Raw genomic sequence first — 1,153,433 nt, 5'->3', positions numbered from 1 at the left:
TTGAGATTTGCGATAACTTAAGAGTTCGTCAATGAAAAACTATGAATTTCTAGCCTAGCAAATTTGAGGTTACTTTCAAGCTGCTGTGAAAATTTCAGGTCAATCGGACAACTAGAAACCGAGATATATGACTCCAAACTTGATCATTTTGTATGGAATAACGGTCAATGCGTACTTTATTCTGTCCGGTACTGTAGATCAGGTTAATCTCACGTCCTGTATGACATCAATCGAAATTGTCAAGCTGCATCGACGCCCTGGAGCAATTTTGCCTTGTCTTAAATAGATTTGCTGTGTCTTAACGCCCTGTAAGACATCATTTCGTAATTTCAAGCTGTATGAACGTCCTGGAGTGATATGTTCTTATCCATTGTCAAACTGACACCCTGCAGGCCATTAATTATAAATTGCAAGCTGTATCAACGGTCTGTTGGTGGGATTTACTATGGCCATAGCTGGTACATCTGCCCTAATTTGAATTTATTCTTCTTAGATCTTTGCGAAATCTGGAGAATCCTAACGCCCTGTAGAAAATCAATCGAAATTTCCGAACTATATCAACGCCCTGGAGTAATTTTACCTTTCCTCACGTAGATAAGGTGCATCTCAATGCCTTGTAGGACATTCATTGAAAATTCCAAGCTGTATATCTTTGCGAGGTGTAAATGTGTGTAATTTGACTTCATTCTTTGTAGATCATGTGCATCTTAACGCCCTGTATGAAAGCAATCGAAATTTTTGAACAACATTAACGCCTTGGAGTAATTTGGTCTTGTGTCATGTAGATCAGCTGGATCTCAACGCCCTGTTTGATATCAATTGCAAATTGTATGCGGAATGTATGCCCTGGAGTAATTCGATCTTACCTTATGTAGACCTGATGCATATTAACGCCCTGAATCAATGAAAAACTCCAAGCTGTATCGACACTCTCTAGTACTTTGTCCTTATTTTACGTAGGTTAGGTGCCTCTTAACGTCCTGAAGGATATCAATTGAAAATTTCAAGGCTTATTAACGCATTAAAGTAATATGACCTTATCTTCTATAGATCATCTGCATTCTAAAGCCCTTTAAAAATTGAGCACTCCATGTTATATTCAAACCGAGGAGTGATTTGACCTTATCCTTCGTAGATCAGCTGTATCTTATCGCCTTGTATGATATAAATCAATTTGTACAATTTAGCAACGCCCGTAGTAATTTGACCTGAGTCCTTATAAATCAACTCCATCTTACCGCTCTGTAGGACATCATTCGAAATTGTTAAGCTGCATACATTATGTCTTAAAAATTCTAAAAAATATATTTTTGCTTTTCCGTTGCTTATTAGCCTACTTTTCATCAATTAAATGAGCAACATAATGGCCTACTTTTCCTAACAAAAGAAACAGAACTGAAAAGTGCTACTTTTCAGCATTGTTTTGGATGCTGAAAAGTAACACTTTTCAGCACTCTTTTGAGAATCACCAACTGAATATCTGAATGGCTTATACAGCCATCCTTCGTATGGTTTTGTATTTACCTATGACAAACAACTTGTCCTACATCCATTGGACGATCCGAATCCCACTCGTGTGTGCAATTCTGTTTCGGCATCGGGTCGTCTAGCAAGATGAAGATGAGGTAGTAGAGTTATCTAGTTCATAGCTTCCCAAACTTGAATTTCGCGACCCCTTACCGTCTCACCAGTTTTTATTGATAAAACGAGCGAGGTGACGAGAGGTCACGAAAGCCAAGTATGAGAAACGATGATCTAGTTAATTCCCAAAAAATCCGATGCAGACAACTTAGCACATGAATAATGAGTGTACGATTTAGTATAAAATTGCAATCAGCATCTTACCTGGGTTGCCCCCGAATATCTTGACCACCTCCACGCTTCTACCTATAAAGCGTGAAAATGTGTGACAGTCATGTAGTACATATATGTATCATAGCCTAAATACCTGATTGAAAAAATATTGAGCCTGTACGACACATGGATGGCTACGTGGGTTATTCTGAAATATGATTGTAATCCTAGATACAACTCGATTAAACAGTTTTTTAGTAATAGCAAAAAATGTTGTATGCAACTCGTTGCAAAACTCGATTTTTCCAGCACTCGTCGTATTTATCCAACTCGGCGAGCCTCGTTGGATAAATGTACGACTCGTCCTGAAAAAATCATCATTTTGCAACTTGTTGCATAAATAACTATTATTTGTTTTACTTCATAACTTGTCTTTTCGCCCTCTCTTGTTAAGAAAAATGTTTCGTCCGTTATTGTTGAGTTCTTTTCGCTGAAACCAGGCCACTATCGCCACATTAGAATTTTTGTCGTAGTTCGCTAGAATAGGCCAAAACTAAAGAAAATGCTTTTTAGTACACTCATATTAGTGAAACCCTTGTACGCTAGGTAGCTTTCTTTATGTATTACGCATTGCAAGAAAAATTTTGATTCCTGGAAAATCCAAAGCCAAGGATGGAAATCTAGTGATCATGACAAAACACATGATGCATCGCGGTTGTTCTTTATCCTGAGATCAAAGCAACAACGATTAACCTTTTGTCGAAAGGTTATCATAACAAACTTTGCTCGGCGAATAATGCATCGTGTTGCGTGTATGTTAGCGATTATTTGTTCGCGAATCAAAGTGCTATTATTTTGAGGATTTGACCACTTTTACTCAGTGATTTACCTCTGGACATGTTGTTTGTGATTCTGAAACCGTTCGAACATTGGTTGAGCGAAAAATAGTAGCGCAAATGTGGCATGATTCAAGTTGATCGCTACTTGTAGCAACATCCGATAAACTCTTTGTCCCACGACAAACTGTGCATCGGATGCATCATGTATCCTTTCCACGCGCGAATAGTGAGCTGTTGAAATCATGCTGCTGCAAGAGCGACGGCCCTGTTAGACCGTTCAAATACTGTGTTGTTTATCGCTAGAGACGATTTTTTTCCATCCTTGTCCAAAGAAATCGATCGCGAAATTTTCCATCAAATTCATCCTAGTCACCCGTGACATTGTTGCAGTTTCTGTCTGTCACTATGCAGGTTTTAAGCGAAGTATGCACCTCGACAGAAAAGTAATCGCCTATCTCGATGCGTGGAAAATTTCTTGCAAGAAATGCTCTAGAAAAGCATTTTTCTTCGATCGCAGTACGCAGTTGAAAAGAAATGTCAATTCAAACGGAGCTCATTGTAGAAAATTTAATGACCATTTCTTGAGCAGAATATTTTAATAAATTAAGCTTTTGAACAAGCATAGACATGCGTATGTAGACTAGAAAATTGATCAAATTTGTTACATACCCTAAAAACCAACTGTGTTGTCAGAAATGTATGAAATTGGAATGGTTCATGAGAAGTTAGGAGGGTTGATTGCGTCATAATAGAGGGTTGGGACAAATGAGCAATTTATTCTTCTACGAATCATAAGGAGAATGCTGAATGGGTGATATGCTTCTCGTTAGAAAAGAACCGTTTGGGGAGTATTCCGTTTAGAGATTTCGATATCATTCAAGGATTCAGAATCAGATCACCCATCTTTGATTCCGATGACTTTTTGAATCCATAGACGCCCGATTGGCAATCAGCAAATGAGCAGAATCAGGCGTCCGTAGATGTTATTTCCAAACTTTGTCACGAAAATGATAGCTTAAATGAGGGGAAACAGGCAGAAGAACGCTATGCCGCCTTTGCTTACTGTCATTGAATGAGGCTCTGCACAAAAATCTTCCTTTCTTTTCACTCTGTCATAAAATTTGTAAACAACAAGGCCGGTAAACGTCAAAAACCCATACAAAATCACAACGGTGCAGAGCCCCCTTGAACCTTCTTTTCTGAAGCCTGCAATGCTTGCTGTGGTTCATTTCCTCTATGCGGAGATAACTCGCTGCGCGTTATTTCCGCGAAGCAATCCAAATTTTTAAATTTCCCCGCAATATTTTCCTTCCCATATATACCACAAATTCTTCGGTTCTTTCAAATTTCCATGCACCGTATTCTCTATAAGTCGCTATTTCACTACACGCAAACAAATTTTGTTGTATAATCTACCGAATCCATGGTAGAATTAAGAACTGCACCAACGATTTTCAACCGACTACAAAAATCTGTTAAGTTTACTATAATCTGGTGAAAATCACTGAGCAGTGCAGTAAATTTGACTATGTCCATAGTAGCATCCACTACAAGCATTGTATTTCAGTCCGTGACACCCACCGTACAACACTGTGTGGTCAAAAGTATGATGCTAAACTTCTCAAATCTAGAATGTTTCTAGTCAAAAATACTACGACTCTGGTTAAATCAACAGAAGAAATTTTCTTGTGTAGTGATGTTGACTATGTTTTGGTAGAGTTAACAGATTAATGTAGTCGGTTGAAAATCGTTGGTGCAATTCTTAATTTTACCATGGATTCAGTAGTTTCTACAATAAAATTCATTTCAGTGTAGTCGATGTGACATGAGAAATAAACTTATGTCCATAACTCGATATCTGAGGGTTTGGACAAGTTCTTGTTTGGAAATGAATAAATACTTGCAAGTTGTAATGAAAGTTGAAAATGGTAAGAAGTAAAAATATTAACAACATTAAAAATATGAAATTAAAATATATAACATGATTTTTCGAGTATTTTGAAAAATGTTTTCAAATAATAGTTTTTAAAAAACTATCAATTAAATAATAATGCAATCCTACAGAAGTGATCATAAAAGTATTGGAAATAGGTGGCCATTTCAAGTTTGGCTACTATCTTGAATTTTATCAGAAAAAATGTGTTTTCACTATTAGCACACCATTTGCTTTAGAAACGGAGGTCACCATCAAAAATGTAGCTGATAAAAAACTTAACACAGCGCAACAAAAATGACATTTTTGCGTGTCTCAAGGATCAAATTATGTGTCTCTAGTAGATTTGTGGTTGCTGAATCTGATGCCGTTCTCAGAAATTTCCCAGCACGTCACAATTTTTAACTACAGGTCGCCAAAGTTGTATCAAACATTGGTTTTATTGATGTTTACCTAAAATTTGAAGTATATTGTATCAAACTTTTTTGTGATCTTATCCACCAAGCATGCAAAAAAGGACTTAAACTTTCGTTTTAGATATATTTTGGTTGAAATTTTACAATTAAATTTAGATTAAACCTATTTTTTTCAACATGCTTGCAGTCTCCATACAAAATTCTTCGTTTCTCTTATATGGCAAAATACAATACTTTTCTGAACCATCAAAAAATAACTTTTCCACATCAAAAATATTATAAACTTTGATGATAAGTATTGTTATACACATAAAGTTTGAATTCTATGGCAAATTAAGTAAATAAATTGGCGTACAAGCTGGCAAACTTGCATGCAAGTTGGCTGAAATAGTCAATTTTTGCATTTTCAACAACCAATATCTCAAAAACTAGACGTGCTATGATATGTCTGTAAAAGTTAATGGATTCAGCAACCATTTATTAAGTAAATGGAGGTATTTTGATGCTGGAGACAAAAACGTGTTCCGCAGTGTAATTGCTGCAAAATAAGCGGTATAACAAAGAATTAAGAATTCAAATGCTAATTATTTCCTCGAGTCAACTGTAAATTGGGTAAAAAAATCTTGTTACCATCTTGAATGTTGACGCCATTTTACTTTTAAGCAGTAGTATCAGTATTTTTACCTTGATGGCACTCATCATGTTGAATGGAAACAGGCTTGGTGCCGACACCAATACTTTCGATAGAAACGACATGTACTATTTTGGTGGATAGATGGCCTCCAATTTAGCTTTTTTCCTGATCAAAAAGTCATGTAAATAAATAATTTTTTGCAAAAAAAAAAACAGTCCTAGAGATGATATTTATGCTATATTCGAAAGATTGTAGTTTCCGCGAAAACCTAAGCGAGAAACCATTTTTTTTAATTCCTTGCATCAAGTACCGAATGGCTTCTACTGGAGCACTAGTCCAACTACTGAAACACTTGTACCAAGAGTGACACTAGCGATTTCATGTACACAAAAAATGTTACTTTTATTATAATTTTCCCTGGTTGAAATCATTCGATTGACGCCAATTCGATAATTTATACTATATTTAATTCATTGATAAACTAGAATACTTCTTTTAATTTCGAGGACTTTTATATAAAACTGTCATGTAAAAAAGTCGTACATCTGTTAGTACAAGTTGTGAGAAATTTACAGACCAATTTTTTAACTGAACAATACTTGGTATCTTCGTACCACATTTTATTTGAAATCAAACACCAAATTAAACAAGTGCAAATGCATGCGTTTGGACTATATAGTAAAGTGTTTGTGATAATTTTCTTATGAGACACCCTCATTAACGCCTGTGAGTAGAGGCGCCCTCAGGGTTATAACAACGCCTCCCTTAAAAGGAGACGACTAAGGAGCTCAAATTTCACGACGACAGGGCTGCTTATCTCAAAATAAAATTGGCTTACACAAAAACTGTCAAGCTGGTTTATCTCGTCCAAATCTTAAACTTTGCTGAAAATACCATGAAGCTATTTCAACTATTTGTTCAATTATGTCAATTATAAAAATTCGCCAAAAAATTCACTTCAGTCAAATAGTTACTGCTTTTGAAGTCGTTATTGAAAAAAATCACTTAAAAATATATGTTGAAACTCAAGTTATTTTTGAAGAACTGTGAAAATTTTATTAAAATCGGCTCATAAATTACTCAGATATAGAGTGTCTATTTCCCGATCATTTTGATCGTCCCGGGATTCGGGACAAAAAGTTTTTACAATTAAATAAAAAAGGATTCTCTTTTCCTTATAAACAGTTGAAATAAAAATTGTTGCCAGCAGTTTTTCGATCATATTATGCCACATTAGTTATATGCTTGGCTATGAAAATGCCTAATGTTGTGGAAAAAACGCATTAAAAAGCCTTTGCAACTAGACTGATGAAATATGTTTTATGAAAATAATTGCCCACTAGTTCCCTTTCCTTTATGTGCTTTTCTTTTTAATCGAATAAAGTTTATATGTGAGATAAATATCATTATTTTGCATTAAAATTTACTGCTCATCATCAAATTTTACATTCATTTCGGGTGTCCCGGAATTTGAGGGACGGCATAATTTAAATCTCGGGAAACGTAAATTCCCGAAATTCCTCAAATACCGGGATTTTTGTCCCGGGATGGACACTCTACTCAGATATAATCCTCTAAAGATGCAAATTTTGTATGGAAAATCGAATAAGTTGCAAATGTTCCGGCCAACGCTGTAATGACGCTTTAGGAATTCTATTATATAACAAATCACATGTAAAATCTTTTGCTTCTATTCCTTCATTTTTCATTTACTTAGTTAACATCTAAACATATAACACTGAATCAACAATTTCACGCCACAATACTCGATTTGTGGTCGCATCTCTCCACCCTCGGTTCTGTCCCACGCTCGCCATATCGACGCGTACTTGATCCGCCCACCTAGCTCGCTGTGCTCCACGCCTTCTTATGCCAACCAGATCCGAAACGAACACCATCTTTGCACGGTTGTTGTCCAGCATTCTTGCAAAATGCCCTGACCATTGTATCCTTCCAGCTTTGGCCACCTTCTGGATACTGGGTTCGCCGTAGGGCCTAGCAAGCTCGTGGTGCATCCTTCGCCGCCACACACCGTTTTCCTGCACACCGCCAAAGAGCGTCCTAAGCACCCGACGTTTGAAGACTCCAAGTGCTTGCATGTCCTCCTCGAGCATCGTCCACGTTTCATGCCCGTAGAGGACTACCAGCCTTATGAGCGTTTTTTGCATGCTACATTTGGTGCGGGTATGAATCGTTTTTGACCGCAGCTTCTTGTGGAGGCCATAGTAGGTCCGACTTCCACTGATGAAACGCCTCCGTATTTCACGGCTATCGTTATTGACTGCCGTCAGCAAGGATCAAGGTAGACGAACTCGTCGACCATCTCGAAAGTATCCCCGTCTATCGTAACACTGCTACCTAGGCGAGCCCTGACGCGCTCGGCCCCACCAGCTAACATGTACTTTGTCTTGGCCGCATTCACCACCAGTTCAACTTTCGTTGCTTCGCGTTTTAGGCGGTTGTACAGGTCTGCCACCTTTTCAAATGTTTGGCCGACAATGTCAATATCATCCGCGAAGAAACAAATTGTCTTGACCTCGTAAAAATCGTATCCCGGCTGTTAACCTGGCTCTCTGCATAATATTTTTTAGCGCAATATTGAATAACAGGCACGTAAATCCATCACCTTGTCGTAGTCCACTGCAAGTTCCAAACGAACTGGAGTGTTTGCCTGTAACTTTCCCGCAATTTTGCACACCTTCCATCGTCGCTCTTTTCAGTTTCATGAGCTTCCCGGAAAAGCTGTTCTAGTCCTTGATTTTCCTTAGCTCTACGCGGTCAATACTATCGTATGCCGCCTTGAAATCGATGAAAAATTATGAGTTGGGATTTGGGACAACATTTTCATTTTTGGAGGATTTGCCGTACAGTAAAGATCTGGTCCGTTGTCGACCGGCCGTCTACGAAGCGGGCTTGATAAGTTCCCACGAACTCTTTTACTACAGGTGACAGACGACAGAAGATGATGTGGGATAATACTTTGTAGACCGCATTTAGAATGGTGATCATTCGAAAGTTCTCACAGTCTAACTTGTCGCCTTTCTTGTAGATGCGGCATATCACTCCTTCCTTCCACTCCTCCGGTAGCTGTTTTGTTTCCCAGATTGTGCCCATCAGCCGGTGCAAACAAATGGCCAGCCTCTCCGGACCCACCTTTATGAGTTCAGCTCCGACACCATCCTTACCAGCAGTTTTATTGTTCTTGAGCTGGTGAATGGCATCCTCAACCTCCCTCAAAGTAGGGGAGGTTTGTTTCCATCGCCCGCAGTACTGACGAAGACATTTCCTCCGTTGTCCAGACCTTCATTGCCTGTGCTCTCAGCGCTATTCAGGTGTTCGTCGAAGTGCTGCTTCCACCTTTCGATAACCTTACGCTCGTCCGTCAAAATGCTACCCTACTATTCCTGCACATCTCGGCTCGAAGCACGAAGCCGTTGTGGGATACGTTGAACTTCTGATAGAACTTACGTGTTTCTTGAGACCGGCACAGCTGTTCCATCTCCTCGCACTCCGTTTGCTCCAGGCGGCACTTGCACCAGTATTCGCCACGATTTTAATTTCGGTTCCTGATTTCACCACTTACGTTGATTTCTTATGGAGGGTGGTGAATCAGGAACAGGTAGCGAAAAATAGGTGAAAAGGAGCAAAAATTTTAAGGAAAATGATTTTTTCTATTATTTTCTGAGAAAATTTTGCGGTTTCCAAGAATGTTTCCGTATCATCTTAAAGCAATTTAGCGAACACTAAACAATTGGCAACTATATATGTCATAAAACGGTATATAATCTGGGGTGGCCAATAACTGGTACAAGACGAATACCGGTACACCTTCCCTAGTTCAAATTTGTCGAATTTGCTTATGATTTTTTATTTAATTTTCAGGCTATAAAACTATTATTAGAGTCTCTCACCAGACACAAAAAGCCACTTCTTATTGGTCGTTTTGGCTTTGGCTACTTCCACATCGTTAAGTTGGATCGCAACAGGGCACTTTGTTACTAGTCGTGGCGTGTTGCTCATTCATAAATTAGAGTTTTTATCAAAAGTTTGATAATGTTTCATGAAAGGTTCAATTTTATCTATTTATATTCGATGTCAAGTTTACCGCAAATGCTCATACAATGCCAAAATAAATAAAAATACCTTATTTAAAGCAATACAGTGGAAATTGTGCCAATTTTCTCTACAAATAACGCCAGTTCTGATTATAAAGGTGATTTTTAGAAAAGCTAGCATTCTCTATTGCACTTATTTAATCAAAAGTGCAAGAAACAACCGAATTATGAGCTTTGATATTTGAATTTGTTCACAAGATAAGCTAAAAAGTATACTAGTAGCACTGACTTTTGCATCGTCAAGGTTATCGACTGAAAAACAACGGGCAGTCTTAGTTGCGGTGTCACAATGTGACAATGTGACAATGTCATCCTGTCTTAGGTTCTCAACGCAACTCTAGTTATCTTCAATAACAGAAACCTTCGCTACAAAAATCATTGTTTTGGGTTTCGACATTTTGTCTTTCGACATTTTATCCCAAAACCAAAACTTAGCTGAATTATAGAAGAAATTTTTGGGTCAATACTTGATCAATTTTCAGAGAAATCCTTGAACAATAAATAATAAAAATATCGATCGGGATCGAAGCTCACCAGGACGATTTTATTATTTTTCACAATTTTACATCCCAATTTGTCTATATTGACTTTTGTGTCTACGACCTCCAGGTATTTTCAAAACATCGTCGGCTGGTTTAAGTCATAATAGACAAGACAACCCTAGTTGAGAACTTTTAAAATTTAAACCTTCAATAAAATGGAAGTAAAATAAGTTACGTTATATCGAGTTACGTTACGTTAACGTAGGTTAACGTTAGGTTATATCGAGGTATGACTGTAATATTTTATACTCCTATGTAAAGTCATTCTTTACCATATCCAAAAACGGTAGTTTTCACCATAACCAAAAATCATCGAAAATTTCCAAATCCTTTACCCAATAGTACAACATGCGAGATTTCACTTTGAATATTGTTTTTCCCTTTTCTTCTTAATGTGTAGCATCATATAATTAACTCCCAGAACGGCCTGAACGAATTTGAAGACAAAGTTTTGTTAAGGTGGAGATGTAACGAAACCATACCTAAAATATTCAAAAGCACAAATCTAGAGAACCAGACAGCCTTTCAAGCTGAAAACATGTGGTGTTCAATTGATAAATTTTTCAGCTCAGTTGATTATCTGGTTCTCCAGATTTGCGTTCTTGAAGATTTTAAGTGTGGCTTCGATTCATTTTCAGAAAGGTTTCTTGACTGACACGAACAAACAAAAACAAAGTCAACTTAACGTACTAGTAAACTAATTATACGATGCCCCTAATTACACAGTCATATTGCTTTTTCCTAGAAGGAGAACTACAGCAGCGAACATGCCCCGGATCGGCAGTGGTCTCGCGTAATTAAGCTTTAACCTGTACTCTATGCTAAGATTCTCGACATTAAACTCTTCTCTTTATCGCGACACAAAAGAGCCATTTGAAAATCGGGTCTTGCCTCTTAAACCAGCATTAAACTATGACCCGCCATTAAAATTCATTTAGTCATTAGCCGACAATGGTGCACCCGGTCGTCCCGGAAGAATAGGCAAAAATCTAAAATATGCTAGAACAAAAGCACTGGGGACCAGGTCGTTGTTCTTTGCCGAGGAGGGACCAAAAGGTCCCATTAATTTCCAGTTGGCCCCCAATCTTGGCACGGTATCAAATTGAAGGTCTGCCCGCCTGCCTCAACTACGCAAGGAACACACGATTACTCTCACGATATGTCACATGTTTTCACCAGCCAAGTCGTCGTCGTCGTCGTCATCCGTCGCCGATATGGTGACCGAATTAAATCGCGATTAACTTTGCCTCAAAATACACATCCGCACAACATTCATTTCCCAGCTGTGAGACTAAGTACCGGCAGCGCACACAGTGGTTCCAGTTGTTCGACGAAGTGGCCATATATCATCATATTTATGATATCGAATAAAAGTTCGCAGTGATGAATTCAACCAATAGTAAATCATATTGGACAGCATCCAATGGCAGTTACTATCAGAAATTGAAAAATAAATTGTGTTTTGAATATCAAAAACACTCTTCATCAAAACTGATTCTGAAGATTTCTTCACATTATTCAAAGGCGGTGTCATATATGAGATTATATGCGACAAAATATTCTAATTCTATTTGAAACCTGGATCAAACCTCAAAAGAGATTCGAAATGATCACCTGGATAAAGCATGTCGTGGAGGCGTAGAAAACATCAACTTTTTTCTTCATTAGAAACCAAAGTGTTTGAAACTTTGGGTGCTTCTGTTGAAACACAGCTGTGATGTGATGTTTAAAATGAAAACTACTAATACAAAAAATTATAAAATTAGACAAAATACTCTTAGAATTTTGGCCCATGGGCAGTACCACAGTGCAACGCTACTACCAAAGAGGTCACGGAAGACTGCAGTTGGCAAGTAAATCACTGCCAGTTGCTGCACCTTCCCCTTCCCCACCCCCTTTTCATGCACAGGTTCTTTTTAATCTGACCATATCTGCACCCCGAAAACGACATCCAGTCAGAGTATCCAGGAGCACAATGGCAAAGTTTCATGCAGAAAATGTGTATATTTAAAAGTTTTCTTCCCGCTGGTGCTTTGAGCTTTCTTTTGCTTGGCCCAAGAAGGACAAACCATGCACCAAGCCGTGGCTAACATACGGGTTCGGGCAGCTACTATTTGCCATAACTCATGCAACGGCCCGAAACCACCGCCATTTACAACTCAAACCCCATTACCATGCACGAAATTCAGTTGAGTTTCCTTTATGTTTCTCGCCATAAGGCGAAGGACTCTATGTGAACAAGATATCAGGGAAAAAAAACCCTCCGAATGTTCGTTTGCTTTGCTCGACCCATTGCTCCTCCAGTGTATTGTACCAGTTAGCAGTGACTTATGGTAAGGTTCATGTATATTATATGTATTAATCGTATGAATCAACTATGCAGGAATGTGATGAATACACTTCGGGGAAGTATGTTGCAGGATGATGTATGTTGTTTACCTTAAGCTATGTCTGCATGTGGTTTTCCCTCCGCAACTGGAAGATATTAATTGGCGATATTAATTATCTTTGCAAGCATGTTGACAATCGAATAGTTGTGAGAAAAGTACTTCGTGACAAACATCAGTTTAGGTAACAGTCGTAACAGTTGAAGGTTGACATTAGTTCAGTCGAACAGCATTTAAAAAGTGCTGCATTTGTCAGTATTGCCTGATAAATAATCCTAAAAATTATTTATTTAACGACAGCTTACTACAGCTATAATTGCGAGTTTCAATATTGCTTCAATCATTTGATGTTCAAAATTACAAAATTCCTACATGGAGTTACTTGCAACACTCAATTTTCAAGCAACTTAAAATTCTATAAAAGTAGAATACTTTTGTGGTACCGTAAAACAGGGTATCTTTGATAGTGCGGGACCCACCACATACCAAACGAATTAAGATAGTATCTGTTAATCAGTTAAGCAAAACGAATGCAAAAGTAAAGAATATCAGTATGACACTTCATGTCAAAGCTATTTTCATTTGAATCTAGAACATTTGAGACTCAATATACCTACCTTGATACTTTGATGGCTACAGCGTAGCGTCACGCCATTGCCAGGCGTATTGTAGAGCTCCATCTTCGTCGGTCATTCTTTCCCGATCTGAGCATTTGCGTCGCCGATAACTATCTTTACGTTTTGTTTTGGGCACTCTCCCTAGGCCTTATCCAGGCTCTCATAGAATTCATCCTTCATGTCATCGGGCTTATCGTTCGTTGGCGCATATATGCTGATCAGGCTGTAGTTGAAGAACTTGCCCTTCATTCTCAACACACACATTCGGTCGCTTACCGGTTTCCACCGAATAATTCGCTTCATCTGCTTCCCAATCACTATGAAGCCAATTCCACGTTCTGCTCTGTCGCCACCGATATAGTAGATGTGGTACTTGAATGAAGTGTTGGCTATGGGGTCTACCGCTCGGAATTCACGTTCTCCGGTTCTCGGCCAGCGTATTTCCTGAATAGCTGCCACGTTCACGCCGACATTCCACAGTTCACGAGCCAGAAGCCCAACACGCGCGGGTTCAATCAATGTTTTCACGTTCCAAGATCCAGCCTTCAAATCGTTGCCCTTTATTCGTTGCAGATTCTGTTGCCGTAAAATCATTCCGTTTGCTCTACTTTTGCCTTTCTTGGATGGTGAAGAGTCTTCGATAGGCCACCTAACCAGGGTTGCGCTACCTACATCGTGCTAGAGGGGCTGCTTCCCCGGTGCTGACACGATACAACATTATCCGTTTGTTCTTTACATTCTTTACATGATGACCAAGGTCATAGCCATCACAACTAGTGATCCTATATAGAGAGATAAGCGGAAGTAAAATGGAAAGATTTGGCAACAGACCAGCAGTGCTGATTTTGCTCGGCGTCGAGAACAATATTGTAACACGGACATGACTGCCTCATCGCTAAAAATATTATTTTGTTTTGTTATAGATCTTTGAGCTACACATTCAAACTAATAAACAGCCCAAAAAATCAACAACTAAAAATCGCATTGAAAAAAATTTAAAAAGAAAAATATTTCATTTATTTTGCTTCATGCAAAATTACTTTTACCGAAATAATTTCTAGTGGATAACATCACTCCTCAAGAAAAGTTCAAAACAAACATAACGCATGTTTGTTTGGCTCACACTTTGACAGCTCTCGCTGCTCGATTGGCTCACACTTTGACAGAAATGTCAGCTTTCGCGAATCTCTCTTATAAAGGATTTCTAATCACAACCATCCACCTTTATCAGGGTTTTGGACCTGTAGCTCTGGTTCTCAATAGTTTCACATTCTTTATGACATTATTCTATGATGATACCTTTTGAAATGGAAATAGTGATGAAAAGGAATGGAACATGGGCATAGCCAGGATTTCTATCAGGGGAGGGCGAGCGACCTTTTCGTCAATTTTACAAATCACGACACTTTTAACCAACTTATGGATTTTTTTTGTGAGCTGTCAACTGGTTACATTTTAATTTTGAATGCGACGTAAACCATTGACTTTACAGTGGGTAAAGTGGAGCTCACCATACAACCTAATTAAACTTCTCGACAAGGTTATGGATTCGTGAAGATTGAAAAAAAAATATGAAAATATGATTGGTGGCGAAGAGGTTTCATATAGACATAATGAAGCTTTAATAGTAATAGTAATAGTTTTAGAAGCTCTGCAGATATCCTGCAAAAATTAAAGGATTTCTCCCAAATTCTTTGGAGACTATTCTAGATACGAAAATCTCTCAGTATCCTATCAGATTTATTAATTGGATAACTTCATGACTTTTACAGGAATTTGTGCAAGGTTCCTCAGTAAACTATTTCAAGGATTTGTTTTGGAATTTTCCAACGATTACACAAAGTATTTGTCAAAAAATTGTACTTTTGAATTTCTTAATGAATCATATTCAGAATTCATCCAAGAATCATATAAGCGATACAGCTTGTTTATTTTTCAGGAATCAATGTTAGATTTTTGTTAGAGTAGCTTTCTAAATTCATAACCGATGCTTTAAGATAGCCTCAGGATATTTTACTCCATGGATGTCTTATGAGATTATTTTTCATTAGGAATTGCTCAGGATATTCTTCCGAAATGTTTTCTAGAATATATTCAAACGTTAATCTGAAGATACCTACGAGAACATCTTTGAAAATTCATTTTTAGTTTTCTTACCAGTTTAGTACCAATGATACATCTTCCGGATCTCTTTAATTCATCCAAAAATACTTTCATAGCTATCTTCAATAATAGCTTACAGTAGTCTTCCAAAATACTAATGGAAACTTGCATACTTCTAGAAAGTCAATCATCAGAATTCTTGAAGGGATCGACAAAAATGTATAACATGAATTCCCAGGAAAATTGTTGCATTTATTCTTGAATATATTACTGCATCAAATAATGGTAAAATTTAAATATAAATTCTGAAGAAAAATAAGAAAAAAAATCTTTGAATAATACCATAAAAGAAATTTCTGACCAACCCACTGGAACAGTTTTCAAAAAATCTCTCAATCAAAACAGTATTGGGAAATTACCTATTACCTAGAGAAAGTATCATTGGTGAAATTCTTCATAAATTCCTATGAAATACTCGACACATTTTTGGATTGCTGATAGAAATCCTAAAACTATTTCCGGAATATCGTTAAAATTTATTGCAATATATTAAATTGATAAGTTATTCTTAGATGAAGCTTTTTAAGATTATCATTAGTTTTCCTAAATTCGAGTTGTCTGTCCATAGCTTAAAGAATTATTTCCCAGAATCTTTGTGAAAATGTTTAGTGAAATTGGGTTGAAAATATTGTGGTTGTTAAACTAATTTCCGGTTACATTTCCAGGGTCGAAAAGAAATACTTTAAAAAAGAAATGAATAGAATTATTCATTATTATTAGTGGAATTGCAAGATGAACATTGAGAAGAGTTGTTAAACAATCGTAAATCATTTCGATGGAATTTTTGCATACATTATTGAATTGTTTCACGAAAAAACTTTTTAGAATTGTTGAAGAAAATAAATCTAAGAATTTTTAGTTATGTCATTAAATAAGTTCCTTGTGGAAATTCACCCACCGGAGTTTCACCAGTTTTCATCCTTGGCAATCTTCCGTTCCGCTGACTGGACATCATCGTCGTCATCCTCACGATCGTAAAGGTAAAACAAATCCAATTGCTTAGACACATCGACGCCCGTGTGAGTGAACAGCCATCATTGTGTTTGACAAAAACAGTGTGGCCAGTTTAACCGTGAGGTTATAGTGCAACGCTCGAGTGACTGCTACGGTTTTCGAATTGACGGTTGAATGATGGAAATTTGCAACAGCTGCGCAGTTACCATGACCTCGCCCGAGGTGGTTTGCAGTTGCTTCTGTAAAGCAACCTTTCATTACAAATGCGTCCACTAATCAGAGTCGCTCTACAAAGACATTTGTGGAAACTCTTCCGTTTTCTGGTTTTGCAAAGGATGTTGCGAACTTATGAAGAGTGCTCGTTTCAAAAATGCCATTACGTCAACAAATGCGGCTGCTTTAGAGCTTCGAGATACGTATCAGAAGGTGGTTGAAGATCTAAAAGCAGTGATCAAAAACAGCTTGTTAGCTGAGTTAAAGCAAGAAATTTAATGAGCTTTCAACAAGTTGTCGTCTGCTGTTCTCTCTCCTATTCCACGCCGTTTTCAATTCAGGGAGCGGAAAGGCTCCCCCAAATCTACGCGACTTTTTACGGCGACAGCGACAAATAATCGTCGCGATTTCGTTGTTGTTGTTCGCAGATTTTTTCGAAAGAGCACAAGTTCCCCATCATTTACCCCTGCCAATCTCAGATACTGTCCAGTATATGACGTAAACCTCCCGCTAATAGATATTACTTCGGACGACGTGTCATCGGCGCTAAAAGGACTCGATGTTTGCAAGGGTCCAGGGACTGATAATTTACTACCTGTGTTCCTGAAAGAATGTTCGGAATCTTTGCAAACGCCGCTGTGTGCAATTTTCAACAGCTCGCTTCGCAGCAGTACTTATCCAAAGCTATGGAAAACTGCATCAATCAGACCGATTTTCAAATCTGGCTCCAATCAAACAGTCGAAAACTACCGTGGCGTTTCCATTTTATGTTGCGTAGCGAAAGTGTTTGAAGGATTAGTTTATAAGGCTATGTATGCTGCTGCCAAACCGATAATTTCCTAGTTTCAACATGGTTTTGTTAAACACCGATCAACTACTTCGAATTTGTTTTCCTTCACGAATGACGTCTCAACTGCGTTGGAGAGCAAACAACAAGTGGATGCTATTTATTTCGATTTTTCCAAAGCGTTCGACAGAGTTCCGCACGACCTTGCTGTCGCGAAGTTGCACCATTTTGTATTTCCTCGATGGATTACAGATTGGTTGCATTCCTATTTGACGGACGGCAGAGCATTTGTCAATTTCAACGGCACACGATCTCGTGATTTCCCCATGACATCCGGCGTCCCATAAGGCAGCGGGACCGCTAGTATTTGTTCTGTTCGTGAACGGTCTTTGCTTTCGCTTGAAATCAGGCAAAGTGCTCTTCGCCGACGATCTGAAGATATATCGAACAATCTCGTCTCTTCCCGAATGCTGCGCGCTCCAAGCCGATATATATGAACCTTGACACTTTTGATCATGTTTGATGTTCGCTTAGTCGACAAAAACACCACAGGGCTTTCAGTTTTAACACTGGGGTTGTTCCTACACGGAGAAATCAGATTACCAAAAAAAATAAGTTCTTTACACTCAAAATTGGGTAAACTGCATTAAGTTTTTACCCACGGTTGGGTTGTTTTGCCTCTCTCGCAACAGCAATGTTGTCAAAAACAGAGAGAGATGCACCGACCCATCGTTGAAGTTCAATGGAATAAGCAAAATTTGGGTTCTTTCGAGTTAACCTAACGTTAAGCTGTTTTACCCACTACGGAGACTTCGAAAGCTAACGATGGGTAGATTTTTTTTGCATTGAGTTGTTTGTTTTGCAACATTGTCAAACGGAAACTGCCCGTAAGGGAATTATTACATTGCAGTCATTTTACATAAAGTTTCAGAGGGTTGTTCAAAGACAAAAGTAAGTAACCGAGAGACTTTGTAATTTAATTCTAAAACGGTAAGTTGTGGGTTGTTGGTCTGTTCCACAAAGTTGTTAAATTTCAGAAGTCACACAAATTTTCAGAACACACCAACTTTTCACGACTTACCATTTTCGAATTAAATTAAAAAGTCTCTCGGTTACTTACTTTTGTCTTTGAACAACCCTCTGAAACTTTATGTAAAATGACTGCAATGTATAATTCCCTTACAGGCAAAATTTCAAGTTATTTGTAGTTTGTCATGCAAATTTCAGCCAATTCGGACTACCAGAAGCTGAGATACAGCACTCCAAACTTGGGCATTTTGTATGGAAAAACAGCATTTGGTTACTAACTTATGTCACTGACTGTATGTTTGCAGATTACTTGCAAGATCAGTTGTGGATTCTTCACGAATTTATTTTTATGATTTCATGTACAATCTTCGAGGAAAGCCAATGTCAATGAATCACATAATTATATCATAACGCAATTTTATATTTGAATGCTGCAATCTTAGAAAATTAAAAAAATATCCTGCATGAAAAAGTTTTAAATTTTTACTCTTTTATCGACCAGCCAGGAGGGGGGGCAACGGCTCCACTCTGCGTGTCTACGCCCATTAAATGGAACATACTTATGAAAACGAGACTTCAAAGTGGGAACCCTTGATCAGCAAATATTGAAACATTTCGTTTGAAATAGAAAGTAGAGTGTTCGGAATTTGAAAATGTCCGGAATTTTAATCAAAACAGTATGTGCTAAACCAATGGCGCGTAGCCTCGAATGTACACAAATGGAAATTAACGTACCGCCGTGCGGGGTGAAAATGGGCCTACTGGATGACTTTGACCGCCTCTTTTGCTGCATCTCATGGCTAGTAGAAACATCATAAAATGAATCAATGACCATCTATTGGCTATTAATAACGTATTCTTGAGGCTTTACACATTGTTTTCGTTTTTCGGACATTAGCTTGCTGCAAAAATATTGACCCAAAGTCACCCTTATGGACCAATGTCACCCCGCACGACGGTATATAGAAGATAAGTAAGAGAAGAATTCAGTGTAACATGTGACATGGGGGGCCTTCCTTAGCCGAGTGATTAGAGTCCACGACTACAAAGCAAAGCAATGCTGAAGGTGTCTGGGTTCGATTCCCGGTCGATCAATGATTTTTTCGTAATGGAAATTTTCCTGATTTCCCTGGGCAAAGAGTATCATCGTACCTGTCACACGATATACGAATGCGAAAATGGCAACATTGGCAAAGAAAGCTCTCAGTTAATAACTGTGGAAGTGCTAATTGAACACTAAGCTGAGAAGCAGGCTCTGTCCCAGTGAGGACGTTATGCCAAGAAGAAGAAGATGTGACATGCAACATCATTGAATTAAACAATTAGGTACAACTATAAATCTAAAAATCAAAACCAAAATAATGTTTCCAATTGAAACCTACAAAATAACTCGGGGTTTAAACTTTCTATCACGTTACAACAAATTACTTTCAGCGTTTATTTGTTATTTGAACTACCTACATGAGCGAGAAAAACTTTCTTTGCAGTTTGCTTCAACCCGATAGCAACATGGACTCAAAACAAACATCCGCCAACCCATTGGTGACACCGTGCTCGACAAAACGTCACACTCCAGCTCATTGCATTGTGGTTTTGCGGCTTACCATCAACTAAACTACCAGGCGTTCTCCATCAACAGTGACTTTCCTCAGGAAACATCATTACCTCCCAGACATTTCAATCTTATCCTAATGGTTCTGGTGCGAACGGACGATAGTCTTCAGCGGCCGTGCATTTGATAGAAGTGGTCGGTGGGACTTTCGTCCGTTTGTAACCGCCGTTTGCGACGAGGGATTCAAACTACCTATATTGTAACGAAATGCGGGTTGCGGATAGACGACAGTGGAAAAAAAATATTTCTTGCTCTATTGAACCCCATGAGCCGTGGTGCATTTCGTCGACCAGCGGAAAGTGATTTAGTGCCGGTAGGTGTCAAAGCATCAGCCCATGTTTGTGTACATCAATGCAGTGAAATGTGGTGATAAATTTAACGAGCTGATTATGTAAATCAATTCCCCGGCCTGAAAGTGGGGGACTCCTCCCCCGGGGGACCGATTTGTGCGGAACGCCGGAGAAAATACATATTCTATGTTGTCAATTTTGTGGTCAACGAGAGATAATTAATCTAACGATTTATTGGGGTTTTTATGAGCCGTGGCCAAACAAATTAGTTGGACAGGACTAGGGAAGAAGTCATGTTCAGTGGAGCGACAAAGGGGAGGGAGGACAGTGTAAACATCGTAGTGTACAAACTAGTTGCGGTGGGAGGCGAAGCATTGTGATCCATAAACAGGTAAATGTAGTGTGAAAATTTATTAGGTGAAAATTTGTTTGTTGCGGCTTAGAATGGAAAACAAGCATTAAAAATGTAAATTATATTAAAGCAGATTTGCCGCAAATTTAATATGCAGTTTGTGATGAGATGAAAAACATACATATGCGACAATCGACATCAAAACGTTATACCCACTTTGATTTTTGTATGCTGTTACAAGAACATCGAAAATTCAAATGTGTCAATGATCATCAAATTTATTTTCTTACTCTTCAGCTAACATTTAAATTATTTGTTTACTTGCATATTTAGTTTTTATCTTTGTTGTTCTCGTTTTCACGGATTTGTTGTAACCCTAGGACAGTTGGTATCACCTTATCGACAGCATGAACTACGTTTTTGCCAGCCTTTTCCTGCAATGGATTAAGTTATGCACTGGAATACATATTTTGATGTAACGAACAAACTTACAATCTTTTTGCCCAGCTTCTTCAACTTTCCGGCTTCGGTTTGGTCAGTCAAAACCAGCACGGCAAAAATGACGAAAACGAATAGCCTTTTGAAATTCATTTTGGAGAATGGGTAAATTTACGATCCCGCAATTACTTGTATCACTGATTAACTAAATCTGTTTGATACTTGTTGCAGCAGAGCACGGTGCATTTTATATGGCTAAGAAATAACACAAATCTTTGTGTTTTACAATTGCTTGTTATCGCCACAGTATCTTCTACAAAGGGTTAAGTAGAGAAAGCCCTGGTGAATACAGCTTATCACTTCCGGATGTTTCATTGTCAGATGAATCAGAATAAGCAACATTCGGTATAATAAATAAGCCTTATCAAAAGAATCGAATCGTTCGATTGCCTTTCAATTGTGATAACCTGATATGTTGAGGTACTACTTCAGTGTCAAATGAGTTCCACGTGGCTAGGGATGACTAAGAACCAGTGGAAATAGTCACAAATCTCTGTGTTTGGGTAACAGACGACAAGGATTTAACATTGATCGGTGTAATTCTCCTCATAACCTATAAATATAAAATTCGTTGACACATTTTCTATGCAAAAGTTCAATTCAATGAACGCAGTAGCTCAATTCACCATATATAATGAAAAACATGAACAGTGCTTCTCAACTTTATTACGTTAAGCTTAATTTAAAGGTTATTGAAAAGTTGAGTTTTGTTCTTGTGTAAATTCCTCAGCTCGTTCAAACGATTATTTTCATGATTCTTTGTAATCTTACTAAACATTCATACTTAACAAACTTTCACTTAAGCATAACAAACTACAGTCAACTCTCCCTCACTCGATATTGAAGGGACCATCGTGTTAGGGAAGTAGCGAAATACAGAACACACGTTTTTCAAATATTAAACTTTTCATTATTTTGACAAAATACATTCAAAATAGTATTTTTAAAGTGAAAAATAATATATTTTTTCCACATTTACCTATGTGACACTGTTTTGACAGTCCGCAAAAATTAAAAATGCTATCACCCATAAATGGGCAATAAATTTTAATTTTACTATCAATTCAATCATAATATTCAAATTCATGAGATTTAATAATATTTGGGGGACATTTGAATCTTTTTGTGAAAATATCGAGTAAGATAGGTAAACTCACATGGGAAACTGAAACAGATAGCATCGAGTTAGGGAAGATCGAGTTAGAGAGGTATCGACTCACAGATGTATCAAAGCATGCCAGATTGAAGGGACCGCATATCCCATCGAGTTAGAGGAAATATCGAGTAAGGGTGAGTTGACTGTATTACATGAAATTACTACTAGAATTATGAAAACTAATATTTGAAACTTTTTTTTCCAAAACGTTTGAAAAAAATATTGTATGTTAACTGACAAACAATATTTTGATTTGAATGGTTTTCAACTTTAATTATTAACTTCCAAACAAGAATAGGTCCAAGTTTCCCCGATTATTATGGGTTTGTAAATAGATATCGAAGAAAATCTACCTTTGAATATTATGCAATTAATCCTAACCAAAGGAATGAGAGCGATTTTCTTATTCTATTAGCTTCGGTGGATGCATTGGCAGACTTATATAGACTCAAAAAAAAGTTGTAAAAAAGTGTTGTGTACAAAATCAATTATGCCCGTTTGTAATAGAGTAGCCTATAGGTATGACTTTCATTGCATTTTCTAGACGGGATACAAAGGTCTGCCCAAAGCTCAAAAAAAGAACATTATGGAAAAGTACCGACCAATTTCATAGAACACCCAAATACTTGAAAATGTGGGGAAATCAAAAGGGTACTACTTAAGGTTGTGCAATATTTGCTAGGAAACCTTGCGCCAGAATACTTCGTTTACCAGAAATCATTTGCCAGAATGTACGTACCATTTTCCAGAACTGTTTTTCTCCTTGATTTTACTCATTTAATTGATGATGATACATCTAGCAATAGGGTTTTCCTTAGCCGAGTGGTTAGAGTCCGCGGCTACAAAGCAAAGCCATGCTGAAGGTGTCTGAGTTCGATTCCCGGTCGGTCCAGGATCTTTTCGTAGTATAAGTTTCCTTGCCCAGGGATAGAGTATAATCGTAGCTGCCATACGATATACGAATGCAAAAATGGCAACGTGGGCAAAGAAAGCTTTCAGTTAATAATTGTGGAAGTGCTCATAAGAACACTAAGCTAAGAAGCAGGCTCTGTCCCAGTGAGGACGTTAATGCCAAGAAGAAGATGAACATCTAGAAATTCGAAAACGGTCCTCACAATAGCCGAATGGAATCCCAACTAATATTTGCAAAAACCTTAAATTGTAAAAATAACTTGTGTAGGATTTGGATAACCTTCAAGCCTTCTGTTAGTGCACCAAGCTGAAACTGGAAATTGCGCTGTTATTCGATGCTTCCCAAGCAGGATTTGAGCCTTTGAAGTCTTGCTGCAATATTCAAAGCCTAATTCTAATCGATTCCTTAGACTTAAACGTGCATTTAGGTAATATATCTCAGCGGGAGCGATTTAACTTAAGTATTTAAAAATACTGCCATTTAATTATTTTACTTACCTACAATAATAATTGATAATTTCTGGGGTTATCTACATGATACTTCATACTGGGCCAATCGCTTCCAGTCGCCCTGAACGTTAAGCGACCTTAAATCCTCCTCAACTGCAAAAATCCATCTGGTACTCGGTCTGCCACGGAGGCAACGGTCTCTCCCTGGTTCTCTGCTGAATGTTGAGCTACATGCCAAGCCCACCGCAGCCTGCCGTGTTTTATACGCTTAACAATATCCGTTTCTTTCTACTGTTTATTTATTTATTAGTACCACCAACAGGCTTCAAAGCCCCAATGATGTCATCTTAAAACTAAACATATTAAAAATTGTCATTCTTACGATCTATCAAAAAACAAACTGAATCTTCGTCGAAGTAGTTGGCGAGACAAGTTGAAATCAAAGAGAGCCGCAACTCTATTAAAAAGCCTTTGCAGACCGTAAATAGCGCCAAACATGCTATAATTAGTTCGTTGAACAGGTAATCTCAGCGTCACGTCACGTCCGAAGGGCTCGGGGCTGCACATTTATGTTGACTTGCTCCAACAGGGCAGGGCAATCTATGTGTCCTTGCAGAATATCGGCAATAAACAAAGCTCTAGCTGTATCTCTGCGGACGGACAGGGGTTGCAGACGAATAAGTTGGCAACGGCTTTCATAGGTCGGCAGCCGATAGGGATCAGACCACGGAAGTCTTCGTAGTGCAAATCTCAAAAATCTCCTTTGAACGGATTCAACTCTCTCAACTCCATTGTTGTAGTGAGGCGTCCAAACTACCGAGCAGTACTCTAAGACGGAACGAGACAGGGAGCAATAGAGCGATTTAAGACAGTAGATATCCGAGAAATGTTTAGAAATTCTAAAGATAAGTCCTAGAATTTTGGAAGCTTTGTCAACGACGAACGAGATGTGCTGCTTAAAGGAGAGTTGGATATCCAAGATAACTTCCAGGTCCTTAATTTGGTTAACGCGCTCTATGTCTTGACCAAATAAGGCATACTTATGGACAATTGTCTCTTTTTTGCGTGAGAACGATATCACCGAGCATTTTAAAGGGTTAACATCCATCTGGTTTAAATGGCACCAGTCAGCAAAAGCGTTCAGCTGAAGTTGAAGAAATCTGCAGTCATCAGTTGAGCGGATTCGAAGAAAGAGCTTCAAGTCATCTGCGTAAGAAATCCGTGGTCCTTTGATCACCAGGTTGACATCGTTGAAGTAAATCAGGAATAACAGAGGCCCCAGGTGACTTCCCTGAGGGATTCCAGATGAGACAGCAAAAGTAGGTGACTGGCAGTCTCCCAAATCGACGAACAGATGACGACCGGTCAGGTACGATTGAAGCCATTGTAAGAGGCTGCCGTTGATTCCCAGCCTATCTAGCTTTGCAATGGCTATGCGGTGATTTAATTTGTCGAAAGCAGCTGTCAAATCCGTATAAATAACGTCTGTTTGCGCACGTTCAGACATGCTGTTCGTGATATACGATGTTAGGCATAAGAGGTTAGTAGCCGTGGATCGGCCAGTCAAGAAACCATGCTGATCGAAAACAGGGGCTCCATGATAATCAGCTCGAACAGTTTGGCGATAGCACTTAATGAGGTAATCCCGCGATAATTGTTGCAGTCCCGCTTATTCCCTTTTTTGTGAACAGGAAACATATACGCTAGCTTCCAACATGACGGGAATATACCGACGGTCACTGACCGCTGAAAAACAAGGAGCAATGGAGTCAGCAAACTGTCTAAATGCTCTTTAAGGAACGCAGAAGGAATACCATCGGGCCCAGGATTGAAGGATTTTTTAGCTTTGAGCATGCTCTAGCAATCGCGTTTCTGTCAATATCGATAGCGTCCATATTTTCACTGAGAAGAGGAACACTATTGCCGGCGAGCTGAATATCGTCCTCTGTCAATCTATCTTCGGTAAAGACGCTAGCAAATTGTCGTGCAAAATGTTGACAAATGTCATTCGGGGTAGAAGCTACGTTGCCATTGAGCATCACGGAGGACCCCAAGTAACACAACATGTCTCATATAAATCACAATGACTTGAATATGACTAATGAGAATGTTCTGTTTCATAGCGAAAAAACTGGAATTCATACTTATATATGACTGGAAAAGCGCAGAAGGTGGAGCTTGTGCAACATATTTTTGTTGTCAAAATTATGTATCATATGGGTTTAGGTATACATAATTATATATTATACTTTGTCCAACAAACCATTAACGCAACAAAATACTGAGAACATTTGGTAGTGGAAATGCATTGGATGGTCGACAATGAAAAATGTAAAAGTGCAAACATTGACAAGCCTTCATTTTTGATTGCATAACTGTTATTGATTGATAACTGTTATTTAACACTAAATTAATATGCGAATCAAAAATTATGGTGAAATATGCACTTTTGCTTCGAAAAAATCAATTCGCCCTTATAAATCGTTCAATATACATTTTTCGACATCAAGCCAAGTAAATATTTCCAAAAAGGAATCATCACATTTTGCAAATTAGTTCATTATTTTGTTTTCTACTAATACACTGAACTTTTACTGAACTATTATTAATTTTTTCAAAGCTTCAGAACAAAAATATTGGTAAATATTCAAAATTAAATTCAAAAATTAAAGATGGTCCCCTTAGACACACTGCATGACGAGTGTTTTGGGAAAAGACAAAAATTTCATTGCCAATCATTTGCCATTGTTTCATTCAAGGCAGTGAAAAGTTTTCAGGGACAACTAGTGTGATCATAAATTTACAGGAATCTATGACAAAAGGTCAAAAGACAAAAGGTCGAAAGGACAGAAGGTCGAAAGACAAAAGGTCGAAAGGACAAAAGGTCGAAGAACAGAAAAGAAGGGACAAAAGGTCGAAAATATTTTTTCAAGGAAGGAAAAATTTCCCACCATGCAAATCATATTCGACCTTTTGTCCTTTCGACCTTTTGTCTTTCGACCTTTTGTCCTTTCGACGTTTTGTCTTTCGACCTTTTGTCCATAATCCAATTTACAGTGTGATATAAGTTTTATAAATCACTTGACTATGACAGCATAAATGGAATTTGCTTCTCAAATCTTACGAACCGTTGTTGATTTGTACCCGAAATGAAATAGTCTAATCAGGTTTTCACCAAAACTATTTTGTGCAAACTTTATGTTACAATTTTGTTGACGGAAAACTCCCAAACAAATGACTATGAAGTGTTTCTAAGTCTTTATTATTTTATTCCTACAATTTTTTCACAAAAACACGTAAGCCCTGTATGAACACAACTGTAACGAGTTAGGTTAATTCCATTGAACCTTTTCGTCACTAACAGCGACAAACAACCCCACACTCTATTCATTCATATAAATTGATAAATCGGTATTTAGAGCATACCTTAACATATAATTACTCAAAACATTTGCTTAATAAGTATTCAGTGAACACCACATGGCGAATTTCTTAGACCGGCCGTGTATTATCCATGCTACAAAGTAGGGGGAGATTCCCCCAGTACCGGACAGCACCCAATACCGGACAAAGTCCAAAAAAATTGAGAAAATGCATGGTCCCAATCAAGATAGTGGTATTAGAAGTGAAAGGAGAGCTATTATGGAGACTAATGTTTGCGTAAGAATAACACATCCTTGAAATATGCATGCCTTTTTAAAAAAGTAGAAAAGTTTGAAAATCTTAAAAAAATTGACGTATCGCCTTAATATTGAGCCTTTTTAGTAATTATTTTGAATATGAAAAATACTTTGGATCACGCAAGCATGTTCGAAAATAATCCTAATTTGATAGTATAAATGTATTTTGTACCATAATTGAACCAAATACGGACAAATTATAATTTTGGGTTAAGCACCTCCTGTCCCCCAGTTTCGGACAGCTTGATTTGTTATATGTTATCTTTGTAATTATTGCACCAGTGTCTCAAAATACATTCATTTTTCATGGATTCCATCGATCATGGTATCAAACATGCGATAAAATTAAGAAGAATGAACATTCAGAACAACATCGTAAAATGTGCTATTTTTCATCATATATGAAAGAGGATTTTGATGGACATCTTGTAAACTAAGAAAAACTCAAAATGTTCTTGTAAATGTTGCAAATGCATTGAATTGGCAATTGTATACTATTCCTATAGTAAACACATTCAATGATGTTCAAATTTACAGAATTCGACGCATTTTCAGATCGTGTCCGGTATTGGGTGCCACGTTTCAAGATCGATCAATTTGGTACTAAAATACATCATCAAAATGCAATGTCAAAATTCATATTTATATTTTCAAATTTATTTTTATACACTATAAAAATGATAATATTTATCATAAATGGGTAACACGAGCTCATAAAACCAATATTTTTCGAATTATGAATTTAGTGGCTTAAGTGTCCGGTACTGGGGGATCTCCCCCTATTAAATGTCACTTTTGTTGCATTTGTTTTATAGACAACTAGAAAAACTTATATTTGACTGAAAATAAACATAATTTGTTTATTCAGAACATGTTTGAAAAGAGTGTATATTATGACATACATGTAACATGAATATGACATATTGAGTCTGTTTATTTGTCGTACATGTCTAAAACAACCGAAATAAGACATATAACCAAACACATGTGTTGATAAACATAATAAGACAAATATAAAACATAATATGGTTAAAACATAGTAAACATAATTAGAACATTTTCAGCAAAATGGGAGATTTGTATTGCAAAACAAATTATATGCCTTAGTAGAACATCTCCATTCAAGTTCAATATTGCAAGGTTTAACAAAACAAAATAGCGACTTACGTGAGACATGACATGTTTCAAAAACTTTATAGCTACTATTGTAGGACAAACTGTGTATTTTTAAATTTGGATTTATGTTTTCGGTGTTACTTGGGACGTCAGGCCAGCTTCACGACGTTGTTCGTTCACGAATTTCCAAAATTGCTTAGGACATGCTTTAAGTTTTCTCTGTATTCCTTGCTGATACTGCAGAAAACATCGCTTCGCCACTCGTTTATATTCGTGATTGATTTGGACATAGCTACGACGAAGAGATGTTGTTCGATGCTTCGTGTACTTCCTAAGGGCTGCTCTTTTTCTCGATTTCAGACGACGCAGTTCATTCGTTTGCCAAGGGGAACGAGATGGAGAATGATGAGACTTTTTAGGGACGTGTCGGTCAATGACGTAATTCAAAATGTTAGAAAAAGTCTGTGCAGCTGTATCGATATCAGAATTGCCGAGAATGTCGTCCCAATTGAAACTGGAGAGCAAGTTGGCGATGTTACGGTGGTCAGCTTTGCGAAAATCGTATGACACTGCAGCGGGCGATATATTAAAGTCATGTAACAGCGTAGTTTTGATGGAAAGCTGCAGAGGAGGATGATGAAGAGCTGTTTTTACTAGAGGAGAAGGAGCTTCACATAAAAACGGGGCTGTATCCTGAGCACTCACAAAGCAGAGGTCTAAACTGCGTTGATTTTGATTGGTGACGTGGTTGAATTGAGAGAGAGTAGCTGAACTGTAATTATCCAGGAGAAACGAGGCGTTGGCATGTATAACCGAGTGATTCACATCCGGAAAAAGAAAGCCGCTATGAGACGTTTTCCATGATATGCCAGGTAGGTTGAAGTCACCGATCACGATGAGTTCATCGGTTGCATTAGCCATTTCAATAACAGAAAGAACTGACTGACAATGAGTTTCGACAAGGGCTCGATCGCGTACACGATCAGGCGGAATGTACAAGGCGCACAGAAATAACGTACGATCACCTAGCTTTATCGACGTCCACACCTGCTCTAAGCTCCTTCAAGCTTCATTCTCGAGCTCTCTAGCTTGGAATGTAGATCTTACCGCAACTAACACGCCTCCACCTTTTGCTTTGCGGCTGTTATTGGTATTGCGATCGCAGCGAAATACCTCATAATCATTACCAAATACCTGACGAGATAGAGTGCGGGAGTCCAACCACGTCTCCGTGATTACAATGATGTCGTAAACGTTATCCGAAACAGCTACGCAAAACTCGTCCACATCGCTGTTAATACCACCGGCGTTCTGATAGTATACGATAATGTCTTGTTGGCTGCTCACCCGGGATGTAAGAGGCGAAGTGTTGGTGGATCCGGCCATGCTGCTGAAATTTGAAGCGGAATCAGGCGAGGTATGGGCCAAATCGTGAATGTACTTGCCTGCCAAAGCAGGTTGGAAGACCCCCGGACTACAATTGCCATCAGGACCGAGGCGACTGTGATGAGCGAGGGCTGGAGTAGGCACGACTGAGGCAGAAGAGCCGGGGGCTTCCAAAATGCTTTCCACGATGCGCCACGGTTGTGATGTAGAATTTCGGGCATAATTTTCGTCACTGGAGTAGCCTGAGGTTATAGACTGGTATATCCCCTCCATATCCCCAAACACAGGGCCGGGATGACTCTGCGTTTCGATATTATTCGAATGCGAGGGATCGTTGCTGAGAGCAGAAATGGTTTCAGTTTGTGATGTGAAGCTAACACTACAATACTTGCCAAAAGGAGCGCGGTGGAAGCCCCTTTCCTCAGTCTCAACAACAGGACCAGGACGGCTGAGTTGATGCTGGCGGCGGGGCTCGACTGAGTTGGACGGGTTAGGGACTTCCATTGAGCGTCGGTTCGTGCGTCCTGGTGAAGCGCATTCCAGAGGATATGCAGCGATGTAGTTTGGATCGGCTGTGTAATGGCCGCAAACGAACGGCCGGACGTCGATACTAGAAGCGGATGTTGAATCAGAGCATGCAGTGTTCACAACATTCGAGTACTTGCCTACAGACTTGGTATAACTCGTGATTCATGCGACGCCGCCAGATGCCATTTCCAATTTACCGCCGAGTATTGGTCCCAGCACTTTACGTTCAAATCTCACGCCTAGGACCTGGGATCGAATCCCATTCCCAAGATAGTCACTAAAAATTTAGTGACGTTTGTTGCCAGGCGAAACCGTCACAGAAGTTCTTTCAGCAGATAATGTGGACAGTATTTATGTGTATCAGCTAAAGCTAAAATATAATTTATTTTTTTAGAATTTAAGACTACTTCATTGTACATAGTCCTTACAATTCTTCAGTATAAATATCTTCGGCCTGGTAACAATCGTAAGGTGGCTTCGGTTTAAACCGGATCAAATATAAATTTCAAAATTTAGACTTCACTTGACTATTACATATCTAGGTAACATAGATATAGTATAGCATAGTTTACTCTGTCATAACTATTCTGTTTTGACGTTCGATCAATGGAGTTTACATCTACATGCAGCCAATAACGACTCTATAGCTGTTCAGGGTATCGCCACTATTTTTCGTCATAACATTCTCCCCCCCCCCCGTAATACGACACATTTATAAGGAGTGTAACAAAAATCTTAAAGAAAAATTGTGTTACATTTCATACGTAAATACCCCAGCCTAGCTTGCATTAGTTCAATCTTCGTTCCCTATTTCTTGGACACCATTGAGTTCAAATTGTCGCTTCAATCTACCTAGTATCATTGCTTTTTCAACTATCGAATTTAGACTCTCAATTTAAAGTTGTTGCTATTACAGTTGATCTTTAGATGATTAACGTCACTTCGCCAGTTTTTCCAGCCATACATATTAATGCAAACGTTTAGACGTTCCACTTGTTTCACGTAAATCTGTTGGCACCGAGTGGAGTAGAGGATGGTGTTTGAGCTTGCATCCCTGAACACCACATTGTTTGACTGTGTTGCATGGCCACGGTAAATGACGATTCCAACAACAAGAACACAAACGACGATTTATTACAAAGTTCCAACGCTGTCCGATTTGAGCTGTTCTGAATATTTTACAATATTCTAAACGATGAGTCACGTCTTTACAAACAGGACACCTTTTTCGCTGTCGTCGACTGGTTCCTTCACTGAAGCTTTCCTTTTCACTGAAATCCGTTTCACTTTCGTCTTCCTCACAAGCTTCTCGTGAAGTATTGTTACGATAATCAGAGCTCTCGAATCCAATTATTTGTGTTGTGACTTGGCTTGCAGCTATTACTACGTCCGACATGAATTCGTTGAACGTTGTTAGTGTAACGGTATTATATTTACGTTTATGTGCAACCCATTGCAGCTTCCAATGAGGTGGTAATTTACCAACCATCTCTTGTAGAAGGCAAGGGTTCATAAGATGGTTTTGTTGCTCGGAAGCCACCAAATGATCGGTTAGATTTTGTACAGCTATTCCGAAGCAGATAAGTGAATTCAAGTCATCTCCGTTTGGAGGATCAATTTCTCTAATTCGGGATAGTAACGATGCTATTAATATTTCTGACCTACCGTACAATAGTTTCAAAGCGGCGATGACTTGAGGTACACATTCAGGTAGTAACAGTTTACTACTTACCGCCAGTCTTGCAGGGCCAGTAAGACAACGCTGCAATCTTATGAGGTTTTCAACATTATTAAACCCACATTCTTTCGTTGAATAGTTGTAACTACTTATAAAAATTGGCCAATCTTCAGGGTGGCCTGCGAATTTTGGTAGATCAGATGGAATTATTTGTCTCGCCATTAACTTTTGAAGTGATGTCTCGCTTGTGACTTGAGAACCACTGGCATGTTGTTCACTTTTTTGAGAGTTGGCTGACTGACCCGTTCTATTCGCTGAATCTTCTGAGCATCTGACATCTCTCTGAAGTAATTTTGTATGTTCACGGAGTAGATTGTATTTCTTCCGTAGGTAATTTCTTTCTAGAGTTATTTCATCTTCTAGTTGTTGGAGATCTAACTCTAGCTCCTTTGCTCGAGTTTTATCTGCACAACCTCTACATTTACAATTTGGGTTAGGTGTCGAAACCGTCGCGCTCGAACCTGCTTGACACAAAACTGTTTGCGGCCACAACATTTTACGCAATCCGGGTTTTTCACTACGTTTCCGCAAACTGTGCATGCAGTTTCCATGTTTACTTCAGGTAATTCTTCCGTCGTAACCATTGAAGAATTCTTTAGTTTGTTGCCAGGCGAAACCGTCACTGAAGTTCTTTCAGCAGATAATGTGGACAGTATTTATGTGTATCAGATAAAGCTAAAATATAATTTTCATTCCTTGCTGTGCGCTTGAACAAGACAGTTCAGTCTTTGGCAGTCGGTAGTTCTTTTTTTTTTTGGTTTTTTCTCCCACCGCCCGAGTGGGTTTTTACCAGTGCAGTTTACTTCTGTAGTGCTATAGACCGCGCACCGTGAAGGAAGCGAACCAGATTGGCAAAGGTCAACTGGTATCGTGCCACCATTTGATTGATATTATCGCCATCATCCCCCGGTGATTGGTTCCCCGCATACATCAGTGTAGCAGACCAGCAGCGGTCATCGAACGGGAACGGATAAGTATCAATTTGTATACCTACTCCACATCTATTGAATTGCTTTCGCATCTCCGAGCAAACAGTGTTGAGTTCAAGGTTGTTTGTTGTTTCTCCTCTGTCTCTCTCCCGGTGCAATTTCGGCCGTATAGGGGAGTTGGGTACAAAATAGCCCACTGATTGGTTAAGTTTTTTTTTCTCGATTTTTATTTTTTTTGTTAATTTATTTTGCCTATTTAGGGGAGGTGTGTACAAAATAGTCCACTGATAGGTTAATTTTTTTTCTGCATTTTTTTGTTTTTTTTTATTATTATTATTATTATTTTTTATTATTTGGTTGCGGTTGAATTCTTTTCCGCATGGACGAATCGGATGGAGGCGATACGCCTCCTAAAGATCTCGTTGCTCGAACGCGGTTTTATCAACCGTCTTCGGCTGGGCCTTGGGTTGTCTATTTCCGGCGCAAAAATAAGATTTTGAATGTGCTCTCGATCTCTAGAGAGCTGACGCGTAAATATCCTGGGACCGTTATTCACCAAGTGAAGCAATCCAAGCTGCGTGTAACTGCACCTAGTTACAAAGCAGCGAATGAGATTGCTCAGCATGAGGCTTTTACTGTGGAGTACTTTATCTACATACCCGCCAGAGAGGTCGAGGTGGAAGGGAAAATTATCGACGCGAGTCTGACATGTGAAGACATTAAGACTGGCAAAGGCATTTTTGAGAACCGGTCCATTCCTGATGTGGCTATACTGGATTGTAAACAATTGCAATCAGTTTCCATGGAAGGAAATAAGAAAGTGTTTTCGCCGTCAGCCTCGTTTCGTGTAACTTTTCCTGGTTCCGTTCTCCCGAAATTTGTTTGCATCGATAGTGTTTTTTACCCAGTGCGCCTATACGTGCCGAAGGTATTTAATTGTACCAACTGCAAACAGCTTGGTCATAGTGCTAGCTTTTGCGACAACAAGCCCCGTTGTGGCAAATGCAACCAAGCTCACTTGGAAGATGCTTGCACACAGGAAGCTGTAAAATGCAGCTACTGTCGTGAGGATCTTCATGACTTGCAGAAGTGCCCGGCATACAAAAGGCGCATTCGAAATGAGAGTCGCTCCATTGTGAAGCGCTCCAAGAAGACATATGCGGAAATGGTAAAATCTTTAAAAAAATCCGCAGAAGAGTCTTCATCAGCCATCCCAGTTGGTAACTCTTTTCAAGAGTTGTCTTCCGATGAAGCGAACGACGACGAAACCGATGGGGGAGATTCTTCGGAGGTACACGCACCCGGTAAAAGAAAGTCTCCATCTTCTCCGGGACTGCGCCGTAAGGTATTGAAATCTTCCCTCAGAAGTTTGCCTAATCCCAAAGGAGGTGGGGCAAATTTAAAAATCCCGAAGAAACAGGTCTTTGATGCTTCCGTTCCGTGTTGCAGCAAAGATCTGACGCCCCCGCCTCCACCGATTAAATATACTTCGAAAAGAAGCTCTAGACAAGATAGCAAGAAAAAAGCTACTGAAGTCCCTTGCTCTTCCTCGAAAACCCCCCGGGCCAAGCGAGGACTGATAACTTTTACGGCCCTTGTGGATCGCATATGTGATGCCCTCGGAGTTTCAGACTCATTCAGAGGCATACTCGACCTTTTTCTCCCCGCAATAGAAGAGTATCTCAGGGAATTAACTATTTCGTGGCCCCTCCTTGCTTCGATCATATCTTTCGATGGCTAATTCATCAAGTGAGGTACAAGATATGATAACTGTGCTACAGTGGAACTGTCATAGTCTAAAACCTAAATTAGACACATTTAAGTTTTTGCTTCACAATTCCGATTGTGATATATTTGCACTCTGTGAAACATGGCTTTCTTCTGAAGATGATCTTAACTTCTACGACTTTAACATTATACGCCAGGATCGAGATGATAATTACGGGGGTGTGCTTTTAGGGATCAAAAAGTGCCATTCATTCTACAGAATCCCCATCCCGACTCATCCAGGCATAGAAATCGTTGCTTGCCAAATAAACGTAAAGGGTAAAGATCTTTGCGTAGCTTCTGTTTACATTCCTCCAAGAGTTTCAATAAACCGCCGTCTTCTTTGGAATGCAGTCTCCATGCTCTCATCTCCAGTTTTAATACTGGGTGATATGAACTCACATGGTACTGGATGGGGCGAATCTTATGACGATTATAGAGCGGCTATTTTCTATGACTTATGCGACGATTTCAACTTGAACATTTTGAACACAGGTGAAGCGACACGTATTTCATCCGACGGCAAAGAAAGCCGCATTGACCTATCTTTGGGTTCAAGTTCACTATCATTCGATTGCATGTGGAAGGTGATTGATGACCCCCATGGTAGTGATCACTTGCCCATAATAACCTCTATCAGAAATAATTCTGAAAGGTCAGAACAGTCAATTCAGGTTCCTTTTGACCTCACTAGGAATATCGATTGGCAAAAATTTGCATCAGCGGTAACTTTCGGTATCGAATCATTCAACACTCTCCCACCGTTGGATGAGTATCGATTCCTAACAGAATTGATTTATAAAAGTGCATTAGAATCCCAAAAACAACGAGTTCCAAGTGCATCCTTCAAAAGACGACCAGGCACGCCTGGTTGGGATGATGAATGCACTCAGTTGTATCGAGAAAAATCTAATGCCTTCAAAGCTTTTCGTAGATATGGTACCTCAGAACTTTATTTAGAGTACTCGAAGCTCGAAAAAAGACTGAAGAATCTTATTAAAGCGAAGAAGCGTAGCTATTGGCGACGTTTTATCGATGGCCTCTCACGAGAAACTTCAATGACGACGCTTTGGAGAGTGGCTCGCAACATGCGAAACCGCTCATCCTCAAATGAGAGTGACGAATACTCCAACCGATGGATATTCAACTTCGCAAAAAAGGTCTGTCCTGACTCAGTTCCAGCTCATCCGCCTTTTTGGGAAACTCCAAGAGACGATTCTTTGGACAGACCATTCACTATGCTGGAATTTTCTATGGCTCTTCTTTCATCAAACAACTCCTCTCCGGGACGCGATATGATTAAGTTCAATCTTCTTAAAAATCTCCCCGATATCGCTAAAAGACGGTTACTTGACCTGTTCAACTCATTCATGGAGCACAACATTGTTCCACCTGAATGGAGACAGGTCAAAGTAATAGCAATTCAAAAGCCTGGGAAACCAGCGTCTGATCATAATTCATACCGCCCGATCGCTATGTTATCATGCTTAAGGAAATTGTTCGAAAAAATGATCCTATCGCGACTCGACCACTGGGTCGAATCAAACAACATGCTTTCCAGTACACAATTTGGCTTTCGCAAGGGCAAAGGAACAAACGATTGTCTAGCGTTGCTTTCATCAGATATTCAACTAGCCTTTGCGGACAAAGAGCAACTGGCTTCGGTTTTCTTGGATATTAAGGGCGCTTTTGATTCAGTTTCCATAGAAATATTGTCAGAAAATTTGCACAATAGTGGACTACCTGGAATATTGAATAATTTCTTGTACAATCTGTTGTCAGAAAAACACATGAGCTTCACTCTCGGTCAACTGACAACTTCCAGAATTAGCTATATGGGCCTTCCCCAAGGCTCATGTCTGAGTCCCTTGCTTTATAATTTTTATGTTAAAGATATTGACAACTGTTTGGAAGAACCATGCACGCTAAGACAACTTGCAGATGATGCTGTGGTTTCTATGAAGGGCCCACGAGCGGAAATCTTGCAAAGACCATTGCAAAATTCCCTTGATAATCTATCCACTTGGGCTAGAAATTTAGGGATCGAGTTTGCTCCGCAAAAAACTCAACTGGTCGTATTTTCAAGGAAGCGGAACCCTGCCCAACTAAAGCTTAAGGTTTTGGGAACAGACATCGACCAGTCTTTGACTTCAAAATATCTTGGGGTCTGGTTTGATTCAAAAGGCACTTGGCGAACTCATATTAGGTATTTAACGGAAAAAATGTCAACAAAGGATCAATTTTCTACGAACAATTACCGGAACATGGTGGGGTGCTCACCCGGAAGACCTCATAAAACTCTATAAAACAACCATTCTCTCTGTTCTAGAGTATGGCTCTTTCTGTTTTCTCTCAGCAGCAAACTGCCACTTGATTAAATTGGAACGAATTCAATATCGTTGTTTGCGTATCGCCTTAGGGTGTATGCACTCAACACATAATGCGAGCCTAGAGGTTCTGGCAGGGGTTTTACCGCTACAGAACCGATTCTGGGAGCTCTCGCTAAGAATACTTATTAAGTGTGGAGTGAGCAACACACTCGTCATCGAAAACTTTGAAGAATTGCTCAAACTGAACACTCAGTCAAAATTCATGAGAGTTTATCTCTACTACATGTCATCTGACATTAGCCTTCCATGTTATAACCCTCCACGTGTACGCTTCACCAATGACAGTTCCTCTGTTGAATATGATGTGTCCATGAAACAAGCTATTCATGGAATTCCAGATCAACTTCGATGTATAACTATTCCACGTATTTTCAACGCAAAGTTCCAGAATGTTGATTCCTACAGGAGATATTTCACTGACGGGTCTCGTATAAATGGATCCACTGGTTTCGGTGTCTTCAATGAAAATTCTTCCGCCTTCCGAAAACTTCAGGAACCTTGCACGGTTTATGTTGCTGAGCTGGCAGCAATCAACTTCGCTTTGGGGATGATCTCAAACATGCCCGCAGACCACTTCTTCATCTTCTCGGATAGTCTCAGTTCTGTTGAGGCACTCCGATCGATGAAACCCGTAAAGCATGCATCTTACTTTCTTACAAAAATAAGAGAGCAGATGTGTGCACTGGTCGAAAGATCATACAAGATTACCTTTGTATGGGTCCCCTCACATTGCCTAATTTATGGCAATGAGAAGGCGGACTCTCTCGCAAAGGTGGGCGCTGAGGAAGGTGAGATTTATGATAGACGAATTTCACACGATGAATTTTTTCATTTAGTACGTCAAAGTTCTCTTCACGGTTGGCAAAGCGATTGGCTAAATGGCCAACTGGGACGGTGGTTACATTCCATAATTCCTAGAGTTTCCTTGCGAGCCTGGTGGAAAGGTTTGGACATAAGTCGAGATTTCATTCGCGTGATGTCAAGACTTATGTCCAACCATTACTCGCTAGATGCACATCTCCACAGGATTAACCTCGCGCTGAGCAATGTTTGTAATAGGTGTGGTTCCGGTTATGATGACATCGATCACGTAGTTTGGCAGTGCCCGGATATGGACGCCTCCAGAGCGCAACTTTTGGATACCCTTGCGGCCCGAGGTAGACAACCCTATGTTCCAGTTAGAGATGTGTTGGGCACCCGCGATCTTATTTATATGGTCGCAATTTACGATTTTCTTCGCTCGTCTTGTATAAAAGTTTAATTCTCTTGTGTTCTCTTCCCCAGTTTTTTTTTTTTTGTGTTTTGTCCACTTTGTGTTGGATTGAGGATCCTGGCCATCCGGCAGTCGAATACCGGCAAGAAATCGCTACCAACGCCATGAAACGAGAATCAAGATGCCACGTTATACCTCCCGGATGAGCTGCTGAGAACCCTGATTCCAATCCCTACCCAGTCCTTCCTTCAAAAATTGTGACCACTAACCTCGAGCTGCCACGAGTACCCTGGCTCCATCCCATATTAATGTTGAAAAAGCTAATTAATTGTATGTAATAAAAATACAAAAAATGAATTTCGGCTCCGTAAAGCGTTAAACGCATTTGAGCCTCAAATAAACGAACTAGATAAAAAAAAAATATATATATATATATAATTTATTTTATTAGAATTTAGACTACTTCATTGTACATAGGCCTTACATTTCTTCTTTATAAATATCTTCGGCCTGGTAACAATCGTAAGGTGGCTTCGGTTTAAACCGGTTAAAATATAAATCTCAATATTTAGACTTCACTTGACTATTACATATCTAGGTAACATAGATATAGTATAGTATAGTTTACTCTGTCATAACTATTCTGTTTTGACGTTCGATCAATGGAGTTTACATCTACATGCAGCCAATAACGACTCTATAGCTGTTCAGGGTATCGCCACTATTTTTCGTCATAACAACTTCCTTCGGAAGGGAAGTAAAGCCGTTGGGCCCGAGATAAACTAGCCCAGGGCTAAAAATCTCGCTAAAAAAAAAAAAACTTTACGTTCAAAGACTAGAGGGTAGGGGGGGTTCATGAGGGTTGACCAAAATGCCGAAAATTTTGGAACAAATTTTGTATATGTTATTAACTGAAATTCTAAAAACAATTCAGATGCGCTGCCGTAAACAGCATATTTGATTTATTCAATATTGTAGATATCAATTGTATTTTATTTTTCAACGTCAACTACTTAGCTTTGTGTCTCCAGTTGAGTAAAAGACCCACCAGAGTAAACTCAACAAATTGCAGGATTGGTTCCAAATAACATGAATCAAGTTTTGTTGAACCAAAATGACATTTTTTTATTGGTTTACATGAGATTTTGGATTCTTAATTATATAAGAATTAAAGCGATTGATACTACAGGTTCCAAATGATTTTTTAATACAACTGGAGGGCTCATTGATTGAGATTTGAAATATATGAGTCTAGCAACACTGGGACATTAAAACTTGACCGCAATTTGGAAAGAACTGTAAATTTTAAAAAATACACCGACACGTTAATGCTTCCAGTGGACGATTAGCCTCTTGAAGGAAGCACACACTAGACAAGACTAGCATGCAACGCCCAGTGACACAGTCGAAATACGTTCCTGACGAAAACTTTTTTCGGACAGAAGCGGGAATTGTACCGACATTCCTTGGAGCGATGCGACTAAAATGCTTAGTAACCGCATGGCCCACAAATTTCATCTCAAACATTTATTATTTTAAAACTAATATTTTGATTAAACTGATGAACATAAATTTGCCACTAAATATTTAGCGTTGCAAGAAAAGTGTGGGATTTCTATAAAAAAAATAAATATTTCCTTCCTTCTTTCCTTCCTTCCTTCAAAATTGAAATATGCGTTCATATTTTGTCAATATTAATTTGCCTTAAATATCTGTAATTTTTATCAAACAATGTTTTGCACCAGGTATGTAAGCAACAAGTGAGATCTCGATTTTGTAGAAATTTTGGATGATAATATCTTCGGGTTAGATTTATTGAGCCCAAATCATGTCACAAATTCAAATTAATGAAATTCAGATGTTATTGCAGCTGAAAAAGTATCCGCATTCTTTCTGCATAGGGAGCACATATAGTAAAATTTTTCCGGATCATTGATAACTATACGGAATTGAGTTATATTACTTTGAAATTGCGAGCTGCTATCGCCAACATGGCTGCTAAAACGAATGACGGGCTACTTAGCCTTAAAGAATACTGACGTAATGTTAATGGAAAAACAACCATTGGTCACAAACTTCTCAAAAAGTATAAAAACAATATTTTATAAAGGTTTTTCAAACATATTTCTTAGACTCAGACACCTCTAAATGTCATGCAATTGACAAATGACCATTACAAAACGATGAATGTACCGTAATCCGGGGTAACATTGATCATTTTTTTGAATATTTCTTAAATATTCCGTTTAAAAATGCAAATGTTGCAAATTTATATTTTAAAAACAAGTACTGCCCACCCCATAGCTCATGACTAATATACTGTGTTTTGTTTTTGAAAAGATTAAGTATGTTTTAAAAATATGTTTTAAGCGATTTTTGAATTAGCTGATATGGGCGTAGCATTGATCACCTATGTAAACAACGTTCGGTAATTTTTGAAAATGTCGTCACTTACTTAATAATGGCCCCTGAGCGAATATGAAGGCCGAACGCTTACAAGTCTTTTTACTTTTTGATTTATCTGAAATTTAAAATTACCTCGAACCACGGAATACGCCTAAAGTAGGCAATTTCCTAAGGGGAATTCTTATATTCTTAACAGTAATTTGTAATGTTGTCTAATTGAGCATACTTATGAAAATTTTGATTTCGGAATCGTTTTTAGCGATGCGATTTTTAATAGGAACCGCATTTTCCTTGCTCATATCGTTTGCAGAACTTATGTAAAACTTGAATCTTTGGTAGGGTCATCCTTACCCATTGAAATCATTATTTCGAAAAGTTGACAAATTTACTCATAAGGTAACGCAATTCCGAAAAAATCTTCACTTTCTTTAGCTTATGGATATAAGAAAAAGAAGCACCATTCATTATTTGGAAATGTTCCATCAATAAATGATGATACGAACTTTTCACGAGATGAGTCATCCGATCATGTTATTACGCCGTTGCAAGAAAATTTTGATTCATGGAAAATCCAGAGCTACCTGATTGCCAAATTTTCCAACAAAAATTTATCATAGTCACCGATGACTTTAAAAAATTATATTATGGCTGTTTATTTTGGCATCAACTGTCACAATGAATTCGATGATTTCGACAAAATTTTGTTGAATCTCTCACCTTCTCGGTTGTCACACGAGAAGCTTGTGGAGAACCACTATGAAGAGGAGTTCCGCTAGTTCAGAACTCATGCATTAATTGCGCCATTACATCCTAAAGAGCTGATGGGAATGTTTTCGCTTGATAGTACATCTTTTTCAAAAATGATTAAATCGTGATACAGCTGCATGCATGTGAGTAATAGGTATACCGCATACATGGAAAGTACTTACTTGGAGGGGAAACATTGAGAATCATTTCTTAAAATGGATAGTGACACAATTCCGATGTAGGAAACACTTTATCCACGGTTTCCAGCTACGTTGGTCTTAAACGTAGTTATGTGTAGTTGAACCGTATACATGCAAAACCGTAGTCTACGAAAATCGAGCAACTACAAACCAGCATGAGTTTTTTAATTTACGAAATCTCTCCAACAACATGCCGAACTGCACCAATCGAGATGCTGTAAGTTTCAACGATTTGAATTGTATTTAGAACCTCAACGGTGCTGTGGTTCATTTGTTCTATGCGGGGATTGATAGCTGCGCGTTATTTCCGCGAAGCAATCAAATTTTTAAATTTCCCCGCAATACCCCCGCTGATCAATGATACCCCGGATTACGGTACTAGAGATTCTCTTTAATTTGGCGAACAATTTTTTTAACGTTTTTTTTATTTATTGACACAGATAACTAAACTAACAAGAGTTTTATTACGCGTTTGACATATTTTTGAGACTTTTTCTATATTAAACGGAACAAACCTGAAACGTATAGATGCATCGGTTTTAACTTTTTGCAATTTCTCATCGTAATAGGGCTGTTTTTCATCACGCCAATCTGTCATGAACGGCCTACTTTCCTGCACTGAGTATTGTAGTGCGGAATAGTCATTACGCAATTGAAACCAGTGCTGTAATGATTAATTACGCAAACGCTTTCTCATTACGCAACTGTTTGAGTTACGTAATGAATCATTACACAAACAATTTGTCAGAAATTGTAAAATGATAGGGAATGCATTCCCGATATAATTTCTTGATACCCTCAAGTGGTCTTCTACGAAATTGCAAAAAATGTTGTACGTAGCTCGTTGCAGAACTCGATTTTTACAGCACTTCGTCGCAATTGGGTCCTAAAATGTTTAATGAATTTCTCGTTTTTATTCAATAATACGAAAGAGCATGTTCTTGCAACTACTTTAGCCAAGTTTCCCGCTCAAATAACGGTTATATCATTTTTAACTTCAATTTTAAAAATGGTTCCAAATATCAACCTTGACACTTGTGATCTTGTTTGACATTCACTTTTTCGACAAAAATGCACAGGGCATATAGTTTAACACTGGGTTGTTCCTATTGACATTTCGGAAGGGACACGGAAAACAAATAAACACAAAAATTCGAGTTTGAAACCAAGGGGTGTGACAAAATCTCAAACAAATCATAAAAAAAATGTTTTTTGTACTAAACCAATGAAAATTATTTAAAAATTGAGTTAACATGTGTTTCTGCCCTAAATTTAAGCGTTTGGTAATAAAATGAGACAGAGCTTTAGGACCTCATTATCCTACTCGGCAAGCCTCGTAGGATAAATTTACGACTCGTGCTGTAAAAATCATCATTCTGCAACTTGTTCCGTAAACTACTATTCCACTGGTTCGAACATAACAAATTATGTTCGATCCAGTTTTTACCTACCGATACAATATTATATACGTAATTACAAAGCATTTTCCTTCTAATCAGAAAACAAATAACAAATGGTTGCGCTAGAACCCAATTTCATTTTGTTCGCAAATTTGATTTTCTTATATTTTTATCTAACATTTGATTCATTTATTTACTTATATATTTAGTTTTTATCTTTGTTGTTTTCATTTTCACGGATTTTTTGTAATCCCAGGACAGTTGGTATCACCTTATCGGACAGCGTGGACCACGTGTTTGCCAGCCTTTTCCTGCAATGTGGATGTGGATTAAGTTATGCACTGGAATACATATTTTGATGTAACGAACAAACTTTACAATCTTTTGCCAAGCTTCTTCAACTTTCCGGCTTCGGTTTGGGCAGTCAAAAACCAGCACGGCAAAAATGACGAAAACGAATAGCCTTTTGAAATTCATTTGGAGAATGGGTAAATTTACGATCCCGCAATTACTTGTATCACTGATTAACTAAATCCGTTTGATACGTGTTTACAGCAGAGTGCGGTGCATTTTATATGGCTAAGAAGAAGTAAACAAATCTTTGTGTTCTTAATTGCTTGTTATCGCCGCAGTATCTTTGACAAAGGGTTTACGTAGAGAAAGCCCTGGCGAATATTGCTTATCACCATTCATTGTCCGATGGACATCAGAAATAACAACAATTATTTGCATGCAATAAATAAATCTTATCGGAAAGAAACCGAAATTGCTTGATTGCATTTTCAAATGGTGCATTACTGATATGTTGATGTACTACTATCCAGCTGCTCGAACTTGAAGTTCTACAACGTAAGCTTGGGGCTGCTATTCGTCATCTTGAAGGAATCCGCTCAAATCTTGTCTAAGTGCCAAGTTAATGATAATGATCACAAGGTCTCTTATTTTTTTTTTTTTATAAAAGGACCGCAATGAGCTTCACATTGATCGAAAATGACTCTCCTCGTAAAGTATAAACACGTCGCTTAAATTTTTAGCATTATTTTAAGCATTACGGTTTAAAGATAAATACAAACGCTGTGGAATCAACTTACATAAAATAATATTCGAGTTTATTCTTCATTCTTGCAAATTGGACACGATGAAAGGTGTTCCAATAAATGGTCAGATGAAGTTGTGTATCTAGGACTCTTAATTTTCATTGCTAGATGAACATTAAACTTTCAAAAAATCCAAACCTAGAGGACTTTCGAGTCAATGTAACAAATATTGCGCCAAAGTTCCGATTTTCTATTAATAAGTGGATGTTTTTCACTTATTAAATAGAAAATCGGGACTTTGGCGCAAGAGCAAGCTTTTGATTTGATTATTTTTTATTCAGAAAAAATAAAAAAGACTTCAGAAATAGTTTTTTGGATTTATTGTTTTTATTCATGATTTATTTATAGTAATAAAAATAGTTATAACTAATATCATAATTCGTTCATGAGAGTTATTTTCTTGATTCAAATACCGATATTCAAATTGTTCCGCACAACAGCAATCGGTTCCATATCATATTCAACCGATAGAACTGTGGTAACAATTTGCAGTATAAAAACTGAACCGGAAGTAGTGAAACACAGCGACAACGAACTCATCAAACACTTCCCGTACACCACCGTTCGCCCCGCAATGACCATATTATTAGATTAGCTACATTATTTTCGGAACTAATTCCAACTTTAAATTAAATTGAATCTATTAAAATATTTTATTGACATCGTTTCCACAGTTTGCGGTGAGGACTTCGCCACATACACCACGCTCTTCCTTCGTGCGTTCAATGCGTTTGATTATAACCTGGTTGAAAATGATGATGACGATTATGATGACAGTGGTGCTTTAGGGGAACTTCGTCAGAATCACCACAGCTGTTCGAATATTGGCAAACGCTCTGTGACAAAGATTTTAAGTCAAGTGAAACATGAAAACAGGTAACATAATTACAAAACTATCTAAAACAAATTTTGTACAAAATAAGTCAACATAATTTCACTTAAACTTATTTGTTAGTCGTAATAGATAGAAAATAGTTAACTAGAACTGTAAACTATAAACAGTAATTGTAAGCATTAAATAATAAAAACGATTTATGAATAATCGCAGCGTCATTTTTTACCACAAAAAATCAGTTTTCGCTTGCACATTTCTTCACAATTGCACATAAAAAACTTCTATTTTTAGAATTCGTGTAGTTTGGATGATTATTCATTTGATGTTCGGTTGGTAAATGCTGGAAATGTCGTACCATTGGTACCTCGCGTACCTGAAGGAATAAAATAGACCCATTGGTGTGGTCCTTAGCTTCTTGCCCCAGCAACTCCCATTCCTAAACTCTTCACGGAAATCGCCGGGGTACGAACAACCTTAGGGAAGATCAACCCCGGTGAGAACTTTGGTCGTATGCTTACAGGGAAAAGGTATTACCTTCTGCAAACCTTAAACGTCTACTTCATGTTAGGAGCGGCTCCCAACATCGTCTGTTGCCCATGTCAGGGGCGGCTGGTCATCGTCTCCAACAGCCAGAGAAGGACTCTAAGCTAAACCGTGCACTATGGCCGTCCGAACATATAGAGGGAATGGTTCTTCAGACCTTCAGGACTGGGAAGAGTTTTTATTGTGATGGACGATATGCAGAGGTGCGTGATTCGGTGGTGGCCGTTCAACGAAAGAATGTGAGATGAGAAATAACTTTAACCTTCGGGCTGTCACGCTGTTGTACTTTGTACAACAGTTGTGATTTATATGCTATGATTTTATAACAAAATATCTATCGGCACCAAACCAAAATGTATTCCTCAAGAAATTTTTTAAGAACAATACTCGACAGCTTTTAGTTACAGTATGGCCCTCTATAATGCGGTAAAATCAACAAATGTACATAGAAGTCGCATAATAATGAGTAGACCGCAATTTTTCAATCGGTATATCTTAAAATCCAGATAATGTCGAAACATGGATCTTCAGTAAAGTTGTGCTGGAGGTGGAGCGCTATCTGATGGTTACATCATTAATTCGGAATTTTTCCGCTAGGTGACACTAGTGACATGGAGCTTTAAATTTTGTTCTGCAGATATTTCAAGATCCTGATTATTTAGAAGGATGGCATTGTTCGAGCTAGTTGATTCAAAATTTTTCCACCAGCCCCGTGCTAGTGAGCATGAAAGTTTTGTTTTGCGGATACTTCAGGATCCTGACCCTTTTAGAAAGATGACATCTTCGACAAAGTTGATGCGTAGCTCAAGAACCAACATTATTTTAGCTATCTCGAACTTCAAGGATTAAACAAGAAAGCATCTGGACTGCTGAATAACTTTGCTGGAGATGCCATTTTTTAAGTGGTCAAGATCCTAAGATCTGCAAAAAAAAATGCTTTACGCTCACTAGCGTCACCTGTTGGCAATTAGAATCAACTAACTCGATCAATGATAGCCCTTGAGCCACTGAACAACTTTGCCGAAGACGCCATCTTTCTAAGTAGTCAGGCTCCTAGGGTATTCGCAAAACCGAGCGTGTTGTACAAAGTACAACGCACGACTACTCGCGTTACAAAAATTCGCACGACCACCGAAAGATTAGTTCTTTAACTTTAGCATAATCTACGTGCATAGCCACTCACTCCGGAGGCATGGATGATACAATAAAGACGCATTTTACGCGCAGCTCGAACGCGAGTACGACCACTGCCCAATAACACGACATCAAGATCCTCATAGGATTGGCCAGGAGGAGAAGTTCAGACCGACGATTGGAAAGTTCAGCGGCCACCTGACAAATGGCGGCCTAAAACAGATAGATTTCGCCACCTCTAAGAATATAGTCATTCGTAACACCTACTTTCAGCACAGTCTCCCATATCGGTACACCTGTAGATCACCTCAGCAGACAGAATCGCAAATCGACCACTTTTTGATCGATGGAACGGCACTTTTCCGACATAACCGACGTTAGAACCTATCGTGGCGCTAACATTGGCTCCGACCACGGCGATGGGGAAAGTGAGCCCAAAACTATACGTCATCAACGATTTACGGTACCGACGACCGCCTCGATACAATCTAGCGTGACTGATACAACCATAGGTCGCCAATGCGTACGCGAAGCATCTTGAGGTAGCGTTGCCGGATGAGGGAGAGCTCGATGGGGCCCCTCTTGAGGACTGATGGAGAGCAGTCAAAGCAGCCATTAACGAAGCTGCCATTGTCGGATAGATGGAACGGAGTTCAAGAATTGGTTCGACGAGGAGGTTTTGAAAGAGGGAATGCAGCACAGACTGTAATGCTGCAGCTTGGTACGCAGCAAAGCTTGGAACGATACAGACTGAAGCGGAAACACTAATCCCGCCTTTTTCGGGATATAAAGTTTCCAGGAGATGAAGTTGTTGTACCGTTCTTAAAAAACGAGGAAGTTCTATCCCTCAACACATGGCTTCAAACGCAACGGACTGAAATGTGCCAGAATAAAGATGAGAGCATCTTGACGAACGGACGAGAGATAACCTATAGGTGGAAGTAACACAACGACGAACACCTGAATGGCGCATAGAACATCGGCAGGTCAGGTGTTGGCTACCGACAGTGGAAACCAACCACCTCATATGATGGGGAGAGTTAAGAGTGCCATTCAACAGCTCAAGAACAACTAGGCCGCCTGCAAGAATTGTATCGGAGCCGAGCTCATCAAGATGGGCCTGGAGAGGTTGGTCGCTTGTCTGCATGGGTCAGAATCTGGGTGACCTAAACGCCGGCTACAAAGTGCTATCGCCTATAGCAAACGAGTCCATTGGAAGTTATCAAGCAGGTTTCATCTACGGCTGCTCGACGACGGATCAAAAAATTTCGTGCTATATTCCACCAGAAATTTGTATTTGTAAATGCATTTAAAATAATCTATCTGACAAATTAGTCTTAATGAATTAAAACCATTGAACATTATATACACTCAACACATATTATCGAATCGGTTCATCGAACTCAAAAAACTCTTCGACAGCTGAGAATGCTCGGATGCACACTGAGATGGGTTCATTGTGTCCAAATACGGTGCGATGAAAACTTGATTGTAGCAGAACTCCGGAGAACTCGGTTAGGAACATGAAATTCTAACAAACTAAACAGATTTGGAGCAACGAATTCGCCACTTAGCAGCTTCGCAATTAGCAACAATTGCTGTACCTTCCTTTGTCGATCCAATGTTTCTAGTTCCAGCAGTTGGCATCTATCCGGATACGGTGGCATGTTATCAGGATCCCTCCATGGCATGTTCATTAGTGCTAAACAAGTTACCTCTTCTGAATCCTTTCAATTCTAAAACGTGAGTTGGTGCGGAATGCGGATGCTATACGACTGCAAGGAATTTATTTGCTGCATTTGAATTTAGGTCAATTACCAAAATTGAAACCTTCCTTTAGTTATAATTCAGAATGTTAATTCTTCTTTTTTTGGCAAAACGTCCTCACTGGGACAGAAACTGTTTCTCAGCTTAATGTTCAATGTGCACTTCTACTTGTGATTCGGGTAGAAGGCTACGTTTGGCCATTGAGCATTCACGGAGGACCTCCAAGTAACATCAACATGTCTCATATAAATTCACAATGACTTGAATATGACTAATGAGAATGTTCTGTTTCATTAGCGAAAAAACTGGATATTACTATTACATTATATATGACTGGAAAGCGCAGATTAGGTTGGAGCTTGTGGGCAACATATTTTTGTCTGTCCAAAATTCAATGTATCATAATGGGTTTATGGTATATCATAATTATATATTATTACTTTGTCCAACAAACCATTTTACGCAATCAGAAATACTGAGCAACATTTGGTAGTGGAAATGCATTGGATGGTCCGACATGAAAAATGTAAAAGCGTGAAACATTGATTCAAGCCTTCATTTTGATTGCATAAACTGTTATTGATTGATAACTGTTATTTAACATTCTAAATTAAATATGCGATCAAAATTATGGTGAAGATAATGCCACTTTTGCTTCGAAAAAATCAATTCTGCCTTATATAAATCGTTCATAATACATTTTTCACCTCAAGCCAAGTAAATATTTCTCATATAAAGGAATCATCCACTTTTGCAAATTAGTTCATTATTTTGTTTTCTACCTAATACATTCTGAACTTTTTACTGAAACTATTTAATAAATTTTTCCAAAGCTTTCAGACAAAAATATTGTACATATTCAAAATTTTAAATTCAACAATTTAAAGATGGTCTCGCTTGAGTTAGCACATCTTGCATGACCGAGTGTTTTGGGAAATTAGACAAAAATTTCATTTGCCCAATGCATTTGCCCTTGATTTCATTCAAGGCAGTGAAAAGTTTCAGGGTACAACTAGTGGTGATCAATAAATTTACAGGTTATGACAATAAGGTTCAAAAGACAAAAGTCGTAAAGGACAGACGGTCGAAATGACAAAGGTCGAAAGGACAAAAGGTCGAAGAAACAGAAAAGAAGGGACAAAGGTCGAATATTTTTTCAAGAAGGAAAATTTCCCACCTGCAAATCAATATTCGACCTTTTGTCCTTTCGACCTTTTGTCTTTCGACCTTTTTTTGTCTTTCGACGTTTTGTCTTTCGATCCTTTTGTCCATAATCTCAATTTTGCAGTGTGATATTTATAGTTTTTATAAATCAACTTGACTTATGATCAGCATATTAATGGAATTTGCTTCTCAAATCTTACGAACCGTTGTTGGATTTGGTACTCCGAAATGAAAATAAGTCTAATCAGGTTTTCAACCAAAACTATTTTGTGCAAAACTTTATGGTTACAATTTTGTTGACGGAAAACTCCTCATATTACAAATGACTAATGAAGTGTTTTCTAAGTCCTTTATATTTATTCCTACAATTTTTCACAATAAAAACAACGTAAGCTGTATGAATCACAACTGTAAGTTCCGAGTTTAGGTAATTCCATTGAACCTTTTTCGGTACTAAACAGCGACAAACAACCAGCCACACTCTATTCATTCATCCTAAATTTGATGTAAATCGGTATTTAGAGCATACCTTAAACATAATAATTTACTCAAAAGCATTTGCTTTAAAAGTATCATGTGAACACCCACAATGGCGAATTCTTAGACGGCAGTGTATTTATCATGTCTTATCAAAGTATTAATGTCACTTTTGTTGCATTTGTTTAATAGACAACTAGAAAAATTCTTATATTTGAACCTGAAAATAAACATAATTTGTTTTATTCAGAACATGTTTGATAAAGAGTTGTATATTATGCCATACTGTAACATGAATATTGACATATTGAGTGCTGTTTATTTGTCGTACATGTCTAAAACAAACCGAAATAGTACATATAACGCAAACACATGTGTTGATAAACATAATAAGACAAATATAAAACATAATATGGTTAAAACATTAGTAAACATAATTAGACACATTTTCAGTAAAAATGTGAGATTTGTATTGCAAAACAAATATAATGCCTTAAGTAGAAACATCTCCCTTCAAGTTCAATATTGCAAGGTTTAACAAAAAACAAAATAGCGACTTACGTGAGACATGACATGTTTCAAAAACTTTATAGCTACTATTGTAGGACAAACTGTGTTATTTTAATTTGGATTTATGTTTTCGGTGTTACTTGGGACTGTCAGGCCAGCTTCACGACGTGTTCGTTCACGAATTCCAAAATTGCTTAGGACATGCTTTAAGTTTTCTCTGTAGTTCTTGCTGATACTGGCAGAACATCGCTTCGCCCAACTCGTTTATTATTTCGTGATTTGATTTGGACTATAGCTACGACGAGAGATGTTTTGTTCCGATTGCTTCTTGTACTTCTAAGGGATTGCTCTTTTTCTCGATTTCAGACGACGCAGTTCATTCCTTTTGCCAAGGGCACGAGATGGAGAATGATGGACTTTTTAGGGACGTGGTCGTCATGATCGTAATCAAAATGTTAGAAAAAATGTCTGTGCAGCTGTATCGATTATCAGAATTGGCCGAGAATGTCCGTCCCAATTGAAACTGGAAGAGCAATTGCGATGTTACGGTGGTCAGCTTTTGCGAAAAATCGTATGACACTGCAGCGTGCGATATATTATAGTCTTATTGTAACCGCGTAGTTTTTTGATGGGAAAAGCTGCAGATGGAGGATGATGAAGAGCTGTTTTTACCTAGAGGAGAAGGAGCTTCATCATAAAACGGGCGCTTATCTTCTGGAGCCACTGCACAAAGCAGAGGTCTAAACTGCGTTGTATTTTGATTGGTGACGTGGTGAATTGAGAGAGAGTAGCTGAACTGTAATTATCGCCAGGAGAAACGAGGCGTTGGCATGTATAACCGAGTGATTCACATCGGAAAAAACGAAAGCCGCTATGAGACGTTTTCCAATGATATGCCAGGTAGGTTTGAAGTCACTCGATTCACGATGAGTCATCGGTTGCATTAGCCATTTCAATAACAGAAGAAAGTACTGACTGCAATGGAGTTTCGACAAGGTGCTCGATCTGCGTACACGATCAGGCGGGAATGTAACAAGGCGCACAGAAATAACTACGATCACCTAGCTTTAATCGACGTCCACAACTGCTCTAAGCTCTTCATTAGCTTCATTTCTCGAGCTCTCTAGTTGGAATGTAGATCTTTACCGCAACTATACAGTCCTCCACCTTTTGCTTGCTGGCTGTTATTTGGTATTGCGATCGCAGCGAAATAACCTCAATAATCATTCCAATCCCTGACCGAGATAGAGTGCGGGAGTCCTAACCACGTCTCCGTGATTTTACAATGATTTGTCGTAAACGTTATCCGATAACAGCTACGGCAAAAACTCGTCACATCGCTTGTTAATACCACGGCGTTCTGGATAGTATACGATAATGTCTTTGTTGCTGCTCACGACCGGGATGTTAAGAGGCGAAGTGTTGGTGATACCGGCCATGGCCTGCTGGCCATTTGAAGCGGAATCAGGCGAGGATGGGCCAAACGTATGACTTCCTCAATTAGCAGGTTGGAAGACCCCCTGACTACAATTGGCCATCAGGACCGAGGCGACTGTGGATGAGCGAGGGCTGGAGTAGGCACGACTGAAGGCAGAAGAGGCCGGGGGCTTTCCAAAATGCTTTCACTGATGCTGCCGGTTGTGATGTGAATTTCGAGGCATAATTTTTCGTCAACGGAGTAAGCCTGAAGGTTATAGACATGGTATATCGCCTCCAATACTCCCCCAAACACAGGGCCGGGATACTCTGCGTTTCGATATTATTCGAATGCGAGGGATCGTTGCTGAGATGCAGAAAATGTTTCAGTTTGTGATGTGAAGCTAACAACTACAATACTTGCCAAAAGGAGCGCGGGTGGAAGCCCCTTCCTCAGTTCTCAACCACAGGACCCGGACGGCTGAGTTGAGTGCCTGGCGCGGGCTCGACTGTAGTTGGACGGGTTAGGGACTTCCAATTTGAGCGTCCGGTTCGTGCGTCTGGTGAAGCGGCATTCAGAGGATATGTCAGTTCGATGTAGTTTGGATCGGCTGTGTAAATGGCCGCAAACTGAACGGCCGGACGTCGATACCTAGAAAGCGGATGTTGAATCTAGAGCATGCAGTGTTCACAACATTCGAGTACTTGCCTACAGACTTGGTAATAACTTCGTGATTCATGCGACGGGCCGCCCAGAAGCCATAATCGCAATTTACCGCCGAGTATTGTCCCGAGCACTTTTTACGTTCAAAATCTCACAGCCTAGGCCTGGGATCGAATCCATTTCCAAGATAGTCACCTAAAAATTTAGTGACGTTTGTTGCCAGGCGAATAACGTCACAGAAGTTCCTTCAGCAGATAATGTGGACAGTATTTATGTGGTATCAAGCTAAAGCTAAAAATATAATTTATTTTTTTAGAAATTTAAGAACTTACTTCATTGTACATAGTCTTACAATTCTTCAGTATAAATATTTCGGCCTGGTAACATATCGTAAGGTGGCTTTCGGTTTTAAAAGCCGTGACAATATAAATTTCAAAATTTAGATCTTCACTTGACTATTTACATATCTAGGTAACATATAGATATAGTTATTATTGCATAGTTTACTCTGTCATTAACTATTCTGTTTTGACGTTCGATCAAATGGAGTTTACATCTACATGCAGCCAATAACGACTTATACAGCTGTTTCAGGGTATCGCCACTTTTTTCGTCATAACATTCTCTCCTCCCCGCCCCGTAAATACGACAACATTTATAAGGAGTGTAACAAAAATCTTAAAACAACTTGTGTTACATTTCAGTACGTAAATACCCCAGCCTAGCTTGCATTAAGTTCAATTCTTCGTTCCCTAATTTCTTGGACACATTGAGTTCAAATTGTCGCTTCAATCTCCTAGTATGCAATTGCTTTTTCACTATCGAATTTAAGACTCTCATTTAAAAGTTGTTGCTATTACAGTTGATCCTTTAAGATGATTAACGTCTTACCTTCGCCAGTTTTTTCATGCATACATTATTAATTGCAAACGTTTAGACGTTCCACTTGTTTCACGTAAATCTGTTGGCCCGAGTGGAGTAAGAGGATGGTTGTTTGAGCTTGCATCTCCTGAACATCTCACATTGTTTCGTACTGTGTTTGCATGGCCTACGGTAAATGACGATTCCAACAACAAGACACAAACGAAGCGATTTATTACAAAGTTCCAAAGCTGTCCGATTTGGAGCTGTTCTGAATATTTTACAATATTCCTATAACGAATGAGTACGGTCTTTTACAACAGGACACCTTTTTCCGCTGTCGTCGACTGGGTTCCTTCCTGGAAGCTTTCGCTTTTCACTGAAATCCGTTTCACTTTCGGTCTTTCCTCACAAGCCTTCTCGTGAATATTGTTACGAAATAATTCAGAGCTCTCGAATCAATTAATTTGTGTTGTGACTTGGCTTGCAGCTATTACTACTACGTCCGACATGAATTCGTTGAACGTTGTTAGTGTAACGGTATTATATTTACGTTTATGTGCAACCCATTGCAGCTTCCAATGAGGTGGTAATTTACCGCAACCCATCTCTTGTAGAAGGCAAGGGTTCATAAGATGGTTTTGTGTGCTCGAAGCCACGCAATGATCGGTTAGATTTTTGGTACAGCTATTCCGAAAGCAGATAAGTGAAATTCAAAGTCATCTCGTTTGAGATCAATTTCTCTAATTCGGGATAGTAACGATTGCTATTAAATATTTCTGACCTACCGTACAATAGTTCACAGCGGCGATGAAACCTTGAGGTACACATTCAGGTAGTAACAGTTTTAGCTACTTACCGCAGTTTGCAGGGCCAGTAAGACAACGCTGCAATCTTATGTAGGTTTTCAACATTATTAAACCCACTATTCTTTTCGTTTGAATAGTTGTAACTACATCATAAAATTGGCTCATCTTCAGGGTGGCCTGCGAATTTTGGTAGATCGATGGAAAATTATTTGTCTGCGCCCATTAACGTTTTTTGAAGTGATGTCTCGCTTGTGACTTGAGATACCACTGCATGTTGTTCACTTTTTGAGGTTGCTGACTGACCCGTTCTATTCGCTGAATCTCTTCTGAGCATCTGACATCTATCTGGAAGTAATTTTGTATGTTCCGGAGTAGATTGTATTTCTTCCGTAGGTAATTTCTTCTAGAGTTAATTTCATCTTCTAGTTGTTTGGAGATCTAACTTCTAGCTCCTTGCTCGCCGTTTTATCTGCACAACCTCTACATTTACAAATTTGGGTTAGGTGTCTTGAATATCCGTCGCGCTCGAACCTGCTTTGAACACAAAACTGTTTGCGGCCACAAACATATTTACGCAATCCGGGTTTTTTTCACTACGTTTCCGCAACCTGTGCATGCAGTTTCCATGTTTCTTCAGCGTAATTCTTCCGTCGTAACCATTGAAGAATTCTTTTAGTTTGTTGCCAGGGCGAACCGTCAACTGGAGTTCTTCCAGCAGATATGTGGACAGTATTTATGTGTATCAGATAAGCTAAAATAATATATTTTCATTCCTTGCTGTGCGCTTGAACAAGACAGTTTCAGTCTTTGGCATCGGTAGTTTTTTTTTTTTTTGGGTTTTTTTTTCCCACCGCCGAGTGGGTTTTTACCAAGTGCAGTTTATCTTCTGTAGTGCTATAGACGCGCACCGTGAAGGTATAAGCGAACCAGATTGGCAAACGGTCACTGGTATGGCCACCAATTTGATTGATATTATCGCCATCATCCCCCGGTGATTGGTTCTCCGCATTACATCAGTGTAAGCAGACCAGAGCGGTCATCGAAACGGGAACGGATAAGTATCAATTTGTATACCTACTCCAATCTATTGAATTGCTTTCGCATCTTCTCCGAGGCAACAGTGTTGAGTTCAGTGTTGTTTGTTTTCTCCTCTGTCTCCTCCATTGTTTTTCCCGGTGCATTTTCGGCCGTATAGGGGAGTTGGGTACAAAAATAGCCCACGATTGGTTAAGTTTTTTTTCTCGATTTTTTTATTTTTTTTGTTAATTTTATTTTGCCTAATTTAGGGGAGGTGTGTACAAAATAGTTTCCACTGATAGGCTTAATTTTTTTTTCTGCAATTTTTTTGTTTTTTTTATTTATTATTAATTATTATTTTATTATTTTGGTTGCGGTTGAATTCTTTTCCGCATGGACGAATCGGATGGAGGCGATTACGGCCTCCTAAAAAGATCTCGTTGCTCGATACGCGGTTTTTAATCAACCGTCTTCGGCTGGGCTTGGGTTGTCTATTTCGGCGCAAAATACAGATTTGATGTGCTCTCGGATCTCTAGAGAGCTGACGCGTAAATATCTTCTTGGATCCGGTTATTTTCACCAAGTGGAACAATTCAAGCTGCGTGTAACTGCACCTAGTTTACAAAGCAGCGATGAGATTTGCTCAGCATGAGTGCCTTTTACTGTGGAGTACTTTATCTACATACCCGCCAGAGAGTCGTAGGTGGAAGGGAAAAATTATCGACGCGAGTCTGACTGTGAAGACATTAAGACCTGGACAGCATTTTTGAGCACCGGTCCATTCCTGATGTTGGCTCATACTGGATTGTAAACAATTGCTAATCAGTTTCCCATGGAAGGAAATAAGAATTAGTGTTTTCTTGCCGTCAGCTTCTCGTTTCGTGTAACTTTTCCTGTTCCGTTCTCCCGAAATTTGTTTGCATCGATAAGTGTTTTTTACCCCGGTGCGCCTATAAGTGCCGAAGGTATTTTAATTGTACCAACTGCAAACAGCTTGGTCATAGTGGCTTAGCTTTTGGCGACAACAAGCCCCGTTGTGGCAAATGCAAACCAAGCTCACTTGGAAGATGCTTTGCACACAGTGAAGCTGTAAAATGGCAGCTACTGTCGTGAGGATCTTATAGACTGGCAGAAGTGCGCGGCAATACAAAAGGCGCATTCGAAATTGAGAAGTCGCTCCATGTAAGCGCTCCAAAGAAGACATATGCCGGAAAATGGTAAAATCTTTAAAAAATCCGCAGAAGAGTCCTTCATCAGCCATCCCTTATTTGGTACTCTTTTCAAGAGTTTTGTCCTTCGCGATGATAGCGATTACGACGACGAAAACCGATTGGGGGAAGATTCTTCGGAGGTACATACTGCACCCGTAAAAGAAAAGTCTCCATCTTCTCATCGGGACTGGCCGTAAGTATTTGCGAAATCTTCCTCAGTAAGTATTGCCTATCCCAAAGGAGGTGGGGCAATTTAAAATCGATGAACAGGTCTTTGATGCTTCCGCGTTCCGTGTTGCAGCAAAGATGCTGACGCCCCCGCCTCCACCGATTAATATACTTCGAAAAGAAGCTCTAGACTAAGATTAGCAAGAAAAAAGCTACTGATAGTCCTTGCTCTTCCTCGAAAACCCTCGGGCCTAAGCGGGACTGAATAACTTTTAACGGGCCCTTGTGGATCGCATATGTGATGCCTTTCTGAGTTTCAGTACTCATTCAGAAGGCATCACTCGACCTTTTTCTCCCGCAATAGAAGAGTATCTCAGGGAATTACTATTTCGTGCCCTCCTTGCTTCGTGCATATCTTTCGATGGCTAATTTCATCGTGAGGTAGAAAAAAAAACAGATAATGATAACTGTGGGCTACAGTGGAAACTGTCATAGTCTTAAAACTAAATTAGACAGCATTTATAGTTTTGCTTCACAATTCCGATTGTGATTTATATTTGCACTCTGTGAAACCTGGCTTTCTTCTGAAGAGATGATCTTAACTTTCTACGACTTTAATCATTAATTATCGCCAGGATCGAGATTGATAATTCGGGGTGTGGCTTTTAGGAGATCAAAAAAGTGCATTCATTCTACCGATCCCCATCCCCGACTCATCAGTGCATAGAAATCGTTTGCTTGCCAATAAACGTACAGGGTAAAGACTTGCGTAGCTTCTTGTTTATCATTCCTCGCAATGAGTTTTCAATAAATCTCGCCGTCTTCTTTGGAATGGCAGTCTCATGCTTCTCATCTCCGTTTTAGATTACTGGGTGATATGAACTCACATGGTACTGGATGGGCGCGAATTCTTATGACGATTATAGAGCGTTCTATTTTTCTATGACTTATGCGACGAATTTCAACCTTGAAATTTTTGAAACAGGTGAAGCTTGACACGTATTTCATTCCGAGCGGCAAAGAAGCCGCATTGACCTATCTTTGGGTTCAGTTCAGCTATCCATTCGATTGCATGTGGAAAGGTGATTGATGACCCCCATGGTAGTGATCACTTGCCCATAATTACTCTATCAGAAATAATTCTGAAAGGTCAGAACAGTCAATCAGGTTCCTTTTGACTCACCTAGGAATATCGATTGGCAAACATTTGCATCAGCGGTACTTTCGGTATCGAATCATTCAACACTCTCCCACCGTTGGATGAGTATCGATTCTAATCAGACATTTGATTTTAATAAAAAGTTGCATTAAGAAATTCCCAAAACAACGAGTTCAAGTGCAATCCTTCAAAAGACGACCAGGCACGGCCTGTTGGGGATGATGAAATTGCACTCAGTTGTATCGAGAAAATCTAATGCCTTCAAAGCTTTCGTAGTTGGTACCCTCAGAACTTTATTTAAGATGTAACTCGAAGCTCGAAAAAAGACTGAAGAATCTTATTAAAGCGAAGAAGCGTAGCTATTGGCGACGTTTTATCGATGGCCTCTCACGAGAAACTTCAATGACGATTCGCTTTGGGAGAGTGGCTCGCAACATGCGAAACGCTCATCCTCAATGAGGTGACGAATACTCTCAACCGATGGATATATCAACTTCGCAAAAAAGGTCTGTCCTGACTTCGTTCCAGCTCATACGCCTTTTGGGAAACTCCAAGAGACGATTCTTTTGGACACGACCATTCACTAATGCTGGAATTTTCTATGGCTTTCTTCATCAAACAACTCCTCTCCGGATCGCGATATGATAAGTTCATCTTCTTAAAAAATCTCCCCGATATCGCTAAAAGACGGTTACTTGACCTGTTCAACGTGATTCATGGAGCACAACATTGTTTCCACTGAATGGAGACAGGTCAAAGTATAGCAATTCAAAAGCCTGGGAAACCAGCGTCTGGATCATAAATTCATACGCTCTCGATCGCTATGTTATCATGCTTTAAGGAAATTGGTTCGAAAAAATGATCACTTCGCGACTCGTACCACTGGGTCGCATCACAACATGCTTTCCAGTACACAAATTTGGCTTTCGGCAAGGCAAAGGAACAAACGATTGTCTAGCGTTGCTTTCATCAATCTCAACTATGCCTTTGCGGATCAAAGAGCAACCTGGCTTCGGTTTTCTTGGATATCTAAGGGCGCTTTCTGATTCAGTTTCCATAAAATATGCAGAAAATTTGCATCAATAGTGGTCTACCTGGAATATTGAATAATTTCTTGTACAATCTGTTGTCAGGAAAATACCACATCGAGCTTCAACTCTCGGTCAACTGACGACTTCCAGAATTAGCTATACTGGCCTTCCCAAGGCTCATGTCTGATCCCTTGCTTTATATTTTATGTTAACAGATATTGCAACTGTTTTGGAAGAACGCATGCACGCTAAGTACAACTTGCATGATGATGCTTTGTGGTTTCTATGAAGGGCCCACGGTAGCGGTAAATCTTGCAAAGAACCCATTGGCAAAATTCCCTTGATAATTCTATCCCACTTGGGCTAGAAATTTAGGGATCGAGTTTGCTCCGCAAAAAAACTCAACTGTCCGTATTTTTCAAGGAAGCGGAACCCTGGCAACTAAACTTAAGGTTTGGGAAACAGTCACATCGACCAGTCTTTGACTTCAAAATATCTTGGGTCCTGGTTTGATTCAAAAAGGCACTTGGGCGAATCTCATATTAGGTATTTAACGGAAAAATGTCAACAAAGGATCCATTTTTCTTAGAAACAATTAACCCTGGAAATGGGTTGGGGTGCTTTTCATCCCGGAGACCTCATTTATATAACTCTATAAAACAACCATTCTCTTGCTGTTCTTAGTGAAGTATCGGTCTTTTCTGTTTTCCTCAGAGCAAACTGCCACTTGATTAAATTGTGAACGAGATTCATATCGTTGTTTGCGCGTATCGCTCTAGGGTGTAATGCACTTCCACACATATTGCGAGCCTAGAGGTTCTGGATAGGGGTTTTTAACCGCTACAGAACCGAATTCTGGGAGCTCTCGCTCAGAATACTTATTAAGTGTGGAGTGAGCAACACATCTCGTCATCGAAAACTGAAGAATTGCTCAAACTGAACACTCAGTCAAAATTCATGAGAGTTTATTTCTCTACTACATGTCATCTGACAATTAAGCCTTCCATGTTATAACCCTTTCCACGTGTACGCTTCACAATGACTTAAGTTCCTCTTGTTGAATATGATGTGTCCATCGAAACAAGCTTATTCATGGAATTTCCAGATCAACTTTCGATGTATAACTATTCCACGTATTTTCAACGTCACAGTTCCAGATATGTTGATTCCTACAGGAGATATTTCACTGACGGGTCTTCGGTATAAATGGATCCACTGGTTTTCGGTGTCTTTCAATGAAATTCTTCCGCCTATCCGAAAACTTCAGGAACCTTGCAACGGTTTATGTTTGCTGAGCTGGCAGCATTATCAACCTTTCTCCTTTGGGGGATGATCTCACAAATGCCCGCAGACCAACTTTCTTCATCTTTCGGGGATTAGTCTCAGTTCTGTTTGAGTGTCAGCTCCGATCGATGAACACCGTAAAGCCTGCATCTTCTTTTACAAAAATAGAGAGCGTATTGTGTGCACTGGTCGAAAGATCAATACAGTTACCTTTGTATGGGTCCCCTCACATTGCCTTAATTTATGGCATGTTAGAAGGCGGAACTCTCTTCGCAAAGGTGGGCGCTGTAGGAAGTGAGAATTTTATGATAGCGAATCTCACACGATGATTTTTTCATTTAGTACGTCTAAGTTTCTCTTCACGGTTGGCAAAGCGATTGGCTAATTGGCATACTGGGACGGTTGGTTACATTCCATAATTCCTTTATTGAGTTTTCTTTGCGAGCCTGGTGGAAAGGTTTGACATAAGTCGAGATTTCATTCGCGTGATGTAAGACTTAATATCCAACGCATTACTCGCTAGATGCACATACTTCCACAGGATTAACTCGCGCTGAGCAATGTTTGTAATAAGGTGTGGTTCGGTTATGATGAAACATCGATCACGTAGTTTTGGCAGTGCCCCGGATATGGACGCCTCCAGAGCTGCAACTTTTGATACCCTTGCGGCCTCGAGGTAGACAACCCTATGTTCCGTTAGAGGATGTGTTGTTGGCAACCCGCGATCTATTTATATGGTCTGCATTTACGATGTTTCTTCGCCTCTCTTGTATAATTTAAGTTTAATTCCTTCTTGGTTCTCTTCCCCAGTTTTTTTTTTTTTTGTTGTTTTGTCCACTTTGTGTTTGGATTGAGGATCCTGGCCAATCCCGGCAGTCGAATACCGGCAAGAAATCGCTACAACGCCATGAAAACGAGTAATCCAAGATGCCACGTTATTATCTCCGGATGAGCTGCTGAGTACCCTGATTCCATATCCTACCCAGTCCTCTCCTTCAAAATTGTGACCACTAACTCAGCTGCCACGAGTACCTGTCCATCATATTAAATGTGAAAAAGCTAATTAATTGTATGTATAAATTACCAAAATGAAATTTCGGCTCCGTAAAGCGTTAAACCATTTGAGCCTCAATAACGAACTAGATAAAAAATAAATATATATATAATATATTAATTTATTTTATTAGAATTTAGACTACTTTCATTGTACATAGGCCTTAACTATTTCTTCTTTATTAATATCTTCGGCCTGGTAACAATCGTAGGTGGCTTCTGGGTTTAAAACCGGTTAAAATATAAATCTCCATATTTATGACTTTCACGTTGACTATTACATATCTAGGTAACATAGATTATAGTATAGTATAGTTTATTCTCTGTCCAAAACTATTCTGTTTTGACGTTCGATCAATGAGTTTACATCTACATGGCAGCCAATAACGACTCTATAGCTGTTCAGGTATTTCGCCACCTATTTTTCTTGTCATACAACTTCCTTTTCGGAAGGGAAGTAAAGCCGTTGGTCCCGAGATAAACTAGCCCAGGGCTAAAAATCTTGCTAAAAAAAAAAAAACTTTACGTTCAAAGACTAGAGGGTAGGGGGGGTTCATGAGGGGTTGACCAAAATGGCCGAAATTTTTGGAAAGCAAATTTTTGTATATGTATTAAACTGAAATCCTAAAACATATTCAGATGCGCTGCACGTAAACAGGCAATATTTGATATTCAATATTGTAGATATCAATTTGTATTTTATTTTTCAAACGTTCAACTACTTAGCTTTGTGTCTTCCAGTTGAGTAAAAGACCACCAAGAGTAACACTCAACAAATTGCTAGGATTGGTTCAAATAACATGAATCAAGTTTTTGTTGAATCCAAAAATGACATTTTTTATTTGGTTTTAGCATTGAGTTTTGTGATTCTTAATTAATATTATTAGATATTAAAGGCGAATTGTATACTACAGAGTTTTCAATAATGATTTTTTAATACAACTGGAGGGCTCATTGATTGAAGAATTTGAAATATACTGAGTCTAGCAACACTGGACATTATAAACTTGACCGCAAATTTGGAATAGAACTGTAAATTTTAAATACACCGACACGTTACCCTGCTTCAGTGGATGTGATTGCCTCTTGAAGGAAAGCACAACACTAGACAAGATAGCATGCAACGCCTTCAGTGACACAGTCGAAATACGTTCCTTGACGAAACTTTTTTTCGGACAGAAGCGGGAATTTGTACCAGACATTCGCTTGGAAGCGATCGCGAGCTAAATGCTTAGTAAACCGAATGGCCCTACAAATTTCCATCTCAAACATTTATTATTTTAAAACTAATATTTTGATTAACTGATGAACATCAAATTTGCAACTAAATATTTAGCTGTTGCAAGAAAAGTGTGGGATTCTATAAAATAAAAATTAAATATTTTCTCCTTCTTTCCTTCCTTCCTTCAAATTGAAAATTGCGTTCATTTATTTTTTGGTCAAATATTAAATTTGCCTTAAATATCTGTTAATTTTTTATCAAACAATGTGTGCAACCAAGGTATGTAAGCAACAAGTGAGATCTCGATTTTGTAGTAAATTTTGATGCTAATATCTTCGGGTTAGATTTATTGAGCCAAATCATTGTACAGAATTCAAAAACTTAATGCCAAATTCAGATGTTATTTGGCAGTGAAAAGTTAATCCGCATTCCTTTCTGCATGGGAGCATTCATATAGTAAAATTTTTCCGGATCATTGATAACTATACCGGATTGATTATATTACTTTGATAACTTGCGGCTGCTATGCCCAACATGGCTGCCTAAAAATCGAATGACGGGCTACTTAGCCTTAAAGAATACTGACGTAATAGTAATGGAAAAACAACCATTTGGTCACAAACTTTTCCAAAAGTTATAAAACAAATATTTTTTATAAAAGGTTTTCCAAACATTATTTCTTAGACTCAGACACCTCTAAATGTCATGCAATTGACAAATTGACCATCTGTCAAAACGATGAATGTACGTAAATACCGGGGTTAACATTGATCATTTTTTTGAATATTTTTAATATTTCCGTTTTAAAAATGCAAATGTTGCAATTTTATATTTTTAAAACAAGTACTGCCACCTCATTAGCCATGACTATTATACTGTGTTTTGTTTTTTGAAAATGATTTAAGGTATGTTTAAAAATTGTTTAAGCGATTTTTTTGAAATTTAGCTGATTGGGGTAGCATCTGATTCGCTTAGTAAACAACGTTCGGTAATTTTTGTAAAAATGTCGTCACTTACTTAAATAATGGCCCTGAAGCCGTAATATGAAGGCGTTAACGCTTTTACAAGTCTTTTACTTTTTGATTTTTTATCTTGAAATTTAAAATTACCCTCGAACGCACGGAATACGCCTAAAGGTAGGTCAATTCTAAGGGATATTCCTTATATTTTAACAGTAATTTGTTAACTGTTTGTCTAATTGAGGCATACTTATGTTAAAATTTTTGATTTCGGAATCGTTTTTAGGCGAATGCGAATTTTTATTTATAGGAACGCATTTTCCTGCTTCATATATCGTTTGCAGAACTTATGTAAAACTTGATCTTTGTCGGCGTTTCATCCTTACCTATTGAAATCATTATTTCGAAAGTTTGCAAATTTACTCATAAGGTTAAACGCAATTCCCGAAAAAATCTTCACTTTCTTTAGCTTATGGATATAAAGAAAAAGAAGCACATTCATTAATTTGGAAATGTTTTCCTCAATTAAATGATGATACGTAACTTTACAACGAGATGAGTCATTCGATGCAATTGTTATTACGCGTTGCATTAGAAAAATTTTGATTCATGGAAAATCCATTGAGCTAACTGATTGCCTAAAATTTTCCAACAAAATTATCATAGTCACCTGATGACTTTAAAAATTATACCTTATGGCTTGTTTTATTTTGCATCAACTGTCACAATGATTCGATGATTTCGTACAATTTTGTTGAATTCTCACCTTCTCGTTGTCCATTACGAAGATACTTCTTGTGGAGAACCTCACTATGAGAGGAGGTTCGCCGCTAGTTCAGAACTCATTGCAATTAATTGCGGCCATTACATCCTAAAGAGCTGATGGGAAATGTTTTCGCTTGATAGTACATTTCTTTTTCAAAATGTATTAAATCGTGAAATACAGATGCATGCATGTGAGTAATAGGTATTATCGCATACATGGAAAGTAACTTACTTGGAGGGGGAACCATTGAAGAATCAATTCTTTAAAAATGGAATAGTGAACACAATTCCCCCGATGTAGGAAACACTTTAATCCCCGCGTTTCCAGCTACGTTTTGGTCCTTAAACCGTAGTTATGTGTAGTTGAACCGTATACATGCAAACCTGTAGTCTATCGAAAATCGTCGAGCAACTACAACCAGCTATGAGTTTTTTTTAATTTACAAAATCTCTCCAACACATGCCGAACCTGCAGCCAAATCGAGATGCTGTAGAGTTTTCAAAGATTTGAATTGTATTTAGAACCTCCACGGTTGCTGTGGTTCATTTGTTCCTATGCGGGGATTTGATGCTCGCGGTTTATTATCCCGCCGAAGCATCCAAAATTTTTAAATTTCCCCGCAATACCCCCGCTGAATCAATGATACCCGGATTACGTACTGGATTTCTCTTTAATTTTGGAGCGAAACATTTTTTTTAACTTTTTTTTATTTCTTGACAGCAGATAAATTTAAACTAACAAGAGTTTATTTTTACGCGTTTGCATTATTTTTGAAGACTTTTTTCTTATTAAATCGGAACAACCTGAAACGTATATGATGTCATCGGTTTTAAACTTTTTGGCAATTTCTTCATGCGTAAATAGGGCCTGTTTTTTCATCATCCCACTCTGTCATGAAACGGCCTACTTTCCTGCACTGAAGTAATGCTAGTGCGTGGAATAGTATATACGCATTGAAACCAGTGCTGTAATGATTTAATACGCAACGCTTTCCTCATACGGCAAACTGTTTTGAGTTACGTAATTGAATCATTACAACAACAATTTGTCAGAAATTGTAATAATGATAGGGAATGCATTCCCGCTTATAATTTCTGATACCCTCAAGTGGTCTTCCGAACTTCAAAAAAAATGTTGTACGTAGCTCTGTTGCATAGAACTCTCGATTTTTACAGCACTTTGGCGTTTCCCCTTCCCGCCCCAATTGGGTCCTAAAATGTTTAATGAATTCCCCCTCCCCCCTCCCCCCTCCCCCCCCCCCCCTCGTTTTTATTCAATAATTACGAAAGAGCATGTTCTTTGCACTACTTTTAGCAAATTTCCCGCTCAAATAACGGTTTATCATTTTTTACCTTCAAAATTTTAAAAATGGTTTCCAAATATCAAACCTTGACACTTGTGATCTTGTTTGACCATTCACTTTTTCCGACAAAGAATGCGCACAGGGCATTAGTTTTTAACACTGGGGTTGTTCCTATCTGGACATTTCGGAAGGGACACGGAAAACAAATATAACACAAAATTCGAGTTTAAACCAAAGGGGTGTTGACAAAAATCTAAAAATCATAAAAAAAATGTTTTTTGTACCTTAAACAATGAAAATTATTAAAAATTGAGTAACATGTGTTTCTGGCGCTAAATTTAAGCGTTTTGGTAATAAAAATTCGAGACAGAGCTTTAGGATCTCATTATTCCTAACTCGGCAAGCCTCGTAGGATAAATTTACGACTCGTGCCTGTAAAAATCCATCATTCTGGCAACTTGTTCCGTAAACTACTATTCACTGTTCGAAGCATAACAAATTTATGTTCGATCCAGTTTTTACGCTACCGATACACATATTATATACGTTAATTACAAAGCATTCTTCCTTCTAATCAGAAACCAAATAACAAATGGTTGCGCAGACACCTTCATATTTCCATTTTGTTCGCAAATTTGATTTTTCCTTATATTTTATCTAACATTTGATTCATTTATTACTTATTATATTTAGTTTTTATCTTTGTTGTTTTCATTTTCAACGGATTTTTTGGTAATCCCAGGCCAGTTGGTATCACCTTATCGACAGCGTGGACCACGTGTTTTGCCAGCCTTTTCTGCAATGTGGATGTGGTCTTAGTTTATGCACTGGATACATTTTTGATGTAACGAACAATACTTTACATCTTTTGCCAAGCTTCTTCAAACTTTCCGGCTTCTGGTTTGGCGCAAGTCAATAAACCAGCATTCGCTGCAAAAATGATTCGAAAACGATAATAGCCTTTTGAAATTCATTTGGAGATGGGTAAATTTACGATCCCGCAAATTATTGTCATCACTGATTAATCTAAATCGTTTGATACGTGTTTATACAGCAGATTGTGCGGTGCATTTTATATGCTAAGAAGAACAACAACATTCTTGTTGTTCTTAATTGCTTGTTATGCGCCGTAGTTATCTTTGACAAAGGTTTACGTAGAGAAAGCCCTGGCGAATTATTGCTTGATCACCACCTCAATTGTCAGAATGAAATTCAGAATATAACAATATTTGATGCATAAATAATCTTATCGAAAGAAACGAATGCTTGATTGCATTTCAATATGTGATTAACTGATATGTTGATGTACTACTTCAGTGTGAACTGAGTTCAAACGTAGTTGGGGCTTGCTATTGTCCTTCTTAAGGATCGTCCAATCTTGTTCTAACGTGCCAGTAAGATAAAGTCAACTAAGTCTCTTATTTTTTTTTTTAAATAAATATGACCGCAAGGCAGTTCACCATTGATCGAATGACTCTCCTCGTAAAAGTATATACACGTTCGCTTAAATTTTTAGCATTATTTTAAGCATTTACGGTTTTAAGATAAATACAACGCTGTTGAATCAACTTTCATAAAATATAACTATTCGAGTTTATTTCTTCATTCTTGCAAATTGGAATCAACGATGAAAGGTGTTCAATAAATGGTCAGATGTAAGTTGTGTATTAGGACTCTTTAATGTTTTATTGCTAGATGAACATTTAAACTTTCAAAAAATCACCTAGAGGACTTTCGAGTCAATGTAACAATATTGGCGCCAAAGTTCGTATTTTCTATTAATAAGTGGATGTTTTTCTTTACTTATTATAAGAAAATCGGGACTTTGGCGCAAGAGAAGCTTTTAATTTTGATTATTTTTATTCAGAAAATAAATAATAAAAGATTCAGATAATAGTTTTTTGATTTTATTGTTTTTATTCAATGATTTATTTATAGTAATAAAAATAGTTATATATAAGACAATATCTAATAATTCGTTCATGAGAATTATTTTTCTTGATTTCAAAATATACGATATTCAAATTGTTTCCGCACACAGCATCGGTTCCATATCATATTCAACCGATAGAACTGTTGGTAACAAATTTTGCAGTAATAAAATACGAACCGGAAAGTAGTGATAACACAGCGACAACGAACTCGCCTCAACACTTCCCGTCACCACCGTTCGCCCCGCAATGACCAATTTATTAGATTAGCCTACCGTTATTTTCGGATAACTAATTCACAACTTTTAAATTAAATTGAATCTATAATAATATTTTATTTGACATCGTTTCCAAACAGTTTGCGGTGAGGACTTCGCCACATACACCCGCTCTTCCTTCGTGCGTCAATGCGTTTGATTATACCTGGTTGAAAATGATGATGACGCTTATGATGACAGTGGTGCTTTAGGGGAACTTCGTCAGAATCACCACAGGCTGTTCGAATATTGGCAAACTCTCTTGTGACAAAGATTTAAGTCAAGTGATTAACTGAAACGAGGTAACATATCCATTACAAAACTATCTAAAACAATATTTTTGTACAAAATAAGTCAACATAATTTCACTTAAACTTATTTGTTAGTCGTAATAGATAGAAATAGTTAACTATGATACTGTAAACTTATAACAGTAATTAGTAAGCAATTAAATAATAAACGATTTTATGATAATCGCGCGTCCATTTTTTTATACCACAATAAAATCTAGTTTTCGCGTGCACATCTTTCTTCCCCAATTGCACATAAAAAACTTCTATTTTTAGAATTCGTGTAGTTTGGGATGAACTTTATTCTTTGATGTTTCGGTTGGTAATGCTGGAAATGTCGTCCATTGGTAACCTCGCGTAACCTGAAGGCATAAAATAGCCCATTGGTGTGGTCCTTAGCTTCTTTGCCCAGCAACTCGCCATTCCTAAACTCTTCCGGAAATCGCCGGGGTACGAACAGTACCTTAGGGCAAGATCAACTCCCGGTGAGAACTTTGGTCGTATGCTTACAGGGAAAAGGTATTACCTTCTGCATAACCTTAACGTCTACTTCATGTAGGAGCGGCTCCCAACATCGTCTGTTGCCCATCGTCAGGTGGCGGCTGGTCATGCGTCTCCTAACAGCAGAGAAGGACTCTACAGCTCAACCGTGCACTATGGCCGTCCGAACATATAGAGGTGACTGGTTCTTCAGCCCTTCAGGACCTGGGAAGAGTTTTTTTAATTGTGATGGATCGATATGCAGAGGTGCTGTGTTCGTGTGGTGGCCGTTCAACGAAAGAATGTGAATGAGAAATAACTTTAACCTTCGGGCTGTCAGGCTGTTGTACTTGTACATAGTAGTTGTGATTTTATATGCTATGCATTTTATAACAAAGATATCTATCGGCACCAAACAAAATGTATTCCTTTCAGAAATTTTTAAAGAACAATACTGCGACAGCTTTTAGTTACAGTTGGCCCTCTATAATGCGGTAAAATCAACATAATGTACATAGAAGCTCGCATAATAATGAGTAGACCCATTTTTTCAATCGGTATTCTTTAAAATCCAGATAATCGTCGAAACATGGATCTTCAAGTAAGTTGTGCTGGAGGTTGGAGCGCTATCTGATGGTACTCATTTAGATTCCCGGTCGGTCCAGGATCTTTTCGTAGTATAAGTTTCCTTGCCCAGGGATAGAGTATAATCGTAGCTGCCATACGATATACGAATGCAAAAATGGCAACGTGGGCAAAGAAAGCTTTCAGTTAATAATTGTGGAAGTGCTCATAAGAACACTAAGCTAAGAAGCAGGCTCTGTCCCAGTGAGGACGTTAATGCCAAGAAGAAGATGAACATCTAGAAATTCGAAAACGGTCCTCACAATAGCCGAATGGAATCCCAACTAATATTTGCAAAAACCTTAAATTGTAAAAATAACTTGTGTAGGATTTGGATAACCTTCAAGCCTTCTGTTAGTGCACCAAGCTGAAACTGGAAATTGCGCTGTTATTCGATGCTTCCCAAGCAGGATTTGAGCCTTTGAAGTCTTGCTGCAATATTCAAAGCCTAATTCTAATCGATTCCTTAGACTTAAACGTGCATTTAGGTAATATATCTCAGCGGGAGCGATTTAACTTAAGTATTTAAAAATACTGCCATTTAATTATTTTACTTACCTACAATAATAATTGATAATTTCTGGGGTTATCTACATGATACTTCATACTGGGCCAATCGCTTCCAGTCGCCCTGAACGTTAAGCGACCTTAAATCCTCCTCAACTGCAAAAATCCATCTGGTACTCGGTCTGCCACGGAGGCAACGGTCTCTCCCTGGTTCTCTGCTGAATGTTGAGCTACATGCCAAGCCCACCGCAGCCTGCCGTGTTTTATACGCTTAACAATATCCGTTTCTTTCTACTGTTTATTTATTTATTAGTACCACCAACAGGCTTCAAAGCCCCAATGATGTCATCTTAAAACTAAACATATTAAAAATTGTCATTCTTACGATCTATCAAAAAACAAACTGAATCTTCGTCGAAGTAGTTGGCGAGACAAGTTGAAATCAAAGAGAGCCGCAACTCTATTAAAAAGCCTTTGCAGACCGTAAATAGCGCCAAACATGCTATAATTAGTTCGTTGAACAGGTAATCTCAGCGTCACGTCACGTCCGAAGGGCTCGGGGCTGCACATTTATGTTGACTTGCTCCAACAGGGCAGGGCAATCTATGTGTCCTTGCAGAATATCGGCAATAAACAAAGCTCTAGCTGTATCTCTGCGGACGGACAGGGGTTGCAGACGAATAAGTTGGCAACGGCTTTCATAGGTCGGCAGCCGATAGGGATCAGACCACGGAAGTCTTCGTAGTGCAAATCTCAAAAATCTCCTTTGAACGGATTCAACTCTCTCAACTCCATTGTTGTAGTGAGGCGTCCAAACTACCGAGCAGTACTCTAAGACGGAACGAGACAGGGAGCAATAGAGCGATTTAAGACAGTAGATATCCGAGAAATGTTTAGAAATTCTAAAGATAAGTCCTAGAATTTTGGAAGCTTTGTCAACGACGAACGAGATGTGCTGCTTAAAGGAGAGTTGGATATCCAAGATAACTTCCAGGTCCTTAATTTGGTTAACGCGCTCTATGTCTTGACCAAATAAGGCATACTTATGGACAATTGTCTCTTTTTTGCGTGAGAACGATATCACCGAGCATTTTAAAGGGTTAACATCCATCTGGTTTAAATGGCACCAGTCAGCAAAAGCGTTCAGCTGAAGTTGAAGAAATCTGCAGTCATCAGTTGAGCGGATTCGAAGAAAGAGCTTCAAGTCATCTGCGTAAGAAATCCGTGGTCCTTTGATCACCAGGTTGACATCGTTGAAGTAAATCAGGAATAACAGAGGCCCCAGGTGACTTCCCTGAGGGATTCCAGATGAGACAGCAAAAGTAGGTGACTGGCAGTCTCCCAAATCGACGAACAGATGACGACCGGTCAGGTACGATTGAAGCCATTGTAAGAGGCTGCGCGTTGATTCCCAGCACTATCTAGCTTTGCAATGGCTATGCGTGTGATTTTAATTTGTCGGAAAAGCAGCTGTCAAATCCCGTAATACATAACGTCTTGTTTTGCGCACGGTCAGACGATGCTGTTTCGCGATATACGATTTAGGTCATAAGAGGTTAAGTAGCCGTGGATCGGCCAGTTCAAGAAACCCATGGCTGATCGAAAACAGGGGCTTCCATGATAATCAGCTCGAACAGTTTGGCGATAGCACACTTAATGAGGTAATCCCGCGATAATTGTTGCAGTCCCGCTTATTCCTTTTTTGTGAACAGGAAACATATACGCTAGCTTCCAACATGACGGGAATATACCGACGGTCACTGACCGCTGAAAAACAAGGAGCAATGGAGTCAGCAAACTGTCTAAATGCTCTTAAGGAACGCAGAAGGAATACCATCGGGCCCAGGATTGAAGGATTTTTTAGCTTTGAGCATGCTCTAGCAATCGCGTTTCTGTCAATATCGATAGCGTCCATATTTTCACTGAGAAGAGGAACACTATTGCCGGCGAGCTGAATATCGTCCTCTGTCAATCTATCTTCGGTAAGACGCTAGCAAATTGTCGTGCAAAATGTTGACAAATGTCATTCGGGGTAGAAGCTACGGTTGCCATTGAGCATCACGGAGGACCCCAAGTAACACAACATGTCTCATATAAATCACAATGACTTGAAATGACTAATGAGAATGTCTGTTTCATAGCGAAAAAACTGGAATTCATACTTATATATGACTGGAAAAGCGCAGAAGGTGAGCTTGTGCAACATATTTTTGTTGTCAAAATTATGTATCATATGGGTTTAGGTATACATAATTATTATATTATACTTTGTCCAACAAACCATATAACGCAACAAAAATACTGAGAACATTTGTAGTGGAAATGCATTGGATGGTCGACAATGAAAAATGTAAAGTGCAAACATTGACAAGCCTTCATTTTTGATTGCATAACTGTTATTGATGATAACTGTTATTTACACTAAATTAATATGCGAATCAAAAATTATTGGTGAAATATGCACTTTGCTTCGAAAAAAATTCAATTCGCCCTTAGTAAATCGTTCAATATTACATTTTTCGACATCAAGCCAAGTAAATATTTCCAAAAGGAATCATCACATTTTTGCAAATTAGTTCATTATTTTGTTTTCTACTAATACACTGAAACTTTTACTGAACTATTATTAATTTTTTCAAAGCTTCAGAAACAAAAATATTGGTAATATTCAAAAATTAAATTCAAAAATTAAAGATGGTCCCCTTAGACACACTGCATGACGAGTGTTTTTGGGAAAAGACAAAAATTTCATTGCCAATCATTTGCCATTGTTTCATTCAAGGCAGTGAAAAGTTTTCAGGGACAACTAGTGTGATCATAAATTTACAGGAATCTATGACAAAAGGTCAAAAGACAAAAGGTCGAAAGGACAGAAGGTCGAAAGACAAAAGGTCGAAAGGACAAAAGGTCGAAGAACAGAAAAGAAGGGACAAAAGGTCGAAAATATTTTTTCAAGGAAGGAAAAAATTTCCCACCATGCAAATCATATTCGACCTTTTGTCCTTTCGACCTTTTGTCTTTCGACCTTTTGTCCTTTCGACGTTTTGTCTTTCGACCTTTTGTCCATAATCCAATTTACAGTGTGATATAAGTTTATAAATCACTTGACTATGACAGCATAAATGGAATTTGCTTCTCAAATCTTACGAACCGTTGTTGATTTGTACCCCGAAATGAAATAGTCTAATCAGGTTTTCACCAAAAACTATTTTGTGCAAACTTTATGTTACAATTTTGTTGACGGAAAACTCCCATAACAAATGACTATGAAGTGTTTTCTAAGTCTTTATATTTTATTCCTACAATTTTTCACAAAAACACGTAAGCCCTGTATGAACACAACTGTAAGCGAGTTAGGTAATTCCATTGAACCTTTTTCGTACTAAACAGCGACAAACAACCACCACACTCTATTCATTCATATAAATTGATAAATCGGTATTTAGAGCATACCTTAAACATAATAATTTACTCAAAACATTTGCTTAAAGTATTCAGTGAACACCACATGGCGAATTTCTTAGACGGCAGTGTATTATCCATGCTATCAAAAGTATTAAATGTCACTTTTGTTGCATTTGTTTTATAGGACAACTAGAAAAACTTATATTTGACTGAAAATAAACATAATTTGTTTATTCAGAACATGTTTGAAAAGAGTGTATATTATGACATACATGTAACATGAATATGACATATTGAGTCTGTTTATTTGTCGTACATGTCTAAAACAACCGAAATAAGACATATAACCAAACACATGTGTTGATAAACATAATAAGACAAATATAAAACATAATATGGTTAAAACATAGTAAACATAATTAGAACATTTTCAGCAAAATGGGAGATTTGTATTGCAAAAACAAATTATATGCCTTAGTAGAACATCTCCATTCAAGTTCAATATTGCAAAGGTTTAACAAAACAAAATAGCGACTTACGTGAGACATGACATGTTTCAAAAACTTTATAGCTACTATTGTAGGACAAACTGTGTATTTTTAAATTTGGATTTATGTTTCGGTGTTACTTGGGACGTCAGGCCAGCTTCACGACGTTGTTCGTTCACGAATTTCCAAAATTGCTTAGGACATGCTTTAAGTTTCTCTGTATTCCTTGCTGATACTGCAGAAAACATCGCTTCGCCACTCGTTTATATTCGTGATTTGATTTGGACATAGCTACGACGAAGAGATGTGTTCGATGCTTCGTGTACTTCCTAAGGGCTGCTCTTTTTCTCGATTTCAGACGACGCAGTTCATTCGTTTGCCAAGGGGAACGAGATGGAGAATGATGAGACTTTTTAGGGACGTGTCGGTCAATGACGTAATTCAAAATGTTAGAAAAAGTCTGTGCAGCTGTATCGATATCAGAATTGCCGAGAATGTCGTCCCAATTGAAACTGGAGAGCAAGTTGGCGATGTTACGGTGGTCAGCTTTGCGAAAATCGTATGACACTGCAGCGGGCGATATATTAAAGTCATGTAACAGCGTAGTTTTGATGGAAAGCTGCAGAGGAGGATGATGAAGAGCTGTTTTTTACTAGAGGAGAAGGAGCTTCACATAAAACGGGGCTGTATCCTGAGCACTCACAAAGCAGAGGTCTAAACTGCGTTGATTTTGATTGGTGACGTGGTTGAATTGAGAGAGAGTAGCTGAACTGTAATTATCCAGGAGAAACGAGGCGTTGGCATGTATAACCGAGTGATTCACATCCGGAAAAAGAAAGCCGCTATGAGACGTTTTCCATGATATGCCAGGTAGGTTGAAGTCACCGATCACGATGAGTTCATCGGTTGCATTAGCCATTTCAATAACAGAAAGAACTGACTGACAATGAGTTTCGACAAGGGCTCGATCGCGTACACGATCAGGCGGAATGTACAAGGCGCACAGAAATAACGTACGATCACCTAGCTTTATCGACGTCCACACCTGCTCTAAGCTCCTTCAAGCTTCATTCTCGAGCTCTCTAGCTTGGAATGTAGATCTTACCGCAACTAACACGCCTCCACCTTTTGCTTTGCGGCTGTTATTGGTATTGCGATCGCAGCGAAATACCTCATAATCATTACCAAATACCTGACGAGATAGAGTGCGGGAGTCCAACCACGTCTCCGTGATTACAATGATGTCGTAAACGTTATCCGAAACAGCTACGCAAAACTCGTCCACATCGCTGTTAATACCACCGGCGTTCTGATAGTATACGATAATGTCTTGTTGGCTGCTCACCCGGGATGTAAGAGGCGAAGTGTTGGTGGATCCGGCCATGCTGCTGAAATTTGAAGCGGAATCAGGCGAGGTATGGGCCAAATCGTGAATGTACTTGCCTGCCAAAGCAGGTTGGAAGACCCCGGACTACAATTGCCATCAGGAACCGAGGCGACTGTGATGAGCGAGGGCTGGAGTAGGCACGACTGAGGCAGAAGAGCCGGGGGCTTCCAAAATGCTTTCCACGATGCGCCACGGTTGTGATGTAGAATTTCGGGCATAATTTTCGTCACTGGAGTAGCCTGAGGTTATAGACTGGTATATCCCCTCCATATCCCCAAACACAGGGCCGGGATGACTCTGCGTTTCGATATTATTCGAATGCGAGGGATCGTTGCTGAGAGCAGAAATGGTTTCAGTTTGTGATGTGAAGCTAACACTACAATACTTGCCAAAAGGAGCGCGGTGGAAGCCCCTTTCCTCAGTCTCAACAACAGGACCAGGACGGCTGAGTTGATGCTGGCGGCGGGGCTCGACTGAGTTGGACGGGTTAGGGACTTCCATTGAGCGTCGGTTCGTGCGTCCTGGTGAAGCGCATTCCAGAGGATATGCAGCGATGTAGTTTGGATCGGCTGTGTAATGGCCGCAAACGAACGGCCGGACGTCGATACTAGAAGCGGATGTTGAATCAGAGCATGCAGTGTTCACAACATTCGAGTACTTGCCTACAGACTTGGTATAACTCGTGATTCATGCGACGCCGCCAGATGCCATTTCCAATTTACCGCCGAGTATTGGTCCCAGCACTTTACGTTCAAATCTCACGCCTAGGACCTGGGATCGAATCCCATTCCCAAGATAGTCACTAAAAATTTAGTGACGTTTGTTGCCAGGCGAAACCGTCACAGAAGTTCTTTCAGCAGATAATGTGGACAGTATTTATGTGTATCAGCTAAAGCTAAAATATAATTTATTTTTTTAGAATTTAAGACTACTTCATTGTACATAGTCCTTACAATTCTTCAGTATAAATATCTTCGGCCTGGTAACAATCGTAAGGTGGCTTCGGTTTAAACCGGATCAAATATAAATTTCAAAATTTAGACTTCACTTGACTATTACATATCTAGGTAACATAGATATAGTATAGCATAGTTTACTCTGTCATAACTATTCTGTTTTGACGTTCGATCAATGGAGTTTACATCTACATGCAGCCAATAACGACTCTATAGCTGTTCAGGGTATCGCCACTATTTTTCGTCATAACATTCTCCCCCCCCCCCGTAATACGACACATTTATAAGGAGTGTAACAAAAATCTTAAAGAAAAATTGTGTTACATTTCATACGTAAATACCCCAGCCTAGCTTGCATTAGTTCAATCTTCGTTCCCTATTTCTTGGACACCATTGAGTTCAAATTGTCCGCTTCAATCTACCTAGTATCATTGCTTTTTCAACTATCGAATTTAGACTCTCAATTTAAAGTTGTTGCTATTACAGTTGATCTTTAGATGATTAACGTCACTTCGCCAGTTTTTCCAGCCATACATATTAATGCAAACGTTTAGACGTTCCACTTGTTTCACGTAAATCTGTTGGCACCGAGTGGAGTAGAGGATGGTGTTTGAGCTTGCATCCCTGAACACCACATTGTTTGACTGTGTTGCATGGCCACGGTAAATGACGATTCCAACAACAAGAACACAAACGACGATTTATTACAAAGTTCCAACGCTGTCCGATTTGAGCTGTTCTGAATATTTTACAATATTCTAAACGATGAGTCACGTCTTTACAAACAGGACACCTTTTTCGCTGTCGTCGACTGGTTCCTTCACTGAAGCTTTCCTTTTCACTTGAAATCCGTTTCACTTTCGTCTTCCTCACAAGCTTCTCGTGAAGTATTGTTACGATAATCAGAGCTCTCGAATCCAATTATTTGTGTTGTGACTTGGCTTGCAGCTATTACTACGTCCGACATGAATTCGTTGAACGTTGTTAGTGTAACGGTATTATATTTACGTTTATGTGCAACCCATTGCAGCTTCCAATGAGGTGGTAATTTACCAACCATCTCTTGTAGAAGGCAAGGGTTCATAAGATGGTTTTGTTGCTCGGAAGCCACCAAATGATCGGTTAGATTTTGTACAGCTATTCCGAAGCAGATAAGTGAATTCAAGTCATCTCCGTTTGGAGGATCAATTTCTCTAATTCGGGATAGTAACGATGCTATTAATATTTCTGACCTACCGTACAATAGTTTCAAAGCGGCGATGACTTGAGGTACACATTCAGGTAGTAACAGTTTACTACTTACCGCCAGTCTTGCAGGGCCAGTAAGACAACGCTGCAATCTTATGAGGTTTTCAACATTATTAAACCCACATTCTTTCGTTGAATAGTTGTAACTACTTATAAAAATTGGCCAATCTTCAGGGTGGCCTGCGAATTTTGGTAGATCAGATGGAATTATTTGTCTCGCCATTAACTTTTGAAGTGATGTCTCGCTTGTGACTTGAGAACCACTGGCATGTTGTTCACTTTTTTGAGAGTTGGCTGACTGACCCGTTCTATTCGCTGAATCTTCTGAGCATCTGACATCTCTCTGAAGTAATTTTGTATGTTCACGGAGTAGATTGTATTTCTTCCGTAGGTAATTTCTTTCTAGAGTTATTTCATCTTCTAGTTGTTGGAGATCTAACTCTAGCTCCTTTGCTCGAGTTTTATCTGCACAACCTCTACATTTACAATTTGGGTTAGGTGTCGAAACCGTCGCGCTCGAACCTGCTTGACACAAAACTGTTTGCGGCCACAACATTTTACGCAATCCGGGTTTTTCACTACGTTTCCGCAAACTGTGCATGCAGTTTCCATGTTTACTTCAGGTAATTCTTCCGTCGTAACCATTGAAGAATTCTTTAGTTTGTTGCCAGGCGAAACCGTCACTGAAGTTCTTTCAGCAGATAATGTGGACAGTATTTATGTGTATCAGATAAAGCTAAAATATAATTTTCATTCCTTGCTGTGCGCTTGAACAAGACAGTTCAGTCTTTGGCAGTCGGTAGTTCTTTTTTTTTTTGGTTTTTCTCCCACCGCCCGAGTGGGTTTTTACCAGTGCAGTTTACTTCTGTAGTGCTATAGACCGCGCACCGTGAAGGAAGCGAACCAGATTGGCAAAGGTCAACTGGTATCGTGCCACCATTTGATTGATATTATCGCCATCATCCCCCGGTGATTGGTTCCCCGCATACATCAGTGTAGCAGACCAGCAGCGGTCATCGAACGGGAACGGATAAGTATCAATTTGTATACCTACTCCACATCTATTGAATTGCTTTCGCATCTCCGAGCAAACAGTGTTGAGTTCAAGGTTGTTTGTTGTTTCTCCTCTGTCTCTCTCCCGGTGCAATTTCGGCCGTATAGGGGAGTTGGGTACAAAATAGCCCACTGATTGGTTAAGTTTTTTTTTCTCGATTTTTATTTTTTTTGTTAATTTATTTTGCCTATTTAGGGGAGGTGTGTACAAAATAGTCCACTGATAGGTTAATTTTTTTTCTGCATTTTTTTGTTTTTTTTTATTATTATTATTATTATTTTTTATTATTTGGTTGCGGTTGAATTCTTTTCCGCATGGACGAATCGGATGGAGGCGATACGCCTCCTAAAGATCTCGTTGCTCGAACGCGGTTTTATCAACCGTCTTCGGCTGGGCCTTGGGTTGTCTATTTCCGGCGCAAAAATAAGATTTTGAATGTGCTCTCGATCTCTAGAGAGCTGACGCGTAAATATCCTGGGACCGTTATTCACCAAGTGAAGCAATCCAAGCTGCGTGTAACTGCACCTAGTTACAAAGCAGCGAATGAGATTGCTCAGCATGAGGCTTTTACTGTGGAGTACTTTATCTACATACCCGCCAGAGAGGTCGAGGTGGAAGGGAAAATTATCGACGCGAGTCTGACATGTGAAGACATTAAGACTGGCAAAGGCATTTTTGAGAACCGGTCCATTCCTGATGTGGCTATACTGGATTGTAAACAATTGCAATCAGTTTCCATGGAAGGAAATAAGAAAGTGTTTTCGCCGTCAGCCTCGTTTCGTGTAACTTTTTCCTGGTTCCGTTCTCCCGAAATTTGTTTGCATCGATAGTGTTTTTTACCCAGTGCGCCTATACGTGCCGAAGGTATTTAATTGTACCAACTGCAAACAGCTTGGTCATAGTGCTAGCTTTTGCGACAACAAGCCCCGTTGTGGCAAATGCAACCAAGCTCACTTGGAAGATGCTTGCACACAGGAAGCTGTAAAATGCAGCTACTGTCGTGAGGATCTTCATGACTTGCAGAAGTGCCCGGCATACAAAAGGCGCATTCGAAATGAGAGTCGCTCCATTGTGAAGCGCTCCAAGAAGACATATGCGGAAATGGTAAAATCTTTAAAAAAATCCGCAGAAGAGTCTTCATCAGCCATCCCAGTTGGTAACTCTTTTCAAGAGTTGTCTTCCGATGAAGCGAACGACGACGAAACCGATGGGGGAGATTCTTCGGAGGTACACGCACCCGGTAAAAGAAAGTCTCCATCTTCTCCGGGACTGCGCCGTAAGGTATTGAAATCTTCCCTCAGAAGTTTGCCTAATCCCAAAGGAGGTGGGGCAAATTTAAAAAATCCCGAAGAAACAGGTCTTTGATGCTTCCGTTCCGTGTTGCAGCAAAGATCTGACGCCCCCGCCTCCACCGATTAAATATACTTCGAAAAGAAGCTCTAGACAAGATAGCAAGAAAAAAGCTACTGAAGTCCCTTGCTCTTCCTCGAAAACCCCCCGGGCCAAGCGAGGACTGATAACTTTTACGGCCCTTGTGGATCGCATATGTGATGCCCTCGGAGTTTCAGACTCATTCAGAGGCATACTCGACCTTTTTCTCCCCGCAATAGAAGAGTATCTCAGGGAATTAACTATTTCGTGGCCCCTCCTTGCTTCGATCATATCTTTCGATGGCTAATTCATCAAGTGAGGTACAAGATATGATAACTGTGCTACAGTGGAACTGTCATAGTCTAAAACCTAAATTAGACACATTTAAGTTTTTGCTTCACAATTCCGATTGTGATATATTTGCACTCTGTGAAACATGGCTTTCTTCTGAAGATGATCTTAACTTCTACGACTTTAACATTATACGCCAGGATCGAGATGATAATTACGGGGGTGTGCTTTTAGGGATCAAAAAGTGCCATTCATTCTACAGAATCCCCATCCCGACTCATCCAGGCATAGAAATCGTTGCTTGCCAAATAAACGTAAAGGGTAAAGATCTTTGCGTAGCTTCTGTTTACATTCCTCCAAGAGTTTCAATAAACCGCCGTCTTCTTTGGAATGCAGTCTCCATGCTCTCATCTCCAGTTTTAATACTGGGTGATATGAACTCACATGGTACTGGATGGGGCGAATCTTATGACGATTATAGAGCGGCTATTTTCTATGACTTATGCGACGATTTCAACTTGAACATTTTGAACACAGGTGAAGCGACACGTATTTCATCCGACGGCAAAGAAAGCCGCATTGACCTATCTTTGGGTTCAAGTTCACTATCATTCGATTGCATGTGGAAGGTGATTGATGACCCCCATGGTAGTGATCACTTGCCCATAATAACCTCTATCAGAAATAATTCTGAAAGGTCAGAACAGTCAATTCAGGTTCCTTTTGACCTCACTAGGAATATCGATTGGCAAAAATTTGCATCAGCGGTAACTTTCGGTATCGAATCATTCAACACTCTCCCACCGTTGGATGAGTATCGATTCCTAACAGAATTGATTTATAAAAGTGCATTAGAATCCCAAAAACAACGAGTTCCAAGTGCATCCTTCAAAAGACGACCAGGCACGCCTGGTTGGGATGATGAATGCACTCAGTTGTATCGAGAAAAATCTAATGCCTTCAAAGCTTTTCGTAGATATGGTACCTCAGAACTTTATTTAGAGTACTCGAAGCTCGAAAAAAGACTGAAGAATCTTATTAAAGCGAAGAAGCGTAGCTATTGGCGACGTTTTATCGATGGCCTCTCACGAGAAACTTCAATGACGACGCTTTGGAGAGTGGCTCGCAACATGCGAAACCGCTCATCCTCAAATGAGAGTGACGAATACTCCAACCGATGGATATTCAACTTCGCAAAAAAGGTCTGTCCTGACTCAGTTCCAGCTCATCCGCCTTTTTGGGAAACTCCAAGAGACGATTCTTTGGACAGACCATTCACTATGCTGGAATTTTCTATGGCTCTTCTTTCATCAAACAACTCCTCTCCGGGACGCGATATGATTAAGTTCAATCTTCTTAAAAATCTCCCCGATATCGCTAAAAGACGGTTACTTGACCTGTTCAACTCATTCATGGAGCACAACATTGTTCCACCTGAATGGAGACAGGTCAAAGTAATAGCAATTCAAAAGCCTGGGAAACCAGCGTCTGATCATAATTCATACCGCCCGATCGCTATGTTATCATGCTTAAGGAAATTGTTCGAAAAAAATGATCCTATCGCGACTCGACCACTGGGTCGAATCAAACAACATGCTTTCCAGTACACCAATTTGGCTTTCGCAAGGGCAAAGGAACAAACGATTGTCTAGCGTTGCTTTCATCAGATATTCAACTAGCCTTTGCGGACAAAGAGCAACTGGCTTCGGTTTTCTTGGATATTAAGGGCGCTTTTGATTCAGTTTCCATAGAAATATTGTCAGAAAATTTGCACAATAGTGGACTACCTGGAATATTGAATAATTTCTTGTACAATCTGTTGTCAGAAAAACACATGAGCTTCACTCTCGGTCAACTGACAACTTCCAGAATTAGCTATATGGGCCTTCCCCAAGGCTCATGTCTGAGTCCCTTGCTTTATAATTTTTATGTTAAAGATATTGACAACTGTTTGGAAGAACCATGCACGCTAAGACAACTTGCAGATGATGCTGTGGTTTCTATGAAGGGCCCACGAGCGGAAATCTTGCAAAGACCATTGCAAAATTCCCTTGATAATCTATCCACTTGGGCTAGAAATTTAGGGATCGAGTTTGCTCCGCAAAAAACTCAACTGGTCGTATTTTCAAGGAAGCGGAACCCTGCCCAACTAAAGCTTAAGGTTTTGGGAACAGACATCGACCAGTCTTTGACTTCAAAATATCTTGGGGTCTGGTTTGATTCAAAAGGCACTTGGCGAACTCATATTAGGTATTTAACGGAAAAATGTCAACAAAGGATCAATTTTCTACGAACAATTACCGGAACATGGTGGGGTGCTCACCCGGAAGACCTCATAAAACTCTATAAAACAACCATTCTCTCTGTTCTAGAGTATGGCTCTTTCTGTTTTCTCTCAGCAGCAAACTGCCACTTGATTAAATTGGAACGAATTCAATATCGTTGTTTGCGTATCGCCTTAGGGTGTATGCACTCAACACATAATGCGAGCCTAGAGGTTCTGGCAGGGGTTTTACCGCTACAGAACCGATTCTGGGAGCTCTCGCTAAGAATACTTATTAAGTGTGGAGTGAGCAACACACTCGTCATCGAAAACTTTGAAGAATTGCTCAAACTGAACACTCAGTCAAAATTCATGAGAGTTTATCTCTACTACATGTCATCTGACATTAGCCTTCCATGTTATAACCCTCCACGTGTACGCTTCACCAATGACAGTTCCTCTGTTGAATATGATGTGTCCATGAAACAAGCTATTCATGGAATTCCAGATCAACTTCGATGTATAACTATTCCACGTATTTTCAACGCAAAGTTCCAGAATGTTGATTCCTACAGGAGATATTTCACTGACGGGTCTCGTATAAATGGATCCACTGGTTTCGGTGTCTTCAATGAAAATTCTTCCGCCTTCCGAAAACTTCAGGAACCTTGCACGGTTTATGTTGCTGAGCTGGCAGCAATCAACTTCGCTTTGGGGATGATCTCAAACATGCCCGCAGACCACTTCTTCATCTTCTCGGATAGTCTCAGTTCTGTTGAGGCACTCCGATCGATGAAACCCGTAAAGCATGCATCTTACTTTCTTACAAAAATAAGAGAGCAGATGTGTGCACTGGTCGAAAGATCATACAAGATTACCTTTGTATGGGTCCCCTCACATTGCCTAATTTATGGCAATGAGAAGGCGGACTCTCTCGCAAAGGTGGGCGCTGAGGAAGGTGAGATTTATGATAGACGAATTTCACACGATGAATTTTTTCATTTAGTACGTCAAAGTTCTCTTCACGGTTGGCAAAGCGATTGGCTAAATGGCCAACTGGGACGGTGGTTACATTCCATAATTCCTAGAGTTTCCTTGCGAGCCTGGTGGAAAGGTTTGGACATAAGTCGAGATTTCATTCGCGTGATGTCAAGACTTATGTCCAACCATTACTCGCTAGATGCACATCTCCACAGGATTAACCTCGCGCTGAGCAATGTTTGTAATAGGTGTGGTTCCGGTTATGATGACATCGATCACGTAGTTTGGCAGTGCCCGGATATGGACGCCTCCAGAGCGCAACTTTTGGATACCCTTGCGGCCCGAGGTAGACAACCCTATGTTCCAGTTAGAGATGTGTTGGGCACCCGCGATCTTATTTATATGGTCGCAATTTACGATTTTCTTCGCTCGTCTTGTATAAAAGTTTAATTCTCTTGTGTTCTCTTCCCCAGTTTTTTTTTTTTGTGTTTTGTCCACTTTGTGTTGGATTGAGGATCCTGGCCATCCGGCAGTCGAATACCGGCAAGAAATCGCTACCAACGCCATGAAACGAGAATCAAGATGCCACGTTATACCTCCCGGATGAGCTGCTGAGAACCCTGATTCCAATCCCTACCCAGTCCTTCCTTCAAAAATTGTGACCACTAACCTCGAGCTGCCACGAGTACCCTGGCTCCATCCCATATTAATGTTGAAAAAGCTAATTAATTGTATGTAATAAAAATACAAAAAATGAATTTCGGCTCCGTAAAGCGTTAAACGCATTTGAGCCTCAAATAAACGAACTAGATAAAAAAAAATATATATATATATATAATTTATTTTATTAGAATTTAGACTACTTCATTGTACATAGGCCTTACATTTCTTCTTTATAAATATCTTCGGCCTGGTAACAATCGTAAGGTGGCTTCGGTTTAAACCGGTTAAAATATAAATCTCAATATTTAGACTTCACTTGACTATTACATATCTAGGTAACATAGATATAGTATAGTATAGTTTACTCTGTCATAACTATTCTGTTTTGACGTTCGATCAATGGAGTTTACATCTACATGCAGCCAATAACGACTCTATAGCTGTTCAGGGTATCGCCACTATTTTTCGTCATAACAACTTCCTTCGGAAGGGAAGTAAAGCCGTTGGGCCCGAGATAAACTAGCCCAGGGCTAAAAATCTCGCTAAAAAAAAAAAACTTTACGTTCAAAGACTAGAGGGTAGGGGGGGTTCATGAGGGTTGACCAAAATGCCGAAAATTTTGGAACAAATTTTGTATATGTTATTAACTGAAATTCTAAAAACAATTCAGATGCGCTGCCGTAAACAGCATATTTGATTTATTCAATATTGTAGATATCAATTGTATTTTATTTTTCAACGTCAACTACTTAGCTTTGTGTCTCCAGTTGAGTAAAAGACCACCAGAGTAAACTCAACAAATTGCAGGATTGGTTCCAAATAACATGAATCAAGTTTTGTTGAACCAAAATGACATTTTTTTATTTGGTTTACATGAGATTTTGGATTCTTAATTATATAAGAATTAAAGCGATTGATACTACAGGTTCCAAATGATTTTTTAATACAACTGGAGGGCTCATTGATTGAGATTTGAAATATATGAGTCTAGCAACACTGGACATTAAAACTTGACCGCAATTTGGAAAGAACTGTAAATTTTAAAAATACACCGACACGTTAATGCTTCCAGTGGACGATTAGCCTCTTGAAGGAAGCACAACACTAGACAAGACTAGCATGCAACGCCCAGTGACACAGTCGAAATACGTTCCTGACGAAAACTTTTTTCGGACAGAAGCGGGAATTGTACCGACATTCCTTGGAGCGATGCGACTAAATGCTTAGTAACCGCATGGCCCACAAATTTCATCTCAAACATTTATTATTTTAAAACTAATATTTTGATTAAACTGATGAACATAAATTTGCACTAAATATTTAGCGTTGCAAGAAAAGTGTGGGATTTCTATAAAAAAAAATAAATATTTCCTTCCTTCTTTCCTTCCTTCCTTCAAAATTGAAATTGCGTTCATATTTTGTCAATATTAATTTGCCTTAAATATCTGTAATTTTTATCAAACAATGTTTGCACCAGGTATGTAAGCAACAAGTGAGATCTCGATTTTGTAGAAATTTTGGATGATAATATCTTCGGGTTAGATTTATTGAGCCAAATCATGTCACAAATTCAAATTAATGAAATTCAGATGTTATTGCAGCTGAAAAGTATCCGCATTCTTTCTGCATGGGAGCACATATAGTAAAATTTTTCCGGATCATTGATAACTATACGGATTGAGTTATATTACTTTGAAATTGCGAGCTGCTATGCCAACATGGCTGCTAAAACGAATGACGGGCTACTTAGCCTTAAAGAATACTGACGTAATGTTAATGGAAAAACAACCATTGGTCACAAACTTCTCAAAAAGTATAAAACAATATTTTATAAAGGTTTTTCAAACATATTTCTTAGACTCAGACACCTCTAAATGTCATGCAATTGACAAATGACCATTACAAAACGATGAATGTACCGTAATCCGGGGTAACATTGATCATTTTTTTGAATATTTCTTAAATATTCCGTTTAAAAATGCAAATGTTGCAAATTTTATATTTTTAAAACAAGTACTGCCACCCATAGCTCATGACTATATACTGTGTTTTGTTTTTGAAAAGATTTAAGTATGTTTAAAAATATGTTTTAAGCGATTTTTTGAATTAGCTGATATGGGGTAGCATTGATCACCTATGTAAACAACGTTCGGTAATTTTGAAAATGTCGTCACTTACTTAAATAATGGCCCCTGAAGCCGAATATGAAGGCCGAACGCTTACAAGTCTTTTACTTTTTGATTTATCTGAAATTTAAAATTACCTCGAACCACGGAATACGCCTAAAGGTAGGCAATTTCCTAAGGGAATTCTATATTCTTAACAGTAATTTGTTAATGTTGTCTAATTGAGCATACTTATGAAAATTTTGATTTCGGAATCGTTTTTAGCGATGCGATTTTTAATAGGAACCGCATTTTCCTTGCTCATATCGTTTGCAGAACTTATGTAAAACTTGAATCTTTGGTAGGGTCATCCTTACCCATTGAAATCATTATTTCGAAAAGTTGACAAATTTACTCATAAGGTAAACGCAATTTCCGAAAAATCTTCACTTTCTTTAGCTTATGGATATAAGAAAAAGAAGCACCATTCATTATTTGGAAATGTTCCATCAATAAATGATGATACGAACTTTTCACGAGATGAGTCATTCCGATCAATGTTATTACGCGTTGCAAGAAAAATTTTGATTCATGGAAAATCCAGAGCTACTGATTGCCAAATTTTCCAACAAAATTATCATAGTCACCGATGACTTTAAAAATTATATTATGGCTGTTTATTTTGCATCAACTGTCACAATGAATTCGATGATTTCGACAAATTTTTGTTGAATCTCTCACCTTCTCGGTTGTCACACGAGAACTTGTGGAGAACCACTATGAGAGGAGGTTCCGCTAGTTCAGAACTCATGCATTAATTGCGCCATTACATCCTAAAGAGCTGATGGGAATGTTTTCGCTTGATAGTACATCTTTTTCAAAAATGATTAAATCGTGAATACAGCTGCATGCATGTGAGTAATAGGTATACCGCATACATGGAAAGTACTTACTTGGAGGGGGAAACCATTGAGAATCATTCTTTAAAATGGATAGTGACACAATTCCCGATGTAGGAAACACTTTATCCACGGTTTCCAGCTACGTTGGTCTTAAACGTAGTTATGTGTAGTTGAACCGTATACATGCAAAACCGTAGTCTACGAAAATCGAGCAACTACAAACCAGCATGAGTTTTTTTAATTTACGAAATCTCTCCAACAACATGCCGAACTGCACCAATCGAGATGCTGTAAGTTTTCAACGATTTGAATTGTATTTAGAACCTCAACGGTTGCTGTGGTTCATTTGTTCTATGCGGGGATTGATAGCTGCGCGTTATTTCCGCGAAGCAATCCAAATTTTTAAATTTCCCCGCAATACCCCGCTGATCAATGATACCCCGGATTACGGTACTAGAGATTCTCTGTTAATTTGGCGAACATTTTTTAACTTTTTTTTATTTATTGACACAGATAAACTAAACTAACAAGAGTTTTATTTACGCGTTTTGACATATTTTTGAGACTTTTTCTTATTAAACGGAACAAACCTGAAACGTATAGATGCATCGGTTTTAAACTTTTTGCAATTTCTCATCGTAATAGGCTGTTTTTCATCACGCCAATCTGTCATGAAACGGCCTACTTTCCTGCACTGAAGTATGTAGTGCGGGAATAGTCATTACGGCAATTGAAACCAGTGCTGTAATGATTAATTACGCAACGCTTTCTCATTACGCAACTGTTTTGAGTTACGTAATGAATCATTACACAACAATTTGTCAGAAATTGTAAAATGATAGGGAATGCATTCCGATATAATTTCTGATACCCTCAAGTGGTCTTCTACGAAATTGCAAAAAATGTTGTACGTAGCTCGTTGCAGAACTCGATTTTTACAGCACTCGTCGCCAATTGGGTCCTAAAATGTTTAATGAATTCTCGTTTTTATTCAATAATACGAAAGAGCATGTTCTTGCAACTACTTTAGCAAGTTTTCCCCGCTCAAATAACGGTTATATCATTTTTTAACTTCAATTTTAAAAATGGTTCCAAATATCAACCTTGGACACTTGTGATCTTGTTTGACATTCACTTTTTCGACAAAATGCCACAGGGCATATAGTTTTAACACTGGGGTTGTTCCTATCTGACATTTCGGAAGGGACACGGAAAACAAAATAAACACAAAATTCGAGTTTGAACCAAGGGGTGTGACAAAATCTCAAAAATCATAAAAAAAATGTTTTTTGTACTTAAACCAATGAAAATTATTTAAAAATTGAGTTAACATGTGTTTCTGCCCTAAATTTAAGCGTTTGGTAATAAAATCGAGACAGAGCTTTAGGACCTCATTATCCTACTCGGCAAGCCTCGTAGGATAAATTTACGACTCGTGCTGTAAAAATCATCATTCTGCAACTTGTTCCGTAAACTACTATTCCACTGTTCGAACATAACAAATTATGTTCGATCCAGTTTTTTACCTACCGATACAATATTATATACGTAATTACAAAGCATTTTCCTTCTAATCAGAAACAAATAACAAATGGTTTGCGCTAGAACCCAATTTCATTTTGTTCGCAAATTTGATTTTCTTATATTTTATCTAACATTTGATTCATTTATTTACTTATATATTTAGTTTTATCTTTGTTGTTTCATTTTCACGGATTTTTTGTAATCCCAGGACAGTTGGTATCACCTTATCGACAGCGTGGACCACGTGTTTGCAGCCTTTTCCTGCAATGTGGATGTGGATTAAGTTATGCACTGGAATACATATTTTTGATGTAACGAACAAACTTACAATCTTTTTGCCAAGCTTCTTCAACTTTCCCGGCTTCGGTTTGGGCAGTCAAACCAGCACGGCAAAAATGACGAAAACGAATAGCCTTTGAAATTCATTTTGGAGAATGGGTAAATTTACGATCCCGCAATTACTTGTATCAACTGATTAACTAAATCCGTTTGATACGTGTTACAGCAGAGTGCGGTGCATTTTATATGGCTAAGAAGTAACACAAATCTTTGTGTTCTTAATTGCTTGTTATCGCCGCAGTATCTTTGACAAAGGGTTACGTAGAGAAAGCCCTGGCGAATATTGCTTATCACCATTCATTGTCAGATGAATCAGAATAAACAATATTTGATGCAATAATAATCTTATCGAAAGAAACGAATTGCTTTGATTGCATTTCAAATGTGATTAACTGATATGTTGATGTACTACTTCAGTGTGAACTGAGTTCAACGTAGTTGGGGCTGCTATTGTCTCTTGAAGGATCCGTCAATCTTGTCTAAGTGCCAGTAAGATAAGTCACAAGTCTCTTATTTTTTTTTTATAAAGACCGCAATGAGTTTCACATTGATCGAAATGACTCTCCTCGTAAAAGTATAAACACGTCGCTTAAATTTTTAGCATTATTTTAAGCATTACGGTTTTAAGATAAATACAACGCTGTTGAATCAACTTTACATAAATATAATATCCGAGTTTATTCTTCATTCTTGCAAATTGGACACGATGAAAGGTGTTCCAATAAAATGGTCAGATGAAGTTGTGTATCTAGGACTCTTAATGTTTCATTGCTAGATGAACATTAAACTTTCAAAAATCACCTAGAGGACTTTCGAGTCAAATGTAACAAATATTGCGCCAAAGTTCCGATTTCTATTAATAAGTGGATGTTTTTCACTTATTATAGAAAATCGGGACTTTGGCGCAAGAGCAAGCTTTTGATTTGATTATTTTTTATTCAGAAAAAAAATAAAAAAGACTTCAAGAATAGTTTTTTGGATTATGTTTTTATTCATGATTATTTATAGTAATAAATAGTTATAACTAATATCATAATTCGTTCATGAGAGTTATTTTCTATGATTCAAATACCGATATTCAAATTGTTCCGCACAACAGCAATCGGTTCCATATCATATTCAACCGATAGAACTGTGGTAACAATTGCAGTATAAAAACTGAACCGAAGTAGTGAACACAGCGACAACGAACTCCATCAAACACTTCCGTACAACCACCGTTCGCCCCGCAATGACCATATTATTAGATTAGCTACATTATTTTCGGAAAACTAATTCAAACTTTAATTAAATTGAATCTATTAAAATATTTATTGACATCGTTTCCACAGTTTGCGGTGAGGACTTCGCCACATACACCACGCTCTTCTTCGTGCGTTCAATGCGTTTGATTATAACTGGTTGAAAATGATGATGGACGATTATGATGACAGTGTGCTTTAGGGGAACTTCGTCAGAATCACCACAGCTGTTCGAATATTGGCAAACTCTCTGTGACAAAGATTTAAGTCAGTGAAACATGAAACGAGGTAACATATAATTACAACTATCTAAACAAAATTTTGTACAAAATAAGTCAACATAATTTCACTTAAACTTATTTGTTAGTCGTAATAGATAGAAATAGTTAACTAGAAACTGTAAACTATAAACAGTAATTGTAAGCATTAATAATAAAAACGATTTTATGAATAATCGGCAGCGTCATTTTTTACAACAAAAATCAAGTTTCGCTTGCACAATTTCTTCACAATTGCACATAAAAAACTCTAATTTTTAGAATTCGTGTAGTTTGGATGATTATTCATTGATGTTCGGTTGGTAAATGCTGGAAATGTCGTACCCATTGGGTACCTCTCGCGTACCTGAAGGAATAAAATAGACCCATTGGTGTGGTCCCTTAGCTTCTTGCCCAGCACTCCCATTCCTAACTCTTCACGAAATCGGGCCGGGGTACGGAACAACCTTAGGGGAAGATCACCCCGTGAGAACTTTGGTCGTATGCTTACAGGGAAAGGTATTACCTTCTGCAAACCCTTAAACGTCTACTTCATGTTAGGAGCGGCTTCCCAACATCGTCTCGTTGCCCATGTCAGGGGCGCTGTCATCGTCTCCAACAGCCAGAGAAGGACTCTAAGCTAAACCCGTCACTATGGCCGTCCGAACATATAGAGGGAATGGTTCTTCAGACCTTCAGGACTGGGAAGAGTTTTATTGTGATGGACGATATGCAGAGGTGCGTGATTCGGTGGTGGCCGTTCAACGAAAGAATGTGAGATGAGAAATAACTTTAACCTTCGGGCTGTCACGCTGTTGTACTTGTACAACAGTTGTGACTTTATATGCTATGATTTATAACACAAGATATCTATCGGCACCAAACCAAAATGTATTCCTCACAGAAATTTTTTTAAGAACAATACTCGACAGCTTTTAGTTACAGTATGGCCCTCTATAATGCGGTAAAATCAACAAATGTGACATAGAAGTCGCATAATACATGAGTAGACCGCAATTTTTCAATCGGTATATCTTAAAATCCAGATAATGTCGAAACATGGGATCTTCAGTAAAGTTGTGCTGGAGGTGGAGCGCTATCCTGATGGTACATCATTTAATTCGGAATTTTCCCGGCTAGGTGACACTAGTGGACATGGAGCTTTAAATTTTGTTCTGCAGATATTTCAAGATCCTGATTATTTAGAAGGATGGCATTGTTTCGAGCTAGTTGATTCAAAATTTTTCCACCAGCCGGTGCTAGTGAGCATGAAAGTTTTGTTTTGCGGATACTTCAGGATCCTGACCCTTTAGAAAGATGACATCTTCGACAAAGTGATGCGTAGCTCAAGAACCAACCATTATTTTAGCTAATCTCGAACCTTCAAGGATTAACAAGAAAGCATCTGGGACTGCTGAATAACTTTGCTGGAGATGCCATTTTTTAAGTGGTCAAGATCCTAAGATCTGCAAAAAAAATGCTTTACGCTCACTAGCGTCACCTGTTGGCAAAATTAAGAATCAACTAACTCGATCAATGATAGCCCTTGAGCCACTGAACAACTTTGCCGAAGACGCCATCTTTCTAAGTAGTCAGGCCCTAGGGTATTCGCAAACCGAGCGTGTTGTACAAAGTACAACGCACGACTACTCGCGTTACAAAAATTCGCACGACCACCGAAAGATTAGTTCTTTAACTTTAGCATAATCTACGTGCATAGCCACTCACTCCGGAGGCATGATGATAATAAAGACGCATTTTAACGCGCAGCTCGAACGCGAGTACGACCACTGCCAAAACACGACATCAAGATCCTCATAGGATTGGCCAGGAGGAGAAAGTTCAGACCGACGATTGAAAGTTCAGCGGCCACCCTTGTCAGCCGGTGGAACGGCCTAAACAGATAGATTTCGCCACCTCTAAGAATATAGTCATTCGTAACCCTACTTTCAGCACAGTCTCCCATATCGGTACACCTGTAATCCCTCAGCAGACAGAATCGCAAATCGACCACTTTTTGATCGATGGACGGCACTTTTCCGACATAACCGACGTTAGAACCTATCGTGGCGCTAACATTGGCTCCGACCACGGCGATGGGGAAAGTGAGCCCAAAACTATACGTCATCAACGATTTACGGTACCGACGACCGCCTCGATACAATCTAGCGTGACTGATACAACCATAGGTCGCCAATGCGTACGCGAAGCATCTTGAGGTAGCGTTGCCGGATGAGGGAGAGCTCGATGGGGCCCCTCTTGAGGACTGATGGAGAGCAGTCAAAGCAGCCATTAACGAAGCTGCCATTGTCGGATAGATGGACGGAGTTCAAGAATTGGTTCGACGAGGAGGTTTTGAAAGAGGGAATGCAGCACAGACTGTAATGCTGCAGCTTGGTACGCAGCAAAGCTTGGAACGATACAGACTGAAGCGGAAACACTAATCCCGCCTTTTTCGGGATATAAAGTTTCCAGGAGATGAAGTTGTTGTACCGTTCTTAAAAAAACGAGGAAGTTCTATCCCTCAACACATGGCTTCAAACGCAACGGACTGAATGTGCCAGAATAAAGATGAGAGCATCTTGACGAACGGACGAGAGATAACCTATAGGTGGAATAACACAACGACGAACACCTGAATGGCGCATAGAACATCGGCAGTCAGGTGTTGGCTACCGACAGTGGAAACCAACCACCTCATATGATGGGAGAGTTAAGAGTGCCATTCAACAGCTCAAGAAAAACTAGGCCGCCTGCAAGAATTGTATCGGAGCCGAGCTCATCAAGATGGGCCTGGAGAGGTTGGTCGCTTGTCTGCATGGGTCAGAATCTGGGTGACCTAAACGCCGGCTACAAAGTGCTATCGCCTATAGCAAACGAGTCCATTGGAAGTTATCAAGCAGGTTTCATCTACGGCTGCTCGACGACGGATCAAAAAATTTCGTGCTATATTCCACCAGAAATTTGTATTTGTAAATGCATTTAAAATAATCTATCTGACAAATTAGTCTTAATGAATTAAAACCATTGAACATTATATACACTCAACACATATTATCGAATCGGTTCATCGAACTCAAAAAACTCTTCGACAGCTGAGAATGCTCGGATGCACACTGAGATGGGTTCATTGTGTCCAAATACGGTGCGATGAAAACTTGATTGTAGCAGAACTCCGGAGAACTCGGTTAGGAACATGAAATTCTAACAAACTAAACAGATTTGGAGCAACGAATTCGCCACTTAGCACTTCGCAATTAGCAACAATTGCTGTACCTTCCTTTGTCGATCCAATGTTTCTAGTTCAGCAGTTGGCATCTATCCGGATACGGTGGCATGTTATCAGGATCCCTCTATGGCATGTTCATTAGTGCCAAACAAGTTAACCTCTTCTGAATCCTTTCAATTCTAAAACGTGAGTTGGTGCGGAATGCGGATGCTATACGACTGCAAGGAATTATTTGCCTGCATTTGAATTTAGGTCAATTACCAAAATTGAAACCTTCCTTTAGTTATAATTCAGAATGTTAATTCTTCTTTTTTTGGCAAAACGTCCTCACTGGGACAGAAACTGTTTCTCAGCTTAATGTTCAATGTGCACTTCTACTCACGTAAATCTGTTGCAAAACGAGTGGAGTAGAGGAATGGTTTTTAGTTCATCTGCATCCCAAACGACTTTAGACTGTGTGCATGGCCACGGTAAATGAGATTCACCAAGAACACAAACGACGTATTTATACAAAGTCAAGCTGTTCCGATTTGAGCTGTTTGAATATTTTACAATATTCACACGATGAGTCACGTCTTTACAACAGAGACAACTTTTTTCGCTGTCGTGCGACTGTTTGCTCACTGAAGCCTTCTCCTTTCTTCACTGAATCGTTTAGCTTTCAGTCTTCCCTCACAGCTCTCGTTGAAGTAATTGTTAGACAATAATCAGAGCTTTCGAATTTATTTGTGTTTACTTTGGCTTGCAGCTATTACTACGTCGACATGAATTCGTTGAACGATTGTTTAAGTGTAGACGGTATTATATTTACGTTTAATGTGGAACACATTGCAAAGTTTCCATGAGGTGGTAATTTACCACATCTCTTGTAGAAGGCAAGGGTTTCATTATAAGAGGTTTTGTTGCTCGGAAACCACCAAATGATCGGTTAGATCTGTACAAGCTAATTCGAAGCAATAAGTGAATTCAAGTCATCTTGCGTTTGGAGGATCAATCTCTAGTATTCGGGATAGTAAACGATGCTATTAATCTTTCTGACCTACCGTACAATAGTTTCAAAAGCGCATGACTTGAGGTAGACACATTCAGTGTAGACAAGTTTACTACTTACGCCGCTTTCGCAGGCTAGGCAGTAAGACAAAGCTTGCAATCTTTATGAGGTTTTCAACTATTATTAAAACCCACATTCTTTCGTTGAATATTGTAAACTACTTATAAAATGGCCAATCTTCAGGGTGGACGCGAATTTCGTAGATCAAGATTGGAATTATTTTGCCAGCATTAATTTATGAAGTGATGCTCGGTTGTACATGTGAAAACATGTGGCATGTTGTTGATCTTTTTTGAGATGGCGAGCTGAGCCGTTCTATTTCGTGAATTCTGAGCATCGCTGACATTCTCTGAAGTAAATTTTGTATGTTCAGGAGAGAATTGTATGTTCTTCGTAGGTATTTCTTTCTAGAGTTATTCATCTTCTAGTTTTGGAAGATCTAACTCTAGCTCTTTGCTCGAATTTTATCTGTACAACACTTAATTAAATGGTTGTGCAAACCGTCGCGCTCGAACTGCTTGACACAAAATTGTATTGCGGCCACAACATTTTTACGCAATCCGGTTTTTTCACTAGTTTTCCGGCACAACTGTGCATGTCAGTTTTCCATGTTACTTAGGTAATTCGTCCGTGAAACCATTGAAGAATATCTTTAGTTTGTTGCCAGGCGAAATACGTCACTGAATTCTTTCAGCAGATAATTGTGGACAGTAATTTATGTATCAAGATAAGTAAAATATAATTTCATTCTTGCTTGTGCGCTGAACAAGAACATTCGAAGTCTTTGGAGTCGGTAGTTCCTTTTTTTTTTTGGTTTTTCTCCCACCGCCGAGTGGGTTCTTAAACAGTGAGAGTTTACTTCTGTAGTGCTATAGACCTAGCTGCACGTGAAGGAAGCGAACAGATTGCAAAGGTCAACTGGTAATCGTGCAAGACTAATTTATAGTGATAATTATCTGCATCATTCCCCCGCGTGATTGGGTTCCCGCATTACATCTGTGTAGAACCACAGGCTCTCGAGAAGGGAACGGATAAGTATCAATTTGTTACTATCCATCCACTCTAATTGTATTGCTGTTCGCATCTCGAGCACAGTAGTTGATTCAAGGTTGTTTGTTGTTTCTCCTCTGTCCTCCTCTCGTGCAATTTCGGTCCGTATAGGGAAGTTGATGGTAACAAGATACCCCACTGATTGTAAGTTTTTTTTTCTCGATTTTATTTTTTTGTTAATTTATTTGCTATTTTAGGGGAGGTGTGTAACAAATAGTCCACTGATAGTTAATTTTTTTTTTCGCCATTTTTTGTTTTTTTTTTATTATTATTATATATTATTTTTTATTTGGGTTGCGGTTGAATTCTTTTCCGCATGGGACGAAATCGAATGGAGGCGATACGACGCTCTAAAGATCTCGTTGCTCGACGCGGTTTTATCAACCGTCTTCGCTGCGCTGGGTTGTCATATTTCCGGCGCAAAAATAAGATTTTGAATGTGCTCTCGATCTTCTAGAGCCAGCTGACGGCGTAAATATCCTGGACCGGCGTTATTCACCAAGGTGAAGCAATCACAAGCTGCGTGTAACTGCACTAGTTAGCAAAGCAGCGAATGAGATTGCTCAGCAATGAGGCTTTTACTGTGAAGTAACTTTTATCTACATACCGCCAGAGAGGTCGAGGTGAAGGGAAAATTATCGACATCGATTGACATGTGAAGAATTAATGATGGCAAAGCAATTTTGAGACCGGTCCAATTCTGATGGCTATACTGGATTTGTAAACAACTTGCAATCAGTTTCATGAAGGAATAAGAAGTGTTTTCGCCGTCAGCCTCGTTTCGTGTACTTTTCCTGGTTACGTTCTCCGAAATTTGTTTCAATCGTAGTAGTTTTACCCATGACGCCTATACGTGCCGAAGGATTAATTGTGTACACTGCAATACAGCTTGGTCTAGTCGTTAGTTCGACAACAGCCCGTGTGCAGAATGCAACCAAAGCTCACTTGGAAGATGCTGACACAGGAAGCTGTAAATGAGCCTACTGTGTGAGATTCTTCAATGACTGCAAAAGTGCCCGGCTATAAAAGCGCATTTCGAAATGAGAGTCGCTCCATTGTGGAAGCGCTCCAAGAAGACTAATCGGAAAGGTTAAAATTTATAAAAATAATCGAGAATGAGTTTCATCACATACACAGTTGGTAAATCTTTTCAAATTGTCTTCCATGAACGAAACGACGGACGAAAACCGATGGGGGAGACTTCTTGGAGTACAATCGCACCGGTAATAGAAAGTCTCCATCTCGTCGGGACTGCGCCGAAGGTATTGAAATCATTCCCTCAGAATTGGCCTAATTCCCAAGGAAGGTGGGAAATGTATAAAATCCGAAGAACAGGTTTGATGCCTTCCGATTCCGTGTTGCAAGCAAGATTGACGCCCCCGCTCCCCGAAATATATTCGAAAAGAAGCTCACGAACGATAGCAAGAAAAAGCTACTGAAAGTCCATTGCTTTCTCTGAAACCCCCGGGCAGCGAGGACTGATAACATTTTAACGGCCCTTGTGGATCGCATTATGTGATGCCCTCAGGAGTTTCAGACTCATTCAGAGCCATACTCGCTTTTTCTCCCCGAATACGAAGAGATCTCAGGGAATTAACTATTTCGTGCCCTCCTTGCTTCGATCATATCTTTCGATGGCATTCTAAAGTGAGTGTACAGATAGTGACCTACTGTCTACACGTGGACACTTGTCATATCAAACTAAATTAGACACTATTTAAGTTTTTAGCTTTCACATTATCGATTGTGATATATTTGCACTCTGTGAAACATGGCTTTCTTCTGGAAAGATGATCTTAACTTCTAGCCATTTCAAACATTATACGCCAAGGATCGAGTAATGATAATTACGGGTGTGCTTTGGGATCAAAAAGTGCTATTCATTCTACAGAATCCCATCCGACTCATTTCAGCATAGAAATCGTGCGCTTGCCAAATAAACTAAAGGGGTAAAGAATCATTTGCGTAGTCTTCTGTTTACCTATCCTCAAGAGCTTTCAATAAACCGCGATCTTCTTTTTGGAATGCGTCTCCATTCTTCATCTCCAGTTTGTGATACTGGTGTATGAGAACTCACGTAATAAGGATGGGCAATCTTATACGAATATAGAGCGAGCTTTTCTATGACTTATGCGAGATTTTCACTAACATTTTGAACAAGGTGAAGCGAACACGTATTTCATCGACGGCAAAGAAAGCCCGCATTGTACCTATCTTTGGGTTTCAAAGTTCACTATCATTCGATTGCATGTGGACGGTGATTGATGACCCCATGGTAGTGATACTTGCCCATGAAATAACTCTATAAAATAATTCTGAAAGTCCAGAAAGTCATTCAGTTCCTTTTGAAACTCACTAGGAATATCGATTGCAAAAATTTTGCATCGCGGTAACATTTTCGGTATCGAATCATTCACAGACCCTCCACTGTTGGTTGAGTATCGATCCTAAAGAATTGATTTCATAAAAGTGCAATTAGAACCGAAAAACAACGGTTCAATGACTCCTTCAAAAACGACGCGAGGCATCCCTGTTGAGAAATGAATGCAATCGAGTTGTATCGAAAAAATCTAATGCTTAATGAAGCTTTATCGTAGATAATGCGTACCTCAGAACTTTATTAGAGTAACTCGAAGCTCGCAAAAAGCGAAGAACTTATTAAAGCGAAGAAAGCGTACGCTTTGGACCGACGGTTTTATCGATGGCTCTCACGAGAAACTTCAATGACGAGCTTGGGGTGCTCGCAACATGCGAGAGAGCCTCATCTTCAATGAGGTGACGATACATCAACCGATGGCAATCAACTCGCAAAAAAGTCTGTCTGATCAGTTCACAGCTCATCCGCCTTTTTGGGGAAACTCTAAAGAACGATCTTTGGACAACATTCACCTATGCTGGAATTGTTCTATGGCTCTCTTCATAACCAACTCTCCGGACGCGAAATGATAAGTCATCATTTCAAAATCTCGCCGATCGCTAAAGACGGTTATACTCTGCCTGGTTCAACCATTATGAGCAAACATTGTTCCACCTGAAATGGAGACAGGTCAAAGTAACAATTCAAAGCCTGGGAAACCAAGCGTCTAATCATAATTCATAGCCGCCGTATCGCTATGTTATAATGCTTAAGGAAATTGTGTCGAAAAAATGATCCTATCGCGATCGACCACTGGGTCGATCAAACAACATGCTTTCCAGTACACGCAATTTGGCTTTATCGCAAGGGCTAAGGACAAACGATTGTCTAGCGTTGCTTTCATAGATATTCAACTAGCTTTTGCGGACTAAGTAGCAACTGGCCTTCGGTTTTATTGGGATATTAACGGGCGCTTTTTGATTTCAATTTTCCATAGAAATATGTGTCAGAAAATGTGCACAATAGTGGACTACCTGGAATATTGAATAGATTTCTTGTACAATCGATTGTCAGAAAAACACATGAAGCTTCCCGATCCCGGTCAACTCTGACAATTCCAGAATATCTATAGTGGGCTTCCTAAGGCTCATGTTGAGTCCTTGCTTTATATTTTTATGTTTAAAGATAATTGAACACTGTTGGGAAGAACAGCAACGCTAAGACAACTTCAGATATTGTGGTTTCTATGAAGGCACAGAGCGAAATCTTGCAAGACATTGCAAATTCCTTGATTAATCTATCACCGTTGGGCTAGAAGATTTGGATGAGTTTTGCTCCGCAAAAAACAACTGGTCGTGTTTCAAAGGAAGCGGAACCACTGGCCCAACTAAAGCTTAAGGTTTTGGGAACAACATCGACCAGTCTTTGACTTTCAAATATCTTGGGGGTCTGGTTGATTCAAAAGGCATTGGCAACTTCATATTCAGGTATTAAGGAAAAATGAACAAAGGATCAAATTTTCTACGAAACAATTACCGAGAAATGGTGGGTGCTCGACCCCGGAAGACTCATAAAACCTATAAAAAACCTTCCTTGTTCAGGAAGGGTCTTTCTGATTTCTCTCAGCAGCTAAACTGCCACTTGATTAAATTGGAACATTCAATATCGTTTTTGCGTAGCCTTAGGTGTATGCTCAACACATAAGGCGAGCCTAAGATTCTGGCAGGGGTTTTTACCTGTACAGAACCGATTTCTGGGAGTCTCGCTAAGAATACTTATTAAGTGTGAGTTGACAACACACGTGTCACGAAACTTTGAGAATTGCTCAAACTGGACACTGCAGTCAAAATTCATGATGAGTTTATTCTAACTAATGTCATCTGACATTACCTTCCATGTTATACAGCTCCACGTGTACGCTACACTCAATGAACAGTTTCCTCTGTTGATATGATGTGCCAATGATAACAAGGCTATTAGAATTCCAAACCTTAGATGTATATAAACTATTCCACAGTAATTTTCAACGACAAAGTTCCAGAATGTTGATATCTAAGAGATATTTCACTGAGGTCTGTATAAATGATCCACTGGTCTGTGTCTTCAATGAAAATTCTTCCCTCCGAAAACTTCAGGAACCTTGCAGGTTTAGTGCTGAGCTGGACAATCACTTCGCTTGGGGTAATGCTACAACATAGCCACGCAGACTCAACTTCTTCATTTCTTCGGATATGTCTGCAGTTTCTGTTGAGCACTCGATCGTGAAACCGAAGAGCATGCATCTTGATTTCTTACAAAAATAAGAGAGCGAATAGTGGTGCACTGGTCGAAGATCATACAAGATTACATTTTATGGGCCCTCACATGCTATATTTATGGCAATGAGAGGCGGACTCTCTCGCAAAGTGGGCCGCATGAGGAAGGTGGAGATTTTAATGATAGAACGAATTTCACACGAATAATTATTTTTTCATTTATAACGTCAAAGTTCTCTTCACGGTTTGGCAAGCGATTGTGAAAGTGCCAACTGGGACGGTGGTTCATTCCATAATTCCTAGAGTTTTCCTTGCGACTGGTGGAAAGGTTTGGACATAAGTCGATTTTCATTCGCGTGAATGTCAAGACTTATGTCCAACATTACTCGCTAGATGCAAACTCTCCACGATTAACTCGCGTGAGCAAGTTTTGTATAGGTGTGGTTCCGGTTATGATGACATCGATCAGTAGTTTGGCAGTGCCCGGATATGGATGCTCTCAGAGCGCACATTTTTGATACCTTGCGGCCGAGGTAGACAACCTATGTTTCCCAGTTAGAGATGTGTTGGGCACCTCGCGATCATTATTTATATGGTGCGAAGTTTACGATTTTCTTGCGTCGTCTGTATAAAAAGTTTAAATTCTCTGTGTTCTCTTCCCCAGTCTTTTTTTTTTTGTGTTTGTCATTTGTGTTGGATTGAGGATCTGGCATCCGGCAGTAGAACCGGCAAGAAACGCTACAACAGCCTGAGAAAACGAATCAAGAATGCACGTATACCTCCCGGATGAGCTGCTGTAGACCTGATTCATCCTAATCAGTCTGTCCTCAAAAATTGTGACCACTAACTCGAGCTGGCCACGAGTACCTCTGCTCATCCATTTATGTGATAAAAGCTAATTAATTGTATGTAATAAAAATACAAAAAATGAATTTCGTTCCGTAGCGTTGAAACGCATTTGAGCCTCAAATAACAGAACTAGATAAAAAAAATATATAAATATATATTTATTTTATATAGAATTTAGACTACTTCATTGGTACATAGGCCTTACATTCTTCTTTAATAAATTTCGGCCTGGTAACAATCGTAAGGTGGCTTCGGTTTAACCGGTTAAAATATAAACTCAATTTTAGACTTCACTTGACATTAATATCTAGGTAAATAGATATAGTAGTTATATTTACTCTGTATATAATTCTGTTTGACGTTCGATCAATGAGTACATTACATGCGCCATAACAGACTTAATAGCTGTTCAGTGGTAATCGGCCCATATTTTTCGTCATAACAATTCCTTCGAAGGGAAGTAAGCCGTTGGCTCCGAGAATGAATGCCAGGGTAAAAAATCTGGCTAAAAATAAAAAACAACTTTACGTTCAAAAGATTAAGGGTAGGGGGGTCATGAGGGTTGACACAAAATGCGAAAATTTTGGAACAATTTTGTATAGTATTAACTGAAATTCTAAAAACAATTAATGCGCTCGTAAACAGCATATTTGATTTATTCAAATTGTAGATATCAATTTGTATTTTATTTTTTCAAGTCAACTACTAGCTTGTGTCTCCAGTGAGTAAAAGACCACAGAGTAAACTCAACAATTGCAGATTGGTTCCAAATAACATGATAAGTTTGTTGAATCCAAAATTGACATTTTTTAATTTGGTTTAATGATTTGTGGATCTTATTATATTACTAAGAATAAAGCGGATTATATACAGGTTCCAAATATTTTTAATACAATGGAGGTTCATTTTTGAAGAATTTGAAATATATGTCTAGCCAAACACTGGGACATGTAAAAACTTGACCGAATGTGGAAGAATGTAAATTTTCAAAATACGCCGACAACGTTCAATGATTCATGAGCATTAGCCTCTTGAGAAGCACAACAACTAGACAAGACTAGCAATGCAACGCCCAGTGACAACAGGTCGAAATTACGTTCTGACGAAACTTTTTCGGACAGAAGCGGGAAATTGTATACCGAATTCTCTTGGAGCGATGCACTAAATGCTTAGTAACGCATGCCCAAACAATTTCATTCAAACATATTATTATTTTAAAGACTGAATATTTTGATTAAACTTGATAACATAAATTTGCACTAAATATATTAGCGTTGCAGAACAGTGTGGGATTTTCTATAAAAAAAAATAATATTATTCCTTCCTTGCTTTCCTTCTTCCTTCAAAATTGAAATTGCGTTCATATTTTGTCAAATTATATTGTTCCTTAATATGTAATTTTTATCAAACAATGTTATGCACAGGTATATAAGCAACAAGTGAGAATCTCGATTGTAGAAAATTTGGATGATAATATTTTCGGGTTAGATTTTGAGCCAAATCAATGCAGACAAATTCATAACATTAATAAGAAATTCAAGATGTTTGCAGCTGAAAAAGTATCCGCATTCTTTCTGCATGGGCACATATAGTAAAATTTTTTCGGGACAATTGGAAACTTAACGGATTGAGTTATATACTTTGAAATTGCGAGCTGCATATCGCAACACATGGCTGCTAAAACGAACATGAACGGGCTACTTAGCCTTAAAGAATACTGACTATGTTAATGGAAAAATCCATTGGTCAACAAACTTCTCAAAAAGTATAAAACAATATTTTATAAGGTTTTCAAACATAATTTCTTAGACTCAGTGACACTCTAAATGTCATGCAATGACAAATACCATATCAAAACGATGAATGTCGTAATCCGGGTAACATTGATCATTTTTTTGAAACTTTCTTAATATTCCTTTACAAATGCAGAATGTTGCAAATTTTTATTTTTATAACAAAGTATTATGCCACCATGAGCTCATGAGTATATCTGTGTTTGTTTTGAAAAGATTTAAGTAATGTTTAAAATATATTTTAAGGATTTTTTGAATTAGCTTTGAATAAGGGGGGTAATTTTTGCATTGATCACGCTGATGTAAACAACGTTGGTAATTTTGAAAATGCTCGACTTACTTAAATAAGGCCTGAAAGCCGGAATAGGGGAACGCTTAGCAAGTCTTTTCCTTTTGATTTATCTGAATTTAAAATTCTCGAACGCACGATACGCACTAAAGGTAGGTCAATTTTCCTAAAGGGAATTCTATAAGTTCTTGATACAGTAAATTTGTTAAGTTGTCTATTGAGGCATATTATGAACAATTTTGAATTTCGGAATCGTTTTAGGATGCGATTTTTAATAGGACCGGGATTTTCCTTGTCATAATCGTTGCAGAACTTATGTTAAAACTTGATCTTTGTGGGTCATCTTAACCATTTGAAATCATTATTTCGAAAAGTTGAAAATTTACTCATAAGGTAAACGCATTTCCGAAAAAATCTTCACTTTCTTTAGGCTTTATGGATATAAGAAAAAGAAGCACCATTCTATTATTTCTGGAAATGGTTCGATCATAAATGATGGAATACAACTATTTCAAACGAGATGAGGTCATTTCCGATCATGTTATTACGCGTTGCAAAAATTTTGATTCATGAGAAAATCAGAGCTACTGATTGCCAAATTTCAACAAAATTTATCATAGTCACGATGACTTTAAAAAATTATATTTATGGTGTGTTTATTTTGTGCATCCAACGTCACAATAATTTCGATATTCGACAAATTTTTGTTGGAATCTCTCACTTCGTTGTCAACGAGGAAACTGTGGAGAACTCCACTATGAAGATTTGAGGTTCGCGCTAGTTCAGCAACTCTTGACTTCATTAATTGCGGCCAATTTAACATTCCTGACAAGACGCTAGATGTGAATCGTTTCGCTTTGATAGTACATCTTTTCAAAAATGATTAAATGTGAAACAAGCTGCATGCACTGTGGTAAAGGATCCGCAAACATGAAAGTACTTACTTGGAGGGGGAAACCATTGAGAACATTCTTTAAATTGATAGTGACACCAATTCCCGATGGTAGGAAACACTTTATACCACGGTTCCAGCTACGTTGTCTTAAACAGTAGTTATGTGTAAGCGTTTGGAACCGTATTACATGCAAAACCGTAGCTACGAAAATCGCGCAAGCTGACAAACAGCATGAGTTTTTTTAAATTTACGCAATCTCTTCCCACAACATGCCGAACTGACACGCAATCGAGAATTGCTGTAGTTTTTCAATCGATTTGAATTGTTATTGACTCACGGTGCTGTGGTTTTCATTTGTTCTATGTCGGGATGATAGCTGCGCGTTTTTCGCGAAGCATCCAAATTTTTAAATTTCCCGCAATACACCGCTGATCAATGATACCGGATACGGTACAGAGCATTCTTTTAATTTTGCGAAACATTTTTTAACTTTTTTTTTATTTATTGAACAGATAAACTAAACTAACAAGAGTTTTTATTTAACGCGTTTGAATATTTTGAGACTTTTTCTTATAAACGGAACACCTGAAACGTATAATGCATGGTTAACTTTTTTGCAATTTCTATCGTAATAGGCTTTTTCATCACGCAATCGTCATGAAAACGGCCTACTTTCTGCATAAGTATGTAGTGGTGGGAATAAGTCAATTACGGCAATTGAAACCAGTGCGTATGATAATGTACGCAACGCTTTCCTCATTAGCAACTGTTTTGAGTTACGAATGAATCATTACACAACAATTTGTCAAGAATTGTAAATGATAGGGAATGCATTCGATAATACATTTCCTGATACCCCAAGTTGGTCTTCTATCGAAATTGCAAAAAATTTGCGTAGAGCTCTTGCAGAACTCGATTTTACAGCACTCGTCGCAATTTGGGCCTACTAAATATGTTATGAATTTCGTTTTATTAAATATACGAAAGAGCATGTTTTGCAACTACTTAGAATTTCCCGCTCAAAATAACGGTTATATCACTTTTTTAAGCTTCAATTTAAAAATGGTTTCCATAATATAACCTTTGACACTTGTGATCGTTGACTTCACTTGTTCGACAAACTGCCACAGGCATCTAGTTTTAACACTGGTTTGTTCTTATTGACATTTTGGAAGGGATACACGGAAAACAAAATAACCACAAAATCCGAGTTTGAACCAAAGGGTGGTACAAATTCAAAATCATAAAAAAAATTTTTTTTGTCTAACAAGATGAAATTATTTAAAAATTGAAGTTAACATGTGTTTCTGCCCTAATTTTAAGCGTTTGGTAATAAAATCGAGAAGTAGCTTTAGGACCTCTTATCCTACTCGGCAAGCTCGTAGATGAAATTACGACTCGTGCTGTAAAAATCATCAATTCTGCAATTGTTCGTAAACTACTATTCACTGGTTCAACATACACAATATAGTTCGATCCATATTTTCGTCTACCGAAACAATATTATATACGTATTAAAACATTTTCTTCTAATACAGAAACAAATAACAAATGGTTGCGCTAGAACCAATTTCATATTTTTTCGCAAATTATTTTCTATATTTTATCTAACTTTGATCATTTATTTACTTATATATTTTTTTTATTTTTTGTTTTCATTTACACGGATTTTTGTATCCCAGGACAGTTGTAATCACTTTGATCAGCGTGGACACACGTGTTTGCCAGCTTTTTCTGCAATTGTGGATGTGGATATTAGTTTTGCCATGGAATACATATTTTGATGTACCGAACAACTACAATCTTTTTGCAAGTTTCTTCAACTTTCGGCTTCGGTTTGGCAGTCCAAACCACAGTGCAAAATGACGAAAACGATAGCCTTTTGAAATTCATTTTGGAGAATGGGAATTACGATCCCAAGCATTTCTTGTATCATGATTACTAAATCCTTGATAACGTGTTACACAGGAGTGCGGTGACAATTTTATATAGGTAAAGAATAACACACAATTTTGTGTTCTTTAATTGTGTTATGCGCAGTATCTTTGACAAAGGGGTACGTAGGAGCCAGCTGGCGAATATTGCTATCACGCATTCATTGTCAAAATGAATCAGAAATAAACAATTTTGATGCAATAAATAAATCTTATCGAAAAGAACGATTGCTTGATCTGCATTTCAAATGGCTTAACTGATATGTGATGTACTACTTAGTGTGAACTGAGTCATCGGTATTGGGGCTGCTATTTGTCTCTTGAAGGATCCGTAACTTGGTCAAGTGCCAGTAAAGAAGTCACAGTCTCTTATTTTTTTTTTATAAAAGACCGCAATGAGTTCACATTGATCGAAATGACTCTCCTCGTAAAAGTCTAAAACACGTCGCTTAATTTTTGACATTTATTTTAAGCATTACGGTTTAAAGATAAATACAACGTGTTGAATAACTTTACAGTAAAATAATAATATCGAGTTTTATCTTCATTCTTGCAAATTGGACACGATGAAAGGTGTTCCAAAAAATGGTCAGATAAGGTTGTTTATCTAGGATCTTAATGTTTAATGCTAGATGAACTTAAATTTAAATCCTAGAGGATTTCGAGTCGAATATGAACAAATATTGCCAAAGTTCCGATTTTCTATTAATAAGTGGATTTTTTAACTTATTTAATAAAAATCGGACTTTGGGGCAAGAGCAGCTTTGATTTTGAATTATTTTTTTATTCAAAAAAAATAAAAAGACTTAGAAATAGTTTTTTGGATTTGTGTTTTATTCTGATTTATTTATGTAATAAATAAGTTAAACTAATATATAATCGTTCATGAGAGTTAATTTTCTGTGTCAAAATACCGATATTCAAATTGTTCCGCCCAACAAATCGGTTCCATATATATTCAATGATAGAATGTGGTACATATTTGCAGTATAAAATGAACCGGAAGTATGAAGAACAGCGACAACGAATCAATCAAAACTTTCCGACACACCACGTTGCCACCGCAATGACCATAATTATTAGATTGCTACATTATTTTCGGAAAACTAAATCAAATTTAATTAAATTGAATCTATTAAAATATTTATGACATGTTTCCAGTTTGCGGTGAGGAACTATCGCCACATACACCAGCTCTGTTTCGTGCGTTCAATGCGTTTTGATTATAACGGTTGAAAATGATGATGGACGGAATTATGATGATCAGTGTGCTTTAGGGGAATTCGTCAGAATCACAACGCTTTCGAAATTGGAAACTTCTCTGTGAAAGATTAAGTCGTGAAACATGAAACGAGGTAACATATATTACATAACATCTAAACAAAATTTTGTAAATAATATAGATAACAATAATTTTACTTAAACTTATTGTTTAGGTCGTAATAGATAGAATAATAGTTAAATAGAAACTGTAAACTATAAACAGTAATTGTAACATTAAATAATAAAAACGATTTATGAATATCGGCAGCCGTCATTTTTTACACTACAAAAATCAAGTTTCCGCTTCACATTTCTTCAAAATTGCACATAAAAACTTCTATTATTTAGAATTCGTGTAGTAATTGGATGATTATTATTTGTTCGGTTGGAATGCTGAAATGTCGTCCATGGAGGTCCAGACGGATACCTGAAGGAATAAAATAGACCTTGGTGTGGTCCTTAGCTTCCCAGCAACTCATTCTAAATCTTTCGACTGGAAATCGCGGTCGGGTACGAAACTTAGGGGAGACACCCCAGTGAGAACTTTGGTGTAAGCTTACAGGGAAAAGGTATACTCTGCAAACCTTAAACGTTCACTTCATGGTTAGAGCGGCCCACATCGTCCTGTTGCCCATGTCAGGGCGCTGTTCATCGTCTCAACGCCAGAGAAGGCTCTAAGTCTAAACCCGTCCTATGGCCGTCCGAACAATATAGAGAGGAGAATGGCTTCTTCAGACCTTCCAGGACTGGAAGAGTTTTTATGTGATTGGACGATATGACAGAGTGCGATGATTCGTGGTTGGCCGTTCCAATCGAAAGAAAATGTGAGATAGAAATAACTTTAACCTCGGTGTTCAACGCTGTTGTACTTGTACAACATTTGTGGATTTGATATGCTAATGATTTTATAAAACAAGACACTATCGGCAACAAAACAAAATGTATTTCTCAAGAAATTTTTTAAGAAACATACTCGATCAGCTTTTAGTTACAGTAGGCCTCTATAACTGCGGTAAATCAACAAATGTACAATAGAAGTCCTGCACTAATAATGAGTTAACCGCAATTTTTCAATCGGTATATCTTAAAATCACAGAATAGATGTCAGAAACATGGGATCTCTAGTAAAGTTGTGCTCGGAGGGGAGCGCTATCCTGATGGTTTAGGGACGTGTCGGTCAATGACGTAATTCAAAATGTTAGAAAAGTCTGTGCAGCTGTATCGATATCAGAATTGCCGAGAATGTCGTCCCAATTGAAACTGGAGAGCAAGTTGGCGATGTTACGGTGGTCAGCTTTGCGAAAATCGTATGACACTGCAGCGGGCGATATATTAAAGTCATGTAACAGCGTAGTTTTGATGGAAAGCTGCAGAGGAGGATGATGAAGAGCTGTTTTTACTAGAGGAGAAGGAGCTTCACATAAAAACGGGGCTGTATCCTGAGCACTCACAAAGCAGAGGTCTAAACTGCGTTGATTTTGATTGGTGACGTGGTTGAATTGAGAGAGAGTAGCTGAACTGTAATTATCCAGGAGAAACGAGGCGTTGGCATGTATAACCGAGTGATTCACATCCGGAAAAAGAAAGCCGCTATGAGACGTTTTCCATGATATGCCAGGTAGGTTGAAGTCACCGATCACGATGAGTTCATCGGTTGCATTAGCCATTTCAATAACAGAAAGAACTGACTGACAATGAGTTTCGACAAGGGCTCGATCGCGTACACGATCAGGCGGAATGTACAAGGCGCACAGAAATAACGTACGATCACCTAGCTTTATCGACGTCCACACCTGCTCTAAGCTCCTTCAAGCTTCATTCTCGAGCTCTCTAGCTTGGAATGTAGATCTTACCGCAACTAACACGCCTCCACCTTTTGCTTTGCGGCTGTTATTGGTATTGCGATCGCAGCGAAATACCTCATAATCATTACCAAATACCTGACGAGATAGAGTGCGGGAGTCCAACCACGTCTCCGTGATTACAATGATGTCGTAAACGTTATCCGAAACAGCTACGCAAAACTCGTCCACATCGCTGTTAATACCACCGGCGTTCTGATAGTATACGATAATGTCTTGTTGGCTGCTCACCCGGGATGTAAGAGGCGAAGTGTTGGTGGATCCGGCCATGCTGCTGAAATTTGAAGCGGAATCAGGCGAGGTATGGGCCAAATCGTGAATGTACTTGCCTGCCAAAGCAGGTTGGAAGACCCCCGGACTACAATTGCCATCAGGACCGAGGCGACTGTGATGAGCGAGGGCTGGAGTAGGCACGACTGAGCAGAAGAGCCGGGGGCTTCCAAAATGCTTTCCACGATGCGCCACGGTTGTGATGTAGAATTTCGGGCATAATTTTCGTCACTGGAGTAGCCTGAGGTTATAGACTGGTATATCCCTCCATATCCCCAAACACAGGGCCGGGATGACTCTGCGTTTCGATATTATTCGAATGCGAGGGATCGTTGCTGAGAGCAGAAATGGTTTCAGTTTGTGATGTGAAGCTAACACTACAATACTTGCCAAAAGGAGCGCGGTGGAAGCCCCTTTCCTCAGTCTCAACAACAGGACCAGGACGGCTGAGTTGATGCTGGCGGCGGGGCTCGACTGAGTTGGACGGGTTAGGGACTTCCATTGAGCGTCGGTTCGTGCGTCCTGGTGAAGCGCATTCCAGAGGATATGCAGCGATGTAGTTTGGATCGGCTGTGTAATGGCCGCAAACGAACGGCCGGACGTCGATACTAGAAGCGGATGTTGAATCAGAGCATGCAGTGTTCACAACATTCGAGTACTTGCCTACAGACTTGGTATAACTCGTGATTCATGCGACGCCGCCAGATGCCATTTCCAATTTACCGCCGAGTATTGGTCCCAGCACTTTACGTTCAAATCTCACGCCTAGGACCTGGGATCGAATCCCATTCCCAAGATAGTCACTAAAAATTTAGTGACGTTTGTTGCCAGGCGAAACCGTCACAGAAGTTCTTTCAGCAGATAATGTGGACAGTATTTATGTGTATCAGCTAAAGCTAAAATATAATTTATTTTTTTAGAATTTAAGACTACTTCATTGTACATAGTCCTTACAATTCTTCAGTATAAATATCTTCGGCCTGGTAACAATCGTAAGGTGGCTTCGGTTTAAACCGGATCAAATATAAATTTCAAAATTTAGACTTCACTTGACTATTACATATCTAGGTAACATAGATATAGTATAGCATAGTTTACTCTGTCATAACTATTCTGTTTTGACGTTCGATCAATGGAGTTTACATCTACATGCAGCCAATAACGACTCTATAGCTGTTCAGGGTATCGCCACTATTTTTCGTCATAACATTCTCCCCCCCCCGTAATACGACACATTTATAAGGAGTGTAACAAAAATCTTAAAGAAAAATTGTGTTACATTTCATACGTAAATACCCCAGCCTAGCTTGCATTAGTTCAATCTTCGTTCCCTATTTCTTGGACACCATTGAGTTCAAATTGTCGCTTCAATCTACCTAGTATCATTGCTTTTTCAACTATCGAATTTAGACTCTCAATTTAAAGTTGTTGCTATTACAGTTGATCTTTAGATGATTAACGTCACTTCGCCAGTTTTTCCAGCCATACATATTAATGCAAACGTTTAGACGTTCCACTTGTTTCACGTAAATCTGTTGGCACCGAGTGGAGTAGAGGATGGTGTTTGAGCTTGCATCCCTGAACACCACATTGTTTGACTGTGTTGCATGGCCACGGTAAATGACGATTCCAACAACAAGAACACAAACGACGATTTATTACAAAGTTCCAACGCTGTCCGATTTGAGCTGTTCTGAATATTTTACAATATTCTAAACGATGAGTCACGTCTTTACAAACAGGACACCTTTTTCGCTGTCGTCGACTGGTTCCTTCACTGAAGCTTTCCTTTTCACTGAAATCCGTTTCACTTTCGTCTTCCTCACAAGCTTCTCGTGAAGTATTGTTACGATAATCAGAGCTCTCGAATCCAATTATTTGTGTTGTGACTTGGCTTGCAGCTATTACTACGTCCGACATGAATTCGTTGAACGTTGTTAGTGTAACGGTATTATATTTACGTTTATGTGCAACCCATTGCAGCTTCCAATGAGGTGGTAATTTACCAACCATCTCTTGTAGAAGGCAAGGGTTCATAAGATGGTTTTGTTGCTCGGAAGCCACCAAATGATCGGTTAGATTTTGTACAGCTATTCCGAAGCAGATAAGTGAATTCAAGTCATCTCCGTTTGGAGGATCAATTTCTCTAATTCGGGATAGTAACGATGCTATTAATATTTCTGACCTACCGTACAATAGTTTCAAAGCGGCGATGACTTGAGGTACACATTCAGGTAGTAACAGTTTACTACTTACCGCCAGTCTTGCAGGGCCAGTAAGACAACGCTGCAATCTTATGAGGTTTTCAACATTATTAAACCCACATTCTTTCGTTGAATAGTTGTAACTACTTATAAAAATTGGCCAATCTTCAGGGTGGCCTGCGAATTTTGGTAGATCAGATGGAATTATTTGTCTCGCCATTAACTTTTGAAGTGATGTCTCGCTTGTGACTTGAGAACCACTGGCATGTTGTTCACTTTTTTGAGAGTTGGCTGACTGACCCGTTCTATTCGCTGAATCTTCTGAGCATCTGACATCTCTCTGAAGTAATTTTGTATGTTCACGGAGTAGATTGTATTTCTTCCGTAGGTAATTTCTTTCTAGAGTTATTTCATCTTCTAGTTGTTGGAGATCTAACTCTAGCTCCTTTGCTCGAGTTTTATCTGCACAACCTCTACATTTACAATTTGGGTTAGGTGTCGAAACCGTCGCGCTCGAACCTGCTTGACACAAAACTGTTTGCGGCCACAACATTTTACGCAATCCGGGTTTTTCACTACGTTTCCGCAAACTGTGCATGCAGTTTCCATGTTTACTTCAGGTAATTCTTCCGTCGTAACCATTGAAGAATTCTTTAGTTTGTTGCCAGGCGAAACCGTCACTGAAGTTCTTTCAGCAGATAATGTGGACAGTATTTATGTGTATCAGATAAAGCTAAAATATAATTTTCATTCCTTGCTGTGCGCTTGAACAAGACAGTTCAGTCTTTGGCAGTCGGTAGTTCTTTTTTTTTTTGGTTTTTTCTCCCACCGCCCGAGTGGGTTTTTACCAGTGCAGTTTACTTCTGTAGTGCTATAGACCGCGCACCGTGAAGGAAGCGAACCAGATTGGCAAAGGTCAACTGGTATCGTGCCACCATTTGATTGATATTATCGCCATCATCCCCCGGTGATTGGTTCCCCGCATACATCAGTGTAGCAGACCAGCAGCGGTCATCGAACGGGAACGGATAAGTATCAATTTGTATACCTACTCCACATCTATTGAATTGCTTTCGCATCTCCGAGCAAACAGTGTTGAGTTCAAGGTTGTTTGTTGTTTCTCCTCTGTCTCTCTCCCGGTGCAATTTCGGCCGTATAGGGGAGTTGGGTACAAAATAGCCCACTGATTGGTTAAGTTTTTTTTTCTCGATTTTTATTTTTTTTGTTAATTTATTTTGCCTATTTAGGGGAGGTGTGTACAAAATAGTCCACTGATAGGTTAATTTTTTTTCTGCATTTTTTTGTTTTTTTTTTATTATTATTATTATTTTTTATTATTTGGTTGCGGTTGAATTCTTTTCCGCATGGACGAATCGGATGGAGGCGATACGCCTCCTAAAGATCTCGTTGCTCGAACGCGGTTTTATCAACCGTCTTCGGCTGGGCCTTGGGTTGTCTATTTCCGGCGCAAAAATAAGATTTTGAATGTGCTCTCGATCTCTAGAGAGCTGACGCGTAAATATCCTGGGACCGTTATTCACCAAGTGAAGCAATCCAAGCTGCGTGTAACTGCACCTAGTTACAAAGCAGCGAATGAGATTGCTCAGCATGAGGCTTTTACTGTGGAGTACTTTATCTACATACCCGCCAGAGAGGTCGAGGTGGAAGGGAAAATTATCGACGCGAGTCTGACATGTGAAGACATTAAGACTGGCAAAGGCATTTTTGAGAACCGGTCCATTCCTGATGTGGCTATACTGGATTGTAAACAATTGCAATCAGTTTCCATGGAAGGAAATAAGAAAGTGTTTTCGCCGTCAGCCTCGTTTCGTGTAACTTTTCCTGGTTCCGTTCTCCCGAAATTTGTTTGCATCGATAGTGTTTTTTACCCAGTGCGCCTATACGTGCCGAAGGTATTTAATTGTACCAACTGCAAACAGCTTGGTCATAGTGCTAGCTTTTGCGACAACAAGCCCCGTTGTGGCAAATGCAACCAAGCTCACTTGGAAGATGCTTGCACACAGGAAGCTGTAAAATGCAGCTACTGTCGTGAGGATCTTCATGACTTGCAGAAGTGCCCGGCATACAAAAGGCGCATTCGAAATGAGAGTCGCTCCATTGTGAAGCGCTCCAAGAAGACATATGCGGAAATGGTAAAATCTTTAAAAAAATCCGCAGAAGAGTCTTCATCAGCCATCCCAGTTGGTAACTCTTTTCAAGAGTTGTCTTCCGATGAAGCGAACGACGACGAAACCGATGGGGGAGATTCTTCGGAGGTACACGCACCCGGTAAAAGAAAGTCTCCATCTTCTCCGGGACTGCGCCGTAAGGTATTGAAATCTTCCCTCAGAAGTTTGCCTAATCCAAAGGAGGTGGGGCAAATTTAAAAATCCCGAAGAAACAGGTCTTTGATGCTTCCGTTCCGTGTTGCAGCAAAGATCTGACGCCCCCGCCTCCACCGATTAAATATACTTCGAAAAGAAGCTCTAGACAAGATAGCAAGAAAAAAGCTACTGAAGTCCCTTGCTCTTCCTCGAAAACCCCCCGGGCCAAGCGAGGACTGATAACTTTTACGGCCCTTGTGGATCGCATATGTGATGCCCTCGGAGTTTCAGACTCATTCAGAGGCATACTCGACCTTTTTCTCCCCGCAATAGAAGAGTATCTCAGGGAATTAACTATTTCGTGGCCCCTCCTTGCTTCGATCATATCTTTCGATGGCTAATTCATCAAGTGAGGTACAAGATATGATAACTGTGCTACAGTGGAACTGTCATAGTCTAAAACCTAAATTAGACACATTTAAGTTTTTGCTTCACAATTCCGATTGTGATATATTTGCACTCTGTGAAACATGGCTTTCTTCTGAAGATGATCTTAACTTCTACGACTTTAACATTATACGCCAGGATCGAGATGATAATTACGGGGGTGTGCTTTTAGGGATCAAAAAGTGCCATTCATTCTACAGAATCCCCATCCCGACTCATCCAGGCATAGAAATCGTTGCTTGCCAAATAAACGTAAAGGGTAAAGATCTTTGCGTAGCTTCTGTTTACATTCCTCCAAGAGTTTCAATAAACCGCCGTCTTCTTTGGAATGCAGTCTCCATGCTCTCATCTCCAGTTTTAATACTGGGTGATATGAACTCACATGGTACTGGATGGGGCGAATCTTATGACGATTATAGAGCGGCTATTTTCTATGACTTATGCGACGATTTCAACTTGAACATTTTGAACACAGGTGAAGCGACACGTATTTCATCCGACGGCAAAGAAAGCCGCATTGACCTATCTTTGGGTTCAAGTTCACTATCATTCGATTGCATGTGGAAGGTGATTGATGACCCCCATGGTAGTGATCACTTGCCCATAATAACCTCTATCAGAAATAATTCTGAAAGGTCAGAACAGTCAATTCAGGTTCCTTTTGACCTCACTAGGAATATCGATTGGCAAAAATTTGCATCAGCGGTAACTTTCGGTATCGAATCATTCAACACTCTCCCACCGTTGGATGAGTATCGATTCCTAACAGAATTGATTTATAAAAGTGCATTAGAATCCCAAAAACAACGAGTTCCAAGTGCATCCTTCAAAAGACGACCAGGCACGCCTGGTTGGGATGATGAATGCACTCAGTTGTATCGAGAAAAATCTAATGCCTTCAAAGCTTTTCGTAGATATGGTACCTCAGAACTTTATTTAGAGTACTCGAAGCTCGAAAAAAGACTGAAGAATCTTATTAAAGCGAAGAAGCGTAGCTATTGGCGACGTTTTATCGATGGCCTCTCACGAGAAACTTCAATGACGACGCTTTGGAGAGTGGCTCGCAACAATGCGAAACCGCTCAATCCTCAAATGAGAGTGACGAATACTCCAACCGATGGATATTCAACTTCGCAAAAAAGGTCTGTCCTGACTCAGTTCCAGCTCATCCGCCTTTTTGGGAACTCCAAGAGACGATTCTTTGGACAGACCATTCACTATGCTGGAATTTTCCTATGGCTCTTCTTTCATCAAAACAACTCCTCTCCGGGACGCGATATGATTAAGTTCAATCTTCTTAAAAATCTCCCCGATATCGCTAAAAGACGGTTACTTGACCTGTTCAACTCATTCATGGAGCACAACATTGTTCACCTGAATGGAGACAGGTCAAAGTAATAGCATTCAAAAGCCTGGGAAACCAGCCGTCTGATCATAATTCATACCGCCCGATCGCTATGTTATCATGCTTAAGGAAATTGTTCGAAAAAATGATCCTATCGCGACTCGACCACTGGGTCGAATCAAACAACATGCTTTCCAGTACACAATTTGGCTTTCGCAAGGGCAAAGGAACAAACGATTGTCTAGCGTTGCTTTCATCAGATATTCAACTAGCCTTTGCGGACAAAGAGCAACTGGCTTCGGTTTTCTTGGATATTAAGGGCGCTTTTTGATTCAGTTTCCATAGAAATATTGTCAGAAAATTTGCACAATAGTGGACTACCTGGAATATTGATAATTTCTTGTACAATCTGTTGTCAGAAAAACACATGAGCTTCACTCTCGGTCAACTGACAACTTCCAGAATTAGCTATATGGGCCTTCCCCAAGGCTCATGTCTGAGTCCCTTGCTTTATAATTTTTATGTTAAAGATATTGACAACTGTTTGGAAGAACCATGCACGCTAAGACAACTTGCAGATGATGCTGTGGTTTCTATGAAGGGCCCACGAGCGGAAATCTTGCAAAGACCATTGCAAAATTCCCTTGATAATCTATCCACTTGGGCTAGAAATTTAGGGATCGAGTTTGCTCCGCAAAAAAACTCAACTGGTCGTATTTTCAAGGAAGCGGAACCCTGCCCAACTAAAGCTTAAGGTTTTGGGAACAGACATCGACCAGTCTTTGACTTCAAAATATCTTGGGGTCTGGTTTGATTCAAAAGGCACTTGGCGAACTCATATTAGGTATTTAACGGAAAAAATGTCAACAAAGGATCAATTTTCTACGAACAATTACCGGAACATGGTGGGGTGCTCACCCGGAAGACCTCATAAAACTCTATAAAACAACCATTCTCTCTGTTCTAGAGTATGGCTCTTTCTGTTTTCTCTCAGCAGCAAACTGCCACTTGATTAAATTGGAACGAATTCAATATCGTTGTTTGCGTATCGCCTTAGGGTGTATGCACTCAACACATAATGCGAGCCTAGAGGTTCTGGCAGGGGTTTTACCGCTACAGAACCGATTCTGGGAGCTCTCGCTAAGAATACTTATTAAGTGTGGAGTGAGCAACACACTCGTCATCGAAAACTTTGAAGAATTGCTCAAACTGAACACTCAGTCAAAATTCATGAGAGTTTATCTCTACTACATGTCATCTGACATTAGCCTTCCATGTTATAACCCTCCACGTGTACGCTTCACCAATGACAGTTCCTCTGTTGAATATGATGTGTCCATGAAACAAGCTATTCATGGAATTCCAGATCAACTTCGATGTATAACTATTCCACGTATTTTCAACGCAAAGTTCCAGAATGTTGATTCCTACAGGAGATATTTCACTGACGGGTCTCGTATAAATGGATCCACTGGTTTCGGTGTCTTCAATGAAAATTCTTCCGCCTTCCGAAAACTTCAGGAACCTTGCACGGTTTATGTTGCTGAGCTGGCAGCAATCAACTTCGCTTTGGGGATGATCTCAAACATGCCCGCAGACCACTTCTTCATCTTCTCGGATAGTCTCAGTTCTGTTGAGGCACTCCGATCGATGAAACCCGTAAAGCATGCATCTTACTTTCTTACAAAAATAAGAGAGCAGATGTGTGCACTGGTCGAAAGATCATACAAGATTACCTTTGTATGGGTCCCCTCACATTGCCTAATTTATGGCAATGAGAAGGCGGACTCTCTCGCAAAGGTGGGCGCTGAGGAAGGTGAGATTTATGATAGACGAATTTCACACGATGAATTTTTTCATTTAGTACGTCAAAGTTCTCTTCACGGTTGGCAAAGCGATTGGCTAAATGGCCAACTGGGACGGTGGTTACATTCCATAATTCCTAGAGTTTCCTTGCGAGCCTGGTGGAAAGGTTTGGACATAAGTCGAGATTTCATTCGCGTGATGTCAAGACTTATGTCCAACCATTACTCGCTAGATGCACATCTCCACAGGATTAACCTCGCGCTGAGCAATGTTTGTAATAGGTGTGGTTCCGGTTATGATGACATCGATCACGTAGTTTGGCAGTGCCCGGATATGGACGCCTCCAGAGCGCAACTTTTGGATACCCTTGCGGCCCGAGGTAGACAACCCTATGTTCCAGTTAGAGATGTGTTGGGCACCCGCGATCTTATTTATATGGTCGCAATTTACGATTTTCTTCGCTCGTCTTGTATAAAAGTTTAATTCTCTTGTGTTCTCTTCCCCAGTTTTTTTTTTTGTGTTTTGTCCACTTTGTGTTGGATTGAGGATCCTGGCCATCCGGCAGTCGAATACCGGCAAGAAATCGCTACCAACGCCATGAAACGAGAATCAAGATGCCACGTTATACCTCCCGGATGAGCTGCTGAGAACCCTGATTCCAATCCCTACCCAGTCCTTCCTTCAAAAATTGTGACCACTAACCTCGAGCTGCCACGAGTACCCTGGCTCCATCCCATATTAATGTTGAAAAAGCTAATTAATTGTATGTAATAAAAATACAAAAAATGAATTTCGGCTCCGTAAAGCGTTAAACGCATTTGAGCCTCAAATAAACGAACTAGATAAAAAAAAATATATATATATATATAATTTATTTTATTAGAATTTAGACTACTTCATTGTACATAGGCCTTACATTTCTTCTTTATAAATATCTTCGGCCTGGTAACAATCGTAAGGTGGCTTCGGTTTAAACCGGTTAAAATATAAATCTCAATATTTAGACTTCACTTGACTATTACATATCTAGGTAACATAGATATAGTATAGTATAGTTTACTCTGTCATAACTATTCTGTTTTGACGTTCGATCAATGGAGTTTACATCTACATGCAGCCAATAACGACTCTATAGCTGTTCAGGGTATCGCCACTATTTTTCGTCATAACAACTTCCTTCGGAAGGGAAGTAAAGCCGTTGGGCCCGAGATAACTAGCCCAGGGCTAAAAATCTCGCTAAAAAAAAAAAAACTTTACGTTCAAAGACTAGAGGGTAGGGGGGGTTCATGAGGGTTGACCAAAATGCCGAAAATTTTGGAACAAATTTTGTATATGTTATTAACTGAAATTCTAAAAACAATTCAGATGCGCTGCCGTAAACAGCATATTTGATTTATTCAATATTGTAGATATCAATTGTATTTTATTTTTCAACGTCAACTACTTAGCTTTGTGTCTCCAGTTGAGTAAAAGACCACCAGAGTAAACTCAACAAATTGCAGGATTGGTTCCAAATAACATGAATCAAGTTTTGTTGAACCAAAATGACATTTTTTTATTTGGTTTACATGAGATTTTGGATTCTTAATTATATAAGAATTAAAGCGATTGATACTACAGGTTCCAAATGATTTTTTAATACAACTGGAGGGCTCATTGATTGAGATTTGAAATATATGAGTCTAGCAACACTGGACATTAAAACTTGACCGCAATTTGGAAAGAACTGTAAATTTTAAAAATACACCGACACGTTAATGCTTCCAGTGGACGATTAGCCTCTTGAAGGAAGCACAACACTAGACAAGACTAGCATGCAACGCCCAGTGACACAGTCGAAATACGTTCCTGACGAAAACTTTTTTCGGACAGAAGCGGGGAATTGTACCGACATTCCTTGGAGCGATGCGACTAAATGCTTAGTAACCGCATGGCCCACAAATTTCATCTCAAACATTTATTATTTTAAAACTAATATTTTGATTAAACTGATGAACATAAATTTGCACTAAATATTTAGCGTTGCAAGAAAAGTGTGGGATTTCTATAAAAAAAAATAAATATTTCCTTCCTTCTTTCCTTCCTTCCTTCAAAATTGAAATTGCGTTCATATTTTGTCAAATATTAATTTGCCTTAAATATCTGTAATTTTTATCAAACAATGTTTGCACCAGGTATGTAAGCAACAAGTGAGATCTCGATTTTGTAGAAATTTTGGATGATAATATCTTCGGGTTAGATTTATTGAGCCAAATCATGTCACAAATTCAAATTAATGAAATTCAGATGTTATTGCAGCTGAAAAAGTATCCGCATTCTTTCTGCATGGGAGCACATATAGTAAAATTTTTCCGGATCATTGATAACTATACGGATTGAGTTATATTACTTTGAAATTGCGAGCTGCTATGCCAACATGGCTGCTAAAACGAAATGACGGGCTACTTAGCCTTAAAGAATACTGACGTAATGTTAATGGAAAAACAACCATTGGTCACAAACTTCTCAAAAAGTATAAAACAATATTTTATAAAGGTTTTTCAAACATATTTCTTAGACTCAGACACCTCTAAATGTCATGCAATTGACAAATGACCATTACAAAACGATGAATGTACCGTAATCCGGGGTAACATTGATCATTTTTTTGAATATTTCTTAAATATTCCGTTTAAAAATGCAAATGTTGCAAATTTTATATTTTTAAAACAAGTACTGCCACCCATAGCTCATGACTATATACTGTGTTTTTGTTTTTGAAAAGATTTAAGTATGTTTAAAAATATGTTTTAAGCGATTTTTTGAATTAGCTGATATGGGGTAGCATTGATCACCTATGTAAACAACGTTCGGTAATTTTGAAAATGTCGTCACTTACTTAAATAATGGCCCCTGAAGCCGAATATGAAGGCCGAACGCTTACAAGTCTTTTACTTTTTGATTTATCTGAAATTTAAAATTACCTCGAACCACGGAATACGCCTAAAGGTAGGCAATTTCCTAAGGGAATTCTATATTCTTAACAGTAATTTGTTAATGTTGTCTAATTGAGCATACTTATGAAAATTTTGATTTCGGAATCGTTTTTAGCGATGCGATTTTTAATAGGAACCGCATTTTCCTTGCTCATATCGTTTGCAGAACTTATGTAAAACTTGAATCTTTGGTAGGTCATCCTTACCCATTGAAATCATTATTTCGAAAAGTTGACAAATTTACTCATAAGGTAAACGCAATTTCCGAAAAAATCTTCACTTTCTTTAGCTTATGGATATAAGAAAAAGAAGCACCATTCATTATTTGGAAATGTTCCATCAATAAATGATGATACGAACTTTTCACGAGATGAGTCATTCCGATCAATGTTATTACGCGTTGCAAGAAAAATTTTGATTCATGGAAAATCCAGAGCTACTGATTGCCAAATTTTCCAACAAAATTATCATAGTCACCGATGACTTTAAAAATTTATATTATGGCTGTTTATTTTGCATCAACTGTCACAATGAATTCGATGATTCGACAAATTTTGTTGAATCTCTCACCTTCTCGGTTGTCACACGAGAACTTGTGGAGAACCACTATGAAGAGGAGGTTCCGCTAGTTCAGAACTCATGCATTAATTGCGCCATTACATCCTAAAGAGCTGATGGGAATGTTTTCGCTTGATAGTACATCTTTTCAAAATGATTAAATCGTGAATACAGCTGCATGCATGTGAGTAATAGGTATACCGCATACATGGAAAGTACTTACTTGGAGGGGGAAACCATTGAGAATCATTCTTTAAAATGGATAGTGACACAATTCCCGATGTAGGAAACACTTTATCCACGGTTTCCAGCTACGTTGGTCTTAAACGTAGTTATGTGTAGTTGAACCGTATACATGCAAAACCGTAGTCTACGAAAATCGAGCAACTACAAACCAGCATGAGTTTTTTTAATTTACGAAATCTCTCCAACAACATGCCGAACTGCACCAATCGAGATGCTGTAAGTTTTCAACGATTTGAATTGTATTTAGAACCTCAACGGTTGCTGTGGTTCATTTGTTCTATGCGGGGATTGATAGCTGCGCGTTATTTCCGCGAAGCAATCCAAATTTTTAAATTTCCCCGCAATACCCCGCTGATCAATGATACCCCGGATTACGGTACTAGAGATTCTCTGTTAATTTGGCGAAACATTTTTTAAACTTTTTTTTATTTATTGACACAGATAAACTAAACTAACAAGAGTTTTATTTACGCGTTTGACATATTTTTGAGACTTTTTCTTATTAAACGGAACAAACCTGAAACGTATAGATGCATCGGTTTTTAAACTTTTTGCAATTTCTCATCGTAATAGGCTGTTTTTCATCACGCCAATCTGTCATGAAACGGCCTACTTTCCTGCACTGAAGTATGTAGTGCGGGAATAGTCATTACGCAATTGAAACCAGTGCTGTAATGATTAATTACGCAACGCTTTCTCATTACGCAACTGTTTTGAGTTACGTAATGAATCATTACACAACAATTGTCAGAAATTGTAAAATGATAGGGAATGCATTCCGATATAATTTCTGATACCCTCAAGTGGTCTTCTACGAAATTGCAAAAAATGTTGTACGTAGCTCGTTGCAGAACTCGATTTTTACAGCACTCGTCGCAATTGGGTCCTAAAATGTTTAATGAATTCTCGTTTTTATTCAATAATACGAAAGAGCATGTTCTTGCAACTACTTTAGCAAGTTTTCCCGCTCAAATAACGGTTATATCATTTTTTAACTTCAATTTTAAAAATGGTTCCAAATATCAACCTTGACACTTGTGATCTTGTTTGACATTCACTTTTTCGACAAAAATGCCACAGGGCATATAGTTTTAACACTGGGGTTGTTTCCTATCTGACATTTCGGAAGGGACACGGAAAACAAAATAAACACAAAATTCGAGTTTGAACCAAGGGGTGTGACAAAATCTCAAAAATCATAAAAAAAATGTTTTTTGTACTTAACCAATGAAAATTATTTAAAAATTGAGTTAACATGTGTTTCTGCCCTAAATTTAAGCGTTTGGTAATAAAATCGAGACAGAGCTTTAGGACCTCATTATCCTACTCGGCAAGCCTCGTAGGATAAATTTACGACTCGTGCTGTAAAAATCATCATTCTGCAACTTGTTCCGTAAACTACTATTCCACTGTTCGAACATAACAAATTATGTTCGATCCAGTTTTTACCTACCGATACAATATTATATACGTAATTACAAAGCATTTTCCTTCTAATCAGAAACAAATAACAAATGGTTGCGCTAGAACCCAATTTCATTTTGTTCGCAAATTTGATTTTCTTATATTTTATCTAACATTTGATTCATTTATTTACTTATATATTTAGTTTTTATCTTTGTTGTTTTCATTTTCACGGATTTTTTGTAATCCCAGGACAGTTGGTATCACCTTATCGACAGCGTGGACCACGTGTTTGCCAGCCTTTTCCTGCAATGTGGATGTGGATTAAGTTATGCACTGGAATACATATTTTGATGTAACGAACAAACTTACAATCTTTTTGCCAAGCTTCTTCAACTTTCCGGCTTCGGTTTGGGCAGTCAAAACCAGCACGGCAAAAATGACGAAAACGAATAGCCTTTTGAAATTCATTTTGGAGAATGGGTAAATTTACGATCCCGCAATTACTTGTATCACTGATTAACTAAATCCGTTTGATACGTGTTACAGCAGAGTGCGGTGCATTTTATATGGCTAAGAAGTAACACAAATCTTTGTGTTCTTAATTGCTTGTTATCGCCGCAGTATCTTTGACAAAGGGTTACGTAGAGAAAGCCCTGGCGAATATTGCTTATCACCATTCATTGTCAGATGAATCAGAATAAACAATATTTGATGCAATAAATAAATCTTATCGAAAGAAACGAATTGCTTGATTGCATTTCAAATGTGATTAACTGATATGTTGATGTACTACTTCAGTGTGAACTGAGTTCAACGTAGTTGGGGCTGCTATTGTCTCTTGAAGGATCCGTCAATCTTGTCTAAGTGCCAGTAAGATAAGTCACAAGTCTCTTATTTTTTTTTTATAAAAGACCGCAATGAGTTCACATTGATCGAAATGACTCTCCTCGTAAAAGTATAAACACGTCGCTTAAATTTTTAGCATTATTTTAAGCATTACGGTTTTAAGATAAATACAACGCTGTTGAATCAACTTTACATAAATATAATATCGAGTTTATTCTTCATTCTTGCAAATTGGACACGATGAAAGGTGTTCCAATAAAATGGTCAGATGAAGTTGTGTATCTAGGACTCTTAATGTTTCATTGCTAGATGAACATTAAACTTTCAAAAATCACCTAGAGGACTTTCGAGTCAAATGTAACAAATATTGCGCCAAAGTTCCGATTTTCTATTAATAAGTGGATGTTTTTCACTTATTAATAGAAAATCGGGACTTTGGCGCAAGAGCAAGCTTTTGATTTTGATTATTTTTTATTCAGAAAAAAATAAAAAAGACTTCAGAAATAGTTTTTTGGATTATTGTTTTTATTCATGATTTATTTATAGTAATAAAAATAGTTATAACTAATATCATAATTCGTTCATGAGAGTTATTTTCTTGATTCAAATACCGATATTCAAATTGTTCCGCACAACAGCAATCGGTTCCATATCATATTCAACCGATAGAACTGTGGTAACAATTTGCAGTATAAAAACTGAACCGGAAGTAGTGAAACACAGCGACAACGAACTCCATCAAACACTTCCCGTACACCACCGTTCGCCCCGCAATGACCATATTATTAGATTAGCTACATTATTTTCGGAAACTAATTCAACTTTAAATTAAATTGAATCTATTAAAATATTTTATTGACATCGTTTCCACAGTTTGCGGTGAGGACTTCGCCACATACACCACGCTCTTCTTCGTGCGTTCAATGCGTTTGATTATAACCTGGTTGAAAATGATGATGACGATTATGATGACAGTGTGCTTTAGGGGAACTTCGTCAGAATCACCACAGCTGTTCGAATATTGGCAAACTCTCTGTGACAAAGATTTAAGTCAGTGAAACATGAAACGAGGTAACATATAATTACAAACTATCTAAAACAAAATTTTGTACAAAATAAGTCAACATAATTTCACTTAAACTTATTTGTTAGTCGTAATAGATAGAAAATAGTTAACTAGAACTGTAAACTATAAACAGTAATTGTAAGCATTAAATAATAAAAACGATTTATGAATAATCGGCAGCGTCATTTTTTACCACAAAAAATCAGTTTCGCTTGCACAATTTCTTCACAATTGCACATAAAAAACTTCTATTTTTAGAATTCGTGTAGTTTGGATGATTATTCATTTGATGTTCGGTTGGTAAATGCTGGAAATGTCGTACCATTGGTACCTCGCGTACCTGAAGGAATAAAATAGACCCATTGGTGTGGTCCTTAGCTTCTTGCCCAGCAACTCCCATTCCTAACTCTTCACGGAAATCGCCGGGGTACGAACAACCTTAGGGAAGATCAACCCCGGTGAGAACTTTGGTCGTATGCTTACAGGGAAAAGGTATTACCTTCTGCAAACCTTAAACGTCTACTTCATGTTAGGAGCGGCTCCCAACATCGTCTGTTGCCCATGTCAGGGGCGGCTGGTCATCGTCTCCAACAGCCAGAGAAGGACTCTAAGCTAAACCGTGCACTATGGCCGTCCGAACATATAGAGGGAATGGTTCTTCAGACCTTCAGGACTGGGAAGAGTTTTTATTGTGATGGACGATATGCAGAGGTGCGTGATTCGGTGGTGGCCGTTCAACGAAAGAATGTGAGATGAGAAATAACTTTAACCTTCGGGCTGTCACGCTGTTGTACTTTGTACAACAGTTGTGATTTATATGCTATGATTTTATAACAAAGATATCTATCGGCACCAAACCAAAATGTATTCCTCAAGAAATTTTTTAAGAACAATACTCGACAGCTTTTAGTTACAGTATGGCCCTCTATAATGCGGTAAAATCAACAAATGTACATAGAAGTCGCATAATAATGAGTAGACCGCAATTTTTCAATCGGTATATCTTAAAATCCAGATAATGTCGAAACATGGGATCTTCAGTAAAGTTGTGCTGGAGGTGGAGCGCTATCTGATGGTACATCATTTAATTCGGAATTTTCCCGCTAGGTGACACTAGTGGACATGGAGCTTTAAATTTTGTTCTGCAGATATTTCAAGATCCTGATTATTTAGAAGGATGGCATTGTTCGAGCTAGTTGATTCAAAATTTTTCCACCAGCCGGTGCTAGTGAGCATGAAAGTTTTGTTTTGCGGATACTTCAGGATCCTGACCCTTTAGAAAGATGACATCTTCGACAAAGTTGATGCGTAGCTCAAGAACCAACATTATTTTAGCTAATCTCGAACTTCAAGGATTAAACAAAGAAAGCATCTGGACTGCTGAATAACTTTGCTGGAGATGCCATTTTTTAAGTGGTCAAGATCCTAAGATCTGCAAAAAAATGCTTTACGCTCACTAGCGTCACCTGTTGGCAAAATTAAGAATCAACTAACTCGATCAATGATAGCCCTTGAGCCACTGAACAACTTTGCCGAAGACGCCATCTTTCTAAGTAGTCAGGCTCCTAGGGTATTCGCAAAACCGAGCGTGTTGTACAAAGTACAACGCACGACTACTCGCGTTACAAAAATTCGCACGACCACCGAAAGATTAGTTCTTTAACTTTAGCATAATCTACGTGCATAGCCACTCACTCCGGAGGCATGGATGATAATAAAGACGCATTTTACGCGCAGCTCGAACGCGAGTACGACCACTGCCCAAAACACGACATCAAGATCCTCATAGGATTGGCCAGGAGGAGAAGTTCAGACCGACGATTGGAAAGTTCAGCGGCCACCTTGTCAACCGGTGAACGGCCTAAAACAGATAGATTTCGCCACCTCTAAGAATATAGTCATTCGTAACACCTACTTTCAGCACAGTCTCCCATATCGGTACACCTGTAGATCACCTCAGCAGACAGAATCGCAAATCGACCACTTTTTGATCGATGGACGGCACTTTTCCGACATAACCGACGTTAGAACCTATCGTGGCGCTAACATTGGCTCCGACCACGGCGATGGGGAAAGTGAGCCCAAAACTATACGTCATCAACGATTTACGGTACCGACGACCGCCTCGATACAATCTAGCGTGACTGATACAACCATAGGTCGCCAATGCGTACGCGAAGCATCTTGAGGTAGCGTTGCCGGATGAGGGAGAGCTCGATGGGGCCCCTCTTGAGGACTGATGGAGAGCAGTCAAAGCAGCCATTAACGAAGCTGCCATTGTCGGATAGATGGAACGGAGTTCAAGAATTGGTTCGACGAGGAGGTTTTGAAAGAGGGGAATGCAGCACAGACTGTAATGCTGCAGCTTGGTACGCAGCAAAGCTTGGAACGATACAGACTGAAGCGGAAACACTAATCCCGCCTTTTTCGGGATATAAAGTTTCCAGGAGATGAAGTTGTTGTACCGTTCTTAAAAAACGAGGAAGTTCTATCCCTCAACACATGGCTTCAAACGCAACGGACTGAAATGTGCCAGAATAAAGATGAGAGCATCTTGACGAACGGACGAGAGATAACCTATAGGTGGAAGTAACACAACGACGAACACCTGAATGGCGCATAGAACATCGGCAGGTCAGGTGTTGGCTACCGACAGTGGAAACCAACCACCTCATATGATGGGGAGAGTTAAGAGTGCCATTCAACAGCTCAAGAACAACTAGGCCGCCTGCAAGAATTGTATCGGAGCCGAGCTCATCAAGATGGGCCTGGAGAGGTTGGTCGCTTGTCTGCATGGGTCAGAATCTGGGTGACCTAAACGCCGGCTACAAAGTGCTATCGCCTATAGCAAACGAGTCCATTGGAAGTTATCAAGCAGGTTTCATCTACGGCTGCTCGACGACGGATCAAAAAATTTCGTGCTATATTCCACCAGAAATTTGTATTTGTAAATGCATTTAAAATAATCTATCTGACAAATTAGTCTTAATGAATTAAAACCATTGAACATTATATACACTCAACACATATTATCGAATCGGTTCATCGAACTCAAAAAACTCTTCGACAGCTGAGAATGCTCGGATGCACACTGAGATGGGTTCATTGTGTCCAAATACGGTGCGATGAAAACTTGATTGTAGCAGAACTCCGGAGAACTCGGTTAGGAACATGAAATTCTAACAAACTAAACAGATTTGGAGCAACGAATTCGCCACTTAGCAGCTTCGCAATTAGCAACAATTGCTGTACCTTCCTTTGTCGATCCAATGTTTCTAGTTCCAGCAGTTGGCATCTATCCGGACACGGTGGCATGTTATCAGGATCCCTCCATGGCATGTTCATTAGTGCTAAACAAGTGAACCTCTTCTGAATCCTTTCAATTCTAAAACGTGAGTTGGTGCGGAATGCGGATGCTATACGACTGCAAGGAATTTATTTGCTGCATTTGAATTTAGGTCAATTACCAAAATTGAAACCTTCCTTTAGTTATAATTCAGAATGTTAATTCTTCTTTTTTTGGCAAAAACGTCCTCACTGGGACAGAAACTGTTTCTCAGCTTAATGTTCAATGTGCACTTCTACAGTTATTACCCAGACAACCAAAATGTACGCATAACGAAATCACCTGGAGGCTTTGTATGTGCAAAATTTCACTTATAAGATATCGCGAAAAGGCTTTCTACGTACAAAAGTGGAGGCGATATACGTGCATATATTATGTGATGAATAATAACATATAATGCGAGTGTTTAAATATTCCACCGAACTAACCTGTGATCTTATGCGACTTAACTTATGATAACAAATGTTGATTTGACAGCTGCTACGAATTGATTCGACTTACTTTGTACGAGTGTACGAGGCGAAACAAAATGTGCAAATGAACTCAGAAAAAAGTGTTTTATGCGAGGAAACTCATCAATTTGACGAGTTTATCCACGGTGTTTTGCGAGTTTGATATAATTAGTATGAATAAACGAGTTATAACGTAAATTTTCATGCCAATTTCTGGTTGTCTGGGTAACAGAGAGCTTTCTTTGCCAAAGCCATTTTCGCATTGGTACATCGTTAGGCTGGTACGATGAGAATTTATGCCCAGGGAAGTCAAGGAAATTCCAATTACGAAAAAATCCTGGACCGACCGAGAATCGAACTCAGACACCTCAAGCACAGCTTTGCTTTGTAGCTGCGGACTCTAACCACTCGGCTAAGGAAGGCCCATATTGACAAATATCAATTATTCATAACAAAAGATATGATGCTACGAGAAGAATTAAGAGATTATAGCAAGGACATTAGAAAATATTACACAATTAAGTCTTTAGTACCGTAATCCGGGGTATCATTGATCAGCGGGGTAACATTGATCGGAATTGCTTCAAAAAATCGTATCATAATAAATGATGATGAAATATTTCCAAAGCATGAATTGCGTTTCTCCTTCTTATATTTACAAGCTAATTAAAGTTAAGATTTTTTCGAAAATTGCATTTACTTCATACCTAAATTTAACAACAACAAAAAATGTAGTTCTTACCAAAAATGGCATCGCCAAAAACGATTCCGTTGTAAAATTTTTCATAAGAATGTTCAATTTGGCAACATTAATGAATTACTGTTAAGAATGTAGAAATTCCTTAAGAAATTGCCTACCTTTAGGCGTATTCCGCAGTTCGAAGTGTTTTTAATTTTAAAATAACTCATAAAGTAAATAAATTGTAAGAGTTTGGTCATCATATTCGGCTTCCATGATTCAACTAACGACATATTCAATATTAACGAACGTTGTTTAAATAAGTGATTAATGTTACCCAATATTAGCTAAATCAAAAAATCGCCGGGGACGGACCTGGTGTAGTGTTTAGAACACACGCCTCTCACGCCGAGGACCTGGAATCGAATCCCATCCCCGAAATAGTCACAAATAATTTCAGTGACGACTTCCTTCAGAAGGGAAGTAAAGCCGTTGGTCCCGAGATGAACTAGCCCAGGGCTAAAAATCTCGTTAATAAAGATAGAAAAAAAAATCGCCTGAAACATTTTTTTTTTAAATATAAAACTTGCAACATTTGCATTTTAAAATGAAATATTTAAGAAATATCCTAAAAACAGATCAATGTTACCCCGGATTACGGTACACATTTGTTGGCCTGAAAAGGGCCGATTGAAACGGTGAGATTCGAGTAACATAGACACACATTTTGAAAGGGCGCACATGTTGGAATCCTCTACGTCCGATGAGGTTAACGGTGGAGATGACAATACACGCTTCTACGAGCGGCTTTGGCTAATTTTCTACAGTCATCTCGTGCAAATCTTGCGTTCGCGCACCGATTTCTGCAGGGCCAATTCTGGAAGCTCGAATCAATTTAGAAATCTTGAACGATTTCACAATCCGGACGCTGGATTTGCAGCAGCTTGATGTGGCACAGAGAGCGAGAAGCTGAGCAGGTTCGGCGGAGCTCTTATCAGCTCGAAAGCGAAAATGCAATAAAGCCGAATTCAACGAAGGAGGTATGCTTTATACCCTCAGATGATGCTCTTCCTTTTCGTATTCTTTCGCTTTCTGCTCTGGGAAACAGGCTATATGAAATTGATATCTTGGCAACGGATGTACAAGATGAGCATTATGCTGTTTTTGCATCCCGACAGCACTGCAGCAGCGTCCTCGTAAACATCCTCAAATTGCCGTATTGTCGACTGCTCGTAATAAATCAGATATTGTATGCTGCTACGATTTGAATTAAGAGATTATAGCAAGTATGTGGTAAACACATTAGGAAATATTACACAAATAACTCTTTAGTACACATTTTTTGGCCCTTCACTATCGATGTCTGTGCCTGAGAAGCACGCCCGGTCAGAGCAAGCCGATCTGTTGCCTGCTGAGATGCGATCAAAGCGAAGAGTGAAAAGCAAATGGCGTCAACTTTTCTCTAGCACCCCTATTTATAGTTTTGCTTGAAATCAATAAAACTATTTGGACAGGTATGTGGGATTTAGTAAGTAAACAACATGAACGTTTGATGCCTTGTCTTTCAGTTGAGGTGCTAATCAAGAAATTTCTTTAAGCAGGCAAAATGTTATAAACGTTTAAATTATTTCATGCCAACGTAACGCTCTTGGTATTGAAATTCTATATACCGCGAAAGAAAGATTTTCCCATTGAGATACTATAGTGAGGTGAGTATTTATGGCACGTGAGCTTTCGTACTATTTTGGAAATTTTAAAGGTTATTCTACCTTATGTGAGTAGAAATAATAATTCATATAAATCAATATCAGAAAATCTTTTTTTTACGATAATAAGAACGATTCTATCGTAGCAGAATCAGAGATATTGGTTCAAGAATAAATCATTTCTCATAAAACTAGTGTAACTTCAGCATCATTTGGTCTAAACCGTACGAACAAAAACAACGTGCCATAAAAGCTCAACTCATTATCATATTTTGCTAATGAAAAAATTCAGCCGGTGGGCACTGAACTTTCCAATCGTAGGTCTGAACTTCTCCTCCTGGCCAATCTGAGCGTTCAAATCACCTATAAGGATCTTGACGTCGTGGCTTGGGCAGCGTTCAAGCTGCGTGTAAAATGCGTCATTGTCATCATCAGTGCTTCCGGAGTGAGGGCTATGCACGTTTATGATGCTGAAGTTGAAGAACCGGCCTTTGACCCTCAACTTGCACATTCTTTCGTTGATCGGCCACCACCCGATCACGCGCCTTTGCATATCACCCATCACAATAAAAGCTGTGTGTTGCCGCAGCTCTGGTAGATGGTAGGATTACCTCTAAACGTTCGCACCAGCGTGCCTGTCCAGCACACCTCCTGCAGCGCTACGATGCAGAAACCGCGGATCTTCAGTACATCGGAGAGTATCGGTATCACAGTTATAACATTCGAAAATATATTTTTCACTGCCTTAGTCTTAGCATTAGCATTTTTTAATATTAGAATTCCACTTTACATTTTCATCGATTTCCTCCATATTCCTTCGATTAATATCAAATAGATCCACGTTTTGTCAGACATTCTCATTTTTTTCGACGTTTTGTCCCTCAAACGTTTTATTCTTTTGACTTTTTGGACTTTCGACGTTTTGTCACCCAACCTGTTTTCATTTAATTTTAATGACTAGTCAGTACAAAATAGTAAATGCAGAAATTACGGTATTTGATTGACTGACTTTCATCCAATTTTCCGGTAAAGCCTGAATATCACAGAAGTTCATTGATGACAACTACAGTAAGTCAGAAAAAAAACAAGATTTTTACTGAACATCAGTAGTTTCAACCGAAAAAGCCGAATTTCAAGGTACGGGGGTTATAAAAATCCAAAAAGATAGACCACGTGGCTTACGAACAAACACGCACGTAAAATTAACATTCGATAAACTTACCCCGTTTTACAGCGCCAATGTTCAATTGGCTACTATAGTTAGCAATAATGATAATGTTGTGATAATGGCGATCGGATAATTTCCTGTACATTAATTTCCCCGTGGTATTGCGAATGATAAGCGAAGAGTGGCTTCTGGTCGCGGATGAGATGTGGCCTACCACCGGTGCCAGCTTGGTCCAGCATTCGGGTTTTGGTCATACCTACGACATCATAGCTGCATGCGGCAACACTAGCAAAAAGCAATTAATTTCTCTGTGAGAATTTATATTAATCGTATCAATCATCACGAGCGTTGGGATGTATTGCAAGTATGATAGCATCGACCCGGTTTGGGATTTAAAGACTGAATCAGGGATTAAAGTTCGATGATTGTTTATTTTTATGGCAGTGAAACGTAGATTATTGTTTTGCTGTATGTTTTATTGCTTTGAAAATAAAAAAAAAACGGATACAAAGCATCAAGTACACAAACATTCAAAAGCTTCAGTTTAAACCATTCCTCCTCTTAGTTGAACATTGTGCAAGCATAAGCACAATTAAACTAAATGCTGTTAATGAGCACGAACCCGGGCATCACATTCGCTATCCAATCGTAATATAATGAAATTTGGACAAATGGCGTAACAAAACGGTCATCCCCGAGTGGACCTTGCCGAGTGCGCCACCAGCATCCCACTCGTTATAGCGCTTGCTTTCGTATGCAAATTACACCCGATATCATTATTCTGGATGGCGTTAATTTCGGTGTCAACAACAGATAAAAGTTTAAATTTTATTCTACCTGTACGACTCGTTGTGCCACCGCACAATGGTACCGCCCATAGTCCAAAAATCGTTGTCTTGTATCTTACTTTCTTGTCTTTTCACGGATCAATTATGATCTCAAGAATATGAAAACATAATTTGTTTACAAGTCTCTGTCGGATACTATAATCCGTGAAAGATGGAATATTTTTTTATAATTTTGAAAATATGTGAAAATAGTAGTTTACGTAACAGTTGCAGATTGATTTTTACACAACGAGTCGTAAATTTGTCCAACGAGGCTGGATAATACGACGAGTGCTGTAAAAATCGAGTTCTGCAACGAGTTACGTACAACTTTTTTTGCAATTTGGTAGAATACCACTTGAGTGTACCAGAAATTATATTGGGATGCATTCACCATTACCCAACTCAAAACAGTTGCGTAATGAAAAGGCATTGCGTAATATTTATTACGCAACTGATTTCAGTTCCGTAATGACTATTACCGCACTGCATAACTCTATCCAGGAAAGTATGCCGCTTCATGACAGACTGGCGTGATGAAAAACAGCCTATTACGATGAGAAATTGCAAAACAGTAATTTCAACATTCTGTAGATTGTCTTCGTAAATTATAATCAATTGAATATTTCAAAAATTCAGGAACAGAGACTTGAACATTATAGGTCTTAAACATTTATAAAGCCCATATATCCATATACAAAACTTAACTCTTATTGAACTTATTATATTTGGCATCAATATTTAATTGCGTAATGGCTATTACGTAACGCTTTTATATTACGCAACTGTTTTTATCCATCATTATCCAACAATTTTCAGAAACCCTCAAGTGGTCTTCCACGAAATTGCAAAAAATGTAGTATACAACCCGTTGTAGAACTCGATTTTTACAGCACTCGTCGTAATTATCTAACTCGTCATTACTCGTTGTTACTTGTTGCGTAAACTACTATTATAGAACACTACCTTTACTGAATGTGAAGCAATAGTCTTATAAGTGATATGAATGACAAAAACAAGAGTATTTTTGATAGCCCTAACATAATTGATTTGGCATTTTTTTATTACATTATTAGATGCAATCCAAGACGATTTTTGACCCCTTCGTATAACATCCGAAACCACTGTGGCACCGTCCACCTATGGCAAATGGTCATCGCTCACCCAACGGTCAAATCAGTAAATGCCCTACATCTGGTACAACCTACCCCCTGTTAATCTGTTGGAAGGGAAATGTGCGTCAATACCATTCGGTGCGTTGTTGTCTGCCATTTGCTGGCTATAGTTGCGCACCTTCGGCCAAATGTAGATTAATACGTTTCCAGTGATGGCTTACCGAGTTGGAATAAATTCGAATGAATAATTCACATTGATGAAATGCCTGAAGATTATCCATTGGCTATCGCTTCAGTCGACTTGGTGCACGGTTTTCGGCGTAATTAATTACGTGGCAGGAGTTTGATTACTTCAAGAATTGGGCGCAGTTTGCTGGTTTTGAGTGATTCTTTATCAATTTCTTGTTAAATATGTACTAGGTGAGCACCGGGCAGGAAAGTGCTGGCAAGAATTGGTTTTTACTTTCAAAAATTTGAATTAGAAAATAGACAAAGATGTTGTATTGAATCATCAACAAGCTTATAGCAGGACACAGTAGCCCAACCAGGATTTGGCTCTAGGGGGGGTTTTGTAAAACTAAAGGTATGTTTTTTGCAAAAGTAAACGGGAGAAAAAAAAAATCGATCAGAAAAATTTAAAATATTTCTACATAAACCTTAAGAAAAGACTCAACATTTGCAAACTTCAACTTTTCTCGTCTACCCTAGGCATACATTTTTTTTATATTAACTTACATCGCTAGTTAAAGGGAATCTCTTGTAGCTGGTGAAATTTTCCAAAAGTTTTCAAAATTATTCATGTGGGTGATAAAAGAAACTTCGAGTTCCTAAGAATATATCATTCGTTACAGAAATTGTACCTAAAATTATACGGAAATTTTATTTTTCAAGTAGTAATGGTTAAACGCGATTACAATATTCTGACATTGATGAAATCTACATTCTTCGAAGATTGTTCGAAAGTTTAGATGCAATTATCATTCAATCACTCTTCGCTCGTGCTTAAACACGTTTTAAAGTTTTTCAGCGAACAGAACGATCTCTCAGTGCAATAGGTTGCAATAAGAATCATTGAAATTATTATAAGCAGTTGACCGAAGGCAAATCAATATTGCAAATATTAAAGCATTTCCTAGACGAATATAGACAAGTATTTGTGGTTTCAGGAACGAAACCACTATCTCTCTAAATGTTTCCTAGCATTTTCATTTGTAATAATTAAAAACTAAATAATTGCTTCTCCGAGAATTCACGTGCTCTCTGAGGATCATAAAATACGGTTCAATACTGAGCAGACTAAAGTGTATTGAAGCATCGGATGTTGCCTCAATCAATCGTTTACCCAATATGCGTACAGATCTGCTTGTATGTTTGACAAACTTCTCGTCCGATACATATAGTATAATTATCAGAAAAAGCGAGAAAAATTATTTTTTATAATTCTTTAAAACGGGGTCTTAAAATTAGAAATCACAACTTAGAAGAACATAACTGTTAATACAACTTACTGCTCAAGTGTTTTTTGTGACGTTGAATTTCAAAAACACGTTTAGTGATTCTTAAACATATTTTTTTTTGCTCTGGGGGGGGGTTGACCCGAAAAACCCCCCTTGGTTGCGCCACTGGCAGGACATGATCTAACTGACGTGAGCATTATCGACATCTGGTTGTAATTGATCTAAAATCTTTACATGTCTTTCAATGATTCTTCAGTTGCACTAATGAGACAATATGATTTGTTCGGTGAAGATAACAGAGCATGAACATGGATGATCGTCTCTAAGTCACTACTCCGTGATTGACAAGAACAATCAAATTTTCATAGTATTTCAAACATTTGTCCTAATGTACCTTCAGTGGTGCATATAAGAGAAAAAAGCAAAAATATGCTGATTAAACAATGAACTGGGGATGGCCCTGGTGTAGGAGTTAGCCTCTCACGCCGAGGACCTGGGATCGAATCCCATCCCCGAGATAGTCACTTTTGACGTAAGAAAAAAAAAAGAAAACTCCCTTCGGAAGGGAAGTAGAGCCATTGGTCCCGAAATAAACTAGCCCAGGGCTAAAAATCTCGTGAATAAAGATTTAAAAATTACCTATGTGATTTTAATGTAATTAAGTAATCGATGGATGTCTATACCTTCATTTTCATCTATTTAGTTAACATCTAGGCCGATAACACTGAATCAACAATTTCACGCCACAATACTCGGTTCGTGGCCGCATCTCTCCATCCTCGGTTCTGCCTCACGCTCACCAAATCGATATGCACTTCATCCGCCCACCTAGCTCGCTTGTACCAACCAGATCCGACGCGAACACCATCTTTACAGAGTTTCGTGCAACATGCCCTGCCCATCGCATCCTTCCAGCTTTGGCCATCTTCTGGATACTGGGTTCGTCGTAGAGTTGGGCGAGCTCGTGGTTCATCCTTCGCCGCCACACACCGTTTTCCTGCACACCGCCGAAGGTCGTGTGCTTGCAGGTCCTCCTCGAGCATCGCCCACGTTTCATGCCCGTAGTGGACTACCGGCCTTATGAGCGTTTTGTACATGGTGCATTTGATGCGGGCGTGAATCGTTTTTGACCGCAACTTCTTGTGGAGGCCATAGTAGGCCCGACTTCCACTGATGATGCGCTTCCGTATTTCACGGCTAACGTTATTGTCAGCCGTCAGCAAGGATCCAAGGTAGACGAACTCGTCGACCACCTCGAACGTATCCCCGTTTATCGTAACACTGCTACCTAGGCGAGCCCTGTCGCGCTCGGCCCCTCCAGCTTGCATGTACTTTGTCTTGGCCGCATTCACCACCAGTCCAACTTTCGCTGCCTCGCGTTTCAGGCGGGTGTACAGGTCTGCCACCTTTTCAAATGTTCGGCCGACGATGTCCATATCATCCGCGAAGCAAACAAATTGACTGGATCTCGTAATAATCGTACCCCGGCTGCACAATATTGAACAACAGGCACGAAAGTCCATCACCTTGTCGTAGTCCCCGGTTGGATCCAAACGAACTGGAGTGTTCGCCCGAAACCTTCACGCTATTCTGCACACCGTCCATCGTCGCTCTTATCAGTTTCGTGAGCTTCCCGGGAAAGCTGTTTTCGTCCATGATTTTCCATAGCTCTAGGCAGTCGATGCTGTCGTATGCCGCCTTGAAATCGATGAAAAGGTGATACGTTAGGACCTGGTATTCATGACATTTTTGGAGGATTTGCCGTACAGTAAAGATCTGGTCCGTTGTCGATCGGCCGTCAACGAAGCCGGCTTGATAACTTCCCACGAACTCGTTTACTACAGGTGACAGACGACGGAAGATGATCTAGGATAATACTTTGTAGGCCGCATTTAGAATGGTGATCGCTCGAAAGTTCTCACAATCAAACTTGTCGCCTTTCTTGTAGATGGTGCATATTACCCCTTCCTTCCACTCCTCCGGTAGCTGTTCTGTTTCCCAGATTGTGCCTATCAGCCAGTGCAAACAAATAGCTAGCCTCTCCGGGCCCAACTTTATGAGTTCAGCTCCGATACCATCCTTACCAGCAGGCTTTATTGTTCTCGAGCTAGTGAATGGCATCCTTAACCTCCCTCAAAGTGGGAGCTGGTTGGATTCCATCCTCCGCAGTACTGACAAAGGCATTTCCTCCGTTGTTCCGTCCTTCATTGCCTGTGCTCTCAGCACCATTCAGGTGCTCGTCGAAGTGCTGCTTCCACATTTCGATCACCTCACGCTCGTCCGTCAAAATGCTCCCATCCTTATCCCTGCACATCTCAGTTCGCGGCACGAAGCCGTTGCGGGATGCGTTGAGCTTCTGATAGAAATTACGCGTTTCTTGAGACCGGCACAGCTGTTCCATCTCCTCGCACTCCGTCTCCTCCAGGCGGCGTTTTTTCTTCCAAAAGAGTCGGGTCTGCTGTTGCCGTTTTCGTCTATAGCGTTCCACGTTCTGCCGGGTCCCTTGCTGCAGCATGACCGTCCGCGCTGCATTCTTCTCCTCCAAAACCTCCTGGCACTCCTCGTCGAACCAATAGTTCCGTCGACTCCGTCCCACGTACCCCACGTTGCCCTCAGCTGCATCGTTGATGGCTGATTTGACTGTTCTCCAGCAGTCCTCAAGAGGGGCTTCATCCAGCTCACCCTCTTCCGGTAATGCAGCCTCGAGGTGCTGCGCGTATGCCGCTGTGACATCCGCTTGCTTAAGCCGCTCTAGGTCATAGCGGGGCGGCCGTCGGTACCGTTCGTTGTTAACGACGGAGAGTTTTGGGCGCAGTATGACCATCACCAGATAGTGATCAGAGTCGATGTTAGCGCCTCGATAGGTCCAGACGTCGATAATGCCAGAGAAGTGCCGTCCATTAATCAGGTCCGTCATGTCGATTTGTGATTCTGTCTGCTGTGGTGATCTCCAGGTGTATCGGTATGGAAGGCTGTGCTGGAAGTAGGTGCTACGAATGGCCATATTCTTGGAGGCGGCGAAATCAATTAGACGTAGGCCGTTTTCGTTCGTCAGCCGGTGGGCGCTGAACTTCCAATCGTTGTCCAACCTGAGCGTTTAGATCTCCTATGATGATTTTGACGTCGTTTCTTGGGCAACTACCGTACTCGCGTTCGAGCTGCGCGTTAAAAGTGTCTTTATCATCATCAGTGCTTCCGGAGTGAGGGCTGTGCACGTTTATGATGCTGAAGTTGAAGAACCGGCCTTTGAGCCTCAAATTGCACATTCTTTCATTGATCGGCCACCACCCGATCACGTGCCTCTGCATATCACCCATCACTATAAAAGCTTTACCCAGCTCATGTGTGTTGCCGCAGCTCTGGTAGATGGTATGGTTACCTCCAAACGTTCGCACCAACACACTTCCTACAACGCTACGATGCCGAATCCACGGTCCTTCAGCACGTCGACGACTATGCGTGTGCTCCCGGTACAGTTCCACGTACCGACCTTCCAATCGCTAGTCCCATTACGTCGCTATGGTCTTCGCCGATTATCCCGGTTCGTATTCTCTCGTTGATTATTCGTTGCTTGATTTTGTTACGGCTGGCTTGCAGGGCCTGACACCAACCCCCTAGATTTCCGGAGGACCATTCCCCCTAAATTTTCGGAGGACCATAGTGCGTAGTTTAGCTTAGGGACCTTCCATAAATGACGTAGCATTTTTGGGGGGAGGGTGGAGTCTACGATTTTGCTACGAACCATGTGTTAGGTATGGGAAAATAGGCTACTATGGGGGAGGGGGGTGTTAAAAATCGGCTAAAAAATGCTACGTCATTTATGGACGCTGCCTTAGAGTCCTTCTCTGGCACTCGGACGATGATTAGCCGCCCCTGACATGGGGAACAGACGCTGTTGTGAGCCGCTCCTAGCATGGAGTACAGACGCTCCAGGTTTGCAGAAGCAAAGCAAAGCCCGTTCCCTGTCAGCATACGACCAAAGTTCCCACCGGGGTTGGTTACCAGATCTTCCCTAAAGTTACACGTACCCCGGCCAGTACCGCGAGGAAGTAGGGATAGGAGTTACTGGGCAAGAGGCTAAGGATAGCACAAAGGGGTTTATTTTATTCCTGCAGGTACGCGAGGTACCAATGGTACGCCATGCCCAACCATTTACCGTGCCTCGCGTTGGTTGCCCTAGCAACCGCGAATTGCACGGGCCTGGATGTCCGTCAGGGGTTCGATCTCACACTCGCGGGGGTGTTTGCGTCTTGTGGCTCCGATGCTTATGCTTAGCCTTTCGCGTTGGTTGGCTGGCTCGTTCGTTTGGGTTTCGCGCCGGTTTCTGCGCGTGCTGGCTGGTGGCTAGTCGAAAATTGGCCTTATGGGCTCTGCTAGTTTTTATCTTGACCAGACGGTGAACTTCAGTTGTTCTAATTCTAAGAGGACTGTTGAGAATTATCCGAAGAAATTTATTCTGGGTCCTTTGGATCCTCAGATGGTGGGTTTTGGCGCAGCTCTCCCAGAATGGTACGCCATATTCAATGGCTGGAAGAATGACCAGTTTGTAAACAGCAAGCTTGTTCTTCAGAGACAAGGTTGACTTTCGGTTGATCAGTGGGTATAGTGCTTTAAGCAAGATGTTGTATTTGGTGACCGTTTTGTCAACCTGTTGTTTGAAGAGAAGCTTGCTGTCTAACGTTAAACCAAGGTAGTCGGCCACATCAGATCAATCCACTGTTAGTCCACCGAGGGTGATTTTTCAATCCTCATGAGGAACATGTCTGGTGGATTGGGCATAGGGAAAGAGAATGACCTGGGTCTTCGCCGCGTTGATTGGAGTAGAATGTTAACGCTCTCGAATATCTACCCATGTAGACGACTGAAGTGCCGTCAGCGAACAGCGATAGAGAATCGCCTCCAGGGAGCTAAGGCATGTCCGAGGTGAACAGGTTGTATAGTATGGGAACCTAAAATACTTCCCTGTGGAACACATGCGGGGATGTTAAGTGGGTCTGACTTGACTCCATCAAGGGAAACCATGAACGTCTTTTCAAACAGTAGAAGCATTAACCTAAGAATGCTAATGTCGCTGCTGTTCGTGTGACCAACATCTAGTTTGCTGCGATGTGACAGCGTGAGCACCGGGCCTCAAAGTGTCAAAAGACAAAACAAACCAACCTTTATTGCGTGAGATCGACCAATTAATGAATAATAACAATTAAAGATAATAATTAGTTAAATCAGTTTTGTGACAACAGCGCCACTAGCGTTCTACTACTAATAATTCTATTTTTCTAACAGATAATGTTTTATTTATTTTTATTTATTTCATGGTTAATTCAACGGACTACATATGGTCTAATTGAATGATCTTAAAACTAATGGAATTACTTCAAAACAAGAGCAAGCGACGACATAACAGAAACAAACAGATAATTTTCAACATAATCGGGTTATAACATCTTACTAATTCTTCCAACATGAATGAACACCTAGCTTCACAAAATATAGCCAAAAGTCTAAAAACAAAAACAACGTGATTATGGATGGAACACACTTCTACCAAATATATCATCTTATTCAGGTTCCCAGATATCATATTCGTTGTAGAATTCTCTGTAGCAAACTCCAACGGGCCAAGTAGAGCGACGCATAGCAATATTCCTGAATTCTGCTTCAATTCCAATTTTGAACGAAACATACGGCAATGTGGAAACGTCCTTCCAGTCAGCGACAAGTTTCTTCACTATAACATTTTTCGATCCGATAGCAGTTGACACCATCCTAAGCATTTGATTTTCGCTCACAGTATTCCTCAATCGAGTGAAGAATAGCCAAACTTTGTCCCGATGTACAGATGAAATTGAGGAACCATCATTAGAGCACTTCGAGCCATGCATCAATTTTCTGTTTGACTTCGGGGAAGATCGAGCCAAAGGAGGATTATCATTGATCGATGTTGTAGTAGCAGTGCGATCACTCTGGTCGGCAATAGTGCGTTGGATGATAGCGATTTCCTTTTTCAGCTCCAGTATATCGTTCGCAAGTACCATATTCATCGACTGATTGTCTTCGGGGGCGAAATTCGACCGCTTTGAGAGCAATGATTTGTCATTCCGTATTTGACTCATCAGGCTGGTACAGCTTACGCACAACCACCAAATACAACGATTTCGTTTGAAGCTCAATACATCGGCACCTGTTAATTTGACGCACTCTGCATGATAGGCATCAGTGCAAAAGCCTTGGCATATTGTATACGTTTGTCCATCAGCAACAGCAGTGTTACACTTCGAGCAGATCGTATCATTTTTTGTTTCCATCTCGTGCTTTATCGATGAATGTTGAGATGCAGCGCAAAACAATGGAGGCGAGCAGAGGCACAATTCCACGATATTTTTACCGGCTTGGAGATACTACAGATAACAATTTCTGCGACTATCGACGAACTTAACGGATGAAGACGAATACTTTGCGTAATAACATACACAAACCAGTAATAAAACAAACGAATTTCACGAAATTCAGGGAAAAACGGTAGCGATCGAGCAAAGCAGCAACAATTGCGCTTACGTACACACAACGATTTTTTTGATGATTTTCACCAAATAGGTGGACAGGTTCGATGGTGCGAACGTTTAGAGGTAATCATACCTTTTACCAGAGCTGCAGCAACACACGTGAGCTGGGAACAGCTTTTATAGTGATGGGTGATTTTCAAAGGCGCGCGATCGGATGGTGGCCGATCAACGAAAGAATGTGCAAGTTTAACATCAAAGGCCGATTCTTTAACTTCAGCATAATCAACGTGCATAGCCCACACTCCGGAAGCACTGATGATGACAAGCACCCATTTTACGCGCAGCTCGAACGCGAGTACGACCGCTTTCCAAGCCACGACGTCAAGATCATCATAGGAGATTTGAACGCTCAGGTTCAGACCGATTGGAAAGTTCAGCGCCCACCGGCTGACGAACGAGAACGGCCTACGACTGATAGATTTTGCCGCCTCCAAAAACATGGCCATTCGTAGCACCTATTTCCAGCACAGCCCGTATCGGCACACCTGGAGATCACCTCAGCAGACAGAATCACAAATCGACCAGGTTTTGATCGATGGACAGTAGGGTGCGGCTTATTTTTCAAAAATTCTCAAAACCAAAAATTCGTGTGCTCTACTGAATTCAAATCACATTAAAAGAGAAACCTCAAAATCTGAGCCAAAAATATTAACATTTAGGGGTGGCGCAAGCGTCTTGAAGGTGATTTTCCAAGTTATAAAAAATAACCTTCAGTAAAGTAAACATAACTTTGTTAGTTTTCAACCGATTTTAAAACTTTTAGTATCAATACCTTCATAATTAAATTTACAAAAACTTTGTAGAACATCAAATTTGTCTAAAATCAAAACAAGTTTAAGTTAAAAAGAATTTATTCCAAATTTTCCTCATTTTACTAAAAAATTCAAATTTGTTTGACCATAACTTTATGATTACTCAGCCGATTACAAATCTTGTAACATTTTTATGAAGCTATTTCAATTGTTTTCAAACCTTTCATACAACACATTTTACTAAAAAAATGTCTTGACCAAGTTATTCAGCAAAAACTGCACAAAAACATGATTTTTTAACGAAACATGCCAGTTTTTTTTTTTCAAATTTTTGCAAGTTATATATTATCTCTAAAGCTGAAACTGGTTTCTCTCATTTGTTAAACTTTTGAGAACGATTTTGCAACAATTTTTAAATAATTTTGAAACAAGAATATGTTTGCATATGTGGAAAAACATATGAACTATTCAACTCGAAGTAAAGACAAGATGCTTTATAAATTCAAGTTTTATAGAAAAAATGCAATTTCCGGCGAAAAGACTTAAATAATTAATAGAAATTTGATTTTTGCATTAAAAATTCATGTTTTTAAGTAGTTTTTGGTAAAAATAAAAACTTAGTCAAAACCATTTTTTTGAAAAATGTGTTGTACCTATGAACAGTTTGAAAACAACTAAATTTGCTTCAAAAACATTTTAAAAGATTCGGAATCGATTGAGTGTTCAAGAAGTTATGGTTCAACTAAGTTGAAATTTTTAGTAAAATGAGAAAAAATTGTACAAAAGTATTTTAAACTAAGACTAGTTTTTAATTTAGACAAATTTGATGTTGTACAAAATTTTCATAAATTTAATTTTGACCGATTATCTCGTCGCCAAAATATGACGTGTTCGGACTTAGCAAAGAAAAACCAGAACTTCCATTTCTAATCTTTATTTACAGTCCAGTGGATCGTCTAGGACTAAGAGACTATTCTAGGGTTCATACATCTTTTATATGCAATATGTACAGGAAGTCTACACAGTAGACAATAGATATTCCTTACAATAGGTTATTCTCTATGGTGCCATCTGTGTTCAGTTAGAGAAACAATTATAGTGTCTTTGCTACAATAGAGATTTCTGATACATTATAAATGGTATAGTACTAAATTCGTTTTTTTATCTACTTATACTGCCCATAAAAGCATAACTGTCCCATATGGAATTAGTAGGCATTGAGAAAAGAGCGCTTAAAGTTTGAAATTAATTTTCTTATTCAAATGATTATGATTTTGTAGTATATTTCTGCATACTATATTATTTTAGCATCACCACACAAATAATTCATTTTGCTTCTATTGATCAGCCAAAAATATAAACATGAACACAATTCACCTTTTGCAGTAGTTATTCGGGTTGAAAGTGCATATAGAGACTGTTTTGCCTTTATTTTTCAAAATGGGACTGCACCAGCTTCATGTTTTTCCACAACATTTTCAAACAAAGTGTGTAAATTTTTATATGCATAAAGTATATATTAAAACATGAATGTTGCGACGAAAGAAGGTGTTGGTTCGAAAATCCATATGGGACAGCTATGCTTTTATGGGCAGTATAGGTATTCCACTAAACAGCTCAAAGATTTATTATCACTATCATTCTAATTTGGTATAACAAAATTAACATCTTATTTGGTATGAAAAAATTAAGCTCTTATTAACATTTTATTAACAACATACAACAACATGCTACGTAAGCAGCTACGAATTTTAACAGGTGATTTGGGTTCACCAGCTTATAAGAGAAAAAAAAACGCTTTCAATTTACTTAACCCAACTTAACCTAAACATATAACGCATTAATCGTGGCAATAGAAGATTGCAACAATTTTTGTCTAAAATATTTAATTATTTTATTTGGCATTTGTTCAAATGTTTCAACATTGGATATTATATGCAACTCATTAGTACTATACCAGGGAGAAAGCTTCAAAATCATTTTAAAAATTTGATTTTGAATCCTCTGCATAGTTTTCTTCCTGGTATTACAACAGCTAGTTCATATTGGTACCGCATGGCTGGCCTAAAAATTTGTATGAAGATCAAAAGCTTGTTCTTAAGACTAAGTTTCGATTATCTGTTAATAAATGGATACAGACATTTTATATATTTGTTACATTTGGCTTGAATGTGATTTTTGAAAGTTAAATTCTTATCTAGCATGAGCCCTAGATACTTAACTTTATCTGACCAATTTATTGGAACCCCTCTCATCGTAACAACATGTCTACTTGAAGGTTTCAAATGAAGAGCTTTTGGTTTATGTGGGAATATTATTAGTTGAGTTTTGGAAGTATAAGGAGAAATCTACCATTTTTTGCAAGAAGAATAAATATCCAAACTTTTGACGTAGAACCACGTCTTTCTTCTCTATACAGGAGTGAAATTGGAGTTTCAAAACCAAGAGCGTTACGTTGGCATGAAATATTTTAAACGTTTATAACTTTTTGCTGGCTTAACGAAATTTCTTGATTAGCACCTCAATCGAAAGACAAGACATCAAAGGTTAATGTCGTTTACTCACTGAATCCCACATACCTCTCCAAATAGTTTAATAACTGTTTTAGAAGAGAACGTTGATTTCAAGCAAATCTATAAATAGGGGTACTAGAGAAAATTTGATGTCATTTGCTTTTCACTCTCCGATTGGCTCACGTCTCAGCAGGCAACAGATCGGCTGACCGTGTGTGCTTCTCAGGCACAGACATCGATAGCGAAGGACGCCCCCATTTGTCTTGCTTCGCTCAAATCAAACTATCGAGCGAGCGAGAGAAGATACCGTCCGAATCCAAATCCATCACCGCTGCCGCCGCCAAGAAGAAGAAGAAGAAGAAGAAGAAGAGGAGGAGGAAGCAGTCCACAGGTGAATTCGCGGTCGAACTGTGAACACGGTCGGGCGAGTCATTCACGCTTTGTGGTTCACCGCTTGTTTGCGTTCACCCAGCCATCGTCATCGCCGCCGCAAATTTCATCGGCCAAGGAGCTGTTGACCCGCGCTTCAAGATTTCGACTCGCCATCAAATTAGTGGAAAATAGTTAAAATAGAAATATTTCCGACTTTATTCATGACTTCTTATATTCCTAAATAAATTTCACAGCTTCATACAAAATTTCATTCGTCATGAATAATTTATGACTCAACAATTTGAGATTGTTCTCGCGGATGCTGCTGCAGTGCCGTCAGGGTGAGTGCTCAACATTTCACAACGATTGTAAAATAGAGTGGCATTTCCAACAGCGCCTTTTATGTTCCATATTTTTTGGGAACACTTTGATAAGGAAAATTATCACATGTAACAAAATTGCGATATATTTAGAATGCTTTTGAAAAGACATTCTCATTGAACAATTGTAATAATTTTGGCACTCATGGATCAGAAATTTACCTTCATAATAAAGAAAACTTTTGATTATCAATAGCTCGTATTGAATATTTAGGGAATGTCAATCATTCCAACAATTCATGTTCGACCAAATTCTCACGTATTAGCATTCTCCGCAATTTTCAAGTAATTCCAAGCCCAACACATTATTGGCACATACCCATTTCCCTAATTGGTCGATCAGAAAGCGAAGAGCACAAAAGGGAGGAGCATCATCTGCTATTCCAAGGTTATAAAACATGCTGCCTTCGTCGGATTCAGTTTCATTCCATTTCCGCTTTCGAGCTGGTAAGAGCTCCTCCGAACTTGCTTAGCGTAAAGTACCTAGCTGCTAGAATCCTGCTGAACTGTTAATCCAGAATCTGGTTTGTGAAATCGCTCAAGATTTCAAGATTGAGCTACGTTTCCAGATTTCAACTAAATCCCTGTGATCCACTACCCTGTTGCTGTTGTGCACCCATGAAATATTCAGCTGGTTTGTCGAATAAACAAAGAACTTATTCACATCTTCTTCTTCTTCTTCTTCTTGACATTAACGTCCTCACTGGGACAGAGCCTGCTTCTCAGCTTAGTGTTCTTATAAGCACTTCCACAATTATTAACTGAGAGCTTTCTTTGTCAAAGTCTCCATTTTCGCATTCGTATATCGTGTGGCAGGTACGATTATACTCTATGCTCAGGGAAGTCAAGAAAATTTTCATTACGAAAAGATCCTAGACCGACCGGGAATCGAACCCAGACACCTTCAGCACTCAATCACTCAAAAATATATGTTAAAATTGAAGTAATGTCTGATATTCTGTGAAAATTTCAATCAAATCGGTCCATAAATAACTGAGATATAGTTTATCAAAGTTGGTCATTTTGCATGGAAATCAAAAAAGTTGCACTTTTTTTTCTCAGCGACGAATCACACCATCAACGAAAATAGCGCGAAAGCAATAACCAATCGCGTGCGAGTAGCGAACGGAGCGAAGAAACAACCAAGCGAGAACTCCACCACTCGCCATCGGTGAATGGAACTGGAGCTTGAGCTTGAGCTTGATTGGCCGCCCGTGGATGCTACTCCAGTATAGCCAGATCAGCTGCACTTACACAAGGAACCAACCGAATGACTGTTTGGGACTAATTTTTGAAAGTTAAATTCTTATATAGCATGAGCCCTAGATACTTAACTTCATCTGACCAATTTATTGGAACCCCTCTCATCGTGACAACATGTCTACTTGAAGGTTTCAAATAAAGAGCTTTTAGTTTATGTGGGAATATTATTAGTTGAGTTTGGCTGCTTCGTCCTTTGGCGGAAAGGCCTGTGTCATCCGCAAACAAGGATTAGTCAGATGTGAAAATATTGTATAATATTGGTCCCAAAATGCTGCCTTGAGGAACAGCAGCTCTTACAGGAAGTCTTTCAGACCTGAAGTTCTGATAATTAACCTGAAGTGTACGATTTGACAGATAACTTTGAATTATTCTAACAATGTATGTTGGAAAATTAAAGTTTTTTAATTTTACGATCAAACCTTCATGCCAAACACTGTCGAATGCTTTTTCTATGTCTAGAAGAGCAAGACCAGTAGAAAAGCCTTCAGATTTGTTGGAACGGATCAAATTTGTTACACGTAAAAGTTGAAGAGTGGTCGAATGTCCATGGCGAAATCCGAACTGTTCATTGGCAAAGTTTAATTTTCATTGATGTGGACCATTGTGCTGTTCAAAATGACCTTTTCAAAAAGTTTACTGATGGAGGAAACCAAACTAATTGGACGATAGCTAGAAGCTTCTGCAGGATTTTTGTCTGGTTCAAAATTGATACAAACTTAGCATTTTTCCATATGTCAGGAAAATATGCCAACTGAAAACTTTTGTTAAATATATCAACTAAGATGCTTGTTTTTTTTTTTTTTCATGAGCTTTTGACGTTTCGCGACCGACTGACCGTTCTTTTGTAAAGGAAAATGTAAAGCTCTGACAATACTCATATATTTTGTTTACCGTTTCTTTTAGATTGCATGCACAATTTTAGCTGTCAAATCTATCGCGTAAAGTCATCATGGCTAGCCTTATTCGACCGAGAAAAACTTTTCAAGCCAAAGTAAATCATGGGAGTGCTAAAGTAGTACTCTTCCCTATTAGCATTTGTTTTTTCACTGTTTTATAACATTTTTCATTGTAATAGCCTGTTTTTCATCACGCCTATCTTTCATAAAACGACCTGCTTTCCTTAACTGAAGTATGCATTGTAGTAATAGCAACTGAAACCAGTGCTGTAATGATTCATTACGCAACGCTTTCTCATTACGCAACTGTTTTAAATTGCGTAATGAATCATTACACTTTTTTTGAGAAATTGTAAAACAATGGTGAATTCATTCCGATATGATTTCTAATACCATCAAGTGGTCTTCTACGAAATTGCAAAAAAATGTTGTACGCAACTCGTTGCAGAACTCGATTTTTAAAGCACTCGTCGTAATTATTCAACTCGGCAAGCCTCGTTGGATAAATGTTCCACTCATGCTGTAAAAATCATCATTCTGCTACTTGTTGCGTAAACTAGTATTACATATCTCATTTCTTTTGCAAAACTTCGGAGCTGTGTAGATAACATAATAAACCTTTCATCATCTGGTTTACTCAATTCATCGAATTAGAAAATACAAACTCATTTGCATTATCAAATACACTTTGTTTTGCAGTAATATTGTTATTGTAACCCAGCTCAATTTACATGAATAATCTCCAACACAGGTGTTGAAGTGAACAAAACCCCACAAATTTCAATCATCTCCATCATTTTCCTTGAGGTAAACTGATACGAGTGGGAGCACAACGCTACCAGCAAGGAAGTATAGAATATGAATACATCCGGAACGTATTTTCAATTCAATTGAATCGGAAACGTTATCGGAGACATGCGATCTCAAGCCTCTACATCTTCTTGGTCCATTCGTGCCATCTCTGATACTGAACTAAAGTCTTGAATAAAATTTACCTTATCTGCTTCCACTTTCCTCGCTAGAAAGCAGGTGGAATCACTCACGTACGGATTCGTTTGTAGGCACATGCCAGTCAAGGTGCAAAATCATGCCGAGTTAAATCGTAAGAAATCTCTTCACAAGCTGGTCTGTCCGTACGAACAACAGAAGGGATTTATCGAAACACTTGCTGTGTTTAATACCCGGCCTTCGGTGGTGAAGCAGAAACTGGCCATTTAAATCCTATAAGCATTAATTTCCGACACCGGGCATCGGAATGGCACACCGAAAGCCTAAATGCCGATAGCCACACGTTTATCTCCGAACAGGTCGGAGTCACTGCGGTGGATACAACCAGTGGTGTTCACTAAGGATACTTAGTGATTCGTTCAATCGATTGGTTCCTACGTATTATTACCTACATTTTGAATAAGATACATCCATCGGGAAGATTGCTCCAATGGTGGTTCACCTTTTGATCGATTAGTACCTGGGTCAGATGGGAAACACCTTGACTTAATTATTCAAAACCGGAAACTGACCATCCCTGTCATCAGCGCCACCGCAATACTGGCCAATTTCCAGTGGATGCTACTGACACTGACTGGAAGCTCCACATTGCTCGATGCATCTTAAGCAAACATAAACACGAAAGCACACCGAATAAATAACACTTTATCCCGATGTTTATCTCTCATCGAGCCTCGCTCCTGTGAGTGCGCTTTCCCGGTCCATGTACTCGAACTGGCCAGCGAGCAGTGCCTAGATATGCACTACAGTTGACCGTTCATTTCGGATTCGAAGTAGCACATGGTGTTCGACTCGACAGGGCTATCGAGTGATTCCTTTTGGCCACTTTCGTATACATCCCCATCAAGATAGATGGGGGGGAATCGCCACCGAAATGCAGGATAAGGGAACAGTAAATTTTATAAGGAGCGAGCATCTGCTCTTTGGCCAGCACACCACACCTAGCATTTTAGATGGCTACTGCTAGCTGCTGATGGCAATTCTGTGCACACACACAGAGCAATATGGACAGCAATGCAATGTACTTTACCTTATGTTCCCGAGAACACCCACAGAATTTCGACGAGCGGCAGATAACCAAGACAGCGGTAATAGAGCAGTACAAGAAAACATTCACTCATTTTGGCTGATTTTCGGACGGTTAACCTTTAAGGTACCGAGATTACCTGTTCGATCCGAAAATTGTGTGAGGTATCCAAAGATATAAAAACATATTTACAAGAGTAAACATGTACAATTAGACACTTGAGATAACTCAGAAATTATCACCAAACAACTAATACCAACTAACTTGGCTTGAGCTTCTGGCTTTAAGCAGGCTGCACGGAGAGTGCGGAATCTGTCGTTCCACGAGTAGTAGTACTCAGGACGCAGTTAGTTCCTAAACTTCAGCTTTCTCGGCCTAGTTTCAAAGTGCATACACGCTGTCACTAACGCATCAGTTAACTACTCTAGCAAATCTTGAGATAACAATAATCCCTCTACCGGCAGCTTCATTTTTACCGCTATAAAAATATTAAAATAGGGGGGTCTGTAGCCTTGAGGTTACGCTTTCGCTTCATAAGCGGAAGGTCATAGGTTCGATTCCCAGCCCCTCCACAAAAAAAAAACCGTCCAGCCACCAGAAGACGCCTCACGAAATACCGTGCTTTGGGGAGCACATCCATCCTTCGTCAGTATCAGATGGTGACTGAGACAAACTGACCCTCTTCGCAGGCAGCTAGCCTCACTAACAGTAGAGCTCTCTTCTACCTGTGAGAGTAAAAGAGTAGGAGAGAGTGAAAGTAGATGTAAATATAGAAAAGTTGAAAAAAGATCTGTATCGGTAAAGAAGAAGCTACAGATCAACTGATTCCGGCACAGTAGTGGCCACGAGCACAGAGTGCCTTAAAAAAAAAATAAAATCGCGATAACTTTTTCGTTTCTCGATATTTTTGCACCATTTCTTCACAAGGCCTCAAAGAACTCTTCTAGTTTAAGAATATGTATCGAATTTGATAATTGGTCAGCTGGATCCGGAGATATTCCAAAACTCCTTGGGGGACCGACTTGTAGCCATAACCCACTTTAATATCTCAGGCTACAGAATTTTTATCGTATTCGGATATTCACTCCACGGAATGAAACATTAATGAGAGTATGTTGTGAAAAAATTAAGCAATTAGGTGTAGCCGTCTTTGAGTAATGGGCATTTATGTTTCTGGTACCATGCTGGACAAATAAAGATCTTGAAAACTCTAAAAAACCTCATCTCGTAATTTTAAGATTTCTCCAAGAATACTGAACCGATTTGTATGATTTTTTCATGGTAGCTCCTTATTACCTGCCATTGTATAGTATACATTTAATTATTTTTAGGTAAATTGACCAAAAACAAAATGCCCGCCAAAGACGTTTTGTATGGAGAATGTCGGTCCCCCAAGGAACATCGGAATATTTTCAAAACTAGATCAGCAATGTTTAATATCGACATGGATTCTTAAACTATAAGAGTTTTTTTGAGATCTTGTGAAAAAATGGTGCTAAAATAGCAAGAAACAAAAAAGTTTTCGCGATTTGAATATTTTTTAACGGTAAAAAATGAATCTGCCAGTAGAGGGGTCAAAAACTTATTTTGGTGTTGTGATTTTGCGAAATTTGATAACTCAGTGTGTTGTCATTTTGGTCGTTTTACGGGTAAAATATAAAAACTGAGAGCAGAAAAATGTTCCCATGAAATCAAATTGAAAACTATTTATCCCGTTCTTGAAAGCAGATTGAAAACTTTTTCTGCTATCATTGAGAACTCAAAGAGATATTCAATTTTTTTTTACAAACGAGCCTGCGATAAAATAAATACATTATTTTTTATATTATCATTAAAAGATGAAATAATAACAACAATATTGTTATATAAAACTATTACACCAACCACAAATTAAAAAAAAAAAAAAGCCAAACAGAAACAAAATATGATATCAAAATGGCGCTAGTGAGCATGAAACTTTTGTTTTGCTGATACTTCAGGATCCTGACTAGATAGAAGATGATATCTTCGACAAAGTTGATGCGTAGCTCAAGGACCATCGATATTTTAGCTAATCTCGAACTTCAAGGATTAAACTAAGAAAGGATTTGAGCTACTGAATAAATTTACCGGAAATGCTATCTTTCTAAGTGGTCAAGATCCGACAACCGGAAGGTTAACTTTTGATCCCAATAAGATAGAAACCTCGAGTGTTCGGCAAAGTTGTTCAGAAAGTCAAGGACATCCGGAAAACAGTTTAATTTATATATTTTTAACTTCTTACAAGTTCTATCTCATAATTTGTATAAGGAAGAATGTTCAAGTTTTCGGCAAAGTTGTTAAAAGATTAAGGTAATCCGAAAACCAAACAGTTTAGCTCGTAATGTTGTCACTAGGTGACGGTAGTGAACATGTTGAATGAAGAATTTAAGGTTGTTATAGAACGAAGTCACACCTCAATTTTTCAAGAGCACAAGACTTGAGAATCAAACAGCGCTACATATTACATATTACATATTTCATGTTACATTCGGCCAAATGGAACTTGGAATAATGCCATTTGTCATAACGGGGCAGAATCGTTTGCTTTTTGTATTGTCTTCAGTTGAATGTCCGTCCATGTCTTCAGCAAAGCTATAATTATGTAGCTATACATGACACAATTTTGCTAAAGGTATAAATCCTCTGTCTCGACAATAAAAAAAAATGTTTTTCAACCTTACTTTTGGTAGTCATCACCCTAGGGTTTTTGTTCGAAAAATATGCTGCCAAAAGAATACACATATCCTACCGATAGTTTTTACTTTATATCTTCAATTCAGAGTGCTAGTGAGTAGTGTTTTGTCCGTTGATTTCGTTGCAAGCTCCTGTAGAGCGAGTGAGCGAATCCTGAGCAGTCGTGTCCGGTTCGCGTTGTACGTGTGACTAAAAAGTATCGGACTCAGGCTCACACATTCATTTTGAATCAAATTCATATCGTTTACCAAGATGAATCCTGCAAACAAACATCCCTTTCCCATATTCAAACTCCCAGTGTTTTCTTGTGGAAGTGTAGAGGATTCAACGGCTTCCCTAAAGCAAGTAACACGTCAATATTTCCTTAACATCCCCAAATTAACCTGCATTCGGACGCAGCTGGCGCCGGTATTGTTTGTAATAATAATAACAGCATCAGTACCGTAAACCGGGGGCAAATTGATCACTGGGGCGAATTTGATCAGGTCGGTACCGAAAAACATTTCCTCCCAAGGATGCTGAAGGGTTCGTTGGCACCAAACACATTCTATGTTTTCAAGTTTATAGGTGCCTAATGATGATTTGGAACTATTTCATTTTAATAAGTGTCAGTTTTGCATATAAATATTCACACTTTTTGAAGGTGTAAGCAATACAGTTGGAAACGTCGATGCTAAACAATCCACAGGTGCCATGCCTACATGTCAACTATAAGTGTTTAAAATGTTGTGTAAACTTTAGTATGAACTACTGAACTCATTTTTGATATCATACTGCATAAAAAGTATAGTGTTTTGCTCATAAAATCGTTTATTCTCAAATAATGTGCTTATTTCAAGGGAAATTGCCTACATTTAGGCGTATTATGCAGATTTTCAAAGTTTGATTTTGCAATAATATGATCAAATACTAGAGTTGTAAGATTTTTGACATCGTATTCTGATTCAGGAGACCCAAATTTAGTAGATAGGGAATTTTTTTACTCTCAAACCTGTTTTTTATACGGTGATCAATTTCGCCCCAGTGCGTCATTCTAATTTTTTGATATTCAAACTATTTTTATAATATGTTAAATATTATTTCATGAAAAATCGATAACATGAACAGATAAAGATCAATGGAGTACTGGTTTTGCCGAAATTTATTTGACAATATTTGAAATCCGACGGAAAACACAGCAAAAAGTTATAAAATAGTGATCAATTTGCCCCCGGATTACGGTACTTACACATTGAGGATGCTACTGATCCTGAGTAGGGTCTGTTGATTCTCTGTGTACGTGCAGCTGTTCTTGCAGTCAAGGAGTAGCAACTGCGGGCGGTCAATCATAATCATGCTCAATCCAGGGTGCTTTAAATAAGAGGCATAAAATGGTAATTTATATTTTTTGCCCAGTATAATAAGAATCAAACTCAAAAAATGTATCTATAAACAAAACGCGTCCCTTCCTTCCAAGGGTTAACCGTACTATTTGCGACTATCCGCATTGAATCGCTACAGGCGCTTGCTGAAACGTATAAGCACTTTACGAGATGTTCCGAAGGCAGCATCAGCATTGCTAGCCCTAGAAGGAAAAGTGCATCGATAGTATCGTACAAGCGCAACGGCATCGGTCCATGCACTAATCCCCATCCCGCGAACGCCCACCAGCCAAGTTCGACAGAGTGTTGCATTCGCAAGCATTGGTTGAATCTCGCAAGCATACACCACACTGCTCAGGTCCTAAAGCTGTTCGCAGTTCGGGAACAGAATGGGTAGATTTATAGTGGCTCATCAATATCCGGAACATCGGCTGCGCCCCGAAATAGTCGTCGCTACTGCAGCAGATGATGGTGTTTGGGTTCAGTGGAGTCGCGGGTAAGGTGAAAGACTCGGACTAATAGAGCGTCTCCTTTATGGCCTCTTCCCGTTTTATAGGTTCGTTTGCGACCGGGACAGAGGAGGGTAAGCGGACAGTAGCTTGAGGAAAGCCCGAGAATCTGTTCATGTATAGCCGCACCGGTAGAGCGGAAGTTGTTTCCCCTCCCGCTGCCGGATGGCAACTGCACAGCACAGTGGTTTAAAGCGTTATTTTGACGTTCTTAATTTTCTTTAATTTCTTTATTAGTAACATTCCAAACATTACATTCATTTCTTATATCTAGGTGTTTTGTGTTATTAGACAACACTATCATCCTAATTTGGTAAAACAAATCTAAGATTTTATTACCATTTTGTTAACAACATATTATATTTCATTTGCCGTAGCAGTTCAATTTTTTCACAGATAAGTTGATTTCACCTGCTTATAAGAGAAAAAAAACGCTTTGAATATACAGTATGGCCCATAAAAAAATGCGAAAATCGTCATATCATGTTTCATGGTAGTTTTTATATGGAAAATACAAACGAAACATTAATGTTATGCATTATTTGTATTCTTTAACTTGTTCAATCTCTGTTTTTCGCTTTGGACATGATTTAAATCTTTTGATTTCACCTTACCAGAGGGGAGTTGGAAGCATAAATTCACATTTTATCATGCAGTCGTCGAGATCAATATCTTTGTGACGAAAGCTTCTAAAATATCAGCGATGAGGTGAGACTCTTCACAGGCCTTGTCTCCAACATTCGCCCATATAAAATTATAAAATGGATTCATGCCTGGGACAATGGAGACTTTAAAATATTTCAGAAAAAACGGCTCATTCTGGAGAGCCGTGGTTGAACCTCTATATAAGTGTGATAAGCAGCTCTGTTTTGCTCAAAACCTTTGAGCTAGTATTGATATAAGTTGTCTCTAACCGATAGAACAAATTTCTTCCTCGAAAAACCGTTATAGACCTCTGTATTCAATTTTTATTAATTTTTAATGAAAAATGAAGGCATATCAAACCCACTAGACGCAAATGCTCCCAAAACTATGACCCTTACAAAATATTTCATTGTGACCATGGAAAACACGTTCTCTAAGAACTCCTCCATCCTCTGGTACCAAACATACTAATATTTGCAACAATAAAGAGTGATTTTTGAAGTTGGAAAGTTTATCACCAGAGTATACGACAATCAGACGCTGTTTCTAATTTTGAGCGGACAAAACCTTTAAACTTCATTACTTTTTTACATTTTTTAGAATTGTAGGAAAAATATGACACAAATTGTCCTAGATAGCGAAGTTATGTCAAAATATACTGCAATAATCAGAAATTACATTCTCTCACACAAACAATAAAAATAACGGTTATGGATGCAAAATTCACGATCAAACAATATTCGCATTTTTTATGGGCCATACTGTACTTAACCTAACTTAACCTAAACATATAACGCATTAATCGTGGCAATAGAAGATTGTAACGATTTTTGCCTGAAATTATTAATTATTTCATTTGACATTTGTTCCAATGTTTCAACATTGGATATTCTATGTAACTCATTGATACTATACCAGGGAGGAAGCTTCAGAATCATTTTCAAAGTTATATTTTGAATTCTCTGCAGAACTTTCTTCCTGGTATTAAAACAGCTAGTCCATATTGGTACAGCATACAACATGGCGGGCCTGAAAATTTATTCGAATATCAAAAGCTTGTTCTTAAGACAAAGTTTTGATTTTGTATTAATAAGGGGATCGGGGCCCAGATAGCCGTAGCGGTAAACGCGCAGCTATTCAGCATGACCATGCTGAGGGTCGTGGGTTCGAATCCCACTGGTCGAGGATCTTTTCGTAATGGACATTTTCTCGATTCCCAGGGCATAGAGTATCTTCGTACCTGCCACACGATATACACATGCAAAATGGTCAATCGGCAATGAAAGCTCTCAGTTAATAACTGTGGAAGTGCTCATAAGAACACTAATCTGAGAAGCAGGCTTTGTCCCAGTTGGGACGTAACGCCAGAAAGAAGAAGAAGATTAATAAGGGGATAGAGACATTTTACATATTTATTAAATTTGGCTTGAATGCTCTAGATACTTAACTTCATCTGACCAATTTATTGGAACCCCTCTCATCGTGACAACATGTCTACTTGAAGGTTTCAAATAAAGAGCTTTTGGTTTATGTGGGAATATTATTGGTTGAGTTTTGGAAGCATTAGGAGAAATCTTCCATTTTTGCAAGTATGAAGAAAAAATATCCAAACTTTTTTACAATCGACTACAGATGACACGCAGGCTACGTTCTTTGGCGGAGAGGCCTGTGTTATCCGCAAACAAGGATTTTTGACATCCCTGAGGTAACTCAGGTAAGTCAGATGTGAAAATATTGTATAATATTTATCCCAAAATGCTGCCTTGGGGAACACCAGCTCTTACAGGAAGTCTTTCAGATCTGGAGTTCTGATAATTAACCTGATGAGTACGATTTGACAGATAACTTTGAATTATTCTAACAATGTATGTTGGAAAATTAAAGTTTTTTAATTTTACAATCAAACCTATGTCTAGAAGAACAAGACCAGTAGAATAGCCTTCAGATTTGTTGGAACGGATCAAATTTGTTACACGTAAAAGTTGATGTTGGTCGAATGTCCATGGCGGAATCCGAACTGTTCATTGGCAAAAATTGAATTTTCGTTCTGTTCAAAATGACCTTTTCAAAAAGTTTACTGATGGAGGAAAGCAAACTGATTGGACGATAGCTAGAAGCTTCTGCTAGAAATTTGTCTGGTTTTAAAATTGGAACAACCTTAGCATTTTTCCATTTGCCAGGAAAATATGCTAATTGAAAACATTTGTTGAATATATCAACTAAAAATGATATGCTACTTCCTGGAAGTTTCTTGATGAGGATGTAGAAAATTCCATCATCGCCAGGAGCTTTCATATTTTTGATTTTTTTTAATAGCAGTTCTCACTTCTTCCAAATCAGTCTCCCAGTCATTTTCGAAAACGTTCTTTAATTGAGAATATTTTCGAACTCCTGAGTAACTTGATTTTCAATTGGACTAGTAAGTCCTAAATCAAAATTGTGCGCGCTTTCAAACTGCATAGCAAGTTTTTGAGCTTTTTCGCAATTAGTTAGTAATAATTGGTTTTCCTCTTTCAATGCCGGTATTGGCTTCTGAGGTTTTTTCAAGATTTTAGATAATTTCCAAAAGGGCTTAGAGCCAGGGTCCAATTTAGAAATCTTATTTTCAAAATTTTTGTTTCTTAATTGTGCAAAACGCTTCTTGATTTCTTTCTGCAAATCCTACCATATAATATTCATAGCAGGATCGCGAGTGCGTTGAAATTGCCTTCTCCTCACGATTTAAAGACGGATCAAGAGTTTAAGATCATCGTCTATAATCACGGATTCAAATTTTACTTCACATTTTGGAATTGCAATGCTTCTGGCTTCAACAATGGAATTTCAAAAGCATTGTCAATATCAAGCTTTGTTTGTAAATGAATATTAACATAAAGATTAGAGTCAACATACGTTTTATATATATTCCAGTCGGCTCAAAAATAATTGAAAGTGGTGCTGATAGGATTGAGAATCGCTTCATGGATATTTAAAATATAACAGGGATATGATCAGAATCAAAATCAGCATGAGTAACTAATTGGCTACAAAGATGACTAGAGTCGGTTAAGTCCAAGTCAATCGTAGATGGATTTCTAAAAGAGGAAAACATGTAGGGCTATCAGGGTATTGAATTGAGAAATATCCTGGAGAGCACTCATCAAATAAAATTCTGCCGTTGGAATTCATCATCATCATCATCATCATAATCATCATCATCATCATCATCATCATCATCATCATCATCATCATCATCATCATCATCATCATCATCATCATCATCATCATCATCATCATCATCATCATCATCATCATCATCATCATCATCATCATCATCATCATCATCATCATCATCATCATCATCATCATCATCATCATCATCATCATCATCATCATCATCATCATCATCATCATCATCATCATCATCATCATCATCATCATCATCATCATCATCATCATCATCATCATCATCATCATCATCATCATCATCATCATCATCATCATCATCATCATCATCATCATCATCATCATCATCATCATCATCATCATCATCATCATCATCATCATCATCATCATCATCATCATCATCATCATCATCATCATCATCATCATCATCATCATCATCATCATCATCATCATCATCATCATCATCATCATCATCATCATCATCATCATCATCATCATCATCATCATATCATCATCATCATCACTACCCTTCCGACAGGAAGCCTACTGGGGATTCTCCCGTAAAACCATCGAGAAGCCATTTCCAAACCAATCCTCCAGCCTACTCCACTGCCCTTCCGGCAGAAAGCCTACTGGGGGATTTCTCCCGTGAAAACATCGGGAAGCCATATCCTAATCAATCCTCCAGCCTACTCAACTGCCCTTCCGACAGGGAGCCTACTGGGGATTCTCCCGTAAAACCATCGGGAAGCCAATTCCAAACCAATCCTCCAGCCTACTCCACTGCCCTTCTGACAGGGAGCCTACTGGGGATTTTCCCGTAAAACCATCGGGAAGCCATTTCCTAATCAATCCTCCAGCCTACTCAACTGCCCTTTCGACAGGGAGCCTACTGGGGATTCTCCCGTAAAACCATCGAGAAGCCATTTCCAAACCAATCCTCCAGCCTACTCCACTGCCCTTCCGGCAGAGAGCCTACTGGGGATTCTCCCGTGAAAACATCGGGAAGCCATTTCCTAATCAATCCTCCAGCCTACTCAACTGCCCTTCTGACAGGGAGCCTACTGGGGATTCTCCCGTAAAACCATCGGGAAGCCAATTCCAAACCAATCCTCCAGCCTACTCCACTGCCCTTCTGACAGGGAGCCTACTGGGGATTTTCCCGTAAAACCATCGGGAAGCCATTTCCTAATCAATCATCCTCCAGCCTACTCAACTGCCCTTCCGACAGGAAGCCTACTGGGGATTCTCCCGTAAAACCATCGGAAAGCCATTTCCAAACCAATCCTCCAGGCTACTCCACTGCCCTTCCGGCAGGGAGCCTACTGGGGATTCTCCCGTGAAAACATCGGGAAGCCATTTCCTAATCAATCCTCCAGCCTACTCAACTGCCCTTCCGACAGGGAGCCTACTGGGGATTCTCCCGTAAAACCATCGGGAAGCCATTTCCAAACCCTTCCAGCAGGGAGTCTACTGGGGATGTTTCCTCTTCACGTCGATCATACTTACCATCAAATTTTTTTAACTATTTTCACAAACAAATCAACCGCAACTTAATTATTTTTGTTTATTCTACCGTCTGCGCCATTGTAGTATCCGAAAATTATTAATTTGCTTTCGGCCGATTCCAAAATCGGCCGAACAATTTAAAAACAAAACACCGGATTCAAACCGGCACATCTATACGCCACAACAATCTTCACAAAACTAATTCTTTGATGGTATCCCGTTACCGGCATCATTCCGTTCGACCCAATCAGCTGTCAGTCATACACTCTGAACTGAATATAGTAATTATGAGGTTATCGCTGGAATAACACAGACACTCTCAAAAAGTATCAAGCACCGCTTATCGATGCATTCTTGAATCAGAAAAAACAACATATTATTTATTTATTATTACCAACTCTAGCTACCACAGTGGGTACATTGTCTGATGATTTCCCATTAGAATTTTCGGTAGACGAAGAGGCGGAGTAGATGTTACCTGTGGCGGTAGGGTTTTTTCCATTTGATTTGAAACAAGTGGAATGGGTTATCATAGTACTAATAGGGGAGGAGTTCAAATTACCTGCTACGATATCAGCAAAGGATTTTCCGTGGGTAGATACATTCGAAATTGAAAGATTCGAACGGCTACATGACGGAATAAAATTAGTTTGAGAATGAGCATGATTATGATCTTCCTGATGGGTATGATTCCTAATCAAGCGATCGTTAACTGAAAAATGAGTATTGTTCGATACTCTACCAGGCAAATTCCGGAAACGACCGTTATCGTAACGGATATAATCTTTAATCTGCCTGGCACGAGCCTCAATTTCCTGGTAATTTCCTCTAGGTTTCTGGAAATGTTCACATGTCACACGGACATCGAACATAAGTTTTGCTTTTTCTAAAGCTTTAATATTATTTAGTTCTTTTTTGTTAAAGTGAACTAAATAATATTCTTGAGAAAGTCCTTTCCGAACAATGCCATGCCAGATAGGTATTATGTCTTCAGTTAGACAATAACTGCACGCGGACACACTTCTTTTAAACTAACTTTATTATATTAAAACAGTTACACTGGTTTAAAGAGAATACTTATAGACGTCTGATCGGTCCAACCGCCGGATGGTAAAAGAGACCGTTCTCACTCAACGTGGAAGGAAGTAGCCTTTAGCCATAAAAAACTAATTTGGTACTTGACGGTTGGTACCTCATTTATAGTAAGGCGAGGGACACTACAATAGGGTTCTCTTTAACATAATGATTACTTGGACTTATCACAAGTACTTATCCAAGTAAATCATTTATTCCATTTTTGATCTCTTCAGGTACTTATAGTCACTTGAGAGACCTTTCAAGACGACTTTGAACAAACGTTCAGTTTTGTCGTCATAAGTAAAAAATATGCTTCTTCTCTTCAAGATGTTTGAGAAAAAGTTCGCGATCCGGCAAAACGCGACAGTCTCCTTTCTTTGCGATTTGGAAGGAAACCTTGATTCCCCTGATGGAGTTCAAGATGTCCTGCCTAAATCCCCCAAATTCGGAACAACTGACCACGATAGGCGGCACTCTTTGCTTCCTCACTTGAATCAAAGAGCCTGGGCTAGAGGCTGCTTCGATTTGGTGTTCGGAATTTTTGTCTAGAACATCGAACTGATTGCTCATTTCGATACAATTATACATTTCACCCTTGGAAGAAAGTTCGCATTCCGGAGAAACGTCCTTTCTTCCACTTTTGCCACGTTTAGTGACAGTTTTAAATCCCACTGTGAATTCAGAGATTCACCCTTCCTTTTGTTTGTTGTTGATACCATGTTTAGTTAATAAACTAAAGAAGACGTGCCTTCGAGAGGTTTTTTTTCCCAAGACGGTGTCCAAGAAGGATTACCACCGCTAGCTTTTGCCAACGGGTCCAACGAAAAATCGAAGGCACGGGTCCAAACAAGGATCGTAAAGGGATCAATAGTAGAAAAAATAGTACTGAAAAGTAGCGTTTTAAATGTTAGCACTGAAAAGTACTGCTTTTGTAGCACTGAAAAGTACTGTTTTATTGCGTTAGGTAGTTTTTAAGAAAACTTCCAAGAGCAGGGAGAATTCGTGTACGCACAGCACGAAGGTACGACGCGCACTGAACGATTTAATTATTCGTCGTAATTTTGACCTCTGTTTGATCAGTGGAATGTTGGCTTTTCAATAGGACGAATGTCTTATTCAGCACTTCAACAAAACATTACTGACTAATCGAATGGAAACCTTTAGAAACGTTCAACAAGTGTTGGTTCAATTTTTAATCATTCCATTTCTTGATGCTGAGCATTGACTTTAGTTAAAATCAAAAGAGCATCTATTCAGCTTCTAGTAGGGCAAATTTTTTATTCAGCTGTCATTACTATTTTTGAACTATAATTAAGGCGAAGTTGGCCGTCATTGAAATTTGTATTGGGCATCGATGATTTTGGATAATTCGTCTCACATTTGGTCGGCGTTAAGTCAGAGGGGACCAAGTACAAAACTTCGGAAAATTAGATTATTCTCTCAATAGATGCGAAAGTACATTACCTCCATTTCACTTTGATCAGATTTTAAGAATGCTGTAAAATGTTAGATATATGTAAAAAAATAAACTTTGGATGATCAATAAAAATCGATAAAAATGTGCAGTCAGAGTGGACCAAGTGCCTATTACCATATCAGCGAAAATGATCGGCACGCTGAGGAATGCGAGGAAATGAAAAACATTTCAAGAGATTTATCAGATTTCTCGACATCGAATGATTCTATACTTATCCATCAATATGAATTTATGAGTACTTAGTTCGTTGCATTTGATTTTGATTTTTGACCATTTATCATATTTGGATGGGTGGTCAGAAATTGCAACAATTTCTGTGCAGACAGAGTGGACCAAGTGTACCAAGCAATATACTGATTGATTATTGCATTTTTTGAGTCAATTTCTGAGTCCGATAGAAGTTTATGGTAGTTCTACGGTGTATGTATGGAATGTGCTAAAACTCGCTTACTGGACCAGTATATTTTGGTCAGTACTCAAGATTTTCACTTGGTCCACTGCGACTGAACACATTTTTGAATATTTCTGGCCATCAATACTCTGAACCTGCAAAACCTTAATTTTCATGATATCATAATGCCACTGATATCGGTATTGACGATATGGATTATTGAAGAATATACGATACTGGTGTCGAAGGATCTTGATAATCTGTTTTTTTAGAGATATGCACCCAGTTGACCATGCAAGCATTGAATGATTGTTATTTTCCTAGAAATTGTTCAGTCAGAGTGAACCAACTCACTGAACGGTGGTCTTTAGTTCAGTCAGAGTGGACCTAGTACACATAGTCCATCAGCAAACCGTTCTATCAAAGGTTTGGATTATAATTTTTCATGATTATCGTTTCACATTATATTGTTTGAAAGTAACACAAAGATGTGTAGAAATATTGAACCAAATTTTAAACGAGTTCAAAAATTACAGAGCGTTGGACTTTAAATCCATTTTTCTTAAAATAACGACTTAACGCCGACCATTTGCTAAACAAGAAGAAAATCATTTCAAAGTGTCAGCATGCTTTATGCATGTAAGCGCCAGTACTGATACTTTTTTGAATCAATATTACTCATGTTGGCTGAGTATTATCACTTTGAAATTGCGAGCTGCAAAATCAACATGGCTGCCAAAACGAATGACGAATGAACATGCATGCTTATTTATGGCTAAGAATTCTTTGTTTGGCATGACTCTATCTCTTCAATCCAGAGAGCTATTCATCCTATATCACATTGCTATTCATCAATAGCATTAAAATGGTGTTTCGAACCACTGTGATGCTGGTTCGAACGCTTGTTCCTTTCGCTTCCGTACAACACAGGATTCGCTGACTTTGCAGAAACCAGCATGTTTCGATGGCGCGAAACTACCGATAGTGTGGCGTTTTCCCTTGGGAGGCGGAAGATAGCTAGGGGATTAATAAACAGAGTGACTCCATTTCTTCGCTTTGGTTGCTAAGCTAGTTCGCTAAGGACTACGACAACGATGATGCCACTCCTTTGCTGCATGCTTCCGAACTGAATGACCTATCATTGTCTATGTATCGGCGGCACATGTTTCGTTCGATTGGTGCCGATAGCAGTGATTTTGAGTTAATACTTGACGAGATTTATTTCTCAACCAGCCGCTTCGATGGCTCTTCTGCATGGAAGTGTTTCATTGATTTTATTGGTCATTTTTCATTATCAGTGTTGAGCCATCACAGCATAGCTACGCTAGAGTGCTGCTGCCACTACTCCTTCCACTAAGGTGCTGCTAACTGATGCTGATGCGTACAAATTTTCCATAGCTAAGGATGGCATTTTCCGGGTGATAGTGATGGAAGTCAGACTGAGTATCCCAGCTTGGCTAAGGCATAAATTAGAACGAACCTTAATAGCTTCCGGTACGGTACTCGGGATGACGAGCAAATTTGATAATATGGACAGAAAATGTATGCCAGTTGATTAAAATTTTAGCGACAGCTTGGTGCGCAGCTAATGGATAAGTTTTAGTTTTGATACGTACCTTTAAACTGTAGTCAAGGAAAATGACTTTTATGTAAATCGGTAGAAGAAGTAATATGGACTAAAGTTGATAACTTTTGAATGATTCAAAATGAATATAAGTATTTGAAGGGTTATATGAACCACTCGAACCATTCCATATACTGCTGGAAAGCTCATCATTATATGTGCTAATGAATTTTTGCCAAAGGCTTGCAATATTCAAGAATTTATGTAAAAAAAAAGTCTTTGATTAGAAGATAAATTTGATCAATTAACCTTTGCATCCCAGACCTATTTTCCACAACCAAATGTTCGTGATCTTTTGACTCTATTTTCCAATTTTCAGCCGATTTGAATAAACTTTTGACACAACACCAAGTTTCGTGACCTGTACTAGTAACCCAAAGCGGATGGTCGGTTCCGGATTGATACGGAGGTCCCGTGGGGCCTGTCCGAAGTTCTTTTGAGACATTTTCATAATTATTTTGCACAAATCAAACAAAACTTAAAATATTCCGACTCTTTTACCTCATTTGGAATCATTCTGAAAGGTTGTAGTCATTAAAATCGGCTGAAAATTGTGAACCTCGTGGCCGTGCGGTTAGTGTTACCAAGCATTTAGCCGCATCGAGTCAAGGGGTGTGGGTTACATTCCCGCTTCAGCCCGAAAAACTTTTCGTCAGAAATGTATTTCGACTGTGCCACTGGGCGTTTCATGCTAGCCCGTTGTCTACTGTGGTGCTTCCTTCAAAGTCAAATCGTCCACTGGACGTGAAGACTGAAGAGCCAATCCATCATCAATAAGAAACTACAGTCGAACAACCAACGACATATCCTAAACATCAATTCAAATAATACATATTTCTTGGTATTCGCTCATTCGAATATGAACGGTTATGAAAATAAGTTGGTCAAATTTCATTCCACGTTTATAAGAAATGGAAACACTTCATATCAAGAATTCATTTATAACGAAAAAACGGCCTTGATCAACTTTTCCCTCATTAATAAACCATGATAATACACCCATCATCAACTTCCTCCCACGTTGCTCAGTCGGTGGGTTAAACTCATTACAATTAGCTGCACTCTCTCATGAATAGTAATGAGTATGTCAACAGCATCATGTAACTTCCTATCCGACATTATACGAAACACTCCATTCCAGCTTTGAAAGAGCACTGATGCCAGACCAAGTTTACTGTGAATATCCCGCCGTTTTCAACTAGGTATAGCTCCGGCGGGTTATTCGTCAAAAATATAACAATCCCGTCATCATGTATACCTTCACTATTTCTCTACCTTTTCATCAGCGAAGAAGCAAATCACTCTAGTCTAGCAGTTCCCGTGCAGGTGAAGAAAACAAAACATATCAAATCAATGCGCATCGTAGCTTCGTGCTGTGCGTACACGAATTGTTTCTGCTCTTGGAAGTTTTTCAAAACTACCGAAAGTAATAAAACAGTACTACTCAGCACTACAAAAACAGTACTTTTCAGTGCTACTAAAACAGTACTTTTCAGTACTATTTTTTTCTACTATTGATCCCTTTACGACGTTTAGAACCGTGCGTTCGATTTTTCGTTGGACCTGTTAGTGAGAGCCAGCGGTGGTTATCCTTCTTGGACACCGTCTTGAAAAAAAAAACCTCTCGAAGGTCACGTCTTCTTTAGTTTATTCACTAAGCATGGTTGCAACTACAATCAAAAGGAAGAGTGAATCTCTGAATCCACAATTTCGTTTAAAAAAAGTGAGGTTTAAAATGTCACTAATCGTGGCTAGAATGAAAGAAAAGGACGTTTCTTCGGAATGCGAACTTTCTTCCAAGGTTGAAATGGATAATGTTGATTAAGGACTGTTCATTTTATAAAGTGGACACCTTGTGCATGCTGTATCTTTCTTATTAATCAATGAAATTTCAATCGATTTTTTGCACATCGTTCGACTAGTATTGTACAATGTTGTGATAATAAAAATTCTCCAAAATAATTGAATTTCACACGAATATGGAACAACGATTAGATCGGTCGATTTTTTGAGGTTATCAAAATCAATGATTGTAAGAAATTGGCTGGAAAATTCAATAATTTATATTTTCTATTTTCAAAAAAGCTTGTTCTTCGAAAGCATCATCAATCAGAAGCCTGATGGAAAAAATCAAGTTATTTTTGGAGCAACAATTTTACAGATATAATAAAATCAATTTTCCCGTATATTTTTAAAGAAATTTTTTTTAAATTTGATGGGAATTGATATGAGTAGAATTTTTTGTGTAAAAGTACGTCCTGACGGAAGTCCTAATATAGTATTAATATGAAAAATAACTTACGCCTTCATAGAGTTACTTAGTAAGTCCCCACGTCACATTCAAAGCACAACAGAAACACATTTGTTTTATTCTTAGAAGACCTACATTGACAATCATCAAATTTGGCAACACTGCTGTAATAAAATCGATTTTATTTTCCACATATTATTTTCATAATATGTTATTCTGAGATTGCCAATTGAAAAATTCGGAGAAAACTGTTTACAATTTGCTATAGATCGATAAATATGCGTACATGATTTTAAAAGTATGAGACTTTTTAGTAAAACTACCATAAACAGTAAAATTTATACTTAAGACTGTGGTTTAGTCTCACGAAAAAGTAATACTATGTGAATTGTAGTAAATACGATTTCGAAATAGTTCGTTTGGTACTTTCTATGATATCGTGTATAATAATGTGATGCATTTAATGTGACTATGATTTAAAAAAAATAAGAAAAAATAAAAAAGGGGATAAAAGTAGCAATAAACCTTCATGCAATGATCTTCAGATAGCTAATCACAAACGCTACCACTATGCCTCTCAGTCGCTCTTGAATGTGTAACCTTCGAAGAAGTTTTCACCATAGAAGTAGTCTTTAGTGTGATTTGTATTTAAAGAAAAATATTACATATGTCAGTAAACGTAAATTATCATGCAAAAGGGATAATTAGCATTGATAAATTACAGCACGACTACGAATTTAAAATTTAGAACCATATTATTGCAAAACAATTATACACAAAATCAGATAGGGCATTCGAAATTAGGCAGCGTTAGCATAGCTCGCGTTCTCGGCTCATCTAACCAAGACAGACAATTGACTGCTCGAAAAATGGATTATTTTGGAACGGGACCGATGAGTACATTACGGAAATTGATGTCCGACGCCATTTTGGAATCCAAGATAGCGATTTTTTATTAGTAAAAAGCACTTGAAACTCATACAATAAGGGGATTCACGAGACGGGACCAATAAGAACATGCCGAAAATCAATATCCACTTTGAATTTCGAAATGGCGTTAGATATCGATTTCCGTCATCTTCTCATCGTTAACATTCCAAAAATATCCATATTACATGGGTTTTAATTGATTTTCCCCGTTCCCAAACCAGCCCGGAATTCACCATCTCGGATTCCAAAATGGCGTTAGACATCTATTTTTGGCATGTACACATCGGTCCCGTTCCAAAAATACCCTAGTTGCATGGGTTTAAAGTGATTTACACAAACCGTAAGTCGCCATCTTGGATTCCAAATTAGCGTCAGACATCGATTTCCGTCATCTACACATCGGTCCCGTTTCAAAAATACCCATATTGCAAGGGTTTCAAGTAATTATCACGAACCGGAAGTCACTATCTTGAATTCAAAAATGATGCAGACTCATTCTCGTGGGTCGTTTTGGGCAGGAGCGTAAGTTGGAATTTTGAGCGTAAAAGGAGGGAGCGTAAGAAAGTGAGCGTAAAAAGAAGTTTGACTCTACATACATCATAGACAGTTCATTATAGTCAATACAAGTCCAGAAATATCGATTTGGCGTTCAATACAATCAACGTGTATGACATTGTGTTGCAGTTTGTATGACTTAATTTTTACAAACAAACCAAAGAAAAGTGAAGAACACTATGTGAGACAAGCCGCAATTTTTTTTTTAAGGCACTCCGTGCTTGTGGCCACTACTGCCCAACTAACATTCACTCATTTAACAAACACCATTATGGCAGTTTTATCCAGCATCATGTTTTATAACATTTTAATAATTTTCATGGCCAACCTTTGTTCAAGCATTGTTCACACAAATTTGGAGAAACTTTAAAGCATGTCGTTGAATATCAACTTTATTTTTCAGCTTTAAAAACGTTTTACAAGCATTTAGTTCAGCTTTTATACGGCTGGTCCAAAAATAATTTAAAACTAATAAAAACAAAAAAAAGATTTTTCTAGGCACTTTATAAATGTAGCGTGCACAATTATTATGGTAGTATAACAATCTTATTTAAAAATCGCCTGGATACTGGATTCGAACTTGAGACCTCCAATCGTCAGCGGTATGCCTTGCTATCTGCGCCATCCTAGAATTGATGACTACTCCGTCCAGTGCAAAATATAAACTTCTCATAGCTGAATATTGACCATGTTTGAGCTTCTATTCGACAACGTCTAATAAACACATGGCACGCTGATCTACAACTGAACAACCATATTATTCAGCTGCTGTTTAGTGCTGATCCAAGCTGAGTTCAGTCGGCTATTTTTAGCGCACAGTGTGAAAATTTATGTCGATGTTGGTCAAAATAATGTTTATTTACACAAAGTAAAATCAGTCTGAAATGTTTAATCTTATTTCACAATAAGTTTTAGTTTGTTCAAAACTGATTCATCAACTTAAATAATTTTATGAATTATAGTTGGATTATTTTTTTATTTGTATTTTTCATAAACCTATTACGTATGCATTGAAGAAAAAGTTCTCTGTATGAATATATTTGAATCATTTGAAGGGTTAGTCCTCAGAACCCACCTGAATAGAAAAATATTCGAAAAGCTTGATGTGTGGGATTTTTATTTTCAAAAATGGCCAAGTAAATCATTTTTCTTAGATCGCAGTATTTATTCAGTTGTGAAGAAATGTCATTTCAAATGTAGCTCGCTATAGAAATTTATTTAATTAATTCTGTCAAAGAAATTTCCACTTTTCTTGTACGGAAAAAACATCCCGAGCAGGCGAAAAAAGCTTAGCAATAGAAAATATAATATGGATAGCTAAAAGTGATATTAACTTGATAGATATATGATATGAAATATCTGGAAATGATATCTAAAATAAACTACTAGAACAAAATTGGCATTTCATATTTAGATTCTGCAAGATTTTACCAATAGCTGCGAGCTATTCATTAGATCTGCGTACATCAAATTTTTTATAGGTTTATAAGTTCCAGAAACAAAATTTTTATATTGTCTTCAGGTATTTTATCTCTTATGTCAATCAAGCCAATATCACGCTTTGTTTGTCAGTACTTTGCTCCTACTCGGAATACTTAGCTTAAATGTTTATTTTTGTTTTCACAATAATTCTGCATTTCTGGAGACTGACCATGTTTATTTTTTGAACAGCTATTTCAAAAGTTTTAAGAAAGCATAATTTATGAGCTTTGAAATGCATTCGGAACTCAACACGAATTTCGGATATTTTGTCCATTTTATGAAATTTAGCTATAGTGTGATCGCTTTTACAAGGCTTATTTATTGCTGAACAATGTGTTTGTTAATCGTCATTTTGGCCTCTATTGGATCAACTGTTCTTATAATATACTGAAGCTGAATTAGGATTTTATAAGATACTTATTCAGCTCTTATTCATGCTTATGTTAAACATGTGGGAATAGCTGAAGTGCGACGCAAGTAAAACGTTAGTTCGTCTTCTGAATATCCTTTTATACATATACATTTGTTTAGTGGAATATTGGCTTTTTAATTGGGGGAAACGTGTCTTGTTCAGCTCATTAGTAAAACAATCTTGACTAGTCGAATTAGAATCTTTAGAAACGTTTAATTAGTGGCGATTCAACTTTCGATCATTCTAATGCATAACGTTGAACATTGATCTTAGTTTGTGTTAAAAAAGCACCTTCTCAGCTCTTTATAGAGCAAATTTATTATTCAGCTGCCATTACCATTATTGAACAATAATTAAACATGCATGCTGGTTTGTGGCTCTGAATTGTTAGTTGGGCAGTAGATTGGACTATGGAATAAAACGTACATTTTTTGATAAAAACGACATGTGCTATTTTTGGTGAATAGATCGCCTCTAGTTTAGTCGATTTGCCAAATTTCAGCTTTTTATTTCATCAAAAAGTCATATAAATAATCAAGTTTACGCAAAAAATTTGCTCCCTTGCACCAATAGTTGCCGTCGTGCTCCAGTAGTGGATCAACGGATGGAAGCAGTTTTTAAAATGGATGTATAAAAATGAAGAAAAGTCCCAGAGATGTTCTTAATGCTTCATTCGAAAGATATTAGTTGCTGTTTGAAGGGAAAAATGTTAAACCTGTGTAAAAATTAGCCTTTTTGTTTAAAATTCCTTGTATAATTCCCAAACGTCTACTACTGGAGCACTAGCGCAACTACTGGAACACGTGTACCAATAGTGGCTCAAGCGATTTTATGTTAAAAAATTAGTTTTATCACTCTTTTTATATTTTTCCCATATAGTAGAGGTTGAAATCTTTCTGTTGACGCCAAAAGATCTCAGCTAAGGCTTTTCGTTATTTTGTTATGATTTTTTATAGCTTAGGTAGTCCACTAATGGCACCGGCACCCTAGTCCTTTGCTCTTGCGGTGGTTCATTTTGCCGTGTTCCTAAGTCATTTGAGGCTTGCTGCCTACGAAGAGGGTCAGTTTGTCTCAGTCACCATCTGATACTGACGGAGGATGGATGTGCTCCCCAAAGCACGGTCCTCCGTGCGGCGTCTTCTGGTGGCTGGACGGGTTTTTTTTTTGTGTGGAGGGGCTGGGAATTGAACCCATGACCTTCCGCTTATGAAGCGAAAGCGTAACCTCAAGGCTACGGACCCCCCTATCAGTTATTGAATTAATACAAATAAAAATCTTATAAGAAACCAGTAAAACGCTGAAAGAACTTTCTGTGTGATTTAATATACTCATCGAAAAAAAATATGCAGCTGTAACATCACTTTAAGAATGGAGAATAAATACAGTCCGATTTGTGACCTCAGTCACTCCCCAGTACATCCAACTCAATGTGAAGTGATTATGGAAGAAATTGACCAGAAATTCATATACAAAGTGATGTCATTGTGTTTCTGTAAATTTGTGACGTTTAATTATCCAGCATGTTAATTTATTCACAAATAACTCTTTTTCGGTTTATGCCTGGTTTTGAGAAGCATCCGACGACGTGTTGTCTTCCCCTGTATGATTTTACACCATATGAACATATACAGTACTGGACAGAATAAACTACGCATTGGTCGGTTTTCCATACAAAATGGTAAAGTTTAGAGGCTTGGATCTCGGTTTCTAGCTCTCCGATTGATATGAAAGTTTCACCACAACTATTCTATTCTATTCTATTCTTTTCTGTTCTAAGCGCTTGCACAGCCAATATTGAGAAGCATACTGGAAATAGAAGAATTTCATCTGGTTTTTTCTTGTCAACATTAATTTCTGCAACACATCGGTAATGTAATACAAATATTAAAATGGCAGGGCCCACTGTGCAAACTTGGAGTTGAAGATAAATTAAAAACTGAAGGCGATTATTCACTTATGAATAACATGATAGACGACAGTTTTTAAATTTTATGAAGGATAAAATGGGGATAACCGTACCAACCGTTTCATTTTAGGGAATAAGTAAAATTGTTGGGAGTGGCTTTGCTAAGAATGTTAGTGCACACTCCATTGATGTATAATTTCCTTTTCCTGGGATGGGACATAGGTATTTAGGCCTTATGTTCTGGCTCTAGAGCCTTGGCTTAAGGGCCATTACTCGCTCGCTGAAATGAAAAGAAAATTATCCCTTTCCCATTCCCGACAAGGGCATAGGCCGAAAAACAAAATTGAAGCTTACCATGAAAAATTAACTAGAATAATAGTACTCTGGCAAGAACAAACTACAGCCTCAGCAGTGAAATTTATATCGACACAGTGCCCTTTCGGTTTTGGAAACATCCCGTTCGATTTTAGTAACATTCGGTTTTTGCACCATGCTAAAATCGAAAGGTTTTCCAAATTTGTAGATTTCGGCATTTATTATCAACAATTTCAAAAATATACTTAGTTTTGGGCAAAGTCAACTCAAAAATTAGGTAAACTGTTTTTTTTTTTGTAGCGTGACAAGCCCTACACAACTTTTGGAGATCTCATGCAAAAAACGTGACAGGGGGGGGGGTCGAAAAAGTTGAAAGTTAGCGTGACATAATTTGTGTAACATCAATAAACTAGAAAACTCGAAATATCTGTGAAACTAACGAAACATATAGCATCATTGAACGAAATTGTTGTTTTGTTCATTTAGATTTCATTATTATTCCTAGCTTCACTCGGGTTAGAGCACCTTGTAGGTTAGTACCTGCCACGTTCAGCTGCCATCAGCCCAAGAAGAGTACACGGGCACAACTCTACCGGTTTAGTCACCTTACCTTGGCCGGTCCAATCCTTGTCCTGGTGATGTAATGGAGCATAAAGAATGGCTTCCCATTCAGCATACTTCACTGTATAAAAACGGGATGAAGCGCCAGGCTCGCAGTTGTTTGAGAACTGGTAGTTCTTCATCGCCGTTCTTCGCTCAGCAGTCGCTTCCTAGTTAAGTTCTGGCATGTGTTCTCTACCCATAATTCTTCGACACACACGACGCTCCATTGGGCTTCTGCACTATTCGTTGTAATGTACAGAAAACACCTCGCGCAGTACGCCAATTGGTACCACATATGTAGGTGGATGGCGAATTTGCGATATCCGTAGTAATCGAAAAGTCATATCAATGAAGAGCATTCCTCAAGAGAGACTCACTGTATGTTGCCTGGCAGATGAGTAATTTGACTGCAAAAGAGCACCACCCAGCTTGGTAAGTCGGTCGAATCGGCTGCTGTGCTGCACGATTTAGCTGTTCGTGTATTTCTATCCTCCTAAATATGACTACACTTAGTTTAATATTCATTAGTGTCGGGACAACCCACCCGTTGCGATGAGATGCAGTGGCAGTTACTGCCAGAGGTTCTCAATCGTGCGGTTCTTGAACTGTGCCTTCACATATGAAAACAGACCTTCCTTAGTCGTGTGGTTAAAGTCCACGGCTACAAAGCAAAGCCATGCTAAAGGAGTCTGGGTTCGATTCCCGGACGGTCCAGGATCTTTTCCCTGGGCATAGAGTGTCATCGTGCCTGCCACATGATACACGAATACGAAAATGGCAACTATGGCAAAGAAAGCTCTTAGCTAACCCCTCTGCCGCCGGCCCTCATATTTTACCACAATAAAAATATTCAAACCTCGATAACTTTTTTGTTTCTCTATATTTTTGCACCATTATTTCACAAGCTCCTAAAAAAAACTCTTCTAGTTTCAGAACCTGTGTCAATATTGGTCATTGGTCAACTTAATCCCGAAATATTCCGAACGACGCGTAGCTATAATCCACGTAAATATCTCAAGCTATATAATTTTTTATCGTATTCAATCAAATTATGTCTCATACAAAAACTTATGTCCTATTTTGCATGCTCGGTGAATTAATTTGATCAAAAAAGTTCATAAAAACTAGTTTAAATTTCCTTCAAACATCAATAAAATCAGTATTTTGTACAACTTTAACGACATGCAATAAATTCAGCAACCCCATATTTAGTAAAGACACATAATTTGATCTCGCCACGCCAGAAGGTTATATTAGATTCACTTCTCTGGGCAGTTGAAGACCTTTCGAGAGTTCAGTATGGTATGCGATTGTTTGACTATATAACGGAACTCCAGAGACTATTGAAGTATTCGAAAGCTTCCTTTATGTTTTCTAGCAAAGGGAACTTCAATAAACATGTAGGGACTCGAAAATTTCTGGAAAATTTTCTCAGAAAACATAGTGATTCATAGTCCGCTGCCACACAGCGTTTTTCTGTACGCCACCAAAGATAATTCTAAGCAATCATTCGAAAACTCCTACTCAGGCTTGATAATGTTTCCCAATATCATTAGAGTTCGGTGAAATACTCTAGAGCAGCGTGCTGCCTTTGCCTCTTTGCGAGGGAGCGAAAAAATGCTAAGCAGAGAGGCAACGAAAAATGAGCGAGGAAGATGCAGCACTAGTCTGGCCCAGCTCAGTATGGGAGAAAAATAAAGTTGTATAAGTCCACGGGGCACCCCCCAGGATTATTTCTTGGGGTTAGAGGAAGCCTTTATGAAAAATTCAGCTCATTTGGTCGTTCCATGAGCTGGCGCATTTGAATTGAAGTTAATATGGGATTTTCAGCTCAAACATATGAGCAACAACACATCATCTACTGTTTGGCTCTGGAAAATTGATGATCGCGTTCAATTGGACCCAGAATGTCAAAAACACTACTTGATGTAATGGTGAAGAATATTGTAGAAGATTGTACCATGATCAAAATGAATAAAGTTGGTGTTTTAACCATCTGAAGTATATCATGCAATACTGCTTGTATTTCTTCAACATAGCTTGGAGGTAGCCACTAAGCGCATCATAGCCACCTATGACGCTGGGCGAGCTGAGCCACATGTCGCATGCATATAAGTGACTGTACGGGAGTGCTGATCTAAGCCTAACTTTCAACAACTGAAAGAGTAATAATAATGAGATTAAATCCAGATACAACCTTCTGAAATTATGTTCATTAGGGTATCAACTAGTGTATTAGTCATTCTGGGCTTATTTGACCGCGAACAATTAGTATACGGAACGAAACAGTGACATAGGATCAATTTTCAATATATTTGAGACAAATATCCCATACAAACTTCAAATCGAATGCGCCAGCTGGTGGAGCAACCAATTGAGTTGAAATTTTGAGAGAGCGTTTTTCTTACCCTAAGGCTCATATCTAGGGGGTGCCCCGTTGAGTTTTACAACTTTTTTGCTTAAGGGCCAGTCTAATGCAGTACAAAACACAACAGAGTAAAATCCCAAAAAGGGTGCTCTCACAACTCCCCGAGGACTGTTTGTTCGGGCGGCAGACTCAAGAGTTGTTTTGAAGTGTGAGTAAAGGCGAGCATCGCAATAAAAGAGCCTGAAAAAATCCTCGCATTTTCTTGCACTCTAACTCGAATAGCTTGAGAATCTGTGTTGAAAAATTTTGAGTTCAGTTTTTTCTACTCAGTTAAACGGCAAAATCGCCTCCTCTTTGCATCGCAGAGGAGTTTCTATCAAGCCTGCTCCTACTACTCATAGGAATGACAAGTTTACCGATCTTAGCAGTCAGTGGGTGCGCGGTGTGGTTAGCTGCGGGGAAGGCGGAGGTGACAGCTGATGAGTTGTCTAGCTGGCGGGTTTGTGTACTCAACCGTTTCTATGGGGTTGTTAGGGTTGGGGTTGAATGTTTAATCCAACAAACATAAACACAGTGAAGTGAAAATTTTCTCCAGCATTTTGTCGCGAATCAAGTTTTTGTCTTTAATGTAGTATTCCGGTGTTTTGTGTCGAAGAAAAGCAGATTATTTAAAAAATTGGTTTACAATTGCATGTAATGCATGTGAATGTGGAAATTTCGAATAGTGCAGCGGGTGAGAGCCACCCACCACCGATGGTCTACCGATGAAAGAGAGGATGCGCCACGGTGTCGCCGTCTGACGATGACGGTTGTATTCTTGTAACTTTATCTCGTAAGTTAAGTCATTCTACTATCAGTGCATTACACAGTGAAGTAAATTCAGATACTTTGCCGCGTATACCACACAGATGTGGGTGTAAAAAAACATTCTATACCTACTTTGTTACGCCATGCATCTGATATCCAAACAACCAAAACAAACTCGCCAGCTGTCACTTGGCATTTCAAAATGGCGGAATGGGAAATCTGACACATTGGGCTACCTCCCTTCTAGATACCTTGGAGTTACAAATTTCTCAAGAGCACAGAAATGTACTGACGAGCAAGGTATTTATATCAAGGTAATACAATCTAAGTAGTCAGTGGATCCGGGGAGTGGTAAACAGCGGGGAGCTGGAAAATGACAGCTGACGAGTCAGTCAGCTGGCGTATTTCGTCCATGTGATTTCACTTCTAGCGGTTGCTATCGTTTCCATGGGATTGTTTATTGTTGATCGTGTAGCGTCTTGAGTGAGTAGAAAATTTCATACTGGAGACTTCGTAATATTGGCACAAATTTAATTTTACTGCTTTCAGGATACCGCTTTGATTCAAGGCAACAACAAAAAAGTGCTTTCAGTTGAAAATGAGCATTGTTTAAAACCTATGCGCCGATCAATTAGTGCCAACCTCGAGGACAGCCTGAGATGCGTTTGAGGATGGTTTCGTAAAGAGTTGCATTATTCTCCACCGGAAGCGACCAGCTGAAATGGCCAGGAAAATCGTTTAGGTGTTGAATTGTGGATGTTATACGTAGGCTTTATAATTCTATATGCATTCAAGTGAAACATTACAATTCAGATTGTTCAGACTATCAGATCGAATCCCATTTTAATCCGTCGGTTTTTTTTGGTGATCTCCAGATGTAAGAAGGATGTGGTGTGGAGTTTTGCTAAATAGAACAAGATTGTTAATAAGTTAACAACGTAAATCAGAACTGATTAGGATAACATGAGAAGAAGCGTTTGAAAATCCAATGATTTTGAGGGAGACGTTTCATGGATTCCATGGCTTGCTGACTTGATCAAGCAAAACAAACTTGCCAGCTGTCAACTATTTTTCCAACATGGCGGAATACTCTGATTGACGGATTGATCTACCTCCCTTCTAGATACCTTGCTGACGAGCCTCCTATCAAACCGTCTCTCAGCTCATCGGAATCCTAGTGTGCTGCGCTAAGCTCACGAAAATTCTAAAAGCGCGCTAGATGATGTGCTCTCGGGGAGACTCGTCACATGCGCTGCTCAGCGCTACGGCTCGCCATCGGTATACAAATTGTGAAACAACTGCTTAGTAACGAAGAGCCTCTACAACTATTTTCGCCTCATTATGCAGGTGTCTAGATGACCTACATGAAATGGTCGAAGACTCGCGATCCAAGAGTTACAATTTCAATCCTCGTTGAAAACTTTCGTAATCACTTCAATTATTGCGCTGAATTTTAAACAGCACAAGTGACGGAGCCAATGAGACCGCAGTGAGACACATCTCAAAAGAAAATGAAACGCATCAAAAAAGGTCTCACAATGTACAGCGCACCCGTGTGCTTGCAAGCAATGAGGCCTCCTGCACCTAAGGCTACAGCACGCAGGTTTACCATGTGTACAGCACGCAGGTTTACCATGCGTCCTGATTTAGCAAAACATGTCCTGATTTTGAGATTGTTTTGAGGTGTCTTGATTTATTTTTCATATTTCAAGATTTGTCCTGCTTTATACTGCTTGCCAAACATCATGAAATGTTAAAGATAATTTGGATTTGGAAAAACTATTGCAGATTCAGTGGATATAATATGAATATAAACCATTGTTGAAACTAATAAATTTTACCAAGGTTTGCACAATCGCCTAAAATCTCGCACTCCATATCATGGCTAACCATGTGTTTTTGGAGAGATCCTTAACGAATGCTTCTCAGAATCATAACCATATTTGTCTGATTTATCCCAAAAAAGCTTTTTGATTTCAAGTGATTTCTGGTGAGACCCTTAAATTATTCTCACGAGATCCTCATGAAAACAAAATGGAAGCTATTTAGTGAAATTCCGTAAAAGATTTTTTGCAGAATCCTAGCGGCATTTCCTTGCATCTTCAATAAATCTTCGCAAAGGCTTTAAGCGGATTTTCATAAAAAATTTTGGTTCTATTAGAAAGTATGTTTATCTTTTGATTATTTTCTGGCATTCTTAGTAATTTCATAGTAAGATCTTGATTAAACACTGAGCTGATTTTTCTAAAAAATTATCAACTAATTATTGGCGAGATTATTGCAGGATTTCTTCGGATATCCAAATAGTTATTTTGAGACCCTCAGCAAATTCCTGTAGAAATAGATGCTTGATGAAAGTTTACACGACAGTTTGACAGTTATCAGATATCAAACAATAACTTTGGGAAATTTCTGAAGAGTTTTTGGTAAATTGCAACATACTTGCGTAGTTATATTTAAGAATAAATAATGATATCGGTCAAATTTTAGGTTTTCCTCGAGATCTTCCGAGAAATGCGATATGTTTGTATAGAGATTGAATTGCATTCAATAAAAGGTTTCTTTCATTTGCTATTAACTTATTAATAGAATACAGTTTTAAACATAATTGAACAAATATTTTGTCCTCAAAAGAAATGAAAATGCTGTTCGGGATATGAGTTATATTGGGAATTTAAAACATAATGGAACTTACAGGAAATTTGCAAAATGTCCTGATTTTGAATATCCAGGATATGGTCACCCCAACAGCAAGTGCACAGTAACTTTTGCTGCTACAAAGCAAAGCCATGCTAAAGGTGTCTGGGTTCGATTCCCGGTCGGTCCAGGATCTTTTCGTAATGGAAATTTCCTTGACCTTCCTGAGCTAAAGTATCATCGTATCTGCCACACGATATACGAATACGAAAATGGCAACTTTGGCAAAGAAAGCTCTTAGGTAATAACTGTGGAAGTGGTCATAAGAACCCTAAGCTATGAAGCAGGCTCTGTCCTAGTGAGGACGTAATGCCAAGAAGAAGAAGAAGTGTAGCGTAGAAAAACCTGGTACTCACGGCATATCTGGCATCTGGTCCGTTGTAGCGCTGCTGTCGATGAAACCCGTTTGATAACTTCAAAACAAGATATTGTGGGCGGAATTTAGGATAGTGAATGCAACATAGTTTTCAAACTCCAACTTGTCGCCCAATCTTCTGGGTACATAACGCCTTGCTTCCATTCCTTCGGCATCAGTTTTGTCTATCATGTTCTGACTATCAACCGATGCAGGCAAATAGTCACCCTCCGGAACCATCTTCATGTGCCCGGCTTCGATGCTATCCTTACCAGCAAATTCTTCATTCTTTAGCTGGTGAACGGTATTTAAAACTTCCCCGATCGTGGTAGCTGGTTGATTTCCACTGTCATCACCTTCGCTAACCTGACTCTCTTCGCCTGTGTTCTCAACGCACCTCTATTGGTCATCATAGTGCTGCTTCCACCTTTCGATCAATTCGCGCCCGTCCGTCAAGATGCTCCAGTTATTATCCCTGCATATTATAGCTTGTGGCACGAAGTCTTTGCGGAATGGGATGAGCTTCTGATAAATCTACCGTGTTTCTTACGAATGCTAGAGCTCTGTCAGGAAACTCTCTTTCTTCTGAAATAGGTGGAATAGCTGTTTCCACTTCAGTTTTTATCGTTCCACGTTTTGCCGGATATCGTCCTGTAGCATTGCAGCCTGCGCTGCATTCTTCTACTTCAGAAACTCCTTACACTTCTTGTCGAACAAATCGTTAATTGCACTTCGTTCCACGTATTCCACAATACCTTCGGCAGCGTCATTGATGGGTGCTTTGACTGTCCTCTAGCAGGCCTCCAGTGGGACCCCATCGAACTCAACCCCATCCAGCAACGCTACCTTAAGAAGCACTGGCGACATCTAGTTGTATCAATTGGGTTACAGTGATCCTTGGGCCGGTTTTTTGACCATTATAATGGATAGTTCTCGTAATAATTGAGTTTGATGTTCGTGATAACTTTTGGAGTAGAACAGCTTCCCGAAGACAAAATAAACGGAACTTATCAAATTTCAGAGATACAAAACTGGGTACTGCGAACTGAACACCCTTTTATTTTCAAGCAAATCTTGAAATATGTTTCTTGTGACGAATTGTGTTTGTCGTATTAGTCCCTCAAACGTCATTCAAAGTTTTCTGCTCTCAAAATTTTACTCTCCGATCTCTCTCTGGAGAACATGAATTGAAACACCCTGGCTTTCTCAATGTTTGTTTACATTTGGACTTCCTTAGCCGAGTGGTTAGAGTCCGCGGCTACAAAGCAAAGCCATGCTGAAGACATCTGGGTTCGATTCCCGGTCGGCCCAGGATCTTTTCGTAATGGAAATTTCCTTGACTTCCCTGGGCATAGAGTATCATCGTACCTGCCACACGATATACGAATGCGAAAATGGCAACTAAGGCAAAGAAAGCTCTCAGCCAATAACTGTGGAAATGCTCTTAGAACACTACGCTGAGTGGCCGGCTCTGTCTCAGTGGGGACGTTAATGCCAAGAAGAAGAAGAAGAAGAGCATTATTTCTTAAAGCAATTCAAATGAATTTCTCACAAACAGCTTCCAAAAGGTGAAATTTCTTCTAACGAATTAAATTCTTTTACTTACTGATTCAATTTAACACCTGATTTATTTAGTAAATAAATTACCAATGGATCGGGCTTTATTCTCCATACACCAACAATTATAGTAAAATTTGGGAACCTATATGGTCTACAAACCCAACAGATTTATTCCATACTCCGGCCTTAGCTACAGCGGCAGTCTGCCTCCGGTTCACTAGTTTCTCCTAACGATGTCAACCGGGTATAGGTACCTAGATGAGGCAGCTTCAAGCATGCGTTACGACTACGAAAGCAACCTACCCATTCGCAAAAGGCGTCACCCAGTACACCACTCAGCGGTAGGTAATCCTAACGTAGGGCTTGATTTCTACTCTCTGGAAGCGTTTTGTGTCACAGGTTTAAAAAAGTTGTATTGCTGCATATTTACAAGCCTCCAGTACGGTAAACCTGCAATGTCGCAATGTGTCAAACATCTGCACGCCCTCGTCCTCGGCACTTATGAGAGTCAGTTCCTGCCGATGACAACTCCTGACTGCCGTTTGAAAACAAGTGAACCAAGTGGGAAAAATCTTCATCCTTCAGGCATCTTTCGAGCAATGTAAATTAAATTTATTATTTATAAGTTTAATGAAACCGCTCACACATGTACACTTACAGAGGCAAAAGAGTAGAACACCAACAGCTGGCTACTGCTAGAAACAGGGAACAACACATGGGACAACTAAGAAGAGTTCATGCTGCTGGTGCTGGTCCTTGCTGAGTGCGCTCACATGGCTCCGGTTGATTCAAATGAATTTCCTTCGCTGCAGTGTAGTTCATACTAGAAAGCATGTCCTCTGATGCCCATGATACTGTTGACTTGAAATCCGCACTGCAGAAAATCTAGGTCGTTAACGTGAATGGATAGTTTTGCTGGGATAATCATAATTTATTATTTTCGTAAGGAAACCACGCTGCTAGCAGACTATTGGGTTTGGTCCCTTGTGTAGACATGTCAAAAGAATAAAAGCAATTTATACATCAGGAACAAACAAAACTGCACACAGGGTATAATAATCAACTTAAGATCTAACTTTGTTAAAAATGCTATAACTTGGTAGTTTTATATATTTTTAGGCACAATTTTCTTTAAAATCAATGGAAATAGTTATGCTAACAAGTACCTATATTGTGTCTCCGCATTCTGCAGCTTACCCCCTTAATGGCAATTGAAAATATGTGGCGTTTTTCGTTTTTTCGAAACTAATATGTTTATTACATATACACTACTCGCCATAAGTATGGAATCGCATCATCTAGTATTGCAACACCTCAATTGAATATTGCAGCACCCCCCAAAAAGTTTAGCATCACCCGTAAACTATTACACTAATGACGCAATATTTTGGAAACCTTACTTTCTAGAAAGCTGCGGTCTTCAGCAAAGTTGTTCAGAAGCCTTACGGCGTTCATCAGCTGATTTTTTTAATGCTCCATTTTGCCGCTACGTGGCGCTAGTGTGCATATAATTTGGTCATATTTTAGACGGCTCTAGCTCATGAACCTGACCACTTAGAATGTTCGTGTTTTCAGCAAAGTTGGTCAGAAGCTTAAAAACAATGTGAGGCAGCACTGATTGGTTAGCAATTTTGACGACGGTTGCTCTGCTTTTAGCGAAATGATGGATCCGAAATTTGAATTGAATGTTGGAAATAACTTTAAATTAAAACTGTGATTCCTTAAGGCATTTAATATAGCCTATTTTAAAAAAATGTCAAATTTTGAAATTTTTTAACACATAGTAAACAATTATACAGTACTGACCCGATTTTGTCAGCCCCCTATTTTGTCTGCCCCCGATTTTGTCTACCCCCGATTTTGTCAGCCTGATTTACATGTTTTTGAACATGTTTTCGCCATGTTTTACCACATTTTTATTAAAGTTGATGATGATGTTTAATGTCATGCACGCATGGGCGTAGCCAGAGAGGGCAATGTGAATGCCTCCTCCCCTTTGGACGATGCTAAAAACTAATTACGGGAATTAATCATGTGTTTGTATTCTTAAAGATTGTCTCCAGCACTCATATTTATATAATTGTTACATGATGATAGATTGGAAAACTTATGGAGTACAGCCTTTTGAAAAACTTCTTGCCATAAATTATTCGAAGGGCTTATCAAATCTGTTGAGAAACTCAAAAAGGTTCTACAAAATTTATTGTCAGCAGAATATTATCATTAGAGCAATCGGATAAAACTCCTCGTATTTCCCACAGGAATTCCACTTGAGATGTCATCCATAATCCTCCTGATATTTCTCCAACGTGTTTCTTTAATTATTCCTGAAATTATTCTATAAATCGTTCCTGGCTGTACCTCGAATTTCCCTGGAGATTCCTCAACAAAATTTAAAGGTGTTTTCTGGAGGTGATTCTAAAAATTCTTCCATAAAAACTCAATTTAGTATACTTGTTTAATTATGAATCGTGGTTTACGGCCAACCAGCCGAGTGGAAGTTTAACAACTACCGAAAAGCTAAACATTACATATAATTTGCAATTGGATTAGATGGACAAATTGATGTGAAGATTTGCGAAAAAGTTACACGTCTTCTCAGTGAGAATCGAACTCACGACTCCCCGATCTCTAGTTGGAGTATTTATCGAGCAACGGACTCATGTTCCGTAACCGGTCGTTTGAGAACGTCGCGACCCATTGGAAGCCCACACAATAGAAACCTCAGCCAGCGCAGTTGCTGGCTAGTGTAGTGTGCTATTCCTATATCTAAAAAAACAATGCGCTCTCGGGCTAGGCATTGGATATATATAGAAAGCGTTGTGTTTGGATGGGCATCTAATTCTTCCGAAAGAGGTGCACTTTGCGAAAGAGGACCACGTGATTATTGAGCTGAAATCGATTTCAGGTTAACTTCTGCGTTCATGAGTCCTCTCATGGCGTAGTGGTTAACGCGCCCCAACTAGAGATCGGGGAGTCGTGAGTTCGATTCTCACTGAGAAGACGTGTAACTTTTTTCGCAAATCTTCACATCAATTTGTCCATCTAATCCAATTGCAAATTATATGTAATGTTTAGCTTTTCGGTAGTTGTTCAATTTAGTATGCCAAATATTAAACGAGTTATGTACAGTGATCTCAAGTATTATAAAACTGTGTTTCATTATCAAGCAAGTTGGCAATTCACTAACTAATCATGCTTAAAATAAAAAAAAAACGGGATTCATACAGCCGAGTTTATGACAAAAAAAAACATGTGTGTAGGTTCATTCATGAATTCCTCCGAGAATTTCTATCAATACTATTTCAAAAATTAATCTATGGATTCCTGTTGAAACTTTTTTTTTCAAAAATTTCCAAGCAATAATTTTATAAATTGTTCCAGAAACATACTGGGTACACCGAAAGGGTTTTTCGTCTAAATTAAAATTTATTTTTGCTTGAACTTGAACTCGACCACAAACTTCACTCAAAATTCTAATAGAATATTTTTATTTTTCAAGTAATTACTTCAATAATTATCTTCTTTTAGTCCTTGTTGTTCATTCCATTTTATCTTCAGTATGTCTCGAGATAAACTTCAAAATTTGCTCACGAGATTTTCAGGAACTTGACTAAGAATTTCACCAAAATCATTTTGAAGCATTAAATAATCCCTTAGGTAAAGGAATAATTTATGAGATTTATTCACAACTTCATGTTATGTAATTTATGAATACTGCGCTAAAAACCAAGCAAAAAAAATCCATGAAAACTTAGCTTAGCTTTAGCTTAGCTTAGACTGACTACACATATCAATGGTTGCTATTCCGTGATTGACCGAAGTCAGTGAAAATGCACAAAGAATCAACTAGAAGTTCAGCTGGGATTGGCCATAATCTTCTTCAGTGTGCATAATTCAGTGCCTCTATTTATACAAGGTCAATAAGGCGCCGTTTGCCACATCCTTGCAGTCAGGTGGGATTGAGGGAAGGAATGTTAGTGTGTAACCTTTGCTATTTGGAGACCGTGTTTGCCTCTGCATCTCCACAAAGGTTACTGGGAGGGATGTTTGTTAATGGGGAGGATCGTTGGGTCAAAGGATTCACTTTGATAAGCGATTAGACCATGATAAACAATGATTTGTGAGATATATACATGCTTATACGTAAATATAATTGTTCATATAATTTCTATGTAGAGGAAAATTATGCCGACACTTGAGGTGACGAACCATTCAAAGTTTGTTGAACAAATACCTAAATGTAACATTCCTACAGCTGTCAGTACGAAAGCATGTGTTATTATATTTTACTCATTTGAAAAGAAACAAAAGACTCAATTTGTTGGGACATCATAGAACACTCTTATTCTTATGCCGACACTTACAGTGGCGAACCATCCAAAGTTTGTTGAATAAAGTGAACCTTTCGCAAGTCTACACTTGTAGTGTCGAACCATTCAAAGTTTTTTTTTAATTACAAAAATAAAGTTATATAAGGGGTGTTCTGAAAAAAAAATGTTAAACATAAATAAATCATGAATCAGAGTTTGTGTCGACACTCACAGTGACGAACCATCCATAGTTTGTTGAAACATTTATTTACATCCCACCATTGTAACGATTAAATGTGCAGTCATACATATTTTATAGATTAGAAATAGTAACATGAAACGAGCTCACCAATTGATCTGTTATCCTTAACTGAGCAGCCACAATCCACTTTCAGCTTCACTCGTTTGCTCGACTAGCACTCAGAAAAAAAAAAAAAAAAGGCGCGCGACCCGAAAAAAAAACACGGACGACAGCTCGGGCTTTCTTGACGCACTGCCCAGGAGCAAGCGTCAAGGTCGTCGAAAGATCAAAATGAACGAACCGATCGCGGCACTTTTTAACTTACTCCAACCGAACTCCCCGATCACGCCACTTTTTCACTTACGAGATCGACGCGCGACATGTTTGATCCTGCCCTCGTCGCTCGCTCCGGCAAAAGCAAGCGTCAAGGTCGAAAGATCAAACAGAACTCTCAAGCAAAAAAAAATCCATGAAAACTAAAGAAAATTTCTTGGTTTTCATACAGTAAGAAATATTTTTACATACATTCCATTTCCAAACATTGAGTTTAGAAAAAAATATGTAAAAACTCCGGCTTCAAGGCAATTATTTATGCTATTTCGAAGGTTCTAAATCAAGAGGAATTTTAATATGAACCTCTTTAGGAATTTTTGTGTTCTGTGAGAAATTCTTAGATAATTCATCGATCATGTATAACTAGGAACTCAGGTTTCCATTTGTCTTACTGGACAAAGCAAAATTGCCGATCAAAGGGACCACAACGAATCGAATCTTTGGAATTTTTCCAATAGGTAAATCTGCAAGACTTTAAATAGACTCGTCACTCAACACTGAAATAAGACGCCTTTAGAACTTCACTTAGCTAACTATGAAAAAATACGGTGGGTATCTTGTATAGTTTTATGTTTCATACAAAAAGAGTGTAATGTATAATGATCGTTTTGTCGTGAAAATCGTGAATGAAATGTTAAGAACCGATCTTCTCAACCCCCCCGCGAAAATATAACCAAATCTACCTGCACATCTGAGAGAGAGGAGACAGATGGCTTAGATTGCGAGCTCCCAAAAGACAAGGGAACCTGTCATAAACTGACACTGGAAAACCACACATTTGAAGAGCAAAGCGTAAAATACCGTCAAAATTGAAGTAAAGGTAATTAAACTTTCTAGGTGTTTTTCGATGACTGAACATTTAAAAAAATGAATACTTAAATATAGTCGTGTGTTGGCAAACTGCTATTGATTTTTTTATTCATATCTTTTTCATAGTGAACAACAAGAAGTAAATGATTTTGCCCAAAATAAGATCATTAGACTGTTGTGCACAACCCAAGAACTAAAGAAAGAAGTCTAAGAAGGCAAGGAAACATGCCAACTTTCAGTGAGCTGTCTCATCTCTCAGCTGTACACTAGCACCACGTAGCGGCAAAATTGCTAACCAATCAGTGCTGTCTAACATTGTTTTTAAGCTTCTGAACAACTTTGCAGAAAACACGAACATTCTAAGTGGTCAGGTTCATGAGCTAGAGCCGTCTAAAATATGACCAATTTACATGCACACTAGCGCCACGTAGCGGCTAAATTGCTAACCAATCAGTGCTGTTTCACATCCCGGTCAACCAGTCAGTGATTTTCGATAGCGATCGATATAGATTCGTTTTGAACCGTTAGCGATCGCCATCGTTGGTCAACGATCTATAAAGAATTATGAAGACTGGTTGGTCGGGATTGCTTTTAAACTTCTGAACAACTTTGCTGAAGACCCTAACATTCTAACTGGTTAGGTTCATGAGCTAGAGCCTGCTAGAATATTACCAAATTACATGCACACTAGCGCCACGAAGCGGCAAAATGGCACATTAAAAATTTCAGCTGATGAACGCCGTAAGGCTTCTGAACAACTTTGCTCAAGACAGCAGCTTTCTAGAAAGTAAGGTTTCCAAGATATTGCGTTATTAGTGTTATAGTTTACGGGTGATGCTAAACTTTTCGGGGTGCTGCAATATTCAACTGGGGTATTGCAATACTGAATTCCATACTTATGGTGGGTAATGTAAATCTACTTATTCAAAACGGTTTCTGCTTGTCACTGAAAATAACAATAAATATAGCTAAGTATTGATCTAAGAGTTTCCTTGACAAAAGTGATCTTAATAATATTGAAGCTTTAGAAAAAGTAAGACTTATGTTCGATGTCCCTGTGACTTGGGAATATTTCCAGAAACCTGGAGGAAATATCCAGAACCCCACTCAGTGCCGTCGGTGCCAAAAGTGTGGTCATGGAAGAAAACATTGACGCATGGATGCCAAATGCATGATTTGTGGAGGTTCTTCTTACGTTAAGGACGTCGGTCCTGTGACCACAAAGTTTGAATGCGCATATTGCAAGGGCCCTCATAAGTCTAACTTTTGGGATTGCCCTTCGCGTAGGCGAGTCGTCGAGGCTCGTGCCAGGCAGATGAACGGTAATGTCCGTTACGATAACGATCGTTTCCGGAATTCCCCTGGTAGAGTATCGAACAATGCTCATTTTTCAGTTAACGATCGCTTGATTAAGAATCTACCATTCACAAACTAATTTTAATCCGTCGGGTAGCCGTTCGAAGCTTTTTATTTCACCTATGCCGATATCGTGACAGGTAATTTAAACTCCTCCCCTTTGTGGGGGAGTTGCAATCATCATTCATCAACTTTTTTCGTCATTTGACACTAAAGTATTTGAAACTTTTGGTGTTTCTGTTGAAAACCGGTGAAGCGATGAAGCGATTCTCTGTCCTATCAGCTCCACTTTCAATTATTTCCGAGCCGACTGGAATATATACGAAACATTGACTCTAATCTTGATGTTAACATTTCTTTACAAACAAAATGTGATATTGACAATGCTCTTGAAACTTTAACAAATTCCATTGTTGAAGCCAGGAGCATTGCAATTTCGAAATGTGATATTTGAATTCGTGATTATAGTTTAGGGTTGCGTACTTAGCTGGTAGTGCAGCCTGGGCATTGTTGTCCTTCTTACATCAGCTAGAGTGAGAAGGTACGTTCTGAGCGTCTGTACACCAGGAGGTGCGGCTCAAACAGCGTCTTTTCTGGTATTCAGCGACTGAGTATGAAATGCTGTATCACGTCAGCTACACCTAAGATGGCAGTCCCATCAACGTGATGTAGGTAGCGCGACCCCGGTAGGGTAGCATACCGAATTCATGATCCACCACGAAAAATGGAGAAAGAAGAAGAAACGAACGTTATTTTCGGCAATCGACCTGGCAACGAAATAAGGACTATGATTGGGAAACTCGGTACCTGGAACGTCAGGACCTTAAATAAACCTGGACGAGTGAGCCTTTGCGAAAAGTTGGTGTGTGCGTGGCTGCTATTCAGGAAGTGCGTTGGCTAAGATCTGGAGAACGTGAATTCAGAGCGGTGGACCCCGTCACTAACACCGCATTCAAATATAACATCTACCACAGCGGTGGCGATAAAACTGAACACGGAGTTCGTTTCATAGTAATCGGGAAGCAGATGAAGCGCGTTACTAGGTGGAGGCCGATCAACGAGCGGATCTGCGTATTGAGGATTCGGGGCAAGTTCTTCAACTACAGCTGATCAACGTCTATGCACCGACTAACGACAAACCCGATGACGTGAAGGACGCGTTTTACGAATATCTCGACAAGACCTATGGAGAATGAAACGTGAAAATTGTCATCGGCGACGCTAATGTGCAGGTCGGAAAAGAGGACTTCTTCCGCCCTATCATTGGTAAAGAGTGCCTTCGCTCTGTTACCAACGCCAACGGCCTACGTTTAGTGAACTTTGCTGCCATCTCAGTCAGTAGCAGTAGCAGTAGCACCTACTTTGCACGCAAGGATATCCGCAAGCACACATAGCAACACCCAAATGGCGAACTTAGCAACCAAATTGACCATGTTCTGGTAGACGGCCGACATTTTTCCGATGTCATCGATGTTAGAACTTTCAGGGGTCCTAATATCGCCTCAGACCACTATCTCGTTGTAAGCAAAATTCGACGAGGAGTGCCAGAGAATGACGAACGAGACGAACTTGGCTAGAAGCCGGATGCTGGTGTCTGGTACCCGTCAGAGCAGAGAGCGGTACAAGGAAGCAAGGGCAGCCGAAAAACGGGTCCATCGCAGAAAGAAAAAGGAGAATGAAGAGGCAGTAATCGCTCAGGCTCAAGAAGCTATGGAACAGAACAACCTTCGACGGTTCTACGAGCCCGTAAATGGTGTGCGGAGAAAAACAGTGCCGTCTCCCGCCATGTGCAACGACCGCGAAGGAAACCCGCTGACGGATAAAACAATGGTGACCGCCAGGTGGAAAGAGTACTTCGAGTCATTGTTAAACGGAAATAACGGAAGTGGATCTGGTAGCAGAATTCAAATCGATGACGATGGGCAGGCTGTGGAACCTCCAACGCTAGATGAGGTTAAGAAAGCTATCAATGGGCTGAAGAACAACAAGGCTGCTGGAAGGACGAGCTCCCGGCCGAACTTCTAAAACACGGAAGTGAGCAGCTGCACGAACTCCTTCACCGTATCATTTCGAGAATATGGGAGGAAGAACAAATGCCTACTAGTTGGTTGGAAGGTCTCATTTCCCCTTTGTACAAGAAAGGGCATCGACTGGAGTTGGCCAATTACCGAGGGATAACACTTCTTAATTCGGCGTACAAAATCATGTCTGGAATTCTGTTCAACAGATTGAAACTGCATGAGGAGTCCTTTGTCGGTGAAAACCAAGCTGATTTTCGAGAGGGCCGATCAACGACGGGTCAAATGTTTACCCTGCGTCAAATCCTAGATAAATTCCGGGAGTACAACTTGCAGACTCATCATCTGTTTGTAGATTTCAAAGCAGCGTACGATTCAGTGAAGAGAAACGAGTGTGGCAAATCATGTCCGAACATGGCTTTCCGGCGAAGCTGATTAGACTGATTCGTGCAACGCTTGATGGATCGAAATCAAGTGTGCGGGTGGAGGACGAGATTTCGTCATCGTTTGTCACCTTAGATAGATTGAAACAGGGTGCTGTTTAACATAGCGTTCGAAGGTGCAATCAGGAGAGCCGGTGTGCAGAGAAGCGGTACCATTATCACACGTTCTCATATGCTCCTTGGCTTTGCGGACGATATCGACATCATCGGGATTGAACGTCGGGCAGTGGTAGAGGCGTTCGTGCCTTTCAAGAGGGAGACAGTGAGGATCGGGCTTACAATCAACACCACAAAAACGATATACATCAACGTGGGTCCGGACGTGTAAGTGGTAGCGAAATGGTGCTAGGTGGTGAAAAGTTTGAAGTGGTGGAAGAATTCGTGTATCTCGGAACACTAGTGACATGCGATAATGATGTTACCCGCAAGGTGAAAAGACGTATTGCAGCTGCGAATCGAACTTTCTACGGGCTCCGTAACCAGCTGAAGTCCCGTAGCCTACAAACGAAAACAAAACTCGCCTTATACAAGACACTGATCCTTCCGGTTGTCCTATATGGCCATGAATCATGGACATTGAACGAAGTCGACCGGAGAGCTTTCGGAATGTTTGAACGCAAAGTGCTGCGAACAATACTCGGCGGTAAACAAGAAAACGGCATCTGGCGGCGTCACATGAATCACGAGTTGTACCAAGTGTATAAAGAGGTGGATATTGTCAAACGCATAAAACACGGCAGGCTCCGTTGGGCTGGTCACGTTGCCCGTTATGCCGGAAGAACGACAAGTAAAGATAATATTCAACAGATAACCCGGACGAGGCCGCCGATTTCGCGGTAGGCCGCGCACACGATAGCTTTTTGCGGTTGACCCAGGACCGAGCCCAGTGAAGAAGACTCATCCATTCGGCGCAGATTCATCGTAGCAAATTGTAGCCCATCAAGTATCAAGTAAGTCCAATAGAAAATCATGTTACTAAGGATTTTGAAAACATTCTCAATCAAGAGAACGTTTTCGAAAATTTCTGGGAGACTAATTTGGAAGAAGTGACAACTTTTATAAAAAAAAAATCAAAAATATGAAAGCTCCTGGTGATGATGGAATTTTCTACATTCTAATCAAGAAACTTCCAGAAAGTAGCTTATCATTCTTAGTTGATATATTTAACAAATGTTTTCAGTTGGCATATTTTCCTGACAAATGGACCAGTTTTAAAACCAGACAAAAATCCCGCAGAAGCTTCTAGCTGTCGTCCAATCAGTTTGCTTTCCTCCATCAGTAAACTTTTTGAAAAGATTATTTTGAACAGATTGATAGTCATTATCAACGAAATTTCAATGTTTGACAACGAGCAGTTCGGATTCCAACATTCGATAACTCATCAACTTTTACGTGTAATAAATTTGATTCATTCCAACACATCTGAAGGCTTTTCTACTGGTCTTGCTCTTCTAGACATAGAAAAAGCATTCGACAGTGTTTGGCATGAAGGCTTGATTGTAGAATTTAACAACTTTGATTTTCTAACATACATTGTTAGGATAATCCAAAATTATCTGTCAAATCGTACACTTCATGTTTATTATCAGAGCTCAAGGTCTGAAAAACATCCTGTAAGAGCTGGTGTTCCTCAAGGCAGCATCATGGACTAATATTACAAAATATTTTCGCATCTGAATTACCTAAGATACCTCAGGGATGTCAAAAATCTATGTTAGCGGTAGAGATGGGCGACTCACTCACGAATCATTCAAAAGAGTCGACTCTCGATAATGAGTGAACGAATCACGGTTCTTTTCAAAACAGTCATGATTCATTCGCACTGAGTATTTTAGAAGAGGGCTTAAAAATGTATTAGGAATCATATTTTCGAGTTGGAATTATCATTGTCAAACAATTCGGATATGTATCAATAGTTAAAGTTGCTGTACGGAAAAAAATATCATTCAAAAATTGTTATTTTTGTTTCTTGTGTAAAATACATACCTAATTCATTTTTGGTTTTATAAAATGAGTCATCGAATCGATCAGAAGAGTCGATTCACTTTTGTGAGTGAGTCACCTACGATTCGCTCTCCAAATTTGATCATTTTGCCCATCTCTAGTTAGCGGATGACACAGGCCTCTCCTCCAAAGAACGAAGCCTGCGTGTCATCTGTAGTAGATTGCAAAAAGTTTTGATATATTTTCTTCATACTTGCAAAAATGGAAGATTTCTCCTAATGCTTCCAAAACTCAACTAATAATATTCCCACTAAACCAAAAGCTCTTCAAGTAGACATGTTGTCACAATGAAAAGGGTTGAAATAAATTGGTCAGATGAAGTTAAGTATGTAGGACTCATGCTAGATACAAATTTAACTTTCAGAAATTACATTGAATGCATTCAAGCCAAATGTAACAAATATATAAAATGTGTTACCTATCCATTTATTAACAGAAAATCAGAAGTTTGTCTTAAGAACAAGCTCTCAAAAGATTCAAGATAATATTTTAAAAATGATTCTGGAGCTCCCTCCCTGTACTATACTAATAAGGTACTATAATATGTAATTATAATATGTTGTTGACAAAATGTTAATAAAAGCTTAATTTAGTTTACTAACTTAGGATGATAGTATTTTCTAACACAGAAACACCTAGATATAAGAAATGAATGTAATGTTTGAAATGATACTAATAATGGAATTTAATAAAGCCCCAAAATATAGAAAATCACCAAGTTATAGCTTTTGGGAAAAGTAAGGTCGTCCTAGGTACTAACGGGTTAAATGAAACAAATATTGAGCAATTTTTTTCAATTCATAAATTAGTTGTACAGTCGACTCTCTACATCTCGATATCGAAGGGACCATCGAGATAGGGAGGGAGATCTATAGGCTATTTCAACCAGCATCATTGAAAATTTTGATTTCAGAAAATCAATTCTTATCTGGTCAGTACAGACCCTTGTTGTTGAAAAATAACTAGTAAAATATGTTTTTATCAAAATCTTTCTCCATGGTGGCTTTAAGTACATTGTATGTTTTACATAAATTTTTGTTTTAAATTTTATATGGCTTTGTTAGAGAACAATTGGAATAATGGTAAAATTCGAAAAATCTTGATTTATTCATGTTTGTATGTAAATATAAAGATTTATTTTTTGACCATTTTCAAATCGACCACGGCTGTAATCGGATTTAAATACATTTTTTTCAGATTTTTACTATACGCAGTTTCTGACATAGAAGATATTTTGTAAAACAAAGTCGATCAAAATAACGCGATTTGTGCAAGACTTATAAGAGATGCTTCAAAGAAATGTTACGTAATCAACACATTAATAATTAAATTGTTTATTAAAAATCACAGTTGGGCACAGTAATCAAATGTGTAAAAATCATATTTTTATCTTCACTAGTCATGAAATGGCAGTATGGTGAAGTCATGCCCATACTTTCTGGGACACCCTATAGTAACCTTTGATAATGGGCATATCGAGATACGGAGAAAATCGGGAATGATAATCACATCGAGATAGGGAGATATAAGGAGGATATCGAGATATAGAGAGTGAAAATGTATGCAGAATGAAGAATCCAAAAAAATCATCGAAATAGATATAGATATCGAGATGTGGAAAGTCGACTGTATGTTCAAAACAAATGTTAAAATGGAACGCTAATAAAAACTGTATGACAACTGAATGGTACAATCGTATATTTTCAACGGAAATTCGATTATCATCAATTGACGATCTTAACAGCTAAGTTATTACTGTTCCAACAATCGAACCCATTAAACTGTTTTCGCCATTTCCTGCACATTATGGTTAAAATGCAAATTTCCATAAATGAACAAACAGCACAAAAAAGTGACATTTTATTTTCACCTGCATTATTAACGGAGCGCACGCCAGCTTTCAAATTAAGCACCATTGAGCCGTTATGTTAATCACGCCGCATAAAATGCCTAACCATTCGGTCAGAAAGCGCTCGGCTGTCGATATCGACGCATGGAAATCTTTTTTTTTTAACGACATGAAGTTATCACTAGCCATCCTAGTAGTGGGTGGTGGTGAAGGTGATGGTAGACCTATGCTCATGAAATCACAATCAGATATAGGTATGCGTCCTGCGTCATCTCCACCACCCCCTTCAACTACAAAGCGAAGCCCATTAATGCGAGTGTCCATGAATATTTTGCACGTTTTTTAAATTTTATTTTTCAATTATAATCGCTATTATTGATTTTAATGGTGATTCATAATGTGAACTTCTATCGGGATTCAATTATTGCACGATTGCATATGTGCCGTGGCCGCACGTTCCCACTTTGGAAGGGAAGAAATGAAAATGGTACGAATAATGTCTGATTCTTCGTTTCGGTATTACAATACCCTTTGGGTACAATTTTCTCATGTTTATTTCAGCAAAGAAATTATTATGATCTCATAATTATCAGTAGGTACTGCTTTCTATCATTACGTGCCAAATGGTACAATACTTTCGTAATACATCGGTACATACGTTTCAGCTTCTCCTCCTACAATCATGGTTTAAGCGGTGAAGTCAATTGATCATAACTAGATTTATAACTCTTTTGGCGCTCCAGACCTACAATCCGTTTATGGAAAACTAATCGATAAATCCCCTTTGGTGAGTTCTCCGGTAAAAGAATGTTTCGATTCTTCAGTGGCTACTGCATTCTATTCCTCTTTTCTGCACAAATAATCCAGATTCGTTGTCCTGACCTTCTGTGCCTGTGTTCTCTGCGCCATTCGGGTGTTCATCGTAGCGCTGCTTCCATCTTTCAATCACCTCGCGTCGGTCCATCTTGAGGCTCCCATACTTATCTCTGATCATTTTAGCTCTTGGCATGAAGTCTTTGCAGGATGCTCTAAGCTTCTGATAGAACTTCCGAGTTTCGTGGGAACGGTACAGCAACTCTATCTCTTGGTATTCCAGGTGGTGCTTTTTATCCCAAAATAGGCTGGTTTGTGTTTCCGCTTCATTCTTCAACGTTCCACGTTTTTCCTAGTGTCATGCAGCTATGTACATTGCTGTACGTTTTGCCTAGTACCCTTCTTCTAGTCTTCTCTTCGAAAACCTCATGGCACTCTACGGTGAACCAATCATTGCTTGAACTTCGTTTCACATATCTGAGAAAGCTCAAGATGCTGCGCGTACGCATTAGCGACATCTGGTTGTTTCAGTCGCGTCAGCTCATACCGAGACGGGCGTTGGTACCGTACATTGCTGAACACGGATAATTTTGGACGCAATTTCGTCGTCAAAGTCAATGTTAGCGCCACGATGGGTTCTGATGGCGGTTATGCCGGAAAAGTGCCATTCATCGATCAAAATTCGGACAATCTGTGGTTCTGTCTGTTGTGGTGATCTCCAGGTGTACCCATACGGAATGCTGTGCTGGGAATAGGTGCTGAAAATGGCGAGATTTTTGGAGATGGTAAAATCTTTAAGTCGTAAGCCACTCCCATTTGTCAGTTGGTGGGCTCTGAACTTTCCAATCCTCCTCCTGGTCAACCTGAGCATTCAAATCTCCTATTATGACATGGAAAACATACGCTGTTGTGAGCCGCTCCTAACATGGAGTACAGACACTCCAGGTTTTCAGGAACAAATCCCTTCCCCCTTTCTTTTAGCAAGCAATCAAAGTTACCACAAGGTTGCTCGTACTTCGGCAAGTACCGCGAGAATGTAGTTTTAGGAGTAGCTGGGCAGGAGACCAAGGGTCACACAAAGGGGTCTATCACAGACAAACAGACGTAACATTGACGAAACTTCCATCGACCACTCACTTAACGATCATTTCCAATTCGCTATGTTACAAACTTCACAACTAGAGGCGCGCGCATCGTTTTTCTTGTTGCACGAAACAGCATTTCGTGCAACATGCACACCAAATGATGATGATGTGAGCTGGGCGATGGATTTGAAAGAAATTTGTTCTACGTGTTATGTCTGTTTATCTGTGGGTCTATTTTATTCCTTCGGGTACGCAAAGTATCAACATCGCTAGCGCATGATGGCTAACCATAGTAGCATGTCCGAAAGAACTTGAAACTATTGAGAACCAGAGCTTCAGGTCCAAAGCCCTGGTAAATCCACCTTTAGGTAATGATGGCTGGCTACGATTGTGGTCCTCATGTAAAGAACAAACGGACAATGCTCTATCGTGTCAGCATCAAGGAGGTAGCCCCTCTAGCACGATTTAGGTAGCGCAACCTTGGTTAGGTGGCCTATCGATGAACCAACAACGAAAGGCAAAAGGAAAACAAGTGAAGTGTTTTTTCGACAACGAATAAAGGACAACGATTGGAAAGTCGGATATTTAAACGTGAGCCCACGCGTCTTGGGCTCCTGGCTCGAGAACTTTTGGTGTGACCGTGGCAGCTATCCAGGAAATACGCTGGCCGAAAACCGAAGAACGTGAATTCCGAGCGGTGGATCCCATCGCCAACACTCCATTCAAGTATCACATTTACTACAGCGGCAGCGACAGAGCAGAACGTGGAATTGGCTTTATAGTGATGGAAGTAGGTGAAGCGAGTTATTCGGTGCAAACCGGTAACCGACCAAATCTATGTATTGAGAATGAAGGGAAAGTTCTTCAACTACAGCATACCGTGGTGAATCAAAATCCGGACGGTACCAATAGTAGAAGCATTAACCTAAGAATGCTAATGTCGCTGCTGTTCGTGTTATCAACATCTAGTTTGCCACGAACTGACAGCGTGAGTACCGGGCCTCAAAGTGTCAGATTAATTTTAAGAACCAAAACAACATCATGGTATAGAACAAACAATGAAAAACCATAATTTAAGGTAATTAAAATTGAAATCAGTTTTGTGACAACTACGCCATTAGCGTTCTACTACTAATAATTCTATTGTACCAATATCCGGACACACTGATAATATTAAATAATTTAAGCTAATTTTGAATGCTTAAATGTTTGGATTTTATTCAAATTCTTTACTTTTAACATTGTAAGTCATTGTACTATCATTTGAAATCTAGTTAGGGTAAGTGTACCAGTTATGGACATGTTTATGGACAATGGTTCCCTATTTCGCCAAACGTGATTACTTTTATGTCTTCAAGTTTTGAAAATGTTTGTGTGTTGTAGTAGTTAGATTTAAGATAGATCTTGACGTTAAAACATTCAAAAAGATTTAAAATGTGAAAGTTATCAAAATTTCACATATGGCCAAATAGGGAACCACTATGGTGTTGAATAAAAAGTGTGTGAAACTTTTTTTATGCAGTGTTTTGAACATAATAGTTTACATAATGCGCTTTTGAATGATCGGTAACAACTTTGTTGAACATTGTGATGCAAATATGTGTTTTACGGTGTGTTTAGAGATTGTCCGGGATTCCGAGTCAGTAGTTTAAAATCCGGACATTATTTGGAAGACCTGATTTTAAATAGCGTAAGTGATTTTTTGGGAAACTAGATAAGATTTGTAAAGAAAAAATATGTAAAAAGTGATGTGAGTTATCAGAATACGATTAAATGTGTAATAAATCGTGTATACCTTTCGTGATATACACTCATGCCGTGATTTCTCTAATTTGAGCTACATGCGCTCGATTTCGGATAACCTAAACATTAATATTATTTGAATGCAATATTGTATGGAAAAAATGTACATTGATTGGGTCAGAGAGTGATATTTTATAGAGCTTGACAACAAAACATATTTAAATAAGAGTTTGAGCATGTGTGTCGTCTTAAGCGTCCGTGTATTGATTCATCACGGTATAAGCATATAAGTGCCAACGAACGATAAGCCCGATGACATGAAGGATGAGAGCTTAGATAAGGCCTACGGAGAGTGCCCAAAACAAGATTTCAAGATAGTCTGATAGTTTAACTCTGAAGAAGACTGCAAGTGGTAGTCGAAATACGCGTATCTGTCAAAGATAAGCATTTAGGGCGTAATTAAAAGGTGCAAGGTTTCTCTAATGAGATTCTGCTCAAAGGATTCGAATACATTAAAAGAGTTAATAATAGAGATCTACAATCATGTAAATCATTGTTTCAAAAAGATAAAACGTTTATACATAAAGTAAACTTAAATTTGTTAACCTTAGTTGTATCAGCTTAACACTATAAGTTCAAAAACACCAATCATGCATTTCAAATGTTACAACGAAAAATGTTCATTCGCGCCTTTTTCAAGGAGGGTCATCCGATCAATGTTACATCATTTTACAGTAGCAGAAAACGAGATGCAGTTCGTTAATCAAAATATGTAAGTATACAACATTCTAATTGACCAGTCTAATGACACAAATACCAGCCAATCTAAAGTGTCGATCGAGCAATTGATGCAAACACTTAATTCAGCTTAGGTAGCATTTTCGGTAACTTCGACCATGTGGACACGAACCTCGATAGGAATCGATTAGCCAGTAGTGGACCCTGGACTTGGATATCGGAGTATCGGACCATCGCGTGGCCTGACATGTAAAGGTAGCTGCGTGAGCAATAACGGTTGGCAGTCAGGTAGTTTACAATTAATATTGATCAGGAATAAAATTCATTCTTAGTTGTCCAATGAAGCAGTGTAGTATATCTTTTTAAAAAAATCCGAAACTCCTTTAGAGTTCTTAATTTGTATATTATTAGGTGATTTATTGCAGAGTATAACAGACAAATTAGGGGAAAGCTTATTTTAAGACCATAAAATGGCAATATTTTTAGTTACGCTCATTTATTTTCAGTTATCATATTAGTTCGACGTGCTACATTCATTAATTGTGATAAAAATTACATCAAATGTCAGAAAATCGAAACAGAACAAAACTGGTAAAAAATGAAAATGAACACTTTCGTAAAATTTAGTGATTACAATATTATTAAAGATCGTCAATTGTTTTGAAATGTAAAAAGACTCCTCAATCATACTAGCTAGAAAAATTTCTCTGGGTTTGTCACTTTGATTCATCCACCGTCTTGCCTATATGCGGGTTTGAAACCGAAAAAAAACTTCAAGTCGAATTTCAAAGGTCAGTTGAAACAAAAAATAAACTTCTATATCGTCAAACAGTTCAAATATAATCTACGACAAAAGGTCGAAAGGACAGAAGGTTTCGAAAGACAAAAGGTCGAATAACAAAAATGAAGGGACAAAAGGTCGAAAATATCCCGGTTTAGGGACAAAATGTCGAAAGACAAAACGTCGAAAGCAGTAATTTTGGCAGTGAAGAATTTTGGAACTAACGTTGCTAAGGAAAAAAAATCGTTGCGATGCGAACGGCTTTGGAAAGCAAAAATTACAATTTTCATCGAAGTAAGCATGGACAAATTTTCAGAAAAATGTTAATTTCACATAAATTTCTGACCAGGCAAGAAGCAGCGAAGCACTTCGGAAAACTAATTTGCCGCACCTCTCGACGCTCATAACGACAAATGAGGAGAATCTCAATAGTAGTGTAAGGTACACTGGGGTGAGTTGTAACGAGTGGGTCAAGATGAAAGGCAAAGTGTTGAACAAAATATCAATAGATGTAAGCAGGAGTCCTTCCCAAAAAGTTTGTTTCATTTGTTAACTTTCACTATGATACCTTACCATTTCATCTCATCCCAGCCGTTGAAACTTGCCCGGTGTACTTTAAAATTTTATTTTTTTTTTCTACGAATAGTGGGCGAAAAAAATTTCATCAAAGTAATATGTTTCAGAATATGGGAATTTCAACTGTTTCGTGTATTTGGAGCGTAAGCATTTTGCGTTAAATTAATTTGTTTCTATATAAAACAAAACCTTTGTACCTCAACAGGTTTACTTTTTTAATTTTTCGTTATGATGATATTTTGCCTTGCAAAGATAAGTCAACAACTTCGTCAATTCTGGGTTTTACGATACTATTTTGATACAGATGTTTCATCGAAAATATAAGTTCCGATATTACAGCAAATAATACAAATATTTTGTTATTTCCAATAGCTGGAGCCCGTTTTTCAGAAGCCACTAAAAAGCACTTAGTCCAGTCTGATCAAACACCGACCAATAAAAAATTTCTCAAAAATTTACCCAGGATTTTTTGAAGGAAAATTATTAATGATGAAGCTATCTGTTGATAGATAGTGTATTATTCATTTTTTTATGATACACTCATTCTTTCAACACACTAGTGACATAAATTTCATCTAATTTACGACTGGATATTTGATAATTGGTGGATTCATTATTCTTCAAAAATTTACTCGTTCTTTTATTAAATATGCGCAATTTAATCAATTTACTAACTTTTTTCGGGAACAAATGTTCAGTATTTGACTAAAACTAGCACTTTGATGAGATACTTCAATAATTAAGTTTGAGTAATTAACAATTTGATTTTAGTATCACGAGTGTTTCGGAGAGCCCAAGCAAGACGGTTTATTTTCGGGACGCCGGGAGTCGTTTTTCGTTTCGCGATTTTTGCTGGGCAGTGTTTCGGAGGGCCCAAGCAGGACGCTTTGTTTTCCGGACGCCGGGAGTTGTTTTTCGTTTCGCGAGTTTTGCTGGGCAGTGTTTCGTAGGGCCCAAGCAAGACGCCTTGTTTTCGGGACGCTGGGAGTTGTTTTTCGTTCCGCGAGTTTTGCTGGGCAGTGTTTCGGAGAGCCCAAACAAGACGGTTCGTTTTCGGGACGCCGAGAAGTTTTACGGTTCGCGTTGTGTGAGTGCGAAAAGAAATCCGTGTTAAGTCGAGGATGGATTACCAACTGATGAGCTCGTTTCATGCTTATAATGACACATATTTTCATGAAAACCTTATTTTATTTAATGTTCAAATAAACTTTGAATGGTTCGTCACTACAAGTGTCGGCATTATGCCTGTTTTATATAATTTCAATATACATATATTTCCTCTCTTTAACATTACTAAAAACATCTTTTGAATGGTTCGACATTATGGATGTTGACGTATATTTTTAACTTTTTTAACTTTTTTTTTTAACTCCTATCAAAAACTGTTCATCTCGAGACAATAATGTACAGCGTTACTCTTCTGTAATTTTCAAACAAACTATGTTTGGTTCGTCACTAAAAGTGTCGGTATCGTTCCTTTTTCATATTATTTAAAATATATACATATATATTTTTCTTTTTGCCATTACTTAAAACATCTTTTGAATGGTTCGACATAATGGATGTTGACGTATATTTTATATCTTCTACCGAATACTTCTCGAGACAAAATGCAAAACTAGCTTTAAGTTTAAGTTGTATTTTCCCTCCTTATCCATGGATCGCATCACTGACCTATGGTGACTCCCAGATCTTTTCCTCCCCCACTAATAAACACCCTCCCCGTGGTGATTGTGGAGATGCAGAGGTATTCTCGGTCTCTAGAAGCAACAATCATTACACCCTAACATTCCTTCCCCATCCCAACTGACTGTAAGGACTTGGCCGGCGCCGTTATTGATCAATATTATTAGATCTGCTAAAATTGTACGTCGAAAATAAGCGGAAACTCCCATCCCTTATTCATTTGGATCGTAGTGCAATTCTTACCAGTTCCGATCAATCACGGAGTAGCAACCATTGACATGTACAGTCAGTCTATGCTATGCTATGCTATGCTATGCTATGCTATGCTATGCTATGCTTAACAATTTGATTTTAGTATCACTTCCAAGACCAGCTATAAATTACTAAATCATGATGATAACATTAGAAACAACGTTTTGGATCTGACATTTTCTATTTAAGATGTTTTGTCCCTTCGACGTTTTGTCCTTTCGACGTTTTGGATTTCGACCTTTTTTTCCATTCGACCTTTTTCCATTCGACCTTTTGTCCTTTCGACCTTTTGTTCTTCGACCTTCTGTCCTTCGACCTTTTGTCCTATAACCCCAAATTTTCCCACCAAACATATCATTTTCGACCTTTTGTCATTGAGACCTTTTGTCTTTCGACCTTTTGTTCTTTCGACGTTTTATCTTTTGACGTGTTTTCCATAAACCGTTCAAATAAAATACATATTTCATGCAGTGTATGCAGTATTGCTGAATATGCATATTACAAAAGGAGTGTCCATTTGGCCCCGTCTTTTCATTATAGCCTTAATTGCCCTGTGTCACTGAGTGTTGGACGAGCAAAGTTTAATGACGAAAATATAACGCGTTGAGTTATACGATAACATTATATTTCATAACATGTGTTTTTTTCGTTTTCGTTTTAGTTGAACAAGCAACCAGCATAACCAGGTTGACCACAAATTTTGTTAAACATTCAATTTTTTCATTATGTTATCAATTAGTTATATGGGTAGAATAACGAAAACAAACATTTGACGTCATTCACCCGTCGATGACACCATCGATCTGACAACTGAAATTCGTTTGATAACTAGAGTTTTCCCATTAATAACGAAAAAAATACAAATTAATTTTATGATAATAAAACTTGTTGTTATGTTATGTGATTGTTATTCAACTTTGTTCGAGTGAGTTTCCTCAATATGAATCAAAACGATAAGATTACTATGTAAATAACATTCTATTTTCTCAAATATATGTTTCGACTAATGTAATGCATTATTTGAACTTTGAATTTACCACTCGTTTCAGTACCACAACATAAGAGATACCATCAAGCCGGTAGCCTATGTATAGAACACACATCCAACGCACAAACATGTACGAGCTTTCGACGATTCCAATCATATGGACAGCGAATGTTCATTATGCGTGGCACGATAAAATTCCACCGGATGTTGTTGGATTTTTTTTTGAATGTTGAATACCGTTTCCCATTTGGTACCGCATAGTACGTATAGCCGACACTAAAGACGAGGGCTTGGCTTGGCTTGGCGACCTACAAACTGGTGATAATCATCTGCCTAACGAACAACAACCGCTCTATCCATACATGGAACACGAAGCACGCAGGATGGCCAGGAACGAAATTGTTCGTACGCTTGTTCGTGCTGCCTTATATTTAAGCTTCCCTCTAAACTACTTGTGTATAGTATCCGACTACAGAAGGACAGACCCTCTGGTCCTGGAGCTGCAGGAGCAAGTGTTGATTTGATTTTATGTGTTCTAGCATGTGTGACCATGGACCCGTTATGACGCCGAAGTCGTTGCTGGTTTTCAGCTCAAGTACAACGTTCTCCCAATGCTGCTGGCCCAAGGTTTAGCTGAAGTAAAGTCAAAAACGGAAACATATGTAATTAGGTCCAATAAACAAGTAACGAGCTTGGAGCCGATAGCCTTCATATGCATCTGGTTTGCTAAGGGCTTATTCACAAATTTCATAACGCTTTAGGGGGTGGGTGGGTGTCCTCGTGATGTTACGGCTCATACAAAATTGGTATAATATTCATACAAAAAGCGTTACGAGGGGGTGGGTGGGTGTCGAAAACGGTCATTTTTGGCGTTATGAAATATGTGAATGAACCCTAACTATCTGGGATATTGCTAACCGAACCGATTGGATTATGGTGTGTAAGCTTTTCAACTTTAATGAGGAAATATATTGATCTATTTAATACCTCCTCGTATGTATTGTAAATGAGTATTGTTCACAACTAGAGAATGATAAAATTTCTTTACCCTACCTCCTTTGCATTTGCTTTACATACTTCATCTATTAGCAGTTTTGTGGAAGTAAGTCTTTGATACATTCTGCTTCGATGGCGTTTACGAAATGAGCAATCAGTTCAATGCTATGGACAAATTTTCCTAGCAAAAAATTGAAGCAGCTTCTAACACAGGCTCTTTGAATCAGGCAAGGAAGTAAAGAGCATCCCCAGTCGTGGCCAGTAATTAGGTGGGTTTAGGCTGGAGTTCTTGAGCTACAATTAGGAAATGAAGGTTTCCTTCCAAATCACAAAGAAGGGAGACTGACTTGTTGCTGCGAGTACACAAAACTCCAATTCCGTCCCTTCACACAGATACGGAAAATTCCCGAAATGAAACTACTTATGATAACATGTCTGCTTCTAATTTTGATTTCTTATCTGAACAATAACAACAATCAATTGATGCAATGTTTAAAACTACAACTTTAGCTAAGCAGTCCGATTTAGTATCAAGTTTATGAAAAAATAGTTGATTAGTGATGAGTTGCGATCCAAATTAATTACTGAATATTTTAATTTTCGTTCTTTAAATGGTAAAGAGAACAAACTATTGATTTTTAAAGTAAATAACGTACAGTCCACACTCTATCATTGTCGTATGAAAAAGCCTTGTCCCTCCAGAATCCACCACTTCAAAAGTATCCCCGTCTATCGTGACACTGCTTCCTAGGCGGACCCTGTCGCGCTCACTATAGCTCGTTTGCTATAAGTGATAGACGACGAAAAAGAATCTGGATTGGTACTTCGTAGGCGATGTTTAGGATAGTGATTGCGAGATAATTTTCCACTCCAGTTTGTCGCCCTTTTGTAGATAGGGCAACGCCTTACTTCCACTCCTCCGGTAGCTGTTCCGTTTCCTAGATTCTGACAAGCGGTCAACCTGTCCAGGCATATCTTGATGAGTTCAGCTCCGATACCATCCTTGCCAGCAACCTTTTTGTTATTGAGCTGTTGAATGGCATCCTTAACTTCCCACATCGTGAGAGCTGGTTGGTTTCCACTATCCGCTGTGCTGACGTAGCCATCGCCTTCGCTGTCCTGACCTTCTGTGCCTGTGTTCCCTGCGCCATTCAGGTGTTCGTCGTAGTGCTGCTTCCACCTTTCGATCACCTCGCGTCCATCCGTCAAGATGTTCCCATCCCGGCACATTTCAGCTCGCGGCACGAATACTTTGCGAGATGTGTTGAGCTTCCGCGTTTCTTGAGAACGGTACAGCAACTTTAACTTCTGGCATTCACCTCTTCCAACTTTTTGTTCCGGAATAGGCGGGTTTGCTGTTTCCGCTTCAGTCTGTATCGTTCCACGTTCTGCCGCGTGTTGCATCATAACGCGCTGTATTATTGTCTTCCAAAATCTCCTGGCACTCCTCGTCCAAATAATCGTTTCTTGATCTCCGTTCCACATATCCGACAGTGCTTTTGACAGCGTCGTTAATGACTGCTTTGACTGTCCTCCACCAGTCCTCAAGAGGAACCCTATCGAGCTCGCCCTCATCCGGCAACGCTGCCTCAAGATGCTGGGCGTACGCATTGGCGACATCCGGTTGTTTCAGTCGCGTTAGGTTGTACCGAGGCGGGCGTCGGTACCGTACATCGTTGATGACATATAGTTTTGAGTGCAGTTTCACCATCACCAGGTAGTGGTTGGAGTCAATGTTAGTGCCACGATAGGTTCTGAAGTCGTTTTTTGTCAGAGAAGTGCCGTCCATCGATCAAAACGTGGTCGACTTGCGATTTATCGACATCACAAAAATACCATGGTACAAAAACGCGTCAATATCCTGGAAATTCCTGAATAATCCGAATAGTGCTGTTTTAGCATAAAGCAGCATATTTACTGCATTCTCATTTCTAATGTTTCCTTTATGAGAATTCACTTAAGAAAACCATACATTAACTTCATCTCGTAAAATGTCCGAAAAAAAAATGAAAAAATAGACAAAATTGCCAAAGGAATTTCTTAGACAATACAAAGCGGAAATTTTTGTCGAAAAAAAGGCTTAGCTTTCAATGAATTTCAGCATGACCAAGTTTTCTTCTGATGAATGGAAGAAATTTAACCTGGTGTAAAAAAAATAAACAAGATCGACCATAGCCTATTCCAGCAATAGATTATCTTTGATTTTGATTCAATTTTTAAGTACTTTCGCATGAATATATGTATTGCTCAAACTATATTTTTGAAGAAACTTACTATTTCATAAATTATTTGATTAATTTCCATCAGATTTGTAACAATTTTTTTCAGAAAACTTGTTGATATTCTTTATACAATTTTAGTATAATCAAATTCCTCCTCAAGGAATACTAAAGGGTGGGTTCAGAACTTCTCCAAATCTGTTGGAAATTAGTTAAATAATATTGTAGGACATGCTCATACTTTCAAAGAGAATTCTTCCTGGTGGATATTCATTCCTTCTATGTCTACTTTTCGCTAGCAAATTGATTTCGGAGTATGTTTCCAGATTTACCCAAAAAATCTTAGTTAATCTTTCAAAAATTCAGTTCTCTCTCGCAATTCCTCAAAAAAAAAAGAATTAGTTTCTGTCAAATGTAATACTGCGATATTTCGTTAAAAGTTAATTATATAAATTATTCCGTGAATTTTTTTAAATAGTTTTCTCAAAAATTTTATTAAAAATTCTTCAGCGAAGTTCATCGAAAGTCTATAAGAAATGTTTCCAAAGCACATAACAAATTGCGTAAAAAAATCTATGTTTTTTTTTTGAAACTCTGCTTCAAACTCCCGGACTCAAAAATAAGAAAATAAATTGTTTTTTAAATGTCCCTTGCCTTCGAATCTTCAGCGGAAATTTGTTGAAAGCCCCAGGAATTTTTTTCTTCTGAAATTAGCATATCGGAAGAGGAATCTGTACAGAAACATGTACCGATTTAACTGGGAAGAGGAGAAAGAATTTATAAAGAAATTTGTATTGATTTCTCTAAAACACTTCTTAAGAAATAATTTTACCAATTATTGTCAGAATCCTTATTCTAGGTGTGAATTTTTGTGCAATATGAGGGCGGAATTTCTAGAAGATTTCTGACAGAATTCTAGAAAACCAGAAGTCAAGGAAAGACATATTTGAAGGATAATTTCTAAAGAAGATTCTGTTGGAACTTCTTGAGAAATTTGTTTTATTTGCATGTTCATTAGAGAGGTTTTAACTATCCTGTAATTAACTTCTAGAGAAAAGATTATTAATTATCTTTCCTTGTACTATTGCCCATCTATTGTTCTACCTGCTTAAATATTTTGTTGTTTCTCCTTTCTTCGCATGACGCTTCGAGAAACTTCGTACAAAAATCTTTCTATACTCCGAAAAGCAACATTACATTATAAAGAATCTAAAAGAGGTAAATTATAGGAATTTTGAAAAATTACAGAATTCTTTTACGTAAGGTTCCTGATTTCTGAAAGTCCATCAGGAATTCCGTGACAAATTTTCAAAGCAATGCAAAATTTTCCCCTAGGATTTAGATTCATTAAGGCGAAGTAGGTCGTCATTGAAATTTGTACGCGTCGTTGTTGTTGCTATTTCATCTCACGATTTCGAATCGAAGAAAATCAGCATACTTTATGCATGTTAGCGCGTACAGGGATTCATTTTCAAGTCAATATAAACTATCAAGACTGAGTTTTATCACTTTGAAATGCAAGCTGAAAAGTCATCATTGTTGCCAAAACAAATGACGGGCTACTAAGCCTTAAAATCTTACAGTACGAATTTTACCACAATACATCTTCAGTAATGTTCAGCAATATTTTCGCGTTTAACTTCTACAGTACTACACAATAATCGATAATATACCCTTCAATAAAGTTTGAAAGGTAAGAAAAAATATTCTTTCTACATATCAATATGTTCACACGTAGTATCATGAAACTTCGGAGTTCATTCAAAATGTTATCTAAGATTTTAGTTGCAAGTACTCTCAGTAAAAATTTCATCCGTTTTAACACCTATCATTTTCTATTTTTAAAAGAGAAAGAAAAAAGCACAAGAATTTTTGTAGTAAATCCTACAAGCATCACTTAAGCTTTTCTGTGAGGTACATTGTTTCAGAAAGTCTATAATTTGTAAATAATTTTTAAAGCTATCCCCAAAAATATTGAAATATTGCTGGTGATGTTTTTGAAACAAAAAATGGAGAGTGTACAATTCTGAGATTACCATTCAGAAAAAAATGAATTATTTTTAGAACCTGAAAAAATACTTGATGGAACTTCTGGACATTTTTTTTTTTTTTGAGAAGTTCAAGAATAAATTGCAAAATCTTAAAGTAAATTTAATTTAAAAATCTCAAGAGAATCGTTAGATACTTAGATCAATCTCTGGTAATTTTTTCGGGAGAATCTTAGGGAAACAATAATATAAATCTCTAAGAAATCCATGAACATGTTACTCGGGAAATCTTTGAGAATTTTCGCGGAAGGATTTTTGTTAGAAGAGTTGAACATATTCCGATAGGAACTTTATAGGAATGTTAGAATTCTTCTAACATTTCTTAGCAAAGCATTTTTGAAAAAAAAACAAAAAACCAAAAAATGTCGTATGAGTTTTGAAGGAATGCGGGATGTTGCTCCTTGATTTTGGAGAAATCTAAAAAAAAATATCTGTGAAAATATGCAGATAAATCTGTGGAGAACTTCTTTGATAAATCATGAATAACATTTTCCTAATTGAATGCTTTTCAATTTCTCATGAACGTATTGTAGAATATTTCGAGGAATCCTTGAGTAAGACCTGGACCGTCTTTCCCCAGCGACTCGTGGGACCAAAAATGAGTGCAAATAAGCAAACCAAAATAAAAGGTGTCGACTGCCTCCCTCAGTTCGAAAAAGGCCTCTCCCAGTCGGACGAAACGGAAACAGAGAATGCTTTTGGTAAGCTTGGACTGACCGAAGATGAGCTTCTCAGTAGTTCGCATGAAAACATGAAAACCGACCTCCCTCTGACACTCCCGAACGACCCAGGACTCCATCCTTCGGTTGAACCAATGGACGACGAAGAGGATGGAATTACAGTCACAATAAACTTGACAGGATCGCAGCCATCAATCACAGGATCGAACGTCACCTCGGGTCCTATTGATGGGAAGACCGATCAACATCCAACAGATGACGCGAACAAACAAAAACCTACTGGCACCAAAAAGATCACTCGGAGCCAAAGGAAGCAGCTAAAAGCACTCCGACAAAGTGGCTTAAGCCGCCCTGAGGCCCTATCCAGAATCACGGGGGGTGAGGCTATGGTGTCAACTCCTTCGAAACGCACTCGGCAGGACCTTGACAAGTCTACAAATGCTGAAGAAGAACATAAGCAGAAACGGATGAAACAACACCTGAATCCGAGAAAGCGCGTTGGGCAACAGGAAACCAACAGCTCAACAGCCTCGACGATCAACAAACCCCCACCAGAAGATAAAAAACAGACTAGTCTAAGCTACGGTGGAATTACCAGTCGCAGGAGAGTCGGAATAATCCCAAAAGACTTCCCCACGACCCAACTTTCAACGACTCAGCTGGACGTTCTCCAGGAGGCACTGCTGCTTCGGATTGAACAACAACGGAACGCGACAATGAAGCCCAAGTTCTCTAACCTTATCTACAAGTCTGGCCATATGGTTCTTATTTGTAAGGATCAGGAGACTGCGGAATGGGTAAAGGAGATAACACCTGCATTAAATCCCCTGGAAGGCGTTGAGTTGGTTGCAATGGATGAGGATAAGATTCAACGTCCAGAACTGATTCGAGCCTTCTTCCCTCAAAGCGCACAATACACCGATGATCGTATCAAAGCTCTCATCGAGAGTCAGAACGATCTGATTACCAACAACTGGCGTGTCATGCAACGGCTCACTCCTAACAACAAGCATGTGGTGTGGGTCTTTAATGTAGATGGACCGTCCATGGAAAAACTCATTCAATCCAAGTTCATCCTCAACTACCGCTTTGGAGAAATACAGTTGAGGAAAGTAAAGAGCACAACCCCAAACTCCAATGACAATCCAACTGGACAGCCGACCCAAGAGAAATCTGAGGAGGCCTCTAGTAGCATCCCACAACCAACTCCCACCATACAGGCTAGCTTGTCTTCCTCTGATGGAAAAGATGCATGTTTGATCTCACTTCCTGGCCCAAGCGGTGTCACATCAATGGCTCCCAATAAGGGCAGTGGAAATGTCAAAAGTGTAAAATTGACCACAGGGGATAAGCCAGCAGGCCTAGGTAAGGGAAAGGACATAAACCAAAATCTAAGACATCCCCCAAAATCAAAAGTTGATGATCCGCAACATCCAAAGAAGGACGGCAAACGTCCGGAAAATGCGGAATGCCTCAGCAATGATTAAAATCCTCCAAGTGAATCTCCATCATGCTCAGTGCGCAACAGATGTGCTTTGCAGGAGATTCACAAAAGAACACCTTTCCGTGGCACTGATTCAAGAGCCATGGGTCAACAAAACTCGAATACAAGGTATTCAACTAAACTCGTATAGGTTGGTATATGATGACAGCCAGCTCTCTCCCAGAGCAGCTATTCTAATACGCAATGATACTAAATGTTTTCCAATTACAGAATTCATCAAAAGGGACATCGTGGCGGTCAGGATGGAGGTTTCTACTGCTAGGGGCAGTACTGAGATCATTATGGTTTCAGCGTATTTCCCTGGCGACGCAGAAGACATTCCTCCTCCAGAGATGGCTGCTCTTGTCTCTTACAGTCAAAAACACAACATCCCCTTCGTCATCGGTTGTGACGCCAATGCTCATCACCTTGTATGGGGAAGTACAAACTCAAATATCAGAGGTGAGCATCTTTTGCAGTTTCTTTCCTCCAAAAATATTGACATATGCAATGTCGGTGATAAGCCTACATTTGAAAACATTTTACGACAAGAAGTCCTTGATCTGACTTTATGCAGTCAATCCATCTCGGATAAAATAAAAAACTGGCATGTTTCTAATGAAATATCTATGTCAGACCATAAACATATAGTCTTCGAGTGGGAAGGGGGTCTAATGATTCAAAAGTCGTTTAAAGATCCCAAGAAAACTGATTGGGAAACCTACTCAGCTATTCTCCGTTCTGAAGACTATATAATAGAGCCGAATATTCAGACTATTATACAGTTAGAAGCAGCTTCGGATTCTATTAAAAACAAAATTCTAAATGCTTATCAAGAGAGCTGTCCGATCAAAACAGTAAGTTCGAACAGAGATGTTCCATGGTGGAATTTCAACCTTGATAAACTCAGAAAAACTGCTCGGAAGGAATTCAACCGAGCCAAACGCACTTCTGATTGGAGTCTATACCGAAAGGCTCTGACAGAGTATAACAAAGAAATGAGACGAGCAAAACGGAAATCATGGGTTCTCATGTGTGAAAGCATTGAGAAAACTCCCGTAGCTGCTCGACTTCATAAAACTCTTTCGAAGGATCACTCCAATGGTTTGGGAAGTCTTCAAAGGACTGACGGTTCACTCACTGTGGAACCTCGTGAAACACTGAGTGAAATGCTAAGAGTTCACTTTCCTGATTCAATCCCACAAACGAGTCTAAATGCTGAAGGTGCCAGACTTGACGTCTCAGTTCCACACGGGTTCCTATCAGGGGACTCAGGAGCAAAAAGGGACGCAATAAAGGTTGCCAAAGAAGCTTTTACTCGCGATAGGGTTGTTAGGGCAGTGAGATCTTTCGAGCCATTCAAATCTGCTGGCATGGATGGAATCTTCCCAGCGCTTATCCAAAAAGAGGAAGAGACACTGATTCCACACATGGTAGAGATTTTTAAGGCAAGTTTAGTTCTGGGACACATTCCAAATGATTGGCGTCAAGTTCGAGTTGTCTTTATTCCAAAATCAGGAAAAAAGGACAAAACCAACCCTAAAGCATTCCGACCGATAAGCCTATCCTCGGTAATGCTTAAAATCATGGAGAAGGTATTATGCGAGTATATAGATTCTAAATTTATGAAAACTATGCCTCTTTCTAAATCCCAATTTGCTTATCAAAGCGGAAAATCAACGGTCTCAGCACTGCACACGCTAGTGAACAAGATCGAGAAAACCTTTAATGCAAAAGAAATCGCTCTTATAGCATTTCTTGATATTGAGGGCGCGTTCGATAACGCTTCTTATTCGTCTATAGGTTCGGCAATGTTGAGGAGAAACTTCGACCCATGCATTGCAACCTGGGTACATGCTATGCTAGCAAATCGACAGATCTCATCTGAGCTGAGTGATTCGCGCATTACTGTAATGGCTACAAGGGGATGCCCTCAAGGGGGAGTACTCTCTCCCTTATTGTGGTCATTAGTAGTGGACGAACTGCTAGATAGCTTAGAAAGAAGGGGTTTTGAAGTTGTTGGATACGCAGATGACGTAGTCATTATTGTACGAGGCAAATTTGACAGCGTTATTTCATCAAGGATGCAAATTGCTCTCAATCACACACTCTCCTGGTGTCAAAAAGAGAAACTAGGAATAAACCCTTCAAAAACAACAATTGTACCGTTCACAAAAAGACGAAAGGTACAACTCCACCCTCTTTTCTTGAACCAAATACAATTAGTTTACTCAAATGAGGTCAAGTATCTTGGCATCACACTTGACGCAAAACTAAATTGGAACACCCATCTTCAAACAATCACAAATAAAGGTCTCAATTCACTCTGGGTTTGCTCAAAGACCTGTGGTAAAACATGGGGTCTAAAACCCAGTATGATCATGTGGATCTATAAAACAATCGTTCGGCCTAGAATATCCTATGCGTCCCTTGTTTGGTGGCCTAAGACAAAGGAAGCTACGGCTAGAGCTAAGCTGAACAAAATTCAACGTACTGCCTGTATTGCCATAACCGGTGCAGTTCGTAGTACCCCCTCGTTTGCCCTAGATGCTATACTCAATCTGCCCCGGCTGGATCAATTCATAAAGCTGGATGCTGAGAAAAGTGCTCTTCGGCTAAAACGATCAACAGTCTTACTGTCAGGGGACTTAACAGGTCACCTCAGTATATTAAACGAATTTTCGATAAATCCTATTGTTGAAAAATGTAGTGACTGGATGGAAAAAGTGGTAAACTATGACTCGCCATTCACGGTGGTCTTTCCTTCTCGTGAGGAATGGGAAGGAGGTGGACCCACCATTTCACCGGGATCTATTAAATTCTACACAGATGGTTCAAAAATGAATAATTTGACAGGGTCTGGAGTATACGGACCGAAAACCAAAATCTCTGTCTCTCTTGGACAGTGGCCTACAGTATTTCAAGCAGAAGTCTATGCAATCAAGGAATGTGCGCAGCTGTGTCTGAAAAGAAATTACAGACATGCCACCATCTGTATTTTCTCTGATAGTCAAGCAGCGCTTCAATCTTTGAAGGCTTTCACTTGTAACTCAAAACTTGTGTGGGAATGCATTCTTGCACTGAAATCCCTAGCTGAACGCAATCGAGTTAAACTATATTGGATCCCAGGACATACGGGTCTAGAGGGTAACGAAATTGCCGATCAGCTAGCAAGGAATGGATCAACCAATATGTTCATTGGTCCAGAGCCATTCCTTGGCATTTCAAACTCTGCACTAAACACGGAATTGAACAACTGGTTGTTCGGTCAAATTCAATCAAATTGGAATACAGTTTCCAATGCGAATCAGTCCAAAAGGTTCGTAACAATAAACACGACACAAACACAAAAACTTATAGGTCTCAACAAAAGGGATCTCAGAACATACATCGGTCTAATAACTGGTCACTGCCCAAGCAGATACCACTTATACAAGATCGGTGTCGTCCAAAACACAAATTGCCGTTTCTGTGACGAGACGGACGAAACCTCACAACACCTTCTCTGCTCTTGCAGTGCACACATCCATCGTAGGTTCAAAATATTTGGCAAGCACTACTTACAGCCAGCTGATATTTGGAACGCATCCCCCAGGGAGGTGGTTAGCTTTATTAGGCTGATCACGCCAGATTGGGGGAACTACAACACTGCAACCTAGGACTTCTGCCCATCAATGGCAGATGGTTCAAAGTTCAGTCAAATGCGCAAAGTATTCCGGAGGCACATTTGCTACTGGAAAACATTGTGTACATAGAGTAATAGGGTATATCACAATAGTCCTAAAAAATGGACGCAGTGATCCCACACCCGACAGAAGAAGAAGAAGACCTGGAAAAAACCTACTTCATAGGTATTTTGCCAGAAACATTATTTGAATTTTGAATACTAAATTTTTATTAAAATTTGTGACATTTTTCAAAAAACACACTGAAAAAACATAGCTAATTTCGTTAGCATTGGATCGACCAAAACTTCAAATCAATTGCAATGTGTCATTCGAATCGTAATCTTATATTCTTTGAAGAGCGCTCACGAAACATTTGGCCCAAAAATCTGAAAACTATTCAAAACCAAAGAAACAGTCATTCAAGTCATCGTGCAAAAGTTTGGGTATACTCCTTAGCATGCTTAAAAATATAAATTAAAATTAAACTATCTTAACATAAATCAATTATAAGAGCAAATTGCAGCAATATGGTTATGTTGAAGTTGATTTAGACTTTCTGATAGATGTGAACCATTGTTTCTCTGAAGTGATAAACTGCTCGTTCTTGTTCAACTATTGGTTCCCTTTGTACCAAAAACAAACCTCCTCGATTGGTCAGCTATATAGCTCTGTACAACAAACTGCAGCGGGTGCTATCCGGAAAAGGAAAACATCAAAACATGTGCGGAATGTTTCCTTCCATCTAAGCAAAAGTTTTTTTTAGCTGTGCGGTCGCTGAGGACTCGATGCCGCCATCGAATGTTGTCTATAGCACTTCTTGGTTCTTGGATTCATGTGCAGTTACCGGATCGTTGTTGACATCTCTGTGGTACAAAGTTTCCCAAACTGTGAGTCGCGACCCAGTAAACACAAACTCGTATACGATAGCGCATAAGACTACAAATGTGGAGGCGATATACGTACATGCACCATAAGGCTGCATGCAAGATGTACGTATATCGCCTCCACATTTGTACTCTTATATCCCATCATAAACGATGGTGTGTTTACTGGGGACCCAATGAGTGGTCAAAACGGGAGGCAGCATCAGAATGGTCATAAAAATATCGAATCTAACATCGTATATTTTGCCTTTTTTTTGTTTTTTTTTAGTGTAAAGTTTCTTTAACAAATGGGTTTAAGAAGATAAAAAAAAGATTGCAGATCCTGTCATTATAATTTTGAATATTTTTCATTGTTTTTCACTTTTTTGTTCAAAATTCTAACAATCAAATCTCAATAGTTTGGAATGATAGTATCTTTGAAGACGAAATACTGAAGATAAGTTAAGTAATATTTAAAAAATGTTCAATATGTTGGTTGACTAGAATTTTTTTTCGAGAAAAAATTGGGATAGATTGGGAACCTCTGCTCTAGTATGTACTGCAGACAGATGGATGGATGAATGGTGTGCTGCCGAAAAATTCAGCAGCGTCGAAATGCTATCCGGCTATTTGTGTCACAGAACCTAGCCATTTCGGTTGGTTGGCTTCCAAACGATTCCCAAACCCGAACAACGGTCAACCAGCCAGCCAGAAGGGAAATCTTCCGACCAGCATGTCGCATTTTTTTTCTCTTTCTAGTGCAGTGGTTTTAAGATCGTGCTTCCCGTAGCACTTGGCGCTTCTGAAGATTTAAATGGTGCTCCGTGACACTTCCAAACGTTTCTACCAATAAAGACGTCACACACAATACCTACTTTTCAATTTTAATCAACATGATTGGATCGTTCAACGCGTGTTGTAAATTTTAGATTTGTTTTTGCAGTCGCAAAAATGAACAAGTGCTCCACATAACAATTTAATTATGCAATTCAAATCGTACACTTCAGGTTAATTATCAGAACTCCAGGTCTGAAAGACTTCCTGTAAGAGCTGGTGTTCCTCAAGGCAGCATTTTGGGACCAATATCATACAATATTTTCAAATCTGAGTAACCTGAGTTACTTCAGGGATATCAGAAATCTTTCTTTGCGGATAACACAGGCCTCTCCTCCAAAGGACGGAGCCTGCGTGTCATCTTTAGTAGATGGCAAATAAGTTTGGATATTTTTTCTTCAAGCTTGTAAAAAGCAAGGTTTTCCCTAAGGCTTTCAAAACTTAACTCATAATATTTGCACGTGAATCAAAAGCTCTTTATTTGAGACCTTCAAGCAGACATGTTCTCACGATGCAAAATGTTGTCAAAGCGTCGCGTGCCAAAATGTCTGCAAACCTCTGTTCTAGTACAAAAGTGCTGCTAGAGCGATGAGATGATATGAGTGCATTTCTTTTGGGGATTTTATTACTCTGCAGCAACAATCATCATCGTTGAGAGTGCAGAATGGGGTTATACAGAGTAGACTGCTGTACGGCAAGGGCTAGTGAGTGAGATGCTTTTCATCAATGTTATGACACATGCATACATGACGAGGATGATTGGGTCACAGTAACTTTTATTGTGGTATGTAGCGGTAAGAGATGCCGAGCTTTTTGATAGTTGTGCTGTGGTGTACTGAAAATGATGATGCATATAATCTCTCATATCAAGCATTGTTGAGACATTTTTTTTTTTAAATTGAGGGACCCTAACGCAAAGGTTGCACCCCTGACATTTTGATCGGATTTGAGATAAATATACTGTAAAATTCTACATATTAGTAATATTATAATTTTAGTTCAATTCAAATACATCACAACAAAATGAAGAATGATTTTTTTATCCCAGGTCCTCGGCGTGAGAGATGTTTTACAATTTCATAAATAAATTTGTATTAAAAGCATAGCATACACCTCTAATTTTGACATATTTGTTACCCGGCCGGTCGGGGGACCTGGCTCAAATATAGAGACTTTTTGGGTCGGCTTAAGCTCGTCAAGCGTTCAAGTAAAATGCCCTCAATTTCTTTAATTCTTTTATTGGACTTACTGGGTGTCGTATGTCTCGATGCGGCCGGCCAGAAGTAGGGCACGTGGGGGTTGATCTGCACGTTCTATGTTGAGCGCGATGTCTACGGGGTCTGGATGACTGCCAACTCCGTATCCTTACAGGTGCGGCCCAACGGTATTAAAGGGTTGTGCCAGCTTCCTAGGGCGTCGGGGGTTCTAATGGTCGGCTTCAGGTATCCTTGGACCTTAAGCGGGCCTTCAGGGCAGCTACAGGGGTTCACCACGGGTTTAGACAAATTCGGTGGAGAGATGCTTCAAATGCATGGATTTCGGCCACCGAGCAATAAACTTCGAACACTGCAGGAAATGTGGTGAAAAAGGTCACGTTGGCAGGGACTGCCTGAAGACACCTAGGTGCATGCTGTGTAAGGTGGAGGAAGGTAACGCCCATACGACGGGTGGCTTCAAATGCCCCAAATATCAGAAGGCGAAGGCAGGGCAGTAATGATGATGAAGATAACGCAGGTGAACCTCAATCTTTGCTACGCCGCACAACAACTGTTGTGGCAGTCGACAACAGAAACAAAGTGCGACATGGCGATCATTGCAGAACCGTATCGGGTTCCTCCCGATTAGCAGACAGAGCAGAGACAACGGCGATCCAAGTAATGGGCCGATTCCCTATCCAAGAAGTAGTCGAACGCTCATACGATGGGTTTCGTGATCGTTAAAATTAACGGAATCTACGTGTGTAGCTGTTACCGCTATTTATACCTTTTGGAGAAAACAGTTTGTCACCATTAAACTCTCAAAAGCGCGCCCCTTAATCAGGTTCAGCCACTAAGCTGGTTGAATGATACTGGTTTTGACCATGCATCGGTACTCTAGCGTATCAAATTATTGCTTCTACTTATAAGATTCAAAGTCGTTTTTTGAAACTGTGAACAGGTTTCATCGCATGAGACATTTAGATTCCTTGAAACAGAAAGCTTATTTTAGAATTTAAGAGTTCTGCTACTCCACCGATTCGGAATCGTTTCCCTCCTAGATATCGAATGATAAAGTCTTGAACTCGGAAAGAAATTGTCTCATGAGTTGAAACCAACCTCAGTTGCTGATTGAGCCATTTTTCCACTTCGACCTCCTTATCATCTAGGACAAATAGGTGGGTCTTAGTGGCTTGTTACTCTCTTATACTCTTCCAACGGTAACTTATAAGTATTCACAAGAAGAGATACAACCCAGTAGCCTGCTCATCCTGTTCCCTTTTCCCTCCCCTCTCTTTATTCCCTTTTTGACGTGGCATACCTTATGGCTGACGCTTTTCCCCTTTTTCGTTCACTTCGTGCATGATTTGTGTTAGATGTGTTCAATGTGTATCGTGTGTTAACAAATTTTGTACCTAATCCCTAATTCCGAAGTAATACATTTAATTAACAATTATTAACAACATAATAACAAACATATAACAATTTTACTAAAATTTCTCAATAATTTCTTATAATTTTACTAAACAACAAACTAACAACAAATACTAACAATGATTCTAAAAATAAATAAACAAATTAAGATCTTCTCAACGGTAACGTATTTTATTTAAAACTAGTCTAGCAATCCAATGATACAAATACTTTTGAAAATATTAGTTGTAAACACCATATATGGCGGCCAAATTAAATATAGCCGACAAGCATTTTGTTAAGGTTTTTTAAATGAAACTCCTGTGTTAACTCTTTCTGAAAAGTTATGCAGTTTCTACTTACTAGACAGGAGCTTTCAAACGAGCATAATTTTGAACACTTTAAAAGACCAAGTGCATATGGAGAGCCGGTCTCAAATAGACTTACTCTTAAGAAATAAAAAAGGTTAGTAACGATTTTAACCTGTAGTCGTAACCTGGGAGAGAGGCACAGATACTACACACGAAAAATGAAACAAATCTTTTCCAAACTGCAAGATAACTCCAACTCCTCAACGACAATCAAGGCAGGCTTGGGGAAAATTGCTAGTTTTCATTTGTTGTGCATCTTCGATCTTCCTGGACAAACATGGGAAGAGGGCCATAGTTTTCTGTGGTTTGTAATTTTCATTTTTATTTAAAAAAAAAGGTACGTGTTTCAATACTTACGTTCTATCAAAATAAAAGATGCTATCGTGACATTGATTATGGACTTGCAGGAAATGAATTTCAACCGATTGATGTCAACTTGGATAAAATGCAAACATATGTTTTGATAAATTACGCGCTTTCTCATGTTTGTCCATTCTTTAAGATCCGGGCTCACAGTGACAGTTCGTGACAGTAGAAATCTCGGCTCACCTTGACGAACAGAAATTTTTTATCGGTTTCTCCCTCCCAGGTCGGATCCACTTTTCTATTGCACACATAAAGTTCAAATTTAATTTAGATAAGGTTTATTTTAACAATTTGACACTACATAGTTGTTTTCAGTTTCAACGTAGCATAAGCAATATTACATTTTTTTACATTACAATACATACATGTAATTACTTTTTTTCTGAATTCACCAGGTTTTAATATTTTCTAGGAAGGCGCTCTATTTCACCAGCTACGTATTTCCATAGTTCCATAACCATAAGTTACAGAAAAGATCATATCTAGGTACTGACCTCCGGGCCTTTCACATTTGTCTCGAAATGCAGAGCGCTCTCTATATAGCCCCATTGAAACAGCTATTGGCTGCCACGTACTCGAGTCAAATGGAAAACGTGTGCGCTTTCCATCCAATTTCCTTTCTGCAATCACGGCGGCCCAAAACCGGAAGGCAAGAATCTTTGGACCGGGCACCCGTTCGTGCGGGTCCAGCGAAGCCTTTTGCTTCTTGGTCTTCCAATGAATAACTTAGTAGAATTTTATTGAGATTTATGGCACTGGAAGTTGTTATTTTGTCGCCGCGTGATGTTCCCCGACCGGAGAGGAAGTGTCCTTTCATGCCGCAGTTGGTCTTTTGGGCAAGGATGGAGTGAAAGAAACCGTTTTCTGCAGTGGAGTAGTCAGAATTGTGGTCTGAAGAGGGACATAATCCATCTAACCATAGTTTCGCGAAAACAACAAAACGACGCTGTACAAAAACTACATACTTCAACTAATTTTCTGTTTAAAAGATTGTAATCCAACTTTATATGGTGGTCTAATGCTATGTTACTATGAAGGTTCATGCAACAAGGCACAGAATGAAGATTTTTACCGCACGAGTTGTACATTACGACGAGTGCTGTACAAATGGAGTTCTGCAACTAGCTGCGTACAACATATTTTACAATTTCGTAGAAGACTACTCAAGGGTATCAACAATTATTCCGGGATGCATTTACCATTACTCTACAATTTCTGCAAATTGTTGTATAATGTTTCATTACGCAACTCATTACAACACTGCATAATTCAGTACAGGAAAATAGGCCGTTACATGACAGATTGGTGTGATAAGAACAGCTCATTACATTGTGAAATTGATAACCACCCAAATGTAGTTATATCTCACCTAACAGCAAATATTTCTTTTTTTTTTTTTGCAATTTCCATCACGCCAATCTGTCATGAAACAGCCTACTTTCCTGCACTGAAGTATGCAGTGCGAGAATAGTCATTATACAACAAAAACCAGTGATGTAATGATTCATTACGCTTTCTCATTACGTAACTGTTTTGAGTTGCGTAATGAATCATTACACAACAATTTTTCAGAAATTGTATAACAATGGTAAATGCATTCCGATATAATTTCTGATACCCTCAAGTGGTCTTCTTCGAAATTACAAAAATATGTTGTACGTAACTCGTTGCAGAACTCGATTTTTACAGCACTCGTCGTAATTATCCTACTCGGCAAGCCTCTTTGGATAAATTTACGACTTGTGCTGTAAAAATCATCATTCTGTAACTTGTTCCGTAAACTACTATTTCCATCGCTGAGTCATAAATTCTCCCAACTACTTATCTTCAGGACTACGCCACTGTGCTGCTACAGTGAGTATATTTTTCGGTTAAAACTGCGATGGCACAGATTTCCATTCTTGGTGGCATAAAATTGATTCATTTGGGAGACAAAGTTCCCCGAGCATTATTGGGCGTGCAGAAAAATTACGACGGAGATTGGAGTAGGTAGCAGGTGGAACAAAGTGGAACGATGACGATTGCGGTGGGGTCAAATATTTTGAGCTTAAACGTTGTATATTTCTGTAGGCATTGAGTTTATTTTAGTTGTAAGGGAGAAAATGCGAATGAGTTTTTCTTAAAGGCGAAATTGCCAACCAAGTTTATTAGATTTGGTTTAGTTTATTTAGTTGCTGTTTTTTTGTTCAATTAAATGAACCTAACTTAACCAAGATATATAACGCATTTATCGTGGCAATAGAAGATTGCAACGATTTTTGTCTAAAATTATTAATAATTTTATTCGTAACTCATTGGTACTACACCAGGGAGGAAGCTTCAGAATAATTTTCAAAATTTTATTTTGAATTCTCTGCAGAGCTTTCTTCCTGGTATTACAACATCTAGCCCATATTGGTACAGCATACAACAAGGCTGGCCTGAAAATTTGTTTGAATATCAAAAGCTTGTTCTTAGAACAAAATTTTAATATTCTATTAATAAGGGAATAGAGACATTTTACATATTTGTTACATTTGACTTAAATGCCCCCCATGTGATTTTTAAAAGTTAAATTCTTATCCAGCATGAGCCCTAGATACTTAACTTCATCTGACTAATTTATTGGAACCTCTCTCATCGTGACAACATGTCTAGTTGAAGGTTTCAAATAAAGAGCTTTTGGTTTATGTGGGAATATTATTAGTTGAGTTTTGGAAGCATTAGGAGAAATCTTCCATTTTTGCAAGTATGAAGAAAATATATCCAAACTTTTTTGCAATCGACTACAGATGACACGCAAGCTTCGTCCTTTGGCGGAGAGGCCTGTGTCATCCGCAAACAAAGATTTTTGATATCCCTGAGGTATCTCAGGTAAGTCAGATGTGAAAATATTGTATAATATTGGCCCCAAAATGCTGCCTTGGAGAAAACCAGCTCTTACAGGAAGTCCTTCAGATCTGGAGTTCTGATAATTAACCTGAAGTGTACGATTTGACAGATAACTTTGAATTATTCTAACAATGTATGTTGGAAAATTAAAGTTTGCTTAATGGTAAATTTCAAAAATGTATCCAACCATGAAAATAATTTTAAAATTAAAGCAGAATAGCACTTTTTCCCAACCTCACATGGAAAAGGTCCTTGTGATGGTATCGGTGGCAACATTAAACGAATGACTAGAGATGCTAGTATTAGAAAGTCAGCAGAAATTAATAACGCCAAACAATTTTTCGACTAGGCTGTGTCGCAAATAGTGAAAGACCAATTTAAAAAAGATTGGGAATTTATCTATGCAACTGAAAATGACTATTCAAAGGCTGAAAAATTTCTTCAGGAAAGATTTTCTTACCTTGTTCCAATTCCTGGAACAAAAAAATATCATTTATTTGTACCAAAAGACGAACGAAGCATTTTTGTTAGTGAATTCACAGATGCACATGAAAACCAAGAAAATATAGCATGCTTTGTTCTTAATAATACAAAGAAACGAAAATCTTCTGGTGTTAGCAACCAAAGACAATCTTCCCGGTTGAAAAACTTACTTACTTATTTGGCTTTATCTTGATAAAGCCTCGCCAACAATATTTCGCCAATTCCCTCGGTTCATGGCCGCTTCTCTCCATCCTCGTGGCGAACACCATCTTTACAGGGTTGTTGTCCGGCATTCTTGCAACATGCCCTGCCCAGCGTATCCTTCCAGCTTTAGCTACCTTCACGATACTGGGTTCGCCGTAAAGTTGAGCGAGCTCGTGGTTCATCCTTCGCCGCCACACGCCGTTCTCCTGCACGCTGCCGAAGATCGTCCTTAGCACTCGGCGTTCGAAAACCCCAAGAGCTTGCAAGTCCTCCTCGAGCATAGTCCACGCCTCATGCCCATAGAGGACTACCGGTCTTATGAGCGTTTTGTACATCGTGCATTTGGTGCGGGGGTGAATCTTTCTTGACCGCAGTTTCTTCTGGAGCCCATAGTAGGCACGACTTCCGCTGATGATGCGCCTTCGTATTTCCCGACTAACATTGTTGTCAGCCGTCAACAAGGATCCGAGGTAGACGAACTCGTCCACCACCTCGAAGGTATCCCCGTCTATCGTAACACTGCTTCCTAGGCGGGCCCTGTCGCGCTCAGTTCCGCCAACCAGCATGTACTTTGTTTTCGACGCATTCACCATTAGCCCGACTCTTGTTGCTTCGCGTTTCAGGCGGGTGAACAAATCTGCCACCGTTTCAAATTTTCTCCCAATAATATCCATGTCGTCCGCGAAGCAAACAAATTGTCCGGATCTCGTGAAAATCGTACCTCGGCTGTTAAGTCCGGCTCTCCGCATGACACCTTCAATCGCAATATTGAACAACAGGCACGAAAGTCCGTCGCCCTGTCGTAGTCCCCGCCGAGACTCGAACGAACTGGAGTGTTCGGCCGAGATCTTCACGCAGTTTTGCACACCGTCCATCGTTGCTCTGATCAATCTTGTGAGCTTCCCGGGAAAAGCTGTTCTCGTCCATGATTTTCCATAGCTCTATGCGGTCGATACTATCGTATGCCGCCTTGAAATCGATGAACAAATGGTGCGTAGGGACCTGGTACTCACGGCATTTCTGGAGGATTTGCCGCACGGAAAAGATCTGGTCCGTTGTCGAGCGGCCGTCGATGAAACCTGCTTGATAGATAGATAGAATTTTTTTTATTTGAGTGATAACTTCCCACGAACTCGTTTGCTATAGGTGATAGACGACGGAAGAGAATCTGGGATAGCACTTTATAGGCGGCGTTTACGATGGTGATTGCACGATAATTTTCACACTCCAGTTTGTCGCCCTTTTTGTAGATAGGGCATATAACGCCTTGCTTCCACTCCTCCGGTAGCTGTTCCGTTTCCCAGATTCTGACTATCAGCCGATGCAGACAAGCGGCCAATCTGTCCGGGCCCATCTTGATGAGTTCGGCTCCGATACCATCCTTGCCAGCGGCTTTGTTGTTCTTGAGCTGTTGAATGGCATCCTTAACTTCCCCCATCGTGGGAGCTGGTTGGTATCCGCTGTCCGCTGTGCTGACGTAGCCATCGCCTTCGTTGTCCTGACCTTCTGTGCCTGTGTTCTCTGCGCCATTCAAGTGTTCATCGTAGTGCTGCTTCCACCTTTCGATCACCTCACGTCCGTCCGTCAAGATGCTCCCATCCTTATCCCGGCACATCTCAGCTCGCGGCACGAAGCCTTTGCGGGATGTGTTGAGCTTCTGATAGAACTTCCGCGTTTCTTGAGAACGGTACAGCAACTCCATCTCTTGGCATTCCACCTCTTCCAGGCGGCGCTTCTTGTCCCGGAATAGGCGGGTTTGCTGTTTCCGCTTCAGTCTGTATCGTTCCACGTTTTGCCGCGTACCATGCTGCAGCATTGCAGCCCGCGCTGCATTCTTCTCCTCTAAAACCTCCAGGCACTCCTCGTCGAACCAATCGTTTCTTGAGCTCCGTTCCACATATCCGACAACGCTTTCGGCAGCGTCGTTAATGGCTGCTTTGACTGTCCTCCAGCAGTCCTCAAGAGGAACCCTATCGAGCTCGCCCTCATCCGGCAACGCTGCCTCAAGATGCTGCGCGTACGCATTGGCGACATCCGGTTGTTTCAGCCGCTCGAGATAGTACCGGGGCGGGCGTCGGTACCGTACATTGTTGATGACGGATAGTTTTGGGCGCAGTTTCACCATCACCAGGTAGTGGTCGGAGTCAATGTTGGCGCCACGATAGGTTCTGACGTCGGTTATGTCGGAGAAGTGCCGTCCATCGATCAAAACGTGGTCGATTTGCGATTCTGTCTGCTGAGGTGATCTCCAGGTGTACCGATACGGGAGGCTGTGCTGGTAATAGGTGCTACGAATGGCCATGTTCTTGGAGGCGGCAAAATCTATCAGTCGTAGGCCGTTCTCGTTCGTCAGCTGGTGGGCGCTGAACTTTCCAATCGTCGGTCTGAACTCCTCCTCCTGGCCAACCTGAGCGTTCAAATCTCCTATGACGATCTTGACGTCGTGGCTTGGGCAGCGGTCGTACTCGCGTTCGAGCTGCGCGTAAAATGCGTCCTTGTCATCATCAGTGCTTCCGGAGTGTGGGCTATGCACGTTGATTATGCTGAAGTTAAAGAATCGGCCTTTGATTCTCAACTTGCACATTCGTTCATTGATCGGCCACCACCCGATCACGCGCCTTTGCATATCACCCATCACTATGAAAGCTGTTCCCAGCTCGCGTGTGTTGCCGCAGCTCTGGTAGATGGTATGATTACCTCTAAACGTTCGCACCAATGCTCCTGTCCAGCACACCTCCTGCAGCGCTACGATGTCGAAACCGCGGGTCTTCAGTACATCGGAGAGTATGCGAGTACGTCCAATGAAGTTGAGAGATTTGCAGTTCCACGTACCGAGTTTCCAATCGCTAGTCCATTTTCGTCGCTGTGGTCTTTGCCGATTGTTCCGGTCCGTATTCTCTCGTTGACGTTCCTGTGCTGATGTGTTTTTACGGTTGGCTTGCAGGGCCTGACACCAACCCCCTAGATTTCCGGAGGACCATTCCCCCTAAATGTTCGGAGGGCCATAGTGCGCAGTTTTGCTTAGAGTCCTTCTCTGGCACTCGGACGATGATCAGCCGCCCCTAACATGGGGAACAGACGCTGTTGTGAGCCGCTCCTAACGTGGAATACAGACGCTCCAGGTTTGCAAAAGCAAATCCCCCCTTCCCTGTCAGCATACGACCAAAGTTCCCACCGGGGGTTGGTTACCCGATCTTCCCCAAGGTTACTCGTACCCCGGCCAGTACCACGAGGAGGTAGGGATAGGAGTTGCTGGGCAAGAGGCTAAGGACCGCACAAAGGGGTCTATTTTATTCCTGCAGGTACGCGAGGTACCAATGGTACGCCATGCCCAGCCATTTACCACGCCTCCCGGTTGAAAAAATAGATAGTATTAAGATGAAAATGTAAGGTATATACTGAATAATTGAATAAATAAAATTTAAAAAAAAATAAGAATAATCTTATTTGTTCCATAGAAAAGAAAGAATTCCTATTCAGTGTAATGAAAAATTGAGGCAGAAACAGTTTTTTTTTTCAGTTTTTCTTAGCGGTATAATTTTTCATGAAAAATATCATCCATTTCGACTTCATTAAAACCAATCCCATATCTTTTTTTTTTTCAGATGTTTTAGAAAATTTGCAATTTCTCTTTTTAAAATATCTTTGTTTTTCCGATGCTTCGATTGAAATATGGGTTTTCAAAGAAAAGGCTTATATGGTCATTTTCCACAAAATTGGCCATAACACAAAAATGAAAAAGAAAAGTACATTTAAAAAATTTCAGCGATTAAAGCTTATGAAATTACCTTCTCAAAAATATATTTTTGAAAGTTTTCCACTAATTGGAACATAGTTTTTCCGGCTTTTCTTTACGAATTTTCTCAACGGTGGAAAATTTTATGGAAAACTGTTTCCAGTTATTTTTTTTTATTCCTGAGAAAATTTGCTTTCATTTTCATAAACAAACTTTGTTTCTACGATGCTTCTTTCTTGAGTTATGATTTTTCAAAGAAAAGGCTCAAAATGGCACATTTGCACATTTTTTACAAAATTGGCCATAACTCAAAAAGGAAAAAAAGTACATTTCAAAAATTTCAGCGATTGAAGCTTATGAAATTATCTTCTCAAAAATATTTTTTTGAAAATTTTCCACGAGTTGGAGCATAGTTTTTCCGGCTTTTCTTTACGAATTTTCTCAACGGTGGAAAATTTTGTGGAAAACTTTTTCCAGTTAATATTTTTTTTGCTGAGAAAATTTTCTTTCATTTTCATAAAAAAAAACTTTGTTTCTATGATGCTTCGTTCTTGAGTTATGATTTTTCAAAGTAATTGGTGTCAGGGGAAAACAAAAAATTTCCAACTGAGTTTTCCGGGATAATAGGCGACCCTGATTTTTTCTCAGTTTTTTTTTTTATTCATATATTGATGAGCCCTGCCTGTGGAAAAAGTTTCATGAAAATCTGAGAGCTTTCGGCCCAAACGGAAATAAAAAAAAATCCCCTAAACTAAGCTCATATCAAAAATGTATTTCAATTAATATGACTACAAATAATAAACTTTATAACCCTGACCTGCCTTATTCTGAAGAACAATGATTCAATTCCAACGTAATCCAATAACACCTAGCCACTCCCAGACAACAGGAAAGCATATTTGCTAATCGACCTTCGTACCACAATGCTGATTTGCCCCTAACCATCATGACGAACCCCCATCTTCGTTAAACACTGAGATCGAACTTTATTGTGATCAGTGAACGATACCTTCGCAGTCAAGTCCAAAAGACATCCACAGTGGGCAATATTTGCAAAAAAGGTCAACCCGAACCGAACTAAAGATGATAGGACCAATATACGTTTGCTAGATACAGTGCATATGTTCTGCAAAGAATCCCCATTTTGAGGCAAAAATATAAACCCCAGAAACAAGCCACAGCACATACCAACGACCGGAGTGTGAATAAGACGGCTTCAGAGGAAAAATAAACACTCATACATGCTCGGAGCATCCAGAAAGAATACGACGATGACTATTCCCACTTCCGGAACTATGGTTCTATATGAGAAGAGTCCAGATTAATTCACCTTTTACGTTATCTATCGTCTTTCTTGTAGAATGCATCACCGTTTTCAGGAGTAAAGTGGATGAAAGTATATTTCTATGTCGAAATTTCGATCTGCGGTTGCATTAGAATTCATCTACGTAAGTTCCCCGATTGATTATTCCAGACGGATTTTTTGAACTGCTCACAAACATCTTTCCGGTAATCGATATCGAAATGATGAAATTTCCGCATGACAACCCAATCATCGCTGATGCTACCTAATTGTCCTAATTATCCTCGTGGGCTTTCTAAATCTGCAACGAAAAAAGAGGTTTTAATTAAGACCAACCTACCAGAATTGTTCAGTTATATTACTTTACGTTACTGTTCATTTTATAAAGTGGACACCTTGTGCATGCTATTAATTTTTAATTTATCTATGAAATTGCAATTGGTTGACCAATATTGTATGATGAGGTAATAATAAAAAAGCTATAACAATAAATGAATTTCACGTGAATAAGGTACAACATTCAGAACGGTAGGTTTATGAAGGTTATCAAAATCAATGATTATCAAAAAATAACTGAAAAATTTGATGATCAATATTTTCTATTTTTAAAAAGGGCTTGTTCTTGAAAACATAATCAATAAGAAGCCTCCTAAACAGTGTCAAGTTATTTTCAGAACAAAAATTTTCAACGATTTTTTTAAGACAATAATTTAAATTTAAAGGGAAATGGAATGAGTAGAATTTTTAGGAGAAAGATAGCATTCGTCTTCAAAGAATTGCTTATTCAGTCCCCACGTCAAATTTAAACACAATAAAGAAAAACATGCGTTATTTTCAGAAGACCTCTCAAAGCACAATAAAGCAGAGTAACCTAGTGTAGAGATTGGTGGATTATTTTTGGTGGATTTAAAGCTCTACCTTAAGTAGCATAGTAAAGGATACCAACATATAATTTGTTTATAAAAATAAGGATTTTTGTTATGCTAAAAATAAAGTTTAACTTTGAAGAAGAGCATTTCTTAGGAGTTTTACCGGAGAGAATTTTGATGGCTGTGGGTTTGGCAATTCAGGAGGTGATGCCATATACACAGATTTATCTATAACTACGCAGATTTTTTTCTTGTTCTTGTCTACAGATATCTGTGATCACAGATCATACATTGTTCAGATAAAAATAATTTTTAAGATTTTTGTATATTACACGAGTTTGGGACATAGATGTGGAAAATATAAAGAAGAAATGTTATTACTCTGTTTAATTTTTCCCAAATTCTTGGGTATTTCAAATTTTAAAAAAAATTATGCATCTTTTTCATAATTAAAGTAGAATAAGTTTAAATTTTTTTTTTGTCATGCCAAGAAAAGCCATAATATGTTGGCAAAGGTTCTTTTTTTATCTATAAAGTTAAGGTTTAGGATTTTGACGCAACACGGATTTTTGGACCAATGCAACCAATCTGTAATCATCCATCTAGGAAACCGAGTATGGTACAACAGCAATGTAGTGCGGAACTCTGTCGAACACTTTGAAAAATCGAAATAAATTGCATTGTTTCATTGTGCAGAAACTCCATCAAATGTTTCGCTGGTTTTATAGAAAAATCTTTCAAAAATCGTCATAATCTGCTCTAAATATTTTTATGAAAACCTTATCGTGTCTGTCCTACCCAGAGTCTATGAATGGAGAGTAGGCCGTCCCTTATTTTTCGAAAATGCGAAATGTTATAAGTTCGTCATTATGAATTATATGTCAGCGTGTAGTGTTATGAAGATATCCATAGTAGAAAATATTATTTTACTTAAAATTTTATGCTGATTATCAATTTGTTACTAGTGGCTTTTCGTGCTCATGTTGCGTACACTAGAGCAGCGAGCTCGATTTGGCGCACGGGGGTCATCTACATCTAATACCTTTAGGGCCGTTGGGGGACTACTTAGCGGCCACGTACGGACTTCAAATTTTTACCTAATTTTTTTCTTACCAAAACAAGCACTTTACGATGACGAACTTAAAACATTTAACATTTTCGAAAAATAAGGGACGGCCCAATGGAGAGTTGCGCGAAGAGTGAAACCATATCTACCTATCGAACTGTCAAACCGTCTACCTATCGAGCAGACCAGGAAACACATAGGGACCTATAGGCCTCTGCACTGTTTTGCTTTTGTATGGAGTTTTGACGTTTACTGGCCTTGTTGTTGACAAATTTCTAGGTAGGGTGAAGGAGAGAGATAGATTTTTGTGCAGAGCCCTATAGGCCTCTGCACTGTTTTAATTTAGTATGGGCTTTTGACGTTTACTGGCCTTGTTGTTTACAAATTTCATGAAAGAGTGAAAGAGAGGCAATGGTTTTTGTGCAAAGCCCTATGGGTCTCTGCGCGAAAATCTTCCTCTCTCTTTCACTCTTACATAAAATTTGTAAACAGCAAGGCCAGTAAACGTCAAAATCCCATGCAAAATCAAAACAGGGACTATTCTGCCCTACTAGGCCTACTTGTCTCATGTTCTATGTAAATCTTATAGACCGACAAATCTGGACAAACATTTCAAAAGGGCACATCTACATTGGTAAACATTGGCTTTGCAAGACGCTGTTGAGCCCAATTCAACTCGATCACGCTCACCAATACCACTATCAGGAAGAGCTAACGCCAATCTTTCTGATATTGGTGTTAGTTTGCGTGGGCGGGCTAAGAAGGGCTCAACAGCAACGTTTCTAAAAAAAAGGCTCAAGACCTCTTGGGCCCTTTTCAAATGTTTGTCCAGAAATATGCGTAGAATGGATCAATGCACGAGTTCATTAATTTGACGTTTGAGTGGTGCCGAATTCACTAGTTGCCTTGGTCACGTATATAACACGGCACCACTCAAACGTCAAATAGTGAACTCGTGCATCGGTCCATGGCAGTATTTTCGAAGCAAAAGAAGAACAATCATCGAAAGAAGTCTCTTCACACAACTCTCTATTTATAGACTCAGGCCCTACCCAGGTGTTTTTGTGCGTAGTCCTACCTATTCTACCACGTCCCGCGCCACTGCTCGTGACCCAGGGCCGCATTTATGGAGGGGGCCGAGGGGGCCATGGCCCCCGGGCCCCCACATTTTAGAGGCCCCCACAAATTTATCGCCATTGCTAAAAATATTAATAATAACTCTTTAGAAAGATAACATGGAACCAACTTCTTTTAAGAAGCAGATCAAACCGTGTGGGAAATTCTAAGAGTTTCCATAAAATTATGATGTATTAATGAGTTTTGGCTGTGGGATTTTCCCTTACTACAGCTGTTAAGAATACTTTTCGAAGATAATTCATTACTTTTTATTTATTTATTTATTTATTTGACGTCAAGCATTTTGTAGACCATTCTAAATTACATTGTGTTCTTAATATCTATGTGTTTATATATTATAAATGTGTTGAGTATACTCGATTCATAATACATTCCTCAGTTACTATTGTTTTGTATATCAAAAAAGTATTTTTTCAGTTTTGTTCGAGACATGTTAACATCAATCATTTCACAATGCTGATTATATATAGTCATCATCTGATTCAACGGACTAAATTTAGCGTAATTCGTGCGATGATGACCTACTGTAAACAAGTAACGATTGCGCAAGTGACGAGTTGGAGTATAAAAATTCAGTTTTGAAAGTATATCAGCAGAATCAATGCGCTGTGAAACAATATCGTTAACAAAAGAAACCATAGCATAATCACGACGCACTTTCAGTGATTTCATATTGATAAGCATGCATCGTGATTCATATGAAGGTAGAGGAAGTACTGACCAGCCTAAATTACGTAGTGCGTATAGTAAAAACTGCTTTTGTATCGATTCTATGCGTCTTCATGTTTTTTTGTGTAAGGTGACCAAACAATACTACAATATTCTAATATTGATCTTACATATGCAACATAAAGTATTTTTAATGTGTAAGGATCACGAAAGTGTTGGCCAAATCGTTTTATGAAATTGAGCATATTTCCTGCTCTATGAATTAGTGCATTATAGTGATCTACAAATGATAGTTTTGTGTCTAAGATAACTCCTAAGTCTCTTATTTTATCACATTTATTTACATGTTCGTTTCCTAAAACAATAGACATATTTGGTGTGGTTCGTTTTCTGCTATAACTTATGAGGTTACATTTCTTTATATTCAATTCCAATAAACTTTTGCAGCACCACGTGTAGAAAATTTGTATCTCATTCTACGTATGATTCAATTGAATGTGATTTTACTTATCTGCAGATTGGTAAATCACTAGTAAGGCGAGCAAAACTCTGATATGTTGCTTATCTTGACAGATAGGCCTGTTTATTTTCTTTTTTTCTTTTTCAAAAATGAAGTGAAGTGTTAAAGTTCAATTAGTGGTTTTCTTCTCTCATTTTGTGAAAAACAGTCTAAATGTAAATTGGAATTATTATTTAAACAATCCGTTTTACTGAAAAACTTTTTTATTCCAACAAATGTGTCTTATAAAATTTCAAAATTTTACAGAAGGGCAAAGTACTCTAAGTATTTCCATTTATGAGTTATTTCTTATTAAAAATTTTATCAGATTTGTCAAAAGCTTAGATTTGTGATTTCGAACTTGTTTATGGAAAGCTTTATTGAGGCTTAGCAAAATTGAAATTACTTTCAAGTTGCGGTGAAAAAACAGACCATTCGAAGCACTAGAAGCCGAAATTCACGCCACAAGCTTGACCATTTTGTACGGAAGACGGCCGATGCGTACTTTATTCTCTTCAGTTTTGTGAAACCTTCCACAATTTTAAAAAAAGGACAACCTAAATCTTTTCTTATAACCAAACACCAGTGCTTTTATAGTTTTTGAATTTAGTTACTCAATTATATCTTAAAAGTTGGTTTTACTTCTGATCCAAAGTAACATTATATAAGGTTTCAAAGCTAATTTGTGGTAAATACAACAGATTGACCAGATTTTTTCAAATTCTTCATTTAGGCGAATTTCAGTAAATTCACATATGGCTTGTTCTTCACCTAATGACCTTGACTAAAAAAGTTTCTAAGGAAACTTTCTTGGAGTCAGTTCTACAGCATTAAAAGATTTCTGAAAAGGCCCCCACAAATTTGTGGTCCCAGGGCCCCCACATTTGTAAATCCGGCCCTGTCGTGACCATATACCGATGTTGTTTATTTTATTCTGCTGATATGGGGTAACATTGAACACCCGTGTAAACAACATTCGGTAATATTAAAAATATCGTTACTCACTTAAATCATGGCCGCTCAAGCCGAATACAGATCATTTACTTTTTGAGTTATTTCAAAATTCCATGCTTCATGTCCATAGAGGACCACCGGTGTTATAAGCGCAAATGTACATGGTACATTTGGTGCGGGGTGAATCTGTCTGGATCGCAACATCTTCTGGAGCCCAGAGTAGGCGCAACTTCCGTATTTCACGACTAAGTAACGTTGTTATCAGCCGTTAACAAGGATCCAAGGTAAACGAAATCATCAACCACCTCAAAAGTATCCGCGTCTATCGTAACATGGCTTCCTAGGCGGGCTCTGTCGCGCTCGGTTCCGCCTATCAGCATGTACTTTGTTTTTGACGCATTCACGACCAAGGCGACTTTGGTCGCTTCTCGTTTCAGGCGGGTGTACAAGACTGCCACCGTTCCAAATGTTCAGCCGACAATATCCATATCATCCGCGAAGCGAACAAATTGGTTGGATCTTGTGAAAATCGTACCTCGGTTATTGAACCCGTCTCTCCGCATGATACCTTCTACCGTGATGACAGCAGGCACGAAAGTCAATCACCCTGTCGAAGTCCCCGGCGGGATTCGAACGAACTGGAATATTCGCCCGAAATCACACAGCACACCGTCCATCGTAGCTCTTATTAGACTTGTGAGCTTCCCGCGTAAGCTGTACTCGTCCATGATTTTCCATAGCTCTTCGCGGTCGATGCTATCATAAGCCGCTTTAAAATCGATGAACAGGTGGTGCGTTGGGACATGGTATTCACGGCATTTCTGGAGGATTTGCCGTACAATGATGATTTGGTCCGTCTTCGAACGGTCGTTGATGAAACCAGCTTGATAACTTCCAAACAACCTTTTTTGCTATTGGTGATAGACGACGGAAGCTAATCTGGGATAGCACTTTGTAGGCGGCATTCAGATGATGATCGCACGATAGTTTTCACATTCCAGTTTGTCGCCCTTCTTGTAGATGGCGTATATGGCCACTTGCTTCCTCTCCTCCGGCAGCTATTTCGTTTCCCAGATTCTGACAATCAGCCGATGCAGATAGACGGCTAACCTCTCCGGGCCCATTTTGATGAGTTCAGTTCCAATACCATCCTTACCAGCTGCCTTGTTGTTCTTAAACTGGTTGATGGCATCCCTTAACTCCCTCGTGGCACGAAGATTTTTCGGGATGCGTTAATCTTCTCGTAGAACTTTCGCGTTTCTTGTGAACGATACAGCTGCTCCATTTCTTCACATGCTGCTTCTTTCAGGCGACGCTTTCTGTCCCGGAATAGACGGGTTTGTTGCTTTCGTTTCCTTTTATATCGCTCCACGTTTTGTCGCGTTCCTTGCTGCAGCATTGCAACCCGCGCTGCATCCTTCTCCTCCAAAACCTGCCTGCATTTTTCGTCGAACCAATCGTTACATGTCCTTCTTTCCACGTACTCGACGATGCCCTCGTCTGCGTTGTTGATGGCTGCTTTTATGATGCTCCAGCAGTCGAAGCAGACGAAGCCCCTGTCAAGCTCGCCCTCTTCCGGCAACGCTACCTCGAAATGCTGCGCGTTTGCGGCGACGACGTTCGGTTGGGCCAGTCACGCTAGATTATACCAAGGCGGGCGTCAATACTGTACATTGTCGATAACTGATAGTTTTGGGCGCAGTTTACACGATGACTAGATAGTGATCAAAGTCAATTTTAGCGCCACGATAGGTTCTGACGTCGGTTATATCGGAGAAGTGCCGTCCATCGATCAAAACGTGGTCGATTTGTGATTCCGTCTGGTGTGGTGATCTCCAGGTGTACCGATATGGGAGGCTTTGCTGAAAGTGGATGCTACGAATGGCCATGTTCTTGGAGGCGGCGAAATCTATCAGTCGTAGACCGTTCTCGTTCGTCAGCCGGTGGGCGCTGAATTTTCCAATCGTCGGTCTGAACAGTAGAAGCATTAACCTAAGAATGCTAATGTCGCTGCTGTTCGTGTTACCAACATCTAGTTTGCCACGAACTGACAGCCTGAGTACCGGGCATCAAAGTGTCAAATTAATTATAAAAACATAAACAACGACAAGGCATTGAACAAACAATGAAAAACCATAATTAAAGGTAAAAATAATTTAAATCAGTTTTGTGCCAACAGCGCTTCTAGCGTTCTACTACTTATATTTCTATTGTCTGAACTCCTCCTCCTGGCCAATCTGGGTGTTCAAATCACCTATGATGAGCTGCGCGTAATCAGTGCTTCCGGAGTGAGGGCTTTGCACGTTTATGATGGTTAAAAAATCGGCCAATTTGTATATTCTATCGCATCATGCACATGCCGCAGCTCTGGTAGATGGTATGATTACCTCTAAACATTCGCACACCTCCTGTAGCGCTACAATGCCGAAACCGCGGATCTTCAGTACATCGGAGAGTATGCGTGTTCTTCCGATGAAGTTGAGAAATTTGCAGTTCCACGTACCATGTTTCCAATCGCTAGTCCGTTTCCGTCGCTGTGGTCTTTGCCGATTGTTCCGGTCCGTATTCTCTCGTTGACGTTCCTGTGCTGGGCCTGACCCCTAGATTTCCGGAGGACCATTTCTCTTTAATGTTTGGAGGGCCATAATGCGCAGTTTAGCTTAGAGTCCTTCTCTGGCATTCGGACGATGATCAGCCGCCCCTGACATGGGGATCAGACGCTGTTGTGAGCCGCTCCTAACATGGAGTGCAGACGTTCCAGGTTTGCAGAAGCACACCCCCCCCCCCCCCTCTCCCATTCCTGTCAGCATACAGGATACTTGTACCCTGACTCTACCACGTAGGGATAGGATTGGCTGGGCAAGAGGCTAAGAACCACACAAAGGGGTCTATTTTATTCCTGCAGGTACGTGAGGTACCGATGGTATGCCATACCCAACCATTTACCGTGCCAAGTAGAACATACTTATGGAAGTTATTTAGAGATGAGTCATTCTGATAAATGGTACCCGGTGATCAATGTTACCCCGGATTACGGTATTTATAATAAAACGTTACTTTTATCAATCTCAATTGTATAAAGATTGGATAGTTTAAATTTCACTTCCATTTCAATTATAATGCCAGTTTTTTTTTCGAAAATCTGAGAAATTCCAGGATTGGGTTTATTCTCTGGACATCACTATTATTCGTCATACTAATAATGTAATTTTAGGAGTCGAATCATAGAGTTTTCTAGTTTCAAACCCGAAAAAGCCTCCATGCTGATTTTGGACAACAATCGGTGAACACTCAAATTTCAACGTGTATTCGTCGTGTTGACAAAAATGTTATGCTCTCATATTTCACATGATTGGATTATGTTTATTTCAAAATCGGTCACTTCTTCCGCGATTACAGAATCTGTGAGCTTTAAACTCACTCATGAATTGTAGATTTGTGTAATAGTCATTTTTAGACTGACGCACATTACTGCGACTTGATCATGTGAACCCTCTATTGAAAGTATCCATTTTTGCAGTGAACATATAGCCTTTCAGTAGACCTTGGGGAACCGGAAAAGCAAAAAGGTTCGGTAGACCAGATGCATCGATTGGAAATTTCCGATCTTTATCTTTTGCTTGGCTGCAAGCTACACCGGGTATAAAGCGAATGCGACGGCTTCATTCAATCTATTTTAGATGTTTTCATCTCTGTCCCAGGCGTCGTTTTTTGCATTGTGGCTTCCTTTTTGCTGTTCGCCGTAACACCCTTCGGGCTTCGGGCGAACTGATTCAATTCTCGCAATTGTAGATTTCCGTTTTTCCAATCCGGAATTATTGTTTTTGTAGGATTTTTCCGACGGCTGGCTGCTGCTGCATATGTGGCGAGGTGGAGATTGGCTCGGAAAAGGTTCTTGCACTTTCGCTATTCATCCCACACACAATGGCACATGCAGAGCAAAATATGTTTGGATCGGAAGCGGGGGAGTAGTTTTTATCATTATTATCTACTTCATCGTTGAACTCATCTGACACGGACTCATTAATTAATACAGTATTTATTAACGCAAACAATTTCCCCTTCCTGCAGTATACTTTCTGGTTATCTCTGTATTGTGTTTTAAAGCGTATTCATTAGACCGGTTAATTCCATATTTCTATAATGGAATATAGTGCATGTTGTACAAACTAAACACATTCCACACACTAATCATTTATTTCAAAGTTAGCGCCTTCCTTAGTCTGAGAAAAACATACGCGGCTATGAAGCAAAGCCCTGCTTCAGATGTACAGGATATTTCCGTATTGAAAATTTATTTTAAAAATTAAACCTGTCTCAATATAACTCATTATAAACCATATTACCAGTTTATTCCGTGCACTGAATGAGAACGAGACATTCCACGAATATACGGGGCGAGAAACAACAACTGAAACAGGAAGAAGTTGGAAAACAATACAAATATTTCCATGTGCTACAATGGCAACTATGAAACAATAAATTATTTGCTCAAGGGCCGCTTGTCACCTGAGCGTGAACCAATCTTTTGACACATATATTTCGGTGCGTTGTTGCTGCAACAATTTAAATGTTTAAATAAATGGAAGCATTCCACTGGCATCTGCAACGTACCCCTTGAACGGGATTCGCGGTTATATTCACACCAAAAAGCAGCCTCTGTCCCTTCGACAGCCACGCATATGCACCTCACCGCGCACCACCCACCAGTCGGCAACATATTTGTCCATAATAAGCGAAATATGAAAAGCAAATTAACACATTTCCATAACAATTTCCCGCGTCGTTTGCCATCAGTTGCTTCACCCTCCTCTATGGTCTCTGGCCGGACGGTTACCTGTATGTTATGTGCTGGCTGGAGCATCAAACTTTAGTCGATATTTGGTTGATTTTTAACCACCACCCTGCCACCCTCGATTTCATTTATTTGAAATAACAAATTTAAAGGGAAACAGTTTTGAGTGAAATGTTTGAAAGACTGTTTGTTTAATTAGAAAATTTTATGCGTAATTACCCTGCAATCAAAGTTAACAAATTTCAAGATCAAGAATCCAGATTTAGAGATTCAAGAGTTCCTACCTTTTTTTCAGTTTTGGCAACATTATCATTCTAATTTTGTAAAACTAAGTTTAGATAAAGGGTGTACGTTACCAAATTGCACCCCTTTTTTATCTGAGCAATTCTTCACACTCAATCATGATTTGCTTGTTCGGTAATTTTTTATACTGGGTACGAATTGTAAATCATAAAAAATACCGAACTTTCAGCTTTTTGATTGAAAACTTCTGAGGTTCAGTAATAATTTTTACTTTTTGCTGAACTACGGTTGCTGTCAGACCCAATTTTCCAGCATTACCGAACAGGCCGAAAAGTCAGTAAAAACAATTACCGACTATTCAGTAGTTGATGTTTTTTACTGATTTGTCGTCAAAATAAAATCAAAACAAACTTATGCGCATGCGGGGAAGTGTCAAATGAGAATCTCCTGCTGTAAAATCGTCCGGCGCCGGGAGACACGGCTATGGCAACCAATCTTTTCCTGCACTTATTTTGCGCTTTCTTGTGGTGAGTAGTCGAAATTTAGTGAGAAACTCAACCATTTTAAGCAACCAAAAAGGCTCAGGACTGCTTACGTTGGTAAATTCGGTTGGTTTACATACAAGAGGTAAATTCATCTGCATCATTGAGTTTGCCTCTTGTATGCAAACCATCCAAATAATGATTTTGTCACACATTTTTCGATTACTTCCACTGAGATATGAGCATACCGTAGATGTTTATTCGTACGAAAAATGCATGTCGATGTCCATGTTCATGTCGATTGGGTTTTAATTTGTATTGATTTCTGAAAAAACAGTATCCGGAAAAGCAAAGCATGGAGCATGGGAAACTGGAAAGCCAGTAAAAACGCTCTACAATTTTACTGACTAAGTCAGTAATTTCCACCAATCAAAACATATTGTGATTTACTGGGTGTTTTCGGTAATCGTCAAAATTACCGAAAAAACCGTAGTTCCAAAACCCAGTAAAATTTTACTGGGGTCGGTAATCTGAATTGGCTGTGTTGCTGAAACCAGGCCGCCATCGGCATCTATAATTAGAATTTCTATTTTATGTTACTGATCGCTAGTTTTCAATAAAACTTAAGGGTGATCCTTTCGTTTTTTTCTCAAATTGGTGGACCCCTCGTACGCCAGCTAGCCAAACAGTTTGCGAAAAAGCCCATTTTTTGATAAATCTCAGGTATTTCTTTACGTAATAAGTCTCACACTCGCTTGGAACACATAACAAACTTAGTGGAATCGTATAGAGATAGGATGTAGCTTTTATTTAACCCTCTAATACCCAACCCCGCCTTTAGACGGGGTACACTTTGGAATTTTGTGTATTTTTTCGTAGCTCGGAAATTAAAATGATTTTATTTTTGGCTTAAACATTGACTCATAACATGCATAAGAGAAAAGTTTTTTATGGTTTTTGAAACTTTTTTGTATTATTGAAGATTGTTTGAAAAATTGTATTCTTATATAACTTACAAATGCCTGGGATTCATTTAACGTGTATTATAAAAATCGTACCTTTTATATTTTTCTACGATCAACCTATCACCATCAGGCTATTGAAATGATTTCAAATCTGTTTTTTCCGTTAGTTACACGGAAAATAAAAAATGTTCCAGAAAAAATTTGAAAAAATCATATTTTCAAAAGTATAGTAAAAACTCTAATTTTTATTATTGTCAAAAATCAGTAACCAAAAGAGGCTTCAAGAAAAAATTGAAAAGGATAGGTGTGTTCAAAAATAAAAATAATAAAAATCAAAAACCAAAATTCATAAATTTGCGAAGAAAAATAAATCATTGCCCAAACCGTGTTTAGAATGATTTTAGATAACGAAAAATTATATTTAGATCGAAAACAAAAATTTGGGTATTAGAGGATTAAAGTTAAAAAAATTGGCCGCATTTTTTAATTTTGTTAGAAAAATCGTTCTTTCACCATTAGCGCACCGCTCGTTACAGGAGTATTCCCGAGTTCCTATGGCCACTTCTAGAAAGTAGATATATGGGCCAGTATACTGGCAAAAAATATTTGAATCCGTTGAGTATATTCGCTGAGTGGTACGGGTTTTAGTATTTTTGCTTTCACTCAGGTCTATACGTGTTAAAATTCAACATGTTGAGTGCTAATAAAGTGAAAACTCATTCTACTACTTAAAACCAAGATGGCGTCAAAATCCAAAATGGCTGCCAGATTTTTTTTTTTTCATTCAAAATAATACTCTTATTCTTTATCTGACTCGAATAATACACCAACGATTGAAAATTTGTTTCTTTGTTGTACAAAAAATAATGTTTGCATTGATTGCACTCTCTTTACTGCCCCTCTTTGCACAACAGTCCCATGTTGGAAAACGACAAACGAATTTCTACATATCACTGAATCAATTGAGTAAACGAACAAACCTAAAAAAATTCTTTTGATTTCAAGTTGAAAATTTGCCTTAAAATGCTGAAAAATCGTAGCGAGACTGTTATGCGATTATATACAATATAATATACCAATGTATTTGCATACCAGTCCCATCATGTTCATCGGCTCGTTCGACAGCTACTAAAACACTCATTGTTATTAATGCACTGGTTGTTTCATTTGCTATTTATGTTCTTTGGCCGTCAATATTTAGTTATTATAGTACAGTCAACTCTCCGTAACTCGATGTTAAGACGACTATCGAGTTAGGGAAATATCGAGTTAAAGAACACAAAATCAGGGCAACTTTGGTTAAAGGGACCATCGAGGTATCCATATATAACCCATACATAACCCACATTTACTACACGTTCTATAACTCGATATCGAGATACGGAATATTCGCGCGAATAGCGAATTACGGATACTATACTTCAATACAGATCACCATCAGATAAAAAAAATCGGATTGAATCCTTTCTCCAACCACACGTCATGATGTGGAATGCGCTTACAGTCATGAGTCCCAGTCATGAGAGACCCAGATAATCATCTTTTGGATAATGCGGAAATAGAATCCGATGGAAATGATTCGAGATGTTCCAGAATAACCTGAATCAAGGCGAATCTAGCTAATCTGTTATGTAGAAGATCCAGAATGACGAAACAAATTTTTCAGGCAACTTCTGTAAGCCTTGACCGCAGATCTAAAATACAGTGGCTCGTGGGAAGTGCCGAGTCAAAGTCTTTCTGTATTTTCCCAATCAACAGATGAAGAAGACGATAATTGCTAATGCTTTTTATATGGAAATCTTGCTTTCGCGTTGAAAAGTTTTATTTTGCACACTTACAAGCGAGTACTCCTTAAGTCAATTTTACCAGTTATCGAAAAATGCAAAAAATAAGTTTTAGTTCGATATTCCTGAGCAACAGCAAAGAATCATTACAAAATTTAAATAAAAAATGTACAATGAACCTTATTTTATTTTTTGTCCCTCATTTATTTTTATTTCCCTCGTACCACCCAAATGGTTAAGTGCGGACATAAAAGAAGATTAATATTTGTATATGCCTTATCTAAAATGAAAATCTGTAATGCATCGTAATTGAAAATACATAATTATGTGTGAAATCCACTAATTTAATAGTTATTTATGCAAAAAGTTGCAAAATTATGATTTTTTCAGCACGAGTTGTACATTTATCCAACGAGGCTCGCCGAGTGCTGAAAAAATCGAGTTTTGCAACGAGTTGCATACAACATTTTTTGCTATTACGAAAAAGTCCGTTTAAGGTGGATCATTTCCGAAAGCACAAACAAACTTTCAACAGAACCACGTGGGCTTACATCCATGTGTAGTAATTCTCAATCGCGTAGGCTGCGACATAGTAGTATCTACGAATGTCACAAATTTTCTCGTTCACATCATACAGACCCATATTCCCTATTGGAGGGCAGTACAGATGCGTAGGGGAAGGGGTGGTAAAATGAACACCTTAAGCAAATCATCTTGTTTGTGATAGAAAAACGAGGAAATTGTATAGTTCTATCCCACAACATCAAAAACAGGGATGTTATCTATAGCAGCGACACGAATTCAGACTCAAATTGCTGAATTTCCGCATATATTTGTCGCTAGCAAAAAACGATGTAAATATTCATTTTACCTGCACTATGTGGGAAAAATGAACAGCAATTGGTGGTAAAATGAACATCATGCGAAAAACGTGAGCAAAACAAATATTTCCGAAAAATTTTATTGCCCTACTGAAAATATATCCATTAATGATTGTAACCCTTTCAAAAATATTTCTAAAGGTATCAGATTTGACCTCATATCATAACGATTTTTACCTCACTGAAAAACCTCACGTCTTCCTAGCTAAAAGTTACGTCAGTTCTAATTTTAAAACGTGGTTTTGCAAAATCTCAGTTTTCGTTGATATTTTCACTTCAATTGACCTACGTATCAACTCGAACACTCTGATTTATGCTATAAATCGTCCGTGCGTGATAAAAATTCATCGAAAATTGTTTTTTCCCGATAAAAGACAAGGTGTTCATTTTACCACCCCTGTTCATTTTACCACCACTTCCCCTACAGTAGCGGGTTATGCTGCCACCTCTACGAATGCTGGTCGATCCGTTGCCAGACAAGTATTGTCAGATCCGTCTGAAAATGCAGTTTTCCTAAATGGATTTTTCGCGGTATCCATGCAAAATACCCTAGATTTGGGAAGCAGGGCGTATTGGAGCGCATTCGGATGCGAATCGAATGCACCACTACCGAAGTTAGGTATCTCGCATAGATTCTGAGAGAAATCTAACTTCGCGAGGAGCTTATTCTAACTTTTTATCGCGTCGACAATACCACCAGTTCTGAATCTGGATCGCACATCACATATAAAATCAGATGATATGGCAAAATAGACTGCGATATTTGGCTGACGCCTCACAAACAGTACTGAAAAGTGCTACTTTTCAGCACCGAAAACAGTGCTGAAAAGTAGCACTGCCATTATGTAGTAAAACTTATCAATGAAAAGTTGATTGATTTGAAACGGAAATGCAAAAAAAAAATTAATATGTATTTGAATTACTAGCAGCAGCGAAGGAAAGATTTTCGAGACCACCTCCCACTTCGTATCGTCCAACCATAGCATTCCAGAGAGGAGAAGTGCTGAACCCGTACCCTAGCGACAGACAACCGAATACGCCACACCGAACAAATGCCGCACCAGCACGTTTGAATGGAAGGTGCTCCTGCCAGTGTTTTTGCCAGAATTGACGCACTTCACAGAGGAAGGTAATATTAGTATCTTAACACGCAATGAATGTATTGCTAATAATTTAGGCTATGACGAAGGCTCAAATGACTGCGGCAACCATTCGAGTTGTGATAGGAATTGTATAAATTTAAATGATGAACACTTAAATGAATCTGATAATGCAAGGCATGATGTAGACCTTCCAAAAGCTTCCGAGGCTCTTGTTTATTGTCAGAATTTCAATCGTATGAGAGGATCTTCAAAAATCAAGCAAATCCATAAAAACATATTAGCGTCATCTTTTTCGATCATATTAGGCACAGAAACAAGTTGGGACGAATCTATAAAAAGCGAAGAAGTTTTCGGATGTGATTATAACGTTTTTAGAGACGATCGCGATTTTCTTATGTCACAAAGAAAATCAGGAGGAGGGGTCCTCATTGCAGTCTCTTCAAAATTTAATTCTGAAATTATTTGTTCTTCGAAATTCAAAGAGTTTGAACATGTTTGGGTGAAAGTAAATATAGAAAACGAAAAACATGTATTTGCATCAGTGTACTTTCCACCTGATCATGCCAACAAACATGCTTACGACTCCTTTTTCAAAAATGCTGAAGATATCATATCTGGTCTTCCCCCTGAGGTGAAAGTACACATATATGGTGACTTCAACCAACGCAATGCTGACTTCATTCCTGATTTTGAAAATGAGGGCATCATGCTTCCAGTGGTCGGGGAAAATGAAACGTTACAATTAATTTTCGACAAAATTGCAATTTTGGGCTTGAACCAAATTAATCATGTAAAAAATCGGCAAAATTGTTACCTTGACTTTCTATTGACAAACATCCAAGAAGATTTCTACGTTACTGAAAGTATTGCACCCTTGTGGAAAAATGAAGCATTTCATACAGCACTGGAATACTCATTATTTATTCACAATAACTGCAGACCCACAGTGTGCGAATATGAGGATATCTATGAATACGATAATGCAAATTATGAAAACATAAAAAATAGAATAAACTTAATTGACTGGCAATCACTGATCAGAGAAGAAAATAATGTCGAAAAAGCTGTTGATATATTTTACAGTTTACTAATGGAAATTATTCGTGAAGAGGTACCTCTGAAAAGAAAAAAACTTTTTGGTAATTCAAAAAATCCCATCTGGTTCAATAGAAATATCAGGAATTTAAAAAATCGAAAGCAAAAGGCTCACAAAATTTATAAAAAACATGGAAGTGATGATAATATGCAGAAATACCTGGTCTTATGTGAACAGTTGAACATTGCTATAAATTCTGCACTTGAAGAGTATAATAGAAAAATTGAGAGCGATATAAAGTCATGCCCAAGAAGTTTCTTTAATTATACTAAAACAAAATTAAAATCAAACAATCTACCATCAAAAATGCAACTTGACGATAAAGACGCTAACAACCCGGAAGAAATTTGCCACCTCTTTTCAACGTTTTTCCAAGAAATCTATACGACATTTTCAGAAGAGGATCGGGACCAAAATTACCCAAGTAACCACAAGCATTATATTATTGCATTAATTTGGTCGAAAGTCAACATTTTTTGCATTAATAATGTTATCATGCATTTATTCAATAACTGTCAAGCAATAATGCATTTGATTAACATTGTAAATGCTTTGTAGCATTATTTTAATATAGCATTATGCTAAGCGTTTAGAGTGAATATACAGTTATGCTGTCATACAAGATTGCATAACCTCATTGAACGCACTTGAATCTGTAATAAATAAGTAAGACGATCGAGCACGTTCGCACTCGCTCATTACGTTTTGTGGGATATGGAAGAATAATGAAATGACTTTCTTTCATCTCGAACCCCCATTTCATGATCTAAGGATATATGTATTCAATCAGAATTGTTTTATTTTATCTATCTTTTACTCATAAGGAGCGAGAAGAAATATCGATCAATTTCTCACCCCTGAAATCTTTTTGTTGGACTTTGCTGTATGGGTTATGTTCTGTTATTTCCTCTACGAGAAAGAATGGTGATCAAATTCTTTCTATTGATGTTTCATTTGGTGAGGAAAGGAAATCAATCGCCGAAGAGAATTCTTTCTATTCGCAATAATTGGGCCAATAGTAATGTTAACACACACAGTGGCTTCGTTTATAAGGAACTTATATCCTACCTTATTACATCAGCAGCTTTAGCACAGGACACCAACGCGCCAGGCATTCAGCACACCATCATCCTAGTTGTGGGTTCGAATCCTGATTCCAACGAAAAAAAATCATTGAGCTGGTAAAGAAAACCATTGAAAGGTAGTCAATGGATTCATTGTTTTGTTTATTTTTAACGCAAGCCCTAAACATACATTATTTTAAGTTAATATACATCATGAACCTTAAATATACAAATATAAATGCTTTAGTAGGGCTTGTGCATTAAAACTGCTTTACCAAGTATTGCATTAATTTGGTTGTTGTGGGGCCCTTTCCCACTTTAATTATGCTTTATAAAGCTCTTAAAGGTTATGTCACTTTAAAACAAAATCTGATAGCGCACTATAGAGCAAACATAAAGTATGCATATATAGCTTCGTGGTTACTTGGGTATTTTTCATTCTTCCCTGCCCCCTCAAATGACATTACCCAAGTAACCACGAAGCTATATATGCATACTTTATGTTTGCTCTATAGTGCGCTATCAGATTTTGTTTTAAAGTGACATAACCTTTAAGAGCTTTATAAAGCATAATTAAAGTGGGAAAGGGCCCCACAACAACCAAATTAATGCAATACTTGGTAAAGCAGTTTTAATGCACAAGCCCTACTAAAGCATTTATATTTGTATATTTAAGGTTCATGATGTATATTAACTTAAAATAATGTATGTTTAGGGCTTGCGTTAAAAATAAACAAAACAATGAATCCATTGACTACCTTTCAATGGTTTTCTTTACCAGCTCAATGATTTTTTTTCGTTGGAATCAGGATTCGAACCCACAACTAGGATGATGGTGTGCTGAATGCCTGGCGCGTTGGTGTCCTGTGCTAAAGCTGCTGATGTAATAAGGTAGGATATAAGTTCCTTATAAACGAAGCCACTGTGTGTGTTAACATTACTATTGGCCCAATTATTGCGAATAGAAAGAATTCTCTTCGGCGATTGATTTCCTTTCCTCACCAAATGAAACATCAATAGAAAGAATTTGATCACCATTCTTTCTCGTAGAGGAAATAACAGAACATAACCCATACAGCAAAGTCCAACAAAAAGATTTCAGGGGTGAGAAATTGATCGATATTTCTTCTCGCTCCTTATGAGTAAAAGATAGATAAAATAAAACAATTCTGATTGAATACATATATCCTTAGATCATGAAATGGGGGTTCGAGATGAAAGAAAGTCATTTCATTATTCTTCCATATCCCACAAAACGTAATGAGCGAGTGCGAACGTGCTCGATCGTCTTACTTATTTATTACAGATTCAAGTGCGTTCAATGAGGTTATGCAATCTTGTATGACAGCATAACTGTATATTCACTCTAAACGCTTAGCATAATGCTATATTAAAATAATGCTACAAAGCATTTACAATGTTAATCAAATGCATTATTGCTTGACAGTTATTGAATAAATGCATGATAACATTATTAATGCAAAAAATGTTGACTTTCGACCAAATTAATGCAATAATATAATGCTTGTGGTTACTTGGGTAGTGTGCACCAGATAAGTGTACAAGACATCTTATCAGGCTTGAAAGGATTGGATGCCACAAAAAGTGCAGGACCTGATGAAATCCCTCCAGTATTTATGAAGAAGCTTGCTGTTGAATTAACATCTCCTTTGTTTTGGCTGTTCAATATGTCACTAAAATCCGGCAAATTTCCTAAAATCTGGAAGAAATCATTCTTAGTACCTATTTACAAATCAGGGAAGAAAACTGATATTCGTAATTATCGTGGAATTGCTATAATTTCCTGTATTCCAAAGCTCTTTGAATCCATTGTTAATAGAAAATTGTTTGGGCAATTAAGGAACAGAATTACAAATGCACAACATGGATTTTTTAAAGGCCGTTCCACTTCTACAAATTTACTAGAATTCACCAATTATACTTTGAATGCTATGGACAATGGTAACTATGTAGATGCTCTGTATACTGATTTCAGCAAAGCATTTGACCGCATTGATATCTCTATGTTACTCTTCAAGTTAGAAAAAATAGGATTTGATAAACCATCTTTAAACTGGATACAATCATATTTAACAAATCGGCAACAAATAGTGAGATATAATGGTAAAAAATCGAATCCTATCCAAGTTACATCAGGAGTTCCTCAAGGCTCACATCTAGGACCTCTTCTTTTCATATTATATGTAAATGATATTTCCTACATTCTTAAGCATATAAATATTCTTATCTATGCCGACGATATGAAGTTATTCATGGAAATCAAGTATGCTAACGACATTGACATCTATCTGAGTGAAATATCTATTTTTGATGAATGGTGTAGTAAAAGCCTACTTCAGTTAAATGTTAAAAAATGTAATTTAATTACTTTTAGCAGAAAGCGAAACACAGAAGAAACAACTGTAGTTTTAGGAAATCAAATCGTTGAAAAATGCGATAGGGTCAGAGATTTAGGCGTAATTTTAGACTCAAAACTCACTTTTATCGATCATTACAACACCATTATACATAAAGCAACAAATATGCTTGGTTTTATCAAACGCTTTGGTTCTAACTTTAATGATCCATACACTATTAAAACTTTGTACGTCGCTTACGTGAGGTCTATATTAGAGTATTGTAGTATTGTATGGTCTCCTTTTATGAAGACGCATGAAGAACGTCTTGAATCAGTTCAAAAGCAATTTCTGTTATATGCTCTTCGTAAATTGGGCTGGACATCCTTCCCTCTTCCATCTTATGAATCAAGATGCATGCTCATTGATATTCAGACATTGAAAAAGCGCCGCGAATTCGCTATGGTTTCATTCGTGAACGATATTGTTTCGCATCGTATTGATTCTCCTAACCTATTAAACAGTTTAAATTTTTATACTCCTTCCCGGCAATTGAGGAATCGTAACTTGTTTTTTATTAATCACCGTCGTACTAATTATGCAAAATTTTCTCCTCTAAACCGAATGATGAGTTTATATAATCAACATTGCGAAACAATAGACTTAACAATGTCGCGTAGTAACCTAAGAATATACTTTAACTCTGTAAGATATAGCAGTATATAGATTTAAGTGTTAACATGTAGTCTACTTTGATTGACGATAATAAATAAATAAATAAATAAATACATGACATTTACAATGCCGTAAGCAAGTGTGTATTAAATACAGTCAAACCTCCATGAGTCGATATCTGAAGGAACCATAGACTTATGGAAACATCGAGTCATGGACATTGGCGTAAATAGGGAGGGGCCAGGGGGGCCTGGTAAGACAATGCGTATAGTATTGGATTCTGCTGCAACCTCTACGAATTCTGGACGATCCGTTCTCAGTTCCGCAGCTCGCTGGTAACGGATTTTTCTCGGTACCCTTGCAAGATACCCTGCATCGAAAGTAGGGTGCATTAGTGCATGTCCGGATGCGAATTGAGTGCACCACTGCCGAAGTTAGGCATCTCGCATAGATTTTGAGAAAATCCAACTTCGGCGAGAAACCGATTCAATGTTTTTATCGCGCCGACAATATCACCAGTCTTTGCATCTGTATCGCTCATCAGCTATAGAATCAGATGCTATAGCAGAATAGACTGGGATATTTTGCTGACGCCTTCCAAACAGAACTGAAAAGCGTGCTGAAGTAGCACTTTTCAGCATTGTTTTTTGGTAGGAAAAGTAGGCCATTATGTAGTGCAAATTATCAATGAAAAGTTGATTAGTTTGCAACGGAATCGCAAAAAACTAGTTTTTAGTATCGAACATGCACTTATTATACTAAACGCGTTAAATGCATTTTGAATATAGATTTCTGGATGATCATTGTTTGACAGGCAATAGCAATATGTAATTTTTAAACGTCATATACTGCCATACTGTTTCCTTTTTGCCCTTTCCCGATATTGAAATTTATTGAAGCATGTTTTAGGATAAGAAGAACTGGCTTGATCCATTTTTAGTGGTATTGTTAATTAGAAAACCAACGTCTCTTCATAACAAGCTGCGATATTTTGTGATCAATTATCTAGAACAAATCGTTGTTACTGGGAAATGTTTGTGTAAGAGAGTTATGGTAAAGTTTTACAAAAAAAAATAGAAATAAACAATGGTGCAGCAAGCGAACTTAAGTTTGTATAAATATTTCGCGAACTGGAAAAACAACTTTGGAAAAAATGATGGCTATTTGTTGTTTTTTGACGTAAAAATTATAATTTTTGGTCAAACTTTCATTGCATGGAAATAAATAAGGATACAATCTTCTGTGATTTTTTTATATAAGGGCATTTTTAGTCTTCATAAGGATAAGATGAGATGTATTGCACTTAATTTTGCGAAAAACTGCTTTTTTGGGCTTTGAGCTATTTATTGATGAAAAATTAGTGTGTATTTATTTGTAAACATAAGTTTATGGCAGGTATAAAGTATGTATGTCGTAAAAGTGTCGATATTTTGTGTTTCGGCCAGCAAATTTTCACCCCACTAAATACCACTAAAATCGAACTGTTGCCATACCTTAGTCTGATTGGACTATGATAAATCCATGAGCAAAATACCTTTCCATCCTGCTTTCTTCAAACAACTGTTATCGTACGAATTTGCTGACGACAGCTTTATTTGAATACAAGAAAAACTTCAATCCTTCAATATGATGGTAGCCAACCAGCTTCAGGATATAAAGTTTTTAACTCTAACAAAAGTTGTTTTATTCAATCCTATGTTCAAAATTTTGGTTTCGAGAGGTTTAGAGAAATGAATCGTTGGCTATAGAAATGCTGAGCAATAATAATCCATATAATCTAACTAGCAATCGTTTTTTTTTTCAAAGGCTAGTTTTTTTTTGACTTGCCGGCTTCAAGAGGTTTGAATTTCACATTGATCTTGAACCTCAAAGTCTAATTCAAATCGAGTTGGAAAGGTTAATCCTGATTATAGTCTGCTTTTAAATCCATGTATACTTTTCGAGATCTATAAGATTGGGTTGAATACGTCATCTTGGCGATATAAAAAGAAAAAAAAAGATTTTTAAATACTACAGGTATCTACGAATATTGCACAATCGGTTTTGGACGATTTTTAGGGTTTGATCTACCTCTGTATGAAAGTGCGCCACTATAATCGGTTCATACATATTATTGAAACAAGCATTGTTAAGTTATCTAAATCCTTTAAGATTATTTTCTCTCATGAGAAGGGGCCGTGGCCCCCCTCAATTCTGATGCCTATTTACGCCCATGGTCATGGAACAGAAATGCTTTGGAATGCTGTTTGAGCGAATTATCATAGTCACCATGGAATTTTGTTTAAGTATGGTTCCATGAGTCAATATTAAGACATAGAACATCGACTCATGGAGGTTTCACTGAATAATTGATTTCCCATTACTGCGTTACACATAAGTGAATAACTAGTAGTACCGAGAGACCGTATGTAATACTAGAAGTGGTACCCATTCTGAGCCCGACCACTATACGGACTTTGATGTGACTGTTATGCGAATATTTTCAAGATGGGATAACACAAGTGGGGTTTGTTTTTGTACAAGTTCGGAACAAAGGCTACTTTTTTAGCAGTTTTTATCGATCTTTTGACGATGTTGAATTGATTGATGCAAAAAAAACGCAAATCGGTCAAAAGTCGACATGGGACTGTTATGCGATTATGGGCAGTATATAAACGTAATATCGTAGAACATGATTTTAGACAATCGTTCATTTCAAAGGGTAAATACCATTTCTCACCCAATGTTTGTAGCCTATCTTACGCAATTTTTCCTCAGCTTTCTGATGGACATCTCAGAATTGAAAACGAGCGGTGCGCTAATGGTGAAAAATCGATTGTTCTAATCAAATTCAAAATGACGACCAAATTTAAAATGGCAGCCAAAATTTTTTTAACCTTTAATGAAAGCTATATCCTTTCTCTATACGATGCCACTTAGTTTGCTATATGCTCCAAGGGAATTATGAGGGGGGGGCTTTTTCGCAAACTGTTAAGCTAGATGGCGTACGAGGGGTCCACCAATTTGAGAAAACCAAAAGGGCCACCCTTAAGTTTTATCGAAAACTAGCGATCAGTGACATAACATTGGAATTCTAACGATGGGTGCCAATGGCAGCCTGGTTTCAACGAGAATTGCTCATATGTTGGGTATTTTCTATTGAAATTTTGGGTGTAATTTCCATTTTTTTACCTAAACATTTATTTATTAGACTCATGTGCCATCCGGCATTACGGAACCAAATCATTTCAAATATTTTCAAAACATCATGTTGATTTCTTATTTTACTATGTTAGCTTTGGAAAACCATTAAACTCGCGGAAAAGGGTAATGGGATTGTTGGAGATGGCCCATAGTTGTAAATACCCAAGTAACCACAAGCATTATAACATTGCACGTATTCTACTGCATATCAACAACATTGATGTAACATTGCTTTTATTCGACATATTTCAAGAGATGTCAAGCAATAAAGCATTACCTCTACATTACAAATGTATCAATGCACTAATATCACTTTATAAGTTGCACTGTTGCACTAATGTTACTTTATAAATTGCTTCATTGCTTTAACGTCGTTTTTGCATTAATTCAACTGTAAAAGGGCCCTTTTCCACTTTTAAACTACTTTAATGGTAGGCTTACGGCAATGCAGCTGCATTATATATGCAATGATATAATGCTCCATGGTTACTTGGGTAGTTTATTTTATTCAATTCAATTCGTATCCAAATTACTCCGACAATGCTCTCCTTTCGCCTTAGAGTGTGCCAGAGAGTGAGCGATCTATACTGACCGATCATTAGGTAGCCGATGGTCACTCAGCAACGCTGTAGGCTGGAGAAGGAACAGCAAAATTGTAAATAGAAGTTAGTTATCAAATATACGTTGAAGTAGAAGCTACGTTTCGCTCTTCGTCTCTGTGGTCAGTCGATGACATTGACCTTATCTCCGGCGCGTGTGTAATCGTTTACAGCAGAGAAAAACGACAAAGCCCCCCCGTAAAAAGGGACTTAGAAAAATTCTGTGGTTCGTTCACTGTGATCGCGAGTTAGTGCTTCTCAGTGCTAGTCAAGGACTAGTGAAGAAAGTCCTTCGAGACTCGGCAAGGCGAGTATCGCCAACAGGGATCATTCCGTTGACATTCGGCAGCCTTCAGTATTGGTGTGCTGGCTTTGCTGCTGGTCAACGTACACGGAGACGCAAATCAACCCAACTTTGACTTCTTTTGACGCAATTCGGCTCTTCCGTGGGATGACCCAAATTTAGGTTAACTGTTATATACCTATCATTAGGTTGTTTCCATTTTACAGTGGCAAAACAAACAACTCAGTGCAACAAAAAATCTACCCAGCTATCGAAGTCTCCGTGATGGGTTAAAACAACTTAACGTTAGGTAAACTTGAAAGAACCCAAATTTGGCTTATTCCATTTAACTTCGACGCTGGGTCGGTGCGTCTCTCTCTGTTTTTGACAACATTGCTGTTGCGAGAGAGGCAAAACAACCCAACCGTGGGTAAAAACTAAATGCAGTTTACCCAAATTTGAGTAAAAAGAACTTAATGTTTGGGTATTCTGATTTCTCCGTGTAGAGTGGCACAAGGTAGACAAATGGACCGAAAAGACGGTGGGATTAGACACTGATGCAAGCATGTTTCAAAAAACCGTACCGTAATCCGGGGTAACATTGGTCATTTTTTTTTGAATATTTCTTGAATATTTCGTTTGAAAATGCAAATGTTGACAATTGTATTTTTTTAAAACAAGTACTGATACCCATAGCTCGTGACTGTATAGTGTGTTTTGTTTTTTTGGAAAATTTAAGCATATTTAAAAAAATGTTTTGAGCGATTTTTTTTATTTACTTGGGTAACATTGATCACCTATGTAAACAACGTTCGGTAATATTGAAAATTTCAATACTTACTTAAATCATGGCCCCTGAAGCCGAATATGAAGGCCAAACGCTTACAAGTCATTTACTTTTTGAGATATTTTTAAATTAAAAATACTTCGAACCACGGAATACGCCTAAATGTAGGCAATTGCCTAAGGGAATTCTACATTCTTAACAGTAATTCGTTAAAGATAGCCTCTATGGAGCTAAGGCTATTCATAAAAATTAATTTATGCGACGTATACATAGCAAGGGTTTTGAAGTTTATGGGCGGTGCTATGAAATTCATTAAACACGCCAAATCCAGTGGAATCATTAACTTTTGACCCGTCGGTGTAGAACCTTCTTTCACAACTGACATGACCGTACTTTCTTGCAAAAAATATTGGTATTAGCTCCAAATGAAGTGGATCTAGAAATCCATGGATTTCTTGCTTCATGGTAAGATCAAAAACTACTGTTGAACTGGAGAAGTCAGGTAAGCAACTGTGATTGGGGAGATTCAGTAAAGGGTTAACCTCCAGAGTCATGTACGAGTGTCATAAATCTTGATTGAAGATTACGTTCGATTAGCTTTTCAAAATTTTCAATTACCAATGAGTTTAACACTTCACAACGAATGAGGAACCTAAACGACAATTCCACGAAACGGTCTGATAAATGCAGTATTCCAGCTCTAAACTTATCGTATGAATTGTGTTCATGCTGCCTAACGAGATCCGAAGACAACGATACATACTGGATACGTTGGAGCTTCAGAATGTGTGTGTTTTTTGCGGCGGATTGGAAGCAAAAACTACCGTATTCGAGAATCGATAGGATTGTTGTGCGGTATAGCTTTATCAAATCTTCCGGGTGAGCTCCCCACCATGTTCCTGTAAGTGTACGCATGAAGTTGATTCGTTGGTGGCACTTCTGATTATTTATTTATTTATTCGGTTTTACATCAATTAACTTGATAAAACCTCGCCAACAATATTTCGCCAATTCACTCGGTTTATGGCCGCTTCTCTCCCAAGATTTTTTTTTCCAAACAAAATCATCAGATTTAATATTGGTCCATATATAGTCCCGTATAGTGTAAAACTACAGAAACACAATGATATTTAAAAATGTTTCCAAGACAGTAATGTTTCCTACAAAATATATTCTCGTGGTATGAAAGAAGATGCTTCAAACTAAAATTCAACCTTAGGGGACAATTGTTTTGTATTGTGTTTCAATGTTTTTCAAGACCACTTCCTTAGGTGGTTCATACTGCCCGATCGACCCTACAAGGCAACGAATTGTCACGGATTCACACCGCACTGATAAATGAGTGTCCGATGGTGAGCTGAATGACCATCAGATGAAAATGCCTTCAATGAAGTGAGCACTGATTAATAAATTGTATTTCAGTTGGAGCGAGTGTGCAGAGCGATTCCCATATTCAATTTGTAGGAACTTTTTTTTTTATTTCAATGTGCCTACTAAATATATTGTGCTGTTACTACAATCTAGCACTAGTTTTTGTTATGTCTGAACAAGTAATCACCATGTCTTGAACTGGCACATTCACCCTTTTTGCTCCTGTGCTCCTTGGAGAAAGGGACACAATTGAATGTTCAAGTGCTGGGTTTGCTGTCACGTGCAAGGTTCTGCCGATGCGATGATGAGCGATACTTGAATCTGTTCATTAAATATGATTGATTGAAACCGACAGCTCATCCAGAGTGCGACTGACAATTAATTGTTACAAAGCTCATGAAATGCAGTCCTTCAGCTCTTGTATGCTCAATTTACTTGATTGATATTCATCATTATTTCCTTTAGTCGAGGCTAATGATTTCTTAGAAAACAATATTTATCAGTTCATAAATTCATAAAATCGGAATCGTAATTTGGGGTCAAATTCAGCGAGCTTGATCAGGTCGGTACCAAATAGCAAGTAATTCCAAAGATCCATCACATACATGTTTTCAAGTTTATAGATGTCTAATGATGATTTTAAACTTTTTTTTTGTAGCAAAACTGTTAGGAAAGTCAGTATTTAACAATCCGTTTCGTTAGGCCTAGATGCAATCATTGAGTGTTTCAAATGTTGTGTAAGCTTAGGAATGGTACACAAATTATGTCACGCTTAATTTCAACTTTTTTTTTGGGAAACTTGGTCTAGTTTTTTTTGGAGGTTAATAAATACTTGCAATTTGTAATAAAAGTTGCAAAACATGAAAATAAAAAAAATATATTATCAGTAATAATAACGTGATGTTTCGAACATTTTGAAAAATGTTTTCAAATAATAGTTTGTAAAATACTATCAATAAAAAATATTGCTTTCTTACAGAAGTGATAATATATGTATTGGAAATACAAAAATTTGTTCCTTAGATTTGTGTCAGTATGTTCCATAACTTGTCAATTCTTTAAGTTGATGGTCCCTTAAATAACGAGTTATTGAAAGTCGACTGTATAGGGTTCGAATCCCACCGGGTGGGAACCTTTCATAAATTTAAAACAAGGGAAACTAAAATTAAAGGCAATGCTAGAGATGCTAGTATCAATTGTGCTTTTTAGATCCAAGTTTCAAAAAAGGTTGAATAGTTCCATTTATTGATTTTCCAAAATTTATCTTTAGTCGACTTAAAAAAAGTAAAAAAAAAACAAAACTGATCTCAACAAGAAAATTGATATAAATACATTAGCGAAGTTCTTTTTGTATCTATTCAGAGTAGTTTAAATGTGCTATTAAGACTTAATGAATGTTGTATCCCAACACCGATTTCCTAATTTCGAACACTACCGCACTCAGAAAACGTGACTGTGTTCTCTGAAAATCGTTCACAGAATCAGAGAACACAGTCACGTTTTCTGGGGACGGACCTGGTGTAGTGGTTAGAACACACGCCTCTCACGCCGAGGACCTGGGATCGAATCCCATCCCCGAGATGGTCACTAAAAATTTCAGTGACGACTTCCTTCGGAAGGGAAGTAAAGCCGTTGGTCCCGAGATGAACTAGCCCAGGGTTAAAAATCTCGTTAATAAAGATAGAAAAAAAAGTCACGTTTTCTGAGTGCGGTAGTGTTCGAAATTAGGAAATCGGTGTTGGGATACAACAATAAATACTTAGTATTCTTTTAAAGAGTTGAAAATGTGCACTGGAACCCTGGAGCGGATACTAGTGGTATTCTTCTTCTTTCTTGCGTTACGTCTCAACTGGGGTAGAGCCTGCTTCTCAGCTTAGTGTTTTTATGAGATTTTCCAGTTATTAATTGAGAGCTTTCTTTGCATTTTTCATGTGTGATGTGTATATCGTATGGCATGTACGAAGATATTCTATGCCCCGAACATCGATATGCATGGCTATTATTTATAACAGTGCTGTCATTGATTTAAAACTATTCCTATTAACAACTCGAAAATTTATTATCATGGTTGCTCAGAGTCGATTAAATAATTTCTCGAAGAATATTGCCAAAAATTCTACTAGTATTAAATAAATTCAAGGAAGTGACAAGATTTCTTTAGCAAATCAGCCTCGAAGAAACACTGGAGGAATTTCCAATAAAATAGAAATAATTTCTGGTGTTTGAAAAAAAAAAACATTTAGAAATTTCTTTGGAAGAATTACTAAAGGAATGTCTACTGGAGATTTTTTTTGTTTGAATACGCGGAAATGTGTGAAGAGATAATGGAAATTCGCTTTGTCAAATTTGGAGAACTCATATGAAAATATTGAAAATCACAGTTCCATATTTTTGCTTACGAACATGGTTTGTTCATATTGATTTCGAGGTTCCACCAAACATTTTATAAAAGTTTAGTTTTAACATGGACGTCTTTTTGGCTCTTTTTCCGTTAGTTCACGAAAAAATAAAATATGTTTCGTAAAAATAGTAAAAAATAATATATTACCAAAAGTATCGAAAAGAATCTAATTGTTATTGTCAAAAACCGGTAAACTGAAGGGGCTTCAAGGGAAAATGAAAAAGGCTTAGCATGCAAAAAAAAGTTATAAAAATCAAAAACCGAAATTCAAAAATGTGCGAATAAAAATAAATCACTACCCAAAACGTGTTTAGATCGATTTTAGATACATAGCAAACAAATATATTTAGGTTGAAAATAAAAATATGAGTATTAGAGGATTAACTGGGGCAGGGTATTTTCTTTCTGAAGGTGTGGATGTGGTACTGATCTGACCTTTCAATTATGACAAACTACAGTCTAGACGGGATCATCAGTTCTTACTAAATCACGTAGACACTAGTTTGATGTTGACAAGTTTTGTTAATCCAAATTTTCTAGAGTAAAACTGAGACTTTGAATGAAAAAAACCCTATTTTTATAAGCTTTATTTGAATCATATTTAATAAATACAATTTCGAAGTTTTTAAATTCCAATCATCTCCGACTGATAATTCTTCACAGTTCGCACATTCGGTCACTGAAAGGGTTTTTTTAACATACAAAAAGACACGACCTGGCCGGGCAATTAACGCTGAAATCAGCTGTCGTTATCAAGTTATAGTGTAATTTTGCCCATTTAGCACCATCGTTGATATTGGGTAGGTTTCAATTCTGCTTCGTTCATTTGTTTAGATTTCGCAAGAGATTTTTCCTGTCTTCAAGAGTGGCACTCAAACGGACCAGCAGTGGCAAAAGTTGCTAGCTAGAAAGGTCAACTTTAGCGATAATTAGATGTGAGTTTGTATGAATATGAGAACACGATAATGATTTAGTAATGCGTTTGTGTGTGACAGCACTAGCTTAAGTGACTAGGGTCAACTCCCCAGGAAGAATTCCGGTAATCCGTCTTTACGCAGGTGGTCCTCCGCGATTAATCCATTCAATTTCTACGTCGTCAATCGGTTTCCTGCGGTATCTGGCTGGCATTTGCCATTCTTCGATCGCTTCACCCGACGAAACCGATCTCTGCAAATAAAACAGAACATTATTTTATGCCCGAATAAAAATTACAAATAATTTGATAGTTGAACCTATTCAAACGCCATAAAACCAATGTAAGTGGACAATAGAGTCTGATAATTATTTATTGTTAAATGTTGTAGCAATTGTTCTTACTGTACTGTGTCCGGTACTAGAGTCTCCCCCAACCATTCCCCAAACTACTTCAATTACTACAATCTTGTTGAAAAGTTTATTTGAGGCTCCATACAAATTTCAAAAGCCGTTTTGAAGTACAGGAAAAGGTTCAGTATGTATTTGGAATTTAATTTGCCAATGAACAAAATTATCGACGTGACTGATTATCCGATTCTCCAGATTTGTGCTCTTGAAGTTTTGAGTTTTGGGTCCGATTCATCTTCACCAGAAGATCCTCTTCTACCTGCTTGTGGTAGTAGTTTTTATTTTGCTCCATTCTTTGCCTTGAAAAACAACAAACTAAACACTCGGTTACCAATGACTCTTAATGCGATGTCATAAGTTATGCGAGTATTGTAATTGTATTGTTACAATAGAATTAATTGTATTTTAATATTATTTATTATCAGGGTAGGTTTGTTCGTTTGTTGATGCTGATTTGGCTTTAGCTCATACACAATTATGTAATCTCAAATGAAATGGAACGGAATTCATAGGCAGTACAGAAAGCAAATCAGTTTCACTTTCATACTTCCAAATATTGCTAAACCTACCGTTTGTGTGGCACCGGTTCCGGCAGCAGCTGAGGGCGCAGGATGTCCGGCACCGCTGCTCTCCAGATAGGGGCCTCCCTTACGAAATTTTATCAGAGGAATGCGTTTGGCAGCGTTCAACATTGGCCTCAGCAGTACCATCGCTGTTAATCGGGTCTACCGTTGGATAACCTCAAGCAATTCAATCGCAAGTCGTCAATCGGAAGCTGTTCCGCAGAAAAGTTAACGTAACCAACCAAAAAAAAAAAGATAAAAAGTAATAAAAATTAGTGTTTTGTACAAAATTTGGCAAGGATGCTAAAAATCTTACCAACTTTCCTTGCGTAGCGAACAGATGACTGTCGTTGTGCAAAAAACGTCAACACACAAGTTGACGTTTATCAGCAGTGAACAAAGTTCATTTAGGTTCAGCTCAGTTAACACCGTGGGGAGCCCTTAAGGTGAAACATCTCGGAATCCAAAGATGGCCGGCACAATGGCCGACTTGCACTCCTACTTACGTTTTCAAAGGCACTAAACTAGAGAAATAGCAGGCAAACGTTTCTGATCCTCTTATTTTAAGCTTTCTGGTAGTGCACAAAGCCAAAATAAAGAGTGTATTGTTGAAGGATGCTTTCTTCATGAGATTTGTGCCTTTGAAGTTTTAGTACAATCTAAGGAGTTGATTCCAAACTGTTTCGCCTTAAGCAATGCTCGTTGTTGGTTCTTGTGGAAGGATCAACATGTTCGGCTTAACCGGCTTAGGGCTCATTCACAAATTTCATAACGCTAAAGGGGGTGGGTGGGTGTCCTCGTGGTGTTACGGCTCATACAAAATTTGAAAAATATTCATACAAAAAGTGTTACGAGGGGGTGGGTGGGTGTCGAAAATGGCCATTTTTGGCGTTATGAAATTTTTGAATAAACCCTTAACGAATCTTATTTTAAATATCGAATAACACCACATGCAATTGAACAAGTAGGATGTGATTACAATAGACTTTTGATATTTTCAATTCTGAACTTTGCGAAGGGGAATCAAAATTCTCCTGAGAGGGATAATGTGGTGAAGGCACATTCTACACGCGGCGATTCCGGTTGGAGACTGACTTCCGGTTCACCGGCTTGTTCCTCCCTCCACTTCCGCTGAAGCAATGACATTATTTTCGTCACCGCCATGTTCACCGCGTTCCACATCACCTCATCGCTACACATTCTATCCACTACGTTGTCTACGGTTACGTCAGCACCGCAGACCGCTGTCATCTCGCTACGTTCCGTAGCAAAACGTGGACACTCGAAAATGACGTGTTCCGGCGACTCCTCTACGACTGGGCACTCAGCGCAGAGCGGCGACTCTGCGTGGCCGAACCTGTGCAGATATTTCTTGAAGCAGCCGTGACCTGACAAGAACTGCGTCAAGTGGAAGTTGACTTCTCCATGGGATCTGCTCACCCATTTCGCCAGATTTGGAATAAGGCGATAAGTCCACCTTCCCTTCTCAGCGGTATCCCACTCGCGTTGCCATTTCACCATCGTGTCGGCTCGGGCAATCTTCCGGGCTCCTCTAGTACTACTAGCTTCGTAGCACTCCTTATCCTCTTCCAAAACGTAGCCGATAGGGACCATTCCGGCAATCACGCATACTGCCTCCGAAGATATGGTTCGGTAGGCACTCGCTACCCGCATGGCCATCAGCCTATACGTGCTGCTAAGCTTGACTCGGTTCCTCTTCGTCTTCATTGCGGTTCCCCACGCCGGGCTAGCGTACCTCAGGATCGACGTAGCCACGCTAGACAATAGCCTCCGCTTACTGCTGCAAATCGCCGAGTTATTCGGCATGATCCTGGACAGCGCCGTGACTGCCCTTGCTGCTTTCTCGCACGCGTAATCGACATGGCAGTTGAAGTTCAGCCGATCGTCGATCATTACGCCGAGGTGTTTTAGCTCCCGCTTTGAGGCTATGGTGTGTTCTCCCACTGTAATCTCAGCCTTCTGCACCACTTTTCGATTGCTGATAAGCAACAGCTCCGTTTTTTGGTGGGCTATCACCAGTTTCTTCTCGTACATCCAGTTTTCGACTGCGTCCACTGCTTCTGTAGCGAGAACCTCCACCCTTTCCAGTGAGTCACCAATGACCACAAGCGTGATGTCGTCTGCAAATCCAACGATTTTGACGCCTGTTGGCAGCGTCAGCACTCCGTCGTACATAGCATTCCACAACGTTGGACCCAGGATAGAGCCCTGTGGAACTCCCGCATTTACCGACCTCGTCTTCTGTCCTTCGCTAGTGCTGTAGCTCAAGACCCGGTTTTCAAAGTAGCTTCCTAGTATCTTGCACAGATAATCCGGAACCTTCATTTTATGTAACGCCACAGCAATGGCTTCCCAGCTTGCACTGTTAAAGGCGTTTCTCACATCTATCGTCACGACAGCACAGTAACGGTTACCTCTACGTTTTTTTGTCCTTGCTTTGTCGGCTGTGTCAATCACTGTTTTGATGGCATCTACCGTTGACTTTCCTTTCCGGAATCCATACTGCCACTCCGACAGTCCACGCTCTCCCTCAGTGAACGCCATCAGTCTATTGAGGATGATCCTCTCCAACAGCTTTCCGAGTGTGTCAAGCAAACATATCGGCCGAAACGAGCCTGGTTCACCGGGGGGCTTACCCGGTTTCGGTAGCAGAACCAGTTTTTGCCTTTTCCACTGTGCTGGGAAATGTCCCTCATCTAAGCAGATCTGGAGTGATGTCCGGAACATATCTGGGTTGGCCGTGATAGCTGCTTTCAACGCTACGTTGGGGATACCATCAGGGCCAGGCGCTTTCTTCGGCTTCATTTTCTTGGCCGCCTCTATGAGCTCCTCATTGGTAATGATTGCTCTTTCTTCACCTTCCTGGCCATACGGTGTCGGTGGCCAGACCGTTGGCGCGTGTTGTGGGAACAACCCGTCGACGATAATCTGCAACTTCTCTGGGCATGTTTCAGCGGGTACGGCTGGACCACTGATCTTGGCCATCGCCACCCTGTATGCATCTCCCCACGGATTTGCATTGGCATCGCGACACAACTCCTTGAAGCACGTTCTCTTGCTCAGCGAAATTTCTCTTTTCAGATCGGCTTTCGCCGCCCTCAATGTTACTCTTCGCTCTTCCCTCTCACCATCGGTTTTGGCTCTTTGCATCCGTCTCCTGGCTTGGAGACATCTTTTGCGGAGGTTGCCAAGTGTCTCATTCCACCAGTATACCGGACGACGTCTGTATTTCGGCTCGACCTTCCGTGGCATGGCAATGTCGCATGCTCGTACCATCGCAGCCGTTAACTCCTCCGATCTCAAGTTCAGAACCTGCTCTTCTCTTCTGAGGGCTTCCACGAAAAGCTCTTCGTTAAAACGTTTCGTTTTCCACATCTGCTCATGAGGTGTACTCGCTCTCTGTGAGCATTGTGTTCTTCCACCAATTCTATACCGGACCTCCTGATGATCGCTATGAGTGTACCCATCGCAGACTCTCCAGTTCAGGCCTCCCGTCAACACAGGACTACAGAAAGTGATGTCGATTATTGATTCCCGGCCATCTCTACGGTAGGTGCTGGTTGTTCCTTCGTTACCCAAGTCTACGTCCAGCCTTGCCAGCGCTTCTAGTAGACTACGCCCTCTTGGGTTGGTGAGACGGCTGCCCCACTCAACTGCCCAAGCATTGAAGTCGCCAGCGATGACGACTGGTCTCCGGTCGGCTAGCTTATCGGTTAGCTCGTCCAGCATCTCGTTGAACTGGTCCAATGTCCAGCGGGGGGGTGCGTAGCAGCTACACACGTACACATCGTTAAGCTTTGCAATAACGAAGCCTTCGTCCGCCTGGAACACTATTTCCTGGATAGGATACCTCCCCATCGTCCAGATTGCCGCTGTCTTCGCCTTATCAGCGATCCAGTTACCGTTTCCAGCTGGTACTCGATACGGCTCGGCAAGGATAGCTACGTCGCACTTCGATTCCGATACGGACTTCCACAGCAGCTGTTGCGCTGTGTCACAGTGGTTGAGGTTTAGCTGAGTTACCTCCACTGCGGTTTAGAATTTCTCGCTTGCTTGAAGGCCGGACACTTAGGGCCTCCCGTTGCGTGTCTGTTGCGACTTTTGTCCTTGCAGATCAGGCACCTTTGCTTATTGTTGCAATCTTGCGCCTTGTGACCTTCGTCGCCACACCATCTACAGAGCTTACTTCTGTCTGGTCCTTCGCAGTTCCGTGCCAGGTGGCCGTATTCCAGGCACCTGTAGCATCCCTCCGGTCTCTGGGAGATCTTCAGTGGACATACTGAACAACCGACTCGAATTTTCCCGACTTCCAGCGCTTTGTTGGCTGCGTCTACTGGGAGCTTTATGGACGCCGCCTGTGTACCAAGCGGTGCTCTTCTTAGCCGTACTGTCATCTGCACCGTTTCCAGATCGCACTGCTCCTTTATGGCGGTCCTCACTTCCTCTTCGGTGGTGATCCAATCCAGATCCCGCAATTGGAGTGTCACTTCAGGGCACATGGCTTTCACCTGCACCTTTTCGCCCATGACTCTCTCGGTTAGCTCTTTGTATGTCGAGCTTTTGTTCACCGAGTCTTTTTTTAGCTCGATGAGCATGTCTCCCGTCTGGGTGCGTCTGATCTTCTGAACGTCGGCACTAAACTCCTTTAGTTGAGGGTCCGTCCTCATGGCCCGCAAGACTTCAGCATAAGTGTCCTCGCTAGTTTTGACGACAACAGCTTCGCATTTTGCCTTCTTCCTGATTGGCCTTTGCTTTCTGGCACTCTCCTGTTTGCCTCTCTTCTTCTTGTTCCGGACCTCTTGCCATGGGATATCGCCAGGTCCCCCTCTGAGCACTTCATCCGCCGGTTTTGGATTTACGTTTTTCGGCTTCTTGGATACAGCCTGTCTTTCGTCTCCTGGTGACGACCTATGTCTTTTGGGGGTGAAACTTGGCGTAGTTCCTATTCCCGCTGACCTTTCTTCCCCCTTGCTGTCTTTCCGAGGGGCTATGCCGGTTTTTTCCGGCTGCACTACCGCAGCTGCCAGGGCCTTTTTGGTCGCCGCTAACTCGGTTTCAACAGCTTCAATCCTCTGCATCACTTTCCTCCAGTCCTTGACGGCGGATCCGAGGGTTCCTTGAATCCTTGCCACGAGGTCCTTAATGTCTTTGTGCACGTTGTGCCTCTTATCGACGAATTCCCGAAGCTCATCTACGACGGTTTTCGCCGCTTCCACCTTCGATTGCCTCGGGGGTAACTTCCACGCACTTTGCAGCTGATGTTGCTGCTGTCTCTCACGCTGCTCCTGCTCACTTTGCGACTTATCCCGCCGCTCCTGTTCACGTGTTCGCTGCTCGTGCAGCTCATCTTCGCTCTGCTGGTGTTCCAGCTGCTGCTGTTCCAGCTCCTGCTGTTGGCATTGCTTCGGTGGCGACCTCGGCAAGCCACTTTTTGCGAACGGATTCGCTGTTTCACCTACGTTGATGTTGTTAACTTCCATGCTTAAGGGTCCCCCCTCCAAGCCGCTATCTCCACCCGTCGTAAGTAGTCGTCCTTGTGATCCCATGGGTACCTTTGCTTGCAGTGAGGTCCACGCGAGGGCTGACACGGTCCTTCATGGGGTACCGGGTTCAGAGCCAGATCGACGCTAGTCAGGAATATCCATCTGAGCCTACTTCCACCAGCTAAGGTGGCGAGCTTTGAACGTACTAGGAGGCCTGCCACGGTTTTAACGGGACGGGGGCAACCGTTCCATTAGCCCACCTGCCGTTTCAGAATAGTGTCACCCATTCTTACTAAGGAAGTGGAATAGAGCGATTGTCAGCTCTATAACGTCGTGTTGATACAGTCCTTGACCTTGTCCTTGTCCTTGCAGCCAGTATGCCGTAATTAGGATCTTACTGGTATCGATCCTAATGTGCCGGTTGGCACTCCAATGGTTGGGCTAAGGCACTTTGAAAGCGGTACCAGGTCGCTTGTTCAGGGTTACTTACAGATATGTGGTTTTTTGTAGAGATTCACCAGAGCCCACTGATAAACCCCCGCCACATCCTAGGTAGACCGTGCTTGAGCCCCTGGTCAGATGGACCAGACGCTCGGCCACCTCCCGAAGGAAGTACCAAAGGTGGTATTCCATACGGCTGTATGTATGAGTTTCGCTTGGAAAGGGTAAAAATCCCAAGCTTCCACCTGGCACCTCCTCACTCTAGCTGATGTCAGAAGGACAACAGTGCCCAGGTTGCACTACCAGCTAAGTACGCAACCCTTAGCTGGCGGTCTTTGTCATCGTTAGACCCGTGGAAGCGTGAGGTAGGGGCTTGTGAGGACCAGAGCTATGTTGGACGCTCCTTCCTGGTTGTCGACTCACCATTTTGCAACCCATGTGTGTGTGTATGTGTGTGTGTATTTTTTTTTTTTTTTTTTTTTTTTTTTCATGCATCTCTAGGAGTTAAAAAATCTTCTCAAGACTGGCCTGTATTTGTTCATGCTCATGCCACAGTGTATGGTTTGGCACTGTGTGGGATTCGCAATGGGGCGCCTACCCACTAAAAAACAGTCTCCTAGGTACACCGTCACCGTAAAGAATTCTTCTCCGGCACCACCTTGCGGTATTACTTCGAAGAAGAGGCGACACATGCTACGCGCACCCTTCATTAAGCCCTTCGGCTCCATCATTAATTTGTTAGTTCCTAATCCATGCCATGCTGAGCCCTTCGGCTCCCATTAATAATTTGTTAGTATTCCTAGTTTGTGATCTAAACATGCCATATTCAGCCATTCGGCTCCCGATACCATGGGTGCCAGAAACTCCCTGACGAAGGAAGTTCTCTCGGTGCTGGACGCATGCCATTTAGCACTCCAGGTTCTCGCGCACTACTCGGATAGTCCCCGGCGGTGAATCTACCCTACCCCGACGAAGACTTCCCCGGAGGTGGAAGTTCTTCCGGTACCGATGCTGCCCGGATAGGTGCCAAGGTCGATCCTGCGATTCCGGTTGGTGGATGACTTCCGGTTCACAGGTGCCCTGACGACCAATTTGGCAAGACAATTTACACCGTCTTCAGCTCAAGGCTGCACAGACTGAACAATCACAAACATTAGGCAACGGACAACACGAAACACCCAGTAGCCCAATGATGAATTTTTCGTTTGACGAAAAGTTTCCACCGACTGGAGTGGGAATCGAACCCACACTTCATGGCACAATATGCCTAAACGACTGACGCCGCTAACCGCACGGCCACGAAGCCTACAATTTCCGGGGCTTTTCCACGATCTACTCGGTCTTGTCCCCGACGGTGGATCAAGCTTACCTACCGGTTGGGTGCCGAGGTCGGTTCGGCGATTCCGGTTGGAGACTGACTTCCGGTTCACCGGCTTGTTCCTCCCTCCACTTCCGCTGAAGCAATGACATTATTTTCGTCACCGCCATGTTCACCGCGTTCCACATCACCTCATCGCTACACATTCTATCCACTACGTTGTCTACGGTTACGTCAGCACCGCAGACCGCTGTCATCTCGCTACGTTCCGCAGCAAAACGTGGACACTCGAAAATGACGTGTTCCGGCGACTCCTCTACGACTGGGCACTCAGCGCAGAGCGGCGACTCTGCGTGGCCGAACCTGTGCAGATATTTCTTGAAGCAGCCGTGACCTGACAAGAACTGCGTCAAGTGGAAGTTGACTTCTCCATGGGATCTGCTCACCCATTTCGCCAGATTTGGAATAAGGCGATAAGTCCACCTTCCCTTCTCAGCGGTATCCCACTCGCGTTGCCATTTCACCATCGTGTCGGCTCGGGCAATCTTCCGGGCTCCTCTAGTACTACTAGCTTCGTAGCACTCCTTATCCTCTTCCAAAACGTAGCCGATAGGGACCATTCCGGCAATCACGCATACTGCCTCCGAAGATATGGTTCGGTAGGCACTCGCTACCCGCATGGCCATCAGCCTATACGTGCTGCTAAGCTTGACTCGGTTCCTCTTCGTCTTCATTGCGGTTCCCCACGCCGGGCTAGCGTACCTCAGGATCGACGTAGCCACGCTAGACAATAGCCTCCGCTTACTGCTGCAAATCGCCGAGTTATTCGGCATGATCCTGGACAGCGCCGTGACTGCCCTTGCTGCTTTCTCGCACGCGTAATCGACATGGCAGTTGAAGTTCAGCCGATCGTCGATCATTACGCCGAGGTGTTTTAGCTCCCGCTTTGAGGCTATGGTGTGTTCTCCCACTGTAATCTCAGCCTTCTGCACCACTTTTCGATTGCTGATAAGCAACAGCTCCGTTTTTTGGTGGGCTATCACCAGTTTCTTCTCGTACATCCAGTTTTCGACTGCGTCCACTGCTTCTGTAGCGAGAACCTCCACCCTTTCCAGTGAGTCACCAATGACCACAAGCGTGATGTCGTCTGCAAATCCAACGATTTTGACGCCTGTTGGCAGCCTAAGCGTCAGCACTCCGTCGTACATAGCATTCCACAACGTTGGACCCAGGATAGAGCCCTGTGGAACTCCCGCATTTACCGACCTCGTCTTCTGTCCTTCGCTAGTGCTGTAGCTCAAGACCCGGTTTTCAAAGTAGCTTCCTAGTATCTTGCACAGATAATCCGGAACCTTCATTTTATGTAACGCCACAGCAATGGCTTCCCAGCTTGCACTGTTAAAGGCGTTTCTCACATCTATCGTCACGACAGCACAGTAACGGTTACCTCTACGTTTTTTTGTCCTTGCTTTGTCGGCTGTGTCAATCACTGTTTTGATGGCATCTACCGTTGACTTTCCTTTCCGGAATCCATACTGCCACTCCGACAGTCCACGCTCTCCCTCAGTGAACGCCATCAGTCTATTGAGGATGATCCTCTCCAACAGCTTTCCGAGTGTGTCAAGCAAACATATCGGCCGAAACGAGCCTGGTTCACCGGGGGGCTTACCCGGTTTCGGTAGCAGAACCAGTTTTTGCCTTTTCCACTGTGCTGGGAAATGTCCCTCATCTAAGCAGATCTGGAGTGATGTCCGGAACATATCTGGGTTGGCCGTGATAGCAGCTTTCAACGCTACGTTGGGGATACCATCAGGGCCAGGCGCTTTCTTCGGCTTCATTTTCTTGGCCGCCTCTATGAGCTCCTCATTGGTAATGATTGCTCTTTCTTCACCTTCCTGGCCATACGGTGTCGGTGGCCAGACCGTTGGCGCGTGTTGTGGGAACAACCCGTCGACGATAATCTGCAACTTCTCTGGGCATGTTTCAGCGGGTACGGCTGGACCACTGATCTTGGCCATCGCCACCCTGTATGCATCTCCCCACGGATTTGCATTGGCATCGCGACACAACTCCTTGAAGCACGTTCTCTTGCTCAGCGAAATTTCTCTTTTCAGATCGGCTTTCGCCGCCCTCAATGTTACTCTTCGCTCTTCCCTCTCACCATCGGTTTTGGCTCTTTGCATCCGTCTCCTGGCTTGGAGACATCTTTTGCGGAGGTTGCCAAGTGTCTCATTCCACCAGTATACCGGACGACGTCTGTATTTCGGCTCGACCTTCCGTGGCATGGCAATGTCGCATGCTCGTACCATCGCAGCCGTTAACTCCTCCGATCTCAAGTTCAGAACCTGCTCTTCTCTTCTGAGGGCTTCCACGAAAAGCTCTTCGTTAAAACGTTTCGTTTTCCACATCTGCCCATGAGGTGTACTCGCTCTCTGTGAGCATTGTGTTCTTCCACCAATTCTATACCGGACCTCCTGATGATCGCTATGAGTGTACCCATCGCAGACTCTCCAGTTCAGGCCTCCCGTCAACACAGGACTACAGAAAGTGATGTCGATTATTGATTCCCGGCCATCTCTACGGTAGGTGCTGGTTGTTCCTTCGTTACCCAAGTCTACGTCCAGCCTTGCCAGCGCTTCTAGTAGACTACGCCCTCTTGGGTTGGTGAGACGGCTGCCCCACTCAACTGCCCAAGCATTGAAGTCGCCAGCGATGACGACTGGTCTCCGGTCGGCTAGCTTATCGGTTAGCTCGTCCAGCATCTCGTTGAACTGGTCCAATGTCCAGCGGGGGGGTGCGTAGCAGCTACACACGTACACATCGTTAAGCTTTGCAATAACGAAGCCTTCGTCCGCCTGGAACACTATTTCCTGGATAGGATACCTCCCCATCGTCCAGATTGCCGCTGTCTTCGCCTTATCAGCGATCCAGTTACCGTTTCCAGCTGGTACTCGATACGGCTCGGCAAGGATAGCTACGTCGCACTTCGATTCCGATACGGACTTCCACAGCAGCTGTTGCGCTGTGTCACAGTGGTTGAGGTTTAGCTGAGTTACCTCCACTGCGGTTTAGAATTTCTCGCTTGCTTGAAGGCCGGACACTTAGGGCCTCCCGTCGCGTGTCTGTTGCGACTTTTGTCCTTGCAGATCAGGCACCTTTGCTTATTGTTGCAATCTTGCGCCTTGTGACCTTCGTCGCCACACCATCTACAGAGCTTACTTCTGTCTGGTCCTTCGCAGTTCCGTGCCAGGTGGCCGTATTCCAGGCACCTGTAGCATCCCTCCGGTCTCTGGGAGATCTTCAGTGGACATACTGAACAACCGACTCGAATTTTCCCGACTTCCAGCGCTTTGTTGGCTGCGTCTACTGGGAGCTTTATGGACGCCGCCTGTGTACCAAGCGGTGCTCTTCTTAGCCGTACTGTCATCTGCACCGTTTCCAGATCGCACTGCTCCTTTATGGCGGTCCTCACTTCCTCTTCGGTGGTGATCCAATCCAGATCCCGCAATTGGAGTGTCACTTCAGGGCACATGGCTTTCACCTGCACCTTTTCGCCCATGACTCTCTCGGTTAGCTCTTTGTATGTCGAGCTTTTGTTCACCGAGTCTTTTTTTAGCTCGATGAGCATGTCTCCCGTCTGGGTGCGTCTGATCTTCTGAACGTCGGCACTAAACTCCTTTAGTTGAGGGTCCGTCCTCATGGCCCGCAAGACTTCAGCATAAGTGTCCTCGCTAGTTTTGACGACAACAGCTTCGCATTTTGCCTTCTTCCTGATTGGCCTTTGCTTTCTGGCACTCTCCTGTTTGCCTCTCTTCTTCTTGTTCCGGACCTCTTGCCATGGGATATCGCCAGGTCCCCCTCTGAGCACTTCATCCGCCGGTTTTGGATTTACGTTTTTCGGCTTCTTGGATACAGCCTGTCTTTCGTCTCCTGGTGACGACCTATGTCTTTTGGGGGTGAAACTTGGCGTAGTTCCTATTCCCGCTGACCTTTCTTTCCCCTTGCTGTCTTTCCGAGGGGCTATGCCGGTTTTTTCCGGCTGCACTACCGCAGCTGCCAGGGCCTTTTTGGTCGCCGCTAACTCGGTTTCAACAGCTTCAATCCTCTGCATCACTTTCCTCCAGTCCTTGACGGCGGATCCGAGGGTTCCTTGAATCCTTGCCACGAGGTCCTTAATGTCTTTGTGCACGTTGTGCCTCTTATCGACGAATTCCCGAAGCTCATCTACGACGGTTTTCGCCGCTTCCACCTTCGATTGCCTCGGGGGTAACTTCCACGCACTTTGCAGCTGATGTTGCTGCTGTCTCTCACGCTGCTCCTGCTCACTTTGCGACTTATCCCGCCGCTCCTGTTCACGTGTTCGCTGCTCGTGCAGTTCATCTTCGCTCTGCTGGTGTTCCAGCTGCTGCTGTTCCAGCTCCTGCTGTTGGCATTGCTTCGGTGGCGACCTCGGCAAGCCACTTTTTGCGAACGGATTCGCTGTTTCACCTACGTTGATGTTGTTAACTTCCATGCTGTGTGTATGTGTGTGTGTATGTGTGTGTGTGTGTTACAAAAAATGTCACTCAATTATCTCAGCCGTTTGTCAACCGATTTAAACACTTTTAGCTCTAAAAGAAAGCTACAACATTCCCATAGAACGCTATTGAATTTCATTGCGATCGGACATTTCGTTACAGAGTTATGATTCAAACAGTATCGTGAAGTACTAGAAAAAGCATATTCTTATATTTTCAACTGTCTGCATTTTGATCGATATCTCAGCCATTTTTGAACCGATTTAAGTTCTTTTATCGGCTAATGAAAGCTCTGACATTCAATCATAAGCCTTCAAATTTTCATTGAAATCGGATTACTAGTTTCAGAGATATCATTGGAAGAATTTTCTAAAGTACTGGAAAAAAAATTTCTCTGAAATATTCATTTTTTTACATTTTGATCAATTTCTCAGCTATTTTTAATCCAATTTAAGCTCTTTTTTCGTCGATTGAAAGCTCGGATATCATTCACAACCATATTGCAATCGAATTATAAATTACAGAGATAAAAATCATTATTTTCAAAAATCTCTAAAATTCCCCTTTTTACCCTTCTTACAACCATAAGAAGGGTATAAAGATCGCTTGAAAAACCGACTTTTGATCCGAGGCCCGGAGGGCTAAGTCTCATATACCAATCGATAGAGCTCGACGAACTGAGCACATGTCCGTGTGTGTGTATGTGTGTGTGTGTGTGTTACAAAAAATGTCACTCAATTATCTCAGCCGTTTGTCAACCGATTTAAACACTTTTAGCTCTAAAAGAAAGCTACAACATTCCCATAGAACGCTATTGAATTTCATTGCGATCGGACATTTCGTTACAGAGTTATGATTCAAACAGTATCGTGAAGTACTAGAAAAAGCATATTCTTATATTTTCAACTGTCTGCACTTTGATCGATATCTCAGCCATTTTTGAACCGATTTAAGTTCTTTTATCGGCTAATGAAAGCTCTGACATTCAATCATAAGCCTTCAAATTTTCATTGAAATCGGATTACTAGTTTCAGATATATCATTGGAAGAATTTTCTAAAGTACTGGAAAAAAAATTTCTCTGAAATATTCATTTTTTTACATTTTGATCAATTTCTCAGCTATTTTTAATCCAATTTAAGCTCTTTTTTCGTCGATTGAAAGCTCGGATATCATTCACAACCATATTGCAATCGAATTATAAATTACAGAGATAAAAATCATTATTTTCAAAAATCTCTAAAATTCCCCTTTTTACCCTTCTTACAACCATAAGAAGGGTATAAAGATCGCTTGAAAAACCGACTTTTGATCCGAGGCCCGGAGGGCCAAGTCTCATATACCAATCGATAGAGCTCGACGAACTGAGCACATGTCCGTGTGTGTGTATGTGTGTGTGTATGTGTGTGTGTATGTGTGTGTGTATGTGTGTGTGTATGTGTGTGTGTGTGTTACAAAAAATGTCACTCAATTATCTCAGCCGTTTGTCAACCGATTTAAACACTTTTAGCTCTAAAAGAAAGCTACAACATTCCCATAGAACGCTATTGAATTTCATTGCGATCGGACATTTCGTTACAGAGTTATGATTCAAACAGTATCGTGAAGTACTAGAAAAAGCATATTCTTATATTTTCAACTGTCTGCATTTTGATCGATATCTCAGCCATTTTTGAACCGATTTAAGTTCTTTTATCGGCTAATGAAAGCTCTGACATTCAATCATAAGCCTTCAAATTTTCATTGAAATCGGATTACTAGTTTCAGAGATATCATTGGAAGAATTTTCTAAAGTACTGGAAAAAAAATTTCTCTGAAATATTCATTTTTTTACATTTTGATCAATTTCTCAGCTATTTTTAATCCAATTTAAGCTCTTTTTTCGTCGATTGAAAGCTCGGATATCATTCACAACCATATTGCAATCGAATTATAAATTACAGAGATAAAAATCATTATTTTCAAAAATCTCTAAAATTCCCCTTTTTACCCTTCTTACAACCATAAGAAGGGTATAAAGATCGCTTGAAAAACCGACTTTTGATCCGAGGCCCGGAGGGCCAAGTCTCATATACCAATCGATAGAGCTCGACGAACTGAGCACATGTCCGTGTGTGTGTATGTGTGTTTTTTTTTTTTTTTTTTTTTTTCATGCAACTAGGAGTTTAAAAATCTTCATAGACTGGCCTGTATATGTTCATGCTCATGCCAGTGTAATTTTTGGCGCGGTGTGGGATCCACTTAGTGCCTTCCCCACTAAAAACACTCTCCTAGGTTTAGTACCATCACCATCACCCTCCGGAACTACCTTCCGGTATTACTTCGAAGGGGAGGACAACGTGCTGAGCGCACCACTTCAATTTGTTATTCTACATGCTGAGCCCTTCGGCTCCTGAGCCCTTCGGCTCCTGAGCCCTTCGGCTCCTGAGCCCTTCGGCTCCTGAGCCCTTCGGCTCCTGGGCCCTTTGGCTCCTGAGCCCTTCGACTCCTGTTAGCAGTTTTAAAACCGTTCAACGACGTGCCTCATGCTGAGCCCTTCAGCTCCACTCGTTAGTAATTTGTTAATACCTATTTTCGCCCTTTGGCGACCCGTCAATTTGTTAGTACCTACATGCAACATTCTGAGCCCTTCGGCTCCAGTTTGTGCACCACTCTGAGCTCATACAAAGCCCGCACTCGTACGGTTACGGCGACCATCTCCTTTCCATAGTTCAGCTGGTAAGATGCCGAGGTCGGTCCAACGATTCCGGTTGAGCATAACTTCCGGTTCGTAGGCGCCCCGACTATTCAATACCAGCGTTCCGACGTATTCTACTCGACCAGTCCCCGACGGTGGACCTAATCTACACCGACGGAGAGTTCCCCGGCGGTGGAATTTCTCCCGACACCGATTCTTCTACTTCTACGATACGAGCCGACCGGAGGGGTGCCGAAGTCAGTCCAGCGATTCCGGTGGAGCCTAGCTTCCGGTTCACTGGTGCCCCGACGACCCTCAACCGTCGCTATGACACGTCTACTCAACTAGTCCCCGGCGGTGAACCTAGCCTACACCGACGAAGAATTCCCCGGCGATGGAAGTTCTTCCGATACCGATTCTTCTTCTGCTGCTGCTACTGCTGCTCTTCAATTTTTTACGGGCCGACCGGTAGGGTGCCGGAGTCAGTCCAGCGATTCCGGCGGAGGCTAACTTCCGGTTCACTGGTGCTCCTACGACCCGGGACCGGTGCTACGTCGCGTCTACTCAGCTAGTCCCCGGCGGTGGATCTAGCCTACTCCGGCGGAGAGTTCCCCGGCAAAGGAATATCTCCCGGAACCGAGCAGTATCACTTTCCCTTCGTCCGCTCTTTTAGAGTGTCGAAAACAGTCCGGCGCCCTTCTTCGTTCGGCAGGGCTGCCTACGTCATCTGACGCTGCTCCTCTCGCCATGTCCGCTGTAGTGTTGACATAATCTGAACAACAGATCGGTTCACCGCGTTCCACTTATCTTCATTACTACACATCTTTAGGACGATATTTTCCACGTTCACGTCGTCTCCGACGATGGCAGTCATTTCGCTTCGCTGCTGTGCAAACCGTGGGCAAGTAAAGACTACGTGCTCTGGTGTTTCTTCTATGTCTCGGCATTCAGGGCACAACGGTGACCTTGCGTGGCCGAACCTGTGCAAGTACTGCTTAAAGCAGCCATGACCAGACAGGAATTGCGTCAGTTGAAAATTAATCTCGCCGTGCGCTCTAGTGGTCCATATCGACACGTTTGGAATCAGTCGGTAAGTCCACCTGCCCTTCTCTGCGTTGTTCCATTGCTGCTGCCATTTACTAAGCGTGTTGGCTCTCGCTCTGTTCCGGCCTCTCCCTGTGGCTCGATCCCTGTAGCACTCGCTATCCTCCTCCAGTAGAAGGCAGATAGGAATCATTCAGGCTATTACGTGCACGGCGTGCGATGATATCGTTCGATACGCACTCGCTACACGCATTGCCATCAGCCTAAACGTACGGTTCAACTGGGCACGATTTCGTCCTGTCTTCAGTGCCGCCGACCACGCTGGAGCTGCATACCGAATGATCGACGTTGACACGCTCGCCAGTAGCCTCCTCTTGCTACTGGTAATCGCAGAATTGTTAGGCATAATTCGGGATAAGGCCGATATCACCTTTGTCGCCTTATTGCAGACGTAGTCGACGTGACTGTTGAAATTCAAACGGTCGTCCAACATCACGCCCAGGTGTTTCACTTCTCGCTTCGAGTTTATGATGCACTCACCGACCATGATGCTCACATTTTGTACTGCCTTCCGGTTACTGATCATAACCAATTCAGTCTTTTGATGGGCCAACGTTAGCTTCTTCTCTCGCATCCAATTTTCCACGGCATCTATCGCCTCCGTTGCCAGTACCTCCACCTCTTCCCGTGATTCGCCGATCACTACAAGCACTACATCGTCCGCAAAACCGACAATCTTGACTCCTCTGGGCAGGTTCAGCTTCAGCACTTCATCGTACATGACATTCCAAAGGGTGGGACCCAAGATGGATCCCTGTGGAACGCCCGCCGTAACCAACAGATTTCTGATCCCGGCATCTGTTTCATATATCAGTGTCCGGTTCTGAAAATAGCTTTTCAGAATCTGACATAGATACTTAGGCACCCTCAACCTGTGCAACGAGTCGGCAATTGCTACCCAGCTGGCGCTGTTGAAAGCGTTTTTAACGTCAAGAGTGACAACCGCACAATATCGGTTCCCTCTCCTCTGCTGCTTCTGTGCCGTCTCCATGGTTTCCACTACCATTCGGATGGCATCTATCGTAGATCTACCTTTCCGGAATCCATACTGCATGTTCGATAGACCGTTCTCGTTCTCCGTATACTTCGTAAGCCTGTTAAGGATCACTCTCTCCAACAGTTTTCCAACAGTATCCAACAAGCATATCGGCCTATATGCAGAAGGATCGCCGGGCGGCTTACCTGGCTTTGGTAGCAGCACCAGCTTTTGTCGCTTCCAAATGTCGGGAAAGTTTCCGTCCTCCATACATTTTTGCAGTGTAGTCCTGAACATGTCTGGATTCTCCTGGATTGCCGTTTTAAGGGCCAAGTTTGGAATCCCGTCCGGACCCGGTGCCTTCTTCACTGGTAAGGCTTTCGATACCACGACCAGTTCCTCGTTCGTTACACGGGTCTCTTCGTCGTGTACATCCTGTTCATCGTACGGTGTAGGTGGCCAGACCGTAGGCTCGTGCGTCGGAAAAAGAGTTTCGATAATAACCTTCATTTTCTCCGGACATCTGTCGGGTGGTATTGCTGGACCTTTCATCTTTGCCATGGCCACTTTGTAGGCATTCCCCCACGGGTTTTCGTTGGCATTGCGGTAGAGCTCTTCCAGGCACGCTTTCTTGCTGAGCTTGATTGCCTTGTTGAGTGCGGCCCTTGCCGCCCTATAGGGCAATCTTCTTTCTTCTCTTTCGACGTTGTTGCTAGCCCTCTGCATCCTCCTCCTAGCTTGGAAGCAATGTGCGCGTAGGTCACCGATCGTCGAATTCCACCAGTAGGCTGGTCGTCGACAGTTTCTAGGTTTCCCCATCCTCGGCATAGTTGCATCGCACGCCCGCGATAGGGCTGCAGTCAACTCCTCTGCGCTTAGGTTTATTAAGTTATCCTCACGCCTCATCGCTTCCACGAACACGTCCTTGTTAAAAATCTCTGTTTTCCACCTCCGCTCGTATATCTGGGCTCCACTCGATTCCATCTGCAAACAGCGCCCAAAGCGGTACCGAATCGCTTGGTGGTCGCTGTGGGTGTAATCCTCGCATACTCTCCAGTTCATATCACGTATCATTCCTGGGCTGCAGAAAGTGACATCGATGATAGACTCTCGACCATCCTTACGGTAGGTGGTGATGGTACCGTCATTGGCGAGATCGACGTTCAACTTAGCTAGGGCCTCCAGAAGGCTGCTCCCCCTTGGGTTCGTGAGGCGGCTGCCCCATTCGACCGCCCAAGCATTGAAGTCTCCAGCTACTACCACTGGTCTTCGGTCGGTTAGCTCTTCCGTCAGTTTGTCCAACATCCGGTTGAACTGTTCGATCGTCCATCGTGGAGGTGCATAACAACTACAGATGAAGACACCGTTGATTTTGGCTATAACGAATCCTTCATCTGCGCAGTGCACCACTTCTTGAATGGGGTATTTTCCCACTGTCCATATCGCTGCAGTTTTGGTTCCGTCTGATATCCAGTTTCCATCTCCGGGTGGAATTTGGTATGGCTCCGAAATTATCGCAACATCGCATCTATGTTCCGCAACAGATTGCCGCAGAAGATGTTGTGCCGTATCACAGTGGTTGAGGTTGATTTGCACTACCTCCACTGGGACTTCGTTGCTCTCGCTCGTTTGGAGGCTGGGCATCTGCTACCGCCTGTAGGGTGTTCGTTATCCCCCGTAGCAGCGCAAATTAGGCATTTCGGAGGCTTCGAGCAATCCTTTGCCTTGTGACCTTCCTCGCCACACCTTCTGCATAGTTTGCTCCTATCCGGCCCTTGGCAATTCCGTGCGAAGTGGCCAAAGCCCAGACACTTGAAGCACACGTCCGGTTGCTGGGAAACGCTCAGCGGGCACACAGACCAGCCCACACATACTTTCTCCACTCTCAACGCTTTATTAGCTGCATCTACTGGCAGCTTAATTGATGCTACCTTCGTGCCATCAGGCCCATTCCTGATACGGATGGTCATCTGGACCTCTCCTAGCTCGCATTGCTCCTTCAGGGCTAATTTTACTTCCTCCTCCGTGGTAATCTCGTCCAGATCTTTACACAGGAGAGTCGCTTCCGGGCACAAGGCTCTTACTTCCACCTTGTTTCCGAGAGCTTTCTCGGTAAGCTCCTTGTACGAGATGCTGCCTGCCTTGGGATCTCTTTTCAGCTCAAAGAGCATCTCTCCATTACGAGTGCGCCTGACCTTTTGCACGTCTTCCCCTAGCTCCTTAAGATCCGGGTTCATCCGCATAGCGCGTAGAACTTCGGCGTACGAGTCGTCACTCGCTTTGACGATGAGAGCCTCGCTCTTATTCCTCGTCCTGACGACCTTACGTTTTTCAGGCGGTTTTTTCTTGCTCGCTTTCTCCTTCTTTCTACTCTTTTTGCCAACGACCTGCCATTCAGTGTGGCTGTTTACCACGTCGGTTGCTTCTGGTGGTGGTTTAGCTCCAGTGACACGGACATCCTTGTGTCTCTTGGGACCACCTGGTCTGACATCTCCAGGCGATGCCCTTGGCCTCTTCGGTGTAAAGAAGGGCGTGGACTGCACCCCTGGGGGATACTTCTCGCCGCGTTGACCTTCCTCGTAGCTGTGTCGGCTTCTGCCCTTCGCATTTCCGCTGCGCGACATGCCTCTAAGGCAGTTTTAACCGCTAACAACTCCTTCTCCCCTGCTTCTGCTCTCTGCACTACGTTTTTCCACTCCTTTACAGCTGAACCAAGAGCGCCTTGGAGCTTAATCACCAACGCCTTGATGTCTTTGTGCACGTTACTTCTCTTATCCACATACTCGTGCAGCTCGTCCACCAACTTTTTCGCTGTCTCTACCCTCGGTGGTTGTGGTGGTTTCGTCCACACGCTATACTGCTGCTGACCCTGCTGCTCGTTCGTGGGCTGCTTTTGCACCTGCTGGGTTTGCGGCGGCGGTGTCCTCACCAATCAACTCTTGACAAACGGATTTGTCACTTCTTCCTCAACTTCAATTACGCTTACTTCCATTCTTCAGGGTCCCCCCTCCGAGCCGCTATCTCCATCTGCCGTACGTAGTCGCCTTCACGATCCCATGGTTATCTGTACCTGCAAGCAACTATACCTGCAAGCATTGAGGCCATGCGAGGGTTGACACGGACCCTTATGGGGGCCGGGTACAGTGCCAGATCGGCGTAGATCGGGAATGTTCCATCCGAACCTACGTACTCATCAGAACTGATGGACAGATTTCGAACGTATCCGGAGGCCTGCCAAGGTTTTAACGGGACGGAGGCAATCGAACCATGCGCCCACTCGCCGTTTCAGGTCGGTGTCACCCTTCCTTAATCAGGGAGCAGAATGGCCCGACTGTCAGCCCAATAACGCCATCCAATCCGTGATCCGTAGCTTGTCCGTTGTTGAACGCCTTCACCAGTATACCATAATCAGGATGTTACTGGCATCGATCCTGATGTGCCGGTTGGCACTCCAATGGTTGGGCTAAGGCACTTTGAAAGCGGTGCCAAGCCGCTTGTACGGAGTTGCTTGCGGATATGTGGCTTTTTGCAGAGATCCAACAGAGCCCACTGTTGAACCCCCACCACATCCTAGGCATCCTCTGCTTGAGCTAACTGGGAGGAGCTCGGTCACTTCTCGAGAGAAGTGCCAAAAGGTGGTAATCCATACGGATGCATGGAGTTTTTTCGCTTAAGAAATGCTTCCTAAGCTCCCACCCGACTCGCAGAGGGGGGGTTCGTCAAGCCCCTGGACTCCTGTCCCTGCTGCCCCGTGTGTGTATGTGTGTGTGTATGTGTGTGTGTATGTGTGTGTGTGTTACAAAAAATGTCACTCAATTATCTCAGCCGTTTGTCAACCGATTTAAACACTTTTAGCTCTAAAAGAAAGCTACAACATTCCCATAGAACGCTATTGAATTTCATTGCGATCGGACATTTCGTTACAGAGTTATGATTCAAACAGTATCGTGAAGTACTAGAAAAAGCATATTCTTATATTTTCAACTGTCTGCATTTTGATCGATATCTCAGCCATTTTTGAATCGATTTAAGTTCTTTTATCGGCTAATGAAAGCTCTGACATTCAATCATAAGCCTTCAAATTTTCATTGAAATCGGATTACTAGTTTCAGAGATATCATTGGAAGAATTTTCTAAAGTACTGGAAAAAACATTTCTCTGAAATATTCATTTTTTTACATTTCGATCAATTTCTCAGCTATTTTTAATCCAATTTAAGCTCTTTTTTCGTCGATTGAAAGCTCGGATATCATTCACAACCATATTGCAATCGAATTATAAATTACAGAGATAAAAATCATTATTTTCAAAAATCTCTAAAATTCCCCTTTTTTTAATTTAAACCTGCACATAAATCTTAAAAAAATCGCTGGCAAAATCATTTTAGGACATCAATTTTTCATTTTTCGATATTATTTTACAGGATGGCAACATGGGTTTATAGACCCTCTTAAACTATGATAATAAGCGTATGAAAACTAATAAAGTTCGATATCCGCCTTTTGACGTGCAGTTTCCTGGACTTTTCGTAAACCATTAAACTATTAGGGCAGATAGAACATAGTCACAACATCCTAAAGTTTAGTTATACACCGGGGATTCGCTGGTTGGAACACGACTGCCTTCCATCTAGCGAATCCGACCCGTTAGTAGGAAAGACTGACAGCTGGTGAAAATGCTCCACACGAACGCATCTGGACAGCAAATCGCCACAAAACGCACATATACATACGCATTTGTTCTATATATGGAGACTTCAAAGCGACGATACTCAGACGTCAAAGTCAGTTTGACATTTTCTGTTGACATTTAAGTGCTTTTAATTGGAATATTTACCAACCAGCGAACATCTAACCATCGAGTCATTCCATGTAGCGGAACCCCAACGAGCGAATCCCCACTGTACTGGTACAAGGTTCCAAATGAATGATGAATAATAATTATCTCATACCTGTATGGAAATGTAAGAAGGGTTCAGTCTCACCATCGGTGGATTAAGTCAGGTTTTTTCTTTTGAAACAACAATTTTTTGTATTGAAATAAAACCTATCGTTTTTGAAACAAATACAGTGGGATTCCGTTTTTGGCATGCTCCATTTTTGGCATGCTCCGTTTTTGGCACCCCCCGATTTTGGCAACAAAATGGATCCGTTTTTGGCAACATTTTTGAATACCCCCAAAATAAGTAAATTTTTGTAAGTGTTCTCGTGTCTTTTGCTTAAGTTAATTAAACAGCAGGTCAACTACTCACCGACTATGTTCATGAGCTCCATCGTTTGCGATATTCTCAAATCCCACCATATACTACGGGCTCACGTGTGCGCTCATTGGTCATGCATTCGCAACGTTTCATAGGTTCATTAATCTCCACCAGTATTTCAAGTAGAGACCAAACTCTTCTTTCAGGCATTCATACTGTATAACCACATCTGCTGAAAATGCCGGTGCGAGCGCTTAAGTTAACCCCCTCAAATGATAGTTTTTACCACACAATTGTTATGCGTATAGCGTGTGTAAAAATACACGGCAGTAATACAAACAAATAAAGCAAAAAGCCGTGTATCTTAAATTTTAACGAATTTAATATTGCGTGAATTGCGTTGTTAATGATAATGCAGTTCACTAACGAAATTCATTGTTTTAGAGATTCTATAAGTCGTTCTTTTTTGGAGACCATTCAACATTATATACACAATTTGTAATCAAAGATACGGGTCCCATAAAATTACCAAATGTTCCTTACAAGCTGGGACTTTCCTAACTTTACTCTGGAGAAACTTCAGGGGATTCATGGAATTAGGGGGCATCTCAGAAATTTCAACGGATTCTGAAGATTCCTAGTGGACACTGGGGTTTCTTGCGGGATCCTGAGAATGTGTAATTGGTTATTGGGAACGCTGTGTGAAATCTGGTGATTCCTAATAATTTTTTACAGTTTCTAGGGCATCCTGTGAACTCCTATTGGGATATTGTAAATTTCTGACAAAATTTTGAGGATTTTTGAAAGGTCATGGATTATGTTTTAGTTGTTTTTGATTGTTTTTTTGACTGCAGTCAACCATCCATTGAGATGCTTTACTTTGTCAGAAAGATAAATTATCGGTGCCATTCTTAACTCACCTCTTCTTTATTTTAATTTTACGCTTATGGCTTAAACTTAACGTTCAATAAATCAAAATTATACAGTTTTGTAATATCCAAAGCATGTCTTTTCTTACAAAGACGTAAATAATACAGTAATATATTTCATTGTTTTTTTGTTTGCATCCTTACACAGTTTCAAGGAAATATCCGATTATTGAATAAAGGTCACTTATGCGATTATTGATTTCACATGGCCCACAAATATAAATAGTGTGCATTAAGCTTATAAAAAATCTTTGAAAACATTTAAGCGATTAAAATTATGTAGAACGTATGTCACAATCAACATTACGGGGATATAGATTCATAGCATAGTCCAATACTATAGAAATCTGCTTCCAAATGGACCGTTCTAAAGTCTGGATGTTATATGATTCCATGAGGATGCTGTAATAACATTCCCATGATGTTTTTAAAAGCAATAATTGAATGATAAAATTTAAAATATGGGTTCCGATTTTGGCACGGTTCCGTTTTTGGCAACTGAAAATTTCGACTTTGTTGCCAAAAACGGAATCCCACTGTAACAATGTTTTTTGATGTGATAATGTTTTTGTTTGAAATAAAAACTCATTTTTGTTGGTCCCAGTCCCCTGAAACCTCGTTTTTTAATGAAATAAATTACGATAATCGCTTTCAAAAGCCTACTTTATTTTCATTTTACGTAAGTATATGTTCTGTTTCTGTTCGGGATGTACCACTGCGACCAGTATTCTTTGATCTTTTGTGGTATTAAGTCTATGAAACTTGCTCCAAAATCCGTTTGGAAGATGAGGTTTATCCGCTCCGCGACAAAGCAATAGATTCTAGTTTATGGATACTCCGAAACTGTGATGAAAAATCGATGACCTGAACTACTAAATTTTCTGCACGTATTGCACTTTGGTCTAATTCAACGCACTAGAAATATCTACATTCTCGCTGTTTCCAATCAAAACCAAAATGGCGGACCAGTTTTTATGTTAAACACATGATTAATTGAATCAACAATGAAAGTATTGAAATAAATAAAACTTTCATTTGATGTAAAGCTTTTCTTTTGGTGTTTCAACAAATTTCTTATAAGGATTGCTTCAACAATATTGGTATTTTATTCTGATAAAAATAATTGTTGTTTCAAAACATTTTTTTAATCGCAACAAATTGAAAAGGTTTATTGAAAACAAAAATAATATTTATTATTTTGAATAGCTGTCAATTCTCTGCGTGTAATTAATATTGTCGTTTAATTATAATTTTATATATATATATATATATATATATATATATATATATATATATATATATATATATATATATATATATATATATATTGTTACGGGAGCGGAGACGGTTTCGGACGCTTCTTGAGCAAACTCGGGTTTTATGGTTGAGTAAGCTTTAAGCTATAATTTGTAATTTCGTCAATGCATGGTTTAGGTTTAAGTTTTAACAATTTTAGTACTTACAACATAAGTCTTCCACATGTGTTCTCCGTCGTAATGTAACAGTCGTATATCAATGTTTATGTAGTAGCTGCATGTATAATTCAATGTTTAGTAATAGGTTTTAATAAATTCATTTTAGTTACTTACAATAGTTCAAGAATAATAGTTAGAAACTTCAAGTAATTTTAGAAAATAGTTTTAACGTGTTCAATCACTTAGGTTTGTGTACAAATTCTTCTTCTGTCTTTTGTTGACGTCTTTTACAGTACAGGTGACGTTTCTCCCATCTGTCATCCTTACAATCCCTGCTGGAAAGCGTCGGACCGGGTTGCCAACACGCCCCCACCCGTATTGCGCGAAGTTCCTTCCGCTATACCATCGCCAGACTCTTGAACATCCAATACTGCAAGCAGAGTTACCGGTCGTTGACTAATACCTGTAGAGGTTTGAACGTCCGCCTTCCGGACACGTCCGTCTTTCCCAGGGTAGACGCGTACAACTTTTCCTCTTGTCCAGCTATTCCGCATGTTGTCCTGCACGATGACTACCAAGTCTCCAACTCGAAGAGGCCTAGCTTCGTTGAACCATTTAGTTTGCTTCGAGATGACTGGCAAATATTCTTGGATCCAACGTGCCCAGAAACGGTCCAACATCGCGCGGGCTAAGTTCCAGTTAGACCGCAAAGCAGTACGAGGATCCACAGGTTGTAACGCCGGTTGATTAACTCCCGAAGAACTGAGTAGTAAGAAGTGATTCGGTGTCAGTGCCTCCTGCTCCGAACTCTCCAGGGTCAGATAGGTTAATGGACGGGTATTCACCATGCTTTCGATTTCCACCAACACTGTCGTTAAGGTTTCTTCGTCGGGATTCCTGCCTATGGGCATCGCATTGAGGCCGACTTTTACGGAGCGCACGAGCCTCTCCCACGCTCCGCCCATGTGTGGTGCATATGGAGGGTTAAACTTCCATTGCGTCAGAGCGTTGGTGAAGGTTTCAGCAAGGGAGTTGTTTACAGCACGTATCTCTTCCGCAAGCTCTCTCCGAGCTCCCTGGAAGTTCGTTCCCTGGTCAGAATGTATTTCTGCAGGAGCACCTCTGCGCGCAATGAACCGCCGAATCGCCAGTTTACAGGAGTCCGTAGAAAGAGTTGATGCTACCTCCAAATGGACCGCACGAACCGTCAAGCACGTGAACAGTGCCACCCATCGTTTTGTATTACTTCGGCCGATCTTCACCGTGATTGGGCCAAAATAATCCAACCCCACGAAAGTGAACGGACGTACGTAAGGGGTAAGACGTACATCCGGCAAAGGTCCCATCCGTGGTATTTGAGGTTTTGCCTTGTACACTTTACACCAACAGCAGTGGGCATTTACACTTCGAACAAGCACTCTCAAGGCCGGAATAGAGTACTTCTGCATAACTTCATTAACCACCGTTTCGCCGTTGGCATGCCTGAATGTACGGTGATACCAATCAACTAATAGGAACGTCACGTAGTTCTCCTTCGGTAATATCACTGGGAATTTCACATTATCCGATATCCAATTAGCTTCACGGATGCGACGTTCCATTCGGATAAGTTCACCCTCGCCAATGAATGGAGATTTGGTAAAAAGACGGCTGCTCTTCTTAATCATCTGACGACGATCAGGTTGTAAATTTCGATTTTTCAGCAACAACGCCCATTCATCCGGATACGCATCATGTTGAACCAGTCTCCACACAGTGAACTCCGCTTCACGTAGTTCTTCACGGTTCAAAATCGTTGTAGACTGCAAAGGCTCGCATAGAGTTTTCCGCTTGCAGTTTTCGAAGAACCGGCGTACGAACGCTACGGTGCGTATTAGCCGCTCCCATTTAGAAAAACGTTTGAAATCAATCACTTGTTCTACAACAACATGGGATTGCACGAATATTGGTCGCAACTCCTCATGAGACTCTACCAACGGAAGTTCACGATGAGGCCAATATTGTTCAGGCTCGTAAAGAAATGTTGGTCCTGAGAACCAGCGGCTAGAGGGTTCAATATTGGGTCCGTTTCCCCATTTGGTAGCTTCGTCCGCTACGTTAAATTTCGTCGGAACCCATCGCCATTCCTTGATGTCGGTGACTTCCAGGATTTCGCCAACTCTGAAGGCTACAAATTGTGTACGGCGACGTGCATCAGACTGCAACCAAGACAGCACTGTAGTGGAGTCGCTCCAGAGTGTTCTTCGATGTATCTTCAGTGTGTGATTGGAGATAACGGTTCTCATCAGACGGGCTCCCATCAGAGCGGCTTGAAGCTCTAGCCGAGGAATCGACAGAGGTCTAAGTGGGGCGACTTTTGTTTTTGCGGAAACTAGACAACAGCGTACGATGCCCCGATCAACCACACGGAAGTACGCACAGGCTGCATATGCTGACTCGCTTGCGTCTACAAACACATGTAGTTCCAACGAATCATACGCTTGAGGTGCGTATCCAGGGAAATAACAACGCGGTATGTTCACCTTGTCGAGCTTCTTCAACATCTGGATCCATGCCTTCCAACGAATGAACGTTTCTGCCGGAATTGCCTCGTCCCAATCTACCCCTGCTCTCCATAGGTCTTGAAGCAGAACTTTCCCATGAACAAGGACCACAGCCACCAACCCTAACGGGTCGAAAACGCTCATCACCAGGCTCAATGCTTCTCGTTTGGTTGGTACTGCATCTCCGGCCATCAAATTCTGCAGGTTTGCTCGTAGCTGAACTGAGAACGTGAAAACATCCTTCTTAGGCTGCCAAGTCATCCCTAATACACGCTCGGTGTTACTGCACTTGTCTACGATGAAGTTTTTTGTGCGTCTCCTTGTTGGTTTCTCCTATTCGCTCCATCACTTCGGTAGAATTCGTCATCCAATGCCGAATCTCGAAGCCTCCATTAGCGTGGACAGTCCTAACTTCGTTCACTAGCTGCACCGCTTCGTCAACTGTATCTACGCTGTCTAAATAGTCGTCGACGTAGTGGTTGTCCTTCACTGCACCAGCCCCCATCGGAAAGTCCCCTGCCTGTTCGTCAGCGTTTAAATTTTTTACAAACTGTAGTGAGCACGGCGAGCAGGATGCACCAAATGTAGCTACATTCATCACGTATACTTGAACTGGCAGCGAAGGATGGTCACGCCACAGGAAGCGCTGTGCTTGGCGATCTTCGGGACGAATCAATACCTGGTGGAACATCTCCCGTATGTCTCCACTGATGGCCACTTCTTTCTGACGATATCTACTTAGCACTGCCGGGAGTGAAGCGAGTAGATCTGGTCCTTTTAATAGCACCGAATTCAGAGATACTCCTCGCACCGTCGATGCCGCATCCCAAACTACGCGAACCTTTTCTGGTTTCTTCGGGTTAACGACGACACCCAGGGGGAGGTACCAAACTCGCTTTGGATCCGTGTCTGTCAGCTCTTCGTCCGTTGCAATGTGAGCATATCCTTTTTGTTGATAAGCTACAATCTGTTGCTTCACGTTACAGTACAATTCTGGTGATTTCTGTAGCCTTCTTTCCAGACATTGTAGACGACGCTCCGCCATTGGTCTGCTATCTGGGAATTCAACCTGATCGTACTTCCATAAGAGGCCAGTTTGGAAACGCCCGCTGGAAGTCCGAATTGTAGTAGCCTCGAGGATTTCACGAGCACGACGATCTTCGGCGGAGTCCAAAGCAGTTGGAGATGACACTCCAGCTCCTTCCACACGGAAGAAATCCTTCACCAAGTCGTGAAGTGCCATATCACTGGACTGGCTGCACTGGTGAAGTACGTGGTGAGAAGACTCGTTGTTGGATCCGCCTTTTCTCCCGAATACAACCCAGCCAATGCGAGTTTTTGCTGCTACTGGCTCATCAGGCTTTCCTTCTCTCAATTTCAGCGTTGTTTTTACCTTTGTGTTGTTTAGGCCCACTAGAATTCCAGGAACCGCGTTATCGTAACTTCTTACGGGAAGTCCACGAAGATGTCGAAAATCCTTTTCCAAATTTTTGAACTCCAACGACTGTCGGGGTAAACCCAGATTTTTCACAGTGTGTACACCATTCAGGACGAAACGTTTCGTTGAGTCTACCCCAGAGATGTAAAGCTGAACACTCTGAGATCCTTCTTCCATTCGCGTTACTCCGTTTGTCCACTGCATACACAAGGGGGCCGGCTGACCCACAATTCCCAATCGCTTCACGATCGAGTCTTCCACCAGAGTGGAATCAGAACCACTATCGAGGAATGCAAATGTTTGCACCATTTTTCCATTCGCATGTAACAGCACAGGAACTATGCAGAACAGTGTTTTGCTTTGCAAATGTCGATGTACTGCTACCGTTCCCGTAGTGGTAGCGACAGTGCTGCTGGTTCCTTCCGACTGTGGCTCTCCAGGATGAAGGAGGCGGTGATGACGTTGCTGACAGTTATTTACGCCACATACTGGGGCTTTGCAAGGCCAGCGTCCATGTGGATACAAGCATCTTTTGCAAAGATGCACTTCGTTTGCCACTTTCCAACGATCAGCAAGATTTTTATGCTTAAACGAGTCGCAGTCTTTCGGTTTGTGACCATTGGCTTTGCAGACCACACACGGACGATCCAATTTACCCGCGGAAGCATTGACCTCTGTAGTTGTTTCATCCTTACTGCGCCATTCTAACCGTGCACTATCGGAAAAGTGAGGGTTCACAAAGGTTTTTCCTTTTCCCTTCTGACGATCAGGTTTCTGGCAGCTAGAATCCATCACAGTTGTAACACTGCTGGCCGCTGTGACCAATACGTTCATGTACTCTGCAAAGGCTCGTAGATCTGCAACCAGTACACGCTGCTTGTAGAGTGCCCAATCTAGCTTGATATTTGCGGGAAGCTTTTCCACTAGCTCTTGCAGCAGAATCGGATTAGTTAGATGCATCTCCTGCCTTGTACTTACAAGATGAACGCAAAGGTTTCTCACTGCCAGTCCGAAGTTGATCAGCGTCTCCAACTTATCATGTCGTGGTGACGGAGTGGCTCGTACTTCATTTAACAGTGTATGGATGATAGTATCTGGGCGACCGTAGAGTGATTGTAAGGTGTTCATCACCTCGGCTACGTTCGCTGGATGAAGCAAAAAACAGCTCACGGCTCGTCTGGCGTCTCCCTTCAGACTTCTCTGCAACCGCATCAAGTTTTCAGCATCAGTATATCCACACATCTGTGTGGATGTGTCGAAACTGCTCCAGAACAGTGGCCATTCTGCCGGATTTCCCGAGAATGGCGGGAGCTCCTTAGGCACTACATGGCGAGCAGCCAGTTGTTGAGAAGTCGGACCTTGCAGCTGTTGTGGTGGCATGCTGGATTGTCCCGGCATCGAGAAGATTGGAGCTTGATAACTAGACACGCTTATCCCCGGATACTGTTGCGAAGACCAATTGTAGATTCCCCGAGTCATATCAGACGGTAGAGAGAAAGAAGAAGAAATGCCACTCTGCGACATCACAGGCACACTTGAAATCAAGGGAGGGTGTGTAACGCCACTTGGTAAAGCAGAGGCATGTGCCAGGCCGCCTGGTAGCACCGAATGATATACAAGGCCTGGTCGTGAAGGATTTAATGGGATGGAAGCAGAATTACTACCGATAGGGACTGAACTGATTGGTGGAATCATCGGATGATTTGCCACGCTGCTTGGAGGAAATCGACTCGTTGGCTGATTGTGAGTTTCACCGAAAATAGCCCTTGAAGTGCCGTCACTGAATATCGGTTGACCCAAATTACCGGCTACACTTGCCTGAATTGTCGGTCGGTTACTTACCGCAATAGAAGAGGTGTTTGGGAACGACAAACCGTGATAGGGGTTCACATACGGACCATCACTCGGAGCTGTTGGCAGTACTACGGCAGGCTCCATGATATTGGCTGCTAGACTTCTTGGAGTAGATTGCTGCAATGGTATTGGCTGCACGTTACTCGGAGATGATGTTATTGTTTCCACTGGCAAACCGGTATGTGCCATCGTCACAGGTGAGATGAGGTCCTTGAACGTCGGGCCGAAAGTAGTAGTACAGGAAATTTCGCCCACAGTTCCCGCTTGTCGCTGTTCGCCGCTTGCACTGAACCTAGGTGGTGGATGTACTACGTTGGTTGCTACAGACGTGAGCCCAGTGGGGACAGTTCCCCCAGGATTGGAACTCAGGGTCGTCGCTCCAGGTTGCTGATTCATCCACTCTTGAACCTTGTCTACGCCATGACGGACGCTGCGATGGCTTCTAGAAACGCTTCTGGTACTCTTTCCGTCGTCGTCTTCCTCTAATCGAGCCTGTAGCAGCTGATACTTTTTATCAATATACTCCTTCTCCAGTACCATTAGATCGGCAATGGCTTTCTCCCTTCTCTCCTTTTCCAGTTTCATTGCCATTTCCTGCATATCTTTCTCCTGCTTTTCCCTCTCTGCCAGTAGTTTCGCACGCAGCTCCCTTTCTTCCGCTAGACGTTGCATGTCGAGCCTCAACTTGGCTTCCCGTGCACTAGCCGTTGTCGATACTGACGCTGCAGGCGATGCTGAACAGAAAGCACAGCAATACGTTCTGCTTTCATCGGCAATACTGTCCCCAACTCCAGCGCACTTGAAATGGTACCAGTGATTACAACCGTCGCACTGGACCATTCGGCTATCAGCTTCATCTGGCTGGTTGCACGCACGACATCTATGGCTCGTCGTCTCGCCAATATTGCTCATTGACGCAGTTGCCATCGTCGCAATTTTCCTTTCGATCGGACGGGATTGAGGTTAGAACGTTTATGTTCTTAAAGTTCTGTTACGGGAGCGGAGACGGTTTCGGACGCTTCTTGAGCAAACTCGGGTTTTATGGTTGAGTAAGCTTTAAGCTATAATTTGTAATTTCGTCAATGCATGGTTTAGGTTTAAGTTTTAACAATTTTAGTACTTACAACATAAGTCTTCCACATGTGTTCTCCGTCGTAATGTAACAGTCGTATATCAATGTTTATGTAGTAGCTGCATGTATAATTCAATGTTTAGTAATAGGTTTTAATAAATTCATTTTAGTTACTTACAATAGTTCAAGAATAATAGTTAGAAACTTCAAGTAATTTTAGAAAATAGTTTTAACGTGTTCAATCACTTAGGTTTGTGTACAAATTCTTCTTCTGTCTTTTGTTGACGTCTTTTACAGTACAGGTGACGTTTCTCCCATCTGTCATCCTTACAATCCCTGCTGGAAAGCGTCGGACCGGGTTGCCAACATATATATATATATATATATATATATATATATATATATATATATATATATATATATATATATATATATATATATATATATATATATACTACATTCAGGGTCAGTGCTGTCATCATGTCCGTCGTGTCGTCCCGAGTAACATATAAGAAAGCATCCACCTGGCACAGGTGTGAAAAATGTTCCAATCACGCTCTGCGGCAACGGGGTCAACATCAAGGATCGCAAGTGAAAGTTAAGGCCACCGTATTCTACCGGAAGTTATACGATATTTTGATCAAATCCAACCACTACTTCGAGAAGCCGTTCCTGTGGCTGGCTTGCAAGTTGGTCGTTGATCCGAATCTGGAGTTTGTAGCCATCCTCGCCATTCTAGCGCCAGAGGTCAAGATGGAAAAGGACTGGTAGCAACATATCGAGTACAGGAAGCGCAAGCTATCGCACTGTCCGACGAGGACGATGAGGTATAAAGGGGTTTGAACCCTCCTTCCCCCAGAAATCAAAAAACACTCATCGACCTGTTTGTGTTCGAATGTTTGCTGCATTGTGCCTTCTCCCCCGTTTACAAACGGTTAAAATAAAAACTTGAACTTGAATTTTAAGAAAATTAAAACAGCCGATTAAGTAAGATATAAAATGCATTGATCAGTGCAAGACGGGACATAGTGACCCGCATTATCATCGTAAATTTCTTTTCATTAAATTTAAATTTTATTGTGGTTGGTTGAGTAAATATAATCAATACTATCAACGAAAGGTAGAATTTTAAACGGAATACATTTTTACTTCGCGAAAGCAAATAAAAGTGTTTGTTGATAAAGGTTGCTGTGAAAACCGTAGTTATACTTTGTAGTTGATTTTTTTGTTTTGATGCGTGTAGCAGTTAATTAAACTTTATAATAATTTATTAACATTAAATTAACATTGAAAAGTTAGTTATTTTAGACCTTTATAAATAGGTTTACCGGAGATTCCATATTACTCCATAAAACCCTATGTTTTCAGCCTCGTTGTCCCCTCAACTTTTTGTAGGATGTTTCACAAAGAGCTTTCATAACAATTTGAATTTAATTGATCATGGTACAAAACAGAAAGGTTTTGTTCATCTTGCAAACTAAGAAACTCAAATTGTTAAGTAGATGAAAAAAAAACGAATTCAGTACTATACCATTTAATTCCACTAGAGTTTGTATCCTTTGACTGATACGCGTATTTTGACCTCAACTGTAAGGCCGTCTTCAGTGTCGTGTACTAGACTCGACTTTGTCATCTACTTATAGGTTACTAAACAGCTCGAAGATTTATTATCTCAAATTGTTGTTGTAAATGTTGCAAATGAAATGAATTGGCTCTGAAATACTTTTTCTTTAGTAACAACATACGATGATGTACAAAATAACAGAAATCAACCCATTTTCAAATTTTTACCAGTATTGGGAGCTACTGGCCAATTTGGTACTAGAATACATCATCAAAATGCAAATGTGATTCATATTTATATTTTCAAATTTATTTTTGTACTGTCGGACGGGGCTACTTTTGATTCCGGGGGCTACTTTGGACATTCACCTTTTGTATTTATTTGCAGCGAAAATAATAATCTGAGCAATTTTGTGTCTTCAGCACTTTTATTAGCCAATGCATGCTCAACCACTATAGCCTATAGGCATGACATTTTTTTGGAACAAAATCAACAATGACAGAATAAACAAGAAAACATTTTAAAAAATTCCGAGTAAATATTCACAAGGTATAAAACATTCGCTACGCAAACATTGTTTGAATTTTTCCCATGTCGTGGAAAGTTATTGGAAGCATTACAAAACTATCGAATCGTCATATTTCATAAAAATCTTGAGATTTGTTTTGCTTAAAGTTGTTGTTTTATTAAAATAATTGGTCAAAGGTCCTATTTTTACGACTTTTATTTTATTATAATGTTTTGGTTTGTATATTTTACAACATAAAAAAATAAATATTTGGAAAAGTAAATAGACATAAAACACACATATTTCAATATGTACCAATGGCAAGTTCACAAAAAAATTTCTAAAAACATATTTTCCGTCATATTTCACATGCATTTGCAGTACAAAATAATTGCATCCTTCAATTGCTAAAATAAACTACTCTTAAGCCAGCTTTAAACTGCTAAGAAGCTAATAGCATATTAGCAAACTTTTACTTCTATACGCAAAACTTTACTTCATGGATTGCGTTTTTAATGAAAATTAATTTTTAGTTACAGGTATTAATGTGATCCTTCTACATATCGTTCTACAACAGTAAGAATAGAAAAGACAGTTTTTGTACATAACTCATCAATCATCGCAGTACCTAGTAGTTACATCGTTCGTTTATGTCAACTTAAAAATCAAGCATTCGTAACTGGTACCTCCATTTATGAGGAAGTTGAAAGTTTAAGCTTCATACTGCAAACAGAAAAAAGTGAATAGCATATTTTGCTGATATTTGTTATATCTGTGTAACTTTTTCGAGCATTGCAATTTTCTAAATTATGTTCATGAATGAAAAAACGTTCAATAACGTCAGAATGGACGATCATGTATTGAACCAGTTTGAAATTTATGAGTAAAAATAATTTAATTATCAAATTGTGAAATGTCCAAAGTAGCCCCTTTTTTGTCTTGAAGGACACACTTGTTTAGCTATTCAACCATTTTTGTTATTTCTTGATGGATTTTTCTAATATTTTGCACATTTGTTACGTACATATACAAATAAAATATATGCCAGAATTATCAAAATTTAACCACAATTCTAAGAGTTACAAGTCCTCAAAGTTTTAGAATGTAGAAATAATATCAAAAGAAGTCCCGTTTGAAGGTACGCTACAAAATTGATGATATTTATCGATGATTAACACGATCACATAAAACCAATATTTTTCGAATTGAGAATTTAGTGGCTTAAGCGTCCGGTACTGGGGGATCTTCCCCTATAGCCAATGTTTCGAATTTATTTTTAGGAAAACTTCCAAAAATACCAGAGTTTATTTTGAAGAAGATTTAAATGAATTCCGATTGATATGGCCTGATATGAAGAAAATACTGGATGTATTGAACTTTATTTTAAATTTGTGGTCCCGGCAAGCTTATTTTTCTTCAGTTTTTCCAGCAATTTCGGATATGTTCCTAAACTTTTTCTACGCACGAACACGACGGAACTCTTGACAAATGCAACAGTGACAGAAACAGGTAAATTCGTTGACTCGTTCTCAAGAATTGACAAAATGCGAAGGTTTTTTACTGTTGAATACTTTGAATGATTTGTTTTAGCTACTCCTTCAAAAATCAATATATTTTTCGAGTATTTTCCTGAGAATCATCTAATAATTTTGAAAAAAAAAAATAAGTAGCTTATGAAATTTATTTAAAAATGCTGTTTTACTTTGCAGGAAATGCTCCGAGAAATTCGAAGACGATTTATGAGCAAATTTAGCTATCCTCTAGAAACCTATTTAAAATACGTCAGCACGAAATGGAATGACACGAATTTTGTCATTAATCGTCAAAATTTTCCTTGTAATGATACTAAGAGTTTTACATGGATTTTTATACAACATTAGTTCAAACGAATATTGGTTTAGAATTTATGGATGTTTGGCCAAGGTCAATTGAGTGAGACCACTGTTAAGGATTGTCAGGAAACCCACATGGATTATCAATAATTATGATTCAAAATAATCCTATTGTTCCGAGTTGGTATAACTACAATCTAACCATTCATTTGGGTTATTTAGAAATAACATTTTTCAAATAATATCTACCACACTATATGTAAAGTAATATATAAATCACTGCTGTGTAGAACTAAGTATTTGAGTAACTTGTATTGAAGAATTCTATTATTTAATTTTGATCACCGTTTACCCGTTTTCGGTTTATTGGTGCTTTTTGGTGGTCATCGAAAAGTAGGGACTAATAATTCGAAAACGATATATTTTCGTTTATATATATTTTCGTTTCCAACGTTCGTTTGTATGAATTACTCAATGAATGTTTTATTCCATAAATCATGCAACATCTCTCTAGATGCTTCCAACGTTTTTGTTTTGTTAATAACAATTTAGAACGTACTTTTACTACTCATGTTAATGTCTACAATACATATCTCCCAAAGTTTCATCAAGTATGTCACGCATTTTTACGCCCCTAAAAGCTGTTGCCCTTGGCGGGGGTCAACACACTAGCACTATAGACACTGTATATAAATATGCATTAACAGTGGAGTACCCAGAAAATGATTAGGTGATGATGGTTTAGTTTTTGTTTTCGGGGTATGATTAAACATGCCTTCATATGTTTAACCACTCTGATGTAAATTGCGACTGGTAGACTTTGCCCCTACAGTGTTTTCATGAAGTTGAACTTTCGAATAAAAACTTTCGCGACTTTGATGGGAGACATATTTCATCAATATATTATGAAAGTCTTTTAAGGTTTTTTTTTTTTACAGAAGACGCTTTAGATTGCTTTTTTTTAATTAATAAATGTTTGGAGGAATTATTGTTTTGAAATCATTATCCGAATAATAGTTCCGAAAAAATACGTGGCTAAAAGTCAGTTTAGAAGTTGTCTAACTAAAAGATTGCCTAATTTCAAAAAGAAAACTGAAACGCTGCTTGTTGCTTGGACACTATCAGCATATATTGAGCAGTATTTTCTGCCTAATACATGGAACTTAATGCAACAGGAAATTGTATATGTAAAAAATAATCATTAATTTCAGGTCTTAATTTTACAATTATATTCAAATAAGAAATAAAAACAATAATTTTAAATTATTGTTAAACTGTAGTCAAGTTCGGAACAGCTATAGACTTATAGGTACTCTAATCGTAAATAATTAGCTCTCCGACGAGAGTAAATCCATTCAAGCGAAAAACAATTGTACCATAAATTCGGTTTATAATCCGCCAAAATCTAAATAGTCAGTACTTTTAAATTTTCTGCATGAAAATGTCCCTCATAGAACAGGAAATCGAAACCTCATCCCAGAAGTAGATTTTAAGTCTTTTGAGTGACACATGAAAATCATCTCTACTACTTTTCTTTAGTTTAATACCTACAATATTCCTTCAATCAGTTTATCCACTACTGGTGCAAGAGAGCTAAATTGTTGCAACAAACTAATTTAGGGGTCTATTTTATAAGTCGAGTCGATCAAAATGACTCTACTGGAGTCACTGTCGACCGAAAAATTTGCTCGACTCAGTTCTGTCACTCGAGTTTTTCGACAGTTGTCACTCTATGTGACTGGATTACTATGGGAGTCGACGGGTGACATCTGAAATATGCATGCTTGCTTTGATCGACAATGAATACAGACGAGTCACATGAATCTGCTCGATTTACAAAATAGGCCCCTTAGTATAATTTAGGCGATCTATTCGATAAAGCATAACACCTGTCGTTTCAATCTAAAATATACGTTTTATTTCATTGTATTACTACAACAAGTGGTACCGACACCCTACTCCTTTCCATTTAATTACAAAGAGTTTGAAATAGAAACCAGATTTTTATACTCGGTTGCAAGTATGATTGTTATAACAACATACAAATAATTAAGCACTTGTCAATGCGAACACAATACTAAGTAGTTTGAAAATAATTTTAATCAAATAAATTCTCATTGATTCTCATATAAAAAAATATTAAACACAGAGTGGCGAACTTGCTAAAGGAGAAAAGCTACTTCAATAAAGATAAATAACAACTCTACGTAAACACTTCCATGATTCACTTTGGCTTAGGTTTTCTGAATTCGAATTTTCTGAAACTTTGCCGTAAGTAATGCGACACACATTATGACCAATAATCGGCACGATTGCTTTTAAAACTCTTTTTATGAAAGTGAATTAAAAGTTCTAAGAATAAAATCTGATTGTATGACCTTGATTATATAATCATACAAAATAAGGTACCGTGGGGCAAGTGGGTAATGAATTTCGCATTGCTGGGATTCTTCAAATTCTTGAGACTTTAAATTAAAACAAATGAGGTCGTGTATATTTTTTAGCTTGAGTCCCACCAAATATAAGCAGTATGCTGAAATTGATTTTTATGTAAAATTGAAGAAAAAATTACAGAAAAAGTTTTTGAAAAAAGTCTCCTTACTTCTCACTTGCCCCACTTGTGGGTTTATCGTTTTGAACAATAAATTCAAAAACTAACAGTTGTATTCAAGCTTTATATTACCTTTAACATTTGTTAAAAAGAAAATACAAATTCAATCTTCAATGAGAAACTTTTTACTTGCCCCAAGTGATTAGAAAATTGAAGGTGTTTCAATTTAGCTATTTTTACGTCTATGTCGAATTAATTCTAAAACTTTTTTATTGCAGTTTAAAACTGTCAGAGGGGACAACTTAGAAGTGGTACAGAAAACTTGTTTCCGCAACTTTTTTCTGCTGAAAATTTTAAAATAAGATTGCACGCCGCCAACTTGTTACGGAGTAATAGTTGACAGGTTAACAATCTTTCGCTCTATTATGCAATAATGGCTGAAAAATCTCATAAATATCTTACCTATCGTGATGTTCTCAATGGCCTCAAAGGTTTACACATGAGTTTAACACATTAATTCACATATTCAGCTAAATATACCAATTATTTTCACTTATTCCATTTACCCACTTGCCCCGCGGTACCTTAGGTATAGGTTTCATCCCAGTGTAATTACGCTTGCGACCCTACACTGGCTATTACTATTTTATGATTTTGCTAAAAAGCATGTTTTTGTGTATTTCCGATCTTTCTCGGGTGCCTCAATATTGTATTGTATGTATTGAATTGCTTAACGGGCTCGTCTTCCACACAAAGTGCCCGAAAAATTATTACAGCCAGGTCTCCTACAAGATGCAATCACACACTTTCATGCCACCGCAATTTCTCAGCTATTTTCAATCTATTTTTCCGCTAGTAGCTAAGATATAATATCTCGCATACTCTGAGATAACGCCCTAAAAGCCATTGGTAACCACGAGCGTAGCTCGTTGTTTCTGAGCAAATGAAGGAATAAGCATCCAAACCAACATCACGGGCAGGTAGATATTGATCCTTTCTTCCCCACAGCGTTATTGAATAACATGAAAATCCATTCAGATGCTCAGTAACAACGAGCTACACACATGGTTACCAATGGCTTTTAGGGCGAGATCAGAAGTTATGCGAGATATAAACTTATTACCTATCGGATTTCACCAGGATCGTTATCGTGACAGCTAAAAAATGGTGATGGGTGTAAAGTGTGTGGCACCATCTATTACAAGACCTGACTGTACTAGCAGATACCTCATTTGGATTATGCAGTTTGAGCGGCAGAATCTTGCTCTTCCACTGTTTGTTGACGTTACGGTGTGGTTCAGTCGATATCTCCTCAACTAGTGTCTCAGCAGAATCATCCGCCGCAGCCTCGACTTTTTGTTCCGATTCCGCAGCCACCTCTGTTGGTACCGGAGCTTCTTCCATACTCGACACTGCCTGTAGATTGGACTGCTCCATCGCTGACGTCTCCTCCGTCGGCTTACTGTGACGCAAAGATATGCCGCACAGTTTCCTACATGCGGCATGGAATTTCCTTTTGTTTCTGGGATAATTTCTATTCTGCTTCCTGATACAATCGGCTTCCTCCTGTACCACAGGATCTTGATTCGGTGCACTTCTCCGGCGAGTACCGTTCGATAAAAACAAAAACACAAATAAATCATCTGTCATGGGTGACAGTCAGCTGATAAAAAATCACCAACCGTGGTGGGAAGAGAGAGGGGTCTGACGGGCATCATCCTAAAATAAATTGTGGGAGACCGTGGGGTCAAACGTCGTGCCGCCAGTTTTTCATTGTTTTTCAATAGTTAGAGGCTTCAGAGCATAGGGGTTGCTTAGGAGAGTTTGTATAAAATGATGAAAGGAAGCATATGAACCAATAATTTTTTTTCACGGAAATGGTCTATTCATTTTATTAAATTTGTGCCGTTGTGTATCTAACTGTTTTATTGGAATGAATTGTTATAATAAAGCCCGTCGTGCTTGATCGGTTGTATTGATGCAGAAAACGGTAAGTGATAAGTGCCTGAAAAATGAAAGCTTTTATCGTGTAGCTCAGCTGTTGTGTGCAGCATAGTTGTCCCACTAGAACGGAAAGTTCAGGCAAGTATGGGAATATATGCGATATTCTGTTAATTCTTCGAGAGGAATATTTGTCATTTCTATGTTTGCGTTCTGAATAATCCATAATTAACTACGTGATTGTCATTATCAACATAATGATATTGATAACCACACGCAGACTGCAATCCAATAACACAGACAAACAGACGTCACACTCTCATCATTGTCCATCGACCACCTTTTTAACGGTCGATTCAAAAATATGTTAGGTGGCCAATCCGCCACCCGCAGCGCTTGCTTCGTTTTTGTTCGTGTTTGACGTTTACACACTACCGCCATCTGTTGGACCGTCGGCCAAACACGCTGATTTTAGCATTGGGCGTACATGTCCTCGTGACTATGATTTTGATCGAGATTTGTTCTAAGTGTTACGTCTGTTTGTCTGTGCCAATAACATGCATCAGACAGTTGAGATTTAAGAATGCTTTAACATGACTTAGCGTAGTCTTAGAAGTTTTACTAATGCCTTGACAAGACAAGCAAGATGAGGTTTTAAGTAAAGGTTTTAATAGACACTACACAGCTCCTTCAAAATACAATTTATTATCAAAAAATGTGACCAGCAAATAAGTTTTAACAGGAGCTCTTGTAGATATCTACAAAGCATATTAAAGTGGGTTTTACCGAAAAGAACGTTTGGCACTTTGCAATGCTTTGTTAAATTTGTTAGGAATGGATACATCTTCAACAAAACCTCCATAAATAACATCTAAGATCAAAAAGCACTGAAATTGTTACTTGGGATCTTATTGGAATATTTGCGGAAATCTGTATGTGATTTTGCGTTTATCTCCTGAAATCCTGGAAATTAAATTCGCATCGAAATTCTCGAAGATTTTTTCGGAAATTCAATGGAAGATTCTAACAAAAATCCTGATGCAATTCTTCTGGATATTTTTAGAGGATTTTGTCAAAAAATGTACTACGACTCTACTAGAAATTCTTCGAGAATTCCTCCGAAAATAACTCTGGCTTTTTTCCGGAATACTTCTGGGATTATTATCAGAATACCTCTGGTATTCTTCCTGAAATCACCTGAGATGCTTTTTAGAATTCTTTTGAGGAAGCTTCCGAAAATCTTTCTAAAATTATTCTAGAAATGCCACTGAGATTTTTACGTCAATATTCTTGAAATTTTTCTGGGACTTTTCCGAAAATCCTGTATGAAATCTTCCGGATATCTTTCTAGCATTCTTTCGGGAAACCTTCTGGGATTCTTTCGAAAATCTTTCTGAGGATCCTTCAAATCCTTCTGTTGAGGATTCTTGCTGAAATTCTTCCCAAATTACCTCTAGGATCTGGGAGTATCCTGAATTTTTCAAGAAAACTCTGTTATTCTTTCGAGTATCTCTCTAGGATTCTTTCGGAAATTCTTCTGAAATACCTCCAGATTTCTTTCTGTTATCCTGCTGGAGGGCATCAAAACATCTTTCGAAGATTCTTCTACAAATTTTACTGGAATTTTTCAAGAAATTCTGCTGGAATTCTTCCGTGAAACCTGCCGAGATTCATCCGGAAATACGACTGGAATTCTGCCCGCATAGAAATTTACCGTAGTTGAAACGGTTCAAACCGTACTGCAACCAATGCTATTTCTTTCACCTATTTATTATATATTTCATGTATGGTTCATTTGATATGGTAAAACAACAAAAGTCTAGTTGAAATTATCGTCACTTTAAAAAGTGTTGTCCATCTATAATTCGAAATGTAGGATAATCGTATAAAGTGTTTGCAGCAGATACTAGAATTATTAAAGTAAGTGTTTTTCTTGTTCTGATTACTGAGTGCAAACGGAAAACCGACTAAAGTCTACTTTTGCAGTACTTTCCAGATTAGCGTAGTTGTCCTCCAAAATGGGTTAACATCCACCGGAATTATCATCGGAACGTCTACTTAATGAACACACAGAGAACATCAAGACCCGCAATCAAGCAAATACAAAAAATGGTTCCCTACTAAACTCGTCAATTGACCTTTCGCATGATACTTTGGATTCCTTTGAATCATGCCTTAAATTATTGATAAATCTAGGTGCATTATACTGAAGTGACTGTTTCAATAAAAAAAAATCATACCAACCATCCCAAACGCCCCCTCACTCATTACGGTTAAAATATTTGGCAACCATATTTTATACATTTCTTATGCTGGAAGAACAACCGTATAAGGTACATTCTTAACCCTCTCTTTCCCATGGTAGCACAGGCCACCTATTTTCAACGAACGCGGGCTAAACCGAATTGTTACGAGTAACTCAATAATAATTGGAATAAATTTATACGCTTATTTGTCTTATCAAACATCGAAATAAGTGACCTAAGGGTCAAACTATTGAAAAACAATCAGCTAACTATTGGAAAACAATCAAATTTTTTTATTGTGGTTTTGAATAATATAGCTTATGGACTTAGCCACGGACTTCTTTTTTTTTTCTTTCTTTTTCTTTTCTGCTCTAAATGCGGGCAATGTTTACATTAAATGACATCCGGACCAACATCCGGACAACGAATGTTCACAGGATGAACACGAAGTGGATGAATGCACAACGAAATCGTTCATTTTTTGTAAACACGGCCCGCAGTAATGGTTTTCTTCCCGCTGGAAGTTGCAGCGTGACGTCATCGTAGATTAGTTCATATGGAACAACTTTTGTTCAAGAACTTTTTTTAGAAACGCCATTTTGATAGTTAAATTGTCGAACAAAGCTGTGGGAAAGAAAGGGTTAATATGCTCAGCACGCAAAAGTACTATGGGAGAATGACGAATTTGAAACGGTAAACAAACTTCACAAAATTTGTAAACAACAAGGCCAGTAAACGTCAAAATCCCATACAAAATCAAAACAGTGCAGATCCCTATTGGTCCATTGAGTTGTTCGTGGATGACAGCCGTTTCAGTCCTGTGGGTGCAACACGCCCGTACGAATCCTCTGGGCCGCCTTGCGTAGCCCCCAGTTTTGTTCAAATTTTGACCATTTTTTTCACGTTTTTTCATCTGTCCAAGTGTAACCAAGACTGAACCAAGCTGAAACACGGAGTTCATTCAAACGTCATTACTCGACATCGTCCTGTTCGGCGAGCGTGCAAATCTGTAAACAATCGTAATTTAAATCCAATTTCTACCTGGTTTATCACGCAAATTTTACAATCTACCATAAAAAGGAGTGCAAGTAGTTCCTCGTAAAATGCCGGTGGATATAAACCGGCTAACGGACGGTTGGTTGGAGTTGGAATCCGACCCGGGTCTGTTCACTCTGCTGCTGGAGGATTTTGGCGTCAAAGGCGTTCAAGTGGAGGAAATCTACGATCTGCAGAAAAATATCGAAGGCCCTGTTTATGGGTTTATTTTCCTGTTTCGCTGGATCGAGGAACGTCGAGCACGGCGAAAGATTGTGGAAACTACGGAAATCTACGTGAAGGACGAGGAAGCAGTGAACAACATTTTCTTCGCCCAGCAGGTGGTTCCGAACAGTTGTGCAACCCATGCCCTGTTGTCGGTTCTACTGAATTGTTCCGACATCGATCTGGGGAATACTCTTAGTCGACTAAAGGTCCACACGAAGGGAATGTGTCCGGAAAATAAGGGATGGGCCATTGGAAACACCCCGGAGCTGGCATGTGCACATAACTCGCACGCAATGCCTCAAGCCCGGAGGCGCATGGATCGAAATTCCGGAGTTAGCACTGGCAGGTAATTACCTTAATTTTGTTTGTTATCATTTCAGAGCGTTAATGATTGATCATAAGATTTATCATGATTTATGATTATGCTTAACCAAAAATATATCATTTAGAATAAACTTGAAAATTATCACCATTCATAATCATTGTAATATTAAGTTTTAACCCTCTCTTTCCCATGGTAGCTTCAGAGAAAATTTATTCATATCATGTTCATCATTTCAGATTTACCGGAGAGGCATTCCACTTTGTTAGCTTCGTGCCGATCAATGGTCATCTATTCGAGCTGGACGGATTGAAACCGTTTCCGATGGATCATGGTCCTTGGGGCGAAAAAGAAGCCTGGACGGACAAATTTCGTCGCGTAATGTCTGACCGTTTGGGAATATCCACGGGCGAGCAGGACATTCGATTCAATCTAATGGCCGTCGTTCCGGATCGACGGATTGCAATCACCCATAAGCTGAAAATGTTGCGAACGAACCAGACAATTGTTTCGGCGGCGTTGGAAAAGCTATTGAAAAGCAAGAGGACTGAAAGCAGATCCCTTGAAACGATAGATAAAATCAAGAAAGAGGAAGAATCTCCAGTGAAGCTAAGCTCGGAATATTCTCAACTACTTGAAATGAACGAAAAAGACGACTCGTCTGTCCCTATGTCAAAGGAGCTAGAATCTTTGGTGTCTCTGAACAGCTCTTCCGATTCCGTTGAAATTATCGGCGAAACGGAAATAAAGAAGGAAAATCCGCCTCCCTCGCCACCACCTTCATTTATCGGTGCTGGAACATTTTCTCCGAAAGATCTCCTCTCGCTACTGAAGAACCTTGAATCGGAGATCAACATAACCGAACAGCACCTTTGCGACGAGAACGAGAAGCGGGCCATGTTCAAAGTGGACGACTGTCGCCGAACCCACAACTACGACGAATTCATCTGTACTTTCCTTTCGATGCTGGCCCATCAGGGAGAGCTGGGGGATCTCGTTTCGCAGCATTTGATCACCAATCGGAAGCCCAACATGGGCAGTGTTCAGAACAGTGGTTCCCGCGGAGTGGTACGCAACTACAACAAAAAGACGACCACCAACGGGTCGTCGCCGAAGACACCCAGCTCGAAGCGACGGCGCGGCCGCACCAAGTACCGGAAGAGGAAATAGATGCGCTGACAGGGTTATGTGGATTATGAGACTGTAAGGCTGCTTTCTCTTCGGAGTGAAAGGAGAGAGGGTACGGCATTTTTTTTTTCTTAGTAGGTATTTTGCTTTTATTAATTATTATTAGCTTCGAGTAAATGATTACTTCCTACATTTGAATTAATAAAAATCTGATTGCTTAGGTTCAGCTTAATGCAATTATCAAAAATGATGCCTGTTATTAATGAAAAATTGTTCCTTCGGAAGAAAAACATAAACTACGAGTAAATCAGGTAAAAATAGAGTTTTACTCCAAATGAGCTTGCATTTTTTGTCAACTCAGATGAATTAGCGTTAGCGTAGTTACGGTATACTTTGTAGATTGGATACTAGCAACATTCATGTTTCTCTTTGATAATCTCATTCAGACTGCTTTCAGAAACAAAGTCGAGGAACAAACTTTGATCCAATATTAAACAAGAATAGTAAAATCATGAATATTGCTATTCCCGGTCACGCCCATCTTTACCGTAACTTGATGTAGGATTTACACCGACTCAGCGACACCCTCATAAGTACTACGGAAGTGGTAGTTGGGATCAGGCTTGGGAACTGTGATCACAGTTTGCCACAGTTCATCGATTCTGCCAGTCAACCAAAACACAAAGCAGCAGCAGTATCAATACCATCAGGCGTTGCGCTGCCAAAGCACAGTGGTCCAGGAATCAGTTTTACGCGGAAATATGCTTTTTGAGCTTTAGAATGAAACATTAGACAAAAACGGTCTTCTACAAAGTTGTTTGTATTATTTAAGCCCTTTGTTTAGTGTTATTGAAAATTGGGGTGGACCACATTTCATAGAAATTTGGGTTTATTCTACGACTGGCGTGAGATGAGAATTGTCGGTGTCGTATAGCGAGGTGACAGTTGTCGACTCGAGTGAAGTGACTCGCCGTGTAAATCAAATGGAAAGTCACTTCACTCGAGTCGACAATTGTCACCTCGCTATACGACATCGACAATTCTCATCTCACGCCAGTCGTAGAATAAACCCAATTGTGTAACTAACTTTCTTATTTGTAGAAATTATATTATACATGCTTCAGCAAAGTTGTAGACCATTCAATTTCAAGCAACTTTGCCAGAAGAAGTTTTTTGTATCTCTTAAATTGAGCGATTTAGAGCATTTTTCCTGCAGTGACATAGGGTGGTCCGAACAAAACTGGTTTTCTGGCTCTAGAGTTTTCAATTCAAATTTCTCATCAAAGTAGTCTACACACTTAAATTATTTTACGGATTCCTGTAAAATCTCAACAGCTGAACAGTTCGGTGAAATAAATTAACGGAGTACGGTAAAATTTTACAGTATTCCGTTAAAAAACACCGGAATCCGTAAAATTTCGACGGAATTACGGTGTTTTATTTCACCGAACTGTTCAGCTGTTGAGATTATGGTGAAATTTACCGTAAAAGCTTAGTGTGTATGAAACACTTTTAGAGCTTTAAAAAATGCGTAATTTGGTGAGTGAAGAAACTCGCTATCTCCTTCCGTTTAGGAATTATTGTTGTTTTTTATGGCCATTTTCAATCCCTCTTCCCCGTATTATCATACTTTTTGTATGGAGGCTTCGTAAATTATGTAGAGATCGTAAAGTTTCCGTGAATCATTTCCCGAGAGTGTGTCGTAATTTGTGGGGTCTTCTACAAATTACGACCTGTTGAACATGTGAACGATATGTTTTTACAATAATTCTATATGGATTGTATAATATAAATAAGAATCATAAACAAGTTTACATTTCCAATGTTATGTGTGGTTCATTATGCTAAGTAAATTTTGTGCGCACAGATGTACACACTTAATTCAGAATGCCGAATCTCGGCTAATTTCAACCGTGATCCGCACAGCCGAGCTCGTGAAAAAAATCTAAGTGTGTATAGACTATTTTGTTGGGGCTGTGCATAAACCACGTGGTATTTTTCCCTGTAAGGGATAGCCTACAAATGACGTAGCATTTTAGGGGGGAGGAGGGAGTCTACGATTTTGCTACGAACCATGTATTAAGTATGGGAAAATAAGCTACGAAGGGGGAAGGGGTGTCAAAAATTGGTCAAAAGATGCTACGTCATTTATGGACGCTGCCTAAGTGGGCTTTCCCGATATTCCGCTTATACATGAAACGTATGTATGCATAAAGTTACTTTTCAGAGAAATAGACAGATGTGAAGACGGATATAGCATGTTTTACTTGTCTGTTGTTATCAGGGAGTGAAATCATCGGTCACGGCGATAATCATAAGCCTATCGCTCAAGCCGATTTTCCGGCGAAAAGAGACGTGCGATAACCCGTCCAGTACTGCGAGAGTGTGCTCTCACGAGATCTGCAGCAGCGAATTTATATTATCACCAGCAACGAAAAGTTGACTTCCTTCTTTTCTTCTCTTGTTTCGTCTTTTTGAGTGTCCTTCGCTTCCGCATGTAGCTTTTGTATACAGCGGGGATTCGCTGGTTGGAACACGACTGCCTTCCACCTAGCGAATCCGAACCGTTAGTTGGAACGACTGACAGCTGGTGAAAATACTCCACACTAACGCATCTGGAGTGCAAATCGTCACGAAACGCACATATACATACGCATTTGTTCTATATACGGAGACTTCAATGCAACGGTACTCAGACGTCAAAGTCAGTTTGACATTTTCTGTTGACATTTGAGTGCTTTTTAGTTGGAATATGTTCCAACCAGCGAATATCCAACCATCGAGTCATTCCATGTAGCGGACCCCCAACGAGCGAATCCCCACTGTACCAAATTTCTCTCCCCTTTCGTTCAGCTGGCGTGGCCGAGTTGTTATGGAGCACGCGCGTTTTGAAAAACGTTTTTGCTCATGGGCATGGGTTCGAACCCCATCGGCGGAAAACATTTTTGTTATTTTCCGTCTGATAATTATCACGATAAGTTTAGAGCCGATAAAGTTGGATCAGTGCATATGATCGGATCGATCTTGGCATTTCGTCAGCACAATGATCAACAATTATAGCAGTTCACGAAATCTGTTTCTCGCAGATAAATGCGGCAACTAATTGTCGGGTTGCTTGAAAAATGCCTATTTTCGTCTCATTTCCGCGATAATTTCATTCACTGGTTGTTATGCGAAGAACAGTGTGCGGATTTAGGGCATTATAAAAAAAGACGTGGCCTAATTCCACGCAATACTTTTTTGAATAAAACTCAATAATTATGCTAATATTTGATAAGATTTCATAGAAGCACCATGAAACATATCTGTAGCAAGTAGTTCCATGGAATATTGCATGAAAAATAAAACATTTTTAATAAAAAAATCGCGTTTGTTGTTGTCCTACAGTATGAACCAGTGCACGCGTTCACTATTTGACGTTTGAGCGGTGCCGAATTCACTCGTTGCCATGGTCACATAAATAACACGGCACCGCTCAAACGTCAAATAGTGAACGCGTGCATTGATCCATTAGCGCGGACGCTAAGAAAATTAGAAAAATAACGTCTACTTCGACGGGCCTTCCCTGATTATTTTTTTATGCCGCGAAAAAATGCCTTATTTGCTTTTATTTGTGATTCAAACTTATTCTTAATCAAAGTAGCCTCGAATAGCATTAAATGTTGCTGAAATATTAATGTGTATTTCCATATATAAATAAGTTTGTATGAAATGCGCGGAATTAGGCACTGCGCTGAATTAGGGCACTTTACGGTACTCAAAAAAAGATATTTATCTCAAATTTTCTCTTCGTCGATTGACCAGCCGAATTTATTTTCCACTCCGCAAAAAAAAAATCTTTTTGTCAAATCAGATGAATTCTATTCTAATTCTAAAACAGTCCTATGTCAAAAAACACCAATAAAAGGCTTGTTGCTAACGCGCGCAAATTGATCAGTGAGAGTATAAGCAAGCTTGAGTTCCTCTTTTTTTTTTTTTCCTTAGATTTATTTGGGTTTACTTATAATAACACATAGCCTGCCAAGTGGTAATTCAAGTATAGTACTATATATCAACATCACATGCGATAATAAAATCGGCTATTGTCTTTAAAACTTCTAAATCTTGTTCCCTAAGTATTACTTGCAAATCTGGAATTATTTGTTTTCTAATTAACATCGTCCACAATGTACGCCTTTGATTGAGGAATCTAGTGCATCCGAATATTATGTGCTCCGGATCGCAAGGTGCTTCACCACAGGAACATGAATCATCCTCAATTATCCTATTCCGTTTGAGATGGGCTGGCAAACGTGAATGATTACTGATGAGTTTAGACAGTATAACCACCTGTCTCCGATTTAAATTACTATCTACGAACCACGGTAGTTGTGAAGTAGTAGGAAGTATGCTGTGACAGAAACGACCCATGGTTCCATCCCTCCAGTTATTCTGCCAGATATGCATTCCCTGTTGCTTCGCCGGATACTTTACATCAAAATAAGTCAGTCGATGAGGTTGTTCGACTCCACTAATGCACGCTGCTTTTGCTAATTCATCAGCCTCTTCGTTCATTATTACTCCGCTATGAGCTGGGACCCACAAAAATGATAATTCAGATCCTTCAAATTCAGCTAGACGTACTGCCTGCTTTACTTCGAACCACGCCATTGGAGTCGATGAATCTACCGATTGGGTTTGAAGACTTTTTAGGGCACTCATGCTATCGGTCATGACAACATATTTACCCATGGGAGCTTCTTTGATGAGGCGAACTGCGTCGAGTATTGCAAATAACTCAGCCATGTACACTGATATATTGTGCGGTAATTTCACACTAATACAAGGTGCACCAAAATTGTTAACAACGGCATATCCTGTTCCATCTACACTTTTGGATCCATCAGTAGCACATACACTGAATCCATTATACGATTTTACCATTTCTCTTTGAACTAGGTCATTTGCAGGAAGATCCGTAGATTGTTTCATAGCCGCCTGAATGCTGAAGTTAATAGAAAGACGTTTGCTCCTTACGGTAGAGCCAACGAGGAAACATGGTAGATTTGGAAGGGTATGATTCCATGGAAAGAATTCTCGTAAACGAATAACTGCATCTCTCAGAGGAGATCTCGATGACTCTATGGCGTGTTGTGTTGCAAATTGTCTCTCCCAAGGAGCGAGACCAATCCTCATGTTGACGAACCGCAAGATAGCTACGTCTCGACGAATTTCAAGAGGGGATAAGCCCGCCATTACTTCCAGAGAACCTGTATGTGTAGTTTTAGTTGATCCGAGGCAATTCCGTATGCAGGCATACTGAATGCGGTCCAATGCTAAAGCATCCCTTTTTGGAATGTTTCTTAAGAACACTGCACCATATTCGAGAATTGGCCGCACGCACGATTTGTAGATTTGGAGCATGGTTTGCGGGTGCGCACCCCAGTATTGACCAGCGATACTTCTAAGGAAATTGACACAGGGCAGTGAACGTTGCTTCAGATGTGCTATATGGCGAGACCATGACAGTTTCGATGTTAGGAAGATGCCTAGTAGTTTCATCGACTCTACACAAGGTATTGTTTCTTCTCCAATATGGATTTGCGGCTCTTCCTCCAAGGGCTGTTTTGAGATTACCATAACGCTGCACTTCGGAGACGATATTTCAAGCCCTAGTTTCGATAGGTCATTCACCACACCATTCAATCCAGCTTGTAGATTCGCACTTGTTTCTTCTAGCTGTTTTCCGCGAACTGCAATGGTAACGTCGTCAACATAACCCACTTTGATGACACCGCGAGGGATATTGTTCATTATCCTGGTGATGAAAATGTTGAAGCAAACAGGACTCAATGGCGAACCTTGTGGAAGCCCTTTCCAGGTTGTTCGATAAATTTGTTGATGATCGTTTGTCGTAGCTACAATCACTCTCTCTCGAAATAGCCAGTAAACTGCCTTGATTACGCATTCTTCGATGTCAATCGCTCTCATTTCTGCGACCAAGCAATCGATGTCTACGTTGTCGTATGCACTTTTAATGTCAACACTACATATCAGCATATGCTCACGATTTTGTAATGCCCGGTAGGATTCCTCAACTATGATGTTGGCTGCATCAATGGTGCCTTTCCCCTTACGAAATCCGCACATTTCGAATGGGAAAAGTTGCATGTTCTCAATCCGCCATTCTACCCTTTCTTTGAGTAGCATTTCATATGTTTTACGGAAGCAGGACGCTAAAGCTATTGGACGAATCGATGAAGAAGAATTCACCTGTTGCCCCGGTTTTGGGATAGCTACGATTTGAAACAGGTTCCACTCACTAACTGTTCCCTCCTTCTCGAATGTTTCATTGTAGATTTTCAGCAAGGCTCGTAATCCAACAAACGGTAGGTGTGCAATAGCAGAATACGGTACACCATCTATGCCTGGAGCCGAATCCTTCCCGGTTTTCATGACAGACTGTAGATCACACATTGAGAAAAGTTGCCCTCAATATGATCCTCACAAGTGCAATCTGAAAACTGCATGGGACTATTCGGCATACTCGTAGGGGCTAATTTTTCCAGCAACTCTTCCAAAACAGGTTGGGGTATACACTCTCGTCCTCCTGATGAAGCGCGCCCTTTGTATCGACGTGCCATCTTCCACAGCGTGTTGACTGAAGTAGTGCCATCAAGTCCGTCACAGAATTTTCGCCAGCTGGCAGTTTTCTTTTCCTTAATCATTTTCCTAAACCTTAGCTCTGCCGCATTATAATCGTCATAAGCGTCTTGTGTCAGCATCCGTTTCCAAGTTTTGAAAGCTGTTCTAGTCTCCTGTTTGGCAGCAGCAAGTTCATCGTCCCAATATGGTTGCGGAATCTTCATCTTGTCAGTTCTTGGAGAGGGGTTTGGTGCGGAATGTGTCAGAGCATTCCATACCAGACGAAAGAATCGGATAGGATCCAACGACCCTGTGTATGCGGCAAGGTCGTCTTCAATCTTCTTGGCGTAAGTCTCCCAATTGATTTTTCTCCAGTTCAATTTGCTACGCCTTTGGTCCACTGTGGTTCCCAGTAATCCAAATACGATAGGGAAATGATCGCTTCCCGTGGGGTTCTCCTGGACTTCCCAGTCAAACATCAAGCTCAGTTCGGGTGAGACTATGGTGATATCAATTGCACTCCACGAATTATTTGCGTCGTAGCGAGTTGCATCACCGTTGTTAAGTACAACGAGATTTTCGCTTTCTAAAGCATCATATAAACATCGACCTCGTTGATTTTCTGTATTATTGCCCCATAGCGGGTGTTTCGCATTAAAATCCCCACCAATGACGCAAGGTTTTGGTACGGAACGAAGAAAATGAGCTAATCCGTTTTCCGAAACATTAGCTTGTGGGTGGATGTACACAGACACCACCGTGATTACTCCTAGACTAGTTCTGAGTTGGCAGGATATATGTTGAATATCGACGGGAACGTTTAGTTGGAATGCGGTGGGGTGTAGATCTTTCCGAATCGCCAGCGCAACTCCCATTGAGTTGCTCCGATGATCCTTGCGAAATATAGAATGATTGGGCAAGTTGAAGTACATAGTATTATCAAGATGTGTTTCATTCAGTAAAATTATGTTGCATTCTAATTCATTGATAAGGTTGATCAGTACCGAGCGTTTACGAAGTAAACCTCGGCAATTCCATTGAAGGCAGCGTAGTGATTCGGTATTCATTGAGTCAGCTGGTGTGGAGCATTATCATAACCTTAAAGTATCAAGGTATTTTTTGACACGGTCGTTGACCAGCTCAGTGATTCTTCCCAGAACATGCTCTCGAATTTTAGCTCTTGATTCCTGGTCTTCGGGTGCAACCTCCAAAACTTCCGCCATTACCTCCACTACCTCGTTCGATTCGATACCAGACTGAATTGATTTACAGACCCCATCCGAAATATGTACCTCGAGTTGGGGCAGCTCATCGTCACAGTCAGTATCCCTCAAACGGCGCTTTGGGGGTGGAGCACTAGTGGTTGCAAGGTTATTGGTAGCCGATGCTCGAGGATCTGAGTGAACCTCCGCATGTTGAGTGTTTTGAACATTATTCTGCATAACGTTAGAATCCGCTTCCTCGGGAGCCAATGTGCAAAACCAGTCCGTACGCCCTTGGGAGTAGGTGGACTGACGTTCAGCATCCTCCTGCTTTTTAGCGATTATTTTTTGGCACCGTCGATGGTCGTTTGCCTTGTGATCACCATGACAATTGACGCATTGTGGCGTTTCTTGGCCACAATTGTGATCAGAATCAATGTTTCCTTCCAGACAGCTGGGACAGCGAATAGCACTTTTGCAGTTTTTTCTGTCGTGACCTAACCGCCAACAATTAGTGCATTGACGAGTAGGGTACACATAGGGATTACCTCCATACAGTACCTGATTTATCTCGACGTGGGACGGAAGGGTTAAACCGTCGAATGTTATTATGACGGTGTACAACAGTTTTGTTGATCCATCATTCGCTTTTTTGGTTATGCGTCTCGTTTCGACTACCGCTGGGTTTCCATCCTGAATCAATTTTGCTTTGTCAAAGGCCACCGCTGTATTTAGCTCATCTGAATCAATTTCGGGCTCGATGTAAGCTACACCTAGGCACTCGATGAGGCGTTGGGGGATTGAGAATTTAATATTTTCCTGCTCCATGATCACCAGTTGGTTGGCTGCCTGACGTGAACGCATCAAAATTTTCATCTTCTTTTTTGTCATTGGTATGGAACGCACATAATCCCGGTCGAATTTTTGGATAAGCATCTTAGCGATTTTGGACGCCACGATGTTGCCATTAGAAGATTCCGCAATTACCAGGTACGGTCCAGTGTAAGCTTCGTTGTAGTTTCTAATCCGCCGCTTTGGCCGGTTGGTATCATCACCGGTGTCCGGCATTGTACCGCTCAACAGAAGAGTTGAGACAATGCAAGGGGTTGACATGAGGGATAGAAACAAAAACGATTGTTATTGACTTGCTATACAGAGCGAACGATATCGATGTGATACGTACCGATGCACAAACAAGACTGCTTGAGTTCCTCTTGTGCGCGTTCACTCCAGCTATCTCGTGGATGTATCGGTTATCTAAGGGTTAGTAATGATCAGAGCAAGTTCTCCTACTGTGCGGCAGTTAAGTAAGGAAGATTCGGCAGGAGCGGACTATACAAAATGGCAACGATGAAAATCGGTAACTGAGGAGTAAACGAGAGATTTTGGGAAATAAATAAAATTATGATGTTATTCGAAAGAAAATGGAAAATGGAAGGAAGAATGGAGTGAAATTGAATAAATGTTGAAATTATCTCTATTAAAAAAAAACATATACAAAAATTAGCCATTTTTTCCTGAGCAGAGACGGAACAGAAGTGATTCCAGAGGTCCAATGAGTGAAGAGGATCACTCTGTTTGTATTGTGTTCGATTTCTACGGATATAGAGGTCTACAAGCAAACTGCCACGAATATCAACGCACGATCAATCTTACACAAGTCATCTCCTAAGAATGAAAACGTAACGATGTTTGCTTGACGTCATTTTAGCTTTTGGTCAACGTTAGTCCAACCAGTCCAACAAGGAAGTGAATTGTCGGCATAAGTCGTAGATCAGCTCATCGAAGGGTGTGGTTCAATGGAACTAAGGAAGAAACTTAACGGAGAAGAATTCGTCGGAAGCCCTAATGATTGGTCAAACTATCGAGAATGTTCGGAAACAGACGAAACAGTACTTTCGGTGTCTTCTTGATTAGAAGGAAGCTAGGAAGCTCATTGTTTCAAAAAGTGGGCTTCTTATCCGTGCGGTTAGTGTCACCGAGGCATTTAGCCGCATAGTGCTAAGGAGTGTGGGTTCGATTCCCGCCTCATGCCGAAAAACTTTTCGAAAGGAATATTTTCCGACTGTGCCACTGGGCGTTGCATGCTAGTCCGTTGTCGAGTGTGGTGCTTATTTTAAAGGGCGAACAGAGCCCACTGGAAGCATTAACGTGTAGTGTCTTTTAAAAAAGAAAAAAAAATCAAAAACAACCAGGTACCAACAACATCTAACAGGCCAATCACAAACAGTAAAATGAGCAATATAAGGAAGTGCTATAATTGTGGACGATAAGACCTTCAAAGATGTGCTGCGGAAGATGTAAAATGTCACAACCGCGGAACGAAAGGGCATTTAAAAATGTGTTGCCAAAAAACAAAATCGACAGAACTACGAGATCATTCGTATCCGAAACGTAGAGTTTGTAACATTTGACAAATGTTCCAAAAAGGAAAATCTGTTCCGGTTTTTTTTTTGCACTTAATTCTTATTGTAAAAAAAAAAGAAAAAAATATGTACGTATGTATAGAATTGTAAATTACATGACCAATATTTAACATCATAATTAAAAATCAATTCAGGTACTAGCATAGTAGATCCACTGATAGGGCATTTAGAAGCTTAGGGTAACTTAGTATTGCCACTGTTCGAAAGTGCCTGAGCGGCGGAAGTTCATTTGCCGAGGCGAACAAGCTTAGAGCCGATTCGCGCTAGACAATGGAATAAACATCGCACAATGGAACCCCAACTACCTGGAGGGGTATAAAAGGAGCTCGCACCCTAGAGCAGCTCTCTTTTGGTGAACACGAAGAACCCCGAGGCGGACCTGGTGTAGTGGTTAGAACACACGCCTCTCACGCCGAGGACCTGGGATTGAATCCCATCCCCGAGATAGTCACTAAAAATTTCAGTGACGACTTCCTTCGGAAGGGAAGTAAAGACGTTGGTCCCGAGATGAACTAGCCCAGGGCTAAAAATCTCGTTAATAAAGATAGAAAAAAAAGAAGAACCCCGACGAAGAACACTGGTGGAAGTTTACTAATCCAAAGTGTTCAAAAAGTGATAATCCTCAGTGAAACTCAAAAGTGCTGCGATCCGGACAGTAGTTGGGTGTGTAGCGATCAAATCACCCATCCGGTAGGTTATTCGAGTAGACTGGACCCCCTTATCGCCACGTTGGGGCCAGCTACAGTGAAAATCCGGTGTGCAAGTTTTGAACAAACTGTCCGTAAAGTGCGTTATCCGGTCAAGTACCACGTTCGCGAACAAGAAAGTGTCGTATTGAAGTGAACAGTCATTCCCAGGTGCACTGAGCCGGTCGTAACGTCACAAAACGACCGTGGCCATTCGTTATACACGGCCCAGCACCTCGTTCCACGTTTTGGAACGTAAACCAAGCCATGGTACGGGTGAAGCGCTGCACAAAAATTAGAGATTTAATAAAGTTAGAATGTATTTTAAATTGAAAAGTTTGGTGTTTAGAATTTGTAAAACCGAAAGAAAGATTTGCAGGTTGAGAACGATCGAGGTCTGTTACGGTGAGTATTTCCCAAACACGTGTGCCGACCCTGACAGGCAGAATAACAGGTGACTTAGCTCGGGACGTGCGGACGTCCATGGCATAGACGCGTGGGCGTTATCGGTAGTAACAAGTTCAAGCAGTTATTGAAGGGCAGTCGGAACAAAACCAAAAGAAAGGAGTTTTCTACGTTAGTTGTGATGAGGATAACGACACTTCTGAAGTATTGATGTTCTATGTAGGTGGCGTGGGCACCAAAATGATTGTCGACTCCGGATCACCGGCGAATATTGCGACAAAGCGCATACCAGCAACTAAAAAAATCAGGAGGAAAGATTTTAAATGAACGAGATGCTGCCGACGTGAACGCTACATTTGAAGGTTATGTGTCGGATGATAAGATCTGTTTTTCAACCGCTTTCGAAGCGGAGATCAAGACCCCAGAAAACGGGATATGGGCTCATTTCCTTGTGGCACCGAAAGGACAAACAAATCTGATTGTTACATCAACCGCATTTGAGTTTTTAAGATCGGGTACAATATCAACAGAATTTGTGAGGTCGGCCAGAGTTCAATCCAACAGTCAAAAATTCAAAACCTGCAACTGAAGATACAAATCGATCCGGAGATTGTTCCAGGGGCACAGGCAGCTCGGCGCCTACCTATCGCTATGGAGGCAGACGTTGAGAAGGTCCTCTGAGTGTAAAGTCGGCTCCCGAATTTTTCCAAAGAGCTATGGAAATTTTGTTTCGGGGCATTAAGGGATTGGTGGTTTTCATGAACGATTTCCTAATTCATGAAGAAACTGACGAAGAACATGATTTAAGTATTAAGGAGACTGGACGATTTAAACATGGAGATAAATTACAAAAAAAGCTTTGTTTGACGTTCCTTGGTCATATCATGTCAACTGACGGAATAAAACCAACTGACACAGTACACAGTAATGAGCTGAACAAAATTAAAGAAATTTTGTGCAACCGAAATTTTGTGCAAACGGAAAAGGAATGTTTGGCAATCGTGTGGGCTATGGAAAAGTTTTATATGTACTTATTTGGCAAACGATTTATCCTTATTACGAATTGTAAACCATTACAATATCTGTTTAATCGAGTTCGGTCAAAACCGTCAGCAAGGGTTGAACGATGGATCTTTCGATTGCAAGCGTTTGATTTTGAAGTTAAATATCAACCCGGCGAAAATAATATGGCTGATGCATTTTCACGGATGGCTATTGTAGATTCAGAAAGCACAGAGAACACTGATGTTATCAGCTGGTTGGTGAAGAAATGACTATGAAAGAAGTGGAAAAAAAAGCTTAGAGGATGAAGCTATTACATCAGTAGTTTTGGATAATGTTCCGCCGCAATACAGAGTAACCACAATCAAGGACGATCTTATTGAGTATAGATATTCATAGGAGACAGAATAGTTATGCCAAAAAGTCTACAAGAAAGAATCGTTTAACTAGCTCACTTAGCACATCAGGGTAGTACAGGAATGAAAGCTCACTTGAGACCAAAAGTATGGTTTCCAGAAATGGATAAATTGATCGAGAAAGTGGTTAACCCCTCTACCGGCAGCTTAATTTTTACCACTAAAAAAATATTAAATTCGCGATAACTGTTTTGTTTCTCGATATTTTTGAACCATTTTTTCACAAGCTCTCAAAAAACTCCTCTAGTTTAAGAATAGGTGTCGATATTGATCGTTGGTCATCTATATCAGAAGATATTCCAAAATTCCTTGGGGGACCGACGCGTACACTGAAAATAATGTTGTAGTAACTTTAATCACGACATTGTTGTTACCACAACTATTCCGAAATATTGTTAAATTGAATGAAATAATCATATTAATAAAAACAATGTTGTTCAAATTACCATGTTCACAAAGCTATAGCAATGTACTTTCAACTGTGTTCATGTAGTCAAGAGCTATACTTCTTGAAGTTGACTTGACCACATGTTCAGTAACAAGCAACAGCAAATGTTCTCGATTTTACCATGCTCATGGTAAAAATAAAAACAGAGAATGTGTAATCTTTACTACCGTGCATTTATATCCACAACTCACTCCCATTGAAGGACGTCATTTTGTACATTGATTTAGTAACGAAGACAGTAGCTATTTGGAAGCAAACTAGAATTGGTATATCCAAAATTGATAGATTAATCGAAAATATTTAACAATACACAAATTTATGGAGATTTGTTTTTCCTGTTCATGAACCAATAGTTTAGGATTGAGCTGAGAGGTTGCTGTAAGATGCATTACGTTTTCTTTATTTTTGAATGCATGTTGCAGGTTTGTTTGTTTTGAAATAGTTATTTTAAGAGAATTGGTGGTGTTATGTTATGAATTCGTTTGCTTTATCGTGAATTACAGAAATCCCTCGGATCGGTTTTTATGCTATGGCATCTTCAGTGAATTATCCACCAAGAAGGCAACGTAAGATCAGCGTCAACCAGTGTTCTTCCTGATTTAACATCGCTTCTGCAAGCTGACGGAAAACGCATTCATCGAGCCGGGAGTAGCGCTCTTCAAGGCAGACCATCTTCAGCATCGCATCAGTCTGAACATGACAGCCAGTCACTGTACATGAAGGTCAGCCTAGAGTCATGCCGGCGACCGTGGATGGCCAATTGGCCTTAACTGCCTTCAGTGGTATCCGGATCATCTCCAAAACCTGGATCAGCATTCTATGGATTGGAACTTCAAAACTGACAAAACGCAAATTTTATTTACGCAGAATGTATATTTATTTGCATATACACATTATTTATTTAGAATTGAAATTTGTACAAATTACCAATGATAAGTTCAAATTAATTATTATTTTACATATATTTTCAACTCTGTATGCATCATGCGTGGACCTCGGCATCGCTCTTGATAATATTCAATAAAAGAAGCGTCCAGTTGAACCTACTACACAACTCTTATTATTTTAAATGCAAATGACGGTTGAAAATTTCACTTATAGCTGCATTTATAGTTACCATGGTCCAACATTAAAATTTACTATACGATTGTAGTAATTTTTAATGCAAGAGATGGTTGAAAAAATAACTTTTATTCTTCATCAATATAACTATGAAACATGGTAATTTTGACAGTTTCAGTCTTGCGTTGCTGCCATGGTAAAAACAACGACACAAGGTGTTCGAAATGAATGCATTGGAAAGTCTGCACAAATAAAGTGGTGCTGTGCATTTAATTTAAACCATCAACATGGTATTTTTTACCACAATGCTGTTTTCAGTGTAGCCATAACCCACTTAAATATCCCAGGCAACAGAATTTTCATCGTATTCGGATATTCACTCCACGGAATGATACATTAATGCGAGTATGTAGTGAAAAAATGAAGCATATTGGTGCAGCCGTCTTTGACTATTGAGCAATTATGTTTTTGGTACCGCGCTGGACAAATAAAGATCTTGAAAACTCTAAAAAACTCCATTTCGTAATTTTCAGATTTATCGAAGAGTACTGAACAGATTTGTATGATTTTTTCAGGGTAGCTCCTTATTACATGCCATTGTATAGTACACTTTTTATTTTTTTGATAAAAAAAAAAAACAAAATGGCCACCAAAGACATTTTATATGAAGAATGTCGGTCCCCCAAGGAACATCGGAATATCTTCAAAACTAGATCAGCAATGATTAATATCGACACGGATTCTTAAACTAGAAGAATTTTTTGAGATCTTGTGAAAAAATGGTGCAAAAATATAGAGAAACAAAAATGTTATCGCGATTTGAATATTTTTTTTAGCGGTAAAATGAAGCTGCCGGTAGAGACGTTAATAACTGCAAACTCTGTAAAATGATTTCCATACCTGATAGTCCTAATCCTATCATTCGACGTACCCCAACAAAGTCCTGGCACGACTTGGCGATGGATTTCAAATGCTTAAATGCTTGGTAACACCTCAGGTAACACTAACCGCCTGGCCACGAAGCCCACAACTTGAATGGAACTACGCAAGCAGGTTGCTGATCTCCAGAAAACTTTGAACCAGGTGCTAGAAAATTAGAAAAAAGCTCGATCAAAAGTTCAACCGAGCACAATCAGGATAAAAAAAAATGTTTTACAGTGAAACCTCCATGAGTCGATGTTCCATGACTCGATATCGACTCATGGAATCATACTAAAAACAAATTTTCATGGTTACTGTGATGGTCCCCTCAAACAACTTTCCAAGGGATTTGTTTCCACGACTCGACATTTCCATGAGTCGATGGTGCCTTCAGATATCGACTCATGGAGCCCCATTGATTTACGACGAAATTGAGACAAACGGATTCAGGTGAATACTAGCAATAGTTACTAAATCATGATTCTCAGATCAATCAGATAAATGACATAACTGTTTCAATAGTAAAATTATTGATAAATAAACAACGAATTTTTGAAACGTTTTCGAAAAATTTAGCCTTTTTGTCACATTCATGCATTTTTCATAAAAATGTAGTCGATCAAATGCGTGCAAAAGTAAGGATCAAATATGTTCTAAGTAGTAGAAATAGAGACTAATTCGAAATTGAAAAAGGAGGAATCTGTATTAGAACAATTGCAGGAATTACTGGAATATTTGCTGTAGCATTTTCTAGTGAAAACCTCAAAGGAACTTTTGTAGAATCCATCGAGTATTTATTTGAGAAATTACTCTATAAATCTTCAGAAGGGCCAGCAATATAATAATAAGAAATATTTGGAGGAAAAATCCTGAAGAAACTTCATAGGCAATTCCTGTACAAATTTATTGATAATTTTGGAGAAATCTCTGAAGAGATTACAATTTCTGAAAGAGGTGTAAGAAACTCTTTCGGAATCCTAGAGTAATTTCTGGGGCAATCCGTGGTGAAGTTGTTGAAAGAATACCTGTAAACATGGCTAGGAGAAGTACTTAAAAATTGGCGTAGCAACTTCTGGATGAATGTCCAGAATGTTTTGAAAGGTTCGGATCTTCAGAAGATATCTTAGAGTAACATGTAACAACTGGAGAAATATGTGGAATAATCTTAACAAAACTCTCTAAATGAATTAGTGCGTAAATTTTCGTTGAATCCATGAAGATATTGTAATCCTCTCTGCCCCACAGGTGGTCCATCAACTTAGCTTAGCTGGACACATATTAATGGTTGCTATTCCGTGATTGACCGCAGTCAGTGAAGATGCACAAAGAATCAACTAGAAGTTCGGCTGGGATTGGCCATAATCTTCTTCAGTGTGCATAATTTAGTGCCTCTATTTATACAGGGTCAATAACGGCGTTGGCCACGTCCTTGCAGTCAGATGGGATTGGGGGAAGGAATGTTAGTGTGTATCATTAGCTATTTATAGACCGTGTTTACCTCTGCATCTCCACAAAGGTTACTGGGAGGGATGTTTGTTAAAAAGGGGGGGGGGATCATAGGATTCACTTCAATAAGCGATTAGACCACACTTTTCCACAGGTGGTCCATCAACTTTCGACAAACATTAGCTGAATCGAATTGATACGATTAATTAAATAATGATTAGAATAAATGTATACGCTCATAAAAACCGATATGATTGACATAATGGCAAAACTATTAAGAAATATTAAGAAAACTATTGATTTTTTATTAAACTATTTTACAGTAATTTTGAATGATTTAGCCTATTTGCAACATGATGCATTTTTTTAAACGCCGTTTATTGTCAAATTGTCGAACAAAACTTTTGTAAGGCTTTCATGGAGCAACTGATACAAAGCAAAATTTCTTTAAGGTGAAACAATTTGGAATCAACTTCTAAGATTGCACTAAAACTTTAAAGGCACAAATCTCGCGAAGAAAGCATCCCACAACAGTGCACTTCTTATTTTAGCTTTGTGCACTAGCAGAAAGCTTAAAATAAGAAGATCAGGAACGTTAGCCAACTATTTCTTCAGTTTTGTGCCTTTGAAAACGTGAGGAGGGGGAGAAGTCGGCCATTGTGCCGGCCATCTTTGGATTCCGAGATGTTTCACCTTAAGCATTCCGTAAAAATCGCAAAAGGAATTCTAGGACGAAACCCTGTGATAATTGAAGAAGGAATCTCTGATAAAATTTATGTAGGGATCCTCGTATGATTCCAGATGTTTTATAAAGTGTTCGTAAATCACTGAAAGGATTGCTGCAAAAATTGCTCTTCTTCGGAGAACATGTGATGGAATTCATAAAGAACTTCTTGAGTCTCTAGAATTCAAACTCAAATTATCTTAAACGATTTTGAAAACCTGGAAATGCTCTTAGATTTCTGTAGTTACTTCAATATATGTTACGTTTTTTTTTTATTCTTTACTAAGGTGATTTTTGGCGCATACTGCTAGTTCATCACCATGTTAATGTATTAACTTGTTATGTCATCAGCGCGATTATTTCAAATTAATTGTTAAAGAAAATGATCGCGCAGAGGATATCGAAGGGTGTTTCAAGATCATTGCGCGATAATTTTTCGCGCAATGGTACGGGTAAGGCTTTCTTTCTTCTATTTCTTATGCACACTAGATCCAGCGTATTAAAATAATGAAACCGAAAGTTCTTTTTTTCCTTTTATTGCTCCATATTCAACATCGCACAAATCAACTCAACTTTTCGGAGCTCTTGAGAAGAGGTACATGATTCCCAAAAACTCTCACTCAATTTCCATTTTTATGAATGTTAAATCATGTCTTTCGAATCTACATTTATGTTCTTTCGGTGTTTTTTTGTTCAGTGTCATTCTACTACTAGCTTTATTTTCCGGCTGCAATCCGGTAAAATTTGAAAGTCTATATGTTCTACTAGTTTTTATTTTCAATTTCTACCTGGCTAACTACGTGCTTACTTGTGTTGCTTTTGTTGTCGGTTGATTATTAATTGAAGTTTACATTTTTAATGTGCAAAATTGCTGGACTACCTAGTTAGGTACGCGCTGATTGCAGCGGTCTATAGTCGTAATCAATTTCTTCTGATGTAACTTGTAATGCTTGTTGTTTTGTAATAGTTAGAATGATATTCGCTCTGCCGCGTCGCCAGTCGACTTCTGCTATCAGTAAGAATCATCATAAGCAACTGCGTATGAATTCAGTTTGAGTGGGATGTGAAAAATCTTTGGATCAGACAATTTAGATGAATTCATGGCGTGGTTAACGGTTTTTAGTTTGCAACGACGTCGACGAGGACGTACATTTGAAGATTCGATGGCATATAAGATTAGTTTTATTGCAAATAGGGTCATATAACTCTTTTAGAGACCTTCAAGGAACAGTCTTCTATTGCACGTTTGTGATGACCGTCTGTGATTCCCTCAATTTGGTTTAGCGCTGATTTATGTATTATAGAATTCGCCTAATAAAGCACATTTTCTTTTTGTAATGAGGATGGCAAACTATAAGTAAATTGAGTTCAGAAAAAGTAGTGTGCGTTTCTTAGATTTTCTAAAATGAAACAAACAAAAGTATTTAGATGCATACTTTGAAATGAAACAATATTGTCAACTGTTATCAGTAAACAACCTATAGCTGGTCTCTATTCTAAGCCACACTCCTCCTATAAGAGCGCGCCATCTAATTAAACAAACGGGCAAACTAACGGCAACAACTTCTTATGGAAGTCTCCGACCATCTTAACAGCTGCTGATTATTGTAGTGTAATGTTTCGATATTGTTAGAAATGACTGCGATCAATCGATAGTGCTCCTACTGCTGGAGTCGACGATTAGGGCCCTTCTTTCAGCTTACCTGTTGTGCGGATGCATTACTGCTATTGTCGGCTTGCTTACTACTGCTGGCTTCGGCAGCTACGGGAAGCTCGTGCTTGTCGTGGTCCTCGAATGGAATTCCAGCAGCGGTCTTGGCCATGGTTTCCGTCAGCATGCGATCAACCTCTTCTTGGCTAGCTTGAGCGGCAGCTGCCTGCTCAGAGGTGCCGCCCTCTTTCTGGCGCTTTTCGATTTCGTTTTTCAGGTTGGCAATTTCCTTGGAGCTGTAAAAACAACAATTAGAAACGATTGTTTAAGTATGTTGTCTCGGTTTATGGACAATAGGTCGAAAGGACAAAAGGTCGAAAGCGATTTGTAGTTTGTCATAGATTCGTTGTCTCTTCTTCTTATTTTTCTTCTTCTTGGCATTAACGTCATCACTGGGACAGAGCCTGCTTCTCAGTTTAGTGTTCTTTTGAGCACTTCCACAATTTTTAACTGAGAGAAAATCACAATCAAATCCTTTGTTTTTGGAGGAAACTTTGGAGAAAGCACTGAAATAAATCATGTAGCCCTACCTCTAGGAATCTCTCTAGAAGAATTCTTTACAAGGACACACTGCTTCCCAATCGAGCCCTGTCATGAATTTACGTTGTCTGTGTAGCATCCGCTGCAGGTATACAAGTTTGTCGCATTTCAAAATGTGCTATATCATCCGCGAAGCAAACAAATAGACTTGTTGAAAATCGTGCAGTACGAAATAAATATTAAGGTACGAGGTCCATCAGCTTATCGTTCTCCTCAACGTGATACAAACTAACCGGGGTGTGTGCCTAAAATCTTCCCACAGTTTTGCAAACCATCCATAGTTGCTCTTATAAATTTTGTAGATTTCCCGGGAAATCTCGAAAATCAACCCGATTCTACGCGGTCAATGTTATCGTATATCGCCTTGCAATGGATGAAAATGCAAAGCGTTTGAACAGTACGTTTACGACATTTCAGAAGAATTACAGTAAAGGATCTGGTGCGTGATCGATCGACAGTTAACAAAGTCGTCTAATTACTCCCGCGAACAAGTTTACTACCGGTGACAGACGGCAGAAGATGATCTGGGATACCACTTTATAGGAGTCCGCTGTAGTAACGTAGATATTTAGGTGTTCACCGAAATGCTTCTTTCACCTTTCGATCACCTCATTTGGCGTGATGGAACTTCCGATAAAACTTGCGTTTTTTTTAGATTGTCTCAGCTGCGCCACTCGCTTCCTCCATCCAGGCGGTGTTTTTTATCGAGTACTGCAAAATCATTCTCAAAGAATTCTTCGATTTGTAAGTACGTAGTTTACTCAACCATAAGTTTTGTTGGCACATTTTTGAACCTTTTTTTTTTGATTTTGAGTGGAAGAGCCCTGGTCTTGCATAAACCTCAGAAATTTCTCCAAAACGTACTTCTTAAATCTGATCTTGTTGAAAATATAAAAACTTTCTCCAAATACGAGGAAGCTTCAAAATTTATGCGAATCCGCATCTTAAACGTTACTACATAACACTCATGAACTACTCCAAGGGAGTAACCTTAACGACCTAAATACGAATATCATCTTCGTATTTACAGAAAAGAGCAATATTTGTAACCTCTGAAGTGACCCGTCTAATGTTTTGAAAGCATTGAGACGGCCCACCTAATCGAATAGACTGAGGACCACTCCTCAAGAAGTATATAGATTCCGTTTTGCTACAAAACTAATACCTAAACGCAACTTACCTTATTTGTACGAAGATAATACCGTTGATAGCGTTCAACATGTCCAGCACGGAGCCCATCGACGGTGGTTGAATATGGATAGGCGGCAACCCGCTGGTCAGCTTTCCATTCGAGTAGATGTCGTTCATCTTCTTCTGCAGCACGACCGCCTGTTGGGTCAGATGGCGCAGACACTCGGACGATTCCTGTGTCTTCTCGTGCGTTTCTCCAAGCTGCAGTGGAATACATAGTCAATATATCAATTTTATAGATGTTAAGGCTAGGTAGCCCGTCATTCGTTTTGGAAACAATGATGACTTTTCAGCTTGTATTTCAAAAGGATAAAACTCAGTCTTGATAGTTTACATTGACTTGAAAATATATCATTGTACGCGCTAACATGCGTAAAGTATGCTGATACTTTTTCAGCTGTGTCAGTGCAAAATTAACTGATTTTCTTTGATTCGAAATCGTGAGATGAATTAGCAACAATCATCAACGACGCGTACAAATTTCAATGACGGCTTACTTCGCCTTAATTGAGAAGTTAATGACAAACCTGTTGCTTATAGATGGCATATGTTTCTTTTTCGTTGTTCAACGCGGACCTGAAATCGCCCATGCAGCTTTGTGTTCGGGCTACCAGATGGTAGCTAACGGCCACCTTCAGAGACTTCTCGCCGTAGTACTTGATGTTGAGAGCCAGAGCGTGCTCCAGGAAACGCAAGGACAGCTCGTATTCGCCAACGGCATGTAGAATCAAACTGATGTTGCTCTAAAGATGGATTGAGAAGATGTTTCAGTATAGGTGCCTAGTTAAAAAACGTATAAACTTACATCCAACAGGGCAATATCCGGGTGGTTTTCACCACAAACTATCGTAGCGAGATACCGGGCACGGTACAGCAGCTTCAGGGCAGTGCTGATCTGACTATTGGCAAAGCAGTACAACGCAAGTGGAGCCTGCAAGTAGCAAAATTATGTTCATATGAGTTCGATTTCATTAGGATAACAAAATATCAATCTTACATATTCAGCGATCGTGTACGGATGGTCAATACCATTGACCCTCTCGCTCATAAGCACGGCTCGCTGCTGGATGGCAATTGCTTCCTGAGGATCACCCATGATGTAGCTCAAACGGGCCAACATGCGCAGGCACTGGGCATTTTCCGGATGCATCGCCCCGTAGACATTGTTCAACAGGTTCAACGCTTCGCTGATCAAATCGTATCCATCCTTGAAGTAACCTTGCTGGATTTTGCTCTGACCGGTGGTGTAGAAATTGTACGCATCGGAAGCTCTGGGATTGATGTGCTTGACAACTGGGAACACATTAACGATATCGCTCTCGCCAAACGTAGGCTTATTCTTCATCTCGAAGTTATACTCTCGGAGCAGGATCTGAACACCAGTCTTGAGACAAAATGCACGAAGTAAGCTGATCTTCTGTAGACGATAGTGGGACACTACTGGATCAGCAGAGTCATGCGCTCCAGCTGGGAGCAGCTCGTAATCCCAGTAAGATTTGAGTTCTTTTTCGATTTGAGACCAGAGAGATTTCGGGGTCAGCAGCTGCCATTCGTTGTTATCCTGCGTGCACTGGAATGATGGTTTTCCGCCCTTGCTGCCAGCAGAACGCTTGTTTTGGCGGCGCTGTTGCTTACCACCAGATGATCCAGATTTGGTAAGGGCATCAGATTCAGATAAGCTACCCGAGTGCGACACTGCAGTAGTAGCCGTTAGGAAGCAATTTAGGAAATGACTGATGGCAGCAGCCATGCTCATCATTTCAGTATTTTGCATGTAGCTGGTGAAGATGTGCTTCGCGGCACGGATGATCAACTCCGACACGGCAATAGTGTGCAGGTATTCCAGTTGCTTAATCTTGGCCAGCAGATTAGCAACTTTACCCAAATAACGAACATTGATGCCTCGGCTATGTAGCGTTTCGGTAAGGGTAGTTCCATCCATGGGAGCTGCAGTATGGTCCAAGCAATCATGAACGAAACTTGGGATTTGGTGTTTAACAAGGAACTCGGCAGCATCCTTAACCAACTGCTTCTGCTTCTTTAAAGAGTTGGCAGCACTCTGATTGTCAACGTGCTTGATTCCTGGCGAGTATACATCCGGATTGAAACGAATATCAAATTCGTATTCCTTCAGTGATCCGACTGCTTCACAGGCACGTTTGACAACCTCCTTGCTTTCATTCTTCTCGTCGCTGGATAGCAACGACTCCATCAGCTTCTTGGCTTCTTCAGTTTCTACTTTTGGAACACCAGCTGATTTATCCTTTGCTTTATCTGTGCTTCCCTTCTTTGGACATTCTTCCTTCGACTCAACATTGTTATTCGACTCGGCGGCAGCATCCTTCTTTGCGGGTTCTTTCGCAACTGGAGCAGCTTCAATTGCTTTTGGTTCTTCCTTCTTCTCGCTATCTTTGGAATCCTTCGCTTCCTGTTTTTGCTTCAACTTGGCGGAATTCAACTGTTGCAACTGGAACGCTGCATGCTTGATGAACATAAGATATCGGCTCTCGACGAATGCCTCGAGCAGTTCCTGACGCAAGCAACTCAGCTTGTGCTTATGTTCAATCGGGAAGCCAAGTGCCTTACAATCCTTGCTAAGCTCTTCATCTAATTTCAGGAAGTTTACATCCGGAGGGAAGGTCCTCAACAAATCCAAAATGTAATGGCGACCGTCGTTACCAATGATTCCCTTACATTCAACTGACGAGCACAGCTCAATTTCCTCTTCCTTCTCGTTTAAGACACTGTGTGGCAGTATTTTAAGATGCTTTCCAGCATTGTTCAACAGTTCCAAGTATTTTTCGTGCGACAGCACCGTCTTTCCGAAGTCAATCGATCCATACACAACGGATTGCTCCTGTTCACGTTCCAAAATACCAGGAATAATCGACTGGGCAGTGACACGATAGCCACGATAGTCAATGACTACCGTTCCCAAGGTATACAACCCCTCAACGTCCACTGCGGAATACACTCGAACACCGTGCAAGTCGTTCCGAGGTGCCACAAACGCAGCAGCATCACCGCCAAGCTCCTTATAATGATCCCTCACATCGAATCCCAGCGAGAAGAAAATGTTATTCCAAATGAACATCTGCATCTTGGCGTCCTCTCCAGGATTAATTGCCATCACATTTCCGTCAATCACAGCCATAGCACCCCGGGTAGCTGCCGTCACGAAATCGCTATGAACCTTGAATATGGCACGTTCCCGGAGCAATCGCTCCGGAAGGGTTTCTCTCGGAAGTTCGCGCGTTGTCTGCAACTCCTCATTCCAATCTCTCGTCTGGCCGGGAATGTGCTCCTCATAACCCAGCTTGGAAGAAAAAGTGTCTTCCGCGCGAATGGCATCGATGGTGTGCTCTAGGGCCGGTGCAGACCAGGTGTAAACCTGATACGGTGTGGCAACGCGCTCGAATGGATGCCGTTGGGTGCGTTTCTTCTGCATTTGTGCGAAACAGCGACGGAAGGTGGGTGAAATCTGCGACAACAGATCGATCAACGAATGGCACAGATAGCTGGGATTGTCTGGGCGAGGATCAAACACATCATCCGACGATTGATTGATAAAGAAGCCTCGAGGACAAGCCGAAATGTGGAACCTTTTATCTTCCATCGTGACCACATACAAGTACATCAAATCTCCATGCAATTTTCTGGGACCTGGTGGAGGATTCCACGCAGATGTCGTTAGCACCTTCAATGGCTGTGGCCCCTTCTTGCCTACTCCCGGTTGTAGAGGTAGCAAAGGCCTGTCCTTTGCGCCCGGCATGATATGCTCCGGAGGAGTACAATCTACACTCTCCGAACGTCCCTTTTTCTTTTCAAGAATATCACCCTGAGTAATGGTGTGCAGGAAGGTCAACGAACTACAGTCCACTCCGTTGTAAGCATCGGCCGGGTCCATCGACTTCAACAGATCCCTCACGTGTCTTACGTGGATCCTGGCTTCGCGCATAGTGTACGGCTCTTCCACAACCTTGATAATCGAACCCTCTTTCAGTCCCTCAATGTTTTTCAGCTCCGCAAAGTTATCCAGCGTCACCCCATCCAATTGCAGTGAAAAGCAAGTTCTGTGACAAGTATCCTCCCGATCCATCAGCAGCTGGTGAATCTCCTGCACCAGTTCCATGCTGGAAACCTGGATCGAAAGAGGTTCCACGCCCGGTGATAGGATCTGCACTGTGAATCCAGTATCCTGGATGATCTCCATCACATCTGAGTCGGGCTTCTTCTTATCTTCAGCAGCTGTCTTATCCTTCTGCTGTTCGCCTTCCGACGTGTGTCCGTTCATGCCGTTGACGGCAGCGCTGTGTCCGTTGACTAGTGGTTCCTTTGCTCCGGTGGTGGTCGGGGGTGGAGTCGTTTCCTTGTCTTTGCCGTTCTTTTGCTTTTTGTTGTTTCCTGTAGATATAACGAGAAAGAAAAAAACTATTAGAAGAGTGTAAATGTCACTAACAAGAAAGTACGCTACATATAGCTATGGATCATTAGATCTAATTTCAAACTTATGTTCAGTCGCGAGACGCTTCTGGCTACACCGTTTGACTACGAACGCAAATGTTTGAGCATGTGATTGAATAATCTTTATTCAAGTGGCGTCCGTTAGACTACATAGTAACACGTACATTAAACAAGAAAGTATCTACTATCAATCACTTGCAGGGGAATATGGGGCATTAGAATACTTCAAGAAATTGTTTTTGCTCCACACGACACCGCGCATTCGATTCTAGATCATATTCTGAGTGTTATCCCAAAATTTGAGCTCATTTGGCCGAAAACTGAGACTGCACAAACCCTTCAAAGTTTGTATGAGAATTTCAATGTGAAAAGCAAGCAATTAATTCAATCGGTCATAATGCCCATGTGCTCTTGAGGGGGGTTCTTAGAGCAACGCTGATACTGTCAGATATATTTGTCAGCTACAACCACCTCAGTAATAATCATCAGTTTACCAGTACTTATGTAGCAGTACCCCGCTCACACTAAAAAAAAACACAACTACACTGCACCGACGCGACGTTGCAAGTAACATTGGTAGCTGAATAAACAACATTATTGTTACTTGCGGTAGTTACTGCTCAAAATTATAATCAACTCTTCTTTCAGTCTAATCTAAAATATGAGCAAAATATAAGTTACATCATTCTTTCATGATGATAAAGGTAAAATGTTCCGGAGAGATCCCATATGGCATTAAGTCATTTAGGTTATTTAGCATGGAACCGTTTTGGATAATTAATAAAATGATCATAACTGTCTGAGTTTACTGAATATGATTTTTCGATAGGAGTTTGATATGTGTTAGCCAACATCAATCCTGAGTTGATCGAAGCAAGGGCTTTGATGGCAGTTTGACTATCTTAAGAATATTGGGGTCGATGTAAGAATATTGGGGTCGATAGGGGCAGTATGGACTGCCTAAATAATTCTGGGGAAAACTCCCTCTGGAGGAAATCCATGAGGACGGTTGAGTAATTTCATGAGCAGTTGAATTTATTGAATTTATTTCATGAGGACGGTTGAGTAATTTCATGAGCAGTTGTATTTCATGGAATTCATGGAGAAATTCTAATATATTTCGAGAAATAATCTCTGAAGAAATTCATGAAACAATTCCTGAGAGAGATGATTTTTAGAATCTCTAGAGCATGAGCATAGATGAATGTACAATTCGTAGTTGCTTCTCCGTGATTGACCAGAACAATTGAAGTTGCACAGAGATTTGATTAATGGGGCTTGGGATTAGTTTACCATTCTAAATGTGCACAAATCGAGAACTCAAATTCAAAATTCAATAACGGCGCCGGCCACGTCCTTACGGTCATCGGGGAAGGGATGGAATGTTAGTTGGAAAACCATTGTTACTGGAGACCGACTATACCTCTGCATCTCCACAGTTGTCATGGAAAGGATATTGGGTGAGTGGGATAAGGTAAGGATTTGGGAGTCACCTATGGTGATGCGAATCATGATATATTCACGCCTAGCCGAAGTCGCTTGCTACAAAAACAGTATTTTTCAGTGCTACAAAAGCAGTACTTTTCAGTACTATTATTCTACTATTGATACCTTTGCGAAAGCTAGGATGGTAATCCTTCTTGGACACTGTCTTGGGAAAAAAACCTCTTAAAGGGTCTCTTCTTCCTTCGTTTATTCACTAAACATGAATCCAACCACGAATAAAAGGAAGGACAAATCTCTGAATTCACAACTTCCTTCCAAAAAAGTGGGATTTAAAACTGTCACTAAACGTGGCAAGAATGGAAGAAAGGACGTTTCTCCGGATTGCGAACTTTCTTCCAAGGGTGAAATGAATAATGTTGATAATTGTATCGAAATGAGCAATCATTTCGATGCTCTAGACAAATTTTCCGAACACCAAATCGAAGCAGCCTCTGGCCCAGGTTCTTTGATTCAATTGAGGAAGCAAAGAGTGCCGCCTATCGTGGTCAGTTGTTCCGAATTTGGGAGATTTTGGCAGGGATAAACTCCATTAACGAAATTAAGGTTTTATTTTCAAATCGCAAAGACAAGATACTGTCGCGCTTTTCCGGAAACTTTTAAAGATCGTCAACTTTGTCTGAACCATCTTGAAGAGAAGAAGCACAATTTTTTACTTACGACGACAAAACTGAACGTTTGTTCAAAGTCGTCTTGAAAGGTCTCTCAAGTGACTATAAGTCACCTGAAGAGATCAAAAATGGAATACATGATTTTTGGTTTTTCCCCAGTCCAAGTAATCATTATAAAAAAGAGAAGGTATTGTTCGGAAAGGGCTTTCTCAAGAATATTATTTAGTTCACTTAAACAAAAAAAGATCTAAATAATATTAAAGCTTTAGAAAAAGCTAGACTTATGTTCGATGTCCGTGTGACATGGGAACATTTCCAGAAACCTGGAGGAAATTACTAGAACCCCACTCAGTGCCGTCGGCGCCAAAAGTGGGGTCATGTTACAAAAAATTGTCACTTCTTCTTCTTTCTGGCGTTACGTCCCAACTGGGACAAAGCCTGCTTCTCAGATTAGTGTTCTTATGAGCACTTCCACAGTTATTAACTGAGAGCTTTCTTTTCCGATTGACCATTTTTGCATGTGTATATCGTGTGGCAGGTACGAAGATACTCTATGCCCTGGAAATCGAGAAAATTTCCTTTACGAAAAGATCCTCGACCAGCGGGATTCGAACCCACAACCCTCAGCATGGTCATGCTGAATAGCTGCGCGTTTACCACTACGGCTATCTGGGCTCCTAAAAAATTATCACATGGATGCTAAATACATGATTTGCGGAGGTTTTTCTCACGCTGTTCTGTGAAGGATGATACCACAAAGTTTGTATGCGCAAATTGCGGGGGTCATCATAAGTCAATTTTTTGGGGATTGATCTTCGCATAGTCGAGTCGTCGAGGCTCATGCCAGGCAGATGAACGGTAATGTTTTACGTTTTCGGAATTCCCCTGGTAGAGTATCGAACAATACTCATTTTTCAGTTGACAATCGCTTGCTTAATATTCATAGCCATCGGGAAAATTTCAATCATGCACATCCACAAACTAATTTTGTTCCGTCGGTTAGCCGATGGAATCTATTAATTTCGAATGGATCTACCCAAGGAAAATCCTATGCCGATATCGTAGCAGGTAATCCCCTTTTCATACTACGAGTAACCGTTCTACTTGTTTCAAATCAAATCGAAAAAACCCTGCCGCCACAGGAAACTTCTACTCCGTCTCATCGTCTACCGAAAATTTTAACGGAAAATCATCACATAATGTACCAACTTCAAGTGATGTCTGCCTTTGATTTTAATTTTCTAACTGAACAATTGAATCTAATGATTGATGCAATGTTTAAAGCCACCACTATGACTGAAGCAGTCCAACTTGGTGTAAAATTTACCAATCAAATTGTTATTGGATTACATTTTTCTAATGGATCCAAATAATTATTTAAATTTTCTAAATGGGAATGCTTTTTCCTAGAATGTTAAAAAGGGGACGAGCTGTTTAATTTTCCTACAGCTAATAAAGTGCATATAGCAGTTATTACTGAGATAAAGTTTTCGAACTTTGGTTTTTGGTTTGGTAAATATACTTTCATAGCTGCCTATTTGCCTTTTCAATGCTCTGGATAGCAAGTGAATTTGCTCCAAACTGACTTGCGAAAATTGACTCGCAATATTGAGTTAAAATTTCTTGTCATTGGTGACTTTAATGCCAAACATTGCTCATGGCAAAGTAATTCCAACGACAGACTTTTTTTGATGATTGCTCTTCCGGGTATTTCTCAATTCAATATCCTGGTAACCTACCTTTTTTCCTCTTCTAGAAACCCTCCTACGATTGATTTGGTCTTAACCGACTCTAGTCACTTTTGTTACCCACGCTAATTTTTATTCTTATCATGTCCCTGTTACATTTCAAATATCCCATGAAGCGATACTCAATCCTATCAGCTCCACTTTCAATTATTTTCGAACCGACTGGAATATATATGAAACATATATTGATAGTAATCTTGATGTTAACATTCATTTACAAACAAAACTTGATATTGACAATGCTCTTGAAACTTTAACAAATTCCATTGTTGAAGCCAGGGGCATTGCAATACCAAAATTTGAATCCGTAATTATAGACATTATGATCTTGATCCGTCTTAACAATATCAACGCACTCGCAATCCTGCTATGAAAATTATATGGAAGGATCTGCAAAAAGAAATCAAAAAACGATTTTCACAATTTAGAAACACAAATTTAGAAAATAAAGTTTCTCAATTGGATTCTGGCTATACTATAAGCCCTTTTGGAAATTGTCTAAAATTTTGAAAAAAAAAACCTGAGAAGCCAATACCGGCATTGAAAGAGGACAAAAAGTATTACTAACTAATAGAGATGGTCGGGTCTCGGGTTTTCAAACCCGAAACTCGACCCGAACCCGAACCCGACGGGTTCGGGTCGGGTTCGGGTTTGAAAATTTTTATTTTTTCGGGTTCGGGTTCGGGTCGGGTTTGAAGGCTAAAAAATTATCGGGTACGGGTCGGGTTCGGGCTTGAAAAATGTCGGGTTTAGTCGGGTTTGGGTCGGGTTTGGTGAGAATTGTTTACAAAGTAACAACCTGAAAGCTTCCCAATGCATCAGAAACGATGAATTTATCATCTTTTAGAACCCGGGTTCTATTCGGGTTTTTCTTAGAAAACTTTTTCGGGTTTCGGGTCGGGTTCGGGTTTGAACAGCGAAAAATTTTCGGGTTCGGGTCGGGTCTGGGTTTGCTTTTCAATTTTTGTCTCGGGTTCGGGTCGGGTCCGGGTTTGCAGGAATAAAATAAGTCGGGTACGGGTCGGGTTCGGGTTTGAAAAATGTGAAACCCGACCATCTCTACTAACTAATTGCAAAAAAGCTCAAAAACTTGCTATGCAATTTGAAAGCGCGCACAATTTTAATTTAGGACTTACTAGTCCAGTAGAAAATCAAGTAACTCAGGATTTCGTAAACATTCTCAATCAAAAGAACGTTTTCGAAAATTACTGGGAGACTGATTTGGAAGAAGTGTGAACTGTTACTTTAAAAAATAAATAAAAAAATATGGAAGCCCCTGGCGATTATGGAATTTTCTACATCCTCATCAAGAAGCTTCCAGAGAGTAGTTTATCATTCTTAGTTGATTAATTTAATAAATGTATTCAGTTGGCATATTTTCCTGACAAATGGAAAAATGCTAATGTTGTACCAATTTTAAAACTAGACAAAAATTCTGCAGAAGCTTCTAGCTATCGTCCAATCAGTTTGCTTTCCTCCATCAGTTTACTTTTTGAAAAGGTCATTTTGAACAGAATGATGGTCCACATAAATCAAAATTCAATGTTTGCCAATGAACAGTTCGGATTCCGTCATGGACATTTGACCACTCATCAACTTTTACGTGTAACAAATTTGATCCGTTCCAACAAATCTGAAGGCTATTCTACTGGTCTTACTCTTCTAGACATAGAAAAAGCATTCGACAGTGTTTGGCATGAAGGTTTGATTGTAAAATTAAAAAACTTTAATTTTCGAACATACAACATGTTAAAATAATCCAAAGTTATCTGTCAAATCATACACTTCAGGTTAATTATCAGAACTCCAAGTCCGAAACACTTCCTGTAAGAGCTGTTATTCCTCAAGGCAGCATTTTGGGACCAACATTATACAATATTTTCACATCTGACTTATCTGAGTTACCTCAGGGATGTCTAAAATCTTTGTTTGTGGATGACACAGGCCTCTCCGCTAAAGGACGAAGTCTGCGTCGATTGAAAAAAAGTTTGGATATTTTATCTTCATCACAAAAATGGAAGATTTCTCCTAATGCTTCCAAAACTCAACTAATAATATTCCCACATAAACCAAAAGCTGTTTATTTGAAAACTTCAAGTAGACATGTTGTCAAGATGAGAGGGTTTCCAATAAATTGGTCAGATGAAGTTAAGTATCTAGGGCTCATGCTAGATAAAAAAAAACTTTCAAAAATCACATTGAGGGCATTCAAGCCAAATGCAACAAATATACAAAATGTCTGTATCCACTTATTAACAGAAAATCGAAACTTTGTCTTAAGAACAAGCTTTTGATCTTCAAACAAATTTTCAGACCAGCCATGTTGTATGCTTTACCAATATGGACTAGCTGTTGTAATAACAGAAAGAGGGTTAAAATAAAATTATGAAAATGATTGCAGTCCAATGTTGAAACATTGGATCAAATGTCAAATCAAATAATTAATAATTTTAGACAAAAATTGACGCAATCTTCTATTGCCACGATTAATGCGTTATATATTTAGGTTTATATAGGTTAAATTGAAAGCGTTCTTTTCTCTTAGGAGCAGGTGAAATCAACTACCCTGCAAAAATTCTGAACTGCTACGAACTGTTAATAAATGCTTAATTTAAGTTTTACCAAATTGCCAAGCCTTCTGGCAACTAATTCAAACCGAAACCACACGTCACTGTACCGAAAGAGAAAAACGCTTACCTCTACCACAATTATACACGCAAGAGAGCCATGTGACTGTGCTCTCAATCGGTGAGCACAAGAAGTTTCACAGCTGGTTTGAATCCTACACGCTCGTTCAAATCTTCTCAAAAGAGAGTAACTTTGACTCACTTTTGAAGTTTCAAGTTAGCCGTCAAAAGTGAGTAAATTTATTTTATCAAAGTGAGTAACTTTTTACTCAACCATGAAAGAAAACGACCTTACTCACTTTTGAGTAAACACAAACACATTTGACTCACTTTGTAGACGTCAAAGACTTGTGAAATTTTCGCGCGCTCGTACTGACAAATCCTCCGTTGTGGTGAAATTTCTTCCGTCGGCGTGATGTCGGACTGTTTTCAAAAACAGTCGAGACAAAAGCTGAGCCGGCAGAGTGATGACATTTAGTTTGATTGAAACTTCGCTTCGGAAGTCCAACCGGCGAATTCCAGATTAGTGCTGCGAAGTCAATGATCCTGATATCAAATGAAACGAGGTCGGAGTGAAAATGACCAAGTTCTGGTTTTGATCGAATAACCGCAAGAAAAAACATATATAAACAGTAAGTTTTACCGTCGTACTTTTTATTGGACTAATTATCAGTTTTTTACAGTCTTTACTGGGAAGGCTACTGGCTCGGTCAAACTACATCCTCCATGACTTTCATCAATCCCCCAGAGATTTATAACATCCGGGGATCCATTCCAGAGCAGTGAAAATTTCAACACAAATATCACAATGTTTTACTTGTTATCATGTATTATTCATATAGTTATGTAAGAGATAATGTATAAATGTTATGCTCGTTGTATATTTCTTCAGATTTTATGAATATCATAATACATTTAAATATTTCCAAAAATATTATTTCCTGAAGTGAGTGACATCTACTCACTTTCGTAAATTTCAGATTAAACGAAGTGAGTAAGTGTTACTCCCATATTGACATTTGACAATGTTACTCTAAAGTGAGTAACGATGGTGTTACTCACTTTTGAGCAGTTCCACTTTGTTCCGAAGTGAGTCGAAATCTACTCACTTTTGAGTAGATCTGAACGAGCGTGTATGGACTGCATCGCCGATTCTGAAAGACGTCATAAATCTCTCCTCCGTTTGCAATTTTACGTAGATTCTAGTCAGTGCATATGCAACTTGGTCTGCATACTGGCGGAGGGGTTATCGTCTACCTGGTGTCCCGATGAAACTGGGTCGGACAAAGATTGCAAATGTCGTCATCGTCTGCAGCGCAATTGATAGTATGAGCAGGTACATATTTCGGTCAATATCACAGACACGATGTTTGTACGGCACCAGCAGCGAGTAACCCATCAGTGTCGAGTGTTTCCAAGTGCGGGATTGAGCCTTATCGCTTTATCATCTCTACCGGCCTTTTCGACGCTACCCCACTGATAGTACTGATCGCCCCGCTTGACCGGTTCATAGCTCACCAGTACTAGCTAAACGGAAGGATTTCTAGTTGATGAAGATTGCGTCATCATTTGTGTCGCTTCCTGTATCTCTACTGAATCTAGAGACTGTTTTTCAGTTTAGTGATTTTATGATCTATTCCGCAGTTATAGTTATTAAGTTTAAGTTTTATTTTTTATTTTTATTTAAGTTTAATTAACTGAGAGCTTTCTTTGCCAAAAGTTGAATGCATATTTTTATTAAAAATATTTAAACCAATACAGCAACCGAAATTGTTGTAGTGTGGTTGCTTATTCGGAAGAACCCCTGTAAGATTACGTATTGAAATCCTTGTAAGATTTCAAAAAAAAAATGCTGGTGAAATTGCTGGTGATACCCAAGTAGGATTTTTTGTAGAAATTATTATGAAAGGAATTCATGTAGTTATCCAGGAGGAATACTGGGAAAATTTCTAGGGAAATTTTCAAAATATCCCCTGAAAAAATAATCTGCAGAGTTTATTTGAAAAATTCTTGCAGAATATCCTTTGAGGAATTAATGGAGTAATTTTTAAAAAAATCCGTTTTAATTCTGGACAAAGTCTAGAAAAATATCCTGTAAAGGATCAGTTTAATGAATAATGAAAAATCATTGAATAACCAAGAGAAACCCTCGCAGGAATTATATACAATATTCGACATGTGATTCAGAACTTAAATGATGAGTATCTAGTAGATTATTTACAAAATGTGTTTGAACAACTTCAGGAAGTAACATTTCGAGATTGAATCTTACCACCGTGGAATCATGTAAACCAACAAAAGATAAGAACACCCAGTAATATGTTGTTATGTGGCTATAGACATAACTCTCGCTGGATTTCTTTGCACAGAACAAACTCTAACAGATACGACATTTAGACTTAACCCGAAGCAGAGTCGTAGTAGCTGCTAAACCGTCTTCCACAGTCATGTCTAATCATACCTTTGTATGAATCTATTTTTGCAGAAAATCCAAAAACCAGAAGCAGAATGCGTTTTGCATGCAGTTTTCTCTCTAAATGCGGATAACAGTCAACCCTCCATAAACCGACATTGATGGGAACATCTACTCGAGTTATGACACAAAAATGCCTTTAAGAGAAACTGTGGTTATGAAATTTGAATTGAAGGATTGTTTGATTTAAGTAATGTATACCCGCTTATGGGGGTTTAACTGTAATTCAGATGGCGTAACCGAAACCGAATGTGCATATCACCGGTTTTGCTGACGGTGATCTGATGGAGGGTTGCTCGTTACAGCTTCTGTTCCATCTGTGGTGAGAGAAACTGCATTATTGCAACGACTTGCCGCCGACTAAATAAACACATTAGAAGCGGACCTATGGAGTTGAGTAGCAGGTTGGAAATGTGGTTATCTCTTCTCCGATGGAGCGAAACGTAATAGCTTTGACGTGAAGCTAAGAGTCCGCAAAGGCAAATTGGAACACTTGAGCTTCACTTCGTCCAAGAAGACGGATGCTACGAGGGGCACAAGATGAGATGAGCAAAGTGCAACTGCCTTTAAGTGCCGGGTGTCGAACGTTTGAATGTGGGTTTTTGGATTCAGGAAAAGATTCTCGAATGACTAATGACGCCAGACTGGAACCAACGAAGAAAGGGTGCTAATTGAATTCCAGGTATCGCATGAGACCATTGAACTACATATTTGATAATTGAAAAACAGACAAGAAAGTGAGTTTAAGTCTCTTAGAACGATTTTCTTTTCTATTTACTCGAAAATAATTTATATATTAGATTGTTCTCTCAATATCAGGAAAGGCAATACATATCAAATCTGAAGTTTTTAAATTTTTCGCAAAGCCGAAAATTTACAGGGCTGTTACAAAAATCATAAAATCGTATCCGCGAAAATCGCGACTGGAGAAATTCGATCCGCGCCTAGAAATACCAATCCGCGCCGAAAAACAAATCTGTTTCATTGACATCTTTACTATTCATTATAGAAAAAATGCGAAAACGTGCATGATCGAAAACTAGTTTTTAATGGTACTTAAAGTGAATATTTTCGCCTTACCTTAAAGTATCTACCTTTGAGCAAAACAAGTTGTAGAAAAAATCCAATGATTCGAGTTTTACATCGGAAAAATCGTATTCAACAATATCACTCGAAATGTATTTGTCATCAACATTTCAATTTTTTTTGTAGAAAATCGTGCAATTCAATAAATGGTAGCGTCACTACAAGCATAATTTTACAATTTTCTCTCATCTAAGTTCACACTATATTTTAAGTGGTTATGTTATCGAGAGCGAAAAGATTGCCATTAATAAAATTAGATCGTCAATAGTGTATTTTTTTCATGCAATGAAAAACAGAGATTTTTTACTGAAATTTTGCAGAGAGCTTTCTTTTTATATCATATATCGATAAAAAATAGAACATGGTGAAATTTGCTTTTTAATTACGCGTGGCTACATTTTTCGTTTTACTGACTTTTTCGGTAGTTCCAAAACCCAGTAAAATTTTACCGACCCCAGTAATTTGATCTAAGTGTGTATTGTTTAAGAAAGTAATGTTGCAAAAATATTGTTTTATTTATGAGATGTGGACTGTTTTTTATTTTTATAAAACTTCAAGTCTTAATATTCAATCAATTTGAGGTAAAAATACTTAAGATTGTTGTGATAATTTAATATTTTTAACAAACTTGTTTTTATGAAAATTGTTATTTCTGTGTGCGTTTGAAATGCAAATATCAAATGCGGAAACACCAAACGCGGTAAGATTATTCATAAGAAATGCGATGTCAAAGATAGATTTTTCTTGCTAGCAGTGATGACATATACACAGATTTATCTGTAACTACACATATTATTACTTGTTCTTGCCTACAAATATTTGTGATCAATGATCACAGGTTTTTTAGATACAGATTTTAGGATATTACACAAGTTTGGGACATGGATGTTGAAGATATTGAGTAAAAATGCCATTACCGTCAAACGGGGCTTCTTTTGACATTATTTTCACATTCTTCAACTTTGAGGATTTGTAGCTCTAAGAATTATGGATAGATTTCGATAATTCTTGCATATGTCTAAGTTGTATATGTGCTTAACAAATGTGCAAAATATGAGGCAAATCCATTAAGAAATAAAAATATTGCTTGAATAGTGGAAAAATGTGTCCTTCAAAACAAAACAGGGGCTACTTTGGACACTTTTAGAAATCAATACAATTTGATAATTAAATGGTTTGTTCTCATAAATTTAAAACAGATTTAATGGATTATCGTGCATTATGATGTTTGTGAACGTTTTTTCATCGACAAACATAATTGAGTAAATTGTAAAGCTCGAAAAAATTACACACATATAACATTTTTCTGCGTAACATGATTGTTGTGTGCTCTTCACAGTTTTTGTTTGCAACTTCAAGACAACCTTCTTTTAAATGAAACTGTCAGTTACGAATGCTTGACTGTTTAAGTTGATACATACGAATGATGTAACTACCAAGTACTGCGATGATAAATGAATTTTGTACAAAATCATTCGTTCTGATTCTTGATGTTATATGAATGATATGTAGAAGGGTTTCATCAATTCCTGTAACTAAAAGTATTTTTTATTTAAAGTACAACCCATAAAGTATAGTAATAAAGTTTTGCAGGATCGTAAACAGTTAAAATTTTGCTTTTCTTATATGCATTTTTGTTCTCAATAGTTTTGAGATGGCGTAAGGGTAGTTTATTTGTAGCAGATGAAGTATGCAATTACAGTGTTCTGTGAATTCATGTAAAAAGGACTGAAATTTGTTTGAAGATTATGTTGGGATTTTACTGTTTATACTTATTGATATATATATGTTTCATGGTCATTCACTTTTCTGAATCCTTAGTTCAATTTTGTTTGTGTTGTAAAATATACAAACCAACACTATAAACTAACATAAATATCGTAAAATTAAGATCTTTGATCAATTATTATTATTAAACAACAACTTTCAACATTAAATTATCGAAAAAAAAATGCTGAAACATGTCTCTTCGATAGTTTGTGATGCTGCCAATAACTTTGCACTATATGAGGAAAATTCCAACACGGTTTACATAGAAAATGTTTTGTACCTTGCAAAAATATGTTCGGAATTTTTTGATATATTTTCTTGTTTATCCTGTTATTGTTGATGTTATTCTAAAAAATGTTCATGCCTGGTTGTAGAGCATATATTGGTCATCAAAAGTACTGAAGACACAAAATGGCTCAGATTAATATTTATGCTGCTAATAAATTCAGAACGCGAGTGTCCAAAGTAGCCCCCGGAATCAAAAGTAGCCCCGTCTGACGGTACTCTGATTTTTTTTCTTGTATTCTTTAGAATTTTAAATTTTTAGGAACGATTATGCATTTTCTTCTTAGTTTTAGTAGAATAACTTCAAATCAAAAATTGTTGACATGCCAAGAACAGCCATAATTAATAAATAATAAAAAGTCAAATTTCAAATTTTTGCGCAACACAGATTTTTACCAAGAATTTTTGGAAGTTGATTTAAGATAAAAAAGATTTTTTCAACCTAAAACACAGATGAAATTCGATAACAATGTGTCAACACTGCTTGCTAGGGCGGCGGTGATTTATGTAATCGTTGCTAAGTGTCCTTTGATTACTTTGTGTTACCGCATTTGGAGGACGTTTACTCAACATTTGCATCTCAAATGCAAACAGCAATACATTTTTTTCAGTAATATTCATTAGTCATTGGCAGTACATTGGACTATACATGCCCGTTCACCTTCAAATGCATTTTGAAGCGCAAAACCAAAAAAACACTTCTTTAAACTATGTTGAGTCCATATCACCCTCAATGTATGGAACCTTAAATGTCCCTCACAGCTTCAGAAAATCTTTCTGCTTTTAAATTTGGTTTTAATCCGCCATGAAACAATTTTCCTTTCGCGTTCACTTTTCAGCTCTTCTGAGTTCAAATTTATGAACTGATCAATGTTCAAGCCTACTTGATCTCTCCTTCAAAAAATTGAACTGGAACGCAAACTGAACAAGTTCAAATGCAACATTGTTGCTTTCTATTAACTTCAAGTTATTTTTTTCTTCTAGATTTACAATGCTCTTCACTGACAAAACTCCTAATTTGACTGCGGAGCTATTTATTGTTTTAAACTTTTCTATTGATGATAAGATTTCATAGGGTAACCAACTATGACTGCAGCGCCAAAACTCAGCCAGAGTGTCCGCATATTATCCGCACAAATTCCTACATGGTTTAATGTCTTGACATATTATATTCATTCTTGTCTGATTTCAGATATTTGAAAAACCAAGCCAAATGAGCGCCATTTTCTAAGATTTTTAACGAGAAAGAAATGAAAATTTTCTATTTCCAGTTTAACCTATTTAACCAAAATCCTACCGATCGCCGTAAACACAAATAAAAAAATTAGATTAGTGTCATTAAGAATTTAGGGAAGAACGATCTCTTGATTGCCTAGCGACCCTCGAGAAATATGACTTCAAATAAAATGAGAATGGTTTACAAATAAAATGTTACTGTTTTTTATATTTCCCTGAACAACATTTTTGATATCAGTGACTATCAGGGGTTGAATCCTGAGAAAATTGAGAGAATCTCTCACGTATCGCTCTCTGTAACTATCATAACATGCTGCACATTATGAGAGACTGTTTATCGTATACTGCTACAACTTTGATCAGATTGGGGGGGTAGTAGTGCATGATAAAACCCCTCTAAACATGCTCCAAACCTGGGGGACACTATTGCTATTGGATGTTCGTGGATTGTTTATCGTGCCAGTAAGGAAAACACCTATCCCCAACGGTAAACAAGCGAGAAAAATGGATTTTATCATCGCTCTCTCTTTGGGGCTCTTGCTCGCTGCTTCCATTTATCAGACTTGTTACACCTAGCGATACAATGACGATCGTGGACCGCAACAGATGGGATGTTTCTTTTGCTTGCTTTGGTCATGCTTCATACTCAAATGAGAGCGGATTCTGCAATGCCTGGTGACTATACTAACTGAACTTTAGTGCACTCAAAAAATTCATGTCTCAATTTTTTCTTTTAAATAGAAATTTTCTAAGTATGAAATCACGACTGTATGTATATAACTACAATTTTTGTTGCATGATTTGGGAAATCCGCGGTTTTCGCGACAGAATTTTATTCACCCGCGATTTTCACGCTTGGCTGGCCAAATCCGCTACAAATCCGCGAAAATCGCGAAATCCGCGAGAATCGCGAAATTCGCGCCTGTTGTAACAGCCCTGAAAACTAACGGAGTGGTTAGAATCCGCGGCTACAAAGCAAAGCCATGCTGAAGGTGACTGAGTTCGATTCCCGGTCGGCCCAGGAACTTTTCGTAATAGAAATTTCCTTGACTTCCCTGGGCAGTTTTGTACAATTCGGCCGAGAAAAACACCCTATGCTAAAGTGAATCATGGAAGCTCCCAAGTAGCTCTACATCCTATCTTCGTACCTGCCACACGATATACAAATGCGAAAATGGCAATTTTGGCAAAGAAAGCTCTCAGTTAATAGCTATGGAAAAGCTCATTCTACACTAAGCTTAGAAGCAGGCTCTGTCCTACTAAGGACGTAATGCCAAGAAGAAGAAGAAGAAGAACCCATTCTACTACGGTCGATAAAAAAATGAAGCTAACTTCTATGGAAGACAATTTAAATTTTATCATCATAATGGCATAACTGCGTCATGAGACTTCTTCGATAATTCTTGCAGTCAACCAATCCAAGATCCTTCTATAGATATTGGCTAGAATCCAGGATCTCGGAGTGTACAGTATGCAAAAAAAAGTTTATCCACCCCCCCCCTACCAATTTAGAATTCTTTTGTTTTTCTGGTGAAAATCATGTAAATTTAATGAGTGTTTCTCCATGGTTTATCAATTTATGTTTATTTATCACATTGCCATTAATAAAATGACATTTATATATTTTTTTGAGATTTTATGTGATGAATTATGAAAAAGGGTAAAAAATAACGCAAAAAAAGTTTATCCACCCCCAATCGGATACTAAGATTTGAGTGAGTATTACAGAGTTCTAGTGTGTATTCTGCATCTTTCTCGAATGTAAACATTGTGTCTAGCATCCATTTTGTGCTCTGGAAGTTTTCGTGCTCAAAATTTCAGTTTCGTGTTAAATTTAGAGGTTTTTTGTTGAAAAATGCCCAAAAAAGCACAAATTTCGATCAGCATCCGAAATTTGATTATTGAACATCACAAAACTGGCAAAAGCTACCGTGATATTGCCGGAATTGTGCAGCTAGGATTGTGCAGATGTACAAAAAGCGTGGTTTTATCTTACCAGCTAAGCGATCGGGACGTCCTTCAAAGACAACTGGCCGAATTGACAGAGCTATCATGAAGAAGGCGGAGCTAGACCGGAGACTTCATAAGAAAGGTTTTAAGGGCAGAGTAGCACTTAAGAAGCCATGGTTGTCCGCAAAAAAATATAAAAAAAAGGCCAAGGACCACATTTCATGGACCAGTGATGACTGGAATAAGGTGATTTGGTCAGATGAGACGAAAGTAATGCTATTTGGATCTGATGGTATCACAAGAAAATGGCGGCTAACCGGTGAAAGTTTGAAAAAGGAGTGTTTGCGGCTTACAATCAAGCATGGCTGGGGTGAGTTACTTTACCAAAATTGAATTTTCAACCAACTGAGCATGACTTTGATTTTTTTCTGCAGGTAGAGTCATGGTGTGGGGATCTATGGCTACATCCGGCGTTGGAGAACTGGAGTTTATTGATGGAATTATGACCAAGGAGGTTTACTTGGACATTTTGAAGCGAAAACTACCAGCGTCTGCCCAAAAGCTTAAGTTAAGGCACAGATATACGGTTCCAACAAGACGGAGATCCGAAACATACCTCAAAGCTGGTTTCGCAGTGGTTCAAGGAAAAGCGTATTAAGGTTATGGAGTTGTCAGCACAGTCTCCTGACCTTAATCCGATAGAACATCTCTGGTCAATCTTGAAAATTAAGGTCCAGGAGCAAAAACTAACAAGCATCCAGCAATTGCGGCAGGTAATCTCAAGTGAATCGGACAAAATCACCCCGGAAACAACTGCTAAGCTTGTTGAGTCAATGCCCCGGTAATGCCGAGCAGTTATTGAAGCCAAAGGTGGTCACACAAAGTACTAAAACTATGTGTGTCAGAGGGGTGGATAAACTTTTTTTGCGTCATTTTTTAACTTATTTTTAACATCATTGACATGCAAGAGAATTTGTTTTTTTACATCGAACTCGTACAAATTGAACTTGTTTTTACCTAAATAATAAGAAACTGAACAACAAACAGCCGTGTTCTAATTTTTAGTGGGATTTTTGGAAGAAATCTAATTTTTCACTGGGGGTGGATAAACTTTTTTTGCATACTGTATGTTCCATCAGTTGATCGCATTTTTTTATATGAATGAGTACCGTTTTGACTCATATTCCGAACACTTAAGGCCAACAGTGACTTTAAATGCATCTGATAGCCATAAATTAGCTGATATTTGTGAAGTCTAACTGCTAGCTGTTGGGTGAGGTGATAAAATTGTTATTTTAAACATGTTTAGTATTGTTTTTACCTAAAAGTATGGAACAACATTTTGATTCAAATGCCGAACACTGTGTTCATTCTGTCTCATATTCCGAACACCTTGATTCAAATTTCGAACAGCACGAATAAATCATATTCGAACGTATAATTTCGCAAATAAATTCGTCTGAGCTAGTTCTACTGGTCCTAAATTAGAGAATCATCACTACTCCTGAGATATAAAATAGATGGGAAGACGTTAAAATTGAATTGCAATTGACAGCCATTTCCTGGTGATTTGATGACATATTTCAGCGAAACATTTCAACCAAATCGCCATACAAAAACCGAGTGTTCGGAATATGAGTCTGTTCGGAATTTGAGACAAAACGATACTTTCTGAAATATTTCAAAATTTAAGAAACAATCATTCATTTTTTTTTTGGTCGCTTTTCTAGAGGTATGCAGTTGATTTGTAAAAAATGGGACTGGGTCCCCAGCATTTGCTTTTATAAGCCTCTATTGCGTTCATCACACAGACGTTCCTAAGCAATGTTGCTCAAATGGTCACTGTGTACCCTAGCAGCAATCAGCCCATACCGTAGTTTTTCAGTCTTGTAGTTCAGACTACTATCAAACTATGATAAGGCCTGAAATGCTACTAGAGTGGTTAAAGTGAAGAACGAAATAGTTTTATTAAAAATTCCTCATTCCCCATTTCATTTCATCACTTACTATCGACACTTTTATTTTCGACACTATCACGTATATCATCGATTATCACTCATCAACTTTCGTAATACACTTCAGATATACTATACGAAGTGTTACTACTAACTTAGTGGAATTTTCGTCACTTTGTGTGAAAAATATCGGACGTGGCAAACAGATAGACACTGTTTACACTGATTTGAAAGCAGCTTTCGATCGTGTTAGCCATTCGATTTTACTGGCAAAGCTAGAGAAGCTTGGTGTTTCTGTTCAGCTCGTAACTTGGTTCAAATCATACCTGTGTGACAGGAAACTCGCGGTCAAAATTGGCTCATCTGTCCCCAGCTGGTTCTCGAACGGTTCAGGTGTATCTCAAGGGAGTAACCTTGGCCCATTATTGTTTTCCCTTTTCATCAATGATGTCGTCTTAGTTCTCGGTGAAGACTTCTGCATACTTTATGCCGATGATATGAAGATTTACAAGATTATTGAGCACATTTCTGACTGTTACGAGTTACAATCGCTTCTTGACCGGCTTATTGAATGGTGTGGGGCAAACAAAATGACACTCAGTGTTCCTAAATGCTCTATCATTAGTTTCCATCGTAAGAAACAACCGATCATGTTCAGGTATGCGTTCGGTGAAGAATTTCTTTCACGGGTGGACTTTATACGTGACCTGGGCGTTATTCTTGACACCGAATTCACCTTTAAGTATCATTACGAGGAAATCGTGAAAAAAGCTCGTCGTCAACTAGGATTTATGTCCAAAATAACGAAGAAATTTCGCGACCCATACACTCTTAAATCATTGTATGTAGGTCTGGTCCGTCCTATACTGGAATCATCCTCTATTGTTTGGGATCCCTAACATGCAACAATGATTGGCCGAATTGAAGCTGTGCAGCGTAAATTCTTAAGATTTGCTTTACGGTTGCTCCCTTGGAATGATGCTGTGAACCTGCCTCCGTACGAAGCTAGATGCCAGCTTCTGCAAATCGAACCATTACAACTACACAGAGAAAATGCCAAGGCTGTGTTCATCTCGAAGGTCCTGACTGGGGAACTTGATGCTCTTAAACTGGGATCCTTAGATATAAACGTGCCAGCATATACGCTCCGCTCCAATGATTTCTTTCGCTTACCACGACGACTCCACGCCTACGATTCGAACGAGCCAATTCGATCAATGATGAACATTTTCAATCAAATGTATTATAACATAGATTTTATTTAATAATGACGTTTATACTCTAACTATAGATTCATTAAGACAAACAATATTGTCAGATGAATACACCACCAAGTAAATAAATAAAAAAAAAATACTTTCCATTATATCACTTTTCACTATCACAGCTACAAATTTTCATCAAAATTACATCACACCATTTTCATATAAATTCATTGTTACTACCATTCATCTGTTATCATTACTAAGCAATTAAAAGATATTCAATTTAAATTTTTCATTATTTTTGTTGCTGTAGAGTCATTACTATTCAAACTATGATTCAGCACTACGATCAAGAAAGTTACAATAAAAAAATCACTTCAATCCATTCTTCTGCACTCGCTGTCACTATAAACACTTTTTCATGCATGTGTGAAGAACTAGGCAATAGTATTTATCCTCAGAGAAATGATTGTAAAATCTATTATGGCCATTGTTAAACTAGTAGGTTTCATATAATTATTATTTGTAAATATATCACAATCACTACTTACATTTTCATCGCAATTTTCATCACCTTACATTTTTTTCAAACATCATTATTAGCACCCTCACAATCACTTATTTTATAACGATGAGTGTAACGTAGAGTTTCACCAAACACACATTCTTATGTTGCATTACAAAACGATTGATTACACGTTAGCTTTGAAACATAACCACCATTACTGCTTAGTACAAAGGATGCTACAGCTCGTGTAAACGAACTGAACCATCAACAACCAGCACTGGTATATAAGTAACTACTGAGCCCTGGCGGTCCCTCCGTTCGAAGAGGACCTGATAAAATACCGAAACATATTAACAGATCCTCCACCTGAATGCAGCCGTTTCATGAAAATCATGAACCGTTAGAGGTGTGCCAAAGTATTGGGAAGGTGATGTTTCACAGACGAATATTATTATGGTGCACCTTCTACTTTTGCACCGTCAAACCCTGTGATCATGGCCAGGGAAATTCTTTTAGAAAGTTACGCGATAATTAATTTCCTGCCCTTAAGGATACTGTGAAAACATCTCTAATGAAGCTGTAGGAATCGCTCCTTGGACTCAGGATAATTTTTCCCAGGGTACCGTAAATTCGGGTGAAATTGATCAGTAGGGTGAAATTGATCATCGTCTCACTAGATTTTATTTCTTCCTTATGGAGCACAAATATCAATTTAACTTGCAGTGAATGAGCATTGTTTGTCGTAACTATTGTTGAATTGTGTGTTGTGAAGTTTTTTGCGTTAACGAATGTTAATTACTATGAAAATAATGCAAAATAAGCATAAGCATAGATGACCGTGCAATTCGTAGTTGCTACTTCATGATTAACCAGATCAATCGAAATTGTACAGAGAACCAATGAATGGGGCTTGGGACTAGCGAACCATTCTCAATGTGCACAATTAGAGAGATCAATTTTCAAAAAGTCAATAACGGCGCCGGCCACGTCCTTACACGGTCATCAAGGAAGGGAAGGAATGTTGGTGTGACAACCATTGTTACTAGAGACCGAGATCACCTCTGCATCTCCATGATTGTCACAGGAGGGGGATTTAGTGGGAAGGGATAACAAGTTACATGTTCAGGGTTTACCTTGGTAAGTAATGTGATCCATGCAACCAATACCTGTACTGTGTTATAAAATCATTCTAATCAAAAACATGCCGTCACCCTTAGTGGCGGACTATTCAATGGTTTATGTAAGTATAAAAATATAAAAAAAGCAATAGTGCAACGCCATCATTTGTAATGACGAACTGTTCACAGCTTTTGGAAAAAAATCAAAAATGGTTCAATACGATGAGCATGCAGAAATATGCTGAACGTTTCACTATATTGTTCCTATAGATTGTAACGAATTAATACAATCTTCGGAAGCTTCTCTCAGTTGGTGAAGTCTCCACTCATGACTCTGCAGACATTGAAAAAGGGATGGACATTTTAGGGAGCAGACAACAGGACTCAGAAACCTTTTTATCCAAACTATCCTACTAGCCGACAAAAACAAGCACCCTATATGTTTGAACCTGCATAGAATTTTGCTATGCTGGAATGAATTAGTTTTACAATAAGAATTAAATCGTGAGCGCATTGCATTATTTTTCTTGCCGAAGACCGCATTTCACCTTCACGTCTACACCCACTCAGAGCAGTAAAATTTGATTCCGGCTAAATACTATTAAAATGGAACAAACTCACAGATGCCTGCCTCCTGAAATTGTATTGTGCCAAAAATCAACACAGTGTTGTTCCGGAAAGCAAGTAAAACACGCAAGTTCGTAGACCGCCATTCAATATTAGGGAAAATACTTGAAAATTACGCGAAATCGAGCAGGGATCCCCCGATTTTTTATTTTAGATATATTTGTTAGCACTTAAATGACATTTGTTAGAAAATTTCGGTACGTGAGCCGACGAGGGTCACCTTTGTACTTGTTTTCCTGCATTTAGTTGTTCGGCATTGTCAACATTATAGAAAACAGACGAGAAAAACCGTGAAAAGTGATCAATTTCACCCGAAATTACGGTACTTTAAGAATAACCCGAACCTTTCCACCCGAGACGTGACTACAAAGGTCAATTCGTCGAAGTGGTTTGTCCAGCAGACCATGAAGCGGGCTGAGCTACGTGTTTTTAAGGTCAGGAAGGCGCCAAAGCAGACTGACAAGCAAAACACGGTGGCAAATTGCGTGCGCGGGAGCTGTACCGTGAGTGGCTGGTCAAGCCAGGCTGTCTCGTCGTGGACGACGAGACAAACTTCAAGGCGGACACCAAACAAATCTCCGGCCCCGAGTTTTTTGTCGCTACGTCCCGCATGGAGGTTCCGGAAGAGAAAGACGGACAAATTCGCGAAGAATTACCTGTTGTGGCAGGTGATCTGCGAGTACGGTCGGTACAGCAAGCCATTCGTGACAACCGGCACCATAAACGGGCAGAATTATCGAGAGGAATGCATGCAGATGCGCTTGCTGCTTTTCCTTCGCTTTCAACGTGGTCCCATGCTGTTCTGGTGGGATCTCGCTTCGTGCCATTACGCCAAGCCTGTAATGGATTGGTACGAAGCGAAGGGCGGTCATGTGGTCCCGAAGGAGGCGAACCCGAAAAATACACCAGAACTTCATCCGATCGGAAAGTTTTGGGCGATGATAAAGAAGAAGAAGTTGAAGAAAAGTGGAAAGACATTCAAAACCGATGAAGCTTTGAAGAAAAACTGGGAGAAATTGTGTAAGAAAGATGAGCAATGTCTCGCCCAAGATCTCATGAATAGTGTTAAGAGAAATGTACGAGCATTCAGCTTGAGGGAGAAAATTCAATAAATAAATTATGCCAAAACATAGCTTATATATAGTTATTAAATCATTGAAAGTTAGAGAAGTATCCTATTTAAAATTAATTTTTGGTGATCATTTGTGTGTGTCTCATCTTTTCCGAGTCAAGTATTTTTTAATGGCAATTATATCAACATGAGCACATTAAATATACAACTGTACATAATCTGCGAATTTTTGAATTTTGCAATATTTTACAACGTTTGGAAGGTCGTTTATATAAAGAAAAAAAAGAAATGGACCTATTATTGACCCATGTGGAATCTCAGAAGATATTGGTAGGTAATCAAAATATTCGACTTTGTAAAAAAAAACAGTTCGAACACGTCCTCGGAGATATAATTGAATCAGTGAAAAAGAATAATTGGAAAACCCAAAAAAGAGCTGCAGCTTTTTGCATAACACACTATGTGATATCCTATCGAAGGCTTTCGAAAAATCAAGCAACAATAAAACATTTGCGTAACCTTTATCAAGAACCAATCCAATACCTTCTATTACTTTCAAAGTGACAATCTTCGTGCTATGATTAGTTCTATATCTAGACTGAAAAGGGCTTAAGAGATTATTTTCGTTCACGTAAAAACAAAATTGTTTTTTTTTTTTTTTTCAAAATGCCACAATGAAATACCGACAGGAAATATCATTTGTGATACCAATATCAATTCAAATTCCTTGAACAATCGCCTAAAAAATTGTAAGGCTACTGATTCTACCCTATCCTACCTATGCACCTATTAGCAATACAAAGAGCGTCAATCTCGAACCGCTCCATTAACAGTCTCGCCACTCTTCGCGTTCTCTCACGTTCAAAATCGGAAGAGCTGAGTTTTCCTCCATATAGAGACACTCCATCACATTCACAACCAAACCAAAAGACTATAATTGAGCCTGGTAAGATGCGGAAAATTATTTGCTCTTCTGATATTTTGATTCACGCTACTAACCATATGAAGAACTAAGGCCAATCGTTAGGCCGGAAGGAACCGTCCAAAAACGTGCTGCTTCCTTCCGAACCGGCTTCATCATATCCAGCAAAAAAACATGCAAAGCGACCGGGTCGAAGAACGAGAGCGAACCCCGTTCCCCTTACAATTGAACCGCATAGCAGCGAGCTTCTCGACAACGACATCGACTTACGGGAGGTCATTACGTAACTGATTATATGACTGCCCGTGTGCTGCATGTGTTATTCCGAATGTTTTTCCGGGGCGATTCCAGACCGCTAGAGACGGCATGAGAGGATCTTCGTGTGGCCCTGAGGGTGGCGGAAGTGAATCTCAATCCTCGCGATTATCGATTATCAATCGGAAGAAGGATATCAATTTCTGCATGAATAATAAAAATCGTGCAAAAATCTGATTTATCCCCGACTAGTCTTGACTAGCAATGCTTTCGATTTAAAAGTAGGAAATAACTAACCTTTTTTCTTCGGCTCCGGGTTGGTAGACGGGCCAGTTTTAGTCGTGGCCGGTGCAACCTCCGTATCCTTTCCGGATTTGTCCGCTCCTAAAGCCATCGTTTCTGCCTTCAGCAAAAATTCTTCACGTTCTGGTCACACAATTTTGCACTCCGATATGTCACTCCTTCCAGCCACTCATACACTTTTCGGATAATCCTTTTCAAACAACGGTACACTAGTCTTATTCTCCTTAAAGTTGGAAAATAATGAATGCACTACCAAGAATCCTATGTTGCAAGAACGGAACCGAATTACTTCTTTCACTACGCGACGGGAGAATCCAACTGGGAGTCGTCTATAAGCCAGCGCCAATTACACCAGACTGGGATGGACAGTGAGAGACACCAGACACTCTCAATATAACGTCTTGAGAGCTTGCTCGCACTACCACACGAGCAGCGCGGATGAAATGCCGTAACAAAAGGAAGGTAGCGTACACGGGATGGTGCTTTTCCGACTGCTCAATTTCGCAATCCTTACCGTTTGAGAATGCGAATTTTTTCGACCAGCGGTACCGGAGCTGCAGTTCACAGCGCGAAGCAACTGGACACAACTATTTCCGCGAACTTAAAACAGGAAAATCTGTTACTTTTCGGCGTTTTTCCGATCGAAAATTATGCAACATGCGGTTCGAAATTCACTCTGGACTGGCGACGACCACGATGTAAACAGAAAACCGACTCACTCGCATGTTTTTAAAAAAAGTCACGGTGACAGACAGTTTGACAAGAAAAGAAGGTATGCTTTCAGTGTTCCCAGCCCAACAAATGAAAGCTGGAGCTCGATTTGAAGAGGACGAATGTAACATTTATGACTATCTGAGATAACTCTTGTAAAAACTTATCAGCTCTACTTTATTTGTGCAGACTACCCGCATGAATCAAAACCGTGAAAGAATAACACACTTGATAGCCTATTTTCCTCCTCCCAACCGTAATGGATATGGTTTAGTGAATCGTAAAAGGACAGTACTGGGATATTTTTTCGACCTCAATGATTACGATTTTTAATTAACAGACCATACGAAAAACGGGTTGTTTTTAATATAACTTTATGTTATACACCATCTAAATGTTTTTATTTATACTAATATGTTTATTCTAGTGGAAATAAATGGTATAGTATACTAAATTCGGTTTATTTCATCTACTTATAGGTATTCCACTACCCGGATAAAAACGTATCATTCAGTGAATGGAATAAACCATTAATGTACAATATAACGTATTGGATACAATACAGCGTATTGTAATTGAATGTCGAAGCAATATTATTCTTGTTTGGATATACAATTCAAAAACAATATAATATATTGTAACAGAACATTGTATTGTTTTTAATTGGTTTTATACCTTACAATTTTGGTCAAATTCCTATTTTCGCGTAAAACAACTGTTGTTTTTTTCTATGTAGCTTTGCTTAAAGAAATAAACAAAACAAGTTCAGAAAGCAAGAAATGTTGGGTGAAAAATATTCAAAAAGTTAAAATAAGTAGTTTTTTAGAAGTCACTTGACATTAGCTTTAACGACGAATGCAACCATGATACAGTTCGTTGAATTGTTTTTGTATTGTACAACAATACACGAATTGCTAATCAAGACAATACATGAACATTACATCGTATTGTATTTTCAAAATGTTTGTATGAGAACATATCTATATTTGTATTGTTACGGTACTTAACCACCCATACATTATACTGCAAAAATCTCATATACCATATAGTGAACTGTTCAAAACAATATATTGTACAGTAATTATATTGTCATTTCACATATACTGTATTGTATTTCCAATATATTGAATGGTACTGTTACAATACGTCATATTGTTTTTGTATTGTATTTTTTATTCGGGTAGACAGCTCAAAGATTTATTATCATAGAATATGTGTTTGAGACGTATTTTTTTACATACAAGCGCCGGTTTTCCTACAGTAATTTAAATAATGTCAAAAATCATCGAAGTGGATAATGACATTATCTACCTATTTAAAAAGTGGAGATTTATCACATAACATAAGTGGAACTCGAGTTCAAAAAGTGATTCCCACTTTGATATTTGCATGCTGGTATAAGGACATCGAAATGTCAAAAGTTTTAATACATCAATCAACAATGTATTGAAATGAATCAAAGATAACATATATCCAGAGTGGTAACGAAGGGAACAGAAATAACTATTTTTGGTACAACTTTGTAATCAGATGTACGCCTCTCATATATAAGATAATATAAGGTATCTATGTTGTTTCTAGCATATGTTATTTTTTAGGTGAATTAATGAATTAATTTTGGAAAGCCAAAGCTTTTTCAAGTTATGAAAGTATTTTGATAGAAAATACTGTTTTCGAAAAGATTACATTCTGTGGTTATGAATTATGAATATTGAAGATAATGACAGACAACATTTCCATTTTATGAAAAAATAAATGTATTTTATCTTCAGGCATTGCTTCCCAACGTTGTTGAACGTCCTCCGATCTTAATATCTGCAATCTTTGCAGCTACTGGTCTACCCCGACCAACCAGTCTTCATAATTCTTTATAGATCTTTGACCAACGATGGCGATCGCTAACGGTTCAAAACGAATCTATATCGATCGCTATCGAAAATCACTGACTGGTTGACCGGGACTACTCGAATCATATGGTTTTTGTTTAACATTTGCAATGACAGTTCGATGTCTTCTATACCAGATACACCACTTGCCAGCAGCTGGAAGAGGGTACAACTTTTTAACTTGCTTTCACTTCCAACTTCCAGATATGTTATGTGGATTTATCTGGGTGAATATACGGCGGTCATATACGAACAAAAATTACCACAGTATCCACTGGCCCTGGGTACATTCAAAAAATTCCATAACGCTGAAGGGGTGGGTTGGTATCCTTAAAATGTTACAGCTCTAATAAAATTCGGAAAATATTCGTACAAAATGTGTCACAAGGGGGTAGGTGAGTGTGAAAAATGACCATTTTTCGGCCTTATGAAATTTATGAATGAACCTCTACCTGGCCCACGCGTACCTAATTCCCAGGGTGGGTATATGACTATCAACTTCGAACAAAGCTCGCCTAAAGGCCCAAACGCAATGATAGCGGAACCGGTTCGCCAGCCCGAATCACACCATCTCGACTGACCCGTCAACGAATGAAAGTGAACAAACAATAAATCGACAAGCATATTGTAATTCATGCTGGCAAACCGGTTTCGCTTTCCATTGCCGTCCCGTTATCATTGCGTTTGGGGCTTAACTCACTCATAAAACATGAACGGTAGGCCTACCTCTTTACGTACAGTATTGGACAAAACATTTGCAACTTTTTCGATTTTCCATACAAAATGACCAACTTTGATAAGCTAAATCTCAGTTATTTATAGACCGATTTGAATGAAATTTTGACAGAACATCATACATAACTTGAATTTTAACATATATTTTTGAGTAATTTTTCCAATCACAAGTTCAAAAGCCGTAACGGTTTTACTAAAGTCAATAGGGTCCTAAAGCCTTGTCTCAATTTTAGTATCAAACGCTTAAGTTTAGGGCAAAAACACATGTTTACTCAATTTTTAATTGATTTTCATTTGTTTAAGTCCAAAAAACATTTTTTTATGAATTTTGAGATTTTGTCTCACCCCTTGGTTTAAACTTAAATTTTGGGTATATTTTGTTTTCCGTGTCCCTTCCGAAATGGCCCTGTGGCATTTTTGTCGAAACAGTGAATGTCAAACATGATCACAAGTGTCAAGGTTCATATTTGGAACCATTTTTCAAATTGAAGTTTAAAAATGTTATAGCCGTTATTTGAGCTGGAAAAATTGCTAAAGTAGTTGCAAGAACATACTCTTTCGTATTATTAAATAAAAACAAAAATTCATTAAACATTTTAGGACCCAATTTTTTGACGATTGTTTATAAATGACATAACTAGGAATAGCTTCATGGTATCTTCAACAAAGTTGTAGATTTTAACAAGGTGAACAAGTTTGCTGAAGACAGTTTTTGTGTAGGGCTATCAGATTTTGAGATATAGTTTTGAATTTTTCGTCGAAAATTACACTTTAGATAAACCGTTATAGTTTATAAACCCATGACTGGAAAAATTACTCAAAAATATATGTTAAAATTCAAGTTATATCTGATGTTCTGTGAAAATTTCATTCAAATCGGACGATAAATAACTGAGTTCTAGCTTACCAAAGTTGGTAATTTTGTATGGAAAATCGAAAAAGTTGCAAATGTTTTGTCCAATACTGTATAAAGGCCCAAACGCAATGATAGCGGAACGACGACGGAAAGCGGAACCGGTTCGCCAGCATGAATCACACCATCTCGACTGAGCTGTCAACGAACGAAAGTGAACCAATACTGAGTCGACAAGCATGTTATAGTTAATGCAGGCGAATGGGTTCCGCTTTCCGTTGCTGTGCCGCTATCATTGCGTTCGGGCCTTAACAAACACCCCCCCCCCCCTGCTACGGAATTAAATTCAAACTTCGGTAAACTTTTGGCAGTGCAGTTTCATTGAAAATCAGTACTTTGGTTTTACAGTGTAGGAATACCTTCCTTACGGAAATGTCACTTTCGTCATCAAAACAAACCAAATCCATTTCATACGTAGTTTGGGACTTACAAATTTTCCCGTATTTCCTAAAATTTGTTGATTTTGGTGAGTCTTTTAGTGTATTATTGATATTCCTTGCCGCAATGGACATCCGGAATGAAGTTAAAATCAATGACAAAGATTTCGAGAAAAAGAAATTCGTCGTCCGCAATGCAGCTGACGTTCAGCGGGCAAAGTTGGAAAAGCTAATGAAAAATCCGGTAAGAATATTGGGAATAACAGAGTTGTTACGGGGCCTTCCTTAGCCGAGTGGTTAGAATCCGCGGCTACAAAGCAAAGCCATGCTGAAGATGTCTGGGTTCGATTCCCAGTCGGTCCAGGATCTTTTCGTAATGTAAATTTCCTTGACTTCCCTGGGCATAATGCGAAAATGGCAACTTTGGCAAAGAAAGCTCTCAGTTAATAACTGTGGGAGTGCTCATTGAACACTAAGCTGGGAAACAAGCTCTGTCTCAGTGAGGATGTAATGCCAAGAATAAGAAGAAGCAGGAAAAACAGGGCTACGGATACTCGAATTTTACGATTTTCGTTTATAGAAAATTGGTGCACAAGTACTTTAAAGCAAATTTGGGTTGGGGGTGTGGTGTGGATTTATGTTGAGTTTCTAAAACCAAAAAATATCTGGCGTTACAGAGTCTAAAAAATAAGATACTACTAAGCAAAAACTTGTTTTTCAGCTTTGAATTCGTGCAAATTGTATTGTATTTAGCGTGAATTTGGCGCGAAAAATATTTTGAATTTTCCGTAGCAACCTTGGAATAATACACTCAAAATAATCCACACGTCAAGGCTACGTGAAAACATACGTAGTTTTTTTCCATCTCACTTTTCACGTAGCACTTACGTTAATCGTAGGTGACACAAAATGAACACATGAACACCTAATTCCCTCCCATTTCACCGGAGCTTCACGTCATAGCTACGTGGAATTTCCCGTACCTTTTACGAAGATTTTTAGCGGTTACCAGCTGAAGCTACTATTAGAATCACGTAATAATTTTAATAAATCCCGTTATTTTGCAAGGCATTAAAAACACACAGTTTTCCAATTTGGCAATATTAATGAGATACAATTGAAATGCATTTATTTTTCAAGCGCAATATGGATTCAAAAACAACTGGTTTGAAAGACTAAGTGGTTTGCAACAGATAACTCCCAGTCACTTGCTCTTCGTCGGGTGTCTTTGTGGGTTGGCCTGAGTAGATTTAAGTATGATAACAGCGGATCAATCTGGTGGTTCAGCAGTATCTATGCTCCAGAGATATTTGGACATCATTTCTGTGAAATCACCCGAAAGGGAAACAAACAAAATTGCAATATTCACATACCAACGAAATTGTGATTGCATACTTACGATTCGCAAAGAGCATGTTAATTTAGTTAGTTCCAACAGCAGTACTATATAACAAACCATTGATAAAACACAAAATATTTAATTGTTCTGGTTTCACGGTTATCTGATCAAATATTACTTGCTAAACTATACTCGTATGATTGATTTGTTTTTGAAATCGCCAGCGGTCACCATTTACTTTTTTCAATACAACACAGAATGAACGCTATTTTCAGTTGTCAAAATGAACACAAGTGCGTACTTGAATTTCACGTAAGCTCTAAGGGCCAACCAAAGTGAAATTCACTGTATCCCCATCTGACTATCACGTATAATCCGGTAGTTTTTACCTTCGACAGGTAGAGCATGGGAAAAATTCATTTGTAATCGTTTACGTGATTTTTCACGTAGCAATGACGTTTGGATTATTTTGAGTGTATATATTCATACATATCATTGTGGGTCGTCCATATACTACGTGGTCATTCATGGGGGGAGGCCGTGGTCTGGTCAAAGACCACGGTTCATACAAATTTTAAATTTGTTGTATGGACAAATGACCACGATGGGGGAGGGAGTTGGTCTGGAATCCCAAAAAACTGTCCACGTGGTTAATGGACAGTCCCTTATTATAAATATTCTGAGCTAACTATATTCATAAATTTCAGGAAAAACCGGTCATCATCCCAGAGTCCCCCAGAGAGCGTGATTTCTCGAACGCCATTCCGTCATTCGTACGGAATGTGATGGGTTCCAGTGCCGGCGCTGGATCTGGCGAGTTCCACGTTTACCGGCATCTACGGCGGAAGGAATATGCCCGCCAGAAGCACATTCAGGAGAAAAGCCGTTCGGAACAGTTGGATGACGAGTTCCAGCAGAAGCTTGAGCAAAACAAACAGGATGCAGAGGATAGAACCGCCAAAAAGCGAGCCAAACGCCAGAAAAAGAAAGCGAAGCAAAAGGCCAACCGAGGGAAGAAGCCCCGGAAGGAGGAAGAGTCGGACAAAAGTGAAAGTGACGAGGAAGACGATGAAGCAGAAGGGGAAGACGGTGAAGAACATGGTAAAATCCAGGAAAGTGAGACAGCTCAGGATGAATGTAAGGATCTCAAAGGTAATGACGAAGCGAAAGAAGCTGCCCTCGACAATCCCGTAGAAGCAACAGCTGATCAGACGGCATCAGAGCTGAAAGATCAAGAGACATCCAGTTCTACCGATGGGAAAGATGATGCCAAAACCGAAGATACTCAAGAGGCTCAACGTGATGAATGTAAAACCTTGGAAGATGATGGGGACGATTCTAAGTCTCAAGATGATGAATAAAACTAGCATTTAGGTCAATAAAAAAGTTATTTGGTGTATTTTACCCTTCTACCTAGAATAACATTAGCATTACGCAATTCGCACAAATTCGTAGGTGGTACAGTCCTAAACCGTTGTATAAGAGTTGCCTCCTTCCCGTCCGTTACCAAAGTCAAAAATTTGGTACTAACCCTTGACTCTTAGACAAGCTTGACGCATTCTCCAACAGTTGAGAGCTGTCCTGGCCACGTCCTTGCGAATGCTGAGGAATGGGAAGGAATGATTAATTGAACACCTACTTAAGAAAGATGCAGAAAACTCTACGACCTTTCATAGGTGTTACGGGATAATGTGGAATGTTAATGGGATGGGAAAGGCCATAGGATACTTTGGTAGACGTCCTAGTACCTATGAATAATATTTTGGCATTGGTTCATTCTGGTTCTGGAACAAACGCACCGAATTCTGCATTTGGAACCTCTCTGCAATTCATCGTTCAATCGACCGTCCAAATAAAATTTTCCACGCTCGGGATGGTCTAAACGATCCTGATGGCTTGGGTCGCCTCGCCGTAGCAAAACACTGTATGCGTGAATGCGAAAAAAAAAAAAACAAAACCGCGTACTTGGGCTTCCGAATTTCACTGCCCAGCAAAGCGCGTAAGCCGTGCATTCTACGAGTGGCGTGAGGTGACAATTGTCGGTGTCGTATAGCGATACTAGCCCACCGTGGAGTCCGACTGCATCTACGCCAGTTCATGCGGAGTGTATGGATTGGGGGAAAGGCATGGCAGAGAGGTTTGCTTTGGGCCCATTCACAAATTTCATAACGCTAGAGGGGGTGGGTGCGTGTCCAAACGATGTTACGGCCCATATAAAAACTGAATAATATTCATACAAAAAGCGTTACAAGGGGGTGGGTGGGTGTCCAAAATAGCCAATTTTAGCGTTATGAAATAAATGAATGAACCCTTTTGTGGTTAGCAAACTGCCTATGTATCAGGCGTAAGGAAAGGCATGCGCGCGTGGAAAAATGGAAGCGTTAGAGAAACGGTTTCTTGTCCGTCTCTGGTTCTAGCGTTTGCTATGAACGAATAGTTTGAGTGTGATACACTCAAAATAATCCATACGTCATTGTTACGTGAAAACATACGTGGTTTTTTTTTCATCGCACTTTTCACGTAGCTCTTACGTTAATCATAGGTAGCCCAGAATGAACGCATGAACTTTTGATCTTCGTCCATTCCACCGGCGCTACAAGTAAGAGCTACGTGGATTTTCCGGTAGCCTTTACGAAGCGTTTCAATAGGACCTAGATGGTTTTGCATTAAATTAACTAGAATACAGACCAACCTTATCTCTAATAGGCTTTGGAAGAAAACTAATTCCCAATTGGAAAATTTAAACAAATCTAAAAGATTGTGATATTTTTATATTCAATCTGAGCATTGTGAATCTTGTTTCCCAAATGGTGTGAGTATGTTCTGTTTTGTTGCAGCCTTCGCGTGCTATAATTGAAAGAGGTTATAAATCAGGTGTAAAATATGAAGTAATGCAGGGATTCTTCGGTATTCAAAGCATATTTACCATAAAATCAATCTAACACAGGGTTTAAAGTTCAGCAGCTTCTGAAGTTCTGCAAAAATCAAGCGGGCGCCATCTTAGAATTTGAAATCAACAACGAATGTACGTACAATATGCAGATGTCAAAATGAACTTAGGCACCTACATGAATTTCACGTAAGTGCGATAGGTAATCTCAGTAACAATTACCGATTCACTATTTGATGGTTATGAATGGCTTAGTGATCTTTATCTTAGTCAGATGAAGTGAAGGCAAAATGAATTTGGAATGATCTACGTGATTTTTCACGTAGCAATGACGTTTGGATTTGTTTGAGTGTAGATTTAGAATGGAAGACAGAAGCAAGTGAGAGATATACAACTACAAAGTACGAGGAAAAGGACGGGCCTGAAATTGAACCCATGACCTTCTGCTTATGAAGCAGAAACGGTAGCCATCAAACCTCCAACCCCGACTTCAGTCTTGATAATTTATATTGACTTGAAAAAGTATCCCTATACGCAAGGTATGCCGATACTTTTCCAGCTGTGTCAGTGCAAAACCAACTGATTTTTTTTTTTTCGTGAGATGCATTAGCAACAATCATCAACGACGCGTACAAATTTCAATGCCTTAAGTCTAAAAGAAGCTTTTTTTTTGTTATAAACGAACTTACGGCATTAATGGACGCCAAAACCATGCCTGATTGACTTTGGGATCAAAAACAGCATGTCAAGAGGCAAAGCGAGGAATAAAGCGAAAAATCTTCAAAGAGTTATTTATATGCTCTCTTTACGCTCATGCGTTTTACAGCACCCTTCTTAAGACGCTATTCTATCCCTGCCCCATTGTGGTATGGAGCTACATGGTCTCAATTTGCTTACGCGATTTTCTCTCTTCAACGGACCCAACCCTATTCGCCACCATATTTACCTTTCCATCCCTTTCCCATCGAATACCTAGATGATGAAATATGCCCAATATGACGATGGCATAAATTTCCCAATTGGCGGGAAACGTGCATCTGGAGTTGGCCTTCTAATATATAATGTCTGATACCAGCTAAAGTCCCGTAGTCTGCAAACGAGAACAAAACTCGCATTGTACCAGACTCTGATTTATCAAGTTGCCCTACATGGTTATGGAACGTGCAATTTGAATGAAGTCGACCGAAGCGCTCTCGGGATTTTCGAACATGAAGTGTTGTGAGCAATACCCGTCCGTAAATAAGAAATCGACATCTGGCGTCGTCGCACGAATCACGAGTTATACCTTTTAAGGTGATGATGAATCGAAGCCAAACCTCAAATTCCCAAGAGCACAAATCGGGAAAACCAAATACAGTGATACCTCCATGAGTCGATGTTCCATGACTCGATATCGACTCATGGAACCATACTAGAAACAAAATTTCAAGGTTACTATGATAGTCCCTTGAAACAGGTTTCCAAAGGATTGCTGTTCCATGACTCGATATTTCCATGAGTCGATGGTCCCTTCAATATCGACTCATGGAGGTTTCACTGTATCCATTTAAGCTGCAAACCTAATCGATTGGTCACTAGCTGATGGTGACCTGGGAGGGAGGCACCGATACTACACACGAAATATAAGACAACGTTATTTTGAACTGCAAGATAACTCCAGCTTGCCAACAACAATCAAGGCAGGCTTCGAGAAAATCGGTAGTTTCCTTTTGTTGTGCACCTTCGATCTTTCCTGACAAACATGAAAAAAGGGCCATAGTTTTCTATGCACTAAATATTTATTTTCATTGGAAAAAGTAGAACGATGCGTTTTTCAATGCTTTATGTTCAATCAGATTAAATGGTGCTCACGTGACATTACTTGCGTTATGTGCATGAATTGATTTTCATTCGATTTTTATCACTTTTGAGGAAATACGAAAATGTGTTTCAATCAGTTACGCGCTTTTTTCATGTTAGTCCAATGTTTGAGATCTGGGCTCACAGTGACAGTTCGTGACAGCGGAATCTCGGCTCACTATGACGTACAGAAATGTTGTATTGGTTTCTCCCTCCCAGGTGGTGACCAATCGATTAAATTTTCAGCTCAAACGTATGTTTGGTTTTCCAGATTTGAGCTCTTGAAAATTTGAAGCTTGGCTTCGATTCATCTCCACCGTAAGTATAGCTAAATACCGAAATAGGAGATAAAAATGAACCAGGTTAACAACTCGAGATGGCAATATCAACCGTGATAAAATGTAGGTAATGCTAAACACTTGTTATTCGTTTGCAATCTCTACGTGAACTATCGATTCGTTTATTTGTATCACAGATCTTAGCAATATACAATGGGGTTTGTAGAACATCGCACGATGACGATCGTTCTTCGTCGATCGTTCATACAATATGAAGCCGTATATACTACAGTACCAAATGTATGCAGAGTTGGATATAGTTCAGAGTATAAAACACGACAAGTTGCATTGGTGATAGGCCATGCAGACGATGGCTTTTCGCAATCTATCATCCATTCGGCATAGCTAATTGTGACCAATTATGTATCGAGTAAGTAAATCTGTAGAAATGCGAGTAGAAGATTGTTGTCGCAAATAAAAGCGCGTTTATGTTGAGTTTATATGATATTTTAGATGAGCTTCTTAAGAATTACAGTCAACCTTTCCTAACTCGATATTGAAGGGACCATCGAGTTAGGGAGGTATCGAGTTACAGAACACAAAACCAGTGCGATCCAAGGGACCATCGAGGTAGCCATGAAAACCAATGTTTACTATGGTTCTCTAACTCGATATCGAGATACGGAATATCGAGTAAGAGAGTGTTAACTGTATTGCGATCAAACTACCAAATACCACGATATCGCTCTTTATGAGAGTCCATTTAGCAATACAGTTTATAATATCATTCCTCGTGATTTTGTCCAATTGAATATAGATACATCTTCTATATAAATAAAAATGGAATGATGTTTGTATGTCACGGAATGGCATCCGAATGAGTCAACGGATTTGCACAATTCTTTCACTGTTGTAGGTATTCATCTAGGGTTCCGACGTGTTCGTGTGAAGTAGAAGTTAAGAAAAGTCTTCGGATAGTGTAAAAATTGGGCGAAAATTTATCTGTCAATTTGTATGGGAGAGTGCATGCCATTTTTCAACAGTCTACTTTATGGCAAGACGAAATTTGCCGGGACCACTATAGTACATAATTAAGATAATTAAGACGTTACACGTTCTAATTCTTCCAGGGAGCATTTTGCCCTTTAAAAGAAGCACCACACTAGACAACTGACCAGCATGCAACGCCTAATGGCACAGTCGGAAAACATTTCTCATAATGAGTACCGCTTGAGGTAGGTAGCCATAACAACGAAAAGTTGACCGGACTCAAGCGGGAATCGAACCCACACGCCTTGACACAATGCGACTGAATGCCTGACGAAACTAACCACACGGCCACGAAGCCCACACATTCAACTATCTAATCTTCATAAGGACAATTTTCGGCATCACACATCTTCACAACCACAGATACTGTTTTGAATATATTTCATTTTCAATAGTATTTACAAAGAAAAGTATGCTGTTGTCACATCATAGAATCAGATTTGCTGTTGTAATCTTGCAATCGTTTTTTTTTTCAAATTTAGCGATGTTGCATTTGTATTTGTTGTTTAGTTGTTTTTAACTGATGTTTGTGTTTGATGTTTGTTGTTGTTATTCTGTAAGTAATGTTTGGTTTTTGATTACTAAAATTGAATTTATTCGATTTTTCCTCATAATTTAGCAATCATTCCTTTTTCGTGTTATTTTATCATGTTTGGATGTATCGCATCGAAAAGCTTAGTTTTAGTTGATTTTATTATTCTTCCATGAGTTGACCAATCGTGTTGTTGCTCTTTCTCTCAATCGTTTAATCGTTTTTCGTCTTGCAAATCATCAATCGCTAAAAAAAACTAACCCTAAAAGTATTTGCACTCTCTTCAAAAGAACTACACTTTTACGCTCGTTTGCTGTATTCGGCTAAAAAATTCGTTCCACATCATTTTCTGTTGTTTCTTCTGGTCGTAGATTTTCGAAGCTCTATAGGCGGTAAGTTTGACTGAATCTCATATAATGATAGTGGAAGTCACCTAGGCGGAAGTTGCCAAGCCGGAAGTTCCAATTCAAGTTCTAAGGAGTTTGGGATTGCCTCATTTGAAAAACGAAAAATTCGACTAGTAACGATTGTAAATTTTATTTGCTGGAACGCTATAAATAAAATCAAATCGCTTTTGTCGATGAGGCGTTGTTAATCAAGGACGAGCATTGGAAGAAACGTAATTGTCAATTTAATAGGAATGTTTTGAAAAATTTTGCGTTAATTTTAAAAATTCTTCCGTTACATCAATTTAGTTAACGATGGTTATGAACAGTTTACCAGTAATGTAATATCATATATAAAATTACTTGAATTGCACATTTCTTGGCAACTACCACACGTAGATCTTCCCACTTTCAAAAATAGAAAATTAACATAAAAAGATTCAAAATAATTAGCGCATTACTACATTATCAGAACTTTTTCTTCAAAGCGAACCAAGGTTCCTTCTGATGTTCCACAGAGTGGAACAAAGGGCTGGAACTGGTATCGAAATAATAAAAGCTATGATTCCATCATTGCGGGCGGCACTTTAGCTAGGGTTTATCTAAAATAGGACAGTGTGTCGATATAAGCAAGGTTTCTCTGCTACTGGGAACATTATTAGAAAATACATATCGCTTTTCCGGCTCTAAAAACTATCCAGCATGGAATTGGCCTTCCTCAAACCAGTGCGGTAGAGTTGGTTCAACGTTGCAGTGTTGTTTTATTTTCTAGCAGGCTTAAATGTATAGAATAGAGAATCAACTCATCAGATTTGAAGCAACATTATCGATATAAGTTATTTCATTTTCTTTTTCTCCAATTAAAACATGTTTCACATAAGAATTCAGATATTCTGGTTTTCAATTTTGCTCTTTTTTCGGTTAGCTATATCTATGTAGTTCTAATATTTTTCTTTTCACTTTATGTAAGTCTAACTTTAATTGTAATTAATAATTTAATAACCATCGCTTCTAAACGCTCAATTCTCAATTAACTCGTATTCCCCGATGTGTGTGTATGTGAGTCAGTTAGTTTGAAATTTAGTATGATGGATGTACTTTTTACAAAATGGGTTGAATATATTTGAAGATTATTTTCTCTCACGTGTGTTTGTTTCTCTTCTCAATTCGTCACGCATTAAAGTCACACTCAACGCTCAAACTCTCTCTTTCACGAATCTATGGGCTAGCGGTTTTGTTAATCTTGTTCTATAATATCACTAGAAAGTGGCAAAACAGTGCGATCGTTCATGTAAAATAGAAACTGTTCTAACAAATTTATTAGGGTGCTTGCGATTAATGTGAAACTTAAGAACCCATCTCTTTATAGAGCTACTACTGTTTAACTTTAAAAGTAATTATGTAAGTATATTAATATTTACAAGAAATGAACACAGGTCAAACCATGCTGATTCGGGCTTAATTATGGCAGCAGCAGGGATCAGTGAAATCAGAACTGAGCAGCACAATGTGGTAGATTCCATGATTACCTCCTGCAATATCCAGAACACAATCTTGAAAAGGCTAAGCCGAACTTGGTACTAGATTTCTTAGGAAATTGTACAACATTATATTCCTGCTGATTTATGCTGAATTAGGATAATCTACAGAAAACTTGCACTATAACCTAGCAGTACAAAATCAAACCAGAAAGTATTTTGAATGATTATTTAATAGAATTTTTGCTTTGGACCAAATAAAAACGAGGTTAATGCGGTATTCCTCAAAGATACTTCAAAATGTAGAAAATCAATTTTCAAATTTCATCTTAAATATAATCTTTAAGCTTCAGAAACATGTAATGCTTACCATTGAGCTAAATGACCGTAATGTCAAATGTCCGCGGTGTCAAATGGCTTTATGCCAACTGGTTCAGATCTCTCCAAATCAATCATTGGGAATAGCGGATTATCACAAGAATTCAATATTAAAGAATTAGTATCAATGAGTCCATACAAAAATATATCAACAAGTAACGCCTTCTGGGAAATTTTCGTCACACCAAATAGCAATTTCAACAAGAACAGGACACTCTTCAACATACCTTTTAACCTGGCGCATTTGCTGAGTGAGAAACGGTTGGGCGACACATATGCTTCGAATCAACTTGACACGATTAAGAGAGAGAAATAACCAACAAACATTCGTTGGACCATTTGTAAATCGTTCTCCTTGAGGTTCTGCGTCTTGATTATCGGTCTCGTCCTAGTCACACCATCCTTCATCGTTTCGCATGTCTGTATATGTTGTATGTGTCTCTGCTAGTCGTGCCCTGTCCCCGAACAAATTCCCTTCATCACGCGAATGCTACATTCCATTTTTCAAGTTTTCAAATATGATGTCTACTTTCTAAGAATAGTGTAATTATAAGAATATAATATGATAATATGTTATAGCTTTTTTCTTCTGCTTGTGTCCGGCTAAGTGTTCGGAGTAATTTGCTCGTGTCCCATGTTTAAGTTGACGGCTTCAGAAACGTTTTCAGCTGTTGTAATATGTTTGTAGTTTTGAATAAGAGTTACTTCCGTTTGAAAATTGGAGCGGATTTGAAAGAAACGGGTTTTATTTTCAATTATTTTACTTTTCTTTTAGTTGGTGTAGCTTGCTGTGGTATTACTGCAAGTGTAATATTTTGCTTGTTTGTAATATTTTGTTATTTATGTGTTTGTTGAAGGTTATGTAGAATATGAATGTATAATTTGCCTTGCACGTGGTTGTTGTTACTGAAATAGTATGTTGCTTATCAAATAGAATTACCTCTTCTTACATGGTTGGCTGCTCAGCTGCGTCCGCTCCACTGCTCCTTTCACGCTGCTTCTATTAGTTGGTGTATGTATGCATGTGTTTGTGTGAGTGTGTTGTTTCATTTCATCACTATCGAGTACAAAAGAAGAAAACTTCCTACGAATACGCACGCGGTCCGTGCTTAGCGACATTCCCAAACCTTGACTGTCGTATCCACGCTGCCCGATATGACGTACGGATGTGACTTATGCATATCTACAAGAATTCAAAAGTTCAACTTCAAAAATCTCCGAAACAAAACTCTCCCACTAGAAACTTACCAAGCGATGTACAGAAGTGTGAGTGAGCATATAGAGTCTTCATACAGCGCTTGTTGCGAAGGTCCCAGATGCGCAACGTTTTGTCATCACTGGCGGAAAGCATGTACTTACCACCGGGATGGAACACGATGCCTCGTACCCAGTTGTCATGACCGACGAGTGTGAACAGGCACAGCCCGGAGTTGACATCCCAAACCTATGAGGACATGATGAAGATCTTATTACAAAAGAAGAAATCAAAGATTCTAATAAATTGGAACGCCAACTTACCCTAATGGTCTTATCTCTAGATCCAGAAGCGAGGAACGGTCCCTGGTGAGCTCCCTTCTTATTATCGGCTCCGGCAGCCTCGTTGATTGCGGCCGCAGCCGATTCCGGCGCCCAGGCAATACACTCGACTGTGTTTTCATGTTCTCGCAGTTCGGCCTAAAATTAATGACAGAATAGAATAGACTAATGATAATCAAAATAGTATTTGCTAGCGTGATGATGTTCTTAGCCAAGTCTGTGAAGATACTAAGACGTTTCAAATTCGATTTTATGAGTAGTGAGAACAGTTAACATACGAGGCGTAATAGGCACCCGATTTTACCTTAGAGAATAGGTATTAGATAAGATCAACAAGATTGTGGATCAGTTAAACGATAAGTTGATCAGACGAAGTCCGAGAATCATTTATAATAAATACCTGGACTGAGGATAGCGATGTTGAATGATCGATTGTGCAAAGAAGGTGGCGTTGTAAGACTCAGGAGATATGAAAGGGCGTCCATCACGTTTAGCAGTCCTTCACTGACGGCGAACATAAACATGAAAGTTTGCGAGAAGTACAATTGTGTTCAGAATAATAATAGTGAAAGCCGATTTTCATACAAAACTCTCAACTTTGGTATGCTGTAACTTTGTTTCCATATGAGCAATCTACATGAAATTTTGACATTGAACTACAAATATACTCAATTTTATTATCACAAGATTTGAAAATGTTCACACTACCGGCTAAAAAGTTAAGCACCAGGTAAAATCGCTCAAAATAATAGTAGTTTTTCTTTTGTAAATTTTTGTTCAGCAACAATTTTGTAAAAAATCGGCTTGTTATACATTTTTAGCTTGGGTGGAAATGATTGAAACGATGAATAAAGAAAAAATCAAAAACTCAAAATACAGCAGATATTTAATTTATTAAAACTACTATTATTTTGAGCGATTTCACTTGGTGCTTAACATTTTGGCCGGTAGTGTGAAAATTTCCAAATCTTCTGCTAATGAAATGCATTTAGGGGGAATGGTCCTCCGGAAATCTAGGGGGTTGGTGTCAGGCCCTGCAAGCCAACCGTAAAAACACATCTGCACAGGAACGTCTACGAGATAATACGGACCGGAACAATCGGCAAGGCCACAGCGACGAAAATGGACTAACGATTGGAAACTCGGTACGTGGAACTGCAAATCTCTCAACTTTATTGAAAGTGCTCACATACTCTCCGATATACTGAAGACTCGCGGTTTCGGTATCGTAGCGCTGCAGGAGGTGTGCTGGACAGGAGCAATGGTGCGAACGTTTAGAGGTAATCATACCATCTACCAGAGCTGCGGCAACACACGTGACCTGGGAACAGCTTTCATAGTGTTAGGTGATATGCGAAGGCGCGTGATTGGGTGGTGCTCGATCAACGAAAGAATGTGCAAGTTGAGGCTCAAAGGCCGGTTCTTCAACTTCAGCATCATAAACGTGCATAGTGAGTGCTGATGATGACAAGGACGCATTTTACGCGTAGCTCAAACGCGAGTACGACCTCTGCCCAAGCCACGACGTCAAGATCATCATAGGAGATTTGAACGCTCAGGTTGGCCGGGAGGAGGAGTTCAGACCGACGATTGGAAAGTTCAGCGCCTACCGGCTGATGAACAAGAACGGCATACGACTGATAGATTTTGCCGCCTCCAAGAATATGGCCATTCGTAGCTCCTATTTCCAGCACAGCCTCCCGTATCGGTATACCTGGAGATCACCTCAGCAGACAGAATCGCAAATCGACCACGTCTTGATCGATGGACGGCACTTCTCCGACATAACCGACGTCAGAACCTATCGTGACGCTAACATTGACTCCGACCACTACCTGGTGATGATGAAACTGCGCCTAAAACTATCCGTCATCAACGATGTACGGTACCGAAGCCCACCTCGGTACAATCTAGCGCGACTGAAACAACCGGATGTCGCCAATGCGTACGCGCAGCATCTTGAGACAGCGTTGCCGGATGAGGGCTAGCTGGATAGGGCCCCTCTTGAGGACTGCTGGAGGATAGTCAAAGCAGCCATTAACGACACTGCCGAAAGCATTGTCGGATATGTGGAACGGAGCTCAAGAAACGATTGGTTCGACGAAGAGTGCCAAAAGGTTTTAGAGAAGAAGAATGCAGCGCGGGCTGCAATGCTGCAGCATGGTACGCGACAAATCGTGGATCGATACAGACTGAAGCGGAAATAGCAAACCCGCCTATTCCGGGACAAAAAGCGCCGCCTGGAAGAGGTGAAATGCTAAGAGATGGAGTTGCTGTACCGTTCTCAATAAACGCGGAAGTTCTATCAGAAGCTCAACACATCCCGCAAAGGCTTCGTGCCGCGAGCTGAAATGTGCCGGGATAAGGATGGGAGCATCTTGACGGATGGACGAGAGGTGATCGAAAGGTGAAAGCAGCACTACGATGAACACCTGAATGGCACAGAGAACACAGACACAGAAGATCAGGACAGCGAAGGCGATGGTTACGTCAGCACAGTGGACAGTGGAAGCTCCCACGATGTGGGAAGTTAAGGATGCCATTCAACAGCTCAAGAACAACAAGGCCGCTGGCAAGGATGGTATCGGAGCCGAACTCATCAAGATGGGCCCGGTCAGGTTGGCCGCTTGCCTGCATCGGCTGATAGTCAGAATCTGGGAAACGAAACAGCTACCGGAGGAGTGGAAGCAAGGCGTTATATACCCTATCTACAAAAAGGGCGACAAACTGGAGTGTGAAAATTATCATCTCAGATGAGGCAAGACATGTATGGTCGATAAATGCCTATCAGAAAGCTTGTGAAATCTTCACGCCTTCGAGGGTCGAATGGGCATTGAGTTCTTTTCAGCCTTTCAAATCTGCCGGGAAAGATGATATTTTCCCAGGCTTACTGCAACAAGGAAAAGAGACGCTTTGTCCGCTCTTAACCGAAATATTCAAAGCAAGTGTTGCGCTTTCATATATTCCAAAAGCGTGGCAAAAGGTTCGAGTTGTTTTCATTCTAAAAGCTGGAAGAAAGGATAAAACAACTCCCAAAGCCTTTAGACCTATAAGCCTTTCCTCTGTTCTTTTAAAGACAATGGAAAAAATAATTGATGACTTCATCAAGTCAACAAGTTTCATAGAAATGCCTCTTTGTAAATACCAATTTGCGTATCAATCAGGTAAATCTACCATTACGGCGCTGCAGTCGCTGGTAAATAAAATCGAGAAATCTCTTGAAGCCAAAGAAATAGCCGTGGTTGCTTTTCTCGATATTGAAGGAGCATTCGATAATGCATCCTATAGCTCTATGAGTTCAGCCATGGAAGCAAGGGGCTTGGATAAAAGTGTTATCGAATGGGTTATGACTATGCTCAAGGATCGCACAATTTCTGCTGATCTAGGAGGTGCGCAAATGTCTATAAGATCTACGAAGGGTTGTCCTTAAGGAGAAGTGTTATCGCCCTTACTGTAGTCTCTTGTAATAGACGAACTCCTTAGAAATTTAATAGATTAAGGTTTTAAGGTAACTGGATATTAGTGTGGGACAAAATTTAGATTTCGCTCCAGTCCACTTTTTGGATTGCATTTAGGTCCCATAACATTTAATTAATTAAATTAATTAACACGTAACACCGTGTCCCAGGCTACTGGATATGCCGATGATGTGGCCATCTTTGTTCGTGGAAAGTTTGATAACACGATTTCCGATCGGTTGCAAACTGCGTTGAACATTACACTCAAATGGCGTAGGAAAGAGGAGTTAAACGTAAACCCTTCAAAAACTATTATCGTGCCTTTTACCAGAAGGAAAAAGGTAAAGCTTATAGAGCCTTCTTTGAATGGAGTTCAAATTCAATTTTCGGAAGAAGTTAAACACCTTGGGGTTACTTTGGATAAGAAATTGAACTGGAACTCTCATCTGAGCAAGGTCATAAGTAAGGGTACTAATGCCCTATGGGCCTGCAATAAAGCCCTAGGAAAAACTTGGGGACTGCGACCTAATATGGTAAACTGGATTTATTCAGCAATAGTCAGACCAAAAATTAGTTATGCTTCACTGGTATGGTGGCCCAGAACAAATGAGGTAACCGCTTAGAAGAAGCTGGCTAAGTTGCAAAGACTTGCTTGTATATCAATGACAGGGGCAATGAAAAGTACACCATCGGTTGCCTTGAATGCCCTCCTTAATATACTGCCTTTGCATCAATTCATTAAACTGCAAGCTGCAAAAAATGCCTTGCAGTTTATTCGTTATGATAAAATACTAGATGGTGATTTGATTGGTCACATGAAGATCATCAAGGAATTCAATTTGAATTCAGATATGAAAACAATAGAAGATTGGATGACAACGAAGATCAACTATGATGTTCCCTTTAAAGTGGTTAAACCAAGCCGCTATACTTGGGATTCTGGTGGGCCAAGTTTACGTCCAGGTTCTATTGTATTTTATACCGACGGGTCAAAGATGGGCGATAATACTGGAGCTGGAGTTTTCGGCCCTGGTATCAGCAAGGTAATCGCTATGGGGCGCAGTCCCACTGTATTCCAAGCTGAAATACAAGCCATCATTGACTGTACAAATGTTTGTCTCAAAAGAAACTATAGGTTTGCAAAGATCTGTATTTTCTCGGACAGTCAAGCAGCTTTGAATGCTCTTAAGGCATTCACATGTAGATCAAAGTTAGTGTGGGAATGCATTCTTTCTCTGAAGCAATTGGCCAGTAGGAACGAAGTTACATTGTACTGGGTGCCCGGCCATTGTGGAATTGAGGGGAATGAAATCACCGACAATCTAGCAAGACAGGGTGCAGCTTCGAGCTTTGTCGGCCCTGAACCGTTCTGTGGTGTTCCTGAGTGCACTCTCAGGATGAAACTGAAAAATTGGGAAATGTCCATGGTAGAATCTAATTGGAACGCCACGGATACATTCAAGCAAGCGAATCCGGTCGGAACAAGAAGGCGTGGGACGCAACGAGCTAGGTTTTTTGACCAGGTGCACCCGGACCTGGAGAGCGTGGGTCACAGTCGAGGATGGAAAGAAGCGGCCATGAACCGAGTGAATTGGCAAAATATTATTGGCGAGGCTTTATCAAGATAATTGATGTAAAGCCAAATAAGTAAGTACACTTGAACATGTTATATTCGACTGCCCTCGATTCAGGGATATACGAAGCGGTATGTCAGAAACCTCAAGCGTCCTAAATTCGGACAACATCGCGCAGAACATGTGCCAGCACGAATGCACTTGGGATTCGGTGAACAGGGGGATAACGCAGATTATGTCGTTTCTGCAAAGGTGATAACGTGAAGAACCAGAGAACTCCGGATCGCGATCGGAGTAGCCTAGATCCTCCGTCGGGGACTAGACCGAGTAGAGCGGGCGTAGCGTACTATTGGTAATAAGTCGTCGGGCGCATGCAAACCGGAAGTCGTCCTATGGGCGGTTTCCATACAGACTGGCCGTCAAAAATATTTTTTCCATCTCATGTCGTATTTATGAGTTTTGTGATACAAACTTGATGTTTTATTTTCAAAAACAAGTTTTCGAGACTAACTTTTGTATATGACCTATAGCGAAATAATAAGTTTTGTTACTAATGATGCATATAAGCCATTTATGCGATTAACGTTGGGCAAACCATTATAAATGTTAGAACTTACATAGAAATGATTATATACATGATTTAGCGATATTCAGTTATTGTTTGAATTATTTTTTAGCTGTTTTCAATAGAAAATGGTTGAACATATTGTAAAAATTCAAAAAGCCCTAAATTAGAAAGTGCAAATTTGTGCAGCTAAATTCTTCACGATCCTTTAGTTTACATCTCATAGTACCCTTGGAAATAAATTTTAGTCTGGGGCAACTTGGGACAAAAGAGTATGGGATGTCTAAATTTTCGATACCAAATCAAATATATTTGTTTCAGTGCACTCCCCGCATTTTTCCGACCTAAAGTACGAATTTTTATTTCATTTCATTTTCTAAGATAGCTTTTTAATAAACTTTCGAGCAATATAAAGATCTGTATAAAATATTACGATTGTGCAGTATATTGTATTCAATGTGTACCTTGTGTTTGCACTGAATTCTTCATTTTTCTTAAAAACTCTAACTTTGACATACTGTATCAATAAAACTATAAACTATGGAAGATCTTGCCCTGGTATTCCAGGAATATCTTAATACAAGTGTTTACTATGGAATGATGTACAAGAAAAACCTATCAGAATCGCCCATAGTGCGACGTCGAGTCGGAGTAGGCTAAGTCCACCGTCGGGGACTAGTTGAGTAGATCGCGTAGTAGCACCGGCAAAAGGTCGTCGGGCGCCTGTGAACCGGAAGTTTCCTTCCACCGGAATCGCATGACCGACCTCGGCATCTGCCCGGCCAGCTTCGAAGTAGGCCAATCTACCGTCGGAGGCTGGTTGAGTAGATCGCTTTGTTACACCGGCAAATGATCGTGGGTGCCTGTGAACCGGAAGCTTCCCACCACCGGAATCACAGGACCGACCTCGCCATCTACACGTATAGTATCTTTTCGAAAGATCTTCTACCGCCGGGAAAATCTTCGTCGGAGTAGGATCGATCCACCGCAGGGGACTACTCTGATTAGTACGTAGTGTATCACCGGCTTGAGTCGTCGAAGCACCAGTGAACCGGAAGTCATCCTCCATCGCTGGACCGACCACGGCATCCAACTTGTCAACCAGGAGAGCTCGAACGGCAGCAGCGGATAATGAGTTATCGTAGAACAACTAAATGCACATAAGCGTCCAGTAGAAGTTCAACAGGGATCTGACGCGAGGCAAGCCCCAGGGGAGTATGCGTCGTCGCACAGAAAGCTATCTAAAGCCCCGGCGAGGTCTTCAACCACAAATTGGGCGAAACGAGTAGTCGCAGAGACTGATTCGTTCGGGAAAATTAGGAAAAAAAAAACAGCAAGTCAAATTGTCTCTTAATGCAAAGTAACCGCATGTCAGTCCCACTACAGAGAGTTCTGTTAGATCCTTCGACCTTGACGCTTGCTCCTGGGCAGTGCGTCAAGAAAGCCCGAGCAGTCGTCAGTTTTTTTTTTTTTTCCTTTTCGGGTCGCGCGCCTATTATTTTTCTGAGTGCTTTTATATTGCCGAGCAAACGAGTGAAGCTGAAAGTGGATTGTGGCTGCTCAGTCAAGGATAACGGATCAATTGGTGAGTTCGTTTCATGCTACTATTTCTAATCTATAAAATATGTATGACTGCACATTCAATCGTTACAATGGTGGGACGTAAATATGATTTTTCAACAAACTATGGATAGTTCGTCACTGTGAGTGTCGACACAAACTCTTATTCATGATTTATTTATGTTTAACATTTATTTTCAGAACACCTCTTATTTACCTTTATTTTTGTAATAAAAAAAAACTTTGAATGGTTCGACACTACAAGTGTAGACTTGCGAAAGGTTCATTTTATTCAACAAACTTTGGATGGTTCGCCACTGTAAGTGTCGGCATAAGAATAAGAGTGTTCTATGATGTCCCAACCAATCGAGTTTTTTTTTTCTTTTCAAATGATTAATAATATAATAACACATGCTTTTGTCCTGACAGCTGTAGGAATGTTACATTTAGGTATTTGTTCAACAAACTTTGAATGGTTCGTCACCTCAAGTGTCGGCATAATTTTACTCTACATAGAAATTGTTCATATCAATGAAAATAATATATTTACACATAAGCATGTATATATCTCACAAATTATTGTTTATCATGGTCTATTCGCTTATTAAAGTGAATCATGTGACCCAACGATCCTTCCCATTAACAAACATCCCTCCCAGTAATCTTTGTGGAGATGCAGAGGCAAACACGGTCTCCAAATAGCAAAGGTTACACACTAACATTCCTTCCCCAATCCCACCTGACTGCAAGGACGTGGCCGGCGCCGTTATTGACCATGTATAAATAGAGGCACTGAATTATGCACATTGAAGAAGAATATGGCCAATCCCAGCCGAACTTCTAGTTGATTCTTTGTGCATTTTCACTGACTTCGGTCAATCACGGAATAGCAACCATTGATATGTGTAGTCAGTCTAAGCTAAGCTAAGCTAAGTAACCGCATGTCAGTCCCACTACAGATATCCGCACCGTGTAAATGAACCGTGTTTTGATCATCTTTATATTTTTCTCAGAAAAATATCAAAGTGAAAAGCAAATTGTGGAAGTTTCATTAAGATTTGAACATGTTCTATTTAACTGGAGTTTTTAAATATTTGTACATAAAACGAGTTTTGAAACTTCACAACCCGTTTTCTCAATGCCTACTTTTTACAGATAGGACTGACTTACGATTCAAGGCAGTTTACGGATTGAAAATTTATGCGAATTCCCAGAGCAAAGGGGTCATGCACGAATTATGTCACGCTCCAGAAGCATAGCGTGACAAGCCTCTCACAACATTTTTGGAGATATCATATAAAAAAACGTGGGTGGGGGTGGATGACCACGTGATTATTGAGCTGAAATTGAATTCAGGTTAACTTCTGCGTCCATGAGTCCTCTCGTGGCGTACCCCTACGTGGCGCGCCAATTTAGTGAACAGGGAGTCGTGAGTTCGATTCTCATCGAGAAGACGTAAAACTTCACCGCATATTTCACATCAATTTGTCCATTTATTCCAATTGCGAAATATATGTAATGTTTAGTTTTTCGGTACTTAGTACAATTCGGGCTAATATCAAATCCAAGATCATCCGCTTCATGTACTGGCAAGGGAAGGTCACGATGGTGTTACACGGGGGTTTTCAACCGGACTATTTTTGTTAGATTCTACATGTCGAAATATGAAAAACCCCAAAGCCTTTCGGGTGATGAACCAGTGGTGTAGTCAAAAGGGGCTCTGAAAGGGGCAATTTTGTACGTACATTATGTTATTAACCTAGTTGGAAATTTGACAAAAATATTTGTTTAGTATGTATTGTGATGGTAGAGAACAAAATTGACATTAATGTATATTTAAAATTCCTTTTTCCATGCCATAGGCGCAATAGGGATGGATATACCAATCAGATATACTATTCTAATACAGTGAAACCTCCATGAGTCGATATTGAAGGGACCATCGACTCATGGAAATATCGAGTCATGGAACAGCAATCCTTTGGAAAGCTGTATCTAGGGACCATCATAGTAATTATGAAATTTTGTTTTTAGTATGGTTCCATGAGTCGATATCGAGTCATGGAACATCGACTCATGGAGGTATCACTGTAAAACCAAATTTGTTTTGGTGTCCTTTTCCATGTTAGTTACGCCAATGGCATAAAAATACATTATAAACATACCTTAATGTCAGTTCTGTTCAATAGTGTCGTACTAAAAACTGAGAAAAATCTTTTTGAAAAATTTTCACTCGACTCAATAATATTATATTCCTACAAAATCTACCCTTTCAGAGCCCCTTCTGGCTACACCACTGGTCCATCACCCGAAAGGCTTTGGGGTTTTTTATATTTCGATATGTAAAATCTAACAAAAATAGTCCGGTTGAAAACCCCGTGTAACACCATCTTGATCTTCCCTTGTGAGTACACACATCATAAATAAGCTCGCTTGTTATACACAGTACGAGTGGAATTAGTGGAATTCTTCAGAGGATCATAGCAGAATGTTGCATGATTTAATGTAAATTACAGACATAATCAGATCATGCCTGATAACTATATCTGTTAATTTATTATAAGATCTTTGGCAGGTTTCTCCGGATCTAAAAATATTTCTAGCTAAATATATCTAGCGTGCCTGTCAAGATCATTGTTGGCGCACTATTATTGTAAATTTATTTGAATAAAATAATAAATTAAGCCTTTTTTGCCCCGAAACTTGTTTTTCTGTCTCACTTTTATACTATTTGCTTCGAATAAGGATTACGGTTCCACGCAAAAAGCAACTAGCTAACTTACCTTGCATTCCTTAGAGTTGGTCTGCCAGACGCGAACCGAGTGGTCATTCGAGCAGGACGCCATCAGCGAACCGTCCACGTTGACCCGCACCATCCGGACCCACTCCCGGTGGCCGGTGAAAGTTTTGACGCAGTACCCGGTGGCTACTTCCCACATTTTGATGGTTTTGTCCCGCGATGCCGACAGGAGGTAATCACCCGCTGGCACGAACGACACCGACGACACGTTGTGATCGTGGCCGTGCATCGTTTTGACGCACTCGAACGTCTGCTGGAAATCCCACAGCTTTATCGACAGGTCCGAACTGCAGGAGGCTGTTGAAGAGATTGCAGATCAATAAGATTGTATTTGGGGGATGAAAGAAGACAACTTACCTAACAGTTTTCCATGTGAGTCAAATGCCAGATCCTGAACGGAGTCGGTGTGACCTTTGAGTGTTCGTTCATACTCGCCCGTTTCAAAGTCCCAGATTTTGATCGTGGCATCCTCGGACGCCGAGGCCATCATACTGAACACTGGATGGAACACTACTCGAGTGACTGTCGCTCGGTGTCCGGCCAATGCGAATTTCTCCGGGGGCCTCGGTATCCAATCGGTGGGTGTGCGTTTGGCTTTTGTCGGGGCACCCTCGATGGCCTCTTTTTCGGCTTCCGAAAGTTTTGCCTCCAGCTCCATCACTTTCTTCTGTAGCCGTATCACTGAGGTCCATTTCTTCTCTAGCAGTCCGCCGTACTTCCGTTCGATTTCGTTGGGCATATCTGCCTCTTTTCTGAAAGCCTCCAAAGCGTCTGTGTATCCATTGCTTCCCAGATAGTCGGCAATCGCTTGGTTACTGTGGAAGACAGGAAGAAAAAGAGGAAGTCGAGTTAAAAAAAAGTTTAAATTATATACATATCTAGAGAGGGTCGAATGATATATTATACTTTTGCAGATTTTTTGTTCAGTAGGCCGGAAAGAGGTTGAATTTGTTTGTCCCGCCCGGTTAAACCAGACCATTTAGAATTGCTGACGCTGTTATGATGTTTTAACGACTGTGTAATTAAGATTCTTTCAGCTTCATTCCGGTCGCCCTTAATCACTGAACCTGAGTGAACGAACGTTCACGACGCAAACGCCGAACATACATATGTATCTCTCTTGACATATGTCCATTCATATCGCCATCGTGTCGAACAAGCGCGGAGGACAATACGGCAGCATTATCACTATGTGCAATAAACCTTAACCATAACCTTGCCCGAGAACTAAGGCACTACCACGAAGTCCACAGCGCGAAAAGTAAACCAACTGAATGAGAAAAACTACCCACTCGGAAGCAGATTTGTCATGTTCTCACTACCATAGCGCCTGCGGTGAGAAACTCCACTAGGGTCAGTGTTCCCTTAGTGGACAGTCCCCTATAGTCGCACTAGTGGCTTTTTATGGCCGTTTTGCTATAAATCTTTTCAAAATATTTTTTGACATGAAGGTCAGGAGCCATTAATCTAAGTACCATTTATACACAGCTTGATTTTTTTCAAAAAATGATCGAAATAATTAGTTTTGCTGAACATTTTAGCTCCCTTGCGCCTATAGTTAACCTATTGTTCCTATAGTAGCACTACTGAGAGAAACTATTTTTTATTATACAAAATAATTGATGAAATAAGAACTTTTTTTACATCAATCGAAAGCTTTTGATCCACACTGTGTAGGAAAAATATAAAAATTTTGTAAAAATACGAGTTTGATAAGTATTTTTCCAACGGTGTGATGCTAGTGCTACTATAGGAACAGGAATTAGAAATAGTGCTACTATAAGCACATGTATTCCTATAGTGGCACACGCAATAATAAATACAAACATTTGAGTTTTCGTAGTTTTCATATTTTTCCCACAAAACCAAGATAAAAAGCTTTCAGATGATGTAAAAATAATGACGCTAGCGTTATTTTTTGATTTTCTATGATTTTTTGTTCTTAGCTATGCGGCTATTGGTACATCGACCCTATTTTGGCATGCCAGTTCTCAACAAAATGCATTACAAACGGTAGGGCGCCAATCTCCAAAGTAAAATTTGGGCGCTCTTGTGGCACGCACCATCGCGAAGGTTGACACTTGGTTGCACCATCCCAGCGAAGTTAGCATAAGATTAATTAAGTCATTCTAATTAGCGTTGATTTCAAAGTGCAACGTCAATTTTGTGCATGCACGATGGTGCAACGCAACCTACCGACTCCGATAGGCAGGGTGGTTTATGTGCAGCTGTTGATGTGGAGTTTTGAAATCGTTTATCACTAGGCACCAAACGTTCTTTGATCGAATCACGAACCAGATCCTTGGAAGTGTTTAATCGAAACTGGCCAAAGCCTTTTTGATTAGTATACGTCCGATAGGAGTAGTTTCGGGTAATACTAATACTTTTATCATGCTTGAGCGTTCATTTGCAACACTCTAACTTACCTCTAACTCCAATTATAGTTATGATCTGGTTGCTCTGAATCGAATTCGAAACGAAATGGAATTAAAATCGAATCGAAATTAAGAGCTCTGCAAATCTTGGTTTGACAACTTTATTTTAAATTGCTACTAAATTGCGTCGCAGGTGGAAGTGTTTTCCGTCTTTGCGATTTTTCTGCAGTGCGTTTGGTAAATTCCAAGCAAGCGGGTTCTTTTTTACCATTGACGGAGTGAAAGTTTGGTTTTATATTCGCGGTTTCCTGGGCAGCTTCTTGTTGAACAGTCAAGGATGGATGGTGAGGAAGGATGGTGAGCTCGTTTCATGCTTCTGTTTCTAATAAATTAATGATGATGGTTAACATTATTATCGAGACAGCAAAGAGGGTACTGCATTTATGTATGCGTAAACAGTGAAGGGTCGGTTACTGCTGGAATAAAGTTTTGCATAATGTTTAAATGATAATATTTCCCAACTAGAAGTGCTTTAGAGACTGAAAGATAACTTTTTGGATTGATTTTGCATGATCAAAGGTGTCAACATAGTGTGCGCTCAGTCAAGTTTTGTACATCCATCTGTACACCTTTGATCATGCAACGTCAATCCAAAAAGTTATCTATCAGTCTCTAAGGCACTTACTATACTATGTCTATGGTATTAGCACAATAATGTCTATTCAAGTGAAAAGGTAAAAGTTCATCAAATTGTCCATGTATCCAAAAGGTCAAAAAAAAAAAAAAAATAACGAAATTATAGTTTTTTGACTGGGTAATTTAGCTATTGAGGATATTTATATAGAATTAGATACCATCCATGATATATTGCTGAATATTCTTTATCTTCTTGCAATACATTCTAGTTTTCCAGGTAAACATATCAATAACGACGTGTAAGATGTTGATAAAGGGATAAAAGCGTTTTTCTAAGTTTTTATTGAAATTATTACAAATTTCAAAAGTTTTCTTACATAAAATGGCTACGTTTTAATTAATGATAGTTTATAACATGTTTTCGGTTCAAGTTTAGATAAACATGGTGATTTTTTTCACATCAAGAACCTGAAGCCATACTTTTAGCATAGCACAGTATAGACTGACTTTACACGCCAATGGTTGCTACTCCGTGATTGATCGGAACTGATACAATTTGCACATTTTAGCAGATCTCAAATACTTGATCGGTGCCGAACAAGTCCTTACAGTCAGTTAGGATAAGGGGAGAATGTAGTGATTGTTGCTACTAGAGACCGAGAATACCTCTGCATCTCCACAACGACAACGGGAAGGGTATTTTTAGTGGTAAGTATAAGATCTGACAGTCCCCTTTGATTGCTGATACGATCTGTAGATGATGGAGAACTCAATAGGCAGAATAATTTGAATTTGAATAATAATGCTTGGTTATTGCTCGCTTCAAACATCAATAAGCAGACGCTTTCGAATTTTCTGCTCAGTAAGTACCAAACAGCAAATCCGATCCCTCAAGGGTCATCGGATTGTTTCAAACTAATCCTTATAAGACCTTCGCGAATAGTTAAATCGCGACGTGCTTATATTTACACCTACATTGTATCTTATAGTCGGAAAAGATATATGATCTGGATACATCTTAGTGAGAGATGCAATCAATTTAACATCAGTTTAAAAAGTTTGCTATCAGTACGCTGACTGGTTTGGTGTCGAACTATTCAAAGATAATTTTTAGCGATTACGACAAAAACTCAAATAAGTTATATGTATGTCCAAAATAATATAAAATAGGAAAATGTATTTATACCGACACTTACCGCGACGAACCATCCATAGTTTGTTCAAATTTTTATAAATGTTAAGTTGCCTCGAAAAATATGTGTGTTATTACATAATAACATGAAACGATCTCACCAATTGGTAACCCATCCTCAACAACTCGCAAATACCGAATATTCACAACCAGGCTTGATAATTCTCCTCAACATCATCAGAGTTCGGTGACATACTCTAGTGCAGCGTGCTGCCCTTGCCTCTTTGCGAGGGAGCGAAAAAATGCTAAGCAAAAAAGCAACAAAAATTGAGCGAGGAAGATGCAGCACAAAACACACCAGAGTAAAATTCCATGAAAAAATTGCAATAAAAACTCCCCAAGGACCGGGAAGCTCAAGAGTTCTTTTGAAGCGTGAAGCGTGCACTCTCACTGGAATCGCTTGAGGATCTGTGTTGAAAATTTTGAGTTCAATTTTTTCTCCTCAGAAAAACGGCAAAATCGCCTCCTCTTTGCATCGCAGAGGAGTTTCCATCAAGCCTGGTCACAACTTCGCCATCAAATCGCAAAGACCGATTTTAAATCACTACGATCACACGCAAATCCGAACACGTCAGCTTGGACAAAATGGCTTGAAAACGGATACACGGTTTGACGTAAGTTTTTCAGGGGGGTGACCCATTTCGCATAAAGACATTTCGCATAAGAACGTTTCGCTAACATACGGACGTTTGGAATAATGGACGTTTCGCATACAAGAACAGGTGGCATTTTAAAGAAGGGATATAATTCTCATTATGCCAAACGTCCTTATGCGAATCGTTCTTATGCGAAACGTCTTTATGCGAAATGTCCAACTCCCGTTTTTCACTGTTGCACTCGACAAGAGATGCGACGTGTTCGTGAGTGGAAAAAGTTTGGGGAATAATCGGGAAACAGGAGAAGACATTACGAATTCCAACCAGAATGAGTTGAAAAAAATAAAAATCGAGCTTGATCTTCGATTTGCATAAAAAATTAACACATGATTTCAGTATGGTAGAATTAGTGTTTTCCATAGATACATCGATCATTTTGACTCAAGAATAACCAGTGGCGAACTCGCCAAGGGTGAGAAGTCACACAAATAAAGATAAATAATAACAATAATGAAGAATAGCTTTTGAAGCTGTCCTATAAATTTTTGTATGCAATTTATTTGAAAAAATCTACTTTCGAAATTGTTTGTTTTAGAGATAAATGTTCTATGGAGAAGTTGTAGTGAACCGCTTGGTCTTGTATCCCACATATCACTTCTCTAGAAGAAGCCATTTTCGAGTTATTTCAAGTATAATGCAAACATGTATTAGTTAAATAATAAAATAGGCCATTTCCATAACCCCAGCAACACACATGTTATAATTGTGTATTATCAACTGATATATAACCAAAACTAGTCATATATAAGTTGATAATACACAATTATAACATGTGTGTTACTCGGGAAGTTATTTCTTATTCTCCATCAAGAAAAATAAGTCAGTACTGAAAAATATGGCCTAAATTCTCAAAAACCTATTGCTCTTGATGGAGAACCGTGATTCAATTATGGAAATGGTCTACTTCATTATTAAATAAATATTTTTTGTATTAAACTTGAAATAATTTGAAACTGGCTACTTATAAAGAAGTGATCATGATAATCATTATGGTTTAGTATAATTTCTAGATTTTTATTGTGTCATCAAAACGTATTTATGTTGACAAAAAAAAAAACAAGATTTTGAAAAGCAATCAAAAGTTGTTCTTAGAAAAACCTTTATTTTTTTTAAATTGCGCCATCATAAATCTTTATCACAAACATCAGTATCCTTTAAACATTTTATGATGAAAATTTAAAATAATATTAAAATGGTGTTATGTGTAATTTAAAATTTAGTTTTGATTTTTGAAATTTCCATGATAAAACATAAAATATTTTTTCAGTGTATATTTTAGAACATTTTTCTCTAAAATCAATAATTTTGGAGCTAGAATTTTTCAAATAAATTTCATAAAAAAAACTCATAGGTCAATTTCAGAAGTTATTCTTGAGCCAAAATGATCGATTTATCTATAGAAAACACTTATTCTATCAAACCGAAAACATGTGTAAAATTTAATCCAAATCAAAGATGGTCTAGTTTTGTGACTGACATGGAATGACATGGAATTCAAAACGTTTCCATTATAAAGGCAATTACATAGCGTTTCCCAACACCCTACTTGAAGACGAAGTATGCCGGGGCCACAAATAAATCTTTGAAAATTTCCAAATCTGCGGGCTACACATGTCCTGTTTTTCAATCTTTTAAAGTCTTAAAATTTTTGGTACTAGCAAATATTTTAATGGAGTGGGCGACTCCGGTACTGTTTAAGAAAAGTCTTCATTTTGTACGAGTCAGATCCGATGCATTAAAGTTACTGAAGAAAAAACAATCCTTCTGGGAAAATTCCACTACTGGATGCACATGACTTACGATAGTAGAACATGAAAGGTAATTTGAATAACCTATTAAAGTTCAGATTAAAATAAAAACTCCGCTTAGTAGCTGTCTAAGCGTCACATTGACCCTAGTGCTTCGCAGGTGCTATGGCTTCAATCACCAACAACAACACGGTAGCCGCTAAACCCTGAGTTAATAGTTTATATCTTTCGCGCTAGCAAACCGTCATAGCCAACCAGCAAACACAGGAAATTAGTTCTGAACGTGGGGTGTCCCTATCGAAGGAGAACCGAAACACCAACGACCAAATCTGTTTGCCTTTTTAGATGGTTAGATAAATTGAAGTTCGTCACAGTTCAAGACGTGGAAATTAAAACTAGTGACGTGGAAAGAGACAACCACTCATAAGTTGACCGTCATTCTTCTGCGGAGCTCCCATTCAAAAGTAGAAGCAGTGAACTTTAAAAGGACACTTTCATTGCATAATTCGGTCTCATCGTTCTTTTGATCAGTCTGAAACCCAGATACGACAGCAATGGCGACCTTGACGAAAAAACTGCCGGCCGGAAATCCCTTGCGGTTTTGTTTATGATTCACGACAGCTCGAACGACCCTCGGCAAGGTAGTCCGTCGTTCTCAGCCTCGCGATCCAGTCCAAAAACACCAACCGAGTGCGCTCTCTGATACGAGGAAATCGAAAGGTTGCATAAAATGAACAACAAGTGTTGAAAAGGGCAAAACGAAAGCATAAAATACCGAAAAAGGCTGACTGCCTTCTGTTCGAAGCTTTTTTTTTCGCGTATCAACTCCAATTCACATCATATTCGCATCCAATAAAAAGCCACGCGATGATGTTAACGACCGCAAAATTACAGCATCGATGATCGCCTTCGATTATCAACAGCCAACCCGAGTAGGAACGAATAACACCACACTTTGGTATTATACCATAATTAAGTATTGTTCAGTAGTGTATGTATTGTCTACACCTCAATGTGGTATAATTATAGTATTAAATCAATCAAAAACACCTCATTGACGTATACGAAAAGTATTGAGGTTTGTGGACTTGATATTTTTTTTTTTGTTTAGAGAGACTAAACAAAAAAAAAAATATCAAGTCACTTCTATAGTAAATTTCATCATGTATTTAATAAGTATTGCAATACCTGATCCAATTATCAGTGTTTGTAGAATATGCATGAGATATTATTTGAGGCAATTTGTCTATTACACAGCGTAACAATTTTTGCGCGATCAAATGATGTGTCTCTAGTAGATTTCGGATTGGTGTATCTGATGCCGTTCTCAGAAATGTTCCACCACGTCACAATTTTTGGCTACAGGTCGCCAAAGTTGTTTAAAACACCGTTTTCATTGATGTTTACGTGAAATTTAAAGTATGGTTTATTAAACTTTTTTGTGATCTAATTCTCGAAATTAAATTTCGATTAAAACGATTTTTCCAACATGCCTGCAGTCTCCATACAAGATTCTTCGTTTCTCTTATATGGCAAAATACAATACTTTTCGAAACCAACCAAAAATAACTTTTGAGCATCGAAAGTATTATAAACTTTGTTGATAATAATTGTTATATACATGAAGTTTGCATTATGTGGCAAACTAAGCGAATAAATTGCTATACAAGCTGACAAACTTGAATACAAGTTGGCTGAAATAGGGTGTCTGATCCAGTCATAGTGTGTGTACCAATAATAGTGGTAGTGCCGTTTCAAGCGTGTTAAAGCCAATTTTTATTTTTATGTGTATTTTTCTAACATGGACATTGTCAAAATGATATGAATGTGTGAAAAAAAATCTTGTGAAATAGTAAGGAAATAGTAGAAAACAATTAAAATCCTTAACTTTTTTGCTCCTTTGCACCAGTTATAGTGGGGTGTTCCTATAATAGTGAGTCTTAATGGGAAATCAATGTAAACCACTATTATAGGAACAAAAGTTAGCAAATACCACTATTACTGGAACGTGTTCCAGTAATGGAGGAAATGCTTTTTTGATAGATTTAATGATTTTATCATTCCAAGATTATTTTTTACGTGAAATATAATAAAAAAGCTTTCGAATGACGTATTCAGATATAAAAAACGAGTTTCCGTTATTTTTTGGCGATTTTTTATTCCTCAACCCGTTACTACTGCCACTATCACTGGTACAGACGCCCTAGTCAAATTTTGCATTTTCAACAGTCAATATCTCAAAATTCAGACGTACTATGATATTTTTGAAAACGGCAATGGATTCAGCAACCTCTAATTTAGTAAATAGCGGTATTTTGGTGCTTGAGACAAAAACGTGTTCCATAGTGTTATGCAGGGCTCTTTTATACCTCATTCACGTTGTAATTATTGAACATTACCTGCTAAGGAATACCCTAGTTTGGTATTCCACAGCATTTTTTTTCTGCTCGGGAAATCACGGCTCTTGCAGTAGCAACGCGGTCGATGCTGGAGATCGCAAGTTCGGGCAATGCAAAGTATCTATCTTGTGCCTACAACCACCAGGTGGTGGCTGGTGCTCGCGTTCTTGCCTATATGACCTGAAGCTATGGCTGAAGTAGTGGCTGCTTAGCTGTCACAGGGCGTGTGATATAAAATATTAATTATCGACCCTTCGCGATCCATCTAGATCATTTCGGAGCAGATTTTATGGAATGGGCAGGGTTGTGATTAGGCAGTTAAAGCCGCGCTCTGTGGTTTAACGTTTTTAAGGGTTATGTGGCTTTTGCAGATTTTGAGAAGGTTCAATGGTAAGCGACTGCAGGGCTAGGTCGAACGTTAAACAGCCGTAGCGTTAAACCTGCAGCCATTCATAAGCCATTCATGGTTGGAAAAACGAGAGTCAATGTAAAAATATTTAAATATGTTACTAGACAAATTTTACAAAGGACGAAACATCATTTGTTAATTTTAGCTCCAGACATACCTTTGTGTATTCAGTTCACACTACTTAAAAAAAAAATAATACGCCTGTGGTGGATGAAAGCAGCATCGTGTTGGACAGAATATTTTATTCTTTTAAAAAATTAGCATAGATTTTACTATTCAAATATGAATTGTTAAAAATTTGAATACATTTTTCATACATTTAAATATTTTGACTTCCCAGGGCATAAAGAATATTCGTGCTTCTAATGCATACAAATGCATAAATAGTCAATTGACATAAAAGTTCTCAGTTTAACTGTGCACAAAAAACTCATAAAACATTAAGCTTAGAAGCATGCTCTGTTTCAGGAGAAATTCCTGTTAGATTACTTAGTAGCACTCTTGTAGAGAACTCTTACGGTATTACTGGAGAAATTCCAGGACAAATACTTTATGAAGGATCAATCGAATCATACATGCTTACACCTGTTGAAGAATTTCTTGAAGTTTTTTGTAGGAAACTATAGAAAAATAACGTTTATATTTATTAATTTCAAGAATATAAAATAGCTCCTTTTAAGTGGCCTCCAGTTCAACGAATCCTATTCCTACTTCCTCGCGGAACTGGCAAACCTTACGGACCGGGTAATCTTAGGGAAAGCCGGATAACCAACACCGGAGGGAGCTTTGGTCGTATGCTGTATCAGCAAATCTGAAGCGTCCATGTTAGGAGCGGCTTACAACAGCGGCTGTGTTCCATGTTAGGGGCGGCTGATCATCGTCTGCGACCCATCGAGGAACTCTAGGCAAAACTGTGTAGGGTCGGTGATCCGGTATGTGTCCCAATAATAATAGTAGAGCGGTTTTGAGGGTGTTATAGGCAATTTTTATTTTTATAAGTATTTTTTACATGGCTCTAACAGCCGCTCTTTAGGACCGCTGGAGTAGTGTCAAAGTAGCCATTAACAACGCAACGGAAGGTGCCATTGGGTTCGTGGAAGGAAATCTACGGAACGGTTGATTCGACGAGGAGTGTCGAAGAATGCAGCGCGGGCAATTATGCCGCAGCAAGGCACCTGTTGCGGAATACGAGTGATAGGCCCTTTAGATCTGCTCCACACTAAGGCGCCGCAGCGTAATACTATCAAGCTGTTGAATGTCAAACTTGACTTGTCGGTGACAGACCTATAGCAATGACATCAGCAAAATACGCACTGAAGCAAGCTATTGTAAAGTTAACAGTTAATGAAAAACACAGTTCTAGTTGCATTTCTTATTAACTATTCGATTTATAAACTGAATTCAATAGTCTAAATCTTCTAGTTGAGGTTTGTACTTTTCTTAGTTATTTATTTCAACGAATCGTGCATTTGATAACTATTTCTGAACATGCAATGTAAACATGTGCTCTCATGAATTATTTCTTAAATTACAGTGAGTGCAATACATATTATCTAGCCTAAAACGATCTTACATCCTAAATTATAAGCTAAATAGTACGGATATGTAAGTAAAGATTGTTAATCGATAAGGATTCCAACAATAATTGCAATTTTATGTGAGCAGATAACTTAACCTAAACAGCTCAAACTGGAGATCAGGATTGCTCGGACAGTTAGGAAACTAATTTGTAAGTGAATTATGAATTTATTGCATTAATAAGACACCTAATAAAACTATTATTTCCAGTCGAGTTAGCGGAAAAATCGAACTGCGAAACCGTTTTTTAACATCCTCGAAAATTATTGCATCCAATACGATTCCAGTCGGACATGAGCAGTTTAGAAATGCCGACTCACAACCACTGCAAGGCATGCAATCGGCCGGACCATGCCGAAGACATGGTTGCATGCGATACTTGTGGAACTTGGTTCCACTACACCTGTGCGGGAGTGCAAGCCTCTATTTGCAATAGGCCATGGCAATGCGGCTACTGTTCTAGCCGAGGCGATGGTACCAGCAGCTCAGCAATATCGGTCAGTTCAGGAAGCTCCAGCGCCCGTTTGCGGTTGAGACAATTAGAGGAATCGAAAGCGCTTGATGATCGTCTTCTACTACAGCAAGCTGAACGGGAACGAGCCTTTCTCGCCGAGAAGCACCAGTTGGAAGCTGAAATCCAAGCTGAAAAGCATCTCAGAGGCAGTACGTCGAGCTTCAGAAGCCGGAACAGTGGCAAAAGCCGGGTCAGCTACAGAAGTGAAGTACGAACCTGGATCAATCAGTCGACAGATACTCCAGCGAAAGTGGTAGATCAGCAATTAGGCGCGTCGACATCGACTCCCATTGCCTCAAGCGAGAACGTAGTTCTGGCGGTACCAGACAAGCGAAAGGTCTTACCAACACCGTCTTACGATCAGGAAGTCGTCATTCAATCGCCTCTCATGCACCACACCGTCGTTCAAACCACCTCTATGCTGCCACCAAAAAGTAATTTGCAATCATTAGTTGCGCGCATCGTGTCAGTAGCCACCAGCGGTCCACCGATGCCGGTAACAATTGCTACTACAAGCCATCCATCTGCGCAATCTTCCTCGATGCAGCTTCGTAACGTTCCTCATCAAGAACAGCAGAAACAACATCCATCGTGTCACAATAAACGTCAACTTCCACCGACAATACAGTCAGGTCCAAAGGAGTACACGTTGCCAGGTGCGAATCCATTGGAAAGTCACGTTTCTGCCCATGTTCATAGTGGAACTCATATCCAAGCGGAGGAGATAGATGCACAGCAACCTAGGATGGAGCAGCAAAACTATCAACATTTCCAGCCGTGTGGCCAACAAACTGGCTACTATTTAACATCAACGATGAACCAAAACCCTTCGGCAGATCCAGTTCCTACGTGCCACGCACAGTGGTCGCGAAACGCAAACGTGACCTTCGTGGACAGTCAGCAGCAATTTCCTACTACTAATCGCATTCCCGTCACGCAACCGATCAGGACTTCTCAGCCGATGCGTTTTTATCAACCGTCGTACTATGATCAATGGTCGACAGGTCACGTGCCGCAAGCTACACCATTCCAGCAGTCGAGCTCCGGTGCACCTAGAAACAGCACATCGCATATTCAACCTGATCCTGGGTATTCCACGGGTCAAGCTTCGAGCTTCTACCGTGCAGGTGAAGGAATATTGAGTGCACAGCAATTGGGTCCTAAAATGTTTAATAAAATCTTGTTTTTATTTAATAACACGAGAAAGCATGTTACTGTAACTACTTTAGCAATTTTTTCCCGCTCAAATAATGGCTATGTCATGTTTAAACTTAAATTTAAAAATTTGGTCCATAAATGAACCTTGACACTTTTGCTCATGTTTGACGTTCGCTTAGTCGACAAAAACACCACAGGGGTTTTAGTTCGACCACTGGGGTTGTTCTTATCTGACATTTCGTAAGGGACACAGAAAACAAAATACACCCAAAATTTGAGTTTAAGCCAAAGGATGTGACAAAATCTAAAAAAATGTTTTTTGGGCTTAAACCAACGGAAAACATTAGAAAATTGAGTAAACATGTGTTTTTGGCCTAAACTTAAGCGTTTGGCACTAAAATTGGGACAGGGCTTTAGGACCCTATTGGCAGCACGGCAAGTGGTATCACGGGAGCTGCCTAAATTCTCAGGTGATCCCCTAGAGTGGCCAATGTTTATTAACGCATTTGAGTCCACTACTACTATGTGTGGGATTCAGCCAGACGAGAATCTCTCTAGGCTGCAAAAGAGTTTGATAGGTGCTGCCAGGGAGAAAGTTCAAAGTATATTGACTTTGCCGGCGGCGATCCCAGAGATAATTGAAACACTTCGCGACGAATGTGGTCGACCGGATCAGTTAGTTCATTGCCTGCTGGTGAAAATTCGACACGCGCCTCCTCCCAACGTCAACAAGCTCGACACGCTGATAAATTTTGGCAGAGAAGTCAGAAACCTGGTGACATTCATCGAAGCTGCTAATCTGCAAGACCACCTGTCGAATCCAATGTTGTTAACAGAGCTGGTAGGGAAATTACCCCCAAGTCTTCGGTTGGATTGGGGTCTTCATATGCAAAGAATTCCCCTGGTTACGCTCAAGGCATTTAGTGATTACGTCACCTCTATTAAAGCTGCCGCTTGTAAAGTCTCGTTGCCCACTGATTACAATCACGATGAAAGTCGACGAAGCAAGAAAGAGAAGGGTGGCTTCATCAATGCACATAACGTCGAGGAGAAGAAAAGCGTCCAGACATCGAGTCCAAAAAAGGAGTATCAAGCTAAATCCGAACCGTACGTCGCCAAGCCGTGCCCAGCGTGCAATAGAAGCGACCACAAGCTACGTAGCTGCGATAAATTTGCTGGTTTCAGTATGGACCAAAAAAAGCGTCTCGTGGATCAAATGAAACTATGTCAACGTTGCCTGGGAAGCCACGGAAAGTGGCCTTGCAGATCGAAACAGTCCTGCGATTTCGACGGTTGTAAGGAACCCCATCATAGACTGCTTCATACATCGGTCAAGCCCATAAGCACTGTTCAAGCAGGTCCATCGGGAATTATATCAGCTCATTGTTCTCGCCAATCCGGCGTTCTATTCAAGGTAGTCCCCGTGATTCTTTCCAGCAATGGCAAATCTGTTTCTACCTTTGCATTCTTGGACGACGGATCGAATGTCACATTGATGGAAGAGGAAGTCGCTGAGGAATTAGGTTTGAGCGGAAATATCAGTTCGCTGTGTATTCAGTGGACTGGCAGTGTTACCAGGAGGGAACCAACGTCGAGGCAAGTGGAGTTACGAATTTCCGGCGTCCACGGTGGCCCAGATTATGCCCTCTCCGAAGTGCAAACAGTACCTCGCCTTGATTTACCGCAACAAAGTCTGGATTACGAACAACTCTCCAAGCAGTTTCCGCACTTAAAAGGGCTTCCTGTTCAAAGCTTCTCGAATGCAGTTCCTCGAATCCTTATAGGACTAGATAATGCCACACTCAAGTTGACGCTAGACAAACGCGAGCGGCGCAACAAAGAACCCATAGCCGCCAAAACGCGACTTGGGTGGACAATTTTTGGAGGTGGACGTAGAGAACCACAAGGTAATGATCACGTGATGTTCCACATGTGTAACTGTACAGCAGACGAGACACTTCACCAGCTGGTCAACAATTACTTCGCTGTAGAAACGATTGGGGTGAATCCGTATCTACCTTTAGAGTCAGCCGAAGATCAATGAGCTAGGCGGATTATAGAGCAGACTACCAAGCGAACTGATTCCGGAAGGTTCGAATGCGGACTTTTATGGAAAAGTGACAACTTTGAGTTTCCTTGTAGCTACAAAATGGCTGAACGTCGTTTGGTCTGCTTGGAAAAGAAGTTTGCTATGGATCCAGCATTAAAAATGAAGGTTGTAGACCAGATAAAAGAGTACCTAGAGCGAGGCTATGCACATATTGCAACTGGAGACGAGCTACAACATTCTGATCAACGTCGTGTGTGGTACCTTCCTTTGGGAATCGTCCAGAACCCTCGCAAACCTGGGAAAGTTCGCATCGTGTGGGATGCAGCGGCACGTGTTGGAGACGTATCGCTCAACTCGATGTTGCTAGTCGGGCCAGATCTCTTGACTCCGTTGTTGAAGGTCATTTGCGGATTCCGACAACGGCAGTTTGTTGCAGTAGGCGATGTTCGGCAAATGTTTCATCAGTTGCTGGTCAAGCAAACTGATCGACAGGCTCAAAGATTCCTTTTTCGACACGATCCCGAGGAACAGCCCACAGTGTACATCATGGACGTTGTTATCTTTGGAGCGTCATGTTCCCCGTGTTTAGCGCAACACGTTAAAAATACCAATGCTAAGGAGTATGCGGAGGCCTTTCCAGAAGCAGCATCGGCGATCATCAACTGCACCTACGTAGATGATTTTCTGGATAGCCGAGATACCGTAGATGAAACTGTGCGCATAGTGGAAGAAGTACGCTGGATCTTCGATAAGGCCGGCTTCGAGATTAGGAACTGGCAGTCCAACTCCGAGGAAGTTCTTCGACGGGTCGGGGTTGACGTCGATGATACTGCAAAGTGCTTTTCTGTGGAAAAATCCACAATTACCGAGCGTGTCTTGGGGATAACATGGGATCCCAAGAGCGATATGTTTGTGTTTGAGACCCAATTCCGAGAAGATCTTTACCCGTTGCTATCTGGCTGTATCGTTCCGACTAAAAGACAAGTTCTCCGGGTAGTTATGAGTCATTTTGACCCGCTCGGACTCGTAGCTACTTATACAGTACACGGAAAAATTCTGATTCAGGACGTGTGGAGGTCTGGCGTTAAATGGGATGAACCTATAACAACGGAGGATTTTGAGAAGTGGCAGCGATGGGTGAGATTAATTCCGAACCTGCGACAGGTTCAAATTCCGAGATGTTATTTCCCGAATTACAGTCTAGGCAGTTACGACACTCTTGAGCTCCATGTCTTCGTTGATGCCAGCTTAATGGCATAATGCGCTACAGCGTACTTCAGGATCATGGACAATGGATCACCGCGCTGTGCCTTGGTAGCAGCAAAGACTAAAGTTACACCTCTAAAACCTCAGTCGATTCCACGCAGCGAATTGTGTGCCGGAGTAATCGGAGTGAGACTTCTTAGGAACATTCAGGAGAACCACTCAATACCAGTTCAAAAACGCTACTTGTGGACTGACTCAACAACCGTTCTTGCATGGTTGAGAGCAGATCCTCGAAAGTTTCGGCAGTTTGTAGCTTTTCGAATTGCGGAAATTCAATCGGAAACTAGCGTTGATGAATGGCACTACGTCCCAACAAATCTGAACGTTGCTGATAAGGGCACCAAATGGGGAAATGGCCCATGTTTCGACCCAGAAAGCCCATGGTTTTCAGGACCAGAATTTCTACACCAATTGGAAAGCGATTGGCCGCGTCAGTCGACCAAGTTTTCGGAGCCTCAAGAAGAAATCAAGGCTGTCCAACATCACACGATAGTTCGCGATCCGACCATCGACTTTGCGAAGTTCTCTAGCTGGGAAGATTTAGTGAAGAACCTTAGCTACATTCACCACTTTGTTCATCGTTGCCGAACTTCAAACCGAAAAGCGACTGGAACCAGGATCGCAGTATTGGAACAGAAGGATTACGTAGCAGCAGAGGCAAGTGTTTGGCGAGTGGTACAAAAGGCGGAATATTCCGACGAAATCTCAATTCTTTGTAAGAACACTGAGCTTACTGGTGATGAACGCAAGTCCCTTAAAAAGAGCAGTTCCATCGGAAAGTTGTCACCATTTCTAGATGAAAAAGGTGTACTGCGAATGCGTAGTCGGATTAACGAAGATTCGGTGTACTACTCGAGCGAATTCCAAAATCCGGTGATAGTTCCCAGAGGAAACCACGTCACCAATCTGTTGATCCACAAATACCATCAACGATATGCGCACGCTAATGTCGATACCGTCGTCAACGAGTTACGCCAGCGGTATTACATACCCAAGATTCGTTTTGAGGTAAAGAAGGTTGTGAAACAATGTATGTGGTGCAAAGTTTATCGGGCGAGACCAGTTGCGCCAAAGATGGGTATTCTACCGCATCCAAGGGTGACACCTTACGTTCGCCCATTTACATTCACGGGCCTAGATTACTTCGGACCATTGATCGTGAAGCGACGTCGCAGCAACGAAAAACGATGGGTGGCGCTATTTACATGTTTGACCGTACGAGCTGTACATGTTGAAGTTGTGCACACGTTGTCTGCCGAATCTTGTAAAATGGCAATACGGCGTTTCATATCCCGTAGAGGTGCACCACAACAAATATTCAGCGACAACGGTACCAATTTCCGGGGAGCAGCTCGCGAGATTGCCGAAGAGATGAAAGCTATCAATCGGGAGTTAGCCAGGATGTTCGCCAATACAGAAATTGAATGGGTATTCAATCCCCCCTCCGCTCCCCACATGGGTGGCGTGTGGGAGCGCAAGGTGCGATCCATAAAAGAAGCGTTCAAGGCATTGCACCACAAACAGAACTTGAACGATGAAGAACTGCTGACATTTTTAGCGGAAGCTGAAATAATCGTCAACTCGCATCCTCTGACATTTGTACCGTTGGAGGATTCAGCAGACGAAGCTATTACTCCTTATAACTTTCTGTTGATGAGTTCAAGTGGTGCCAATACTTCATCGAGAATACCCGTAAATGAGGAAGTTTCCCTAAGAATAAATTGGAAACTAATGCAACAACTTATGAACCAGTTTTGGAAGCGGTGGATTCAAGGCTACCTCCCAACTATAGCACGCCGGACCAAGTGGTTCAACGATGTCCGTCCGCTGCAAGTTGACGATCCGGTAATCATCGTAGATGAGTCGGTTCGTAATGGTTGGTTACGAGGTCGTATTGTGAAGGTCTATACGGCGAGTGATGGTCAGGTAAGAAAGGTTGACGTCCAAACCGTATCAGGCGTGTTCCAGAGACCAGCGATCAAAGTAGCCCTACTGGACATCCAGAAGAGTAGTAAGGCCGCTTTAGGGTAAGGCATTACGGGTCGGGGTGTTGCGGAATACGAGTGATAGGCCCTTTAGATCTGCTCCACACTAAGGCGCCGCAGCGTAATACTGTCAAGCTGTTGAATGTCAAACTTGACTTGTCGGTGACAGACCTATAGCAATGACATCAGCAAAATACGCACTGAAGCAAGCTATTGTAAAGTTAACAGTTAATGAAAAACACAGTTCTAGTTGCATTTCTTATTAACTATTCGATTTATAAACTGAATTCAATAGTCTAAATCTTCTAGTTGAGGTTTGTACTTTTCTTAGTTATTTATTTCAACGAATCGTGCATTTGATAACTATTTCTGAACATGCAATGTAAACATGTGCTCTCATGAATTATTCCTTAAATTACAGTGAGTGCAATACATATTATCTAGCCTAAAACGATCTTACATCCTAAATTATAAGCTAAATAGTACGGATATGTAAGTAAAGATTGTTAATCGATAAGGATTCCAACAATAATTGCAATTTTATGTGAGCAGATAACTTAACCTAAACAGCTCAAACTGGAGAATAATAGGATTGCTCGGACAGTTAGGAAACTAATTTGTAAGTGAATTATGAATTTATTGCATTAATAAGACACCTAATAAAACTATTATTTTCAGTCGAGTTAGCGGAAAAACCGAACTGCGAAACCGTTTTTTAACAGCACGCGTCCAAACGAGGAACGATATAAACAAAAGCGAAGGCAGCAAACCCATCTATTCCGGGATAAAAAGCGCCGCCTGGAAGAGTTGGAGTGCAAAGGAATAGAGCAGCTATATCGTTCTCAAGAAACGCGTAAGTTCTACAAGAAACTCAATGCATCCCATAAAGGCTTTGTGCCGCGAGCCGAAATGTGCCGGGATAAGGATGGAGACAGACGAACGTGAGGTGATTGAAAGGTGGAAGCAGTACTACAATGAACACCTGAATGGCGCAGAGGAGGAAGACCAAGGCATCAGGAGAAATGGTTCAATCAGTACGGCGGATGAGGGAGACGTGTCAACTCCTACAATAGATGAAGTTAAGGATGCTATCAAATAGCCCAAACACAACAAAGTAGTTGGGAAGGATGGTATTGGAGCGGAACTTATCAAAATGATCCCGGACAGGTTGGCTATTTGTCTGCACCGATTGATAGCCAGGATCTGGAATACAGAACAGCTACCAGAGGAGTGGAAGGAAGGAGTAATATATCAAATATACAAAAAGGGTGACAAGTTAGAATGTAAGGACCATCGAGCGATCACCATTCTTAACGCAGCCTATTAAATGCTTTTCCAAATCATCTTCCGCCGTCTATCGCCGCTAGCAAGCAGATTTGTGGGAAGTTATCAAGCTGGTTTCGTGGACGGGCGATCGACAACAGACCAAATATTTATGTTGCGGCAGATCCTCCAAAAGTGTCGCGAATAAGTCGTTACGCACCACCTATTCATCGATTTAAAAGCGGCCTATGATACCATCGACCGCGAAGTGCTATGAAAAACTATGGACGAGAATGGTTTCCTCGGGAAACTGACCCTCAAGCGCTGCTGTGGGAGTTGTAGAGAACGCACCAGACATCGCCATCAAGCACATCCTTTGGAGATGGCCCAATTTTGATTGGATTGTTCTCACTTCGCCCTTTTGCCACCACAGGCAGCGATGAATAGTGTATAGTGCTGTGTGAAGACATCGGGTGTGTTATCGAACCCGTTTGAAACAAGGCGTAACATTATGGCGCAGGTCATGTCTTAAAAGACGTAGCGCCATCAAAAGTAAAGTAAGCAGATTATCTCCAGTCGTCTATCAACAAAAGCATATGAGTTATCAAGGTAATAAGATTTTAGAAACCCGCAAAAAAACAACATTTATGTGATTTTAGGAAGCAGTTAAATCCTTCAATAATCTCTCGTACGGAGATGAACCAGCCATGGGGCTGAAAGTCTCCTTAATAAAGATAAATAATAAATCCTCCAATAAGCACGCAGTACAAATAGTAATGGCAGATGTTGAATACCGCCACATATTGTTGGGAAGATACTAATAATTCCAAATGATTCCAATACTCGAAAATTGGTTCATTGCAATATTTTTTCACTTCTCTAGTCAACACATCAGTGCTGCGAATTTTTCATTTTGTACATTGCGTGTGATTAAAATAACTGAAATTTTCATAGCAAATGAATAGACCACGTTACAGTGTCCTAAGATTCAAAGAGCTATCACAAATCTTATCATAATAATTTTGGCACTGCGCCTCGAAAATGTGAATGATATAGTATGATTTTTATAGATTATTCAGAAATAATTTTGGCATCATTTCTTTATAAGCCACAAATATAATTGAAAATTTAAACTCAGTTCAACGTGATTTAAAAGGTATCTCTTCGGGCGGGAAATAGTTGAAAAACTTGCTTTTACTATTTATTCCCAAAATAGTTGTGTAGTTTTAAACGATAATTGAATTGTCTTTTGCCAGATATTATGAAGTTTGAGTGGATATTGATTTTTAGAATATTTTTTTTTTGCTCCTTTGTAAAAGTGAGCACACATTCGCACATAATATATCACACTAATTTTAATTTGAAGATTTTTCTGTAAAGTTTGTAATGTTTTCATCTTGCGCAAGTTTGCGGTACCAATAAAAAGGCATATTTGTTAAAAAATCATTTAACAAGTTATTAATATAACAATAATTAAGGATTCCATTTTCAAACGATTAGCTGGGCTTAAGTGCCGTATTGCTTGACGAAGCCAATATCTTATGATTGCATAGAATTCTGATATATGAAAAAATCACCTAAAAATGGGTTGACCATGCGATATTGATGAATAGTTCCAAAAATGCACAATCTGTTATACCAGAGTGACGAAAATTCATAATACTTAATATTGTAAATTTTTTAGACTATTTTTTAACTTTTGTATGTATGCTGCGGTAAACGGAAACAAAGTGGCATGAGATTGCAGTGATTATGTTTTTATGAGTTTTTCATATGCAAGGGAGTGTGAAAATGCAGTAAATACTAAGTTGCCAAAGGAGTGCCGAGAAAGTTGAAAAAAAGGAAGTAGTCATTTAATAGCAGTGATAAAGTTACACGATTTGGATTATTTGGAATTCTTTGAAAAAAGATTGATGTTTCGGGGGGCAGAATGTGGACAAACAAGCAAGAAGTACCAGTATTGCATTGTAACAATAAAGTAGGGATGATAAAAAAATCAAATTTTAGGCTCAATCTGAATGCAGAACAAAGGGGCGGAGGTCATTTTTGGTCTTGCTTTATAATGTCCTTAGAAAACCGAGGTACGATTTTCACAAGATCCAACCAATTTGTTCGATTCGCGGATGATATGAATATTAACGGCAGGAACGGTGACAGATCTCTATCCGAAACTTAAGCCAAAAGTAACATGTCAACACATTCCATTCAAAGGTACCCCAATCGTATCCGTCAATCGAGAATTGATCTCATTAATCAACTAAAAAACCATAAAGTTAACTGTAAAACATAATCGTCACTTCGCATGCTACTTAACTGACAATGTGCGGTACTTATTCCGCAGCATACAGAAAACGTCATGGAAAATTCTCAGTCAGTAGTTCAGTAGTGCCAACGGCTTATAAGCACAATCGCTAGAATCGTTCAAGTGCAACTTTATATCTCCTATCGTCACTAACTTTCCGTGTACGCGATAAAACTGCCAATTTAGAAGATTCGGCCTAGTGCGGCTCATTGAGCTTTAGCTCCAAAGACCATAGTTATTTTCCATTCGTGATTCTGCAGGCAGCGGCGGCGCTGGCAAATTGAAAATCTGCACCGTGGATCGTTGAACCACGTTTTCACGCTGACCTTGGCCAATTATGGAATCCACGGAACCGGTTGGAGCGGGTCCACGTATGCAAGTGCGCGGAGTGCAGCAGCCGGGCAAGTACGCGAGCGGGAATTTATTAGAACCACTTTGCCTCCAAGAACCTAACCCAGAGAGTATGTGCCGTGACTAGATCAATCGATGGAGTGCAACAGCGTTAAATAGTGGGATCTCGCTCGAGGAAAATCTACCAAAATTATTGGGAATTTCCCCGCTTGACGTTATATAAAACGCTTTTCTAAGGATTTCCTCAGGAATTTATCCAGTGATTATTTTATGGATTTCCTCCGAGAATTATACCTGGAAGGATCTACCATCAAAAATTGCTACAAAGATTCATAAAAGATACTTCCAGCAATATCTCAAGAAAGTTCTAAGTTCTTCATAAATCTATCTATGGATTTTCTTAGAAAGAAGAAACAAGAAGCATTTAAAGTTGACAAAAGGATATTTTTTTTTATCGATGATTGTTTAGCCGTTTTAGTTAATAGCAAGTAAGTAATGGAAAATAATTATAGGTAATTAAAAGTCAAACCATCTTTCACATTCAGTCCCACTGTTCCGACGGTGCACTTGAGAGGACATGCTCTTGTGCGGCGCACTGCCTACCTAGTGGGTAACCAGTTGGCGAAGTAACTGGCTGCCAATTTTGCAACATTTTTTGACGACGACGAGAACTGACTTTTAAATGGTGGAGGCGCTTTTCACGTTCTTTAATTTAGGAGTTAGACGCGAAGTGTGGCACCGGTCTCTGCACAGAAGGCAGCATATAGCGGTCGAAGAAAACGGGTTTTCCACGGCGCAGAAGTGTGCAGGCTCCTTAAAGAACTCGATCCTATAAATGATGCTGAAAACATTGAAACCGAAAGCGAACGTAAACACTCAGTTGTTAGAATTGGCGGCCAATTTTAAAGGTCACCTACAATAGTAACCACCGTTTTCCCTCTGATCTTCTGATTAAAGTTGGAGTGGTTTGGCGAGTGGAAATTGAATTACTTCTTATGGACAATATTGATTTAGCACCAAGCCCGATGCGGTGTTATGTCGGAAGTAGGTGGAAAAATAATAATAAGGTCAAGCACTACTTGTAGATAAAACGGTGAGATAATTTTGCACTTAATGGAAATAAGTTGGATTCGATTATTTAACCAGATAATTGAAACGGTAAATTGCGAAAGGTATTCGATGTAGTAATACACTGATTGGAAGGAATGCTGTTTGATGATACCGCTACTGAATCATAAGCAACTTATTCATGCTATAACCATAGTACGGCATCTTGAAAAGCGACATATATAGAAAATCAGAATTAAACCACCGATGGCGATGGTGAACTGTCCTCTTTTCACATTGCTCAGTTCAGCGAGCGGATTCGACTTACAGATATGTATATGTCCCTCTAGATCAGTGTTTCCCAAACTTTTTTGACTTTCGCCCCCTTGAGATCAATATATTTCATAATTAAAAAAAACGAGATTCGCACAGAACAGAAGTGAGGAAAAATGATGAATATTATTAACATTTTGTTATTGATTATCAAGTCGATTTTTAGTCTATAATAGATTTCCTATTCCCCTGAAGACTAAAATTTGCGCCCCTTTGTAGCTTTTTCTTTGGGAATCACTGCTCTAGACCTTGAATTGATTGAATATTGATAATCCCTATTTGATAGTGTCACAACGGCAAACATTTAATGTTTTTTTCACAGTTTGAATGACAATCTTTCACTAAACAGAGTTTCTTTTATAGACACTATTCCTTGATAAGGGCTTAACTGACATAAGTGCTAATTACTTCGAATTAAATATATCTGTAATATTTCTTGTACATCAAGCAATATACTGTGATTCTTTATCGTACAGCACAAAAACATTATAAAAAGTGAATTAGTTTTCTGCAATAATGCAAGATGAAGAGAAATTGACGAATGCAGATAAGCCCCAACTAAGGCTATATTGAAACCTACAGAATTTAGTTATTAATCAATTAGGGGTATCGGGCGCAGTATGAACACCCGGGGCAGAATGGACACCCCCTGTATCTTTGAAAACGCGAATAATTTTGAACTTTAGATGCAAACAATATATTAGTTGTCAGTCAAAAACGTAGGTTATCCATTAAAATTTCAGAAAAATTTCAATTATCATTGAAATTGAACATGATTGAACATTCTCGCTACACTGAATAAGGCTTGCGAGACAAATGACAGCAAGTTGTGCGATAATGTAGCTTCTGATTGAATCTTCAACTATTTATGTTGTATGCAAAAATACAGCTGATATGTTTTCTATCGTCTCCTGTTGGAGCAAAATGTACACCGGGTGACAGAGTAGTACTGACACTCTTAAATGAATGCTCAATGTTTAATGTAATGATTATAATGCGGAATATGGAAGACTTTTGACGGACAAAATGGTAATGATTAAAATGTTAAAACAGTACTTCGACAAACACCTCAAAATTATTTATCATTACTTTTCAGTCAGAATTCAGAACTTATTGAGATGGGCCCGAAGATTTGGTTGTACTAGCTGGGTCTAGAAAGTCGTAGCGGTAAACGCGCAGCTATTCAGCGATATCAAGCTGAGAGTCGTGGGTTCGAGTTATGACGGTCGTGGATCTTTTCGTAAAGCAAATTTTATCGACTTATTTGGTTATAGAGTATCTTTATGCCTGTCACACGATATACACATGCAAAAATGGTCAAATGGCATTAGTAGCCATTCTAATCGATATGTAATTCAAACGAAAATGATTCATAATCAACGGTAACAGTGTAATCACTAATATTAAGTATGTAGAAAGATTATAACAACCACTCGATAAGAGTGCTTCGAGAAAGCCCGATTAGTCTGTACGCGTTAAGTAAAGCTGAAAGTGGATTGTGGATGCTCAGTCAAAGATAAAGAACCAACTGGTGAGCTCGTTTTTTTTTTTTGTATGGTATTTAGTTCGAGCTGCCTGACAGCTTAACTTGTAAGGCTGAACCCTCGGCCTGGCTTTTGCCAAGTATCCCCTCTACCAGGACCAACACTCAGACGGACTAGGCTATGGTGCCCACATGAACACTGTTTTTTGTTCGTATTGTAACGTGGTAGTTCTTGAAAAATACCCATATTATCTTGCTTCTGAGAAAAGGAAGCATTGTGAAAATCAGCAGCTCCATCAGAATTTGTTTGAAATAGTAGTGTAGTAGTGTCATTACTAATACTGTCTAGTCGAAATGGTTTTGAATAATTTGTCATTCAAGTGCTATTCTGATTACTCCTGTCTTTTACGTAAGATTAGAGTCTTAAATGTCAAATGTCGTCAAGTCTCAACAAAATTAGGCTGTTTAGTAGTAGTTCTAGTTAATTTCATTTTTTGTTGTTAAAAGTATTTATTGCACTCTTAAAAATAATGAAAATCACTCGGGACGTAATTCACATTATGACTGAATGACACACGATGTAAGTGATGAAATGACGTAAAATGGGTTCTGAAAGATGTATTGTAAGAATAATGTAATTTTACATGATGAAGGACATGAAAACGATGCCGGTATGATTGACATTTCCCGAATCAGACACCATCGTATTTGAAATGTGACACAAATTCACGTCAATAGTCTCGCTTGTTTTATGTGCATCCAAGAGACGTAAAATCGCATGATTTTTTCGGAGTGTGTGGTCATTCCGTTCAAATATCCTTAAAGAAAAAAAATCGCTTTTCTTGTCGAAACTAGCAAGTGTACCCTAATGATCGATCTCAGCGTCTTACTTTCCATAGTCATTTTTATAGTGAATATTTAAGAGTAAAGTTACCTTAGGCTTCTATTACAGTCTCCTACAAGATTCACTTTTCGGTGGCAAATGCAATGCTTCACAAAGCCTACTTTCTACTTGTAAATTTTGCGAAAATGAAGCTGGAATTAGATTGTTTATACCACTGTTACAAAAGCGGTGTTTCTTATTATGGCAATGTGAAAACCATATTAAAATAAGATTATCGCCACTTATTTCTACTCAGTGAATCTACTAGTCATTTTCTTCAGAGTAATATTCCCTACGTCGTATATGATAACGATGTATCTAGCTAGCTAATAGTAAGAGTGGCTACGGATCATTCTGGTTAGCAAAAGGCAAACTGATCGTCACCAATAGTATTAATGTCCACTTCGAATAGATTAATTATTTGAAATGGGCATCAATTCTATCAATGACGCAGAATGTCCATTGGATCACATCCGAGATATTATTGCGTCTATGCCATATGAATTACGACGCGACAAAACGTGATACCACCACTACAGGTTACGCCTTTGGTTTCCATCATATGGGCTAATGGATTATACCCTCCCATCGCGGCAAGGTCGCATAACCAAGGGGAGGGAACTGGTGAGCTCGTTTCATGCTTTTATTTCAAATCTGTAAAATATGTATGAATGCACATTTAATCGTTACAACGGGGGGACGTAAACACGATTTTTCAACAAACTATGTATGGTTCGTCACTGAATGTGTCGACATAAACTCTTATTTATAAATTATTTATGTTTCACATATTTTTTTTTTTCAAAATACCCCTTTCCTTGTACATTTATTCTTGTAATAAGGAAAGAACTTTGAATGGTTTGACACTATAAGTGTAGACTTGCAAATGGTTCACTTTATCCAACAAACTTTGAATGCTTCGTCACTGTAAGTGTCGGCATAAGAGTGTTCTGTGATGGTCCAGCCAATCGAGTTTTCATTTGAGTTAAATAAACAAATGCTTTCGGCCTGAAAGCCATAGGAATGTTGCGCTTAGCTATTTGTTCAACAAACTTTGAATGGTTCGTCACTTCAAGTTTCGACAATATTTTCTTCTAAATGGAAATTTTTCATATCAATTGAATACATTATATTAATAGGCATGTTTATATATTACAAATAATCGTTTATCATGGTCTAATCGCTTATCAAAGTGAATCCTGTTACCCAACGATTCTCGCCACTAACAAACATCCCTTCCAGTGAACTTTGTGGAGAAGCAGAGGCAAACACGGTCTCCAAATAACAAAGGTTACACACTAACATTCCTTCCCCCAATCTCACCTGACTGCAAGGACGTGGCCGGCGCCGTTATTGACCCTGTATAAATAGAGGCACTTAATTATGCACACTGAAGAAGATTTTGGCCAATCCCAGCCAAACATCTAGTTGATTCTTTGTGCATCTTCACTGACTTCGGTCAATCACGGAATAGCAACCATTGATATGTGTAGTCAAGAAGAAAAGAAGCTAAGGAAAGCTAAGCTAAGCTAAGATTATAACAACCACTCGAACCGCTAAAGATTAAAATAATGAGATGTTCTTGCATTTACATTTCGTATATTGCACAATTCGGTGCCATTGGGAGAGCCGGATGTAACAGCTAGGGAACAAATTTCAATAGATCCAGTCAATTTGCTTATTTTGCGGATGATTTGAACCTTTTTAGGCCAGGGAAAATTCTATGCAAAGTTCTATTAGGTATTATTATGAGAGAGCCTGATTATTACCAGAAGATGACTAAATATGTGTGAAAATAATGCTACAAAAGAACCAAGTGCCGACTAAATTTAACACTGGCAAATAATAATAAGGGAACAGCGTGTAAAATCATACTCAAATGATTTTGAAGCTTGGAGATGTCACAATTGTTATAAGCCAAATCACTTCAGACTATTTCAGCGTTACGTAGCTGTAATTGTTGGTTCAAATCCCAACGGATCATTAACATAATTTTATTACAATTAAATTTAGGCAGTCTTAGCTATATTTTACCTTTCGACGTTGAATACTGGGTATGAGTGTTAACAGACTGTGCTAGGTGTAAAAATTTCATGGTTATTATTTTGCGATTAACCGAGGGCTTTGGTGCTTGGTGTTTTATTAGGTGACATGCACTATCGAGTGAATATTTACCCTGTAAAATATCGAATAGCTACATGTCTGAAAAAAGGTACCAAACTGAACCAAAATGAGACCGATCAGAAGCCAATTTAGATATTACTCACAAGATTTGTTCAGAATTCATCCAATAGTCCTCGCTTGGATTTCGCAAACTTTTTTTTTCAAGTTTTAGGTCTTGATTGGGTTGGTTTTAAAACAGCAAATAATTTTTCGAAAGCTGTCTTCAGATATTTCTCCAAACATTATTTTTAAAAATTGCAAAGGGTCTCCAACAAACTTGTAAAATATCGCAAATAGGATTGTCATGTCTATTACGGCTTTAACCAGCCGATGGTGTTTTGAAAAACCTGAAGGTCGTATACACAAAAGTCAATTTGGACAAATTGAGATGTAAAATTGTGAAAAATAATAGAATCGTTCTTTCACAAATTACATAACGCTTAAAAAGGCAATTTCAGACACCCACCCACTTTCGCGTAAAAAAAGCGTTACGATTTCCAAGGTTTCCAAAACCCGAAAAACGTTTCAAACGAGCCAATTAAAAAAAAGTTGATCCAACTCCAGCCCCGAGAAAACCAATGCTGCTAAATAGCTAGCATAAAAAAACAACATCCCTACTGCAGTTCTTGCACTTACGAATGCATATGCATGTACGCTGATTGCTGAATGTCGTGATAATAGTAACGAATCACGACTATTACATAATATGCCCTATTCAGCAAACATGAACACTTCATACAGTAAAGGCATCCGAATCTTGCGCAATCTGCACATAATCCTTCTTCGCACATGTTCCAGCCGATTCGCAGATGTGGATATATCAAGTACAACTTGTTCCCTCTCCACAGAATCGCCCGTTAGAACACTGAACCTCAAGAGCTTTTCGCTACCACAACCGCAGAAAGAGCAGCATTGATACTCCCTGAAATCTACCCAGCATGCAGTCATCGAATGCAAAAGGCATCCAAACGAATCCCCTCTCACAGTCTGCTTGGTAGCTACTAACTACTGCGATGGTTCTGTTACTCTCGCGCTAGCAAATTCTAGTTGGTTGGTTCTGCAGTCGATGATTGAACATTTAAATCGTTATCCAATGATATGAATCCAATGAAGGACCAATACAGTAGTAACGGGGGCCCAGATAGCCGTAGCGGTAAACGCGCAGCTACCGTTTTGATTCATATTACGGACACTTAAGGACTCAGGGAAATATAACCCAGCATACAAAATAAATCATTCTGTATGTTTCCTTAGCTCTATCGAGCGTCGGAAGCCCTTTACTTTCGAACGGTGGGTGAAGAATACGCTTCCGCAACTTCAATGATTTTAAATAAATGAAAATGTGTGGCCTTTTCATGATTCTTATTCCGGACGCTTCCTCACTTTTGCCTCATATTCCGGACACTTCGATTCGAATTCCGGACAGCTCATGATAATCATTAATGGAATAGTGAAATCATCAATCGAAATCGTTAAACCACCAAAGAGCCATCTAAGGTAGTTGGGCCTTATAAATTTTCAAAGATATTTATGGAAAAAGTTTACTAAAACAAGCCTTGAAATTGAGAACTTTTGAACAACAAAAATTGAAAAATTTCGCGTGAAATGTTTCCCGTACAAAGAAGAGTGTCCGGAATTTGAAGCTGTCCGTAATATGAATCAAAACGGTATTCAGCAAGACCAAGCTGAGGGTCGTGAGTTCGAATCCCACTGGTCGAGGATCTTTTCGGGTTGGAAATTTTCTCGGCTTCCCAGGGCATAGAGTATCTTCGTATCTGCCACACGATATACGCATGCAAAAATGGTCATTGACACAGTAAGCTCTCAGTTAATAACTGTGGAAGTGCTCATAAGAACACTAAGCTGAGAAGCAGGCTCTGTCCCAGTGGGGACATAATGCCAGAAAGAAGAACAGTAGTAACGGTTAAGCTTTGAATAAACCATAGCTTATTACTGGGTCAACTATTTTGGTTGTAATTATATGATGGGGTGTCCCAAAATTTTACTTTGTCAGAAAACATCGAGATTCAACCTCCAAACCCAATTGAGATTTTTGAAAAAGTCCGATTTTCGTAGTCAATTGAAAAATATATTTCTAGTTCAGCAAAATTTCGAAATACGGTAATTTACTGCGTCAGCACCGTTACACTTTTATGAATGAATTTATTACGGCTTAGAGCTTTTATTAACATTTTGTTAACAACATATTACATTTCATTTTCCGTAGCAGTTCAGATTTTCTATAGTTCAATTGAATTCAGAAAAAAATCGCTTTCCAATAAACTTCTCATAACTAAACCTAAATATAATGAAAACAATACTTCCAACAGCTCCCCATAATCGACAGCCGGCGAAGCAGCCAGCTACGAGAGATTTAAACGTGTGCGGGTTGATGTTAAGTTACGAACCCGCGCCGTCGTTAGTCAACCGTCAGCCGTGCGCTCTTTTTCTTGCTTTTCAAGGACATCTCTGCGCGCGGCTCTCGCGGCGCGAGGTGGATAGTTACCTACTTAGCACTTTAGTGTGCGGTGCTTAACTAAACAGGGCTGCAGAATAGCCGGCCGGATCGGAAGCGGGAGGTGGGAGCATTTCTTAGCTCAGCTTGTGGCTGAAAAAAAGCTTTTAAGAGCGAACTTTTTCCCTCACAGCTCGTTCTCTTGCTCTCGCCCGCTTGCTCACTTCCTGCGACTGAAAAAGAACGGATGGTTGATGGGTGCTTCCACCGGATCTAGCGGCGAATGGGTTTCGTTGTGTTGGAGGCTAGCATAAGATCGCTTGGGGTTGAAAAGATTATGTTTTCTTACATTTTCGGAAAATAGCAAACATTCGCTCTCGCAGCAAAGGCACCAGGCAGAGAGTGAGAGATGATTGGCTTAGTCTTGGTACGCCAGATTTGGCGACTTTTGTGGGGAAAGAGTTGAAGGGGGTTTGACGTTCATTCTAGATTGGGAATTGATTCCGCGATCTGTAGCGGCAGTTTTTGAGAAAAATCTTACTGTGAAGACTAGTAAGAATTCAGTGTTCAAGCTGTACTCGTCCTGATCGGAGCCATTGTTCGGGTCTACTCGGAGTGAAACCAAGACAGGCAGTATCCGTCAAGCACTGCCCATTTTTGTAGTGATCTCGTTGTGATAGTTTATTTTATTGAATCGAGTGACACAGTGCGGTGTATTGACATAGTGCCCTAGAATTCAGATGTAACTGAGTGACATATGCATCGATCGCGAGGCGTTTTAATCGTTATGGAATGACAGTGATGGAAACGGATTTTCCAACATAGATTGCCATCGGTGGAAGCTTATTCAGTGAGAAGTGTTGAGTAACTGTAACTGTGTTACTGTAAGTGTAACTGTGTATTGGATGATTATCATTGAAAATTGAGAAGTTCCACCAAAATGATTACCATGGATGTGCGAGACAACTTTACGGATTTGACATGGGCTTCGAACTATATTATGAAGATGGCACTGGACGAGTATCAGGCTGAGCAGAATTGGACACGGTTGATTTGTCAGTACTGGGAGCTGGTGGAGGATTTGTTAGGAGGTAAATGAACTTGTATCAGATGGAAAAAAAACTTATTTGGTGAGCCTTCATACATTGATATCTAATTGCTTAACAATTTTTCATGTAATAAAAACGAAATGTTTGCGTGTCTCGCTGAACCTAATAGGTTCTCAGAAATGTTCCAGCACGTCATAATTTTGTGCAACAGGTCACCAAAGTTAAATAAAACACTGATTTCATTGTTCTTCACATGAAATTTAAGGCATGATTTATCACTAATAATCCACCATGTATGCAAAATGGGACCTCAAGTTTCGTTTTGGATATAATTTTGTTAAAATTTTATGATTAAATTGATTTTTTCAACAAGCTTGCAGACTCTATACAAAATTCTTCGTTTCTATCATATGGCAAAAAAACAATACTTTTCCATATCATCAAGAACCAACATTTTTGCATCGAAATTATTATCAAGTTTGTTGTGTTTGATATTGTTTGACACATGGTCGGCGTTAAGTCAGAGTGGACCAAGTCAAATTTTTCATATTTTGAGAAAAAATGAGTTTAAAGTTTAACGCTCTGTAATTTTTGAACTCGTTTGAATTTAGGTTCAATATTTCTACACGTCTTTGTATTACTTCTAAACAATATAATGTGAAGTGATAATCATGAAAAATCATAATCCAAATCTCTGATAGACCGATTTTTTGATGGACTATGTGCACTTGGTTCACTCTGATTGAACTAAAGACCACCGTTCAGTGAGTTGGTTCACTTTGACTGAACAATTTCTAGGAAAATAACAATCATTTATGCTTGCATGAGCATGGTCAAACTGGGTGCATATCTCGAAGATAAACAGATTATCAAGACCCTTCGACACAAGTATCGTAAATTATTTTATATTCCATTCGTCAATACCGAGATCAGTTGCATTACGATAGCTTGAAAATTAAGGTTTTGCAGAGTCAGGACATTGAAGACCAGAAATATTCAAATATGTGTTCAGTCAGAGTGGACCAAGTGAAAATCTTGAGTACCGACCAAAATATACTGGTCCAATAAGCGGGTTCTAGTACATTCCATACATACACCACAGAACTACCATAAGCTTCTATCGGACTCTGAAATTAACTCAAAAAATGCAATAATCAATCAGTTTATTGCTTTTCAACACTTGTTCCGCTCTGTCAGCACAGAAATTGTTGCAATTTCTGACCACCCATCCAAATATGGTAAATGATCGAAAATCAAAATCAAATGCATCGAATTAAGTAATATTCATAAATTTCTATTGGTGGATAAGTAGAAGAACCATTCGATGTCGAAAAATCTGACAAAACTCTTAAAATGTTTTTCATTTCCTCGCATTCCTCAGCGCGCTGATCATTTTCGCTATTCTAGTAATAAGCACTTGGTCCACTCTGACTGCACACTTTTATCGATTTTTATTGATCATTCAAAGTAAATTTGTCACAGTTTACAAAATTCATCAAATCTGGTCAAAGTGAAAAGGAGGTAAGGTAATTTCGCATCTAATGAGAGAATAATCCAATTTTCCCATGTTTTGTACTTGGTCCCCTCTGACTTAAGGCCGACCACATGAAGTTTAAATTATATAGCAAATTAACCAAATATATTGCCCAAGAAGTTAGCAAACTTGCATGCAAGTTGACATAAATTGTAAAATGTTGCCTTTTTAACAGTCAAATTCTCAAAAACTAGACGTGCTATGGTATTTTTGGAAACGGCAATGAATTTAACAATCCTAGATGTAGTAAATAGCAGTATTTTGGTGATTCAGACAAAAAAAAATGTACCGCAGTTTAATTTGTGGGATGAGTTTTGTCCAGTTTATTCTAACTAAATGTGTTTTAGTTACCAACCCTGTATCTAACCAGAGAGTTGGGTGATAAAACGTCAAAAACAAAACGCCGAATAAATGAAACCTCGAAAGGAGAGAATTGGAAGGGAATGAAAAGTTTTTGGAAGAAAGATTTTCTTTCGAAAGAATAAATAATGCGACGTTTAGAGATTTGTCTTTCAACATTTTGTCCCTAATCCTTTCGCTTCAAAAGAGGTTCTTGTATATGTAGTGAATTTTCTCTTATTAGATGTTTGCTAACTCAATGTATTCCCAAACTGCAAACTTACTTAATGTGAAGAATTTCTTCATAAAAGCTTCTTAACCTCTTTAACTAGATATCCTTTCTTAGTTGATGTTCTTTTCAAAACCAAGTAAAGAAGTGTTTTATACATATATATTTTTTTTTCCAAAAGAACATAAGTTGAAAATGCCAAGCATTTTTTTTCGGGTGATCAAATATATTTAAACTTTTTTGATACAAATGCTTTTAACTTTTCCTACATCATTTTGTTTATTATTTTTATGTAAAAGCTGTGAAGTTCATACATAATAGCGAAAATAAATGTAGAATCTTACACTATACTAGTTTCTCGATTTAATAACTGCTTGTTTTAATATCGCTTCATTATGTTACTCTCAATTTTAGCACGGTGTTCTATTCGATTTAATCACGCCACAATAATTGTATGAAGTTCATACATTTTAAATTGAAAATAATCCTAAACAACCAAGATACAAGATTTTTTTTTAGTTTTTTATACAGTTAGAATGTATCATTATCGCTGAAATACTAATTTTCGATACAAGGCTCAGTGTTCCAAGGCTGGTTTGAGTTAACAAATTCTTGAAAGTGAAATCAAGCCGTCGTTGAAGTACTGCATTCTACAAATTGCGTTTTTTAATTAGAAAATCGAAAAAACGACAAAAACAGCTATGTTTAGGTTTTACTTATTTGTTTATTTAAGGGCTCAAGCGTCATCAGGCATAATGGAGCCGAACTCTTTTGAAATTTTATTACAACTTCATTCAATTCCTTAAATCTAATATTATCTTTACGGAACTGTAAACATCATGGTCTGCTAGAGGTTGGAGATAACATATGTTTTAAGTAAGGATGGTTAATTATCTTTTCGTTGACAGCACATTATCTGGCGGTTTTGCTGCTAATCAACGTGGAGTGGACGTGAGGATGTGCTGTGACGACATAATTAGAATGGATTTCGAGAAGAAACGAGAAAACCGGCGAAAAGACACGGGGAAGAGGATCACAAGGTGACTTCAATTGTCTTAAAGGACTAAAGAGCGCTTTGATTGCTTCTAGATTGTGATTAAATAGTGCTGGACATTTTGGCTGGATATATTTTTTTAACGACTCATTCTGTGCTAAATACAAATACTCTTTCTTTCCATCTACGATTCTTCACAGCCAATGAGTAACATTGACACCTCATGAACAATGCAATTCATTCTGGAGCGTTACCGCTTACCAAAAGAAAATTGACCATGAAGGTGTAAAATTGACCACTCCGAAAGGGTTGATATACATATTCATCTGAAGAAACTCGTGCAAGAAGCATTGGAAAAAAATCTGTACTCTGGAAGAATCCATAGAGAAACTCATGGTAGAGCTTCAAGATAAAATCATAGAAACAAACATACTTCCGGGAAAATTTCAGCAGGTTTCCCTAAAAATCCTGAAGAATGATGCATAATCGTTAGATTAATCTTTTGAGTAGTCCTTACTGAACCAGATTGAACAACTCCTGCGAAAACACTGGAGAAGTACTTGGATACATTTCTGAACCCTATAGAATCAATCCACGAATGAGAAATTTAAACTTGTTAGATTTTCGGAACAATCCATAGAATAAAATGGTGATTAACAATTCAAAATCCGTGTTAATCACAATTACAGAGGATATTCAGTGGTTGGGAAAAAAACAAATAAAAAGCTCTCAAATATCTAAAAGGGGTTGCTAAAGTCGCACTAAAGAATTCATATTTTCGAATCCCTCTAATGTTGTAAGAAATTTGCTGTATATTCATAAAATTTTTGTAACAAAACCGGAATCAACCACTCTATGGACTTTTATATGAAAATTCATCATGTACCTATTATTTAGGTATTGCAATGTCTGATCCAATTATCAGTTTGAGGTTTGTAAGACATGTATGAGATATTTGAGGTATTTGTTGTTTATGGAGAAAGCTTCTAATAGATTTTGGCAAAATTTTTCGGAGGAATATTTCTGAGATCCTTAGAATGACATCCATGCTGAGCTCTTGGCAGTTCATTTCGTGGGAAAGTATCCAACCGATTCCTGGCAAAATAACAATTTAATGTTTCACTAGTTGTCCCGGCAAACGTTGTTTTGCCATGCGGCACTGGTCTGTCCCCATATGTAATTTTGTATCATATGCATTTGAAGTCAATGGTGGCCGTAAGTGTACGGAATATGTGTCAAAACGGTATCTTAAATAAATTTTGGTGCCAATATGATAAATTGATCAAACACAAATTTACTAACTTACTGGCTGACAATTTAGCAGAATTTTGAGAGACATTAACGCAAAATCCTGGGCAGGATTCCCACAAAAAGAAAATATATTTTTCACATGAATTCTTCGGAAAAATTGGACAGTATTCTCATAAACTGTTAAACATGATTTGCATAGAAATTTCAGCAGGATTCTCGTTAAATCATTTGCAGGAGTCCACATAATTTTAAACAGGAATTAAATCCTAGGGATGGTGTTTACAGACAATCTGGATGGATTTCTCAACAGGATTCTTGTAAGATCCTGGACAGCTTTCTAGGCACATATTTTGCCAAATCCTGCGCAGGATTCACGAACAATCATGAACATGATTTTTTTCGGATGGCCATGAATATTGCAGAACTTTGAGCAGATTTGTTTTTAATTAAAGCTAGTTTCTGGAGAAATTCTGAGTTTCATATAAAATCCTGGACATAATTCTGATCATTACGGGACAAGATTTGGAACAGCATTATAAACTTGATTTGGTCTTGATCCTTGACCAAACTTTATAAATAACCTAGTAGGAAACAATGACAGCATAACTTGAGGAATTCTAGATCAGGATTTTCAGCAGCGGTTGTATTTTTGTATTTAAGTTTTCTCATTAACTGGCTTTTGATTGAAATAAAGAAAATCTTGCAGTTTCTTTTCACAGGTTACGAAAAATTGGGCCGCCTCACTATTTTATTTTCGAGTTCTGACCCGCGAACAAAAAGGTTGGGCAGGCCTCATATAGATAGAATATATGATTTAAACTGTTCTAAATTTTCGGGAGATTTCGGGATAAGATGTTCATTATAGAAACCAACAATTTGAATGATCTATTGGATATTCTATATTATTGTAAAGATCCTCGAGCGGTGGGATTTGAAACCACGACCCTCAACTTTTCCTTCTTCTTAAAATTACGTTTCCCAATTCATAGTTTTCAAAAAAAAAAACATTTATTCCTCATTATGTCACTAATGAGTACTGATAAATTATAATGCTTATATTAATGCTTGTCAATTAGTTTTTGACAGCTGACATTCCGAAAAAGAAATGTCATGAGATGAAAAAGACAGTTGAAAATCTATTTGAGTTTAGGTCCAATGAGTCTCAGACACGATTAGGATGCTGTCATTTGCTACTTGCATGAAATCTTTGACCATCATAATCATCATCAATCGCCCGTGAAACATAAAAATCAATTATAAACTCGTAACATTGTGCCTATTCCGAAGTACAAAAACTCTCATTAACAGCAACCAACAAGTTGCCCCTTCGAGTAAAAGATCCCTGCAATAACATTCAAATTAAGGCAAACCCACAATTGCTCCTCTCATCTTTTCCAATCATAATAGTGCCATAACTCATCGGGCAGGCAATGAAGACAATCTGTCCGAATGCAGAGGGAAAAAAGAAAAAACACAGATGAAAATCAGAACCTTCCGCCGGGGCAGTGCACTTCAGCGAAACAAAAATGCTCTACATTGCAGCATTGCACAGTGGTACCGTCCTCAAGCCAAAACTCGAAAAAATAGTCTTATTTTTTGTTCTGATACGTTTCCAATCATCTGTTAAGGTCTCACTTATAGACATAAATTGTATACTCGTTCATGTTGGAAATTGATAGTTTATCGGTGAACAATGGAATAGATTTTTCTGTTCAAATGTATGAGAAATAATAAAGTGATTTCTGTTTATTTATTAACAGTTTTATTTACAGTTCCTGCTGGTTTAAAACTAAAAATAAGCAAAAATAATTCTGAAATAATTCATGTACGTTTCCTAGTTGAAGATATATAATTAATTGAAAGGATTACACACTTAACAACTTGCTTTGGTCATGAGCAGATTTTAAAAATATGACAATCAATGTTCGTTCGTCACAAGTAATCTAAAAAATGGACTTTGACATATGTGAATAAATCCTGAATCTAAATTTTTCAAATATCATCGACAAAGAATGTTTTTGATCGTCAAACTATTTTTTTAACAATTTATGATGGTTCATTTTATAATATATTGACCACTCCGTATAACAAATTGAACCACTGTGCTTCACAAGAACAAGGAAACCCGTATTATCTCATTCGTACTTTTGTACCGAAGCGCAGCACAAGGTCGTTTGTTGCAGCAGCATGGGCTTTCCTTTCACCCCGTAGGATAACCTAGACTTCGGTGAATCAAGAGGGAAGGTCCGTCCTTGCCTCTACCGCGATAATAATTTTCAATTTTTATTGAAGTTCTACTCCCAGGCATCACTTGGAATGACAATGCCAGAGGTTGGCTCTTTAAATTCCATAAATAATCGATTCCGAGAGCATTGCAATGGTTCGGATGATAGCTGGAAGATGAGTTCCTCGGGACACGAACTTTGTGGTTTTCATTTGAACTGCATCAAGGTCTCTGCGCTAGGTCTCGAAATGGTCATGATTTTTCACGTTCAAGATCACAAGGGGGTTTTTACCTTGCCCAATGCATTGATTCGTCCACCATTGCTTGGCTGGGGCCAGCCGGCATGCATTATGGCCACACCATGGCTACGGCTAGACTAAGGCTAGGCGGCGGAAAATGATGTTGGAACGCGGTTGTCCATATATGAGGGAAAAATGTGTAATCTAGTTCCAGTTTCCATTTAATGTGGCGAGCCGGTGGTTTTTTAGATCCGTCTCAAGGTTGACTCGGTGGTGGACGATTAGTACGTAGATATTGCTTGGAGCGTACGACGAAGGTGATGTTGTTGATCATGATGACTAGGATTCCTAAGATAGACTCAAGGGTTTCTTGATAGCAATTATCCATAGAACATAAACAAGTTCCAACGAGAATGAATCTCACCGACCAAATTATGTGGTGCAGATTTGCTCCAGAAGTGTGGAATTTTTTTATCATGCTGTTTTTGGACATTTCACAAATATAATTTCAGCTGTCGATGTAAACTCTTCGCGTCACTATGTTTGTTGTTTGCACTGTTATTTCGCATTTCGATGTTAGATACACATTCAAATGGCGGTATGGTTTAATCAAATAGCAATATGAGCGAAAGGTAACTGACTGCAAGTCAAGGTAGTTCACCGCTGTACAGAGTTTTTAACACATTATCAACATTCAAGGGACATTCACCCTGAGCCGTATATCTCTTACTATTGGTTTTGTTTTGACTCTTTGAGCTCAATTGAGGGGGCAGCATCCATCATTGAGTTTGTCCGTTCAAAATCTTGAAAGTTTTATATTCAATGCTAATGAAGCTTGTGATAAGGGGGGTCCGTAGCTTTGAGGTTACGCTTTCGCTTCATAAGCGGAAGGTCATGGATTCAATTCCCAGCCCCTCCACAAAAAAAAAACCCGTCCAGCCACCAGAAGACACCGCACGGAGGAGCGTGCTTTGGGGAGCACATTCATCCTCCGTCAGTATCAGATGGTGACTGAGACAAACTGACCCTCTTCGCAGGCAGCTAGCCTCACTAACAGCAGAGCTCTCTCCTACCTGCTCGGTGTGAGAGTGAAAGAGTAGGAGAGAGTGAAAGTTGATGTAAATATAGATAAGTTAAAAATAGATCTGTATCGATAAAGAAGCTACAGATCAACTGATTTCGGCACAGTAGTGGCCACGAGCACGGAGTGCCTTAATAATAAAAAAAAAATGTTAAAAAAAAAAAAAAATGAAGCTTGTGATTCAAATTGTTTGTATTTTATTTTTTAATATTCTCAACCATCTTCTAAAAGAAATAAATCGCTTTCAATTAACTAAACCTAACATTACCTAAATATATAACGTATTAATCGTGGCAATACACAGTTCGAACGAAACGTGTAAATTTCTGAGCCATATAATGCACATAATTGGAGCGTGGAATATCATGGATATTTACATGACATGTCATGTAAACTTTAATTATATGTCATGTAATCTAGCTTGATCCTAAGTGGTTACATGACATATAACACATTTTTACATGATTTCAGAATTAAATTTACATGACGCCGTGTTTACATGGCATAAATGAAGTTTACATGACGTGTAATCTTCATTATTTTTAACTGTGTAGCAGATTGCAACGATTTTTGTCGAAAATTATTAATAATCTTATTCGACATTTGTTCCAATGTTTCAACATTGGATATTCTATGTCAGAGTTGGGAAAAGTTCTGAGATTCACACTACAGTAGGCATGCGTATCGAATCACAGTCACCGGAGCCAGTGAAACTCACGCGTATCGCTACTGTAGGCAAAATGCCTTGAACATAGCAAAACACCCGTTGCTAAGGGCAACCCAAAACTACCGTAGAAAAATGTTCTATTTCCCGTTGCATTTCCCGCATTTGCAGTCTTCAATGACACTCCTGATTTAAAAAAATCATGTACCCAACATAGGCTACTTGATGAGATTCACAATTGGTCGCCGTTAAGTCAGAGGGGACCAAGTACAAAACTTGGGAAAATTGGATTATTCTCTCATTTAATGCGAAATTACCTTACCTCCGTTACACTTTGATGAGATTTGAAGAATACTGAAAACTGCGAGATGTATGTAATTTATTTACTTTGGATGATCACCAAAAATCGATAAAAGTGTGCAGTCAGAATGGACCAAGTGCTTATTACCATAACAGCGAAAATGATCAGCGCGCTGAGGAATGCGAGGAAATGAAAAACATTTCAGCATTTCAGGAGATTTGTCAGATTTTTCGACATCGAATCATTCTTCTACTTATCCATCAATAGAAATTTATGAGTATTACTTAATTCGATGCATTTGATATTGATTTTTGAGCATTTACCATATTTGGATGGGTGGTCAGAAATTGCAACAAATTCTGTGCAGACAGAGTGGACCAAGTGTTGAAAAGCAATAAAATGATTCATAACTGCATTTTTTTGAGTCAATTTCAGAATTCAATAGAAGTTTACGGTAGATCTATATCTATTGGTCCACTCTGACTGAACGCATATTTGAATTTTTCTGGTCTTCAATGCCCTGACCCTGCGAAACCTTAATTTTCAAGCTATCGTAATGTCACTAATTTTGATATTTACTATATGGATTATTTAAGAATTTACGATACTGCTGTCGAAGGGTCTTGATAATTTGTTTATCTTATAGATATGCACCCAATTTGACCATGCAAGCATTAAATGATTGTTATTTTCCAAGAAATTGTTCAGTCAGAGTGAACCAACTCACTGAACGGTGGTCTTTAGTTCAGTCAGAGTGGACCAAGTACACACAGCCCATCAAAAAATCGTTCTATTAGAGGTTTGGATTATGATTTTTCATGATTATCACATTACATTATATTGTTTGAAAGTAACGTAAAGACGTGTAGAAATATTGAACCAAAATTTAAACGAATTCAAAAATTACAGAGCGTTAGACTTTGAACCCATTTTTCTCAAAATATCAAAAATGTCACTTGGTCCACTCTGACTTAACGCCGACCAATTTTGAACTACTGTATTAGGAGAGCCACGTGATTTTCGCAAAAACTCAAGCCTACTACTATTACCATTCCAAGCACTGTTCTATGTAACTCATTAGTATTATAACAAGGATTGAGCTTCAGAATAATTTTCAAAATTTTATTTTGAATATTCTGCTGAACTTTCTTACTGGTATTACTATAGCTAGTCCATATTGGTACAGCATACAACAGGGCAGCCCTGAAAATTTGTTTGAAGATCAAAAGCGTGTTCTTAAGGCAAAATTTTGATATTCTGTTGCATATGTTGGATACAAAAATTTCACATATTTGTTGTATTTGGCTTGAATGCCCTCAATGTGTTTTTGAAAGTTAATTTATCTAGCATGAGCCCTAGATACTTAACTTTATCTGACCAATTTATTGGAACCCCTCTCATCGTGACAACATTTCTACTTGAAGGTTTCAAATAAAGTGCTTTTGGTTTATGTGGAATATTATAAGTTCAGTTTTGGAAGCATTACAAGAACCATTTTTACAAGCATGAATAACACGCAGGCTTCGTCCTTTGGCGGAGAGGCCTGTGTCATCCGCAAACAAAGATTTTTGACATCCTTGAGGTAACTCAGGTAAGTCAGATGTGAAAATATTGTATGATTTTGGTCTCAAAATGCTGCTTTGAGGAACACCAGCTCTCACAGGAAGTCTTTTAGACTTGGAGTTCTGATAATTAACCTGAAGTGTACGATTTGACAGATAACTAATTTTTCAAAGGCTTGATTGTAGCCTTTATGCTTTCAAGAGCAAGACCAGTAGAATAGCCTTCAAATTTGTTGGAACGTGTCAAATTTGTTACACGTAAAAGTTAGTGAGTGGTCGAATGTCCATGGCGGAATCCGAACTGTTCATTGGAAAAAAAATGAATTTTCATTTATGTGGACCATCATTCTGTTCAAAATGACCTTTTAAAAAAGTTTACTAATGGAGGAAAGCAAACTGATTGAACGATAGCAAGAAGCTTCTGCAGGATTTTTGTCTGGTTTTGAAATTGGAACAACCTTAGCATTTTTCCATTTGTCAGGAAAATATGCTAATTGAAAACATTTGTTAAATATATCAACTAAGAATGATAAGCTACTTTCTGGAGGTTTCTTGATGAGGATGTAGAAAATTCCGTCATCGCCAGGAGCTTTCATATTTTTGAATGGTTTAATAATAGTTCTCACTTCTTTCAAATCAGTCTCCTAGGCATTTTCGAAAACGTTCTCTTGATTGTGAATATTTTCGAAGTCCTGATTAACTTGATTTTCAATTGGACTAGAAGACCTAAATTAAAATTGTGCGCGCTTTCAAACTGCATAGCAAGTTTTTGAGCTTTTTCGCAATTAGTTAGTAATAATTTGTTTCCCTTTTTTAATGCCGGTATTGGCTTCTGAGGTTTTTTCAAAATTTTAGATGATTTCCAAAGGGGCTTAGAGCCAGGGTCCAATTGAGAAATCTTATTTTCAAATTTTTTGTTTCTTAATTGTGCAAAACGTTTCTTGATTCTGCAAATCCTGCCATATAATTTTCATAGCAGGATCGCGAGTGCGTTGAAATTGCCTTCTCCTCACGTTTTTAAAGCGGATCAACAGTTTAAGATCATCGTCTATAATCACGGATTCAAATTTTACTACACATTTTGGGATTGCAAAGCTTCTGGCTTCAACAATGGACTTTGTTAAAGTTTCAAGAGCATTGTCAATATCAAGTTTTGTTTGTAAAGAAATGTTAACATCAAGATTAGAGTCAATATATGTTTCATATATATTCCAGTCGGCTCGAAAATAATTAAAATTGGAGCTAATAGGATTAGGAATCGCTTCATGGGATATTTGAAATGTAACACGGACATGATCAGAATCAAAATCAGCATGAGTAACTAATTGGCTACAAAGATGACTAGAGACGGTTAAGACCAAGTCAATCGTAGATGGGTTTCTAGAAGAGGAAAAACATGTAGGGCTATCAGGATATTGAATTGAGAAATATCCTGAAGAGCACTCATCAAATAAAATTCTGCCGTTGGAATTACTTTGAGAATTATTCCATGACCGATGTTTGGCATTAAAGTCACCAATGACAAAGAATTTTGACTTATTGAGAGTTGATTTTCGCAAGTCAGTTTGGAGCAAATTAACTTGCTGTCCAGAGCATTGAAAAGGCAAATAGGCAGCTATGAAAGTATATTTAGCAAGCTGTGTTTCAACTGAAACACCTAAAGTTTCAAAAACTTTAGTTTCAAATGACGAAAACAGTTGATGTTTTATACCCGAGGAGGAAAGAATAACTCGCATTAACTTATGCATAACATATTTTGGTATCATACAATAATTAGGTATTATTCAGTTGTCAATACCTCATTTTGGTATAATGATGGCATTTGAAAAAAATGTTTGAAACAATTAAAAATACTTCATTTTGGTATTCGATAGGTATTGAGGACTGCTGGAGGTATTGAACTATTATTGAAAAAAAAAATCACTTTTATATGAAAATCCATCAAGTAGGTATTACAATACCTGATCTTGTTATCAGCTTGGTATTTGTAGAATATGCAGAAGGTATTATTTGAGATATTTTACCTCTTATGCAGGGCTCATTCATGCCTCATTCAGGTTCTAAGTATTGCAAATTATCTGGTATGGAATACCTCAATTTGGTATTCAGTAGTTATTTTCTTCTGCTCGGGACGCCTATGAATGATGATTGCAACTCCCCTACATGCCCCATCAAGTCGATCATTGCGATAAACAAAAAAGTTAGGATCTTTTTTAAGTTTGGATCCAGGTTTTAAATATGTTTCAGTAATAACTGCTATATGCACGTTATTAGCTGTAAGAAAATTAAACAGCTCGTCCTATTTACCATTCAAGAACGAACATTCCAATTTAAAATATTTAAATTATTATTTATTGGGTCCATTAGAAAAACGTAATCCAATAAAAATTTAATAAGTAAATTTTACACCAACTTGGACTGCTTCAGTCATAGCGGTGGCTTTTAACATTGCATCAATCATTAGATTCAATTGTTCAGTTAGAAAATTAAAATCAGAGACAGACATATCACTTGAAGTGGGTATATTTGATGATTTTCCATTAGAATTTTCGGTAGACGAAGATGCGTAGTAGATGTTACCTGTGGCGGTTTTTTTTTAATTGATTTGAAACAAGTAGAATGGGGCCTTCCTTAGCCGAGTGGTTAAAGTCCACGGCTACAAAGCAAAGCCATGCAGAAGGTGTCTGGGTTCGATTCCCAGTCGGTCCAGGATCTTTTCGTAATGAAAACTTTCTTGACTTCCCCGGGCATAGAGTATAATCGTATCTGCCACACGATATACGAATGTAAAAATGGCAACTTTGGCAAAGAAAGCTCTCAGGTAATAACTGAGGAAGTGCTCAAAAGAACAATTCTTGAAATTTCCTCCAGGTTTCTGGAGATGTTCCCTGGTCACACGGACATCGAACATAAGTCTCGCTTTTTCTAAAGCTTTAATATTATTTAGATCTCTTTCGTTAAGGTGAACTAAATAATATTCTAGCGAAAGCCCTTTCCGAACAATGCCAGATTGGGTTCTCTTTTTCATAATGATTACTTGGACTGGGGAAAATCCAAATAAATCATTTATTCCATTTTTGATCTCTTCAGGTGACTTATAGTCACTTGAGAGACAACTTTGAACAAACGTTCAGTTTTGTCGTCATAAGTAAAAAAAAGTGTGCTTCTTCTCTTCAAGATGTTTTAGAAGAAGTTCGCGATCTTTAAGAGTTTCCGGCAAAACACGACAGTCTTCTTCCTTTGCTATTTGTAAGGAGACCTTGATTCCCCTTATGGAGTTCAAGATCTCCTGCCTATATACCCTAAATTCGAAAACAACTGACCACGATAGACGCTCGAGGCTGCTTCAATTTGATGTTCGGAAAATTTATCTAGAACATCGAACTGATTGCTCATTACAATGCAATTATCAACATTAACAATTTCACCCTTGGAAGAAAGCGCACATTCCGGAGAAACGTCCTTTTTACATTTTTGCTCCGTTTAGTGACAGTTCTTAATCCCGCTTTTTTGAGTTGTGAAGTCAGAGACTCACTCTTCCTTTTGTTCCTGGTTGCAGTCATGTTCAGTGAATAAACGAAAGAAGAAGAGGTTTTTTTTACTATTATTACGATTACTACCGCTAGCTTTCGCTAACGGGTCCAACGAAAAATCGAAGCCGCGTGTCCAAACAAGGATCGGAAAGGAATCAATAGTAAAAAAAACAGTACTGAAAAGTACTGTAGCACTGGGTAGTACTGATCTATTGCTTTAGGAAATTTTTAAAACTTTTAGAAGCATCTTCGATAACCAGTTTGTGAGAAACCAAATGAATATCATCTTCTCATTGGTAAGATCGTCTTAACGGATGCGATGGACTCAAATCAAGCAGAAACCATCGGTCACCATTAATCAAACCAGTCATTATTCAAACATCAGGTAAACGGATGGTAGGATAGGATTCGATATCGCAAAAAAAAACTATTTGTACTGGAATCCCCCACCATCAGAATCCGGGATTGTACAATTGTTTGCAGATGTAGATCATTGAATGCCGCAAACCACTTTGCTCTGTGAGAATCTTAAGTCCAGTCTATCAAGCCAAATGTGTACACGTCTTTTACGAAGAACACCTCCGTTTGTTTAATGATCTAATATTTGCCGCGAATTTTTAATTGTACCGGTCATAAAAATGAGCAGAGTATCTTCTACGCATGTCTTCCACGTTTTATGACGCTAATACCCTTTGCCCCCTTTTGTACGCATGATCACCTGCTCGCTCAGCTGAGCAACTATCGGTGCGAACTTTGTGGACGGTAAAACAGGGTAACTTTGAAAGTTTTGTGGAATGAAATCTGATTATTTCTGCATTCTGTTTTAAAGATTTTTATTTTATACTTTTAAAAAAAGTACTGGTACCTTAGTTATCCATTGCTTTTGGAAGATTGCATGACGATTCGTTTTGAATGCACCTATAATTCTTCAAGTAATTCAAAGTAACTTTTCAGTTTTGGGGTAACTTTGGTAATGGGTATGCAAACACACGAAAATTCACAACAAAACAACTGTTTGACATCATTGTAGTTAGAGCTGGTTTGGAGAATCATAATAGAGAATTTAGATTACATTTTGTAAATTAAAGAACAGAATTAATATTTAGAAACACCAACAAAAGTGTTTTAAGTTGAAACAAGCATACCAATCATCATAATAATGCTACAATAAGATTTATAATATTATATTTCTGACCAGATACCGAAACATCGCGATGTATTCTTGTGTTGTGACATTGAATTCAACATAAATCAAAGGATAGATGACAAATTTTAAAGCTTCAGCAAATAATAGTAGAACAGATTGTTCGTAAACGTTTAAAAAATATTTAAAATCCCATCAATTTTTAATATTTAACTGTAAAACTTCAAACGTTCTCAATTCAAACGAAAATAGTTCTGAAATGAATGGTCATACTATACCTTTTTACTTTCGCTTCGTTTTGCTCAACTGATTCACAGAAATTATGATATTTCGTTTAGTATATTGAGGATCCCACATTATCAAAGATACTCCGTCTTACGGTACATAAAACGATTCAGCCGTGTTCTCTTCCGTCCCCACTGTAGACCCCCGGGCAAAGGTGCTTCCGTTTATGGACAATCCACTGCCAACGTTCGGAATGATTGTGACGTATTTGGCCTGGGTTTTGGTAGTTGGACCGACCTACATGCGGGACCGAAAGCCGATGCAGCTCACCAGGACACTGTTCTACTACAATCTCTTCCAGGTGCTGCTGAGTGCGTACATGTTTTACGAGGTAAGTTGCTGTCCACTGAGGTTTGCATGACTATTTTTTTGTTTGGAGGTTACGCTTGAGTGGGGTTTTCATTTCAGCATTTGATGGCCGGCTGGGCGAGAGGCTACAGTTTAACTTGCGAACCAGTAGATTACACGGACGGGGAGCTTTCTAGAAGGGTACGGATTTTATGTGATTTTTTATACAAATCTTAACGACATAGATAACGATTGCATTCTCTTCACAGATGTTCAACCTGTGCTACATCTACTACTTGTCGAAATTGAGCGAATTTGCGGATACTGTATTTTTCGTTCTGCGGAAGAAGAAATCGCAAATTTCCTGGCTTCATCTGTACCATCATTCTCTGACACCCATCGAAGCATGGATATTGACCAAATTCCTTGCTGGTAGGCTGAAGCTTAGCGTGCGACTTATTTTTGGTTGTTAAAACTAAAAGTTTATGTGCTTTTCTTAATAAAAATCACAAAAAAGGAAATCTCAAAGTTTGAGCCAAAAATATTGAGATTCAAAGGTGGCGCAAGCTTCTTGAAGACGAATTTTCAAGTTATAAAAAAAGCCTTCAGTGATGTTGCATCTCTTAGCAACCTTCTTTTCAAATTCATCTTACAAATCTTGCACAATAAAAAACTAGAGAATTCGTTGAAGGGTTTTCTGCATAGATTCTTCTGGAGGAATTTCAGGACAAATTCCTGAATGAATTTTAGTAGGCATCTCTGGAGGTGTTCTTGTAGAAATCCCTGGAAGTATTCCGACAGAAACATCTAGAGGTATTCTTGAAGGAATCCCTAGTAATTTTTTAAAAAGAATCCACAGTGGTATTCCTGAAGAAATCCCTAGTGGTATTCCTGAAGGAATCCCTAGTGGAATTCCTGAAAGAATCCCAGGAGATATTCCTGAAGGAATCTATAGAGGGATACCTGAAGGAATCCATAGAGGTGTTCCTGAAGGAATCCCTAGAGGTATTCCTGAAGGAATCCCTAGAGGTATTCTTGAAGGAATCCCCAGAGGTATTCTTGAAAGAATCCCTAGAGGTATTCCTAATGGAATCCCTAGAGGTATTCCTGAAGGAATCTCTGGAGGTATTCCTGAAGGAATCCATAGAAGTATTCATGTCTAATTGTTAATTCTATTTTGGTAATATATTTGGCACAAACCTTGAGGATTCTCTTTTTATGTAATTTGAATTAACAAGAGCACACAAACCTTTGGTTTTGAGAATTTTCGAAAAATAAGCCACACCTCACTGTAGCTCCATTGATCATTCGCTCAATGAACTGATTATTCGTGATATCTTCCCGTACAACAGGAGGAAACACAACTCTTCCGAACATCATCAACAACTTTGTCCATACGCTGATGTACTTCTACTATCTACTGTCGTCGATGGGACCTCGCTATCAGAAGTACCTGTGGTGGAAAAAATACATGACCGAGATTCAGATCGTAAGTTGTGACTCACACCTGCGAAAAAAACAGTTTGATACTAACAGTAAACTTCTATTCCACAGGCTCAATTCATCATCTGCATTGTGCACGCCATCAACGCACTGGTGACGGATTGTGCCTATCCGAAGTTCATCACATCCCTGCTACTGCTCAACGCCAGCATATTTTTCGCACTGTTCATGAACTTCTACTGGGAGAACTATAAAAAAACGGCGGCTAGGGTGGCACCAGCTAAAACACCACTGGTTGTCGAGAACAACAACTGCATACCGCTGGATTATTCGATCGAACGGAAGGACCAATGAACAGTGCCCATGCAATACAACACTGCAATACCGAAAAGTCTGAAAAAGGAACCGTAAGTGATTCGTTCAAGTGTCTCTAGGGCACAACGCGCTACCGTATGTAAATAGCAGATTTCAAATGCACTCGATGTGTTCCACGTTCTATGTTTTACGTTAGTTAGGATTATTAAACGTCGTAATTGATATGCTAGTAGGTATTATAGGCTTATAGATGAATTATGTTTCGTTTTATGTTAGACGCCGTTTCGATCAAGACTGCAAATGTTGAAAGTACCGAGTATCATTTTTTTTCTAATTGCTCAATCTTGTATTGTATCTCTTGATTGTAAATAAAGTCCTGCTAATTTGTTGGAAAAATATCAGGAAAAAATCCGAAAACAAAGACCGCGCTATCGCGCTGAGTATTTTATCATGTGTTTTATTTAACCGCCTATTTTTTAAGGTAAGTAAAGAATTGCTCAACGTCACTAATAGCAAGAAAACCATATTAAGTATTGTATTACAGTACTGACCCGATTTTGTCAGCCTCTTTTTGTGGATAACTTTTTGCTCTCACAACATCTCGTTAAATTTCTAACAGGAAGTGTTTGAAAGCTACATGATCGTGTAAATTTAAAGTGCACTCGATTGAAAAATAAGAGATTGATCGTTGACATTTAAGTTTATTTTGATGCTCCAAATATGTGCATGAAAATAAACCTAACGTGCATTAAGAGAAAGTTACACATTGTGCATTAAAAAATGACCCATGACTTTGAAATCCATTTTTGAACCGATGTTGGTTCTTTTAGCTATATATGAAAGATGTAGAGCTCTACAATGGAACATTGGATTTTTTGAGTATGACCATTCTGGGCACATGGGCACATATCATTTTCAGAAGTTCATACGCATGTTGGTACGACGCTTAAAATTTCACGGTTTTTAATTCAGATTGACAAAAGCACCAAGAGAACCAACAATTATATTTGTCCGGATTTTGTCGAAGTATTCCGGAACAGGTCTCAATAGGCTGTAATGTGGACATCTTAAGGTGAAGATGAATCGAAGCCAAACTTCAAATTTTCAAGAGCACAAATCTGGAGAACCGAACACCCGTTAGAGCTGAAAACTTAATCGATTGGTCACCACCAGCTAGTGACCAATCGATTAAGTTTTCAGCTTAAACGGATGTTTGGTTCTCCAGATTTGTGCTCTTGAAAATTTGAGGTTTGGCTTCGATTCATCTTCACGTTAAAACCATCATATATTTCCATGATGGTACAGCTCAAAAGTGATGATTTTTTAACCAAATTCAAATAGATTCCATGCCAAAAATTACATTTTTTTTCTTCTGGTTTCTGCTGTTACGTCCCGACCGGGATAGAGCCTGCTTCTCAGCAAAGTGTTTTCTGTGAACTTCTATCGTTATTTACGGTAAGTTTCCTTTGCAGGTTGACCATTTTCGCATGTGTATATCGTGTGGCAGGTACGATAATACTCTATGCTCTGGTAAGTCGAGAACATTTCCAATCCAAAAAGATCCTCGCTCGGTAGGATTCGAACCCAAGCCCTTTAGCTTGGTCTTGCTGAAAAGCTGTGCTTTGACCGCTACGACTATATGGGCCTTCCAAACATAAAATTATCACACTCATGGTAATCGAGTTCCGTTATGACCAAACAAGAAAAAAATAACGAATCAGCATCATTCGACAAGTCATAATTCATATTTTGTATCTATAAGTAAAACGACATTTTATCACTAACGAATTATAACTTTTGACCGCAATCACAATTTATGAGCCAGTTTAAATGGGGCTCTAGTAAATCTTCAGGAGAACCTCCAGCGGTTCCTTCAAAAAATCCTCTCGAAATATCTCCACAGTTTCTTCTGAAGATTTATCCAGACCGGTACTGATCTCCAGTAATACCTTCGGCAGTTCCTCCAGGGATTCGACAAGGGATGCCTCCAAGAAAAAAATCTATAGGAACTCGTTTATAGATTTCAAAAAAAGTTCCTGCATGAATGTTTATAGTGATTCCTTCATAGATTCCTCCAGTAAAATTTTTATTTGAATTCTCCTAGGATTATTCTAGTAATTTCTCCTGAAAAATCTGTACAGGGGTTTTCCATAGATTCCTCTAGGGATTTCACCAGAAAAATCACTACAACGATTCTTCCTGGGATACCACCAAGTATTCTCCAGAAATTTCTCCAGAGTCCTTCAGTAATTAACTTCAAAGATTCCTACAGGAGTTTCTTCAGAGACTTTTCCATGGATTTCTCTAGGAAAATTTCTTTGGAGATTTCTGCAGTTTTCTCCACCGTTTTCTTTAGGAATTTCTCCAAGGCTTGCTCCAGAGAAACGGCTGCGTGATTTTCTCTAGAATTTTACCATGAATGAGCTAGTAGAGATTTTATTGTATACTTTGATGAAATACGCTTTTCGTTTACGCAGTATTCATAAGAAAAAAAAATCCGTTGAAAAAATAAAGACTATAGTATATGTAGCCGACAAGCATATCCGATTCATTCAGGAATTCCTTCAAAGACTTTTCTTGGGAATCCCTCCATAGGCTGCTGCAGGAACTTCAGGAATTTAACTGGGGATTAATCTAGGGCTTACTCTAGATTTTTTTCTTCTAGAATTTGCTCCAGGTATTGCTCCAAGAATTTATCCAGATTTAAAAAAAAAACTAGTTCAGGAAAGGAGTTCCTGTAGGAACCTCTAAAAAATTTCCGGGGGAAACCCTGGAGGAATTCTTATTTTTTTTATGAAATCCCTGGATGAATTCATGGATGAATCTCAGTAGGAATTTCTAGATGAATTTTTGGAGGAATTCCCGGAGGATTTTTTGGAGGCCCAAAACGAATCTCTGGGGAAAATTCGAGGGGTACCGAGGTGACGATTACCTAAAAAATATCATGTAGAAATTTAACTGGTATCTCTGGGAGAATTTCATCAAAACATTGTTATCTCTGGGGAAATTCCCGAACAAAACTCCGAAATCCCAATAGGAATTCATGAAGTTATTTCTTATAGAATCTCTAGAGAGTAGTGTTTGATCCTTTGCTCGCGTTACTTGCTCCTGCGGGGCCGGGTGATGTGAGCAGGATCAATCATGCTGCGCGTCGCTCGCGTGGCGTGCAGTGTTTGGATTTCGATCAGAATAAGCCGATCGAACCATATTCGGAGAGTGTTACAGTTCGCGAACCATTGTAGTTCGTGGCACATCACATTCGGAGAGCCCTATGAATGTAAACATTCACTCTCTCGTTTGGTACGTGGCACGAGAGCGTTCAAGAGCAGCAACTCTCACAGACTGCAACCGTATCGAGTCGTTCGGGTGATTTATGTTTTGCATAAAATTGGTAATAACTTTTATATTTACTGATAATGCAGCCATTAACAGCCTAATTATAATTTGTTGGACCATTGAACACCCCTTTGGTTGCAAACATAGCACAGAAAATAAAAAAAAAATATTCGCCTCTGTTTCTTGATCAGAATGAGAGTGGGTCAGCGAATGTTACAAGTGTTGACACACAGTGATCGGCGCCAAACAGTGGGTGGTGTGTGTCTGTCTTAGAGAAATCTCAAGAGGGCTACCTGTGAAAAATCTGAAGAAATCACAGGAGAAATATTTGAAATAATCCTTGAAGAAATTGTCGTAGTGTATCCTGGAGAAAGCCTTTTCAAATTTCCGTAGAGATTTTCCTGGAGGAATCCTTAGGGGAGTCTCTGGAAGAATTGTTGTAGGAATATCATGAACAATCGCTTGAAGAATCTTTGGAGGAGTCTCTGAAGAAGCCCTTGAAGTAATCTCTGCAATAATTCCTGGAAAAGTTCCCTGATCCTTGGAAAAATCTCAGAAAAGATTTTATAGGGGGAATCACAGCAGGCTTTCCGACAGAAACTCCTGACGAAATCCCTGCATAAATGTCCTTGCTAACTTCCTGGAATAATTCTTGGAGGAATCTCTGGAGGAACTCCTGGCAAAATACTAGAGCATAAAGTATCTTCGTACCTTGTACCTAACGCCAGAATAAGAAGAATGTTATGTTTGATCTTTGGCAGAATTTCTATTTAGATCTGGATACAAAATCATGACTTTTGAGCTGTCGCATGATAGAACTATATGTTGGTCTGAAAATGTCCAAATCATACTCTACCGGAACCATTTCCGGAATACTCCGACCAAATACGGCAAAATCTCAATGTTGGTCCTCTTGATGCTCTTGTAAATCGGAATAAAAAACCATGAAATTTGAACCTTCGTACCATACATGCGTATGAGCTTCTGAATGTGATACGTGGCAGTTCTTTCCAAAACAGGTTCCAGGTGACCTTGTGCCATTGTGTCATGTATGTCAATACTCACGAAAAATATGCAGAGTTCATTCTAGAAATCCATATTTTTTATATAAAGCTAAAAGAACGAAAATTAGTTTAGGATCACTGAAAGCTTCTTTTAGCACGAAAATGTTAATTTAAAATTTCAGATTGCTATGTCTTTTCTCTACAAAGTTACAGCTTCCTTATCGTTTCGATTGAAAAAAAAAGGAATTTAAGTAGTAGAACGTTTCTTGGCACGCTGTTATTACAAAACAGAATTATTTATTATTTACTATTGAAGTTTACGATTATTTGTTTAGTTGTAGAGAATGTGTTATTTTGGTTAAAAATGATTTGACTTCTATAGACCCGGGGCCCAGATAGCCGTAGCGGTAAACGCGCAGCTATTCAGCATGACCATGCTGAGGGTCGTGGGTTCGAATCCCGCTGGTCGAGGATCTTTTCGTAAAGGAAATTTTCTCGATTCCCAGGGCATAGAGTATCTTCGTACCTGTCACACGATATACACATGCAAAAATGGTCAATCGGCAAAGAAAGCGCTCAGTTAATAACTGTTGAGGTGCTCATAAGAACACACTAATCTGAGAAGCAGGCCTTGTCCTAGTTGGGACGTAACGCCAGAAAGAAGAAGAAGACCCGGTACTCACTCATGCTGTCAGAGGCAAACTAGATGTTGGTCACATGAGCAGTCACGACGTTAGCATTTTAGAACTAATACTTCTACTGCCAAATTGCCAAACCTTTCTATATTACTCATAATTTTCATTTTATTGGGAACGTAGCATAATTTATCCACTGATGTGGCATTTTGTTATTCACACCTTGCATGTTCGTTCTAGCACACCACTTGGCGGCTAGTTGACGTGTGACCCTGAACCGGTAAATTGCTTTTCGACGAAAACGAAAATCGATATTTGCACTTGCACACCACTATTGTTAGCAACTGCTCGTAACAAGGAAGCCGGATCTGATGTGAATGAAAATTGAATGAATCAACTTAGGGCTATCAACGCAACTACTGATCGTAGAAAAATTCTCGGGTAGTGATGACCTCCATGAGTCATTAGCACTGCTGCTGATCTTTGCTGAAAAAAGATAGCTGAACCGAAGTACCCCATTGCACACGAGGTATAGAGTGTGAATTTGTTTGTTTATTGTGGAGTCTAGGTACGCCAACTGATTGTTATGTCACTGCAGATATGCTATACACATGACAGCTTTTGCTTTCCCATGAATGAATTAACAATGTCATTCGTCATAATGTGAGTTCATAAATGCAAATATCCGTAAGGAAAATATGTTTCAAGACAACAGTATGGAAGTCACGAAACATTTTCCAGATTCATGACATTTTTATCGTTGCTATTTCCACACAAAACTGTTATGGAAATTAAATGTTCAATTGATGAGAATTTAAATTTCTGACGGAGGAACAAAAGGAAAGCGCTATCGAAAAGCAATAATGCAGCGTCCATTTATTACGAAACGCTAAAATTGGAAATTTTCGACAATTTATTACTGATCTTCAGCGGATGTTTGATTATCTAGATTTGTGCTCTTAAAATTCTAGTTAAGGCTTCGAATCATCTTTACCTCAAGGACAGTAAGCCTGCACTGTGTTTGATTTCAAGTAAAAGAGTATTGAGCGCCCCTGTCTCGGTGTGCTGACGCAGGAAGGTCAACACACAGACTCGTCTGTATTGTCTGCTTTCTCTCAAAAAAAAAAAAAAAAAAATGAAAAATGACAACCCGAAACACTTTTGAAGACAACCTTTTATGAATGACAAACCTAATCAACATAACAAGGTGCCAATTACACTCATTACACTTCGACAATCTTGTAATCGGCTGAGAAGACGCCAACCAATTTACCACTAATTAGGCAATAATTTTGCCTACACCAATTATAAGAGAATCAACAAGCTCTCATAGCATAGCATAGCATAGCATAGACTGACTGTACATGTCAATGGTTGCTACTCCGTGATTGATCGGAACTGGTAAGAATTGCACTAGGATCCAAATGAATAAGGGATGGGAGTTTCCGCTTACTCTCGGAGTGCAATTTTAGCAGACCTAATATTATTGATCAATAACGGCGCCGGCCAAGTCCTTACAGTCAGTTGGGATGGGGAAGGAATGTTAGGTTGTAATGATTGTTGCTTCTAGAGACCGAGAATACCTCTGCATCTCCACAATCACTACGGGAAGGGTGTTTATTAGTAAGGAAGGAAAAGATCTGGGAGTCACCTTTGGTCGGTGATGCGATCCATGGACAGGGGGAAAAATACGACTTATACTTAAAGCTAGTTTTGTATTTTTGTCTCGAGCAGGTTTTGGTGGAAGATTTAAAAAATACGTCAACATCTGCAGTGTCGAACTATTCAAAAGATTTTTTTTTATTAATGGCGAAAACAGAAAAATATATGTATATATTTTAAATTATATAAAAAGGAATTACGACACTTGTAGTGACGAAGAATACATTGTTTGTTTGAAAATTACATATGAGTATTACTGTGCTTTTTTGTCTAGAGGTGAAAAGTTTTTGGTAGAAGGTAGAAGTTTTTTTTTTTTAAATACGTCAACATTCATAATGTCGCACAATTCAAAAGATATTTTTAGTAATGTCAAAAATATATGTATCTTGATGCCGATATTTGTAATGACGAACCATACAAAGTTTGTTTGAATATTACGAAACGAGCTCACCAGTTGGTAATCCCTCCTCAACTGAACACGAATATATTTTCGCACCACACAGCGCGAACAGCAAAACTTCTCGGCGTCTCGAAAACGAACCGTCTTGCGTACACACCGAGCTCGCTTGCTTGGTCTCTCGGATGAACGCCGCCCAGCAAATCGAAAACCGAGAGAAAAAAAAACATTCCGGCGACGCACAAACTGAACGCACTTGCTTGGGCTTTCGGAAGCACCTATAAGAGAATCAACAAGCTCTCATAATTGAAATTGTTATGATTGCGTCTGTTGTCACAAAAACAGAATACCCTCATTTTACTCTCAAAGAAGAAGGTGAGGTTTCGTAAGCGATAACCTTTATCAGTTTCCTAGCGTAAGGTAAAGTAACACCTCTATACACACATCCAAACTACACAGTAGTCTTCTGAACTTGTACGAAAGTCAGAGAAAGATGATAATGACTTATCAGTGACATTGTCCCTGCTATCGATGCAATGCTAAGGCTACAGAACTACAACAAACTTGACCTTGTCCGGCCTAGCGGTCTAGAGTTGCGTTTCGTGTCGTGATGCGACTAGAATAACTACAGTTATCAATCTTTGGGGACTTGGTAGGTGTGAATTCGAACTAGCGATGCATGTCGTGCGTAAAATGAATGGCCCTGTGTGTGGATGGGACGCAGACGACGGACGTTTATTGAGCAAGACACAGGTGGTAATGGATGATTGAATGAATGTGAAAAACAAAGCTCTCTTCGTAGATTGGACCGCCGATGAAAGAGAAAGCACACTTCGGAAGTTTACGCAGTTTGTCTGTCTGCCGTCATGAAAGAGCATGAATGAACTTCTTCGTTGGATTACTTACATTACTTACTGGCTCTTACACAGCTTCCCACCATGAGCACAAATCTCCCAAATGGCGGGGAACGTGCCTCTGGAGCCGGCCTTCTGATACCTTGTAACTACGCAGGTTATCGCTGAGCTGAAGAAAACTTTATGAATGTAATGAATTCCATAGCTATGTTTTGTAGTTTGTTTTACTGGAACAATAGACATTTACGAATTCAAATTTGATAAGTTCATTAAGGTCAGTCGTGCTTGGGAGAATTGTATCTTACACTCTCTGACCTGCATTCGTTCTTTGGATGTCAACGGTTAGCTTTTGTCTGCAGATGAATTCTCCCGTCAATAAACAGTGGAGACATGATGGAAAATAATTCCCAGTACCAAATCAACATTTTCTGTATGCTTCGCTAGACAACAACGTAATGCTTCATAATGCATACAGTTTGTTTTGTTGCGGTTTTACGTTTTTTTACATTCAGATCATATAGGTGCTAAGGTGTCGGGATAAGTGGCAAGGATGGAAAAAAATCAGCTCTAACGACGAACAACACGGTATTTGAATGGTCCAAGAGGGCCATCGCTCTTGCAGCAACATGATTTCAGCACCTCACCACGCGCGCTAATCATAGATATATCGAGCATCCGATAAACTGTTTGTCGTAGGACAAAGGGTTTGTAGGATATTGTAACAAGTTGCGATTAATGCGAATCGGATAAACTTTCTCACATACCATGCACGATTGACATTCATATTGTAAACGACAAGCTAGGATACAAATCGCGGAATGCAATCAGAGAAATCTTCTAAAATTATGACTTTGATTCGCGAACAATTGATCGTCAGCTCACAGGCCGAGCGATTCATTTTTCACGGAGCGGAGTTTGTTTTGATGGCTTGACGACTAAGGGTTTATCGTTGTTGCTATGATCGCATGATAAAGAACAACGCTGATGCATCATTTGTTTTATCATGATCACTAGATTTCCATCCTTGATAAGTGGTTTATGGCACAGATTTGCTTTGGTTAGTGGATTTCCAATCAGGTGTAAGGAAAAGTGTGGCGTAATGTAACATTTGATGCAAAGGAAATGGATCATATTCGTTTCTGGTTATAACGATTACTTTGAGCGTATATGAGATGTAGATTTTTAGAAAGTTTCCTACTTCTGGGACTATCAAGTACGAGGAGAAGAATGAGTCTGGGATTGAATGAACCCATGACCTTTTTCTCAAATAGAAGAAGCGATAGCAATTAGACTACCAATATCAATAATATTGTATGTTCCGCCAATTGTTAGAAAATGCATTTCGCCGAAGTTCGATTTTTCTCTGAATCTATGCAAGATACTCTACTTCGGAAGTAGGGCGCATTTGAGCGCATCCATATGCCAACAATAAATATAGATAATACAAATAGACATGAAGCTATCAACATAAATGAAATGTTTTTGTAGTGACCTAAAGATGCTAATTTGAGTGTGAAACTTGGTAAAACATAGTTCTGAAAAATAATCTCAAGATTCGGCTAAAACATTCGAAATTTTATCTGAAACACCATTCTGAAACAGGTAGAAAATCAGCATCTTTAATTAAATATTTGCTGTCATATCATTGTATTGCATAAACAGGGCTTAAAATCTGAAAAAAATGAGAGTATCTCTCACTTATCGCTCTCTGTTAACAGGTAATGAAGGAATAAAAGGTGGTTAAGTTTCGGAAATTATGGAAATTGAATAAACGATTCTCCCATGATTTGTACAGTCGTTAATGTTATTCTATGTTATATGGGAATTGAATAAACAATATGACTAGCTGTGGCATATATGATGTAAAATTTGTAAATATTCATTTCCATAGAAATTATAGTTGTCTAGCAAGCGTCAATTTTGAGTTTTCAAACCCGATTTTGAAAAATTTAACCTCACATATCAATAGAAATATATTTTATAACGACTCATATTACCATACTGTCTTCTTTTTGTCCAATATGTTCTGGGTGTTGAAGTTCATCGAGTAACGTTTAAGAATTGGCTGAATTTGTTTGATCCATTTGTATTCGTATTTATATTAAGAAAATCAATCTCCTAAACTTACAAATTTAATAAAAGGTTCGATATTTTGGGATCAAATTTATTAGCTATTTTGCTCAAATGAATAGTTATGAATTATAATACGAATCGTTGTTACTGAGAAATTGTATACACTTTCTGTTCATTGTTTCAAATGAACTGTCACTTTCATTATAGACAATTATGTATCTAATTAAACTACGCCTGCCCAACCTTTTCGAACCGCGGGCCAAATCATAGAAACATTATTATACGCCCGATCAAATTTTGTTGGCATACAAGCAATGCCAACAGTTTCGTAAAATCGTAAAGTCAGTCAGAGCGAAAAGGTTTTTTTTCAAATCATAATAAGGGATGGTACACAAATTATGTCACGCTAAATTTCAACTTTTTCGACCATCTCCACCCCCCCCCCCCTGTGTCACACTTTTTGTATGAGTCCTCCGAAAATTTTGTAAGGCTTGTCACACTTGGCTCGACCCCCCCCCCCCCCCCTAGAGCGTGACGTAATTTGTGCATGAGCCCTAAATATTGTTTCTGAGCATCTCCTGATTCTGTGGTAAATTTGCATAAGATTCTGATGAGAATTTTACTAGGATAACGTCAGTCTCAGGAATTTTATATAAATCTTGCTTTGGACTTGGTGTGAATGACGTCAAGGATTTTCTAATGAAACTTTTCAGAGCTCTGTCAAACTTCCACCAGGTATTATCTGAAAATCTTGCTCGAGTCAATTAAAATACAACTCTATATTCTACGAATCTGTCCCAAAAATTATTTTAGAATCCTGTTCTGAAAAATAGATGATGCTGTCCAAGCATTTATAAGATTCTAACACAAAATTTCATAAGCTCCAAACTTGGGCACTATTGCTATAGGATGTTCGAGGATTGTTTATCACGTCAGAGAAGTAAAACACCTCCTTCAATAGGAAATAAGCGAGAGAAGTGGGTTTCATCATGGTTCTCTCTTTGGGACTCTCCTTCGCCTGCTGTTATTTATCAAGCTTGTTGCAACATGCGAAACAATGCCGATCATGAACCAGTACAGATGCGATGTTTTTCTTCGCTTGCTTTGATCGTGCTTAAGAATCAATAATTGAGAATGAATTTTGTAATGCCTGATTGTTTGAATATTCCAATGTATCGAGCGATAAATCCCGAAGCACAAAGTCTGCGAAGAAATATTGACTAGGGTAGGTGTACCAGTTATGGTCATAGTGGTTCCCTATTTCGCCATGCATGATAACTTTTTGAGATACATGCCGCTGTATGTGAATGGCCCCTAAAAATCATATTTAACTTTTTTCCAAGAATTTTGACATTTTTTGTGTTTTCTACAAAGTTTTTTGTCATAAAAACCCGTGTTTTTGCTGAATATATCACCACGCTATCTTTTGAAGTAACTAAGTTATTTATGAATTACTCTTTTTTCAAGGGGTATTTCAGGCCCCTATAACTGCCTTCGGCGCAAAATGGCGCAGACAACTTTTACAAATCATGAAAGTACCATATCTTCCCTTTCGGCAGATGATAAAAACATTTGTCTATAAGCGTCTTTAAATGGGTTCTAACTATTGAACAAATAAGCCTTATTAAAACGATTTCTACCGATAATTCCTTAACGTCAAGAGATAGAGACGTGCGATATTCAGCAAAAACACGCGTTTAAAGATATCTAACAACTTTGTAGAAGACATGAAAAATGTTAAAAATCTCAGTAAAAAGTTATGAACAATAATGATTTCAAACGATTTTTTTCATACGATTTTGTGTACATTCTGTTAAAAAATTCGTAACTCTTTTTAGGGGCCATTCACATACAGCGGCATATATCTCAAAAAGTATAAGAGATAGAAAAATCATGTCTTCGACAAAGTTGTTTCAAATTGCCAATTCTACAACTTTGCCGAAGGCACCATATGTCTATCTATGTGTTTTGAAAAAAAAAATAGTTTTTCTATCTCACTGCTAGGTGGATTGATCACAAAACTTTTTTCATTAGAAGAAACTTCTCCGAACAAACTATATTGCTAAAATTAACGGTTTGGGCTCTATTTTAAAAAAGCGCATGAAATCAAAGAAATAATACACAGTGTACTGGAAGCCGGAAGATTCAAAATTTTGTAAATTCACCATCTTTCGCACAATTTTTGATGAAATTTTCCAAGAAAAATCGCGGAAGAGTCGTGTTTTTGATGCATGCGTTATCAATTTCCACTTTGATGTTTTCGGATTTAGATCAAATTTCCGAATTGAAATGATGGGGAGATGCAAAACCGCTTATAAAAATTTTCAAAAACAATTGTGAATTGACGTAGTAGACAGAATGTATTACCCGTTTCAGTTTGGAAACTAATGCATACAAATGCAAAAAAAGACAATTTTGAAAAAAAAAATAGTTCTCAGGTCAATGATGTGAAAGCGGTATTGTAAGCTGAGAAACAGGCTCTGATCTGGGTGGACCGTTACGCACGTTACGCCAGAAGAATAGAAAGGATATGAGATATAATGAATGTCAATTCACTTTTTGTGAAAAATCATGAAATTCAAGCCAACAAAAGTGGAAATTAGGAGCTTTTTTGAAAATGGACAGAACCACTTTAAAATTCATGGTACGATATTAAATTACTTTTAGGTGAAAACCCATGAATTTTGTGCCGCCGAAAGGTATCAGTGCATCATATTCTGAAGGTGTCCCTTTAGGGTCCCCAGTGCACAGTTTAAGACTTGACAAAACGCAAATTTTCATGCAAAAATATTGATGATATCTATTTTAGTTCAAAAGTTATTAAAGTTTTTCTGCTTAAAATCCTCTGTTTTTCAAGGCAATTTCTTAGAGTTACAAAAATAACACATCTGTAATTTTTTGACATAATATACAATTTTATTTTGTCTTTTGAATGCCGTCAAAAGATATATTTTATAATTGCCCCAATCAGAGATATTCACAATCAAAGTAGGCATGTTTTTGAGAGAAAAACAACAATAACTCCTAAACGGAAGAAGATAGCGAGTTTCTTCACTCACCAAATTACGCATTTTTCAAAGCTCTAAAAGTGTTTCTTAGACTACTTTGATGAGAAATGTGAATTGAAAACTCTAGAGCCAGAAAACCAGTTTTGTTCGGACCACCCTATTTCACCGTAGGAAAAAAGCTCCAAATCGGTCAATTTAAGAGATATAAAAAAACTTTTTTTGACAAAGTTGCTTGAAATTGAATGGTCTACAATTTTGTTGAAGCATGTATAATATAATTTCTACAAATGAGAAAGTTAGTTACACAATTTCTATGAAAATGTGGTCCACCCTAATTTTCAATAACATCAAACAAAGGGCTTAACTAATACAAACAACTTTGTAGAAGACCGTTTTTGTCTAATGTTTCATTCTAAAGCTCAAAATGCATCTTTCCGCGTAAAACTGATTCCTGGACCATAGTGCAGTGGAACCGATATCCGATGACCATGTTTCCGAAATGACCACAATAGTTTTCAAACTTAAAACAAATGATTGTTGTTTGTTTGTTTGTTTGTTTTATTAACGACACTTTACACTGAACAAATGATATATTCTATCAAATAGATCAATGTTCCACTGAAAATTTAATCAAAATCTTATTAAAATAATAGTCTAAGAATTTATCTAGAAATTCTACCGGATTTTATTTTCCACAATTTACGACAAAGATTACAGGAGTTAGGATTCCTCACACCTCTTTGATGATTCTTTTAGAGATTTTGTTTTTTTTTTTTCAATTGTGAGCTGCAAAGTTAACATGGTTGCCAAAATAAATGGCGGACTACTTAAGCTTAAGCTTTTTTCTGATGGAATTTTCGAGAAAATAAATCCTGAAGTGCTTCGAGAACCTTTAAGTAAAGGTCATCGATGAATTTCGTAAAATTACACTTAAGAATTTCTTCAAAAATTCTTTGAGGAATTAATGGCCCTACCCTTAGGGGATCTCAAAAAGATGTTTTTTCAGCGATCTTTGAAAAAAAAATCGTTGTAAAAGCCTTGGAGAGAAGAGTTATTGAAATATTTGCTTTTGTAACTTGTGGAACAATCTCCAAAATGTTGGGAGACGATGTTACATAGATCTGTGAACAATTTTTTTTTATGACAATCTCAAGAACAACAATTCAGCATTGTTTTTTCGTTAGTCTTTTTCTCTTCGTTGTTGTTTTTGCGTTACTGCGGAAAACTGATTCTCTTTTCGTAACACATTTGTGTGCTGTAGAGGGGACCAGATAGCCGTAGCGGTAAACGCGTAGCTATTCAGCAAGACCAAACTGAAGGTCGTGGGTTCGAATCCCACGGGTCGAGAATCTTTTCGGCTTGGAAATTTTCTCGACCTCCCAGGGCATAGAGTATAATCGTACCTGCCACACGATATACACATGCAAAAATGGTCATTGGCATAGTAAGCTCTCAGTTAATAACTGTGGAAGTGCTCATAAGAACACTAAGCTAAGCAGGCTCTGTCCCAGTGAGGACGTAACGCCAGAAAGAAGAAGAAGTGTGCTGTAGGATAAAGAATCACTATATCTTGCTTCAGTAACAAGAATTATTACAGATTTGTCTAATTTAGCGAAATTCCATTATAATATTCGTGTAAGCATGTAAGATGAATTTTATCTTCCCTGATTACATCATTAGAGGAATTGCTGGAGAAAGTGTTAAATCAAGACAAAATCCATGGATTTGCAGAATTAATTCTTAGAGATGTATCAAGAGGGCTCATGAATTTTCATGATTAATTTAGCATGAAGAACTTAATGAAAGTTCTCTTGAAATTGTAACACAACTTCCATGATAAATCTAACACTTAACCATCATGAATATAGAACAAAATCCATTTCGGAGCACAAGGTGACCATTTAAACAATTCTCACCTAATATAGGAATCGATAATTCTACCCTACAAGTTAAACGCCGCTCAGCAAACTGCATAATTTGCACGTACTGTTCATCTGAGTCTCAAGCGGAGGTCTATATCGTGTGTGTACACTCGCAATCCACCACAAGAACAGATCATAGACCGCCGCGATCACGATTGGGCTCTCTAGGGCAGTGGTCCTCAGCCTAACCGATTACACAAATTAAGTCGCGGGCCGCAAGATTTATGAGGATTAATTTTAGCAGCTTTCAATGGGATTGCAAAAATCACTATTTCTATGCAAACGGATAATATATTTCTGGGAACTTTATGATCGAAGCAGTAGGGGTTTGAAAGCAAAGATATAAATAAACGAGACAAAATGCCAAGTTTTCGATGAATTATGAAAACTAATATTAAACAATTCATGACGAAAAATCTCTCCTTGAAATACTTTTTAAAAGCTAGGAACATAGCTTTATTAGTACACTTAACTCAAATTCGATCAACATTTCACTTACACTATTGTGGACAATGTATTTTCAACTTTTTCGATTAATAATGCAAAATAGTCTACTTTAGAGGTTTTATCTAAAATTTTTAAAGCAACGATTTTTATTAAATTTTAACATAACTTGAATTTTACTATGTATTTGTTACATTTTTTACTTTTACGAGTTAAAAACAGGAACGGTAAATTTTTCGACAAATTCAAAATTTACATAAACCAAAAAAATTGGAATATATTGATAGTATCTTCAATCAAATTTGTATCAATCAAAGTTGTACATTTAATTGAAATTAACAATTATGTTGCAGATACTTGCATAGGTCTCTTATATTTTGAGATAAATCGTTTAAATTATTTTCGCGAATTCACTTCAATCGGATTAATACTATTTTTGATCTCTTGATTTTTGATATTTTGAAAATGTTTACACCTAAGCAATTACCGAAATGCTGTGTATTCATATCGAGCTATAAATAACTGAGAATTATCCCACAAAAGTTGATCATTTTTTATGGAAGGTCGAAAAAGTTGCAAATGTATTGTCCAATATTGTACATCTCTTTGCATTAGGCCCCTCAACCATTCAAAAAGCAATCCATATTCAAATATTTCAAATAACATAATCTTCAAAGTTTTACAGAAATAAGAGATATTTTTGAAGTCAAAATAAAAAAATCTTTGTAAAAATATCAGCGTTCTGGGGACACCTCTGCAAGACGAAGATACTGGTTCAATTTTTTAAACTAAAATATGTTCAGCAGAGTGATTTTTAGAGATTTGAAGATTTTTTGCAGGCCCTTAGCCTTCCTTTTAAAATTCTAAAAAAATCGGGGTTTTCAGAAACTTTGAATCTTTGAACGAGTCAAAGCAAATTCCTATTACTCCTTATGCCACGAAGATTGATGAAGTTGCAAGAGCAATGGATTAAATATCAGCATGAATAAAAATTATATCATGCGGGCCGCATCACATTAATAATCAAAATCCATTCGCGGGCCGCACAAAACCTTCTCGAGGGCCGCAGTTTGGTGACCACTGCTCTAGGGCCTAGGGTCAAACACCGAGAGGAAATCAACGTCAACAGCTGCACACATAATAATGATAATACACCGGAGCAAAACGTGGAGCAGCATGCTGCACCGGGAGTTCAAAAGATCACTCAATTCAATTATCACACCCCGCAGCCATTCATTGGCACTGGTCGCACTGCAACCATCCACAGAGGCCACATATCGGAAACGGACTTGCATGCTTTCATTGTTAAACGCTATCACGAAAATAATTACAAACAGCCGCGAGCAGCTTCAAATGAACGAATGATCGTGACCGTGTGTCTACATGCAGGGCGACTCTGCTTGCACCAGAACACATACCAATTTATGATTTATTACTTTTTTTCTTCTATGAGAAAGACTTTTCACATAGTTTTTTTTTCAGAAGAAGCACAAATAAGAACCAATGGTAATCGAACTTTGAAGCCACTGTTTGACAGAAATCGGGTTCCATGTAACATTTATTACCCCTTACAATACTTAAATGAAGCTCAAATGCTTTTCCAACGAAAATTTTTATTTAAATACTTTTTAATATATCAACTGTTAGTGTACATTAAATATACAAAAAACTATAATTATCAATTTATACTAAACTATTTATTTCAATCAAAAAAGTAGGTTAAAGTACCTTGTACCTTTTAATTCCGCCCTAATTGATTATCTTTGATAGATACGCGTATTTCGACTACCACTTGTAGCTTTCTTCAGAAGAATCACATGCTGGTAAAAACCCTCTAAGAATCCCTTGAAAAATTGCTGGAGGAACTTGTGGGCCAACTCCAATACCAAAGTCTCCAAAAACAGACCTGTTACAAGGATATCATATCCCATAGACCATCTTTTAATGCTCTAACTAAACCACATTCACAGTAGAACATTAGTATTAACTACCTTCAAGATTAATATTATGCTGTCGATCATCTTACACCACACTCCCTAACACTACATCTGCAGCATGTCGCGCAACATTGATTCGCCTACCCGACGAACAGATGGCGACGCTGTTCACTTTTCCGACTCTCTGATGCTCTTGTGTTGATCATTCGTTTCGCCAAGTGTCTGCAATTCTACATCTACACGTACAACACGGAGTATTTCATTCACGTTCACTCTACTACCAGTGCGGATCCATCAACCCTAAAACAACAACAAGAAGGTGGATATAGTCGAGTGAGTAAGTGTACCGCGGCGCGGCGATCGTTCAAGATCACCACACCACCAACGCGACTTACTCCGCTCGGACACCCATTAGGGTGGTTCAAATGGCAAAAAAGTTATAGAATTCCATCTCCCATATCTTTTTTTTTAAGATTATAATAACGAATGGATGACGAAAATGAAGTTCTATAAACTACAGTACTATCGTGTTTGGAACATTTTTCAAAATTTCGCTATGGTAATTTCAATATAAACCTGGACCGGTTTTTGACCCAACTTTGAAGCATAACCGAAGATAAATTTCACAGAACGCTATTTTCATCGAAAGGATTGTAATACAGATGTGGGAGATTGGATCTTCATTTTTTTTTAATTTGAACCACCCTAATACCCACTCGTTCGCACAAGTGTAGGCCACTTCCATGGTTAGGCAGCGGTACAAGTGCAAAAAAGAAGATCGCCACCGTACACAGAGAGACAAGTCGCCTATTATTGTTTTGTGGCAGAGCTGTGTATACATTACGAACGCGCAAAATACATCTTCCTTTCTGTAGCCACATGCTTTAGTGCAACGTAATGCAATGAAAAATGAATGAGAAACGAGCCAAACTAAATAGACAACATATGGCAGTGGTGTTAATTGGTGGGTGGACATGACGTGAATAACACATACGACGAACGAATCACGAGAGTTCGTTTCTGGGGGACTAGTGCTATAGACTGCGAGGAATTAGACGTACAAAAATCGCAATCGCAGCTGTGCGCTGTGATGCGATTGATGAAGGACGGTCGTGAAAAATAAAAACAACAGCAAATGTTTGCACGCAGCTGATTTATACGCACAGTCTGGATTGATAACATAAAATTAAATTGAGACTTTGAGATTATTTGATATCTTTGACTTTTGACTGATAAGCCAGAATTTTTGATAAATGAATATTATGACGGCACCGTGTAAACATACGAGTACAAACGCAAGGGGAAGAAGATGCCGTCAATCGTGGTCAGTATTTTCGAATTCGCTACAGGCCAAGGTTTCAAATCGCAAAGAAAGTTTTATCGGAAACCTTCAAAGATCGCGAACTATATATTTTTCAAACATTTTGAAGAGAAGCATAAACCTAATAATACCTGAAGAGATCAAAGTGAAATAACTTGGATTTTCCCCACTCCAAGTAGTCAAAATGGATAAGAGAACCAAGGGCCTTCCTTAACCGAGTGGTTAGAGCCCGCGACTTTTCCGTTTTGGACATCTTCATGAATTCAATCAGTAAGCGGTCGTGCAGGATTTTTTAAATTTTAACAACGAGTTTCTCTAAGGATGCCTACAGAAATAACTCCAACAACTCCTCCAGTCCAGAAAACTTTTGATTGGAAGTAAGTACTCAACAAATTTATACAGGAATGCTGCCATGTATGTCGGCAGGAAATTCTTTAGGATTAGTTTAAGTTTTGGGAGAAAAAAATAAAATTGGTGACATTTCTAGAATAAACCTTAAAAAATTCTGTGAAAATGTCTGATAAACTCATATAAAGATCCCTGGAAGAACTCCTTAGATCCTAAGGTTTTTTTTAATGAACAGCAAAACTATGTATTAAAATACTAATCAGTCGAATCCCTGGATGATATCCTTGAGGAAGCTCTAAAAAAACAAAAAAACATTAAACACAATCCCGGTGTGACAGCCTAAATGAAATTCAAGAATAGATAGATTTAGTTAAAAAATACTCGAGAATTTTTTGAATAAACTGCACGAGTAATTCGTTCACGAAATGGTGATGAAATTGTTTGAAAAAAAAATGGAGAAATTTCTGAAAGCGCCCTCAATAGACATACAGGAAAAATCCCACGAGGAATTTTGTGGCAATTCCTGAGACAAGCCGTTGATTAATTCATGAAGGATTCCATATAAAAATTACTGGAAGAAAAACTAAAAAAATCAGCGGTAGAACTCCTTGAAGATTTTTTGTAGGGTTTCTCAGAAAAACAAAACCCTTAAGCAGCGTCGATAAATGTAGTAACATTTTAGCCTATTTTTGTATACCTAATACATAGTTCGTCAGTCCTTGCAAGAACTGTAGAAATCTTTGGAAGATTTGGGCTTCGTGGCCGTGCGGTTAGTGTTACCATACATTTAGCCGCATTCATCCAAGAAGTGTGGGTTCGATTCCCGGAAAACTTTTCGCCAGAACTGTATTATGACTGTACCACTGGGCGTTGCATGCTAGTTCATTGTCTAGTGCAATTCTTCCTTCAAAAGGAAAATCGTCCACTGGAAGTATTAACCTTAATTTTCCGGCAACGCAGTCTTCATTAAGATAAAACGAGGTGCTTATTTGCCCGACGTTTCTACACGGGTATTGTGTCTTTCTCAGGGGGTAAATATAGTTTTCGTTCTTTGTCGTATGTTTTGTCGAACTATAACTGTCTAGTGTAGGTTTTTTTGGTACATAGCTACGAAAATCACTGTCTTTTTTGTGCACAACTTGTACTGACAAAGGCGCAATTTTTCAAATAAAAAACAATTTTTGCAAAAAACACAGTGATTTTCGTAGCTATGTACCAATATTCTTCATCGTAAAAAACCTATCGAGGTCTGTGTTCCGAATTTTTATGGAGGTCAATGGGTGACCTCTGGCGATTTTTCTTTATAAAAGTAAGTTTTCCCATAGTAAATCCCATACAAACTTTGAACGGCTGGCGCTAAAATATAGTTTCTCCGATCGAGCTGAAATTTTGCACAGTTGTTATGGGACCTTAATGCAATTCAAAAAATGGACTGGAGCGAGAATCGAAATTATGTCCCACACTAATAGGCATATTACTTACACTGAAGTTTTTTCATGTGTTTATTTTTGGGCGGTTTTTACGTGATACTGCGTAAAAAACTGCGTTATTTCAAAAAACCACGTAAAAAACCCTGCGTCAGGATAGATAGAAAACAATGTTCTACATTATGAAACGTATGGTCATGAAACGTCAAAAAAACGTGAGGTCTTAGGCTGATACAAATATTAAATTTCTTTTATGTCCGAGACCACTTGGAAGGTACGAGGGGGGGGGATAAAAATAAATAAGGAACAAAAAAATAAAAAGGAAAAAAAAGTTATTTTTTCGAATTTTTATTTTTAACGATAATTGTAAAACTTTTATCAAACGTCCTCTGGTTAATTATTTTACTTGTTTTTAACTTTAAAAATTGAAAAAACCTAACTGATGTCAAAAAAGAGACGAATCTTTTTTTTTCTCCCCTTCAAAATTTTCGGATTTTCGAAGGGGGGGGGTGACATAAAAGAAAATTAATATTTGTATCAGCCTTAGTAAGTCGTTTTTTGAAATAGCACAGTTTTAAGTCGTTTTCTTGAACCAACGCGTAAAACGTGAAACGTAAACAAAATAAAAAGCTAAATAGGACTTCGCAATAGATGAACACAAGGTTGTTTTCGGGGATGAACCAGCCTCGGGCTCAATAACGGGACACACTCCTTTTTTGAGGGGCGCCTGAATCTGACTTCGCACCCGGCCTCAATAACCCTAGTTACGCCACTGGTTGGTCTATTTGTTTTCGTAATAAAGCCTGACTAACTACTGGAGAAATCGGTGGATGAATTAGTGAAAAAATCTCTGAAGGAAATCTAAGGATAATCTTTGGACTTTTTTCAGATTAGCCCGTGTAGAAATTACTGTAGGTAGTTTCGTTGCGGAGATAATTCTGAATCAATTCCTTTAAATATTTCTTAATAAAATCTCTGTATGAATATGTAGATAAATTCCTAGAAGAGTTTGTGAGAAATCTGTAGAGGAATTTCTGGAGGAATGCCTGGAGGAGAGATCCTGAAAGTATTCCAGAAGAAAACTGAACAAATCACTAGAAGAATTCCTGAAGCTTTTGCTGAGAATAAAATTAAAAAGAATTCCCAGAGAATGATCACGTAAGAGTCTCCGAAGGTTTCTCTGGAGCCTCTAGAACTATGCACCATGATTCACTGCGAGGAGAAAGAAGAAACTTTAAAGACTTTCAAGTTAAGTTAAGTTAATTAAGTTCCACGGAAGTGGAGGTTGGGAGAAGTATAAGCTCAGGATTCGCCTGAAAGCTGACGATGCACTCAAGGCATTTGTTGTTTAGGTGTTTTTAATTTAATTTTCTGAATGCCAGCAATCAGAAGAGAATACAACTGTTGCATTTATTGTATTGATAATTATGTTTTCCTTGGTCTTGATCGTATGACCGGAATGTGTCAGCAACGAATCACGTCTATTTATATATTCTTTAATAATTAAAAAGTACAGCACAGTACTCAATCACTGAACCTAGCAAAAAGTTTCTATTTGGAAATTGCGGGGGCACCCACAAGTTCATCCTTTGGGATTGTCTTCGATTCAAACGAATTGGGAATCACGTAACAGGCATATGAAAGAATGCGGACCAAAGTAAAAGGCGAAAGCCACAGGGAGCCGGACCCAATTCTTGGCACTTTTGATTCACTTCGGCAGTGGGGTTTTTTGAAAGCTACAAAGCTCATATTTGGCCACAAAATGCGTTTTAGTGAAGTGCTCCTTATTGCAAAGTTTCAGACAATTCGACCGAGAAAAACCCCTCATGCCAAAGTGAATCATGGAAGTGCCCAAGTGGTTCTGCACCCACAGCGACAAAAAGGGAATAATGATTGGAAACCCGATACGTGGTACGGTAACACCCGCATGCTCTCCATGCTCTCAGCAAGTTCGCCATCGCTGGTTTTCTGGTGAAACTAATTAGGTTGATGCGTACAACGTTTAATAGTTCTAAATCAAGTGTCCGGATTGCAAATGAGATATTAACTTCGCGTGAGAGGCGGATTCGTTTAATGTTCAAAACTCGAAGATTCGAGTAGGAAATCTGGCATGCAGAAACATCATCAGCATTATCAGGGTGTCTACTCATTTACAGAAATGAAATTCCCTGAGATTTCCAGGTTTTTCCAGGTTTAAAAAAAGATTCAAAACACTGGAAATTCTCCAAAATACATAAATGATTGATGAAAAGTTCATTTTGCATGACTAAAAAAAAGTGTTTCAAAGCATTTAAACAAAAAATACTTAAATTTACATAAAACATAAAAGTATTTTTCATTTTTATAAACAAAAACTTTATTTTCAGTTATTCAACCTTAGAGAAAACAATTAAAAATTTTGTGATTTTTATTTGATTTCCACAAAAAATAATTATTCTTTTCAAATGATCTGAACGTGCCTTCAATCATCAACATCAGATGAAAAAAAGTCTATTCGAACATAAGGGAAAAAACCTTTCCCCTAAAACGGGATTCTGAATCATGGACATCAGTGATACACCCAATTTCTTTAGAGGGCATTTTGATTTTGTATTGGGGAAATCTGGTCTGATAGCCTTGGAAATAAGAATTGTAGATACCTCTCGCCCAAAAAAAAAAAAAAACAACATGAACCACGTCATGAAATTTTGATTCCTCATTTGAACTGACATTTCTGTAAGAATGATTCTAAGACTTGTCGGATTCCCTCGACATTACGACAAGTATTACTGCTCGTTTTACCGTGAATTTCTTTCACATATTATTCCAACGATCTCTCTAGGAGTTTGTATTGTGATTTTTCAAGAACTTTATAAGAATTTCTTCCAAGGATTTAGTTTTTGATACCTTCAAGAATTCAATCTGGAGTTTTCTGAGGATAACCATAGAAACTACTTCGGTGATTCCATCAGGAATCCCTCCAAAGACTTTTAGAGACATTTTCAAAGGGAGTAACATGTTCTCAAGAAATATATCCATTGATTTTTCCATTGATTTCCCTAGGACATTCTTCGACATTCCAGCAACTTCAAAATTAATTTTATTTTCCAAATAAATTAAAAAAAAAATCTAGTCGTTCTTCTAGAGATGTCTCCATGGAGATGTCAAGGATTTAGAAAAAAAAATATAAAGAAAATTTCTGTGTGAGTTCTAATATGCCTTGATGAATACCTACGAGGATCTCTGAAAGAACTCCTGCATTCATGATGAAATTCTTCTTGATAAAATGCTAATATAACTGAAAAACAAACTCTCGAAAAGAATTTTGAAGAGACTCCCTGAAGAAATTTAAGTATGAACAATTAGAAAAATATTTGTTAGAATAGCTAACTTATGTAGAACCTTGAAGAATCCACGGAGTTTGGAAATATTATTTGAAAAGTTATTAGATAAATGTTTGAACCACAGCAATAACATCTTGATGAAATGCTGGAGATATTCTGAGAAAAAAATCTGGAGACACTTAATCAGGAATTCCAGGTCGAATTTTTTGAGGAATTCTTGATAAAGTTCATAGAAGATTTCATCGGAATAAAGCCTGAGGAAATTTTCGGAGCAATTTCTGAAAGAAATCGTGCCTGATTTTTTATAGAATCCATTTGAAAAATCAAAAAAAAACGACGTGGGAATTATTGTAGGTTTTCTTGCAAAAGTATCGAAATTATGGAATGAACCTTTGTGCAAAGGTGGTGAATCTCCTAGAACTAACAACTGGAAAAAATCGGTGAGTGAATCAGTGGAAAACCATCTGGAGGAAATCCTAGGATAATCGTTGTCATTTTTTTTTTCAGAGTAATCTATGTGAAAATTACTGGAGGTAATAATGTTGCAGTGCTCTACGATTTTTTTGACAAAATTTATAAATGAATTTATTTAAACATCTCTTGAAAAATTGCTGGCGGTATCCCTGGATAAGCTCACAAAGGTACTCCAGAAAGAATCACTAGAATACCTGTAGCATTGCTTGAAATTTCTTCCAGAACTTGTGGAATAGTCGAAAACCATTTTTGTAAATAAATTTGGAATGTTTTCCTCCAAGTTTCATATGATCATAAATGACACCCAACTGTAAATTAGAACTGTACTTGCCTTTACCAACTTTCCAATCTTAAGTTTATGTTTTATGTTGGATAAAAAAATCCGTAATAAAAATAGGAACTGAATATTTCTAGTAGCGTCTTGATAGCGGCGCAGCCGAAATTTTTATGATTGAAAAGATTTTTTGTCAAGAATAGGACATGTTCTACCTTGTATTACAGATGCAAAATAATTTCCCTGATTTTAGCCGAAATTCCCTGAGAATTCCAGGTTTTTTCCAGGTTGAATAAAATTCCCTGATAATTCCAGGTTTTCCAGGTTTTTCCAGGTAGTAGACACCCTGATTATTGACGCAAGAAATCATCATGTCGTTTGATTGAAAAGTATTATATGAGTATCTTCCCACTACTACTACTACTTCTTGGCATGAATATTCCCAATGGGATGGAACCTGCTTCTCAGCTTAGTGTTCTTATGAGCACTTTCACAGTTATTAACTGAGAGCTTTCTTTGTCAAAGTTGCCATTTTCGCGTTCGTATATCGTGTGGCAGATACGATTATACTCTATGCCCAGGGAAGTCAGGAAAATTTCCATTACGAAAAGACCCTGGATCGACCGGGAATCGATCCCAGACACCTCCAGCATGGCTTTGCTTTGTAGCCGCGGACTCTAACCACTTGGCTAAGGAAGGCCCTTCCCAAGTGCAGGTAAATTACAATCGTCCCTATTTGTCAATGTAAAATTTATGTTTTATGTTGTTCTTTGCATTTATTTATGTTTTATGTTGTTCTTTGCATTTATTTATGTTTCAATTTGTTTTGTACTCACTTCTAACACTGATGACAGTGCTGAACAGCTGAAGTGATGGACATAGGATACATGGGACCTGGCGCTGTGGTCATACACTATGCATACTGTTATCGAACGTTGACGTTCTGCAAGCCAAGTTTGTCCGCCGGGGAGCAATATAATCCGCAACAGCAAATTAGTAATGGACTTACTGTCTCTCTTCTGCATTCATACATTTGCCATGTCTACAGGAAGCGACATAAACCCGTCGTCTCGCGATGGAAGTAAAACAGTTTGACGTCCATCGCAAATGTGTGTTTGTTTTTTTGTTTGTCTATAATAATTACACACGAGTTGGAGGCAAGGAAAAACTATTACCCAAGTCAACGAACTTTGAACGGAGTGGTTCATGGTGGGTTTAGCTAGTTATCCAGCTAAAACTAAGCCATTTACTAGAATGAATGAAGAACATAACGATAACGGTCTTTCTCTAGAGCAATTAAAAGGTCTAAGTCACTCGCTCGACACCTTGGGCATTACCGGGAATTGCTGTAGAGGTGAAGATCATCATCACCAAAAGCCATCTGGTGTTCGAAGCATTCAGAGGTGATTAGACATTTCCTAATCTCCCAACTGGTTGGGACCGTGCCTTTGGAATCGGCCTTCTGAAGCACTAAGTGAAGATGCTGTAAATAGGTTTACAAATTCGAAAACTACTTAATGCCGGGAATCGTTCTCACACAACAAGCGTCATTGTAAGCAGTGATCACCAAATCCAACCTTTATCGTCACTATAAACCAATTAACACCGCACGACCAGCCAACACCGCTTACAAACTACCGCAGGCATTTTAAGATGAATCTTAACGAATAAAAAAAAAAAACATTAAAAAGGCATTCTTCCAGGGTCTCATATTGCCTCGGATCCTGATGTCGCTCGAAGCATCAATAAAACCTAAAAGCGCATATTTGTCGCCTATCAGCAATAAACGTCGGCGTTTCTCGGCCTATCCATAAACACACGCAGCACGCATACGGCATGCGTTTCGAATAGGAAGTGTGATGAATAACGATCATGGGGGATAGGTGATGTCTCGCGTAAAAGTAAGACGTGAAACAGCTGGCGGCTCACAGAGGTCCAATATGCTTCTTACTCAAGTGCCGGCTAAAACCCCAGATGCAAAAGGAAATCATCGAGGCACCCAAGTAGTTACTCAATATGTGTGGAAAACACATTTTATTGATATTTTCCTATGGAAACCAAAGAACGGTGACTATGCCCAAAATAGGGTCTGCAACTCTAAACCATGGTTCAAACCATTTTTTTATAAAAATAGTGAAATAAAAAAAAGCGGAATTTTGCCATGCTTTTTTTCTAATTTGGACCACTGTGCGGAGATTGCAATGCCGCCGTGTCGTTGCGTCCCCAAATGAAGAGCAGCTGAGCCGAGATGGAAAATCCGTGCACCTCTTTTCAGCACGGGTCATCACCTTGCTCTCTCTACATGGTTGACGTATAAACGTCTGGCGAAAAGCATTTTGAAAATAAATTGCGCTAAGAGCTGTCGCTTTCAGTCCGATCTATTGATAAATATGCGGCTGTGTAATGTGAACCGGACGGCGCCGGATTTGGGTTCATCGTTGCAACTTTGGATGCTTACGCTGCACACAAGCTAGCAGCGATCCAGTTGTTTGTGGTCAAATTTATGAACTAGGCATATGAATTTCACCACTATGCCTCATGGGAGCGGTCTTTTCTCAATATGACGAGAAAAAGTGGCATACTTGGGTTCGGAGAGAATAACAACAAATCGGACTAGACTATGGGTAGGCAATGGTGTAGTAATGTTTTTCATCAGGAGGACGAATGACCTAAAAAATTATTCAACAAATTCCACACAAAAATGATTATTATTTTTATATGATTAATTTTGAGTGGCATTTTTCCAGGTGGGAGCAGGCCGTTAACCCAAATGCCGTTAGGCCGAATGTCGTTACGTCGAAGGCCATCAAGCCGAATGCCATTAGGCCGAAATTGCATTTGACCATTTATCTCACTCATCAGTGTTTTTTCCTTCTTTTAACCTTTACGTTACCGACCTCCGACAAGGCATTTTCAAATAGCTGCCATTTCGTCAATTTCCATTCGATTTTTTGAAACCATCCTCGGTTGACTTTCAAAAGGTACCAGATATTTGTCATAAATGGACAAAGCTGAAGTAAGAATAATGTCGGAGGTTTTTCGGGTTGTACTGGGGTCACGCATTTTGGAAATGTGATTATTTTTTATTTGTTGTGGTTGAAACAACGAAGTTTTTATGTTGAACGTTAGATAATGATCGATTGTCATAATTTAAATAAAATTTGAATAAGTGGACCGTTCCGGAACACCGAAGCCGGTTCCGCCATGACCCATTCGGAGACATTTCCGTTTTTTATCCAAAACATACCGTGCGACGTCTCAATCTTCATGAGTTCTGGAGAACAAGTAATTAAAAAGAAAAACTCGGTACGAACAGATGTGGCCACCCCAGATCTCCTGGCACGGGTTCCACGAGGGCCTTTTTGGGGACATTTCCGTTTTTTTTTTTCTGATATTGTGGGCTTCTAGGTAATGTAAATTATACTAACCTCAAAACTAAAAACCCATTTCACCTTAAAATTCTTTCTGAAGCTTGTAGGTAATGCAAGTAACCCTGACTATCGGCAATTTTCGGCCTAACGACCCTTTCGGCCTAATGACCCTTTGGACCCAACGGTATTCCGCCTAATTGCCTTCGGTCTAACGACATTCGGCCTATCGGGATAGAACCCTCCAGGTAGTGTTTTAAAATAAATCCTCATGATTTTTCTTAAACCATAATGCTTTAAAAAGTTAAGAAACTAATTCATGAATTGAATTTAGGAATTCCTGCAAAGATTACTTCATGAACTAATGCAAACACTTTCAGGTCAATGGATTTGTCCAAAAATTTACCTAGGAATTTTTCTACGAATGCCATCAATAAGCCATCAAGAAAATTTTCCAAGAATGCCTTCTGGAAATTCAAATTTTATAGTAATTTATACTAAAAATTTCTCCTAATGGACTGGACTTATTCTGGAACCCGAGTAGAAGCAAAGTGCTGACTATCAAAACGTGATATTGATTTGATTGACATAAAAGATTCAACATCTAAAGATAATATCAAAATTTTATTCTTGGAACTTCTGAGCCATAGCAAAATTTGATGTTTGCAGGTCTAATGAATACATTGCTGCTATTGGTTAGATATTACATTATCCTTTGAAGCAATTTCAAAGTTATTTCGGGATTTCCGGAAAACAATTCAGCAAAATTGACCGAAAATCCCAAAATCGATTTGATACATCTGCAAATCGTATCATATTGGCTCAGTTTTTGAAAGATTACATGTGATGTATGAATTGGGAGCTTGATTTGGCACGGTGGTTCTGTCAAGTTTTGTTCTGAGAAGGAACAAGCTTAATGAGCACATTCGTCCACGGATTCCTTCATCGCTTGTTTAATCTTGGAAAAATATCTCCAGGTATGTAATCTATAATTCTTCAAATAACTCCTTAAGAAATACATCCGGAAAATCTACTACGAATGCTATGCATGCTTCTAAGAAATCCTTCTGGAATTATTCTAGGGACTTCACCTATCAATTCTTCAAGAAACTTCTCCAGGAATTCCTCTAAATATTCTCAATGGTATTGATTAGAAATTTATCATAGAGGTTCCTATAAGATTTTATTCATAGATTCTTCAAGGATTTTTGCTCAAGTATACTTCTAGGAATGTCTCTAAGCATTCCTTTGACAAAGAATTTTTTTCAGGTAATTCCTCCACAATCAACGCTCGCACACTCACAAATTCACCATCAAGGATGGATTCCCACTTCCCAGCACTTGGTAGACAATGCTACCGAAGAGACTAAAATAATAAGGTATTTACAGTAGGTACCACCAACAATAAGGTACACAAGGCCGATTGGCTTCATGTTGAAAATAACTTCAAATTAGATTTGTAAATAAGCCCTTAATTCTATGAAAAAATGTTTTTAAACTCCACCCATTTTGACGTAAATGTCAAAGTTTTGATACTTAGATATTTTTCAAACAGAAAACATGCCTTTTGCTAAATGTTTACATTTCAAAAATATTCTAATTAGTATATTTTGTCATTTTTCTCAAAATATTATTTTGTTAATAGCTTCCAAACTTTTTAATAGAATTTGATTAATTTTCTGTAAATCAAATTTCAATCAAAGATGTAGTTCAATTTTCAGGTCAACCGGTTCGTTAGAAGCTGTTATACAGTTCCCTAAACTTGACCTTTTTTATATGAATTTTTATATAATGACTACCACGTCACACAAGAATTTCCCTTACGCTTCAAGTTTCTGATAGAATTGCAAGTATGTTTGAATTTAAATTTTCTGATAGGAACCAGATAAACGCTTAGAAATGAGCAGTGCTTCAGCCATATTTTTGAAGACTAACGAGAGTATAATCTCGAAGATTTTGGCTTAATATTCATATCTTTTGATAATTGACCAAACCATACTGTGAGATTAAGCAAAGAAAAATAAATAACTCAAATATTGGAATGTTGAGAAAATATTGTAATACGGTGTTTCAAAATGTCTTTTTTCTTAATTTTGATTCCTCAGGGAGCCCGGCATTTGTCCCCTTGGAACACCCCCTCCCCCCCTAATGTTGTTGCTAGCTAAGCCCAGATTATACTTTAATTTCTTAAAGCATTGTATGGGGAATGAAATTCTTCACGGATTTCTGCAAACAATTTTACGAGGGATTACTCCACTCCATTACTAGCGTTAACGACACCCTGATAAGTGCTACGGAGTTGGGGGTTTGGAGGAATATTAGGTCAGGATTCGCCTTAAAAAGCTGACGATAAACCCATAATATTTGATGTTTAATTGTTTTTTAATTTAATCTTTTGAATTCCAGCAATCAAAAGCAAGGAACATTGTTATATTTACTGTTTGAACAATACTATATAGACGCAGAATAAAAAAAAAAGAAAAACGGGCATGAGTTGCCGAATACGTTTCTTTCTGCTCGTTAAAAGCAGAACCGATTCCTTCGGGGTTATCAAATTGTTTCAAATACCAGTTTCAAGCCGGGCAGCTAAAACGCGCCAACCGAAAAAAGCCGTACTCCGAAAACAAAACACTCTGAGCACCTACAACGGATGACTAACTTCACGACAAGCGACTGGTTGAAAAAAGTATACTGAACAAATGAACCGCATTCCAAAAAATAATAATCCAAAAATGCGAAATCCGAACCATGATTACGATGCGGTGATTTAACATCCAGAACAAGTTCTAGTTTCTATTATAAAGGAACGAATCAGCAGATTCCTGTAGTCTCCTTAAAAATGTGTCCACCGGTTCAACACGCTCTTCGTCTGAAAAGTATACTATCTGCTCCACTAAGGAGGAAAACTGAGCTTTCCTATTCTTTTATTTTCCACCGGTTCACAAACAAAATGCTTTTGAATATTGAACTTAAAACTTAGAAACAGGCGCAACGCGAAAAAGGAGCAATTTTGTGACCAAAAAAAACACAGTTATTAAACCTGAACCAATACAGGTTTCACACTTCAATTGCACTGTTTTAAATATTATTTAAAATGCACCAAATGTTTTCATTACATCACACAACATTAACTGATATTATTTCCCGACAAACCCCATTTGAATTTCACTTAACATTACTCCACGAACTTTTTTAAAAGAAAATCCCCTTAAGAATTGTTCCAAATTTTTTTTTTTTTTTTTAATTTCTTTATTAGTATCATTCCAAACATAACATTCATTTCTTATATCTAGGTGTTCTGTGTTATTTGACAACACTATCATCCTAATTTGGTAAAACAAATTTAAGATTTAATTAACATTTTGTTAACAACATATTACATTTCATTTGCCGTAGCAGTTCAGTTTTTTTTACAGGTGAGTTGATTTCACCTGCTTATAAGAGAAAAAAAAATGTTTTTAATATACTTAACCTAACTTAACCTAAACATATAACGCATTAATCGTGGCAATAGAAGATTGTAACGATTTTTGCCTGAAATTATTAATGATTGTATTTGACATTTGTTCCAATGTTTCAACATTGGATATTCTATGTAACTCATTGGTACTATACCAGGGAGGAAGCCTCAGAATCATTTTCAAAATTTTATTTTGAATTCTCTGCAGAGCTTTCTTCCTAGTATTACAACAGCTAGTCCATATTGGTACAGCATACAACATGGCTGGCCTGAAAATTTGTTTGAATATCAACAGCTTGTTCTTAAGACAAAGTTTTGATTTTCTATTAATAAGGGGATAGAGACATTTTACATATTTATTACATTTGGCTTGAATGCCCTCAATGTGATTTTTGAAAGTTAAATTCTTATCTAGCATGAGCCCTAGATACTTAACTTCATCTGACCAATTTATTGGAACCCCTCTCATCGTGACAACATGTCTACTTGAAGGTTTCAAATAAAGAGCTTTTGGTTTATGTGGGAATATTATTAGTTGAGTTTTGGAAGCATTAGGAGAAATCTTCCATTTTTGCAAGTATGAAGAAAAAATATCCAAACTTTTTTGCAATCGACTACAGATAACACGCAGGCTTCGTCCTTTGGCGGAGAGGCCTGTGTCATCCGCAAACAAAGATTTTTGACATCCCTGAGGTAGCTCAGGTAAGTCAGATGTGAAAATATTGTATAATATTGGTCCCAAAATGCTGCCTTGAGGAACACCAGCTCTTACAGGAAGTCTTTCAGATCTGGAGTTCTGATAATTAACCTGAAGTGTACGTTTTTTGCTTAGTGATTTCTTCGTGTATTCCTTCACAGTCACCACAAAGAGTTAATCTGGGCTTTTCAAAACTTTATCAAGAAATTTCTCAAAGATTTTTCTTAAATATTCTTATGAATTCTTGTAGGAAGTTCAGTATAGGATACCGGCAAAATAGTCCTAATATTCCTGAAAATTTTTAAAGAATTCTCGCAGAAACTATTTCTATGTCTGTTCACACATTATTGAAGTTTTTTCAGAATTACTCAAGGAATTTGTTCACTGTTTTCGCACTGTTACATAATCTTTTTTATTCTTCGCAATTAATCAATACTGCAACAACTGCATTCGTTCGTTCGTTGCCCCAGCCTAATAATTCTAGTGAAAAGTAATGTTTTTATTTTTTTGGATTTGTTTTTTTGTTTATGCTCAAGATCTCGCACAAAGGCCACTCTGCCACTACTACCTCTGACGATGCAATATATTTTGAAAATAAATGGTCCCATCCAGAAGCGAACTAAGTGACTATTTTTCTAGCCGGCAGCGGGCGAGCATCACAAGTTGTTTGCTTGCGGTGGTTGGAAAGTGCTCCAAATTCAAAAGCCACCCGCATCTGGGTCACCGCGATTTGTCCGGCGTGGACTGGGACGAGAACGAGAGTGCATTTGGTGGGATAGATTTTTAGAAAAATATCAAAATAAATCTTAGCGCAAAAGATAACAGAGCTGGTAGAACTTCCCGAAGATATTTGGGATTTGAACCGCAACCGAAAGCATACAATTTCGTTCCCAATTCGGCAATACCAAAAGAAATTTGAAATCGTTCGAGAGAAGAGAAAAAAACACTACCATAAATTCGTGGGAACATCTTGTATGGCAGAAGCAGATGACTGTCCAAAAATAGACTAGTGCGTCGCCGATGCGATCGTTGCCGTTGCAACCGTATCTTAGTTCTATTATGTTGTCCGTTCGTCAGAATAGATGTTAAACGTTGTCAAATGATCTGTTGATGTTTAGACGACTGGCGCAAAAGCACGTGAACGTGATTTCCCTTTCATGGCATTCACCAGTAACAGGGCTGTTAGCGAAAAGTGGTGCTAAAAATAGTTATTGACTATATTTGAAACAATTGAGACAAAATAACATGTAAAATATTACAACAATGCATCGCTACTGTAAATTCTTCTTCTTCTTGGTATTACGTTCCCACTGGGACAGAGCTTGCTTCTCAGCTTCTTATGAACACTTCCACAGTTAATAACTGAGAGATTTCTTTGCCAAAGTTGCCCTTATTTCGCATTCGTATATCGTGTGGAAAGTACGATGATACTTTATGCCCAGGGAAGTCAAGGAGATTTCGATTACGAAAAGATTCTGGACCGGCCGGGAATCGAACCCCGACACCTCCAACATGGCTATACTTTGTAGCCGCGGTCTCTAACCTTGGTCTAATTTCAAGAAAAAATGAACAATTTATTTTTTTCTTAGTTCAAATGCCATAAAAATAAACTTCCTAGTGACCGACTCCAAAAAAGTGACCAAGTCTCTAAAAAGTAACTTGCTACCAGTACTGATAGATTTCGATTATTTTTAGACTGCAACAATATCATTCGACCTCTCTCTCGACAAACCTTTCGCTTCCTCGGTGGAATACATCTAAACTAACATAGTAAACATAACAAAAAAAACTTACAGCTCCTCGCGCTGCCGTTGTGACAACACCATTTTCATGTTTTGGGTCTGCGAGTGGTAGTGGTGGTTGATGTTAGTTGTGTGAACTGCTGCTGCTGAACTGCTTCGGTTCCACGTGCTTTAATTCACAATGATGAACCTTAAAAAACCGGCCGCACAGCTCCGTGGGCTAATCACTTCCTGCTGCTTCGGCAGCTCGGACTGACCCGGCCACTTCTTGATTATCTTCCTCGTTGGTGAGCCCGATCGTTTGGGTCAGCAGCTACCAACCAGCACAGAAGCCGAATTATCACCAACTTCACTTTCACCCCTCGGATCTTTTTTTCACTTGTGTAACAAAAACACACTTGTTGTCGATCGGCGGTTTTAATTTTCTTCCTTTCTTACAATGCACACCACTTTTTTCTACTGATGCTTCCTTTGCCGCCAAACGTGATCCAGTAACCAGTAGATGAAAAATATAAAACCAAGCTTGCGCTTACTTATCACACACTTATCGACTCACGATATAAAATAAATAGATAAATATATGTATAAAGAAGTGTAACAATCGTCGATCGGTCGGAGAAGTGGAGCTGGTCGAAAAAAAATCGATGCTGCACACTTCTTCTCTGCCACTGAGGTCTCCTTGGAGCCTGTGCTTCGAAACTGGGGTACTGGGTGCGATGCTACGCAACCCGTTCGCCGCCCGGAAACACACCGATGTGGGAAACGCCGCGAGAAAGAGTAGATTCACTGCCTTAAATTAAAATTTTTCGATATGCTCCGCGATAGAATCATCTGAAATGGAAAGAAAAAAAATACCTCTGTTAGTAAGGTATATAAGAGTAATATTATGTAATTTATTTAAGTAACTTTAATAATTCTTTTTGATTTGGTAGCTGATTCTAAAAACTAACTGGAATAATTTCATGATATCCATTGATGACATCCATTGATCGTAATGTCATGGGTTATGAGGTTTTTTTTAAACAGGTAAACTAGGTATAAACAATATTACGAATTCCACTGCTTTGTAACGAAGACTGTTCTTATGTATACGTTCTTCTCCTTTGTTTTCATTATTATTTTCAACAGAGTACTTAAATTATAAAAAACACCCAGGAGAACTTGTTGAATTTATCTAAAATTTATTCTTATATGCTGAAATTATAAAAAAAATCCACGTGCTCGGCTGGGATTCGAACCCAGGACTTTTTTATGCTAGACGAGCGCTTTACCAACTAAACCACTTGCTGACCCAATAACTCAGATGGTTACAATTTCTGTGGGGATGTGAATTCGAAACTTGTAACCATCTGAGTTATGGGGTCACCAAGTGGCTCGGTAATTTAGGTGATAAACCGCTCGTCTAGCATACAAGAGTCCTGCGTTCGAATCCCAGCCGAGCACGTAGATTTTTTCACAATTTCACCCATAATTTATCCATCTTTACTACGCGTAATGAGTTAATTAATTTAATAACCATGCGGCTGGGATTACCGTACATCTCAATATACGTTTCAATAGATATCAGCATGCCAAAAATCTAGGGAATCCCTTTATAATTCCAAAAGAGATACCTCTACAGACTTTTGTGAGATTTTTCCAGGTTTTTAAAGGATTATTGTTCCAATTCTAAATAAATCCAGCTATGATTAGCTAATCCAGGAAGTACAAATTTCTCTGAAGTTACACACTTTATAATTCCATCTCTTTTTCGCCCACGGTAAACTTCACTCATATTTATGTTCTAAAGGACCAAGATTTTCACACATTCATGTGTAAAATCGTTTTCCTGAGTGTCGTGTATCATTTTGCTTGTCATACAATACAGAAACTCATAAGACGATGCCTTTGTGAAATCCTGAAAGATTGAATATCGTCACGATATCAGGTTGATCCCAGTCTTCAACTGGCCAGGGCAAAGTCTTTGTCCAATCGGATCATCCCAATCAATTCAGTATCATCAGACGGGGAGTCTTTTGACATTATTTCAACATCCTTCATCTTCTGCTAAGTGAGTTTTTCAAGTTGCTCATCTTTGACGCCCAATATCTAATTAACTATGTGTTGTGCATTCAGTCTCTGCAAACGAATCGAAAGCTTATGCTCTTATCTTTCTTAGCTTCTTTGACATGAATTTTGTAGAGACTATTTGGTCGGCGTTAGGTCAGAGTGGACGAAACTTGGTAAAACCTGATAATTCTGTCATTAGATGCCAGATCACCTTAGCTCCATTTCACTTTTATCAGTTTAGATGAATTTAGTAAACTGCGAATGTAACAAATTCACTTTGGATGATCAATAAAAATCGATAAAAGTATGCAGTCAGAGTGTTTTGCCATACCAACGAAAACGATCAGCGCTCTGAGAAATGCTAGAAAAATGCCAGGCTTTCCAAGTAATTTGTCGGATTTTTCGGCATCGAATGATTCTTCTTCTCATCCATCAACAGATTTTCATAAATATTACAAAACTCAACTGATTTTTCTGACCATTTAGTATATTTGGATAGGTGGTCAGAAATTGCACCAAGGGCCAAACAGCAATAAACTTAATTATTATTGCATTTTTTTTTTTGTCGATTCCAGAGTCCTGTAGAAGTTTTAGGTATTTATATGGAGTCTGAAACGTGAAGCAGACCGGGTTGGATTGAAGGTAAATACGTTGAAAACGAAATATCTGCTGGCTGGAGGAACCGAGACGTGGACAATGCTCAAAGGGGACCTGTAAACGCTAGGAGTTTTTGAACGACGTGTGCTTAGAACGATCTTCGGCGGAGTATGTGAGAACGGCGTATGAAGGGGAAGAATGAACCACGAGCTTGCGCAACTCTACGGTGAACCCAGTATCAAGAAAGTCGCCAAAGCTGGAAGGGTACGATGGGCGGGACACGTTGTGAGCATGCCGGACAACAATTCCAAAAAAATGGTGTACGCCTCGAATCCGGCCGGTACAAGAAGAAGAGGAGCGTAACAAGCTAGGTGGTTTGACTAAGTGGAGCAGGATCTTGGAAGTGTGGGGCGATCGAAAAACTGGAGGGTAGCATGGATCGAGTTAGTTGGTGTAACGTTGCACACTGGTTCAGGAAGCTAATTTAGGCGGACATGAGGTTTTTGTCAAGATTTATTGATTTTAGAGTCATAGTTTCTTCTGAGAATATGTTCAGAATTTTCAGTACTACAAAATGTACGGATCAAGAAATTGTTTACGGTGATCGCAAGAGTGACGTATACGCCAACTGTTTTATTTTAACGAATCGTAAGTTGGTATGTTCAGCAAAGAAGTAGCAAATGATCATAGAAACAACTTTGCCGAACAAACTTTTTCTCGGTTTTGCTTAAGAGCCGAGATAATTAAGTATTTTTTAATAAAAAATCGTTGTTTGCTCTTAGGTGTTTTATTTTTTAGTTTTTATACTTATCATTTGCTACAACTTTGCTGAACATACCAAAGTTGTATTTCTTATGGCTTTCATGTTATTTGAATTTTTCATCTTAAAATTGCTATTTTGTATGCCTTGTATCTCAACTATGAGCACCTCAAAAAATATATCTTTCCACCAAATGATTTTGCAGTCTTTCAAGGACCTGTTAGAAAAATTTGGAGAAGATGATATTTTTCTATCTCGTTTAAAATCGATTTTTCTAATAGACGATATGAGATAAATCCATATTTATTGAATACTCACACATGTTCAACTCATAAAAGTCATGGCTACCTAAGCACATCGAATCAAAGGTAATACGTGTATTTATGTAGAAAGATAAAGTACATAGTTTTTCAGTTGTTTTCGACTAACTTGGAAGCTTCTGAAAGAAATTCATCGTCTTTTCCTCTACCAGTATTTAATCTATTCCTAAGCAAGATCACCGGGTTGGAAGTCAACATAAGCCATGTCAAATACATCTACAAAATTTACGTCCAATGGAGTTCTGTGGCATGATTTTTCCAGAATCTTCTGATGGATTCCACGTTTCATGTTTTTCATGGAATTCAGAATTACTCTATAACCTCTGAAGCTAACTACCAGCAGCTTTGTAGTAAATGCTAGCTTTATTCATAGCAACGCATTGTTTGTAGTATGTTCGAAAGGTATAGAAAGGAAAATGACACAAACATGTTCCACTCGTGTTCCACGTGTAGCATTTACTACCGAGTAGTAAACTCAACTTTACTACATGTTAATCATACCGCACATTGTCTCTTATGTACACAGTTTACTCACACAAAGCAATGATTTCACTGCGGAACACGTTTTTGTCTCCAGCACCAAAATACCGCTATTCACCTAATTAAGGGTTGCTGAATCCATTGCCGTTTTCAGAAATATCATAGCACGTCCAGTTTTTGAGATATTGACTGTTGAAAATGCAAAAAATGACTATTTCAGCCAACTTGCATGCAAGTTTCCCAGCTTGTAAGGTAATATATTGGCTTAATTTGCCACTGAATTCAAACTTTATGTGTATAACAATACTTATCATCAAAGTTTGCATTATTTTCGATACGGAAAAGTTATTTTTTGATGGTTTAGAGAATTGTTGTATTTTGCCATATAGAAGAAACGAAGAATTTTGTATGGAGACTGCAAGCATGTTGAAAAAATCGGTTAAATCGAAATTTAATCGCGCAATTTCAATCAAATTATGTCTGAAATGAAAGTTCAAGTTCTATTTTGCATGTTTGGTGGATTAGATTACAAAAAAGTATGATAAATTGTACTTTAAATTTCATGTAAACATTAATAAAAGCAGTGTTTTGTACAACTTTGGCGACCTGTAGCTAAAAATTGTGACGTGCTGGAACATTTCTGAGAACGGCATCAGATTCAGCAGCCCCAAATCTACTAGAGACACATAATTTGGTTCTTGAGACACGCAAACATGTCATTTTTGTTACGCTGTGTTTCTTGTTAGTCTGGTAGAATCATAGTAATTATTTTTAACGCAAACAACAACATTCAGTTTTCACGAGTTTTAGACGGGCTTTATGAATCATTTTCGACGGCTTAAGTGTGATTGAGTGATTTTGCACGAAAAACTCAAGCATGACATTATTGAAGCAGATCTCTAAAGAAATACTCTCGCGGGAATGCTCATTGATTGAGATTTGAATGTGAGTCTGCCAACACTAGTTAATTTTCGACGCCAGTAAAGTAAGTCTATTTTCTATAGAATTCAACCTCAATATGTTTCATTAAATTAAAACGTATCGCGAATGTGTGCCATATGTGCTACAGCAACACAGCGTGAAGCACGACCAAGACACCACATGAGCGAGGGATGTGAAACCTTGAAAGTGCTCAACGATCGACCAGGCTTTTACGATGTCCTCCACGGTGCAATCAACACTAGACCACTTCAACAATAGTTGTTTGGCCGACGATGGGGTTTGCACTTTTTAGCAGAGGAGGCATATCTACCATTTTAGCTTCGTTTCTAAACGAAAAACGAATGGGGAATCGACCCATCTGATAGTTGGCCAAAGCTGTGCCAAACGGGTCGTTTTACGTCGACAATAACATGATTGGTAGATGCGCATAAGTTTAGCATTGTTGCTGTTCTCCATCACATGTCTTTCCAAAGTCAAACGTGATAGGCAGCCGCTGCTGCTGCCAACTATGCACTCCTGGTTGGATGGTTGCTGCAAAACTAGAAGAACGGTTGTTTCCGTCCATCGCCATTATATCATGTTTACGATAGGCTTGTTTCGGAATCTTGTACGGTTTAGTGTAATTTATGGGCCAATTGGACATTTGAATATGCCAACCGGATTGAAGGTACGGTACCTACTCCTGGTCTGCTATGTGTGCTACATACGGGAAATGTATCTTTCCGTGACCGGTGAATGAGTCATCGCGAATCTATAATTATGGCTAGTCATTTTTGAAACAAGCACTGCGAACACAATTCAGGGTGGCATAAAGTCGTTTGGCATAAAGCCGTTTGGCATAAAGTCGTTTGGCATAATGGTCATTTGGCATAATGGTTGTTTGGCATAATGGTCGTTTGGCATAATAGTCGTTTGGCATAATGAGTCTGAAACCAAGAATTTCTCAATTTTCGTTTTTACGTTTCTATTGAATATTTCTGATGACACAAGGCTTGTTTTGGAGTCAATTGATACAAAATGGCACTCTAATCAACAATCATTCGCTCTTGAATAAATTTAAGCATATTAGGAAAGGTATTGCCAATAGTATTTTATTATTTATCCAGAAATTACCCTTCTTTCATATATTAATTCTTCTTTTGAGTTTCGCTATTGGAACAAATTTTTGCACTGAAGATTTTTATATATTTAGCACAAATTTACCCTTCTATTAATTGTTCTATTTTTTTTCCTAAATTTCATACCTATAATAATGATGTAACCATTATTATAGGTATGAAAACTGTTAAATTTAAATTTCAATAAATTTCTCCTTCTTTTATGCATAGGCTGTTCTTTTGAGCTATATATTTTAAGTATTTTTGTATACAACTGACAAAAGGGCGGCAATCGATAACATTGATCTGCTCAAATTATCAGCGAAAAGAGAAATCGATTACTGCAGTTACTTTGATGGGTTGTGCTACTTTTCCCCGAATGTCGTTTCCCCGAATGCCATTTCCCGAACATCCCGTTTCCTCGACTAGCCCACTCTCCCGGAAAATTTTTAGCACCCATAATTGTCGTAACTATATACATTTCAGGGGGGTGAACGTACTGACCATCTAATATGCACCCTTCTTTATTTAATTGGCGGTTCTTTCGAGTTTTACCGTCTTCAGCATTTTTGCCAACATGTGTATAGCCAAGAATGACAGAATACTTCCTTCTTTTGACTGTTTATCGTTTTTTCTCGTCACCACTTTTCGGGGGAACCAGTCATTGCCGCAATAATTTTTGGCGTCAATTTTTGTATTGGTTTAATTGTAAATTTTGCCTTCTTTTAAAAATAGGTTGTTCTTTATGTTTATACTGTTATAAATTTTATTATTTAGTAAAGCTAATTGTGAACCATTTTTATTATCAATTCTTGTCAGATGTGTTTTTAGAATTATAATTATTTCAGAACCTGGCAATATTCAATATATACTTTTTTTGGGGCAAACGCGTGATCTCGTTACGAGATATGCTGGAAAATATATTATTTCAATCACAAATTTTCCCTTTTCTCGATAATAGACGGTGTTTTTGATGTACACTTCCAAAATTAGAATTTATATTGAACCGTTGAAAAGTTTTGCCACAAATTTTTCTTTTAAAGATGTGTTGTTCAATTGAGCTGTGCTGTGAAAAGATTTTTTTACGTTAGAGTCTGAAACATTTTAAACGAAAAATAATCTGCTCTCGTATGAAGACTATTTTTGCATTAAGTCGCATTAATAGATCTTTTGATTAGAGCTTTTGATATTTTGCAAAAAAAAAATCATTATTTTATCAAGTAATTTTCAGCGAGTGTTACGTTCAAACTGGGACTGAGCTTGATATGCAGCGAAATATTCTATGAGCGTTCCCTTGATAAATAACTGCGAACTTTCCTTGCCAATTTACTGTTTTCAAATATGTATATCGCAACAAGCTCAAGGGTACTCTATGTTCTGAGATGTAAAGACCCGTCACGAGTTTTATTTAGTAATGCTCTATAATGTCACAACAATTTTTGAAATTCTTAGCTCTGATAATCTCTGAACGAACACCACGCTTGTTTAGAACCTACCAAAATGTTTTGCTGTGGGCTCGGTGGTGTTGATCTCGGTAAAAGCTTAAAAAATGCCGATATTTATTTCAAGTCAATCATTATGCCAAACGGCCATTATGCCAAATGACCATTATGCCAAACGGCCATTATGCCAATCGACCATTATGCCAAACGACTTTATGCCAAACGGCTTTATGCCAAACGACCTTATGCCAAACGACTTTATGCCAAACGGGGTACAATCCAATTCAGAGAAAAAAAAAACTGGAAACTAACAATTCCGACAATTTGAAGCATTTCTGCGTTCAGCGATTTGGTATCCATCTTCTTCTTCTTCTTCTTCTTCTTTCTGGCGTTACGTCCCAACTGGGACAAAGCCTGCTTCTCAGCTTAGTGTTCTTATGAGCACTTCCACAGTTATTAACTGAGAGCTTTCTTTGCCAATTGACCATTTTTGCATATCGTGTGGCAGGTACGAAGATACTCTATGCCCTGGGAGTCGAGAAAATTTCCAACCCGAAAAGATCCTCGACTGGTGGGATTCGAACTCACGACCCTCAGCTTAGTCTTGCTGAATAGCTGCGCGTTTACCACTACGGCTATCTGGGCCCCTGGATTTGGTATCCATAAGAACACTAAATTGCAGCGCATTGACCTTTTGCTCAGCATCTCTAAATATTACCGGTTTCCTTTGCCATTCAATAAACCATTCACAAAACTGTGCACCTTGACACAATGGTATTTTCACTGATTGCAAACTCTTCGAGCCATTTTACTAGCTCGCAGGGCTGGTAGCGGCTGAGTGTCTTCAGACTCTAGAAAACTTGTACTAGACCAAAAAGAGATCTAACAGGAATAAGAAGAGATAAATAAGGGATCAAGAAAACATTGAGTTTAAATTTGTAAATGGCGGAACATTTCTTGGGAGCACCTTAAATCACTTTTGCACATATCGCGTTATTGTTGAACCCTGTGTTGTACAAAACTGATTCCAATTCAAAAGATACATTCAACAAAAAATCTGGGAAAATATTTCTATAAGCGCCGATACGATTATTGAACAAAAAATCACTTATTAAAGTTATAATCTTAGGTACCGTAATTTAATAAGATTGGTGCCAAATGGCAATTCCCTAAAATGATATTGAATGTCTCATTGGCATCACACAGGTTGCATGTTTTCTATAAACCAGAAAACATCTAATGATGGTTTAAAACAAAAAAAAAAACATGTTAAATAATGTTCTTTTTGCATAAAAATAACAGAGGCGTCGCGTCCACATGTGCAACATGTGCACTGCACAGGTGGCAACTCCTTCATCATAACCACCTACAATATGTACTACTTTTGAAGTACAATTCATTAGTTCTCTTAATAACATTAAATTTAGTCCATTTCGTTGTCTCTATTATTGATAGCTTGCAACGCAATTTTCATCTAGCAAAATATATGTCGATAAATTTTTGCTTGCATTTAATTGCAAAAGCTATTTGGTGCGACGCGCGATCTTTGACCAAATTATCTCTTTGCGACCAGCGCGATGCATGCTACGCAACACTTTGTTCCACGCTACACTCCGCTGCTGTGACGATGAAGACCAACGCGTGCACTCTCATCGGAAAACGCGTTGTCTTGTATCGTACACGCAATTCTGTATATGTGGTAGAAAGCTTTTTGAACTATAAATGCGAGTGTGTAAGTAGCAAAAGCGCCAACTCTGCCTGGTGCACAGTTTTGCTACATTATCAATTGGATCAGTGCGAGCGTGCGGATGGGAGAATTAAGAGCGAAATCAATCTACGGGAGATATTTTGCTTGCTCTCTTTTGACTTGGCGCCTTCAGCATCACCACGCTTGTGGTGTGAAGGCATAGGAAGGTGGATTTTTCAGGCGGCTGACGGTAGGAAGTTTCTTCAAGTTTGGCACTGGCGCTGCTGTTTTTGTACAATACTGATTAAAAATCTCGCTTTTAACATACAGCGTGGGGGTACTTGCAATAGTCAGTTAGATGAAAACCAGAAAATAAATTCAAGAGCGGTCGTTTTCTCCGTCATCGTCAGCATCTTGACGCTTGTGGTGTGTTTTAATGCTCAACGCTCCGTAATCGTAATCATCGTCATTATCGAAACTTCAAAAGCAGTTCAAAACTAAAAATTATTCGATTAAAATGAGTTCACGAAAAAACTGCTTTTGAAAATTCCGAAATCAATTACGGATCTTGCCCCCTTAAGGCGCAAGAGAAAATGGCACAAAAGAAAAAACTGAAAAAGCAGTTTTCTCCTTTTTAAACAACAATTTGATGAAAATAAAAAAAACCGATCTTGATTTAATTCTATGTACAGATATGTAAGCAATGATTGTAGTACAGGTCGGACTTGATTATCCGGAGTATCGATTTTTTTCACTCCGGATAATCGAATCACTAAAAGAAAAATTAAAATCTGCAATAAAATAACTTAAATATTAAATTTTGTTGTTGTTTTATTTATATGATGCAGTGGCGTAGCCAGAAATTATTTCTAGAAACATTAGGGGAAGAAAAAAAAATTACCAGCATACACAAACAACCTTTTTTACACCCCCCTTTTCTTCCCTACCTTTAAAACTGTTAAACCATTCATTGTATATTGCAATACTGTTTATTATCTCAAATGTATGTATAAAAACTGAAAAACAAGAGCATCAAAAAACATACTGCGGATAATCGAGTCTAAAATTCCGGATAATCGATCCCGGAGTCCGACCTGTATTGCAATATTAGCTTGAATCCAGTACTTTATAAATTGTCACTGATAACCCGCATAGTTAGAATTATTTTCATATTCAATTTTACAATTTACTTATAATGATGACTAATAATTAAAATTGAGAAAGTGTTGGTTGAGCTGATAAATCAAACTAAGGAACCCGATTAGCTCATGAAATTTTAAAAAAATTTGAATCAACTGAAAGATCAGAAGAAAATTATATTTGAAAACGAAGGCTAGTAGCCACTGGTTAAACATTTTCATTTACTTTAAAAAATGGTTTGAACGTAATAATGAGAAAAATAAAATGACACAAAATTTGAAGTGCTTCTTTTTCTTCTTAGCAATACAACCTTACTGGGACAGAGCTTACTTCTCAGCTTAGTGTTCTTATGAGCACTTCCACAGTTATTAACTGAGAGCTTTCTTTGAAGTGCACAGGTTGATAATTAGATCACGCGACGCCTCTGAAAAATAATCATAGTTTTTAGATGGCAATCTGCTGGTATTAAGCCAACATGCAAACTTTGAATGTTTGAAATGCTATTCAAGCTCAAGTGTCATTAATCAAATCGTACAGCATGACAAGCATAGTTTTTCTATAATAAAACCATTTATTCTTGTCTATATTTAGGTAATTACCAAAGTTTGACTCAGCAAAAAAAAAATAATTCAAATACACAAGTAAACATTTTGTCGTCATTTTTGATTCGAGGATTATTTAGTACCACGATTCGGGGGCCATTTGATTACTCATGTTCATTTAATATAGGTTTAAGAAATTTTAATCAATTACGTGAACTGATAGAGATGAACATAATACTGAAATTGGGATGTCATTATTCCTGAGGATACCATAACAAAAAGTTGTTTAATAGTGATCAATTTGCCTCCCGTTTACGGTACTTGGAATTTGATATTAAGGAAACATTCTGATTCTACTTGTGATTAAAAATAAGTCCCTAAATTTAGGTACCTAATGTACCGTTTTGTCTCATATTCCAAACATGACTTATATTCTGAACAGTTGTGTTTTTCAAGAATTAAATTAACATTTGATATATTTTTTCACATGGAGGATTTGAATTGCACAAGAATTGATCATGTTGTGCAGAACTATCAACAAATTAATTAAAAAATCTTTTTTGAAAGAATAGTGGTCGGAATATGATCTTGTTTGTAATTTGAGACAAAACGGTACCTTATATACAGTGCAAGTACCTTACATACAACTCATCACGGCAAAGATTTTGATAAGAAGAGTTTTTATCTGTAATTCCTTCAAATATTCTTTCAGGTATGTATCCAGTGATTCTTCCATAGATGGTTGTATGACATTTGCCAGAAAGCCGTTTGCCAGAATCAATTTGCCAGAATGGACCATTTGCATGAAAACCATTTGCCAGAATGGACCATTCCCCAGAAAGGCATTCCCCACAAAGACCATTCCCCAGAAAATAATATTGCTTCATTACTAAGCTTCACATAGCAATGCTTAGGCGTGTACAATCCTTCAAATTATTATGATTTTCAGCATACGGTGTTAATTTAAACGAAAAATAATGGTTTCTTAAGATTTCCACCTTTTTATATGATAAAATGTTAACAAATTATAGTAAATATCATAGGATTACGAGCTTTTCATAATTTCCGATAAATTACTATTTTTCAATGCTGTGATGATCATCTTTCAGACTATTCTATAACACCCATTAGAGACAATTCTATTTTCAATATTCTACTGAAGATTTTCCGTTCTTTGAGTATTTAGCTGTTCTTTAGAACTAATTTACACAAGAACATATATGCTTCATAGGAGATTCACCCTTCTTTACATCATTGACTGTTCTTCTTAATTGTACTGAAAATTTGTTGAAAATTATATCAACAATATTCTGTCATCTCAGTTTTCAATAAATACAGTGATTGAACATATTAAATAACACACAGGTGGAAATGGAAATTCTGCAATGTGGATTGAAACGAAATGATAAAATGCAAAAATCGTAAAATTGATATTTAAATTTTTAACCATGACATACATATGATTTGTAATCTTCAAGCAAGTGATTCCAAAAACAATACAGCAATTGACTGAAAATAAGAAAAAAATGCCCACGTGGCATCATGGATCATGCCCACGTGGCAGTCCTCCAAAGGAATTCTGAATATATCCGGTACCAGATAGTTGAATCTTACAATCAGGGCAAATCATTGAAGAATTTTTCGGCAGCCTGTCGCAAATGATATAAAACTATCTTATAACTAAAACATACGTGGTTCAAAATTATTTTCAAGATAACAAAAGTTTAACATTATTTTTATATGACCGAAAGACCGTTTAGCTGAATTCTGTCTTCTTCATTTGAGTTTGATAATTATTGGCGCCAAACTGAGGATTTTTCAAATAAATTTTTCCCTATTTCAATGAAAGGCGGCTCTTTTAATTGTTTTGCGATATTTCACAAATATACACTCTTCAGTCAAATATCCATTCGACTAAAAGTATGTTTGCCTAACATTTTAGCTCTTTTTCTTAGGTCAGTTATGCAGTAGGGATGCTAAAGTCCAATACAGTTTTCGCAGTAGCTATGCAGTGTTAGTAGTCCACTCTTCTTTCTCCACGATTCTAGTTTAAAACATCTTTAAGATTCAACCAGTAATTTCTTCAGAGATGCCTCCTGGAATTTCTTAGGATGCAAAATAGTTTGTCAGAATTATTTTAGAATTTCTACCAGGAGTTTCTCTGAGATACAGCAGAAATTACTACATAGATTCTTCAGGAATTCACCTGAAAATTATTCAAGACATTTTCCAAGGAATTGAATACTTTTTACTTGCATTCTTCGAATGAAGTATCAAGCATAAAGGCAAGGATTTTTTTTCAAAAAATCATTGGAAAAAATCTTTAATATCCGAGAGGTATTTCTAAATAAAAACTTAAAGTGGTGAAACTTGTGTTAGTTCTAAGGTATCCCGTGAACAATGATTTCTGAAAAAAAAAAAACTCCTGGGCTCTTGTGGAAGTCTTAAAGGATTTATTGACTAAATTGCTAAAATTATTTTCTAGAGAAAATTCTAGAGAAATGATGCTTATATCACTGTAAAATCACTCGTACCATTTGTTTGAGAGAGGGTAGAGGAATCTTTATAAAAAATATGAAGGTCAGGCCGAGTTCATGCAAGTCTTTCAGAAGAAATCTTTGGACAAAATCTTTGGAGGTATACAAATTCCTGAAGCTCTCCCTCGAGGAGCCAGAGAAGAAACTCATGTGGAGCAGTTGCGTAAACATTTCTCTGAAGTTTTTGTAATTTTGTATCAGGATTCATTACGGGCACAAAAAGGAAAAAAGTAACTTTGGTTAAAATGGAAAGCCTCCACTTCAATTGAGACTTGCAATAAAATACTGACCAAGTCTCTAAGAAAAAAACTGCTACCAGCCCTGAGCTTGCGACCGTCGAAGAATAGCAGACATCATGCTCATCTTTCAAGTTATTCCGCGGATTGGTTATTTGCGAGCAGAGCTTAGCTTGCTCAAACGAGTGTTGCATATTGCCCTTTGCAGTATTATTTGGACGAATAAAATAGGCGCTCAGGTTATTCGCTAAATAGGTATCATTCTATAAACCACAATTTAATTGCGTCGGTGAAATCCCAGCTGATTCCTAGTGAGCGCTGTCACGTTTTCAAATGTAGCCTGGGAAATGTGATACGTTTTGTGGTAACTCTTGTTTCATTTTAGACCATTATACGATTGAATTTAGTAGCGAAGAGCCATACGGTCGTCGCTAAAATCGATCCTAAATTAGACATATTTACGACAAAGCAAACCAGCGTCAATAGCTGAGCGTAGCATCCAGGCAGTAATCTTAATGGCTCATTTATAGTAATGTCATGCAATTTGCAATAACACGGATCACATTCTGGTCACACAGCAAACTAGTGCGGGACAATCTAAGGGACGTTCAGGCTAGCGATTTCAACCCGAACATACATCGACAAACATCAGATAACGATGTTATGGAATATTGAAGATTCAATTTCGCAGCTGTTGGTGCGCTCCTGTGACCATGCGCAACGTTATGGCTATGGCTGTGATTTCAGTTATGCCTTCATATACGAGAGAGAATAAATTTATAGTTTGTGGGTATTCTCAGATGAGGCATTAGACTGTGAAATTAAATGGGTTAACAATAATCTGCGCAATCTGAGTCAAAATCTTAGGTAACAGTAGCTTATAGAAGGCCTGCTGCGGCAGATAAAATGTAATGTGTTTTTAGAACCAAAATAATTAATTAATACAATAATTTTTAATATCTAAACGTCTATCTAGTTTTAATATCTAAGCACCTATGTTGTATAACGCGGAATATCTAGATATAAGAAATGAATATGTTCATAATGATACTAATGAAGAAAATAAAATACACTTGATAGAATGTTGAAATCTACATAAACTAGTTTACATATTTACCATACTGAACACTGCCAGAAGATAAGGAATCTATTGGCACTTGGCAACTTTATAGATGATGGGTGACAATTCTCGCACCATAAACAGCGACACCCGGCTCAGAAGCATATAAGCTGTCGAGGGCATAGGGGATAACGTAGACACTGAATAAGCTGTGAACCATCAAACTAAATCAATAGACAAGATACTATAGCCAAAAACGATATTTTAACTAGAGGACATTATAACAAGAGTTCTGCTTATCGTGACTAAACTATGGACGCATATGGTCAAGTTGAATTTGCCTGGGAAACATATACTTATTTCAAAACGCCCTATCGTCTCCTACACATAACGTCGGTGCAATCTTTGTCTCGCTGGCACCAGGACGGGACAAATACTATTTTTGGAGTCGCACTCAGTCGTCATTTCTTGTCCACAAACAGCAATGGCGTCATTGAGGCATTGACTCTCAGACGTTGATTCCTGCTTTAGGAGTGAGAAACCCGACGACATGCCGCCGGGGGAAGAAATGGATTTGCATAAATGTGATTATTGCATCGTGAAAACTCCATTTGATATGTACAGGTTAATAGAGAAACTAATTGCACTTTGATCGATATAAGAACGTCATAATCAAGAGAAGAGACGTCAAAAGCAATTAGGGATCCGAGTAGAAGCGAAGTTCTGATCAATAAATCGAGATATTGTTTTGATTAAAATAAGAGATAAAAGATCGGAAGAAAATATAAAAATTTTATTGCTGGAACTTGTGAGCCATAGCCAAATTTGATATTTGCAGGTTCTTTTATCTCTTATATCTATCTAGCTAATATCACTTTTAGAAATTTTTATATGAATCTATGACAAAAGGTCGAAGGACAAAAGGTCGAATGACAAAAGGTCGAATGACAGAAGGTCGAATGGACAAAAGGTCGAAGGGACAAAAGGTCGAATGAACAAAAGGTCGGATGGACGAAAGGTCGAATGACAAAAAAGGTCGAAAGGACAAAAGGTCGAATGGACAAAAGGTCGAATGACAAAAAAAGGTCGAATGACAAAAAAAGGTCGAATGACAAAAAAAGGTCGAATGGACAACAATTAAGGAAGAACAAAAGGCTATACTCTTTAGATAAAAAAGCAAGTTATCACAAGCACTACAGCTTAAATAGACGCGAAGAAAACGCGCATATTTTCAGAAGGACCTTTCTAAGGGAGGTTCAATTTCAGCTGGTCAACGATCTTTTCGGGGTGAAATTTTGTTAGACTTTTCAGATCGTAGTGGATCCAGAGTTACTGTGTACGTGCTGTAGCCTTATGTGCATATGTGCAAGAGCCACATTCCTTTCATGCTCACCCGTGCACTGTACATTTTGAGACCTATGTTGGTGTTCCTCACTTTTTTAGGGTAATTTCTCAATGCGTCTCCGCTTCGTCACATGCGTTGTTCAAAAACAGCACGTGCTAGCACAATAATAGATGTGAAGACAAAATTTTGAAACGAGAATCGAAATTGAAGCTTCCGAATCGCGCGTCTTCGACCGTAACATGTAGACCGTCCAGACACCTGCATAATAAGGTAAAAATAGCTGTAGAGACTCTTCGTTACTGAGCAGTTGTTTTACAACTTGGATACCGATGGCGAGGGTAGCACCGAGCAACGCATGTGTTGAATCTCCCCTAGCGTGCGCTTTCAGAATATTTGTGAACCTAGCGCAGCACACTACGATTCTGATGCGTTGAAAGGCGGTTTGGTTGGAGACTCGTTAGTTCATTTATGTTTTCCTGGTAATTATGTAACTCTAAGTGCATCGAGATGCATGCCACTCCATGTGCTATGTGTTGGGATGCCAAGTGCTGGAATGCAGTAACTGCAGCTGTCATTCAGATTATACTGGAATTTTCTTCTAACGGTTCGGGTTGCAGATCATCTCCTAATAAAAAGCATGATGCACAAATGCAAAAATGATCAAATTATCAGAAAAGCTCTCAGTAAATGCTAGTGTAGCTGAGAAGCAAACTCTACCCTAGTTGGGACCTAATTCCAAAAAGGATGATTATTTTTCCCTGCTGCTAATTTAAATGCTAATTTAAATCAGTCAAGAACAACAGTCAGATAAAACCCTAATGCATAGCCCTAAAACAGCAAAACTTCAAAAGAGGGAAAATCCTTTGTTAGAAATTAAATTGAAATGCTCATAAACACTGTAAAACATAAAGAACAGCCGATATTTATAAGAAGGCAACATATCAATTGAAAAAAAAAAAATACGGGCAAGATGTAAAAGTGAAATCTATAAAGAACAGTCAATGTATAAAAGAAGGAATAATCGTCGATACAAGTGTCTACAACAGCATAAAATCACTATAATGTATAACTCCAAAAGAACAGCCAATGTTTTAAGAAGGACAAATCTCAATTGAAAATTTATCAAATAAAAAGCTAATAATAATACTTTATGCTTTGAAGTATCAAAATAATAACAACCGACATTCAGAAAATGAATCTTTTGTTTGGAAAACAATAGCATTAATACAAATTATTGCTTCAAACGATAGTTCTGAAGAACAGCTATCATTTAAAAGAAGGAAAAACTTTAGATGGGAAGGGAGGAATTTGTGATTAAAATGTTAGCAACTGTGTGTACGATAATCCTTTCAACGGTACCATTTGGACCTTTCGTCCATTCGACCTTTTGTCCATTCGACCTTTTTTTTCCATTCGACTTTTTGTCCATTCGACCTTTTGTCCATTCGACCTTTTGTCCCTTCGACCTTTTGTCCATTCGACCTTTTGTCCTTCGACCTTTTGTCATTCGACCTTCTGTACTTCGACTTTTTGTCCTACAACCCAAAATTTGCTTTAAATAAGTTTTTTTTCACCTGCTAGGGGAGGTATGCAGTCGATAAAATACAGAATTTTTTAGACCCTTTGAGCTGATCACGACTGAGTGTCTTATACATAAGAGTTTTAGAAATCTCACACCTGCAAAAAGATATCGAACAGGAACCAAGAAGACACAATATAGGCATCAAGAAAAAATAGTCCAGTCAGGAACCAGGAAGTAAGTTTTTTTAGATTAAAACAAGTACTAGTCAGGACATTACGACAAGTATTACCGCATGCATTTTTTTTCAAGATTGTTCGACATAGCGGAATTCAAACATGGTCACAATGGCCGGCTTGTACCCCTACTAATGATTTCAAAGGCTCTATTCTGCAGAAACAACGAACATACGAAGTGAAATGTTAAACTGCAATGTTATGTTAAACTTTCTTCTAATGCACAAAGCTAAAATAGAAATTGCACCAACTTTTGCGAGATATGTGCCTTCCAATTTTTTGGTACATTATTTAGACCCCAAGCTGTTTCACCTTGAACGGGCTTTTCAAAGAGCTTCTCCGTGAATTTCGTTCACTTAGCTTTAGCTTAGCTTAGACTGACTACACATATCAATGGTTGCTATTCCGTGATTGACCGAAGTCAGTGAAAATGCACAAAGAGTCAATTAGAAGTTCGGTTGGGATTGGCCATAATCTTCTTCAGTGTGCATAATTCAGTGCCTCTATTTATACATGGTCAATAACGGCGTCGGCCACGTCCTTGTAGTCAGGTGGGATTGGGAGAAGGAGTGTTAGTGTGTAACCTTTGCTATTTGGAGACCGTGTTTGCCTCTGCATCTCCACAAAGGTTACTGGGAGGGATGTTTGTTAATGGGGAGGATCGTTGGGTCACAGGATTCACTTTGATAAGCGATTAGACCATGATAAATAATTTGTGAGATATAAACATGCTCATATTTAAATATAATATTTTCATTTGATATGAACAATATCTATGTAGAGAAAAATTATGCTGACACTTGAGGTGACGAACCTTTCAAAGTTTGTTGAATAAAGTGAACCTTTTGTAAGTCTACACTTGTAGTGGAAAAGAAAGAAGGAAGGAAAAGGAAGAAAAAGGAGTTTTGAAAAAAAAGTTTAGTCATAAATAATGTATGAATCAGAGTTTATGTCGACACTCACAGTGACGAACCTTTCGAAGTTTGTTGAAAAATCATATTTACGTCTCACCATTGCAACGATTAAAGGCGCAGTCAAACATATTTCATAGATTAGAAATAGTAGCATGAAACGAGCTCACCAATTGATCCGTCATCCTTGAGCAGCAACAATCCACTTTCAGCTTCACTCGTTTGCTCGGCTATATAAAAGCACTCAGAGAAAATAGGCGCGCGACCCGAGAGGGAAAACAACTGACGACTGCTCGGGCTTTCTTGACGCACTGCCCAGGAGCAAGCGTCAACGTCGAAAGATCAAAAAGGACTAATCGAACGCGGCACTTTTTCACTTTACTCGACCGATGCGCTACATGTTTGATCTTGCCCTCATCGCCGGCCCCCGCAGGAGCAAGCGTCAAGGTCGAATGATCAAACACAACTAAGCGATCGCGGTTTTTTTCCACTTTCACTCGACCGACGCGCGACATGTTTGATCCTGCTCTCATCGCCGGCCCCCACAGGAGCAAGCATCAAGGTCAAGGTCGAAGGATCAAACACAACTCTTCTCCGTGAATTTCGTTCACTGTACAGAAATCATTCTGATAATAAATCATCAAGCTGTTCATAAATAAATGAATGAACAGAATTTAGTGCTTTATCATTTAATTTTATTTAGTGCCATACAATTAAATTCCACTAGAATTTGTATCCTTTAACAGATACGCGTTGGTCGTCTTCATAGATTCTAGTACACGACACTGAAGTTGGCCTTACAGTTGAGGTCAAAATACACCTATATGCCAAGGGATACAAACTCTAAAGGAATAAAATGATACAGTACTAAATTCGGTTTCCATTAATTTAGATATCTTTTGTTCATTGCAATTTATTTCTTTATTGCAATGTTTTTAAATTGCAAGTCGGCTCATTGCAACATTTTGCAATTAAAAAGCAAGCAACAGTCAATTTTCTGTCAAGCAAAATTCACATGGAATAAGAAAAAATCAACATAAACTGAAAGCAGTCCAACTTTCTACCGGAAGTTCATCTAAAGTTTTAGCATGAATGTGAAACAAGAGGTAATTCTGAGTATCAAATTTGCTATAGAGCAAACGCTCCCTTAGTGGAGGTAGCTCCAATAGTGGAGGTAGTGTGTTTTGGCATGTTTCGCGCTAATAAATGATTATGTGATATTTTTGTATTATGTACAATGCGAAAATGATACAAGTAATCGAATAATATTAATGAAATTTAACCGTAAAACTATTTAAAACAATTATTTTGCTTAATTTTTTTGCTCCTTTGCACCTATAGTGGTGCATCAGTACCCATAGTGGAGGGTCCCATAAAAAATCAATGGTTTGCGCCACTAAAGTAACCATCCTTAAAATATACCTCCACTAAAGGAACAGTGTTCCTATTATTGGTGCAAGGCTTTTTGCAGGGAAATTTCAAATGAATCGTGATTTTTATACATTTGAATGATAGAAGGATTTGAGATCTATCGAATGATACGTTAAAATCATATATTTCATGATCTTAACACCGTGTTTTAGCAGTTTTCCCTTAGGTGCACCACTAATGGTACACTTGCCCTAGTCTTGTGAAAAAAACATGCGAGAGAGTGAATATCAACATTCATAGGGCTCTTCGAATGCCACGAATTGTTAAGATTCATGAACTGTTATACTCTCTGAATATGGTTCGATCGGAAAAATCCAAACTCGATGCTCTGGGAAGTCGAGAAAATTTCTATAAAAAAAAAATCCTCGACCGGTGGGATTCGAAACCACGTCTATCGGCTTAAATTTGCTGAATAGCTGAGTTTTTACCGCTACGGTTATATGGGCTCTCTTGACGTTATATAATTATTGAAGAAATTTCTGGAAGCCGAGAGATATTTGTAGAACAAATCCTATAAGTTATCTCTGAAGACATTTTAAAAAATCATATGAATACTTGCAAGGATCTCTGAAAAAGATCCGTAACTCTTGACGAAATCTTGGTGAATTTTCTTGATAAATTGCTCAAATAATAATTATTATTTGAAATCAATTGCTTAAATACGTTGAATTAACGTATCAAATCCCTGGATAATATCCTGCAGGCTTTGCTGAAGGAATTCATTGAAAAAACATCGAACGGAATCTTTGAAGAAATTTGTGCAGGAATTGAAAAATTGATGTGAAGAATCCATAGCAATTTACATGAAAAATTACTCTGGATTATTTTTGGAATAACTGCAGGAGTAATTCGGGGGTGAAGTGTTGGAGAAATGCTAAAAACTCAATGAGCAATTGCTGGTCAAATTTATTGAGGATTTCCTGGAAGAGTTCTTAATTGATTTCCTGGAGCAATTTTTGAGTCAAATCGTGGATAAATTCTTGAAGGAATCCATATGAAAGTGGCAGGACGAATAATTAAAAATAATAAGCGTAAGAACTCTTTGAGAGAATTTTTTAGGTATTCTTGGAAAATGTCTTAACGAATTTCTCTTATAAACTCTATAAAAGTCTATATATCTATAAAGATTTTTTTTTTTCATAAACAGCTGTAGGGATCATCCGAGTCTCTAAAAAGATACCTGCTATCAGCTCTGTAGAGACCGCAGAATTTGATGCTACTGGTTCTAGTAGTAGAACAAATGCAGACTAAGAAAAAAATCACGTTTTTTTTCTTTACTGACGGTCCTTGCACTATTCCATTTACCGTAAAATGGGGTGTTAAGGGATGAGAAAAAAATACAATTTGAATTTCAAGCAACTTCTAGTATGCCAATAATTGAACAAAGGACAGCCCTACCATTCTTTTGTCGTGTATATCAAAGGCCAAATACAATGAAGAGGATTTTATGACAGATTTCTGAGATAATAATAAAAATGCATGATTTTTGATGGAAATGCCAAATTGGGTTTTAAGGAATTTGAGTTTCGTAAATAAAACCATGTTTTGCCAATAACAAAACATATTTTTTTGGTACGAACTTTGATGCTTTCAATCAATTTCATAAGTTATGTTCAACCTCAATCAGATAATATATTGATATTATTGAACTTGGAACTTCTGTAAACGCAAACCGTTTTATTTTAACTACTAAATATTTCATAGTTATTAATTTAATTTGTGAACTATCAATATATTGTAAAATTGTTTTTTTTTTACTTATATGTAACAGCTAGGATCATAACCTATATAGAACATTACACTAAACAAAGTATTTGCATGCAACAACCAGAGGCATGGTCAAAAACTGAAGAAAAGTGTTTCAGTATGGAGCATAAATCTAACGCTCACACTATAACACAATGCGTTCAGTGCCCGACGAGGCCGCGAAGTTTCTCAAAAAGAGCTCAGAAATGACAGAGTCTATATACAGAAAGTAGCGCGAAGAGGCTTCTTTCAATGATTGTTCTCCTTCGTCTTCGAAAATAGCAACTATTTGTTTTACTGTTCTGCTCGATAGGTAGACGGTTTGACAGTTCGATAGATTTGGTTTCACTCTTCGCGCTACTTTTCATTTATAGGCTCTAAGAAATAACAAAATATTATTATTGTACCACTTCAGAGGATTACCACTAAAAGAATCAATGGCTTCAAAACCATTTCGCATTTCCAAAGAAATGAATGAAAGAATCATTCAAACTTTCCAAACATTTTACCAGTGTGTTCGAACAAGTTTGAGAAATAGTATCAAGAAAAACCCACATTTACTTTAATACTTTGTTAACAAGATTTTCCAACCAGTTTTACCGATTTTCTAGATTAGACAATTTTAGTGATATCTAGTAACAAACAAAATAGACCCCTTAACTTTTACAATGCAGTTTTACTTCACAGAGGAAGCCAAAAGTATACTGGTATATATTAAGGCATGAATCGAATGAGTTTAGTTAGTTGGAACAAGTAGAAAAGATAATCCCTTAACACCCCACGTATTTTCAAAAAGAGATTTTTTCCATAAAAAAATATTAAAAGTAGAAATTTAGATGAAACTTTCAAAAGTTTTTGTCTGCGTTGTGATTTCAATTAAATATACTTATTTTCTAAGTAACTCGCATATTTTTTTAATATGGTTTCATAGTTTTGTAGCTAAATGTATTTAGCCTTTAAAATTCGAACAAAAATGTGTTGAATCGTTATCAATATCTAGACTCTACAGTACTTTATTTTAACAAAGCATTTCAGATGCCTGATATATCGACTTTCGACGTTTTGATGGAGAAGTTTAATCCCTTAAAACTCCACGAGTCCTCAACACCCTATTTTACGGTACAAAATTTGGTTTAATTATGTGCAATCAAACTTAATAATCATTTTCAGATCATAGTCTGACCTAGATATTTTACATAGACGTAATTTACAAATAATTCCTAAAGCACTTAATCGACATTGCATCACTCTAATGCACTCTGCCAGTCTTTCTATTTGGCTTAGGACCCCAAACAACCCAACACCGACGCTCGTTGCTGTCGTCTACACGTGGGAATTGCGATCAAGTATGAAAATGCTTGAAAGAAGAAAGAAGGTTCAATCAACATAAATTTAGTCACGAGTCCCGGAGACGCTGGCGTAATCCCGAACGCCACCGTCATCGTCCCTTTGACCATTAGCATTTGGAAGATCTTTGGCAACAGTTAAGGCAATAGGTACAAACAGTGTGCAACTGTAGCGAAAACAAAATCAGCGCCGAATCATCCGAGGGAATTTTAAAAGTGAGTTTTTTTTTCCTAAGGTACCGTGGGGCAAGTGGGTAAAGGTGGTCCCTTAGTAAACAGTCCCTTCAGTCACACTAGTGGCTTTATACGGCTGTTTTACTATAAATCATTACAAAGTATGTTTTGTCATGAAGTTCAGGAGAACATTGATTAACAGCTTGATTTTTTTGAATTAAATAGTTTTCATTCAATCTTTTATGAGCTTAGAGCTGAAGTTCTCAATAATAAAGAAATAAAAAAACAATCCATCGCTCTATTATGCAATATTGATTGCACCATTCATTAATTTTTCATCAGTCGTAAAGTTGACGCATGATTTTAAAGGATAAGTTCAAATGTTCATAAAAACAAACATGTTTTTTCATATATACATTTGCCCCACGATACCCTAAAAAACGCCCGCACTCACAGCTATGGCAGCACCGCCGTAGACACGGTTATTCTCTGTAACTAACCATAAATTAAGAAATTAGCTGCAACATCGGCGAGAGAGCGTGCGGTTTTCACGGCACAAGCCGACATTGCTGCATCTATCCAAATGAGACCCATCAAGTGAGCGACCGATCAACGACGACGCGTTAGGGTAATTTGATGACTGCAGAAGCATTGAGCAGGCCCTTCGTTGTTGAAGCTTTTGGCGGTCTGGAGATTGACAGCTTCGTTCGTATGAGCTTGGAGCCCATTTTTGGCGACAGACGAAAAGTGAAAATCGACGGTTACGCAACAGTCGAATTCGGAGTGATGTTGTTGACTGCACAACCAGAATGTGATGACTGGTCCTCAAAAGGTTCAACAGGAGTAATGGGACAGCATGTAGTGTTTATTTTTACAGTTTATTTTTTGTATTGATTAAATAATTCAAGTAGGAGCTGTTTTGGAGCTTTGTTCGTGAGTGTGCCAGTTTTTTTTATGTTGATTGTCGTGGTGCCGCTTATGAAAGTGGAAATTAAAGGATTAAAATTTCACCGCAACTGGCTTTTGGACGACTTATCGAATACCTTTTGAGTTTTGGAGCAGTAAAGATATACATAGGGTTACTGACGTTTCTGAACGAGAAAGCTCATCATGATGAACGTCGAACAACGTAAGTGCAGATGCTTATTACATAACTCGAACAAGAGAATCTTGTCTGGTTAACTTCATTTTCGTGTAACCTGAATGTTGAGAAAACACGAGTTTTTTTGAGCGTTCGATGTCGATCACGCAAATTAGGAGCCAAAAAATATGCATAGTTCGGTTTGAGTAATTGTCTTGCATTTCTACAGGTTTGTCCAACAAAGCATTGATTCCTTGTTTCTAGTTTCGATAATAACAAATCTTTCTGACGTAAGGGGTCGTACATTAACTACGTAAGGGGTTATGGGAGAACGTTGGTTTTGTGATTTCTTACGCACCATACAAATTACACTGCGGAACACGGTTTTGTCTCAAGCACCAAAATACCGCTATTTACTTAAATAAGGGTTGCTGAATCCATTGCCGTTTTCAGAAACATCATAGCACGTCTAGGTTTTGGTATATTGGATGTTGAAAATACTAAATTTGACTATTTAAGTCAACTTGCATGCAAGTTTGCCAGCTTGTATGGTAATTTAATTGCTTAATTTGCCGCAGAACTCATACTTCATGTGTATAATAATACTTATCAACAAAGTTCATAATATTGTTGATGCTTAAAAGTTAGTTTTTGATGGTTTAGAAAAGTATTGTATATTGCCATATAAGAGAAACGAAGAGTTTTGTATGGAGACTGTTAGTATGTTGAAAAAATCGATTTAATGGAAATTCAATAAAGCGATTTCAACCAAATTATATCTGAAATTAAAGTTAAGGGCCTATTTTGCATGCTTGATGGATTAGATCACGAATAATTTTGATAAATCATACTTTAAATTTCATGTAAACATCAATAAAATCAGTATTTTTAACAACTTTGGCAAACTGTAGCTAAAAATCCTGACGTGCTGGAACATTTCTACAAACGGAATTAGATTTAGCAATCCCAAATCTACTAGAGACACATAATTTGATCCTTGAGACACGCAAAAATGACATTTTTGTTGCGCTGTGTTATTTTTAATTTTAAAAGACAACACCGACTTTAGTCATTGAGCTGCACAGATTGTAACTTAACACTAGACAACGGACAGGAATGCTCCAGTGGCACAGTCGTGAAACATTTCTGACGGAAAGTTTCAATGGCTGAAGCGGGAATCGAACCCACACCCCATGAAATGATGCGCTTACTGCCTGACGACACTAACCGCTCGGCCACGGCCACGGCTAACACGCTTCGATGCTTACTGGTTCCCTTATGGACACATTCCAGCGTAACGCGACACCATGAGGAACCGACTTTCATTAACAAATGAGATCTGTTCTCGGAAATATTTCTTCTGACCATGTGATTAAAAAGGTTTTATATTTTGCATATTAGGAATGTACTTTTTTTTTTCTTATTAACGAGATTTTTAGCCCTGGGCTAGTTCATCTCGGGACCAACGGCTTTACTTCCCTTCCGAAGGAAGTCGTCATTGAAAATTTTTAGTGACTATCTCGGGGATGGGAGTGGCGAGAGGCGTGTGTTCTGACCACTACACCAGGTCCGTCCCCGTTTAAATGTACTTGATGTTGTGACATTCATTTTGAAACTTTATACTATATATATGGTAAATAAAAGCAGTTGCATTTCGTTACGCGACACCATCACTGAAATGCACTTTTTCAAACATCACTCTATGATCGCCTATATCTGCTCTGCTATAATTTTTACAATCCGGGTTTGTTCGGCAATCCTTCTATGTATTGATAAGAATCTGAGTGTGGCTTCAAACTCGAAGGAAATATTGAATAATTGCAGAATCTCATTGATTTAATTTTATGAGCGCCGCGTTACGTTTATCTTCCAACAGGGTTCTACAAATGGTGTCGCGTTACGCAAAAAACATTATATATTTTCATTGACAAAATTGGTAAGGTTGCCTTCAGGTTTCGGAAAAAATGTATATCAAGTATTGTTTTTTGTTTAATACATTCGACATTCTACTTCACAGTGGAGTAATTTGATCCGATACTGGACAAAATTAATTAACTGTTTCCATGAAGATTGCCGTGTTTAGTAAAAGCGTAGATGGCGCTTGGGGTCACCATAGAAATGTGACTTAATTTTTTGCAATAACATTTCTATTAAGTACCTATTTTGATGTTTCTGTTAAGTATTTTGAGAATGTTTTCGGTACAGTACCTGCGGATGGCGGAGTAAATAATCTTGAATTTTGACACTTGGTAGAGTGATTGAATTTGATTTTAAAATAATATTAGTAAGCCATTCAACGATTTACTTTGAAATGTATACTTTCGGCCAAGTCAACAGGCAAACGTTTATGGTTGTCAAAACAAGCCGTAATTCAATAACACAGTGGAGTTAATGGATTCGATAAATGGGCAGAATTATTCGAAAGTTTCAATATAGTATATTAATAATATTGTTTCAGAAATTTGTAGAAGACCATAACAGCTTCCAAACGATGGACCGAAAAATATGTAGAGCTGTTGTACAGTGGGGTAATCACACTCAGATTTTGGGTTAAATTTTTTAACCGTCCCTTTATTATTTATTGAAGATGATTTATCCGACTACGTTATAGAGAACATTTAGAGTGTAGGTGTTAAGGATTTACTAATGGTGGTCTGAAGGATATGAAATTTCGCAGCACAGGTGTATAATTGAACCTGATATTAGGCCAATAATATTTCAATGTATTCATATAGTATTTTGAAGATTATGTTTTTAGCAAAATTGTTGAGGACCTTCATAATCTCAAAATAGTAATTTGAATATCATGGAATTCTGTCGCACAGAGGAGTTAGTAGATCAGTGTATTAGGTGAAATTATGAATACATTTTAACTAATAACATGTCAGGACGAACATACAATTTTCGAAACGCCCGTTTCTAACAATTATCGAATCGATTGCTTTAGCTTTTAATGAAGAGAAATAGTTGTACCAGTTTTAAGCATTGGTGCAGTTTGTCTGAAACCTTCCACGTTTTTGTGAGGTGCAAATATATATTTTCTAATTATTAGAAGTCACCCAAATCTTATAAAAAAGGTGTCGGTCGGTGAATGGAGAGCATCACACATGATGGGGACTATTTGGCTTCAAGCTCATTTACTGGAAAATCCGTATTATCCATAAAAATATCAATTCTTCAAAAACATCCTAGACAACTGAAGTTTGTTGCAAACTAATCAGAATGTCTTATTATGTAACGTAATAGCTGACCTAAACTGTTCATGGACATAAGTGACCACTACAACTCCCTCCGCAAGATCCGAAAAATTGGTCGTAAAAAATCATCCTAGACCACTGCACTTTTTTTTCAAATACGTCAAAAATCATAATTATAGAACATCAAGACCACCATGATCACTAAAGTTTATTACAAACTTATTAAAATTCATTATTTTACAACATAAAGGATGGTTTTGACATTCATAGACAAATGTCATGACAAGACATCCTGAAACAAAAAACTACGTGTGTCTAGGTTGATTTTTAAGAGATAGCCATTTTTACGGTTATTCCAGATCCTTTTAAGTACTTTATAATGGTAACTTTTATCCATGAACAATCCAAATCATCCGTTAGGTTTATAATTATGATATCTGATATGTTTGGAAAAGACCTCAGTGATCTCGGATGATTTTCACGAAATTACCATTTTTACGGATGTTCCGGATCTTTCAGCTGCTGTGACCACCTAGGTCCATGAACCATCCAAACAATCTTTTGCGTTCTATAATAAGGAATTCTGATGAGTTTGAAAAAACTGCAGCTGTCTGTCATGATCCATTTCATGAATTGACCATATTTACGGATGTTCCTGATTATCCACCGGAGAACCACGTTGTTTACCATCGGAGCCAAGTATTCCCCAACATGCAAGAGACTTATTCCTGTACTGAACGGTACCTATCTGATAAGATTTGGGTCACTAGCCAACGAGTCCATTCAAAACCTAGAGCTATTTGATCAGCTTTCAGTGAAAATTTAGAATGAAGACATACTCACATCTCACAAAAACGAGGAGGGTTCCAGCGGGGTGGAAGCAAGGCTAATAGCTAGTACAACTTTTGCCTCCAACTAAAAGCAAAAAAATTCGAAAATCGGTTGAAGCATGGCTGAGAACAAGCTTGAGCTTGAGCTTGAGCTTGATTGGCCGCCCGTGGATGCTACTCCAGTATCGCCAGATCAGCTGCACTTAAACAAGGAACCAACCGAATGACTGCTTGGGACTAACAGGCATCCTCAGTGTATAAGTGCTGGTGATCTTCTATTTTTAGGCAACAATGGCGCCTGCCACGTCAGAATGCAGACCAATGAGGGGAAAGGGGAGCAATTGATGATGCATTGAACTGGCTCCCACGTAGACCGTATATTTTTGTTCATATTGAGGTTATTTATTTTTAATTCACTTAGGGCCGATTTCTTCACCCCGCTTAGGCGTTAAACCTAGTTTAATCATATGGGTAAACGTGGTTTACGGCCTAAGGGCCAATTTCTTCACCTTCGTTTAAGCAGTAAACCACGTTTACCCATATGGTTAAACTAGGTTTAATACCTAAGCGGTGGTGAAGAAACCGCTCATTAATATTCTAGATTGATTAATTTAAGTGATCAAGATCTGAATCAATTAATTCAGGTCTGACTTCATATTAATGTGATTCGAGAATGATTTACTTCATATTTTGGTGATTCAGATCTAAATCAGTTCACCTTTTAAGCAAATAACGTTCGATTCACTTTACGTTCGAGTGATTTAGGTCGGATTCAATCAACATTGAAGCTTTTCATTCCATATTCATTTGATTCATGTCTGATTCTATTTATGTTAAAACAATTCATGATCATCACTAATTCAGTACTTATTGTAGTGATTTACTTTATATTCAAATGTTTTATTTAATTCACATTGAAATAATTCATGTCTGATTCACTTTACATACACATTATTTGGATCCGATTTACTTAACTTCATTTTTCAGTGGTTCAAGTATCTGAATCACTTCATGTTCAAGTGATTCAGGATTAATTCGCTCCATGTTCAAGTGATTCAGGTATAATTCATCTCATATTCAAATAACTCAGGACTGATTCACTTTATACTCAATATTTGAATCACTGCGTGTTCAAGTGATCCATGTGTGATTCACTTTATATTCTAGTGATTTTTAGAACGGGTTCACTTTAAATTTAAGTTATTCAGCTCTTTACCACTTTATGGGCCCTATTTTATAAGTTGAGTCGACCAAAATGACTCGACTTGAGTCACTTTCGACCAATAAAATGCACTCAACCAGGCTCTATCACTCGAGTTTCTCGACTCTCGACTCTATGTGACAGGATTACTATGATAGCCGACGGGTGACTTATGAAATATCTTTGCTTACTTTGATCGACAGTGACTTCAGACGAGAAACATGAATCTGCTCGAATTGGAAAATATGCCTGAATAGTGTTTCAGGCCTAATTCCATTCATATTCCATTTATTATCATATCATGTTGAAGTTGCTTAGGTTTGATTCACATCAAATTTAGGTGATTCAGATCTATTTCACTTCATATTTTAATGATTCAGGTCTGATTCACTTCATATTAAAGTAATTCAAAACTTAATAACCTTAAAGTCTCAAACTTTCTATTTAATCAAAATAATGAGATAAAACTAGTTAGAACTGTTATAATTTAAGATTTCCTAGATTCGAACGATCATAAACAACTAAAAAATTAATACTTGTATTGATGAACAAATATTTCGAGCATCCCTGGGTAGAAGTGAATCGAAGCCAAACCTTAAATTTTCAAGAGCACAAATCAGAAAAACCCAGACAACCGATCACGCTGAAAGTTGATCGATTGATCACTCACTTAACTTGACTTAAAAATGTAAATGGAATATTGCAAAATCATTGTTATTTTTTAATCGTGGTTGGCATGTAGGAGAAATTTTTTGACAATGTTCTGGAAGAATTTAAAAATAACTTGGTAATCATTAATGAAATGTAGGAGATATTTGGAGATTAGGTTCTGGAAACTTAAAAATCAATTGTCGAATCTCTCTGAATGCCGCTAAGATTTAATTGATCTTTATACCGCAAGAGAAAGATTTTTTCATGGGAAAAAACGATAGTGAGGCGCTGGTACGTGATTTTTTCGTAGGATTTTGGCCGATTAAATGTCATTTTACCCTATTTTAATAGAAATAATATATTCATAAATCAATATCCCTGAATTCCGCTGGGATATATTCGATCTTTTACCGTAAAAGAAAGATTTTTTCATCAACAAAACAATAGTAAAGTGTGTATTTACGGCATTTTTAGAAAAAAAATAAATAAATAAATAAATACCTTGCAACAGAGTACTTTTCGAACTATTTAAATTCAAAATCTATCGGTTTAACTGGAATATTTCATCGAAATATCGACATCGACAATTAATACATACCTGAAAAGAAACAAAAAATAAGATGTTAGTTAATTTGATGCAATGCTTATCGCTAAGAAATTATTCCCACATATTTTTAAAGATCAAATTACATACTCAATTTAATAAATCACTCATGAAACCATCAATTTCATACAGATTCAACTATGCGATTGGATACATATCAAATCCCAAGTTGGGTTCCGTAAGAGAAAAGATTATCCGGACCCCAGGCCAACAGGGAAAATCTCAATCTATCAAGCGGAGACAGGCGGTCGCACCAGACACCGACTGGTAAACGGTTTGTCGGACCGCTGTTCAACTGCATAATAACGATGATTATGATGGCTAGATTAACTGCCTCCGAATGGAAAGTCGACCCTCTTCTTTGGCGTGGAGTGCACCTCCGGATAGATATTCCACCAGAGATGACACGTTCGACGGGTAATAAATTATGTCATCCATCGCGGAGAGACACCTAGAGACGTGCTGGTGCCGCTCTGAACGCCGTTATGCCGCCAAAGTATTGTCCCGTGCACCCTTAGATTCACCTAAGCCGCGCCTCAATTTCGTTTGAGATTGGGCAAGACTTAAGCTGTGGGAAATTGGAGGAACGGTTTTAAGTGGTTCGAAAGAGTTGTCGACCGATAGGGGTTTTTTATATGGGCGGAAGCCAGCTTCCCAGAATTAGGAACACCGTGGGTGGTATAGCAGAGGTATTGGGTTCGCTCCAGCAATCAAAGGGAAGAAATTTTAGTAAGCATGTACATATCATTGTACCGTGGAACGAAGCCGTCGATAATGAGGAAAAGTGCCGAAACGAAGGCATAGGGTGTAAAGTAAAAATAATTATTTGAAAAATAGTTTACCGGTGTACAGAACAATATTACACTTTTAAACTAACGAAATTCGCTAGCTTAGGGGATGTTTTTTGTCAAAATCTTTGAATTTCAACTGGAATTGTCAAAGTATTAACGGCATCCAAAAATGTTTATAAGAATGACAAAAATAATCATAAAACAATGAAAATTACTGTGGCTTCCAAGAATTTTCTATGTTAGTTGAAATTAAATTCCTTAAATGCCTCTTTACATTCGTTGAAATAATCATGACATGACATTAGTTGAAAAAAAGAAATAGACATATTGAAAAAAATCGACAGAAATCTGAAAGTGCCGGTACATTTGCAAATTACTAAAACACAACCGTCAACTGACTTTGTTTCGAATCTTGGATATTTAATCCAATCGCTTTTCACAACTTCAACCTGGACCGAGTTGAATAGATCTTCAAAATGTTGGATTTATTGCCCTGCATTTATTTCTTTCCTTCTCACAGAGGCCACACAAAAGCAAAACAATCCGCAATTACCTAATTTACGCGTGAACATCAATGGCTCGTACCCTGGCGCCATACTTGCGGGTTACTTTCACTGACTGAGAGGGAGAAACTAGTAAAAACCATTAACTAGACTGTTTGAATTGCAACTCGTCTGAAACAAAATTATCTTAAGTTTATGTATCTAATCCGAAAAATTAGATCACAGCGTGAACGTTTAAGATTTATTTCGTTAAGTGCATTCAAGATGAGCGCCGACTTATTTTGGAAGTTGAGCAATTCTCGCTGAAACCAGGCCATCATCGGCACCCATCGTTAGAATTCCAATGTTATGTCACTGATCACTAGTATATGCTAAAACTAAAGGGTGGTCGTTGGTAGACCCCTCGTTCCCCAGCTAGCTTAACAGTTTGCGAAAAAGCCCAATTTTTGATGAATCTAAGGTGTTTCTTTGCGTGATATGTCTCATATTTCCCTTGGAACATATATTTTTATATAACTTAGTGGAATCGTATAGAGTAAAGATAGAGTAAAGTGGGATAAAAGATCGAGTGGGGTAAGAGTTTCTTTTTAAAATTTTTAGCTCAATTCAAAACAAAACTATAAAATGTCATGGTGGTTCGAATGCTTTTTAAGTAAGAGAGTTTCACTAGAAATATTATAAAAATAAATTGAGATTTGGAAAATGTGTGACTATTTCTTTGTAATTTTTGGACGAACTTTCAGTGCATGGAATCAAATAAAGATAAAAGCTTATTCGATTTTTTTTATGTTCGGGCGTATCTAGGCCTATCATAAGAATGCAATAGAAACCATTTTTGGCCTATAGCGGGGCAAAAGTTCGACCCATGTATAAACTCGCAGAAAAAATTGTCTAAAATCCACATATTATCTTTAAATTTAGCGAAATTTGCCTGAACGTGCGAAAAATGTTACCAAAATTTTAAATTTCAACTTAGTTTTGCGAAAAACAGCTTTTTGTTGGGTATATTACAATTAACCCTGTTTTGCTCAATTTTTTGATGAAAATTAAGTGTGTATTTTTCTTTAAACATAAGTTTACGGCTGGTATAAAGTACACCTATCACAAAAGTATCAATAGTTTGTGTTTCAGCCAGCGAACTTTTGCCCCACACTAGATTCGAACTCCCCACCGGTGGGGCAAAAGTTCGTTTAAGACAATAAATTTTAAAAATGGTATAACCATTTTAGTTATAACATTTCGACAAAAGCTTGTTTTGCAAAATTGTAGCCAATATGTTGAAGGTTTATTGTGTGGTATTTATTCCTTCACAACTGATATTGTTTGTCTGGAAATTTTGATTATTCCACTAAGGTCGAACTGTTGCCCCATCTTACTCTATAATTTGCACGAAAATTTCGCAAACTGATTGTTTGAATGTCCGAAAACTATTATATTTCCATCATGGTTTTATTTTCTATCGTCGAAAGTGAATATCAAGCTTATCAAGAAAGATTGGAATTGTTTTGAGGAAAAACTTTGTCGAAGACATCATACCCCTAATTTTATGCGGTTTAGAGTTATTCAAGTTTTTATTGTGGATAGAAATGTAACTTTCTTGGTGTTTTTAGAAAAAATATCATACGAATTTGTTGCGACTTCCGGGTGTCGGTCGTTAAACCGAAGGCCTAACGGTATTCGGCCGAAAGGTTCGTTAGGCCGAAATAACATTTTATCATTTACTACTATTTTAAATGGCTAACACATTCATCAATGTTTTTTCCTTCTTTTAATCAAAGGCTGTTCTGCCCATAACTGCAAAACAGTCACATTCGACATTTTTGACAAAATGGAGTTAATACCATGGAGAGTCATCGAATGATAAATACCTTCGATCAACTTACTGAAATCTGTGAGATTGTTCTAGAAAATTCGAAAAAAATACCAAGTTGTTTTGTCACATTGATAATTATTACCGCATAACAGTCACATTGAGATTATAAATGAGCCTCGTAATGTGATAGCAATGAAATTCCTATCAGAATTATTTGCTGACAATTCACCTAGTATGCGAAATGAGTTGTACAAAATATCAGCCTCAAATAAGCACTTTTGAGTTCCTGGTAATTTTTAGAAATTTCAGTTTCCTCCCATACTGCCTTGAAATGCACACTTGGTATTCCATTTACTCAATGCATACTTTTGTCGAATGTTACATATATGCAGTTATTGGCAGTGTTCTTTCTAGTTGTATTTCACAGCGGATATTGTGGGCTTCTAGGTAATACCAATTATCCTGATCTAACAACTAACAATTCATTCGACCTAAAAATTAATTCGGCGACTTCTAGGTAATGTAAATTATCCTGACCTATCCTTGTTAGTTACTATTTCTCTAATTTTAAACGTTCATCTTGTAAAACGAATTATATGAAACGTTCTCATGTAAAATATGTTAGATCAGATAAAGTAACTCTCCCACAGTTTCCAATGTTTCGAATACTTTGGAAATAATGTTACAGCTACTGTACAACATTGTCAATAGAAGCAAAAGCAATAATTTCAAAACTAAAATTTAAAAATATATTTTAAATTTAATTAATTAAAAGCGTTTTTTTTTGCGCAGTTAACCAAAAGTTTAAATGGTTTTCGATAACCAATAATAATGTTATGAGGTACTACAACAGCATTACCGCACCATTCATAAATATGGTGCACCACTCGGTTTTCTTCAGTTTATGGAACATATGTTGGATATTGGATCACATTTGTATGACATTTTGCAAAAAAAAAACACAAAAAAGTCGCATTTATGTTGATAGTAAATTTCGAATAACACCATAACGCAAAGAATTAAGAGTATGGTGTCTTTGGCAAAGTTTTTCATTACACAATTTTCATCTCTTAAGGCGAAGTAGGCCGTCATTGAAATTTGAACGAGTCGTTGATGATTGTTGCTAATTCATCTCACGATTTCGAATCAAAGAAAATCAGTTGAGGTTGCACTAACACAGCTGAAAAAGTATCAACATACTGTATGCATGTTAGCGCGTACAGTGATACTTTTTCAAGTCAATATAAAATATCAAGACTGAGTTTTATCACTTTGAAATGCAAGCTGAAAAGTCGTCATTGTTGCCAAAACGAATGACGGGCTACTTAGCCTTAAGGCGAAGTAGGCCGTCATTGAAATTTGTACGCGTCGTTGATGATTGTTGCTGATTCATCTCACGATTTCGAATCAAAGAAAATCAGTTGAGGTTACACTAACACAACTGAAAAAGTATCAACATACTGTATGCAAGCGCGCACAGTGATACTTTTCCAAGTCCATATAAACTATAAAGACTGAGTTTTATCACTTTGAAATGCAAGCTGAAAAGTCATCATTGATGCTTAAACGAATGATGGGCTACTTAGCCTTAATAATTAAAGCAAAATTGTAACGTTAAGTTTAATACCCACTTTATAAGATATAAAATCATAGTTTTTGATTATTCAAAAAATCAGTGTGCTAAATGTTCGTGCAAAACATACAGTGAATATTTCTTTTATTTAGCTTGAACCCCAAGGGATCTGCAAAAATTATAAAAACTATGGGTTTTACTAAATTTGGCTGAACTAGAAATATTTCTTATTCGACATAACTCACAACAATCGAACTTTTTTCAAAAGTCTCAACGGGGCAACGCCATTTCTCAGAATTCTGCCCATACGAAAGTTTGGTTGTAACATCCTTCGCATTTGGAGGTAGAGCCCCTGACAAAGTGAGATTATGGGCACCCTAGTGTCCATTTAAAATCTTTTTGATAATAAATCTTCGAGCTGTTTAGTAGAATACCTATAAGTAGATGAAAAAACCGAATTTAGTACTTTACCATCTCTAGTGGAATTAAATGGTATATTATATTATAAATGGTAATTCGGTTTTTTCATCTACTTAAAATCTTTTTTTTTCCAATTCCCAGATTTTTTCCGGGATGCACAGAGGACATCATATGACTCAATAATGTTTTTTTATATTTGATTTGATTTTAAAAATATTCATTTTCAGACAGTTTCAGTATTTATTTTAATTATTTGACTGTAAATTTATACAAATCCAGTCAAAATCTCGTCAAACATCTCAAAAAAACTCATTATAAATCAAGGACTACTTAGGCAAGTTAGTAATCCACAAAAGGCTTCGCCAAAAACTAACATAAGTAACATCAGGAATCTGACAAACAAGAATTTTTGACAAGATTTGACCTCGCAAGAAATTTGCCAATAACTTACCTAAAATTCTGCTGCCTGCTTCAAAAAAGTTAAGTATCTTTTATATAATTCACTAAAAATCTTATTCCTGCGAATCTTGCTCTCAGAAAACTACGCAGTTAGCGTTAGCGTAGTTACGGTATACTTCGTAGATTAGATACTAGCAATGTTCATTCTTCTTCTTTCTGGCGTTACGTCCCCACTGGGACAAAGCCTGCTTCTCAGATTAGTGTTCTTATGAGCACTTCCACAGTTATTAACTGAGAGCTTACTATGCCAATGACCATTTTTGAATGCGTATATCGTGTGGCAGGTACGAAGATACTCTATGCCCAGGGAAATCGAGAAAATTTCCAACCCGAAAAGATCCTCGACCGGTGGGATTCGAACCCACGACCCTCAGCTTGGTCTTGCTGATTAGCTGCGCGTTTACCGCTACGGCTATCTGGGCCCCTAGCAATGTTCATGTTCCTCTTGATAATCCCATCTAGACTGTTTTCAACAAGTACTCTTTGATCCAATCTTAAACAATATTAAATAAAAGGAATCGCTTTTCCCGGCCACGCCCATCTTTACCGTAACTTGGGATAGGGGAAGGAAATGTTTATGTAGCACTTACTTATCGAGAGGCCTCCGACTCAGTGACACCATTAGAAGTGCCACGGAGTTGGAGGTTTGGAGAGGTTGCTCTCAGAAAACGACGCAGTCACACAAGAAATCGTTAAAATTGTGAGACAAATCTGCCAACAATAACAATAATCCAACGGTTTTTAGTTGTGAAGTGCAAGTTTTGTTTATGATGAACCGATATTTTTTATTTAAAAAAAAAATATTTTCCCGGCGTGTAATACAATTTCCCGAGTATTTCGCGTATTTTTCCCGGTCATTTGGAATTCCCGTATATTCCAGCTTTTCCTGGACACCTTTCTGTTGGCACCTGTGGAACTCCACACCTCCCGAACCCCACTTCTGGAATTAGGATCAGGCTTCCGAAAATGTTTCCATGTCACAAGAACGGGAAAAGTCGTTTACTAAGACGAATCCTTCAAACCAGTGTTTAGATTTCGATAAAAATAAGCCGATTGAACCATATCAGGGAGTGTAACAGTTCGTGAACCATAACAGTTCGTGGCACATTGCAATCGGGGAGCCCTATGAATGTTGGTATTCACTCTCTTGTTTGGTGCGTCTCGAGAGAGCGTTCAAGAGCAGCAACTGTCACAGACTACAACAGTATCGGGCCATTCGGGTGATTTATATTTTGCATAAAATTGGTGTTAACTTCCATATTTTCTGGTAATGCAACCTGAAACAACTTAATTATAATCTTTTGGATCATTGAACACCCCGTTTGTTGCAAACATAACACTGAAAATGGAAAATATTCGCCTCTATTTCTTGATCAGAATGAGAGTGAGTCAGCGAATGTTACAAAGTTGTGACACACAGTGGTCGGTGTCAAACAGTGGGTGGTGTTTGTCTGTCTTTTTTTTTCTTTCGTGGCTCGTTATCTTCCATGAACGTTAAATGTTATGCGTGTTATGTGAATGCAGGCGGATAAATGGGATTACATTATGGCTCGTGTGTTAAATTTTCCAAAGCCTGCTTCAAACAAACCACCCTATACTATACCCACACTCCCAGTGTTTTCTTGTGGAAGTGCAGAGGACTCCACGGCTTCCTTAAAGCAAATAACACGTCAACAAGACCAAGCTGAGGGTCGTGGGTTCGAATCCCATCGGTCGAGGATCTTTTCGGGTTGGAAATTTTCTCGACTTCCCAGGGCATAGAGTATCTTCGTACCTGCCACACGATATACACATGCAAAAATGGTCATTGGCATAGTAAGCTCTCAGTTAATAACTGTGGAAGTGCTCATAAGAACACTAAGCTGAGAAGCAGGCTCTATCCCAGCAGGGACGTAACGCCAGAAAGAAGAAGAAGAACGTCAACATTTCCTTCCCATTCTCAAATTGACCTGCACTTCTTTTCAATTTGGAAGGAAACTTCGATTCCCCGAATGGAATTCAAGAACGTCGGTTCAAATCCACCAAATTTGAAAAAACTGACCACGATTGGCGGCACCCTTCGCTTCCTCACTTAAATCGGAGAACTTGATATAGAAATGCGATGAAATTTTGAATTTTCGTCATTATTCACTTTACCATAGGAAGAAAGTGCGCTTTCCACCTTTTTTTCATGTTACCGAATGTATACTAAGTTGAACATTGTAAAAATGACAGGTCACGCCGATGGACCTACGTATTACTACAGGTATAAATCAACCGTTGCTCTTCAATCGGCCATAAGTGGCGATCCATTAATTACGTAAGGGGTTATGGAGGGAGGCGGGTGAGTCCCCTACCACGGGGGGAGGGGGGTTCAAAAACCGCCAAAAATATCTTACGTAATTAATGGACCGCCTCTTGGCAGAAGACGCTGCAATACGACTAGTTTGTACTACTTGTACTTGTAGTACTTGTACTATTTCACTTACAAAACAAAGGGATAGGCATTTAGGAAATCTTTACCTTCCTTCATTCATGACTTCATTGATCGGATTGAATCGTTCAACCTTTCAACGCATCGCATTGCTTCTATTGAGAAAAATTCCGGCTACTTAGAGACTTATGAGCAAGTGCAACTATACGTGACGCAGTCAGCCACTTCCACTCGGTGAAAAAAGGGAGAGGCCCTAACCATGGTGGCGACACTTTAATAGCGCCGCCAAGAATGTGATCTGGTGCAACACAGTAATTGCACAAACTACTGCGAATTATAGCGTCGTCTGTCAGCGAAATCTCGCCAACTGCTGGGGCGGACCGCTTGAGGAAGTGCTGCGTATTATTCAAACAATTTTCATTCTTAAGAAGCAGTAATGCAGCTTCCACCAGGTAGTATCGATTTTTTGTCTCACCCAGATCACGTTTTTCTTTCTTTATTGCAGAGAAAGTGAATGTGACTACGGGGGCTAAGGCTTGGTTTTATAATGGTCCAGGAAAAATACCCACCGCTTGGATGTTGTGTTATCTCGAGAGTTTGTCGATTATAGGTTTCCGAACTCACCCTCTTTTCTCGGATCGCGGTAGCATTAAGCAAGCAATAACAGGCAACAACTCTTGCAACTACGTTGGAGGGACGACGGATGCCTACTCGAGAGTTCGTCGCCGGTGGAAAAAGTGCCAATGAGATGCCGATAAACAAGTTGGAGCTATTTGCTTTCGCGCTGCTTTTCGTGAGTTGAGGAAGTTGTTGGAATAACTTGAGAAAAATTGCTCAAGATTTATCGATGGGGCAATGTTCTCCGTGGAACGTGCTCCATAGAAGTGGAAGATCGTTCATCTTTTGGGTTTCATTCGGCCAGGATGCAACGAATCGATGTGTGTTATGCGCTTAGTTCATTTAATTTTGGTCGAAGTTTGAGTTGTACAAATTACTAGGGAGATTTTTTTTAATTATAGCGGGTAAAAAGAATATTTTAACATTCCTATTTAATATTATTTAACCTCTTTAAAAACAGATTGACACACTTATGTAAATACTAAAAATATCACTACGGCACATCTTTAGTCAGTACGAAAAATCTTTCTATTACTGTATTCAAACGACAACAAACCACATTCAGTTTTCAAGGCTAAAATAACAATGCTTCAAGATATCTGAAACGTGTATCACTCAAAAGTTGCAAAATTACCATTTATAATGTGCTATCGAGTCTCTTCGAAACTAATTCTGACATCATCGGCATCGATGAATGATACCATTGGAGAATGTTTACGCATACCTCCTAAGCTTTTTGGTTTCGACGTTACTTCAAACCATGGTTAGATCATTCAAATCGATTCCGATGCCCGTAAACCGTAAATAGACAAAAGCTAATATTTGTCATGAACTGTAAGGTAGCTTCAATGGCGATGGTGTATATCTATGAGAGACCTAATAAACGAAAAGAAGGTATTTAAATAAGCCGTTTACGACAGCACAGTGTGATCCAAAGCAGCGTGAAATAGTCATTGAAAGACGCCGCCACCATCTCAATAAGGTAGTAAATCAAATCGATTCGGAAAATGCCGTTTAGCACACTTGATTTGATGGCCGTAGATCATTTTTACAGGTTTCAATTTTCCGGCTGACAGCTGCTACCAACTGGGAGGGAAAGTTGCATTCACCAGTCGATGCTCTACGATGTAGGTCGCCCCAGGCTAGGCATTGTCTGTCGAAGGTGTAGGCGCGATAGGAACCGTTTTTCCAGGTCAGCGTGACTTCGTCTAGATGGAACTCTGGGGATTCAATTCGACATTTTTGATTCAACATAGATCGTCCAAACAAAGTCCAAACGAGAACAAGTAGTTATTTCTAGGAAAATATTTGGGGATTCCCCGTGACATAACGCCATATATGTTACTGTTCTAATGATACCTTTAGGAATTGCTTGCTTTAGAGATTTCTTTTCTGATTCGTTCTTGTATTCTTCCAAATATTCCTCCAGAAATTTCTCTATGAAGTCCTCAGCCCTTCAGAATTTACCCTAAGATCAATTTTCCACCAAGATTTTTCCGTAACTTTACAGGCATTTCGCAATTTTTTAGCGATATTTTCGAAAATTATTCTAGAGGCTCGCTCCATGGATTTGTTCCCTGAATTAAGTTGGATTTTCTTTTTCCTTTTGACATAACGTCCACACGGGGACAGAAGCAGCTTCTAATCTTAGTTTCTAAGAGCATTTAATTGAGAGCTTTCTTCGTCAAAGTTTCCATTTGGGTATTCGTACACACTTAAACAAAGTTTCACAACATTGAATTCGATTCTCTCAAAATCAAGTTCTTCTGGACCAACACAAAAACTCTGAAAAATTGCTTTTTTTGTTGTTTTCTTTTGCTTTTTCGCAAAGTAAATATATGACACATGAAGATTTTTCGTATTATGTAGCATTTCAAAGTCACAAGAAATTTTAGAGAATGAACCTAAATAAGTCCAAATCCATTGTCAGCATGTGTGAAAATTACACACAGATGAACTGTTCTAGAAGAACCCGATTTTATGTAACATTTTTTAATAGAGTATGACATTATGGCAGGTACGACGACACTCTAAACAGGGGGTTTCAGCCTTTTTGGCTCGCGGAGCATTAATTTGAAATCTTGATTTTTTGTATTCGCTTAAATCGACTCTGTAATTCCTACGAAAATCATGAAATATGATTTGTGTTGGTCAAACTTTCATTAATTTCAATTTTATTTTTAAATTTCAATTATAATCTAAATTTGTTTCAATTGATTGAGCCATTTTTTTCATTTCAAGGTTAAACTATGTCAATTAGGCATCATGAAACTATGTTTGGTTTGGTGGAATGGGGCTGTATTTGCGTTTTCGTCAAATATTTCAAAGGTCGTGGCTTGTTTCTGTAGCGAAATATTTCTTTGTTGAGCACATAAGACTCGTGATATATTCCTAATTATGTATCACATTTTTTTGACTAGGATAAGTATCCCACAAAACTTTCACACTCTGAAAATTGAAAATATTGTTTTCCATGTTGTTTTAAATGGTTGTTTCCCATATCAAATAAAATAAATCCGCGGAGCACGATATGAAAACTGCTGCTCTAAGCTCCATTACGAAAAGATCCTGGGCCGAAAGGAAATCGAACCCAGTCATCTTCAGCATGTTTTATTTTCGTATTGGCATAAAACGTCTTAAAAAATGACATAAAACGACTTGAAACGGCTCAAAATGGCTCAAAATAATTTAAAATGACTCAAAACAGCTTAAAACGGGATAACCGGCTTAAAACAGCCTGAAATTGTTCAAAACGGCTTAAAATGACTAAAAAGGCTTGAAGTAGCTCAAAATTAACCAGCTTAAAATAGCTTAAAAATTAGCTAAAAATAGCTTAAAACTTAGCTTAAAATAGCTTGAAACGGCTTAAACGAATAAAATGGCCCAAACGGCTGTAAAGTGTGCACACTTTTCACCAACTTTCATAAAACGGAAGAAAGAAACAACGTACTGATGAATTTTAGCGCGAAATGAAAGCTCGAAGTCATAGCTAAAAATTGTCGTGCTTGGAATTTGGATTTTCCCGGTATTTCCCTGTGCTGAGCAGAGAACCTGAAAAATAACGATATTTTTCAAATTGAAACGATCACCTTAAAACGATTTAAAATGGCTTAAACTGGTTTAAAACGGTTTCCTGGACCGACCGGGATTCGAACCCAGACACCTTCAGCATGGCTTTGCTTTGTAGCCGCAGACTCTAAACACTGGGCTAAGGAAGGCCCTAAATGATTTAAAACTGCTTAAAATGGCTAAAAACGGTTTAAATGCTTCAAGATCAAAAACTCTGAATCGCTCAAAATGGCTTAAATTGCTTAGAACGACTAAAAACTCAAAATTTAGAATTGCAATTTAAGGCTAAGTAGCCCGTCATTCGATTTGGCAACAATGATGACTTTTCAGCTTGCATTTAAAAGTGATAAAAGTCAATCTTGATTCATGGCTGTTAACGTCAACGTTAACGTGTTTGCGTTGAATCAACGTCAACGATCACCGCTAACCCAAGCGTTGATTTTATGTTTCGAAAATGTTCTCAGAGAATGTTTCGAAAAATCAATAAACAGCACGTTTCTATGCAGATACCCCGTATCCATGGAAAATTGATTAAAACAATCTAAGTTCCCAGTGTAGGCACCCAACAGTCAGCTTCTTTAAACGTCAGTTTGTAATTGGTTGGAACACGGTAAAAAGAAGCAAGGTATTATACTCCAAAAAATGACATTTGGCAATGACGTTATTCCTATCGCAAACTCGAACGAGTGCAAAAGAAAGCGAGGCCTACTCTCCTTTACTATCCTCAAGGCCTCATGCTTGACGATAGGAATGACGACACATGTTTTGATGGGTAATCGTTGTTTACACGTGGGAATAGCCTACCTTGTTGGGTTGTTGTGGGTTGGAAGAACTTTTACAAATTGCAAAGATTTTCCTAGCAATATTGTATCCGTCCTATGCCTTCTCGCCGTTCCAGCAACCCACAACAATTAGCTGAAACCGTTACCAGAGAGCGGCTTCCTTTACCTCCAGCCAGCACACGGCATTCTCATTTACCCATCCAACAACCAAATGTTCATGACTTGCCGGCCCCCAGGATGACCAGACTTCTGATTTTCGAATACAAGTTGCCATAATACCCTAACATACCATAGCAGACAAAAGTTCTCATTGCAATCGGAAGTGGCAATGGTCGTAGAGCAGATTTTCCCACTTCCGATATTGTGGAGCTCTAATATAAACGGTATTACTTACTAAGAGAAAATCAGTTAACATTCCAAAAAACCTACGATAAGATCAAGCTTTTTTTTCTGCTAAATAATTGTTTCTGAACATGGCATGTTTCAGAGTCTAAGTTGAAACTGTCTACACAATTCGCAATTATCTTGTTCTTATGTTAGTAATAAAATGTTCAATCGTTATTTACTATTATCTAAACTGCATCATTTTCTGGGTTTCTACATTTACTTATTTATAAATCAATCGAATATGACAGCCAGTAATTATTTTTTTTAGACATTGGAATCAAATCTTTAACGTTAGAAATAACGAAGTCGTTGACGTTGAATCGACGCTGTACGTTAACGTTATCGTTGAATTGTTTTTCAACGCAATCAACGCAAGCTTCGTTAAACGTTACAGGTTAACGTCAACGAAATAACGAAACGGCGTTAATCGTTGATTAACGTTAACAACCCTGGTTTATATTGACTTAAAAAAGTATCACTGTACGCGCTAACATGCATAAAGTATGTTGATACTTTTTTAGCTGTTGAGTAACCTAGATGGCTTCAATTCATCTTTATCAACAATTTTATCGAGGTTATGGTTATTTTTTTCACAGTTTTACAAGGCTTAGACAAGCACAGTTTTCCACAAGGCTTGGACAAAATGGGGAAAATTTCGCTACAAAATATTCGCTCAGTTGTCCTAACTAAAATCAGAATTCAGAATATTTCTAAGGAATAACATTTCTGCCTCAATCATCATATTTTAAGTTGGATGCCGAATTGTCACAATTTAAGCCCAAAGTGAAGCTATTTGTTAAATCAAATAAAGCTCATCTTTTCAGATTGGGCGAGATTGTGAAATAAAATCAAAATGAGTACAAGTATCCGGGCTAAGATTGATCAGAGGATTAAAATTGATTGGAACAACCCTCTTCGTAAAAAGTTTGAATCTACATTTTTCGTTAAAACATTTTCAATGCATAAATGGTGCTTCTCTTTCTTATGTCAATAAGCTTATAAAAATTGAGGTTTTTGCTGGATTTTTCAACTTTTCGAAAAGATGATTTATATGATATGATTATGGATGACACTACCAAAGATTCATGTCCGACGTGAGTTCTGCAAAAAAAATATAGCCAAAAACGATTTCGTTGTTCAAACCTTCATATGTATGTTCAATGAGGCCAAATTAACAACTTACTTTAAATAATGCAGAATTTTCTTAGGAAATGGCCTAACTTTAGACGTATTCCGCGGTTCTCAAGTTTAAAATAACTCAAAAATTCAATGATCTGTAGGAATTTGGCCTTCATATTCGGCTCCAGAGACCATGATTTTAGTAAGAAACGTCATTTTTAATCGTACGTTACGTTGTTACTCCACATCAGCTAAATTTTAAAAACCGCTAAAAAAATTTTGGAACTGATTCAAGCTTTCAGAAAATAAAATACAGTATATAGTCACGAGTGATGGATTCCAGTACTTGTTTTAAAACTATAGAACATTTGCGTATTTAAACGGCCAATTTCTACGACAATCGTGAACTAATGTAAGTAATGCCGATAAATAATACTGCCCCTATGCAGTGATGCATTTTGAACTGAACGCGAGCCAAAAATGAACGGAGCGCGTTCAAATTTTGAACGAGAACGCAGTAAACATTGAACTCTCGAGCCAGAGCCTGTCGTTGCTCTCGAACGGCCCGTTCAGAACGCAATGCATTACAACTGTAATCAAAGCATGGGTTTAGGCTCATACCTGGAAAATATTTCATAAACTGATGATAAGTTACATTTAATTATAATAAACATAGCATTTCTAGCCTTGAGCAGCTTCAAAACAACTTTGGCACGTTCAGATGCCGTGAAATCTGTCAAAACCATCTGCGTTCAGTTTTCTGCTCTCTAGCGTTCAAATTTTTGAACTGAACAATGAGCAAGCCTACTTGATCACTCCGTTCAAAAAAATTGAACTGGAACGCGAACTGAACGCGTTCAAATGCATCACTGCCCCTATGCACATGATTGCCCCATGTTCTATGGACCAGTTAAGCGAATAGGGGCACGAAACAATTTAACCTTCCAGTCGTCGCGCGGTTTGACACCGTCAGAACCACCACGCTGGTGTTGTGAACGAGAAGCGAGGTTTTTTGACCAGTGTTGTACAAAATACAACAGCGCGACGACTGAAGTGTTAATTTTCAAAACTGCTCCATGACCCAAAAAGCCTGAAAACCCCTGCAACCGATTGACAAAAAAAAAGTCATCCAGAAATTCTTCCAGGCATTCCACGAGAATCTCTAAGGCTGGAAGGAATACTAGAAGAATCTATGGAATAGTTTAAAACCCTAGGAATCTCTGGGGCTTCGAAATTGACACAAGTATTCAGAAAAACAGAAAAAAAGTGAAAAATTCTTTAGGGACTATTTTATTTAAAAAAGATATCTGTCTACCATAAACCATTCTTAGAAAACAAATTTAGAAGCTTGCATTAAAATAGTGACCAAGTCTCTAAAAAGATACCTGTTACCAGCTCTGCTATTAGGAAGTGTGGTTTGAAATAGCCAAAATTAACTGAAGTCATTCAAGGACAGTTTCTAAGTTTTGCTTCAAGAACAAATTGCTACAGCAGAAAACAGGTAACCATGTTTCGTTTAGGAACTAGAAGCAATCACCTTTTCTCTTGGTTAACGACGAATATATACTATTTATGAACGAGATTGGCTCTTTAGTGAAAGGCAAGCAAACATGAGAAACATAGATCCAGGCGAGCCACAGCGAAAAGAGTTTGGACATAATCCCGTACGAACGTTTGTACAAGAAATCACAAAAGTGTTTGTTCGAAGAAAACGCCATGTCATTTAAAATTTAGTGAATCGCACTGATGTAGCTAGCAAAGCACAGCGCGCGCTGTCACAAACGTTGTCGTCGTCGAAGTCCATAGAGTAAGGTGGGGCAAATGTTTCAAGATTTCTACCTCGAACGAATGTTATAAATGTTATGGTGGTTCGAATGCTATTCAAGTAAGAGATTTTCACTCCATATAATTCATATTATATAAACTATATGAGATGTATTAGTTTTTACAAAAGTGTTTGGTAACCATTTTTGGTCTATTCTGGGGTAAAAGTTCGAGCTCTATATTAACTCACAGAAAAACTTGTTTTTTTTTTCTTGAAATCTACATAGCTCTTCTAAATTTAGGAAAATATGCCTGATCTCGCGAAAAAATCACCAAAATTTCAAATTTGACTTTAGTTTAAAAAACCGCTATTATTGCGCTAGTATTACAACTAGTCATGTTTTGGGCAATTTCTGATTTAAATAGGTGTTTATTTTCAAGCAAACATCAATGTATGGTTAGTAAAATATATTCAAAAGAATCAAAAGTACAATAACAGCTAGAGTAGATGTACCAATAGTGGAGGTACTAAGCATTAATGAACTTCATTTAACCGCCTAAATTCAAGAAGCGCAATTAATGTACATGTTAGTGTTGTTACGTGAAGTAACGGCCATTGGCCTAATGAGAAAAAATATTTCATCGCAGTAATCCACGGCAAGTCAGTGAAAAATAATACCTCCACTATTGGTTCACTGTTCCTTTAGTTGCGGTATATTTTTAATTTGTGTTCCTATAGTTGCGGTATCCGTTGTTTTCTTATGGGATCCTCCACTATAGGAACACTTTACCGCAACTATTGGTACAAGCAATAACAGTTTTAGCAATTTTAGTGATATTTCATCAGTTTTAAAGCAATTTGAACGCTCTTTTCAACTATTTCGTGTATCAACAAGCCAATACGTTGATTGGCAGTGTCGGTTCTGTGGCTAATTTAATGAAATCAATGAAAACAGCACTACCGCAACTATAGGAACACCCACAACTAAGGGAACACTTACCCTACGAAAGTATCAATATTTTGGGTTTCATTCAGTGAACTTTGCTCAAAAAAAAAAATAGCAAAAATTCGTTTAAGACAATAAATGTTTAAATTATTATAACTAAATATGGGTTATTTTTTTACACAAGCTTGTTCAGAAAACTTGTCGGCAGAATGTTGAAGGCCTACTGTGTAGTATTTATTTTTTTCAGCTGATAGTTTTTCTTGAAACATTGATTATTCCAACTTTTGCACCACCTTTCCCTACAGGTTATCTCAACAAAGGTTGCATAGTGGGAGGTTATCCGACGGACAGGCACCAAAACAACACACGATCCACGCGGTGGTGTCAAACCTGTCTAATTCGCTTACACTCCGACACAAGTAAACTTTCAATTTCGATACTGTGCCGAGTAATCGAAGAGACAAACGGCGTCCGTGACGGGGAGGACAGATATCCGCTTTCTAATTGAAATGCATATGAGCGACTGGTTATCACGGCTATACAACCATGGTATGGCGCGTGGGTTACGCGGAACTGTACTTGAGGATTGGCAGATTACGTAAAGAAGTATGACAAATTATCAATTGTGTGTGATAGCATTTCTTTATGCGGAAGAGGAATTTCCGAAAAGCGCATTACAGTGCTGTCAAACTTCAAACAATAAAAAAAAACATTTCTGTTCTAACTTCCTCGTCAAGATTTTACTTTTGAAAGCATTACCATCTACACTCTACAGTAATGGTCCATTTTAATGACACAAATAATGAAATTAACATATATTTTAAATTAAATTCTCTGGAATTTTAAGGCCCTGGCGCTTTTGGCAAGAAGTTTACGAATAAGGAATATTGTAATATAAGTCCTACTGCATTTTCGGCAGCCGCATAGCATGCAATAATATGGCAAACTGATTACTAGCTTACAAACTTGTGAAACCACGCATAGAAGCAATTCTTCTCTCAGACAGAGAGACGACATAAATCATTTGCGAAAATACGAAACATCTTTGCACGAAGCTAGAAATATACATACAACAAATTACCATCCACAGTGGTAGTTAAGTATCTTCACATCTGTAAATCTACATGCATCTGTGAGTATCATTCAATGCAAAATAGCTGCGCGGCGATAGGCAGCTAACGATGGTGGATGCAAGATCACGCTGCATTGTCTTCAATTTGAGATATGTATGATTGCAGATAGAGCAACCGATGCTACTCATTGATGACTACAAATTAAGACAAACAATTGAAAGGATCTAAGTTCTTTCTATATTGAAGTGTTCATACTCTATAAAAAAGTAATAAAGTATCGTAAATAAATCAAATTTGTTTGAAAATAGAGTTTTGGTTGTTCTCAATAGAAAAAAAAAACAGTTCGTAAAATCTTGTATAAATAACCACTTAAATGCATTTTCGTGAGCATGACTTAGAGTACGAAACGCTGGTAACTGTGGAAAATCTCATTGAACACTAAGACTCTGTCCCAGTAGAAGAGGACACACACAAAACATGTAAAATATTGGAAAAAAGTTTCGATGAAAAATATGACTTTTAAAGGTCGTTCACATGCATAGGTCACAAAAATATATAAGAGATAGAAAATTCGAATTTTCATTCACTTTGTCGAAGACACCACGCAGAAAAAAACGAGCAAAATGAGTCATGATTCCGGGAAGAACGTTAGTTTTCATTTTACCAAAATACATACTAAAAGTCATGGAACCATGAATTGTTTTACCGTAACGCCAGCTGAACGTTGATTTTGAGTCGATGAAAATTTCAATCATGAAATCACGAAACATATATTTTTAAATCATGAACAATATTCATGAAAACCTTAAAATGTTCATAGATTTATATACCTGTCATTTACGATTCCTCTTTTGAATATGAAAAGTTACAATATCGGGCATGAAATCATGAATAAGAGCCTAAAATCTTTGACTACAGTTTATGAAAACATAAGCACTATTCATGAATTTAGATACCTGTCATTTGTGATTCCAATTTTGGTGACGAAAAGTAGCAAATTGAGTCACGAAATCATGAATCAAGAGCATCAATCAAAACCACAATTTATTAAAACAAACATTATACGTCAATACAGATAAGTTATAGGTTAAGAATGGTCATGAATCACAAATTGAACTTGCCCAGGTTTTGTTCCAGTAGTTTCGGATTAAACCGTGAAAAAAACATCTTAACATATTTTGGTAGGACGGAATCAGTAAAACACACTCGAAACAAGTTTTGTTTCATAAATCATAAACCATCAGGATGGTTAAAAAAACAAAATCATAAATCTGTTCTACCCACACCCAAAAATAAATGCCAAAGGGAGTCTTCCATCAATTTTAACTTTCAGCCTTTCGTCTTAAATAAGGCGTTTATGTAACAATATCCAAACTATGCAGAAAACAGCACAATGTGCTATTACACGCTATGCAGGCCACCTTTTCCCACATTAGTGCTCCCCTCATTTGCCAAACACGGAGCGGAGCCCGAAAGGTCTCCCATGCAAAGAGCTGCCACGAAACTAACTATGTAAGTAGGTATACTTCCACCGACCGTAGAGCGCCAAAGGTTAAAGATCACGATGTTCATTGTTCCTGTTGTCATCGCGCTCTCATGATCGTCCCATTATTGCTTGCAGACAGGTTCTGCAAAATTGCGCTTTCCAGGAATCGATCATCTAGAGAGAGGTTGGAACGCTCCTAGTTGATTACACCATAGCCAGGGCTGGTAGCGATTACAAATTCCATACTAAAAAAGGAGAGACCAGTCGGAAACCAAAAACAGACCAAATTGCACGAAGGAAACAGAAACCAGTAGGCGAATTCCGGCGCATATTTTCTTTGAAGAAAAGAAAATTTTCTTGCTGATGGATTATGGAAGAAAATTTCTTCTCTTCGAAAAAAATGTGCGCCGGAATTCACCTGCAGTTGGCGAATTCCGGCGCGTATTTTCTTCGAAGAAAAGAAAATTTTCTTGCTGGTGAGTAATGGAAGAAAATTTCTTCACTTCGAAGAAATTGTTCGCGGGAATTCACTTATAAAACATAACATTTACTGATATTCCTAACAGTTTTTAGTAATTCTTCGTGACATTACGACAAGAATTACTGCTCGTTTTACTGTATGTATTTTTTATTTAATTTTCTACTTGAATTTCATTAGAAATTAATACAGGGCTTTGTCTAGTTTAGTTCCAGTTTCCTTCAGCTCCGAAGATTACTTCAGGAGTTAATATAGTGATTGTTCACGGACTTCCTAAGGAAATTCATCCAAAAATTTAATTCAATATACGTACCTGCAAGAATCCAATCTGGATTTTTTTTCAAGGAACATACCAGAAATCAGAGGATGATGAGGATGCATCAGGAAATTCTTCAGCAGAACCTCCAGATCCTTTCAACAATTTCTCCACATGGTGAAAATAGAAAAAAGTCACTTTAAACATTTTTGTCAAAAAAAAAAAAAAACACTTTAGAATCCTTCCATCAAACATAGAGACCTGCTACCCGCCCTGCATGACATACAACCACTCGCACCACTTTGTATTGGACGCGTTGATTGGACTCGCGTGAACTAACGCCCCCGCACGCGCTGATTACTGCATCGCAATCAACACGTACATAAGACGACGTCAGACAATGGTCGAGCACAAGCAAAGCTCGCGGCACGTTGTTGGTAAGCTACATTACAGCATACCGTTCAATCAATCAACTCACCACATAATCGATTCCTCCGGAGGAATGATTTATAGGTCACCCGGATGAATCAGGTCGTCGTGTGGCCTCTGACTTTGACTTAACAACGTGAGCTTCAAGCTTCGAAAGGCAAAGAATGGAGAAAAGGCCATATAGAAAACATTCCAAACCGAAAGCTTCTTCACGAAATTGCACAGAATGGCAACGGGAGGTAGCAATAGTGGAAAACCGTTATCAAAGATCGCACAGACCGCTGCTCTGCTGGGCTGTTTTTAGATCAGCGTGATTCAGACGGCTCCAACCAATGCACAGTGGCCCAAAGTTAAACGAAAGTCCAAAAATAAAGTTTGTAAATTCTTTCACTGCTAATTAGCCTTTTCTGGACGAACGGTTTTTCACCTTTATGATCTAATTTATTTTACTAGAAGATAATGATCCACAATTGATTTTACTTTTCATGGTAGATGTACCGGTATTCGCCATAGTATCAGTATCAGTATTCACCATCCCGCATTATACACCGTTTCACGACACAATTATGCATAAATCGTTTAGTGTTCATTAGATATGATAAGGCATCATTTTCAAAAACCTCAAAATTTGCGTAGAAAAAAATAGAGAAAATCCATTTTTTCTGTAATTTTGGCATTTTGCACTTTATTTTGTGAAACATCATCAGTATTCGGTTTTAGACAATGAAATTCCAGATAATCGAATCCCGGATAATCGAGTCCGACCTGTATGTGGAACACGAGTGGAACATGTTTGTGTCATTTCTCTTTCTACACCTTTCGAACATACACTCCCGTGCATAAGTTTGGGTTCACCCCCTAAAAAACATGCAAAAGTGTTCTGTCCATATCTCTGTGATTACACGTCCAATTGAAACTCTCCAAGCCATATTCGAAAGGCAAAAAGTTATTCTTACTTCGTATGTATTTTTCCAAAAACATTTTTTGAACTTTGCATACTAAATTTTTACTTAAAGTTGTGACATTTTTCAAAAAACACGCTGAAAAATCATATCTAATTTCCTCAGCATTGGATCGACCAAAATTTTAAAACAAGGTGACATTAGAATCGTGATCTTATATTCTTTGAAGAGCACTCATGAAATGTTTGCGAAAAAATCTGAAAAGTATTCAAAATTAATGAAACAGTTAGTCAAGTCATCGTGCAAAAGTTTGGGTTCACCCCTCAGTATGGTGTATCGTGCAAAAATTTGGGTTCACCTGAACTTACTTAAATCTGTGAAATCTCATACCAATCATGTACGCGTCATGACTCGCGCTCAAAAAAGCTTTAAACAATTAAAATCGGTTGAAAAATGGCTGAGATATTGACACAAATGATGCGCGTGCGGCTCAGGTGAACCCAAACTTTTGCACGATTTGCATCATACTGAGGGGTGAACCCAAACTTTTGCACGATGACTTGACTGACTGTTCCATTGATTTTGAATACTTTCCAGATTTTTCCACCAAAATTTCGTGGGGTCTCTTCAAAGAATAGAAGTTTACGATTCTAATGACACTTTGATTTAAAATTTTGGTCGACCCATTGATAAGGAAATTAGATATGATTTTTCAGTGTGTTTTTTGAAAAATGTAACAACTTTAGGTAAAAATTTAGTACACAAAATTCAAAAAATGCTTTTGGAAAAATACATACGAAGTAAACATAACTCTTTGGCTCTCGAATGCGGCTTAAAGAGTTTCAATTGGACGTGTAATCACAGAGATATGGACAGAACACTTTTGCATGTTTTTGAGGGGGTGAACCCAAACTTTTGCACGGGAGTGTACTACAAACAACGCATTTACTACAAATCTACTGGTAGTTAGCTTTAGCTTCAGCTCATGCTTTGAGATTGTTGAAATGAATGGAATAATTCAAATTTGAGTAAATATCATGAGAAAACGATGTCAGCTTTGATATTTCGAAAGGTATTTTGAGATTTCCGTAGAAATGTTGATACTTCGAAAAGAATTTTGAGAGATCTGGTATTATTTCTGGCGTTACGTCCCAACTGGAACAGAGCCTACTTTTCAGCTTAGTGTTGTTATGAGTTATTAACTGAGAGCTTTCAATGCCAATTGACCAATTTAAATGTGAATATCGTGTGGCAGGTACGAAGATACTCATTACGATAATTATGTTCAATCTGGCATTACGATAATTATGTTGTTTCTTAGGAATTCTCGGATGTCGGATCGATTTCAGCAATTTATAAAGTAATTATTAATTTTATGTGAGAATTTTGACATCCCAGATTCTCTGATTTCCTTTGGAATTCTGGAACATTGTATAGCAATTCTGGGATTCTGTAAACCATTCTGGGATTAATTAATCTTTTGAAATTGTTCAGCTATCTTCAAAACGGCATTTCTGTAAGAATCTCTGATATTTTAGTGAGATTCCTGCTAATTCTGGTCCGAATCTTCGGAATTCTTGTAAATTCCAGATCCCTTTGATTTCTAGTTGCGTTGGGATTTCAGAGGAAATCTTCAATTATAGTATAAACCTTTGAATGTCTGAATGTAAAACTGTAAAACAAATCCTTAATTCAACAACTATTGTGAAAATTTATTTTTATTTCTAGGAATTCCAGGGATACTACCAGGAAACCTAACGAAATAACGAGAATACCACTGCCCATAAAAGCATAACTGTCCCATATGGATTTTCGAACCAATACCTTTTATCATCGCAACATTCATATTTCAATATGTACCTTTTTTTAGTAAATTACTATGCATATAACAATTAACACACTTTGTTTGAAAGTGTTGTGTGTCTCTATATGAACTTTCAACACAAATATCAACTACAGAATCAGAATTGTATTCAATATTACATTTTCAGCTGATTAATAGCAGCAAAATTAGTAATCTGTGCGGTGTTGCCATATGTATATAGAATGCGGAAATGTACTTGAAATTTATGAACATTTGTATGAGAAGACAAACTTCAAACTTTGAGCACTATTTTCTCAATGCCCACTTTCTCCATATGGGACAGTTATGCCTTTATGGGCAGACCACAGAAGTACTAAAAATCCCATATCGGAGTTCAACATGCTGTTAAAAATTCACAGAGATAGCTCAAAATTCTACCTCTCTTTCATCAAATTCTCAGTACTGGATTATTGAAAATGCTAGGAACTTCATAATTTCATAACTGCTGTAGTCTCATGATCCCTTCATAAGATACAGATTTCTAGCTAAATTTCCAAAATTCTCAGAAAAATCTTTGTTGTCAAATCATCATAAAATTCACTTGCATATAAAGGAAATGCCAAAGTTATTGCAAATTTGCACTTCAAATCGTGTAAAATTACATAACCTACATGAATTTGTGATCATGATCGATTACGCGATGTATAGTGGGAATGTAGTAATATTCATGTTTTTTCAAGTTCTCACATAATTTGTCGTGTGAATATGCGACAAATTGGGAACTGATTGATCGGAACTGGTAATAATTGCACTACGATCAAAATGAATAAGGGATGGGAGTTTTCGCTTACTCTCGGAATGCAGTTTTAGCAGATCTAATATTATTGATCAATAACGGCGCCGGCCAAGTCCTTACAGTCAGTTGGGATAGGGAAGGAATGTTAGGGTGTGATGATTGTTGCTTCTAGAGACCGAGAATACCTCTGCATCTCCACAATCACCACGGGAAGGGTGTTTATTAGTGGAGAAGGAAAATATCTGGGAGTCACCTTTGGTCGGTGATGCGATCTATGGATAAGGAGGAAAAATACGATTTATACTTAAAGCTAGTTTTTAGTTTTGTCTCAAAAAGTTTTTGGTAGAAGATTTAAAATAAACGTCAACATCTATAATGTTGAACCATTCAAAAGAAGTTTTTATTGATGGCGAAAAGAGAAAAATATATGCTTCTTCTTCTTTCTGGCGTTACGTCCAAACTGGGACAAAGCCTGCTTCTCAGCTACTGCTAGCTATGAGTACTTCCACAGTTATTAACTGAGAGCTTACTATGCCAATGACCATTTTTGCATGTGTATATCGTGTGGCAGGTACGAAGATACTCTATGCCCTGGGAAGTCGAGAAAATTTCCAACCCGAAAAGATCCTCGACCGGTGGGATTCGAACCCACGACCCTCAGCTTGGTATTGCTGAATAGCTGCGCGTTTACCGCTACGGCTATCTGGGCCCCAATATATGCGTATATTTTAAATTATATGAAACACGAATAATGCCGACACTTGTAGTGACGAACCATACATAGTTTGTTTGAAAATTACATAAAAGTAGTATTGAACATTTATGCCTCAAGAAGAAAAGTCTTTGTTAGAAGTTTTAAAATAAACGTCAACATTTATAATGTCGAACAATTCAAAAAATATTTTAAGTAATGTCAAAAATTTAATATATTTATTACAATTGTATAAAACAGGCATAATGCCGACACTTGTAGTGACGAACCATACAAAGTTTGATTGATATTACAAAAAAGTAACGCTTTCATGAAAAAATGTGTTATCATAAGCATGAAACGAGCTCACCAGTTGATAATACATCCTCGACTGAACACGAATATCTTTTCGCACTCACACAGCGCGAACAGCAAAACTTCTCGGCGCCCTGAAAACGAACCGTCTTGCTTGGGCTTTCCAAAACACTGCCTATCACTGCCACAGAGTACTCTTCAAAGCTTTAGCTTAATTTTTGTAAATTTCTATTTTTTACATTATGTAAACTGTAGAGATGTCAGCTCAAATTCACCTTATTATATATTTTTTTCCTAAATTGTACGGATCTTTCAAAGTCCCTGTTTTGATACTAAACCTCAAACAAATAAAATTCAGCTGGCCTCATTCGAGATAATTGACATTAATTTGTTTCAAAGTAGCTTTGAATCGTGTGCCACATGTCAATCGTTTAAATTTGAGCATCATATAAAACTTCATCAAATATCTTAAATTTGGTTGAGGTTGATTAATTGTATGTTACATAGAAAACACTCAGAAATGAATTTTCTCCTCATTTTGTAACAAAATATTGCTTTGCTTGCGCATTTTTGTTCAAAATAGATAAATATGTTTTGTTACACAGCGAATTATGCCATAAAATCATCTGATTTGTTTTTAACAATACATTTTGGGTCTTCCGAGTTCTGAAACAATCAAAAGCTTTCAAACTATGTTATCCTACAAATTGGTGTAAACATTATTGCATTTCAATACAATTTGATTTTTATGTTGATATTAGAACTACATGGATAATATAAAGTTTTCTTAAATTTAATCTGCCAAATGTCGAGAATTCTTTTTCCAGCAATAATGTTCATCAAATTGGTTTAAGAATCAAATTTTGTTGTTTTCTTCTTTTTTCGATTTGTGCACAATTTGAACTTTTCTCCAACTTGTGTACGGAGGGCGACCACTGTGCGACGTACCCAACCCACACAACTCGATGCCGCTGTTGGACGGTGCAAAAAAAAGCTGTACGAAACTAATCGATAATCGGCCGGCCAGCACATGGCCTCTTTCATAATGCGGTACAAGCAAACACACCGCGTACTTGCCCGCCATGTCCAGTGCGCGAAAGCTAAGGTTGCCCGTCCATAGCCAAGTTCAGTTGTAAGGATTCAAATGCGTGTGCAGAGTGCAGACTGTGTGCAATTGAATTGATAGACGCGGGTCGTAAATATGCATCAACTACATGCAAAAGTGCATAACAACCGCGAATATGTTTATTATAGCGACAGGCCCCATTCTGTGGCATGGGAACCAGTTTGATAGCGGAGACCCCGGGGATGCATTCAAGTTCTTTTTAGACGTTCATGGCCGCCGGTCGTACTCTTGAACTAGCCCCCCATGATACTCTGGGCGGAAAATGCCGTTCTTGGCTTGGCAGCTTTGGTCTTAACGAGGCTAATGTCCCGCCAGTCAGTGGTTAAAGGCAGCACCCGGTGACCTTATTATGAAGTTTTTAAGTAGATGGAGGAACGGTTGGGAATGGTTAAGAGAAAATGTGTGACAACCAGTGAAGTGCGACAGTAATTGGGCTTCCAAAGTTTCCCATACAGGCTGATGTCCAGCATTACGAGGAAATATGTTTCCCGAGTAAGAGAAGTACTCTAACGATGTGCAACAAAAAGTTCCGGCTCAAGTGCCATATTTGGTTGGAGGCAAGAATGTGTAAAAACGTGTGCATAAAATTGATCATCTAAAATCCCTAGCTCTCCTCTGGACTAGGTACCATTTGCAGGGTTTGTAGCCACTAGCGTGGTACTTTCAGCAATTTTTCCAGAGATTCTTCTATAGATTATCCTATTATTTCCTCACAGATTCTCATTCCGAATTTCTTTAAGATTCCAACCAGGAAATTATCTAAAGATACTGTCAGGAATTACCCTACAGATTCTTCTAGATATATTTCTCAAGTTTCTTTCAGGGTATTAATAAAAACTGAATAATTTCTGATGGGTATAGTATAGTAGTATAGTTCTATGAGTCGTAAAATGTAAATTTCCACAGCTGTGAAGCTAAGCCATGTTGAAAGTGTCTGGGTTCGTCTCCCGTCTGGTCAGACTCTGACCGAGTGAAGACGTAATGTCAAAAAAAAGAATAAGAACAATTATAGCGAAGAAGATGAATCCGATCTGCAGTTACAAGCAGTAAATATAGTAAACATATTAAACTACTTTCCATAGCATACCCTGGTATCAAATCAACACATTGTGCTCAATTTTTCCCTGTCGTTTCACGCCAAACCATAAAAGGTTTGTGATTACAAATTTTATCTCTCCATTAAACCTGGTTTATTTGCTTGCACGCATAACACGCGTTCCACCATTCCCTTGAGCATCGGGACCATTGATGGCCGGCTACATACTGGTACTAGTGCTGCCGCCGGTCGTGAGATTGAGATCCAAATCGAATCGCATAGCTACTCATAAAAATCAGCATGGCTTTTAGGCACCGTTTTCGTTCCCTTCGGAGTCCATTGCTTGTTTCGTTGTTGTACTTTTTTTGGCGTCCGAAAAAAATGCTTTCAACCTTTGCAATTATGCAACTGTGAACCTTGTTCGTCATTTGTTGACTTGCCGACCACATCTATCACCCACCCATCGTGTAGAGTAAAGTGGGGCACACATTTCTTTTTGAGATTTCTAGAATAATTGACAACAATTTTAAAGAATGTAAGAGACTTTTGTTCTAAAAATTATAAAAATCAACTGAAATTTTAAAAAGTTATAGTTATTTGTTGTTTTTTATTAGTACAAAAATTGTAATTTTCGATTTAATTTCCATCACATGGAACAGAATAAAATAAAAGCTCATTTGATTTCTTATGCAAAGGCGTAGTTAGGCTTGTCATAAAGATGCTCTTAGGTCTGTTAGTCTTTGCATGTCGTTTTCGGCACAAAGTAGGGCAAAAGTTCGAATCAACGGAGCAGAAACTCGAGCCATATATTGTCACAGGTAAAAAAATTAAAATTTCCTTCATATTGCCTCTAAAATTTTACATATTGATTATTCCACTAAGGTCGAACTTTTGCCCCACCTTACTCTACTGCATTGGGCCGCCCTAGAGGCGGTAAAAGTGGTACACTTCAAAACGAAAAGCAGTCTCTTTTGCCAATTTTCTTCCTTTACGTAGCCAGTGAGTGAGGTCGTGAGGCGATTTATTCAGAGTTCGCTTCCATTTCCAACCGGTGACCATAGTGAGTGTAACTAGTTTTCGCACGATTTTCGACGGACCCAGCCCAACCTACAACGAATCCTCGGTTTTGGCAGGGTCGGAATTAGCGAAATTTTCGTAATTACGCTTGTTCGGTAACCTACATCTGAAGTGGTGGATAATTGGAATCAGAAAATCAAAAGTATCACAGTGCAGAGGAGCAGAGGCGTAAAAATTGTTGAGTATATTATACTTGGTAAAAGTCTCCCCTATGGGGAACGGAGTTCAAAAATCGCCTAAATTGGTTTATGTAATTATTGGACAGCGCCTTACCTTCTAAGAATGCCTACGGAATAATGCAATGGACATGGCCCAGGGCTGGTTCCTGGAGAAATTCTTGATCTAGTAATGGATTCAAGTCAAGACTTTTTTAACAGAAACGGCATCTCCAAACACATTTTATAGTTATCCTATGAAACTGTCGAATCTGTTGACATAAATCTAAGATGTTATCTTCCAAGTAAACTTTAAAAACTGACCAGGGAAGGGCCTCGCTATTTATTTATTCATCGAAGATCTTGCATGAAATGTGTTGATAATGATTGGAAGAATTCGCTGTAAATCTGTGGGAATCCATACAAAATCTCGTCAGTGGCCTCATAAAAACTTTGTCATGTTCAAACTTGTACCTAATCCACAAAAGGCTTCATCAAGAATAAAATTCATCAATAACCCCGGAAATACACCCAGTAATTTTTTTTTCGCTTAGCTTTTCGCCAACATCTACGAATACACTGAAAATTTCATGCAAAATCAGCCAATTATCTTTTCTAGAATCCACTAAAAACCTTAATCAACTAATAACCATTTCACTGCCCATAACTGCATATTTGTAACATTCGACAAAAGTAGGCATTGAGTAAATGGAATACCAAGTGTGCATTTTATTGCAGTATGGGAGGAAACTTAAATTTCAAAAAAAAAAAAAAATACCAGGAACTCAAAAGTGCTTACACGAGGCTGATATTTTGTACAACTCATATCGCATACTAGGAGAATAGTCAGAAAATAATTCTGATAGAAATTTCATTGCTATTACATTACGAGGCACATTTGTAATCTCAATGTGACTGTTATGCGGTATGGTAATTACAATGTGACAAAACAACTTGGTATGTTTTTCTAATTTTCTAGAACAATCTCACAGATTTCAATAAGTTGATCGAAAGTATTTATCATTTGATGACTCTCCATGGTATTAACTCCAATTTGTCCAAAATGTCGAATGTGACTGTTATGCAGTTATGGGCAGTTCAGTGAACTCTCAGAAAAACTTTCAATAACTAGTTCAATTATCGAATCGATTCCCGTTAGGACTCCAGCAAAGAGCTCATTAAAAAAATGCCATGAATTTGAATAGAAATCTAACAAGAATCTCGCAAAGAACCTTGTCAGGGATCACTAAGGACCCTTCTAGAAATGTGTCATAGATCTTAATCGTTAACTAGCTCTCTAGTTAACTAGCTTAGTGATAGTGGGAAGTACGAGCGGTAGGCAGTCGTGCACCTACTTTGAAAAAAAATATATATATATTAGTAAATTATTACCTATAATGAGGACTACATTTTAACAAAAAGTGGAAGGTTCAACAAAATATGGAAATATTTTTGCCAACTTTTTATATGCATTTCAAGTTAGCGTAACTGTTCGGAATATGAATCTAAACAGTACATAAATAAGTATAAAATGCGGAAGAATAGACAATCGAACAGTTTTTAAACAAATAATGTTTAGAATCTAGCCGTAATGCTCAAAATTTGAGATAAAATCCTGAATTTTCATTAAATAAATGCTTGTTTTCACATCTAAATTATACTGTATATTCCAATATCCTTCAGAGATACAATATACCATTTAAACCTCAAAAATGTACCTTTCAGATCCTGCGCAAATCTCATCCCTTTTCGCCAATTTTTGAGATATTAACGTCTAAAATATATGATTTTCATTTTCAACCAAAATTGACATTATCTCATGAACGATTAAAGAGAATCACTTAATTCCTTCACCAAAATGCGCGTTTCAGCTAATTCTAAAACTTTGTAGAAGACGTAGTTTTGATAGTATTTGAAGATTCTATGACATTTCCCGGAAAGTCGTTTCCCGGAATGCCGTTTCGCGGAATTTATTTCCCGGAATGACCCATTTCCCGGAATGCCACTTCCCGGAATGCACCAAAAGTAAACCTTCGTGGATTTTTGTGCGATTGCACATACAAAATTGATAAAGGAGTTGGTCAAATATGTAAAATTTTTGCGTGAAATAATTTGTGTATAATCCAGACTAAACAAAATAACCTTAGTTTGAATGAAGGGAAAATTTATGATGTACAACATTAGCAGCCTTCTCGCCAAACATTTTTCTGTCGGTATAATTCGAAAGAACGTCAAATTTTCAAAAGAAGGATGATTCTCTATGAAAATGGCAGAAGCTATAAATGGCATTGGAATTTTAATGGATTTGTTTATCAGTTTTTGTTCTTATGACAACTTGGAATAACAGCCTATGTATGAAAGAAGGGCAATTATCCAATGAAAATGTAGGCAGTATGGACAACAATAACTCTATCGGAATAACACGAAAATGAACCGGTCGAAAAGTTCCTTACAGATGCACTATATAGGGTGTCCCAGAAAGTGAGGCAGAATAACTCTTATATGACCAGATCTGGTCATATAAGAGTTATTCTGCCTCAATTATAACATGTGTGTTACTCGGGTAGCCTTGAGGTTACGCTTTCGCTTCATAAACGGAAGGTCATGGGTTCAATTCCCAGCCCCTCCACAAAAAAAACCGTCCAGCCACCAGAAGACGCCGCATGGAAGACCGTGCTTTGGGGAGTACATCCATCCTCCGTCAGAATCAGATGGTGACTGAGACAAACTGACCCACTTCGCAGATTGCTTCACCGAGTATGGCAACATCCTTTTTTAATATTGCAACCACTCAAAAACTTTCGGAATGGTTGGAATACTGAAAATGGGTGTTGCAATACTCAGTAAAGCCATTATATACTTGGTGGTGGGTTGTGTCAGCTTCATATTTTAATCAGATAAAAACTTATACAACGTAATCATGTTTGATGATGAAAAAAATACAGCACTTCGTACTCTCATGTAAGCTACCTGAGCCTAGTTGTCCAGTCATTACATGTGCAATAATGCATGCAGGGTGGCGTCAAGTTGCGCGAATTCCACACTATTGTGTTGTATTCGCTACGGAATGACTCAAGAAAGTTTACTGGCGAATTATAAGCCGGTCGGTACCCATTTGTTGTTGCTTTTAATCTGGCTCTACAAACAGCCTCTATGGAAGCCATTACAGTTGGATGCTTTATCAACTTTGACCGTGAACAACCGATTCGATGGGCAGCTTTTGTAGGCTTTCGGTTCACTAATCCAGGTTAGTGTTGGCATGGCTTTGTACCGAAAAATAAAAACGTCGCAATTTGGGGTATAAGAAAACGGAACGTTACCTCGTTTGTTCTCACGGTCACCTCGCCGAGACGAGTTCAAAGGCACTGATGGATGACCGCCAACAACAACAACAACGGAATAATCGCACGTCATCACACCTCATTGGCGTGACTTGGAGCATGCTACTTTTCCAACTTTATATCCACCCGGCGAAATCGGATTAATGATATGGTCGCGTTTTTGTCGTCTGTACTGAAGTCAGCGTCAACTTCCCCCTTTTTTCGGAAGCACTTCACAAAACTGGCGATGCAATCTTTTACCATCATCCAGGGAATGGTGTCACGTTTAGCATTTTTCCTCTTCATTTTCGCTAATTTCCCTTACGACCAGGTCACGTGTGCCAACAACAGGGATGGTAGCGACTGACTGTCTTAAAATTAGGAACTTTAGAGATCTCATTCCTAAAAATTTAGACAAAAGGAAACCAGACAGGAACAAAAAAGAGGCTAAACAGGAAAAAAATAAAACACACAGAAATATAAACTAGAAGATAGAGAAAAGCTTTCATATGGATTTCTCAAAGATTCCAGGATATTCAAGATGAAATCTGAAAAATTAGCAAAATAATTACATACTGAAGCTTTCTCTCGTGGAATTTGAGAATAATTTGCTGAAGAACATGTGAAAAAGTCAGGCAAGACTCCCTGAAGATTTCTCTGGAGCCTCTAGAATTTTGCACAAGGTATCATTGCAAACAAAATAAGAAAAAAAGTGACTCTAGTGACCATTTTGGTTAAACAAAAGAGACTTTAAAGACTCTCTATTAACAATGGATACTTTTCAGAGACTTGCATTGAAACAGTGACCAAGTTTCTAAAAAGAAACCTTTTACCAGCCCTGCAACAACACCCCTTTCTCTCTGTGTAATCGAGTCGCTCGTCGTCAATCTTATCCCTCATCAGTCTCTGAATTCCTGAGCTAGTGGATAAAGACAATTGCAAACAATGTCAAAATAACAGTTTCTGTTCCCCTCCACATGCCAAATAGATAATAGTAGCACATGTGTAGACAGATTCCAGCTACTTACTCCCGGAAATTCACCGGAGTAACCATGCAGCAGCGAACCCGTTTAGAAAGAAATTTACATACAACTTCTATCGGTGAAGTCTCCGATGACGGTTATCTGTTTCCATAAGCAAACGACGACGACAACGCGACTGGTTGTGGTTGCAGATGACCCAGCAACCTATATTGGGGTCTGTTGCATAAACATAAAGAACCACTAATTGTGTATGCATTTTTCCAATTCTCTTTACACATGTTGATTTGCTGCTCGCTCATCGGGAAGCGGGAGATAGCTGCTGCAGTAGGTACCTACAGCTTTGTTTGTGTTTTTCCATCTTCCTGATTGCATTCTGCTGTCAGAGGCGATTTGATTTGGGGTCGTAATCTTCACCTGTTTTGTTGTAATAGCATCACTCACATGTTCATGGCTTTTGTTAGAATTGAGATACTGGAACTGATATGGGTCAAGAGGAATGATTTCTGTTGATTAATTGCAACATGCTAGATCGTTCCAGGAGATTTAGAAGTTTAACTGTGCAGGAATACATTCGAGCAATTACAAATCATCAGTTTTTTTTTATTCTGGAGAAAATTGCATTTTATTTAAAAATATACGAGAGATTATCACATCCTGTGTGTCTATGTTTGACGGTAAACGCGCAGCTATTCATGATTGATGATTGATGATCATACTAAAAGGCGAGAATTTGAATCCCGCTGATTGAGAATCTCTACGTGTTCTCAACTGCCCAGAGCATAGAGAATCTTTGTGATCATCATACGATATACACAATTGGCAAAGAAAGCTCTCAGCTATGCGTGAAAGCTAATAAGCATGCTCTGTTCCAATTGGAACGTAACGCCAGAAAGAGGAGAGAGATTTGCGACAGGAATATGGTGCAGCTAAAATTACGTGATATTACAATTTATTTTCGCAGTGATTATAGAACAGAACACTAAGCTGCAAAGAAGGTTAAGTTTGAGTTGAGACGCTATTTTTTCAAAGAAGAATAAAGTAACACTGATACTTGCTAAGATACAGGATGATCTCCTTGTGTTTTTATACGTACCTGGAAATATAAAGAAAACATTATATTAGTTAATAATCAGCTAACATACTCAGAACATGGTTATCTAGTAATAGTTTAATTGCGTGTGTGTGTGTGTGTGTGTGTGTGTGTGTGTGTGTGTGTGTGTGTGTGATACAATCCACCTCCCACTGGCCGGCAGTGCTTTTATGGAAGAAAATTGTATGCATGTATTTAATGATACCCTTCAATATCTTTATATCTGCAGACAATTTTAGCCCAGGAGATGAAAGGTGATAGCTCTACTGAAATTCCAACGACCCATTTCAAGAATGGCAGTAAATACACACACATTCTGAGGTCATTTTTATTTACAGTAAGCCCCGCATAAAAACATCCAGATATCAAATGGATATATGCAATGTTTTTACACTTCCCGAATCGAAAATTATATTTTCGACCCTGGCACGTATTTAGTTTGAATTGGTAATAAGTGAGTAAAGTAAACAATAATAAAGAATAGTAATAGTTTAATTGCGTGTGATAGCAAAAATAGTTGTCGCTGATTAGTGGAACAGGTTCCCTGACAGAGTTTGTAGTCACATCACTATCACTGTTGCTTCTGAAGCAGAAGAAATCTCAGTTCAAGACCTGTCTCTTTCTCATAACTCTGTTTTCAAACCATACATCTTCTTATATTCTCTATCAATCTTAACAACCATAACCATAACCATTGATATTTTTACCAAAAATCAATACATTACATATATTTTATAATTGAATATCATATCATGAATATGGTCTAATTACTTATCAATTTCTAATTAACTTCATTGACGTAACAACTATCGAAAAGCTTAACATTACATTTAGTTTGCAATTGGATTAAATGGACAAATTGATGTGAAGTTTTGCGAAAAAGTTACACGTCTTCTCAATGAGAATCGAACTCACGACTCCCTGATCTATAGTTAGAGCGCGTCACCCCTACGCCATGAGAGGACTCATGAACGCAGAAGCTAACCTGAATTCGATTTCAGCTCAATAATCAAGTGGTCCTTTTTCGCAAAGTGCACCTCTTTCGGAAGAATTAGATGCCTATCCAAACACAACGCTTTCTATATATTTCCAATGCCTAGCCCCGAGAGCGCTTTATTTTTTAGGTCTTGAGTCCTCTCATGGCGTAGGGGTAACGCGCCCTAACTAGAGATCAGGGAGTCGTGAGCTCGATTCTCACTGAGAAGACGTGTAACTTTTTCGGAAAACTTCACATCAATTTGTCCATTTAATCCAAATGCAAAGTATATGTAATGTTCAGCTGTTTGGTAGTTGTTAAACTTCCACTTGGCTGGTTAGCCGTAAACCACGATTCATAATTAAAAACAAGTATTCATTAACGTAGCTAGATTTTTTTCTGAAGGGTGCCTTTTCTGAAGGGGGAGTTTCCGTCAAGTTATTTTTTAGGTTATTCATATTAATATTCTAATCCAAATTTTAACAATTTCTTAACAAATTACTCCACGAATCAATTCATATCCATATCCGATTGAAAAACTTCTAAAAATGGTAATTTTTCACTTGGATTTTTGGAATCATCGAACTGGAAATAATTTCTGAGTTCTCGTCGGAGAATTCAAGAATTCACTGTTGAATTTCTGGAACTATTTGACAAAATTCCTGACGATGTGCTTCACATTTTCTGTAATTTATGTAGAATTTACCTCGAAAAATCTTGTTCTTTCTTATTTGTTTTTTTTTTGTATAATAAATAATAATATACGTTATAATAGTTGTAATTTTTACTGAAGGTATTTGTATCTAACATCTTACAAAATGTTTTGCATGAACTCCGAAGTTTCATGATACTATGGCGAACAGATTGATGTAAAAATCATTTTTTCCTACTTGCAGAAATTCCAAACCAATTTTTTTGGAGGGACTTATATGTAGTAGAGTAGAACTGTAGAAGTTCAATGTGAATATATTGGCCGTGTTTTTGAGAACGTTGCCAATAAATATCTTATTATTCAATTTGTAATGTAAGAATTTACCCAATTTGAATCTTAGAGAAAATTTTTGCATTACTTTGAAATTTTGTTGAGGGATTCCTGGTGGACGTATACGATTCCTGCAATTTTCCAAACCTCCTATAATTTACTTTATTTTCTTTACATTCTTGAAAATGTTGCTTTTTGGAGTATGAAAATATTTTTTCTACAAAGTTGCTCAAGAAGGCGTAATGCGAATGTAGCAGGAAAAAAACAACAGATGGACAAGAAAACAACTAAAGATAAGTTAAAATTAATAATATTTTTTTATAGAAACAAACAAAACATTCTTTTTAAAGAAGCTCCATCAGAATATTTTTCAGAAATTATACTTCAAATCTAGCAGAATTGCTTCTTTATCTTCTGTATCCCAGAATTCTGCCAGAAAGCCATTAGAAATTCCGCCCTAGAATTGCACAAGAGTTAAATTCCAGAGTATGGATTCTGCCAATGATTGACAAAACTATTTCTAAAGTAATGTTTTTAGGAAAATCTTTAAATTTCTTTATAAATTTTATAATAAATCCCTTGCAGTTATTTTGCTGACTGTTTCTCCGCAGATTTCTTTACCGCTATGCTAGTATGCCTGGGGTTTTTGACCAAATTTCCACTAAAGATTCGAAGGCAAGAGACATTCCAAAACTACTTTTCGGACTTTGTATTTTACAGAATTTACAGAAAAAAGGAGAATTTGTTGCGCATTTGAAAATATTTCTGGAGGACTTTTGATGAACTTCGCGTAGGAATTTGACAGAAGCAATGGTTTTTTGGCAGTGGTGGCTTCAAACATTTATGTTTTGATTTTCATGGTAGTTTAGAGTACATGCAATGAATATATTCAAGCGAAATTAACTAAAAAAATGAACCTAAATCAAAGAACGAATTTATTGCTGGAATAAAAACAACAATGGCCGATTTTGTTGAACTTGTTTTAGAAACCTTCGAATTACTTGAAAAAATCTGTTTTGAATTAGGCCTTATTTTTGCCAAAAAAAAAATCTAGCATCTGTCTAGGATATTCCTTTAATAATTTTGCCTATTTTTTCAATTAATTTTGTCGGATATTTTACGAGTTGTTGTTAATGAACGGATTTCTTTATAGAATTCTTATAAGGGCAATGGTCATCACCGGACACCTCGAGCAGGGCACTTTCCAAAAACATGGGAAATAATGCACGAATATGCTGCTTTATGCTAAAACATTTGGAACAATATTGTTTCCACTCAGAACACTCAGAAATCGAATTTCCAGGATACTGACGCTTTTTAGTATGTACCACGATATTTTTTACTACAGTGATGTCGAAAAATTGCGCTTGCCCTGTTCCTACGCCAATGATTAACTGTGCTTTGCACTACTAGATAGTCGTGAAAAATGCAGAGGTATTTTAGGTTTTCCAGTAAGGCTTTTGAACTAACGAAATTCAACCTCTCCACGATGTATATGAGGACGTGGCAGGCACCGTTATCAATCTAGAACATATTTGATTATTAAGATTATTAACATGAAGATGAAAAGGCCAACCGTGTGCTTCACCTAAGTGATTTTTTGTACAACACTTTATGATTGATCATGGAGTGGCGACTACAAAATTCGCACAACAGAGATCGAAGTATTGGCGCTGATAAGCTGCAAGACCATGCTGAGGGTCCTGAGCTCGAAACACACCGGTTGAGGATTTTTTTGGCTTGAAAGTTCTCTCAACTTACAGGGGTATACCGTACCTCCATGGTCAACTGGCAAAGCAAGCTCATAAGAACACTAAGCTGAAAACCATGCTCTGTTCAAGTTGGGAGGTAACACCAGAAAAAGGAAGACAAATAAATTAGAACATTTTTGCATTAAAAGCGGAATTTCAATCATGATTCGTCAAAAACATGATTATCCTACTTTTTGTTCACAGAAAACTAAACACCTACATATTTCAGTCAACTGAAACGGAAACGTTTTCAGCCCCTGGTTCAACAAGGTGAGAAAACCGATCGATTCAAACCATTATAGATCAATTTGAAACCATTAGATGTTGCGTAACTGGCTGGATGGGAGATAAAAGATAATGACTATCCACAGCCATGTGCAAAAGTTCGCAAATCGTTGTGTAATGAAACTAAAACGACCAATTTTCCAAATTTGTGCGAAAGACAATGTTATGCCAGGTCAGGGAGACTATTTATTTGGTAAAAAAAAACCTATAATATAAGGATTTACTTATATAGTAGATTTTTGCTAATTTACGTCTGTATTTGAGTAGAGTATCCAAAACACAAACCTCAACCACTTTGATGTTTAATATTTCCGCCCATGGAATACAATAAAATTATTGTAACTGTGATTGTGTGGCTTTAGAAATCCAAGGACTTCAAAACCAAAACTTTTCATAGCTTTTCGAAGTTCTTCAATTTTTAATTTTAATTTTATTTGAATTTAAAGAGGTCAAAGTTTGAACTTTCCTCGAAAAAAGGCTAAATTTTGCCTGTGATACAAAAACCATCGAAGTTACGAATCAAAAACTCGTCTGCCATTCAAACCACTAACTACAATGCACTTGTTTTCATTTATCAAAACAGACGTGGCGTGACAAGTGATAGTAAAGAAGAAAAAAGTAAAGAAGTCTGTTCTAGTTGGATATACAATGCGAGCGTCATCCTTGACTCTGGCAGCGAGCCGTCCGTCGTTTCTAAATCATTAACAATACTATCAGCACCAGTAGCAGCGTGTCTCGTGCGAATATATAGATCAAGGCCCGCGATGTTGCCTTTCTCTGCTTACTCGGTTCCTAACGGTTTACCCGCATACACCCGTAGGTACCTTCGGGCACAAAGTACAATAAAAGCACAACCCGAGCCCACCACACCCGCGTCCTGATACGATTTCTCGTCGTATTAGTCGGCCAATCACACCTTTCCACTCCACAATCGCAACAACATTCGCGAGAGTTGTCTAAATATAAATTATCACAATTAGGTACCTAGTTTGCGAGAGCGTTCGAGAGTTGAGCTTGAATTGCGATGGCACACGCGTCTTGCGTTTCAGTTGAAGATTATTATATTTATAAACAACGACGCTAATTCATCATCTACCTATACAGTTTTGGATAATACATGTGCAACTTTTTCGATTTTTCATACAATATGTCCATCAAATGATAGAGGGTCAGATCTAAGAACTATAAACCGATTTGAGTTTGACGTGCTGTGAAAATTTTATTCAAATCGGTCCATAAATAACAGAGATTGGTTTATAATCATTTTGTATGGAACATCGAAAAAGTTGCAAATATCTTGTCCAATACTGTATGCATCTGAAGAGGCAACCCAAACAGCAATAACACCATGTTGTATTGGGGATTTGTGGATACTAAACAGAAAAGACGCCGAAAGCGATTTTGCGCGAATCCGCGAAATCAGACGTAAACAAAAATCTAACCGTGAATGATTTGGAGAAATGTTTTCACTCGGGGTCGTTTCCTTGCGCGTGGGTCGATTTCTGTACCGTGCGAATGGGCAAATTAGGGTTAAACGGAAAGCGTACCTTCGCTTTGGAATTATTAGTGTTAGAGCTATAATCGCTACAGAAATCGCTGAAATTCACTGCAACAACAGTACTAGAAACTGTTTTATAACATTAGGGTAAGTTGTGCAAGCTTGGTAAAAAACTTGGGAAAACTTCTCAACTCAAATTAATTTATTGTTTTTATTAGGATTATTGTGTATGACAACAATGAGTTAAAATTCATAATACAGCCCATAACTGCAATTATTGACAATAGTTAGTAAGTATAACTTTAAGAAAATTAAAGTTTAAGTGTCTTGTTCTCATTCCAAATTTAAAAAAAAATAGATTTTCTATACAATTCCTGACAATAGAATGTCTGTATGAGTTTCTGAAAAAAAAACTGAAGAAATTCCTAGAGCAACTTTTGGAGGAACACCAGAAATATTGTTGACAAAATTCTTTGAAGAAATTCAATTAAAATTATCGAGAAATGTTGTTGGAATCTTAGAATTTAAATTGAAATATATTAGAGCATTTAATATTTGCGCTATTTGCTACGCCGACTTCAATTTTCTAGAACTTTAAAGTTGTATGTCTTACAGCTGATTTGAGATATTTTTTTATAGAGTTTTTATTTTATATATAGAGTCTTGTTTTATACCCCAAATTACGATACATAACAAATAACATTGAAACCTATATGAAAGAACAGTTGTGCAATTTTCCCTTTATGCCATTTCTCCGAATAGCCCATTTTACCGAAAAGTTTTTGACACACACGCAACTGTCATAACTTTAAACGTTGAAAAAGACTGCAAATGGTAGGCAAAATACGCGTATCTGTCAAAAGATTAACAATAAGGGCAGAATTAAAAAGTATAAAACACTCATATCTACTTTTGATTCTCTTTAAAGCGTAATAAGTTCAATATCAGTTCGATTATGCTTTGTTGTAATGAAGAAGAAAACATCCGGGGTAATCTAATGCAAGTCTAGCAGAGTACTATTGGACACCAAATTTAGAATTTTTCTGACATTTGACACCAAATTTAGAATCTATTTCTTCCGAAAGAGGTGCACTTTGCGAAAAAGGACCATGTGATTATTGAGCTGAAATCGAATTCAGGTTAATTTCTGCGTCCATGAGTCCAGACGGGGTTGGTGGTCTAATGGCTACCGCTTCTGCTTCATATGCAGAAGGTCATGGGTTCAATCCCAGGCCCGTCCCTTTCCTCGTACTTTGTAGTTGTTTCTTTCACTTGCTTTCTATCATTCACTCTCAATCTATCACACTCACACCCTATCCGTTCATAGCAATCGCTAGAACCAGAAACGGACAAGAAACCGTTTCCCTACGCTTCCACTCTATCTCATCATTATAGCATGCCAATCCTTACGCTCCTGCTACATAGGCAGTCTGCTAACCAAAGAGCAAAACTCTGCCATGCCTTTCCCCCAACCCATACACTCCAGCATGAACTGGCGTAGATGCAGTGGTATATACGGTCTACCATGGGAGCCAGTTTAATGCATCATCAATTCCTCCCCCTTCCCCACATTGGTCAGCATTCTGACGTGGCAGGCGCCATTGTTGTCTAAAAATAGAAGATCACCAGCACTTATACACCGAGGCCTGTTAGTCCCAAGCAGACATCTGGTTGGTTCCTTGTGTAAGTGCAGCTGATCTGGCAATACCGGAGTAGCAACCACGGGCGGTCAACCAAGCTCAAGCTCAAACTTCACATCAATTTGTCCATTTAATCCAATTGCAAAATATATGTTATGTTCAGCTTTTCGGTAGTTGATTATTGGAATAAAATGATGGTAGAAATTAATTTTAAATTTTAATTTTAAATGCTCCCTGTAAAAATTTTGTTCCATACATTTTTAATTTTAAGAAATCAATTCTCATCCAGCCAGCACATACCTTACTTTTGTAAAAAATGATAGGCAAACAGTTTCAACACTAATTAATAGTATAGCACTCCCCATTACCTCGAACGGGGGACGGAACTGGTGTAGTGGTAAGAACACTCGCCTCTCACGCCGAGGACCTGGGATCGAATCCCATCCCCGACATAGTCACTTATGACGTAAAAAGTTATAGTGACGACTTCCTTCGGAAGGGAAGTAAAGCCGTTGGTCCCGAGATGAACTAGCCCAGGGCTAAAAATCTCGTTAATAAAGTCAAACCAACCAACCTACCTCGAACGCCACTACCCCGAATGGGTCACTACCCCAAAAGACATTACCCCGAATGTATCTTGTTTACCGGCCAAAAAATGTTTACGATACTGAAATAATGCAAACCAAAAAATAATGGTGCGTAAAACTCGTCGGTTCATTTTCATCGTATATTTTTCCTTCTTCCATGTCAGTTCTTTTTTTATATCCTGTTGGCAACTATCTTCTTCTTCCTAAAACAGGGCCTGTTTCTTAGCTCAGTAAACACATTCACAGTGATTGACTAAGAGCTTTCCTTGCATATTGGCCAGTCTTGTATTTGTGTTTTTATGTCCAGGGAAGTCAACCCGTCTCCCTCAATATCTTCTTGCTGAACAACTGCGCGACAGCTTTTTTTTCAAGTTGTCATTCAAGAAGCTAGTCTCTAATGTTTTCGTATGAAACAGCTAATTCTTTTGAAAGCAGGATATCTTTACAGCTTCCGTTGAAGTTAAGGCTCTAGCAAGAATCGATTATCTATCAAAAGTGAAAGAGCAGTTCTCGCGTAACATTACTAAAGGACCTATCTAACATTGAGAGGCTCTCTTTGTTTACTTTCTCTTTCATTAATAACTGAGTCATATTAACCTCCTCTGTTGCGTTTTTTGTATGAAACGCTAGTCAAGTAAATTTACTTTTGATCTATAGTGAAAAGCTTCCCAAAATCTTTAGTATTCCACTGTTATAATCGAAAGAGAACGAGAGAGGAGAGAATCTCTCATTTGTACATAGGTCCTTTAGTAATGTTCCGCGAGAGTTTTTTTTTTCAGATTGCTCAACAAATTAAGAAACATAAGAACGTCATGTATCATAATTGACAAAATAAAGAAAGGGGCGTTTTACTGTTCTACAATTTGTGTCTGTTTGGGAGAAAACTTGAAACAGTCAGGTATATTATGAAACTGTTCACCACTTTTCTACCATCATCATTTCTCCATTGTGTTTAATCAAACACAGCTAGTATCCTGTCGAAATTCAGCCTATAAACCAACGAGCGGTTAGAGTCCGTGGCTACAAAGCAAAGTCATGCTGAAGGTGTCTGGATTCGATTCCCGGTCGGTCCAGGACAGTGAATCAATTCGCACTCATTGTCCTAATCTTATTGCAACAATTTTATTCCGCAACATCAGTTTATCACCACTTGAACAGAATATGACAGTGATCGATCATCGCGTGCGCAGCGATTTTCTAGGCTTCGCATTGCAATTTTCTAGAACTTTCTCTGCGTTGGTAAACATTGCAAAATTATCGAACAACATCCATGAAACAAATTTGGTTTCATGTTTAAAATAACTGATTAATCGCGAGTTGAAAAGGTTGCAACAATGTTGCACCCTGTAATTGTTATGACAATTTTGCTTTTTAATGTATCTCTATCCGCACAAGTTGAGACAAACGGTTGTGCGCCATGACAATTTGATTCACTGGTCCAGGATCTTTTCGTAATGGAAATTTTCTTGACTTATCTGGGCATAGAGTATCATCGTACCTGCCACACGATATACGGATGCGTAAATAGCATCTTTGGCAAAGAAAGCTCTCAGTTAACCCCTCTACCGGCAGCTTCATTTTTTTCCGTCAACAAAATATTCAAGTCGCGATTATGGTTATAGATGTTATGAAAAGGGTCTGCGTAATCTGTACGGATTTGAATTGGAAACTTGTAACCTTTTGAGTTATTGGGTCACCAAGTGCCTCGGAAGTTTAGTTTGTGAAGCGGTTGTTTAGCACACAAGAGTCCTGGTTTCAAATCCCAGCTGAGCACGTGGATTTTTTGATAATTTCATCCATGATTTAACATTTCAATACATGTTCAAAAAAAATAATTCATTTTAAATTAACGTATGTCAAAACTCTATACTTTTGAATAGACAACCAAAATTTTAGATTTTAACATGTTTAGATTTTAACATAGGGTAAATATTGGAGGTACTAAGCACGGTTCAACTTTATTTAACTCCTCAAAATTCAAGTAGTTCAATGAATGCATTTATTATTGTTGTAATGAGAAGTAACGACCATTAACTTAATGAGAAAACTAATTTCATCGCAGTAACCATCGGCATGTCAGTGAAAAATAATACCTCCACCTCCTGATACACAGTTCCTTTAGTAGAGATAAATTTTTAATTTGTGTTCCTATAATTGCGGTATCCGTTGTTTTCTTATGGGATCCTCCTTTATACACTTTACCGCAACTATTGGTACAAGTGAGAAAAGTTTATACAGTTTTAGTGGTATTTTATCAATTTTGAAGCAATTTTAACGATGTTTTCGGCTATTTAGTGTATCAATAAGCCAATACGTCGATTGGCGGTGTCGGATCTGCAGCAAATTCAATAAAATCAGTGTAAATGGCACTAGCGCAACTACAGGAACACCCACAACTAATGGATCAATTACCCTACTCAAGTTTAAAATTTCTAGTAAAATAAGTGGTAGTCTGATTATTTATTGTATCGGCAATGATAAATATATTTTTTCAGATTTTTATTGTACGACCTAGTACAAATTTCGTACAACAAGGTCGCTCAAATATATCGTGATTTGTGCAAAACTGATAAAAGGAGCTTCTAGAAATGTAACACCATCAACAAACAGATAGCGAAAAAACTGCTCAGAATTTAAAATCTGCTCTTAATAAAAGCAAGAATAAAGTGTGTGAAAATCAGATTTTTATCTGCACTAGCCTCGAAATGGCAGTATGGTAAAGTCGTGTCCATAGTTTCTGGGACACCCTATATGACAAAATATTATCAACCATTGTCGTGCAGGTGACAGGGTCACTATTTTTATAGCGAACTGGTACAAGAATAATGAAAAATATGTAACAAGCTTCAACACAACTTTATAAATAGCCACTAGATGGTCATAGTTTAGGCCATAGGGGCTATAGGGGGCTCAGATAGCCATAGCGGTAAACGCGCAGCTATTCAGCAAAACCGAGCTGAGGGTCGTGAGTTCGAATCCCACCGATCGAGGATCTTTTCGGGTTGGAAATTTTCTCGACTTCCCAGGGCATAGAGTATCTTCGTACCTGCCACACGATATACACATGCAAAAATGGTCAATTGGCAAAGAAAGCTCTCAGTTAATAACTGTGGAAGTGCTCATAAGAACACTAAGCTGAGAAGCAGGCTTTGTCCCAGTTGGGACGTAACGCCAAAAAAAAGAATGGTCATAGTTTAGTTTTTTGATGTCCATACTAGCCATGAGATGCATAGAAAGAGCGGTCAAAATCACCTCCTAGGGCCAATGTCACCCCGCGCGACTGTATACAATAACTTCTCTGCTTGTGTATTTCAAACTTCCCACGATCAAGGCAATGATTTCTCCCGTAACTTTTAAAAGGACCTATCTAACATTGAGAGGCTCTCTTTGTTCAATATCACTTTAACTAATAACTAAGCTACATTAACCTCCTTTGTTTCGTTTTTTTTTTGTATGAAATGCTAGTCATGGACATTGTCTTTTGATCAATAGTGAAAAACTTCCCAAAAGTAGTATTGTACTGATACAATCGAAAGAGATCGAGAGAAGAGAGAACCTCTCATTGTTATATAGGTCCTTTAGTAATGTTACGCGAGATTTTTTCTAATGATGCAATGATTACTTTTCGGAAGACTGTCGACTCCACAATGTAAAGAAAACAAACAGGTTAAATGGAAACACATCTCGCGCCCCATGTACACATAACGATGACCACATAATTATATTTAAAAAAGGACTTTACCCCCAAAAATGAGGGTTACTAGCAACCGCCAACAGATTTTCTCCGCACTCGTACCGCAGCGGGGCCAACTGCCGCAATTAGTTGAGGTGTCGGCTGTGATGCCCGCAGATGCGGGTCTAATTCCCGCGAAAAATTTCACCTGCGCAAACTTGACTTTGGTCGATTCATAACGACAACAACCACCACCTCAACTATGATTTCGGCGATTCCGCATCAGCAGCGAGGAAAATTGCTAGAAGAACAAGCTGCTTGGTGGGCAATCGGTTTCTGTGTGCCCGTGTCGAATTTGATTTTTTTTTCTTGGCTAGGTACTAGGATTTCTTTTCCCATCCCAACCTGCACTGCGTGGGGGTAATTTTCATTGGCAGTGTTCGCGTTGTATGTTTGCGAAGAAATGCGGAGGTATTTTTTTCGGGTTAAATTTGGCGTAATGGCTAGGTGCCAGATGTTTACCAACAAATAGGTTTTTCTAATGGATAGCACAAATGAACCGCTGAAAAATTGATGCAAATGAAGAGTCTGCTATCTGGTGTGCCGCTGGTGAGTGATTCGATTTGATAGCGGTTGCGATTTGAATTTAAACGCATCAATGTTGGGCTTTACGTTGCGGGAGTAGAGTGTAATGTACGAAGAACCGTTTTCGGTTGTTCAGAACATTTTCCTGATCCACTGGCATTGTGCGATATGAACACAGCTTCACAACAAATGTTTCAGAATGTTGGCCAAAATAATTAGTTATGTGTTTTCCTACCGATCTTATTTTTTCATATGACTCTTACACAGTTCTGGTTGTTATTTATACAAAATTATTATCACATAAAAGTAAAAAAAAACTTCGCACAGAAATCTCGGCAGCAGTCTAGCAGCAAAATGATGACTAAAGTGATCTAAATAGTGGCCAAACGGCGACCTTCTCTTTTGACAATACTGCCCATACAAGTATAACAGTCCCATTGAGGTTTTGATAAAGCGTCGTTTTTTTTTGTAATACAAATGTTCCTTATTTTCTAGTACATTTCTGCATGCGTTATTCATTTAGAACTACCGCACAGATTATAGGGGTATTAAAAGATTGATCCCTTTTCAAAATTACGAACCAAGTTCAAAAAAGTGTTTGGAAATTTAGTTTAGTGAACTGATAAACTCGGGTCCACACTGTATTTATCAATTCTGCACAAGATTGATCGGTTTAAGCTTTGAATCAGGCTAGTCCAACCTATTTGAACCACAGATAAAATTTGAGAAACAATATTGTGCAACGGGATAAATTTACTGTAGATCACAAATAACTATGGTAGGTGTGCCAATTATGGATGCAATAAGTCAATAGCTTTGATAAAAAATCAGATTATAATCACCTTTCTAAAACGTGAGCATGACTTTTTGATGTTGACTACTAGAACAACAGTTAGAAGCCTTGCAAAACAAATTATTTAAACAGTTTTAGTTTTAAATTGCCTTGAAGTTTCTGAAAATTGAGTTTAAAAACGTTGTCTTTGCTCCAGTTATGGCAATAGTGTTCCTGGCATGCGCCATAAACATGTACTAATTACGGACCATTGATTGCTTGCACGAAATGAACCCAAGTACCACCCAGATAACATAAATAATTTTAACAAACGGCTATGAAGGAGACACGTAGGGTGCAGAGCTACTTGGGCACTTCCATGTGAGCATGTGGGGCTTTTCTCGACCTAATTGTCTGAAACTTTGCAATAAGAAGCACTTCAATACGACGCAAATTGTGGCCAAATATGAGCTCAGTAGCTTTGAAAAAAAAACTTACTGCCAAGAATTGGATCCGACTGTAATGTTTTGTAATGTTTGTTTTTAGAGAGTAAAGATTAGAGTACATATTCAACTCAAGGTCTATTATCAGAAACAAATAGGTTTATTATTCCTGTGAATATTAGCACCTATATTGTAGTGGAACAGTCACATAAATTTCTTTTTATTCTTACTATTGTCGTAATTGGTACTATAGCAATAATTGGTACTTCTACCCCACAACAATTAGAAAATTCAATCAAAAATCTCTTAATGAGAAAAGCATCCTGCTTAGGACTCGCAACAATGAGAAAATATTCTCAGGATTCTGTGAGATATGCATTGATTAGAAATTTACTGATTTGGAACGCTTAATATTAATTCTAAAGTAGGTTATATAAAAGGTAATATCGTAAACTATGTAAAAATGATGACTATAATTTAGAAGAACATAGGGTAGTGTTCATTTATTACGTAACGCTAAATTTGAACCCCCTTCCCTCCGTAAGGCTTAAGCCTACCCTTCCCCCAGTAAACACACCATCGTATATGATGGTATATAAAAGTACAAAGGTGGAGGCGATATACGTACAATGTGCATGCAGCCTTATGGCGCATGTACGTATATCGCCTCAACTTTTGTACTCTTATGCGGTTTGTGTTTACTGGGCCCCCTTTTCGAACTTCATCCAGTTTCAAACATATCCTGGTATTTGTGAAAACACTATCCAGGATGTTCTGAGCAACCTGCACAGATGTTTGCAGAAATCCGACTAGGATATGGGCAGGCCGTGAAGCCGAATACCGTTAGCAGGGCTGGTAGCAAGAATTGGTACCGAAAAAAGTTGTTTTAGTGACCAAATTTAAGAAATAAGTGACTAAAAAGTGACTTTCTATTTTCGAAAAAGTGACTAAAAGTGACTTGAAAAGCAAGCCGTAATCAATTTTATTTCAATTCTAGTATACCGTTTTTCGATCAATATCAATCATGATAGGGAATATTCCATATGATCTTCTGCAGGTCTAGTTGAGTACCATATTTGGACATTTTTATTGTGCTTCCAAATTTACAAGATATCGCCTAGAGTTTTTTCAAACAGGGTTGTTTATATTTACGTAAATAATCCTTTTTAGTAGATTTTCAATATTTCAAAATTTTGTGTCTTTTATATTACCAAAGTATTTTATATTGTAAATTTTAATAAGAATTTGGAACATTTGTAAAATTAGAATTTTTGTCATTTCACATTTCCATTTAAACTCCAGCTCTTCCAGGAGGATAATAAGGAAATAAGGTCAATATTTGTATGCATTAATCGATATTTCAAATAAAAAACGATGCCAGAAGATCGAATTTGATTGGAATACTGCTTAAACCGCGTCCTTTAAACGCCGGCAAAGGAAGAAATTTTCCATCAGTAAGTTTAATGGAAGGTATTCACATTCTAAGACTTCCTCGTAAAATAACGACAAGTAATATTAAATCTGTTTTTTTTTAAGAAAAACCACGAACGAAAAAAAAACATAAACTTAAAAAATTTCATATTTTTTGTGAAATTTTTTTAAAAATCCACGAGGAATTTCAAAAAAAAAACCTAGTGTAATTTCTGATGAAACTTGTGTGAGTTATAATGATGAATACCTACAAGGATAACTGATAGATCTTTCGAATTCTTGATGAATATATTTCTTGAAAGATTGCTATGATAATAAAAGCATATTAATCCATCAATGGTCGGAGCAATAACTGTAATAATTGCTGTAGTATTAACTAGTGTGGAACCTTGAATGAAATTTTAAAGAATCTATGCAGGTCTGGAAACTGTATTTGAAAAAATATCAGTGAAATGTTTGAGCCGCAGTAAAAATATTTTGAAAAAATGCTGGAGAAATTTCTAGCTTGAGGAATCTAATGAGGAATCCCAGATGCAATTCATCGAGCAATTCTTGGAAAAGATTTTATTCAATTATACCTTAAGTAAGTTTTGAGAAATTCCGGAGAGTAATTATGGATGAATTGGATGAATTGGAGAGAATCCTTATAAAAATGCCTGGATTAAATGAAAAATTAAATGAAATTATTGTAGGGTTTCTTGTAAACATGTCAATTTTTTTTCGAAAACTCTATAATAAATCTTTGGGGAAAAAACTTCTGTAGGGCATGCGGGAAGAATCCTAGAAGTACCGATTGAAGAAATCTGTGAAAGAATCAGTGATCTGGAGGAAATACTGAGATTTTTTCTTCAGAGTAATCTCTGTGAAAATTATGGAGGTAGTAGCGTAGGAATACTCTAAAATTTTAAGTATAAAATTGAGAAGAAATTCCTCTGGACTTTATGTTGAAAAATTGCTGGTGGAGTTCTTGAAAGTATTCCAGAAGGAATCTCTGGATAAATAGTTACGTAATAGTCTCTGAAGGTTTCTCTGGAGCCTCTAGAATGTTGCACCAGAATTCATTGCAAGCAGATTAACCATCTATTTCCGACGACTTTAATCGACAGTTTCTTTATGAAAAAGCGTATTTATAAAAAGTAATTCAAAAAACAATATTTCAAGGGGTCTATTTTTTCAAAATCAGTTTAAAATTTGTTGGTTGTTTTACTATAGTAAACTGATTGCTGACCAATAGTTTTACTATTCAAAAAGTTAGTTGACTTTTGGATTAATTTGATAAGTATAGAATCATAATCTACTGTTAACTCTCCCTTACTCGATATTTCGTATCTCCTTATCGAGTTAGAGAATCACAGTAAAAGTTGGTTTTCATGGCTACTGCGATGGGCCCTCGGATCGCATTTGCACTGGTTTTGTGTTCCATAATTCGATACCTCCCTTACTCGATCACCCCTTCAATATCGAGTTATGGAGAGTTGACTGTAGAAACTAATGCATAGTATTCCTCTGGTTCGGTTTGCCTCAAGTTCGTCAAAAATAATTGAGCTCTGGAGCTACCATGGGAAACAGACTTTTTCTACAAATATTATTTATTTCATATGCTCATGAAAGATACCCAACTAGAACTGGGAATCGTATTTGCCTTTCCCACTTTAGCAATCCTAAGTCTTACTTCCTTATTTAAACAAGTAATTCGGAATATTAAAAATAACTTAAAGTGAATTGAATGAATACCTCAAGTTGTAACAGCGGCGCAGCCGAAATCTTTCCTGATTGAAGAAATGTTGTGTTACAAAAAGGACATATTCTGCCATAATAATTACTGGTTCGAGGTTTTTTTCCTGCGTATAGCCGAAATCCTCTGATAATCCCAGGTTTTTTCCAGGTTGAACAAAATTCCCTGATAATTCCAGGTTTTCCTGGATTTTTCAGGTAGTAGACACCCTGCTTACTTAAAACTTAGCCTAAATTAAGAATTTTCTCCCGAAAAACTAGCTCAAAATAGTTGAAAAAAGTGACTTTTTGACGAAAAAAGTGACTTTAGTTGAAATGGCTTAAAAAAAGACACTTTAAAGTGACTGGCCTCAAAAAAGTGACCAAGTCACTAAAAAGTGACTCGCTACCAGCCTTGAACCGTTAGGCCGAATGTCATAAGGCCGAACTATCATTTGACTAGGCTAACTCATACAGTCAGTGACATAAGTTAGTAACCAAATGCTGTTTTTCCATACAAAATTCCCAAGTTTGGGGTGCTGTATCTCAGCTTCTGGTAGTCCGAATTGGCTGATAAGTCGTGGAAAGTTGGTGTGTTCTGCAAATTTGTGTGACTTCTGAAATTGAACAACTTTGTAGAACAGACCAACAACCCACAACTCACCGTTTCAGAATTAAATTTAAAAGTCTCTCGGTTAATTACTTTTGTCTTTGAACAACCCTCTGAAACTCTATGTAAAATGATTGCAATGTAATAATTCCCTTACAGGCAAAATTTCAAGTTACTTGTAGTTCGTCATCCAAATTTCAGCCAATTCGGACTCCAGAAGCTGAGATACAGCACCCCAAATTTGGGCATTTTGTATGGAAAAACAGCATTTGATTACTAACTTATGTCACTGACTGTATATCATTATTTTTCCTTCTTTTAAACAAAGGCTGTTCTTCCTAGATATATTTCACAGCAGTTATAGTGGGTTTCACGGTATTACAGATAACCTTGACCAAACTCCTAACAACTCATTCGGCTTTACGATCCATCAGAACTATCACTTTCGGCGTAAGGACCCTTTCGACCTAACAACATTTTCTGCCTAACGACATTCGACCTAATGGTATGAAATTTAATTAAATATAAAAAATGCCTCAGATTCGGTGAGAATCCTTTCCAAGTTGAAAAATATATGTCCAGAATGATGCAAAACCTGCATAAGATTTTTGTGACACATCTGCCTGATTTTTGTAAGAATCCTGACCAGAATTCTGCGTAAATTTATCCTATGGTTGTATTAGATTCATGCCAAGAACACTTCGATTTGATTCTTGTGTTTGACCAATTTAGCCTATTGCAAACAACTATTGTTCAAGCTCAACATAAATTCTGGTTCTGTCTAATAACTAGTGAGGTACTAGACAGACAAACAGATGTTCTAACAGACGAGGTATTAGAAATTATTTCGAAAGATTACTGGTTGTTTGTTGGAAACTGTATGTTTTTTTGAGGATGCAAAGAAACCTACCAAACATTTTCTCAGGTTGAAAGTTATCACGCGTTATTTTCTTTGATTTTCATGGCTCTCCGGGTATCACAGGACAGCTTCCGGAGATGCTGTGATAGATGATATGCATAATTAATGCTTATCTTCCACGAAAAAATATTGACCACGACACCTATACTGGAACAGATACATTTGAAGACACTAGAACGCTAAACCTAAACAAATTAGTTGAAATTTATGAAAAAGAAGTCTTACATTTCTATCAACCATGTTAGCTCTATAATAGCACTAAATTAGCATTTTTCTCACATGTTCCTATAATTGTAATGTAGTGCTCTAATAAGACAACAATGGATACGGCAACTACACGAGCTACACAGCGCAACAAAAATGACATTTTCGCGTGTCTCAAGAATCAAATTATGTGTCTCTAGTAGATTTAGGGTTGCTGAATCTGATGCCGTTTTCAGAAATTTTCCAGCACGTCACAATTTTTAGCTACAGGTCGCCAAAGTTGTATAAAACATTGGTTTCATCAATAAAAATACCTAAATTTTGTAGTATATTTTATCAAACTTTTTTGTGATCTTATCCACCAAGCATGTAAAAGAGGACTTAAACTTTCGTTTTAGATATATTTTGGTTGAAATTTCACGATTAAATTAAGATTAAACCGATTTTTTCAACATGCTTGCAGTCTCCATATAAAATTCTTCGTTACTCTTATATGGCAAAATACAATACTTCTCTAAACCATCAAAAAAATAGCTTTTCCGCACGAAAAGTATTATGAACTTTGATGATAAGTATTGTTATACACATAAATATTGAATTCTGTGGCAAATTAAGCAAATAAATTTCCTTACAAGCTGGCAAACTTGCATGCAAGTTGGCTGAAATAGTCACACAGGTATTTTCAAAACACCGTCGGCTGGATAAGCCGTAATAGACATGACAACCCTAGTTGAGTGAAATAGTCAATTTTTGCATTTTCAACACCTAATATCTCAAAAACTAGACGTGCTATGATAATTCTGTAAACGGCAATGGATTCAGCAACCCTTAATTTAGTAAATAGAGGTGTTTTGATGCTGGAGACAAAAACGTGTTCCGTAGTGCTATTGGAACAGTGTATTAATAGTTAGAGATATATATATGGGTTGAAAAATTAAATTAAAATTAAAAAAAAACTCAACGTTCAAAGACAAGCTGGAAAGACTAACGGTGCTCCAAAAAACACGTACAGCACAAAATCGTACAAGCTAACTTCATAACTTGTTAGACGACAACCGGAACACCCATATAGCAAAACAAAACGCGTTTCAAATTACCAATCCTGTTAGTTGGTACCAGATTTTTTGCACCCCACATATCCGCTTGTCAGTTGTCTATTCTCATCCCTTTCACAGTAAGCTGCTGTCTTCGTGGTGCAAACACAGTCTGGCCTATGCATAATTGTTTTAGTCGTTTGTTTTAAAAACTAGGTGAATCCAATTTTTCGTTGCAGAAAGAAGTCTACTTATTCTGAATTATCACTTAAAAATACTCTATTTGTTTGACGAAATACTTGAAATGACTTTTGACTTAATTAGTCATGTTATTTGTCAAAAGTAACACTAGTCAAAGAACTTTGAAAAACCAAGGTGCCAAAACATTTGGTTGATGTTCTTAAACATTGATTATAAAGAAACACTTGTTCTAAATGAAGTAAAAAATATTTTTTTCGGTGCAACACAGTTTCTCAACAGTATATCAGCTGGACTTACGTGGTTCCTCAAACAAATGACTCATTTATGAGCTAAGGGAACGTCTTCTATGGCGAAGGCAAACCTTTCTGTAGGCGAAAAAAAATCGATACTCTACTAAAACCTCACCCTTCATAGAATCAAAAACAACAGAAAGGCTATTTGGCAGTATATAATGCAAGCTAGTTAGTCACCGGAGAACCACCAAGAACGGGACATCTATCGTATGCACCGGGAGGCGTTTTAGTGTAGCCGGCACTGCTGTCTGTTTGCCAACATACAACCAATTACGTAATCCTGCGATGGAGAAGCTCCTATCGGATCGGATTTTTTTTGGTTTGCTCTCTCTTTAGCGCTGTGTGCTTTCGTCTGGATAACATTACCCTCACAAATCAGTGACAGCCAAACAGAGGAGATATGCTCTCTCGGCTCTTGTTAGCATACAGAGAAGCTATGCCGTTCTTTAGAGCAGTGGTTCTCCAAAATTTAACCATTAATTATTATTCAATCGTTTTGTTTGAAAAAGTACAATTTTTGAAGACGATTGGCACTTGTTTTACAAGTCAACGTTTAGTTGGATAATTTTCATCTACCGTCAAGCTACCATTCACCGTGCATTTAAGACAAATTTGCACTTCAAAAAATTATATATTTTTTCCAAATAATTTAAAGCGTACTAGAATACCACTACGTAGCGTGCAATTATATAATAATTCAGGGAAAAATCTAAAACTAGTGATGTATAACAAAAAATTACTCAAAAATTATGTTTGGAAATATCATGTTAAGGTCGCCTCGTACCGTTCTATGTCACCATTTACCGTGCACACTAGTGCTCCATTCACCGTGCGTATAGTTTTTGTCATGATTTAATTTTATATCTTGAAGAAACGTTGTTGATGGAGCAATTATATTGCTAGTAGTGTGTGCACTCATTTTAAGAGTATTTAAATCTTCATTTACAATAAAAACCATACAAATGTTTTAAAAATTGGCTAAATAATTATTTTTTCATTAAAATCGTTTTAAGAGGTTTGACTGTATTGTCCAAACCATTCCATGTTCACTCAAAAACTAAATATGAAGTAGTTTAATGACGACATAACAATAAATCTAATATTACCGAATAATTTCATGCCTTTTACACTAATGCACGGTAATAGGAACCATATATATTGAAAAGGATCCATTCACCGTGCATTTGGGTTTCGACTGAAACACAATAAAAAATCTAATTTGCATAAAATTTTATTGCTCATACAATGAAATACATCTTACTAATGGTATCCACAGTGAAAACTTGTTGAAATTTTGAAAAATTTCATACTCTATCGTTAAAATGAAAAATGTGACTTTTTAGCGTTTCTACTGAGAGTGTTGAAAAATCTCATTACCAAACAGAATTCACATGATTATGACTACATAAACTAAGTTTTTCAAATTGCTTTGTGACACAAACTACTTCATTTCATCAGTTTTATGTTATTTTGCTGACAAAAGAATAATTTGTGAAAATTGTATGAATATTCTGTAGGAATTTGTATATGTGCACGGTGAATGGAGGCCGCACGGTGTCTGGTGACTTAACGGTTTATAGAAATATCTCAAATTAACAAAAAAAAAAATCATATTTTAGCATTTTTTGGGCTAAAACGCAAAGATCATCGTATTTTTTTATTCAGAACTTTCTAATTTACAAATCTTAGTCAAATCGGATATGATTTACCATTTCTAAAGCGATTTGATTTTTTCATGGAAGCATGTTTAGAACAACACCATTATTTTAAACAACTACCGCAAAACTAAGCATTACTTATACTTTGCAATTGGATAAAAATGATCAAATTGATGTGCAAAAAGTTACACGTCTTCTCATTGAGAATCGAAGTCACGACTCCTTGTTCACTAGATAGGGCGCGTTACCCCTACACCGCGAAAGGACTCAAGGACGCAGAAGTTAACCTGAATTCCATTTCAACTCAATAATCACGTGATTCTCTTTCGAATTAAATGCCCATCAAGCACAACACGAACGAGGACCACGTGATTATTGAGTTGAAATGGAATTCAGGTTAACTTCTGCGTCCATTAGTCCTCTTGCGGTGTAGGGGTCACGCGCCCTATCTAGTGAACAAGGAGTCGTGAGTTCGATTCTCACTGAGGTTTATCTCCGAAACTGTTGATTTTAAAGAAAAACTCTATGACGACGATGTAGTGAACCGTTTGGACTACAAGAAAAATACACTGAAAAAATACTTTATTTGTTTTTATGAAAAATTCTAAAATAAATCTTTAATTTTAAGTTCCACAAATACCCCATTTTTTATATTTTTAAATTTTTACCATATAATCTTAATAGCAAACAGATGTTTGGGACAAATTTTCATGAAAATGTTTTTTTTTTAATATGTTTTTTTTTGTAAAAATAAATACGTTCTGATGATACAATGAGCATCTAGAAATTATTTTAAACCATAATGATTATCATAATCACTTCTCTAAAAGTAGCCATTTTTAATTATATTATTCTACGGGGCTTCCTCAACAGATTTCTGCACACATTTCTTTGAAGAATCTTCCAGAATTTTTTCCAAGATACAGTAAGTAGACAAGGATTTTTTCGGAAATTATTGGAAAAAAATCCTGGAAAAATCTGGGAGGTAACTTTTTAGAGAAATATCTGATAAACTCCTGGAAGAATATTTGAAGTAACTTGTGGACCTACAAGTCTCAAATGATTTTCTTTTGATAAATTTCTGGAAAAATTATCCAAAAAATCACTAAACAATACCCTAGATAATATTGTAGAGGAATCTTTCAAGTATCTTGGGCAGAATGTCTAAAGAAATGCGTCAATGAATAATTGAAAATATTACTGGAATTATTACTGTAGCATTTCCTGGTGGAAGCCCTTAATAAATTTTATGGAGAATCCACGGAAAACTAACTAGTAAAATTTTTGAAGGAGTCTGCCTGCTGCAGTAGTATACCCTGAATGAAATGTTGATAACGTCCTATATAAATCATTCTATGAAATTCTTGGAGAAACGTGATGAAGAGACCTTGAACGAATTTATTAAAACATCCTACAAGGTTTTTTTTTCTAAGAATCCTTGGAAGGTGTCGCTAGAACTAGAGACTAAGCTAAGCTAAGTAGCTCGCAGTTAAGTAAATTAATGCCGAATTTAGTACTGAATTCGGTTTTTATTTACTTATAGGTGTTATACTAAACAGCTCCAAGATTTATTACAGCACTCAGTTAATAACTCGAAATATACTAAGAACACTAGAGTTAGAAAACGCAGACTTTGTCCTGCTGATAATGTAATGCCAAGAAGAAGACAAAATGCTACCAAATGTAAACAGCAATTTTTTGAAACTTTCCAAAATTATTCAAAATGGATTGCAGACACCATACGTTTGAGAACCACACTCTCAGCGAACCCCGCATGAATGGATGAGTCAGAACTTTTCCACGGAGAGTCAAAAGCATGACGATAAAAATCAATGATTTGCGTTTTGCTTTTTATTGCTGTTCTCGTTGCACCTTCATGAGAAGCAAATCGTACCGCAGTACATGTTGTAGTCGGTACGCCGACTTAGCCGTACCGGGCAGGATGAAACTGATTAGAGCTCGCTGGATTAAATACGCACCATTCGTAAGCAGATTGGATAGTTTAAATATCCTTCTTCTGCAGCCAGCTTGACTCGGTTGGACCGAATTGTGTTGGAGTATGCTCTCTCTTCGTACGGGGGCAAACTAATCGATAATAACGATGATGGTGGTGATGATGACGCTGGTGAAGATTTGCTCCGGTAAGAATGAGTGTGCTCGAAGAACAACATCAGCTTGAAGATCGATGGAAACCGGTTTCCTCCAAGTTTACGTCCTACTTCAACTTCTTCAACGATCTATCACTCTTTTCCACAATCACATGCGCCGTCAGTATTATTATTCGATTTTCTTCTTCCTCCCTGCCACACGTTTGTTGAACAATTGAAAACCACAGAAATGGACTGTAATTTCATTAATTCCACTCCACTTTTTTAGAGAGCCATGCACACGCACCGGGTATGTTGGCCTTTACCGATATCGGTTTTCTTCCTTTTTCGATTCGTCAACAATCACGTTTCTGTTCACGAGATTCTTCAACTCGACAAGAAACGCACAAAAACGGCAATTCGCGTGTTGGTAAGACGCGCGTAATTCAAGGTGGTGGTCTATTTGGAACGACCCACTTGACATACAGGGCGAAGGCTACTCCAAGGACTTCGGTCCGACACTTGCACTTGCACCCAAAAACGAACAAAATACGCACAACTGACCCCACCACACGGCGACCTCTTACTTCAATAAAGAGCTCTTGTCGGACCCTCAGATGGTGCTGAAACAACTCGGAAAGCACAGTACGTTACGTTCTACGCTCGGCAACGTGCGACTACGTAATGAACCCGAAGAAAGTTACACTCCACCGGTTTCCACCAGCCAGGCAGCCAGCCAGTCGGTATCGTCATCGGTTTGTGGTGAGGCAACAGCAGCATTCGGCAAACCCCAACCGGGGAGCATTTCATGTTGTATACGTCTATAGTAACCGACAACAAATGGTTGCAGCCTGGGTGCAGAAGCAGTGAGCATCGGTTCGCTCTCCGCCATCTCTTGGTTTGGGAATGCTTTTGTTGGGAGAAATAGAGTTGGTTTACTGGAAAACAGCTCATAATTGCTTTCCATGCAAGTCCCGTTTTTGGTATTATGAAGGTTGAAATGTTAAAAATGGTCTGTTAAACAACATCGTCTTCCGAATGTATCAAATGGCCTTTCCCTACCTTTCAGGTCGCAGAGTTTTCTTCCTTTTTTTAAAAGTATGTATTGGAATAATCATTTGTTCCTTTTATCCGTTTTAGCAATGAGTTAGGACAGCTCTCGAATGTTGGAGGATACACCAATAGTATCTAAGAGTCAGGGATCTGATACAAATCTCTAGCTTTGGCAACGAACGGGAAAGCAGAAGTTCTAGTACAACGGTTTATGAGTGTTTCCTTCTTTCTGGTGTTACGTCTCTGCTGAACAGAGCCAGCTTCTCAGCTCAGTGTTCTAACACTATTTTCATAGTTATAACCCAACTGACTCTCCGTACATCGTTGGGTATGGCACTTTATATCCTGGCAAATTTTCAATTCGAATAGATCCTCAATCGACGAGATTCAAACTCACCACTGTCAACATGGTATTGTTATATAGCTGCGCATTAAAACATCTGCCAATCTGCTAAACCAACAACCAAAACTGTGCTATAAAGGAATAAACCATCCCGATACCTTTGCAATCCGCATTACCTTGCACAGATGCAGTGGACTCCACGGTCTGCAATGGGCAAGATCAACATAAGTTTCTCCCCTGAACTGGTCTGCATTCTGACGTGATTGGTGCCATTGTTGCCTAAAATTAGAAGATCACTTATACACTGAGGGTGTCTGTTAATCCCAAGCAGTCATCTGGTTGATTCTTTCTGCAAGTACAGCTAATCTGGCAATACTTGAGTAACAACCACGGGCGGCCAGTTAAGCTCAAGCTTGGTACGTCCGTCAAGACATGACCTGTGCCACAATGTTACGCCAAAAAAACTCGGTTCACGATTGATTACCTTCAGTTTATCGATCGTACCACACTTACAAGATCATGTTTCACAGGTCAAACCACGTTGCACCCCACTACGTCTCTTGTACCAGCCGAACTCGAGGTGAACAATATATTTGCGGGATTTTGTTCGGCATTCTCACAAAGTGCCCGCTCATCGCGTACCCTTTCAGCTTTGACGACTTTCTGGATACTGGGTTCACCGTAGAGTTGCGCAAGCTTGCGAATTATTCTTCTCCCCTATAAGCCGTTTTAACGAAGGTCGCCCTAAGCACATGTCATTCAAAAATTCCTAGCACTTGCTGGGCCTCTTCGAGCATTGTTCCAGTAGATGATTACAAATCTTAAGGCGATCGTCTAATGGGTTTGAGCGATTTGAAATTTGTATGGGAGCGAAGGCGTTATGCTGACTTTAGACCATTGGGCTGCTTAAACCTGGCCGAATTGGGTCATGTAAAACCTTTCACGCTACGAGGGATCATGTTTCCTTCAAATCGTGGAAAAAACTTTTCCAGAATTTTCCCTCGTTTTTCCAGCTTACTTCGGCGAAACAAGCAAAGTCGGGAAATTTTTTCCACCAATTAGGTATTTACGTGATTTTCAGGAAATTTAAAGCGGTGACATATACTTTTTTTTACTCAGAAAGGTTTAAATGATCTCAAACATTGTCACTGAGGTATTTTCCGGAAAATCAGTTCTCGATTTTCCCGGAAAATTTGATACTTTAGTACCGTGGAAATGTGCCTAAATATGGAACGACTGGGCTGGATATAAATTTACAAAATATTTTCAATTACTAAATAAAGGGTAACTAACTGGATTCAGGTGATAAATTGAAAATATGAACGTTTTTCCCAAGGGTTTTCCCCAATTTTCCATAAACTGGTTCAAAAAATTGAACGCGTAACGCGTGCGTATACGGATCAGTGTATTGAAATGAATGATTTTTTCACCCTCTCATTCAAAGCTCAGAAACCAAAAATATACCCATATTTTTGTATATCCTGCACCCTCATATTCCCCTGCAGGTCATAAGCATAGTCGGGGGCCCTAATTTGAGCCTTTTTGCACCAAATTTTTGAAAAATTTGGCGTGACCCCACTTAGCAGCGACATATTTTTCCAGCCAGCTGCCGTGCGGATAGAGAAACGTCATTTGAGAAGTAACGCTGCCACACACGCCTGAAATAGGCAGGGCCGAATCATGTAGAATGCAGGATGCTATCGTCAGATCGTCACCAATCCAGATGGCGCACAACCAAATCGCGACGCGGCTCGACTCGTAGCAATATAGAATCATGTTTGAAACACTACGCATCTATCAGATAATCTTTGAATACGCAGCGCGCTGTTATTAGTAGATTAGTCGCGGTACAAGGGACTGGAAACAATATATTTTCATATGAAATGCCTTTTCGGATCTGATGATCGCTCATTTTATGAATGAAAATTCGATAAGAAGCAGTCGCGTATCGCGTGAAAGTAACAGCAATATCAGCAATGTTGAAGTTTTGCCAAATGGATTATCAATCATTGATTTAGATGCTTGATATAAACTTTGTTCAATACAATAATGTTTTCTTTGCTTGTATGATGTTGAGTAAACATAAAAAATCACAGTTATTCCAAGAGAAATATGCAGCTATGTGTCGATAAATATCAGAGAACCACGTTTATTTATAGTTTAGTTCATTATTTCGTTATTTCATTCAATTATTTCGTCAGATGTTTTTTTTTTTTTTGACAAGAAAATGTTATAAAAATTCGGATTCAAAAACCTTAAATATTTTAGAAAAAAGATTCTTAAATATTTAAGAAGAATGATCTGAGAAGTTAGTACACATTATCCCAAAATTCGTTCGCTAGATATATTTTGTGACCAGGAAAAATATTTGAAAAAATCCGACATCAATCAAATTTTAGGAGAAGCATACACACTTCACCAAAGTGGCTTAGAATGTCGTAAGATAAGAAAATAGAAACATATTATTCCGAAATTCGATCTTAGACATCATAGCCTATTTCGATATTTGAAAATCGAATATTATTTTAGAATTATTTGCAAAATTCATATTTTCAAACCCTTAATATTTTAAAGCAAAAATTCTTCCCAGGGCTTATGAGATATCATCAATTTGGGGTGTAGCGCAGTATTATCTTCAGCGAAGTTTCAGCATTCAGTACGATTTACATGTAAGAGTTGAGGATCATCATTTTATTTGAGAACTAACTTGTCCAGTAGGGGCGCTTTTTCTGACTTGCCTTATATGAACCTTTAGGAATAAGAATGCAAACTTTGTAACCTATGATATCTCTAGATCCTGATGTTTTGGAAGGTTGGTGTCTTCGGAAGAGTTGTTCAGTTGTTCTGGCTGACACGTGTGTAGTAAATAGACCGTTACCTCGATGGAACAGAATATCCAGCAGTTGTGGGAAAAGCGACTGTACATAAATGTATATAAACTTACTGTTCTGAGCTGTTGGACGTCGGACCGTTAGCTGCATGCCGTCGTAGTCACAGATCTATATACTTTTACTCACGTCAGTACAATGTAAATAATAAAAGCCACTGAACGATATTTTGACAGCTAATGCGGGCGAAATCGTTCTGGTGAAATAATTCAAGCGAGAGGCTTGCTATAAATTATAGTGATATACACGATGAAATAAAAAAAGCTATTTATTTGTCGAAAGCTTTGAGTAACGATGGTAATGGAATCTGGATATGCTTAAACGCTTTGAAAAACGCATAGTTGGACCGGAAAAAGACGAAAAAGCTCGTGTGACGAGCGACAGTCGAGAAGCGAGGAAGAAAATAGGGAATTCATTCTGTGATCGAGCTTTAACGAAAGCAGTCGCGTTTTTTTGGTGCTCAAAATTAAATCGTAAATGTAAATGTAATTTCGGTACGATTCAACCATGTTGGAATACGCGTGGGAATACGACAACGTGGTGGTCATTCTGATACGTATTTCCGCCACCAGGCGGCGCTAGTGAGCATTTAATTTTTAAGTCACGGGATAGCCCAGTAGCCTGACCACTAAATAATACCTTGGACAGACATCTGATATCTATACCATGGTACAAGTTGTCAAGAAAATTATTCCAAGGCTATCTTGAATGAAGACAATTATCAGTATGGAATCCATTTCAAGATAATTGTACCATGGTACGTATACCACAAGTGTGTCATAAGTATAAGATAGCGTCTTCAACAAAGAAGTTCAGTGCTAACATTATTCGAACCAAAAGCTTCAAGATTTGCTCATCGGGTGGCACTAGTGAGCATTAAACTTTTGTTTTACGGAAAGCTCAATAGCCTAACCACTAAGATAGATGGCGTCTTCGGCAAAATTGTTCAGTAGCAAAAGGGCTATCATTATTTGAGTCAAGAGATTCGATATTTTCTCACCAGGTGGCGCTAGTGAGCACTGAATTTTTGTTTTGCGAATAGCTTAGTGGCCTGAGCACTTAGAAAAATGGCGTCTTCAACAAAGTTGTGCAGTAGCACAAGGGCTATCATTATTTGAGTCAGAGATTCGAAATTTGCTCACCAGGTGGCGCTAGTGAACATTGAATTTTTGTTTTGCGGATAGCTCAGTGGCCTGGCCACTTAGCAAGATGGCGCCTTCGGCAAAGTTGTTCAGTAGCATAAAAGCTATCATTATTTGAGCCAAGAGATTCGATATTTTCTCATCAGGTGGCGCTAGTGAGCACTGAATTTTTGTTTTGCGAATAGCTCAGTGGCCTGACCACTTAGAAAAATGGCGTCTTCAACAAAGTTGTTCAGTAGCACAAGGGCTATCATTATTTGAGTCAAGAGATTCGAAATTTGCTCACCAGGTGGCGCTAGTGAGCACTGCATTTTTATTTTGCGAATAGCTCAATGGCCTGACCACTTAAAAAGCTGGCGTCTTTGGCAAAGTTGTTCAGTACTACAAGGGCTATCATTATTTGAGCCAAGAAATTCAATATTTTCTCACCAGGTGGCACTAGTGGGCTTTGAATTTTTGTTTTGCGAATAGCTCAGTGGCCTGATCACTTAGAAAAATGGCGTCTTCAACAAAGTTGTTCAGTAGCACAAGGGCTATCATTATTTGAGCCAAGAGATTCGATATTTTCTCACCAGGTGGCGCTAGTGAGCACTGAATTTTTGTTTTGCGAATAGCTCAGTGGCCTGACCACTTAGAAAGCTGGCGTCTTCGGCAAAGTTGTTCAGTAGCACAAGGGCTATCATTATTTGAGTCAAGAGGTTCGACATATTCTCACCAGGTGGCGCTAGTGAGCACTGAATTTTTGTTTTGCGAATAGCTCAGTTGCCTGACCACTTAGAAATATGGTTTATTCGGCAAAGTTGATCAGTACTACAAGGGCTAACATCATTTGAGCCAAGAAATTCGATATTTTCTCACCAGGTGGCACTAGTGAGGATTGAATTTTTGTTTTGCGAATAGCTCAATGGCCTGATCACTTAGAAAAATGGCGTCTTCAACAAAGTTGTTCAGTAGCACAAGGGCTATCATTATTTGAGCCAAGAGATTCGATATTTTCTCACCAGGTGGCGCTAGTGAGCACTGAATTTTTGTTTTGCGAATAGTTCAGTGGCCTGACCACTTAGAAAGCTGGCGTCTTCGGCAAAGTTGTTCAGTAGCACAAGGGCTATCATTATTTGAGTCAAGAGATTCAATATTTTCTCACCAGGTGGCGCTAGTGAGCACTGAATTTTTGTTTTGCGAATAGCTCAGTGGCCTGACCACTTAGAAAAATGGCGTCTTCAACAAAGTTGTTCAGTAGCACAAGGGCTATCATTATTTGAGTCAAGAGATTCGAAATTTGCTCACCAGGTGGCGCTAGTGAGCACTGCATTTTTGTTTTGCGAATAGCTCAATGGCCTGACCACTTAAAAAGCTGGCGTCTTTGGCAAAGTTGTTCAGTACTACAAGGGCTATCATTATTTGAGCCAAGAAATTCAATATTTTCTCACCAGGTGGCACTAGTGGGCTTTGAATTTTTGTTTTGCGAATAGCTCAGTGGCCTGATCACTTAGAAAAATGGCGTCTTCAACAAAGTTGTTCAGTAGCACAAGGGCTATCATTATTTGAGCCAAGAGATTCGATATTTTCTCACCAGGTGGCGCTAGTGAGCACTGAATTTTTGTTTTGCGAATAGTTCAGTGGCCTGACCACTTAGAAAGCTGGCGTCTTCGGCAAAGTTGTTCAGTAGCACAAGGGCTATCATTATTTGAGTCAAGAGATTCGACATTTTCTCACCAGGTGGCGCTAGTGAGCACTGAATTTTTGTTTTGCGAATAGCTCAGTTGCCTGACCACTTAGAAATATGGTTTATTCGGCAAAGTTGATCAGTACTACAAGGGCTAACATTATTTGAGCCAAGAAATTCGATATTTTCTCACCAGGTGGCACTAGTGAGCATTGAATTTTTGTTTTGCGAATAGCTCAATGGCCTGATCACTTAGAAAAATGGCGTCTTCAACAAAGTTGTTCAGTAGCACAAGGGCTATCATTATTTGAGCCAAGAGATTCGATATTTTCTCACCAGGTGGCGCTAGTGAGCACTGAATTTTTGTTTTGCGAATAGTTCAGTGGCCTGACCACTTAGAAAGCTGGCGTCTTCGGCAAAGTTGTTCAGTAGCACAAGGGCTATCATTATTTGAGTCAAGAGATTCGACATTTTCTCACCAGGTGGCGCTAGTGAGCACTGAATTTTTGTTTTGCGAATAGCTCAGTTGCCTGACCACTTAGAAATATGGTTTATTCGGCAAAGTTGTTCAATACTACAAGGGCTAACATAATTTGAGCCAAGAAATTCAATATTTTCTCACCAGGTGGCACTAGTGAGCATTGGATTTTTGTTTTGCGAATAGCTCAGTTGCCTGACCACTTAGGAAGATAGCGTCTTCAACAAAGTTGTTCAGTAGCACAAGGGCTATCATAATTTGAGTCAAGAGATTCGATATTTTCTCACCAGGTGGCGCTAGTGAACATTGATTATTTGTTTTGCGGATAGCTCAGTGGCCTGACCACTTAGCAAGATGGCCTCTTCGGCAAAGTTGTTCAGTAGCACAAAGGCTATCATTATTTGAGCCAGGAGATTCGATATTTTCTCATCAGGTGGCGCTAGTGAACATTAAATTTTTGTTTTGCGGATAGCCCAGTAGCCGGACCTCTTAGAAAGATTGCGTCTTTGGCAAGGTGGTTCAGTAGAACAAGGGCTATCATTATTTGAGCCAAGAGATTCAATATTTTATCACCAGGTGGCATTAGTGGGCATTGATTTTTTTTATTTTTTTTTGCGGAAAGCTCAGTGGCCTGACCACTTAGGAAGATGGCGTCTTCAACAAAGTTGTTCAGTAGAACAAGGGCTATCATTATTTGAGTCAAGAGATTCAATATTTTCTCACCAGGTGGCGCTAGTAAGCACTGAATTTTTGTTTTGCGAATAGCTCAGTGGCCTGACCACTTAGGAAGATGGCGTCTTCAAAAAAGTTGTTCAGTAGCACAAGGGCTATCATTATTTGAATCAAGAGATTCGATATTTTCTCACCAGGTGGCACTAGTGGGCATTGGATTTTTGTTTTGCGAATAGCTCAGTGGCCTGACCACTTAGAAATATGGTTTATTCGGCAAAGTTGTTCAGTAGTACAAGGGCTAACATCATTTGAGCCAAGAAATTCGATATTTTCTCACCAGGTGGCACTAGTGAGCATTGAATTTTTGTTTTGCGAATAGCTCAATGGCCTGATCACTTAGAAAAATGGCGTCTTCAACAAATTTGTTCAGTAGCACAAGGGCTATCATTATTTGAGCCAAGAGATTCGATATTTTCTCACCAGGTGGCGCTAGTGAACATTAAATTTTTGTTTTGCGGATAGCCCAGTAGCCGGACCTCTTAGAAAGATTGCGTCTTTGGCAAGGTGGTTCAGTAGAACAAGGGCTATCATTATTTGAGCCAAGAGATTCAATATTTTATCACCAGGTGGCATTAGTGGGCATTGATTTTTTTTATTTTTTTTTGCGGAAAGCTCAGTGGCCTGACCACTTAGGAAGATGGCGTCTTCAACAAAGTTGTTCAGTAGAACAAGGGCTATCATTATTTGAGTCAAGAGATTCAATATTTTCTCACCAGGTGGCGCTATTAAGCACTGAATTTTTGTTTTGCGAATAGCTCAGTGGCCTGACCACTTAGGAAGATGGCGTCTTCAAAAAAGTTGTTCAGTAGCACAAGGGCTATCATTATTTGAATCAAGAGATTCGATATTTTCTCACCAGGTGGCACTAGTGGGCATTGGATTTTTGTTTTGCGAATAGCTCAGTGGCCTGACCACTTAGAAATATGGTTTATTCGGCAAAGTTGTTCAGTACTACAAGGGCTAACATCATTTGAGCCAAGAAATTCGATATTTTCTCACCAGGTGGCACTAGTGAGCATTGAATTTTTGTTTTGCGAATAGCTCAATGGCCTGATCACTTAGAAAAATGGCGTCTTCAACAAATTTGTTCAGTAGCACAAAGGCTATCATTATTTGAGCCAGGAGATTCGATATTTTCTCATCAGGTGGCGCTAGTGAACATTAAATTTTTGTTTTGCGGATAGCCCAGTAGCCGGACCTCTTAGAAAGATTGCGTCTTTGGCAAGGTGGTTCAGTAGAACAAGGGCTATCATTGTTTGAGCCAAGAGATTCAATATTTTATCACCAGGTGGCATTAGTGGGCATTGATTTTTTTATTTTTTTTTTGCGGAAAGCTCAGTGGCCTGACCACTTAGGAAGATGGCGTCTTCAAAAAAGTTGTTCAGTAGAACAAGGGCTATCATTATTTGAGTCAAGAGATTCGACATATTCTCACCAGGTGGCGCTAGTGAGCACTGAATTTTTGTTTTGCGAATAGCTCGGTTGCCTGACCACTTAGAAATATGGTTTATTCGGCAAAGTTGTTCAGTACTACAAGGGCTAACATCATTTGAGCCAAGAAATTCGATATTTTCTCACCAGGTGGCACTAGTGAGCATTGAATTTTTGTTTTGCGAATAGCTCAATGGCCTGATCACTTAGAAAAATGGCGTCTTCAACAAATTTGTTCAGTAGCACAAGGGCTATCATTATTTGAGCCAAGAGATTCGATATTTTCTCACCAGGTGGCGCTAGTGAGCACTGAATTTTTGTTTTGCGAATAGTTCAGTGGCCTGACCACTTAGAAAGCTGGCGTCTTCGGCAAAGTTGTTCAGTAGCACAAGAGCTATCCTAATTTGAGTCAAGAGATTCGACATTTTCTCACCAGGAGGCGCTAGTGAGCACTGAATTTTTGTTTTGCGAATAGCTCAGTTGCCTGACCACTTAGAAATATGGTTTATTCGGCAAAGTTGTTCAATACTACAAGGGCTAACATAATTTGAGCCAAGAAATTCAATATTTTCTCACCAGGTGGCACTAGTGAGCATTGAATTTTTGTTTTGCGAATAGCTCAATGGCCTGATCACTTAGAAAAATGGCGTCTTCAACAAAGTTGTTCAGTAGCACAAGGGCTATCATTATTTGAGCCAAGAGATTCGATATTTTCTCACCAGGTGGCGCTAGTGAGCACTGAATTTTTGTTTTGCGAATAGTTCAGTGGCCTGACCACTTAGAAAGCTGGCGTCTTCGGCAAAGTTGTTCAGTAGCACAAGAGCTATCCTAATTTGAGTCAAGAGATTCGATATTTTCTCACCAGGTGGCGCTAGTGAACATTGATTATTTGTTTTGCGGATAGCTCAGTGGCCTGACCACTTAGCAAGATGGCGTCTTCGGCAAAGTTGTTCAGTAGCACAAAGGCTATCATTATTTGAGCCAAGAGATTCGATATTTTCTCACCAGGTGGCGCTAGTGAGCACTGAATTTTTGTTTTGCGAATAGCTCAGTGGCCTGACCACTTAGAAAGCTGGCGTCTTCGGCAAAGTTGTTCAGTAGCACAAGAGCTATCATAATTTGAGTCAAGAGATTCGACATTTTCTCACCAGGAGGCGCTAGTGAGCACTGAATTTTTGTTTTGCGAATAGCTCAGTTGCCTGACCACTTAGAAATATGGTTTATTCGGCAAAGTTGTTCAATACTACAAGGGCTAACATAATTTGAGCCAAGAAATTCAATATTTTCTCACCAGGTGGCACTAGTGAGCATTGAATTTTTGTTTTGCGAATAGCTCAATGGCCTGATCACTTAGAAAAATGGCGTCTTCAACAAAGTTGTTCAGTAGCACAAGGGCTATCATTATTTGAGCCAAGAGATTCGATATTTTCTCACCAGGTGGCGCTAGTGAGCACTGAATTTTTGTTTTGCGAATAGTTCAGTGGCCTGACCACTTAGAAAGCTGGCGTCTTCGGCAAAGTTGTTCAGTAGCACAAGAGCTATCCTAATTTGAGTCAAGAGATTCGATATTTTCTCACCAGGTGGCGCTAGTGAACATTGATTATTTGTTTTGCGGATAGCTCAGTGGCCTGACCACTTAGCAAGATGGCGTCTTCGGCAAAGTTGTTCAGTAGCACAAAGGCTATTATTATTTGAGCCAAGAGATTCGATATTTTCTCATCAGGTGGCGCTAGTGAACATTGAATTTTTGTTTTGCGGATAGCCCAGTAGCCTGACCTCTTAGAAAGATGGCGTCTTCGGCAAGGTGGTTCAGTAGTACAAGGACTAACATAATTTGAGCCAAGAGATTCAATATTTTCTCACCAGGTGGCGCTAGTGAGCACTGAATATTTGTTTTGCAAATAGCTCAATGGCCTGACCACTTAGAAAGCTGGCGTCTTCGGCAAAGTTGTTCAGTAGTATAAGGGCTAACATTATTTGAGCCAAGAAATTCAATATTTTTTCACCAGGTGGCACTAGTGGGCATTGAATTTTTGTTTTGCAAATACAGTGTCTTACCGATTTTGGCAACAAGGCGTGATTTTTAGGTTGCCAAATTGGGGATGTTGCCAAAATCTGGAAATTTGAATTGCTTATGTTTTTTATCATTTTAATTTTTCAAGTATCAGAATAGGCATGGCAACTATTACGAATGATGTGAACAATGTATGGGAGCCTTCTTCAGTTTAGCTGTTGACCCAAAATCATAGACATCATCCACTAATTATATGCATCATCTGAAAAGCACACTTGTTGTACACAGTACAAGCGTGGTATTACTTTCAGTGACCATATGCGACTGTTCTAAAGTGCAAATGTGCAACTTTAAAGCAAGACCATATTGAAAGTAGCAGATTTCGAATACAGGATCCTTTTGAGTGAGTTTATTTTTGGGATTTCTTGAACAAAGAGTGCAATTTTGGTTACCACACGTTTTATGTAGTGAACAAGGTTCTTAGTTGAAAAAAGTAGAAGTGCATATAAATAAAAATGCTAAAATCAATGTTATCAAAGTTGAAATGTAATGTCAGGAATGAAAAGAATTTGGAAAAAAACTGAGAGATATCCATCAAATATTAACAGTAGCAAATCCCGTAGAAAACTACACGCCTTTTTTGGATCATGTCAATGTCACCTTTTCAATGCTTTTTATCGAATCCGCAATGCGCCCAGAAAAGATTAACGGCGAGATCTCATCAAGCGTTATGTTCGTTTGCTGATACCGTTTTGATTCATTTTACGGACAGCTTCAAATTCCGGACACAGTACTTTGTATGGGAAACATTTCACACGAAATGTTTCAATTTTCGCCGTTCAAAGTTCCCACTTTCGAGACTCGTTTTAATCAGCATTTTCGATAGATAGCACTGAAAATTTATAATGCTCAGCTGCCTTAGACGCCTATTTAGTGGTTTGCCGATCTCAATCAATTCAATGTCTTTTCTATCTATGATTTGCATGAGCTTTCCGGAATTCGAATCAAAATGTCCGAAAAATTAGATAAAAGTAAGGAAGCGTCCGGAATAAGAATCATGAAAAGTTCACACATTTCTAATTATTTAAAATTATTCATGTTGCGGAATCAAAATCTTCATCCACCATTCAAAAGTTCATTGTTTTGAAGGCTCGATAATACGGAGGAATCATACAGAATGATTAATTTTCTATGCTTTCTGATGAGTTATACTACATTGAGGCCTTAAATGTCCGTAATATGAATCAAAACAGTACATTCTTCTTGTTTCTGGCGTTACGTCCCAACTGGGACAAAGCCTACTTCTCAGATTAGTGTTCTTATGAGCACTTCCACAGTTATTCACTGAGAGCTTACTATGCCAATGACCATTTTTGCATGTGTATATCGTGTGGCAGGTACGAAGATACTCTATGCCCTGGAAAGTCGAGAAAATTTCCAACCCGAAAGGATCCTCGACCGGTGGGATTCGAACCCACGACCCTCAGCATGGTCATGCTGAATAGCTGCGCGTTTATCGCTACGGCTATCTGGGCCCCTCAAAACAGTACATGTTGGACTCGATTATCCGGAGTGTCGATTTTTTTCCAGTCCGGATAATGATGCGGTGGTATAGCCAGAAATTATTTCTAGAAACAGTAGGGGTCTTTACAAGAAAAAAAAAATTGACCAGCATACACAAAAAAACACTTTTCCAAATCCCCGCTTTTCTTAAATATTTTCAAAACTGCAAAACCATTCATATTGTATATTGCAATACCAAATTATCTCAGATTTATGCATAAGAATTGAAAAACAAGAACATCAAAAAACAAATGATATTATGATATTTTTTAAATGTAGAGGCGCCTGCAAATGACTACAGTAATCATCCAAGTATTCTCCTATACCACCTTCAAGCTGTCGCTAGAATGTGGTCAGAAAAACTATTGACTGTTGAAGAAGCGTAGAAGTTAATTTCCAAATGTCTAATCGTGTGACAGGCAGAGGAAATAACATTTTTTTAAGATTGCGAAGATCCAATTTTTTTTAAGATTTGGATCCAAAGAATTTTGAACATGGGCTCTTCTTTTTTTTCGCTCTTTTACAATGACTACGTCAAAGGCCATGCTTAACATCTAGAGTATGAACAATGGTTCTCAATGTTTCCCTAACAATTGTTATTGAAATGCTGACACAAATATCTAAAACAGATCACTCACCAATTATGCAATAAATTTGTTTACGTATTAACTAATCAATAATCAAGAGATAACTTGAAAACATTTTCAGGCTCATCGGACCGCCACATCCGATTGATATGTTAAAAAATACAAGTGCAATAACAACAAAACATTTGCGATCACACAGTATAGTTTGTCATCTTAACATTTCGTTGCTTTTATTATACTAATATTTGAAGCTTTTATCATACTTTCTTTTACTGTCGATTACTGTCGTATTCCACCATTTTATGATGCTTATTGAACTATGTAGCAATAATTTGAACAGCTTGCCTATTTTATAAGACTTCTCCTATGCCTACAATAATATTAAATTATGCGAGTTCTACTCATAAGTACGTTCCACATTACGTTTATTAGATCGCAATTGTCACCACCATTTTCATTTTGACTTATTTCCACTTTGTTTACCCCGAAATGTTAGGTTTCAGTACTTAATAATAAATTGAAAATAATTTTCAATGTGTTGCCAAATTCGGGAAGAAATTGTTGCCAAAAACGGGTATTGCCAAAATCGAGGGTAGACAAAAGCGGGTGTTGCCAAAATCGGGAAGGCACTGTAGCTCAGTGGCCTGACCACTTAGCAAGATGGCGTCTTCGGCAAGGTGGTTAAGTAGTACAAGAGCTAACATTATTTGAGGCAAGAGATTCGATATTTTCTCACCAGGTGACGCCAGTGAACATTGAATGTTTGTTTTGCGGATAGCTCAGTTGCCTGACCACTTAGAAATATGGTTTATTCGGCAAAGTTGTTCAGTACTACAAGGGCTTACATCATTTGAGCCAAGGGATTATATTGAATTTTTTGGCTCAAATAATGAACAAGAACAAGGTTCTTAGTTGAAAAAAGTAGAAGTGCATATAAATAAAAATGCTAAAATCAATGTTATCAAAGTTGAAATGTAATGTCAGGAATGAAAAGAATTTGGAAAAAAACTGAGAGATATCCATCAAATATTAACAGTAGCAAATCCCGTAGAAAACTACACGCCTTTTTTGGATCATGTCAATGTCACCTTTTCAATGCTTTTTATCGAATCCGCAATGCGCCCAGAAAAGATTAACGGCGAGATCTCATCAAGCGTTATGTTCGTTTGCTGATACCGTTTTGATTCATTTTACGGACAGCTTCAAATTCCGGACACAGTACTTTGTATGGGAAACATTTCACACGAAATGTTTCAATTTTCGCCGTTCAAAAGTTCCCACTTTCGAGACTCGTTTTAATCAGCATTTTCGATAGATAGCACTGAAAATTTATAATGCTCAGCTGCCTTAGACGCCTATTTAGTGGTTTGCCGATCTCAATCAATTCAATGTCTTTTCTATCTATGATTTGCATGAGCTTTCCGGAATTCGAATCAAAATGTCCGAAAAATTAGATAAAAGTAAGGAAGCGTCCGGAATAAGAATCATGAAAAGTTCACACATTTCTAATTATTTAAAATTATTCATGTTGCGGAATCAAAATCTTCATCCACCATTCAAAAGTTCATTGTTTTGAAGGCTCGATAATACGGAGGAATCATACAGAATGATTAATTTTCTATGCTTTCTGATGAGTTATACTACATTGAGGCCTTAAATGTCCGTAATATGAATCAAAACAGTACATTCTTCTTGTTTCTGGCGTTACGTCCCAACTGGGACAAAGCCTACTTCTCAGATTAGTGTTCTTATGAGCACTTCCACAGTTATTCACTGAGAGCTTACTATGCCAATGACCATTTTTGCATGTGTATATCGTGTGGCAGGTACGAAGATACTCTATGCCCTGGAAAGTCGAGAAAATTTCCAACCCGAAAGGATCCTCGACCGGTGGGATTCGAACCCACGACCCTCAGCATGGTCATGCTGAATAGCTGCGCGTTTATCGCTACGGCTATCTGGGCCCCTCAAAACAGTACATGTTGGACTCGATTATCCGGAGTGTCGATTTTTTTCCAGTCCGGATAATGATGCGGTGGTATAGCCAGAAATTATTTCTAGAAACAGTAGGGGTCTTTACAAGAAAAAAAAATTGACCAGCATACACAAAAAAACACTTTTCCAAATCCCCGCTTTTCTTAAATATTTTCAAAACTGCAAAACCATTCATATTGTATATTGCAATACCAAATTATCTCAGATTTATGCATAAGAATTGAAAACAAGAACATCAAAAAACAAATGATATTATGATATTTTTTAAATGTAGAGGCGCCTGCAAATGACTACAGTAATCATCCAAGTATTCTCCTATACCACCTTCAAGCTGTCGCTAGAATGTGGTCAGAAAAACTATTGACTGTTGAAGAAGCGTAGAAGTTAATTTCCAAATGTCTAATCGTGTGACAGGCAGAGGAAATAACATTTTTTAAGATTGCGAAGATCCAATTTTTTTTAAGATTTGGATCCAAAGAATTTTGAACATGGGCTCTTCTTTTTTTTTTCGCTCTTTTACAATGACTACGTCAAAGGCCATGCTTAACATCTAGAGTATGAACAATGGTTCTCAATGTTTCCCTAACAATTGTTATTGAAATGCTGACACAAATATCTAAAACAGATCACTCACCAATTATGCAATAAATTTGTTTACGTATTAACTAATCAATAATCAAGAGATAACTTGAAAACATTTTCAGGCTCATCGGACCGCCACATCCGATTGATATGTTAAAAAATACAAGTGCAATAACAACAAAACATTTGCGATCACACAGTATAGTTTGTCATCTTAACATTTCGTTGCTTTTATTATACTAATATTTGAAGCTTTTATCATACTTTCTTTTACTGTCGATTACTGTCGTATTCCACCATTTTATGATGCTTATTGAACTATGTAGCAATAATTTGAACAGCTTGCCTATTTTATAAGACTTCTCCTATGCCTACAATAATATTAAATTATGCGAGTTCTACTCATAAGTACGTTCCACATTACGTTTATTAGATCGCAATTGTCACCACCATTTTCATTTTGACTTATTTCCACTTTGTTTACCCCGAAATGTTAGGTTTCAGTACTTAATAATAAATTGAAAATAATTTTCAATGTGTTGCCAAATTCGGGAAGAAATTGTTGCCAAAAACGGGTATTGCCAAAATCGAGGGTAGACAAAAGCGGGTGTTGCCAAAATCGGGAAGGCACTGTAGCTCAGTGGCCTGACCACTTAGCAAGATGGCGTCTTCGGCAAGGTGGTTAAGTAGTACAAGAGCTAACATTATTTGAGGCAAGAGATTCGATATTTTCTCACCAGGTGACGCCAGTGAACATTGAATGTTTGTTTTGCGGATAGCTCAGTTGCCTGACCACTTAGAAATATGGTTTATTCGGCAAAGTTGTTCAGTACTACAAGGGCTTACATCATTTGAGCCAAGGGATTATATTGAATTTTTTGGCTCAAATAATGATAGCCCTTAAACTTCTGTACAACTTTGCCGAAGACGCAATCTGTCTAAGAGCTCCGGCTACTGGGCTATCCGCAAAACAAAAATTCAATGTTCTATAGCGCAACCTGGTGAGAAAATATCGAATCTCTTGACTCAAATTATGATAGCCCTTGTTCTACTGAACAACTTTGCTGAAGACGCCATCTTTCTAAGTGGTCAGGCCACTGAGCTATTCGCAAAACAAAAATTCAATGCCCACTAGTGGCACCTGGTGAGAAAATATTGAATCTCTTGGCTCAAATGATGTTAGCCCTTGTACTACTGTACAACGTTGCCGAACACGCCATCTTTCTAAGTGGTCAGGCCATTGAGCCATCTGCAAAACAAATATTTAGTGCTCACTAGTGCCACCTGGTGAGAAAATATCGAATCTATTGACTCAAATTATGTAAACCCTTGTGCTACTGAACAACTTTGACGAAGAAACCATATTTCTAAATGGCCAGGCCACTGAGCTATCCGCAAAACAAAAATTAAATGTTCACTAGCGCCACCTGGTGAGAAAATATCGAATCTCTTGGCTCAAATAATGATATCCTTTGTGCAACTAAACAACTTTGCCGAAGACGCCATCTTCCTAAGTGGTCAGGCCACAGACCTATTCGGAAAACAAAAATTCAATGCTCACTAATGCCATCTGGTTATAAAAATTTGAATCTCTTGACTCAAATAATGATAGCCCTTGTGCTACTGAACAACTTTGCCGAAGACGCCATCTTTCTAAGTGGTCAGGCCATTGAGCTATTCGCAAAACAAAAATCCAATGCCCACTAGTGGCACCTGGTGAGAAAATATTGAATTTTTTGGCTCAAATGATGTTAGCCCTTGTACTACTGAACAACTTTGCCGAAGACGCCATTTTTCTAAGTGGTCAGGCCATTGAGTCATCTGCAAAACGAAAATTCAATGCCCACTAGTGCCACCCGGTGAGAAAATACCGAATCTCTTGGCTCATATGATGTTAGCCCTTGTACTACTGTACAACTTTGCCGAAGATGCCATCTTTTTAAGTGGTCAGACCATTGAGCCATCTGCAAAACAAAAAATCAGTGCTCACTAGCGCCACCTGGTGAGAAAATATCGAATCTCTTGACTCAAATTATGTAAGCCCTTGTACTACTGAACAACTTTGCCGAAGACGCCATCTTTCAAATCGGTCAGGCCACTGAGCTATTCGCAAAACAAAAATTCAATGCTCACTTATGCCACCTGGTTATAAAAAATTGAATCTCTTGGCTCGAATAATGTTAGCCCTTGTACTACTGAACAACTTTGCCGAAGAAACCATCTTTCTAAGTGGTCAGGCCACTGAGCTATTCGCAAAACAAAAATTCAATGCTCACTAGCGCCACCCGATGAGAAAATATCGAATCTCTTAGCTCAAATAATGTTAGACCTTGTTCTACTGAACAACTTTGCCGAAAAAACCATCTTTCCAAGTGGTTAGGCCATTGAGCTATTCGCAAAACAAAAATTCAATACCCACTAGTGCCACCTGGTGAGAAAATATTGAATCTCTTGGCTCAAATGATGTTAGCCCTTGTACTACTGAACAACTTTGCCGAAGACGCCATCTTTCTAAGTGGTCAGGCCATTGAGCCATCTGCAAAACGAAAATTCAATGCCCACTAGTGCCACCTGGTGAGAAAATATCGAATCTCTTGGCTCAAATGATGTTAGCCCTTGTACTACTGTACAACTTTGCCGAAGACGCCATCTTTCAAATTGGTCAGGCCACTGAGCTATTCGCAAAACAAAAATTCAGTGCTCACTAGCGCCACCTGCACTGTAAGACCAAAGTACCCTTTAAAGGGTAAAAAAGTACCCTTTATGAGAGAAACTAGTTTAACTCATAAAAAGAGTAAAGGGCCTTTACTCATTAAAGAGTAAACACCTTGTGCGTCAAAACAACGAGTAAATTTTACCCTTTATTCCAAATGAAAATTTTGGCGAAATGGGTAAAATTCACTCTGTTTTCTTTTTATATTTATATTAAAAAAAAAGGAATTCCATGGATGAAACTGAATGAAAAATCATATATTTAATTAATTAGATAGCTTTATTCATTGTTTAGTATTGTAATAATCATAGCAGCAGCACATTTGGTAGCAGATGATTTGTACTCTTTCCAACCTGGGGTCCTCGGTTCTTATTCATTTTGTGCAGCGCATTCTGTAAATCATATAATTGATTTTATTTTCGATGAAGAAGTAGTGATAGAATAAACAAATTCCTGATCAAGTTGCATTTACTTACCTTTACTACCAAACCCGTTTCCAATTATGTTAGTTCCACACAAACAGTTCTCATTGCTGAGTCTAAATGATTAGTGAGAGACTCCAAGAAAATTTTCACCCTTTAATGGGTAAATGCTTTGAACGTCAAAATGGGAGAAAAGTACCCTTTATTAAAAATTTGAAAGTACCCTTTATTTTGACATTTTCATATATCAGAGAAAAGTGGGTATTTTTCCCTCATTAAAGGGTAATGCCGAGTTTACAGTGTGGTGAGAAAATATCGAATTTCTTGGCTCAAATTATGTTATCCCTTGTACTACTGAACAACTTTGCCGAAGACGCCATCTTTCTAAGTGGTCAGGCCATTGAGCCATCTGCAAAACGAAAATTCAATGCCCACTAGTGCCACCTGGTGAGAAAATATCGAATCTCTTGGCTCAAATGATGTTAGCCCTTGTACTACTGTACAACTTTGCCGAAGACGCCATCTTTCAAATTGGTCAGGCCACTGAGCTATTCGCAAAACAAAAATTCAGTGCTCACTAGCGCCACCTGCACTGTAAGACCAAAGTACCCTTTAAAGGGTAAAAAAGTACCCTTTATGAGAGAAACTAGTTTAACTCATAAAAAGAGTAAAGGGCCTTTACTCATTAAAGAGTAAACACCTTGTGCGTCAAAACAACGAGTAAATTTTACCCTTTATTCCAAATGAAAATTTTGGCGAAATGGGTAAAATTCACTCTGTTTTCTTTTTATATTTATATTAAAAAAAAAAGGAATTCCATGGATGAAACTGAATGAAAAATCATATATTTAATTAATTAGATAGCTTTATTCATTGTTTAGTATTGTAATAATCATAGCAGCAGCACATTTGGTAGCAGATGATTTGTACTCTTTCCAACCTGGGGTCCTCGGTTCTTATTCATTTTGTGCAGCGCATTCTGTAAATCATATAATTGATTTTATTTTCGATGAAGAAGTAGTGATAGAATAAACAAATTCCTGATCAAGTTGCATTTACTTACCTTTACTACCAAACCCGTTTCCAATTATGTTAGTTCCACACAAACAGTTCTCATTGCTGAGTCTAAATGATTAGTGAGAGACTCCAAGAAAATTTTCACCCTTTAATGGGTAAATGCTTTGAACGTCAAAATGGGAGAAAAGTACCCTTTATTAAAAATTTGAAAGTACCCTTTATTTTGACATTTTCATATATCAGAGAAAAGTGGGTATTTTTCCCTCATTAAAGGGTAATGCCGAGTTTACAGTGTGGTGAGAAAATATCGAATTTCTTGGCTCAAATTATGTTATCCCTTGTACTACTGAACAACTTTGCCGAAGACGCCATCTTTCTAAGTGGTCAGGCCAGAGGTTCCCAAACTTTCTGAGATCGTGGCGCCCTTAACATTTTTCTGGGAATGGCACGGCGCACTGGAACAAAAGAAAAACTGAAGGGTGAGAACTTTCTTATACATGACCTATATATTTTTTCTTGTATTTTCCTTACTTTATAACCAGAAGTATAAAACTTTCAATATGGACAAAAAACACTAAAATAACTTCGAGTATTATTAGGGTGTTTTATGCAGAGTATATGAATGGACTCTGGTTTTATGTATGTTGGAAAGAGTGTTACGCGTATGTAATGCAGCCACTTCAATTTGATTTTGCCGTAAATAGTCAAATTGTATACGCGTAACGGTCTATCCAAAATACTTATTTTCACGATTTCAGGGGTTATTGAAATCAAAAATGTGTTTAATTTTCAATATCGATTCTCAAACGTAATTGAGATATTCTAATTTATTCCCAAATTTACTCATATAAATATGCTGTTGCAAATAAAATGTGAACTCGTGAAACTTTTGTTCTAATAAGTGAGTATTCTACTTCAATACTAAATAGCGATAAAAAATGTACTTTTACTAAATAAATATAATCAATGCACACACTCCAAACCCTCCTGTTTCCTTAATTGTGAACGATTGACAATTTTCTTGAAAATTATCCTGCACATTACATTCAATTTTTTTATTAATATTTTTTATTGTTCATTGATGCTCATACAATTTTTTAAACTGTACTTTAGGATTGTTGAAACTTATTTATTGTGAAAGCAGAGGAATGAGATAAGAAAAAATAAAATAAAAGAGAAGCTCCAGTTTTCAAAACTCAAAAAAAAAGTTAGATTGGACTTTCAACAAATGATAAATTTGAAAGCGTGTCATCAAAAATTATTAGTGTTTTCTGAACTGTTAATGTTGAATCAAATTTTCTTGCTCATCTTAACAAAAATATCCATATATTACCAATGGTAACAATTAAAAAAAACTGCAGTTAACACCTTTTTTTAATTTCTTTATGGCAAAAACCATTTTACATAATTATTTCTCAAAATTTACAGTGGCAACCAAGCAATCTGAGCAAAAATAGTCTTGAAAGCTGTATTTTGAGACAATCAAATAAATACAGAAATCATAATTTGATCTTTTAAAGACTCCAACACATAAATGCTTCTAGTGGACAATTTTGTCCCTTGAAAGAAGCACCACTTTAGATCAAGGATCAGCATGCAACACCCTGTGACACAATCGGAAAACGCTCCTCATGAAAAGTTTTCAGGGGTGAAGTGGGAATCGAAGTAACACTTAGGGTTGTCGCAAATTAATCGATTATTTCGATTAATCGATTAACCGACTAACTAATCGATTAATTTTCATCGATAGCTGACTCACTTAATAATCGAGATAATCGATTAATTGACTTCGATTATTTGACGATTTTTCCAAAATAAAATGACCAATTCAGACTACGATTATGTTTTCCTGTAGAACACTGTGTTGTGTAAAGTTAAGTATGCTGTTTCACTCAAGAAAAGTAAAGAAGTTTCTTTACTGAATGGGTCAAGAAATTTCCTACAGAGAGTCCCATTTGAAATGACATTTCTCACCAACTGCGTACTGCGATCAGAGAAATATAATTTCCTGGTCATTTTTGGGAAGAAATTCTCCTCGCATCGAGATAGGCGATTCCTTTTCTTGTCAGTAGCAAACCAGCAAACCAGTTTTCCAAACACAGTCCTATATTCCTATACTGCCGTGAATCGCAAGGCAGTCCCATCTGATTTTTTGTCCAATTTTAGTTTATACATGTTTTGAGCATATATTCCTATTATTATATTATTATTATTATTATATTATATTATATTATATTATATTATATTATATTATTTATGACCTTTCAACTACACTAACGAGACTGCATAATTTGTTCGATAAAATTTGTAAAAAAATACCAAGCCGAATTTTCCTATAATGAAATGTGACCTCATTACAGTCCCACTGCATAGTTTTGTAACGTGTTATACAAAAATTAACGGTATTTTGATCATCCTAATACAGGTCGGACTCGATTATCCGGGGACTCGTTTATCCGGGATTCGATTATCCGGAATTTTAGACTCGATTATCCGGAATTTGTTTTTCGATGTTCTTGTTTTGAAATTTTAATGCATGAATCTGAAATAATTTGGTATTGCAATACACAATATGAATGGTTTTGCAGTTTTGAACGTATTTAAGAAAAAGGGGGTTTGAAAAAGTGTTTTTTTGTGTATGCTGGTCAAAATTTTGTTTTTCTTGTAAAATCCCCTACTGTTCCTAGAAATAATTTCTGGCTACGCCACCGCATCATATAAATAAAACAACAACAAAAAGATAATATTTAAGTTCATTTATCGAAGATTTCAATTTTTTCCTTAGTGATTCGATTATCCGGAGGATTCGATTATCCGGAGGATTCGATTATCCGGAGTGAAAAAAAATCGATACTCCGGATAATCGAGTCCGACCTGTATTTCTCTCAAAAGGTATCAGAATGAAAAAAAAAAATGTGAAAGTTTCATTGATATCCAAACATGTGTCAATCTCCTGAACTTTTTTTAGTATTCGTTTGAATGGAACTCATTTGCGATTCACAGCAGTATATTGTCAATCAAATAAATGACCATGGGTCATTATGTCATTGCATATGCCACAATTTTTTACTACCGTTTCCATGTTTTACACTTCACAGGGAGAAGAGAAAAATATTCTGCTCAATTTCCTTTATTCACTTTTGGAAAGATTCCACATTCAGCATTTTCTTGATCTTCCTAAAGTATCTCTTGAGATTTTCCCACATTTTTAAACGAATGTTTACAATGAATTTATCAAAAAATCTCTTTTGTTTTCTTTGTACATCGGGGTGATTTTTAGACATTGGCACTAAAAAAAGAGATAGTTCTGATATTTCCTTACTTAAGAAAATTAACTTTGGAAAGCGATCATATCCATGCTGCAATAATCTTTCCGTGACCTCGGTGAGCGGCGCTATAATGCTTTTAAACGCACTCAAAAATTAACTTTTGAACCTAATATATATTTTTTTACACTTCAATGGAAAGGTATGAGACTCTACAATAGAGTTCTGAACAGTTTTTGTAAATTTGATCATGCTGTACACAAGGAAGTGGTGTAGACCTATGGTCACAATTTCATAAGCGTGTATGGCTCACTTTTTTTATTCTGATTCACAAGAGCATCAAATCATAGACGATTGAGTTTGGTCATGAGATATCGGTTCTGGTAGATCTTTGTGTAGACAATTCCTGAACATCATGTTGCACCATCATTCGTCAGCTCAAAATCTATGATTTTTATCCACACTCAGAAAGACGTCATACCATAGCAAATATTAAATTCTTCATTTTATGACAAAACACGAATATAGAACAAAATTATATTATTTTTAAACAACGGTAAAAAAACGTAGAACCTGCGATCAATAACTAGAATCATGGAATCGGTACAGATAGGGCTACATAAATTGCTCCAGAAATATCGTATGAAAATTTCCAGACTGATTCTCCCGTTGATTTATCCAGGAATTCATAGATTTATAAACTTGTTCAGATGTTTCCACAGATATATCCACAAATTGCTCCAGGAATCACATTGCAAAGATTTTTCCAAAAAGATCTCTAAGGATATTTATAGCTGTTTATCCATGTAGATATCTCTATAGTGGAATTCAACATGAAGCTCATGTTTCTTCAAAGGATTCTTGGAATTTATTCAGGAAGTTGGTAGAGATTGTCTCGAAATTCATTTCAAGACTCCTTCAGGCATTATTTTCAAGGCTATTCCTCCAGGCATTAAAAAAAATAAATAAAAAAACTGTCGAAATAATCTCTAGCGTTTCCCAAAAACATTCCAAAATATTTCTCTATCACTTCCATCCAGGGTTCCTATGCAAGACACTACAAAAAACCCTCATGAGACCGTACACAACGTCCTCTATGTGCACCTGCAGTATTTGCCCTAAGAATCCTTACAGAAAATGATCCAAGAATTTCACCAGGAGTCGTCCACAGATTCCTCCTGATTTTTCTAGGAATTGTTCAAGAGATTCGCCCCAAAAAATCCTATTAGGATTCCAGCGAGAATTCCTTCAGAAATTCCTCCAGACGTTACTAAGAGATTTCTTCAGCGATTTCAACCAGGGCATTTAAAAAAAACTTTTCCTCGGATTCCTTGGAGAAATTCTTGGAGTATTTCCTGAATGAATTCCAGGAAACAATATTGAGGAAATTTTTGAAGAAAACCCAGGAGAAATAACTGGAGAAATTCCGAAAGAAAAAAAAATCAATTCCAGGAGGAGTTTTCAGATGTACATTGATACGTCCTAATTGATGAGTTTTTACAGGTATTTTTCAAAGAATTTCAGGAATAATACTTGTTGTTTTTACTAAATAAACCCTGGAAGGAATTTCAGGATGAATTTGTTGAGAAATTTTCGGAAGACTTCATGGAAATCTTGTAAGAACAAATAAGGTATTACTGAAATACAAAACATGAGGAAATTCTGGCCGATTCTAGGAGAAATGACTGTAAAAAACAGATAGAATCACTTGAAAAAAATCTGGAACAATTCCTAGAATAAGTCGTAGAGGAATCACCGGATAAATTTATAAAGGAAAATCCTAGGATTATTATTATTATTATCTTTATTATCGAGACTTTCAGCTGTTGGCTGGTTCGTCTCCGAATCCTAGGATTTTTTTGGAGGAATTCTTCAAGAACCTCAAAGAGATTGTTTTTGAAATTCTGAAGAAATTCCTGGAGGAACTCTTGATAGAACCACAGGAAAATGTTTCGGAGGAGCCAAGTGATCTTTTTGAAGCAATGGTTGCAGAAAACCATAAACAAATTTGTAAAAAAATTCTTGAAGCAATCCCTAGAGGAATTTTAAACAAAATACTTGCAGCCATCTCTTAAGAAATTTCAGAAGGAGACCCATAAGCAATCCCTAAAAGTTGTACTAGAGCCATTTATAAAGGAATCCATGGATGAATTATCTAAATACTTACAGGATTTTTAGAGGAACCCCAAATAAAATTCATAGTAAATTCCGAAGAAGAAAAACTGTTGCAGCAAAACAGAAACGACTCGTATAATTCCAAGTATAATTCTTAATTTCTCTACCGGCAGCTTCATCTTATCACTAAAAAACAGTATTCAAATTGCGATAACTTTTTTGGTTCTCGATATTTTTGCACCTTTTTTCACATATTCTCAACAAACTTTTCTAGTTTTTGGATTTTGTGTCGGTATTGACCATTGGTCATCTAGTTTTGAATATAATCCGGTATTCCTTGGGAGAGTTTCTTAGGCCGCTATTTTGTTTTTAGTCGATTTATAAAAAAATGCGGGCTATACAGTGTCAGGTAATAAAGAGCTTCACTGAAAAAATCATTCAAATCGGTTGAGTTCCCTTCAAGAAGTCCAAAACTACAATATGATGTTTTTTAAGTTTTCAAGATCTTGTTACGGCCGCAGTTGTACCAAAAGCATAAAAGCTTATTACTCAAAAAACAGTTGCACCGTTTTGTTTCATTTTTTCACAACAGACTCTCGTCAAAGTATAGTTTTGAAAAGCCAATAATAGAACATGAGAAAAATCTGTAACTTGAGATATAACGTGGGTCATTGGCTACGCGTCGGTCCCCCAAAGAATTTTGGAATATCTCCGGATCCAGATGACCAATGATCAAAACAAGTACAGATTATTAAAATAGAAGACATTGAGAACTTGTGGTGGTGCAAATATATGGAAAGTGTACCAGTTTTGGCCACCCTTATGAAAAATATTGTTTATAAATAAATCAAACGACCTTTGGTTATTGTCAATACATCAAACGAAAGCTTTCAATCCATGCTCAGCAGGGAAAATATAAAAACTAATCAGAAACTTTGTTTTTGTATTAAAAATGGGGGTGGCGAATACTGGACCACTTGCACCAGTATTCGCCACGATTTTAATTTTTAATTTTAAAGGATTTTTAGTTTTAATTTTCAATTTTAAGGAAAATGATTTTTTTCTATTATTTTCTGAGAAAATTTCGCGGTTTCCAAGAATGTTTCCGTATCATCTTAAAGCAATTTAGCGAGCACTATACAATTGGCAACCATATATATCGTAAAACAATATATAATCCGGGGTGGCGAATAACTGGTACATGGCGAATACCGGTACACCTTCACTATTGAGAAACAAAAAAGTTATAGCGATTTTAATATTTCTTCATGGCAAAATATTGAAGCTGCTCGTATATGGGTAAAGAAACCTCTGACACAAAATGCCTAGGGGAATCTTTGGCAGACTTTTTGGAAAAAAAATCGCGAAGGAAAAAACTGAAAAAATCTACTGAGAATTTCTGAAGCAAAATTTCTTGAAGTATTCATGAAGGCATCTCTGGAGGGGTTTCATGTGGACTCCTTGGTAGTTTTGCTGGAAGAATCTCATGAAATTCTCTAGAGAACTCCCTGAAAGAATCCTTGTGAGAATTTTTTCAAGGGAATTCCGTGAGGAATCTTGAGAAAAATTCTGGGAGAAATTACCGTAAACAATCCTGGAGGAGCCTGAGGGAAATATCTGGGACAAATGCATGGAGGAATCTTTGGAAGCATGAATGATGGTGAAGTTACGGGAGAAATCCCTAAAAAAATCCTGACGGTAGCATCCCTGATAGAATTCCTAAAAGAGCCTCTGGTAGAATTCCTGCAGCAATTGTTTCAAAGCCAATGGCCATTTTCGCCCTCAATGCATGATGTGTAATTTTTGTTTAATACATAACCTTTTGTTTAATGTTTAATACATAACCTTAACAAAGGACCAACAAAAAAAAATATCCAGGTTTCCTGAGGAAAAGGGGAAATATCCAGGTCTTACTCTAAGAATTCTGCCTTTTTTTATTAAAATTTTTAAATGAATTCTTAAAGGATTAAATTCTAGAAATTTATCCTACACTAGTGGTCCCGGCAAACTTCGTCTTGCCATCAAGTAGGCTGATGGAAAATGTCAAGAAATCCCCTATACAAAATGTTACCTTAGTCTTCTCCCGTTTTCCCCATTATTCTGGAGACTTTTCGGAACTTTTTCCTCGCACGAACACGTCGCATCCCTTGTGGAGGGCAACAGTGAAAAACTTGCGTCAATCCGATGACCCGCTCTTGAGCCATTTCGTGACATACAAACACCACTCCATTTTTATTTATATAGATTTCCTCAGGAACTTTCCTTGAAGATTTCTCCAGCAGTTTTGCCTGGACATTTTCACGGGTCAAAAGTATCAAGACATTTATTTTTAAACTACCGTCTAGCTACGATTTCCTGTTAATTAAGAAAAAAAAAAATCTGCACATCAAAAAATTGTATATTTTTTCCAAATTACTTAAAGCGAACTAGTATACCAATACGAAGTGTCGCACACAGGGAAACAATTAGAATTTGTTAAGCATAACAAAACAAATCTTAAAGCTGTGTTTACATATGTCATGTTAACGTCGCCTCGTATCATTCAATGTGACTATTTTCCGTGTGTCTAGCTTTCGTCATTAAAATTCTCTTTATAATTTACCCCCAGATTTATTTCGAAAAATAATCCAAGTCGAGTCTAGTACATGACACTGAAGACGGCCTTACAGTTGAGGTCGAAATACGCGTATCTGTCAAAGGGTACAAACGCTAGTGGAATTAAATGGTATAGTACTAAATTCAGTTTTTCATATACTAATTATTTCTGAAAAACATCCTTGACGTTTCTCTGGTGACATACTTAGAAAATAGACTGGGAAATTTTAATTATATTCAGATGAAATTCCAAGTGAAAATCATGACATAATGCATACAGTAATATGAAAAGTAACACTTATGGTAATGTCGCGAGAAAATAATAAAAAAATAATCTAAAAAAAACTTCATAGAAATTTCTGGTCAGATTTTATGGTTAATCGATTTCTTCTTCTTCTTCCTTTTCTTCTTCTTCTTATTCTTATACATCGTTCTTATATCTTCTATTTCCTGCTAAGTTTCTCTTACTTTTCTTAACTTTTGTTTGGTTTCTCATTGTTTTTTTTCCTGGTTCCAGTTTGGTGTCTTTTTTCAGGAAAGAACTTAAAAGTTCCAGTCCTAACTGCCCATAAGTGCATATTTGTAACATTCGACAAAACTAGGCATTAAATAAATGGTACATCAAGGGATGGTACACAAATTATGTCACGCTAAATTTCAACTTTTTTGACCCCTTCCACCCCCCCCCTTTGTCACGTTTTTTGTATGAGTTCTTCGAAATTTTTGTAAGACTTGTCACGCTTGGCTTGATCCCCTCCCCCCCCCCTCGGAGCGTGACGTAATTTGTGCATGACCCCCCAAGTGTGGATTTTATGGTAGTATGGGAAGAAAGAAATTTTTTTTTTAATTACCATGAACTCAAAAGTGCTTACTTGAGATTGACATTTTGTATAGACAATATTGTTTATTGAGAGGAATAGTCAGAAAATAATTCTGATAGAAATTTCATTGCTACAACATTACGAGGCTCATGTATAATCTCAATGTGACTGTTTTACGATTACAACTGGCAAACAAATTGGTATTTTTTATCGAATTTTCTAGAACAATCTAACAGATTTCAGTAAGTTGATCGTAAGTGTTTATCGTTTGATGACTCTCCACGGTATTAACTCGAAATTGTCAAAAATGTCGAAAGGGACAAATATGCAGTTCTGGGCAGTATACCAGTCCTAGTCAAGAGTTGACATGAGAGCGGGTCAACGGATTTGTATTTTTTTTCACTGATGCATTTGTCCAGAACTCAGACGCATGCGAGAGAAAATTCCATAAACTTTATAGATAACGTTAGGAAATTGTGTATTATAATTTGTAGAATAAACGCCCATAAACGTGCAGTATGCCGGGATAGCTAGGTTATAATGTAAAAAAAAGCAGACGCATAGATTTATAGAAAAAATTCTATTTTTTTTTTTACTGTTCTCCTCCTTGCAGAATTGTGAAACAAATATTCAGAAGGTAGAAAACTCTGAAGTAACCTAAACAGAGCTTACCTGAGAAAACTGAATATCGGTATTAAGATATTAGATATTGAATTTTCTTGAAGAACGAATTAAAAGTTCATTCGAAAATCGTGTAGAAACTCATTTCAAAATATCCTTAGAATTTTGTAACAATTCCGTAAACATTTTTAGTGATGCTGATAAATACGAATTGTTTTAAATTTATTTTTAAAAATTCTTTAAGTTATTCCCTACCATAAATGAAAATATCACAAATTTCAATAGAAGTTCGATCTAATTATTCTCGTTCATGTATGTTCTACATAAATGGGTTAGTTCTATTTTTTTTTTTCATTTTCATAATGGAAATCATGAACAATGGGAGAGGAAAGGATAAGCTTCAGAATTATAAGTGTAGGCCATTGGTTCAACGAAATACTAATATACTAAATAGTATAACTTGAAGAACCAATTCACTAAGCCATGAACCTCAGCTTCATGCTTCGAAAATTGGATAAATTCTATAAAATTTTAGAAGAATTTTATCGGGCATGTCCATTCAAATTCACAAGAATTTATCTATTAGGAGCTATTTTTAAAACTGTTTTTCAATTAAATTTCGGGCAAGTTGAAACGGCTAGGGTTACATGAAATGTAAAATTTCGTAAAAATTTAAAATTTTACTACAGAAACATTGTGCTAACAAATGAAACCAACTTTAAGGAACGAAAAACCTGCTAACACTTATTGTCATCATGTTTAAAACTTAGTATTTCATTTTGCCCCACCCGTTTTAGCCTACTCCGGTGTACCTAATAGCAGTAAGAACTCATATTTACAGAAAAAATGTCAATTAATTCGATTAATCGAAAAATACTAGTCGATTAATCGTTATCGATAATCGATATTCTTGGACTGTAATCGATTACCAACTAATCGATTAATTGAGATTTTGCGACAACCCTAGTAACACTCCTCAGCACAATGCATGACGACACTAACCGCACGGCCTTGAATTCCAAAAACGAGTTTAAGTTCAAAAGTCCTCAACAACGAATGTTCAAATGACAGTATTTTCATCGACTGGCTATAATCAGCTTCAATGTCGTCGAAGAACGGTTTTCTTTAAACGAGCCTTACCATTATTTATATCCGAAAATTTAAAACATTTACTCAGATAATGAGAAGATTTCAAATTTATTCATGAGTTAATTTTCGGCGCCCCTGAAGAAGTGCTACGGCGCACCAGGGCGCCGCGGCGCACAGTTTGGGAAGTACTGGGTCAGGCCATTGAGCCATCTGCAAAACGAAAATTCAATGCCCAGAAGTGGCACCTGGTGATAAAATATTGAATCTCTTGGCTCAAATGATGTTAGCCCTTGTACTACTGAACAACTTTGCCGAAGAAACCATCTTTCCAAGTGGTCAGGCCATTGAGCTATTCGCAAAACAAAAATTCAATGCTCACTAGTGCCACCTGGTGAGAAAATATTGAATCTCTTGGCTCAATTGATGTTAGCCCTTGTACTACTGAACAACTTTGCCGAAGACGCCATCTTTCTTAGTGGTCAGGCCATTGAGCCATCTGAAAAACAAAAATTCAGTGCTCACTAGCGCCACCTGGTAAGAAAATATCGAATCTCTTGGCACAAATAATGATAGCCCTTGTGCTACTGAACAACTTTGCCGAAGACGCAATCTTTCTAAGAGGTCAGGCTACTGGGCTATCCGCAAAACAAAAATTGAATGTTCACTAGCGGCACCTGGTGAGAAAATATCGAATCTCTTGGCTCAAATAATGATATCCTTTGTGCTACTGAACAACTTTGCCGAAGAAATCGTATTTCAAAATGGTCAGACCACTGAGCTATCCGCAAAACAAAAATTCAGTGCTCACTAGCGCCACCTGGTTCAAATAGGGCAAATAGGAAAAAGCGCCTCTGCTGGACTAGTTAGTTCTCAACTAAAAGGATGATCCTCATCCCCTCAATGTAAATCGTACTGAGTGCTGAAACTTCGCTGAAGATAATAGTGCGCTACACCCCAAATTGATGAAATCTCATAAGCCCTGGGAAGAATTTTTGCTTTAAAATATTGAGGGTTTGAAAATATGAATTTTGCAAATATGAATTTTGCAAATATGTAATTCTAAAATATAATTTAATTTTTCAATATTGAAACAAGCTCAGACGCCTAAGATCGAATATCGGAAAAATACGTTTCTATTTTCTTAGCCCATTACCTGCTTATTCGACCCGAATTTTTTTTAAATAATTTCTCTTGGTCAAAAAATATATCTAGCGAACGAATTTTGGGATAATGTGTACTAACTTCTCAGATCATTCTTCTTAAATATTTAAGAATCTTTTTTCTAAAATATTTAAGGTTTTTGAATCCGAATTTTTATAACATTTTCTTGTCAAAAAAAAAAACATCTGACGAAATAATTGAATGAAATAACGAAATAATGAACTAAACTATAAATAAACGTGGTTCTCTGATATTTATCGACACATAGCTGCATATTTCTCTTGGAATAACTGTGATTTTTCATGTTTACTCAACATCATACAAGCAAAGAAAACATTATTGTATTGAACAAAGTTTATATCAAGCATCTAAATCAATGATTGATAATCCATTTGGCAAAACTTCAACATTGCTGATATTGCTGTTACTTTCACGCGATACGCGACTGCTTCTTATCGAATTTTCATTCATAAAATGAGCGATCATCAGATCCGAAAAGGCATTTCATATGAAAATATATTGTTTCCAGTCCCTTGTACCGCGACTAATCTACTAATAACAGCGCGCTGCGTATTCAAAGATTATCTGATAGATGCGTAGTGTTTCAAACATGATTCTATATTGCTACGAGTCGAGCCGCGTCGCGATTTGGTTGTGCGCCATCTGGATTGGTGACGATCTGACGATGACGAAAAGTTTTTTCCAGGATTTGAAGGAAACATGATCCCTCATAGCGTGAAAGGTTTTATATGACCCAATTCGGCCAGGTTTAAGCAGCCCAATGGTCTAAAGTCAGCATAACGCCTTCGCTCCCATACAAATTTCAAATCGCTCAAACCCATTAGACGATCGCCTTAAGAGCGTTTTAGACATGCCACACTTAGCACGTAGGTGAAGCTCACTAGATTGCCATGTCTTGTGGAGTCCGCCATCTTCAATTTCCTCTGCCGTAATTGTTATCCGAGGTTACCAACGATCTGAATTATACAAATTTATCCACCACTTCGAACTTATCTCTGTCGATTGTCGCACTTCTGCCAATTCTGCGCTCGTTTCCTCCAGTCAACACGTTTCAGTCTGGTATTCAGCTTAGCATCCACCTGGGGCCTTCCTTAGCCGATTGGTTAGAGTCCGCGGCTACAAAGCAAAGCCATGCTGAATGCAAAAAAAATTGGAAATTTGGCAAAGAAAGAGGGAATGCTTTAGAAATTATTTTAAACATTTTTCCAGGAAGGTCCATATCAGCTAGTAATGGATAATACTTCATTAATAATTTGTTCAGGATTTTCTAGAATTTCTAAAGATGTCTTCAAGAATTAGTAAATATGTTCTAGGAGTCGCACCAAAATTATCTTCAAGATCGTCAGGCAAGGATTCTTTCCACAAATTCTTCAGAGATTTTCCAACAGTTTTTCCAACCTGGGAAAATGTTTTAGCGATTTCTCCGCAGATCTATTTGCATTTTTTCACAGACAATTTTCTAAGTGTTAGATTTTTCTAAGAACCAATTTGATGTTGCTTCTTGAATTCCTTCAAAACTGTCTTGAATTAATATTTTTGGTTTATTAAAATCCTCAAAAATCTCAACTTAAGAAATATTAAGTTTCTAGAGGAATATGTTCAACTGTTATCTCTTCCACGAAAATACTCTTAAATTTCTAAAGCAATTCGTTCAGGGACTTCTTCAGATAACTATATTATTATTTCCCCAGGGATGTCGTCCTAGGATTCTTCAAAAAAAAATCACCAGAGATCCATTCAAGTATTTTCCAGAGATCTTTTTTCTTAATAGCTTTAGCGGTTTTTCTGGGGATTTTTATTTAAAGAAATTTTTTAACAGGTCTACTATATGATTTTGCATTTCATTATTGAATTTCTCAAAAAATTCTCCAGCGATCCCATCAGGTATTATTTCAATATGGAAGTAAATCCATATTTTTCCAAATGATAATCCCGGGATTCTTCCTTAAAATAACATTTAGAAATCTAACCATTTTTCTCTCTATTATTTTGGTTCGAAAATAACTCCAGCAGATGAATTTCGGCGCACACTTTCTTTGAAGAGAGAAATGTTCTTCCATAAGAAGAAAATTTTCTTTTCTTCGAAGAAAATACGCGCCGGAAAATTTTGTTCAGTGATTTCTTTACCACTTACTCTACGAATTACTCCAAATACATATCCAGTTCATATCAGACTTCCAGAGTAACACATACAAAAAAGTTTTGGAGGAACTTCTAATGATTTTGTTGGTTTATTTCAGCTTAAATTGAGTTTGGTAATTTACTTAATTCATGTCGGAATATTCAAGAATTCACCGTAAACATTCTGATATGTTTTGACGACATTCCTGACAATATACATTTTAGAAAAGTTCTAGTGTTTTTTGTAGGATGTACTACAAAAATTCTTGTTCTTTTTTCTTCGTCTTTGATTGTCATTAAAACGAATGGAATTTTTATTGAATCTAAACATTTTTTTATATCTTTATTAACGAAATTTTTAGCCCTGGGCTAGTTCATCTCGGGATCAACGGCTTTACTTCCCTTCCGAAAGAAGTCGTCACTGAAATTTTTAGTGACTATTTCGGGGATGGGATTCGATCCCAGGTTCTCGGCGTGAGAGGCGTGAGTTCTAACCACTACACCAGGTCCGTTCCCTTGAATCTAAACATCTTAGAACATGTTAGCGTTAGCGTAGTTACGGTATACTTCGTAGATTGGATACTAGCAACATTCATGTTTCTTTTTAATAATCTCATCCTGACTACTTTCAAGAACAAGGCAGGGGAGTATACCTTGTTCAAATCATAAACAAGAATACTAAAAGCATGAATATCGCTATTCCCGGCCACGCCCATCTTTACCGTAACTTGGGATAGGGGAAGGAAATGTTGATGTAGCACTTACTTAATGAGAGGCCACCGACTCAGCGACACCCTCATAAGTGCTACGGAGTTGGAGGTTGGGGAAGGTATATTTTTAAGGATTCGCCTAGAAAGCTGGCGATAGACTATAAATATTTGTTGTTTGAGCGTTTTCAAATTAATCTTTTGAATGCCGGCAATCAAAAGAGAAAACAATAGCTTATTTATAGTATAAATAGTATTTCGCGAAATGCTTGTCAATTGTGCAGTAATATTTTTACCCTACTGGTTATTGGGCAAACCGATCCCTCTAGGGTCATCGGATTGTATAAAATAACGATACGCGTAAAAAAAAAAAAAAAATCACGCCTATTGAAAAACTGTACTGTGCCCATTGAAAAACTGTACTGGGTGATACTGTATTTTTAGATAATCGAAAAACGAAAGGAAGCGCGATCCCTCCAGGGTCATCGAACGATTAAAAAGCATCCACAACCGATTGTTAGTTGCGTAACACCCGCCCGGACAGAATGCGCAATCTGAACATAATTATCAAACTCCGAAAATAACATTTTCCGTTCAAGAAACGATCAGAAGTTCCACGACGCGGACAAAAACGATCCGGAAGGCTCACAAAAGAAAAAGTATCATACTGGAACAAACTCACCGGATTGATTCTCTAAATGTATGTGCTGCCTGTCACTTCCGGATGGTTCGGTGAACTTAGGGCAGCCAAAAACCAACAGTACTAAGGACACAAATCAAACAAATCTCGATTACTTTTTCAAATCGACGTAAGTAACTTCCATACGGTTTTGAGAAAATTAATTCAGAAGAATCACAACATGTCTTCTAAAACTGTTTTAAAATGAATCACCTTTTTGACATTTTTTCGCCGTGTACATTGCTTAAATTTTGCATACAATAAGCTCGCATTCAAAAACTAGGGAGATCCTGTTATTTCCCACAAAAAATTTATTACAAAATGATAAGCCGATTTATTCAATTACTTTCGACGTTTTTCTACCAGTGTAAAATCGACTCAAGTAATGTTTTGTTTCGATTCGTGGTTAAGTCACTTTGTCTCTCCATACAGCGGAGCGGCGAAAGTAGTAGTTAGGTAGCAAAAGTTGAAAATCTTACTTTCGTCGTTTTGTAAATCCGGAAAGTAAACGTTCTAAAAGTGAAAAATCGAGTTGGTTTAGAGCAAAATGTGTAGAATTTCGTCTGCGAAACACGTAGAATCGATAAAGCAAGTTTATATACTTTTTTGACTTGAGTCTGTTTAAATAAGTTTTCGAGAAATCACTTTTTCATTTTTCACTTTTCACTATTCCATTTCTGAATGTAAAAACTGTCCTGCTTGGGCTTCACGAAGCACTACCCAGCAAGACGCTCCAAAACAGAAAAAAAAAATCTCCGGCGACGAAAACATGCGCGAAACCGTGAGCTAAGTCTATCGAACGACGCAAAACCGAACTGTCCTGCTTGGGCTTCACGAAGCATTACCAATCAAAACATCTTAGAACATGTTTTGCATAAACTCTGAAGTTTCATGATACTATGGCGAACAGATTGATGTAGAAACCATTTTTTTCCTGCTTACACAAATTCTGAAGAAATTTTTGGAGACTCTACTGAATTTCAAGATTTTACTTACTGGAGGAAGTTTTGCATTACTTTGAAAATTTGTTGTGGAATTCTTGATAAACTGTTAGAAATCAGGAACTAGACTTACAAGAATTCTGCAATTTTTCAAAACTCCTGGGATTAACTTTTTATTCTTTAGATTCTTCAAAGTGTTGCTTTTTGGAGTATGAAAAGATTTTTGTACGAAGTTTCTCAAGAAAGCGTCGCGCGAAGAAAGGAGAAACAACTAAATGTTGAAACAGGTAGAAACACAGATCCACAAAGGACCAACGTGATTATTTATAATCTTTTCTCTAGAGGAGATTCTTTCTCTAATCAATTCAAAAATAATCTCAAACAGTTCCGTCAGAATCATCTACAGAAATTATCCTTAAATCTAGCAGAATTTCTTACTTGACTTCTGGAGTGAAATATATTAGAAATACAACAGAATTAATTAACAGGAAAAGTCCACAAAAGGAAGAATTAGGCTGATCTACCAAATATTCCATAACAAGTTAAACGTAGACTGCTAGGCATTCATCAAGTAACGTTTGAATATATGATCCAAATGTTTCAGTTTTTAAGAAATTTCCATTAGGAAAAAAACATGGGTCGACTGGGAATCAAACCCAGACCCCTTTAGCAAGACTTTGTTCAATAGCCGCGGACGATACCATATGAATATGTTAATAGTGTAAGAAAGGAACCTACAGGGAGCCGGATCCTATTCTTTGCATTTTTGATTCATTTAGGCAGTGGGTTTTTTTTTTTTTAAAGCTACGAAGCTTATATTTGGCCACAATATGCACCATATGTACGTTTTGATTTGACGCTGAAAAGTTAAAATTCTCAACCAATCAAACTCTATTGCACCAAACTTGGTACACCTGCAGACAATCGTCTCAAACTCAAATCTCTCTCCAGCCAGCGTCATCTCGCTCATCTCTCTATTAGCTGTGCTATTTCTGCAACGTGAAAGTAGAGTATTGAACGTGCATACATTTTTGTTGTGCTCTTTGGCGACCTCGTGGGCCCATGCAACTCTAAACTCACAAAGAGAAGGTATGGAGCGCATTTGAGAGAAAAGAGCAGACTGCCACAGCGATCATAATAACCACCCGAAATGAATAACAGCAACAACAACTACAACAACAGCTTAGGCCAATTTTCCGGTTGTTTTCAGCGAGAGTGATGAAAACTCTGCTGGCATTATCGGTGGTAACCAAAGCCAAATGAAAGTTGCAGTTCGCCAGTCACCGTTTTTTTTTGCATATTGAAAGCAATGAACCGCAACGCAAGACGAATGCGATGCTCGGCAGAAGTGACATGATTGACCGGGCTTCTATGGGGCATCGTGGGGATAATAAGATAACTGTTCCATGGTTCAACTTAGACTGAAGTAGCTGGATAACCTTTACGAACAAATTAGATTACGTTTCGGTAAGGGATCCTTGCTAAGTCCAGTGGTCTTTTAAAAAAATGTGGATAGAATTCTTGCAAAACTGAATGGAGGATTACTTAGAGAAATCCTTTATAAAAATATAAGCTTTAGAAACCATATGTCTGAAAAAATATTGAAACAGGAAACAAAAAAGATTATCTAGAAACCAAAATAAAACAGAAAATTCTTCAAGAATAATTTTAAAATGATTTCTTTGAAAAAAGGATCAACTCATGGAATATACTACTGCAGTCGACTATCCACATCTCGATATCACTCCCTATGTCGATGCTGCCCTTCAATCTGCTTACATGTTCACTCTCCATATCTAGATATCTTCCTTATCTCGATATCTCCCTATCTCGATGTGATATTCATTCCCGATTTTCTCTCCGTATGTCGATATGCCCATTATCAAAGGATACCAGATTTTAGGGATTCAAAACAATTTTTTAAGACAAAATGACGTCTGTTTGTTTTTGATTTTCCTGACAATATTGTGATTTTCTAGATTGAAAAATTAAAAATTTGTTCTATGTCTCGATATCCCTCAATCTCGATGGTGCCTTCAATATCGAGATGTGGAGAGTAGACTGTAGTCCATTTATTTAATTTATTTATTGTACGAGGAAATGATAAATGTTCTAGTTCTAATGACAGATTTCAATATTTATGTTTGATGCCAGAAAGATAGTTACAGACAGACACAAATGTGAATCCACGACCTTCTGCTTTAAGGTTGGTTTGCTACTGACAAGAAAAAAATCGCCTATCTCGATGCGTGGGAAATTTCTTCCCAAAAAAGGTGCAGAAAATCACATTTTTCTGATCACAGTATGCAGTTGAGAAGAATTATTATTATTTATCTTTATTAGAGTGGCTTTTCGCCCTTGGCGAGTTCACCACTTTTAACGACTAAAATACTAGCCAGATGGGCTAGCCTAGACGGAAAAAATAGAAAGTTTTCACATATTTAACGTTACTAGTTACAGTTAACACATTCAAACAAACAAGTAAAATGAAAGGAACAATACTACAAGTTAAGATTGGAATTGAACAAACAAAGAAACAACATATTTTCCTAGCTAATGAGGAGGCTTTTTGCATCTTGCATGGAACTTGCGTTCCGTTTTGTGATGTCCCAACGTTTGACATTCACGCGCTTCCTCTTCTTGTGTTGTAATGTCCGTAATTTTTCTCTTGTTTCGGCCAATTCTGGGTCTGTCCAAAAACCGCCGAGGACTGGTGAGCCCCGTGATGGACTTGTGGAACCCGATTTCGTCGTGGGAACACCGTATACGGGAAAAAAGGATTTTTCCCCTTCGTCTCTGTGATGAGCCGCGTAAAGGAGTACAACGGGTGCTAGAAGGAGCACCCACCAGCCTTTCAGCGGAAAATCCTCGATGTGCCGTCGTGTGAGGAAGGAAAGTTTGAGACTCCTTTTTCCCAAGGTTGGAGTATGCGGCAAATCCGGCTACGACGGGTGCGGGAGAAGACCACCAATCAGCTATTGAACCGATGAGGCGACCGCCAGCCGCGGGGGTAGCAGTGTGGATTCGGAGAGATGGTTGATCCTGTCAGCATCCCTGATTCAGGCAAACGATATGCCTTATGTGGGAAGCCGTTTCTCTCCTCCAAAAACGTATCGTGTCGGAGGGGGGATCGACTGACAGCTTGGGGTGAGTCGGGTATAAAGTAGCTTAATTATGCCCAATTTAATGATTTTTATTTCTTTTCAGGCTCCGGTTTTCTTTCTTGTTGTACGAGTGGGGTCATTCAGTTTGTTGATAAAGTCGCAGACGTGGGACTTACCATCTATGTTTTGAGTGCTCAGAGTGCCCAGTTACGATATTTTATTGCTTTTCAATTGCGTTGTTTCTAGATGCGGGCGTGGGTCTTATCTACCAAGTGATTAGGGTGCCCAGGGGAGTCAGTTTCCTTCATTTAAAAAACACAGCCGCAGACGTGGGACTTACCACCTGAGTTTTGGGTGCTCAGGGTGCCCAGTAACGGTATTTTATTGCCTCAATGGTAGGTCAACGTGGGACTTACCACCCAAGTTTAAGTGCTTGGGGAGCCCAGTTACGCTTGGGTTATCCAATAACTCTAGAGTTCTGTTGGCTGGATGAAAAAAAAACTGTTAGATTTCGTCGAAAAGTTTGGCATCTTTGAGGAAACGGAAAAGCACAGCCTCGCTGGATCTATCGTCCTGTAGGCTCGTGCGAATGCTTCCCATATCGTACTGCTTTCTCAGGAGTTCCAGAGTAGGACAAGTGTACAGGAAGTGTTCAACGGAGTTGTGAACCTGGCAAGTCTCGCAGATTCTTCGGAAATTCGGTCCGCCACTCATCGAGTGAGAGACTCGTGTATGCCCCGTTCGAAGTCGGGAGAGGATAACTTGTTCCCTTCTGTCTGGACGATCTTCCCACTTTCTAACGTCCCCTTTAATCTTCCTGGTGAAAAGGTTCCTTTCGCTCTGCCACTTTCTCCTCCATGCGTCGTTAACTTTTTCCCGTAGCCACAATTTGAGATCGGCGCTCGGGACGATGTCGGTCAGACGCTCGCTGTCTCTGCCTGTATTAGCACACCTATCCGCTTCCTCGTTGCCCGCAATTCCGCTGTGACCGGGTACCCACATCAGCGTGATGTTTTCTTCGTCATCAAGCACATCCTGTATCTCCTGAATCCAAGGGTGCTTGTTAGTGTCCGATAATATTGCTGCGATTGTGCTAGCTGAGTCGGTGGCGATGAGTACCGGCCCGATAAGGTCCGACGGTTGCAAGATTGCTTGAAAAATGGCAGCAGCTTCAGCCGAGAAGACCGAGCATTGGCTAGGAAGACTCCTGCTTTCCCGAAAGCCGATGCCGCACCAGCCTATCCCCACTTTCCTGAGAGCCTTCGACCCGTCCGTGTACCGAACGTTGTATATTCTGTACTTTGTTCTGATCCGGTCCAGGAAAAGGGCTTGTGCGAGCCTTGGGTTGCCACCTTTCTTGAGTTTTTGTTTCAGATAATTGTCCACCTTTATTTTCCTGGCAGACCAGCTTCTGGCTCCGTTACGGTGTCGCTCAGATACCGAAGGGAGCTCTATGCCGGCCACGGACCTAAGGATCTGGTTGGCCTGTATTTCGATACAGGCTTCCGATCCGTCGTTCTTGGTTCTTTCCAAGAAACAGATGGCCCTACTGCCAATACTGTTAGCCAATTTGTATCGGAAAGGCAAGACTCCGGCTTCGGCACAGGCCGAGTCGGCTGGCGTAGAAGGCAGATGTCCCGAGATTATCCGGATCGCGTTGTTGTAGGTTCCCCCTAGGTTGCTGATCAGTTCGTCGAAGCGTTGACTCGTTATTTCGATCCCGTAAAGCAATCGGCTGTTAACGATTGCGTTGGCAACTCGGATTCTGGACGTTCGGTCGCTTCTTTTCCTTTTGCCGGATATCAGCCTCAGCAAGTTGATTCGGGACTTGCATGCCGATCGGACATTATCGAAGTGGGCTTTGAAGGAGAGGTGTCGATCGAGGGTGACGCCAACGATCTTAACGGTTTTCTTGTTTGGAATGGCAGTACCGTTGACCGTGATTGGCTTTTTTGGTGGTTGATGTTTCGAATTGCAGATGTGGAGTCTTGCACATTTGGTTGCTGAGATTTCAAAGCCCACTTTGATTGCCCATTTGGCGACTGCATTTACGGCTGCCTGCAATTTTCGCCTGACCATCTTCGGGTGTACTCCTGTCACTAGCAGCAAAATGTCGTCGGCGTAGACCAGCACGAATACTCCTTTCGGCAAGGATTGGAAGACACCATTCATTCCCACCAGAAACAGCGTAACGGCGATAACCGATCCCTGTGGAACACCGGTTTCTTCGGGGATTTCTTTGGATTGATGATTCCCGATGCTAACCCGGAAACGACGGTTGGTTAGAAAGTTTTTAACGAAGCTGGCAAGATTCCCAGTAACACCCCAGTCCATTAGGCACTTTAATATCCCCGGGGTCCAGACTCGGTTGTAGGCCTTCGCCAAGTCCAGGGATGCCATTTCAACGTGTTCATTCCTTTCTAATGCTCCATTGAGAATGTCCCCAAGGGCCGCGAAATAGGTTCCGGTGCCGAAACCTGCCCGGAAAGCGTGTTGACGGTTGTCCAGAAGATCGTTTTTTTCGAGGTATTCCACCAGTCTGCGATTAGCCATGCGCTCCATCATTTTTGCCAAGCAGCTTGTTAAGGCTATTGGGCGAAAATCGCTGGGGTCGTAGTTTGTACCACAAGCCTTCGGAATCGGCACTACCAGGCTGCACTTCCAGCTGTCGGGTAGGGTCCCGGCTAACCATTCGCTGTTGATTAGGTCTAGTGCCTTTCTTTTTCCTATCGGGGGTAATTTTTTTAACATCGGATAGCCAATCTGGTCCGGACCGGCGGATTTTCCTTTTGACTTGCTCAGGGCAAAGAGGAGTTCGTCCATGGAAAATTCTTTGTTAAAGTTCTGAACGGGGAAACCTGGCACTTGTGTCATAGCAAAGGCGGCATTAGCGGGTTGGTGTTTTTTTGAAAGTCGAGCGGGTATCGATGAAAGGACGAAAGGTCTCCAAAGTAGTCGGCCAGGGCATCAGCGACAAGGATTGGATCCCGGGTCGTCTGGTTACCGGATTTGAGGACTAGACCTCTGGTTTGGCGCTTACCCTGAATGGCGTTCACCCTGCTCCATAATTCCGCGGAGGACTGGTTATCGTTGATTTCGTCAAGGAAACTCGTCCACGATTTTTCCTTGGCTTCCCGGATGATAAACTTGCATTTGTTGTTCGCGTCTCGGTATTTTTCCATCGCGGCAATTTTCTCCGGGTGGTCGGCCGGTAGTCGTCTGGCTGCGCGGAGTGCTTTGCGTCTTGCTTTGACCGCTTTCTTTGTGGTCTCAGACCACCAACAAAGGGCCCTTCGCCCGGGTGTGGGACTAGTCCTCGGAATGGCCGCCGTAGCGGCCTCGATAATGCTGTTCGAGAAATGATCGATAGAAGACGGAGGAGAAGACTCCAGAATTTCCTCCATTCTGTCTTGGAAGATTTTCCAGTTGGCGTGGTCATAAAGCCAGCGAGGTCGACGGGAGGTTTTTGGCGGTGATGAGTTCAATTGGATCCATATTGGGAAGTGATCGCTCCCCGACAGATCGTTGTCCACGGACCAAAGCAACCGATCGATGATGTTGTGGGACGCTAGCGAGATGTCAATAGATGTTTCTACGCGACCACGGATGAAGGTTTTACAGCCATCATTCAGGATGCATAATCCTGTTTCGGTTGCGGTTTCAAAAATCGCGGAACCTCTGGCATTGTTAACGCGACTGCCCCATGTAGTGTGGTGACCGTTGCCGTCTCCAAGGATGATCTTTGGGTCAGGTATCTTATCGAAGGTATCGATCAGTCGGTTCTTTAGATTCGTTAATTTCCCATTGGGAAGATAGAAGCTAACGATTGACATCGGGAAAGGCCACGAGATTTTGATAGCTGCAATGGGTAGATCGGTGTCCAGTTGTAAGATCTCGTATGGAATTTCGTTGATAGTCCCTAACGCAACCGAGTGGTAGAAATTGGACCCTCGAATTGCGTGCCAGGAGTACTTTTTTCCCAATCTGCTGTTCATAATGTCTACAGAGGCTTTATGGGTCTCCTGCAAAGCGATGACCAGGGGCTCGTGTTGATTTACCAACATTTCCAGGTTCGACAAATTGTTGAGAAAACCGTTTATGTTCCACTGGAGAATCAGTCGAGCGTTTCGATTGACATTAGGGTGCGAGTGCGTACTAGAGTGGGTCTCGGAGAGTCTTGAAGGAGGGGAAGGTGCTGAGATGCATCTTACATCTGCGTTTGGGTTGTTACCTGTCTCGGATCCTATTTCGCCCGCCGAGTGTTGAAAACGGTTCAACCGTTCCAGTCCCCATACAGCTGCTGGTCGGCTGTCGCCCCAACTACTCGTGGTCTCCAGATTGGAGTTGGAATTAATATCAACGTCGCAGGCAATTTCATGGGAAAAGGCAAGTTGTTGGGTGTTGCGGCGTGCAACTGGGACTTTGCTCGGGTGAGCGGGGACGGCAAGATCGGTTGATCATCCGCCAACCTGTTGCCGGGAGCAACAGGGCACAGGACCGATAGCTCGACTGGAGGGGGCACTTAACAACTCTAGCCTTGGAAAAGGCTGTTTGGTTTCCACTGGTGGAGGGAAAGGCGGTTTGTAACTTTTAACTTAACTACTGTATTTCTCTACGAAGTGAATAGTACAAAGGTTGAAATAAAACTGAATAATCTCCTTGCGCATGCAAGCTCCTTTTATAGGTGACAGGTAGCCAAGAACATTGCATGCGCAGCGGTGGGGTTGCGATGGAAACTTTCACTGCCTGCTATGTATTACTCGGTGATGCTGCAACAGGATCGATGCTGGATGAAGTGGTGGTAGTGCTTTCTTGTTCACGTTGTACATAGCTGGGCTGGATGGTTGGTCGGCTGGATTGCGTACATGCTTGATCATGTCGGTCGGAATGATGGTAAAGGGAGGCAAGCAAAACTAACGACGTGGTGCGTGTGTGTGGGTTATTTGGGGTGGTTGTTAGTTGTCGGGATGGAGGCCGAAATACTCGCGGCGGCTCGAGGTTAGATGGAACAGGGGTGGGAAGGACTCTTAGGCAAACTCATAGGAAACTTCGCGTTGGCGCGAACATACTCCCCGGCCAAAAAGGGAAAAGGTAATAGCATTGTATGACTTGGTAGTAAGACAAATATGCTCGGAAAGGGGGAACTCAGGAACTTAACTCTAAAGGACTATCAGGGTGGAAACCATAGCCTACTACGGATTACTGGTTTGCGGAGGGAACTTCTTATTTCACAAGGGAAAGCTTCTTATCACAGGAAACGGTAAGGTTTATCAACTGGCGACAACATTGTAGGCAGTAAAATTTCTTTGCACACTTATGGGATAATTCACTTGGGTGGCTGGGGAAATAATCGAGGGAAAAGAGAATTTTACTTCGGACTCTTTAACGAACTTTTTCTAACTGATTACACAAAGGGCACTGGCGTTACAGGAACAGAAGAAGGGCAATTCATGACAGGCGCATTAGAACACTACACTAAATGTTAGGGATTCATCTTCAATTCGGTGTGGACTGTATTAAGGATAACTAGCATAATTCAAAATGTAGGCACACAAACTTCAAGGATTGGCGAACTAATGACTTGGCGAAAGGGCTAAACAAACACTGGATAGGAATCGTGGCAAACTAAGGGGGACACAACTTTCAGGTGGATATTCAGGCACTAGCTCAGCATCGGTCACAAATGGAATGTTTTAAGGAAAACATATTTACACTTCTACGGGATCACGGTGTCACAAAACATCACTTCAAGTTTGGGAGGGAAGGATTTCAATGGTCGAAAAACTCAGAGGGAGGAAAGTTCACATGGACTCACGGATCACAAACTATTATATCAAACTTGGTAATTTGGATTAATGGGCAAACACTTCACAGGGATTCGAATACTACTAGTTCAATATTAGGTACTCACATTAGGATAAGGAATCAACATTAGGGAAACAAACTCGGTAAGGCACAAAACTTGAAAGAACGTTTGATGGAATCATCATTTCTTGTAGGACTCGTCAAGTGGACTGTATTGTAGGTGGAAATCTTACATGGATTCAAACCATACTCGGAGAGAAAGAAAATGGCGATAAGGAAAACTAATTGACATCAGGATGGACGGAAAACTCATCAAAAACAACATCGTTTTGGGTGGGACTCTTCAATGGTGGACTGGGGAAACCACTTTGAGCCAGGATAGGGATTAGGCACACACCACAAATCTAAAGCTTGCTTACCACTTGATGAACATCTTCGGGTGGATGCGTACGGGACACGCACTCCGGGATGGCTTCGCTGGCTCGACGTCGCATGGGGGCTCCATCTGGTGGTTTCTCCGGCCTGGACTTTGTATTGGGTTGCTTGAAATCACCAGTCGGGTTGACCGGCGGTATCATCTTCTTCGTCAATCTCTTGTTCGGGGCTTCTCTCAATACCGGACGTTTTCCGGTGGGCATCGGGTTTGGCTCACTCACCGGATGGATTCCGGCTATCTTCGGGATTGACCTCGCTATCGGTGGAATCGTGGTTGGACACCGCAACCACTTGGATACCGGATGGATTCCGGTTGGCACTGGACGCGGATGCTTCGTTGGACATATTTCGCTCATTTGCAGGGCTGGCTTGCTGATCGGAGGGATGCCAGCGGACATCCGAATCGGCTTGAATCTCGCAGGCATTTCGATGGACGGCAGGGCTTGCTTGCATACTGGAGGGATGCCGGTCGGCAGCAGGAGCATCAGCACTGGATTCATCTCGGATGGCAACCGAAACGACTTGGGAACCGGAGGAGGAATACCGGTCACATCTGGAGGCTTGGAAACCGGAGAAGGGATACCGGTCACATCTGGAGGCTTGGGAACCGGAGGTAGGATACCGGTCTCATCTGAAGGCTTCTCTCGTTCCGGATGGGATACGACACTAGGCGGGAATCGTTTCAGAACCGAACGAGGTCCGATCGCACAAGATGGCTGCTCACGAATCGGATGGATTTTAGCCACACACTGGAACTTCTTGGCCACCAAATGGAATTCGCTTGCAACTGGAAATCCCTGGGACACCGGCTGGTATCCCATCACACTGGACGGCTGCTTCATTACCGGAGGGAATCCGGCCATATCCGGGAACACACGTTGGAAAGGCTTCTCTATCGAATTGGATCCGGTCAAGCTGGAAGAATACTTCAATGCCGGAATGGATCCGGCCACACACGGGAATCGTTGGGGTGTTCGACGGAATCCGGTCAAATGGGATAGCTGCTTCGAAGCTGGACGAAATCTTGCCACACGCTGGAAAGGCTTCACTCCAGAATTGGATTCGATCAAGTTGGAGGAATGCTTCAATGCCGGAATGGATCCGGCCACACACGGGAATCGCTGCGGCGTTGGATGGAATCCGACCAACCGGGATGGAATCGCTGGACGGAATCTGGTCCTACAAGGGAATCGTTTCGCGACCAGACACAATCCGATCGCTCTCGGGAACTTGATGGGAATTGTGCGGAATCCACCCACACAAGGGAACCGCTGGAGCACCGGACGGGAACCGGTTGTGCACTGGAACGACTGGGAACTTGCTGCTGGATTCTGGAGTATCTTGGGCACGTCAGTTGGCATCGATGCCAACCTGGGCGGTGGATGGAAACTGGGTGGCATTAGGAATGATTTGGGTAACGCACCACATCCGGTAGCTCTCTGGAACGGCGTCGACTTCGGATGAATTCCAACCAGGTTGATTGGAACTGGAATCGGGTTCGGATCGTTTCCAACCAGGTTGATTGGAACTGGAATCGGGTTCGTCGCTTCACAGGATGGAATGTTGCTCACGTTGTCGACAAATTGGGTTGACTCATTGCCGACGTGGAATTCCTCTGGGGTCGTCTTTGTTGGATTAGCAGGATGCTTTCTCAGCTTGCACGGAGGGTTGGACGTGTCTTCGTAGGCAACGGTTGTCACCTCTTCAGACCACGTTGGCACTTTTCCACGGTGGGTGGAATCTTCTTCTCGATGGGCGGGTTGCACATTATTGGTAGGCACTTCTTCTCGTTGGATTGGCGCTCTCTCTTCACAGGGGAACTTCTTCACCTCGTTGGCTTGGGCTGGGAACAGTTGCTTCTCCGGGGAATGCACTCTCGGTGGCGACGTGTTTGGCTGCTTCATCACGTCTGGAATCGGAACGGCTTGTTCCGTCGTTGGGCTCGGTGATCGGCTACGCCAGCGTGGCGCAGTGAAACAGCTGGATGGGGACGCTCGGCTGTGCTGATACCTGTTATCGGTGGTCGGAAAGGAAAGCAACAAGGTTTCCACCAATACGCAGGCATCGAAATGGATTTCCTCGAAGCGCTCGCAATCTGCATCCAACTCTGCAAACCTTTCGGCTGGGAATGCAGACAGCAACTCGCCATACACTCTCTGGTACTTCTTGTAATAGCACTGCAGTTCGTTGTCGTATTGTTTCACTCGTGCCAAACTGGGTCGAATTGCATCATCTCTCGCATTTAGTTTCTCCTGGAGCTGCTTCACTCTTGCCTCAACAAGGCTACGTTCGGCAAATAGTCTTTCCACTTCTGCCATTTCAGAGCAGGAACACACTTCACACGCGCGCGTCTTACTTTCGGGGAATTGGAATAATTCGGACTTTTTCACTGGCACTGATCTTCACTACTTCGCTTGGAGAATTTCGTTTCCTCTCCGCCAATGGAAACCAGGAATATTCTTTCTTTTCTCCTGGGTCGAGCTACCGGGGCAGGAACTACAGCAATCCTCTCGGTAGGAATGCTGATTGCTATCGGCGATAGCAATTGGGAGGGATTGTCTCAATCGGCTGATTGACGACACACACACGGCTGCGGTTGCAGCTTCCACGGAACTGGATCCTCTATCCGGTTCGATTGGACCAAATGTTGCGGCGTGCAACTGGGACTTTGCTCGGGTGAGCGGGGACGGCAAGATCGGTTGATCATCCGCCAACCTGTTGCCGGGAGCAACAGGGCACAGGACCGATAGCTCGACTGGAGGGGGCACTTAACAACTCTAGCCTTGGAAAAGGCTGTTTGGTTTCCACTGGTGGAGGGAAAGGCGGTTTGTAACTTTTAACTTAACTACTGTATTTCTCTACGAAGTGAATAGTACAAAGGTTGAAATAAAACTGAATAATCTCCTTGCGCATGCAAGCTCCTTTTATAGGTGACAGGTAGCCAAGAACATTGCATGCGCAGCGGTGGGGTTGCGATGGAAACTTTCACTGCCTGCTATGTATTACTCGGTGATGCTGCAACAGGATCGATGCTGGATGAAGTGGTGGTAGTGCTTTCTTGTTCACGTTGTACATAGCTGGGCTGGATGGTTGGTCGGCTGGATTGCGTACATGCTTGATCATGTCGGTCGGAATGATGGTAAAGGGAGGCAAGCAAAACTAACGACGTGGTGCGTGTGTGTGGGTTATTTGGGGTGGTTGTTAGTTGTCGGGATGAGAGGCCGAAATACTCGCGGCGGCTCGAGGTTAGATGGAACAGGGGTGGGAAGGACTCTTAGGCAAACTCATAGGAAACTTCGCGTTGGCGCGAACATTGGGACTTACCGCCTAGGTTGGAGTGCATAGGGTGCCCAAAGAGGTCGACAGCCAAACTTGCTCTGTTGGTAGAACAACAAGGAGCCAATAAAGCGCCGGGGCCCAGCGAAGAAGCGATATAGCTATCGTATTTTTCACTGTTGGTGAGGCAGTCTGAGGGGAGTTTTCTGATGTTGCTTATTCGGTTTGGTTCGACAGTCGATCTAGGTCCTTCATCAGTAGGCGACACTGGATCCTTGGAGAAGGTGCCCGTAGATGCGTTGGCGTGTGAAGTGGATGATTCCCACAGAGGTGAGGAAGACTGTGGCGAGCTTGGTGCGGTATAGGGTGCCATGTTACCCATCGTAATTGGATGGTCTGGAGCGGTTGGTGTAGGAGATTTCCCATGGGTAGGGGGTTGCTGATTCGAGAGGGGACGATTTTTAGCTAGAGCTCCGTCGAGGGGGCACTTAACACGACCCGCCAGAAGAGGAGATGGCTCATTGTTGTCTGGTGTTGGACTTCTGGGGTGGGGCTTACCACCCGAGACCAGGAGTTCGGGGTGCCCAGGAAGCGCCGGTTGGCATGTTGCGGTTTGAATTTGATGGCTTGATAAAAAATGGCTGTCTGACTTACCCATCGTGATTGGATCTTCAAAAGAGGTTGTTGTAGGATGTCCCCCATGAGCATGGGTTTGTTGGTTCGACGAGAGGAGTGTTATTTTGATTTTGTTGGAACGAGATTTAGCTAGAGCTTCGCTGCGGTGGGGCTTAATGCAACCCGCCGGGAGGAAAGATGGCTTGGTTTGGGTTGATGAAGAGCGATTGGAACGGGTCTTACCACCCGAAACGGAAGTCTCGGGCTGCCCAGGAAGCACCGGCTGGGGTGTTGATGGTTTCGTTTGTTGGCTTGACTCCCTCGAAGTCCTTCGGGGGACGAGGATTTCTCCCCTTGTGCGTCCCGAAAAACGATTGAGTTTGACTCCCACGTGGTCCGTAGGGGAATGGGTGTTTATTCCCTTATCCGTCCCTCTTCCAGACTTCCCCCAGCGCCAAGGGTTATCCACCAGTTCCGGTGTGGAGAAGTCGTCCGCACTGGAGGGACCAAGGCTACCAGGGGCTCTCGCTGGGGAAAAGCTTGCATAATTTATGTTTTCGTCCGACGAACGCCGGGGTCGATTCGACTGTTCCGGTTGGGTCCTGACTTCCGGTCTGTCGGCGCCCCGACTGTTCGTGGCACTATTTTCTTCATCCGAAATGCTGGACAAATGCCGGGGTCGATTCGATGGTGCTGGTTGGGGTATAGCTTCCAGTCCAAAGGCGCCCCGACTATTTGCCATCAAAAGCGGACAGTTGGTTGTTGTAGGGTCGGTAGGTTTGTTGACGGAGGAGTTTTTGCTGGGAGAGAAAGCTATTGTTTATTTGACCGGTTACGACCGGTGGCGGGTAGTTGTCTTTTATGTTTTGGCAAGGGATCGTTTCCCCTAGAATTTTCCAAGGGGGAAAGTTCGGTTGCTGTTCTTTTGTTCGCTGCTTTAGTGGGTTTAGAGTTCGTTGGTGTTTTGTGAGAAGAGTCATTCGGGTTGGAGATGATAGTTTTCGGCCTGGGTGTGTCGAAAGATTTGGCTGGAATAGTATTCGGTGAGACGACTGGAGATGGATCGCTATATTCCTCATCACTTATATCGGCAGTTGAATCCAAGGCGGAAGTTTTTTCCTCTGGCTCGATCGGATCCGTCTCCGACATCGTTGAGGACGATAAGTCCAAGATGCTGATGACGGCACCGTCTTGGTTTGTTGTAGCGGATGGGTTGCTGTTTAACAAATTCTCTGCCGGCTGGGTGGCAGAGAGAATGCACTGTTTTAAGTCAACGATATTTGCATTTGGTGGTGAGATCGTTGACATCGATTTTTTCATCGATTCGAACTCTTCCTGCATCTTGAGGTTTTGCGTGTACAGGTGCTTCATCGCGTTGGAGAACATCTGTTGTTGCTGTGCGAGAAAGGCTTTCATATATGGAGGGCACTCGATGATAGTATCCGGATTCGGCGATTGATCGGGCTCTGTTGTTATATGGGGTAGACCATTTAACATGGCTAGCTGCTGCTCCAATTGAGCGATCCGGTTATCTCGGCTTTGAAGGGCTTCGATAAGAGAGTCGATTCGCTTAGTCAAGGCGACTATCTCCGCATTGGGGCTCGTAAGCTCATTCGTACCTGGGGGCGAAATTCCTACCACGGCTGCGGTGGTATTCGGGGCCAGAGGATGGTTTTTACTCTCCACAATTCTTGCGGCCTGCCCGTAGGAGACCTCTTGATCAACCCGCACTCTCTCGATGTCGACCTGGCGCTTGAATTCTGGACAGGATTTTTCGCTGATTCCATGGTCGTTCGATTTGCACTTTCCGCAGTAGACCGGACTGTCACAGGGTTCCTCTTTCGACGATGGGTGCCCTTGGGAGCACTTTCCACAGACAGTGGTGTTTTTGCACCACTTCGACGTATGGCGAAAGGCCCAGCAATTAAAGCACTGCATAGGATTCGGATAATACGGTCGGGTATGGCACCGTATGTAACCGAAGTTTATAAATTCGGGTCGGCATGTACCACGGAGAGTGAGAATCAAGGTTGGCGTGTTTATTCTCTCTTCGCCACTTCCGGGTCTAGTGATGCGACGCACTTCCTTGACGTTTTGATCACTAAGCTCCTGCTCGAGTGTCTTAGTGTCGACGTTAATGACGTCCCTGCATGATACTACTAATCGAATTTGATTATGTACCGGGTGCTCGATGACCTCAACCTCAGTTCCATCGTCCAGCCTACTCATCTCCAACAGCTTGTTAATCGAACTTGTATTCCTCGTCTTTATAGCGTAAGATTTACCACCGGCCTCCGGGAAAGCCCCTTCGATTCTGCCACCGACGATACGCTGAATGGATCTACGAATGATGAACGGGACGATCGGCAATGGGGCGCCGTTCTTACCTTGGATACGAAGGATTTGTAGTTGACCAAATGCGCCGTCAGGATCCATAAAATCCGGCATCGTGCGTCTGCCTGGTCCCAGCATGTTTTTGGCAGATAATTCCTGGCTCAACGGTGGGAAATGGCTCCCGTCAGGGGGCCATCCCGAGCTGGATGCCATCCCTACAACCCCGAAAGGCGTTTTTTTTTTAAAGGATATTCAGCGATGTTTTCCTTGTTTATCGCGCACACCAAAAATTGGATCACCCTAACACCCACGGAGATTGTCACCGAGTAACACTCACTGAAGCCGACGATAGATGCTCCGAAACACAGGCTCACCGAGGACTCAATCACTCCTACCGACCCGAGAAAGCACTCACTCTCTTCGTCTGTTCAACAAGAGCAATAGACGCACAAAAAAGAGTACCAAATAAAATTAGCTTTTCACACGACACTTGGGGGGATACACACACCAGAAATGGTGGCTAGACTCGGGATTGTGTTCTCTCTTCTTCACCCTTGCCTTTCACACCCCCTTTGCTACCGAAACGAGGGTTCAACAAGGTTCACAGATGCGCACTTCTCTTAGTTCATACACTTTTGGCGCCTGTTTGTTTCTTTCCCCTCACCACTTATTTGTTTCTTCGTCCCCCTTCCCGGTATGTTGGGATTGAAGGGGATAAGATACACTGGTGGGACCGGAGAAAACTAGGTTCCCTCTGGCCGCCAATTGTCACTCACTTTCAGGCTGAAGACCCCTTCCCCGATTTGGGTAGAAGGGGCCCGCGACACACAATCGCGCGAGTATCGATGCTTCTGGAGCAAAACAGGTAGGTATACCGATCGCGTAAAAAACACGTACTTCGCGGAAATGGTACACGAAAACTAAACTTAATCCGTCTCGCGGAAAAACACACGTTAAGATCCACCCGTTAAAAAACGGAACCCCGTGGATAAAAATTAACGTATTAACACAAACGGTTTAAAAACTGTGATTGGTTAAAAATCGACCAGCGATTAGAAAAGCGACTGCACACAAGCGCTGCTTGATGCTTTCTTCTAGTTGAGAAGAAATGTCATTTCAAATGGGGCTCTCTGTAGAAAATTTCTTGACCCATTCAATCAAGAAATTTCTTTACTTTTCTTGAGCGAAACAGCATAGGGTAGGTGTACCAGTTATGGCCATAGTGGTTCCCTATTTCGCCATACGTGATAATTTGAATGTCTCAACATTTTGAAAAGTTTTTTTGTGTTTTAGCAGTAAGATATAGGATATATCTTGATGTTAAAACATTCAAAAAGATTAAAAATTTGAAAGTTATCCGAATTTTGCATATGGCCAAATAGGGAACCACTATGGCCATAACTGGTACACCTACCCTACTTAGCTTTAGAAGCAGAAGCGATAGCAATTAGACTACCAACCTTGTCAAATGAACTACCCCGAGAAATAGCTGATGAACTCCTCCAGGATAGAACTCGTACAAGAAAGAAACTTCTGGACCCTTTATAAAATCTTGAAAGATTCTCTAGAAATATACATTGTTAGAATACTTAGATTTGGAGAAAATTCTAGGAGGAATTAAATTAGGAATCCCTGGTCGAATTCTTTAAGGAATTCCTGGAAGACGTCGTAGCGGATTTCCTATGATAATGATTGGAGGAATTTTTGGAACAATTTCTGAGAACACAATTAATGAATGCTTGAAGTAATCTATATCAAAATGGCTGGAACTGACAAAATCGACATCCATCAATTTCATTCAAGATATATTTCAGAATCCAATTTGGATTTTTGTGTATTAGTCATGAAATTGATTGAGAGATTCCCACATTATTGTTTTCAGAAATTCTTCCAAAGTTTCTTTCACAAATTTGTTAAGAAAATCGAGTTTTCCAGAAGTTCATAAAGTGATTTTTTATCGATTTCGCTAAAATTTTGTCCCGAATTGTTGGTGTAGGACATGTACGTAAATTCTACGCGTATTATTTTCAGCAATGCCTCCACTAATTTCTTAAGATCTCCTCCGAAGTTGCCATGCAAGATGTTTTAAAGATTGCAACCTATACCTATAAGGATACCTGTAAGAATTACTCCAGAGACTTCTCTTAAGATTCCTTCAGAAAGTCCTCCACAAAACCTTTGGGAAAGTTCCAGAGGAAGTACTCAGAGAATTTACCCCATAATATTTCCAGTTATAGCTACATGAAATTGATGAGGTTTTTCTAGAAATTGTTGAAGAAATTCTTTAAACAAAAATCCGGTAGACATTTTTAGAAAATACAATGTGCGGCATATTTTGTGTGGATATAATTTCTCTGACATTTATCAAGCGATCGACTTGGTTAGACGTATTTTAGGATCATCAATTCAGTGCAATTGGCAATTTTCGGCATTAATAACATTACACCGAAACAACGCTCCAAAATAGTGGTGCTTTACATTGAAAACAGTCTTTCAACTCAACGTTCATATCCTTGAAAATATCACCTTATTAATTGACACCATCTGGCGGCATTAATAAGCTAAAATTCCACATTTCTGGAACAGCAAATCTATTCGAGATCTACCAAAAGCCAGTCCATGACCAAATGGTGATTGTTTAGACCGGTGCTCGCACCAAAACATTCATTAGGCCATATTTTTTTAAACAGGACGAACCCCCCATAAACCCTTACGTTATTAATGGACGGCCCCATAGCATAGCATAGGCTACCCAAGCAAAGTCCAACATAAAAAAAAAACAAGTCGAAAACATGTTCTGTTTTCAGCATCAATAATTTGCTATCAATTTGTCATAGAAATATTCGATATCATATTTTGTTTTCGTTCCGCTATCATAAAATTGTTGGTAATGTTTTCATTTTATATAATTATAAATTAATTCGTGCTACATGTATAAACACTATGAAATAAAAAAAATGAAGCATTTATTTTGTCGCACATTCGTTTCGATATCATTCGAAAATATGTATATTAGCCTGGGACACGGTTTTATGAAAAATTTAGATTCTCGCTCCAGTCCACTTTTTGGATTCCTTTTAGATCCCATAAAAACTGTGCAAAATTTCAGCTCGATCCGAGAAACTATATTTTAGCGCCAGCCGTTCAAAGTTTGTATAGGAATTACTATGAAAAAACTTACTTTTGCAAAGAAAAATCGCCAGAGGTCGCCCATTGACCTCTATAAAAATTCTGAACACAGATCTTGATAGGTATTTTTACGATGAACAACATTGCCGAAGACCGCAAAGCAATCCGATGCTTGTGAAAAAAGTTATTATTCTTAGACTATTCGGAAATTTCGCCTGATTTTGTTATTATTGTTATTCTTTTACGTGTTAATCAACGTCGCCTTGCAAATAGGTTTTCATTGAATAACTTTTTTCACAAGTGTCGGATTGTTTCGCGGTCTTCGGCAATATTCTTCATCGTAAAAATACGTATCGAGGTCTGTGTTCAGAATTCTTATAGCAGTCAATGGGCGACCTCTGGCGATTTTTCTTTGCAAAAGTATGTTTTCCCATAGTAAATCCCATACAAACTTTGAACGGCTGGCGCTAAAATGTAGTTTCTCTGATCGAGCTGAAATTTTGCACAGTTGGTACGTGACCTAAATGCAATCCAAAAAGTGGACTAGAGCGAGAATCTAAATTTTGTCGCACACTAATGTATATCTCAATTAGTTCTCAATATTTTCCCTCCCATGATAGCAGCAACAGTTTTCAATTTGCTGATAGCAAAAACAGTTTTCAATTTGATTACATGGGAACATTTTTCTGCTCTCAGTTTTGATATTTTAACCGTTAAAATGACCAAAATGACAGCAAACTGAGTTATCAAAATTCGCGACATCACAACATAAAAAATAGTTTTCAAAATGATCTCAAGCTTTGCTCGGGTAACTCAATGGTTGCTACTCCGCAATTGATCGGAACTGGTTAGAATTGCACTTTGATCCAAATTAATACTCTTCGGCTTACTCTCGACGTATAAATTATAGCACATTTCATATTATTGGTCAATAACGGCGCCGGCCAAGTCCTTGCAGTCAGTTGGGATTGGGAAAGAATGTTAGTGTGTAAATGATTGTTGCTTCTAGAGACCAAGAATATCTTTGCATCTCCACAATAATCACGGGAAGGGTGTTTATTAGTGAGCGACGAAAAAGATCTGGGAGTCACCTGTAGTCAAAAAATAGAAAAATGTTAACATGCCTAGAACTGACGGGGTATGTTTGCAGAAGATCTTGTTCATAAAAAAAAGATTTTAAAGATAAACTATAATTACATCTGAAAACAATCTCGAAAGCTCCATGAATCAAACCAGCCGTCTCCGATTATCAATTAAAAGTATTGCTGATTGCACTTATTAGAATGTTTTTACAAATTGACAAATTTATCAATGTCAAAGTCTTATATTCTGGTTTCTGTCAGCTGTTCGACTCGTGACGCAAAGCAAAACTTGAATGATTTCAATTTATTTTTTACGGTGCTACGCACAATAAAAAACTAAAACAGAAACTACAATAATCGAACGGCGAATTTCGACGCGATGTGTCATCAATAAAGAGCACAAACTACCCCTAAGTCCTCCCCCTATCCATCAAGCGCCACCCCACCTGTCCAACACATCGCACGAGAAATTCACGGACAACATCCAGCCACTTCCAGCTGTCAGCTGCTAAGTCGATTGATTGTCAACTAAATGCTGGGCCAACAATGGATTCGATTCCGCATCCTAATTACGCAATAAGCTAAATCCCAAGGATCAACCCAGGTTCAATCTTATCCGTCGCATCTAACGGATTATATCCTCTGCTTCATCATCAACAAAACTCGCATCATTCGATCGATTTTTCAAGCCCCGTTTCGCAGCAAAATTTTCAACCAGCCATCTTTAATCATCATCGTATAACGTTTTGAAGAGTGGGATTTTTTGACCGCTTTTGTGTGACCTTCTCCGAAGGGGCTTCCGTTCCGGAGGCAACACCTTCGGAATCGTTTCCCTCCCCCCCGGGAAGCGAAGGGTTGTACTTACAGCAACAATAATCCGCAATCTGTTGTGTCGTTTTTCGTCCTCCGGGTCGTCGATTTTGAGACACTGGCACTTCAAGTTAGGCACTCTGGCACTTGGCTCCAACAAAACGGACAAGATTTTTACACTTTTTTCCGGAGCAGGGTTTCACTGTTTTTTTTTTCCTTTCCCCTCGAGCCAGCTGACGACGCTCGTGAAAATTTTTCACACTAGCTTTCCCCCGCACTCACAAGTACCAAGTATAGGATTTTCCGCGGATGGCCGAGAAAAACGACGGAAAAATACGGATCACAATCGAATCTAAATCCAATCGACGACGTCTTTCTTTTTTTCTCGCGATTTTTTCTTTTTTCTCGAACACCAACGCAAAAAACGCAGAAAACTGATGTCGCGACACAAAATCGAAATCCAAACTGACGACTGGCGGTTGACAGAAGATCGATCAGACGGGGCGGGTTCGGACGTTGCGCAAACTGGGCGGTTGGGTCAACTGACTGCGGCTTGATTGGTTTTGTCACATTGATAATTTTCTTGCTCACCATCAACCAGTGCAAATTGATTCGTACTTCTAAAAGTTGATAAACAAAAAAAAGTGATAACAAAATTTCTTTCTGTGGTTTTGTTGAATTCATCAAATTTGTGCAATAAATGTCGGTTAGTAGTGACTGCAGAATGACTCAATCGAAGCCATACTACGCGATCATATCTGGTTTGTGTGCATCATCCGCCAGTTTCTTTGGTAAATTAAGCGCACTCGGGCAGCAGTTGGCCGAAAATGCTGGCAACAAAGAGGTGAGTGCAAAATTACCCCAAAGAAAAATATATGTGGAATCAGGGGGTTTTCATACTCTTTGGCTTACGAAGCACATTTTTTAATTGTAGGGAGTCGGATCCTGATCTTGGATTCACTCTGGCAGTGGACTTTTTTAATGCTACTGAGCTCATATTTGGACATTGACGTGTGAAGTGCTTCTTATTACAAAATTTCAGACAATTCGGCCGAGTAAAACACCCTAAAGCAAAGTCATTCATGGCAGTGCCCAAGTAGGTCTGCACCCTACTGTTGAGTGGAGTCATTTTCTAAATCAAATTGAGTATCCATCAAATTTTCATGTAGATTTTCATCCAGCATATTTTACCTCAATAATCTCTTGTTCACTTACTTACGTTAATAAGTTACATCTTTTCATAAAAGAATCAATTATTGTTTTTAGTAAAATCAATATTCATAGAAATGTAAGTGATAACAGCACTTAAGGGCCAAACGTAATTATAGAAAACGGCTACGAAAAGCGGAACCGGTTTTATTTTTTATATTTATTTAATTAACTTAACCGTTTATGCAATAAAGGAGCCGAATTCATTTTGATTTGTTTTAAAAATTCATATTGCTTCTTAACATACTATGTTAGTTGTGGAGAACCGTAAAACTCGCGGTGAGGTCGAGCTTAGGGAATATAATTTTGTGCGGATAAGGATGGGATTCAAGGGTTTGATTGATGACATTCAGCAGCGATGTAGCGGTATGATGCTACTTGAACGACCTGTAAAGATACAACAAAAACTATAAAGGGGGAGACAAGGTGGACAAGCAAAACGAAAGACATGAAGGATCAAACGAGAACATCAATTTTATAACGCTGAAGGGGTGGTGGGTGGGTGTCTTCAAGATGTTACACTGCCCCTCTTTGCACCGATAATATGAAAATATTATTTATAAATAAATATATGACTTTCTAAGATTGTGTTCATTTGTTCATTTGTAAAATTATCAACATTTTCTTCATGAAATAAAAATAACAGAACAGTGCTGCATATGGTTCAAGTACAAAAACGCGTTTTTTGGTGCGTCGTTACTCATACATTACTCATTTTCTTTCCAAATATAAGCTAAATATGCTGTTTCGCTCAAGAAAAGTAAAGAAATTCTTTGACTGAATGGGTCAAGAAATTTCCTACAGAGAGCTACATTTGAAATGAAATTTCTAGGCATGAAATTTTCTTCTCAGCAGCGTACTGCAATCAAAGAAACGTGATTTTCTTGATCATTTCTTGGAAGAAATTTCCCACGCATCGAGATAGGCGATTACTTTTCTTGTCAGCAGCAAATCGGCCTATAAGCCTGGTTTTCTACTAACAAGAAAAGGAATCGCCTATCTCGATGCGTGGAAAACTTCTTCCGAGAAATGGTCCAGAAAATCACATTTTTCTGATCGCAGTACGCAGTTGAGAAGAGATGTCATTTCAAAGGGGGCTCTCTGTAGGAAATTTCTTGAGCCATTCAGTCAAGGAATTTCTTAACTTTTCTTGAGCGGAACAGCATACTTAGCTATACAGTTTAAATGTTTCGGAACTATTTGCGTTACAGTGAATTGGGTGGGATTGTGGATAGTATATTGACTATTTGGCTAACTGTGAACGTAAAATTTTGTCCGAGAAAATTGTTGATTTTTTATGGTTACATAACTTAACCGCCTATTACCCATCTAGGGGGTGCGAACTGGATATCAACAAGCAGCCTGGCTGCTGTCAAGCTAAAATTTTCATCAAAACAGGGCTGCCACATATACAGATTTATCTGTGTTACACAATTTTTTTTATTCTTACACAGAATCAATTTGTATGGAACACAGATTTTCTTTCAACAATTTCTGTATAGACACAGATATTTTTGTATGGGACACAGATTTTCTAACCTGGTAGATACAGATTTTCTATCAAATCATCTGGCAGCTCTGCATCAAAATGATCCGAGTATGGGGCTCTGCACTGTTTACTAATTTCATGGTAGAGTGAAAGAGAGAGGATGACTTTTGTGCAGAGCCCCATGCCTAGGAATGTGAAGCCATTACTTCGTCACGCTAGAAACTGGTACACACTTAATCGTAGGATTTCATTTCGGTAAAACTAAATGACGAATTCGGTCGGTAAAACATATTTTTACTGAAATCTCGTTCAATTTTGACAGATGAACGATATTGACAGATGCAAATTGACGAAAATCGGTAGTTTACCTAAATTACTGAGACTCGGTAATCTATTTTGCCACAACAATCAGCAAACAAATAATTTTACTGAATTTCGGCAAAGCACATCTGTCAAAACGAGAGCTGCAGAAGCCAACATGTGCTCGAAATATTTTGAGATGTTCTTCGAAAGAGCGCGCGGAAAGCGCCAATATGTAAGTATTCAGCGAATTTATTGTATTATGATGAATAACTGTGTCGAGTCAGCAATCGTCAAATCTATTCTTATTACATTTTTAGGGATATTCCTTGGAACTTCAACTCCCCACCATATGAGTGCAGCGAAAATGGTCGTGCTGCCTTTACATTTTGATGAAAAAGCAAAAACATTTTCTCAAATTGAAAAAAAGTGAGATATTTACAGCGATACTGGCTCAAACAATAATACATTAACATGAATAAATTTGTTTCATTATTAAAATTTATTTTTATCGTTTTCTTCTTATTATTCTTCCAATCAAGAAAACAATCATTTGCCTAATTTCAGCAATGGTGTGCTGAGATTTTCGGCAATGGATTACCGATATCTTCGTCAAAATTTGACAGCTGGGAAGATTTAACATTTTGCAGCGCGATCGGCACTTTGAACTTTTACCGAGATTTTTGCCGAAATCTCAGCTGTTGGGTTCTCGGCAAAAAAATTTGCCGGCCTCGGCGAAACGAATTAAGTGTGTAAGTTGCTTCATTGCTTTATCGTCCTTTTTGCATTAATTTAACTGTAAAAGTGCCCTTTTCCACTTTTAAACTACTTTAATGGTAGGCTTACGGCAATGCAGCTGCATTATATATCTCGCATACTCTGAGATAACGCCCTAAAAGCCATTGGTAGCTACGTGTGTAGCTCGTTGTTTCTGAGCAAATGAAAGAATAAGCATCCAAACCAACATCACGGGCAGGTAGATAATGATCCTTTCTTCCCCATAGCGTTGTGAAATAACATGAAAATCCATTCAAATGCTCAGAAACAATGAGCTACACACATGGTTACCAATGGCTTTTAGGGCGAGATCAGAAGTTATGCGAGATATATGCAATTATATAATGCTCCATGGTTACTTGGGAAGTCATGCGAGATTTGTGCTCTTGAAGATTTGGGGTGCGTAGCTTCGATTCACCTTCACCTTAACCCTAAGCATATCTTGCCATAGTTTTTTCACTGGGCAAGTGAGAGCTTATCGTTTTCTGTCAGTTTTTGGTTCGTCGTCGTCAGAAAAAAAGCGATACTCGCGGATGTTTATTTGTGATTGTTTGAAAAGTTGTTGGATTTGTGGTGTGAAGCGATAATATTCCTCAGCGTTGCTGACGCAAAACAGTTTTGGTACCGCTGGCCAAAAGTTCCCCAGAATCGACGAGCATTGTCCCATCCGCACGCCCATCCAATTGGTCGCTCTTCAGAATGGGTCCCACCAAGATGACACCGGAGGATCAGGCGTTCAACATAACGTTTGTGGGCGAGGTGAAAAAGCATCCGTGTCTGTTCGATAGCAACAGCACCGAGTACAAGCAGGCCCCGGTCCAGGACAAGGCTTGGATTGCCCTTTCGGCCAGCGTCGGCGAAAGTGTGGACATGTGCAAAAAGCGTTGGCGAAACTTGCGGTGTTGCATGACGCGGTACCTGAAATCGGTCCGGGACAATGTCGACAACAATTCCAGCTTGCGTCGGAAACCCTATTACCTGTACAATCACATGCAGTTCGTAATTCCGTACTTGAAGATGAAAGACGGCGAAACTACGGCGTACGAGTCGGAGGATTCGATCTGGATCAAGAACCACAATTCCGATGAAATTATGAAATCGGAAGAGATTGGCGAAGAAGTGGCCGAAGAGGAGGAGGAGGACGATCATGATATCGAATCGATTGATGTGCAGGATGAGGAGCACCACCAGCAGATCAAGCAGAGTATAATCCAGTCGATCAAGATACTTCCGATGAATCAGGAGAGCCAGGCGCAGGAAACGACCACCACGTACGAGATCATTGAAGCGACTCCCGCCAAACAGCCGCGCATCGAAGCTATCCATCAGGTAAGAGAGGTAAATGTAAGTTTGACGGCTCATCATCATTACTATGTTTTATGGGCAAACATGGAAGAAATTTCGTTGGGAGCTATTGTAAAAATTTCAGGCCAAATATACATTACCCACCTAGAGTAAGGAAACGCTTTACTGAGACAGTTCACTATTGAATTGATCTGATTAGTGCAAAATCATATTCTAGTAACTATTGCATAGTAGTTATCTCAATCTGTTTTTCTCAAGTTCGTCGAAATTCAATGGAGTTCTGGGGCTACCACGGAAAAGAGAGGATGTGTGTTCCCTTACCATTAGATTAGAATAGAGCATCAAGCGTTTAATTTTTAAAATTAAGCGATTTTAGATATTTTCTGATGCATAGAAAAGTAAAATACGTGTGTAACTTGTAACTTTTTATCTGTGAATTTCGATAACAATCAGGGAAATATTTTTTGAAGCAGTAGGGAAAGTGTACCAGTTATGGCCATAATGGTTCCCTATTTGGCCATATGCGAAATTCGGATAACTTTCAAATTTTTAATCTTTTTGAATGTTTTAACATCAAGATATATCCTAGGGTAGGTGTACCAGTTATGGCCATAGTGGTTCCCTATTTCGCCATACGTGATAATTTGAATGTCTCAACATTTTGAAAAGTTTTTTTGTGTTTTAGCAGTAAGATATAGGATATATCTTGATGTTAAAACATTCAAAAAGATTAAAAATTTGAAAGTTATCCGAATTTTGCATATGGCCAAATAGGGAACCACTATGGCCATAACTGGTACACCTACCCTAATCCTTGATAGAATATGTGCATGACAAAGGATTTTCGCGTCAAAATCCCCAAAAAAAATTCGGCTGCGCCGCTATCACAACGCTCCTTGAGCTGTTCAGTGATGATTTTGTCGGGTCTGAAATTTTATCGACTTCCATGATTTTAATCCTATGATATAAATATTTTAGAGATATAAATTTGATCAGTAATGGATTCACATATCTTCATGCACGATTTTTTTTTGAATTACCGTGTACGCACCTAACTTTGCGCAGCTCCAAACTTTGCGCATTTTTAAGAAGCATGACAAAATTATAATTAATCATTGATTTTTTTAACATTTCAGTTTCAGCAACATGTGCGTTTATGTGAAATAAGTATTTGACATACATTTGTTAACTAAGAAACCCTCGTTAATGTTGGTAAATAACCAAAAAACATTATCGTCATACGCATAAACGTCAACTTTCACACCGTCTTATAACAAGCGCTAAGGAGTGGCTTGCCAAAAATCAACATTTTTATAAACAAAACTGTGTTGTGAAAAGTATATTTGCGGTGTATTTTCAAAAAAAGGTAATATTCTAGTAATTCCATTTATTTTCTATATAACATGTCGAATTTTTATTTGAAAAAAGCGATGCGCAATGTTAGGACTCATTTTTTACATGAGGGTCTTAATTTTTTGCGCACTTCTAGCAATTTGGAATGGCACGTAAATACATGTACGTCCTTGCAAATGACAAAAGCTGTAGACCTTACCAGGAATGGTCACTCAATCTATAAGGCAGCGGTTATATGTAATATTCTTGAAAGTACCTTTTGTATGAAGCCGAAGGCAAGGTGTGCATTGAAAAATCTTGGAAAACCACTGTATAGACGCAGGAGACTTTTACTGTAAATTTAGATAATTGATAGCGCAAAGATTGGCTTCCCACTTGAAGGAAAATGATACAAGCTCCAGTTGTCTAGCAAAAAGCGTTCAATTATGGAATATCCGTACTGGCGACAAATCGATAAAAAATAATTAATCGCGAGAGATCAACGATACATCTCCCGAATTTATTGATGCTTTCCATGGATTCGATGAAACTTCAGTGGAAAGTAAGGGTCCGTTTATTAAGAGACAGCCCCTAAGCAACCTGCAGCTTGAAATACCAATGGACAAACGAGAAAACTCTCGATCATAGTTCGCCTGAGCTTTAGTTGAAGCACATCACTGCTAAAGACTCGTCAAGTTCATCTGGAAATCCTCCACTTCCAGCTGACGACATGTACAACAGAGAATATTGTCTTTAAAAAGCTTCTATATTGTGCGAAATCGAATCGTTCACGGCCATCAGCAGTGGATACGAGTATCGAACTTTGGTAGTTATTCAAAGAGATAGAACAAAATAAGAAAAACAAAAAATAAAAACAACAAGAAAATAAAAAAAAGTTTGAGAATTAAAAAAAAACAAGAGAATAAATTATACAAAGCAACGTACGATAACAAATGAGCATAATCTACGGCTGTAAACTATATTGCTCAGATTGTAATCTTGTGAATATATGTATAATAAAAAAATAAGAACAGAATAAATTACTATTCGTGGGCACTCTATGTTTGAGGGTATTGAATAAATTAAATTGAAATTCACGGAAAAAAACTCTTGATGAAACTCATATTAGTTGTAACCTTTTTATTTAATTCAAAACTAGTAAAAAGTAATATTATTTAGAGTAGACGAGCAATTTATGGCATGCGCAAAGTTAGGCACATCATGCGCAAAGTTAGGAACAATTCAGATTTTGTGCGCAATGTTAGGCACAAGGTATTGCATCACCTTTTGCATTTTTTTAATTTTTGATGAATCATTTTTATTTTTTTAAATCACGTGTTCTACTGAAGGGTTAAAAGCCTATCGATTGCAGAAGTTTGAATAAAAAGATGCATATTTTAGCCTTATTTGAAGCATAAATACGATGATAATTTCTTAACTGCGCAAAGTTTGGTGCGTACACGGTATTTGAAATTTAAAAAGTCGAAAATTGATTATGGGAAAGTAATCTGGAATTCAAACAACTTTCAATTTAAAATGTCGAAACGAACGATTTATAAATTTTGGGGCTGGTAGCAGGTCTCTTTTTAGAGGCTTGGTCTCTATTTTAATGCAAGTCTCTAAAAAGTATCTGTTTTTGGATGAAAAATCTCAAATGTCTTTATTTTTTTTTTAACTAAAATGAAGTATCTTTTTTTTCCTCCCCTTGGTTATGCGACCTTGCCGCGATGGGAGGGCATAATCCATTAGCCCATATGATGGAAACCAAAGGCGTAACCTGTAGTGGTGGTATCACATTTTGGCATTTTTGCTTAAAGCCGCGTCATAATTCATATGGCATAGACGCAATAATATCTCGGATGTGATACAACGGACATTCTGCGTCATTCATAGAATTGATGCCCATTTCAAATAATTTATCTATGGGATGGTACACAAATTATGTCACGCTAAATTTCAACTTTTTCGACCCCCCCTTTGTCACACTTTTTGTATGAGTCCTCCGAATATTTTGTAAGGTTTGTCACGCTTGGCTTGACCACCTCCACCCCCCCCCCCCCTTGGAGCGTGACGTAATTTGTGCATGACCCCTATTCGAAGTGGACATTATTACTATTGGTGACATTCAGTTTGCCTTTTACTAACCAGAATGATCCGTAGCCACTCTTACTATTAGCTAGCTAGATACATCGTTATCATATACGACGTAGGGAATATTACTCTGAAGAAAATGACTAGTAGATTCACTGAGTAGAAATAAGTGGCGACAATCTTATTTTAATATGGTTTTTACATTGCCATAATAAGAAACACCTCTTTTGTAACAGTGGTATAAACGGTTGTCCGACATTTCGCGGTAAACCATTCCGCGGTCAACCATTTCGCGGTGTACCATTTCGCGGTTTGTATCATTTTGCGGTTTACCGTCTTGCAGTTAGTACCATTTCGCGGTATGTCGTTTCGCGGTCTATACCATTTCGCGGTGTGGTTTTTCTTACGAGTTGCACTGAAAATTGTTGGCATTATCACTTATAATATTTTCATCGGTGATTTACCCTTCTTTTGAACACAGGCAGCCCCTCAAATTGCTCTGATAGGATAGATGAAACTTCTCGATCCAAACCGCGAAACAGTACATCGCGAAATGGTACTGACCGCGAATTGACATGCCGCCAAATGGTACTAACTGCGAAATGGTATACCGCGAAGTGGATTACCGCAAAATGTTATACAATCGGTATAAACAATCTAATTCCAGCTTCATTGTCGCTAAATTTACAAGTAGAAAGTAGGCTTTGTGAAGCATTGCATTTGCCACCGAAAAGTGAATCTTGTAGGAGATTGTAATAGAAGCCTAAGGTAACTTTACTCTTAAATATTCACTATAAAAATGACTATGGAAAGTAAGACGCTGAGATCGATCATTAGGGTACACTTGCTAGTTTCGAAAAATTGTTGTACAGACAAGGAAAGCGCCTCTTTTTCTTTAAGGATATATGAACGTAATGACCAATAAATACTTTTAACAACAAAAAATGAAATTAACTAGAACTCTTACTGAACAGCCTAATTTTGTTAAGATTTGACGACAATTCACATTTAAGACTCTAATCTTACGTAAAAGACAGGAGTAATCAGAATAGCACTTGAATGACAAATTATTCAAAACCATTTCGACTAGACAATGTGACACTACTACACTACTATTTCAAACAAATTCTGATGGAGCTGCTGATTTTCATAATGCTTCCTTTTCTCAGAAGCAAGGGAATATATGTACTTTTCATAAACTACCACGTCACAATACTAATATAAAAAGCAGTGTTCATGTGGGCGCCATTGCCTAGTCCGTCTGAGTATTGGTCTTGGTAGAGGGGAAACTTGGCAAAAGCCAGACCGAGGGTTCAGCCTTGACAAGTTAAGCTGTCAGGCAGCTCCAACTGAATACCATACAAAAAAAGATATTTTTTCCTTATCTTGCTTGCTGTGAAATCTGATTCAAAATTCTGCAGGCTCCAGAGAAACTTATCAACAAATTCTTCAATAATTTTATCTCAGATTTCTTGAGGAAAAGCTTCAGGATTTATCCAGAGATGTCATCTGGAAAATTTTCAGGGACTTCTATAGGGATCTCTCCAGAAATTCTTCTAGAGATTTCTCTTCCAATTCTTCCAGACATTATTCAAGCGATTTTTCAAAGAATATCTTGAGAAATTTCTCCAGTATTTGCTCTAAGAAATTCTCGAGCGCTTCAACGTTACTATCTACAGTAATTTACTTCGAATGTTTTTTTTCCAAACACTATCTTGAGAATTTCTCCAGATATTATACCACTAGTCATTCAAACGAAGTTTCCAGTTGCTACTCTAGGAGATCTTCCAAAGATTTTCGAATGTTCTTTTCCAAAAAAACTGGCAAAGGTTAGTTCTTTCAAAAAAAAATCAGAGATTTATTTTCCAACGAACCCGACAAGATTTTCTACTTCATTTCATTTACGGCAACTCCATAGAATTTCTCCAAAAAATCCTATCTTTTTTTCAAATCTTTTTTCTTTTCAAAGAATTTTTCAAATGCGACCCTGTGTTTTATAATTGAGTTCCTCTTGGGCAGCGTCCATTTATTACGTAACGCTAAATTTGGAAATTTTTGACCCCCTCCCCCCCTCCGTAACGCTTTTTGTATGAAGAATTTCAAATTTTTGTATGAGCCGTAACGCTTAAGCCTACTCTCCCCTCCCCCTAGAGCGTTACGTAATTTGTGGATGCCGCCTTGATTTTTTTTTCTGGGAATTTCTCCAGTATTTCATAAAACTAACAAAAGTATGTTTAAGGTTCCATACTTAGATAACACTGCAGCATTTTTCCATAAAACTCTCCTACAGTTAATTTAAGAAGTTCTTGCAGGAAAGCCCGACTAAGGGTACATAACAAAATTATATCAGCATATGTTATTATGTTATAAGTTTTTCTCGAACATAGGTTGTTACAAACTTGATGCAGGATGTTGTTAAAATAACTAAAATTATAACAAAAAGTATATGAGTAATAACATAAACATAACAAAATGTATTTTAATTTTATCAAAAACATATCAAACCAAGTTATAATGTTTGATACAAAGCACAGACAAACAGACGTAACACTTAGAACAAATCGCGATTAAAATCATAGTCGCGAGAACATGTACGCCCAATGCTAAAATGACTGTGTTTGGCCGATGAGCCAACAGGTGGCGGTAGCGTGTAAACGTCAAACACGAACAAAAACGATGCCAGCGCTGTGGGCGGTGGGTTGGCCACCTATCATAAATTTGAATCTACAGTTAAAAAGGTGGTCGATGGACATCGATGAGAGTGTGACGTCTGTTTGTCTGTGTACAAAGTATCAAAATTATAATACTGTTCGATAAACGATAATATTGTATATTATTGAAATGCATAACTATCTATTTATTTTGTTATAAAGTTGTTAAAAATGAACAAAAAAATATCTTAAAGGGAAATAAAACACATTATGTTATATTTCTGTTTTATTATGTTCTATGGATAACGGAGCCTAACAAAATTATATCATAATATGATATGCATATCATATTTTGATAAAATTTTATTATATTTTTGTTACAAGCCTCTAGTCGGGAGGCCTCAGAATATCATCCACTATTTGGATTGATTCGATTTTTCAATCATCATATCAATTTATCTAGAAACTCTTCTAAAATTTCCTCAATGGTCTATGAGTTCTTCTAGTAACCCTTATTCATTAAGAGTTATTTATGAACTTCCACATGTTTCATCAGAGGTAACGAATTATTTTGAACATTTTCTTAAATAAAAAAAGAATGGAGAAATGCCTGGTAAAAGTCCTGGAAGAATACTTGGACAAATCTTTAAAGACTTCCTTGAGGAATGTTAAAGAATTACTGTAGGAAAACCAGGTTGTAATCTTGAAATATGGCAAACAGTTTCTGTTCCGACGGTAGCTCAGGGAATTTGGGTTTTCTCCGGATTGGATTTAAATTGCACTGAAATGCGTGGATTGATTTTCAAGATAACTTTAACTTTATTAACTTCGATTTCTTCGCGAGAACATCACTTCACGAAGCCTGTTAGTGGACTGTTGCCTGTTCATTCATGCATTCCATTCAGTTCCTTCTTTTATCGACTGTTCTTTTCACCTCTTCGCACACGCTAGCAAGCTTTCAGTCTAGGCGCGCAAACAGTCTACACACGAAAAGCTCCTACATTAAAACTTGCTATCCTGCGGTGCGTCAAGTACAAGATTTTTCTCAAACAGTTTCAACACTAAATAGACCCGATTCTGCTTTTGCACGGATTTTTTTACACGGCCTTGCAAAAAAAAGTTTCCCTACTTTTTTTTACACCAAAACCTTATTTTTGCATACAACGTCGAGAAATAGTGTTGTTTTTTACACGGTTTTTGAAATTTTGAACTGAAAACAGAATCGTAAATCACTCACTCTCACCGCGTGTATAGTAAACATGAGATGGATGGATATGGGTTATGAAAAGGGTCTGCGTGATCTGTGGGGATTTGAATTCGAAACTAGTAACCATCTAAGTTATTGGGTCACAGAGTATGCTCGGTAGCTTAGTTGGTGAAGCGCTCGTCTAGCATACAAGAGTCTTGGGTTTGAATCATAGCCGAGCACGTGTTTTTTTTTTCATAATTTCACCCATAATTTGTCCATCTTTACCACGCGTAATGAGTTAATTAATTTAATAATCATGCGGATTGGATTACCGAACAGCTCAATATAAGTGTCAGTTTATATTAGAGTGTACTGCCTCTCTGTAGTAGTCATGTCGTCACTTGAGTGAGAACGACACGTTGATAGCCTTCCCACATCTTTACTCTTCCACAATACAGTTGTTGTGGAAGCGATGTAGGTACGATAGGCAAACAGTTTCAACACTAAATAAATCGCACTCGCTCGCTCCGCGTGTAGGAACATGAGATGGATGGATATTGGTTATGAAAGGGGTCCGCGTGGTCTGTAGGGATTTGAATTCTAAACTTGTAACCAACTCAGTTATTGGGTCACCAAGTGGCTCGGTAGCTTAGTTGGTAAAGCGCTCGTCTAGCATACAAGAGTCCTGGGTTCTTTTATACAACTTTGGCGACCTGTAGCTAAAAATTGTGACGTGCTGGGAAATTTCTGAGAACGGCATCAGATTCAGCAACCCCAAACCTACAAGAGACACATAATTTGATCCTTGAGAGACGCAAAAATTTCATTTTTGTTGCGCTGTGTAATTTATCCACCTTTAACACGCGTAATGAGTTAATTAATTTAATCTATTCATCTATCCCAACCTGAGGAAATCTTCTAAAATATCTAAATCTTTGGGCAAATACCTGAAATAATTGCTGATGAAATTCCTTAAGAAAACGATTGTAAAATGCTTGCAATATTATTTGGCGAAATCTTCTTCTTCTTGGCATTACGTCCTCACTGGGACAGAACCTGCTTCACAGCTTAGTGTTCTAATGAGCACTTCCACATTCATTTACTGAGACCTTTTTTTATTTAAACTTTATTAGTATCATTCCAAACATTACATTCATTTCTTATATCTAGGTGTTCTGTGCTAGACAACACTATTATCCTAATTTGGTAAAACAAATTTAAGATTTTAATCAAATTTTGTAAACAACATATTACATTTCATTTGCCGTAGCAGTTGGGGCCTTCCTTAGCCGAGTGGTTATAGTCCGCGGCTACTAAGCAAAGCCATGTTGAAGGTGTCTGGGTTCGATTCCCGGTCGTTCCAGAATCTTTTCGTAATGGAAATTTCCTTGACTTCCCTGGGCATAGAGTGTCATCGTACCTGTCACACGATATACGAATGCGAAAATGTCAACTTTGGCAAAGTAAGCTCTCAGTTAATAACTGTGGAAGTGCTCCTAAGAACACTAAGCTGAGAAGCAGGCTCTGTCCCAGTGGGGATGTAATGCCTAGAAGAAGAAGAAGTTCAGATTTATTGAGAGCTTTTTTGCCTTCCCTCCCTGATGACCGTAAGGGCATGGCCGTTGCCGTTCTTCTTCTTTCTGGCATTACGTCCCAACTGGGACAAAGCCTGCTTCTCAGATTACCTAGTGTTCTTATGAGCACTTCCACAGTTATTAACTGAGAGCTTTCTTTGCCGATCGACCATTTTTGCATGTGTACATCGTGTGGCAGGTACGAAGATACTCTATGCCCTGGGAATCGAGAAAATTTCCTTTACGAAAAGATCTTCGACTAGCGGGATTCGAACCCACGACCCTGAGCATGGTCATGCTGAATAGCTGCGCGTTTACCGCTACGGCTATCTGGGCCCTTGCCTGGGCCGTTGCCGTTATTGACTTTTAAATTTTGAGCTCTCGCTTTGTGCACATTGAGAATGGTAAAGCATATCCCAAGCCTCTTTTATCAAATCTCGGTGCAACGATTGTTCTGGTCAATCAGGCACATTTCTGTCCTCAGTAAATCTTAAATTACTCTAAAACGCGTACTTACTCACAAAACCTTTTTTCAAAAATCTCAACGGGGCAAACTCTTAAAGTCATTTTACAGAGTTCCTTCCATACAAAAGTTTGATTGTTATATTCTTAGCTAGGTTTTTGACAAAGTGAAATTTTAGGACACTTTAATACTGATGCACTTGAAAATTCTTTACTAGCACTGCCTTTCCTGTACGTTAAACAAAATGTCGGAGGTAGTGCTGTGTAGACCATTTATGTTTAACGTATAGGAAAGGCAGCGCTAGTAAAAAGCGGAAGACGCTATTCGGTTTAGTGTTGGAGGTATTATACAACAACCTTCTTCTTCTTCTTCTTTCTGGCGTTACGTCCCAACTGGGACAAAGCCTGCTTCTCAGATTAGTGTTCTTATGAGCACTTCCACAGTTATTAACTGAGAGCTTTCTTTGCCGATTGACCATTTTTGCATGTGTATATCGTGTGGCAGGTACGAAGATACTTTATGCCCTGGGAATCGAGAAAATTTCCTTTACGAAAAGATCCTCGACCAGCGGGATTCGAACCCACGACCCTCAGCATGGTCATGCTGAATAGCTGCGCGTTTACCGCTACGGCTATCTGGGCCCCACAACAACCTTAGAGTAACATCAATAGAAAATTTGGGTAGGCTCCTGCGGAAATTTCTTGTAGTAAAGTAGATTAGATTACTTGACCTATTGCTTTCGGAATAGTTCGATATTTTTTTCATACAATTTTTCAAAATTTCTCACGGATTTTATGAAGATGGCGATACATCTGAGCGAATTTTCAATGAAATATATGTTGATATATCTTGCGCAATTGCTGACATTGAAAGCAGTTTTTGAAATTCCTGAAAATGTTTGTATCATGAATCTTAGAGAGATATCTGGTGAAATTCCTAGAGAATTCTTTTAATCAGTTATTGACTTTTTTTGAAGGAGATGATTGTTTCTTAACGATCAACGCTCCGTCATCGTAATCATCGTCATCATTGAAACTTGAAAAGCAGTTTTTCTGTTCAAAACTAAAAAATATTCGATGAAAATGTGTTCACTGTGTTTCGGTTGGAGAATAGAATACAGTGAACACATTTTCCTGTAATTTTTTTCGATTATGAACGAAAAAACTGCTTCTGAAAATTCCGAAATCAATGACGGATCCTGCCCCCTTAAGGGGCCAACATAGCCGTAGCGATAAACGCGAAGCTATTCAGCATGACTAAGCAAGCTGAACGTGGGTCCAAATCCCGCCAGTCGATGACATACGCCACACGACATACGAATGCAAAAATGCTACCTAATTGGCAAATACAGCTCTCAGTTAATTAGAAGAATACCGAAAAACACTAAACTGAGTAGCATGCTCTGTTCCAGGTAGGACGTTAAGTCAGAAATTCAAAAAAAAAAAAATCTTGTAAATCCCTATCTAGGTGAGGATGGGATACAATATTTGGCCTATTTTCCATAGCATCCCATTAGACTTGATATCGATCAGTATATGTACTTAGGGTTCCATATTTCCATATCCATCTCATTAACATTCTTGTACAATACTGGGTCACCCTACTGATTGTTCATTTCTATACATACGCATCTGCATCAGATTACTCCCGCGTCTGCTGCGCAACATACTCAGCACCAGCCGACCCAGCACATAATCAAATCCAAGGACGTCAGCTACAAGAACTTTACCTACGCAACGGTAGCCGCGCCTCATCCTAGCGGAACCACCGTGTACACCTCGACGCCCACGATCACCGGCCAGTATACGCTCCAGCAGCAACAGACGCCCAGCCCTAGCTCCAGTACCTCGAACCTACATCGCCAGCAGAACCACTCGCCGCAGCAGGTCAACATGAGCGGGGCCACCGATGCGGACAATAACTTCTTCAAGAGTCTCATTCCCGACATCCAGTCGATGGACATGCACCAGAAGCGAAAGCTCAAGATCGGCATTCTGCGGTTGATCGATGAGATCCTTAGCACCTCGTAGATGTAACTCCCTGGAATGAAGCGGAATTGCATCCTCCGCTTATTGTGTAATTATCGTCGGCTAGACGTGGAGAGCGTTAGTTTTATGTAAGCTCATCTTCAGTTTCGTGCTCTGGTAGTATACAGATTGTAGGCCCTATTACATTGGCGCCAATTTTAATATTTCCTTTCATTGATCGGTTCACTGAAAGTCTAGTAGAATGTAGAATATTGGCAGATTCTAACGAAAACTTATCATTTCTTTGATGGAAAGAAGCATCTCGATCGATTATATCATCGTGTACAAGTGTAGTTTTAATTGATGTATGGTAAATAAAGTATTGACCTTAACAATAAAAAGTTTAAATGCTTATGGTAATTTTATTGTTCTTCGAAATTCATACACGGTATCGGTAGGAAGACCCCAATAGCCAGTCGTAGAGGTAAACGCGCAACTTCCTTCTTCCTTCTTCTGTCGGGTGTGAGGTACTGGAGTCCCATGACCGGAGCTCTTGTTGGCCAGAGACGCCATGGCTGTCGCCATTCTCGCTTCAGGGATTGAATCAGGGAAGTGAGTCCTCAGCATTTCACTCAGTGTTTCTGTGGGATCCACAGTGAGCGAACCGTCAGCGGTCTTTCGATAGAGTTTTATGAAGTCTGGCAGCTACGGGAGTCTTCTCAATGCTTTCACATATGAGGACCCATGATTTCCGCTTAGCTAGCCTTATTTCCTTGTTGTAGTCTGTCAGAGCCTTTCGGTATAGGCTCCAATCAGTAGAGCGTTTGGCACGGTTGAACTCCCTCCGTGCAGTTTTCCTTAGCTTTTCAAGATGGTTGTTCCACCAACATCTCTTTTCGACCTAACAGTTTTAGTCGGACAGCTTTCTTGATATGCATTAGGAATTTTGGTTTTTATAGAGTCAGAAGCCATTTCTAACTCTAGTACTGTTTTGATATTAGGATTAAGGGGACACGGGAGACCGTGTTATTTTCCCTATCTTTCGTCTCACTCTAACAATAATCATCAAAACTTTGTGGAAGCAAATCTCGAGTTTTAGTGAACCGATGAAACTGAAAATTTATCGGGTTGTGCACTACATATCTATATATCACATATATATAATCATAGTGATACATTGTCGCATCGATAAATGGAGTGGTTCTGGGGATTTGCTTCTTGAAATGGATAGGGTGATTATGATGACGTCCCGTGCGGCCTTAATGATGTAGTCTACGGCGCGCAGCTTTTCAGCAAAATCACATTGATCACATCAGTTCGAATTCTACCGTTCGATGATCTTTTCGAGTTGGATATTTTCCCGACTTCTCACAGTCCCTCCGTATTCAGTTGAGGTCTAGTTTTGTAAAAAAAATCAGACCCTGGTGGCACTTTTTCTGATTTCAAAGAGCAGGACAGTTAATTGTGCGTCATGAGAGAGGGACAGAGAAAGGAAATTTATCGTGACGTCACCATGCACTCTTCTATGGATTAATGCACGAGTTCACTAATTTGACGTTTGAGCGGTGCCGAATTCACTCGTTGCCATGGTCACGTAAATAACACAGCACCGCTCAAAAGTCAGATAGTGAAGTCGTGCACCGGTCCATTGGTCTGCATTCTGATGTGGCAGGCACCATTGTCGCATAAAAATATAAGATCACCAGCACTTATACACTGAGGATGTCTGTTAGTCCCATGCAGTCATTCGGTTGGTTCCTTGTGTGAGTGCAGCTGATCTGGCGATACTGGATCAGCATCCACGGGCGGCCAATCAAGCTCAAGTTCAATGTTATGTTTTGGTTTTTGATCCTCCACCACTAGTGATCCTTATCATATAAAGGATCACTAGAAAACATAACCCGGATAAAAATACAATACAAAAAACAGCGTATTGTAACAGTACCATTCAATATATTGGAAATATTGTGCTCTGCAAGATAAATCCACGTAATGCGATTATATGAAAATGTCGATATACCGTCGCAGTGATAATGAAAATCACCAAATGTTTCAGATTTAGCAAATTTGAAACATTTGCGTCCTTGAAGAACGAAAAAATCCAAGCCTTCTTGAGTTTTGACGTTGCGTTTGAAATGCGCGCATATCTTCTGCGCGTTACCGCCGCCGCTGGATGTGGATTTAAAATGAGCGCCGCAATACAAAACAGTATATTGTATAATGGCAATACAATTACAGTACAATATATTGTTTTGAACAGTTTCACTGTATTGTATATTAGATTTTGGCAATATAATGTATGGGTGGTTAAGTATCGTAACAATACAAATATATATTTTTTCTCATACATACATTTTGAAAATACAATACGATATATTGTTCATGATTGTCTTGTTGTACAATACAAAAACAATTCAACGAACTGTATTTCAATTAGTGATGAAAAGTATAGTATTTGTTTTTTTCTGGATTGTCCTCCAACTTACCGGATATTCGTGCCAACAGTAGCAAAATGATTTTAAGTCCTTTGAAGTAAAGATATTTATCATGGTTGCATTCGTCGTTACAGCTAATGTCAAGTGACTTCTTCAAAACTACTTATTTTTACTTTTTGAATATTTTTCACCCAACATTTCTTGCTTTCTGAACTTGTTTTGTTTACTTCTTTCAGCCAAGCTACACAGAAAAAAAGCAACAGTTGTTTTACGCGAAAGTAGGAATAAAAAACAATACAGTGTTCTGTTACAATATATTGTATTGTTTTTGAATTGTATATTCAAACAAGAATAATGTTGCTTCGTCATTCAATTACAATACGCTGTATTGTATCCAATACGTTATTGTGGTCTGCATTACTACAGTTATATTGTACATTAATGGTTTATTCCATTCACCAGTCTTCTAAGATCATCCTTCTGTTCCAAGATTTGAACAAGCATGCTTTGAATTCATCTCAATAAGCGGGATCGTTTTCAATCCTGATTTTTTCAATCTCAGCGTGCGGGATTTGTGACAGGATTCAATCTCAGGATTGAATCACTGTTATTCAGCTCTTAGGATCAATTGGATTCAAGAATACAACATGCTCCCCAAATGAAATAAATGTTCCTTGTGTCCAATATGAATATTCGACGTTCCAATGGGGATTTGGATGAAGCAAGCCTATGGAATGAGAGGCGCAGCAGTAAGAAAAACAATAAAATTATATCGGTCGTCAGGAATGTCCAAGAGTTGCATCAAACCACCCTACTGGTTGGCACTACTGGGGGTCATTACCAGCCTTGGTAAAGTGTAGGTATTAAGTCAAATATTTGGTAAATTCATACATGCTCTTGCGGATGTCAACCATGTTTGGTAAATTCATACATGCTCTTGCGGAAGTCAGTTCTAAAATTCTGATAGCATTTTTTTGCAGGCTGCTTGGGCACGTCAGGAGTTAATCATCAATATTAACCTCCTTTTCCCGAGCAGCCTAGATAGCCGCGTAGTGTCGGTAGCGGTTGTTTCAACTGGCTAAGAATTAACACTACGGACTGCCTGTTCCGGTGGTAAAAGTCCACCTCACAGGTGACCCCTAATTTATGGTGTGATGCGTACCGTGCCTAGAAATGAATGGTTAGGGGGTCTAAATAAAACCTAACCGCTAACGGAGCCTGTGGGGTACCAGGGCGCCCTCCACAGTATTGAGTCCTTCCTGTGCTACCCGGAGCAATGGTGCAGGTGACCTTGTGTTTCTCCGAGATAATCGGCTGCCCTTCTTCAGTCTCTATCCTGAGGCTTAATAAGGGTAGGATTATGAATATGTTGACATTTAATTTAAATTATCACCTATATGGATTCGCATTATGCGTTTTACACAGTGTATTCTGTGCTCTTTCGCCTTTGGCGACTTTAAATAGATACCGATCTGGTTTTTTTCGTTGCTGGTCTTTTTCGTGTTGAGATTGCAAAAAGCTTAATCCTGCCTAGTTTGGGTAGTGGCTACGGTTAGGTTAGCTCAGATCAATCTTCAGCATAAAAGAACAGCAACGATCAATCTTTGCAGACTCATGCAAAATGGTGCAGCCCAAGTGGCGCTAGTTCAAGAACCCTACTTTCGTAGAGGGAACTTCTATCTAGGTAACCTTGTGGACCCAGTTTTTGCTACTTTTAGCAAACTTGAAATGGCAAACTCGCGCTCCATGCCCCGCGCATGCGTGCTCGTTAATAAAGCAATCGTTGCTACACTCATTTCTGAGTTAACTACCAGAGATGTATGTGCTGTCACAATCGATGTTTCTGTTGGTGACTTCAACAGGAAATACGTCTATTGTTCGGTATATTTACCACATGATGAACCATCCCCAACGGATGACTTCAAACGAGTTGTCGTACACTGCGTAACAAAAGGCCTTCCGCTGATTGTGGGCAGTGATGCCAATGCTCATCACATCATCTGGGGCAGCTCGGATATCAATTTGAGAGGCTCCAGTCTGATGGAATACTTAAGTAGTACAGACCTTGGATTACTTAACATAGGCAATCGCCCAACCTTCATGGTTTCTAATAGAGAAGAAGTGTTAGACATAACGCTCTGCTCGAATAGAATCAGTCACGAGTTGACGAATTGGCATGTATCAGATGAGGAATCATTATCTGATCATCGCTACATCTTCTTTGAACATTCAAATGTAACTGCGCAGACTTTGCGTTTTAGGAATCCCCGGTCAACAAACTGGGAACTCTATATTGAATTAGTTGCGACCAAATTTCATGGTTATTCTCCGTCCATTGAAAATCCAAGTGATCTGGATGATGCCGTTGATACTACAACATCCTACATTATGGAAGCTTTTGAAGAAGCATGTCCTCTGCGGTCTGTAAAGACTACAAGAGGGACCCCATGGTGGAATTCCGATCTGACTAGACTCAGGAAACAATGTAGAAAGAGTTGGAACAGACGCCGTTCAGCTGGATCAGAGTCGTTCAAGTCGGCTCGCAAGGCTTACAAGAAGGCTCTTCGTTCTGCTGAACGATCCGGCTGGAAAAACCTTTATACAAATGTTTCCAGTTTGAGTGAAGTCAGTCGGTTGAACAAAATTCTTGCAAAATCTAAGGATTTCCAAGTGAACGAAATTCGCTTACCTAATGGCTACTTTGCTTCTTCCGATGAAGAAGTTTTAGAATGTTTATTCAATACACACTTCCCCGGATGTGTGGACATAGCATCTACGGATGAACCAAATGTCTTTTCATGTAGTTACGAGTTTCTGGCCTTGGCTCGCAGTATCGTAACTACTGAATCGATTCAATGGGTACTTAATAGTTTTGCTCCTTTCAAATCTCCAGGAGCGGATGGGATTTATCCTGTTCTGCTCCAAAAGGGATTTGAGTCTATCAAACATGTTTTGAAAAAGCTACTTGTAAGCAGTTTTGCTACTGGGTACATTCCCAAATCCTGGCGTGATATTACTGTAAAGTTTATCCCAAAAGGAGGACGTGCGTCGTATGAGGAAGCGAAGAGTTTTAGACCAATCAGTCTGACCTCTTTTCTTCTGAAATGTCTGGAACGCATTATCGATCATCACATCCGTGATGTTTATTTGGCAAACATGCCTCTTCATGTGAATCAACATGCTTACCAATCTGGAAAGTCCACTGTGACTCTTTTACACAAAGTTGTATACGATATCGAGAAAGCATTCGCTCAGAAGCAATCGTGCTTGGGTGTTTTCTTGGATATTGAGGGTGCCTTTGATAACGTGTCTTTCGATGCCATATTGGAAGCCGCACGAAACCATGGGCTACCTACAATGATTACCAATTGGATTCATCAAATGCTCAAAAACCGACATCTTTTCTCGACATTGCGTCAAGCAGCGATTCGAAAATTGAGTGTTTGCGGATGCCCCCAAGGGGGAGTCTTGTCACCACTTATGTGGAATCTCGTAGCAGATACGCTATTGAGGCAACTCAATAATTGCGGTTTTCCAACTTATGGATTTGCCGACGACTATCTAGCTCTGATAGTTGGTATGTGCATAAGCATCCTATTCGACCTGATGCAAAGTGCTCTTCAGGTAGTCGAGAGTTGGTGTCGCCAATATGGCCTTTCGGTTAACCCGAATAAAACATCTATTGTTCTTTTTACGGAAAGACGAAACCGCGATGGAATTCGACCTTTGCGTCTTTTTGGCACTGAGATTAATGTGACTGATCAAGTAAAGTATGTCGGAGTCATTCTAGATTCCAAACTTTCATGGACACCTCACATTGATTTCAGAGTCAAAAAAGCTTGTATGGCCTTCGGTCAATGCCGGCGTACCTTTGGTAAAACTTGGGGCCTCAAACCCAATTATATCAAATGGATTTACACAACAGTTGTTCGACCAATATTGGCATACGGATGTCTTGTGTGGTGGCAAAAGGGCGAAGTGAGAACAATCCAATCAAAATTGGGCCATCTCCAAAGGATGTGCTTGATGGCGATGTCTGGTGCGTTCTCTACAACTCCCACAGCAGCGCTAGAGGCCCTTTTCGACGTTGCGCCACTACACATATATCTTAAACAAGAAGCACTTTCTTGCTCTTACCGTTTATGGGTACTGGATCTACTGGAGAAAAATCCAGTGAATCGTAGATCTACACACACTTCGTTGTTTCCACTTTTGGTGAATTGGGACAAAATTGTCCTTGCTCCAAGTGATCTCACAATTGGTTGTCACTTTCCTTACAGGACATTTACCACACAATTCCCTTCACGGGAAGAGTGGACGTCTGGCTATTTGGAAAGAAGTATATCAAACAATATAGTATGTTACACTGATGGCTCCCTTCTTGAAGGTAGAGCTGGTGCAGGAGTATATTCTCGTGAGCTAAGGCTGAATCAGTTTTACTCACTTGGTAGAAACTGCACCGTTTTTCAGGCGGAAATATTTGCTCTTATGTGTGGAGTGCAATCAGCACTTCAACAGCGCGTAATGGGTAAAGTCATATACTTCTGTTCAGATAGTCAGGCTGCTATAAAAGCTCTCGCTTCGGCCAACTCAAGGTCGAAGCTTGTTATCGCATGTCGAACTCAAATTGAGGAACTGAATTCAGTCAACTCTGTAAACCTTGTATGGGTACCTGGCCATTCTTCCATCGCTGGAAATGAATTGGCTGATGAGCTAGCTCGCGATGGAGCATCGCATGACTTCTTTGGCCCTGAGCCGGCTATTCCAATTTCGAAGTGCTGGGTGAAGCTTCAGATAAACTCTTGGGCGGCAACTCAGCACAAGCAATATTGGAATAGTTTGGAGTCGTGTCGTCAAACAAAATTGTACATTACTGAGCCATCTCCAAAGGTGGCGAAGTATTTAACAAATCTGTCAAAGCAGAATTGCAGTCTCTTGGTCAGAGCGTTAACAGGCCACTGCCGACTTAACTATCACATGGCAAATATTCAGCGTGCTGACTCATTTGTGTGTGATAGTTGTGACTCCGATTATGGAACCTTGTATCACCTGATATGTAACTGTCCAGTTTTTTTTCGCAAATGCGATTCCAATTACTTGGTAAACACTTATTAAGTGAAACTGAATACAGAAGCCTGAATCTTCAGGACATCCTGTTATTCTTAACCCGCTGTGGTAATGAGCTATAGGCTCTCTTTACGCTCATGCGTTTTGCAGTGCCCTTTTTAGGGCGCTGTTCGAACCCATGTGGTATGGAGCTACATGCTCTCATTTCGCTTATGCGATCTTCCCTCTTCAAGGGACCCCACTCCTATTTCCTCCCATCTTTCCCTTCCCTTTCCTCTCCCATCGGGTAGATGATGAAATAGGCTCAAATATGGCGATGGCACAAATCTCCCAACTGGTGGGGAACGTGCCTTTGGAGCCGGCCTTCTGATACCTGATACCTGCATCAAACCACCCTACTGGTTGGCACTACTGGGGGTCATTACCAGCCTTGGTAAAGTGTAGGTATTAAGTCAAATATTTGGTAAATTCATACATGCTCTTGCGGAAGTCAGTTCTAAAATTCTGATAGCATTTTTTTGCATATTCTCTGATTAAAATCAAGGAATCTCGTCTTAATGGGAAATCATTACAGCACATCATGTAGGTCAGAAGGCTGTCAGAAATTTACGATAGACTCATTCCAAACGCCCTGTCAGACAGGAATTTTCAGACAGAATTGCCAGAAATATCAATGCTGACTTGATTAACTTTACCATCAAACAATTGATCAAAGATTCAATCCTGGGATTCAGTCATCCCATACATGTGGCATGATTCATTGTATGCCAGGATTTGAACCAAAAATTCGCGCGAAACAAATCTTTCTCTGGTGATTTTTAATCTCAGCAGCTCTTGGAAAGGGATTTTTTGAAGACTGCCATTCACTGAATGATACGTTTTTATCCGGGAAGTTTTTGGACGTGTGCTGTTTGCAAGTGAAGTTTTGAGAAAATATGTCAAGATTTATTAGAAAATAGATTTAGTAATAAGGTTTTAACTTATTCTCAATTATTTTTACAATTATTTACGTCGATTAAATAAATGAATGACGCAATGCACAGTACCTTGGGGCCTCGTTAAGTCTTGCCAGTAGTGGCTTTAAACCAAAACAACTTTTATGATTCGATTTTTTGTATGGTTTAGATCTATATTTTTTGTCCCGCAAATTTCCCCGACTTCTCTATGAAAAGTACAATCGTGCCTGTCACTATGCAAAATGGCAACTCTTGCAAGGAAACTCTCAGTTAATAACGCTTGGTCCCAGTAGAGAGAATTCCCAAGTAACATTGATAGCTGAATAGTATCTTGATCAGCTTAAATGGTGTTTATGTTAGAGATTACGAATCGTAGCAACCATTGAATTATATTGAATGTAACGATTACTTGAATAAATTAGTCTTTAGTCAACCGTCAATCCGTTCAGTCGAACTTCTCTTGCCCTCCGAATACCCAATAGGTTGTGGGCCCCAGTCAAAGCCATCCGCTTGAGCGAATTTGAATTTTTTCACTTTTCGCTGCCGAAGTAGAAGTTTCTGGAAGTAGGAGTACCATGGAGGGAAGCAAGATTTCGATCGTGAAGCTGAATAATTCCAACTATGCTGTGTGGAAGTTCAAGGCTGAAATGCTGCTGACTCGAGAGGACACGTGGAAGTACATCGAAGATCAAGCCCCGGAGCCGATGACGGACGAATGGAAGGGTGGTGACCGCAAAGCGAGAGCGACGATTGCGCTGCTCGTGGAGGATCAGCAACACTCCCTGATTCGCGATACGAAGACGGCCAAGGAAGCTTGGGAAAATCTCCAGAAACACCACCAGAAGACGTCCCTCTGCTCGAAGGTTGCAGTTCTGAAGCGAATTTGCAACAAAACGTATAAGGACAGGGACGACATGCAGAACCATCTATTCGAGCTGGTAGAGCTGTTTGGTAAGCTGTCGTGTGCTGGACTGGACCTAGGTGAGCCACTGATGGTTGCATTGGTGCTTAGGAGCCTCCCCGATTCTTTCGACACGCTGGCGACGGCCCTAGAAAGCCGTTCCGACGATGACCTGAAGCTGGAGCTGGTCAAAAGCAAGCTGGATGAAGTGGCCAAACGGGACCATGGATCGACGGATTCAGCGATGAAGGCAAGTTTCCTGAAGAAAAAGAAGCCGCTGGTGTGCCATTTTTGCAAGAAAACTGGCCACAAGCAAAAGGAGTGTAAGTTGTACGCCGAGGAGGCGGAATCGGAAAAAGGTCGTTCACCAAAAGCAAGAACTGCACGCAGTGAAGACGCGGTGACATTTGCCCTGATGGCCGGTGTCCAAGCGAATTCTGGTGAATGGATTGTGGACTCGGGAGCATCCCGGCACATGTGCGGCGAACGAGGATTTTTCGAAGATCTAGAAGAAAGCGGAATTCGAATTCGTCGAGATAGTTGCCCATCTTCAAAAATGTTTCAAGCTGACGGTGTTGGGTGACATCAAACATTTCGTTGGCATCAAGGTGACCAAACATCAGAATGGGTACCTAATCAATCAGCAGGGCTATATCACCAAGCTTGCTGCACGGTTCGGCCAGACGGATGCGAAAGGGTCGAAAATCCCAATGGACCCTGGTTACCAGCAAAAGGAGGAGGATTCAGCTGTTCTTTCGAATAGCGACCAGTACCAAAGTCTGGTGGGTGGTTTGCTGTACATTGCAGTAAATTCACGGCCGGATATTTCGATCAGCGCATCGATTCTCGGACGATCCGTTAGCCAGCCCCGAGTTAGGGACTGGACAGAAGCGAAGAGAGTGTTGAGGTATCTCTACAACACTCGAAATCACCAGTTACAGCTAGCAGCGAATGGTAAAGGCTTGGAAGTTTACTGCGACGCCGACTGGGCCGGTGACACCAAGGACCGGAAATCAACTTCTGGTTTTCTCATTTTTCTCGGTGGTGGAGTCGTGAGTTGGGCTTCCAGGAAGCAATCCTGCGTGGCTCTGTCATCCACTGAATCGGAGTTCATTGCTCTGGCTGAAGCGTGCCAAGAAATCCAATGGATACGCAAGCTTCTTAAGGATCTGGGGAAGAAAGTGGATCATCCGATCTGCATCCGTGAAGACAACCAAAGCTGCATCCGGCAGGTGGAGAACGAGAAAGTGGATCAACGATCGAAGCACGTCGACACAAAATATTGCTTCATCAAGGACCTGAAAAATAAGAACATTATCAGTTTGTCGTATTGTCCTACAGAAGACATGCTGGCAGACATGATGACCAAACCGTTGACAAGTGTGAAGCTGGGAAAATTAAGAATTGCAGCAGGAATTGTAGCTATCGATGTCGAGGAGGAGTGTTAGAGATTACGAATCGTAGCAACCATTGAATTATATTGAATGTAACGATTACTTGAATAAATTAGTCTTTAGTCAACCGTCAATCCGTTCAGTCGAACTTCTCTTGCCCTCCGAATACCCAATAGTTTATACAGCATCTTTGCAGCTAAATGTACTATTATTCAGCTATCAATGTTACCTGGACATGACGCACTTCGCTCCAAATTGGATTACCACACGAGTTGTAGAGTCCAGAAAAAGTGTTATAAGAGTGCACGTTTGAATTACAAGAAATGGGGAGACGGATCCTAGTATTGGCACTTTTGATTAACTTCGGCAGTGGGTTTGTTTGAAAGCGACTGAGCTCATATTTGGCCACAATGTGCGTCGTATTGAAATGCTTCTTATTGCAAAATTTCAGACAACTCGGCCAAGAACAACCCCCTATGCCAAAGTGAATCATGTATGTGCCAAAGTAGCTCTGTACTCTAAGTGCACTAAAGACCACCAGTATAAAACCTAGCCCTGAGCTGCTATCACACTTTGAAGAAGCGTGCACACTTTTGTGACGGTCCAATTTGTAGTGAAATCAGCAATGATTCCAAGTAGAAAATGATAACCACCTTGATTTCTAATTTAGGACACCCGCATCTGGAAGCTCTCAAAGATATCTTCTTTCGTGTCATCAAGCTTATCGTTCGTTGCCGCACAGATACTAATCACGCTCCAGTAGAAGTACTTGCTTTCATCATATAGATTCGGACGCTTATCGACTTCCATCGAATAAGTAATCTGCTTTCTAATCAGTATGAAGGGGTTCCACGTTTTGCTCTGTTGCCGACAGTGAACTGTATGCTGAGGTCGGAGTCAAGAAAGTAGTATGACGGAAAATATCCGGAGCTCTCCGGATTACACACCGTCTTGAAGTTGGAAGATTTTTGAACAACTTTACTTCATGCGCTATGGATCACGAGACGATTCAAACAGGTTTTTTTTTAGATTGATGTGTAATTACTGCTGAGCATCTTGCTCAGGGTTTATAAGAATGAAGTACCTGTTTTGCTCTTGCCCACAGTTGATCAGCAGAAGTTTTCTCGTTTCATTTTGTATGGGGAAAGGCATCTTACTTCATATATCTTGTGAATGTAAGCATTAATCGAAAAAATATTTGGTAGGCGCGATAGCCATCAGCATTGCGCACAACCGGTACCAAATATTTTTTTCGGAAATAGTTCTCAATTTTGAGAAATAATTGGTTAGATGCATTTCGCCATACAATTTTTTACGCGTTACCTTTTAGCGATTTTTCGTGACCCTAGCGCAAGTGCGTTACTATTTGGCGAGTAGCGAATCAGGGCTGCATGTAACCCATTCCTATCAGGATTATGTGATAAACTTATCCAGTAGGCTTTGTTTTAAAGATTTCGTCAGAATGTAGCCCAGGATTCTAGTAGCCACCACGACAAGCGAGGTACCACTACCAGTGTTGTGCAATATCCATCAGCGCATTGAAGTGTCCCAAAGTTTGCCCTGGACCTGTTAGGGACGTTCTGATATATCCACTGAGGCAAATAGACTATCGAAGTACATAGGTACCCCTTAAGAAAATTCGTCACTAGAAATCGGGTTGAAATTCATAAATTTGCCTTATGAAACCAAAATTTGAAAAATCAAAAATGTTTTCGCTGCAACCTGGAATTGAACCAGGAACCTTGCGATCGATAGGCCCGTGTGTACACCTCGCGCTTATCGACGCGTTGATATGGAGTAATGCTAAAACGATACATGAATCGTTCATATTGCAATCATCGCTCCACCTTTCATAAGGCAACAAGTATGAATCTCGATAGTCCAGTTCGCTAATAATTGCTAAAACAAAAGACGTCAGCAACTCAATAAATTTATCAAAATCGTATAACAAATTTTTGATTGTACATCAATAGTTATTTATCAATAGTAACTTGACAAGTTGAACAAAAAAGACTATTTGAGCATTATAATGAGCACTCGAAATCACTCCAATAACTACTTTACATTATTGAACTTCGTCTAAAAGTGATGGTGCTCAACAGACAACATGAGCATTAAAATATGCATATTGCAAATAAGTCAATTATGTAGCTTGGAAAAATCCTACTTATTTTGGTTGAAATCAATATATTCGATTCTGGTTTTTGTCTGACATCATGAGCGTTAAAGGGTTAAGCTTAGATGAAGGTCATGTTCCAGTTGCGACGTACTGCCAAGAAGAAGAGATAGTCATCACGAGAAAGAAATTAAATGTTCACCTTTATATATGCTTTCTTTTGCAGCTGGAGTTCCTAGCACAAGTATTATGCATCGTCATCATGGTCCTCTTGAACGCCTGCGTTTGGCGATTCTTCGTGAAGGCCCTTCACACAAACGGTGGAACGCTGGTTGCCTCGCTGGTCAGTGCTGCAACGAACTACACCGTATCGGTAAGTACCTACATCACTCATTACAATAATCACATGAATCGGATTGGATAAATGGAAATGATTCGTTCTGATCCCATAAAAGGCCCTTCTTGGGTGGCTCATATTCGGCGAAAGAACTTCCGTTCTCTGGTGGATCGGAACAGCTCTGGTGCTGAGCGGTCTCTTGCTCATAGTGAATGACGATGAAGACAATCGGGACAAGGCGAAGAAGAAAGAACACTAGTCAATAAAACTGTTGTATAAAAATTCTTCAAAAATATATTCTTCGAAAGCCAAAACTTTAAAGCCTAGTACAATGTTTAAGACCAGGTCTCTCATAATGGAATAGATAAGGCGATAAGGTGTATAAATATTAATCCGGTAATTGAGTCGCTCATAGCGTGCTTCGTAAGGCAGTCTTCGTTCGGCTGATGGTAGCTGCGATAGGGTTGACGATCACGTACAATGTAACGGCAATGATTCCGATGAGCAGTGCCAACCGAACCTGGCCGTTGTTGTCCTCCTGGAACCACTGGGAGTATACCCCGAGGGCGATTGTGGCCGACCCAAGAATGTAAGTCACAACGCCGGCCACTCCGTGCATAATCTTGGAGTAGATCGGTCGGACGAGATGTCGCAGCTGGTAACCGTATTTGGTGAAAATGCCGCCCCCAATGGAGGCCAACGTGAGGATGACCGTTATGAGCCCGACAATGGCGTGGGTGGTCTGGAAGTGCTTCTTGTCCATGCGAACCTTGTTCAGGAAGATGCACACGAAGGCAATGGTGATCAGAATGCCGGCCAGTGCTTGGAGGATCCAATGGATGAGGATTCGAGTTTTCTGGTGTTGCCTGTAGGTCAGTAGGTTCGCTCCGGACAGTGTCAGTACGGCCTGGGACATCAGAATGAAGTACTAAAAAAGGAAACAGAAGAGTATGTTGTAATGTACAGAACCACCTTTAATATTACATATATTTGTAAAATTGAGATGATTATATCAGAATAGTTCTGGAATATTTGAATGTTCTTATTCTTTTTTTTTTTGGCATTTTGTCCCCACTGGGACAGAGCCTGTATATAGCTTAGTGTTCTTATGAGCACTTTCCTCGTTATTAATAACCCAGACACCTTCACCATAGCTTTGCTTTGTAACAGCGGACTTTACCACTACTAGGCTAAGAAGGGCCTCAATGTTGGAATGTCAACCCTTTCAAATAGCCTTAATTTGAAACTTAGGTGAGTAGCTGAACGCCTATCTATGAATCATTAGCAGGGTTTAATAAAAATCCAAACGTAAAGGGAAAAAATTTTTGCACGATTACATCATACTACGGGGTGAACCCGAACTTTTGCACAACGACTTGAATGATTCCGAAAAGTTTTAATTTTTTTCTGCAAAAAAATCGTGAGTGTTTTTCAAAGAATATAAGATTACGATTCTAATGACACATTGATTTAAACTTTTGGTCGATCCAATGCTGAGAAAATTAGCTATTTTTTCAGTGTATTTTTTGAAAAATGTTACGGCTTCATATAAAATTTAAGTAAGGTACCGTGGGGCAAGTGGGTAATGGAATTCGCATAGTTGAGATTCTTCAAATTCTAGAGACTTTAAATTGAAACAAATGAGGTCGTGTATATTTTTTAGCTTGACTCCCACTAAATATAAGCAGCATGCTGAAATTAATTTTTATGAAAAATTGAAGAAAAAAATACAGAAAAAGTTTTTGAAAAATGTCTCTTTAATTTTCACTTGCCCCAAAAGTGGGGCAAGTGAAAAGTTTACCGTTTTGAACAATAATTTCAAAAACAAACAGTTATATTCACGATTTCTATTAGCTTTAACATTTGTTAAGGCTTCCCAATGAACAATAACATAAGTAACATGTAAACAAAGAAAATGTTATTCTTTTCACTTGAATTTTCTTCTGTTCAGTTTTGTTAGTTGAAACGATTCGACAACATTATAACTGCAACATTTCCAATGTTTATAGGACAGCAATTGCATTTCTGCTCTGTAGAATTTCCACCGCTCGTTATTTGTTTTTGAAAAAGTCGAATATGACGTCGTTATCTTCGGGAGAAATTAAACGGAATCCTTCAATAACGTATTTAGAATCTTTTTTATGTGGATAGACCTATACCCCATTTTTATGTTTTGAACTAGCTTACATAGACATTCCACGTGGTATCCGTGTGTTCTCTAATATTGCAACTTTTCAGTCAACGTCTTCCTTTTAATTGGCTGCCCAAAGTAGACATATTAATATTGTAATGTTTGACAACATCTTTTAGAGAAATTCCATGATTTCTAATAGCTTTTAACGCTTGAGTATAGTGTTCCTTGAATTATCAGCACGTTATGTTTTTCTATAATAATTGCGAACCATGTTTACTTATAGCTACTTAATACGAAAACTCAAATTTAATCTCTAATGATAAACTTTTCACTTGCCCCACCTGATAAGAAAATTGACGGTGTTTAAATTTAGTTATTTTTAGGTCTACGTCGAATTAATTCTAAAACTTTTTTATTGCAGTTTGAAACTGTCACAGAGGACAACTAAGAAGTGGTACAAGAAATTATTTTCCGCAACTTTTTTCCACTGAAAATATTAAAATAAGATTGTACGCCGCCAACTTGTTACGGAGTAACAGTTGACAGGTTAACAATTTTTTCGCTCTATTGTGCAAAAATGGCTGAAAAATCTCAGAAATCTCTTACCTATCGTAATGTTCTGAATGGCCTCAAAGATTTACGCATGAGTTTAAAACGTTAATTCACATATTCAGTAAAATACATCAATTGTTTTCACTTACCCCATTTACCCACTTACCCCGCGGTACCTTATACAAAATTCAAAAAATGTTTAAAAAAAACATACGAAGTAAAAATAATTCTTTGCCTTTTCGGCTTAGAGAGTTTCAATTGGACGTGTAATCACAGAGATATGGTCGGATCACTTTTGTATATTTTAAGGGGCGTTAGCGTAGCGTAGTTACGGTATACTTCGTAGATTGGATACTAGGAACAAGGCTGGGGAGTAAGCCTTGTCCCAATCTTGAATAATATTAACAAAAGCATGAATATCGCTATTCCCGGCCACGTCCATCTTTACTGTAACACGGAATAGGGGAAGGAAATGTTGATGTAGCACTTACTTAATGAGAGGCCACCGACTCAGCGACGCCCTCATAAGTGCTACGGAGGTGGGGGTTGGAAGGGTTATACGGTCAGGATTCGCCTGAAAAGCTGGCGATGAACCAAGGGCAATTGTTGTTTACTTTTTTCAATTTAATCTTTTGAATGCCGGCATTCAATAAGAAGACATTGGTTTTACTACCGTACCGATCCCTCCAGGGTCATCGGAACAAACACATAAAAAATGAGATAATGCGAAGATACGAATAAAAGAATAGAACTTATTTTTTCACGAATCAATAAAGTAGGAGAGTTATTTTCTGATCAGTTGTTTTCAAGCAAAATCGGTCAAGATTGATGATGAAACAAAATATACGTTAAAAAACGAAAAACATCATTTCTATATGAAAAAAGGCTTAAAATCCAACCTTTTAAAAAACTACATGTGTAATGTGTAGGTGACTTCGTGTGTGTATACTTTTTTAAATGTACAGTTAACTCTCCCTTACTCGATATTCCGTATCTCGATATCGAGTTAGAGAACCATAGTAAAAGTCTGTTTTCATGGCTAACTAGCATGGATCGCAGTTGCACTGGTTTAGTGTTCTGTAACTCGATATCTCCCTAACTCGATGGTCCCTTCAATATCGAGTAAGGGAGAGATGACTGTATTTCAACTTTTATCGTTAACACAAAATTAGATTCTTGGATGGCGTGTGCTCTTAGTAGTATGTGTTTCAAATTAAGGGATAATTGGAAAGATCTCACCGCTATTTCGATGTTTCCTTGCCAACTCCAGTTTCACTTCTTCCATAAGCATATTCAATTCATTTGTTTTCCTAATTTAAATAACGACAACATAGAAGATCTTCCGAAAAAATACAGCGATTATCCCAAGGCGGGTTCAATTCTCTAGCTACAGAGTACAGTGCACGCATCTTGGATTATCCCATTATTTCCTCCACTGATTCTCTCGCCGATTTTTCCAGTTATTACTTTTGTTACATCAAGGCAACCCATGAAATGTTGGCCTTGACAGAACAAATAATTTTTCAATTCATTATATGTCCAACCACCAAATAGAATAGACGTTAAACTAGAAACCACCTTTGTTTTATTCTACGGACGTATCATTTGGCGACGAAAAATAAGAATCCACGAACATGCCAGCTAATCAAGACGTTATCCTTCAAATGGCCCAGCTTCTTCAGCAAATGGCGGTCCAGCAGCAACTTCCGCAGCATCAAAGTCAAGAGCAGATTTTGGAATCCCTGTCATCAGACATTACCGAATTACCTTTCGATGAAGAAAACGGAGTCAAGTTTGGCCGTTGGTTTGATCGTTATCAAGACCTCTTCGAGAATGATGCCCGCCAGCTGGACGATGCCGCAAAAGTTCGTCTTCTTCTCCGGAAGCTAGACACCGCTTCGCACAGCCGCTATATCAATTATATTTTGCCGAAGTTGCCAAAAGATGTCAAGTTTGAAGATACCGTGAAAATCCTCAAGAAAGTTTTTGGTAATCAAATATCCACATTCCGGAAGCGATTCAAATGTCTCCAGTTGGTGAAGAGCGATTGTGAAGACATAATCAGCTATGGAGGACACGTGAACCGAGCCTGTGAAGATTTTCAATTCCAGAACCTCACTCTCGATCATTTCAAGTGCCTGATGTTTGTCAGCGGATTGAAAGCCTCGAAGTACGCCGATGTCCGAGCAAGATTACTTTCAATTCTGGAAAACGAAAAGCCTGAAGCTCCAGCCACTCTCCAGTCGTTAATTGGGTCCTAAAATTTGTAATGAAATCTTGTTTATATTTAATAACACGTAAAAGCATGTTACTGTAATTACTTTAGCAATTTTTCCCGCTCAAATAATGGCTATATCATGTTTAAACTTTAATTTAAAAATTTGGTCCATAAATGAACCTTGACACTTTTGATCATGTTTGACGTTCGCTTAGTCGACAAAAACACCACAGGGGTTTTAGTTCGACCACTAGGGTTGTTCCTATCTGACATTTCGTAAGGGACACGGAAAACAAAATACACCCAAAATATGAGTTTAAGCCAAAGGATGTGACAAAATCTAATAAAATTTTGTTGAGCTCAAACCAACGGAAAACATTAGAAAATTGAGTAAACATGTGTTTTTGGCCTAAACTTAAGCGTTTGGCACTAAAATTGGGACAGGGCTTTAGGACCCAATTGACGAGTATCAACGCCTTGTCAACTTGAACGAAGACACTACGATTATCGAACAGCAGGGCAGTTCGAAATCAATGGTTCACGCCGTCAGGGACAGGAAGAGCGCAACGCATCAGAAAGTTTCCGTGAAGCATGAAAGTAAGAAGCCGAAGTCTCCTTGTTGGCAATGTGGCCAAATGTGAAGGAATGCGGCTACAGCACCCACCTCTGCAAGGAATGTAATCACGTCGGTCATAAGGAAGGATATTGTTCCTGCTCCATGAAGTCTGCAATGGATGGCTCAAACAAACAACAGCAAGAAGCGGAAGAAGGGAAAATCCAGCGCTGAAACTAAAGGGGTATTCATCGTCAACCACATTGAGCATCGTGAAAAGAAACGGAAGTTCGTCACTATGAGGATCAACGACGTTCCAATCTCTCTTCAATTGGATTCAGCCAGCGATATTTCCATCGTTTCGGAAGCAGTTTGGGTAGAACTCGGCAAGCCGAAGATGAAACCATCATCAAGTCAAGCCTTCAACGCTTCGGGCGAACCACTTCTGCTGCTCGGTGAGTTTGACTGCATTGTAACGCTAAAGGGCACAACCAAGCGAGGCCGATGTTTCGTGACATCCGTACGAAATCTCAATCTGATGGGCATCGAATGGATTGACCTATTCAACCTCTGGTCGATTCCGTTTGATACAATCTGCAATCAAGTCGTTGTACCTTCAAAGCAAGAAATCGAGCGAGAAATTCAACAACTGAAGATGCAATATAAGGACGTTTTCAGCGAATTGCTTGGGTTGTGCAACCGCACGAAGGTCCAGCTGCATCTGAAGCCGGGAAGCAAGCCAGTTTTCTGCCCAAAACGACCTGTTCCATTTCATTCCGTTCCGATGATCGATGCTGAACTCAATCGACTTCAAAGCCTAGAATCATTACACATGTTGATTTTTCGGAATGGGCAGCACCGATCGTTGCTGTCAAGAAACCGGATGGCAGAGATCGGATTTGCGCGGATTACTCGACCGGACTTAACAACGCACTGGAAGCCAACAAATATCCGCTGCCCACACCTGAAGAAATTTTTGCACAGCTGGCAGGAAGTCAATACTACAGTGTGATCGACCTATCCGATGCATATCTGCAGTGTGAGGTGACTGAAGACTCCACGCAACTTCTAACAATCAACACGCATAAAGGATTGTTTCGCTTCAACCGCCTTGCTCCAGGTGTCAAGTCAGCGCCGGGAGCGTTCCAACGGCTGATTGAAAGTCTTGTTGCGGACATTCCTAGAGTCCGTCCATTCATCGATGACATCATCATTGCTGGTAAAGATTGGAAGTCACACGCTGAATCGTTGAACCTAGTGCTACAAAGGCTAAAGGACTGGGGATTTCACCTGAAGGTGCAAACATGCAAGTTTTTTCAAACTGAAGTCCGCTACCTAGGTCACATTACCGACCGCAATGGTATCCGTCCAGACCCGGAGAAAGTGAAGACCATTTTAAGAATTCCACCACCGCAGAACATTTCTGAATTGCGATCGTTTCTTGGAGCCGTGAACTACTATGGTAAGTTTGTTCCAAATATTCACGACCTGCGTCACCTTTTGGATCAACTACTGCGGAAGGACGTCAAGTGGAATTGGAGTGCCGATTGTCAGCGATCTTTCGAAAAATTCAAGCATGTGCTGAAATCCAACCTTCTCTTGACCCACTACAATCCAAAGTTACCAATTGTTGTTGCTGCAGACGCATCGAAGACAGGAATTGGAGCCGTAATCTTCCACAAGTTCCCGAACGGAAGCTTGAAAGCCATTCAACACGCTTCACGCTCTCTCACAACTGCAGAGCAAGCATATGGACAACCGGAAGAAGAAGCCTTAGCCCTTGTGTATGGTGTAACCAAGTTCCACAAGTTTCTACTGGGAAGAAGATTCACGCTCGAGACGGATCACAAGCCACTTTTGTCGGTTTTCGGATCGAAGAAAGGCATACCGTGCACACCGCCAACCGGTTGCAGCGCTGGGCTCTCATCATGCTGAATTATGATTTCGACATTGAATATGTTTCGACCAACGAATTTGGATGTGCTGACATGCTTTCCCGCCTCATCGACCGAAGCATGCGTCCAGAAGAAGACTACATCATCGCTTCAGTTTCGCTAGAAGAAGATATGGTAAGCATTCTGAACACGACGGTAGAAGCAGTTCCCGTTTCTTTCTCAGCACTCCAAGATGCCACAAAAAAGTGCAAGATTCTCCAGCAAGTAAAACGGTACATTCTGGACGGATGGCCAGCTGTTTCCAAGCAAGTAGCCCAAGAAGTTCTACCGTACTACAACCGACGTGAATCTCTCAACATAATCAGTGAATGCGTACTGTTCAAGGAAAGAGTGATCGTTCCGGAGACTTTTCGACGACGCCTGCTCAATCAATTCCACCGTGGTCATCCTGGTGTGGTACGAATGAAATCAATCGTCCGCAACTACGTGTACTGGCCCGGAATAGATAGTGAAATTGAAGATTTTGTCCAACGTTGCGTTCATTGTGCTACTGCTGCCAAGGCTCCTGTCAAGACGAAACCAGAGCCATGGCCTGCTCCTGAAAAACCGTGGTCCCGCATCCACATAGACTACGCCGGACCGGTAGATGGCAACTACTTTCTGGTGGTCGTTGAGCCTTTCATTAGATGGCCTGAAGTAGTGCTGACCAAATCAATAACGGCAAAAACGACGATTAAGCTCCTCAAGCAGATGTTCTCAACGTTTGGAATTCCCGAGACCGTGATAAGTGACAACGGAACACAATTCACCGGTTCGGAGTTCCAGAATGTTTGCAAATCTTTTGGAATTCGTCACATCCGTACGGCTCCGTACCACCCCCAGTCAAACGGGTTGGCGGAACGTTTTGTGGACACCGTAAAAGAGAAGCGTGAAGAAAATTCGTTCGGGAGGAGAGTCCCTAGAAGATTCACTGCACACTTTTCTCACCGTATACCGCTCCACTTCAACACAAGATCTCGGAGGACAGTCACCAGCGCAGAAGATGCTAGGATGGCCAATGCGGACGGTGGCAGCTCTATTGAAACCTCCAGATAGCCATATACGTCAGAACTTCGAAGAAACAGAACGCCAGAATAATGCTACCGAACGAGACCATAGGAACTTCGACCGAGGTGATACGGTGTATGTCCAAGTCCACCAAGCCAATTCATGGTCTTGGATGCCCGCTGTAATCATCGAACGGATTGGAAAAGTCAACTACAACGTATTACTGAACCAAGGCAAGCGATTAATCCGTTCTCACATCAATCAACTGAAAACCCGAGTTGAAGCAGAAATACCACGCTGTCAAGAATCACCACTTTCCATTTTCCTTGACGAATTTGGCCTGCCACAGGAACCTGCTCAATTACCCCAAATCAACATTCAAGAACTAAATGCTGTTCATGATCAAGTTCCACTCGAAGAAGTACCAGCTTTACTAATACCTGCAGCAGTAGAACCTGAACAAGAACAACACACAAGAAGGATATTGGCTATTCTAAGGGGGGGGATGTTACATCAAGGCAACTAATGAAATGTTGGCCTTGACAGAACAAATAATTTTTCAATTCATTATATGTCCAACCACCAAATAGAATAGACGTTAAACTAGAAACCACCTTTGTTTTATTCTACGGAAGTATCATGCAATTTATATATTTGCAGATTAAGTACTAGGACTTAACTATTTAAATATTTATTTTGAAAATTATCGATCACACTGCAGGGCTGGTAGTGTTTAAGTGCCGTGAATATAGGAACTTTAGAGACCTCTAGCTTATTTTTCATCATAGAATCAGGCCAGACATTTCTCTTTTTTTTTTGTAATTCTTCGTGACTTTACGACAGTGTTACTGCTCGTAGAATTGAGATGTTTTCCCAAAGATTCAGAGATTATTCCGAAAAATTCTCCAGGAGTTCATTAAGTGATAATTTCTCGTGAATTTCCTCCAACAATTTTCCAAAAGAATTCATTCAAGAATTTTGTTTCGGATATTTTTTCATCATCAGGAATTTATCCAGAGATTCTTTTAGATATTTTTTAAAGAAGGCCTAAGTCCTCCAGGATTGTATCCGGTTATTCTTCTAACGATTTCTTTCGTTACAACTGTAGAATTCGGTTTAAGGATTAGTAAAAAATCAAATCCCTGGATGCAATCCTAGTATAATCTGTGGAAAAAATAGGGTTATCATTGAGGAAATTACTGGACGTAATTAAAGTGTCGTGTTCAAGTGTCGTGTTTCTGTGAGAATTGATAGAGGAATCTCTAGAAACATTTCTAAAGAAATCCCTGTATAAATTTTTGAAAGCATTTCAGATAAAATCTCTGGATAAATAACTAAATTATTAGAAGATTTCTTGAAGTTTTCCCTTGAGACTTGTGAGACGAAATTTTTGAAAGAACCTGTTTAATAGCCAAGTTCTTTGATTTTTTCTCTGTAAAATTATGGGCCTGCAGAATTTTGCATCAGTATTCACTGCAATCTGAATAAGGAAAAATTAGACTCTAGAGAGCATTGTGATTGAAATAAAGACCTTCGAGACCTCCCATTAAAAAGAGATCATTCAGAGACTTTCATTAAAATAGAGACCAAGTCTCTAGAAAAAGACCTACAGCTATTTTTCAACTCAAAACTGTTAAATAAATCTGTATAATCAACAAGTTGAATATAAAATTATGCTAATCTGCTAATCTGCTAAATCAACGCACCCCCTAGCCACAGACAAACAGACGTAACACTTAGAACAAATCGCGATCAAAATCATAGTCGCGAGAACATGTACGCCCAATGCTAAAATCGCAGTGTTTGGCCGATGGGCCAACAGGTGGCAGTAGTGTGTAAACGTCAAACACGAACAAATACGATGCGAGCGCTGCGGGTGGTGGATTGGCCACCTACCATATATTTGAAACGACAGTTAAAATGTGGTCGATGGACATCGATGAGAGTGTGACGTCTGCTTGTCTGTGCCCTAGCCATGGCCAATCTGCGTTGTTTACACAAACATCCCTATAAACCCCCACGCTGGGAAATACGTTTACCGAAAACGGCGTTATGAGGCTCTGCACTGCATTCCTGTATTGGATTTACTTTAATGGCATTGTTGTTAGCAAATTCACAAAAAGTGAAAGAGAAAGAAAACATGATTTGTGCAGGCAGAGCCCCATAGGCCATGCTATACCCGTTAGCACGCCCGACGCCCACCGATGACAGAGTGGGTAGGCTCGCACCATCGTCCCGCCCTTCTTACCTATTTTTGAGATAGGCAGTTCTGTCAGGGTGTAAATAGTTATTATTATGCATGTAATCAAACCGATTTACGACCTTCCACGTGATAACGATCTTGAGGTGGGGATATTTGCGTGCCGGGTATGCGTATCTTCCTGTTGTGACATCACTTCTCCACAATGGCTTGGAGGTTTCCTTCTTCATTTCGGTTGTTCTGGAAAGATAATAAAACAAGGAAAGGAGGGGGCCACATCACTCCACAGAATGGCGGCCCATCTGATATTAGTTTGTGTTAAATAATTATTGTTGTGAGTAGAGATCCTGAAAGGGAGAAATGCGAGTAGGCGGTAAGCCGCCAATCGAACCGTCAAAATCCCTTTTCAAAATGCTTTTCATGTGCTAAGTAACTTGTAAACTCCTACTCAATTATGTTTTGTTGGCCTGCACGTTTTATTTAGACACAATTTTTATTTAGAAAACTATTTGGATCCGAGATTTTAGGTGCAGATTGAGCATGTTTGATAAACAAGCATCCTGTTTTCAGTTAAAGAAAGTTTAAGAAGTTGATGACTAGCTATATACAAGAATTCACTGAATAAGTTTCAACGCGCGATTATAATACTTCAATTTTTGTGCTGTTGTATTGGTGTATGTAGTGGGAAACCAATCAGTTTGGTGATTCTAACGGTAAAAAATAGCACGACGAAAGGAAAGTTGTTAATCTATCATCATTATGATTTCAGTCCTAATTTCATGATCCGTTTAATAAATTCCGCGTATGATTCGGCAATTTTAACAATTTATACATGTGTATTCAAGAAAACAGACTACGAGCATTTATTACCTTGCAGATATTTATCATTTTCTACAGCCTAATTTAATAATACCTACATTGGTTGTAACAAAAATTTGATCTTGGGATGTTGATTTGCCTCCTAATCATAGTTTCGACAATAGTCACATGCTTACTATCCCTTATGGCAGTGTTGTTGATTCTATTGTCTATCGCTCATCAGTTTCGCGCCACCCGGCAGGGACTTGGTCCTATGTACCCAATACTCTGCTGTGTCTTAACTTCACGCAATACATTCTGTAGATGTGTGATACAGTTTGCGGAATATTATGATTTATCACTTCGTTCAGATGGAAAATTCTGTTATGGTACCATATTCACATACCAGATAACTCCCACCTGGAACGATGTAATACATCGGAGACATTTAGATTCAGATGTATGTATACGATCTATGCCTAGTTCGGCTCTGATCGACAGGCAATCAGTGTATTCAGTTTTTCAACTAGCTTGAAGCGATGAACGTTTCAAGACAAGCTCTCCACTATATCTGCTAGCAATCACCGGTCGTCGATAGACATTTCGGTTCTTTTCTGCTAAAGAAAGATCCGATTGTATGCCAAAGACTATGGCTCATGCTTTTCAATACAGCTGGAAAAACAAGAACTACACCCAGCACCAAATAGTACGTAACTATGAGGCGGACCGGAAGGTTTGATGAGCAATCCCCACCAACAAGTTGAATATAAAATTATGAATAGAATAAGCATAACTAGAATTAAGGTACTAAAAAGAAGGGAATCATCAAATGAATTTTGGTGTTGACAAATATGCCCCCAAAAACATCAAATTTATCCTGTGTATATGTAAAACCTACAAAGTTGTAATAAAATTTTAAAAAGAATTACTTACCGTAATTTAAATATAAAATTGTTTTACGCTCATAAGGGATTTGAAGCATTTTTAAACGTTATAAAATAGTTTGACTTCTGATAGTGAAAACCATATAAAACATTAAAAATATCCCAAGTGAAATTCCTATTCACATGGGACAATTCTGCGTTTATGGGCAGTCCAGTCTATGCTCAAGTATCAGTGTTTTTTTTCTGGGAAAAGGGCCCCTACAGGACAATAGAGGTCCCCAAGCAAACTGCCACGAACACCAACGCACAATCAATCTTACACAAGTCGATTTCCTCAGAATGAAAACGTATCGATGTTTGTTTGACATCATTGAGCTTTCGGTCAACGGCAGGCCAACAAGGAAGTGGTTGTTTTGCAGCAATTCTGTTTATATTTGGATTCTCACAGCAAACAAAAGCAATGTTGTGACAGTTCTCACAGCAAACAAAGAAAATTTTGTCAACATTGCACTACTACGCAGGCAACTGGATTGGTCTATGACCCCCGGGCCCCAGCTTTGTGAATACTTCCCTGATTACATACAAACTTGACTGCCAATCATGGAACAAATCAAAGCTTTAGGTTTGTTTTCACCTGAAAAACCTATCACTGCGTACGTTTCGGCAGAAAAATCTCCCTCAACAGATAAGCGATAGCTATTGTAATCATTGTAATTACTCACCCCGATGCTCATAAAAGTCGGATGCCACGAAAACAGGACGGTGGCCTTGTTGAAGCAATGATACGTGATGAAACCGGCTATGGCAAACATTAGAAAGTTTGCAAGCAAGTTAACCAGCAGCAACTTCTTGCTCAACATTCTGAGGGTGGACTGTGGCTGTTGGGCGTTTCTGGTTGTCGTTGTCGTCTTCCCGTAAACCACCTGTTGCTTATCCGCCGTGGATTGTGACGATCCTCTCCGGGCTCCGCTCCCAAAACCTTCCGCAGCCGAAATGATTTCATCCGCTTCCACTTCATCCATGTCGGGCTCACCGATAAGGTCACTATCACTTGTGCTGGTACGATTTCTGTTATCACTGCCTTGATCTTGGCCCGATTCTTTACGAGAATCGGGATGTTGTGGCGGATCGCGACTTTCTAGCGAATCAGCTGTGTGTGCGATAACATGAAGGGGAAGAAGAAACGTAAACAAAACGGATCAAGGTTGACGTTTTATTTCCGCCGTTTTATCGATCGGAGTGAAAGCAGGGTTGGATACGATCGATAAATAACGGACTCGAAAAAATATCGATCGATCACAGATTTACGACCTTAACTGTAGCACATGTTTGCTGTTCTAAACAAATATGGTGGGATTTTTTTTCGAAAACATATAATAACATATTTACAAGAATGATATTCCCCCATCCTGCTGTACGGTACATTGGAATCACTTTCGTTTTCTTCGTTCTTGATCGCCACCATATCGGTGCTGTTTGAGTGGGTAGTTCCTTTTGTTCTTCGAATGTATATTCACTTCATGAGGTGCAATGAAACTGAAATCAACTAGTATTTTAATTCGCATTCACTCTGTGTGCCTCCACCCAAGGTATCTGTATTATTGTCATTTGTTATCATCGTGCGGCTAATTTCGTGCGTGTTGGTATTATCAACTTCAAGTGTGCTCTTGTACCAGGTCTCACAGGAATAATGTAGTTGCTCGGTTCACCGAGATGAAGTGAATACAGTGCCCGTGCGATTTTGGCCACATGCTAAAAAATCCTGTGGCCAAAACCGAACGGTTGATTTTATTTAAATTTTTATTACCGTTATAATGACCACCTATTATTATTAATTAAATTTAATTAAATTAAATTTATCTTATTAAATCTACCTATTTTGAACATGGTAGGGCTCAGTAAGGCCTACAGAAATCTTGAAGTTAACAGGACTGGTGACTGACCCATGATCCATATTTTTGTCCATGTATTTTCGTGATGGCAAAAGAAAATTGATTTGTATTGAGTAATGAATAATAAATTCAACTATAATCATAATATTTCTGCAGATTCATTTACAAGAAAAACTTTGGAACGATAAATAATGTGTTGCCAAAATCGAACGGATTAATTTCCAAAAACGATCCGTGCGAAAATCGAACTGGTACTATATGTAGTTTTTATTGAAATAGTGATACGTGATAGCGTTACGTAACCGCATATCTCGTGTGAAGCTTCTGACAAAGAAAATGGTATTTAAATTTTGTTTAACCAAGGGACTTTAATTATAGCTACAGTCGACTCTACACATCTTGATGTTCTACATCTCGATATCTCTCCTTATGTCGATGATTTCTTCGGTCCCTTCATTCTGCATATAAATTTTCTCTTCATATCTCGATATCCTCCTTATCTCGAAATCTCCATACCTCGATGTGGTTTTGTTGATTTTTTGCTCTCGATTTTCTCTCCGTATATCGATAAGCACTTTATCTAAGGATACTAGTCAAGATTTTATTGATAAAAAAAAACGAGGAGCATAAAATGACGTCGGCTTTATATTTTCCTAGCAACGGATCGGTTTTCAATCTAGTATTCATCAAAAATATGTTTTATCCCTATCTCGATGGTCCCTTCGATATCGAGATGTGAGGAGGCGACTATAATACAAAATGTATAGAAAAGGTGTGGGTGCAATTTGTGAAAGAATCCATAGAGTATCTTCGTACCTGCAACACAATATACACATGCAAAAATGGTCAATCGGCAAAGAAAGCTCTGATAGTTAATAACTCTGGAAGTGCGCATAAGAACACTAACCTGAGAAACAGTGTACGCTAGTGCCTTGCTCGTCGGTGGACTCCATAGATGATAGATTCTGTGATATTTATTAATCAACATGCAGGTTGTTATATGGACCGAAGACCAGAACTGAATTGATTTATTCTGGTTGGACAGACCCCTTTTATAGGTCGGTCCAGACCTCAAAAATGCATAGTATACAAAGTTGTTAACAGGGAACCTTTTGGTAGGTTCCTGGAGTGACTTTTGCTTAGATCAGCATACGACAATCATCGGATGTATCGATTGGTCCATAAATCGAGCATTGAGATAGATTTGCAACGTAAGCGATATGCTGAGTGATACCACGTTTTAAAATAACTGAAATTGGCTTTATTTAACGTACGAAAAATGCATGTCGATGTCGATTGGGTTTTAATTTGTATTGATTTCTGAAAAACCGCATAGCATGGAGCATGGGAAACTGGAAAGCCAGTAAAAACGCTCTACAATTTTACTGACTAAGTCAGTAATTTCCATCAATCAAAACATATATTGATTTACTGGTTTTTTTCGGTAATCGTAAAAATTACCGAAAAAAACCGTAGTTCCAAAACCCAGTAAAATTTTACTGGGGTCGGTAATCTGAATTGGCTGTGTATATTTTGGACCCCCTGGGCCATTTTCCTGCAAATTTCCCACTTTAAATCGAAAGACCAACTTAATTCGCATGCCATTTGGAAAGATAGGAATATAGGCAAATTTAATGCGACACCAGCATAGAGGTCGCTAGGTAAGAAGGAGAGAAATATCATTGAAAATGTTTGTTTACGTCCAAAATTCAATTTTTCGACCCAAAAATTAGCGCATAATCAATTAATTATTAAACTATTTTCCATTGGCATAATCATTTTGACCCTTTATTCTTGCGATACGCATGATTTTACAACAAATTTAGCCACAAACAAAGAATCCGGATGTTTATAACCTATGTAGCCAAACACCAATTTTCCAATTTTATCCAACAAATCGTACATGAGCACTGACCGGATCTGTACATTTTGGAAGGAAAAAAAGTTTATCATGTTTTTCAATGCTCTCTGATCGTCTACAACATAACTATTTCGAGAAAAAGTGTAATATATGTGCTCCTTCCTATGCTGCACACGGTGCGTTCTCAACCCAACCTCTTTTATGACGTTTCTCCTACTAGCCACCAGATGTCGAAGTGATCGTTCAGCTTTGAAAATATTAGCCTATTCCGCACTTGCATCAACCGTTTGTACCTGTTTGTACGGCCTGTTCGGTAATGTTGCAAAATTGGGTCTGACAGCTACCGTAGTTCAGTAAAAAGTAAAAATTATTACTGAACCTCAGAAGTTTTCAATCAAAAAGCTGAAAGTTCGGTATTTTTTATGATTTACAATTCGTACCCAGTATACAAAAATAACCGAACAAGCAAATCGTGATTGAGCGTGTATGTAGCCAAACACCAATTTTCCAATTTTTTCCCACTAATCGTACATGAGCACTGACCGGATCTGTACATTTTCGAAGGAAAAAAAGTTTATCATGTTTTTCAATGCTCTTTGATCGTCTACAAAACAACTATTCCGAGAAAAAATGTAATATGTGTGCTCCTTCCTATGCTGCACACGGTGCGTTCTCAACCCAACCTCTTTTATGACGGTTCTCCTACTAGCCACCAGATGTCGAAGTGATCGTTTAGCTTTGAAAATATTAGCCTATACTACTATCAGTAAGAGCTAACAACAACAATTTGCGTGGTCGGGCTTTTTTAGCCCAACATCAACATTTTTAAAATAGTCTCAAGACCTCTTGGGCCCTTTTCAAATGTTTGTCCAGAAATATGCTCACGTACCTGAACAATACGCCTCCAATCGCGAAACGCAACATACTGTTAGCCATCTATACTTTGGTAGCGTAACTAGTCAGTGGATGAGAGATTTGATTTTTCACGCATTCATCACATGCCTCTGTGGGGGAAAATGTTTTAATTTCTTGATAAAAGACAGTCAACAGTGAAACGGTTAAGTGGAAAAGGTAGAAATATCCGTGCTCTATGTTCTACATTCGTTTGTTTTTTATATTATTCCACTACATTCATAAAAAATGAGATCCGGCTGGTAGGAGCACTAGTTTGAGGTTGGAAAACCAGAATATGTGAGGTTAGTTTCATTGGAACTTTCGCCTGCGCGATCTTCGCGCTTGAATAAGACACGTTTCGGAACATTCTCCACAGTCTCTAAAAATATCATTGGATAGAGAAATGAGTTTTCTACCATTGGATCTCATTCAATTTAAATATTTTATTGAATAAAAATTATGTATGTCATAAAGTTTCTTTAGTTGATATTTTTATGAACGACAAAAAAATAATAAAATCAAACAGAACTCTCATATTGGAAAAAGGGAGAATTTTACTCTGTTTCTCAGAACAAATGTTTTGGATAATGGGTAAAATTCATTCGTTGATCATTTAAAGAGTAAAGGCCCATTACTCTTTTTATGTGTTAAACTAGTTTTTCTCAGAGGGTATTTTTTACCCATTAATGAGTACTTTGGCCTTACAGTGTGAAGCCCTTAAAAAGAAAGTGTCAATCATTTTTTTTGGATTTTTACCTGAGAGAGACTCGCGAAGAGAAAAATATCAACGTCATATGCAGCCCAGATTCCCCTCTCACGAAACGTCAAATGCAGCCCACCGTTTTTATAGCTGAAAAAGTGAAAAGTATTGTGTTCAAAGTAAACTGTTATTAAAAACCTCAGTCGGTGGAGCAGTTTTTTCCAAAGTTGCTGATAAATCTAAGCAGAAGATTAATTATTTCTAATGTCTGCCACGTTTGCTGGCATGAAATTTCACTCAAACGGTTATTTATGATTCGATGTGATGCAAACTCAATCATTTTTTGCTGAGAGGTTCATGTGAGAGTTTGAACAGCATGCGCATAATTAGGTCCTAAAATTTGTAATGAAATCCTGTTTTTATTTAATAATACGAAAAAGCATTTTACTGTTATTACTTTAGCAATTTTTCCCGCTCAAATAATGGCTATATCATGTTTAAACTTTAATTTAAAAAATTGGTCCATAAATGAACCTTGACACTTTTGATCATGTTTGACGTTCGCTTAGTCGACAAAAACACCACAGGGGTTTTAGTTCGACCACTGGGGTTGTTCCTATCTGACATTTCGTAAGGGACACGGAAAACAAAATACACCCAAAATTTGAGTTTAAGCCAAAGGATGTGACAAAATCTAATAACAAATTTTTGGGGCTTAAACCAACGGAAAACATTCGAAAATTGAGTAAACATGTGTTTTTGGCCTAAACTTAAGCGTTTGGCACTAAAATTGGGACAGGGCTTTAGGACCCAATTGGTATAAACACAAAGTGGAATAAAACTCAGCAATCACAGAAAAAGAAGACCGTCTTCGCGAGTCTCGTCTCAGATTTTTACCTCCTAATTTTCCATAGTGATGCCACCCCTGCGTTGGCCGTTACAGCAAAACTGGCCGCTGAAACATTTCGTTTTCTATCGTTTTTCTTCGATTCGGCTTTTTGCGCCACATTCAAGTTGAAGAACCGTCGGGATAAGGACCAGTTTTTTTTAATCCGCTGTTTGAACACAATTCTTGTGCGATTCCACCGTAAATTTCTTGAAAAGACAAACCAGTTTCATAAAGCATCAAAATGTCCCAAAAAGGATCCGCCAAAGCCAAGACAACGAAGCAAACAAAATCGTCCCGCGCTGGGCTGACTTTCCCGGTCGGAAGGATCACGACTGCCCTGAAGCGTGGCAAATACGCCGAGCGCATCGGAACAGGTGCCGGAATCTATATGGCGGCCACTCTGGAATACCTGTTGGCCGAAGTACTGGAACTGTCCGGAAATGCAGCGAAGGACAACAAAAAGAGCCGGTAAGTTTTGAACGAAGTCAAAAAGCAAAATGTCCATTTTGTAGCTGATCCTTTGTTTCACCTTTTAAGCATTGTTCCACGCCACATTCAGCTGGCCGTTCGAAATGACGACGAGTTGAGCAAGCTGCTGAGTCATGTGTCCATCTCCCAGGGCGGAGTGCTACCCAGTATTCACTCGGCGTTGCTGCCGAAGAGTACCTTGATCAAAAAGGCGTCTGCAGCCGGGGGCGATTCCAACCCTAGCCAGGAGTATTGAGGAGGAGGCCATCCCCACCGCCGCAGAGAGACAGAGCAGAGCTTGCGTTACGGCGGAATCATCACAGTACCTTCCTTTAGGACCATGACAAGTTACTTATTTTAAGATTAGGAACGCGTGCCACTGGCACTGTTAGTTTGTAAGACTTTTGATTGAATTTGCCGCTTTCGAGATTAAATATGTATTTTAACGATTACCAATTTTCTGCGTACAATTTTTTGGCTAGCTATATTGGGATAAGTTCAATGTAAACTCTTTTGGGAACTTCACAGGTACCTATACAGGGCTGGAAGCTGGTCTCGTCATAGAGACTTGGTTTCTATTCTAATGCAAGCCTCTAAAAAGTTTTTTAAAGGAAGGTGTCTTAAGTCAACCAAAATGGTTTCTAAAGTCACTTGCTATGCTTGCAGTGAACCCTGCTGACTAATTCTAGAGGTTCATAAGAAACCTTCAGATACCATTACACGACTATTCCACAGATTCTTCAGGAATTTCCTTGAGATCTATAAATTCTGTTAGCAGTGATTCATGGGGAATTACTTCAGAATTTGCTCCAGGGAATCCTTAAGCACTCCAACGCTTGTACCTCCTATAATTTCCACAAGAATTACTGTGAATATTTTTCCATACTTGTTACTATAGGAGCTCTTCCAAGCAAATCGACAAAGAATCATTCCAGAGATTTCGAAAAATTCGATTAGGAATTTTCCAGGAAGATCTACATGAATTCCTATGCTAATTTCTCTCGTTTCCCTTTCAGTCCCATACGGATTCCTTCAAGAATTCATATTTTTAAGATACTACATACCCACTTTCCTATTACCGCAATTTGGTGGTTTGTACGCACCATTGAAAATCTGACAATGCTACTATGCTTTGGCATTAAAAATGCTAACATTTACATAAGTGATTTTCCCTTCTTTTGATCATACGTGTCCACAAAGAATTGGACATCGTTGGCCAATCCGGATACATGCCCGAAAATATAGTGTACATCTCCTATTCCATGAGTGATTCTTGATAAAATTTCAATATATTTCGAATGTATTTATGTCAACGTATATAAATATAGTATATATGAACTCTAGCAATCGCATGTAGGTCATTTCTGTATCACAATAATTACTTGACCATTTGACATGTTCAGATATAGGAGCCCTAGAACCACTGTTGTAAGCAATCACGGAAGTCGACACGTTTTCGCTGATATTCAGCAGCGCTTCCCTTAAACATGCACAACACGAGCGATCAAACGAATGTCGAAAAGAAAAGTGTCAATTGAATGCCACTAACCGCGATAGCTTTGCTAGGCAACATTACGGTTTTGTTTGTTTCTGTTCTGCTATCACTGTATGTGTGTCACATTCGACATAACAGGCAAGATCAATCTTTTCATGTTGTTTATGATCCGATGTCTGAATTCTATGCAAAACTTATGATTTATGCAAATGTCATCGTGTAAGACAACATTCAATTGTGCTTATTCTGCGCGGCGTGTGAGTAGAGACGAGTCGCTCTCACCGCGAGTGACGTGAGACGACTAATGTTAATTAAATGGGAGCGAGTCGACAATTGTCACCTCATTCGACTCGTGTCACCTCACACGCCACGCAGAATAGGCACGAATAATTGATACTTTTTTGTGTTTGTCGACGTTCATTCTACAGCTCGTGCTGTGACTGCTGACCATGGCAACGAAACGAACGTCGCGCAAAGTATCGAATGTTTACAGCACTGCATAGAACTCTCATTATGCGATTTTGTAGAACAGACCCGAATCTAATTTTGTTTTCTATAGAAACCAGATTTACTCGACACAAGATGGCCATTGGAAGCAAATCTGGTCATATTGAATACTTGTGACCATTTCACGTCTAGTTCAACCCTCTAATACCCAAATTTTTATTTTTGATCTAAAAATCATTTTTCGTTACCTAAAATCGTTCTAAACACGTTTCGGACAATGGTTTGTTTTTATTCGCAAGTTTATGAATTTTGGTTTTTAATAGAGATGTACTGCCCCTACTCGCATAACAGGGATTTCCTATATAAATGGGACTGTAATGCTTCCGCACCTGATAGTAATCCCATTTCCAGTGCTGCCGCTGCTCAACAAACTGCATCCGACGTCATAATTTACTATCAAAATGTTGGAGGAATGAACGGTCTGATAGACGACTATCATTTAGCCTTTTTGGATCACGGCTATGATGTCATAGTCTTGACCGAAACGTGGCTTGATTCTCGAACAGTTTCGAGCTACATTTTTGGAGAAGGATACGAGGTATTCCGCTGCGATAGAAATACGAATAACAGCTGCAAAACGGTTGGAGGTGGCGTGCTTGTGGGAGTCCATACCCGGCTTAAAGCAAGTCTAATCGAAAACGAATCCTGGATTTCTGTGGAACAAGTTTGGGTGGCTATTCAGCTTAGCGACCGCAAACTCTATCTATGCGTGGTATACATCCCTCCGGACCGGACTCGTGATATGGATTACATCAACACGCACTGTCAATCAATCGCCGTCGTCTCGGAATATGCCACCCCTAGTGACGAAATGATCGTTCTTGGTGATTTTAACTTGCCAGACATCGCATGGACTCCAACTCACAGTGGTTTTCTGTGTCCCGATTATCAACGCACTTCGCTTCACGTTGGTGCTGTCAATCTTCTTGATTGTTACAGTACTGCTACTCTGGCTCAGATCAACCACGTGATGAACGAAAATGGCCGCTACCTGGATCTCTGTTTCGTGAGTGGTCGTGATACTGCTCCTTTCATATCGACGGCCCCTGCACCTTTGGTCAAGGTTGTTTCTCATCATCCGCCGCTAGTAGTCGCCATCGAAACCAATGTTGTTCGTGATTTCATCTCTAGTCCATTGGTTGTTGCATATGACTTTCGCAAAGCTGATATCCATAGTATAGCTGAATTGGGTCCTAAAATTTGTAATGAAATCTTGTTTTTATTTAATAACACGAAAAAGCATGTTACTGTAATTACTTTAGCAATTTTTCCCGCTCAAATAATGGCTATATCATGTTTAAACTTTAATTTAAAAATTTGGTCCATAAATGAACCTTGACACTTTTGATCATGTTTGACGTTCGCTTAGTCGACAAAAACACCACAGGGGTTTTAGTTCGACCACTGGGGTTGTTCCTATCTGACATTTCATAAGGGACACGGAAAACAAAATACACCCAAAATTTGAGTTTAAGCCAAAGGATGTGACAAAATCTAATAAAAATGTTTTTGGGCTTAAACCAACGGAAAACATTAGAAAATTGAGTAAACATGTGTTTTTGGCCTAAACTTAAGCGTTTGGCACTAAAATTGGGACAGGGCTTTAGGACCCAATTGTTGTCCGAGACAGATTGGGATTGCATTCTAGATATAACAGATGTCAATAATGCAGCACTAACCTTCTCTCACGTCCTGGCATATGTCATTGAGAGGCACGTTCCTAAAAAAGTCATTCGGACCGATTCACGTGTTCCGTGGATGACCAACGATATTCTTTTGCTGAAGAGGAAGAAGAAAGCAGCGCTCAGACGGTTTACCAAATTTCGCACATGGTCATCGAAATGCTACTACGTTAGACTCAACTATGAATACAAGCGTTTGAGTCGTTTCTGTTTTCATCGTCATCAGAGTAAAATACAACGCCGACTAAAATTGCATCCCAAATCCTTCTGGAATTATGTGAACGAACAGCGGAAGGAAGTTGGTTTACCATAATCCATGACATTCAACGGCACTACTGGGTCTAACCTAGAGGAAATCTGCAATCTGTTCTCAAACAAGTTTGCAAGTGTGTTTGTAAACGAACAACTTTCCGTCGATTCCATCAATTCCGCGGCTAACAATGTGCCTTTGGCTAATCAAACGCTTAGCAGCATACACCTTACTCAAGAAACGATCTCGAAAGCGGCATCACAGCTCAAAACTTCGTTCAAGCCGGGGCCAGACGGTGTTTCAGCTGCTTTTGTGAAAAGAATGATCGGCAGCTTGTTGGAACCGCTTCTCAAGGTATTTCAGCTTTCGCTAACCAGCGGTACATTTCCGACTTGCTGGAAAACAGCCGAAATGTTTCCCGTGTATAAGAAAGGAAGCAAGCGTGACGTTAACAACTATCGTGGGATTACATCGTTGAATGCTGTAGCTAAGCTGTTCGAGCTGGCGGTCATGGATTCGCTAAGCGCACACTGCAGACAGTATTTGAGTGCTGATCAACATGGATTCACTATCGGCCGTTCTACTACTATCAACCTGCTATGCCTTACGTCGTACATCACTGAGAGTATGAATGTTCGGGCCCAGACGGACGTGATTTACACGCTTCTATCTGCGGCATTCGATAAGCTAAACCACGAAATTGCAATCTCCAAACTCGATAGGCTTGGAGTTGGAGGTAGCCTTTTGTGATGGTTCCGCTCTTACCTCACCGATCGTCAATTAGTGGTAGCTTTAGGAGAATATCGATCACCCTGCTTTTACGCGTCATCAGGCATACCACAAGGCAGTCATCTGGGTCCGTTGATTTTCCTTTTGTATTTTAACGACGTACACTTTGTTGTGGAAGGGCGTCGACTGACGTTCGCAGACGACCTAAAAATTTTTCTGCGAATATGCTCAATTGAAGATTGCCGTTATCTCCAGGACCAGATAAACGTCTTCGCTGGATGGTGTGATCTCAACCGACTAGTCGTCAATCCAGCAAAGTGCTCCGTAATCACTTTTTCACGGAAGAAACAGCCGATAATCTTCGAGTATAGCATTTTTGATACGCCAATCGAACGAGTGCAGTGCGTTAAGGATTTGGGTGTTCTGTTGGATTCGCAACTGACATTCTCCCATCATATCGCTTATATTGTCGATAAAGCATCAAGAACGCTTGGCTTCGTCTTTAGAACTGCAAAGAACTTTACCGACATCTATTGCCTAAAAGCGTTATACTGTTCCCTCGTTCGAGCAACATTGGAATATGGGTCTGCGGTCTGGAGTCCGAACTACAACACCGAATCGAATCAGTTCAACGGAGATTTCTTCGTTTTGCACTTCGGAGGCTACCTTGGAGAGACCCTTTACGCCTTCCGAGTTACAAGAGCCGCTGCCAACTGATCGACTTGCAACCTTTGCGAATTCGAAGAGACGTTTGTAGAGCTTTAACCGTCGTCGATACTCTAAACGGAAGAATCGATTGCGAAGCTATCCTACAACAAATGCATTTGAACGTGCAACCTCGTCCACTGCGGAATAGTTCGATGATGAGGCTTCCATTTCGTCGCACCAATTATGGATTGAGCAATGCTGTTCATGGTCTGCAACGTGTTTTTAATCGTGTGGCGTCGATCTTCGATTTCCATCTGACACGAAATATGCTTCGTCGTAAATTTTCTAGTTTTTTCGCTGGCCGGAGGGACTGAAGACATATTTTAAGTTTGAAATGTTTTACGATCTTAACTTTTTTATATTCAATGTTTTGTCATGTTTGTTTCGTTATATAATATGTATTTTTGTTTTTATTTTTTACTAGTGGTCCCGGCAAACTTCGTCTTGCCATCAAGTAGGCTGTTTGTAAACCGCTATGAATCGTCCCATACAAAATGACAGTTCCGTTCACTCTCGTTTTTCCGACTTTCCCGGTGAACATCCTGGAACTTTTATACACACAAACACGTCGGAACCCTTGACGAACAAAATGCAAAAAGAATCATCCAAATCTGTTGCTCCGTTCGTGAGCCATTTCGTGACATACGAACACCACTCCATTTTTATTTATATAGATATCATTGGGACTATACATAGTCTGTTGATGTAAACCTAAATAAATAAATAAATAAATAAATAAATAAATAAATAAATAAATGGGCAGTGTACCGAATAGCACTATTCGGCTTTCGGCCGAATACCGAATATAGTTAAAATATTATTATTCGGCCAAACGAATATTCGGCCGAATAATGACTCAATATTCGGCCAAATAAAACCTTAGAATAAGCCATTTTATGAGACGTTTCGAATCATATGTTTTTGTTTGTTTACCAGCTTTGAAATTTGCTGGCGGGCCCATTTATTTACGTTTCTTCTAGTGCCACATTTGGGAGGAGCTCATTCATTAATGGCGTTCAACGAGATTTTCAATCTTCCCCAGTAAAATTAAAATTAACAGGCAGGGAAGAATTTATTTCATTTACTGGTAACATCAGACATGTAACCAGTGATGTAACCACGTAGAAAAATAGCCAGAATGAGGCGAAAATGTGAACACCAACAAAAACGTTACCAGCGCCATTCACATATCATGCTAGTTTTTTAAACAAAAACAATGAGCGGCCCGCCAGAAAACGTCAACCAACTGTCTCGTAAAATGGCTTATTCGGGCGAGTAACTCTCATATGTTCGTTTCGGATTGGAAATTTTCTCGACTTCCCAGGGCATAAAGTATTATCGTACCTGACGCACGATATACGCATGCAAAAATGGTCATTGGCATAAAAAGCTCTCAGTTAATAACTTTGGAAGTGCTCATAAGAACACTAAGCTGAGGAGCAGGCTCTGTCCCAGTGGGGACATAACGCCAGAAAGAAGAAGAACACTAATATGTACGTCCTATGTCTCAAAAATTACATTTTTAATTTTGGTCTACAACGAAAAGGCAAGTTTATTTAAATAGGAAAATCTTCCAAGCTGAAGATTCTTTCATTGAGTTTTAAAAACCGTTTGAAAAAATTACAATAGTCGTATTGTGTATTTCTTTCACCACATGATGAGTGCGAAAGTGTGAATAAAAGTGCGGGATTGCATCGTATCATGTTGGTGTGTTCAGAACACTTATTCCCGGATTTACGAAAAATAAGTCCCCCGAAGACACCTATCCGATTATGTGCACAATGATACTTTTTATTAGCATATTCGCACTTGTAAAATGTTTTGTGATATTCCAGTGATGAAAGAAAGTTCTGAAGATTCGTTTTTCTGAGGTTAGGGAGTTGTATCCTATTGACGGGGTTGGTGGTCTAATGGCTATCGCTTCTGCTTCATAAGCAGAAGGTCATGGGTTCAATCCCAGGCCCGTCCCTTTCTTTGTACTTTGTAGTTGTATCTTTCACTTGCTTCTATCTACCACTCTTAATATATCACAGTTGATGTATCTATCACAGTTTATAGCATTTGCTAGAACTCGAAACGGACAGAAATAAACCGTTTCCCTACACTGTAAGCTCGTCATTACTCTTTAATGTGTGGTAAAAACACCCATTATTTTCTGATCTATGTAGACGTCAAAATAAAGGGTAAATTATTTTTTCGAATAATGGGTGTTAACTACCCTTTTATATATTCCGTTTATTTACTCTATAATGGGTGAAAATTCTCTTGTAATCCAATAATAGATTAAATTTCTCTCTCAGACTAGCAGCAGTTTTAATAATTTGTTTAGTTGATCCCGTACCAATAAAAAAATCAGGATTGGCAGTAACTCCAAGGTATGTGAATTCAAGTTCATTCCCTGTCGTGTTCTAACTGGTTAAACTATCAAATTTCACAGGATGTTTGTATACGCTTCCATTCGTTCAGCATTATGTCATGCCTTCCTTTACGTCTGATACATAGGCAGTCTGCTAACCAAACCAGCAAGTCTCTCTGCCATAAAACTACCCCATCCTTCCACCCTTCCCGCATAAACTGGCGTTGACGCAGTGGTATATACGGTCAACCGTGGGAGCCAAATGAATTCATCATTAATTCCTTCCCCTTCCCCTCATTGGTCAGCATTCTGACGTGGTGCCTTTATCGCCTAAAAATAGAAGATCATCAGCACTTATACACTGAGGGTGTCTGTTAATCCTAAGCAGTCATCTGGTTGGGCAATTCAATAAATTATTTGGCAATTCAATAAATTATTTGGCAATTCAATAAATTCAGTGATATAAGTTAGTAACCAAATGCTGTTTTAAAATAAAAAATTCCCATGTTTGGGGTGCTGTCTCTCAGCTTCTGGTAGTCCGATTTGGCTGGAATTTGGATGACGAACTACAAATAACTTGAAGTTTTGCCTGTATGGGAATTATTACATTGCAGTCATTTTAGAGAGAGTTCCAGAGGATTGTTCAAAAACAAAAGTAAGTAACAGTTTCTCAAACTTCCAACACAAGCGCATGGAAGAATGGTAGTCGGAGAACTGTCAAAACGTATGGAAAATAATGAAAATCGTAAATTACTTGCAGTTAGGAAACTTGATCAAAAAAGTAGTGATTAGAAATCAAGTGTAAAGTGAATACATAACTTTTTGTGTTTAGTTCATCTTCCGTGGTGCTTTCTTTACTTCAGGATTTCGATTTTACTACCACTGAAAAAGAGCCATCTATTGCCTTTTCAGTTTTGAATATCGCCCTATTCGGACTACCAGAAGCTGAGATCAGTGCTGTTAAATGTCAGTGCGCATCGTACCTTCGTGCTGTGCGTACACGAATTCTCTCTGCTCTTGGAAGTTTTCTTAAAAACTACCTAAAGCAATAAAACAGTACTTTTCAGTGCTACAAAAACAGTAATTTTCAGTGCTAAAATTAAAAACGGTACTTTTCAGTGCTACCAAAACAGTACTTTTCAGTACTATTTTTTCTACTATTGATCCCTTTACGATCCTTGTTTGGACCCGTGCCTTCGATTTTTCGTTGGACCCGTTGGCGAAAGCTAGCGGTGGTAATCCTTCTTGGACACCGTCTAGGGAAAAAACCTCTCGAAGGCACGTCTTCTTTCGTTTATTAACTAAACATGGTATCAACAACAAACAAAAGGAAGGGTGAATCTCTGAATTCACTACTTCCTTCCAAAAAAGTGGGTTTTAAAACTGTCACTACACGTGGCAAGGAAGAAAGGACGTTTCCCCGGAATGCGAACTTTCTTCCAAGGGTGAAATGAATAATTGTATCGAAATGAGCAATCAGTTCGATGCTCTAGACAAATTTTCCGAACACCAAATCGAAGCAGCCTCTAGCCCAGGCTCTTTGATTCAAGTGAGGAAGCAAAGAGTGCCGCCTATCGTGGTCAGTTGTTCCGAATTTGCGGGATTTAGGCAGGAGATCTTGAACTCCATTAGGGGAATCAAGGTTTCCTTCCAAATCGCAAAGAAAGGAGACTGTCGCGTTTTGCCGGAAACTCTTAAAGATCGTGAACTTCTTCTCAAACATCTTGAAGAGAAGAAGCACACATTTTTTACTTATGACGACAAAACTGAACGTTTGTTCAAAGTTGTCTTGAAAGGTCACTTAAGTGACTATAAATCACCTGAAGAGATCAAAAATGGAATAAATGATATACTTGGATTTTCTCCAGTCCAAGTAATCATTATGAAAAAGAGAACCCAATCTGGCATTGTTCGGAAAGGGCTTTCTCAAGAATTTTATTTAGTTCACTTTAACAAAAAAGAACTAAATAATATTAAAGCTTTAGAAAAAGCAAAACTTTTGTTTGATGTCCGTGTGACATGGGAACATTTCCAGAAACCTGGAGGAAATTACCAGAACCCCACTCAGTGCCGTCGGTGCCAAAAGTGGGGTCATGGTACAAATAATTGTCGCATGGATGCTAAATGCATGATTTGCGGAGGTTCTTCTCACGCTAAGGACGTCTGTCCAGTGAAGGAAGATACCACTAAATTCATATGCTGTAATTGCGGGGCTAACCATAAGTCCAATTTTTGGAATTGTCTTTCACGCAAAAGGGTCATTGAGGCTCGTGCCAGGCAGATGAAAGATAATATCCGTTACGATAACGGTCGTTTCCGGAATTTGCCTGGTAGAGTATCGAACAATGCTCATTTTTCAGTTAACGATCGCTTGATCATAAATCATACCCATCAGGAAGATCATAATCATGCTCATTCACAAACTAATTTTAATCCGTCGGGTAGCCGTTCGAATCTTTCAATTTCGAATGTATCTACCTACGGTAAATCCTTTGCCGATATCGTAGCAAGAAATTCGAACTCCTCCCCTGTTCGATCCATGGGTACCCATTCTACTTGTTTCAAATCAAATGGAAAAAACCCTACCGCCACAGGTAACTCCGCATCTTCGTCTACCGAAAATTCTAATGGGAAATCACATGACATGTCTGCCTCTGATTTTAATTTTCTAACTGAACAATTGAATCTAATGATTGATGCAATGTTCAAAGCCACCACTATGACTGAAGCAGTCCATGTAGGTGTAAAATTTACAAATCAAATTGTTATTGGATTACGTTTTTCTAATGGATCCAAATAATAATTTAAATATTTTAAATTAGAATGCTCGTTCTCTGAATGGTAAAGAGGACGAGCTGTTTAATTTTCTTACGGTTAATAACGTGCATATAGCAGTTATTACAGAAACGTATTTAAAACCTGGATCTACACTCAAAAGAGATCCTAACTTTTTTGTTTATCGTAATGATCGACTTGATGGGGCATGTGGGGGAGTTGCAATCATCATTCATAGGCGTATAAAACATCAACTGTTTTCATCATTTGAAACTAAAGTTTTTGAAACTTTAGGTGTTTCTGTTGAAACACAGTTTGGTTTTTTCAATGCTCTGGGCAGCAAGTTAATTTGCTCCAAACTGACTTGCGTAAATTGACTCGCAATAAGTCAAAATTTTTTGTCATTGGTGACTTTAATGCCAAACATCGGTCATGGAATAATTCTCAAAGTAATTCCAACGGCAGAATTTTATTTGATGAGTGCTCTTCAGGATATTTCTCAATTAAATACCCTGATAGCCCCACATGTTTTTGTCATCTTTGTAGCCAACTGATTACTCATGCTGATTTTGATTCTAATCATGTCCCTGTTACATTTCAAATATCCCAAGAAGCGATTCTCAATCCTATCAGCTCCACTTTCAATTATTTACGAGCTGACTGGAATACATATGAAACGTATGTTGACTCTAATCTTGATGTTAACATTTCTTTAGAAACTAAACTTGATATTGACAATGCTCTTGAAACTTTAACAAATTCCATTGTTGAAGCCAGGAGCATTGCAATTCCAAAATGTGAAGTAAAATTTGAATCCGTGATTATAGACGATGATCTTAAACTCTTGATCCGTCTTAAAAACGTGAGGAGAAGGCAATTTCAACGCACTCGCGATCCTGCTATGAAAATTATATGGCAGGACTTGCAGAAAGAAATCAAGAAACGTTTTGCTCAATTAAGAAACAAAAATTTTGAAAACAAAATTTCTCAATTGGACCCTGGCTCTAAGCCCTTTTGGAAATTATCTAAAATTTTGAAAAAACCTCAGAAGCCAATTCCGGCATTGAAAGAGGAAAACAAATTATTACTAACTAATTGCGAAAAAGCTCAAAAACTTGCTATGCAGTTTGAAAGTGCGCACAATTTTAATTTAGGACTTACTAGTCCAATTGAAAATCAAGTTACTCAGGAGTTCGAAAATATTCTCAATCAAGAGAACGTTTTCGAAAATGCCTGGGAGACTGATTTGGAAGAAGTGAGAACTATTATTAAAAATTCAAAAACATGAAAGCTCCTGGCGATGATGGAATTTTCTACATCCTCATCAAGAAACTTCCAGAAAGTAGCTTATCATTTCTAGTTGGTATATTTAACAAATGTTTTCAATTAGCATATTTTCCTGACAAATGGAAAAATGCTAAGGTTGTTCCAATTTTAAAACCAGACAAAAATCCTGCAGAAGCTTCTAGCTATCGTCCAATCAGTTTGCTTTCCTCCATCAGTAAACTTTTTGAAAAGGTTATTTTGAACAGAATGATGGCCCACATCAACGAAAATTCAATTTTTGCCAATGAACAGTTCGGATTCCGCCATGGACATTCGACCACTCATCAATTTTTACGTGTAACAAATTTGATCCGTTCCAACAAATCTGAAGGCTATTCTACTGGTCTTGCTCTTCTAGACATAGAAAAAACATTCGACAGTGTTTGGCATGAAGGTTTGATTGTAAAATTGAAAAACTTTAATTTTCCAACATACATTGTTAGAATAATTCAAAGTTATCTGTCAAATCGTACACTTCAGGTTAATTATCAGAACTCCAGATCTGAAAGACTTCCTGTAAGAGCTGGTGTTCCTCAAGGCAGCATTTTGGGACCAATATTATACAATATTTTCACATCTGACTTACCTGAGTTACCTCAGGGATGTCAAAAATCTTTGTTTGCGGATGACACAGGCCTCTCCGCCAAAGGACGAAGCCTGCGTGTCATCTGTAGTCGATTGCAAAAAAGTTTGAATATTTTTTCTTCATACTTGCAAAAATGAAAGATTTCTCCTAATGCTTCCAAAACTCAACTAATAATATTCCCACATAAACCAAAAGCTCTTTATTTAAAACCTTCAAGTAGACATGTTGTCACGATGAGAGGGGTTCCAATAAATTGGTCAGATGAATTTAAGTATCTAGGGCTCATGCTAGATAAGAATTTAACTTTCAAAAACCACATTGAGGGCATTCAAGCCAAATGTAATAAATATGTAAAATATCTCTATCCCCTTATTAATAGAAAATCAAAACTTTGTCTTAAGAACAAGCTTTTGATATTCAAACAAATTTTCAGGTCAGCCATGTTGTATGCTGTACCAATATGGACTAGCTGTTGTAATACCAGGAAGAAAGCTCTGCAGAGAATTCAAAATAAAATTTTGAAAATGATTCTGAGACTTCCTCCCTGGTATAGTACCAATGAGTTACATAGAATATCCAATGTTAAAACATTGGAACAAATGTCAAATACAATCATTAATAATTTCAGGCAAAAATCGTTACATTCTTCTATTACCACGATTAATGAGTTATATGTTTAGGTTAAGTTAGGTTAAGTCTATTAAAACGTTTTTTTTTTCTCTTATAAGCAGGTGAAATCAACTCACCTGTAAAAAAAAACTGAACTGCTACGGCAAATGAAATGTAATATGTTGTTAACAAAATGTTAATTAAATCTTAAATTTGTTTTACCAAATTAGGATGATAGTGTTGTCTAACACAGAACACCTAGATATAAGAAATGAATGTAATGTTTGGAATGATACTAATAAAGAAATTAAAAAAAAAGTGCTGTTAAATGTCAAAAATTTGGAAAATTTCAAATGCTGATAGCACTTTTCCATGCTAAATATCCCATTAGCAAGTTGTGCCAACCGATAGTAATTTGGAAAATGTCACCGGGAAAAACATTTCCCGATGACTTTTTCCACGGGGAAGGATGATATTAGCAATATTCAATTGTCAAAGTCACGTGATATTCGTGATAGTTAACAGCACTGGCTGAGATACAGCACTTCAATCTTGGGCATTTATTATGGAAAAATAGCATTTAGTTACTAACTTATGTCACTGACTGTATAACCCACGTAAGAATACCTGACTGTGCCTTTTTCAACTAAAGGAATTTCTTTTTGCTCTAATCTAAGTACTATTCATTTGTGTTGACCTACATGGCATTTTAGGAAAATATTTGATTGTCTATTTCAGTTGACAGCATCTGGTGGGTCACTTGAGACTATAAAGAACATACCTAATGAATATCGTACGCATACTCTGGCCTTCCTATGTGCCTTCTAGCTTTTAGCAAGACTGTGATGATCGCACACGAAATCGTCGTCCGTGGTCGCTGGCAATCGCGTTTTGTCGACTTAGTCTAGCCGTCTTAATTACTGCTTTAGAGCCTTTCTCGGCGCGATAAAGAAGACTGTAAATAGAAATCAAATTACACAAAATAACATATAACAAATATGAATTTTAATTGATGCAACCTGTTTTCTGAGTTGTACTGTCTAAATTCCAAAATGCGCACGGGTAACGGATACGGCACACGATTACAGTAACTGCTTCGAAATCTCTTGGAAAAATCTCCCTCCGCTAGCTTACAGTGTCCAAATTGTCTTTTAAGTGTCAACGCAGGCATGTCTTCCTCATCGCACAACTTCTTCCGTCGAATCACATTCCGCACATGTTCGATAGTTTCGCGCCACCAAATTCTGGCACGTGATATCTCATCAACCGAATGCAGCGATAGTTTATCATCACTTAGAACAGATAGATTGTATTCACTCCGAACTCCAGCGTATTTTGGACACCATTCTTGGTACGGGTCGAAGAACATAAACTTATGCTCCACAGACGACATCCGATGGTGGTGACTGCGCTTCAGGGAAGCCTGCGTAGGTGTGTTCAAACGACTGATCAAGGAATCCATGTTGCTTCCGCGACGCTTGAGACGTCGCTTACGATTCCCCATTTCAATCGCTTCCTGTTCTTCGGATTTTTTATCCGATCGCTTTGTCACTTTGACATTGGTCCGCGCTTCATTTGCACTGTTATCGCCGAATATCCCACGCACCTCAGCGATCTTGATAAGGTATTTCGAGTTCAGCTGAATAACCTCCTTTCGTTTGATTAGCGACAAAAATACGCCATCTTCCTCAAAATCCAAACAAGCATCTCGGTTTGGGCAGAAATCTGGTAGATCTGCCGTTTCGAACTGATCACTCAAGGGTACTTCAATCTCTTCTTCGGACGCTTTACGTGACTCTCCTTCTGCATCAAGATCATTATCGCCAGATGCAGCCGTTGGTTCTTCCGTCTTTTTTATCGTATCTTGGCGACCCATCATGAGACGGTTCACTATCTGGTTCCCTGCTGCCTCTGCCAAAGCAGCCTGTTCCTTCTCTTTTGCAGCTTGAAAATGAACATCGTACGCCCTCTGGTTGATGTATTCGATGACCTTTTCAACCATGACTTCGTTCTCGGTAGGCACGATCGAATGTGTCTGGTACAGAATAAACTGAACTTGCGGCCTAGCCATAGCGTGCTTCAGCGTTTCACGTTGCTGTTCGAGTACCTTAGCAACTCGTTTCCTGCTGTTGTCGGTCGTTTCCGACTCGGATAGCACCTCCAACATGGAGAGATCGCCACCGCGACTACAAATCAGGTCTATTGGGTCGCTAACTGCCGAGTACGAACTCGGAGGGTTTGCAAAGATGCCTACTACCTTATCGATCATGTTCGCTCCGTGTGGAACGTCCACGAAGTTTTCAGCGTAAAGCCGCACGTTAGTTACTCCAAGTGCATTCATATACGCCCGGTAACTGCTCAGTTTGCTGCCACATCCAAAGGCGATGAAGTTTCGACATCTCTTACTGTTGATCAACAGCGACGCCAGGAAGGCCGTAGATCTAGGAGAGGAAATGTGCGTTTGTACCACGTCTCCGTACAACTCGTAGAATTCCAGCAAGTTCGTGAAAAATGTAGGACCGATCATGAAAGACCTGTCTTGTATTATGATCTCGTGCTTTGCAAAAACCTCAGATCGTATGAATTCAGTCCGATTTTCCGGGTACAGATAGATGACTTGAGGACAGAGTTTGTCCCATTTGTACTTTCCTACTGATAGTGGGATGTAGATTCGTTCTTTCGGATTAAAGAGGTTCAGTAAGCTAGATTGCGAAACTATCGGCTCCTCTATTAGCTCGAACCCTATTGATCTCATATGCTCGTTTGCCAGCCGTTTGGTTTTAATACGGAAAGTGTTCATCCACCCGGTGATTATCGGGTTTGATACCACGACGGCCACCTTGTCGTCCTGTAGATGTGGTGGGAGTAGCGTGATCAAGCTGTAAGCACTGTTCTGTATACGGATGCGTGTTAGGGCGGCGGCAATTTTAACACTATTGCTCTCCAAGCAGTATTCTATATCTGAAAGATCATGTTAAGTTCCTAAAATTGAGTCGGGAAGTTGAAAGATTTGAAGCTTACCCAACAAATCAGCTTCCTTGAATAGGATATTCTTGAGACGTACGACTTCAGGCTCCCGTTTGGAAAACTTTCTCAGATACATATCATACAAAAGAAGCCAAACACGTGTCGATTCATGTTCAAGCTGGAATGAAAATCATAGACAATTTTTCATGTTACAGCTATTGAAAAAATTTGAGCAAAAGAAGTTTCCATCAAATTTATTGAATACTGTGCTCAATACATTATTATTTGAAAAAAAAAAACCTTGAGATTAGAGGCTGTCCCCCCATAGTAAGATTTTTTGTATTTCAAAAAATGGTTTGTGCTACTCTTCCCCGAATGTCGGTTCCCCCAATGTCGTTTCCCTGGACGCCAGTTCCTCGAATGCCAGTTCCCCGAACATCCCGATTCCCCGAATAGCCCACTTCCCCGAAAAGTTTTTGGCACTCATATTTGACATAACTGTATACATTTCAGGGGGGTGAATGTACTGGTCATCTGATATGCACCCTTCTTTATTTGATTGGCGGTTCTTACGAGTTTTTCCGTCCTCAGCATTTTTGGCAACATGTGTATAGTCGAGAATGACTAAATACCTCCTTCTTTTGATCGCTTACCATTCTTTCTAATTCACCATCCTGCCACTGAAAGCTATTACAGCACCTATTTGAACTGCTACATTTTTCAGGGAAACGGGTCATTCGGGGAACTGGCGTTTGGGGAACCGACATTCGGGGAGAAGTAGCACAATAAAAAATGTATGACGCATAAGAAATCTCTTACCACCTCTCCCCCCATAAACCCTTACGTAATTAATGGACAGTCCCTTTGTGTAGCGGTCCAAGTTGAGTACCAAACGATCAACTAAAACAAGATTAGATGCTTTCTAGGAGTCCACAATGGTAAACGCGCAGTTATTCAGGAAAACCATCCTGAAGGTATAAAGTGACCAGATGTGTCCCGCAAAATCCAGGACGCTATGCCAGATCTTAGGCAGCGTCCATTTATTACGTAAAGTAACGCTAAAAATGACAATTTTGGACCCCCTCCGTAACGGGTTTTGTATGGAAAATTTAAAATTTTTGTATGAGCCGTAACGCTTGAGCCTACTTCCTCGTCCGCCTAGAGCGTTACGTTGCCTCATATTCTATGGATTTCCCTAAATTAAATGGACAATTATACGAAGAGGGGCGTATAAAGCTTGTACAAAGTATCAAATAAATTTGATTCGAAATTGTTATACAACTCCTTAGCAAACTCTCCAAGGAAAATTACAGGAAAGGCCGAATTTAAAGTTCGAGCTGTTCAAGGTTAAGGTGAAGATGAAACGAAGCCAAATTTCAAATTTTCAAGAGCACGGATCTGAAGAACCAAACATCCGTTTGAGCTGAAAACCTAATCGATTGGTTACCACCAGCAAGAGACCAATCGATTAAGTTTTCAGCTTAAACGGATGTTCGATTCTCCAGATCCGTGCTCTTGAAAATAACAAGTTTGGCTTCGATTCCTCTTCACCTTTAGGTTCTCTAAATTTGTACTCTTGAAAATTTGAAGTGTGGTTTCGGTTTATCTTCACCTTAAGACCAGTGCTCTCCAGAAAATTTTTTTCTGAGTTTCAAGAGAAATTCTCACACGAGTTCTTTCCAAAGAATTATGAACTGGCGAAAAACCAGTAGAATTGAAATAATTTTCTAAAAATTCCTTCGAGAAAAAGCTTTGAGAAGAAATTCCTCCATATACTTATTCTTTATTTTATATTAGTCTAATGTTCAAACATGTCAACGATTCATTTTTTTTCATTCCGCCGAAAATCTTTTCATTGATTCCTACGGAAATCATTTCAGGAACTTTTCTGTGATTTGACAAGAAATTCCATTAAAATACCTTCAACCACTTATCAGGAAATATCCATGTTATTATTTATTTATTGGGTTTTAATTCAATTAACTTGATAAAACCTCGCCAACAATATTTTGTCAATTCACTCGGTTCATGGCCGCTTCACTCCATCCTCGACTGCGACTCACGCTCTTTAGGTCCTGGTGCACCTGGTCAATCCACCTAGCTCGTTACGCCTTCTTGTTCCGACCGAATTCGTAGCGAACATCATCTTTACAGGGCTGTTGTCTGGCATTCTTGTAACATGCCCAGCGTATCCTTCCAGCTTTAGCCACTTTTAGGATACTGAGTTCACCGTAGAGTTGATCGAGCTCGTGGTTCATTCTCAGCCGCCACTCACCGTTCTCCTGCACGCCGCCGAAGATCGTCCTTAGCACTCGGCGTTCGAAAACCCCAAGTGCTTCCAAGTCCTCCTCGAGCATAGCCCCATGTCTCATGCCCGTAGAGGAATACCGTCCTTATGTGCGTCTTGAACATTGTGCATTTGGTGCGGGGGTGAATCTTTTTTGTCCGCAGGTTTTTCTGCAGCTCATAATAGGCACGACCTGGGAGGGAGGCACCGATACTACACACGAAATATGACACAAAGTTATTTCGAACTGCAAGAAAACTCCAGCTTGCCAACGACAATCAAGGCAGACTTGATGAAAATCGCTAGTTTTCTTTTGTCGTGTTCCTTCGATCGTTCTGGACAAACTTGGAAAAAGTTTTATGTGCATTGAATTTTAATGATGATTGGAAAACAGTAAAAAGATGCGTGTTTCATTACTTTATATTCGATCAAATTAAAAGGTACTATCGTGGCATTGCTTTTGGGTGTTGCAGGAATTGATTTTCAACCGACTGTTGTCAACTTTGTTGGAATGCAAAAATTTGTTTTGATCAATTACGCGCTTTTATCAAGTTTGTCCATTCTTCAAGATCTGGGCTCACAGTGACAGTTCGTGACAGCAGAATCTCGGCTCACTATGACGTACATAAATTTTGTATCGGTTTCTCCCTCCCAGGGCACGACTTTCACTGACTATGCGTCTTTGTACTTCCCGACTAACATTGTTGTCAGCCGTCAGCAAGGATCCGAGGTAGACGAACTCGTCAACCACCTCGAATGTATCCCCGTCTATGCCTCCTACGCGGGCTCAGTCGCGCTCAGTTATGCCTACCAGTATGTATTGTGCTCTGCAAGATAAATCCACGCAATGCGATTATCTGAAAATGTCGATATACTGTCGTAGTGATAATGAAAATCACCAAATGTTTCAGATTTAGCAAATTTGAAACATTTGTGTCTTTGAAGGACGAACAAATCCAAGCCTACTTGAATTTTGACGTTGCGTTTGAATTGCGCGCATATCTTATGCGCGTTACCGCCGCCGCTGGATGTGGATTTAATATAAGCCCCGCAATACTTTGTTTTCGACGCATTCACCAAGAGTCCTTGTTGCTTCGAGTTTCAGGCGGGTGTCCGCGCAGCAAACAAATTGTCCGCATCTCGTGAAAATCGTGCCTCGACTGTTAAGCCCGGCTCTCCGTATGACACCTTCAAGCGCAATATTGAACAACAGGCACGAGAGTCCATCACCCTGTCGTAGTCCACACCGAGACTCGATCGAACTGAAGTGTTCGTCCGAGATCTTCACGCAGTTTTGCACACCGTCCATCGTTGCTCAAATCAATCTTGAGAGCTTCCCGGGAAAGCTGTTCTCGTCCATGACCTTGCATAGCTCTACAGTCTACAGGTCAATACTGACGTATGCCGCCTTGAAATCGATGAACGGGTGATGCGCGAGAACCTGGTACTCATGGCATTTTTGGAGGTTTTGCCGCACGGAAAAGATCTATGGTCTGTTGTCGAGCGGCCGAAGATGAAACCTGCTTGATAGCTTTCCACGAACTCGTTTGCTATAGGTGATAGACGACAGAAGGGAATCTTGGATAGCACTTTGTAGGCGGCGTTTAGACTAGTGATTGTATGATAATTTTCACACTCCAGTTTATCGTCATTTTTGTAGATAGGGCATATAACGCCTTGCTTCAACTCCTCCGGTAGCTGTTCCGTTTCCAAAATTCTCACTAGAAGCCGATGCAGACAAGCGGCCAACCTGTCCGGGCCAACTTGAGCTATTGAATGGCATCCTTAACTTCTCACATAGTGGGCGCTGGTTGGTTTCCACTGTCCGCTGTACTGACGTAGCCATCGCCTTCGCTGTCCTGATCTTCTGTGCCTGTGTCCTCTGTGCCATTCAGGTGTTCATCGTAGTGCTGCTTCCACCTTTCGATCACCTCTTGTCCGTCCGACAAGATGCGCCCAACCTTATCCCGGCACATGCTCGCGGCACGAAGCATTTGCGGGATGTGTTGAGCTTCTAATAGAACTTCCGCGTTTCTTGAGAACGGTACAGCAACTCCATCTCTTGGCATTCCACCTCTTCCAGGCGGCGCTTTTTTTTCCAGAATAGGTGGGTTTGCTGTTTCCGCTTCAGTCCGTATCGTTCCACGTTTTTCCGCATACCATGCTGCAGAATTGCAGCCCGCGCTGCATTCTTCTTCTCCAAAACCTCCTGGCACTCCACGTCGAACCAATCGTTTCTTGATATCCATTTCACATATCCGCTTTCGGAAGCGTCGTTAATGGTTGCGTTGACTGTCCTCCAGCAGTCCTCAAGAGGGGCCCTATCGAGCTCGTCCTCATCCGGCAACGCTGCCTAAGGATGCTGCGCTTACAGATTGGTGACGTCCGGTTGTTTCAGCCGCGCTAGATTGTACTGAGACGGACGTCGGTACCGTACATCGTTGATGACGGATAGTTTTGGGCGCAGTTTCACCATCAATATTAGCACCACGATAGGTTCTGACGTCGGTTGTGTCAGAGAAGTGCCGTTCATCGACCAAAATGTGGTCGATTTTGTCTGCTGAGGTGATCTCCAGGTGTACCGATACGGGAGGCTGTGCAAATATTCTTGATGATCTTGAAATCGTGACTTGGGCAGCGGGCGTACTCGCATTCGGTCGAGCTACGCTTTAAGTGTGTCCTTGTCATTATTAGTACTTCCGGAGTGTGGGCTATGCTGATTAAAAGTTAAAGAATTGGCCTTAATTGAACATTCTTTCGTTGATCGGCCACCGCCCGATCACGCGCCGTTGCATATCGCCCATCACTGTTAAACCTGTTCCCAGCTCACGTGTGTTGCCGCAGCTCTGGTATATGGTATGATTACCTCTAAACGTTCGAACCATAACCTGTCCAGCACAGCTCCTGCAGCGCTTCGATGCCAAATTTGTTGTCTGATCTCCAAGGAATTTCGATTTTTTTTTCAAAACTTATTTTCTTATTATCCCTGATTATTATTTTTGTATTTCGACTTGCAGTCACAATCAAAAGCTTTGATAATTTTAATTCATCGTCGGCGTTTCTATCCTATGGTTTGAATCTTCTTCAGGGCTCGAAGTTAACCAACTTGTAAAGTGCCGTAGCTTTACACGGAAATATGTCGGGTTAGTTTCTTCATTAACAAACACTGGTCATAATGGGTAATTGCCAGTTCTGTACACACGTCTCGCGCACGGATCCAAACCATGGAATCGAAACGTCGGCGATGAATTAAAATTATCAACGCTTTTGATTGTGATTGCAAGCCGAAATCCAAAAATTAGTTCACAAAATACCAGTCAAGATCACTAATATCCCTGAATAAATGCTTAGAAGTATTCCTAGACAAATTCGTAAAGGAATTTGTAGAAGTATTTCAGGAGTATCACTTGAACTAGAAAAAAATCTTCAATGAACTCCCTGTAGAATTTTGAAGTAACTATGGATCAATGCACGAGTTCACTAATTTGACTTTTGAACGGTGCCGAATTCATTCGTTGCCATGGTCACGTAAATAACACGGCACCGCTCAAACGTCAGATAGTGAACTCGTGCACTGGTCCATATTTGTAACATTCGACAAAAGTAGGCATTGAGTAAATGGAATACTGCCCATAACTGCATGTTTGTCACATTCGACATTTTTGACAAATTCGAGTTAATACCGGGGAGAGTCATTAAATGACAAATACTTTCGACCCACTTACTAAAATCTGTGAGACTGTTCTAGAAAATTCGAAAAAAATACCAAGTTGTTTTCTCACTTTGCAATTGTAACCGCATAACATCACATTGAGATTATACATGAACCACGTAATGCAGTGGCAACGAAACTTCTATCAGAATTATTTTCTGACTATTCATCCAATATGCGATACGAGTTGTACACAATTTTAGCCTTAAATAAGCACTTTTGAATTTTTAGTGATTTTTTGAAATTTTAGTTACCTTCCATACTGCAATAAAATGCAAACTTGATATCCCATTTACTCAATGCCTACTTTTGTCGAATGTTACAAATATGCAGTTATGGGCAGAATACCAAGTGTGCATTTTATGGCAGTATAGGCCTTTTCACATGACGTTTCAAATCAGCTGATCCGGAAGCTCTTTGACAGTTCTTCTATGAAAATGACAGGCCCGCGTTAGCACCGGTCCTCCACCTATGTAAACAAATGCATAGACGGACCTGTTACATGAAAAGGCCTATGGAAGGAAACTAAGATTTATAAAAAATACCAGGAACTCAAAAGTGCTTATTTGAGGCTGATATTTTGTACAACTCATATCGCATACTAGGTGAATAGTCAGAAAATAATTCTGATAGAAATTTCATTGCTATTACATTACGAGGCTCATTTATAAGCCCAATGTGACTGTTATGCGGTTATAATTGCCAATGTGACAAAACAACTTGATATTTTTTTCCGAATTTTCTAGAACAATCTTACAGATTTCTGAAAGTTGATCGAAAGTATTTATCATTTGATGACTCTTCATTGTATTAACTCCAATTTGTCAAAAATTTCGAATGTGACTGTTATGCAGTTATGGGCAGAATAGGTATATCCAAAAACATTCAAAACGAATATTCGCCTAAATTTCCCTTACCAAATCTACTTCGTCTCAACGTTAAATTTATCCTTTTTCATTTTAAATGAACACGTACGTATTGCCGATAGTAGTCGAATGGTGCCGAAACCGTGAATTACCCTACGTGTCCTTTGATCACACGCAGAGAATTACCGGCTATTTAAAACAATATGTTTTTGTTATTTTTGATAAACACTTTCAATTTGTTGCAACTAAACGAATTGCGTTCACTGAACGAAATCTCCCGTCCTAAGTTGAATGATTCGTAATTCACATGGCTTCAAATCTCCAAATACCTTGTTTTGAATGAATATGAAATAATATGATGTACCCATCGTCAATTGTACAAAAATCATCCAAAACTATCTCTGCCGAAGGAAATTGAGCTGATGAGTCCATCTCGTCGCTAGCGGTGCGGAACAACTTTATTTAATTTTTGAATATTAGGAAGCGGCGCAGGTACATACGACCATTTCTAGATTTGTTCATCATTGTGAATTGTAACTGATGAAAATTGAACTAAAATTCCAAATAATTTCCAAACCATAGTCGATTGTCTTCATGTTAAAAAAGCAAAATAATAGGATGGTAGGGGAAGGGGCTGGCATCAATAAACAAGTTTTATTATTTCAAATAAATTTCAAAAAAATTTTTTTTATTTTGATGCAAGAATACTGTTGTTTCAAAAGAATATTTTTTTTTAAATCAAAAATTAATTTTGTTAAACCGTATTGAATCCAGCTGTCAAAATCAAAAATAAAAATTGTTGAACCAAATTGATGGTAGTTATAAAAATAATGAAAAGTAATTGTAAGCCGGCAGATAATAAAGAAATATTGTTGTAATGACTCAGAATTTTTTTGATATTAAAATTGTTTTCTCTGCGTGCAAGAAATGTCTTGATCGGATGGGTCCAGCCCTACTTTTTGGCCCAAGTTACGCGAATAGGTGCGTACGTTCTGTTTGATTTTAATGTACACCTTATTTTTAAATTACCCATGCGATAAACATGGGCATTATAGCTTTGTCTATAAATACCTAAAATTCTGCCTACAAAATTATCGAGAGCGTTTAAAAATCTGATTATGAACTTACCTGTGGATACCTCTCGTAAAAGTGGATGTTCTTCAAAGCCTGTTGTAAGACGAGTTTGACTGAAAATACGGAAAAAAAATTTTCAGTTTTACTTAGAATAAGAATACCTACACTACCGTGCAAAAGCTTGGATCACCCTCTAAAAAACATGCAAAAGTATTTTGTTCTTATCTCTGGGATAACATGTCTAATGTGAAGCTCTTTATGGCTCATTCAAAAGATAATGAATTGATATTTATTAATATTTTGACCATTTTTTTTATTTTTTTTACTAAGTTTTCGCTTGAAGTTGTGACATTTTTTTTAATTACACTGAAACAACATGACGAGTTTTCTCAGTTTAGGTTAGACTAAAATTTTGAATCTATGCGGTATTAGAATTGTAATCTCCTATTGTTGTAAGAGCACTTGTTAAATTTTGGCGGAAAATCTGAAAACTATTCAAAAGCCGTAAAACAGTCATTCAAATCATCGTACAAAGGTTTTGTTTTTTTACAAGGGGGAAATCTGCAAACAGACCCCTGAGAAGGTAAATCTAATCAATCAGTCCACGCACTGTATGTGTGCCATTCTCGCTGAATTGCTCTATTGGTATATGCACAGACATGACCATTGACCTCAGAGCCTTTTCTTCCCGGAGCCACCCGATAGTAACGCAAACTGTACTAAAGTATGATCTATCTTTATGCTTGAATTATCAAGAGCTTGTAATTATCGGGTAAGTCAATTCGCTCCCAAGACGACAATTCGTCCGGTGGGGTGTGCTGCTGTCGTCATGATGATGGTTGACAAGAGCAATGTCAAACTCATTCATGATTTCAAAACATTCGGAACAAAATATTCATTTTCACAGTTTAAGTGAAATAATAAATGATATTGAATGAAATTCAATGGTAGAGAATTCATTTCTCTACCCAATGGTATTTTTAGAGGCAGCGGAGAATGTTTCGAAACGTGTTTTATTCAAGTGCAAAAATCGCTCAGGCGAAAGTTCCAATGAAACTAACCTCACATATTCTGGTTTTCCAACCTCAAACTAGTGCTCCTACCAGCCGGATCTCAATTTTTATGAAAGTAGTGGAATAATATAAAAAACAAAGGTCGTAGAACATCGAGCATGGATATTTCTACTTTCTACCTTTCTCACTTAACCGTTTCACTGTTGACTGTCTTTTATCAAGAAAATAAAACATTTTCCCCATAGAGGCATGTGATGAATGCGTGAAAAATCAAATCTCTCATCCTCTGACTAGTTGCGCTATCAAAGTGTAGATGGCTAACAGTATGTTGCGTTTCGCGATTGGAAGCGTATCGGGAGCATTACAGAGACTTCCTGACTCAAAACCTGAGGGTCGGCACGCTCACCAATAAAACTCGCGGTCAGGAAGTCATCGCACTTAATTTAGTCTACCACAGAAGTCCTTTAAACAATTTATTGGCTGGCTAGCTTCACTCCCACTTTCTTAACCCTTCTTCACAGACAAACAGACGTAACACTTAGAACAAATGTCGATCTAAATCATAGTCACGAGGACATGTACGTCCAATGCTGAAATCGGTGTGTTTGGCCGATATTTCATTAAAAATTTTAGGACACAATTGTTTAATATAGCTGTGAGGATTTTTTTTCGAAAAAATTCTTTTGACATTAAGTTTTACATATATAAAAACAGTATGTCTTATGGGGCAAGAGGGACACCGCAATTTTCTCATATAAAATCAAATGAACTTTTTTTTCCTTGTTTAATATTGCATTAAATCAATGTTTCATACTAAATAAAATCAAAACAAACCATCTTGGACATTCAAAATGGTTTCTGACAATTTTTACTATGATTGTTACAGTCGAATAATATGAGAACTAAATTTCGTAAAATTACTGTTTAACTAGGTATAAGTCAACTTTTATCCCTCAGTTTCCTCAGTTTTTATCTTTACTTACTCTAGAATGTATCGTTTAGGCGGGGAAATGATAATATACAAAATTTGTAAATTTGTGGCATTTTGCTCTGGTGGTCTTTTTGAACCATACGAGTGGCACTCTAGCCCCGTGCCTCGCCGGAAAACCTCATAAGAAGGGACATTTTCACAAATCTAAAATCAACATGTGTTTCTTATATTTTTTGAAATCTGTCGATAACATCATTTAGAACAAGCGGTGAGCTTAGGTGCGACTGGAATAATCTTCAAAAATTGTGCTAATCAACCATAATTTGATCATATATATCTTAAGGTGTTCTTCCTGCCCCCGGCCCCCCTACGCCACCCAGAAGATGGTATAACCAAGCCCTCTGGTGGTGTTTTTTTTTTCACTGCGGTGGGTAGATGGCTGCGTAGCGTAGTCAAGCACTGAAATGAATTTTATTGTAGAAACTACTGAATCCATGGTAAAATTAAGAACTGCACCAACGATTTTCAGCCGATTACATTAATCTGTTAACTCTACCAAAACATAGTCAACATCACTACACAAGAAAATTTCTTCTGTTGATTTAACCAGAGTTGTAGTATTTTTGACTAGAAACATTCTAGATTTGAGAAGTTTAGCATCATACTTTTGACCACACTGTGTTGTACGGTGGGTGTCACGAACTGAAATACAATGCTTTGTAGTGGATGCTACTATGGACATAGTCAAATTTACTACACTTCTCAGTGATTTTCACCAGATTATAGTAAACTAAACAGATTTTTGTAGTAGGTTGAAAATCGTTGGTGCAGTTTTTAATTCTACCATGGATTCGGTAGATTATACAACAAAATTTGTTTGCGTGAGGGTGGTGGAGTATATCTAAGGCTGCTCGGGAGTTTGAACGGTGGAAACATAACGAAGTACAAGTTTCCCTGACATTTGACAATTTAAATTCTACGAAACGCTAAACACGACTCTCACGACATAAAATAACCAACACTTACAAGCTTATATCCAGAGAACCAGACAACCATTCAAGCAGAACATTTGATCGATTGGTCACCACCAGCGAGTGACCAGAGTTAAATTTGCAGCACTAACAGTTGTCTGGTTCTCTACATTTGTGCTCTTTAAAATTCGAGGCTTGGTTTCGATGCATTTTCACCTTAACAGCTAGACCTATAAGAGACCTTACTTAGACGAGTTGTTAAAGTCCGCGGCTACAAAGCAAAGCCTAGCTGAAGGTGTCTGGGTTTGATTCCCGGTCGGTCTGTAATGGAAATTTCTTTTTATTCGTAATGTAAATTTCCTTGACTTCACTGGGCATATAGGGAGTCGATGCCGGTTATGGACCCTTTGCGTATTATGGACCCCCTACAGAAATACATAAAATTAACACTCAAAGCAACTTTATTCCTATGAAAATCCACCGGAAGAACTTCGATTACATTGTTAGTCAGCAGTTTCAGGCAAAATATTTGGTTTGAGACGCATAAATACAGATATTTGAAGAGTTTTGTAAATGAAACCACACAAGAGGGTCCATAATACGCATTTACAGGTGGGTCCATAATAGGCTCGTCGGCAGCGAGCCGGATTACATGGGAATCAAATGGAGGGTCCATACTAGGCATTCGGACAACAGTTTTTCAAATGCATATTTCGCTGGAAAAATCGAATGATTTTGTATGTTTCATAGACGTACTACGAAGCAAAGACATTGAACTTGTTGTTAGACTCCACAAAACGTATATGCGTCTGAGATATCATTGCGGAAAAGCGTCTAGAATGAATTTCAGCTACTAAGGGGTCCATTACTAGCATTGAAACCCTAGTATCATCGTACATGCCACACGATATACGAATGCGAAAATACTCCACTGCACTGTGACGTCACGCATCAATTTTGACAGGTACTGGTCCTGTTGTTTACAGTTTGGACTTAGTACTTTTTTTCGAATCATTCTTAATTTCGTGAAAGTTTGCTGCGAGGAGAAGTCAAATCCACTGAAGATACCCACGGATCGTATTATTCTATCTTCCTACCGTGGAAAATCGTCACCATCAGCATGCTGGTGATAGAAATGCGAACATGAAAAATGATGGAAAAATCGACTAAGTCCGAAACGTAAACAACAGGACCAGCAGCTGTCAAATAAGTGAGGTTAGGCTCGTCATATGCAGCGCTCTATGGCAACTTTGGCAAAGAAAGCTCTCAGTTAACAACTGTGGAAGTGCTAATAAGAACACTAATCTGAGAAGCAGTGGGGACGGAATGCCAAGAAGAAGAAGAAGAAGAAGCTAGACCTATAACTGCAACACTATACAAGCTACATTGCATGCACCCAATCAATTACTCTTTGTCACGTGCACGTGTTGCAAGGATTAACGGAAGAAATATGTTTCCAATTTCCTTCTTCCAAGACTGTGTAATCTATCTGGTATCTACTTCCAAATACTCCTACCGCAGTAGGTACTGCATATTCATGGTAACGAACGGCAACAAACATTGCGGCTATCGCACTTTGCATATCTAACCGACCTTTCCATTTCTAGCCACCCTTCATCGCGAACTTTGGGAAATTCTAATTTGGACCTGCTGCAACATCGTATCGTTACACTGAGCCAGAAATTGCGTACGAATTTCATAAGAGAACGCTTGTGAATTGATTTCTTGACTGGTTTTCTCTCTTTCATAAGATTCTTATGAAACACAAAACGTCCTATATTCACAAGAAATTCTTGTCGTTATCATTAGAGATCTTATGAATATCTTTATTTACCTAAATTCAAAGAGCGATTCTCTAAATACATAATGGTGCTAAAGAATTCCATAATTGATATCTATGATCCTTCATAAGAGTATCTTATAATATTATACATATTTGTATTATGAACGCAATGATCGATGGAAGTTCATAAGTTTTTCTTATGAGTCTCATTAGATGCTTCTTATGTCTTTATTCCAAAAGAATTTCGTATGAAATTCTTACGTGGTTTTTGTTAGGAAGTCGACTGTTTTTCACACGTAATCCATAAGATTTTCGTATGAAATTGTTCAGAAAATCGTACTCCATTAGATTGTCTTATGAATGCCAATGATCAATGCGTTTGATATCCAAAAAGAGTGTCTTATGGAATTATATCTGTCTATGTAATGAGTGTTATTTCATAAGTCTGTTGTGGAATGTTATAAGATTCTCGAATGAAGAACAAAATACTTCTTATGTCGTTATTCCATAAGAAATTCTTATGTACCTCATACGTTCCGTTTCCTCAGTGTACTATACTGCCCATACTCGCAATACAGTCCCATTAGGAAAATCATGATGTCGAGAAAAACGCTTCTAAACATAAAACCCTCCATTTTCGTTTTTCCGCTGCTGTAAGTAGTAAATGCCGGTGGCATTGCTCAATATACTATCATTGCAATGTGCAAAAACCGTAAATAATTTAAATTTAGTAAAACTGGTTGTTTTTTCTCTCCAAATTAGGGTTATTGCAGATGGGACTCGTTATCCGAGTATTTTTCTCACTAAACGCTTGAATACCCGCATACCAGTCCCATTACTGAGGATTCGCTTACTTTGATATCGTGCACCTTGACACATTGTTGTTCAAGTTTACGATCGATTGCAATGCACTTTTCTTTTTGTAGCTTTCAGTCATCAACTATCTTTCAATAGTTGTAATGTCCCTTGAAGTTCTTAAGCTGTACAGTGGTGATAGTAAATGAGAAAATGGTGAAGATTTCCTGAATTCAAATTAACCGTTGCGATCGGCCATATGGAAGGCTTGCTGAAATCGCAGCACGTGACGGGTGAAGGATTTGAAAACTATCAAAGAAAGGTGAATAGAACATGTTTTGGTTCACTTGATGAAAGCGAATGGCGGTTCCCATGATATAGATAATCCTGATGAGAGTCAGGAACATTTCTGTTTCTCGGCATTTGGTGCTGCAAACACTTAGTTTGACTATGTAGATACTGGCGACGATGTGCGTAATCTTGCGGCGGCCAAAGAAGCATTTCACTTCTCGCTGTTGGACTTCAGCCTGCCAGAGATTCTGATAATGATTGGCCGCAGGAAGCAGTAGAATGAATGGAGCAGTAGAATATTCTCAGGCAGGGTTGCGATGGATCTTCTTCGTGAACAATGATCGACGCATCTTCGCGATCCAACATTCGCCAAAATTCATTTTTCATTTTTGCGTCACGAAGAGCATCGCAAAAAGCGAACGGATGCAACGTCGAAGAAGCAAAATGAACACACCGATAAGTGGTTCGCGAAGCCTCTCCCCTCGTAGGATTCATTTATCCACGTGCTGTTCATTCTCGTGATTCATTGCAAGGTTGCTTCTTCTCGTAAAGTCAAGCAAACACTCCACGCTAAGCCAGCTCCACGCAGCGCATGTGTTAAAACTACACAGAATGAGGCAACCAATGCAGAACTGGCTGACTGAGTGAAAATTCTGAGTAGGTCGCACTAATTCTGTGAGTTGCCGACGTTTTCGCCTTCGGCTGTCCGAGATCGATGGAAAGGGAACTGTCAATGATATCCCGCGTGGCAGCAAACAGTTGGCCGTTGGTAAGATGGGGAGCTTTCTGAGATGTTTTCTAGCGAAAAGCCGGAAGGTGGTCGCAAATGCGAAAGTTTTTTCCCCATTTGCTGCCGCTTCGGCTATTCAAATGAAAAAATCTCTGAAAATCTTTAAAATTGGAATGTTTTTTTTAATGTTTTCAGAAGCAAAACAAAAATGGAAACGAATTCCGCATTCCAAGCGTTCCTCCTCTGTGCGCAATTTACTCATTCAGTTTTGTTTACCACCGTTTGCACAAAACTGTGTACAGCCCCTTTGCACAGAATCTGTGCTGCACGAAAAGAGGCCAATTTTGTGCGCTTGGCACTCATTTTTGAGCGGAGCAAGTTTAGCGTGATTGTTGCAAGCCCACATGAAGATGATCGAAATGAATATTTTTCTGTTCTTCGCGAAGAGCAGGCGGCGTGGATCGTACCGTTCACATTACCAAGCGATGGAAAATCACCCGATGATAGCGTCGGGAGAAACAGCGATCCGAAAATGAAACACGAACGAATGAAGCGCCCGAACGGTTGTTTGTGTTTATTCACAGATTCTGTTTTGATGCCTACGAAAATTCATCGTGCCTCGCGTTTCCGATCGTTGTTCAGCAACATTGGTTCTACATATAACTTTTTCCCAAGTAGGTATATGAAATCATGGTGTGTATCATGGTGTTAGCTTCACATCTTCTCATAAGCACTGTGTCATTTTGAATGAAAAGAAAATCTAAAAGTTTTGGAGCAGGGCTAATATTATCCAAAATAACGTATTTTTCAGCACTATGGAGCAAGTGTGCCACCCATATGCAGCCCAGGATCGGCTTAACCACGTGCACTATCATTGCTGGGTTATTCTGCTGCTTTGCGTCTACTAACAATTTCAGTCAAATAACCTGTGCATTTGCTAAAGATTGATATTCAAAAGTTGGCTGGGGAAGTTTTTTTTGTCAACGAAAAACGTATGACGGATTTCACGCCAACTCGACAAAGGGATTGGCAGCACCCCTTCAGAATTCAATGAAACTTTCTGGGTGTGAATACTATGTGAAACTAAGATACTTTACATACTTTGTTTTTTTTTTCAAAATCGATCTAGACTAACATTTGGAAAGGGTCAAAGTTTTTTTTTTACTTTTTTACAAACCCGTATAACTCGAAAACGGTAAGACCTACAAAAAAGTGTTGTAAGGGGGGCTGTCGTAAAATTTCCTGAAGTTTTAGAAAAAAATATTGAAAAAATAAAAAAAAAACATTTTCTACACTGAAAAAATAAATGATTCAAAACATTAAAGTCGATTTAAAAAAATGGCCACTTCAGATTTTGATCATCCTTAAGCAAAAAGTTTCGTAATTAAATTTACTAAAAGTCGTCCATACATTCCAAATTGGGCATATTTTAGAGAAAAAAGTTTTTCTAATATCAAATTTTTAAGTCCTTTTAATTTTTTCAATATTTTTTTTTTCTAAAACTTCAGGAAATTTCACTACAGTCCCCCATACAACATTTTTTTGTAGGTCTTACCGTTTTCGAGTTATACGGGTTTAAAAAAAAGAGTAAAAAAAACTTTGACCCTTTCCAAATGTTAATCTAGATCGATTTTGAAAAAATAAACAAAATATGCAAAGTATCTTAGTTTCACATACTTTTGACATCCAGAAAGTTTCATTGAATTCTGAATGGGTGCTGTCAATCTCGTGTCGAGTTGGCGTGAAATCCGTCGTATACATCATGTTATTCGACCAAACAGTCAGATTGATGAACGATTATTTGCATGAATTGACGTAACTGGCTGGTTCACTGTCATAGCAACCTGGTTTAAGTATATGCTAAATTATCCGTACAAACACTAGGCAGAACGTTGATGTATGTACTCATGTTATTTCGTTTTCCTCTAATAATTTAAATATTACTAAACGAAGAAGTGCCTTTCGCATGTTCAACGGACGTATTATAAAGTAAAGGATGCGTAGCAATAAAAAATCCGCATTCATGAGTCCTCTCATGGCGTAGGGGTAACGCGCCCTAACTAGAGATCAGGGAGTCGTGAGTTCTATTCTCACTGAGAAGACGTGTAACTTTTTAGCAAAACTTTACATCAATTTGTCCATTTAATCCAATTGCAAAATATATGTAATGTTTAGCTTTCTTTCGGTAGTTGTTAAATTTCCACTCGGCTGGTTAGCCGTAAACTACGATTCATAATTAAAAACAAGTAATAAAAAATCATTTTGGTCATACTAGCGCTTAAGTCGACTATGCGAACATAAGCAACAGGATACCTTATCCTTGTTCAAAAGAATCATTCTGTTGCTGAAATATACATTCTTATAAGTATTTCTCCAACACATTTACATTACTAAACAGGCGGCACATTTGCCCCAAACAGTAAAGAACTAATCAAACAAAATTTTGTGTGATAAACTAAAAGTATTTTTCGTTCAAATGCCACATTAACATACACATTTGAATAGTTGCACCTTATTCAACGCTACTCAAAAACAGCCAATATTATAAAAATCCTCTGATATTCGTTTGTTCATTCAAAAGTCAATAGAATTAAGTAAAAAATTGAACAATTTTTATAATAGTACAAAATATTGTATTGTACAAATTGTAATTCCCTTATGAAACATGTTGTTACACTTGTACTTATAGGGTAACATGTGGCCTACTTGCACTTATGGCGCACTTGCCCCAAAATCCGCTAATGAAAATATTTCAAAAGAAGAATAGAGCTATAAATCATCATATTGGATTGATTGTACGACCCATTGTAAAAAGTAGGCAATAACTCCAACATGCTCACTATCACGACACAAGGAATTCTGTTGACAATCGGAATGAATGGGCCGTTATAGCGCCATATGTCTACCTAGTCGCTTTACGGGTGATATTGAGTGCTGTAAAATCGAACCAACAAAGCGGAAAGCAATTTCCAATTTCGACTGATTGATGCGACAAAGCTCATTTAACTTACACCGGAACACGTCATAGATCATGGAGAAAACTTTTCGCATTTCGAACTCGTCATCGAACGAAACTTCTAGGGGTGGCTTTTTCAGAAGTCGGCCGGCGCGGGCAATGTCCTCCAGGCGCCACTGATTGTACTCGTCGATGTTGCAAAAGTCGATCGGATTGTCCAAAAAGCAGCGGCGACGCTTGCGGCGATATGCTGCCAAATCTCCGCCCGACGATGGTGATGAGAACGGGGACACTTCGTCCACTGACTTGGCTCTCGATTCCCACAAGGTAGTCTCCTTCAGGTCCAGGGAGGTTTTCAGTTGGCTGGAATGATGATGAAAGAACGATCAAGAGTTACTGAATACTACTTTGAACTTTCGTTATCATTGATATATTAATGAAAAAAATATTGGTTTTAACTCGAACTGAAGAATAGGAATCGGAAAGAGAAAAGAACAAGCAAACTATCAAGCATTTCAATAAAAAGCTGGTTGTATTTCCAAGACTAATAATGCTATCTACATGTATCTCCTCAATGTATAGTAAGTATCACACCTGGATGGGGAATAGATAACTTTAACGGGTGCTCATTTACCGAGAGCACGGTCGATAGTCGTTTGGGAACCGTAATGAGCTACTAGCACGCTAGAAAATCTAACGTAGTTCTGTTCACACCTTGTTCACAAGATTGGGATCGATTCAGTGATAGTTGGTAGCAGTGTGAAAATACTTACGGTTGGTAAATCGATAAGGCAATCAATACAATACTGGATAACAAAAATCAGGTTTGAAACTATCTAGGATTTCAATGCTGAAATTCAATCTGGACGCTTTTCCGCAATGATATCTCAGACGCATTTACGTTTTGTGGAGTCTAACAACAAGTTCAATGTTTTTACTTCATAGTACGCCTATGAGACATACAAAATCATTCGATTTTTTCAGCGTAATATGCATTTGGAAAACTGTTGTCCGAATGCCTATTATGGACCCTCCCGGGGTCCATAAGAGGAATGTTTACAAATTTAACGTTTCCTATTATGGACCCCCTATTTGGTTCCCATGTAATCCGGCTCGTTGCCGACGTGCGTATTATGGACCCACCTCTTCTTCTTTCTGGCGTTACGTCCCAACTGGGACAAAGCCTGCTTCTCAGATTAGTGTTCTTATGAGCACCTCCACAGTTATTAACTGAGAGCTTTCTTTGCCGATTGACCATTTTTGCATGTGTATATCGTGTGACAGGTACGAAGATACTATATGCCCTGGGAATCGAGAAAATTTCCTTTACGAAAAGATCCTCGACCAGCGGGATTCGAACCCACGACCCTCAGCATGGTCATGCTGAATAGCTGCGCGTTTACCACTACGGCTATCTGGGCCCCTGCAAATGTGTATTATGGACCCTCTTGTATGGTTGCATTTACAAAACTGTTCAAATATCTGTATTTATGCGTCTCAAACCAAATATTTTGCCTGAAACAATGCAATCGAAGTTCCTCCTGTGGATTTTCATAGGAATAAGGTTGCTTTAAGTGTTAATTTTATGTTTTTCTATACTGCCGTGAATCGCAAGTCAGTCCTATCTGTAAAACTAGGCATTGAGAAAATGGGCTATGAAGTTTCCAAACTCGTTTTCCATACGAATATTCAAAAAAATCCACAGGATTGGAATCCTGTGATATCTTTCCGAGAAAAACATAAAGATGAATAAAACACTGTTCATTTTTGTGTTAAACGGTGCGGAAATCTGTAGGGGGACTGATATGCGGTTACTTTTCATTATGGGACAATTTGTTGCTGTTTTTCTCTAATTCTTCCGAACAAATCATATTATCTTATCAGTGCAGCTGAACGAGCATTGAAAGATATGTTGGAAACAGAACTCAACTCAATTTTGACGAAAATGCAGATGGGACTGACTTGCGATTCACGGCAGTATAGGGAGTCCCTAATACGCAAAGGGTCCATAACCGGCATCGACTCCCTAATCCCTGTAGCAATAAAATAGTACTTTTCATTACTCCTTTACGTTTTTTTTTTTCTGTTCGGAACATAAACCACTGCGACCAATATTTGATCTATTGTAGTATATCCCGTGTCCTTTGTGTAGTGCATGTCGTTTTACTTTGTCACTATCGAGAAGTGATAAAGCATTCGGTTTTATTACAGTTGTAATTCCTAACTTGATCACAGGAAAGGATTCTAATTGAAAGGTTCCTACCCTTCGAAGAGTGTGGAGCATGCACTCTCCACAGGCGCGCCCCTTTATCAGGCAAAATCGGATCCCTCGATAAAGCCAAGAAATTACACCGATATTGTCCATGCATCAGAATCCTAGTCCTTACTTCTTCAAACTAGAGAACGAAATAAATAAAAGATTAGAAAACAAATTGTTGAATTCGACTCATTTTTTTTCCTTGTCTCAAGATCATTCTCGGCAACTGGGAAAACCGAGACTTGTCACTTTCAACAAGGTTTAAAATGTAACAAGGACTGAAAGTGTTCCTTTGATTACTATAACATCCTGTTCTCTTCGTTTGAAGCAGTCAGGACTAGGGTTCACTGGTAGATCTTTACCCCATAACGCACCACGAAAAGGTGATCTACCCGCGTTATGGGTCACTCCTTTACGTTACGTAAAACGTTATAACTCTTATAGAGTAAAGTGGGGCAAAAGTTTCTTTTTAAGATTTCCAGCTCAATTCAAAACAAATCTTATAAATGTTATGGTGGTTCGAATGCTATTCAAGTAAGAGACTTTCAATCCAAATATCATAAAAATCGATTGAGATTTGGAAAAGTTATGGCTATTTGTTGTTTTTCGACGTGAATATTGTAATTTTTGGTCAAACTTTCGTTGCATGGAACCAATTGAAGATAAAATCTTTTTCAATAATTTATGTAAGGGCGTTTCTAGGCCTATCATAAGGTTGCTTTGAGGTGTATAAGTTTTTGCATAGATGCTTGAAAACAATTTTTGGCCCATAGTGGGGCAAAAGTTCGAATCAGCGGGGCAAAAGTTCGACCCATGTATAAAATCACGGAAAAATTTGCAAATTGCCTAAAATCCACATATTATCTTCAAATTCAGTTAAATTTGTCTGATCGTGTGAAAATTGTCACCAAAATTTTTCATTTCCACATAGTTTTGTGGAAAACTGCTATTTTTGAGTATATTACAATAAACCCGGTTTTGGGCAATTTTTTGATGAAAATTTAGTGTGTATTTTTCGTCAAACTTAAGCTTACGGCTGGTGTAAAGTATGCCTTTCATAAAAAGATCGATATTTTGTGTTTTAGCCAGCGAACTTTTGCCCCACACTAGATTCGAACTCTTGCCCCACCGGTGGGGCAAAAGTTCGAATAAGACAATTAATTTTGAAACTATTATAACTAAAAATAGGTAAATATTTTGACACAAGTTTGTTCAGCAAAATTATAGCCAATACGTTGAAAATTAAATGTATGGTAATTGTTTTGTTTCAACTGCTATTGTTTTCCTGGAAACTTTGATTATACCACTAAGGTCGAACTTTTGCCCCACCTTACTCTACGTTTCTGGAAGAAAACGTGTTTTTTCCGCATTATTTTGATTTTATATTTTTAAAACAAATAACATGCTTGTAGTTACCTATTGCAAATGAATGACTTAACAATGATTCGTTGTGAATGTACCTATAATTTTAAATATAATCAAAAATCGTTTTTTGGTTTTGGGATGACTTTGATAATGGGCATTACACATGAAAATCCACTACTAAACTACTGTTACTATGACATAATTGCAGCTGGAACTGGGTTGGAAAAAGTTGATATAGAACTTGGATTAGATTTTATGCATTAAAACACAGAATATATAGAACAAATAACATAAAAAGTGTTCAAAACACTTGAAACAAACAAACATGACAAACACCATTATAAGTCTATAAAAATTGAATAACATTATATTTCCGGATAGATATTGTTTTATTCTTATGTTTCGACATTATTTTTAATATAAATCAATAGTTTTCGGAACATGAATAAGTAACAAAAATTTAATATGCAAAGTATTCGGGGCGTTGCATACCTCTAGGCGTTTAACGTTAAATGGAAATTTCTGACTTAGATTACATTTCGGATTTCACGCCAACTCGACACGCGATTGGCAGCACCCCTTCAGAATTCAATGAAACTTTCTGGATGTCAAAAGTATGTGAAACTAAGATACTTTGCATATTTTGTATTTTCAAAATCGATCTAGACTAACATTTGAAAAGGGTCAAAGTTTTTTTTTACTTTTTTTTATAAACCCGTGTAACTCGAAAACGGTAAGACCTACAAAAAAGTGTTGTATGGGGGACTGTCGTGAAATTTCCTGACGTTTTAGAGAAAAATATTGAAAAAATAAAAACACATTTTCTACACTGAAAAAAAAATATATTCAAAACTTTAAAGTCGGCCGTTTCAGATTTTGATCATCCTTAAGCAAAAAGTTTCGTAATTAAATTTACTAAAAGTCGTCCATACATTGCAAATTGGGCATATTTTAGGGAAAAAAGTTTTTCTAACATCGAATTTTTTAAGTCCCAAAGTTTTTTTTTTCCTTTTTTTTATAAACCCGTATAACTCGAAAACGGTAAGACCTACAAAAAAGTGTTGTATGGGGGCTGTCGTGAAATTTCCTGACGTTTTAGAAAAAAATGTTGAAAAAATAAAAACACATTTTCTACACTGAAAAAAAAATGATTCAAAACATAAGAGTCGATTTAAAAAAAATGGCCATTTCAGATTTTGATCATCCTTAAGCAAAAAGTTTCGTAATTAAATTTACTAAAAGTCGTCCATACATTGCAAATTGGGCATATCTAAGGGAAAAAAAGTTTTTCTAACAACGAATTTTTCAAGTCCAAAACTGAATTTTTTATTCAAAGATTTTGTTCTAAACCGTCAAATATGATCGTGTTTTCAAGTGGCTTACGGTTTTTCAAACATCTTGAAGAGACGACAAAACTTAACGTTTATTTAAAGTCGTTTTGACAGGTCTCTAGAGTGAACCTAAGGAGTTTAAAAATGGAATAAATGTTTAACCAGGATTTGGACAAGCAAAAGTTATATTCTATGTTCATGTGTCATAGGAACAGGTAGCATGGAGGTAAGTAATGCTTTTTGAAAAGGCATGATTTAATAAAAAAAACGAGTTGAAGAATTTAAGTATAATTCACCATTTTTACACTCATAGTAAAAATTGCTTAAGATAACGCTACATTACATTTTTGCAATATCTCATCGTTATAGGCTGTTTTTCATCACACGCCAATCTGTCATGAAACGGCCTACTTTCCTGTACTTACAGAACACTTACGGCCTACTTTCCTATAGTTTACAGAACAAATTGCAGAATGATGATTTTTACAGCACGAATCGTAAATTTATCCTACGAGGCTTGCCGAGTAGGATAAATACGACGAGAAAGCGTTTCGTAATGACTATTTACAGCACTGGTTTCAGTTGCGTAATAGCTATTCCCGCACTGCTTACTTCATTGCAGGAAAGTAGGCCGTTTCATGACAGATTGGCGTGATGATAAACAGCCTATTACGATGATAAATTGCAAAAAAGTAGTTTTTGCAATTTCTCATCGTAATAGGCTGATTTTCATCACGCCAATCTGTCATGAAACGGCCTACTTTCCTGCACTGAAGTATGCAGTGCGGGAATAGTCATTACCTAACTGAAACCAGTGCTGTAACGATTCATTACGCAACGTTTTCTCACTACGCAACTGTTTTGAGTTGCGTAATGAATCATTACACAACATTTTTTCAGAAATTGTAAAATGATGGTGAATGCATTCCGATATTATTTCTGATACCCTCCAGTGGTCTTCTACGAAATTGCAAAAAATGTTGTACGTAACTCGTTGCAGAACTTGATTTTTACAGCACTCGTCGTTATTATCCTACTCGGCAAGCCTCGTAGGATAAATTTACAACTTGTGCTGTAAAAATCATCATTCTGCACCTTGTTCCGTAAACTACTATTGCGCAACAAGTTGCAGAATGATGATTTTTACAGGACGAGTCATAAATTTAACCAACGAGGCTTGCCGAGTTGGATAATTGCGACGAGTGCTAAAAAATCGAGTCTGCAACGAGTTGTGTACAAAATTGTGTTGCAATTTGGTAGAAGACCAGGGTATTAGAAAGCATATCATTCACTATTGTTTTGCAATTTCTGAGAATTGTTATGTAATGATTCATTACGCATCGCCCTTGGTTGCGCCACTGGACGCTATCTATTAGATTTCCTAGAATAATCTATGGAGGATTTTTCGAAGATTTATACAGTGACCCCACGCAGTTGAATCACCCACAATTTATGAATCAGCTGACTTCAAAAGACAAAATGATTATCAAACTTGTCACAAAACTTCACAGAATTATTTTTACACATAGTTTCTTATCAGTAAAAAAAAATCTGTGAAGTTTTGTGACAAGTTTGATAATAATTTTGTCTTTTGAAGTCAGCTGATTCATAAATTGTGGGTGATTCAACTGCGTGGGGTGACTGTATGTGCGAAACTGTGGATCATTTCTTGAATAGATCCATAAGAAAATGGCTGGAAATCGACGTAGGGACTCTTCGATGAGCTCTTGTAGGTTTTTCTGGAAATATTCCTAAACGATTGCATTCAGAAAAATTAGGTTAAACCTTTGTGGGTTTTCTTTGAAGAACTCTAAAGGAAATATTTGAAAGATCTCCTAGAGTAATGAATCTTTAAATGCGGAATAGTCAATGGATTATTTTTTAGAATAATACCTGTGGAAATTTATGGAGGTTGGAGTGCTCAACGATTTCCCCGTGCAAAGTCTAGATAAATTCCTCTAAAAAATCCTTGAAAACCATCTTAAGACTTTTTCTGATCGAGTTGGGGGAGCAATCTTTAGCCACTTCTGGAGCGAACCTTAAAAAAGTACCGTAATCCGGGGGTAACATTAATCAGTTTTTATTTCTGGATATATTTAGTTTGAAAATGAAAATGTTACAAGTATATAATAATCACCCATAGCTTGTGACTATACACCGTATTTAATTTTAAAAGATTCAAGTATCTTTGAAAAAATGTAGGCTTTTTTTTATTTAGTTGATATGGGATAACATTGATAACCTATGTGAACAACGTTCGGTGTTATTGAAAATGTCGTTACTTACTTAAAGCATGGCCCCTGAAGCCGAATATGAAGAGTAAATGCTTACAAAACATTTACCTTTTCAGTTATTTCAAATCTTGAACCGCAGAATACGCCTAAAGGTTGGCAGCTTTTTAAGGGGATTCTACATTCTTAACAGTAATTCGTTAATATTGCCTAATTGGACATACTTATGAAAGTTTTGTTAACGGAATCGTTCTCAGCGAAAGCATTTTTTTGACAACCCTCATTTTCCTTGATCAGAACGATTGCAGAACTTATGCGAGACATGAATTTTCGGTAGTGCCATTCATAATCAGGAAGGCGTCAAATGTATTATGTTAGATCCAAGTCAGACTGTGGGTAGAAAAACGGTACACACGATTTTTTCAGTAGCGGTAGTATTGAGAAATTCTTGATGGTCCGAATTAGAAGAGGGTTCGAATTGAACCAGCTTTCCCTAGTAAAATAATCCGGGGGTGACCTCTTAATGACATTACGTTTGGCATAAGGACATTTCACATAAAACAGTTTCATATAAGAACAGGTAGCATTTCAAAGAAGGCATATTATTCTCATTGAGATAATAGTTGAAAAACAAATCAATTGAATCTCTGGATAATATCCTACGGGATTTTATAGATGAATTCCTCGAAAACATTAGAAGAAACAAGAAAAAATATGTAGGATAGTTCTGAGGAAATACTGGAATCTTTGCCATAGTATTTACTGGTGTGAAACCTTAAATTAAATTTTGAAGAATCCATGGAGATTTTACTTCATCTACAAATTCATCTCATTCTCCTACTAAAAAGATCTTCTGTACTTAATAATTAATCATAGATGTGATTTTTTTCTTTTGCCTGGCGTTACGTCCCAGCTTAGACAAAGACTGTTTTCAGCTAATCTACGAGCACTTCTATAGTTTACTGAGGGATTTCTTTGCCAATTAACAATTTTTAACTGATTTCGTACCCGTTCTGAAATATGTTTGATGGAGACGCATGGTTTTCGATTACTTACATCCCGCTTTCCGTGGCAGCGTTGATTTTCTTCTGCTGTTCCAGCAATCGAAAGTATTGCTTCAATTGCCACTCGAACTCACTTGGAAGCTGCAATCTTAGTTGGTCCGTCGTGATGGTGAATCCAATGGGGGAAACCTTCTTCGTTCGGAAAAGTTCCTCCACCACCAAGATCTCCTGCAGGATGGATGGATACACGGAGAAGATATCCGCTCGACTTACGTAGAACAGGTAATCAGCGCACATGTTGGCATTGACTAGAGGCATCTTTCTCTCTTCTTCAAATAACATAGCACCTGTATTCCACCAGAGTATCGGCTAAATTGTCTTCTTGAAAACACGTCCAACACGTTTCCACTCATGACTGGAAGTGAATTGAGCAATTCGGTTTCAACAACTTAAAAAGACCAACCAGGGATCCTTTGATTCCTTCCTTGCACCAATGCCTCTTCTACTGCATCCAGGAACGCACAAATAAATCACTTTCGCAAGCACTTGCCTGGTTTCAAAAACTTATGGAATCCAATGGGAATCCTTTCTCTGTATCACACACAAGACACAAACTCCAGAAGTGAACTGCACCTCGCTATAGCGAGAAATCCCGGGTATGACGTGTTTGCGGTATCGCGGAATAATGCAGATTGCGGAATGCGAGGTAATCCGGACCAAGCGATGATATACTTTCTGCACGCCACCTCGGTTACCACGTTGGATGTGACACGCGGTGGAATCCGGCACATGGGACTGAGTGAGAGTACCTTCGTTTGGCTCGGCTGGTTATGCTCTACTACCAACCGATGAACTTCACTTTGGCAAAGGCTGGCTGGCTCGCGAAAGTTGAAGGTACCTACATATATACGGTATGGTTGCAGTCGTGGATCGGTTACTTGAACAGCGCATGTTGGTTGCCATCATTCCGGCCATTTGTTCTAATGCCAAAAAACATAATTTGAAGTAATTGAATAAATTTAATGGATGGGTGTGCATTAGAGGGTTAAAATTACAAATGAGTTTAAAAATTCGATCTGTCATATCTTTCAGCACTTTCGGTAGTGATTTAAAGAAACCCAGTCCAAATATTATGTAGGTCCATATGAAAATTACTATGGAAAATCTGGAAAAATGAACAGGGGTGGTAAATGAACACCGTGCCTTTTACAGAGGAAAAAACTAATTTCAATGAATTTTCATCATGCATGGACGATTAGAGCATAAATAAGAGTGTTCGGATTGATACGGAGGTTAATTGACGTGAAAAAATCAACGCAAACTAAGATTTAAGAAAACCACGTTTAAAAATTATAACTGATGTAATTTTAAGCTTGGAGGTCTTGAGGTTTCGTAGTGAGATGAACGTCGTTATGATATGATGTCAAATCTGATACATTTAAATTTTTTTGAATAGGTCACAGTCATTCACAGATAAATTTTCTGATATGTAAAGGAAACATTCAAAAATATTTGGTTTGCTTACGTTTATGAAAATGAAATGGTTTCCAGGTCCAAGTAAAATGAACACTTGCATCTGTTTTTGCTAACGGTAAAAATGAGTAAATTTAACTTTTTTAGTCTAAATTCGAGTCGCTTTAGATAACATCTCTATTTTTGATGTTGTGCGATAGAACTATACAAATTCATTGTGTTTCTATCCTAAGGAGTTCTTTTTACCACCCCTTCCTCTACGGTGGAATTTTGAAAAATGTTTCACATTTATGTTAATGTAAGTATAAGCGTACAAGCAAAAAATAAAAAATACATATTTGAGTATTTTTTAACTTATTGAGTTATTTTTCTCGGCTTATTTAATTTGCTTCTTCTATTGTTGGCAGAGAACGAAAAGCAAAACTACCCAAAAACCGAGCCTTACTGCGTAAGCTCAAAATTGAGTTAGTGGCATAGTACTGAAAGTTGAGTGAACTGATATGAAGTCAGTAGGTATTTTTTCACATGGATTCAAATGGAAACAACTTCAACCCTATTAACTCAAAATTAATCCCAAACGAAATTAGTTTAAAAAAATGTAACTTCAGCAACTTTCTCCATTAAAGCATGAATAATAAGTTTCAACAATTCTCGCGAAACATTACTAAAGAATCTATGTACAAATGAGAGATTCTCTCCTCTCTCGCTCTCTTTCGATTATAACAGTGGAATACTGAAGCTTTTGGGAAGTTTTTCACTACAGATCGAAAGGCAATTTCCATGAGAAGCGTTTTATACAAAAAACGCAACAGAAGAGGTTAAGGACATATCCCCATGAGTACCAAAATGGCCTCTAATATGGCACCTTACTTCCCCCTTCGCTTTCCGCTCCCTCCTCCCACACTTCTCACGGTGTTTTGGAGAGCGATCACAAAAAATGATTATTTGAAGTTACTAACCTTATTGTAGAGCGGTGGTTTCTTAACTGAAAGCATTCCATAATATGTTTTTCACAAATCACCAGTTTTTGAATGCAAATACGTAGTTATTGCTGTGATTTGTGTTGTAAAATACCACGCACTTCCGAATCACTTCTTCTTCATTCACCGAGATATTGTTTGCTGGCTTTTCGGTGCCCGTTCTAAAACTCACTTTTAGTCGTATTTTTACTCACAGAAGCAATTCAAAAATCTAATGCGAAACTTGAAACACTTTGATTATTCACGCACGATACTCCTGGGAGCAATAAATCACTTATATTAGTTAATTTGTGCTCGAAAACAGCACCGGAACGCGAATTCACTGAGCCAACATTGTTTATGATTCGGATGCGCCGCTCTCACTGATTGGAAGTGATGTCAGTTTTTATGTTTGCAATTAGAATGGTTTGGATATTCATACACTTGCTACAACCACGTATTTTACAATTTCATAATACTCAAAAGGTGTACAATGTCACAAAAGTTGCAAAACATTTTTATGCGTGAGAAAAACAATGTACGACGCAATTTAACAGCAAAAATGAATATAGGATATTGTACAGTACAATTGACTGTAGAATTCAAATGTATACTGATGGCAACTTTCTCCGTCCGTGAGAAGCGAGAGAAGAGAGGAGAAAACTGCCAAAAATAGTAAACAACACACGCATGGTGTGAAAAATGCTTATAATTTTGGTCAAAAAAACATGTTTTCACTACCAAATGAAATAAATTGTGATTTTGAGTTTTTATGAAGTTGTTGATAAATTCATAACGACAATAATACCTTTGTATGAAACGTGTGCAAGTAACACAACCTACATAATTTTGTTGGTGGAGGTATACATGAAACATGATGATTTATTTTTGGCCGACGCACATAACATTGTGCTCTGCCTTTTGGGTTGCTCGAGAGGGTGCTTTAGCGGGTGGCTCGAGGGGGTGGCAACATTATGTTTACGTGCTCAATGAACCTTCACCTTAATGTGACTCAGTTATTGATCAAAGAGAAAGTAAACAAAGAGAGCCTCTCATTTGTACATAGGTCCTTTAATAATGTTTCGCGAGAATTCTTACCAGCATCAACCTAGCTAGGGTGCCGGTTCCAGTAATGGATTACTTAGAACAAAAAATAACATAACATATGTAATTTCGAAAAGTCCTATAAGAGATCTTTGTGTGTCACTCGCAAGATTTGAACCTTTACAACAAGAAAAAAATATAAAAAGAGAGTTAAAAATATTTTCGCTGAAATTTCTATTGATACGTTTTTTTAATAGTTACGATAATGCTCCAGTAGTAGCAGCTTGGGAATGATGCAAACAATTGCGAACAAAATAGTAGATTTTAACACGAGTTTAACATTTTTCCTTGAGGCTGCAACTAAAATTGTTCGAATGATGCATTAAGATCATCAATAGGACTTTCCTTCATTTCTGGCCAACTCGCCATGGGCGAAAAGCCACTTGAATATAGATAATTTCCTTGATTTTTATTGCTTAATCAGTTGATCCACTTTTGGAACATGACGGAGACTACTGTTCCAAGAGAGCTGATTTTTTTACGAAAACCTCATTATTTCTATGACTTTTTAGTGTGATAAAAGCCAAAATTTAACAAATCGTCTAAACTAGAGGTTTATCCAAGAAGGAAGGCACAGATAATACACACCAAATATGAAATAAAGTTGTTTTCAAACCGCAAGATAACTCCAGCTTGCCAATGACAATTAAGGCAGGCTTGATGCAAATCGCTAGTTTATGTTTCACTTAGGATTTGTAGATTTACACTTTGTTCAAACTTTCGGGATATAAATGGAAAACGAAGCTACGTGTAGTTTCTACCAGATCACAGAGTCTTCTGCTGCTGGATATATTTTCGATTTGCTTTTTAGCCTACTCAATTATCGATTTGCTGGGGTTGGATCATTTTACCAAACGCGCTATATTAGATTCGTACGCGGTACGCTACATTGTGTACCTCTAATCTCTTCGGGCAAACATTCAATAGGGCCATAGTGTTTATTTTTATTGGAGAATGTGAAAAGAGTGTATTCAGTCAGAAATGTTCTCGTGGCATCTGTGGTAATAAACGAATCGTCAATTCTGTCAATTTATTGATGGGTAACACGGAAGATAAATTACAAAATTCCTGCGAAACAATATAATTTTAGTGTGTAATGATCATTTAAATAGTTTTACAGGGTGTCCGCAAATTATTCGAACAGCAAAACATTGTAAAGATGATCTCGTATTGAAAACAATGAAAAATCAATGTCCATGTATCTTTTATAATACATCTATATGTTAACACAAAATACAACTTTAACAAATTTTGAAATGATTGCTTGTTACTGAGATAGGCAAATTTAAATTTTTCGGATACGTTTTTCCTGAGGGCCGCTAGTCATACTGGAGATGTGTTGTCCCTAAAACCTAAAAGAGGTGAATCCAAAATTCCTATTATTATTTGAAGTAATCTACAGGTTAGTGGCTTCAAGTTAGAATGGAAATAGAAAATTATAAGGTTCAAATCTAGTGAGTTCTATGGTCATTTCTCTTCCGTCATAAAGCTCGGAAAACAGTTGCTTTTAAGACACCTCAATACATTTGGGATGGATTTGCAATTATTTGAAATCGTAAATATGTCAAACTTCTTGAGAATATAATAAACCAATGTATAAAACCATGCAAGAATATTGAATTTATTATGCTTGATTGTATAGAGCCATGTCTTCAAAGTTGGTACGCTTGATTGTATAGAGCCATGTCTTCAAAGTTGGTACGGATAATTTGCGGACACCCTGTAGTCTTACTTGTAGTAATTCGTTACCTCTCAACCGTCCAAATATGACTTTTTCTGTCTATAGACATATAATTTGTCCTGTAACAAGAGTTAATTTTATTTATCTAATATGCACGAAATAATTTATCTGCTCACCTTTTATCTTGCTATTTATGTTAAATTTAGATATATTTTCAGCAAACAAACAATATTCTGGTACATCTTCAACCATTGTTATCGACACCCTATGATAAGTAGATGAAAAACCGAATTTAGTACTATACCATTTAATTCCACTAGAGTTTGTATCCTTCGACTGATACACGTATTTCGACCTCAACTGTAAGGCCGTCTTCAGTGTCGTGTTTCAAACTCTAGAAAACGACACTGAAGACGACCTTACAATTTAGGTCGAAATACGCGTATCTGTCATAGGATACAAACTCTAGTTGAATTAAATGGTATAGTGCTAAATTCGGTTTTTCATCTACCTACAGGTACAGTCACCCCACAGTTATGGATAGCACACAGATATGGATCAGAGTTGGATTAAAACGGGAATATCTCACCAAATAGAGTTGCAATAGGGTCCTAAAGGCCTGTCCCAATTTTAATGCCAAACGCTTAAGTTTAGGCCAAAAACACATGTTTACTCAATTTTTTATTGTTTTTCTTTTGCTTAAGTCCAAAAAACATTTTTTTAGATTTTGTCACACTCCATGGCTTAAACTCAAACTTTGGGTGTATTTTGCTTTCCGTGTCCCTTCCGAAATGTCAGATAGGAACAACCCCAGTGTTAAAACTAAAAGCCCTGTGGTGTTTTTGTCGATTGAGCGAACGTCAAACATGATCAAAAGTGTCAAGGTTCATTTATGGACCCAATTTTTAAATTAAAGTTTAAATATGATGTAGCCGTTATTTGAGCGGGAAAAATTGCTAAAATAGTTGCAGTAACATGCTCTTTCGTGTCATTAAATTGAAACAAGATTTCATTAAACATTTTAGGACCCAATTACACAGAACATATTTTACCTATCACTGAGTCAATTAATCCGATCATATTTATCTGAAATATCATATACACGCATCAGAATTCACATTTAATAGGTTTTATTAACACCCAATAAAGACTATATGATGATCCAACGAGGTTCAAATAATAACTATATGGGAGTCGTTTAAATTTCACATATAACTTATTGGATATCGTTTACCCAATCGGTAATTGAAAAATCAGATACATGGTATATGATTTTCCATTGTGAAAAAAATCTGTTTTTATATTTAGTGACACGATGGCGGCTACTGCATACAATTTGATAGCGGATTTTGGAGTTCTTGCAAATTTTTAAAGGTAAGTTGGTAAATTTCAGCTTTTCAATAATTATATAGTTTTATGTATATATTTCAGAATGTGGGACCATTATTTACAAGCATTCACCTTGCTCGCTGAAGAATTCCGCTTCTAATTCCATACAACTGAGAATTTTCTGAAGTTCTGCTTGACGATATCTAGGTGAGTTGTTTCATTCGGCAGCTTGTTTTGTGCTTTAATTTTGTTAACATGGTTTCATTGTTTTAGATTTTTGTATCGACCATGCTACAACAAAAATCCCCTTTTCTGTAGGTTACAGTAGTAACTATGAGATGGCTAGGTAGTGGATTCGAATAACCGGATGAGGAAAGACTGGAGAAGCACTTGGTCCCTCTCCAACTATGTCAACGGAAAAATCTTTTACGTGGATGCAAATATGTTATGTTAAATATATAATTTAAAAATGTACTACTATAACGTATTTTATTTTTGAAATTTTATTTCAAACAATCATGTAGTTAAATGCAATTTGAAAATTATTTCATTTTTATTAAAGAATCAATAATTATCTATATAAGTTTCAGATGAAATGTATATGATTTTGTCTAGGACACCAACATCCATTGGATTTCATATCCATCGACTTTATGCTTAAAAGGTATGTGATTTTCATAATGAACTCTATCTATACGATTTCTAAATAAAAGTTATATGAAAAACATTATGGAAAAAAGCTATATGCTTTTTGTAATGAATCGCACATGACACATTTTTGGAGTGATACCTGAACCATACATCTTTACAGCATCGCAAGCAATTATAATATGCTTAAGCATATTTTGTCCGTCCATAGGAAATAAAATGTCAACCGTATTTCCAGAAGCGTTATTTCATAACTGTGTGACATTGAAAACCACATCACAGTTATGAATCAAAGATAAGGCGATTCCGAAACAAACGTCAAAATATATGCTTTTACAAGCACACCATTCGTTTACCTCGCATATAAATTGCTGTTCTAGTGTTTTGATCCATAATATCAGTCGATTTGATCCATAATAGGGATCCTCCCCAAGTAACCACACGCATCATAACATTGCACGTATTCTACTGCATATCAACACCATTGATGAAACATTGCTTTTATTCAACAAATTTCAAGAGCTGTCAAGCAATAAAGCATTAACCCTACATTACAAATGTATCAATGCACTAACATCACTTTATAAATTGTACTGCTGCATTAATATTACTTTATAAGTTGCTTCATTGCTTTATCGTCCTTTTTCCAATAATTTAACTGTAAAAGTGCCCTTTTTCACTTTTAAACTACTTTAATGGTAGGCTTACGGCAATGCAGCTGCATTATATATGCAATTATATAATGCTCCATGGTTACTTGGGTCCTCTCCCTCTGATCCACATCTGTGGGGTGGACATCGTTTGAAATTTCTATCAAAATCGACACTTTTTCGTAAATAACCGGGAATTTTGAGGTGTATTCTCAAAAACAACTATATTCTGCTGGGCCAGGGGGGTAATTTTGTTTTGTACATCGTCGCCATATATTTTAATCATACTTTGTTCAGAAAAATGACCCTTAGTTGATCCATAACTGTGGGGTGACTGTATTCCACTAAAAAGCTCGAAGATTTATTATCGCGTGTTCTCACCCTATGATAGTTTTTCCAGTGTTAGAAATATTATCTTTGTTTCTCCATATTATTTCAGCATAGCATGGACTGACTGTACCTGTCGTGATTGATCGGAGCTGGTAGGAATTGCACTTTGAGCCAAATGAATAAGGGATGTGGGAACTTTCTAACTACATATTCTCGGTTCTGCACATTTTAGCAGAACCCATTTTATTGATCAACAATAACGGCGCCAGCCAAGTCCTTACAGTTAGTTTGGATGGGGAAGGAATGTTAATGTGCCACAAGTTCATCATTGTTCCACGGTGCCCCGACAGACCGTTATCATAAAAAAATGTCCATCAAATCTGAGTACAAGGCTCGATTCCTGAAGTCATTCTGCACCTCTGGGCCTCTAGGATTCTCGAGAGCTCTTGATTTGAAGTTTTTGACTTAAAATTTCCATATAACCTTTATTAAAATATTGCAATAGCACTAAAAAAAACTACAAAAAGTTGGCCAAACTGTTCTCGTAGTTTACTGGTTTAAATTTAATTGATTGTTGTTTTCTCTGTTGAACCGTTTGAAAGGCAAAAGAAATAAATTAACAATTAACAGTGTTGTTATTTCGAAACACAAAAGGGTCTGAGAAAAAATATAGCACAAAAATAGTTAGAAGATAAGCCATGTGAATACTTCTATAGTCGATTAGAGCTAGTATCAACCGTTTGTTTCAAATATGGAATGGTTTGGTTGCGCTGGTATGCTCACGTTAATATCAGAATGAACATACGCGGATGTCTTCCACGGGGCCGCAGACTTCCAGCTGATTGATGCAACTTTTTTTTCCGGCATTCGCACTAAATGACCAGCTCACTGAAGTTTGCCTATTTTATTCGCTCAATAGTTTTCGCTCCTGTTCTTAAATTAATGTGCTTAGAGAGCCACGAATAAGCGTTTTATACAGAGCAATTTACAATGATGTTTCATTTAGGCATGCTTTCATTCATCGTTGCTCTCTTTGTATTATTATTGTGAACTGATCTAGTTTTCTAAACACTTTTCAGTGTTGTACGATAAAGGATCGCTAGATATTTTGTCGAAGTTGTTAACGACATAATGGATCTATGAAGTCAGATAAGCCTTTATCGAGCAACAGTGTAGAAATGTCGTTTCCCTTTGTAAGTTGCGGGTCCCTAAGCTGATAACGTAACCCGTAAAACGAGATAATCGCAGCCAGAACACGTGTTTTGACTACACAGGAAACATTATTTCATTATCATACATCACAAGTGTTAGATGGCTCTTCAACAAATTCATCTATATCTCCATCAAGCACTGATTCACCACCAACACATCTGAATCTACTTCTTTCTCTACATGCAACCATATACGTTTGGGCAGAGTAAATGACATTACAAGCTTATCCTAGATGATCCATTTAAAATAGTGAAACCCTACTTTACTGCAGTGCGATCGATTCTAATAAAGCCATCGTCTGCAAAATCAAGGAGTATTAGCGACAAAACGCAATATTGAACAGTAAATTCAGAAACTCATATCTTTTCATTTCATGTAATTTTACAAAAAAACTAGGCTCTTCGTCTACAATTCTTCCACTTGATTGTATTTGTCAGTGTTATTTTTAAGTCTTTGATATTACCTGCAACAGCTAGATTTTCGTTACTGAGTTGAACGCGACCTAGAAATCAATAAACAGATTGACGCTAAATCCCAAAAAAAAAAAAAAAACGAGGTAAATGGTTGCAGTCCTAGTGATGTTGATACTTAAGTAGTACTTATTGGAAATTTATTTGATGTTTTTAAAGACTTTGTTAATCTTCGAACACTTGTGACAAATGAAAATCATGTTTCCCGTTTAGTTATAATCCTGTTGTGGCCGAAAATGTTGAACAGAATATTTTTCATGTAAAGTGCTGAGGGATTCGGTGGAAAACTAAACATCAAGAATAGTACTAGATGTACTAAGAAGCAAATATTATTAAGCAAAATAAATACGGCAGACTTCGGTGGGCTGGTCATTTAGTGTGAAAGTCGTAAAAAAGCTGTTAATAATATTCAGCATTGAATGTTTCATGTTTATCTAACGTGACATCAATTATATATTGACATTTATTTCTTAGATTTCATTCTATTAAACTAAGCGTACTGGCTTAAGCCATGTAAAAACATACTTAAGTCACTCTGGCAAGTTAAAGTGAAGATAAATCGAAGCCAAACCTCAAATTTACAAGAGCACAAATCTGGAGAACCGAACTTCCGTTTGAACTGAAAACTTAATCGATTGGTCACCACTAGCCAGTGACCAATCGATAAAGTTTTCAGCTTGAACGGAAGTTTGGTTCTCCAGATTTGTGCTCTTGAAAATTTGAGGTTTGGCTTCGATTCATCTTCACCTTAAGGTGAAGATGCTTCGAAGCCAAACCTCGAATTTTTAAGAACACAAATCTAGAGAACCTGACAACCGTTCGCGCTGAAAATTTGATCGATTGGTCACCACCAGCGAGTAACCAGTGAGTTAAATTTTCAACACACACGGTTATCTGGTTCTCTAAAATTGTGCCCCTGAAAATTTCGTGGTTTGGCCTTGATGAAATTTTACGTCAAAAACTTCAAATCAAGATTTCTCGAGATTCCTCCAAGGGATTTTTTTAAAAATTGGTCTAGAGGTGCAGAATGACCTCAGGAAACGAGCTGTGCTCAGATTTGATGGACGATTTTTTTATAATAACGGGGCACCGTGTGTTCATCTTGAATCTCTACAATCAGAGTAAGGAAAAAAGTGACTTTAGAGATCATTTTGGTTAAAACGCATCCACATCTTTGTGTGAACCATTTTTGGTTTTAATTTTTTTATGAAAATTTTCGGTCACGTGCCGCTTTATCTCGCGTAAATCGATGATTTTCACCCAAAACTATTTCTAATGTACTTGTCGCAAAAAAATGTACTGGCAACAATGCAGCGTAAGCATCGTGAAGGAATGTGAATAAAACGATTATCCCGAAATATATGTTCTATACATTTATATACGTATAAGTACGACCAAATGGAATCCTTCGCGACTAGCGGTATATCAACCCACAAAGGCTCATAAACAACCAAACCCAAGTGTTTCGCAATTCCCGAACCAAATTTACGACAGTGGAGCTCCCTACTTTCCTCGTTGCAATTGTGATATCCGTTCCAAGCATAACTGTCCTATGTTATGTGATGGCGAAATACATTAAAATTTTAATTACTCTGTTTCATGAAATAATTTTCTTTTCGAACGTGTAAATTATCACTGCTAATTAGTATCACTCTGCTCGTAACATAGGACAATTATATCTGAATAGCTCAAAGCAGTAACAGGTGAACCTAGTTTCGTGTGGTAAATAGGGGTGGTTGGTGGTGAAAATGACTAACTTGTGTGTAGGTTGACTAACGCTAGCACCGAAAGGGAGAAGTATGTTGGCTTGGAGGGTAATAAATCCTGTAGCAAATAGTTTGTGATTTTTATGCTTGCTTTGTGTACGATTGGAATGGAAGAAAGAAATGGGAATTTGTACTTTCTTCCCGTCTTCCATGTTATGTCGTGCGATAGTACTTCATTTTCCGCATGCGGCAATTTATGATTTGCAATATGAGGTGGAAGTATCCACTGCGTTGTGTGACCTATTTGTTGGCATATGCACCTTGATTGATTCAGCTTGCGGACGTTACCCAATGTATTCAAATACCGTCAACGTACCAGCATGTATTTGGGGAAAGTTTGATTTGTACGTGCAGTTTTAAAAGCGACTATGCATAATTATTCAAGAGAATTCAAGAACAAATAATGACCACGTCGCAAACATTTGCTGGATGTCCGAATTGAAAACAACAGCGAAATTATATTTAAATAACAGTAGTTATGTTGTTTGCCAATCTATTTCGGAATAGTTAGCAGAAACCCAAATTCTAATTCAATTTGAATGCGAAATTGTCTCATTTTGAACCTCAATCGGATCAGGCAAGCTGATTAAAAATAGCATGTTTTCAGATCATAAAAAAGTACATGAAAAGAAAATCAATATTTATGAAGACGACACACTTCTTGATTTTCGTTGAAATCTATTTACGCATGTTAAAAATACCGAATTTCAAACAGAACAGCGAGAATGAACAGATTCACCTTGCATATGAACAATATGAAAAGTGCTCCGCGAGTCAAATTGTCTGAAAACCTCTGGTAACAAACTGTATCTTTCCGAGTTTTTTTATCGGGTTGTAAAAAGGACAATAAAATACGAAAAGTATTAAAGTTTCCAAGATCTAACATCCACGATTATTGCACAATAACATCAACAGAAAACAACCAGTGAACCACCAAATGGCACACCTCAGACACCAAACAGTGAAAGCAATTAATAGACAAAGCTTGTTGAATTTGTGGTGTGTCTATTTTCACGTACTTACCAGGAGAAACAAACCTAATCCAAAGACGGGCAAACTTTGTTCGCGTGTCGATAGGCTGGAAGTAATATTAATCATACTCACTGACGCGCCAGGTGCTTCATTCCGTTTCCGAAGGAGGCGGCGAACATTACACGACAAGGCAATTTTCTTTCACAATGAGAACCGCAGCAATTTATTTTTCATGGCTCGGGCACATTCTTCGAATTTATTGTTTCACCTATTTTTTGGGGGAAAAATCAAAAGTATATCGATTAAGTACAACTGCTTTAGCAAAAAGCAATAGACGTATCTCACAAAAACTTGTATAATAGAAAATGTCTTACAAAGTCGATTTTGCAGAAATATTTCGCCTTCCAGCAAAGTATGCACCGGTGACGCCGCCAGAACGTAATCATTCAGCATGATTGCTGTGTAGTAAAATCCATATTTACGAGATCGTCAAAACAAAGTTAAAAAACATTTTTACATTCGACTTCAAAAAATATGAAACAACAATTCAAAATTTTCACATTCCGTTTGAATTATTCAGAGCATTCACAGTTCTGAAAAAGAATTCTGGCCGATATTCTTCATCTTTTTCATCCATTCCTAAATCATATATGTTTGTAGGTTTCCTGCGAAATGTATGTAAATGTAGTATAAGCTTTTACAATATATGATTCGTCTTCGGTGTCCATCAAAGCATTCCGAATCCTTTGGAGTAGTTAATGGCTTTCAGTAGGCGTTCCTCGAGTTTTTCCCGGGTGCTGTACTCTGGCAGCAGCAATACATTAAAACATGTATGGCTGGTCGGTAATCGGTCGCAGTCCGGTCCATTTCGGGCGATAACCAGCTTCAGCCGACTGAGTCCACCGACCGGGACCCGATCGGAACCTGTGAGGAAAATAAATGACCAGGGATTAAGTTCAATACAATTGCGTAAATGCTAATTATTCTTTATTTTCTTATTTTGAATAGTTTCCGAAAAAATAATACTTTGTATTTCAATGTACCGTGTTGATTCATACGATTACGGACAGCTTTAATTTCCGGACACTATGCTTTGTATGGGAAACATTTCACACGAAATGTTTTAATTATTGCCGTTTAAAAGATCTCATTTTTTAGGCTCGTTTTAATTAGCATTTTTCAAAGATGATATGCAAATTTATATTGCACAACTGATGTCTCTTTGGTGGTTTGACGATTTCCATTGATAATTTGTCTTTTCTATGTATGATTTTCATGAGCTGTCCGGAATTAGAATCATGAAAAGTCCACATATTTCTATTAATTAATAATTACACAGAGTCAGAAAAATTACATTTTTGCATGTCTCAAGGATCAAGTTATGTGTCTCTAGTAGATTTTGGGTCGCTGAATATGATGCCGTTCTCAGAAATGTTCCAGCACGTCACAATTTTTAGCTACAGGTCACCAAAGTTGCATAAAAGACTGGTTTTGTTGGTGTTTACATGAAATTTAAAGAACGATTCATCAAAGTTTTTATGATAAAATCCACCAAGTATGCTGAAAAGGACATGAACTTTCAATTGAGATACAATTTATTTGAAATATAACGATAAAATTTAGTTTAAATCGATTTTTTCAACATGCTTGCAGTCTTATATGAATTCTTTGTTTCTTTTATATGGAAAAATACAATACTTTTTTGAACCATCAAAAATAACATTTTACTATCGAAAATATTATAAACTTTGTTGATAATTTGTTTTATACATGAAGTTTGAATTCTGTGACAAGTTAAGCAAATAAATTGCCGTACAAGCTGGTAAACTTGCATGCAAGTTGGATGAAACAGTCATGTTTTGCATTTTCAACAGCCAATATCTCGAAAACTAGACGTGCCATGATATTTCTGAAAACGGCAATGGACTAAGCAACCCTTAATTTAGTAAATAGCGGTATTTTGGTGCTTGAGACAAAAACGTGTTCCGCAGTGTTATCCGTGTTGCGGAATCAAAATCTTTAACAGCCGTTCGAAAGTTAAGTGTTTTGAAGGTTCGCAGAGGAATTACCGTAAAGTACCCAAATTTCGCGCAAGCTCCTAATTTTGCTCACTATCATTTGGAACATGTTTTGCAAAATAAATTTTAGTTGGCTAGTTCTTTGAATAATTATGTTTCAGTTATGGTTACATAACATGCATTTACTTTGCCCAATATGTATCAAGAACTATGGATAAAATGACAGTAAGCGAAATTAGGAGCGTGCGCGAAATATGATAGCATCACAGTAGGGTAGGTGTACCAGTCATGGACATAATGGTTCCCTTTTTCGCCAAACGTGATAATTTGGTTATCTTCAAATTTTTGATCATTCTGTGTGTTAATTAGTTTGACATGGAATATATCTTGATGCTGAAACATTCAAACATATTCAAAATGTGAAAGTTTTTGAGAAGACACATATGTCTAAATAGGGAACCACTATGGCCATAACTGGTACACTTTCCCTATATAGAATGATTTATTGTATATGCTTTTTGATGAGTTATACTGCACTGAGACCTTAAGTGTCCGTAATATGAATCAAAACGGTATGATAACTTATTTTACGCTTTCTATTTTGAAGCGTTTGCTGATGAAATAAGAGCGTAAGTATATGTCTACCACATGAACACTATCAGGAAGGATAGGATGAGGGTTGAGATAGGGTAGAGGGAATAATGATGTGTAAATTTCAAACTCTCGAAGTTAAAAAAATTGATTGTTTTTCAATAGTAAATTGATAGTTCATCAATAGTTTTACTATTGAAACAGTTAGTCGAGTTTTTGATTAATCTGATGAGTATTGAAACATGTTTTACTAACTATTGCATAGTATACACCTAGTGCGTGGTGTTTTCCGAAATCTCCCAAGTGGGATTTACATTTTCGTATACGCGGATGATATCTTGCTGGTAATTTCAAGCTGCACACCTGTTCGCACCAGAATTAAAGCTCAAGCTACAGTCAACGCCGTCTTCAAATGGACCTCGTCGGTGGGGTTTACTCTGTCGGCACCCAAAAGCATTCGCTGTCATATTTGCAACACTGGACATCGAATTATCGGTTCCCCTATCACCATTCAAGGTCAACCCATTCCGCTAAAAAAGACCGTCAAAGCCATTGGAGTCATAATCGATAGAGAGCTTACATTCAAGTAACATTTTGAGTCTGTGGAAACAAATTGTCGTACTCGGTTAAACCTAGTGCGTACAATCCACATCGATCTAACAATCGGGAAATACGTTTTCGAGTTGCTCACGCAATAATCGACAGCCGTCTAGTCTACGGTCTGGAATTAACGTGTATCGCTACCGGAAGGCTGCTCCAAATCCTCGCACCAGTGTACAAAACCTACGTTCGCATCATCTCAGGACAGTTACCGTGTATTCCGGCGAATGCCGCGTGCACTGAAGCTGGTATACTTCCTTTCCGCCGTGTTATATCCGCAACTATCTGCAAGAAGGCCGCTGCTTTCGCCGAGAAAACCGCCGGAAAGGAAAGGATCTTCCTCCTCTCCGAGGGGTGCAGAATCCTTCGTATGGTAGCCAACGTGGATCTGCCTTCAGTGGCCAAGATTCATTGGTACGGAGACAGGTGTTGGTAGACAGGAAAACCAAAAAACGATAGTGCAATCATGAACCGTTTCCGTGCCGGTGACAACTCTATCACACTTCGAGCGTCTGTCATTGAATGGCTCCGTAATAACTACCCAAACCACCTCCACAGATACACTGATGGCTCCCTATCGAACCGTGGCATGGGAATCGGCATCTATGGAATGGACGTTTCGAGAAGCCTAAGTCTCGCCCCACTATGTTCCATCTTCTCCGCCGAAGCCGCAGCCGTTTTTATCGCGGCTACTACTCCTGCTGAACAATCCATCTCAATACTTACTGACTCAGCTAGTGTAGTATTCAGTCCGAGTCACCCGCCCATCCATGACTTCAAGGTATTTTACGGTTTGCCCCACCTGACACAACCTTTGCGTGGATCCCTGGACATTGTGGTGTACCTGGAAACACAGCTGCTGATCGCCTGGCTGGTGCAGGATACGCGTCAACAAGGTATACAAACAAGGTTCCTCTTCAGGACATCAAAAGATGAATAACCAAGTCCGTCAACGCGCAGTGGGCAACCGAATGGTCCCAGCAGAGCACGTGTCATCTACACAAGATCAAACAAGATACTCAACCATGGACCGACGTTATTTAATTAAAAGAACAGCGGATCATCTCCCGGACTGGATACACCCGTTTATCGCACAACATGGAAGGCTTGCCTTCCCATAGAATTAGCACCACTTGCAATACACACAACAAGGTGGACCATTTCCTATGCGTCTGCCCTTAGTACGAATTTCATCGTAGAAATCATGGACTAACGGGGAGCATTCGGGAAAACCTATGCAACGATACGACTGCACTCAACACTGTCATCTGTTTCCTGAAAGATTCAGGACAATACTCCCAAATATAACCTTACCTCTACTTTTTCCCGCAGTCCGGGTATCTCTGTCGGTGCAGGGTTTCGACCTTCCTCCGGGAGAGCTCTACCTTGTGCTGCCCACATTTTCAGTCTAGTGTGAAACAATTACGTTTAGCTTGAACCTGTTGCTGGCGACTAATTTTATCTCACCGAAAACGTGTTTTTCAAATTTTGTGATAGTTTATTTGTATTTAATATGCTACTTGAAACTCTGTAAAACTACTCTTTCTTAAAAGCAGCTCATCTGACGCTTTTCTGACAAATGGTGAAAAACTAGCCGTTTGCGCTAAAAATCATCTCAATGAAGAAAAAAAAAGAACAAAAGCTACTTTTTTAGCAGGTTTTATCGAGCTTCTAACGATATTGAGTTGATATATGCAAAAACCACAAAGCGGTCAAAAGTCGACATGGGACTGTTATGCGATTATGGGCAGTAATACGCGGTCGATACTATCGTATGCCGCCTTGAAATAGATGAAAAATTTGGGACCTGGTGTTCACGACATTGGAGAATTTTCCGTACAGTAAAGATCTGGTCCGTTGAATGATCTGGGATAATACTTTGTAGGTCGTATTTAGAATGGTGATCGCTCGAAAATTTTTGGAATTTAACTTGTCGCCCTTATTGTAGATGGGGCGTATTACCCCTTCCATCAACTCCTCCGGTAGCCTATCTGTTTCCCAGATTGTGCCGGTGCAAACAAATGGCCAGCCCCTCCGGACCGGTTTTGCAGTAATTAACGCCGAACCGACTAGCAGCAGACCTGTCCGATTGCCTCGCGCTAGTTTGGCTCCGATCATCTGGAGTATTCGTAAACATGACTTGCACGCTTTTTCACTATCTTGCAACGGGACTTGAACATCAAGGTACGATCCAGAGTGACACCAAGAACCCTCAACTTGTTGGTTTTCGGGATGGAGACTTGATCAACGACAACATTCCGCGCATGCTCCCGACGCGCATTCGGGTTGCAGTGGAAAATATGCGTCTTTGCCGCAGACATTGCGAAACCAACAATTTTTGCCCATTTACATACAGTCTTCAAGGCGGCCTGCAATATCTGGAGCAATTCTTCGCATTTAGTCCCTTTAACGACGAGGAGGATGTCTTCGGCGTACAGGAGTATGTCGACTCTACCCGACAGAACCCGGAAGATGGGCTGCATCGCCATCAGGAACAGTTTTACCGATAACACTGATCCTTGCACACACCATTTTCCAGCTTATGTTCACTGGACTGTAATCACCAGTCTTCCCAAACGAACACCGAACACGGTGGTTCAGGACATTTCGTACTCTCCTTGTACTCTGTTTTCGTGTGCAAACCGAAACGCTCGAAACTGAACCTAAATCCAAACATGTGTAAAGTGAACATCGGTGCAAACGCCGGTTCGAAAACCGGTACATTTGTACCTCGATTGCAACCGGGGTTCAAATTTTGGTGCAAATCTTCGGTTGCATCCGAAGTTCAGAACGATGACACAAACCGACAGACAGAAAATAGTTGATATCCACGCTTATCAATCTCTACTTATCGTGTCTTGTTGTTTGATATAGTTGATTAGTTGATCTGCCTCAATGAAACATTTATCCAAGCCTCAAGGGTCTTGCGATTTGAATCAAGAAGTTCCATATATGATCTTAGAAATTTATCCGCGTGGATTTCAACCGTTCCCTGTCTGACTGCTTTGTGCCATTATTTGGACCCAAGTTTGGACCAAAGTTTGAACTGAAGTACACATGTACCAGGTTCGGTTTGGCAGCGTCCATTTATTACGTAACGCTAAAATTAATTTTTTTTGACCCCCTCCGCCCCCTCCGTAACGCATTTTGTATGGGAAATTTCATCCAAAAATGTAAATGATGTGAGTTTTATATTTTTAAAACAAGTACTGCCACGCATAGCTCGAGACTATATACTATTTTTGTTTTTTGAGAGATTTAAGCATGTTTACAAAAATGTTTTATGTGAATTTTTCATTTAGCTGATATGGGGTAACATTGATCATCCATGTAAACAACGTTCGGTAATATTGAAAATGTCGTTACTTACATAAATCATGGCCCCTGATGCCGAATATGATGTCCAAACGCTTACATCTCATTTACTTTTTGAGTTATTTTAAAATTAAAAACACCTTGAACAGCGGAATACGCCTAAAGGTAGGCAATTTCCTAAGGGAATTCTACATTCTTAACAGTAATTCGTGAATGTTACCTAATTGAACATACTTATAAAAGTTTTGACAGCGGTATCGTTTTCGGCGATGCCATTTTTAGTGAGAACCGCATTTTCCTTGTTCATATCGCTAGCAGAACTAATGTGAGACATGAATCTTCGGTAGTGTCATCCTTAACCATTCAAATCATTGTTTCGAAAACTTGATAAATTTATGCATAAAATTACGGCAATTTTTGCAAAAATCTTAATTTTTAATAGCTTATAAATATAAGAAAGACAAGCAACATTCATGCTTTAGAAATTTATCATCAATAAATGATGCTACCAACTTATTACGAGATGAGTCATTCCGATCAATGTTACCCCGCCGATCAATGATACCTCGGATTACGGTACGTAATTTGTGGATGCCGCCTTTGATACACTGGTACAGAGACGAAGCGCGTTTGCGGTTCAACACAAGTTGCAAGGTGCAAACTAAAGTTGCACATCGGTTCTGTTCATGGGAAGACTGGTAACCACCTATCGACACCTTGGAACTCCGAGAGAAAGCTTGGCAGATTTCAGGGTGCAAAACATATAATGCCGCCAGGTGGTGTCGTATGATTTTGACAGATCCAGAGACGCTATCAAACAGTGCTCGACGTCGACGTTTGGTATCGACTACTCTAGCTCGGCGAAGTACGTGTCGGTACCATGTCCCACACGAAAAGCGTGCTGACGCTTGTCAAGTCGTCCGTTCGCTCGAGGAGCTTCGCTATGTAGCTAGTAAGCGAAATAGGACGGAAGGCAGCTGGATCGAAATCTTGGCAGTTCTGTTTCGGAATCGGAACGACGAGGGCATACTACCAGCTGGCGGGAAACTCATCGCTTCTCAAGATTTTGTTCAGCGACTCCAGCATGTTCACGGGAAGACGTTGAAGCAGCAGGTATCCTACCATGTCAGCACCTGTCGAGGCACTTCCCCTTTTGTCGAGAGCCAACAGAAGTTCAGCTAGGGTAATATCAACATTGTATGCGTCTCCGGTATTATACGAAACATCTCTCTAAGCTGCTATTTTCGCCATCTGAAACGATGGAGGGTGGCTTGACATCAACGATCTTTCGCCGTAGAACGTCGTCAGTTCTTCCGCTACTTCTTCGTTGTTATCCGTGAATACGTTTGGCCGTTTGATAACAACTGAGTATCTTTGCCGATTCCCACGCAGCGTGTTGACCGTGCGCCACAGTTCGGTCGTCGTGCTGTGCGAGGAGATTTTCCCTACGAAGCATTCTCACGGTTGCACCTTCGTTTCTTTGATCGTCTTTCATGCCGCAGCTTTTGCTATTTAGAAAACCGCCCACGTTTCGGGTTGATCTGGGTTGACTTGCTGTGCTTTGAATGGCTGCTTGGGCACGTCAGGAGTTAATCATCAATATTAACCTCCTTTTCCCGAGCAGCCTAGATAGCCGCGTAGTGTCGGTAGCGGTTGTTTCAACTGGCTAAGAATTAACACTACGGACTGCCTGTTCCGGTGGTAAAAGTCCACCTCACAGGTGACCCCTAATTTATGGTGTGATGCGTACCGTGCCTAAGAATGAATGGTTAGGGGGGTCTAAATAAAACCTAACCGCAAACGGAGCCTGTGGGGTACCAGGGCGCCCTCCACAGTATTGAGTCCTTCCTGTGCTACCCGGAGCAATGGTGCAGGTGACCTTGTGTTTCTCCGAGATAATCGGCTGCCCTTCTTCAGTCTCTATTCTGAGGCTTAATAAGTGTGGGATTATGAATATGTTTACATTTAATTTTAATTATCACCTATATGGATTCGCATTATGCGTTTTACACAGTCACGGTGCCCCGACAGACCGTTATTATGTAAAAAAAATTGTCCATCAAATCTGAGTACAGGACTCGATTCCTGAGGTCATTTTGCACCTCTGGGCCAATTTTTAAAAAAATCCCTAGGCGGAATCTCGAGAAATCATGATTTGAAGTTTTTGACTTAAAATTTCAATATAATTTATATACAAATTACACAATAGCGCCGGAAAAACTTAAAAAAATCGTCCAAAAAGACTTTTGCCCGTCTTAACTAGTATATAACTGTTATGGATGTTATATTTATAAATATGTTTAACTAACTTAACTAACCAGCGTGGTTTGAGTATGTTTTTATATAGCTTAAACCAGAAAGCATAGTTAAATGGAATGAAATCTAAAATAAACTCAATATCAATTTACTGGTGATACTTCGTTCGAAAAAAGTAAAACTTTTAATGGTTAATATTATTTATTTACAGCTTAGTTTTAGACTTTCACACTAAGTGACCAGCTCACTGAAGTCTGCCGTATTTATTTTTCTTAATATTATTTGCTTCTTTGTACGTCTTGTACTACTCTTGATGTATACGTCAAGTTACTATACGTTAATTTTAACTTTACGTTAAAATTAACGTATTCTGTTTTCTCATCCACAACATGATTTTGACTACTCGGGGAACATCATTGTCACATGTCGGAAGTATTCTAAGATTTACAAAGTCTTCAACAATTTCAATGCCTAGTTCTATCCGAGTTTCAACATCACTTGGACTCTCACTCTCTTGCCCTGCTATCATGTATTTTTTTATTATTATAATTGAAAACTGATTTTGTTTTCGAAACACTTTTCAGTTCACTTTCTATGATAAAGCATCGCGACATCGTAAGATAGAAACATTACAGTAGTGTTTATTATTGCGAAATTATTCACGAAAGAGAGAATGGATGAAGTTAGATAAGCTTTTATTAGGCAACAGTGTAGAAATGTTATTTGCCATGAGTGGGCTTCGTAGCCGTGCGGTTAGTGTCACCAGGCATTTAGCCGCATCGTGCTAAGGAATGTGGGTTCGATTCCCGCTGCAGGTCGGAAAAATTTTCGTGAGAAATGTTCTCCGACTGTACCATTGGGCGTTGCATGCTAGTCCGTTGTCTAGTGTGGTGCTTCCTTCAAAGGGCAAAATGCCCACTGGAAGCATTAACGTGCAGGTGTCTTTAAAAAAAAAAAAAAAAGTAACGGGTTCTCAAGCTAATTACGTAATCCGTAAAAGTTGAAAATCGTAGCCAGAACAAGTGTTTTTACTGCACGGGAGACATAATTGTCACACGTCCAAGGCTCTTCGACAATTTCAACTACATCCCCTTCAAGCACTGCCTCAGCCACAACACAACTGAACCTGCTTCTTTCTCTTCATGCAACCATGTACATTTGGGTAGGTTGAATGGCATCACAAGCTTATCTTAGTTGTGTGTCTTCAAGATAGTGAAAGCCCGCTCAACTGCAAAAGTATATACATCAGAATGTAATGGTGACTAGTAAATTTCTAAATGCATTTTTTATAATTTATGTAATATTACAAACGAAGTTAACACCTCGTATGCAATCTATACACTTGATTGTATACATCAGCTTAATCAGCTTTCCCAGTTAATGTTAAAGTATTTCCTGCCACAGATAGACTTGCGTCACTGAGTCGAACGCGACCTTGAAATCAATAAACAGATGACAATGAATTATATAAAAACAAATTACATAGTAACAAGATAAGTAAGACAAGAACTAGGACTCCCAGTGAAGTTGAAACTTTAGTAGTACTTATTGGGGTTTTTTTTTATGAAGTTGTTGAAAACTATGTTAATCTTGGTACACTTTTGACATGTGGGAATGATGCTCTACGTGTAGTCAAAACCCTGTTGTGGCTAAGTATACAGAATACGTTAATTGTAACGTAAAGTACTGAGGACAATACTCGGTGGAAAACTAGACGTATACATCAAGAGTAGTACCATATGTATAAAGAAGCTAATACTTTCAAATAAAATAAATACGACAGACTTCAGTGGGCTGGTCACGTAGTGTGAAAGTCGTAAAATGGGCTGTGAATAAATAATATTAATCATTGAAAGTTTTAGTTTTATCGAACATAACAACAACATTATATTGAAATTTAGTTTTTTAGATTTTATTCAATTGAACTAAACTTACTGATTTAAGCCATATAAAAACATACTCAAACCACTCTGGTTAGTTAAGTTAGTTAAACATATTTATAAATATAACATCCATGACAATTATATACTAGTTAAGAACAGTTTGGCCGTATTTTTGAGCGATATTTTTTAGGTTTTCACGGTGCTATTGTGTAATTTGTATATAAATTATATTGAAATTTTAAGTCAAAAACTTCAAATCATGATTTCTCGAGATTCCGCCTAGGGATTTTTTTAAAAATTGGTCCAGAGGTGCAAAATGACCTCAGGAATCGAGCTCTGTACTCAGATTTGATGGACATTTTTTTTACATAATAACGGTCTGTCGGGGCACCGTGACAGTGTATTCTGTGCTTTTTCGCCTTTGGCGACTTTAAATAGATACCGATCTGGTTTTTTCGTTGCTGGTCTTTTTCGTGCTGAGATTGCAAAAAGCTTAATCCTGCCTAGTTTGGGTAGTGGCTACGGTTAGGTTAGCTCAGATCAATCTTCAGCATAAAAGAACAGCAACGATCAATCTTTGCAGACTCATGCAAAATGGTGCAGCCCAAGTGGCGCTAGTTCAAGAACCCTACTTTCGTAGAGGGAACTACTATCTAGGAAACCCCGTGTACCCAGTTTTTGCTACTTTTAGCAAGCTTGAAATGGCAAACTCGCGCTCCATGCCCCGCGCATGCGTGCTCGTTAATAAAGCAATCGTTGCTACACTCATTTTCGAGTTAACTACCAGAGATGTATGTGCTGTCACAATCGATGTTTCTGTTGGTGACCTCAACAGGAAATACGTCTATTGTTCGGTATATTTACCACATGATGAACCATCCCCAACGGATGACTTCAAACGAGTTGTCGTACACTGCGTAACAAAAGGCCTTCCGCTGATTGTGGGCAGTGATGCCAATGCTCATCACATCATCTGGGGCAGCTCGGATATCAATTTGAGAGGCTCCAGTCTGATGGAATACTTAAGTAGTACATACCTTGGATTACTTAACATAGGCAATCGCTCAACCTTCATGGTTTCTAATAGAGAAGAAGTGTTAGACATAACGCTCTGCTCGAATAGAATCAGCCACGAGTTGACGAATTGGCATGTATCAGATGAGGAATCATTATCTTATCATCGCAACATCTTCTTTGAACATTCAAATGTAACTGCGCAGACTTTGCGTTTTAGGAATCCCCGGTCAACAAACTGGGAACTCTACATTGAATTGGTTGCGACCAAATTTCATGGATATTCTCCGTCCATTGAAAATCCAAGTGATCCGGATGATGCCGTTGATACTACAACATCCTACATTATGGAAGCTTTTGAAGAAGCATGTCCTCTGCGGTCTGTAAAGACTACAAGACCCCATGGTGGAATTCCGATCTGACTAGACTCAGGAAACAATGTAGAAGGAGTTGGAACAGACGCCGTTCAGCTGGATCAGAGTCGTTCAAGTCAGCTCGCAAGGCTTACAAGAAGGCTCTTCGTTCTGCTGAACGATCCGGCTGGAAAAAACCTTTGTACAAATGTTTCCAGTTTGAGTGAAGTCAGTCGGTTGAACAAAATTCTTGCAAAATCTAAGGATTTCCAAGTGAACGATATTCGCATACCTAATGGTGACTTTACTTCTTCCGATGAAGAAGTTTTAGAATGTTTATTCAATACACACTTCTCCGGATGTGTGGACATAGCATCTACGGATGAACCAAATGTCTTTTCATGTAGTTACGAGTCTCTGGCCTCGGCTCGCAGTATCGTAACTACTGAATCGATTCAATGGGCACTTAATAGTTTTGCTCCTTTCAAATCTCCAGGAGCGGATGGGATTTATCCTGTTCTGCTCCAAAGGGGATTTGAGTCTATCAAACATGTTTTGTAAAAGCTACTTGTAAGCAGTTTTGCTACCGGGTACATTCCCAAATCCTGGCGTGATATTACTGTAAAGTTTATCCCAAAAGGAGGACGTGCGTCATATGAGGAAGCGAAGAGTTTTAGACCAATCAGTCTGACCTCTTTTCTTCTGAAATGTCTGGAACGCATTATCGATCATCACATCCGTGATGTTTATTTGGCAAACATGCCTCTTCATGTGAATCAACATGCTTACCAATCTGGAAAGTCCACTGTGACTCTTTTACACAAAGTTGTATACGATTTCGAGAAAGCATTCGCTCAGAAGCAATCGTGCTTGGGTGTTTTCTCTTGGATATTGAGGGTGCCTTTGATAACGTGTCTTTCGATGCCATATTGGAAGCCGCACGAAACCATGGGCTACCTACAATGATTACCAATTGGATTCATCAAATGCTCAAAAACCGACATCTCTTCTCGACATTGCGTCAAGCAGCGATTCGAAAATTGAGTGTTTGCGGATGCCCCCAAGTCTTGTCATCACTTTTGTGGAATCTCGTAGCAGATACGCTATTGAGGCAACTCAATAATTGCGGTTTTCCAACTTATGGATTTGCCGACGACTATCTAGCTCTGATAGTTGGTATGTGCATAAGCACTCTATTCGACCTGATGCAAAGTGCTCTTCAGGTAGTCGAGAGTTGGTGTCGCCAATATGGCCTTTCGGTTAACCCGAATAAAACATCTATTGTTCTTTTTACGGAAAGACGAAACCGCGATGGAATTCGACCTTTACGTCTTTTTGGCACTGAGATTAATGTGACTGATCAAGTAAAGTATGTCGGAGTCATTCTAGATTCCAAACTTTTAGGGACAGCTCACATTAATTTCAGAGTCAAAAAAACTTGCATGGCCTTCGGTCAATGCCGGCGAACCTTTGGTAAAACTTGGGGCCTCAAACCCAAATATATCAAATGGATTTACACAACAGTTGTTCGACCAATATTGGCATATGGATGTCTTGTGTGGTGGCAAAAGGGCGAAGTGAGAACAATCCAATCAAAATTGGGCCATCTCCAAAGGATGTGCTTGATGGCGATGTCTGGTGCGTTCTCTACAACTCCCACAGCAGCGCTCGAGGCCCTTTTCGACGTTGCGCCACTACACATATATCTTAAACAAGAAGCACTTTCTTGCTCTTACCGTTTATGGGTACTGGATCTACTGGAGAAAAATCCAGTGAATCGTAGAGCTACACACACTTCGTTGTTTCCACTTTTGGTGAATTGGGACAAAATTGTCCTTGCTCCAAGTGATCTCACAATTGCTTGTAACTTTCCTTACAGGACATTTACCACACAATTCCCTTCACGGGAAGAGTGGACGTCTGGCTATTTGGAAAGAAGTATATCAAACAATATAGTATGTTACACTGATGGCTCCCTTCTTGAAGGTAGAGCTGGTGCAGGAGTATATTCTCGTGAGCTAAGGCTGAATCAGTTTTACTCACTTGGTAGAAACTGCACCGTTTTTCAGGCGGAAATATTTGCTCTTATGTGTGGAGTACAATCAGCACTTCAACAGCGCGTAATGGGTAAAGTCATATACTTCTGTTCAGATAGTCAGGCTGCTATAAAAGCTCTCGCTTCGGTCAACTCAAGGTCGAAGCTTGTTATCGCATGTCGAACTCAAATTGAGGAACTGAATTCAGTCAACTCTGTAAACCTTGTATGGGTACCTGGCCATTCTTCCATCGCTGGAAATGAATTGGCTGATGAGCTAGCTCGCGATGGAGCATCGCATGACTTCATTGGCCCTGAGCCGGCTATTCCAATTTCGAAGTGCTGGGTGAAGCTTCAGATAAACTCTTGGGGGGCAACTCAGCACAAGCAATATTGGAATAGTTTGGAGTCGTGTCGTCAAACAAAATTGTATATTACTGAGCCATCTCCAAAGGTGGCGAAGTATTTAACAAATCTGTCAAAGCAGAATTGCAGTCTCTTGGTCAGAGCGTTGACAGGCCACTGCCGACTCAACTATCACATGGCAAATATTCAGCGTGCTGACTCATTTGTGTGTGATAGTTGTGACTCCGATTATGGAACTTCGTATCACCTGATATGTAACTGTCCAGTTTTTGCGCAAATGCGATTCCAATTACTTGGTAAACACTTATTAACCCTCTAATACCCAAATTTTTATTTTCGATTTAAATATAATTTTTCGTTATCTAAAATCGTTCTAAACACGTTTTGGGCATTTATTTATTTTTATTCGCAAATTTTTAAATTTTGGTTTTTGATTTTTATAATTTTTAATTTTGAACATCCCTAGCTTTTTTCGGTTTTTCTTGAAGCCTTCTCTAGTTGTTGATTTTTGGCAATAATAAAAATTTAAATTGTTACGGTATTTTTAAAAATATTAAATTTTTAATTTTTTTTCGGAGCGTATTTTATTTTCCGTGTAACTAACGGAAAAACAGGTTTGAAATGATTTTAATACCACCAGGCTCTTCTTTTGTGATAGATTAATCGTAGAAAAATATAAAAGGTACGATTTTTTATATTACACGTTAAATGAAACCCAGGCATTTGTAGGTTATATAAGAATGCAATTTTTCAAACAATTTCTAAAAATACAAAAAAGTTTCAAAAGTCATAAAAAACTTTTCTTATATGCGTGTTATGAGTCAAGGTATAAGCCAAAAATAAAATCATTTTGATTTCCAAGCTACGAAAAAATACACAAAATTCCAAAGTGTACCCCGTCTAAAGGCGGGGTTGGGTATTAGAGGGTTAAGTGAAACTGAATTCAGAAGCCTGAATCTTCAGGACATTCTGTTATTCTTATCCCGCTGTGGTAATGAGCTATAGGCTCTCTTTACGCTCATGCGTTTTGCAGTGCCCTTTTTAGGGCGCTGTTCGAACCCATTGTGGTATGGAGCTACATGCTCTCATTTCGCTTATGCGATCTTCCCTCTTCAAGGGACCCCACTCCTATTTCCTCCCATCTTTCCCTTCCCTTTCCTCTCCCATCGGGTAGATGATGAAATAGGCTCAAATATGGCGATGGCACAAATCTCCCAACTGGTGGGGAACGTGCCTTTGGAGCCGGCCTTCTGATACCTGATACCTGATGCCGCAGCTTTTGCTATTTAGAAAACCGCCCACGTTTCGGGTTGATCTGGGTTGACTTGCTGTAGACGTCAGAGCGACCGAAGACACTTTGTCGCTGACGGATTGCCACTTTTGCCTCGGAACTTTAAATTGATTGATCTACGACCAAAAAAGTATGAAATGATCAAATAATAAATTCTTAGACTGCGATGTGCTTTTAACAATATTAACGTACTAACGTTCATTTTCAGTAAAAATTGTGGTCGTCAAATCATTATCCATAAGAATCCCAAATATGATATTGAAAAACTTTGATAGGAACGTCACAAACAAATAATTGTTAGCATAAGCATGAAACGAGCTCACCAGTTGGTAACCCATTCTCGACTAAACACGAATATATTTTCTCACTCGCTAAACGCGAAACACGATTGATTCTGATTCCGTCGCTCGCCCAACAGGAACATGAAACAGAATCGAAAGACGCTAAAAACGAGAGAAAAAATCCAATCTTGCGACGCAACGAACGAACTCGCTTGCTTTGACTTTTCCGCGCACTCTATCTATCTATCTATCTATATAAATAAAAATGGAATGGTGTTTGTATGTCACGAAATGGCTTACGAACGGGTCAGCGGATTTGAATGATTCTTTCTCCATTTTGTTCGTCAAGGGTTCCGACGTGTTTGTGTGTGTAAAAGTTCCATTATATTCACCGGGAATGTCGGAAAAATGAGACTGAACGGAACTGTCATTTTGTATGGGACGATTCGTAGCGGTTTTCAACAGCCTACTTGATGGCAAGACGAAGTTTGCCGGGACCACTAGTTGACGAAAAAAAAATTATGTAATGTTTCTAAAAAAATGTGAATTGAATAAGCTAATTCTGACTTGCTGTCGCCTAAATTATGTAAACTTGGTCAAAATTCTAAAATCCATTTTTCCTATATTTTCATCACAATTAAAGTTGTCTGGCAAACGCCGATTTTAAGTTTTAAAAATAGATTTTACAAAGTTTGCACTGCTCACCGGCTAAGCTAAGCATCAATTGAATGGATGGATTGTAAAAAGAAGACCGAAAATTGATATCTCGATAGGTGAAATTTCACAAGATCTGTGAAATGATTTAAGTGTGTGAGCATTATTCTTAAGCAAATGTTGCTATCGCATGCCATTTGATGTTCACGTGAATCAGGGTGAACGGAAAGATGAAAGAATATATGAAAGGTGAAATTGATTAAAAAGGGAGAAATAGAGCAAGAGAGAACTAAAAAATAAACAAATATGGTTCAATCACCGGTTTTGTCAGCCTAAGAAGAAATGCCAATAAAAATTATATGGGAAGCCCTATATATACTACAAATATGTCAAATGCAAGCTTTCAATCCAAATATGTACCGTGACATGCTCTATTACCGTGAGGTTAAAAAAAACTCAAGTTTCAATCAATCAGGAAAAAATAATGTACGATTATTTTCAAGTTTTTAAAATTTTATATACCTAGTAGACCGTTTTATATATTTCACACAAAAATATGATTTGCACTATTTTAAATTTTTTAATCATAGTTGCAGTTGCTGTTGTTAAACATACCATCGTTCCAAATACCGTGCATCTGACCACGGCCTCTTGGTGACAATTTGAAGCATCCCTCAATTAAGCAAACCAAGCGCATCATAATTAAAACTTTTGTATCGAGCAACGTCTTAGAGTTTGTATGATTGATTCGGGAAATAAAATATTTAATTTATTCAGTCTTTTTGGAATTAAGGCTGAAACACGGTATTTGGAACTCAGAAGTAACCGTGCCCTAATACCGTGTTTTTGCACCAGGCGATTGCATCCTAAAATTATTTTTATTTATTTGTGTGTGCAACTATATTCCAAATTTATCATGGCTTTCTAAAGACTTCTAAATATGCTAACGTTTGTGACAATAATTTAAAAAAATTACGGTAATAATACAATATGCTAAAAATCCACATAGGGTAGGTGTACCAGTTATGGCAATAGTGGTTCCCTATTTCACCATACGCGATAACCTGAATGTCTCCACATTTTGAAAAGTTTTGTGTGTTTTAGAAATCAGATATAGGATAGATCTTGATGTTAAAACATTCAAAAAGATTAAAAATGTGAAAATGTTTGAAATATTGCTTATGGCCAAATAGGGAACCACTATGGCCATAACTGGTACACTTTCCCTAATTCCCAAATACACGGTATTGAGCGACACACGGAATTAGAGCAGATAACGGTACCGTAAAACGGGGTGAATAGAGAAAGTAGGGCGAATAGAAACAAAGCGACCTACAGTTAGAAATGCGACTATTATGTAATAATTAGGGACAAAGGAAATTCGCGGCAAAATTCTTGAAATTTCGCGGGTGACCAAGACGAGAATACTAAAATTTCGCGGCTTTGTCGCGGTCCCATAGTTTTGGCCACATTTTACACAAAAATACATTTTAACAGCAAAAATAACCATTATAGAATAGATGTATCAGTTCTGGACATAAATGTTTAATTGTTTTTAAATTCACAATCATTTTGTGAATTCAAGAATTTGATATCAATAATATCTTTATATTAAAACATTTAAAAAATATACAAATTGTGAAAGTTTTCCAGAATACACATAGCATAATATAAGGAATTGTATGACAAAAGGTCGCAAGGCAAAGACAAAGAAGGTTCAAAGGCAAAAGTTCAAAAATCTGTTGTCTTTCGACTTTTTGCCCATAAACCAAATTAATTATAGTATATTTCTTAAATTAACACCAGATTGACAATGCAAATTTGAAGCAAAGCCAACAATTCAGAAGGATGTCTAAATTCAAGAAATTTCGATGGAATTTCAGCTCTAAATTGAATAAACTAATTTCATAAGCAAAAATTGTAATTTTCTGCGATTATCATATAAATTCTTCAAACTTAGCTAATTTCGCGGCATTTCGCGAGATTCTCTAATTTTCGCGTCGAAGGTTGAATTTCGCGGATTTCGCCGGTTCCGCAAAATCGCGAATTTCCATTGTCCCTAGTAATGATAAACTTTAAAAACCGACTGAAATATATTTTTTCCATTAGTTCAATAGCAGCAGAGTATTGCTAGACTATTTTCAAATTGAAAATGTTTTAAGAAGAAAATATTCAAATCTCAACCATTTCTGATAGCCTGAACAATCGGCCATTTTTGTTGATTTCTAACATGATCAAAAATTTATATTGTTTTTAACAATTTTAATTTGTTTCTTCGCTAAGGTAATACATTTGGATATTTTTTCAGGATGCAGTGGACAAAGTGTTTATTTTTCCATTAAAATGAAAAAAAGTTTGATATTTACTGAATAGTATTTCTATTCACTCCATTGCGGGGTGAATAGAAGCACACAACATTTTTTTTAAATCTTTGTACGATATAATGTTTATTTTTTAATAGCAATTGGGGTCTTAGCAAAGGAAACGCGACCCATATTTGAGGCTAAAAAAAATTGGTTTAAGTTGTACGCATTCGAACATGTCGGAGAGTGTTTGTATTCGTCCTATTTTACGGTATGTAAAATTTCGGGACTGAGCTAAAACCATTTTTTCGCTTTGAAAATCTCGTTGGTATAGGCCACCAAGACCAGTTTCAGCCAGAGATTTAGCTTCGGTTTCTTAATTGGCCAATCACATTTATTTCTTATGAGAGTGGCCAAATTAGGGGTACCCTGGCCAGATTAGGTGTATGAGATTTAAATAAGGAAAATTAATTGTCCTTTTGTTCAATATTTTGAATCAATTCGGAGGAATAAATGAATAAACCTATCATGTGAATGTGATCTACTGAACACAAAAGGTTTCATGCTGATTGGCTATGTGAAACGTTGTATAATCCATTATGGCCACAACTGGCCTATGGCTAAAACCGGTGCTTCTACCCTAATACGAGAAATGAGAGGAAATAAAAAAGTGTTGGAAAAGATGTTAAAATGAAAAGAAAAAGAAAGAGATTTAATGTTCTGTAGCCACGTTGTCACATTTGAAAATTCCAAATTATTACACTTCGATCTTACCGGTAGTAAACTGCAGGAGCTTCAGTTTCGATTCCATCGACAACCCATGCACGATATCCCAAAAGTCCTTGATCGTCTGAGACTCGGCCGTAAACCCACCCTCGTACTCGGTCGACTGTTCCAGTTCGTTGAAGTCAAATTCTTTGCTACCACACACAATCAGTTCGACCTCTTCCGGTCGGAACAGCAGATGCAAGGGACTTTCGTCCGTTACCATCTGGAAGCCACGCTTAAACGCCATAAACTGTTTTTCGATGTTCTGGTTGAGCAAAAAGTCCGCGTAGAGCTCAACAAACTCCTGTTTGTTGTCTTGGTTGACGAAGATCTTATCTCCGTCGGGTTTTAGCTCGTGATCTAACGTATTACCAAACACGTCCTTGTAGCAAATTTTGAACGTTTGCATAAACACTTCCTCCATGTCGTTTTCTTGATGGTCCAAAATGGATTTCAAACTATTGTATAAAACCTTGAGAAGATACGGGAGGAAATTATTGATTGGTTGAAATGAAAGAATTTTAATAGAGCTTACCGGGTTCCAGTCCCGTAAATCGATGAAGGATCCCTTCATTCCCATCAGCTTTCGATAGACCACCATGGGGAAGTTCACGGCCAAAATGATATTGTTGTAGATCGCCAACCCGAGCACTATGCCGATCAGCGTAAACTGGGCCTCGTTTTCGAACGATGTAGAATTGAACCACACCATATTTGTGTCTTCAATGTTGATGAACATTCCGTAATCCGGATTGAAGATTTCTTCAATGATCAGTTGGAAAAATTCCTTCGATACGCCGCCCTCATCAATTCCTTGTTCCCCGGAGAACTCTACCACAAGTTGCTTCTTTAAATCCTTCGGGTTGGACATAGCGATCATCTCCAGCTCGACTAACGCGTCATCAATGATATGATCCCTTCGAATCTTCAGCTTCAAGAAGGGATTCACACTTTGTATGCCTCCTCCCAACTGTTGATGCAAGAAGCTTAGTCGCCGTTCCGAATACATCCGGATCCGTGAGTCGTAGTACAAGGCAAGGGTTTTCGTTGCCGGTGTGAGGATGAACGAGTACAGCATAAAGCTGAACTTTTTGGTAGAGTCCGCAAAGAAAGCTCCCTCCGAGGTAGTGTTGTTTTTGTAGTTCAGATAATCGTGATCCATCTCGATCACGTCGCACAGGGGCTCGTTGTAGAACTCCTCGTACGGTACGTGGGGTTTTCGGCAGTCTAGAATGTTCACGTCTAGCTCGGTTGCAAGGGGGTCTTCCAGTTTCTGCTGTTTAGCTTTCTTCTCTTTGCTGTTGTATAGCGGAGGTTCGTCATCTTCCGGGATCAGTGAAAGATAGGTCGGCGGTGCGATGTCACCGAGATCGGCTTCTCTGTAATGTTTGGGATCCACCTCACCGGCTAATATGTTGGCGTAGAATACCAGCTGGAAGAAGAAATGGGTATTGATGGTAAAGGTTTATGAGAAGCATACCAATAGTGGTAATAATGTTGAAAATTGCACCGAAATTAGCAATCAGTTTGATTTATCAGACAATTTTTCTGGGCAGCAAGTTGAAGCAGCTTCTAGTCTATATTCTATATTCAAGTGAAGAAGTGACCTGAGCATTCGAAGAAATCTTGAACTTTTTCTTTTTCTTCTTGGCATTAACGTTCCCACTGAAACAGAGCCGGCTACTCAGCTTAGTGTTCTTATGAGCACTTCCACAGTTATTAACTGAGAGCTTTCTTTGCCAACGTTGCTATTTTCGCATTCTTATATCGTGTGGCAGGTACGATGATACTCTATGCCCAGGGAAGTCAAGGAAATTTACATTACGATAAGATCCTGGAACGACCGGGAATCGCAGCATGGCTTTGCTTTGTAGCAGCGGACTCTAACCACACGGCTAAGGAAGGCCCCAAATCTTGAACTCTACAGGGGAACTAAGATTTTCTTCTAAATCGCGTTCTGTCAACCACCCATATTGCCGTAAATCGCAAATCAGTCCCATCTGCATTTTCGTCAAAATTTAGTTGAGTTCAACTTTCAACATATATTCCAAAACTCTATCAGCTGCACTAGTGAGATAATATGAATTGTTTGGAAAAAATAGGTAAAAAAGGCAAATCAAATTGTCCCATAATGAAAAGTAACCGCATATCAGTCCCACTACAGAAACCCGCACCGTGTAGGGGTTCTTGGGGTAATATGCACCACTTAAGGAAAATGTTCCAAAATGAACACTAAACATGTATGTAGTGGAGAAAGTTAAAAGTAGATGGAGTACCGTGTACCTTTTAATTCCGCTCCTAAATGCTTATCTTTGACAGATACGCGTATTTCGACTACCACTTGCAATCTTCTTCAGTGTCAGTTACTCGTATCCACTGGAAGTGTATACGAGTAACTGACACTGAAGAAGACTGCAAGTGGTAGTCGAAATACGCGTATCTGTCAAAGATAAGCATTTAGGAGCGGAATTAAAAGGCACAGGTACTACATCTACTTTTAAGTTTCTCTATTTGAGATTCTGCTCAGAGGATTCGAACATTCATTAAAGAGATGTATGTAGTGTTTTAATACACGAATATATGTACACCCAACCGGCTACAGAGATGGGCGCTCACCAAGTTATTATACGACTTTCAAATCGAGTATATTTCCACGGACAATTTTGGTCACGCAGGTGTTCTATCACGCCTGATAGATTCTCACAACAAGCCAGATGAAGATTTCGTAATTGCGTCCATCGAGATCGAAAAGGTTATCTGCAATGTAGTGGGCCAGTCCATCGAACATCTTCCCGTTTCATACAAAATGATAGCGGAAGAGACAGCTCAGCACGAAACACTCCGTATAGTTAAGAGCTTCATCAGAAAAGGCTGGCCGACCGAAGCAACCAGCAAGCATCTAAGCGTGAAACAGTTTTTTGCACATCGAGATTCGCTGTATGAAACATAGAAGGTCCTTATGTACGGCGAGCGAGTGATTATCCACAAGAAGCTGCAACAAAAGCTGCTTCAGCAACTGCACAAGGGACATCCGGGGATCGAACGAATGCGCTGCTTAGCTCAAAATTTTGTTCAATGGCCAAATATCGACGACCATGTAACCGCTCTAATACGAAATTGTCATGAATGCGCAGCGGTGGCCAAAACTGGCACCAAAACGAAATTGGAATCATGGCCAGTTCCTGAAAAGCCATGGCAGAGGGTTCATGTGGACTTCGCAGGTCCCGTCAACGATACTTACTATATTCGGCTGGTTGATGCACTGTCCAAATGGCCCGAAGTAGTTCCAACAAAGCGAATCACGACAGCAGCCATTATCGCTATTCTCGATAAAATCTTCAGCCGGTTTGGTATGCCGGAAGTCTTAGTTTCCGACAACGGAGCCCAACTAACCAGCGATGCATTTGAGAGATTTTGCTAGTTCAACGGTATCATGCATCTGAAAATTGCTCCATTCCATCCACAGAGCAATGGATTAGCCGAAAGATTTGTAGATACAGTCATCTCTCCCTAACTCGATATTGAAGGACCATCGAGTTAGGGAGGTATTATTGAGTTACAGAACACAAAACCAGTGCAACTGCGATCCAAGGGACCATCGAGTTAGCCATGAAAACTAACTTTTACTATGGTTCTTTAACACGATATTGAGATACGGAATATCGAGTAAGGGAGAGTTAACTGTACCTTCAAAAGGAAAATTAAGAAAATTCAAGCAGGAGGGGAACATATAGATCAAGCCGTAGACACTTTCTTGCTATGCTATCGCTCTACACCCAGTCGAAATGCGTCAGGAGGAAAATCACCTGCCGAGATTCTTTCCGGCTAAGCTCTTCGAACATCGCTTGAGCTCATGAAACCATCAAGCAAATTCTTCAAGGATGTGAACTCCAAACAGTACAACGAAAAGCATGGAGCAAAAGCCAAGTATATTGATGTCGAGGACCAAGTGTACGCGCAAGTACACCACGGAAACGAGTGGAGCTGGATACCAGAAGTAGTGGAACGTATTGGGCAAGTCATGTACAACATTTGGCTGCCAGATCGTAAACGACTCATCCGCTGTCACAGCAACCGGTTACTAAATCGCTACGGCAGCAAAAGTAACCCAGCCAATCCAGATGTTCCACTCGATATTCTGCTCGACACGCGGAGTTTAAATCCAACAAGCTTCGAAGCAGTAGAACCATCAACTGAACCTGAGGGATTGAACGAGTTACAGTTGGAATACCTGAGGAACCTGATGGAACCAGATCAGCAGCGACGTGGACAGAGAACTCCGGTTAGGCAACCTGAGTTAGATGAAGTTATTCAGCGACGACCGTCGAGGCAGCGTCGTGCACCGATCCGCTTCGAGCCGTATCAGCATAATTAAACAGGGGAGGTGTTGGGCACCCTTAGCGCCGACTCTGACATTCTTCTACACTGTCGCCAACTGCTACGTCACTGGAGAATACTATCATCCAGAGGCGTCCGGTGAAGAATTTGATTACCTGTGCATTGGTTTGCACAAACCGTTAAAATTAATTATGAATACGAATTTTGCAATTGAGTTTTGAATATTTCAATAAAAAAATATCCACCTTATAATGCAATTTCCAATACTGGACGCAATTTTCAAGTATCTCTTAGTTATTACATTTGTTGCTCATTGGGGGGTCATGCACAAATTACGTCACGCTCCGAGGGGGGAGGGTATCAAGCCAAGCGTGACAAGTCTTACAAAAATTTCGGATGACTCATACAAAAAACGGGACAAAAGGGGGGGGGGGGCAAAAAAGTTGAAATTTAGCGTGACATAATTTGTGTACCATCCCTTGAACGTTTTTATTTTTATTTTCTTCGTTTTAATCCCTTGTTGTCAGTTTAAAGCATTTTTGTTGTAAGACGTGTAAGACGATGCAAGCCAGAAAGACCTACGACTTGAAACTAAACGATTACCGTAAAGTGCCGTAATTCAGCGCAGTTAAGGAATAAAACGATTCAAATGGTCAGTTATTAAATCTCATTGAGCCAATGTTGGCTTATGAGTAGTGTGGCACAAACAAGGCAACAGTGCGACGCTAAAAATGAAATCTCTCACTGTTGTTCGTAGGCACGCTTAGGAGAGTCGAATTGGGCATCTCAGAGAGCCGAAGGAGGTGTAGGGTTGTGAAGGAGAAAATGGGGTCGTGACGGACTTTGGTTTCAGGTTGGCCGATTGCGCTGCAGAATCGTTACCCGTTCTGTGGCGTAGTTGGTTAACGCGCCCAGTCTAGCGTATTGGGAGTCGTGGGATCGAAGCCCACCAGAACGATTCTATTATTTTTCACAATCTTACAACTCAATTTGTCCAAATTGACTTTTGTGTCTACGACCTACAGGTATTTTTTAAAATTAGTATTGTATCAACAAAAAAGCTTTATGGGTGGATTGCTAGCAAATCTATTCAAGATTATGGGAAAAATATAAACTAGACTGTATTCATAATTTACAATTGTGATTTTTTTGAAATAGTTTGCCTAATTCCGCGCATTTTTTAAACGCTTTTCCATATTCCGCGCAGAAGAATGCCTAATTCCGCGCACTCATGAAACAATCAAATTAACATTAATTTTGATAAGGGGCTGCATCCATTCGTTACGTAACACTTAAAATTGAAAATTTTCAACCCCCTCCTCTTCCGTAACACTTTTTGTATGAGAAAACGTAGAGTTTTGTATGAACTGTAACTTTTTCGTGTACGTTGTTTTTTTATTTACTTTTTGTCTATCACATGGAATAAAGATAACCAATACCGTGGCATTGGTACGTGTGAATTTCGTCTAGGGGAAAGTGGGGCAATTTGGCCATCTTAAGAAAAGTCGTTAGAATTGCAATTTTTTTATGGTATTCTGTTGGAGCTGCCTGACAGCTTAACTTGTCAAGGCTGAACCCTCGGTCTGGCTTTTGCCAAGTTTCCCCTCTACCAGGACCAATACTCAGACGGACTAGGCTATGGTGCCCACATGAACACTGTTTTTTATTAGTATTGTGACGTGGTAGTTTTTTTTAAATACCCATATTCCCTTGCTTCTGAGAAAAGGAAGCATTGTGAAAATCAGCAGCTCCATCAGATTTTTTTGAAATAGTAGTGTAGTAGTGTCATTACTAATACTATCTAGTCGAAATGGTTTTGAATAATTTGTCATTTAAGTGCTATTCTGATTACTCCTGTCTTTTACGTAAGATTAGACTCCTAAATGTCAATTGTCGTCAAGTCTTAACAAAGTTAGGCTGTTTAGTAGTTGTTCTAGTTAATTTCATTTTTGTTGTTAAAAGTATTTATTGGTCATTACGTTCATATATCCTTGAAGAAAAAAGTCGCTTTCCTTGTCTGTTCAACAATTTTTCGAAACTAGCAAGTGTACCCTAATCATCTATCTCAGTGTCTTACTTCCCATAGTCATTTTTATATTCTTTATTGAAGAGTAAAGTTACCTTAGGCTTCTATAACAGTCTCCTACAAGATTCACTTTTCGGTGCCAAATGCAATGCCAGAACGCCTGTAAATTTTGCGAAAATTGCCAGACGCCTGTAAATTTTGCGAAAATGAAGCTGGAATTAGATTATTTATACCGCTGTTACAAAAGAGGTATTTCTTATTATGGCAATGTAAAAAACATATTAAAATAATATTGTCGCCACTTATATCTACTCAGTGAATCTACTAGTCATTTTCCTCAGAGTAATATTCCCTACGTCGTACATGATAACGATGTGTATAACTAGCTAATAGTAAGAGTGGCTACGGATCATTCTGGTTAGCAAAAGGCAAACTGAACGTCACCAATAGTATTAATGTCCACATCGAATAGATTAATTATTTGAAATGGGCATCAATTCTATCAACGACGCAGAATGTCCGTTGGATCACATCCGAGATATTATTGCGTCTATGCCATATGGATTATGACGCGGCTTTAAGCAAAAAATGCCAAAATGTGATACCACCACTACAGGTTACGTCTTTGGTTTCCATTATGGGCCAATGGATTATGCCCTCCCATTGCGGAAAGGTCGCATAACTAAGGGATCATCCAAAAATGACGTCCATCATTAGGGGGAGGGGGGGGGGGTCTACGAAAGTGTGACAGTACGTGTAGAAGGTATTGGAAAAAGCGTGACAGAGGGGGGAGGGGGGGTCTAGAAATCTCAAAAAACGATGGACGTCATATTTGAATCGTCCCTAAGGGGAGGGAAGTCGTTAGAATTGCAATTTTTAGATCAATACACTAGATACGCACGATTTTCGTTGTCTTAAAAAAATCACGAATGAATTTTTCGTCGATTTTTTTGTCGATGGGGTGATATGAGCACCCTATTTTATGTTGTGAAATTATCTCATAGAATCTAACAATTTAATTATTTTATTCACTGAACTGGAAAGTTTAGAAATGGAATACTCTTTCGAAATCTACTGAGCTCATATTTGGCTTAAATATGCTTCTTATTGCATAGTTTTAGACAATTCGGTCGAGAAAAAACTCCATCTTCTGCTTCATGGCATTAACGTCCTCATTGGGACAGAGCCTGCTTCTCAGCTTAGTGTTCTTATGAGCACTTCCACAGTTACTAACTGAAGCTTTCTTTGCCAAAGTTACCAATTTTGCATTCGTATATCGTGTGGCAGGTACGATTATACTCTATGCCCAGGGAAGTCAAGGAAATTTACATTACAAAAAGATACTGGACCGACCGGGAATCGAACCCAGACACCTTCAGTATGGCTTTGCTTTGTAGCCGCGGACTTTAACTACTCGGCTAAGGAAGGCCCCTGAAAAACCCCCATGCCAATGTGAATCATTCCACCCCATTGGCGAAACCGCCCCGACTACCCGTATTTGTATTCTGCACTGTTCATACAATACAAGGACCAGTTCACATTATTGCTTGGAATCAATAAGTTTTAAGCAAATCAATTAATGGTATCCACTAATGTCACGGGTAACTGAAACTTATTTTTTTTTAAGCAAAAAAGAAACCTCAGAAGAGCCTAAGGGTCATCCATAAATTACGTCACACAAAATATGGCTATTTTCAATCCCTCTCCCCCGTATTATCATACTTTTTGTATGGAGGATTCGTAATTTATGTAGAGATCGTAACGTTTCCGTGAATCATTTCCCGAGAGTGTGTCGTAATTTGTGGGGTGTTCTACAAATTACGACATATGTTGTTTTTCCAATAATTCTATATGGATTGTATAAAATAAATAAGAATCATAAACAAGTGTACATTGGCAATGTTATGTGTGGTTCATTATGCTAAGTAAATTTTGTGTGCACAGATGTATAGACAATTTTTTGGGGCTGTGCATAAACCACGTGGTATTTTTAAGGGACCGTCCATAAATGACGTAGCATTTTAGGGGGAGGGGGGAGTCAACGATTTTGCTACGATCCATGTATTGAGTATGGAAAAATAGGCTACGAAGGGGGAGGTGGTGTCAAAAATTGGTCAAAAATGCTACGTCATTTATGGACGCTGCCTAAGTGGGCTTTCCCGATATTCCGCTTGTATATGAAACGTATGTATGCATAAAGTTACTTTTCAGAGAAATAGACAGATGTGAAGACAGATATAGCATGTTTTACTTGTCTGTTGTTATGCGAAGAACAGTGCGCGGAATTAGGGCATTATGAAAAAAGACGTGGCCTAATTCCGCGCAATACTTTTTTGAATAAAACTCAATAATTATGCTAATATTTGATAAGATTTCATAGAAGCACCATGAAACATATCTGTAGCAAGTAGTTCCATGGAATATTGCATAGAAAATAAAACATTTTGAATGAAGAAATCGCGTTTGTTGTTGTCCTACAGTCTTAGCACGGACGCTAAGAAAATTAGAAAAATGACGTGTACTCCGTCGAGCCTTCACTGATTATTTTTTTATGCCGCGAAAAAATGCCTTGTTGGCTTTTATTTGTAATTTAAATTTATTCTAAATCAACGTAGCCTCGAATAGCATTAAAAGTTGCTGAAATATTAATGTGTATTTCCATATATAAATAATTTTGTATGAAATGCGCGGAATTAGGCACTGCGCTGAATTAGGGCACTTTACGGTATAACATTTTTGATAAAACCTCGACTCGTTTTGCGATGAAGGCCAAATTTCGTGGATTTTTAGGCTTCCGCAAAATTGCGAATTTTAATTTTCTCTAATGATGTTGTTCTAAATGTTGATTCTTGTTATTTATAATTTATTTGCTTGTTAATTGTGTCACGATATCTTAGTTTTTTAACGAGGGACATATCCTTGTACACTATTTTTGATACCTTTTCAAGGCTTTTAAGTGAAGTGATAACTGACTTTTAAGTGAAATAATAAATGACTGTTGAACATTGAAACCCCATTGAGAAAATATATGCTCATTGCTGAAACCCCCCTTTCACGCCCACCGCAATTTATTAGCTGTCGGCTCGTCGAGCTAGAAGAGTCGCCTAGTATCGCGCGACACCTGAAAGCTCCATGCAACATATTCATACGCATGTATGGCGTTGACGCTTTCTCTACCAGCAGACGTCGTGACGGCAGTTGCGCGCGCTTTCTCAATTCTCGCAAACCGCGCCATTAGCAATTTCAAGTGTAGTGAACCAGATTTTACCTATACAACGCCACTGTTGGACTACAAATGCACATTTCTGCTGTGTCAAATGTCCATATACGCTATTTTCGTGCACAAGAGAGAGAGTGCACGGCTGAAGTAGAAGTTCTCTGCAATACGATGAAGACGCATGGCAGTTTGGCTTGTTTGCTTAGCTGTTTTCGCTTGATGATTGAGCGAGCGAGTCCATGGGAATGAGAATCAAACGGTGAAGACTGGCTTTGTTCACTGAGGGTGATGCACCAATCAGGCAAAGAACATTTTCAACTGCACATTATGAATGTTGCAAGTAATGAGAATTATAATACCTATATATTTTGAATTTGTTAGTTTAAAATCTTTGACTGTGTAGTGCACCAAGTGCATCTTAGTACAAAACGCCACTACTATCATCAGTTCGTACAATACGAGTAGCAGTATTATTACTATTATTTATCTTTATTTGAGTGGCTTTTCGCCACTAGTAAGAGTAGCAGTACACCTGTGTGCAGAGCATGTACATTTAAATTTAAATTTAACTAGTGAATTAAGTAAATACAGTTATTGTTTGTTACGAGTCACAATTCTCTGCCTTATTCCGCATTGTAACATTACCTAACACAGAATACAAGGAATAAAAAAAATGTTTCAACGTCATATCAAGGAATTAACAAATCGATTAACAATGGAAACTCACCTTCATCACCTTGGTCGCATTACAAACAACTTCGTTGTCGTGTATTTTCACATCTCGGTAGTAGTTCAGTGACAAAGTAGAGATTGTTACCAACTGCTGCACCAACTGCAGCAACGGTTGAATGCCTTCTTTGCAGTGCATGGCCCATATGTGCACCAATCGGGCCTGTGCCCACGTCGGCAGGTGACACACGGCTGCACAAATCCGCGGAAGTGACACTTCCAGAAACTCGGCCGTACCGATTTGCAACACTTCAAAGACAATCACAAAAACGGAAATGACCTGTTCGATGTCCTCCTTCTTCGTCAAATGGACACGTAGTTCGACGCTCAGGGACTCCCCGAGGGCTTGTAAGGCATTGTTAATGGGACCAAACACGGAGCTTTTCGCCTCGTAGAGAGCCTTCATCGAGCGTCGCAAACTGGCCAGATCGACTGTCGTGTGATGGTTTTCCTTCGTTTCTGGTACTTTTTCCGCCGAACTGTCCTCGTCCTTGTCCAGATCCCCCTCCAGAGTTCGCAAGTCTTCTTTTTTGAGATTTTTCAAATCACCCGGTGCCTTTTCGAGCATGGCGTCGATGCTCGAGCAAGGTCTTTTTTGGAAACTTAGCGCTATCGATTGGTATGAGGAAAAAATGGCACCCAGGGTACGGATCAAGGGAGTATCCGTGTTGTCGCGCTTGCATGCAGCGATCAGTTCTTGAAGCTTGGCTTCGTCCAGAAATTCCACTGGCGAAGAGTCTCGTTGTTTTTTGTTTGATTCCTTGCAGCTACTGCTGCCGCTAAGAGTTTTCTTCTTTCCACTACTAGTGGAACACAGTTCTGAGAGACAACTGGCGAAGGAGGAATTGTTGTCCTGACTAGCAGAGCTACTCCGGAGAGCATACGGAATCTTAGCACTGCCCTCTCCGCCTCCACCTTCGTAATGGTGGTTTTGATTCTTCCGCTCATTTGATTCTCGAGGTTCATCCTCATCCATGGAGTCCATTTCCTGGTTTGAGCTAAAAGTATCATTATTGTTAGTTAATTAGTTACTCTTTCGAAGACTACAGCCAAAATATCAATAACTGTTGCAACAAGCGAAAAGCAATGAAAAGCAATATACTGAGAAGAAGACCTGAATTACACCAGGGTGGCCACTTAAAGTCGAAATACAAATGCCCGAGTTTTTCCAGATTTTCCCGGTAATTACTTGTAAATTTTCCCGTTGCTGAAACACAATAGTTATGCATAAAAAAATCAAAATAAAAACAAGATTACTCGTGAGACATTGTTTTGTTTTCTCGATTAGAAATAGTAATCACACATGATAAAACTACCGACCTACTACCTACTTGTTGAGAATTATTATACCATCTGAACGATCCAATTTATTTCAGATAATTTAAACTTCGTTCTGAAAAGTATTCCAAATGCAAATATAACATAATAAACGTGTTCATTTTTTGCATACTTAAACAATATCGTCTGTCCAATGTTCAATAGGGCTGTAGTAATATCAATGATTTCAGCAGATTTTAAGGAATTGGTTGGACTTTGAACTAAAAATCGACGAACACCACAGAATATCGCGGAGGAATTTTCAAGTTCACAGATTTAGAGAACCTGAGATTCGTTTGCATTGAAAATTTAATCGATTGGTTGCATGTTGATGAAAATCAACTGATCAAAGCGCTCTGAGCTGCTGTTTGGTTCTCTAGACTAGTGCTCTAAAAATTCTATCTTTGGTTTCGTTGTATAATCATCTTAAGAGTTAAAATCGACTTTAAAAAACTAATAATATAAAAAAAAAGTATTTTCAATATGATTTAAGAATGTTCATATGATTCGAAATTACCGTAATCTTTCCGGTTTTCCCGAAATACCCGGTGGCCACCCTGATTTGTCCACTTATCCCATGATATTTTACCTGTCGTTCGTTTCCTCCAACTCAGCACTTCCGATCAATCGCCAGGAGGACTCCGCTTCAGTGCTGGCGGTGGAATCGTCCAGTCCCGAACTGGACCCCGAAGAACTCCCGGCGGATATATTCCCACTGCTACAGCCCGCATCCCTTGCAGCCGAACTCAACAGAGGGGCGGACGAAGATGCTGAAGAGCAGGACGCAGCGGAGGGAGCAGATGCACTGGACATAGTTTTCGGTACCTTGGATGGGTGTGTGTCGCACAGATCAGCATCCAAGGAGAAAAGCTGAATTGCTCGGGCGGCGGCCGCATTAGGGGACAGTTTTTCGACCTTACCGCTCGAGGCACAGTATTTGTTGTTGCATTTCGGGTTGCCGCAGCCGTCCACCAGTTGGTAGAAATATCTTTCGATAAGCTTTTTCGCCGAGGCGCGTTTCATGTCTTCACTTCCGGTACTAACGGTTGCAGTCGAGCAGCTGGCAGATCCACTGGCGGATGCTGACGAGGGTCGGGTACTTGTCTTGGACCGGTTTTCGCAGATACTAGCGCTGCTACGAAGAGGCTTGTCTGCTTCTAGGGAGCTTTTCCTTTCAGGAAGATGTGGGGTTACTTTAGAGGTGGTGGAGGAAGTTGTTTGCGTTCGTTGCTGACCGGATGACGACGATTCTTCATCGGTCTTGCTGTGGAAAGTAATTTTTAAGGTTCATTTGCCGATGGGCGCTTGTTGATGATGGACTGATTTGCAAACCATTTGTAGAACAGAAATTCAGACTATTTCATATTTCCGGTATCGTAGAAGTTCTTCCACTTGGGTATAAAATGGGAACTAGACCATTTCACAAAAATCGAAATGTTTTGGATTCAACCAGTCACCCCCTGTTCTTAATTGCAATACCAAAACATACTACCAGACAAATTATCATCCAATTTTGAGAAAATTAGAAGGTGCCCCAAGTCGAATTTGTGTTTTTTGGATATTTTTTCATTCAAAAAAATCTAACGAGTCAAAACCACCCTTTATGTTGTATAATAATGAATTTTAATAAGTTTACAATAAACTTCGGTGGACAAGGTGGTCTATTGATACGAACAAACCAAATTATAAGTTATGTTCTATAAATACGATAGTTCTGACAGCCACAAACGGCTGCTGATCTACTTCGCCATAAGCATACCTTGCAAAGTACATCGGTGAAAGGTTTACATAATTTTATTTTACAATCAAATTCAATCATTCCATCATATGACAAAATTCAAGATTATTCGCTTCGCCATCCGAAAGTACTCACAGTTAGAAAAAATCACCGACGTCGGTAGTTCGTTTCTCAACAGCTGAACGGTCGGTAATCCGTTCGGTAAACGAAAAGTTTACCGAAAGGACTGTAATTTGAGCCCAACGGGTGAGCTGTCAAAACTACCGGTAGATCGGTAGTGATTGGCGCGGTAAATGGCTGGGCATGGCGTACCATTGGTACCTCGCGTACCTGCAGGAATAAAATAGACCCCTTTGTGCGGTCCTTAGCCTCTTGCCCAGCAACTCCTATCCCTACCTCCTCGTGGTACTGGCCGGGGTACGAGTAACCTTGGGGAAGATCGGGTAACCAACCCCCGGTGGGAACTTTGGTCGTATGCTGACAGGGAAGGGGGGGTTTGCTTCTGCAAACCTTGAGCGTCTGTACTCCATGTTAGGAGCGGCTCACAACAGCGTCTGTTCCCCATGTCAGGGGCGGCTGATCATCGTCCGAGTGCCAGAGAAGGACTCTAAGCTAAACTGCGCACTATGGCCCTCCGAACATTTAGGGAGAATGGTCCTCCGGAAATCTAGGGGGTTGGTGTCAGGCCCTGCGAGCCAGCCGTAAAAACACATCAGCACAGGAACGTCAACGAGAGAATACGGACCGGAACAATCGGCAAAGACCACAGCGACGAAAATGGACTAGCGATTGGAAACTCGGTACGTGGAACTGCAAATCTCTCAACTTCATTGGAAGTACTCGCATACTCTCCGATGTACTGTAGACCCGCGGTTTCGACATCGTAGCGCTGCAGGAGGTGTGCTGGACAGGAGCATTGGTGCGAACGTTTAGAGGTAATCATACCATCTACCAGAGCTGCGGCAACACACGCGAGCTGGGAACAGTTTTCATAGTGATGGGTGATATGCAAAGGCGCGTGATCGGGTGGTGGCCGATCAATGAACGAATGTGCAAGTTAAGAATCAAAGGCCGATTCTTTAACTTCAGCATAATCAACGTGCATAGCCCACACTCCGGAAGCACTGATGATGACAAGGACGCATTTTACGCGCAGCTCGAAAGCGAGTACGACCGCTGCCCAAGCCACGACGTCAAGATCATCATAGGAGACTTAAACGCTCAGGTTGGCCAGGAGGAGGAGTTCAGACCGACGATTGGAAAGTTCAGCGCCCACCGGCTGACGAACGAGAACGGCCTACGACTGATAGATTTTGCCGCCTCCAAGAACATGGCCATTCGTAGCACCTATTTCCAGCACAGCCTCCCGTATCGGTACACCTGGAGATCACCTCAGCAGACAGAATCGCAAATCGACCACGTTTTGATCGATGGACGGCACTTCTCCGACATAACCGACGTCAGAACCTATCGTGGCGCCAACATTGACTCCGACCACTACCTGGTGATGGTGAAACTGCGCCCAAAACTATCCGTCATCAACAATGTACGGTACCGACGCCCGCCCCGGTACAATCTCGAGCGGCTGAAACAACCGGATGTCGCCAATGCGTACGCGCAGCATCTTGAGGCAGCGTTGCCGGATGAGGGCGAGCTCGATAGGGCCCCTCTTGAGGACTGCTGGAGGACAGTCAAAGCAGCCATTAACGACGCTGCCGAAAGCGTTGTCGGATATGTGGAACGGAGCTCAAGAAACGATTGGTTCGACGAGGAGTGCCAGGAGGTTTTAGAGGAGAAGAATGCAGCGCGGGCTGCAATGCTGCAGCAGTTCCGAGATGAACTAGCCCAGGGCTAAAAATCTCGTTAATAAAGATAGAAAAAAAAAAAAAAAAAAAAAAAAAAAATGCTGCAGCATGGTACGCGGCAAAACGTGGAACGATACAGACTGAAGCGGAAACAGCAAACCCGCCTATTCCGGGACAAAAAGCGCCGCCTGGAAGAGGTGGAATGCCAAGAGATGGAGTTGCTGTACCGTTCTCAAGAAACGCGGAAGTTCTATCAGAAGCTCAACACATCCCGCAAAGGCTTCGTGCCGCGAGCTGAGATGTGCCGGGATAAGGATGGGAGCATCTTGACGGACGGACGCGAGGTGATCGAAAGGTGGAAGCAGCACTACGATGAACACCTGAATGGCGCAGAGAACACAGGCACAGAAGGTCAGGACAGCGAAGGCGATGGCTACGTCAGCACAGCGGACAGCGGAAATCAACCAGCTCCCACGATGGGGGAAGTTAAGGATGCCATTCAACAGCTCAAGAACAACAAAGCCGCTGGCAAGGATGGTATCGGAGCCGAACTCATCAAGATGGGCCCGGACAGGTTGGCCGCTTGTCTGCATCGGCTGATAGTCAGAATCTGGGAAACGGAACAGCTACCGGAGGAGTGGAAGCAAGGCGTTATATGCCCTATCTACAAAAAGGGCGACAAACTGGAGTGTGAAAATTATCGTGCAATCACCATCCTAAACGACGCCTATAAAGTGCTATCCCAGATTCTCTTCCGTCGTCTATCACCTATAGCAAACGAGTTCGTGGGAAGTTATCAAGCAGGTTTCATCGACGGCCGCTCGACAACGGACCAGATCTTTTCCGTGCGGCAAATCCTCCAGAAATGCCGTGAGTACCAGGTCCCTACGCACCATTTGTTCATCGATTTCAAGGCGGCATACGATAGTATCGACCGCATAGAGCTATGGAAAATCATGGACGAGAACAGCTTTCCCGGGATGCTCACAAGATTGATCAGAGCAACGATGGACGGTGTGCAAAACTGCGTGAAGATCTCGGGCGAACACTCCAGTTCGTTCGAGTCTCGGCGGGGACTACGACAGGGCGACGGACTTTCGTGCCTGTTGTTCAATATTGCGCTTGAAGGTGTCATGCGGAGAGCCGGACTTAACAGTCGAGGCACGATTTTCACGAGATCCGGACAATTTGTTTGCTTCGCGGACGACATGGATATTATTGGGAGGAAATTTGAAACGGTGGCAGATTTGTTCACCCGCCTGAAACGCGAAGCAACAAGAGTCGGGCTAATGGTGAATGCGTCGAAAACAAAGTACATGCTGGTTGGCGGAACTGAGCGCGACAGGGCCCGCCAAGGAAGCAGTGTTACGATAGACGGGGATACCTTCGAGGTGGTGGACGAGTTCGTCTACCTCGGATCCTTGTTGACGGCTGACAACAATGTTAGTCGGGAAATACGAAGGCGCATCATCAGCGGAAGTCGTGCCTACTATGGGCTCCAGAAGAAACTGCGGTCAAGAAAGATTCACCCCCTCACCAAATGCACGATGTACAAAACGCTCATAAGACCGGTAGTCCTCTATGGGCATGAGGCGTGGACTATGCTCGAGGAGGACTTGCAAGCTCTTGGGGTTTTCGAACGCCGAGTGCTAAGGACGATCTTCGGCGGCGTACAGGAGAACGGCGTGTGGCGGCGAAGGATGAACCACGAGCTCGCTCAACTCTACGGCGAACCCAGTATCGTGAAGGTAGCTAAAGCTGGAAGGATACGCTGGGCAGGGCATGTTGCAAGAATGCCGGACAACAACCCTGTAAAGATGGTGTTCGCCACGAATCCGGTCGGAACAAGAAGGCGTGGGGCGCAGCGAGCTAGGTGGATTGACCAGGTACACCAGGACCTGGAGAGCGTGGGTCACAGTCGAGGATGGAGAGAAGCGGCCATGAACCGAGGGAATTGGCGAAATATTGTTGGCGAGGCTTTATCAAGATAATTGATGTAAAGCCAAATAAAAAAAAAATCGGTAGTGATTACCGAAGTTCCGCGTCTATTCTGTAATGTTATTTACCGAACCATCGGTTATTTTGGAAGGGGGAAACGAAATTTCAGATGTTTGTGCAAAGTAAAATATCTAATCTTGCTCTTATTCTTGATACAATCATTTATTTCTATGGCATGAATAATCACCTCGGATTGAAGAACCTAACCTGCTGGGTATTTATTTCGTTTATTATTCGTTTAACTTCAAAATGCTAACAAGCCGTTGCAATTTTGCCCCATCGTTGTTCCATAATCGCAGATGTCAGCATTACTCCACACATATGCTACATCATTACGGATTGTTGCTGAATCTAGACGCATGATTGGAGGGTCCTGTTTCGTCGATATTTGCTCCTTCACATCCTATAGTAAAAAGTAAATATATCCACTACAGGTCATGGTCTGATGTTAGCCAAAAAAGTAATTACTAACCTGTAACGTTATCTCCAAATCACTTCTTTCAAGCAAAGATTAAAATTGCAAAAAAACGGGTCTGTTGGTTCGCGGTTAATCTATAAGAGCCGATTGAAAACATCATTATGGCGGATTAGACGTTTCTTGTTCCAAGTTACTGAATACGGTAATCATTACCGACAGTTCAGCTGAATATTTCACCGAAGTCAGCACTTGAGCTCGTTTACCGATTTATCGGTAAATATCTTCACCGATGTCGTTAATCTTTTAACAATTCACCGAAATTCAGTAATTTTTTTCACAGATTTCAGTAATCAAGCCGAAATATACCGAAACGTTTGTAATTTTTTGAATCACCGATCTGTTTCGGTGATTTCAATTACCGAACTCATAGAGTCTGTTTAAGTGTGCTGTACCAGAAACATTCTCAAAAATTTCACAGAAATGTCTTAATATTATTGCAAAAATTTAGGTCAAATTTCTATATTGACCTTAAGCGTCATCTGTGCTTCTACTAAGCTCAACATCCTCAAAATGCTTCACAGAAACACTTAACCCGTATAGGCCTGAGTGAAAGCAAACATTCTAAAAACTTCACCGCTCAGCGAATTATTAATGGATTCAAATGATTTTTTGTCGGTATACTAGCACACATATCTAGTTTCTAGAAGTGGACATATAAACGCGGAAATATTCCTGTGGCCGGAGTTATTTCGGTGGGTCAATGGGTCAGGTCGGGTGAAAAGGATACTGTGCATTTATGCCCCTGGAGGTAGGCAAATTTCAAGTCACAGATAATTTCCGGAAAAGGCTATAATGTAGCCCTTATATAACGGAATTTTAAGAAAATTGCATCAGTGTAAACCTTTTGAGAAACGATTTAATTGGATAACTATGAGTTTTACATTTGATTGATCCTACAAATTACCATTTTCGGGTCCAGGGACGCCTCAAACTTACAATAAAGTGGCCAATTTGTATCTGAACATCTGTACCAAGCTTATGGAAACACATTTTAGTGCACAATTATAATGTTCATTTATAATGTTGAATGTCAGATCTTAATGATTTATGAAAATTAAAATGATTGTCATTGCAAATAAATAAAGGTAACTTGGCATGCCCAAAAAATAGACCACATGAATATTTCCGAGTTCCTCTGGCCTTTTATAAAAACTAGATATGTGGGCCAGTGAACTGACAACAAATCATTTGAATCCGTTAATAATTCTCTGAGCTGAGAGTGAGGGTATCAGTATTTTTGCTTTCACTCAGGCCTATACGAGTTGTTGTTTATCGTAAAAATACCTATCAAGATCTGTGTTCAGAATTTTTATAGAGGTCAATGGGCGACCTCTGGCGATTTTTCTTTGCAAAACTAAGTTTTTCCATAGTAAATCCCATACAAACTTTGAACGGCTGGCGTTAAAATATAGTTTCTCGGATCGAGTTGAAATTTTGCACAGTTGTTATGGGATCTAAAAGCAATCCAAAAAGTGGACGGGAGCGAGAATCTAAATTTTTCATATGACCGTGTCCCAGGCTAATATACATATTTTTCGAATGATATCGAAACGAATCTGCGACAAAATAAATGCTTCATTTTTCTATTCTCATAGTGTTTATACATATAGCACGAATTAATTTATAATTAGGGTCGGTGTTCCCTTAGTGGACGGTCCCCTATAGTCGCACTAGTGGCTTTTTACGGCCGTTTCGCTGGTAATCGTAGCAAAATATTTTTTGACATGAAGATCAGTAGCTGTTTATCTAAGTACCATTGACACACAGCTCGATTTTGTTCAAAAAATGAACGAAATAAATAGTTTTGCTTAAAAGTTTAGCTCCCTTGCACCTATAGTTAACCTATTGTTCCTATAGTAGCACTACTGAGAGAAACTATTTTGTTACTAGTGAGCCCGGCAAACTTCGTCTTGCCATCAAGTAGGCTGTTGAAAAATTGGCATGCAATCTCCCATACAAAATGACACATTAGTTTTCTCCAGTGTTTAAGACTATTCCGAAAACTTTCCTAAACTTTTTCTACGTACGAACACGTCGGAACCCTAGACGAATGCAACAGTGAAAGAATCAGGTAAATCCGTTGACTCGTTCTCAAGTTATTTCGTGACATACAAACATCATTCCATTTTTATTTATATAGATTAAACAAAATAGTTGATAAATTAGGAACTTGTTTACATCAATCGAACGCTTTTGATCCACACTTCACAGGAAAAATATAAAAGTTTTGTAAAAATACGGTTTTGATTCGTGTTTTACCTATTTCGTGAGGCTACTGCTACTATAGGAACAGAAATTAGGAATAGTGCTACTATAGGCACAAGCGATAATAAATACAAAAACATGAGTTTTCGTATGTTTCATAATTTTTCCACAAAGCCAAGATAAAAAGCTTTCAGATGATCTAAAAATAATTCCGCAGGCTTTATTTTTCGATTTTATACGAATATTTGTTCTTAGCTATGCGGCTATTGGTACATCGACCCTATATAAAATGAAAACATTACCAAAAATGTTATGATAGCGGAACGAAAACAAAATATGATATCGAATATTTCTATGACAAATTGATAGCAAATTAATGATGCTGAAAACAGAATATGTTTTTGACTTGTTTTTTTTTTATGTTGGACTTTGCTCGGGTAGCCTATGCTATGCTATGGGGCCGTCCATTAATTACGTAAGGGTTTATGGGGGGTTCGTTCTGTTTAAAAAAATATGACCTAATGAATGTTTTGGTGCGAGCACCGGTCTAAACAATCACCATTTGGTCATGGACTGGCTTTTGATGGATCTCGAATATATTTGCTGTTCCACAAATGTGGCTTATTAATGCCGCCAGATGGTGTCTGTTGACCATGATATTTTCAAGGATATGAACGTTGAGTTGAAAGACTGTTTTCAATGTAAAGCACCACTATTTTGGAGCGTTGTTTCGGTGTAATGTTATTAATGCCGAAAATTGCCAATTGCACTGAATTGATGATCCTAAAATACGTCTAACCAAGTCGATCGGTTGATAAATGTCAGGGAAATTATATCCACATAAAATATGGCGCACTTTGTATTGTCTAAAAATGTCTACCGGATTTTTGTTTAAAGAATTTCTTCAACAATTTCTAGAAAAACCTCATCAATTCCATGTAGCTATAACTGGAAATATTATGGGATAAATTCTCTGAGTACTTCCTCTGGAACTTTCCCAAAGGTTTTGTGGTGGACTTTCTGAAGGAATCTTAAGAGAAGTCTCTGGAGTAATTCTTACAGGTATCCTTATAGGTATAGGTTGCAATCTTTAAAACATCTTGCATTGCAACTTCGGAGGAGATCTTAAGAAATTAGTGGAGGCATTGCTGAAAACAATACGCGTAGAATTTACGTACATGTCCTAAACCAACAATTCGGGACAAAATTTTAGCGAAATCGATAAAAATGAATGAATTTATGAACTTCTGGAAAACTCGATTTTCTTAACAAATTTGTGAAAGAAACTTTGGGAGAATTTCTGAAAACAATAATGTGGGAATCTCTCAATTCTGAAATATATCTTGAATGAAATTGATGGATGTCGATTTTGTCAGTTATTATTCCAGCCATTTTGATATAGATTACTTCAAGCATTCACTAATTGTGTTCTCAGAAATTGTTCCAAAAATTCCTCCAATCATTATTCCAGGAAATCCGCTACGACGTCTTCCAGGAATTCCTCAAAGAATTCGACCAGGGATTCCTAATTTAATTCCTCCTAGAATTTTCTCCAAATCTAAGTATTCTAACAAAGTATATTTCTAGAGAATCTTCCAAGATTTTATAAGGGGTCCAGAAGTTTCTTTCTTGTACGAGTGGAGTTCATCAGCTATTTCTCGGGGTAGTTCATTTGACAAGGTTGGTAGTCTAATTGCTATCGCTTCTGATTCTAAAGCACAGAAGGTCGTGGACTCACATTTGTGTCTGTCTGTAACTATCAAACATGAATAAGGACTGTTCATTTAAGAAAGTGGACACCTAAATATTAGCATTTTGCTGTAAAAATTCCATAAAAACAAATAACATTTTGTTTCAGTGTGATCTCAAGTGTTTATTTTGACAGCAGACAAAAGTTGACATAAAAAAATTATAAATTCTAAACGATGGGTCGAATTGACATGGCGACTCTCAATTTTTTTCTGCACAAATGGTGTACAGAAAAACTGCCGTTCCGAGATTAGTCTTAAATCGCGAAGTGTCCAAATTGAATTTTTTCAACGCTGTGGCCAAAACAGATATTCCTAACGACGTACGATACATCCCAACAGAAAAATTTGGGAAAAATGATTTGGTATGGCAAGCAATTTGGGTGGTAAATGACTGGACAATGCGTACCATTGGTACTTCGCGTACCTGCAGGTATAAAATAGACCCCATTTGTGGTCCTTAGCCTCTTATCCAGTAACTCCTATCCCTACCTCCCCGTGGTGCCGCCTGGGATACGAGTAACCGTAGGGAAGATCGGGTAACCAACCCTGGTGGAACCTTGGTCATATGCTGACAGGGAAGGGGGGCTCCTCTCTTCTGAGGGTGTAGCTTATCAGAGCGTCTGTTCTCCATGTTAGGGGCGGCTCAAAACAGCGTCTGTTCTCCATGTTAGGAGCGGCTGATCATCGTCCTAGTGCCAGCGTGGGACTCTAAACAGTGCTGTGCACGATGATCCTCCGGCGAGACAGGGGGTTGGTGCAGGCCTTACAAGCCAGCCGTAAAAATCATCAGTACAGGAAGCATACAATGTAAATTCGGACCGGAACAATCGGCATAGACCCAGGCATCGAAAACGGACTAACGATTGGAAACTCGGATCATGGAACTGTAAGTCTCTCAATTTCTTGGGAAGTACCCGCATTCTTTCCGAATTATTGAGGGTCCGCAAGTTCGACATCGTAGCGCTGCAGGAGGTTTGCTGGAAAGGGTCGACGGTACATACGTATAGGGATGGTTATACCATCTACCAGAGCTGCGGCAATAGACATGAGCTGGACACAGCTTTTATCGTGATGGGCGAAATGCAGAGGCGCGTGATTGGGTGGTGGCCAATCGACAACAGAATGTGCAAGTTGAGGATCAAAGGCCGTTTCTTCAATATCAGCATAATCAACGTGCACAAATGACGATAAGGACGCTTTCTACGCGCAGCTGGAACGTGAATACGACGGCTGCCCAAGCCATGATGTCAAAATCGTTATCGGAGATCTCAACGCTCAGGTTGGTCAGGAGGAGGAATTTAGACCGATTATAGGGAAGTTCAGCGCTCACCAGCTTACGAACGAAAACGGCCTTAGACTGATTGATTTCGCCGCCTCCAAAAACATGGCCATACGTAGTACCTACTTCCAGCAAAGCCTTCCGTATCGGTACACCTGGAGATCACCCCAGCAGACTGAATCACAAATCGACCACGTTTTGATTGATGGAAGGCACTTCTCGGACATTATCGACGTCAGAACCTATCGCGGCGCAAACATCGATTCGGACCACTACCTTGTGACGGTTAAAGTGCGCCAACGACTCTCCGTTGTGAACAACATTCGGTACCGACGCCCGCCCCGGTACAATCTGGAGCGACTCAAGCAACCCTAAGTCGCAACTGAATACGCGCAAAGCCTTGAGGCAGCGTTGCCGGAAGAGGGAGAGCTCACCGAAGCCCCTCTTGAGGACTGCTGGAGTAGTCTCAAAGCAGCCATAAACAACGCAGCGGAAGGTGCCATTGGGTTCGTGGAAGCAAATCGACGGAACGGTTGGTTTGACGAGGAGTGTCAGACGGTTTTGGACGAGAAGAATGCAGCGCGGGCGATGATGCTGCAGCAAGGCACCCGTCAAAACGTGCTGGAGATCACCCCAGCAGACTGAATCACAAATCGACCACGTTTTGATTGATGGAAGGCACTTCTCGGACATTATCGACGTCAGAACCTATCGCGGCGCAAACATCGATTCGGACCACTACCTTGTGACGGTTAAAGTGCGCCAACGACTCTCCGTTGTGAACAACATTCGGTACCGACGCCCGCCCCGGTACAATCTGGAGCGACTCAAGCAACCCTAAGTCGCAACTGAATACGCGCAAAGCCTTGAGGCAGCGTTGCCGGAAGAGGGAGAGCTCACCGAAGCCCCTCTTGAGGACTGCTGGAGTAGTCTCAAAGCAGCCATAAACAACGCAGCGGAAGGTGCCATTGGGTTCGTGGAAGCAAATCGACGGAACGGTTGGTTTGACGAGGAGTGTCAGACGGTTTTGGACGAGAAGAATGCAGCGCGGGCGATGATGCTGCAGCAAGGCACCCGTCAAAACGTGGAACGATGCAAACAGAAGCGAAGACAGCAAATCCATCTATTCCGGGATAAAAAGCGCCGCCTGGAAGAGTTGGAGTGCGAAGAGATGGAGCAGTTGTATCGTTCTCAAGAAACACGCAAGTTCTACAAGAAACTAAATGCATCCCGCAAAGGCTTTGTGCCGCGAGCCGAAATGTGCCGGGATAAGGATGGTGATATCTTGACGGACGAACGTGAGGTGATTGAAAGGTGGAAGCAGTACTACGATGAACACCTAAACGGCGCAGAGGAGGAAGATCAAGACAGCAGGAGGAATGGCTTCATCAGTACGGCGGATGAGGGAGACGTGCCAGATAGCCGTAGCGGTAAACGCGCAGCTATTCAGCAAGACTAAGCTGAGGGTCGTGGGTTCGAGTCCCACCGGTCGAGGATCTTTTCGGATTGGAAATTTTCTCGACTTCCCAGGGCATAGAGTATCTTCGTATCTGCCACACGATATACACATGCAAAAATGGTCATTGGCATAGTAAGCTCTCAGTTAATAACTGTGGAAGTGGTCATTAGAACACTAAGCTGAGAAGCAGGCTCTGTCCCAGTGGGGACGTAACGCCAGAAAGAAGAAGAAGAAGGAGACGTGCCAACTCACACAATAGGTGAAGTTAAGGATGCTATCAAACAGCTCAAGAACAACAAAGCAGCTGGAAAGGATGGTATTGGAGCGGAACTTATTAAAATGGGCCCGGACAGGTTGGCCACTTGTCTGCACCGATTGATAGCCAGGATCTGGGATACAGAACAGCTACCGGAGGAGTGGAAGGAGGGAATAATATACCCAATATACAAAAAGGGTGACAAGTTAGAATGTGAGAACTATCGAGCGATTACCATTCTTAATGCAGCTTATAAAGTGCTTTCCCAGATCATCTTCCGCCGTCTATCGCCACTGGCAAGCAGATTTGTTGGAAGTTATCAAGCCGGATTTGTGGACGGTCGATCGACGACAGACCAAATCTTTATGTTGCGGCAGATCCTCCAAAAGTGTCGCGAATATCAAGTCCCTACGCACCACCTATTCATCGATTTCAAAGCGGCCTATGATACCATCGACCGCGAAGAGCTATGGAAGATTATGGACGAGAACGGTTTTCCCGGGAAACTGACTAGACTGATCAAAGCTACGATGGATAGTGTACAGTGCTGTGTGAAGATATCGGGTGCTTTATCGGACCAGTTTGAAACACGCAAAGGACTTCGACAAGGTGATGGTCTTTCCTGCCTCCTGTTCAATATTGCGCTAGAAGGTGTTATGAAACGGGCGGGCTTCAACATGCGGGGCACGATCTTCAATAAATCCAGCCAGTTCATTTGTTTCTCTGACGACGTGGACATTGTCGGAAGAACGTTCCAGGTGGTTGCGGAACAGTATACCAGGCTGAAACGTGAAGCAGATCGGTTTGGATTGAAGGTAAATACGTCGAAGACGAAATATCTGCTGGCTGGAGGAACCGAGCGCGATAGAGCTCGCATAGGCAGACGCGTGACGATCGACGGGGATGAGTTCGAGGTGGTGGACGAATTCGTCTACCTCGGATCATTGATAACGTCGGATAACAACTGCAGCAGAGAAATTCTAAGACGTATCATCGCCGGAAGTCGTGCTTACTATGGACTCCACAAGACCTTGCGGTCTGGTAAATTTAACTTCCGTACTAAGTGTACCATGTACAAGACGCTAATAAGACCGGTAGTCCTCTACGGGCATGAGACGTGGACAATGCTCGAAGAGGACCTGCAAGCGCTAGGAGTTTTTGAACGACGTGTGCTTAGGACGATCTTCAGGGAGAATGTAAGAACGGCGTATGGAGGAGAAGAATGAACCACGAGCTTGCGCAACTCTACGGTGAACCCAGTATCACGAAAGTCGCCAAAGCTGGAAGGGTACGATGGGCGGGACACGTTGTGAGAATGCCGGACAACAATCCCGCAAAAATGGTGTTCAACTCAAATCCGGCCGGTACAAGACGAAGGGGAGCGCAACGAGCAAGGTGGTTTGATAAAGTGGAGCAGGATCTTGGAAGTGTGGGGCGACCGAGGAATTGGAGGTTAGCAGCCATGGACCGAGTTAGTTGGCGTAACGTTGTGGCGCAGGTCATGTCTTGAAGGACGTAGCGCCAGCAAAAGTAAGTAAGTAAGGCAAACAATTTGCTCCTGCGGTATGAAAGTACTATATATTTCACGACGGGTTCAATCAACGGCGAAAATTACAGAACTGAATGCATTAAAAAATGGCTTCTGCCCATCTACTGAAAGCATACCATGCCTCCATTGTTTTTTCCAGACCTAGCGTTGGCTCACTATGCTTCAGCTACTTTGGAGATGCTCAAGAAGGAATAAGTCGAATTTGTAGAAAAACGATCGAATCCATCAAATTGCTCAGAACTACGCCTCATTGGAACATATTGGGCAATAATCAAACGGCATCTTAAGAAGGATGGAAGAGAAGCAAGCTCCATCGATTTTTTCAAGAAAATGTGAGCAGCAGTTCAAAAAGCAGTTCGAAAAGTTCCGAAAAAAGTTGTGCAGAATTTTATGGGAGGTATCAAAAGAAAAGTAAGAGCATTCTCCAGCAATGCTCAATAAATGTTCAAATTTATGTGAATTTGATCGAAATTACGTTGATTTCCATGTATTGTATTTTTTTTAGTATAACTCTAAAGAAATTTCATGAAAATTTTTCAGAAATTATTAAATAAATCTTTGATAAAAACCTGGTCGAGTAACATTTTAGAAGAAAACCTACAGTAAACTCCGATGAAGCTTGTGTAAGGTTTAAAGTACATAACTCTTGATGAACAAGGATCCCTGAAAGAACTCCTGGACACTTCAGGAAGTTTTAGAAGATTTCAATTGTTCAGATATTGAAAACAAAAATCAATCGAATAGCTTATCCCGTAAGATTTTCAGAATTCTAATTCCTTGAATAACATCGGAAGGAATTGCCAAAGAAGTTTGTATGAGAATGATCGGAGTAATTACTGGAAAATTTGCGGTGGTGTTAACTGGTGAATAAGAAGATTCCAAGGGTATTTTATTCGAGAAATTCATTGGAAAACGTTTGGATGAAATGCTGAAGAAACTCCTAGAAAAAAAATCTATAGGAGCATTATGATGAATCGACGATCGAGTTCATTGGGAAATCCTTCCTTCCTAATAGATTTCCTCGAATAACCCCTCGAGAAACTGTTGGAACGATTCTTGGAAGTAACCATGGATGAACTTTAAAGGAATTCACATGAAAAAGCGTAGGAATTCTTGTGGGGTTCCTTGGTAAAATATCTAAGCGAATTTCTTCAAAACTATGATGGTTTTTTTTGAAGAAATTTCTGTATCTTTGGAAAATTCTTTAAAGCAACAACTGGAGGAATCGATTGAAGAATTAGTGCATAGTTTGGGATAGTTTTCGAAAAAATAAATCAAAGAAATAAATTAAGAAATTACCGGAGCACAATCTGGAGAAATTTCTTTAAGCATCCTTCGAAAATTCGCTGGATGAATGTCTGGGATATTTGATAGAGATAACTCTCTAAAAAAATCTAGAGAACATCTTTGAAAGTATTCCAGATCAAATCTCTGGGAATGTTTCTTGAAGCTTTTTCTCGAGGAGTTTGCGAAAAAAATCTAGATCAGTCTGTTGAATGATCGCATTATAGTCCCTGAATGTTACTGTGTATAATTTTGCACCAGGATTAACTGTAAGCAATATAATGAATATAGTGACTTTAGAGACAATTTTGTTCAAAATAGATACTTTAGAGCTCTTCCTTCAAAAATAAAAACTTTTTCAAGACTTACATCGAAATAGACACCAAATATTTTAAAAGAGAGGTGGTTTACCAACTCTGCAAAGGACATACAATGTTTTTTTTGTATTTCATTAGAATTTCTGCGAAAAACAAGAATGTTTAAAAAATATACAGAGATCGGACTGAGATCTGACGAAAAAGGTCTATTCAGAAGTTCCTTTAAAAAGTATTAATTTTACTGGTGTATGCGTGAATCTTTTATATTAATCAATTAAACTACGGAACATTTACTTTGTTTCAAACATCAAAATACTGCTATTTACTGAAACCATGGCCATTTTCAAAAATATTTTCTAGTTTTTGAGATATTGGGTGTTCAAATGCATTGTTTTACGACTACAGTCAACTTACTTGCAAGAACTAGCTTATATGAAGATTTATTTGCTTAGTTTACTACAGTTAAATTCAAAGTTAATGTGTAAAAGAATAATTTTCTACGAATTTCATAATACTTTCAAAGCTCAAAAGTTATTTGTATTAGAAAAGTATGATATCTTGCCATATAATAGGAACGAATAATTTTGTGTGACGATGGCGGCATGTTGAAAAATCGATTTATTCAACATTTATTCGTGCATTCAAACCAAATTGAATCCTACATAATCCTATATTGATGATCATTTATGGGTTAGATCACTATACAGGGTGATTACTATTTCCTGTCAGTAAAGTAAATGATCGTAGATAAAAGATGTATGTATGAATTTTAATTTCCAGTGTACATCCTGTTTTGTACATCTATAACGTTTGTTTTAACAAAGTAAATATCAAATCTTTTTTTCATTTACCTTAGTTCTTAGTCATATGTGTTGTTTTAAAGGCATTGCACCTGGCACGCACGTTTTCCACAGATATGTATTTTTGACTAAAGTCCGCTGAAAAATTTGCTCGATTGATACAGCATGTTACCACAGCCTTTATAAGACTTACTGGGGAATAGCATAAGACTTATTATGGAAATTTTTGGCGAAAAAAGTATGTCATTTTTGGTTAAAATATCTGCTTCTGAATAACAACGCATGTGGATGGAAATTATGGTAAAAAAATAAATATGTTATCTATGTATAGTGAAGACAAATATTAGATGTCCAAAACTGGATATGCACTGGTAATTAAAATTCATACAACCATCTTTTTTTCTATGATTACTTATTTTACTGACAGGAAATAGTAATCACCCTGTATACCAATCATAGTTTAACTTTCAACATTAAAAAAGAGCATTTTATACTACTTTGAGCATTCGTAGCTCAAAATTGTAATGTGCTGGAACATTTTCGAAATCAGCTTCAAATTCATTAACCCCAAATTCACTAGGCACATGATTTGATCTTTGAGACACGCAGAAAGGTTATCTTTGGTAAGCTGCGTAATATTACTGCTACCTTTGAAATCTTTAATCATGCAGATTCATAACCTGCAATAAACAGAATTTTTTTCCGGAACTACGAATAATCGATGATTTTAGTACTTTATGACAAATATATGGTGAATTATTAATTAATTATTAATTATTTATTAATCAACTGAATCGTTCAAGTAGCATTTTTAAGCGGAGCAGCCGAAATTTTTTATATTAAATAAAGTGTGCAAAAATTGTTTCGAAATAGTTAATCGTGAACATATATGAATATATTCAACCATGAATTAGTGTTTCAAAATTATTTTCCTGAGTGTGGCCAACATTCCCTGAGAATTCCAGGTAGTAGACACCCTGCATCAAATGGGGGCTGACTGATTCTTACTATGGTTATCCGCTGAGAGAGACTCGCGAAGAGGAAAAATATCAACGTCATATGCAGCCCAGATTCCCCTCTCACGAAACGTCAAAAGCAGCCCACCGTTTTTATGGCTGAAAAAGTGGAAAGTATTGTGTTCAAAGTAAACTGTTATTAAAAACCTGTCGGCGGAGCAGTTTTTTCCAAAATTGCAAATAAATCTAAGCAGAAGATTAATTATTTCTAATGTCTGCTACGTTTGCTGGCGTGAAATTTCACTCAAACGGCTATTTATGATTCGATGTGATGCAACCTCAATCATTTTTTGCTGAGAGGTTCATGTGAGGTTTTGAACAGCATGCGCATAATTAGTATAAACACAAAGTGGAATAAGAAAAAACTCAGCAATCACAGAAAAAGAAGACCGTCTTCGCGAGTCTTGTCTCAGGTTATCCGTACCACGTTGTTGTTTACTTTGGCAGCTGTGTTCATTCTGTATTTGAGTCAAATGGGGGTGACCCATTTCGCATAAAGCTGTTTCATATAAGAACAGGTAGCATTTTAAAGAAGGCATATAATTCTCTTTATGCCAAACGTCCATTATGCGAAACGTCCACCCATAAAATTATGCGAAATGTCCTTATGCGAAACGTCTTTATGCGAATCGTCCCTCCCCCGAGTCAAATGTACCGGTGATACTGCTTTTGTTCCCTGGAGATTACTAATTTGAACGAGTTATTTTGGTAATTTTGAACCGTAAGCCTAAACCAGTTTCTAGTACATCTAGTTCGTTTCAAATCGAACAATTAAGTGAGTTTGTAGTTTTTGGTGGTTATAAATGTTTAAAATTTGCTAATTTGCATTGTCTATTTCTGATATATTTTTTTAATAACAAAATCATGGACAACTGCCGAATAATGCTATCGCCGAACTACCTGGTGTATCAATTTACGATCTGGTTTATATCTTCAGCAACAGCAAGCAAAAACAAACTGTTAATCAAGACATCCCAGCGAAGCAGTAAGTGTGCATAATGATTGTATAACATTTTGCGGTAATCCCAGGGCAGGTAGCAAGAATTGGTACCGAAAAAAGTTATTTTAGTGACCGAATTTGAGAAATAAGTGACTAAAAGTGACTAAAAGTGACTCGAAAAGCAAGCCGTAATCAATTTCATTTTAATTCTAGTATACTGTTTTACGATCAATATCAATCATGATAGGGAATATTCCATATGATCTTCTGCAGGTAGTAGGTCTAGTTGAGTACCATATTTGGACATTTTTATTGTGCTGCCAAATTTACAAGATATCGCCTAGAATTTTTTCAAACAGGTTTTTTTATATTTACGTAAATAATCCTTTTGAGTAGATTTTTAATATTTTCAAAATGTTGTGTCTTTTATATTACCAAAGTATTTTATATTGTAAATTTTAATAAGAATTTGGAACATTTGTAAAATTAAATTTTTTTGTCATTTCACATTTTCATTTAAACTCCAGCTCTTCTACCTAATAAGGTCAATATTTTTATGCATTAATCGATATTTCAAATAAAAAATGATGACAGAAGATCGAATTTTATTGGAATACTGCTTAAATCGCGTCCTTTAAAAGCCGACTAAGGAAGAAATTTTCCATCAGTAAGTTTAATGGAAGGTATTCATATTCTAAGACTTCCTCGTAAAATTACGACAAGTAACTTTTCGTTTTGCCGTAAATTATATACCTTCATGTATTCAATCTGTTTTTTTTTTTAAGAAAAACCACGAACGAAAAAAATATAATTATTAAAAAAAATCATATTTTTTGTGAGAAATTTTGAAAAATGTTCGAGGAATTTCTAAAAAAAATCCTAGTGTAATTTCTGATGAAACTTGTGTGAGTTATAATGATGAATACCTACGAGGATAACTGAAAGATCTCTCGAATTCTTGATGAATATATTTCTTGATAAATTGCTATGATAATAAAAGCATATTAATCAATCAATGGTCGGAGCAATAACTGTAATAATTGCTGTAGTATTAACTAGTGTGGAACCTTGAATGAAATTTTGAAGAATCTATGCAGGTCTTGTATTTGAAAAAAAAAAATCAGTGAAGTGTTTGAGCCGCAGTAATAATATTTTGAAGAAATGCTGGACAAATTTCTAGAGGAATCTAATGAGGAATCCCAGATGCAATTCATCGAGCAATTCTTGGAAAAGATTTTATCCAATAATACCTTAAGCAAGTTTTGAGAAATTCCGGAGAGTAATTTTGGATGAGTTTTTGAGAGAATCCTTATAGAAAGACCTAGATTAAATGAAAAATGCGTAGGAATTATTGTAGGGTTTCTTGTAAAAATGTCGATTTTTTTCGAAAACTCTATAATAAAGCTTTGGGTAAAAACTTCTGTAGGGCATGCGGGAAGAATCCTAGAAGTAGCGATTGAAGAAATCTGTGAAAGAATCAGTGATGTGGAGGAAATACTGAGATTTATTCTTCAGAGTAATCTTTGTGAAAATTACTGTAGGTAGTAGCGTGGGAATGATCTAAAATTTTTAGTATAAAATTGAGAAGAAATTCCTCTGAGCTTCTATTGAAAAATTGCTGGTGGCATTCCTGGTAGAGTTCTTGAAAGTATTCCAGAAGGAATCTCTGGATAAATAGTTACGTAATAGTCTCTGAAGGTTTCTCTGGAGCCTCTAGAATGTTGACTTCAATCGACAGTTTCTTTATGAAAAAGCGTTTTATAAAAGGTAATTCAAAAAACAATATTTCAAAGGGTCTACTTTTTTGTTGTTGTTTGTTGGTTGTTTTACAATAGTAAACTGGTTGCTTACCAATAGTTTTACTATTCAAAAAGTTAGTTGACTTTTGGATTAATTTGATAAGTATAGAATCATAATCTACTGTTAACTCTCCCTTACTTGATATTCCGTACCTGGATATCGAGTTAGAGAACCATAGTAAATGTAGGTTTTCATGACTACTGCGATGGTCCCTCGGATCGCATTTGCACTGGTTTTGTGTTCCATAATTCGATACCTCCCTTACTCGATGGCCCCTTCAATATCGAGTTATGGAGAGTTGACTGTAGAAACTAATGCATAGTATTCCTCTGGTTCGGTTTGCCTCAAGTTCGTCAAAAATAATTGAGCTCTGGAGCTACCATGGGAAAGAGAGGGTTATGGCAAAAAAGTGACTTTAGATACCAAGCCTTTAAAAAAAGATCTGCTTACCTGAAAATATACTATTTTTACTAGCTTTAATCTTTTCCTACAATTATTATTTATTTCATATGCTCATGAAAGATACCCAACTAGAACTGGGAATCGTATTTGCCTTTCCCATTTTAGCAATCCTAAGCCCTACTTCCTTGTTTAAACAAGTTATTCGGAATATTAAAAATAATTTAAAGTGAATTGACTGAATACCTCAAGTTGTAACAGCGGCGCAGCCGAAATTTTTTTTTATTGAAGAAATGTTGTGTTACAAAAAGGACATATTCTGCCATAATAATTGCTGGTTCGAGGTTTTTTTCCTGCGTATAGCTAAAATCCTCTGATAATTATAGGTCTTTTCCAGGTTGAATAAAATTCCCTGATAATTCCAGGTTTTCCAGGATTTTTTTGGTAGTAGACACCCTGCTAACTTAAAACTTAGCCTAAATTAAGAAGGCCGATTCAAAATTTTCTCCCAAAAAATAAGCTCAAAATAGTTGAAAAAAGTGACTTATTGACGAAAAAAGTGACTTTAGTTGAAATGGCTTCAAAAAAGAGACTTTAAAGTGACTGGCCTCAAAAAAGTGACCAAGTCACTAAAAAGTGACTCGCTACCAGCCTTGTAATCCACTTCGCGATGTACTAGTTCGCGGTTTGAAATTTCGCGGTACGACATTTCGCGGTTGGTACCATTCGGCAGAACAACGAACAGAAACCTAAAGCGGTTGGAAAGCACGTACAGGATAATGTGCTTAAGAGTAGCAAGTGCATACCGGACGGTATCTAAAGAGGCCGTGTGCATCATAGCCGGGATGACGCCCATCGGGCTCATCATCAAGGAAGATGTTCAATGCTTCAACCAAAGGGGTACCAGAGGAGTCCGCGACACGTGTAAAGAGGAAACGCTCAGAAGCTGGCAGCAGGAATGGGATAACTCCACTAAGGGTAGATGGACCCATCGACTAATACCAAATGTGTCAGATTGGTATGGTAGAAGCCATGGGGAAGTGAACTTCCACCTGACATGGTTGCTATAGACAGTACCTGCATAGGTTCGGGCACTCAGAATCTCCTGCGTGCCCCAATTGTGCTGGTGTAGAGGAAACAGCGGAGCATGTCGTGTTCGATTGCCCCCGTTTCATTGTTGTGAGAGGTCGCATGCTCACTACAAGCGGAGGGGACATGTCCCCGGACAATATTATAGAGAGAATGTGTGCGGATGCCGAGTGCTGGAATGCAGTAACTACGGCTGTCACTCACATTATGTTAGAATTGCAGCGTCTATGGCGCGCCGACCAAGAGTTGGCTGCAGAGGATTAGCCCTGCCGAGGCTGGTCCCTTGTAACATTGTTTAAGTCGGCTAGGAGAAGCAGTTTGCCTAGGCTACTTCTGCTACACGTGTTGTGCTATATGCACTGGTCCCTTCCCGAAGAAATACCGTAAGGTGGTTCCGGGGAGATGAGGGTCTGAGTCCAAGGGTCATGTCGATGCACTGTTCACCACTTGAGCAATTCTAAATGAATTGCTCATGCACAGTGCATAGGCTGGTTTTAGCGGGTCGTCGTTGGTGCGTCATCCCCGCATTCCCTGAGTTATCTTCTCAGGGGATCTGTTTGCAGATTTCCCCCTTGTAAAAAACAAAAAAAAAAAACCATTCGGCGGCACGTCATTTCGCGGTCAGTACCATTTCGCGGTATGTACCGATATGTTTCATCTATCTTAACACTGCAATTTGAGGGACTGCTTGTGTTCAAAAGAACGGTAAATCACCGATGAAAATGTTATTAGTGATAATGCCAACAATTTTCGGTGCAATTTTGGTACACCGCGAAAAGGTTGACCGCGAAATGGTTTACCGCGAAATGTCTGACAACCGTGCAAAATATTCAGATCTGCTCCATCGGATGAAATATAGGTTGTCAACCGCAAGCGAAAAATATTCTTTTCATTTCTTTCAATAAATTGGAATCACAGTATTCAATTCAAAAATAGGCAGGTCTCATTGAAATGTATATATAAATCTTAATAAAACACCAGCTAAGAACAATCGAAACGCTTTGTAAAAGACACGAAAAAATCCACGTAGTAGTTACGTGAAAAGTGCGACGGAAAAAAATCACGTATGTTTTCACGTAACAATGACGTTTGGATTATTTTGAGTGTATGTATTTCGATGCCACTTACTCAAATTTGAGGTAACGCACTAAGGTTCGGTTTTTGGGTTGTTTTGCTCTTCACTCTCTGACAATAATAGAAGGAGAGAGAAAAATAACTCAAAGATATGTTTAAAAATACTCAGATATGGATTTTTTGTTTTCTCCGTGAATATTGGTTATCACGCTCAATGGTATGGGTGCCTTAATGTAAATGTAACTCAGAGGAAAACATCATGCACACTGTCTCGAAACGCTAATTTTTCAAATTAGGTAATATTTACATATGCATTTTGATGATTCTGGAAAGCGTGTGCAAGGGGAAAACAAAAACAAACTGTGTATGACGAGCGTATGTGAGTGTTGTGCATTCAAATGTCATCAAGCTCTATTGTAGTTTGGTAGGACTTTTGAAAATAACGCACTTTTCTCAGTTTCGCCTTTAGTATAACATGGAGATTAAACCAACAACACTATAAAAGCGTAGGTTGTTTAAAACATTTTTGCTTATTCCTATTAAATTCAATTTTTGTACCATTGTACAATACAGGTATGTTCCGTTTTTATCACGTTCCGATTTTGTCACGCTCCGATTTTGTCACGTTCCGATTTCGTCAACAAATCATTCCGTTTTTATCAACACAAAAAAATTGATTTTTTTAAATTCTCAAAATGTTTCGAATATAAACTAAATACTTACTTTGAAGCAATTGAAATGCTTTTTAATAGCCACAGAGTTGAATTTTCGTCATTTTGTTAATATTGAGCATCTACGATACATGGTAAATATCAAGTCATATACGATTTAATAAGGTTTGACTTCTTCTTATGCAATTATTCAATTTGAGTTTTCAAACGTAGCATGTTCTGTTGGATAAGATTTGCCCATCTTTCAACAATCGAGAGTTGCTCTGGCCACGTCCTAGCAACAACGTACTTGAAAGAGTTGCAGAGACCTCTCCTTTTTCTTATATAATATGGCTTAAAAGAATTTTCTATGTAAATGTGATAGATATATATACTCCCCCTATGGTATGAGTTTTTGTATGAAAATAAAAAATAATTTGTATGGCACTTAAGATACCTCAAACCCCCCGCCTCCCCCCCATTACCGCTTACATGATTAATGGACGATCCCATACATGTTCAGCTCTTTTTGATAAGGGATGCACTTGGGAATGAACTCAATGTTGTGTACAACGGCAAGAGGTATGATCAAGTTTATTTTATTCTTAATAAGACTGTCGACCTTGTCATAGTTTGGACATTAACTTCTATCTCTCAAACTCGATAGCATTGCACAAATTATAGCTAACAGCAATTGATTAGATTCCTGTTCCAAGGGGTAGCGGAAGAGGTCCAACAAAACTAAGCAATTTGTAGAATAGGGTAGAAGCACCGGTTTTGGCCATACGCCAGTTGTAGCCATAGTGAATTATACACCGTTTTACATAGCCAATCAGCATGAAACCTTTAGTGTTCAGTAGATCAAATTCATATGATAGAGCTACATGCATTTACTCGTCCAAATTGTTTCAAAACATAAGAAAAACAATTCATTTTCCTTATAATTTCAACTCCCATACACCTAATTTGGCCAGGGCACTCTTAATTTGGCCACTCTCATAAGAAATCAATGCGATTGGCCAATTTAGGAACCGAAGTTAGATCTCTGGCCGAAACTGGTTCCGTTGGCCTATATTGACCAACGGGATTTTCAAGGCGAAAAAATGGTTTTAGCTCAGTTTTGATATTTTACACACATAATATGGATTGAAAGCTTGCATTTGACATATTTGTCGTATAAATACGGCTTCCCATTTAATTTTTATTGACATTTTCTCTTAGGGTGGCCAAAACCGGTGCTTCTTCCCTACTTGTTTTTGATTAATTATGAATCGTGGTTTATTAGCCGAGCCGAGTGGAAGTTTGACAACTACCGAAAAACTAAACATTACATATGCTTTGCATTTGTCCATTTAATCCAATTGCAAAGTATATGAAATGTTTAGTTTTTCGGTAGTTGTCAATCTGTAAAAGATTTTGTTGCCAGAACGGGCTGATAGACTTACATGATTATTTCACTCTTGCATTGGTCAAATGTTCTGACGTGTTTGAGTGAAGAAAACGATTTGGAAAACTATCTGTAATAACTGTGTTGGTTTTCCAGTGACAGTTGGTGACAGGTTCCATTAACTTTTGAGAGCTCGCAATCTAAGCCAGTTGTCTCCTCTCTTTCTCAGTTATTTAATATTATTTTTACTCAACAAAAAACTACAACTTAAGTTAGATTATTGCCAGTCTATTTGTGATCTTACGTACAGTTCTAAACGCAATGATAGCGGAAAGGCAACGGAAAGCGGAACTGGTTCACCACCATGAATCACACCATCTCAACTGAGCTGTCAACGAACGAAAGTGAACCAAGTCTGGGTCGACAAGCATGCTACAGTTCATGCTGGCGAACTGGTTCCGCTTTCCGTTACCTTTCCGCTATGGTGCTGTTCTAGATTGGCGATTAGTGCATCCTTGTCGAAGTTGGTAGTAATAACTTTAGAAGAAAGATCACCGCAATCGTTTTAATGTTAAATTTGGCAATTCAAAGCTCAGGAAACCGTACACAGAAAGTGAAATCCATGTAAATTTCAGCGTAAAATAATGCATATAAAGGGAATGCCAGTTTGTCGCAAATTTACAAGACACATCGTGTAAAATAACACCAACATCATGTAAATTTATGCCAATTGTCACGAAATCGGTTAGAGTCCATGCTAGATTAGACGATGTCTAGCGGAAACTTACATGATGTTATTGTAATTTTACACGATGTGACGTGTCAATTTGCGACATTTCTGGCATTCCCTTCATGTGCATGATTTTACGCTGAAATTTACACAGATTTTTCTTTCTGTGTAAGTATTCATTTCAATTGCAAAACTTTCGCAACATAACTCCACATTTTATCATCAATCGGTTGTGACCAAAAATGCAAAAATATGTACCGTAAAATGGGGTGAAGTTGATCACTTTTGAGAGATTCTGTTCTATAATTCCAAGTAGGATGCATATATTCTCATCCAAATATTTTTAAACCTGTACTGAATACATGTGTATCGAATTATACAAACGGAATTTTGACAAAATCTTATCGTAATAACAGAAACATTTTTCAGAATTGGAGTTCTTGATTCCGGGGTGATGTTGATCAGTTACTGCGTTAGGTTTCATAAATTAAAGAGATATGTTATTCACTAAATTTGAGTTTACAAAATCCGAATCAAAATTCGAAAAATCAAAATTTTTTGATAAATCGGTCAAATTTAAAAATTAATGTTGTTAATTGCAGAATACATCACATTGAACGCCTAAAGATATGCAGTTTTCTTCGAAATTAGTAACTCGCTCACTAAAAGAACATGGTTTTTCTCTGAAAATTAATTTTAATCCTCAATGCCAATTAAAAACTGGGTTCACTGAACATATCTGGAATATATGAAACAGTTTATTTAAATGGTGTCTTTTTACAGTTCATAAAACATTTCCTGAAAATTCTGTTTTCCATGGTATAATTATCTTGAATGTCAAACCGAATTCAGGAACATCAAGCACAGCTATCAGGTAAAACGACATCACATGAATTGTGATATTTGAAATCGGATCATAGCTCTCTTGACAGTTTATACATGAGGGTACGGGAATGATCAACTTCTCCCCACTGATCAACTACACCCCGAATTACGGTACCTTGGCAAAAAAGCTCTCAGTTGATAGTTGCGGCAGTGTATATAAGAACACTAAGATGAGAAGAAGGCTCTTTCTCAGTTGGGATGTAATGCCATAAAGAAGAAGAAAAAGAAGAAGAAGGATAAGGATGAACAGTAGAAAAAAAAGTTGTTTTTTGTTCAATCTTTCTTTAAAAAAATGATCAGCTTGCCTCACTTCCTTGTAGTTATTTTTACAAATATGGTGTACCTTGTGATGCATAGGACATTTATATGATTTTCGTTTCAATATTCTTTATTACTTTTATTGAAATTCTAACTAAGAAAACTGAAACTATTAATGGTTTATATCAAAATCATATTGATTGATAGGAATCTGCAATCAACTTTCATTACGAGCCTATAATAATAAACAATCTAAATGGTCGTCACAGCTCTTAAACGTCAATACAGTGCATTAATATGATGAAAATGTGTATTATCCTGACAAAACTGCAATTTTCATTTCAAATTTGTAAAATATTTTGTCTAAGAAAATTATTCCGTTTTTGCTGAAAATCGCCGATCGTGTTGATAAAAACGGAACATACCTGTATTAGTCGACGATGTACAGAAAACCGATTTCGATTACTTATACGATATTCCTCATAACTTTCTTTTTTGCTCTAATGGTAAGTCACAGTTTGAATTTATGATAACAATTTATTAGTATTTGCAGGCAGCAAAGCAATGATTAGTATAATACACAGCTTGTATCCTAAATAGGTACTTACAAGCATCTACGTTGACTCATCTTTGCACACACGGTCTCAGATCAAAAGCCAAAAATGCTAACTGATTTCGTCGCTTCACCAAAAGGTCCACTCGGTTGAATAAGCCGAGTACAACTGACCTGTTCGACTCGCTACTATCTTAACTACACAACCTAGACAATAGATTATTGAACCCTCTCGTAATGCAATGTAATGCTGGTGATGGATTTGTTTCATCATTTTAGTCTCCAAAACAAACTCCTATACCCAGAGGGGGAGAATTCCCATTCGTAATCGCACAGACAGTGCTCCAAAGAAACTGATGGAACAAATGAAGAAAGGCGAAGATCTTTGTTTCTAAGAACCTTGATTGGGCTTCATTTGGAACAAAGACTAAAGGCAATAATTTTAATGTTCGTGAAAATCTTTGGAATTTTCTCCTACTGAACCATTGAGAAAGGTTGCTAAACCACAATTGTTACATATAGCTTTTCTTTCGAAGTAAGTTTTACAATTTCTCTGTAAGTAATTTCAAAGACTGATATAGATTACCTATTAGATATTAGCAAGTTTATTGAAAGAACTGAAAGTTTGGAAGCAGTCCTTTTAGAAGACATCAGCACCCTATATGCAAACAAACAATTCAAACATAAAGGAAATAGAAACGAAAAGTGCAACTAACGAAACCTTGAAATGATTTGCAAATTCAGCGCTTGTGAGGTTTTGTTTTTCTCGTCTGCGGATGTTTTGACTGCTTGCAAGCAGAGAGTAAACATACCTGGAATCGCCGTCGATTTTGGCTGGTTTGTCCGTGTTCATAGAACTCCGATTCCGGTCACCGGCGACTCCAATGCTGCTGCTGATCGTTTCGCGATGCTCCTCCCTAAATAGCTATCGCAAAACGACGGTGGACCCGTTTTAGGCTATTTCTTCTGCTTTGTTGTTGATGCACGCGAGATGGACCTCTTTTTTTCTGCTTCACCTTTTCCTGTGATGAGAACTGGGCAAACTTTTGAGACGAAAATCGACGTGGTTCCGGCACGATTTGCACGGCAAACACTTGAAATCACTAGACAACCATCGAAGCTAGAGACTGCAGCTCGCAAAAGCAGGTTTCATTCACTTTTCTGCTCAAAATCACAGAATTTCGGGAGGGATCGAACAAGAACTTTCTCGCTAAAATGATGAATGTTTGGGATCAGAAGTGACAGTTCACTCTTCTTCGTTTTTATTTGAACCGGTTCATTACCGTTACACAGGGATGAATTCAGGCAAGGCATAAATTAAAACCGGTTTGACATACACTCAGAAAATATTTATGCGTGTTTAGATCGTTTGCCGTACAGTCTTTCTCCGCTAGTAAGACTGATTTGCTACTGACAAGAAAAGGAATCGCCTATCTCGATACGTGGAAAATTGCTTCCAAGAAATGGTCCAGAAAAGCACATTATTCTGATCGCAGTACGCTGTTGAGAAGAAATGTCACTTCAAAGGGGGCTCTCTGTAGGAAATTTCTTGACCCATTCAGTCAAGTAATTTCTTTACTTTTCTTGAGCGAAACAGCATACACGCAAACAAATTTTGTTGTATAATCTACCGAATCCATGGTAGAATTAAGAACTGCACCAACGATTTTCAACCGACTACAAAAATCTGTTAAGTTTACTATAATCTGGTGAAAATCACTGAGCAGTGCAGTAAATTTGACTATGTCCATAGTAGCATCCACTACAAAGCATTGTATTTCAATCCGTGACACCCACCGTGTGGCCAAAAAGTATGATGCTAAACTTCTCAAATCAAGAATGTTTCTAATAAAAAATACTACAACTCTGGTAAAATCAACAGAAGAAATTTTCTTGTGTAGTGATGTTGACTATGTTTTGGTAGAGTTAACAGATTAATGAAGTCGGTTGAAAATCGTTGGTGCAGTTCTTAATTTTACCATGGATTCAGTAGTTTCTACAATAAAATTCAAAATAAAAACAAAATTTGCCAAATAGGGTGATCAAAGTATTTTGGACAGACCGTTAAGGCCCAAACGCAATGATAGCGGAACGGCAACGGAATGCGGTACCGGTTCGCCAGGATGAATCATACAATCTCGACTGAGCTGACAACGAATGAAATTGAACAAACACTGAGTCGACAAGCTTGTTGAAGTTCATGCTGGAGAACCGGTTCCGCTATCATTGCGTTTGGGCCTTTACGCGTATATAATTTGGACATTTACGGCAAAATCAAATGGAAGTGGCCAAATTATATACGCGTAACGCTCTGTCCAAAATACATAAAACACCCTACTGTGGCAATTTGAAATGCCGAATTTCGGTAATTAATATAAATAACCGATTTTCGGCACTTCACATCTGTCAATTCGGATCAAGTGTCAAATTTCAACGAGATTTCAGTTAAAATACGATTTACCGGCCGATTTCGTTAATTTGTTTTACCGAAACCAAATTTAACAATTAAGTGTGTATATAATTTCCAAACACAAATACTTTTAAAATCTAACGGCTCATTCATCTTACGGTATTATGTTTGCTTTACGAATGGTAATCAAAAGTTATGAAATCGTGAAAACTGGAGAATAAAATTTGAAAAAAAAAAATGGACTAAGGAGACTTACGGCTCCGGCACCATTCGACTATTATCGGCAACCAAATTTCAAACGCCAAACACACAGTATTTTTCTATAAAAACCGGTCTATGAAAACATTCAGATGATTCTTTGTTCTGCCCGCGTCCCACTAACGAGAATTCAAAGACTGAACAAACAATATCGCCAGAGATGTCATCAATTCAAATGAACACGTCTCAAAATGCTACTGATTTGGAGCCGACGAAGAGATTCACAAGCAGAATTTGTCTGCTGATGCCCGAGAAAATTACAAAAGAAGCGCAGCATCGGCTTAGACTGGCGAGAATACATAAGTTCCCCTATATGGCGTAGTTACCCCCGTTTGCGCTTGAGTCTGTTCCGTTCTGCTGATCCTGTCCTTCTTCCTGCTTCCACCCCAACGATTTCTTTCGTGGCATCATTCTTCTTCACCATGACCCAGATCAAAATCCGTTGTCATTCGGTTCGGAATGAACCTGTCTAAATTTGAATTCTAAAACATGTAACTAACTGAGTTATTGGGCCATCAAGTGGCTCGGTAGTTTAGTTGGTAAAGCGCTCGCCTAGCATACAATAGTCCTGGGTTCAAATCCCAGCCAAGCACGTGGATTTTTCTTTCATAATTACACCCATACTTTATCCATCTTTACCACGCGTAATGAGTTTATTTAATTCATTTGAGTAATTTTAGGTTTCGACTATACTTACAAATTGGTCTTCTTCACCCGACTAAATCCAACAAATTACACTAAAAATATAATGAGCACACGCTAGCGCTTCCTGGTAAAATTCAATTTGGAATGTTTATAAGTTACAAGTTATAATACTAATTGAACTTACAAAATAATAAGGGTTAAGTTACAAAATAATAAGGACTAACTGTCCGCACTATAGATAACAACTGTCCGCAATATAGATATTGCTGTTTGCATTTGAGGAGCAAATCTAAACGTCCTCCAAATGCGGTAACACAAAACAATCAAAGGACACCTAGCAACGATTAAATAAATCACCGCCGCCCTAGCAAGATAAATCGCTCTTTGACATCGCATTTCTTGTGAAAAATCTTACCGCGTTTAGTGTTCCCGCATTTGATATTTGCAGTCCAAATGCACACAGCAATAACAAGAACTGTAGTACAGTATAATCGAGCTTTCGCAGTAATTCACTGATTTATTAATCATCTAACTCGTTGTTTATTCAATAATCTGACTGATTTCTCACGCATATTACCTGTACTTCTAGATGACATAGATCGTTGCACGCCTGACCTAACATCGAAACTCTATATAAAAAAATGTCAACAATTCCAACAGTGAATGCCAACTCCATATAAAAAAAATCTAAACAATTCCAGCAGTGAGTGTCAAAGAGCAGGACAGTCAATTGAGCGTGATGAAAGAGGGACAGAGAAGGAGAATTTTTCGTGACGTCACCATGCACTCTTCTATTCAAACATCAGACGGCATTGTCACTGGTCTATTGATCGGTTGTAGATGAGCGTCAGAGGCATCGCTAGGAGTTTCAATATCATGTTGCTTGCGTCCTCAACAACAATGTTGACCGCATTAAGCTATGTAGGATTATGGGCGATTTTGTTCAGAATTGCTCGAATATATCCGGAGAATCCAACAGTTTGTTTGAATCCCTCCTAGGAGCTCCTAATACTAATACTAATACTAATACTAATAAGACAAAAAGATGGACGTTTGTGCCTGCTGTGCAACATTGCGCTATGCAGAGAGTATCATGCGGATAGCCGGGTCTAACAGCCGAGGTACGATTTTCACCAGGTCCAGTCATTTTGATTGCTTCGCCGATGACATAGTATAAGCGGTTTGAAACGGTGACAAATCTGTTATTTCTTTAGTCGATACATTAGAGTAAAATTTTGAATTGTTTTTTTTTTTAGTTTTATTTTAATACAAATTGTTCTTGACCTACAACCTATTGAGTGGACCACTACCGAGCGAGTTGTCGTGTGTCGTGTGTCCCATCTTCAAAAAGGGCGACAAGTTGGATTGCGCCAATTATCGTGCGATCACAATTTTGAGCGCCGCCTACAAGGTACTCTCCCACCAATGAGCGCCGTCTATCACCAATTACTAGAGAATTCTTTGGGCAATATCAGGCAGGATATATGGGTGAACGAGCAACAACGGACCAGATATTCGCCATCTGCCAGGTGTTGCAGAAATGCCGTGAATACAATGTACCCACACATAATTTATTCATCGATTTTAGATCGGCCTATGATACAATCGATCGAGAACAGCTATGGCAGATTATGCACGAATAAGGTTTCCCGGACAAACTGATAAGATTGATCAAGGCGACGATGGCGCCAGTGATGTGCGTAGTCCGAGTATCAGGGGCACTCACGAGACCCTTCGAATCTCGCCGAGGGTCACGGCAAGGTGATTGCCTTTCGTGTCTAAATTGTTAAACATTGCGTTAGAGGGTGTGATAAGAAGAGCGGGGATAGACACGAGTGGCACGATCTTAAGAAAGTCCGTTCAGTTACTTGGTTTCGCTGACGACATTGATATTGTTGCACGCAACTTTGAGACGATGGCGGATACGTACATCTAAGGGCTGAAGCTAGGCGAATCGGACTGAACATCAATGTGTCGAAGACGAAGTACACGACAGCGAGGGGCTCAAGAGAAGACATGGCATGGTGATGAAATCAAGGTTGTCGAAGAATTGGTGTACCATTTAGACTCATATTCCGAACACTTAAGGCCAACAGTGACTTCAAATGCACCTGGTGGGCATAATTTAGCTGATATTTATGAAAATTTTAGTTTCTTTGCTACACACTTAGAAAATATCACCGACTCCGGTAATTTTTTTACCGAAATATAAACCGCTGAGCGCTCGGTAATGCTTCCGGTAAAGTTAAGGATTACCGAACAATCTGTAATTTCAATCGACACGCAGTTGTCAAAAAAATTACAGTATGCTCGTAAATTATTACCGAACGAATTGTAAAATAAACTACCGAACGCATTGTTCGTAGCAGCAGGCAGTCGGAATAGAATAGGATGATCAAAACAAAATAAAAACAATAAATTTCATATTGATAGCAAATGTGCATCGATTTATTTCGCGTTTTCGTTTTAAATCCGTATGAAGATGAACTGCTTGTCTGCTTATGAAGATGGGAAACCACCAGCGGCATCACCAACAACTCGAACGCGTGCTTTTGCACAAAAGCGCCACCGATTCCGTCATGGGTGCTTATGCCCGTTAATGTGACGATTTTATCCGGAACCGTAATTGGGCTGTTGAATGCTACAACGAAAATATTTTATTCGACCTTAAAAATAGGTTTTTTTAATTCAATCCCTCAGCTCATACTTACGGAAAAGTAGTTCCAGGCGCTCATCCTGCTGTTGTAGTTTTACTTTTTTCAAAAAACAGTGTCCATGACCACAACACAGAATATCAAATGGTATTGGATGCGATACTATCATGTTGACTAGCACATCAAAACAAATATGGCAGCCTCAAAAATATCAAATCACAATTTGTTCGGTAAAGCGTTGTGGCACTATGAACTGAAGTACGATAAAAAATTACAGTCTACGGTGAATCTAAACGACGATTCCGGTAAAAGTGGACGAATATTGTTTTGATTTTCTAATATATTCAAGGATGTTCGGTAAATCTCGTTTGTAATACCGAAACTTCAGTTAAATATTTTTTTACAGTACGTTTCCGGTAAAAAAAATTACCGAACAACGAGAAAAAAACTAAGTGTGTATGTCTTACTGTTAGCTGTTGGGTGTACTGATAAGAATATTTATTTAAACTTGTTTAGTATTGTTTTTACATAAAAGTATGGAACAACATTTTGATTCAAATGTCGAACATTGTGCTAATTCTGTCTCATATTCCGAACACCTTGATTCAAATTCCGAACAGCACGAATAAATCGTATTCAAATGAATAATTTCGCAAATAAATTTATCTGAGCTAGCTTTACTGGTCTCAAGCATGAAAATCATCACTACTCCCGAGATATAAAATAGTTTGGAAGATAATTAATTTGAATTGTAATTGACAGCCATTTCATGGAAAGTTTGTGACATATTTCAGCGAAATATTTCAACCAACTCGCCATACAAAAACCAAGTGTTCGGAATATGAATCTGTTCGGAATTTGAGACAAAACGGTACTTGGGTTCACTGGTGACCGCCGACAACGACACCAGCAGAGAAATCCAGAGACGCATCGTTGCTGGAAATCATGCCTACTTTGGACTCTGCAGAACGCTCCGATCGAGTAAAGTTCGCCGTCGCACGAAGTTAACCATCTACAAGACGCTGATTAGACCGGTACTCCTCTATGGGCACGAAACATGGACCCTACGTACAGAGGATCAACGCGCCCTTGTTGTTTTCGAACGGAAGGTGTTGCGGACCATCTACGGCGGAATGCAGATGGAAGACGGAACGTGGAGAAGGCGAATGAACCATGAACTGCACCAGCTGCACCTGGGAGAACCAACCATTGTCCACCTCGCAAAAATTGGGAGGCTGCGGTGGGCCGGGCATGTCACCAGAATGTCGGATAACAACCCGGTGAAAATTGTTCTTGAAAACAATCCGACCGGCACAAGACGACGTGGTGCGCAGCGAGCAAGATGGGTCGATCAAGTTGAGGACGATCTGTGGACCCTTCGCAGAATGCGTGGCTGGCGACGGGCAGCCATGGACCGAGTCGAATGGAGACGTCTCCTACGTACAGCAAAGGCCACCCAGGCCTTAGCCTGACTGGTAAGTAAGTCGTGACCTACAAATAGGAGAGTTTCACAATGCATTTTAAGAAAGTAATCTCATGTGCGGGATTAATAGTTATTGTTTATTGTGTTATGATAGGTTCCAAAGTATAAAACTGTTTCAGGCTGTCGGTAAATATTTTGTAAAATGTTTCTAACATATTGTTTTAAAATACAACAGTTGCTTTGTGTAACTGAGTTTTTTAACTTATTGTCGTTCATGTGTAACAAAATGTACAAGTATTATTATTTTTTTATATAAATATTGTTCAACATATTGCTAAATGGCTAATCAACTACAAAAAGTTGTACATATACAAATTAGTAAAATTATTTCGATATTGACAATGTTAGTCAAAAGTTATAAACAGATACAAAATTCAACATAGTCAACTTATTTAGCTTTATTGTTTGATGCAGGTCGCATTGCGTTCATCGCCATTGGGGGTGGGGCATTGGCCCCACTTCGGCGGGCCTTGATTCGAACCTGCAGCGTGGTAAGCAGTCCATTAAGCACGTCGTGATTGGGAATCTTTTTGGCGAACAAAAGCCGCTTCACGGAATCGTCATAAGTCAGCAGAGCGACCATGTTCTGCAACAGGAAGCCCTGGCAGTACTCCATCAGCTTCTGGGCATTGTAGACCTATTGTACAAAACAGATAATGATTATTTTGCTCAAAGTCAAATTGGTTTGGCAAATCTACCTTTGCATGGATATACATGGCCACAACATTATCGATATCGATCATTTCAGCACAGCGAGCTTCAGTGTATCGAAGAAGACCTTCCAGTTGGAAGAAACTGGCCGCCGCCATCAGCTCCAGAACATCTCCGGTAGCTACGTCCAGGCTGTTACATCCTCCACTATACAAGAATTGCATCACCAACTGTAAATAAAAAGCGTAAAATGTTAGATGTGCCGAAATAATGTACTTCGTATTCGCAGACTTCGTACACACCTCGAATATATGGTAGCGGATATCGTTGATCTGAACTGTTGGGGTACCAGTGCCTTCGTTCAACTTGGAGCTCAGCATGCTCTGCAGACGTGGCGAAGCAGTTACCAGTACGATCTTGTGTCCATAGAAGATGCGATTTTCGACTCTGCAATACAAATTTGTGAGCAACTTTCACTTAAGACTTGCTTTTGTAGTCTATGTTACCTGAAGGTTACATCGCTGAGTTCTGGGTTGTTGACGAATTTGGGATCAATTCTGGATCCATTTGATGGTAACAATATGGGTTCTTTAATAGGTTTGATCGGTTCCCAGCCAAAGCAGGTACTGAAGATGTCTGCCAACAGTAAAGTTGTTCCTTCCTTCTGTGAAAAAAATATTCGATCATGAAAGAGTACATCATAGAAAAGATTTGGGGAATCACTTACTTTACTATAACGGAATATGTTGAACAACAGCGGCAGACATTCCGTCACAAACTGCTGACTGTAGTCGTCGGGACAAACTTGCAAGAAGTCCTGCAACAACTGATCGATGACAGCGTCGAGCCTTAGCTCATGGGCAGCCGCCAAGGCGTGCATCCAACAGTGAAGTGTCCAGGGAACTCCAAGAGCACGCAGCTCAATTGTTATATCTAAAAGTACAAGGTTAATATCAAGACCAAAGTGACAGTCACTTATTTGAATCTTACCTAAATGGTTGTTCTCTGCACTATGATACATGGCCTCTTGAAGACTTTTGATTTGTGTTTTGTTCAATGTTGGAGGGACTTCCGCTTGTCGATCCAACTGCGTACGACTTGTGCTGTCACCTTCGGCTAGCATTTCCTCTAGCGATAGAACCTCACGGCTTCCTGGAGCCAGCGGATGCGATAGAAGCTTTCGCAAAGACACTCTTTGACCGTGGGCAGCAGCGACAGAGATAGCACTACAATATAATCATTTATTTAGTGGTTCATCTTACAAGATTGTAATGCTGATAATTTTACCTGTAGCAACCTCTCTGAGCACTTCCCGAGAAACTCAGTGAATCCTTGAGCTGCGTGGAGAGGAAAGCATGTGCTCCATGGGCCAGAAGCAAAGACACGACTTCCACGACACCTCCACCACTGGCAACTTGAAGCGGAGTAAGAGTACATTTATCCTCGCTCAGCCTGGCGCCACCTTCCACGTGCGCTCCACGTTCCAGAAGTGTTCGAAGAGCTTGGTAGTTTCCTTTACACGCAGCAAAAGTAATCGCTGTCCAGTGCTGGGTTTCCGGATGTATGGCCGGACAATTAGGATATCCCACTGCAGGTACTTCAATGTTCGGATCAGCACCAGCGTCCAGCAACGTTTGGATGGCTCCATCGTCGTTGCGAACCGCGGCAACCATTAGAGCTGTCAGCCCTTGATGGTTCAAAGTATCGTACCGAGTGGTCGGGGGTACCAGTGAAAGAGCCTGGATAAGAAGCTCAGCACGACCAGTAAGCATCAAACGGAATGCGAGCGCGTACGTCGCTCGCCGTCCACATTCGCTGGAATCCTCCTGAAAAAAGGGAGAAAACGATGGGAAATGCTGCAAAATCTATTCGACTATCTCTCACGAAAATCGAGTTTAGTAGATTTTGTGAAACAAAAACTCTTTGATTTCATTGCGAATTACTTACAATATTACTGCTAGAAGTTGATGCAGATGAATTGGATGATAGTGATCCGTGAAGAGGTTGCGTTTGACCGGAGTGGTTCGACGACGCTATACTTTGGCTGGACAGTGTAAGTCTCTTCGAGGGTAACTCTTCTTCGGAAATGGTTAACCTTGGCGGACAATCCACTCCGGGTAGTAGCAGACGAGCGGCTTGCATTATGTCGTCTTTATCGATGAGCAGAGCATGGCGGTACTCAGCATGAGCAGAGGATACACGGATCCATTCAACGAGTGGAGGTAGAACAACATAAGCTCGCTCGTAGCAGAGCTCCTGAATGTTGGTTCCACCGCCATTGGTGGCCACTCCGATGTCATTATGTTCTAGCTGTGAGCATCGCATAAAATAGAACAGCACTCGTAAGGCCGACAGTGACATTGTAATATGTTGACTTCTCAGCTGTGCTCGTTGCACCAGATCCTTGAGCTCATTTAGGCTTCCTACGCAAGTGGTTAGCAGACATGGTTCTAGCGCAGGGCTTTGATTGTTGGAGTTGATCGATGACTGACTAGCCCAGCGTGGCATGGTTAGAGCTCCTGAAGCGACTCGGCCAGCGTTTAGATGAGCATAAGGCTGGAGAAGACCCCACAAGTCTCCAGAGTTGGCGATTGCATGCTCTAAGCCGCTTGCTGTAAGCGTTGTTGTGGGATCCGTTGGTAGACACTGTAGGAATATTTCTTCAAGTAGGTTTTCCAGGCCTGCACAAAGGTAGACTGCAGCATACTCGTGGACGAATCTTCCCAATCTGGCGTCGGCCATCCAGCGATGGAATCTACCAACCGGAAGTTGAAGACCAGCCCGGGCAGATTTACTCTGCTTCAGGGCGCTATCTCCGGGTACAGCAAACATAGCTGCCGCTCGAAGACAAGCTTTGATACACGAATCAGCTAGCGCAGGGGACAGAACTATTTTGAATGCACCTGAGACTTCATGTTTAGAACACAGGCCCAAACATCCCGACAGACGTTGTACTTCACGTGCCACTCTAACTAACGCTCGCTGTAGAAGATAACCCAATCTGGGGACCGCTTCAACAGAAACCCTCTCAGAATGCTCCCTACAACGACCAGACCTCAGGACCCGTAGAACACAGTGCTGACTCCATGGAGGATGCTGAAGTTCCACCAAACGATTGTGTGAATCTACCCAGACAAATTCATCGGCGCTAGTTACGTTGGTATTCACAGTTTCCAGCGAGCTATATCTCCCAAGTCTTCTTTCAGGTTCAGAACTCTCCGAGCCAGCACTCAAACTGCTGTAAGTTGATGTACTCGTATGGGAGCGCATAGTCAGTTGCTGAATGGCCAACTTTATATCTTCAAGCCCTCCTCCACCCCATGGGATCTTTGCGGGTGTGGCCCTATGTCGGGATCGCGAATGATTGGTACTAGCTCTGGATCGAGCGCTTCGGTTCGTGACACCTGCCGCCAAACGATCTTCCGGTAGTGGACCAAGAGGTCCATTCGCTCGATTACCTCCGGGAGAGCTGCTGCCGTGACCCGTGTCAGACATGGAAGCGTGCCCCGACGATCGATTCTCGTCTGATGAGCTGTGACATTCGTTGACGCGCTGCAGTCCACGGAAGTCATGCGTTCCCGTGTGGTGATGAGTTCGTGTTATGCCGAGGGATTTTGGGGGTGGACCACCAAGAGAGTTGGGCTGCGATTGTTGATGATGGTAAGCTGGCATGGCGTGATGGTTCTGGGCGAAGTGTTGCTTGAGATGGCTAACACTGCTGGCATTGCTGGAGCTGTTGCTGCTGGTGTTTAGGGGTTCTGTGGAGGAAGTCGGAGAATTGATGAGGTTGTCGTTGCTACTGCTAAGACCACTGGGGTTCAGTCGCTTGGCGTTGTAGCCATTGGCACTGTGCTGGAGGTTGGATTTGTCTAGTCCGGAGCTGATCATGGCCGGTTGGGATTTGACCGGAGAGCTTTGGACGGTCAATTTAGTTGGACCCGATACAGATCTGTGGGGACCTTGTTGCTGCGGGGTTGCGGCATGATGGGATCCGTTCAGCTGTTGATGAAGGCCATGTGGAGGAGTATGGTGCTGTTGTTTGATGTTTCCGTTTGTGAACTTAGTGGGACCAATGTCCCGTTCGGGGATCATGGCCGAAGCGTTGTAGGTGAGATTGTGATTGCTACCTTGGCTGACAGCGCTCGAGCCAGTGGTTTCCCCACTTTGCTGTAGACTGTGCACAGGTGAGAGGTTATAGTTTCGAGGATCCACCTGGTTTCCGTTCGGTGGGCGGACGGCAATCTCCTTGGAGACTCGTGGCGCTGGAGTGGCCACAGCGGGGCTTTGGATCCGTGGTCCAGATGTAACGGGGTTTGAAGAGGCGATGTAGTGATTGCCAGGTGACAGCCCATTGGAACCATTGTGTAGGTTACTGCTGGAGCTGTTGACTCCCGATGTGGAGTTGCTGTTGTTTGATGGCGTGTTGACATGTCCGTTGGCAACGCTTCCGGATGGCCTGTTAGGATAGAAATGAAGCGTGATTAGTTGATGATAGTCTCAAAGGGTTTACATACGAGAAATGTTTCAATGTGCTCACCAAGTCCCTGGAAGTAAAATATCTAGCATACAATAAAATTTGTTCTACATTACCGTGCCCGCCAGTTCTGCACGAAGCTCCAATCGAAGGGATCTCCGACTTCGTCATCGTTGCAGCCATACCCTTCTTCACCTGGATCATTCTGAAACACGGCATGGACGATATCCGTAGCGACCTTGAAACTTTCCTCGATCTTGATGTTGATGACCCCATTGACGACACTTTCAACGAACGACGGCAGCGATTTTTCGCCGTCCTCGGTTGCAACCGTCCTGTCCACCCGTCCGATCTCTACCACTTGGGTGTGCTTCGGTTGCTGTGGCTGTTCGGCAACTATGGTAGGAGGTCTGTTGGGTTCTGGATGTGCAGGGGAGGCTTTCTTCTGCGTTATCACCACAGTTGCCGAGCAGCCTGGTCCCATGGGGTCCGCGGTGGGTGCTCCCGGAGGACCCGAAGTCTTATTTTTCTCTTCTAGTACAGATTTGAGTTGTTGCATGAATTCCTTACCGGGTTTGGTTTGTTCTGAGGTATCTTTACGCTTTGGCTTGATGACTATTGAGTTTTGTCGCTTGAAGTGCATTTCTGCGGTTTCTTCGCAAAGACGTTGAGCGTGGAAGACGTTGAGTTCGGTGACCTTTGGTGGGGGAGGTGTCGTAGGAGGAGGTTTGGGTTTTTCGGATTTCTTATGGGCTATGCTATCACCGAAATAGATGATCACTTTGTGGTCTTTCTGTTTTTCAATCTTGTTTTTGATATTTTGGGCGGACGCTGAGATGGATGGAGGCGGAGAAGGTGGCAGATAGCTGAAGTAGTCATCTTCTTCTGTGAGGTTGGTGGTGCTTTTGATCATCTTTGGCTCGATCACACCTCCGCTGTAGCGGTTTTTGTTGATTTTCGCAAAGCAGGAGATCTCGTTATAACTTTGGGCTTTCTTCATCCGGTTAAGCTGTCGGGATGTGATGGCGGCTTGCTCCGAGAATTCGTAGTTAATTTCCGTCGTCGATGCGCCCGCCGATGGTGTCGCGGAAGCACCATGGCGGCCATCTTTGTTGCAATCCGAGGACAGTCGACGCTTGAGAATGAAGTTGTCGTTTCTGTTTAGTTTGCTATTTTTACAGTATTTTGACCCTGGCGGAGACGGTTTTCCGCCAGCTGAAGTGCCTTCCGGACACCCTAGAGACCGGTCCGTCTTGCTGGCAGGTTTTACTTTTAATTTGTAGCCGCGTAACTCCCGACAGAGACTGCAGGTGCAGTCTTCCGTACACGTCATACTGCTGGCTGTTGGCTAGGGACTTAGATTTGATCCGTGGTACTTATTGTAGCCGTCATTGTCGCTGCCATTGCTGCAGCCGGTAAGGTTACCACATTTTCGCTTTGTTTAACGTACATTTCCACTTTCGATTTACTGCAGGCAAACAGAAGTCAACGGGGGTAAGCATATAGGGCCGCAAGTGCTTTGGTTAAATTTACGAGACACACATGGGGGCAGCAACAAATGCTGAAAGGCATCGGGAAATTGAGCTTGTTGGTCCTGCCTGCGCACAACTGCAAAACATACGGCAAAAGTAGAGTTAAATAGTATTAGCTAAATTATTTTGGACAGCCGCCACATTACGCGGCGGTCGGTGGTTTCCCGCTGAAAGAAACACATTAATATTTGAACGTTTTATTACCAACAACCATGGGCTGATTGGTCGATGCATTGTAAGCTGTAGCGCAGTGTCGGTGCGATGTTATGAAATTGGCAGGTATTTAGAGCAGGAAACTGGTGGGCTTCTCATAAATTCGACTCAGCTGGGCGGAAAATGCGCCGCAATGGCGTTGAATTTTATGCAGCAGTTTGGTTCATTCGGAGACTTCAATGCATCAGAAACGACGAACGCTTATCTCTAAAAAGGCTCTTCAGAATTACAATTTCATTAACTAGAACTACAAAACGTTTTAATTTTGACTGGGTAGCGTAAATCATACTGCCCCAGAAAAAAATCTGTACTAAAGTTAGCGAGTCAACTAAGTTTCCACATAGTTGCAATTAGATCATATCTCATTCCATTCCATTCAACCGGTTCAACAGTTTACCATAATTAAATCATCACATCGCCTTATCTGTTGCGCTAATAAATATATCTCTTCAACTTTTTCCCCTACCCATTCTTACTCTCAATTCAATTATGCAAAATGCTTACTCTCACCCCAGTTCTGCGGCCCGTTCTTGTAGTAAGATAAAACAAAAACTCAAATGAAACGCTTAAGGCATTAGCCACCACTATTACCCGCCGCCATCTCGACCTCCCAGTCGTTCCACTGGCTGCTCTCGCGACATATCAAGTCCCGCTCGGTGCAGCTGACATCGATCGACTCCACTAATGCGAAATTGCTTTCGACTTTATTACATGAATTTTACATGAGCTCCCGAGATGCAGTTCACTCACATATGGCACTGCGAGGCATCGATGTAAGAGCGGCCGCTGAAATCGAGTCTGCAAATTAGGAAAGGAAATGCACGTAGGTATGTAACGTCAGTCAATTTCTACTGCTCGATGACGAGCGCGATATACCCCAGTTTATATACGTTTGATTGCGATCATTCATTCATGCCATACCGTACGGCAACTGCGTCGACGACGGCCGCAATTTATGCAGAGATATTTGACAAGTGTGTGGCATTAATCTCATTAAGATAAAGTTGTGCGTTTGGTCGGTAAACTGTTTGCAGCGATTATGATTTACAGCGCGGGCCGTGATTGAGCAGTTTTGAAATTTGTTATCTTCATGGCAGTTTGTTGTTATTTACAATTTGAACGTGGTAGACGAGACAAACAGTGAGAGTATTGCTATTTTTATTTCGATTTGTAACTCGGTGATTATTCAAAATGTGAGCAGAATATTTTTTGATAATGATCTATAATTTTTTATTTCTTGATTAGTATTGTTTCAAAAATTCTTCCATTTTTGCAAGTACTACAGATGACACGCAGGCTTCGTCCGGAGGCGGAGAGGGCTGTGTCATCCAAAAAGAGAGATTTTTGGCATTCCTGAGGTAACTCAGGTAAGTCAGATGTGAAAATATTGTATAATACAGGTATACCTCGATTTAGTGGACATTTTTATTTCAAAATTGTCTATAAAATCGAATTGTACATAAAATCGAAGCAAAATTTCTATCTCATTTTTTGCTTTCTATTCAGTTAAAACTTCATAAGAATGTATCATAATCGCTGAAAAACTAATTTTTGATACTAGGGCCAATGTTCCCAAGTTGGCTTGAGTTAATAAATTCTTGATGAAATCTGTCCGTCAATGAAGTATTGCATTCTAATTCAAATTATACATGTTTTTCATAAGGATACGATTAAAAACGACAAAAACTGTTTTATTTATTTGTTTATTCAAAGGCTCAAGCGCTATCAGTTATTACGGAGCCAAACTCATTTGAAATTTTATTTACAATTCCTTACACAGCGTAGAAACAAATAACATTTCTGCATATCTCAAAGATCAAATTATATGTCTCCAGTGAATAAGGGGTTGCTGAATATGATGTCTCGTTTAGAAGTTTTCCAGCATGTCAAAAATTTGAGCTACAGGTTGCCAAAGTTGTACAAAATACCGGTTTTATTAATGTTTACATGTGTTAAATAAACAATGTATTTTCTACACGATTAGAAAAACTGCACCTTGTACACACCAATCAAAACATCGTTATTTTCATTATTCAAAAATGATACAATTGGTTTTATTGAATGCAAAATCCTTTATAAAATTTGATGTTTGTTAAATTGCACGTGCGTTTGTACCCTAGGTTGTAGTGTCGAAGGGACGAGAGACTTGGTAAAATTTTAATCAACGAATAGGTTCAAAAATTCCAGTGAATTTATTGCCAATGCTATGGTTCCACAACCGGCATCCCATCAAGCGGGCATATTACATAAAAAAACAACATGGTATATTAGAAAAATGTGTTCAACTTGCCGTCGTGAAAGTTGCTTAATAAAATAAGAATATGAGTTAGGAAAATAAGATTTGACTTCTATTTAATCCAAAACTTAATGAGTTTTCCATATCAACGTTTATTAAATACATTTGTGAAGAATTTTTTACGAAAACGTTTTTTTGACATTTAATTTTGCTTGTTTTTAATTTCGAGATGTTCCAGTATGACCAGTTTCTTCAGTGTGTGTCAAGTAACGTACGTATAAAATAATAAATAGAATTTATTTTTGAAATTTTAAAATAACTTCTAGGTAAATCACTATAAAGTTTTCTTCTACAATTTTCCAACGACCTAATTGAGAAATTTTTGTCTTAGAAAAAACTCCTGGAACTGTGGAAAACTTTTGGTGAAACCCTCTGAAAAACTCAACTAAATACCGATTGGAGTGATCGTGCATGAATCATTGAAAAAATCTATCCTCATTGTCATGCTTCAAAACGAATATATAGAAAAAAAAACTACTGCAATAATTTCAGCAGCTTTGTCTAAATAATACTGAAGAAAGATGAATAATCTTTTGAGTAATTTGTTGATAAATTCTTGCTTGATTTAACAACTCTTTCTACTCTGGAAGAGCACTTGAATCAATCTCTGAAAAGTATAAAATCCCCTTATAAGAAATGCGAATTTGTGGGATTTTTGGAACAATCTTTAGAACAAGAGGTAACTTCTTATTAATAATTAAAATTCGCACAAATTACTATAAACTTAGTTGAAGCAAGTAGTGAATGGCAACATGTTAAAAGTTGGGACAAAATCCAAATTGAAAGTACTCGAAAGCCAAAAAAAAAACAAGTTGAGTAAGTCGAACTGAAGTCTCCTCATTTTTAAACCCATATTGTAAAAGCTTTGTTGTATATTTATTAATATTTTTTTCAATATTTTACAACAAAACATGAACCAACCATTCTATAAGCATAGCCTAAATCCCTTACATTATTTAAGTTAACATAATGCATGTTTAGAATTGGATAAACATAAAAAAATTTAACATGAAATTTTGATGTCCATAAAATCGAGGTAAAATGTACATAAAATCGAAGTACATAAAATCGAGGGTCTATATAGTCGAGGGTCCACTAAATCGAGGTATACCTGTATTGGTCCCAAAATACTGCCTTGAGGAACACTAGCTCTTACAGGAAGTCTTTCAGATCTGGAGTTCTGATAATTAACCTGAAGTGTACGATTTGACAGATAACTTTGAATTATTCTAACAATGTATGTTCGAAAATTACAGTTTTTTATTTTTACGATCAAACCTTCATGCCAAACACTGTCAAATGCTTTTTCTATATCTAGAAGAGCAAGACCAGTAGAATAGCCTTCAGATTTGTTGGAACGGATCAAATTTGTTACACGTAAAAGTTGATGAGTGGTCGAATGTCCATGGCGGAATCCGAACTGTTCATTGGCAAAAATTGAATTTTCGTTGACGTGGGCCATCATTCTGTTCAAAATTACCTTTTCAAAAAGTTTACTGATGAAGGAAAGCAAACTGATTGGACGATAGCTAGAAGCTTCTGCAAGATTTTTGTCTGGTTTTAAAATTGGAACAACCTTTGCATTTTTCCATTTGTCATGAAAATATGCTAATTGAAAACATTTGTTTAATATATCAACTAAAATTGATAAGCTACTTTCTGAAAGTTTCTTGATGAGGATGTAGAAAATTCCATCATCGCCAGGAGCTTTCATATTTTTGATTTTTTTTAATAATAGTTCTCACTTCTTCCAAATCAGTCTCCCATGCATTTTCGAAGACGTTCTCATGATTGAGAATATTTTCGAAGTCCTCACAGTTAAAAATAATGAGGATTACACGTCATGTAAATTTCATTCATGCAATGTAAACATGACGTCATGTAAATTTAAGTCTTAAATCATGTAAAAATGTGTTATATGTCATGTAATCACTCAGGATCCTGCTGGATTACATGACATATAATTGAAGTTTACATGACATATCATGTAAATATCCATGATATTCCACGCTCCAATTATGTGCATTATATGTCTCAGAAATTTACACATTTCGTTCGAACTGTGTGAGTAACTTGATTTTCAATTGGACTAGTAAGCCCTAATTAAAATTGTGCGCGCTTTCAAACTGCATAGCAAGTTTTTGAGCTTTTTCGCAATTAGTTAGTAATAATTTATTTTCCTCTTTCAATGCCGGTATTGGCTTCTGAGTTTTTTTTTCAAAATTTTAGATAATTTACAAATGAGCTTAGAGCCAGGGTCCAATTGAGAAATTTTATTTTCAAAATTTTTGTTTCTTAATTGTGCAAAACGTTTCTTGATTTTTTTTCTGTAAAACCTCCCATATAATTTTCATAGTAGGATCGCGAGTGCGTTGAAATTGCCTTCTCCTCACGTTTTTAAGACGAATCAAGAGTTTAAGATCTTCGTCTATAATCGTGGATTCAAATTTTACTTCACATTTTGGAATTGCAATGCTCCTGGCTTCAACAATGGAATTTGTTAAAGTTTCAAGAGCATTGTCAATATCAAGTTTAGTTAGTAAAGAAATGTTAACATTAAGAGTAGAGTAAATATACGTTTCATATATATTCCAGTCAGCTCGAAAATTATTGAATGTGGAGCTGATAGGATTGAGAATCGCTTCATGGGATATTTGAAATGTAACAGGGACATGATCAGAATCAAAATCAGTATGGGTAATCAGTTGGCTACAAAGATGACTAGAGTCGATTAAGACCAAATCAATCGTAGATGGATTTCTAGAAGAGGAAAAACATGTAGGGCTATCAGGATATTGAATTGAGAAATATCCTGAAGAGCACTCATCAAATAAAATTCTGCCGTTGGAATTACTTTGAGAATTATTCCACGACCGATGTTTGACATTAAAGTCACCAATTGCAAACATTTTTGACTTATTGCGAGTCAATTTCCGCAAGTCAGTTTGGAGCAAATTAATTTGCTGTCCAGAGCATTGAAAAGCAAATAGGCAGCTATGAAAGTATATTTTTGCAATTCCGTTGTATATGAGCCTACTTTTCATCTAGGAGATGAACGATATAATGGCCCACTTTTCCTAGTAAACGAAGCAGTGGTGAAAAGTGCTACTTTTCAGTACTGTTAACAGTACTGAAAAGTAGCACTTTTCACCACTGTTTTTTTGGAGTCGTCAACTATTGAATAAGTCTTACCACACGTTCCTTCTCCAATTGCTCTGGATTATTCAAACACTTATTTAACTAGTTTCTTATTCTACATCCGTTGGGCAATCCAAATCCAACTAAGAAGAGTCTTTTTGATTAACAATATGATCGTCTGACGGACATAGAACATGTAGGTAAGTTGGCATGTTAACTCGCAAAAAAATCCGGATCTTTCTGCGGCGGTTTGTGCGGGCCTCATCTGCCAACATGAGGAACAACTGTTCGTGAAATATGGCAAAAAATTGCATGTGAATGCAGCGTCTTACCTGTTCCGAATGTAGTTCAAAGATGCTACCGATGGAAAAGTGAACATTTGAGATAGTCCTGTGTACTACACGTGGATGTTTGTTCATGTGGGTTGCCTTCTGTTTAAGCTGTGTTTCAACAGAAACACCTAAAGTTTCAAATGACGAAAACAGTTGATGTTTTATACGCCTATGAATGATGATAGCAACTCCTCCACATGCCCCATCAAGTCGATCATTACGATAAACAAAAAGTTAGGATCTCTTTTGAGTTTAGATCCAGGTTTTAAATACGTCTCGGTAATAACTGCTATATCTGGGGGCCCAGATAGCCGTAGCGGAAAACGCGCAGCTATTCAGCAAGACCAAGATCAGGGTCGTGGGTTCGAATCCCACCGGTCGAGGATCTTTTCGGGTTGGAAATTTTCTCGACTTCCCAGGGCATAGAGTATCTTCGTACCTGCCACACGATATACGCATGCAAAAATGGTCATTGGTACAGTAAGCTCTCGGTTAATAACTGTGGAAGTGCTCATTAGAACACTATGCTGAGAAGCAGGCTCTGTCCCAGTGGGGACGTAATGCCAGAAAGAAGAAGAAGATGCACGTTATTAACTGTAAGAAAATTTAACAGCTCGTCCTCTTTAGGACCATTCAAAGAACGAGCATTCCAATTTAAAATATTTATATTATTATTTGGATCCATTAGAAAAACGTAATCCAATAACAATTTGATTAATAAATTTTACACCAACTTGGACTGCTTCAGTCATAGTGATGGCTTTGAACATTGCATCAATCATTAGATTCAATTGTTCAGTTAGAAAATTCAAATCAGAGGCAGACATATCACTTGAAATGGGTACATTATCTGATGATTTCCCATAAGGATTTTCGGTAGATGAAGAAGCGGAGTAGGAGTTACCTGTGGCGGTAGGGTTTTTTTTCCATTTGATTTGAAACAAGTAGAATGGGTACTCTTAGTACGAATAGGGGAGGAGTTCAAATTACCTGCTACGATATCGGCAAAAGATTGTCCGTGGGTAGATACATTCGAAATTGAAAGATTCGAACGGCTACCCGATGGATTAAAATTAGTTTGTGAATGAGCATGATTATGATCTTCCTGATGGGTATGATTCATGATCAAGCGATCGGTAAAATGAGAATTGTTCGATACTCTACCAGGCAAATTCCGGAAACGACCGTTATCGTAATGGATATTATCCTTTCAAGACAATCATCTGCCTGGCACGAGCCTCAACGTTTCTCTTGCGCGAAGGGCAAGACCAAAAAATTGATTTATGATTGCCCTTGCAATTGGCACATAAGAACTTATCGGTGTCTTCCTTCACTGGATAGACGTCCTTGGCGTGAGAAGAACCTCCACAAATCATGCATTTAGCATCCATGCGACATTTTTTTCTACCATGACCCCACTTTTGGCAACGACGGCACTGAGTGGGGTTCTGGTAATTTCCTCCAGATTTCTGGAAATGTTCCCCCGTCACACGGACATCGAACATAAGTTTTGCTTTTTCTAAAGCTTCAATATTATTTAGTTCTTTTTTGTTAAAGTGAACTAAATAATATTCTTGAGAAAGCCCTTTCCGAACAATGCTAGATTGGGTTCTCTTTATAATAATGATTGTTTGGACTGCGGAAAATCCAAGTAAATCATTTATTCCATTTTTGATCTCTTCAGGTGACTTATAGTCACTTGAGAGACCTTTCAAGACAGCTTTGAACAAACGTTCAGTTTTGTCGTCATAATTAAAAAAAATGTGCTTCTTCTCTTCAAGATGTTTGAGAAGAATTTCGCGATTATTGAGAGTTTCCGGCGAAACACGACAGTCTCCTTTCTTTGCGATTTGGAAGGAAACCTTGATTTCCCTAATGGGGTTCAAGATCTCCTACCTAAATCCTCCAAATTAGGAACAACTGACCACGATACGCGTCACACTTTGTTTCCTCACATGAATCAAAGAGCCTGAGCTAGAGGCTGCTTCGATTTGGTGGTCGGGAAATTTGCCTAAAGTATCGATTTGATTGCTCATTTCGATGTAATTATCAATATTAACCATTTCATACTTGGAAGAGAGCGTGCATTTCGGAGAAACATCATTTCTTCCATTTATGTCATGTGCAGTGACAGTTTTAAATCGCACTTTTTTGGCAGGTAGTTGTGAATTCAGAGATTCACCCTTCCTTTTGTTCGTTGTTGCAACCATGTTTAATGAATAAACCAAAGAAGAAGAGGTTTTTTTTTTCAAGGTGTCCAAGAAGGATTAGCACCGCTAGCTTTTACTAATGGGTCCAACGAAAAATCGAAGGCACTGGTCCAAACAAGAATCGTGAAGGAATCAAAAGTATAAAAATAGTACTGAAAAATACTGTTTTTGTAGCACTGAGAAGTACTGTTTTATTGCTTTAGGTAGCTTTAAAAACTTCCAAGAGCAGAGAAATGTGTGTACGCACAGCACGAAGGTACGATGCGCACTGATGAGCAATGTTGTCATTTCATCTAATGGCTTATTACTAAACTGATTTAATAATAAGCCATTAGATGAAATACAAACATTTTCTCGTCACCTTGCGTTCATAAAAATATACCTGGAACAATTGCGGTAATAACCATTTTATGACCATCGAAATGTCCCAATGAATAACATCCATCGACAACTTTTGCTACATAAATAATTGCTTTGTTTTCTGAACCCATGTTTTTTCGTGGTTTGTTTTCAACCTAACTTAATTGCTCTTTCGCACAGCAATTCGTTTTATGCCTGAAGGTAAATAGACGTATGGTTTTCCATTCCCATTTCGAATATAGGCAATATAGTTTTACTATCGTAAAATTCGTAATGTATCCATCGAATCATTAAATACATAGATATTATGCAATAAACACACAAAAACTTCGTCCTCTCTAATCGACGGTGATATAAGTAGGACCAGTATCCAAATATCTACAGTTAATATCTGTTTAAAAACTGACTTCACTAATGCATAACATTAAGCTCGCGATTTTTTGTTATCATCGATTTGATTTTATCCGATATTTACCCATTTTGCACATTTGCTTTCGCCGGTGCGCTTTTTTTTCTGTAGCTACTCCAGTGCAAGCATTCATAAATCATCAATTTGGCGTGGCTCATTCATGAAAGACTGCGCCGCCGAGCGCTCGCTCTGAGCTTTGACTGCGCGGTTGGCGTGTGTTATCGCCTTCGCGCTTGTTACCGCCATACGGTGCGGCAGCGTGAGCGTGAGTGCTACTGAGCTACCCACGCCACCCCTGGACAGACAGATGGGCAGCCAGCCAGAGGCGCACTGTGCTTGCGAGCAGTCTGCTTGGCTGCGGGATTTCTGACACCTGACATGGGGCGAGGCACCGAGTGTGGTTTGAAGCTCGTGCAACTCGATGCAATAATGTTTGGGGTTGTTGCCCAAATGGTCAGATGGACTGATGGTGGCTTTTGATTTGTGGTGCAGGGGCAAAGATTAACCTAGTTATGCTGACATGATTCATATGTACCAATTGGCGAAAAATGGAGTTCAAAAGGGTTCGCTGCCATAATTGGGAAGCTTATTGATGTTTGCAGATTGTGCTGTTTTGTACATTATAATGATTATTTATTTGGTCTTGAGGTTTTCGCTACAGAAGCAACGGATTTGAACCCTGTCGATTAGAGTTCTTTTTTTTTTAAATTAGAATTTGTCTTCATTTCCTGGGCATATCTATAAGTCAAGCAATTTCCAATAAGATCAAATTTGGGATCACTGACAAGAGTCAACAATCTTACAACTTGTTGATAAATCGTTTAATTTCAAAATAAAGTTTGTGTACGTGTAGTACCAGTTTTGCAATAGTATCAGTGTGGACGTAAGAATATAACCTAATACGAAGCAATGGTGCGAAAACATTCAGCATATTCAAGTATTTATGCTTAATATTGACGAATGATCCACTTACCCCACTGATACACTGCCCCCACTGTACCTTATAGCTCTCATGGCAGCTATAATTTGGCTAAAAAGTTTGTCGTTGTGAACAATAAATTGAAAAACTTTTTATTTCAGTTTGAAACTGTCAGAGTACGGTTGAAAATCATTGAGCAACTCATCTCAGTGTAAACATAAAACAAATTATAAACTGCTAGAAATTGTGTTGGTCCTAGAAAATTTTGAAATATGGACCTCGAAGGTGCCGACTTGCGCTATTTATAACACAGTGTTATTGCTAATTTGTCGTTCCAATTTGTTTGTTGTTGACATTAGCAGGAAAATAATCAAAGTGTTCAATAAACCGATGAATAAATTTAAACTTTTCGATTTTCAAAGCCCTAAAAGATGGACATGTCAGTAAACATATTATAATTCGTTTTTTTTAGGCAACAGTGAGTGTAGGTCCGTCCCACTCGGGTACCACTTCTAGTACTGCATTTGGTTCCTCGGTAGTGCAAAAGGTACCCAAGTTTGACAGATCGCAGTACACTTTTCACGGCATTGTAGATTACCTTATGAGCCATAAAATTTTAGGTAACTGCAAGGGACATGGAGGTTTTTATAGTGTCTTTGGTGAGGGACCAACACTTAACATGAAAGTTACTCAAATGAAGGCCCTTTCGGACGTTTATGTTACACTTTATTGCTCCAGAAATTACGTTATTTTATTTTTGATACGAAAATGTTTCCAATAAAATATTAAATAAACTATATTAATTGTTCTTTCATTCTGTATCATAACGCACTGGTTTAAGTTTCATTTTGTATTAGGTACAAAATTTTACAATATGCAAGGTACAAACCTTGGAAGTGAAAAATATAATACATTTTTTAAATTATTCAAAATCCGTAAACGCAGGATACAAAAACGAACAATGGAGTGCAGTTAGATCGTTGTAGTGTAAAAATTTTCACATAAAAAAACAATTTTTAACTAGGAAAAAAAACCCTCCGAGAGGAGCAACCTTTCATTTTTTAGCTCCTTAATCACATCACTTTTGAGAGTGCAGAGTGAAAATTTTTTTGATGATCAAATACAATGAGTTGATTTTAATTAAAATCCTTCAATTGGAATCCTTAGCAAAGATGAGCAATGCACTAGAAATTAAACACCAAAAATATTGAATTTAATTTAAATGTCTCAGAAATACAAGTCTTAAGATTGAATTCTTTTGTTTAAAATTACGTAGAAGCTTTGTTTTTCATTTTCCTTTCTTATGCTGCAAGCAAAATTCTACACTAAAAACCTCAATAGGAAGATTTAAAAACAACATCTGGCGTTTGTCGGGATTCCTTGACCCCCTCTCTTTCTGTCACGCATTTCCAAACCTAACAAATGCACAGTAGAACTTGCGTAGACCTCCAACCCTCCCCTAATGATGAACGTTATTTTTGAATGTTCCTTAGAAGTTTCATGATTTTTAAGGCATTTCAATCTTCACTCATTAGCAGAAGCTATAGAGGCATCTGGGGTAATATGCACCCCCAAGATATCGAGCTGGAACGGCCATAGAAACTAGATTACTTTCAGTGTTATACACAAAATTATTTAAAACAAACATCTTCTAATTTTCCATACAGTGATACATTGATGACAATTCATAAATAAGGATTAAATCCTGGGATTGAATCCCAAACAAATTACGCTCACTGAGATTGAAAAATCGGGTTTCAAAACGATCCCACTTTTTGGGATTTATTTAAAGCATGCCTGTTTGAATCATGGAGTAGAAGGATGCACTTTGAAGACTGAGTACAATGCGCGACTACTTGCGCTAAAAAAAATTACACGGCAACCGAAAGGTTAAAGCGTTTCGGATTTTTTTTCAATGTCACTTCCAAGAAAGTAATTAAGCTCATGACATTTGATTTGAAGTTATAAAAAGAAAAAAATATAGTAACTAAATTTGAAATTGCTAACATACTTTTTGTTAATGGAAAGGAAACAAAACTGATGTTTCCACATATATTCGAAAAGAAGAACTAGATAAATATTTTTGACTGTTCAATAGGAAAAAATATCATTCATGAATGTTTACATATGTTTCATAGAAACATCACTAAATTTTCCCAGAGAAATTTAAAAAGAGCTCAACGTTTGGAAGTGAAGTAAATACTCATTTCATCAATAGATTATTTCTACTTGCTGTTAAAATTTGCTCTCCATTACTCGATATTTTGTATCTCGATATCGAGTTACAGAACCATAGTAAAAGTTGGTTACCTTGATGGTCCCTAGGTTGCACTGCTTTTGTGGGCTGTAATTCGATGTCTCCCTAACTCGATAGTTCATTCAATATCAAGTAATGGAGGGATGACTATATTACTGCCATGCCCTATCCTTTAATTTTGACATGCACTTTCCACACAGCCTTTTTTGCTACCCACCGTAAGTTGTTGTTTCTATATTTATTCACATTGTTTCTGACAAAACGTGAACGAAAACGGTGAAATACGTTCAGTTGCAATTATATCTCAAGCAGCCATTACAGAATTCGTTCTCATTTTATTCTGAAGAACGATCAAAGCAAGCGAAGAAAAACATTTCATCTGTAGCGGTCAATGATCGGTAATGTATCGCAAGTAGACTTGATAATACTCCTCAACATCATCACAGTTTGGTGACGTACTCTAGAGCCGCGTAATACCTTTGCCTCTTCGCGAGGGAGCGAAAAAGATACTAAGCAGAGAGGCAACAGAAAATGAGCGAGGAAGATGCAGCAGAACACAGAACAGAGCAAAATTCCATCAAAATCGAATGCCATCACAACTCCGCCAGGGCTGTTTTGTTCGGGATACTCAAGAGTTCTTTTAAAGTGTGAGTTAAAGGGAGCATTGCGACAAGAGGGAAAGAGTACCAGAAAAAATCCTCGAATTTTTTTGCACTCTCATTTGAATTGTTTGAGGATCAGTGTTGAAGATTTTGAGTGCAATTTTTGTTCCTCAGATAAACTTCAAAATTGCCTCAAGTTGTAATAAGTATGATAGATAAAAGCAGCGAACGAAAGCCCCAAAGAGAGAGCGATGATAAACTCCTTTTTTCTCTCTTTTTTGCCAGGCATGTGATTTATTTTACTGACACGATAAACAATCCCCGAACATCCTATAGCAATAGCGTTCCCCAGATTTGGAGCACGGATGCACTGATATTCCCCCGATCAAATCAAAGCTGTCACAGTATACTATAAACAGGCTCTCATGATGTGCTGAAAATCATGATTGTTACAGAGAGCGATAAGTGAGAGATGCTCTCAGTTTTCTCATGCTTCAATCCCTGATCTCAACATTCAAAAATATAATAAAAAAGATGTTTAATTCTGGTTGCACCTACCAAAGCTATTTGAAAAACAAGTTTCATTTAAAAAAGTTAAAATTAGACGGTTTTAAAATAATAATTAATTTAATAAATAAATGATTTTATTCTTGGTGATCATCTGTGAACTGAACATGGAGAAGCAAAAGAGCAATAATGCATTTCGTTATAGATATGCAGGAATTTTACACCAGATTTCCTTAGAAAAAAAAAAATCCACGTTCAATGATATCTTGTGAATTATTATGAGATATTTTGTTTTAACTTTTAGGTGGAATTCATAAAACCATTTTTTACATTTCCTTTGTATAATGTAAAAAGATTTCATCTCCAAAATTTGCGAAAAAAAAGTTTCAGTACAACGGATGATTGAATTTTTTGAAAAATAATGTATGCTTTTAATAAATACATATATTTTAATATGTCACACTTGACCCTGCAATGCAATTGAAAAAAAAAATGCTTCGGGTTTTCACAATTATTTCAACGAATATCTTCAGGAACTGTAGTTTATGAAGCTCATTTATTAATATTATACTACCCTTTGTGTAAAATAAAGTTTCAGAGAATTGTATAGGTGTGTTTTTAATGAACATGTTCAGTGAGTAAAGTACGTATGAAGATTTTGGTAGAAATTCGGGGAACATGGTCGAATTCGGACATAGTAACAGTTATTCATATCTTTTCAGCACAATGAACGGCATTGTTTTCGTGAAAGCCTGATTTAGTGCGCAAACTTTTCTCACAGAGAGTTTTGTGATACACTAAGAAAACGTAAAAAACAGCCCATGTCCCGCGTGAAAAACGCGTCGATTCAAAAAAGGGAGCAAAAAAGACGTAAAGTTTTTGGACGTTTCATGGCTGTACGAATCATAGAACATTGTTTTGTATGGAAAAAAAAATGACGTCGTTTTACGTCGGTTTTTGAATAACGCGGTTTTTTACGACCGACGTAAAAAAAACTACCGCGTAAATAAAAACCACGCAAAAATAAACCGCGTAAAAAAACTTAATTGTATTTCCTACCAGTCATGACATGTTTGAACAAAATTTTGCAGAAGATCCGAATTGGACCAACCCTGTTTTAATTCGGACCCCCCATGTTCTAATTTGGTCAACCCTATATTTTATGGTTTTTTTTTGCGTTGGTAGAAATAAAATAAAACTCAGATTTATTTGGTACAAAAGCTTGACCTCAACAGAAACAAAGGCACTATCCATCAATATTACAGCTTCTATGATTTTCTACCAAGTCGTGAGTTGAGCTCTTGGAATAGACTGAGTGCTCGTAGAAAATTTATAGGTTCGTATTGACCCATATCAAAAGGTCCGGATTGAACCAACACACATATTGTGATTTTCAAATTTGTTGAGCACAAACAGTGTAAATACATATCAAAACCATATGGTCAGATGAATGCTTAGGCTTGAGGGATTCGTATGAAATAACACAGAAAGATTGGAAAATTATTGTTGCTTACAGAAGCTTTGGAATAATGTTAATCGACAGTACACCAGAGCACTTCAAAACAACCAACTAATTTTAAAATCAAGCAAAATAACTGAGAAATGCTTGATGGTTCCAATCAGAATATGGTCCGAATTACATCAGGTTCCCAAATCTCCCTAAAATAAATTCTGACAACCTACTTTTTACTTTTGATTTTCGACTGGTTTTGTACAAGCTGGTATTGAATAGTTATTTTGTATTATGATAAATATTACGCAAGACAAAAGGGAAGAGTTCGTTTAATGTGCAAGGTTCAAACATAGGACTTGAGCAAGATGTACGAAAAGAGTAGTTTTACCTATCATTTTGGGCATTTTTCCACCAATGGACTATCGCAAAAGTTTTTACACATGTAATTGCATCATCAGCAAGACTCTCGTTTTTTAGAGCATAGAGCATCTTCTAGCTTGCCTCACGATTTAAACATTCAAATGGTCAATTGACAAAGAAAGCTTTGAGTTAATAGGTGTGGAGGTACTTATAGAACACTTAGCTGAGAAGTAGGTTCCGTCCCAATTGAGATGTAACGCCAGTAAAGAGAAGAAGAAGTATTAGTATATTACCGATTTCTCATAACATTCTTTCGATCTGTTTCAAGTGTGTCGATCGCATCAAATTTCTCACCACCAGCCAAGTACGATGAAGCGATCGATTAGAAGTATTCTAAGACCCGTTACTTCTTCACAGTGAGTATTGTTCCACTTGTCGAAACTTAAATCTCCCCATCAGACAAGGGTTTTCACAGCATCAAATTAACATGCATCATCTCATCGTAGTCTAGACCTGCATGAAAGTCACGGCCATTCAGGACAATGACATCTCCGTCTACTTATTTGAATGTAAGAAAATAATCAAGCAAATCTAATCACATCGCACCGACACCGTCAGCTCTTCATTCAATCTGCATACTTAGCCTGTACTGTTCCGTTGAAGGGACTAGAGATCGCCCTTCTAGATCACCGGTATGTTGCGTTTCGCTTCAAGAACCTCAGGTTCTGAGAGATCCGCTAGCTATATACACACATACGTCACCACATCCAACGGTGCTGGTTAGTTCCATCTAATTAGCTGAGATCTCCAAACAAAACAACTAAAGACGTATCCCATCCGGTACGACATCCACTTTGGCTTTGCGCCGAAGTGGTGATTGTTGTTGGTCTATGAGTTCGTCGCTTCAAATCGCACACTTTCCGGTGGAGTTCGATCCAAGCTAATAATCACATCCATTGGTTTCGCTTGACGCTCTTCCCGGCATTTACACAACTAGGTAGCACTCTCCGCGAATTAAGACAGAATTCTGCTCCGGCAGCAAAGCGCTCATCAGTCGTGAATGGCGCTGGCAAAACGTTTTTCCGTTCAAGGGTTTCAGGTTACAACGACAGCTCGAGCAGCTAGCGGTGTGAAATTGACGCGACACAGGACGGATGAATGATTTTCCACAAGGCGCGCGCGCGGACACGAGGGCATTAGCGATCCGCGACGACATCCGCACTTCTTCGCGGGAACACGAACGACGGTCAACCACCACTCATTATGCTTCAATCATCGATGATTTGCTGGTTATACCCTATGGAACAGACTAACTCCGAGGTAGGTTGTTGAAAGAATGTTTTAATTCGGTTTTATGCGGGATAGCAGTCTAGCTAGCAGAAGTGGTTCTCAATGGTTCTTTTTCAAGATGATGAAGGTAGGAAGGGTCCAGGTTCAATATATTTTCTAATTTATGTTCAATTATTAGTATTCCAGCTCATGTCAAAACAGTAAATAATGCAATGTAACAAAATGCATACAATAAAAAAGAGACATAATGAAAGTCGAACTTTTGGAAATTATTCAAAAAATTAAAATAATCATCGTCAACCTAAAGACTTTGATCTCTACTGCCAGTGAACCGGATGAGTCAGTTTTAGCAGAAGATCACAAATAGCTTAAACAATCCTTTCACTAAATTTGTAAATTTTCATATCCGCATACCTTCCAATTTCGAATGGATTCACAATTTCAATTATAGAGTAAAACCTGGTTCGATTTTGGCAATACGAAAATGCATATACAAAAAAATTGATCTTGGTCAGTCACCAATCCTGTTAATTTCAATGCTTCTGTGTTCCTTTTGAATGCTTACCATGATCAAAATAGATCTTAAATTTAACTGTGGTTGTTATGATGGTGATAAAAGTTTTAATAAAAACAAACGTTCGTTTTAGGCAACTTGGAATTTTTTGGCATGTTGTCACTGTAGATTTAAATTATCCCATAAAACCAATGAATTGTATTATAACAAATTCGAATTTTTCAATTTTTGCTCTATAAGATATTTTTGTGGGTTTCTGCTAATTGCATTCTTCAAATACAAGTTCCAATACATCTAATACATATAAATAAAAATGGAATGGTGCTTGTATGCACGAAATAGCTTACGGCAAGACGAAGTTTGCCGGGACCACTAGTGTTAAATAATTATTAGATACAGTCGACTCTCCACATCTCGATGTTCTACATCTCGATATCTCTCCCTATGTCGATGATTTCATAAGTCCCTTCAGTCTGCATACATTTCCACTCTCCATATCTCGATATCCTCTTTATCTCGATATCTCCATATCTCGATGTGTTTCTGTTCATTTTTCGTTCTCAATTTTCTCTCCGTATGTCGATATGACCAATATCGGAGGTTACTAGCCCAAAGTTTTGGGATTCAAAACAAATTAGGAGCGCAAAATGACCCCAAAATTTCACATGGGAACTCAACCCCAAATGGTGTCACAAAAAAAAATAATGCAAGGGGAGCTTTGAAAAACGACGTTTAGAGGTTTTCCCGTTAAGGTTTTCGAAAAATGTATGTGACTAATAAAAAAAATCTAGATCTGCAAAATATCGTGATACCCATTCAAATTCATTTTTTTTTCAATCACTTGATGTCCATACTGAATGGAAAAGATCAATTATTGTATGTCATTCACGAAAGTTTTACATACTGATTTTTTGAATATGCGTAAGCTTTGACTTTGAACAATATTATTTCATATCATCAAAATTAGCTATCAAACTTGACGCTAGTATGATTCTTAACCATATGTGGTCGCCGTTAAGTCAGAGGGGACCAAGTACAAAACTTGAGAAAATTGGATTATTCTCTCATTAGATGCAAAATTACTTTACCTCCGTTACACTTCGATCAGATTTGAAGAATGCTGTAAACTACGAGAGATATGTAATAAATTTACTTTGGATGATCAACAAAAATCGATAAAGTGTGCAGTCAGAATGGACCAAGTGCTTATTACCATAACAGCGAAAATGATCAGCGCGCTTAGGAATGCGAGGAAATAAAAGACATTTCAGGAGATTTGTCAGATTTTTCGACATCGAATCATTCTTCTACTTATCCATCAATAGAAATTTATAAATATTACATGATTCGATGCATTTGATTTTGATTTTTGACAATTTACCACATTCGGATGGGTGGTCAGAAATTGCAACAAATTCTGTGCAGACAGAGCGGACCAAGTGTTGAAAAGCAATAAAATGATTGATTACTGCATTTTTTGAGTCAATTTCAGAGTCCGATAGAAGTTTACGGTAGTTCTATGGTGTATGTATGGCATGTCCTACAATCCGCTTATTGGACCAGCATATTTTGGTCGGTACTCAAGATTTTCACTTGGTCCACTCTGACTGAACGCATATTTGAAAATTTCTGGTCTTCAGGGCGTTGAAGACCCTGCGAAACCTTAATTTTCAAGCTATCGTAATGCCACTGATTTTGGCATTTACTATATGGGTTATTTAAGAATTTACGATACTGTCGTCGAAGGGTCTTGATAATCTGTTTATCTTAGAGATATGCACCCAATTTGACCATGAAAGCATTAAATGATTTTAAAGTAGATGGAGTACCGTGTACCTTTTAATTCCGCTCCTAAATGCTTATCTTTGACAGATACGCGTATTTCGACTACCACTTGCAGTCTTCTTCAGTGTCAGTTACTCGTATCCACTGTGGATACGAGTAACTGACACTGAAGAAGACTGCAAGTGGTAGTCGAAATACGCGTATCTGTCAAAGATAAGCATTTAGGAGCGGAATTAAAAGGTACACGGTACTCCATCTACTTTAAAGTTTCTCTATTTGAGATTCTGCTCAGAGGATTCGAACATTCATTAAAGAATTAAATGATTGTTATTTTTCAAGAAATTGTTCAGTCAGAGTGAACCAGCTCACAGAACGGTGGTTTTTGGTTCAGTCAGAGTGGACCAAGTACACATAGTCCATAAAAAAAATTTTCTATTAGAGGTTTGGATTATGATTTTTCATGATTATCACTTCACATTATATTGTTTGAAAGTAACATAGAGACGTGTGAAACTATTGAACCGAAATTTAAACGAGTTCAAAAATTACAGAGCGTTAGACTTTAAACCCATTTTTCTAAAAATATCAAAAATGTCCACTCTGACTTAACGCCGACCATGTATGATATTTAACCAAAATATCTCCACTAAATAAATCATGAATAAAAGTAAAACGTATATAATTAGGGTTGTTTTGACTTTACCTTTTCCGTTTAAAAAGTCTATATTTTTTTTTATAATGGCATTTAGTTTGACACCCACTTAAGATTATTTTAAATAAGCATGTATTGAAAAGGTTTTGGTTCCTAATTCTAATATTTCTACACTTTAGATGCCAAGGGATCTACGAAATATACGGTGTCATGATATTTTACAAAACTAAAAATATTGTTTTATGGCGTTACTCAAAAAACGATGGATTTGATTCAAAAATCTAAACGCGGCAACATCCAAACATCTTTTCGAGAGCTCCTCTTAAACAAAAGTTTGTTTGTAACATTCTTGAGACCCCATGTTTTCTAAATAAGTGAAATTTCGGTACACATTAGACGAATTCGATCCAGAATGAGACGAAAAAAATATAGAAATCGTGCTCGATAATCTACGATTTGGATTAAATTTTATACATGTTTGCGGTATGGTAGAATAAGTGTTTTCCATAGAAAAATTGATCATTTTGACTCAAGTGTAACTTTTGAAAATAGCCCATAATTTTTTGCATGCAATTTATTTGAAAAATTCTTGTTCTGAAACTGTTGATTTTAGAGAAAAATGTTCTATGGAGAAGTTGTAGTAAACTGTTTGGACTACGAGAAAAAAAAATACATTGAACAAATATTTTATTTCTTATCTCGGAAAATTCAAAAATAAAACTTAAATAATCCCATTTTTTATATTTTTTTTTGTAAATGTTCACCATAGAATCTTGATAGGAAACAGTTGTTTGGGACAAAGTTTAATGATGGTGACGTTTGCAATAAAAATATTTCTCTTAGAACAACTTTTGATCGATTATCAAAATTTCTTTTAAGTCAGTAGAGGGATATATGGTCTGTACCCTCAAAACCTATTGTTCTTGATCGAAAATCGCAAAAAAAAAAACAAATGAAAATGTCTTATTTTATTGTTTAATTAATACATTTTTCCACTAAACTTGAAATAACTTGAAAATGGCTACTGCCAGAGAGAGGATAACGATAATCACTATAGTGTAGAATAAATTAAAAATTATTATTTTATCATCACAACGTATTTATTTCGATAAAAAAAAAACAAAATATTGAAAATCGACCAAAAGTTGTTCTTAGAATTTTTTTATTTAAAACTTCTCCATTATGAAACTTTGTCCCAAACTTCTTTTTTTATTAAGATTCTATGGTGAAAATTAAAAAAAAATGTTTTTAGTAATTTAAAATTGAGCTTTTGTATTTGAATTTTCCTTGATAAAAAATGAAATATTTTTTCAGTGTATATTATTTTCTTGTAGTTCAAACGGTACACTACAACATTTCCATGGAACATTTTTTTTCTAAAATCAACACTTTTTTTTTCAAATAAAATGCATGCAAAAACTCATAGGTTATTTTCAAAAGTTATTCTTCAGTCATAATGATTGGTTTATCTATGGGAAACACTTGAAACTTTAAACACCGAGGACATGTGCAAAATTTACTGCAAATCCAAGTTGGTTGATTTCTGTGACTGACTGATTTGACATGGAATTCGTCACTTATGGAGATCGACATCTTACATCTAGAGTTACAAGGTCATTGAATATATAATCTACGCTTAACAGAAAAATATTATATCTCATGTTTATGGAAAATGAAATGAAATGAACAACTTGGCAAACTGCACAAAAACCCACCAAATTTATCTTGAAATATAAATAAATCAAATAAAGGAGATACAATAAACCAAATGAGTGGATGCGTTTTGAGTTTTAAAATTTAAGTTATAAATGACGTAATTTTCCGTCACATTAAACTGAATATAGTTCGGGTTGCAAGAAATGTTATCACATTCGACGTAATTTTACAGGAATGCCGTATTTTTAAGTTCAAACACCATCAAATTTAAGTCATTTCATTTTTACAGCGAGGATTTTGTTTTTTGTTTACCATGAAATTTACATCATATTACACGGAGACTCGGTTCAACTCAATTTTGGGTTGTTTCTACGCAATTCCGTAGTTGAGCCCAATTACTAAATTTTGGCTAATGTTCCAAGGTCCCTCACTGGGTAATTTGACTACAACTCCATTAGAAAAATTTACTTAAATTTGGGTTGATTTTACGAAAAATAAAGTTCTTTTAACTTAAACATAAGAAAAGTTGCATTTACCTAATTTGGCTTATTGGGCCAATGTACCGTTTTGACTCATATTCCGAACACTTAAAGCCAACAGTGACTTCAAATGCATCTGATAGACATAAATTAGCTGATAGGGTGCAGAGCTATTTGGGCACTTCCATGATTCACTTTGGCATGGGGGGTTTTTCTCGGCCGACTTGTCTGAAACTTTGCACTAAGAACCAATTCAAGACGACACATATTGTGGCCAAACATGAGCTGACTAAAAAACCCAAAAATCCCACTGCCCATGTGAATCAAAAGTGCCAAGAATAGGATCCGGCTCCCCATTTGTGAACATTTTAATTTCTTCACAAACTCTTACTGTTTGCTAAACTAGTTTAGTATTGTTTTAACGAAAAAGTATAGAACAACATTTTGATTCGAATGTCGAACACTGTGCTCATTCTGTCTCATCTTCTTCTTCTTTCTGGCATTACGTCCCCACTGGGACAGAGCCTGCTTCTCAGCTTAGTGTTCTTATGAGCACTTCCACAGTTATTAACTGAGAGCTTACTATGCCAATGACCATTTTTTGCATGCGTATATCGTGTGGCAGGTACGAAGATACTCTATGCCCTGGGAAGTCGAGAAAATTTCCAACCCGAAAAGATCCTCGACTGGTGGGATTCGAACCCACAACCCTCAGCTTGGTCTTGCTGAATAGCTGCGCGTTTACCGCTACGGCTATCTGGGCCCCTTGCTTCATTCTGTCTCATATTCCGAACAAATTCGCAAATAAATTCATCTGAACCAGTTCTACTGGTCTCGAACTAGAGAATCATCACTACTTCCGAGGTTTAAAATAGATTGAAAGACGTTTAAATTGAATTGCAATTGACTGTCATTTTCTGGTAATTTGATGATATATTTCAGCGATCGTCATACCAAGTGTTCGGCATATGAGACTGTTTGGAATTTGAGACAAAACGGTATCCTCATTTGGATAGACACAGCTCGCTCTATTTTTGACGACATTGGCCTTTTTTTATCCAATGAGTTAACCGCAACTATTAATGAAGAAATATAGGAAAATTCTCAAACAATATAGAATCCAAAAGCCTTATCAGAATTTTTGTACCGAACGCTCAAACTAGCGCCAAAAATAAATCTTTTCTCAATTTTTGAATGTTTTGTATTCCTTTAAGTACAAGAAACATTTTTTTAGTTTTAATCATACGTTAACAGGGTGATTACTATTCCCTGTCAGTGAAATAAATGATCATAGATTATAGATGCATGTATGAATTAAACATTCCAGTGTACAGTCAGGTCTCCTATTAGACGCTGCCACCCTTTTGCTTGTATATCCAGTTTTTGACATCTCTAACAACCAGGGTAGGCAATCGTCATCGTCAAATGGAAAAAGTCGTCGACGAAACTAAAAAAAGAATCGTCATCGTCACTCAACCGGCGTTGGATGACGATTTGCTGCAGTGGTGTGCCACAAAGGCTCGGCGTCATGACGAACAAATAAGCCTCCGACTAAAAATATGAAGCGTGGCGTCGATAGATTATTAGCCTTTTTTGAAAAAAATAAAACAAAACGTGTCCAGAATTGAACAAACGATCTCTAAATCGTAAACGTAACACGCTTACCAACAGAGCTATGGTTGAAGCTTGAGGAGTATGGGTTAAATTGTCAATACAAGCAATTCTGGGATGGTACTCGCCGTATTGTGCATAGCAAGCGAATATACAATAAACGCCTCCTTTGTTTGAGAAAGGGGAGCGAACGGAATGAAGACAAAGTTGTTCGTTGACGATTTTGGATTGACGTTCGTCGTGCATTCTTTCGTCGATGACGAGACGACGACCTGCCAGAGTTATTATACTGGATGACCATGTCTTTTTTATTTCGTCATCGCACTGTGACGAATCTGACGATTGCCTGCGCTGCTAACAACTTCGATTCTGAGTGAATTTAGATTATTATTTTTTAATAATTAAACTTTATCGTTTACCATGGCTAAATATTACATACACGGAGACATTTTTTACCTAAATTTTGAGTTTACTTTACCCAAAATCAAATATTTCGATTATACTTTCAACCCAAAATCTTTAGGTATTCTCTTTTTCCCTCAAGAATGTAGTCAAAAATAGAGAGAGCTGCATTTACCCACTACTTTGGCCCAATAAGCCAATTTTGGGTAAATGTATTTTTTCTTATGCTTTGGTTTAAATCAACTCAAAATTGGCAATATTTCTTATGGAATCAAAGGCAAACTACCTAGTGGGGAGCCAAAATTGAGTAATTGGACTACAGAGCTGCATTGCATTGAAACAACCCAAAATTGAGTCGAATTCCGTCTCCGTGTATTCTTTGGAATTTGGTCAGATTTGTTCATCTTGGGTCAAAAGTGGAACTACAGTGGGTTTAGGTTGATCAAGTAAATGTCAAAGTTGCTCCAAAATATCAAGGTAGAATTTGCCTAAAAATAACATAATTTGTCATTTGTAAAAATACGCTATATCGTTTTATCAAATGTAGATCATCCATACTTGTATAATATAACATTTGTTAAGTCGCGTAAGATCACAGGTTAGTTCGGTAGAATACTTATACACTCGCATTGTATGTTATTATTCATCACATAATATATGCACGCATATCGCCTCCACTTTTGTGCATAGAAGGCCTTTTCGCGACATCTTATAAGTGAAATGTTGCACATACAATGCCTCCAGGTGATTTCGTTATACATACATTTTGGTTGTCTGGGTTTTTATTAAATAACACGAGATAGCGTGTTCTTGCTACAACTTGGTTTTTTTTTCTTTCTCAAATACTGGCTGAATAAACTTAAATTTTGGAAATGGGTCGAAATATCAACCTTGACACTTTTGATCATATTTGACACCCGCTTAAGCGTAGTCTGTAGCTGAAAAGTACTAGGCAACAAAAAATGTAACAAGAAACGGTTAACCCTGTAATACCCAAATTTTTATTTTCGATTTAAGTATTATTTTTCGTTATCTAAAATCGTTCTAAACACGTTTTGGGCATTTATTTATTTTTATTCGCAAATTTTTAAATTTTGGTTTTTGATTTTTATAATTTTTATTTTTGAACATCCCTAGCTTTTTTTCATTTTTTCTTGAAGCCTTTTCTAGTTGTTGATTTTTGGCAATAATAAAAATTTAAATTGTTACGGTATTTTTTAAAATATTAAATTTTTAAATTTTTTTTCGGAGCGTATTTTATTTTCCGTGTAACTAACGGAAAAACAGGTTTGAAATGATTTTAATACCACCAGGTTCTTCGTTTGTGATAGGTTAATCGTAGAACAATATAAAAGGTACGATTCTTTATATTACACATTAAATGAAGCCCAGGCATTTGTAGGTTATATAAGAATGCAATTTTCCAAACAATTTCTAAAAATACAAAAAAGTTTCAAAAGTCATAAAAAACTTTTCTTATATGCGTGTTATGAGTCAAGGTATAAGCCAAAAATAAAATCATTTTGATTTGCGAGCTACGAAAAAATACACAAAATTCCAAAGTGTACCCCGTCTAAAGGCGGGGTTGGGTATTAGAGGGTTAATGCGTGGTATGCACCTGAAACGTAATGCGCTCAAGTAAAATTTCTTCTTTTTTTACAAAAGTAATTTTGACAGCTGTTCCAGTATGAGCGAGGTGTCACTTTTACTTGCGGAATAATTGAGCGGCACATTTTTCGGTACGGAAAAGTGATAGCTCCATTTGATTTGTACGACAGGCGTTACCGACGTTATCCATTGGAGCTCTACTTTTCAGCAGCGTACAGTTCAATTAATTTCGGTAGTGAAATCATTCCTTGACCGTGTCTGGTCCTATCCTTTTGCACAGTACTTATGATCAGCGTACCATAAGAAATGATTCCGCTATCAAAATTTCTTGAACAGTCCGCAGCTGATAAGTAGAACCGATTTTTTAACGCCGGTAACGTCTGATATGCAATGGAGCTGTCACTCTTCCGTGCAGCAAAATGTTCTGCTCAATTATAAATATAAAGTATAGTAAAAGGGACATTTCGCTCTTAAGATATCAAATGTCAAAATTTTTCAAGCAGATATTTCTCTTGAACGCTTTTCTTGTCAGCTGCGGACTACGTTTAAAGGCTGGTTTGCTACTGACAAGAAAAGAAATAGCCTATCTCGATGCGTGGAAAATTTCTTCCCAGAAATGGTTCAGGAAATCACATTTTTCGGATCGTAGTACGCAGTTTAGAAGAAATGTCATTTCAAAGGAATAATATAATCTGTAGGAAATTTCTCGACTTTACTTTTACTTTACTTTTCTTGAGCGAACCAGCATTTTTTTTCCTTGTCTGTAGAGCCTTCTACCCACTGCCTCCAATAATTAGGAATATTGTGGTATGACCCATATTTAATTTTGTGCTCATCAAATATCCTCTCACAATTGAGATGTGGTGGACAATGGTTGATGGAGCACGTTATCCCAACTAGGCTCAACTCGTTTTATAAAGTTTATTACCCTGTTTGGATTGCATTGCCAAACTTCGGAGGGCTCTAATAACCCTTTTCCAAATATTGACAACCTTTGATTGAACAATGCTCCACAGCTGCAAAGCAAGTGTTCAGCGGTTTCGTTTTCGTTCAGCGAACCAGCATACTTTGCTTTAGTTGACAAAAATGTCACAGGGGTTTTACTTTTAAACACTGGGTATGATCCTACAAAATTTGCACAAAATTCGAGATTAATTGAAAGTTTTTGACAAAATATCAAAAACCAGGAAAAAATATTATGCCCTTAAACCAAAGAAAACATTAAAAAATTGAATAAATGTGTGTATCTGGATTAAACTCCAGCATTTGATACTAAAATTTGGCCAGGGTTTTAGCACCCTATTGAAATTCAAGTTACTCAAGATTATCAATCAAGAGAACGCTTTCGCTTGAGGGACCGATTTAGAAATAGTGGGAACGTTTAAGTTTAATTTTTGTATTTTGCACAAAATTACAGTTAAAAATTTTGGACACTTCCATATTTCACTTTAGCACTCGGCCGAATTGTTTGAAACTTTTCAACTAGAAGCACTTTAATACAATGCATATTGTGGCCAAGTTTAGTAGCTTTAAAAAAAAACCCACTGCTGACGTTGATCAAAAGGGCTAAGAATAGGATCCAGCTCCTATAAGGTAAAAAATTCACAGGTATAAGATAAAAAGATTTGAAACTTGTTGTAAGTACACAGGATTTCACTGCTTTCCGTGAATAAGTTCAAGTTATAAATCTACACAGGATTGTCACAAATTTTCCAAACCTTCCATTGGATCTCTCCCCAAACCCTCACTGATTGAGAACCTCTGGTGCTAGCGAGAACAGCTGCGGTACACCTGGGTGTAGGGCACCAATCTCTGCCTCAGTTTCCACTCAATTAGGCACAGGTTACGGCGCGTACCTACTTGGGACACTTCACCTCCAATGCACTTCACTTGTTCAACGTGGATCCCCGCGCTTGGGACGGAGGTGCGGTTTGCCGATTCTGTTTCTTCTTACGAACGGAGTTTGACCGAATCGGGGGTGGACGCGGGACCACAAATACACCGCTCTCAACACGACACTATCGCTAAGAGTTAATCAATCTTTTTATGTTTCTTCGCGCAAATGGTCAGGAACGAAGTGCTACGGCCTCTTTTGCAATCCACCACCGTAATCGGGCACCACTGTTGATCACTTCGGCTCGGCTCTGGGGTTAAAATTTGTTTGTAACGCGCGCCTACAATCACTTGTTTGTTGGCAATTTGCATAAACAGAGAACATTTAAAAGACGGGGTCGATTTCGACACACTTTGCCCTGCATTTAGCGGGGTAGACACTGTTGGCTACAGAACTTGTAGCTCGATCGAACCCTTAGAACTCACTGATCACAATGTACACACACGCAAAGCAATTTAAGTTTCAGGCTTCTGTTGGGTCCAACTGGGAGTTAAACGTGACCGGAAAGTACGACTTCGGGTCTTTCGTCACGATCAGTTCACGTCCTTTTTCTCACAACCGTGATTCCAGTCCTTCAGAACAAGCGACGCATGTCGTAGTAAGGCGTCGTCATCCTGTGCAATTATCCACATGATGCACGATTGTTAGGCCTGCAGGCCATCATTTACCAGGGTGGCCCCAAAAAGTGACCCCCATTATGATGCAATCAATCGCAGCCCCGAAGCACTTAACCGGGCAAATATCGCGAACCACGACACACCAAAGTCCTCAATCAATTTGAAGTAATTGGTCCATCGATGCCATTGGCGGAGAAGATACCGAACAATCCGCGCGACGACTCATACGCTTAGATAATCGAACTGAAAGAGCCTTCAAACGCACTTGCGGGCTCGCGTACCGATTAATCCCAATTATCCGAGACAAAAACCACAAACGGCGGCCGACAGCGAACAGACCGGGCGCTAGATCGAACCGTGTAGACACCGCGAAAGCCGAAAGCACACTGAAACCCACGGCAGAAACGGTAATAAAATGTGGCTCTGGGCTCGCGGTTGCGGTCGAAGCCGCGGTCTCCGGGATGTTGTTTATTGCTATTTTGTTTATTTTTCACCCAACCGAAGAAAAACCCCACGGCTGTGGGGCTGAGATTGGACCCCCGATGCAGCTTAGACCCGTACTCCAAGCGCCGATGGAAACACTCTCACCGCTGTTGGAGCTGCCCGTCGAGTGCTGAAGTTCCTCTCACTGGCGACGGAGACGACGACCGTGGAGTAAATTTCTCACAGCAATAGCTGTGGTGCAAAGATTGCTTCTAATAGAAGAGCACTTTTCACCCATTCATAGCATTGGCTTGGGAGCGTTTGGATCGTAGGGAAGGTGCGCGGGTGGGCTGTTTGCTAGGGGAAAGGTGAGACTTTGAAGATGTCCGAGTGGTTGATCTGGATGAGGTAGAGAATTTTCTCACTTTCGCATGCTGGGGTTTCTGTAGATCTGTATGAGCGATACAGACGAATAGGATCGAACTGAACTGACTGAACATGATTTGAAACTGCGATAGTAGGAAAGCTGTGCTTGTTAGTATATCAACTGAAAGTATCAATGAATTTCCTCCTGATCTACTGATATCTACACTGAAACCAAACCGCCATAGGCACATATCAATAGATTTCAAACTGTTGTCACAGTTTGTTAGAATATGTCAAAACTGGAGGTGAAGCGTTTTGGTAAACTTAAATTGTTTGTTGACTCATCGTAAGCCAGCATAAATACGTTAGGCATAAGTACAGTAAGGATAATCGACGTTTGGCATAGTAGACGATTGGCATAATTTCCAAAAAGAAATTTAAAATCATAGATGCGAAACGTGAGCTGACTATTTTTAATTCTTGTGAAAGGCTTCAGAGTTCAAAAGTTTGTCTTTTAGAATACGGTTGACTTGCAGTTGTCGCATAGATGAGAATCCCGTGAGGTAAATTTCTAGGACAAAACTTGATTATATATTCAGCATGACGAGGCTGCACAAGGCACTTATTAGCTGCGTGATAACAATCCAACCATAATGCATGATTGAAGGTATCTGAGTTCGTTTTCTAGCCAGTTCAGGATCTTTTTTTTTTCTTAACTTCTTTGGTCATGAACTACAATTATCCAATATAATCGTGAAAAATGGCAACTTTTGCAAAGTTAGCTCTCTGTTAATAACTGTGAAAGTGCTCATAGAACACTATGTTAAGAAGTTATATTGAGACGTAATGTTAAGAAAAATAAATAGAAATTGACGGCGCTGTAAACGATCTGCTATTCATTTTTTGAATTTGTTTGTACATATATAACTGGCAGTTTTTCCATCAGTCCTGCTAATGTGTTAATTAGAATTGATTCTTCTTTTATAAATAAGCTGTTTTTTCGAGTCATTTAATAGTTAATGACATTATTGCTTTTAGTATTTCTATCATATCACATATTTTCCCTTCTTTGAATCTTAGGCTACTCTTTATGCTAATACAATGAATTCGATGACTGTAGATAAAAGCTGTTAAAAAATCACCTTCTTCCAATAATATGCTGTTTTTTTGATTCATGATGTTCTATTTTTTCGCATTTAGTGAGCATGATCAAAATTGATTGAAAATCATAAAGAATTGTTAGCAACTAGGTGCAAATTTATTCTACTGCTCAAAACTAAGACCCAAGTAGCACACATGTTATAATTGAGGCAGATTACACAGCGTAACATGAATAAAAATTTCTACGTGTCTGAGTAGACGACACTGAAGACGGCTTTACTGTTGATGTCGAAATACGCGTATCTGTCAAAGGAAAGGTATAGTACTAAATTCGGGTTTTCGTTTATTTTTAGCTATTCCACAGCTCGAATTTTCAAAGCATTATCAAAAATATTTTTGGGAAGCTTGAAAACGGTACTTTTTTCAATGTACCTAACTTAAATTCGACCAAAATGTCACTTACACCCCTTTGCGATTGAGTCCCTCAATTGTACCTGGCATATGACATACCCATCGGGCATATAAAGGTAGCCGCTTGTCATCATTCACCATCATTCGCATTTCTCAGCTAACAAGTACCATTCTTTGAGATTTCTATTAACAAGCACTTTGGCCATGTTTTCGTCGTCACTTTTATATCCTACAAATATGTTGATTTATCCGGCTAAATTGCATCCATCGTTCACATCTGATTGTTAATCATAAAGAAAATAAATACATAAGTTGTTCTGTCTACTTTATTCTATCTATCATTTCTTTATGAACCCGCCAAAGTCTTAAATTCTTAAGCGTTATTTTCATCTAACCGATTGTCAACAAAATCTAATTTCTTTAATTTACAATCCTCACAGGACCTCAAGTGACAATCATCTGTGCTGTTTGGACAAATAATTTGACTAGTCAATAAGGTGTTAAGTTTCTTATCTGTATTATGAACTTCAAAGCAATTAGTTTTTTCAATGCATATTCTCATGTATCATGCAAATATATATAGATATGGTATCTTTCAAGCCAGGAAATGGCCGACTGATATCATCCCTTAGGTAAACAATTGAAACTTTATTTTGGACATCCGTTCCACGTGAGGGTCGTCCTACTTTTGAAAGAGGTTGAATCCCTAAATGGTATTTTTTTGATTCAGTTATAACGTCAAAATGAGCTTTAACTTTGGCATATGACCAATTCCTAGGAAGTAATTTTAGGAGTTCAATTTGGTTTTTCAGCTTTCGGCTTTTGAAACAGCTGAGTTTACATTTAATAAAACGGAATTAAAATCCTCTGTAACATCGGCAATTAGGCGTAAACCAAGTCTTTATTTTACTCAAACTTTGATTGAACATTTCGTCCATGGTAGCATCGCGATAGTTACTACTAGAAGTATCTAATCATGAAGATTTTACTTGAATTAAGCAAGCTCTTGTACTTTTTGTATATTATATGAGTTTCCTTTGACGACGCCAACGAAGATAGTGGTGAAACTTGTTCCTTCTGCAAGATCCGTTACGGAAGCCTTCTGGTTAATCATAATCATGCACTTCATGCAGATTTTCATCTTTTCCGTAATCCACCGAACTCAATTCGAATGAAACTTGGTCATGAGACCATGGCTAATCGAGCGTAAATTTGTCCTTACTGATTTGTGGCCGTCCAGCCCGAAGGGGTTACAGCATAGCATAGTATTCTTAGCAGGGCTGTGTATTTTCGAAAGCGTATGCGTATTTAAAAAATGTTTAGGATTGGATCTTATTGATCGCTCTTTTCAAATATAGAGTAAGGTGGGGCAAAAGTTCGACCTTAGTGGTATATTCAAAGTTTCCAGGAAAACAATAGCAGTTAAAACCAAACAAATACCATACAGTGAAGCATCAATATATTGGCTATAATTTTGCTGAACAAACTTGTGTCAAAATATTTACCCATTTTTAGTTATAACATTTTCAAAATTAGTTGTCTTATTCGAACTTTTGCCCCACCGGTGGGGCAAGAGTTCGAATCTAGTGTGGGGCAAAAGTTCGCTGGTTAAAACACAAAATATCGATCCTTTTATGATATACATACTTTCCACCAGCCGTAAACTTAAGTTTGACGACAAATACACACTAAATTTTCATCAAAAAATTGCCCAAAACCGGGTTAAGTGTAATATACTCAAAAATAGCAGTTTTTCGCAAAACTAAGTGGAAATGTAAAATTTTGGTGACAGTTTTCACACGATCAAACAAATTTAATTAAATTTGAAGATAATATGTGGATTTTAGGCAATTTGCAATTTTTTCCGTTATTTCATACATGGGTCGAACTTTTGCCCCGCTGATTCGAACTTTTGCCCCACTATGGGCCAAAAATTGTTTTCAAGCATTTGTGCAAAAACTAATACACCTCAAAGCAACCTTATGATAGGCCTAGAAACGCCCTTACATAAAATATTGAAAAAGATTTTATCTTCAATTGGTTCCATGCAACGAAAGTTTGACCAGAAATTACAATATTCACGTCGAAAAACAACAAATAGCCATAACTTTTCCAAATCTCAATCGATTTTTATGATATTCGGATTGAAAGTATCTTACTTGAATAGCATTCGAACCACCATGACATTTATAAGAATTGTTTTGAATTGAGCTGGAAATCTTAAAAAGAAACTCTTACCCCACTCGAACTTTTGCCCCACTTTACTCTACTTTGTTTGTAAGCTGGAATAGCTAATCGGGTTATCATTATTTATTTACCTTAACGGTGAAAAATGTCCTGGGAATATTCCATTTCAAAAAATCTCAAAGTTTTGAGAAAATTTGATTCCGATTTGACACAAAAAAAATTTCTGTGACGCTTTTATCTTCAGTTATGATTTTCGAACGAAAAGACTTGTACGAGAAATCTGGGCGTTTTTCACAAAACTATGACCAAACGCAGGAATTAAAAAGTAGTACATCTTAAAAATTTCATTGATTGAAATGATTGAAATTTATAAAATTCTGTTCTCAACAATATTTCTTTGAAAATCTTACACGAGTTAGAACATAGTTTTCCCGGCTTTTCTTTACGAACTTTCTCAACGGTAGAAAATTTTGTGGAAAACTTTTTCCAGTTAACATTTTTTTCTATTCCTAAGAAAATTTGCTTTCATTTTCATAAAAAAACTTTGTTTCTACAATGCTTCTTTCTTGAGCTATGATTTTTCAAAGAAAAGGCTCAAAATGGCACATTTGCACATTTTTTTAAAAATCGGTCATAACTCAAAAACGAAAAAAAAAATACAATTTCAAAAATTCCAGCGATTAAAGCTAATGAAATTACCTTCTCAAGAAAATTTTCCACGAGTTGGAGCATAGTTTTTCCGGCTTTTCTTTACGAATTTTCTCAACGGTGAAAAATTTTGTGGAAAACTTTTTCCAGTTATTTTTTTTTTATTCCTGAGAAAATTTGCTTTCATTTTCATAAAAAAACTTTGTTTCTATGATGCTTCGTTCTTGAGTTATGATTTTTCAAAGTAAGTAGTGTTAAGGGAAAACAAAAAAAAAATCCAACTGAGTTTTCCGGGAAAATAGGCGACCCTGATTTTTCTCAATTTTTTTTATTCATATATTGATGAGCCCTGCCTGTGGAAAAAGTTTCATGGAAAACTCGAAGATTCATTGTTAAAAATATTTTTGGGAAGCTTGAAAACGGTACTTTTTTCAATGTACCTAACTTAAATTCGACCAAAATGTCACTTACACCCCTTTGCGATTGAGTCCCTCAATTGTACCTGGCATATGCCATACCCATCGGGCATATAAAGGTAGTCGCTTGTCATCATTCACCATCATTCGCATTTTTCAGCTAACAAGTACCATTCTCTGAGATTTCTATTAACAAGCACTTTGGCCATGTTTTCGTCGTCACTTTTATATCCTACAAATATGTTGCTTTGTCCGGCTAAATTGCATCCATCGTTCACATCCGATTGTTAATCATAAAGAAAATAACAATACATAAGCTGTTCTGTCTACTTTATTCTATCTATCATTTCTTGATGAACCCGCCAAAGTCTTAAATTCTTAAACGTTATTTTCATCTAACCGATTGTCAACAAAATCTAATTTCTTTAATTTACAATCCTCACAGGACCTCAAGTAACAATCATCTGTGCTGTTTGAACAAATAATTTGACTAGTCAAAAAGGTGTTAAGTTTCTTATCTGTATTATGAACTTCAAATCAATTTGTTTTTTCTATGCATCAACCATGAATTTCATATTCTCATGTATCATGCAAATATATATAGATATGGTATCTTTCAAGCCAGGAAATGGCCGACTTATATCATACCTTAGGTAAAAAAATGAAACTTTATTTTGGCCATCCGTTCCATGTGAGGGTCGTCCAACTTTTGAAAGAGGTTGAATCCCTAAATTGTACACGGTCAAATGAGGTTTAACTTTGGCATATGACCAATTTCTAGGAAGTAATTTTAGGAGTTCAACTTGCTTTTCCAGGTTCGGCTTTTGAAACAGCTGAGTTTACATTTAATAAACCGGAATTAAAATCCTCTGTAACATCGACAATATTAGACGGAAACCAAGTCTATATTTTACTCAAAATTTGATTGAACATTTCGTCCTTGGTAGCATTGCGATTGTTACTACTAGAAGCATCTAATCATGAAGATTTTACTTGAATTTAGCAAGCTCTTGTATTTTTGTATATTATATGAGTTTCCTTTGACGACGCCAACGAAGATAGTGGTGAAACTTGTTCCTTCTGCAAGATCCGTTACGGGAGCCTTCTGGTTAATCATAATCATGCACTTCATGCAGATTTTCATCTTTTCCGTAATCCACCGAACTCAATTCGAATGAAACTTGGTCATGAGACCATGGCTAATCGAGCGTAAATTTGTCCTTACTGATTTGTGGCCGTCCAGCCCGAAGGGGTTACAGCATAGCATAGTATTCTTAGCAGGGCTGTGTATTTTCGTAAGTCACTTTTATGTCCTACAAATATGTTGATTTGTCCGGCTAAATTGCATCCATCGTTCACATCTGATTGTTAATCATAAAGAAAATAACAATACATAAGTTGTTCTGTCTACTTTATTCTATCTATTATTTGTTGGTAAACTCGCTAAAGTCTTAAATTCTGACTAACTAAGTGAATTTCTAAATGTATTCACAATAACAAAATTACCTGGTCTAATATTTATAAACAAATAATTGTGTAAAGAAAATTATATTTCGGTATCACTTTTTTGATTTAAAATATACTTTACTTGTTTTTGGAAACCATCTCGCAAAGAATTGCTCAATCATGTTGAGAAACTTCAAGAGCCCCATACACATCTATATCTTGGAGGTTCGACTGTTATGTTGATGTTTGAGGTTATGGCTTTCAGTCTTAAATGAAACTCGAGGGATTTTCGCTTACATCCGACGTTTCGGGCACATTTGTTGTGCCTTTTCAAGGATTCTGTGGACAATGATACATTATGTCGTTTTATGTGTTGATTATGTTGCATGTACTCACTAGCTGTGTTCCCTTCCATGCTGCCCACAGCAGAAGGCAACATTTGTCCAACAGCATAACACGCTACAACAAGAGTATGGTGAAATTGATCATCGTGTCACACGATTTTATTTCAATGTAATGGAGTACAAAAATCAATATAACCTGCAGTGAATGAACGTACCGTTTTGTCTCAAATTCCGAACAGACTCATATTCCGAACACTCGGTTTTTGTATGGCGATTTGGTTGAAATGTTTCGCTGAAATATGTCACCAAATAACAAAGAAATGGCAGTCAATTGCAATTCAATTTTAACGTCTCCAATATAATTTATACCGCGGGAGTAGTGATGATTCTCTAGTTTCAGACCAGAAGAACAAGCTAAAGTAAATTTATTTGCGAAATTGTTCATTTCAATACGATTTATTCGATCTGTTCGGAATTTGAATCAAAATGTTCGGAATATGAGACAGAATGAACACAGTGTTCGGCATTTGAATCAAAATGCTGTTCCGTACTGTAACGTAAAAAGAATATTAAAACTAATTAAATCAACATTATTATCGGTACACCCAACAGCTAACAGTTAGGTTTTGCGAGGGAATTGAAATTTACACAAATATCTGCCAATTTATGCCAATCAGATGCATTTGAAGTCACTGTTGGTCTTAAGTGTTCGGAATATGAGTCAAAACGGTAGTTTGTCGTAAGTATTGTCGAATTTAGTGTTGTGATTTTTTTTGCGTTCCAGAATATTTAATTCTATGAAAATAATGTAAAATTTCTAAATCATGTACAGTCCAGTATTTACAAACATCCATAAACTTCTTGTACTAAACAAGAATATGAACATGGTATAAACCTGAAAGTTTGTGAGGATGCTTAAGATATATCCTCAAACCAGATTTCATCACCAAAACTCGTACCAATTGGCCCATTCGGTTGAAATAATTGAATTTCTGTTAGATATCAGGATATTCCTTTGGAAATTGAATACATTTAGGCGTTATCCACGTTATTCTTGAAATTTAACTGTTCATTATTTCTATAAATACTAAATTGTTAAGAATTTAAGAAGCATATTCGGATTCAGGGAGCCCAAATTTATTATGTAGAGTTGTTTTGAAAACTAACAACAATTGCATTAACAAGTGATCAATTTCACCCCGAAATAGATCCCTGATTTTTAATTTAAGATATATTTCTTAGCACTAAAATGACATTTGTTAGAAAATTTCGGTACATGAGTCAATGAGGCTCACCATCGTACTTGTTTTCCTGCTTTTAGTTGTTTGACATTGTCAATGTTATAGAAAACAGACAAGAAAAATCGTGAAAAACGATCAATTTCACCCGAAATTACGGTACCAGACGATCAAAATTTGCAGGCGGACTTTCTTATCTTCCGGATACTTACAATTCCCCCAGTTTAATTTTATATTGGAAGCCATAACCACAAATCAGCCATCCCAAAGGACATCGTACACGTTGGTTCAGGCGGTTTCGTACTCTCCGTGCATTATGTTCTCGTGTGCTCGTGAAATGCTCGAAGCTAAACCCCATGCATGTGTAAAGTGAATATCAGTTCAAACAACGGTTCGAAAACCGGTCCATTTGAATCTCGTATGCAACCGCGGTTCAAATTTTGGTGCAAATCTTCGATTGCATCAGAGGTTCAGAAGGATGACACAAACGGACAGACAGAAAACAGTGTATATCCACGCTTAGCAATTTCTACTTATCGTGTCTTGCAGTCTGATATAGTAAATTCCTTGGTTTTTCATAAAGTTACCACTAAATGTTATTTACCACTAAATGTTATTGATTGTATTGATCTTAAATGATCTGTTGAAGTACAACATTTATTCAATCCTCAAGAGTCTTGCGATTTGAACCAAGAAGTTCCATATATGATCGTAGAAATTAATCCGCGTGGTTTCCTGTCTGTCTGTTTTGTGCCATTATTTGAACCGAAGTACACATGTACCGAGTTCGGTTTGATACATTGGTACAGAGACAAAGCGCGTTTGCATTAGAACACAAGTTGCAAGGTTCAAACCAAAGTTGCACATTGGTTCTGTTCATGAGAAGACTGCCTCAAACACATCTATATCCTTAGAGTATCTTTAGATTCCTTCAGGGTTCCACGGAAATTAAAAATTCTCAAATACCGGTAGGATCAGCATAATCCGGAAGTCCTCAAAATTCTTCTGGGATCGTTCTGAAAATGTTCGGTAATACCATTTTGTCTCAAATTCCGAACAGACTCATATTCCGAACACTCGGTTTTTGTATGGCAATTTGGTTGAAATGTTTCGCTGAAATATGCCACCAAATGACAAAGAAATGGCAGTCAATAGCAATTCAATTTTAACGTCTCCAATATAATTCATACCGCGGGAGAAGTGATGGTTCTCTAGTTTGAGACCGGTAGAACAAGCTCAGATAAATTTATTTGCGAAATTATTCATTTGAATACGATTTATTCGTGCTGTTCGGAATATGAGACAGAATGAACACAGTGCTCGGCATTTGAATCAAAATAGTGATCCAGTTGAACAGTTAGACTTTGCAAAGAAATTAAAATATACACAAATATCAGGTAATTTATGGTAATGGAAATTTCCTTGACTTCCCTGGGCATAGAGTATCATCGTACTTGCCACACGATGTACGAATGCGAAAAGGCAACTAAGGCAGATGATGACACAGCAAGAGCGGTAGAATGAGCATCGAGAAACAAATGTGAAATAAATGTCGTCTGACACGATGATATTTTCGTGAATCGTAAATGTTGCATATATTTCAGAGATGTACTATCATAAGCAATCATAATAGTTTATTCTTCAAATGTGACATTCATACAATCAAAGCAGCTACAACGAAAAATGAGAGAAATAAACAAAAAATAAAGGTAAGTTTCTTGGGACCAGTGTTGTAAGCAATCACGGTAGTCGACACGTTTTCGCTGATATTCGGCAGCGCTTCCCTTAAACATGCACAACACGCGTGATCAAACGAATGTTGAAAAGAAAAATGTCAATTGAATGCCACTGACCACGATAGCTTCGCTAGGAAACATAACGGTTTTGTTTGTTTCTGTTCTGCTTTCACTGTATATGTGTCACATTCGACATAACAGGCAAGATCAAACTATTCATGTTGTTTATGACCCGATTTCTGAATTCTCTGCAAAACTTATGATTTATGCGAATGTCATCGTGTAAGACAACATTCAATTGATACTTTTTTGTGTTTGTCGACGTTCATTCTAAAGCTCGTGTTGTGACTGCTGACCGTGTCAACGAAACGAACGTCGCGCAAAAAGTCGAATGTTTACAGCACTGCTTGGGACGCTGTCGTGGTATGCTGGACTCAATTGACATTTTGCTTCCGCAAGTTTGTTTGACCGCTCGTTTAGTGAACACACTTAAAAACGCAATCGCTGTTCGGTAAATTATTTTACGGTTTTGATCAGTAAATCACTAAAAATACTGATATTCCAGTATTTCTTAATGAAAATACTGATTTTTCGGTAATATTTTTCTTTACTTACTGAATACGGTAAACTCTTGTGCTGATAACACCGTAAAATTTCAAATAATAGAGAAAATGTGGAAAGTCAGTAAAATTTTAGTACTGACTTATCAGTATCGAATATTTTTTACTAAGTTTTCGTTAAAACGTAACAAAAACAAGTACCTAATCAAGTTTACAATCTGTCATAGGAGAAACATTTTTTTTAGGTAAGAAGCTCCTGCAACAGTAAGTCTTGATGAAAACTTTCATGGAATGAATGGACGGAAAATTCATTTTATCAGTCTTTCTGCCCTATTGCTGCTCATGGTAAGTTTTCTAAAAAAATTGGACGGATCAGAATCGCAACAGTATGCCAATGTTTGCGCAGCTAAACTCGCACAGCCTCGAACTGGCTGGGAAGATAGCAGATCAGATTCTGTTCTTGCACAGTTTTGTTATCTTCCGTGAGATACAACGCAACACCAACAGGTTAGTCCAGCATCACATGTTTCCTATTCCATACTTCCGGTCGTTCCGATTTTGGTGGAAAGGTAATATTCGTACTTTACTTGTATGGCCGCGGATCTTAAGCTTTTTTCGGCGATCCTACTTGTCAGAGACTGATTGGGACTATATGGGCTGCGAACTTCCAACAAGCCAGACGTCGCAAAAATAGAGTTTGGGATGCATTAAAATAGGATACCAGATTCCAACCATGGGCAGTCAATAAAGGCGAAATATGAGAATTATGAAAGAAAAGTTGAAATTAATAAAATTATGATCAAATGCGGGACAACTGAATGGGATTCGGGCCGTTGAGAAAACTGAAATAATCAGCAATCAAAAGTAAACAAAAAGAACTTTACCGAAAAAGACAGTAATGTGATTAACAGATTATTACTGACTTTATCGGTACTTTTTTGACATTTCAATATTTTCTAGTTAGCGGAGTTTTCGGTGCTTCCAAAGCATTACCGACTTAACTCTGCTGTTCAAAAACTCAGTAAAATTTTACGGACTTCGGTAATAAAATCTTAGTGTGAATGTTAAAGGAATGTTGAAAGGATTACTGAAAATCAACAAAAACGTACCGTAATTGATTACAACACTGGAAATGCATATTGAAAAAAAAAAAAAAAAATTAATGCATGTTCAAAAAACTTTTGAATGGAGGTCTGGTCAAATTACTGATGTGAATATTGCAAATGCTTCGAGTTGGCAATTAATTACTAGCGTTAGCGTTAGCGTAGTTACGGTATGCTTCGTAGATTGGATACTAGCAATATTCATGTTTCTGTTTGGAATTCTCACCCAGATTGCATCCAGGAACAAGGTTGAGGGGTAAACCATGTTCCAATCATAACCAAGAAAACCAAAAGCATGAATATTGCTATTCCCGGTCACGCCCATATTAACCGTAACTTGGGATAGGAAAAGCAAATTTTGATGTTACAATTATTAATGAGATGCCACCGACTCAGCGACACCCTCATAAGTGCTATAGCAGTGGAGGTTGGGAGAGGTATAAGTTCAGGATTCGCCTGAAAGCTGACGATGGACTCAGGGAATTTGTTGTGTAGGTGTTTTAAATTAAACCTTCTGAAATAGCATTCAGTAGGCAATTAATTACTATTCCTAAAGTGAAAACATTCAATGATTTATCTAACAAAACGTTCAAGTAGGGTGCTGTGCTAGTATCCATCGTATTAAGCTCTGATCGGTGAGAACCTGCACTTTTCACAGTGTTGCAGATAATGATGCTGATATAAACCGATGCCAAATAATTCTTTACCAAGACGGCTTCCGCATTGAACAATAAAATTTTGATAAATCTTGATCGTGTATTGAAAATAATGCAATGAAATTATTACTTACCGTTGCCTCTATTCGTCATATCCATTTTCATATCGGTTGCAATCAGTTTTGAATAGTCTCACAACTAACGGTTTACTGTTATATAGTGAGTGGTCAAAATACACTACTTCAACATTATTATAAAATGCTGAACTAGATTATTTAGATCTTCGGGCATCCCTCTCCATTCCCGCATCATGATGAAATATGCGGATTACCCTTAAAATTCAAAATAGCGAAAACAATCACACTCAAAGGAATCGTTTTCTTTCGCCGGACATATTGATGCGCACAAGTTTTATTTCTCAGTCCGGACGAATGAAAAACTTTATCTACGTTCTCAAACATATGCGATCGTTGAGGGAATTACTTAAAATTTTGTGAATTATAGAAGTTTTGCGCCGTGTGATTGGAATGCAACCCTTCAGTAAATATGTTCGAAGTTTTTCTTTAGTGTACATAAGTGTCCGGTGAAGTAAGTCACATAGAGGGGTCAACACAGAGTGAAGACATATGAATCGTGATGGGGAGTGGCTCAGTCGATCGGTTTCATTGGGTGGTTGTTTTACAGACGTCATTTATGAGTGTATAGCTATCTATAGCTATTTTTTTTGAGAATGAAATTTTACAATCAATTCAAAATTATAACCAACCGACAAAAATACTCAAATTACTACAAATTATATAAAACATGGTATCAAAATCAATCTTGTGCATTAGGTCAAATAGCAATTTCATACATCTCGCCTGATCAATTTATACCAAACACCCATACTGATGGAAATCATTAGGAAAAACTGGAAAGTTTTGATTTCCACCAGCCCAATTCCACCCTTCTAGAAAACCGAAATCATCAAATTATTGTTTTCCAAACATCACAAACCAAAAGTTTGATGACCAATATCAGGTATCAGAAGGCCGGCTCCAAAGGCACGTTCCCCACCAGTTGGGAGATTTGTGCCATCGCCATATTTGAGCCTATTTCATCATCTACCCGATGGGAGAGGGAAGGGAAGGGAAAGATGGGAGGAAATAGGAGTGGGGTCCCTTGAAGAGGGAAGATCGCATAAGCGAAATGAGAGCATGTAGCTCCATACCACAATGGGTTCGAACAGCGCCCTAAAAAGGGCACTGCAAAACGCATGAGCGTAAAGAGAGCCTATAGCTCATTACCACGGCGGGTTAAGAATAACAGAATGTCCTGAAGATTCAGGCTTCTGAATTCAGTTTCACTTAATAAGTGTTTACCAAGTAATTGGAATCGCATTTGCGCAAAAACTGGACAGTTACATATCAGGTGATACGAAGTTCCATAATCGGAGTCACAACTATCACACACAAATGAGTCAGCACGCTGAATATTTGCCATGTGATAGTTGAGTCGGCAGTGGCCTGTCAACGCTCTGACCAAGAGACTGCAATTCTGCTTTGACAGATTTGTTAAATACTTCGCCACCTTTGGAGATGGCTCAGTAATATACAATTTTGTTTGACGACACGACTCCAAACTATTCCAATATTGCTTGTGCTGAGTTGCCGCCCAAGAGTTTATCTGAAGCTTCACCCAGCACTTCGAAATTGGAATAGCCGGCTCAGGGCCAATGAAGTCATGCGATGCTCCATCGCGAGCTAGCTCATCAGCCAATTCATTTCCAGCGATGGAAGAATGGCCAGGTACCCATACAAGGTTTACAGAGTTGATTGAATTCAGTTCCTCAATTTGAGTTCGACATGCGATAACAAGCTTCGACCTTGAGTTGGCCGAAGCGAGAGCTTTTATAGCAGCCTGACTATCTGAACAGAAGTATATGACTTTACCCATTACGCGCTGTTGGAGTGCTGATTGCACTCCACACATAAGAGCAAATATTTCCGCCTGAAAAACGGTGCAGTTTCTACCAAGTGAGTAAAACTGATTCAGCCTTAGCTCACGAGAATATACTCCTGCACCAGCTCTACCTTCAAGAAGGGAGCCATCAGTGTAACATACTATATTGCTTGATATACTTCTTTCCAAATAGCCAGACGTCCACTCTTCCCGTGAAGGGAATTGTGTGGTAAATGTCCTGTAAGGAAAGTTACAAGCAATTGTGAGATCACTTGGAGCAAGGACAATTTTGTCCCAATTCACCAAAAGTGGAAACAACGATCCAGTACCCATAAACGGTAAGAGCAAGAAAGTGCTTCTTGTTTAAGATGTATGTGTAGTGGCGCAACGTCGAAAAGGGCCTCGAGCGCTGCTGTGGGAGTTGTAGAGAACGCACCAGACATCGTCATCAAGCACATCCTTTGGAGATGGCCCAATTTTGATTGGATTGTTCTTACTTCGCCCTTTTGCCACCACACAATACATCCATATGCCAATATTGGTCGAACAACTGTTGTGTAAATCCATTGGATATATTTGGGTTTGAGGCCCCAAGTTTTACCAAAGGTTCGCCGGCATTGACCGAAGGCCATACAAGCTTTTTTGACTCTGAAATCAATGTGAGGTGTCCATGAAAGTTTGGAATCTAGAATGACTCCAACATACTTTACTTGATCAGTCACATTAATCTCAGTGCCAAAAAGACGTAAAGGTCGAATTCCATCGCGGTTTCGTCTTTCCGTAAAAAGAACAATAGATGTTTTATTCGGGTTAACCGAAAGGCCATATTGGCGACACCAACTCTCGACTACCTGAAGAGCACTTTGCATCAGGTCGAATAGGGTGCTTATGCACATACCAACTATCAGAGCTAGATAGTCGTCGGCAAATCCATAAGTTGGAAAACCGCAATTATTGAGTTGCCTCAATAGCGTATCTGCTACGAGATTCCACAAAAGTGGTGACAAGACTCCCCCTTGGGGGCATCCGCAAACACTCAATTTTCGAATCGCTGCTTGACGCAATGTCGAGAAGAGATGTCGGTTTTTGAGAATTTGATGAATCCAATTGGTAATCATTGTAGGTAGCCCATGGTTTCGTGCGGCTTCCAATATGGCATCGAAAGACACGTTATCAAAGGCACCCTCAATATCCAAGAAAACACGCAAGCAGGATTGCTTCTGAGCGAATGCTTTCTCGATATCGTATACAACTTTGTGTAAAAGAGTCACAGTGGACTTTCCAGATTGGTAAGCATGTTGATTCACATGAAGAGGCATGTTTGCCAAATAAACATCACGGATGTGATGATCGATAATGCGTTCCAGACATTTCAGAAGAAATGAGGTCAGACTGATTGGTCTAAAACTCTTCGCTTCCTCATACGACGCACGTCCTCCTTTTGGGATAAACTTTACAGTAATATCACGCCAGGATTTGGGAATGTACCCGGTAGCAAAACTGCTTACAAGTAGCTTTTTCAAAATATGTTTGATAAACTCAAATCCCTTTTGGAGCAGAACAGGATAAATCCCATCCACTCCTGGAGATTTGAAAGGAGCAAAACTATTAAGTGCCCATTGAATCGATTCAGTAGTTACGATACTGCGAGCCGAGGCCAGAGACTCGTAACTACATGAAAAGACATTTGGTTCATCCGTAGATGCTATGTCCACACATCCGGGGAAGTGTGTATTGAATAAACATTCTAAAACTTCTTCATCGGAAGAAGTAAAGTCACCATTAGGTAAGCGAATTTCGTTCACTTGGAAATCCTAAGATTTTGCAAGAATTTTGTTCAACCGACTGACTTCACTCAAACTGGAAACATTTGTACAAAGGTTTTTCCAGCCGGATCGTTCAGCAGAACGAAGAGCCTTCTTGTAAGCCTTGCGAGCTGACTTGAACGACTCTGATCCAGCTGAACGGCGTCTGTTCCAACTCCTTCTACATTGTTTCCTGAGTCTAGTCAGATCGGAATTCCACCATGGGGTCCCTCTTGTAGTCTTTACAGACCGCAGAGGACATGCTTCTTCAAAAGCTTCCATAATGTAGGATGTTGTAGTATCAACGGCATCATCCAGATCACTTGGATTTTCAATGGACGGAGAATATCCATGAAATTTGGTCGCAACCAATTCAATGTAGAGTTCCCAGTTTGTTGACCGGGGATTCCTAAAACGCAAAGTCTGCGCAGTTACATTTGAATGTTCAAAGAAGATGTAGCGATGATCAGATAATGATTCCTCATCTGATACATGCCAATTCGTCAACTCGTGACTGATTCTATTCGAGCAGAGCGTTATGTCTAACACTTCTTCTCTATTAGAAACCATGAAGGTTGGGCGATTGCTTATGTTAAGTAATCCAAGGTCTGTACTACTTAAGTATTCCATCAGACTGGAGCCTCTCAAATTGATATCCGAGCTGCCCCAGATGATGTGATGAGCATTGGCATCACTGCCCACAATCAGCGGAAGGCCTTTTGTTACGCAGTGTACGACAACTCGTTTGAAGTCATCCGTTGGGGATGGTTCATCATGTGGTAAATATACCGAACAATAGACGTATTTCCTGTTGAGGTCACCAACAGAAACATCGATTGTGACAGCACATACATCTCTGGTAGTTAACTCAGAAATGAGTGTAGCAACGATTGCTTTATTAACGAGCACGCATGCGCGGGGCATGGAGCGCGAGTTTGCCATTTCAAGTTTGCTAAAAGTAGCAAAAACTGGGTCCACAAGGTTACCTAGATAGAAGTTCCCTCTACGAAAGTAGGGTTCTTGAACTAGCGCCACTTGGGCTGCACCATTTTGCATGAGTCTGCAAAGATTGATCGTTGCTGTTCTTTTATGCTGAAGATTGATCTGAGCTAACCTAACCGTAGCCACTACCCAAACTAGGCAGGATTGTGCTTTTTGCAATCTCAGCACGAAAAAGACCAGCAACGAAAAAACCAGATCGGTATCTATTTAAAGTCGCCAAAGGCGAAAGAGCACAGAATACACTGTGTAAAACGCATAATGCGAATCCATATAGGTGATAATTTAAATTAAATGTCAACATATTCATAATCCCACCCTTATTAAGCCTCAGGATAGAGACTGAAGAAGGGCAGCCGATTATCTCGGAGAAACACAAGGTCACCTGCACCATTGCTCCGGGTAGCACAGGAAGGACTCAATACTGTGGAGGGCGCCCTGGTACCCCACAGGCTCCGTTTGCGGTTAGGTTTTATTTAGACCCCCCTAACCATTCATTCTTAGGCACGGTACGCATCACACCATAAATTAGGGGTCACCTGTGAGGTGGACTTTTACCACCGGAACAGGCAGTCCGTAGTGTTAATTCTTAGCCAGTTGAAACAACCGCTACCGACACTACGCGGCTATCTAGGCTGCTCGGGAAAAGGAGGTTAATATTGATGATTAACTCCTGACGTGCCCAAGCAGCCATAAGAAGAATGAAATTTTACAATCAATTCAAAATTATAACCAACCGACAAAAATACTCAAATTACTACAAATTATATAAAACATGGTATCAAAATCAATCTTGTGCATTAGGTCAAATAGCAATTTCATACATCTCGCCTGATCAATTTATACCAAACACCCATACTGATGGAAATCATTAGGAAAAACTGGAAAGTTTTGATTTCCACCAGCCCAATTCCACCCTTCTAGAAAACCGAAATCATCAAATTATTGTTTTCCAAACATCACAAACCAAAAGTTTGATGACCAATAAGTAGTTCAATATCACGTGAGGGCACAAGTCTTCTGAGGGATCTACGCGGGGGGCTGTCCATAAGTGGTTTTCTTCTTTCACTTTTGCCATTGGATAATTTCAGTTATATGTAAATGTTCGTTCGGGTGTGGATACCATTCGAAATTGATAATCACCGCGCTGATATTGCAGCACTTTGCGGAATTTTACGAAACTCGAAACTCCCAATGCAGCTTGCAGGTAATCGGCTGGATGGGTGGCGCGATGTGCAGTATTGGACAATACATTCGCAACTTTTTCGGATTTCCATACAAATTTAGGAAGTTAGATCTGAATTATTTATGGATCGAATTAAAATAACTTAATGAAAATGGAATCATAGCTTCATGGTACATTCGCAAAGTTGTAGATTTAGATTAACAAATATGCTGAAGTCTTTTTTGTAGGCTTTTCTCCTTTTGAGATAAAATATAATCTAAGTTTGACGTGCTGAGGAAATTTCATTCTTATCGGTCTGTAAATAACTGAGATCCAATCTACCTAGTTTATTTTTTTGTATGGATAATCAAAATAGTTGCAAATGTATTGTCCTAAACTGTACCTATTCAAGATGCCATCCTGCAAGCAAAATGGAAAACAAACGTTGCTAATTGGTCCGCCGCGGCTACCGAGTGATGATGCACTCAACAATTCATCTCACTGCCGCTGTCGTATTGGTATAGGCATTTGTCGAATGATTTCTGACACCACTTCGTCCATTATGGTGCCAATTGTTTTGGTATGGGAAATTGGCGATGCATCAAACAACTTTTTGAAATATGTGCCAAATGTGTATCACTTGTGGTAAATGCATGTCATTATTGTTATGATTTGTTTCACACGATTTGTAACGTTGGATATAGTCTCACATTTTGTAACAACGAAATATTCGCAAAAAATAGCAATGAAAAATCGAAAATCATCATTAAAAAAATCTAAGAAAAAACTAAAGATAAGTTGTAGTGCTTATAAGAAATTTTCTAAACAAAAACAAGCACTTGTCACATCTTATAAAAAGCAATCAAGTTAATGAAATAAGAAAATGGACCAATTAAAAATTAATGTTTTTAGTTTTTTATGTTGCTACACAAGTCTAACTATTTTATTGGCTACGTTTAGATTAAACACTGAGTTCTCTCCTTCTTTGACAGCTTGTCAATTTGACTGCCTTTCTTTAACGTTTTATCGAATTTTGGATTTGTTTTCATCAAAACGTTCACAATGATGCCACTTATTTAATCAACAGCAACAAAACCGTCTGTATAAACGTGACTAAAAACACATAAACGCCAATTAGGGTGACCACTGGATACCATGAAATTCGAAAAGTAGGTCAATTTAAGAAACGCCAGGAACAATTTTCCACTTTGCCCTATTAAGAGGCTCTACAGTAGGTTCCCGGCATTAGAAAAAAAAAAAAAAAAATAATGGAGCACAAAGTTCACGTTGTAGACGAACCTCTTCGGTGAACTATAATGGCGCTTTGGAAATAAGGCGAAATATACTCCGACGCCCCGCTGGTTTAGAGTTTTTTTTTCTTCTGCTAAGTCTTAGGTGGACATAAAAAACCAGCAAACATTTGCCTTTGTTGCGGGATTAGAATAATTGAACGTCAGTGGAGGCGCAATTTTGCGGCGCGAAGAAAAAGCCGCTCATAAAATTTTAGAAGAGGAAAATGGTGATATAATATATTTATGATTGTCTCACAATACTTTGGGAGATCTGGATTCACAACAGAACACAGGAAATTCATTAATGTAGATGAGTAGAAAGTTTTCGTGTCTATGGAGTTGAATTGCAAAAATACAAGAATTATTGAGATGCACTACAAAGATAAGTAAAAGTTCTTCATATAATTCTCGTTATTTTTAGAAAAGGCCTCTTTAAGATTGCTTAAAATCTGTATTTTTTTGGTGTTTGAATATTAAATCCGAACAATATAGCTTTAGTTAAAGTTATGTTTGAAAATTAAGACCAACTTATGCTTTAGGCTTTATTTTTTTTTAATTAATATTGTTGAAATTGTGTCGGAATCGGATCGATTGGTGAGGAATGAGGTGGCGACGCATTGAAACTTCGTGTACTTGCAATATACTAAATGTACTTGTTCTTTACTCGGGTAAATTAAATTTCAGGTAGAAAGTTTTTTTCGAAGCTAAGCACTCGTTTGAGATTGGTATGTAGCTTTCTATGTAGCTCATTTTCAATTAGTTATGGGACCATGAAAAATCACATAACGTACACAAAAACTTATACTAAGTAGCTTAAAAAGAACAATAATCTTGGTGCGTTTTTTTTCTAGAGTTTTCAAATTTCTCGGGATTTGATTTCCCGGGAAACGGGAAATAAATTTGCTATTTCCCGGGAAATCCCGGGATCCCGGGAAATTTAAAAAAAAGTAAAAAAAAGCAAATTTGATGATTTTTTTAGTTATTCGTATTTTTGTCATATTTTTTTATACCAGTAAACTTGTATGGTAAATACATTCTCTTTTTCGTATGTAATTTATTTATGTAATCAAAAAAAAATATGTTGATTTCGTTGTGTACGCTAAGCTTCAGAATAACACAAATTATGATATTGAGTCCATATGGAGATTATTCTTGACAAATCGTATGAAGCTGAAATAATATGTACAGGGCGGACTCGATTATCCGGGATTCGATTATCCGGACTTTTAGACTCGATTATCTGGAGTTTGTTCTTTGATATTCTTGTTTTTGAGATTTTATGCATAAATTTGAGATAATTTGGTATTCCAATATACAATATGAATGGTTTTGCAGCTTTGGATGTAGGTAAAAAAGAAGGTTTGAATAAGAGGTTTTTTGTATGCCGGTCAACATAATTTCTTCCCAAGACCCCTAATGTTCCTAGAAATAACTTCTGGCAACGCCACTGCATTATATAAATAAAACAACGAAAATAGATAATATTTAAGTTCTTTTAATGCAGATTTTAATTTTTTTTCAGTGATTCGATTATTAGGAAGATTCGATTATCCGGAGTGAAAAAAATCGAAACAACGGATAATCGAGTCCGACCTGTACCAACATTAAATCAAATCTTTCAAGCACAAGAATAAAAACCAACTAGAGTCTAACGATGGAAAATGTGACGGTTAAATTCATGAAAACTTTATGAGCGTTCTCAATTCATGGATGATCCCTCGAAAAATCCTGTATTTTGTATGGAATATCCTAAAGAGCTATCCATTTTATCAACAACTATTTGATTACACAAAACAACAAATCAATATCGAAGTATAACTACACAGTTAAAAATAATGAAGATTACACGTCATGTAATATTCATTAATGCGATGTAAAAATGATGTAATGTAAATTTAAGCCTGAAATCATGTAAAAATGTGTTATATGCCATGTAAACACACAGAATCTTGCTGGATTACATGACATATAATTTAAGTTTACATGACATATCATGTAAATATCCATGATATTCCACGCTCCAATTATGTGCATTATATGTCTCAGAAATTTACACGTTTCGTTCTAACTGTGTAGTGATCTAGTAAGGTACACAGTACCAAAAAATAATGTGATTTACGTCTTTTGGGATGCACATAAAAGAAGCGAGCCGAATGACGTAAATTTGTGTCGAATTTCAAATACGTTAGTGTTTGATTCGGGAAATGACGATCACAGTTCCATCGTTTTCGTGTCCTTTAACATGTAAAATTACATTTTTTGTTCAATTCATCTTCATAGACGCGTTTTTGTGTTGTTTCATCAATTACATCATGTGTCATTCAGTCATAACTAGAACTACGTCCAGAGTAATTTTCATTATTTTTAAGAGTGTAATTGGTTAGAATGATATGAAAAGTACATTATACGATTGTTTTGGCTTGAAAATGGATGGTCAATCCTTTTTTAATAGAACTATCCGGGAAATACAGAAATCCCGGGAAACGGGAATCCCGGGAAATGTTCCCGAGATCGAAAACTCTAGTTTTTTCTTAAGTTTACATTTTCATATGAATTTTCGTAGAAATAATACTAAAGATTTATTTTCATGAACTATTCAGAATAAAAATATCCAGAAATTTGTTCAGGGATCTTTTTCATTGATGATATCATAATAATTCTTCGAGACATCCTTCAAAAATTTCTATAGGAATTACACCTAGATTTTCTCTTAAAATTATTTCAGGAATTCTGCCTCTTAATCCAATTTTGTTCTCACTGTATTTTTTTAAGTTCTTACTTTGGAAATAATTTCTGACGAATCTACTACAGTTCTGCGATAAATTGAATTAAAAATTTTGGTAAGTAGTTCATTCCTATGTAGTTTTTGCATTCGAGAATACTTACAAAATTCCCTAGAAATATTAAATCATCTACCAGTAGTTTTAATCATTCGTTCATAAAAAATATCAAAGTGTAATGACTTTTTAGTTCCTTCATATATTTGCACAATTTTTCCAAGTTCTCAAAAAACTCCTCTATTTTCAGATTTTGCGCTATTCCTTCAATTGTTTTTAGTTATTATGGCAATTTTCAAAAAACTCCAAAAAATTACTTTAATCAAATCGCTACTACTTTTGAACTCGTGATTGGGAAAATCCTTCAAAAATATATGTTGAAATTCAAGTTATTTCTGAAGAAATTCATTCAAATCGGTCCATAAACGAAGATATAACCCTCTAATGTTGATCATTTTGTATGAAAAATCCTAAAAGTTGCAAATGTTTTGTCCAATACTGTAAATGCTCATTTCTCAAGAATGGTTGCACCAATTTGCTTCTTTTTTTTCAATACAGATTGTTATCGAAGTATTATTTCGTAAAGCGAATAACAGAAAATTTCACGATCATTGGCAAAATTTGATTCCTTTTATCCGCCTGCATTCACACAGCACGAATGCCAGTTATCGCTCGTGGAAGATAACGATTTATAAAAGAGAAAAAAAAGACACCATCACCAGCTGCTTGGTGCCGACCTGAGAGAGACTCGCGAAGAGAAAAAAATATCAACGTCATATGCAGCTCAGATTCCGTTGTCATGAAACGTCAAATGCAGCCCGTCGTTTTTATGGTTGAAAATGTGAAAAGTATTGTATTCAAAATAAAATGTTATCAAAAACCTCAGACAGCGGAGTAGCTTTTCCAAAGGTGCTGATAATTCTAAACACAGGACTAGTTATTTCTAATGTCTGCAACGTTTGCTGGCATGGAATTTCACTCAAAAGGCTATTTAAGCTTTGATGTGAAGCAAATGCAATAGTATTTTGCGGAGGTGTTCATGCGAGGGTTTGAACAGCTTGCGCATCAACTCGCAGCGACCGTGTGCAGTAAACGATGGATTCTTCAGATGACGGTCGCGACAGTACCCACAGAGTGCAATAAGAAAAACTCAGAAATTACAGAAAAATAAAACCGTATTCACGAGTCTCGTCTCATGTGCCGACCACTGCACTGTGTATCACCACTTATATCAGTCACTGACACACTCTCATTCTGATCAAGAAACATAAGCGAATATTTTAATTTCTGTGTTATTTTTGCAATAAAAGAGGTGTCAGATGAACCAATAGATTATAATTCAGTTTCTTGAGGTTGCATTATCAGAAAACATGAACAATTTAACCGAATTTTTAGCAAAACATAAACAAATGGCTCGAAACTTATTGAGATTTGGTGCTCTTGAACGCTCACTCGTCACGTATCCAGTGAGAGAATAAATATTAACATTCATAGGGCTCTCAAATTACAATGTGCCACGAACTGTTATGATTCACTTTGTTAAACTCTCCGAATATGATTCGATCGTTTTTTTCGAATCAAAATCCAAACATTGACCGAACATCAGAAAAAACATCTGTTGTTTGAGATATTTACGTGGGTTAAGGCTACGTGTTGGTCCCCCAAATAATTTCGAAATATCTCCGGATCTAGACGACCAATGATCATAATTGAAATAGATTCTAACATGAAAATAGTTTTTTTTTAATAAATTGTGAAAAAACGGTACACAAATTTCAAAAATCATAAAATTTTGAAAAACAATGAAAATCCTGCAGTTTGTATTTTGTGTCCAAACATACTTTTAGGAATAACTATCAGAAATTTTATAGGGATCCTGCTGGCATTTTCAACGAGTTTTGCCTTTCTGACTGAAAAGTACCAGGAATAATTCATTAAACAAATATTGAGGAGTTCCTATATACTTCCTAAGAAAAATAATTGTGTGGAATTTGGGAGAAGTCATAAGCTAAATTCTTTCGAGATTTCAGGATATTCCCCTAGTGTGATTCCTTAAGACTTTTCGAATATAAATCTCAGAGAAATCCATGCAAGTGTTCCTGTAGTGCAATTACAGAAGAATATCAGTACCAATTTATTTATAAGTTATCTAAATTATTTATAATAAGAATCTGGAAGATTGTCATAAGGAACCCCTAGCACAGTTCTTAGAAGAACTCCTGAAAAAGTTCTTAAAGAATGCGGGAAAACATTTCTGGTTAATGAAGTATTGTTAGCTGTCTAACTCTGGAAGAAGAGTGGGAAAAGAATAATCCTTAGTGAAATTTTAGTTCAAGCTATTGGAAAAAAATATGCTAGCTCTACCAGGAGGAAATTTTCGAATCATCTGGTACAATTTTTCGAAAAAATTCCCAGACGAATTCAAGAGATGTCCAATTCTATGGAGTACACCTAAAAAAGGTAGTACGGCCAAGGGTTGGCACCTCTGAAAACTTCCTGTAAAAAATCCTTATATACACTCCCGTGCAAAAGTTTGGGTTCACCCCCTAAAAAACATACAAAAGTGTTCTGTCCATGTATCTGTGAATATACGTCCAATTGAAACTCTTTAAGCCGCATTCGAAAGGCAAAGAGTTATTCTTATTTCGTATGTATTTTTCCAAAAACTTTTTTTAAATTTTGTATACTAAATTTTTACTTAAAGTTGTGACATTTTCTTAAAAACACACTGAAAAATCATATCTAATTTCCTCAGCTTTGGATCGACCAAAATTTTAAATCGAAGTGTCATTAGAATCGTAATCTCATATTCTTTGAAGAGACCCCATGAAATTTTGGCGGAAAAATCTGGAAAGTATTCAAAATCAATGAAACAGCCAGTCAAGTCATCGTGCAAAAGTTTGGGTTCACCCCTCAATATGATGCAAATCGTGCAAAAGTTTGGGTTCACCTGAGCCGCATGCACATCATTTTTGTCAATATCTCTGCCATTATTCAACCGATTTTATTAGTTTAAAGCTTTTTCGAGCGCAAATAATAATTGGTTTGAGATTTCACAGATTTTTCATGGTTAAAGTATGTTCAGGTGAACCCAAACTTTTGATTTTGAATAGTTATCAGATTTTTCCGCAAAAAAATCGTGAGTGCTCTTCAAAAAATATAAGATTACGTTTCTAATGACACTTTGATTAAAAATTTTGGTCGATCCAATGCTGAGAAAATTAGATTTGATTTTTCAGTGTGTTTTTTGAAAAATGTCACAACTTTAAGTAAAAATTTTGTATACAAAATTCAAAAAATGTTTTTGGAAAAATACATACGAAGTATGCGGCTCAGAGAGTTTCAATTGGAAGTATATTCACAGAGACAGTGTTGAATTTGAACGCGTTCAATTTGCGTTCCAGTTCAAACTTTTGAACGAGAGACCAAGTAGGCTTGAACATTGTTCAGTTCAAAAATTTGAACCCGAAAGAGCTGAAAAATGAACGCGAAAGGAAAATTGTTTCCATGGTAAATTAAAACACATTTCCATGCAGAAATATTTACTAAAGATATCAAGGAACATTTAAGGTTCCACACATGGTGCGTGATATAAATTTAATCTAGTTTGAAGTTGTTTCTTTAAGTTTTGTGCTTCATTGTGCATATTGAAGTGAACGGGCCGTTCGTGAGCAGCGTTCGAATCTTGCACGAGAGTACAATGTTTGCTGCGTTCACGTGCAAATTTAGAACGCGTTCAGTTCACGTTTGGCTCGCGTTCAGTTTAAAATGCATCACTGCACAGAGATATGGACAGAACACTTTTGTATGTTTTTTAGGGGGTGAACCCAAACTTATGCACTGGAGTGTATTTCATGAAAACACCCTGGTGGAATAAATCAAGAACTTTTAGGAAGCGTTAGCAGAATTATTCTGGAGAAATACTTGGATTTACTGTTAGAAGACTTCTTTTGAGTTAAATAGTAGTTGGCAATATTCCTGACAGATCCATCATCCATGAAATGACAGAGATCCAAAATTTTGTTCTACTGAAAGAATGACACAACTGTTAGTGTCTCAGTTTATTGGAAGATATCAATTTCTCTCGACTTAAAGGAAAAGAATCAGCTTGAAATATTCAAAAGCAGTTGTTTCGTTTTCAATCAATAAAATTTAAATTTAATTGTGTTCGCTGTATTCTATTCTCCTACCAAAACATGGTGGCCAGGGGTTCAATTCTGAGAAAATTAAGAGTATCTCTCACTTATTGCTCTCTGTGACAATTATGATCCGCTACACATCATGATAGTCTTTTTATCGTCTACTGCTACAGCTTCGATTATATCGGGGGGCTAACATGCATGATAAAACTCATCCAAACAAGCTCCAAACATGTCAGTAAAGTAAAACACCTACTTCAATGGTAAATAAGCTAGAAAATCGTGTTTTATCATCGCCCTCTGTTTGAGGTATCCTTTGCTGCTGGTATTTTCAGGCTTGTTATATACAACTTGCGAAACATTGCCGATCATTAACCGATACAGTGCGAGTTTTTTTTCTTTGCTTGCTTTGATCGTGCTTCGAAATTAATAGGGCGATATTCAAAACTGAAAAGGCAATAGATGGCTCTTTTTCAGTGGTAGTAAAAACGAAATCCTGAACCAAAGAAAGCACCACGGAAGATGAACTAAACACAAATAGTTATGTATTCACTTTACACTTGATTTCTAATCACTACTTTTTTGATCCAGTTTCCTAACTGCAAGCAATTTAAGATTTTTATTATTTTCAATACGTTTTGACAGTTCTGCGACTACTATTCTTCCATGCGCTTGTGTTGAACGTTGAGAAATTTGAGAATCCAGCGTAGCGCGATCAGTGAGAGGAATACAAACATCAGTGTCGCCGCTCGGCGGCCGGTAAGAGAAACTGAATGTTCGAAAGGTTGTTGTCTGTAATTTTTGCCGCTGGCGCCAACTGTTAGCGTTTGAGAACAAAATAAACAGTCATTACCCTATTGTGAACGAATTCTGCAACGCCTGATAACTGGTGACCATATTTTCAGCAAATAAATTTCAGTATTTTGTAGAAAAACCGCTTTTGAAATTTATTAATCTTTTAATTTCGATACCCGTGGAAATACTACTTTGTGACTCATTTCTGCCTATACAAACTGTATGCAAGTTTTTTTTTGAGATAATACATGTCTCTAACTTTTGCCCCTCCGATTCGAACTTTTATCCCACTATGTGCCAAATGTGTTTTCCAAACAATTTAGTACCTATTTCACGAAGAACCTACACAGTTCCTAGGTTATCTCTGGAAAAGAACTGTTTACAGATCATAACGGCTTCGCCGTTCGACTGACCGTCGAAGCCTAGACCATAACCATAAAGCAGAGCAAATTTGATGGACTACATAAACGCGCGCTTGTCATCATTTGGCACCTTTGAAACAAAGTCACTTGGTAATCTGGCATCGTCCCTTGGCCCCATTTCGGGAATAACGCGCTAATCGTTTCTAGGCCATCTATTTGCGGGCAAAATCCATATTTATCAGTCACGAGCATAGGCTTTCGGGAATATTCCAACAGATACCAGCCACCACCCTGTGAGAGGTATTCCCAAGATCGTAAAATTATGAATCGACTTCCTGCCGCGGGTTATGAAGAAGTCATTGTTGAAGGTTTTACGATCAACAAGCTGCACTCGTGGTGTAAAACAAAATCATTCTTTCAATTACTTTACGATCGGGGACCGTCGTCACTGGCCTTTTTAGGCGATGATTTTCCAGAGAGAGAATTTTACTTCATTAGAGAGTTTCGAAGCATCCATCATCGTGTCATAGGAAGGAAGTACGGTTACCCTTGTTGGTTGGACGCAAAATTGGAGAGCATCGTAATCTTCTTGCCATTAGTCAGCCCGTGGTGGTGACTCGGGAGGCGACGATGATGCTTGCACTCAGCTCGGAACCCGATTAGAAGAAAATACCAAGATAGAGGTCCCCACAAGACTGTAGTTATCCAGACACCTGACATTTGATCTAATGTTTCAACATTGGATATTCTAACTAAATAGTTAGTACTATACCAATCATTTTAAAATTGTTTCTTCCTGGTATTTCAACAGCTAGGCCATATTGGTACAACATATAATATGGCTGGTCTGACAATTTGTTTGAAGATCAAAAACTTGTTCTTAAGATAAAGTTTCGATTTTATATTAATAAGTGGATCAAGACATTTTACATATTTGTTACATTTGGCTTGAATGCCCTCAATGTGATTTTTGATAGCTAATCTCATCTCATCTCGATACTTAAAATCATCTGATGATATATTTCTTCTGATAATCATGGTAAATGAAAACCAGCTAAAATAGCATTGATTCCCTCTGAATTCTTAGACTTATACCTTAAAAAATGCCATACGTTTTTTTAAATTTTGTCAGACATGAATTCTATCAAAAACTACTGATGAGTTCAGATTCATTTTTGGGTATCCGTTTGCCTCATTTTTCTGCTCGGGAAAGGGTCTAACGGAATCGCAGGCATTCGGCGGTTCTCGCACAGAGGCAACTCAAGACATGGTGCCATTTAATTCGAAAGCAATAAAAGTACCGCACTGTAAGACATCGTCGTCGCCGCCAGAGCAATAGTAGCCTCAAAGTCAAGTGATACATTTGTTACAACTAGTTGCAGCTGCCGTCTGTTAGTTGGGAGAAGATGGTACGGCACTGCTCTCGGTCAGCATTGGGTTGGGAATTATAAACCGAGCATCCATGCGGTCCATGTTGGCTTCATCGTACATTGAAATTAAGTTTTGATTGCTTTGTAATTCGATTCGCTTGCCATGCTATATGCTCTATTGTAAGGGGCACTAAATACGCCGGTAGGTGTAAGCACTTCTCGCAGTTGGCTAATTAGACCTTTTCGTCAAAGTTGTAGACCTAGATTTATGACAGGTGAGGACGGACTGGATGAATGGTTGATGAACCTTCTCTTTTCGGGAGGAAGTTCAAGAGGGAATGATCGACCGAGCGGATGGTCTTGAGATAATTGTTGAGTGGGCTTATTTACTCAAGTGATTTTTAAATTGCAATAAACTCGAATGCATTGATCAATGTCAAGGATCGTATTTCAAATGCATATTCATATTAATTTTTATTCTTTGTTGAACTTTCAGGTCCAGTTAACGATTTTGATCATTTTAGATTTAAAGAAGCGCTAAAATACCGGAAGTAGGAAAAAAATCCGAAATCCTTCCGTACATTACATTTTTCTTAGTCCTGGGTCTAGGACTTCTCTGGGGATATTTTCAAAAAATACACGAGATTGTTTTTAAAGGTATTGTTTCAAAACACTATGAAATGCTTCAGAAAACGCTTACAAAGGTACTTTTGTTAATTTAAAAACAAAATCATGGGTTTACCGAATTTCTAAAAATTTCATGTAGAGCTTCTTCAAGAATTTGTTCAATTTTTTTTTCAAAATACTTCAGGATTTACTACAGAAATGCTCCCAGAAATCTTCAAGAATTCATTCAAGGGTTTCGTGTAAATATTGTTTTAGAACAACTTCCATTTCTTGATTCCTGAGCGAGATAAAATGTTGCCAAGGATTATTAACGTGCAGCAGCCATTCTATTAGAATAATGGCTCCATCCCATTACCCCGAACGCCATTACCCCGAACGCCACTACCCCGAAAGCCATTACCCCGAATGGGTCATTACCCCGAACGCCACTACCCCGAACGCCACTACCCCGAATGAGCCACTACCCCGAATAGTATGAGATACAGTGCAGTATCTTGTTTTGCGAGCAAAAATGTGTCTCTAATGAAAACTGGTAATTAATGGGGCGTAAAATTCGTCGGTAAAATGTTCATTATATATTTTCCCTTCTTTTATATATCAGCTATTCTTTCGAAATATCTTGTTGGCAACTATCTGCTTCTCATTCTTTCTGAGACAATACCTGTTTACAGCTCAGTGGACACTTTCGCAGTTCAAGGGTTCATTCATAAATTTCATTACGTTAAAAATTGCCATTTTTGACACCTCTTGTACCATTTTTGTATGAAAATTCGACATATTGTGTATGGGCTGTAACATTTTGAGGACCTACAACCCACACACCCACAACATTTTTTGCCTCTTTCAGACATTTGTGAATGAACCTTTAATAAAATAAACCTTTTATTGATTGAGAGTTTTCCTTGTCCTTGGGACGTCAAGGAAATGTTCAATGCATAAGATCCGCCACCGAAGGAATTCGAATGCATGACCCTAAATATGGTCATGCTGAACAGCTGCGTGATCACCGGTATTTGGACTACTTGGTGGTGTTCATATTTCAATTTTGTTTTCAAATCAATATATTACTTTCTTATGAATATAGGTTGTGCCATAGCATCACGTTGTTACAGTGATCATTCACGTCATAGCTGCAAACATTCCACCAGAAATTTGCCTTTCTTTCTTAAATATGCTATTCTTTCAAGTTTTCCTTGGATAAGCTAGTCACTAATATTTCCATATACAGTAATACCTCCATGAGGCGATGTTCTTTGACTCGATATCGACTCATGGAACCATACTAGAATCGAAATTTCATGATTACTATGATGGTCCCTAGAAACAGCTTTCCAAAGGATTACTGTTCCATGACACGATATTTCTATGAGTCGATGGTCCTTTCAATATCGACTCATGGAGGTTTCACTGTAGAACAGTTTTTTTTTAAAGGGATATATCCTGAAGGCAAGTGAATCCTGCTATAATTCTAATCAGAAATTTTCCCTTTCTTTTATCTTCTTGTATTAATACAGACAGGTGTCTTACGGATTTGCTCATCACTTTTCTGCCATCATCATTTCTTCATTGTCTTGAATCAACAACATTTTGTTTGTGATTATCTCATCAAAATTCAAATTAATGATCCCACAAACCAACGTAAGTTTTTACTGTAAAATCAATCAGAGGCCGCCAGTTTTCTAACATGTACAATTGTACTAACGTTTCCTTGATATAGCGGAACGGTTTTCTATCAGGTTGGTCTTTAAGCAGGTTCCATAGAACAACACTTGCAGCGACTATCTCAGGATATCTTCCATTACCATTGTTTACGAAACAATTTTTTTTAAGTAGATCTTAATGCTAGTAGCCCGACACCTACAAAAATGAGTCCAATCAGAGACTTTACTACATCCTTATTTTGTGCATTTTATAGCTATCCCTTTCATAATAAATTCACCCTTCTTTTCGAAATAGGCTGTTCTTCAAAGCATTATAATGTGGCTGTGTGAATCTCACCAAAATTAGAGAACAAATCCAAAAACAACTTAGTATGTAAGAATTATTTGTTGGAAAAGCAGCTAGTTTTTTATCTTATAATACTTGAAAAACACATTAAGGGTATTCACTTAACAGCGTAAATCGCTGTATATTTTGATTACCTGAAATGTTTCACGACATTGAGTAAACTGCGAGAAGAACATTTCAAACTGTCAAAATTAGACACATTTTCAATCTAAGCATACATTGGCCGTCATCGTTAGGATTGTCATAAAATAAAAATTGGTAACACATTTTGATGAAAATATACGTGAATTCAATTGTTGAAACTTTGCGGAAAATGGCTTGAAAGATGCAACACATTGTAAGAATAGAATTTAGGCAGAGTTTTGAAAGAAGTGTCTGGCGGTGATGCAACTACAAATGATAAGCGTGGACCTATCCAATAGCAAAGTTCGTGGAGAGGTCATATCAACAGCTTTCCATGGGCGACCAGGTCAATAGGAAATGCGTTCTGTTTCATTTCCAATACGCTTTTGTCCCAAAGTTATCGATCGTGATACTGTTTATGCATGTGTTAAAATGTAATCATTCATATTAAAACACTTAATTTTACTCGATAAGTAACAAATACTGGAAATTGAACAATGATTACTACTCTCAGGTTACTACCGAATGAGACCTTTAGGGGTAGGAGGTTCTATAGTTCTGGGAATCAAAATCCTGAAATCAAACTTATGTGGTTCTTCAAATAGCGCTTTATTTTCCAGTAATTGTCATTAAAGGTTAGGCTTCGATGCATCTTCACCATAATGACCATCGATGAATTGACCAGGGTTTCGAGTATCTAAAGATAGTCAGCATGAATTGATTTGTTCCATATTCACCCACATATCGCCTAACACTTACTTTTTCAACATAATACGGTCCAAACTGCACCAGAATGTTGGCATTGAACGGTGGTCCGAATATCGTGAGGAAAACGGTCTTTTTTCCGAACAAAATCTAACAGACGGAAAAATCTGAGTTCAAAGAACAACAAATGTCGTGAAGAATTTTGAACGATCCTGATGGGTTGCTAGGTTATGTATTTGTCGTTTATCACCAAGAAGAATTATTTCATTTGAAACATTTCTTGACTTGTAACACACTTTACGCAACTTTAAGTGAATACCCCTATTATTCAGCCAAACTCGTTACATACTCATAAGTAATCGAACGATTATCTCCCCACTCTCTAACAAGAACAAGTCTCAAAATGTTATGCATTCGGGGTAATGGCGTTCGGGGTAGTGACTCATTCGGGGTAGTGACGTTCGGGGTAATGACCCATTCGGGGTAATGGCTTTCGGGGTAATGGCGTTCGGGGTAGTGGCATTCGGGGTAGTGGCATTCGGGGTAGTGTCATAGAATCAGAATAATATCACAATAATTAATAGGAATAGTTCAAAGCTATTCGTGATAAACTAAAGATTAGTTTTAAAAAGTAATTGTTTCACGATTTTATTTCCAGTTTTTTCTTCATACGTGCTTGGGTTTTCAAGCACTCACGGTACAGCAGTATACACGGGTGGTATGAAATGAGAATTCAATCTATTTTGTCATCAGTTGACAATGTGTCCGTTCCAGCAAACATTGATTGCCCACACCTTGGACCTTTTATTTCTCGCCCTAAACAAACAATCTCCAATCCAAAGCCATCCACGGTCGATTGTATAAGAAACGTAAAAGTACTGCAAATTGGCCAATCGCACCGTTTTTCGTAAACATCTCAATCAGACGGCTCTCATAAAGCTTTCATAGCTAACCATACAGGGCTTTTGTGTTCGAATAAACACAGACACCACCCAATTTTTAGTGCGGTCGACCGCAATACCGCACGATACCTATCATTTGACCCATCGAAAGCCAATTTGCGCTTGATGGTAACTTATTTCGTCGTCGTCGCCGTCGTCGTCGTCGGGTCACCGTGGAACACCGTTATGGAAGCAATACACGGTGCGCCCAGATTGAGTGATTCAAAGAGCCTTTCAATATCACATGGCCGGTTTGGTAGACTACCCTCTCATACCCTCCGCGATAATGGTAGCATCCCAATGAAAGGGAGTTTTCTTGCGTTCACTTTTTTGGTGCTGTGCGTTGGACGTTGTTTGGAAGAAACTATCCATCGAAGTAAATTGATCCAAAGTGGAAAATTTATGTTGATTGACTTTTCGCTCTACTATCAGATAAATGTAGTGAATACATTTGAAATTTAGCGAAACATGCCTGATTGTGTGGAAAAAGGCACCAAAATGTAACATTATAGTTTTGCAAAATTGACTACAATTAACCGTGTTTTGGTCGAATTTCTGACCAAAATTGAGTGTGTAGTTTTACTTAATGATGTTTACGACTAGTAAAAGATATTCTTGGCACATAAGAATCAATTTTTACACAAGTTTGTTATTGTAGCCAATATGATGAAGGTCCACTGTGGGCTATTTATTACTTTTAAATTGTTAGGGACCGTCCATAAATGACGTAGCATTTTAGGGGGAAGGGGAGTCTACGATTTTGCTACGAACCATGTATTAGGTATGGGAGGTATGGGCTACGATGGGGGAATGGGGTGTCGAAAATTGGCCAAAAAATGCTACGTCATCTATGGACGGTCTCTTATAGTTTTTACTACCAAAGTCGAACTTTGCCCCATCTTATGTTACTTAGGAAATTGAATGAAATTGAAAAAAAAAAACTGAAAAATTTATGCATTCTAATATATATTCTCTATTAGAAAAGTTAAAACTAGGGCAGTTATGAATATAGTGGTGCACTAATCGGCCATATGAGATACTCAAGTAATGGCACTACAGATGCAGATATGGCTAATAAAAACATTTCTACCGTTTAGAAACCCTATTACTGCACCTTTAATGCTTCTAGGCCACTATATCGGCACTATATTGGCGCTATATTCAAATATGGGATATTTTTTAATGCTTTCCAGTTTTTAGACAGATACATTATGTGATTATTGCGAGTGCGGGTTGAAGAGCCCGGGCAAGCATGAGTTTTTTCGTTGCGTCGCCGGTGTTGGTTTTTTTTTCAGTTTACACGTTTGCCACACAGAAAGAAATTCTGAATATTAACCGAACTGGAATTGTGGAAATCATAGACAGTTGCTTCTCGCAATGTTTAAGCGTAAACATTCATGTTTTCTTATGCACATGCATTTAGATCAGCAAACCATTGAAAACTACAACGCTTCCATTGAATTTATGCTCTGGGCTTTGAAGATACAACAGAAGACGCTTAATTTTACACGGTTTGCGTGTGGATGCGATTGGTGCCTGAGAGGGCATCATAATTGCTGTCATCTATATTGGAAAATGTTTGCTTTGCTGCCGTTCAAGAAAAAATCCTTTTAAATTGTTGTGTATTGTTGGTTTTCGTAACTTGTTTTCGGATGTGACTCGTGCATAAGTTTGTGACAAGTGATTTAAGAGAAGAATAACGACTGCAGCACATAACGTATCTATTTGGACCGAGGATTCTGCGGGCATCTGGTGTCGTTTAGTATTTGCTTCCTTGGTAGCTTTCGACTTCAAAATAAGGTGATTCACGGTGGAAAATTTTGAAATAAATAAGCTGATTAAAGTGGACGAAGACTTTTATCCCATTATTCTGAGGAAGCACAACGGCTATTCTCAACTGTTTAACCTGTATAGGCCTGAGTGAAAGCAAAAAAATGAAACCCTCACCGCTCAGAGAATTTTTAACGGATTCAAATGATTTTTGTCAGTTCACTGGCCTACATATCTAGTTTCTAGAACTGGCCAGAGGAACTCGCAAATATTCCTGTGCCCGGAGTTATACTGGTGGGTCACTGGGTCGGGTAAAAAACGGCTATATTTTAGGACATGCCAAATTTCCCTTATTTATTTGCAATGACAATCATTTTTATTTGCAAAAATCATTAAGATCTGATATTCCATATTATAAACGAAGAGTTTTGCACCGTTTAAAATATATCGGATGTGGCCATTCGGACGCAATGCCCGGAAGAACCGGCTATAGATTTGTTGGATACAAAACCGTTTCAATTCTTGAAAAGTAGAAATCAAACATAATTGTAACCTAAAATGCGTTCCTATAAGCTTGACACAGACGTTCAGATACAAATTTGCCATTTCACCGTAAGTTTGAGGCGTCTTCTTCTTCTTGGCATCAACGTCCTCACTGGGACAGAGCCTGCTTCTCAGCTTGGTGTTCTTGTGAACACTACCACAGTTATTAACTGAGAGCTTTCTTTGCCAAAGTTGCCATTTTCGCATTCGTATCTCGCGTGGCAGGTACGATGATACTCTTATGTCCAGGGAAGTCAAGGGAATTTCCATTACGAAAGATCCTGGACCGACTGGGAATCGAATCCAGACATCTTCAGCATGGCTTCTCACCCGACCTGACCCAGTGATCTACCGGAATAACTCCGACCACATGAATATTTCCGCGTTCCTCTGTCTTCTTCTAGAAACTAGATATGTGTGCCAGTATACAGACAAAAAATCATTTTAATCCATTAAGAATTCGCTGAGCGGTGAGGGTTTAAGAATCCTTTCACTCAGGCCTCTACGGTTTAATCATGAATCATCTGAAATCCACATCGGCTCTTCCACCTTATTTTTATCATCTGTTTTAGCATTTGTTTGGAACCAACAACCTACACACACCATGAAGTAAATTTACACGATCTAAATTCACATCAGTATTCAAAAATAGGCTTGTGAATTTTAAAACTGGCAGAACTTTACACTATCCGTGGCGTTCCCCGCATGTGCATCAGAAATAGCTGAAATTTACAGAATTTTTTATACTGTGCGGGCAGTGCGGGTTGAACACGGGTAAACATCAGAATCCAAAATCATGATTATGCACCCGGATATCATGATTCCAGTGTGTTTTCATCTTATGAAAATACACCATGATTTGGACTCACGATATCATGAGTCAGATTGTCGTAACGCGACGCAAGTTGCAGCTGAGTGCTCGAAATCATGCATCGAATACTCGAAAATCATGATTCACGCATCCATTTCGGATCTATTTATATTTTTGTCAGTCAACCCAATGTCAATAAAATGAAAAAAAAAACAAAACTTGGTAAAGCAAGATTCGAACCAAGAACCTTCTGATTGAGAGCCACGTTCTTTACCACAGTATCAAACTATCGTGATGAATGATGGGTGATCCATGCGAATGAGTTGAAGCAAAGTATACCGCTTTGTGTTGTCGCTCTGGACAAATTAAATACACTACGTTTATGAAGAATCATGATTATAACTCCAGGAACCATGATTTGTCGTCCTGATATCACGGCCTAACCAATTTATGAATTTCATGACTTGTAAATCATGGTGCGGGAATCAGATTTTTATCCGTGAAGAGCTCGAGCAAGCATGAGTTTTTTCGATGCGTCGCCGAATTGTTGCGTTAAGTGAAGCTGAAAGTGGATTGTGGCTGCTCAGACAAGGATGAAGGATCAATTGGTGAGCTTGTTTCATGCTTTTATTTCAAATCTGTAAAACATGTGTTTGACTCCACATTTCATCGTTCAGCAGTGAAATGGGAATATATGATTTTTCAATAAACTATGAATGGTTCGTCACTACCCGAGGAGGAACAAATAACTCCCCAATAACTTATGCATACCATATTTTGGTACCATACCATAATTAGGTATTATTCAGTTGTCAATACCTCATTTTGGTATTATAATGGTATTTGAAAAACAATCAAAAATACTTCATTTTGGTATTCGATAGCTATTGAGGACCGCTGGAGGTATTGAAAAATTTCACTTTTATATGAAAATCCATCAAGTATTATTTAGATATTACAATACCTGATCTAGTTATCAGCTTGGTATTTGTAGAATATGCATAAGGTATTATTTGAGGTATTTTACCTCTTATGCAGGGCTCATTCATACCTCATTCAGGTTGTAAGTATTGGAAATTGTCTGGTATGGAATACCTCAATTTGGTATTCAGTAGTTATTTTCTTCTGCTCGGGTATGAGTGTCGGCATAAACGCTTATTTATAAACTATTTGTGTTTAAAATATTTTTTCAAAAAATTCCTCCCATTTTACCTTTGTTTTTGTAATTAAAGAAATACTATGAGTGTAGATGACCGTTACTTAATCCCTTATTCTAGCACACGATCGACTTCTTTTCATCGATCCAGTTTTTTTTTACAAATAGAGGTGACAAGACGCAACTATGATAACATTTTTGCATGCCATAACGTAAGATCTAATCGCTGCCATGGCTCCTGACGTTAAAAAGTTGGTTCCAACCCGCAGATGAAGAGATGATCGATGAAAAGTAAAAGATCATATCATTAAGATATCACATACCATCGTCAAGGTGAGAATGGGTCTAAAACGCATTTGTCAATGTTGGATAACTCTCGTAATTGAACTCGAAATTTGCTTTCTAATATTGAAATACGTTCATGAGTAATGCATTTGCAAATGCTGAAAAAAATATTAGAAATTCGTTTATTTTTCACTGATTTATAAAGGTATGAAAATCACCCATTCTTACCTCGATGAGGGGGTGACAAGAAACAGTAATTGGTCCGCATTAGGAACAACGCAGAAAAATAATTCTTCTTTCATACTTTGTACTTCTTACAAATAACAATTATCATGATGGACAAATAAAATTTTAAATCAGGGTAAGTCCTTTTTAAAGTTTGATGCTTTGATTAATTTAAAATTTGCTATTTATTCCAGAAATCTAATGTATTGATGGTAGCTTTCGACATGTAGAAAAAATACACTATCAAAACTGTATACCGTGTACCCCCGCTAATTTGAACGGTACCTCATGCAAACCATCGGGCTTCATTTCTAATTTGAACATCTAGGCACCCCAGAATCGTGTTTCTGGTAACCTTTTTCACGGTTTTGTTTTGATTTTGCGTTCCGTTCCACAGCTAAATGACGTTACTCCGTTCCATGAGCTAAATGACGTTTGAACCATTTTTAATCTGAACGATGTGCAAATTAGCGGGGTACAGATTAAAAAGTGTTCAGAATAAAAGTGGCCAAACCAACGGGGGTACCCGGTACCAGTATCTCAAATATTTGCTAAGATATGCATTGACACATTCTCACCCCCATCGACGGTTTATCTTGCATCTTACATTACGTTGTATTGTTCTAGCGATTCAAAATTTCCAAATTCTGAAATTTCACTTATGGCCAAAGAGTGAACCACTAATGACTATTAGTTTCAATTTCTGATTCTCGATTCAGTCCACTTTTTGCAACTGTGCAAATGTTCAGCGCGATTAGAAAAACTATAATTTAGCGCCAGTCGTTCAAAGTTTATTTTGGATTTATTATGGGAGAACTTATTTTTACAGTGAAAAATCGCCAGAGGACACCCATTGATGTCAATAAAAAAATCTAACTACAAACCTGGATCCCTTTATTTCAAGGCTGTGTACAAGGAATTGTCAAATAAATCTTTCTGATGTTTTTGGATAAATTCTATAAACTATCCGAAACCTATTTCTAAAGGAAATTGTTAACTAATCTCTTATTAAATCTCAGTATGAACCATCCCTTGAAATCGTGCAAGAATATCTGAAGAAAAAAGCTTCTGAGCTTTTGAGGAAGTCTTGGATGATTTTTTTTTTGACAAATTGCTAAGATAATTACTGCCGAAATAAATAAGGAATCAATAAATACCACTGCGTAACAAAAATGGCATTTTTGCGTGTCTCAATTTATGTGTCTATAGCAGATTTGGGGTTGCTGAATCTAATGCCGTTTTCAGGCATGTTCACGACACAATTTTGAGCTACAGATCGCCAAAGTTGTATAAAACACTGGTTTCATTGATGTTTGCAGAGAATTTAAACTAATATGTATTAAATTTTCTAGTGATCTAATCCACCAAGCATGCAAAACAGGACTTAAACTATAATTTTAGATACAATTTGGTTTGAATTGCACGGTTAAATTTATATCAAATCGACTTTTTCAATATGCTTGCAGTCTTCATGTAAAATCCTTCGTTTATCTTCTCAGGCAAAATACCATGAACAATTAAAAAAAGCTCTTGAGCATCGAATGTGTTATGAACTTTGTTGATTGTATTGTTTATATCATAAAGTTTGAATCCCTCGAAAAATCTCTGGAAGAATTACAGGACAAATTTCTTGGAAAATTGGTGGAGAAATCATAGGAGGAGGAAACTCTCGAGAGATTCCAGGAGTAGTCCTTTAAAGTTCTTTTTATTCTTATAAAAAAATAAGATTAAATTTCTCGAAAAAAACCTGAAGCTTTTCTTCAGGAAAGCTTAGCAGACAACTGTAAAACTGTAAGAGTCTCTGAAAGTTTCTCAAGAGGCTTCTGATTTTTTACCAAAAAAAGTGAGTTTAGTAGAAATTTTGGTAAAAAAGACTTTAGAGACCATCCATCAAGAATAGAGACTTCTCATAGACTTGCATTGAAATAGTGACTAAGTCTCTTTAAAGAGAACTACCCGCATTTGCTACTTTGTAATGATAAGCGTTGTGTCATAATCAACTGATTCTATTTGCATGGCATAAATCTAAACCTTATTTCGAAATCATTTTGTGTTCTTGAAAATCTAAGGCAAACCCTAATTTACTACAAATTATGATTGATGACAACGTTCGAAACGCTATAAAATATTATCTTATACAGACTCCACAGTTTTTCAACGTGAGCTTCATCTCTCCAAAGGAGAATGGATAGAGACTTCTTTCCAGTTTTCCTACCCGTCAAAGCTACGAATCCGGCTTCATGGTTTTGAAGGGTTTTACCTTACAGACTAGCACAGGTCGGCCATCACCTGCACCACGCAATCTCCAATTTTCCGCACTATTTTCGCATCATTGTCTTTCATCTCTCGACCCTACCCACCGACCCACGCACAGAGGTCCAGTTATTCAAAAACTTGGTATAAACGCAATTTCGTCACATAAAAGAAGTTGAAAAATAATGTCTAACATTCAACTGAAAATATCAGATAGTTAAAAAAGTTTAAAAACCAAATTTGTTCTGATTTTGCTCTTTTAAACCCGAGCACTGGTTACAATGCCATCTATGCCTAAATCATGTTCCATTCTTCAACCCTAAATCATGTTCTAAAACACTTATCATGACTAAAAAAAGTAAAAGATTGAGAATGCGGAATTCTGCCCATGATATTTCAAAATCTGTACCATTGTGCCACGGATGCTGGGATCGAACATTTCACTCGTCGTTTTGAGATTGAATCTGCATCGACAGCTAGTCACCGTGCTGCCGCCGTCATCGTTAGGCTTTGCCCAAAGCTACGTACGTAGGCAGACGAAGATGCTAACATTAACCAGGTAATTAATTAAAACCTGATTGTTGGAAAGAAAATTGCCCCTTGGTTCGTTGGTTCGAGCGCGCGCTCGAGAGATAGAAAGAGAGTCGCAACGCATCATCACCATAGACAACGACGAGGAAGTAAAGCGCACAAGAAAAATCGAAATAAAAAACATGGGAAAATTAGCTTGCGCGGTGTAAAATAAAAGCAAAAAATTATAAAAAAAGTAATCAAGCAGGAAAAGGGTAGCACGAAGTTTGACGGGTATTGGCAATCTTCGCGGCAGTATCGCAAAACGCGGCTTTTGGTGGTACAGCGTTGATTGGAATATATTATCAGCTGCTAATTATATTTATAGTTTTTGTGTCAGATCATTTTTAGAAAGTGAATAGTTGAACAAGAGTGTATCCCTATTCCCAGTTGACCTAATTTTGCCAATGTTGATGTGTTGAGATTAGCAATTTACGCAACAAGTTGCAGAATAAGGATTCATACAGCACGAGTCGTATATTTATCCAACGAGTTGGATAATTACGACGAGGGCTGCAAAAATCGAGTTCTGCATTGAGTTTCAAATGCAAAGAAATCAATAGGGATGCATTCAAAATTGTTTTTTAGTTTCTGAAAATATTTGTGTATTTTTTTTATTAAGCAACTCAAAACAGTTGCGTAATGAAAAAGCGGTGCGTAATAGTAATTACGCAACTGATATCAGTTGCGTAATGATTATAACGAAACTGCAAAATGCAGTGCGGGACAGAAGGCCGTTTCATGACAGATTTGCGACATGAAAAATAGCCTATTACAATGAGAAACTGCAAAAAATAGTTTACGCGACATGGTGCAAGACCAAACTGAGGGTCGTGGGTTCGAATCCCACCGGTCGAGGATGTTTTTGGGTTGGAAATTTTCAGGAGGAGCTGCAAACACTTGGGATGTTGTATGTTGTACTTAAGTTAATGAAAAGCTGATGTGACTTCATTTTTTATTTAGGTATTTATTTTTATATAGGTTTGCATTTACCTCATTCTAAAACTTTTCGAACTCATTGTGTGAAGAAACGAGAGTTAGTAGCTTCAAAAAGTGCAGCCTTGGAAATCCATACGGACAGTTATGCTTCTATGGGCAGTCACTGACTTGTTATCTCTGATACAAAATCTTGATTGATATTCAGACGCACGACAATAGACAAAACAACCCGTCATCACTAGTATCTCTGGACAGCAATGGCGGCTGGAGCATGGATAAAGATCGCGTTGAAAGCTCACTGCCATACGGTTCGTTCGTTGTCGGTATGCAAATAAACATGTCTGATAGTCGACTTATGTGTGGCGATCCCCTATAATGTGCCGATTATGCGCGCAAGCGAATTCAATTTTCAATTAACGGCTGCCGCACCGGCGGTTCAACGTTTTCAGCATGTTGCGTTACAGTCTTCCGGTAGCAAGCAGCGGCAATGCAATTCAGCTTGGATCACTATAATAAAAACAATATCTGACACGGGAACCTCCCCAGGCTGAGGGGGGTCTTTTTCAACGTTTGACTGATATTGGTACCCTATATTCAACACATGATTCGCGTTTTTTTTAGTTGAACGGTCGAATGCGGTGATGGATGCACAGAAGAGTAACTAGCACAAATTCGTGGTTATAATTTCAAAGTTGATAATTTTGATTTTTTGGTCTTTACTGTATTTATCAAACATAACACTGCGGAGCACTTTTTTGTCTTAATAGCTAAAAAAACACTAAAGGGTGTCCACGATGAAATTGCCACATTATGAAATTGCTCTAACTTTTTCAGTTCATAGTGCATTATTTACATCCTGCAAGTTTTAAAGTCTTGTGATCAAAACTCGCGGAAATGGAGTCGAAAGAACAGCTCGTGCGTGATAAAATCTTGCGCATTCATCACGAGAACAAGGATCTCTCGCATCGTTCCATCGCTAAAACGTTGGGAATCGCGAATTCCACGGTGTCGCGAGTTCGAGGAACGATTGACCACCGATCGGAAGCCCAGAAGTGAAGGAAAAAGTATTCCGTACAACACCAAAAATCACAACCGCGTAGTTGGGGCCTTCAACCGAAACCCGAACGCCTCCGTTCGGGATGTGGCTAAGAACATGCACCTAAGCCGAAATTTTGTCCAGAAGGCCAAAACTAAGGCTGGGCTTCGAACGTTCAAGGTACAAAAGGCCCCTAATCGCGACGAGAATCAGAACAAGTCCGCCAAAACCCGAGTCAGGAAGTTGTACCTCAACATGCTGAAACATATGCGAAACATATGTGAAGGCCGACTTCAAACAGATCCCCGGCAACCTGTTTTTCACGGCCAAGGATAAGTTCAGCGTTCCGGAGCATGTCCGCACTCAGAAGATGTCCAAATTTGCGAAGAAATTTCTGGTTTGGCAAGCCATCTGCACGTCCCAACAATCTTCTGGCCGGATTTGGGCTCATGCCACTACTCCAAGGACGTGCTGAAGTGGTATGCGGACAATAAGGTCAATTTCGTGCCGAAAATGTTCAACCCTCCCAACACTCCGGAGCTCCGCCCCATCGAGAAGTACTGGGCGATTATGAAGCAGCACCTTCTTAAACGACCTAAGGTAGTGAAGACATTCGAGGAACTGAAGAAAGTATGGGTTTACATGCAAAAAACGGTTGATTCACAGGTTGTGCAGAATCTTATGGCCGGGGTTAAATACGAGTAAAATGGTAAAATGAAGTTTAATAGTTATTTTTCAATCCCTGAAAATTTGATGGCAATCGGATGAAAACTCGAATATTGCGAATTAATTTTGTGTGTGGCAATTTCATCGTGGACACCCTTTATTTACTTAATTTAGGTTGCTCAATTCATTGCTGTTTTCAAAAATATCATAGCACGTCTAGTTTTTGAGATATCGCCTGTTAAACATGCAAAATTTGGCACACAAGTTTACCAGCTTGTATGGTAATTTATTTGCCACAGAATTTAAACTTCATCTCTATGGAGACTGCAAGCATGTTGAAAAAATTGATATAATCTAAGTACAATAATGCAATTTATTATAACCTCAATGAAAATTGAACTCTTAATCTGTATGCTTGGTGGATTATATGACTAAAAGTTTGAAAAAATCATACTTTAAATTTCATGTAAACATCAATGAAACTAGTGTCTCATACGATTTCGGCGACCAGCAGCTCAAAATTGAGAGGTGCTGAAATCTTTCTGAGACCAGCATCCGCTGCAGCAACACTAAACCTACTACAGACACATAATTTGAGTCTTCAGACACATCAAAATCTCATTATTGTAACGCTGTGTAATCGATAGCATGTTTTGATTAAACTGAGAAGACGTAAACAACTTTGAAAACATTTGATGAAATTAATGATGTGCTCATCTCTTTTTAGTTAACCTTAATTCATTTTCTAGTCAATTTCAGTGAGTAAGAAGACCATTAAGATGAATTGAAGCCAAACTTCAAATTTTCAAGAGCACAAATATGGAGAACCAAACACCCGTTTGAGCAGAAAACTTAATCGATTAGTCACCACCAGCTAGACGGATGTTTGGTTCTCCAGATTTGTGCTTTCGAAAATTTGAGGTATGGCTTCGTTTCATCTTTACCTTAAGGGCAGACAAAATATTGACAATGATTGACCCAAATTACTCCTGTGTATCGGTGCCGTGATGTGCTAAGTATGTGACCGTATATGGGAAAGTCATCGACCAGGTACCCTAGTGAACGCTATTTTCGCGGTCTATTGATCAACACACAATTCATTGGTGGACGATCAGTTAGATAAGATCACCCATGTCGGTTAGTTCTGGTTCGCGTAATGTTGGCGGATCTGAATGGGGCGGTGCCTCGTAAGGGTTTTATGGTGTAATAAGTGTAAATAATGGAGATGTAAGTATTCGTGGGAAACTTATTTGAAGAGAGATGAATTAGTAAGAAATGAAAACTATAGCTTCATCTCAATACCTCAGGTAAACTGTGTAGATAAATCAATAATCAGTCAGATCAGAAGAGCATAGCATTTCATTTGGTAACCACCTCACCGAAATGAGGAAGATTTCCACCTTTCATCACACCCCAGCGATAATCCGATACCTTAGCCATCTTCAAGAGGAAGCAACTTAATCTACCCGCTCCTAGACGAAGCTCGCGAACGGGTGAAGATGATGATACCCTTCAACCGGCGATGCTTGAACACCGATCTAATCATTTTTGCACCGACAGAACTGTGCACCGAACGTGATCTTTCCGTTTTGATATTACACATTAAAGGGGAAGAAAGCTGCCGCAGAGTGAAAAAACACTCGGAAAATAGCAGCAGCATTCCAACACGATGACGAGGGAAGTAGGTGGCGTAGGAGCTGTGGAAATTGTTTTTAGAGTAAAATGTTTAACCTTTCACATTTTTTATTATTTTTATGTATTCAAATATTTGGAGTGATTTATGCCAATACACTGGAATATGTACCAACAATAATATGTAATAAGGAAATATATATTTTTTTCTTTAGGAAATTTGTTTCGTATTTTACATAAGTGCACAATGGTCGGAAACAAATAAAGTTTGGCCAAAATCAGTTGTATCGCGTTGTCGGGTGAACATCTACCAAATAATCCTAGTCCTGATTGCTTCAAACGAAGAGGACAGGATGCTATAGTAATCAAAGGAACACTATTAGTCCTTGTTACATTTTGAACCTTGTTAAAAGCGACAAGTCTCGGTTTTCCTGTGGCCGAGAATGACCTTGATACAAGGGAAAAAATGAGTCGAAATCAACAATTTGTTTTCTAATGTTTTGTTTATTTAGTTCTCTAGTTTGAAGAAGTAAGGACTAGGATTCTGATGCATGGACAATATCGGTGTCACTTCTTGACTTTATCAAGGGATCCGATTTTGACTGATAAAGGGGCGCGCCTGCGGAGAGTGTCCCCATCACATTCTTCGAAGGGTTAAAAAAGCGGAACCTTTCAATTAGAATCCTTTCTTGTGATCAAGTTAGGAATGACAACTGTAAAAAAACGAATACTTTATCACTTCTCAATAGTGACAAAGTAACACGACATGCACTATACAAAGGACACGGGATATACTACAATAGATCAAATATTGGTCGCAGTGGTTCATGTTCCGAACAGATAAAAAAAATGCTATTTGGTATTTTTGTTGTTTCAGAAGTGACTATTCACATACTACGTAACAGTTTTGAAATCAAATTCGATTAAAACATAAATTTTGTTTGTATGAAGAGTAGATAAAAGAAATTCAAATGTTTTTTTCCTATTAAAAATATGGCCAATTAATTAAAATTAGAAGTAAAATTTAGATTTTTTCAAACAGCTTCAAAGCCAGCAGATTTCTGTAAAAAAAAACTTCAAAAAAATATTTTTTTATTCAGATGGTGCATAATATTAGGGATATATTTTATTTCTACCATATTAATGCTGTACTTAAATTTATTATTATTATCATTTACAATTTTTTGGCAGTAGGCTATTTTACAACATAATATTTTAAGGTATTTTTATTTTAGTACAATAACAAAGGATCTTATTTTAGTACAATAATCAAGGATCTTATGAATATAATAAATAAGATATGTTTTGAAATGATACAAAGGATAAAAATTTCAAAATAAGTATCAATAGTTTTGACCACAGTTTTGTATGGAGCCCGACCATTGTGTAGTGATCGATTATCGATCAGCTATCATATTTGCCTAACCAAGGCTGCAACGGAAGGCTATATTCACTTACTCAGTTAGTAGTTAGTCCAATAGTGGGTCATAAGATGGTGGAGTGGGACGACCAGTTCCGCGATGCGGGTTCAACTAACCCGGGTTCGTGGGTTGCTTCCTCGATCACAACAACGTTTGTTGGTCGTACTTAGTAAGTAGCCCATTGTTTGCAGTGATGGCGGGCAGATGCGCTCTGTAATTACGGAACACTTGGGAAGGAGTCGCTTTCTTGTAATAGATAATGCTGTGCAATTTTCGGCCAGGTTTTGAAGTCGAGTAATGTTGTTAGATTGTTGGTATTGTAGAACCATACAAAAAATCCAATAATGTGTGCAAAATATATGAAAACGATTATAAAATTCTTAAATGCAAAATGGAACATTGATTCCGTTGTATGCTCCTGTGTATTGAGCAATAAAATCAAGATCAATCGTGTCCGGTTCACATTGTGTGAGAACGAAAAGATATTCGTGTTTAGTCGAGGCCAACTGGTGAGCTCGTTTTATGGTTAGGATAACGCGTTTTTATCGAGGCAATATTACGTTTAAGTAATTTTCAAACAAATTATGGATGGCCCATAACCCACTTTTTTCGTCATTACTAACAATAACCTTTGAATAGTTCGACATCATGAATGTCAATGTACTTTCATGTTCCACCAATATTTGTTTACAGCGGCACAAAAATGCAAAATTAGTTTTATGGAGAAAGATGTCGCAATACAAAGATGGCCGACATAATGGTTGAATTTGACATAATGTTGACTTTGACAATTTGATATTGCTAATAAGGGAAAATGTCATCGGAAAATATTTTTTCTCGGATGGGATCGTCATACTTTTTGATAGTATATTGTACCTTGCGAAGTGCTACCTATTAAAATTTTTTTGTCTCCAAAATTTTGACACATATTCACATTTTCAATGGCACTATACTAGTGCACAAAGCGAAAATGAATAGTTCACTGTTGTTCGATGCTTCCTTTGCGAAATTAGTGCCTTTGAAGTTTATTGCGATTTTGAAAGTTGGATTCAAAACAGTTTCACCTTATCCATGGATCGCATCATCGACCAAATGTGACTCCCAGGTCTTTTACTACCCACACTAATCAACATTCTTCCTGTGTTGATTGTGGATATGCAGAGGTATTCTCGGTCTCAAGAAGCAATAATCACACACTAACATTACTTCTCCATCCTGTAAGAACTTGGCCGATGCCGTTATTGATCAATCATATGAAATCTGCTAAAATGTGAACTTCGAGAGTAAGTGGAAAATCTCATCCCTTATTCATTTCGATCAAACTTCAATCCTTACCAGTTCTGATCAATCACGGATTAACAACCATTAACATGTCTATGTTATTTTATGCTTAACTCTTGCATGAAACGTAACACTCCGTGAAGGACGTACACCCACCACAATCTATCACTCTCATACGAAATCTTAAATGCAGTTTAATTTGATTTCTAGATTTTGTTAGTTACAGACATATCCATCCAGGCCCACCTCATAATTTGTTTGTGCATGATCATTTAGAGGCCTGAAATCAGCCTGAGGGAATCTACAGGAAAAAAATCCTCTAGCTACTCTATTCCAGAAGCGAAACACAAGTAGAAATTTTAAAAGAATCTGTACAAAAAAAATATTGGAAAATTTCATTAGAGATATCTCTGGCCGAAGTTTGTTGGTGTCATTAGTTGAAATTTATTAATATTTTTTGGCAGAAAGAAGCTTTTGAGCGATTATGAGAGGAATTACTGAAGTAGTTCTGGTTGAAATTCCTGAATGAATACGTGAATTTTTGTATAGGATTTGTGAGGAATTGTTCTGGAGGTGATGTCAGTGCAACAGGGAAGGGAGGCAACTATTTTCTGAGTGTGTAGCTCATCAGAGTGTCTGTTCTCCATGAACATCGTCCTACTACCAGCGTGGGACTCTAAACAGTGCTGTGCACGATAGTCCTCCGGCGAGACAGGGGGTTGGTGCAGGCCTTATAAGCCAGCCGAAAAAATCATCAGTACAGGAAGCATACAATGTAAATTCGCACCAGAACAATCGGCATAGTCCCAGGCATCGAAAACGGACTAACGATTGGATACTCGGATCATGGAACTGTAAGTCTCTCAATTTCTTGGGAAGTAACCGCATTCTTCCCGAATTATTTATGGTCCGCAAGTTCGATATCGTAGCGCTGCAGGAGGTTTGCTGGAAAGGATCGACGGTACACACGTATAGAGATACCATCTACAAGAGCTGCGGCAACACACACGAGCTGAGCACAGCTTTTATCGTGATTGCCGAAGAGGCACGTGATTTGGGTGGTGGCAAATCGACAATGGAATGTGCAAATTGAGGATCAAATGCCGTTTCTTCAATATCTGCATAATCAACGTGCACAGCCCTCGCCTAGGAAGTGACGATGGCGCTTTCTACGCGCAGCTGAAACGTGAATATGACAGCTGTCCAAGCCATGATGTGAAAATCGTTATCGGAGATCTCGACGCTCAGATTGGCCAGGAGGATGAATTCAGAGCGATTATAGGGATGTTCAGCGCTCACCAGCTTAGGAACGAAAACGGCCTTAGACTGATTGATTTCGCCGCCTCTAAGAACATGGCCATACGTAGTACCTACTTCCAGCACAGTCTCCCGTATCGGTACACCTGGAGATCACCCCAATAGCCTGAATCTCAAATCGATCACGTTTTGATTTATTTATTTATTTATTTATTTATTTTTTGCAAACATTGAATCTGATCACTAGCTTGTGATGGTTAAAGTGCGCCAAAAGTTTTCCGTAGTGAACAACATTCGGTACCGACGCCCGCCACGGTACAACTTGGAACGACTCAAGCTACCCGAAGTCGCAACTGATTACGCGCTAAGCCTTGAAGCAGCGTTGCTAGATGAGGGAGAGCTTACCGAAGCCCCTATTAAAGACTGCTGGAGTAGTGTTAAAGCAGCCATTAACAACGCAGCGAAAGGTGCCATTGGGCTCGGGGAAGGAAATCGACGGAACGGTTGGTTTGACGAGGAGTGTCAGACGGTTTTGGACGAGAAGAATGCAGCGCGGGAGATCATGCTGCAGCTGACACCTGTCAAAAAGTGGTACGATACAAACAGAAGCGTAGTCAGCAAACCCACCTATTCCGAGATAAAAAGCGCCGCCTGAAAGTGCGAAGAGATAGAGCTACAAGAAACAAGAAACTCAATGTATCCCGCAAAGGCTTTGTGCCGCGAGCCCAAATGTGACGGGACAAGGATGGAGGTATCTTGACGGACGAACGTGACATGATTGAAAGGTAGAAGCAGCACTACGATGAACACCTGAATGGCACAGAGGAGGAAGACCAAGGCAGTAGGAGGAATGGCTCCATCAGTACGGTGGATGAGGGAGACCTGCCTACTCCCACAATAGGTGGGATACTATCCAACAGTACAAGAACAACAAAGCAGCTGGGAAGGATGGTATTGAAGCGAAACTTATTAAAATGGGCCCGGACAGATTGGCTACTTGTCTGCACCGATTGATAGCCAGGATACAGAACAGCTCCTGTAAGAGCGTAAGGAGGGAGTTATATACCAAATATACAAAAACAGTGACAAGTTAAATAAAATGTGAGAACTATTGAGCGATCACCATCAAAAAATTCTTAAAAATGCAAGCCAAATCCACTCATTTTTATATAATATGGGCGTTTCAAGTAGATAATAGGTAAACATTTAGGTTTTAAGAATTATTCAACTAAAACATGATTCAACATCCAGGTAGAACAATGTAGAATTCATAAAACATCATACTCTATAGAATTGTCTTGATTATCAAGCCTAAAAAAAATAAAAACACAAGTACAACATTTGTGATAAGTTTTGATCATGCCATAGGCTTCAAAAAACAACATGCTGCGCCAAAAAAAAGGGTTTATTTGTTCTGGATTTCGACCGATTTCGAAAAAAAATAGCTTAGGTGGACGGTCCTACCTCGTCTTCCCCTACTTATGTGGCATGAACCAATATCATCGGAAGTGATCAGTTCGATCAAGAAGTTTTTTATGGCCATTTAAAGTAAGACATAATATTTAAATAGTATTGCCTATTAATAATACAAGAAGAATTGTATTTTTTTAAAAAGAACATATGATAGCACTTCCCACGTGCCTTATCATATTTAAAGATTGAATTTGGCTATCTTGTATATGATACGATATGTTCAAATTACTCTGATTTTACTTGCATATTGTAAAGAACTGTATCTTCAGTCATGAAAGTGGAGGTAAAGTGAGCTGACCCTTTTTAAATAGATGTAGCTTTTTGCAAGAGTGCTGAAATGGTTCAATTTATTCTTGTTTTTATATTTTACACGTTAAATTAGAATTGTAGTCAAACTTGCTCTTTGACATTTTTCGGACCAACAAGTGTACACTGTACGTACATGTTCTACATGTCAAACTCATGTAAACCGCTAAACCCGTGGCACCCAACAATAACCTTATAATCAATGTTGTTATTAATTCCCATTAGGGCCAAAGCAATCAAAGACTGAAATATATTTTTCTCCTCCTTGCGAAATGCTCTCACAGTTTCGTAAACCAGCACGTGATGATGATGCAAAGACAAAGAAATTGGCCAAAGAAAGCATGCATCAGTCTTGAGTCTAAAGGGTCTTAAGGTTCAGCACCACGAGGGCAAATTATAGCTACTGACTGCATCACACTGACTGTGGTAATCATCACCTGTGTGCTGCATCAGCGAGCTTCGAGCGTCATCTCGTAATTGGCACCACACCATTGCACAGAAGTTGAGAAAGTAATTTCTTGCATTAGAACACAAATGTCAATCTTCGCGCGATCTGGTACTTGGACGTTCCATTCAATCTCCCATTGATATCTAGACGACTCCGACCTAACTCAGGAAAGTAGGATTTCATAATCGTAATTAGGCATTACGTTGTTGTCTTGCCACTGCCACTGACACCGAGCTCCCGGGCCTCGAGGGAAGATTATTTTACGCCACAATGAAATAATGATAGCTGTGAATGGCTACATTGGACGCTGTTATTAGGGTGTATGCCCAACCACCTGAGTGAGACCCCAAGAAAAAGTATGGCCACCAGCACTTTAGTCGATCCGGTACGGTGGAAGTGTAATAGATGGTGATCTTCTTTTTGCATAAACAGTTATTTGTTTCTGTGTTCGGCGAGTAAGACAAAAAATCGTGAAATTTTGGGTTGCCGTTACAATCCGGTAATCCACGCCGACAGGTTGATGGCAGGGGTCCAACGCTTAGGAAAGTGAGATTGCATCAGCGCCGGTCAAAAGAAGAGTGCAAATTTTGGACTAGTACGGCAGTACCAGATTATCGCCTAATTAGCATAAATTTGGTTCAACTAGTAAATATTGAGTTTCATCTTGCCGCCTTGACATCACATGTAAAGTAAGGGAATGTGTTATTTCGGATTCGGCGGTGAGGATTGTGTTAAACTGTTCAAGATTATTTGAGAATCCAGCCTATGATTCAGTAATATAATATTTGATGATTTTAGACTATTCACAAAAATTTTATTCAAGTTGGATAGCTTTCCAATTTAATCTATCAAGTAATGAAGAAGCTTGAAAAGAGAAATAGTTCTTGAAATACATGTAGAAAATAGTAAGGCTTCATATGCTTTAAATCATGCTTAAAAAAAAGTTCATGTGCTTGATATAAAAACGCGGACAACACAAAATTAGGCCACGGGTCGGATGTAGGGTGACCGTATAAGTAAAATCTAACTGAGTTCGACATTCTGACGCATTCAACTCTTTTCCAGATGCACAATGAAGCTATTTTGCCTTTCTTGTTCTTAAAGTTCAAATGCTTCATTCAGTCACCTTGAACATCCTAAGCTGGCTGCTCGCGCATCAGCAAAGCTAATGCTCATTTTCAGTTCCAAAAATATCGCACTAATTATTCGTTTGCTAATCCAAATTACTACCTTCTCCGGCAAGCGGAGCAGACAATCGTACATTTAATTCGTCAATTTGCCCAATCTACCTCCTCCGCTGTACCCTTTTAGTCGAATTGACTTTGAACCACCACTTGAACGGCGCATCGATATGCGCATATGCGCATGATATTATTTCGCAATATGGCCGATGGTGCACTCAACGTCATGTGAAAATATCATAAACTGCAATACTTGCCAATCTTGCCGGCCATCAGTCTGTCTGTAAGTCACTCAATCGTAAGCAAGCCGCCGATTCGATGGACATTAACTACGTCAAGTGATGTGGTTGATGGCAACAATGTAGAGGCTTCTTTCCATGGTTGATCGAAGCGGTTCGATGCTAAATGTATATCAATACATTCGAGTTGCCACTTTCTGTTGGGGTGAGCGTACATATTATTTTTATAATTTGGCATAAAACTTATCAAGAAGAAGTGCGAGTAGCAGAACTGAATAATGAGAATCGCAAAAAACTATGGTTTATCGATTTCATTGCTACTAAAAAGCATAGCTTTGTATAAACTTTTTTTACTAATATTTTGTGTCTAGGAATTTTTTTTCATTATACTAAATTTTAGGTCTCTACACAAACATATTTCATAAAAATCTGCAAGCAAAAAAATTAACATGTCTTTGCTGCAAATTTTGATTTACATTTAATAGGTTAAAAGGTGAAATAAATTTAAAGTGTTATCAAAAATGTTTTTTCTCCTCAGACATATTCACATGTCTCTTATATTAAAATTTATGTCAACAAAACTTCATGTCATTGCTTTAAATTGGAAACATATGCAAATAGGTTTAGAAAAAGAGATTACTTTTTTATGTTTTTAATAAAAGAAGTTCATATTGTAATCAAACATTTCAATATCTTCTTAAACATGTTCATTCACAATGGGCATTCACAATTGAAACCTTGTTTAAAAAAACTAAATTTTATCGGGTTTGAAGTTCATAGGCATACAGGTTTGAAAAAAAAGGGTTTATAGCAAAGTAAAGTAAAGCGAAATCTCAGTTGATTCATACATTCCTTTTCTTCCTCCAAACATGCTCATTTGTATCAAAAGAATATTAATATATGTATATCATTGCATTGTTGAATTTGTGCTACTAGGCATACCATATACTTAAGATAAAATGCATAATTCGAGAACTTTCAAGTTTGCGTTGATTTTGAATAGTGTATGGTTCCATTACTGTTAGAATTTTGAAAGTCGTCTCACTAAGCGGAAATGCAGTATGGTCCATAAAAAATGCAAAAGTAGTTTGAGCGTGAATTTAGCATCCGCAAGCGTTTTTTTTATTGTTTTTGTGAGTGAATGCAATTTCTGATTACTGGAGTATATTTTCCCATAACTTCGCTATCTAGGACAATTTCTGTCATATTTTTCCTGCTCCCCCTTAATAATGTAATAAAGCAAAGAAGTTTGAAGGTTTTGTTCGCTCAAAGTTTGAAACAGCATCTGATTGTCGTATATTCTGGTGATAAACGTTCCACCTTCTAAAATCAATCTTTATTGTTCAAAATATTAGTTTGTTTGGTATCAGAGTATGGAGGAGTTCTTAGAGAACATGTTTTTCGTGGTTAGAATAAAATATTTTGCCAGGGTAATAGTTTTGGGGGCATTTGCGGCTTATGGGTTTTATATGTCTTAAGTTTTTGTTAAAGTTTAATAACAAACAAATGCAGAGGTCTATAACAGTTTTTTCAGGAAGAAATTTGTACCTTCGGTTATAGACAACTTCTATCAGTACTAGTTCAGTGCAGCTTAACACACTTATATGAAGGTTCAACCACGGCTATCCAGAATTTTAAGCCGTTTTTTTTTTTTCTAAAATATGTTTATGACTCCATTGCTTCAGGTATGAATCCATTCTATCATTTATTCACCCATATCAAATGATAGAATAGAATCCAGTCATGTGAAGAATCTAACCCTGTCGTTAATATTTAAGAAGCTTTCATCACAAAGATATTCAACTCGATTACTGCATGATAAAATTTAAGGGTATGCTTCTAATTCCCCTTTAGTAAGGTTAAAGTACCAATATATAAATATATAATATCATGTCCAAAGCAAAAACAGAGCCTAAACTGGTTAAACAATACAAATAATGAATAAAATTAATGTTTCGTTCGCATTTTCCATATAAAAACTACCATATAACATATGATATGACGATTATCGCATTATTTATGTACTATACTGTATGCATTATTAAAGTTATAAATTGGATTTTCTGGGTTCTTTATCGAATAAACGCTTCAAATTTAGATTCACAGTTAAAATATGGGGTCTCCTAGTATTTTGAAGCTGTAGAAATTTCAAGGGTAGTAAAAATGTAAATTATATCTTTTTTTTTCTGTTCGGATGCGCCACTGCGACCAGTATTTAGATCTATTGTGGCATTATTATTGTGAATTGCCATTATTTGTAAATTTGGTGGATTTAGACAGGGGATCTTGAACTCCATTTGGACGATTTAAAGTTCCCTACCAAATTGCATAATTTGTAGCAATGACATGTAGTTTTTCGACAATAATTTGATTGCAGTAAACCATAGAAATTTTTTGAGTTGTAATAGAAATTCAAAATTACACTAAACATTTAATTAAAAAAAAAAAAACTTCAAGAAATCCTACTTGATTAACCTGTTTTCATAAAAAATCAAATTTCAAAGTGATAACATGTAGTTTTTTGGCCTAAATAAGATTGCACGAGCTCAGTGAACATGTTAAGCAAAAATTTGTTTATTAGCTTCTCTACTAGCAGTTTCATTTTTACCACAAAAAAAGTTCAAACCGTGAAAAGTTTTTTGTTTTTCGATATTTTTGTACCATTTTTTCACAATTTCTCTAAAATCTCTTCTAGTTTTAGAATCTGTGTCAATATTGATCATTGGCCATCTGGATTCGAAGTCATTCTAGAATTTCTTGGGAAACCGACGCGTAACCATAACGTGTAAAAACTTCTTTTACTCAATAAACTACAAAATTCTTGTTTTAGAACCTGTTGGCCTATTATTCAGAATTGAAATCGACGAAAAAAAGGTATTTAAGCATTGAACTTTTAGTCAAATTCCGATGAACATGTCTATATAAATAAAAATAGAATGGTGTTTGTATGTCACGAAAAAACATGAGAACGTGTCAACCTATTTACCAAAGGTCGAAGAACTTCTCCGGTAATTTGAGAAAAATAGGGTTTGGAAACTGGTAGTCGTAGTAGAATTTTTGATTGATTTACTTATTTTTGATTTGATTGATTGATTTTTGATTGATGATTGACAACTTGATTAAGATATAATTTTTTACCCGTAACGCGGGTAGATCACCTTTTCGTGGTTCGTCACGGGGTAAGATCTACCAACTTGAACTTTTTTGGTGATAAAAATGAAACTGCTAGTAAAGAAGCTAATAAACAAATTTTTGCTTAACATGTTCACTGAGCTCGTGCAATCTAATTTAGGCCAAAAAACTACATGGAACTTTAAATCGTCCGAATGGAGTTCAAGATCCCCTGCCTAAATCTACGCAATAAGCTGGAAGAATGCGTTGGGCCCCGGTTGTAAGAATGCTGGACAACAACCCTGCAGCGGGCACGGTGGGCTGACTAGGTGCTGCAAGATTTGGCGAGTGTGGGCCGCAGCCGAGGATGGAGGGAGGCAGCTGCGAACCGAGTTGTATGGCGTGGAATTGTTGACGTGGTTTTATTGCAATATCAATGTAATACCAATACATGTATTTAATCATTCTTTTCCATCCCTAGCTACCGCAAGGACATATCCAAGACAGTCTTCATCTGTTGTAGGATGCGGCAATCTTGTCCAAAGGCCAGAAATTCTCTTTCTTAGGTAAGACAGAAAGAAGGCAACCCTCGAAGGTCTAGAATTGCATCATCTACGAATTGTTAGTGCCTTCCTTAGCCGAGTGGTTAGAGTCCGCTGCTACGAAGCAAAGCCATGCTGAAGGTATCTGGGTTCGATTCCCGGTCGGTCCAGGATATTTTCGTAATGGAAATTTCCTTGACTTCCCTGGGCATGGAGTATAATCATACCTGCCACATGATATACGAATGCGAAAATGGCAACTTTGGCATAGAAAGGTCTCAGTTAATAACTGTGGAAGTGCTCATAAGAACACTAAGCTGAGAAGCAGGCTTTGTCCCATTGAGGACGTAATGTCAAGAAGAAGAAGACGAATTTGTGCGACTTGCTCAATGCTGAAGTTATTTATAATAGTAACCCATTACAGGTTTGTAACTGTACAGACATATTATAGAAAGATATTAGAAGAGAAGAAATTTTTATTCGGCAAGAAAATATGCCAAATTGCCAGAGATCCCATAAGTTAACCCTCTAATACCCAAATTTTTATTTTCTATTTAAATATTATTTTTCGTTACCTAAAATCGTTCTTAACACGTTCTTGGCAATTATTTATTTTTATTCGTGATTTTTTGTATTTTGGTTTTTGATTTTTATAATTTTTGTTTTTGAACATCCCTAGTGTTTTTCATTTTTTCTTGAAGCCTTTTCTGGCTGTTGATTTTTGGCAATAATAAAAAATTTAAACTTTTGCGGTGCTTTTAAAAATATTAATTTTTAAATTTTTTTCGGAGCGTTTTTTATTTTCCGTGTAACTAACGGAAAAACCGGTTTGAAATTATTTTGATACCACCAGGCTCTTCTTTTGTGATAGGTCAATCGTAGAAAAATATAAAAGGTATGATTTTTTATAATACACGTTAAATTAACCCCGGGCATTTATAGGTTATATAAGAATACAATTTTTCGAACAATTTTCAAAAATACAACAAAGTTTCAAAAGTCATAAAAAACTTTTCTTTTATGCGTGTTATGAGTCAAGGTTTAAGCCAAAAATAAAATAATTTTGATTTCCGTGCTACGAAAAAATACAGAAAATTCCAAAGTGTACCCCGTCTAAAGGCGGGGTTGGGTATTAGAGGGTTAAAGACCTCTACTTGGGAGGCAAAAGTACCAATACAGTAATCATGATATCTACGGAACTTTAAAGTTAACGAGCCCTTCTTCTGATCACTTTCGGTCAAATTAGTGCTAAATGATCAAACAGATGCGTTGTCCAACAAAGTTGTCTTCATAACAAATACTACACCTCTCAACCTGTGTTATGACACCTGACCGCAATTTCCACTGGCGGAGAGAAAAACCCGGAGGGAAATTGTTAGGCATTTGTAAAATTACCCACAGGGAGCGGTTCAGTCAGAGACGTGGCGCTTACGCTAGCGGTTTCTTGAGCGATTATTTAATATTTCCTTCTAAATTGAATTATTCATGATGGCTTCTTCCTCACGGTTGGAAATACTACGGCGGCGGCGGGTCGTCTTGAGCTTGAAAGCGAAAGCATTCCCATTCACTTCGACCTCGGTGTTGCATCGGGAGGGGGTGGAGTTCAATAGCTTGCATTGCACGCTAAACGAAGAAGCTGCTCTCCGTCATTACAATTGTTTCACTCTCATGGGACGAGGTTTGGGTTGAGTGTGTTTTTTTCGCTAGTTTTGCCACAACGATCAATTAAATGATGCCTGAGTCTCAAACGGTGGCTGTTTGATTTTCTCAAAATAAACTTGCAATTTTCACACGATAAGTTAAGGGAAAAGCCATCAAACTAAATGTTCGCCAAGTGGAATCGCTTTACAATGGCATGTGAAATTTGATAAGAAACCAAACAACCCATCACCTGGGTGCTTGACTGACGGGAACATTTTTTTGCTAATTTGATTGCCATTATTCATTAGTTAGGAGTTTACGTGCACAGATAACGCAAACAATGAGCTTCCTTGTGCGCTGCCGAATTAAAAGATGGTAATTAGAAAGATGGATGTGAGGATCAATGTTACAGATATTATGACACGAACACACGGCTCTATAAAAATGCCATCATCATTACCGTAATGAATAAACTTTTGATGTTCATTCTGGACTTAATTAGGTTGAGCACTTGTAATAAATTCTCCTGTCACGAAAACTAGAACGATGACTATCTTATGATATTGTGTGTTCAGCTAACAAGCTTTCCAGCATATAATTCTGCAAGAAACAAACGGTTGTGCAATCAATGTAGAGCAAAAATTAGAATATCTCTCCAAAGAAAAGAGGAAAGCATTCGGAACTAAAAGCCTCTGCTCTGGTCGACCACTCATTATACCACTATCAAGCGAGAGACCTGTGCTGCTGTATTGTACGGTGTAAGCGATGCACACCTCTGAGTCGGAGGCAAACAATACCACAATTAGTTATGCGATTTTCCCAAATGAAAGGGAAACTCTTTTCTTTGAGTGTTTTGTTCAGTCTGTGGTTGAGGATATCATCGGATGACGATGCATCTAAAGTATGGGAGCAGAAACTTGGAATATGACGGGTTCAGACTTGGATGTCTGTAAAAACGTAACATCGTGACATAATCGTCATTTAATCTGTAAATCAGCTCTGAATGAGCTTCAAATCAAAATTATCATTCTTTCCTTGGGCGAGACAGTCGATAGGCCATATGTACTTATGCACTCAAGGAAAAATGGATAAATCTTGAAATATGATATTTTAATGTATCAATTGAAATAAAATCTCTGTACAAATCCTTGCTCCAATAATAAGGAACACTATGCTTTTAGTGAACATGTGTTTTTAGCATAGTTCCTGTAATGGCGCAAATCATTGTTTTCTTATGTGATCCTCCATTTTGGGTACCGTCAAACGGGGAATCTTGCAACAGGGGCGGAACTTGCAACACTTCGACATGTAACCGAATAGTCGTTTGTTCAGCATTGAATACAATTATTATAATTTATTCCGCCGTTTATTGACCTTAGGTATACAACAGAAGGTTTTGACAAGGGTTTGGGTATCGTTTCTTTTATGGTGAGTTTGCTGGAGGTGAAAATCTTATTAAAATTTGGATTGTATAAAACTAATATTGAAAAACGTTCTACGTACCACACAAACGGTAAAAATATGTCATTCGAGGCATTTGATATCAGTTACAGTACTTAGTAGTATACAAATTGACAACATAAAAGTTTTGATATATTTTTGCTTAAACACTTTAAAAATTCAAAAATGAATTTGACTACCCTTGTGGGGTAACTTGCAACAGCAATTTTGATCTCAATTGTTTGATATTTCCTGCCGTTTGTCATCTAAAACACATGCAAAAACAAAATTGAACATATATTTGTACAGTTACATTAAAATGTTTGTACATCAATTAATTCAATACACTTTTTGTATTATTTTTTTGGAAAATTTCAATAAATCGTATTGTTATTAGATTTTGTCTTATTTTCTTCATGAAAGGTAATTAAAAAAGAATAATTTATAAAATCTACATAAAAATTAACTTACAGATCAGTCATTGGGAACTCTCTGCATGAAATGTGATGAAAGTTATGTCAAAACCCAACAGAGACCATTTTAAAACATACATATCAATATGTTATACGTCGCTTAGATTTAAATATGTCTAAAAAAAGTTATGTGAAGTTAAACCTAAAATACCATTGTATTCGTAGAAAAGTTGCATTTAACCGTTTTGATGGCTTTCCAATAACTGTCAAGACTTATAATATGCTAGAATTTTCCAGTGTGGACAGTACATCTATACTCATAATTCAATCAATAATATTTAGTTTTCTAAGAGAAAACTAGCTTGTTTCTGATAATTGTCATGCTTTTACTGTATAAAATTAATAAATGACCATAATAACACGCTATAGGATAAATTTTTAATAGTGTACTTTAGGTAGCACTATGTGTTGCATGTTACCCCACATCAGGGGTAGCATTAAAAATGCATATTTTTCGTCTCTCCTGATTCCAAGAAACTAAATATTGATAAAATTTATACCGCGTGGTATTCTTTACGTAGCGATTAGGGTACCAGATGGTTTTTGTCTCATCTGAATCCTCAATTTTTTAATCCATATAGCTTTGAAGTTGAAAATTGTTGCAAGTTACCCCGTTTGACGGTATTGATGCGCCACTATGGGTGCAAAGAAGAGATAATTTTAAGCAAAAAGCTTTCGCATCGTACACTATTAATATGTTCAAATAGTCATTTTTTAGTGTCAAAGCCCACTTCCTCCACTTTTGAAGCTACCTCTACTAAGGGAGCGATTACCCTAGTTCTTGTTAGTGGGAGTATCGTTTCTTATCGTTCTCCTGAGATTTTGGTTTCTCGAGTGGAAGAACTGTGCTTCACATGCAGTCATAATTGCTTGATTTTTGTTTTTGGGCTATTTGTGTGTTCTTCAGTCCAAGAAATTGATACAGTGTATCTATCAGATCCAATTCATCCAGGAATGCATTAAGAAGTCTAGCCAGGAAATATTCCTCGAAATATTTTTCTAGCAAATGTTTTGGGAATAGATCCCAAGATTTATTACAGAAATTTTCCTTGAATTTCAGGAAAAAAATAATTGAAAAGAGTCACATTCCATCCCTTTAAGTGTTTCAATAAGAATTCGGCTCCTTCCTTAAAATCTGCCATTAACTTTTATTGAGAGTTCTTGAGAATCCTGCGCATAAATTTTACAAGGGATTAATCCAAAGCTCCTTAAAAATTCATCCTGAAGACCCAGGATAAATTTTGCTCATAAATACAGATAAATTATTTCATGATTTTTGCTAGTAACATTTCTAAAAAAACCTTCGGAAGGGATTGAGATTTTAAGGGTCATTTCTCGCCTATGAATTCAATTAATAACACCTCCAGTCATTTTTTCACACATATTTGAAATTTGTCCCGAGCTAGTTCAAGAAATACAACCCAAATCTTGAAAAGATCATTGAAGGTGTTTTTATGTTAATAATTATTCCAAAAAATTAGTCGTAGAAAAATACATCCTTTTTTTAACGATATATCAATACATCAGAATTAAGATTTTCAATTGTTGTTAATATTTTTAAGGGATTTTACCATGCATTACTTTATGATTTCTTCTTAGAAAAATACAACCTGTAAATGATAATAAAAATTGAAAATCCTCCAAAAAGTCTCATAGAATTTCTACTTTTTTCTGCTGGAATTATTTAAGAGTTTTGACAGCCATTCTTCTTCTTCTTTCTGGCGTTACGTGCCCCACTGGGACAGAGCCTGCTTCAAAGCTTGTGTTCTTATGAGCACTTCCACAGTTATTAACTGAGAGCTTACTATGCCAATAACCATTTTTGCATGTGTATATCGTGTGGCAGGTACGAAGATACTCTATGCCCTGGGAAGTCGAGAAAATTTCCAACCCGAAAAGATCCTCGACCGATGGGATTCGAACCCATGACCCTCAGCTTGGTCTTGTTGAATAGCTGCGCGTTTTCCGCTACGGCTATCTGACAGAAATTACAAGGTTTGTAGAAATTCTTCAATGAGCATTGGGCAAACAATCGATTCTACCCCATTACCCCGAATCCCATTGCCCCGAATAATTAATGGCATTCTGGGTAATGAAATGCAGGGTAATAGAATCTATGACATTTGGTCGAAAGACATTTGGTCGAATGACATTTAGTCGAATGACGTTTGGTTGAAAGTACATTTGGTCGAACGGACATTTCGTCGAATGGACATTTGGTCGAACTGACATTTCATGGAAAGGATAGTGCTCGAATCTAAATAGTATGGAAACAGAGTTTTACGTTTAGTCTGACTATCGTCGAGAGTAGCATTTTGTCGTTAATACAAGATTGATTGAATAGGTGAAAAAATATCTGCTATTTCATCAACAATTTTTATGGGATTAGCAAAATTTTGATATTCAATTTGATGGACGACTTTCCAATATATTGATCAACCAGTGTTAACGTTTCATGCTGCTTTTCGGTTAGGCATGTTTCGAGATTTAAGCCAACTTTTGTCACCTCAGTCAACTCGTCTCCCCTTACATAGAATTAACACAATTTTCTGTTATTCAACCGAGGGCATCAACACTATCAGCAAAGCCATATATTTGCTTAAGGGATGTTATTAAGCTGGAAGTCACAATAAGTCAATTGGCCATAAATAGAGTTACCGTCACCTAACATTCACTTCGCGTTGAAGGTTTTGCTTAAAGCAAATTTTCCTTGCCGTAAGACCCGGAATTCAAAGCAAGATCCAGAGTACTCTCTCTGAATTCTTCCATCAGATGAAGATCAGCAGTTCATTACGAAGAACGATGACATTTCAAATGAAGAATAAATAATGAAAACATTATGTTCACATTGTTGAGTAATAAAATAAAAACTTGTTCAGCTGTTTTTTCAAAGAATGATGATATTTTCAAAGAATGATAAATTCAATAGAGCTAAATATTTTAGTCAATGTACAAAAAAAAGACTTCTAAAAAGTTCATTTGAATAATCATCGAAATCCTAGATTTTGGCATAACTTCAAATTATAAATTAAAAGATGTATGAAATGCATGTAACACTACAAAAAATGTCCCATTTTGTATTCAACTACATTTAATGATTCAGATTATTCAAAAGAATACGTTATCTTATCAATTTTGCAAAACCTAGAAAACAATAATCAATCGACCAAATGTCCATTCGACCAAAGGTCCTTTCGACCAAATGTACATTCGACCAAATGTCATTCAACCAAACGTCATTCGACCAAATGTCATTCGACGAAATGTCCTAAAGCCAGGGTGCATCTATGACATTTGGTCGAATGACGTTTGGTCGACTGACATTTGGTCGAATGACGTTTCGTCGAATGGACATTTGGTCGAAAAGAATTTCATTTCTTTAAGAAGCATATGACATTTGGTCGAAAGGACATTTAGTCGAATAGGGATTCTTTTAGACTATCTTAAAGAGTGACATATGGGTGTTAATACACAGTGGTTGGGTCATTGAAAAATGAGAGTGCATATATGGTATTACTGGAGGTTGCACATCCTAGAACAACATGATAAAGTGTCAGAAATCTGCTTTGGTTTACTTATGAAATTTCTTGAACAAACTTCAAGCTTTCAATATGCGAGTTGATCATCCTGATTTCCCTACCAAATCAATTGATTCATTGCGTTTTTTACGTAATTTGATGTCATTTTTCTCATTCAAACTTATTCTGCAAATCGGATGAATCAGGACGAGCTGATTTCAAATGAAAGCAATTCAACTTTTGTCACGTCACGCGATGCCTAATCTTGTGTATATACTTCTCATGTTTGAGTATTTTTTGATTGAACTAATTATCAACTTATTATCAATCGAAGTCATCGAAGCCTCATCTGTTCTGATGGAATGTAATTTAGCTGGAAGTCATGATAAACTGATTGACTATAAGGAATGAAATATACCCTATGGGCAGAATTTTCGATGCTCTTCGTCAAAGCTTTTCCTAAATGGCATGGGCATCAAAATATGCCCCTATATTCTACATATAAAAGGGCATTATATGGAGGCGATTCGCGGTGACCAAGTTGTTCTATGCCTAAGCGTATAAAGTCTGTTAGCCATCTTCTAAATTCTTATTCATGGTCGGGTGCTTCAAAACATTAAACTTCATAATGGTTCACAAGAGCACACACAATAAATAAATGGTTCACAGGAGCACATTAAATAAGGCTCAGCAGTTATTTATTAAGAACGATGACATTTTGAATGAATAATAATTTCAACAATGTATAATATTTTAATAACTGAGCAATGAAAGTTTTTACGAATTTTACCAAAGAATGATGATATTTTGAAAGAATAATAAACTCAACAGATCTTGTGTTTCCAGATGCAATGTTTATTCATTGCGCAAAAAAATCTAGAGGTTTTATAACTACAAAACCAGATGAACCAAATGGGCTAAAATGGGCTCAACATCAACGTTTCCTAAAAAAAGCTCAAGACCTATTGAGACTTTCTCTATATTTTAGAGGCATCAAAATGGGACTCATGAAGTCAACTGCTGGCTGTAAGAAGAAGAACTCTCTAAAAACTTAGTCAGATATTCCTGAAGAATCTTTGCAAAAGTATCTCTACTACAAATAATAGTTGATAATCTCACAAAAAATTTCCTGATAGAAGATTCTGCGAATTTCTTCAGTCCTGCCCAAGGTATCTAAAAGGGAGGTAGTTTTATGTATCAGAATGTTGAACTCGCCATTTTGAAATACCAGGTGACAGCTGGCGAGTTTGTTCGTCTTTTCAATTCACCTATGCCATTGAAAAAAAAAATAGCAGCCTAATAGCTTATCCTGACTAAAAAAAATAAAACACTTGCATTTTACAGCCTCTAAGGCTTTCGAAGAAGGTAAGCGATACCTACTCAGAATTTCGGGAGAGCTTTTTCACTTCACCAGTAGGATTTGTTTCCTGTGGTAAACAATCCCATATATATAGAAACGATACATGCACACAAACTCGTCACACTCAAATATCAATCATCAAGTTTATTACTTTATTTAGTTTTACCAAATCAGGTTGATGGTACCTAAATAAAAGAAATTAATGTAATATATTCAAAACTGTAGTCTGCAAATTTTGATGGAGAAAGTTTTATCCATATTCAACCATGTGCAATTGAAAAGGTCCCTTGTCAGTAATCAGGAGAAGTCATCATAATTAAAAATTCCTGCTGCCAGTTAAATGATCAGGGTGCAATATTCTACATCATGCAGATGTTCTTACTATCATATGTCGTGTACAGCAACCCCTAATAACAGAAGACAGCTCGGTGCTAATCACCGACTTTCCCCAAGAAGCATCCTGACACATGCCATGCTCCAATATGCACGATTCATCTGTCCTTGACATTCCGTCCCTAAAAACAGCCAGGCGGCCTTACCAGTCGTGCACTTGACCATCAAACCAGCTACCATCTGGAACCCCACTGTAAAGTACTGAGCCCATATCAGCTGTGCGGGCTCAAAACAAGTGCTTGTTTTTGGTGGGCATAAGGTTTTTGCAACCATTACAGAATTGAAAACGCTCCATAGAAAAACAAAAACTGCTACATGATAAATGACAAAAATGATAAAATTTATCAATAGTCAATGAAATAATGTTCAATATTTGTAGTATTCGTAATGAATTTGTAATATTAAATACATTTTATAGCCTATATTCAAAACAAACAAACCTATATTCCAAACAAACTTATGTTTTATATAAGGAAAGTGTACAAGTTATGGTCATAGGGGTTCCCTATTTAGCTATTTTTAAATTTTCTAAAGCTTTCACATTAGAAATCTTTTTGAATTCGCATTAGGAATCTTTTTTTTTTCAATAATAAGATATATTTCATATCTTACTACTAAAATATAAAAAAAAAACAATCCAAAATTTTAAAACAATTATATTATCAAATATGGCTAAATAGAGAACAACTATGGCCACAGCTGTTACACTTACCCTATGTGGTGGAATTTAATAGTAGTTATGGGATCATTTGATTTTTTATGGATATGACTTAACAAACTATGTGAACTATTCGTATTATTCATGGATAATAATTTTATATAGATGGTATATTTTAAAATTATTTAGGCTGATACAAATATTAATTTTCTTTTATGTCCGAGACCACTTGGAAGGTACGAGGGGGGGGATAAAAATAAATAAGGAACAAAAAAATGAAAATGGAAAAAAAGTTATTTTTTCGAATTTTTATTTTTATCGATAGTTTTTCAACTTTTTTCAATCGTCCTCTGGACCTTTATTTTACCTGTATTTTACTTCGAAAATTAAAAAAAAAACTTAACTGATGCCAAAAAAATAAAGAATCTTTTTTTTTCCTCCCCTTCAAAATTTTCGAATTTTTGAAGGGGGGGGGACATAAAAGAAAATTAATATTTGTATCAGCCTTAGTGGGACATTTTTTCTCTTCAGTTCGGAAAATCCGTTGATTTATCTCGAGTTGCCATGAGTACCATGGCTCCATCCTTTACTATGTTTGTTACTGAAAAAGTAAATATATTGTAAATAATACGAAAATTTTGGCTCCGTAATGCGATTGAGCCTCAAATAAATGAACTAGTTAAAAAAATCGTTGATTTATCGGTACCACTGAACTTATTCATAGAACCGTCTTATTTTTGTATGGAACATGTCACAAATTGTAATGGTGAGTACCTGATTTTATTCGAGAGTTTCTGATGTTCGATAGACCATTTTCTATTTATTACTGGTGCATTGCCAAGGCTGCCTTTTTCGGTGGGCTGCTGATAAACGCGCGCCATTCGTTGTCATTATCACATCTCTTGTCTTCGTCATATTCCGATTGATTGTTGGCAAAGAGCAAGCAACATACTGACCGAGTTCCAGAGAGTTTCTGCCATAGCCGGCTGGCCTCGGAAAATTGCATATCTTACGCCATCGAGCCGTCGGTCGTCGAAAGAGATGCGTTGTTGCTTTTATGATGCCCGAGACAGAGACAGGGGTTGCTGCAAGTCAAAAAGCAGCGATAATTGATTGGCTCGTGTTCGGGTCAGTAATCGATTTGCTAGCAATAGCAGTTGATGCACACGAGCAGGCGAATGCTGTGACACATGGCTTGTTCAAAATCAGCTGGTCTGAAAGACTTTTTTTTCTGAATTATAGTGTTGAATGTAATTCAGGCTGATTGCCCTTAAGTTCTTTACTTTCTTTTTCGTAATAAGGACGCACGTGTCCCGCTGAAGATAGATTGTAGTGTAGCATTAAAGGGATATTACTGGATAACGGGATATGTCCAGTTGTAAACTGCTAACTGTCATTCGTTTCGGTAGTCATGTTGACTTGACATTACGAGCTGTCAAGTCAACATGACTACCGAAAAGAATGACAGTTAGCAGTTTACAACTGGACATATCCCGTTATCAAAGTAATAAAACTTAGTCGTTATAGTTTGTATTGATTCAGAAAAGTATCACTGTGTTCGCCTACATGCCGGAAGTATTCTTATACTTTTTCAAGAATATCAGTGCGAAACCAACTGACATGTATCGAGATTTCGACAATCCAAATATTTATCGAGATCTCAGCGAACGCTACCCAGATTCGCTAAACGAGAAAAAAAATACGATATCCGATACATAGTTACCGAGATATCAGCTATTGGGTTCTCTGCGAATCTATTTACCGAGTTCCAAATTCACGTGTGTATATTAGCCTGGGACACGGTTATATGAAAAATTTAGATTCTCGCTCCAGTCCACTTTTTGGATTGCATTTAGGTACCATAACAACTGTGCAAAATTTCAGCTCGATTGGAGAAACTATATTTTAGCGCCAGCCGTTCAAAGTTTGTATGGGATTTACTATGGGAAAACTTACTTTTGCAAAGAAAAAACGCCAGAAGTCGCCTAATGACCTCTATGAAAATTCTGAATACAGATCTCGATAGGTATTTCTACGATGAACATCATTGCCGAAGACCGCAAATCAATCCGATGCTTGTGAAAAAAGTTATTAAGCATAGACTATTCGGAAATTTTGCATGATTTTGTTATTATTGTTATTCCTTTAGGTGTTAATCAACGTCGCCCTGCCAATAGGTTTTCATTGAATAACTTTTTTCACAAGTGTCGGATTGTTTCGCGGTCTTCGACAATATTCTTCATCGTAAAAATACCTATCAAAGTCTGTGTTCAGAATCTGTGTGTTTACTGACTGTTTCATTGATTTTGAATACTTTCCAGAATTTTCCGCCAAAATTTCGTGGGGTCTCTTCAAAGAATATAAAATTACGATTCTAATGACACTTTGATTCAAAATTTTGGTCGATCCAATGCTAAGGAAATTAGATATTAGTTTTCAGTGCGTTTTTTGGAAAAGGTAACAACTTTAAGTAAAAATTTAGTTTATAAAATTCAAAAAATGTTTTTGCAAAAATACATACGAAGTAAGAATAACTCTTTGCCTTTATAATGCTGCTTAGAGAGTCTCAATTGGACGTGTAATCACAGAGATATGGACAGAACACTTTTGTATGTTTTTTAGGGGGTGAACCCAAACTTTTGCACGGGAGTGTACCGTTTTGATTCATATTACGGACACTTAAGGCCCCAGTGAAGCGTTACTCATCAAAAAGCATATAAAATACAGTATGGCCCATAAAAAATGCGAAAATGGTCATATCATGTTTTATGATAGTTTTTACATAGAAAATGTGAATCAAACATAAATATTATTCATTACTTGTATTGTTTAATCCATTTAGACTTAGTTTTTTGCTTTGGATATGATTTTTATCTGTTACTTTCACCTTACCAGAGAGGAATTGGAAGCATACCTTCAAATTTTATCATGCGGCTGTCGAGTTCAATATCTGTGTGATGAAAGCTTCTAAAACATCAACGACCCCGTGATATTCTTCACAGGCCAAAATACTCTATTGTGATCATGAAGAACACGTTCTATAAGAGTTCCTCCATCCTCTGATACCAAACAAACTAAAATTTTCAACAATAAAGTGTGATTTTTGAAGGTAGAAAGTTTATCACCAGAGTATACGACAATCAGACGCTGTTTCTAGCTTTGGGCGGACAAAACCTTTGAACTTCTATGCTTTATTACATTATTTAGAACAGTAAGAAAAATAAGTAAGAATATACTACAATAATCAGAATATACTACAATAATTAGAAATTTCATTCACTATCAAAAACAATGAAAATAACGCCTGTGGATGCTATATTCACGTTCAAATAATATTCGCATTTTTTATGGGCCATACTGTATATCATTTTGTATGATTCCTCAGCGTCATCGAGCCATAAAAGCCCTTAGCTTTCGAATGGTATCAGGTATCAGAAGGCCGGCTCCAAAGGCACGTTCCCCACCAGTTGGGAGATTTGTGCCATCGCCATATTTGAGCCTATTTCATCATCTACCCGATGGGAGAGGAAAGGGAAGGGAAAGATGGGAGGAAATAGGAGTAAGGTCCCTTGAAGAGGGAAGATCGCATAAGCGAAATGAGAGCATGTAGCTCCATACCACAATGGGTCCGAAAAGCGCCCTAAAAAGGGCACTGCAAAACGCATGAGCGTAAAGAGAGCCTATAGCTCATTACCACAGCGGGTTAAGAATAACAGGATGTCTTGAAGATTCAGGCTTCTGTATTCAGTTTCACTTAATAAGTGTTTACCAAGTAATTGGAATCGCATTTGCGCAAAAACTGGACAGTTACATATCAGGTGATACGAAGTTCCATAATCGGAGTCACAACTATCACACACAAATGAGTCAGCACGCTGAATATTTGCCATGTGATAGTTGAGTCGGCAGTGGCCTGTCAACGCTCTGACCAAGAGACTGCAATTCTGCTTTGACAGATTTGTTAAATACTTCGCCACCTTTGGAGATGGCTCAGTAATATACAATTTTGTTTGACGACACGACTCCAAACTATTCCAATATTGCTTGTGCTGAGTTGCCGCCCAAGAGTTTATCTGAAGCTTCACCCAGCACTTCGAAATTGGAATAGCCGGCTCAGGGCCAATGAAGTCATGCGATGCTCCATCGCGAGCTAGCTCATCAGCCAATTCATTTCCAGCGATGGAAGAATGGCCAGGTACCCATACAAGGTTTACAGAGTTGACTGAATTCAGTTCCTCAATTTGAGTTCGACATGCGATAACAAGCTTCGACCTTGAGTTGGCCGAAGCGAGAGCTTTTATAGCAGCCTGACTATCTGAACAGAAGTATATGACTTTACCCATTACGCGCTGTTGAAGTGCTGATTGCACTCCACACATAAGAGCAAATATTTCCGCCTGAAAAACGGTGCAGTTTCTACCAAGTGAGTAAAACTGATTCAGCCTTAGCTCACGAGAATATACTCCTGCACCAGCTCTACCTTCAAGAAGGGAGCCATCAGTGTAACATACTATATTGTTTGATATACTTCTTTCCAAATAGCCAGACGTCCACTCTTCCCGTGAAGGGAATTGTGTGGTAAATGTCCTGTAAGGAAAGTTACAAGCAATTGTGAGATCACTTGGAGCAAGGACAATTTTGTCCCAATTCACCAAAAGTGGAAACAACGAAGTGTGTGTAGATCTACGATTCACTGGATTTTTCTCCAGTAGATCCAGTACCCATAAACGGTAAGAGCAAGAAAGTGCTTCTTTTTTAAGATGTATGTGTAGTGGCGCAACGTCGAAAAGGGCCTCGAGCGCTGCTGTGGGAGTTGTAGAGAACGCACCAGACATCGCCATCAAGCACATCCTTTGGAGATGGCCCAATTTTGATTGGATTGTTCTCACTTCGCCCTTTTGCCACCACACAAGACATCCATATGCCAATATTGGTCGAACAACTGTTGTGTAAATCCATTTGATATATTTGGGTTTGAGGCCCCAAGTTTTACCAAAGGTTCGCCGGCATTGACCGAAGGCCATACAAGCTTTTTTGACTCTGAAATCAATGTGAGCTGTCCATAAAAGTTTGGAATCTAGAATGACTCCGACATACTTTACTTGATCAGTCACATTAATCTCAGTGCCAAAAAGACGTAAAGGTCGAATTCCATCGCGGTTTCGTCTTTCCGTAAAAAGAACAATAGATGTTTTATTCGGGTTAACCGAAAGGCCATATTGGCGACACCAACTCTCGACTACCTGAAGAGCACTTTGCATCAGGTCGAATAGGGTGCTTATGCACATACCAACTATCAGAGCTAGATAGTCGTCGGCAAATCCATAAGTTGGAAAACCGCTATTATTGAGTTGCCTCAATAGCGTATCTGCTACGAGATTCCACAAAAGTGGTGACAAGACTCCCCCTTGGGGGCATCCGCAAATACTCAATTTTCGAATCGCTGCTTGACGCAATGTCGAGAAGAGATGTCGGTTTTTGAGCATTTGATGAATCCAATTGGTAATCATTGTAGGTAGCCCATGATTTCGTGCGGCTTCCAATATGGCATTGAAAGACACGTTATCAAAGGCACCCTCAATATCCAAGAAAACACCCAAGCAGGATTGCTTCTGAGCGAATGCTTTCTCGATATCGTATACAACTTTGTGTAAAAGAGTCACAGTGGACTTTCCAGATTGGTAAGCATGTTGATTCACATGTAGAGGCATGTTTGCCAAATAAACATCACGGATGTGATGATCGATAATGCGTTCCAGACATTTCAGAAGAAAAGAGGTCAGACTGATTGGTCTAAAACTCTTCGCTTCCTCATGCGACGCACGTCCTCCTTTCGGGATAAACTTTACAGTAATATCACGCCAGGATCTGGGAATGTACCCGGTAGCAAAACTGCTTACAAATAGCTTTTTCAAAACATGTTTGATAGACTCAAATCCCTTTTGGAGCAGAACAGGATAAATCCCATCCGCTCCTGGAGATTTGAAAGGAGCAAAACTATTAAGTGCCCATTGAATCGATTCAGTAGTTACGATACTGCGAGCCGAGGCCAGAGACTCGTAACTACATGAAAAGACATTTGGTTCATCCGTAGATGCTATGTCCACACATCCGGGGAAGTGTGTATTGAATAAACATTCTAAAACTTCTTCATCGGAAGAAGTAAAGTCACCATTAGGTAAGCGAATTTCGTTCACTTGGAAATCCTTAGATTTTGCAAGAATTTTGTTCAACCGACTGACTTCACTCAAACTGGAAACATTTGTACAAAGGTTTTTCCAGCCGGATCGTTCAGCAGAACGAAGAGCCTTCTTGTAAGCCTTGCGAGCTGACTTGAACGACTCTGATCCAGCTGAACGGCGTCTGTTCCAACTCCTTCTACATTGTTTCCTGAGTCTAGTCAGATCGGAATTCCACCATGGGATCCCTCTTGTAGTCTTTACAGACCGCAGAGGACATGCTTCTTCAAAAGCTTCCATAATGTAGGATGTTGTAGTATCAACGGCATCATCCAGATCACTTGGATTTTCAATGGACGGAGAATATCCATGAAATTTGGTCGCAACCAATTCAATGTAGAGTTCCCAGTTTGTTGACCGGGGATTCCTAAAACGCAAAGTCTGCGCAGTTACATTTGAATGTTCAAAGAAGATGTAGCGATGATCAGATAATGATTCCTCATCTGATACATGCCAATTCGTCAACTCGTGACTGATTCTATTCGAGCAGAGCGTTATGTCTAACACTTCTTCTCTATTAGAAACCATGAAGGTTGGGCGATTGCCTATGTTAAGTAATCCAAGGTCTGTACTACTTAAGTATTCCATCAGACTGGAGCCTCTCAAATTGATATCCGAGCTGCCCCAGATGATGTGATGAGCATTGGCATCACTGCCCACAATCAGCGGAAGGCCTTTTGTTACGCAGTGTACGACAACTCGTTTGAAGTCATCCGTTGGGGATGGTTCATCATGTGGTAAATATACTGAACAATAGACGTATTTCCTGTTGAGGTCACCAACAGAAACATCGATTGTGACAGCACATACATCTCTGGTAGTTAACTCAGAAATGAGTGTAGCAACGATTGCTTTATTAACGAGCACGCATGCGCGAGGCATGGAGCGCGAGTTTGCCATTTCAAGCTTGCTAAAAGTAGCAAAAACTGGGTCCACAAGGTTACCTAGATAGAAGTTCCCTCTACGAAAGTAGGGTTCTTGAACTAGCGCCACTTGGGCTGCACCATTTTGCATGAGTCTGCAAAGATTGATCGTTGCTGTTCTTTTATGCTGAAGATTGATCTGAGCTAACCTAACCGTAGCCACTACCCAAACTAGGCAGGATTAAGCTTTTTGCAATCTCAGCACGAAAAAGACCAGCAACGAAAAAACCAGATCGGTATCTATTTAAAGTCGCCAAAGGCGAAAGAGCACAGAATACACTGTGTAAAACGCATAATGCGAATCCATATAGGTGATAATTTAAATTAAATGTCAACATATTCATAATCCCACCCTTATTAAGCCTCAAGATAGAGACTGAAGAAGGGCAGCCGATTATCTCGGAGAAACACAAGGTCACCTGCACCATTGCTCCGGGTAGCACAGGAAGGACTCAATACTGTGGAGGGCGCCCTGGTACCCCACAGGCTCCGTTAGCGGTTAGGTTTTATTTAGACCCCCCTAACCATTCATTCTTAGGCACGGTACGCATCACACCATAAATTAGGGGTCACCTGTGAGGTGGACTTTTACCACCGGAACAGGCAGTCCGTAGTGTTAATTCTTAGCCAGTTGAAACAACCGCTACCGACACTACGCGGCTATCTAGGCTGCTCGGGAAAAGGAGGTTAATATTGATGATTAACTCCTGACGGGCCCAAGCAGCCGGTATTGTTTAATCCATTTAGACTTAGTTTTTTGCTTTGGATATGATTTTTATCTGTTACTTTCACCTTACCAGAGAGGAATTGGAAGCATACCTTCAAATTTTATCATGCGGCTGTCGAGTTCAATATCTGTGTGATGAAAGCTTCTAAAACATCAACGACCCCGTGATATTCTTCACAGGCCAAAATACTCTATTGTGATCATGAAGAACACGTTCTATAAGAGTTCCTCCATCCTCTGATACCAAACAAACTAAAATTTTCAACAATAAAGTGTGATTTTTGAAGGTAGAAAGTTTATCACCAGAGTATACGACAATCAGACGCTGTTTCTAGCTTTGGGCGGACAAAACCTTTGAACTTCTATGCTTTATTACATTATTTAGAACAGTAAGAAAAATAAGTAAGAATATACTACAATAATCAGAATATACTACAATAATTAGAAATTTCATTCACTATCAAAAACAATGAAAATAACGCCTGTGGATGCTATATTCACGTTCAAATAATATTCGCATTTTTTATGGGCCATACTGTATATCATTTTGTATGATTCCTCAGCGTCATCGAGCCATAAAAGCCCTTAGCTTTCGAATGGTGGGTCAAGATTTTGATTCCGCAACAAGAATAATTTTAAATATATGAAAATGTGTGAACTTCCTATGATTCTAATTCCGGACGCTTCCTTACTTTTGCCTTGATTTCCGGACACTTTGATTCCAATTCCGGACAGCTCATGAAAATCATAAATAGAGAAGTCAAATGATCGATTGAAATCGTCAAACCACTAAACAGACGTCTAAGGCAGTTGGGCATTGTAAATTTTTATGGATATTCATGTAAAATGCTTATTAAAACAAGCTTCGAAAATGCGAACCGTTGAACGGCAAAAATTGAAACATTTCGTGTGCAATGTTTCCCATACAAAGAAGAGTGTCCGGAATTACTGTCCGTAATATGAATCAAAACGATAATTGGTTCCCAACTTTTTTTGACCCTTTGACCCTTGTTCTACACACAATCTGCGGACCTTTGAAAAGGGATGATTTTCAAACAAAATTTTATGGAAATTTTCCAAAGGTCATACCCGAAAATTAGACCACATAATGCAAGAATTCTTCCAAGTTCTTCATCATTTTTTTCCTCCTGGTGTCACGCCCCTGCTAGAACACAGCCAGTTTTCTCAGCTTTGTCCTTCAAATTGGTCTTTCTAAATAGCTGCACAGTTACTGGTAAAATCATTGAGAGTCTGCAAAGTCCACAAATATTTTTTTTGAAAAGCTTGATAAGACACATAAAAAAGATCTTTCTAAAAATCCTACAGAAAAGGTAGTTCAGAACATTTCCATAGAAACGATCACTAGAAATTTGCCATGAATATTCACAGCAGTAGGAATAAGATTTCTCCGTGAACCATCCCAAAAGATTTACAAAACATTCAGAAGATCCCTTGGAATATTTTCAATTACCGAATGGTGGAAGAATACGTTACAATTTCAGCTAAGAACTCTTCAAAGCTCTTGTTAGATATTTGACAGGATAGTTTGCAATTTTTTTTTTTTCAAGGGTTACTACCACAAATGTTTGAATTTTTTGTGAAAATCCTGCCGATGAGTTCGAGAAGATTCTACCAACGGTTTGAGTGGAAACAGCAAACAATTTCAAATTTCTATAATTTCGTCAATAGTTCGGCAAAGAACTTACAATAAATTTTTCAAGAAAGCTTCAGAAATCTCCAGAGTTTCTCACTAATACATCTATGAAAGACGTTAATTTAGTTTTCTAGTTGACACTTGAAAAACTGACAAATCCAGCAAGGTAAAATTAAGCCTGAAATATACAGAATTGAAGTACAGGTATTTTACCGGTAATTATGTATAATAATGGGGCCCAGATAGCCCGAGCGGTAATTCGAATCCCACCGATCGAGAATCTTTTCGGGTTGGAAATTTTCTCGACCTCCCAGGGCATAGAGTATAATCGTACCTGCCACACGATATACACATGCAAAAATGGTCATTGGCATAGTAAGCTCTCAGTTAATAACTGTGGAAGTGCTCATAAGAACACTAAGCTGAGAAGCAGGCTCTGTCCCAGTGAGAACGTAACGCCAGAAAGAAGAAGGATGTATAATAAAATGGAATAATAGTTCTTTAATGCTTTGACAACTTTCATACTAACCATTAGTTTCGTTTTATTCAGTTTTCCGACTTACTTGGTTAATAAATATGGTCATTTCTCTCTCACACTATATTTCGTATCTCGATATCGAGTAAGAGAACTATGGTAAAAGTTAGTTTCCATAGCTTTGACTGGTTCTGTGTTCTTTAACTCGATACTCAAGCTTTCTTCAATATCGAGTTATGGAGAGTTGACTATATTAATTTCTGTACACACAAACACGTCGGAACACTTTAAGATCACAATAAAAATATGGCGCAGCTTATGGCTTGGCTAAAACTAACTCTAACTAAGCCTTAATCAAAAAAGCATGTAATCTGATTTTTTTATTGTTCTTATTGTTTTAGAAGAGGCTATCCACATATTACGTACCTTATTCTGAACCAATGCGTATTTGTTGGAAATGCAATCAAATTTGGTTGACAGCACAAATTTTGTTTGTATTTGATTCAGATTGATTAACAAGGGTATGAAGAGTGAGTTCATATATCAGTTATTAGTAATTAGTATGGAAAATATCATCAAAATATAGGGTTTCAGCGATAGTAATGGACCCTTTAGTAGCTGAGATTCATTCTCGACGCTTTTCTGCAATGATAACTTAGACGGACAAATGTTTTGCGTAGCTTATCAACAAGTTCCATGTCTTTACTTTATAGTGCGCCTTTAGAACACACAAAATCATTCGATTTTTCCAGCGCAATATACATTTGAAAAATTGTTGTCCTAATGCTTATTATGAACCCCGCCTATGTCCATAATTGTAATGTTTACAAATTTGACGATTCCCATTATGGACCCTCCATTCGATTGTCGTGTTATCCGGCTCGCTGCTGACGTGCCTCTTATGGATCCACCTGAAAATGCAAATTATGGACTGTCTTGTTTTGTTTTATTTCCAAATTGTTCACATATCTAAATTTATGCTCTTTAGACCAAACATTTTGCCTGAAACTGCTACCTTACAATGCCCCGTGGATTTTTATAAGACTAAGGTTGCTTTGAGTGTTCATTTTATGTTTTCTGTAGGGGGTCCTTAATACGCAAAGGGTCCATAACCGGCATCGACTCCCTATGGATAATATTGAAATATTTTACAGCTCTTACTTGAAAATCAGTAAAATTCTGCAAAAAATTAAACGTTTTTGTAAGATTTAAGGATGCCTTTTGATGTGCACTTTTCGAAATGGCGTAGACCTATCAATCGATAAAGTTTTCAACTTAAACAGATGCTTGGTCCTTTAGATTTGTGCTTTTGAATGTTTGAGGTGTGTTATTGATTTATCCATATGTGTATTAAGTTTGCGTTTCATACTTCGATTTAATTATTAATAAATTATTCAAAAAAAAAAAAAAGAAAATGGAGAAGATTTGTAATATTACAAAATATTTATTTAGAAAATTTTGTTCCATTTATATAATATTAGTTTAATCCTAAAAGAAAATAGAAAATTTTGTATTCACTTCAACCTGTCTGAAGTTAAGAATTGTGTAGAAACCAAAAAAGCTGAACAAAATTGAATTCTGTTAAGGTTAACGTAACAAAACATACATAAAAGAATAACAAAAAATACTCAGAAAACAAGATGAATATAATGAGCCAAAACGTAACAAATCTAGCTGCTTACAAAAAGTGCTACACATTCTCCAATCTTGGATCATCTCTCTACGTCAAATTGCTTCCAAGCCCATCTCAATCGTAAACATCCAGCAAGAAAATCAAGATTACCTCATCACAAACGAGAAAGCGTGTGAATTTTCCTGCCCAGCAGCCCGCGCGCGCCTCATCTGAGTTCGCGCGCAATTCGGACAGAAGAGGAAACTGCCAACAGCACACGCCTTCACTCCCACAGCAGCGTGGAGCGCCACCAGAAGCATCTAGTAGAGAAAAAAAAGTTACTCACTCACAGCTCAAATCCACCCCAGCCACATAATCCACCCGAATTAATTTATTTTCCATGCACTGTCATTATTTCCCCGCCGAAGAAGAGAGGTCTTGTTTTAACAGACACCCTTCGGAGAGGGAGTGAACACCCTAGTCAGAGATGATGGATGATGAGGTGCCTATTCGGCTTGGAAGATGAACCAGCGAAGCATCGAGATGATGACTATGTGTGAATAAACTTCTGCGATTCGAGGTATAAACAATTGTAATCGCATTGTTGTGTTTCCACCCCCCCAAAAGACACACTGTGAATGTAGATTAGACTAGTTCATGGATAAGAATACCGTTAAAGTAATCAAATTAAGTTTTCATTGAATTTACCAGAGCAGCGCAGTAGAATTTTAAAAAATTTCAATTTTAACTTTACGTAATAAATGGGTGCCGCCTAAGATCCTTAGAACACTAAATGAAATACTAGAAGAGTTGTTAATGTAAACTAAAGTAATCCCTGGAGTAATAGTTGAAAGAATTAATTTTGTATTTCATTTTTGGAATCATTGTAAAAGTTCATGAAGTAATTCATGCTAAATACATGAAGAGCTCATGGAGTAACGTTTGGAATATTCATGCAGAAATACTATAAGGAAGCATTGAACAAGTTCTAGGAAAAATTTTTATTATAGTTTTCGAATGAAACATGGAAGAACCTGAAAAAAAAATCCTAAGTGCGTGTCCTTAAAAATGCATAAATCTCTGGAAGACTATTTAGAGAAATTATTGTATAAGTCACTTATCTTTGGATTTTGTTTTGAATAAACTGCTAGAAGAACTCTTAGAACTTTTTTTTATGGAAACTCTCATTATGCCTGTTAAATTGGAGTTGGAAAATTCATTAACTCGAGCAGAGATGTTTGAGGGACATTGAAGTAATACAAGCAGGAGAATTCGCGAAAATGTCTGCATGAATCATTGGTGTAATAAGGCTTTCATTAAGAAAAAATAGCTGCAAGAGCCCTTAGAAGAATCCACATATGCATGTCCGTGAACAAGGGAAGGGTTATAAAGCTTTGATTCCTTCTTTTTGTGAAGGAATTTTCTTTCGAACGCTTAGCCGTTTCAATCCATATGCGCTTCAATCTCATGTTTCATAGTTTTGTGCACAGGCCTTTTAGAGGTATTTCTTATTATTTTATCTGGTAAAATTTCTATGGAAATTGCTAGATAAACATTTTCGAAAACTATTGGAGGATTTCTTGAACGAGGAATATCTGATAGAAATCCATGAGAAATATGTAGATTGTTGGAAGAAATTTTGGAGGAATATTAGAAGAAATCTGGGAACCTTTCTGTATCCTTACAAGAATCACTGGAATAAATATGTGGAATTATTCTTGTAGGCTTCCAGGTATTAACAAATCTTCACCGAAACAATGCCAATAGGAATAACTGAAGAAAACTAAGAAAAAGACATAAAAGAATCGTATTAGGAATTACTGCGTGAAATATTACAAGAATTTGTAGGGAAATAAACAAGAAGGTAGCATTTTCGGTAGATTTTCTCAGACGGATTTTTCAAGGCATTTCTGAAAGAATTGTCAGAAAATGAAAAAAAAAATCAAACCTGTTTAGAAGTTCTCGAGATTAAAAATAAAAACATTAGAAATTCTTGGATGAATCCATGGAAAAATCTTTGAAAAGAATTGAAAAAAGAAAGTCTGGAGTTGTTCTTTGAAGAAACAGAAGAAAAAATGTGAATGAAATCTTGGAGAAAACACTGTAAAAGTGTCTTGGGCATACCTTGACGAATCTTGGAAAAAATCCTGATTTTGGAAAGGTTTGCAATTTTTTTAGAGAAGTTGCAGCAAGAATCCTCATCAAATTTCTGAAGGATTTTGACACATATATTGAGATGTTTGGTGAACCAATCCGCATGGTTACTGAATAAATTAACTTTTTACGCGTGCTAAAGATGAATAAATTATGGTTGAAATTACGAAAAAAAAGCCGATCACGTGGATTTGTTTTATAATTTCACTCATAATTTATCTATTTCTACCACACGTAATCCTACAGCAATGTGCAGGAATCCTACATGACTTTCCATATACACCCGATTTAGTTTTTGCACTGGGAATGCGTAACGTGCAAAAACATTTTTCAGTTCAAAATTTCAAAAATCGTGCAAAAATAGTTACACTATTTCTCGACGTTTCATGTAAAAATAAGGTTTTGGCGGAAAAAAATGTATGGAAACTTTTTTTGCACGGCCGTGTAAAAAAAACAGTGCAAAAACAGAATAGGGTGTATATCCTGAAATAAAAATGAGGAATTTTAAATAAATTGTCATGGGAAGTTTCCACCCCATTACCCCGAATACCGTGTTCTAAAATCCTATATCCCTGAAGAAAAAAATCGTCAGCAGTGTTAAGACTCCCCCAAATCGACGCGATTTTTTTTTTCAGCGATAGCGATTTCGCAGCGATTTCTTTGTTATTTCGCGGCATGCACAGTTTTATGAGGATGTCCAAGCCACGGAGGCGCGATTTTCGTCGCGATGGTCTAGAAAGTATCATATAAGAGTGCTTGCAGCGACATAACGACGGAATCGCGCTGGTTGATGTTTCGCTGCTTGCACAGTTTGATTAGCGGGTTCTATACCATTTGGCCGAATTTCGTTAGGGCGAATGTCGTTAGGCTGACCAAAAAGGCCGATAATTTTAATGAACCGTAAGGTCGAATGGGTAATTAACAGGCATAGATAAGGATAATTTTCATCACTTAGAAGTAGAGTTACTGTGCACGTGCGTGCTATAGTCTTAGGTGCAGGAGCCTCTTTGCTTTTTTTTTTTTTTTTTTTTTTTTTTTTTTTTTTTTTTTTTTTTTTTTTTTTTTTTTTTTTTTTTTTTTTAATTTCTTTATTAGTATCATTCCAAACATTACATTCATTATTTCTTATATCTAGGTGTTCTGTGTTATTAGACAACACTATCATCCTAATTTGGTAAAACAAATCTAAGATTTTATTAACATTTTGTTAACAACATATTACATTTCATTTGCCGTAGCAGTTCAGATTTTTTACAGGTGAGTTGATTTCACCTGCTCATAAGAGAAAAAAAAAAGTTTTTAATATACTTAACCTAACTTAACCTAAACATATAACGCATTAATCGTGGCAATAGAAGATTGTAACGATTTTTGCCTGAAATTATTGATTATTTTATTTGACATTTGTTCCAATGTTTCAACATTGGATATCCTATGTAACTCATTGGTACTATACCAGGGAGGAAGCCTCAGAATCATTTTCAAAATTTTATTTTGAATTCTCTGCAGAGCCTTCTTCCTGGTATTACAACAGCTAGTCCATATTGGTACAGCATACAACATGGCTGGCCTGAAAATTTGTTTGAATATCAAAAGCTTGTTCTTAAGACAAAGTTTTGATTTTCTATTAATAAGGGGATAGAGACATTTTACATATTTGTTACATTTGGCTTGAATGCCCTCAATGTGATTTTTGAAAGTTAAATTCTTATCTAGCATGAGTCCTAGATACTTAACTTCATCTGACCAATTTATTGGAACCCCTCTCATCGTGACAACATGTCTACTTGAAGGTTTCAAATAAAGAGCTTTTGGTTTATGTGGGAATATTATTAGTTGAGTTTTGGAAGCATTAGGAGAAATCTTCCATTTTTGCAAGTATGAAGAAAAAATATCCAAACTTTTTTGCAATCGACTACAGATGACACGCAGGCTTCGTCCTTTGGCGGAGAGGCCTGTGTCATCCGCAAACAAAGATTTTTGACATCCCTGAGGTAACTCAGGTAAGTCAGATGTGAAAATATTGTATAATATTGGTCCCAAAATGCTGCCTTGGGGAACACCAGCTCTTACAGGAAGTCTTTCAGATCTGGAGTTCTGATAATTAACCTGAAGTGTACGATTTGACAGATAACTTTGAATTATTCTAACAATGTATGTTGGAAAATTAAAATCTTTCAATTTTACAATCAAACCTTCATGCCAAACACTGTCGAATGCTTTTTCTATGTCTAGAAGAGCAAGACCAGTAGAGTAGCCTTCAGATTTGTTGGAACGGATCAAATTTGTTACACGTAAAAGTTGATGAGTGGTCGAATGTCCATGGCGGAATCCGAACTGTTCATTGGCAAAAATTGAATTCTCGTTGATGTGGGCCATCATTCTGTTCAAAATAACCTTTTCAAAAAGTTTACTGATGGAGGAAAGCAAACTGATTGGACGATAGCTAGAAGCTTCTGCAGGATTTTTGTCTGGTTTTAAAATTGGAACAACCTTAGCATTTTTCCATTTGTCAGGAAAATATGCTAATTGAAAACATTTGTTAAATATATCAACTAAAAATGATAAGCTACTTTCTGGAAGTTTCTTGATGAGGATGTAGAAAATTCCATCATCGCCAGGAGCTTTCATATTTTTGAATTTTTTAATAATAGTTTTCACTTCTTCCAAATAAGTCTCCCAGGCATTTTCGAAAACGTTCTCTTGATTGAGAATATTTTCGAACTCCTGAGTAACTTCATTTTCAATTGGACTAGTAAGTCCTAAATTAAAATTGTGCGCACTTTCAAACTGCATAGCAAGTTTTTGAGCTTTTTCGCAATTAGTTAGTAATAATTTGTTTTCCTCTTTCAATGCCGGTATAGGCTTCTGAGGTTTTTTCAAGATTTTAGATAATTTCCAGAAGGGCTTAGAGCCGGGGTCCAATTGAGAAATTTTATTTTCAAAATTTTTGTTTCTTAAATCTGCAAAACGTTTCTTGATTTCTTTCTGCAAATCCTGCCATATAATTTTCAAAGCAGGATCACGAGTGCGTTGAAATTGCCTTCTCCTCACGTTTTTAAGACGGATCAAGAGTTTAAGATCATCGTCTATAATCACGGATTCAAATTTTACTTCACATTTTGGAATTGCAATGTTTCTGGCTTCAACAATGGAATTTGTTAAAGTTTCAAGAGCATTGTCAATATCAATTTTAGTTTCTAAAGAAATGTTAACATCAAGATTAGAGTCAACATACGTTTTATATATATTCCAGTCGGCTCGTAAATAATTGAAAGTGGAGCTGATAGGATTGAGAATCGCTTCATGCGATATTTGAAATGTAACAGGGACATGATCGGAATCAAAATCAGCATGAGTAACTAATTGGCTACAAAGATGGCTAGAGTCGGTTAAGACCAAATCAATCGTAGATGGATTTCTAGAAGAGGAAAAACATGTAGGGCTATCAGGGTATTGAATTGAGAAATATCCTGAAGAGCACTCATCAAATAAAATTCTGCCGTTGGAATTACTTTGAGAATTATTCCATGACCGATGTTTGGCATTAAAGTCACCAATGACAAAAAATTTTGACTTATTGCGAGTTAATTTTCGCAAGTCAGTTTGAAGCCAATTAACTTGCTGTCCAGAGCATTGAAAAGGCAAATAGGCAGCTATGAAAGTATATTTACCAAACTGTGTTTCAACAGAAACTCCTAAAGTTTCAAAAACTTTAGTTTCAAATGACGAAAACAGTTGATGTTTTATACGCCTATGAATGATGATTGCAACTCCCCCACATGCCCCATCAAGTCGATCATTACGATAAACAAAAAAGTTAGGATCTTTTTTAAATTTGGATCCAGGTTTTAAATAAGTTTCGGTAATAACTGCTATATGCACGTTATTAGCTGTAAGAAAATTAAACAGCTCGTCCTCTTTACCATTCAGAGAACGAGCATTCCAATTTAAAATATTTAAAGTATTATTTGGATCCATTAGAAAAACGTAATCCAATAACAATTTTATTTGTAAATTTTACACCTACTTGGACTGCTTCAGTCATAGTGGTGGCTTTGAACATTGCATCAATCATTAGATTCAATTGTTCAGTTAGAAAATTAAAATCAGAGGCAGACATATCATCTGATGATTTCCCATTGGAATTTTCGGTAGACGAAGAAGCGGGGTAGGAGTTACCTGTGGCGGCAGGGTTTTTTCCATTTGATTTGAAACAAGTAGAATGGGTACTCATGGAACGAACAGGGGAAGAGTTCAAATTACCTGCTACGATATCGGCAAAGGATTTACCGTGGGTAGATACATTCGAAATTGAAAGATTCGAACGGCTACCCGACGGATTAAAATTTGTTTGTGAATGAGCATGATTATGATCTTCCTGGTGGGTATGATTCCTAATCAAGCGATCGTTAACTGAAAAATGAGCATTGTTCGATACTCTAGCAGGCAAATTTCGGAAACGACCGTTATCGTAACGGATATTATCCTTCATCTGCTTGGCACGAGCCTCAACGACTCTTTTGCGTGAAATGCATTCCCAAAAGTTAGCTTTGTGAGGGCCCTTGCAATTGGCGCATTGAAATTTTCTGGTATCTTCTTTCACAGGACAGTCGTCCTTAGCGTGAGAAGAACCTCCGCAAATCATGCATTTAGCATCCATGCGACAATTTTTTGTACCATGACCCCACTTTTGACACCGACGGCACTGAGTGGGGTTCTGGTAATTTCCTCCAGGTTTCTGGAAATGTTCCCACGTCACACGGACATCGAACATAAGTTTAGCTTTTTCTAAAGCTTTAATATTATTTAGTTCTTTTTTGTTAAAGTGAACTAAATAATATTCTTGAGAAAGCCCTTTCCGAACAATGCCAGATTGGGTTCTCTTTTTCATAATGATTACTTGGACTGGGGAAAATCCAAGTAAATCATTTATTCCATTTTTGATCTCTTCAGGTGACTTATAGTCACTTGAGAGACCTTTCAAGACGACTTTGAACAAACGTTCAGTTTTGTCGTCATAAGTAAAAAATTTGTGCTTCTTCTCTTCAAGATATCTGAGAAGAAGTTCACGATCTTTAAGAGTTTCCGGCAAAACGCGACAGTCTCCTTTCTTTGCGATTTGGAAGGAAACCTTGATTCCCCTAATGGAGTTCAAGATCTCCTGCCTAAATCCCCCAAATTCGGAACAACTGACCACGATAGGCGGCACTCTTTGCTTCCTCACTTGAATCAAAGAGCCTGGGCTAGAGGCTGCTTCGATTTGGTGTTCGGAAAATTTGTCTAGAGCATCGAACTGATTGCTCATTTCAATACAATTATTCATTTCACCCTTGGAAGAAACTTCGCATTCCGGGGAAGCGTCCTTTCTTCCATTCTTGCCACGTGTAGTGACAGTTTTAAAACCCACTTTTTTGGAAGGAAGTAGTGAATTCAGAGATTCACCCTTCCTTTTGTTAGTTGTTGATACCATGTTTAGTTAATAAACGAGAAAGACGTGACCTTCGAGAGGTTTTTTCCCTAGACGGTGTCCAAGAAGGATTACCACCGCTAGCTTTCGCCAACGGGTCCAACGAAAAATCGAAGGCACGGGTCCAAACAAGGATCGTAAAGGGATCAATAGTAGAAAAAATAGTACTGAAAAGTACTGTTTAAGTAGCACTGAAAAGTACCGTTTTTAATTTTAGCACTGAAAAGTACTGTTTGTGTAGCACTGAAAAGTACTGTTTTATTGCTTTAGGTAGTTTTTAAGAAAACTTCCAAGAGCAGAGAGAATTCGTGTACGCACAGCACGAAGGTACGATGCGCACTGAGCCTCTTTGCTTGCAAGCTCACGGGCGCGCTGTACATTGTGAGACCTTTTTTGGTGCGCCTCATTTTTCTTGAGATGTGTCTCACTGCGGTCTCATGCGCTCCGTAACATGTGCTGTTTAAAATTCAGCTCAATAATTGAAGTGATTACAAAAGTTTACAATGAGAACTGAAATTGTAACTCTTGGATCGCGAGTCTTCGACCATATCATGTATACCTTCCAGACACCTGCATAATGAGGCGAAAATAGTTGTAGAGGCTTTTCGTTACTAAGCAGTTGTTTCACAACTTGGATACCGATGGTGTGCCGTAGCGCCGAGCAGCGTATGAGACGAGTCTCCCCGAGAGCACATCACCTAGCGCGCGCTTTTAGAATTTTCATGAGCCTCCTTCTAGCGCAGCACACTAGGATTCCTATGAGCTGAGAGACGGATTGGTTGGAGGCTCGTCAGTACATTTCTGTGCTCCTGAGAAATATGTAACTCTACTTAGAAGCCATCGGATGAATTTTCAAATGGATTGTTAGTTATAAGATCAGGATAATTTGCATTACCTATAAGCCCACAATAACCGCTGTGAAATATAACTAGAAAGAACAGCCTTTGATTAAAATAAAGGAAAAAAAAAAACCCATGAATGTGTTGGCCTTTTAAAATAGTAGTAAATGATCAAATGATAATTGGGCCTAACGGCATTCGGCCTTCTGGTATTCGGCCTACTGGCATTCAGCCTACTGGCATTCGGCCTAATGGCATTTGGCCTAATGAAATTCGTCCTAACGACATTCGGCCTAACGACCTACACCCCGCGATTTTGTTTCGCTGCATGCACAGTTTGATGAACGTGTCTAAGTCACAGTGACGCGATTTCGCAGTGATTTTCTTCACTTCAGTCTAGATCAAGCCTGCCCAACCTTTTGGTCTAATTTTTGACATAAATGATTGGGACTTCCGCAGTAATAGTTCAATATGAGAGATTTTTACCTCAAATGAAAGCTCTGTTGTATATCTATCTAATCCATGAGATAAAGTTAAAATGTTTCCTATATCTTAGGCTACGGATGCTATTTGGTCGAAAAAATCGTGCGGCTTACATATATCGGAATAGTTTTGCGAACGCACCAACCATTTATGTAAAAAAAAAGGTTGGGCAGGCCTGTTCTAGATGGTTTCATATAAGAGTGTTGCAGCGAATCAACAACTAAAACGCGTTGATTTCATGGAGCCTATAAAGGGCTGTTCATTAACAATTTGCATTGAACAATACACACAATTTCAAATTTGTATGGATCGTGGTCATTTACGAAAAGTCTTGGACCGACCGCGAATTGAACCCAGACAACTTCAGCATGACTTTGCTTTGTAGCTGCGACCTATGCCACATGGCTAAAGAATGCATTCAATTTGTATAGAGACGATAAAGGCCCAACTGTATACAATGTTTTTTTTTCTTTTTGTGATTGGCCAAAAAAGAAAAACTGAAAATACTGTTGGAAAGCATGAAACTAGTAGATTTTTCATTTTACTTGACTTAAAATCGAAAAAATACTGCCTAAACTGCCTTGTGTTTGGCCCTTTCAAGTTGAGCCACAATATTGTAAAGCATACACGTAGCAACTCCAAGCTGTATTATCGGAAGAGATTGATGGACCCTCTCAGAGGTTTGCTTGACTACAGTGTGAGCAGCCATCAACGGAACAGGATGTGAAGAGATGGAGCAGCTCAAGATATCCCGCATCGGGTTGCGAGCCGAGATGTACAGTAATAAAAGGCATCTTGTGAATTGATTGAAAGATGGAAGCAATCGAGTGCTTTCGATGAACACCTGAATGCCGTTAAAAGCATGGGTAATGGGGAAAATGAAAACGGAGGAAATGTCTACGTCAGTTCAGAAAATGATAGAAACCCACCTGATCCCACTTCAAGGTAACGCAAGGGTGCCATTAGATATCAAAGTAGAACTCATCAAGATATACCAGGAGAACATGATCAGTAGTCTATACCTATGTAATGGACACAAACTAGGAAGCGGAACGGCGGATTACAAGAAAGGGGTAATACACTTCATCCACAAGGAATGCGAAAAGTTTCAATGAGCGGTCTCCATTCTAAATGTGGTCTGCAAAGTGCTAGACCATCTTCCGATATTCATCGCCTGAAGTAAACGCGTTCGTAAACAAATATCAAGCTGTTTTCGTTGACGGCCGATTCATAACGGACCAGATCTTTACTGTACGGTAAATCCGTCGAAAATTCCGTGAATACCTGGACCGAACACTTTATCTTTATCCATAATTAATGGAGAACAGCATTCAAGTTGTTCCAAACGCTCATAATCATTTCGAATCATTTATCCGGAAAACCATTACCCGTGTTCCTGCTCTCGATTACCAAAGCGCTCAACTAATTCTTGATCTTCTTTTTAGCTTTAGGCAAGTTACAAACCTAAAATAAGAATTCCACTGTTGTACGTCGCTTCCCTCGCAAGATTAGCATTTTGATGTATTAAATCAAAAGAAAATAAAACATCATAACTCCACACATTTTTCATGCTGAGATGTCAGATTCATTCAAATACACCCTTTTTTATTTGATAGGTGATTTGAAGACAAAGGTTTCTGATCTAAACCGGACAATTCATTTTCGAATTATATCACATACAAATTGCAAGTACGACCAAATTTTGGTACCGTCTAAGGGTCTACATATTCGTAGCAGAAAAGTACAATTTCCGCAAGATCATGCTAAGGGTAGTAGAATTGAATACCGCCGGTTGAACATTATTTCTAGTTGGCAATTTTCCAGACTTTCCAGAGCTCTTTCATACTTGTCACACTCTAAACGAATACACAAATGATCAGTTGGCATAGGCTCTCAGCTTAAAATTATAGAAATGCTTCTAAAACACTGGGAGACGCAGGTTTTGTCCCAGTTGGATTGGGTCGCCGGCAAGAAAAACGATATATTTGGTCTATAGCAGTTTGGAGATGTCCTTCGAACAGGTGTTTGTGGAAACCGAGGGAGTCGAAAATGTCCATGGTTAGTGTGACATAATGTGTGCTAAGCATCATTGAGAGATAATACAAATTGTATTGAGATGCACTGATAAAGGTTGTCAAAAATAGAAGATTTGGTTTTCCGGATGATGGTACATTCCGATAAATGGTTTTCCGGTTACTGGTATTTCGGTAGATTACATTCCGGGTAATAATATAGAATCTTCAAGAAGGCCTTTTCAAGTATGGTTGGTAGAAGGAAGGCATGAAGTGCAGCTAGAAAAGTGGGCGGACCAATTGTAGAATGATTTGGCGAGCGTGTAGCACAAACGAGGATGGAGACATGCAGCCACGAATTTAGCATGGCTTTGTGAAATTTTTGAAATGGAATCATTTGCCAAAATCCAAACAGATAAGGATTTGGGCAAATGATTCCATTCCATTCTTCCGAAGAAAGAAGTTGTTGCATCAAGGATTGGACTTGTGTCGTGATTTTATCAAGATATTGTCAAAGGCTGATTTATTCGTAGGACTCGCATTTCTTTCAAGTAGGAAGTGCAGATAGTAATTTATGTGTTGGTAGCACATAACCATGTTGTATAGTAATGTTCCATATGTGGAAATCCCAGAACCAATCTTTTTATATCAATCAGGGCCCTAGAAAGACCTTGAATATGTGAAGTGGTGGACTGGTCCCTCGTCTTGCAAAACTGTATGTATTTCATAATTTCAGCCAACCTTAGAGTATGAAGGTTCCTCAGAGCTTCCATAGTTTCATATGGAACAGTTTGCAAAACAAATGAATTGTACTCGGTTCCATAATGCCGAAAGGCACTTGAGCCTGCCAAATGATTAAATAAGTTCCTTAAACAAACTAACTGATGAAGGCTGCCTATGAACGGCCTCTTTTCGTATTCTCCATTCAAATCCTTAGCATTCGAGCCAGTCTAATTCCAAATAAATAGATGGGCCTTGCGCAATCGTCCGTCAGTGAGTGCAATTCAGCGCAGCCCGCGCCTGTACCCGTGACACGCTCCGTCCATCCATTGCTTGAACTTTTCTTCTACATCGATGAAAAGCAAACAACGCCCCTAAGAAACACCAGATGGGAGCAATCAGGGGTAGGCAGGTGTGGCAGCTCGTGGGAGTTTTTCACGGCTGATTAGCATCTGAGGCTGCGCGAGATGGACGACTACCTGGTTAGCGGCATTACTCCCACGAAGAAAAGGAAAACTCTTCTCTTGGTTAGTTTTTTTAGCGGATAGTGATCTAAGCTACCCCTAATCACCGGGTCTCAGTGGTCGACACATTGTTGTTGCTAACTAAGCCGTTTGAGCTGTGGAAAAGAAGCTTCCAACGATGCACAATGGGACCATTTCAGAGAAAAGACGGTCAAAAACCCAAAAGCGGTCTTAGTTGGCGTTTAGCGCGTTAGTGTGTTCAGAAAATATGTTCAGAATGTTCTATTTTTTTTTGTTCACCTGTTTTTTTTAACTTTCAATTAGAGGGTTATCGTCTTCAGCGGAGTCTTAAAATCAAATTTTCAGTAAATTTGTTGATGTGGCTTGCTCTATTCATAAGCCATGGCTTCGTTTTGAAAGAGAAGCTATAGTAGTTCTTTTTCTTATTTGCGTTACGTTCTCACTGGGATAGAACCTGCTTCTTAGCTTGGTGTTCAATAAGCACTTCCACAGTTGAGTTCCACGTTCCACGGCGTTTTCGTGTGACAGGTAGGAAAATACTTTATTGTCCAGGAAAGTCAAGGAAATTTCCATTACGAAAAGATCCTGAACCAACCGGGAATCGAACCCGGACACCTTCAGCATGGCTTTGCTGTGTAGCCGCGGACTCTTACCACTCGGCTAAGAAAGGCCCCCATATTAGTATTAGTTAGCTTATATCCTTATTATTATATTTTTTTTGCTTAAATTTTGACTTTTTTCTTTTTTTATATTAAATTATTGATAAAACACTTGCTAGCTTAGAAGCTTGGAGGTTGGTTTTTTTGAATTATCCACAAGGTTGTAGATCTAATCGTTTTGATATTTTGTGAGATTAGGTATGTATGGAAAAGTCAAAAAAAAAAAAATGATTTTAAGGTAAGGTTACCAAACTACTACATTTTTTGCTTTAAAACCCAGGTAAAGCATAAAGCTTCTTCAGGAAAGTTGCTTGATACAACTTTGCTGAAGACACTAACCTCACACAAATTATCGATGATTTCCTTGTGGCCTACTTCGATATAATTTGGTACAAAGGATATGAATTGAAGAAGACCGTTCTGAACATATTCTCTGAAGACACAGATGCACTAAAACGCCTCTCAGATGCATTAACGTTCAACGCTCCGTCATCGTAATCATCGTCATCATCGAAACTTCCAAAGCAGTTTTTCTGTTCAAAACTGAAAGCTATTCGATGAAAATGTGTTCACTGTGTATCAGTTGGAGAATAGAATACAGTGAACACATTTTCTTGTAAATTTTCTTAATTTTGAACGTAAAAACTGCTTTTGAAAATTTTGAAATCAATTACGGATCCTGCCCCCTTAAAACGACCTCTCAGAAATTTTGAAAGTATTTTTCTCAAATGGTCCCATTGTGCAACGCGACGGCGCGGTTTTGTAATCATCGTATCTATCGTTGCGGTGTCAGTCGGCTCGGTGTGGTTTTTCCAAATATAATGAGTTGTAGGAAGTGGAATTCTATGCCTAAGACACTACTAGCTTCTGGGAGTAAATGCAAATATCAGTTCAGTGGAAGAAGCGCATTAAAACTTTTTGTTAGCGTCCAATGGGGCTGACTTGTAAATATACGAGTTAAATGTAAGTTACGTAACGTTTTTATAATTGTCATTGATATTAATCATTTTAATGACAAATGCTTTATGAAATGTTGGTGCAGCACATTAATTGAATTATCGCATCAATATTTTCATTAACGAAAATTCATCCAATCTACTCTCCAACACCAAACGTAAACTCGTTTAGTGATTCGTCACCGTTTGCGCGAAAAAGCACCGTTGCATAGTTCCATGAATCAATATGTCCACACTCGCCCATGTTGGCAAAGAAGTGTGGAATGTTTTGTCTTCACATTCTCTCCGTTACGGCGATGATGTGGACATTCATCACAATTCGTCGCAACTCGATCATTTTCATTTTTTCCCATGTTGCTCTGTTGCCGAATGGACTAGAGCTAGAATCTGTCACCTGCGGTCCGATTGCGGGATAAATACCTGTTACTGGTTCAAACGTTTTTAGGCAGTAAATATCGATGTTGGTTGACCAAACACACCTGAGGCTTGGACAGTGTGCATATGTGTATAATAAAATCTATTTTTTTTGTGGCTTCAAGGGGTACTAGTGCTAGTAGGAGAAACACAACAAGAAACTTAAGTAATTTAAATTAAGTTTATGGCACTCTGAACACAGTTGCCATTTTATGATTTCTTACGGGAATTATAAGTGTGTGGTCCACTGTCTCAGGTCTCAATGAGATCATTTAGCTTACGGTTGAAATGAAAATCTCATAAGTAAAGAATGTTTTGGACTCCTGAAAGCTGGGAAAGCTTGAATGTAATTAAATGTTCCTAACATATTATAGGAAGTGGTGAAAAAGACACTTGTTTGAATGCCGTAAATCAGTCTAACGTAAGAAAGGAAGTTATTCTTCTTCTTGGCATTATGTCCTTACTGAAACAGAGCGTGCGCAGCTTAGTTTTCAATGAGCGCTTACACAGTTATTATTAAGATGACACGCGAGACCGTGTTCTTTTCCCTATCTTTCGTCTTACTCTAACAATTATCATCAAAACTTTGTGAAAGCAAATCTCGAGTTTTAGTGAACCGATGAAGCTGAAAATTTATTGGGTTGTATACTACATCTATAGAATCATAGTGATACATTTTCGCATCGATACATGGAGAGGTTCTTGGGATTTGCTTCTTGTAATGGATAGGGTGATTATGATTACGTCCCGTGCGGCCTTAACAAGCTTTCTTTGCCTTTCGTTGTTGTAATTTTTGCATTCGTATATAGTTAGTGTGGCAGGTACGATAACGTTTCTTGTTCAGGAAAGCCAAGAACACTTTTAAAACATCCTGAACCGATCTGGAATCAAACCAAGACACCTTCAGCATGGTTTGCAGCCGTGGACGTTACCACTGGGATAAAGAAAGAACCTATTGTAAAATAAAGTAACGCGAATCAATGCAACAAAAGCATAGACAGTTGCATATTAGATGACAAGAATAAAATAAGATAAGATAACAAGATGATGTGTGATTCAAAACTCTTGGCATCTTCAAACGATGTACATCTTTTTATCGGGACAAGCAGGTTAAAGGCTGCAAAATGGGTAGCCGACAACCTGGAAAATGTGTTGAATATAGCTCTGGTTCTCACAAATCCCTACCTCATGCTTCCACGGGTCAACAGATGACAAAGACCGCCTGCTAAGGGTTGCGTACTTAGCTGGAAGTGCAGTCTAGGTACTGTTGTCCTTCTGACATCAACAAGAGTGAGGAGGTGAATCTTAAGCGTCTGTACACCAAGGAGGTGCGGCTCAAACAGCGTCTGGTATCCAGCGGCTGAATATGAAATGCTCTTCCTCGGAAGCTTTACCTGGCAGTCTCATCACGAGGATAGGAAACCTTAGATTGACAACCTATTGTTCCTGAAAATGTTGAACGGTTAAGAGACCAACAGAGAAAAAACTACAAACTGATTTAACGGCAACGACCTTAAGAACGAAACAACGGACAAGATTTGGAATATGTATGGAATGTACTAGCTCAACAGGGTAAACTGGCACAACTTGCATATGAGGCATGCCGCATGAAACTTGAGATCCTAGGACTGAGCGGAGTCCGTTGACCAAATTTTAATGAACACAGATTGCCATCGGGACAAATCCTGATATATTCTGGCTTACAAGGTGAACGTCACTGTCACTGAGGAGTTGGTTTTCTACTCAGCGCCCAGACACACGATTATGTAGTGAGAGTCTGTTATAAGTTATGTGTCAACCGATGCTGCTGTATTGCAACCCAAGCAGCACAGTTTGTTTCAACTCAATAATAAAAATATCTCTTGTAACTAATCATAGTTGTCAATTGTTGAAAATATGTTGTTTATTGCAAAATATTTAAGAGAAAAACATCAAAACAAAGACATAAACAAGATTCGAACTTCCAACCTCAAGATTGTGAATTTTCTTTTCTACTAGCTCTTTGAACGATTACTTCACCGATGGACTATAAAAGCTACCACATTACCTATAAATAAAAGCTTGTTGCTTATTACTTGATTGTGCCCTTCGTTGGGCCTTCCTTAGCTGAGTGGTTAGAGTCCGCGGCTACAAAGCAAAGCCATGCTGCAGGTGTCTGGGTTCGAATCCCGGTCGGTCCAGGATCTTTTCGTAATGAAAATTTCCTTGACTTCCCTGGGAATAGAGTATCATCGTACTTGCCACACAATATTCGAACGCGAAAATGGCAACTTTGGCAAAGAAAGTTCTCAGTTAACAACTGTGGAAGTGCTCGTAAGAACACTACGCTGAGAAGTAGGCTCTGTCCCAGTGAGGACGTCAATGCCAAGAAGAAGAAGACCCTTCGGAAAACAAGTTCAACAACTGTCGAAATTAGGTCACGACTCACATGAACTAAAGTTTTTGCAAAAACTTTCGCACTACATATGAGAAACATCATTTAAACAAAGAAACTGTTGCTAGAACATGTTTTCGTTGATACATGGTACGTAAGGTGTAATCCAACTATATTGCAACTTAATTGAAACAAACGAACTTTTAGCTGTAAAACACGTAGTTTAGCGCAGCTTTCGTGCAACTGGTATGCATCTTCTTTAGTGATGGGGTTTGAAACGCAATATGCACAAAACAAAGTTATGTTGCGGAAGCTTAAAATGAAAGTTATTTGAAACTTGGGATGTATACACAATTTTTTCTTTTATTGACTAAGTTAAAGTGGAACTATTACTGAAGCCTTAATTGCCCAGAAATGGAGAATTTATTCAACTACAATCATTTTAATCTTCTATATATAAAAATGGAATAGTGGCATACGAACGGGTCAACGGATTTGTAGGATTCTTCCTCCGTTTTGTTTATCAAGTGCTCCGACATGTTTGTGTGTATAGAAATCCTTGGATATTTACCGGGAAAGTCGGAAAAACGAGCGTGAAAGGAACTGCCATTTTTCAGTAATTAGTTAGGTTTCCACAGAACGTACCGAAATGCTTGTTCAGCGTCTATTTAACAATATTGCATGACGTGTTATTTCTTAAGGCCTGATTTGCTGCTGGAAAGGAATAGCTGAAAAAATTTCTCAGCGATTCCTTGCAGAAATTTTCTACAGCGACTCCCGTTTGAACTGACATTTCTTTCCAATTGCGTAATGCGATTAGGAAAAAGCGCTTACTTGATCAATTCCTTGCAGAAATTTCCCATGCATCAAGATAGGCCAAGAAATTACTTGTCAGCAGCGAATCAGGCTTAAATTTCGAAAAAAGTTGTTGATGACATTATCAGTTATGATCATGAGTATACAAAATAGTAGAATTTGTTCAGCATAAGCTCAACGGAAAAACATTCTGAACACAGTCTGTTTTGATGCTTTATTAGACTGAAATGAATATCATATTTATTTATAAAATTGTCTATGGATTATTTTGGATGACGGTGATTATAGGTAATAATGATTTCTACAACTTTTCTTCCATAATTTAGTAATTATTCGTTATACAACCCTGTTAAACAAACGCTGAATAAGCATTTCTGGATGTTCGATGAATAACTGATGAACTGGTGGTTTAAATGTCGAATAAAAATTGTAGAATCTACTTAAACTGTCACTACTGTTGAAAAGCCGAGGTAACCGCCGTTGCCACTACTCTTGGAAATCCGAGGTACTAAATTACGTTCATAAAACGGTTGTTATTGAATAGGGGGGGCCTGAGCGAATAACGCTTGAATAATAGTGACATTTTAGCAACGAGAAACTGTTCGTAATACAAACATTGTAATACTTGCATGTTGAAGAGCTTTCACCATATGAGCAAAGGTTTTCGATACGTTGAATTCAATGCATTTCAAAGCAAATATATGTTTATGTTCACTTCATTTTGAACCATATATGTAATGTTGAAAAAGTGACCATATGGAATAACACGAATTGAATCGATAGAAACAGCTTATCTTATATTATTAAAGAGAAGGGTCTCAAAAGGTCGGGCAACCTCCAAACACGGTTAGTGGTCTCCAATCGGAGTGGCGCTTAAGCCATTTTAATTTATATCCGGGAAACTCGTAAGACTGCCGGGTTACAGCTTCTCGGCATGAGCTGCCATGGGTTCGGAATATTACTTAAGCCTAATATTACTTACTAATTAAGCTCAATCAGTGCTTGAGTTAGAGCCGGCCATCCAAAGTATGAAGTCAAATAGAGCTCCAGGGGTTGATTGCATTTTTTTTTTAATAGAACGTTTGCATTTCTGACAAAGTTCTCGACTAGCAACCGAAGTGGGGCTTAGGCTCTGTGGTTCTGATTCAACGTATATTACAGATGCACGCCTCGAGTGTGTTACAGAGAGAAAAAAAGTGAAAACGATTCTGTACCACGCCATCTTAATTTGACTTGGGCTAAAATAATTAACCCGGGTAATTACAAAGTTCAATAATAATTTTCAAAACACACGATCAGCACTCATCAAATCAGATCATCTACCCACGATTCAACAACAGCCAGCGCCGACCGTCATGTTCAGAAGAAAGGAAATGTGAACCTACTTTTTTTCATCGTTGCATATCTTCTGTCGATATCTTCCATTCATCACACCCTCCAGACACGTATCAGCGAGTAGTTGTTGTGGTGGCAGCTACTGCCATGCTGCTTCACAGTCTACCAAACTCCGGACAAGTGCAGTAAACCATCAAAGTCGCCGAGGCCGTCGATTCCACGAACGCCACATATCCCTAACATGCCGACAAAACATCGCGTTCGCGAACATTACGTAATAATCTGTCCGTACGCGCGAATGCGGTTTAAAACGAACGACGGTTCAAAACACCAAGACGGATTGGAATAAAAACAAAATTCCTGAAAAGGTTTCTTACTGCAAGGGAACTCTAACGTACGATTGGAAGCTTTTGCATTGAGCTTTTTCTAACGGTTGAACCGGTGAAGCCGTAAGACAGAGGTTTTCAACGTTAAACTGAAGGCAATTCACTACTATGCGACAGAGATTAACTTCAACTTTTTCAATGGCTTAATTGCTTTTTCAAATTAAGATAGTAACTTATTTTTGGATTATATATGAATATCAAGTTTTTAACTTAAAGAGTTCCAGAACTATTCGCATTTTGATTCAAACACACTCCAAAAGCTTAAGGTTTCTCGCATTGAACCGATTGAAAGCTTCCTCCTGCATTTGTTGGGTTTTGTTTCTTTCACATGATGGTAGCGCATTCGCTACCACGCCACATTACCTATACACGGTCGGACTTGATGAGCACATTCAAAGCTGCAGGGTGGAAATCGGTGCACACGGAAAAGCTCTACTCACCGTCTCGGCTTGGGTCGTACGATCTCGTGGTTCGCATCAGTGATACACAGCGGACTCAGCGCCCCCGCCAAATGCTCGACCCCTATCCGACCAGGGTCCCAACTGTGCCGTCCGGCTGTGGTTCCACTACTGTTGGCACTACTGCTGCTTCCGCCACTCGCCGTCGAAGTTGTCGTCCCAAGGGACCAGCAGTGGTTACTGGTGCCCCCGCTGCTACTACTGGTACTTGTGCCGCCGCCGCCATTATTGCCCAGCGAGGAGGCTGGCTGGCTGGTCGTCATTGTGCTGCCATGACTCATGATGGCCGTGGCACTTTTGGGTAACGGTTTTTCCAGTATCATCACCGCACCACTGTTATTTTCTTTGCTATCAGCGTCGTCGCTGGGTGCATGGCTTTTTGGTAGGTACTAGTTGGCTTGAAGATTGACAAAAGGGATGGGCTTTTGGTTGTGGTTCAGATGTCCCAACGGTTGGGTGTCTGCATTGTATTGGTTCTTTGGATGTACAGTCTGAAAGGAAACCAAAGAAGCAATCGATCAGTATGTAACAGAGAAAAGCATACATAACAGGAGACATAGGCGGTTTCAGAGATGTTGTAGATGTTTCCTATCTTGTTTGAGGACTGTGACAAACAGTGACGAACTAAACTTGAAAAATTGAAACAATGTGATCATTTGTCCATACACAAAAATTGTATGGACCGTGGTCATTGGCCAGACCCCCCCCCCTCCCCCCATAAATGTCCACGTGATATATGGACGACCACTTATGGATATATTTACCCTTGGGCTAGAGGTTGTAGATTATTCAACGGAGTTTACAACTTGTTTGGTTTTAATATTAGTAGGCTTTATTAACACATAATATTGAGCTTTTCGGTAATCCAATCCGCATGATTATTAAATAAGTAGGTTATTGTTTTTTAAATAGATGTTCTTATTTAAACAGTCTGTGTGGTTTCAGTCAGAGATGTTGAACAAATAAATCAAATCAAATCAGATCGCCTAGATAAAGAAATACTTGACCTAACGATCTGATCTCTTCGTGACAATTAGTATTATCACCTATTTTTTTCTTAGGTGATTATCCTAAATGTGACCCATGACGTGGGTAGATATCCTTTTTGTGGGGCATTATAGGGTAAAGATCTACAAATGAACCTTAGTCCTGACTGCTTTAAACTAAGAGAACAAAGATATTCTAGTAATTTGAAGAAGCACTTTTCAACCTTGCTTATAGTGATATGTCTCGGTTTTCCCGGTTACCGAGAATGATCCTGAGAGAAGGCAGAAATGAATCAGCATAAAAAAATCTGATTTTTTATTTATTTAGTTAAGTAGTTTGAAGAAATAAGGAGTAGGATTCTAATGCATGGACAATAACGGAGTCATCTCTTATCTTTAGGAGAAGGGGTGGTAAAGTGAACACCTTAAGGAATCATCTTGTTTCTGATAGAAAAACGAGGAATATTTACAGCTAAATCGCACAAGATCAAATATAGGGATGTTATCTAAAGGGGCTGTCCACAAATGACGTAGAATTTTTTCATTGATTTTTTACACCCCCCTTCCCCTCGTAGCATTTCGTCACATATGCTGATATCCCCCCTTGGAAAATATGTAGCATATCAAGCAACCCCCCTCCCCCCATATTTTTTTATTTGTTTTCCTTAAAAATTGGGTTGAAATAAAAAATTGGAATTCAGAAGTTCAATAAATACAAATTTTGATATTAACCCCTCTACCGGCAGCTTCATTTTTTCCGCAATAAAAATATTCAAACCATGATAACTTTTTTTTGTTTCTCAATATTATTGCACCATTTTTTCACAAGTTCTCAAAAAACTCTTCTAGTTAAAGAATCTATGTCTATTTTTCGAAAATGCGAAATGTTATAAGTACACACTTAAACGGTTTCGCCGAGAACCCAACAGATGATATCTCGGTAATAATTTGACGATTCTCGGTAAAACTTTTACCTAGATCTCGGTAAACGTTTACCGAATCTCGGTAACGTTCGCCGAGATCTCGGCAAAAATTCGGATTGCCGAAATTTCGGTAAAATAAGTACCGAGATTCGGCGTTAAAATTTACCGAGCTCTCAGCTGTTGGGTTCTCGGCGAAAAATTTTACTGAGGTCGGTGAAATAGTTTAAGTGTGTACCGTTTTGACTCATATTCCGAACACTTAAGGTCAGCAGTGACTTCAAATGCATCTGATAGGCATAAATTAGGTGATATTTGTGAAAATTTAAATTTCTTCACAAAGTCCAACCCTTAGCTGTTGGGTGTACCGAAAAAAATGTTTATTTAGACTTGTTTACTATTGTTTTTACGTAAAAGTATGGAACAACATTTTGATTCAAATACCGAACACTGTGTTCATTCTGTCTCATATTCCGATCACCTTGACTCAAATTCAGAATAGCACGAATAAATCTTATTCAAATGAATAATTTCGCAAATAAATTTATCTGAGCTAGTCTTACTGGTCTTGAACTAGAGAATCATCTTTACTTCAGAGCTATAAAATAGATTTGAAAACGTTAAAATTTAATTGCAATTGACAGCCATTTCGTATTGCTTTGATGACATATTTCAGCGAAACATTTCAACCAAGTCGCCATACAAAAACCGAGTGTTCAGAATATGAGTCTGTTCGGAATTTGAGACAAAACGGTACGTCATTGTAAAGTGCTCGTTTTGGTAAGAAAAAAATCAGGTAAAAATCTGAAGCTCGTTCGTGGACGCTAAGTGGTCCCCCAGCGACCCTTAATGTATTGGGTGTAAATGAACCCCGTGCGCCAAATCGAGCTTGCTGCTCTAGTGTATGCAACATGAGTACGAAAATCCAGAAGTAACAAATTGATAATCAGCATAGAATTTTAAGAAAAATAGTATTTGATACTGTGGATATCTTCATAACACAGCGCGCTGACATAAGATTCAGAACTACAAAGAGATCATTCATATATTACGTAACGCAACAGGTTGGGGGAGGAGGTCTTCCGTAGTGTTACGGTCCATACAAAGATTTCAAATTTTTCATACAAAAGCTGTTATGTGGGGGAGGGAGGGGGTCTAAAATTGGCAATTGCGTTACGTAACATTTGAATCATCCAAAAGAAAACGAACTTCTATGTTGATTATCAACGCACGCAGGACAATTTGTTACTGGTGGCTTTTCGTTCTCATGCTGCGTGGACTAGAGCAGCGAGCTCGATTTTGCGCACGCGGTCATCTACGCCTAATACCTTCAGGGCCGTTGGGGGACCACTTAACGTCTACGTACGGACTTCAAATTTTTACCTGATTTTTTTTTTCTTACCAAAACGAGCACTTAATAATGAACTTATAACATTTCGCACTTTCGAAAAATAAGGGACGGCCTACTGTTCCTTTGGTTTCCTATAAATTTTATGTTCACGAATATTAGAACGATGTGTTTTACGTTCTGCACGTGTGATGGCTCTAAATCACAGCCCACACAATGATGCAGTGCATGTAGGTCGTTAAGATATTGTTTTCAGAGTATTTTGCATAACCTTAATAGTTCATGAAGCATCTCATTATAACCTTTTTTATATTTTTTTATAGTTATTGTTAAGCATACAATTTACCGTGGTGAAAACAGAATGCCTCAAACGCTATCCGGATTTGTAGGCTATTGATCATTAACCCGGACATATATAAAAAACCTAATATTTAGTGCGTTTGGAAAATGTTTTGATGTGAATTGATGTGAAACTGCATAATTATAAATCTAAGAATGTAATTTGTCGGCAGAGAATAGGATTATGCAAGAAAAATGTTAATATTGAGGATCTTTTCTGTGAACATCAAATGCAGGATGTTGGCAAGGAGTGCAAGTGAAACAGTTGTAATTTTATTTAAAGTTTTGACCTTCCATATATTGCTTAGTATATTTATGCCTGTTATCTTATTATATTGGAGATTTTCCGATGGAGTAAGGTGCCTTTTATTATTTTTCATGTATATTTTCAACGCAAAACGCACCAGTTCGGATTTAAATTCAAAAGCGTCCGGCATTTTGATGCATGTGTCCGGATTTAAAAACACGACCATGCTTCAATAAATTAACGTTTTACGTGTTTTAAATGTATATTCTACTACTATTGTTGTTCATGATACAAAGTTTCGACGTATACATGTATGGAAAACAATAAAACTTATACTAGATGTGACAGAAACATGTTTAAAACAGCGTTTGAACTTTTGACGTTGCTTAAGTGTCCGGGTAATGATGCATCACGGTATTTCGTAAGCCTGCTCTGCAGGGTTGGGAAAAAATCTGAAATTCATTCTACAGTAGCCAAACAAAGCCAATCGCAGTCAGCGAAGCCAGTGAAACTCACGCCTACCACTGCTGTAGGCAAAGAGCCTTGAAAATTGCAAAACACCCGTTGCTAAGGGCAACCCAAAATTACTGTACAAAAATGTTCTATTTTTATTATTTAATTAAATATGAAATCAAGCATATAACACAGGAGTTCAATATATATTTATAACTTTTAATATATATGTTCATGTTTTCGCATAATGACATTTAGTAATCCTTTATATCACATTGCTAGTAATCCTTTGCAATGAAGTGTTAACAATAAAAACAAAAAGGCAGCACCGGTTGAACGATGTTTTTCCAAGATCCAAAATCCAATACTGAAGTGTTTGATAACATCGTCAGTCACTTTAAGCTTACGGTACAGTTATTGCATTAAACAATTTAGTGCTTTTCGCATTAGATAAGTGTATAAAGTAATAGTTTTCAAGTGTGTACACGAAAGAGTGAGAAGAATTGTGCAAATAAGCAATTGTGGTGTAAATAAAGACTGTTTCAAGCGCTGTCCGGATCAATTGTTCGGACATATCGTGGAAATCTCATATTTGATGTGTTTGTAAAATATGTTAAGTTTAATTAGTATATAGGGGTAACTAACAAAAAAGTGTGATTTGTCAACAGAGAATGGATTTACGCATGAAAAACGTTAAAATTGAGGATTCATTCAGTGAACCCCAAATAGAGGCACTTGGAAAGGAGTACAGGTAAAACAAAAGTGTTTCTACTCAACATTTTGGCCTTTTATATATTTTTCAACATTTATATGTAAATTCTGTGTGCTTGAATAATTTCAGTTACATTGAGGTGTTTTTATTAGTTTTTCATGCGTATTTTCAACAAAAAATGCGGCTGTCCGAATTTCGGTTCAAAGGCGTCCGGCATTTTGGTACATGTGTCCGGATTTAAGAACACGACATGGGTTATAAATATAACGTTTTTTATGTTATAATTGTATTTTTCACTATATGTTTTGTCCATAATTTGAAGTTCAGACTTAAACTTGTTTTAACACTTATACTAGATGCGACAAAAACAAATTTAAAACTGCGTTTGAACTTTCAGCGTAACTTAAGTGTCCGGGTAATGATGTATCACGGTATATTGGAGGCGTTAGTTAATTTAAACTTCCAATATTATACAAATCAACCAAATGTGTACATCAAACAATAAACATAGTATTATCAAATTGTTAATGAACGCCTTCTCTAGAATAAAGTGACCTAATTAAAAATGAGAGACATGAGTTATAGTTTCACTTGAACCCCTTGCTCTGTCACTAGCTCTGCCTATGTGCACCGTACCGGGAAACTGCTTCGGGAGCAAAAGAAAAAAATCAATTTATCCAATTGATAGCTGAAGAAGGTGGTGCCGGTTGTGGCCATAAATTACAATATCTTGTTGGGCGCGAAAGGTCCCTTGAATGATTGCGGTGCATTACTCGCAGGGCACAACGGTAGAAAGCGTGCTTCGTCTTCACGATTTTTTGAAGGGCAGAAAAGGAGTAAAGCGAAACTGATATGCCATTTTTGGGTTTTGTTTTGGTTATTTTACAAGTTGCTTTTCCGACGAGACAAGATGACACATTTATGATTGACAGGGATGACATGTTTTGACCGTGGTGCATAACAGGATCTGATCTTTTTTCTTGGGACATTATTCATGGGTTGATTGACGGTTTTGGATTCTTATTAATGAGCAAGTTTGGTTTACCGTTTCAATGCAATGGGATCCCTTAAGGAATTCCTATAAAAAAAACCTTTACTGTAATGGATACTGAAAGTTTTTGCTTCCTTAGATAATTATTACATAAAAGATTAACACTATGATTCGTCGTCAAAAATCTCCAGAGCAGCAAATTTAAAATTAAGTAACTGCTGCTCATGTATCCGTGCCACGAGTTTCTAAAGTTTGTTGAACGACTCTTATTATTTTAAGCTCTCTGCAAGGGCGCAATAATAGAATCCATGTGATCATGTGTTGCTTCCACCTTATACAGTTTATGCCTCTCAAGCTTTTCTGAAATGTTGAAGTTGCATTCCAAACCATCGCTTTTGTCGGTAGCCACAGACGCAACATCTTTGATGCAACATAAGCGACGAACTTTAATTGAAGTCTAAAGTAACATCTGGTTTCAGAGAAAAAAGCTTCGTTGCTCTAAACCTTACAAAAGCTAGATGAAAAGAAGTCTACTTGAAAGCAATCTATTTTTTTCTTCTATTTCTCTCTCAGCTATCGTATACCAAAGGAGAGTAAAAGAGCGTATGCACGCATTGACTCTCCGAAAGTTCACACTCTAGCTCAACTGGAATTTGCTACGCCTTCAAAGCTTCCACTTCAACAACATTAACCCGTTCGCGTTCTCTCATTCCTGTTCGGTTTTGTTCGCATATTTGGAATACTTTTTCTTTTGGCATTCCGCGCGTGGGTTCCCAAAGGTTTGCCTTTTCACTTTTCATTCAAATCTCTTCTATTCCCGCTTTGGCGAATGCGCAAGATTGAACCAATCAATCACTTTTCCCGGGCGAAATAAAATTGATTTGTTCCTTCTACTGCCAACCGACACAAGCACGTTCGATTTCTATGAAAAGGAAAATAACAGGAAACAAACACAAAAATTGCCAACAATTTAAACATCTTCAGCAATAGTTATGATATATCTAATTGATGCGCCAGACCGGACTGCACTGATCATTTGTATACAGTGCGGTACCTATGACTGGTGCAATTAGTGTGGGTAACAAGCGCAAGCTAAAATTGTGGCATTGAAGGGCTTGCCAGATAATTTGGGTCTGCTTTGTTCTCCTCTATCATGTCGGCCATTAAATATTTGCCATTCGTTGAAATTGCTCTGTAAGTACTCACATATTTTGTAGTGCATATACTGCACCTCGTTATACGAAGTTTTTTTTTACGGTAATTCAATTGGGTCCTTAAATTTTTAATGAATTCTTGTTTTTATTTAATAATACAAAAGAGCATGTTCTTGCAACTACTTTAGCATTTTTTTTAACTCAAATAACGGCTATAACATATTTAAACTTTGATTTTAAAATTGGTTCCAATTATGAACCATCACACTTTTGATCATGTTTGACGTTCACGCTGTCGACAGAGTTCTGTTTGATCTTTCGACCTTGACACTTGCTTTTGCCGGGGCGAGCGACGAGGGCAGGATCAAACATGTCGCGCGTTGTTCTAGTAAGTGAAAAAGTGGCGTGATCGGTGAGTTCGGTTGGAGTAACTGAAAAAGTGCCGCGATCGGTTAGTTCTGTTTGATCCTTCGACCTTGACGCTTGCTCCTGGGCAGTGCGTCAAGAAAGCCCGAACAGTTTTTTTTTTATTCTTTTTGGGTCGCGCGCTTATTTTTTTTTTTTTTTCCTGAGTGCTTTTTTATAGCCGAGCAAACGAGTGAAGCCGAAAGTGGATTGTGGCTGCTAAGTCAAGGATAACGGATCAATTGGTGAGCTCGTTTCATGCTACTATTTCTAATCTATAAAATATGTATAACTGCACATTCAATCGTTACAATGGTGGGATGTAAATATGATTTTTCAACAAACTATGGATGGTTCGTCACTGTGAGTGTCGACACAAACTCTGATTCATGATTTATTTATGTTTAACATTTTTTTTCAGAATACCTCTTATATACCTTTATTTTTGTAATTAAAAAAACTTTGAATGGTTTGACACTACAAGTGTAGACTTGCGAAAGGTTCACTTTATTCAACAAACTTTGGATGGTTCGCCACTGTAAGTGTCGGCATAAGAATAAGAGTGTTCTATGATGTCCCAACCAATCGAGTTTTTTGTTTCTTTTCAAATGAGTAAAATATAATAACACATGCTTTCGTCCTGACAGCTGTAGGAATGTTACATTTAGGTATTTGTTCAACAAACTTTGAATGGTTCGTCACCTCAAGTTTCGGCATAATTTTCCTCTACACAGAAATTGTTCATATCAAATGAAAATATTATATTTACGTATAAGCATGTATATATCTCATAAATCATTGTTTATCATGGTCTAATCGCTTATCAAAGTGAATCCTATGACCCAACGATCCTCCCCATTAACAAACATCCCTGCCAGTAACCTTTGTGGAGATGCAGAGGCAAACACGGTCTCCAAAAAGCAAAGGTTACACACTAACATTCCTTCCCCCAATCCCACCTGACTGCAAGGACGTGGCCGGCGCCGTTATTGACCCTGTATAAATAGAGGCACTGAATTATGCACACTGAAGAAGATTATGGCCAATCCCAGCCGAACTTCTAGTTGATTCTTTGTGCATTTTCACTGACTTCGGTCAATCACGGAATAGCAACCATTGATATGTGTAGTCAGTCTAAGCTAAGCTAAGCTAAGCTGTTTGACGTTCACGCTGTCGACAAAAATGCCACAGGGCTTTTAGTTTTAACCCTGGGGTTGTTCCTATCTGACATTTCTGAAGGAACACGGATAACAAAATATACTCAAAATTTGAGTTTAAACCAAGGGGCGTGACAAAATCTCCAAAATAGTAAACAAATGTTTTGGGCCTAAACTTGAGCGTTTGGTAGTAAAATTGGGACAGGGCTTTAGCACCCTATTTGCGAGATTTTCTTTTATTTAGTTCGCAAACTGAGTTAATACGATTTATTGTATTTGAATAATGATTTTCGCGGAAATAATCTGATTTATTTTAACCTTTTTTTGTTATTTAATTCAGACATGTTTAGCCAAATCTATGACATTTGGTTGAATGACGTTTGGTCGAATGACGTTTAGTCGAAAGTATATGGTCGACTGGGCGTTTCGTCGTATGGACATTTGGTCGAAAATAATTTAATGGCTTAAGAATCATTTGGTATTTTGTTGAAGGGATTTTAAGTCTAATAGGGATTTTCAATGGGGCCTTCCTTAGTCCACGGCTACAAATCACAGTCATGCTGAAAGTGTCTGGGTTCGATTCCCGGTCGGTCCAGGATCTTTTCGTAATGGAAATTTCCTTGATTTCTCTGGACATAGAGTATAATCGTACCACACGATATTCGAATGCGAAAATGGAAACATTGGCAAAGAAAGCTCTCAGTTAATAACTGTGGAAGTGCTCATAAAAACACTCACTGTCCCAGTGAGGACGACATGTCGAGAAGAAGAAGAAGGGATTTTCAGAATATTTTACAGAGTGTCATTTTGATGTTAATACATAATAATTGAATCATCGAAAAAGAGGAAAGCAGTGGGTGTTATTACTGGAGGTTACATAAGCTAGGAAAAAAAAAACTTCCGGAAACGTAAGCCCTTAGATCTACTAGCGTAATAACTAACTGTTCGATGGTTTTTTGAAGTCATAATAGATATGGTAGTTTATTCACGTCATTAACCTTGATGAATAGTTGCATTCAACGAGCATTCTTCATACAAAAACTTCTAGGAAAATTAGTCATTCAACATTATTATGCTTAAATGAGCAGTTTAGGGGGGAAGCTGAGCCACATCAAAGTCCATGGTTCATATTATTTTGGATTTAAAAAAGACAACATAGCGAAAGTAGATGCTGTTCTAAAATTCCAAAAAACTTAGTTCTCTAGTTTTATTAATAACCACTTGTAGAATCCATGGACAGAGCAAATATTTTTTACATGAGAAATGACTACAAATAAAATTTAATAAAATTTATGAAGTCGACTGTCACTAATTTTGATCAAAGTTTCGCCAAATGTTTCTTTGTTCACTATATTCTAATCTTTATGATAACGCCCTCCGTAATTCATATTTTGACAAAATTCCATGATTTTTTATAACTAAACACTGAACTATTGGACGTAGAAAAGATATAACATGAGAATTTCAAGAAAATCGTTCAATAATTTAAAAAATCGTATCTTTGCATTGACCCCTAAAATTTTAAGCATGAGGTTATTTTGAAATTTTCCTTACAGAGTTTTGCTACTGTACCCCTGCATATAAATGGATGGAGTGTTTCGTGAACACCAAACAGGACAGTTCGGTTTTGCGTCGTCCGATAGATTTTGATCATGGTTTCACGCGTGTTTTCGTTGCCGGAGATTTTTTTCCTGTTTTGGAGCGTCTTGCTAGGTAGTTCTTCGTGATACTCAAGTAGAACGTTTCGATTTTGCGTCGTCAGATAGGTTTTGCTCACGGTTTCGCGCGTGGTTTCGTCGCCGAAGAATTTTTTTTCTGTTTTGGAGCGTCTTGCTGGGTAGGTATTTGGGAAGGCACAAGCAAGACGGTTTGTTTTAGGGACGCCAAGAAGTTTTGCTGTCAGTGTCAGTTTTGTGTTCAGTCGAGGATGGATTACCAACTGGTGAGTTCGTTTCATGCTTGTGATAACACATTTTTTCTTGATAGCCTAACTTTCAAGTAATATTAAAACAAACTTTGTATGGTTCGTCACTATAAGTGTCGGCATTATGCTTTTTTCTTATACAAATTCAATATACATATATTTTTTTCCATTTTTGACATTATTAAAAATTATCTTTTGAATTGCTCGACATTGTGAATGTTGACGTATTTTTTAAAACTTCTACCATATCGAGACAAAATGCACAGTAATACTCATATGTAATTTTCAAACAAACTATGTATAGTTCGTCACTACAAGTGTCGGCATTATTCCTGTTTCATATAATTTAAAATATATACATGTAATTTTCAGTTTTCGTCATTAATAAAAACATCTGTAAGGAATTGGCCGGCGCCGTTAATGATCAATAATATTAGATCTGCTAAAATTGCACTTCGAGAGTAAGCGGAAACTCCCATTCCTTATTCATTTGGATCGTAGTGCAATTCTTACCAGTTCCGATCAATCACGGAGTAGCAACCATTGACATGTACAGTCAGTCTATGCTATGCTATGCTATGCTATGCTGTACCCCTGCATATAAATGGATGATCCACCCTAGTATCTAGTAGGATATTAACAACTGAAATCATTTTCAGCTGATTGTTAAATCATTATAAGGCAAATTCTTATCACAATGAACCTAGTCTTATAATATGCCCATTAGCCAATCAAATATTCGTCTTCAATACCCTAACTATTTATTACTCTAATGGCACTCATGTAATAAGCATAATGATCCCGGCTTACAAATCACTTAACCATCAACTTCAACTGAAAAGGTGAAAACCCAAATTGCAATGTCAATTTGGAAGTCGTAGAGACGACCATCAACATTATTCTTACAATTGACACCCTTGAACCACACAGTAAACCACAACACAACCACAATCAGTAATATTTGCTACTCGGAAAAGGTCTGGTGGTAGAAGAAATTCATCGTCATCATCATAATCACCTGTGGGCTACGGAGGGCAACAATGGGCTTATATGAACATTATGCTGCTCTGTTGTGTCTATTCATGGCCGCTGTTAATGCCTCATTTTAATAGTCATCCCCGCGACCTGGAGAAGATTGTAATCTTGTATCGCTGCTGCGGCTGACTGTGTAGGTCGGTAGAGTACAACAATAAGTGCGGTAACGAGCACTTACCAGACCATATTGAGGCTTGCGTCGTCGCATCTGACCGACCATATGTGCAACAACTCTTCTGCCGGGGCTTTTGAATTCGTAAGAAGGCCCCGGAGAACCATCATAACCACCGATATCAACGTTTATTATGTGTGCATAAGACAGTGAATGTTCATTTGTTTATGTGCATTTAATTTTTGTATTCCATTTTTGCTTGACATCGTAACATATGTTGTGCCGACTGAGTAGCACTTACAGGGCATAATTTGTGTTGTCTCTGTAACAGTTGTACTCAGAGCCTGATTGACCGGTTCATCTGTGGAGGCTGTTTGATAACGATAAGTGAACGTAGGTTACAATTATGAATCTAGACGTTTTTTAGCGCTTTTTTTGTATTTTTCAGACTCATCATATCAATTAATGTCACTAATGGCCTAAAAGCCTCTTTCTATGATACATAACGTTATCAAACTAAAGTCGCGTTTGCATATCAAATTTCATTCATAACCTGTTTTATAACTCGCGTAATGATCTTGCATTGCACAACTAATGACTGAAAGTTTTCTTTGCAAAAGTTCGTTTCTGCCTTAAATGCAGAAGGTTATGGGTTCAATCCCAGGCCGTCTCTTTCCTTGCACTTTGTGTATCTATCCATGCGCGTAGCCAGAGTTTAGGACATGGGGGAAGGGGGTCTGGCAAGCGATCATAAAAGTTCATTTCCTTTTTTTTCATTTCACGAATTTAGAAATTTTCCTAGAAAATTTCTTGGAATTCCTTTAGGATTCGATTTTAGTTCAAATACCGATTATTTCTTATATCAAATGGAAAAAAAACTTCAACGTCTCAAAGCATAAATTTAAGAATTTTACAATAACATTTGAATCCTATTTTTTACTTAAACGTTTATTTAACAGGCTCAAGCGCCACTAGGCATAGCGGAGCATTTGAATCCTTTGTAAACTACTCCAAAGATTTCTCTATTATTTATTCCTGGATTCCTCTAAGTACTTTTCTAAGAGTTCCAACAGTGATGCATTCAAGTTCTTATCAGATTCCTTCGATTATTTTTTCTTGAATTACTTCAAATGAGTACTTACTTACACTCATATTTTTTCTAGAGATTGTTTCAGGAATACTGACAATGTTTATTTAAGGAATCAAATAAGAATAATTTTAAGATTTTCTTCGAAATTTCATTTATATTTGTTTCTACGATTTTCTACGTATTTCTTAAGACATTATATTTTTGTCAATCTTCCATACATGTTCCAGATTTATATCAAGGATTCTTTCATCGCTTTTTTTGAAGGAATTTTATAAAAGATTTTGAATGAAATACACCTAAGGATTTCTTCAAAAAATCTGTCATATAATGCCTATGGTTCAATCGCCGCGAATTTGATTCTCCATTGGTTCATCGATAGTTTCTCGCCGAAAACCAATCGACGGCGGGTGTGAAAAATTTCTCAATTATTAATAATTATATTAATAATGCATTTATTATTAATTTTTGAGCCGATTTCAGAATCCAATAAAAGTTTTTGGTAGTTCTGAGATGTATGTATGGAATGTCTTAGAACCCGTTTGTTTAACCAAGATTTTTACCTGGTCCACTCTGACTGAACACATTTTTGAATATTTCTTCAATGCCCTGGCCCCACAAAAATTCAATTTTCAAGTTGTCGTAATGCCACTGATTTCTGGGTTGATGATATGGATTATTGAAGAATCCACGATTCTGATGTCGAAGGATGTTGATAATTTTTTTATCTTAGAGATATTCACCCAGTTTGACCATGGAAGCATTGGATGATTTTATTTTCCTAGAAATTGTTCAGTTACGGTGAACCAAATCACCAAACGGTGGTTCAGTCAGAGTGGACCAAGTTTACATAGACTACCAAAAAATCGTTCTATGAGGGGTTTGGATTATGTTTTTTCATGATTATCACTTCACATTATATTGTTTGGAAGTAACACAAAGATGTGTAGAAATATTCCATTCTGACTTAACGCCGACCTTTTCCATTACGAAAAGATCCTGAACCAATTTTCTTACAGCTAGTAACGTGCATATAGCAGTTACTGAAACGTATTTGAAACCTGGATCTAAACTCAAAAGAGATCCTAACTTTTTTGTTTATCGTAATGATCAACTTGATGGGGCATGTGGGGGTGTTGCAATCATCATTCATAGGCGTATAAAACATCAACTGTTTTCGTCATTTGAAACTAAAGTTTTTGAAACTTTAGGTGTTTCTGTTGACACACAACTTGGTAAATATACTTTCATAGCTGCCTATTTCCTTTTCAATGCTTTGGACAGCAAGTTAATTTGCTCCAAACTGACTTGCGAAAATTGACTCGCAATAAGTCAAATTTTTTTGTCATTGGTGACTTTAATGCCAAACATCCGTCATGGAATAATTCTCAAAGTAATTCCAACGGCAGAAGTTTATTTGATAAGTGCTCTTTAGGATATTTCTCAATTCAATAATATCGCGAAAAAGCTCAAAAACTTGCTATGCAATTTGAAAGTGCGCACAATTTTAATTTGGGGCATACTAGTCCAATTGAAAATCAAGTTACTCAGGACTTCGAAAATATTCTCAATCTAGAGAACGTTTTCGAAAATTCCTGTGAGACTGATTTGGAAGATTGAGCACTATTATAAAAAAATTCACAAATATGAAAGCTCTTGGCGATGATGGAATTTTCTACATCCTTATCAAGAAACTTCCAGAAAGTAGCTTATCATTTTTATTGAACAAATGTTTTCAGATAGCATATTTTCCTGCCAAATGGAAAAATGCTAAGGTTGTTCCAATTTTAAAACCAGACAAAAATCCTGCAGAAGCTTCTAGCTATCGTCCAATCAGTTTGCTATCCTCCATCAGTAAACTTTTTGAAAAGGTCATTTTGAACAGAATGATGGTCCACAACGAAAATACAATTTTTGCCAAAGAACAGTTCGAATTCCGCCATGGACATTCAATCAACTCATCAACTTTTACGTGCAACAAATTTGATCCGTTCCAACAAATCTGAAGGCTATTCTACTGGTCTTGCTCTTCTAGACATAGACAGTGTTTGGCATGGAGGTTTGATCGTAAAATTAAAAAACTTTAATTTTCCAATATACATTGGTAGAATAATTCAAAGTTAGCTGTCAAATCGTACACTTCAGGTTAATTATCAGAACTCCAGATCTGAAAGACTTCCTGTAAGAGCTGGCGTTCCCCATGGCAGCATTTTGGGACCAATATTATACAATATTTTCACATCTGACTTACCTGAGTCAGGGATGTCAAAAATCTTTGTTCGCGGATGACACAGGCCTCTCCGCCAAAGGACGAAGCCTGCGTGTCATCTATAGTCGATTGCAAAAAAGTTTGGATATTTTTTCTTCATACTTGCAAAAATGGGAGATTTCTCCTAATGCTTCCAAAACTCAACTAATAATATTCCCACATAAACCAAAAGCTCTTTATTTGAAACCTTCAAGTAGACATGATGTCACGATGAGAGGGGTTCCAATAAATTGGTCAGATGAAGTTAAGTATCTAGGGCTCATGCTAGATAAGAATTTAACTTTCAAAAATCACATTGAGGGCATTCAAGCCAAATGTAATAAATATGTAAAATGTCTCTATCCCCTAATTAATAGTGTTGGCGCGTTAACCGTGGCCAACTCCGGTCGGGTCGTAGTGGACTGTATTTTTCGGAATGAAAGGAACAACACCACTGATTCTGCTAGTCCACAGTACACTTTATTGCACTACACTACACTACACTGTTCACTAGTTACACTACTGTTCACTATACTTTCACTTTACTTCACTTGGATCGGTCTAAACTTCGCGGCGGTAGAAACAAGACTGGTTCGACAACGCGAAGGGATCGCGTATTTATAGCACCGCGCCAAGTGATCTAGAAGCACGAGGAAGCTTCTAGAATCACGTGGAATAGTCGCGATGCACGTAGCTCGGTCACTCACTCGTGGAAGGGAACTCACGAGATCATTCGGTAACTCACGGAGTTCATTCGCTCACTGTGGGAACTCTCGACCACAGAGGCGTCGGCAGGGTGGGTCGTGTAAGGGGCTGCACTCGGATGTATTTTAAATCGCACATGTTTACGGCACGTTCCGTACGGAACATACTCCCCCCGGTTGACACGAAGGTTCAACAGTATGGTTTCGGGTTTGTGGTTCTCCATGGTCATTCTCTTCGGCGGGCGGAATCTGGGTCGGATGAGTCGAAATTCTGTCGCATCGCTCTTACTAGGAGAATATTGGACGGGATTCGATGAGCAAAATTTGTTGTTGTCATCCTGTCGACTGGGTATGGTTTCCTTGGAGTCGGTCGGTATTTTCCTTATGGTATGCTGCTCAATCGTTGGAGAGGTCGGACGATCTATAGTGGAGTGCGATGTGTCGGGAACTTGATGGCTCGATGTTGGTGCATATTCCTGTCGGTTGTATTGGTAGAAGTCTAACTCGTTACTCTGGAATTGTCGCTGCTCTGGACTGTTGTTACTCGGTGACTGCAGTGTGTTAGCCGAATTCGCTGTCTGTCGGATGTTCGATCTATGTCCAGTGCGTTGGTCGTTTGGATCGGTTTGAGTATCGTGCTTTCCCTTAACTGATGGACTCGAATCTTGAGTCTGGTACTGCCGTTGGCGGTTGAAATCCTCTAATGTTGTTTTGAAGTGCTTCGGGTGTGGATCGGATGACTTTCGAATTGTGTGCTCAATCAAATGGCTCCTCGGTTGTACGTGATTCGCTACTTCGTGGTTGTCCTGCGGGTTTTCACAATTCATCTTCTTTGGCTTCTCCTGTACTACGGGCGCTAGGAAGTAAAGCTTCGTCCAGTCGGCGCGATATTCATCGACAGCACGGATCGGGTCGTTGAACGGTTGTTGTTGTGGATTCGGACCTCTGGCGGGACTTTTTCCTTGGGCGACTGTCAGGTCTTCGATCGTCGTGCGTACAACATTGTATCGGTCTTCGAAATCGGCGAATACTTCCTCCTGGCGTTGTAGAGCGGTGTCTGGAACGGTCGTTATCACCTTGCTATGTACGGCGCAGAACTCGGCGTAGGCGTCCTCAATGTTTTTCAAATGCGTCCTGAGTCGCGGTAGGCTCACCGGATCTTTGGCGGCAGCAAGTGCGCTTTGCACTCGCTCTAGCTTCAGGCTCACGTGAGTTTGGAGGCGTGATAACGACGAAAACTCCTTCAATGTGTTCGGATCAACGGTTGCCTTCCAATCGGCGTTGGGGTCGATCAAAGCGGCGTCCTGGTTGCTCGGCTTAGTGGATCTCATTTTCGGCGTGAAACTCTGCTGCATAGCGCCTTCTGTTGGAATTCGAAACTCCATTGCGTTGAGATTCATGTCGTGTCGAAATAGTCACTCTGCGCTGGGATTCTTCGGTGTTTGGCGGGTGTCGAACAAACTCACTTTGACGGATACACGTCCTGGTCGAAGCACCACGCAGTCGTGTCGAATAGTCGGGTGATGGTTCGTCCCAGTTACAAGCTTTGGGAAAGTGCCACAAAACGTGTCGGTGATTTGTGTTGGGCAGCGGAACGAATGTCTTCCTCTTGGTGATACACGCCACGATATGGAAATCGGGCAGACGTGTCGGATTATTGGCGGCTGTGAAAACGGATCTACTCTCCTCGGCGAAACACGTCCCGGTATGGGTACCGCGCAAACGTGTCGGATAAATGGGCGGCTTGATTGAATAGCTGGCTCCTCTTGCAGTACACGTTGTGGTCAGAGTACCACGGGAACGTGTCGGATTGGGCGGCAATAGTGAACAACCAACTCCTCTCGAAAATACACGTTTGGGCGCACAGCCAGGCAAACGTGCCGGAAATTCTCGCGATGAGCGGCGGCGTTGGTGGTTGATCACTTCCTCGGGCGGGTGGTACACGTCTTGGTGAGGGCACCAAGCAGACGTGTCGGCTAAACGGTCGGATCCAGTGAACAGCTGGAACACGGTGTGGTACAGGCACCACGAAGCCGTGCGAATAGGGCGGCGATAGTGATCCTCTCCTCTCGGAATGCACGTTTGGGTTCACAACCAGGCAAATGTGTCGGAACTACTCGCGGTGAGTGGCGGTGTTGGTAGATGATCACTTCCTTGGGTCGGTGGTACACGTCTTGGTAAGACCACCAGGCAGACGTGTCGGCGGCGATGACTAGCAGAATCCTCCTTGGAATACACGCTCTGGTCTGGGTCACCACGCAAGCGTGCCGGAATTCTTTCGACGAGCGGCGAATGTGTCGATTCCTTTCCTACGGCGGGCGGCGCTGGATCCGGCTCGAAGGACCACTATGTTGGCGCGTTAACCGTGGCCAACTCCGGTCGGGTCGTAGTGGACTGTATTTTTCGGAATGAAAGGAACAACACCACTGATTCTGCTAGTCCACAGTACACTTTATTGCACTACACTACACTACACTGTTCACTAGTTACACTACTGTTCACTATACTTTCACTTTACTTCACTTGGATCGGTCTAAACTTCGCGGCGGTAGAAACAAGACTGGTTCGACAACGCGAAGGGATCGCGTATTTATAGCACCGCGCCAAGTGATCTAGAAGCACGAGGAAGCTTCTAGAATCACGTGGAATAGTCGCGATGCACGTAGCTCGGTCACTCACTCGTGGAAGGGAACTCACGAGATCATTCGGTAACTCACGGAGTTCATTCGCTCACTGTGGGAACTCTCGACCACAGAGGCGTCGGCAGGGTGGGTCGTGTAAGGGGCTGCACTCGGATGTATTTTAAATCGCACATGTTTACGGCACGTTCCGTACGGAACAAATAGAAAATCAAAACTTTGTCTTAAGAACAAGCTTTTGATATTTAAACAAATTTTCAGGCCAGCCATGTTGTATGCTGTACCAATATGGACTAGCTGTTGTAATACCAGGAAGAAAGCTCTGCAGAGAATTCAAAATAAAAATTTGAAAATGATTCTGAGGTATTCCTCCCTGGTATGGTACCAATGAGTTACATAGAATATCCAATGTCGAAACATTGGAACAAATGTCAAATAAAATAATTAATAATTTCAGGCAAAAATCGTTACAATCCTTCATTGCCACGATTTATGCGTTATATGTTTAGGTTAAGTTAGATTAAAAATATTCAAAGCGTTTTTTCTCTTATAAGCAGGTGAAATCAAAATCTGAACTGCTACGGCAAATGAAATGTAATATGTTGTTAACAAAATGTTAATAAAATCTTAAATTTGTTTTACCAAATTAGGATGATAGTGTTGTCTAATAACACAGAACACCTAGATATAAGAAATGAATGTAGTGTTTGGAATGATACTAATAAAAAAATTAAAAATAAAGAATCTGAACCGACCGGGAATCGAACTCAGACACCTTTAGCATGGCTTGCTTTTTGGCCGTGGACTCTAACCATTCAGCTAAGGAAGGCCCCGCCCTGTATATAAATAATTTAATTGTTATTGAAAAAAAGTAATCATCATCATTATCATCTAGTTTTACGATGTTTTCGCCTACTCAAATGATATATATCTGTAATTTCTGGAAAATAATCTCAGTTGTTTTAATCAATCAAATTAGAGTTATATGCATATCATTTTTTTTCGCTCTTTATCAACGAAATGTTTAGCCCTTGGCTAGTTCACTTCCTTCCGAAGGAAGTCGTCGCTAAAACTTTTACGTCATGAGTGATTATTTCGGGGATGGGATTCGATCCCGGGTCCTCGATGTGAGAGGCGTGTGCTCTAACCACTACACCAGCTCCGTCCTCCACATGATCTTTGGTAAATATAAAATCTTCACAAACTTCTCCTTGTTTAAGAATAACATCTTTTACATATTGATAACAAGAAATCGAAATTTGACGTGACAACGAAATAAATCCAGAGAATTTTGAATTTTATTATTAATATGATACTTTTAGAGCTATATCTAGCAGATAACGAAAAATAATCTAAAATTCAATTAAATTCGACTTTTTGACTTGACTCTGTGACTTTTAATAATTTAGATTTTGATTTTTTTTATTTTAATGGCCGTTATATTATTAAAACTCACGAAATTTAATCGCAAATGTTTTCTTCATTTTAAAAATTCACAATGAAATTTTCTAGTCACCATTATTTTATTACCTGTTTCTTTTATTATATATACAGCGGGGCTTCGCTGGTTGGAACACGACTCTTTCTATCTAGCGAATCCGACCCGTTAGTTGGAACGACTGACAGCTGGTGAAAATGCTCCACACTAACACATCTGGTGAGCAAATCGTCACGAAACGCACATATACATACACATTTGTTCTATGTATGGAGACTTCAATGCGACGGTACTCAGAGTGCTTTTTAGTTGGAAAATTTTCCAACCAGCGAACATCCAAACATCGAGTCATTCCTTGTAGCGGACCCCCAACGAGCGAATCCCCACTGTATTTGTTGTAAAACATGGTTTTAAACTTTCTAAATAACATTTTTTCATAATTATTGCAATTTTATAATCATATTATTCTGGCAAACACTTTAAATCATTTTAATCTGACAACAATGTTATCGAGAAAATTAGCTATCCATTGAAGTTTGTACATTGTTTTTTGAAGAGATGAGCCACCGAGTAGTGTTTGATCCTTCGACCTGGTTGCTTGCTCCTGCGGGGGCGGGCGACGAGGGCAGGATCAAACATGTCACGCGTATTTCGTGTATCACGGTGGAATAGTATCGCGGATCGCGTTAGTAGTGTTTGATCCTTTGATCTTGTCGCTTGCTCCTGTGGGACGAGCGACGAACACTTGTTCGGCGTTCAATGCTTTTATCGAGTAATATCGCGAATCCGGTTAGGCGCATTCTTTCCAAATTATATATTTATCGTTAACCAAAACGATTCCTTTACCATATCCAAACTCCCAGTGTCTACTTGTGGAAGTGCATAGGACTCCTCGGCTTCTGTAAAGCAAGTAACACGTCAACATTTCCCTCCCTTCCCCAAATTTACCTGCATTCGGACGCAGCCTGCGCCGTTATTGTTTGTTATAATAATGAGAGCACCAGTACTTACCCATTGAGGGTGCTACTGATCCCGAGTAGTGTCTGTTGGTTCCCAGTGTAAGTAAGGTACCGTGGGGTAAGTGGATACAGAAAAATCAATAGTCAACTTCATTGTTATGTACAGCTAACGTTAATAATTTAATTCAAACTTTTTTCTGTGGATGATAAATGAGGGACTAATATACTTCAAATCGTCAATTATTTTGATTTTTCTGATTGTTATATATTGAGCATGAGGGCCTTGACAATTTGCGCCAAATGATCCACTTGCCCCACCATGGTGGGGTAAGTGGATCACCAATGAAAAAAAATCTATTCTCAAAACAAATTAGGTGTAATTATGTATAGTAAGAATAATATTAATCTCGTTCATGTTTTTAGTGCTAGTTATGTTACAATTTGATACTTTTGAAATAAAAAAGTATCTTTATTTTATCAAAATATTATGACAAATATTTATATTGTAACTAGTAACTAGTAACAAATATTGTAACTAGAATAATTTGAAGAAAATTCATCTATTTTCTTCTCATAAGTTATACAGACGTATTGTAGGATTAATCCTGAAGATGTTCCAGAAAAACACTCGTAGTTTAAAAATGTTAGTGAAATTTACTTTTGTTTAACAAACTGAAATCTTTTTATTCTATTCGTGAATATAATTGTACCATCCGTCTAGAACAATTAATATCGTCAAATAAAGTACGATAACATGCTTTCAATTGGAGAATTTGTTTATTTTGCTCTTTAGCAATTCAGCTTAGATAAACCACGAAAAGTTTTGTTTGAATTTTGCAATATTCATTCTTTTATATTTTTTTTTTTTCATACCAGAAAGATTCAGCTGGATTAATTCAAATTTTCTACGGAACTTTGACAAATTTAAGCTAGGAATGAAAAAAGTTAAAGGAAAACAACATTTGAGGATGTTCAAACTTATTCAAATTCGCATAAGGAGTCTGCTAATATGCAATAATAATACTTGGTCCACTTACCCCATCCCATTAAAAAGTATGGGGAAGTGTACCATGTCCAATATATCTGTATTTATTTATTAAAATCACATATTTTTCATTGTGATTCACTCAATTAGAACTGAAATGCGCACCATGTGTTGAAAAAACTAATAGTATACGCTTTTAGACAGAGATACAATGAATTTTTGATTGATAGAAAACAATTTTGAAATTAATTGATTTTTGCAGTTAACAAGTTTGCTTGTGTTAGTGTACGTGTATTTCGTGTTTTGCATTAGTATTAGTGTGGACGTAAGAATATAACCTAAAACGAAGCAATGGTGCGAAAACATTCAACATATTCAAGTATATATGCTTAATATGGACAAATGATCCACTTACCCCACTGATACACTTCCCCCACGGTACCTTACAGCTGTTCTTGCAATAACGGAGTTGCGCGGGCTGTCAATCATGCTCATGTTTTCTGAAGAGATGAGCCAGCCTCGGGCTGCAAATCTCTTAAATGAAGATTTCATTTTATCTAAGTTTATACAGATATACAGATGCAAAAATGGTTAATCGGCAAAGAAAGCTCTAAGTGGATAGCTGTGAAATTCCCCATCAGAACACTAAGCTGAAAAGCAGGCTTTGTTCCAGTTGGGACGTAACGCTAGAAAGAAGAAGAATAAATGGTTTGCACTAGGGTATGAAAGACCCTCTAATCGTTGTTTTGCCTCAAAAATCTGTTTTTAACCACACCTTACAACACATTCCGGTCGCTCACCCTGCGTTGCCTCGGCATATACTAAATAAAAAAGCAATAATAGCCTCATCAAATTTATGCATGCATCGTCGCTTTCATACGAAAATGACGAAAATTATGTCGATTTCAAATTGGTCTCGCTGCAGCCGTTTCGGGGGCTTTCACGAGTTACTTCTCTGAGCTGCCTCATACCTTTATAACTTTGACTTCAAACACATTTTGATAGCTTCAATCAGGAAGGGCGAGCACCAAAGCACCAGCGAGCGAGCCGGAAAGCGAATGAGTTCAGGTTTTGACAATTTCATTCCACAATAAATTGAAGCCTTTAGGAGTCTTCCCAATCCCGGTCCCGTTCACTCGTCAACTATCAACACTTCTTGATCAGGGAGAAGATCGTCAGTCATGTATACCGGGAAGGTTGGCGATCGTGCGGAACCGCAAGGTCCAAAACATCAACAACGCAAAAAAAGCGGAATAAATTAGATGTCCCGCAATGTGAGGGATTGCGAGTGTTGCCAAACTTGGGAGAATGATGATTTCAACAGGTTTGTTTTACTAAGCAACGCGTAGGGTGGTTCTTATGTGAATACACTTTTACGTTGGATGATATAATGAAGAAAATAATTCTTTTAAGCATAACATTTTGCTGATATATTTAATATAATACCTTTTATAGGATAATTAACAGCTTCGGTATCAAAGCGACATGGTCCTTTTTCACAAACAAAACTTTTTTTATAATTACTGTGGGAAACACCACCAATGGCACATGGCAGTAAGTTTTTTTTTTGAAGCTCTAAGCATACAAATTATTGAATAATAGTCATGGTTTCATGGCTCGCAGTCAAACTATCATGAAACTTGATATTTATTTATTTATTTATTTATTTATTTATTTATTTAATCCAACTGACTTTACAGTCTTATTGAATATCTTAATTCTAATACGATAAGCATAACAAACAAAACACTTGAAATACAACTACACAGTACAATATCAAACATTTTCAACGGCAATTCAACAAAACGATCAATGATACAACTGAATGAAAGTTAAAACAACAACTATTGAATAATTTAAACATTAAAAAGGAGGTTTACATTGAAGGTCGCCATGTATTATTAATTTTACAAACAAATTCCCTGAACTTGATATTAACGGGCCACGTTGAAGGATCAAGCGCTCGAGCTTTCAATTCGCTATTGAGTACAACTTTAAATGACACAAAGTCTAACTTTCTAGAATTGTCACAATTTTTTATCAGCTTTACAACATCCAAGCGATCGGGTTCAGAAATTTCTAACACACGGGATACCATACGCTGAACATCACACTCAGTAGCACTTGGATGGATATTCGAAAGAAACACAGCAAAGTGATCGTCATTCGCCATCCACTCGTCTCTGGATCGGTGCGCGCTATATTCGTTACTAATACCGACGTCGTATCCATTTGTTCCGTTGAGTAGCATGTATGGCGAGATAGGAGTTGAGCTCAAAACATTCGATGCGATCGGGGAGGCAGTAGGTACGATTTTTGCGATTGTATCCAAAATTCCCTTCACTGCGTTCTTCAACTGTTTCACGTCCTCCTCAACTGATATACGCTCGGTGCCGTCAGCTGTTGTTGAGTTCCCATCGCATGGAATACCATCTCTCATTTTTCGGAACGCACCCATGCACGCATCACACAGCCATAGAATATTCTGCGTCCGCGAGAGTACGTCGAAGTCTCCTTCTTTCAGGCCAACACAGTCAGCGTGGAAAAAGCACGCACAATCACCTTCGCAAACCGTGTAAAGATCAACATGACTGTCAATACACAGAGAGCATTTCTTGCATTTCGTATCTTTCGCCATTGCAAGTTGATAATGTCCACAATTGTGTCGAAATTGAAACAAAGTTTTTGAAACTAATACGGAACCGATGCTGATTACACTATGCGCAAATGCCAAACTGGTTGAACTTTGAACATCTGATAAAAAGCTAAGCACCTTTTTCTAACGAATAACAGTAGATAATTAGATACAAAGTCAGAGCGTTCAACGGCGGGTACACATATCAGATCGTCACAACCAGGGACTTTTAATAATTCCATGACCCTTTATTCATGAATCCGACAATGGATTTTTTTTCCGTGCACTGACACAATATATGCAAAACGTTGTAAAAACGTTTCCAAACAGCTTTCATCAAGTCTGTCGGTGTGGATCGATAGAGGGTTGAGCAGCGCATAAGGTAAACAGACAAACACGTAATTTATCTGTTTATGTTCGATAGAATTACAAAACATGCGCGGCATCGGCCTAAACTACCGAGAATGCGTAAATTTCCCAAGATAAAATTTTTATATGAATCTTTTTTTTTCTAGATCAGATTTGAACATCTGTTAGTTTATCCAATTAGCGATACGATTTCTTCACTATGTAGGGTCGTAATTGTGTTAAATTATTGTAACTTATTAGTTGCGCTAGAATTGCGGATGTTACATCGGTCATAAATAATATTGAACTACCCTAATCATATACAACATTCACCGATCGATCCAACGTATCCCATCGGCCGTTAAGAATTTGAGGATGCATGCGTGCACCCAATGAAATCTAACGTGATCACGATTCGTTCAATGGCCGGGGGACATCAAGCAGGCAAAATAATAATAAAAAAAAACATAATTCCGATGGCCATAGGCCAATGAGAATGATGACGACGACGACGGATAGCTCGCGAACTGGTTCCCATCACTTCGAGAGGAATGAGCCTGTAGTGGTGCCTGGGGTAATATGCACTGTCGGGGCAAACGCACCTTGTCGATTTCTCTGGGATAAACAACTATTGAGTGCAAAATAGTACGCAGATTGATGGAACCTTGTTCTCTGATAACTTCACACATTTACACTAGAAAATAGATCAATAAATTCGGTTCTGGTGTAACCATTCCGATAATTTCGATTGTTGCTTTGGAAGTGATACATTGATATCTTTTACAAGCATGGGTCATCAAACATATGTTTAGAGACTGGGTTTTGTGGCCGACGAAATAATTTAGTGACATAACCTTTTCTGTTGAGCTTTTGATTGGGGCGACAGGCATTCCATTAGTTAGGGGAAACCGATCCATCTCGAAATAAACTAAAATTATGAAAGTTTTGTCATATGAAGTCTTTACTAACTAAATTATGCACAATTCTCGCATGATCTGAGATAACGCCCTAAAAGCCATTGGTAACCACGTGTGTAGCTCGTTGTTTCTGAGCAAATGAATGAATCAGCATCCAAACCAACATCACTGGCGTGTAGAGAATGATCCTTTCTTCACCATACCGTTGTAAAACAATATGTGACTCCATTTAAATGCTCAGAAATAACGAGCTACACACATGGTTACCAATGGCTTTTAGGGCGAGATCAGAAGTTATGCGAGAATTCTTATAAATGAAAACCATCTAAAATTCGTTTAAATTCCAATAAATAAAATTCACTTTAAAACACGATGTTGCATTTTGCCTCAATGTTGTGGTGTGTTTTGTCCTGCATGAACAATATTCACGCAAAATTTGATTTTAGAAAAAGGCTAATTTTCTAAAAATCGATCACGATAAACCCTCACTCAACACTACGTGGAGTGGACACAAATCAACTCTATTCGTGTATTGCAACACTTCATACAAGTTGTTTGATCTTCATTTTGGCATACCTTTAATAACTGATGCATTTTACCCCCAGGTCCCCCTAACTGAACTTGAACCCATCCAAAGGGGAAACGGGTTTTACAATGCACATGCAGCACACGTACTTGGGCGAAGTCAATACCTCTTCTGCCTACGAACGGTGTGGTGTGGTGATGAGTTTGATGATGATGGCAATGGAAATTTTTGGACAGGTCTGAAATTTTTGATGAAATTATGTTGTCTGGCGTGTTTTCCCTTTTTGCAGCGGGTGGGAGTAGGAAGGTGGGAACTGGATCACCCAAACCTGCATCGATGGTGATAGGGATGCCAGGATGGTGGGAGGAAACGGAGGAGGACGAGACAAAATTCGCATAATTTAGTTTTACATTCGCCAGTTTGTCTGCCGAACAGGATGTGTCATGTAAACCGAAAAAGTGGATTGTGTTTTTCGGTGAATTTTCATGTACCGTAACAACTGGTGAAAATGACAAATATTTATTGATTTTTGTGCGTGTTATTTAAAATATCACATACAGAAAACTCTCCCTTATTTGATATGTATTATGTTAAAACTTAACAAGATCGTCGTTCTCTCGCCGCTTTGCAAGTTGACATCTAACAGTTTAGACATATAAATCACGCGTGTAAAGGGTCATGCACAAATTACGTCACGCTCTAAGGGGATGGGGGGAGGGGGTCAAACCAAGCACGACGAGCTTTACAAAATTTTCGAAGGACTCATACAAAAAACGTGACAAGGGGGGGGGGGGTCAAAAAAGTCGATATTTAGCGTGACATAATTTGTGTACCATCCCTAAATGGATTTACCATTTTTAAATATGAGAATGACTCATAGCCTTCTTTAGTCCTGTTGATCCAGAATCTTTTCGTAAAGAAAATTTCTATGACTTCATTGGATATCATCGTACTCACCACACGATATAAAATGCTAAACCCGGTAACTTAAGCAAAGAAAACTCCAAGGAAGCTGATGAGTAGGATCTGTTCTAATGAGGAGTAGTGCCAAAGAGAAAAAGAAACACAATAATATCACGAAACTCTGATCTCTTAGAAGATTGTTGACTTTGGCAAAATAATGGGTTCCGTCAAGGTCCCCAGTTTGATAACTTCATGAGTACAACATGTGTTCTATTTCATCCAACATTTTCCTTGAATATATATCTTCAATCTAATTTTCTAATTTAAGGAAAAAAAAATGAAGCGTTCAATCAAACTTTGGTATCGTAATATTCGTTCATACCTTAGGGCCTACGTTGCGGCAAAGTGAAGCTATTTAGAAAGTTCAGGCTGAGGATGGTAGAACTTGAACACCGCCGGTTTAATATTATTTCTGGTTGGCAAAATTGACGACTTTTCAGAGCTAGAGTACTTACATACTTGTCAAACTATAAACGAATGCAAAAATGGTCAGCTGACCAGGCTCTCAGCTAATAACTGTAGAAATGCGCCTAGAATAGCTGAGAAGCAGACTTTGTCCCAGTTGAGTCGTAACACCGGCAAGTAGAACAAAATTTTTGGTCCATAGCAGTTTGGAGATGTTGTAATTGCTTCGAAATGATCAATCAGTTCGATACTTTAGACAAATTTTCCGAACATCAAATCGAAACAGCCTTCAAGCCCAGGCTCTTTGATTGAAGGGAGGAATCAAAGACAGCCGCCTATCGTGGTCAGTTGTTCCGAAATTAAGGGATTCAGGCAGAAGATCTTGAACTCCATTCTGAATCAAGGTTTCCTTCCAAACCGCAAAGAAAGTAGACTGTCGTGTATCAGCGGAAACTCTTAAAGATCGCAAACTTCTTCTCAAACGTCTTGAACAGAAGAAGCACATTTATTTACTTATGACAACAAAACTGAACATTTGTTCAAGGTCGTCTTGAAAGGTCTTTCGAGTGACCATAAGCCACCTTAACTGATAAAAAATCGAATAGGGTTTTCCCAAGTCCAAGTAATAATAATGAAAAAGAGAATCCAATCTGGCATTCATCGGCAAGGGCTTACTCAAGAATATTATTTAGTTCACTTTAACTAATATTAAAAATCATAAATAGCAAGATCAATGTTCAATGACCGTGTGACAAGGGAATATATTCAAAAACCTGGAGGAAATTTTCAGAACCCCACTCAAAGCCGTCAGTGTCAAAAGAGGAGTCATGGTACTAAACATTTCACATGATTTTCGGAGGTTCTTCTCACGCTAATGACGTCTGCCCTGTAAAGGAAGATACCAAAAAGTTTGCATGCGCAAATTGCGGGGGCAACCATAAGTCTAACTTTTGGGATTATCCTTCTCGCAAACGAATAGGTAAGGCTCGTACTAGGTAGATTAACAGCAACGTATTTCGTAGCCGGAATATCAAAGGCAGAATATCCAACAAAGTTCATTTTTCAGTTAACGATCTTTTGCTTAATAATAAATTATAATTATTAATAAATTATAATCATGCTCATTCACAAGCTAATTTTCTTCCGTCGGGTAACCGTATGATTTTTTTTAATTAAAAGGCAAATACTAATGTAACTACAATGCGAATGTTATAGCAGGTAACTTCACTTCTTCCTCTTTTAACCGTTCGAATTGTTTCAAATCAAATGGAAATACTCCTGCTTATGTCGCCGCAGGTAACTTTTAGTCCGACTCTTCATCAACCGAAAATACAAACGGTAAATCATCAGAAAATATACCTACTTCTTGCAATATGTCTCACTCTGATTTTGATTTTTCAACTGATAATTGAATCAAATGATTGATGCAATTTTCAAAACCACCACTATAGCAGTAGGAGTCCAAGTTGGTGTAAAATTTACTAATAAAATTGTTATTGGATTACGTTTCTCCAATGGATCCGAATATTTTTTTGGACATTTTGAATTAGAATGCACATTTTCTGAATGGTGAAGAAGACTAGCTGTTTAATTTTTTATCAACTAATAACATACATATAGCAATAACATGGGTCAATTTGTTGGACTTATTACCAGCATCAATCTGCAGTAGTTTTGTGTGAAGTATGTTAAGTGTGCCATCTTGAAAATGGTTTCCTGCGAGACAAGCAAACAAGCGACGGTTAGTACTGGTGGAAAAAGTTTTGTTCAAATTGAAAGGCCAAAATGTTCGAGTTCGCACCCCTTAAAGTTTTTAGTTATGGTAATATAATCTTGATCCTTCATATAAATCACCGAAGGATTGTACAGATGTAGCAGAAATTCTGGGTCCCTTAAGGATTCCATATATTGATTATATTTAGTTATGGTATAAAATCTCAACTGTTTATATTGCGACTTTTGCACCCATTTAGACTCCCCTAAATTTCTTATTATTACAATTGAATCTCGCATACAATTTCGCAGTGCAAATGTATACAAGCAAAGTCTGTCATAAGACAGGTTTCAGCTTTTTGGCAGATGGTCAGTTAGCGTAACTGGTTAAACAGATCTTGCTGTGCGCAAATGTATATTTTGTGCGCAATAAATCGTACTGTGATAATCGTTGAGTCTTATCAATGTTGCAGCGAAATCATGCTGGAAAGGATGTCAAAATTATCACTGAAATCTAGAGATTCATGAAAGATCAAAGTACTGATCTGTACTGATGTTCTTGGTTCTTCAAAGACTACATGTAAAACGGGATTTAGGTTCTACAAGCGTAACCAGTGCTCTAGTAATAGTTTTTAGTTATGTTGTATAATCTTTTTTTCCACGCCACTCATCATTGGATTATATAATTTTACATTCAATAGTTTAAATTCAATTTACACACTTTTTAAAAAAGTGATTGAAATTGAATTTACTTCGTGAAAAAGTGACGTAAATATGAAACATATTTAAAATAAATACATATGAAATATACATCAATAGTAATCTAGATGTTAACATTTACTTTATATTATAATCTATGTGTAACCAAAACTAATTAGGAACTTTTCTCGGAATTTTAACAAATTCCTCAAAATTTTGAAAGCAATATTTCTCAATCGCATTCTGGCTCTAAGCCCTTTTGGAAATCTTAAATTTAGAAAAATAAAACTCAGTTGCCTAAATGGATTGCAAAACTTTGCCTATCAGTAATAAACCATAACTTAGCAGAATTGTACAACAGTTGGTTTGATTTTAAGCACTGATTATGACATCGAGCAAATTTGGTTTTCTGCAATCTATTAACTTCTTTTTACAATGATCTCGCTCTTGTCATTACTTTCCAATCAAACTTGGAGCTGTTTTTTTTTAACATCATCTCATCTTGCACATTGTATTTTAAAAATTTAAGGTTTGAGAAAGTTTTAAAATGTGTTTTCCAATAGTTCTTCATAACATATACAACCTGCGGTTTGCTTCGAAAGACTTTTAGGTTTTCGTTTTATTTTAACGTTCAATTATTTGCATATGGTATGGATGAATACTACTGAAATTTTAAATGGTATCCCTAACTCAAGCGTACCAAGATTTGATCATCCAATTTGCAACTTATTGCCCAATGAAGTCATTTTTCTCACTCATCCTGCTACTCCTAACACCCACCCCCAACAAATGCGCCGAATGAAAATTCCTAAACCAAAGCCACCTCATTTAGTCGATTGGCATCGTTTTGGAGGAAGGAGGAAAGCGAAGGGCCACAACATACCACAATAGAGTGCAGTGGGGCAAAAGTTTCTTTTTAAGATTTCTAGATACCGCTGTTGTTCGAATGCTATTCAGGCAATGGACTTTCAGCCCAAAACTATAAATTGATCACGCGAAAAAAGTTACAGGTTTTGCTCAGCGAAATTTTGCTTCACGCAAGTTTCGAGGTTTAGTCCATCGGTAGGGTAAAATTTCGTTTTATGGCATCAATTTTCAAACTGCTTTAACTGAAAATTGATAAATATTCAGTCATAAGATTGTTTAAACTGAATCCAATAATTTAGAGATCTATCATAGATTTTTATTAATGTGTGGTATTTTTTTCTTTTCAACCGCTATAGTTTTCCTGGAAATGTTGATTATTCCACTAAGTTCGACCATTTGCCCCACTTTACTCTACTAGCGGGATGAAATGAGCCGTGTCCGTTGTCGTAGGTTGCCATCTTCGCGCGGTCTGTCCAAAGATGTCCAGCCACCCGACACGCAGTAGTACTTAAAGTGGCTCTTTATGCAACAATGTAGCAAAACATTCGCGATTCAATCGGTACCCCCCTACTTAACTAGGTACTGCCGACTGCGTTGATTGCGTTGTGCTGGACACCTTGACGTGACGATACTATTACCTACCGGTAATTTCCATTAGGGAGTCCACTGGATGTCACTTAGAAGAGTTAATTGATTGTCGCCGAGACGGGCTTTGATGTGGTGTGAAAGTTATTGAATTTCCGAGGGAATTAGTTTTTGCCTTCCAATTAACTGTAGTTATTGTGCGGGCCTTACCTGGAAGAAAGGAGAAAAGGGAAGCACGTATTAAAATTACAATCCAATGGGAAATGTAGCTGCCAAATTGAAACCGGGAGAAAGCCATTTCTTATGAGCGTGAAATCAACAATCGATGGGCATGCGACTGAAAATCTCATCAGAGTACCCTGCGCCTATTCGACCATATCACATTGTAGCGTTCTCATTAAACTGATGCCATACTGATACACAGTGCGGGAAATGGAATTTATTTTATGATACAGTTCATTAGTAGGGTACTGTTGCTTTTACTACCGGTTCTTGTACGAAATGCACATGCCGCCGCCGTCACATACCGTTCATTCCGTGAGAAATGGATCCTTACTTATAGATTGGAATCTCGTTTTCATTATAAATGGGTTGGGTATGCATTGACTTGTTTTTTAAGAAGAGGAAATTTAATTTGTGGCACCATAAGTAAACCATCAAAAGTTTGGTCTAATTGAGTCAAAAAAAAATCCTAACACTCTCGAAATTGAAACATGCTTGAACAGTCAAGGTTTCAGAAATTCGAGATCGAGTTTCTTCTCCCGTAGCGATTTTAGTTAGTGCGATTTAGTGAACAAACGAAAGAAGAAGTGACCTACTAGAGAAGACGGTGTCCAATAAGGATTACCACCGCTAGCTTTCGCTAACGGGTCCAACGGAAAATTTCAGACACGGGTCTAAATAAGAATCGAAAAGGGATCAACAGTAGAAAAAAGAAGTACTGAAAAATACTGATATTGTAGCACTGAATTTGTGTACGCATAGCACGAAGTTACGATGCGCACTGCTTTTATTACAAGTCAATTAATTCGACGTAGGAGGTTTTCTATTTTTGGTCCAGCATCATCATCATATCCGAATCTCTTGGATGTCAATGAGATAATAAATGCATCGATATCATGAACTCACATGATTACTGCCGATAATTGTGAACGACGTACAATTTATGAGCGGAGGTGTATTTTTTGACCTGAGCAAAGTCGTTAAAATTTTTGAATTACGATCCATAAACTTCGTTCCACAACAATCGATTACCTTCCAAATAACGGTATGGTAATACCTATAGGCATACTGGCATTCTCTGACTGGCTTGGAATTAATCGCATTGAGTGTCGTCATCGTAGGTTTTCGATGCGAAACCATCTGTTTTTTCAGCATTGGTAGAGTGAATTAAACAAACTCTGTGTCGCATGACCGTCGTCATTTGCATAATTAGTGCTAATAAATCTAGCCCCCGGGGGCATGACACTTGTTCTGTACAGCTTTTCGAGGTTTAAAAATTTACATGCAGCGAAGTGAGGACAGTGACATGCTCAATCCAACTGCAACATCATAAAGAACATAAATATATCTGCTAGGTATGAGCTGTACGGCACGAAGCAAATGACTTCTGTCCCACTTGCAGTTGGACTAATGGAACTAGTTGCTTAAACTTTTCGAATTCAATCTATGCAAAGCCATGGAATTGTAACATTTGTTCACTCTCGATCCGAATCGATGCAGTCTGTCACAGAAGCCGCACTAAAATCCATTTCCATGCAGCCAAGTGCATTTATAAACGCGTGCTACACCGGTCGGTGCCGCTCATTCGATTGGGATAATTTCAATATGCAGATGTTGATCTACCTGAGAGAGGCACCTAGTCTGAAAATTGAAAGCACTCACCGACGGTGAACGCAGGTTTCAAAGTGGTGCTTTTAATAAAATTTTTGGAGAGACGATGCGCAGTGTTTCTCGATTGCTTTTGTTTTACTGTGGGGCGGTGAGTGATTCGCTTATTTGATCTCTATATGATATTATTATGAAAATTTATTGGCTTCGTGATCTCCTTCCGAGATACGCTGGAAAAAATATTATTTCGATCACAAATTTTCCCTTCTCTCGATAGTAGACGGTATTTTTGATGTACACTTCAGAATTAGAATTCAATTATTCAAAATTAGAATTTATATAGAACCGTTGAAAAGTTTTGCCACAAATATTTTCTTTTAAAGATGTGTTGTTCATTTGAGCTATGTTGTGAAAAGATTGTTTTGCGTTAGAGTCTGAAACATTTTAAACGTAAAATAATCTGCTCTCGTATAAAGGCTATTTTTGAATTAAGTCGCATTGATAGATCTTTGGATTACAACTTTTTATATTTTGCAAAAAAAAATTCATTCTTTCATCAAGTAATTTTCATCGAGTGTTACGTCCAAACTGGGACATAGTTTGATCTGCAGCGAAATATTCTATGAGCATTCCCTTGATGAATAACTGCGAACTTTCGTTGTCAATTTACTGTTTTCAAATATGTATATCGCAACAAGCTCAAGGATACTCTATGTTCTGAGATGTAGAGACCTGGCACGAGTTTTATTTAGTAATGCTTTATAATGTCACAACAATTTTTGAAATTCTTAGCTTGGATAATCTCTGAACGAATACTACGCTTGTTTAGAACCTACCAACATTTTTTGCTATGGGCTTATTGGTGTTGATCTCGGTAAAAGCTTAAAAAATGCCGATATTTGCCAAACGGCTTTATGCCAAACGACCTTATGCCAAACGACTTTATTCCAAACGGGGTACAATCGAAATTTACACGTTTCGTTCGAGCTGTGAGGTCGAAAACAAGGCTGGTAAAATGCACACATTTGTGGAATTTCGTGAAAATTTCATTATAAGTGGATGTCAAACGTTCTAATAGGTAATGATAGGTAAAATAGACCCCCCTGTATCATATTAGTAAGAAAAAACTTCTCTAGATTATTTAATTTTCTTAAAAATTATATTCTTCCCCCGTCTTGCTTATTATAAACCAATGAAAGCAGAGAAAGAAAAATAAAATCAAATTACAGAGAATAGTTCAAGCAAACTATAAACTTTTATACCGTCAAACAGTTAATGTACAATACAGATTTCATACAGTGTAAATAATTTTATTGAAATATGCATATTCGCAGAGAATAAGGGGATGTGCTTTTCGCCCTGTGTGTTCATTATGAGTGTCGATCGTTCTGATACGTGAATAAGCTCCCCTCAATCACACTAGCAAGAAAAAACTTCTCTGGATAAAAGTATCGGAGTGAAAAGTATTTGATGCAAGTTTCATTGAGATTCAAACATGTTTAAATATTTTGTAATATTTTGAATATTCGTATGAAAAATGAGTTTGCAAAGTTCTCAGTCAATTTTCTCAATGCCTACTTTTTACAGATGAGGTTGACTTGCGATTCACGGCAGTACATTGTATCACTTTTATGAAATACAGAGGATTGTCAAAATAACTGGGATAGGCAAAAATTTGGCGAATTTCCGAACGGTGTAAGTTTGTGAAATATTAACCAATTTTTGCGCCAAACAGCATCGGTAGCCTATCTTCTTCTTTTTCTTTTCTGGCGTTACGTCCCCACTGGGACAGAGCCTGCTTCTCAGCTTAGTGTTTTTATGAGCACTTCCACAGTTATTAACTGAGAGCTTACTATGCCAATGACCATTTTTGCATGCGTATATCGTGTGGCAGGTACGAAGATACTTTATGCCCTGGGAAGTCGAGAAAATTTCCAACCCGAAAAGATCCTCGACCGGTGGGATTCGAACCCACGACCCTCAGCTTGGTCTTGCTGAATAGCTGCGCGTTTACCGCTACGGCTATCTAGGCCCCATCGGTAGCCTGTTTTGCTATCAAATGAAACAATTCTGAAAAATGCTACCTTTCAGCACTGATAATATGGCTGAAAAGTAGCACTTTTTAATTTTGTTTTGGGAGTTGCCAAATTAATATCTGACCTTGTCCATACACCATTCGATGAGGATTTGTCAATGATTTAGTCAACAAGCTTCTGATTCTACACTCGTAGGAAGATCCAATTCAGATTCAGGTATGGTATGGTCAGTATGGTAGACAAATGTGTACTAGTTTGTCCTCGAATGTAGAATATCGACCAGCAATGAAGGCGTGAAAATTTGTGGCAGTCATTCAACTGTATTCCAGCCTACGTGATTTAAAAATATTAAGCATCGCTACGCATGGATGTCTATGCGGATTCTGTTTTTCTATAGGAATAATCAATTTTTATGGCTTAAGAATCCATCATTCAATTATCAGCAATCATCAAAAATGAAAAACCAGTTTTTTCGTTCAAATTTTGAAAAATCCTCATGAAAGTCTATCATTGCAATTTGGATAGCAAGTGTAATGCAATGATAGATTTTCTTGTAAATTTCTTAAATTATGAGCAAAAAAACTGGTCTTGAAAATTTGTAAAACGATGATGGTTATTTTCCTCTTAACGGCTTCTCGCAATTGCAAAAAATGTATGCAACCCTTTGCAAAACTCGATTTTTTCAGCACTCGACGTAATTATCCAACTATAAAGTATTATAGATAATAATTGCCCATCCCAAGTAACACAACTTGTTTTATGAATGTATAAAATACTTGTTTCATACACATCGGTATGTTTTGTGATGAACACGAACACTCGGTTTTGTATGACAATTTGGTTGAAATGTTTCGTTGAAATTTGTCTGCAAATTGTCAGAAAATGGCAGTAATTTGGAATTCAATTTTAATGTCTTTCAACTTACGTTACAGGAGTAGTGATGATAATCTAGTTCTGGATTAGTAAATTTAGTCCAGCTAATTTTATTTCCGAAATTATTCATTTGTGTGCGATTTATTCGTGCTTCTCGAAATTTGAACCAAGGGGTTCGAAATATGAGACAGAATGCATACAGATTAGGCAGTTGAATCAAAATATTGTTGCATACTTTGACGTGAAAACAATACCAAAATCAATTAAATCAACATTATTATCGGCACACACTACAGCTAACAGCCGTGGCTAGGAAATTTGATGACAAATTTCAGTTGATCATTCGGAAAAAGAGTCTGTTCGGAATGTATGACAAAATGGTACAATAGACTGGCCCAGCTTAGTATGGGAGAAAACTAGAGTTGTATAATTCCACGGGCATCCTCCAGAATTATTCCTTAGAGTTCGAAGAAGACTTTCTGAAAATTTCAGCTCATTTGGTCGTTCCATGAGCTGGCGCATTTGAATTGAAGCTAATATGGGATTTACTGTTTAATGTTTGGTTCAGGAAAAGCGTTGATCGCGTTCAATTGCACCCAGAATGTCAAAAACACTACTTGATACCATAGCAAACAATATTGTAGAAGGTTGTATCATGATTAAAATTGATAAAGTTGGTGTTTTAACTATTTGAAGTGGATTTGCTAAGCTCATGCTATACTGCTTTGTATTTCCTCAACATAGTCACTCAGCGCATCATAGCCACCTATGACGCTGGGCGAGCTGCTGCACAAGGCGCATGCTTATATGTGACTGTACGGGAGGCAGTTCTAAGCCTAACTTTCAATAACTGAAATGTTAATGAAAACGAGCTTAAATCTAGATACAACCTTCTGCAATTATGTTCATTAGGGTATCAACTAGTGTATTTGTTATTCTGGGCTTAATTGAACGCGATCAACTAGTATAAGGAATGAAACAGTGACATTGGGTCAATCCTTAATATATTTGGAATGACTATTTCATACAAACTTCAAATTGAATGGGTGGCTTCAAAAGCTGGTGGAGCAATCAATCGAGTTGAAATTTTGTGAGCGCTTTTTTCTTACCCTAAGGTACATATTTAGGGGGTGCCCCGTTGAGTTTTACAACATTTTTGTTTAAGGGTCAGTCTAATTTATTTATTTATTTATTTCGTCAATCAATAGTAGACTACATGTTTGCTTAATTCTATATTGTATCATATCTTAAGGAATTAAAATATTGTTTTAGCTTCGTTCGCGACATGGTCAGATCAATTTCTGTGCAATGCTGATTATAAAGAGACGTCATTCGATTCATTGGGCCGAATTTTGCATAGTTAGTTCGATGATTATTTGATGCAAACAAATTCCGATTTCTTAACTGTCTAGCGGGTGTGTAGAAATTCAAACATGATAAAAGATTGGTGGAATCAATACGCTGCGATACAATATCATTAACAAATGAAATCATGGCTATTTCGCGACGCTCATTTAAGGTTTGAATATCGATAAGCATGCATCGAACCTCGTATGATGGCAGTGGAAACGTTATCCAGCCTAATTTGCGTAAGGCATATAACAGAAATTGATTCTGTACTGATTTGATTCTATCACCATGTATTTTTATATGTGGGGACCACACAATACTACAATATTCTAGAACTGATCTTACATAAGCAACGTACAAGGTTTTAATCGTATATGGATCCCGAAAATTGTAGCTAAAACGCTTAATAAAGCTCAACATATTGATAGCTTTATGGATAATCGTTTTATAATGATCAGTAAATGTAAGTTTTGAATTTAATATGACACCTAAATCTCTAATCTTATCGCACTTCTGAAAAAATTGATTTCCTAAAGACACAGTAATCTGTGGTGTATTCCGTTTTCTGCTATATGTGATTAAATTACATTTTTGACGTTTAATTAAAGTAAGCTTTTGCTACACCATATATCAAATATACTTATTTCATTCAGATAAATGTCGCTATCTTTGTTGCTATTGATTTCCATATAAAGTTTCATATCGTCGGCATAAATAAGAATTTTAAGATGTTTAAGCACATATGAAATATCGTTTACAAATAATATAAATAACAATGGACCTAAATGCGAACCTTGGGGAACTCCTGATGTAACGTGAACAGGTTTAGACAATTTTCCCTCAAATCTAACTATTTGTTGGCGATGTGTTAAATAAGATTCAATCCAGTTAAGGAGTCTCATCGTAATTCCCATTTTATTGAGCTTGAAAATCAACATAGGAATATCTAGTCTGTCAAATGCCTTACTAAAATCGATGTAAAGTGCTTCGATGTGGTTACCTCTATCCATTGCATTCAAAGTGTAATTTACAAATTCCAAAAGGTTTGTTGTAGTAGAACGACCTTTATAGAAACCATGTTGTGTATTCGTTATTCTATGTTTTATTTGGCTAAACAAATTTTTATTTATAATTGATTCAAATAGTTTTGGAATGGATGAAATAATAGCAATTCCACGATAATTTCGAACATCAGATTTTCTACCAGACTTGAAAATGGGTATGAGATACGATCTTTTCCATTCTTTTGGAAATCTGCCCATTTCAAGTGACTTGTTGAATAGCCAAAATAATGGTGCTGTAAATTCATTAGCTAAGTTTTTCAGTAAAATAGGTATCGCATCCGTTGTCATGTGTGGCTGACTGGCATTATGTTCGTTGCAATGAGCAGCCATCTCAATGGTTAGACTGCTCAGTGACTGGACTTCAGTACAGATCTTTTTTAATTCGCCGGTTAGATCTGTAGTCAACGTTTCAACAAAATCTTAAATGTGCTGTTTTGAAGATTTCATAGATATGTCCAAAAGCCCGGTCAGATGATTTTTTATTGCAAATAAATCACTGTTGGGCGTATCATTTTTTATTGTTGAGTTTTTTCAGCCACACGCGATAATGCCGACACAGCATTTGAAACGATCGACGATGTGCTGTTGTTAATACCCAGCAGCGATTCCTTCAGTTGAAGCTCAATTTGGTCAAATAAATCCCCCAATGCACTGAGCTTTTTTAGATCGGCGGCTACTCGAAGATTGGCGTCAGTTTGTGCCCTAATTGAATCAATTAGCTGCTGCTGTTGATGGAGCACTTTGCGGGTGTCAATTCCGGTTTTCAAATTATGCTGGCAATCGTCGCAGAGAGGAACCATATATGATAAGATAAAACTCTCCTGATTGCGTTGCACACCAATGCATGCCGCGTGGAAGTTTTTGAAGCAGAACTCGCACTTCTATAGGAAGCGATCGTCACTGATATTGCAAGATTTTACACTACACTGCATTTTTACCGGTCGCGCGCGATGTTTGTAAACAGAAAAAAAAATAATTTAAAATAACTACGGAGCGCTTAAATGGCACAATTTATATGAAATACTAGTGCTCCCGGCAAACTTCGTCTTGCCATCAAGTAGACTGTTGGAAAACGTCAAGAAATCCCCCATACTAAATGATACCTTAGTCTTCTCCTGTTTTCCTCATTATTCCGGAGACTTTCCTGAACTTTTTCCTCGCACGAACACGTCGCATCCCTTGTGGAGGGCAACAGTGAAAAACTTGCGTCAATTCGTTGACTCATTCTCGAGCCATTTCGTGACATACAAACACCACTCCATTTTTATTTATATACCGTTCTGATTCCGGACAGCTTCAAATTCCGGACACTCAACTTTGTATGGGAAAGGTTTCAACTGAAATGTTTCAAAATTTGCCGTTCAAAAGCTCAGAATTTGGAGACTCGTTTTATTAAGCTTTTTACATAGCAATCCATGAAAATTTACAATGCTCAAATAGTTTTGACGTTTTTGTAACGACTGGTAGTGTTTATTTAACAATCTAACTTTTCCAAGTTTGATTTTCACGAGCTGTCCGGAAATAGAATCAAAGCGTCCGGAATAAAAAGCAAAAGTGAGGTGGTGTCCGTAATAAGAATCATGAAGAGGACACACATTTCTATTTATTTTAATTTATTGGAGTTGTGGAATTCAAACCTTCACCTACCATTCGAGAGGTAAGTGTCCTGATAGCATGATTACGTTGAAATATCAGATAGATTGATTTAATTTATATGCTTTTAGATGACTCACACTTCGAAGAGGGCTTAAGTGTCCGTAATATGAATCAAAACGGTAGATAGGATTTCGCTTAGACATCCACTATCACATTTTGCTGCGATTATTTTCGACTTTAACGAGCGCATTGACGACGAACCGCACGAGTCGATAACATAGCTTCAAATTTCTTTCATTCCTATCAGAAAAACCAGATCCCTTCGGTTATCCATCCATGCTTTCATCCACATGTCAACAACGCTTTGTTGGTTTTATTAATTCGAGTGAGTTAATTCCACTTTTTCTCTTGCCAAGCAGCGAATGAATAACGATTCTGTCAAGGATTAGACTTCGAGGCAATGACTGGCGGCCCTCGGCAATTGGCCTGCCAATGCATCGCACAATAAATCAATTTGCAGGTTATAATTTATCTTTATCGCGTTCGGGGTCTGGCGCACTCTTTGCTTTAGCTATGGTGCATTCCTAGCGAAATAAAGGCGAATGGTGCTGGTGTGTAGTATTCTTTGAAGGTGGTTCGGAGTGAAAATGTTGCTGAGTGCATTTATATTAATTTCTTCTTTTTGAAACGAGATGATTATCGCGAGATGGTTCATTGGAGATTATTTTTCCTCGTTTGAGGTAGCGTGTGCATGTGGCCTTAAGTATTCAACTGTGAATTACATGCTAAATCTAGAAAGGGATTTCTCATTGATACACTCAGAGTTCCATGATTTGTGAATTTGGAACATTATTGCTTGTGCTAACATAATAAGAACAATAAATAACTACGATCAATAAAATGTTGAGTTCAAGTGCTTTCTATCCAACAACACTTTGTAATATGAGCATTTAGATCTATAAGCGTAAAAAGTAAACTATTTGAGATGAATTTAATTTACCAACAAGATTAATAAAATGTCTCTTAGACTTAGAGTAAAGAACTAGTTGGAAACTTTCATGATTCACTTTGGCATTGGGGATTTTTCTTGACCGTTTTGTATGAAACTTTGCAACAAGGAGAATGAAATGCATATTATGACCAAATAATAACTTAATAGCTTTGCAAACCCAATTTTGTGAAATCTCTATGTTCTTATTCACTGAAAGAAGGCAATTGATTTTATTATTCAACTTCCATCCTTGACTTTTTCGAAACATTAATTAAAACAATAATTTTTGCATTCAGACCTGGAAAATTATCAGGTTTATTCGATGTGGAAATGCCGCTCTGTAGATGAATTAATGTGTGGGCACGATTTTCTTTTTAGCGCAGCGGGAAACCAAACCTCACGAGAGACTGTCTTTTCAGATAACCGCGCACCAAAGCAATCTTCTCTCTGTGCGCCTACGACAATTTGTGAAGCTCAACAAAATGAAAGTCCGTTAGGATGCGGAGTTGAACGTTGTGAAGAACCGACAATTCCACAATTCTTTGAGGAGCAATGGTTTGAATAATAGCAGCATTGCGATTGCTTATCAAAATCGTGCTTTTGTCGAATCAACTAAGCCAAGATGCCACGTGATCCTTCATAGCTAATTTCCTCAACCTTATATAACTCATTTCGCCATTTCATGCCCGACAGTTGCGACGATGATCCAATTCGCGACATGCACTGAAACCAGTTACGCTATCACTGTACACCCAGAGCTGGTATGACCTTTGAAATTGAATCATAAATAAAACGGCCTATAAATTCTAGTCGGCGACAGCACTGAACTGGAAATGAGTGTTATCAACTGCGCTGCACCCATTAGAAAACGCGAGCGGGAAAACTTGAGTTGCGTGTGCATGAACCGAACTATTTACACTCCCGTGCATAAGTTTGGGGTCATCTACAAAACAACACGCCAAAGTTATCTATGTGTCTAATTTTCTTACTTTGCAGGTTTTTCAATCCAAATTTTCAAATTTTACCTATATATTTTACATTTTCTGAAATTCATACTAAAAATCATAGCAAACTTGCTCAGCATTAACTCGATCAAAAATTAAATTCAGTATGTCATTAGAATCCTTATTCTTTACTCTTTGAAGTACGCTTACAACATTTGGTGACCCCAAACTTTTACACTGGAGTGTAAATGCATTTTTCTTGAGTGCGTCCTCAACCTAAACAGACCATTTTGCGTGAGGTACACGATGCATGCAATAGGCGGAAAACAGATCTCACTATGGTCGGTTTCCAGCGCGGCCTTATTCGAGTCGGGCTCTTTCACTCTAACCAGCAGCGTACGGGATATATATTATATCGTTAAATCAGCAATTAAGCTTAATTAGGCGTGTAATGTAATTATTAATTTCTTAAATTAGGAATCTTTTTTCTCTTCCTCTTCGTCTTACATTGTACCGCCGACGGCTAGATATCAAAGCTAGAACGAGGGAAAAAATCGTTTGCTGCTAGGTATCTGCCAGTTGGTGATGGTGTTGCGATTGCACCAAGCCGATAAAAATTATGAAGCAACTTGAATGCCATGCCGGAGATACCCCGCTGTGCGAGATGGTTGGATTCTGAGTCGACGCTGACCCATGGAATACATATGCTATGCATGCTATGGGTAGGTTCTTATGATGACCATGACCGGAAAGAAATAACTCTAATCTATTCATACTGGGTGAGATTTCCGATCATTTTTTGAAACATGGATTTACTTCCAAACAAATTGTAAGGCGACACGAAGCACTAGTTTGCATCGAAATCAAACAGAAGTCTTTCTGTATACCATCCCATATTATCACCATCTATATACCATCACAAATTATGTCATGCTAAACTTCCACTTTTGGGGATTTTTTTTATTATCGTACAAATTGGGCCGAAGGGTCTCAGATTTTCATGAAACTTTTTCCACAGGCAGGGCTCATGGATATATGAATAAAAAAAATTGAGAAAAATTCAGGGTCGCCTATTTTTCCGGAAAACTCAGGTGGAAATTTTTTGTTTTCCCTTGACACTACTTACTTTGAAAAATCATAACTCAAGAACGAAGCATCGTAGAAACAAAGTTTTTATATGAAAATTTAAGCAAATTTTCTCAGAAATCCAAAAAAAATATGAACTGCAAAAAGTTTTCCACAAAATTTTCCACCGTTGGGAAAATTCGTAAAGAAAAGCCGGAAAAACTATGCCCGAACTCGTGGAAAATTTTCAAAAAAAATATTTTTGAGAAGGTAATTTTATAAGCTTAAATCACTGAAATTTTTGGAATGCACTTTTTTTTCGTTTTTGAGTTATGGCCAATTTTGTGAAAAATGTCCAGATGTGCCATATAAGACTTTCCTTTGAAAAATCATAACTCAAGAACGAAACATTGTAGACACAAAGTTTTTATATGAAAATTTAAGCAAATTTTCTCAGAAATCCAAAAAAAAAATGAACTGGAAAAAGTTTTCCACAAAATTTTCCACCGTTAGGGAAATTCATAAAGAAAAGCTGGAAAATCTATACCCGAACTCGCGGAAAATTTTTATTAAAATATTTTTGAGAAGGAAACTTTATAAACTTCAATTCTAGTAACTTTTAGGATGTACTTTTTTTTTTGTTCCTGAGTTATGGTCAATTTTGTAAAAAATGACCATATTAGCCTTTTCTTTGAAAACCCATATTTCAATCGAAGCATCAGAAAAACAAGGTTTTTTTTTATCCAGGCAATTGCAAATTTTCTAAAAGATGCTTCGTTCGTCTTTTTGAAATAAATGAATGATATTTTTTTGTTCCAGGAATTGGAACAAGGTTAGAAAATCTCTCCTGAAGTAGCCTCTGAATAGTCATTTTCAGTTGCATAGATGAATTCCCAATCTTCTTTAAATTGGTCTTTCACCTTTTGCGACACAGCCCAGTCAAAATATTGTTTGGCGTTATTAATTTCCGCTGACTTTCTAATACTAGCATCTCTAGCCATTCGCTTAATATTGCCACCGATACCATCACATGGACCTTTTCCATGTGAGGTTGGGAAAAAGTGCCATTCTGCTCTAATTTTAAAATCATTTTCATGGTTGCATACATTTTTGAAATTTGATTTATTTTTGTACTGCTCTCCGCAACCATCAGAAAGATAAATGATTTTTTCAAGCTCAGAAAATTTATTTTTCAATCTTGAAATTAGTTTTGTTTGAAAAGCATAAACTGATGTCGTGTTATGCTTTTTTATGTCAGCAATTACAACAAAATTTAAGACTTAAATCGAAGATTTGTCTTTGTAATAAATAACAAATGGATGTATTGTTACTAGAGGTCGTACAAAGTAATTGTGGAAAACTTTTTCCAGTTCATATTTTTTTTGGATTTCTGAGAAAACTTTTGAAACTTTTTCCACAGACAGGGCTCATGGATATATGAATAAAAAAAAATTGAGAAAAATTCAGGGTCGCCTATTTTTCCGGAAAACTCAGGTGGAAATTTTTTGTTTTCCCTTGACACTACTTACTTTGAAAAATCATAACTCAAGAACGAAGCATCGTAGAAACAAAGTTTTTTATGAAAATTTAAGCAAATTTTCTCAGAAATCCAAAAAAAATATGAACTGCAAAAAGTTTTCCACGAAATTTTCCACCGCTAGGAAAATTCGTAAAGAAAAGCCGGAAAAACTATGCCCGAACTCGTGGAAAATTTTCAAAAAAATATTTTCGAGAAGGTAATTTTATAAGCTTAAATCACTGAAATTTTTGGAATGCACTTTTTTTTCGTTTTTGAGTTATGGCCAATTTTGTGAAAAATGTCCAGATGTGCCATATAAGACTTTCCTTTGAAAAATCATAACTCAAGAACGAAACATTGTAGACACAAAGTTTTTATATGAAAATTTAAGCAAATTTTCTCAGAAATCCAAAAAAAAAATGAACTGGAAAAAGTTTTCCACAAAATTTTCCACCGTTAGGGAAATTCATAAAGAAAAGCTGGAAAATCTATACCCGAACTCGCGGAAAATTTTTATTAAAATATTTTTGAGAAGGAAACTTTATAAACTTCAATTCTAGTAACTTTTAGGATGTACTTTTTTTTTTTGTTCCTGAGTTATGGTCAATTTTGTAAAAAATGACCATATTAGCCTTTTCTTTGAAAACCCATATTTCAATCGAAGCATCAGAAAAACAAGGTTTTTTTTTTATCCAGGCAATTGCAAATTTTCTAAAAGATGCTTCGTTCGTCTTTTGGAATAAATGAATGATATTTTTTGTTCCAGGAATTGGAACAAGGTTAGAAAATCTCTCCTGAAGTAGCCTCTGAATAGTCATTTTCAGTTGCATAGATGAATTCCCAATCTTCTTTAAATTGGTCTTTCACCTTTTGCGACACAGCCCAGTCAAAATATTGTTTGGCGTTATTAATTTCCGTTGACTTTCTAATACTAGCATCTCTAGCCATTCGCTTAATATTGCCACCGATACCATCACATGGACCTTTTCCATGTGAGGTTGGGAAAAAGTGCCATTCTGCTCTAATTTTAAAATCATTTTCATGGTTGCATACATTTTTGAAATTTGATTTATTTTTGTACTGCTTTCCGCAACCATCAGAAAGATAAATGATTTTTTCAAGCTCAGAAAATTTATTTTTCAATCTTGAAATTAGTTTTGTTTGAAAAGCATAAACTGATGTCGTGTTATGCTTTTTTATGTCAGCAATTACAACAAAATTTAAGACTTAAATCGAAGATTTGTCTTTGTAATAAATAACAAATGGATGTATTGTTACTAGAGGTCGTACAAAGTAATTGTGGAAAACTTTTTCCAGTTCATATTTTTTTTTGGATTTCTGAGAAAATTTGCTTAAATTTTCATATAAAAACTTTGTTTCTACAATGTTTCGTTTTTGAGTTATGATTTTTCAAAGAAAAGTCTTATATGGCACATCTGGACATTTTTCACAAAATTGGCCATAACTCAAAAACGAAAAAAAAGTGCATTCCAAAAATTTCAGTGATTAAAGCTTATAAAATTACCTTCTCGAAAATATTTTTTTGAAAATTTTCCACGAGTTCGGGCATAGTTTTTCCGGCTTTTCTTTACGAATTTTCCTAGCGGTGGAAAATTTCGTGGAAAACTTTTTCCAGTTCATATTTTTTTTGGATTGTTGAGAAAACTTGCTTATATTTTCATATAAAAATTTTGTTTCTACAATGTTTCGTTCTTGAGTTATGATTTTTCAAAGCAAAGTCTTATATGGCACATCTGGACATTTTTCACAAAATTGGCCATAACTCAAAAACGAAAAAAAAGTGCATTCCAAAAATTTCAGTGATTAAAGCTTATAAAATTACCTTCTCGAAAATATTTTTTTGAAAATTTTCCACGGGTTCGGGCATAGTTTTTCCGGCTTTTCTTTACGAATTTTCCCAACGGTGGAAAATTTTGTAGAAAACTTTATGCAGTTCATTTTTTTTTTTGGATTTTTGAGAAAATTTGCTTAAATTTTCATAAAAAACTTTGTTTCTACGATGCTTCGTTCTTGAGTTATGATTTTTCAAAGTAAGTAGTGTCAAGGGAAAACAAAAAATTTCCACCTGAGTTTTCCGGAAAAATAGGCGACCCTGAATTTTTCTCAATTTTTTTTTATTCATATATCCATGAGCCCTGCCTGTGGAAAAAGTTTCATGAAAATCTGAGACCCTTCGGCCCAAACCCGTACGGTAATAAAAAAAAATCCCCTTTTTCGACCCCCTCCCCCTCTTTGTCACACTTTTTGTATAAGTCCTACGAAAATTTTGTAAGGCTTGTCACGCTTGGCTCGACCCCCCTCCATTGGAGCGTGACAAAATATGTGCACGATCCTTTTCGAGATTTCATGAATTATAGAACATATCAAGCTAAAGCCAGACTACGAAACATTACCATTCTTTCATATAACAAAAACTCCTAACCGTGATAACCATGGATGTGAAGAGGTATACTCGAACTCTGATGACAATGAATGTCACACAAATATTCATCCTCTACTCGATATCCGTGAAGATGTGGCCAGCGTTACTAGTGGATTTATACAGTTTATGGTATTCTATCTAAAATTTAGTATTGAGTTTTGCTGCTTCCCTACATGTTACATGGTTGAGATGACACCGCTCTGAAACGGTGATTGTGCTAATGGTACGATTGCCTACACCCTGGTAAAATCTTCCAAGCATGCTTCCAAGTATATTCAAAATTCACCACCTTAGTACCTTATTCGAAGGACCGTGGCTAACCTAGCAATGCCCATCTAGGTATCACTACTGATTACTGGCGGAGATTCAGGTTTGGATGGGGAGCATGTGGTAAGTCCATCCAGAGGTTTGCTGATAGCACCACCAAAATTGAAAGGAACAGAAGAACCAGGTGCATTACTACGCAGTGTATTGAGTGCCGAATGCCGAAGGTAGTAGTGGTAAAATGCTTTGTAAAAGAATTCCAAAATCAGTCGAACAATAATAGCAATCTCTATTATGAAATAAAGCTTATAGTTGTGAGGATCCGGAAGGCGCTTTCATCAGCGGTAAAAGAGTAAGACACGGCAGTGACGATAGCCGAAGCAGCGAAACAAAGAGAGCTTAGAACATCGCCATACGCCATAACATGATACAGGGACGATGCTTCAAGTGAGATGCGAGACATAGGGGAACATGGTCCAATACGCACTGATGGGGTAAAATGGCTCACCTCATGAAATCATTCCTACATCGTTTCAATTGGTATTCTTTGCCAAACGATGATAACATATGTATACCCAAAAGTTGCCGCTACAACCCTTGGGCATAAGCACTTAGATTTTCCATTAATTTCCTGGTGAAATTCCACATTTTTCACTTTTTTGCCAAAATATTAAGGTTTTCCGATGATTTTATCAACAAATGAGCGTTTCCATACACTCACAGCGACCACCTGGCGGTTCGCTACAGTATCGACTACAACAACAGCAGGCAGCGGGTTGAGGAAGCGGCTAGGTCAAGGCCAAGCCCTCGTAGGTGGAAGACATCGTACTTCAATGATGAAGTACTTAGGGAGGCGCTCCGCCGTGAGCGTAACCTACTCGGCCTAAGCGGGGACGAACTGGTAGCGGTGCTTACGCGTGCATGCGATGCGACCATGCCTAGAAAAGTCCACCCTAGGAATGGGAGACCACCGACGTACTGGTGGACTCAAGCTATTGCGAACCGCTGCCAAAGTCGCGCTGAAGTCCGAGATAAGGGCAAGCAAAAAGGCCTGCTTCGAGGGACTCAGTCAAAGTGCCAACGTGAACCCGTGGGGTGATGCCTACAGGATCGTAATGGCGAAGACAAGAGGTGCAATTGCTCCTACGGAGCAATCTCCACAGATGCTGGAGGGGATCATCGAGGGGCTCTTCCCGCGCCACAACCCTAGCCCATGGCCTCCTTTTGTAGGACAGCCGGGGATTGGGGCTGGCGATGAGGATAGAGTAACTGATGAGGAACTTGTAGGGATTGCAAAATCCCTAAGCATGGGGAAGGCACCAGGTCCGGACGGAGTTCCAAACCTGGCCCTCAAAGTCGCAATCTTGGAGGCTCCCGGTATGTTCAGATCTGCTATGCAGATATGCCTGGACGAGGGAGTATTTCCAGATGCGTGGAAGAGGCAGAGCCTAGTACTATTGCCAAAGGCGGGGAAACCACCCGGTGACCCGTCGGCGTATAGACCAATATGCTTGATTGACACGGTGGGGAAAGTACTCGAGAAGATCATCCTCAACAGACTGTCGAGGTACACCGAGGGTGTAAATGGTCTCTCAGGCAACCAGTTCGGCTTCCGGAAAGGGAGGTCCACCGTAGACGCTATTCTGACGGTTAAGAAAACCGCTGAGATAGCACTCCAGCGTAAGAGGAGGGGGATTCGCTACTGCGCAGTAGTGACTCTGGATGTAAGGAACGCATTTAATAGTGCCAGTTGGGCGGCTATTGCCGATGCGCTCCTGCGTCTGGGGATACCCGAGTACCTGTACAAGATTCTCGGAAGTTACTTCCAGAATCGGGTATTAGTCTATGACACAGAGGTGGGTCGGAAGTGCTTTCACATAACCTCAGGAGTCCCGCAAGGTTCCATCCTGGGCCCGGTGTTATGGAATGTCATGTACGACGAGGTGTTGAGATTAAAATTCCCGGCGGGTGTGGTCATCGTTGGCTTTGCCGACGATATTACGCTGGAGGTCTACGATGAATCGATCGAAGAAGTGGAATTGACTGCAGCCCACTCGATCGCAATTGTGGAGGAGTGGATGAGCTCCAGGAAACTGGAATTGGCTCACCACAAAACTGAGGCTGTTGTTGTCAACAACCGAAAGTCGGTGCAGCAAGCGGTGATCAGTGTAGGCGACTGCACAATCACTTCGAAGCGCTCCGTCAAACACTTGGGGGTGATGATCGACGACAAGCTTACCTTCGGTAGCCATGTCGATCATGCCTGCAAGAGAGCCTCCACAGCTATTGTGGCACTGTCCCGGATGATGTTCAATAGCTCTGCGGTGTACGCCAGTAAGCGTAAGCTTCTGGCCAGTGTCGCCTCGTCCATACTGAGGTATGGTGGCCCGGCTTGGGGCACGGCTTTAAGTACCGACAGCTACCGTAGCAAGCTAGAGAGTACTTATAGGCTAATGTGCCTGAGGGTTGCGAGCGCGTACCGTACCGTGTCACACGATGCACTCTGCGTCATCACCGATAGGGTGCCTATTGGTATCCTTATCATGGAAGACATAGAGTGCTTCGAAAGGCGCGGCACAAGAGGCATACGCAGGACTGCCAGACTGGCCTCTATGGTCAAATGGCAGCGTGCGTGGGACAGTTCCACCAAGGGAGTGTGGATTCACAGGTTGATTCCGAGGTTAGATATCTGGGTTAATAGGTGCAATGGGGAACTAACATTCCACCTGACACAGGTCCTTTCGGGCCATGGTTGCTTTAGACAGTATCTACACCATTTCGGTCATGCGGGTTCTCCCGAATGTCCAGTTTGTGCAGGTTTAGAGGAAACGGCGGAACACGTTTTGTTTGTGTGCCCGCGTTTCCGCACAATGCGTGACCGCATGTTTGCCACATGCGGTAAGGACACGACTCCGGACAATTTGGTTCAGAGGATGTGTGAAGACGAGCTTGGCTGGAATGCCGTTTCATCGGCTATCACCCACATCGTTTCGGAACTCCAAAGGAGGTGGCGTGTGGACTCGAGGAGTGACTAGTGCAGACGCTAATCAACAGGTGGTCCAAGGGTTCGCAGTCGGCTACGTAGGTCATACCGGTGCCCTACGGTCGAAATCGAATCTTACAGCGATTAAGTGGCCGCGGGGAGAACATCCTGCTAGCGTTGCTGTCGTGGCACCGGCCTACTGGGTTGGATACGAGCCTGTGGTTGTTCGGGGCAGGTGGAGGCCCCTTCGTCAGCAATCCCAGCTGGTGTTAGCTGATAGGGCCTGAGCCTTCAGTAGGTCAAATTGCGGAGCCAGCAGTATCAGTTCTTGATACCTGCGGTGCAGCTGGGTGCGGGCATTGTGGTCGACCCTGCCCGTCTTCAGCGAACAATGGGAGGTAAGGATCACCTGGGAAGCTGGCAAAGCGCCAGCATGCTACCTTGGTAGACCCCCCTAAGCGTGTCATTGATGTTCGTTGCTGCATGATTACGCAGCTAACCTTGAAGTTGCGATGTGCAATAGCCCCTCTCCGAAGCAATGCCTTCTTGGTGTCCCGGAGAGACGAAGGGTTTGGCGGCAATGGGAATGGTTTAGTGGGTTGGGGTGTAGTCCTGTTTACTGCTTGCATGTAGTAAATGGTCCCCAACCCCACACTCCCGGACCTTGGTCCGGGGTCTGTTGAGTAGATTATCCCCCCATTACTAAGAAGGAAAAAGAAAACAAAAAACGAAGTATATGGTTGTAGGTACAGACAGAGTCAGGCATAGTAGGATTCGAGCCTTTGCGAAGTCATAATTAGCTTTTATTGGCTTTTATCGGTGAAAGCGATACTACTCAAAGTGGAAGGGAGCAAGGAAAGTAATGAAAGAATATGATGGATAGAATCGCAAGCGAGCGACGAGAGAGATGAATAGAAGATGAAAACTAACAGAGGGCCATATATGAACTACACAATCGAAGCGACAAATCGTTGCCTATCGTCCTGGTCGTGAACGGCTAGATGTTGTAGCGTTGGTCACTACTAACACTAGACAAAGTCCGTTACCACCTAAGGTTTCACAAGTTTTAAATGAAAACAGTTCCGTGTTTTCCCAATAAATAGAAATAAATCAGTCTAGTTCATTAAATATATATTTTGATTGAAACTTCAATATTTTGTCGCAGATTAGTTGGGTAAAAAAGTTGTGTTTCGCCCATAAGCCATGAAAAATTGTTTGACCTTGAATTCAATGTAGAATGTCCCGGGACGTAGAGAGTATATGATAGTTCCAAGTACTTCAAATGACAAGCCAAATAATCTTCAGGGTCAACAAGACACAAGTGAAATTACAACATATTTTACAATCAAAACTGTGTGATTGAAGATAACACAAAATTGATAGTATTTTGGTAAAAATGTTTTTTTTTTATGAAATAAATAGGAGTTTAACTGCTCGAATAAATCGACGCTCCATTACTCACTACACATTAGCACACGAGCCAAGGAAGTGTTTCATAACATCCAATTATTTCATCCCGGGGCATTTCGTCGGTTTCCACAGCGTAAAAGTAAATCCACTCTTCAACTCTGCCATTAGGTTATGCATACGAAGTTATCGCTAGCACCACACCATCGTCGACTTCGGCAACCACTGAAACCAGCCATTAGCCAATAAAATTTATGACCCACCTGAAGATAGAATACGCCAAGAATTCGAAACCCCAATTGAACCGTTGTCACGTCGTCACTTCTTTGACTATGAAGTGCACAGAATACCCAGCATACCTAGCTATAGGTCCTCAGTAAAGGCACATGATTCGTCGAGACCCGATAGCCTAACGAAAGCGAGAGTGTGCTATTTTATGCGCCCTCTGGAAACCTTGTGACCAACCAACCTACTACAATCGACCTGCGTTCCTCATTGTCAGGGTGTTGCACCATTATTATTGATATTATGGTTGTAATCAAATTAATATTTTATTATACCAACACGGCAACTGCAGGAATGCTTCTTTGTGCTTGAACTGTGGGAAGTTCCGATGTATCTGATATATCAGAATATCGATATTTTGCTTTCGAAATGCGCTATTTTGCTTTCGATATTCGATATATTAGTATCTATGTTGTCTATACAATATATCGATATTACCTTACGGTACACTTTTCGTATTTAAAAATCAGTCCCCGTTCGAATTGTATTAGAATGTAACTTAAGGTATTTATGCCCTTATAGGTATTGACTATTCAATATTGTTTCGAACCTTAGGAAACTAAGCGGCAGGTCACTAAATGCTAAAGGACTTTTGCTTCATTAAAATATATCATATAGTTTAAATGAAGAATCAACCGGTGGTATCAAAAATTTGATTCGATAATCGTATCGAATAAAATATCGATATTTCGCAATTTCGGGACATCCCTAGCTGAACTAGTCTGAAATGTTCGCAGGTCCGACTCTTGAGGAGTGGTTAATTCGAGAGGCACGAGCCAGTTAGGCCCCAACCGTTAGTTAGATGAATAGCGTACCTAGTGCTTATGCTGCATGGGTTGCAGCAGCACCGTAATTTTCAGAACAATCAACGATTAGATATGCGAAATTGAATGAATACTCGGTTCTTCTGGTTCGGAGTCTTGTTCTGGCTGAGGCATGCAAATTAATCAATTATTTATTGATTTTGTTTTCGTTCCGTGATTCTGTTTAATGGGAAACCAATGTTTTGCAAAAAAGTCTATATCTTGGTATGTGAAATAAATAACATTTTATATGTTAAGTAAATGATTGGAAAACAAGTGGTTATTTGACTGTTCCATGAACTCAAATTAGGGGATCTTTATTTAAATGATTATTATCTAATCATGAGGTAACAGTTATTATGCATAATAAAACACTTTTGAAGAAACAGATTGGGCTATACTCACGGTGAAAAAAGCAAGGTATTATACTCCGAAAAATGACATTTGCCAGTGACGTCATTCCTATCGCAAACTCGAACGAATGCAAAAGAAAGCAAGGCTTGCTCTCTATTTGCTCTCTTCCTATACTATCCTGTAAGCCTCATGCTTGACGATAGGAATGACGACACATGTTTTGTTTGAAAACCGTTGTTTAGTCGTGGGAATAGCCTACCTTGTTGAGTATACCGTGGGCTATACTGACATTATATTTTGTTTTATATTATTTACGGTTGGTGTGATGTATTTGAAACGTATCTCTACAATGCTTAACATGAGATGTTATATTGCTGTGTGCGTTTGAAACGCAAATTTCAAATGCGGGAACACCAAACGCGGTAATATTTTTCACAAGGAAGGCGAAGTCAAAGATTGATTTTCTTTGCTAGGTTGGTGGTGATTTGAGCTATAGTAGCTTAGTATTCTTTGATTACTTTGTGTTACCGCATTTGAAGCTCAACCAGAAAAGATTTGCACGTCAAACACAAACATCAATATAATAAAACCGTTCGTTTCAACAATGAAACCATTTGTTGTCGTCGGCATTGAATCATTTCCATAGAAGTTCATTACCAGCTTCGTAATATACTCGTTATTCATTCTCCATGTTAAAGTCAAACCATTATTACATTGTATCAAACATTTTGGAATCGTAATTCATTTAATTCGTATTATGTACATTGTCAGCCGACATAGCCATAGTGGCGCTGCAGTTGACGAGTTTCTTTCTTGAACATGAGAACGAATTATGTTCAATGAATATATGATGATTTCAGTTACATCGATTCCATTTCCAAACTTCCCGTAATGTTTTCAGCCAATTTCAACGTTTTGTAAGTAACAAAGTTTAAATTTGTCATTTGAATCACCAAACAATATTGCATTTCAACGAAAACTTTATGGCTCGATGTGCATCTAATGGACAACTTAGCAGTTCAAGAACTAAACCATAAGTAGATGTGTTTAAGGCTCAAGAATCCATCAATAAAACATCAAAAATATAAACCTTTTTTATTGCGTTCAAATTTGAAGATATCTATATGAAAATCATACCACTGCATTTCAGAATGCAATTTCATATTTAAATGATTTCGTTAATTTCCCTCTAAAAAAATTAAATGGCAGTCTCTAAAGACTTGCCATTTATTTTCTATAATAGACATGTCATTATTTTTGACATGTGAATCAAATCGTCAACGAAGCAGATGCAAAACAAACAACAAAGCAACACGGGTAGACGTGAATAACGAAATAATGATAAATGGAGAATACATTTTGAATTCATATCTAGTTCAACAATTATTATGTTATGTTATGCTATATATTCATTGAATATCCCATCAACATCAAAAATACAATCATAGCATAATTTGACATTGGTATGTTGTCCTTGAAAGTCATGTTATAACTAATCAATGGTAAAATTTGTTAATTGTGCATACATACTAAAAAAAATAAATATCTAAAGAATAACAAACTTCGCCATTACAGTAAAATACATCATTATATTAAAATTGTATTTAAATAATTCACGGGAACAAACCAATATCAAATTTTGCGATAATCGCTTATTTTACTATTCGAATGGTATTCATTGAAAATTTAAAAAGCAAAAGTTTCTTGCAGGGAGCCTATAAGTTTACTTTTCAATCATGCTTATTTAGATATTCAAGTCAAAGAACTTAATTTACCATAATTTTGATTTACACGTGAATAGCTTAATTAGTTATTAGTTTGTTATCAATATCTAAATTATAACATATTTTGTTATTTACTTCTGCCTATATTTTTGTTATTATTTTGTTATTACAATGGAAAAAATGATATTATTTAGTTTTTATGCCACACAAACTTTGTTGTCGTTTTTGTTATTTTAACTTTTATTTCAAACACACAGACAAAAAATTTGGCATTTAAACATTATACTGATAAATTTTGTTATCCAATCTCAAGGAAAATTGTCATGACAAACGCAAGGGAGCAACATTGTAGCAACCATTTCAACTCACTATTTATAAGTTATTTTATACACAAAATCAAATTCAATTGAAGGTTATTATTCGATAATGTAACAATGTTTATCAACATAGAGAAGTATCTCGAAAATAGCAATGCAAAAAATGCCTAGAAAATCGTTACGCTCGCGGTGTGCAATCATTGTCATATTTTGTTCAGGTTGTGATAAACTATTGTGGAGGAATAGAATTTTTGAAACAAAAGTAGGAGAAGACAATGTCTTTGTTGTGGCGTTTTGGTTGACAATTGGTTAACTGCACAAAATTATAATCAGGCATTGCAGAACTCGTGCTCGATTGATTTCGGAGCACAATCAAAGCAAGCGCAGAAACACAATTTTTGCCCCTCAATAACTTTAAAGAAGGCAAAAATTAACATTGACATAGAGAATTTGGAGTTTAATTTAAGTAAAGCTTGGTCTATGAAGTGTTTGTCAAGTACCGCCTAGTCTCAAATTCCGAACATGACTCATAATCCTCCGAACAATATTGATTTTAATGGTTAAAACTAATATTTTCGATACTTTCCATTATGGAGTATCTGTTTTGTAAAAAAAATGATTATGCTGCGGAGAAATTTTGAAAATTTAATATAAAAATCACTGCACATTAGGGCGATTCAGACAGACACAAATGCCATGACAAATGTTAAAGTGTCTTTAATAAAACATAATAATAATAATTTGGGCCATTTAAAATTTAGAAATGTTTGAAAATCCAATCTCCTATATCTTCCTTACCATCTTTACTATAAAAATAGTGTTCTGTGAAATTTTCAGCTTTCTAGGTGGTGATTTGAAGGTAACCCAAAGACGATGTCGGTTTATATGGAAATTACTATGGAGAAAAATATTCCAAACTCGTTAGTACTGCAATGTAAGTACAAACTCATCATCCCATAGTAAAAACTCATTCTTCAAATCTTAATGAAAGATGTTGCTGAAGCAACAAATCCCCTTTGAGCTAATTTTGTTTGAGGTTTTTGTAGATGCTATGCAGGGCTATAATCAAATATAAAACAAAATAGTGGAAAACAAACTCATGAATAGGGAGCAGAGCTACTTGGGCACTTCCATGATTGGCATGGGGGTTTTTCTCGGCCGAATTGTCTGATACTTTGCAAAAAGAGGCATTTCAATAGGACGCATATTATGGCCAAATATCAGCTCCATAGCTTTAAAAATAAACCTATTTCCGTAGTGAATCAAAACTGCCAAGAAAATGATCCGGCTCCCTATCTCTTCTCCTGTCTGTCGGATTGAATTGCTCTCTTCAGTCAATTTCTTTATTATGGTTTGAAGAATTTACTATGGGATGATAATTTTGTACTGATATTCCAGTACTGACGTGTATAAAACATTTTTCAAAATTTCTCCATAGTAATTTCCATGTAAACCTACTTTGGCTTTGGGCCACCTTTAACTCACCACTGAAAATGCTGAAAATTTCACAGAACACTATTTTTATGGTAAGGCTAGAAAGGAAGATATGGGATATTAGATTTTCAAACTTTTTCAAATTTTGAACAGCCCAACAGGTCCTGAAGCCATATCTAGGAAGATAAAAATGTTAGCGCCTAAACCGTCAGTTTCAGATACATGGCATCTTCGGGAAAGTTTCTCCATATATTTTAGACATTTTTCAGTAATGTGAAATTAGGGTGGCCCACATGGTTACGAGATCAGAATACAAGCTTTTTTGCTGACGCTTTTGGGCTCATACAAAGTTCTATAATGTTTTAGAACAATCAATTCGGAGAAACTTTGCCGAAGAACCCAAATTTCCACCTCTTATGGTTCGTGAGTTATGATTTTTTTAACAAATAAGTTAGGGTGGGCCTAATAAAAAAATAAGTTTTTTTTTTTTGATAACTTCTCATACGACAATTTTTCGCAAAAACTTTGTTCCGATCAGTTTTGAAACTTTTGATTGCGCTATTTTTTGCCGAATGAACTACTATTTTATCTCTTATAATTGCTGAGTTTTCAGAGATTTTTTTTTTTTTTTGAAAAAATGGTTGTTTTCAAATGTCAATATGTCTGAAAGGCGCAAACGGATTCTCAGCCTAGCAAGAGCGAGTAGTGGCGCCTAAGCCTAGGCTATAATAAGAGCCAGAACACTAGGAGGACATACCGGTGTTCAGGTGCACTGTATTAAGTCGAGGATTCAGAATATGAGTCATGTTCAGAATTTAAGAGAAAACAGTGTCACGTGTTTTCGTTGGTGGAACAAGTTCAATCAATTAGCCATTACATATATCCAGGTTTTAACGCTATCCAGAAAACAACTAGGGGTGATTCGATTTTGACATTTCTTGCCTACAGATTTTTTTAGCTAAATCTAAGCGGGCAGTAATTCTAGTTTGTTTGATTCACAAATTTTCATAACATTTGGAATGTAGTGCCTTTCTTGGAATCTTTCAATTTTTTTCGTATTCGTTTTAATAAATAAAATCGTACAAATGCAGTAGACAATTAACGCAGTTTATCGAAATAGAACAGATTAATAAAAAAAAAGATTATTTGCATGTTACACATTAGATGTTGCCAAGTTTTGATGAGCTTCATTTCCAACTACTTTCCAAACCAGATTGATAAAAAGTTACCAAAGACTTGTCTTGCAGTGGAAACCTACACGTATTTTAAGATATCGAATCCTTGTAGAATTCAGTTCAGAGCTTCTTCAATACGACCCAAAGCCAAACATTCCTGCTGGCATACCTTTGTACATCTACCTAAAATAGTAAAACGATTAGAATTATATAGGCAATTTTAAAAGGATTGATTTCAATTTCCAAAAACACATCATTGTAAGATTGACTTTTCTATGTCAATATAACATTTTTTTCACTGCTTAGTTTGCTTTGACCAAGCCATAAAAATTATAGTGTATGCAAGATATGTCAAATGGGGGTGTTTCAAACATTTATGGCATGCTAGCGTAAGAAGCTGGATTGAGATCGAACTTGAATAACACTAAAAAAAATGTGAACACTTTTGAAACTTTGATAAATTAGATCTTTATGTCGTAAAACAGCTATGGTCGGCTTTCTCGCAAATCAACGAACAAGTGTACCAAATACTGATGTGTTCCAACATGAACCTGTAAGTTTATCAATCATGTGTTCATTTGTCTGAACGGTTTATCTGCTGTGAGGCCCCCAAAACATTCTGATTTATCGAAATGTATGTTTCTACACATCTTTAACGGTAATCAGCTTCCGCTAATTCCACTTTGTAAAAATCAACACCACACTAAGTGTGTTTTGATCCACGTTTTTTTTTGCGAGAGTGCGAAAGAGAGGGAAACTTGTTCCGAATAATTTTCTTTTGTTTACCCTATCTGTTCGTACATTAGTTTCGATCAGCGTTAGCTTGAAAAACTTTCCCGAAAATAGTGCTTATTAGTTTTGGGCTTTCCGTGGTACAGAAAGCACCATAAACTGCTGTTTGATGGGCCACACAATTTTATGGCCCACACTTGTAACTGATTTCGTAGTCAAAACATCCAGCGCTACTCATCTCACTTGTAATCAATCTAATAGTCTTAAAATTAAATCGTTTCACCCGTTTGCATTCAGGTTCGGTTCCATCTCTCGGTGCGATAGATGCACAAAGGTCGGGCTCCATGCAAAGAGGTGGTCAAAATTACCAAAAAGATTTTGATAGTTTTATATATTTTGTAGTTTTATATATTTTATAGTTTTAAAATGTTCGGGATATTTTTATAATCCTCGATTGAATTTGTGTTTAAATTGCAACTAAACTTATTTTGAAATATATTCATTCATTCTTCATAAACATTTTGATCAAACTCGATCAATTACAAACAATCAATGGTTCTGATCAAATTTGATTGCATTTTTCAAATCACATATATAAATATACAGTTAAAAAAAGTTACGTTTTGCGAATAAACCCTTTGGAAACAATAACAAAACAGATTATATATTTCTACGGAAAAAGGTGATAGAACTAGTTTTGGCCAAACTTCATTCTCTCCGACCATTATGAGATGGCGTGTTAGAAAGCCGAGAAGTATCTATCATTAACATTTCATTGGCTTTCTTGGGCGTTCGGCATGATCGCTGCCTACCACGGCTTAGACATAAAAAGGGTTAGAAATGGAATTAAATAAGCCCCTAAAATGTTGTATCGATCCATCGGGCTACGCTCATTATACACGTATAGCTAGGAGGCAGGGCCGTAGATCCCAGCCAACCTGCGCACATAAATCAGCCATAAAAAGTGGGAGCGATCAATGGCAGGTTCACACATCCGTAAGAGCCGAGGCTTTAGCAAGAAATCAAGTGGATTTTGTTGGTAGAATCGATTTCCAGACAGAGCAAAGTGCTGAAGAAGGCACACGTAAAAAGGGACTGGAATGCAAAGATGTGGTTGAAATTTGTTTTTAATTTTGAGGTTCGTCGCTTTTCGCCTCTAGCGTAGAGCAGGTCAGTCTGTTTTTCCCCCGGAGGGAATAATTAATTTGAGGGAACCCTTCGTTCGCGTGAGTTGCACCTGAAGTCCACGAGTCTGCCGGTGTGTATGGATCGTTGAACGACGTGGTATGTTTCAAACGTTAATTTACGATGCACGATACAGGTTTATGTAAGAAATGATTGCATCTTTCATAACATTGTTAGGTGGTAAGAAATTAAAATATTTATTTATTACATTCTTTTGGTCTCAAAGTCAAAATAATGACTCAAATCCAAAACAGTGGCTACTTCAAGGATAATAATCATTATAGTTCAAATGACATATGGTCGGCGTTAAGTCAGAGGGGACCAAGTACAAAACTTGGGAAAATTGGATCATTCCCTCATTACATGCGAAATAACCTTACTTCCGTTTCACTTTGATCATATTCGATGAATGCTGTAAACTGCGAGAGATATGTAACGAATTTACTTTGGATGATCAATAAAAATCAATAAAAATGTGCAATCAGAGTGGACCAAGTGCTGATTACCATATCAGCGAAAATAATCAGCGCGCTGAGGAATGCGAGGAAATGAAAAACATTTCAAGAGATTTGTCAAATTTTGAGACATCGAATAATTTTTGTACTTATCAATCAATAGAAATTCATGAATATTAATTAATTCGATGCATTTGATTTTGATTTTTGACCATTTACCATATTTGGATGGGTGGTCAGAAATTGTAACAATTTCTGTGCAGACAGAGTGGAACAAGTGTTGAAAAGCAATAAACTGATTGATTAATGCATTTTTTTTAATCAATTTCAGAGTCCGATAGAAGTTTATGGTAGTTCTATGGTGTATGTATGGAATGTGATAGAACCCGCTTATTGGACCAGTATATTTTGGTCGGTACTCAAGATTTTCACTTGGTCCACTATAAATGAACACATATTTGAATATTTCTGGCCTTCAATACCCTGACCCTGCAAAACCATTATTTTCAAGATATTGTAATGCCATTGATTTTGGTATTGACGATATGAATTATTGAAGAATTTACGATACTGATGTCGAAGGGTCTTGATAATCTGTTTCTTTGAGAAATATGCACCCACTTTGACAATGCGAGCATTGAATGATTGTTATTTTTCTAGAAATTTGTTCAGTCAGAGCGAACCAACTCACTGAACGGTGCTCTTTAGTTCAGTCCGAGTGGACCATGTACACATAGTCCATCAGAAAATTGTTCTATCGTAGGTTTGACTGACGATTTTTCATGATTATTACTTCACATTATATTGTTTGAAAGTAACACAAAGATGTGTAGAAATATTGAACCAAAATTTAAACGACTTCAAAAGTTACAGAGCGTTGGACTTTAGACCCATTTTTCTCAAAATATGAAAAATGTCACTTGGTCCACTCTGACTTAACGCCGACCATATAATGTAAAAGAATTGAGGTAGGTTCTATCTTAATTTCTTAGTCCATGAATTCATAAATTATCCATTTAAGCAAAAATGCTTATAAAGCAATCAAGTCATAATATTTTCAAAATGTTTTTAAATATTTCTGCGCATAAGGAAGTTTTTCTTCTTCGATAATAACGAATTAAATAAGACTTCGTTCGCCACAAAACATTCAACGATACAAATCATTTTCGTTCACTGAGTGATTGAAAATGCTCAACAAATCCTGTAGCACTTCCCGAGGAGGAACAAATAACTCCCCAATAACTTATGCATACCATTTTTTGGTATCATACCAAAATTAGGTATTGTTCAGTTGTCAATACCTCAATTTGGTATTATAATGGTATTGAAAAAAATCTTTCAAACAATTAAAAATACTTCATTGAGGTATTAAACAGCTATTGAGGTCTGCTGGAGGTATTGAACTACAATTGAAAAATTTCATTTTTATATGAAAATCCATCAAGTATTATTGAAGTATTACAATACCTGATCTAGTTATCAGTTTGGTGTTCGTAGAATATGCTTGAGGTATTATTTGAGGTATTTTACCTCTTATGCAGGGCTAATTCATACCTCTTTCAGGTATGTAGTATTGGAAGTTATCTGGTATGGAATACCTTAAATTGGTATTCAGTAGTTATTTTCTTCTGCTCGGGTTTCCTCGTGCATGGATGTATTTTCTCGTTAGTTTGTCTGTAAAAGTCCAAACAGCCAACAAATTGTCTTCTCATGCGTCTTGCTCTCAGACTTTGTGGAACCATGTGTCATTATCATAAATTTGGCAGTGGTACTTTGCATAAAACTTCCATCACGCAAGATTCATGTCCCACAACAACGGTGGTGAGTCGTCAAGCCATTCATTGTGATGTCTTCTGCCCTTTGCTTCCTGTTAGTGGTGATTAGAATCACCCGTGTCTTTTGGGCAAACTAATGACCGGGATGAACGGCCGGAATGTTTGCTGCGTCCAGTATTCCTGGCCAGGCCCATTCTCCACAATCGACTGTATCATTATGTATCGCACACCGGGTACGTTCTGTGCAGCGCGTATAAAAAACGAGTAATTGGTTACAGAGACTTTTTTGGTTTGGACAGAAAATGAGCCCAAAAAGTATAGATTCTTCAAACGAACACACTGCACCATTGGCGTAGCCTGAGATTAAGTCAGGGGGGAGGGCACACGACCTTGCAGCCTCCACACCCTCTTTGTATAGTTGTTTGAAATACAGTTGGAACCATTTATGAGTAGTTCTGAACCAAATCAACAAGTGTGTTTCGTAAGGTATGCAACAACTTGTCTAAATGCGGATCTTACTAATCCTCTAATTAAAAAGATTTTGACATTTGACAGTTGACAGTTTTTTCAGCACTTTTACTAGCAAAAACTCTTGGGTTTTCTTTTGACATTCCTCTACGAGATCCTTGGAGAAATCTTGCTCAGAAACATACAAGAATTTAACAGAGATCTTACTGTGAAGTTCATTCAAAAAATCATTTCCATTATTTTATCAAGTATTTTTGTTTTAAGGCTGGTTTGCTACTGACAAGAAAAGGAATCGCCTATCTCGATGCGTGGAAAATTTCTTCCCAGACATGGTCCAGAAAATCAAATTTCTCTGATCGCAGTACGCAGCTGAGAAGAAATTCATTTCAAATGAGGCTCTCTGTAGGAAATTTCTTGACCCATTCAGTCAAGGATTTTTTTTTTACTTTTCTTGAGCGAAACAGCATACTTAGCTTTAAACTCATGCAATTGCGGGATTTTTCAAAAGCCAAGAGTTATTCATCAGAAATGGTTTTGAAATGGTTGCTATTAAGTGATTGATTGAAGTCAGTGAAAATGCACAAAGAATCTACTAGAAGTTCGGCTGGGATTGGCCATAATCTTCTTCAATGTGCATAATTCACTGCCTCTATTTATACAGGGTCAATAACGGCGCCGGCCACGTCCTTGCAGTCAGGTGGGATTGGGGGAAGGAATGTTAGTGTGTAACCTTTGCTATTTGGAGACCGTGTTTGCCTCTGCATCTCCACAAAGGTTACTGTGAATAAGATCAGGTATTGTAATACCTTAATAATACATGATGGATTTTCATATAAAAGTTAAATTTTTCAATAGTTGTTCAATACCTTCAGCAGACCTCAGTAGCTATCGAATACCAAAATGAAGTATTTATAATTGTTTTAAACATTTTTTTTTATCAATACTATTATCAGGGTTGGGAAAAAATCTGAAATTCACTCTACAGTAGCCAAACAAAGCCAATCACAGTCAGCGAAGCCAGTGAAACTCACGCCCATCGCTGTTGTAGGCAAAAAGCCTTGAACATTGCAAAACACCCGTTGCTAAGGGCAACTCAAAATTACTGTAGAAAAATGTTCTATTTCCCGCTGCATTTCCCGCATTTAGAGCCTTCAATGACACTAACGATTTAGAAAACTCATGCACCCAACATAGGCTACTTGATGAGATTCAACGTTTTTGAACTACTGTAGTCAGAGAGCCACGTGACTTTCTCGAAATTCAAGCCTACTACTATTACCATTCCCAGCACTGACTATTATAATACTAAAATGTGGTATTGACAACTGAACAACACCTAATTATGGTATGATACCAAAATATGGTATGGAAAGATTATTGCGAGTTATTGGTTCCTCCTCGGGTAGCATTACTAGGAGAAACTATTTGATATTAAACAAAATAAATGATTATTTGAGAACTTTCTGCCTTTTTCAGCCTCCCGTATCGGTACACCTGGAGATCAGCCTATCGCGGCGCAAACATCGATTCGGACCACTACCTAGTGACTATAGTGCTACTATAGGAACAGAAATAAAAAAAATCCGCATGTGTATTTTCGTAGTTTTAATATTTTTCCATAAAAGCAAGATAAAAAGCTTGCGGATGATGCAAAAATAATGTCGCTGGCTTCATTTTTTGATTTTACACGAATATTTGTCTTTAGTTTTGTGGCTATTGGTACACCGAGTAGTTTTAATTGCTAAATCCTTGACAAAACCTGGGGAGCCAGGGGGAGGAATAGTCCCTCTCGAACCCCTCTTTGGCTTCACCCATGCACTGCACCGTATCGATGCAACGTGAAAAAAAGAATTCCTTGAAATTGAGGGCTTCCAGCAGATTCGAAACAGATGATATCAGACAGCAGCTGGTTTATGACATTTTAGTCGAAGTTGCTCTTGCACTTGCAGTTCGTCGTCACTGGTTGCGGTTTTGCTGCCAATTCACTGAAGCACAACACTGTTGCGTTATCGCGCATGCAATCCACGAGAAGAAAAAAATCAACCGAAAAATCAACGGAAGCGCAAATTGACCGCAGAAAAGCACTTCGATGTCTTAATTGTTGGGTCGAGTCTGCTCTGGAATTGTACCGTATAGCATTACCTTCGTGCGATCACACAATCTTGATTGCTGATCAACCGATAAAGCTACCAAAAGAAGTGAACTCGTACGGTTCGTGATGGTTATCGCATTAATCCGCACTCAGAAAGCGCTGACAGCCGCCATGATTCGATAAACCATTTCGGAGTTTTTATTGATGTTGCTACATTCACTGGCCGATCAACACACAGTAGTTTGCTCCTGAATAAAAGTAGGCGTAAACTTTCATACAAATGGTATTTTTGTCTATTTTATATATATATCTGGCATACTGTTTCATGAGCAGGACCATATATCACCATACAATTCATATTTGGTACTCCGTGGTTGACCAGAAAAATCGAGGTTCCACAGAGATTTAATGAATGGGGCTTGGGATTATGTTACCATTCTTAATGTGCATAAATCGAGGGCTCAACTTTTAGATGACAATAACGACGCCGGCCACGTTCTTACGGTCATCGTGGAAAGGAAGAAATGTTAGTTAGGCAACCATTATTACTAGAGAGCGAAGAATCTTCTGTATATCCACAATTAAAACACACGAGAAAGCAAAATGGAACATTTATTTGTATCACAACGTTAAGTTTTTTGTATCCCTACCAGCTATTTTCATGTTTGGTACAAAATACGATAAACATTATTTTTATCGCATTATCATTATAAATTTTTCTTCATGAAAGCTATGAATAATTAAAAAAAAAAACTGTATAGAAGTTAATTTTGTCATCTATCTAATTCTAAATCCAAAATGTACAATTTCATGTTTTGAACTCACGCTTTTGTAAGTTATAACATAATACAATTTTTGAACATTTTTGAAAAATACAAAGAGTTTCTAGGAAAATCTTTCTGATTTTTTAGATTTTGTCCATCCTTATACCACTGTGCAACAAGGCGTTACTCGTTGAAATCCAACTCGAATGCCATAGGTCATCAATTTAATCTTATTGCCAAGATATCCCCAACATGGTAACCGGGGGCCATTTCCGACAAAGTGGAATGCAAATTTTACAACTTCTGTAAAGTGACACTCCGCGATGATGGACGCCGTTGTCGCGTAATCCGCGCAAGTCAGTAAATCAGCTTCATGACCTACCCCATCGATATACCCCTCTTGTCGCGCGCAGTAAAATGTCAATGCGCGTCAAAAACGATTAATTGCTCGGACTTTATTATCGGTTGGTCTCCGCGAATGGGTCGAATGTTGTCATTGGTCTTAATTGGTCAACAGATGCTGCAGGGATGGGCTGTAGGGCGGTTCAAATTTCATGAAATCTTGAAAATCCATTCTCCTATATATTCCCTACAATCATTATATTCTCAAAATGTAAACTCATTCTTCAACCATAATGAAGTAAGTTGCGGAATAAAGAAGTTCAGTCCAACGTATGGTGAAAGTGCTATCCATGAATTTGTTTGCAATTATTCAGCTCCATGAGTCTAGTAAATATCGAAATAAGTTTTAACCAATATCAGGTCAGAAAGAATTTATTCGTTCAGTTAATTTCTTCATTGAAGCTTGAATAATAACGTGCAATATTTCATACTTACATCATCATGCATATGCAGTGTAAAAAGTATTTTCATATGAAACTTTAAAGTTTTTGGGCCACCTATGTATAACCTCACCAAAATGGCTGAAAATTTGACAGAACTCTGTTTTCATCAAAGCATTGTGACAATTTGTGAGAAAGCTACGAGATTTTTTGAAATTTGAACCGCCCTAATGGACAGCGGTGCAATTTGTCCACCAAAGGTAATTGATTGAAGCGTGAAAATCCTTGGCAAACATTTGGAGCGACAGCAGCTTATTGCCGGCCATTTGGTGAAGGTCAATGCGGCATCTACGTTATGGGGCTGCAGCCGATGTGAATCGACTGTGTAGACGTGCAGGGGTTCTTTTGTTCATTTTGCAGATTTTGTTTGTTGTGTTCAATTAATAATTTGGTGACTTTGAAAGTCAATTAAAGTTTGCATTGAGAGAGACGGAAGACATTATAGAAAGCAATAAACTTCTAAAAGAGAAGCTAGTGTGGGAAACTTCTCACTGTTGAAGTAATTTGATATTTGGTTTCCTACATGGTTAAAATATTTATCACTTAAACTTGAAAGTGGTATTGCATATCAATCGCAATAATATCTGATTTTCTAAGGATGGACTTATTTCAGCGACTGAGTGTCTTAAAAATAGGAACTTTAGAGGTCTCGTGTATGAAAAATGAGACCAAACAGGAATCAAATAAACACTAAGAAATCAAACAGAAACGAGAAAATAAGATTTTTTATAAAGATTTCTCAGAGAATTCGGTAAGACATTTCTCTGAGAATATTTCTAAGAGTGTTTTTTTTAATTACGAAAAGTCTCACTCGTCGTAACATGACGGCTTGTATTTTTCATAACTTGTTTTCGGGAATTTATCAAAAAATATTTCAGGTATTCGTCCAAAGCTTCCCTAAGGTATTACTCAAATTTCCGCAGGAACTCGTTAAGTTATTCTTTTACGGAATTGTCAAGGAGTTTCTCTTAGGTAGACTTTTGTTCAAAATACTCTCCCTTACTCGATATTCGGTATCTTGACATCAAGTTAGATAATCATAGTAAAAGTTGGTTTTCATGGCTACCTCGATGGTCCTTGGGACACATTTGTATTGGTTTTGTGCTAGGGGGTTAGAGTGGTTCAAAAAATCGTTTTTGCTCCACACCGCTCATTCGATTCAAGATCAAATTCTGAGTGTCCTCCCAAATTTTGAGCTCATTCGGATGAAAACTGAGACTGCACAAGCCCTTCAAAGTTTAGATAGGAATTACTAAGGGAAAAGCATGAAAATCGTTCAATCGGTCATAGTGTTTGCCCATGTGCTCTTGAGGATTGGAGCTTCGTTGATAATGTAAGATACATTCATCAGCTACAATTTTGCCGAAGACCGTTTTCAAATCGGAAGCCTCAGTAATTAGTTATTGATTTTAATGTGAGTTGTAAAACTTTGGCTATAAAAATTGGGCTGATCTACAGGCATCACTGGATATATGCAGTAAAACATAGTAGCCATGATTTATGTGTGCTATCTTTCGCGCCAGATACAGCAACGTTGCCTGTTCAGAAGATAAATGAGCACTGCAGAAGAATTTGCGATTAGATATAAATCAATAACTAATTACTGTGACGTCCGATTAGAAAACGGTCTTTGGCAAAGTTGTAGCTGATTCATGTATCTTACATTATCAATGAAACTCCAATCCCCAAGAGAACATGGGCAAACACTATGACCGGTTGAACGATTTTCAAGCTTTTCGCATAGTGATTCCCATATAAACTTTGAAGGGCTTGTGCAGTCTCAATTTTCATCCGAATGAGCTCAAATTTTGGGAAAACTCTCAGAGCGGTGTGGAGCAAACACAATTTTTTGAACCGCTCTACTAGGGGGTGCGGTCTCGAAGATTTAGGTTGTTCAAATTGAACATAATCTTTTCCACGAGTGCTAACCGTTGTGCGTTTGCTTGTCTCGTAGGAAACCACATTCAAAATGCACACTTTAAATACTTCATACAAAGCTCCATCAGTTCAATGCAGGAAATGAACCCAATGAATAGAATTGATCAGAAAGTTCCAGGCCGTATGTTAGTTAGAAATATATTTTGAGCAGTTGTACAAGACTAATGCATAATTTGGACCAAACACAACAATTCTTTAAAAGTTGGCGGTCTTTGTGTTACATAAATTGTACAACAATTTTTAGGGTGTCGAAATCACGACCGTACATTTCTAGGCGTACTCTGATCATTTTTATGAAAATTTTAGTTTGACAGCAGCCTGGCTGCTTGTTGATTTTTTGTTCGCATCCCCCAGGTTTTGTGTTCTGTAATTTGATAGTCTATGGTATATCGGGTTATGGAGAGTTGACTATACATACATTCAAGCATTTAACCTGGAATTTTATTAAGATGCCTCAGAATTAAGTCCAGTGATTTCATCATGAATATGTATAAAAAAACCGGTCAAAGTTTCTTTCAGTAATATTCCTAGAGATGCTTGTGTTGATTTTTAAGATTTCATTTAAATTGCCATTTAGGATTTTCTCAAAATTTCAACCGAGATATCTCTAGAGATGCCTTCAGGAATAACTCCAAAGATCTGAGAAGAATCAGCTTATGAGTGAAAATCTCTTTAATAAAAACAATAATAATAATACTTCTAAGACTACTTCAGAAAATTATTCGACAAATCTCATAAGGAAGTTTTCATATGATTTATTCAGCATTCTTTCTCCAGTAAATAGGTTACTAATGCCCTGTTCCAATTTTAGCACCAAACGTTAAAGTGTGGGCCAGAAACCCAAGTTTACTCAATTTTTGAATGTTTTTCGTTTGTTTAAGTCAAAAAAGTGTTTCCGTTTTTTGGATTTTGTTACACTCCGTGATTTGAACTCAAATTCAGGGAACATTTTGTTTACCATGACTCTTCCGAAATGTGATATAGGTACAACCCCTATGTCGACTAAGTGAACATTAAACATGACAAAGAGTGATAAAATTTGGTAAAAGGTTAAAATTTGGACCCCTTTACATTTAAATATCACATTTTACAGTTGTCATTTGAGCGGAAAAATTTTCCAAAGTAGTAGCAAGAACACGTGTTATTTAGCTTACCAAGATTTTATCAAACATTTAAAGACAATAGGCAGTATTTTTAATATATTATTGATGAAATTCTTGGAAAAATCCGTGTGGTAATTGAAAATAAAAACATCATACAATCGTTAATGAAATTTAAGTAGAAGTTTCTGATAAATACTCACACCTGGACTCTGAGTGACTTGAGTCTTTTTAAGCAGAATCCCTGGACATCACCTTGCAGAATTTCATTAAGGCATTGCTTGAAAACATCAGACGAAATCACTGGTGTATATCGTAAGGGAATGGTCGGAAACGTTTAAAAGAAGTAATGTAGAAGTACACATGGATTAAATCTGGGGGGTGCGAACTGGATATCAACAAGCAACCAGGCTTGGTCTTATTGATGCGTAATACAGAACTTTTGTGAAATATATGTATACTAACATACGGTCAGAAACTATCTGTTTTAGCTGATTCATTGGACTTATTGCCCTCATCAAATTGCAGAAGCTTAGTGTGAAGCAATTTAAGTGTGCACTTTGAAAATGGTATCCTGCGATACAAGCAAATAAACAACGGTTAGCACTTGAATGATCAAAATGTTCGAGACCGCACCCCTAAGGATTAAATGATTAAGAATAATCTTGAGAAAATTTTGGGGAACCTCTGATCAAGTTTATTTTGGAGTTCATGGAAGACATCTGAATAGATTTTCTGGAATAATCTCTGGAAGCTTTTTTGGAGTAATTCTTGAAAGAAACCTTGGATGATTTCTTGAAGGAATTTATACGCTAAAAGCGACACAAAATAATACTGATCTTCCAAATCACCACACTAATGTCCATCATTTGTGAAACACTTTGAATTCATGGAATCTCAGATCCACTCCTTTCAGAGTATATATCACTAATTTTTGCAGACAAGTTCGGCCAAGTCAGCAGTGACAAAACGTTTTACATAGACGGATCAAAATAATGATTCCACTCATTTGGTGTGTTCAATGAATTTCTCAGTGCCGTGTTCAAACTTCAGATTTTTTGTTCCGTATATGTCGCAGAATAAGCGGCGATACACTACGCATTAGCGCGAACTGCCTTTCTTCCCTCTGATCAACACTACATTTTCACGGATAGTCTTAGCTCAATAGAGATTATTCGTTCATAGAGGACGGTAAAGCACTCGTCGTTTTTCTTACAAGAAATACGATCCATAATTAGTGCTCAACACTGTCGCGTTGATTTGGGTCCCTTCTCATTGCTCGATTTCAGGCATTGAGAGAGTGGACTCGCTTGCCAAGGTGAGCGCCATGGAAGGTGATATTTACGAACGGTGTTCGTAAATTACGGAGGGGCCCAGATAGCCGTAGCGGTAAGCGCGCAGCTATTCAGCATGACCATGCTGAGGGTCGTGGGTTCGAATCCCGCTGGTCGAGGATCTTTTCGTAAAGGAAATTTTCTCGATTCCCAGGGCATAAAGTATCTTCGTACCTGCCACACGATATACACATGCAAAAATGGTCAATCGGCAAAGAAAGCTCTCAGTTAATAACTGTGGAAGTGCTCATAAGAACACTAATCTAAGAAGCAGGCTTTGTCCCAGTTGAGACGTAACGCCAGAAAGAAGAAGAAGAAGAAGTATAACCTTCAATACATTTTTTACAATAGAGCTTAGTGACATTTGAACGCACGAACACTAGCATACGCTTATCGCTTGAAAAATTTACACCCAAATTATGTGTGTTTTTTAGACAGGGTGCATATTGCTTTCCCCTGAGTTTCACAGCTACATTTACGCCAGGGCACTCATACCATTGAGCGTGATAACTAATACTATTGGAACTGACGCCACCTACAACTCCAGGACAACATGTGGTTCTTCATGTCACCAAGATTGTCTAGTAGACAATCCTGCTTGCTCAGGTAAATTTAATGAACGTATATGTCGCGCCGAAGTCAGGACGGATGCTGCTCGTTTTAATAGCCATTTGGTTTTACAGTCTCCCGTCACTTCTATTCACCGCAATGGATGGAACGATGCTGATGGTCCAGATGTCCCAGGTAATGGTGGCAGTATATGTCCTGCCGAAGCGGAGAATGATACTGCACCACCACCTGAATCAAATTCTCGCTGTTGTTTCAGTGTGGACGAAGAAGATGCACGGAATAAGTTAACCTTTTTCTACCAAAATGTACGTGGACTACGCACAAAGATAGATGATTTCTTTCTTGCTGTATCAACTTGCTGCTATGATGTTATTGTTCTTACGGAGACATGGCTCGACGATCAAATCATGTCACCCCAACTCTTCGGAAACTCCTACACCGTCTTCAGAAACGATCGAAATCAACGCAATAGCAGAAAATCACGCGGTGGAGGTGTTCTTATCGCAATTTCAACAAGAATCAGCTGCAGCTTAGATCCTTCTCCCATGCATGATTCATTGGAACAAATCTGGGTAAATCTGAATATGCCCGGACTCAGTATTAGCGTTGGAGTCTTATACCTCCCTCCCGATAGAAAGGCAGATTTAACAAGCATAAACAACCATGTCGACTCCGTGGAATCTGTTTTTTCCAACTTACGACCAAACGATCTTGCTTATCTCTTCGGTGACTACAACCAATCAAGTTTACGCTGGAACACAACGCCTAGGACAAGTCCAACCATAGATGTTATGCGGTCTTCTATGTCCACAGCGTGCAGTAGCCTCCTTGATGGTTTCTCTCTTCACGGTCTGATTCAAATCAACCACGTACTCAATCAGAATGAACGTCTTTTGGATTTGGTTCTTGTTAACGAAGCAGCCTTTGGAAACTGTGCACTTTCGGAGGCCATTGAGCCACTCTGCGCTCTTGATAATGATCATCCTGCTTTAGAGTTGGATTGTTATCTGCCTAGACCTCTAAAGTTTGACAACGTTTCGTATGAATCTGGTTTTGACTTTCGCAAAGCTGATTTTCACGGCTTAAGCGAAGCACTACTTCGATGCGATTGGCGATTTTTAAATGCTGCGGGTAATATCGATGCTGCTGTTGACAGCTATACAAGAATGATGCAAACTATCTTGCCCGATCATGTTCCATTACGCAGGCCACCCGCAATACCTCCGTGGAGTAACTTTCGTCTTAAAAACTTGAAACGGAAGAGATCCAAAGCGCTTCGGAAATACTGTAGAACTCGTTGTATTGTTGCCAAGCAGGCCTTAACCAGAGCAAGTAATAAATATCGACTGTATAATCGGCTTCTTTACAAACGTTATGCTATACGAACGCAAAATAATTTACGCAGAAATCCTAAACAATTTTGGAATTTTGTAAAATCGAAGCGCAATGAGACTGGTCTACCGTCAGAAATTTTCTTGGGCTCGTCGCATGCCTCCTCTACTCCGGAAAAATGCAATCTTTTTGCTAGGCACTTCCAAGGCGCATTTAATGAAACTACAGCCGACGATTCGCAAATTGACATTGCCTGTAGAAACACTCCTATCAATGTATGTGAGCTTTCGATTAGTAATATCACAAGTCAACAGGTCGCTGCTGCGATAAGCAAAATGAAGTACTCCACTGCTTCAAGTCCTGATGGAATCCCGTCCTGTGTATTGAAAAGATGCTGCAATGCCTTAAGCCCAGTGTTAGCTTCTCTGTTCAATATTTCGCTACAGCAATGTCGTTTTCCGTCCAGTTGGAAACTCTCTATCATGTTCCCCGTATACAAGAAAGGTGACAAGAGAGACGTTGAGAATTACCGTGGAATTACATCCCTATGTGCCAGCTCAAAAGTCTTCGAAATCGTCGTTTATGATATGTTATTCGCTGCCAGTAAAGATTATATTTGTACCAGTCAACATGGATTCTACCCAAAGAGATCTGTTTCTACAAACCTGGTGATTTTCGCTTCACATTGTATACGGAACATGGACGATGGGCTACAAACAGATGTGGTATATACTGATTTCAAATCTGCATTCGATCGTGTAGATCACAACATCTTGTTAAAGCGACTCGAGCTGCTTGGCGTATCTTTCAGTACTATTTGCTGGCTAAAAACGTACTTAACAAATCGGGAACTACGTGTAATGATTGGCTCTGAAAAATCAGTTGCATTCAACAATTTATCTGGCGTACCACAAGGAAGCAATCTCGGACCCTTACTATTCTCGCTCTTCATCAACGATTTGTCTCGTCTACTACCTACAGGATGCAAATTATTTTTTGCCGATGACGTAAAAATATACTTAACAATCAGAAGTTTCGACGATTGCATTAGATTACAAGAATTGTTAAATATCTTTGTTGAGTGGAGCTCAATCAACAAGCTTACCTTGAGTTTACACAAGTGCAGTGTTATATCATTTCATCGCAAACTTAAGCCCATGATCTTCAATTATACCATCGGCAATCATAACTTGGAGCGTATTGACCACGTACGGGACTTGGGCGTTATTTTGGATACTGCTCTCACTTTTCGCATCCATTTTGAAGACATTATTTCCAGAGCTAATCGACAGTTAGGATTTATCTTTAAAATCTGTGATGAATTCAAAGATCCTCTGTGTCTCCGTTCACTATACTGCGCACTTGTACGATCACTGTTGGAATCCAATGTTGTTGCCTGGTGCCCATATCAGTTGACTTGGATAAACAGAATTGAAGCTGTCCAAAAGAAATTTATAAGGCGTGCACTTCGCTTTCTGCCCTGGCGTGATCCGGTGAACTTGCCTCCGTACGAGCATCGATGCCGTCTCCTTGGAATTGATACACTGGTCAGCAGAAGATCCGCACAGCAGGCTGGATTTGCAGCGAAGGTGATACTTGGAGAAATAGACGCACCAGAAATCCTGTCTCAGTTAAATTTTTATGCACCGGAACGAATCCTGCGACAGCGAAACTTTTTCATGGCTGGAGGCAGTAATACGGTTTACGGGCAACACAACCCGATCAATGCCATACAGACGGTATTCAACGAAGCATATGAATTGTTCGACTTCAACATGACTGCAGCTACATTCCAGAGAAGAATACTGCAAAGGGGTTTCCATGGAGCATGAATGCAACATTAGATTCAACAAACAGACTTTCAGGCGAGAATATGTCCAATAACTTAACGTTAGAAAAATTTAGCTACATGTCTCTTTCTGTTTTTTTCAGATGCTGACGGAGAATACCTCTGTATATTTGCAATACTTGACTCATTTTTAAATTGTATGTCCTGTTACTTAATGTGTTTACTGTATTTTTATAAGTCATGTTATTTTATGTAGAAAGATATTTGAAAAGATGCGGGGTTTTTACGTCTTTTGGAGACTGGCCACAATTTCTCCTAGTGTCAACTCCCAGGGACTTTTCCCCACCACCTCAATATTCATTAAGACAAAAGTCAGATGAAGGAAATAAAATAAATAAATAAATAAATAAATAAATAAATACTGTTCGCCAGCAAGTCATGATCAGCTGGCAACAAAAATGGGATGAAGGGAATTTGGGAAGATGGTTACATTCTCTCAAATGATTTAATGGTCATAAATCACCAAATTTCAAACGAAGAGTTGTTTTCTTTCCTCCCATGTTCTGATCAAAATATTCACATCCTGTTTGAACAAATCATCGATTGTCACACGACCAAATGCGAAACAAATCACATGAAGCGAAGAACAAATATTGATAGGTTTGCAATGTTTGGTAAATTGAAGTCTATTCTGATAACCTTTCAAAACATCTAGGGTAGATGCACTGGGTTTAGCCAACCTAAGAGAAAATATTTATTTAATAAGGTATGACGGAGCAAGTGGATCAATTGATCATGTTAAGTATATAACACTTAGTTACTTTGACTATTGCACCATTGCATTCATATTATAAAAAGAAATGGGAATCGAATCTAGCGTCAATTTATTCTTTAAAAGGGGTTTGTGTGGGAACGGACCTGATGTAGGGGTTAGAACACTCGCCTTTTACACCGAGGACCTGGGATCGAATCCCATCCCCGAGATGGTCACTTATGGCATAAAAAGTGATAATGACGACTTCCTTCGTAAGAGAAGTAAAGAGGTTGGTCCCGAGATGAACTAGTCCAGGACTCGTTAATAAGGATAGGAAAATCACGAAGGAAGAAATTTTTCTGCAAAGTTTTGATGATAAAAGTTAGAGTGAGACAAAAGATGGGAAAATAACACGGTCTCCTGTGGTACCTTAAGGCGAAGTAGGCTGTCATCGAAATTTGTACGCGTTAATGCGTGGTATGCACCTGAAACGTAAAGCGCTCAAGTAAAATTTCTCCTTAGCAATTTTGACAGCTGATCCAGTATGAGCGAAATGTCACTTTTACTTGCGGAATAATTGAGCGACACATTTTTCCGTACAGAAAAGTGACAGCTCCATTTAATTTATACGGCAGGCGTTACCGACTTTATGAAATCAGCTCTACTTCTCAGCAGCGTACAGCTCAAGTAATTTCGGCAGCGGAATCATTCCTTGACCGTTTCTTCCCGAGCAGAAGAAAATAACTACTGAATACTAAATTGAGGTATTCCATACCCAATACTTACAACCTGAATGAGGTATGAATGAGCCCTGCATAAGAGGTAAAATACCTCAAATAATACCTTCTGCATGTTCTACAAATACCAAGCTGATAATTAGATGAGGTATTGTAATACCTAAATAATACTTGATGGATTTTCATATAAAAGTGAAATTTTTCAATAATAGTTCAATACCTCCAGCAGTCCTCAATAGCTAACGAATACCAAAATGAAGTATTTTTAACCTTTTTCCAAATACCATTATAATACTAAAATAAGGTATTAATAACTGAACAATACCTAATTGTGGTATGATACCAAAATATGGTATGTATAAGTTATTGTCGAGTTATTCTTTCCTCCTCGGGTTGTCCTATCCTTTTGCACAGTACTTATGATCAGCGTACCAGTTCTAAGGCTGGTGAAAAATTTCTTCCCAGAAATGATTCAGAAAATCACATTTCTCTGATCGCAGTATGCAGTTAAGAAGATATGTCATTTCTAAGGTATTTTTTTGACCACTTCAGTCAAGGAATTCCTTTGCTTTTCTTGAGTGAAACAGCATACTTTGCTTTAATGATGATTGTTGCTAATTCAGGCCGCACGGGACGCCATTATAATCATCCTATCCATTTGAGGAAGCAAATCTCAAGTACCACTCCATATATTGATGTCAAAAATTTATCATATGATTCTGTATATGTAGTGCACAATCCATTTAATTTTCAGCTTCACCGGTTCACTAAAACTCGAGATTTGCTTCTGTAAAGTTTTGATGATAATTGTTAGAGTGAGACAAAAGATAGGGAAAATAACACGGTCTTCCGTGTTACCTTAATGCAAGTCTGTTCGTTTTGCATTGAAATAGCTGTAACTACACTTCTGCATGTAAGTGCATGTGGTAATACTTTTTCGAAACAGAATACACTTTGTGGACACAAAGCAAATGAAGGGCTACTTAGCCTTAAAATCAAATCAATTTTGCTCGTTATCATAGAATTGTCATGGTTACCGGAATTTCAGAGCTGTGAGTATTGCTGTTTGCATTTGACGTGCAAATCCAGCCTAACTGAGCTTCAAATGCGGTAACACAAAGTAACCAAATGATACTTAGCAACCATGATCCATATCACCGCCAACCCAGCAAATAAAATCAAATTTTGACTTCGCCTTCCTTGTTAAAAATCTTACCGCGTTTGGTGTTCCCGCATTTGATATTTGCATTTCAAACGCACACAGCAATATGTGATAAAAGTTTTAAGATTCCGATTAAACTTCGTTGCGATCTGTTTGGTTTATTTTAGCTTTATGAAGATCTATAAATATTTAGGAGTATATGGCCTGGGGCTTTCGGTGTGATGTATTAATGTAAACATGAATCGAAGCCGAACCTCGAATTTTTTAAGAGATAAAATCTAGAGAACCAGACGCATTGATCGATTGGTCACCACCAGCGAGTGACCAATCGATCAAGTTTTAAGCTTCAATGTTTCTCTGGTTCTCTAGATTTGAAAGTGTAAGGTTTGGCTTCGATTCATTTTCACCTTAAGAGCTCACAAACGTTTTGTGGTAGGTGGAAAGAGCACAGCATCATTTTCTGTTCGTTGCTTAGTTCAAGGATTTCGAAGTGTTTGCTTAGAGATATAATTTTTTGTACGACCCAATAAATTTAATCGTAGATCCAAACTTTGTACTCATCAATTCCTGAGTATCTAAGGATCTGTACAAGATAATAATTGATTTGTAAGATTTATAAATTTCTTTCACAAATAATGAGCGAACGGTTATTGCTTTCAATTTAAAAAAAATATTGATATTGTATATCAATCCAAGTATTTTTGTTTTTAATGATATTCTATGGAATAATTAAATTTGTACCTTTTACTTATTACAATATGAAGAAAAAGACTTTTCTTATATTTTGATGATACATTATTCTACATCTTCGGACTGAGATACGATAGCTTACATGAATTGGAATCATTAAAAAAATAGTTTCTAACAAATCATGCATCCAGCGGGACTTGAAACGAAAACTTCCAATGTTATGTTTTCTCACCTTATTAGCAGAGTCTATCAGAAATCTGTAAAGAAACAATCAATAAAATCAAAATTAGTGATTCTGTTGAAAGAATAAGCGATACAATCTATTTCACTCAGTTCCGGAGAATAATTCACAATTATCACAACCATCAATAAGCCAAACAACACACACGCACAAAGATTGTTCTACTCGAGAGCTACCCTGTTTTGAGCCGATTATCGTACTTATATCGGTCGAAGCATTGTTACGGCATGCTAGAGACTCAACCAACTAATCTGAACCTATTAGTCAGGGATTTACGAATGTTTCCCGCAGTACCACACGACGGGTCGGATACTTTTCATTCGAGCACATATCCGTTTCGAATCCACTATATACAGTATTGGACAATAAGTTTGCAACTTTTTCGATTTACCATACAAAAGGATCATATTTGGTAGACAAGATCTAAGATATTTTTGAACGATGTATCTCAGAATACTCTCAGAAAACTTATTTATCTCTTCCAAATATACAATTTTGCTGAAGTTACCATGAAATGATTTCCTAATTTTTTGACAAAATTCAAGTTAAGCTTTAGTATTGTGAAAAAACGGTCCCTCAATAACTGAAAACTAACACTCCAAAGTTGACAATATTGTAAGGAAAATCTAAAAAGTTGCAAACATATTGTCCAATACTGTGCTACAGAGGAAAGGTTATGGCGGGCGCTTTATGTGCGGCTATTTAACAGCGAGGTCATCCCGAGTTGAAGTTCCCTCACTTCGTTCTGCTCGTCAGACACATCGGAGTCGGATCGCATTACTTCTTGTTGGCTGCGCACGACTCCCGCGCAAGTGGAAAATCAGATTAAGACACATTTACGGGCCCACTCACAAAACACAGCCCACGGGCCAGGAAATGGAGCAATATAAGCTACATGGGAATTGTTTGGGAATTCGATTTGTTTCTACGGAAGACCTTGGGTACGGGAACCGATTTGTGGCCCTATGATTGCTGCTTTGATTTACCATTCCTCTACTAGCAGCATAATTATTTTACCCCAAACAAATATTTAGGTCGCTTTTATTATTATCGATATTTCACAAGTTCTCAAAAACTCTTATTTTTAGTGACTATGTGGGTTATGATCATTGGTCATCTAGTCTCGGCGGTATTCTGAAATTCCTTAGGGGCTGTCCATTAATTACGTAAGACAATTTTTGAGTTTTTAAATTAAACGCGTGGAAAAACTCAAGCCTCACCCCCTTCACCCCATAAACCCTTATGTAATTAATGGACGGCTCCTTAGGGCACCGAGCCGTTTTCGTAACTCACAAAATAAAATTCTCATTTTGTATTAGGTTATCAAAACAGTAGGTAGTTTGGTGGAAGACTATTCTTAAAAATTGAAGTAAATTGGTGCAACCGATCTTGGAACGTCATAAAACATAATATTTTCTGGATTTTCTGGAGCAACTCGACCGATTTGAATATTTTTTTAGGGAAAATCTCCAATACCTGAAATTGTTCGATCCAAGAACTTTTTTTAATAAGTGGACAAGCTACAAAAAAAAAATATGAGGAATTCGACCAAAGATCCATACCCACACAGATTAAAAAAAGAAAAGTTTTTTTGAGAACTTGTAAAAAAATGAGCAATGGTATCGATTGACAAAAAAAAAATATCGCCGAGTGAATATTTTTTGTGGTTAAAAAAAATGATGCTGTTGCTCTCTCCCAACATCCAGGAGCTTTCTGAAATATAGGACTTCAAATCTACGAGCATAATTTGTAACATATTTAAGAGGTTTAAATTGTATCACCTTACCTTGAAACCTTAGAAGTGTTGAAATGATTCAACTGCGAGTATTGATGATTACAAACTTCCGTTAAGTCATCCAAGATATTCCAGAAAGATAGGCCATAAAATATACAAGATCTACCAGCATAATAACTGATTGATTAATAAAAAGTACACGTCCAGTAGACTCATGCTTACCAATAAGCTAGATAAATTGATGAGTTTCACTTGTGCTATTCGCTAACAAAGAATAACACCAAAGCTTCGTTTTACGAAGTGTTTTGTTTTCATAAATGCAATTCACGTAGCTTTTTTAAGTAGTTCTTCGACCCCAAATAAAATTACTGATCGGAATGATAATTTTTGCTGAAATAATATGATATTCCTTGACTTTTTGCTTTGAAATTTAGTTTACACATGCTTAGCCCACAAATTATTGATACATATCCTAGGTCATACCTGCCCTAAACTCCAGAATACTCTGAAATATTATTTTCATATCCACAAGCGTGATCTATGTAACATTGAGTTCAAGGTAACATGTTGCTTTGAATTTTTTGTTGTATTGTCGAGTTCCATTCAATAGATTGTCAGAGCCTTCCAAGTACTTCCTGTAGTATGGGCCTTTTGATCTACAATAAGTGACATGTTGGTTAATTATTACTACAATACATGCTTATAGTAAACTATTGAAGTAATTTTCATAAAAGCTAGGTATAATTTGTAGCCTAAAATGTTCGCTATCCAAGAACAACTAACAAATTTACTATTTACTTAATTGCCGTTTTTTAAATATCATAGCACGTCTAGTTTTTTAGATATTGACTGCTGAAATGCAAAATTTGACTATTTCTGCCAACTTGCATGCAAGTTTGTCAGCTTGTATGGCAAATTATATGCTTCATCTACCACAGAATTCAAAATTCATGTGTTAAACAATACTTATTAAAAAAGTTCATACTACTAAAGTTATTTTTGGTGGTTCAGAAAAGTATTGGATTTTGCTATATAAGAGATACGAAGAATTTTGTATGGAGACTGCAAGCATGTTGAAAAAAAAAACTATTAAATCTAAATTTTGCTATTAAATTAAAACTGGATTATATCTAAATTGAAAGTTTAAGTCTTATCTTGCATGCTTGATGAATTAGATCAGAAGAAAGTTTGATGAACAATACCTTAAATTTCATGTAAACATCAATGAAACCAGTGTTTTCTAAAATTTTGGCAACCTGTAGCTAAAAATTGTGACGTGCAGGAACATTTCTGAGAACGGCATCAGTTACTGCAACCCCAAATCTACAAGAGACACATAATTTGATCCCTGAGACACGCAAAAATTTTATTTTTGTTACGCTGTGTTATCTAGAGACAATTGATTACGCTTGTAGATTTCAAAGCCTATCTATCTATCTATATAAATAAAAATGGAATGGTGTTTGTATGTCACGAAATGCCTTGAGAACGGTTCAACGGATTTTCACAATTCTTTTACTGTTGTATTTGCCCAGGGTTCCGACGTGTTCGTACGTAGAAAAAGTTTAGGAAAGTCTTCGGAATAGTCCTTCAAACGGGAGAAAACTTATGTATCATTTTGTATGAGAGATTGCATGTCATTTTTCGACAGCCTACTTGATGGCAAGACGAAGTTTGCCGGGACCACTAGTATTCAATATAGATCTTGAAGAACCAAGAACATCCGAAAAATATGAATACAATATACCGCTCATTCACATGATAAGGGTTTTTCGGAATATTTGGGAACTAACTTGAGATCACTTATTACGTTCATAGATCGCAAGGCCTACATTCAATGGAGTCTTTGGAAGACCAAGAATACAACATTCCAGGTTTATACTCCAGGAAGTTTTTGGATGAACTGAAACACTAGTTGTATTATCAAGTTATCAAAACAAATTATTGTGCTGAAAAATAAACAATCCTCTAAGTGACCAAAGTTAGATGTTCTAATGTATAGAAATATTGAGTGGATATTCATTTGCTCGGATAGAGTCTAAAACTCCAAGGAATTATTGGGAGACTTGCGTACATTTTGTCTAACAAAGATCCACAAAAGTCAACAATATGATTAGCATACTTTTTTGTTCTGGTGGAGCAATTTATTTTTAAAATATAAACGATGTATTACTTGCGATCAGACTCCTATGGGCAAAACCTCGTTTTTCAAATTGATTCAATTTTCGAACCAATTCAATTTACGAACACCCGATCTAAGTCGTAAATTGAGGTTATCTACCAATAAAAATCGAAATTCCTAAAAAAACTAAAAATAAGCGCTACAATATACAAAGTTGTCTAAGAATAGGAAACCGGATTCTCTTCTTGGCTCTTTTGATTAATTTCGGCAGGGTATTTTTTTAAAGCTGCTGAGTGAAGCCACTATATGCATCGTACTGAAGTCTGTTTGCAATGTTTAATAAATTCGGGTGAAAGAAAGTCTTCCTCCATGCCAAAGTGAATAATGGAAGTGCCCAAATAGTTCTTTACCCTATGCATACAATGAATATGCATTAGACTGATGCAAATTTTGAAGTTTTTGCTCCCCTATGCTTAAACAAAATTTGAAGTGATTTGGAAGAATTTTGGTTGTGCACAGGTCATTTGAAGTTTACATGGAAATTACTATGGAAAAAACAAACCTTTTGTGTTCAGTCCTCTAACTGCTCGTCATTATAACCTATTGGAATGTAAACAAACTCTGCTCGTGTGAAATCTTCCCAGCTACAACTTTGTCGAATACCACATTTTAATTGGACGTAAGGATAATTTGTTATCATTGCTAACAAAGTCTGAATCATGCTGAGATGATCATTCAATTACTTTTAAAGCAACACTGCTTTTTGGCTGTAGAACATAGTAGCCTAAATTACTTTGATCTAGACGCAGCAAACTGGACTATCGAATTTCATACATTTTGCCTTATGAAAGGTGGAACGATTATTGCAATACGAACACTTTATGTATCGTTTTAGCATCACTCAACATTAAGGCATCGATAGGCGCATGGTGTACGCTCGGGCCTGTCGATCGCAAGGCTGTTGGTTCGATTCCAGGTTGCCGCTTAAATGTTTTTTGTTTTCAAATTCTGGTTTCATAAGGCAAATTTATAAATTTCAACCCGATTTCTTGTGGCGAATTTTCATAAGGGGTTCCTATGTTTATCGCTAGTCCATTTGCTTGAGTGTATTCTACCCGCCAGGAGCACCACTGTTGCCTGCCGAGCAGTTTGTTAAGCATGTAAAATGCAAACTCAGTTTATGATTATGAATAGCAATTTATCCTGACGTTCAATCGAAATGTGGTCTTCGACAAAGTTGTAGCTGAAAGAATTTCACATAGGTAGAATTTGTTCATTTTTCCATAAAATATTATAATACAGGGCTGAACACAAAAGGTTGGCGTTTTCCATGGTAATCTCCATATAAACTTCAAATGGCGTGTGCACAGTCAAATTTCTTCCGAATCACTTCAAACTTTGGGAAGATGCTATTTACCATAACAAAAATCGTTTTAGCAAAGGGGAGCCAAAATTTCAAAATTTACATCACTCTAATATGCATATAAGGCGTTATCCATAAATGACGAAACATTTCAAGTGACGGTGTTGTAAGAGGGTGAGAAAGGAGTCCTCAACTAGTGGTCATAGCATATTCAATCATATCGATAAAAACAGTAACGCTCTAGATGAAATGACCCATAGTTTTTGACTAACTTTTTTACTTGTTAAAGTTATTTTAAGTTTATGATTCAGATTCAGAAGAACCATGTTTTAACACATTTATACCAATCGTCAAAAATCTTTCAAATTTTCTCAACGAATGCAATTGATATTTTATGTAGCTACCAATGAGTTGCGGATTATACCTTTATCATATTTGTTATAACTTTAAGATTGGAAACATCAAGTTCAAATTATGTAGAAATAATGAAAATAGGTAGCGATCCTATTGTTAGCTATTTTTATTTAATTTGATAGGGCCGCGCCAAAGAGCTCATTTATTTATTTATTTTTTTCTATCTTTATTAACGAGATTTTTAGCCCTGGGCTAGTTCATCTCGGGACCAACGGCTTTACTTCCCTTCCGAAGGAAGTCGTCACTGAAATTTTTAGTGACTATCTCGGGGATGGGATTCGATCCCAGGTCCTCGGCGTGAGAGGCGTGTGTTCTAACCACTACACCAGGTCCGTCCCCAGCTCATTTATGGCAACCTTATGCTGAATTCAGAAATTGCACTTTTACTATTGCTAAATTCAGCCAAGAAAACCCTCCCCTGCAGAAGTGAGACATGGAACGCACAGCTATTCAACAAGATTAAACTGAGAGTAGTGGGTGCGAAGGTTCGAAGCAGAGGAAACTTTCTTAACTTCCTAGGACATAGAATATCTTCGTGTTTGCTATACATATGCAATACCTTCGTGTTTGTTGTACTAGACTGGCCCTTAAACAAAAAAGTTGTTAAACTCAACGGGGCACCCCCTATATGTACCTTAGGGTAAGAAAAAATGTCTCTCAAAATATAAACTATATATATATATATATATATATATATATATACATATATATATATATATATATATATATATATATATATATATATATATATATATATATATATATATATATATATATATATATATATATATATATATATATATATATATATATATATATATATATATATATATATATATATATATATATATATATATATATATATATATATATATATATATATATATATATTTTTTTTTTTATTGAAAAAATAGTTACCAGTTTACATCATTTTTACAAACAAGATCACTTTTGTATAGTTTTTAACTACATTATTTTAGCAAATATTCAAATAACTTTCAAAATTCCTTCTAAACTCCTCTCGTTTATTCCACCTACATTCCCTAATACCCTTTTTGAAGACAAATAAACTACATTTAGGATAACTTTTTAATACATAACTATAATAATGACAAACTAACCAAAGAGCAGACCGCTGTCGAAAACATTTTCTATCTAATTGACTAGTTAAAAACATTTCTAAATCAACGTATTCTAATCTCATTCTTTGTCGTATTATTACTTCAACCCAGGATCTTATATCTTCAGTTTTTGGACAAAACTTTAATCTGTGCTCGTTAGAATCTACTACTTGGCATTCATCGCAAACATCACTCATTCGTCGGATTCCATACTCAACTAACTTCTTTTTGTTTGGAATTAAATCATTAACAAGCTCGTATATCTTGGATCGATCTTCAGAAAGCAAAAAAGAGCTGCTGATATTGTTCCAAACGATTTCCCAATCAATTTCAGGAAATATATTTTCAACCCTTGGTTGATGTTTGTCTTTCTCTACAAAATACGTATATAACATTTTACAAGAGTCTATATTATAATTATGCATAACAAACCTTGCTTCTTCTAACCATTCTCTTGCGTTTCTTGTTAATCTAGATTGCTGTTTAAAATTCAAAAGATAATTTTCATTATTAACGACATGATCACAAACAATACTTTTTAAGAAAAGTGCTTTACACTTAGCCTCCGGATCTTGCAGCCCTAGGCCTCCCTTTTCAAAAGGCAAATAAAGTTGCTTTCTATCTAATTTAAAGACATTATTATGCCAGATAAACATACCTACGGCAGATTTGATTTTAGCTAAATGAATATTCTTTGGTGGAAAAATTTGAGCCGAATACCATAATTTAGACAACACAAACATATTTACAAACCATACCCGTTGAAGCAAATTTAATTTACGAAATTTATTCAAATTTAACCTATGTTTTATATCGAAAACCAATTTATCGATAGTAACGATACTTTCACTCCATGATTTTCTAAAAATGACTCCTAGCACTTTCAACTCATCAGTTTCTGTAATTAATTGTGGTCCCGATGGACAGTTATTTAACCTTAAAATCTTTGACTTAGTTATATTCAGTTTGATTTTCGCGAAGCTGGCAAAGGATGAGATGATTTTCATAAGCAAATCAAATTCTTCATCAGTTCGTATAAACACGTTCAAATCATCTGCGTATGCGATAACTTTAAGGATAGAGTAAAGTGGGGCAAAAGTTCGAGTGGGGTAAGAGTTTCTTTTTAAGATTTCTAGCTCAATTCAAAATAAATCTTATAAATGTCATGGTGGTTCGAATGCTATTCAAGTAAGAGACTTTCACTCAAAATATCATAAAAATCGATTGAGATTTGGATAAGTTATGGCTATTTGTTGTTTTTCAACGTGAATATTGTAATTTTTGGTCAAACTTTCGTTGCATGGAATCAATTGAAGATAAAATCTTTTTCAATATTTTATGTAAGGGCGTTTCTAGGCCTATCATAAGGTTGCTTTGAGGTGTATTAGTTTTTGCATAAATGCTTGAAAACAATATTTGGCCCATAGTGGGGCAAAAGTTCGAATCAGCGGGGCAAAAGTTCGACCCATGTATAAAATCACGGAAAAATTTGCAAATTGCCTAAAATCCACATATTATCTTCAAATTTAGTTACATTTGTCTGATCGTGTGAAAATTGTCACCAAAATTTTACATTTACACTTAGTTTTGCGAAAAACTGCTATTTTTGAGTTTATAACAATTAACTCGATTTTGGGCAATTTTTTGATGAAAATTTAGTGTGTATTTTTCGTTAAACTTAAGTTTACGGCTGGTGTAAGGTATGTCTGTCATAAAAGGATCAATATTTTGTGTTTTAGCCAGCGAACTTTTGCCCCACACTAGATTCGAACTCTTGCCCCACCGGTGGGGCAAAAGTTCGAATAAGACAATCAATTTTGAAACTGTTATAACTAAAAATGAGTAAATATTTTGACACAAGTTTATTCTGCAAAATTATAGCCAATATGTTGAAGGTTCACTGCATGGTATTTGTTTTGTTTTAACTGCTATTGTTTTTCTGGAAACTTTGATTATACCACTAAGGTCGAACTTTTGCCCCACCTTACTCTATTATTGTAAGCAAGAATCCCACAAGTGTTCGCATAAATGTTCCTTATGAGAGACTCTACGTATAAAACAAACATTATCATGCTTAAGGGGCAACCTTGTCGAACGGATGACCTAAGGTGAAAATCTTGACTTAAAAATCCATTAAATAAAACTTTGGAAGAGGCTTGAGCGTATAATCTTTTGATGCAATCAATGAATTGTTCTGGGAAGTTAAACTTCTGTAGAGTTTTCCAAAGAAAAGGATGGTATACCCGATCGAACGCCTTTTCGAGATCTAAACTAACCACGAAACCTTTTAATCGTTTTGTTTCAATTGACCTTGTTAGTATTTTCTTCAGTTCTTCAAGACTGCCTATGCATGATTTATTTTTTATGCATGCGCTTTGGCCTGGACCGATCAAATTATTTAAAAGTGGTTGAATTCTGTTAGCTAAAATCTTTGCAAATAACTTGTAATCCGCGTTCAACAACGTTGGTCGGAAATTTTCAAGAAGTGTCCGATCGCCCTGCTTTGGAATCAAAGTTACTATTCCTTCTGAAAAATACTTTGGTGGATTCAGTGTTCCAGCTAGATATCCGTTGTAAAGCCTACACATCTCTTCCTTCATTATATGAAAGTGTTTCAAATAGAACTCATATGTTAGCCCAGTGCTTCCCAAACTTTTTCAACTTTCGCCCCCTTGAGACCAACATTTATCTGGAATCGCCCCCCTGATATCGATATTAGAAAATTATTAGGTAAGATTTACTAGATAACAATTTAAAAAAGCAATTTCATCAATTTTTTGCGTGCAATACAGGCTAATGAATCAGTTTTCGATACAAGATCGACCTAGTTTAAGCTTTATGAATATAATATATGCATAGGCACCAACTTGTAACGTAGTTGGGGTATGATTCGTTAATGGTGATTTCATACTGATTTATTTTTTATTTCAAAAATTACTGCAATAATTTTCAAAAATTGTGAATAGTAAATGTTTGACGATTTTTTTTTTTTTTTCATTCAATCCAAAAACACTGAACAAATATGAAAATATATAATGTTTTTAAACTCATCTTTCAATGCAATATTTTTTTCTGTCAAAAAAGCTGGATGCCAATGAAAGAAATATTAGTATCCTAACCTCAAAGCTCCCTCATGAAACAATCCTTACATAAAATATTGAGCATTTGAAAAAAGTTCTAAAAATTCTCAGATACACGTTTTGTACATCCAAATAATGTTGTGTTTTAAATGTTATCTGTAACTCATCATCCGACCTTGTGAAAATTTCAAATACCGACCATTCTTAAAACTCAAAACTTAAAATCTTATGTTGTGTTGGACAATTATCAACTATCATGATTTTAAAATGACCCTAATTAGAGATATATCGAACCAAGGTATATTATTCCTGGAATTAATTAATGAATGATTCAATGATTAAATGATTATGAGTAATTGTTTTCAAATGCTCTCGTGTTAGCCTTTTCGCCCCCTTTCTGGATTTTTCACCCCCCAAATTCTGTTTTTCAAATTTTCGCCCCCATGAGTTCAAAAATCGCCCCCAGGGGGGCGAATTCGCCCACTTTGAGAATCACTGTGTTAGCCCATCAGGTCCTGGAGATTTCTTCTGATTGCATGATTTAAGAGTTTGCCATATCTCTTCCACTGATATAGGTTCAGATAGTGCAACTGCCTCTTCCTCTTCTACAGAGGATGTTATGTAATTTAATGGATTTTCATTTGGGTTCTGATTCTCTTCATCTGTATCTCCTCGAAATAAATGTTGAAAATGATTCTGAATAATTTTGCCTAAACTTTCACGATCCGACACCAGTCCGTTTTCTCCTTTTAACGTCAATTGATTGCTATAAACTCCTCTATGTATCTGATTTGATACTTGGTATATACTAACTTTTTCTCCTTCAGCAATATTGTTTTCTGATAATTTCTTTGAAAAATTTTTGACTCTTTCATACTCAATTTCCATCAGACGGGATTTGGCTAAGTTAATCAATACTGAAACATCTTGTCCATTCGCCAAACGTTCATTCAAATCAATCAATTTCCTCAACTGCTCGCTTTTTGCTGCTCTTATTTTACTGTTAATTTTCCAGGCTTCTGTTTTGTAAAATTGTCTACATTTTGGTTTCAACACATAATTCCACCAGGAACTAAGATCGCTGGAGTACAAGACACAGATTAACAATTCATACTCTTCTGTAAACCTATTCGAAATTTCTTCGGACTCCAGAATACTAGGATTTACTTTCCAGTACCCTCTACCTCTTATATTGACTTTTGATCTTGACGTTTTTACTTTCATTACCACAGCAGAATGATCAGAAAAAGCAACGGGAATTGTAACTATATCAGCAACGCTTTCGACAAATTGAGCAGGTCCGTAAAATCGATCCAATCTCGAGGCAGATTCACCTCTAAAGAAGGTGAATTGGTCTTTTTTCAAGTACTTCGCTACGTCCTTTAATTCAAATAAATCGACTAATTTTTTTAATCCTGCGCATGAGCTGTTTGATGCACCTCTCGAATCTGAATTTTCTAATGTACAATTAAAATCTCCTCCAATAACTGAACATAAAGCATCCGGTTTACCTAAATGCACTGACATCAAATTTGTAAACAAATCGTTTCGTTCTCTGCGATAGTTTGATCCTGAATGTGCGTAAACATTTATAAAATTAATACCATTAACAATTAATGAAACTATTCGACCGTTAGATTCTAAGAGTACATTTGAAATTTCCATACTTTTCCTTGCCAGAATTGCAGTACCTTTTTTATCTGCACAAATATTAACAAAAGCATAATGAGTAGGTAAGAACAAGAAATTTTCGTATGCTACTTCCTGGAGCAATAAAACATCAACATCATGATCATAGATAAAATCACGCAACAATCCTTGGTTAATCGTGCTATTTGAACTATTCAAATTAATCGTCGCTACTTTGTATGTGTACTCCATGGTAACACCCGCTCCAGATACTCTAACAAACGCTTATTATTTACCCAACGGGGGGAACTGATTCACATCTCCAGTAATCCCTTCTTTTCCGTTGCCTTTCGTTGCTGTCTGGCGTGGCGTCAATGAACGCGATCTTCGTGCTTGCAACTTCAATAAACCGGGGCCTTGGCCATCACCTACCTTGGCAGTTTTCGCCGCATTGCCTACGTTGGACTCCTTGCTCCTTAAACGTTTCACATGTTGCCATTGATTGTCCTTTCCATCCTCACCAACGACTCTCGTGTCCTCAGAATCAACATTTTCATGTTCTTCAGACGTTCCGCTATCACCGTTCGATTCATCTCCCATATCGCTGTTTAACTGATTTTCAGCACCGGCTAGTGATGCAACTTCAACTTCTTCGCTAATTTGTAACCTCTTCGCTTTGATTGGAACTGATAGCTTAACACTACCGCTCGACGACGACGCAGCTGCGTCAATCAACCCCGTACGATTCACCGGTGGGTGGGCGTAAGTACTCAACCGCTCATTCACCGACTTTCGCTTCGGACATTCTGCCTTGAGATGTTCTGCTGAACCACACAGGAAACACTTGTGCTGGATGCCATCATAGAACACCCTAGCTTTCACACCTTGAAAGTGAACATGTGAAGGAATGTCTTGCAACACCTCCATATTGATCCCACGTACACCGCTCCAAATTGGAAATCCGGATTCGGCGGGGTATCGTTCCCTGACCAAATGCTGAATAGATCCATATTTCGCAAAAACAAACGCTAATGCCTTGTCGTCTACCTCAGGGGGCAAGCCAAACACGCGCACATATTTGAACATTCCGTTTGCCGCTGATACCGTAACTTGAATCTTGGTTCCGTTGGCATATTCGAACATAACCTCGTGGCCAAGAACCTTCAACGCGTGCTTCAATTGATCTTCCCTTTGAAACTTGATGAATAAACAGAAATCTTCACGGTACATCGCCGACAACATGTCACAGTCCCATCCTTGCTTTTGGAAAAATGCAAACACTTCACCGTTTGTCGGATTCCGGGATTGAGCCCCGAACTTCAACTTCAGCGTGTTCTGCCTTACGACTTTGGCCTCCATCGCTTTACTCAACCTCACACTCGATTCAAGGTCACTCCAGAACAATAGACACTCCGAACAAATGGATGGTTTTTGTTTCACAATACCACACTGCGCAGCTCGATAAATGCGTCTGATCTGCTTGAAATCTCTGAGCAAACTGCTAAGTTCAAAGGCTGTCTTGGTAGTGTCATTCTCAAAACACACCCAAGCCGTTCCCATAGGGGACGTTAGCCACAAGGAAGTGACGTTTCAAGTAATACTGTTTCATATGGTATGCCCTCTTCAACATCTAATCCAATTTCTCTCGCCGTTCCCTTACGGTACCTATCCATCTATTATTCATTGCTTTCTTCTCCATGCTCCCTCTTACTTCGAGCAAAATAGACCGATATGCCGATAAAAAAATTCAAAATAAAATCATAATGTGTAATGTTGAAAAAAATAACGTCAATGAATATTGGAGAAGGGGCCCTGATCAGCCGTACACGCTAAACTTGTCACGCTCAGAAATGAGTGCCGAGTACACAAAATCAGCCTCTCTTCATGCAGCACAGATTCTGTGCAAAAGGGGCTGTACACAGTTTTGAGCAAACGGTGGTAAACAAACCGAATGAGTGAAATGCGCACAGAGGAGGAACGCTTGGAATGCGGAATTCGCTTCCATTTTTGTTTTGCTTCTAAAAACATTAAAAAAAAAAACATTCAAATTTTCAAGTTTTCAGAGATTTTTTCATTCGAATAGCCGAAGCGGAAGCAAATGGGGAAAAAACTTCCACATTTGCGACCATCTTCCGGCTTTTCGCCTGAAAAAATCACAGAAAACTCCCCATCTTACCAACGGCCAACTGTTTGCTGCCGCGCGGGAGAGATTGACAGTTCCATTTCCATCGATCCCCGCACAGCCGAAGGCCAACACATTGGCTACACACAGCATGAGTGCGACTTACACAAAATTTTAACTCAGCCAGAGAGTCCTGCATTGGTTGCCTCATTCTGTGTAGTTTTTACACATGCGCTGCGTTGAGCAGGTTTAGCGTGTACGATGCAACTTAGTCGCAATGCTCACACAAGAGAGCTAAATGGCACTGACGTCCATCTTCCGGAACCTCGTGGTAAACTGCTTCGTTTCTTTGGCCCGCCATTTATTTTTGTATACAAGAGCACTGAGGGAACCGAAAAATCCTCAATGGGATGACACTGGGGCATTTCATTTTTAGGGAGTCCAAAGAGCAATTCTCTTGAAGAGAAAACAAAAACACGTTTTTGACTTTAAGGCAAAGTAGGCCGTCATTGAAATTTGTACGCGTAGTTGATGATTGTTGCTAATTCATCTCACGATTTCAAATCATGCATGTTAGCGCGTACAGTGATACTTTTTCAAGTCAAAATAAACTATCAAGACTGAGTTTTATCACTTTAAAATGCAAACTAAAAAGTCATCATTGTCGCCAAAACGAATGACGGTCTATTTAGCCTTAATTACAGAAAGGTATTGAAATCATTCTCATTTTTACTGTACACCCGTTAACTGTTTGAATGCTCATAAAAACATTAAGCTGTCCCAGTTGGAATAGCAGAAAGAAGAAAAAGTGTTAGTACTCAAGTTTTCTATGGCTCATTTACATGTTTATATGAATATAGACTTTTCTATTATTGCAAGTTTACAATTTTTCATTGTGTATTTTTATCGGTAACACATATTTTCGGTACTTTAATTTTTTTTATTGCGAATTATTGTCAAACTATTGCTTATTTCAATTTTTTTTATTGGATCGTTTTTAGTAATAGACGTATTATTAGCCTGCTTTGAATGCTTGTTGATTTGGCATCCGTTCGGTAGCTGTGCAAATTTCGAAGAAAAGTGTGTGAATGTTATGTTTTTTGCATGTTGGTTTCATCATATGAAGCAACTCAGATGTATTAAATAATTAATAATATAAATTAAATAATAGCTTCACATATAATTACCACCTTAAAAAGATAAACTAGGTCTTCGACACGAACGTTCACCCTCATTCGGAAAACTTTGACACCTCAATGAGTTTTTACATGCTATTTAAGGCCTTCGCTTCAGGAGATTGTAGGTCGCGTTCTCTAGCGAGGGTGGTAGTGCCAGCCAGCCAGCCATTAAATTTTGACCCCCATTGCGTAACGCAACACCTTAGCACTCGCACAGAAACCAGTCTCCCCAAGAAGCAGCAAAAGTGAAAAGTTAACCGTTTATGGCACGTTCCAAGAGACGAGCTTCGTGCGGTGCCTTCAAGCTCCCAATTCGAACTTGGACTGGCGGGCGATTATCCAACATATTGCAATTTTGGATGAGGGATAAAATCCATGGTTAATGCTCCCACTAGTGTGGGACGTAATTGATTGAAGTTTCGTTTATGTCTCAGAGCAACTGTGCAATATTTTAGAAAAAAACATCTTTTTTTTTTTTGAGACAGTCGCTCAAAGCTTGCAAAGTATTAAATATGGTATATCTTAGTTTAGCAAAGGTCAACAAAAGTCACTGCAAATAAACTTTTGAAACTTCCTTTTGCATTTTTACAAAACAAAGCAGGAACTTGTAAAAATTTATAGAGACACTTTTTTTTGGCGATCGTTCTTCAATTATAATCATACTTCGTTTATAAAACATAATTTTGATAAATAAGTGAGCTGGAACATGGATTTTGTCCCACCCTAGCATCTACCCGCGCACGAGATGAACCTGCCTAAACGCAAGGAAAAACAACAAGAAAAGATCCCATTCGGGCTTTGCTTCATCATCCATCACCACCTTCGCTAGTGGTCACGTGAGTACAATTCATCGCATCGGTGGTTTATTGCCGAAAAATTATTTCTCGCTTATTTTTTTATTACACTGGGTATACGCATTTTTCATGAGACGAGTTAATCGATGTTGGTGCAATATTGGGTTGTTTGTAATTTTATTTGCCCCCGGTTGAGAAGGTCCGTAATAAACTTCTAATTGGTGGCAGACAGTTGAATTAAATCTGAGATGGGGTCAAAACAGATAAGTAAGGCAAAAGATAAAATCGATAACATTTCTTGGTGGATTAGCACATGTGAGCTAAATTCGTTATCCCTCGTGATGTACTACGGATATCATGTTATCGTTTTTGTGTGGCGTAATAAACTGTGTATTTCACATTCCTATGTTTTTTTTCAGGAAAGTCTATTAAAACTTTTTCATGGTATGAGCATAAAAGAAAAAAAAAAAAGACAATTTACACCGTCTTCTGCAATAGGCTGCACAGACTGAACATAACTAACATTAGACAACGGACACACGGAACGACCACTGGACCAGTGAAGAATTTTTCGTTTGACGAAAAGTTTTCTCCGACTGGGGCGGGGAATCCAACCCACACTCCGTAGCACAATACGCCTAAACGACTGATGCCGCTAACCGCACGGCTACGAAGCCCACAAGCATGAGCATGAGCATTGATGACCATACAAATCATAGTTTAGCAACTGCGTGATTAACCAGATTAATGGAAATTGCACAAAGAATACAAAGATGCAGCTTGGAAGTAGCCTGATCGTCTTCGATGTGCACTTACTTAATTCAAAAAGTCATCAATCATGAGCTAGAGCTTGCTAGAATACGAAGAAATTACATGCACACTAACGCCACGTTACGTAAAAACAGCCAACTAAACAGTGCTGCCTCAAATTGCTTTCAAGTTTTAGAATAAGTTTGCTGAAGACACGAACTTTCTAGGTGGCCAGATTCATGAGCTGACCTGCTAAGATATGACTAAATTACATTCACGTTTGCGCCACGTAGCGGCAAAATTTCCAACTAAGCAGCGCTCTTTCAAATTGCTTTCAAGCTTCTTAACTACTTCGCTGATGACACGAACTTTTTAGGTGATCAGGATAATGAGCTAGAGCCTGCTAGAAAATGACCAAATCCCATGTACGCTAGCGCCACGTAGCGGCAAAATTGTGAACCAAACAGTACTGTCTCAAATTGCTTTCGATCTTCTGAACAACTTTGCTGAAGACAAGAGCTTTCTAACTAATCAGGTTCATGAGCTGCAGCCTGCTAGAAAATGAGCAAATCACATGCACGCTAGCACCACGTAGCGGCAAAATTGCCAACTAAAAAGTGCTCTCTTAAATTGCTTTCAAGTTTCTTAACAATTTTGCTGAAAACAAGAACCTTCTAGGTGGTCAGGATCATAAGCTAGAGAGTACTGGAATATGATTAAATTATGGGTCCTATTTTATAAGTCGAGTCGATCAAAATGACTCGATTTGAGTCACTGTCGACCAATCGCTAAATCGTCCAATCGTTTAATCGCTCGACTCAGCTCTGTCACTCGAATTTTTCGGCAGTTGTCACTTTATGTGACTTGATTACTATGGGAATCGAAGGGTGACATCTGAAATATGCATGCTTGACAGTGACTACAGACGAGTCTCATGAATCTGCTCAATTTACAAAATAAACCCCTATATCCTCATTTTGGAGTGGGTTACGTTCAGGTAATGTTCCTTTCCTGACGTTTCGGTTCGTGGTGAGTCCTTTTTAAGGGTTAATTCTTCAAAAAGGGACCATACGGATCAAATCACTTACAAAAGATTGTGTAGTGAACAGTTATTAGGTAAGTGTGTATTGAGTCTCGTAAATGAGTGGCTTTCAGACTTAAATGAAAAAGAGTCAATAAAATCTTTCCATGTAATATAATATGTAAATGCAAAGGAAAAGCAATAAAATTTACAATTTGAAAAGAATATGAACCGTATCGATAAATGAACTTCTACTTTAACATACCATCATGGTTCACTGCCAAAAAAAAAAACATTATAATCCCAAACAATGAACTTTGTGATGAGCCTGTTCTTCCCTGCCTATGATCTTTGTCGTAATACCTACACAAAAAAAAAACATCAGTAAATTGCCGGTGTAACCGTTCCCCACCGGTAAATAATTAGTTGCCTTGTAAAGTTAATTGAAACAAATTTGTCATATTTACCCCCGCTCGCGGTCCTAACAACCCTAACCTTCGCAGTAACAAAAGAACAGTGAACGACCAGAAAAAGGGTTATTGCTCAGCGGGGACCATAAAAATGACACCTCGTTCGCTTCGGTCGGCTGGATCCCGTGTCGGAGTTTGAGAAGTTTGCCCTACGACAGTACGGTTGCTACTATGGGCGAGTAGATGGCCAAAAAATACGTGTTTTGATGAGGTTTTCTTGCATATCGTTCCATTGCAAACACTACTATTAAGATATTACTGGAATATTAGCGCAAGGTCTTATGTAGTTTCATTGGTATAGTAATCTAAAGTTAGGGTTTTTGAGGAAAAAAAAATCAAGGAAAACACAAGATATATCTACGATGAATGAAATATACTGCATAATTATAATATGTTACAGATTTATAGCTCTTAATACACTATTCGTAAGCATACTCAAAAACCTATCTTTAAAAAATAAAATAGGTTAAAATTTTTTACTTTGCTTACTTTTTTAAATTCGAAACTTTACTCATCCCATACTATTATGTCTCACATTGTCCCGGACTAAAATGTATTTTTAATAATATGTTTGAATGTAATCCAAAGGATAGTGAACAATTCTTCTTATACGCATGAATTGTTCCCAATATCGAAAGTTTTGTTTCGAATTTGTATGAATATGACATGAAATATCAAACACACTTTTGGTCGCTAGTCTATGTGAAAACTGCTCCTAGTGGGCTGAGCTTTTTGTTTGCCAGCATGAGAGCCACAAGGCTTCTCGGTTTTTGGGAAAAGGTCAAAATATTTTGCCGCAGCGTGAGCTGTGCGATGAAAGAGCACTGCCACCGGTCGGTGCATTCATTCACAAACATCCATGCGGTGAATGATAAGCCTAGACAGACGGTGGGTGACTGTAATCTGATTTTGGAAGCATTAATTTGTACTTGTCAAACAAATCGAGAATACAATGCACAGGATTCAAGGATTGCGTTGCAGTCGGTGTGCAGTGAAAGGCATTCATGAAACGTAAGCCGCCGTTGACAAATTTGTGTAGTCAGTCTTGTGGGTGGCTTATCGCTTTTCGAGCCTACGCTGTTGGACAAATACGACGGAGTAAATTTAAAAGCTTATTAAAGTGAACCGCCGCTCGTGAAAGGTTGAAACTCTTTCATTGTCTGGACATATATTTACATACCTTCTTATCAGAAGCATAAAATATGGATATTTTTATGAGTGAATGGAACGTGTACTCGGTTTGATGAATGAGTATTTTTAAACCTTGGGCCTTTCTATTTCCAGATTTGAATTTGTTATACATAAAATATGGTCAGTAGGGCGCCTCAAATTTTAAATATGCTCCTTACCATCCTTATCATAAAAATAGTGTTCTGTGAATTTTTCAATTTACTAGGTGGTGATTTAAAGGTGGCCCGAAGACAATATGGAAATTACTATGGAGAAATTTTGAGATATGTTCCAAACACGCTAGTAATGCAAATAGAAACTTATCATCCCATACTGAAAACTCATTCTTTAAATTTTAATGAAGGATGTTGCTGAAAAAACAAATCCCTTTTGAGCTAATTTTGTTTGGGATTTTTGTACATGTTTGCATTTTTGATTTTTTCCCATATTATGCTAAATAATAGCAAACAAACTCATGAATATTTCTTCTGCTGTCCGTCGGATTGAATTTCTCTCTTTAGCAAATTTCTTTATTATGGTTTGAAGAATGAGTTTTTACTATGGGATAATAAGTTTGTACTTACATTATAGTACTAGCGTATTTGGAACATCTCAAAATTTCTCCAAAGTAATTTTCATATAAACCTACATTGTCTTTGGGCCACCTTTAAATCATCACCTAGAGAGCGAAAATTTCACAGAACACTATTTTATGGTAAGGAGCATATGGGAGATTGGATTTTCGAATATTTTTAAAATTTGAACCGCTCTAATGGTCAGTTCAACATCATATTTACGTACATGACTCGAAGCGCCTACTGTAATGTGTGGTTCCTTAATTTCACTCGAAGCAATAGTAAACCGTAATACCTATATCATCGAGCGATTTCATAGATTGCTTGATTCATAACCAATATGAGATTCTGATACGATTGAAAGTAAATTTAACAAGCGACAACATACAAAAATTATCAATATGATTAGGGTGTTTGTTTTAAACCCATTACGCCTAGATCTTCAAAATTCCGCTAGAATGTTCATCACCAAAAGTTCACGGAATCCAGTTTTATTAATTCTAAGATTATTTTTTCGAGGCATTTAAACTAGAACAGATGACGTGGCTAATCAAATATCACTGTTACGTTTAACCAAGTTAAAATTAAAATAAAAATACTCCAAAACATTTTTTTCTTTAGAGAAAAAAAAAAACATGAGAAAAAGAAGTATAAAGAAATGTTTGGCAACAAAAAAAATTCTGTTGCAATGGGGCTCAGCAAAAAAATCATTCCTTCTCTTTCACTCTTTCATGAAATTAGCGAAAAAAAAGGCCAGTAATAGTCAAAATCCCATACTAAATCAAAACCACGCAGACCCTTCTGACGAATATGTAATCTTTCTATCTATATAGATGGTTGTGCTGCTTTTCCTCGAATGTTGTTTCCCCGAACACCGGTTCCCCAAGTGTCACTTCCCCGAATAGCCTGAAAAGTTTAAAGTACCGTAAAATGGGGTGTTAAGGAATGAAAAAAAATTCCACTTAAAATTCTAGCAACTTCTAGTATGCCAGTAATTGAACAAAATAAGTCCTACCATTCTCCCGGCGTGTATATCAAAAGCCAATTACAATGAAGACAATCCTATGGCAGATTTCTGAGATAATCATAAAAATGTGTGATTTTTGGCGAAAATGCAAAATGGGGTGTTAAGGAATTTGAGCTTTGTATATAAAACTATATATTGTCAACAGCAAAAAAAAAATATTTTGGTCAACATCGTTGATGTGTCCCTTCAAATCTAAAGGTCTTGTTCAATGTAAAGATGATATTACTTCAATATAATTCAAGTTGGAACTCCTGAAAACGCTATTCCTAACTGCTAAATATTTCATACCTATTGATTCTATCAGTGTATCGTACAATTGTCTTGAAAAGATTTTAATACTTATATGCAGTATTCGTATCCTAGAACAGTGCAGAGCAATCTTGTCATGACTTGTCAAAAGAAGGATAATTTCAATAAGCTTTAAGTGTGAATAGGGTAAGTGTCCAATTTGCCTTTTAAATAAATCAAATTCAGATTTCCTTAATATAAAAAGTATCAGCTGATGGCTGATGCTCTAAAACTATCAATATCACTTGCGAGCTATCAATATCACTTTGATTTGACATCCAACAGCATTGATGCGACATAGCAATCTAGATCATAATCACTGCAGAATGAGTGATCACGTGGTAATTATCCATGCTTTTAAGGTTTTTCAGTGACCAACACGTAATTTCAATCTGTTTGCAACACAGTCAAAAAAAAATCATACTAATAAATTGCCATTTTATTTGCCTAATTTTAGGCTAAACTTAACCCATCAGTGATATCCACAGTCTATCGCCATCAATGCACTGGAGATGGAGTAGACAGCATGATGTTGATGTGAATGATAGATAGAATGATCCGAATTGTATCGTAGTCGGCCTGTACAAATCAGCAAATTTTAAGCGTTGATAGTAACAGCGAGCAACTCTGCGCCAAATAACGGATTTGCATGTAACACTCAGTGGCATGATCGAGAAAAATCCTAACGAAAATTGTCCAATATAGAGCGGAAATCGCTCACACTATATCCAAAAAGAGCTCGGAAACAACCTTATATTATAATTGTTTATCTAGGACCTAGGTAATGCTTAAAAGAAATAATAGCTCCAAAACCATCTCAAATAAGATATTCATTCTTATATGCAAACTTTTCACCAATGTGAACAACTTTTGAAAATATCATCATGAAAAACCCATATTCACATTAATCAGTTTTTATCTACATTTTCCTACCAATTTTACTAAATTTTGAAATAAGTCATTTTTGATGATATTTAGTGACTTACTAAATAGATCCCTTAACTTTACGTTGCAGTTCAACTTTACGGAATAACTCAAAACTATATTGAAATATATTACGGCATAAATTTAATGAGTTTAGTTACTTAGAAAAGTTATAATAGATAATTCCTTAACACCCCACTTATTTTCAAATCGCGACTTTTTTCATAAAAGTTCCTAAAAATCGAAACCCAGACATAATTTTAAGAAGTTTTTGTCTGTACTTCTTCTTCTTCTTTCTGGCATTACGTCCCCACTGGGACAGAGCCTGCTCCTCAGCTTAGTGTTCTTATGAGCACTTCCATAGTTATTAACTGAGAGCTTACTGTGCCAATGACAATTTTTGCATGTGTATATCGTGTGGCAGGTACGAAGATACTCTATGCCCTGGGAAGTCGAGAAAATTTCCAACCCGAAAAGATCCTCGACCGGTGGGATTCGAACCCACGACCCTCAGCTTGGTCTTGCTGAATAGCTGCGCGTTTACCGCTACGGCTATCTGGGCCCCACTATGTACTGTACTATGATCTCAATAAAATTTCCTTATCTTCTACCTTACTCGCGAATTTTTCTCAAATATATTTCATGGTTTTGTAGATAAATGTATTTAGACCATAAAATTTGAACAAAAATGTTTTGAAAGGTTTTCAATTTCTAGAAACCACAATACTTCATATTAATAGACAGCTCCTATTACATAATGCAGTTCACAATCCTCTGAACAAATCGAGCATTTCAGATGACTTACATATCGACTTTCTAGGTTTCTGTGATTTGTCGAACTTGATTGAGAAGTTCAATCTCTTAAAACCCCACGAGTCCTTAACACCCCATTTTACGGTACTCATAATTATCCTATCTTAATGAAGTGCTGGTGAACGAACCAGCCATCTGATATACACCCAAATTGATTGGTTGGCGATTCTTTCGAGTTTCACCATCCTCAGCATTTGAGCAATATGTATTCAGGTGAGAATGACCTAAAATCCTCTTTTTTGATTGCTTATCGTTCTTTCTAGTTCACCATCCTGTTTCTAAAGAATATTCTTCACTTTTTTATGAATTTCATCACTTTTCGGAGAAATAGCATTCGGGGAAAAGGGTCATTTGGGAAACTGGAGTGCGTAGAAATGACATTCGGGGAAACGTCAATAACGGTTTAATAGATTGATATAATATGGATATAAAAATGGAATGGTGTTTGTTTGTCACGAGTTGGCTTGATAACGGGTCAACGGATTTGCATATTTTTTTTCATAATTGCAATTCGTCGATAACTCTAACGTTTTTGTGCAAAGAAAAACATTCAGAAAATTTGCTGGAAACAGTGGAATATCAACATGTAACAATGTTTGGTACTAACGAACACAAACTTATGGAAGGCGATCTAGAATACGGTGCCACCATCATGATAATGGTTTACTCACAAGGGAAGGTCACGATGGTGTTACACGGGGTTTTCAACCGGACTATTTTTGTTAGATTCTACATGTCGAAATATGAAAAACCCAAAAGCCTTTCGGGTGATGGACCAGTGGTGTAGCCAGGAGGGGCTCTGAAAGGGGCAATTTTGTACGTATATTATACTATTGAGCTAATTGGAAATTTGACAAAAATATTTTTTTAGTATCTATTGTGATGGTAGAGAACAGAATTGACATTAAAGTATGTTCAAAATGTATTTTCCATGCCATTGGCGTAACCATCATGGAATATGGACACCAAAACAAATTTGGTTTTATTAGAATAGTATACCAATACTAAACCCATCCCGATCGCGCCTATGGCATGGAAAATACATTTTAAACATAAATTAATGTCAATTCTGTTCTCTACCATCACAATAGATATTGAAAAAATATTTTTGTCAAATTTCCAATTAGACTAATAATATAATATACGTACAAAATTGCCCCTTTCAGAGCCCCTCCTGGCTACACCACTGTTCCATCACTCGAAAGGCTTTGGGGTTTTTCATATTTCGACATGTAGAATCTAACAAAAATAGTCCGGTTGAAAACCCCGTGTAACACCATCGTGACCTTCCCTGTCAGGTATTGACGTTTGACATTAGAAGCAGTAGTTGTTGACCGGAGCATCTAGTTCAATGATTTTTTAATGATCTTCGTGTAGATAGATTCTGCTAAAAAAAAGACATTATTTTTTCAATAAATTTCGCCGTAATAATATTTTAGTTATTACACTCAAAAGAGGATGTAAAGAAAATATTTTGATTTAGTATCATGCTCCAATGAGGCTAGCAACGGAATCAAGAGCAATCGTGTTCGGTTCGGATTGCGCGATTGAGAAAAGATATTTCTGTTCAATCAAGGATGGATTACTGAATAGTGAGCTCGATTCATGCTTATGATAATACATTTTTTATCATGGAAACGCTACGTTTATGTAATTTTTAAACACTGCGAAACAAAAATATTAGATAATATTATATTTATTAATAAATAAATAATTTAAATAAATAAAATATTAATAAACAAAAAAAAAAACAAAAATATCTGATCGATGCAGTATATTATTTAATTACTTTACTTTATAGTAACATTTTTGTTATTGTTACAGCCATTCCATGAAAAACCAATCTTGTGGGTCATCGAATTCCGTGAAAATTTGCTATTTTGTTCCTTATCCGAAAAAAGGATACACGTGTTTTTGGATTTTTTGATTAGGGTGACAATTTCCGAAATAGGGTGACCAGAAAAATCGCGATTTTGCTTAATTTTTATTTTTAAACAAATTATAACTTTTGAGCCGTATGACCGATTTTCAATTTTTTTGGACAAAATGAAAGCTGAAGATTTTGACTTTCCAGGAAAAATAGAAAATTTTACAAACATTGTTTTTTACATGAAAAAAAATCAATAATTTCCTTTTTTTTCGTCTTTTCTTTCGCCTCGGGACCAAAGGAGCTATTGCTGTTCTCATTTTTTCTTGAAAGTTCAGATAATTTTACGTTTACTGTAAAATTTTCAGCGATGTTTGTTTTTTTAGTTTTTGAGATATATTTTTTTGAAAATAAAAATCAGTCATTAATCATTGGCACACACCGTAGGTCTCTGAAATCTTAAGCTTTCATTCTATAAAAAAAGATTGGAAATCAGTTGAGCTGTTCAAAAGTTATGATTTTTTTTAAATAAAAAATCTAATGCGCTGAGCCTGAGTAAAGGTTCGAAAGCGCATCTCCTTGCTTCAATCCGTCTAAGGTTACGAAGGAGGTCGAAATCTCATCCAAACAGTCGACACAGTCCAATCAGTTTCGTCGGAAAACCGTGTTCTAACATTATCTGTCATAACTAAGTTCTCTTTACTGAATTGTACGCCGCCTTGAAATCAATGAATAGATGATGAGTCTGCAAGTTGTATTCCCGGCAGAATTTATCACAGGTTAAATATTTGATCCGTCGTTGATCAGCCTCCACGAAAACCAGCTTAGTATTCGCCGACAAAGGACTCCTCCAGCGGTCTCAATCTGTTGAACAGAACATGCAACATTATTTTGTACGCCGAATTGAGGAGCGTTATTCCTCGGTAATTGGCGCACTCAAATCTGTGTCCCTTTTTGTACAGAGGGCAGATGAGGCCCTCCAGCCAGCTAGCAACCAATTCTTCTTCCTCCCATATCCTTAACAGAGTACGGTGCAGTATTTCGTACAGCTGCTTACTACCGTGCTTGAAAAGTTTGGCCGGGAGATCGTCTTTTCCAGCAGCCTTACAGTTCTTCAATTCGTTGATCGCTCTTCTAACCTCATGTAGCGTCGGGGGCTCCACAGCTTGTCCACAGCTTGTGCATCGTTGATTAATCTGTTCTCAGACGCGCTCGTGTTCTCTCCGTTCAACAATTGCTCAAAGTGTTCTTTCCACCTGGCAGCCACCAAGATTTAGTCTGTCAGCAAGTTACCTTTACGGTTATTGCACATGACGGGAGACGGCGCACCGTGCACAACCGTGCATGAATTTTACTAACAACGAGACAGTGATCAGAGTCGATATTTGGACCTCTGAAGGTCCTCACAACGATGACATCCGAGAAATGCCGGCCGTCCAACAAAACGTGGTCTATTTGGTAGTAGAGCTCGTCATTTGGGTGCATCCAGGTGTGCTATCGGATGTCTTTGCATGTAAAGTAGGTGCTGCTGATGGCCGCCACTCTAGCAGCAGCGCCACCAATGAAAACGGCCTAAGGCTAATCACTCTTAGGCCGTTTTCATTGGTGGCGGAAGAATTTGCCCCGTATCCTCAATACGCAGATTCGTTCATTAATCGGTTTCCAAATCGCTTCATCTGTTTCTCGATCACTATGAATCCGACACCATGCTCTGCCATACCGTTGCCACTATGGTGAATGTTGTACTTGAAAGCTGTGTTGGTGATGGGATCCACCACCCTGAATTCACGTTCTCCAGTTCTAGGCCATCGTACTTCATGAATAGCAGCCACTCCAAGCTTCTGCAATTCACGAGCCAAAAGGCTCACTCGTCCGGGTTCATTTAACGTCCTGACATTCCAGGTACCAAGTTTCCAATCATAGTCTTTATTTCGTTGCCAGGTCGGTTGCTGAAAATATCGTTCGTTATTTCTCTTTTCTCCATTTTGCGTGTTAGGTAAGAAATTCGATATGCTACCTTACCAGGGTCGCGATACCGATGGATGGACTGCCACCTTAAGTGTAGCTGACGTGATACAACATTTCATACTCAGCCGCTGGATGCCAGAACAGACGCTGTTTAAGCCGCATCTCCTTGGTGGACAGACGCTCGAGACGCACCTCCTCACTCTAGCTGATGTCAGAAGGACAACAGTGAATGGCTACACTACCAGCTAAGTACGCAACTCTTAGCTGGCGGTCTTCGTCATCGTTTGACCCGTGGAAGCGTGAGGTAGGGACTTGTGAGGACCAGAGCTATGTTGAACGCTCCTTCCTAGTTGTCGTCTCACCATTTCACAGCTACATCCGTTAGATAATCCAAATACGACTCAGGTGAGGGATTCTGAGCGAAAATAGAATCGATGCTCCTAAATATAAACCAACTATAACAATTTTCATGCATTGACATGTACATTTAGTCTATGTTAATACTCCCAAGTTTCTGGTGCAATACCTTGGTACTATTGGAAAAAAAAAACTTTCTAGGAGAATTCTGCAGAATGTCGAAATTTCAAGTTTCAATGTCGACAAATGCTCTTTGCTGAATTCGTGAGTAATTTTTTTGAGCCTTCCTTACCCAAGTTGATAGAGTCCGCGGCTACAACGCAAAGCCATGCTGAAGATGTCTGGGTTCGATTCCCGGTCGGTCCAGGATCTTTTCGTAATGGAAATTTCCTTGACTTCCCTGGGCATAAAGTATCATCGTATCTGCATACGATATACGAATGCGAAAATGGCAACTTTGGCAAAGAAAGCTCTCAGTTAATAACTGTGGAAGTGCTCATTAGAACACTAAGCTAAAACATATCTGGAAAATGGAAAATTCCATTGATTTTGCCAATAATTTAGTGAGAATCTTTTCTATTAACTGCATTAGAAATTCCTCTGGGATGCAAAACAACACATCTCCAGTAATGTTGAAAAAAATCTTTTATTAGCAGATATTTCACTGGTGATTCGGTTGTATAATTTAGCAGACAAAGAAAGTTAGCTTAATATATATATATATATATATATATATATATATATATATATATATATATATATATATATATATATATATATATATATATATATATATATATATATATATATATATATATATATATATATATATATATATATATATATATACACACATATATATATATATATATATATATATATATATATATATATATATATATATATATATATATATATATATATATATATATATATATATATATATATATATATATATATATATATATATATATATGTAACTCCAATGATGCTTTCGGGAATCTAGAACATGCTCTTCGATCGTTTTAAGTAGAAAAATCTTCAGATTCTTACAAACAGACGTATTCAAAGCTTCTGATTCAGGAGAAATATAATCCTGCATTCTACGATCCTGGAATAAAATTTGAAAAAATAAATTCCTCTGGCAATTCTACTGTTTTCTGAAGAAATTTCCGATCGAGAATCATATCGTAGTCTCCGAATTGTCAAATCAATGCCTTGATCACTAGCCTAACTAAATACTCAAAGTTGGCTTCTCAGCTGTTTTATTTTATTGACTTTATTTTTGCCTAGAAGCAAAACTAACTCCATTCCCCGCTTTTGTTTGACGACCTTTACCTTCCACATGAAGCTTTCTCTCAAGCAAAAAATATGATCCAATTAAAACTTAACCAGCGGGCTGTACTCCCCCAAAGAGCCTCAGAAAGAACACAAAAGGCTTCGTTGAGTAATGACCATAGGCAGAAAGAAACGTGCAAGTCATCCATCACCGTAGCCTAATATGGTCCGGCTGCCAAGCACGTGAAAGTCCCAAACAACCCAAACAGTCTCCGCCTCGAAGTCCCTACTACTCGGCTTTACATCTTATATATCTTCATTATTGCGATGATTGGCGACCATAAATCACCCATTATTCCCCAACTTAGATGTTGATAAAGGCGAAGACCCCTACTTGAGGGGCCACAGTAGCAAAATTACCATGTTATGAAAATGCGACCTCGTTTGCTAGTATACCTTCACGAATAACCCATTGAACCATTCGAATTTTTGAACTCCAAAAACCAATAACGAGGACCCATGTCAGTTCAAATCGCGTGCTCACAGACAAATAGACGTAACACAATAGCATCCCTCTATCTTCATTTGCACGAAAGTCTGTAGATGACGGTTCTGTAAAACGTCAAAGACAAAGAAAAGCGATGCACGCGCCACTGGTTGTGAAGTTTAAAACAATTTGAATGGTCGATAGAATTTTCGTCAGTGATACGTCTGCTTGTCTGTGGCTTGCTTATACAACAAACTCAACCCACCATCACTTCACTTGTTGTGTTGTGACCGATTGAAAAGAGTCAATTGGAATGGAACCTCCGGTTTGAATGGTATTTGCAGCAAAAATGATCATGCTTGCGCACCCTCTCATCACAGAAGCACACCTGAGCAGATCACTCCACGTTCTCAATAACCGTATTGTTATGGTGTCGTGCAAACTCGTGAATATAGGACCAAGGTGAATCGAGTGCCTGTCAAGCTGGTGGGTATGCACTCGCAAACCGATGCCATTTGTATACCAATCCATACCTCTCACCCCATTCATCGAGGCGGGATTCTCATTTCAAACCTATTACAGACCTCTGTGCCTTTCGAAGTGGTATTTAAACTAGGTTTGATTTAAGATTTCCAGTCAGTGGTTCATTAGTTTGAACTGAAGTTCATATTTTTGGAATTCATACGCGCTTCCATACTTGTCCGTGTACGTAGTTTTTAGTTGGTTGATAAACTTGTTGGTATACACATGGAATTAAATTGTTCGCAAAATTTATTATATTTGATACGTTTATTGAAATTATAACGGCCGGTATGATAGCTCCCATGTTCGAAAAGTTTTTATTTAATTTCATTTCGGAAAGCGAGCAATGGCGCATAAGCCTAGGCTAATCAGTTCGGACAAAATGGGGAAACAACTTTGTCAACTTTCTAGGACGGCAGGACGGGACGTTTTGCTATTTGTATCAAATTACTAATATGTATTAAATATTGATAATATTGACAAAAAAAATATATAAGTTGTCCATCCTACCACTTTTTATAATTCTTTATGTAAGAGTAAAAAATGTGAGTAGGGGCTCAAATCGGCCATTGTGAGTACCATCTTTAAATTTTAAGATATTTCACTCTAACCACCCAACATTCAAAGAGAAGCTTAGTAATATCGGAACTGAGCTTTAATATGGGTTCAAAAAAGCTGATCATCTTTTCACCGATCTCAAGGCGGCGTGTCCACTTAAAGCTATGGACTAAAAGCTTACAAGACTAACAAGAGCGACGATTTATGCTGTACAGAAATGTGCAAAAAACTTGTCGATTTGTTTGAATCCCGCCAAAAAATACTACAAAGTTATGTATTTCCGCACTAGAAAACGTCATGCAGAGAGTCTGTTACCGTGGTGAATCATAATCCGGACAGTATCAATTTCCGGACACTCTAATCATATTCATTGTTTAAAGGTTACAATAAAACTGAATAAGTTTGTTTTTTATTCAATAAGTTAATCTTGATATTGCTTATCATTTCACTATGAATTGTAATCTAGTAACCATTGCCAAAAAAATATTAAAAATAAAAACAAGTTCGATGTTTCAGTTAGCCGTCGTCATTTTTTCACTGCACAAGTTCTTTCGGTTTAAACGTCGTCGAACACACGAACAAATTTTAGTTAACGGTAATGTGATTAAAGTATATGTGGCAAGTAAAACCTGCAACTTGTACAAATGTTCCGGAAGAAAACAGCAACAAACGCTCTAGTTCAGCCAAGTTCAGGTTGATAAATTCCAATATTTGCGTAGGTGCAGTTCTTTCGGACTTTGTACTGTATGTATCGTGTATAAAATTGATTTAAATGTGACATGTACACTAGTTTTGATACAATTCATGGCAATTTTCAATAAATATTCAACCATGAAATACATGTCCGGATTTGGAGACAACATTTGCTTCAGGTGTCCGGATTTAAAGACAAGATATACCATGTTTATTTAGAAAAATTCGTGCTAAAAATGTAGATTTTATCGTAATATTGAGCATAATAATCAAGATGTTTTCTGAAATAAGGTGTTGAGTGATAGAATTTTTATTAAATGTGTATGAAACATATTCAAAATAGCGTTTGAACTTTTAAGCCTCCTTAAGTGATGCATCACGGTATTAGCCAGGGAACGATTTTTAACAGAACCAGTCAATTGATTTGCTACGCGCAGCTATTCAACGATATTATGCTGAGATTCAGTTGCAGCATCAGGTCGAGTAGCTGGGCGTTTACTACTGCGGGAGTTTACCGCTTTGGGCCGGTTCAATAAAAAATAAGATTTTGACACAGTGCATCTATTCATTGTTTCTAGGACAAAAACAAATTCAAAATTGCAACATTCCCCAATGTTTCAAAACCCTAGCCATTTTATCCGGTGTATTCAAATTGCGCAACTACCGTCGTCGGTGCCTATTCATGGTGCGTTAAAAAGGCCTCGAAAGACCACTACCTACCTCTCGGAAGTAGCCTCATTCACTGGACAATGCTGATGTAATCAATCTAACTCCCGTTTACTCGGAGAAAGGCTACCTATGCCAAAGGAAACTCCATTCAAACGTTGCAGCTCAAACTCCAAAAGAATCAACTTCCCACAAAGAATACAGCTTGATTCAACACAATTGACCAATCACCGGTGCCGTAGTCGTAGACCTAACCGCCATCCGTCTCCTTCACAAGGCATTCTTCAACATTCCAATCTCTTTGGCGGCAACCGAGGCTGACCGTGTTACGCACCACACCGGTGCCACTTAAGCTCGCCTGATTAAAATTATTGGCAATATAAATCAATCAAACGTGTGTGTGAGTTGTTGCGTTTTCCTCTTTCTCCGAACTGCATGCGAGTGCGCCGTTTTTCGTGACGGACAGCATCTGCTGCCCAGCTTCCGGCAGGCCGACCATGGATTTGCTTTTATAGCAACGAACGGATGGACCTTTGTTATATTTGTAAAATATTTATATTCGTTTTCGGGGTCCCATTCGAATCGGCTGCCGTCGTCTTTGTTCGGTGGAAATCGTTGTCAGGGTGACCCACAAACTACTACCGAAAATCATGTTTGTATGGCGATTATGGGCGTAGCCATATGGGGGTAGGGGAGGGGCATAGCACTCCCTTGCCGACTGAAAAATAAATCAATAAGGGTTTTTCTAACTTTAAGAATGCGATGAATACTGAGAAAATTGAGAGTATCTCTCACTTATCGTTCTCTGTAACAATCATGACGCGAACAATACTCTGCTGTAAACTAGAAAACGGCATCTGGCGGCGTCGCATGAATCACGAGTTGTACCAAGTGTTTAAAAAGGTGGATATTGTCAAGCGGCAGGCTGCGTTGGGCTGGTCACGTTGCCCGTATGCCTAAAGAACGATAAGCAAAGATAATATTCAACAGAGAACCCGGACGTGACCGCCGACTTCGTGGTAGACCGCGCACATTATGGCTTTTTGTAGTTGAGGAGGACTTAAGGGCACTTAACGTTCAGGGCGACTGGAAGCCCAATGGAGAAGACTCATCCATTCGGCGCAGATTTATCGTAGCGAATTATAGCCCATCAAGTAAGTAAGAAACAATCATGATCCGCAACACATCATGAGAGGTCGTTTATCGTCTACTGCCACAACTCTAATTAAATAGATTCCCCCTATTGCACGATAAAACCCATCTAAACAAGATCCAAACCTGGGAGACACGATTGCTATCAGATGCTGTGGGATTGTTTATCATGCCAGTAGTATAACACATCTACCCTCAATAAACATGAACAATGTGTTTTATCATCGCTCTGTCTTTGGGGCTCTCCTTCGCTGCTGTTATTTGTCTTGTTGCCGATCATGTACCGATACAGATGTGATGTTTTTCTTCGCCTGCTTTGAGCATGCTTCGAAATCAATTGATAACTAATTCTACAATGCCTGGTCATGATGAAAAGCTTTGAGAATTCTTGTTTAATTGAAAATCAAGCTTCGGCCACAGATCTTACTAAAAATCAAAGGAAGATTTCGTCAAGATTCAACAACGCATATTGTATGTAATTATAAAAAGCTATTACAATTCTATAACTCGATATTGAAGGGACCATCGAGTTAGGAAGATATCGCGTTATAGAACTCAAAATCAGAGCAACTGCGATTGGAGGGACCATCGAGATAGCCTTGAAAAGTAGGTTACTCGTTTCCATGGTAACATAAATAACACGGCACCGCTAAAACTTCAAAGAATGAACGCGTGCATTGGTCCATATCTTTCCAACTGAACCATATATAGTCTTCACATCTCGATGTTCTACGTCTCGATATTTCTCCCTATGTCGATGATTTCATCAGTCCCTTCATTCTGCATCATTTCCCTCTCCATACAGTGGCCGAAATTCCTATAAGCGCACACGCATTTTTCAACATTTGCGACTAGTTATTACATAAAAGGTTGACGATCTGTTACTAAAATGATATTTACTATATTTCCACTTGGTTGTATGAAAGACAGTCAAAATTAATAATTTTTCGATTTTGTGAAATAAAAATATCATTTTTAAGGCCAGGAAATTCCTATAAGCGCACAGTGTCCAAGCTAACGCCATTTGTGTTTGCTTCACTCACACTACAAAAACTTGTCATTTTCTTTTGCTGCCGATGTAAACGGATGCGTGCGGAAAGTTTTGCGATTCGTGCACAGTGTTGTTTGTTGACAGTTTTCAAGATGCCGAAAGGAAAGTTCTTGGACGAAACGGAGCGAAGATTAATCCTTGAATTGAAGGATGTTGGCCAAAGTAACCGTGCAATCGCCAAGAGGATCGGTAGAGGAGAGACGGTCGTGCGAAATTTCCTGAAGAAAGGTGAGAATTACGGCATCCAGAAGAAAAACAAGGGCAACTCCAAGATCACCAACCGTGAGAGGAACCGAATTATCCAGCTTGGTGAAGCCGGGGAGCTGGATTCATCCGGTATTAAGGCCGGTTTGCTACTGACAAGAAAAGGAATCGCCTATCTCGATGCGTGGAAAATTTCTCCCAAGAAATGGTTAAGAAAATCACTTTTTTCTGATCGCAGTACCTAGTTGAGAAGAAATGTCACTTCAAAGGGGGCTCTCTGTAGGAAATTTCTTGACCCTTTCAGTCAAGGAATTTCTTTACTTTTCTTGAGCGAAACAGCATGCTTAGCTTTAAGAAGGAATTGGGTCTTTCCATCACAACAAGGCGAGTATCTCAAATACTACGTGGATCTGGACACATGGTGTACACGAAAAAGGCCAAAAAACCCAACCTTACTCCGAGGCATGTTCAGGCAAGACTGGATTTTGCCAGAAACCATATGTCTTGGAAGCGGGAATGGAACAACGTGATTTTTTCCGACGAGAAGAAGTTTAATCTTGATGGTCCTGACTGCTGCGCGTATTATTGGCACGATCTTCGGAAGGATCCGCAAGTGAAGCTGAGCAGAAATTTCGGTGGAGGAAGTTTGATGGTCTGGGCTGCATTTTCACGTATAGGTAAAACCCCGATTGCAACAATTACTACCAGAATGAAGTCCGAAAACTATGTTGAGCTTCTGGACAGTGTTTTGATCCCATTTACGGAGGATGTGATGGAAAACGAATTTGTTTTTCAACAAGATAACGCTGCGATCCATGTCAGCAAGGCCTCCAAACAATGGTTTTTGGAGCGGGACATCCCAGTTATGGATTGGCCAGCGCGGAGTCCGGACCTAAACCCAATCGAAAATCTTTGGGGAATCCTCGCAAGACGGGTTTACAGTGGAGGACGGCAGTTCGGATCAGTTCGAGAGCTGGAAGCAGCTGTTAGAGAGGAGTGGCGTAAAATTCCTTTGACAATGCTGCAGAACCTCGTCGATTCAATGCCGAAACGAATTTATGAAACAATTCTGAAAAATGGTAAACAAACCAAGTACTAAAGTTGTTGTGTTCTTGTGATATGATTTTTTATGATCTGAAAATAAAGGTGCGCTTATAAGAATTTCCATACTCAAATCCCGTTTTTTCCTCTTCATTCCAAACTGTTTGAAAGAAAAGTCTTAGTAGTTGGTAGAAATATCATATTATCCGAATACCTAAAAGCAGAGATGATTTATTGAAGTATTGGACTTTCATACTACATGTGCCGGTGAAAAATGGTCATGCGCTTATAGGAATTTCGGGCACTGTATCTCGATATCCTTCTTATCTCAATAGCTCCATGTGGATGTCACTTTCATTCCCGATTTTCTCTCCATATGTCGATATGCCCATTATCAAAGAATATTTTCGTAATTCTCAATAATGTTGGAGCACGAAATGACGTCTGATTGTTTATTATTTTTCCTATTTGCCTGACAACGGAGCGGTTTTTAATTTGGTGTATTCATTAAAAATATGTTCTTTGTGTTGATATCTCTCTATCTCGAAGGTTCCTTTGATAAGGTACACCGGGGCAAGTTGAAACGGCTGGGGTAAGATGAAATGGCAAGGTATCATAGAGAAATATTATAATGATGAGATATTTTACGACAGAAACATTAAGTTTACAGATGAAGTAAAATTTTAATAAAGAAAAACATGCTATCATTTATTGGAATCATGTTCAAAACTTCGCATTTCTTCTTGCCCCACCCGTTTCAACTTGCCCCGATGTACCTTATCGAGATGTGGAGAGTCGACTGAATTACTCAAAATAATCTTTTAGGGAAAAATGAGGGATAGATTGGTCGAGAATTGTGTCAAGGGATTCCTCTAATATACCCGATTTTTTTCATATTTCATCAGAAAGTCTTTATCGATTGCTTTTGATATTTTCTCAGAGGCTCTTTGCTTGGAAGAATCCTTCTTAAAACTTTTTGTATGATGCCTGCTGATATTCTAGAAAAATTACAGGATGAAACGCTGGAAGTGTTTACGCTGTATTTCTTAAAATAGACGTCTGACTTCTTTCGCAACTTATTTAATCTTCTGACTTTTTCCAATCCGTCCAAAACTCAAACTTTAAAATTGAATAAAATCACATTTTGGTCCCCACTTTGCATACTACAGTGAAAGGCAATGAGTTAACATTCTTCATAAAGTATAATTTCACTATAACCACAATAAAAATGCGAAAGATTTGAAAAAGTATGTTTTTCTGTGCAACTGGTGAATCATTTGTTTGTAGTCATTCAAAAAACCACAAACTAAACCCTAAAATCTGGCTACGCTTGTTATTATATTTACTTTGATCGTGTTATTGCCGTGGTGGTCCAGTCAGTGGTCCATCCGAGGATAATGATGTGGTGTCTGCTGAATGCGCCACCATTGGTAAAAGTGTGAAAACGGAAAATAGTCCGACCGCCAAATTGGTCTTGTAGCTGTGTGTGTTCCTATCCGCACTACTACTATTTTTTTTCTGGAAAGCGTGAGGAGAAAGGTGCCAAATAGGGGACGATGAGAGCACGTTTGAATAAATTCTACTACATTGAACCCTTTCGATCTTGTTTGGGAATGATCGGCAACGTTAACGTTTTACTCTGGCCTAGTTGTGGTTTCATTATGAACGGTTCCGACTTTGTTGAGATTTGACGTCAGTGTGATGGTCAAAATAAATAAACAATTTGTATTTGAGCGGGACACGATTGTCTGCCCAGCGCACACAAGAGTAATTTGGGTAAATCGTGGCCAAAATTATTTTTTCTCCTAAATGATCTGCTCATGCTTTAATATTGACTAAAAAACTGTTGTAACTCAATTAGTATTAATTTCGAACCGTTTCATCCACATATCAGTGAGTATTCGTATCGAAAAAAAATACCGTTGACGACAAACAGTTTATGAGTTCATAGTTGATGACCAATAGTTTGAATATTTTAGCAACAGATGGAAAATATGTAGATTTGTACGGCATAAGTTAATGCGCCTCTAGCTCGCCAAGAGGGTAAGCAATCTATGAATAATTAGAATTTTAACGGTTATTGGATATTCCAGCTCAAACGTTTTTTAAAAATATGCTCAGAAATTCATTTTCAGATATTCTTTTTCTTCTAAAAGAATACAATGCAATATTGCATTTGGAATTCATAAAATTATATATCGTTTTAAATGGAATAATGAAATTGACTGGTATGTTTTATCTGAAACGCTTTCTCCATGCCTTTTGCAAAAATGTTATGTATGCATTATATGTACAAAAAATCTGATCCAAAAATTCAAAGATATCACGAACGGATTATTTTGACTCTTGATATTTAGTAAATGTGAATCGCATCAACAAAACTAGGAGTCAGCCTAAGCCCATCAGTCTTAAAATTTTAATGAAAAAGTAGTCGAATATCCATAAGAATTCCTACATCTTCTTTTTCTTCTTTCTGGCATTACGTCCCCACTGGGACAAAGCCTGCTTCTCAGCTTAGTGTTCTTATGAGCACTTCCACAGTTATTAACTGAGAGCTTACTGTGCCAATGGCCATTTTTGCATATGTATATCGTGTGGCAGGTACGAAGATACTCTATGCCCTGGGAAGTCGAGATAGATAGATAGATATCTTTATTTGAGAGATTTGCACTGGGAAGTCGAGAAAATTTCCAACCCGAAAAGATCCTCGACCGGTGGGATTCGAACCCACGACCCTCAGCTTACTTACTTACTTATTTGGCTTTACATCAATTATCTTGATAAAGCCTCGCCAACAATAATTCGCCAATACACTCGGTTCATGGCCGCTTCTCTCCATCCTCGACTGTGACCCACGCTCTCCAGGTCCTGGTGCACCTGGTCAATCCACCTTGCTCGCTGCGCCCCACGCCTTCTTGTTCCGACCGGATTCGTAGCGAACACCATCTTTACAGGGTTGTTTTCCGGCATTCTTGCAACATGCCCTGTTCAGCGTATCCTTCCAGCTTTAGCTACCTTCACGATACTGGGTTCGCCGTAGAGTTGAGCGAGCTCGTGGTTCATCCTTCGCCGCCACAGGCCGTTCTCCTGTACGCCGCCGAAGATCGTCCTTAGCACTCAGCGTTCGAAAACCCCAAGAGCTTGCAAGTCCTCCTCGAGCATAGTCCACGCCTCATGCCCATAGAGGACTACCGGTCTTATGAGCGTTTTGTTCATCGTACATTTGGTGCGGGGTGAATCTTTCTTGACCGCAGTTTCTTCTGGAGCCCATAGTAGGCACGACTTCCGCTGATGATGCGCCTTCGTATTTCCCGACTAACATTGTTGTCAGCCGTCAACAAGGATCCGAGGTAGACGAACTCGTCCACTTCCTCGAAGGTATCTCCGTCTATCGTAACACTGTTCTTTGAAATTCAACTTTGAAATTCATTTCAATTACATGCTGACTGTTACAGTTCCCTATTGTTTTAATTTTCGGCCAAACGGCATTCGCCCATATGGCATACGGCCAAACGACATTTGGCCAAATGACCCGTTCGGCCAGATGGCATTCGGTCAAACGGCGTTAGGCCAAACGGCATTCGGTCAAACGGCGGTCGGCCAAATGGCCGGACACCGTTTAACGCCACTACTCTTCTAAAAAGCGAGGAATCAACGGTTTTGAATTCTACGACTATTTGAAGCAGTGGTGCTCATTCTACGACTCGCGATGCACATACGGTTCCCGAAAGTCTCGGAAACTTAATTTTTCTAATTCTTGGATCTAAAATCCACACCAAAGCAATTGGTGTAGAATACCATGTGAATATGACCAGATAATTACAATCGCAATTTACTTTCTCCATTTCCTTTCTTAAGTTACGTCTCTACAAAGACAGATCCTGCTTCTAAATTTATCTCAAGGGATGCCCTGTGAAGTCGTGTCAGTTTCCGAGCAAAGATCCTGACTGGACCAGGATTCTAACCCAGCACACTGTGCATAGTATTAACGAATGGCTGTGCCTTCAGCCTATTGCTATATTGGCCCCTAGGGTCTATGAGAGTTAGTTACTTATCTTGGAAATGGGTTAACGAAAGAGTCATCCACGTGCAGTTTTATCGAGCATAAGTCATGTAAGGTACACCGGGGCAAGTTGAAACGGGTGGGGCAAGATGAAATGCGAAGTTTTGAACATGATGCCAATAAATGATAGCATGTTTTTCTTTATTAAAACTTTACTTCATCTGTATACTTAATGTTTCTGTCGTAAAATATCTCATCATTATAATATTTCTCTATGATACCTTGCCATTTCATCTTACCCCAGCCGTTTGAACTTGCCCCGGTGTACCTCAAAGCTTTTGAACTGTCAATGATAATGTAACGGTAATAGTTTTGATTCAAAATAAAATTTTCTAACTTATATAGGTCGTAATGTATGCCAAACATGTCTCATAAGCAGAACAACTTGTTTTATATTCGAAATAGACTGGCTCAGCTCACCTTGAACTATAGATCATTACGACTGTCCAATTCACTGTCTAACTGCAATCAGTTATAATAAGTCTCAAAACAAACTTTTTGACTCACTTTGTAACTGGTTGATGATATGGTTTAGGGGACTGACGTAAACCAATGCTTTTCAACCAATCATAAGGAGCCATCCCAATTACCATCGTTTAATAGTTTCAATGCCTTTTTCATAACCAAAATTATAGAATTTGTCCGAACATAACCAAAACTTTAGAATTTGCCAAACGATGGACAGCTGTTAAAGTTATTCATCCTATTTTTGATGAAGATATGGATTCCTCTGTGCTTCTGTAACAAGTTGTTTTCATACCTTCGTCTCCATTCGTCTTCATTCATAATAACATTGAACCACTTCGCAAAGGTTTGCACTTAACCAACATCACGTTTCCAATTCTTTTGTCGAATGCTTCCTCTACCGATCGACCCAGATCGGGTTAATTTGGAGCCATATATCTTCAAACTGACAGCTCAATGCAGAAGCAGAAGTAAATTCTGAAAAAAAATCTGACCCTTGGAATTTCGACAGCGAGCTTGGACCAGATGTTCAAGAGTTTTTTTTTTATTTGGAGCTTATCCTTGCCCTTGGTTGGCAATCATAACATAACAATGCGGTATGTTGCAAACTTTGACTTGCAGCACGAATTCGTGTCGGTGAGTTGGTTCTGTGCATAGTTGAATTTTGAACATAGAGCAGTAAAAGTGAATTAGAAGCCAACCAAGTTTTTATTTTCATTGCCGTGCTGCAAATTGTTGAACGTTTTTTGCGAATTACTACCATAGAAGCTCGGGCACGAATAAGATGGGTTGATGCGACAACTGCGATCACGACGTGCAAGGGCCCTGATTATGGTAATTAGGCACAGCCAATGTTTGCTTGCTATCGAGCGAGGCTAGACATGCAAACCAGCTTAACTGCGCGCGACCATCGATAAAAGCTCTCACACCCTCGGGTCACAAAGCTATGCTACATGAGGGAGAAAACACAACATAGCCCGGGCAGCAATGAGCTACAATAATTGTAATCAAGCAACTCGCGAGGGCCCAACCGGGTAATCACATAGTAGGTCGCCAATTCTTGTAGTGTAGAGACCTTCGTTTGTTCCCCTCGACTCCACACTGCTCTACGGGTCAGACCCGGACACATGCCTGGTGGTGGTTGTTCATTTGTGACGGTCAGTAAGCAAGCAGATTTAAGTGTCGAACCCGCCCCTTCAACAACTCCATCCTGTTTGTGGGCAACATTCACATAATGTGCTGCCCGGTGGAGGAAGTGAGACCCTGGCATGCCCTGCTGCTGCTGCTGAGGCTTTCTTGTTTCGTATTCAGTTTATTTTGGCGAATAAATATGCTATCAGCGATAATTAATCATTATGCCAGCGCCCAGAGTTGTTGTTTGTAGTGACCTCAACTCGCAGACAAGGCTGCAGACGAGTGCAGTCGATGATGATTGGTGCAAGGGGTGTATGGGTAAACTAATGGGGAATAGGTACATCGCATGATAAATGTTTGGAAAATCTTTTGGTTCATATTTACAAAATAATTTGGAAAACTAAGTTCTTTCTAAATATGTATGGCTCCGGTTACCCTTCATAAAGTATTGGTGTAGCTAGGATTCTTTTCTGGAGGGACCTTGTTTCATAGAAATAATTTCGGTCACAATTCGATGATTTTCACACATTTCGTAATTTGCATAGATTAGTATTGATTTTATTAGTTTGAGACTAGGCTGATACAAATAGGTATTAATTTTCTTTTGTGTCCGAGATCACTTGGATGGTATGATATAAAAATAAATTAGGATCAGAAAAAAAAAACAAAAAAGTAAGGAAACAGTTATTTTTTGTTCGAGTTTTTATTATAAACAATAGTTGTTGAACTTTTTTCAATCGTCTCTTTGGATCGTCATTTCACCTGTTTTTTACCTAAAAAATTGAAATAGCTAACTGATGTCAAATAATTATGGATATGGTTTTCACCCCTTCAATTTTTTCGGATTTTTGAGGGGTGATATAAATGAAAATTTATATTTGCATCGGCCTTATGTCTACTATCGTTTCATATTAGTGATATTGGTAAGTTCACTACGGCAAATATTCGTTTTGCCTGAATTCCTCTGAAAGTATTTTAAGAATTGGAACTTCTATGCAGTGAGTACAAATAGAACCTTTCTAAAAAAAAAGTTTAATAGAATTTCTGTTAAACTTTTTTTCAGGAAGGTTCTCTTTGTACTCACGGTATAGAAATTCCAATTGTAAAAATATAATTCAGATGTTCATTGATAATTTGTTTTATTTTCAGAAATTACTCATTTCTTCAAGGAAAAGTTCAAAGAATCCTAGGAGTGTCACCACTTTTCACAAATTCTTCATAGAGTTCACCAACAGCTCTTCCAACTTTGCCTTAGAAGTACTACCTTAAGTTTCTTATCAGAATCCAATAACAATCCTTCAAAGAATCTCAAGAATTCTTCAAGGAATGCTTGGAAATTCACAGCATAAATTGGCAGGGCTTCCTGCAAAAACATTCTTCCCAGTGGTAATCTAAGAATACCTCCTAATATACCACAAGATTTTCATAAGCAATTAAACATGATTCGATTAAGCAATGTTCTTTGCAATTTCTGAATGAAGTTCTTCGCAGATCTATCTGCTTTTTTTTACAAAAGTGTTCCTAGAACCCGTAACGCAGGTAGATCACCTTTTCGTGGTGCGTTACAGAGTAAGATCTACCAAATTGAACCCTAGTCTCAACTTTTTTTTCGGACGAAGGTAATATGTTCTGGTAATTCCAAGGGTTTGAGGTACAAAGTCCTTGTACCTGGCAATAGTTTCTTAAAATTAATTTCTTTTACCTAGCAGATGGTTAAAGACTCGAAGTTGGTCAGTCCCGAGACTACACTTGAAGCCAGGATAACAATCATGAGTATTAACTCAACAAGAACAGTTAAGCTTTGGTAATTCAAGCAGAGTTGGGAAAAGTTCTGAGATTCACACTACAGTAGGCAAGCGTAGCTAATCACAGTCACCGGAGCCAGTGAAACTCACGCGTATCGCTGCTGTAGGCAAATGGCTTGAAAATAGCAAAACACCCGTTGCTAAGGGCAACCCAAAACTACTGTAGAAAAATGTTCTATTTCCCGTTGCATTTCCCGCATTTGCAGCCTTCAATGACACTCCTGATTTAGAAAATTCTAAGACAAGACGTGACAGGTCAAAGTACAAAAATGAAACCAATTGCCTGTCATAAAAGACCATTTCTCATTGGTCGTTTTGGCAAAGGCCTACTTTCACATCGTTGAGTTTCATTGCAACAGGGCACTTTGTTGCTAGTCCGGCCGTGTTGCCAGTTCATAGATTAGAGTTTTTAACAAAAGTTTGGAAATTTTCCATTAAATCTTTTTGTTTCAAATCAATTTATATTCGATGTTAAGTTCAAAGCACTCTTACAATGCTAAAATAAATAAAAAATACCTAATTGAGACCAATATGATGGAATTTGTGTCATTTTTCTCTAAAAATATAGTCAGTGCTGAATTCAAACCTGAGTTTTAAAAAATATAGCATCCTCTATTGCACTGAATGAATGAAGCGTGCACATAACAATCAAATTGTGATCCTTGATTTTTAAATTTGTTAACAAGATTTGCTTTAAAAGGATACTGGTAACACTGGCTTTTGTATCGTCAAGGATATCGACTGAAAAACAACCGGGCAGTCTTAGTTGAGCTGTCACGTCCTGTCCTAGAGAAAATTCATGTACCCAACATAGGCTACTTGATGAGATTCACAATTTTAACCCTCTCTTTCCCACGACTTTGATCGACTATTTCTTTACGAAAAAAGCGTTTTTATCAAAAGTACTTGAACAAACAATGTTGCAAATGGTCTTAAGTTTTCAAATTCGGTAAAAAAGTGTTTGGTTGTTTTTCAATAGTAAATTGATTGTTTATCAATAGTTTTAATATTGAAACAGTTAGTTTACTTTTGGATAAATCTGATGAGTATATAAACATATTCTAGTAACTATTACTAAGTATTCATCTAATTCGGGTTGTCTCCAGTTCGTCGAAAACTAGTGGAGCTCTGGAGCTACCATGGGAAAGAGAGGGTTAAACTACTGTATTAGGAGAGCCACGTGATTTTCGCAAAAACTCAAGCCTACTACTATTACCATTCCCAGCACTGAATTCAAGAACTCACGTCAATTCTGATTACTAAACAAACTTTCCAGCTTGATTCGGTTTTGCTGCTAGCATAAAGCCCCTTTTTTCTAGTATTTTTTCTGGGACTAAACTAAAAGTGAAACAAGGATGTGACTAGAGTTCCGTTACATGGTCAAATATCAGTAGTACTGATTTGGTTCCTCAGAAATTTAATCTATTATGTTTGCTAAGGAACGCACCTTCGCTGAGATGTAAATTTCTATGAAGGGTGTACCGTGGTGAATCAAAATCCGGACGGTACCAATATCCGGACACTTTGGTAATATTCATTAATTTATACATAATTTGAATGTTTTTATGTTTGGGATTTTTTCATAGTCCATACTTTAAACATTGAAGATTATCATACTATCATTTGCAATCTAGTTAACATTGCCAAATAATTACTAAAAATAACAACACGTTAATCGTTTCTGTCGGACGTCATCCCTTCTTGGTCCTTGTGAATGCAGATTTAGATCTTTGAACGCACAACCCAAACCAAAGGTTGAAGAAAGAGTGTGTGAAGTATATTTTTATGGAGTGTTTTGAATACAATTAAATACAGAGATATACTTTCAATGTTTAATAACATAACTATTGTGAATTATGAAGCAAATGTGTATTAAAAGGAGTTTAAAGAGACGGTCCGGGATTACGGGTCAGTGTTTTTAAACCCGGACATCGTGTGGAAGACCCACTTTTCACTAGTGTAAATGATGTTTTTGATATATAAAACAAGAGAAGACTTGAAATATATACATATAAAGTTTTGTGAGTTATAAGAAAATAGTGTCATGTAAGAATAATTGCGTATATCTGAGATTCCAGCCACACGTTAGCGAGTTCAAGCCACACGCGTGATTCAGTTCAGGTAATTAAATCACTAATATTAGTTATGTATGTAGGTTTTGTAATAGATTCTACAACGACCACAGGAGTTTCGGAACCAAAAGACACGATTAGATCGACAAAGAGCAATTGTTCAACTTATAGTTCACATGACTACTTTCAGCAGCCTCCAGGCAGATACTGATCGCTTTATTTCAATACAGTTCAAAGGGTATTACAATATAAAACTAGGGATGTCTCAAATTCACTTACAACATTCGGCCAAACTGACGTTCATCCGGCCCGGATGACAAATGCAAACCTTAAATTGATAAATCCACAATGCTTAATTTTAGTACGCTTCCTAAATCGCCTGCCAAGCTTCAGTACACTATGCAGAAAGTTTTCATCGTGTTCTCGTTGGAGTAGAATGTTTTGTACATTCTCGAATGGAATCGGTTCCTGTTTACTCTTCACCCTGGATATAAAACTATCTGGTAAATACGACCTGTACACTAAGCGCACCTTTCGCGAAAGCATCTTTTTGGCGACTTGTTTTGCTACTGTAGGAATCGAACTCTCTTTTCTACTTTTACATGATTCACTACTCACTAAACTTTCTTCCTTAAAAATATCATATTCAACTCGCCGCTCAGAATATTTCCTCGATTTAACCATAATACGAGTTGGTGCACACTGCTCATTGTTATCTGCACGATCAGAAGGAACATCAATCACAGACTCTTGATGGTCATCATCTCTAGGTAGCGTTTGTTCTGATGGTTTCAAAATAGTCTTTGTTTCACGACATAACTGTAGGTTCGTTAGTATGTTCTTATTATTGGCTGCTATTTCATCCATATCTCGCCACATTTCAGCTGTTTGATGGCTAATAGCACTCAATGCACGATTCAAGTTCGTCACATATTCTGAAAATAAAGCACACACTGTTTGCTGCTGATCGTACGTTAACTGCAATTCAGGGTAGCCCGTTGGCTCATTGGAACTGTAGAAATCCATTATGCTGATTGAAACGCAATCACACAGCACCTCAACACACTTATATTGTCCAATGCAAACTATAGTTCGTCATAGCACATTCTATGCTTCCTAAACACCTCGTTTAGCCAATCTATCGCCATGGTTCCCGGACGAGCCCCCAATTTGTAGGTTTTGTAATAGATTCTACAACGACCACAGGAGTTTCGGAACCAAAAGACACGATTAGATCGACAAAGAGCAATTGTTCAACTTATAGTTCACATGACTACTTTCAGCAGCCTCCAGGCAGATACTGATCCTTTTATTTCAATACAGTTCAAAGGGTATTACAATATAAAACTAGGGATGTCTCAAATTCACTTACAACATGTATTGTTCTTTGTGACAGTATAGGGAAAAACGTACGTCGAATTGATAAAAATATATTAGTTCGACGAGTTTGTATGATTTTCTTGAGAAGATATGCAAAAATGTCATATAAAACACAGGTGTCCGGATTTTGATCCAAAAATGTCCGGATTTAAAAACATCATTTGATCAGGTGTCCGGATTTAAAGACAAGACACACTCCTAGGGGCCCAGATAGCCGTAGCGGTAAACGCGCAGCTATTCAGCAAGACCAAGCTGAGGGTCGTGGGTTCAAATCCCACCGGTCGAGGATCTTTTCGGGTTGGAAATTTTCTCGACTTCCCAGGGCATAGAGTATCATCGTACCTGCCACACGATATACGCATGCAAAAATGGTCATTGGCATAGTAAGCTCTCAGTTAATAACTGTGGAAGTGCTCATAAGAACACTAAGCTGAGAAGCAGGCTCTGTCCCAGTGGGGACGTAACGCCAGAAAGAAGAACACACTCCTATATTTCATTGATTTACTTGTAAAAATCATGAATAATATCGAAAATTTGGTCACTTTCTGAAGTGTAATAATATGTTGAATATTAACACTTCAAGAATATTTTAACCAAACATACCAAAATGTAAGTTTGAACATTTCTGTCGACTTAAGCGTCCGGGTATAGATGCAGCACGGTAAATAGCGACACCTTTTCATCATAGTCGATTTTAATCGATAACTGAGGAATCAAAACAAGAACTGTACAGAAATCGATGCTTCATTACCTATCAATGGAAATGGAGTACCGTAATCCGGGGTATCATTGATCAGCGGGGTAACATTGATGTGTGAGGAATGACCCATCTCATAAAAAGTTCGCATTATCATTTATTGATGGAACATTTCCAAATCATGAATGGTGCTTCTTTTTCTTATATTCATCAGCTGATAAAAGCGAAGATTTTTGCGAAAATTGCGTTTACCTTATGCGTAAATTTGGCTACTTTTCGAAACAATGATTTCAAAGGTTAAGGATGACACTATCAAACATTCATGTCTCACGTAAGTTCTGTAAATGATATGAGCCAGGAACATGCGGTTCGTACTAAAAACGGCATCGCCGAAAACGATTCCGTTGTCAAAACTTTCATAAGTATGTTCAATTAGGCAACATTACCGAATTACTGTTAAGAATGTAACTTTCCCTTAGGAAATTGCCTACCTTTAGGCGTATTCCGTAGTTTGAGATGTTTTTAATTTTAAAATAACTCAAAAAGTAAATGACTTGTAAGCATTTGGCCTTCATATTCGGCTTCAGGAGCCATGATTTTAGTAGGTAACGAAATTTTCAATATTACCGAACGTTGTTTACATAGGTGATCAATGTTACCCCATATCAGGTAAATAAAAAAATCACTTAAAATATTTTTATTAACATGCTTGAACGTTTCAAAAAACAAAATAAAGTATATAGTTACGAGCTATGAGTGGCAGTACTCGTTTTAAAAATATAAAATTTGCAACTATTGCATTATCGAACCAAATATTTAAGAAATATTCAAAAAAAAATGATCAATGTAACCCTGGATCACGGTAATGCGACATGCACTATACACTAAGGATACGGGTAAAGTCACAATAGATCTAAATACTGGTCGCAGTGGCGCATCCGAACAGTGAAAAAAAGTGTTCCTATAGCTTTCAAAAAAAATCGATTTGCTATTGCTCCACACATTCTTTTAAAACATTCTCGAAAATATTAGTTTGAAATTTCTTCTAAAATTCCTTCCCAAGAAGTTTAAAAAAATCATCTGACTTCCTATAATGTTTCTAGTAGAATACTTCAACTTTTGTTCCAAAAACTCTTCAGTAATAACCAAAAGTTTCCCGAGCAAATTGTTTAGGGGTTTCTTCCGAGAATTATATTATTAGGAGAAAAATTAATCAGATATTCATTTATTTTCCAAAGATTTTTTCTTTTATCAGCCCTAGCAATCCTGATGGGGAGTTTTCAAAGAAAATTTTCCAACAGATTTACAAAAGAAAATTGCGATTAATTCTAGAGCTTTAAAAAAAATCTCCAGAAATTCCTTCAAGTATTCCTTTAGGTTCTAGAAGCTACAACATATTTTTCGAATGTTAATCCCGAGACTCTTCCATATATAACATCTGGAAATCTATCTCTTTATTTTTGGTTGAAAAACTTCTCTAGAAATACAAATTACCCCACGAATCACTCCATGTCTATATCCAAATTATATTATATTTGTAGATTAGCACTTACAAATAAAGTTTTTGAATAACTTCTAAAGAAATTTATTGGGTAACTTACTTAAATTATTACTAAATTTCTGTCGACTTTTTGACGAAACTGAGGAACTCCTGATGGACTTTTAGAAACCAGGAACCATACGTTAGAGTTCTGCAATTTTTACAAATTCCCAGAATTTACTTTTCTTCTTTAGATGCTTTAAAATGTCGCATTTTGTAGTATGAAGAGATGTTTATAAAATTTCCACAAGAAAGCGTCATGCGAAGCGAAGGAAAAAGCCAAAAGAAAATGTTGAAGCAGGTAGAAACAACAGATGGACAACGGGACAACAACAGATAAGTGATTATCAATATTTTTTCTACAAAAGTGAATGATTACAGGATAATTCAAACCTCGTATGCCAGCTAGCTAAAGAATAAGAATATTAATTGAAGTGAAAAAAATCTGGCGGCTATCTTGGATTTTGACGCCATCTTGATTTAAAGTAGTGGATCGAGTTTTTCACCTTGTTGGCACTCAACATATTGAACTTCGAAGCTACCGCTATTCTTTTCTCCTTCTTATTCTTCTTTTCCCTGGTGTTACGTCCCTACTAAAACAGAGCCTGCTTCTCAGCTTTACAACAGTTTAGTTATTAAATCAGGTTATTAAATAGGAATTTACTTTTATGGTGCGTTTTTGATAACAGAATGATTCTTCAATATCTGGTTTCAGCGAGAACTGCTCATTGTATCTAGCCATATGAAATAAATGACGAATTTTGTATGAATACTGCAAGCATGTCCAAAAAAATTTTTGAATCTATATTGAATCAAGATATTTCAAGCAAATAACGACTCTTTCAAAAGTTTATGTGCCGTTTTGTATGCTCGGTGGATTGAATCACTTTAAAAAATGAACAAGACATCTTATAATTTGAATCAGTTCTTTATACAAATTTGACAACCGGTGACGCAAAATTAATTGCTTTGTTTATTCATTAAACATTAAATTAAAAGTAGACCGTGTTGTAACAAAACCAAAAACCAAAACGTCAATTAAAAGTAGACCGTGTTGTAACAAAAAGGTCCCATAATTTTGGATGAAAAATTGTTTTTTATAAAATAACATGACAGAGTGTGTTCTTGCTACTACTATTATAAATTTTAGCACTCAAATAACGGCTATATCATATAGTAACACATATATTGAGCTTTTTCGGTAATCAAACCGGCATGGTTATTAAATTAATTAACTCATTACGCGTGGTAAAGATGGATAAATTATGGGTGAAAACATGAAAAAAACCTACGTACTCGGCTGGGATTTGAACCCAGAACTTTTGTATGCAAGACGAGCGCTTTACCAACTAAGCTATCAAGCCACTTGTTGACCCAATAACTCAGTTTGTTACATGTTTCGGATTCAAATTCCCACAGATCACGCGGACCCTTTTCATAACCCACATCCGTCCATCTCATTTATACTACACACGCGTGCAGAGCGAGTGCGATTTATTTTGTGTTGAAACTGTTTGCCTATGATACCCACATCGCTTCCACAGCAACTGTCTTGAACTGTATAGATGGAGGAAGACCATCAACGTGTCGTTCACATTCAAGTGACGACATTATTACTACAGAGAGACAGTCACTCTAGCTCGCTTAGCATACAAAAGTCCTGGGTTCAAATCCCAGCCGAGCAGGTTTTTTTTTTCATTATTTCACCCATAATTTATCCATATTTATCACGCGTAATGGGCTATATCATATTTAAACTTTAAGTTAAAAAAATCGATAGAATTTTGAACCTGGACACTTTTGATCATGTTTGAGGTTCTCTTAGTTGTCAAAAAGTCCACAGGACCTCACCTTTTTTAACAGTGGGGTTGTTCCTTTCTGACATTTCGGAAGGGACGCGAAAAACGAAATACACCCAAAAATTTTTGTTTAACTCCTCTCGCGATAACTGTTTTGTTTCTCGAAATTTTTGCTCCATTTTTTCAAAAGCTCTCAAAAAACTCTTCTAGTTTAAGAATACGTGTTGATAATGATAATTGGTCATCTGGATCCGGAGACATTCCAAAATTCCTTGGGAGACCGACGCTTAGCCATAACCCACGTAAAAATCTCAGGCTACAAATTTTTTATCGCATTGGCATATTCACTACACAGAATAATACATTATTGCGAGTATATTGTGAAAAAATAAAGCAATTTGACGCAGCCGTCTTTGAGTAATGAACATTTATGTTTCTGGTACCACGCTGGACGAATAAATATCTTGAGAACTGCAAAAAACCTCATATTGTAATTTTCAGCTTTCTCCAAGAATACTGAACCGATTCGTATGATTCGTATGACATCGGAATATTTTCAAAACTCGATCAGCAATGATTGATATCGACACGGATTCTTAAACTAGAAGAGTTTTTTGAGATGTTGTGAACAATACAATGGGAAACAAAAAAGTTAACGCAATTTAAATATTTTTTTAGCGGTAAAAAATGAAGCTGTCGGTAGAAGGGTTAAGGCAAAAAAAATGTTTTTGGTCGTAAACCAACCAAAAACATTTAAAAATTAAGTAAACATATGTGTCCGGCCTTAGCTCCAGAGTTCGATACTAAAGTTGGGACATGGCTATAGGACTTCATTTTGAGCTCAAAATTCTACAGTTTCATTATATAAAATAGCAAATTAAGATTAAGTAATTTTTGTAATATGAAATATCGAATGCAATGAAAATATTTCTTTAGATTATAATGAAATATAGTAAAGTCAACTGTCTAGCACAGTCTTTTATAAGCATTTATCATGCGATTGATGAGCCCAAATTAAGCATAGTTTGTTTGATAGTGGTTGATTAGAAATAAATTTCGATTCCGTAATTGCCAAGAAGGTAAGTAAAAAATTAATTTGGATAAGATTTAAATTTATTGTTTCAACCGTCTGACTATTAATTCATAATATTATTTTTCATGTCAAATCAAGCTTGAAATATTTCAATGTATAAAAAAATAGGAATATGTGTGTTCAAACTTCAACCTGATATAGTTTTGCAATAGTTGGATGTATGTAATCAAGCGAGACTTTCTATTGAATTCAAAAAGATTTTTCAGCAAAACTAAAAATCAACATACGTGATACATATGAGCTAACTGTTTTGCAATTTGTCCTGTATTTTCAGAACAATTCGAAAACGTTCTTGGTGGAGGTAAGGTGGCCAAGCCATAAAGTCGTAAAAAGACAATTGGAAATTCCTTTGATTTGATTGCTCTCCCTATAGGGAACAAAAACCAACTGGCTGTTTTAAGCTAAAAACTTAAAAGGTTAGTCACAGACTGGTGGTGACCAATCGATAAAGTTTTCAGCTCAAACGGGTGTTCAGTTTTCCAGATTTGTGCAATTTTGGCTTCGATTCATCTTCACCTTAAATGGAGGAATAACTGAAAGCTGTCAAGAAAGTCGTTTTATCAGAAATTTTAATCAATACCTTTTATGAGAATGCCCAAACTCTGTAGCTTTAAGTGAGAATTCAAATATATCTGTCATACATCATTCAATTGGATAACGTTTAATTCCGTGTAGTGATTTCAAAAATATTACAAAATAAGTCCTTATATTACGATGGTGCACAACTTTACCAGCACGAGAAAAAATAGTACGTTTTCAGAGAAAATTTCGCTCATTAAAAAAAACAATGATAAATGATAATTTTAAAAGCCAATTTGGTAGGTTTAGACAGCTTGTATGTTTAGCTACAATGTGTAGGTATTGAAAATATCAGTTATTGTGCAGAAAGTTATTCAGTTTTCGCTGTTGTAGAACCCTTAGAACATGAATTCGGTCTCAAATCTCTTCGCAAAAACATTTTCACAACCTGTAGTTCAAAATTGTGACGTTCTGGAGCACTTCTGAGAGCGGCATATTATTCTTTGAAACACACAAAAATATTAATTTTGTTACGATGCGTAATGCAGCTTTCCAAATACTATGACCGTTCTGGAAACACACTAGCTAAAATCAAGAAAGAAGGTTGATCGATCTCATCTAAAACAATATAATACGATTCAAGTGAGAGAAAACTGCAGTCAAACACGGAGGTACGCTTTGGAATCATGAAGGTCCACTAGCAGCAGGGTCGAATCTCTTATTGGATATTAAATGTGAAGCCTGTTTGCAGCAGCGGTAGCGCGATTGAAGTAAATCGATCAAATTTAAAGTAATCATGTGGTTTGATTAATTGGAAAATTGTTTCAATTAAGCCATTTGATGCTGATGATGCGTCTACGTTATGCTGTTGAAGGTAAGCTATTTGTTGTATGCATTTGTGTTGCTTCGTTAGTAAAATACGATGTAAAATACGTGCCACGTCAAAAACTTTCATTTCAAAATTTGAAAAGCTAAATCCAAGCGATAGGATTCAATCATTCATTAGACACAGATTTTTTTTGTTGGATATTCAAATATTAAAAATATATAACTATAAAGTTCTATAACTTCAAATTAAGGTCAGTTAGGGATTCTATTGAAGTGCCTGGCTTGTATGAACTGAGGCATGGGTTGAAACCCCACCAGAACGACTTTTTTTCCTTTGGGGCTTTAATGTTTCTGTTTAGCGAAAAGTTTACTGCTGCATTCGCTGCTTTTTGTGTCAAATCATATTTTCATTAAAGTAAGTTCGAAACATTCACCGAGGTGATTCGAGCTTTTGCTCCACTTTGACCCAAAAATGGTGTCCATACAGTTATGTAAAAACTAATTCACATTAATGCATATTTACGATAGGCCTACCCGACCAGAACCACATAACAAGATTATAACACATTCCTATCAGCAGCAGTTAAAAATAACAAAAGTTGATAAAACTTTGTCATCAAAATGGCTTTGTCCTCAATTTGTTATATTTTTAGTAACACATTTATAACAACATTTGTTATATTTTGGACATCGCATCTATAAGTTTGTTGCAAATAACATCCGATGTCATAAACAGTAACATAGTTTGCAATAAGGCGGCATCCACAAATTACGTAACGCTCTAGGGGGAGGGGGGGGAGTAGGCTCAAGCGTTACGGCTCATACAAAAATTTAAAATTTTTCATACAAAAAGCGTTACGGAGGGGGGGAGGGGGTCAAAAATTTCCAATTTTAGCGTTACGTAATAAATGGACGCCGCCTAATTTAGTTATTTTGTAACATCCTTGCAACACATTCTGTAATAATTTTGATATAATTGTAACAGGGTTTGTTATATTTTAGTTTAATTTGGTGCAAATTTTGTTCGAATTTTTGTTATTTTAACTACTAACGGTACATGTTTTATAACAACTGGTGATATAAAAAAATCGTATCAGGTGAACACACTCTGTTATAATCTTGTTTCTTCCGTCTGGTCGGGTAGTTACACCCTTACATAAAAACAAGCTTCTTTTTTCATTTTATTCAAGGCAATGGAAATTAGCTTGAAAATTACAATGTTCTTGTCAAAACAAAAATGGTAGCCACAACTTTTGCAAATATGATTCGATTTCTATGAAAGTCTAATAGAAGAAGCAATCGTACTACACACCTATCTTCAAAATATGACTCAAGTAACGAGAAAGTCCTCTCCACAGTCCCAAGAAATATCAAACATTTTACTGCCCCTTTACCGTTGCTAGACGTTTTGTTGGCTAATGATGGTCGAAAGGAAAAACCAAACAGCAAGATCGATAATCAGACAGACACACAGCTAGCGCCAGCTATCCAGAGGAGAAACCGGGGAATCAAACTAATCAATCGTCGTTCCCAAATCTTGTTTGCTGACCATTAGGGTATCTCGTATATGCTTCGAGTCTGGACGGTTGGGTGCGAGGCGAAAAGGCAAACATAAGCTATCTCAGGAATGTGGGAATGGAACCTTGAAAAAAATGGAAATCAGTTTTTGCAATATGCTTAGGAAGGTATTCGGTATCGTGTTCGGTTTTCTGGGTCAATGGACCGAAAGTTGTGTGCAATAAATAATTTTGTCAAATCGAACTTTGCGGACTTTGCTTCCGTAAGTCGATTCCAACCTCAACTAGGGCAAACGATTCCGAAAGTCACATCGGCCGGGCGAAAGTTTTAAAGATCGGTCACGGTGACGATGACTATATAATATGCCGCCAAGGTGGGAAAACGACTGCTGGCTTACTGAGGCTCGGAGGTTTACAATTACAAGATTTACGTTTCGAAGTGCGTTTGAAGCGATCGATAGTGGAGGAAAAATGTAGGCTATTTCACTTTTCTTTACCACCCTCTTTTCCTCTCTTCCGGGGCGAGAGGAGTAGGGGGACCTGGGGTAAAATGCACCAGATAAGTATGATGCGCCGAAATGAAGATCAAACAACTTGTGAACAGTTGAAACACTCTACCCAGACAACCAGAAATCGCATGAAACGTTATAACTCGTTTATTCATACTAATTATATCAAACTCACAGAACACCGTGGATAAACTCGTCAAATTGATGAGTTTTTCTCGCATAAAACACTTTTTTTCTGAGTTCATTTGCACATTTTGTTTCTCCTCGTACACTCGTACAAAGTAAGTCGAATCAATTCGTAACAGCTGTCAAATCAATATTTGTTATCATAAGTTAAGTCGCATAAGATCACAGGTTAGTTCGGTGGAATATTTAAACATTCGCATTGTATGTTATTATTCATCACATAATATATGCACGCATATCGCCTCCACTTATGTACGTAGAAAGCCTTTTCGCGACATCTTATAAGTGAAATTTTGCACATACAAAGCCTCCAGGTGATGTCGTTATGCGTACATTTTGGTTGTCTGGGTAGTTGTATTCCTTGAGCAAAAACAAATTTACAGAAAACAAGCCATTTCCAGATAGTGTCCAGTATTGGAAGCCACCTTTTAGAATTGACCAATCTGTAATTTCAAAATTAATATTTGTATTATATTTTTATACGCTACAAAAATGATAATATTGAATTATAAATGGGTAAGAAGATCATATTTTTTATTTTTTTTTTTAATTATGTGCTAAGTAGCTTTGTCATAACTGGGAGATCTCCTCCTAAAATTCTCAGGATGTGAAATATTTACAAAGTTTCATCAATCTTCGTAGCAACATAAACACTCAAAAGTTGTTTATCTAGGAGAAATGCACAAGGTGATTGGGGTAACACCCCTAATAGATATGAAACCAGCTGATGGTCGGTTTGTCGACAACCGTGAAAAGCTGAGTCATTTGGCGGCTCGCACTGTGTTCCAGTATTCCAATTGGTCATTAGAAGAAACTTCCAAAGAGTATAATGACGGTGCGGCTGCCGGGTTGGTGTCTGCGCAGTCTAATGCTTACTGCCATTGAATGAAGGCGAAACATCGAGCAAGGAAAAACAAATCAGCGATATACTTCTGCAGTCGGATTGGAGCTGCATAGCAAAATATGAATTTGAATGAAAGTGCAAATTTGGGGTAAGCATCTGGGCAGCAGCACCCGGTAGCCGACGACGTGTGGTTGGTTTGGTGGTGCTTTAAAGGTTTCGATTTCAACATGTGCAGGAAATCCCATAAAGTTTCACTTTCCGTACGAATATGATTCAAGTTTGTTTTGCTCTGGAAAATTGTAGCAGAAGAAAGTTTACATCAGCTTCCTGCTGTGCGTTTTCGGCTGCAAATAGTAGAAAAAACTATCTGAGAAAGTGAAGCACTTACTAGGTGTTACGATATGTTCATACTAAGGGATTTCATAAATAAGTGATTACTTAATGCAGCCAATCTGTCAATTGAAAGAGGTTTTGCCTTTGTATTTTGATCTTGAAATAATAGAAGGTTGTTCAAATACAGGTAAGGATTGAGTTTTATCAGTTCGAAATTGCAAGTTGCATGTAAAAATGTTCACAAATGCGGCAATGGGCTAAGCAGCTCTGAACCCAATCAAACTAATCAAATCATTTTAGTACTCATATCATTAGTATGCTATTACTGAGTTCCTTTCATTAATTTGTTTTATCATCTCTTTTTATATTACTAAAAATTCTGCAAGTAAGCACGCTTTCTTCGTTCGAACTCAATTTATAAATTGAGATTTGCATCTTCAACGGCTGCCGGTAATCAGGTAAATGATCAGAGCATAGCCTCGCTTTGTTTTTGTTTGAACGAAATTGCGATGGAATGTTAGGTTGAAGGCAAAAAACAAGTTGGGACGCACCTGTTGAGCATATTTACGTAAATGAAACTAATTGGTACATAGTTAGAGTGCAGTTGAGATGTCAGAGATTAACGTCATCGAAGCAGATTCACTCGATGGCATAACATGAAGGAATCCAGGTAAAAAAACATAATTATTTGTGATAACTTTTGTTCAGTTAATGCCAATCAGAGGGTAAACATTCCGAGTATAATCATATAAACTTTTGAAGCATACCCAGACAACCAGAAATTGCATCAAAGTTCACTTTATAACTCGTTTATTCATTTAAATTACATCAAACCCGCAAAACACGGTGGATGAAATCGTCAGATTGATGAGTTTCCTCGCATAAAACGCTTTTCTTCTGAGTTCATTTGTACATTTTGTTTCGTCCCGTACACTCGTACAAAGTAAGTCGAATCAATTCGTAGCAGCTGTCAAATCAACATTTGTTATCATAAGTTAAGTCGCATAAGATCGCAGGTTAGTTCTGTAGGAAATTTTTAAACTCGCATCGTATGCTATTATTCAGCACATAATATATGCACGTATATTGCCTCCACTTTTGTAGGTACAAGGCCCTTTCGCGACATCTTATGAGTGAAATTTTGCACATACAAAGCCTCCAGGTGATTTCGCTACACGTACATTTTGGTTGTCTGGGTATCTGTGTGCTATCAAATGGATTAAACTAAGCATACTTCGAAAAAAAAAACATAATACTTTTCTGATAATTATGTTGTCATACATGGGCGCCATCCACAAATTACGAAACGCTAGAAGAGGAGAAGTTGTAGGATAACGCGTTACGACTATTACAAAATTTTGAAAATTTTCATAAAAAAATGCCTAATGCCTTATGCCCTGAAAATCCAAGCCATAGGGAGCCGGATCCTATTCTTGGAACTTTTGATTCACTTCGGCAGTGGGGATTTTTGAAAGCTACAGAGCTCATATTTGGCCACAATATGCGTCATACTAAGACGCTTCTTATTGCAAAGTTTCACAGGATTCAGCCGAGTAAAACCCCCCATGAAAGTGCCCAAGTAGCTCTGCACCCCATGTGTTAACTTTACCACAAAAAAATAAATGTTGAGGACAATGTCTTTGTTTCAGCGTTTTGGTTGACAATTGATTCACTACGCAAAACTATAATCAGGAGTGTCCAGCCATTTGGCCGAACACCGTTTGACCGAATGCTGTTTGGCAGAATGCCATCTGGCCGAATGCCATCTGGCCGAACGGGTCATTTGGCCGGATATCGAACAAAAATTATCCAATTACTACAACACTGATGCGTACAATTCAGAAGAGTGGTCCAATAACTGTGATAGGATGGGATGTCATGTTTGTTGAGAATGTTTGTTCCGTCTTTTAAACATAGGCTATTCTTTTGAGTTTTACTGGTGTCATTATTATTATTGGTAATAATTTCGCTTACATTTTAAAAGGGAATTGGGTCCTAAAATGTTTATTGAAATCTTGTTTTTATTTAATGACACGAAAGAGCATGTTATCGCAACTACTTTAGCAATTTTTCCCGCTCAAATAACGGCTACATCATATTTAAACTTTAATTTAAAAATTGGGTCCATAAATGAACCTTGACACTTGTGATCATGTTTGACGTTCACTTAACCGACAAAAACACCACAGGGCTTTTAGTTTTAACACTGGGGTTGTTCCTATCTGACATTTCGGAAGGGACACGGAAAGCAAAATACACCCAAAATTTGAGTTTAAGCCAAGAAGTCCGGCAAAATCTAAAAAAATGTTTTTTGGACTTAAACAAAAGAAAAACATTTGAAAATTGAGTAAACATGTGTTTTTGGCCTAAACTTAAGCGTTTGGCATTAAAATTGGGACAGGCCTTTAGGACCCTATTATACCCTCTTTAAACCATCGGCAGTTCTTTATGGTTATACTGATCTAACGATCATTTGCATCACATTTGCTTATGTTTTCATAAAAGTTTTTTTATTCTTTTGACAAAAGGCTGTTCTTTCAATAGAAGCGTATGGCAATAATTTCGCTTATATTTTAGTTGGGGATTTTACCTCCTTTAAATCATTGGCAGTTCTTTGTAGTTATACTAATATAACGATTATTTGCATTACCCTTGCTTATATTTTCATATAAAATTTCTCTTGTTCTCACCAAAGGCTGCTCTTTCATAATTATTGGAATTGAGGCGTTAAGAACGTATTATAAACGTCCATAGAATCTTATTCAAAACAGAACAAGGGTTTTAAGAGATGTTATTCTCTTTTAAAATTAGGATTGCAATGTGTGAACTGAACTCCGTACCGTTGCTTGCGTGAAGCCGTAAATCAAATGACTCTGCGTATACTTACGTCAAAAAAGCACACTGTTTCTTCGTTGTCAAAAGAATAAGCCAATATTTCGTGTTTGCAAAAGCTGCATGTTAATTTGATTGCTAAAACTATAAAAAAATAACTAAGTACGATTCTTGAGGTATCTAAGCAAACCGATCCTGCAGAAGGACTATTAAATTGTAAACCGTCTATTGGCAGCTGTTGCCGCCAGTAGAGAAGTAAATAGTTGCTTACATTAAGGATGTTCTTCTTTCAGCTCTGACTGTTTCTTGAAACAAAAGAGTTCACTATGATGATTTATTCTTCTTCAAAAATAAGCTGTTCTTCGAAATTAATTTCAATTACATGCTAACTGTTACAGTTCCCTACCCAAGTAACCAAATATCACTTTAATTTGCCCTGCGTGTTATAATAGTGCTATTTTACAGCTGACGTGCCCTATATTGGCCGTATAATAGCCCCATAAGGCCAAAAAGGCGAATTAGCGGGCTAGTGGTTAATTGGGTATTGTTTTAATTTTCGGCCAAACGGCATTCGGCCAAATGACCCGGAACCATAACCAGGCATTGCAGAATTTTTTCTCAATTGATCTCGAAGCACTTTAAAAACAGCTGTATCAATCCATGATCGGCAATAAGTTGTAACAAGTTTGATGAATAGCAGCTGCGATAGAAAGCTCCAAAGAGAGAGTGCTTATTGACCATTGGGGGTACTTTACTGGCATGATAAACAAACCCCTCACATCGTATAGCAATAATGTTACTCAAGTTTGGTGCTTGTTTAGATGGGATTTATACCCCCCTTCCTCCTCCTTCCTTGCGCTGTAATCCGAACTGTTGCAGTAGACGATAAACACACTCTCATGATGTGTTGCAGATCATTGGTACGGAGAGCGATAGGTGAAAAAAAAAAACACTCAATTTTCCCAGAATTCAACCCCTGCTCCGAATACATTATTTTCATTATTTTTATTTTTAATAATTTTTACATTGTTTTATTATGCTAATTGTTTTCCTTTTTGTTTCAATTCGTAGAAACAGCATCAAAGTGTTACCAGGGTCTAAGTTTATAGGGATGAATCGATTAAAGTAATTGCAAGTAAATACTCGAAACTTTTGATCCTATACCAAGTAAAATTGCAATCGATACTTTTCAGTTCGATGCCGAGACGGTATAGAATGAAGCAACTCGAGTCAAATGAGTAGTTTTAGAGGCCAGTGCTATCGTTGCATGTGACCGCATTGCAGGTAAACTTTTTTAACAAAAGTGTATCGAGAAATTTGGTTAAAAGTATTTTTATTTTTTGAATACACAAACAGTGCGATCATTAAGAAAATGTTGTGGAAATAGTTTTCATTCTATGTTTTCTCTCTAATAGAATGTAGGGAAATTCGTCGATCGTTGAGCGGAAAAAATGCTCGCTAAATATTGAACACATTATAAGGCATACACGAGCTGTTCAACAATAGGCGAGGTTTTTAGCCGTTCAACATCTGGCGAATTACTCTACTCATATGAATCATGTAGGTATCGATAATTTTAATGAGATGTTTAGTTGATATCGAAACTTTTTTCGATATTACTTTCAAGTGAAAGTATCGATACCTTGAAGGAATCGTTTCATCTCTATAGTATATGAACATCATGTAGGATAGACCGACTCTATGACACTACCCCGAACGCCACTACCCCGAATGCCGTTACCCCCCAGACAACCAGAAGTCACATAAAAGTTCACGTAATAACTTGTTTATTCATAAAATATCAAACCCGCAAAACAAGGTGGATAAAATTGTCAGATTGATGAGTTTCCTCGTATAAAACGCATTTTAATGAGTTCATTTGTACATTTTGTTGCGTCCCGTACACTTGTACAAAGTAAGTCGAATCAATCCGTAGCAGCTGTCAAATCAACATTTGTTATAATAAGTTAAGTAGCATAAGATCACAGGTTAGTCCGGTAGAAAATTTATACACTGGCTTCTTCTTTCTGGCGTTACGTCCCCACTGGGACAGAGCCTGCTTCTCAGCTTAGTGTTCTTATGAGCACTTCCACAGTTATTAACTGAGAGCTTACTATGCCAATGACCATTTTTGCATTCGTATATCGTGTGGCAGGTACGAAGATACTCTATGCCCTGGGAAGTCGAGAAAATTTCCAACCCGAAAAGATCCTCGACCGGTGGGATTCGAACCCACGACCCTCAGCTTGGTCTTGCTGAATAGCTGCGCGTTTACCGCTACGGCTATCTGGGCCCCATATACACTGGCGTTGTATGCTATTATTCAGCACATAATATATGCACGTATATCGCCTCCGCTTCTGTACGTAGAAGGCCTTTTCGCGATATCTTATAAGTGAAATTTTGTACATGCAAAACCTCCAGGTGATTTCGTTGTACGTACATTTTGGTTGTATTACCCCGAAAGCCATTACCCCGAATGCATAACATAACAACACAAGGCCAATTTTAAATAGAAAGTAGGGAGATAAGTGTACGATTCCTTATGAGTAACAATATATTTTTCAAATATTGAAAGATAAAAAAGGAGCGCGATTTTCAGCAAATATTTTTCACACACTAAGTTACGTTTGGATTTGTCCTCTAATTTGAATGAAATTCACACTGCCATACTGCAGTGCTCTCAAGAACATCCTATTTCAAAAAGAAGGGAGAATTTGCACAAACTCGATCTACTAGAATTAAGATGTTCTAAAAGATTTTATTTCGTAAACGATTGAAATAGAAGATCACCCTGATATTTTCACAGCAAGTGATGTTCTCTGGAACCCGATTAGAGACCAACCTGATAGGCATTTGCTACAGTAAGTACTTTCGTTGGTTTGTGGGATCATTCAGCTGAATTTCTATAAGATAACCACAAAATATAGTTGTGTGTAATTCGACAATGAAGAAATGATGATGGCTGAAAAGTTGTAAGCAATTCCAAAAAAAACTTGACTGTTTCAATACAAGAAGGTAAAAGAAGTGATTTTTTATTAGAATTATAGCAGGATTAACTTCAATGAATGCCTTAAGGATATCCTGCACCAAAAAAAGCTGTTCCATATGAAAATATTAGTGACAACCTCATTCAACGCAAAATTAAAAGAACAGCCTATTTAAGAAAGAAGAGCAAATTTCTGGTGAAATGCTTGCAACTATGACGTGAATAATCACTATAACAATGTGGTGCTATCACACAACCTATATCCATAAGAGAGGGAAATCTTTGTTATAAACAAAATTGAAATATGAACACCACCGAAAAGTCCAAATACCGGTGAGCACGCAGCCACAGATAAACAGACGTAACACTGACGAAATTTCCATCGACCAGTCATTTAACGATCAGTTCAAATTCGGTATGTTACAAATCTCACAACCAGAGGCACGCGCATCGTTTGTGTTCACGTTTGACGTTTTACTCTACCGCCATCTGCCGGTCTTGTTGCACGAAACACCTTTTCGTGCAACATGCTCAGCAGTTGATGATGGTGTGACTAGGCGATGGATTTTGAAGAAATTTGTGTTACGTCTGTTTGTCTGTGACGCAGCTGTTCAGCAAGACCGTATTGAGGGTATGGGTTCGAAATCCTCCGGTGGCGGATCTTATTGTATTGAAAATTTCCTTGACATCCCTGGGTAAAGAGGCACATGCTTCTTCTTCTTTTTTCTGGCGTTACGTCCCAACTGGGACAAAGCCTGCTTCTCAGATTAGTGTTCTTATGAGCACTACCACAGTTATTAACTGAGTGCTTTTTTGCCGATTGACCATTTTTGCATGTGTATATCGTGTGGCAGGTACGAAGATACTCTTATGCCCTGGGAATCGAGAAAATTTTCTTAACGAAAAGATCCTCGACCAGCGGGATTCGATTTTTTAGAGAATAGTTTTCACGCAATTCCTAGAGAAAATCATGACAAAACGCATACAGTAATATGAGCAGTAATACTATCGTAATGTCATGAATTACAAAAAAGAGAAATGTCTGGTCTGAATCTTTGATGGAGAAACAAACTCTTATCTTCTGGTTCCTATTAGGTTACGTTCTGTTAAGTCCATTTTTTGTCTCTTTTTTACGAGCTTAAGTTCTTTAAAGATCCTATATTCAAGGCATTTATACACTACCAGCCATGTAGTGTGATCGATGGAGTGAATATCAAAGTAAATATTTAAATAATTAAGCCCATTTACTTGATCTGTAGATATATACGTTGCATTCGAAACTAGTCTGACAATAGATGACCGTACAATTCGTAGTTCCTACTCCGCGATCCATGGATCAAAAACTACTAACGTTCCGCGGCATTTTTCATTTTGCTACGCAAACGACGCGCGACATGTTTGATCCTGCCCTCGTCGCCCACCCCCGCAGGAGCAAGCAACCAGGTCGAAGTATCAAACACTACTCATTCGTTGAGGAAGCTTTCGTTGAAGTTGAAAAAGTCAAGCAAGAAAATCTTTAGGAGTTTAAGCTAAAGGATAGAACTCTACTTGTTTATCCAAATCGTTTTTGAATCTTTTTTAATCTTCTTGTTTCTCGTGAAGTGAACCCATTCTAAATGTTTTAATATTAATATATAATTATTATAGCATTTTTATTTATTTATATCTTTTAAAACATATGATGTGACTCCTATTGCATTGGTTTTAATTGTTTGTAAAAGTTCAACTATTAATATGTTTGTCAAGATTTGTGGAGGCCTCTAAAATGTGGGGGCCCGGAGGCCATGAAAAAAACTTGGAGTTTGATGTGTCGCATAATATGGTTTGTGCTGAACAAGTTTTGGTTCCCAAATGATGCCCCAGGAACCGGTTCCAGGGAATTCAGAACCGGCCAAAATGGTTCCATATGAGCTGAAAAAGTCGTTAATAGTTTACGATTCAGTTACCAACATCGTAGTTACATTTTATAAGTGCAAAATCTTTATGAAAATGTCTCAAACGAACTTTTAACAGACCCCACGGGACATCCGTATAGATCCGGAACAGACCGTCTGACTTGGCTTCTAAATACAATTTATGGAATTTGAATAATGATGTGGTGTTGTGTCAAAATTTCATTAAAATCGGTTGAAAATTGTGAAAAGTAGAGTCAAAAGATCACGAAAATTTGGTTGTGAAAAATAGGTTAGTGACTCAAAGGTTAATTTCGATTTAACTGAAAGAGATACCCTTAGTTTATTTATTCCAGGCGAAATCAAAGTTAATCATATAACCTGGAATGATCAAATGCATTTAAGTGTTTTCTTTCACTTTTCTAATAGGAAAAACTGGTGATCATAATAAATTTTAAAAATAATTTGCTTTGAAAGAAAGATTCTACGAAAACTTCCATTTCAGTTTTGTTGTTATTTTTTTTTTTCAATCCAAACTGGTCCAACTCAGTGCTTCCACTCTGTTTAAAAGTATACCTCCAATATAATATTGACCGGTATCATTTTTTTTTCGTTTGTTTGTACTAACCGTCTAATGCACTAACATTTGCAGATGTACTTTTTTAAATATTTCATACTGAACCAACCATCTGGAATAAAAAACAGAATATCGCGAGGTACTAAACATGGTCATAAACAATTTGTGTCTCATCATCGTTAATCTGATATTAAGGTGAAGATGCATTGAAGCCAAAGCTCAAATTATCAAGAGCACAAATCTAGTGAACTCAACAACCGCTCAAGCGGAAAATTTAATCGATTGGTTACCACCAGCGTTTGACTTATGGATTAAGTTTTCAGCTTGAGCGGCTGTTTGATTCTCTAGATTTGTGCTTTTGAAAATTTTAGGTTTTTCTTCGATGCATCTTCACCTTAAGTGGTTCTCAACTTTTTGATGTTTACTAAACTTTTGAAGAGTACACCCGATTCTGTTTTTGCACGGATTTTTTTTTACACGGCCGTGCAAAAAAAGTTTCCATACATTTTTTTCCGCCAAAACCTTATTTTTGCATGAAACGTCGAGAACTGGTGTTACTTTTTTTGCACGGTTTTTGAAATTTTGAACTAAAAACTTTTTTTGCACGGTACGCATTCCCCGTGCAAAAACAGAATCGGGTGTAATTCCTTCTATGAAGTGTTGAAAAAACTGATTCCATGGCTGGTAAATGTAGTTGTCCAAATGCAAAAAAAAAACCGACGGAAATGGACATCATAAAAAACACACCTCCAAATCTTGAGCTTAGTCCTGATTGCACTCCTGAGTAGGTAACACGTTTCATAAAATTATAAAACGTGACTCACCAGTTCCCGAAACCAGTCCGAGTTCCATTTCTGCAACTCTGCTCATTTTGCTTCCACCGAGTAACCCACTGAGACACCACATTTCCGAATTTGCCCGCTCATTTCGCTTACTCACCGTTCGAATCAATATCCTTGATGACTATGCTGCCAAGTCTGAAAATGAAAATCAAAAGAAAAAAAATGCACATTATTAACATGAACAGCCACGCCAGAAAGTCACAAATGTGGTCGAATAAATAAAATTCAAGCGTGCACTCAAACCGTCATAACGGGTAGCTGCCTGATAGCGGAGTTTGGGGCAAGTGGGTCACTCCTACTTTTTAAACAACGAGAAAATATATTTTCTCTTTGAGTTTTACATTATGTTCACTTATAGTTCTGAATACATTTACAACATATTTTAAAAATTGCTCTATTTCTTCATTTACGTTGCGTTACGTCCAACTGATACAAATCCTGCTTCTTACCTTAGTGTTCTTATGGAAACTTCCGCAGTTATTAATTGAGAGCTTTCTTTGCCAATTGATCATTTTGTATGTGTATTACGAAGATACTATATGCCCTATGAGTCAAGCAAATTTTCCCGAAAAGATCCTCGTCCGGTGGGATTCACTTGCCCCAAGTGCGCTACTTGCAGGTTTCAGACTGCAACCTCCACGAACCATCGTCCCGGTCCCGGGTCGGTCAGTTGATTGACAGCAGCGCGGAATGCCGTTGAAGGTAATTAGGTCAAAATCAAAATATTTGGAAGGAGAAGAAGCCCAAAAGTGACCTCGCAGGCTTGCATGTGCACAATTTGTACACTCGCCGCAGCAAGGGGTCCCTTCGACGGGCACTGCACACTGTTGTGTGCAGTCAGTAGCCAGTATCAGGAGCAGCATCATTAATTTTGAAGAAAACCTTTGACTTTTTCCTTTCCCGTATTCGCTGCTTCACAATAGAAGCCAGATCTGAGCTCGTTAAGCGGACACCACACTGGCCGAAGCGAAAGGGATCGTGACCACAGGGTTGAATCCAGTATCAGGGCAAGAATAGAACTTCGAAGTAAGAAGGTGAGTGTTGGGGTTCAATTTATATGCAACTGTTACACAGCGTAACAAAAATAACACTTTCACGTGTCTCAAAGATCAAATTACGTGCCTCTAGTTAATTTGCGGTTGCTGAATCTGATGTCGTTCTCAGAAATGTTCCACTTACTTTACTTTTGATGGCGCTACGTCCTTCAAGACATGACCTGCGTCACAATGTTACGCCAACTAACTCGATCCATGGCTGCTAACCTCCAGTTTCTCGATCGCCCCACCAAGCTCGTTGCTCTCCCCTTCGTCTTGTAACGGCCGAATTCGAGGTGAACACCATTTTTGCGGGATTATTGTCCGGCATTCTCACATCGTGTCCCGCCCATCGTACCCTTCCAGCTCTAGCGACTTTTTGGATACTGGGTTCACCGTAGGGTTGCGCAAGCTCGTGGTTCATTCTTCTCCTCCATACGTCGTTCTCACATACTCCACCAAAGATCGTCCTAAGCACACGTCGTTCAAAAACTCCTAGCGCTTGCAGATCCTTTTCGAACATTGTCCACGTCTCATTCCCGTAGAGGACTACCGGTCTTATCAGCGTATCGTACATGGTACACTTAGTACGAAAGTGAAGTATACCGGACCGCAAGGTCTTGTGGAGTAAGCACGAATTCCGGCAATGATACGTCCTCGAATTTCTCTACTGCAGTTGTTATCAGAAAGATTAGTGTTAGCTCTTCCTGATAGTGGTATTGGTGAGTGTGATCGAGTTAAATTGAGCTCAACAGCGTCTTGCTAAGCCAATGTTTACCAATGTTGATGTGTCCTTTAGAAATGTTTGTCCAGAGATGTCATCTACCCGGAATCGCTGGACCGACTTCTGAATCCATCCGATCCTCTTGAAGAGCAAAAACTGTGGCGCGAGAAGTAGGTAGGAAAGGTAGGACATATACTACGCACAAAAACACCTATGTAAAATAGTCCTCCCAACGATTCAACGAAATACAAATCTGAACAAACACTTCAAAATCACATCGACATTGGTAAACAATGGTTTTGCAAGACGCTGTTGAGCCAAATTCAAATCGAACACGTTCACCAACATCACTACCAGCAAGAGCTAACACTAATCTTTCTTATAGTGGTGTTTGTTTGCGTGGGTGGGCCAAAAAGGGCTCAACAGCAACGTTTCTGAAAAAAGGCTTTAGACCTATTGGGCCCTTTTCAAATGTTTGTGCAGAAATGAACATTCTTGGAGCATTCCTGGAAGTAATTCTTGAGAAGTTTCTGGAGCAACCATAGAGAATTTTTAGATGATTATTGAATAATCATTGGATGAAGTAATGGATTAATACAGTCGCCTCTCCACATCTCGATATCGAAGGGACCATCGAGATAGGGAGAGATCGAGACAAAGAACAAGTTTTTAATGAATACTAGATTTAAAACCGATCCGTTGTTAGGAAAATAGGAATAATAATGAACAAGCAGATGTCATTTCTTGCTCCTCAATTTTAGTCAATCACGAAGATCTGGTCTAGTATCCTTTGTTAAAGTGCTCATCGACATACGGAGAGAAAATCGGGAACAAAAAAATAACAAAACCGCATCGAGATAGGGATATATCGAGATATGGAGAGAAAATTTATATGCAGAATTAAGGGACCGAGGAAATCATCAACATAAGGAAAGATATCGAGATGTAGAACATCGAGATGTGGAGAGTAGACTGTATCAAAAATATTCATATTTTGATACGAATGATTATAAAAGTTATTCCAATGAATGATCGTAAAGAGGACTAGTAGTAGGTTTATTTCTAGCGACTTAGTCACTATTGCAAGGCTCAAACAAGTCTCTATTATTAATGGAAGATCTCTTAAGTATATATTTTAACTAAAATGATTCAAAAGTCTCTTTTTTTCCTTATTCTGCTTGCATTGGTTCTGATTAGAGATGGGCAAAACGGCTCAGTTCAATGAACGGATCCGATCCGAATCACTCGTTTTAGTGAACCGGATCTTTTGAACGGCTCAGGGGCTCAGCGGTGTAGAGCGAACTGAACCGAGTGAATGGAAAAAGAGCGGTTCACCGCTCCCTGTAGCGCGACATGGACATAGGGATCGTTCAAATATCACGTAACAGGGGAGGGAGGAGGTCTTCCGCTGTGTTCATACAAAAATGTTAAATTTTCCATACAAAACTTGCCATTCAAGTGGGCACATTTTCTCTCTATCTTACATCTTCCTGTGTGCAAGTGGGCGGGGCAAATTTGTATGCCTATGCTGAGAGCGAAGAGAGCACGCTGCAGCAGAAAACTTTGCTTGCAAGTGTGGCGTGGCGCGCAAAGCAAGGCACGTTCAAGCGTTATAATTTAGCCGAGAAACGATCTGGAGAAAATAGGGGAAAAATCGGTTCGTTCTTTTTCCGGGTCACTTTTTATCTGATCCGTGCTGATCAAGTGAACTGACTCTCGCCAAAAAAGAGCCAAAGATCACTTGTTCTTTTGAGAACAAGGCTCCGAATCTTTTTGCCCATCTCTACTCCTGATGCAAAATTGTGCAGGTTCCAAAGGGGCCGTCCATAATCCAGGTGGTCATTTTTTTTCTGATATCTCGGGCGTCTTCGTCGTTTTTACCATTATGAAAAAAAATCCTTGACCGGTGGGATTCGAGCCCACGACCCTCAGCTTGGTCTTGCTGAATAGTTCTGCGTTTACCGCTACGACTACCTGAGCCCATGTCTATCCATTAACTATTAGATTGTTCCAAAATTATAACCAAAATGGTAATTTGTGATGAACATGGGATATTGTTAGATCCTGCGTTTAATTATCTATTTTACATCAGATATTTTTCTGTGGGTTTTTAGAAAAATTCTTGGAATTCGACCTGAAATACTTCAAGCAACTTTTCTATAGCGTTTTCAGAAATGTATTCAAGATTGACATAATTGATTCGAAGTTTGAATCATGTATCGTTGGTTGGGATTTCTGAGAGAGATATTATGAAACTCTGAGATGCTTTCTTAATTTAAGCAAAATATTTAGGCTGTTTAGGATAACTATAGAGTATCAGAAATATGGTATTCAGTTTAGACTATTTCTTCAATAATGGCTGATTGTAGCGCTTTTAAAAGAATTTTCCTTATGCTACATTGATTTGAACAAATAAATAAGTAAATAAATTGGAACCAAAGTTTTTTCGAGTCACTAAAATCGAGAAAACTGTACTTACGCTCTCACCTCTAAACCTCTTCTCACCTCTAAACCTTCACCAAAAATTCTCATTTTTTCATTAGATGTTATATTAAGACCGATGATTATTTTCCACTTTGTAAACTTTGAATGATTTTGGTAAATAAGCCCCACCCTAGTGCAGGACCACACATCTGAAACTTTACAATACGAAGCGCTTCAGTAAGAAAATTTTGAGATTATTTCTGAACAAATGATGAATGATGGATTCTCGCAATGACTTTTTTTTTATAAAAAATGCCCACGAAAAATTAACACAAATCTCCTCCTTGTGGAAATCCGAGCTTTCTCATTATTTTCAGAAACTTTTCTGAGAACTCCGTGTAGTTCTCAAAAAAATACAGAGATTCTAATGGAGGCAAATTATAATTTAACCCATTCTTTTTTGAAGTTGCATCCAAAAATTCCATGAACATCTTTCGGAGAGAATTGTAAGGATATCTTTCCAGAAGTTATATGAAAAATTCTTGATGTAATACTGGAGAATGCCTCCACGATCCCATTACAACATCAGTTTATTTTGAAACTACAGATTTTTCCTCAGGATTTTCGAAAAATCATGATAACCGAAATCAGCCAGTTGGGAAATTTTAAAAACAATTGCTGAAGGTAACTTTAGAGAAATCCCTAGCTGAAATCTCATATAAATCCTAAAAGAAAATCCCTGGAATATTTCTGGTTGATTGATTTAATTTTAGAGGACATTTTGACCGGAAATTCGGAGAATGTCCCAGGGAAATTGATGAATGAATCATTCGATAAAACATTGGAAAAGTTTGGACTTTTTTTTAATTCTCAAAGAATTTTTGGAGGAAATTAGATGATTTTTGAAATAATTTTTGGAGAAATTACATTTCTGTGATTCTTCTTGGGAAAAATCAGGTTGAATTCTTGAGGTATCCCAAACAAAATTCAATAGGAGAAATTCCTTAGGAAAATTCGTGGAGAAATTCATTGGAAAACAATCACTAGATGGACTCCTTCAGAAATTTTCGAAGTAATATCTAGACATTTGGGCAAATATCGTCGTGCGGGGGACTTGAGTCTAGGGGTAACATTGTGCCTAGAGAATGACTTTGACCACTCCTTTCGATGCATGTCATGGCCTGTACGAACGCCAAAAAACTAATCTTTGACCATCTAGTGGCTACTCATAACATATCGTTGAAGCTAGTGATATTGCATTCATCATTCTAGTTTTAGATTTCTGTAAAAATATTGGCCCAATGTCACCCCGCAAGACGGTACCTACATAAGTGTCTAGTGAAATTCATATGAAATCATATTATTGACTCTTCATTATGGGGAAATTCAGTCCTAGGCTGGTTCTTACCCGAAGGAAATCATGAAGAAAACATATACAGTAATACTTGTAGTAATGTCACGAGGAATTCTAAAAAAAAGTCTTAGATCTTAGAGAAACGTCTGCTCTGATGCTTTGAAGAATCAAACTTTTATCGCATGGCTCCTATTAGGTTTCGTTTTGTTTTCTTTGTCTCTGTTTGGTCTCTTTCCGGCCTCCTTTTGGGTCCCTTTTTCTGACAAGAGGTCTTCAATTTCCTATTTTTACAGCAATCAGTCGCAACCAGCCCTGTATTCAGCAATTTTTCATTATATACAAATTGTATGGGCAAGCTAGTCTTCTAAAAATTATGTCATTTTTTCAGTTGTGCAGAAATATCACTGAAAATATCGTTAGAACGCTTGAAAACAGTAGAATAACCTCCAATCAAACCGAACAAAATTTCGCTTACACCCCTTCGTGTTTGAACCCCTAAAATATAGTAACTTTTAACTTTAGTTCAGGGTTAAAATTTTCCTTAGGTTCACTGTGTACAAAATATTTTCCAATGTTTGTCCTACTTATATGGTATCGAACGTGAACGCACCTCTGAGCAAAATGGTCAGCTCCGTAGTACTGCGGGTAACAGATTTTGAGAAACAATCGGACGAGTTTTGAGCTTGGTGTAAATGGACAGGACATTTTCGGGGTTTGTCCCAAACATCTGTCTATGGAAAATGGATCAGAAGTGGGCAACTCTGATTTACCGGTCTAGGGCTGTAGTGCCCATAAATGCATAACAGTCTCACGTGAGTTTTTATCATTTTTTAGTTAATTACGGAAAACGTCGTTAAATTGCATGCACTTTCATGGTATTATAAGAAAATAATACATTTGTTCTAGAAATGTTAAAAACAACATCGAACTTGGTCTGTCCCACGTTACTAATAAACGCATGTCAGTCTCGCGACTTGTGTGATAAGGATTTGCGATAATTTGTGTTGATAAGTAAGTAAGTAAGTAAGTAAGTAAGGGAAATAAACTTATCCACAATTGGTACCGTAACCCAGAGTGTTCAGAAAAAATCTCCGACACACTTTGACAGAAGAACCGTTTAATTCAGCCAGAAGAAATGCAAATCTATTTCAGAGCCCGCGTCATTGTCCAACGGGTCGCCATCGGCCAAATTCTTGCACTCATCCTCGGAACTATCAGAGGTACCATAACATTTCAAATAATCAAGAGCAGATATTTTCGCGACTTTGAATACGGACACTAAACTGTCAAAACAACAATAATTCACATGTGAAGACCGATGCATCATAGTAAGTATTCTCATACATTCAAAATCAAATAAACGCATATCAGTCACGCGTACATTTTCCCGTGTATTAACGAAATATTTGAGAAAACAAATGAACAAAAAGTATGTAATACTGTAATCAATAGATCATTGCATAATTTGAGTGCAAATTTGGGTGCTTCACTGATCGCTGTTGTAGATCTGGCGTGTACGTTAACCTTCAAGAGATCACTGGTTACGCTTGTAGATCTAAAGTCGTTTAGGAAAAAGCGTACTTGAATAGCTGTAATGAGTAGTTGATCTCCAGTTTTAACAGATCATCCTTAATGGAGCCACTATTGCTAAAAAATGCTCTATTTAAACCTCCAAAACTACACTGACTACGATTGCAGATCTGATGACTCATAAACTCCAAGAAGTTATTGGATTTCCCTGTATCGACAAAACATATTGTCCACAGTCTATATGGCTTAGAATGTTGTTCATTTACTCTTGTTGCCTAACACATAACACCTAGATGTATAAAATTATATGAAACTGATAGTCAGTGCAACGCTTATAGGCATTAATTGAACATTGTCATAACTTCTATGGGTGATAGCACACATTAACAATGTAATATTTCCTGCGATCCAGCCCGCAATCAAAAAATAATTTCATTCCACCTTTGCCCATTAATCTAATACTTTTGCCCATAAAGTAACCTGTATTGCCACTTTATGCTACGTCCTGATCACGGGAACGCAAAGCCAATCCTTATCAGCATATTCTAATCTGGAATTGCCACTTCTTTTATCACTTGGACCGTTATCCGCCACTTGCCCATCAGGTTGCTGCTGTGCTGCCTACTCCCAATCAGCTGCCCATATATAAGATAAGCCCATATATAGGGGCACCGCCCCTGCGTTTGCATATTTCCATTGGGCAGCGGGGCGTTTTTATGGCTTTCCGACGCTATCAAAACGGATGATATGAATAAAATTAAAAACAAATCCGTAACTTTGTTTCGTTCTCGGATTCAGTCGGCGCTTCATTCAACGGATCAAGCAGAGCATTGATTGTGTGTCCCGGGCACGTGGGCTGGTGAATTAGTGAATCGTTTCGTTATTATTTCCCCTGCTGGTTGCTCGAGTAAAGAATATCATCACGGTGTTCCCCAGACTGTTGTTATCAAAAAAAAACCCTTAAATAAATTTGTACTAAACAATGCCAGGTAAAAAGGAGCTACTCTGAAAAAATCATACAAATCGGTTAAGTATTCTTGTTGATATCTGAAAATTACGATTTTCAAGATCTTTATTTGCACAGCGTGGTACCAGAAACATAAATGCTCATTACTCAAAGACGGCTGCTCCAAATTGCTTCATTTTTTCACAACATACTCTCATTAATGTATTTGAGAATGAATTTCAGAATATCAAAGGATCCAGATGACCAATGTTCAAAAGTGACACAGATTCTAAAACGAGAAGTTTTTGCGAAAAAATGGTGTAAAAATATTGATAAACAAAAAAATATCGTGATTTGATTTTTTTGTGGTAAAAAAAGCGCTGCTAGAGAGGGATTAAGGTAACTGAAAAGATAAATTCACTTTTAATTGTGGCTAATCGTTGATGTAATTTAATTTGATTAAGGATAAATTGTTATAATTAACGGTTATTCCAGAAAAATGGGGTAACACAAAATTATGTAAAATTTAATGTCATTCCATACCGTCAAGCTATCATTTACCATGCATTTATGAAAAATTTGCACTTTAAAGAAATATATAACTTTTCCGAATAATTTCAAGCGTACTAGAATACCAGTACGTAGCGTGCAATTATATAATAATTCAAGGAAAAATCTAAAACTAGTGACGCATAACAAAAAAATACTCGAAAATTATGTTTGAAAATGACATGTTAAGGTCGCCTCATACCGTTCTATGTCACCATTTACCGTGCACAGTAGGACACCATTCACCGTGCGTATAGTTTTCGACATGATTTAATTTTGTATCTTGATGAAACGTTGTAGATGAAGCAACTATGTTGCTAGTAGTGTGCGCACTCATTTTTAATTTACATTAAAAACCATAAAAAGTTTAAAAATTGGCTAAATAATTATTATTTCATTAAAATCGTTATAGGAGGTTTAACTGTATTGTCCAAACCATTCCATATTCACTCAAAAACTAAATATGAAGTAGTTCAATGATGACATAACAATAAATCTAATATTACCGAATAATTTTATGCCTTTCACGTTAATGCACGGTAATAGAAACCATATTAATTCAAAAGCATCCATTCACCGTGCATTTGGATTTCGACTGAAACACAATAAAAAATTCTAATTTGCATAAAATCTCATTCCTCATACGATAAAATCCATCTTACTCATAGTATCCACAGTGAAAACCTGTTAAAATTTTGAAAAATTTCATACTCTATCGTTAAAATGAAATATGTGAATTTTTGGCGTTTTTTCTAAGAGTGTTGAAAGATTTCATTATCAATCAGATTTCACCTGATTTTGACTACATAAACTAGGTTTTTCAAAATGCTTTGTGACAAAAACTACTACATTTCATCAGTTTTATCTTATATTGCTGACAAAAGAATAATTTGTGAAAATTGTATAAGTATTCTGTAGGAATTTGTATATGTGCACGGTGAATGGAGGCCGCACGGTGACTGGTGACTTAACGGTATATCACTTATTTTACCTTAGAATTTGTAGACTCTTCAAAAGGGCGTAGCCTAGGGCGAAATTTAAAAACGGGCCTTACGATTTTTTCTCAAATTTTACCCAGACATAGTTTATTTAGTTAAAGGAATCAACAGCACAGATTTGATGGAGTTTTTTTTCTTGATAACAGCGGTCTTCTAAGCACCGTGATCATCCATTTTGGACCCGATCAGCGCTAACTATATTGGTCGGAGGAAAAGGTTGATTATTTTGTTTTTCAGCAGCCAGCAGGGTCAGTTGCGTTTGCGTAGGCTGCGACTCTCTAATGGTCGTTTTGACCTTATACGGTGGTGCGTTGATGGCATCCCTCACCGATGGCAACTTCCTCTAATTAGTTGGCTGCTTTCCCCCTTCAGCGCTACGCTCTTCTGCTTCTGTGCTCTAATGTACTTTTAATGGGAGTCATGGTGTAGTTTCGGATCCACGAATGGTGGCTGCAGTCTGTGACGCTAAAATAGTCGTGTTCCGAGGGCTTGAGTCCCCGTTCAGAACGGAATCAAGGGACGAGTTCGAGTACGACCAGACGATCGTGAGCCAATTTGCATAGTTTTTGCAGACCTTTGAATGGCGGAAAAGACACAGGATAAGCGAAAGTTGTGGAAATATTGTGCTTGGTCTCAAAATGATGGCGAAGACCGACGTAAGAACATTTAGCAAGAGCATGATGTCGTGAGGAAAAATATGCCGAGACCACTAGGCCACGCCTGGTCTGTCTGATGCACTCTTAACGATCTCTTTACACTAGGTCCGAGAGATGGGGCGACCTGAGGTCCGAAACAGAAAAATGATTAATATGCTCTAGTGTGGCCATTACCTAAGTGAGTTGTGGGCTGCGGGGCCATGGGACTAGAGTGTGCCCGAGAAGAATCTGATTTCAAAAACTCAGCCAAATGACATCAAATTTTAATCAGAACTCAAAATTTTATATTAGTTGGGTATCATTTTGATATTCTCAAATCCAAATTGAAATTTTATTTATCTATATAAATAAAAATGGAATTATGTTCGTATGTCACGAAATGGCTTACGAACGGGTCAACGGAGTTGAATGATTCTTTCTCCGTTTTGTTCTTCAAGGGTTCCGACGTGTTTGTGTGTATGAAAATCCCAGGATATTCACCGGGAAAGTTGGAAAAAACGAGAGTATCCGGAACTGTCATTTTGTATGGGACGATTCATAGCGTTTTTCAACAGCCTACTTGATGGCAAGACGAAGTTTGCCGGGATCACTGGTTCATTATATAACTTGACTTGCCTAGAGGCTTGTAAGGTCTCATTTACTAAAGGAAATTCATTCTGTTCTGTTCAAAATATAGTTATTATATTCTCAAAACTATTGATTTATGTTGAATTCAATGTCGAAACAGGATAATATATCAGTATCTACTCAGAAATACAAATTCTTTTACACTCGTAACGGTAGATGACATGTATGTTTCAACTTAACACTTGCCGACTAATGTTACAGCAATATCGATTTTGAACTAATATATTTTCATGTTTTTGATAAATACATCAAATAACTAAATAAGTTTTCGGTTTAATATAGAGCTATTCAATTTTGTTATTCCGTTCATTTATATATCAAATTTCGATCACAAACGATCGATCAGAATTAAATCCTATTGACTTATCATACACTCTGCTCGGGTAGCGCTCCCATTTTTTTTTTATTTCAATACAATTCTTCTGTCTGAGCGACCGTCCAGGAGCGTGCTCTAGCTTTGTAGCCACAGGCACTTACGGAGGAGTGTTCCACCAGTCTTCGTGCTCGAGTTGAGATAAATTATGAAATTAAACGCACACGAGGTTCTGTTTTCGTAACAAATTGCTCAGCGAGACATTTATTGAACAGAGTGACAAGCGTGTGAAGAAAACATAACCTCGCCCATGTTAATGTTTTACCTCCGAAAAAAAATATAACTTATTCAAATACATCTCATGCCAATCGGTTTTCAACACAGTCATGCGGTTTAATTTATCGAAAACGCGTATGATGAATAGCAGCAAGGAGAATAATAGCATCGTCGGAAAACTATTATGTTTTTGTTGTTTGGTTCACGGCCCATGAGACAAACATGATTTGAGTTTTGTACCTAGTTAGGCCAAATGCTGTTTTTAACATGAGAGTTAGATGTAGACAAAATATGGAAGGCATTTGAAGAGATTTTAGTAAATTCCCGTACATAAGCTTAATTTGATGTTCACATAATTCAATGCAAACTAAAGTACGAATTAAGCAAACATTTAATTGAACGATGTATCCTGCCATTCCTAACATTTATAACAATTCATTAATAATATTGTCTTGTAACGTTTTCCGTTTTTTAGTTTAAAAACATACATAATAAACAAACAAAAATAAAATAAAAAAAGAATTTTAGTTTTTATAGCGTTGAATAAAAATATTTTGTTTGCGTTCGTAAAATGCAGCGATCCATATAGCGTAAGCATATGTGGATTGCGTTTGCCATAACGAATTGGTGAAAGCTTCGCAAAGCGCCATGTACACATTTTGGCGGACTACAGGCGTAATTCAGATTTGTCGCCATACCTACCACACGCCATGCAAAAGCAGTTGGCGCGATTTTCTATAATAGTTGCTTTTTGTTTGAATAGTTGGACGTTCAGAATAGGCAGTTTCTTGGTGCAAGAATTTCTTCAACTCGTTCATTTCGCTATGAAGTTGGCTGGAAAGCAGAAGTGCGCGAGTCGAGTGATCAAGTTAAGTTCAGTTCAGGCAAATTCAAATATTTTAAGTTAATTCTGGTGCAAGAAAAGTTGAATATTAAGGTAAAAGTTAGTGAGTGAGTTAAAGTAATAAGTTGTGTTAAACGTTTTGTGTATTTCTTTCTTTGGAGGACCGAGGTCCGTGAATACTTCGCGATTCTGCACAAAAGTGTTCATTTATTTTATTTCAATACGGAAAAAGGTAATTATGTTTAATTATAAGATTGAAAACTTAAAACTAATGTGATTTCGCGTTGGACATGCAGCGCTCTGCGCTTTTTCCGTACGGCTGGATTTCTACGTTGACATTCGGCTTCCGTCCCCGCCGAATCGTGAGTTTTGGTAGTCCGTTCGTCGAGAATTCTAGAGTCCGTTAATCTTCGGGACCCGTGTGCAGTGCAAAGGCCCGCCTTTCGAAAGGTAGGCAAATGGAGGCGCGAGTGAAGTCGCTAAAGCACTTCTATAGCGAATTTTCCCTTCGGACGCCAATTACCAAAGGTAAAGGTCCCATCACGTTACACCTTGTGGACCATTTCGTCGAGAGGTCGGTTCGTCGAAGCGTGACGTCAATTACACGCCGCGAACCTCGATCCTAACCCAAAGCTAGGGCTGCATTACTCCCCGCTCGGATTAGCGGACAGGTACGCGAAGTCGGGTCGCTGGGTACGTGCTTCTCTATTGGAAGGAGCGGATCGTCCCGGGTATATATCGGCGCAATCGCCGTCTCACTCTCGAGATCCGAAATCGGAAGCTTCCGTTCCAGCCGCCACTCCCTCCGCAACGTTTTTTCGGCCATTTTGCACGCGGGTCAATTCATCGCTGCCCGCCAAGTCGCAGCACGGACACGCCGGTGGTCGCCATCTCGTTACCGCCACCGCCGAGGTCGACCGTCGCCATCATCGAGTCTGTGGAGTCGACATTTCCCGTCAACGAGCCAGCATCGAGTCAACGCCAAAATCCTGCGCAGGTACGTCAAGAGCTTATTTTGCATGACCATGTTTGCTCTTTTCCATTCCGTACGGTTTTTGCTAGTCCAACCCGAATGAATGGTGAATCGTCTCCTAATATAAACAGTTTTTGAAGAAAGATTAGTTACTTACGTTTCGTTCCGTTTATTAGCTCTATTGAGTAAGCATCATCTTCTGAATTCCCTAAAACTTTAAGGCTGTTGAGGAGTAAAAGTCATTCTTGCGTTTGATTTTCTAGAGTTGTTTACCAAGAACCGTTCAAAACTCTCCCAGAGAGAAAAGTCTCTAAACGTCGGGCAAATCTGAACACGACTGGTGGTCTCTCATTGAGAGTGGCGCTTAAGCCACCGAGTTTGTTAATAATCTCTAGAAAAGTTTTACGAACGGTTACAATCTATAACAGAAAAATTTGAAACAACGCGCCACGTTAGGAACCTGGTTCAGACGAGGATGGATTAGCAACTGGTGAGCTAGTTTCATGCTTATGGTAACACATTTTTATCATGGCAACGACACATTTATGCAATTTTCAAACAAACTATGGATGATTCGTCACTACAAGTGTCGGCATAAACACTTATTCCTGTTTTCTCTGACCTAAATATTCACAAACATTTCTTTTTTTGTCATTACTGAAAGTAACCTATGAATAGTTCAACATTTTGAATGTCGACGTACTCTTTTAATCTTCTGACAATATATTTTTACCACAAACATGCAAAACTAGTTTCAAGTAAAAGTCGTTCCTCCTCCTAATCCATGGATCGCATCACCGACCAAAGGATACTCTGTGATGATTCTGGGGATGCAGAGGTTTTCTTGGTCTGTAGTAGCAACAATCATTACACACTACCATTCCTACCCCATCCCAACTGAAACTGAAAATTGACGGTCAAAACATCTTAGAGGCATGTTTTGGGGACATTGTTTCGAATTAGCATCCCGAGTAATATTAAAAAATAATTTTCAAATTGGACTGAATAGAGCACCCGTGCAAAAATAAATTTCTTGAAAAAAATGTTAAAAATGATCATTACTTCAGCACAGTGTTAGATCTTTTTATTTTCAACAACTTTGCTGAACATACTTGATATTTTTAACTTCGTTTTCAGGGTTAAATTTTAAATTTTAACCTATTTTACCACATACATCAGTTTTTTAAATCATTTCTATGCTCAATGTACAATTTATGAACACGACATGTTCTACAACATTTTATATATTACAAAAAGACACAACTTTGCTGAATATACCAAAGCTGTGAAATCATCGAATCGAAAGATATAATGAATTTATGGTAAAATTTATATATCGACCATTTTGCTAGGCAAGTTTCCACTGAATCGGCAATTTTCGGCAGTCATACTTAGCATACTTTGATACCTTATTATATCTGCTGAAGCCCCATAGTAATAGAATGATCGGATCTCACAGGGCACATTGATTTCAACCATTTTGTTGACAAGCATGGAATTTAAATTTGACATCAAATAGTTTTTGACCTTCTGTGTGTTCACAGTGCATTCAATAAACTTGGGATATTCTGTAATTTTTATATCACAAAACTTAACAACTATGTCGAAGGCATCTGGTAAGCTGACAAGCTGTTTTAGTATTGCATCGAAACACATAATGTTTTTATTAAGAATTAATACTATTTTTGTGAATTTACTAGGTAGGTTTCCTTAGTTATCAGAAATTACGGGCATAAGTTCACTTTTGCAGGCACAACAACCTATTTCTTGAAACAGGAGAGGAAATGGGTGTATCAGGCAAAATTTATGCTAGTCGCGCCGTTATTGATCAATAATAGGAGATCTGCTGAAATGTGCACTTCGAGAATTAGCGGAAAGTCGCATCCCTTATTCATTTGGATCGAAGTGCAATTCCTACCGGTTCATTAACAGGTACAGTCAGGGGGTGACCCATTTCGCATAAATACGTTTCGCATAAGAAAGTTTGGCATAATGGACGTTTCGCATAAAGTAGTTTCATAGAAGAACAGGTAGAATTTTAAAGAAAGCATATAATTCTCATAATGCCAAATGTCATGCTAAACGTCTTTATTCGAAACGTCCTTATGCGAAATGTCCCACCCCCGTGCAGTCAGTCTATGTTATGCTATGCTTTGCTTGGGTTTATATGGGAATATTATAAATTGAATTTTGGAAGCATTTGGAAATATCTTCCTTAGGTTTGTAACATGCCTTTCAAATTCTGTACAAAATCTCTTTAACATTTCAAATAATTCCATTCAACGATGTAATCAATACTAAACAATTTAAATAATATTGATATTTCACTAGCTGGTTAGGCTACTCTAGAAAATATTTGCTATTTGCCCATCGCGCAACCTCTCCCGGCTAGGTTCGATCGATAGGGTAGATGAACTCGTTTATCTCGTGCAGGCGGCACCGCGGGTCGTCCCGTAGCGCAAATATTGAGAGTAAAAACGCGTTCCTTACTCTTCCTGGCCCTCAGCATTGCGACGTCAGCATGGCGGCGGCGGCCGTCTCAGTAGGACTTTGTGCAATAAGAACCTTACCGGAGATAAATCCATATACGACCACAAACGACCAGTGGTACGGAACGCAGCAGCAGCTAGCGTGAAAAAGGAAAAAAAAAAACTTGAACCAGATCATGGCACGTTTATCTGCTTGGGCCGACGACGAAGAAGAGGTTTGTTTATTTACTTGGTCGATTCTTAAAAGCTTCTTTCCCGTTGGGCTCGAATCGCGCCACTTTTTGTTTTGTTAAGCCGATAAACTGAACGTGCGCGGGCAAACTGTGTTGGAAGTTTATTGCTCCATTACTTGCCCAAAGTTGGATTACTGCTAAGGAGATTAGTACCTCCCTCGAAACATACAGTTATTTTGAGAGGAATCATGCAGAAGACATTCCACTGCTGTTCTTGAGGATGAGATGGGTTTTAGGACATTGGCAGTGTTACCAGATTATTAACTTTCAAAAAACTTTGGCGAAGATATGTAGAGTAAGGTGGGGCAAGAGTTAGACCTTAGTGGAATAATCAATATATCCAGAAAAAATATAATCTTTGAAGAAAAAAAAAACACCACATAGAAGCCCTTCAATCTTTTTGTTAGTTTTTGGCTGAACACACTTATCAGAATATATGTTTGTACATCTATTTCTAGTTATAACCTGAGAGAGATTCGCGAAAAGGAAAAATATCAGCGTCATATGCAGCCCAGATTCCGCTGTCACGAAACGTCAAATGCAGCCCGTCGTTTTTAAGGATGAAAAAGTGAAAAGTATTGTAGGTATTCAAAATAAACTATTATTCAAATCCTCAGTCAGCGGAACAGTTTTTCCAAAGATGCTGATAAATGTAACCACAAGGTTGTTATTTATAATGTCTGCTACGTTTGCTGGCATAGAATTTCACTAAAAAGGCTGTTTATGCTTCGGTGTGATGCAAACGCAATAATTTTTTGCTGCGATGTTCATGTGAGAGTTTGAACGGCTTGCGCATGATTGATGAAAACACAGAGTGGAATAAGAAAAACCTCAGCAATCACAGAAAAAGAAGACCGTCTCCGCGAGTCTCGTCTCGGGTTAGAACAATTTCAAAACCGATTGCCGAATCTTATGCGTGGTAGAAGTTTATTGATTAAAACATAAAACATTGATATTTTTAAGATAACGTCATATCAGCCAAAAACAGATGCCTGCTTACATACACTCTTATACAACTTTGTCCAAAATAAAGTTTGATCTTACCAAGTGACCTCAAAAGAGTACAAACGAGTACGGCTTTGTCTCAAGCTCCAAACCTGACGACCCATATTATTAACAGTTACGATTTTAAAGCTTAAAACTAGTTTTTCCTAGGCTTCGTGGCCTATCGATCATTAATCGACCGGGATTTGAAGCGTCTGGTAATTCGAATCAATTTGTTAAATACATTTTTTTAACGACAAAAGGCTAAATCCTAATTTATTTTTTCCCGCTCTTTAAAAATATGTAAAAACGATTCTGAGAAATGTCCTTTTCTGGAGAATGTCCCATTCTAGGGAATTTTCCATCCTGGGAAATGGCTTTTAGGGGAATGTCTCATTCTGGGGAATGGGATTCTGGGGAACGTCATTCTGGGAAATGTCTCACAACCCATCTATAATGATATGAGCCATACGTTATGAATGAAATGAATAAATAATATTTTGTCGAATAACGTGTTTGGCGACTGGACATTTCGTCGAATAGACGTTTGGTCGAAAATAATTTGTTTGCTTTAAAAAACATATGATATTAAATAATTGAATAAAGGTAAGCTGTATGGTAGGTGCTATTACTAGAGGATGCATAAGCTAGAATAATATGAATCTCCATTGATGTACTAGTACTGGTATATCTTGAACAAACTTCAATATGTGACGCACGATATTTTGGAATTCCAGTTGATCAGCCAGACTCCCCAAACAAAATCGATCGACCCCTTGCGTTGTTGTCACTACTTGATGTCATTTTTTTCATTCAGGCAAGTCAATTTTGTCACCTATCTCAACTCGTCTCACTTCACGCAATACACAGGATAAACACAATTCTTCTGTTTTATGTTATTTGAATTAATTATCAACTTATCAAGCGTGGGTAATAATCATCATGTAGATATTTTCAGATCAACCATTGTGCAAAAAATCGTGTTCGGTTATACCTGTTGGACCAAACAATTTTTCGATCAACCATTACGAAATAATCTTTCAACGAAATGGTCTAAAGTCATTCGTTCAAACGTCCATTCGACCAGATGTCCCTTTGAAAAGTACTTTCGACCAAATGTCCTAAAGCCGAATGAAATCGTTCAGTATGCAACTTTGAGTCTTCTGGGAAAATTATATCCCTGTCTAAGTTAACATTACTACTGGCCACTTCATATGATTATTGTAACATTATCAATTGGAATAAAAGTTTATTTTTAAGAGAAGTTAAAAGCAGTTGATAAACAAAAAACCGAAGCTGACATCAGCTAAGAGTCTCAAAACTATGTGCGGAATTCACAGACTTATCCTACTTTAACAAGTCGTTTTTATGTTCCTCTTGTAGCTATACAGTTACAAACATAACCTCCGGTAACATCACAAAAATCTACAAACTAAAAAGCAGACTAGTCGTTATAGTGCATTTATAAATCCTACTCATCAGCGATGAAGCAATGTAATTAATGTTTAGTCCATAATTCGGCCAAACGTCCCTTTCGGCGTTCGGTCAAATGGCCGGTCACCAAAAGATGTATATTAAATGTGATCAAATACGTGAAATTAGACCAAAAATTACAATGGGTATTATCAGATCCACCGTGACATTAAAAACATTTGCTTTTAATTGAGCTAAAAATCTCAAAATAGTAATTTTTCCCCACCTTCCTGTATCGAACCAGTCGAATGCAACATCAAGCGTCCAAACTAGTCCAGAAAGGAATGCCACTTGAGATATGAGCTTACGGTCCTTTCATCATCCGCTTCCCGATGGTCATGGCGATGGCACACAATAAACGGGTCATATTTTTTCGCATTAATGCAAAAAGATCGCCATCGGTAAGAGTTATAAGTAGGGGCTTTTGTACTATCAACATTGTATCGGCGCAGTTCTATGCGGATAAATGTCGCAAAAGGTTAGGAGCTAGACGAGCGGATGCTCCAAGCTGTTATAGGAAAAGCTGCTTGGTATGCGTCCTGGGGATATTTACGAGACATCGCATACTTGAAGGAAAATGGTTGAAAGGAGGAACGAGAATTGAAATTTATGCCTGTCGATTATGAAGTTGCTTGGTTTATGCACATTGTGCCTTCTAGTTTCGATTGCGTGGGTTGTTTCAGCAAACTATGCGACGTACCGTAATTTTCCATTGAGCTATTGTGATCAAGAGTTGATTTTTTTCATAAATAAAATCAATCTCTTGAGATTGATAGTAGAATGAGGAAACTTTAGTAACGAAAGGGATTCGAACCCAGGTCCTCGGCTTGAGAAGCGTATGTTCTAACCACTACACCAGGTCCATCCCCAGCTGTAATCATTGGGTATCATATAGTACTATATATTACAGAAGATACTACCGCATAGGGAATTTACATTAGGAATTATTGGGAGCGATCCTTAAGAAAAAAAAAATCCATATATGTAATAGAATATATGTAAGGATTGAACTGTGAAAGAATTTCTCTTATACTAATCCATAGAAGAATGTTTCTGGAATATCATTAGAAGAATTCGAACCCACAAAGAGGATTTAGGAAGAGAATATGGAATTATTAAAAGAGCAGCCCATGTAGTACTGTTAAGATTGAGGTTGTGCAGATACTATTGAAAAATTAATATATCATTAACCTTTCGGTCGTCGCGCGAATTTTTGTAACGCGGGTAGTCGCGCGCTGTACTTTGTACAACACCTTTGAATTTGCGAATATGCTTGTAGTCTGACCACTTAGAAAGATGACGTCTTTGGCAAAATTGTTCAGTAGCTCAAGGGCTGTCATTATTTTAGCCAAGAGATTCGGGATTTTGCTAGTGAGCATGAAACTTGTGTTTCATAGATCTCAGGATCCTGACCTTTTAGAGAGATGGCGTCTTCGGCAAAGTTGTTCGGTAACTCAAGGACTATTATTGTTCGAACTAGTTGTTTCAAAATTTTGCAACAATCAATTTTGCAAATATCTCAGGAGGCTGGTTACTAAGAAAGATGGCGTCTTCGGCAGAGTTGTTCAGAAGCTTAAATTCTTTCTTTGTTTACTCCTTAAAGTTCGAGATTTTGTAAAATAATGATAGTAGCTGAGCTTCTGAACAACTTTGCCGAAGGTGTCTGTCTAAAAAGTCAAGATCCTGCAGTATCCGCAAAACAATAATTTCATGCTCTCTAGCGCCGCCTGGTGGCAGAATATCCTATTTCTTGGCTCAATGAATTATAGCCCTTGAGCTACTTTGCCGAAGACATCATCTTTATAAGTGGTCAGGCTCCTGAGATATCTGCAAACAAAAGTATCTTGATCACTAGCGCCGCCTAGTGGCAAAATTTTGAATCAACTATTTCGAACAATGATAGTCCTCAACTTACTAAAAAACTTTGCCGAAGACGCCATCCTTCTAAATGGTCAGGATCCTGAAACATCTGCAAAACAAAAGTAAAACTTCCATGCCCACTAGTGCCACCTAGCGGTCAAATTTCGAATTAAATGAGATACCATCAGATAGCGCTTCACCTCCAGAACAACTTTACTAAAGACCCCAAGTTTCTATATTATCTGGATTTGGAAATATACCGATTTAAAACTGCGGTATACTCGAACCGTATATAGTGCGTTCATTATTATGCGACTTCCATGTACATTTGTTAATTTTACCGTATTATAAAGGGCCATACTGTGAATAAAAACTGTCGAGTATTGTTCTTAAGAAGATTCTTGAGGAATACATTTTGGTTTGGTGCCAATAGATATCTTTGTTGCAAAATGATAGCATATAAATCACAACTGTGGTACAAAGTACAAAAGCGCGACAGCCCGAAGGTTAACAAAACAAAGTCTGACAATCTTTTTGGAAGTTTTATCATCAATTCTACATTTTTTATGTTGTCTATACAGAGTGTTGGTTCTAAGATTGATTCATGGAAAACTTAGATGACCTACTATAAACAAACCCGGTAAAATTTCTACAAACAAATCTAGTATCGAACATTTGGGAGGCAACGACCTTCTAGCAGTCCCACTCCTGAAACGAAATTACGATTATGCCAAACTGACCACACAAAACAGTTCTATACTGAACGTCTATGTCTCCTCCGCAATAACCACCAAAATTCCCGTCGCTATGGCATTCCTCTCTTTCGGTCTTCCCAATATTTAACGGTACAATCTCCACACGGCAAGATCGAAAGTTTCCCGGTGCACTAAACAAATAAAAAAGAAAGTATGTTTATAAAACACGCTAGCTCGCTCCTCGTGTGTCCATGTCCAGTCCCAGTCCAGCCAGCCAATCGGTTGGTGTCGATTGGAGTCTGCCCGCTTCTTCCCCAAACCCGGCACATTCCAGCATAGCTCCCAAAGGTATAACGACGTGACGACGGCGATGGCGACGACACTGACCTGCTCGGTTAGTTAGCTCCCCTATCCAGCATCCAGAGAGTCCGAAGCGGTGCGCATTATTTTTTTGGGCGTTTCAAAGACGAAATCTGAACGAACCAGATCGGGAGAGGTGAAGAGCTACCACACTAGGGTGTCCCAAAGAAAAACAATGTTCGAATAGTCATGGTGCTCAACCGTGGACTGAAAGTTATATTTATTTATTGATTTGTTTCACAAAATTGCTATTGATCTCGCATAACCTGTGATCTCGCCCTAAAAGCCATTGGTAACCGGGTGTGTAGCTTGTTGTTACCGAGAAAACGAGTGGATTTACAAGTTATTCAACAATGCTACAATGAAGAGAAGATCCTCTTCTATATAGTTTTCATCTTGAGCCATTCATTGGCTTAGAAACAAAGAACTTTCAGGGCGAGATCACAAGTTATGCGAGAGATCAGTATATCATTCATTCTATGGTTCAGCAGTTTCGAACATTGTTTTTTTTCTGGGACACCCTATTCCACGCGGCTCGTGTTTTGCTAGATGCGCAGCGCGCACATGTTTTTTAGTCGCCTCTCGGTGTGTGAGGAAAATGAGCCACTTTTAGGGAACGAGTTTTACGCCTGGAACGAAACGATCGACTACTTTCACAAATGATACGAAGTTTGCACAAGCGGGAGCTCTAGCGCCTATCACTTGCATCTGATAGTGAAGTTTTATCACGTTTGTTGTCCGCTTCCCTTGTAAGGGTCCGAAGATAACGAATGAGGATATCCAAACGTCAACAGGCAATCATCAGTTGGTGGCGCAACACCCGGCGCAAAATGCAGTTAAGCAGCTAGGCTTTTTATGGACTTGCTGAGCTGCGATGATTGGTCACCTCCGAGCTGTAGCATTTGGGTTGCAGTTAAGTGGAAGTACATTTATAGGGATTAATAGCAATAATTTCATGGTGCAACCAACGAGATTTCACTTTCAACTGGTAGCCAACGAAGGCACGTGCGGGATTGGTTTTAATTGGTCTGATGATTGGGTCTGTTCGAAGAAAATGTAGCAATCGGGGGTGATTGGGACTAGTAAGGTCTAGTAAGTACCCTGTTAAACTTAGCTCGTTGGGAGCGAAATTGCTTTCCTCAGAAATGGTCAACAAATTATGGGCAATTTTACCATAAGGTTTCACAATAATTGTAAGTTGCTATAGCAAAAGTTGTTCTACTCTGAAACGATGTTTCCTTACAGTTCAATCAAAATCGAATCAAATGCATTTGGTCTCGTTCGAAACTATTTAAATTCGATTCGAATTGATTCAAAGGATTCGATTGAATTGATTCTGCAGTTTAAATGTGAACCGATTCCGTAAAATCGATGTTGTAGACTAATTTGCACCACATTATACCAAAGCAACGACTGCAAGATTTTAATACAATTCTTTATAGAAACTATACAAATATCGTCTGATATCATTAAGAAAATAAGCTATTCAATACACTGTGCAAATCTTAAACTTTGATATGAGATAACAAATCATTTCTGGTTTAAGCTGAGTATGCTGCTTCGCTCAAGAAAAGTAAAGAAATTCCTTGACTAAATGGGACAAGAAATTTCCTACAGAGAGCCTCATTTGAAATGATATTTCTTCTTAAGTGCGTACTGCGATCAGAAAAACGTGATTTTCTGGACCATTTCTGGGAAGAAATTTTCCACGTATCGAGATATGCGATTCCTTTTCTTGTCAGTAGCAAACCAGCCTTTACGAACAAAATGTCGAAATATATACATAAGTAGAAAGGACAAAAACAGTGCACATCGTACTGTCGTGATGTGCGGACACGAATTTTCTCTGCTATTAAAAGTTTCCTTTAAAACTACCTAAAGCAATTAAACAGTACTTTTCAGTGCTACAAAAACAGTGCTTTTCAGTACTACTTTTCTACTATTGATCCCTTTACGATTGTTTGGACCCGTGCCTTCGATTTTTCGTTGGACCCGTTAGCGAAAGCTAGCGGTGGTAATCCTTCTTAGACACCGTCTCGGAAAAAAAAACCTCTTAGGAGGTCGCATCTTCTTTCGTTTATTCACTGAACATGGTTGTAACTACAAACAAAAGGAAGGGTGAATCTCTGAATTCACAACTTCCTTCCAAAAAAGTGGGATTTAAAACTGTCACTAACGTGGCAAAAATGGAAGAAAGGACGTTTTTTCGGAATGCGAACTTTCTTCCAAGTGTAAACGGATGAAAAATAGCTGGTGCTATCGGTGATGAGTGAACTGAATTCTCTGAGTGTGAACTAATACTACATCACTGTGCAAAATAATACTATTTATACAGCAAAATATATACCCTTCTAGTCAGTCTAAATTAAACCACGAAAGTAGACAGATCTACATTATCTACTCCGAAAGGTCTCGGTTCTCTCGGTAGTCCGCTTTGAGGTCGATGTCCGTTTGTTCCGCATATCTGTTACAAGCTGTAGACAGGATGAAAGCCTTGTGTGGTACGGGCCAGTGCGAACAATAGATACGGTGCGCATTGTCGGATGGTGAAATTTGCAAATTGTGAACGTGCGGTTTTTGCGGAGATTTGTTAAGCACACGGTTCAGGTGTTAGCGAAGGAAGTTCGCGATTGATAATTCACGATACGGTAGTCGTGGATGAGTACGGACGACGAAGATAGGTCAGACGTTGAGACGGCTGGTTATAGAGACGGTGAATTTAGAACACCGGTGTGCTTCGTAACCGATCGAAAAGCTAAGCAAAAGTCGCGCGTGTGCAACAAGATGGATGCAAAATTGAAAGCAGATTTAGAAGCCAAAGAAGAAGAGATCCAGAAGCTCAAAATGCAATTGTTGCAAATCGGAGCTGGAACGAGTGGTGGGACGAGTTTCAGTGTAGATCGCCGGCCAGATTTTCGGGAGCTTAAGGAATTAGTGAGCAAATTCAATCCTAAAGATCCCACGTGTTTGTCTGCCGAAGAATGGATCGAGGAGATCGATACTACGGCGGCTCATTATAAGTGGAAAGAAGAGACAAAGCTCCATTGTGCTCGGTTGAATTTGGAGGGCTCGGCGAAGTTGTGGTGGGCTGGTGTTCAAAGCGTTGCGACTACATGGGCAACCTTCTCGCAGAAATTGGTTAATGCCTACCCGTCGGCTCGTGATCCGATTTTCTACCACAATCAGATGTCCCAACGAAAGAAGCAAAAAGAGGAAACGTTGGATGAGTATGTCTATACCCAAGTGGCTATGGGAAAGCGTGCTGGGTTTGAAGAATCCGTGATAGTGAAATACGTAATCAATGGGTTGAGGGACTTCACGGCGAACTGTAAAGTGACCTTGGCCGGGAAAATAGCTACCGTCGAAGCGTTGATGGAACAGTTGAAATGGATGGAGGGTTTCATGGACGCTCCTTCGGAGAGAGATGTAGTGAAAATTGGGGAGAAAAGGAAAGAGAAGAGTGCCTTGTGCTATAGGTGTAATAAGCCTGGCCACAAAGCGATAATGTGTAAAGCGACAGCAGATCGGAGTTGTTTCAGCTGTGGAGATAGTGGCCATCTGGCGAAGAGTTGCCCTAAATCGCCTCGGGCCGGACCATCGTCGCGCGTGCAGATGGTCGACGAAGAGAACAATTTCATCAAAATGGTCGGAATAGGAGGCATGAGGTTGAACGCCCTAATTGACTCCGGATGCAAGGTGTCGACTATACAGTGGCGGTTCGCGGGAAATGCAGGCAGATTGGAAGACACAAACACCACTTTAGTGGGTTTCAGTGGAAGAAAAGTGAAAGTGGATAAAATGGTGAAGACCACGGTGAAGCTAGATGAAATAGAAGTTTCGGTAAAACTGAACGTTGTTCCAAACTGGACTCAGAGCACGGCATTGATCTTGGGTCGAGATGTGTTAAATCAAGATGGCGTAGTGATGGTGAACAAAAGTGGTGAAGTGAGGTTTCAGCGTGACGGTAGTGTGCGTACCGTGGAGGCACAACCTGAAAGCCAAATGGTTGTTGAACTCCAAAAGCGACAATACGAGACGATGTTCACGATCGATGACCGTTCCAAGTTCGAAGAAATCAGGGAAAGTGATTTGAATGCTGATGGCCCGAAGGAAGAAATTTTAAAACTAGTGAATGAGTTTCGATCGTGCTTTGCCAAGAACATGAAGGAATTGGGAATCGCGAAAGACACTGAGATGAAGATAGAATTGAGTGATAAAGATCCCGTCTATGTGAAACCACATCGCATGGAATACGCCCGAGAGGCAGCGTTGCGGGAGATTGTGGAGGAATTAGTGGATGCCAATATTGTGGTCGAGTCTGTATCGCCGTATAGCAGTAGAGTGGTTATGGTACCGAAAAAAGATGGATCGTATCGTATGGCAGTTGATTACCGCTTGCTGAATAAGAAGACAGTTAAGGACCGTTACCCAATGCCGGATATAGAGTGGTGCTTGAATAAGTTGAGTGGGGCCGAGTTGTTTATTACCGTGGATCTTTATTCCGGGTATTACCAGATTCCCGTCGCGGAAGAAAGTCAAGCATGTACAGCTTTTTCGACAAGGGATGGTCATTACCATTTCCTCCGTATGCCGTTTGGGCTGGTGAATGGCTGTTCGGTATTTCAGCGGGCAATGAACAATTTGACAGCAAAATTGCGGAAAGAAGGTATAGTCGTCTATATTGATGACCTAGTGATTGGCGGAAAATGTGTGGTGGAATTATTGGAAAAATTTAGACGTTTGCTGGAAGTGTTGGAAGAAAGTGGTTTTACAATCAACCTGAAGAAGTCGCATTTCTTTAAATCAACCATCGAGTTTTTGGGGTTCGAAATCTCGAAAAAGGGTGTGCGTCCCGGATCAGCCAAAACAAAAGCAGTAGAAAACTTTCCGGTGCCGCAAACAGTGCAGCAAGTACAGCAGTTTTTGGGTTTAGCCGGGTTTTTCCGGAAATTCGTACCGCGGTTCAGTCTGGTGGCATCGCCCTTGTTCGCGTTACTGAAGAAAGAAGCACGATTTGGCTGGGAACGAGAACAAGAAGAAGCATTTGTGGCGCTGAAGAAGGTGTTGAGTTCACGACCACTGCTAGTGCTGTTTGATCCAAAGCGGGAGGTCGAATTACACACCGACGCTTCAAAGGATGGTTTAGCAGGAATCCTATTGATGCAAATGGATGAGGGCCTTCAACCAATAAGTTATTTCAGTAAGAAGACTACCGAAGCAGAATCCAATTACCACAGCTACGAGTTAGAAGTTTTGGCGGTTGTGACGAGTGTAGAAAGATTTCGACACTATCTCATTGGGAAATTTGTAACGGTAAGAGTACAACCCTAAGTATTAAATTAATTAAACTCGCCTTTAAATATACAACCATCGCAAACGGCTTAAGCTACTCGAACCTTTCAACAATGTTCCCATCCCAACTGCTCGAATGGTATACCCAATGTGTAGGCGAGAGAAAGAGGAAAAATAGAAACTGTAATTTTCCACGACGTAACAAGCCGTGATTGGATCACTCAAGAACAATGCAGACAAATCTTTACATTTAAAATATTACGACGCAATTTCATTTGATTGGCTGGTCCAAGGTCACGGGACCTGAAAGGAAAAGCCATTTGTAAAATCAAATCACTTTTATTGAAGTGCTTGGAGTGATCAGTTCGGTGTCGGAAAAGCTTAAAGTTTTAAGGTAAATCTCTTTGCAGTTGTTTTGTGGTGAATTTTAGAACCTTAAAAGAAGAGTAAGTGCCATGAAATCATTATAAAATTGTAAAGCTAATTTATTCCCATTGCCAGAAGATTATCCTTTGTGTTCTCAAAGTTAGTGAAAGGCACTAGTGACTAATTTAGGTTGAAGAAACGTAGACCCAGGTAAGATAAATTGTGATTCAAATGTATTCAATCTGTGAAATAAGACCCTAAAATCACGTTGATAGGTTTTCCCATTAACGTGGGAGCCCGGTCGGGGCACCGATTGCCTCTAATTCGAGAGCGGAAAAGGTTAGAAACCGCGAGTAAGTTGAGAAGTGGTGCAGATTAGTATCGGCGAGTATCCACGTGGCTTCCGTACCGAAGTAGTCCAACCGCTGCTATCCCTGGTGTCGGGCGGACATTTAAGCCGAGACTGCCGACCTACCACCCACCACCCGTTGGAAAATTCGCTCGAATCAAGCTGTTCTTGGCCGCCGGCTGAATCTAACCTCTCGTTACTAGCGTGAGAGACGACGGCTGATTCTAACCTCTCGGGCCGCGAGAGATATCGAGTTGTGCACGCGTTACAACAAAGCAAGCTTTCGGAATAGTCAGGACAGCAACCTGCGGCAGGTGCCGACTTCGTCACCCGTCTCGTCGTAGAGGACAGCTGCTAACGGCCGTATTGCAGATGAAAAGTAAAGGGTCTTCAAATTAAGGTCAGTGATCACTGTTTAGAATAACAAATTGAAATGAGCTCAAGTAGGTCTAGCTAGACAGGAATTAGGTTTTGGAATGATCCATGAATTAAATGCAAGGAATCGCGTGGCGAATAAATAGGTTTTTCAAATTTTAAAACGAAATAAATATGCGCTTCCATGAGAGTAGGTTGTGTTTGTACATATTTTAAATAAAGGTTTTCTAAAATGATCTTGAATGATACTTTTGAATTAGATTAGATAGGATATTGGTTGGAAAACGTTTCGATTAACTCGCCCACAGATTGAGAGTTTCAGGCCGGGCATCCCTGAAATAAACTCCGCCAACGACCTCCTTTTGGAGTGGCGCGTAAGTCGTTCGCAGGTTTCAAAGAAACTTTTCATTCCGGTATTTTGGGGACTGAGCAATGCAACGCTCTGTCCGTTGGTTGTAAGCGGAGCGTTACATTTTGGCGCCCAACTTTTGGGTCTTTAGATAATTGAATTTCGGATTAGCTTGAATTATTATAGAATAAGTAGTTTCAGTTTGCGTAAGATCAGTTTGCAATAATTTTAATTGAGTGAAATTGAATGAATGAGAGTGAGTGAGTACGGATTAAGATAAGTTGAGTACGATTTACATTTAGTTTGAGTTGAATTCGATTGATTTAGTATTTAGTTGTAATTTGGAGTGAAAGATTGAGAGCTTAATTAACCTTATTTTTTTTGCTTTCTTATATTTGAATTTTTGTAATAAGTGTATATAAATAATTACTGTAAATACGAACCATGGATAACTATCTTAGAATCAATTTAGATGACCTTGAATATGAGGAGTTAACGTATGAACTCGTTCTTAGAGGAATTCCGGTTACGGGATCCATAGATGCACAGAAAAGAGAATTGCGTGCTAGGATGCGAAGCGAAATTAAAAATAATATTAAAATTGAGAGCTTTCGTACTTTGAGTGAAGAATATGAAATTGTACCAGAAATGTTGGAGCAGATGGAGATAAATCTCAATCTGAAGACTGAACCGACATACGAATCAAGACTTTATCACTACCTTGAACGCGTGGCTCGTGCAAAAGAGTTTGATGATGTGGACAGAGGCAACAAACTAATTCTACTCGAAATTATTTGTGAAATGCTTAGGGTTTATTTTAGGCGGGATATAAGCTTAAACGAGGAGTCTTTTGAAGATTCACTTGAGCTAGGAGCGGTAGGAGGACAAAGTTCTAATGATTCGGTTACAAATGTGGAACTTCAGGCTAATGATAAGAATAATACAGGCCATGAAACCGGAACACGTCCAAAAGCAAATAGGGATTTAACTGGAAATCCTACTTCACGACAAGATAAAAAACCCGATAACATCAAGACTTCGAAATACGGTTACACAACAACAAAGTAAAACTCAAAATTCGTTCGTTCCAACTCAGAATCCAAATAGGAATCGTGAATATCTGCATATTTCAGAAATCGACAGTTATGTTACAGCTTGCGTACAACAAAAGCTCAATGAGCAAATGAGGCAACAGTATCCAGGACCGACAGTTGAGGATTTATCCAGAAGATTAAAAACCGTAGAACTTCATGATAGGGACGAGAGGGAAATTCTTCGATCTGTTAATCAAAATCAGCTTAGATCGGTTATACCAAACAATTTGCACATGCCAGAGTCAGTGAAGAGAAATTTCAACCCACAGGTGACATTTAATTCGATTGGGAACTTGAATGCACACCAGACAGAAAGACAAACGGGAAATTTGAACCGGTTCAATGAAAATACATTCAATCAATATCAACAGCTACCGAGATCGACAGATTTCGGTTTTCTACCAAATCAAGTCCCACAATCACACTCGCCATACAATAGTCCTTTGCGTAATCTGAATAGATCTGTCAATCAAAATAACGATCAACATTACTTGCGTAGACAACCCTATCAAACATGCAATATTGTAGAAAAATGGCCGAAATTTTTTGGTGATTCCAGTTCAGTACCATTAGTATGCTTTTTAAGAAATGTTGACATACTATGTAGGTCATATGGCATAGATAAGAATGAACTAATCAAACATGCTCACTTGCTATTCTCAGGAGATGCTAGCATTTGGTACACAACATACGTTGAGAAGTTTGTAGACTGGGATAGTCTCGTATATTACTTAACTTTGCGTTACGATAATCCAAATCGCGACAGATTCATAAAAGAGGAAATGCGAAACAGGAAACAAAAGCAAAACGAATTATTTAGTGCGTTTTTAACAGATATTGAATCTCTGGCCCAACGATTAATTAATAAAATGAGTGAGGCAGAAAAGTTTGACATAATCGTAGATAATATGAAAATGTCTTATAAGAGAAGGTTAGCACTACATCAGATAGCTTCGATCGAAGACCTTGCCAACATGTGTTACAAATTTGACGCACTTGAAAGTTCATTGTATACGCCTAGAAGCAAACCTGTTGATGTTCTCAACCTCGAAGAAGTAGACGACTCTGATTCAGAATTCGAAGAAATTAACGTCCTTCAGAAGTCAAGAATAGGAAAAAGCCAGAGTAGTACTGAGACAAGACCCAAACTAGAAAAGGCAGAAACACCTTCGGAAATTTTTTGTTGGAATTGTCGTGAAAATGGTCACTTTTGGAAAGATTGTCCTAAACAAAAGGCAATCTTTTGCCACGTTTGTGGTATGACGGGCAAGACAACATCCACGTGTCCCAAAAAGCACCCTCCGTTCAACCCTTCTTTACAAGGGCCAAAAAACTTGTAAAGGGACAGAGGTATAGGAATCGATCTCTTGAATCCCTCCCATCAGAGATTCCAGAACATGAATCGTTCTCATACTTCAATCAAATTTTTCAAATTAATATTGTCCCATCCAGGTGCCCACATTTGAGTGTCAAAATACTCGATTCGGAAGTTGAAGCTCTTGTAGACACAGGTGCGGGAATATCGGTAATTAGTTCCGTTCCATTAATTGAAAAACTCAACCTTAAAATTCATGACTCAAATTTAAAAGTTGCAACTGCTGACAGAACATCTTACAAATGTTTAGGCTCTGTAAATGTCCCGTATACCGTGGACTCAATCACTCATGTGATACCGACAGTAATAGTGCCTGAGTTAACAAAAGATTTAATTCTCGGAGTTGATTTTCTTCACGCTTTTGGATTTGGTTTGTCCAGAAATCAAAAAGATAGTACTGAAAAACAAAAAATCGACATGTTCAGAATAGGGTTTGCCGAGGATTATTTTTCAAACAGTAGCGAGATCTTTTCAATTTCAGTTTCTCCGAAGATCACATTGGGCGAAACGAAATGTTTAGATACAGTAGAAGATGAAAGTTTGAATATTCCAACAATTGAAATTCCAGAGTCAAAAATTGAGACACCTAAAGACATTAAAACAGAACATGAATTGCTACCTGAAGAACGTAAAAAACTGTTCGAAGCAATTCAAGAGCTTCCTATCACTGAAGATAACAGCCTAGGTCGAACACAGGTGCTAGAACACAAAATAGAACTTTTGCCTGACGCACGTCCAAAAAAATTACCTATCTATCGCCAATCCTTACAAAAAGAAGAAGGAATACAGCAAGATATTCAACGAATGCTAAGATTAGGAGTAATTGAAGAATGTGAAGGTCCAGTAGACTTTTTGAACCCCATTCTTGCTATAAAAAAACCGAACAATAAATGGAGAATATGTTTAGATAGTCGAAGGCTGAATTCATGCACTAAGCGGGATGATTTCCCATTCCCTGATATGGTAGGCATATTGCAACGTATTCAAAAATCACGATATTTCAGTATAATTGACCTTTCAGAATCATACTATCAAGTCCCATTAGACTGCAATTCGAAAAATAAGACAGCATTCAGAACTAGTAGAGGCTTATACAGGTTCACCGTGATGCCTTTTGGACTTTGTAATGCCCCAGCAACTATGGCAAGATTAATGACAAAAGTGTTAGGCCATGATCTTGAACCGTTTGTATACGTATATCTCGACGATATTGTAATAGTTTCAAACTCATTGGAAGAACATTTAAAGCTTATTAAAATAGTAGCAAATCGTCTGAGTAACGCAAACTTAACAATAAATGTTCTCAAATCAAAGTTTTGCCAGAAACAAATACAGTATTTAGGATACATTCTCTCTGAACACGGCTTATCCGTTGATAGTTCCAAGATCAAACCAGTATTAGACTATCCTCAGCCACAGAACGTAAAAGATGTACGTAGACTGTTGGGTCTTTCAGGATTCTATAGAAGATTTATACCAAGTTATTCTGATAAAACGGCAAAAATCTCTGATCTCTTAAAAAAGGGTAAAAAGAAATTCATTTGGACTAAAGAAGCGGACGATTCGTTTAAACAGCTCAAATCAGCCTTAGTATCAGCTCCAATTCTCGCCAATCCAAACTTCTCGCTGCCATTTGAGATAGAAACCGATAGCTCAGATCAAGCTATAGGCGCAGTCCTCACACAGAATCAGGAAGGTGAACGTAAAATAATTGCTTACTACTCGAAGAAACTATCAAGTACACAGCGAAAATACAGCGCGACAGAACGCGAATGTCTAGGAGTTTTACTGAGCATAGAACAGTTCAGACATTTCGTTGAAGGTACTAAATTCATAGTTAAGACCGACGCGATGAGTTTAACTTTTCTCAAAACTATGTCGATCGAATCAAAATCGCCGCGAATAGCGCGTTGGGCACTTAAATTGTCCAAATGCGACATTGATTTACAATTCAAAAAAGGCTCTGAGAATGTTACCGCGGACGCACTCTCAAGAATCGTGAACATTATAGATCCTTTGTTGCCAGATGAATACACATCCGCGTTGAAAGAGCAAGTAGCGAAATTCCCAGAAAAATTCAAAGATTTTCGTATCGTAGATGACAAGCTTTTCAAATACATAACAAACACAACGCAGCTAGAAGATAATGTATTCAAATGGAAATATGTAGTTCCATTAGCAGAAAGATTGCAAATAGTCAAGAACATTCATAACGAAGCTCATTTTGGTTTTAGCAAAACATTAGCTAAAGTTAGAGAACGAAACTATTGGCCAAAAATGTCAACAGACATCAGAAACTTCTGTTCGTCGTGTGAAATTTGTAAGGAATCAAAAGTAGATAACTCAAATCCGTTACCACCATGTGGCAAGCCGAAATTGTGCTCCAGGCCATGGCAAATGATCTCACTAGATTTTCTAGGTCCTTATCCGCGATCGAAACAGGGTAATGTTTGGGCATTAGTAATATCAGATTTTTTCTCTAAATTTGTTCTTATCCAGTGTATGCGCAGTGCAACAGCCGGACCTGTTTGCACATTTTTGGAAAATATGGTGTTCCTTTTATTCGGTGCACCTCAAATCTGTATTAGTGATAACGCAACCGTATTTCTTTCTCGCGAGTTTAAAAAACTGCTTGATAAATACAACGTGAGCCATTGGAACTTAGCGGTTTACCATCCGGCACCGAACCCTACTGAAAGGGTTAATAGAGTAATCGTAACTGCCATCCGGTGTGCTCTAAATGAAAGCTCTTCCCATCGAGATTGGGATAAAGAAATTCACGTTATCGCAAAAGCCATTCGTACATCAGTGCACGAAAGCACAGGATTTAGCCCATATTTTATTAATTTCGGTAAAAACATGATAAGCCTTGGAAACGAATATGAACATTTGAAGGACCTTCAAAATGAGGAACAACTTGATGAAAAGCAGCTTAACGAACGATCAAGGAAACTCTGTGAAATAGCGCGCAAAAATATCTTGAAAGCATATGAGAAATACTCAAAAGCGTACAATCTAAGAGCAAATTCAAAAAAAGAATATGAAGAAGGAGATATCGTATATAAGAAAAATGTAAATTTATCGTCAAAAGAGAAAAATTGGGTAGGAAAATTCGCAAATAAATACACCAAGGTGAAGGTCAGGAAAAAGGTAGGATCGAACACTTATGTTCTCGAGGATATGGAAGGAAAAAGGATTCCGGGAACATACCATGGTTCGTTTTTAAAGAAAGGATAGTAGAAGATTTATTCCCATAGCTATGAATGCACTCTTGCCGGGAAGTGCAATGTACAAATCAAAATTACAAATTCCAATGAGAAAATACTCCATCGAGGTGTAACGGTTGAGCCATTTTGAGTAGGTGTCGAATTGTTTCCATCTCTCACCATAGGTCAGTCAGATCCTAAAACGATTCGAGAAATTAATATAGAATACAAAAAAGGTTACCGCAATGTAGTGATGTCACAAGTTGTTTCCACTCATTGTTGGGCTGAACTGAAAAGAAAAATATGTTAATTTCTTGGATCTGTTTGTAAAGCTATGTACATAAACAACTGCAGTTAGAACTAAATTCTTCGACTAGCAACAAAAACACCAATAGGCAGGTCAATAGCCACTACAGTTCTTCGCGAACTATATGTATATAGCACTGTACATAGTAGTTTAGGATAGGTTTAAGATTCACTTAGGGAAATAGCTTTGTACGTATGTAAGTAACGAAACACTTTCCTGTTCCATAATCCGGTTCTTCAATTGTAGATGCAACGTAGTTTCAGGTTCAAAGAGGTTCCATCCATCCTTCTTTTTTTGTAGTTTTTCCTTTGAGAAGTAGTGTACTATCAGCAACAGGTATCAAGTAGTCAGTCCATGTATTTTTCCATCCAGTTAAAGCGTAAATCCTTCCAGCAATAGTAAATAATTCACGAAACTTTGTAGATCCAAACATTTTCACGACTGGTTTTCACTAGAAGTAAACAAACTTTGACAGTTCGGCGAAAAAGAGACTGAGAGAAACTTTCACTCTCATGAGCGTAGCCGTCGGAAAGCGAAGACGTTATGCTTAGAATTAGTTAGAATAGTATAGTATAAGCGCAGGCGTAGTAGCATTAGATTGAATTACATCGGATAATTGTAGGGCGCGTCAGAAAATTGAGATTGCGTATGAATGAGTCGAGTATGAATGTAATTCGTCAGTCAAACACAGTATTTTTTCCAGTTGTAACTGGAGTAATGATCGTTTAAGTTTGAGTATGAGATTTTCCGTAAGTATACGGAGTTATTGTTGAGATTTTTTTCCGTTGAAGTACGGAGTAAGAAATTTATGTTTTCGATGTGTGAGAGTGTGAGTAAGAATATTAAAGTGAACACCCGTAAAGGTCGTCACAAGGAATGGTTTAACAGAAGGGATGGTAATGAAAGCTGATCTTACTACGCAATTGAATAAGTTAGTCCACGTAATAATGTAACTTTAATGAAATATGAATTTATAAAAACAAAGTTTTGAGTTGAGAATGTAAATAATAAGAACCTTCAGATTATGATTAAATTACATTTAACTCTGATTGCTGTAAATTTAAAATAAACAATTTTATGGAAACCTAATAAAAATTTTGAAATTTTCATTTCAAAATTTTTATTAAATTGGCATGGTCGAATGTAACGGTAAGAGTACAACCCTAAGTATTAAATTAATTAAACTCGCCTTTAAATATACAACCATCGCAAACGGCTTAAGCTACTCGAACCTTTCAACAATGTTCCCATCCCAACTGCTCGAATGGTATACCCAATGTGTAGGCGAGAGAAAGAGGAAAAATAGAAACTGTAATTTTCCACGACGTAACAAGCCGTGATTGGATCACTCAAGAACAATGCAGACAAATCTTTACATTTAAAATATTACGACGCAATTTCATTTGATTGGCTGGTCCAAGGTCACGGGACCTGAAAGGAAAAGCCATTTGTAAAATCAAATCACTTTTATTGAAGTGCTTGGAGTGATCAGTTCGGTGTCGGAAAAGCTTAAAGTTTTAAGGTAAATCTCTTTGCAGTTGTTTTGTGGTGAATTTTAGAACCTTAAAAGAAGAGTAAGTGCCATGAAATCATTATAAAATTGTAAAGCTAATTTATTCCCATTGCCAGAAGATTATCCTTTGTGTGCTCAAAGTTAGTGAAAGGCACTAGTGACTAATTTAGGTTGAAGAAACGTAGACCCATGTAAGATAAATTGTGATTCAAATGTATTCAATCTGTGAAATAAGACCCTAAAATCACGTTGATAGGTTTTCCCATTAACGTGGGAGCCCGGTCGGGGCACCGATTGCCTCTAATTCGAGAGCGGAAAAGGTTAGAAACCGCGAGTAAGTTGAGAAGTGGTGCAGATTAGTATCGGCGAGTATCCACGTGGCTTCCGTACCGAAGTAGTCCAACCGCTGCTATCCCTGGTGTCGGGCGGACATTTAAGCCGAGACTGCCGACCTACCACCCACCACCCGTTGGAAAATTCGCTCGAATCAAGCTGTTCTTGGCCGCCGGCTGAATCTAACCTCTCGTTACTAGCGTGAGAGACGACGGCTGATTCTAACCTCTCGGGCCGCGAGAGATATCGAGTTGTGCACGCGTTACAACAAAGCAAGCTTTCGGAATAGTCAGGACAGCAACCTGCGGCAGGTGCCGACTTCGTCACCCGTCTCGTCGTAGAGGACAGCTGCTAACGGCCGTATTGCAGATGAAAAGTAAAGGGTCTTCAAATTAAGGTCAGTGATCACTGTTTAGAATAACAAATTGAAATGAGCTCAAGTAGGTCTAGCTAGACAGGAATTAGGTTTTGGAATGATCCATGAATTAAATGCAAGGAATCGCGTGGCGAATAAATAGGTTTTTCAAATTTTAAAACGAAATAAATATGCGCTTCCATGAGAGTAGGTTGTGTTTGTACATATTTTAAATAAAGGTTTTCTAAAATGATCTTGAATGATACTTTTGAATTAGATTAGATAGGATATTGGTTGGAAAACGTTTCGATTAACTCGCCCACAGATTGAGAGTTTCAGGCCGGGCATCCCTGAAATAAACTCCGCCAACGACCTCCTTTTGGAGTGGCGCGTAAGTCGTTCGCAGGTTTCAAAGAAACTTTTCATTCCGGTATTTTGGGGACTGAGCAATGCAACGCTCTGTCCGTTGGTTGTAAGCGGAGCGTTACAAATTCTTCACGATTCGTACGGATTGTACGGCGGTGCGCGACACTTACGAGAAGCGCGAGATGAATGCTCGTATTGCTAGGTGGTTTTTAAAGCTTCAGGAGTACGACTTCAAAATGGTGCACCGACCAGGGAGTTCGATGCGACACGTAGACGCCCTCAGTCGGAATCCAGTGGAATCAGGAAGTGAAACCTTACCAGAGTTGGCAGAGATGTTACAAATTGAAATTAGTAACGAGGATTTTCTGGTGACACTGCAGAGGCAAGATCCCAAATTGCTGTTGATAATAGACACTTTGCGACGCGAGCCTACTACGGACGAAGACAGACAGGTTAAACAAAACTACGAACTAGTGCAGAATCGGTTGATGAGGATCGTTGATGGTCGAAAATTGTGGGTGGTGCCGAGCAGAGTGCGGTGGAGATTGGTCAACACCTACCACGATGAAATGGGACATTTTGGTGAAGAAAAAGTGCTCGAGTTGTTACGTGACAAGTTTTGGTTTCCGAAAATGAGGAAGTATGTTCGGTCATATATTGAAGCCTGTCCTCAGTGTGCATACTACAAGTGCAAAGGGAATAAGCCAGAGGGGTTTCTGCACCCAGTGCCGAAAGAACCAGTACCCTTCAGCACAGTTCATTTGGACCACATGGGGCCGTTCGTTCGCTCTGCTCGCGGAAATTGTTATGTGCTCCTGTTAACCTGCGGGTTTTCGAAATTTGTGATAGTCCGCGCAGTGCGATCGACGAAGACTGGCCCGGTACTAAGTTTTTTGATTGAGATTACCGGAGTGTTTGGGACCCCTAACCGTATAGTGACCGACAGAGGTACGGCGTTCACGTCGAAACAGTTCTAAGAATATTGTCGTGTTAATCAAATTCAGCATATCAAGACTGCAGTGGGGAGCCCCAGAGCAAATGGACAGGTGGAGCGATCAAACAAAACTGTACTCAATGCTCTGCGGTGCACCGTGGGTGAGAACAAAACGCGCTGGGATGAACGAGTAGCAGCAGTTCAGTGGTCAATCAATTCGGTGGTGAATTCGACCACACAGTTGGCCCCGAATGCGTTAGTGTTTTCATTCAAGCCGAGAGACGTACATCAAAACGCGATTGTGATGGCGTTACACGATGAAGCGGATAACGTGGTGGGGGACTCGAATGAACTTAGGCAGCGAGCGATGTCAAGAATTACAGCCAGACAGCAGGTGCAGAAAAACTACTTCGATGAAAAGCGCCGAAAACCTACAGAATACCAGGTAGGTGACATGGTTCTAGTTGAACGAGATCTGACTGCTATGGGACACAGCCGAAAGTTGGAGTCTAGATTCAAGGGGCCGTTCGTGGTGACGAAAATACTGGATAACGATCGATATGAGCTTCAAGAAGTACCAGGAACGAAAGGGTCGAGGAGGATACTACAGTGTATTCGGTGGATAGAATCAAACGCTGGTGTCAACTGGCAGATATAGATGGTTGTGAAACATCCAACGGAGAAGAAGAGATGTGAATTGTTTGACTAGACGTTTAACTTGAAATTAGTAACATTTTGTAGCAAAACTACTAAGAAAAGTGCAAAGTATTCAAAAAATGAATTAGAAACCTAATTTTAAATCAGGTTAGATAGGGTGTCCGAATGTAAACGGATGAAAAATAGCTGGTGCTATCGGTGATGAGTGAACTGAATTCTCTGAGTGTGAACTAATACTACATCACTGTGCAAAATAATACTATTTATACAGCAAAATATATACCCTTCTAGTCAGTCTAAATTAAACCACGAAAGTAGACAGATCTACATTATCTACTCCGAAAGGTCTCGGTTCTCTCGGTAGTCCGCTTTGAGGTCGATGTCCGTTTGTTCCGCATATCTGTTACACAAGGGTGAAATGAATAATTGTATCGAAATGAGCAATCAGTTCGATGGCCTAGACAAATTTTCCGAACACCAAATCGAAGCAGCCTCTATGCTCTTAAATTCAAGTGAGGAAGCAAAGAGTGCCGCCTATCGTGGTCAGTTGTTCCGAATTTGGGGGATTTAGGCAGGAGATCTTGAACTCCATTAGGGCAAGCAAAGTTTCCTTCCAAATCGAAAAGAAAGGAGATTTCGCGTTTTGCCGGAAACTTTTAAAGATCGCGAACTTCTTCTCAAACATCTTGAAGAGAAGAAGCACACATTTTTTACTTATGACGACAAAACTGAACGTTTGTTCAAAGTTGTATTGAAAGGTCTCTCAAGTGACTATAAGTCACCTGAAGAGATCGAAAATGGAATAAATGATTTACTTGGATTTTCCCCAGTCCAAGTAAAAATTATAAAAAAGAGATTGCAATCTGGCATTGTTCGGAAAGGACTTTTTTTTCCAGTGTCGGGGACATATTACCATTGCGACCATTTATTTGATCTTTTGTGGTGTCATCCTCTTTGTTTTTGCCGCGCTGAGAGGACTCATCACTATAAGAAGTAACTATCCACCCATCAGTTGGCGTGTATCCCAATAGGAAAGGACTTTCTCAAGAATATTATTTAGCTCACTTTAACAAAAAAGAACCAAATAATATTGAAGCTTTAGAAAAAGCTAAACTTATGTTCGATGTCCGTGTGACATGGGAACATTCCCTAGAAACTTGGAGGAAATTACCAGAACCCCACTCAGTGCCGTCGGTGCCAAAATTGAGGTTATGGTACAAAAAATTGTCGCATGGATGCTAAATGCATGATTTGTGGAGGTCCTTCTCACGCTAAGGACGTCTGTCCAATGAAGGAAGATACCACAAAATTCGTATGTTCGAATTGCGGGGGCAATCACAAGACCAATTTTTGGGCTTGCCCTTCGCGAAGGAGAGTCGTCAAGGCTCGTGTCAGGCCGATTAAAGATAATCCGTTACGATAACGGTCGTTTCCGGAATTTGCCTGGTAGAGTATCGAACAATACTCATTTTTCAGTTAACGATCGCTTGATAAGGAATCGTACCCATCAGGTAGATCATAATCATGCTCATTCACAATCAAATTTTAATCCGCCGGGTAGTCGTTCGAATCTTTTAATTTCGAATGTATCTACTCACGGAAAATCCTTTGCCGATATCGTAGCAGGTAATTTGAACTCCTCCCCTATTCGTTCCATGAGTACCCATTCTATTTGTTTCAAATCAAATGGAAAAAAACCCTACTGCCACAGGCAACATCTACTCCGCCTCTTCGTCTACCGAAAATTCTAACGGAAAATCATCAGATAATGTACCCACTTCAAGTGATATGTCTGCCTCTGATTTTAATTTTCTAACTGAACAATTGAATCTAATGATTGATGCAATGTTCAAAGCCACCACTATGGCTGAAGCAGTCCAAGTTGGTGTAAAATTTATTAATCAAATTGTTATTGGATTACGTTTTTCTAATGAATCCAAATAATAATTTAAATATTTTAAATTGGAATGCTCGTTCCTAGAATGGTAAAGAGGACGAGCTGTTTAATTTTCTTACAGCTAATAACGTGCATATAGCAGTTATTACTGAAACATATTTAGAACCTGGATCCAAACTAAAAAAAGATCCAAACATTTTTGATTAAGGTACAGTGGGGTAAGTGGATCATTCGTCAATATTCAGCATAAATACCTGAATTTGTTGAATGTTTTCACACCATTGCTTCATTTTAGGTTATATTCTTACGTCCACACTGATATTATTGTAAAACTGGTACTACATGTACACTAACACAAGCAAACTTGTTAGCTGCAAAAATTAATAAATTTTAAAATGGTGTCCCATCATTCAAAATTCCATTGTATCTCTGTGTAAATTCGAAAGCTATTGGTTTTTTCGACACATGGTGAGCATTTCAGTTCTAATTGATTGAATCACAATAAAAAAAAATGTAATTTTTATAAATAAATACAGATATATTGTACATGGTACACTTACCCCTACTTTTAAATGGGGTGAGGTAAGTGGATCAAGTATTATTATCATTTATTGGCAGACTGCTTACGAGAATTTTAATAAGTTTTAATATCCTCAAATGTTGTTTTCCTTTATTTCTTTTAATTTCCAGCTTTAATTTGTCAAATTCACCATAGAGAATTTGAGTTAATCCACTTAAAGGTTTGTTTAATCTTTCTGGTAAAAAAAAATATAATTTCAAAACTTACTCGGAACTTTTCGTGGTTAATCTAAGCTGAGTTGAAAAAGAGCAAAATATACTAATTCTCCAATTGAAAGCATGTTATCTTAGCTTATTTGACCATATAGATTATTTTAGACAGATGATACAAACATATTCATAAATAGAATAAAAAAAAATAATGTAACTAATATTTTCATACTACGAGTGAACGAAAACATTGTTAGGAATAATCCCACAATACTTCTGTATATTCTTCCTTTTGTGTATAAATGGATGAATTTTGTCCAAATTATTCTAGTTACAATGTTTTTTTGTTGTTCGAATTAGTGTAAACTGATATAGGGGAAGATCCCCCAGTACCGGACACTTAAGCCACTAAATTCATAATTCGAAAAATATTGATTTTATGGGCTCGTGTTACCCATTTATGATAAATATTATCATTTTTGTAGTGTACAAAAATAAATTTGAAAATAGAAATATCAATTTTGACATTGCGTTTTGATGATGTATTTTAGTACCAAATTGATCGATCTTGAAAGGTGGCACCCACTACCGGACACGATCTGGAAATGCCTCGAATTCTATAAATTTGAACATCACTGAATTGTACACTATAGGAATAGTTTATAATTACCAATTCAATGCATTTGCAACATTTACAAGAATAATGTGAGTTTTTTTTAGTTTGCAAGATGCCTATCAAAAACCTCTTTCATATATGATGAAAAATAGCACATTTTACGATGTTGTTCTGAATGTTCATTCTTCTTAATTTTATTGCATGTTTGATACCATGATCGACGGAACCCATGAAAAATGAAAGTATTTTGAGACACTGATGCAATAATTACAAAGATTTCGTATAACAAATCAAGCTGTCCGAAACTGAGGGACAGGAGGTACTTAACCAAAATTGTAATTTGTCCATATTTACTTCAATTATGCTACAAAATACATTCATACTATCAAATTAGGATTATGTTCGATCATGCTTGTGGGATCCAAAGTATTTTTTAATATTCAAAATAATTACTAAATAGGCTCAAAATTAAGAAAATACGTCAATTTTTTTTAAGATTTTTAAACTTTTCTACTTTTTTAAAATGGCATGCATATTTCAAGGATGTGTTATTTTACGCAAACATTAGTCTACATAGAGCTTTCTTTTCTAGTAATACCCCATCTTGATAGGACCATGATTTCTCATTGTTTCGACTTTGTCCGGTATTGGGTGCTGTCCGGCACTGGGGGATCTCCCCCTATACCTATTTTTCAATGTATTTTGTTTAAAGAACGGATTTTTGCTATTGGTGATCCACTTACCTCACCATGGTAGGGCAAGTGGATCATTTTTAAATCCCTCATACTCAATACATAACAATAAGAAAAATCGAAATATTCGATGTTTTGAAGTATATTAGTCCCTCATTAGTTATCCACAGAAAAAAGTTTGAATTACATTATTCACGTTAGCTGTACATAACAATGAAGTTGACTATTAATTTTTCTGTATCCACTTACCCCACGGTACCTTATCGTAATGATCGACTTGTGGGGCATGTGCAATCATCATTCATAGCGTATAAAACATCAACTGTTTTCGTGTTTTTTGAAACTTTAGGTATTTATGTTGAAACACAACTTGGTAAATATACTTTCATAGCTGCCTATTTGCCTTTTCAATGCTCTGGACAGCAAGTAAATTTGCTCCAAACTGACTTGCGAAAATTGACTCGCAATAAGTCAAAATTTACTGCCATTGGTGACTTTCATGCCAAACATCGGTCATGGAATAATTCTCAAAGTAATTTCAACGACAGAATTTTATTCGATGAGTGCTCTTCAGGGTATTTCTCAATTCAATACCCTGATAGCCCTATATGTTTTTCCTCTTCTAGAAATCCTTCTACGATTGATTTGGTCTTAACCGACTCTAGTCATCTTTGTAGCCAATTAGTAACTTATGCTGATTTTAATTCTGACCTTGTCCCTGTTACATTTCAAATATCCCATGAAGCGATTCTCAATCCTATCAGTTCCACTTTCAATTATTTTCGAGCCGACTGGAACATACACTCCCGTGCAAAAGTTTGGGTTCACCTCCTTAAACACATACAAAAGTGTTCTGTCCATATCTCTGTGATTACACGTCCAATTGAAACTCTCTTTGGCGCATTCAAAAGATAATGAGTTATTCTTACTTTGTATGCATTTTTCCAAAAACATTTTTTGAAATTTGTATACTAAATTTTCACTTAAAGCTGAGACATTTTGCAAAAATCACACTGAAAAAACATTTCCAATTTCATCAGCATTGGATCGACCAAAATTTTTAATCAGTGGGTCATTAGACACGTTTGCTTATATTCTTTGGCTTGTGCTCACGAAATTTTGGCGGAAAAAAATTGTTAACTATTCAAAATCAATGAAACAGTCATTCAAGTCATCGTGCAAAAGTTTGGGTTCACGCACACCATTTTTGTCAATATCTCTGTCATTTTTCAACCGATTTTAATAGTTCATAGCTTTTTCAATCACAAACAATGGCACGTACATGATTGGTATGAGATTTCACTGAATTTTTGCGTTTCGAGGAAGTTCAGGTGAACCCAAACTTTTGCACGATGACTTGAATGACGATTTCTTTGTTTTTGAGTAGTTTTCATATTTTTCCGCCAAAATTTCGCAAGCGCTCTTTAAAGGATATAAGATTACGCTTCTAATGACACATTAATTTAAAATTTGGTCAACCCATTGCTAAGGAAATCAGCCATGTTTTTTCAGTGTGTTTTTTGAAAAATGTCTCAACTTTAAGTGAAAATTTAGTATTTAAAATTCAAAAATTGTTTTTGGAAAAAAAACCTACGAAGTAAAAATAACTCATGTCTTTCGAATGCGCCATAGAGAGTTTCGATTGGACTTCTAATCACAGAGATATGGACAAAACATTTTTGTATGTTTTTAGGGGGTGAACCCAAACTTATGCACGGGAGTGTATATATATAACATATATTGACTTTAATCTTGATGTTAACATTTCTTTACTAACAAAACTTGATATTGACAATGCTCTTGAAACTTTAAAAAATTCGATTGTTGAAGCCAGGTGCATTGCAATTCCAAAATGTGAAGTAAAATTTGAATCCGTGATTATAGACGATGATCAACGCACTCGTGATCCTGCTATGATAATTGTATGGCAGGATTTGCAGAAAGAAATCAAGAAACGTCAAAAATTTTGAAAATAAGATTTCTCAATTGGACCCTGGCCCTAAGCCCTTTTGGAAATTATCTAAAATTTTGAAAAAAAACCTCAGAAGCCAATACCGGCATTGAAAGAGGAAAACAAATACTTTCTTCTTCTTCTTGGCGTTAACGTCCCCACTGGGACAGAGCCGGCTACTCAGCGTAGTGTTCTAATGAGCACTCCCACAGTTATTAACTGAGAGCTTTCTTTGCTAAAGTTGCCATTTTCGCATTTGTATATCGTGTGGCAGGTACGATAATACTCTATGCCCAGGGAAGTCAAGGAAATTTTCATTATGAAAAGATCCTGGACAACAAATTATTACTAACCAATTGCGAAAAAGCTCAAAAACTTGCTATGTAGTTTGAAAGCGCGCACAATTTTAATTTAGGACTTACTAGTCCAATTGAAAATCAAGTTACTCAGGACTTCGAAAATATTCTCAATCAAGAGAACGTTTTCGAAAAATATTTCATTATGTAGAAAATAAAGAACAATAGCATTACCAATTTTGATCTTTATTAGTATTCTACTGACAATAAAAACAGTTTACAGCATAATTTTCGGATCACAAATATTTGGAAGGTTATAAATAGTCCAAAGAAAGTATTATATTTTGAACATCCCAAATTCGGACTTCGGCAATAGCTCAAATGTAGTACCACCTCAACTCAACGCCTAAGGCACAAGATTAATGCCAGTTTTAATGTGATTCGATCGAATTCTTCATATATCAACCATCAAAACAGATATAATCTGATCAGCGAACAACGATACTCCAGGAAATGCCCATACCAAATTTTATATCACGTCTTGCAATCACACGCTCAACTCTCTCCTGCCATAATCCTCCATGTTTGAACATAAGTACTTTGTGCCTCGCGCAAAGTATCGATGTCATTCGGGACACCCTGCTCCCGGCACACTCTCTCCGCTGACACCTTCATGCACGTTTTCACCTATGAGTTCACGATCCCGTGATCTACATTTTCTCCACCATTCGCTAGGATAGCCGCAGAGCGAGCCTTTGCTTTTTTTCCAGCGTGCCAAACCCGGCAGGGGGTGTTCTCCGTCGTTGATTGGATTTCGTACCAAGTTTCGTACCTACTCCTAACAGCAACTGACAGACGACAACCAACAGAGTCCGACGCGCGTGACGAAAATGTATCAAGTGTCAAAATCTATAACGTGATCACCACCATTAGGTGTATGTAGGTATAATTCTCGGCATCCAACCAATGCGAGGGACACAATCCTATGGGCTGGTCATTGTCTTGTATGGGACAGCAGCAGAAGCGAAAAGCATAGCATAATGCGGATTGTCACATTCCATCGGATCGTAATGGGTTCATGGCAAATTGGCAGTGCAGGAACATACGATGATGTCGGTATGTGGGTGGCGAGCGGTTTAATTTTTGCTTTCAAGGAAAATTGGGTGGAATAAAAGTCGATGTAGAGATACATATTACGATACATAAATAGATAATACGATGGTTTCTATGTAAAACGGTCACAGTCACCATTTCTCAGCCAACCAGAATGTACACTCCCGTGCAAAAGTTTTGGTTAACCCTTCAAAAACATACAAAATCTGTTGTCCATATCTCTCACGTCCAATTGGACTCTCTATGGCGCATTCAAAAGGCAATGAGTTATTCGTACTTCGTAGGTATTTCGACATAAACATTTATTGAATTGTGTACACTAAATTTTTACTTAAATTTGGGACATTTTTCAAAACAAAAAATACATGGCTAATTTCTTTAGCATTGGATCGACCAAAATTTTAAGTCAATGTGTTATTAGAATCTCAATCTTATATTCTTTGAAGGTCACTCACGAAATTATGGCAAAAAAATATTGAAACTATATTCAAAATCAATGAAAGAGTCATTCAAGTCATCGTGCTAAAGTTTTGGATCACTACTTAGTATCGTGCAAAAGTTTGTTTTTTTTTTTAATTTCTAGGATATACGGCATGTCAGCTCTATAGTAGCCAGTGATGCATTTTAAACTGAACGCGAGCCAAAAGTGAACTGAACGCGTTCTAAATTTGCACGTGAACGCAGCAAACATTGAACTCTCGTGCAAGATTCGAACGCTGCACACGAACGGCCCGTTCACTTCAAAATGCACAATGAAGCACAAAACTTAAAGAAACAACTTCAAACTAGATTGAATTCATATCACGCACCATGTGTGGAACCTTAAATGTTCCTTGATATCTTTAGTAAATATTTCTGCATGGAAATGTGTTTTAATTTACCATGGAAACAATTTTCGTTTCGCGTTCATTTTTCAGCTCTTTCGGGTTCAAATTTTTGAACTGAACAATGTTCAAGCCTACTTGATCTCTCGTTCAAAAGTTTGAACTGGAACGCAAATTGATCGCGTTCAAATGCAACACTGATAGTAGCACTATATTAGCCACGCAGGGCAAATTACCGTGCTATTTAGTTGGTTGAGATGCCATTCACTAATTGCAATGCATGTGCAATGTCAAAGTAACACTAAAGTACATTCAAATGCATTTGACAGTTTTTTTTTTTTTTCTATCTTTGTTAACGAGATTTTTAGCCCTGGGCTAGTTCATCTCGGGACCAACGGCTTTACTTCCCTTCCGAAGGAAGTCGTCACTGAAATTTTTAGTGACTATCTCGGGGATGGGATTCGATCCCAGGTCCTCGGCGTGAGAGGCGTGTGTTCTAACCACTACACCAGGTCCGTCCCCCGCATTTGACAGTTGAGTTTAGCAGTTAACTGTTTTTATTTTCAAAATTTGCATAACTGGACTTGCAATTATAAAGCATTGCGATGAACTAAATAGCAATGAACGAATAGTCACTGTGCCTGTAGCATAAGGTTCCTTTCGTAAAGATGTGAGCTATCATGCGTCCACATCGTTTTTATTTCAGTGCACGCTGGAGGGAATGCATTGCGAATTTTACCATAACCTACCGTGTTCGAACCAATTCATCAAAATCCCATATACTACGTGTACCGTTTTGTCTCCTATTTCGAACACTCGGCTTCTTGTACTGATTATTCAAGAAAACCACTAAAATTTCTTTACATGATGATCAATCCTTGTATAGTTTAAGTCTTCTACATTGAAAGTTGCGAAAACAGCCATTCTTACGTTTGAAAACGCCACTGTTCTGAGTATGAGTCATGTCAGGAATATGTTTCTCCTTTCAGTAAATCATGTTTTCAATTCTTGAGGCTCCAAAGATTCTTACGAGACAATTTCACAGATTCTTCAGAAACTCTTCCGCAGATTGCTGTAGGAAAAGCTTCAGCTGTTCTTCAGTCACAGATTTGTTCAGGAATACATTAGGAGAGTACTTAGCATCCCTTCGGAAATTTCAAGCAATTCTCCCAGCAATTTGTCCTGAAATTGTTTTCTCATGGAACACTTAGATGAATTCCTCTAGAATTTGCACCGAAAACTACTTAAGCCTTTAGCAATACCTACAATAATTGTTACAGAAATTACTTTAAAATTACTCTCAGTGATTCTCACAGAGACTCTCTTTGTTATTCTGGTTATTACTCTAGAATATCTTCCAAATATTCCTTCAAAAACACTTCAAAAACCTTCAACAAATTTTTCTAGGGTAGAAGAAATTAACTTAACAGTTATCTCAGAGAGTTTAAGTAGAATTTCTAGTGGAGCTTCGGCTTTTTTTAAACAGTTCATCAAGCTATTTTCATAGGTATTCCTTTAAAAATTCTCCTATGTATTGCTCCGTGAATTCTTATAGATATTATTTCACGAGTTTTAATGGGAACAGTAACACTAGGAGCCCCGGGATCTAATAACAGTTGTACCTTTAATTTATATCAGCCATATCTCAGCAACGCCTCAACCGATTTTCAATGTTTTTCCTCGTATCTCATGTTCCTAGGGGTGTTCAAATTTCCCTTATAGCAATGAAATCTATACAATTTTTTTCGCACACTGAAGCGGCATAAGAAACATGTCAAATTTTACCGCAAATGTTATAATTTCAAGTGTTTCAAAATCGAATGACTTTTAGTTACCAAGACAAATAATGAATGTGCAGCAAAAAAATATTTCGAGCATCCCTAATAAGGCAGATTTTTGTAGATCGCGTAATTCGCATGCCAAAACCTTTGATGCTGTGCATATGCATGCTAGAGGTATGGAATCTTTAACAAAGTATTTTGGACTTGTTGATCCCTTTGGGTTTGATCTAATTTGATCTAACTAATCTAGACTACTTTTATCACTTGGTAGGAACGACCTAGATAAAAACTTCTTTCTGTCATGTTGTACAATTATACAATTTTGGCATTTTTCCGACACAAGTTTGCTTGATGAATTGCAAAGAACATGTCTGAGCAGAACTATATTTTTTATTACACTCAAAATTTAAATTACTCAAAAGAACCAATAATACTTTTTTTCTGAAGTGTTTGCCTATGAACCAAAATTGAGCACATGTTTTTTTTAATTCTAACTTTATTAACGAGATTTTTAAACATGGGCTAGTTCATCTCGGGACCAACGGGTTTACTTCCCTTCCGAAGGAAGTCGTCACTATAACTCTTACGTCATATGTGACTATCTCGGAAATAGGATTCGATTCCAGGTCCTCGGTGTGAGAGGCGTGTGCTAATCCCTACACCAGGTCCGTCCCCGCACTGACATGTACTTTTTAGCAATAAATTTGATAATAATAGCCTAGAGAACATTTTTGAGTAGAAAGAGAAATGCCTTATTACATTTGAAGCTTATTTTGATTGAAAAATTAAAAAAAAATCTGTTTTTTAACCTGTTTGTCTATAAACCAAATTACAAAACGATGACATGTAGATTTTTTGGCATAAACTGCATTTTACTGAATATTTTTGAGCAGAAATCGAAATTTCGGATTGCACTCAAAATTTCTCTTACTAAAAACCTACGAAAAACCCTAAATTTTCATCCCGTTTACCTGTAAACCAATGTTCAAAGCAATGATATGGAGTTTTTGTACAACATTGCAGAACAAAGTTTGGTACTAGGACGTTCATAATGAAAAATAAGAGTGATCTAGATCAGTAATAAGTAATTTAGGTCAAATCCAAAGGGATCAGAATGTAGGCTTCAACAAAAAATGAAAAAGGATAGGGATGCTCAAAAATATATGTAAGAAAAATCAAAAACCAAAATTGATAAATTTGCGAATACAAATAAATCATTGTCCAAAACGGGTTTAGATCGATTTTAGATAGCAAAAAATGATACTTTGACCGAAAATGAAAATTGGGGTATTGGAGAGTTAATATGAAAGTCACAACTCAGAAAAATATAATTGTTAATACAACATACTGTTTCAGTGCTTGTAGGTTGCAGTATGGTCAGTCAGTTTGACCCCCAATCCCCCCCCCCCCCCTTGGATGCGCCACTGGTATGGTAATATTTTCAAAATTTATTGTGTCATCAATGTGTCAGGAGAATCATTTAAGCCTACCTCATAGATCCAGAAGTTCTTTAAAGCACAGGTGAGGTGTATGAGTTTGCCATATATTCATCAGTGATAACTTTAGTATATTGCAGATAAACCTCCCGGATTTGTTCTCGGACCTCCAGTAATTTCTGAAATATATCCTTGACAGTTGAATGTAAAAATTCTTGGATAAATTCTTAGAGGTACTGTGAAAGTCAAATCCTTTCAAATTAATGGAGTTTTCACCATAAAATCAGAGAAATTTATTCTACGTCAGCGAGATTGGGCCAAAAATAGACAGATCCTCCAGTTTGTAAAAGGCCAAATAAATCTTGAAGAGCAACTCAATAGCACTCAATAACATGCATTCCCATTTTTTGATCATTTTAAGTGTAATTCCTCACAGAAGACAAGCAGTTCAGTAACACCTGTGATACTACAGCAAAGTTCAATTTTAATTATCTCGTCTAACACTTCGGACCATGCCGTGACCAAATGCTATTCCGATCAACATTGAATTAAGGTAGCACGCTATTATGTAGCTTATCAAAATTTGGTTGGGTCGGTCGTGGTTAGATTGACCCCACCTCCATCTACCAACTTCTTGTTCTGGTGCAATTATTAAGAAACCCAGAAGGTGGATTGAAATTAAAATTTGTTTCAAGGTTATCGCTTGATGGGTCTCGTCAGTCGAGCGTCGACTGACCGTCAAAAATGTTGCCTCAATCTTTTCGACCACTTCAGATCAGACGGCTAAATGCTTGCTACACCATGGTGGCGACGGAACAGTAGTTGATGAATGATGATTAAAACTGAAGATTGCTACCGGATGCTTTTGGTGAATTTGTTGACTGTTTGTGCAAAGTGGCGTTGAACGAAGCGTGACGTGTTGAATTGCTAATCGTGGGAATCCTGCCGGATTAGGGGAACTCAGGTAGAAGTGACGTGCCCGGCGGAGCTCTGAATTGAGCTTTGTTTTAGAGCAATAAATTACCGCTTTTTCAACGGTCACCAAAATGGACACCTTTACGCATTAACATTATTTCTTGTTTATACAGAAATGATAAGTTATGAAATAATGTAGACATTATCTACTACAACCGTTAACATATCAGTACAAAAAAAGTTGGGAAAAGTATCAAATTGAATATTGGGAGAAATAATTTGTATTAGTCGAAGTGGATTAACATATATTTCAAATACCTCAAGACAAGTTTGGTATTTTAATAATAATCGCTTTTGATAGCAATCACAATGCACTTCGACTCATGCGTTATTAAACTGAACCCCGAAATATGGACATTAACTCCAGAGACATTTATGCATTGTAATTTTTCTATTAGATATACCGTAAAATGGGTTGTTAAGGGATGAAAAAAAATCCACTTGAAAATCGAGCAACTTCTAGTATGCCAATAATTGAACAAAATACAGTCCTACTATTCTCCCGGCGTGTATATCAAAAGCCAATTACAATGAAGACGATCCTATGGCAGATTTCTGAGATAATCATAAAAATGTGTGATTTTTGACTAAAATGCAAAATGGGGTGTTAAGGAATTTGAGCTTTGTACACTCCCGTGCAAAAGTTTGGGTTCACCCCCTCAAAAACATACAAAAGTGTTCTGTCCATATCTCTGTGATTACACGTCCAATTGAAACTCTTTAAGTCGCATTCGAAAGGCAAAGAGTTATTCTTACTTCGTATGTATTTTTCCAAAAACATTTTTTGAACTTTGTATACTAATTTTTAACTTAAAGTTGTGACATTTTTCAAAAAACACACTGAAAAATCATATTTAATTTCCTCAGGATTGGGTCGACCAAAATTTTAAATCAAAGTGTCATTAGAATCGTAATCTTATATTCCACAGAGACCACATGAAATTTTGGCGGAAAAATCTGAAAAGTATTCAAAATCAATGAAACAGTCAGTCAAGTCATCGTGCAAAAGTTTGGGTTCACCCCTCAGTATGATGCAAATCGTGCAAAAGTTTGGGTTCACGCACATCATTTTTGTCAATATCTCTGCCATTTTTCAACCGATTTTAATAGTTTAAAGCTTTTTTGAGCGCAAATAATGGCGCGTACATGATTGGTTTTAGATTTCACATATTTAAGTAAGTTCAGGTGAACCCAAACTTTTGCACGATACACCATACTGAGAGGTGACCCCAAACTTTTGCACGATGACTTGACTGACTGTTTCATTGATTTTGAATACTTTTCAAATTTTTCCGCCAAAATTTCGTGGCGTCTCTTCAAAGAATATAAGTTTACGATTTTAATGACACTTTGATTTAAAATTTTGGTCGGCCCAATCCTGAGGAAATTAAATATGATTTTTCAGTGTGTTTTTTGAAAAATGTCACAACTTTAAGTAAAAATTTAGTATACAAAGTTCAAAGAATGTTTTTGGGAAAATACATACGAAGTAAGAATAACTCTTTGCCCTTCGAATGCGACTTAGAGAGTTTCAATTGGACGTGTAATCACAGAGATATGGACAGAACACTTTTGCATGTTTTTTAGGTGCACAAACTTATGCACGGGAGTGTACAGGGTGTCCGCAAATTATCCGTACAAACTTTGAAGACCTGGCTCTATACAATCAAGCATAATAAATCCAATATTCTTGCATGGTTTTAAACATTGGCTTATTATATTCTTAAGAAATAAGTTTGACATATTTCCGATTTCAAATAATTGCAAAACCAACCCAAATGTATTGAGGTGTCTTAAAGGGAGCTGTTTTCCGAGCTTTATGACGGAAGAGAAATTTCCATAGAACTCACTGGATTTGAACCGTACAATTTTCTATTTCCAGTGTAACTTGAAGCCACTAACCTGTAGATTACTTCAAATAATAATAGGACATTTGGATTCATCTCTTTTAGGTTTTAGGGATAACACATCCCCAGTATGACTAGCAGCCCTCAGTAAAAACGTCTCCGAAAAATTCAAATTTGCCTATCTCAGTAACAAGCAATCATTTCGAAATTTTTTAAAGTTGTATTTTGTGTTAACATATAGATGTATTATAAAAGGTACATGGACATTGATTTTTCATTGTTTTCAATGTGAGATCATCTTTCCAATATTTTGCTGTTCGGATAATTTGCGGACACCCTGTATATAAAACTATATTTTGCCAAAAGCAAAAAAATATTATTTTGGTCAACATCGTTGATATGTCCCTTCAACTTTAAAGGTCATTTAACAAGACCTAAAGATGATATAACTTCATTATAATTCAAGTTGGAACTCCTGAAAACGCCAATCATTATATTTTAACTGCTAAATCTCTCATACATATTGATTCTATTTTCAAGCAAGCTATCAGTGCATCGCACAATTATCTTGAAAAGATTTTTATACTTATATGCAGTCTTCATATTCTAGAACAGTGCAGAGCAATCTTGTCATGACTTGTCAAAAGATGAATAATTTCAACAAATTTTAAGTTTGAATAGGGTAAGTGTCCAATTCGCCTTTTAAATAAAGCACCACACCAAATAACGGATTTGCATGTAACACCCAGTGGCATGATCGGGAAAAATCCTAACGAAAAGTTTCCAATACAGAGCGGAATCACTCACACTATACCGCATACTATATATTTTCCAAAAAAAAGATCGGAAATAACCTTACACTATAATTGTTTATCTAGGACCTAGGTAATACTTTAAAACATTTGATGGAATATCGACCGTCTAGACTGATTTTGAGATTCAGTGGCGTAATTTAGGTCAAACCTGTTTAGATGTGCTCGGATGAAAGCTGTGTAAGTTTTTGCTCCATTAAAATTAAAATTATGTGAGTTAAGTTATTATGTTAAGGGGGGTCTGTAACCTTGAGGTTACGCTTTCGCTTCATAAGCGGAAGGTCATGGGTTCGATTCCCAGCCCCTCCACAAAAAACCCGTCCAGCCACCAGAAGACGCCTCACGGAGGACCGTGCTTTCGGGAGCACATCCATCCTTCGTCAGTATCAAGGCGGCTGCAGCTCCTCTCTGGCTACAGAGTAAAATCCACACATCTTAGATGTAAATATAGATAAGTTGAAAATAGATACATTAAGAAGCTACAGATCAACTGATTCCGGCACAATAGTGGCCACGAGCACAGAGTGCCTTAAAAAAAAAAGTTATTATGTCCGAAATTTATTTGTAATTGCAGTGTTATGTTGTTAGCCGTTCAATCAATGTTTGTCCAAACCCACTTGACTTAAATACAAATCAATGATGTAAGTAGTATTAATTAATGTTTCGGACTTGACCAGACAAATAGTATATATTTTTGTAAACTGTAGTTTGCCCTGAATATGAGCAAATAAATGCTCGAAACGTCGGATTTAATCAAAACAATTGTTTATTAATGTAACCCGTGGACTTAAATTCGAACAAAAATGTTTTAAAAGGTTTTCAAATTCTAGAAACCACAATACTTCATATTAAAAGACAGCTCCTATTGCATAATGCAGTTCACAATCCTCTGAACAAATCGAGCATTTCAGATGACTTATATATCGATTTTCAAGGTTTCTGTGATTTGTCGAACTGGATTGAGAAGTTCAATCCCTTAAAACCCCACGAGTCCTTAACACCCCATTTTACGGTATTACATGCCTGATGATCAAACATCCAATTTGAGCAAGCAGTTTAAATACTACACTCAGGCAAATGGACTATCGATAAACATAGGAACCCCTTATGAAAATTCGCCACAAGGAATCGGGTTGAAATTCATAAATTTGCCTTATGAAACCGAAATTTGAAAACAAAAATAGTTTACGCGGCAACCTGGAATTGAACCAAGGACCTTGCGATCGATAAGCTCGTGTGTACACCCCGCGCCTATCGACGCCGACGATACATAAAGCGTTCGTATTGCGATAACCGTTCCATCTTTCATAAGGCAAAACGTATGATTTTCGATAGTCCAGTTCGCTGCGTGTACAGGTCGGACTCGATTATCCGGAGTATCGACTTTTTTTCACTCCGGATAAACGAATCCTCCGGATAATCGAATCTCTAAGAAAAAAATTGAAATCATCGATAAAAGAACTTAAATATTATCTTTTCTCGTTGTTTTATTTATATGATGCGGTGGCATAGCCAGAAATTATTTCTAGGAGCAGTAGGGGTTTTTACAAGAAACACAAATTGTTGATCAGCATATACAAAAAAACGCTTTTCTAAACCCCCCTTTTCTTAAATACGTTCAAAACTGCAAAACTATCCATATTGTATATTGCACTACCAAATTATCTCAGATTTATACATAAAAAATGAAAAACAAGTACATCAAAAAACAAATTCCGGATAATCGAGTTTAAAATTCCGGATAATCGAATCCCGGATAATTGAGTCTCCGGATAATCGTGTCCGACCTGTATTCATCAAAATCTGAAAATTTCTAGTAAATCCGTGATAAACCTGATCAGTTCTACTATGATATTTTTATAAATTTTTTCATTACGCGTAACTTAGTTATCCGCCTCCTAGTCAGCCCCTTTTATCAGTCATATTGATGTATATTAGCTTTACCTTCTTCATATTGGTAAAAGTGGTCTGCTATGTAGAGTACAATCGACGGCATGTAATGTAGAACTAACCTGAAAGTAAACAAAGAAAAATAAATGATTAAAACTAAATAATTTCAAATTATGCTTGTCGGGGTAGTGTAGGTGGCATAACGTGAAAGTATAACATTTTGACAGTAAGACAAGGACGATGGGCTATCTTCAATGATAGCCATCGTATACGCGCCCTGAACATCACCCAGTATTTTGCATGATTCCCCAGTATATGTTAAGCACTCATGTCTTGCTCGATAGTGATTTCCCGAAGAAGATGAAAAATGTCCATATTTATTTTCCTTTATTAGTATTCTTTCGAACATTACCGTTTTGATTCATATTACAGGTACTAAAGTCCTCAGTGAAGTACAGTATTCACACTATTAAGGGTCACCTTGTCATGATTATAAGAGTGACTTATAGTTTTGCATGCAATTCAAATGGAAATGACCCATAATAGCGTGACCACTATATAACTCATCAAAAAGCATATAAAATAAATCATTCTGTATGATTCCTCCACGGTGGGAAAAGATTTTGATTGTGTAACACGAATAATTTTAAATGAATAGAAATGTGTGGAATTTTCATGATTCTATTTCTGGATACTTCCTTACTTTTGCTCTATACTCCAGACACTTTGATGAATGAATGATGTTAAATGTTTCCCATACAAAGCAGAGTGTCCATAATATGAATCCAAATGGTACATTAATTTCTTTATAAGAAAATCTTCTGTGTTAGACAACAATATCATATAATTTGATGAAATTAAATTAAGCCTTAATAACATGATGTCAACAACACATTACATTCCATTTGCTAAACTTAAATACAGTCCAATCCGCCTTATTCAATATTCTGTACCTTGATATTTTCCCTAATTCGCTTGAATGAACGGTCGCACAATTTAGCATACTTTAATCCCTCTATAAACCGACACCGAGATGGCGTCAAAATCCAAGATGACCGCCAGATTTTTTTTTTTCACTCCAAATGATAATTCTATTCTTTCTTGGACTCGAAGAAAGAACCAGTGATTGAAAACTTGTGAGGGTTCATGCGCAAATTATGTCACGTTCAAGGGGGGTAAAGCCAAGTGTGGTTTTATTCACAAATTTTATAACGCTAAAAAAAGCCATTATCAATACCCACCCACCCCCTCGTAACGCACCTTGTATGAATATTAAAAATATTAAATTTTCTCAGATTTTATATGAGCACCCACCCACCCCCTATAGCGTTATGAAATTTGCGAATTTGCCGTGTGACAAGCCTTACAAAATTTTTAAAAGGTCTTATACAAAAAACGTGACAAGGCGGGCTTTGTATAAAACATGATTTTTTCATTGGTTGTACTCGTTATTTGATGTTCACAGCTAAAAATATGTTGTAAATTTCAGTTTATTTTCATGCATATATTTTGAGCATCAAAATAAACCAAAATGTCAACGACAAATCGCTTATTTTTCAATTAAATACACTTTAAATTTATACGATTATGTAACATTCAAGCATCTTTAGTTGAAAATTAAACGTGATGCTGTTACAATAGATGGTACGCTAATGCTAAAAAACGGGTTTCCTGGTGAAATTCAAGATTCAAATATGGCCACCAAATATGTTTAACTGGAAGCTACATCATATACGATGCCACTGAGTTTTTTATGTGTTTTAGGGGAAATGTGAGACCTGCAATGTGATGAAATCAGTGTCGTAAAAAATCAGCTGAATGATTCCCGATCAGCGCGAAAACGAACAAAAATGAATTCCGTAAGCACTTATAGGGTAAACAGGTATAATACGCCCCCCCTAACGAAAAATTGCTCTATTGCAGTGGAAAATGGATTACTTCTATCGTTATTGGTGTCAAAGTGTTGTTTACTTATTTGGTCATGCTCTGCATGCAACCTTCTCTTGCCAGGTAACTTCTAAAAAGAGTACAAGACATTTTCTGTAAACGATCCAAATCTTGACGTTTCAAAACAAACCGGGCAATATGCTTCTCCCGTAGAAAAAGTTCCGCAGCGCTGTAGAAATGTTTTCAAGGAGAATTCCACCACTTGCTAAGCTTAAAAGGGTCTATTAGCAGTCTTCTACCGGTAAAAGTTTTTGTAATAAGTACAATAGTAAAGGATGGGCTTCATTTACAACGAGGCTTCCCTATCGGACCCAAAATTTTACGCCAAAAAGCTGATTTTCGATATTTTCGGTATTTCTATTGATTGTTTATACTTCTCAAAGATCTTATATGCACAACATCAGTTTTTCGCGGATATTCAAGGTGTGTAATCATATTTACGTGTCAAATAAGCCTTAATCCCTAGAAAATGAAGTGGGCGTATTGCCCGGTTGGGGCGCATTATACCAATTTACCCTAAGTGGTTATAACCAGCCTTAAACTGAGAACGAATGTGACGGAAGAGAGAGTGATAGAGTGCGTGCAACTAAAGTGCCTTAAACAAGTGTGACTTCATGCTGTAACAATTTTGGCAATGACGCCACTCTTATTTAAATCTACTCTGCGTGCAACATAGGGGTTCCTGGGGTAATATGCACCACTTAAGGAAAATGTGCCGAAATGAACACTAAACAACATGGAATTAGTATTTTAATACAGGAATCTAGTTGGTCTGGGTTCATCCTACATGGTGTTGAGCGAATTTTCATTATAATTTCATTAGATTGTTGGAAAATTTTAACTGTTTTCAAACACTACTTTTGCGTAAATTAAGATTGATGCGGGGCACGATGCACCGCTTTTTGGGGCAAACGCACCACAACATTGAGGCAAGACGCACCTAAACAAAGGGGCATGATGCACCACAACAATGAGGCAAGATGCACCATCATGTTTTAAACGTAATTTAATTTATCGTAAAAACACGAGTTTTTGAACATTTTCGTCTACAAGATGATACAATTGTGCATAAATACGTTAGTAAAGACTTCAAATGATTTAACTTTTATGATTGTAGTTAATTTAGGAATGGATCGTTCTGCCCCGACCAATGGAGTGCATGTTGCCCCAAACGGGTGCTTAACAGAAAATGCTATGGAATATAGAAATCGTTGTGTTATTTCGACAAATAATGTCATCAACAACTTACCCAGTCTCTAATCATCTGTTTTATGATGAAAGATTGTAAAATTCCTCAATTCATCGCTTTCAAAACAACAAGTGAAATAATCGGGAAAGTTACATCAGAATCGTGCTTTTAGAATTTATTGTTCTATCTCCCTGTTAAGTTTTTCAAAATGCATCAAATTCTCAGGGTATCTACAATTTGCTACGTTTCATCAATCCAAATAGTGTTTTTCTCTCAAAACTCGTTTATTCCAAAGAAATTGGCAAGGTGCGTATTGCCCCGGCAGTGCATATTACCCCAGGAGCCCCTAGTCTCCATTCAGTGTCACCTACTGTCACGGTGAACAATATTACGAAGGTGATATATTCCGAAAACTGGCAGCTACTTGACGACGTCATTCTTAAATACACCGCTCTTTTAAAAGAGATTTCCAGATGGTACGATAGGAACGACGTCACATTTTTACATTCAAATTTGAATTATACAGTCAAACCTTCATGAGTCGATATTGAAGGGACCATCGACTCATGGAAATACCGAAACATGGAACAGATATTGTTTGGAAAGCAGTTTCAAGGGACCATCATAGTAACTCTTCGTATGGTTCCATGAGTCGATATCAAGTAATGGAACATCTACTCATGGCGGTTTGACTGTATGTTACTTCGGATTCGCGGAAAACTCTTTGTTGTCACCATTTTTATATCGAGTTCTCTACAAGTACAAACATGGAAAAAATGCTTACATTTTGATGGGGAATCGAAAGAATTTCCGAAGACGGATCTGACAAAATCGGGTCATCTACAAACTCAAAATTAATCGCAGTATCCTATAAATAAATCACCGAGTTTGAGCTGTACATAATCGACAAAAATACAAATTTTCCCGTAAAATCTACTATTTTATCGACAAAGGGGAAAAATCACGAAACAAACAAATTTACTGTAACGCTGAGAAATACTAACGAACAATTTGCCGCTCTGGCTGTAAAATCTGTAAAATCTATCCGAATCTGTAATCTGTCATTTTACCTGAAAAAATCCGTGAAATCTACTATTGTGAGGGAAAAAATCACGAAACAAACAAATTTACTGTAACGCTGAGAAATACTAACGAACAATTTGCCGCTCTGGCTGGCATGAGCTCCTTTTGTTGCAATTTTTGCACACCACTTACAAAAGGTGAAAGCTGACTTAGTGATAGCAAGCCTGCTCCCTTGTCGGTAGGTCGGGAGTGCGATCTCCGGCTGGACCGTTTTTAAGTAGATTGTGTTCAATGATTTTACAGATTGTTCGGAGATTTTTCACCGACCGTTAAACTGTTGAGATAACGATGAAATTTCACCTTCATCCGCATTTTAAGTATGTATGTATTTAAAACAATTAGAAATCAGTGATGACGGAGCCAACCAGTGTTTCGCGGATTTTCGGCAGCGCTTCCCTTAAACATTGACAACACGAGCAATCAAACGAATGTCGGAAAGAAAAATGTCAATAAGCTATTTTATGAGACATTTCGAATCATATGTTTTCCGTTTGTTTACAAGCTTTGAAACTTGCTTGCGGGCCCATTTATTTCTTCTAGCACTTTAACAAACTTTTCAAACTTCCCATGTTAAATCAAATCAGCAGGAAGAGAGCAATTTATTTCATCCTGTGGTAACACAAAACATGGAAACCGAGTAGAATATTGCTTGAAAAGTGACGGGAACGTCAACACCAACAAAAAATGTAACCAACGCCATTCACATGTCATGATAGTTTTTTGAACAATAACATAGGTCGGCCCGCCGGAAAACGTCATTTGAACGTCCCGTAAAATGACTTATTGAATGCCTCTGACGACGATAGCTTCACTAGACGTTACGATTTTATTTGTTGTGTTTATTTGCAAATGTCATCGTGTCAGATGACATTCAACCGACAATTTTTTTGGATTTCTTGAAATTCAAACTATCGCTTGTGCTGTGTGTGAGAGGTGATGATAGCAGATGAATACAGAAACATTAAATGATTGCTGACCATGGCAACGAAACAAACGTCACGCAAAGTGTCGAATGTTTACAGCACTGGAGTCTACTCAGTGTCGACGCCATCGATGTATGTATGTTGAAATATATGGTCACTGGATGAAATAACTAAAATTTATCAAACCATGGGCATGTTTAGTTTGCTGACTCGTGAGAGGTCCACCGATTTGAGTAATCCAAAACGCTTATTTTCTAGTTAATGCATATTTTAGCGAACAGCGATAAAATTTAAATGATAACAATAGGGTGATTCACAAGCTTCGGCACCATTCGACTATTATCGGCAACCAAAATTGAAACGTCAAATTGATAGTGTTTTTCTGTCAAAACATTACAATGTATACCTAAAGATGATTCTTTGTTCTGTTGTCTTCACCTTGACTTCAACACTAAATAAACCAATTATTCAAAATTGTCATTATTTGGAATGAACACGTCTCGAAATGCAGCTGATTTCGAGTAACAACAGTTCGACAGATTAACCAGTAGTTCCTATGGGAAGAGCTGCCGAAAAAAAATGGAAATGCCGACAATGCAATGGAAATGCACTGACATGAGAAGTTCGAAGTGTTCTTAATATGTTACGAAATCTGTTTCGACAATAATGTCGATATAAATTAAAAAAGAATAAGCTGGTGCACAAATGTAACCAAATAAACACATGATATGTCTTCGTATGCCACAGATTATTTCAAGTAAAGCGCGATATTGTATTAGACTACAGAGAATACGTAAATTCCCCTATGTGCCGATGGATTGTACTCCGTTTGGCATAAAGTCGTTTGGCATAAGGTCGTTTGGCATCAAGCCGTTTGGCATAAAGTAGTTTGGCATAATGGCCATTTGGCATAATGGCCGTTTGGCATAATGATTGGCTTAGAATGAATATCGGCATTTTTTAAGCTTTTACCGAGATCAACAAAAACGAGCCCATAGCAAAATGTTTTGGTAGGTTCTCAACAAGCGTGGTGTTCGTTCAGAGATTTTCCAAGCAATGAATGTCAAAAATTGTTGTGACATTAGAGAGCATCACTAAATAAAACTAGTGACGGGTCTGGTGGAAGCTCTTTTCGGAACAATAATTTTCTCTACATCCTAGAATATGGAGTACTTGAACTTGTTGCGATATACACATTTGAAAATAGTTAATTGGCAAAGAAAGTTCGCAGTTATTAATAAGGGGAACGCTCATAGAATATTTCCCTGCAGATCAAAAGAAGGGAAAGTTTAGCAAAATATTAAATGCTCTAATCCAAAGATCTATAATTGCAGCATAATGCAAAAATAGTCTATATACGAGAGCAGACTATTTTTCGGCTCTAACGTAAAAAAATCTTCTCACAGCATAACTCAAATGAACAACACATTTTGAAAAGAAAATATTTCTGGCAAAACTTGTGAATGATTCGACATGAATTTTAATTTAAGAAGTGTACATCGAAAACACCGACTGTTATCGAAAAAAGGGAAAATTGTTGATTGAAATATTATTTTTTTCAGCATATTTTGAAAATAAAAATATGTTGAATATTGGCATGTTCTAAAGTAAATATCATTTTAACATCATATCTTGCAAGAATTGATAAAACAGCCATATATCAAAATGATTTTAATTTAGCTTTACTAGATAACATTTAAAAAAATAACCAATAGAAGATCGGACGCCAAAAAAATATTGCGGCATAATAAAACGAAAAGACATAAAAAATTACGTTCAGGACCATCGAACTGGTTGTGCTACTTTTCCTCGAATGTCGTTTCTCCGAATGTCGGTTCTCCGCATGCCAGTTCCCTGAATGACCCTTTTCCCCGAATGACATTTCCCCGAATGACCGATTTGCCCGAAAAGTGGTGCAGTTTAAATAGGTGCTATAATAGTCTTCAGTGGCTGTATAGCGAACGAGAAAGAACGATAAGCAATCAAAAGAAGGAGATATTCTTTCATTCTCGGCTATACACATGTTGACAAAAATTCTGAGGACGGTAAAACTCGAAAGAACCGCCTATTAAATAGAGAAGGGTGCAAAATGGCCAGTTCGTTAACCACCTTGAAATGTATAAAGTTACGACAATTATGAGTATCAAAAACTTTTCGGGGAAGTGGGCTAATCAGGGAACGGGATATTTGGGGAACTGACATTTGGGGAACCGACATTCGGAGAAAAGTAACACAACCCATCGAAGTAACTGCAGTAATCGATTTTTCTTTTCGCTGATAACTTGAGCAGATCAATGTTGTCCATTGCCGTCCTTTTGTCAGTTGGAAACAAAAAAAAAAAAAATATAGCTCCAAAGAACAACCTATGTATAAAAGAATGTGAAATTTTTTTAAATTTTAAATCAACAGTTTTATACCTATAATTAAGGTTACATATTTAGAAAAAAAAAATAATGTTTAGAAGAAGAGTGAAATTGTGCTAAGTATATCAAAATCTCAAGTGCAAACATTAATTCCAACATCGAAATTTAAAAGAAGAATTATTGTTTGAAAGAAGGGTAATTTCTGGATAAATAATAAAATACTATTGGCAAAAATTTTCCAAATATGCTTTAGTTTATTCAAGAGCATATGGTTGTTGAATAAAATTAATTTTATATCAATTGACTCCAAAACAAGCCTGATGTCATCAGAAAGATTCAAAAGAAACGTAAAAACGAATGTCATCTTAAGAAATTCTTGGTTTCAGACTAATAATGCCAAACGGCCATTATGCCAAATGACTTTATGCCAAATGACCATTATGCCAAACGACTTTATGCCAAATGACTTTTTGCCAAACGACTTTATTCCAAATGACCTACCACCGTGCCGATGGCAGCCTAGTTCCAGCAAGAATTCTGTGAGTAGAATACACGTCCTTAGCGTGAAAAGTCCACATCCACAAAGCATTCATTAAGCATCCATGCGGGAATGTTTGATAGAACATAACCTTTACCTTTACCTTTGCCTATGTTAAAGTGAACTAAATAAAATTCTTGAGAAAGACTTTTTCGACGATTGCCAGATTGGGCTATGTATATTTTTCATTTTAATTACTTGGACTAGGGACAATTCAGGTAAATTTTTTTTTTCACTTTTGATCACTTGACAAATCTTTCATGACGACCTTGAACAAACGTTCGGTTTTGTCGTCGTAAGTGGCAATTTTTTGCGGTTTTTCAACAACTTGAGAGGAAGTTTGCGATCTTTTCTTTGTGACTTAGGAAAAAACCTTGATACCCTTTATGAAGTTTAAAACTATATCCCTATATCCACAAAATCATCCAAAAATCTGACCACGATAGGCAACGCCCTTTGCTTTCTAATTGGAATAGAGGTATCTGGGCTAGAAGTTGCTTCGATTCATTGCGAGTTGAAACTTTTCTCGTCTTCAAAGGGCATGAATTATCTTGATGCTTGACACACACTATAAAAATGGAACTCTCAGTTAATAACTGTGGCAGAGCTCATAGAAAACTATTACAAAATACATACTCTGTTGGAAATGAGACTTAATTCCATAAATAACATTAACAAGCATTTAACAGAACTTCATTCATTTTTCGCAATGAGGAACCAATCAAACACTTTGACACAGGGGTAATGTGTCCTTAATAAAGTATAATTATAATAATAATTATTAAACATATTTAACCATAGCATTCCATATGGTCAGAAAAACACAATTCAAACCGTTGGGATATAATAAATACACAATGAATGTATAATAAATTTGGACAATCGCATCTTCGTGGAAGCAATAGTATGTATCCTACCAAAATTACTTCAAAGACGTCTATTCCAAGCAATTCTAATCCGACAGAAACATTTCCTCGAACACAAATCCGTTTCAGTCATCGCCATAGACCGTCTAACAATAGCCAATTTTAATTGCTGTTCTGTCCTACATTTGCCATCTCCACGGCGGAATGACCGTTTAATCTTGGGCTAATTTCCGAAGATACGACAACTAACCGGGAACAGCGCTAGGCAAGAGAGCTGGATTGGAAGAGAGTGGAACAAACGAGCAATCTCGAAGACATCCCAAAGTGAAGTCGCACTCACGTAATCTAGTCATTAAGAAGACGCGGAATGGGTAGACGCAGACAGGTGCTTCGAACGGTGATGGCAAAAAGGAACTCCGACATGGTAGCGTTAGAATTCAAACAATTCCAACTAATTAAAATAGTAGGAAAAATCTCCGGAGGTTGGATTCCAACCGAGGCTTGTCACTGACGAATGGTAAATTTCAAACTTGTGCCTACCTTGAAGATGGTAAATTTAATGGTGTCGAAGAAAACGAAGTTCGTAATGAGGGCTTTCTAGGATCAGCATGTTTACGGGTTCTGCCAGTTGGTGAGATTTGACACACTTTTTCTCACAGCATAAACAGTGCTGGATCTGATGATGGCGCATAATCTTCTTCTATGGAAGCAGTTTAGACGAAAGAAAGAGAATAGCAACCGCAGTCATCCCAACTAAGAATGAGAAGCTTGCAAACAATTAGGAATTTGCATAATTGTAAATTATGTAACAATTAACATAGCGTTTCATCCTCACTTGCTGGGAAACCCGTCGAACTGGATCGAGAAGCGTCATGCGATACGATACTTTGCTGGTGCTTTCTACCAAAGCTCATCTTCATTATAATTGCGGTGAAAACCTGTATTATTGGTGTGATTCAGCTGATGGAAAAACAAGACGTGTTCAGCCCCGGTAGCCAATAAATGACATTTCTCCCGGGCATATGCCAGTAATCGACGACCAATGGTCATTTTGCGATCTGGTTTTACTTCCTGGATTTTAATATCAGTGAGAGAACCGTAACAGTGCGATGCCCAATAGCAAAGTGGGATTTGCTATATCTGTGCAGTAATGTATTTTTTTTTAATTCAATACTCAGATAACCCTGCTTATATTTCCTCTTCTAGAAACCCTTTTACGATTGATTTAGTCTTCAGGCTGCTTTATAGTAAACTGATTACTCAGTATGGCTTTGATTTTGATCAAATTTGATTCTGATGCTTCTTTTTCCTATCAGTTCAACAGCAACAACAGTTTAGCTCAATATTAAGTTTTTAAGTCGTGTGCCATTCAAAATGAAGTTTCCATTACAGAACTACACTTTCAAAAATCCCCAATGGTCGGCCATAGGCCTCTCCGCAATGTTAATTAGTTGAGAAATAATTTGTATTCTCCAGAAGTGAATGCATCAGCATAAATCTCCGCAGAAATTATCCGTTCGGAGTAAACCGTGCTCTCGCAAATGAGGAACGATCGTTTTCGAACGCAAAGCAAGTTTATCGCCACGAGATAATGGCAGCCAGCCAATAATTCTCCAGGTTGCGGAAACTTGCATGCAGCTCGCTGTGGCATGAAGCAACTAAGTTGCAACCTTCTATACTTCCATTCCGGTTGACGACCTGGTGACTTGGCAGCATTCCTCCTCTTTGGGGAGTGATAGCTCGTGGTCGAAAGAGAAGCAAAATCGAGACCCACGGCGACAATCGAGTTGCGTGGCTACATATTTGACTGGCAGAGTTGCTGGACATCTCGTCGATCGGATGAAGTTACTCCCTTGCCTTGGTATCATCGATCTCGCCAACGGCCATTGGGTGAGGTGACTTGTCAGTGTGCATCATTGTATATTGGCCTTTAAAAAGGAAAGAGGAACAGAAAATGACTTTGAAAACGCAATGCATCAAAGAAAAACGGCGCCTTCGTGAAATCTCGTAGGTTTATTGGGAAATCAATTTGATTGATAATTGTTGGAGAAGGTCAGTTTTGTTGCATTTATTAATCTGTTATCGCTAGGAAGAAGTTATTTATAAACGCTATTTCAACAGCAGAGTAGGTAACTAATTGTTTATATATTTGTTTGTCACCGTTTTGAATCATAGAAACAATTTCTCACATTGTGGCTTATTCTCAGTTCCTTATCTTACTATTAAAAACAAATTTTGAGATATTCAAATCTAAAACAGCACTCACATTATCAAAGGCACGAAAACGTTCATCCAACGGATTTTTATACCTTTGACGTTTACGCAATTGACTGGATTGACGAGATGTATCGTTTACCTCCCTTGAAATATTCGCTCCACCGATCCCTATCATTTTCCGAAAACATAGAAACCTCTAACTTCATGGATATTTCTTCTCATAATATGTTTCAGGCCTTTCGACTGGCTGAAATTGCCAAAGTGGTATTCGATTTGAATATTGTACCTTCTACAAAAATATACATATAACCCAATCATGAAACGGAGTAACTTTGAAAGTTTTTAACAAAAATCTAAATATTATTGCTACTCATCTCAAAGTCTTTGATCATATAGGGTCGGTATACCAATTGCCACAAAGCTAAGAACAATATTCATATGAAATTGAAAAATAAATCCAGTGTGATTATTTTTGCGTCATCTGAATGCTTTTTATATTGGTGTTTAGTGGAAAAAAATAAATGTATGTAATCCACGAAAAATCTTATTTTTGTGTTTAATATCGCTTGTGTTACTATAGGAACACAAGTGCCTATGGTAGCACTATTTCTAATATTTGTTCCTATAATAGCACTAGCTTCACAGCATAGGCGAAACACAAATCGAAGTTGTATTTTTACAAAAGTTTTATTTTTTTACAGAATGGATCGAAAACTTTCGATATTAGTAATATTGTATATCCTGTGACAGGCATGATGATACTTTATGCCAAGAGAAGTTAACCCTTCAAATCCCGAGACAAACTTTGAATTTATAAATGGTCACAATTAGGAGACCAGTAAGTGAATTCTGGCGCATATTTTCTTCGAAGAAAGGAAAATTTACTTGCTAGCGAGTAATGGGAAAAAAATCTTCTCTTCTAAAAAATTGTCCGCCGGAATTCACCCACAGTAGATGAATTAATTTGAAACCGATGTGTAGAAGAACTTTGCCGAAGACCCCAACCTTCTATCTCATTTGGATGTTGAGATATCTGTTTTAGGCCAATTTTGGACCCCTCGTGTCCACGCTTTTTTTGTTCCTTAGAAAAAGGGGAGGATCAGGGGGATTTCTCACCCAAGGATTGTAAGACCAACTAACCGCAATTCAAATTAATTCATCTGGGTTGGGTCGTCGAAAGTCAAAACGTCGAATCCCAAAACGTCGAATGCCAAAACGTCGAAAGGAATTGAATTGAATTGAATTACTTTTTATTGAAGGGATTTTCTGCCGTAGGCAGGTTCAACGTCGAAAGGAAAAAAAACGTCAAAAAGAAAGAATGGATCGTTTTTTTTTTTTTTTGAAAAATTATTCTCTTTAGAAAGAATAATTCATTATGTTCCAAACTATTCGTAGCATATTTGATCGATCGTGATGTGGCAAAATAAAGTTGTCAAATAGTGTTGAAAATTTATCGCTTTCGTCGTTTTGTCCTTTCGACGTTTTATCCCTTTCGACAGTTTGGCATTCGACTATTTGTCTTTCGAAGTTTTTTCTTTCGACATTTTGTCCCTAAACTCTACATATCAAGGGCCAACTGGCAATGAAAAATCCGCTAGGGTGTGCTAGTGACAAATTATATTCAATCATCTGTATCTCAAAATTCTAGAAAGTTGGTGTATTTGGCATAGCTTTGCAGCAAGCAGATCAACGGCTATCTGGGGGTGAAGAGTCTGATTAAGAATTTTCCTATTTAGTAGGTGGCGCTAGTGACAAATTTTATTCGATCGTCTGCTTCTCAAAATCCGTATCAGCTAGATGGTTGGTGTCTTCGGGAAAGTTGTTCAGCAGATCAAGGGCTATCTGGCCGCTAATAGTTTGTACTAGCGTTACCTAGCGGTTAAATTCTCAATGAGACTTCACATGGACAGATAGCCCTTGATCAGCTGATAAGAATCTTGAGATAGAAAAGAATTTAAGAAAATTTGTTACTACAGTCAAACCTCCATGAGTCGATATCTGAAGGGACCATCGACTCATGGAAATATCGAGTTGTGGAAACAAATGCTTTGGAAAGCTGTTTGAGGGGACCATCGTAGTAACCATGAAATTTTGGTTTTAGTATGGTTCCATGAGTCGATATCGAGTTATGGAACATCGACTCATGGAGGTATCACTGTAGCACCATCTAATTGATGTGTATCTTATCAGATTTTCCATCACAAGATAGCACTTAACATGTTGAACGGCTTAGCCGAAGACACCAACCTTCTAGCTGATAAGGATCTTGAGATAGAGAAGAAGATGTTTTTACTAGCGCCCCCTAGATGATGAACTCCCAATCAGACTCTTCACCGTCAGAAAGTTGAATATCTTTGCCGAAGACTTCAGCTTTCTAGCTGATAAGGATCTTGGGCAACAATGTTGTTGCAAAATGTTTGCTGATTTACCGGACATACTAAATCTTATCATCTTTTTTAGGTAGTAGACAGCTTGAGGTAGAGAAGATTGAAGATTTATTTTTATAACACCACCTAGCGTATTAATCTCAAAGTAGACCCTTCACCGCCAGATAGCCCAGCTTTGCCGAAGACACCAATCTTCTAGCAGCTAGGGATCTTAAGATACAGACTATTGAAGCAAATTTGTTACTAGGGCCACCTATCAGATGAATTCTCAATTAGATATTTCATCTCGAGATAACCCTCAATCTGCTGAACAACTTTGCCGAAGAAACCGATCTAGCTGATAAGGATCTTGAGGTAGAGAAGATTGAACAAAATTTGTCACTACCCGACTAGAGGCTTGTAACAAAAATATAGTAAAATTTTATCAAAATATGATATGCATATCATATTATGATATAATTTTGTTAGGCTCCGTTATCCATAGAACATAATAAAACAGAAATATAACATAATATGTTTTATTTCCCTTTAAGATATTTTTTTGTTCATTTTTAACAACTTTATAACAAAATGAATAGATAGTTATGCATTTCAATAATATACAATATTTTCGTATATCAAACAGTATTATAATTTTGATACTTTGTATCAAACATTATAACTTGGTTTGTTATGTTTTTGATAGAATTAAAACACATTTTGTTATGTTTATGTTACTATTCATACACTTTTTGTTATAATTTCAGTTATTTTAACAACATCCTGCATTAAGTTTGTAACAACCTATGTTCGAAAAAAACTTATAACATAATAACATATGCTGATATAATTTTGTTATGTACCCTTAGTCGGTAATGCATACCCGACTAGAGGCTTGTAACAAAAATATAGTAAAATTTCATCAAAATATGATATGCATATCATATTATGATATAATTTTGTTAGGCGCCGTTATCCATAAAACATAATAAAACAGAAATATAACATAATGTGTTTTATTTCCCTTTAAGATATTTTTTTGTTCATTTTTAACAACTTTATAACAAAATAAAAAGAAAGTTAAGCATTTCAATAACATACAATATTATCGTATATCGAAAAGTATTATAATGTTGATACTTTGTATCAAACATTATAACTAGGTTTGATATGTTTTTGATAGAATTAAAACACATTTTGTTATGTTTATGTTACTATTCATACACTTTTTGTCATAATTTTAGTTATTTTAACAACATCCTGCATAAAGTTTGTAACAACCTATGTTCGAAAAAAAACTTATAACATAATAACATATGCTGATATATTTTTGTTATGTACCATTAGTCGGGTAGTGCCAGCTAATGGGGAAATTCTCAATCAGACTCCCGTATTATGCAACAGTTAAGACTCAATCTTCGTGGTTTTAAATACTTGAGACATTTTAAGCTTAGTGTTAGTTAAGCTATAGTTCAAACCCCTTTACCCCGCCGAAATGAATCCGAAATCACCCATATTCTTGTTTACGTTCGAATGCTCTTTTGATCAAAAACCGGCCTTGATTTCAAACGAATAGGATTCGGTCGAAAGGCGGATCCGTCGTATACAAGAGTAATGGTGAATGAAAACTCAGATAAACTCACTCGTCCATGTTTTACTTTGGTAAACATGTTCTATAGAAATCAAGGAACAAATTTTCCAAATATCACAATGATCCAACGTTAATATGTAAGTTTATGGAAATCTAAAAAGTATGCACATTTGTACGAGTGTCTTATTTGGTGCGAAAATTCACAATAATGCTTTTACTTTTCATTAAACATATAAGCAAGTAATCAAATTCAATTCGAATAAATTATTCAGTTTTTTTAGCCTAAAATAATTAAATAGTCTGCTTGGAAGACAAGATTCTTGATGTTGTTGCAGATCTCCAACGCTATACTATTTAATTTGACCTTAATTTCCCCTTGTATAAATTTGATTATATTCCTCACCGTTTAATTCATAAAAAGCTTAATTCTGCTATTTGTATATTTTTTCACTTTGAATTTCAGCATTGAAAATCATGCTTATCTGATCACAATCGATAATAAAAATGAAATCAACCTAACAAAGCTCAATCAAGCTACGCTCTCTAAAGGTTTTAAATTCGGTAGCTGGACAACATCTTAAATCCCCTACATTTTTGGGCAAAATCCGTTTATTCAACATAAAAAAAATCCACTATCATACCACTCTATACGGCACATTCACGCGTCACCTCACGTCTCCACGCATCACACCTAACCGCCAATCATCCTGAAAGCTGTCCATACCGTCAGTGTCCGTCCAGTCTTCAAGCTTGTATATGGCAATCTCCGCAGCGCTTAGTGTCTGCGCTTCAATTTGCTTCGCTTCCAATCCGGGCGGCACCCGTTCCATATACGGCCATAACACATTTCGATCCACAAGCTACAAGCCATCGGACGAATTAAAATTGCCCTGTTAAAATCACGCAAATCAGATCGCATTATATGTAAACTAGTTCTAATCCGATTGTCTTCCTATCCGCTCTGCTCCGGCTGTCGATGAATTCTTATGTCCGAGTGTTGCGTCCGCGTTGTTTGTCTATGTTTGTGTGTTTTTGTATGCTGGGTTGGCTATTTTGCGGGCTTCTTGTTTTTATCCTCTTCGGAACTTCTCCTGTTTTGGTCTTATTTTCCAAAGCCACTTCGTTTATGGCCGCAGTCCCTGAACCAGCTAAACGGCATAGAGCTTCTGTGCACGCATGGAGAACGGGACATAGGGGCCGGTGGGGCATCGAGCATAGGGTAACTGTGCCTGTTCTGGGCGTGTTGAGTTCATTGATGCCTACTGCGAATGGCCTGCGCCAATGACTGCACCCTAAATAGAACGTCCATAAAAATTAACATCAGCCGGCAAATTGGACATCTGGGGGATCACCGCTTAGTTTGTGCTGCACAGTCAACGTGGACTGAGCCTGCATGCTTTCAGAAAACCTAGATCAATCAACCGTGATATCGCGATGGACACCAACAGGTTGACGTGGGCTTGTCTGGTAGTTCGTCTTTCACTTGACTGAAATACTAATTATGTACGTTCAATAGGAGCGTAATGGGATAATTCCACAACTGTCCCAACAGTGAACGACGCTAGTTGATCATACCAAGCATAATTGTTTCTGTCTCAATCGGGGTATTTGCTAAGAATTCCACTCAATAAAGTTGAATAGTTCCGTTTTTCTTTTCCATTTATTCTCCCATAGGCTTGCGAAAAAAAATACTCAAATGCCATTCCTTATAACTGCTTCGAATTGAAATATCACGCTACTCTACGATGCGATAGTTCAAGCATCAAAGAGGCGAAGATCCATCGAAGGCCAAGAATTCCAGACATTCGCGCAGACTCTTTCGCTCCAAGCCGCGCTAAACGTTGAGTTGGTTGCTATTGAGTGGCTATGCGTTTAGAGGCAGTCAGCAGCGTGAGCTTCTTGACCGAGAGCTGTTCACGAACGACCCGTGGCTAGTTTAGTGGGAGATTAAAAAAAAAAACAACTGACGATGGAAGGAATTTGCAGGGTCGAGCCACTATACGGAAGAGAGAAAGGAGGAAAACGAGCTTTCAGGATAAAATGGCCTAAAGTGTTGTTGTGCCTGAATGTTTGTCTTTTTGTATGGCATGTGTGGTGGTATGCAAGGTAATTTCAGATGGTAAACAACGTAAATATTACAATCGTAGGGTTGGTAATATTAGTTCTTAATTGCAATTGTTCGGTTACTGAACTTTTTTTTTTATTCGAACCATCACGTGGATGGATGACCGTGAGAATTTTGTTAGTTTTGTTGCTGTAAGAACACAAAATTTCTTTTCCTCTTCGCCAATGGAAAATCTCCGAAATGTACCTATTTCCAGTAACATATCTGCTTCTGACTTTGATTTCGTCATGGAACAAATAGTTGATGCAATGTTCAAACCCGCAATTTGATTCACTTCGACAGTGGGCTCTTCTGAAGCTAGTGAGCTCATATTTGGCCACTATAGATGTCGTATTGAAGTGCTTCTTGTTGCAAACTTTCAGATAATTAGGCCGGGAACACCCCCATGCCAAAATGAGTCATGGAAGTACACAAATAGCACAGACAAACAGACGTCACACTCTCATCATTGTCCATCGACCACCTTTTTAACGGTCAACTCAAAAATATGGTAGGTGGCCAATCCACCACCCGCAGCGCTCGCATCGTTTTTGTTCGCGTTTGACGTTACACACTATCGCCATCTATTGGCCCGTCGGCCAAACACACTAATTTTAGCATTGGGCGTACATGTCCTCGAGACTATGACTTTGATCGAGATTTGTTCTAAGTGTTACGTCTGTTTTTCTGTGCAAATAGCTTTGCAGTTTTAATTAAACATATGTGTTTTTAAATAAATTAAATTTTGGTTCTTACTTACAGCAAGCCCCTCTTCACTCGATGCTCTAGTGGAAAATTGTTGTGTTCTTCCTAAAACTATTACGTTTTCGGGAGAAAATGTATGCATGTGGCACGAATACCTGGAACCACGATATGATTAATCTTGAATGAACCTAAAATTTTCGTTCACAGAGGCTTAGTTTCAAGTCGGAAAATACTTGGCTCAAAATATTCTATGAATAAAATATTGAAAAAATGGAGTTTTAATATTTTATGTGGAAAACTCCTAGGCGGACGACCCATCAGATAGAGTATGAGAATACATTTCGTGATTTTTAGCCTTTGAATTACTTAAAAATCATGGAACCAAGTAGGAAAGATTAAGGGAAGAAAAAAATCGAACATGTTATTACTTTTTCTCAAAGGCTCTTGTAGCATGTGGCATTACGAAGCCAAAAAATTTCGATCAGCATCATGACACTATTGTAACTAACTACTGTAGTTTTGGGAATCGATGCTATCGATATTTTTGCCCAGGTGAGAGTGAACGAAACACATTTAATCAGTTTGATGATAGTTTATTGAATGTCAGTCAGTACAATTTATTTCATGTCTAGCCTAATTCATTGCCTACTGTGGTAACTACCTACTCATTTATTACTACATTTCGGCCATCCTGATTAACTGATTGTCATTTCAATCTTGCTCTAATAAATTATAAGGTAATCATCACAGTTTGTTGTTTTCGTTGTTTTCGTTGGATAAAATTTTATAAATTTAGTAAACGCATCGACTACAATTAAAATGTGATTAAATCCTCCACCTGACAGTAATTGAATCGGATCATAATGGTCTATACGAATTGTGCTGAAAGCTTCATTTCCTTTATCAATATTTTTTGAAAATCCTTTTTTTTGCCATCTTTCGGGCTATAAAATATGCATGCAATTTGATATATATTTTCTAACAATTTTCTTCATATTCGAAAACCATTTTTTTATTTCAATCATTGCTTTATCTGCACCAATATGTCCATTTTCGTCATGACATATTGTTATTATGATAGATAATTCATAAGCTTCGAAATAGCTAGCAATAATTTATCACCACTTTTTCTAAAAAGGATGCATTTTTTCAATTCAAAATTTGGAAAAGTAAAGTTCTTTAGATTCAGTTTTATGTTTTTTTTTAATCTTTTCATCTTGTTCTTGAGCCAATATTACATTTCTTACGATGTTCTCTGGTTGTAATTAATTTATTTCTTCGATTTCGACGTTTTGAGACGAAACTTGATTCTTAGTCATGTTTTGCCTACTCAAAGCGTCTACATGTCTCATTCTCGACTCATCCCTATATTCTAATTTGTAATCATAATTTTCCAAAAACATAGCCCATCTGCTAATTTTAGGATTAGCCCTTAAGAAAAAAAAACTGCGCTGTCGCAGTAGCAAATGCGTTTCTTTTATTGCTTTTTTATGTCAAGGTGATATTTATTGAGTTGATAATGCTCTGCATGCAACTATCTCTTTCCATGTTGCTTCTAAAAAGGGTACAGGACATGTTTTCATAAACGGCCCAAATCTTGACGTTTCAAAGCAAACCGGGCAATATGCCCCTCCCGTAGAAAAAAGTTCACAGCGTTTTAGAAATGTTTCCAAGGAGAAGTCCATCACTTGCCTAGCTTAAAAGGGTTCATTAGCAGTCGTCTTCCGGTAAAAGTTTTTGTAATAATTACAATAGTGAAGGATGGGCTTCATTTATAACGAGGCTTGCTTATCGGACGCAAAATGTTTCGCCCAAAAGCTGTTTTCCGATATTTTTGGAATTTATATTGGTTGTTAATACTTTTCAAAAATCTCATATGCGCAACATCATTTTTTCGCAGATATTTGAGATATGATACCATATTAACGTGTTAAAGCAGTCCCAATCCCTTGAAAATGAAGTGAAGCGTATTGCCCGGTTGGGGCGCATTATCCCGATTAACCCTAATTTCCTTTTTAACCAAGGTTTGCTCTAAAGCATTACAATCAGTAAGAATTTTGAAAGTCTTTCCGGATAAATATGTGTATGAAACGAATCTGTGACAAAAAGTCGAAGGACAAATGGTCGAATGACAAAAGGTCGAATGACAAAAGGTCGAATGACAAAAGGTCGAATGGACAAAAGGTCGAATGGACAAAAGGTCGAAGGGACAAAAGGTTGAACGGACAAATGGTCGAATGGAAAAAAATGTGGAATGGACAAAAGGTCGTATGGAAAAGGAGGTCGAATGGACAAAACGTCGAATGGACAAAAGGTAGAATGGAAAAAACGAAGAACGAAATGAAATACTCTGTAGATGAAAAAGCAAATTGTTACTACATCAAGCACAAGCGCTACAGCTAAAATAGACGTGACGATAACGCGCATATTTTCAGAAAGACCGTGCTGAGGAAGGTTCAATTTCAGCTGGTGAACGATCTATTTTGGGGTATAATTTTGTTAGACTTTTCAGGTCGTAGTGCATCCAGAGTTACTGTGTACGTGCTGCAGCCTTATGTGCAAGAGCCACATTCCTTTCAGGCTCACCCGTCACTGTACATTTTAAGACCTATGTTGGTGTTCCAAGGTTTCCTTGAGATATATCAATGCGTCTCATGCGCTCCGTCGTATGCACTGTTCAAAAACAGCGCAATAATTGAAGTAAAGACAACATTTTAAAACGAGAATCGAAATTGTAACACCCGGATCGCGCGTCTTCGACCGTATAATGTAGACCATCTAGACATTCGTGAACCTCCGTCTAGCGCAGCACACTACGACTCTGATGCATTGAAAGGTGGTTTGGTTGAAGACTCGTTAGTTCATTTATGTTCTCCTGAGAATTATGTAACTCTAAGTGCATCGAGGTGCAAGCCACTCGTTAGATGGTACGCTCTGTCGAGGCTGGTTCCCTGTATTGTTACAGAACCAGTTCAAGGCAGCTAGGAGAATCAGTTTGCCTAGGCTTTTTCTGCTGCATGTGTTAACCCGTATAGGCCTGAGTGCAGTAGGGTCCATGTTTCGTGCCCATAGAGGAGTACCGGTCTAATCAGCGTCTTGTTGATGGTCAACTTCGTGCGATGGCGAACTTTGCTCTATCGGAGCGTTCTGCGGAGTCCAAAGTAGGCACGATTTCCAGCAACGATGCGTCTCTGGATTTCTCTGCTAGTGTTGTTGTCGGCGGTCACCAGTGAGTCCAAGTACACGAATTCTTCGACAACCTCGATTTCATCACCGTCAATATGAACTCGAGGTGGGGGGCGTGCCGTGTCTTCTCATGAGCCCCTTGCTATCATGTACTTCGTCTATGACACATTGATGTTCAGTCCGATTCGCCTAGCTTCAGCCCTTAGTTGGATGTACGTGTCCGCCATCGTCTCAAAGTTACGTGCAATGTCGTCGGCAGAACCTCTATTCTCTATTGAATGTGTATCAAATAAAAAGCTAATAATAATTACTCTATGCTTTGGAGTATCAAAATAATAACAACAGACGTTCAGAAAATTAATATTTTGTTTGTATAATAACCGCCTTATTGCTTCAAACGGTAGTTCTAAAGAACAGCTATCATTTAAAAGAAGGAAAAACTTCAGATGAGAAGGGAGAAATATGTGGTCAAAATGTTAGCAACTGACTGTACGATAATCTTTTCACCTGTACAATTTGGATCGTTAGTCCATTCGTCCTTTTGTCCATTCGACCTTTTTTTCCATTCGAGCTTTTGTCCATGCGACCTTCTGTCCATTCAACCTTTTGTCCATTCGGTTTAGGATTCAAAAACTATACTTGTAATGCTGTATAGTTTCAACAATAAGTTTAGTATTTCGCCATTTACCTTACGCAACATGTCACACACTCAAAGTTTTCATGTAGCCTTAGTACCAGAGGATTGTTAAACACTACCTAGCAGTTCTTGTAAAATATCTCTCTCTGATTTTGGTTTTATAACTGTACAATTGAATCAAATGATTGTTGCAATGTTCAAAACCACCACAATGGCTGAAGCAGTCCAAGTTGGTGAAAAGTCTCACGCCGAGGACCTGAGATCGAATTCTAATCCCGAGATTGTCACTTATGGCGTAAAGGTTGTAATGACGACTTCCTTCGGGATTAAAGGGAAGTATAGCTGTTGGTCCCGAGACTAGCCTAGAGAATGAAAACAAACATGTTATTAATGAGACAGCTTTCAATCAATGAGAGTGGTGTGGAAAAATATAGAAACTATGCAGCTAAATTTATGCCAGAGCGGCTCAAACGGTTAAAAAGAAGTAAATAAAAAACAACAACAATAAACAAACAATATCATACAATATTTTTACATCTGGCTTACCTGAGTTACCTCAGGGATGTCAAAAATCTTTGTTTCGGATGATACATGCCTATCCGCCAAAGGAGAAGCCTGCGTGTCATCTGTAGTAGATTGCAAAAAAATGGATACATTTCTTCATACTTGCAAAAATGTAAGATTTCTTCTAATGCTTCTAAAACTCAACTTATAATATTCCCACATAAACCAGAAGCTCTTTACTTGAAGCCTTCAAGCAGACATGTTGTCACGATGAGAGGGAATCTAATAAATTGGTCAAATGAAGTTAAGTATGTAGGACTCATGCAAGATAAAAATTTTACTTTGAAAAATACATCGAGGGCATTCTACACAAATGAAACAAATATATGAAACGTTAATATCCATTTATCTATAGAAAAACGCAACATTGTATTAAGAACAAGCTAATGATCTACAAACAAACTTTCAGGCCAGCTATGTTGTATACGCATGGACTAGCTGCTGTGATAATAGTTTTTTTTAATTTCTCCCTACCTCGATGGTAACTTCAAAATCGAGTTAAAAGAAGTTCAATGTAGAACAAAACTCTATGTCAGGGGGATTTTCGTTGAAATCGAAAATATTTGAAGCTTTTCAATCACGAAATTGAAAATAATTATATTTTATCGTTTTTAAAACATCTCCAAACAATCTCTTCAACATTTACAAGTTGATCCTGTTTTCAACAACTCGTCAATTTTCCTGATTGATTTCCAATAGTAGAGGCTAAAATCGACCTTCAATCGGCTTATGAAATCATATGACAATTTAAGACAACAAATAAAAAGGCATCTAAACAAAATATTGGAGTACATTTCTCTCATATACACATTCGAAGAGAAAAACACGTTCCTAATTCAAGTTCCTATCAACAATCATAACACGCCCCTTAAACTAGATAAAATGCATCGGTTGCTCCATCAGCAATACTGAATTGAAATGTCATAATTTTTACGATTTTAATTCAGGTGCTACTATGTAGCTGTAAAGACACAAGTCTAGCTAGTTGCACTTCAACCACGCAAGTAAGAAACCCATTTCATACATGACACTTGCACCAAGCAAGAGAGAGAAGTGGGGAACTTTAACGATTTCTCTACAGCGAAGTTTCGATTCGATAGATTCGTACAATTTTACGAGCATTTTACGAAACAGATTTCATTATTTTAATTTTTCAAACTCAATTGAAATGTCCCTCGTTGCCGTTATGCATACACAATGTCTCTTTATAATGCACACTGTGGAAAACAGTCATAAACGACCTATGTAAACTCGGAGCCGCCACAAATCTAACACTAAATTATGTAATGTTATTATACGAAGAAGATAACTGTGAGTTGACTTGGCTTGCCCCATTGCACTGCACTGTCTTCGGGCCCGTATCCATTCCATTCAAGTTCGTCTCAAATGGTGGGTAAATATAGTGTGATGGTGGCCATATCTGAGACAATCTTTCCGACTGAATGAATCGCCATCAGGTGAGGCGGCTGGTTCGTCTGGCTGCAGCTATTGGACCCCAAGTTGTGTGCACTTCTGAGCCTCGAGATGCATTCAATGCTGTTTACCAACATGCTCACCGGCGCAGTCAAGTCGGGGAAATTAATTCCACTGAGGAAGTTGTAGAGGTAGGTTAGCTATAGGACGGTGGGATGTGACACAGCCCCTTCGGATAGTGATGAGACCCATTTCTAGCGTCCGGCATTTCCACTTTCCGCCATCAGTCAGGTATGCGAGGCTAGGCGTGACGCTAAATTAGTGTTGTTTAAGCGAATAACACGTTATAGCATGCCTTCCCGAGATGAGTCTCACTATATTTTACTGAACGAGCATAAACGTTATCCCGCTAGCTTTATTTCATAGAGCTAATTAATTTCTCAATTTAGGTTGGTGCGTGTGCGATTCATGGAATTTTCAACCCTTTCGCACAATAACGTTTCTAACGTTAATCTCCCGAACAACAGCTCTCGTCAGCTGAATGTCGGCATCGGACTCTCTGGAATCGAAAGGCACACATTATGCTAGGGAGCTATTTGCACGCGAAGAAATCGCTGTCACTAAGCCGCATTAAAGTCCACTAACTGCAGCTCTCTCGACAGGGTGACCAGGTCAAACGATTTCTCGGTAGTCCTACCGATTTTTGGCCTACCCGACCATTGGATTACATCAAAATTGTAGCAGAATTATATCAAGATTTGTTACAAATAACAAATTTTGTTTCATTTTTTGTTAAAATTACTGTGAGTTGATCGAGGAAATTATAACATAAATAAAACAAAATCTATATTAATAAAAATGGAGTGGTGTTTGTATGTCACGCAATGGCTTGAGAACGGATCAACTGATCAACGTAAGCTTTTCACTGTTGAACTCGACAAGGGATGCGACGTGTTCGTGCGAGGGAAAAATTCGGAAAAGTATCCGGAATAATAGGGATATCGGGAGAAGATTAATGTGTCATTTTGTATAGGAGATTACATGACGTTTTACAACAGCCTACTTGATGGCAAGACGAAGTTTGCCGGGACTACTAGTCAGTAATAATAATAAAAGCTGTTTTAAACTTGTTTATATTTGAAACATAACCATAACACAATTTGTAATAAAAAAAATGAGAACAATTGCTTAAAACATATTTTGTTATATTTCATTTAGGGAATATAACAAAATCAGTTATAACATATTTTGTTCCTATTTTGTTTAGTGTAGAGGAAATAAACTATCATTATTCCATATTCTCTACAAAATACTACCATTTTTTTAACCTTTATTTATTAATCTTTAAATTTTTGCTTTCCTGATACATTAATTCATCTGATTTTTTTTTCCAATTGATAACATTGATCATTTTATCAAGAATTCTTTAATGAATTTCTTCAAGAATTTCTATCGGAGATTTTCAAAGAATTTCTACTTACTAATTATTTTGTCCTGAATTTATTCAGTTTTTTTTTCACAATATTTTCTCGACAATTATCACCATAATTGTACCTATATTTTCTATAAGCAAATTTCTTCAGAGATAATTCTAAATGAACTTCCAATAAATTCCTCAAGTAGTTCTAACAGTCATTCTCCCAGAGATTCTACCAAGAATCAATTGGACTATCTTTCAGGAATTTCTCCATGTTTTTGTAGAAATTCTCGCGAAAATATGTTTTGTTTTGAAACTTTTTCTTAGAGGTTCTTCCGGAATTTTCTCCAGAACTGTTTATGAAGGAACTGCTGAAAAACCTTTAGAGAACAACGCATACCTTAAAAAAATGAATATTAACCCTGAGATTATTTCATTCGAAGCCAATCACTTAGTGTTTTATCAAAACAAAGTAAATTTAATTACATTCATACTGAACAATACGTCATTCACGTAAAATTGAGGCTGAAATTAATACAAATTGAGTTCAATTTAACGGAAAATTACATCATTTTGTATTTAAAATTTCTACTACTTTAAATCTACTATGTATTAATTTTATTTTGTTTTATGGCTATAGCGGTCATGCGACTCAAAGCTAAAGGGAGTCTATAGAAGCAAATGATGGAAACGAATAGGTGCATAGGCGTCGCAAGGGAGCGACAAGATTGAAAATTTGTAATTAGGTGGTGAAAATTGAGCAAGCCATTTTAAAGTCAGTAAGCATCGAAGCGTCCTGTATTTTGCCTAGCTTCTCTACTGGAAAAGGGTTGGCTCAAAGCTTTGAGCTTTGCTACCAACACAGGCAAAATACAGGAGGCTTCAATGTGCTCATATACTGACGGCAATCAACCGAACGGTTCTATCGATCGATGACTGATATTGGGAATTAACACGCAGTCAGAGATGGTTTGTCTCTATCATGTGTGCTCTTCCCGCCAGTCACCACATGATCCTGTTAGAACTGCATTTCTTATTAGCCAAATTTTTCATACATAGGAGAAGGTATCGACCGTGATTGTTTTAATTTTATTTTGTTTTATGGCTATAGCGGTCATGCGACTCAAAGCTAAAGGGAGTCTATAGAAGCAAATGATGGAAACGAATAGGTGCATAGGCGTCGCAAGGGAGCGACAAGATTGAAAATTTGTAATTAGGTAGAACCGTTCGGTTGATTGCCGTCAGTATATGAGCACATTGAAGCCTCCTGTATTTTGCCTGTGTTGGTAGCAAAGCTCAAAGCTTTGAGCCAACCCTTTTCCAGTAGAGAAGCTAGGCAAAATACAGGACGCTTCGATGCTTACTGACTTTAAAATGGCTTGCTCAATTTTCACCACCTAATTACAAATTTTCAATCTTGTCGCTCCCTTGCGACGCCTATGCACCTATTCGTTTCCATCATTTGCTTCTATAGACTCCCTTTAGCTTTGAGTCGCATGACCGCTATAGCCATAAAACAAAATAAAATTAAAACAATCACGGTCGATACCTTCTCCTATCTACTATGTATATTATCTTAACTTCAGACGAAAATTTAATCGAAATTTGTCACGACTAGGGGATATTTATTTAGGGACACTTTCGGAAAATTCTTCTTGATCTCTCACAAAAAAATCTTCAGGGCTTCATATAATTTTCCAGGAATTTGGCATAAGGTTATTTTTGCATAACGCCAATTGACGTTATAACTAGGGACAATGGAGGTTCGCGAATTCGCGTAAGCCACGAAATCCGCGAAATTTGAGCATTTCCGCGAAATTTAGGAAATCCCGCGAAATGCCACGAAAATAGTTGAATTTGGAGAATTTATATGAAAATCACAAGGAATTTCAATGTTTTTGCTTATGAAAATTGTTTATTCATCTTAAAGTCGAAGTTCTATAGTAAATATTATCCATGTAGTTTTAACTTGGACGTCTTTCTGGCTTACAACTTTCGTTTTGAACTTTCCATTACCCCTCAAATAATAAATTTATCATCTTGATTTGTAAAATAAAAACTATGTTTAATTAAATTCCATGAAATTTACACATTTACAGGTTTTTTTTCACTGAAAATGTGTATTTTTGTAAAATATGGTCGAATGTATGGGACCGCGACAAAGCCGCGAAATTTTGAGTTTATCGTTTTGGCCTCCCGCGAAATTTTAAAAATTTTGCCGCGAATTTCCATTGTCCCTAGTAATAACCATTTGTCATAACGGTCATTTGGCATAACTAGAATTAAATCCTTTATTTAAAAATATGCCTGTTCTTTATTAAATTTGTTTATGATAAATGAACATTATGCCAATTGACCGTTATGCCAAATGTCTTTAATGCCAAATGGCGTGATGCCAAATGACCTTATACCAAATGGCTTTTATGCCAAACGGCGTGATACCAAATGACTTTATGCCAAATGGCTTTATGCCAAACGGCGTGATACCAAATGACTTTATGCCAAATGGCTTTATGCCAAATGACCCAGACCCATAAAAAATGGCGTATTTAAAAAATACACGGTATTAAAGGCAGCATAATTTTAATTTTTAAACATTTTACAGAACATATTTTGTAGTCAAGGAAAGCAGTGCCACGTGTTAGTTACTATGGATTTGATAGTTGTTGAGTTACTCTTTTATATTCAAGCTAAAAATGTTGTCCCAAATTGCCCTTCTAAATGTTAGAGGAAGGTGAAATAGTCGATTTTTCAACATAAAATATCATTTAACTCCGAAAATAAAACATTTTTATGACTTCTAAAGAAATGCGTATTCTGTTGATTAAAACAACTTTGTAGAACATAAGAAAAATCTATTTAAAAACCCATATTACAGACAGCTTCAAATTCCGGAAACTCTACTTTGTAATGGGAATACGAATTGTTTCAATTTTTGTCGTTCAAAAGTTCTCACTTTTGAGGCTCGTTTTGATAAGTATTTTCCATAGATATTTATGCAAATCTATTGTTGGACTATTTCAATTTAATTTATTATTTTTCTGGTCTGTCCGGAATTCGAATCGAAGTGTCCGGAATATGAGGCATGAATAAAAAAGCATCCGGAATAAGAATCATGTAAAGTTCACACATTTCTATTTACTTAAAATTATTCATGTTGTGGAATCAAAATCTTCACCCACCATTAGAAAGTTAAGTGTAAGGATGGCTCGAAAACGCGGAGGAATCAAACAGAATGGTTTATTTTGTATGCTTTTCGATGAGTAATACTTCAATGAACAAGCATATTAAAATTCTGAGACTCCATATTTAACATATTGAGTTGTTTTTGAAACAAACGATCAATTTTTTTTGGATTTTGCAGGCATTTTTTGGCACTGAAATAACTTTTGAAATTAAATATGGTATATCAAATCTATGTTCCAAGATATAAAACTTATTTCCAACACTTTTTATTCAGTTTGATTAGTTTAGTTCGTTAGCCGTGTGGTAAGAGTTCGTGGCTACAAAACAAAGCCATGCTGAAGGTGTCTGGGTTCGATTCCCGGTCGGTCCAGGATCTTTTCGTAATGGAAATTACCTTGACTTCCATGAGCATATAGCATCATCGTACTTGCCACACGATATGCGCATACGAAAATGGCAAATTTGGCCACTATGCGGAGAAGCAGGCTCCGTCCCAGTGAGGACATAATGCCAAGACGAAGTAGAAGTTAACCGATAACTGCCGAATTTTGCACTTCAAACCTACCGATCACCATCCTGACCACCCTATCGCTCAGGGTCCAGCCCGGCCGAGACAGATACGAGATGACAATGAAAAGATGTGCCCTGTCCGGCCATACAAGACATTCTTGACAGTGAAAAATGCCCACCGTAAAAGCTTGTTTTTGTTCCCTCATAGGCATAGAGCCAAAGCCATGCCGTCACTGTTGTTGTCAGCGTGCATGACTAACCGCGTCCATTCATAGAGACAAGCCGCCGGCCCACGGTGGTCCAGATTTAGAAAATCATGAGAAAACACTACGCATTCCTTATGTTTTACATGTTTTGATCATGGCAAATGTTGTGGATCAGGTTTTAGGATTACAGATCCTATTACGAGCATAATCACAACTCTTTTTATTAAATTTTAACAAAGTTCTGTCTTTCATACAATTTGAGCCTCTCAAATTTTTCAAAAAACTACTGTTTAGGCAAGAGAATTCTTCTCGAATCGATTCCTTAGGCTTAAAACGGCTTTATAGCAGAATATCTCCGTGGGGAGCAATTTGTATACTAATCGAATTAGACTATCGAAATTCATACATCTTGTCTTATGAAGAATGAAAGGAATATTGCAACATGAACGCTTTAGCATCACTCTGTTTCAAGGCGTCGATTGGCGCGTGGTGTATGCACGGGACTTTCAATTGCAAGGTTTTTAGTTTGATATCAGGTTGCGTCAAAAACTTCTTTGTTTAAAATTTTTGGTTTTTAAGGCAAAATTATAAATTTCAACCCAATTTGTTAACTTTTTTTGAAAAGTGGACCTCTGTGAGGCCGCGGTTGCCTTATACAGAGTCCGCTGCCAATCGTTGGTGTTGGCGTTGTTGGGGACTCGATTCAGCTTTAGCAACACCAGCCAGGAACATGTTTGTATGCAAATTTAATGCTATAAAATCCTCGTCCGCTCCTCGCCACAACTGAACTGAACTCGGACCCGGGTGTGGATTATGTGTACAGTATTGGACAATACATTTGCAACTTTTTTTGAATATTTCTTAAATATTTCGTTTGAAAATGCAAATGTAGCGGAATTTGGGGCAAGTGTGCCATAGGGGCAAGTGTGCCACCCCTGATTTTTATAAAAACTACAAAATATATTTTCTCTTTGAGTTTAACAATATGTTCCCTTATAGGTCGTAATACAATGATCAAAATATGACGAAAATTGCTCTATTTTTCACGTATTTACATCGACTTTTGTAAAAATAATCAAATTTTAGTGATTTTTTATAAGATTTCGTTGTTTCTAAAAAGCATGGTGAAAGGTAAATTAATGACAGATTTTTGTAACGTACTGTACATCGTCAAGCTATATAAATGTGTTAGTTATTGTGACATTTGAACGAAAAAATATTTAGTTTTACATACGAAATCCAGTTTGTTTTAAATCTATACTTTTTGGGGCAAGTGTGCCACCTATTTGGTAAACAAAAATGGTTGGAATGAAATTCAAAAAAAATATAAACACCATCAACAAAATCACAATAATGAACCAAAATGACGCAACAGTTGTGTTTTCTGCAATGTAGAAGGGGAATATCAAACATGTTTGCTCCCAAAGTGATTTTTTCTCCAAATATTCGATAATAACATGGTTTTAGGCGTATTAATAACTGTTTTATTAATCTTTATCGGTTTTTTACCGTTATTTATTGCTGCTCTTGTGTAATATTATACACATCCACCGTAATAAAAGGGTGATTTATATATTGTATTGAATTGAGACAAAAATAACCATTTTAGTTATTCGAATTGACTAGTAAAAAGTTTCGCACGTGATGAACGTTGTTATAAAGCATCCACTTATGACGGTAAACTTAAAAATATTTTTCAAATTATCAATTAGGCACTGATTTGTTAGCAATATCAACAGGAAACAAAAAAAAATCATTACAAGTAAAATTACATGAATGTTCATTCGGTGGCCGTCTTGCCCCATATGGGTGGCACACTTGCCCCATAGTGTTGAAATTTAGGTTATTTTGGATGATATTTGAGAAGCTCCAAAACTAATCCTTTTTTAAATTATTTTCTTTTTTAATGGCACAGTGCTCATGTAAAGATGTGAAACTAACATCAAGAGGCTAAATTGGTGGATTTTTTAAGCTTAAGACAAAGTTAGAGAACAAATTGCTTAAGGTGGCACACTTGCCCCAAATCCCGCTAGCAAATTTTATATATTTAAAACAAGTACTGCCACTCATAGCTCGTGACTATATACTGTATTATGTTTTTTGAAAGACTTAAGCATGTTTAAAAAAATGTTTTAGGTGAATTTTTGATTTAGCTGATATGGGGTAACATTGATCACCTATGTAAACAATGTTCGGTAATATTGGAAATGTCGTTGCTTACTTAAATCATTACCCCCGAAACCGAATATGAAGGCCAAACGCTTACGAGTCATTTACTTTTTAAGTAATTTTAAAATTAATAACACAACGAACCACGGAATACGCCTAAAAGTAGGTAATTTCCTATTGGAATTCTATATTCTTAACAGTAATTCGTTAATGTTGTCTAATTGAGCATACTTATGAAAGTTTTGACAACGGTATCGTTTTCGGCGATGCCATTTTTAGTAAGAACCACATTTTTCTTGCTCGTATCGTTTGCAGAACTTATGTGAGACGTGAATGTTCGGTAGCGTCATCCTTACCCATTGAAATCATTGTTTCGAAAAGTTGACAAATTTACGCATAAGGTAAACGCAATTTGCGCAAAAATCTTCACTTTCATTAGCTTATGAATATAAGAAAGAGAAGCACCATTCATGATTTGAAAATGTTCCTTCAATAAAGGGCGATACGAACTTTTTACGAGATGGGTCATTCCGCTCAATGTTACCCCGCTGATCAATGATACCCCGGATTACGGTATTTATGGATCAATTTAAACAGTTTTAAGACATAACTTGAAGTTCAACATATGGTTTTGCATGATTTTTATAATCACTTGTTCAAAAGCAATAACGCTTTGACCAAAGTGTTTTTTTACTTCTTATAATAGACATAACTCAAAAAAAAATATAAAAATAGTTTAATGATATCTTTAGCAAAGTGGTAGATTTAGACGAGATAAACAAATTTGCCAAAGCCAGTTTTTGTATAGAGCTTTTATATTTTTGGATAGATAGCTTATAATTTTTCGTTTAAAATTTTACTTTACTCAAACCTTCGTTGCTTTTGAACTCGTGATAGGATACTCAAAAATGTATGTTAAAATGCTATTTCATTCAAATTGGTCCATAAATAACTGAGATCTAGCCTACCAAAGCTGGTAATTTTGTATAGAAAAACTTTTCATTTGCTAATGTATTGTCCAACACTGTACCTTTGGCATCCATCGTCGTGTGGTTTATCTATCGTGTCAGAATCAGTGCATTATTCGGTTGTGAGTTGTTCGTTTGCTTGGAGGAGGATGGCAGCAGGGATTTGTTCGCGATTATCCCGCAGTGAGCGCGTGTAACGGATTTCACCCAGCTGGATTCGATCTTCTTGGGGGCATAAGGCGCAGAAGTTAGCGCGCCATAAATAGCCTTCCCGGTCAATAACATTAGCTTCAGTCGAGCTTGACCGGAGGGAAACAGCTTCCAAAATGGGCATTGATGAGATTAGCTTTGAACCCTATATGTGTACGGTAAGCTGAGGTTTCATTTTTGAATAAATATAATTATCATACCGAATCAGGACGGTAATAGTTACCACGCAGTTGGTAACTGCATTGAAGGAAACTCTAGGGAACATTCTAGAAATTTTGTGAATTACCCAGACAACCAGAATATACATATATCGAAATCACCATTTGCGTTATGCGATGCAAAGATTCCGTATAAGATGCGCACAAATGTGGAGGCGATATATGTACATACATAATTTATATGAGTGTACAATTTTATAACGAATTTATCTGTAATCTTATACGACTTAGTTTATGATAACAATGTTCATTAGACAGCAGGTACGGATTGATTCGATTTCCTTTATACGTTCATACGAAAAAAAAGATAATGCACTGATGAATTCAGAAGATACCGTTCTATGCGAGGAAATTGACTCTCAAACCTCCAACGTCAGACTTTTCATTAAAAAAAAACTTGGCCAATTACACAGCGTAACAAAAATGACATTTTCGCTTGTCTCGAGGGTTAAATTATGTGTCTTTAGTAGATTTGGGATCGCTGAATCTGATGCCGTTCTCAGAATTGTTCCTGCACGTCACAATTTTTAGCTACAGGTAGCCAAAGTTGTGTAAAATACTGCACAGTGGACATTTTTGCAAAAAAAAAATTCTTAAAATTCAATATCTCTGGATGCCGCTAAGATAGAATTGATCTTTTTACCTTCAAAGGAAGATTTTTTCACGGGCAAATAGATAGTGAAGTAAATGTTCACGGCACGATATTTTTTGTATCGTTTTGGCCAATTGACGGTCATTTTACCCTATTTTCAATGGGAATGATATATTCATAAATCAATATCTCTGGATTCCTTTAGGATAGCATCGATCGTTTTACCGAAAAAGAAAGATTTTTTCATGGGTAAATCGATAAAGAGGTAGATAATTTTTTCTTATTGTTCTGGCCAATTGAAAGTCATTTTACCCTATTTTCAATTAAAATGATGTATTCATAAATCAATATCTCTGGATTCCTTTTGGAGAGAATTGATATTTTAACCGTGAAAGGAAGATTGTTTCATGGGCAAATCGATAGTGAGGTGATTGTTCACGGCACATTATTTATTCGTACGGGTTTTGCCAATCAAAAGTCATTTTACCCTATTTTAATGGAATTGATATATTTATATATCAATATCTCTGTATTCGTCTAGGATATAATTGATATTTTTACCACTAAAGAAGAAATTGGCAAAAATGAGGATAGTGTTCACGATACGTGATTTTTCGTATGCTATTGACTGATGGAAGGTCATTTTACCCTATTTTTGATGTGAATTATATGTTTATAAATGAATATCTCTGGACTCCATTAAGATTGAAACGATCTTCTTGCCTCTAAAGAAATATTACACAGTTAATAGATGGTGGGGTGAGCATTCAAGGCAAACAATGTTTTAGCATGAATATTTTTGCCTTTTATTCTTACCAGAATAATCAAAAATCACACTTTAAAATATTGTCGAGAGGGGTTTAATGACCTTCAAATGGCTATGAAAAATCGCACGCCGCATGAAATTTGAAGCATTTGTTTATCTTATATGGCAAAATAGAATTCTTTGATCAAACACCAAAAAACAACTTTTGAGCATCGATAGTATTATGAACTTTTCAGATAAGTATTGTTATACACATAAAGCTTGAATTCTGTGGCAAATTAAGCAAATAAATTGCCATACAAGCTGGCAAACTTGCATGCAAGTTGGCTGAAATAGACGAATTTTGCATTTTCAACAGCCAATATCTCAAAAACTAGACGTGCAGTGATATTTTTTAAATTGCTATATATTCAGCAACTCTTAACTAAGTAAATGATTGGACCCCGTTTGGCATAATGGTCATTTGGCATAATGGCCGTTTGGCATAATGATGGACATAGAATGAATATCCTCATTTTTTGAAGCTTTTACCGAGATCAACACCACCGAGCATATGACAAAACAAGTGTGATGTTCGTTCAGATTTTTTCCAAGCTATGAATGCCAAAAATTGTTGTGACATTAGAGAGCATTACTAAATAAAACATGTGACGGGTCTGGTGGAAGATCTTTTCGGAATAATATTTTTTTCTACATCCCAGAACATAGAATATATTTGAGCTTGTTGTGATATACATATTTGAAAATAGTAAATTGGCAAACAAAATTCGCAGTTATTAATAAAGGGAACGCTCATAGAATAATTCGCTGCAGATTAAGCTCTTCCCCAGTTTGGACGTAACACTTGATGAAAATTACTTGATAAAAGAAGGGAAAACTTGTTTGCAAAATATCAAAAGCTCCAATCCAACGATCTATTACTGCAGCATAATGCAAAAATAGGCTATATACAAAGGCAGATTATTCATCGTTTAAAATGTTTAAGGCTGTAACGCAAAAAAAAATCTTCTCAGTTATGCTGCTCAAATGAACAATACATTTTTAAAAGCAAATATTTGTGGCAAAATGTGTTTGCAGAAAAATATATGTTGAATATTTGCAGGTTCTAAAATAATCATCATTAAAACGGCACGTCTTACAAGAATTTATAAAACAGCAAACTATAAAAATAGTTATTATTTAGCTTTACTAAATAATAAAATTTGAAATAGTGTAAATATAAAGAATTCTATTTTTAAAAGAAGGCAAAATTTATGATTAAAGCAATGAAATGGTCGGCGTTAAGTCAGAAGGGACCAAGTACAAAACTTAGGAAAATTGGATTATTCTCTCATTAGATGCGAAATTACCTTACCTCCTTTTTACTTCGATCAGATTTTAAGAATGCGGTCAACTGCGTGAGATATGTAACAAATTTACTTTGGATGATCAATAAAACTCGATAAAAGTGTGCAGTCAGAGTGGACCATGTGCTTATTACCATATCAGCGAAAATGATCAGCGCGCTGAGGAATGCAAGGAAATGAAAAACATTTCTAGAAATTTGTCAGATTTCTCGACTTCGAATGATTCTTCTACTTATCCAACAAAAGAAATTTATAAATATAATTTATTTCGATGCATTTGATTTTGATTTTTAACCATTTATCATATTTCGATGGGTGGTCAGAAAATGCAACAATTTCTGTGCAGACAGAGTGGACCATGTGTTGAAAAGCAATACACTGATTGATTATTGCATTTTTTGAGTCAATTTCAGAGTCCGATAGAAGTTTATGGTAGTTCTATGGTGTATGTATGGAATGTGCTTGAACCAGCTTATTGGACCAGTATATTTTGGTCGGTACTCAAGATTTTCACTTGATCCACTCTGACTGAACACATTTTTGAATATTTCTGGCCATCAATACTCTGACCCTGCAAAACCTTAATTTTCAAGCTATCGTAATGCCACTGATTTTAGTATTGACAATATGGATTCTTAAAGAATTTACGATACTGGTGTCGAAGGTTCTTGATAATCTGTTTTTCTTAGAGATATGCACCCAGTTTGACCATGCAAGCATTGAATGATTGTTATTTTCCTAGAAATTGTTCAGTCAGAGTGAACCAACTCACTGAACGGTGGTTTTTAGTTCAGTCAGAGTGAACCAAGTGCACATAGTCTATCAGAAAATCGTTCTATCAGAGGTTTGGATTATGATTTTTTATGATTATCGCTTCACATCATATTGTTTGAAAGTAACACAAAGATGTGTGGAAATATTGAACCAAATTTTAAACGAGTTCAAAAATCACAGAGCGTTAGACTTTAAACCCATTTTTCTCAGAATTTGAAAAATGTCACTTGGTCCACTCTGACTTAACGCCGACCAAATATTGGACGCTTAAAATTATTGCGGCATAATAAAACGACAAGACATCATCAATTGCATTAAGAATCAACGAAGCGATTGTGCTACTTTTTCCCGAATATCGTTTTTCTGAATATCGGTTCCCCGAATGACCGTTTTCCCTGAAAAGTGGTGCATTCTAAATAGGTGCTATAATAGTTTTCAGTGACTGGATAGTAAACGAGAAAGAACGATAAGCTATCAAATGAAGGAGATATTCTCTCATTCTCGGCTATACACATGTTGGCAAAAATGCTGAAAGAACCGCCAATTAAATGAAGAAGGCTACATATTAGATGGCCAGTTCGTTCACCATTCTGAAATGTATAAAGTTACGATAATTATGAGTGCTAAACACTTTTTCGAGGAAATAGGCTAATCGGGAAACAGGATATTCGGGGAACAAGCGTTCGGGGAAACGATATTCGCGGAACTAACATTCGGGGAAAAGTAGCACAACCTATCGAAGTAACTGCAGTAATCGAATTCTCTTTTCGCTGATAACTTGAGCAGATCAATGTTATCGAATGCCACCTTTTTCAGTTGGAAACAATAAATTACTTAAAAAATATGGCTCCAAAGATGTGTATAAAAGAAGTTGAAATTTGTTTAAATTTTAAATCAACATTTTTATACCTATAATAATAATACATCATATTTAGAAAGAAAAAAAAAAACAGATCGTTCAAAAAAAGGGTAAATTTGTGCTAAATATATCAAGAGCTTCAGTGTTAAAAAATATTCCAATAGCGTAACTCAAAAGAAGAATTAATATTTGAAAGAAGGGTAATTTCCGGATAAATAATAAAATACTATTGGCAATAACTTTCCTAATATGCTTTAGTTTATTCAAGATCATTTTGTGTCAATACACTCCAAAACAAGCCTGATATCACCAGAAAGATTCAAAAGAAACGTAAAAACGAATTCCATCTTAAGAAATTTTAAATTTCAGACTCATTATGCCAAACGGCCTTTATGCCAAACGACTTTATGCCAAATGACCATTATTTTGTAATACTACTCATTTAAATCGTGTGACGGCTCAAAATTCACGATTTTTTATCTTGAACATCGTAGATATAATGCCATGAACCAATATGAGGTTCTGGCCACGTCCGGATATCCCGAAATCGGTTCCGGCAAGGCCTCAGTCGGTCATTTTTGTAATCCTACTTACTCATATCGTAAAAGTGTGAGACCCTATCGGAACCCAGGATATCCTGATGTGGCAGAACCTCATATTGGTTCATGGCCTTATAGCTATGATGTTCAGGATAAAAAAATATTAATTTTGAGCCGTCGCACGGTACTATTATTCAAGTTTCATAAAATGTCCTCTTTGGGTACATCCAGGAACCGGTTCCAGGTGACCGGGTATCCGAAATATCCAAAATCAAGGAGACACAATGTCTTTCACCTTCTGCCAGCTTTTTACTTATAAAAAGTACACAATGAATAATTTTCTTATCGCCAGAACCATCACTTCTGGAACGAAAAAATGGGGTATTTTTGAATCCGCAATAACTCCGAAACCAAGTAGCCAATCCCCGTTTTTCTTAAACATAATAAATCTTGAAGAGCATGCAGTTTGTTTGAGACCAAAAGATTCAAGATCGGTCAATAATTGGCAATGTTATGATTTTTTAAAGTTCAATAGAAACCATTGAAAGATACAACTACAAAGTAAGAAAAAAGCGTCAGGCCTGGGATTGAACCCATGACGTTCTGCTTATGAAGCAGAAGTGGTAGTCATTAGACCACCAACCCTGTCTTCTTTTCATAATAATTGATTAAGCTGTTGAAGGCTTTTTAGTTCAGCCGATTTAACGATTATAAAACTTACCCAGTAAACACACGATCGTATATAATAGGATATAAGAGTACAAATGTGGAGGCAATATACGTACATTTTGCATGCAGCCTAATGGAGCATGTATGTATATCGCCTCCACCTTTGTACTCTTATATCCTATTATATACGATCGTGTGTTTACTGGGTATGGACTAATCAAAATTCTCCATTCTTTTCATATCCAACATTTCATCCGTTTTTGATTGTTGTGTACATTCTATAATGGTATAAAGGACGAGTTGCTTGATTTTTATCGCAATATTAACCATTTGAATCCTGAATTCAAACTCAAAAAAGATTCAACATTTTTATAAATATTCTGAACACTTTTAGTTCTGTTTTTCAAAAACCCACACACGATCTGGATAAGAAAATTATAAAGCAGTATCTGCAATTGTAATCTTTCATTATCATGGTAAATGGTTCGTGTAACAAAATTCAAATTACTTGTAAGCTTTTTTATATCTTAGAAGCAAATGAATTTAATTCGCCTGTGAAAAATCTTAACTGCTATAGCATATGAAATACAATATATAATCACTAATTGTTAATTATTATTAAGCTATTGCTAAATTTATTGTACATACAACTAGGATTATAGTGTTGCATAACACAGAAGATGACATGAAAGAAGTGTTTAAAATGATACTTTTCACGAACAAAATAATATCTTGAGTTGGCATAAAATGTGGTCTCCAATAAAAGATCCTTAATTTATGGGTGCGATAGACTTGTTTTTATTTTTTGATGAACTGTTCTTTCTCATTAAGGCTAACCACAATAAGCATTGTCAAAGTTATACACCTTCCCATTGCGTGTTTCTGACGAATCTTGTCTAAAAAATACATATGTGGAATAAATAATTGCGATAAATTCGTTGCTTGGCATCTGTTGCCGTTAGTTGCATGGGTTGTTGTATATTTCAAGGTGCGAAAAGAGAAAACAATAATCTATGGTTGTGAGGAAAAGGAGAGAAAACCGATAAGTGCCAGCATAGAGGTAAGTAGCATTCAAATTATTTCGACCACTCAAACAGTTCACATTGATCTGGAAATGTTTGCGCAGTCAATTTCACTGCAAAAGTGCATGGACAAGTACAATTTGCAACAAAATGCTGTTTAAAACACTTATTGTTTCAAGAGATTCATTCATTGCTATCAGTGGTTCAAAATCTAATAATCTGCTCTGAAATTCATTTCATGAATCTCAGACTGGCTGTGAACCTGAGCGCATTTTTCCTTTTGCGAATTGTTTCCAGGGAAGATTACCAACCTAATTTCATACTATATTTCACGATCACCATTTCAAAGTTTTAAAAGACAGCAACTAAGAAAAATGTAATCTTAAGTATTTACGGTTAGGAATATTTGGAACATGGCTTGTGGTGCTCCGATTGACCTGAATTGTTTTACCGCAACTTTGAACTATCTTGGAAAAGAAGTAGAAAATTTACGGCATTTTAGATTCAAACTTTTAAAGATATCGAGAACTTCTCGTTTTTAAATGTTTCTTTTTTTATATTCTGTTAAAAAATAAGACAATTTAGTATAAGGGCATATCACACTAATACATTAGAGACTATGATCTACGCAACATTTAAACCCTCCGTACTTTGTTCAGTCCAGTTCTTTGAATCTCTAGCAGGGTTTCACATATCTCATACTGTCTTATCTCTGTCTACATAATTTATGTTTTGTCTGAGATTCATGAAAACACAGATCATTAAACATTTTATGATACAATGTGGTTAGAACCCATCGTCAATCGATTCCTTCATAAATCATGCAATACAAAACCGCTGATAGTACCGAATTCCATTCTCGACCTTCCGATCAAACCGATCACTTGACATCGCCCGTCCGCAAAGTCGTAAAAAATGAAATAAAACCCTTCATTTTCTAGTCATTAGGAGGTGAAATAATGACCCAAATGATCCCGCAGCAGTCAGAGCCAGCCCGTCAAACTTGAAACGAATCCTTTCTCGAACAGGTAAAACGACCGAGAAGAAAGAAAAAAAATGACACACGAAAGCATCTCAAACAAAATATCCAAAAACTGAACCAACACAGAAGTCAACCAACCATCAACGGAGACTTCAACGGCCGACCGACCAGATTGACGACGAACCTCGGGCCCGGAGAAAAAACGAAAAACCTGAAGAAGGGCACTTACCTCTCGCTGTATAGCTCGCGCGCGTACACTCTCCTGGCTGCTCAAAAGCAAAGCGAAAAATCAGGTTTCCCGCTGCGTTACAACCGAATTCCTGCGGCCCTACCCGCCTCTCCTAGGGTTTCTCGTCTCGACGGTTCTCCAAAGAGAGTGTCGTCGATGTTCCCGTGCCCGTTTCTTCGATCAGCGTTCGCGTCCCGCGATATCCAGTGTTTTTATTTTGTCGATTTTCTTCCACGTCGTCGTCTTCACCGTCCTGCCCGGCTAAATATCTAGAAGAGAGTTGGTAGGAGCCTTCAAACTCTCTGTGAGACACTGCAAACAACCACACTGGCACTGATTTCTTCTTCGGCTCGACCTGACGATGCCAAGGAGGTTCACCAACACCACACGAAGAGAAACAACACAAAATAATCGAAATGCTTGCTTCTACCACGTTACCTGATGCTCTTCTATAGATTGGGTTCCTCTAGCTCCAGGGTACGTGTACGGTTCGGATGTGTCTTCTGTTCAGGTTGTAAGGTTGTAAATTGTTTTTGATCTTTTCCCTCTCCAGCTCCAGCATCAACTTGTGCCTTTATTTTACGTAATCGCTTCGTTTGTTGTTTCAGATGCTTTTAAAGTCGTTTGAGGACCGTTGTAATACGGCACCGATTTCTATGCTGTGGGGATGCTGCTGCGTACTGAATTACGGCCACTTGCTGAGAATCGCGTATGGAGATTTTGTCTTTTTATGAGATTTTTGCTTGATGCAACCGGTGGGAAACCACAAACACCGTATTCTATAAAAAACACAATTGGCACACAACCAATCCTCCTAAGTTCCACTGGGATAAGCCTACACAAATCATATAGACTTGTTTTTGTGTAAATGCTATTGAGGTGGTACGAAACGGGTCGGGGTTTGGTTACAATGAGTCTAGATCTCAGTAGGGGTTCGCTGTTTCTGCCGTTGAAGTCACTCCACACACACACGATATTCGATTCCTTTTCTGGCTTCTATTGTTATTTGCAGTCAATTACCTGGATTCTACTTTAGAGTCTTCTTCTACACGAACTTGCTTTTCACGAAATGTTGATTCAGATGCAGTGAACATCGTTCCACGCTGAATCAGCCACTTTAATTGATGATTAATTCAAACAATTAGTACATTTATCACTTGCTCAATTATTTTTCACGGTTTGTAGATTATGCTTTGCCTTTCCGTTAGTGATAAACATTCTTAAGCAACTCACAACCACGTATTACTCTCATTCTTCACTCGCGTTTTATCTCTCTCGCTGGGGCAACTTCACATTTTTAAGGACGGCGAAATTCCTTCTCCATTCCAACAACTTTCGCGATTCGAAAAAAAAATCATTCGCTCTTTCGCTTAACCCTTTGCGTGGTATTTCTTCTTGGCTTTATCTCAAGCGAAATAAATTTTATTGTTATTCTCTTTTGTCACCATTATCGTTATCATCATCAAGTATCACTGAAGAATTTCTTCGACCCGAAAACTCACAAACGTGCGATCTTCCTTTCCTTCTCTGTATCTCTCCCGTCGTAAGCAACTTTTTCGTCTTCTCCACCCGGTTTATGAACTCATTTTTCACCATTCAAAACATTCTTCCCTTCCACTTGCACTCGCTCACAATCAACGACAAAAATCATCATTACCCGCGCAACGAAATTATTCATTTAAAAAATAAGAAAAGGACACACTCCGTTCCAACATTGAATTGCATCACAAAAAATATCGTTTTTCCACTCACTTTTTTGTAACGTCCAATTGCGCGCTACACCATCATTACGAAGTCAACGCAACAGTTTTCTCGCCTACCGATCCACGATCCACCACTAACTAACAGTCACTCCAAAGTATGAAGGATGATGTGGGGTGGTGAATCCATCAACACCCCGCGTCCTTAGGAATTCTTATGCTAGAGGGCACACACAGGCGCAGCATCCGAACCAAAAACGACACCACCAACATGCGCGACTCGTCGAAACAGACTGCGCCGGAGAGTGCGCCATGGTTTGCATGCTGGGTCCGTTCCATCCGTCACGGTCCAATCCATTCGCAAGACCTGGATGAGAGCGCAGAGCTGCTCTCCGGTTATGTTCTCGCTCTTTTCGTGCAGCATACCGGGTCACACTATATTATGCTCATGCTCATGCTGACCGGCACAGCCAGAGTAAACTTTCCACAAACAGCACTCCAATGCTCGATTTTCTTTTGAGAGTGTCTTTGCGGAGTTTTTCGGCTGCTTATGCTCACAGATCGGGTCAAACATGGTGAGCCGGAGAATGTGTTCATATTTGCTGACATAGGGGAGAGCCACTTGAATTGAGACAATCGATCTATAGGAATGCAGCTTTGCGCTAATTGTGCGGTGAGCTAAGACCATGCAGATTGAGCCGTGAATCCAACGAATTTACATTCTGGAGCACAATGGGTTTCAAAATTGAGGAGAACAAGATTGATCGAACATACCGCTTATCCAACAATAGGATAGTTCAAAATGCATAAAAGCTCTAGAATCCAATCTTCCATATCTTCCTTACCAACCTTACAATGAAAATAGTGTTATTTGAAATTTTCTCGTAACTAGGGTTGTCATGTCTATTAAGGCTTAAACTAGCCGACGGTGTTTCGATAAAAACCTGAAGTTCGTAGACACAAATTGAGATGTAAAATAATGAATAATAATGGACCGTTCTGGTGGTCTTCGATCCCACGACTCTCGATACGCTAGACTGGGCGCGTTAACCAACACACAATGGTCGGAAAAAAGTGAAGTTTGGCCAAAACTATTTTTATCGCCTTAATCGATGAAATATGTAATCTGAATGTTATTTGGCGTTTTTGTTGTTTCACAAGGGGTTATTCACAAATTACGAAACTTTAAAAAAAAATATTTTTTAAATTAAAATTGTTATCAAAATGGGCTGAAAGTACAAGTTTTGTTTATATTTGATCGAGTTTGATCAAAATGTGTATGAATAGTGGTTAAATCTATTTAAAATAAACTTTGTATGAAAAATATCGTCAAAATATATGTAAAATATTGAATTATTCAAATGGCTCTAACTTGCAAATCAGCAAATTTGTGCAAAAAATTTAAAGGTTTTTTATAAGATCTAAGGATGCTTTATGATGTGCAATATTCGAAACGGCGGCGACATGACGCGACAAGAGTTGTTTTTCATGTTCAAAATCATCAAAATTACTAAAGTGTAATATTGAATAGTATTAAAACTTCAACCAAATATTTTTTTCCATCCTCATGCTCGATACAAGTGTTGAACCATAAGCTTTCAGATAGTGGGTAACTTTGGGGAAATATTGCATTCCGAAATTATAAATTTTGTGCTTTATTTTATTGTTACATTTTTCAATTTTTTGACTTCAGCCAGTTTGCCGTCATAAAAGTCATATAAATTTGAATTTTAGTTCAATTTCAATTAAGGATCATAATAATATAACACATGAGGTATATTTTAAAACAAAAAAAATCTTAAAAATCGCAAAAAAGTTTTTGGTAGTTTTGGCCGCTCCTTTATATGGAGCCCGACCATTGTGCCACAGCGCCAACTTTTACATCTCAATTTGTCCAAATTGACTTTTGTGAAATTTTCAGCTTTTTCAGTGGTGATTTTAAAATGGCCCAAAGATGATGTATGTTTGTATGGAAATTTCTTAGGATAAATTATCAAAAATATTCTATACACGTTAGTATTTTTTTTTAAGGCACTCGGTGCTCGTGGCCACTACTGTGCTGCACTCAGTTGATCTGTAGCTGCTTTATCGATACAGATCTATTTTCAACTTATCTATATTTACATCTAGTTTCACTCTCTCCTACTCTTTTACTCTCACACCGAGCAGGTAGGAGAGAGCTCTGCTATTAGTGAGGCTAGCTGCCTGCGAAGAGGGTCAGTTTGTCTCAGTCACCATCTGATACTGACGGAGGATGGATGTGCTCCGTGAGGCGTCTTCTGGTGGCTGGACGGGTTTTTTTTGTGGAGGGGCTGGGAATCGAACCCATGACCTTCCGCTTATGAAGCGGAAGCGTAACCTCAAGGCTACAGACCCCCCTACACGTTAGTATTGTAATGAAAGTACAAACTCAGTAAACTCAGTATTCAAATCTTATAAAAGCAAGTTGTAAAGAAACATCCATATCAAGCTAATGTTGTTTGAGCTTTTTGCAGAATTTTATTGCTATGAATGTAGCTTGATGAATGACATGCTTCTAGAGAATAATATTTACCTACAAGTAGGAAAAAACTTCCAATCAGACTCATTCTGAACTTTCTAGTTGTTGATAAGTTCATGAGTTACTGTTTAGATAATCTAGTTCCAGTAGTATCCGTAAAGTGCTCTTAAGGTGAAGATGAATCGAAGTCAAATTTCAAATTATCAAGAGCACGGATCTGGAGAACCAAACACCCGTTTGAGCTGAAAACCTAATTGAATGGTCACCACCAGCTAGTGACCAATCGATTAAGTTTTCAGCTTAAACGGATGTTTGGTTCTCCAGATCCGTGCTCTTGAAAATTTGAAGTTTGGCTTCGATTCATCTTCACCTTAATCAACGTAAAATTTCACTGGTACTAGATTGATACAAAAAGTGAACTTTGGAGTTCACTGCTTAAGTATAATCCAAACGGGGGTGACCCATTTCGCATAAAGACGTTTCACATAAGGACATTTCGCATAAAGCAGTCTCACACAAGAACAGGTAGCATTTTAAAGTAGGCATAAAATTCTCATTATGCCAAAGATCCATTATGCCAAAGGTCCATTATACCAAACGTCCTTATGCGAAACGTCCCTATGCGAAACGTCCCTATGCGAATCGTCTTTATGCGAAATGTCCCACACCCAATCCGAACTATTGGTTGATTGGGAAATTCAAGAATACCTCTTCTCCAATCCATCGCATAGAATTGCTTTCTTCTGCAACTTACTTTTTCAAGGTTTGAAGAATGTGTTTTGAAGAACTATGAGGTCAAAATTTTACACTTACATTACAGTAATAACAAAGATTTTGATACATTTTCACATTTCTCCATAGTTTCATATAAACCTACTTTGTCTTTGGGCCACCTATATACTGAAAAAGCTGGAAATTTCACAGGACACTTCATGAGAATAGCTAGACAGTGGCAGAGGTATCTAGCTTGTACCTCGATGACTACAGCATAACGTCACGCCATTGCCGGGCGTATTGTAGAGCTCCAAATTCGTCGGTCTTGGGTGATACTTCTCCAGCTGCTGCGAACGTTCAGGGTCGCCAGGACCTCCTCCACTGCGTACAGCCAGCGTATTCGTGGTCTTCCACGAAGCCATCGACATCTACCTGGTTCCCTGCTGAATATTATTTTCGCAACTCTTCCTTCTGACAATCGCACTGAACGCCCACTGAAGTCTGCCATATTTCACACGTTCAATAATATTCGCATCTTTGTACACTTGATAGAACTCGTGATTCATGCGTCTGTGCCACACACCAATTTCGAGTTTCCTACCGAGTATTGTCCGCAGCACTTTCCGCTCGATAACACCGAAGACTTCCTGGTCTACTTTTTCAACATCAATGCTTCGTGCCCGTAGAGATCCATCGAAAGAATCAAGAGGGGTATTGTATTCACATACGGCGTGAAACCCTGCGTAAGTCATACTGAATTGATTAACTAAATATTTCAAAACATTGTTAAACAATGCAAATGAAGTGTTGGGGTCAAACCTACGCCACTGTAATCCGATTGCAGGCAACACTGCTCGTTGTCACAAACACTTATTAATTGATAAGCCGTCAAACCTTGACAGATAGCAATGTCGTAATATCCGCTAACCATTCTTCTCAAAAGCATTATTTGTACCACACGAACAAGGCAGAGTCAGAATTTGTAGCAAGATATAGATTATATAGATCGTGAATTCGAACCTTCATCCTGTTGCTTTAACGTTGAACTAAAACTAGGAGACCAATTGTAAGTTGAATTGTATTTATTACTTGAATTACTTACGTATTATAACCATTCTTAATAAATAGTTTAAGCTCGCTTAACCTATTAAACGGCGTGCTACAGAAACTCCGAAAACATCCGAAACGTTCCAAAATTGTGGTGATCTACGCAGGAACGCTTGCACCAGGATGCCGGAGACCGATCTTTTTGATTGCCAGATGTGCGAGCTCGTAAATAACATCGATGATGGTCGCTTTATGGATGCGTTGGCTTTGACGATGGGAAAATGGAAGAAAACTGGAGGTGTGCCGGATGTATTGCCAAATCATCTTCCAATATCACCGGCGGAGATTCGAATGTTCAAACTACCGACGGACAGCAGAAGACAAGGGGTTCTACAGGAGGGGCACAATCTATTAGTGATCCCGCACAGCTTAACCTCAAACTGTTAGAGGAACGCAAGGCCGTCCTGTTGAGGGAGATCGCAGCATTCAACTCAGTTAGAACAACGTAAACTTCAGCTGGAGAAGGAGGCATGGCAAGCAAAGTACGATATTCTCATATGTGAAGCAGCTATTAGCACGGAAGGAAGCGGCGGTCTCGGAAAGTGGATAAGCCGTATGAATCAGGTCGCTGTCAGCCAGTACCAACAAACATCCGTGTCGGTGAGTACGGTGACGACTTCATTGAATCCCAGGACGAGACAGCAGCACACCGCTGCTGGAGGAGGAAATGCGACATCAGTAGTAACGACGTCATCGCTACCAGGCGGTGCGCTGTATGGAAGCGAATCGACATCCTTTCTTCCACAAATTACTTCTACGATCGGCTTGTCTGCAAATCAACCATCAAGTACGTATGCGGTGGGACAAGCTACCAGTTATATGCGAGACTTCCAACCTGGAGAAGGAGCGAATCGCGATGCGTCACCGGATGCATTGACGAGTGTTGAACGTTCAAGCCCTTTATACAAGTTATCCCCTTTCGCTGACGAATTTGGCGTGGTTCGGGTAGAAGGCAGAACCGCCGATGCAGGGTACGCTCCTTTCGATGCTAGATTTCCCATAACCCTCTCGAAAGACCATCCAATAACGTTCCGTCTAATAAATCATTACCATCAATTAAGCTGATCAACGACAATTGCGCGAACACATTCACGGATGCCAAGACTAAGTGGTCCTTCAATCCACCCGCCGGTCCTCATATGGGTGGCGTGTGGGAGCGTATGGTACGCAGTGTGAAAGAATCCATGAGAGCCCTCGACGACGGCCGCAAACTCAACGACGAAATCCTGTTAACTGTGCTGGCCGAAACCGAGTGGTTCCGTTCATCAACTCCCGCCCACTCACATACATGCCTCAGGAAGCAGGTAACGATGAGGCCCTCATGCCTAACCATTTTATATTTGGGGATTCTTCTGGTTCAGACGAACCATCTTAGGAGCTCCACTGGACTTGGAGAAGCATTGCGTAGCAGTTACCAACGAAGCCAGTATTTGTCAGATGCTCTGTGGAAGCGTTGGATAAAAGAATACTTCCCTACAGTCAACCATAGATCAAAATGGTTTAACGACGTACGCCCTATCAAGTTTGGAGATCTGGTATACGTAGAAGATGGCGACCGGAGGACATGGAAAAGAGGTAAGGTTGAAAAGGTCACCACGGGACGAGACGGGAGAGTACGACAGGCCGTCGTGCAGACGGAAACGGAAACGGCAAGCTCAAACGTCCAGTGGTCAAACTTGCAGTCATCGAGGTTGGAGATCGTGAATCCGGGAAGTTCCCAGAGAGGCCACATCTGGATCCATGGGGCGGGGGATGTTCCGGCAGCACTGCTCCCATGAGAGGCAGTGAACTCGCCGGCGACTGTAGTCCGTCTGTCAATGCGACGGTGACAGAGCTGATATAAATATTGAACAACGTGTGGATGAGATTGACAAAAGTGAACTTATAATTTGTAGCATTATTTAGGGATTATTGGTTTAAAATCTAGAACTAAAAGTAAGTTGGGGCGAATTTTGAAGTTATAAGTAAAAAATGAACTAGATTTCTCTTCGCTCTAGATTATTCCCAGTTTAAGTACGTCCGGGTGAAACCGGAGTAATTCTGACTGACAAAAGTTTGTCAGCGGGTAAACTTAACCTAAATGCGTTTAAAATATTACCTAAAACTTACCTAATACTATTTTAAACGATAGATTTTCTTCGAACCGGATTGTTCAGGGCCAGCCTTACGTTGAAAAGTTAGGAGAAGACTATCGTAAGTGGATATAAGCTATGATTCATGAATTTACCTAATAAAATATATTTTAGCTTTAAGCTTCGCTGGGCAAAAGCTGTAAAGCTTCTTCTGGCGTCCGAACAGCCTCAGATTTTTTTCAAAAATTATGTTTTAACATTCTGCTAAAAGCTTCTCCAAAAATTAATGTTCAACCGATCCGAACATATTTCCAGAAAATTTCACAGATGGTTTTAGAGATTAAAAAAAATCTTACAATATCTCAATTAAATATTTATTATGATACAGTAATTGTTATGATTATAGTTTGTTTGATATTATTGTCAAATCTGTATTTTTAAAACTTTTGTTCGCATATCACTTTCAGCTGCTAATAACATTTGCTGTTTGTATATTCAAATCTCATGGTATAATAGTAGGGGCCTTCCTTAGCCGAGTGGTTATAGTCCGCTGCTACAAAGCAAAGCTATGCTGAAAGCATCTGGATTCGATTCCCGGTCGGTCCAGGATCTTTTCGTAATGGAAATTTCCTTGACTTCCCTGGGCATAAAGTGTAATCGTATCTGCCAAACGATATACGAATGCGAAAATAGCAACTAAGGCAAAGAAAGCTCTCAGTTAATTACTGTGGAAGTGCTCATAAGAACACTAAGCTGAGAAGCAGGCTCTGTCCCAGTGAGGACGTTAATACCAAGAAGAAGAAGATATCTCCACTTAACTCATCTCAATTTAATGATCCATATCGAAACGTAAAAGCAAAAGTTCAGCAAAAATAATTACGGAACCTTGTTCTATAAGTATTTAACATG

General features: G+C 38.5%; 13 protein-coding genes, 1 long non-coding RNA gene and 1 pseudogene across 21 annotated transcripts; 7 read left to right on the top strand and 8 right to left on the bottom strand.

Moving 5' to 3' along the window:
- Nucleotides 1-257,345: 257,345 nt before the first annotated feature.
- Nucleotides 257,346-259,102, bottom strand: LOC5566608. The gene is made up of 3 exons (XM_001650955.2): nucleotides 258,994-259,102; nucleotides 258,684-258,889; nucleotides 257,346-257,958 (listed from the first exon to the last, which is right to left on the bottom strand). The coding sequence occupies exons 2-3, from the start codon at nucleotides 258,822-258,824 to the stop codon at nucleotides 257,842-257,844; spliced, it is 258 nt and encodes an 85-aa protein (XP_001651005.2). The 5' UTR covers nucleotides 258,825-258,889; nucleotides 258,994-259,102; the 3' UTR covers nucleotides 257,346-257,841.
- A 31,018-nt stretch (nucleotides 259,103-290,120) lies between these two features.
- Nucleotides 290,121-290,600, top strand: LOC110678154 (annotated as a pseudogene).
- A 10,660-nt stretch (nucleotides 290,601-301,260) lies between these two features.
- On the top strand, nucleotides 301,261-303,269 carry LOC5566609 (ubiquitin carboxyl-terminal hydrolase calypso). The gene is made up of 2 exons (XM_001650956.2): nucleotides 301,261-301,915; nucleotides 302,131-303,269. The coding sequence occupies exons 1-2, from the start codon at nucleotides 301,410-301,412 to the stop codon at nucleotides 303,059-303,061; spliced, it is 1,437 nt and encodes a 478-aa protein (XP_001651006.2). The 5' UTR covers nucleotides 301,261-301,409; the 3' UTR covers nucleotides 303,062-303,269.
- Nucleotides 303,270-320,880: 17,611 nt separating this feature from the next.
- Nucleotides 320,881-352,254, bottom strand: LOC5566610 (clustered mitochondria protein homolog). Its single transcript, XM_021852034.1, has 6 exons — nucleotides 351,536-352,254; nucleotides 324,821-328,227; nucleotides 324,629-324,754; nucleotides 324,351-324,566; nucleotides 323,813-324,024; nucleotides 320,881-322,328 (listed from the first exon to the last, which is right to left on the bottom strand). Exons 1-6 carry the CDS (start codon nucleotides 351,630-351,632, stop codon nucleotides 322,076-322,078), a joined length of 4,311 nt encoding a protein of 1,436 aa, XP_021707726.1. The 5' UTR covers nucleotides 351,633-352,254; the 3' UTR covers nucleotides 320,881-322,075.
- A 3,896-nt stretch (nucleotides 352,255-356,150) lies between these two features.
- LOC5566611 (PRKR-interacting protein 1 homolog) lies at nucleotides 356,151-358,906 on the top strand. Its single transcript, XM_001650958.2, has 2 exons — nucleotides 356,151-356,407; nucleotides 358,210-358,906. The coding sequence occupies exons 1-2, from the start codon at nucleotides 356,159-356,161 to the stop codon at nucleotides 358,861-358,863; spliced, it is 903 nt and encodes a 300-aa protein (XP_001651008.2). The 5' UTR covers nucleotides 356,151-356,158; the 3' UTR covers nucleotides 358,864-358,906.
- A 5,017-nt stretch (nucleotides 358,907-363,923) lies between these two features.
- Nucleotides 363,924-606,267, bottom strand: LOC5566612 (lissencephaly-1 homolog). 3 transcript variants are annotated; one of them, XR_002502518.1, is made up of 8 exons: nucleotides 605,840-606,267; nucleotides 460,306-461,084; nucleotides 378,184-378,641; nucleotides 377,810-378,123; nucleotides 367,852-368,007; nucleotides 367,582-367,777; nucleotides 367,274-367,516; nucleotides 363,924-367,037 (listed from the first exon to the last, which is right to left on the bottom strand). XR_002502518.1 is itself a non-coding variant. In XM_021854179.1 (7 exons), exons 2-7 carry the CDS (start codon nucleotides 460,341-460,343, stop codon nucleotides 367,443-367,445), a joined length of 1,236 nt encoding a protein of 411 aa, XP_021709871.1. In that variant the 5' UTR covers nucleotides 460,344-461,084; nucleotides 605,840-606,267; the 3' UTR covers nucleotides 363,924-367,442. The 3 variants fall into 3 exon arrangements, 2 of the variants coding, with proteins under 2 accessions (XP_021709871.1, XP_021709872.1); XM_021854179.1 differs by having other exon boundaries at nucleotides 363,924-367,516; XM_021854180.1 differs by lacking the exon at nucleotides 605,840-606,267 and adding an exon at nucleotides 548,324-549,249 and having other exon boundaries at nucleotides 363,924-367,516.
- Nucleotides 407,926-427,602, top strand: LOC5576405 (elongation of very long chain fatty acids protein AAEL008004-like). Its single transcript, XM_021854184.1, has 6 exons — nucleotides 407,926-409,163; nucleotides 424,642-424,832; nucleotides 424,910-424,990; nucleotides 425,059-425,221; nucleotides 426,142-426,278; nucleotides 426,344-427,602. The coding sequence occupies exons 1-6, from the start codon at nucleotides 409,013-409,015 to the stop codon at nucleotides 426,584-426,586; spliced, it is 966 nt and encodes a 321-aa protein (XP_021709876.1). The 5' UTR covers nucleotides 407,926-409,012; the 3' UTR covers nucleotides 426,587-427,602.
- Nucleotides 606,268-606,370: 103 nt separating the features above from the next.
- Nucleotides 606,371-635,651, top strand: LOC110679481 (transmembrane protein 42). Its single transcript, XM_021854185.1, has 3 exons — nucleotides 606,371-606,628; nucleotides 635,227-635,373; nucleotides 635,456-635,651. Exons 1-3 carry the CDS (start codon nucleotides 606,485-606,487, stop codon nucleotides 635,594-635,596), a joined length of 432 nt encoding a protein of 143 aa, XP_021709877.1. The 5' UTR covers nucleotides 606,371-606,484; the 3' UTR covers nucleotides 635,597-635,651.
- LOC5576404 lies at nucleotides 610,020-622,539 on the top strand. Of its 2 annotated transcripts, none has more exons than XM_021854181.1 (2): nucleotides 610,020-610,897; nucleotides 621,805-622,539. In XM_021854181.1, exons 1-2 carry the CDS (start codon nucleotides 610,259-610,261, stop codon nucleotides 622,192-622,194), a joined length of 1,029 nt encoding a protein of 342 aa, XP_021709873.1. In that variant the 5' UTR covers nucleotides 610,020-610,258; the 3' UTR covers nucleotides 622,195-622,539. The 2 variants fall into 2 exon arrangements, with proteins under 2 accessions (XP_021709873.1, XP_001662626.1); XM_001662576.2 differs by having other exon boundaries at nucleotides 610,029-610,888.
- LOC5576408 (cytochrome b561 domain-containing protein 1) lies at nucleotides 635,607-649,213 on the bottom strand. Its single transcript, XM_001662575.2, has 3 exons — nucleotides 649,008-649,213; nucleotides 648,341-648,768; nucleotides 635,607-636,265 (listed from the first exon to the last, which is right to left on the bottom strand). The coding sequence occupies exons 1-3, from the start codon at nucleotides 649,081-649,083 to the stop codon at nucleotides 635,747-635,749; spliced, it is 1,023 nt and encodes a 340-aa protein (XP_001662625.2). The 5' UTR covers nucleotides 649,084-649,213; the 3' UTR covers nucleotides 635,607-635,746.
- A 4,734-nt stretch (nucleotides 649,214-653,947) lies between these two features.
- On the top strand, nucleotides 653,948-654,778 carry LOC5576406 (histone H2A-beta, sperm). The gene is made up of 2 exons (XM_001662574.2): nucleotides 653,948-654,322; nucleotides 654,392-654,778. Exons 1-2 carry the CDS (start codon nucleotides 654,096-654,098, stop codon nucleotides 654,576-654,578), a joined length of 414 nt encoding a protein of 137 aa, XP_001662624.1. The 5' UTR covers nucleotides 653,948-654,095; the 3' UTR covers nucleotides 654,579-654,778.
- Nucleotides 654,779-668,034: 13,256 nt separating this feature from the next.
- LOC5576403 lies at nucleotides 668,035-696,782 on the bottom strand. Its single transcript, XM_021852321.1, has 6 exons — nucleotides 695,962-696,782; nucleotides 687,777-688,084; nucleotides 678,306-678,364; nucleotides 670,367-670,490; nucleotides 668,365-670,306; nucleotides 668,035-668,300 (listed from the first exon to the last, which is right to left on the bottom strand). The coding sequence occupies exons 1-6, from the start codon at nucleotides 696,249-696,251 to the stop codon at nucleotides 668,177-668,179; spliced, it is 2,847 nt and encodes a 948-aa protein (XP_021708013.1). The 5' UTR covers nucleotides 696,252-696,782; the 3' UTR covers nucleotides 668,035-668,176.
- An 11,943-nt stretch (nucleotides 696,783-708,725) lies between these two features.
- On the bottom strand, nucleotides 708,726-768,811 carry LOC5576407 (ubiquitin-protein ligase E3A). The gene is made up of 6 exons (XM_021854547.1): nucleotides 768,371-768,811; nucleotides 740,448-741,122; nucleotides 738,540-739,539; nucleotides 728,767-729,663; nucleotides 728,238-728,703; nucleotides 708,726-709,427 (listed from the first exon to the last, which is right to left on the bottom strand). The coding sequence occupies exons 1-6, from the start codon at nucleotides 768,409-768,411 to the stop codon at nucleotides 709,231-709,233; spliced, it is 3,276 nt and encodes a 1,091-aa protein (XP_021710239.1). The 5' UTR covers nucleotides 768,412-768,811; the 3' UTR covers nucleotides 708,726-709,230.
- A 4,475-nt stretch (nucleotides 768,812-773,286) lies between these two features.
- LOC110678572 lies at nucleotides 773,287-773,831 on the bottom strand. Its single transcript, XR_002501747.1, has 2 exons — nucleotides 773,583-773,831; nucleotides 773,287-773,512 (listed from the first exon to the last, which is right to left on the bottom strand). It is a non-coding gene; the product is annotated as an uncharacterized LOC110678572 (long non-coding RNA).
- Nucleotides 773,832-775,064: 1,233 nt separating this feature from the next.
- On the bottom strand, nucleotides 775,065-1,146,428 carry LOC5576402 (ankyrin repeat and BTB/POZ domain-containing protein 2). Of its 5 annotated transcripts, XM_021849189.1 has the most exons (12): nucleotides 1,144,432-1,146,428; nucleotides 1,049,103-1,049,140; nucleotides 984,641-984,665; nucleotides 906,714-907,222; nucleotides 777,607-780,115; nucleotides 776,947-777,485; nucleotides 776,650-776,885; nucleotides 776,387-776,592; nucleotides 776,166-776,323; nucleotides 775,962-776,106; nucleotides 775,707-775,889; nucleotides 775,065-775,645 (listed from the first exon to the last, which is right to left on the bottom strand). In XM_021849189.1, exons 4-12 carry the CDS (start codon nucleotides 907,052-907,054, stop codon nucleotides 775,397-775,399), a joined length of 4,566 nt encoding a protein of 1,521 aa, XP_021704881.1. In that variant the 5' UTR covers nucleotides 907,055-907,222; nucleotides 984,641-984,665; nucleotides 1,049,103-1,049,140; nucleotides 1,144,432-1,146,428; the 3' UTR covers nucleotides 775,065-775,396. The 5 variants fall into 5 exon arrangements, with proteins under 5 accessions (XP_021704881.1, XP_021704880.1, XP_001662621.2 ...); XM_021849188.1 differs by having other exon boundaries at nucleotides 776,166-776,592; XM_001662571.2 differs by lacking the exons at nucleotides 906,714-907,222; nucleotides 984,641-984,665; nucleotides 1,049,103-1,049,140; nucleotides 1,144,432-1,146,428 and adding exons at nucleotides 780,250-781,741; nucleotides 797,361-798,030; nucleotides 808,579-809,791.
- Nucleotides 1,146,429-1,153,433: the final 7,005 nt, after the last annotated feature.

This window comes from Aedes aegypti, chromosome 3 (assembly GCF_002204515.2).
Source record: "Aedes aegypti strain LVP_AGWG chromosome 3, AaegL5.0 Primary Assembly, whole genome shotgun sequence".
Taxonomy (NCBI): domain Eukaryota; kingdom Metazoa; phylum Arthropoda; class Insecta; order Diptera; family Culicidae; genus Aedes; species Aedes aegypti.
The sequence above is the reverse complement of the archived record's forward strand: the minus strand, read 5'-3'. Positions and strand labels throughout refer to the sequence as shown.

Coding starts and splice junctions, on each gene's coding strand:
- LOC5566608 (XM_001650955.2), bottom strand. CDS start 258,824: ATGGTACTGCTGAGGCCAATGTTGAACGCTGCCAAACGCATTCCTCTG. Junction 257,959..258,683: donor GAACCGGTGCCACACAAACG/GTAGGTTTAGCA, acceptor TTTTATTTGCAG/AGATCGGTTTCGTCGGGTGA.
- LOC5566609 (XM_001650956.2), top strand. CDS start 301,410: ATGCCGGTGGATATAAACCGGCTAACGGACGGTTGGTTGGAGTTGGAA. Junction 301,916..302,130: donor TCCGGAGTTAGCACTGGCAG/GTAATTACCTTA, acceptor TCATCATTTCAG/ATTTACCGGAGAGGCATTCC.
- LOC5566610 (XM_021852034.1), bottom strand. CDS start 351,632: ATGGCTTTAGGAGCGGACAAATCCGGAAAGGATACGGAGGTTGCACCG. Junction 328,228..351,535: donor CCCGGAGCCGAAGAAAAAAG/GTTAGTTATTTC, acceptor TTATATCTACAG/GAAACAACAAAAAGCAAAAG. Junction 324,755..324,820: donor CGTACACGATCGCTGAATAT/GTAAGATTGATA, acceptor TGCTACTTGCAG/GCTCCACTTGCGTTGTACTG.
- LOC5566611 (XM_001650958.2), top strand. CDS start 356,159: ATGTCACTTTCGTCATCAAAACAAACCAAATCCATTTCATACGTAGTT. Junction 356,408..358,209: donor AAAAGCTAATGAAAAATCCG/GTAAGAATATTG, acceptor CATAAATTTCAG/GAAAAACCGGTCATCATCCC.
- LOC5576405 (XM_021854184.1), top strand. CDS start 409,013: ATGATTACCATGGATGTGCGAGACAACTTTACGGATTTGACATGGGCT. Junction 424,833..424,909: donor GTGCGTACATGTTTTACGAG/GTAAGTTGCTGT, acceptor TTTTCATTTCAG/CATTTGATGGCCGGCTGGGC. Junction 424,991..425,058: donor ACGGGGAGCTTTCTAGAAGG/GTACGGATTTTA, acceptor TTCTCTTCACAG/ATGTTCAACCTGTGCTACAT.
- LOC5566612 (XM_021854179.1), bottom strand. CDS start 460,343: ATGAAAATGGTGTTGTCACAACGGCAGCGCGAGGAGCT. Junction 378,124..378,183: donor CTCACATGGAAAACTGTTAG/GTAAGTTGTCTT, acceptor TCTCTTCAACAG/CCTCCTGCAGTTCGGACCTG. Junction 368,008..377,809: donor CCAACTCTAAGGAATGCAAG/GTAAGTTAGCTA, acceptor CATTAATTTTAG/GCCGAACTGCGAGAACATGA.
- LOC110679481 (XM_021854185.1), top strand. CDS start 606,485: ATGTCGGTTAGTAGTGACTGCAGAATGACTCAATCGAAGCCATACTAC. Junction 606,629..635,226: donor AAAATGCTGGCAACAAAGAG/GTGAGTGCAAAA, acceptor TTTCTTTTGCAG/CTGGAGTTCCTAGCACAAGT. Junction 635,374..635,455: donor CAACGAACTACACCGTATCG/GTAAGTACCTAC, acceptor ATCCCATAAAAG/GCCCTTCTTGGGTGGCTCAT.
- LOC5576404 (XM_021854181.1), top strand. CDS start 610,259: ATGGGTCCCACCAAGATGACACCGGAGGATCAGGCGTTCAACATAACG. Junction 610,898..621,804: donor CTATCCATCAGGTAAGAGAG/GTAAATGTAAGT, acceptor CATCTGCATCAG/ATTACTCCCGCGTCTGCTGC.
- LOC5576408 (XM_001662575.2), bottom strand. CDS start 649,083: ATGGTGGCGATCAAGAACGAAGAAAACGAAAGTGATTCCAATGTACCG. Junction 648,769..649,007: donor GATGGGGGAATATCATTCTT/GTAAATATGTTA, acceptor TCGCACACACAG/CTGATTCGCTAGAAAGTCGC. Junction 636,266..648,340: donor CGACTTTTATGAGCATCGGG/GTGAGTAATTAC, acceptor TTCCTTTTTTAG/TACTTCATTCTGATGTCCCA.
- LOC5576406 (XM_001662574.2), top strand. CDS start 654,096: ATGTCCCAAAAAGGATCCGCCAAAGCCAAGACAACGAAGCAAACAAAA. Junction 654,323..654,391: donor AAGGACAACAAAAAGAGCCG/GTAAGTTTTGAA, acceptor TCACCTTTTAAG/CATTGTTCCACGCCACATTC.
- LOC5576403 (XM_021852321.1), bottom strand. CDS start 696,251: ATGTTATTTGAAGAAGAGAGAAAGATGCCTCTAGTCAATGCCAACATG. Junction 688,085..695,961: donor GCTGCCACGGAAAGCGGGAT/GTAAGTAATCGA, acceptor TCATCATTCCAG/CCAACTGAAAACCTCCCTGG. Junction 678,365..687,776: donor GATCTATGACGTGTTCCGGT/GTAAGTTAAATG, acceptor CCGTATTTTCAG/TCAAACTCGTCTTACAACAG.
- LOC5576407 (XM_021854547.1), bottom strand. CDS start 768,411: ATGAACACGGACAAACCAGCCAAAATCGACGGCGATTCCAG. Junction 741,123..768,370: donor AAAATCGACGGCGATTCCAG/GTATGTTTACTC, acceptor TACTTTCCACAG/CAAGACCGATGAAGAATCGT. Junction 729,664..738,539: donor ATGCGACCAAGGTGATGAAG/GTGAGTTTCCAT, acceptor TTCTTCTTCCAG/CTGGTATTCTACGCCAACAT.
- LOC5576402 (XM_021849187.1), bottom strand. CDS start 781,466: ATGACGTGTACGGAAGACTGCACCTGCAGTCTCTGTCGGGAGTTACGC. Junction 776,107..776,165: donor CTCAGCGATGTAACCTTCAG/GTAACATAGACT, acceptor TTTGTATTGCAG/AGTCGAAAATCGCATCTTCT. Junction 775,646..775,706: donor CCATGTATATCCATGCAAAG/GTAGATTTGCCA, acceptor TTTGTACAATAG/GTCTACAATGCCCAGAAGCT.